We start from the raw sequence: 979,765 nt of genomic DNA on the forward strand, positions 1-979,765 counted from the left end.
TCTCGAATAAATGCAGGGAAGGACACCACTAGAGATAAAATGCTGGTATTTTTTGGATTGATTTTACCTATGGGAACCATTCGAATGAACCACATTCAAGATTATTGGAAAACAGATAAACTATTCGGATTACATGTGTTCGCAGATAACATGAGCAGGAATCATTTCTTATTATTACTGCGGGCCTTGCATTTTGCAAAAAATCCAGAAAAGAAAGAGGTATGTCCACGGGATCGCCTATATAAAATTTGAAAAATGGTGAATCTGTTAAATGCACGAATGTCGGAAATATATTATCCAGGATGTGAGATTAGCTTAAATGAGTCTATGGTATTGTTGTGGAAGCCTTGTTTTTCGACAGTACATTCAAAACAAACGCCATAAGTACGGCATCAAGTTATATATGATCACAACGCCTACTGGCATGGTTATCAAATTTCAAGTATACCAGTATGTTGGATGATTCTGGTGGAAAGGAACATGGACAAAAAGTCGTCATGAACTTACTTGATGGGATGTTAGATGTCGGGCGTAGCATATTTATTGACAATTATTACAATAGCTATGAACTCGCTAAGTGTCTCGCTGACAGACAAACCCATTGTACTGTGACAATCAGAAGTAATAGGAAAACATTTCCGAAAGAGGTTCGAGAAAAAAAGCTGAAGAAAGGGGAAACTTTATCAAGGTGTGCACGTGGCAATGATTGCCAAGTGGAAGGACAGAAGAGATGTCAGTTACATATCTACAGAATACCAAAATGATATGATGGAAATGCAGAACAAACGAGGAGAACTGAAATCGAAACCATCGTCTATAATTGAATATAATAGGTTTATGTCAGGCATTGACAAGCAAGATCAAATGCTTGCCTATTATCCTTGCAAAAGGAAAACCATTATGTGGCCTACAAAAATATTTATGGATATTTTGCAACTAATAATGATGAACGCACACCATATCTATACTAAATATTCACATAACAAGATGCAACTTTATGATTTCTGTTTATCAGTGATCTGATCTGATCTCCCTTATACTGTGCATGATGTACCTGAACTGGAACATGTGCTCAAACCGGGGGAAGAAAGAAAAGGTGGAAAGATATTGAGGAAGCAATGCAAACGTTGCTATTTCGAAGAGAAACGTAAGAATACAATCTATATCTGCAGTGTTTGTGAAGGATCACCCGGCTATTGCTTAGATTGTGCGAACATTATACATAAGTAACATTCTTACACATAGTATTTGTAATCTGTATTGGTTTGGTATGAAATAATATGTATTTCTTAATGTTACCATGTTTTTTGTTTTATTATTTACATAATATATTATTATGTTTTTGTGTCACGTGCCAGCACGTGATGAGGCATTTACAGCCAAATTTGACCTCCGGTTCCTATCATGCGCTGGCACGTGAATCTCAAAATCTTTTGGAAACTGCTTATACGACACTTGAATATTGATATGGTATACCTAACAATCCCTTATTACCAATTTTCAAGCTTTTTCTTTATGGAAATACAGTCGGCTTCTGGTGATAGTTTCCTCCTTCTATGCCGCGCTATTGATGATAGCATGCTGACTCATGACCGGCAGCGAACGTGTTAATGACTTAACTCTAACAAAGTCTCTCCACTCGCAGTCTCACAGACATTCTGTTTCTGCTGCGTGCCTTTTCTATAGATACTTCCATGGGCACTGTTCTTCTGAATTGGCTTCTATAATTCCTGCTCTCACTTTCAAAGCAGTACGAATGTGTGCCGTTACCACTCAACATCCTTTTACTGTCCAACTTCAAATTCACAGAACCAACCTTTGTTCTTCCTCATTTATTCATTCAGCTTCTGTTTTCTGGAACAACCTTCCCTCATATATATTTCCCAATGATTACAATCTACAGAAATTCAAGTCTAATGTCAACAAATATTTTCTTTCATCTTCTCAACCTCCTACCCATACATGGTGTTAAGTACTATAGGTTATAACACCTCTCGTGTTTGGTGTTTTCATGAAAAAAAAAAAAAAAAAAAAAATATATATATATATATATATATATATATATACACACAGCAATACCTTGCTTAGCATGGCATCAAACAGCACAGGTTTCACTATAACATGGTTTTCAATTAAGTTTAAGTCTGCGACAAGGCCTTTGGTATCGGGTTCCATAATAGTCAAAGTTTATTGTTTTATGACTACAATGTTCCATCACCCCGAAAACTCCTGTTTGTTTATATTTTTGTATCTTAACTTATAATAAATTTATTAGTTTTCAGAGGAAGCAATAAACTTTACGACTAAGTTTAAGTCAAAATTTTACAGTAATAGCCTAGGTATGTGTACATATATGCTGCAGTGCCTGCTCTATTGTCTCACATGCGCATGTGCCAATAGCTCTCCTCAGGCAGTCAGTGGCAACAGTGTTCAGTGTTCCATCCTGATGAGACAAGGTAATAGCTTTCCAAACTTTTTATTTCACAATTTATTTTTTACCCCTTTACGAAACAATGAGTCAAAAAAGGAAAAATAATGAAAGCGGTGGAGCTACTAAATGTAAATGCCTTACATTAGAAAAATAACTTGATATTATCAAGAGTGACATAAAGATGGTGCATCGTATGCTAAAATCGTACAAGAAAATGGAATGAATGAAGCATCAATGCAAATGATTATTCGAAAGAAAGATGAGTATAAAGAGCAGGGAATTTCTACAGCATCTTACATGATGAAAGTGATAACTAAGCAAAGAAGTTCGCTATTGATTAATATGGATAGAAGATTGTAATAAAAAGAGAATCCCTTTGAGTCAAAACATCATTCAAGTGAAAGCCAAGAGCCTTTATAACACGCTGAAGGAAAAAGAAGAAAATGAAGAGGAGGAGACTAAAGAAATATTTACAGCCAGTCGTGGTTGGTTTTTTCGATTTAAAAACAGTGTTGGGCTTCACAATGTTCGTATCGCAAGTGAAAGTGCAAACAAAGAAGCTGCTACAAGATTTCCCAGTGAATTGAAAGACATCATTGAGGAAGGTGGCTACAAGGACAAAAAAATTTTCAACGCCAACAAAACTGGACTGTTCTGGAAAAAATGCCCTCACAAACTTTTTTAGCTGAAAATGAAAAGGCCCAACCTGGATATAAAGCATCAAAAGATCGTTTAACACTTTTGTTGGGTGGAAACTCATCTGGGGATTTTAAATTGAAGCCTCTACTCGTGTTCAGAGCAGAAAACCCAAGAGCTCTAAAGGGTTGCGTAAAAAGCACGTTGCCCATGAACAGTTGGTTCAACTGTTCATGTTTCTGCTCAGGTAGATAACAGACTAAATGAATATTTTTCATTGACCTTCACACATGAGGAGTTATTCAGCGAGGGGAATACCAGAGGTGTATTGAACTCTGGCAGTAAACTAGATAATCTTGTAATAACTGGGAGTAAAGTGGACGAGAAATTGTTGAAGCTAAACACAAGAAAGGAACCTGGGGTGGATGGGATCTATCCAGTTATATTAAATGAGGCAGGAAAGGAAGTAAGCAAACCCTTAGCCATAATTATGAGAGCTTCCTTGGACTCAGGGCAGGTACTCAGACTGGAGATGTGCAAATGTGACCCCAATTCACAGAGGAGGATCAAAGGCTGACACAAGTACAGTCAGTCCTCGTATAGCACGATAGTTGTGTTCCTAGAAACCCTCGTGCAATGCAAAATCGTGCAATATAAACAACAGGCCCTATGGAAAAAATAGGGTTAGGTGCCGGCCACCCAAGATGGAATACACATTTTTAACCAAAACATTACCAAACACAATAAATAATCGTAAAAAAATACTTACGTATTTTATTACGACTATTACGTAATAAAATTTATTATTGCTAATGATTTTGCTTCTCTCATAAGCAAACTTGTTTTTTGTTTGATTTTCTATCCAAACAGATGACAGCCGTTCCATCTCTTCCAATTCTTTGTGTCTTAATCTAATGGATTTTAATTACACTTTGAGTTGTAATTACTTTGAGTTTGATTACACTACAGACCTAAATGAGGCGTTGCCTCATTTAGGTCTGTAGCACATGCAATATCATATGGTCTTTCATTTCGCTCAAAGCATTTCACAATTTCATATTTTTTCTCTATCAACAGAGGCGGACTGCCCAATAAACCTTACCGGGAAAACCCCGGTGGGCCAGAGGCCGGTGTGATTTTGGCCATAAAAGCTAGTATGAGGCCACTACAAATTTTCCCGAGTAAGAATTTTTGACCCAATCCGCCTCTGTTTATCGATATTGCTTTTCTTTTTGTCTCTGAATCTGCAGTGTCTTCACCAGGACGCTTCCTTTTCACACCTTTTAAGTATTTTATTCATTTTTAGGGAATAAAGCACAATTACAAAACGAGACACGCTTGATACACATAAAGAAAGCTGCATGCGTGTAGCAACTGAATAAACAACACCATAAAGGCAGAGATACACTATTAACACCTCACATTTTACTAAAGCACATTTCTGTGGGTTTCTACCATAAAACAATTTTCAGTTGCGTTCCTGCTAGTGGAATCTGTTATAAACTGGTAGTAAACTCGATCTAATTGCACTTGCGATTATACCGATAGCTGGAATTGTGTGTTGGTTTTTACGTTATTATGGTGAAATGTGTTTCCCCTTCACTGATATAAAACACATAAATACATTTTCAGAATCTTCTCTTCATTCCTATTGTGTTGCGTTCAGTTGGGGTGATTCCGCATTCGACTGTCATTTCTTGTAAACACAAAGGCGAATCGTGCATAAGCGAATTTGGTTCGTGTTATATAAGATATCATTCCCCTATTTATAAATCGTGGATGATCGAATTCGTGTAATGTAAACACGTGTTATACGAGGACTAACTGTAATTATAGACATGTGAGTTTAACTTCTGTTCCAGGAAAATTAATGGGGGAATTGTTTAAAGAAGCACTGCAGGATCATCTAGACAAGACTTAAGTTATAGCTCGGACACAGCATGGTTTTGTTAAGGGAAAGTCTTCCCTGACCAATTTTAGTGGATACTATGATGCAGTCACGAAAGAACTGGATGCAGGGAATAATTTTGATATTATATATTTAGATGTTAGAAAGGCTTTTGATACTGTTGCACATGGAAGACTGCTGCCCAAATTGGAACAGTGTAGCATTGGAGGTAAATTGCTGCTATGGATAGAGGGATGGTTGAGGGGGAGAAGACAGAGAGTGGAAATCAATGGACACTGCTCATCGTGGACTAATGTTATTAGTGGAGTCCTTCAGGGTTCAGTGTTGGGTCCATTATTGTTTTCCGTATTTATAAATGATATTTATGATGGTATATCAAGCTTAATGCCCAAGTTTGCAGACGATACAAAGGTTGGCAGGGTTGTTAAGGTCACTACCGATGCTATGCTGCTGCAACAGGATCAAGGTTGAGCAGTTGGGCTGAGAGGTGGCAAATGAAGTTTAACATTGACAAATGTAAAGTACTACATATGGGAAACAGCAAGCAACCCCAGAGCAATGTATCAACTTTGTGGTACTACACTGACAGTGCAGTGGTAGAGAATGAAAAGGACCTGGAGGTAATTGTGCAGGCAGATATGAAGTTCTCTGAGTAGTGTAGATGGGCTGCAAGAGTAGCTCATGGTGTCTTGTCAATGATATACAAGAATTTTCCAGCAGGGATAAGAATGTGATCATTCCCTTGTATAAGGCAATGGTCAGGTCACACCTTGAGTACTGTATATGTACAGGTCTGGAGGCCTCATTTCAAGAAGGATGTAGAGCTGTAGGAACGAGTACAGAGAAGGGCAACAAGATTAGTGAATGGAACCAAGGGCTGCTCTTACGAAGAAAGGCTAAAGTTTTGCAAATTACAGTGTCTGGAGACTAGGCTCCGGCGAGTTGATGTGATAGAGGTGTATAAAGCCTTGAATGGTTTAAGTATGCTCAATGCCGATGGGATTCTTCCTCTTGCTCAGAATAATCACCCGAGAGGGCATAAATTTAGATTGAGGAAAGCCAGATGTAGGATAGATGTGCGGAAATTTGCCTTTAGCCAGCGGGTAGTTCGTTGGTGGAACAGACTTTCATCCCTTGTTGTGGAAGTTGATAGCCTAAATAAATTTAAGGCTCAGCTGGACAGGTATTTTGAACGAACGGAGGGGTGAAATGGAAGTGTTTTTTTTTTTTTTTTGGCTGATGCTGCATAAACTTGCTTTCTTGCATCATATGCCTCTACTAATGCTAATGCTAATAGACAGGATAGAAAGGGAGGAGGGATTATGCTGTTAGTTGAGAAACAAAATCTAAGGAATTGGATCCAGTTGTCATGGGTGGGCAGTGCAAAGTTGAGAAAAACAAAATTAAAAGGAGTGTATTATAGGCCAAATGACTGTAAACAACTGTACAGAGAAATAGAGTACCAATAAATCAGATGTTCTTATAATGGGAGATTTTAACTTCCCAAGCTAGTCTATACTCAAGTCATAAACGAGGTCAGGAAAGCAAAGACTTTACTTATGTGAACTGTAGAAAAGGAAGGGGATGAATCGATGGTTCAACTGTTGATGATCCTGCTCAGGTGACGAACAAACTGTATGAGTATTTTGCATCTACATTCACACATGAGGGGTTATTAAGGGGGAAGAATGCCAGCAGTTTATCAAAAGTGTAACAGGGAACTAAATGATTTTTTAATAACTGAGAGCAATGTAGAGGAGAAATTGTTTAAGTTAAACATAAGAAAGACATGAGGGGTGAATGGGATCTATCCGGTTATATTAAAGGAGGCAGCAAAGGAGGTGAGCAAACTTTTAGCCATGATTATGAGAGCATTCTTGGACTCATGGAAGGTCCACATGGACTGGAGATGTGCTAATGTATCCCCAATTCACAAACAGTGATCAAAGGTTGACACAAGTAATTACAGACCTGTAGTTTAACTTCTGTTCCGGGTAAAATAATGGAGTCACTGGTTAAAGAAGCACTGCACGATTATTTAGACAAGACTGCAGTTATAGTTCAGATTGGTTTGATGTTTAATGGTGCATGGGCAGCTGAGGCTATAATGCAGCAAGTCAAAATTAAAGCAAATACAATTTTTTTTTTTTTTTTGTAGCCTATAAACACGTCAAGAAGGCAAACATGATATACTATGGTATAAAGGTAAAGAGTAAATATAACCTTAAATCTTTGTATATAAATTAATTGAGCATAAAAATTTAAAAATCAGACATGTTGTCTCTTTATCTAAATTCTGACTGAGTGTAGATGATTCAGCCATATTATTAAAAGCCCTAAATAATAAATGTCATGGTTCTATAAAAACAGGACATCCTATAACAGTGTGACAAATAGTTAAAATAGTGTTACACACACTTCAAACTTCAGCTAATTCATCCTCCCTTGGTAAAAAGGAATGCGTTAGATGACTATGACTTATGAGGAGCTGAGTAAGAACAATTTCCTCTCTTTGGACTCCATTGTGTGATTACAAGCTTAATGTGATATAGTTTGTGGTTTGTCCGCGCCAAGAAACTTGCCATTGGGAATAGAATTTAGAGCGTATTATTTGCCTGTAGTCTGTATAGGAGACTGACAGGCAATGATTATCAAGGAAATGACTGATTTGACAGTGGTATCAGCTAATTCATTTCCCTGGATTCCAATGTGGCTTAGGATCCAGCAGAAGCAAATGTCAAATTCTGAATTAAAGAGAGAAAAGTACAGAACCGGATGAGGGTTATAACTCATCGATAGTCGAGCCTGTAACATGCTTGATGAGTCACTATATATCATATACCTTTGGTAATCACTATTTTTAATGTGATTAAGGGCTGTTTATATTGCATGCAACTCTGCAGTATAAATGCTAGTTTCTTGTGGGATCTTGTCAGTGATATACAGAAATTTTGCTAACAGGGATAAGGAGGCGATTATCCCCTTGTATAAGGCAATGGTCAGGCCACACCTTGAATACTGTGTACATGTTTGGAGGCCTCATTTTAGGAAGGATGTAGAGCTGCTGGAACCAGTACAGAGGAGGGCAACGAGATTGGTGAGGGGAACAAATGGTTTCTCTTACCAAGAAAGGCTTAAGTTCTGGAGACTAGGTACCTGCGAGGTGATGTTACTGAGGTGTAAAAGGCTTGAATGGTTCGAGCAAGCTCAATGCTGATGGGATTCTTCTTCTTCTTGCTCAGATTATGCACCTAAGGAGCCATAAATTCAAATTGAGGAAAAACAGTTGTAGAATAGATGTGTGGAAATTTGCCTTTAGCCCATGGGTGGTTGATTGCTGGAACAAGCTTCCATCTGTTGTTGTGGAAGTTATATTTATTTGTTATTTGGTTTTTTTTAGGAGCATTAGCAACTAAGGCCATATTGCTCCGGGAAATGCGGTGGCCATTCCCTGACCTTTCCGCATCTTCCGTATTTGGTGGTGACGGGCTCGAACCCCGGTCTAATCAAGAAGCGTGTGCTACGCACTGCTGCTCCTTCCCACCTGGCTACGGAAGCGCCAGTTGTGGAAGTTGACAGCATAAATAAATTCTAGGCAGAACTAGACAAACTTTTGGAGTGAATGGGCGGGTGAAATGGGAAGATTTTTTTTTTTTCCTTCTTATTTTTGGCTGATGCTGTATAAGCTTGCTTTCACCTCCGTAGCCGAGTGGGCAGGAGCGGGAGTGCAGTAGCACACGCTCTTTGAGTAGACCGGGGTTCAAGCCCCTGACTGCTGAATACGGTCGATCTGCCAACCCGCACTGGACCAGCGTGGCAGATTATGGTCCATTTCCCTCAGCATGAATTGTTGAGGAGGCTTCCACCCTGCAGTGGGTTGATAATGGCTGCACTTTACTTTTAAGCTTGCTTTCTTGTATCATATGCCTCTATTAATGCTAATGTTAATACTAATATCATTTCTTGTAAAGCTCATAGGCAGAAATGGCACTAGTGTTTGTGAGGCAAAACCTTGTCTCACAAACACTAGATTAATGTTTTTTGGACGTATTTTGTTTAATGTTCCATCTTTTATGGTACAGTACATTCTTTGAAAACTATTACACTAAAAAATATACACGATTCTTCCCCTATATTAGTTGCACTTAATTCATATCGTATCTTTAGATGCAATAGTGCATCTATCAGTGCCTATTTTAGGCAGTGCCTGTGGCAAATGCCTGACTTGTGCACCCCTACTGCTGGATCTGCTGATAGGCTAGGTTTCTTGTAAAGTTTTATTTACAATAGAGATACTATATTTGGAAAAACTGTTGAACAATAATAGCTCTCGGGTGATGGACATATCTGATTAACAGGTCCCATGGATGCTGGATAATAAAGTTTTTGCTAATATGATTTAAAATTTTTTAAAATCAATACTTAATTCAATTAACATAAAGCAAATTAAAAAGACTAACTTGAACAAATATTTATTTATTAATGTTTTTTGAACATGTATTTTGTTTAACGTTCCATCTTTTATGGTACAGTACATTCTTTGAAAACTATTTCCCTAAAAAATATACATGATTCTTCCCCTATATTAGTTGCCAGTTCAGATAGAAATAAAAAAAATGGAATGGCTCTTGCATTAAAAGATAAGAAAATATGATTTTAAAACCAATATGTTGAATGTCATGAATTTCGAACAAATTCATTGGTTGTAATATAGGAAATTAATTTTTCACAACAGTAAATCAGATTATGAGGACATTTACAATGCCACATATTTTGTACTTAATCTATTTTATTTCATTAATTAACTGTCTTTAATACTTGCTGGTAAAAGCCATTAAAGTTGAACATCTCTAAAAAGTCTTGCAAATGAGGCTGGAAATGCTTTGCTACAAGTTTCATCAGCACTAAAAAAAAAAAAAAAAAAATGTAAATATAAATATATATATACTTAATTTATTTATACATTATTATTTTTAAATTGTGGTACTACTTGGGAGTGTCAGGTTTGTACGTATATATATATATATGTATAAAATGTATTAATAATAAGAGGTTGCAGAAAATGGCTACAATGATATTTAGATAGTTTATGGACGAGGGACACTGCTATATATAGCAAGAAGGAACCCAACAACTATAATGGAATATAGGTAGGTATCAAGTGAAGGAGAGGAAGGGAATGAGCTAACAAAACTGGAAATCAAAACTACAGAAAAACCAGAAGATAGCTGAAAAATAAAAATAAGTACTTAATGCTGTAGATCCCATAATCTCAACATCTTCATTAAGGGTCAACCAAATTAATTTTCTATATTATTACCACAGGAAAGACAGCAAGAAGTAAGGCCTCTGTTTCTGATATGAAATATACGTAGCACAAGAAAACCTGCTTTGGTATTCCAGTAATACTGAGACAGTATTTAAATTCTATACAGTGGGACCAACTGATGATGTTACCAACAGCAAACTCAAAATGGGAAGCATTCAAGGAACTAATCTTGGAGGCTACCAGGCTTTACATACCAACTAAGAAATATTGTTCAAGGTTTAGGCCTAAATGGTTGTCAGATGAACTAATGAGACATGTGGCAGAGAAGAAAAATGCATGGGATACATACAAATTAATGGGTGACATGGAAGCCTATGGTAGATATAAGTTGGTCTGTAACCAAGTCACAAAGGAGATTAGGCAGGCAAAGGCAGACTACGAAAAATCCTTGGCAAAGGATGCAAAGAAAAACAGAAAAGAGTTCTTTACATATTTAAACTCGAGAAGGAAAGGGATGAATCAGATTGGTCCACTGGATATTGATGGTTCAACAGTTGAGGATCCTGCTCAGGTGGCTAACAATCTAAACGAGTATTTTGCATCTACATTCACGCATGAGGAGTTATTCAGGAAGGAGAATGATGTAGGTAAAGTAAACATTGGCAGTGAGCTGGATGATTTTGTAATAACTAAGAGGAAAGTGGAGGAGAGATTGTTGAGGATAAACATAAAAAAGGCATCTGGGGTGGATGGGATCTATCCAGTTATATTAAAGGAGGCAGCAAAGGAAGTAAGCAAACCCCTAGCCATAATTATGAGAGCTTCTTTGGACTCAGGGGAGGTACCGATAGACTGGAGATGTGCAAATGTAACCACAATTCACAAAGGAGGATCAAAGGCTGACAAGTAATTATAGACCTGTTACTTTAACTTCTGTTCCAGGTAAATTAATGGAGGCACTGGTTAAAGAAGCACTGCAGGATCATCTAGACAAGAATTCAGTTATAGCTCAGATGCAGCACGGTTTTGTTAAGGGCAGGTCTTGCCTGACCAATTTGATTGGATACTATGATGTAGTCACAAAAGACCTGGATGCAGGGAATAACTTTGATATTATATATTTAGATCTTAGAAAGGCTTTTGATACTGTTGCACATGGAAGGCTGCAGCACAAATTGGAGCAGTGTGGCATTGGAGGCAAATTGCTGCTATGAATAAAGGGTTGGTTGAGGGGGAGAAGACAGAGAGTGGAAATCAATGGACACTGCTCATCGTGGACTAATGTTATTAGTGGAGTCCCTCAGGGTTCAGAGTTGGGTCCATTGTTGTTTTCGGTGTTTATGAATGATATTGATGATGGGATATCAAGTTTAATGTCCAAGTTTGCAGATGATACAAAGGTTGGCAGGGTTGTTAAGGACACTACTGACGCTATGCTGCTGCAACAGGATCTGGAAAGGTTGAACAGATGGGCTGAGAGGTGGCAAATGAAGTTTAACATTGACAAATGTAAAGTACTACATATGGGAAACAGAAACCCCAGAGCAACGTATCAACTCTGCGGTACTACACTGACAGTGGTGGAGAATGAAAAGGACCTGGGGGTAATTGTGCAGGCAGATATGAAGTTCTCTGAGCAGTGCAGACGAGCTGCAAGAGTAGCTCATGGTGTCTTGTCAATGATATACAGGAATGTTTCTAGCAGGGATAAGGAGGTGATTATTCCCTTGTATAAGGCAATGGTTAGGCCACATCTTGAGTACTGTATACAGGTCTGGAGGCCTCATTTCAAGAAGGATGTAGAGCTGCTGGAACGGGTACAGAGAAGGGCAACAAGATTAGTGAATGGAACAAAGGGTTGCTCTTACGAAAAAAGGCTTAAGTTTTGCAAATTACAGAGTCTGGAGACTAGGCACCGGCGAGGTGATCTGATAGAGGTGTATAAGGCTTTGAATGGTTTGAGCATGCTCAATGCCAATGGGATTCTTCATCTTGCTCAGAATAATCACCTCAGAGGGCATAAATTCAAATTGAGGAAGGACGGATGTCGGATAGATGTGCGGAAATTTGCCTTTGGCCAGCGGGTGGTTGGTTGGTGGAACCGACTTCCATCACTTGTTGTTGAAGTTGATAGCCTAAACAAATTTAAAGCTCAACTACACAGGTATTTCGAACGAACGGAGGGGTGAAGTGGGAGTGGTTTTTTTTTTTTTTTTTTTTGGCTGATGCTGAATAAGCTTGCTTTCTTGCATCATATGCCTCTACTAATGCTAATGCTAAGTTATTTTCTTTTCTTTATCTTTTCTCCTTTTCCTTGTCTTGTTTTTTCTGCTTCTGTTGGGTCAGCCATGATATATATGTTAGTGTTACTCTTGCCTGCAGCTACTTTTTGATCTTACTTCCACCCACACTTAATTCAAAATTTAACATGGCTTAATTGTTTCAACCATGTGCTACATACAGTTCATGTTATAAACAGAACCATTAAGTACTTTTTATTTTATTATTTTTCAGGTACCTTCTGGTTTTTCCGTAGTTTCGATTTCCAGTTTTGTTAGCTAGTTCCCTTCCTATCCTTCACTTGCTACTCTCTCTCTTCTCACACAGAGAGAGAGAGAGAGAGAGAGAGAGAGAGAGAGAGAGAGAGAGAGAGAGAGAGAGAGAGAGTACATATATAAGTAAATGAATTCTGAGTATTTTTAAAAAATCTTGCCAAATAATTCTAAATTTGGCAAATCTGAACCATTGGTTTCCTGCCATCCTGTTATTAGCTGGCTCTGTGGTGTATCCCATGAAGGTGCATGATACCCCTTTAGACATAAGGTAAGTCATCCCACAGTGGACAATCTTCAAGTCTAAGGGAGGAAATCCAACAAAGATCTGCAGGGTGTGGGTACTTTCTGTGTGGCACGCACGGGTGATGGTGAGAAGTATGGTTCTCTGTTTTGAATCTAGGATTCTTTTATTCACTACTATGGTTGCCTTAGCGAACCAGATATCTGAGGCACAGGAGATGACTGGGATGAAAATGGTTTTATAGAAAAGTGACAGAGTGTGCTTCTTTAGACCCCAGTGCCTCCAGAAGACCTTGGCCACTAAGGCAGTATAATTCCCGATCTTCTTTCGTAGGTACTGTAAGTGTGGTTTAAAGGAGAGTTTTGAGTCAATGACCACTCCTAAATACTTGAGTTGCCTGGATTTTTTTTTTGATTGTAACTTTGTCTATTTTAATTTGTGGTGGTCCAGTAATGCTCAGGTTCCCTTTGAGAAGGATGGAGTTGGTCTTTGTTGAAGAGATCCTCAGATGATGGAGTTTCACAGTTCTGCAGTATGTGTGTGTATTATATTAATATAATAATAATAATAAAATTCTTTATTCATAGAAATGTAGGACACGATTCTTGCTACAGGCAACCAGAGGAATCTAACAATTAACTGGACACATTACATTCAGTACATAAAAAACTACATTATTACACAGGAATTACATAAAATTCATAGAAAGTGCTAATAGATTATACAGAGCTTATCTTGCATTATATAGATTTTTATAGTTATTATATACAAGCTGCAATGCATTGAGACAGTCTGGAAACTTTCACTGGGTGTTGACTAGTTCCACTGACAATTGCAGGAATGCTAACTGCACTTGACTATGGATTGGTGCTTTTTTTTTTCTCTGTAGGCAAAATCTCTGGACCACACATCCAAATAAATGTTTGTGGAGTTCAGCGTGCCAATGTTGCTGTTCGGAAAGTGCTGCTTAAAAGTCGAGAGCTTCTGCAGGTTAGAACAGAGCACTGTACAGTTTCTGAGGGCTCTACCAGGGATTTTCCAGCCTAAGATTTCCCAGATATTAACAAAGTTGAGAACAGCGGAGCACAAATTAAGTGCCATTATGAGCTTCCTCGCATATGCCAGGTGCTGAGCTGGAGTGTATCTCAGATTTATGCAGAGCTGTGATTTTGATGTTGTATAGGGTAGGTGAGCCCAATTGTTGGCCCACTTTAGGACCCCAGAGCATCTTCAGACTGGACATAGAAGCAGCTAACCAAACTTCAATACCATAACTGATGATAGAACTAAAATCAGTTGGGACAGATATTATTTAATATCTGTGCCAAGAATTTAAATACTAATCATAACTTTGTAATGTATAGCCAAATTTGAACAGTGTTCCAAATTAAGCCTTGTTGTTGCTTATGATATAACATACTATATATTGAAAGATATACAACTTTTGATGCTAAAAGGTTAATTATTAGATAAAAGAACTTACCTATTAATGAACTTGAATTTATGAATTAATTATATGCCACAAATTGAATAAAGATGTTAAGCTACATTTGTTTTGATAAAAAAAGAGAGATTTATTTATTTGCTCTGATTTACATTTTGTTTATCTGAGAATAAAATGGCTAACGAATAAAATGGTAACTGCCCCCTCAAACCAAAAGAATGAAGGCCCTGGAAGACACCATATTGCCAAGTGGTATCGAAGGCGTTCTCAATAGCGAGATGAACCATAACCAGATGTTGTTTCCTTACAAAAGTGTTGCAGACGTTTGCTTCTGCTCATAATGAATAATCAATCATCTAAGGTTGATTGATTATTCCAAAACCAGTACTGGTTTTTGTTTAGCAGATTGATTGTTTCCAGAAACCACAGTCACCTGTGAACCATTTTTTCTAAGACTTTGTCTAAACAGCTAGTCAGTGAAATTGGTCTGTAATTATGCGGGATGGTATGATCTTTCCCTGGCTTTGGCAAAGCTAGTACAAAGCTTTTTGAGTGATGCCAGGAGTGCGGATAAGTATTTTATAAAAATATTCAGTTGTAGAATTTCAACAGGGAGCTTATTGCTTTGTTATTTAGTTTTTTTAACTTTACATAGCAGACTCCATCCGCACCAGCAGCAGTATTAGATGTTTTATTGAGAGCCTCTAAGAGTTCTTAAAGTAAATGGCTGATTATGCGGGTGTGATATCATGGTAGAAAAGTTTATTTTATGTTGTTCTGAAGCTGCCTTAATTTTTTGAAAGGTTTGCCTGTATGTGGAAACTGCCAATATACTGGTAAATGATTCAGCTAAGGCATTAGCTATTTCTGTTGGAGTGGCCAACTTCTTTCTGCCCTTTCCAGTTTAGGATTGAGGCTGGAGACTGCACGTGTTTACCATTAAGTGATTAGATTTTCTTCCAGATGAGTCTGTTGTCCATGTCCCTGTTAACGGTGGAAGTAAAACTTATTCAAGTGTCTTTCTTTGCTATTCTTCTTATTTGGCAGAACTTGGCCTTCAGTCTTTTAAAAGTTAATAAGATTAGCAGTTGTAGGGAATTTGTTTCGCAAATTCCAAGCTCTATTTTTTGTCTGTTTAGCATGTGTGCATTCCTGATTCCACCAGTAACTGCCATGTTTGTATTTCCCAAGCAAAGATTTGTATTGCCGAAATGGCAGCTTGTAATGTCTGATTGGTTATATGATTGGCGACATTATCTATGGGCTGGCACTGGACTATATTATCATCAATCTGAATTAGAGAGGCATATTTGTGCGAGTGTGCTCTATGGAATTTCCAAGTGGAGCACTGCAATGGGGACAAGTTTACTTGTGTATGAATTTTGCAAAGGATTGGTAGATGATCATTATATATGGAGGGAGAACAGATTGAAAGGATAAAAATTAGTTTACCCCTTTTGTCAATTGTTGGAGATCCCCATAGCGGATGATGAGCATCAAAGTCTCAGAATAAGCAGAACGGAGATTGCAGCTGCTCTATTAGATTTTCTAAGTATTCTGAGGAGAAAGAGAAATTAGGAAGGAGAGATATATAGAAGATATTGTGAGAGTGATACCAATTACAATATGCACAGCCACTACTACAATATGCATTGTCACTACTTCAAAAGGAGTCTGAAAGAAACACTTTTAGATGGAACGTTATTTCTTACAATAATTGCCACCACTGCCTGCATGAGCTGGCGTGTCAATACTCCTATCTCGTCTAAAGATGGCATAGTTTTTAACAGCAGGACACACTTGCCAATTTAAAAGTTTTCTGTAAGGCTATGGCAGCTGATTCATACCCATTTCTGTATGGCAGCTGATTCATACCCAGGGGCAGGCTGTCCTGGGGTATACTGCACCTGGGTGTAAGGGGTACGTTTAAGGGGTGCCTGAAAACCTGAAACTTACATACACATATGAAAAAAATTTTAAAAGGGGGTGCCAATTATGACTGGCACCTGGGCACCACATATCCTCAGAACGCCCCTGTTTATACTGTTGATAAGATTCTGCAAATCATCTTTTGCATTCTGAGAGCCTCTACAATTCCATTGAAGGATTCTTTCTATTATGTGGTTTTATGAGTTGTTTTTGGTTCTGACAGCTTTTTAGTTGTAGTTTCCTTGTATTGATCTAATTTTGTTTTGTCTTTCTTAGGAGAGAAGGTGCAGGTGACGTAAATCTAATCAGTTGCATGTAGTTCTAGAATTCCATCACCTGAATCATGCTGTTGATCGATGTCTATTCTAGTGGAGTGATGGGTCCAGTTTGATGTTTTCTATCACTTTTGGTTTTATTGTTGAAGAAACATCGGTAGGTACGGTAATAGGTGTATTATTGGCTTGTTCAGCTGTTAGTTGTGAAAGGCACTGTTTTGAAATCGAGAGCAATGAACGTGCTCAATTAGCAATAGATATATTAGGAGGAACTGATACTCGACATGCATTTTAGTTGTGTCTGTATTTTTGACATTTGTGGCACCTGGGGGTTCAAAGGGGTGTGCGTGCATAACATATGAGTTCCCCAAAAAATCACCTAGCCTTAGCATCCCAATCCCACTCTCACCTCCATGCCTGAACCCTAGAACCTTAGTTCTCTGCAGCTGTAGCATCAGCACTGGCGACTTCACCACACACTTTAATCTTTTGGAAACCAGCGCGATGCTTGAATCTATTAAACTACCCATTGCTTGATATGAACTTGGCTTGGGGTTTGCCATACTTATCCTTAATATCTTCATAAATACTTCTTGCTTTTGCTTGAATGGCCATTGGACTCAGGGGCACTTGCTTCTGAATCTGATTTTACATCCATATTATTAAAAACTTTTCCATCTTCGTTATAACACCTGAATGCTGTTTTGTGATCACTGTTGACCTTAAATGTGTTGATCCTTTATCATGTTCTTTTATATGCACACTGTCCCTTAAAATAGTATTCACTGTTGAAGCATCAAGACCTAATTCCATGGTATAGATGACAAACTTTGTCTTGCTTTGTACTTCTTAATTAATCATCTTCATTTCTAAATCAATTTTGTTTCATTTCCTGGCATTTGCACTTTCCGATGGTCCTTTCTCTTCACCATTGTAATAAGTAAATAGGAATGAAGAGCAGATTCAGTGAAGGGGAACTCATTTTACCATAATACCATAACGCAAACACCCACAGAATTTCAGTTATTGGTATGCAATAAGATTGAGTTTACTACCTGTTTACTACTGACTGCGCTAACAGAAAAGCCCAATAAATCGGAAAGTGCAAATTGTCTTTATTGTTTTATGGTAGTGACCTCCAGAAATGTTTTTTAGAAAAATATCACAAAAGCATTCAAATTTGATTCTGAGAAAACATATGAAAACGATGAAAGTGTAGTGCAATTTCCATTATAAAAATTTCAACTTCCAAGGTCTTGGAACGAATTACCAAAAAAAAAAAAAAAAATGCGTTATTGGGTTCACATTATGATATTTTCACGATACTTCCATTTATTCCTATGGGATGCAAAATACGTTTCCATGATTTTTTTTAAGTTTGCACCAGCCGGCAAAAACTTACATAAAGTCAAATTTCTGTAAGTCGAGTAATACACGACTAGGGAGTTCCTGTATTTATCAATGATACTGATGAAGGTATAACAGACTTAATGTCCAAGTTTTCAAATGATAGGAAGGTTGGCAGAGCTGTTAATGACAGTACGCTATTGCAACAGGATCTAGAAATGTTTGGCAGAGGGGCCGAGAAGTGGGAACTGAAGTTTAACATCGATAAATGCTGCATACGATAATACTGCATATGGGTATTAGTACCCTCAAAGTAATGTACCAACTGTGTGGTACTACACTGAGAGTAGTGGAGAATGAAAAATACCTGGGGGGTAATTGTGCAGTCAGATATGAAGTTTTCTGAATGCAGACAGGCTGCCAGAGCAGATCACTGGGAATTTTGCTAGCAGGGGATAAGGAGGTAATTATCCCTGTTAGCAAATGGTCAGGCCACACATTGAGTAGTGCTATATAATATTGGTGTAGATACACCATAGTTTACCTATAAATTTGAACTATGTATGTAGTGTAAAAGGCATCGTTTTAATTGTATATCATATTGTGGGTGCCTTCACAATGAGAGCTGGTATTGCACTACTTCATATAAATAATGCTTCTCTAGTAGAGAAGACTACAGTTATTTATTTTCGGCGGATACCACCATCCAGATGATCATTTCGAAGATAGTTGGCTTCGTCATCAGTGAGTGGGCAGGTACCCTGGTAATGCAACATGCCATCACAGTTGAAAAATTATTTCCACAATATGAGAGATGCCAAATGGTGTATAAATAATAATGTATTAAAAGACGAAATGCACAAGGCATAATTCCATATGGGTTTAGGTAATTAACTATATAGTATCGGTGTAGATACACCATAGTTTACCCATAAATTTGAACTACGTATGTAGTGTAAAAGGCATCGTTTTAATTTATCTCATATTTTGGGCAACATACCACAGTTGCAAAACTTCTTGACTGTGATGGCATGTTGCATTACCAAAGTACCTGCCCACTCACTGATGACGAAGCCAACTAGCTTTGAAACAATTGTCTGGGTGGTGGTATCTACCAAAAATAAATAACTGTAGTCTTCTCTACTAGAGAAGCGTTATTTGTTTGAAGTAGTGCAATACCAGCTATCTCGTTGTGAAGGCACCCACAATATGAAATACAATTAAAACGATGCCTTTACACTACATATAGTTCAAATTTATGGCTAAATTATGGTGTATCTACCCAGATATTATATAGTTAATTACCTAAACCCATAAGAAATTATGTCTTGTGTATTTCGTCTTCTAATAAATTGAGTAGTGCATACAGGTCTGGAGGCCACTTTTTATGAAGGATGTAGCATTGCTAGAATGAGTACAGAAAAGGGCAACTACATTGGTGAGGAGAACAAAGACTTACAAAGAAAGGCTAAAGTTCTGCAAATTGCAGCATCTGGTCTTATACACCTGCAAATTGCAGCATCTGGTCTTATACACCTGCAAATTGCAGCAAGGTTTTATACACCTCAATCAGATTGCAAGACAATCTGATTGAGGTGTATAAGATCTTGAATGGTTTGAGCAGGCTCAATGATGATGGGATTCTTCCTCTTACTCAGATTACAAACATGAGGTGGCATAAATTTAAATTGAGGAAAGATAGTTGTAGAATATATATGCTTAAATTTGCCTTTACAGCGAGTGGTTGATTGCTGGAACAAACTTCCATCTGTTGTTGCGGAATTGATAGTTTAAATAAATTCAAAGCAGAGCTAGACAAACTTTTGGAGAAAATGGATGGGTGAAATGGGAAGTGTTCTTTTTGTTTTTTGGCTGATGCTGTATAAGGCTTGCTTCCTTGCATCATATGCCTCTACCAATGCTAATACATCCCATTCTGAGAGACTTATTAGCATTAACATGGGGAGCAAATTTTATTGGTTATCCGACAAAAGTAGTTAGCTTTAATAACTGGGCACAATGCTGAGATTTCATGATCTCTTCCATAAGCTCAACTGACTGTATTTGCCTTAATGATTTTGGTTAAACTGCAGCAGATTGAATGCTGCACAAGGAACGGAGATAGTTTACTATCAGTCTGCCAAACCCCATGTACTTTTTCTGACAGAATCTCAGTTATCAGTTGATTCAACTACTGCTCATCACAGATGCCCAAATTATTCACTGTATGATTCCTTTCGCCTCAAAGTTGGTACTGTGCATATGTCCATTTTGATATTCCCTGTCAGAGAGTTGGCAATTTGGAATCTACTCTCTTTGATCTTCTCTGGCTTAAAATCTCTCTACCTCATTGTGTCAAATTCATCTGTTGTCTGTACCATTCTCCCAACTCCATTAATCACTTGGAGCTCTTTGACTTCCTCTCTTTGCAACTTGACTTTCTCCAGTCCAACTTTCCTAACAGTGAGGTAATTTTCCTTGGTGATTTTAATGTTCACAATTCCAGCTGGCTTCCATTTTCTAGTCACACCGACCCAGCAGGTCGAGATGCTGAGGCTTTTGCAATTACTAATGACCTTGCACAGATTGTTCATTTACCTACAAGAATACCAGGCAATCCTAATCATACAGCCAACACGCTTGATCTTTTTTCTCACAAATAACCCTTCTAAGTACATGGTCGAAGTGAGAGGTCCTTTAGGCACTTCAGATCACAACTTGGTGATTGTCTCTTCTCCAATGGAGCCTTTATCTCATGGCTATTCCCAACCTCGTGTTGTTTGGCATTACAAGAATGCAAAATGGGATGACCTGCGAGACTTCTTTTCTTCTTTTCCTTGGTCTGATTACTGTTTCAAAACTTCTGATGTCAACGTTTGCTCAGATCGTGTCAGTGAAATTATTCTTGCAGGAATGGAATCCTTTATCCCAAACTCCACTTTAAAATCTCGTCCTTTATCTAAACCTTGGTTTTCCAATAAATGTACTAAGGCTGTTCAAGAGAAGAATGTTGCATATTGTAATTGGCTTGTTTTTAATTCTTCAGTTTCATTTTCTGCCTACACCAAAGCTCGCAACAATTGTAAAGCAGTTATTAATCAGTTAAAACTAGAGTTTGAACAGGCTACGAGTAGAAAACTTGCTTCTTGCCCTAATGGTAGCCGAGCATTCTGGTCTTTTGCCAAAGCTATCGGCCGCAACTTTTGCCCACCTCTATGCAAACCAGATGGTTCTGTTTTCACTTCAGCCAGGGATAAAGCTGCTAGCATCCCATTTTCCTTCCAACTCATGTATTAATGATCTTGGGAAAACACCTCCCACCATTCCCAACATGCTCCATTCAATGCCTCCTATGGTCTTCCATTAAAAGGATGTCAGAAAGATTTTGAAGAATCTTGATGTTAAGAAAGCTCCAGGTCCCGATGGTATTTCTCCACTTGTTCTCAAAACCTTTGCTCCTGAACTTACTCCTATTCTTTTCCGCCTTTTTTCACTTTCTTATTCCAAAGGTGTTTTTCCTTCTGCTTAGAAATTTGCTCATATCCAGCCAGTTCCTAAAAAGGGTGGAAAATCCCTCCCATTCAATTATCGTCCCATTGCAATTACTTCTACTCTTTCTAAAGTAATGGAGAAATCAATTAACCGCCAACTCTTATACTACCTAGAAACCTTCCGTCTGATCAACAATCGCCAGTATGGGTTCTCAGTATCGATCCACTGGTGATATTCTGGCTTATGTTACCCATTTATGGACTAATTCAATGGAAAGGTTCAGGGAAACACAAGTTGTTGCTCTTGACATCTCAAAGGCTTTCGATCATGTTTGGCATAAAGGTCTTCTAAACAATCTTCCATCTTATGGTTTGCCAACTGTATTTAGTAATTGGTTATCCAGTTTTCTCTCTGATCGCTCACTGAGGGTATTGGTAGATGGCTCTCTGACTTCTAACTTCTCCATTAATGCCAGTGTCTCTCCAAGGTTCAGTTCTTTCCCCCACTCTTTTCCTCTTGTATATTAATGACCTTCTTCCATTGACTGGAAATCCTATCCATAGTTTTGCCGATGATAGCACATTGCATTCTACTTTCCATTTTGAGAAACCTTGTCCTGTTCAATCAGCTTCAACTTCTCGAAAATCTGCTACCAATTCCTTAAATGCCGATCTTCAGGTAATTCTCCAGTGGGGCAAAGACAACTTAGCTGATTTCAATCCTTCAAAAACTCAGCCTTGTCTTATATATCGCAAAAAGGATTCTTCTGCTCCTATGCTTATCTTTAGTGATACTCCGATTTCTAGGCAAAATGATATATCTCTTTTGGGGATTATCCTGACTTCTAATCTCTCTTGGCACAAGCACATTACAAATATTGCTTCCTCTGCATCTAAAAAACTTGGTTTTCTCTTTCGCTCTCAGTGTTACTTTTCTTCCAAACAGCTGCTCACTCTGTATAAATCGCAAATCCGCCCAGCCATGGAATATTGTTCCCACATCTGGGGTGGTGCCCCCAAAACCTCTCTCAGGCTTCTTGATTCCATTCAGAAGTGGGCAGTTAGGTTAATTAATGATTCATCTCTAACAGAGTCTCTCCACTCGCTGTCTCATAGACGTACTATTTCTGCTGCATGCCTCTTCTATAGATACTTGGCACCGTTCTTCTGAATTGGCTTCTCTAATTCCTGCTCTCTCTTTCAAAACAGTCCCAACCCATGCCGCCAACATCCATTTACTGTCCAACTTTTCATATTCCTCGTTTATTCATTCAACTGCTGTTTTCTGGAACAACCTTCCTTCATACATATTTTCTGAAAATTACAGTCTACAGAAGTTCAAGTCCAATGTCAACAAATATCTTCTTTCGTCTTCTTAACCTCCAACCAAAGCATGGTACCAAGTCCTATAGGTTCTAATATTTCTCATGTTTGGGGTTTACATAATAAAAAATTCTCCATTTTTAGGCTGGTCTGAAAGAGTGCAGAATGAGAAATGCTGGTAAATCAACCCCAAGGGGTTTTTTGCAACCTCTTGGCTTGAGAAAAGTCTTTTTGGCGTTATTTTTCTCTTATCGGGAGTTTGATGATTCTAAAGGTGAATGATTCTAAAGTGTTTTAACCATCTTTGCTCCTTTAGCTCTGGGAGAGAGAATTTCTTCTCCCATGTTAGCAGGCCCTGCCATGGGGAGGCAGGAGCACTGAGTGACCAAGTGGTATAAAAGTTAAGTATGTTAGTTTTATAGTGGGAAAAATGTTAATTTATAATGGGAAAAATGTAAGAAAATGTAAAAGTTTTCTCTTACTCAACATTAGAGAAAACTTGTAGAAGTGAACAAAACTGTAGCTGTGAGAAAAATGCTCTAGAAATCACTCAGAGAATCAACTGATCACTATAATGCTTGGCACCCAAGGGCGCACTCATTTACAAAGGGTGATATTCTCACTTAGCCATAGTGAATTATTTTTGTTTAAATAGTGAACACAAACGAAACATATATTTCTTTTCTAGCTCCATTTGATACCAAAGTATCATCATCATCATCAGTAATTCCGCCTTGTGACTGGTCAGTTCCTCTGATGAGCTATCATATCTTTGTCTCTCCTGTGCTGTTTGTTTTGGTTCCTCAAAGATTTGAAGTCCCAGCAATTTCCCGTTGAAGGTCTTTTTTGGCTACCCTTAGGTCGTTTTCCCTCCACAGTCCCCTCAACTGCATTCAGAAGCAATCCACCACGTCGAGTCATGTGGCCCACCCATTTAGTCTAGTTGATCTTATTCAACCAAAATTTTCCTTTGTTCTTCTATATACCTTTGTACAAATTTTCCTTAGTTCTTTGTTCATGTATTAATACTTTCATTTTTAACACTTTTTCAGTCCATTTAATTTTTTACATCCTGAAGGCCTCAAGTCTCTTTTTGTCTCTCTTTGTTAGAATCCTTGTCTCTGCTGCATACAGAGCCATTGATCAGATATATGTCTTTATCTTCTTCTTCCTAATTTCTTGTGACATCTTCTTCTGTGTAACAAAGGACAGTTTATTCTTGAAAGATTGTTTTGGCATTGCAATTCTGGATTGAATCTCAGTTTGACATGAAATGTCCTGTGCAAATAAATGCCCCAGATACCTAAAGTGCTCTACCTGTTCTATTTTTACCCCATCTCAATTCAGAAGGCTATTAACCTTTTATCAATCATCATTGCCTTAACTTTCATAACATTTATCTTCATTCCATACTTCAGCACTTTGTTATTTAGTCTTTTGATCATTTTTTCAGAGTAGCAGGGCAACCTGCTAGTATGGTCTGATCGTCTGCAAACTTAATAGCCTGTATGTACTTTTTCACCTGTTTTAATCCCCCACTTCTTATTCCCAAGTGCCTTCTTTATTATCACTTCAGCAAAAGCATTCAACAAACCAAGTGAAAGTAAGCATCCCTGTCTTACTCCCTTTTTAACTTTAGCTTTTTCTGTTAGTTCTCCCCTCACTCTTATCACTGCATTTTGTCTTCTATACAAGGCATAGATCAGTCCAATATTCTTCTTCTTGGACTGATCTATGACTTGTATAGATCAGTCCAATAATCTTCTTCTTGCATCTGATTTTCTCAAGCAATGGAAACAGTTCTCTCCAGATTACTCTATTAAATTAAATGCCTTAGCCACAAAACACACACAGGGGTTTCTTCCAATGTTATACACTTTCTCACTCAACATTTTCAATGTTCCAATAGCATCTCTCGTCGATCTGCCTCTGCGGAAACCACACTGTGAGTCACCCAAAAATTGTTCAATATGACTCTCCATACGAACTTTGATAACTTTCAGCAGAATCTTGGATGCATGGATAATAAGACTTAGAGTTCTGTAGTCTTGGCATACTGTTAGTGACATCTTCTTGGGTATCGGGATTATGATTGATCCTCCGGCCAATGCTCATCCCTGTATATCATCTTTATCAGTTCAAATAAGGCTTTCTTCAGATTTCCTCCACTGTATTTTAAAAGCTCTTCAGGTATGTTGTCAATTCCTGGTGCTTTGTTATTTCTCTATGCATCAAGTCCACCAGACCTTGCTGTTCGAGAATGTCAATCTCTTCACAATTCTCTGCCCACCACTGTTCTTTAGCCTTCCTACATTCCTTATCAATTTCATTCTTCAGTCTACGATAGTTCCTTTAATCATCATCATTTCTTTGGCCATTCAGTCGTCTCCTCTCATCCATTTTCTGCAGTAAAATATCTGTGATCCAAGGTTTCCTCCTAATTTTTTCACTCTTAACCAAAGCCACCAATACAGCTTTACAAGTCATCCCCTTGAAGATCAATTTTGCTCAAGATCGTTCCTAGTCTCCTCAGCAGCAATAACACTGGTCAGATCTTGAAACACATTTTCTGCACTCTCCTGCCTAAATTTCTCAATGTTCCATCTCATGAATATTTCCTTTTATTCAGGTACTTCAATTTTAGTTCCATATTGATCTTCATGAGTGAGTGATCTGAATCTCCATCCGCTCCCAGATAGGACATTGCTTTCTTCACTTGGTTATGGTATTTCTGTTTAACTAAGATGTAATCAATTTGGTAACTTCGTGAGTTGCCAGGATTCTTCCATGTATATCTTCTGCAGAGTGGTGCCTTAAACCATGTATTTGCTACCATTAGGCTCTTTTATATACAAAACTCCAGTAAGAATTGAGCTCTTGTGTTTCTCACACCCAGACCAAAATTCCCTACAGTCTTTTCTTTTCTTCCCTTCTCTCTCTCTCTCTCTCTCTCTCTCTCTCCAACAACCGCATTCCAATCCCCCATAATTATCATGCTGTCCCTTGACCTGGTTTTCTGTATTAATTCCTTCAACTGTTCATATGTCTCCTCAACTAATTCGTCAGCACCATTTGAGGTTGGCATTTAAACTTGTATAATTACCATGTCGACTGGATTTGCTGCATATCTGACCATGATAAGTCTATGTTCCAATGATTCCACATCTACTAGTGCTCTAATGAATCTTCTTGTCATAATTATTGCCACACCCCCTGTCTGCCACTACTTCCAGAGTGTACAACTTTATAGTCTCCATTTACAAATTCGCTTGCTTCACTCCATCTTGTTTCTTTCCGCCAATCCAAGCAAATCAATACTATTCCTGTGCATTTCTCTTTTGACGCTCTCCAGATTTCAACATTGTTTGTAAGTTCCATGTCCCGATTCCACAACAGCAATTTCGTAGCTGCCAGATCTTTCAGACATCTCTAACTCGCTCATTATAGGATTACTTGGGATATGCTTTCTTTACAGGGTAGTTTCCTGTTGCTTTCCCTGTCCCATTTATATATATACAGGTCGACCATCACTAATCCGGTTCCACCGTTAATTTGGACATAATTTCTGTGAACGTAATTTCAAATTTCCCGGGTCGGTGCACCAACCTGCCGCTACTGTTTTGGTGGCGTTGGTTGCTGCATCAGCTGTTGGCGCGAACTCGTAAACACTGGCAAGCCATTTCTACTTGTTTTCTGCATTTATTATTATAATCTGCTCACATTTAGCCCCAGCCATGGTTCCAATGCATAAAGGAAGTGCCTCTCGTGGTGTAAAGCGCAGACACCGTACATTGTCCATAGCAGATAAAGTCGAATTTTTGAAAAAACTCGACAGTGGTGTGTATGTGAGAAGTTTAACTCTGCTTAGTTGTAAACTCCAGCAATTTCTCTCAGTTCCTCTTATTTTAGTAATTTTCTTTTAGCCATTCCTGTTTAGCTTTTTTTTTTTTTTTTTATAACACACTTCTACAAACTTGCAAAAAAACACAACACACAATATGATGGATAATACAGTGCACTAACAAACTTGTTTTCACAAAAATCTCTAACAATAGTGACAAACTTATTGAGACGTTTGAGAGTTTATTTTATTGCAATTAGTTTTATTGCAGCACTCACTGCACATGCAATAAACTAATCACAAATGACCTTCATATGTATGCTGTAATAGCGTCACACGTATGTGGCTGACATGGCTTCTCAAGAAATAAAGTAACCTACTGGGCCACGTTGACAATATTTATTTTAGAATTATTAAACAAATTATTTTCAAAATATTTTTTGGTCCCTGGGGAATTTTTTCTTAAATTAGCTTGGCAATCAATGTGTTAAAGGTAGGCCGAAGTGGTTAACTGTTGGGTAAAGTGTATATGCTAAAATAACCACCGGTGATCCGGCACCCCACAGGTCCCAATGCTGCTGGATTAGTGATGGTCGACCTGTAAATATATATATATATATATATATATTTTTTTTTATGTAAACCCCAAACATGAGAGGTATTAGAACCTATAGTACTTAGTACCGTGCTTGGGTTGGAGGTTGAGAAGACGAAAGAAGATATTTATTGACATTGGACTTGAACTTCTGTATACTGTAATTTTCAGGAAATATGAATGCAGGAAGGTTGTTCCAGAAAACGGCAGTTGAATGAATAAATGAGGAAGATGAAAAGTTGGTTCTGTGAGTTTGAAGTGGGATAGTAAATGGATGTTGGCGGCATGGGTTGGGACTGTTTTGAAAGAGAGAGCAGGAATTAGAGAAGCCAATTCAGAAGAACAGTGCCCATGGAAGTACCTGTAGAAGAGGCATGCAGCAGAAACAGTACGTCTATGAGACAGCGAGTGGAGAGACTCTGTTAGAGATGAATCATTAATTAACCTAACTGCCCTCTTCTGAATGGAATCAAAAAGCTTGAGAGAGGTTTTGGGGGCACAACCCCAGATGTGGGAACAATATTCCATGGTAGGGCGGATTTGCGATTTATACAGAGTGAGCAGCTGTTTGGAAGAAAAGTAACACCGAGAGCGAAAGAGAAAACCAAGTTTTTTAGATGCAGAGCAATATTTGTAATGTGCTTGTGCCAAGAGAGATTAGAAGTCAGGGTAATCCCCAAAAGAGATATATCGTTTTGCCTAGAAATCGGAGTGTCACTAAAGATAAGCATAGGAGCACAAGAATCCTTTTTGCGAGATATAAGACAAGACTGAGTTTTAGAAGGGTTGAAATCAACTAAGTTGTCTTTGCCCCACTGGAGAATTACCTGAAGATCGGCATTTAAGGAATTGGTAGCAGATTTTCGAGAAATTGATGCTGATTGAGCAGGACAAGATTTCTCAAAATGGAAAGTGGAATGCAATGTGCTATCATTGGCAAAACTATGGATAGGATTTCCAGTCAATGGAAGAAGGTCATTAATATACAAGAGGAAAAGAGTGGGGGAAAGAACTGAACCTTGGAGAGACACTGGCATTAATGGAGAAGTTAGAAGTCAGAGAGCCATCTACCAATACCCTCAGTGAGCGATCAGAGAAAAAACTGGATAACCAATTACTAAAAACAGTTGGCAAACCATAAGATGGAAGATTGTTTAGAAGACCTTTATGCCAAACATGATCGAAAGCCTTTGAGATGTCAAGAGCAACAACTTGTGTTTCCCTGAACCTTTCCATTGAATTAGTCCATAAATGGGTAACATAAGCCAGAATATCACCAGTGGATCGATACTGAGAACCCATACTGGCGATTGTTGATCAGACGGAAGGTTTCTAGGTAGTATAAGAGTTGGCGGTTAATTGATTTCTCCATTACTTTAGAAAGAGTAGAGGTAATTGCAATGAGACGATAATTGGATGGGAGGGATTTGTCACCCTTTTTAGGAACTGGCTGGATATGAACAAATTTCCAAGCAGAAGGCAAAACACCTTTGGAATAAGAAAGTGAAAAAAGCGCAAAGAATAGGAGTAAGTTGAGGAGCAGAGGTTTTGAGAACAAGTGGAGAAATACCATCGGGACCTGGAGCTTTCTTATCATCAAGATTCTTCAAAATCCTTCTGACATCCTTTTGACGAGAGGAGGCATTGAATGGAGCATGTTTGGAATGGTGGAAGGTGTTTACCAAGATCATTAATACATGAGTTGGAAGAAAAATGGGATGCTAGGAGGTCAGCTTTATCCTTGGCTGAAGTGACAACAGAACCATCTGGTTTGGACAGAGGTGGGAGCAGAGATGGGCAAAAGTTGCGGCCAATAGCTTTGGCAAGAGACCAGAATGCTCGGCTACCATTAGGGCAAGCAGCAAGTTTTCTACTCTTAGCCAGTTCAAACTCTAGTTTGGACTGATTAATAACTGCTTTACAATTGTTGCGAGCTTTGGTGTAGGCAGAAAATGAAACTGGAGAATTAGAAACAAGCCAATTACGATATGCAACATTCTTCTCTTGAACAGCCTTAGCACATTTATTGGAAAACCAAGGTTTAGATAAAGGACGAGATTTTAAAGTGGAGTTTGGAATAAAGGATTCCATTCCTGCAAGAATAATTTCACTGACACGATTTGAGCAAACATTGACATCAGAAGTTTTGAAACAGTAATCCGACCAAGGAAAAGAAGAAAAGAAGTCTCGCAGGTCATCCCATTTTGCATTCTTGTAATGCCAAACAACACAAGGTGGGGACATAATACAATATATATGTATTAATACAATAATACAATATATATATGTATTATTCAATTAGTTTTGCACTTTTTTTTTTTTTAATCTTCAATGATGTGGCATTATGATCCCTCTTCTTAAACATATTTTCTTAAACATATTTTCATGGTGGCTCATACAGGTTTAGTCTCAATGAATAATTTTAAATTACAGCCAGATAAAATGTTAAGTATTTATGGTATGCTATGACATAGGCAAACAATCAGCTGAGAGTTAGAACTAAGAACATTCCAACTGTCAAATAAACATGTCTATAAGTAGTTAAATACTACCTGATATAGTGCAAAAACATTCAATCCTAACTACAATGCAACTTGTTAACAAGGTGATCACTAAGAAAATCAAATAACTCTTCTTAATATTATATTTTCAACATGAAATCCAGGAGCACATAGTAACTGCGTTAAGCATAAACAATGGTCAGTAGCACCGCTGTCTATGCTTACCAAAGTAAAAAAGTTTAATATAGGATAAAATATATTAATGTTAAATATAGTAGTACTTTTCAGAAAGAAATAATTGTTATAAGTTTCTTTCAATAAACAAATTAATGATATATTAAAGCTAAGCAGATTTGGTTGGTGGTTCTTTTGAAATCACTTTCAAAACTCAAGAAATGAGTTTTGAAAGGGATTTCAGACCAACAACTGCATGTTAATTATTAATTAACTTTAAAATGTAACCTACAATTGCAATATAAACTTTTAACTAAGAAAGAAGTACGTATCCCCATCAGATATTACATAGAAAACTTTGTGTGACAAGGATCCCCCCCCCCCTTCCTTACACAACTAATCTATCCCAGGGAACACTTTGCATATGCATTTAGCAGTTTTTGCCATTCTACATGTGGTTTCATAACTTCGAAAAGGAAGTTGTGTGCTGTTGTTCAACAAAGCAAAATTTTATAACTGAATGTATCACAACAGTTAGCTTGTTCTCATTTACCTCTCAGAGAAAAAAGTTTATCTTTTGGGAGTTTCTGGTATGTAATTACTGTGTCATTGATGTACTATATATTTTATTATCATTACTTTTTTTATCGCATCTCTAATTGAGCTAGAATAGAGCATAAAACTGAATGTCTAGAGTAATTGCTTTTGGATAAGTCTTGTTATTTATTTAAATTTAAATATCTAATTGGGAAAATATACTGCATAAAACAACAAGTACACATTTGGAAATTGCTGCATTAACTGGTTTTTCCTCTATGAAATATGGAGTTTGCTACTGTCAGTGCCAATTGTGAAATGCCTCTGTTCGCCATAAACTGCATTATTTTTTATATTCTTCTTCTAGGACATGATCACACTGGCATTAAAGTATATTCAAAACTGTGTCATACCAAGGTGTGCTACATCAGGGTTTCACTATATTTAACCTAGATTAAAATTAATTTAAAAGTAATTAATTTTATGGTATGGAAATTTCTTAAATGGCCCAAGAGGATGATATGCTGCATAGACGAACAGAAGTTGAAAGCTTCCTCTTATACTGATGGTAAAAACTGGACATATACATGTCGTTACTGATCAGAACAGTGGATTGCAAAAAATTTGCTGTGAAACACTGTCATAACAAATGAGGAGGGTGAACCATTTATGATGGAAGGAACCTTCCCCATAAAACCCAGCAGGACTTTTTAAATTAAAATTTCCAACATAAAACTATTAACATTTCACGAAATAATGATTGTTAGTCTACCATGCTCTGTGGAGGAGGAGTGATAGTAGAGCGGTATCACATAATTGGATTTAAAAAAAAAACATACACTGGACAAAAACTAGTCACTTGTGGTATTTAGAACATTCATAGCACTGAATTAAAGTACGAGTTTAACCCATTTTATATATTAACAGATATACCATCCATGTCTGAAGAAGTAAGGGTTACCACCATGGAAGATGGGGTAAAGAAAAGATGCTAGCCAGTGGTAGAAAAGAGTGATAGCATTTGACAGGTTAAATGACATCCTGTTAAACAGGTAGCTAAATTTGTTGGTATTGTTGTTATTATGGGAATTTCTGGGGCAAGGGCTACTTAGGCCATACTGCACCTACCAAAATAATACAGGCTATGTATGACAACTGCCAGAGGAGCATTCAGAAGTCATCATAAATAAGAATTTGTTTCATGCAGGGAAAAAAAAAAAAAATTAACAAATTTGCATCATTACCTGTGAGGTGGCTGAGTGACAACAGTTCTTGCAGATCTGAGAGAAAACTGAATGCAGAGTGTCTGAACAGTTATTGAACAAGTTAATTCAATGTGTAAAGGCTTTACTGTTAATTGTGTCAAGCTATGCTTACACTGTGAAGAATCATTTCCTGTAAGCAGAAACAGATGAGTGAGGTATGACATTGAGTTCTGGCTAGGATTACTATTTCCTTTTTATTTTTGCAGAGGCTAGAAGTCCAAAATTGTGGTTCAGGTTTCAGTTGAAACAGCTTCCTATGTGTCTGTATTTTCTATAGAAGTGTCCATTTTTTCACATATATTCTCTGTATATTGCATATATAATCAGGATATGGGACTAGATAATTTGTTGACTATGCTGGAGGGATGTTTTGTAGAATCATCTGCATATTCATTTCTTGGAATATCACTGTGGCCTGGGATCCAAGAGAATACAACAGTTTGCTGATGCTCATGGAGATGTATTGGCTCAAGTCTTATCAGCTTTAATAAAGGATTGTAAGGTGAGGTGTTTTTCACAGCAAAAAAGAGTATTCTTTTAGTCAGTATATATTATGCTTTTATTGATCAACAGATGTGAAATATTTTTCAGGCAAGCTCAATGGCATGGCAGTGTTGGGTTGCAGGAGCCTTTCAGCAAATCAGAAATGACCCAGGAATACCCGAGAGGATTTGCAACTCAATGCAGAGAAGACTACAAAGCTGCATTACCAATAGCATTCTATTAGAATGAGCAGCAGCCTGGAAAACAAGGTAATGGAGATTTTAAGGACTGCTGGGAGTCATAGTGGAACAAGTAAATACATGGGCTGTGTTAGGGTATCAGAAATGACCCAGGAATACCAGAAAGGATTCACAACTCAGTGCACAGAAGACTACAAAGTTGCATACGGTTGCAGGAAATTCAGCGTGGGGTTGCTCCTGCAATCCCACGCTGAATACAGGTATACATGCACCTGTTCCTACTCTTAGTTGGAGTAGGAACAGGTGCATGTATACTTGCATGTACACCAATGCTAGGGGTATGCAGTATAACAGTTTTGTTGGTGTTGCAGAAAGAACAGTAATTCTCAAGGAATCTTATGCATTGAAATTAATCAGAAATCAACATCAAAATTGGTCAAATGTTTGTGCTAAGTGATTGTGATAATGTAGAGTGTCTAGTAAACGAAAAATGATTTCTATCAAGAAAAGAACTATTGCAAACAGTTAAGCAAGAACCATAACAGCTGATTTTTGTGAGAGACTGCAAAGAGAACTGCATTACATGGATATCTGCTAGATTGTGGGGATTCACAGACTAAAAGAGTAACTGTAGCCACAGGCACAGGTGAAAGTGATTCTTTCGCTGTTTCTATTAGATTGAGCAGTAGCCTGGAAAGCAAGGTGCTGGGGATTTCAGGGATTGGTGAGAGTCATCATGGAACGAGCGAATACATGGGCTGTGGGGTTAGTAAGAGTAAGAACAGGTGCATGAATACTTCTTGCATGTACAGCAATGCCAGAAGTATGGTAAATAAATTTGATGAATTTGAAGTGCTGGTTAGGACATCAAAGGTGGATAATGTTAGGATATCAGAGACATGGTGTTGCACAGATATAAGCAATGCAGAATTGGAATATGGGTAGTAAAATGTGTACAGAAAGGATAGACAGGATAGGAGGGGAAGAAGGGTTATACTGTTAGTTAAGAAAGCTAAAATCTAAGGAAAATCCAGTTGACAGGATGGACAATGCAATGTTGAATCAGTATGGTGTAACGTTTTTTTTTTTTTTTTTTTGTAGTTGTTGGTGCATAGGCTTCTGTGGCCAAAAATGCACCTCCGAAGGTTTTTCCAGTACTTTGATCCAAATCTGAGGCGGGAATCGAACCCGCGACCTTTGGGTTACCAGGCTGGTACTTTACCCACCTGGCAGGGTGTAACGTAAGCACTGGGAAAGCAACATTAAGATCAGGGGTGCGTTATAGGCCTAATGACTGATGAGTACTACGAATCATTGTACAGAGAAATAGAGTCATTTGTCATTTAGTTTTTAGGAGCATTAGCAACTAAGGCCATATTGCACAGAGAAATAGGGTGGGCCAGTAAAGCAGACTGGCTTATAATGGGGGATTTTAACTTCCGAGATATTAATTGGAATTTGTGGACTGGCCACTCGCACAACTTTTGTGGATTTATTGGATTAATGTTTTCTGCAGCAGTATGCTTGAGAGGCAACCAGACGAATTAATACCCTTGATCTGATTATCAGCAGTGATTATTCATGCATTAAGAATTTACAGATAAGGAACCACTAGGTGGCAGTGATCACAGGGTACTTGTGGGATTTTCTTAAAGACTCAAGTAACAATTAGAGGTAAAGGGAAAGATTTTTTCTTTTGTAAAGGTGACTACTGTGGTCTCAGACAGATTTTAAACTCTATACAGTGGGACCAACTGATGATGTTAGAAACAGCAAACTCTAAATGGGAAGAATTCAAGGATTTATCTTGAAAGCTACTAGGCTTTTTATACCAATTAAGAAATACTGTTCAAGCCTAAATGGATGTCAGATGAACTAATGAGACTCATGGCAGAGAAGAAAAATGCATGGGATGCATATAAATTATCAGGTGACACAGAAGCTTATGGTAGATATAAGCTACTCTGTAATCAATTCACAAAGGAGGTTTGGTTGGCGAAGGCAGATTATGAGAAATCTTTACAAAGGATGCAAAGAAAAACAGCAAAGTGTTCTTTACTTGTATAAACTATAGAAGAGGATCAATCAGGTTTGTCCACTTGATATCGATGGTTTGTCTGTTGATGATCCTGCTCAGATGGATGACAAACTGAACGAGTATTTTGCATCTACATTCACATGAGGAATTCAGCAGGGAAGTAGAGGACAGAAGCTTATTAAACTCTAACAGGGAGTTTAACGAGTTTATAACAACTGAGAGCAAAGTGGAGAAGAAATTGGTGAAGTTAAACATAAGAAAGGCACCTGAGGTGGATAGGGTCTATCCAGTTATATTAAAGGAGGCAGCAAAGGAAGTAAGCAAACCGACTGCCATAATTATGAGGGCGTCCTTTGACTCAGGGGAGGTCCCCATGGACTGGAGATGTACAAATGTATCCCCAAATCATAAAGGGGGATCAAAGATTGACACGAGTAATTACAGACTGTTAGTTTAACTTCTGTTCCAGGGAAAATAATGGAGGAACTGGTTAAAGAAACATTGCAGGATCATCTAGACAAGACTTTAGCTATAGCTCAGACACAGCATGGGTTTGTTAAGTGGAAGTCTTGTCTGACCAATTTGATTGGATATTTTTATAATGTGGTCACAAAGACACTGGATGCAGAAAATAATTTTGATATAATATACCTGGATTTCAGGAAAGCTTTTGATACTGTTGCACATGGAAGACTACTGTACAAATTGGAGCAGTATGGCATTAAGGGAAAGTTGTTACGAATGATAAAAGGGTTGCTGAGTGGGAAAAGACAGAGTGGTAGCCAATGGACAATTCTCTTTGTGGACTAATGTTATTAGTGGAGTTTGCCAGGGTTCGGTGTTGGGCCCATTGTTGTTTTGTACATTTGTCAATGATATTGATGAAGGTATATCAGGCTTAATATCCAACTTTGCAGATGATACAAAGGTTGGCAGGGTTGTTAATGATAGTATGCTACTGCAACTTGATCTAGAAAAGTTGGACAGATGGGCTGAGAAGTGGCAACTGAAGTTTAATATTTACAAATGCAAAGTACTACATATAGGAATAAGTAACCTCAGAGAAACGTACCAAATGTGTAGTATTACACTCAGGGTTGTAAAGAATGAAAAAGAGCTGCAGGCAATTGTGCAGTCAGATATGAAGTTTTGAGCAGCGCAGACGGAATACTGGAGAGGATTTGAAACTCAATGCAGAGAAGACTACAAAACTGCGTACGGACAGCATTTTATTAGAATGAGCAGCAGCCTGGAAAGCACGGTAATGGAGATTTCCAGGACTGACGGGAGTCATAGTGGAACAAGTAAATACATGGGCTGTGTTAGGGTAACTAAGAGTAGGAACAGGTGCATGTATACTTGCATGTACACCAATGCTAGGAGTATAGTTAATAAATTTGATGAGCTTGAAGTGCTAGTCAAGAAATCAAAGATAGATATTGTTGGGATATCAGAGACGTGGTGTCACACAGATATAAGCAGTGCAGAATTGCAATTTGGGGAGTACCATATGTACAGGAAAGATAGATAGGACAGAAAGGGAGGAAGGGGTTATGCTGTTAATTAAGAAACACACAAAATTTAAGTGCATCCAATTGATGTTGGTGGACAATGCAGTGTTGAGTCTGTTTGGTGTGAAATAAGCACAGGGAAAGGAAAAATGAAAATAGGTGTGTGTTATAGGCCTAACGAACCTGATGAATACAATGAACAATTGTGAGGAGAAATAGAGTGGGCTAGTAAATCAGAATGTCTTATAATGGGGGATTTTAACTTTCCAGATACTGACTCGAACTTGTGAGTTGGTCACTAGCAAGACTTCTGTGGATTTATTGGATGACTGTTTTCTACAGCAACATGTTCGAGAGGCAACCAGAGGTAGTAATACTCTTGAGCTGATTATCAGCAGTGATTATTCATGCATTAAGAATTTGCAGTTAAAGGAACCACTGGGTGATAGTGATTACAATGTACTGATGCAGAAATTATTTAAAGATGTAACTACCATCAAGGCTAAAGGGAAGGGCTTTTGCTTTCGTATAGGTGACTACAGAGGTCTCAGACAGTGTTTAAATTCTGTACAGTGGGATCAACTGATGATGTTACCCCTTCAGGGAATTAATTTTGGAGGCTACTAGGCTTTTCATTCCAACTAAGAAATACTGTTCAAGGTTTAGGCCTAAATGGATATCAGATGAATTAATGAGGCTTGTGGCAGAGAAGAAGAATGTATGGGATGAATATAAAGTATCAGGTGACACAGAGAAGACTATGGCAGGTGTAAACTAGTTTGTAATCAAGTCACAAAGGAGGTTAGACAGGTGAAGATAGATTATGAGAAATCTTTGGCAAAGGATAAAAAGAAAACAGCAAATAGGTCTTTACTTATATAAACTCTAGAAGGAAAAGGGTGAATCAGATTGGACCACTTAACTTAGATGGGTTCACTATTGATGATCATGCTCAAGTAGCTGATACACAGAATGAGTATTTTGCATCTACATTAACACATGAGAAGTTATCAATGAGGGGAGTGCCAGAAGTTTATCAAATGCTAATAGGGAGCTAAGTGATATTGTAATAACTGGATATTGTAATAAAGGAGGCAGCAAAGTAAGTAAGCAATCCCTTAGCCATAATTATGAGAGCTTCCTTGAACTCAGGGGAGGTTCACATGGACTGCAGGTGTGGAAATATATCACCAATTCACAAAGTGGATTCAAAAGTTGATGCAAGTAACTACAGACCTGTTAGTTTAACTTGTATTCTGGGGAAAATAATGGAATCACTGGTTGAAGAAGCATTGAAGGATCATCTAGACAAGACTGCAGTAATAGTTAAGATACAACATGGGTTTGTTGAAGGGAGATCTTGTCTGACAAATTGGTTGGATACTATGATGTGGTCAAAAAGGAAATGAATGCCAAAAATAATTTTGATATCATATACTTGGATTTCAGGAAAGCTTTTGATACTGTTGCACATGGAAGACTGCTGTACAAATTGGAGAGGTATGGCATTAAGGGTAAGTTGGTTGGGAGATGACATAGAGTGGTAATCAATGGACACTGCTCTTCGTGGACAAATGTTCCCATTGTTGGGTCCATTGTTGTTTTGTGTATTTATCAATGATATTGATGAAGATATATCAGGTTTAATGTCCAAGTTTGCAGATGATACAAAGGTTGGCTGGGTTGTTAATGACTGTAAAGACAGTATGCTACTTCAACTGGATCTAGATAAGTTGGGAAAATGGGCTGAGAAGTGACAACTGAAGTTTACCATTGATAAATGCAAAGTACTGCATATGGGTAGTAATAACCGAAGAGAAATGTACCAACTGTGTATGTTACTTCAACTGGATCTAGATAAGTTGGGAAAATGGGCTGAGAAGTGGCAACTGAAGTTTAACATTGATAAATGCAAAGTACTGCATATGGGTAGCAATAACCGAAGAGAAACGTACCAACTGTGTGGTACTACACTCAGGGAAGTGGAAAGTGAAAAAGACCTGGGGGGTAATTATGCAGTCAAATATGAAGTTCACTGAGCAGTGCAGATGGGCTGCCAGGGCAGATCATGGAGTCTTGTGAATGATATATGGGAATTTTGCTAGCAAGGACAGGGAGTTGATTATCCCATTATACAAGGCAATGGTCAGGCCACAAATAGAGTTCTGTGTACAGGTCTGGAGGCCCAAATTTTAGGGATGATGTAGAGTTGCTAGAACAAGTACGAAGGGCAAGAAGATTGGTGAGGGAAAAAAAGGGGTGCTCTTACAAGAAAGGCTAAAGTTCTGCAAATTGCAGTGCCTGGAGAGTAGGCACCTGTGAGGTGATCTCATTGAGGAGTATAAGGCCTTGAATGGGTTGAGCAAGCTGAATGCTGATGGGATTCTTACATTTGCTCAGACTAAGAACTTGAGGGGGCACAGTTTCAAATCGAGGAAAGATAGTTGTAGAATAGATGTGCGGAAATTTGCCTTTAACCAGTGGGTAGTTGATTGGTGGAACAGGCTTCCATCTTTTGTTGTGGAACCTGGTGTCCTAAATAGATTTAGGGCTGAACTGAACAGGGATTTGGAATGAGTGGAGGAGTGAAATGGGAGGGTTTTTTTTTTTTTTTTTTGGCTTATGTTGCATAAGCTTGCTTTCTTCCATCCTATGCCTCTCCTAATGCTAATATGTGATGAATGTGCATTGCTGAAGCCATCAGAAGAATATACGCTTTTTACTAAACTAGTGTTCTCATAGTCAGTGGTAAATCTTAACAGAAAATGTGCATTATCTCGAAAATGGTTCAATTGAGGTCCGATGTTCACTGGGACTTTTCTGCTTATTTAATTTGTACTTTTCACCTTTAAATTATGACCATCATTTTTGAAACACCCTGTATATATATATATATGTATATAAGTTTGCATTAATATATTGAATAAAGCGTGCATAAATGGATGTGAAAGTTACACAAAGTGCCAATAACTAGAAGGGTGAGGATAGTTGAAAAAGAAGCGTAGTAGATATGTGAAAGGTGAAAGAATGTTAAATATCCTAAAAGTTATGATGAATTAAGAAAATTATGGGTTAAATTACTAAGCCAATAGAAGGTTGGAGAACTGTAAAGAAAAATTAGCACAGCAAAATACCGATAAAATAAAAATAAAAAGTGGTACAGCTGTCATCAGATATGAGAGAAACATATTTAGGTAATGGTCGAATATAGGTAAGGCAAAAGTGCCTGATCTGTTGTCAGCTGCAACAAATATTGATAAATGGTCAGGTATTTCATCAGGGGACTACTCCTGACCACATAATACAGGTAGAAGAAAAGTGAATGGCCAAAAAAACAATGAAAATGAAATTAGCACTTTCTAATACTGTATGAACAAGGCAGTCCCAATGCAGTGTAATTTATTAAAGTAAAAATAAGGATCAAGTTAGAATAAACATGGTTAATATAAATATGTAGAATTTAGTGTAGGATTTAAAAGATATAATTTTGTGTAGATTGGAATTCAATAGTTCGATAAATAAATTTGGAACAAGCACATGATATAGGGTGAGGTATTAAATTGAGGATGGGGAAGGGAAAAAAGGAGTATTTTAGATAAATAAAGATGAAAAAATAACAATAGCAGTATTGCTATTTCAATTGAACATTCGAATCACCCTCGTATACACTAATAGTTTTTCGAATGGGAAGAACGGTAGGAATAGACAGAAGAAAGATAAAAAGCAAAGAAAAAGTCACTAAATAACACTGACCTTGTTGGGTTGATTAGCCTAACCTTATAGTAAGGGCTCTGGCTTATGTAAGTGTTAGTATAAAAGGGAGCTAATACCAAACGCTTGTATTGTAAGGAAAAATTATGTAGGTTGAAACATGCCGAGAAAAAAAATCTAAAACGAAAAAGAAAGTATAATAAGAATTGAACGATAATGCATTGAACAAAAATTGAACAAGAAATGCGTAGTAGAAATAAGCTGGTGGGAAAAATATACATAGTAGAAGAAAAAAGGCAGGGAGATGAAGCGCACTTATACAGAAGAGTAAATGATTACATATTACATGCAAACTTCAACCACATTAGCAATATATCTACATAATGAAGCAATTTATAGCAGCATAACAGACTTGGCAGTAAGCTGCGAAGAAATGCAAAACAGTGGGAAAATAGTGACCTCTATTGTTGTTTTTAGAACACAAGTGCATGGAGATAATTTAAAATTAGCGTTGGAAAAAGAAATGTGGTTGGAATAATAGGACTTTACTGTGATAAAGTTATATAAAATTGCAAAAATAAGCACACTACCTTTCATAGATAAATAAAAAGTGTTGAACAAGGCGGTGGGAAAAAGAATGAAGATCAAATTTATATATGGTAGACCAAATAATGAAGCTATGTTGTACTAAGCTGAATAGTCTTATATAAAGGAATATATATATATATATATATATACATACATACACCAATGAGCCAAAACATTATCACCACCTAACTAATATGGTGTTGGTCCTCCACATCCAGCCAGAACAGCTCGTACCAAGCAAGGCATGGACACTACAAGATTTCTAAATGTGCCTTGTGCTATCTGGTACCAACACGTAATCAGCAGATCCTTTAACTCCTGTAAGGTCTGTGGATGACATGCCACAGATTGGAGTTGCCATTCCAACACAAACCACAGATGTTCGATGAAATTGATGTCTGGGGTATTTGGAGACCAGGGCAATACCTGGAAGTCTTCTTTATGTTCTGCACCCCATCTGGGCGGTGTGGCATGACGGATTATCCTGTTGACAGACAGCACCGCCACAGGGGAAGACCGTTGCCATGAAAGGGTGTACCTGGCCAGCAATAATGTTTACGTAGGTGGTAGACATCAGAGTGCCCGGCACATGGATGACTGGACCCAGGGTATTTCAGCAGAACATCGCCCAAAGCATGACACCACTGCAACCGGCTTGTTTTCGTTCCACGGTGCATCCAGGCGCCCCGGGTAAACAAGCACATGTACCCGGCTGTCCACATGGTGCAACAGGATATGTGATTCATTGGACCAGACGACCTTCTTCCAATTGCTCAAGGTCCAGTTTCGATGCTTGCGTGCCCACTGTAGGCACCGTCGCCGGTGAACCATGGTTAGCATGAGCACTAGGAGTGGTCTGTGGCTATGCAGCCCCATTTTCAGTAGGGTTCGATGTACTGTGTGTTGTGGCACATTACTCCCATTCCAATCAACGGTGAGTAGTGCCACAGTCACCCTAATGTTGCCAAGTACCAACTGGGACAGCCTTCACTCACTTTGAGCATTGATGAGCCGTGGTCATCCAACACCGCGGCAGCGGTTCGTGGGTTCCCCCTCCTTGGACCACTTTCGGTAGGTACTAACCACAGCTGGCCGTGAGCATCACACCAGGTTGTTGTTGTTATTTGGTTTTCAGGAGCATTAGCAACTAAGGCCATATTGCTCCGGGACATGCAGTGGTCATTCCCTGACCTTTCCGCATCCTCCGTATTTGGTGGTGACGGGCTCGAACCCCGGTCTAATCACGAAGCGTGTGCTACGCACTGCTGCTCCTTCCCACCTGGCTACGGAGGCGCCCATCACACCAGCCATGCTGTTTCAGATATGCTCTGACCCAGTCATATGGCCATTACAATTTGGCTTTTGTCAAACTCCCTTAAGTCTGCTGCCTTTCCCATCTGAAGGACAAGAGTAACACTGATTAATGGAGCTCAGTATCAGGTGTTTTTTATACTGTATCCCAACCTGCGCATGCACCGTAGTTCACCTGCAGTTGCTTCGATTTGCATAATGACTCGCTGGTCAATGTTTTGGCTCATCGGTGTATATACAGACGGTGGCCTCCATAGCCAGGTGGTCAAAGGCACGAATGCAATAGTATGCGCTCTTTGAGTAGATGGGGGTTCAAGACCCTGACTGCTAAATATGGGTGATCTGCTAACCTGCAACTGGGCCAGTATAGCAGATTATGGTCCATTCCCTCAAAATGACTTGCTGACCTTGAAGCCTCCATCCTGCAGTGGATTGACAGTGGCTTCAGATTTATTTTATTTTATATAAATATATTTAATGTAGTGGCAATATGGAAAAAGTTCGGAGAAAAAAAAGAGGAAAAAGAAACAAATAAATAAACAAGGACAGAAGTAGAAAAGGGAGGAGAGTGGAAGAAATATGTATTTAAAACATTTTTAAAATATTAAATACAAGGCAAATAGTAGTAGTATTTGCCATAAAGTGTAAGGAAGCCACAGGCTTTTGCTGCAATGGCAAAAAAATAAAAAACAAGTAGATAAGAAAATACAAATTAAATGCTTTACTCCTCACACAGGTAACTATTCAGTTGACCTTTGAATTTATTCAAACTGGCAACCTCAACTATCTGTGAAGGCAGCTTGTTCCAGCAATCAATGACTTGCTGGCTCAAAGAAAACTTCCTACAATCTAATCTAAACCTCAACTCCTGTAATTTGAATTTATGACCCCTATTTCTGGAATTCTTTATAACAGCGAGAATTCCACCTCCATTCATTTTACTAATCTCTCTGAGAGCCTTATAAACCTCAATCAGGTCACCTCTGAGGTGCCTGGCTGCCAAGCTCTGTAGCCCACATAATCAGTCTTTCCTCATATGGTCATCCTTCTGCCGACCTCACCATTCGAGTTGCCCGTCTTTGGAAACTTTCAAGAAGCTCAATGTCTTTTTTCAGATGAGGTCTCCATATTTGTACACAGTATTCCAAACGTGGTCTTACAATTGCTTTATACAGTAAGATTATGACCTTCCAATCTCTACAAGAAACATCTGATAAATCACTGATAGGACATCATGGACTTCCCTGCCACCTATTTAGAAAACTTTATATCTGCCCATATTTTAACTCCCAAATCCCTTTCCCCCCTCTACTGTTTTTAATTCAACTCCAGAAAGTATGTACTTTATTCTGGGGTTGCAATTCCCCAAGTGTAAGACCTTGCATTTAGCATCATAGCTGCCACTTCCATGACCAACTCTTGGCATTAGCATTAGTAGAGGCATTTGATGCAAGAAAGCAAGCTTATGAAGCATCTGCCAAAAAAAAAAAAAAAAAACAAAAACCACTTCCACTTCACCCCTCTGTTCATTCGAAATACCTGTCCAGCTGAGCCTTAAATTTATTTAGGCTATCAACTTCCACAACAAGGGATAGAAGTCTGTTCCACCAAACAACTACCCACTGGCTAAAGACAAATTTCTGCACATCTATCCTACATCTATCTTTCCTCAATCTGAATTTATGCCCTCTCAGGTGATTATTCTGAGCAAGAGGAAGAATCCCATGGGCATTGAGCATGCTCAAACCATTCAAGGCTTTATACACCTCTATCAGATCACCTTGCTGGTGCCTAGTCTCCAGACACTGTAATTTGCAAAACTTAAGCCTTTCTTCGTAAGAGCAACCCTTTGTTCCATTCACTAATCTTGTTGCCCTTCTCTGTATTCTTTCTAGCAGCTCTAAATCCTTCTTGAAATTAGGCCTCCAGACCTGTATACAGTACTCAAGGTGTGGCCTGACCATTGCCTTATACAAGGAAATAATCACCTCCTTATCCCTGCTAGAAAAATTCCTGTATATCATTGACAAGACACCATGAGCTACTCTTGCAGCCCATCTGCACTGCTCAGAGAACTTCATATCTGCCTGCACAATTAGCCCCCCCAGGTCCTTTTCATTCTCTACCACTGTCAGTGTAATACCACAGAGTTGATACATTGCTCTGGGGATGCCGTTTCCCATATGTAGTACTTTACATTTGTCAATGTTAAACTTCATTTGCCACCTCTCAGCCCATCTGCTCAACCTTTCCAGATCCTATTGCAGCAGCATAGCATCAGTAGTGTCCTTAACAATCCTGCCAACCTTTGTATCGTCTGCAAACTTGGACATTAAGCTTGATATACCATCATCAATATCATTTATAAATACAGAAAACAATAATGGACCCAACTCTGAACCCTGAGGGACTCCACTAATAACATTAGTCCACGATGAGCAGTGTCCATTGATTTCCACTCTCTGTCTTCTCCCCCTCAACCAACCCTTTATTCATAGCAGCAATTTGCCTCCAATGCCACACTGCTCCAATTTGTGCTGCAGCCTTCCATGTGCAACAGTATCAAAAGCCTTTCTAAGATCTAAATATATAATATCAAAGTTATTCCCTGCATCCAGTTCTTTTGTGACTGCATCATAGTATCCAATCAAATTGGTTAGGCAAGACTTTCTCTTAACAAAACCACGCTGTGTCTGAGCTATAACTGAAGTCTTGTCTAGATGATCCTGCAGTGCTTCTTTAACCAGTGCCTCCATTAATTTCTCTTAAACAGAAGTTAAACTCACAGGTCTATAATTACTTGTGTCAGCCTTTGATCCTCCTTTGTGAATTGGGGTCACATCTCCAGTCTATGGGTACCTCCCCTGAGTCCAAAGAAGCTCTCATAATTATGGCTAAGGGTTTGCTTTTGCCTACTTCCTTTGCTGCCTCCTTTAATATAACTGGATAGATCCCATCCACCCCAGGTGCCTTTCTTGTGTTTATCTTCAACAATTTCTCCTCCACGTTCCTCTCAGTTATTACAAAATCATCTAGCTCACTGCCAGAGTTTACTTCATCTCGCATTCCCATTAAATCCTCTTAAATCTGTCCAAGTCATCCTGAAGGAGCACTGCTTGGCACTGACCATTAAAGACTCTGTTAATCTTTACGTCATCTGCAAATTTCAACATCATGCCTTCTATCCCTTCATAGATGTCATTTATGAAAATGAGAAACAACAGTGGTCCAAGAACCAATCATTGAGGTACCCCACTCCTGATGTTACAGCAATCTGAAGAACATTCATTAATCACAATCCTCTGCCTTCTGCCCTGCAGCTGCCTAGCAATACAACTTAGAATTTTACCAGTAATCCCAACCGCTTCAAGCTTATACAGTAACCTCTCATGAGGGACAACACCATGTCAAATTCTTTGCTAATAAGCTATGTAGAAATTATTCTCTAAACCCAGCTCATGGGTAATTGTTTCAAAATAGCCTTAAGTTACTTAAGCATGATTTAACCTTAACAAAGCCATGTTCTGTGTCCTTCAGAATGCCATATATAGCTAGATGTCTCTGGATTGCACTCTTATTCACTGCCTCTAAGATTTTTCCTCCCACTAAAGTCAGACTAATTGGTCTGTAGTTACCAACTTTACTCTTAGAACTGCTTTTATGTATTAGCGATATATTATCACTTCTCCAATCCAAAGGAATCTCCCCTGAGTCTAAAGATGCCCATATCCATTTAACCCAAGCACGGTACTAAGTACTATAGGTTCTAATACCTCTCGTGTTTGGGGTTCTCATAAAAAAAAAAATATCAATGGTTCAATACACTCTCTTGTGCTCTCCCTCAAAACTACAGGGTATATGCCATTAACTCTGGGAGCCTTACTTGCCTTTGTGCTGAAAAGTTTTTCTAATAAACAATCATCTATAATTACATCATTACTTTCCTATGGCTCAGCCTCACTCAGCCTCTTCTAAGCATGAAGGGTCTTTCATCAGTCTTCACTGATGCAAAGTACCTATTCAATTCATCTGCAACATCAGCTGGGTTATCTAAGACTTTCCCACATATAGTGCACAAGGGTCTGATCTGATTAGCTTTCTTTTTTTGTTGTATTCACATTCATGAAAAATTCCCTGTCCCCATTCTTTGCTCTTTTAAAATATAGCCAAAGTTATAAGCCTATAAATAATAAATTTAGACCGGCACCACCAAGGCCAAAAAAGTGTGAAATATCACAAATATGATACAACAAACCAACCACAAAAGAAAAATAGATAGGGAACAAACAAAGCAAGGAACAAATAACAGATGACCACTGTATCAAATCTCATTAGAATGATCCTGGATAAAAAGCGAATATTACTGCATTTCAAATGAAATGCAAATTACCTCAATGTACAAAGACAAACATTCACTCAAATTCCTGCACACCGAAGCAATAATATCACATCATGAAGGCCCTAGTGCAGCAAAACAGGAATGCTTAAGTGGTCACCACTAATAAAACCAGACTGCTGCCAAAGAGAGAGAAATAAAGTGTATAACAGAAAATAAACTGAATATAGAGGCCAGTATAAGCAATGCAAAGCAACTAGAGTTCACTATATCCATTAGAAATAAACTGTAAAACTATATGAAAAAGTAATAATGTTGGTTAATAAAAGCATAATATGTACTGACTCAAAGAGCATTCTCTATATTCAGTTTTTAAGGGCTGGCATAATAAGAGAACAATCCGAATTAACAGGAAAATGGAACAGAGCAGTAAATTCTAGTACAAAAGAATTCTGAATTATATAAGTGGCATAAAACTGCTCAAAATTATTAAAATTCAAAACAAAGTAAATTTAGAAGCCAATAAAGAGACCTACTAGAAAACCAAAAAAAATAGTGAAAAATATAAGAGTTTGACAATATACCAAGTTTGTATACTGAATTGAGAAGAAAGATTACCTCTTTCCCTCCACCGTTTCTGTAAGCAGAAAGGGTGGGGGAGGATCAAGAGAAATGGAAGCCAAAAACTGTATATATATCTATCACTTTTGGCAAGGCAGATTTACTATATTATTAAAACAGCAATTAAGTAAACAATATCCTCAGTTTTATCCATCATTATATTTGTTTTCTTAACAATACATTCCTCAAAAACCTGAAATGTGTTAAAAACACATATATATTAATTTAATATATTTAAATATGATTAAACATGAAAAAAAATAATAAAAATATATATATATAAAAGGGCAAAAACTTGATGTAAATATATTCCAAAGATTAAACATTTTAAAATTATGCGTTTACTTTAGGAGGCATTACATCAATACCTTGGTACACCCACGGCCTTCGAGAGCCAGGCTATGGGTTCCACAGTGTTGAGAGAGAGAGAGAGAGAGAGAGATAGACAGGATGGGGAAGGGGCAGGAGGAAAAACATAAAACAGGATAAGTTAAGCATATCTTTTACAAATAATGTTTAATTGTTGAAAATATATTCATACTTATTAGTACTTTTTCTGAAAAATCTAGCTATATTCAAATAATTGAAATTAAATAAAAAATTCAAATGAAGTAAAATATTATCTGTACTGACAAGAATTAAGAAATGGTTATTCAGGGAAAATAGGAAAAATGGCATAACAGTGATGCTAATATTTGGTTAATAGAAAATGTTTTTTTTTTCTTGTTTCATTTTTGCAGAAACAGTAAGTTAAGTAACTATATACACACACAATATATACATATAAATTACAAGACTATAGAGTGTTGTTGAAACTTTCCCAATTACAGCAATTTTGCTGGCAGTGTTATTGAACATACTGTTATAGAACATAGTGTTATAGAATAAACTGTTATGTAAGATAATAAGATTGCAAGAAAGTAAATTACTAAATAGAAATATTATAGAAACTGAGGAGAAACCTTGTGCACTGCCAAAACAATAAACTATAATACTATACACAAGAGTAAAAAGAAAAAGAAAAAAAAAAGAAATGAATGAATACTGAATTATAAATATCTTGATATTGAAACATAGGTCTCAATTACAATTAGAAAACCAAGTAACAAAACTGCTGTTTTGCTACATTTTATAAATGTTTTCTCATTACATAAAAAATAAAATATTTGGACAAAAAAGTGTATGCATTTTTTTAAGATAACTTGTATTAACAGTTCATTCACTTTTCAGGTTTTAAATGAGTACACGATATACACCGATGAGCCAAAACATTATGACCACCTACTTAATAAGTTGTTGGCCTTCCACATGCAGCCAAAACAGCTCGTACCTGGAGAGGCATGGATGCTACAAGATTTCTAAATGTGTCTTGTGGTATCTGGTACCAAAACATAACCAGCAGATCCTTTAACTATTGTAAGGTCCGTGGTTGAGACACCACAGATTGCAGTTGCTGTTCCAACACAGATGCTCGATGGGACTGATGTCTGGGGAATTTGGAGGCTGGGGCAATACCTGGAAGTCTTCTTCATGTTCTACGAACCAGTCTCGAACGATCCGGGCGGTGTGGCATGGCACATTATCCTGCTGAAAGACGACGCCGCCAGAGGGGCAGACCGTTGCCACGAAAGGGTGTACCTGGTCAGCAATGATGTTTATGTAGGTGGTAGACATCAGAGTGCCTACCACATGGATGACTGGACCCAGGGTATCTCAGCAGAACATCGCCCACGTGCATTCAGGCACCTTCACTTCCCCAGGTAAACAATGCACACATACCCAGCCGTCCACATGGTGCAACAGTGATTCAGCAGACCAGATGACCTTCTTCCAATCACTCAAGGTCCAGTTTCGATGCTTGCGTACCCATTGTAGGTGCTGTCCTAGTGAACCGTGGTTAGCATGGGCACTCGGAGCAGCCTGTGGCATCGCATTCCCATTTTCAGCAGGGTTCGATGTACTGTGTGTTGTGACAGATTACTCTCATCACCAGAATTCCAATTACCAGCTAGTTGCGCCACAATTGCCCTTCAGTTGTCATGTGCCATCTGGGAGAACCTTTGCTCACCTCGAGCATCGATGAGCCATGGTCATCCAACACCTCGCCAGTAGTTTGTGGGTTCCCCTCCTCAGACCACTTTCGGTTTTGTTTTGTTTGGTTTTTAGGAGCATTAGCAACTAAGGCCATATTGCTCAGGGAAATGCGGTGGTCATTCCCTGACCTTTCCGCATCTTCCTATTTGTGGTGACGGGCTCGAACTCCGGTCTAATCAAGAAGCGTGTGCTATGTACTGCTGCTCCTTCCCACCTGGCTACGGAGGCGCCCGACACCACTTTCGGTAGGTACTGACCACAGCTGACTGTGAGCACCCCACCAGCCGTGCCGTTTCGGATATGCTCTGACCCAGTCGTCTGGCCATTGCAATTTGGCCTTTGTCAAACTCGCTTAAGTCCACTGCCTTTTCCATCTGAAGAAGAAGAGTAACACTGATTAATGGAGCTCAGTATCAGGTGTTTTTTATACCGTGTCTCGACCTGCACACATGCTGTAGTTCACCTGCAGTTGCTTTGATTTGTATAACGACTCGTTGGTCATAATGTTTTGGCTCATCGGTGTATAAATACAACAATCCACATTTGGTAGTTTCCCCATGACCTTTTCTATCTTATTTTCTTTTTTTTTCCCAATTCCGATATTTACATTGAATAAATACAAGGATCGAGTTTCATCTGTGGAGTTCAATTATCAGAGAGGGAAAATAATATATTACAAGTAATAGAAATACAAAAATTAGCTTATTTTCACAACATTCCAAAACATGGACTCCTATTTTACATTCACTAATCAAACCTATTTCTGATATGATTATGTGAACATATGGAATTCAATCATTCAATTAAATAATGGCATATGCCACACACATTAATTAAGTGTACCAATAAAGATCTAATAAATATGCCCTATAGTATAAACACAACACATTCTCATTTCAAGAAACTGCATAAAGGTTTATCCTGGTATATACACACAGGGTAAGTGAATGACTATCAATTGGGACTATGCGATGCTGCTTTTGAGTGACTCAGGTCAGTTATATATGTGTGAAAGAGAGAGAGAGAGAATCCATAAGATAGTAACTAGTTTGGGAGTGCCCACCCAATTTAGATGTCTTCTCTCTCTCTCTGGAGCTTGTGGATGAGCCTGGAGACAAGCCATCTGGGGATGATCTATACAGCTGTTTAATGCTCTGAAATTTTCATGTTTGCAAGATAAAGAAGAACAAAGCAACACAAATATAAAATTCTGGGAAGCAGTGGATTAGATCTCATGAAGTTCACCTTCAAGCTGGATGAGGTGCAGAGTCTGTTGTTATTGTTGTTGGAAGTTTTACGGCACAACGGCAACTAATGGCCATTATGCGTCAAACAATGGTAGGAGTTACCAGGTGTCATTAAAAGTGAGATGTGCATTTCGTGGGATTTAAACACTATATTCTGTCATAGCATTTTATCTTTTTTAGAAAAGTGAAAACTGCATCAATGTCAGACCTGTTATCTAAAATTTGTTGCAAAGTAGGTATGATTTGGGCTGCATGCCTTGATAAGGTGGTTTGCTGTACTACATTATAGAGAGGGCAGTCAACTATGATATGCTGAACTGTTACTTGAGCATGGCAGTTCAGACAGAAAGGTGTATCTGAGGAAGAAAGAAGGTAAAAGTGAGTATGGTGTATATGTCCTATTCGAAGTCTTGCAAGAGCGACTTCTTCCCTTTGGTTTGAGCGGAAGCTAGATGGCCAAGACTGGAGATCTGGTTTGATCTGAAGGAATCTGTTGCCTTCTTGGTTTTGCCAGATGGTTTGCCAGTGATCCATACTTCACCTTATTATAAGACTTTTATAGTCAGTGAAAGGGATTTTGAAAGAAGCGTCAACTGGTTCCACAGTAGATTTGGCTGCATGGTCAGCACTCTCATTGCCAGGTATACCAACATGGCTAGCGACCCAACAAAATTTTACTACTTTCATGTGTCCTTAGCTAGGTCAGTCAGCGTTATGAATATTACCAAGTAGGTAGTTGTGATGTTTTCTTGGTTGCTGTAAAGTGAGAAGTGCACTGAGGGAGTTGGTAAAAATAACACTATGGATAAACTGATGCAATTTTATAGGTTCCAGGGCCATTTGTATGGCATGTAGTTCAGCAGTAAAGATGCTGCATTCTAAAGGTAACTGATTGGAGATTGTGGACGATGAAAGAACAACAGCAGCACCGACATGATGGTCAGTTTTGGAGCCATCAGTGTATATCTGGGTATGAGATTAATATTTTCCAATTAGAGATTTGTTAAGCTGTTTTATATTCTGTGGAGAAAGAGTACTTTTTCCCCATTCTTGCAGGGACAGATCATATGCTGCAGGACAGAGAGCCCATGGAGGAGCAGCGAAACTAGTGGTGGCTATTTTAGAAAGGTCTGGCTGCCAATTATCAAGTAATGACCAAAGACGCATGCCAGCCAAGTAGATTTATCGATGGATAAATGGCATACAAGTTCTCCCAATCTGGAGTATATAGATGTTTCCACGTTGAATGCAGGGGTTGACTTTTGATTTTGACAGTATAATTTAACATTAAAATTTGTCTTTGTAGAGAGAGTGGAGGTTCATGAGCTCCAGTCCAGAGCACTCAAGAACAATGCGAGCAGGCCACTGTGGTAATAGGGTCAAAAAAACTTAAGATGCTAGGTCTAGCAAAGTTGTAAACTGGAGATCCATAGTCTAATCTTGATCTTATGATAGCATGATAAAATCAACCCCAGGGGCCCATATCTTGTGAGCCAACCGGGCTAGCTAGGTGGGTAAAGTGCCTGCCTGGCAACCCAAAGGTCGCGGGTTCGATTCCCACCTCGGGCTTGGATCAAAGTACTGCAAAAAACCTTGCGAGGTGCATTATGGCCACAGAAGCCTATGCGCCAACAACTACCAAAAAAAAAAAAAAAAACAAAAAAAAAACAAAAAAACATCTTGTGAGTATGGGCATGGCATACCCACGGTCCTGACCTGGATATCATCATTCTTCTCTTTCTTGGTGATTCCTTTCTACTTCTGACACACACTCTCTCGCTCTCAGGGTAACTCGGGTTTTTTTTTTTTTTTTGGCCGGTGCAGCATAAGCCTCAGACTTCTTTGCACCATATGGCTGATAACAATAATAATAACAATAATAATAAAGATAATAAATTAATAAATGAACTGTATGATGGTCCTTGAGGTTGTCACAGACATTCTGTCCGATATGCCAGAAAAGCTGTACTTGCTACCTGGGAGTCTAAAACGCTGATTGAGCTGATATTCGGGTGACACTCAAGTCAAGTGGACCCAATTTCGGCGAAGTCTGGATAGTCTGTGACAACCAAATCCTCTGCTTGCACCTTCACGATGGTGGGACTGTTAGCAATCCTGGGTATAACCTCCATGCACAAGTACATGGTGGGTGACCACCCAGATGTGAACCAACGTAAGCAGGGGTCGAGGTGTGGCGCCTACACCACATGGAGGAATGCCGCCCCTCTATGTTACCAGGCAGTACTAGGCGGTAGATGACTCTCACCAACTGGTGCAATACTACCACTTTGCTTACTGGAGGCTTGAAGTGGTGGAACCCATGTTTAGTCTCTAGAGATAAGTTCCGGTCAACCCTTCCCTATCTCTTCCATCATGCAGTATGATTGATGACTTTTGAGGTTAAGATGAACATCGTGAGTAGATCCAATTTTCCTTACATTTCGAGGGTACAGCTCTAAAACGGTGTTCGCAGCCGCCGCTAGATAGTACACCGGACGAAACCTATTGGTAACTCTCTAGGAGGCTTCCGGATCAGCTAGTGTATAATCTTGCTACCTCTACTCTGCCAGATGGTGACTGGAGGGAGTCCGAGTAGCATGTATGCGGGGAGCACTGTCAAGGATCTGGGTATATTCTTACCGTGTGTAAGCCAAATCCAAAAATTTCATTACGTCATACAGCATGTCCCACCCACTTTTTCTTACTATTGAATACACCATGAATTGTCAAACTAATAGAGCAAGCTTATCTGCGAAAAGATCTAAACCTCCCAAGGACTTCCTAATTCATTTCACAAATATACGTGGTCTCAATTCTAATCTCAACGATGTCCATTTCCACTTGCAGTCTGCTAAACCCCGTGTACCTTTTCTGACAAAATCTCAGTTATTGGTTGATTCAACTACTACTACTCATCTCAGATGCCCAAATTATTCGCTGTATGATTCCTTTCGCCTCAAAGGTGGTACGTGTGCATATGTCCATTCTGATATTCCCTGTCAGAGACTTGGCAATTTGGAATCTCCTCTCTTTGATCTTCTCTGGCTTAAAATCTCTCTACCTCATTGTGTCAAATTCATCTGTTGTCTCTACCGTTCTCCCAACTCCATTAATCACTTAGAGCTCTTTGACTTCCTCTCTTTGCAACTTAACTTTCTCCAGTCCAACTTTTCTAACAGAGAGGTAATTTTCCATGGTGATTTTAATGTTCACAACTCCACTGGCTTCCGTTTTCTAGTCACACCGACCCAGCTGGTCGAGATGCCGAGCATTTTGCAATTACTTGCACAGATTGTTCATTTACCTACAAGAATACCAGACAATCCTAATCATACAGCCAATACGCTTGATCTTTTTCTCACAAACAACCCTTCTGGGGCTCACATCTGGTGAGTATGGGCTTGGCACACCCAGGGTCCTGAGCTGGATATCATCATTCTTGGTGATTCCCTTCTGCTTTTGACTCTCTCTCTCTCTCTCTCAGGGCTACTTGGGAACTTTTTTTTTCCTGGTGCAGCATAAGCCTCAGGCTTCCTTGCATCATACGGATGATAATAATAATAATAATAAAAGTACACAGTTGATGTGAGAGGTCCTTTAAGCACTTCAGATCACAACTTGGTGATTGCCTCTTCTCCACTGGAACCTTTATCTCATGGCTATTCTCAACCTTGTGTTGTTTGGCATTACAAGAATGCAAAATGGGATGACCGGCGAGACTTCTTTTCTTCTTTTCCTTGGTCTGATTACTGTTTCAAAACTTCTGATGTCAATGTTTGCTCAGATAGTGTCAGTGAAATTATTCTTGCAGGAATGGAATCCTTTATCCCACACTCCACTTTAAAATCTCGTCCTCTAAATAAACCTTGGTTTTCCAATAAATGTGCTAAGGCTGTTCAAGAGAAGAATGTTGCATAACATAATTGGCTTGTTTCTAATTCTCCAGTTTCATTTCCTGCCTACACCAAAGCTCGCAACAATTGTAAAGCAGTTATCAATCAGTCCAAACTAGAGTTTGAACAGGCTAAGAGTAGAAAACTTGCTTCTTGCCCTAATGGTAGCCAAGCATTCTGGTTTCCTGACAAGGCTATTGGCCGTAAATTTTGCCCATCTCTGCTTCCACCTCTGTCCAAACCAGATGGTCCTGTTGTTACTTCAGCCAAGGATAAAATTGACCTGCTAGCATCCCATTTTTCTTCCAACTCATGTATTAATGATCTTGGGAAAACACCTCCCACCATTCCCAACATGCTCTATTCAATGCCTCCTATGGTCTTCCATTAAAAGGATGTCAGAAAGATTTTGAAGAATCTTGATGCTAAGAAAGCTCCAGGTCCCGATGGTATTATCCCAAATGTTCTCAAAACCTCTGCTCCTGAACTTACTCCTATTCTTTTCCGCCTTTTTTCACTTTCTTATTCCAAAGGTGTTTTTCCTTCTGCTTAGAAATTTGCTCATATCCAGCCAGTTCCTAAAAAGGGTGGAAAACCCCTCCCGTTCAATTATCGTCCCATTGCAATTACTTCTACTCTCTCTAAAGTACTGGAGAAATCAATTAACCGCCAAGTCTTAAACTACCTAGAAACCTTCAGTCTCATCAACTATCGCCAGTATGGATTCCGTCAGTGTCAATCCACTGGTGATATTCTGGCTTATGCTACCCATTTATGGACTACTTCAATGGAAAGGTACAGTGAAACACAAGTAGTTGTTCTTGACATAAAGGCTTTCGATCATGTTTGGCTTAAAGGTCTTCTGAACAATCTTCCATCTTATGGTTTGCCAACTGTTTTTAGTAATATGTTATGCAGTTCTCTCTCTGATCGCTCACTGAGGGTGATGGTAGATGGCTCTCTGTCTTCTAACTTCTCCACTAATGCCGGTGTCCCCCAAGGTTCAGTTCTTTCCCCCCACTCTTTTCCTCTTGGCGCCATTGTAGCCAGGTGGGCAGGAGTAGCAGTGCGTAGCACACGCTTCTTGATTAGACTGGGGTTCGAGCCCGTGACCACCAAATACGGAGGATGCGGAAAGGTCAGGGAATGACCACCGCATATCCCCGGAGCAATATGGCCTTAGTTGCTAATGCTCCTAAAAACCAAATAACAACAAACAAACTCTTTTCCTCTTGTATATTAATGAGCTTCTTCCATTGACTGGAAATCCTATCCATAGTTTTGCCGATGATAGCACATTGCATTCCATTTTCCATTTTGAGAAACCTTGTCCTGCTCAATCAGCTTCAACTTCTCGAAAATCTGATACCAATTCCTTAAATGCCAATCTTCTGGTAATTCTTCAGCGGGGCAAAGACAATTTAGTTGATTTCAACCCTTCTAAAACTCAGTCTTGTCTTATATCTCACAAAAAGGATTCTTCTGCTCCTATGCTTATCTTTAGTGACACTCCGATTTCTAGGCAAAATGATATATCTCTTTTGGGGATTACCCTGACTTCTAATCTCTCTTGGCAGAAGCACATTTCAAATATTGCTTCCTCTGCAGCTAAAAAAACTTGGTTTACTCTTTCACTCTTGGCGTTACTTTTCTTCCAAACAGCTGCGCACTCTGTATAAATCGCAAATCCGCCCTGTCATGGAATATTGTTTCCACATCTGGGGTGGTGCCCCCAAAACCTCTCTCTCAGGTTTCTTGATTCTGTTCAGAAGAAGGCAGTTAGGTTAATTAATGATTCATCTCTAACAGAGTCTCTTCACTCGCTGTCTCATAGATGTACTGTTTCTGCTGCATACCTCTTCTACAGATACTTCCATGGGCACTGTTCTTCTGAATTGGCTTCTATAATTCCCACTCTCTCTTTAAAAACAGTCCCAACACGTGCCGCCACCAGCCAACATCCATTTACTGTCCAACTGCAAACTCACAGAACAAACTTTTCATCTTCCTTGTTTATTCATTCAACTGCCGTTTTCTGGATCAACCTTCCTTCATACATATTTTCTGAAAATTACAGTCTATAAAAGTTCAAGTCCAATGTCAATAAATATCTTCTTTCGTCTTCTCAATCTCCAACCCAAGTATGGTACTAAGTACAAAAGGACTAATACCTCTTGTGTTTGGGGTTTACTCAATAAAAAAAAAAAAAAAAAAAAAAAAAAAGGTGGGTTCAGGAGGCCCAAAATAACTATATTTTGCATTAATGTTGATTATCCAAACTAACTCTCTCTATGTAGAAATTATTACAAAACATTTAAAATTATTATAAATGAATGAATTAAATGTGAATAACACTAAATAAACTATGTGATGTGTTCCAGTGAATTTTATTGTATTTCTGAATTAATAATTGAATGCAGCCAAGGATTGGGATATTAATGAAACAAAAATTAAACCAAGTTATATTTGAATGTGGAAAATGGAGAGAAGTGACAAAGATTAGGAGAAAAAGAGGACTGAGCATTGTGAACCATCCTATGAGTTGATCATATGCACCTCTTCTTGTAAATATTAGAGAAAGTAAGACCTTCCAAGGGCTGGCTTCCTTTTCATACAAAGTTGTATATGAAGTGAAATAAATTAAGTTATTAATAATAACTTAATGGAGGCTCTGTGCTATAAAAAAAATATATTAAAAAAAATAATAAAATAAAATAAACTACTTATTTGACTCCATCTTCATGTAGGTATCTGTCTGGCTGACCTTTGATTTTTCTGAAGTGATCAGCCTCAACCACACAAGAAGGCAAATTATTCCAGTAACCAACAAATCACTAGCTAAAAGAAAACTTCCTGCAATCCAGCCTAAATCTCTTCCCTCAAAATCTGAATTTACAGCCGCTACTTTGTATGTATATATAAAAATACACTAAGCGATACTGTATATATACAGGGTGCTTCAAAAATGATGGTCAATAATTTAAAGGTGAAAAGAACAAACTAAAATAAGCAAAAAAGTCCCAGTGAACATCGGGCAGCAAATGAACTGTTTTCGAGATAATGCACATTTTCTGTTAAGATCCGCCACTGACTATTTGAGCACTAGTTTAGTAAAAAGCTATGAATCCTTTGCTAAGGGTGGTTTTATTAAACATAATACATTTTTAATTTTTGGTTTCAACACCACAGGATTTTATAGCTGTTACAAGTTACAGGATGTTCTTTCTAACACCCTTTACTCAACATCAGGTGTTAAGCTTCTGGGCCTACCTGTTCGTACTCCATATGCGAAGTACCCATGTTCTCTAAGGCACTGACGTAGTGCCTTAGAGAACATGGGTGCCTTCGGAAAGGAAATGCTTCTTGATACAAACTTCTTAATGCATGAAGAATCACTACTGATAATCAGATCAAGAGTATTACTCCGTCTAGTTGCCTCCCTGAACATGCTGATGAAGAAAACAATCATCCAATAAATCCACAAAAGACTTGCCATTGTGTGAGTGACCAACCCACAAATTCAAGTCAATATCTGGGAAATTAAAATCCCCCATTATTAGACTCTCTGATTTACTGGCCCACTCTATTTCCCTGTACAGTTTCTTACTATACTCATCAGAGTCATTGGCCTATAGCACACTCCTACTCTCAATTTTGATCACCCAATACTTATGTCACACCAAACTGATTCGACACTGCACTGTCCAGCGATGTCGACTGGCTTCACTTCCTTGGGTTTTATGTGTTTCTTAACTAATAGCATAACCCCTCCTCCTTTCCTATCATGTCTATCCTTTCTGTAGACGTTGTACTCCCCAAATTCCAGTTCTGCATTCCTTATATGTGTGTGACACCACGTCTCTGATATCCCAACAATATCTGCCTTTGATGTTTTGAGCAATACCTCAAATTTATTTACCAAACTCCTAGCATTGGTGTACACGCAAGCATACATGCACCTGTTCCTATTCTTAGCTACCCTAACACAACCCATGTGTTTACTTGTACCACAATGACTCCCAGCAATCTCTGAAATATCGTGCATCTTGTTTTCCAGGCCGCTGCTCATTCTAATAGAAGAAGTGCAACAATCACTTTCACCTCTGCCAGTGGCTACTGTTAATCTATTAGTCCTTGTATTCCCCCAAGCTAGCAGTTTTCTGACCCACCTAACACTGCCTCGATAGCATCAGCAAGTATTCTTGCACCCTTTCTATTTAAGTGTATCCCATCCCTATAGAAGCAGTCTCTCCTGTTAACAAGTACAGACCAGGCTGAAAAAAATTCTACCCCTTGAGCCTTGCAATCTTTCCAGGGACGAACTGATCGACAAGGCTCTCATCATATACTCCCTCCTATTGTGTCTGGGCAGAATTGCAGACACTATCAAATTCAACCCTAATTCACGGCTTTTTTTCAACAGTGACCTGTACTTGTTAAGTAATTCTGCCGGTCTCCTACTCTTAATATCATTAGTGCCAACGTGTACAACTATATCACCTTTTGTGCCCTTAAAAGATGATATCCGCTCTACAACGTCATCAACATTTGCCCCTGGCAGACATAACCTGGTCCTGTTCCACCTATCCTTTTTACAAAGCATGTTACCTGTTTCCCTAACAATAGAGTCACCAACAACTACTATTTCCTGTGGGACCAGTGCATTCTGACTTGGGGGTTGCCGCTGTATTGCGTGATGATCAAGTGCAAGCTCTGGCATTGATGTGGGCAGCTGAGAGCTTGATGGGCCCCTCAAGCTCTCATATAGGCCTATAACAACGCTGAGTTGTTGCCTGATTTCCTTAAACTCCTTACATCGTGCACACACAAAGACATCCCCCATGGCAATATCATGTCCCATACCCGGTTGCTCCACAAACATCATGCAAGCAGTGCATTTTAAAAGGCTGTGATTCAGAGGGCAACTGCCCCCTTCAGTTCTCCCGAGCCACAGCACTCCCAATAACTTGAGCCTTTTTGCTTTGCTGCTCTGGTCTGAGTCATGATTTCGATTTAATTTCAATAAAGTTTCAATTTCAGTACAAAATTATAACCCTAAACTTGTATCCCAACACAATTATAACGCTATATATATTTTTCAGTAGCGAGTATTATCTACGAGTTCCGTTTATATAACTTCCGTATCAAGTTATGTATTAATTAATTATGTTACGTTTGTAATCTAAGTTGTTATATGTATTTAGTTAAAAGTACAATTTAATTGACAATGAAGTTTAACAAGATTAATAGATTTTACTGATTAATTGACAATATTATATTATATACTATACTAAGCTTACGCTATCTAGTTCGGGATATAACGTTGTGTCATATAACAATGGTGAAAAGTTACGAACGGTAAATCTATGGACACTTAAGTATTAATTAACTTCCAAATCTCAATGTCTCAATTCAGAATAAACTAAGGATCCTGACTAGGTCTATAAGCTACTTATAGAAAATAATTTGATGTAACAATTGGTCAATAAAGTGGCTAAAAAACTTCAAGTTCAGCGGAGCTGCAACTTGTAACATGTGGATTTGATACCCTTACCTATACTTTTATACAATTACAAGGCTGAGTAAAGAATAAATACACAAGCTTAATCAGAAAATCACAAAATAATGCTATGCTACTAAATTGAAATCAAAAGTTTTATAAAAACAATAATTTCAAATCAATAAATAAGAAAATTCCACTAGCCTTGTCAGCAGATGTTCAGGTGTATAAAGCCTTGAATGGCTTGAGCATGCTGAATGCTGATGGGATTTTTTCTCTTGCTCAGAATAATCGCCTGAGAGGGCATAAATTCAAATTGAGGAAAGACAGTTGTAGGATAGATGTAAGGAAGTTTGCCTTTAGCCAGCGGGTGATTGATTGCTGGAACAAACCTCCATCTGTCGTTGTAGAAGTTGATAGCTTAAATAGATTCAAGGCAGAACGTGACAAACATTTGGAGCGAGTGGATGAGTGAAATGGTTTTTTTTTTTTTTTTTTTTTTTTGCTGATGCTATATAAGCTTGCTTTCTTGCAACGTGTGCCTTTGCTAATGCAAGGGCACACTGTCGGGTTGGCTATGAAATATACGGTAGGCTACATTTTTACCACTTGCTACATAAATTTTACATCAGAAACAAAGGCTTTGCTTCTTGCTGTATTGCCAGTTTTGTCTGCTGACCCTTACTGACGAGTTAAAATCATTAGAACTTGTTTGTTTGTTTGGTTTTTTTTTAGGAGCATTAGCAACTAAGGCCATATTGCTCCGGGATATGCGGTGGTCATTCCCTAACCTTTCCGCATCTTCCGTATTTGGTGGTGACGGGCTCGAACCCCGGTCTAATCAAGAAGCGTGTGCTACGCACTGCTGCTCCTTCCCACCTGGCTACGGAGGCGCCTATCATTAGAACTATAGCATTAAGCGCTACATGTATTTTTATTTAATTTTATTTTAATATACCTTTAATTTTACAGGTATCTATTTATTTTTTCCATTGTGAATGCATCTTATGTAGTCAGCATTCCTTCATTTATACTCTAATCTATCTATCTATCTTATATTTCGACGAATTGTTCGATTCCTCTTTGGAAGAGCTTTTGAAATAATAATTTTGTGTGTGTAGAGCGGAGTTTGAGTAGGTTAGATTTAATTTTTCAACTTTACCCATGGAAGGCTGGATATTCCAGTAATGGCCTATTCCACCCCCACCCACGCCATCAATTGCCTCCAGCTATGTCAGCGAAGGTCAAACAACCACAGCAATGGAACCTACAGCTACTCCTAGCAGTGACCAAGACACCGGAAGCTACACCCTGTGAAAACAGGTGAATACCTTAAGGTCTAAAAGGTCAGTAACTGGTAATACTTATGCCAAAGCCGTATCTAATGGATTATGCTTGACGCCAGTGAAAACTCCTCTCTCGCGACCAACAATAGTACCTATGCGGTCGAACAACGCTCCTACAAATGAAGCAACCGCTATTACTTCCCAGGAAAATGGAATAGTACCATCGAAAAATATTACCCATGCCTCCCGTGTGGCAGGAACAGTGCAGGTGTATTTCAGCCATCCCTTGTGGGTGCAATATATCTTGCAAAATGGAATAGACATTGGCCTTCATCACCTGGAAGCGGTACCAATTGCCTTAGCACCAACGAAAGTTACAATATTAAACGTCCCAGCTGAAATTCCTCAGAGGAATTTTATCCAAATATGGATCCATAACTGGGAAAATATGCACACTATCTGCAGCAACTATGAAACCGGAATTTTTGCATAGAAAAAGATTTCGAAGGCAAGCACTTACACAATTCGCCAACAATGCAGCAAACATCCCTAAACTCATCAATGGCGATTTAAACGGAATCATTTACATGTTCTATACCTCCATTTCCTCACAATGCTTCTTCTGCCCCAAAGAGGGCCACATCAGGAAAAAATTGCCCGCATATCTCCAGACCTTCTGAAAGTAATAAAGAAATTCAGGCATCACTAACCAGTGCCAGGCCAGATGCACAAAGCGAGCTGACTGTTGGAGAAAATGGGGATACTGAAGAAACTATCAAATAGTGTGAGATGCTTTGCACACCAAACTTGTCAGAAAAAGAAAATTCAACAACCACAGAAGACCAGGACGTATTCTCTTCAGAAGGCCCACCAACAGAAAGAAGAGGTTTTTCTCGGAATCGATCCCCAAGGCAGTCAATATCCAAAGTAACAAAACACCAAAAGACAACGCACATGCTGGCAGGAAAAGAGTCAATTGCTAACAAAAACAACAGGATTGACGAATAGAAGTACAGTCAGTCCTCGTATAACATGTGTTTACATTACACGAATTCGATCATACACGATTTATAAATAGGGAAATGATATCTTATATAACACGAACCGAATTCGCTTATGCACGATTCGCCTTTGTGTTTACAAGAAATGGCAGTCGAACGCAGAATCACCCCAACCGAACGCAACACGATAGGAATGAAGAGAAGATTCTGAAATTGTATTTATGTTTTTTATATCAGTGAAGGGGATACACATTTCACCATAACAACGTAAAATTCGAGTTTACTACCAGTTTATAACAGATTTCACTAGCAGAAACGCAACTGGAAATTGTTTTTATTGTTTTATGGTAGTAACCCCTAGAAATATGCTTTAGTAAAATGTGAGGTGTTAATAGTGTATCTCTGCCTTTACGGTGTTGTTTATTCAGTTGCTACATGCACGCAGCTTTGTTTATGTGTATCAATCTTGCCTCCTCGTTTTATAATTGTGCTTTATTCCCAAAAAATGACGGTGCCTCTGTAGCCAGGTGGGCAGGAGCAGCAGTGTGTAGCACACGCTTCTTGATTAGACTGGGGTTCGAGCCCGTGACCACCAAATTGCTAATGCTCCTAAAAAAAAAAAAAAAAAAAAAACCCAAACCCAAAAAAATGAGTAAAATACTTAAAAAAAGGTGTGAAAAGGAAGTGGCCTGGTGAAGACACTGCAGATTCAGAGAGAAAAAGAAAAGCAATATCAATAAACAGAACAGAGGCAGACTGGGTCAAAAATTCTTACCCGGGAAAATTTATAGTGGCCTCATACTCTGGTTTATGGCCAAAATCACACCGGCCTCTGGCCCACCGGGGTTTCCCCGTTAAGGCTTATGGCCAGTCCGCCTCTGTCGATAAAGAAAAAAACATGAAATTGTGAAACGCTTTGATCGAAATGAAAGACTGTGATATTGTACGTGCTACAGACCTAAATGAGGCAACGCCGAGAATTACAAAGAATGCAAAGAAAATAAAAACTTTCATAGCAGGAACAACTCAAAGTGTAATTAAAATCTATTAGATTAAGGCACAAAGAATTGGAAGAGATGGAACGGCTGTCATCTGTTTCGATAGAAAATCAAACAAAAAACAAGTTTGCTTACGATAAAAGCAAAAGAGTAGCAATATTTTATTTCGTAATAAAATACATATTTTATTACGTAATATATTTTAATAATAATATTAAATAATATTATGTATATTTAGATGAGTTTAATATTAATATTAAATAATATTACATATATTTAGATGAGTTTAATATTAATATTAAATAATATTACGTATATTTAGATGAGTTTAATATTAATATTAAATAATATTACGTAAGTATTTTATAACAATTATTTATTGTGTTTGGTAATGTTTTGGTTACAAATGTGTGTTCAATCTTGGGTGGTCGGCACCTAACCCTATTTTTCCCATAGGGCCTGTTGTTTATATTGCACGATTTTGCATTGCACGAGGGTTTCTAGGAACACAACTATTGTGGTATACGAGGACTGACTGTACAGGACGCCACAGAAGTGAAACGGTTAGACACAAATGAAGAAGAACTTGAATTTCTGGAGGCAGAAGAAGAGAACAACCGTGATTCCCATTACTCATAAGCTTCAGAAGATGAGGACGAGGAAAGCAACTTTCCCTTTACTAAAGGCCATTTAACTGTGGAAAAACTATGCTCCTTTCTAAGGGAAGTCCGCGGCTCTCCACAGAAGCTGGTGACAGCTCTGAAGTTCACCACTAACATACCAGAGCTCATTTCACAACTTTGCATTCTGCATTCTAAACTAAAAGGAAAAAAGGACAGGGCAGACGTGAATAGATCTAAGCATCTGTACTACTTGATTAATGGGCTGGAACAACAATACCATCAATCAGGATGCTAACCAATAATAAACTGGCCCTTGACCAGGTCGAATGACATCATGATGACCTACTCCTCCTGCAAGAAACAAATATTAAAGCAGATGCAAGGCTATCTTTGAAATGAGAAGACTGGCCATATGTATTCCATCATTCTCCAACCCAACAACATCACGGAGCACGAGTATCAGCATTCATCGTAAGTCTGTCTGTAAACTCAATGTGATAGCAGAGATCGCTGGCAATGCAATTTATGCCACCCTGGATACACCCCAAAAGGAAACCCTGCATATCTTTAACATCTATATGCCACAGCAGGACCAACATGCTATTCAAATATACCCAACTTAATACACAGCCATATCTCTGCAATAGATCAGGAACACATAATTCTTGCTGGCAATTTCAACTGCACTCTTGACCTAAAAATGGACAGAGTGCAATGCACTGAGAATCGCACAATGTTAATTAGCAACCTGCAGGTCTTGGTAAATAACAATGAACTGGTCAATGCATTTAGACACCAGCACCCAGAAGAAAAGTCCTACCTGGAGATCAGCAAATACAGCATCAGGAAGACTCCGTTACCAAGCCCGATTGGACAGATACTACACCCCAAAACACACCATCCCCCTGGTCAGAAGCATCACACATATCCCACCTTACATCTCAGATCACTCCTTTGTCAAACTGCAACTCTCCTTCTCACCCAATTACTTCAAAAGTGGAGGTGCTTATTGGATGTTCAACAATAGCCTTCTTCAAGACAGAGAATATCTTTAAACTACAAGACCTGATATCCAACCTTGCCCAATCCAAAGACAGATTGGAACCTATGAATGCATGGTAGCCTAGATTTAAAAGTCAATTGAGATCATTTTCACAAATCTACAGCCATCAGAAGAGCCAACAAAAGCGTACTGACCTCTACCAACTTGAGCAAAGACTGAAGCAACTACCACCTGATAGTTTAGCCCACCAGTCAACACTACAGGCTATTCAAACTCACTTGGAACACACAGCCTAAGGTGCCCTACTGAGATCAAGAGACGACCATATAACTCTTTCGGATGCTCCAACCAAATATTTCTTCTCATTAGAACACAGACGACACAAAGCAAACACCATCACTGCCATTCAGCTCCAAGATGGAAACATTACTGAAAACCAGGAACAAATCTTCTCTGAAGTAACCAGATTTTATCAAGAAATATACAGTTCCCAAGAAACCTCTACAAAGGCAACAGAGGAAATCCTTTCAGGACTCAAAAAAATCCACCCAACAGTCCAACACAGCGTAGAAAAACCAATCACCCTAAAAGAACTTACAGCAGCATGCAAAGCACTTCCCAAAAACAAATCTCCAGGTCTGGATAGACTAACTTCAGAATTCTTCCAAACCTTATGGAATCAACTCGGAGTGCTTCTCTTACAAATGCTTGAAGAAGCACAATCCCACTGTCTACCAGATTCCATCACTACTTCTGTCGCACGACTGATACACAAGAAAGGAGATCGCACAAACCTCCAAAACTGGCGCCCAATATCTTTAATGAACACAGATTGCAAAATATTTTCAAAGGCCATCGCCAAGACTAAAATCCACCCTTCCTGATATCATCAGTCACCAACAGACTTACTCAGTACTAGGAAGATCGATACACAACAATCTTCATCTCTAAACTATGCCAGCCGCTCATTCACGGGGGTCAGGGGCTGGTCTCCCTTGAAGACAAAATCACAGCCTTTAGGATTACTTTCTCTCCATTGCAAACAGCGAACAGGAATTTCCAGCACTAATTAGCCTTGACCAAGAAAAGGCATTCAACAGAGCTGGACACTGCTTGAAATGCTGAAAGCATTTGGATACGGGCCCCTACATCATCCGAAATATCCATCTGCTATACCAGGATGCCAAATTCTGCTTGAAAGTCAATAACCAGCTTACTCGCAATCTTCCTTACTCTAGAGGGATAAAACAAGGTTGCCCACTTTCTGGGCAACTGTACACAATTGCCATCGAACCTTTCCTCAATAAAATTGCCACCAATCTACAATCCCGATGAACACTACTACCAGAGCCTCACCTTAAAATAACCTACTCAGCATATGCTGATGATGTCACAATTGTAAGCCACGATAGTGAGTTTGGAAACATCCAAAAGGCTCATGATCTCTATGCCCAAGCATCAGGTGCCAAATTGAACTACTGTAAGACCAGTGGTCTCTTGGCTGGCAACTGGAAAAGCAGAACTGACTCCCCCATCCAATGCACATGGTCTAGCAAGGGAGAGAAATATCTAGGTGTGAATATAGGCAATACCCTCCTTTTCTCCCAGAAGAACTGGTCTGAATTGCTGAGCCATTTCAACAGGGTACTCGGAGAAGAATGTGCGCTACATTTTCGTTGAGCGGGAGAATGCTTGTGGTCAACCAGATGGTCGCAAGCATTCTCTGGCACACCCTCAAAGTTCTCACCCCACCTAGTGACTTACTCCACAAAATCCAAGCATCTACCAGAAGCTTCCTTTGGAACAAAACCAACTGGATGTCTTTCTCTAAACTATGCTAGCCGCTCACTGACGGGGGTCAGGGGCTGGTCTCTCTTGAAGACAAAATCACAGTCTTTAGGATTACCTTTCTTCTAAAGACATTGCAAATGAAAAACTCATATTCTGCCACCACCGTTAAACTACTAGCAACAGCCACAAGAGGGCTCTCTCTCTCTCTGTCAACAATCTTAAGAATGGACATGGCGCCAACACCCCTAAAACTGTCTTTCTTCTACAAAGATGCACTGCACCGCTGGAAGAAGCTTAACCTTCACCACACCCTTGAGGGAACATCACTTCCCACAATACTCTCAGAACCACTCTTCTACAATAAATGAATAACGGACCCTACAACTGATGACCACTTCTTTCTTCCTACGTGGAACTTGGCAGGAATTAGGACCATAGCCGACCTCCTGACCCCCCCCACCTAGAATGGAAAAATTTCGAAGACCTGCCAGTTAAAACTATAAATGCAAAGCAGCAACACAGATGTCTAAAACCAGAGATTGCACAAGACCTTCCAGACATCACTACAGCTAAAGGGATTGGAGATGTTGCTGGATCCTGACCAGAACCAACCTTCATCATCATCACAACACCAGAAAACACTGTACTTCTGTCCCCTGCACCCTCCAAAAAAATCTATCAACTAATCATGTCTCGCCATACAGCCATGATCTTCCCATCATCTACCTACCAGGCTGTCCCTGTACCCCTCACCACTCACCACAAGCCACCATTTAACTTTCAGTGGAACCTTCCATACAGGACAAAATGTTCCAAATTGGATGCAGACATCCAGTGGAGACTGTGGCACAACATCCTTCCTACTCCAGTCAAGCTACAAATCTTCGGGTTATGCACCTCAAACTACTGCCTCTTCTACGCCACTCCAGGTACCCTGGAACACACATACCTGGCATGCCCGGTGAATAAGGAACTGATCAAATATGCCGTGGATGCAGCGAAGCTTGCCTGCAATCATGCCCACACTCCGGAGGCCTACTGATACCTGCTCCACTCTGAGCAGACAGCACACACCACCTGTAGCTTCTTATTCGTTGCTGCCAAGGCCGTCATTTACAACTTCTATTTGAAGCACACGAGAAGCAGTGACGATGTGCCTCCTGTCGACATGTCAGCGCAAAATCTCAAGTGGAGTCTACGGAGGAAGTTGCAGAGCAGACTTCTACTCAAATTCCACTGCAAAAGACCAGAAACTGTAGATCATCTTAACAGCGAATGGAACAGTGGCGGTCATCTCTTCACCATCACCGAAGAGTCCATCACTTTCAATGTGTGAAATACGAGACTGACCCAATGCCAAGAAACTGTTCTTAATTCCGTGAAATTGAAATGTTGAAACGTTTATATTTCTCTCTAAAAAGTTTCTTTTTTGCTTTTGTACATAGAATGCAAATAGTTGTTGTTGAAAAAATGTATCTACCGTTCATGTTTAAATAATAATAATAATAATAAAAAAAAAAATTGCTTCGGACACATGCTTTTGAGCTCCTGCCTTCTTGCCCCTTTTCCTTTTCACCGTTTGTCTGTGAGAACCCCAGTAAGACTTATATTGTTCAATTCTTCTTTGAGAGAGCTTTCAAGTAGTAATAATTTTGCTTGTGTAGATTTAGCGGAGTTTGAGCTAGGTTAGATTTTAATTTTCAACTTTAGCCATGGAAAGTGGAATATTCCAGTACTAGCTTATTCCACCCTCCCCCACCCACCCCCAGCAATTTCTCCCAGCTATGGCCAGTAAAGATAAAACAACCACAGCAACGGAACCTGCAGCTACTGCCAGCAGTGACCCTGACACTGGAAGCCATGCCCTGCGACAATAGGTGAATAACTCAAGGTCCAAAAGATCAGTAACTGTTAATATTTATGCTAATGCTGTATCTAATGGATTATGCTTGCCGCCAGCGAAAAGCCCTCTCTCGCGACCCACAATAGGATATACGCAGTCGAAAAATGCTCCAACAAAAGAAGCAACTGCTATTACTTCCTGGGAAAATGGAATAGTAATTGTTGCTACCAAGGAAAATACTCCTCTAGAGCGGTACCTCAGTGATCGCGGAGAAAGTATCACTGAAAAATATCACTCACGCCTCCCATGGAGTGGGAACTGCACAGGTGTATTTCAGCCACCCCCTCCTGGGTGAAAACTATCCTGCAAAACAGAATACATATCGGTCTTCATCACCTGAAAGCAGCACCAATGAAAGCTGCTATTTCAACCGTCCCACTTGAAATTCCTCATCAATTTCTCAGAAGAATTTTATTCAAATATGGATCTGTTACCGGGAAAATACGCACACTCTCTGCAGCAACCACAAAACCAGAATTTTCACATATAAAAAGCTTCTGCAGGCAAGCACTTATGCACTTCGCCAACGATGATGCAGCAAACAACATCCCAAAACTCATCAACACCAATCTAAACAGAATCACTTACACCTTCTATACCTGCATTTCCTCTCAATGTTTCTTCTGCCACGAAGAGGGCCACATCAGGAAAAACTGCCCACATATCTCTAACTCCTCTGAAAGTAACAAAATTCAGGTGGCACCAACCAGGGTTAGGTCAGATCCACAAAGCGAGCTGATTGTTTGAAACAATGGGGATACAGAAGAAACCATCAAACAGTCTGAGATGTTTCCCACACAAAGCATGTCAGAAAAAGAAAATTCAAAGATAACAGAAGACCGACCAACTGAAACAACAAGTTTTCCTTGGAATCAACACCCAAGGCAGTCCATATCCAAAGACAAAACAAAAGAAGACAACATACATGGCGGTAAGAAAAGAACAAACCACTAACAAAAACAACAGGATCAACAAAAATGAATACAGAACACCACAGAAGCCAAATGGTCAGATTTCAAATAAGTCCGTCATACCACCAAGCATGGAAATAAATAAGCAGTTACAAACCACTCACAACTCAAATGAAGAAGAACCCAAATTTCTGGAGACTGAAAAAGAGACAAACTGTGATTCCCAAGATTCAGGTGCTTCAGAGGATAAATTTTGTTGATCAATGCGAAAACATTTTTTCCTACACTAAAGGCCCTCCAACTGTGGAAAAACTACGTTCCTTTCTACGGGAAGTATGCGGCTCACCACAGAAGCTGGTGACAGCGCTGAAGTTACCCACTAGCATACCCGAGCTGATCTCACAACTTACTGATCTGCATTCTAAACTAAAAGGAAAAAAGGAGAGGGCATATGTGAATAGATGCAAGATTCTACACTATTTAATACCATCAATCAGGATGCTAACCACTTTCAAAACTTGCAAACTTTTACCTTTATTTCTGTAGATAATGATAACGCTTCGCATTTTGTTAGAGGATATTTAGCATTAGCATTAGATGCAAGAAAGCAAGCTTATGCAGCATCAGTCAAAAAAAAAAAAAAAAAAAAAAACCACTTCCACTTCACCCCTCTGTTCGTTCAAAATACCTGTCCAGCTGAGCCTTAAACTTATTTAGGCTATCAACCTCCACCACAAGGGATGGAAGTCTGTTCCACCAACCAACCACCCGCTGGCTAAAGGCAAATTTCCGCACGTCTATCCTACATCTGTCTTTCCTCAATTTGAATTTATGCCCTCTCAGGTGATTATTCTTAGCGAGAGGAAGAATCCCATCAGCATTGAGCATGCTCAAACCATTCAATGCTTTATACACCTCTATCAGATCACCTCGCTGGTGCCTAGTCTCCAGACACTGTAATTTGCAAAACTTAAGCCTTTCTTCGTAAGAGCACCCCTTTGTTCCATTCACTAATCTTGTTGCCCTTCTCTGTACTCGTTCCAGCAGCTCGACATCCTTCTTGAAATGAGGCCTCCAGACCTGTATACAGTACTCTAGGTGTGGCCTGACCATCGCCTTATACAATGGAATAATCACCTCCTTATCCCTGCTGGAAAAATTCCTGTATATCATTGACAATACTCCATGAGCTACTCTTGCAGCCCGTCTGCACTGCTCAGAGAACTTCATATCTGCCTGCACAACCACCTCCAAGTCCCTTTCATTCTCTACCACTGTCAGTGTTGTACCACAGAGTTGATACGTTGCTCTGGGGTTGCTGTTTCCCATTTGTAGTACTTTACATTTGTCAATGTTAAACTTCATTTGCCACCTCTCAGCCCATCTGCTCAACCTTTCCAGATCCTGTTGCAGCAGCATAGTGTCAGTAGTGTCCTTGACAACCCTGCCAACCTTTGTATCGTCTGCAAACTTGGACATTAAGCCGGATATACCATCATCAATATCATTTATAAATACAGAAAACAATAATGGACCCAACACTGAGCCCTGAGGGACTCCACTAATAACATCAGTCCACGATGAGCAGTGTCCATTGATTACCACTCTCTGTCTTCTCCCCCTCAACCACCCCTTTATCCATAGCAGCAATTTGCCTCCAATGTCACACTGCTCCAATTTGTGTAGCAGTCTTCCATGTGCAACAGTATCAAAAGCCTTTCTAAGATCCCTAGGATCTCTAAGATATACCTCTGCATTGCGCAATTAGCAGGCCCTTGACAAGATCCAACAACATCATGCCAACCTACTCTTCCTACAAGAAACAAACATTAAAGCAGACACAAGGCCATCTAAGAAATGGGCAGATTGGCCATTTCAGGAAGTTCTAATATACCATCGTCTAATTCACTGCGTTGCTGTGCATCGGACGATGGTATATTAGAACTTCTGCAACTGATGAGATGGATGTCACATGTCCCTACTTTCCAAAAAAAGAGAAAGCGAAATTGGATCGATGCAAGCAAGTTTCAACTAAAAAGCATTCAGAAACAAAAATAAACAACAAAACCACTTAATGGAAAGATTCCTCCAATGGAATTGTTGAGGCTTTTGCAATACAAAAGACGATTTATATGATCTCATGCCCATTGAAACTGGTGGGTTCAGAACCTCAGTTTCTGCCACTTTTGGTTTTGCTGTTTGAGGCACGTCGATTGGAATGGTAATTGGGGTGTTACTGGCTTGTTCAGCTTTTTGTTGTGAAGGACACTGTTTGGAAGCAGAGAGCAAGGAACGTGCCCAATCAGTGCTGTAACATCTGTTTGAATACCTACTGACTGAAATTGTTTGGCAGCAGTAGCATATGTACGCTTTGGTTCTGTTTTGAGTATTTGTCTTCTCGCCTCTGAGTATGTGACTTTATTCTCGACTTTATATTTTTGGATTTTTTCCCTTTGTTTCCATAATTCGCATATTTTGGAAAAAGCCGGGTGATTACCTTTACAGTTTGGGCAATGAGAAGTAGCAGTGCATTCAGATTGATTACGATCCTTTGATCCACAATTTGGACATATTGCCTCACCTCTACATGCAGTTTGGGAGTGTCCATATTTTTGGCACTTATAGCGCCTAATTGGATTCGAGATGTAAGGATGGACACGGCAATGAAGATAGCCTGCTTTAACAGATGTTGGTAGGATAGGAGAGCTAAAAGAGAGGATTATGCTCCTTGTGGGAACAAGAGTACCATCTTTCTGAGTCAGGATTCTCCTTGCTTGGATTACTTTTTGTTCTCGAAGCTCTTGGACTATTTCCTCTTCTGATACATTTAATAAGTCCCATTCTGCAATTACCCCCTTCGAGGAGTTTAGGGTGGCATGGAGAGTAACTTTTATTAGTTGTCCATCAAAGGTAGTCAGTTTTAATAATTTTGCAGAATGTTGAGATTTAATGGTCTCTACAAGAATATTCCTGGACTGAAGTCGCCTTACCGTTTTCGGTGAACCTGAAGCAGATACATTTTTGTATAAGGAATGGTGATAACTTACTCAGAGGCTGCTCTGAGAGAGAGTGTAGAATGAGGAATGATGGTATCTCCGGGTTGTTCTCAGCCTCTTCAGTTGAGAGAAGTCATTTTCATTGTCATTTATGTTCCAAGAGGAATCTTCTAACGATCTCAACCGAAAAAACAAACTCAATACTCCTCAGGGGTCACCTTGACCCTGGTAGACCTCCACTAATCAAAATAAATGGAGCGACCATCAAACTCAAACAGGAACTAAAATACTTAGGAATAACACTAGACTGAAACTTGAACTTCACATCTCATCTCTGTTATCTCAGAACGAAAACAAGAAGGCTCTCGGCCCTGATAACCAAAATCACCAGGAGGGACTGGGGACTAAAGAAGAGGGCCCTTTCTCTTCTATACAAAGCTCTCTTCATCCCTATCCTTTCCTATGGTGCAGGGGCCTGGTATCAGAAAGCAAACACAGCAGTCAACAAGTAAAAGCTGGAGTCGATCCACCGATCCATACTATTGACAACAACTAGAGCCTGCTGCACGGTGAGCACCCATGCGCTCCAGGTCCTGGCAGGCTTCCTTCCCCTGGACCTGGATATTGTGCGCTGTGGGCTGCTACACCAGCATTCAAAAGGAAGAACCACAACTTATTTAGGCTACACAACAGATCCACAGAAAAGCAAATCCTCAGAAAATAAGAGGTTAACGGAACACCTGCAATCTATCTGGCAAAATAGATGAAATCTTACCACAAAAGGTCAAGTCACCAAAAAATTTATACCCGATGTCAGCAGGGTATATCCTATTTCCCCGTCCTGGTTTTCCCCTGGCTTGCACACCACCTTCCTTCTTACAGGACACGGCTCCTTCAGAGGAAAACTCCATGAGCTGGGAATCTCTGACAACCCGAGCTGTAACTGCGGTCAGGAGGAAACATGGGAACATCTTATCCATGACTGTGACAACTACGAGGACCTCAGATGTCAGCTATATACACGCATCAACTCCTTGCTAAAAAAACAAGAAGAAATAATATTGCAAGATGAAGATAATTACCGGGCTTTCACCATCTTTGCTCGGAAACTCTTTGAAAGACAAAGATCCATGCCACATCATCACTAACCTATGAAAACACAGACATAACTACCTGAGATGACTGCGAAACTCTGAAATAGTGACCATCTGAAGCAGATAAAACACACAAACGTAACAAACTGGACATGACTTCTGGACTTGGACCTCCACTGGACCAATGCAAAGACGAAGATTGAAACTTGGACTCGGACCTTGAAGATTGCATCTTATGATGCCATATAGCGCCCTGGCTCTGTCTAGCCTGCCTTTTACTCCTCTTTCCCTAGCAGGGGGGAGGGGATGGCCTGCTGTCTCCTCCCCCTCCTGCCACCCCTCTTTCTCCTCTGGTGGGGCATGCCACACTATTTCAACAGGGGTCATCTTCCCTATAGACCCCTTACTTCCAATTTCCAACTTCCCAGTCTTCCACCTCCCCTCCCATCTCTTTCTCTTTACAACAGTTCCTGCCCCACACGTCCAAATTTAAAACACCAAAATTCATGCCTGACCTATTAGGAAATATTATTACCTCCAGCGCTTATCCCTTATAGCCCCTCTAAGTTGCGTGTAATGTACCATCTGTGCCCAAAAGAAAAGAAGAATTTTTATTTTAATGATTTTTTTTTTATTTATTTATTTTATTTTAATGATTTTTTTTTTTATTTATTTATTTTATTTTATTATTATTTTTTTTTATTATTATTTTTTTTAAGGTCCTAGCCACTGAAATCTCAGGAAAATAGGTGGTAGGACCTGCCAGAGCAAACTTTAAGGGAACACCTGGCTGGCCTCCACGTGGCGGAGTACGTAAACGACAGGTCCCATCTGGGGCCTGGCGGCTAACAAGCCAGAGGAACAAGGGGCACAACATATTACACAATACATGATCTACACACTTTTAAACCTCTGGCCTTGACAGCGTACTGTCCTCGATACAAAGAACATACGCAGAGACGGGGTAAATCCCTGGTGCCGTTAGACCCAAAAAATACTAAGTATTCTGTACTCTGTCATTTATGTTGTCTTGTCTTGAGCTCAATGGCTCTAAAGGTGGATAAATATTTTTATCCATTTTTGCTCCTTTCAGCCCTGGGAGAGTGGATGTCTTCTACCAGGTTACCGGCCCTGCCATGGGGAGGCAGGAGCAGTGCGATAGAGTGACCTAGCGGTATAAAAGTTAGTAGGTTAATTTAAGGAAAAAAGAAGAAAGGTGTTTTCCTTTCTTAAACTTGCTTACGATTTGTAAGACTAAGTTGCCTAATAATGGAGAAGTAAGAAAATTTTTATAACTGAAACAAAACTATATCTTTGACAAAACGCTCTAGAAATCACTCAGGAAATTGCTTGATCACTATAACGCTTGGCACCCGGGGCCTTCACCATCAGCGAAGAGTCCATCACCTTCAACAAGTGACATTTAATACAAGACTGATTCAATGCCAAGAAACTCTGTTCTTAATTCCTGAAGTTATAATGTTGAAATGTTTTTATTTCTTTCTAAAATTTTTCTTTATTTTTTTTTTTGCCTTTGTACATAAAATGTAAATAGATTTCGCTGAAAATGTTTCTACTGTTTTAAATAAAAAAAAAAAAAAATAGTATATGTGCATATGGGTTTTTATTTGTTCCACTGTAATTTATGAATGTTACTTAACTTAAACACGAAGCCTCAAACTACACATAGTTTGGATAGTGTTTGAGACAATCTTTATTTTGTGAATGTTCAGATAGTTTTAGTACATATCTAAAATACATTTTTATTAAATGTTTTTAATAAATTTTTTCTTATTAAAAATATATATTGGCAAGGTTACAAGAGTTTCTTGGAGAGTTTTTATGGATATCTCCATGTACATACAGAATTTTCACAGTGGTCATTTGTTTGCAGAATGATGTTATTTATTCACTGTAATACCCGATTAATATGGAGTGATTTTATAATTGTGTGCATATGATGCAATATTTGCAAATTGGCACTATTAAACTTTCTGAAGGTCCAAAAAAAATATATATATATATATATATATTTAGACTTAATAAAAAGTAGAAGTGAAAACGTTTGAATGGAATTTCAGGAAAGGTATGAAAAGTAAGAAAAGAATCCAAGATCAGATTAATGCCATCAAATGTATTATTTGTTTGATGTTTGTGAAGCATTCAGGAATGGGACTTGATATTGCCAAGGGGAATGTCTTTGTGTGGTCGATGTAAGGCATGTGAAGAAATCAGGTGCCAATTCAGTGTTGTTATGGGCCTATATGAGAGCTTGAAGAATAGGGTAGGTGCCCTTGACTGATTGAGAGTCCCATCAGGCTCTCAGCTGCCCACATCTATGCTAGAGCTTGCGCTTGAACATCATGCAACATAGTGGCAATCCCCAAGGCAGAATGTGCTGCTCCCAGAGGAACTAGTTGTTGTCGGTGACTCTATTGTCAGGGAAATGGGGAATATATTGTACAAGAAGGATAGGTGTAAAAGGATCAGGGTTTGTTTGCCAGGGTAATAATGATGATGAAGTTGTAGAGCAGATATCAACTTTTAAGGGCCCAAAAGGTGATATTGTTGTACACATTGGTACTACTGATATTAAGAGTAGGAGACCAGCGGAATTACTTACCAAGTATAGGTCAATGTTAAAAAAAAGCCGTGATTTAGGGTTAAATCTGATGTCTGAAATTCTGCCTAGACAGGATAGGAGGGAGTATATGATTAGAGCCTTGTCATTCACTTCGGCCCTGGAGCGATTGTGCAAGGCTCATGGGGAAGCATTTTTTTTCAGCCTGGTCTGTGCATGTTAACAGGAGAGACTGCTTCTACAAGAATGGGATATACTTAAATAGAAAGGGTGCAAAAATATTTGCTGATGCTATTGAGGCAGTGTTAGTTGGGTCGGAAAACTCTTATCTTGGGGGGGTATGCATGGACTAAGATTAACAGTAGTTGCAGGCAAAAATGAAAGTGATTCTTGCACAGCTTCTATTGGAATGAGCAGCAGGCTGGAAAACAAGGTGCGGAGGGGGATTTCAGAGACTGTTGGGAGTCATCGTGGAACAAGTAAATACACGGGCTGTGTTAGGGTAGCTAAGAATAAGAACAGGTGTATGCATACTTGGTGTACACCGTTGCTAGGAGTTTAGTCAATAAATTTGATGAATTTGAGGTGTTGGTCAGAACATGAAAGTCAGATATTGTTGGAATATCAGAGACATTGTGTCACACAGATATAAGGAGTGCAGAATTGGAATTTGGGGAGTACAATGTATATAGGAAGGATAGATAGGATAGGAAGGGAAAAGGGATTATGCTATTAGTTCAGAAACACAAAATCTAAGGGAGTGCAGCCAGTTGATATGGGTAGACAGTGTAGTGTTGAGTCAGTTCAGTGACTGGGAAAGCAAAATTGAGAGTAGGAGTGTGTTGTAGTCCTAATAACTATTGAGTACAATGAACAACTGTACAGAGAAATAGTGTGTGCCAGTAAATCAGATTGTGTTATAACGGAGGATTTTAATTTCCCAGATATTGACTAGAACTTGTGGGTTGGTCACTCACACACTAGCAAGGCTTTTGTGGATTTATTGGATGATTGTTTTCTATGGCAGGAGGCAACTAGAGGGAGTAACACTCTTGATTTGATTATCAGTAGTGATTCTTCATACAATAAGAATCTGCAGTTAAAGGAACCACTAGGTGGCAGTGATCACAGTGCACTGATTTGGGATTTAGTCAAAGAGGTAAATACCATTAGGGGTAAAGGGAAGGGTTTTTGCTTTCGTAAAGGTGACTACGGTGGTCTGAGACAGTTTTTAAGTTCTGTACAGTGGGACCAACTGATGATATTACCAATAGCTAATCCTAAATGGGAAGCATTGAAAGAATTAGGAATTGGAATAGGACCAGGGTATGTTGGAATAGGACCAGGGTATGTCTGCCAGGGGCAAAAGTTGATGACGTTGTAGAGCGGATATCATCTTTTAAGGGCACAAAAGGTGATATAGTTGTACACGTTGGCACTAATGACATTAAGAGTAGGAGACCGGCGGAATTACTTGACAAGTACAGGTCACTGATGAAAAAAAGCCGTGAATTAGGGTTGAAATTGAAAGTGTCTGCAATTCTGCCCAGACACGATAGGAGGGAGTATATGATGAGAGCCCTGTCAATCAATTCGGCCCTGGAAAGATTGTGCAGGGCTCAAGGGGTAGAATTTTTTTCAGCCTGGTCTGTACTTGTTAACAGGAGAGACTGCTTCTACAGGGATGGGATACACTTAAATAGAAAGGGTGCAAGAATGTTTGCTGATGCTATCGAGGCAATGTTAGGTGGGTCGGAAAACTGCTAGATTGGGGGGATACAAGGACTAATAGATTAACAGTAGCCACTGGCAGAGGTGAAAGTGATTCTTGCACTGCTTCTATTGGAATGAGCCGCAGCCTGGAAAATAAGATGCAGGATATTTCAGAGACTGCTGGGAATCATTGGGGTACAAGTAAACACATGGGTTGTGTTAGGGTAGCTAAGAAAAAGAACAGGTGCATGTATACTTGTGTGTACACCAATGCTAGGAGTTTAGTAAATAAATTTGATGAATTTGAGGTATTGCTCAAAACATCAAAGGCAGATATTGTGGGGATTTCAGAGACGTGGTGTCACACAGATATAAGAAATGCAGAACTGGAATTTGGGGAGTACAATGTCTACAGAAAGGATAGACAGGATAGGAAGGGAGGAGGGGTTATGCTATTAGTTAAAAAACACATAAAATCCAAGGAAGTGAAGCCAGTCGACATCGCTGGACAGTGCAGTGTCGAGTCAGTTTGGTGTGACATAAGCATTGGGAGATCAAAATTGAGAGTAGGAGTGTGCTATAGGCCTAATGACTCTGATGAGTATAATAAGAAACTGTTCGGAGAAATAGAGTGGGCCAGTAAATCAGAGAGTCTTATAATGGGGGATTTTAATTTCCCAGATATTGACTGGAATTTGGGGGCTGGTCACTCACACAGTAGCAAGGCTTTTGTGGATTTATTGGATGATTGTTTTCTACATCAGCATGTTCGGGAGGCAACTAGAGGGAGTAATACTCTTGATTTGATTATCAGTAGTGATTCTTCATGCATTAAGAATCTGCAGATAAATGAACCACTTGGTGGCAGTGATCACAGTGTGCTGAAGTGGGAGTTACTCAAAGAGGTAACTACCATTAGGGGTAAAGGGAAGGGGTATTGCTTTCGTAAAGGCGACTACAATGGACTGAGACAGTATTTAAATTCTATACAGTGGGATCAACTGATGATATTGCCAACAGCAAATTCAAAATGGGAAGCATTCAAAGAACTTATCGTGGAAGCTACTAGGCTTTACATACCAACTAAGAAATATTGTTCAAGGTTTAGGCCTAAATGGTTGTCAGATGAACTAATGAGGCATATGGCAGAGAAGAAAAATGCATGGGATACATACAAATTAACACGTGACACGGACGCCTATGATAGATACAAGTTGATCTGTAACCAAGTTACAAAGGAGGTTAGGCAGGCGAAGGCAGATTACGAGAGATCCTTGGCAAGGGATGCGAAGAAAAACAGCAAAGAGTTCTTTACTTATGTAAACTCTAGAAGGAAGGGGATGAATCAGATTGGTCCACTTGAGATCGATGGGTCAACTGTTGATGACCCTGCTCGGGTAGCTAACAAACTAAATGAATATTTTGCATCGACATTCACACATGAGGAGTTATTCAGCGAGGGGAATGCCAGAGGTGTATTCAACTCTAGCAGTAAGCTAGAGAATCTTGTAATAACTGAGAGCAAAGTGGAGGAGAAATTGTTGAAGATAAACACAAGAAAGGCACCTGGGGTGGATGGGATCTATCCAGTTATATTAAAGGAGGCAGCAAAGGAGGTAAGCAAACCCTTAGCCATAATTATGAGAGCTTCCTTGGACTCAGGGGAGGTACCCATTGACTGGAGATGTGCAAATGTGACCCCAATTCACAAAGGGGGATCAAAGGCTGACACAAGTAATTATAGACCTGTGAGTTTAACTTCTGTTCCCGGAAAATTAATGGAGGCACTGGTGAAAGAAGCACTGCAGGATCATCTAGACAAGACTTCAGTTATAGCTAGGACACAGCATGGTTTTGTTAAGGGGAAGTCTTGCCTGACCAATTTGATTGGATACTATGATGCAGTCACAAAAGAACTGGATGCAGGGAATAACTTTGATATTATATACTTGGATCTTAGAAAGGCTTTTGATACTGTTGCACATGGAAGACTGCTGCACAAATTGGAGCAGTGTGGCATTGGAGGCAAGTTGCTGCTATGGATAAAGGGGTGGTTGAGGGGGAGAAGACAGAGAGTGGTAATCAATGGACACTGCTCATCGTGGACTAATGTTATTAGTGGAGTCCCTCAGGGTTCAGTATTGGGGCCTTTATTGTTTTCTGTATTTATAAATGATATTGATGATGGTATATCAGGCTTAATGTCCAAGTTTGCAGACGATACGAAGGTTGGCAGGGTTGTCAAGGACACTACTGACACTATGCTGCTGCAACAGGATTTGGAAAGGTTGAGCAGATGGGCTTCGAGGTGGCAAATGAAGTTTAACATTGACAAATGTAAAGTACTACATATGGGAAACAGCAACCCCAGAGCAACGTATCAACTCTGTGGTACTACACTGACAGTGGTAGAGAATGAAAGGGACCTGGGGGTGGTGGTGCAGGCAGATATGAAGTTCTCTGAGCAGTGCAGACGAGCTGCAAGAGTAGCTCATGGTGTATTGTCAATGATATATAGGAATTTTTCTAGCAGGGATAAGGAGGTGATTATTCCCTTGTATAAGGCAATGGTCAGGCCACACCTAGAGTACTGTATACAGGCCTGGAGGCCTCATTTCAGGAAGGATGTAGAGCTGCTGGAACGAGTACAGAGAAGGGCAACTAGATTGGTGAATGGGACAAAGGGGTTCTCTTACGAAGAAAGGCTTAAGTTTTGCAAATTACAGTGTCTGGAAACTAGGCACCAGCGGGGTGATCTGATAGAGGTGTACAAAGCCTTGAATGGTTTGAGCATGCTCAATGCTGATGGGATTCTTCCTCTAGCTCAGAAAAATCACCTGAGAGGGCATAAATTCAAATTGAGGAAAGACAGATGTAGGATAGATGTGCGGAAATTTGCCTTTAGCCAGCGGGTGGTTGGTGGGTGGAACAGACTTCCATCCCTTGTCGTGGAAGTTGATAGCCTAAATAAGTTTAAGGCTCAGCTGGACAGGTATTTCGAACGAACAGAGGGGTGAAGTGGAAGTGGTTATTTTTATTTATTTATGTTACTTTTTTTTTTTTTTTTTTTTTTGGCTGATGCTGCATAAGCTTGCTTTCTTGCATCAAATGCCTCTACTAATGCTAATGCTAATGCTAATTAATCTTGGAAGCTACTTGATTTTTCATACCAACTAAGAAATATTGTTCAAGGTTTAGGCCTAAATGGATGTCAGCTGATCTAATGAGACATGTGGCAGAGAAGAAAAATGCATGGGATACACATAAATTAAATTAAATTAAATAGATGTGGAGAAATTCGCCTTTAGCCAGTGGGTGGTTGACTTCTGGAACAAACTTCCATTTGTCATTGTAGAAGTTGACAGTTTAAAATGGATTGGTGAAATTTGAAGGTTTTTTTTTTTTTTTTTTTGGCTGATGCTGTATCAGCTTGCTTTCTTGCATCATAAAAAAAAAAAAAAAGGTAAAGTGCAGCCAATATCAACCCACTGCAGGATGGAAGCCTTCTTAACAATTCATGCTGAGGGAAATGGACCATAATCTGCCAAGCTAGTCCAGTGCGGGTCGGCAGATTGACCGTATTCAGCAGTTTAAAATGGATTGGTGAAATTTGAAGGGTTTTTTTTTTTTTTTTTTTTTTGGCTGATGCTGTATCAGCTTGCTTTCTTGCATCATAAAAAAAAAAAAAAGGTAAAGTGCAGCCAATATCAACCCACTGCAGGATGGAAGCCTTCTCAACAATTCATGCTGAGGGAAATGGACCATAATCTGCCAAGCTAGTCCAGTGCGGGTCGGCAGATCGACCGTATTCAGCAGTCAGGTGCTTGAACCCCGGTCTATTCAAAGAGCATGTGCTACTGCACTCCCATTCCTGACCACTCGGCTGCGGAGGCACTCTTGCATCATATGCCTCTGCTAATTCTAATGCTACATTATTGATTAAACTTTACATCAGTCTGTATCTTACATACTATAGTATGTAAGATACATTGTTAAAATCTTTTATTACATACTATTGTAATTATTTATATATATATATATATATATATAAAGATATAATATTAATAAATTAACAACTGTAGAAATAGTGGAAAAATAAAAATAACCTGGATATGACAATTGCACCAAAGCACGCAAATCAGCAAAGAATTCAAGAGTAAATATATATCAATAATAATAAGTTAAACAGACAGCCAAAAGCAAAAGGAAAATATGGTGGAAATATATAATAATCTGTAAAATAAAATTAAATCAAAAATAAGTTAATGGAAGCTGACATCAGATAGGGGCAGGCTAATTTGACTAACGCTCAAAAAGGGGAAATAAAGCAAATATGCAATAAATCTGATATCAGCCAAAGTAAAATTTGATACATGATCAAGTATTTCATCAGGGTACTATGCCTGATCATGCATCAAAGGACTGTGTTTCTATACCTGCCCAAAAGCTATGTAAGAGAAGAAAATTTTGAAAAAAGAGCAATATAATAAAGTTAATGAAAAAGTTAAAAAGTTTACATTGTAGTGTAGTTAAGTGAAAACAATAACTTTTATATATTATTATTTAATCAATTAGCAATTGGTTGGTAACAAGATAATTAGTTATTTCTTAATAGACTTTTCATTTCTATTAATCACAGAATTTTCTCTCTTTGAAAAAGAAAAAAATTCAATTAATTTAAGAAAAAAAATTTAATGAGCCTGAAATGTAATGCACCATGCATAAGAAGTTATGATATAGCATACTGACATGTTCATTTAAAATGTCAGTGCATTCATTTTCCTCGACCTGCTGACTGTCATGTAGCAAATTTTTTTTTTTTTATTGAACAAACCTCATACTTTTTATTCAGTGTAGATATTATATTTTCAGAAATCTTCAGAAAATTTTTTTTGGGAATGAGCGTAGCGTTGTGCAGGCGAAGTTTTTACTGCTCCAGGAAATAGAGAAGTTTTTTAAAATTCTTGCTGTTTTATTGATTTAAATTGGCATATTAATTTATTTTCTAGAAGTAGCTTTATATTCCTAGTTATGATACTTAGTTTAATTTTTAACTTCGATTGAGATTTTGTAGATTATTACTTAGTATCGGTAAGGGTATCCAATCCACAAGTTTTACAAGTTCTTTACAAGCTCCAGCGACGAAAAATGTTTTTAGCTATATTTAGCCGCTTTATTGACTTAATTTTTATATTAAATTATTTTCTATAAGTAGCTTATAGATCTAGTCAAGATCCTTGGTTTATTCTGAATTTAGTTAGTGAGATTTTGGAAGTTAATTAATACATAGTGTCCACAGATTTACCGTTCGTAATATACTGCCATTATTATACAATACGTTACATCCTGTACTAGATAGCATTAGCTTAGTATAGTATTATCAATTAATCATTCATCATCATCAGCCATTTTCAATCCACTGCAGGATGAAGGCCTCTCCAGCAACTTTCCAGTTCCTTCTGTTTTGAGCACTGGCCATCCATTTACTGCCCACAAACTCATGAATTTCATCTATCCATCTCCGCCTTTGTCTTCCAGGTTTTCTTCTAGCTCCTCTTGGGTACCATTCTGTTATTTTCTTAGTCCATCTGTCATCATGTCTTTGAGCTATGTGTCCTGCCCAAGACCATTTTAGTTCTTTAGTTTTGATAAGAATGTCCTTTACTTGAGTTTGCTGCCTAATCCATGTGTTTCTCTTCTTATCTAACAGTCTGATTCCCAATATAATTTGTTCCATTCTTCGCTGTGTAGTATTCAGCTTCTCTTCCATTCTTTTGGTGAGTGCCCAAGGTTCACTTCCATAAGTCATGGTGGGGAGTATACATTGGTTCATTATTTTACGTTTCAGACAAACTGGGATATTGCTCTTCAGTATGTGACTATATTTCCTGAATGCTATCCATCCAAAATTTATTCTTCTCTTGACTTCCAATCATTTATCATTATTACAGCTAATTACTTGTCCCAGATAAGTATATGACTCCACCTTTTCAATTACTGCTCCTTCAATCATTATTTCCCTTTCTGTGGCATACTTGTTCATCATTACTTTTGTTTTAGCCATATTCATCTTTAGTCCAAAATCCTTACTAACTGTGCATAACTGATTAAGATTTTCCTCTAATTCTTTGGGATCGTGGCTTATGACCACAATGTCATCTGCAAATCGTAAATGGTTTAGGTACTCTCCGTTCATATTGACTCTTTTCTGCGACCAGTCTAATCTTCTGAAAGCTTCCTCAAGGGCAGCAGTAAACAGCTTCAGAGATATTGTCTCCTTGTCGAACTCCTTTCTCAATTTTAAATTTCCTACTGTCTTTGTCTAGTCTAATAAAGGAGGTAGGACTCTCATATATTTTCTTCAAAATCATAATATACAGGGCATCTATGCCTTGTCTTTGCAGTGCCCGAAACATTGCCATATGTTGTATGGAGTCAAATGCCTTTTCATAATCCACAAATGCCAAATATAATGGTGTTTTATATTCATTTGCTTTCTCCATTAGCTGTGATATTACGTGAAGGTGATCCATAGTTGAGAATCCTGCCCTAAAGCCAGCTTGCTCTTTCCGTTGATTCTCATCAAGTAATCATTAAAATTTATTAATCTTGTTAAACTTCATTATCAATTAAACAGTACTTTTTTAACTAAATACATATAACAACTTAGATTTTACAAACATAACATTTTTAATAAATACATGATACTGAAAAAATAAAAAATAAATAATACACATATAGTGTTATAACTCAATTGGGATATAACTTTAGGGTTACAATTTTGTACTGAAATCGAAAATTTTATTGAAATTGAATCGAAATCATTACTCAGACCAGAGCAGCAAAGCAAAGGCTCAAGCTAATGGGCGTGCTGTGCTCATGGGAGAACTGAGGGGTGGCAGTTGCCTGCTGAATCACAGCCTTTAAAAATGCACGGCTTATTTGATGTTTGTGGAGCAATCAGGTAAGGGACATGATATTGCCAAAGGGAATGTCTTTGCATGTGTACGATGTAAGGAGTGTGAGGAAATCAGATGACAACTCAGCATTGTTATGGGCCTATATGAGAGCTTGAAGGACAGGGTGGATGCTCTCGAAGGATCTAAATTGAGGGGCACATCAAGCTCTCAGCTGCCCATATCAATGGCAGAACTTGCACTTGAACATCGCACAACACAGCGGCAACCCCAAAGGCAAAATGTGCTGGTCCCACAGAAACTAGTAGTTGTCCGTGACTCTGTTGTCAGGGAAACAAGAACATATTGTGTAAAAAGGATAGGTGGAACAGGACCAGGGTATGTCCGCCAGGGGCAAAGGTTGATGATGTTGTAGAGGAGATATCAACTTTTAAGGGTGATATTGTTGATATTGGCATTAAGGATATTAAGAGGAAGAGACCGGCAGAATTACTTAACAAGTTCAGGTCACTGTTGAAAAAAAGCCGTGAATTAAGGTGGAATTTGAAAGTGTCTGCAATTCTGCCTAGACACGATAGGAGGAAGTATATGATGAGAGACTTGTCGATCAATTCGGCCCTTGGAGAGACTGCGCAAGGTTGAAGGGGTATAATTTTTCTCAGCCTGGTCTGTGCTTATTAACAGGAGAGAATGCTTTTATAGGGATGAGATACACTTAAATAGAAAGGGTGCAAGAATATTTGCTGATGCTATCGAGGCAGTGTTAGGTGGGTACGAAAACTGCTAGATTGGGGGAGGGGGATACACTGACTAATAGATTAACAGTAACCGAGTAACCGCTGGCAGAGGTGAAACTGATTCTTGCACTGTTTCTATTAGAATGAGCAGAAGCTTGGAAAACAAGATGCAGTGGGTTTCAGAGACCGCTGGGAGTCATTGCGGTCAAGTAAACACATGGGTTGTGTTAGGGTAGCTAAGAATAGGAACAGGTGCATGTATACTTGCGTGTACACCAATGCTAGGAGTTTGGTAAATAAATTTTATGAATCTGATGTTGTTATTTGGTTTTTAGGAGCATTAGCAACTAAGGCCACGTTGCTCCGGAGTATGCAGTGGTCATTCCCTGACCTTTACGCATCCTCCGTTTTTGGTGGTGACGGGCTCGAACCCCGGTCTAATCAAGAAGCATGCGCTACTCACTGCAGCTCCTTCCCACCTGGCTACGGAGGCGCCTTTGATGAATTTGAGGTGTTGGTCAAATCATCAAAGGCAGATATTGTTGGGATATCAGAGACATGGTGTAACACAGATATAAGGAATGCAGAAATGGAATTTGGGGAATACAATGTGTATAGGAAGGATCGACAGGATAGGAAGGGAGGAGGGGGGGGTTATGCTATTAGTTAAGAAACGCATAAAATCCAAGGAGGTACAGCCAGGTACAGCCAGTGGACATCACTGGACAGTGCAGTGTGGAGTCAGTTTGGTGTAACATAAGCACTGGGAAATCAAAATTGAGAGTAGGAATGTGTTATAGGCCTAATGACTCTGATGAGTATAATAAAAGACTGTACAGTGAAACAGAGTGAGCCAGTAAACCAGGGAGTCTTATAATGGGGGATTTTAATTTGCCGGATAATGACTGGAATTTATGGGTTGTCATTCACACATTAGCAAAGTTTTTGTGGATTTATTGGATAATTGTTTTCTACATCAGCATGTTTGGGAGGGAACTAGAGGGAGTAATACTCTTAATCTGATTATCAATAGTGATTCTTCATGCATTAAGAATCTGCAGATAAAGGAACCACTAGGTGGCAATGATCACAGTGGTCCGCAGTGGGATTTACTCAAAGAGGTAACTACCATCAGGGGTAAAGGGAAGGGTTTTTGTTTTCGTAAAGGCGATTATGGAGGTCTGAGACAGTATTTAAATTCTATACAGTGGGACCAACTGATGATGTTACCAACTGCAAATCTAAAATGGGAAGCATTCAAAGAATTAATCTTGGAAGCTACTAGGCTTTAAATACCAGCTAATAAATATTGTTCACGGTTTAGGCCTAAATGGATGTCAGATGAACTAATGAGACATATGGCATAGAAGAAAAATGCATGGGATACATATAAATTAATGGGTGACATGGAAGCCTATGATAGATATAAGCTGGTCTGTAACCAATTGACAAAGGAGGTTAAGCAGGCAAAGGCAAATTATGAGAAATCTTTGGCAAAGGATAGAAACTAAAACAGCAAAGAGTTCTTTACCTATGTAAACTATAGGTAAAGAACTCTTTGTCCACTGGATATTGATGGTTTAACTGTTGATGCTAACAAACTAAATGAATATTGTGCATCTACATTCACACATGAAGAGTTATTCAGGGAGGGGAATGCCAGAGGTGAACTAAACTCTGGCAGTGCACTAGATGATTTTGTAATAACTGAGAGGAAAATGGAGGAGAAATTGTTGAAGATAAACATAAGAAAGGTACCCGAGGTAGATGGGATCTATCCAGTTATATTAAAGGAGACAGCAAAGGAAGTAAGCAAACCCTTAGCCATAATTATGAGAGCTTCCTTGGATTCAAGGGCAATACCCATTGACTGTAGATGTGCAAATGTGACCCCAATTCACAAAGGATGATCATAGGGCGACACAAGTAATTATAGCCCTGTTAGTTTAACTTCTGTTCCAGGGAAATTAATGGAGGCGCCGGTTAAAGAAGCACTGCAGGATCATTTAGACAAGACTTTAGTTATAGCTCGGACACAGCATGGTTTTGTTAAGGGGAAGTCTTGTCTGACCAATTTGATTGTATACTATGATGTGGTCAAAAGGCAACTGGATGCAGGGAATAACTTTGATATCATATATTTGGATCTTAGAAAGGCTTTTGATACTATTGCACATGAAAGGCTGCTACACAAATGGAGCTCTGTGGCATTGGAGACAAATTGCTGCTATGGATAAAGGGATTGTTGAGTGGGAGAAGACAGAGAGTGGTAATCAATGGACACTGCTCTTCGTGGACTAATGTTATTAATGCAGTCCCACAGGATTCAGTGTTGGGTCCATTGTTGTTTTCTATATTTATAAATGATATTGATGATGGTATATCAGGCTTAATGTCCAAGTTTGCATATGATATGAAGGTTGGCAGGGTTGTTAATGACACTAATGACAGTACACTGCTGCAACAGGATCTAGAAAAGTTGAGCAGATGGGCTGAGAGGTGGCAAATGAAGTTTAACATTTAACAGGGTTATTGCTTCCCATATGTAGTACTTTACAAATGTAAAGTACTATATATGGAAAGCAGTAACCTCAGAGTAACATATCAACTGTGTGGTACTACACTGACAAGGGTAGAAAAAGGAACTGGGGGTAATTGTGCAGCATTTATGAAGTTTTCTGAGCATTGTAAACGGTCTGCAAGTTTAGCTCACGGTGTCTTGTCAATGATATACAGGAATTTTTCTAGCAGGGATAAGGAGGTGGTTATCCCCTTGTATAAGGTTAATGCCACACCTTGAGTACTGTATACAGGTCTGGAGGACTCATTTTAAGAAGAATGTAGAGCTGTTGGAATGAGTACACAGAAGGGCAACAAGATTAGTGAATGGAACGAAGGGTTGCTCTTACGAAGAAAGGCTTAAATTTTGCATATTACAGTGTTTGGAGACTAGGCACCTGTGATGTGATCTTATTGAGATGTATAAAGCCTTGAATGGTTTGAGCATGCTCAATGCTGACAGGATTCTCAGAATAATCACCTGAGAGGGCATAAATTCAAATTGAGGAGAGACAGTTGTAGGATAGATGTGTGGAAGTTTGCCTTCAGCTAGTGGGTAGTTGATTGGTGGAACAGACTTCCAACTTTTGTTGTTGAAGTTGATAGCCTAAATAAATTTAAGGCTGAGCTGGACAGGTATTTGGAACGAATGGAGGGGTGAAATTGGAGCATTTTTTTTGTATGATGCTGCATAAGCTTGCTTTCTTGTATCGTATGCCTCTACTAATTGTAATGCTAATACAAAAAATAACTAAATATATTTTGAATTTTTAGGATATATTTAGGCACAACTATAAGGTACAAGGTAGGTGAATATAACACGAAAAACGTTACAAAAATTTTGCACAGACATATTTATGGTTTTAGAGGCATTTTGAGATTGGACGAAATTCAAAAAACATGCAGGTATAAATTTGAATGTCAACCCAGAAAGCAAATAATGCTATACCAAAGAATTATTCAAAACAGATATTTTAGAAATTAATTACCATGTTCTCATGTCAGAAAAAAAAGAGGTGAATTGGATGAAAATTAGTTGATATTTTTGGAATGTTTACATAAAATTAGTGATCTGAAAAATATGGATGATGCAAATCTAATGACATACTGGAAATATGATCTACTCAGAAGATTTGGAAATGTGATGGGTTATGGCAAAGTTTGTGTGTTGCAATCACATTGATGATCACAGAGAGAGAGAGAGGGGAATTTTTACATGTCAGGAATTTCATCAATCTGCTGAAGGCCCACACTTTATTTTGTCCATTATTGGTGACAAACTGTGGGTGTATGAGTATGATGCAGAAACAGAGACCAGTCCTTTCAGTGGAAGACTCAGTCTTCTCCAAAGGCCAAAAAAGAAAGGCAATCTCAATTAAATGTGAAGATCATAATTACTGAATATTTTAATTCACAAGGCATTGTCCATTATCAATTTATTCTACATAGCAAACACTGAACCAGAAATACTACATAGCAGTTTTATGGTGAATGCAAGAAGCTGTGTGAAGAAAAGGACAGAAAAGTCAGCTTCAGGCTATAATAATACCCATGCACTCTTGCTGCTCGCCATTGAAGAATTTCTTGTGAAACAATTCATCACATCACAGTGTTACCCTATCTGCCATACTCACCCAATTTGGCACTCTGTAATTTTTTTTTTTACTCAAGCTTTAAAGTCCCCCCACCTTGAAAGGTCACAGATTTGCAATGAAGAAATTCTGAGGAAAATATTCTAAAGAAGTCTATTAAGCATTCTTCCAGAAGCTGCAGAAGGATTGGAAACTGCTGTTTCCAATGTTGTGTCTACTTCAGAGGATATCTATCCAAATAGCTGGTATGCTTCATTATTAGTCAAATATTAGTTCAGTTCTCAATGCTTTTTGATCACACCTCATATTGTTCTTTTAAACAAAAGTCATGTATACAAACATATGTAGTAGTATGTTAAATTTTCCTGTGTGAGAAAGTGGAGGGCAAGCTATAATAAACTGTCTGTTGAGTGTTACAACTACAAACATGGTTAACAATTGTATTAATTGTTGAAATGATTAACTTTAAACTCCTTTTCATGAGAGACATTTGAAAAGTTTGTGGCCTGAGTATGAAGGGTTTATTTGAGGAGCCTGGTAACATGTTAGTTTTAAACATAGTCTCCTTTGGAGTCAATACACTTTTGCCACTAATATTGCAACACATCGATTGCAGCTGTGAAGATGGAATCTATGTGTTGCAATATTAGCAACATAAATGAGACTAAGTTGTAAAGTAACTGTTGGTGGAAAAATGGATGCTAGCTAAATATTTTTTCAAATTAGGAAATAGGTGAAAGTCCAATAGTGCTAGATCTAGTAATATGGGAGATGGTCCAAGATTTGAAAGCTGTACTCATGCAGTGTACTCGGTACATTGTCCTGGTGGAACAAAACTCCTTTGATGAGTTTTCCTCAGCAATTGCTTTTGATCAGTGCCAGCACTAGAGTTTTTTGCACCCCTCTGCAGAACTTCTGTACTAGAGAAGACTACTGTTATTTATTCTCAGTGGATACCACTACCCAGACGGCATTGTTTCAAGGCCTATCATCACTGGGTGGGCAGGTACCCTGGATAATGCACATACATGCCATCATAGTTGCAAAGCGTTTCCAATATATGAGAGATGTCAAATGGTGTACAGGATGATACAGTATTTGAAGATTAAATGCACAAGGCATAATATGATTATACTTGGCTACTTGTTTGGTGGGAATTTGAACTGATTTTGTCTCTCATGATCCTTTAAATTTTGCTAGTGGATGGTGCCACTGGATTTTTTCATAAAAGTAGTTTTGGTGGTATTCGAACCGAGGTTTTCATACTTTACAGATAAGTGCTCAAACCATTTACTTACAAGGCTGAAAATGGGTATTAGAATGCAATTCTAATACCCATTTGAACACAATTTTTTAAATTAATTATTTTAATAGTGCTTAATGGGTGGTATTTACAATGTAATTTGAACATAATTATTTTTAATGAATAGTGCTTAATTAATGAACAAAATATTTCCCCAACTGAAAATATAAAGTGTGTGTTTTAAAAAGTATTCATTAATATAGAAACAACAATTCAATAATAGTTTATGTTTCTATATTGAGATTAAAGTCATTATTTACTGACTTTAACTGAGATACTTTTATTAAATATTATTATAATAAAAATTTGTTCTGCCAGCCCAGCTTTTGATGGTTTCACACAAATGTCAAACAACGTCTATGTAATAACCCCCTGCAATTGTCTGGCCTTTCTGAAGGTGGTCCATTAGCAACACTCCATCAGTAGTCCAAAAAACCAATGCCATCGCCTTGCCAGCAGAAGGAATCAAATTGGTTTTTGTTTAGAGGGGGAAAAGAGCTATATTTATACCATTTGGGCTGCTCCTTTGTCTCTGACTAAAAGTAATAGATCCATGTTTAATCTATGTCACGAACCGTGCAAGGAAATTTCCTGGATCTGCTTGAAAATGATGCAAATGTTCACTTGACTTCACAAATCTTGGGTATTTCTGACCTGCTATCAATATCTAATGACATCTTTTTCACAGTGAGAGCCTCTGTTATTTTATGTGGGACACATGTTCAGATGAGATTCCCAAGATAATGGCAACGTAGAAAACTGTCACTCATTGATCACTCATTACCAGATCTTGCAAAGACCTGCAACATCCATCACCCCAGAAGTGGTTGATGGATGTTGCAGGTCTTTCACAGTATGCGCCATCTTCCAGGGTATTTCTCCCACATTTAAATTCTATTATCCACTTCTTAACCATGGAATAAGAAGACGCTTCTCTCACACTGTAACCATATCCTCATGAATTGCCTTTGGCATTAGTTCCTTTTGTTCTCAAATACTGGATGACGGTATGTGACTGAATTTGTTCAAATTTCCTCAGTCACACAATTTTTTTTGTTTCAAGACATTTAATTAAAAAAATATATTATTCAAACTGCACGAAACTGGGTGGGTTACTATACCACTATATTTTTATACCCAGACAATGAACTTTTCAACCACCCCCACTATCCAAAGTATAGAATGGAACATTTTGATGAATTAACAAATGCAAATGAAAACTATCACTGCATAGCTCAACTTATATATTAACTGAACTGATTTTGTGTAATCTCTAAAAATTAAAGTCCACTTACCTTTATAAAGAAATGCTGAATATCTTTTAAATACTTTATAAGAGGCAACTAGCAAGTTAAAAAATGGATGTTCTAGCTGTCCAGTCTTTTCATTCCACTGCCATGATGATAATATTAGCTTAGAATGAAACTTGAGAATAAGGTTAAATATATTTTGAATTATTTTCATTACTGGTGCAGATCTCTTTGAAAGCAGACACCTATAAATAATATCACAACTTTACTAAAATAAATGAACAATCAGAAATAAATAACAATGATCAATAACAATGAATAACCAAAGAATAAAATGAGCAATTACAGACCTTGATTTCCATTCCCTGGAGATGGGGATTTTGATAAAGAAATATTGCTGGATCATATTAATAGGAATGTGGTTATATGGAAATTACAGCATGTATTTGTTAAGCAGAGATCTTGTCTAATCAATCTGGTTGACTATTAAGATACAGATTATAAAATATTGAAGGGCAAAGGCCTCATGCTATGAAGTAGAATGACTAACATATAGGTTAGCGCAAAGCATAATTTTAAAGTACCCATCTACCAAGGTAGTTAAATTAATTAATTAAATTGGCATCGTTTTGGTTATATCTCATATTGTGAATGCCTTCACAACGAGTTGCCATGGTATTGTACTACCTTGAATAAGTAACACTTCACCAGTGGAGAAGATTACTGTTACTTACTCTCAGCGGATACCACCAAACAGACGGCACCATTTCAAAGCTTGTTGGCTTCTCCTGGGGATTGGGAAGGTATTCTGGTGTTGCAATAGTGACAACCCAGTTATGAAGTATAACTTCACAATATGAGAGATGCCTGATGGTGTGCAGTGATATTGATTATAAAATATTTAAGGGCAAAGGCCTCATGCTACGAGGTAGAATGACTAACATATAGGTTAGTGCAAAAAGCATCATTTTAATGTAGCCATCTACCAAAGAAGTTAAATTAATTAATTAAATTGGCATCATTTTGGGTATATCTCATATTGTGAATGCCTTCACAACAGTATTTTTTTTCAGCCTGGACTGTACTTGTTAAGAGGAGAGACTGCTTCTACAGGGATGGGATACACTTAAATAGAAAGGGTGCAAGAATATTTGCTGATGCTATAAAGGCAGTGTTAGGTGGGTCGGAAAACTGCAAGCTTGGGGGGGGATACAAAGACTAATAGATTAACAATAGCCACTGGCAGAGGTGAAAGTGATTCTTGCACTGCTTCTATTGGAATGAGCAGAAGCCTGAAAAACAAGATGCAGGATATTTCAGAGACTGCTGGGAGTCATTGTGGTACAAGTAAACACATGGGTTGTGTTAGGGTAGCTAAGAATAGAAACAGATGCATGTATACTAGAGTGTACAGCAATGCTAGGAGTTTGGTAAATATATTTGATGAATTTGAGGTATTGCTCAAAGCATCAAAGGCGGATATTGTTGGGATATCAGAGACGTGGAATATAAGGAATGCAGAACTGGAATTTGGGGAGTACAATGTCTACAGAAAGGACAGACAGGATAGGAAGGGAGGAGGGGTTATGCTATTAGTTAAGAAACACATAAAATCCAAGGAAGTGAAGCCAGTCAACATCGCTGGCAACAGTGCAGTGTCGAGTCAGTTTGGTGTGACATAAGCATTGGGAGATCAAAATTGAGAGTAGGAGTGTGCTATAGGCCTAATGACTCTGATGAGTATAATAAGAAACTGTACAGGGAAATAGAGTGGGTCAGTACATCAGAGAGTCTTATAATGGGGGATTTTAATGTCCCAGAAATTGACTGTAATTTGTGGGTTGGTCGCTCACACACTAGCAAGGCTTTTGTAGATTTATTGGATGATTGTTTTCTACATCAGCACGTTCGGGAGGCACCTAGAGGGAGTAATACTCTTGATTTGATTATCAGTAGTGATTCTTCATGATTGATTGATTGATTGATTTGGGTTTTATTGGCGCATTAGCAACTTAGGCTATAATGCGCCAAGACCAGGTCATGTATAAAAGAGTAAACTTTCAGTGACCTAATTAATTAGGTCACTATGTCAAAAAATTTAACAAATGTATAAAAAACAGAAAATCACAATAAAATGTAAATTTTATATATAAGCAAAAACGTTTATTGATTTTAAAAAGCTAAAAACAGCACACACTGTCGGATAAAATCTGGCTGAGTGTATAAGGCTCAGCCAGATGACTAAAAGCGGTAAAATAAAGATCACGTTCAGGGGTAAAACGTGGACATACGGTTAAAATGTGATAAATAGATAAAATGGTGTCACAGTTCTCGCACATAGGACAGTCATCTGCCCTCAGCAGAAAAGAATATGTAAGATGACTATGTCCTATGCGGAGACGAGCTAGAACAACTTCCTCCTTACGATTCCTGCGCAGACTAGACTGCCACGGTTCAATTACAGGCTTTATACAATATAATTTATTCGCAGTCTGTCTACTCCATGAATCCTGCCATTGGGAATGTATCTTTTGATGTACTATTTGCCTGTAGTCTGTATAGGGGACTAACAGGCAGCAGTTATTATTGGGAATTGCTGATTTGGCTGCGGCGTCAGCCAAATCATTTCCCCTAATCCCAATGTGGCTGGGAATCCAGCAGAAGTGGATGTCATATTCGCGTTCATGGAGAACGTGAATCTTCTGCTGGATGCTAGACAGAATTGGATGAGGATTATACCTCACAGATATTAAAGCCTGTAACATGCTAAGAGAGTCGGAATATAAAATGAACCGTTGGTATTGGCATTTACTAATTTGATCCAAGGCTAACTCAATTGCGTGCAGCTCTGCAGTAAATATGCTGCATTCAGAGGGAATCTGCTCTGATATAGTGCTGTCTGTAAAGACAGCAGCAGATCCCACATATGATTCCGACTTTGAACCGTCTGTGTAGACTGGCGCGAAGTCGGAATATTCAGTTCGGTGTGCTGAATGAAGCTGCAGGTAGACACATGATGGAGTGTCCGACTTTCCCCAGTTTCTAAGCGACAAGTCGCATGCCGGGACACGAGCATGCCAGGGTGGAAAGGGTTGCTTTGATGTTTGGGCAACCTTGTCTACCTTGATATTGAGTTCGTTGAGTAGCTCTTGGACACGAATACCAAAAGGACGATTGGCAGTCTTACGGGTTTTGTACAAGTTTTCCCATCGTGGCTCAAAAACAAAGGGCCACGTAGGATGGTCTGGCAGGGATTTCAGTTTTAAAGCGTACTTTAAAGACAACTGCTTACGTCGAAACGATAACAGTGGTTCGTTTGCTTCGACGTATAAGCTCTGGACAGGAGATGTTCGAAATGCTCCAGTAGCGATACGTATAGCCTGATGATGGATAGGATCCAGCCATCGAAGTACACTGTCTCTGGCTGAAGAATATACTTGGGACCCATCATCTAATTTGGATCGCACAAGTGCACGGTAAAGCCGTAGAAGGGTGCGTCGGTCTGCACCCCAAGATAAGGAGGAGAGCGAGCGGAGCATATTAAGGGCTCTTGTGCACTTTGTGCGGAGTTGGCGAATATGATCCAAAAAGGTCAATTTTTTATCGAATATGAGTCCCAAGAATTTTGTGTTCGCTGCTACTGGAATAGCATTTTGTCCGAGCCTTAATTCGGGTTCAGGATGAAGATTACGCTTGCGACAAAAGTGTACGCAAACGGTCTTCTCCGGCGAGAACCTGAAGCCATTAGCAAGTGCCCAGGAATTCAGACTATCGATGGCTTTCTGCAGTTGTCTTTCAATAACCCTCATGTTGCACGACTGGCAAAAAATGCTAAAGTCATCAACATAGAGGGCACTGTTTACAGTTGGAGGAAGTTGTTCTGTGATGGAATTTATTTTGATGGCAAAAAGCGTGACACTTATTACTGATCCTTGTGGTACTCCCTCCTCTTGGTTAAAGGAGCGGGAGAGTGAGGATCCCACACGAACTTGGAACGATCGTTTGGCGAAAAAGTTTTGAATAAAAAAGGGGAGATGCCCTCTAAGGCCTAGGTTATGTAAATCTTTTAAGATGCCAAATCTCCAAGTTGTGTCATACGCTTTCTCCATGTCAAAGAACACCGACACCAAGTGTTTGCGTTTTAGGAAAGCATCCCGGATGGATGCTTCCAATCTAATAAGATGGTCCAAAGTGGACGGGTTCCTTCGGAAGCCACACTGGATGTTGGAGAGAAGGTCATTTGTTTCTAGATACCAAATTAAACGAGAATTAACCATTCTCTCCAGGATTTTGCACAGACAGCTAGTCAGAGCAATAGGACGATAATTGGTGGTGACATTTGGATCCTTTCCTGGCTTAGGAAAGGTGAGAACGATTGCCTTTCGCCAGAAGTCCGGAAACTGCCCTTCAGTAAAGATTCTGTTATACAGAAGGAGCAGACAATCCATAGATTTTGGTGAAAGATGTTTAATCATTTCATAATGGATGCCATCTGGTCCAACGGCACTTGCTTTGGAAAGAGCGAGGGCTCTTTTGAGTTCCTGGATAGTGAAATCCCCGTTGTAGGGATAAATGCTCTTACATTTAAAGTTAAGTGCCTGTTTTTCGATTTTGTATTTCAGGACCAGGAACTCTGGGGAATACGAAGATGTTGCAGAGATGTTAGAGAACGTTTCCCCAAGAGCATTGGCTATTGCAGTTGGATCTGCAATAGCGCATCCATTCTAATCTAGGATTGAGGAAGGGTGGGATGTATATTTCCCCTTCATTTTCCGGATTTTATCCCAGACTACCTTAGAGTTGGTAGACTGGTTAATAGATGATGTAAAACGGATCCACGATTCCTTTTGACTCTGACGACGGATGTAGCGTGCTTTGGCTCGTGCACGTTTGAAGGCTATAAGGTTGGTTGTGGTAGGATATCGGTGAAATATCCCCCACGCTTTGTTTTGAGCCTTTTTTGCTGCTGTGCATTTTGAATTCCACCAAGGTTTGGGAAATGGTGGAAACCGGGCAGATGTTTTTGGAACAGCATTTGCAGCTGCTTGGACAATATTTTCTGTGATGTACTTAACTGCATCATTGATAGGCTCTTGACTGACCGTGCTAAGATCAAAAATTGCCTGATGTTGGAAGGCAGACGAGTCAGCCTGATCAATCTTCCACCGTGGTAACCTGAAGGGAAGACATGGTCTCCCACTGTGTAACGAGGTTATCACAGGGAAGTGATCACTTCCATATGGATTCTCCTCCACTTCCCAGGTGAGTGAAGGGAGTAGAGAAGGGGAGCAGATAGAGAGATCAATGGCAGAAAAAGTACGGGTAGGCATGTGGAAGAAGGTGTTTGTTCCAGTATTTAGAAGGGAAAGGTCATTGTCATTAAGCATACGCTCTATGACTCGTCCCCTTCCGTTGATGTTAGCACTACCCCACAGGGTGTTATATTCGTTAAAATCCCCGAGAAGTAAGAAAGGGGGAGGCAGCTGCGTTAGAAGATCATCAAGGTCTGCCTGGGTAATGTCAGTCCCAGGTGGCAAATAAATGGAGCACACAGTTAATAAAAATCCCACTGAAAGGCGAATTGCAACAGCCTCTATGCTAGTTGTAATTAGCAAGGGCTGCACTGGGGTCTGGTTACCCACAAGGATAGCCACTCCCCCATGTACAGAGCCATCCGCAATTCTATCCTTTCGAAAAAATGTGATGTTGTGCATGGTGGGATCATCATTTGCCTTTAGATATGTCTCCTGCAAGCAAAAGCAAACTGGCTCGTGCTTTTGCAGGAGGGCCTTGATGTCATCAATATTTCGCCGGAATCCACGACAATTCCATTGTAGGAATTTAGCCATTATTTTGGCTTGGTGGGTCCATCAGGCGGCTTCCGAGGTGCTGAGGGCTTACTTTTATCAGTCTTGGATTTATCTTTTTTGGGGAAGAATGGACGCTGTCCCGTGTCCATTTCTTCCTCCGCAAAGAGTTCCAAGACTGAATCTTCTGGTACCTCCTTCTGCTCCACATCCATGTTTTCTTGGGTTCTAGGGGGGACTTCCCCTTTTTTATTCTTATCTTTCATAGTTACCTTTGTTGCTTGTGGAGCATTAGGAGGTACCGATATAGGAGTGGCAGCTGATTGGTCCTTCTGTGCAGGTTTTTGTGAACTTAAGAGATAACGCGCGATGGGAGTGAAAGACTCCTTTGGAGGAATGGTCATGTCCGTCTGAGTTCCGACGGAACATCTCCCTGCTACCTTCTGGGCGTAGGTAGGTTTGTTGATATTCAGGGGTTTGAACGATTTCCTTGCCTCCTGGTATGATATATTTAGCTCTGCCTTCAGCCGTTGAATTTCTTTTTCTTCTTTCCACCTCTGGCATGCTCGTGAATAGGCCGGGTGTCCGCCTTCACAGTTAATACAGGTGAGTTTGGCGGCTGAACATGCTGTTGTTTCGTGGTCCTTTGCACCGCATCGAGCGCATGCAAGGACTCCATGGCGGGCCATTTGAGAATGTCCATACTTCTGGCATTTGAAACACCGTAAAGGGTTCGGAACGTATGGACGCACTGAACAGTTGATGTATCCAGCTTTGATCTCGTCAGGAAGTTTAGGAGAGTTAAAAGTCATGATAACACTCCTGGTTTTAACAATTTTTCCATCCTTCGCGCAGTAATTCTCTTGACGGCAATAACTCCCTGGGGTTTTAATTCGGAGCAGATTTCCTCCTCGGTTACGTCGAGAAGGTCCCACTCCGAAATGACACCTCTCGATGAATTGAGTGTTCTGTGTGGTGTCACTGTTATGGGTATTCCTCCGATTGAAGTTACTCGGAGGAGATGTTCTGATTGCCTGTCAGTTTTGGTTTCAATTAAGAGGTCTCCAGAACGGAGCCTCTTAACTGATTTGGGGGACTCTGCTAACCCATCTAACCCTTTCTGTATGAAGAAGGGCGACATTTTGCCAATCGGTTTTTCAGTGGTGGAATGCATTATTAGAAATCTTGGGACAGGCCCTGATGATGATGTTTCAGTTCGCTGCCTCTTTGTTGCAATAATATTATCTGCCTCTCCGTCTATGTTTTCAGATAGGGACCGGGTTGGGGCCCCTGAAGAAGTTAGTTTATCAGGATTCATGTAGTTTATTTAGTTGTTCAGTGCCCGGGCTCCCCACCCACCACGGAGCCCAAAGGGACGCCCACTACCCGGCATGCAATAAATGCGCTCGGGAGTGGGACGCCAGGGCTACCCAGACACTATACCCGCACCGCCGCCAGCCTGAATCCTGTCCCTCGGACCATGAGGGTAGGGGTGTGGCATTGATACGGTTGACCCTCGCAGGCGAGCCTACTAGCCGATTGATCCTAGCCGGGCCTTCCAGGGCCACCCGTCTTGTCGAAGCAGGGGCCAAAGTGGTGTATTGAAGCTGGGCCCCTCAACCACCAGGATCCCCCTTTCCGAATTTCCACGGGTCGCAGCGCACGGCAAACACGCCGGATTCCATTGATGTAAGCCTGGAACCTGGGCTGTGGGCGTTGGATCCCAGTGTTGCTAGTCTGGAAGTCCAGCAGCGTCACTGGGAGGCCCCTCACCACGTACAGGTGCCCATGTCGAGGGGGATTCTTCATGCATTAAGAATCTGCAGATAAAGGAACCACTAGGTGGCAGTGATCACAGTGTGCTGAAGTGGGAATTAATCAAAGAGGTAACTACCATCAGGGGAAAAGGGAAGGGTTATTGCTTTCGTAAAGGCAACTACGATAGTCTGAGACAGTATTTAACTTCTATACAGTTGGACCAACTGAAGATGTTGCCAACAGCAAATTCAAAATGAGAAGCATTCGAAGAACTTATCTTGGAAGCTATTATGGATGTCAGATGAACTAATGAGACATATGACAGAGAAGAAAAATGCATGGGATACATATAAATTAACACATGACACAGAAGCCTATGATAGATACAAGTTGATCTGTAAACAAGTTACAAAGGAGGTTAGGCATGCAAAGGCAGATTACAAGAAATCTTTGGCAAGAGATGCAAAGAAAAACAGCAAAGAGTTCTTCACTTATGTAAACTCTAGAAGGAAGGGGATGAATCAGATTGGTCCACTTGATATCGATGGATCAACTGTTGATGATCCTGCTCAGGTAGCTAACAAACTAAATGAATATTTTGCATTGACATTCACACATGAGGAATTATTCAGCGAGGGAATGCCAGAGGTATAAAGGAGGATCAAAGATCGGCACAAGTAATTACAGACCTGTGAGTTTAACTTCTGTTCCAGGAAAATTAATGGAGGCATTGGTTAAAGAAGCACTGCAGGATTATCTAGACAAGACTTCAGTTATAGCTCGGACACAGCATAGTTTTGTTAAGGTGAAGTCTTGCCTGACAAATTTGATTGGATACTATGATGCAGTCACAAAAGAACTGGATGCAGGGAATAACTTTGATATTATATACTTGGACCTTAGAAAGACTTTTAATACTGTTGCACATGGAAGACTGCTGCACAAATTGGAGCAGTGTGGCATTGGAGGCAAATTGCTGCTATGAATAAAGGGGTGGTTGAGGGGGAGAAGACAGAGAGTGGCAGTCAATGAACACTGCTCATTGTGGACTAATGTTATTAGTGGAGTCCCTCAGGGTTCAGTGTTGGGTCCATTATTGTTTTCTGTATTTATAAATGATAATGATGATGGTATATCAAGCTTAATGTCCAAGTTTGCAGACGATACAAAGGTAGGCATTGTTGTCAAGGACACTACTGACACTATGCTGCTGCAGCAGGATCTGGAAAGGTTGAGCAGATGGGCTGAGAGGTGACAAATGAAGTTTAACATTGACAAATGTAAAGTACCACATGTGGGAAACAGCAACCCCAGAGCAACGTATCAACTCTGTGGTACTACACTGACAGTGGTAGAGAATGAAAAGGACCTGGGGGTAATTGTGCAGGCAGATATGAAGTTCTCTGAGTAGTGCAGACGGGATGCGAGAGTAGCTCATGTTGTCTTGTCAATGATATACAGGAATTTTTATAGAAGGAATAAGGAGGTGATTATTCCCTTGTATAAGGAAATGGTCAGGCCACACCTTGAGTACTGTATACAGGTCTGGAGGCCTCATTTCAAGAAGCATGTAGAGCTGCTGGAACGAGTACAGAGAAGAGCAACAAGATTAGTGAATGGAACAAAGGGGTACAATTACGAAGAAAGGCTTAAGTTTTGCAAATTACAGTGTCTGGAGACTAGGCACAAGCGACGTAATCTGATAGAGGTGTATAAAGCCGTGAATGGTTTGACCATGCTCAATGCTGATGGGAGTCTTCCTCTTGCTCAGAATAATCACCTGAGAGGGCTTAAATTCAAATTGAGGAAAGACAGATGTAGGATAGATGTGTAGAAATTTGCCTTTAGCCAGCGTGTAGTTGGTTGGTGGAACAGACTTCCATCCATTGTTGTAGAAGTTGATAGCCTAAATAAATTTAAGGCTCAGCTGGACAGGTATTTCGAATTAATGGAGGAGTGAAGTGGAAGTGGGTTTGTTTTTTTTTTTGTTTTTTTTTTTAAGCTGATGCTGCATAAACTTCCTTTCTTGCATCATATGCCTCTACTAATGCTAAAAATGCTAAGTTGCCATGGTACTGTACTACCCTGAATAAGTAACACTTCATCAGTGGAAAAGATTACTGTCACTTTTTCTCAGTGGATACCACGTCCAGACAGCACCATTTGAAATGTGGTATGGGATAAAGATCTGTGTTATCATCATACTATCCCTATTAGACTTAAGAAAGCAAAAAAGATGTAGGAAGGTGATAGTAGGAGAGTAAGAGGAAGAAATGAAGAAGAATTTTAATTTCCGAGAGATTTACTGGAATTTGTGGGTTGCTCACTCATACAGTGGTCTCAGACAGTTTTTAAATTCTGTACAGTGGGATCAACTGATGATGTTACCAACAGTAAATTCTAAGTGGGAAGCATTCAAGGTTTAGGCCTAAATGGTTATCAAATGAACTAATGAGACTCGTAACAGAGAAGAAAAATGCATGGGATGCATATAAATTATCAAGCGTCTCAGAAGCCTATGGCAGATATAAGCTAATCTGTAATCAGGTCACAAAGGAGGTTAGGCAGGCGAAGGCAGATTACGAGAAATCCTTGGCAAAAGATGCTAAGAAAAACAGCAAGGATTTCTTAACTTATATAAACTCTAAAATGAAGGGGAATAATCTGATTGATCCACTTGACATCGATGATTCGACTATTGATGAACCTGATCAGATAGGAAACAAACTGAATGAGTATTATACATCTACATTCACATGAGGAATTATTAAGGTTTGAAAATGGCAGAAGGTTATCAAATTGTAGCAGGGTACTTAAGGATTTTGTAATAACTGAGAGCAAAGTGGAGGAGAAATTGTTGAAGTTAAACATAAGAAAAGCACCTGTGGTGGATAGGATCTATCCAGTTATATTAAAGGAGGTGCCAAAGCAACTAAGCAAACCCTTAGCCATAATTATGAGAGCATCCTTGGACTCAGGGGAGGTTCCCACGGACTGGAGATGTGCAAATGTATCCCCAATTCACAAAGGGGAATCAAAGGGTGACACGAGTAATTACAGACCAGTTAGTTTAACTTCTGTTCCGGGTAAAATAATGGACTCACTGGTTAAAGATGCATTGCAGGATCACCTAGACAAGACTGCAGCAATAATTCAGACACAGCATGGGTTTGTTAAGAGAAAGTTCTGCCTGACAAATTTTATTGGTTATTATGATGTGATTACAAAGGAGCTGGATGCAAAAATTAATTTTGATATCATATATTTGGATTTCAGGAAAGCTTCTGACACTGTTGCGCATGGAAGACATTTGTACAAATTGGAGTAAATGTTATTAAGGGTAATTTGCTACAATGGATAAACGGATGGTTAAGTGGGAGAAGAGAGAGGGTGGTAATCAATGGGTGCCGCTCTTCATGGACTAATGATATTAGTGGAGTCCCACGGTGTTCGGTGTTGGGTCCACTGTTGTTTTGTATATTTATCAATGATATTGATGAAGGTATATCGGGTATATTAATGTTAGTAATGGCAGTGTGCTACTGCAAGAGGATCTTGATAATTTGGGCAGATGGGCTAAGAAGTGGCAACTGAAGTTTAACCTTGACAAATGCAAAGTACTACATATGTGTAGAAGTAACCTGAGAGAAAAGTACCAACTGTGTGGTACTATACTTAAGGTGGTAGAAAATGAAAAAGACCTAGGAGTAATTGTGCAGTCAGATATGAAGTTTTCTGAGCAATGCAGACAGGCTGCCAGGGCAGGTCATGGGGTTTCGTCAATGATATATAAGAATTTTGCTAGCAGGGAAAAGGAGGTGATTGTCACTCTGCATAAGGCAATGGTCAGGCCACGCCTTGAGTACTGCGTACAGGTCTGGAGACCTCATTTTAGGAAGAATGTCGATTTGCTTAAGAGTGTACAGAGAAGGGCAACAAGATTGGTGAAGGGAGTGAAGGGATCCTCTTACCAAGAGAGGCTTAAGGTCTGCAAATTGCAGTGGCTGGAGACTAGGCACCTGCGCGGTGATCTGATGGAGGTGTATAAGGCCTTGAATGCGTTGAGCATGCTGAATTCTGATGGGATCCTTCCACTTGTTCAGATTACGAACCTAAGGGGGCATAAATTAGAATTAAGAAAAGACAGATGTAGAATAGATGTGCGGAAATTTGCCTTTAGCCAGCGAGTAGTTAGTTGCTGGAACAAACTTCCATCTGTCATTGTGGAAGTTGATAGGTTAAATAAATTTAAGGAGGAACTGGACAGGCATTTGGAGGGAATGGTGTGATTTTTTTTTTTTTTTTTGGCTGATGCTACATAAGCTCATACACTTGTTTTCTTGCATCACATGCCACTACTATTATTACTACTACTACTACACTAGCAAGGCTTTTGTGGATTTACTGGATGATTGTTTTCTACAGCAGCATGTTTGGGAGGCAACTAGAGGGAGTAATAATCTTGATCTGATTATCAGTAGTGATTCTTCATGCATCAAGAACCTGCAGATAAAGGAACCACTAGGTGGCAGTGATCACAGAGTGTTGAAGTGGGATTTACTCAAACAAGATAACTGTCATCAGGTGTAAAGGGAAGGGTTTTTGCTTTCGTAAATACAAATATGGAGGTCTGAGACAGTATTTAAATTCTACATGGTAGGACCAACTGATGACGTTACCAACAGCAAATTCAAAATGGGAAGCATTCAAAGAATTAATCTTGGAAGCTGCTAGGCTTTTCATACCAACTAAGAAATATTGTTCAAGATTTAGGCCTGAATGGATGTCAGATGAACTAATTAGACATGTGGCGGAGAAGTATAATGCATGGGATACATATAAATTAACAGGTGACGCAGAAGCCTATAATGGACATAAGTTGGCCTGTAACCAAGTCACAAAGGAGATTAGGCAGGCAAAGGCAGATTACGAGAAATTGTTGGCAAAGGATGCAAAGAAAAACAGCAAAGAGTTCTTTCCCTATGTAAACTCTAGAAGGAAGGGGATGAATCAGATTGGTCCACTTGATATCAATGGTTCCACTGTTGATGATCCTGCTCAGGTAGCTAACAAACTAAATGAATATTTTGCATCTACATTCACACATGAGGAGTTATTCAGGGAGGGAATGCCAGCGATGTATAAAACTCTGGCAGAAAGCTAGAAAACCTTGTAATAACTGAGAGTAAAGTGGAGGAGAAATTGTTGAAGATAAACATAAGAAAGGCACCTGGGGTGGATGGAATCTATCCAGTTATATTAAAGGAGGCAGCAAAGGAAGTAAGCAAACACTTAGCCATAATTATGAGAGCTTCCTTGGACTCAGGGGAGGTACCCATGGACTCGTAATGTGCAAATGTGACCCCAATCCACAAAGGAGGATCAAAGCGTGAGACAGATTAATACTCACATATTAGCATTAGTAGAGGCATTTGATGCAAGAAAGCAAGCTTATGCAGCATCAGCCAAAAAAAAAAAAAAAAAAACCCACTTCCACTTCACCCCTCTGTTCGTTCAAAATACCTGTCCAGCTGAGCCTTAAACTTATTTAGGCTATCAACCTCCACCACAAGGGATGGAAGTCTGTTCCACCAACCAGCCACCCGCTGGCTAAAGGCAAATTTCCGCACGTCTATCCTACATCTGTCTTTCCTCAATTTGAATTTATGCCCTCTCAGGTGATTTTTCTGAGCTAGAGGAAGAATCCAATCAGCATTGAGCATGCTTAAACCATTCAAGGCTTTATACACCTTAGTTTAACTTCTGTTCCAGGAAAATTAATGGAGGCACTGGTTAAAGAAGCATTGCAGGATAATTAATCTAGAAAAGAATTCAGTTATAGCTCGGACACAGCATGGGTTTGTTAAGGGGAAGTCTTGTCTGACCAATTTGATTGGATACTTTGATGTAGTCACAAAGGAACTGGATGCAAAGAATAATTTTGATATCAGATATTTGGATCTTAGAAGGGCCTTTTGATACTCTTGCATATGGAAGACTGCTGCACAAATTGGAGCAGTGTGGCATTGGAGGCAAATAGCTGCTATGGATAGAGACATGGTTGAGTGAGAAAAGACAGAGTGGTAATCAATTGACACTGCTCTTTGGGGACTAATGTTATTAGTGGAGTCTCCCAGGGTTCAGTGTTAGGTCCATTGTTGTTTTCTGCATTCATTAATGATATTGATGATGGTATATCAGGCTTAATGTCCACGTTTGCAGATGATACGAAGATCGGCGTCGTTTTTAATGGCACTAATGACAGTATGCTGCTGCTTCTGCTGCAACAGGATCTAAAAAAGTTGAGCAGATGGGCTGAGAGGTGGCAATTGAAGTTTAACAATGACAAATGTAAAGTACCGCATATGGGAAGCAGTAATCTCAGAGTAACGTATCAACTGTGTGGTACTACACTGACAGTGGTAGAGAATGAAAAGGACCTGAAGGTAATTGTGCTGGCAGATATGAAGTTTTCTGAGCAGTGCAGGCAGTCTGTAAGAGTAGCTCATGGTGTCTTGTCAATGATATACAGAAATTTTTCTAGCAGGGATAAGGAGGTGATTATCTCCTTGTATAAGACAATGGTCAGGCCACACCTTGAGTACTGTGTATAGGTCGGGAGGCCTCATTTGAAGAAGGATGTAGAGCTGTTGGAACAAGTACAGAGAACTGGAACAAGATTAATGAATGTAGTGTTGTTCTTACGTTCCATTCATTAATGAATGGCACGAATGGTTGTTCTTACGAAGAAAGGTTTAAGTTTTGCAAATTACAGTGTCTGAAGACTAGGCACCTGCGAGGTGATCTGATTGAGGTGTATAAAGCCTTGAATGGTTTGAGCATGCTCAATGTTAGATTGGATTCTTCCTCTGGTTGATTGGATTCTTCCACAAACATTTGGAGCGAGTGGATGGGTGAAATGAGAAGGAGTGTGTGTGTGTGTGTGTGTGTGTTTTTTTTTGGCTGATGCTATATAAGCTTGCTTTCTTGCATTTTTCCAAGAGTAGGTAATAACAATCTTCTCTACTGGGGAAACATTGCCTATTCGAGGAATTTATGAATTTTGAGTAGTGCGAGTTGGAGTAACTGTCCCTTTCTTCCTTGGATGGCATTTCTTCCTCTTCCTCTCCTGCTATCACCTTTCTACATCTTTTTTGCTTTCCTAAATCTAATAGGGATAGTATGAGGATAACAGAGATTTTTATCCCATACCATATTTCAAACAGTACTGTCTGGGTGGTCGTGGTATCCGCTGAGAAAAAGTAACAGTAATCTTCTCCACTGGTGAAGTGTTACTAATTCGAGGTAGTACAATACTATGGAAACTCGTTGTGAAGGTATTCACAATATGAGATACAAAGGGTACTAGGAAAGTTTTGCAATATGACGCAACAATGAATCACAGGAAGCTGCTTGTTGCTGCATGTTGAGACATGTTCATACGTGCATAGTAGCCGCCGCGCCAAGTCGATGGGCTCAGTTATTCATTAGTAGTGAGAGTGTAAAGTGCTTGCGATGGCATCGTGGTCACGAAATGAGATAAGGACAGTTTTGCGGTATAATTTCGTGCGTGGTTTAACCATAGACCAGTGCTTAGAAGAAATGACTCTTGCACTAGATGATGATTGTCCACATCGTACAACGATATTCAGGTGGTATAGAGAATTCCAAAGGGGAAATTTCACTCTGGAGGATTCTGAGAGGCCGGGAAGGCCACGAACGTCAGTTACGGAGGAAAACGTTACTGCTGTGAGGAAAATGCTTGACGAAAACAGGCGAGTGACCTACCAACAGATAGAGGATACTTTGGGCCTAAATGCACCAGCAATTCATTCGATTCTGCAAGATCATTTGCACGTGAAGAAACTTTGTTCTCTCTGGGTGCTGCATCAACTGACTGAAGAGCAGATGACATGACGTGTGACTTGGTGCCGGGAGATGTTAAAAAAGTTTGATAAGGGACAATCTCGGTATGTGAACAACATCGTGACAGGTGACGAGACTTGGCTGTACTATTACGATCTGCCGACCAAGGCTCAAAACAAAGTTTGGGTCTTTGATGATGACGACACACCCGTAATTGTCAGAAAATCCCGATCTGTAAAGAAGAAAATGATAGCTGTATTTTTCAAATCGAGTGGAATTGTGGAACGTGTCGTTTTGGACACGCAGAAGACAGTCACAGCAAAGTGGTATATTGGATCTATGAAGAACCTGCGGCCAAAGTCAAGAATGGACACCTGGTACCTCCATCACGAAAATGCTCCAGCTCACCGCGCCAAAGCCTGCACCGAATATTTGACCACGACAGGACTGAAACTTCTCGAGCACCCTCCCTACAGTCCAGACCTTGCTCCCTGCGACTTTGCACTGTTCTCGCATGTGAAAATGAAGCTAAAAGGGGAGGCGGTTTTCCAGTGATGAGGACCTACTACGGGCTTGGGACAACGAGTGTGCTTTACTCCCTAGTGAAACTTGGCAGAACTGGTTTAAAGATTGGTTTCGGAGGATGGAGAGGTGTATTGAATGTCGAGGAAATTACTTTGAAAAAATGAAATAAACAAAGCTGTATTGCAAAACTTTCCTAGTACCCTTTGTATAACCAAAATGATGGCAATTTAATTAATTAATTTTACTATTTTGGTAGATGGCTATGTTAAAATGATGCTTTTGCACTAACCTATATGTTAGTCATTCTACCTTGTAGCACGAGACCTTTGCCCTTAAATATTTTATAGTCTATATCACTGCACACCATTAGGTCTCTCATATTGCGAAGTTATGCTTCATAACTGGGTTGTCACTATTGCAATGCCAGAGTACCTTCCCACCTCCCAGGAGAAGCCAACAAGCTTTGAAATGGTGCAGTATGTGCATTGTTATCTGCTGAGAATAAGTACCTGTAATCTTATCCACTGGTGAAGTGTTACTTATTTGAAGTAGTACAGTACCATGGCAACTCATTGCAAAGGCATTCCCAGTATGAGATATAACCAAAATTATGCCAATTCAATTAATTAATTTAACCTTAGTAGATGGCTATGTTAAAATGATGCTTTTGCGCTTATACTACTAAGGTATAGTAACTGGATGCAAAAAAAAAAACTGAAATCATATCTTTTTACTTACAGCAGTCTTTCATGTGGAACAGTTTGTGGCAGTGTGGTTTTAGGGACAGGTTACTGCCATGAATAAAGGCTTCTGAGTAGGAAAAAGAAGGTGGTTATTAATCAGTACTGCTCTTCTTGGACTTATATTTGTGGAGTCCCTCAGATTTCAGTGCTCGGCTCCTTACTGTTTTCAATATTTATTAATGATATTTATGAATTTTTCTAGCAGGGATAAGGAGGTGGTTATTCCCTTGTTAAGTTAATGGTCAGGCCACACCTTGAGTACTGTATACAGATCTGGAGGCCTCATTTCAAGAAGGATGTAGAGATGCTGGAACGAGCACATGTGGACATGTGTATATGTAAGGGCGGCACCTAGAACGTTTGTTCAACTCCACCTCGTGTCTCTGTGAAGAACAGTATCACTACAAATGGGCCAGATATGTGTGTGACGTACGTTTGTGTGTATTATGTGTGTGTTCTGTTGTTATGTTCTGGCCACTTGGCTATCCAGAAGCATCAGTCGCATGGTCTAGTTATCTGCAGAAGATTGGATTTAACCACGGTAGTGCGCTCTGTGAAATAGTTCTGGAAGAGCTTGTAGAGATGGGAGGTACAGTTAGCTAGGCGGAGGCATGCCAATGCACTGTCCCACCAGACAGTGTCGAAGGCACCTTCAAAATCCACCAAGATGGCCAGTTCATATTTAGATGTGGAGTTTTCAATATGGAGGACGAAGTCAAACAGTGCCTCTTCTGTAGATCGCCCTGGTGTGAAGCCATACTGCACTGGGGAGAATAGGTTCTTTTCCTGGAACAGTTGTGTTATTCGGAGAGCCATGAGCCTTTCTAGAACTTTGCCTAGATTTGTCAAGAGTGCAATTGGTCTAAGGGAGCGCGGATCTCCTGGGGGTTTTCCGGGCTTCCTTATGAGTCGCAGCAGGGCCACTTTCCACGCCTTGGGAAAAACTCCCTCAAGAAGACATTTGTTGTAGAGCAATTGGAGATATAGGGGTCTAAGCTTGAACAAACGAAGGCCAAAGACGTACTCAATGAGGTCCATTCCTGGACATTTTTGGGGATTGATCCAGTTGAGGATGGCTGTGAGCTCTTCCATTGTAAAGGGATTTGTTTCTTCCTCAGAAGCATAGGTTTGATTAGCTAATCGTATTGCTCTGTGCTCAGGTAGATCGTCTGCTGGATTATCTTCAGGAAACAGTCTATCAAGTGTGGAATTGATGGAGTCGGTCCAGTTAGAAGTATCGGTGTTCCCAGTAGTTACAGTGCCAAAGATTTCAGGCCTGAAAGTCTTTTCCCTCGCGAATTTGTATAGAAGTTCCCAGGGGTTGGAATTCCCTGAGTCTCGGACAAACTCCAACCAGTTTGGTGGTTTTCTTCTGGGCAGCTATAGCTTTGGTATATTCGTTCTTTTTAGCAATATAATTGCTGTGGAATCTAGCTACTTCACAGGGAGGCCAGTCGCGATGGCATTGATAAAGTCGACGGGCAGATGGACCTCTCTGCAGAGTGCAGTAAGCTCTTGACACCACCAAGAGCAGGCAGTGGGACGGATAGATTTTTTCCTAGCCGACCTGTAGGAGGCCTTCAACAACACTTGCTGCATCATGTCTGCTATTTCAGTGGCTGTGAAGGAGTTCAGGTAGTTTGGTTCATGTGGAGTAAAGAACGAGTACAGAAAGGGTAACAAGATTAGTGAATGGAACAAAGGGTTGCTCTTACAAAGAAAGGCTTAAGCTTTGCAAATTACAGTGTCTGGAGACTAGGCACCAGAGAGGTGATCTGGTAGAGGTGTATAAAGCCTTGAATGGTTTGAGCATGCTCAATGCTGATGGGATTCTGCCTCTTGCTTAGAATAAACACCTGAGAGGGCATAAATTCAAATTGAGGAAAGACAGATGTAGGATAGATGTGCAGAAATTTGCCTGTAGCCAGCGGGTAGTTGGTTGGTGGAACAGACTTCCATCCCTTGTTGTGGAAGTTGATAGCCTAAATAAATTTAAGGATCAACTAGACAGGTATTTCGAAAGAACGGAGGGGTGAAGTGGAAGTTTTTTTTTTTTGCTGATGCTGCATAAGCTTGCTTTATTGCATCATATGCTAATGAATACAAGCTTATTTTCTAACTTTTCAGAGACACAAAATTTGGTAGGGTAGTTAATGGCATTAACTAAGGAATATTGCAACAAGACCTACACAAATTAGGCATATAGACTGAAAAGTGGCAGTCGAGCTTGAACACTAAAAATGTTTAAGGATAGCAATAATTCCTAAATAACATACCAGCGGTAATTTAATTAGTACATCTAAGGTATTCCCCACCACCTATCTAAGGTATAGGTGGTGGGGAACAAAAAGTACCTACAGGTAATTCTAAAATACGGCATGAGTGGTGCAGACAAGCTGCTAGGATGACTCATGTGGTTCTGCCATGTCATGGTTCAGTAATATACAGGAAATAAAACTATTCACATACTTTATACACCACACTAACCTATTTCTATTTGAATAATTTATTTCTTGATGGATAACACCCATAAAGAAAATGTCTCATTTGGATACATAATACACAGGAATTTTTCCGGGAGGGACAATGAGATGATTATCCCATTGTATAAGGCAATGGTTAGGCAGTAACTTGGACACTGTATACAGGTCTGGATGCCTCATTTTAAGAAAGATGTGGATCTGCTGGAATGGGTATAGAGGAGAGTAACAATTATAATTAGTTATCTCATGCAGTCTTTTAGCATTAGCATTAGTAGAGGCATTTGATGCAAGAAAGCAAGCTTATGCAGCATCAGCCAAAAAAAAAAAAAAAAATAAAGTAAAATAAATAAATAAAAAAATAACCACTTCCACTTCACCCCTCTGTTCGTTCGAAATACCTGTCCAGCTTTTTAAGTTCAGCAAGTTTCAGAGCTTAAAAACTAGGTGTCTGCTAGAAGACTTGTACAAAAGTTTTAAATGCTGATGGAATCCTATTGTTTTTTGGAAAACATAAATAAGATTTGTTTGTTTGAATTTTTCTGGTACACCAGCAACATGACCATAGTGCACCCTGCTTATGGTGGAAGATAAAACAATGAGTTTTACCTAACAATTTTAGTGATGGTTTTCTTAGAGAAAGTGGTATATGCTGATGGTTTCAGGAAAGAGAACATTTGCATGATGTTTGAATTGTCACCTATGATTGATGTGATTTCTGGTGATTGATACTCAGCTGGAGATAATATCATTTGTCATTCTTGTGCATATTCAGGACAGCAAGGGGGTTTGTTGCCTCTTAGTAGATAGGTATGAGTAGCATTCGTGTGTCCAATTCTCATATGCACAAGTATAACTTCCTCTTCCCTGTTTGTTCTGTAGATAGATGGCCATGGTTGCAGAACTGGTTCAATATTGGTTGGTTCTTTGGATTTTTTGGCTCAAAAGCAACTATGGTCATATTTCACCTATCTACTAGTAGATAGGTGAACTATGGTCATATTTCACCTATCTACTAGTATTATGAAAAAATGATGTTGCTTAATTATGATTTATATCTGATTGAAATGTCCTATTAGTTTTAAATAAGTAAATATGTTTTTAACGTTAGAATTATTGTCTGTGATTTGGGTCAGGGAATCCTGAATATTTACAAGATGGAAGGCTGTTTGTTGTGCCATATGGCACTGTGGACATTCTATAAGGAAATGTTTCACACTTAGTTGACAAAAGCAGTGGAGACATTCTGGAGGATTTTCATTCATGAGTAAGCACAAGTGTGTGACGAGTATGTACAATGCACAATCTTGTGAGAATAATGTCTTCATGTTGATTGTTAAGGAAACTAGAATTCCAATGCTGAAGTTCCTGTTTTATTTGCAGAAGTTTATTATTTAGTTGATTTTGCCAGATTTGTAACCACTGAGTATTGAGAGTCTGTTTGATGATAAGTCTGTAATCAGAATGTGGAACTTTATAGAGCAGTAAATTTGTATATGTAGGATTCTTTGCTGTTTGATCAGAACATTCATTTCTCTCAATGCTTGCATGTCTTGGGATCCAACAGAAATTTATTTGCCTTCTTTTCGAGCTTCACTAGATGAGCTTGTATCTGTTGAAGGATGGATGAGATGGTGTATGTTTTCATTGGAGAGCATGCATTATAGTTAATGAATCCATTTATATGAGATGTTTCCAAACAGGAGAGATTTCAATGTATTTCAAGGCTATTAGTATGGCAAATAGATCAGGGGAATAGTTACTGCAGTCATTTGGGATTAACTGCAAGATGACAGTGTGGAAGGACTACTGCAGCACCCACTTAGGTATCGGTTTCAGAGCTATCTCAATATATTTGGGGAATTGTGATGAGTAGGTTGCATGTATTTGTTTTATGTTCACATTTATCAGAGTACTTTTCCTTACTGCCGAAAATAAGTGTCACAGTTAGGAGTGAAAATGTGCTGTGGTGTTTGACAGCACATTTATAAAGGTTGCCCACCAGGGGTGGGCAACCTTTATAAATGGTGGGTCAAATTTTTTTAGCTTTCCACGAGTTTTAGGATTATTAAAATACTGTATAATGAAAAAATTGTCATAAACAGCTTTATGCTATTCATTGTAATATTTATACATTCTACATACAATTAATTTTATTAATAAGAAAAACAAAATACAAATTCAAGATAAAATTACAAAAATACAATTATAGTAACAAAATACAAATGCAGTTCCAGTAACAAAAAATGCAATATTTTATTTTTATAATATTTAAAGAGATATTTGATACTGTTTATTTTTATCAGTGAATCGATATCTGGATCGATATTTGTCATAGCAATGTGCAGAGTATTTTATCAATTTACGTCAGAAATTCCATTAATTCAAAAATATATATAATAATAAATATATTTTGAAAATGGGCCGGATTACGCACTTTCGTGGGCTGGAGTCCTAGGGCCAGAGGATGCCCACCCTGTGCTTTGTACTATGATCATTGTTCTAAGGAATGTTGATGACATGACTGGAAGGTGGCACTGAGGATAATTTAATGACGGAGCTAGGACTGAGCAAGCTTGTTTGTTTGTTATTTGGTTTTTAGGTGCATTAGCAACTAAGGCCATATTGCTCCGGGATATGCGGTGGTCATTCCCTGACCTTTCCACATCCTCCGTATTTGGTGGTGATGGGCTCGAACCCCGGTCTAATCAAGAAGCGTGTGCTACGCACTGCTGCTCCTTCCCACCTGGCTACGGAGGCGCCTGACTGAGCAAGCACAATCAGCTATATAGACATTGCAAGAAACAGTAGCATTGGTTTGAACAAGAGTGTTAGTAGTAGTTATCTGTTTGTGGTGTTGGGCAGTTGCTGCATATGTATGTGTGTGTGTGTGTGTGTGTGTTTACTGTAATTGGTGATATTTGCTTCTTTGATTCGAGATAGGTACCTTTATGGTTAGTTTTGTATATCTGAATTTTTTTTCTTTTATTTGTTTCACAGTCTTCAGAATAGGCGGAGTGATTGCCTCTACAGTTTGGGCACTGTAACGACTGTGCAGAGCATTCGGTATGCATATGATCCTCGGACCCACACAAAGCACATACCACCTGTGAATGCCCAAATTTCTGACATTTGAAGCATCTAATAGGGTCGGTATATACGTCGGACATGACAATCCATATCCAACTTTTACAGAAGTTGGTGGATGTGGCAAGTTAAACGTTAGTATGATGTTTCTGATTGGAACTAATAATCTATTCCTTTTAATTAGGATTCTCTTGATCTGAATAATGTTTTGATCTGAGAGCTCCTGTTTAATTTCTTAATCAGATATGTGTAGGACGTCCCATTCTGTTATCACTCCTTTCAAGTAGTTTAAGGTTTTAGCTTGTATCACCAGATACAAGCTCATTCACTAGATGAGATTGTATCTGGTGAAGGATGGGATGAGATGGTGTATGCTTTTGTTGGAACTATCTATTTTATATAAGTGAGGGGACATTTACAAGGGAGTTCCTCTAAGTGTTTTCAATTTAAGCAATTGTTCAGAGTGCATGTGTTGTGTTGTGTTGTTGCAATAAGCAGGTCACCTGATTTTAGTTGGTGAACCATTTTTGTGACCCAGCAGCATTCTCTAAACATTTCTGGATCAGAAAAGGAGAAAGCTTACTGACTGGCTGGTGTGAATGAATGTATTATAAGGAAGACAGGCCAGACATTCTAGTCTTTATACTTCTTTTGTCTTTTACCATAGGAAGGGTGTGATCTTCCTGCTCTCTAGAATGTGATGGGACATTGGTCCCACCAGAGTCAGAATTGGTGTAGTCCATATTTTCTCCTTTCAGTCCTTGGCAGATTAACTTTTCTGCTAAGGTTTCTGGCCCCACCATGGGAGGAGGGACAGGAGCAGTGCCTAGTGTGACCAAGTGAAAATTAGTAAGTGTAAAAATGGCTTTCCTTTCTTGCTCTGTATTAGTACTTATACAACAAGAGCTGTTATTAAATAAATAGATTTCTTAAAAATACAGAAACATAAAAAACTATAAAAAAAACTATAAGTTACTTGCAGTAAATTGCAGTGAAAGCTCAGAGAAATCTCTCAGTCACTGGGCTGGGTTTTTGGTTTTGGATTTTATGGTGCAAAAATGACTAGGTTATGATGGGCCTTGTCAAATTTATTATTTAAAAAGGATCATGATTTTTGTAAGGTTACCTTGTTGAATAGTTATATATATACATCAGTAAATAAAAAGCTGTATAAGAGTAAAAATAAACTACCTATTTTATATAAGTTTGTACATATTAATAGCTCATAAAAAATTTAAAATTGCTGAAACATGGCTATTGTTGTTGTTTGTTTGATTTATTGGTGCATCCGCTACTAAGGCCATAATGCACCTATTGCAGCCTTAGTTGGTACAGATTTGGTATATTAAATAGGTGGATTCAGCACAGATGATATTTGTTTATTATTTTCAGGAAAGTAAAAAGACCATTAATATCTCATCGGTTTCTGAGGATATGCTTTGAGGTAAGTTGAGTACAGGAATATAGATGTGAAGAGGAAGTTATTTGTCATTATCTCAAGTATAATGGGCATTTAATGATCAGGTGTTCTTACTATGAGTTCAGTTTGACAGTTGCTGCATAGTGGAGGATCTTCCCATGTGAGTAGGTAACTATGAATTAGGTGGGTATGTCCAATCCACAATCTAGCAAGTACAACTTCTTTGTTCCTATTCCCTCTTAGGCTTGATAATTTTTTATCTGGAAAAGTTTATTGCTTTTGTTCTACTGCCAAATGGTTGACTGATTAATTTAAGAATTCTTGATGCAAGAGCTACTGTAGCTAAAATGTGCCTGGAAGGATTTTAGCTATCAATTTTGTTTATATTCATATTTTGCTGAAAATAATTTCCAAGAGTCATGGAGTGACTATAGCTTGCTGCAGAGATAATATTTGATTTCATATTTGATTATAGAAATTTACTTTCTTGAGGAACTGAAAAACATCTGCTATATTTTCCCTACCTTCCAATATGGCTTTGAGAGTGAGAAAGTGATGTTTGGTTATCAAATCTTTGAAGCAGTATCAGCACTCGACTGCAAAAGCTAAACAAGTAATTATAACCGTTCTACTGTTTGTTGTGCATGACAGAGAGGACATGGGGGGGGATCCTTTCCTCGCAAGAGATGAAAGTGGCTGCTTGCTATTTGAATAGCCATTTTTTCTACCATTATATTGTAGCCTTAGTATTAGTTGAGACATATGATGCAAGAAAGCAAGCTTATGCAGCATCAGCCAAAAAAAAAAAAAAAAGTCTTCCCATTTCACCCATCCCTAGTTCAGCTTTAAATTTATTTAAGCTATCAATTTCCACACAAACAGATGGAAGTCTGTTCCAGCAATCAACTACCCACTGGCTAAAGGCAAACCGCAAACCTCCGCACATCTATTCTACAACTGTCTTTCCTCAATTTGAATGTTTGCCCCCCTCAGGTTCTTAATCTGAGCAAGCTGAAGTATCCCATCAGCATTGAGTCTGCTCAAACCATTCAAGGCCTTGTACATCTCAAGCAGATCACCTCTCAGGTGCCTAATCTCCAGATGCTGAAACCTGAAGATTTAAGACTCTCTTGGTAAGAGCACCCCTTCATTCCTCTCACCAATCTTGCTGCCCCTCTCTGTACTTGTTCTAGCAACTCTACATCCTTCCTAAAATGAGGCCTCCAGACCTGTATGCAGTACTCAAGGTGTGGCCTGACCATTGCCTTATACAAAGGGATAATCACCTCCTTGTCTCTGCTAGCAAAATTCCAATATATCATTGACAAAACTCCAACTTGCTCTGGCAGCCAGTCTGCACTGCTCAGAGAACTTCATATCTGACAGCACAATTACCGCCAGGTCTTTTTCATTCTCCACCTCCCCGAGTGTAGTACCACACAGTTAGTACATTTGCAGTACTTTGCATTTGTCAAGGTTAAAACTTCAGTTGCCACTTCTCAGCCCATCTGCCTAACATTTCTAGATCCTGTTGCAGTAGGATACTGTCTTTACTATCATTAACAACCCTGCCAACCTTTCTATCATCTGCAAACTTGGACATTTAACCTGATATACCTTCATCGATATCATTATTAAATACACGAAACAACAACGGGCCCAGCACCAAACCTTGGGGTACTCGACTAATAACATTAGTCCATGTAGATCGGTGTCCATTTATTACTACTATATGCCATCTCCCCCTTCAACTTTCCCTTTATCCATTGCAGCAACTTTCCCTTAATGTCATACCATGCCAATTTGTACAGCAGTCTTCAATGCGTAACAGTATCGAAAGCTTTCCTGAAATCCAAGTATATGATATCAAAATTATTTTTTGCATCCAGTTCCTTTGTGACCACATTGTAGTATCCAATCATATCGGTCACAGAAGACTTCCCCTTAACAAACACATTCTGTGTCTGAACTATTATTACAGTCTTGTCTAGGTGATCCTGAATCACTTCTTTAACCAGTGACTCCATTATTTTCCAGGGACAGAAGTTAAACTAACAGGTCTATAATTATTTGCATCCTGCTTTGAACCCCCTTTATAAATTGGGGAGGACACATTGCATGTCTCCAGTCAATGGGGACCTCCTGTGAATCTAAGGATGCACTCATAATTATGGCTAAGGGTTTGCTTACTTCCCTTGCTGCCTCCTTCAATATCACTGGAGAGATTCCATCTGCCCCAGGTGCTTTTTTTTATGTTTAACTTCAACAATTTTTCCTCCACTTTGTTCTCCCTTATTACAAAATCATTGAGCTCCCTGTTAGAGTTTAGTAAACTTCTGTCTTCCCCTTCCTTACAGAATTCCTTGTGTGAATGTAGATGCAAAATACTCATTCAGTTTGTCAGCTATCTGAGTCAGATCATCAACAGTCGAACCACCAACATCAAGTGGACCAATCTGATTCATCCCCTTTCTTCTAGTGTTTACATAGGTAAAGAAGTCCTTGTTGTTTTTCTTTGTATCCTTTGGCAAGGATTTCTCTTAATCAGCCTTCAGATTTCTCTTAATCTTGCCTAATCGCCTTTGTGACTTGATTAAAGACTAACTTATATCTACCATAGGCATCTGTGTCACCTGATAATTTATATGCATCCCATGCATTTTTCTTCTCTACGATGAGCCTCATTAGTTCATTTGACATCCATTTAGGTCCAAATCTTGAACATTATTTCTAAGTTTGTATGAAAAGCCTAGTAGCTTCCAAGATTAATTCCTTGAAGGCTTCCCATTTAGAATTCGCTGTTTTTAACACCATCAGTTGATCCCACTGTAATCACCTTTACAAAAACAAAACCCCTTCCCTTGCCTTTACCCTTGATGGTAGTTACATCTTTAAGTAATTCCCACATCAGTACATTGTGATCACTGTCAACCAGTGGTTCCTTTATCTGCAAATTCTTAATGCATGAATAATCACTGCTGATAATCAGATCAAGAGTATTAACTCCCTCTGATTGCCTCTTGAACATGCTGCTGTTGAAAACAATCATCCAATAAATCCCCCAAAGCCTGGCTAGTATGTGAGTTACTAACCCACAAGTGTCAGTTGATATCTGGAAAGTTAAAATCCCCCATTATAAGATATTCTGATTTACTGGCTCACTTTATTTCTCTGCACAATTGTTCGTTGCACTCATCAGAGTCATTAGGCCTATAACACACTCCTACTCTCATTTTCCCTTTTCCAGTGCTTATGTCACACCAAACGACCTCAATATTGCACTGTCCAGCCATGTCAACTGGATGAACTTTCTTAGATTTTATGTGTTTCTTCCGTATACATTGTATTCCTCAAATTCCAATTCTGCACTGCTTATATCTGTGTGACACTATGTCTCTGATACCCCAACAATATCTACCTTTGATGTCTTGATCAACATTTAAAAACACTGTATAATGTGTTTGTAATCAGTACAAGGTATCTGGATGTCTGATGTTATGTGACTGGCATTATTGGCAGCAAAATCGCTTGTTCAGTTCCTTTGATTCCAGAATGTCCGAGTATCTAATAGAAGATTTTTTTGTTAGTACAGAAGCTGTACTAACTTTATTTGAATTTGTTATAGTAAGGGATGACTGGAAGGAAATTTACATTGAAGAGTGGACACAGCGCTTAAGGAATTGGTATAGATGATGGTTTGAGAGTATAAAGACTGTTTTACATTCTCTAAAGCAGAGGTTCCCAAGCTTTCTTGGTTCATGGCACCCTTAGTGTCCCTGTAATATTTTCACGGCAACCCTAAGCCAAAAGAAATACCTAACAGAGCGGTTTTCGACCTTTTAATATATACCTATTTAATAATTTTATTCTTTATATAGAGGTACTAAATAAAGATCAGTTATAGATCACCACAAAATTAAAAAGATACGGTACAATGGATACTGTACACATTTTTATAATTAAATAAATGTATAAATTTCAAAAAAATAAAAAAATAAAACAATAACTTTAAGTAACTTAAACCGAAATTACACAGCACCCCAAGAATGTTGTTGCTGAACCCTAGTGTGTAGCGGCACCCTGGTTGAAAACCACTGCTCTAAAGTCATCAGCATAGCATTACCATTATCAGAGGCAAGTGATGCAAGGAAAGCAGTATCAGCAAAAAAAAAAAAAAAAAACCCTCTCATTTCATCCATTCATTTGCTTCAAAAGTTTGTATAGTTCTGCTTTGAATTCATTTAAGCTCTCAACTTCCACAACGAAAGATGGAAGTTTGTTTCAGCAATCAATCACTTGCTGGCTCAAGGCAAATTTCCACACATCTATTCTACAGCTGTCTTTCCTCAATTTGAATTTATGCCCCCTTAGGTTTATAATCTGAGCAAGTGAAAGAATCCCATCAGTATTGAGCTTGCTCAAACAATTCAAGGCCTTATACACCTCGATTAGATCACCTTGCAGGTGACTATTCTCCAGACACTGCAATTTGCAGAACTTAAGCCTTTCTTGGTAAGAGCAACCCTTTGTTGCTGTCACTAATCTCGTTACCCTTCTCTGTACTCATTACAGTAGCTCTACATCCTTTTTAAAATGAAGTTTCCAGATATGTATGCAGTACTGAAGGTGTGGCCTGACCATTGCCTTATACAAGAGGATAATCACCTCCTTATCCCTGCTAGCAAAATTCCTGTATATCATTGATAAGACCCCATGACCTGCTCTCGCAGCCTGTCTGTACTGCACAATTACCCCCAAGTCTTTTTCATTCTCCACTAACCTGAGTATAGTACCACACAGGTGTACATTTCTCTAGGGTTACTGCTACCCATATGCAGTACTTTGCATTTGTCAATGTTAAATTTCAGTTGCTATCTCTCAGCCCATCTGCCCAACGTTTCGAGATCCTTTTGCAGAAGCGACTAACATTAAGGTAATTAAAAAAAAAAAAAAAAGACATCTATTACGCTATGCTGTTGACATCCTAATTATAGGCAATAGACCCATCATTAACAATCTCTTTTCAAAATTTAATGGGGTACATGAGAGGCTAAACTCACCCTTGAATTCGGAATGAACAACCAGATCAATTTTCTCAATCTCACCCTCTATATAACAGGTACAAAACCATGCACACTGGCCAGTACTTACATTTCTCTTCACCCCCCCCTCAGCACTAAAAAAGCTGTCTTACACAACCAAATTCACAACGCCTTAAAATTTAGCTCCTCACAAGATGACCTACATAATGAACTTCAATACCTTACCGAAAAATTTCTAGCCAGAGGTTACCCCCCCCTCAACTCATCCTAAAAAATTTTTCCACACCAAAAATAAAATTATTAATCCAACCGGACACAATAACAAAACCAATACTCGTATAGTCCTCCCCTATCATAGTGAACTTGCAGGACAATTCCATCGTATTTTTAATAACACAGACATTTCTCTCGTCTTTACCGCTTACAATAAACTAGAATCTTTTTTTTTAATTCCTATAAAGATACACACACTTATTCCACCAACGATCTTAATAATATAATATACCTCATAAAATGTCAGCCAAACTGTGACGCCTGTTACATTGGCAGTACTACCACCAAATTCAGTTCTTCCAAATCCTCCAACACCTGCGCATATTACCATTTCAACAGTTTTAGAACAAGTCAAGCCAGTACAGAACTCGCAATCCATGCCCAAACCCACAATCACACCTCTCTCTCTCGTCGACTCTGCTATTTCCATTATTAAACTCAAATCTAATTATAGAATTCTTCAAGATGAAGCACTCGTGATTGAATGGTGTCGACATCATTCTAATCTTAAAATTATTAACGCCAAACTCCCCTTCAACCATTCACCAGCTTGGAACCTTTCGCGGTTAAATTTCCCACGTGTCAAAAAGTGCATCACGAGAGTATAAACTTAAACCCTTAAAACAACATGCGTTCTCTGCCCATTTAATTGCCAACTGAAGACGTTATTATTTAATGAAAATCCTTCGTGATGACTATTGGCCTCATCATATTATTTTATTCAAGCTTTCAAAATACTTCTTCCCTCTTCAATGACAATCAAGGATCAGACATGTACACTTCTACCTCCTTGCGCTTATTTTAAATTCTGTTTTTCTTCATTTCCCCCTTAGTTTCTTAGCTAACAATTTAACCTAAATACTAACCACCTCTTCTCAATATACCACTGCAGATTTATTCAAGGTGAGTACCATTTTTTAAGCAATTGCTATTCTATTATTAGTCCACCAATACGGTATTATAAGATTTCTAAACTTTTATATTGTCATTAACATTAAAAATTAATAGCATAAAGTTATGCAGTATAAGTGCTGCAATTCAAAGGAAGCTGCTGAGATACTGTTTGGTTTGGTTTTGGTTTTGGTTTTATTGGCGCATTAGCTACTAAGGCTATAATGCGCCAAGACCATGTCATTTATAAAATAATTTAAACTTTCAGTGACCTAATTAGTTAGGTCACTATGTCAAGAAGTATAAGAAAAATGTAGATTTTATAAACGAGTAAAAATATTTATTGACTTTAAAAATCTAAAAATAGCAGACACATTGTCATTGTCGGATAAAATCTGACTGAGTGTATATGGCTCAGTCAGATGATTAAAAGCGGTAAGACGGATACTGCTAAAAACTGGACATTCGATTAAAATGTGTCTAATTGATAAAACTGTGCCACAAGACTCACACATAGGAGGGTCATCAGCCCTCAGCAAAAATGAATGAGTTAAATGACTGTGTCCTATGCGGGTCCGGGCAAGAACAACTTCCTCCTTACGATTCCTGCGCAGACTGGACTGCCACGGTTCAATTACAGGCTTTATACGATATAGTTTATTTCCAGTCTGTCTATTCCACGAGTCCTGCCATTGGGAGTGTATTTTCTCGAGTATTCTTTGCCTGTAGTCTGTATAGGGGACTGACAGGCAGCGATTATTTCTGGGAATTGCTGATTTGGCTGCGGTGTCAGCCAAATCATTTCCCTTAATCCCAATGTGGCTAGGAATCCAGCAGAAGCGGATATCATATTCACGTTCACGGAGGAAGTGAATCTTCTGCTGAATGCTAGACAGAACTGGATGAGAATTAAATCTCACGGTTATTAAAGCCTGTAACACACTAAGAGAATCAGAATATAAAATGAACCGTTGGTTTTGGCATTTACTGATGTGATCCAAAGCTAACTCAATAGCGTGCAGCTCTGCAGTAAATATACTGCATTCAGAGGGAATCTGCTCCGATGTAGTGGTGTCCCTAAAGACAGCAGCAGATCCCACATATGATTCTGACTTCGAACCGTCTGTGTAAACTGGCGCGAAGTCAGAATGTTCAGCTCGGTGTGCTGAATAAAGCTGCAGGTAGACCGATGATGGAGTGTCCGACTTTCCCCAATTTTTAAGGGACAAGTCACATATTGGAATACGAGCATGCCAGGGTGGAAGGGGTTGCTTCGGTGTTTGGGCAACCTTGTCTACCTTGATATCAAGTTCTATGAGTAGCTCTTGGAGACGAATACCAAAAGGACGATTAGCAGTCTTACGGGTATTGTACAAATTTTCCCATCGTGGCTCAAAAACGGATAGCCACGTAGGATGGTCTGGCAGGGATTTCAGTTTAAAAGCGTAGTTTAGACACAACTGCTTACGTCGAAGCGATAACGGTGGTTCATTTGCTTCGACGTATAAACTCTGGACAGGAGATGTTCTTTATGCTCCAGTAGCGATACGAAGAGCCTGGTGATGGACAGGATCCAGCCATCGAAGGGCACTGTCTCTGGCTGAAGAATATACCTGGGACCCATAATCAAGTTTGGATCGCACAAGTGCACGGTAAAGCCGAAGAAGCGTGCATCGGTCCGCTCCCCAAGATGTAGAGGAGAGCGAGCGGAGAATATTAAGCCCGCGTGTGCACTTTGTGCGAAGTTGACGGATGTGGTGCAGAAAGGTCAACTTTTTATCAAATACGAGTCCCAAGAATTTTGTGTCCGCTGCTACTGGAATAGCATTTTGTCCGAGCATTAATTCAGGTTCAGGATGAAGATTACGCTTACGACAAAAATGTACGCAAACGGTCTTCTCCGGCGAGAACCTGAAGCCATTTGCAAGTGCTCAGGAGTTGAGGCGGTCAATGGCTTTCTGCAGTTGTCTTTCAATAACCCTCATGTTGCATGACTGACAAAAAATGCTAAAGTCATCAACATAGAGGGCACTGTTTACAGTTGGAGGAAGTTGTTCTGTGATGGAATTTATTTTGATGGCGAAAAGCGTGACACTTAATACTGATCCTTGTGGTACTCCCTCCTCTTGGCTAAAGGAGCGAGAGAGTGAGGATCCCACACGAACTTGGAAAGATCGATTGGCTAAAAAGTTTTGAATAAACACGGGGAGATGCCCTCTAAGGCCTAGGCTGTGCAGATCTTTTAAGATGCCAAATCTCCAAGTTGTGTCATACGCTTTCTCCATGTCAAAGAACACCGACACCAAGTGTTCACGTTTTAGGAAAGCATCCCGGATGGATGTTTCCAGTCTAATAAGATGGTCCAAAGTGGACCGGTTCCTTCGGAAGCCGCACTGGATGTTGGAGAGAAGGTCATTGGTTTCTAAATACCAGATTAAACGAGAATTCACCATTCTCTCCAGGATTTTGCACAAACAGCTAGTCAGAGCAATGGGACGATAATTTCTAGTGACTTTTGGATCCTTTCCTGGCTTAGCGAAGGCAAGAACGGTTGCCTTGCGCCAGGAATCCGGAAACTGCCCTTCGGTAAAGATTCTGTTATACAGAAAGAGCAGATAATCCATAGATTTTGGTGAAAGATGTTTAATCATATCATAATGGATGCCATCTGGTCCAACAGCACTTGCTTTGGAAAGAGTGAGGGCTCTTTTCAGTTCATGTATAGTGAATTCCCTGTTGTAGGGACAGTCGCTCTTACACTTAAAATTAAGTGCCTGTTTTTCTATTTTTTGTTTCAGGACCAGGAACTCTGGGGAATAAGAAGATGTTGCACAGATTTTAGAGAATGTTTCCCCAAGAGAGTTGGCTATTGCAGTTGGATCTGCAATAGCGCATCCATTATAATCTAGGATTGAAGTAGGGTGGGATGTATGTTTTCCCTTCATTTTCCGGATTTTATCCCAGACTACCTTAGAGTTGGTAGACTGGGTAATAGATGATGTAAAACGGATCCACGATTCCCTTTGACTCTGACGGCGGATGTAGCGTGCTTTGGCTCGTGCACGTTTAAACATTATAAGGTTGTTCGTGGTAGGATATCGACGGAATATCCCCCACGCTTTGTTTTGAGCCTTTTTTGCTGCTGTGCATTGGGAATTCCACCAAGGTTTGGGAAATGGTGGAAACCGGGTAGATGTTTTTGGAACAGTATTCGCAGCTGCTTGGACGATAATTTCTGTGATGTACGTTACTGCATCATTGATCGGCTCCTGACTGACCGTACTGAGTTCAAAATTTGCCTGATGTTGGAAGGCAGTCCAGTCAGCCTGATCAATCTTCCACCGTGGTAACCTGAAGGGAAGACATGGTCTCCCGCTGTGTAACAAGGTTATCACAGGGAAGTGATCACTTCCAAATGGATTCTCCTCCACTTCCCAAGTGAGTGAAGGGAGTAGAGAAGGGGAGCAGATAGAGAGATCAATGGCAGAAAAGGTATGGGTAGGCATGTGGAAGAAGGTGTTTGTTCCAGTATTTAGAAAGGAAAGGTCATTGTCATTGAGCATACGCTCTATGACCCGTCCCCTTCCATTGATGTTAGCACTACCCCACAGGGTGTTATGTCCGTTAAAATCCCCGAGAAGTAAGAAAGGGGGAGGCAACTGCGATACAAGATCATCAAGGTCTTCCTGGGAGATGTCAGTCCCAGGTGGCAAATAAATAGAGCACACAGTTAATAAAAATCCCACTGTCAGGCGAATTGCAACAGCCTCAATGCTGGTTGTAATTAGCAAGGGCTGAACTGGGGTCTGATTACCCACAAGGATAGCCACTCCTCCATGAGCAGGACCATCCGCAATTCTATCCTTACGAAAGATTGTGATGTTATGCAATGTGGGATCATCATTTGCCTTTAGATAAGTCTCCTGCAAGCAAAAGCAAACTGGCTCGTGCTTTTGCAGGAGGGCCTTGATGTCATCAGTATTTCGCCGGAATCCACGACAATTCCATTGTAGGAATTTAGCCATTACTTTGGCTTGGTGGGTCCATCAGGCGGCTTCCGAGGTGCTGAGGGCTTACTTTTGTCAGTCTTGGATTTATCTTTTTTGGGGAAGAATGGACGCTGTCCCGTGTCCATTTCTTCCTCCGCAAAGAGTTCCAAGACAGATTCATCCTGTACCTCCTTGTTCTCTACATCCATTGTTTCTGTTCTTACTGCAGGCTCTTTACCACTTGGTTTTGGTAGTGGTGGAGCACTAGGAGGTACGGATATAGGAGTGGCAACTGACTGTGTTTTTTTGGTGGGCTTTTGAGAACTCAATAAATAGCGTGCAATCGGGGTGAATGACTCTTTTGGTGGAATAGTCATCTCAGTTTGTGTCCCGATAGTGCACTTAGCAGAAACCTTCTGGGCGTATGAAGGTTTCCCGCTATTTACTGGTTGGTTACGTTTTCTGGCCTCTGGGTAGGAGATATTCAGCTCTGTCTTCAGTTTTTGTATTTCTTTTTCATCCTTCCACCGCTGGCATGCTCTGGAGTAGGCAGGATGATCTTGTTGACAATTTACACAGATCGGTTTAGAAGCTGAACATTCCTTGCTCTCGTGGTCTTTCGCACCACATCGAGCACAGGCAGGGTTACCACGACAAGATGTTTGTGAGTGGCCGTATTTTTGGCATCTAAAGCACCGCAGTGGGTTTGGGATATAAATCCTCACTGGGCAGTTTAGATAGCCTGCCTTGATGGAACTTGGAGGCCGTGGGGTGTTAAACGTTAGGATGAGAACTCGGGTAGGGACGAGATTCCCATCCTTTCTCATTGATATCCTTTTGACAGCTGTCACTCCTTGGTCTTTTAATTCAGAGCAGATCTCTTCTTCAGAAACATGAAGAAGGTCCCACTCTGAAATGACGCCTCTTGAAGAGTTCAAAGTTTTGTGGGGGGTTACAATGATAGGTATTCCCCCTATTGATGTGGCGTTCAGGATTTTTTCTGCCTGTTTAATATTTGTAGCTTCGACCAAAAGGTCGCCAGAACGCAGTCGTTTAACAGATTTGGGTGAACCAGCCAACCCTTCTAATCCTTTCTGGATGAAGAAGGGTGACATCTTTCCAATGGACTGCTCTCCGGTGGAATGGAGAATGAGGAAAAGCGGTGTCACTGATGGTGGTGGTTTATCCTCAGTTCTGGCTCATTTTGCAGAGGTGTTATCTGCGTCATCATCTCGATTAGGTAGGGGCCTTGTTGGGGCCCCAGAAGAAGGATTTAAATTACTCATAGGAGTAAAGAAAAAATGTCTGATGCCTAAGTACCTCACCCACCACGGAGCCCTACGAGGGGGCGCCCACTCGTGAACTAGCAGGTACTGCGTACACGAATGGGACACCGAGTTCGCTTAGAACACCATACCCACGTTACCAATAAGTCTTTATCCCGTCCCAGGACCATAGGGAGGGAGACTTATTGGAACGCAGTTGACCCTAGCAGTATAATACCACCCGCCGATTGATCCCAGTCGAGCCGGTCCGGGACCACCCGTCTCGTCGAAGCAGGGGCCAAAGTGGTGTATTAAGGCTGGGCCCCTCAACCACCAGGATCCCCCTTTCCGCTTCCACAGGTCGCGGCGCACGGCTGCACACGCCGGATTCCAACGATGTAACCCTGGAACCAAGGTATGGGCGTTAGATCCCAGTGATGCTAGTCTGGAAGTCCAGCAGCGTCACTGGGAGGTCCCCTCACCACGTACAGGTGCCCACGTCGAGGGGCTGAGATACTGTATGTTGAGTAGCACTACAGTTGCACCAACTTTACTGTCTGTCCAATCCCTTGCGCTCTTAAACTGTACCAGGTTAGCAGTGGTAGTTACCTGCTTGAGGAGAAAAGAATATAATTTGTATTTTCTACCTCTCCTTTTTTTTTGGTTGGTGTAACAGAAGCTACAGGCTTCTGGTGCACCAACCTAAGCTTGCACTATGTAGGTGATACTAATACTGATCTAGACAGGGGGGTGCAACAACTTCCATCTGTTGTTGTGGAACTGGATAATTAGAATAAATTCAAGGAAGAACTAGACAAATTATTGGAGGGATGGACAAGTGATGAGGGAAGGTTTTTTTGGCCAATGCTCTTTAAGCTTGGTTTCTTGCCTTTGTTTGTCATCACTATAATACAGCCAAAATTTATCTTTTTTTCACAGTATAAATTCCAACTTAATGTTTGTGAAGCCAATTAATGAGACAGAAATATATACCATAAATGAAAAATAATCAATGTTAATCATAAAAATTATATTACCTAAAGCACGCTGTTTTAATGTAATAAGCATGTGCTTCCCTAAGGTCATCTAAACTGTTCACTTTTTGCTTCAGAATATTCTGAAAGTCTTGCCATGTTACCTGCAAAACTTGACTTGAGATATATGACTGCATAACTCGAGTAAAATGCTGCATCTCATGTCTAAATAATACACAATATAAACTAATAAATCAATTTGCATATACAGAAGTAAAGAGCAATATACAAAACTTGAAAATATAAAACATATATATACATAGATATGTATATATATATATACATATATACATATACCTTTGACAATATAGAAGTTCTTACTGATATTACTATCTTGCAGAGTAAAAAGAATTACATTAAAGAATGAGCAGTAAAATCAAACACTTTATGTTTCAAATTATCTGGAAATCATGCCACGTGCAATCTGAAGAAAACTTTCTTTAAAATGAACATAACTGCACCACAAGTGCTGAACCTCATGATTGAAAAACATGATCATCATATCAAAAAAAAGAATAATAAATCTATGTATTACAAATAGAATTATTATTCTTTTATTTATATAAGGTATATGTATTTTTCATTTTCAGACAGGATAAGTCACAGAAATACGTGATTTTTGGATATGGGGGGGGGGAAGACCCTTAAAATAAGCACCCATCCCTGTTGCAATGATTTTTTCTTATCATATATCCTCCCTCCCACAATTCCTATGTATGCTGGTATGTATTTCCTTTGCAGAGTAGGCGCCTCCGTAGCCAGGTGGGAAGGAGCAGCAGTGCGTAGCACACGCTTCTTGATTAGACCGGGGTTCGAGCCCGTCACCACCAAATACGGAGGATGCGGAAAGGTTAAGGAATGACCGCCGCATATCCTGGAGCAATATGGCCTTAGTTGCTAATGCTCCTAAAAACCAAACAACAACAACAACCTTTGCAGAGTAGTGGAAATTTATAAGCTTAAGGTAGCTGTCTCACATGAACTTCCACGGAACTGCAAAGAATACACCTAAAAGTATGCATATATAATAAACCAAAATGACACGTTGTAGAATAAACAAATAAATAAAATGCCTATAATGGAACAGCTCCAAAATTTGTGGGGCTCTATTCTAGAATTACCTGTGGGCCCTGGGGTCCTGTGAAAAACTTATATGGAGTGTTTTTGTAAAATAGTGAGTTTTTTAATTTTTTTTTTTTTTCAAATTTTATAGTAACTACGAAATAATTAAATAATTTTATATTATACTGAAAAATTTTAAACACGAATAATATTTAATGTTAATCAACAATATTGTTTAACAATTGCAGTCATCTCATAAAAACAGGAAAAAGGAATATATAATAATTGGAACCAATCACACACATTTACATATTATTATAGCAATTATTACAAAAAAACATTGTTTAGATAATTACAAAATATTTCTAGCCCTTTTGGCTGCAAAATCATTAATGATGTTGTCATTACTAATTTTTTTTTTGCTACATCATTTTCAATGGAAATAATTGACAGTGAAGTTAGTCTTTACTGGGAAATGGAGAGCCTTAAATAATTTTTAACTCTTTTTAGCTTGAAATGGGATCTTTAATTTGATGCCACTGTAATGTGGCTTGTTAAAATCAATCTTAAAAACAATAGAGATATTATTGAAAGTGAGTATAACACAAAAATGATGTTTTTAAATAATGTACTATGTTCATTTTCAAATGAAACGTATACATTGAGAATGAAGTATGCACTCTACTTCTAGTAATTTAAGGTGACTTGCACAAGTGCTCTTGGAGTGACGATAATTTGGGTAACTAGACATTAAGATGGCAGTAGGCCTGCTGACAAATATGCAGAAAAGACGTGGATGATATTATTATTTAGACCATTTGAGCACGGGGCCCTGTTCAACAGAATTGGTTGAACATGCTTGTACAGCACTGATTGAAAAAAGATAAAATAATAAAATAAAATAAAAAAATATTCTCACATCACCTGTCCATCCCCCATAACACTAGTCAAAAAAAAAAAAAAAAAAAAAATCTGGAACAAAAATAAATAACGATTTATTTATTGCATATAACAGCAAGCCCTCTACAGCACCTGGCCAGGGACAGATAATTTAGTACAGAAGAAATAAAACAGTGAAAAAAAAATATATATACATATAGCAACATACATATAGCAATATACATATTTGGATACTATGATGCAGTCACAAAAGAACTGGATGCAGGGAATAACTTTGATATTATATACTTGGATCTTAGAAAGGCTTTTGATACTGTTGCACATGGAAGACTGCTGCACAAATTGGAGCAGTGTGGCATTGGAGGCAAATTGCTGCTATGGATAAAGGGGTGGTTGAGGGGAGAAGACAGAGAGTGGTAATCAATGGACACTGCTCATCGTGGACTAATGTTATTAGTTGAATCCCTCAGGGTTCAGTGCTGGGTCCATTATTGTTTTCTGTATTTATAAATAATATTGATGATGGTATATCAAGCTTAATGTCCAAGTTTGCAGGCGATACAAAGGTTGGCAGGGTTGTTAAGGACACTACTGACGCTATGCTGCTGCAACAGGACCTGGAAAGGTGAGCAGATGGGCTGAGAGGTGGCAAATGAAGTTTAACATTGACAAATGTAAAGTACTACATATGGGAAACAGCAACCCCAGAGCAACGTATCAACTCTGTGGTACTACACTGACAGTAGCAGAGAATGAAAAGGACCTGGGGGTAATTGTGCAGGCAGATATGAAGTTCTCTGAGCAGTGTAGATGGGCTACAAGAGTAGCTCATGGTGTCTTATCGATGATATACAGGAATTTTTCTAGCAGGAATAAGGAGGTGATTATTCCCTCGTATAAGGCAATGGTCAGGCCACACCTTGAGTACTGTATATAGATCAGGAGGCCTCATTTTAAGAAGGATATAGAGCTGCTGGAACGAGTACAGAGAAGGCCAACAAGATTAGTGAATGGAACAAAGGGTTGCTCTTACAAAGAAAGGCTTAAGTTTTGCAAATTAGTGTCTGGAGACTAGGCACCAGTGAGGTGATCTGATAGAGGCATTAAAGCCTTGAATGGTTTGAGCAAGCTCAGTGCTGATAAGATTCTGCCTCTTGCTCAGAATAATCACCCGAGAGGGCATAAATTCAAATTGAGGAAAGACATATGTAGGATAGATGTGCGGAAATTTGCCTTTAGCCAGTGGGTAGTTGGTTGGTGGAACAGATTTCCATCCCTTGTTGTGGAAGTTAATAGACTAAATAAATTTAAGGCTCAGCTGGACAGGTATTTCGAAAGAATGGAGGAGTGAAGTGGAAGTTTTTTTTTTTTTGGCTGATGCTGCATAAGTTTGCTTTCTTGCATCATATGCCTCTACTAATGCTAATGCTAATATATGTAAACTCTGATATGATTTATATTTATGTTTAACTAAATAAGATGTTGCAGTATATTACGCATTGAGCTGCTAATTACTAGAATGAAGGCAGGCTGCTGTTTGTATTTCTTTTCATCTGATTGGAAATCTGATTCCTGCATGTATGAGGACTGACAAATTTTTGGCAAGCAATGCAGCATTGTGAAGATTTATGAAATCAATGAGTGCATTCAAAAAAATTATGTACATCTGCCTGAGACTGAAGAGCATAGTGTTGAATTTTACTGGTTTCCTGAATTTTCTCTGTCTGAGTTACTGTTATAATGCTGCCTATATTTGGTGAATCTATTGCAGAATTGCAAGAAGCATGACTCTAGACTCAATGATCTGTTGCAGGGGCTCTGTGTTTAAGTTATTATAAAGCTATTATCTGGATATTGTATGGGGGAACCCAAATTCGCTTATCGAGCCATCATGCCATGTACAAAATTAGGAAATTGTGCTGTTGAAGCGAAAAGCAAGTACACTGTTTCAAACTTTTGGAAAACTTAATTGTGAAAAAAATCACAAGTATTAAAAATAACAGAACCCCCCGACCACAGGATATCTAAGATACCATATACAGAGTTGATCCTTGATGGATATCATTTGAAGTATTGGCTACTTGCCTTTGAATCGAGTCCCTGTTTAATCTGATATTTTCAAACTTTTTTGTACAATTTTTGTAACATAACTTTTGTAATGAAAGAAGTAAACATATTTTTACAAAATCCCTATCAGAAAAAGGTTTTGATGACTGAGCTATTAGTTGAGATATTTCAAAACTCACTTCTAAGGTCTGAGATTTCAGAACATTTTTCAAAAATATTTTGCTGAGCATGCATGGAATGAAGCAATGAATTGAGGGAACACTTTTAAAATAATACAATAATAGCTTAACACTGGTACAGTAAAACAATGTATTTTTAAATCATCAATAGTTAGAACTCTTATTTCTAATTTGAGCCGTACTTCACATCTGCAATATTTCATATGTAGCAGGCAATAACTGTGACATGAACACTATGTTTTAACAACAACTATTTATGTTACTCATCAATGCAAGAATATTCTCTATTTCTCTATTTAGCACACTACTGATGTAGGTAGTGTGGAAATGACATCTGTTATGTATTATTAACATTTATGTTTTTGGCAACTATTTATTTTATTAAAATATTCTTATAGGCTGAGACGGGCCACAAAAAAATGTTCAGATGAGCAGCATGCGGCCCACAGATTGCACATCACTGCTCTAGGGCAAGTTGTTTCTTGACAATTATTTCAGGGGCTACAGACTAGATTTAGGGAGTACAGTAGACTGTTGAAATAATGGCACCCCGAATAATGGAACAGTCAAGCTAATGGCACATTGAGATCGAATTTTTACATACCGTGCAAATGTCTTGCAGTGCCGAAAAAAAAAAAAAAAGAAAGGAAAAAGGGAAGTCACATGATTATTATATCTGTTTATGCTCGCCATTTTGAAAGTGAATTCTGTACTGATATCATGGATTATACCGCTGTTTTATGCTTATTTTATATTAAAAGCCCCTCACTATGGCTCCTAAAGTTAATAAACCTCAAACAGAGAAGAAAAGAAGAACAACATTAAAGCTTAGTGACAAACTTGATATAATCCAAACGATTACATGATTAAACTTGATATAATCCAAACGATTACATTAGGGTCACTAATTACATTAGGATTACATTTGTGTCTGTAAAATGCGTGTGTTCTCTGGTTGATTTGCCTGTTTTGATGGAAGAAAAAACCCCAGTTTCTGGAGCAAAAACCTTGCTATCTATGTCTGAGACTGACTAACTCAGCCACAAAGAGAAAAAAGCCCATAAAAGTTCCTCACTTCATCGATGGGATTCGAAGCCAGGTCTTTTCCACCTGGTGTAGGGAGGATGGTGACGATACCACTGTGCCACCCACACAGACTAAACTTAATATAATAAAAAAAATAGAATGGGACATAAGCAGGAGTGTATTAATGGCAGAATGTAACGTGTTGACATTGGATCGCCAACATGTTTATTTTTTTTATGTGCAGTTAATAAAACTGCATTCTTAATCTCTCTATTTCTTATTTAGCCTCATTATGTCTACATTAAATATATTAAAAACAAAACTTTAAAGACAACAGAAAAATCAAAATAACGGCATGTTGGATCCACAAAGGTGCCATTATTCTGAAAGTCTACTATTTGAAAAAGCATAAGAGTTTACCTCAATATGATACACAGAACACCTCAATATGATACTCTACAGAAATTAAAACAAAAACTCAAAAATATAACACTACAGTAAGAAATAATTAGCAATTACTTGAATACAAAAATCAATTTATTGCAATTAAAAATTAAGTTAAAAATTAATTTAACAAAAAAAAATTGAAAAACGATTTTCCTTCCTGAAGCTGTCAATGCTTTTCAACAGTATGTTGTGATCAGAGGAATGAAAATTATCGAATAGGGGTGAGAATGAAACTTAAATAGAGATTATTTGTCTTTGCACATGCACGTAAAAGACTACGAATCAGAAATTAGATATGGCCGGCGAACATTAAGAGAATTCTCATATAAATTAATTTCAACAGTTTCTGTAATTAATAGACTTGTATAATTACGTGGACACTAAATATTTTGGCCTTGTTAAATAAAAAAGTATGTTTTTCATTAACGACATGAAAGGCTTATTCTGACGCTGCTGAACAAGAAGACGAACTGAGGCCACGTGTTGATTAACACGAAAATTCAGAGGAAACTATATAGAACCTTGGCAAGACGAGTCGCATTCACTGCAAGAAATGTTTTATACCAAGTCATTTATTTGTGTTGCAAACGAGGAAAGGACTGAGCGATTGTTCAGTATAGTGTGTAATTTCCATATTGGCATGACTACAATTTTAAATTCGGTATCTTTAAAGAATCTGTTTAAATTGTTTGAAGAAGTTGTTTGTGCCACTGTTCAACATATGGAAGAGAAATAAAGTATTTTTCATATTACTATTGCTGGTTGGTGTAGTTTTTTGTATCCTATCCTTAGCTTGTATCCTAATTCATTTATTGTAGCAAGGGGGTCGTCGAATACTTATAAGCATTGAGAAATTGATTAAAGATAATCAATCTTTTGTAGGTGAACAGGTGATAGCTGTTATAATGCAGAAGCATACCGGTGTTTTTAGGTTTAAGATAGATGTTAAATTGGATTCTATTCGAGTCCCGAGTAAGTATGAAATTTAGAAAATTTAATGACTTAGTATCTGTATTTTTCCTTTCAAATGTAAATTTGAGTCAAGAATGAATATTATTAAATGAAGGTAAAATGTCTTGGATAGAGCTACTATCAGTAATAAATAGAACATCATCTAAATACCTCCCATACTTTGTGATAAGGGGCGCCTCCGTAGCCAGGTGGGAAGGAGCAGCAGTGCGTAACACACGCTTCTTGATTAGACCGGGGTTCGATCCCGTCACCACCAAATACGGAGGATGCGGAAAGGTCAGGGAATGACCACCGCATATTCCCAGAGCAATATGGCCTTAGTTACTAATGCTCCTAAAAAAAAAAACCAAAATAACAAAATAAAATAAAATAACATGTGATAAGGGGTAGAAAAGGCATCAAATGTATACACTCAATCGTTGGGAGATAGATCTACGATATTAAGCCACTCAGGCTTAACCGCATTGGCAAACCAAAAATTTTTTGTATACTTTGTCTCGAAAGGTGATATAGTTGGCTTCAACTACGAGTTTAATCAAGTGAAAAATTTCCTTGATAGGAAGCTTCGTATAATTAACCAGTATTGAGTTATTATTTAACACATCCCAAAGTATATCTAATGTGTATTCAACATTTGCATTTGTATATAATGAGGTAACATCTAGTGATAATAAATTATCATTATCACCAAGTCTACACTACTAGGTTATTATATAATGTATGGTATTTCTTAATCCCAAATTTTATCACCTGACTAAAAAGTTTTATAATGTTATTTACATATGTGGCCAAGGATGAAAATGCCGAGTTTCTGTAGGAAACAATAGGCTGAATAGGAAATACGGTCTTATGTAATTTTACCTGACCGAAAAGTGTAGGAATGTTCTGGCCTTCCATTCCTTTAACTGAGCAATAGTAATGTAGTCGTTTTTTCGATATGTGGTTAACATTTTATTGTATTGAGTGACCAAATCGGTAAATAGTGGCGGGTCTACTTACAAGTGGAGGTATCTGATACAATTGAATCTAATTTATTTATATAATCAGGTTTATCGAGTATAACCACTGTATCTCCTTTATCAGCTCTCTGAATAATATTGTCTTTATTTGCCCGAAGTTCACGTGAGGCTGAACTGTCATGTGTATTCAATTTAGGAAGTCACATTTCTTTTATTTTATTCCCCATTTGGTTAACTTGTTGAATAAATAAATATTTTTGTGGAACATTATAAAATCCACATTCAATATCGATTACACATTGTTTTCTGGTAAATTATAATATCATCATAATTTTGTAAATCTATGGAGGCCTTTGATACAGACCAATCGTTAGGATGCAGAGAATTTTTAATTTGTCGACAAGATTTGTGACTTGAAGCACACGCCTCTGAAATAAAAAACAGGCACATAACAAATTGAATACATTATTGGGAGTGTTGAGATATGTTCATACAAGTTCAAACACATTGTCGCAAGCTTGCGACCAAAGGCATACCAGTTGGGGACGACATTCCCCCCCTCCCACGTACACACCACATACTACTGCAGAATACTTCAGCTAGTTTGCAAACACCCCCAGCCAACATACAACATAACAATCGGTTACAAATCTTTCCTCATATATGCTATCGCAGGACCAGCTTTCACTTTTATCCAAAGGATTAAATTATAAGAATTTAATATAAGAATTATAAAAATTATAAATCAAAGAACTTATCTTGGAAGCTACTAGGCTTTACATACCAACTAAGAAATATTGTTCAAGGTTTAGGCATAAATGGATGTCAGATGAACTAAGGAGACATATGGCAGAGAAGAAAAATGCATGGGATACATATAATTAACATGTGACACAGAAGCCTATGACAGATATAAGTTGATCTGTAACCAAGTTACAAAGGAGGTTTGGCAGGCGAAGGCAGATTACGAGAAATCTTTGGAAAAGGATGCAAAGAAAAACAGCAAAGAGTTCTTTACTTAGGTATACTCTAGAAGGAAGGGGATGAATCAGATTGGTCCCCTTGATATCGATGGTTCAAAGGTTGATGATCCTGCTGAAGTAGCTAACAAACTAAATGAATATTTTGCATCGACAATCACACAGGAGGATATATTCAGCGAGGAGAATGCCAGAGGTGATTTCAACTCTGGCAGTAAGCTAGATAATCTTGTAATAATGAGCGTAAAGTAGAGGAGAAATTGTTGAAGATAAACACAAGAAAAGCACCTGGGGTGGATTGGATCTATCCAGTTATATTAAAGGAGGCAGCAAAGGAAGTTATTTATTTTTGGTTTTTTTTTTTAGGAGCATTAGCAACTAAGGCCATATTGCTCCGGGAATATGCAGTGGTCATTACCTGACCTTTCTGCATCCTCCGTATTTGGTGGTGACAAGCTTGAACCCTGGTCTAATCAAGAAGCGTGTGCTACGCACTGCTGCTCCTTCCCACCTGGCTACAGAGGCGCCAGTAAAGGAAGTAAGCAAACCCTTAGCCATAATTATGAGAGCTTCCTAGGACTCAGTGGAGGTACCCATTGACTGGAGATGTGCAAATGTGACCCCAATTCACAAAGGAGGATCAAAGGCTGACACAAGTAATTATACGCCATATCCAAAAATTTCATTACTTCATACACAGCATGTCCCACCCACTTTTCTTACTATTGAATACACCATGAATTGTCAAACTAATAGAGCAAGCATATCTGCGAAAAGATCTAAATCTCCCAAGCACTTCCTAATTCATTTCACAAATATACGTGGTCTCAATTCTAATCGCAACGATGTCCATTTCCAATTGCAGGCTGTCAAACACCTTATTTTTTTTTTCTGACAGAATCTCAGTTATCGGTTGATTCAACTACTGCTCATCTCAGATGCCTAAATTATTCGCTGTATGATTCCTTTCACCTCAAAGGCGGTACTTGTGCATATGTCCGTTCTGATATTCCCTGCCAGAGACTTGGCAATTTGGAATCTCCTCTCTTTGATCTTCTCTGGCTTAAAATCTCTCTACCTCATTTTGTCAAATTCATCTGTTGTCTCTACCGTTCTCCCAACTTCACTAATCACTTGGAGCTCTTTGACTTCCTCTCTTTGCAATGTGACTTTCTCCAGTCCAACTTTCCTAACAGTGAGGTAATTTTCCTTGGTGATTTTAATGTTCGCAACTCCAGCTGGTCGAGATGCTGAGGCTTTTGCAATTACTAATGACCTTGCACAGATTGTTCATTTACCTACAAGAATACTGGACAATCCTAATCATACAGCCAATACGCTTGATATTTTTTCTCACAAACAACCCTTCTAAGTACATGGTCGAAGTGTGAGGTCCTTTAGGCACTTCAGATCACAACTTGGTGATTGTATCTTCTCCAATCCTTTCTCCAAATCTCCAAACCTTTATCTCATGGTTATTCCCAACCTCGTGTTGTTTGGCATTACAAGAATGTAAAATGGGATGACCTGCGAGACTTCTTGTCTTCTTTTCCTTGGTCGGATTACTGTTTCAAAACTTCTGATGTCAACGTTTGCTCAGATCGTGTCAGTGAAATTATTCTTGCAGGAATGGAATCCTTTATCCCACACTCCACTTTAAAATCTTGTCCTTTATCTAAACCTTGGTTTTCCAATAAATGTGCTAAGGCTGTTCAAGAGAAGAATGTTGCATATCATAATTGGCTTGTTTCTAATTCTTCAGTTTCATTTTCTGCCTACACCAAAGCTCACAACAATTGAAAAGCAGTTATTAATCAGTTCAAACTAGAGTTTGAACAGGCTAAGAGTAGAAAACTTTCTTCTTGCCCTAATGGTAGCCGAGAATTCTGGTCTCTTGCCAAAACTATTGGCCGCAACTTTTGCCCATCTCTGCTCCTAACTCTGTCCAAAACAGATGGTTCTGTTGTCACTTCAGCCAAGGATAAAGCTGACCTGCCAGTATCCCATTTTTGTTCCAACTCATGTATTAATGATCTTGGTAAAACACCTCCCACCATTCCCAACAGGCTCCATTCAATGCCTCCTGTGGTCTTCCGTCAAAACGATGTCGAAGGATTTTGACGAATCTTGATGCTAAGAAAGCACCAGGTCCTGATGGTATTTCTCCGCTTGTTCTCAAAACCTGTGCTCCTGAACTTACTCCTATTCTTTGCCGCCTTTTTTCACTTTCGTATTCCAAAGGTGCTTTTCCTTCTGCTTGGAAATTTGCTCATATCCAGCCAGTTCCTAAAAAGGGTGACAAATCCCTCCCATCCAATAATTATGGTCCCATTGCAATTACTTCTACCCTTTCTAAAGTAACGGAGAAATCAATTAACCGCCAACTCTTAAACTACCTAGAAACATTTCATCTGATCAACGATCGCCAGTATGGATTCCGTCAGTGTAGATCCACTGGTGATATTTTGGCTTATGTTATCCATTTATGGACTAACTCAATGGAAAGGTTCGGTGAAACACAAGTAGTTGCTTTTGACATCTCAAAGGCTTTTGATCGTGTTTTGCTGTTGTTGTTGTTTTTTGGTTTTTAGGAGCATTCGCAACTAAGGCCATATTGCTCCGGGATATGTGGTGGTCATTCCCTGAACCTTTCCTCATCCTCCGTATTTGGTGGTGACGGGCTCGAACCCCGGCCTAATCAAGAAGCGTGTGCTATGCACTGCTGCTCCTTCCCACCTGGTTATGGAGGTGCCTCGTGTTTTGCATAAAGGTCTTCTAAACAAGCTTCCATTTTATGGTTTGCCAACTGTTTTTAGTAATTGGTTATCCAGTTTTCTCTCTGATCGCTCACTGTGGGTGATGGTAGATGGCTCTCTGTCTTCTAACTTCTACACTAATGCCGGTGTCCCCCAAGGTTCATTTTTTCCTCCACTCTTTTCCTCTTGTATATTAATGACCTTCTTCCATTGACTGGAAATCCCATCCATAGTTTGCAGATGACAGCACATTGCAATACACTTTCCATTTTGAGAAACCTTGTCCTGCTCAATCAGCTTCAATTTCTTGAAAATCTGCTACCAATTCGTTAAAAGCCGATTTTCAGGTAATTCTCCAGTGGGGCAAAGACAACTTAGTTGATTTCAATCCTTCTAAAACCCAGTCTTGTCTTATATCTCACAAAAAGGGTTCTAATGCTTATCTTATGCTTATCTTTAGTGATATGCTTTAGTGATATCCTATGCTTATCTTTAGTGACACTCCGATTTCTAGGCAAAATGATATATCTTTTTTGGGGATTACCCTAACTTCTAATTTCTCTTGGCAAGCACATTACAAATATTGCTTCCTCTGCATCTAAAAAACTTGGTTTTCTCCTTCGCTCTCGGCAATTCTCCTTCACTCTCGGCATTACATTTCTTCCAAACAGCTGCTCACTCTGTATAAATCGCAAATTCACACTACCATGGAATATTGTTCCTACATCTGGTGTGGTGCCACCAAAACCTCTCTCAGGCTTCTTGATTCCATTCAGAAGAGGGCAGTTAGGTTAATTAATGATTCATCTCTAACAGAGTCTCTCCACTAGCTGTCTCATAGACGTACTGTTTCTGCTACATGCCTCTTCTATATATACTGCCATGGGCACTGTTCTTCTGAATTGGCTTCTATAATTCCCACTCTCTCTTTCAAAACAGTCCGAACACATGCGGCAGCAGCAAACATCCATTTACTGTCCAACTTCAAACTTATAGAACCAACTTTCATCTTCCTCGTTTATTCATTCAATTGCCGTTTTCTGGAACAACCTTCCTTCATACGTATTTCCTGAAAATTACAGTTTACAGAAGTTCAAGTGCAATGTCAACAAATATCTTCTTTCGTCTTCTCAACCTCCACCCAAGCACTGTACTAATTACGATAGGTTCTAATACCTCTCGTGTTTGGTGTTTACATATATAAAAAAAAAAAAAAAAAAAATACACCTGTGAGTTTAACTTCTGTTCTAGGGAAATTAAAGGAGGCACTGGTTAAAGAAGCACTGCAGGATCATCTAGAGAAGACTGCAATTATAGCTCAAACACAGCATGGTTTGTTAATGGAAAGTCTTGCCTGACCAATTTGATTGGATACTATGATGCAGTCACAAAAGAACTGGATGCAGGGAATAACTTTGATATTATATATTTGGATCTTAGACAGGATTTTGATACTGTTGCACATGGAAGACTGCTGCACAAATTGAAGCAGTGTGGCATTGGAGGCAAATTGTTGCTATGGATAAAGGGGTGGTTGAGGGGGAGAAGACTTGGTCTTTTAGAGGCATTAGCAACTAAGGCCATATTGCTCCGGGATATGCGGTGGTCATTCCCTGACCTTTCCGCATCCTCCGTATTTGGTGGTGACGGGCTCGAACCCCGGTCTAATCAAGAAGCATGTGCTACGCACTGGTGCTCCTTCCCACCTGGCTACGGAGGCGCCGGGGAGAAGACAGAGAGTGGTAATCAGTGGATACTGCTCATCGTGGACTATCCCTCAGGGTTCAGTGTTGGGTCCATTATTGTTTTCTGTATTTATAAATGATATTGATGATGGTATATCAAGCTTAATGTCCAAGTTTGCAGATGATACAAAGGTTGGCAGGATTGTTAAGGACACTACTGACGCTATGCTGCTGCAACAGGATCTGGAAAAGTTGAGCAGATGGGCTGAGAGGTGGCAAATGAAGTTTAACATTGACAAATGTAAAGTACTACATATGGGAAACAGCAATCCCAGAGCAATGTATCAACACTGTGGTTAGGTTACTATACTGACAGCGGTAGAGAATGAAAAGGATTTGGGGGTATATTGTGCAAGCAGATGTGAAGTTCTCTGAGCAGTGTAGACGTGCTGCAAGAGTAGCTCATGGTGTTTTGTCAATGATACACAGAAATGTTTCTAGCAGGGATAAGGAGGTGATTATTCCCTTGTATAAGGCAATGGTAAGGCCACACCTTGAGTACTGTACACAGGTCTGGAGGCCTCATTTCAAGAAGGATGTAGAGATGCTGGAACGAGTACAGAGAAGGGCAACAAGATTAGTGAATGGAACAAAGAGTTGCTCTTACAAAGAAAGGCTTAAGTTTTGCAAATTACAGTGTCTGGAGACTAGGCACCGGTGAGGTGATCTGATAGAGGTGCATAAAACCTTGAATGGTTTGAGCATACTCAATGCTGATGGGATTCCTCCTCTTGCTCAGAATAATCACCTGAGAAGGCATAAATTCAAATTGAGGAAACACAGATGTAGGATAGACGTGCGGAAATTTGCCTTTAGCCAGCGGGTAGTTGTTTGGTGGAATAGACTTCTATCCCTTGTTGTGGAAGGTGGTAGCCTAAATTAATTTAAGGCTCAGCTGGACAGGTATTTCGAACGAACGGAGGGGTGAAATTGAAGTGGTTTTTTTTTTTTTTTTTTGGCTAATGGTGCATAAGCTTGCTTTGTTGCATCATATGCCTCTACTATTGCTAATGCTAATAATTTACCACCTGAAAAACTGCCTAAAAAACGTAATTGAAATTGAATTTGAAATAATTCAATTTCGTGCGTAATTGAAATTGAATTTGAACACCTATCGTAAATCTATAAACACCAGTATGCTTTTGCATTATAACAGCTATCACCCGTTCACCTACAAAAGATTGATTAATCAATTTCTCAACACTTATAAATATTCAATGACAGAATCTGCTTTGGGCTCAGAAATACAAATATTAACCAACAGATTCTTAAACTTATTGTAGCCAGGTTACCCCCTTGCTACAATAAACCAAATTGCGGTACAAGCTAAGGATAGGATACAAAAAACTACACCAACCAGCAATAGTAATATCAAAAATACTTTATTTCTCTTCCATATGTTGAAAAGTGGCACAAACAACTTAACAGTGTCTTTAAAGATACCGAAATTAAAATTGTAGCCAGGCAAATACGGAAGTTACACCCTATACAGAACAATCGCTCAGTCCTTTCTTTGTTTGCAACACAATTAATTGACCTGGTATACAACCTTTCTTGTGGTGATTGTGACTCATCTTACCACGGTTCTATGTGGTTTCCTCTGAATTTTTGTGTTAATCAATACTCGGCCTCAGTTCATGTTTCTCGTTCAGCAGCGTCAGAATTAACCTTTCATGCCGTTAAAGAAAAACATACTTTTTTATTTAACGAGGCCAAAATACTTAGTATCCAATGTAATGTCTCATAATTATACAAGACTATTAATTGCAGAAACCACTGAAATTAAATTACATGAGAATTCTGTTAACGTTCGCCGGCCATATCTAATCTCCAATTCGTGGTCTTTTACGTGTATGCGTGAAGACAAACTTTATTTAAGTTTCATGCACACCCCTATTCAGTAATTTTCATTCCTGTGATCACGACATGCGGTTGAAAAGCATTGTCAGCTTCAGGAAGGAAAATTGTTTTGCAATTTTTTTTATTAAATTAATTTTTTACTTAATTTTTAATTGTGTTCAATTGATTTTTAACTATTTCTTACTGTAATTTAAGGTTTTCAATTTAATTTCTGGAGAGTATCATACAGAGGTGTTCTACGTATCATATTGAGGTAAACTTCTCTTATTCTTTTACAAATATTGATATCAACATATTGAGCAATATAGCTCTGGTTCATATGTGCAAGTCTACTATACATGATAGCATGGGAAAAATGCATCTGCATGATTTCTGAAAATTTTTATCTTGGATCACTGCTGTTTCTTTTTTGGATTAACTATTTTGAAATTTTTGGGCAATATATAAATAGTTGGCATTAAAAGAGAGATATTCATTAAATTCTATTCTTACATCTGCTGATTCCAAAAATACAAAATTATGTGTCTATCATATCTCCATTGAAAGACATATTGAAATTTTAGTAAACTAAAATTGGATGGCCAATTTCAAATATTATACAATAATACATATGCATCTTATATTTATTTTAAAATATTTTAATCAAACATAAAATGAAATACATATAATCTATTTCCATAGTAGTTTTTGCCCCTCAGAGAGATTTTCTTAAAATCCATTTTGCTTATCCTCTTAACAAACCAGCAGAAATATTTCATCATGGCATTATCCCACCAAGCTTGGCACTGCTTATCCATCGTATCATGGGTATGTCCTTATAAAAGTAATCCCCTTGCTTATCACTTATATCTTCCACATTCTGAGTGAAAAAAGCAGAGATGGGAATGAAGAAAATGAATTTTCAAAGACATTCGGCAGTCTATATCTGCTGAATTTAGACGTATAAGTAAAGTCGACACTAGAGCGACAATTATTTTCCTTTCTTTCCTTCTTTGAAGAAACCCATGCATAACTCCTTTACATGACTACCAAAGTTCAGTATATTGTAGCTTTGTTTCAAATAAAGCTCCTCAAATAAAGCAACTCCTGAAAGAGGAGTTTCTTTATTTGAGGCCCAATGAAAATTCCTTTCCTCAGTTTGTTTTGCATCTGCTAAATTGGGATACAGTTCCCTTTGGTAGCAGAATCCACTGCTAGAGGACCAACAAAATTCTTCTCCAAGCTTTATATGACAAAGTGGTAGAAGAACCGTTTTTGGTTCAATCAGTGGAACTTATTTTATATTACTTCTTCCTGATAAAAATTCTTCCCCCTTTTTCCACAGCTGCACAAAATATTTTAATGCTGAACAACTATCCTGCAAATATAGAAAACAGTATTTTGTGAAACCTCCCTGCACCAGCGAGTAATCTTACTTTAAGATCACCACAGACATTCCGAGTAAAGTCATATACCTTATTGCACTCAGGATTTTGGACATACACACTTTCTTACGTTTCTTTCAAGCCAACAGCATGAAGTAGAGAAATTATGGAAATGCAGTTCCACTGTGCAGTAAAACTACTTATCCGATATGCCAAACAAGCTGTACTTGTTTGGCATATCGGAGAGAATGTCTGTGACCTCAAGGACCAAATAGCTCTATGACTGAAAATCAAACATATAACACCTCCCAAACAGAACCGGAAATTGCTCAATAAGAAATGTTTAATGAAGCAGTAGGAAAAGTCAAAAGCAACACCTGCTCTGCTCAGATGGAGAACTAATCAAAGAGTTATACAAAATGCTCTCCCTAACATTGACACCCTTGTACAAAAAATATGGCAAAGCATTACTAAAATTATACTCAGAGGGCATTACAAACCAGAAACTGACTCCAGCTCATAGTGGCTGATTAGTCACTATGAGCTGGAGTCAGTTTTCAGAGCCCTTCTCCAGATCTCAGAAAAAGATATAGAAGAATAATTGCTTAAAGAATGGATCGGATTTTAGATTTTTCTGGCACATTAGTAGTGGCTATTATGCGCCAAGACAAAGGTAAAAATAGATTCCGGTAACTTTAAAAGAGGTTACTGTTTCAAAAGATTAGGTACAAGTTTAAAAGGCAGAATATATTCTAAAAATATAGAACTTATTTATTTTATATATATGTATATAATTTAGTAAGTTGTAAAAAAGTAAAAAGTGCTGATACCTTGTCATTGTCAGATAAAATCTGATTCAGATTTTTAAGTTTGATAAAGTTAGATGGTTAAAAGCGGTAAAGCATATATTATTAAAATATGTTTCAGGGATAAAACTTTGTCACAGGAGTCACACACACACACAGGAGGGTCATCAGCCCTCAGCAAGAACAATTGTGTCAGATGACTGTGTCCTATGCGGGACTGGGCAAGAACAACTTCCTCCTTATGATTCCAGTGCAGACTAGACTGCCATGGTTCAAATAGAGGCTTTATCTGATGCAATTTATTTGTAGTCTGTCTACTCCATGAATTCTGCCATTGGGAGTGTACTTTTGGTGCATTATTGCCTGTAGTCTGTATAGGGAACTGACAGGCACCAATTATTAGTGGTTTATTTCTTTGGGGATTTTTTAGGCTCATTGACATCTATGGCCACAGTGCGCCACACGTGTGGCTAGTATGTATGCTATTTCTATTTGGATGGAATTAATTGCAAAACTAGTACCAGTAGATTAATTTCTAACAAGTTAAAGGTGATATACGTTAATCATTTTGAGAAATGTAAAAATACATGAGACCTTTTTTTTTTGTTATCCAAAAGTGGAGTAAGTGCAAGAGGGTCTTCGGTCATGGCTGGAGAAAAAAAAAATTTCGGATGTTCTCTCGTATATATGCAAGAATATTTGCTGATGCTATCAAGGCAGTGTTAGGTGGGTCGGAAAGCTGCTAGATTGGAGGATATATGGACTAAAAGATTAACATAGCAGATTGCTATAGCCGCTGGCAGAGGTGAAAGTTTCTTGCACTGTTTCTATTAGAATGAGCAGCAGCCTGGAAAACAAGATGCAGGGAATTTCAGAGACTGCTGGGAGTCACTGAAGTACAAGCAAACACATGGGCTGTGTTATGGTAGCTAAGAATAGGAACAGGTGCATGTATGCTTGCATGTACACCAATGCTAGAAGTTTGGTAAATAAATTTGAGGTGTTGGTCAAAACATCAAAGGCAGATACTGTTGGGATATCAGAGATATGGTGTCACACAGATATAAGGAATGCAGAAATGGAATTTGGGGAATACAATGTGTACAGAAAAGATGGACAGGAGAGGAAGGGAGTTGGGATTATGCTATTAGTTAAGAAATACATAAAATCCAAGGAAGTGAAGCCAGTCGACATCGCTGGACAGTGCAGTGTCGAGTCAGTTTGGTGTGACATAAGTATTGGGTGATCAAAATTGAGAGTAGGAGTGTGCTATAGGCCAATGACTCTGATGAGTATAATAAGAAACTGTACAGAGAAATAGAAGGGGCCATTAAATCAGAGAGTCTTATAATGGAGGATTTTAATTTGCCAGATATTGACTGGAATTTGTGGGTTGGTCACTCACACACTAGCAAGCAAGACTTTTGTGGATTTATTGAATGACTGTTTTCTACAGTAGCATGTTCGGGGGGCAATTAGAGGGAGTAATCTCTTGATCTGATTATCAGTAGTGATTCTTCATGCATTAAGAATCTGCAGATAAAGGAACCATTGGTGGCAGTGATCACAGTGTGCTGAAGTGAGATTTGTTTTGTTATTTTGGTTTTTAGGAGCATTAGCAACTGAGGCCATATTGCTCCGGGATATACGGTGGTCATTCCCTGACCTTTCCGCATCCTCCGTATTTGGTGGTGACGGGCTTGAACCCCAGTCTAATCAAGAAGCATGTGCTACGCACTGATGCTCCTTCCCACCTGGCTACGGAGGCGCCAAGCGAGATTTACTGAAAGAGGTAACTACCATCAGGGGTAAAGGGAATGGTTTTTGTTTTCATAAAGGCGACAATGGAGGTCTGAGATGGTATTTAAATTTTACACTGTGGGACCAACTGATGATGTTACCAACAGCAAATACAAAATGGGAAGCATTCAAAGAATTAATCTTGGAAGCTGCTAGGCTTTTCATAGCAACTAAGAATTATTGTTCAAGGTTTAGGCCTAAATGGATGTCAGATGAACTAATGAGACATGTGGCGGAGAATAAAAATGCATGGGATACATATAAATTAACAGGAATTAACAATACGTATAAATTGACATGGAAGCCTATGACAGATATAAGCTAGTCTGTAACCAAATCACAAGGAATTAATCTTGGCAGAAAGAATTAAAATTAGGCAGGCAAAGGCAGATTACGAGAAATCTTTGGCAAAGGATGCAAAGAAAAACAGCAAAGAGTGCTTTACTTATGTAAACTCTAGAAGGAGAGGGATGAATCAGATTGGTCCACTGGATATCGATGATTCAACTGTTGATGATCCTGATCCAGCTAAAAAAATAAATGAGTATTTTGCATCTACATTCACACATGAGGAGTTATTCAGGGAGGGGGAATGCCAGAGGTGAATTAAACTCTGCCAGTCAGCAAGATGATTTTGTAATAACTGAGAGTAAAGTGAAGAAGAAATTGTTGAAGATAAACATAAAAAAAGGCACCTGGGGTGGATGGGATCTATACAGTTATATTAAAGGAGGCAGCAAAGGAATTAAGCAAACCCTAAGCCCAAATTATAAGAGCTTCCTTGGACTCAGGGGAGGTACCAATGGACTGGAGATGTGCATATGTGACCCCAATTCACTAAGGAGGATCAAAGGGTGACACAAATAATTACAGATCTGTTAGTTTAACTTCTGTTCCAGGGAAATTAATGGAGGCACTGCTTAAAGAAGCACTGCAGGATCATCTAGACAAGACTTCAGTTATAACTCGGACACTGCGTGGTTTGGTTGAGGGGAAGTCTTTATCTGACCAATTTGATTGGCTTCTATGATGTGGCCACATAGGAACTGCATCCAGTTCCTATGTGACCACATCACAGAAGTTCCTAACTTCATCTATATCACATAGATGAAGTTCCTATGTGATATTTGATACCATATATCTGGATCTTAGAACAGCTTTTTGATACCGTTGCACATGGAAGACTGCTGCACAAATTGGAGCAGTGTGGCATCATCATCATCAGCCATTTTCAATCAACTGCAGGATGAAGGCCTCTCCAAAAACTTTCCAGTTCCTTCTGTTTTGTGCAATGGCCATCCATTTACTACCCACAAACTCATGAATTTCAGCTATCCATCTCCGCCGTTGTCTTCCAGGTTTTCTTCTAGCTCCTCTGGGGGTACCATTTATTTATTTTCTTGGTCCATCTGTCAACATGTCTTTGAGCTATGTGTCCTACCCAAGACCATTTTAGTTCTTTTGTTTTGATAAGAATGTAATTTACTTGAGTTTGCTGCCTAATCCATGTGTTTCTCTTCTTATCTAACAGTCTGATTCCCAATATAATTCGTTCCATCCTTTTTTTTTTTTTTTTTTTATGTGAAACCCAAACATGAGAGGTATTAGAACCTATAGTACTTAGTACCGTGCTTGGGTTGGAGGTTGAGAAGACAAAAGAAGATATTTGTTGACATTGGACTTGAACTTCTGTAGATTGTAATTTTCAGAAAATACGTATGAAGGAAGGTTGTTCCAGAAAACGGCAGTTAAATGAATAAATGAGGAAGATGAAAAGTTGGTTCTGTGGGTTTGAAGTTGGACAGTAAATGGATGCTGGCTGGTGGCGGCACGTGTTCGGACTGTTTTCAAAGAGAGAGCGGGAATTATAGAAGCCAATGCAGAAGAACAGTGCCCATTGAAGTATTTGTAGAAGAGGCATGCAGCAGAAACAGTACATCTTTGAGATAGCGAGTGGAGAGACTCTGTTAGAGATGAATCATTAATTAACCTAATTGCCCTCTTCCGAATGGAATAAAGAAGCCTGAGAGAGGTGGTTTTGCGAGCACCACACCAGATGTGGGAACAATATTCCATGGTAGTGTGGATTTGCGATTTATACAGAGTGAGCAGCTGTTGGAAGAAAAGTAACGCCGGAAGCAAAAGAGAAAACCAAGTTTTTTAGATGCAGAGGAAGCAATATTTGTAATATGCTTGTGCCAAGAGAGATTAGAAGTCAGGGTAATCCCCAAAAGAGATATTTCATTTTGCCTAGAAATCGGAGTGTCACTAAAGATAAGCATAGGAGCAGAAGACCTTTTTGCGAGATATAAGACAAGACTGAGTTTTAGAAGGGTTGAAATGAACTAAGTTGTCTTTGCCCCAATGGAGAATTACCTGATGTTCGGCATTTAAGGAATTGGTAGCAGATTTCCGAGAACTTGAAGCTGATTGAGCAGGACAAGGTTTCTCAAAATGGAAAGTTGAATGCAATGTGCTATCATCGGCAAAACTATGGATAGGATTTCCAGTCAATGGAAGAAGGTCATTAATATACAAGAGGAAAAGAGTGGGGGAAAGAACTGAACCTTGGGGGACACCGGCATTAGTGGAGAAGTTAGAAGACAGAGAGCCATCAACCATCACCCTCAGTGAGCGATCAGAGAGAAATTTGGATAACCAATTACTAAAAACAGTTGGCGAACCATAAGATGGAAGCTTGTTTAGAAGACCTTTATGCCAAACACAATTGAAAGCCTTTGAGATGTCAAGAGCAACTGCTTGGGTTTCACACAACTTTTCCATTGAATTAGTCCATAAATGCATAACATAAGCCAGAATATCACCAGTGGATCGAAACTGACAAAATCCATACTGGTAATCGTTGATCAGACGGAAGGTTTCTAGGTAGTTTAAGAGTTGGCGGTTAATTGATTTCTCCATTACTTTAGAAAGAGTAGAAGTAATTGCAATGGGACGATAATTGTATGGGAGGGATTTGTCACCCTTTTTAGGAACTGGCTGGATATGAGCAAATTTCCAAGCAGAAGGAAAAACACCTTTGGAATAAGAAAGTGAAAAAAGGCGGCAAAGTATAGGAGTAAGTTCAGGAGCACAGATTTTGAGAACAAGTGGAGAAATACCATCAGGACCTGGAGCTTTCTTAGTATCGATTCATCAAATTCCTTCTGATATCCTTTTGACGGAAGACCACAGAAAGCATTGAATGGACCGTGTTGAGAATGGTGGAGCCGTTTGACAAAGATAATTAATATATGAGCTGGAAGAAAAATGGGATGCTAGCAGGTCAGCTTTATCCTTGGCTGAAGTGACAACAGAACCATCTGGTTTGGACAGCGGTGGGAGCAGAGATGGGCAATAGTTGAGACCAATAGCTTTGGGAAGAGACCAGAATGCTCGGCTACCATTAGGGCAAGAAGAAAGTTTTCTACTCTTAGCCTGTTTAAACTCTAGTTTGAACTGATTAATAACTGGTTTTCAATTGTTACGAGCTTTGGTGTAGGCAGAAAATGAAACTGAGGAATTAAAAACAAGCCAATTACGATATGTAACATTCTTCTCTTGAACAGCCTTAGCACATCATCATCATCATCAGCCATTTTCAATCCACTGCAGGATGAAGGCCTCTCCAGCAACTTTCCAGTTCCTTCTGTTTTGAGCACTGGCCATCCATTTACTACTCAAAAACTCATGAATTTCATCTATCCATCTCCGCCTTTGTCTTCCAGGTTTTCTTGTAGCTCCTCTTGGGTACCATTCTGTTATTTTATTAGTCCATCTGTCATCATGTCTTCTAGCTATGTGTCCTGCCCAAGACCATTTTAGTTCTTTAGTTTTGATAAGAATGTCCTTTACTTGAGTTTGCTGCCTAATCCATGTGTTTCTCTTCTTATCTAACAGTCTGATTCCCAATATAATTTGTTCCATTCTTCGCTGTGTAGTTCTTAGCTTCTCTTCCATTCTTTTGGTGAGTGCCCAAGTTTCACTTCCATAAGTCATGGTGGGGAGTACACATTGATTCATTATTTTACGTTTCAGACAAACTGGGATATTGCTCTTCAGTATGTGACTATATTTCCTGAATGCTATCCATCCAAAATTTATTCTTCTCTTGACTTCCAGCCATTTATCATTATTACAGCTAATAACTTGTCCCAGATAAGTATATGACTCCACCTTTTCAATTACTGCTCTTTCAATCATTATTTCCCTTTCCGTGGCATACTTGTTCATCATTACTTTTGTTTTAGCCATATTCATCTTTAGTCCAAAATCCTTACTAACTGTGCATAACTGATTAAGATTTTCCTCTAATTCTTTGGGATCGTGGCTTATGACCACAATGTCATCTGCAAATCGTAAATGGTTTAGGTACTCTCCGTTCACATTGACTCCTTTCTGCGACCAGTCTAATCTTCTGAAAGCTTCCTCAAGGGCAGCAGTAAACAGCTTCGGAGATATTGTGTCTCCTTGTCGAACTCCTTTCTCGATTTTAAATTTCCTACTGTCTTTGTCTAGTCTAATAAAGGATGTAGCACTCTCATATATTTTCTTCAAAATCATAATATATGGAGTATCTATGCCTTGTCTTTCCAGTGCCCCAAACATTGCCTTATGCTGTATGGAGTCAAATGCCTTTTCATAATCCACGAATGCCAGGCATAATGGTGTTTTATATTCATTTGCTTTCTCCATTAGCTGTGATATTACGTGAAGGTGGTCCATAGTTGAGAATCCTGTCCTAAAGCCAGCTTGCTCTTTCGGTTGATTCTCATCAAGTATTCTTTCTAATCTGTTAGTAATGACCCTTGTGAACAACTTGTAGATATGGGATAACAAGCTAATTGGTCTATAATTTCCAATTTCTGATTTATCTCCTTTCTTATGCAGCAAAACTATGATTGCATTATTCCACTGCTTAGGCATCACACCTTTTCTAATGCACTTTGTGAAGAGCCTTGCCAGTTTTTGTGTTATGTCTCTTCCTCCCAATTTTAACAACTCTACAGTAACTTCATCTTCCCCCGGGGCTTTCCGATTCTTCATTTTCTTCAATGCATGTTCTACCTCATCAGGAAGAATATCGGGTATGTTGTATGTGTTGCTACTTTGCAATCCATCTTCCCCACTGCTGGTATCATTCCCTCGCTCCTTGTATAATTCTCTATAGTAGTCTTCTGCTATTTGAATTATGCCTTCTCTGCTGTTTATAAGTACACCATCGCTATTCTTCAGTTTCAGTATCATTTGTCTTTCTGTATTACTGCTCATGGCTGCTGATTTAAATCCTTTGTTTTCCCTTAATGCTTGTTCTACTTTTCTTGTGTTAAATCTTCTTATGTCCTCTCTGAGTCTCTTTCTAATGGCTTTGCATAACTCAGTATACTCAATTTTCTCCCTGTCAGTGTTTTTCTTGCTCTTCATTTGTCGTCTTTGGTTCATCATGACAAGTGTTTCTTGACTAATTTTTTCTTCTTTGGATTTCTGTTTCCTTATAGGTTTCTTCGGCTTTATCACTTTCAGAAAGTTGTAATATTCCTCGTCGATATCTTGGTCCTGAGCAGGCTGCAGAAGCTCAAACTTGTTCTTCAGTTCCAGTACATACTGCTTTTTCTCCTCCTCTGTTATCTCAAAGACGATTGTATTATTTACTCGAGTCAGTTTTTTCCTTTCCTTTGCTACATCTATATCAAGTGTACATCTTACCATTCTGTGATCACTTCCAACATTTACCTTATTCAGGACGGTAACATCATTCACAATATATCTTCTGTTAGTGAGGAGGAAGTCGATTTCATTAGTTGTTAATCCATTTGGACTCTTCCATGTCCACTTTCTGTTCACCCTTTTCTTGAAAAAAGTGTTCATTACTGACATTCCTTGAGATTCTGCAAATTTCATAAGTCTTTCACCTCTTTTATTTCTTTCACCAATTCCAAAATTTCCTATAGTTCCTCTTTCTACGCTGTTTTGCCTTTTTCCAACCTTAGCATTGAAGTCCCCCATAATAATAGTGTAGTGGGTTTTCTGCTCATCTAGAAGACTCTCAATTTCAGTGTACATTTCTTCAACCTCTTCATCATCATGGCTCGATGTTGGTGCATAAATCATTATAATCTTTAGCTTGTACCTCTTAGAAATCTTGAATATTAGTCTTGACACCCTTGGTCATGTACTTTTGAATTCCAAAATGTCGTTTTTAAAATCTTTATGGACCAGAAACCCAACTCCACCTTCACCCCTTTCACTGTTTCCATTGGTGTACAGCAGATTTCCACTTGATAAACTTATAAGTGATTCATTTCTTCTTCTTGTTTCAGCCAAACCGATGATATTCCAATTCACATTTTCTAATTCCTTTTCCAGCTCTAATATCCTGTCTTCACCGATGAGTGATCGTATGTTATAACAGGCCAAGTTCAATTTCCGTGCATGGCAGCCTGGTCGTACCCAGAGATTCTTAGCACCCTCTGCTTCCACTCTGATCCTCTCGCTGCCGTAAGAGGGAGAGTGAAAGCTGCTGGGGACTGAGGGCCATTTGTATTGTTGTGCTCTCATTGCTGGAGGGTTTGGTCTTTTCCTCTTCACGCTGACCAGGCGTGAAGAGGAAAAGTGTTCACCCTTTTCTTGAAAAAGAGGAAAAGTGTTCACCCTTTTCTTGAAAAAAGTGTTCATTACTGACATTCCTTGAGATTCTGCAAATTCCACAAGTCTTTCACCTCTTTTATTTCTTTCACCAATTCCAAAATTTCCTATAGTTCCTCTTTCTGCACTGTTTTGCCTTTTTCCAACCTTAGCATTGAAGTCCCCCATAATAATAGTGTAGTGGGTTTTCTGTTCATCTAGAAGACTCTCAATTTCAGTGTACATTTCTTCAACCTCTTCATCATCATGGCTCGATGTTGGTGCATAAATCATTATAATCTTTAGCTTGTACCTCTTAGGGGCTTAAAGGGGAACAGGTATCCTGTGTGTTATCAGACACTCAGCCTAAAACACTGATGGATCCAATATCTCTCTATTACAGAAGATTTAGGAGAAGTCCGGTTGGCCTGCCTCCCTAAAATCCACTCATGCACACCTTCTCGATGGTAAGCCCTGTTACGTCACTTAGGTGGCAACGAACGTGTAGAGTGGTTTTCTTCAAGACGCCTGGTCAGCGTGAAGAGGAAAAGACCAAACCCTCCAGCAATGAGAGCACAACAATACAAATGGCCCTCAGTCCCCAGCAGCTTTCACTCTCCCTCTTACGGCAGCGAGAGGATCAGAGTGGAAGCAGAGGGTGCTAAGAATCTCTGGGTACGACCAGGCTGCCATGCACGGAAATTGAACTTGGCCTGTTATAACGTACAATCACTCATCGGTGAAGACAGGATATTAGAGCTGGAAAAGGAATTAGAAAATGTGAATTGGAATATCATCGGTTTGGCTGAAACAAGAAGAAGAAATGAATCACTTATAAGTTTATCAAGTGGAAATCTGCTGTACACCAATGGAAACAGTGAAAGGAGTGAAGGTGGAGTTGGGTTTCTGGTCCATAAAGATTTTAAAAACAACATTTTGGAATTCAAAAGTACATCACCAAGGGTGTCAAGACTAATACTCAAGATTTCTAAGAGGTACAAGCCTTAGCACATTTATTGGAAAACCAAGGTTTAGATAAAGGACAAGATTTGAAAGTAAAGTGTGGGATAAAGGATTCCATTCCTGCAAGAATAATTTCACTGACACGATCTGAGCAAACGTTGACATCAGAAGTTTTGAAACAGTAATCAGACCAAGGAAAAGAAGAAAAGAAGTCTCGCAGGTCATCCCGTTTTGCATTCTTGTAATGCCAAACAACACGAGGTTGGGTATAGCCATGAGATAAAGGTTCCATTGGAGAAGAGACAATCACCAAGTTGTGATCTGAAGTGCCTAAAGGACCTCTCACTTCGACCATGTACTTAGAAGGGTTGTTTGTGAGAAAAAGATCAAGCGTATTGGCTGTATGATTAGGATTGTCCGGTATTCTTGTAGGTGAATGAACAATCTGTGCTAGGTCATTAGTAATTGCAAAAGCCTCAGCATCTCGACCTGCTGGGTCAGTGTGACTAGAAAATATAAGCCAGCTGGAGTTGTGAACATTAAAATCATCAAGGAAAATTACCTCACTGTTAGGAAAGTGGGACTGCACTTTCCTAACAGTTTAGAAAGTCAAGTTGCAAAGAGAGGAAGTCAAAGAGCTCCAAGTGATTAGTGGAGTTGGGAGAACAGTAGAGACAACAGATGAATTTGACAAAATGAGGTAGAGAAATTTTAAGCCAGAGAAGATCAAAGAGAGGAGATTCCAAATTGCCAAGTCTCTGACAGGGAATATGAACGGACATATGCACAAGTACCACCTTTGAGGCGAAAGAAATCATACAGCAAATAATTTGGGTATCTGAGATGAGCAGCAGTTGAATCAACTGATAACTTAGATTCTGTCAGAAAAAGTAGATGGGGTTTGGCAGACAGCAAGTGGAAATGGACATCGTTGAGATCAGAATTGAGACCACGTATATTTGTGAAATGAATTAGGAAGTGCTTGGGAGGTTTAGATATTTTCACCGATAAGCTTGCTCTATTAGTTTGACAATTCATGGTGTATTCAATAGTAAGAAAAAGTGGATGGGACATGCTGTCAAATGAAATTTTTGGATATGGCGTACACGTGGTAAGAATATACCCACATCTTTGACATAACAGTGCAGACGGGCTGCAAGAGTAGCTCATGGAGTATTGTCAATGATATACATGAATTTTTCCAGCAGGGATAAGGAGGTGATTATTCCATTGTATAAGGCAATGGTCAGGCCACACCTAGAGTACTGCGTACAGGTCTGGAGGCCTCATTTCAAGAAGGATGTAGAGCTACTGGAACGAGTACAGAGAAGGGCAACAAGATTAGTGAATGGAACAAAGGGGTGCTCTTACGAAGAAAGGCTTAAGTTTTGCAAATTACAGTGTCTGGAGACTAGGCACCAGCGAGGTGATCTGATAGAGGTGTATAAAGCCTTGAATGGTTTAAGCATGCTCAATGCTGATGGGATTCTTCCTCTAGCTCAGAAAAATCACCTGAGAGGGCATAAATTCAAATTGAGGAAAGACAGATGTAGGATAGACGTGCGGAAATTTGCCTTTAGCCAGCGGGTGGTTGGTTGGTGGAACAGACTGCCATCCCTTGTGGTGGAGGTTGATAGCCTAAATAAGTTTAAGGCTCAGCTGGACAGGTATTTTGAACGAACAGAGGGGTGAAGTGGAAGTGGGTTTTTTTTTTTTTTTTTTTGGCTGATGCTGCATAAGCTTGCTTTCTTGCATCAAATGCCTCTACTAATGCTAATGCTAATAACGTGGCCTCGACAATGCTCCCCGCATACACACTACTCAGACTCCCTCCAGTCACTATCTGGAAGAGTAGAGGTACCAAGATTATACACTAGCTGATCCGGAAGCCTCCTAGAGAGTTACCAATAGGTTCGGTCCGATGTACTATCTAGCGGCCGGCCTGCGAACACCGTTTTAGAGCTGTACCCTCGAAATGTAAGGAATATTGGAGCCACGACGTTCATCATAACCTCAAAGGTCATCAATCATACTGCATGATGGAAGAGAAAAGGAAGGATTGACCGGAACATAGCTCTAGAGACTAAACATGGGTTTCAACACTTCAAGCCTCCAATAAGCAAAGTGGTGGTATTTCACCGGTTGATGAGACTCATCTACCACCTAGTATTGCCCGGTAACATAGAGGGATGCTATTCCTCCATGTGGTGTGGGCAGCACACCTTGACTCCTGCTTACGTCGGTTCACACCTGGGTGATCACCCACCATGTACTTGTGCATGGAGGTTATACCCAGGATTACTAACAGTCCGACCATCGTGAAGGTGCAAGCAGAGGATTTGGCTGTCACAGACCGTCCGGACTTCGCCGAAATTGGGTCCACTTGACTCGAGTGTCATCCGAATATCAGTTCTATTAGCGTTTTAGACTCCCAGGTTGCAAGTACAGCTTGTCTGGCATATCTGAGAGAATGTCTGTGACAACCTCTCAGCTTCTCTTCCATTCTTTTGGTGAGTGCCCAAGTTTCACTTCCATAAGTCATAGTGGGGAGTATATATTGGTTCATTATTTTACGTTTCAGACAAACTGGGATATTGCTCTTCAGTATGTGACTATATTTCCTGAATGCTATCCATCCAAAATTTATTCTTCTCTTGACTTCCAGCCATTTATCATTATTACAGCTAATAACTTGTCCCAGATAAGTATATGACTCCACCTTTTCAATTACTGCTCCTTCAATCATTATGCCCCTTTCTGTGACATACTTGTTCATCATTACTTTTGTTTTAGCCATAATCTTCTTTAGTCCAAAATCCTTACTAACTGTGCATAACTGAATAAGATTTTCATCTAATTCTCTGAGATCATGGCTTATGACCAAAATGTCATCTGCAAATCTTAAATGTTTTAGGTACTCTCGTTTCACATTGACTGGTTTCTGCGACTAGTCTAATCTTCTGAAACTTCCTTAAGAGCAGTAGTAAACAGCTTCGGAGATATTGTGTCTCCTTGTCGAACTCCTTTCTTGATTTTAAATTTCCTACTGTCTTTGTCTAGTCTAATAAAGGAGGTAGCGTTCTCATATATTTTCTTCAAAATCATAATATATGGGGTATCTATGCCTTATCTTTCCAGTGCATGAAACATTGCTTTATGCTGTATTGAGTCAAATGCCTTTTCATAATCCACAAATGCCAGGCATAATTGTGTTTTCTATTCATTTGCTTTCTCCATTAGCTGTGATATTACGTGAAGGTGATCCATAGTTGTTGAGAATCCTGTCCTAAACAGCTTGCTCTTTAGGTCGATTATCATCAAGTATTCTTTCTAATCGGTCATGTCCAGGGTGGCGGGGGCAGTGATCGAGGGGTGGTTGCTTGTGGCCGAGAGACGGAGGATACATGATGAGTTAATGAATATTTGGCTAACTAGATGGAATGACTCTGATAAAGGCAGGGAAACCTATGCCTTTATTCCCTCCGTAACCACTGTGAATTGGAAATTAAGATAGTGGTTGTAGTTCAACTTTAGTGCTTGTTTCCTGCTGACCAGGCATGGCTTAATGTCTAGGCTGAATCAGTTTACTTTGGTTTTGTGCTTCTGTGAGGTGATGGAGACTGGCTTCATGTCATGCTCTATTGTCCCTATTATGAAGACTTGCACAGCACACTTGAACAGGAGACCTTTTATATGGATTTGGATACTTTGCCAGATTTTTCTGTAAGTCGAGTGTCCTTTAAATGTTTCTAAACTTTTATTAATAATGTGTTTAAAAGGAGGGCCACGTTGTGAAGTGATAGTAGAGATATTTCGTCACAAGGTATAGGAATGGCATCCAACGGCATTAGATAGCACAATGTACTATTCAGTGCCGATGGGCTAATATACTGGCCCTGTTTTTATAGTGCATATTATGTGAAATTTTATTGATATTGAAGCAAGATTTAATTGGAAATTTTAGAAAGATTTATTGTTATTTTTTCATTTTATTTATTTATTTTTATTTATTATTATTATGTTGATTAAGAATGCATACTTTTAAATCAAAGGCTGTATATGTGACCCTTTGACCTTGAGAATTAGTGCATATGGGCTATAACTTCATCCCATACATGGCCTTGAGGCATGTATGGGATGAAGTTATTAATGGTTCCAAAACTGACAGTATACATATACATATGTATGTATATGTATACTGTCAGTTTTGGAACCATCTGTATAAATTTTACAGGCATGGCAGTTCATAGTAGCATAAGCTGAATGTAACTGTCTGATATTGCAGGGAGGTATAATATTTTTCCCTCACTGGAGAAAGTGTATATCTTGAGATACAGACACATATGTCCAAGGAGGAACAGGTGCAGTTGTGTCTTGAAAAATTTCATTTAAAATGACACTCCAGCTCTGAACAAGCTCCTTGATCCTGAGCAAGGCAGGTCTATTTTCATTTGGCTTGCTCTCATAGAAGGATTCCCACTGAGTATTATAAAGATACGCCCAAAAGGGGTGCGATGGTAGACTCTAGATTTTAGCAGCGTAGTGGAGCAGCAGCAGTGTTTTCCTACGCAGGTTTAATGGGGGATCATGTGCTTAAATATAGAGACTTTGGATCGGAGAAGTCCTGAAAGCTCTGGTGCAGTCCTCAGAGTACTGTGATGGATTACATTTAGCTGTTTTAGTGCTCCTGGCAGAATCATACACTGGACAACCATAATCTAGCCGTGAATGGATTAAACTTCTATATAGATGAAGTAAAGTATATGTAAAGTATGAAGTAAAATATATGTAAAGTATGAAGTAAAGTATACGGTCCCCATGACATCGACGAGACCAATCAAAGTATATTCAAATGCTTCATACAAGAAGTTCTCAAATAAGTGATATGGGCTTGGAAATTTAGTTTGCTGTCTAACATTAGTCCAAGAAATTTAATGGTATTAACAAGTAGGATTGGCATATTGTTTATTTGTAGTTCAGGTTCGGGATGGAGAGCTCTTTTCCTGAAAAAGTGAGTGACAATGTTACAGACTATCTTTTCTGATAGTCTGTAACCGTTCCATGAAGTCCAGGATTCTATTTTGGTTATGGACAGTTGGAGCTGCCATTCAACGGTATTCATACTTTGAGATTAACAGGAAATGGAAAGGTCATCTGCATACATATAGGTTTGAACAGTTTTTGGGTTTGTTTGAGAATTTTTTAGGTGCATCTGCGTCTATGACCATGGTGCGCCACAGTTTTTGGTATATATCTCTTGTCATGCTGCTAACTTGGATTGAAAACAGTGCTGGACTAGGTATTGATCCTTGTGGGACTCCCTCTTCCTGAATGTGAGATGTAGAGAGTACATTTTTATATATTGGACCTGAAAAGAATGCAATTGCAGGAAATTTTGAATTATTTTCGACAAACACCACCTAAGCCCCAGATGGTAAAGGTCTATAATAATACCGTGATGCCATGTAGTATCAAATGCCTTTTCAAGATCTAAATTGACAATGACTAGATGTTGTGTCATGACAAAGGTATTGTGGATATGAGATTCTGCTTTGATAAGCACGTCTAGCGCTGATCTATTCTTCTGAAATCCATACTGTTGTTCTGGAAGGAGATTCTCTGATTCCAGGATGTAAGTGAGCCTAGTATGGACCATCCTTTCGAAAATTTTCCCATGCACCTTGTAAGAGATATTGGCCAGTAATTTTCAACACAGGAAGGATCTTTTCCTGGTTTTGGTAAGGCGATAATGAACGAATGATGTCAGGAAAAAGGACAGCTATTTTCAGAGAAGATCTGATTATAAATAATTAATAGGGTTCTCAAGTCTTCTTCAAGCAAATGCTTTAGCATAACATAATGAACTCCATCTGGACCTGTGGCACTGTTGGAAGATCTGTTTAATGATCCTTGAAGTTTTATTAATGTAAAGGGTTGGTTGTATGGGAATGAGTGGTGCATGAAGAAGTTGATTTTATACAGTTCTGCACCTGCTTTGATGTTCTGGAAAGTGGATGAATAGGAGGCTGTTATTGTTATTTTGGTTTTTAGGAGCATTAGCAACTAAGGCCATATTGCTCCAGGATATGAGGTCATTCGCTGACCTTTCCGCATCCTCTGTATTTGGTGGTGACGGGCTAGAACCCCAGTCTAATGAAGAAGCGTGTGCTACGCACTGCTGCTCCTTCCCACCTGGCTATGGAGGCACCTGAATAGGAGGCAGAAGCAGACATTTGCTAAGATTTTAGCAAATGATTCTGCTAGTCATTGGCAAATTGTTCAGCTGTAGATATTTCTTTCCCTTTCCAATGAAGTATGGAGAGGGCAGTCGAACAAATTTTCTATTTAGCGCCTGTATTCTTTTCCAGGTGATCTGTGTATCCATGTCTTTGGTGATGGTTGAGACAAAAGCAATCCATTAATCCCATTTCGCTTTCCGCCTAACTTGTCTAGCTTTTGCTTTGAGTCTTTTATAGGCAATTAGGTTACTAGTGGTGGGATACTTCTTCTTCTTCAAGAGGAGTGTTTCCATTTACAATGGGTTTCCTCAGCCTACAAGTTATTTCTTGTTCTTCTTTTCTTCTTCTTTGGTCCTTAGCTGGCAGCTGGGGGAGGCGGTTGGCCACGCAACCAGTATGCTGCTGTAGGCGCCGCAGGGTTTCGGACTTGCTCTGTGATGTTCTTCCATACCTTACGATCCATGGCGTCAGTCCTGGCCTGGTTAAGGTCGAGACGTCGGTTTTGTAAGATTTCTTTGTTAGGAATTTTTTCCCGCCATAAAGTGCGGTTCAAGGTGTCTTGGTCGGTTAAGCCTCGGGCTATCATGCACTCCCATACTCCATCCATCCATGTCCTCCTAGGTCTTCCTCTTCTCCTTCTTCCAGGAGGTATCCATTCCAGGATAGCCTTTGGATATCTGTTTTCTTGCATCCGTTTTACATGTCCATACCATGTTAGACGCTTTTCTCTGATGGTGTCAATAATAGTCTTTTTCACTTCCATTTTTTCCCTTATGTCTTCATTCCGTATTCTGTCTCTTCTAGAAGTTCCTGCTGAACGTCTCCAAAAATCCATTTCTGTGAAGAGCAATTTGTTTTCCGCTTGCCAATTCAGTGTCCAGGTTTCCGATCCATACAATAGAAGACTTTGTACAATCATTTGAAATATAAGTTTCTTTGTTTTATGTAGGATATTTTTGCTCCACAGAACAGAGTTTAATATGCTGATAGCTTTTCTGCCGTCTGTAATTCTCTTATTGATCTCTGCTTGGGATGATCCATCACTTTGTAAGATTGATCCCAAATATTTGAATTTATCGACTTGTTTGATTTTAAAACCTGCAATATTTAGAATGTGTCCTGGCCCTGAAAACAACATTTCAGTCTTGCTAAAATTGATTTTTAGACCCTATTGTTTATATTCCTCAAACAATTGACGACATGCATACTTTGCATTTTCTAAGTCTTGTGCTATCACCACCTGATCGTCTGCAAAAAGTAAATTGTGAATATAGGTGTTCTTATTAATCGGCAATCCCATTTTATTACATTTTTTTGACGAGGATCTTAGGCAGATGTCGATATAAATTTTGAAAAGTGTTGGTGACATGCAACAACCTTGTAATAAGCCTTTTGAAGTGTGGAATTCAGGTGACAAAGCTGATCCCACTTTAATTCTTCATCTATTATTCCTGTAAATTGCCTTAGTAATGTTAATCAGTTGTCCATAAATATTTGCCTCTTTCAGTGCTTCCCATAAGAGTTTTCTTGGAACACTGTCATATGCCTTTTTAAGGTCAATGAAAATTATAAAGATTTTTTTCTTTTCCCTTCTGATTGGCATTTTTCAAGGATCTGTCGTACTGTTGAAATATGATCTATACATGACCTCATAGCTGAAAAACCACTTTGTTCTTCTGATACCTCGATTCGGGCTTCTAAATGGTTCCTGATCCATTTTCCAAGGATCTTTAACAGCGGGTTCAGGATGCATATTCCTCTGTAATTTGAACAGCTTTTCTGATTGCCCTTCTTATAAATTGATGTAATATATCCTGTTATCATTTCTTTCGGTATTTCTTCTCCTCTCAGTATACTATTTAACAGTTTTTTTTATCAAAACAGCCACTCCTCTTCCTCCATATTTCAGAAGTTCCATGTAAACTCCTCCAGGTCCAGGTGATTTGCCATTCCTTCCTTCCTTCCTTTAGCAGGAGTTCCACTTCCCTAACAGAAACTTTTAAGCCGGAGTCTTCTACACCAAAATCCTCCATCGTCTTGAACTCTTCCCGGTCTTCTTTTAAAAGTCCTTCGTAGTACTCCGTCCTGTCTTTCAAAGGTATTAATTGCAAACCAGCATTGTGTTTATTCTGTTTTCTCAAGTCTTTAAGGACCTTCCATGATTCTGCTGATTGCTTGAAGTCCGATTTGCTATTAATAGTTGCGCATTTCCTTTCCCATTCTTCATTTTTCGCTTCTACTACCAACCGATTGGCTATTTTCTTTTTTTCAACATAAATGTTCCTATATGCATCATTCCTATCACACAGCCATTTCTGATATGCAAGTCTCTTTTCCTCTACAGCAGCTCTTACTTTCTCTGTAATCCAGGTCTTTTTTGGTCCTTGGCTCTTCTTTTTGCCTAGGATTTCATGAGCTATTTTTTTAACAGTATTTTTTAAATATTCGTAGATTTCTTCAGTATTACCTTTTATCTCTATGTTAATTGCAGCATCCAGTCTCTGGGTGAAGTTGTTTCTAATGCTGTCGTCCTGGAGTAGGTCAATGTTAAATTGATCCACTTGTAGCATTTCTCCTTCCCTGCACTGTTGGTTGTCCACACATATTTTATTAATCCAGTTCCACCTCAGTGTTGTTTTAACAAGAAAATGGTCAGATCCACATTCAGCTCCTCTATAAACTCTGACATCTTTCAATACATAGGTCCCTGAATGTTTTCAAATAATGTAATCTATAACTGATCTAATTTGTCTTGTCTCCTGTGACCAAGTATATTTATGGATATCCTTGTGTTGGAAAAATGTGTTGTTTATTCTCAAGTCGAACTGTTCACAAAGATTGCATAGTCTATCTCTGTTGTCATTCCTCTCTTTCTCTCCAAATCTTCCAATAACTTTGCTATTTTGTTCAGTTCCTACTCTTGCATTGAAATCTCCCATTAGAAATATCTCTTTGTTCTTAGGAATTTTTTCTATTAGTTCTCTTAGATCCTCCCAAAATTCATCCTTCAAGGTATCGGCGATGTCATTAGTCGGGGCATATATTCCCAAAATACATATTTCTCTCCCATACATTTTCAGTTCCAATGAGATCATTCTTTCATTAATAAATTGCCAGTTTTTGAGGTTGTGTCTCAATTTCTTTTTAACAGCAATAGAAACTCCTGCTCTTGCTCTTTCACTCTTATCAACTCCACTCCAAAAATGGTAGTATTCTGCCATTATTTCCTCTCCACATTCCTTTTTCTTAGTCTCTGATAACACGACGATGTCAACTTGAATTTTTCCAGTTCATCCGAAAGAAAGTTTCTTTTAGTTGAAAGGCCTTGAATATTCCAGCATCCCAAAATCATAGTCCTTTTCCGCTTGCCGAGTCGTATCCGAAAGTGCAGTCCATTTTCACTTTCACTTGTAGGTCGTTTAGCATTTGTGTATTTTTTACACTGAATGAGGAGCTAGCCCATTGCAGCAACCCCTAACCTGGAGGGCCGGGGTATCTCTCTTAGTCTGGCCCCTACCCTTTGACCTGTCCGGCTTGGGAGGCCCTACCAGTAGCTAAGCTACCGCTGACTTAGCTCTCCGGGTCATCAGGACACGCAAGCTTCCCCACAGCGACAAGGTGGAGAATACCATAGGTGGGATACTTGTGGAAATATTATTCCAAGCACAGTTTTTTTCCTGTTTGGCAATTAAACAATCTGTATTCCATCAAGCATATCTGTGTTTGTGATATGGCATGGATTTTGGAATGGAGGCATTGGCTACAGTCAGAATCTAATTGGTTACGTAAGTATTTAAATTATCAATATATTGTCTTTGAACATAAAATCTGTCTAAGAGTATTTGGGCAGAACAGCCACCCCAGTTTGCCTTTTTAAACTGCCAACCCCAGGGGCTCACATCTGGTGAGTATGGGCTTGGGCGCACCAAGGGTCCTGGGCTGGATATCATCATTCTTCTCTTCCTTGGTGATTCCCTTTTATCTCTCTCTCTCTCTCTCTCTCTCTCTCTCTCTTGGGGTAGTTCAGACATTTTTTTTTGGCTGGTGCAGCATAAGCCCCAGGCTTCCTTGCACCATATGACTAATAATAATAATAATAAGTGGATCGTTGATTAGGATTTGGAGTTACCACTGTTTGTAGTGAGCAAATAATTGGAAAGTGATCACAATTAAAGGGATTGGTTAATACCAACCATGTCATGATTGGAAAGATGGATGGTGAACAAACTGACAAGTCTATTGCAGAAGCAGATCCTGTTAGTAGGTGGATGTAGGTAGGAGATCCAGAATTTAACAAATTAAGATCATTATTATTCATGAATTCCTCCATAATTTTCCCTCTTCTATCCATTGTAGCAGACTCTCAGAATGTATGGTGTCCATTAAAGTCACCAAAAAGACAAATTGGAGTTGGGAATTGTGAAATCAGGTTGTTCTGAATTTGGACGTGGCAGAGATGGTGAAATATAGACGGAAACAATGGTAACTGAAATACCAACAGCAATATGAGCTGTCACAGCTTCTAGAGTGATTCCCAACTGGATCGGCCTGGATGGAATATCAGAGTTAACAAGAATAGCTACTCCACTACAAGCAGGAGAGTTTGAACTCTTATCTCGTTTGTATATCACATAATTTGAGAATTTTGGTGAAACTTGCGGTGACAAGAATGTTTCCTGTAGGAAACATTCTTGTTACCGCAGTCGGATTTTAATTGTTCTTTTTCAACTGGAACCGATGGAGTATGAATAGGGATGCTGATTGGAGTTTATTTGTGGTTTCATTAGTTTTTTTTGGAGGATTATCTTTTTTAGAGGTTTAAAGTATAGATTTAAGCCATTTTGCTAGAGAGGTGTTAGGTGGAACTGATACATCTGTTTCACATCTGATGTATCAGTCCACCTAACACCTCTCTAGCGAATACATCTTCCTTTGCAGTTTGGACAAACAGGAGTTTTGACTGAGCAATCTGCTTGAGTGTGCTCTTTAGATCCGCAGATGGGACATATGGCTTCATCTCAACATGCCTGCTGGGAATGACCGTATTTCTGACATTTAAAGCAATAAACAAGATTCAGAATGTAAGGTGAAATCTGACAGTTTAAATAACCAGCTTTAATTGAGGATGGTAAGCCTGGAGTGCTAAATGTCAGAATGATGGATCTAGTTGGAGTGAGATTTCCATTTTTTTTCGTCATGATCCATTTCACATTTATTACTTTTTGACTGCTGAGTTCTTGGAGTAGTTCTTCTTCGGAGACTGTAATTAGGTTCCACTTGCTGATGACACCTTTTGATGAATTTAGTGTTTTGTGGGGAGTAATTGATACCGTCAACCCACCAAATGCTGTTGTTTTTAACAGTCGCTCAGAATCTTTTGAGGTGGCTGTTTCAATCAGAAAGTCTCCGGATTGTAGTCTTTTAATTATTTTTGGTGATCCAGCAATAGACTCCAAGATTTTTTGAATTAGGAATGGTGATAACTTACTCATGGGGTTGAGTGGATAGAGAATGAATCACCAGAAGTTTGGTAAACCGTCATAATATTCTGGTCTTGAGCTCGAAGGCTCTGAGTTAGGATCATTATTTTTATCCATGATGGCTCCTTTTGGCCCTGGGGGTTTGTCTTTACCACCCAGGTTACTGGCCCCGCCACGGGGAGGCAGGAGCAGTGCAGCTTGGTGGCCAAGTAAGTTAGTACAATTAGCTAAATTAAAGAAAAAGGTACTTGCCTTCTTCTGGGCTCTTTTATTAGTCCTTTTAAGAAAGTAGAGCTATTAACAGAAAATTTTAATAATACGAGAAAAAAAAAAAAATAAAAAAATAAACTCTGTCGCTGGGGGAAAAAAATGCTCTATAAGCATACAAGAATCACTTGGCCATGGAAATGCTTGGCTCCCATGGCCGAAAACCTGCGCCGATTCCAATGTGGGCATCATTCCTTGATCCATCAGCATGTGTTACGACGAAGCTGGGAAACTGGTCCACTACTGCTGGTATACTTGCAAGAAATTTTCTCTATGTAAAGTAGATTTATACCATTCATGAAGGTGTAAGTTGCATGTAGGTGGAGTGATGTTCCAAGGAGCAAGAGAGAGAATGGGAGTGTATGTGCCACATTGTCTAAGGTTAAATTTAGTTCTTCTAAGAGGTGTTTTATTCTCATACTCAAAGGACAGTTAGCAGTAGGATGGTTTTGGTATAACCTGTTGTGCTGTGATGTGAAAAGTATCTGCCAAGTTGGGTGTTCTGGCATAGATCTAATTTTATATGCGTAGCGTAGTATCAGTTGTCTTCTGATAGGTGGTTCACGTGCTTCGGCATATAAACTATGTATTGGAGACGTATGCTCCTAAGGAATGCGTATTGCACTATGATGGATAGGGGCAAGTCAGTGAAGGGCACTAAGCTGAGCTATACACTGGTGCTCCGTAGTCAAGCTTCAATTTTATTAATGCTCTGTATAATCGTAACAAGGTAAGGCGATCAGATCCCCACTTAGTTGCTGAGAGAACCCGGATGATATTTAGCTTTTCTGACAGGATGTTCTTAGTTTTTTAATATGTTCTAAAAATGTAAGTTTAGGGTCAAATGTGATTCCTAAGAACCATGGTGGGGTGAATTGCTATTGGTTGGCCATTCAGTTGTAGTTCTGGATGTGGGTGGAGTTTATGTTGGCAGCAAAAATGAATGCATAATGTTTTTTGGGGACAAAGTTGAAAGCCATTAGTTTGTGTCCATGAACTGATCTTAGTTATTGCACCTTGTAACTGTCTCTCAACAGTATTCATGTTTTTGGCAAGACATGAAATGCTAAGATCATCTGCAAATAGTGCTGTATCAATAGTCTTTGGAATTTATTCAGCAATGGTGTTTATTGCAATTATAAAAAGTGTAGCACTGAGTATAGAGCCTTAAGGAATTCCTTCTTCTTGGAAGAATATTTGGGATAAGGATGTTTTAAATCGAATCTGAAATGTGTTTGTACAGGAAGTTCTGTATGAAAATTGGTAGATGGCCTCAAAGTCCACGGTGGTGTAATTCGCGGAGAATGCCATACTTCTCTGCGAATACGTGGACTCATAAGCTTTACTAATATCGAAGCAAAGCATTACATGATGTTCTGATCTGAGGAATGCATTCCGAATAGAGTTCTCTATTCTTACTAGTATATATAGGGTTGATCTGTTTTGGTGAATACCAAAGTGCGCAGAATGTAGGAGATTAAAGTTTTCAAGGTACCATATCAGTTGAAGGTTATTCATCTTTTCAAGAATTTGCAGAAGCAACAGGTCAAGGCAACGAGTCTATAGCAAGTGGGGTTTGTGGGGTTTGTTGGGTCTCTTCCTGGTTTAAGGAATGCAAGGACTAGCATGATGCCATTGTTTAGGGAACGTATCTTCTGGATAAAGTCTATCAAACAGATCAAGGAGTGACTGCAATGATTCAGCACTTAGTTTCTGTATCATTGAATAGTGAATATTACCAGGTCCTATCACAGTGTGTCTAGATGTTGACAGAGCTCTAAGCAGTTCATGGATAATAAATGGTAGGTTATATTGTTCATTCCCTTTTGACGAAAAATTTAATTTTTGTTTAAAATCTTCTGAAGGTTGGTGTGTAACTTTCATTGCTGATGCTTTGGCAAAAGTTTCCCTAAGATATTGGCAATTTGACAGGGTCAGAAATGTTCTGTCCCCTCCATTCCATGATAGGCACAGGAGTCATCTGGTATTTTCCACTTATTTTTCTGATTATTTTCCAAATTTCTCACATACCTTGCTCTGGCAGTATTATACTGGATAAGGTTAGCTGTAGTTGGACTGTGGCAAAAGGTATTCTGCACTTTATTTTATTCTGTTTTTTAGCTGTATGGCATTCATCATTCCACCAAATTTTTTGGTGTATCGGCAATTTTGAAGTTGATTTTGGTATGGTTTTTTCTGCTGCATGTAATATTGTTTTGTGACATAGTCAACCAATTCATCGGTTGGGGATTCTTCGATTCTGGGTCAAATTTAACTAGTTTTTTTTATATGTCTGCTAACCTGCTTTATCAGTGAGCTACTGCGGAATTTTAGTAGGATGATAAGGCTTGTTTTAGTAATTCAATTAGCATGTATTACAGGGAAAATTATCATTGTGCAGCGGATCATTATTTATTGTCCACTTTAGGGTAGTATACAGGGCTGCTGAAGAGATAGACAAGTCTATTGCAGTATTTGTTCTGGAAGGAAGTTGTTGTTGTGGTATTTTCCGGCACAAGGGCTACTTAGGCCATATTGCACCTCCCAAATTAATTGAGTCACTTATGATACCGGCATGGGGAGCAGTTAGAAACGGTCATACATTTGCATTTGTTTTATATAGAGAAAGAATTCAGAGAGATTTGCTTTTAGTAGCATTAGTAGAGGCAAACGATGCTAGAATGCAAGCTTATGCAGCATCAGCCAAAAAAAAAATATATCCCTCCCATTTCACCCCTCCATTCGTTTCAAATGCTTCTCCAGCTCGGTCTTAAATTTATTTAGGCTATTAGCTTCCACAACAAAAGATGGAAGCCTGTTCCACCAATCAACTAACCGCTGGCTAAAGGCAAATTTCCACACTTCTATTCTATAACTATCTTTCCTCAATTTGAAACTGTGCCACCTCAGGTTCTTAGTTTGAGCAATAGGAAGAATCCCATCAGCATTCAGTGTGCTCAACCCATTCAAGGCCTTATACACCTCAATCAGATCACCTCGCAGGTGCTTACTCTCCAGGTGCCGCAATTTGCAGAACTTAGGCCTTTCTTGGTAAGAGAACCCCCTTTGTTCCTTTCATCATCTTTCTGCCCTTCTTTGTACTCATTCTAGCAACTCTACATCCTTACTCAAATGAGGCTTCCAGACCTGTACAGTACTCTAGGTGAGGCCTGACCATTGCCTTGTATAACGGGATAATAACCTCCCTATCCCTGCTAGCAAAATGCCTATATATCATTGACAAGACTCCATGATCAGCCATGGCAGCCCATCTGCACTGCTCAGCAAACTTCATATTTGACTGCACAATACCCCCAGGTCTTTTTTACTTTCCACTTCCCTGAGCGTAGTAACCGAAGAGAAACGTACCACACAGTTGGTACGTTTCTCTTCGGTTATTGCTAAACATATGCAGTACTTTGTATTTGTCAATGTTAAACTTCAGTTGCCACTTCTCAGCCCATTTTCCCAACTTATCTAGATCCAGTTGGAGTAGCATAATGTCTTTACTGTCATTAACAACCCTGCCAACCTTTGTATCATCTGCAAACTTGGACATTAAACCTGATATACCTTCATCAATATCACTGATAAATATACAAAACAAAAATGGGCCCAACACGAACCCTGGGGGAACTCCACTAATAACATTTGTCCACGAAGAGCAGTGTCTATTGATTACCACTCTTTGTAATCTCACACTCAACCATCCCTTTATCCATTGTAGCAACTTACCCTTAATGCCATACCTCTCCAATTTGTACAGCAGTCTTCCATGTGCAACAGTATCAAAAGCTTTCTTGAAATCCAAGTATATGATATCAAAATTATTTTTGGCATTCAGTTCCTTTGTGACCACATCACAGTATCCAATCAAATTGGCCAGACAAGACCTCCCTTTAACAAACCCATGCTGTGTCTTAACTATTACTGAGATCTTGTCTAGATTTGGTCCTTGAGGTTGTCACAGACATTCTCTCAGATATGCCAGACAAGCTGTTCTTGCTACTTGGGAGTCCAAAATGCTGATGGAACTGATATTCGGGTGACACTCAAGTCAAGTGGACCCAATTTCGGCGAAGTCGGGACGGTCTATGACAGCCAAATCCTCTGCTTGCACCTTCATGATGGTGGGACTGTTAGTAATCCTGGGTATAACTTCCATGCACAAGTACATGGTGGGTGACCACCCAGGTGTGAACCAACGTAAGCAGGGGTCGAGGTGTGGCGCCCACACCACATGGAGGAACGCCGCCCCTCTATGTTACCAGGCAGTACTAGGTGGTAGATGACTCTCATTAACCAGTGAAATACCACCACTTTGCTTATTGGAGGCTTGAAATGGGTGAACCCATGTTTAGTCTCTAGAGCTAAGTTCCGGCCAACCCTTACCTATCTCTTCCATCATGCAGTATGATTGATGATTTTTGAGGTTATGATGAATGTCGTGGCGAGATCCAATATTCCTTACATTTCGAAGGTACAGCTCTAAAACGGTGTTCACATGCCGGCCGCTAGATAGTACACCGGATCAAACCTATTGGTAACTCTCTAGGAGGCTTCCGGATCAGCTAGTGTATAATCTTGTTACCTCTACTCTGCCAGATAGTGACTGGAGGGAGTCTGAGTAGTGTGTATGCGGGGAGCATTGTCGAGGCCACGTTATGTCAAGGATCTGGGTATATTCTTACCACATGTACGCCACATCCAAAAATTTCATTACTTCATACAGCATGTCCCACCCATATTTTCTTACTATTGAATACACCATGAATTGTCAAAATAATAGAGCAAGCTTATCTGCGAAAAGATCTAAACCTCCCAAGGACTTCCTAATTCATTTCACAAATATACGTGGTCTCAATTTCAATCTCAACGATGTCCATTTCTACTTGCAGTCTACCAAACCCCATGTACTATTTCTGACTGAATCTCAGTTATCAGTTGATTCAACTACTGCTCATCTCAGATTCAGATGTCCAAATTATTTGCTGTATGATTCCTTTCACCTCAAAGGTGGTACTTGTGCATATGTCCGTTCTGATATTCCCTGCCAGAGACTTGGCAATTTGGAATCTCCTCTCTTTGATCTTCTCTGGCATAAAATCTCTCTACCTCATTGTGTCAAATTCATCTGTTGTCTCTGCTGTTCTCCAACTCCATTAATCACTTGGAGCTCTTTGACTTCCTCTCTTTGCAACTTGACTTTCTCCAGTCCAACTTTCCTAACAGTGAGGTAATTTTCCTTTGTGATTTTAACGTTCACAACTCCAGCTGGCTTCCGTTTTCTAGTCACACCGACCCAGCAGGTCGAGATGCTGAGGCTTTTGCAATTACTAATGACCTAGCACAGATTGTTCATTTACCTACAAGAATACTGGACAATCCTAATCATACAGCCAATACGCTGGATCTTTTTCTCACAAACAACCCTTCTAAGTACAAGGTCGAAGTGAGAGGTCCTTTAGGCACTTCAGATCACAACTTGGTGATTGTCTCTTCTCCAATGGAACTTTATCTCATGACTATTCCCAACCTCGTATTGTTTGGCATTACAAGAATGCAAAATGGGATGACCTGCAAGACTTCTTTTCTTCTTTTCCTTGGTCTGATTACTGTTTCAAAACTTCTGATGTCAACGTTTGCTCAGATCGTGTCAGTGAAATTATTCTTGCAGGAATGGAATCCTTTATCCCACACTCCAGTTTCAAATCTTGTCCTTTATCTAAACCTTGGTTTTCCAATAAATGTGATAAGGCTGTCCAAGAGAAGAATGTTGCATATCGTAATTGGCTTGTTTCTAATTCTTCAGTTTCATTTTCTGCCTACCCCAAAGCTCACAACAATTGTAAAGCAGTTATTAATCAGTCCAAACTAGAGTTTGAACAGGCTAAGAGTAGAAAACTTGCTTCTTGCCCTAATGGTAGCTGAGCATTCTGGTCTCTTGCCAAAGCTATTGGCCGCAACTTTTGCCCATCTCTGCTCCCACCTGTGTCCAAACAAGATGGTTCTGTTGTCACTTCAGCCAAGGATAAAGCTGACCTGCTAGCATCCCATTTTTCTTCCAGCACATGTATTAATGATCTTGGTAAAACACCTCCCACCATTTCTAACACGCTCCATTCAATGCCTCCTGTGGTCTTCCATCAAAAGGATATCAGAAGGATTTTGATGAATCTTGATGATAAGAAAGCTTCAGATCCTGATGGTATTTCTCCACTTGTTCTCAAAACCTGTGCTCCTGAACTTACTCATATTCTTTGCCGCCTTTTTTCACTTTCTTATTCCAAAGGTGTTTTTCCTTCTGCTTGGAAATTTGCTCATATCCAGCCAGTTCCTAAAAAGGGTGACAAATCCCTCCCATCCAATTATCGTCCCATTGCAATTACTTCTACTCTTTCTAAAGTAATGGAGAAATCAATTAACCGCCAACTCTTAAACTACCTAGAAACCTTCCGTCTGATCAACGATCGCCAGTATGGATTCCGTGAGTGTCGATCAACTGGTAATATTCTGGCTTATGTTACCCATTTATGGACTAATTCAATGGAAAGGTTCGGTGAAACACAAGTAGTTGCTCTCGACATCTCAAAGGCTTTTGATCGTGTTTGGCATAAAGGTCTTCTAAACAAGCTTCCATCTTATGGTTTGCCAACTGTTTTTAGTAATTGGTTATCCAGTTTTCTCTCTGATCGCTCACTGAGGGTGATGGTAGATGGCTCTCTGTCTTCTAACTTCTCCACTAATGCCAGTGTCCCCCAAGGTTCAGTTTTTTCCTCCACTCTTTTCCTCTTGTATATTAATGACTTTCTTCCATTGACTGGAAATCCTATCCATAGTTTTGCCGATGATAGCACATTGCATTCAACTTTCCATTTTGAGAAACCTTGTCCTGCTCAATCAGCTTCAAGTTCTCGAAAATCTGCTGCCAATTCCTTAAATGCCGATCTTCAGGTAATTCTCCAGTGGGGCAAAGACAACTTAGTTGATTTCAACCCTTCTAAAACTCAGTCTTGTTTTATATCTCGCAAAAAGGATTCTTTTGCTCCTATGCTTATCTTTAGTGACACTCCAGTTTCTAGGCAAAATGATATATCTCTTTTGGGGATTACCCTGACTTCTAATCTCTCTTGGCACAAGCACATTACAAATATTGCTTCCTCTGCATCTAAAAAACTTGGTTTTCTCTTTCGCTCTCGGTGTTACTTTTCTTCCAAACAGCTGCTCACTCAGTATAAATCGCAAATCCACCCTGCCATGGAATATTGTTCCCACAACTGGGGTGGTGCCACCAAAACCTCTCTCAGGCTTCTTGATTCCATTGAGAAGAGGGCAGTTAGGTTAATTAATGATTCATCTCTAACAGAGTTTCTCCACTTGCTTTCTCATAGATGCACTGTTTCTGCTGCATGCCTCTTCTACAGATACTTCCATGGGCACTGTTCTTCTGCATTGGCTTCTATAATTCCCGCTCTCTCTTTAAAAACAGTCCGAACACGTGCCGCCACCAGCCAACATCCATTTACTGTCCAACTTCAAACTCACAGAACCAATTTTTCATCTTCCTCATTTATTCATTTAACTGCCGTTTTCTGGAACAACCTTCCTTCATACGTATTTCCTGAAAATTACAATCTACAGAAGTTCAAGTCCAATATCAACAAATATCTTCTTTCGTCTTCTCAACCTCCAACCCAAGCACGGTACTAAATACTATAGGTTCTAATACCTCTCGTGTTTGGGGTTCTCATAAAAAAAAAAAAAAAAAAAAAAAGATGATCCTACAATGCTTCTTTAAACAGTGATTCCATTATTTTCCCAGGAACACAAGTTAAACTAACAGGTCTGTAGTTACTTGTGTCACCTTTTGAACCTCCTTTGCGAATTGGTGATAAATTTGCTGTGAAATCAAGTGCTTGTTTTCGATTTTATGTTTCAGGACCAGGAATGCTGGGGAACAGGAAGATCTCTCTCTCTCTCTCTCTCTCTCTCTCTCTCTCTCTCTCTCTCTCTCTCTCTCTCTCTCTCCCCCCTCTCTCTCTCTCTCAGGATAATTCAGAATTTTTTTTTTGACTGTTGCAGCGTAAGCCTCATGCTTCCTTGCACCATATGACTAATGCTAATAATAATAATATTGTAGTGACATTTGGAAATGTTTCCTCAAGAGCATTGGCTATTGCAGTTGTTTCTGCAATAGTGCATCCATTATATTCTAGGATCGAAGAAGGGTGAGATGTATATTTTCCTTTCATTTTCCAGATTTTATCCCACACCGCCTTAGTGCTGGTGGACTGGATGATAGATGATGTAAAACAGATCCATGATTCCTTTTGGCCCTGATGGCGAATGTAGCATGCTTTGGCTTGTGCATGTTTAAAAGCTAGTACAGGCCATGGTAAGATATTGTTGGAATTTTGCTGCTGTGCACTGTGAGTTCCACCATGGTTTGGGAAAAGGTGGAAACAGAGTTGATGTTTTCAGAATGGCATTCATAGCTGCTTGGACAATATTTATTTTCTCTGATGTATGTGACTGCATCATTGATGGACACCTGACTGACTGACTGCAGTGATATCAAACACTGCCAGATGTTGGAAGGCATTTCAGTCAGCCTGATCAATCTTCCTCTGCGGTAACCTAAAATGAAGACATGGTCACCCATTGTGTAAGGAGGTTATCACAGGGAAGTGATCACTTCCGTATGGGTACTCCTGTACTTACCAAGTGAGTGAAGGGTAAGAGAAAGAGAGCATATAGAAAGATCAATGGCAGAAAATGTACGAGTAGGCATGTGGAAGAAGGTGTTAGTTCCCATATTTAGAAGGGAAAGGTCATTGTCATTGATCATATGTTGTCATTAAGCCATTAAAATCCCGAAGAAGTAAGAAATTGGAGGCAACTGCATTACAAATTCATCAAGGTCTTCCTGGGAGATGTTGGTGACAGGAGGCAAATAAATAGAGCAGATGGTTAGTAAAATCCCACTGTAAGGTTAATTGCAACAGCCTCTATGCTGGTTGTAAGTAGCAAAACCTGAACTGGGTTCAGGTTGCCCACAAGGATAGCCACTCTTTCATGAGCAGAACCACCCGTAATTCTATCCTTACAAAAAATTGTGATATTACACATGGTGGGGGGGGTCATCATTTTCCTTTAAGTAAGTCTCCTGCAAGCAAAAGCAGAATGGCTCGTGCTTCTGCAGGAGGGCCTTGGTGTCATCAGTATTTTGCTGGAGTCCATGACAATTCCATTGTAGGAATTTAGCCATTATTTTGGCTTGGTGGGTCCATCTTCCAAGGTGCAGAGGGTTTACTTTTTTTCAGTCTTGGATTTATCATTTTTGGGGAAGTATGGATGCTGACCCGTGTCCATTTCCTCCTCCACAAAGAGTTTGAAAACTGAATCATTGGTACCTCCTCCTCAACCTCCATATTTTTTTGGGCACTGGGGATACCTGAGGCTTCTTAATCTCTTCTACTTCAGGCTTCTTATTCTCTACTTTTTTTTTACTGGTGGAACATTAAGCGGTAGCGATATGGGAGTGGCAGCTCATTGATCTTTCTTTGAGGGTGTTTGTGAGCTTAACAGGTAGCGAGCAATAAGAGTGAATGACTCTTTTGATGGTATAGTCATTTCTGTTTGGGTTTCGATGGAACATATCCTTGCTACCTTCTGGGAGTAGGTGAGTTTGTTTACATTTATAGGTTTCACCACTTTTCTTGCCTCCTGATAAGATATGTTCAACTCTGCCTTAAGTTGTTGAATTTTGTTTTCTTTCAACCTCTAGCATGCTTGTGAATATGCCGGGTGCTCTCCTTGGCAGAAAATGCATGATGGTTTTTCAGTTTGAACATCAATTTGAACTTGATGTTGTTTTGTGGTCCTTTGCACCACAGCGAGTGCAAGCAAGGGCTCCATGACAAGCGAATTGCAAATGTCTGTATTTTTGGCACTTAAACACCGTACGGGATTTGGTATGTATGGACACAGTGGACAGTTAATATATCCAGGTTTGATCTCATTATGAGATGTGGGTGAGTTAAATGTCAGGATGATATTTCTGGTGAGAACAAGTTTCCCCATCCCTACACATGAAGATTCATTTTGCAACTGTCACTCTTTGGGGTTTTAATTCAGAACAGATTTCCTCTTTAGTTACATCCATAAGATCCCATTCGACGATGACACCATGGGATGAGTTCAGTGTCTTGTGAGGGGTAACAGTGGTCGGCATTCCCCCCTCATAGATGCAGCTCAGAGGAACTGTTCTGAATGTTTGTCACTTCTGGTCTCTACAAGAATGTTGCCTGAGCAAAGCTGTTTAACAGATTTAGGAGAACCTGCCAACCTTTTCAAACCCCTTCTGGATAAAGAAGGGTGACATTGTTCCTATGGGCTTCTCACTAGCAGAAGTGACATCATCTGGATCAACATTCATGTTTGCAGATATGGACCCAGAAGGAATTACTTTATCAGGATTCATGGAGATTTTGTTTTGGTCTGGCCTCCCCACCCACGATGGCCCGAAAGGGGCACTACTACCCAGCAAGCAATAAATGCGCTTTGGAGTGGGGCACCAGGACTACCCAGACACTATACCCTCTTGTCGAAGCAGGGGCCAAAGTGGATCTCCCCCCACCTTTTGAATTTCCAGGGGTTGCAGCACACTGCAAACATGCTGGATTCCTGTGGTATAAGCCTGGAACCTAGGCTGTTGGCAATGGATCCTAGTGATGCTAATCTGGAGGACCAGCAGCATCTCTGGGAGGTCCCCTCAACCACGTACAGGTGCTCACGTTAAGGGGTAGTGGGTGAGTGCTCTGAGCCACAAGAATAAAAAACTCTTGTGGCTCAGAACACTCAGGCCCTTAACTGATTTGCCTTCAGGACAGGGACAAACACTGAAGATGGGCATCTTCAGGATCTCAAAAATGGTCTGTAAGATAATACAAAAACATGTACCAAGCATTTTTGTTGACTTTCAAGGTGCACTTGACCAGCTCTGGTGGGATAGTGTTTTTAATCCAGAAATGAAAAAAAACTAATACCAAACTGTCATTAGGGCTGTTTCAGGTCCCTCACTTTGGGATCCAGTACTCTATGAATGCCTTAATAAAAAAATTTGCAAATACCAGCATGGTTCCATATGCAAATAATTTGATGCTTCTTATTACTTGAAATTAACCCCAGGGGCTCACATCTGGTGAGTAGGGGCTTGGCACACCCAGGGTCCTGAGCTGGATATCATCATTCTTCTCTTTCTTGGTGATTCCCTTTTGACTCTCTCTCTCTCTCTCTCTCTCTCTCTCTCAGGGTAACTCGGGAATATTTTTTTTTGGCTGGTGCCTAAGCCTCAGGCTTCCTTGCACCATTTAGCTAATAATAATAAATTCCTGAAGGGAAAATTAGGAGATAGGTGCTCTCCCATTTATTAGCATAAAATTAGGGCTATAACAAGGAGCTTTTGAATTTTCATCTTCAAGCTTACTGTGATGTACAAGCTTAGAAGAGAGTAATTTAATTGACTAAAAGGAGTGGTGTGAATTACACCCCTTTATGAGTTTCCTATTTCAAATAGCAGCTTTTTAAACCACCTAACTTCATTAGCAGCTGAAAATATTCTTGTATTCCTGCAAATCAAGTGTATTACATCTGTATTAAAAGTCTATTCTGTTTACAAGTAACAAAAAAAATGCGTAAAAAAAAAAAAAAACCAACCTCAAAATGTGTAAAAAAAATCAACCTCACGAGCCTCTACAATTTCTCCAGGGAAAACTGACTAACAATACTCTCATCATGTTTGTACCTCCCACTCCAATCCACACAACCAGAAGCACGAAGGTAGAGTTTAGTGTTGAGTAGTGCAGCTGAGTACTTGCGTTCCTGAATTAATTTTTTTAGGGTAGTAACGCTATTCTTCAAACACTGCAATTCATCCAACAAATTGCTAAATTTCAAGTGATTCATTATCACCATTCAAATATGAATCTGTACCTAGTGAGTGTGTACAGGGCATACAAATTATTCTGGATTATCAAACTTTCATTCACTATTTACTCAATTTTAACTTATTTCTTGCTATATTTTATTTGAGGTGGAGACCTTGAATGTGTATTTGTACTTAGGCCCAAGGACTTGAAGATTGGGGGGGGGGATTGTCTCAGATGCAACAAAGGTGTAACAAACCATACAAAAATATAGCTAGAGGCATTCTAATTATATTTTCTATATATACTTCACCACTCTCTCTCTCTCCCCTCCCCAATGATATCAGGGTGATACTATTCACTCTGAGTCCCTGATCCCTGACAGCCTAAATCTATCCCTGACTGCAATACATAACTAAGCTTGTTGATAGTTAGTTGTACAGAAATACTAATTAGGCAGCTAAAGCCATTAGGTGCAGTGATACTATTCATTCTGGGTCTCAGATCCCTGACAGCCTAAATCTGTCACTGATTGCAATACATAACTAAGCTTGTTGATAGTTAGTTGTACAGAAATACTACTCAGGCAGCCAAAGTTATGATGTGTTAATGCATTCACTGACCAGTTTCAATTCTTTTTAGAACTAACAATTGAAGTCTCAGGAATTTTCTTCCAGTTTAATATGTTCAAATTAGTAATTTCAATTGGAATAATGGGGCCTCAAACACAGAAGAGCGTATGAGCTGCACTAATGGTTCTGGGGTGCAAAGCAATGTGCACCAGCACACCAGATGCATTGCTGAGAGGAATATATTAAATATTTTCATGTATTTTTCCCATTGTACCAATACATGTTATCTCATTAACATCAACATTCAAGAAGATTAGTAGAAATTATGAATTTTACTTAAATTTTAAATGGGCATACCCCTAAAGTGTATGACCAATTATTATGTATGAGGGCTGCCAGTTTGACATGCCAGGTTGTGAAGGGGAAAGGGTAAGGAGACAAAAAAACTGGTTACATAATAACGCCAAATTTCAAAATGTCTAGAGATAGTTTATTTGTAAAATAATAAGAGAAGTTTACTTCAGTATAGTACGTAGGATACTTCCGTATTATATTCTCCAGAAATTAAAATGAAAAAAATCGAAAAACTTACATTAGAGTAACAAATAATTTAACAAATAATTAAATATAAATTTAACACAATAAAACTCAATTTAACACAATTAAAAATCAATTTAATACAATTAAAAATAAGAAAATTAATTAAAAGAATTTAACAAAAAAATTGCAAAATGATTTTCCTTCCTGAAGCTGGCAACACTTTTCAAACATATGTTGTGATCACAGGAATGAAAATTACCGAATCAGGGTGAATATGAAACTTAAATAGGGATTATTTGTCTTCGCGGATGTGCGTAAAAGCCCATGAATTTGAGATCAGATAGGGCCGACAAACATTAACAGAATTTTCGTGTAATTTAATTTCTACGGTTTCTGCAATTAATAGTCGCGTATAATTACGTTGGCCACTAAGTATTTTGGCCTCGTTAAATAAAAAAGTATGTTTTTCGTTAATGGCATAAAAGGCTAATTCTAACGCTGCTGAACGAGAAGCATGAACTGAGGCCGCATGTTGATTAACACGAATATTCAAAGGAAAGCGGGTTGAACCTTGGTAAGACAAGTCGCGATCACCGCAAGAAATGTTGTATAGCAGGTCATTAATTTGTGTTGCGAATGAGGAAAAGGACTGAGCAATTGTTCAGTATAGTGTGTAATTTCCGTATTGGCCTGGCCACAATTTTAAATTCAGTATCTTTTAAAGAATCTGTTAAGCTGCTTGTGCCACTGTTCAACATATGGGACAGAAATAAAGTATTTTTTGATATTACTGTTGTTGGTTGGTGTAGTATTTTGTATCCTATCCTTAGCTTGTACTCTAATTCGGATTATTGTGGCAAGGGGATAAACCCTGTTTAAGAATCTGCTGGTTAATATTTGTATTTCTGAGTCCAAAGCAGATGCCGTCGTTGAATATTTGTAGGCATTCAGAAATTGATTAAAGATAATTGATCTTTTGTAGCTGAACGGGTGATAGCTGTTATAATGTAGAAGCATACCGGTGTTTGTAGGTTTTGATAGATGTTAAATTGGATTTTATACGAGTTTCCTGAGTAAGCTTGAAATTTAGAAAATTTGTATCCGTATCCTCCCTTTCCAATGTAAATTTGAGTCTAGAATGAATAATATTAAACAAATGTAAAATGTCTTGGATAGTACTACTATCAGTAATAACTAGAACATTGTCTAAATACCTCCCATAGTATGTGATATGGGGTTGAAAAGGCGCCAAATGTATATGCTCAATCATTGAGAGCATTGGCAAACCAAAAATTTGTTTGTACACTTTGTCCCGAAAGGTGATATAGTTGGCCTCAACTAACGGTTTAATTAAGCAAAAAATTTCCTTAACAGGAAGCTTTGTATAATTAATTGGTATCGAGTTATTATTTAACATATCCCAAATAATATCTAATGTGTATTCAATGTTTACATTCATATATAATGAGGTAACATCTAGTGAGAATAAATTGTCATTGTCACCAAGTCTACAGTCCTTAAGGGTATTAAATAATGTATCGTAATTCTTAATCCCAAATTGCAATACAACATAACAATATAACATACACTATTCCTGCACTTTTCGGTCAGGTAAAATTACACAAGCTGGATTTCCCATTCTGCGTATTGTTTCCTACAGAAACTTGCCATTTTTATTCTCGGCCATACATGTATATAGCATTATCAAACCCTTTAGGCAGGCGATACAATTTGGGATTAACAGATACAATTAACAGATTCTTTAAAGATACAGAATTTAAAACTGTGGCCAGGCCAATACGGAAATTATACACTATACTGAACAATTGCTCAGTCCTTTCCTCATTCGCAACACAAATTAATGACCTGGTATACAACATTTCTTGTGGTGATTGCAACTTGTCTAACCAAGGTTTGATGCGTTTTCCTTTGAATATTTGTGTTAATCAACATGCGGCCTCAGTTCGTGCTTCTCATTTAGCAGCATTAGAATTAGCCTTTCGTGCCGTTAACGAAAAACATACTTTTTTTATTTAACGAGGCCAAAATACGTAATTATACATGACTATTAATTGCAGAAACCTTAGAAATTAAATTACACAAAAGTTCTGTTAATGTTCGTCGGCCATATCTGATCTCCGATTCGTGGGCTTTTACGTGCACGCGCGAAGACAAATAATCCCTATTTAAGTTTCATACTCACTCCTATTCGGTAATTTTCATTCCTGTGATCATGACATACGGTCGAAACGCGTTGTCAGCTTCAGGAAGGAAAATCGTTTTCCAATTTTTTCTTTAAATTCTTTCAATTAATTTTCTTATTTTTAATTGTGTTAAATTGAGTTTTATTGTGTTAAATCGATTTTTAATTATTTTTAAAATTATTTGTTACTCTAATGTAAGTGTTTCGATTTTTTTCATTTTAATTTCTGGAGAGTATCATACGGAAGTGTTCTACGTACTATAATTTTATTATTTCATCTCTTATTATTTTACAAATATTGATATCAACGTAGAACGTATTGAGCATTACAGCTCTGGTTCATACTATCTAAGAGATAGTTTATAAATAAAGAGGTCATACCACTCTGCTTAGTTAAATCAAAAATCAAATTACCAAATCAAAAGATCTGACAATGTGAGAGTGAATGAAATACACAGATTCTCACTTTTCATTCCTTCACTTTTCACGGGGAAGAAATGAAAAGGAAAACAAAGTTGAGCATTGGCTAGACAAAATCTATAAAGCTGTTGTCATTAATACAAAGACTTACTAGTACAGGAGTTGCTAAGGTTAAAATTTCCTGTTCATATATTTGCTACAAATGTCAGAATAAATTGTATTATTAAATTACACTAGTTTATATTGAAAAGGATGAAAGGATCAAAAAGTTTAATGCACAAGAAATTCATCAATATTTGCATTATTTCCTATAAGGTTTGAAAATAGTAATGGTTTTTGTATGTTCGATACAGATATGGATATGCTTGATATGGATATGCTTGATTACCAATTGTGTTTATTTCACAGAGTAATAATGAAACTATTTTAAAACAATTAAAACCTACCTATACAGCTGAAGTTGTCTATACTGTGGATTATTATCCAGATGATGGAATCTGGCTGTAAAACAAGAAGTCAAAGTAATGGCAATCAGTAATTCCAATTAATCATAGCAAATATGGCAAACTATTGATCATCATTTATTAGTATTCAAATTGAGTGATTTACATTCAGCTATACCATATTTAATTAAAAAAATAAATAAGTGGATTTTATGAGTGCCAACTTTTTGTATTCAAGTTTTGTTTTCATGTGAAATAAAAAGTACAATAATATATTAAAAGAATGATATACTGAAAAATTTAAAACTTTAAAGACAGTTCCACAAAAATTAGGAGCACATTTTATTAGGTTCATTTCATTTTTATTTCACTGATTAACCCACAAAGATGTGCAGGAGAACTTTACAATTTGCTGATGTACTTATGAGGCTGTGCTTCTGAGATCCTGTTTTTCAGATTATATGGCAATTGTTGTGATTATACTTCTTCCATTGCAGACAGGTACTCAATCATTTATCAAACCTAAATTTGCATGGTAATTGTTGGTTATGCATATAATTGAAAATTTCCAAGAATCCAAGTAACACTTTGTAGTAGATATGTGTTCACTGGTGCCTGCTGATCAATCAACACATATCTACTAGTGACAAATGGGCCTGGAGTACTGGGGTCCATTGTTTAATAATTTTTCAAATAGATATTTACAGTATACCCAGTATAAAATAAAAATATAAGTACAAATTCAGTAGCTTTCGGAACTCGTGTCCCTTTATCAACTGACAAATTTGAATACATTACAAGCAAAGTGTGGCACGTTACTCATTCGTCATTGTTGTAGCACGGACGTGTGCTGCCTTGCGCCAGTGATCATCCATCAATAAAATGGTTGTCTCCATGATGGGATGTATACGCATGCCTTTCTGGCGATTTAATGCCTTAGGGTTGTTTATTATGTTTAGTGACTCTAGCCATAGGCGGTGGTGAAAGTGTCGCGCGTGGTCCACTATCTCAAAGTCGCGCTTGGGGTCAAGATCGTGGTTGGTAGCCCAAAAATGTTCTGCAAGCGCGGACTGGTCAGTTTCGGCAAGCCGGATTGCTCTGTCGTGTTCCGTGAGGCGATCCTGGAGACGTCTCGATGTCTCACCTACGTAGCAACTGTTACAGGCCCTACAGGTGATACGGTACACTACATTGCTGCGTAAGACAGGTGTGACAGGGGTCTTCACACTGGAGACAAGTGAACGTAGGTTCCTACCTGGTAATTGCACACATTTGATGTTGTAACTTCTCAGGATCTTCGAGATACGTCCTGACACTCCTGGATAGTACGGAATGTAGGCGGATGATATGCCGACTTGCTTCGGAGGTCTTGGGTTGGAAGTAAGTTCTTGTGCCTGTAACAAGCATCTGTTTAGTACATGGGATGGATAACCGCATCTGGTTAGGTCCGCCTTCACACGGGAGATCTCGTTACGTCTAATTGTGTCGGTGCTGGAATGGCTCCAGGCCCTGGAGAACAGGGTGCGGGCAGTGCTATTGAGATGGCTTGGAGCGTGGCCGGACCCGTAGTTGGTGAATTGACCGCACCACATGGGTTTGCGGTATACTGAGGTCTCTAGATGTGGGCCTACGCGATGCACTAGTACGTCCAGAAACGGGAGCGAACCGTCCACCTCTGATTCTACGGTAAACTTGATGAAATTGGATAGAGAGTTGAGGTATTCTAGTAGTACCGTTTCAGAACCACGTGGTATTATGGTAAAAATATCGTCGACGTATCTACACCACGTTGTAATAGGTGTAGGTGGGTTCTGGTGTATCTGCTTCTCCAGATCTTCCATGGCGATGTTAGCTACTACGGAACTGACAGGGGCACCCATAGCAGTGCCATGTACTTGTTTGTAGAGTGAGTCTTCAAAGGTGAAGATGCTGCTAGAGAGGCATAGGTTGAGGGCGGTACAGATGTCATCAGTGGATAGTGACGTCCTGGATTGGAGGCTTAAGTCGCTCTCAAGGAGCCTTCTGGTGCAGTGCACGGCCTGTTGGACGGGAATCGAGGTGAATAAAGAAACCACGTCAAATGATGTCATGACAGAGTTATCAGGGATTGAAATGTCCTTAATGATGTTAATGAATTCACTGCTGTTTTTAACGGTGTGAGATGTATTACCTATAAGAGGCGAGAGGAGGCTCGCGATGTGTTTGGACAGTTCATACGTTGGGGCACTGCAGCAAGACACTATAGGTCTGAGAGGAATACCCGGTTTATGGATCTTTGGTAATCCGTAGAATTGCGGTAGTTGGCAGCCAGTAGCACGTAGAAGATGGTGAGTCGCGGTCGGGATCTTCTTATCTTTAAGCCATGCGTGGACAAGTTTATTAACATTTGCTTCCAGACGTTTCAAGACTTTAACGGGAGGATCAGGTAGAGGTTCATATACGTTAGGATCGAGTAATAGGGCCAAGGCTTTCTCTCGGTAGGTTGATCGGTCCAGCACAACAGTCCGGCGCCCTTTATCCGCAGGAAGTACAACGATGGAGTTGTCTTTTCTTATAGATGACAGGGCGGCACGTTGGCGGTGGTTGAGGTTTGAGCACGTTTTTCGAGTGTTGCGGAGGACTGCGGCAGTCTTGAATCGGATCTCGTTGGCAGTTTCTTCGGGAAGGTTGGTAATACTGAGATAGTGGACTTTAAGATAGTGGACCACGCGCGACACTTTCACCACCACCTATGGCTAGAGTCACTAAACATAATAAACAACCCTAAGGCATTAAATCGCCAGAAAGGCATGCGTATACATCCCATCATGGAGACAACCATTTTATTGATGGATGATCACTGGCGCAAGGCAGCACACGTCCGTGCTACAACAATGACGAATGAGTAACGTGCCACACTTTGCTTGTAATGTATTCAAATTTGTCAGTTGATAAAGGGACACGAGTTCCGAAAGCTACTGAATTTGTACTTATATTTTTATTTTATACTGGGTATACTGTAAATATCTATTTGAAAAATTATTAAACAATGGACCCCAGTACTCCAGGCCCATTTGTCACTATTCGATCACTTTATGGCCATAATACCTACAACGATTGTGCACAGTTGCAAAAGTGCTTCCTCTCAATAGCTCGCTACAAGCAACATTTACGCTTCGCACACAGATGCAAAAGCAATCGAATTATACCTAAAGGGTTCCGATACAAAGCCCCGTTCCACAACTCTCATATGGATCGTGCCTGCTTTAACTTCAGCCTACGCACATTAAATTTGTGGATATCCCATCTCCACCGTGAAATCAGGAACGCTGACTACAACAAGTCCAGACTGTTACAACATCTACAAGGTAAGGTCTCGCCTATTGTATTTACAAACCTTATACATACCATCTGCCATCGGGCTAGTCAGACCTCGGATACCTACCGTTTACGCCAACAGCGCAAGTTCATAAACTTGAGCATAGAAACTAACTCCTTAAAGACGAACACTCGTTCAGACGACACGACTTCTTTCGTCTTGAATCTAAGTAACAAACAACTGTCCAACGAGCAGCTGAGTGTTTTATCAAACGGTATGAAATTCGCCGTTATACCATCGAAACCTCCCATCACACAGCTCGCTATGGGTATAGAAGCCAGTATTACCAACCTTCCCGAAGAAACTGCCAACGAGATCCGATTCAAGACTGCCGCAGTCCTCCGCAACACTCGAAAAACGTGCTCAAACCTCAACCACCGCCAACGTGCCGCCCTGTCATCTATAAGAAAAGACAACTCCATCGTTGTACTTCCTGCGGATAAAGGGCGCCGGACTGTTGTGCTGGACCGATCAACCTACCGAGAGAAAGCCTTGGCCCTATTACTCGATCCTAACGTATATGAACCTCTACCTGATCCTCCCGTTAAAGTCTTGAAACGTCTGGAAGCAAATGTTAATAAACTTGTCCCGCATGGCTTAAAGATAAGAAGATCCCGACCGCGACTCACCATCTTCTACGTGCTACTGGCTGCCAACTACCGCAATTCTACGGATTATCAAAGATCCATAAACCGGGTATTCCTCTCAGACCTATAGTGTCTTGCTGCAGTGCCCCAACGTATGAACTGTCCAAACACATCGCGAGCCTCCTCTCGCCTCTTATAGGTAATACATCTCACACCGTTAAAAACAGCAGTGAATTCATTAACATCATTAAGGACATTTCAATCCCTGATAACTCTGTCATGACATCATTTGACGTGGTTTCTTTATTCACCTCAATTCCCGTCCAACAGGCCGTGCACTGCGCCAGAAGGCTCCTTGAGAGCGACTTAAGCCTCCAATCCAGGACATCACTATCCACTGATGACATCTGTACCGCCCTCAACCTATGCCTCTCTAGCAGCATCTTCACCTTTGAAGACTCACTCTACAAACAAGTACATGGCACTGCTATGGGTGCCCCTGTCAGTTCCGTAGTAGCTAACATCGCCATGGAAGATCTGGAGAAGCAGATACACCAGAACCCACCTACACCTATTACAACGTGGTGTAGATACGTCGACAATATTTTTACCATAATACCACGTGGTTCTGAAACGGTACTACTAGAATACCTCAACTCTCTATCCAATTTCATCAAGTTTACCGTAGAATCAGAGGTGGACGGTTCGCTCCCGTTTCTGGACGTACTAGTGCATCGCGTAGGCCCACATCTAGAGACCTCAGTATACCGCAAACCCATGTGGTGCGGTCAATTCACCAACTACGGGTCCGGCCACGCTCCAAGCCATCTCAATAGCACTGCCCGCACCCTGTTCTCCAGGGCCTGGAGCCATTCCAGCACCGACACAATTAGACGTAACGAGATCTCCCGTGTGAAGGCGGACCTAACCAGAAGTACATGGCACTGCTATGGGTGCCCCTGTCAGTTCCGTAGTAGCTAACATCGCCATGGAAGATCTGGAGAAGCAGATACACCAGAACCCACCTACACCTATTACAACGTGGTGTAGATACGTCGACGATATTTTTACCATAATACCACGTGGTTCTGAAACGGTACTACTAGAATACCTCAACTCTCTATCCAATTTCATCAAGTTTACCGTAGAATCAGAGGTGGACGGTTCGCTCCCGTTTCTGGACGTACTAGTGCATCGCGTAGGCCCACATCTAGAGACCTCAGTATACCGCAAACCCATGTGGTGCGGTCAATTCACCAACTACGGGTCCGGCCACGCTCCAAGCCATCTCAATAGCACTGCCCGCACCCTGTTCTCCAGGGCCTGGAGCCATTCCAGCACCGACACAATTAGACGTAACGAGATCTCCCGTGTGAAGGCGGACCTAACCAGAAGTACATGGCACTGCTATGGGTGCCCCTGTCAGTTCCGTAGTAGCTAACATCGCCATGGAAGATCTGGAGAAGCAGATACACCAGAACCCACCTACACCTATTACAACGTGGTGTAGATACGTCGACGATATTTTTACCATAATACCACGTGGTTCTGAAACGGTACTACTAGAATACCTCAACTCTCTATCCAATTTCATCAAGTTTACCGTAGAATCAGAGGTGGACGGTTCGCTCCCGTTTCTGGACGTACTAGTGCATCGCGTAGGCCCACATCTAGAGACCTCAGTATACCGCAAACCCATGTGGTGCGGTCAATTCACCAACTAAGGGTCCGGCCACGCACCAAGCCATCTCAATAGCACTGCCCGCACTCTGTTCTCCAGGGCCTGGAGCCATTCCAGCACCGACACAATTAGACGTAACGAGATCTCCCGTCTGAAGGCGGACCTAACCAGATGCGGTTATCCATCCCATGTACTAAACAGATGCTTGTTACAGGCACAAGAACTTACTTCCAACCCAAGACCTCCGAAGCAAGTCGGCATATCATCCGCCTACATTCCGTACTATCCAGGAGTGTCAGGACGTATCTCGAAGATCCTGAGAAGTTACAACATCAAATGTGTGCAATTACCAGGTAGGAACCTATGTTCACTTGTCTCCAGTGTGAAGACCCCTGTCACACCTGTCTTACGCAGCAATGTAGTGTACCGTATCACCTGTAGGGCCTGTAACAGTTGCTACGTAGGTGAGACATCGAGACGTCTCCAGGATCGCCTCACGGAACACGACAGAGCAATCCGGCTTGCCGAAACTGACCAGTCCGCGCTTGCAAAACATTTTTGGGCTACCAACCACGATCTTGACCCCAAGCGCGACTTTGAGATAGTGGACCACGCGCGACACTTTCACCACCGCCTATGGCTAGAGTCACTAAACATAATAAACAACCCTAAGGCATTAAATCGCCAGAAAGGCATGCGTATACATCCCATCATGGAGACAACCATTTTATTGATGGATGATCACTGGCGCAAGGCAGCACACGTCCGTGCTACAACAATGACGAATGAGTAACGTGCCACACTTTGCTTGTAATGTATTCAAGTCAGTTGATAAAGGGACACGAGTTCCGAAAGCTACTGAATTTGTACTTATATTTTTATTTTATACTGGGTATACTGTAAATATCTATTTGAAAAATCATATCTACTATATAGATAATTTTACTGCCTACTAAGTTCACCTGTCAGTCATTTTGATGCACATTCTTATTTACTCATAGAGGCTTGAATGGATTTTATAAATGACTGACACTGTGGTGAACATGCCATTTAAATGTTATCTGTTATTAGAAGTTTTTAATTTTGTGTTAAAATTCAAAATATGCAAATGGTTATATGGCCATTCTTGTTAACATATAACTCAGATTTGCAGTTGCAAAATAAAGAAAAGTTTATTGCAAAATAAAGAAAAAGCATTTAGATTTCAGTACCAAAATATATTTTATACAAAACTATTTTGGGGGACGAGAAAAGGATAACTGAAGAACAGATGTGCAGAAATTTGTTTTCAGCCAGAGAGCAACTGATTGAATAAACTTCCACCTAGAGTTATGGAACTCAGTAGTTTAAATATAATTAAAGCATTGGAGAATTTAATATAAGGAATATGCAACTGAAGAGAGCAAAAGTTTTTTTTTTTTTGGCTGATTCTGTATAAGCCTTGTTTCCTTGCATCACTCTGCTAATAGTAATACAAATAAATTTGCCGACTGGGCTAGCCAGATGGGTAAAGTGCCTACCAGGCAACCCAAAGGTCGCGGGTTCGAATCCCGCCTCGGGCTTGGATCAGAGTAAAATGAAAAAACTTGGGGAGGTGCATTATGGCCACAGAAGACAATGCGCCAACAACTAACAAAAAACAAATAACTTTAAATCAATCATTACAAAAGCCAGAAATTCATATACATGTCCCATTAAGGAAATATAGCATGAAGATGATGTCAAGGCAGGTGAATAAGGAACTAGGCAGTTTAAAGATAGCATGACGCTTTATAATGAAAAGCACTGAAGAATATAATAGTTATCCCACAGTTAATAATTCAGTTGGTCTGTAACAGACCAACAGAAGAGGCTAGATTCACAAAAGCAGAGAATGAGAAATCTGGCTAAAAGAGGAATGACACAAGGAGGCTTACACATATGAAAATAGAAAGAATTTACATTTTGAGGGTATAGCTCTAAAACAGTTTTCACAGAACACCCGCCAGATAATCCGGCAAACTGAACATATTGGTACCTCTATAGATCAGATCAGATCAGATCAGATCAGCTAGTGAATAATCTCGCGCCTCTACTCTACTCTGCCAGCCAGTGAAATGTATATGTCAAGGAGTTTGATATATCCTTGCTATGTGTATCCATAACCAAAAATTTCATTAATTCATGTGTCCCCCCTATTTCTACTTTATATACTGAATGCAACACAAACAATCAAACTAATTGAATCAAATTATCTGTAGGAACTCTCTGATTAAGTTGTATTTCTTTTTTACTTGGCCTTTGTAAGTGATTAAGGAACCATAGTTGATTTCTGCTGCTATTGTTACAGTATTGATACAGACAACACTTGGAGGTCTCTACGTAGTTCTGTAGAAGGGTAATCAGTATTGTACAATTTTTTCTTTTAGCCAAGAAATTTATTTCTAGTAAGGCAATAACTAATTAAAACTCTAGCATCATACATATAATGAATGTATGATGCTATGCTATTATACATGCATATAATATAAACTTGATAGCATAATACATATTATTACATTTAGGTATCTATCAGTTTAGTGTAATATTCTAAAGTTAAATTGAATTTAAATGAAAATCATGCTTAAGACTAAAACAGCAAAGCAACGGGCTCAGAGTAGTGTGGGTGCTGTAGCTTGGGGAGAACTGAATGGGACAGTTCTCTTATGAATACTGGCTATATGAAATGTGCCACTTGTGTGATGTTCACAGGCCTATGTGGAATGGGACATGATAGGGCAGGATGTTTTTGTGTGTGTTAGGAGTAAAGGAGTATGAGGAAATTAGGTGTGAACTCGGCATTCTGATGTGTGTTTGAGAGCTTGAAGAATAGGGTGGATGCCCTTGGAAGGAATTAAAATGGGGATCAATCAATTCTCAGCTGAAAATCTCAAAACTAGAGCCCTCAGTTGTGCATTAGGCAAAGCAGAATGCACTGGTCCCACAGTAGGTAATTATTTTCTGTGACTCTATTGTCAGGGAAACAGGAGATATATTGAGCTAAAAGGATAGAGTGGTATAGGACCAAGGTATGCATGTCAGGGGCAAAAGTAGATGACACTGTGGAGTAAACATGATCTTTTAAGAGCATGAAAGATGATACTGTTGTACACGTAGCACGAATGATATTAAGAGTAGGAAATCTGATGACCTACTTAACAAGCATAAGACAATGTTGAGAAAAAGTTGCAAGTCACGATTAAATTTAAAAGTCTGCAATCCTGCCCAGACAATAGGGAGCACATGTTAAGAGCTCTGTCAGAAAATTGAGCTATGGGGAAACTGTGCAAGGCTCATGGTGGTGTAGAATTTTTGTCAGCATGGTCTGTGCTTGTTTACAGGAGAGAGAGAGAGATTATTTTTTACAGGGATTAGATACATTTAAATAGGAATGCAAGGAATTTTGCCAATGTCGAGGAGTGTTAGGTGGGTTGGAAAACTCATAGTTTGGGGGATTACACAGATTAATAGATTAACAAGCATTGCAGGCAGAGGTGAAAGTGATTCTTGCACTGCTTTTAGTGGAACAATGAGCAGCCTGGGAAGCAAGGTGTTAAAGATTTCAAGCCTTGCTGTGGAGTCGTCATGGAAAACAAGAGAATACATTATTGTTGTTTGTTGTTTTATGGCACAATGGCATCTAAAACCATAATGAGCCAAGTCAAAATATGCAATAATGCATCAAATATATATTTGGTAACCTAAACAAGTAACCTTAACCTTACAAGAGGTAAATGTATATATCAAAATATAAAAGTATAAATTCAAATAAGCGTGTATAAATTGATGGACTGTTAAAAGTTAAAAACGTTAGGCATATCATCTCTGTCATTTACAATTTGGCCGAGTGTAAATGGTTTGGCCAGATCAACAAAATTTGTAAAATATAAATGGCATGCATTGGTGAAAAGCAGATATTCAATAAAAATATGTATAATGGTTAAAATAGTTTTACAGTTCTCACCGATAGGTGGGTCATCTGACCTCAGCAAGAAAGATGTCAGATTACTGTGCAGATGTCAGTTGTTTTTGCTATGTGGAGCCAAGCAAAAACAACTTACTCTCTTCGGACCCAGCATAGACTGGACTGCCAATGCCTAACTACAGGCTTAATTTGATATAGTTTGTGGCCTGTCCATGCCAGAAATCTTGCCATTGAGTTTGCATATTATTTACCAGTAGTCTGCGTAGGGGACCAACAAACTATGGTTATCTAGGGAAAGGCTGATTTTGCAGCAGTATCAGCTAATTAATTTCCCCTGATCTCAATGTGGCATGGTATCCAGCAGAAATGGATGTCAAAATCTGATTCCATGAGAGAAAAATGCATCTGTTAAATCTGGGACAGGAGCAGATGAGGGTTCTAAGTCACTGATAATAGAGTCTGCAACATGCTTGATGAATCAGTATTTATCATATGCTTTTGGTAATTGCTATCTTTGATGAGATAAAGAGCTATATCAATTGTGTGCAACTATGCACTATATATGGAATTTTATATGTGGATACTGTTTGTGGATACTTATTGGATACTGTTTTCGGTGGAAGGACAACTGATAACATATACGATTCTGATTTCAAGCAATCTGTGTACCTTGGCAATAAGTTGGAATACTGTGCATGAGAACATGTGAACGCAAGAGTAAGAGTAGGTGGATGTGTACTTTCATGTAGAATAATTCTAGGAGCATAGTAAACAAATTTGATGAATCTGATGAACTGATTGGATCATCAAATGCAGCCATTGGGGAAATATTGGACACATGGTGTCACTCTGACATATAGGATGCAGAATTTGAATACAGATAGTTCTTGACTTTATGAATTAATTCGTTCCTAGTGCACGTGTGTAAAACAAAAACTCGTAAAGTGGGAATTAATTTCCCATAGTTATAATGTTAAAAATAGGGGTTACGTTATCAACAATGAAATTAGTTAGCTAATTAGTTTATGTTTAAACAATGATTGATTTATCCAAAGAAATGAAAACGTAGCCTGTGAAATCAAGCAAATTATAATAACAGAGAAATTATTTATGACTTACAAATGTAAAAGAATGTCTATTCTTCATTATCATCATCAACTAAATGCACACTCGTTGATCACTCATTATTGGCTCGGAACTCATTGGTTTGTTACACAATGAGTCGTCTTCTTCAGAAATGCTTCAAGAGGTGTTTATTTCCAAGATAATCTTCTCTTTTATTTATAAATTTCAATAGCATGCATAAGCATTTTTTAACGGAACGCACAAATTGCAACTAACACGATTTGTGTAGAGTAACAAGTTTACGAAGCTTTAAAAAAAAAAAGGAATGAAGAGAAGATTCTGAAAATTTAGTTATGTTTTTTATACGATCGAAGATTTCAGTAAAGGGCAAACACATTTCACCATAATAACATAAAAACCCACATAATTCCAGTGCAAATTGATTTTATTGTTTTTATTATTTTATGGTCATGAATTCCAGAAATGTGCTTTAGAAAATATCACAAAGCTGTTCAAAATTGGTTCTTAAAATATGATAATGATGAAAGTGTAGTGCATTTTAATGATTTGAATTGGTAACTAATACAATTTACACTATAAAAACGAAATATTAGGGAGTAGTGAAATTTTGAACTTCTGAGGTCGTGGAATGAATTACCAAAAAACAATGTGTTATTGGGTTCACATTACGATATTTTCGTGATACAATGGTAACGGATTAATATCATAAAGTGGGAGTACACTGTATTGTATAGCTACGCGCATAGTTTGAAATGCGGTATTTATGAATGTTTAACATTCATTTTTTGCAATTAATATTTTTGATTTTGTTGATACTTGATACTTGAAAAAAAAAAAAAAAAATCGTAAACCCGGGAACTCGTAAAGTGAGAACTGTCACTTTATAACTATAACTTTTTAACATACTATAAGCAGTATGATTTGTACAGAAAGGACAGGAGAGGGAAGTTGTGTTATGATCTTGGTTAAGAAGCATATTAAATCTAAGGCAATGCATGCAGTTAACATGAATGCTCAGTGAAATGTTGAGTCAGTTTGATGTGACATAACAACACTAGGAAAACGAAAAAATGAGAGTAGGAGTGTGTGTGTGTGTGTGTGTGTGTGTGTGTGTATAGGACTAATAAGGAGTCTGGGTACAAGGTTATTACCATGTTGGCCAAGATTTTTGCAGCACCAGCAAACACTAAAATTTTATATATATTTAGTAGATTTATTGACTTAATTGTTATACTAAATTATTTTCTATAAGCAGCTTTATAGTCCTAGTCAAGCTCCTTGGTTTATTTGAATTTAGATAGTCATTTTGAAAGTTAATACTTAGTGTCTGTAGATCTTACCATTCGTAACTTGCCGTCACTGTTATATGATACGGAATAGTGTAACATAAATCGCAAACTTCATAGCATAAGCTTTAACATAAAACTAAATAGCAAACTATGCAGCACTATATTCGAAATCAGTTAGATTAGTATAAAGTTATTAATTAATCGGTAAAATTTATTAATCTTATTAAATTTCATTGTTAAGTAAATTATACTTAAACGGAATCACAACTCAGACTAGAGCAGTGGGCACCAAGTAGCAGTAGTATTGTGTCTTGTGGGAGAACCGAAGGGGGCAATTCTCCAACGCAACACAGTCTAAAAAAATGTGAAATGTTTGCAGACCTGTCTAGAACAGGACATGATCTAGCCAAGGAGAATGTGTATGTGTAGGGTATATGCCCTCAAAGAAATTAATATGAGGGGCACATCAAGCTCTCAGCTGTGCAAATTAATGCCAGAGCTCACTGCTGTGCATCAGGCAACAAAGTGACAATCTTCAAGGTAGAATACGCTGTCCCACAGGAAGTAGTTATTTTGGTGACTCTATAGTCAGGGAGATGGAGAATATATTATGCAAAAAGGATAGGTGGAACAGGACTAGGATATGGTTGCCAGGGGCGAAAGTTGATGGCGTTCTAGGGCAGATATCATCTTTTAAGGGCACAAAAGGTGACATAGTTGTACACATTGGCATTAATGACCTTAAGAGTAAGAGATCAGCAGATTTACTTAACAAGTACAGGTCAATCCGGAAAAAAAGTTGCGAGTATATGATGAGAGCCTTGTCAATCAATCAGATTGTACAAGACTCACGGGGTACAATTTTTTTCAGCATGGCCTGTTTGCTAACAGGAGAGACTGCATCTACAGGGATAGGATACACTTAAATAGAAAGGATACAAGAACATTTGCTGATGCTATCAAGGCAGTGTTAGGTGGGTCAGAAAACTGCTAGCTTGGGTTATTCACAGACGAAAAGATTAACAGTGGCCACATGTGTACTAAACACTAAAGACTAATTCTTCAATGATGTTTCCCAATACTTCTGCTCTATTTCGAAAACATGGTCATGGCAAGTTTTCCACCTTTCTTGAGTTATACTAGCTATTCCTTATTTCGTTTATTTCGTCATAGGTGCCATATTCAGATCTGGAATATTTTTATTTTGAATAATATTTTTCATTTGAGCCCATATTAATTAAATGAAATTTAATTCCCAATTATATGGCAGTAATCTTAAGGCAATGTGTCTGAGCTAATGTAGCATTCTACCCACTGTGTATGTTTCTGGAATGTTGAAATGCCTAATAATTTCTAATAATTCACATTTACGCATGCTAGGCTGTAATGATATATTGTGTCTCACCAACCACTCTATATTACTTTGTTTCTGTATATTACTGTATATTACTGGAGACTAGGCAGGTGCCTAGTCTCCAGACACTGTAATTTGCAAAACTTAAGCCTTTTTTCGTAAGAGCAACCCTTTGTTCCATTCACTAATCTTGTTAGCCTTCTCTGTTATCAAAGGCCCTAACAGAATTCGAAGGAATGGACCCCACAAGAACCCACGTGACACCTAAGCAGAGGCCAAATAAAATCCTGTGGAGAGTAACAGACCACCTCAATCAGCAAATAATGCCACATTATCTTGACAACAACAACGGTGCAATGCTGGAGGCTATCCACACAGCTGTATACTGTGCTGCCATAGTAGCTACTAGGATTAATGAAAAAGAAACGAGAGACCAGCAGCAGAAGAACCGAAAACAGAAGGAACCACCAACTTGGAAAAGAACACTTCAGCAGAAGATGGAAGAACTGAGAGTCAAGATAGGTCAGTTGACCTAGTACCAACAGGGTAATAAAAGTAAGAAATTGATCGGAAAGGTGAAGAGCATCCTCAAGAGAGAGCATCCACAGCAAACATGAGACAAGAAATCAGAGAATAGAAAAATACTTGGACACACTGAAGCAGAACCTCCTCACACTCAGCAAGAGACTACACCAATACAAAGAGAGAGCTCCCAGAGGAAAATAAACAACCGAATCTTTGATGAGGACCAAAGAGCCTTGTACAGGAAACTGGGTGAAGATGAGAAAGCAGGAAATGGACCACCCGAGAAGAAGACGATCGAGGAGTTCTGGGGAATATCTGGAGCAATGAAGTAAGACATAACATCAGAGTACCCTGGATAGAAGTAAACCAGAAGAAAACCAAGGACATACAAGAGATGAGAGAGTGGGAGATTCGAGAAGAAGAAGAAGAAGTAAAACAGTCGATCAGGAACACCCACAACTGGCGAACCCCAGGAATTGACAACAATCACAACAACTGGTACAAGAACACCTGCACACACAAGCACCTAGCAGAGCAGTTCACTAGAATAATAAGGCACCCGGAGACAATCCCAAAGTTTCTCACCGAAGGAGTCACATATCTGAAACCTAAAGATGAAGATACAAGAAACCCAGTGAAATACAGGCCAATTATGGCCTGTATTTCAGCGATGTACAAGATCCTGACCAGCTACATAACCAAGAAGATATCAGAACACTTAGAGAGTCAGAACATAATGGCCGAACAGCAGAAAGGATGCAAGAGGAGGAGCAAAGGATGCAAGGACCAAATAACAATAGATGCTGCAGTTATGGAGCAAGACTATAAGAAGCACCGCAACCTATACACGGCCTACATCGATTACCACAAAGCCTTTGACTCCGTACCTCACAGCTGGCTAATAGAGACCCTGAAGATCTACAAGGTCAATCCGATAGTGACAAACTTCCTAGGAGCAACAACAGTGAAATGGAGTACCACCATTAAGGTCGAGAACATCACAACCAGGCCAAACCCCACTAGAAGAGGAATCTTTCAGGGAGATCCTCTGAGCCCACTGTGGTTCTGTCTAGCACTCATCCCGCTATCCACCATGCTGAACGGCAGCAAGTATGGATATAACCTCAAAGAACGAAGAAAGAACCTGTACACGCTCACCCACCTGATGTACATGGATGACATCAAGCTCTACGCAGCAACCAAGAAGCAATTCCAGCAGTTAGTCTGGATCACCGAAGAATTCAGGATGGAATTTGGTCTAGACAAACGCAAGACCCACACACACTGCATCAGGGAAAATTAGTTGGCCAAAACTACCAGCAGCTGACTGGTAAAGAGATCGATGCTATGACAGAACGAGAGACTTATAAATACTTAGGGATGATGCAAGCTCAGCAGTTAGAGCACAAGGAAATCAAGAAATGCCTGACTGAAAAATATCATCAGAGACTCAGAAGCCTGCTGAAAGCAAAATTAGCATTAGCATTAGTAGAGGCATTTGATGCAAGAAAGCAAGCTTATGCAGCATCAGCCAAAAAAAAAAAAAAAAAAATAAATAAATAAAAAATAACCACTTCCACTTCACCCCTCTGTTCGTTCGAAATGCCTGTCCAGCTGAGCCTTAAACTTATTTAGGCTATCAACTTCCATGACAAGGGATGGAAGACTATTCCACTAACCAACCACCCGCTGGCTAAAGGCAAATTTCCGCACATCTATCCTACATCTGTCTTTCCTCAATTTGAATTTATGCCCTCTCAGGTGATTATTCTGAGCAAGAGGAAGAATCCCATCAGCATTGAGCATGCTCAAACCAATCAAGGCTTTATACACTTCTATCAGATCACCTCGCTGGTGCCTAGTCCCCAGACACTGTAATTTGCAAAATTTAAGCTTTCTTCGTAAGAGCACCCCTTTGTTCCATTCACTAATCTTGTTGCCCTTCTCTGTACTCGTTCCAGCATCTCTACATCCTTCTTGAAATGAGGCCTCCAGACCTGTATACAGAACTCTAGGTGTGGCCTGACCATTGCCTTATACAAGGGAATAATCACCTCCTTATCCCTGCTAGAAAAATTCCTATATATCTTCGACAATAAACCATGAGCTACTCTTGCAGCTTGTCTGCACTGCTCAGAAAACTTCATATCTGCCTGCACAACCACCCCCAGGTCCCTTTCATTCTCTACCACTGTCAGTGTAGTACCAAAGAGTTGATATGTTGCTCTGGGGTTGCTGTTTCCCATATGTAGTACTTTTCATTTGCCACCACCCAGCCCATCTGCTCAACCTTTCAAGATCCTGTTGCAGTAGCATAGTGTCAGTAGTGTCCTTGACAACCCTGTCAACCTTCGTATCGTCTGCAAACTTGATATACCATCATCAATATCATTTATAAATACAGAAAACAATAATGGACCCAATACTGAACCCTGAGGGACTCCACTAATAACATTAGTCCACGATGAGCAGTGTCCATTGATTACCACTCTCTGCCTACTCCCCCTCAACCACTCCTTTATCCATAGCAGCAATTTGCTTCCAATGCCACACTGCTCCAATTTGTGCAGCAGTCTTCCATGTGCAACAGTATCAAAAGCCTTTCTAAGATCCAAGTATATAATATCAAAGTTATTCCCTGCATCCAGTTCTTTTGTGACTGCATCATAGTATCCAATCAAATTGGTCAGGCAAGACTTCCCCTTAACAAAACCATGCTGTGTCTGAGCTATAACTGAAGTCTTGTCTAGATGATCCTGCAGTGCTTCTTTAACCAGTGCCTCCATTAATTTTCCAGGAACAGAAGTTAAAGTAACACGTCTATAATTACTTGTGTCGCCCTTTGAACCTCCTTTGTGAATTGGGGTCACATTTGCACATCTTCAGTCCATGGGTACTTCCCCTGAGTCCAAGGAAGCTCTCATAATTATGGCTAAGGGATTGCTTACTTCCTTTGCTGCCTCCTTTAATATAACTGGATAGATCCCATCCACCCCAGGTGCCTTTCTTGTATTTATCTTCAACAATTTCTCCTCCACTTTACAAGATTCTCTAGCTTACTGCCAGAGTTGAATACACCTCTGGCATTCCCCTCGCTAAATAACTCCTCATGTGTGAATGTCGATGCAAAATATTCATTTAGTTTGTTAGCTACCTGAGCAGGATCATCAACAGTTGACCCATCAATATCAAGTGGACCAATCTGATTCATCCCCTTCCTTCTAGAGTTTACATAAGTAAAGAACTCTTTGCTGTTTTTCTTTGCATCCCTTGCCAAAGATTTCTCGTAATCTGCCTTCGCCTGCCTAACCTCCTTTGTAACTTGGTTACAGATCAACTTGTATCTATCATAGGCTTCTGTGTCACGTGTTAATTTGTATGTATCGCATGTATTTTTCTTCTCTGCCATATGTCTCATTAGTTCATCTGACATCCACTTAGGCCTAAACCTTGAACAATATTTCTTAGTTGGTATGTAAAGCCTAGTAGCTTCCAAGATAAGTTCTTTGAATGCTTCCCATTCTGAATTTGCTGTTGGTAACATCATCAGTTGGTTCCACTGTATAGAATTTAAATACTGTCTCAGTCCATCATAGTCGCCTTCACGAAAGCAATAACCCTTCCCTTTACCCCTAATGGTAGTTACCTCTTTGAGTAAATCCCACTTCAACACACTGTGATCACTGCCACCTAGTGGTTCATTTACCTGCAGATTCTTAATGCATGAAGAATCACTACTGATAATCAAATCAAGAGTATTACTCCCTCTAGTTGCCTCCCGAACATGCTGATGTAGAAAACAATCATCCAATAAATCCATAAAAGCCTTGCTAGTGTGTGAGTGACCAGCCCCCAAATTCCAGTCAATATCTGGGAAATTAAAATCCCCCCATTATAAGAATCTCTGATTTACTGGCCCACTCTATTTCCCTGTACAGTTTCTTATTATACTCATCAGAGTCATTAGGACTATAGCACACTCCTACTCTCAATTTTGATCTCCCAATGCTTATGTCACACCAAACTGACTTGACACTGCACTGTCCAGCAATGTTGACTGGCTTCACTTCCTTGGATTTTATGTATTTCTTAACTAATAGCATAACCCCTCCTCCCTTCCTATCCTTTCACATTGTACTCCCCAAATTCCAATTCTGGATTCCTTATATCTGTGTGACACCACGTCTCTGAAATCCCCACAATATCTGCCTTTGATGTTTTGAGCAATACCTCAAATTCATCAAATTTATTTACTAAACTCCTAGCATTGGTGTACACACAAGTATATATGCACCTGTTCTTTTTCTTAGCTACCCTAACACAACCTATGTGTTTATTTGTACCCCAATGATTCCCAGCAGTCTCTGAAATATCCTGCATCTTATTTTCCAGGCTGTGGCTCATTCCAATAGAAGCAGTGCAAGAATCACTTTCACCTCTGCCAGTGGCTACTGTTAATCTATTAGTCCTTGTATCCCCCCAATCTAGCAGTTTTCTGACCCACCTAACACTGCCTCGATAGCATCAGCAAACATTCTTGCACCCTTTCTATTTAAGTGTATCCCATCTCTGTAGAAGCAGTCTCTCCTGTTAACAAGTACAGACCAGGCTGAAAAAAATTCTACTACTTGAGCCTTGCACAATCTTTCCAGGGCCGAATTGATCGACAGGGCTCTCATCATACTCCCTCCTATCGTGTTTGGGCAGAATTGCAGACACTTTCAAATTCAACCCTAATTAAACGGAGGGAACACAGTTAAAGCCAGAAACACCTATGCAGCTCCAGTACTAACAAATACTTTCGGTGTCATAGATTGGACTAACACCAAGCTAGAAGATATCATGCGGAAGACAAGGACAATGATGACCAAGAGCTGCAACATCACCCGAAGTCAGCAGGGGAGAGACTAACAATAGCTCGAAAAGAGGGAGGAAGGGGCCTGATAGAGCAATAGAAAACAGCAATAGTTAACCTGAAGGATTACTTCAAGAACAACAGAGCAGAACTCCACCAGGCCATAAGGAAGATAGATAAGTGGTATGCCCCCACTCAACATAAGCGAGGAACCCCCCCTTCCACCAGGCGGTACAAGAAACGAAGTTAGAAAGATGGGCAAAGAAGAAGACACTCCATGGCAGACACTACAATGACCTCCATCAAGATCACATTGATAACATTGCTTCCAATGCATGGCTCACAAGCGGGACGCTCTTCCCCGAGACCGAATGATTCATGCTGGCCATCCAAGACCAGGTAATCAACACTATAGAAACAGACCGGACATAACTCTTGTGGACAAGAAAGAAAAGGCTACCTATCTGATTGACATAGCAGTGCCCAACACTAGCAATGTCCAGAAAACCTATGAGGAAAAAACTAAGAAGTACATGAACCTGAGACATGAGGTCAAGGAGATGCGGCATATGCAAGAAGTATCGACCACCCCATCATCGTGTCAACCACCGGTACGGTGCCAAAGACTCTACATAGCAGCCTAGCAGAAATAGGTCTCCCAGAGAACGCCTACAAGGAACCACAGAAAGTCGCAATCCTGAACACCTGTAGGATAGTCAGAGATTTCTAACACCATCAGTAACAACAGACATTACAACCACCCTGCGTACTTGGTAGCAATACCCATCACGGAGTGGAATCCCCCAATCAGGGAAATAATATAAGAGCAACAACAATAATAATTATATATCTATGCCAAATCACAGATTCTAAAAGCTCTATCAATATTACTATTGTATGTTATGGTCTACGTGACAAGTTAAATTATTATATTTAAATTATTAAACTATAAATTATAATACTACTTACATGACACGTAAGTAGTCCTATAATTTATAGTTTACAATCTTCTGCGATATATGATTACACTGCTACAAGTTACGTAGAAACTTCCATTGCTATATTGATATGAAAACAATGATGGCAGAATTCGAAAGCTAATATCGATACAATGCAGGCAAAATAGGTTGATTGGTGTACGAGGTTATCGACGTGTTGGACAAGATTTTGCAGCCATGGCAAATGCTAAGTTTTTAATTATATTTAGCCATTTTATTGACTTAACTGTTACATTAAATTATTTTCTATAAGTAGCTTATAGTCCTAGTTAAGCAGCTTGGTTTATTTTGAATTTTGATTGATGGTGATTTTGAAGGTTAATACATAATGTCCGTAGATTTTACTGTTTGTAACTTGCCACCATTGTTATACGCTACAGAATAGTGAAACGTATATCCCAACCTAGATAGCGTAAGGTATAATGTAAAACTAGATAGCGAAACACGTAGTAGTAGTGGCATGTGATGCAAGAAAGCAAGTGTATGAGCTTATGCAGCATCAGCCAAAAAAAAAATCACACCATTGCCTCCAAATGATGCCTGTCCAGTTCCTGCTTAAATTTATTCAACCTATCAACTTCTACAACGACAGATGGAAGTTTGTTCCAGCAATTAACCACCCGCTGGCTAAAGGCAAATTTCCGCACATATATTCTACATCTGTCTTTTCTTAATTTGAATTTATGACCCCTTAGGTTCGTAATCTGAACAAGTGGAAGGATCCCATCAGAATTCAACATGCTCAACCCATTCAAGGCCTTATATACCTCAATCAGATCACCGCGCAGGTGCCTAGTCTCCAGCCACTGCAATTTGCAGAACTTAAGCCTCTCTTGGTAAGAGGATCCCTTCATTCCCCTCACCAATCTTGTTGCCCTTCCCTGTACACGCTCAAGTAAATCTACACCCTTCCTAAAATGAGGCCTCCAGACCTGTACGCAGTACTCAAGGCGTGGCCTAACCATTGCCTTATACAGAGGGATAATCACCTCCTTTTCCCTGCTAGCAAAATTCCTATATATCATTGACAAAACCCCATGACCTGCCCTGGCAGCCTGTCTGCATTGCTCAGAAAACTTCATATCTGACTGCACAATTACTCCCAGGTCTTTTTCATTTTCTACCACCTTAAGTGTATAAATTCAAATTAGATAGTACATAAAAATTAAAATTAATTTTGAATCCATGGTTGGTTGGTGGTTTACAGTGCACTGGCAGCTCAGGACATAATGTTCCAAGTCAAAATTCTGAATCCAACTGAACTTTAAACAAATATGCCATTATCAACCAGCTTGAGAGTGCTCATAATATAGTATGCAGAATACAGATATTGAAAGAGCACTGTCAAGTATGTAATTTGTCAAAAAAAAAAAAAAATTATAAAATTATGGGTCATATTAAGATAATGTCTTATATTGTATGCTTATTGAGACAGGTAAAAATTCTGCCATCTTGTATGGCAGGAGTGGCCAACAAGTCGATTGCGGCTTTAATTTCGATTGATCATGATGAATTTTAAATATATATATAAAAAAGAGATCCCCAGGGGCTCACATCTAGTGAGTATGGGCTTGGCACACCCAGGATCCTGAGCTGGATATCATAATTCTTCTCTTTCTTGGTGATTCACTTCTACTTCTGACTCTTGTTTTCTCTCTCAGGATAATTCAGAAAGTTTTTCTTTTTTGCATGTTGCAGCAGAAGCCTCAGGCTTCCTTGCACCATATGGCTAATAATAATAATAATAAATAGATTAGTCAAAATCTAAATGTTTTATTATTATTAAGCGCCCCCACTGCACACGATTATTAAAATCCGCTGAACCACGTGACTTCTCTTGTCGTGGCGCAGCCGCTAGGCTTGTCTACTGAAAATTCACGCAGTTCATTATGGAAAGCATAGTGTATGTGTTGAATTCTTATTTAGCTTACTTAATATTAATAACTGGACAGTACTTATACATTAATTTGATTTGATTTAAAATGAATACTACGAAAAAGAGTAAAACGTATCATTTTCATCAAGAGTGGGAACTAGATTACTTTTTTGTAATGATAAAAGAAAAATGTTGTTTGATTTGCAATGCTTCATTGGCTAAACCCAAAAAAGGAAATTTAAAAAGGCACTTCAACGCACTCCATGGTAAATGCCAATCGGATTTTCTGCCTAATAGTGACCTTAGAAAAAATAAATTAAAAGAACTTAAATCCAGAATATTCACACAACAAAATTTCTTTGTGACACCTAATTTGCAATCTAAAGGAGTAACTGTAGCATCATTTAAAGTGAGTCATTTTCTTGAAAAAAATACAAACCATTTTCTGATGGTCAATTCATCAAATATACAGTTTTAGAAATAACAGATTCTCTTTTTGAAAATTTTAAGAACAAAAAGGAAATTAAAAGTGCTCTTCAAGATCTGCAATTATCTCGAAATACTGTGACGCGATGCATTGAAAAATGAGTAAAAATGTGAGCGAACAATTGTGTGCTCGTATTGCTAATGGTGTGTCCTTTTCTTTACAACTAGATGAATCTACAGACGTCAGTGATACAGCTCAATTGCTCATTTTTATTCATATGGATTTCGTTGTTGTTGTTGTTGTTTTTGGTTTTTAGGAGCATTAGCAACTAAGGCCATATTGCTCCGGAATATGCGGTGGTCATTCCCTGACCTTTCCGCATCCTTCGTATTTGGTGGTGATGGGCTCGAACCCCGGTCTAATCAAGAAGCGTGTGCTATGCACTGCTTCTCCTTCTTTCCGCCTGGCTACGGAGGCGCCCTTGGATTTCATTAAAAGAAAGAACTAGAGGTCTTGATATATTTAATGCATTCAAAAATTTTATTGAAAAAAATTAAATTACCACTATTTAAGCTCGTATCAATAACAACAGATGGAGTTAAAACAGTGACGGGGCATCTTAATAGATTCATATGTGTTGATGATGAATTCCCAGATATTTTGAGTTACCACTGTATCATCCACCAACAAGTGTTAGCCAGCAAAAGATAAATTTTTTTTTTTTTTGGTGGTTGTTGGCGCCATAGGCTTCTGTGGCCATAATGCATCTCCCAAGGTTTTTGCAGTACATTGATCCAAGCCCGAAGCGGGAATCGAACCCGTGACCTTTGGGTTGCCAGGCAGGCACTTTAGCCACCCGGCTAGCCCGGTCGGCAAAAGATTAAATACTAGAAGTGTTCTGGACATAGCTTTCAAAATCGCGAATTCTATCAGAGGACAATCTCTTCAAAGGAGACTTTTCAAAATGCAACTCAATGAAAATTAACCAGATCTGATATTACACACAGATGTGAGGTGGCGGAGTTGGAGTAAGTTTCTACAGAGATTTCGAAATTTGCTGAATAAAATTAAATTTGTTGATCAAAGGGGAGATGATGCCAGTAAATTAAGTAATGAATTTGGAATTAAAATGAAAAAATAAAAATGTGGGTGACATGATTAATAGTATTTATGCACATAAATATCAATTTTTGGCAATGGCTAATGATCTAAAAGAAAAAAGAATTTGATCATTTTGCAAATATGCAAGGTCACTTGCAAAAATATCCTGTTTTTGAATATAATAGTGAGAAATGTTTCTGAAATTGGGAAAGTTGTGGATGATTTTAAAACCAGATTCGGTGATTTTAAAACAATTGAAGACATTGTTAAATATATTTCTTATCCATTTGATGTCGACTTAGATATGAAACAAATTGCAGAAAAAAATCATCGAGATGTTTCACACGGAGAAAATATTACTTGAAAATGAAATTATTACAGTGCGAAACGATATCTTCCTAAAAGCCAGCTCATCAGAAAAAGACTTTTGGAAATACCTTTTCTGAGAAAAGTACCCAAATATAAAAAAAAAAAATGCAGTGAACTTTTAAATTCTTGTTTTGGTTCCACATACCTATGTGAATTGGGCTTTTCATATTTAAAACAAACAAAGACGAAGAATCGCTCTACTCTTATGGACTTGCATACAAAAGATTCTTTACGGTTGGCCTTATCGCAGTATATCCCCGATTTTGAAAGCTTGGCAGATAACGTGAAGACACAAACTTCACATAAATTAAAAACTGAAATACGTATGAATTTAAATAAGAATTCTGAATTGTATTAAATTTTAAAATTTATAAACAACATTTTTCAATATGCGTTGATTAACTTTTTTAACCTTGTGCAATGAAATTCTTGAGATTTTGAAGAAAAAAAGAAGATCGCATCACAAATTAAGTTGGTCACCCCTGTTGTATGAAATTTTTTTTTAAAGTTCAGTCTCTCTCTCATACACACAGCTCATATTAAATATTTATATAAATTTGTTGGTGAAAAGTCAGTTTCACTTACAAGTTCTCTTCATATGAAACCATATGTCTGTAAGGGACCATAATGCCCGCTTTACTTGCAACAGAAGATCTAGAACTTTGTTGTAGAACTCCATGCTTCGCTTCGTTATCACAATATTATATGGCCAATCAACCTATGAAAACAAAATGAGTATTATAATTCAAATAAGCAGAAAAATCAGTTGCTGAACTAGCATGTTTAGATATCAGCAGTGCCTCTGAATAAAGAAGGAGCAATTATTTACTACGTAAACATCTACATATCTATGCAATACCTTTCTTATATATATAAAGAAAATGATATCAAATGGGATAGTACAAATTATACTGTAGTTCAGAAAAATCCTGCTACAATGAAATTCTTGTGGGTACAAATCATTTAGTTGTACCAGAATTTTGTACTAACAAATATCTCTGAAAATTATATCAAAAGAGTGAACTGTTCATACAGAAACCACTAAACGTTTCTAATATATGTATAGAAGTAACAATTTACAGTTAATTTTGCTAAAATATGAACAATAAAATCAAGGATAGATAAATAGAGATACTCTCTGGATGCGAGGTTAGCCTGTGCGGGCATTGCTCCTTAAAGCTCTTCAAACAGAGAAGTTTTTCCTGATTTATTTTCTGCTTTATTAGTTTAAATTGTCATATTAACCTATTTTCTAGAGTAGCTTTATATTCCTAGTTACGATACTTAGTTTAAAGTTTAACTTAGACAGAGATTTTGTAGATATTACTTAGTATCGGTAACGGTATCAAATCCACGTGTCACAAACCAAATTTTTTTTTAACCAAATTTAGTCGATTTATTAACCAACTGTTATATCAAATTATCTTCTATAAGTAGATTATAGACCTAGTCAGGATCCTTAGTTTATTCTAAATTGGGATAGCGAGATTTGGAAGCTAATCAATACTTACGAGTCCGTAGAAATACCGTTCGTGAATTCCCGCCATTTTTACACGATAGCATAAGCTTAGTGTCGTATAGTGCATAATATAATATTGTCAATTAATCAGTAAATCTATTAATCTTGATAAACTTTATTGTCAATTAAATTGTACTTTTAACTCTATATATATATATATATATATATATGTAACGACTTAATCTAACAAATAATTAATACATAACTATAGTGGTACACGTGATACGGAAGTTGTATAAAGGGAACTCGTAAAAAACACTAGATACCGAAAAAAATATATATATAACATAACTGTTTTGGGATATAACTTAAGGATTTAATTTTTGTTTTGAATTTTATTGAATTAAATCGGAATCATGACTCTGACCAGAGCAGCAAAGCAAAAGGCTCAAGCTAATGGGAGTGCTGTGGTTCAGGGGAGAACTGAGGGGGGCAGTTGCCCTCTGAATCACAGTCTATTAAAATGCACTGTTTGCTTGATGTTTGCGGAGCAGTCGGGTACGGGACATGATACTGCCAAGGGGGATGTCTTTGTGTGTGCACGATGTAAGGAGTGCAAGGAAATCAGGCGACAACTCAGCGTTGTTATGGGCCTTTATGAGACCTTGAAGGACAGGGTGGATGCCCTCGAAGGAAATAAATTGAGGGGCCCATCAAGCTCTCAGCTGCCCACATCAACGCCAGAGCTTGCACTTGGTCATCAGGCAACACAGAAGCAGCCCCCTAGGCAGAATGCGCTGGTCCCACAGGAACTAGTAGTTGTTGGTGACTCTATTGTCAGGGAAACGGGGAACATCCTTTGTAAAAAGGATAGGTGGAATAGGACCAGGGTATGTCTGCCAGGGGCAAAGGTTGATGACGTTGTAGAGCGGATATCATCTTTTAAGGGCACAAAAGGTGATATAGTTGTACACGTTGGCACTAATGATATTAAGAGTAGGAGACCGGCGGAATTACTTAGCAAGTACAGGTCACTGTTGAAAAAAAGCCGTGAATTAGGGTTGAACTTGAAAGTGTCTGCAATTCTGCCCAGACACGATAGGAGGGAGTATATGATGAGAGCCTTGTCGATCAATTCGGCCCTGGAGGGATTGTGCAAGGCTCAAGGGGTAGAATTTTTTTCAGCCTGGACTGTACTTGTTAACAGGAGAGATTGCTTCTACAGGGATGGGATACACTTAAATAGAAAGGGTGCAAGAATTTTTGCTGATGCTGTCGAGGCAGTGTTAGGTGGGTCGGAAAACTGCTAGTTGGGGGGGATACAAGGACTAATAGATTAACAGTAGCCAGTGGCAGAGGTGGAAGTGATTCTTGCACTGCTTCTATTGAAATGAGCAGAAGTCTGAAAAACAGGATGCAGGATATTTCAGAGACTGCTGGTAGTCATTGCGGTACAAGTAAACACATGGGTTGTGTTAGGGTAGCTAAGAATAGAAACAGGTGCATGTATACCTGCGTGTACACCAATGCTAGGAGTTTGGTAAATAAATTTGATGAATTTGAGGTATTGCTCAAAACATCAAAGGCAGATATTGTTGGGATATCAGAGACGCGGTGTCACACAGATATAAGTAATGCGGAACTGGAATTTGGGGAATACAATGTGTATAGAAAGGATAGACAGGACAGGAGGGGAGGAGGGGTTATGCTATTAGTTAAGAAACACATAAAGTCCAAGGAAGTGAAGCCAGTCGACATCGATGGACAGGGCAGTGTCGAGTCAGTTTGGTGTGAAATAAGAATAGGGAAATCAAAATTGAGAGTAGGAGTGTGCTATAGGCCTAATGACTCTGATGAGTATAATAAGATGTTGTACAGGGAAATAGAGTGGGCCAGTAAATCAGAGAGTCTTATAATGGGGGACTTTAATTTCCCAGATATTGACTGGAATTTGTGGGTTGGTCACTCGCACACTAGCAAGGCTTTTGTGGATTTATTGGATGATTGTTTTCTACATCAGCATGTTCGTGAGGCAACAAGAGGGAGCAATACTCTTGATCTGATTATCAGTAGTGATTCTTCATGCATTAAGAACCTGCAGATAAATGAACCACTAGGTGGCAGTGATCACAGTGTGTTGAAGTGGGATTTACTCAAGGAGGTAACTACCATCAGAGGTAAAGGGAAGGGTTTTTGTTTTCGTAAAGGCGACTATGATGGTCTGAGACAGTATTTAAATTCTATACAGTGGGACCAACTGATGATGTTACCAACAGCAAACTCAAAATGGGAAGCATTCAAGGAACTAATCTTGGAGGCTACCAGGCTTTACATACCAACTAAGAAATATTGTTCAAGGTTTAGGCCTAAATGGTTGTCAGATGAACTAATGAGACATGTGGCAGAGAAGAAAAATGCATGGGATACATACAAATTAATGGGTGGCATGGAAGCCTATGATAGATATAAGTTGGTCTGTAACCAAGTCACAAAGGAGATTAGGCAGGCAAAGGCAGACTACGAAAAATCCTTGGCAAAGGATGCAAAGAAAAACAGAAAAGAGTTCTTTACATACTTGAACTCGAAAAGGAAAGGGATGAATCAGATTGGTCCACTGGATATTGATGGTTCAACAGTTGAGGATCCTGCTCAGGTGGCTAACAATCTAAACGAGTATTTTGCATCTACATTCACGCATGAGGAGTTATTCAGGAAGGAGAATGATGTAGGTAAAGTAAACATTGGCAGTGAGCTGGATGATTTTGTAATAACTGAGAGGAAAGTGGAGGAGAGATTGTTGAGGATAAACATAAAAAAGGCACCTGGGGTGGATGGGATCTATCCAGTTATATTAAAGGAGGCAGCAAAGGAAGTAAGCAAACCCTTAGCCATAATTATGAGAGCTTCCTTGGACTCAGGGGAGGTACCTATGGACTGGAGATGTGCAAATGTGACCCCAATTCACAAAGGAGGTTCAAAGGCTGACACAAGTAATTATAGACCTGTTAGTTTAACTTCTGTTCCAGGTAAATTAATGGAGGCACTGGTTAAAGAAGCACTGCAGGATCATCTAGAGAAGAATTCAGTTATAGCTCAGACGCAGCATGGTTTTGTTAAGGGCAGGTCTTGCCTGACCAATTTGATTGGATACTATGATGTAGTCACAAAAGAACTGGATGCAGGGAATAACTTTGATATTATATATTTGGATCTTAGAAAGGCTTTTGATACTGTTGCACATGGAAGACTGCTGCACAAATTGGAGCAGTGTGGCATTGGAGGCAAATTGCTGATATGGATAAAGGGGTGGTTGAGGGGGAGAAGACAGAGAGTGGTAATCAATGGACACTGCTCAACGTGGACTAATGTTATTAGTGGAGTTCCTCAAGGTTCAGTGTTGGGTCCGTTGTTGTTTTCGGTGTTTATGAATGATATTGATGATGGGATATCAAGTTTAATGTCCAAGTTTGCAGATGATACAAAGGTTGGCAGGGTCGTTAAGGACAATACTGACGCTATGCTGCTGCAACAGGATCTGGACAGGTTGAACAGATGGGCTGAGAGGTGGCAAATGAGGTTTAACATTGACAAATGTAAAGTGCTGCATATGGGAAACAGTAACCCCAGAGCAACGTATCAACTCTGCGGTACTACACTGACAGTGGTGGAGAATGAAAAGGACCTGGGGGTAATTGTGCAGGCAGATATGAAGTTCTCTGAGCAGTGCACACAAGCTGCAAGAGTAGCTCATGGTGTCTTATCAATGATATACAGGAATTTTTCTAGCAGGGATAAGGAGGTGATTATTCCCTTGTATAAGGCAATGGTAAGGCCATCTTGAGTACTGTATACAGGTCTGGAGGCCTCATTTCAAGAAGGATGTAGAGCTGCTGGAACGGGTACAGAGAAGGGCAACAAGATTAGTAAATGGAACAAAGGGTTGCTCTTACGAAGAAAGGCTTAAGTTTTGCAAATTACAGAGTCTGGGGACTAGGCACCGGCGAGGTGATCTGATAGAGGTGTATAAGGCTTTGAATGGTTTGAGCATGCTCAATGCCAATGGGATTCTTCATCTTTCTCAGAATAATCACCTCAGAGGGCATAAATTCAAATTGAGGAAGGACGGATGTCGGATAGATGTGCGGAAATTTGCCTTTGGCCAGCGGGTGGTTGGTTGGTGGAACCGACTTCCATCACTGGTTGTTGAAGTTGATAGCCTAAACAAATTTAAAGCTCAACTGGACAGGTATTTCGAACGAACGGAGGGGTGAAATGGGAGTGGGTTTTTTTTTTTTTTTTTTTGTTTTTTTTTTTGGCTGATGCTGAATAAGCTTGCTTTCTTGCATCATATGCCTCTGCTAATGCTAATGCTAATGCTAAAATAAATAAAGTGATAAAAAATGTTTTTTTAATGAAAATCTCAAACATGAAAGGTATTAGAACCTAAAATATTTAGTAAAATGAGAGTACTGAAGTTCAGAAAATTAAATAAAGATTGACATTACACTGAATTTCTGTTGATTGTAATCTTCAGAAAATATGTGTGAAGGGAGTTTGTTCCAGAAAACACAAGTTGAAGGGATCAGTGAAGATGAAAAGTTGGTTCTTTAAGTTATAATGGGGCAGTAAGTGGATGTTGACTGGTAGTGGCACATGTTCATAACAGTTTGGGGGGGGGGAGAGAGAGAGAGAGAGAGAGAGAGAGAGAAGGAAGGGGGGAATTATAGAAGCCAATTCAAAAGAACAGAGCCCATAGAAATATCTATAGAAACTCATGCAGCAGAAACAGAATGTCTATGAGATAGAGTGTAGAGAGAATCTGAAAGACATGGGTCATTAATTAACCTGCCCTCTTTTGAATGGGGTCTAAAAGTCTGAGATAGATTATGGGGCACCACTCCACATGTAGGAACAATATTCCATGGTACAGTGGATTTGCATAGGGTGAGTAGGTGTTTAGAAGAAAAGTAACCTGGAGAAAAACCAGTTTTTAGATCAAGAAGAAGCAATATTTGTGATATTCTCATGCCAAGACAGGGGGCTGAATAGAGAAAAAGAGAGAGAGGTCAGAAGTCAATGTAATATAATTTTAAGTATTTTTCACCAACCGTATGTTGACATGACAAAATAAAATAAAATGAAAGCCAAAATTTTGATAACTTTATAATTAAGCTTACAATAAATTACTATTTACAGTGGATATAAAACAAACAATTAAAATATAATAAAATACAATAAAAATACCAGGTTAAAAGCGATAAAATATCTGTAAAACAAATGAAGTATCATAAAATACAATAAAATATACCAGGTTAAAAGCGATAAAATATCTGAAGCTTTCGAAGGCTCCACCTTCTTTTTCAACAGTACACTTTTTTACTTTACAGTGCAACTTTAAATACCTGCAGGTTCACGGCACATGTCACGTGATTTGATGGCACGTGCACTGTTCTCGTGCATGTTGGAACCGGAAGTGGCTCGGGAGCGCGTCAGGTGGAATCGTTCATCCTGTCTAAGGATCACTGCCTCAAAGAGAGGATGGATACGCATACCCCTGTCTCTATTAATATTGTTCTCAATGGAACTAATCCGCAAGCTCTCGAGCCACTTGCGGTCCCAAAACCTATGCGCCCAGGTCAATGATAACTGCTTTGTCTGGGGAGATATGGTGCTGCTTCTCCCAAAAGTGTTTGGCTACGGCAGATTTTCCGTAGTCCATATTCCCTATCGCCTTTTTGTGCCCCCCCCAGACGATCCTTGAGATGCCGCTTTGTTTCCCCCACATAACATTCCCCAATCCGGGCACTTAATGCTATAAACGACCCCACTTGTATTTTCGTTTGAAATGGGGTCTTTCACCTGTGACACGACTGTGTGCAGCTTCCGACCTGGAAGCTGCACACAGCGCGTCTGGTAGTTTCGTAAAACCCGAGCTACACACTTGGTTAAACCCGGATAATAGGGAATGTATGCGGTGGTTATCGGCGTAAAAGACTCACCTCTCCTCTGTTCTCCTCTAATATATTTCTCTATGATCCTCTCGGGGTAGCCACACTTCAGGAGATCCGCCGTGATGCGCTCATACTCTTTCTTTCAATCCTCGGAGGTACTACAATGTGACTTTGCCCTGTCTGTTAGTGCTCTAATCACACTATTCTTGTGATGGTTGGCCTGAGCTGAATTATAATGTGAACATTGGCCTTTACACATGGGTTTTCTATAAACTTTGGTCTTTAGACACAGGCCTTCGTAGACCAACATATCCAAGAACGGCAAAGCCCCCTCCTTCTTCTACCTCCAAGGTGAATTGTATGAACGGGGAGAAGCCATTAAGAAAATTTAACACCTCATCTTCCATCCCCTTTCGAATAATTGAGAATGTATCATCCACGTATCTCTTCCACGGACGCATAGGGAGAACTATGTCACTAAATAATCTAACCTCGAGCTCCTCCATAGCCAGATTAGCTATAATCGCACTAACGGGGGAGCCCATGGCTGCACCGTGAACCTGCTTATACATAGTGTCACAGAACACCATAGTGGTGCTTGAGAGACATAATTCTATGCCCTTACAAATATCTTCCAAACTTAGTTGTGTCCTACCGCTTAAGGTGGTATCTCTCTGTAGGGCCATGTGTGCACATCGCACACCATGGTCAATTGGAATACATGTAAACAGAGATGTCACATCAAAAGATGTCATAATTTCATTTTCTTCTATACGCTGCTCTCTTATAAAGTGTACAAAATCCTTGCTGTCCTTGACACTAAACTTGGAAAGTCCTACTAACGGTGACAACAATTTGGCCAGGAAACCGGATAGTGCATATGTGGGACTGCCTATAAACAAAACTATGGGCCTTAGTGGAACACCCAACCACTTTATGAATTTTGGGCAGGCCATAGAATCTCGGTATGTGGCTTCCCGTTACATGTAACGACCAATACTGCTCCTTAGAAATCTTATTAGTCTTTAACCAGCCCTGTACCTTCTATTAACCTGACGTTCTAGGTTCAGCAATGGATTTTTGTGAATAATCTTATAAGTTGCTCGATCATTCAACAAGTCTAAAGCTTTGTCTAAATATACCTCCTTATCCAGAACCACCGTTACCCTGCCTTTATCTGCCAGTAGGACCACAATACTATCATCTTGCTTGAGACTCTTCAGTGCCTAATATTAAGATTAGAGGGAGCTTTCTTGGCTTGACTTAGAATGATTATCGTCTTTACCCAAATTTTGTTAGCCACATCCTCAGATAACTTGTTTACCACTCTCTCAATGCCCATCACTATCTCTGCAATGGGTGGCTTGGGTGGAATCATAGCAAACTTGGTCCCAAGATTTAAGACCTCTTCCTGTTCTTCAGTCAATTGCTTGCTGCTTAAATTAACTATAAAATTGTTAGCAGTATTATTTTCAACATTATATTTGGTCGTGGCTTGTTCTCTCAGTCTATCAAACTTACCCATTTGTCTCTGTCTGTAGATGTCAGAAATTTGTCTTGCTTTTGTTGACACAACACTAATCACTAATGACAAACGTGTCGAAGTCACCCTCTCACTTATCTTGCTTAAACACTTTCTTTTGTCTCTCAAATGTAGAAGTCAATGTAATTCGTAATAGAGATCTTGTCTAGGAATCTGAGATAAGCCCAGGAGCAGAATAATACTTTTTCTTTCTTTCTTTTTAAGATATAAGACAAGCCTGTGTTTCAGAAGGATTTAAATTACCTAAGTTACCTTTGCTCCACTGAAGAATTACCTGGAGATCAGCATTTAAGGAAATGGATATTCGAGAAATAAGATGTTTATGCAGGAAAAGATTTCTCCAACTGGAAGGTGGAATGCAATGTTCTATCATCAGCAAGACTGTGAATAGGATTTCTAGTCAATGGAAGAAGAAGGATTAGTATTAGTTAATATAATGCAAGGAAGCCACAGGCTTTTGGTGCACTGGTCAAAAAAACAAGGGTAGGTATGAAAATACAGATTATGTGCTTCCCTCCTTTGATTTTTTTTCAAATGGACAACCTGCAAAAACTTGCTGGCTAAAATAAAATTTCCTACAAGCCAGTCTAATCAACCTCTTCCTCTGTAATTTGAATTTATGGCTACTAGTTCTGGAATTCTTTAAAACAGTGAAAATTCTGCTCTTCATTCATTTTACTAACTCCTTTCAGAGCCTTATAAATTGCAATCAGTTCCTCTCTAAAGTGCCTGGTTGCCAAGCTCAGTATTAGCATTAGCAAGGGCACATGATGCAAGAAAGCAAGCTTATATAGCATCAGACAAAAAAAAAACTAACACACACACACACACCCTTCTCATTTCACCCATCCACTCGCTCCAAATGTTTGTCTAGTTCTGCCTTGAATCTGTTTAAACTATCAACTTCTACAACGACAGATGGAAATTTGTTCCAGCAATCAACCACCTCTGGCTAAAGGCAAACTTCCGCACATCAATCCTACAACTGTTTTTCCTCAATTTGAATTTATGCCCTCTCAGGTGATTATTCTGAGCAAGAGGAAGAATCCCATCAGCATTGAGTATGCTCAAACCATTCAAGGCTTTATATACCTCAATCAGATCACCTCGCAGTCTCCAGACACTGTAATTTGCAGAATTTAAGCCTTTCTTCATAAGGCAACCCTTTATTCCACTCATCAATCTCATTGCCCTTCTCTGTAATCATTCCAGCAGCTCTACATCCTTCTTAAAATGAGGCCTCCAGACACGTATACAGTACTTAAGTTGTGGCCAGACTATTGTCTTATACAAGGGGGATATCACCTCCTTATCCCTAATATAGAAAAATTCCTATATCATTGACAAGACACCATGAGCTACTTTTTCCACTCATCAATAGACTGTCTGTACTGCTTAGAAAACTTCATATCTGCCTGCACAATTACCCCCAGGTCCTTTTCACTCTATACCACTGTCAGTGTAGTACCACACAGTGGATACGTTACTCTGGGGTTACTGCTTCCCATATGCCGTACTTTACATTTGTCAATGTTAAACTTCAGTTGCCACCGCTCAGCCCATCTGCTCAACTTTTCTAGATCCTGTTGCAGCAGCATACTGTCATGAGTGTCATTAACAACCCTGCCAACCTTCATAACGTCTGCAAACTTTGACATTAAGCCTGATATACCATCATCGGTATCATTATTATTATTATTATTTGGTTTTTTTTTAGGAGCATTAGCAACTTAAGGCCATATTGCTCCGGGATATGCGGTGGTCATTCCCTGACCTTTCCGCATCCTCCGTATTTGGTGGTGACGGGCTCGAACCCCGGTCTAATCAAGAAGCGTGTGCTACGCACTGCTGCTCCTTCCCACCTGGCTACGGAGGCGCCTATCGGTATCATTAATAAATACAGAAAACAACAATGGACCCAACACTAAACCCTGGGGTACTGCACTAATAACATTAGTGGAGTCCCAATACCATACCAATAATAACAATTGTGTGAGTAGCTTACATAATTGAAGACTTTCCTTGTACAGTCACCCTTCTGGTGATTTCAATATGAGAGTTGCTCTTCTTGGACTCTTTCAGAAAGCTCAATGTCTTTTGTCAGATGAGTTCCCCATACTTGGACACAGTATTACGAATCTGGTCTTACAATTGCCTTAAACAATGGAATGATGACCTATCTCTATCTGAGGATATCGTTTCATAAATCACTAATGGTTGTCTGTTTACACTGCTCAGAAAACTTCATATTTGCTCATGTCATAACTCTCAGATCCCCTTCTAATATGTTTTTTGTTTTTAATTTGATTCCACCAAGTCTAGAGGTTAATTGTAAGATTTTGCATTTTGCTTCTTTTAAACATAGCTGTCACTTTTCTGACCATTCTTGAATCCTGGTGAAGTCATTCTAAAGGAGTGATGTTTGGCATTGATCATTAATGACTGTCCCAATATTGTCAACTGCAAATTGTGATATCATGTCCTTTATCCCTTTGTGAATGTTGTTAATGGAAATCAGAAACAACAGTGATCCAAGAACTGGTCTTTGGGGACCCAACTTCTCACGTGACACCAATCTGAAGAGTATCCATTAATTATAACTCTGTCTTTTGCCCTGTAGCTATCCTCTAACCCATCTTAGAATATTTATAGTTAACCTAACATATTCCAGCTCATATAATTTGTTTGTTTGTGTATGATTTGATTGGTGCATTAGAAGCAAAGACTATTAAGTGGTAAGACAATGTTATAGCTTTTGAAAATACATTGCGGTAACCTTTTAAAGAGGTTACAGTGTCAAAATGTCATGTAAAGTATATGTTTAAAAGGTGGTATATATATATATATCAACTGCAAATTGTGATATCATGTCTTATTAATTTATATATATATAAATTAATAAGTTGTAAAAATGTAAAAACAGCTGACATTGTCATTGTCAGATAAAATATGACTGAGCATACCAGGCTCAGTCAGAGATGATTAAAAGTGGTAAAACATGTATCATTAAAATTTGTGCACTCGACTAAAATATGCCTGAGAGATAATACTATTTCACAAGGGACTTTCACATAGGAGGATCATAAGCCCAGCAAATACAAATGTATCAGATGATTGTTTCCTATGCTGGTCAGGCAAGAAAAAATTCCTTTTTACGATGCCTGCACAAACACTAGACTGCCATTTTTCAACTACAGGCTTTATATGATGTAAATTCTGCATAGATTGTCTATTCCATGAAACCTATGTTAGCCAAATCAATTCCTATAATCCTAATGTAGCTGGGAATTCAGCAAAAGCAGATATTGTATTCATGTTCAAGGAGAGAGTGGATCTTCTGCTAAACTCGGGACAGAACTGGATGAGGATTAGAACTCACTGATAAAAGCCTGGAAGGTGCTCAAAGAATCAGAACATAAAATTAACCATTGGTACTAGCATTTACTAATGTGATTCAAAGCTAACTCAATAGCATTAGCATAAGCATATGATGAAAGAAAGCAAGCTTACACAGCATCAGCCAAAAAACCCCATCCCATTTCAACCAGTCATTCACTCCAAAAATTTGTCCAGTTCTGCCATGAATTTATTTCATCTGTCAACTTCCACAATGACAGAGGGAAGTTTGTTCCAGCAATCAACCACTTGCTGGCTAAAGGCAAATTTCCACACGTCTATTCTAAAATTGTCTTTCCTCAATTTGAATTTATGGCCCCTCAGGTGCGTAATTGGAGAAGGAAGAATCCCATCATCACTGAGCTTGCTCAAACTTTTCAAGGCCTTATACACCACAATCAGATCACCTCGCAAGTGCCTAGTCTCCAGACCCTGCAATTTGCAGAACTTAAGCCTTTCTTCATAAGAGCAACCCTTTGTTCCACTCACCAATCTCATTACCCTTCTCTGTAATCGTTCCAGCAGCTCTACATCCTTCCTAAAATGAGGACTCCAGACGGGTATACAGTACTCAAGTTGTGGCCCGACCATTGCCTTATATAAGGGGATAATGACCTCCTTATCTCTGCTAGAAAAATTCCTGTATTTCATTGACAAGATACCATGAGCTAATTTAGCAACCCATCTGCACTGCTCAGAAAAATTCATATCTGACTGCACAATTTTTCCCAAGTCTTTTTGATTCTCCACTACTCTGAGTATTGTACTGCACAGTTGGTACATTACTCTGGGGGTTACTGCTACCCATATGCAGTACTTTGCATTTGTCAATGTTAAACTTAGTTGCCACCTCTCAGCCCATCTGCTCAGCTTTTCTAGATCTTGTTGCAGTAGTGTACAGTCATTACTGCCATTAACAACCCCACTAACCTTCGTATCATCTGCAAACATAATGTCTAAGTTTGAAGATACACCTTAATACTCATCAAAATCATTGATAAATACAGAAAACAACAATGGGCCGAACACAGAACCCTGGGGACTCCACTAATAACATTGTGTCCATGAAGTCCAGTGTCTAATAATTACCAATCTTTGTCTTCTCCCTCTAAATTCTCCCTTAGCCATAGCAGCAACTTGCCATTAATGCCACACTGCTGCATTTTGTACAGTAGTCTTCCATGTGCAACAGTATCAAAAGCTTTGCTATAATCCAAGTACATGATATCAAAATTATTTTTTGCATCCTTTGTGACCACATCCTAGTATCAAATAAAATCAAATTGTTCAGACAAGACTTCCTCTTAACAAACCCATGCTGTGTCTAAGCTATAACTGCAGTCTTGTCGAGAAGATCCTGCAGTGCTTCTTTAATCAGTAACTCCATTATTTTGCTTGGAACAGAAGTTAATTTAACAGGCCTATTCTTACATGTGTTACATTTCGATCCACCCTTTGTGAATTGGGGGTAGATTTGCACTTCTCCAGTCCGTGAGGGCATCCCCTGAATTCAAGAATGCTCTCACAATTATTGCTGGGGGTTTGCTTACTTCCTTGATATAACTGTATATGTCCCATCCACCCCGGGTGCCTTCTTTATGTTTAATAATTACCTTATACAACAATTTCTCCTCCTCTTTCCCATCAGCTATTACAAAGTTATTTAGCTTCATATTAGAGTTTGATAAAATTCTGGCCTCTACTTCTCTACAGAATTGCTCATGTGTCAATCCATCAGCAAGCTTCTTAAGTGCTGTGGGCTTACTTTTCTGTCTTAGATTTATCTCTTTTGGTAAGTATGGAAAATGTCCTGTGCCTCGGTAAAGAGTTTCAAGACTGAATCATCTGGTACCTCCTCCTCGACATCCATTTTTTGGGGGGAACTATGGGATATTTCAGGCTTGTTCTCTTTTCACTTTTTCGTTTGGTACTGGAGCATTTGGAGGTACTGATATGGGGGGGGGTGGCCACCCATCTTGTTGAAGCAGTGACCAAAGTGGTGTGTTGAAGCTGGACCCCTCAACCACCAGCCTTTCCAAATTTCCATGTGTCACAGCGCATGGCAAACATGCCGGATTCCATTGATACTAGCCTGGAATATTGGATCCTAGTGATGCTAATCTGTAGGACCAGCAGCATCACTGGGAGGTCCCCTCTGGTTGAAGCTTTCACATAAAAAACACAAACTGCATGCATCTTGCATTAGCTAGATGTATGCAGTTTCAAAAAATCAAAAAAATATAAAATAATAATAAGTAAATAAAAGGGGAAAAAAAGCATGTCAGTAACAGATTGTTTTTTGAAAAGTGTTTTTTTCACAATAAGAAAAAACTGTGAATACTTTACTACATTATATATAAAGTAAGGGGGGCATCCACAAATATATTTGTGATAATATATTGGGAACAATGCTCAGACTTACTACTAGGAAATAAATACACTGCACAGAAAACATAAATGGTATAAAAGTCATTTTGCTTTATCCTAGAATCTGATCTTAAGTGGAATATTAAATCCAGTATTATATTTTGATTAAATAAATAAAAAAAAATAAATAAATAAATAAAAAAATAAATTTCTTAAGCTTGACGATTCAAAATTCAAATTCAAGTATAATGACTAATTAAAGCTGATTAATATTAGTATTATCATTGGCTATATGGTGCAAGGAAGCCTGAGGCTTATGCCGCACCAGCTAAAAAAAAATTTCCGAGTTACCCTAAGAAAGAGAGAGAGAGAGAGTGAGAGAGAAAATAGAAGGGAATCACAAAGAGGAGAAGAAGAATGATGATATCCAGCTCAGGACCCTGGGTGTGCCAAGCCCATACTCACCAGATGTGAGCCCCTGTGATTAAGAATTTTAGTTAAAAAATACAAAATATTTTAAATGTATATTACAGAAACTACCTTCAAAAACTGCATCAAATTTTCCCCTAAATCAGAAGAATTCAATAACTTACCTTATAATTTAATGCCAGACAATTTAAGACAGTTGCCACTGAGGAGAGGAAAAAAAAAAAAAAAAAAAAAAAACAGCTGTAGCAGCAATGCTTGATATTAACAGGAGAATAATGATTACAACTTTGTATTTCATAAGAATAATAAAAAACAGAAACCTCAAATGTAAGAATTTAATCAAGGAAAATAATATCTCAAAAATTTAAGTGATGATCAGTTTAAATAATTTTACTTTATATGATTTTACTATTTTAACCTTTTGTGGATTAAATAACAATATAAACAAATATTACATTATCATATATCACACAAAATTGTGAAAACAATATAATATTAATTTCAAATTCTGTGAATATAACAATTTAGTGTCATGTGCAAATTTAGCTTGATAGTTTAAGGTATAATATAAATTTGATAGCATTTAGGAATCTGTTAGCTTAGTGCAGTATTGTCAAATGATCAATGAAATTGTACTTAAATGGATATCATACCCCAAACTACTCTTGGGGTATATCAAGAGTTGCTATAAGAGTTGCTGTGGCAACTATGGAAAACTATGGAATTATGAAATACTTTTAAAGCAAAAATCGTAGAAGCTACAAACGCATACATACCTTTAAGAAAACGTTGCAGGAGGAGGATGCCGAAATGGATGACTTAGGAGCTAGCTGGTCAAATAGCCTTCCTGTATCCATTTAATTTAATTTTCATTTTGTTTCTCTTTGAAAAAAACAGGTCTGGTACCTATTTTGTCCTCTGGATGCATTTCCAGAATGGTTTCATTTTCTTCTTGATTGCAAGTCTCATTTGTGTCCATAGGGGAAGAAGATTCAGCATGCTGTTTGTTAACGGGATCAGTTTTCTCTTTGAGTAGGTCTTACAGAAGTTGCATGAGCAACAGTTGGTATCGAAACTGGCATGTTACTAGATCTGTTTGAAGTCTGTTGCTTTGGGGACTGAGATACAGAAGAGAGTATAGATCGAGCCCATTCTCAGAAATAGAGATGCTTGGCAGAATTGATGTATCAGTCTGAAATGATATTGTATGAAATCTTTTAGCAGCATCAGCATATGTATGTTTTGGCATCTGTTGCTGTATTTGTTTTCTTGCTTCTGAAAATGAGACTTTTTTTCCTATCTTGTACTTCTAGATTTTCTTTTCATATTTCCACTGGTCACATGTTTTAGAGAAGGCTGGGCTGGTTGCCTTTACAATTAGGGCAAAGTGAGGACTGTGATTGGGCATGCTCCTTCGAGCCACAGTTAGGGCATATAGCATCGTCACCTCGACAGACCATTTGGGAGTGTACAAATTTCTGACATTTATAACATCTTATTGGATGTGGAATATACAGGCAAATGCGGCCGTTCAAATACCCAGCTTTCTCCGATGAAGATAGGTTTGGTGAACTAAATGTCAATACGATGTGACAAGTTGGGATGAGTTTTCCATCTTCCTTCAGCATAATTCTTTTCACTTGGGTGACCTTCTGATCTTGTAATTCATTTACAATTTCCTCCTTTGAGACATTCATTAGGTCCCATTCTGAGATGACACCTTTGGAGGTATTGAGTGTAGCATGTGGTGACACCTTGACTGGAATTCCACCAGTACGAGAAGGGACTCAGAGTGTTTGGAGCTGGTGGTTTCAACCAGTAGGTCACCAGATTTAAGACGTCTCACCATTTTTGGGGAAACTGCTACACTTTCCAGACATTTCTGTATGAGAAATGGTGATAGATTGCCTATGGCCTGATTCATTAAGGAATGCAAGATCAGGAAACTCGGATGTTCTACTCTGGAAGTATCCACTTCAGTCTCTTTCTGCTGGTTGCATATCATTGGGTTGGTGCAAATCCATTGAATTTGGATGTGATGTCTGAATCGGGGGAAAGTTGTTGAAACCCATATTTTTCTCCTTTTGGCCCTGGGAGTTTGTTTACCGCCCAGGCTTCCGGACCCGTCACGGAAGGGAGGAGCAGTGCCACAAGGTGACCAAATGGCTGAGTTAGTAGGTTAGTACTAACAGAAAAAGAAACAGAAAGGTGGTTTTCCTTTCTGGGCCTCTGCCTCCTTCTTGTAGTGTGAAAGAGCTACTCTGATATTGAAATCAAGAAAATGGTGTTTGAAACAAAAAATAGAAACTGTTTGCTTAAATGCTCTTTACAGAAAACACTTTCAGAAATGCACTAGAATCACTTGGCCACAAAACACTTGACACCCGGGGCTGAGAGAAAGAAAGAGAGCGAGAGATGAGAATAAAATTAGATGGGAGTTGCTATATAAGGCGCATTCCAGGAGTATATATTTTACTGAGACTGGCCTGTGGCAGTGCATACACTGTGAAGGGTCATCACCTGATAATAGGAATAGATGTGTCAGAGGAGTGTGGCCTATTCGACTCTGGCCAGGACTACCTCTTCTTGTCTGTCAGTATGGAAGCTAGAAGCCCAAAGTTGTGGTACAGGATTAATTTCAAAAGAAATTTGTTATGTATATGTGTTTGCCACTGAAGTGTCCATTGTCCTTTACATATATTTTGAATATGCATTTTTTAATCACTAATTGGCACAAGGACTGTGCTGGATGGATGCTTGGCAGCATAATCTGCAATTTCAATTCCTGGTATTCTAGTATGGCCTGAGATCCAGCAGAAGACAACCTTTTGCCAATGCTCTCCGAGATGAGTCTGCTGACGAGGCTACTAGGAGATGGTCGTGTTCAAAGCCGCTAAGTGGATTTTTCTTATTTATTGATTTGAAATTATTGTTTTTCTAAAACTTTTGATTTAAATTTAGTAGTATAACATTATTTTGTGATTTTCTGATTAATTTGGTGTATTTATTCTTTATTCGGCCTTGTAATTGCATAAAAATATCGGTAAGGGTATCCACGTGTTTGCGACTCCGCTGAACTAGAAGTTCTTTAGCCATATTTAGCCGCTTGATTGAATATTTTTTACATCGAATTATTTCTGTAAGTAGCTTATAGACCTAGTAAGGATCGTTAGTATATTCTGAATTGAGACAACGAGATTTGAAAGTTAATTAATACTTAAGTGCCCGTAGATATAAAGTTCGTAAGTTCCCGCCTTTGTGATACGATAGTTATATACCGTACTAGATAGCGTTAGTTGAACTTCGTTAGTTAGCAGTTAAATTGTACTTTTAAATAAATACATATAATGACGTAGATTACAAACGTAACATAATTAATTATATTTAACATAAATAATAATATAACATAATTAATTATAATTAATTAATAAATTAATAGAATCATGACTCAGACCAGAGCAGCAAAGCAAAAGGCTCAAGCTAATGGAAGTGCTGTGGCTCAGAGCAGAACTGAGGGGGGCAGTTGTTCTCTGACTCACAGCCTTATAAAATGCACTGTTTGCTTGATGTTTGCAGAGCAATAGGGTACGGAACATGATACTGCCATGGGGGATGTCTTTGTGTGTGCGCGATGCAAGGAGTGTATCGATATCAGGCAACAACTCAGCGTTCTTGTGGGCCTATATGAGAGCTTGAAGGACAGGGTGGATGCCCTCGAAGAAACTAAATTGAGGGGCCCATCAAGCTCTCAGCGGCCCACATCAATGCCAGAGCTTACACTTGGGCATCACGTGACACAGAGGCAACCCCCAAGGCAGAATGCGCTGGTCCCGAAGGAACTAGTAGTTGTTGGTGACTCTATTGTCAGGGAAACGGGGAACATGCTTTGTAAAAAGGATAGGTGGAACAGGACCAGGGTATGTCTGCCAGGGGCAAAGGTTGATGACGTTGTAGAGCGAATATCATCTTTTAAGGGCACAAAAGGTGATATAGTTGTACACGTTGGCACTAATGATATTAAGAGTAGGAGACCGGCAGAAATACTTAACAAGTACAGGTCACTGTTGAACAAAAGCCGAGAATTAGGGTTGAATTTGAAAGTGTCTGCAATTCTGCCCAGACACGATAGGAGGGAGTATATGATGACTGCCTTGTCGATCAATTCGGCCCTGGAAAGATTGTGCAAGGCTCAAGGGGTAGAATTTTTTTCAGCCTGGACTGCACTTGTTAACAGGAGAGATTGCTTCTACAGGGATGGGATACACTTAAATAGAAAGGGTGCAAGAATATTTGCTGATGCTATCGAGGCAGTGTTAGGTGGGTCGGAAAACTGCTATCTTGGGGGGAGACAAAGATCAATAGATTGACAGTAGCCACTGGCAGAGGTGAAAGAGATTCTTGCACTGCTTCTATTAGAATGAACAGAAGCCTGAAAAACAAGATGCTTGACATTTCAGAGACTGCTGAGCCATTGCGGTACAAGTAAACACATGGGTTGTGTTAGGGTAGCTAAGAATAGAAACAGGTGCAGGTATACTTGCGTGTACACCAATGCTAGGAGTTTAGTAAACAAATTTGATGAATTTGAGGTACTGCTCAAAACATCAAAGGCAGATATTGTTGGGATATCAGAGACGTGGTGTCACACAGATATAAGGGATGCAGAACTGGAATTTGGGGAGTACAACGTCTACAGAAAGGATAGACAGGATAGGAAGGGGGCAGGGGTTATGCTATTAGATAAGAAACACATAAAAACAAAGGAAGTGAAGGAAATGAAGACATCGCTGGACAGTGCAGTGTTGAGTCAGTTTGGTGTGACATAAGCATTGGGAGATCAAAATTGAGAGTGGGAGTGTGCTATAGGCCTAATGACTCTGAAGAGTATAATAAGAAACTGTACAGGGAAATAGAGTGGGCCAGTAAATCAGAGAGTCTTATAATGGGAGATTTTAATTTCCAAGATATTGACTGGAATTTGGGGGCTGGTTACTCACACACTAGCAGGGCTTTTGTGGATTTATTGGATGATTGTTTTCTACATCAGCATGTTCGGGAGGCAACTAGAGGGAGTAATACTCTTGATTTGATTATCAGCAGTGATTCTTCATGTTAAGAATTTGCAGATAAATGAACCACTAGGTGGCAGTGATCACAGTGTGCTGAAGTGGGATTTACTCAAAGAGGTAACTACCATTAGGGGTAAAGGGGAGGGTTATTGCTTCCGTAAAGGCGACTACGATGGACTGAGCCAGTATTTAAATTCTATACAGTGGGACCAACTGATGATGTTACCAACAGCAAATTCAAAATGGGAAGCATTCAAAGAACTTATCTTGGAAGCTACTAGGCTTTACATACCAAATAAGAAATATTGTTCAAGGTTTAGGCCAAAATGGATGTCAGATGAACTAATGAGGCATATGGCAGAGAAGAAAAATGCATGGGATACTTACAAATTAACACATGACACAGAAGCCTATGATAGATACAAGTTGATATGCAACCAAGTTACAAAGGAGGTTAGGCAGGTGAAGGCAGATTACGAGAAATCCTTGGCAAGGGATGCAAAGAAAAACAGCAAAGAGTTCTTTACTTATGTAAACTCTAGAAGGAAGGGGATGAATCAGATTGGTCCACTTGATATTGATGGGTCAACTGTTGATGATCCTGCTCAGGTAGCTAACAAACTAAATGAATATTTTGCATCGACATTCACACATGAGGAGTTATTCAGCAAGGGGAATGCCAGAGGTGTATTCAACTCTAGCAGTAAGCTACAGAATCTTGAAATAACTGGGAGTAAAGTGGAGGAGAAATTGTTGACGATAAACACAAGAAAGGCACCCGGTGTGGATGGGATCTATCCAGTTATATTAAAGGAGGCAGCAAAGGAAGTAAGCAAACCCTTAGCCATAATTATGAGAGCTTCCTTGGACTCAGGGGAGGTACCCATAGACTGGAAATGTGCAAATGTGACCCCAATTCACAAAGGAGGATCAAAGGCTGACCAAGTAATTATAGACCTGTGCGCTTAACTTCTGTTCCAGGAAAATTAATGGAGGCACTGGTTAAAGAAGCACTGCTGGATCATTTAGATAAGACTTCAGTTATAGCTCGGACACAGCATGGTTTTGTTAAGGGGAAGTCTTGCCTGACCAATTTGATTGGATACTATGATGCAGTCACAAAAGAACTGGATGCAGGGAATAGCTTTGATATTATATACTTGGATCTTAGAAAGGCTTTTGATAGTGTTGCACATGGAAGACTGCTACACAAATTGGAGCAGTGTGACATTGGAGGCAAATTGCTGCTATGGATAAAGGGGTGGTTGAGGGGGAGAAGACAGAGAGTGGTAATCAATGGACACTGCTCATCGCGGACTAATGTTATTAGTGGAGTCCCTCAGAGCTCAGTGTTGGGTCCATTATTGTTTTCTGTATTTATAAATGATATTGATGATGGTATATCAAGCTTAATGTCCAAGTTTGCAGACGATACAAAGGTTGGCAGGGTTGTCAAGGACACTACTGACACTATGCTGCTGCAACAGTATCTGGAAAGGTTGAGCAGATGGGCTGAGAGGTGGCAAATGAAGTTTAACATTGACAAATGTAAAGTACTACACATGGGAAACAGCAACCCCAGAGCAGCGTATCAACTCTGTGGTACTACACTGACAGTGGTAGAGAATGAAAGGGACTTGGGGGTGGTTGTGCAATGAACTAATGAGGCATATTGCAGGCAGATATGAAGTTCTCTGAACAGTGCAGACGGGCTGCAAGAGTAGCTTATGGAGTATTGTCCATGATATACAGGAATATTTCCAGCAGGGATAAGGAGGCGATTATTCCCTTGTATAAGGCAATGGTCAGGCCACACCTAGAGTACTGTATACAGGTCTGGAGGCCTCATTTCAAGAAGGATGTAGAGCTGCTGGAATGAGTACAGAGAAGGGCAACAAGATTGGTGAATGGAACAAAGGGGTGCTCTTATGAAGAAAGGCTTAAGTTTCGCAAATTACAGTGTCTGGAGACTAGGCTCCAGCGATTTTTCCTCTAGCTCAGAATAATCACCTGAGAGGGCATAAATTCAAATTGAGGAAAGACAGATGTAGGATAGATGTGCGGAAATTTGCCTTTAGCCAGCGGGTCGTTGGTTGGTGGAACAGACTTCCATCCCTTGTCGTGGAGGTTGATAGCCTAAATAAGTTTAAGGCTCAGCTGGACAGGTAATTTGAACGAACAGAGGGGTGAAGTGGAAGTGGTTTTTTTTTTTTTTTTTTTTGGCTGATTCTACATAAGCTTGCTTTCTTGCATCAAATGCCTCTAACTAATGCTAATATCAGGCTTAATGTCCAACAAACCTTTGTTTTCAGATGATATGAAGGTTGGCAGGGTTGTTAATGACACTAATGAGAGCAAGAGCACACTGCTGCAACAGGATCTAGAAAAGTTGAGCAGATGGGCTAGGAGGTGGCAAATGAAGTTTAACATTGACAAATGTAAAGCACTACATATGGGAAGCAGTAATCCCAGAGTAATGTATGAACTCTGTGGTACTACACTGACAGTGGCAGAGAATGAAAAGGACCTGGGGGTAATTGTGTAGGCAGATATGAAGTTTTCTGAGCAGTGCAGACGGTCTGGAAGAGTATCTCATGGTGTCTTGTCAATGATATATAGGAATTTTTCTAGCAGGGATAAGGAGGTGATTATCCCTTTGTATAGGGGATAATCACCTCATTTGACAGAAGTTTGTAGATTATTGAAAGTTACGATTATGTTTCAAGTTACCATCTTTTCTGATCATGATTCATTTTGCATGAGGTGTGTGTGTATTTAATTGTGCACATGCTGCTGTGGCCATAGTGTGCCTATTCACAGGAATGTTAAAAAATAATTATTATGAAGCCAGTTCAATTTCATTTTCAATTTCAAACTAATCACATTGTTCATAAATTCCAATTTGTTTCAAAAAAATAGCAAAATTCATTAATATTTGTCTCCTCTCCAATGATATGATTTAACATCATTGTTTCTTGGATGTTAGCCAGAGAATGAAATATAAGTTCGATGCTGTTGATAGTGTGGACAATCAATCAAAATATGTTTGACTGTTAGATGTTCTGAGCAGTGTGGACTCTGAGGAGGATCATCACCTGTGAGTAGATGAAGGTGAGTCAGATGAGTATGGCCTATTCTAATCCGTGCGAGTACCTCTTCTTCTCGCGTATGAGAGATGTTTTGATCTTTTAGTTCTTGGACTTAGCATTAGCATTAGTAGAGGCATATGATGCAAGAAAGCAAGCTTATTCAGCATCAGCCAAAAAAAAAAAACCACTACTCCCATTTCACCCCTCCGTTCGTTCGAAATACCTGTCCAGCTGAGCCTTAAATTTGTTTAGGCTATCAACTTCAACAACAAGCGATGGGAGTCTATTCCACAAACCAACTGCCCGCTGGCTAAAGGCAAATTTCCGCACATCAATCCGACATCCATCCTTCCTCAATTTGAATTTATGCCCTCTCAGGTGATTATTCTGAGCAAGAGGAAGAATCCCATCGGCATTGAGCATGCTTAAGCCATTCAAAGCCTTATACACACCTCTATCAGATCACCTCACCGATGCCTAGTCTCCAGGCTCTGTAATTTGCAAAACTTAAGCCTTTCTTCGTAAGTGCAACCCTTTGTTCCATTCACTAATCTTGTTGCCCTTCTCTGTACTCATTCCAGCAGCTCTACATCCTTCTTGAAATGAGGCCTTCAGACCTGTATACAGTACTCAAGGTGTGGCCTGACCTTGAGTACTGTATACAGGTCTGGAGGCCTCATTTCAAGAAGGATGTAGAGCTGCTGGACTTTAAAAGATCCCATTCAGTGTTCACTCCCTTTGAAGAATTCAGTGTGTTATGTGGGGTGACTTGAATCGGAATTCCACTTAAAGAAGTTAGCTGTAATAATAATTCAGAATGTCTTGACTGAGATGTTTCTATTAGTAAATTTCCTGATTGGAGACATTGAACCCTTTTTGGTGAATCTGCAGCATTTTCTAGGCATCTCTGAATGATGAAAAACAGGTTGCTCACAGGTTGGGATGACAAAAAATGTACTCTGAGGAATGCTGGCGATCCCTGCTTCCTTGTGTCCTTATTAAGTCTCTTTGAAAGAGAGAAGTCCCGTTTGGTGTCATTATTGTCATGTTGAGAGCTCTTTGGCTCAAAAAGTGGAAATGCATCAGTTTCCATTTCTGTTCCATTTAGCCCTGCGGGTTAGATTTTCCAAAAGGTTACCGGCTCCGTAACATGGAGGCAGGAGCTGTGCCAACAGTGACCAAGTGGTTATTGAAGTTAGAAGAGTGGTTAGGATTTCATATATAGACTAGAAAAAGAAAGGTGGATTTCCTTTCTGGGATCTTACTTCACACTTTGCAAGCACAGAACCAATTGAAATAAATGAAAGAGAAGAAAATCACACAACAAAAGAAATAAACTTTATCACTTTCAAAGAGCACTCAACAAATTGCAGAGAAAGAAACGCTTGGCACTTGGGGCCACCAAGGAAAGATCTTTGTCCAGTTTTGGTAAGGTAATGAGGGAATTCAGGGAAAGAGGATAAATATTTTCTGAGAAAATTTGATTATAGCAAATGTACAGTACATACGTCCTCTTCAAGTTGTTGTTTAAGTATAATTTAATGAATGCCATCTAGACTGGCAGAACTATTTCAATATTTATTTAAAGATTCCTTGTTTGTTTGTTATTTGGTTTTTAGGAGCATTAGCAACTAAGGCCATATTGCTCTGGGGATATGCGGTAGTTATGCCCTGACCTTTCTGCATCCTCCGTATTTGGTGGTCAAGGGCTCGAACTCCAGTCTAATCAAGAAGTGTGTGCTGTGCACTGCTGCTCCTGCCCACCTGGCTACGGAGGCGCCAAAGATTCCTTGAGCTCTATTAAAGTTAAATGGTTGATTGTATGGAAGCAAAAGATGTGTGGTTAATTTTGTGGCATTCTGCATCTGCTTTGATGCATTGAAAGGAGACAGTGTAAGAGGCAGAAGCAGATACTGTTGAGAACGAATCTGCTAATGCATTGGTGATTTCTTTAGGAGCAGAAAGATCTTTCCCATCCCAGTGAAGTATTGGAAATGGTGGTTGAAAGAATTTTCTATTTAGTGTTTATATTCTTATCCAGATAAACCGTGAGTCAGTGTATTTATGGATAGTTGGGGCAAATATCCAGGAGTCATATTTAGCTTTCCGCCTAATTTTTCTTGCTTTGGCTTTAAGTCTTTTATACTTAATAAGTTTACTGGCAGTAGGAAACTCGCAAAAGTTGTTCCAAGCACAGTTTTCTCAGGTTTGGCATCAGAGTAATCTGTACTCCACCAGTTTTCATGGTGGAAGCACTTGTGAGATCATAATTTTGGAATGAAATCTTTAGCTGCAGTTAGTATGTGATTCGTAATGTAAATAGTTACATCGTTAATTGGCTGTTGTTGAACATAACTTCTGTCTAACTGGACCTGGGTGAAGTAGCTGTCTCAGTTTGTTTTGTTGAACTTCATTGTGGATCGGTGCTTTAGAGTTGGAGTTACCCATGTTTGTAATGAGCAAATGATTGGAAAGTGATCACTGTTTATAAAATCATTTATCACTTGCCATATTTGGAAAAATTTATGGTAAGCAGATTGATAAGTCTATTGCAGAGGTATATCCTATAGGTAGGTGAATATAGGCGGGACATCTAGAGTTTAGTATAGTTAGGTTGTTATTATTCATGAATGTTTCGATTAATTTGCATCTTGTGTCAATTGTAGGCGACCCCATACTGGATAGTGGATGATGTCACCAAAAAGATAGATTGGAGATGGGAGTTGCATAATAAGGTTATCAATTTCTGTATTGGAATATGGTTGAGGTGGAATATTGATATATCAATTAAAATATGCGCTGCCATGGTTTCTAGGCTAGTTTGTAACTGAATGTGCCTGGAAAGTATACTTGATTTAACAAGTACAGCTACTCCTGCGGGGCAGGAGACTCTGAGATCCTGTCTTTCTATACATCATGTAATTTATAAATTTGGGTGAAGCTTGTGAAGACATAATCCTGTTGGATCAAACTGAACCATTAGTCCTCTGCAGTTCCACTGTATGATATTGGGCATTATTTAGGTTTAGTTGTGACAGATTGTTCTGATTGTTTTTTGCAGGTGGCAAATTTCTCTGTTTTGTTTTGTCTTTTTTTGGGAAAACAGGGTGTCCAGAATCCATGATGTCATTTGCATGGGGTTCTAAAATTGGCTCCTCATTATCTAAAAGCTCATCTACATCCATACTGTTTGTCAAGAGATTCGATTTTTTTGAGCCTGTTTTAGATTTTATTGTTCTATGTCATATGGGACTGAAGGAAGACTGTAGGGTTTTGTTAAGGTTTTCCTTTGGATGAGTGTGTGATAAGCTCAAACAACACCTGTCATAAAAAAAAAAAAAATGATAAACAATCAATAAATCCGTTTGCAAAAGTTATATTACAACATAGTAAATGGATAAAAAAAAATTGCATTGTAAGAATGGGAACTGAACTAACAGATGTGCACGGCTGACGTATAGGGATTTAAAAGGCAGAGCGTATTGCGTGTGTATGTGCGTGAGTGAGTATCAATAGGGATGCTGACTTGTAGCTTTGCTAGCTTTCCTCAGCATAACTTCACATAGGCAAGTTATGCTGAGCATGCCTAGTAGTCATTCTTATGCAGCTCCCACTCGAAACCTTGTTTCTACATCAGCACAAACAGATGTATCATTTCTGCCTAACACCTCTCTAGCTAACTGGGTCTAATCTGTATTTTTTTTTTTAGAGGTTGACAGTACAGATTAGACCCAGTTAGCTAGAAGGGTGTTAGGCAGAAGTGATACATCTGTTTGTGCTGATGTAGAAACAAGGTTTCGAGTGGGAGCTGCATAAGAATGACTACTAGGCATGCTCAGCATAACTTGCCTATGTGACTCAGGAAACGTCACATTTTCTTTTCTGTTATCCATAGTTCACAGGTTTTAGTAAAAGCTCAGTGGCTTCCTTTGCAGTTTGGACAAACAGGAGTTGTGGCTGAGTAATCTGCTTGAGTATGCTCTTTTGATCTGCAGATGGAACATATGCTGTCACCTTGATATGCCTGCTGGGAATGACTGGGAATGTATTTCTGACATTTAAAGCAGCTAATGGGTGGGATTCAGAATGTAAGCTCGAATAAAACAGTTTAAATAGCCAGTTTAAGTGAGGATGGTAAGTCTGGAGTGCTGAATAATGTTAAAATGATGGATCTAGTTGCAATGAGATTTCCATCTCTATTTTAGTCATGATGTGTTTCACATTTATTACTTTTTGACTGCTGATTTCCTGGAGCAGTTTCTCTTCAGAATTTGAAAGTAGATCTCACTCTGAGATGACACCTTTGGATGAATTTAAGGTTGGCCAGAATTTTTTGTGGTGGCTGTTTCAATAAGGAGGTCCCCAGAGTGTAGTTGTTTTATGATTTTTGGTGATCCAGCAATAGATTCCAAATATTTCTGAATTAAAATGATGATAACTTGTCCACATGTTGGTGGTGGAAAGTATCACCAGGAAATTTGGTATATCATCATGACACTTCTTTCCATTAAAGCCTTTTATTATTATTATCCATATGGTGAAGGAAGGCTGAGGCTTATGCTGCACCAACCAAAAAAAAAAAAAAAATATATATATATATATATATATATATATATATATATATATAAAGAGAGAGAGAGAGAGAGAGAGAGAGAGAGAGAGAGAGAGAGAGAGAGAGAGAGAGATCAGCAAGAAAGAGAAGAATGATGATATCCAGCTCAGGACCCTGGGTGTGCCAAGCCCATACTCACCAGATGTGAGCCCCTGTCAGAAGGTTTTGATCTTGAGCTTGAAGGTTCTAAAGGTGGTAATTTGTTTGTATCCATGATGGATTCTTTTGGCCTTGGGGTTTATCTTTACCACCCAGGTTACAGGCTCACCATGGGGAGGCAGAAGCAGTGCCACTTGGTGGCCAAGTGTAGGGTACAATAAAATTAGTAAAACTAATAAAAATTAAAGAAAAGGTACCTTCTTTTTCTGGGCTCAATTCCTAGTACTTTTACCTTCTTTTTCTAGGCTCAATTCCTAGTACTTTTAAGATAGTAGAGCTACTTAACAGAAAAATGTAATAAGGAGAGGGAAAACCAAGAAAAAATGCACAAGAAACACTTGGCTATGGAAACGCTTGGCACCTGGGGCCTGTTAACGAGGTGAAAATCAAAACTTTACATTTGAGAATCACCGCATTCCTACACACAACAAATGTATCCTGTCAAATTATACTTTTTTTTATTTCATTTTAGATGTGTAATAAAAATGAACTTACCGTTGTGAGGAAATGCAACAGGAAGGGACTTAACAACAAAACTTAGATTATCTGCTAGAATGTTATCACCATGCTGAGAAGAAGCCAGAGCTTCACTGAGAATGGCATTCAAAGTTTGAGAATTTAACAGCTCTTCAGGTTGGTAGCATTGAGAAACCTAAAATAATTAAATTTAAGTTCAGGCAAAGTTTTGTACAAAAATTTCTAGAAGTATAAAATAATCAGGTTACTATGCATATTTACTATTAACTATATAGTTTTGTATATAATATGACTTCATAAATGGCTATTACCAATGACAGAAACAAACTAAAAACAGAACAAGACCATTTGTCTCTCTTAAGAATATATCAGATCTAGTACAAGTTATTTCTGAGAGGAGTTTAGTTTTAGCTTCTTTAAATTACCTCCATCCAATGACTAGAGATCCGACAAGTATCTGTAATTTGGCTAATAGTGCACTACTCTACTCTTTTTTGTTTGACATGTCTTGCACTGTCCTAACAACAGTAACTTCTATATAATTGCTATTAACTCTCTAAATATTAATTTTCTAATTCTCTGATGGAGGTGTAAGAAAAACATAATTAACAATAATCCTGTAAAATCAATCTTGTGTTATTTCTCTCTGATAAGAAAATTTCATTACTTAAGAATAATCTCAGATGCTATCTTTTCATGGTACAAACATATTATAAGGACTTCCTCATTATCCAAATTGCTGTTTTCGGCTTGAGACCAGGCACCCATGGGGAGATCTGATTAAGGGGTTTAAAGCCTTGACTGGATGGAGTAACCTAAATGTTAATGGTATTCTTCCACTTGCTGAGACTACACACACATGAGGGGACATATATTCAAGTTGAGGAAGGATGGTTGCAGGATAGATGTGTGTAAGTTTACCTTCAGCCATCGGGTGGTTGATTGTTGGCACAGGCTTCTTTCTGTTGTTGTTGAAGTGAATTAGTTGAATAAATTCAAGGGAGAACTACACAAATTCTTGGAGGGTAGAAATGGGTGAATTTTTTTTTTTTTGGCTGATGCTATATAAGCTTGCTTTCCTTTCTTGCAGCATTTGCCATTACTTACTACTACTATACTACAATGGAAATGCTACAGGAGGCATTTAGTAAAGGAATTTTTGCCAACGTCATATCTGGAGTGTAAAAAAGTTAATTCTGTCCAAATGAAAGAAATTATAACTAACTGTAGTATCAGCCAAAAAAAAAAAAAAAACAATTTCACACATCCATTTCCTCTAAAAGTTTGTCCAGTTCCTCCTTGAATTTATTTAAGCTATCAACTTCCACAATGACAGATGGAAGTTTATTCCAGCAATTAACCAAACACTGGCTAAAGGCAAATTTCCACACATCTATTCTGCAACTGTCTTTCCTCAATTTGAATTTATGCCCCCTCAGGTTTGTAATGTGGGCAAGCAGAAGAATCCCATCAGAATTCAGCATGCTCAACCCATTCAAAGCTTTATACACCTCAATCAGCTCACCTCGCAGGTGCCTAGTCTCCAGCCACTGTAATTTGCAGAACTTTCTTGGTAAGAGACCCCTTTGTTCCCCTCATAATCTTGTTGCCCTTCTGTATACGATCAAGCAACTCTACATCCTTCCTTAAACGAGGCTTCCAGCCCAGAAGCCTCATTTAAGGAAGGAGCAGTACTCAAGGCATGGCCTGACCATTGCATTATACAAAGGGATAATCACCTTTTTCCTACTAGCAAAATTCCTGTATATCATTGACAATACTCCATGACCTGTTCTGGCAGCCTGTCTGCACTGCTCAGAAAACTTTATATCTGACTGGCCTTTTTTATTTTCTACCACATTAAGTGTAGTACCACACAGTTGGTACATTTCTCTGGGGTTACTTCTACAACCATATGCGGTACTTTACATTTATCAATGTTAAGAACAGGAATCTATCCTTTACTGTCAAAGTGCTGTTGTTTTTTTTTAAAGGGTTTTAAGATACAAGGGCATCAGAGGTCAAAATGTGTCCTTTCAGGTTTTTTAATGAAAATCAAAATTTTCATATTCGTTTATCAAATTGCTTCTGCCAAATGAAATTAAACAGTTCATCTAGATTGGCAGAGTTACCTAATATCTGTTGAAGGGTCAGTGGATTCTGATTACTGCATAAATTCTGGAAGCAAATGAATCTGGAACTTCTGAAGGGCATGTGTCTTACAGTAAGCCGAACTTGGCATTCAAAACAGAGAGGGGGATTTTCATTATCTAATAGATGACAATGCATGAGGTGAGTGTAGCCATTTCGTAGTCTGGTTAGCATTACTTCTTCTCTGTGATTCTTTTCTGGTGCTTGAGTTCCATATTTGTGGATTCGATTTTATTTCCTGCAGTTTATTATTGGTTTGATTTCTCCATATCTGGGCCCATCCATCCTCACTTGCTCTAATAATAAGAAATGATAGTACCATACACTTGTTCTGAAATCAGTGTATGGTACTATCATTGTTTTGTTTGGCCATTCTATAACTGACTTTGCTGAATTATCTGCTTTTTCATTGCCTTCTATTCCAGAGTGTTCTGGAATCCAGCAGAGAGTTTTTTCAGAGTGTTTTTTTTTTGAGAGAGTTTGTTTAGAAAGCCAATTTCATGTAGGATGGAATGACAAGAATGATGTTTACCCTGTATGGTTGAGATAGCACTGAGAGAATCAGAATATATTAGGACAAAAAGTGATGATTGCTGAGAGATTTCACTTAATGCAAGATGAATGGCATATAATTCTGCAGAAAGTATGCTGTACTTAAGTGGCAGGGACTTTGAAACTACATGCAAAGGGAATACAACTGCTGCACCTACATGTGAGTGTGACTTAAAGCCATATGTATAGATTACGAATTTCCCAATGTGTTCCTAAGAATGGTTGGCATGTAGCTGTTGGATGTTAAATGATGAAATGGTGTTTTTTTAACCACTGAGTGAAGTACAGTTCAATGTATATATCATGTCTATCCCATTGAGGTGTAAAGGCACATTTGTACTTTGTTCAATTTGGTTGAGATCAATTTTCCACTTCTATGTTATTTCTTTAAGACGTATCCCAGCAGGCCTGGGTTCGTTAGATTGGATACATAGAGGGTTGTCCAAAGAGGTTGGTTGAGGTATGCCCAACAAGGATGATATGGAGAGCTTATTTTGGCATATTGCCAGAGCATATTGGCAGAGTAGGCTTTTCCTTCTAAAATGAAGTGGAGGGTCATGTGTTTCCAAGTACAAGCTCTAAACTGGTGAGGTTCTGAAGGCACCTGGTGTAGATTGAAGGGCACTGTGTTGGATGGTGTTCAGGTATCGTAGGATGCTGTTTTTAGCTGAAACAGATACTATAGCTCCATAATCTAATTGTGACCAGATTAGAACATGATATAAATTCAGCAATGACTGCCTGTCAGCATCCCAAGACGTTGAGTATATTGCACAAAGGATGTTTAATTTCTGATGGCTTGTAGATCGCAGGTAGGTTATATGTTTATGAAAATTTAGTTTGGTGTCTAAAATCCAATTAGACATTGGCACTAATGATATTAAGAGTAGGAGACCGGCGAAATTACTTAACAAGTACAGGTCACTGTTGAAAAAAAGCCGTAAATTAGGGTTGAATTTGAAAGTGTCTGCAATTCATGATCCTGCTCAGGTAGCTAACAAACTAAATCAATATTTTGCATCTACATTCACACAGGAGGAGTTATTCAGGAAGGGGAATGCCATAAATAAAGTAAACACTGGCAGTGAGCTAGATGATCTTGTAATAATTGAGAGTAAAGTGGAGGAGAAATTGTTGAAGATAAATAGAAGAAAGGCACCTGGGGTGGATGGGATCTATCCAGTTATATTAAAGGAGGCAGCAAAGGAAGAACCCGATAGCCATAATTATGAGAGCTTCCTTGGCCTCAGGGGAAGTACCCACAGACTGGAGATGTGCAAATGTAACCCCAATTCACAAAGGAGGATCAAAGGCTGACACAAGTAATTATAGACCTGTGAGTTTAACTTCTGTTCCAGGAAAAATTAATGGAAGCACTGGTTAAAGAAGCACTGCAGGATCATCTTGACAAGAATTCAGTTATAGCTCAGATACAGCATGATTTTGTTAAGGGAAGGTCTTGCCTGACCAATTTGATTGGATACTATGATGTAGTCACAAAAGAATTAGATGCAGGGAATAACTTTGATATTATATATTTGGATCTTAGAAAGGCTTTTGATACTGTTGCACATGGAAGACTGCTGCACAAATTGAAGCAGTGTGGCATTGGTGGCAAATTTTTATGGATAAAGGGATGGTTGAGTGGCAGAAGACAGAGAGTGGTAATTAATGGACACTGCTCATCGTGGACTAATGTTATTAGTGGAGTCCCTCAGGGTTCAGTGTTGGGTCCATTGTTATTTTCTGTATTTATAAATAATATCGATGATGGTATATCAAGCTTTATGTCCAAGTTTGCAGATGATACAAAGGTTGGCAGGGTTGTTAAGGACGCTACTGACGCTATGCTGCTGCAACAGGATCTGGAAAGGTTGAGCAGATGGGCTGAGTGGTGGCAAATGAAGATTAACATTGACAAATGTAAAGTACTACATATGGGAAACAGGAACCCCAGAGCAACGTATCAACTCTGTGGTACTACACTGACAGTGGTAGAGAATGAAAAGGATCTGGGGGTAATTGTGCAGGCAGATATGAAGTTCTGTGAGCAGTGCACTGTTTACTATACTTCTAGCCTTGGTATACATGCAAGCATACATGCTCCTACTCCTATTCTTAGTTACCCTAACACATCCCATATACCCACCTATTTCAGGATGACTGCCATCCGTCCCTGAAACCTCCAACACCCCACGCTCCAGGTCGCTACTTCTTCTAATAGAAGTTGTGCAAGAATCACCTCTGCCTACGGCTACTGTTAAACTATTAGTCCTTGTATCCCCCCCAAGCTATCAGTTTTCCGACCCACCTAACACTGCCTCGATAGCATCAGCAAATATTCTTGCACCCTTTCTATTTAAGTGTATCCCATCCCTATAGAAGCAGTCTCTCCTGTTAACAAGTACAGTCCAGGCTGAAAAAAAAGTCTACCCCTTGAGCTTTGCACATTCCTTCCAGGGCCGAATTGATCGACAAGGCTCTCATCATATACTCCCTTCTATCGTGTCTGGGCAGAATTGCAGACACTTTCAAATTCAACCCTAATTCTCGTCTTTTGTTAAACAGTGACCTGTACTTGTTAAGTAATTCTGCCGGTCTCCTACTCCTAATATCATTAGTGCCAACGTGTACAACTATATCACCTTTTGTGCCCTTAAAAGATGATATCCGCTCTACAACGCCATCAACCTTTGCCCCTGGCAGACATACCCTGGTCCTGTTCCACCTATCTTTTTACAAAGCATGTTTCCCGTTTCCCTGACAATAGAGTCACCAACAACTACTAGTTTCTGTGGGACTAGTGCATTCTGTCTTGGGGGTTGCCGCTGTGTTGCGTGATGACCAAGTGCAAGCTCTGGCGTTGATGTGGGCAGCTGAGAGCCTGATGGGCCCCTCAATTTAGATCTTTCAAGGGCATCCAGCCTGTCCTTCAAACTCTCATATAGGCCCATAACAATGGGCCTATATGAGAGTTGTCGCCTGATTTCCTTACACTCCTTACATCGCACACACACAAAGACATCCCCCATGGCAATGTCATGTTCCGTTCCAGAGAGTTCGGCAAACATTTCACAAGTTGCACTTTTTTTTAGGCTGTGATGCTGTTGTTGTTGTTATTTGGTTTTTAGGAGCATTAGCAACTAAGGCCATATTGCTCCGGGATATGCGGTGGTCATTCCCTGACCTTTCCGCATCCTCCGTATTTGGTGGTGACGGGCTCGAACCCCGGTCTAATCAAGAAGCGTGTGCTACGCACTGCTGCTCCTTCCCACCTGGCTACGGAGGCGCCTAAGGCTGTGATGCGTTGGAGAATCGACCCCCTCAGTTCTCCCCCGAGTCACAGCACTCCTGCCACTTTGTGCCCGTTGCTTTGCTGCTCTAGTTTGGGGCATGATACTTTAAATTAATAAAATCAATAAATTAAATTAATTAAATGTCAATACTACGCTATCTAATAGAAACAGTGAAGCATATTACTCTAAATTATACGTTAGAGCTACCTAACTATCTAACAAGTCTTCACGATTGTGACCTTGCCTGCATTTTGTATAATTTCTGTGACGTGTTAGTGCACATTTAATGTTTCGTGCTCTTTGATATTGGGGCGCCTCCGTAGACAGGTGGGAAGGAGCAGCAGTGCGTAGCACATACTTCTTGATTAGACCGGGGTTCGAGCCCGTACGCCATTAAATACGGAGGATGCAGAAAGGTCAGGGAATGACCACCGCATATCCCCGGAGCAATATGGCCTTAGTTGCTAATGCTTCTAAAAACCAAATAACAACAACAACTTTGATATTGAGTACGAAAGTAAGTAGGAGTATTGAAAACTGCTTTTCTCCTAAACTCTTCTCAGTTAGCTTTATTTATTTTCCAGAGAGGAGTCCTGCTAGTATAATAACAATAATAATAAAATTCTTTATTCACAAAATGTTATAAGGATATGATTCCCATTATAGGCATCCAAACGAATCTAGAAATCTAAATGGAGATATTTATTAACTTTCATAAAATCTGCTAAACCCTAGAAAAACTGCATAGAACATCCATATAATACATAGATCACAGCAAATACATCACTTTCTCTAACATAAAATTAACCTAAACAGCTTTCAATTTTAGATAATTACATTTGAGCTAGTTCTTCTGAGATACTGATGATTTGGGCCATTCTGTTAATTAGAATTAGCATTAGTAGAGGCATTTGATGCAAGAAAGCAAGCTTATGCAGCATCAGCCAAAATAAAAAAAAAAAACCCACTTCCACTTCACCCCTCTGTTCGTTCAAAATACCTGTCCAGCTGAGCCTTATTTAGGCTATCAACCTCCACCACAAGGGATGGGAGTCTTTCCACCAACCAACCACCCGCTGGCTAAAGGCAAATTTCTGCACGTCTCTCCTACATCTGTCTTTCCTCAATTTGAATTTATGCCCTCTCGGGTGATTTTTCTGAGCTAGAGGAAGAATCCCATCAGCATTGAGCATGCTTAAACCATTCAAGGCTTTATACACCTCTATCAGATCACCTCGCTGGTGCCTAGTCTCCAGACACTGTAATTTGCAAAACTTAAGCCTTTCTTCGTAAGAGCACCCCTTTGTTCCATTCACTAATCTTGTTGCCCTTCTCTGTACTCGTTCCAGCAGCTCTACATCCTTCTTGAAATGAGGCATCCAGACCTGTATACAGTACTCTAGGTGTGGCCTGACCATTGCCTTATACAATGGAATAATCACCTCCTTATCCCTGCTGGAAAAATTCCTGTATATCATTGACAATACTCCATGAGCTACTCTTGCAGCCAGTCTGCACTGCTCAGAGAACTTCATATCTGCCTGCACAACCACCCCCAAGTCGCTTTCATTCTCTACCACTGTCAGTGTAGTACCACAGAGTTGATAAGTTGCTCTGGGGTTGCTGTTTCCCATGTGTAGTACTTTACATTTATCAATGTTAAACTTCATTTGCCACCTCTCAGCCCCTCATTAGTTCATCTCAACCTTTCCAGATCCTGTTGCAGCAGCATAGTGTCAGTAGTGTCCTTGACAACCCTGCCAACCTTTGTATCGTCTGCAAACCTGGACATTAAGCTTGATATACCATCATCAATATCATTTATAAATACAGAAAACAATAATGGACCCAACACTGAGCCCTGAGGGACTCCACTAATAACATTAGTCCACGATGAGCAGTGTCCATTAATTACCACTCTCTGTCTTCTCCCCCTTTCTCCATAGCAGCAATTTGCCTCCAATGTCACACTGCTCCAATTTGTGTAGCAGTCTTCCATGTGCAACAGTATCAAAAGCCTTTCTAAGATCCAAGTATATAATATCAAAGTTATTCCCTGCATCCAGTTCTTTTGTGACTGCATCATAGTATCCAATCAAGTTGGTCAGGCAAGACTTCCCCTTAACAAAACCATGCTGTGTCTGAGCTATAACTGAAGTCTTGTCTAAATGATCCTGCATTGCTTCTTTAACCAGTGACTCCATTAATTTTCCTGGAACAGAAGTAAAGCTCACAGGTCTATAATTACTTGTGTCAGCCTTTGATCCTCCTTTGTGAATTGGGGTCACATTTGCACATTTCCAGTCTATGGGTACCTCCCCTGAGTCCAAGGAAGCTCTCATAATTATGGCTAAGGGTTTGCTTACTTCCTTTGCTGCCTCCTTTAATATAACTGGATAGATCCCATCCACCCCAGGTGCCTTTCTTGTGTTTATCTTCAACAGTTTCTCCTCCACTTTACTCCAAGTTATTTCAAGATTCTCTAGCTTACTGCTAGAGTTGAATACACCTCTGGCATTCCCCTTGCTGAATAACTCCTCATGTGTGAATGTCGATGCAAAATATTCATTTAGTTTGTTAGCTACCTGAGCAGGATAATCAACAGTTGACCCATCAATATCAAGTGGACCAATCTGATTCATCCCCTTCCTTCTAGAGTTTACATAAGTAAAGAACTCTTTGCTGTTTTTCTTTGTTTCCCTTGCCAAGGATTTCTCGTAATCTGCCTTCGCCTGCCTAACCTCATTTGTAACTTGGTTGCATATCAACTTGTATCTATCATAGGCTTCTGTGTCATGTGTTAATTTGTAAGTATCCCATGCATTTTTCTTCTCTAGCATTAGCATTAGCATTAGTAGAGGCATTTGATGCAAGAAAGCAAGCTTATGCAGCATCAGCCAAAAAAAAAAAAAAAAAAAAACCCACTTCCACTTCACCCCTCTGTTCGTTCAAAATACCTGTCCAGCTGAGCCTTAAACTTATTTAGGCTATCAACCTCCACCACAAGGGATGGAAGTCTGTTCCACCAACCAACCACCCGCTGGCTAAAGGCAAATTTCCGCACGTCTATCCTACATCTGTCTTTCCTCAATTTGAATTTATGCCCTCTCAGGTGATTTTTCTGAGCTAGAGGAAGAATCCCATCAGCATTGAGCATGCTTAAACCATTCAAGGCTTTATACACCTCTATCAGATCACCTCGCTGGTGCCTATTCTCCAGACACTGTAATTTGCAAAACTTAAGCCATTCTTCGTAAGAGCACCCCTTTGTTCCATTCACTAATCTTGTTGCCCTTCTCTGTACTCGTTCCAGCAGCTCTACATCCTTCTTGAAATGAGGTCTCCAGACCTGTATACAGTACTCTAGGTGTGGCCTGACCATCGCCTTATACAATGGAATAATCACCTCCTTATCCCTGCTGGAATAATTCCTGTATATCATTGACAATACTCCATGAGCTACTCTTGCAGCCCGTCTGCACTGCTCAGAGAACTTCATATCTGCCTACACAACCACCCCCAAGTCCCTTTCATTCTCTACCACTGTCAGTGTAGTACCACAGAGTTGATACGTTGCTCTGGGGTTGCTGTTTCCCATGTGTAGTACTTTACATTTATCAATGTTAAACTTCATTTGCCACCTCTCAGCCCATCTGCTCAACCTTTCCAGATCCTGTTGCAGCAGCATAGTGTCAGTAGTGTCCTTGACAACCCTGCAAACCTTTGTATAGTCTGCAAACTTGGACATTAAGCCCGATATACCATCATCAATATCATTTATAAATACAGAAAACAATAATGGACCCAACACTGAGCCCTGAGGGACTCCACTAATAACATCAGTCCACGATGAGCAGTGTCCATTGATTACCACTCTCTGTCTTCTCCCCCTCAACCACCCCTTTATCCATAGCAGCAATTTGCCTCCAATGTCACACTGCTCCAATTTGTGTAGCAGTCTTCCATGTGCAACAGGATCAAAAGCCTTTCTAAGATCCAAGTATATAATATCAAAGTTATTCCCTGCATCCAGTTCTTTTGTGACTACATCATAGTATCCAATCAAGTTGGTCAGGCAAGACTTCCACTTAACAAAACCATGCTGTGTCTGAGCTATAACTGAAGTCTTGTCTAAATGATCCTGCAGTGCTTCTTTATCCAGTGCCTCCATTAATTTTCCTGGAACAGAAGTTAAGCTCACAGGTCTATAATTACTTGTGTCAGCCTTTGATCCTCCTTTGTGAATTGGGGTCACATTTGCACATTTCCAATCTATGGGTACCTCCCCTGAGTCCAAGGGGAGGTACCCATAGACTGGAAGCTCTCATAATTATGGCTAAGGGTTTGCTTACTTCCTTTGCTGCCTCCTTTAATATAACTGGATAGATCCCATCCACCCCGGGTGCCTTTCTTGTGTTTATCTTCAACAGTTTCTCCTCCACTTTACTCCCAGTTATTTCAAGATTCTGTAGCTTACTGCTAGAGTTGAATACACCTCTGGCATTCCCCACGCTGAATACCTCCTCATTATGCCATATGCCTCATTAGTTCATCTGACATCCATTTTGGCCTAAACCTTGAACAATATTTCTTAGTTGGTATGTAAAGCCTAGTAGCTTCCAAGATAAGTTCTTTGAATGCTTCCCATTTTGAATTTGCTGTTGGTAACATCATCAGTTGGTCCCACTGTATAGAATTTAAATACTGTCTCAGTCCATCGTAGTTTCCCTTACGGAAGCAATAACCCTTCCCTTTACCCCTAATGGTAGTTACCTCTTTGATTAAATCCCACTTCAGCACACTGTGATGACTGCCACCTAGTGGTTCATTTATCTGCAGATTATTAATGCATGAAGAATCACTGCTGATAATCAAATCAAGAGTATTACTCCCTCTAGTTGCCTCCCGAACATGCTGATGTAGAAAACAATCATCCAATAAATCCACAAAAGCCCTGCTAGTGTGTGAGTAACCAGCCCCCAAATTCCAGTCAATATCTGGGAAATTAAAATCTCCCATTATAAGACTGTCTGATTTACTGGCCCACTCTAGTTCCCTGTATAGTTCCTTATTATACTCATCAGAGTCATTAGGCCTATAGCACACTCCTACTCTCAATTTTGATCTCCCAATGCTTATGTCACACCAAACTGACTCAACATTGCATTGTCCAGCGATGTCGACTGGCTTCACTTCCTTGGTTTTTATGTGTTTCTTAACTAATAGCATAACCCCTCCCCCCTTCCTATCCTGTCTATCCTTTCTGTAGACGTTGTACTCGCCAAATTGCAGTTCTGCATCCCTTATATCTGTGCGACACCACGTCTCTGATATCCCAACAATATCTGCCTTTGATGTTTTGAGCAATACTTCAAATTCATCAAATTTATTTACTAAACTCCTAGCATTGGTGTACACGCAGGTATACCTGCACCAGTTTATATTCTTAGCTACCCTAACACAACCCATGTGTTTACTTGTAACCCCAATGGCTCCCAGCAGTCTCTGAAATACCATGCATCTTGTTTTTCAGGCTTCTGCTCATTCTAATAGAAGCAGTGCAAGAATCTCTTTCACCGCTGCCAGTGGCTACTGTCAATCTATCGGTCTTTGTCTCCCCCCAAGCTAGCAGTTTTTCGACCCACCTAACACTGCCTCGATAGCATCAGCAAATATTCTTGCACCCTTTCTATTTAAGTGTATCCCATCCCTGTAGAAGCAATCTCTCCTGTTAACAAGTACAGTCCAGGCTGAAAAAAATTCTACCCCTTGAGCCTTGCACAATCTTTCCAGGGCCGAACTCATCATATACTCCCTCCTATCGTGTCTGGGCAGAATTGCAGACACTTTCAAATTCAACCCTAATTCTCGGCTTTTGTTCAACAGTGACCTGTACTTGTTAAGTAATTCTGACGGTCTCCTACTCTTAATATTATTAGTGCCAACGTGTACAACTATATCACCTTTTGTGCCCTTAAAAGATGATATTCGCTCTACAACGTCATCAACCTTTGCCCCTGGCAGACATACCCTGGTCCTGTTCCACCTATCTTTTTTACAAAGCATGTTCCCCGTTTCCCTGACAATAGAGTCACCAACAACTACTAGTTCCTTCGGGACCAGCGCATTCTGCCTTGGGGGTTGTCTCTGTGTCACGCGATGCCCAAGTGCAAGCTCTGGCGTTGATGTGGGCAGCTGAGAGCTTGATGGGCCCCTCAATATAGTTTCTTCGAGGGCATCCACCCTGTCCTTCAAGCTCTCATATAGGCCCACAAGAACGCCGAGTTGTTGCCTGATATCGATACACTCCTTGCATCGCGCACACACAAAGACATCCCCCTTGGCAGTATCATGTCCCGTACCCGATTGCTCTGCAAACATCAAGCAAACAGTGCATTTTATAAGGCTGTGAGTCAGAGGACAACTGCCCCCCTCAGTTCTGCTCTGAGCCACAGCACTTCCATTAGCTTGAGCCTTTTGCTTTGCTGCTCTGGTCTGAGTGATGATTTTATTAATTTATTATAATTAATTATGTTATTTTATTAATTATGTTAAATATAATTAATTATATTACGTTTGTAATCTAAGTCGTAATATGTATTTATTTAAACGTACAATTTAACTGCTAACGAAATTCAACTAATGCTATCTAGTACGGTATATAACTATTGTATCACAAAGGCGGGAAAAATTACGAACGGTAGCGGAGTTGAAACACGTGGAAACCTTTACCGATACTTTTATGTAATTACAAGGCCGAGTAAAGAATAAATACACCAAATTAATAAGAAAATCACAAAATAATGTTATACTACTAAATTTAAATCAAAAGTTTTAGAAAAACAATAATTTCAAATCAATAAATAAGAAAAATCCACTTAGCGGCTTTGAACACGACCGTCTCTAGTAGCCTCATCAGCAGACTCAATAACAATCTAGGCATAGTCTGATTGAACCACTCTGGACATATTTCCCTTGGAGTCAGTATTAGTTTTAATGACAGTTGCAGGAATGCTGATAGGAAGTGAATATGGATTTTCTCTTTTTTCCCCTGTAGGCTGAATCATTGGACCACAGATCAAAATCAATGTCGGCAGAGATCAGTGTGCCAATGATGCTGTTGGGAAAGTGCAGTTTGAAGGTCAAGGGCTTCTGCAGGTTTGAGAAGTGCATTGGAAGGTTTCTGAGAGCTCTACCTGGGATTTTCTAGCCCACAAATTTCCAGATGTTGATGAAGTCATGAACTGCAGAGTACAGATTGAGTGCCATCGCGAGCTTCTGTGCATATAACAAGTGCTGGGCTGGGGTGTAGCTTAGATTTTTACAGAGTTGTCATCTTGATGTTGAAAAGGGAAGGTGAGCCCAACTGTTGGCCCACTTCAGGACCCAGATAGGGCGGAAAAAGGAGATGCGGACCAGACTTCAACATCATAACAAATGATTGAGCTAAAGTAGAAGGGAAATTTCCTGACTGTTTCTTTATTATGCAATCTACAGAGGGCAAATTCATCAAGTAGGTACTTCCACCTGCTTGGTGATGCAGTGATTCCATTGCTGGAAGGTGAGAAATCTCTTCATGAGTAGACTTCTGAAGAGATTAGAGACATTATCTGTGAAACTAGTAGTTTACCAGGAGGCACATGAGAGGATTAATCTGTACTGAGTCAAAGCCAGCTTTCAGATCCAGGAAGATAGCATGAAGAACAGAGCTTTGTTCCAAGACCTGAAGGGTATTCAAATTTAGGGCCAGTAGACATGTTATTGGTGATCTTTGTGAGAGTGCATAGTGTGTATGCTGCGGTGCTAGGAGAGCATTAGCATTAGTAGAGGCATATGATGCAAGAAAGCAAGCTTATGCAGCATCAGCCAAAAAAAAAATAAATAACGCTCCCATTTCACCCCTCCGTTCATTCCAAATATCTGTCCAACTCAGCCTTAAATTTATTTAGGCTATCAACCTCCACAACAAAGGATGAAAGTCTTTTTCACTAACTAACCACCTGCTGACTAAAAGCAAACTTCCGCACATCTATCCTACATCTGTCTTTCCTCAATATGAATTAATGCCCTCTCAGGTGATTATTCTGAGCAAGAGGAAGAATCCCATCAGCATTGAGCATGCTCAAACCATTCAAGGCTTTATACACCTCGCAGGTGCCTAGTCTCCAGACACTGTAATTTGCAAAACTTAAGCCTTTCTTCGTAAGAGCAACCCTTTGTTCCATTCACTAATCTTGTTGCCCTTCTCTGTACTCATTCCAACAGCTCTACATCCTTCTTAAAATGAGGCCTCCAGACCTGTATACAGTACTCTCGGTGTGCCTTGACCACAGCCTTATACAAGGGGATAATCACCCCCCCCCTTATCCCTGCTAGAAAAATTCCTGTATATCATTGACAAGACACCGTGAGATACATTTGCAGACCATCTGCACTGCTCAGAAAACTTCATATCTGCCTGCACAATTATCCCCAGGTCCTTTTCGTTCTCTATCACTGTCAGTGTAGTGCCACAGAGTTGATAACTTATTCTGGGGTTACTGCTTCCCATATGTAGTACTTTACATTTGTCAATGTTAAACTTCATTTTCCACCTCTCAGCTCAACTTTTCTAGATCCTGTTGCAGCAGCATAGTGTCAGTAGTGTCCTTGACAACCCTGGCAACATTTGTATCATCTGCAAACTTGGACATTAAGCTTGATATAGCATCATCAATATCATTTATAAATACAGAAAACAATAATGGACCCAACACTGAACCCTGAAGGACTCCACTAATAACATTAGTCCACGATGAGCAGTGTCCATTGATTACCACTCTCTGTCTTCTCCCCCTCAACCACCCCTTTATCCATAGCAGCAATTTGCCTCCAATGCCACACTGCTCCAATTTGTGCAGCAGTATCAAAAGCCTTTCTAAGATCCAAGTGTATATATATATATAATATCAAAGTTATTCCCTGCATCCAGTTCTTTTATGACTGCATCATAGTATCCAATCAAATTGGTCAGGCAAGACTTCCCCTTAACAAAACCATGCTGTGTCCGAGCTATAACTGAAGTCTTGTCTAGATGATCCTGCAGTGCTTTTTTAACTAGTGCCTCAATTAATTTTCCTGGAACAGAAGTTAAACTAACAGGTCTATAATTACTTGTGTTGCCCTTTGATCCTCCTTTCTGAATTGGGGTCACATTTGCAGATCTCCAGTCCATGGGTACCTCCCATGAGTCCAAAGAAGCTCTCATAATTATGGCTAATGGTTTGCTTACTTCCTTTGCTGCCTCCTTTAATATAATTGAATAGATCCCATCTGATTGCCAATCAGATCCAGAGAGGATCTGATTGGCAATCGCTTTGAAAATGCACTTCTCTGGGCATTTGAGAAAAGGTGAGGAAATAGAAATTGGACTGTAGTCAGTAGATGAGTTTCGATTTTGCACCTTTGGAACTGGGACAACTCTGTAATTCAGCCAAGCATCTGGGGTTACTCCCTGTTGTACAGCTTCATCGGCTCCTCGCTGATGAAGTAGAAGGTGATTTCTATGCAAAAGGTGGGAAAAAGTGTCACTTTCCATCATTTTCTTATTGACCAGGGCATTGATAGCCTTGATTAGTGCCTCTTCGCATAGCAACACTTTAATGAGGTTAGTGGGTACTATTCCAGGTGAAGCTTGCCGCTTCATAGTCTGTTTTGAAGAACTGAGTCGCATGATCGCTCCATTTCGCCAGGTCTAATGATTGTGTTGACTGAATTTGATTGGTTATCCTCTTCTCCATGAACGTGTTGATTGCCTGCTTCTTGGATCTCTGGTAGGTGCTTCTGGCTAGTGAATAAGTCGAGTAAGATCTTTCTGAAGGTAGCCTCTTGAATTGAACATGTAGTTGTTGCCTTTCCTTAAATTGGTGCATACGGGGTGTTGGACCACCATGGCTTCGAGCGTGGGCAGATGACACATACTCTTGACATGGCCACTATTGCAATGAATGAAACTAAAATGCTGCTTCCTCAACATTAACTTTACTGAGAGTTTAAGTAGTAGAGCCTAAAGAGGTCAATTGAAACGTAAATTGACATTTCAGATTTTAAGTATTTTGGACTATAGACAGCCTTCTTCATCTTTTGGATCAGGATCGATTGGTTACAGCATTCCTTTGTCATGTGGATTATAGATGCTTCAACTGGTCTGTGGTCGGAGGTAAATGTCAAATTAGAGCTGTTTATAGCTTCTACACTGCCATAGCTGGAAAAAAATTCTCTGCAATGTGGTTTCTTCACAAGAGGGTGGTATATAGATGCCACGGATATTGAGATTAGACAGATCCAAAATTAAGGAACTTCAATGCACATGGCAGGGGCAGGGTGAAGTCTCCCAAAATGATCGCCCTTTGGTTGCATTTGATTGAAGTCAAGAGTGAGACAGAGAAGTTAATAATGCATTGATCTGTAACAGGTGGGGGTAAGTAAACTGCACATACTAGCACCTGGATTTCCCAGACTAGGTAGCAGCCAAGGATGGCCTCAAAATCACCAGTTATCAGGGGTATGCCCAAGATTTGATAGGAGGGGGCTACTACCTCTGGAAGATTAAGACAATCTCCTTTCTCCAATCTCCTCGATTATCAGAACTGACTGATAATCGAGGTTGGAAATCTGACTTTGGGATGACATGTCCCAAAGTCAGATTTCAATTAGGGCAAATCCACACTGAGAAGCATTTTACATGTTTGTCATTGGAGAACTTATTTCTTGGAGGATTAGGTATTTTTGGGTTCCTTTCCCTGAGAACGTTAGATAATGGGAGGTGGATTTCCCTTGAGCAGGGCCCGGAGCTAACATTTAGCCTCCTCATAATATACACTTCAATCTGGCTATCTGAATTGCTTAAATTGCCACTCAGTCGAAGTGGCAGCTGCACTTCTTTCAGCTGGTTGAAGGTTCTTGCCTGGTTTGCTGCCTAGCTATGCAGAGAGGGGCACAAGGCCCCCATCTGGTTTGGCATGTGAATCCAGTTCTAACTTATGGTAGCCAAAAGATGGCATCATCAGGAGACCTACAAGCCAGATAGCTGTGTTTAAATATTTGTCGATATTGGAACCCTCAATCTTAATCCGGAAGGAGGCATAGAATGGATGCCTCGTTTGGACTTTGAGAGAGGTACCGGATATGTTGAGCTGCCTGAGAAGGGTTTCAATTTATTCCACCATTGTTTCCGGGCATAATTGGCTTATAAAAATGCTGGAGGGCCTTGGCCTCCTTCCTCTATGCTGTATGATTTTGATATCCCATGTGTTAGGGTTAGAGCCAGTGACTGCATTGTGGTACTACTCTGCTCTGCTTGGATGACAGAGGTCTCTTTTCTGAGACTAATGTTGCCTGGCTTGGGAGTCACATTACTGGTGATAGGTGTGGATTGTCACCCATGATTTTGTGCCCTTTGGGGAAGAGGATGAGGCCGAGATGATTGCAGGGAGGGGATCCAGTGGGGAAGCACAAGACAATTAAAACACTTATACTACTTTCTTACTTTGCGACATATTGTGACTTTGTTACTACTACGTTGGTCAAGATTTTTGCAGTTCTGGCAAATGGTAAGTTTACATTTATATTTAGTCATTTTATTAACTTAATTGTCATATTAAAGTATTTTCTATATGTAGCTTTATAGTTCTAGCCAATTTTGAATTCAGATAGCAATTTTGAAAGTTACACCGAAATTGAGAGTTTTCTAGATGAGCAGAAAACCCACTACACTATTATTATGGGGGACTTCAATGCTAAGGTTGGAAAAAGGCAAAACAGTGCAGAAAGGGAAACTATAGGAAATTTTGGAATTGGTGAAAGAAATGAAAGAGGTGAAAGACTTGGGGAATTTGCAGAATCTCAAGGACTGTCAGTAATGAACACTTTTTTCAAGAAAAGGGTGAACAGAAAGTGGACATGGAAGAGTCCAAATGGATTAACAACTAATGAAATCGAATTCATCCTCACTAACAGAAGATATATTGTGAATGATGTTACCGTCCTGAATAAGGTAAATATTGGAAGTGATCACAGAATGGTAAGATGTACACTTGATATAGATGTAGGAAAGGAAAGGAAAAAACTGACTCGAGTAAATAATACAAAGGTCTTTGAAATAATAGAAGAGGAGAAAAAGCAGTATGTACTGGAACTTAAGAACAAGTTTGAGCTTCTGCAGACTGCTCAGGACCAAGATATCGACGAGGAATATTACAACTTTCTGAAAGTGATAAAGCCCAAGAAACGTATAGGGAAAAAGAAATCCAAAGAAGAAAAAATTAGTCAAGAAACACTTGTCATGATGAACCGAAGACGACAAATGAAAAGCAAGAAAAACACTGATAGGGAGAAAATTGAGTATAGTGAGTTATGCAAAGCCATTAGAAAGAGACTCAGAGAGGACATAAGAAGATTTAACACAAGAAAAGTAGAACAAGCATTAAGGGAAAACAAAGGATTTAAATCAGCAGCCATGAGCAGTAATACAGAAACACAAATGATACTGAAACTGAAGAATAGCAATGGTGTACTTATAAACAGCAGAGAGGGCATAATTCAAATAGCAGAAGACTACTATAGAGAATTATACAAGGAGTGAGGGAATGATGCCAGCAGTGAGGAAGATGGATTGCAAAGTAGCAACACATACGAAATACCTGATATTCTTTCTGATGAGGTAGAACATGCATTGAAGAAAATGAAGAATCAGAAAGCCCCGGAGGAAGATGAAGTTACTGTAGAGTTGTTAAAATTGGGAGGAAGAGACATAACACAAAAACTGGCAAGGCTCTTCACAAAGTGCATCCAAAAAGTGTGACGCCTAAGCAGTGGAAAAATGCAATCATGGTTTTGCTGCATAAGAATGGAGATAAATAAGAAATTAGAAATTATAGACCAACTAGTTTGTTATCCCATATCTACAACTTGTTCACAAGGGTCATTACTAACAGATTAGAAAGAATACTTGATGAGAATCAACTGAAAGAGCATGCTGGCTTTAGGATAGGATTCTCAACTATGGATCACCTTCATGTAATATCACAGCTAATGGAGAAAGCAAATGAATATAAAAACACCATTATACCTGGCATTTGTGGATTATGAAAAGTCATTTGACTCCGTACAGCATAAGACAACGTTTTGGACACTAGAAAGACAAGGCATAGATACCCCACATATTAGGATTTTGAAAAAATATATGAGAGTGCTACCTCCTCGATTAGACTAGACAAAGACAGTAGGAAATTTAAAATCGAGAAAGGAGTTCGACAAGGAGACACAATATCTCCGAATCGGTTTACTGCTGCCCTTGAGGAAGCTTTCAGAAGATTAGACTGGTTGCAGAAAGGAGTCGATGTGAACGGATAGTACCTAAACCATTTATGATTTGCAGATGGCATTGTGCTCATAAGCCATGATCCCAAAGAATTAGAGGAAAATCTTAATCAGTTATGCACAGTTAGTAAGGATTTAGGACTAAAGATGAATATGGCTAAAACAAAAGTAATGATGAACAAGTATGCCACAGAAAGGGAAATAATGTTTGAAGCAGCAGTAATTGAAAAGGTGGAGTCATATACTTATCTGGGACAAGTTATTAGCTGTAATAATGATAAATGGCTGGAAGTAAAGAGAAGAATAAATTTTGGATGGATAGCATTCAGGAAATATAGTCACATACTGAAGAGCAATATCCCAGTTTGTCTGAAACGTAAAATAATGGACCAATGTATACTCCCCATCATGACTTACGAAAGTAAAAATTGGGCACTCACCAAAAGAATGGAAGAGAAGCTGAGAACTACACAGCGAAGAATGGAATGAATTATATTGGGAATCAGACTGTTAGATAAGAAGAGAAACACGTGGATTAGGCAGCAAACTCAAGTAAAGGACATTCTTATCAAAACTAAAGAACTAAAACAGTTTTGGGCAGGACACATAGCTCGAAGACAGATGGACTAAAAAAATAACAGAATGGTACCCAAGAGGAGCTAGAAGAAAACCTGGAAGACAAAGGCGGAGATGAATAGATGAAATTCATGAGTTTGTGAGTAGTAAATGGATGGCCAGTGCTCAAAACAGAAGAAACTGGAAAGTTGCTGGAGAGGCCTTCATCCTGCAGTGGATTGAAAATGGCTGATGATGATGTCCATAGATTTTATATTCGTAACGCCACCACTGTTATATAATATGGAATACTGTAAGGTTCAATGTAAAACTAGATAGTGAAATATGTAGCATTGAAATTAATATGAGGGGCCCATCAATATAGTATTATCAATAAAATTTATTTATCTTATTAAATTTCATTGTTAATTAAATTATACTTGGAATCATGACTCAGATTAGAGCAGCAAAGCAGAGTTCGCGGAATAGCCAGAGTGCTTTGGCTCGTTGGAGATCCGAAGGGAGTGATTCTCCCATGCATCACAGTCTCAAACAATGCGCAAAATGTGAAATGTTTGAAGACCTGTCTAGAACAGGACTTGATCTAGCCAATGAGGATGTCTTTGTGAGTGTGCTAGGTGCAGAGACTGTGAAGAAATTAGGCGCCAACTCAGCGTTCTGATGGGCATCTATGAGAGTTTGAGGTGTAGGGTAAATGCCCTCGAAGAAATTAATATGAGGGGCCTATCAAGCTCTCAGCTGACCAACTCAATGCCAGAGCTCACTCCTGTGCATCAGGCAACACAGTGGCAATCTCCAAGGCAGAATGCGCTGATCCCACAGAAACTAGTTATTGTTGTTTACTCTATTGTCAGGGAGATGAGGAATATAGTATGCAAAAAGGATAGGTGGAACACATCCAGGGTATGTCTGCCAGGGGTAAAGGTTGATGACATTGTAAAGCAGATATCATCTTTTAAGGGCACAAAAGTGATATTGTTGGCACTAATGACCTTAAGAGTAAGAGATCTGCATATTTACTTAACAAGAACAGGTCATGCTAAAAAAAGTCACGAGTTAGGGTTAAAATTGAAAGTGTCTGCAATTCTCCCAGACATGATAGGAGGGAGTATATGATGGGAGCCTTGTCAATCAATTCAGCCCTGGAGAGATTGTACAAGGCTCATTGAGTAGAATTTTTTTTTAGCATGGTCTGAGCTTGCTAACAGGAGAGACTACTTCTACAGGGATGGGATACACTTAAATAGAAAGGGTGCAAGAATATTTGCTGATGTTATAGAGGCATAGGTGGGTCGGAAAATTGCAAGTTTCAGGGGATTCACAGACTAAAAGATTAACAGTAGCAGCAGGTAGTCACTTCACGATATTTGTCATCAATTCAAGTTTGATGTGCAGGGGTGGAAGAAGAACCTTGTTTGATTGCACTAAAGGAATATATTTTACATTACATTGTCCTGGTATGAACTTGTTCCAATGTTGCACAACATATTGTTCTTCTGTCACACGGTTGTTCCACAAACACAAGAAATAACATTTTGTGAAACTCCCCCCACAAACCAACAAGCTTAAGATCACTGCATATGTTCCAACCACAATCCTGGTATTTTATAATACCAGGATTATAAAACGAACAACCTTAGACATGCTTTCATGACTTTAAGTCCAACTGAATGAAACACAGGAACTGATGGATATTCGTTGCCATTATGAAGCAAAATTGCTTTTAAACTTAATTTTGAGGCATCTATGAAAGAACACTATTCACCTGACTTATGCACGACACCTAATTCTTTCAGAAGTATAATGATATATTTTCAAAAACACATGCTGTATTCCCTAGCAAAATATTTCAAAAACTTTCAATGTCTTTTTCGAAACACCGAAATCTTTTCTCCCACTGAGAGTATATTCCACTGTTATAACCTAGCAAAATTGTACAGAGAAATAGAGTGGGCTAGTAAATCGGAATGTCTTATAATGGGCGATTTTAACTTCCCAGATATTGACTGGAACTTGTGGGATGGTCACTCACACACTCGTCAGACTTTTGTGGATTTATTGGATGATTGTTTTCTGCTGTTCAGGCAGAAAACAATAAAGAAAAAGCACGTTCAAGGGGCAACCAGAGAGGGTAATACTCTTGATCTGGTTATGAGCAGTGATCATTTGTGTATTAAGAATTTGCAGATAAAGGAACCACTAGGTGGCAGTGATCACAGTGTACTGATGTGGGATTTACTTAAAGATATAATTACCATCAGGGGTAAAGGAAAGGGTTTTTGCTTCCGTAAAGGTGAGTACAGTGGTCTCAGAAAGTTTTTAAATTCTGTACAGTGGGATCAACTGACGATGTTACCAACAGTAAATTCTAAGTGGGAAGCATTCAAGGAATTAATCGTGGATGCTACTAAAAGTTTCATACCTTTTAAGAAATATTGTTCAAGGTTTAGGTAGAAATGGTTATCTAATGAACTAATGAGACTCATAACAGAGAAGAAAAATGCGTGGGATGCGTATAAATTTTCAAGCGACTCAGAAGCTTATGGCAGATATAAGCTAGTCTGTAATCAGGTCACAAAGGAGGTTAGGCAGGCGAAGGCAGATTAAGAGAAATCTTTGGCAAAAGATGCTAAGAAAGACAGCAAGGATTTCTTTACTTATATAAACTCTAAAAGGAAGGGGATGAATCTGATTGGTCCACTTGATATCGATGGTTTGACTGTTGATGATCCTTCTCAGATAGCAAACAAACTGAATGAGTATTTTGCATCTACATTCACACACAAGGAATTATTAAGGTTTGAAAATGGCAGAAGATTATCAAATTGTAGCAAGATACTTAATGATTTTGTAGGAGCTGAGAGCAAAGTGGAGAAGAAATTGTTGAAGTTAAACATAAGAAAAGCACCTGGGGTGGATGGGATCAATCCAGTTATATTAAAGGAGGCGGCGCGGCAAAGCAAAGCAACTAAGCAAACCCTTAGCCATAATTATGAGAGCGTCCTTGGACTTAGGGGAGGTTCCCACGGACTGGAGATGTGCAAATGTATCCCCAATTCACAAAGGGGGATTGAAGGGTGACACGAGTTATTACAGACCAGCATGGGTTTGTTAAGAGAAAGTCTTGTCTGACAAATTTGATAGAATATTATGATGTGGTTACAAAGGAACTGGATGCAAAAAAATAATTTTGATATCATATATTTGGATTTCAGGAAAGCTTTTAACACTGTTGCGCATGGCAGACTATTGTACAAATTGGAGCAGAATGGTATTAAGGGTAAGTTGCTACAATGGATAAAAGGATGGTTAAGTGGGAGAAGACAGAGGGTGGTAATCAATGGGTGCTGCTCTTTGTGGACTAATGTTATTAGTGGAGTCCTATAGGGTTCGGTGTTGGGTCCACTGTTGTTTTGTATATTTATCAATGATATTGATGAAGGTATATCAGGCTTTATGTTCGAAGTTTGCAGATGATACAAAGGTTGGCAGGGTTGTTAATGACAGTAATGGCAGTGTGCTACTGCAACAGGATCTAGATAATTTGGGCTCATGGGCCAAGAAGTGGCAACTGAAGTTTAACCTTGACAAATGCCAAGTACTGCATATGGGTAGAAGTAACCCCAGAGAAACGTACCAACTGTGTGGTACTACACTTAAGGTGGTAGAAAATGAAAAAGACCTGGGAGTAATTGTGCAGTTAGATATGAAGTTTTCTGAGAAATGCAGACAGGCTGCCAGGGCTGGTCATGGGGTTTTGTCAATAATATATAGGAATTTTGCTAGCAGGGAAAAGGAAGTGATTGTCCCTCTGTATAAGGCAATGGTCAAGCCACGCCTTGAGTACTGCGTACAGGTCTGGAGGCCTCATTTTAGGAAGGATGTAGATTTGCTTGAGCGTGTACAGAGAAGGGCAACAAGATTGGTGAGGGGAATGAAGGGATCCTCTTACCAAGAGAGGCTTAAGTTCTGCAAATTGCAGTGGCTGGAGACTAGGCACCTGGACGGTGATCTGATTGAGGTGTATAAGGCCCTGAATGGGTTGAGCACGCTGAATTCTGATGGGATCCTTCCACTTGTTCAGATTATGAACCTAAGGGAGCATAAATTCAAATTAATAAAGGACATATGTAGAATAGATGTGCGGAAATTTGCCTTTAGCCAGCGGGTGGTTAATTGCTGGAACAAACTTCCATCTGTCACTGTGGAAGTTGATAGGTTGAATAAATTTAAGGAGGAACTGGACAGGCATTTAGAGGGAATGGTGTGATTTTTTTTTCGGCTGATGCTGCATAAGCTCATACACTTGCTTTCTTGCATCACATGCCACCACTACTACTACTAATAGTTCAGCTTGTTCTTTAAGCAAATTTAAGTCTCGAACCAAATCGATCAACTCATCTTGTTTGAATAAATGTAACTTGCAACCTGCACTTTGGAGACTTCCAGGAAATCCTTGACTTGAACTTGATCACTATTATCTTCCCCACTACTGTTACCCCAAGTTTTGGGGGGCACTGGTACTGGCAAATTGAAACTGTGTGGAACGGGCCAAATTATAGAAGGTTTATTTGGATATATCATAGCATGTTTGCTTTTTGTAGACATACCAGATATATTTGTCATACAGAAGTAGCAATCATTAATTTAGTTAGTTGGTTCTAGCCAAACCATAGGGACTGCAAAACGTAACGGTTTGAGTATGCCATGTAACCACTTCCTAAGGTTTGTTGTACAGGTAATACAACACTTGTGATGTGCCCAAGATTTGTCTTGGACACCAATTTTACATCTGAAATAAAAAGAATATGAAAGTTTTGTAATGTCATAGATATTTTTCCTTTGAGTCTTTGGGGTAAAGACTCAAAAAAAAAAGACCAGAAACATAACAGAAATTGTCTGGATGATTGATACACTTTCTATGTGTCTGCTTATTTATTGTATAGCTAAACGAATTTCTGAAAATGTAAATTCAGTTTAGAACACTGCAATATAAACACAACACAAATACAATTTTTATCATTACATAGTACACAGGTGTGGCAACTTACTAGTTCTACTTGTGTGAAAACACTGAAAGGAAAAATATTTGCAAATTACCAGGTAGGGGCAGAAATTACTTTACTGCAACTGAAAGGGTTGCGAGTTGCATCCTCCTACTCTTGAGGGCTGCTTATGTTTGGACGATAGCTTTATAACCCTGAGAACATATCTCGATCAGTTAATACTTGGAAAACTTTGGCACAGCCTACAAAAATCCTAACCAAAAACACTGTGCTCTCTTCAAATTGTAAATTGTTACATCGGAATTTGAACCATAGCTAGATGTCTGATTATGTTATCACAAGAAAACCGATGCCAGAATTGATTGGTAAAAAAAAATTTTTTTTTTTTTTTTTTATTGAAAACCCCAAGCACGAGAGGTATTAGAACAAATAGTACTTAGTACCATGATTGGGTTGGAGGTTGAAAAGATTAAAGAAGATATTTGTTAACATTAGACTTGAACTTCTGTAGACTGTAATTTTCAGGAAATACGTAAGAAGTAAGGTTGTTCCAGAAAACGGCAGTTGAATGAATAAAAGAGGAAGATGAAAAGTTGGTTCTGTGAGTTTGAAGTTGGACAGTAAATGGATGTTGGCTGGTGGCGGCATGTGTTCGGACTGTTTTGAAAGAGAGAATAGGAATTATAGAAGCCAATTCAGAAGAACAATGCACATGGAAGTATCTGTAGAAAAGGCATGCAGCAGAAACAGTACGTCTATGAGACAGCGAGTGGAGAGACTTTGTTAAAGATGAATCATTAATTAACTTAACTGCACTCTTCTGAATGGAATTTAGAAGCTCGAGATAGGTTTTGGGGGCACCACCCCAGATGTGGGAGCAATATTCCATGGTAAGGCAGATTTGCGATTTACACAGAGTGAGTAAAGCTGTTTGGAAGAAAAGTAACGCCAAGAGCGAAAGAGAAAATCAAGTTTTTTAGATGCAGAGGAAGCAGTATTTGTGATGTGCTTGTGCCAAGACAGATTAGAAGTCAGAGTAATCTCCAAAAAGAGATATATCATTTTGCCTAGAAATTGGAGTGGCACCACAGATAAGCACAGGAGCAGAAGAATCCTTTTTGCAAGATATAAGACAAGACTGAGTTTTAGAAGGATTGAAATCAACTAAGTTGTCTTTGTTCCACTGGAGAATCACCTGGAGATCGACATTTAAGGAATTGGTAGAGAATATTCGAGAAGTTGAAGCTGATTGAGCAGGGCAAGTTTTCTCAAAATGGAAAATGTAATGCAATGTGCTATCATCTGCAAACCTATGGATAGGATTTCCAGTCAATGGAAGAAGGTCATTAATACACAAGAGGAAAAGAGTGGGGGAAAGAACTGAACCTTGGGGGACACCAGTATTAGTGGAAAAGTTAGAAGACAGAGAGCCATCTGCCATCACCCTGAACTGAGCGATCAGGAGAGAAAACTGGATAACCAATTACAAAAAACAGTTGGCAAACCATAAGATGGAAGCTTGTTAAGGAGACCTTTATGCCAAACACATTCGAAAGCCTTTGAGATGTCAAGGGCAACTGCTTGTGTTTCATTGAACTTTTCCACTGAATTTGTCCCTAAATGGGTAACATAAGCCAGAATATCACCAGTGTATCGACACTGACGGAATCCATACTGGCGATCGTTGATCAGACTGAAGGTTTCTAGGTAGTTTAAGAGTTGGCGGTTAATTGATTTCTCCATTACTTTAGAAAGAGTAGAAGTAATTGGAATGGGACAATAATTGGATGGGAGGGATTTGTCACCATTTTTAGGAACTGGCTGGATATGAGCAAATTTCCAAGCAGAAGGAAAAACATCTTTCGAATAAGAAAGTGAAAAAAGGTGACAAAGAATAGGAGTAAGTTCAGGAGCACAGGTTTTGAGAACAAGTGGAGAAATACCATCAGGATCTGGAGATTTCTTAACATCAAGATTCGTAAAAATCCTTCTGACATCCTTTTGACGGAAGACCACAGGAGGCATTGAATGGAGCATGTTGGGAATGGTGGGAGGTGTTTTATAAAGATCATTAATACATGAGTTGGAAGAAAAACTGGATGCTAGCTAATTCTCTTAATTGGAAATTAAGAGAATTAGCTTATATCTCTTAAAATAAATCAGTATATCATACATTACTGGCTACTTTATGCAAAATTGGTATATTTTGGTAAACTCGCTCTATATTTAATAACTGTGACATGATGTGAAACTATCATGGTGATTTTCGAAATCTATGCATAAAAATTGGTTAAATTGTCATAGATGCTAAAGGGAATAGATGTTGAGGATCTTCTCTCCAGTTCCCACGTTTAATCTGTCCAGTTTCAGTGTCTTCGATATCTATGCTATCTTTCAAAAACATGTTTTTTCTTGTTCCATAGAAAATTGTGCAAATGACAGCATGCTATAACAACCCTAGTGGTCTTTTCTGGGCTCAAATTTATGGTGTTTAACAGCACTCTAAGAGTGAGGTGAGAATCCCGAAACAGTTTTCAATTATTCGCCTAGCTTGTGACAGTTGATAGTTAAACACCATTCTTTCTTTACTCACTTCTCTCTGAGGGTAAGGTTTCATGAGATGGTTCGAAAGTGGAAATGCATCATCAGCGACAAACACAAAAGGAATTTGCACATCAAATCCCGGTAGAAAGTCAGGCGCCAGAATGTTAAATTTTCCATTTTTAATACACTGGGAGAATTTAGTGTTAGAAAGAACACCTCCATCTGATACTCTGATGATTGCTCCCACATCAACCATTATGAATTCATAGTTTGCATTTGCGATTGCCATCAAAACCATGTTGAATGGTTTCTTGTAGTTGAAGTAATAAGAACCAGAATGAGGAGATTTTTTAATTTCCATGTGCTTCCCATCAATGGAACTGAGACAGTTGGGGAACTGCCATCTGTCTCCGAATCCCTTAGCTATAGCTCTCCATCCCTCTTCTGTATTTATATAATTTAAATTAATTAAATCTGTTTTAGGGTGACAGTGAGGAAGGAATGTCTTCTGTCAAGAGTGTCATGTCTAGAATGTCCCCTTTCAAGAAATCAAAGACCAGTGAAAACAAACAGCAACAAGAGTTATTAGAATTAGCTCGAGAATGTCTTCACAAACCTCTGTCTGAGAGTGACATGATAGCCAAATAATGGGCAATTCAATTTGCCAAAAGCACCTGTTGATCAACAGTTGTATGCTCAAAAGGCCATACATGACATGTATGGCCTTTTGAGCATACAACTCTTGGTATACATTCTTGCTTCGAAAAGAATGCTCTTTGAAGCAAGGATGAAAACACTCCATCGTGACTCAGTTAAAATAAATCACTATTGCAACTGCTCGAGGACAAGCACACCTTTGACTTTCCAACCCTTTGCTAGAATCTTCCAGCAGTTCTTCAAATGTGCCACAGTATCAGCCACATTTTCAAAACTCAGAAAACAATTATGCGTCGTTAGCTGATCTTCTTTCTGATAAAGAATATTCATAAAAGATAGGGGAAGAAAATTTTAAATAAATAAATGAATAAATAATATTATGTTGTATTTACTTTTATATTCTCTTTCAATGAAGAAATGATTGCATCACAAGATGCCAGATCATCTCCAGAGTGTTGGCGGTGGGAAATTTCAAGTCCTCGAACGTGCTGCCAGTAGCCAAGTATCACAATGTGCACAACAAACGTTGACATGGAGATATTGGTTCCCTGATCACAGTGTCTTTTTTCTCAATATAAGGTGATACCATTGCTAGAAGCTCCGTGAATGTTGTATGGTCCATTCAAAGATAGTTCTGGTAATCAGCTGGTGATATCAACAGTAATTCATCCAAAAGTTTATGATGTGTGAATTTCGGTCTTTTATTGAACCAGCCTTTCACCCAAAATCTCTTCTTCCATTTTTTCTATTTTTCATTAGCACAAAGGGAGGATAGAATAATAGCAATACAAGCCTCTTCTTCGCTGTCCATAATTGTTTCCTAGTACCGTTTGGCACCGTTATCTTTGATGGTCCAAGAATGACTATATCATATTTTGTGTATATCATACATGTATGATCATGTATGGGCTCCTTTAGGTTTTGCTCAGTTGAGGAAAAATGACGAGATGCAAGTTACTAAACTTAAATTACTATAACATAAAAATTTATAATTTTTAATAGGAAATTAAATCACCAGAGCTAATAACATAGAATGGCAGAAGTTTAAATTTGTTTCTCATGAGAGCCTTAGCATATAAAAGATTGAGCGAAAGGAAAGCGTTATAAGCAGTTTTATCTTCAAATAAGACTAAAGTCTCTCTCTCTCTCTCTCTGTATGTATATATATATATATATCAGACTCTATACTTATGTTACAAAGTACACATATTTATATATATATATATATATATATATATATATATATATAAAATAAAGATTGAAATCAGAATGAGTTAATAGAAAAATACACAAAGATGGAGAAGCATAGAACACAAGGTGCTGAGGTTAATAGAAGAAGGAAAGTAAGAAAAAGAAAAGAATAAGATATAAAAAGGAAAAGAATTTTAAGAACCTAAAAAGATTTATTATATTAAATACATTTAATATTAATTTAATAAAAATTTAATATTGATTTTTCAAATTTATTCACTTCTTTACCACAAAATTTGCTTATTTTTGTGCTCAATCAATTTTACTGCAAATATAAGGACAAATTATGCATCAATTCCATATAACTATTAACTATAGTTATATGGAATAACTAGGCACAAACTCAGCATTCTGATGGGTGTCTATGAGAGCTTGAGGTGTAGGGTAAATGCCCACAAGAAAATTAACATGAAGGGCCCATCACACTCTCAGCTGCCTAGCTCAACAGCAGAGCTAACACCTGTGCATCAGACAGCACAGAGGACAAACTACAAGGCAGAATGTGCTGATCCCAAAGGAGCTAGTTATTGTTGGTGACTCTATTGTCAGAAAGACAGGGAATATACTATGCAAGAAGGATAGGTGGAACAGGACCAGGGGTATGTCAAAGGTGATGATGTTGTACAGCTGATGTCATCTTTTAAGGGCACAAAAGGTGATATTGTTGTACATGTTGGAACTAATGACATTAAGAGTAAGAAATCTGCAGATTTACTCAACAAGTACAGGTCAAGGTTGAAAAAAGTTGCGAGTTAGGGTTGAATGTGGAAGTGTCTGCAATTCTGATCGGACACAATAGGAAGGAGTATATGATGATAGCCTTATTGATTAATTCGGCCCTGGAAAGACTGTGCAAGGCTGAAGGGGTAGAATTTTTTTCAGCCTGATCTGTGCTTGTTAACAGGAGACACTGCTTTTACAGGGAATGGGGTACACTAAAATAGAAAGGGTGCAAGAATATTTGCTGATGCTATCAAGGCAGTGTTAGGTGGGTTGGAAAACTGCTAACTTGGGGGAATACATAGACAAAAAAGGTTAACAGTGGCCACAGGCAGAGGCAAAAGTGATTCATGCACTGCTTCTACTGGAATGAGCAGCAGCATGGGAAGCAAGGCAATGGAGATGTCCAGGATTGTTTTGAGTCATAGTGAACAAATAAATATATGGGCTGTGTTAGGGTAACTAAGAGTAGAAACAGGTGCATGTATACTTGAATGTACACCAACGCTAGAAGTATAGTTAATAAATTTGATGTGTTGAAGTGTTAGTAAAGACATCAAAGGCAGATACTGTTGGAATATCAGAGACGTGTCACATAGACATACACTGTGCAGAATTGGAATTTGGGGAGTACAATGTGTACAGAAAGAACAGACAGGACAGGAAGGGAGGAGGGGTTATGCTGTTAGTTAAGAAACACATAAAATGTAATAAGTGCATCCAATTGATGTTGGTGGACAATGCAATGTTGAGTCTGTTTGGTGTGACACAAGCACTGGGAAAGGAAAAATGACTGTAGGTGTGTGTGTGTTATAGGCTTAATGAATCTGATGAGTATAATGAGCAATTGTGCAGAGAAATAGAGTGGGCCAGTAAATCAGAATGTCTTATAATGGGGGATTTTAACTTTCCAGATATTGACTGGAACTTGTGAGTTGGTCACTTGTACACTAGGAAAACTTTTTTGGATTTATTGGATGACTGTTTCCTACAGTAGTATGTACGAGAGGCAACCAGAGGCTATCAGCAGATCAAGAGTAATACTCCTGATCTGATTATCAGCAGTGATTAATCATGCCTTAAGAATTTGCAGATAAAAGAATCACTGGGTGACAGTGATCACAATGTACTGATATGGGAATTACTTAAAGATGTAACTACCATCAAAGCTAAAGAGAAGGGTTTTTGCTTTCATAAAGGTGACTACAGGGGTATCAGATAGTTTTTAAATTCTGTACAGTGGGATCAACCGATGATGTTACCAGCATTGAATTCTAAATGGGGACCTTCAGGGACCTAATCTTGGAGGCTATTAGGCTTTTCATTCCAACTAAGAAATACTGTTCAAGGTTCAGGCCTAAATGGATGTCAGATGAATTAATGAGGCTGATGGCAGAGAAGAAAAATGGATGAGATCCATATAAATTATCAGGTGACACAGGAGCCAATGGTAGATATAAGCTTGTCTGTAATCAAGTCACAAAGGAGGTTAGGCAGGCGAAGACAGATAACAAGAAATATTTGGTAAGGGATGCAAGAAAAACAGCAACGAGTTCTTTACTTATGTAAACTCTAGAAGGAAAGAGATGAATCAGATTGGACCACTTAACATAGATGGGTTGACTATTGATGATCATGTCCAGGTAGCTGATAAACTGAATGAGTATTTTGCATCAACATTCACATGTGAGGAGTTATTGAGTGAGTGGAATGTCAGAAGTTTAACAAACTCTAACAGGGAGCTAAGTGATTTTGTAAAAACTGAGAGCAAAGTGGAGGAGAAATTGTTGAAGTTAAACATAAGGACGGAACCTGGAGTGGACGGGATCTATCCAGTTATATTAAAGTAGGCAAAGGAAGTAAGCAAACCCTTAGCCATAATTATAAGAGCTTCTGCAAACTCAGGGAAGGACCCCATGGACTGGAGGTGTGCAAATGCATCACCAATTCACAAAGGGGAATTCAAAAGGTGACAAAGTTCGTTTGTTATTTTGGTTTCTAGGGGCATTAGCAACTAAAGCCATATTGCTCCGGGATATGCGGTGGTCATTCCTTGACCTTTCCGCATCCTCCGTAATTGGTGGTGACGGGCTTGAACCCCGGTCTAATCAAGAAGCATGTGCTACGCACTGCTGCTCCTTCCCACCTGGCTACGGAGGCACCTAGGTGACAAAGTAACTATAGACCTGTTAGTTTAACTTGTGTTCTGGGAAAAATAATGGAGTCACTAGTTAAAGAAGCATTGCAGCATCATCTAGACAAGACACAGCATGGTTTCTTAAGGTTAACTGGTCTTGTTTGACCAATTTGATTGGATACTATGATGGATACAAAGGAACTGAATGTCAAAAATAATTCTGATATCATATACTTCAATTTCAGGAAAGCTTTTGATACTCTTGCACATGGAAGACTGCTGTAGAAATTGGAAAAGTATGGCTTAAGGGTAAGTTGCTGCATTGGATAAAGGGATGGTTGAGTGGGAGATGACAGAGAGAGTGGTAATCAACGGACGCTGCTCTTCATGGACAAATGTTATTAGTGGAATTCCCCAGGGTTTGGTGCTGGGCACATTGTTGTTCTGTGTATTCATCAATGATATTGATGAAGGTATATCAGGATTAATGTCCAAGTTTGGAGATGATACAAAGGTTGGCAGGATTGTCAATGACAGTAAAGACAGTATGCTACTCCATCTGGATCTAGATAAGTTGGGCAAATGAGCTGAGAAGTGGCAACTGAAGTTTAACCTTGACAAATGCAAAGTATGTATACAAATGGGTAGCAATAACTGAAGAGAAACGTATCAACTGTGTGGTACTACACTCAGGGAAGTGGAAAAAGAAAAAGACCTGGTGATATTGTGCAGTCAAATATGAAGTTCGCTAAGCAGTGCAGACGGGCTGCCAGGGCATGTCATGGAGTTTTGTCAATGATATATAGGAATTTTGCTAGCAGGGACAGTGAGGTGATTATCCCGTTGTACAAGCAATGGTCAGCCACACCCAAAGTACTGTGTACAGGTGTGGAGGCCTCATTTTAGGAAGGATGTAGAGTTGCTAGAACAAGTACAAAGAAGGGCAACAAGATTGGTGAGGGCAACAAAGGGGTGTCTTACCAAGAAAGGCTTAAGTTTTGCAAATTGCAGTACCTGGAGGTGTAATAGGCACCTTCAAGGTGACCTGACTGAGGTGTATAAGGCCTTGAATGGATCGAGCAAGTTCAATGCTGATGGGATTCTTCTTCTTGCTCAGATTAAGAACCTGAGGGGGCATAGATTCAAATTGAGAAAAGACTGTTGTAAAATAGATATGCTCAAATTTTCCTTTAGCCAGCAGGTGGTTGATAGGTGGAACAGAGTTCCATCTTTTGTTGTGCAAGTTGATAGCCTAAATAAATTTAAGGCTGAGCTGGACAGGCATTTGGAACAAATAGAAGTGAGAAATGGGAGTTTTTTTTGGCTGATGCTGCATAGGCTTGCTTTCTTGCATTATATGCCTCTGCTAATGCTAATGCAACTATATTAACCTTATTTCTGCATTCTTAATTTCATTTATGATGGCAAATATACATATAAACTACTGTGAGAGTGCCCATGGGTTGACAAAATTCTAATGTAGTTTCTAATTTATTTTTGCGTTACTATGAAGAATTATATCCTAACAGTAACTCAAACCATAAGTTCTTTGCTTTTTGTTACATGGACAACATTCTTGTTTTGAATCTTCAATTTGGGCTCATATCTGGTGAATTTGGTCTCACATCTGGATACCTGGAATGATTGATATCCAGCTCAGGATCTTGGCACACCCAGGGTTCTGAGCTGGATATCATCACTCTCTCTCTCTCTCTTAGTGTAACTTGGGATTTTTTTTTTTTTTTTTTTTTTTTTTTGGATGGTGTAGCAGAAGCCTCAGGCATCCTTGCATATGGCTAATAATAATAAAAAAAAATATATATACCCAAGAAAACTTACTTTGAACAAAGAAAATACTGGTAATCAATATGCTAATTTTTTAAATAGTCCTCCTCTTAATCACAGTTTAGAATTATTTGACAAAAGAAGTAAATTCAATTTTAATATTATTTACTTAACCAAATGGAATTCTAATATTTCCATTTAAGTTCATAAAATATTATTTGTACACAGATAATAGTTTATGCACTATTTACTTACTAATGCCTTAAACAGCCTTTGTATTAAATTGATTAATAACAACGTTCCTATCAACTTTATTAATAATAACATGAAAAATATTTATCGTCATTTTTCAAGCATAAATTTGGATTTACTGTGTTTCATTTTGCCTTAAACAGCCTTTGTATTAAATTGATTAATAACAACGTTCCTATCAACTCTATTAATAATAACATGAAAAATATTTATCGTCATTTTTCAAGCATAAATTTGGATTTACTATGTTTCATTTTGGTTAGTTCTAACTTGATATTTATATAGATGTACAGATGTAAATTTCAATGGTGGTAGTTCCACTACTTTGAAAGTAATCGCATTTATATGACTTCTACTTGAACAATAATAATACTTCTTTACTTCCTAAGTTTATTTTCATTTTTATTTTGTATAATTTAATAATTGTTTACAATTGAAATAGTATTTATGTATTCTTCTTTTCATCTATGGCATGTTGCTCTTTTTCTTATCTCCAGATTGTTTTTTGCCCTAACAGCCTTTCGAATTCACCTTTTGAAACCTTTTTTTTTTTTTTTCTTGTTGTTGTATTCCGGTCTTAACAGACTCATTTTTATTCAAATGCTTAACTCATTTCCATATTATATTAAAAATAGCTATAGATGGCACTGGTTCTTCCCTTTTTTACATAGCTCCTATTCATTCTGCATTATACGTTATACACCGTTTGCTTCTCTGAGAAACTCCATAGTTGTCATAGCTCTTTGCTACTGTTTATATCTCATTTATTTCCGTTGAGCCCATGACCACCGAATACGGAGGATGCGGAAAGGTCAGGGAATGACCACCGCATGTCCCCAGAGCAATATGGTCTTAGTTGTTAATGCTCCTAAAAACCAAACAACTACAAAAACATTTATGTCCACCCTGATGACAAATGAATTAATTTAGTGAATTCCAGGTATTTATTTTATTTGTTTTCTTGTTTTCATTACTTCCACTTTACTGAATTAATGCACGTTTGTTTATTTTCTTTTTATATTTCTATTTTCAGCCGTATAGTTTTTGATATTCCAAAACATATCACAGGTTTATGGTATTAATTTCTCCTTCTACTGATGCTCTCTTAGTCAATGCCCTCTATAAGAGGTTGGGTATTTACACACCACACACCTAGCGTGGCTAGTATCCTTTAAATTCTTTTCTTTGCTTTTTATTTTTTTACTTTCTAATCTTCATTCTTTCAGCTGTTGAGGTATTAGTGAAATATGAGGGTTATTTGGACATTTTTACTTTACTTCTTCTCTGCTATTTTTGCCTCTTTTTTACTACTGTTTCCCCCCACCCTGTTTTATTTCCCGTTTCTATACGACTGTCCGTTACACTTAATATATATTACTTCTCTCTTAGATAGTATGAACCAGAGCTCTAATGCTCAATACATTCTACATTAAAGAGGCTTCCGGAGCCAGAAATTCAATAATTCCTTTTTAATGTCACTGACTCAAAACTGCATATATAACTTTATTTACAATAAAACATATTATAAAAATAAAAATCTTCAAAACTGCATTATACTGTAATCAAGACAAAACCGAACTAAATTAAAATAAAATGTATATATTATGATAATATAAAATTACTGATTAAAATTTTTTAAAAATTAAATTTAAAGTTAAAGGTTGAAATCACTTAAAACCACCATGCAACAGCTTTCGGCAGCAACAGCTGCCGAAAGCTGTTGTATAGTGGTTTTAAGCTGAGATGGTTACGGGTTATCCATAATATATATATAGTATGAATCAGAGCTGTAATACTCAATACGTTCTACGTTGATAATAATATTTGTAAAATAATAAGAGGAGTTTACCTCAACATAGTGCGTAGAACACTTCTGTATGATACCCTCCAGAAATTAAAAAGGAAAAAACGAAAAAATCGACAACTTACCGGTACATTAGAGTAAAATATAAATAATTAAATAATTAAAAACCCAATTTAACACAATTCAAATCAATTTAAAACAATTAACACAATTAAAAGAATCTAACGAAAACATTCAAAACGATTTTCCTTCCTGAAGCTGACAACGCTTTTCGACCGTATGTCGTGATCACAGGAATGAAAATTACCGAATCGGGTTAAACCTGAAACTTAAATAGTGATTATTTGTCTTCTTGCATGCGCGTAAAGGTCCACGCATCGGAGATCAAATATGGCCGCCGAACATTAACAGAATTCTCGTGTAATTTAATTTCGATGGTTTCTGCAATTAATAGTCAAGTATAATTACGTTGAACATTAAGTATTTTGGCCTCGTTAAATAAAAAAGTGTTTTTCGTTAATGGCACAAAAGCTAATTCTGACGCTGCTGAACGAGAAGCACGAACTGAGGCTTCATGTTGATTTACACGAATATTAAGAGAAAATCAAAATCGCTTCGAACCTTGGTAAGACGAGTCGCAATCACCGCAAGAAATGTTGTATACCAGATCATTAATTTGTGTTGCAAACGCGGAAAGAACTGAGCGATTGTTCAGTATAGTGTGTAACTTCCGTATTGGCCTGGCTACAATTTTAAATTCGGTATCTTTAAAGAATCTATTAAGCTGTTTGTGCCACTGTCCAACATATGGGACAGAAATAAAGTATTTTTTGATATTACTATTGTTGGTTGGTGTAGTATTTTGTATCCTATTCTTAGCCTGTACCCTAATTCGGTTTATTGTGGCAATGGAATAACCCCTGTTTAAGAACCTGCTAGTTAATATTTGTATTTCTGAGTCCAAAGCAGATTCAGTCATTGAATATTTATAAGCATTTAGAAATTGATTAAAGATAATTGATCTTTTGTAGGTGAACCGGTGATAGCTATTATAATGTAGAAGCATACCGGTGTTTGTAGGTTTTCGATAGATGCTAAATTGTATTTTATTCGAATGCTGGGTAAGGGTGAAATTTAGAAAGTTTAATGACTTTGTATCCGTATCCTCCCTTTCCAATGTAAATTTGAGTCTAGAATGAATATTATTAAACATTTGTTTAATAATATTCATTCAAGAGTAATAACTAGAACATCGTCTAAATACCTCCCATAGTATGTGATATGGGGTCGAAAAGGTCTCGAACGTATATGCTCAATCATTGAGAGATAGTTCTCTGACATTAAGCCACTCAGGCTCAAACCCATTGGTAATCCAAAAATTTGTTTGTACACCTTGTCTCGAAAGGTGATGTAGTTGGCCTCAACTAACAGTTTAATTAAGTGAAAAATTTCCTTAATAGGTAGCTTCATATAATTAATCGGTGTCGAGTTTTTATTTAACATATCCAAAATGATATCTAATGTGTATTCAACGTTTACATTCGTATATAACGAGGTAACATCTGGTGAGAATAAATTGCAATTGTCACCGAGTCTGGAGAGGATCATACGAAAGTGTTCTATGCATCACATTGAGGTAAACTTCTCTTATTCTTTTACAAATTTTACTTCTCTCTGCATTTCACAATCTAAATTAATACTATTCTTTTTTTGACAAAATTATGAATTCAAAACTTTGAATTCATTCTTATTTGTTCACTTTCATTTTTTGTCATATACTTTTCGATATTTCAAAGCATATCGCTGGCTTATGGCAGTGTTTCTCAAAGGGTGTGCCGCAAAATTTTCCAAGTGTGCCGCGAAATCTTAAAAAAAAACTAGAGTCGTTTTTATTTTAACATCATTGTCCGAATATTTTATTTTGGTTGTGAGAATTGTTTGCATAACACAAATATAATATAAGTATAAATAAAAAAATTGTTAATATTATTTTTCGTTCTATTTATTTAATTTAGAAATTTCTTCTTCTATGACTACGTAGGTGTGCCGCGAAAATTTTCTTCTTTGGAAAATGTGCCACGAGAGTAAAAAGATTGAGAAACACTGGCTTATGGTATTAGTTTCTCCTTCTACTAGTGCTCTCTAACCAAGGCCCTCTTCTAAGAGGTTAGATATTTACACACCTAGCTTGCCTAGTATCCTTTAAACTCTTTTATTTGCTTTTTATCTTTTTACTTTCTATTTTTCGTTCTTCTGTCCATTGAGCTATTAGTGAAATATGAAGGCAATTTGGACATTTTTGCTTTCCTTCTCTGCTATTTTCACCTCTTTTGTTTTTACTACTGTTTTCCTTCCTTACCCTGTTTTATTTCCTATTTCTATACCATTGCCTGATACACTTAATGTATTTTTGACTCCCAAATTTACACCCTCACCAAATTTTTTCAAATTTTACCGCTACACCAAAATTTAAAATTTATCTCTCTACATTTGACATTCAAAATTACCACTATTCCTTTTTTTTTGACATACAAAACTATGCTCTTTTAGCACATATATATATATTTTTATTATGATGTTGATTTAGGGTATATACATGAATCCAGATATTTATTGTCATTTTTTTTTATACATTAATTTAATTTCCTTAACTTAATTGTATACATTATATTGGGGGTACCTTGCTTATGTTTCTGGAGGATCTATCATTTTCTCCCTCCTTTTTTAATAATATATTATTTTTCCCCATAACCATAACTTTTAATCTTTCCTCCATAAGTTTGTATAGAAACACAGTGATTTGATACATGGTCAGGTGTAGTCCCCTGATTATGTACCAAACATCTTTGGTTAGCATCACACTTTCTCTTTCCCTTAGTTATTTTATTATCTTCCCACCCTCAATTTGATACTCACTATTTTTTTTTTTTTTTTCTTATTAATCATATATTTTACTTTTCCTTTCAGCTTCTCTACTTCTAATTCGCTCTTTGATGCAGCCTTTAATTTCAGATAATTTAATAAATCTTTTAGGTTATTAAAATTCTTTTCCTTTTTATAGCTTATTCTTTTCTTTTTCTTACTTTCCTTCTTCTATTAGCCTTGGCACCTTGTGTTCTATACTGTTTCATCTTTATGCATTTTTCTATTATTCATTCTGAATTGAATCTTTTTTATTTATTATATAAATGAATCAAAGGATACAAATGAATTATATATTCATTTGTATCCTGTGATGCTGTCTTGCACACACTCAGGTAGAATTTCCGTATTATCTTTATATTTCACTTTATATCTATATATATATATATATATATAAAATATTGAGGATAATAAAAGAAAATAATAGAAAAGGTAAATCAATCAAATAATACCATTCAGGGATTTAGGAAAACGCTAAGGATTTAAAAAAAAAAAAAAAATTATTATCGCTTTTTAACCCAATCCAGATGACTTCAACTGGGGCCAACCACCCAGACTGAAAGCAAAAAACGACAAGAAGTTCTCTGTTTCTGTAATGATCAATATATGCTAAGTATTTTGAATCTAAACCAAATATAAACCAAATATCGTAATTAAAAATGTTAGGAAATTTTAGAATCAAAAGTAAGAAAATATAAGTAAATTATAAATGTAAGCAAAGATTAATCATCGTTGACCCATTGACATTGGATACACTTTGCTTTCTTGGTGTCTTATGGCGTAAAAAACTTGTACCCACCGGCTTGCAAATTACAGTGTATCATTTTTTTTTTTTTTTTTTTAAATAGTTAAATTCATTTAAGTTTACTTAAGTTCACGCTGAGGTAACATGCAAATTCAGCTCAGGGTCCTACAACAGGAACGGGTTTGCAATCCCAGGCATACCCGAGCCACAACTTAAATCTTGTATTGTCTTTAAGCTGTCCTACACTCTTTCTTTTTATTTCTCCAAAATTATTAGGGCAATCCGAGGACGTAGGAGAAACAATTTCTTATCTATACCACTATTTTTTGCCTATATGAAGTTCAGGTTGTATTATTCCTACTCCTTTCGTTTTTCTTCTTACTATATGCATGTTTCTCTTTGCATTAACTTAAATTTGATTGCTTAATTAATTAATTATTTATTTTTACCATATCCATCACATAGGGGACACCACATATTATTCTGATCTTTAAGACTATTATCGTTACTATATTATGTCCTGGATACGGTAGCTTTGTAGTACGTATTATATATTTAATCTTATTGTAATCATTAAATTATGTTCTCTGTAAGGGTCAACGATGATTAATATATGCTTACATTTATAATTTACTTATATTTTCTTACTTTTGATTCTAAAATTTCCTAACATTTTTAATTATACAGTAAACCCCCGCTATTCGCGGGGGTTACGTTCCTGAGAAATGTCGCGAATACCGAAAACTGAGTTATGGCTCCCATAGTAATAAAGGGGTTCCGTTCCAAAGTATGAAATATATAAGAAAAACTAGTCTATGTGTGTATTATATGTACCTTCATAATATGACTGTACATAGACAGTAAACAGTGAAATGCAAGCATATGGCATCAAAATGAAAATAAGAAACAATTTAATATTAAATGTAATATTTATTAGAAATTTCAAACAAATCTTTCAAACCAGTGCCTTTGCTAGCTAAAAAACTTATCCCGCCAGTGCTATCACCAGTTTCGCTAAAGTGTTGATAAAGGAGTTTTGCCTATTCACGAATGATGAGTGAACTTAAGGGAATTTTATTTTGAGTTCGGTCTTCTATCCACAGATTTAAAGCCTTTAACATTTTTTTCTAATTTAACATCACGAGTTACAGAGCAAATTTTTGAAGCAATTAGCGCGTTTTCATGGACACTACGGCGGATTTTTTCTTCCGATTTTTTGATTGATCGTACCATTGACTCATTGATTTTATAATGTTTTGCCACTGAAGAGACACTTTCACCATTAGAAATTCTAATAACTCAATTTAATTCGCTAATGTCATCACCTTCTTTGATATTTTCACATTTCCCTTGTTATTCGTAGCCATATTTTTGTACGGGTAAAAAAGAACTTGTCCACAATAAAGCCATTTTCTTCCATTAACACACTCGAAAAAGTCTGTTTTACACTGCAAAACGGTAGATTTATCACTTTTGTAAGCATATCAATTTATAAATTGATAAATTCATTCAATTTATAAGCATATAAATTAAAAGCAAACGACCAAACCTTCCATGACAAGTGCATAACACATACTGGACAAGGATTAGCGAGAAACAACCACACTCGCGATTTTGTCATCGCTCTCCCCCCACACACTGAACGCTATTTTGACGGGGAAAGATAATTTTAGCCACGCCCATGTTTTTTTATGGCGGAAAATATTCACGGCGCTTTAAAATTCACATTTTTTTAGGTTTCATTTTATATTAAATCAGCGATCGCGATACCGCGAATAGCGGGGGTTTACTGTATTTGGTTTAGATTCAAAATACTTAGCATATATTTATCATTACAGAAACAGAGAACTTTTGTCGTTTTTTGCCTTCAGTCTGGGTGGTTGGCCCCAGTTGAAGTCATCTCGATTGTGGGTAAAAAGCGATAATAATTTTTTTTTTTAAATCCTTAGTGTTTTCCTAAATCCCTGAATGGTATTATTTGATTGATTTACCTTTTCTATTATTTTCTATTATTTATCCTCAATATTTTATACACATTATGATTGTAATGCATGATTGCTCTGCAACTGCATTGACCCATAAATATTAGTTACAGTCGTTATAATTATTAACTTTCTTTTTTATTACTTATATATATATATATATATATATAGAGAGAGAGAGAGAGAGAGAGAGAGATGAGGATTAATCATTTAATTCGTGGACTGGTTCAAGATGTTATCTTAATTGTCATCATCTGAATCTTCTGCAGATTTCTCTTTCTCAAAATAATTTCTCTCGCAAAAAAATCTCTTTCGCAAAACGAAGAAAGGCTTAAGTTTTGCAAATTACAGTGTCTGGAGACTAGGCACCGGCGAGGTGATCTGATAGAGGTGTATAAAGCCATGAATGGTTTTATACACCTCTATCACCCATCAGCATAGCATGCTCAAATCACCTGAGAGGGCATAAATTCAAATTGAGGAAAGACAGATGTAGGATAGATGTACGGAAATTTACCTTTAGCCAGCGGGTAGTTGGTTGGTGGAACAGACTTCCATCCCTTGTTGTGGAAGTTGATAGCCTAATGCTAATGCTAATGCCTAAATAAATTTAAGGCTCAGCTGGACAGGTATTTCGAATAAACGGAGGGGTGAAGTGGAAGGGTTGTTTTTTTTTTTTTTTTTGGCTGATGCTGCATAAGCTTGCTTTCTTGCATCATATGCCTCTACTAATGCTAATAATCTCCATTGAACTTTACACACTTTTGCCATTGTCATACCCACACATTAAATGCTTCCTGAAAGCCATTTTTTTGAAAAATTCCAAAGTGCTTCTGTTGGACGTGAAATACTTGCCTTTCAGAGCTTTCTTCAGAAAGTAGAAACAGGAAAAAAATCACATGGGGTTAAGTCTGGTAAATAATAGGGGATGTAGTAGATGGAAAAACCACCTCACAAAGTTCTTGACGTTTCTCACGAATGGTGTGGCAAAGTTTGACTTTGACAACCAGAGAATATGCTTCCCTATCCATAGTTGTTCTATGAGGCATGAAATGTGTAAGAAGAATGCCTTTTATGTCAAAAAAACACAAGAACCATTTGTTTGTCAGCTGGATAAATGTCAGGAATCTCTGCCCACTGGATCATAGAGAAAAATCAAAGTTTCATCACAGGTCATTATTCAATTAAGTTTTGACCCTGTGTTTCAAAACGATCAAGCATTTCTTTGCACAAGTCTACTCTTTGCTGTTTTTGTTCTGTAGTCAAGTTGTATAGAATACAGTGGGCACAGATTCCTAACATTTTCAGGTGATCTTTCATAATATTGGAGCACTTCCTATGAAATAGACATTCTAACAGCTAATTCACAAAGTGTAATTTGCCTGTCTTCATCCAAGATTTCATGGGCTTCTGCAATTTGCTCAGGAGGTGATGAGGAGGAAGGCTGACTAATTCTTCAGTCATCAACAGACTAACAGTCTTCACTGAATCGCTTGTGATATTTAAATACGGCTGTCTTACCAGACACTCCATTCCATATGCTTCATTCATCTCTTTAACTGTTTCTGATGCATTTAAGCCCTGTCTGACACAATAACAAATCATATTGCTGTTCAACCTGTACGTCCAACATGATACTTGCTTCAAAACTATTGTCAGTGACGTGGCGAAAAAAAATTCTTCGTGCAACTAGCTCAACAAGTAATGGAATGTGCAAACAGTCTGCTCAGTAGTGATTGGGAGAGCATCTCTAGTGGCAGTTATGGCAAGTTTATGTGGAAAACATAAAAAATCATGCACTAGTCTGCAAATTAGCACTGACATTAGCATCAGTAGAGGCATATGATTCAAGAAAGCGAGCTTATGCAGCAACTGCCAAAAAAAAACCACTTCCACTTCACCCCTCTGTTCGTTCAAAATACCTGTCCAGCTGAGCCATAAACTTATTTAGGCTATCAACTTCCACGACAAGGGATGGAGGTCTGTTCCACCAACCAACCACCCGCTGGCTAAAGACAAATTTCCACACGTCTATCCTGCATCTGCCTTTCCTCAATTTGAATTTATCTCTCACAGGAAGAATCCCATCAGCATTGAGCATGCTCAAACCATTCAAGGCTTTATACACCTCTATCAGATCACCTCGCTGGTGCCTAGTCTCCAGACACTGTAATTTGCAAAACTTAAGCCTTTCTTCGTAAGAGCAGCTCTTTGTTCCATTCACTAATCTTGCTGCTCTTCACTGTAGTCATTCCAGCAGTTCTACATCATTCTTGAAATCAGGCCTCCAGACCTGTATACAGTATTCTAGGTGTGGCCTGACCATTGCCTTATACAAGGGAATAATCACCTCCTTATCCCTGCTAGAAAAATTCCTATATATCATTAACAATACATGAGCTACTCTTGCAGCCTGTCTGCACTGCTCAGAGAACTGCATATCTGACTGCACAACCACCCCCAGATCCCTTTCATTCTCTACCACTGTCAATGTAGTACCACAGAGTTGATACGTTGCTCTGGGGTTGCTGTTTCCCATATGTAGTACTTAACATTTGTCAATGTTAAACTTCATTTGCCACATCTCAGCCCATCTGCTCAACCTTTCCAGATCCTGTTGCAGCAGCATAGTGTCAGTAGTGTCCTTGACAACCCTGCCAACCTTTGTATTGTCTGCAAACTTCGACATTAAGCTTGATATACCATCATCAATATCATTTATAAATACAGAAAACAATAATGGACCCAACACTGAACCTTGAGGGACTCCACTAATAACATTAGTCCACGATCAGCAGTGTCCATTGATTACCACTCACTGGCATCTCCCCCTCAACCACCACTTTATCCATAGCAGCAATTTGCCTCCAATGCCACACTGCTGCAATTTGTGCAGCAGTCTTCATGTGCGACAGTATCAAAAGCCTTTCTAAGATCCAAGCATATAATATCAAAGTTATTCCCTGCATCCAGTTCTTTTGTGACTGCATCATAGTATCCAATCAAACTGGTCAGGCAAGACTTACCCTTAACAAAACCATGCTGTGTTCGAGCTATAACTGAAGTCTTGTCTAGATGATCCTGCAGTGCTTCTTTAACAGGTGACTCCATTAATTTACCTGGAACAGAAGTTAAACTCACAGGTCTATAATTACTTGTGTCAGCCTTTGTCCTCCTTTGTGAATTGGGGTCAACATTTGCTCATCTTCAGTCTGTGGGTACCTCAACTGTGTCCAAGGAAGCTCTCATAATTATGGCTAAGGGTTTGCTTACTTCCTTTGCTGCCATTTTTAATATAACTGAATAGAACCCATCCACCCCAGGTGCCTTTCTTGTGTTTACATTCAACAATTTCTCCTCCACTTTACTCTCAGTTATTACAAGATTCTCTAGCTTACTGCCAGAGTTGAATACACCTCTGGCATTCCCCTCGCTGAATAACTCCTCATGTGTGAATGTCGATGCAAAATATTCATTTAGTTTGTTAGCTAGCTGAGCAGGATCATCAACAGTTGACCCATCGACATCAAGTGGACCAACCTCATTCATCCCCTTCCTTCAAGAGTTTACATAAGTAAAGAACTCTTTGCTGTTTTTCTTCGCATCCCTTGCCAAAGATTTTTGCAATCTGCCTTCGCCTGCCTAATCTCCTTTGTAACTTGGTTACAGATCAACTTGTATCTATCATGGGCTTCTGTGTCACGTGCTAATTTGTATGTATCCCATGCATTTTTCTTCTCTGCCATATGTTTCATTAGTTCATCTGACATGCATTTAGGCCTAAACCTTGAACAATATTTCTTAGTTGGTATGTAAAGCCTAGTAGCTTCAAAGATAAGTTCTTTGAATGCTTCCCATTTTGAATTTGCTGTTGGTAACATCATCAGTTGGTCCCATTGAATAGAATTTATATACTATCTCAGTCCATCGTAGTCGCCTTTACGAAAGCAATAACCCTTCCCTTTATCCCTAATGGTAGTTACCTCTTTGAGTAAATCCCACTTGAGCACACAGTGATCACTGCCACCTAGTGGTTCCTTTATCTGCAGATTCTTAATGCATGAAGAATCACTACTGATAATCAGATCAAGAGTATTACTCCCTCTAGTTGCCTTCCAAACATGCTGATGTAGAAAATAAACATCCAATAAATCCACAAAAGCCTTGCTAGTGTGTGTGACCAGCCCCAAATTCCAGTCATTACCTGTGAAATTAAAACCCTCCATTATAAGACTCTCTGATGTACGGGCCCACTCTATTTCCCTGTACAGTTTCCTATTATACTCATCAGAGTCGTTAGGCCTATAGCACACTCCAACTCTCAATTTTGATCTGCCATTGCTTATGTCACACCAAACTGACTCAACATTGCACTGTCCAGCGATGTCAACCAGCTTCACTTCCTTGGATTTTATGTGTTTCTTAACAAATAACATAACCCCTCCTCCCTTCCTATCCTTTCTGTAGACATTGTACTCCCCAAATTCCAGTTCTGGATTCCTTATATCTGTGTGACACCACGTCTCTGATATCCCAACAATATCTGGCTTTGATATTTTGAGCAATACCTCAAATTCATCAAATTTATTTACCAAACTCCTAGCAATGTTGTACACGCAGGTATACATGCACCTGTTCCTATTGTTAGCTACCCTAACACAACCCATGTGTTTACTTGTACCGCAATGACTCCCAGCAGTCTCTGAAATATCCTGCATCTTGTTTTTCAGGCTTCTGCTCATTCCAACAGAAGCAGTGCAAGAATCCCTTTCACCTCTGCCAGTGGCTACTGTTAACCTATTAGTCTTTGCATCCCCCAATTTCGGTTATCAACTTCCGCAAGAAGGGATGTAAGTCTGTTCCACCAACCAACTACCCGCTGGCTTAAGGCAAATTTCCGCACATCTATCCTACATCTGTCTTTCCTCAATCTGAATTTATACCCTCTCAGGTGATTATTCTGAGCAAGAGGAAGAATCACATCGGCACTGAGCATGCTCAAACCATTCAAGGCTTTATACACCTCTATCAGATCACCTCGCTGGTGCCTAGTCTCCAGACACTGTAATTTGCAAAACTTAAGCCTTTCTTCGTAAGAGCAACCCTTTGTTCCATTCACTAATCTTGTTGCCCTTCTCTGTACTCGTTCCAGCAGCTCTACATCCTTCTTGAAATGAGGCCTCCAGACCTGTACAGTACTCAAGGTGTGGCCTGACCATTGCCTTATACAAGGGAATAATCACCTCCTTATCCCTGCTAGAAAAATTCCTGTATATCAATGCCAAGACACCATGAGCTACTCTTGCAGCCCGTCTGCACTGCTCAGAGAACTTCATATCTGCCTGCACAATTACCCCCAGGTCCTTTTCATTCTCTACGACTGTTAGTGTAGTACTACAGAGTTGATACGGGGTTCCCCTTTCCCATATTTAGAACTTTACATTTCTCAATGTTAAACTTCATTTGCCACCTCTCAGCCCATCTGCTCAACCTTTCTAGATCCTGTTGCAGCAGCATAGCGTCAGTAGTGTCCTTAACAACCCTGACAACCTTTGTATCATCTGCAAACTTGGACATTAAGCTTGATAAACATTCATCAATATCATTTATAAATACAGAAAACAATAATGGACCCAACAAGGAACCCTGAGAACTCCACTAACAACATTAGTCCATGATGAGCAGTGTCCATTGATTACCACTCTCTGTCTTCTCCCACACAACCATCCCTTTATCCACAGCAGCAATTTGCCTACAATGCCACACTGCACCAATTTGTGTAGCAGTCTTCTATGTGCAACAGTATCAAAAGCCTTCCTAAGATCCAAATATATAATATCAAAGTTATTCCCTGCATCCAGTTCTTTTGTGACTGATTCAAAGTATGCAATCAAATTGGTCAGGGAAGACTTTTCCTTAACAAAACCATGCTGTGTCCGAGCTATAACTGAAGTCTTGTCTAGATGATCCTGCGGTGCTTCTTTAACCAGTGCCTCCATTAATTTTCCTGGAACAGAAGTTAAACTCACAGGTCTATAATTACTTGTGTCAGTCTTTGTCCTCCTTTGTGAATTGGGGTCACATTTGCACATCTCCAATCTATGGGTACCTCCCCTGTGTCCAAGGAAGCTCTCATAATTATGGCTAAGGGTTTGCTTACTTCCTTTGCTACCTCCTTTAATAAAAATGGATAGATCCCATCCACCCAAGGTGCCTTTCTTGTGTTTACCTTCAACAATTTCTCCTCCACTTTCCTCTCAGTTATTACAAGATTATCTAGCTTATTGCCAGAGTTGAATACCCCTCTGGCATTCCCCTCACTGAATAACTCCTCATGTGTGAATGTCGATGCAAAATATTCATTTACTTTGCTAGCTACCTGAGCAGGATCATCAACAGTTGAACCATCGATATCAAGTGGACCAATCTGATTCATCCCCTTCCTTCTAGAGTTTACATAAGTAAAGAACTCTTTCTGCTTTTCTTTGCATCCTTTGCCAAAGATTTCTCATAATCTGCCTTTGCCTGCCTAATCTCCTTTGTGACTTGGTTACAGACCAGCTTATATCTATCATAGGCTTCCTTGTCACCCATTAATTTATATGTATCCCATGCATTTTTCTTCCCGGCCATATGTCTCATTAGTTCATCTGACATCCATTTAGGCCTAAACCTTGAACAATATTTCTTAGTTGGTATGTAAAGCCTAGTAGTTTCCAAGATAAGTTCTTTGAATGCTTCCCATTTTGAATTTGCTGTTGGTAACATCATCAGTTGGTCCCACTGTATTGAATTTAAATAATGTCTCAGTCCATGGTAGTCACCTTTACGAAAGCAATAACCAATAACCCTTCCCTTTACCCCTAATGGTAGTTACCTCTTTGAGTAAATCGCACTTCAACACACTGTGATCACTGCCACCTAGTGGTTCCTTTATCTGTAGATTCTTAATGCATGAAGAATCACTACTGATAATCAAATCAAGAGTATTACTCCCTCTAGTTGCCTCCCGAACATGCTGATGTAGAAAACAATCATCCAATAAATCCACAAAAGCCTTGCTACTGTGTGAGTGGCCAGCCCCCAAATTCCAGTCAATATCTGCAAAATTAAAACCCCCCATTATAAGACTCTGATTTAGTGGCCCACTCTATTTCCCCATACAGTTTCTTATTATACTCATCAGAGTCATTAGGCTTATAGCACACTCCTACTCTCAATTTTGATCTCCCAATGCTTATGTCACACCAAACTGACTCGACACTGCACTGTCCAGCAATGTCGATTGGCTTCACTTCCTTGGTTTTTATGTGTTTCTTAACTAATAGCATAACCCCTCCTCCTTCCTATCTTCTTTATCCTTCCTTACACATTGTACTCCCCAAATTCCAGTTCTGCATTCCTTATATCTGTGTGACACCACGTCTCTGATATCCCAACAATATCTGCCTTTGATGTTTTGAGCAATACCTGAAATTCATCAAATTTATTTACCAAACTCCTAGCATTGGTGTAAACGCAAGTATACATGCACCTGTTCCTATTCTTAGGTACCCTAACACACACACAACCCATGTGTTTACTTGTACCGCAATGACTCCCAGCAGTCTCTGAAATATCCCGCATCTTGTTTTCCAGTCTGCTGCTCATTCCAATAGAAGCAGTCAAGAATCACTTTCACCTCTGCCAGTGGCTACTGTTAATCTATTAGTCCTTGTATCCCCTGAAGCTAGCAGTTTTTCGACCCTCCTAATACTGCCTCAATAGCATCAGCAAATATTTTTGCACCTTTTCTATTTAAGTGTATCCCATCCCTGTAGAAGCAGTCTCTCCTGTTAACAAGTACAGACCAGGCTGAAAAAAATTCTACCCTTTGAGCCTTGCACAATCTTTCGAAGGCCGAATTGATCGACAAGGCTCTTGTCATATACTCCCTCCTATCGTGTCTGGGCAGAATTGCAGACACTTTCAAATTCAAACCTGATTCACGGCTTAGTTTCAACAGTGACTGTTCTTTATTGTTAAGTAATTCTTCCGGTCTCCTACTCTTAATATCATTAGTATCAACGTGTACAACTATATCACCTTTTGTGCCCTTAAAAGATTATATCTGCTCTACAATGTCATCAACCTTTGCCCCTGGCAGACATAAAAAAAGGACAGGTAGTCCTGTTCCACCTGTCCTTTTTACAAAGCATGTTCCCCATTTACCTGACAATAGAATCACCAACAACTACTAGTTCCTGTGGAACCAGCGCATTCTGCCTTGGGGGGAGGGTTTCCGCTGTGTTGTGTGATTACCAAGTGCAAGCTCTGGCGTTGATGTGGGCAGCTGATAGCTTGATGGGCTCCTCAATTTAGATCCTTTGAGGGCATCTACCCTGTACTTCAAGCTCTGATATAGGCCCATAATAACGCTGAGTTGTTGGCTGATGTCATTACACTCCTTGTATCGCGCACATACAACGACACCCTGCATGGCAATATCATCCCATACCTGGTTGCTCCTCAAACATCATGTAAGCAGTGCATTTTAAATGTCTGTGATGCAGAGGGCAACTGCTCCCCCTCAGTTCTTCCCTGAGCTACAGCACTCCCATTAGCTTGAACCTTTTGAACCTTGAATTAAATTATCACCCGTGTGTGTGTGTGTGTGTGTGTGTGTGTGTGTGTGTGTGTGTGTGTGTGTGTGTGTGTGTGTGTGTGTGTGTGTGTGTGTGTGTGTGGAGAGAGAGCGAGCACAGCAAAATACATGAGGTTCAACACAGTGGTTATGAAATTAACATATTATAGGTATAAATGATAAAGCAAGTTTCTAAAAACAAAGTTCATGATCAAAACATATTGAACACCACATGCACAGAACTTTATAAATATGAAAAAAATTTATGTAAAAAATATTATGCCACATTTACATTTATACTGTTCACAATCTAAAACAAAATCAACACCTGTGATAGAAATTTATGATCTACAGCAGACTGTCAATTTACCGGGATCGCATTAAACAGGACATTTCGACTGCAAATTAAAAAAAAAAAAAACACCCAGAAATCATAAAATTCAAGTAATAACTATAATAGGTATAAACAGATGTTTTGCAAGTCGTAATTAAGCAACAAGAAGCGGCATTATAAGTCGTCATTGGGAGATTATTTTGCAACCCCTGTTATCTTCACACCCACAACTCAAAAAAAAAAAGAAAAAAAAAGAGACTAAATGTTTAGTTTGTTTTATTGCATCGCATCAATTGTTGTGTTCCATCGCACTGCTAAAGGCCAAATTTTGTTTTGCAATTTATGTCAAGGATGTCGGAATTTTTTTTTCTACAGTAACTTTTTTTTTTTTTTTTTTTTAGAAATTACAAAAATGATCGGCAAATGCAAGAGTTGCGCTACATAAGTTGCTGAACATTTTTCGATACAGTAAGTCCCTGACTTATGTAGCTCCGGACTTATGTTATGTTATTTATATATATTTTTATATGACTGAAGATTTCACCATAATAATGTAAAAACCCACAGAATTCCAGCTATCAGTAATATCGCAAATGCAATAAGATCGAGTTTACTACCCGCTTATAATGAATTGCACTAACAGAAAAGCGTAGTAACCCGGAAACTGGAAATTGTTTTTATTGTTTTATGGAAGTGACCTCTAGAAATGTGCTTTAGTAAAATGTAAGCTTGTGTGGGGGTGTAATAGTGAGGTTTCGCCTTAACTCTGTAAAGTTCTTTTCAGAAAATTTAATTTTGACTGTTATCATGGTGCCGACTAGGAGAATAAGTGACAGCGCTACTACTAAATCTACCAAGAAAAGAATAGCGATCAATTTGGATTAGAAAATTAAAATAATAAGGATGTATGAAAATGGCCAAACACTGACAAATATCGCATGGAATTCAGATTTGTCAGTAGTAACGGTGAATCCAATAATAAAGTAGAAAGACAATATGAGAAGTGGTGAAGCGATCGGCACCAATGAAATTAACTATAATAACCAAGGCTATGAAATACAAATCAGTTTTTACTGTACAATAACATGCATTTTTTTTTTCTTCCTTTTATGTTTTCTTTTCTTATGTGTCACTCTGGCTGCTTCACCACTGTCCCCAGGCAAAGTTTTTAATTGAACTAATTAAAAATATATCTGTTTTTCTTCATTCTTCTGAGGATATTTTGTGGTTGTTGTAATTTTGGCATATTAGGGATATAGTAGGAATATTTTATTAGTCATTTCCGAATTAGTTACGTAAAACTCGACTTACATAAGAAGTCCTGGAACGTGTCTCTTACATATGTAGGGGACTTGCTGTATTTTTGGATTAACCGGGAAATCAATTATCCGGGAACTTTTTTTACCATCTATCCAGAAAAATTGAGAGGCTACTTTACTTGTTTGATACAATTTAATGCCATGATTTTATTATATAATTTACATCTACCTCATGGAATAAATCAGACATACACATTTTAATACATTTGCAAAAATAATTTGTGAATTTTCATTTTATAATGAACATTATTATTAAAAGACACTTGGCTATTAGTAACAGTTGTGTGATAAAATTTTTGCTGTTATGCCATAATATTAATAGAAATATTACCTTTTCAAAAAGTAAGTGGCTAAGTGTTTGTCCAAATTCACCATCTTGAAAAAGGAAGAAATTCCGCAGCATTGTAAAATGATCATTAATATTCAAATCTGATAGAAAGTAATCTACCACACATCTATTGACCAGAGAGGTTCTTGAAGAGTAACAGGAAAAAAATAAATTATTTAAAATCAAGAAGAAAACAATAAACATATTGCTATAATAACGTATAACAAATATTATAATTAGAGAATTAAAAATTATTAATTTAAAATAACACACTATATCCCAATTTATCCATTGTGTAGCTGCCAACTTTGGACTTTAAGAAAGCTAGAGCTAGGTGATGAGGCATTTGTAAGCAGGAGGTAAATACGAGATTTTTTTGGAAAAAGCAGTAAGTTTTTTATTTTATACTGTCACTATAAATTAAATTTCACTGGAAAAATATATATTTTATACTGAAACATAGCAACAGGATTATTTAATCAATACAAAGTCCTTTTAAGCATTAGCTAATCTAACATTTTTCTGCCTCCTGATTTTTGTTTGGGTATTCTATTAAACACTAATATATGTAAAATAATAAGAGAAGTTTACCTCAATATATTACGTAGAACACTTCGGTATGATACGGTCCAGAAATTAAACCGAAAAAAATCGAAAAACTTACATTAGCTCTGGTTCATACTATTAAACATTAAATAATTTTGACTGGTTCAAGAAAGATGCTGTTGCACACTTGTTGGTGATGCCATACTATGGAAGAGTAAAGGCTCAAAACTCATCAAGCCCTAACCTCATTCCACAACAATGCACAATTGCAACAGCATAGCCACCTGACTTCTCTAGCACAGTCCCTCAAATTATAGCGGAGTCTCTCCTGCTTGCCATGATAAGAGTATCCTCAGTAATGGTCCTTGCCAAATTCCAGTCCACCTTCCAATGGGAAGTCGTATCATTCACTCTCCAACGCACCAAGTACATCTCCAGTCAGGACTGAAGTCTGATGAATACCTGTTATTAGGGCATACTTCCAAAATATCAGGTCCATTAAGAACAAACTAGATGATGCAGAAGAGACTTTCTTTCTCAGGAAACTGATGTCTGCCTTGCAGAAATATGGTTTCAACCAAATCAAGATACACTTTTCTGCTCAACCATTGCTGGTTAACACATGCTGTCTGCCACCAGGAAGAACTCTAGAGGAAGTGGAGTAGCCATACTGCATAACACTTCTGCTCAACCGTTACTGGTTACCACAGTATGGCTGCTCCATCCCCTCTGGATTTCTCAGGGGTTATTGTGTGAGTGTTTGGTGACCCGGTATATATAATACATTTTTTGCATTGGATGGTTTCAACATGTTCCCAAGCTAGCTCAACTGCGTGCAGCTCTGCAGTGAAAACAGTGAAACCACGATATCTGAGCAGATCTCCCACATTTGTGGGAGATCTGCTCAGATATCATGGTTTCTGGGACGACAGCTGCAGATCCCAAAGACATTTCTGACTCTGAGCCATCTGTCTAGACTGGCAAGAAATCAGAATGTTCAGAGCAGTATGCTGAAAAGAGCTGCAAGTAGACAGAGGATGCAGTACTGTCCTTTCCCCAGTTGTTAAGAGAAAAGTTGCAGTTTGGAACATGAGCGTGCCAGGGTGGAGAAGGTTGCCAATTAATGTGGCAACATTGTTTAATGTGATGTCCAAATGAGTGGCATTTGGATATGAATACTGAATGGATGATTGGTATTGTTGTATAGATTTTCCCCAAAGTGGCTCAAAAACAGGTGTCCACGTGGGGTTGGGTTGTCTGGCATGGTCAGTTTCAAAGCATACTGTAGAGATAATTGTTTTCTATGAAGCAATAAAGATGGCTCATTCGCTTTGACATAGAAGCTCTGGACAGGAGATGTTTGAAATGTTCCAGTGGCAATACGAATTGCCTGAAGGTGGACGGGATCCAGCCATTGGAGTATGCTGAGTCTAGCAGATGCGCATACCTGAGACATGTAATCTAACTTAGATTGCATGAGTGCACAATAGAGGTGCAACAAGGTCAGCATTGAAAGAATTTGATGAGATTGCACATAGATTATCAATAAGTTCAACATGTAATCGTTAATTGCATTAATTTCTTTAGTGAGTTGTTAATTAACAGAGTAAGTTATGACTGACAGTTTGTGAAACTCAAATATTTTAAAAAGTAGAACTTTTAGTAAATGCTCATAAAACACCATTTTCATTCAGTGAATGCTGTTGGCAAATAATATTTAAAAATATACATATATGAAAAGGAAAAACTAGGGATGTCAGTGATACTTATGAATGAAAACATAATAGTATTATTAACATGAAACTTTTTTTTTTTTTTTGTTTTTAACAGTCATTTTCATCATCGTCACTAGAACAACTAATAAATGTTTCTTCTGAACTATATTTTTCCTTATGTCAAACTACTGTTGAGGTAGGTTTCATCAAAGTAAACAACAGGTCCCTTTTCATTTCTTCTTTATTTATTTACTAGATATAAAAATTTACTAGAAATTTCATCTGTTTCATTTAAACTTTACACTGTACAGAATTTAAAAAACCTCTGAGACCACTGTAGTCACCTTTATAAAAACAAAAACCCTTATCTTTACCCCTGATGGTAGTTAAATCGTTAAGTAAATCTCACATCAGTACACTGTGATCACTGCCACCTAGTGGTTCCTTTATCTGTAAATTCTTAACGCATGAATAATCACTCCCACAATTGGGACTTGACGAGCACTTCAAATTCATCAAATTTATTTACTATGCTCTTAGCATTATTGTACGTGAAGTATACATGCACCTGTTCTTACTCTTAGTTACCCTAACACAGCCCATGCATTTACCTGTTCTATGATGACTCACAGCAGGGGCCTTGAAGTATTTGAGATCAAATACAACATGAATGGCATATTTCCAGTCTGCTTTGGGAAATTCACATTTTGTTTGGCTTTCAATTTCTAAAGTGGTTGTTGTTGTTTGGATTTGACAGACCACTGGGTAGTGATCACTGTTGTAGAGGTCATCAGTCACAGTCATTTAATCTCTATAGAAAGATACAGCAGTTCAACGAACACAGTTTACGGAGTTGTTGCCATTTTGACAAAGGTTGTTCCTGTAGGAAAGTGAACATTTGTATGGAGACCAGAGTTAAGTACAGTAAGGTTGTGCTTATCGTTTCTTGCTTTGAGTAGTGTTCCTAGCTTTGTCCATTTGGTGTGATTCCCAAAGTGAGTGGTGTGCATTTAAGTCATCTAGTAAATGGAATGGAGTCAGTATCTGCATAACGAGGGTATCTCTGTTTCAGTGTATGTATGATTTGGTGTGAGGCATAGTGACAGGAGTGAATGAGATGATGTGAGCAATATGCATTCTAACTATCTCTAGGTGAGTACGTGGAAGTGTGTTTGGCTGGAATTCTTGATTCTGCCAAAATGGCAACAACTCTGTAAACTGTGTTTGTTGAACCGGTCTCTTTCTGGGTCCATTATTTAATTTTGGAGGTTGACAGTATATCTGTTTGTTTTTTGTTAGCTCTTTTTATATCGCTCACTTTTGTACCATTTTTTTTTTTTTTTTTTGGAAAAGAAAGGGCATCCTGTATCCATGTCATCTTTGGCTTATAAAGTGCTGCCCGAAAAAACTGCATCATCACAATTTTTAGGTTGTTTGTCCTTATACTGGCAGCTAATGTTTTAGAAATTAGCTGAAAGAACATACATAAGTAATAGCAATTCACATACTATTAATTACAGAAAAATTTACTTTTATGCCTTATGGGTAAATATAAAACGAAATAAGTACTTTTCGCTAAACTAGCAGCATATTACTTATGATTCATATAATAACAAAAATTCTACGAAAGCAGTGATTCTTTTCAATATTTTGCTCATACTAGGCTGACATGCAGCTATATTACCAAAAAATACAACAAAATTCTCCTATTTCATTGGCCCACCCCTTGCTTTGATGATTGCTGCCCATTGTCATGGCATCAACTGGATAAGGTTATGAATGCTTCCTGGGAAATCCCAAGGCACCAAACATGGATTAATGTCTGTTGCAGCTCTTTAGGCACACCTTGCTTTGATGACTGTTGCCCATTGTCATGGCATCAACTGGATAAGGTTATGAATGTATTCCTGGGAAATCCCAAGGCACCAAACATGGATTAATGTCTGTTGTAGCTCTCTAAGCATTTCTGGTTTCTTTTACATGACTGAAACACCCATTTTGTTCCAACAAATTTTCAATTGTTTTGAGGTCTAGACTGTTCCCAGGCCCCATTATTGTGTGAATTTGATTTATCTTTCAGCTATTCTGCATCCACAGACAGTAAAGACAGTGATACAAATTACATTTATTTAATCAAGAGCGTCATGTTTCAGAAATGTAAAACCTTTTCTAATTTTGTAAAGTATTACTTACGGTTTTGGCTCTATGACATGGAGCAGAGTTATCCTGATGAATGCAATTGGCAACACTCCCATAATGATCTCTAATTATTGGAAGTACTTTTGTGTCAAGAATGTCCTCGTGCACCACAGCATTCATTATACCCTTCACAAATTCAAGTCTACCAATTCTTCTATGTGAAATACAGCCCCATACCACTTGAAATGCAGGATGTTTCACTGTTGGGACGATACAATCAGGATGAAATTCTTCTCCTCTTCTTCGTCTAACAGTCTGCTGGCCATCTGAACCGTGTATGTTAAATTTTGATTCGTCAGAGCAAATAACGCAGTTCTTTGATCCTCAGTGGACAAACTAGCATGATCTTTTTCCCAATTTAGATGCTTTACATACTTTAGAGGCTTTCTTGTTTACTCAAAAGTGCCTTTTTTTTCTTTCTTGGAAAGTGTGCTACTAATCCCGAAGGGAAAAGGTACCTACATGTTGTAGCGGTACTTGCCTTTACTCCTCCTTCCATGCTGTTTTGAGATCTGTTGATGAGAATCTTCTGTTTCAGACACACAGATGGACCAAAAATCTGTCCTGGTCTGTAAGACGATATTCATGGATGCACACTTCCTTTCTTTCTGTTTGGACTGCCAGTTTCAGATAATTTTTGTATTAAAAGTGCCACTATTCACTGATTACAGTGATTAATCCTTTTTAGCTAATTCATATGTAAAATGTCCCTCTGCAATTCAATGCAGCAGAACACTTTTCCCAGGTGTTAAATGAAAACATTCATTGCAATAGCACAGAATACTGGATTCGTGTTATTTATACTGCCACCAGGGTGATGAAGTCATGTATGGCATGTGACGTCATCTCAGAGAGCTTTCAAGAGATGGATGATGTAATAGGGTAATTATATTACAAAGCATATGATATATTGTTAAATTTCGCAGAAATTTGGTGAATTTTGCAAGTGATGCAATTTTTTTGAGCATCACTATTTCTAGCAATTCTTCTAAAAGTGATTGGCATTAGCATTAGTTGAGAGATACGATGCAAGAAAGCAAGCTTATACAGCATCAACCAAAAAAACAAACAACAACAAAAAAAAAACCTCCCATTTCATCCCTCCATTCATTCCAAATGCCTGTCCAGCTCAGCCTTAAATTTATTTAGGCTATTAGCTTCCACAACAAAAGCTGGAAGCCCGTTCCACCAATCAACTACCCACTGGATAAAGGCAAATTTCCGCACATCTATTCTACAACTATCTATCTTTCCTAGATTTGAAACTGTGTCCCCTCAGGTTGTTAGTCTGAGCAAGATGAAGAATCCCATCAGCATTCAGCTTGCTCAACCCATTCAAGGCCTTATACACCTCAATCATATCACCTCGCAGGTGCCTACTCTCCGGGCGCTGCAATTTGCAGAACTTAAGCATTACTTGGTAAGAGCACCCCTTTGTTTCCCTCACCAATCTTGTTGCCCTTCTTTGCACTCATTCTAGCAACTCTACTTCATTCCTAAAATTAGGCCTCCAGACCTGTACACAGGACTCTAGGTGTGGCCTAACCATTGCCTTGTATAACGGGATTATCACCTCCCTGTCTCTGCTAGAAAAATTCCTATATATCATTGACAAGACTCCATGACCTGCCCTGGCAGCTCGTCTGCCCTGCTCAGCGATTTTCATGTTTGGCTGCACAATTACCACCATGTCTTTTTCACTTTCCACTTCCCTGAGTGTAGTACCACCTAGTTGGTATGTTTCTCTTTGGTTATTGCTACCCATATGCAGTACTTTGCATTTGTCAATGTTAAACTCCAGTTGCCACTTCTCAGCCCATTTTCCCAACTTATCTAGATCCAGTTGGAGTAGCATACTGTCATTAGTGTCGTTAACAACCCTGCCAACCTTTGTATCATCTGTAAACATGGACATTAAACCTGATATACCTTCATCAACATCACTGATAAATATACAAAAAAACAATGGGCCCAACACCGAACCCTGAGGAACTCCAATAACATTTGTCCACGAAGAGCAGTGTCTATTGATTACCATTCTCTGTTGTCTCCTACTCAACCATCCCTTTATTCATTGTAGCAGCTTACCCTTGATGCCATAAGTCCACTTTGTACAGCAGCCTTCCATGTGCAACAGTATCAAAAACTTTCCTGAAATCCAAGTATATGATATCAAAATTATTTTTGGCATTCAGTTCCTTTGTGACCACATCATAGTAAGCAATCAAATTGGTCAGACAAGACCCTCCCTTTGACAAACCCATGCTGTGTCTTAACTATTACTGGTCGTCTAGATGATCCTGCAATGCTTCTTTAACTAGTGATTCCATTATTTTCTCCAGAACACAAGTTGAACTAACAGGTCTGTAGTTACTTGTGTCACCTGTTGACCCCCCCCCCTTTGTGAATTGGTGATACATTTGCACACCTCCAGTCCATGGGAACCGCCCCTGAGTCCAAGGAAGCCCTCATAATTATGGCCAAGGGTTTGCTTACTTCCTTTGCTGCCTCCTTTAATATAACTGGATAGATCCCATCCACCCCAGGTAGGTGCCTTTCTTGTTTATCTTCAACAATTTCTCCTCCACTTTACTCTCAGTTATTGCAAGATTCTCTAGCTTACTGCCAGAGTTGAATACACCCCAGGCATTCCCCTCACTGAATTACTCCTCAGTGTGAATGTCGATGCAAAATATTCATTTAGTTTGTTAGCTACTTGAGCAGGATCATCAACAGTTGACCCATCGATATCAAGTGGACCAATCTGATTCATCCCCTTCCTTCTAGAGTTTACATAAGTAAAGAACTCTTTGCTGTTTTTCTTTGCATCCCTTGCCAAAGATTTCTCGTAATCTGCCTTCGCCTGCCTAACCTCCTTTGTAACTTGGTTACAGATCAACTTGTATCTATCATAGGCTTTTGTGTCACGTGTTAATTTGGATGTATCCCATGCACTTTACTTCTCTGCCATATGTCTCATTAGTTCATCTGACATCCATTTAGGCCTAAACCTTGAACAATATTTCTTAGTTGATATGTAAAGCCTAGTAGCTTCCAAGATAAGTTCTTTGAATGCTTCTCATTTTGAGTTTGGTGTTGGTAACATCATCAGTTGTTCCCACTGTATAGATACTATGATTTTTAGTGTTTTCCACCAGCCATGGAATAAAATGAAAGACGAAAAAACCCAAATTTTTAAAATATTTAATATTTACAATAAATTATTAACAAACAAAATATTACTGATAATAATTTTAAAATAAAAATAAACAACTGTGATATACAGGATAATAATAAAATACTGAATTTAAAATGCAATAAAATACACAGGTTAAAAGTGCTAAAATACTAACTGAAGCTTTCAAAGGCTTCTGCCTTCTTTCTCAACAGTGTAATTTCTGTTTTTGTGGTGAATCATTAAATACCAGCAGGTTCACGGTGCATCTCACGTGAACGCGTACTGTTCCCGTCAGAACCGGAAGTGGCTCTGGAGCGTTTCAGGCAAAAACGTTCATCCCCTCCAAGGATTACCGCCTCAAAGAGGGGATGAATACGTGTGCCCCTATCTCTATTTATATTTTTCTCAGTAGAACTAATTCGCAAGCTCTCAGTTTCTTCGCAAGCCCGCGGAAAATCCGCCGTAGCTGAACATTTCTGGGAGAAGCAACATCGAATCTCCCCAGATGAAGTGGTCATCACTGATCAGGCGCATAGATTTTGGGACCGCAAGTGGCTCGAGAGCTTGCGAATTAGTTCTACTGAGAAAAATATAAATAGAGATAGGGGCACACGTCTTCATCCCCTCTTTGAGGCGGTAATCCTTGGAGGGGATGAACGTTTTTGCCTGAAACGCTCCCGATCCACTTCCGGTTCTGACGGGAACAGTACGTGTTCACGTGAGATGCACCGTGAACCTGCTGGTATTTAATGATGCACCGCAAAAACAGAAATGACACTGTTGAGAAAGAAGGCAGAAGCCTTTGAAAGCTTCAGTTAGTATTTTAGCGCTTTTAACCTGTATATTTTATTGCATTTTAAATTCGGTATTTTATTATTATCCTGTATATCACAGTTGTTTTATTTTTATTTTAAAATTATTATCAGTAATATTTTGTTTGTTAATAATTTATTGTAAATATTAAATATTTTAAAAATTTGGGTTTTTTCGTCTTTCGTTTTATTCCATGGTTGGTGGAAAACACTAAAAATCATAGTATGAGTATACCCAACCCCAGAGGCCTATTTGAAGAACCCACTGTATAGAATTTAAATACTGTCTCAGTCCATCGTAGTCGCCTTTATGAAAGCAATAACCCATCCCTTTACCACTAATGGTAGTTACCTCTTTGAGTAAATCCCACTTCAGCACACTGTGATCACTGCCACCTAGTGGTTTATTTATCTTCAGATTCTTAATGCCTGAACAATCACTACTGATCATCAAATCAAGAGTATTATTCCCTCTAGTTTCCTCCCGAACATGCTGATGTAGAAAACAATCATCCAATAAATCCACAAAAGCCTTGCTAATGTGTGAGTGACTAGCCCCCAAATTCCAGTCAATATCTGGGAAATTAAAATCCCCCATTATAAGACTCTCTGATTTACTGGCCCACTCTATTTCCCTGTACAGGTTCTTATTATACTCATCAGAGTCATTAGGCCTATAGCACACTCCTACTCTCAATTTTGATATGCCAATGCTTATGTTACACCAAACTGACTCGACACTGCACTGTCCAGCGATGTCGACTGGCTTCACTTCCTTGGATTTTATATGTTTCTTAACTAATAGCATAACCCCTCCTCCCTTCCTATCCTGTCTATCCTTTCTGTACTCCCCAAATTCCAGTTCTGCATTCCTTATATCTGTGTGACACCATGTCTCTGAAATCCCAACAATATCTGCCTTTGTTGTTTTGAGCAATACCTCAAATTCATCATATTTATTTACTAAACTCCTAGCATTGGTGTATATGCAAATATACATGCACCTGTTTCTATTCTTAGCTACCCGAACACAACCCATGTGTTTACTTGTACCGAAATGACCCCCAGCAGTCTCTGAAATATCCTGCATCTTGTTTTTCAGGCTCCTGCTCATTCCAATAGAAGCAGTGCAAGAATCTCTTTCACCTCTGCCAGTGGCTACTATTAATCTATTAGCTTTTGTCTCCCCCCAAGCTAGCAGTTTTCTGACCCACCTAACACTGTCTCAATAGCATCAGCAAATATTCTTGCACCCTTTCTATTTAAGTGTATCCGATCCCTGTAGAAGCAGTCTCTCCTGTTAACAAGTACAGTCCAGGCTGGAAAAAATTCTACCCCTTGAGTCTTGCACAATCTTTCCAGGGCCAAATTGATATACTCCCTCCATATACTCTATATACTCATCATATACACCCTCCAATATGGCTGTCTTTGGCATATCATGGGCAGTTAGAACTGTCACAGAGCTATATTTGTTGAGAAAACTGTTCATTTAAATTTGCTTTGTCTCCAAGATCACATTCCAACGACAGAGAGCTCGTAAGGTGGAAACGTTTTGGAAGGTTTCTTTTTGGAGATCTGATAATATAGCAAAATAACAAAATATTAAGCTGTATTTGGCATTAAGCATACAGAGGAAGAATATCACTTATGAGTAAATGAAGATGAGTGATATAGGTATGAACATTACATAACTCTTCTAATATTGCTTCTTCTCATCAGTGTTTAGGTTTAGATTAGGTTTGATATTTTTTGGTTTATTTTTTATCTGGCAGAATTTGTTATTGATTTGTTCTTTCCACATCTGAGCCTGTATATAAGACTACATGTTTGATACTTTTAAAATACACATAATGAATAGAAGAAGTCTAGGGCAAATCTACTGATCTTTCAGATGCATAGTCTGCTCTTTCATTTCCCAAAATAATACAGTAGGGAAGAGAATTTACCAGTGAAGAATAAGTTAAAACAGGGGGGAGGGGGAATCTTATGATACAATGTATAAAAAATTGGATCATTCAGTGATTGGAGGATTCAGAGCAAAGGGGTGGCTCCATCAGAACAAGGAGAAATACTAATTTTGACCAGTTGGATATTTTGAAGGCACAGTTTTTTTCTTATATTTTATGTAGCAAAAAACAATTGTAATCAACTTCTTTGAAAAAAATTATTGAAGAATGCTATTAAACAAAATTATGCTGTCTCCACAGCAAAACACAAAGTGAAACTAATGTGCTGATGGTAACATATTTATGTGTTTCAGCATGGGATGACATTTACTAAAGAGTGATTGCCAAATTCTTCAAACATGCTGGATTTATTGCCTTGAATAATCCAACAAATGAAATTTTCCATGCTTCTTTGTATATTAATTGCAAAAAACAGTCCAATAACAGTGAAGATTTTTCTGAATGTGTGCTTCATCACCAAATTTAGGGGGAAACATGTTTGAAGAAAATGCTGAAGTGGATGCAAACACTGCAAATTTCAAGATATGTACAAAGGAAGAGGGGCTCATCGCTGTCATAATATAACCTACAAATTGTAGTGATGAAGAAGAGGAACTTACTGTTGGTTGAATGAGAAGTTTCATTAAAGGATGCACATCAAGGATTAAAACAAGTACATGGTTTTTTGAAACAAGAAAATCTTATTTTCTTGTTTCCAGTTCTCATTCTGTATTACATTATACTATACTACAGAATTACATTAAATGTACAAACTACTGATTTTACAAACAATTAATATAATGATAAGTTTTTGAAGACTTCTTCCATTTTATTGCCTGAAGTTTTCTGAGCAATGCAGACAGGCTGCTAGGGCAGGTCATGGGATTTTGTCAATGATATATAGGAATTTTGCTAGCAGGGAAAAGGAGGTGATTGCCCCTCTGTATTAGGCAATGGTCAGGCCAGGCCTTGAGTACTGCGTACAGGTCCGGAGGCCTCATTTTAGGAAGGATGTAGATTTGACTGAGCATGTACAGAGAAGGGCAACAAGATTGGTGAGGGGAACGAAGGGATCCTCTTACCAAGAGAGGCTTAAGTTCTACAAATTGCAGCGGCTGGAGACTAGGCACCTGCGAGGTGATCTGATTGAGGTGTATAAGGCCTTGAATGGATTGAGAACCCTGAATTCTGATGGGATTCTTCCATTTGTTCAGATTACAAACCTAAGGGGGGCATAAATTCAAATTGAGGAAAGACAGATATAGAATAGATGTGCGGAAATTTGCCTTTAGCCAGTGGGTGGTTAAATGCTGGAACAAACTTCCATCTGTCGTTGTGGAAGATGATAGGTTACATAAATTTAAGGAGGTACTGGACAAACATTTAGAAAACAAAATGCACGATATTTCAGAGACTGCTGGGAATCACTGCGTTACAAGTAAACACATGGGTTGTGATAGGGTAGCTAACAATAGGAACAGGTGCATGTATACTTGCGTGTACACCAGTGCTAGGAGTTTGGTAAATAAATTTGATGAATTTGAGGTATTGCTCAAAACATCAAAGGCAGATATTGTTGGGATATCAGAGACGTGGTGTCACACAGATATAAGGAATGCAGAACTGGAATTTGAGGAGTACAATGTGTACAGAAAGGATAGACAGGACAGGAACGGAGGAGGGGTTATGCTATTAGTTAAGAAATACATAAAATCCAAGGAAGTGAAGCCAGTGGACATCGCTGGACAGTGCAGTGTCCAGTCAGTTTGGTGTGACATAAGCATTGGGAGATCAAAATTGAGAGTAGGAGTGTGCTATAGGCCTAATGACTCTGATGAGTATAATAAGAAACTGTACAGGGAAATAGAGTGGGCCAGTAAATCAGAGAGTCTTACAATGGGAGATTTTAATTTCCCAGATATTGACTGGAATTTGTGGGCTGGTCACTCACACACTAGCAAGGCTTTTGTGGATTTATTGGATGATTGTTTTCTACATCAGCATGTTCGGGAGGCAACTAGAGAGAGGAATACTCTTGATTTGATTATCAGCAGTGATTCTTCATGCATTAAGAATCTGCAGATAAATGAACCACTAGGTGGCAGTGATCACAGTGTGCTGAAGTGGGATTTACTCAAAGAGGTAACTACCATTAGGGGTAAAGGGAAGGGTTATTGCTTCCGTAAAGGCGACTGCGATGGACTGAGACAGTATTTAAATTCTATACAGTGGGACCAACTGATGATGTTACCAACAGCAAATTCAAAATGGGAAGCATTCAGAGAACTTATCTTGGAAGCTACTAGGCTTTACATACCAACTAAGAAATATTGTTCAAGGTTTAGGCCAAAATGGATGTCACATGAACAACGAGGCATATGGCAGAGAAGAAAAATGCATGGGATACTTACAAATTAACACATGACACAGAAGCCTATGATAGATACAGGTTGATATGCAACCAAGTTACAAAGGAGGTTAGGCAGGCGAAGGCAGATTACGAGAAATCCTTGGCAAGGGATGCAAAGAAAAACAGCAAAGAGTTCTTTACTTATGTAAACTCTAGAAGGAAGGGGATGAATCAGATTGGTCCACTTGATATTGAGGGGTCAACTGTTGATGATCCTGCTCAGGTAGCTAACAAACTAAATGAATATTTTGCATCGACATTCATACATTAGGAGTTATTTAGCGAGGGGAAAGCCAGAGGTGTATTCAACTCTAGCAGTAAGCTAGAGAATTTTGTAATAACTGAGAGTAAAGTGGAGGAGAAATTGTTGAAGATAAACACAAGAAAGGCACCCGGGGTGGATGGGATCTATCCAGTTATATTAAAGGAGGCAGCAAAGAAAGTAAGCAAACCCTTAGCCATAATTATGAGAGCTTCCTTGGACTCAGGGGAGGTACCCACAGACTGGAGATGTGCAAATGTGACCCCAATTCACAAAGGAGGATCAAAGGCTGACACAAGTAATTATAGACCTGTGAGCTTAACTTCTGTTCCAGGAAAATTAATGGAGGCACTGGTTAAAGAAGCACTGCAGGATCCTTTAGACAAGACTTCAGTTATAGCTCAGACACAGCATGGTTTTGTTAAGGGGAAGTCTTGCCTGACCAACTTGATTGGATACTATGATGCAGTCACAAAAGAACTGGATGCAGGGAATAACTTTGATATTATATACTTGGATCTTAGAAAGGCTTTTGATACTGTTGCACATGGAAGACTGCTACACAAATTGGAGCAGTGTGACATTGGAGGCAAATTGCTGCTATGGATAAAGGGGTGGTTGAGGGGGAGAAGACAGAGAGTGGTAATCAATGGACACTGCTCATCGTGGACTAATGTTATTAGTGGAGTCCCTCAGGGCTCAGTGTTGGGTCCATTATTGTTTTCTGTATTTATAAATGATATTGATGATGGTATATCAAGCTTAATGTCCAAGTTTGCAGATGATACAAAGGTTGGCAGGGTTGTCAAGGACACTACTGACACTATGCTGCTGCAACAGGATCTGGAAAGGTTGAGCAGATGGGCTGAGAGGTGGCAAATGAAGTTTAACATTGACAAATGTAAAGTACTACACATGGGAAACAGCAACCCCAGAGCAACGTATCAACTCTGTGGTACTACACTGACAGTGGTAGAGAATGAAAGGGACTTGGGGGTGGTTGTGCAGGCAGATATGAAGTTCTCTGAGCAGTGCAGACAGGCTGCAAGAGTAGCTCATGGAGTATTCTCAATGATATACAGGAATTTTTCCAGCAGGGATAAGGAGGTGATTATTCCATTGTATAAGGCAATGGTCAGGCCACACCTAGAGTACTGTATACAGGTCTGGAGGCCTCATTTCAAGAAGGATGTAGAGCTACTGGAACAAGTACAGAGAAGGGCAACAAGATTAGTGAATGGAACAAAGGGGTGCTCTTACAAAGAAAGGCTTAAGTTTTGCAAATTACAGTGTCTGGAGACTAGGCACCAGCGAGGTGATCTGATAGAGGTGTATAAAGCCTTGAATGGTTTCAGCATGCTCAATGCTGATGGGATTCTTCCTCAAGCTCAGAAAAATCACCTGAGAGGGCATAAATTCAAATTGAGGAAAGACAGATGTAGGATAGACGTGCGGAAATTTGCCTTTTGCCAGCGGGTGGTTGGTTGGTGGAACAGACTTCCATCCCTTGTGGTGGAGGTTGATAGCCTAAATAAGTTTAAGGCTCAGCTGGACAGGTATTTTGAACGAACAGAGGGGTGAAGTGGAAGTGGGTTTTTTTTTTTTCTTTTTTTTTGGCTGATGCTGCATAAGCTTGCTTTCTTGCATCAAATGGCTCTACTAATGCTAATGCTAATAGCAAAGCCAGTCAGTGTGGGTTATGTGTGAGTAGTGTGTTGTTTGACTGGCCTCTTCATTACTGGGAGGCGCGATCACCAGGAAGGAGCCTCCCAGCATCCGTCCACTGGCACGAGGAGCCGGACCAGGGAGTAAAAGACATATGACGGGCCGTCCACACTCCTGCAGGAGCTAGAGTGGGGAGGGCCAAGGAATGAGCAGAGAAGAGACAGGAAAGTGGAAGATAGGGAAGACAGCAGGGGATGACAGAGCGTAGGCATCCCGGGGGGGGGGGGGGCAAAAAAGGAGCAGGAAGAGTGCTAGGTGCAGTTGTGGGAGTCCTGGAGAAGGACTGTGGGTAGGAAGAAGAGGATAGGTAAAGTTCAAATTAAAGAGTCCAGGATCATCACAATGGAGAATCACGGAGTGGTGTCGACAGGGCTGGCCGCAATTTGCAGTTTCACGTCTGGAAGTTTCCGGTGCTGGGTATCAGCTGCTGTCTAGAGGAGGTTATCCAGGAGTAGTGTTCGGGAGTTGCAGGTGATGCGAGCGACGACGAAAGACCTCATTGGCATAACTGGTCAGTGCACGGAAGGTTGCAATATACAGTAAACCCCCGCTATTCGCAGTCACTGATTTAATATAAAATGAAACCTAAAAAAATGTGAATTTTAAAGCGCCGTGAACCTTTTCCGCCATAAAAAAACACGGGTGTGGCTAAAATTATATTTCCCGGTTAAAACAGGGCTCAGTGGGTGGGTGGGGGGGGGAATAGGGGTGCAAAATTGTGAGCATGGATGTTTCTCGCTAATCCTTGTTCAGTATGTGTTATGCGCTTGTCGTGGAAGGTTTCGTCCTTTGCTTTTAATTTATATGCTTATAAATTGAATAAATTTATAAACTGATATGCTTATGCTTACAAAAGTGATAAATTTACCATTTTGCAGTGTAAAACAGACTTTTTCGAGTGTGTTAATGGAAGAAAGTGACTTTATTGTGGATAAGTTCTTTTTTACCCGTACAAAAATATGGCTATGAATAACAAGGGAAATGTGAAAAGATCAAAGAAGGTGATGACATTAGCGAATAAAACTGAGTTATTAGACAAAATTTCTAATGGTGAAAGTGTGTCCTCAGTGGCAAAACATTATAAAATCAATGAGTCAACGGTACGACCAATCTAGAAATCGGAAGAAAAAATCCGCCGTAGTGTACATGAAAACGCGCTAATTGCTTCAAAAATTTGCTCTGTAACTCATGATGTTAAATTAGAAAAAAATGGAAAAAGCTTTAAATCTGTGGATAGAAGACCGAACTCTAAATAAAATTCTGTTAAGTTCACTCATCATTAGTGAAAAGGCAAAACTCCTTTGTCAACACTTTAGCAAAACTGGTGATTGCACTGGCGGGATAAGTTTTTTAGCTAGCAAAGGCACTGGTTTGAAAGATTTGTTTGAAATTTCTAATAAATATTACATTTAATATTAAATTGTTTCTTATTTTCATTTCGATTCCATATGCTTGCATTTCACTATGTGCTGTCTATGTACATAATCATATTATGAAGGTACATATAATACATACATAGACAAAATTTTAGACTAGTTTTGTTTTTATATTTCATACTTTGGAACAGAACTCCTTTATTATTATGGGAGCCATAACACAGTATTCGCGGCATTTCTCAGGAACGTAACCCCCGCGAATAGTGGGGGTTTACTGTACTCTGTCTAGTTGGTTCAGGAATCGATTGAAAATCCTCAGGTAATTCATTTGAACTCAAATCTTCTTGATCGAAATCTTCAGCAAGACCTTGAATATAATTTTGTGATGTCGACAGTCCAGCTTCTTGATGAGAAGTTGATGTAGAAGGCTTTAGTTGATCATAATCTTGAGAAGCAGATTTTATTAAGCTCTGCATTTTTTTTTGTTCTCTATGTTTTTGAACTCATTCTTTTGTCGACATGGGAAGCTTTTTCAGTGACTTTGAATCTTTTATTCTTTCACACTTCTCTCGATTTCCCTCAGCTGGAGTTTTAGCCAACTTTGAAATACTTTTATAGGTATTTTTGCAATTCAATAGGTAGCAAAATCCATATGTAGACTAGTATGACATCATAACCAAAAACTACTGCAAGAAGTTATTGTTTGTTGAAATGACTGTTTTATTGTTGCGTTCTTGAATCAATGTCGTTTAAATTTTAAGCAATGAAATGGTCTTGTGTGAAAGAATATTCTTTAATAAAATCTGCAGATTTTATTAAAGTCTGCATTTTTTTCGTTCTCCATGTTTTTGAACTCATTCCTTTTCGACATGAGAGGCTTCTTCGGTGGCTTCAAAGCTTTTATTCTTGCATAATATTACTACCCACTGCTTACTCTACTGAATCAATGTTAGTGACTGTTTAGCAGCCTTTAGGAAGTGACGTCATTTCTGTATCTTATTATAAACTTACTCTACTGAATCAACATTAGTGACTGAGTTAGCATCATTAGCGCCATTTAGGAAGTGACGTAATGTGCGTCATTTGAAATCTCTCAGCTTTCTTCGTTACCGATCAATTGTGTCATTTCTGTTACAAGAAAATTTTGTACCAATTGATTTTACTCTAGTGCCACCATAGATGTTTTCACATCAAAATGTCGTGATTTAGGGTTAAATTAATATGATGAGAGCCTTGTCAATCAATTTGGCTGTGGAAAGATTATGCAAGGCTCATGAGGTAGAATTTTTTTCAATGTGGTCTGTAAGACTGTTTCTACAGGGATGAAATACACTTAAATAGTAAGTGTGCAAGAATATTTGCTGATGCTATCACGCATGTTAAGGTTGGTCGGAAAACTTCTAGCTTGGGGGGGGGATTCACAGACTAAAAGATTAACAGTACCCATAGGAAGAGGTGAATGTGATTCTTGCATTAGAATATGCAGCAGCCTGGAAAGCAAGGTGCTGGGGATTTCAAGAGCTGCTGGGAGTGATCATGGAACAAGTATATACATGGGCTGGGTTCTGGTAACTAAGGGTAAGAACAGGTGCATGTATACCAATGCTAGGAGTATAGTAAATACATTTAATTAATTTTAAGTGTTGGTTAAGACATCAAAGGCAGATATTGTCAGGATATCAGAGATGTGGTGTCACACAGATATAAGGAATGCAGAATTGGAATTTGGGGAGTACAATGTGTACAAAAAATGATAGACAGTATAGGAAGGGCAGAGGGATTATGGTGTTAGTTAACAAACACACAAAATGTAAGGCAGTGCTTCCAGTTGACATGGGACCATAGTGCAATGTTGAGTCAGAGTCAGGTTGGTGTGATATAAGCACTGGGAAAGCAAAAATGAGAGTAGGAGTGTGTCATAATCAAATTAATCTAATAACTCTTAGACAGTAAATCAGAATGTCTTATAATGGGGAATTTTCACTTCCCAGACATTGACTGGAACTCGAGGGTTGGTCACTTGCACACTAGCAAGGCTTTTGTGGGTTTGTTGGATGACTGGTTTCTAAAGTAGCATGTTCAAGAGGCAACCAGAGTTAGTACAGGTGACCCCCGCTTAAAGCTGATAATTCGTTCCAGGAAAAAAATGCTAAGTGAATCAGCACTAAGTGAGCACCATATTACCATAAGGTAACATACGTATTTGTGAGCTGCAGTCTGTGCCACAGGATATTTTATAATCCTAATAATAAATGCAAGTGAAAAGACACAAATGCAGTTCAAAATATTTATTATTCAAAAATTTGTACATAAGAAGTATTCTACATTACTTTTATATTAATTATGTGGTAAGTAACTAAATTATGTATCAAAATTAAACTTAAAATCATGACTTTATTAATCTGATGGCCCTGGACTGTCAAATTTTGATATCTTTGGACTGAAAAAATGTGTCAATTTTAGGTTGTACTTTGGCCCTCTTCCTCTCGTTGTACTCCCAATATCTTTCAACTGTGGGACAGAAGAATTCAGTGTACCAATGCAAGAAAGGAGGCCCGGTTACTCAAGCTTTCTTATTAGCCTTCCAAATTAGAGGTAGGTTTGATTTTGTGAAACCTTTAAGAGCCTTTGGATTTTCCAAATGGTAGACTAAAAGGGGTTTTAATTAAAATTCTCCACAGCGTTACCACCAAACAATAAAATCAATCGATCTTTCACCAGTTTGAAGCCTGGCATGTTTTTTTATTCTTTCAATATAAAACTTCTTTTAGGCATTCATTTCCAAAAAATTCCCATTTCAGCAGGTGCTAAAAACTTGTTGAGCAGTATAACACCACTCTTCAATAATTTTAACAAGTTATTTTTTTGAAAGCTTTGGCTCTTTCTTAATCAAGTGCAGATTAAGTCAAGTAAGCACCTTAAGAAAGTGCCTTGAGGCACTTTCTTAAGGTACTTACTTGACTTGAGGCATCTACTTGGATTGCTATGTTGTGTAGGTTATAGTGTTTTTTAAATCCATCAAACCAGCCCTTATTAGCATTAAATGGTTCCACTTTTTTTTTTGAGGAGAGCTTTCTTCAGATCTTCATATAGACTAATTGCTTTTTCTTTAATAATAATACAACTTAAAGGAATTCTGATTGGATATTATCTTGAATAAAATTATTTAGAAGTCTACATTTCAATATCTTAGATGACTCTCATCAACTGGTGCAATACCACCACTTTGCTTGAAGTGGTGGTTGTCGTTATGGAAGTTCCTGGCACAAGGGTTACTTTGGCCATATTGCGCCTACCAAAGGTAGTGGAGTTATATGTGACGACTGCTCTGGGAGCAGTTAAAATTGATTACACATTTGAATTCATTTCACAACAAAAAGATTTCGGAGAGATTTGTATTGTCACCTATGATGCGGTCAGTGACTACAGTTCTTGTAAATTTGACAAGGAGCTGAAAACACACTGCCGGGCATTGTTAAAAAAGCTACAGTCAATGAGCATAGGCTTTACTGTCAGTGGTTAAAAGCAGTGCATACACTGCGGAGGATCGTTTCCTGTGAGCAGAAACAGATGAGTGAGGTGAGTATCGCCTATTCTGATTGGATATTATCTTGAATAAAATTAGGATTACTTCTTCTTTTCTATTTTCACACAGGCTAGAATTCAATAATTGTGGTTCAAATTTCAGCTGAAACAGTTTGTACTGTTTGATTTCTCCACATAAGTGCTCATTGTTTTATACATTTTCTCTGGATATTGCATCTAAAATCAGTATATGGGACAAGGTCATTTGTTGAGGTTATTCTGGAAGGATGTTTTGCAGCATCATCTGTGCATTCAGTTCCTTTAATACCACTGTGCCCTGGGATCCAAGGGAAGACAATAGTTTGCTGATTCCGCATCGCAAACTACTGTATCAGTGCATGTCTTTTGAGTTTTAACAAAGGATTGTAAGGTGTCGTGTTTTTGAGAGCTGAGAGAGCACTTTTGAAATCCGTATATATATGATGCTTTTATTGATTGACAAGAGTGAAATATATTCCAAAGCAACCTTAATGGCATGAAGCTCAGAAGTATAGCTGCTGCATTCTGAAGGAAGTGTAAGTAAAATAGTTGTATTAGGGAACACAGCAGCTGCTTCCACTTTATTACCAGACTTAGAACCATCAGAGTAGATCTTAGAAAAGAGGGAATAATTCAGTGTACGGGCAACATATAGCTGTTGGATGCTGATATCTGAAATAGCACCTTTTCCCTACTGCTCAAAGTAATCATCATCACAAGAAGGCGTGAAGGTAATCCACGGAGGATCTGAATCTCTCAAGTCTCTGAGAACTTTATGAAGTTGAATATTCCAGAATTCTGTTAGATTCTGGAATCTGATACCAGTAGGCTGAATTGTTGTTAGTTTGTTTGCATAGTAAATTATGCTTAAAGTGGTGGAACACATGTTTAGTCTCCAGAGATAAGTTCTGGTCAACCCTTAGCATTAGCATAGGCACATGATGCAAGAAAGCAAACTTATATAGCATCAGCCAAAAATAACCCCTTATTTTACCGATCCACTCGCTCCAAATGTATGTGAAGTTCTGCCTTGAATCTATTTAAGCTATCAACTTCTACGACGACAGATCGTAAGTTTGTTCCACCAATAAACCACACGCTGACTGAAGGCAAACTTTCGCACATCCATTATGCAACCGTCTTTCCACAATCTGAATTTATGCCCTTTCAGGTGATTATTCTGTGGAGGAGAAAGAATCACATCTGCATTGGGCATGCTCAAACCATTCAAGGCTTTATAAACCTCAATCAGATCACATCGAAGGTGCCTAGTCTTCAGACACTGTAATTTGCAAAATTTAAGCCTTTCTTCATAAGAGCAACATTTTGTCCCGCTCACTAATCTTGTTGCCCTTCTCAGTACTCGTTCCAAGAGCTCTACATCCTTCTTAAAATTAGGCCTCCAGACCTGTATACAGTACTCAAGGTGTGGCCTGAACATTACCTTATACAAGGGGATAATCATCTCCTTATCCCTGCTAGAAAAATCCCTGTATCATTGACAAGACACCATGAGCTACTCTTGCAGACCATCTGCACTGCTCAGAAAACTTCACATCTACCTGCACAATTACCCCCAGGTCCTTTTCATTCTCTACCACTGTCAGTGTGGTACCACAGAGTTGACACGTGACTCTGGGATTACTGCTTCCCATATATAGTATTTTACATTTGTCAGGGTTAAACTTCATTTGTCACCTCTCAGCCCATCTGCTCAACTTTTCTAGATCCTGCTGCCGCAGTGTACTGTCATTAGTGTCATTAACAAACCTGCCAACCTTCGTATCATCTGCAAACTTGAACATTAAGCCTGATATACAATCATCAATATCATTTATAAATAAAGAAAAGAACAATGGACCCAACACTGAATCCTGAAGGATTCCACTAATAACAGCCCACAAAGAGAGGTGTCCATTGATTACCACTCTCTGTCCTCTCCCAATCAATCATCCCTTTATTCATAGAAGCAATTTTCTTCAAATGCCACACTGCTCCAATTTATGCAGCAGTCTTCCATGTGTGCCAGTCTTCCAAGATTGTGCATGGCTCAAGGGGTAGAATTTTTTTCAGCCTGGTCTATACTTGTTAACAGGAGAGACTGCTTCTACAGGAATGGGATACACTTAAATAGAAGGGTGCAAGAATATTTGCTGATGCTATCGAGACAGTGTTAGTTGAGTCGAAAACTGCTAGCTTGGGGGTATACAAAGACTAATAGATTAACAGTAGCCACTGGCAGAGGTAAAAGAGATTCTTGCACTGCTTCTATTGGAATGAGCAGCAGCCTGGAAAACAAAATGCACGATATTTCAGAGACTGCTGGGAATCACTGCGTTACAAGTAAACACATGGGTTGTGATAGGATAGCTAACAATAGGAACAGGTGCATGTATACTTGCGTGTACACCAGTGCTAGGAGTTTGGTAAATAAATTTGATGAATTTGAGGTATTGCTCAAAACACCAAAGGCAGATATTGTTGGGATATCAGAGACGTGGTGTCACACAGATATAAAGAATGCAGAACTGGAATTTGAGGAGTACAATGTGTACAGAAAGGATAGACAGGACAGGAACGGAGGAGGGGTTATGCTATTAGTTAAGAAACACATAAAATCAAAGGAAGTGAAGCCAGTCGACATCGCTAGACAGTGCAGTGTCGAGTCAGTTTGGTGCGACATAAGCATTGGGAGATCGAAATTGAGAGTAGGAGTGTGTTATAGGCCTAATGACTCTGATGAGTATAATAAGAAACTGTACAGGGAAATAGAGTGGGCCAGTAAATCAGAGAGTCTTATAATGGGGGATTTTAATTTCCAAGATATTGACTGGAATTTGAGGGTTGGTAAGTCACACACACACACTAGCATTAGCATTAGTAGAGGCATATGATGCAAGAAAGAAAGCTTATTCAGCATCAGCCAAAAAAAAAAAAAAAAACCACTACTCCCATTTCACCCCTCCGTTCGTTCGAAATACCTGTCCAGCTGAGCCTTAAATTTGTTTAGGCTATCAACTTCAACAACAAGCGATGGGAGTCTATTCCACAAACCAACTGCCCGCTGGCTAAAGGCAAATTTCCACACATCTATCCGACATCCGTCCTTCCTCAATTTGAATTTATGCCCTCTCAGGTGATTATTCTCAGCAAGAGGAAGAATCCCATCGGCATTGAGCATGCTCAAGCCATTCAAAGCCTTATACACCTCTATCAGATCACCTCGCCGATGCCTAGTCTCCAGGCTCTGTAATTTGCAAAACTTAAGCCTTTCTTCGTAAGAGCAACCCTTTGTTCCATTCACTAATCTTGTTGCCCTTCTCTGTACTCGTTCCAGCAGCTCTACATCCTTCTTGAAATGAGGCCTCCAGACCTGTATACAGTACTCAAGGTGTGGCCTGACCAATGCCTTATACAAGGGAATAATCACATCCCTGTCCCTGCTAGAAAAATTCCTGTATATCATTGACAAGACACCATGAGCTACTCTTGCAGCTCGTCTGCACTGCTCAGAGAACTTCATATCTGCCTGCACAATTACCCCCAGGTGCTTTTCATTCTCTACCACTGTCAGCGTAGTACCACAGAGTTGATACGTTGATCTGGGGTTACTGTTTCCCATATGTAGTACTTTACATTTGTCAATGTTAAACTTCATTTGCCACCTCTCAGCCCATCTGTTCAACCTTTCCAGATCCTGTTGTCTGTTCAACCTTTCCAGATCCTGTTGCAGCAGCATAGCATCAGTGGTGTCCTTAACAACCCTGCCAACCTTTGTATCATCTGCAAACTTGGACATTAAACTTGATATCCCATCATCGATATCATTCATAAACACAGAAAACAACAACGGACCCAACACTGAACCCTGAGGAACTCCACTAATAACATTAGTCCACGTTGAGCAGTGTCCACTGATTACCACTCTCTGTCTTCTGCCACTCAACCATCCCCTTATCCATAGCAGCAATTTGCCTCCAATGCCACACTGCTCCAATTTGTGCAGCAGTCTTCCATGTGCAACAGTATCAAAAGCCTTTCTAAGATCCAAATATATAATATCAAAGTTATTCCCTGCATCCAGTTCTTTTGTGACTACATCATAGTATCCAATCAAATTGGTCAGGCAAGACCTGCCCTTAACAAAACCATGCTGCATCTGAGCTATAACTGAATTCTTGTCTAGATAATCCTGCAGTGCTTCTTTAACCAGTGCCTCCATTAATTTACCTGGAACAGAAGTTAAACTAACAGGTCTATAATTACTTGTGTCAGCCTTTGATCCTCCTTTGTGAATTGGGGTTACATTTGCACATCTCCAGTCTATGGGTACCTCCCCTGAGTCAAAGAAGCTCTCATAATTATGGCTAGAAGTTTGCTTACTTCCTTTGCTGCCTCCTTTAATATAACTGGATAGATCCCATCCACCCCAGGTGCCTTTTTTATGTTTATCCTCAACAATTTCTCCTCCACTTTCCTCTCAGTTACTAGAAAATCATCTAGCTCACTGCCAATGTTTACTTCACCTACGACATTCCCCTTCCTGAATAACTCCTCATGTGTGAATGTAGATGCAAAATACTCGTTTAGATTGTTAGCCACCTGAGCTGGCTCCTCAACTGTTGAACCATCAACATCCAGTGGACCAATCTGATTCATCCCTTTCCTTCTTGAGTTTAAATAGGTAAAGAACTCTTTTCTGTTTTTCTTTGCATCCTTTGCCAAGGATTTCTCATAATCTGCCTTTGCCTGCCTAATCTCCTTTGTGACTTGGTTACACACCAACTTATATCTATCATAGGCTTCCATGTCACCCATTAATTTGTATGTATCCCATGCATTTTTCTTCTCTGCCATATGTCTCATTAGTTCATCTGACAACCATTTAGGCCTGAACCTTGAACAATATTTCTTGGTTGGTATGTAAAGCCTGGTAGCTTCCAAGATTAGTTCCTTGAATGCTTCCCATTTTGAATTTGCTGTTGGTAACATCATCAGTTGGTCCCACTGTATAGAATTTAAATACTGTCTCAGACCATCATAGTCGCCTTTACGGAAGCAAAAACCCTTCCCTTTACCTCTGATGGTAGTTACCTCCTTGAGTAAATCCCACTTCAGCACACTGTGATCACTGCCACCCAGTGGTTCCTTTAGACCATCATAGTCGCCTTTACGAAAGCAAAAACCCTTCCCTTTACCTCTGTTGGTAGTTACCTCCTTGAGTAAATCCCACTTCAGCACACTGTGATCACTGCCACCCAGTGGTTCCTTTATCTGCAGATTCCTAATGCATGAAGAATCACTACTGATAATTAGATCAAGAGTATTACTCCCTCTAGTTGCCTCCCGAATATGCTGGTGTAGAAAACAATCATCCAATAAATCCACAAAAGCCTTGCTAGTGTGGGAGTGACCAACCCACAAATTCCAGTCAATATCTGGGAAATTAAAATCCCCCATTATAAGACTCTCTGATTTACTGGCCCATTCTATTTCCCTGTACAATATCTTATTATACTCATCAGAGTCATTAGGCCTATAGCACACTCCTACTCTCAATTTTGATTTACCTATGCTTATGTCACACCAAACTGACTCGACACTGCCCTGTCCATCAATGTCGACTGGCTTCACTTCCTTGGATTTTATGTGTTTTTTAACTAATAGCATAACCCCTCCGCCCCTCCTGTCCTGTCTATCCTTTCTATACACATTGTATTCCCCAAATTTCAGTTCTGCATTCCTTATATCTGTGTGACACCATGTCTCTGATATCCCAACAATATCTGCCTTTGATGTTTTGAGCAATACCTCAAATTCATCAAATTTATTTACTAAACTCCTAGCATTGGTGTACACGCAAGTATACATGCACCTGTTTCTATTCTTGGCTACCCTAACACAACCCATGTGTTTACTTGTACCGCAATGACTTCCAGCAGTCTCTGAAATATCCTGCATCTTGTTTTTCAGGCTTCTGCTCATTCCAATAGAAGCAGTGCAAGAATCACTTCCACCTCTGCCAGTGGCTACTGTTAATCCATTAGTCTTTGTCTCCCCCCAAGCTAGCAGTTTTCCGACCCACCTAACACTGCCTCGATAGCATCAGCAAATATTCTGGCACCCTTTCTATTTAAGTGTATCCCATCCCTGTAGAAGCAATCTCTCCTGTTAACAAGAACATTCCAGGCTGAAAAAAATTCTACCCCACTAGCAAGGCTTTTGTCGATTTATTGGATGATTGTTTTCTACATCAGCATGTTCAGGAGGCAACTAGAAGGAGTAATACTCTTGATCTGATTATCAGTAGTCATTCTTCAGGCATTAAGAATCTGTAGATAAAGGAACCACTAGGTGGCAGTGATCACAGAGTGCTGAAGTGGGATTTACTCAAAGAGGTAACTACACACAGAGTGCTGAAGTGGGATTTACTCAAAGAGGGAAGGGATTTTGCTTTCGTAAAGGCGACTACGATGGTCTGAAACAGTATTTAAATTCTATACAGTGGGACCAACTGATGATGTTGACAACAGCAAATTCAAAATAGGAAGCATTAAAAGAATTTATCTTGGAAGCTACTAAGCTTTACATTCCAATTAAGAAATATTGTTCAAGGTTTAGGCCTAAATGGATGTCAGATGAACTAATGAGACATATGGCAGAGAAGAAAAATGCATGGGATAGATATAAATTAATGGGTGACATGGAAACGTATGATAGATATAAGCTGGTCTGTAACCAAGTCACAAAGGAGATTAGGCAGGCAAAGGCAGATTATGAGAAATCCTTGGCAAAGGATGCAAAGAAAAATTGAAAAGATTTCTTTACATATGTAAACTCTAGAAGGAAAGGGAGGAATCAGATGGGTCCACTGGATATTGAGGGTTCAACAGTTGAGGATACTGCTCAGGTGGCTAACTAACTAAACAATTATTTCGCATCTACATTCACACAAGAGGAGTTATTCAGGTAGGGGAATGCCAGAGGTGAAGTAAACTCTGGCAGTGGGCTAGATGATTTTGTAATAACTGAGAGGAACGTGGAGGAGAAATTGTTGAGGATAAACATAAAAAAGGCACCCAGGGTGGATGGGATCTATCCAGTTATATTAAAGGAGGCAGAAAAGGAATTAAGAAAACCCTAGGCCATAATTATGACAGCTTCTTTGGAATCAAGGGAGGTACCCATAGACTGTAGATGTGCAAATGTGACCCCAATTCATAAAGGAGGATCAAAGGTTGACACAAGTAATTATAAACCTGTGAGTTTAACTTCTGTTCCAGGATAATTAATGGAGGCACTGGTCAAAGAAGCACTGCAGGATAATCTAGACAAGACTTCAGTTATAACTCGGACACAGCATGATTTTGTTAAGGAAAAGTCTTGCCTGACCAATTTGATTGGATATTATTATGCAGTCACAAAAGAAGATGTAGGGAATAACTTTGACATTATATATGTCAAAGTTATTTTGACATATATAATGTCAAAGGCTTTTGATACTGTTGCACATCGAAGACTGCTGCACAAATTGGAGCAGTGTGGCAGTTAAGACACAGCATGGTTTGTTAAGGTTAACTGGTCTTGTCTGACCAATTTTATTGGATACTATGATGGATACTATGATTGGTCACAAAGGAACTGAATGTCAAAAATAATTTCAATATCATATACTTCAATTTCAGGAAAGCTTTTCATACTCTTGCACATAAGACGTAAGAAAAGCATGGGGTGGATGGGATCTATCCAGTTATATTAAAGGAGGCGGCAAAGCAACTAAGCAAACCCTTAGTCATAATTAGGAGAGCATTCTTGGACTCAGGGGATGTTCCCACGGACTGGAGAAGTGCAAATGTATCCCCAATTCACAAAGGGGATCGAAGGGTGACACGAGTAATTACAGACCAGTTAGTTTAACTTCTGTTCCGGGTAAAATAATGGAGCCGCTGGTTAAAGATGCATTGCAGGATCATCTAGACAAGACTGCAGCAATAATTCAGACACAGCATGGGTTTGTTAAGAGAAAGTCTTGTCGGACAAATTTGATAGGATATTATGATGTGGTTACAAAGGAACTGGATGCAAAAAAATAATTTTGATATCATATATTTGGATTTCAGGAAAGATTTTGACACTGATACGCATGAAAGACTATTGTACAAATTGGAACAATGGTATTAAGGGTAAGTTGCTACAATGGATAAAAGGATGGTTAAGTGCTAGAAGACAGAGGGTGGTAATCAATGGGTGCTGCTCTTCTTGGACTAATGTTATTAGTGGAGTCCCACAGGGTTCGGCGTTAGGTCCACTGTTGTCTTGTATATTTATCAATGATATTGATGAAGGTATATCAGACTTAATGTCGAAGTTTGCAGATGATACAAAGGTTGGCAGGGTTGTTAATGACAGTAATGGCAATGTGCTACCGCAACAGGATCTAGATAATTTGGGCTGATGGGCTAAGAAGTGGCAACTGAAGTTTAACCTTGACAAATGCAAAGTACTACATATGGGTAGAAGTAACCCCAGAGAAACATACCAACTGTGTGTTACTACACTTAAGGTGGTAGAAAATGAAAAAGACCTGGGAGTAATTGTGCAGGCAGATATGAAGTTTTGTGAGCAATGCAGACAGGTTGCCAGGGCAGGTCATGGGGTTTTGTCAATGATATAGAGGAATTTTGCTAGCAGGGAAAAGGAGGTGATTATCCCTCTGTATAAGGCAATGGTCAGGCCACGCCTCGAGTACTGCGTACAGGTCTGGAGGCCTCATTTTAGGAAGGATGTAGATTTACTTGAGCGTGTACAGAGAAGGGCAACAAGATTGGTGAAGGGAATGAAGGGATCCTCTTACCAAGAGAGGCTTAAGTTCTGCAAATTACAGTGGCTGGAGACTAGGCACCTGCGCAGTGATCTGATTGAGGTATATAAGGCCTTGAATGGGTTGAGCACACTGAATTCTGATGGGATCCTTCCACTTGTTCAGATTACGAACCTAAGGGGGCATAAATTCAAATTAAGAAAAGACAGATGTAGAATATATGTGCGGAAATTTGCCTTTAGCCAGCAGGTGGTTAATTGCTGGAACAAACTTCCATCTGTCGTTGTGGAAGTTGATAGGTTGAATAAATTTAAGGAGGAACTGGACAGGCATTTGGAGGGAATGGTGTAATTTTTTTTTTTTTTTGGCTGATGCTGCATAAGCTCATACATTTGCTTTCTTGCATCACATGCCACTACTACTACTACTACATGGAAGACTACTGTAGAAATCAGAGAAGTATGGCATTAAGGGTAACTTGCTGCTATGGCTAAAGGGATGGTTGAGGGGGAGAAGACAGAGAGTGGTAATCAATGGACACTGCTCATCATGGACAAATATCAGTGGAGTCCCTCTGAGTTCAGTGTTGGGTCCATTGTTGTTTGCTGTATTTATAAATTATATTGATGATGGTATATCAAGCTTAATGTCCAAGTTTACAGACGATACAAAGGTTGGCAGGGTTGTTAAGGACACAACTGACGCTATGCTTCTGCAACAGGATCTGGAAAAGTTGAGCAGATGGGCTGAGGTCTCAAATGAAATTAAAAACACTGACAAATGTAAAGTACTACATATGGGAAACAGTAACCTCAGAGCAACGTATACACTCTGTAGTACTATACTGACAGTGGTAGAGAATGAAAAGGACACGGGGTAATTGTGCAGGCAGATATGAAGGTCTATAAGCAGTGCAGACGGGTTGCAGCAGTAGCTCATGCTGTCTTGTCAATGATATAAAGGAATTTTTCTAGCAGGGATAAGGAGGTGATTATTCCTTTGCATAAGACAATGGTCAGGCCACACCTTGAGTACTGTATACAGGTCTGGAGGCCTCATTTCAAGAAGGATGTAGAGCTGCTGGAACGAGTACAGAGAAGGGCAACAAGATTAGTGAATGGAACAAAGGGGTGCTCTTACGAAGAAAGGCATAAGTTTTGCAAATTACAGTGTCTGGAGACTAGGCACCGGCGAGGTGATCTTATAGATGTATAAAGCCTTGAATGGTTTGAGCATGCTCAATGCTGATGAGATTCTTCCTCTTGCTCAGAATAATCACCTGAGAGGGCATAAATTCAAATTGAGGAAAGACAGATGTAGGATAGATGTGTGGAAATTTGCCTTTAGCCAGCGGGTAGTTGGTTGGTGGAACAGACTTTCATCCCTTGTTGTGGAAGATGATAGCCTAAATAAATTGAAGGCTCAGCTGGACAGGTATTTCGAACGGAGCAGTGAAACGTGTTTTTTTTTTTTTTTTTTGGGCTAATGCTGCATAAGCTTGCTTTCTTGCATCATATGCCTTTACTAATGCTAATGTGCAACAGTATCAAAGGCTTTATTAAGATCAAAATACAAAACATATGATATCAAAGTTATTCTTTGAATCCAGTTCCTTTGTGACTAGATCATAGTATCCAATCAAATTAGTCAGACAAGACTTCCCCTTAACAAACCCATGCTGTGTGCAAGCTATAAGTGAAGTCTTGTCAAGATGATCCTGTAATGCTTCTTTAACCAGTGCCTCCATAAATTTCCCTGGAACAGAAGTTAAACTAACAGGTCTGTAATTACCTGTGTCTCCCTTTGATCCTCCATTGTGGATTGTGGTCACATCTCCAGTCCATGGGTACCTTCCCTGAATTCAGGGAAGCTCTCATTATTATGCCTAAGGGTTTGTTTACTTCCTTTGCAGACTCCTTTAATATAACTGGATGGAATCTATCCACACCAGGTGCCTTCCTTTCTTGTTTTTATCTTTAACAATTTCTCTTCCACTTTACTCTCAGTTATTAGATTATCTAGCTTACTGTCAGAGTTGAATACACCTCTGGCATTCCCCTCCCTGAATAACTCCTCATGTGTGAATGTCGATGCAAAATATTCATTTAGTTTGTTAGCTACCTGAGCAGGATCATCAACAGGTGAACCATCGATATCAATTGGACTAATGTGATTCATCCCCTTCTTTCTAGAGTTTACATAAGTAAAGAACTCTTTGCCGTTTTTCTTTGCATCCTTTGCCAAAGATTTCTCATAATCTGTCTTCCCCATCTCTTCCATCATGCAGTATGGCTGATGACTTTTGAGGTTATGATGAACATCATGGCGAGATCCAATCTTCCTTACATTTCGAGGGTAAGGCTCTAAAATGGTGTTTGCAAGGCCTGCTGCTAGTTAGTACACCAGACCGAACCTACTGGTAACTCTTTTGAAGGCTTCTAGATCAGCTAATGTATAATCTTGCTACCTCTACTCTATTCTGCCAGAGAGTGACTGGAGGGAGTCTGAGTAGTGTGTATGTTGGGGCATATTCGAGTCCACGTTATGTCAAGGATTTGGGTATATTCTTACCATTTCTTACCGTTGAATACACCATGAATTTTCAAACTAATAGAGTAAGCTTATCTGCAAAAAGATCTAAACCTGCCAAACAATTCTCAATTCTAATCTCAACATTTTCCATTTCCACTTGCAGTCTGCCAAACCCCATGTACTTTTTCTGACAGAATCTCAGTTATCAGTTGATTCAACTACTGGTTATCTCAGTTGCCCAAATTATTCACTGTATAATTCCTTTCGCCTCAAAGGTGGTACTTGTGCATATGTCTGTTCCGGTATTCCCTGTTCTGGTAATTGGAACCTCCTCTTTTCGATCTTCTCTCGCTTAAAATCTCTCTACCTCATTGTGTCAAATTCATCTGTTGTATCTACCGTTCTCCCAACTCCACTAATCACTTGGATCTGTTTGACTTCCTCTCTTTGCAACTTGACTTTCTCCAGTGCAACTTTCCGAATAGTGAGGTAATTTTTTTATTCCAGCTGGCTTCCGTTTTCTAGTCACATCGACCCAGGTGGTCAAGATGCTGAGGATTTTACAATTTCTAATGACCTCGCACAGATTGTTCATTTTCCTACCAGAATGCCAGAGAACCCGAACCACACAGCCTACACGCTTGATCTTTTTCTCATAAACAACCCTTCTAAGTATACGGTCGAAGTGAGTGGTTCTTTAGCCACCTCAGATCACAACTTGGTGATTGTCTCTTCTACAATGGAGCCTTTATCTCATGGCTATTCCCAACTTCGTATTGTTTTGCATTACAATAAGCAAAATGGGATGAGCTGCGAGATTTCTTTTCTTCTTTTTCTTGGTTGGATTTCTGTTTCAAAACTTCTGATGTCAACATTTGCTTAGATCATGTCAGTGAAATTATTCTTGTAGAAATGGAATCCTTTATTCCACACTCCACTTTAAAATCTCGTCCTTTATATAAACCTTGGTTTTCCAATAAATGTGCTAAGGCTGTTCAAAGAGAATAATGTTGCATATCATAGTTGGCTTGTTTCCTTCAGTTTCATTTTCTGCCTAGACCAAAGTTTGCAACAATTGTAAAACAGTTATTAAATGGTATAAACTAGATTTTTAGTAGAATAAGAGTAGAAAACTTGCTTCTTGCCTTAATAGTAGCCAAGCATTCTGATCTCTTGCCAAAGCTATTGACCGCAACTTTTGCCCATCTATGCTCCCACCTCTGTCAAAACCAGATGGTTCTGTTGTTACTTCAGCAAAGGATAAAGCAGACCTGCTAGCGTCCCATTTTCTTCCAACTCATGTGTTAATGATCTTGGTAAAACACCTCCCACCATTCCTAACACACTCCATTCAACGCCTCCTGTGGTCTTCCGTCAAAAGGATGTCAGAAGGATTTTTATGAATCTTGATGCTAAGAAAGCTCTGGGTTCTGATGATATTTCTCCATTTGTTCTCAAAACCTGTGCTCCTGAACTGACTCCTGTTCTTTGCTACCTTTTTTCACTTTCTTATTCTAAAGGTGTTTTTCCTTCTGCTTGGAAATTTGCTCATATCCAGTGAGTTCCTAAAAAGGGTGACAAATCCCTCCCATCCAATTATCGTCCCATTGCAATTACTTCTATTATTTCTAAAGTAATGGAGAAATCTATTAACTGTCAACTCTTAAACTACCTAGAAACCTTCCGTCTGATCAACGATCGCCAGTATGGATTCCGTGAGTGTCGATCCACTTGTGATATTCTGGCTTATGCTACCCATTTATGGACAAATTCAATGGAAAAGTTCGGTGAAACACAAGTAGTTGCTCTTAACATCTCAAAGGCTTTTGATCTTCTAAACAAGGTCTTCTAAACAAGATCCCATCTTATGGTTTGCCAACTGTTTTTTGTAATTGGTTATCCAGTTTCCTCTCTGATTGCTCATTGAGGGTGATGGTAGATGGCACTCTGTCTTCTAACTTCTCCACTAATGCTGGGGTCCCCCAAGGTTCAGTTCTTTCCCCCACTCTTTTCCTCTTGTATATTAATGATCTTTTTCCATTGACTGGAATTCCTATTCCTAGTTTTGCCAATGAAAGCACATTGCATTCCACTTTCCATTTTGAGAAACCTTGCATGCTCAATCAGCTTCAACTTCCTGATTATCCGCTACCAATTCTTTAAATGCCGATCTCCAGATAATTCTCCAGTTGGGCAAAGATAACCTAGTTGATTTCAATTCTTCTAAAACTCAGCCTGGTCTTATTTCTCGCAAAAAGGATTCTTCTGCTCCTATGCTTATCTTTGGTGACACTCCAATTTCTAAGCAAGATGATACATCTCTTTTGGGGTTTACCCTGACTTCTAATATCTCTTGGCACAAGCACATTACAAATATTGCTTCCTCCGCATCTAAAAAATCTGCACCTTGGTTTTCTCTTTCGCTCTTTGCGTTACTTTTCTTCCAAACAGCTGTTCACTCTGTACAAATCAAAAATCTGCCCTACCATGGAATATTGTTCCCCCATCTGGGGCGGTGCCCCTAAAAACCTCTCTCGGGCTTCTAGATTCCAATCAGAAGAGGGCAGTTAGGTTAATTAATGACTCCTCTCTAACATAGTCTCTCTACTCGCTGTCTCATTGACATACTGTTTCTGCTGCATGCCTTTTCTACAGATACTTCCATGGGCACTGTTCTTCTGAAATGGCTTCTTCCAGCTCTCTTTTCCCAGCAGTCCGAACATGTGATGCCACCAGCCAACATCCATTTACTGACCAACTTCAAACTCACAGAACCAATGTTTCATCTTTCTCGTTTACTCATTCAACTGCCGTTTTCTGGAACAACCATATTTCCTTTATACGTATTTCCTGAAAATTACTCTACTGAAGTTCAAGTCTAATGTCAACAAATATCTTCTTTCGTTTTCGCAACATCGAACCTAAGCATGGTACTATAGGTTCTAATACCTCTCTTGTTTGGGGTTATCATAAAAAAAACATTTCAATCATAATAGCAGGCCTGGCCCTAGTCAATTTGATTGCCTGCAATGGAACAGCTGTCTTTCCTCCTACTAAAATTAATTCATTATTTTTTAGAATTGATCTTACAATTGAACCTGCCAGTCCTAAATTATTTCACCCAATCACTTGTCATTAACCAGAATCTATTCAAAACGTCTTATTTAATTTTCAAACTGAGTCTTTTTCTTATCTTTGTAGTCTTTGTACTGTGTCCAGCATTGTTTATTTTTCATTCTTATCTGCCATTATTAACTCTTTGAAAATGTCACTGTATTGCATAAATACAATGATCGAGTAAACTGTCCATTACGGACTAGGTCTAACAGTGTACTGAGTCAGACCAGATGACCAGACTTTGGATAAATGCATATAATATAAATATTACAAGCAATACTGCACATTCCTTAACTTTATCATTTTGTCAATAGTTGATATAGGAACCACAAAAAAAAGTCACTGTACTGCAATTAAATTAGAATGTGGAAATGTTTTAATGCTGTTTCACTATTCATTCTCATGCTAAAGACTACATCAATTGAAAGATTTTTGTTGAACATGGCAAAAATTCAATTTGTGCACTGTTAAAAGAGTGTTATAGTGAGTTGTAACAGTGCTATAGTGAGATACGGGTTATAATATAAATAAAGCGCTATAGCGAATCAGCGTAAAGTGAACCATGTTATAGAGGAGGCCTACTGTAATACTCTTGATGTGGTTATCAGCAGTGATTATTCCAACATTAAGAATTTGCTGATAAAGCAATCACCAGGTGGCAGTGATCACAGTATACTGATGTGGGATTTAATTAAAGATGTAACTACCACCAGGGGTAAGGGGAAGGTGTTTGTTTTCATGAAAGTGATCTCAGACAGTTTCTAAATTCTTTACAGTGGGAAAAATTGATGATGTTACCAATGGCAAATTCTAAATGGGAAGCATTCAAGGAATTACTCTGGAAGCTACTAGACTTATCATACCAATTAAGAAACACTCTTCATGTTTTAGGCCCACGTTTTATGGATGTCAGATGAACTTACAAGACTTGTGGCAGAGAAGAAAAACGCATGGGATGAATATAAATTATCAGGCAACACAGAAGCCTATGGTAGATAGGCTTCTGTGTTAGGCCGTAATCAAGTTACAAAGGAGTTTAGGCAAGCAAAGGCAGATTATGAGAAACCTTTGGCAAAGGATGCAAAGAAAGAGACTTCTTTACTTATATAAGCTCTAGAAGGAATGGAATGAATCAGATTGGTCTACTTGATATTGATGGTTCAACTGTTGATGATCCTGCTCAGTTCGCTGACAAACTCAATGAAGATTTTGCATCTACATTCGCACATGAGGAATTCTGTAGGGAAGTGGACAGAATCTTATTAAACTAACAGGGAACTAAATGATTTTGTAATAACTAGAGGAAAGTGGAGAAATTGTTGAGGATAAACATAAAAAAGGCACCTGGTGTGGATGGGATCTATCCAGTTATATTAAAGGAGGCAGCAAAGGAAGCAAGCAAGCACTTAGCCATAATTATGAGAGCATTCTTGGAATCAGGGTAGATCCCCACGAACTGGAGATGTGAAAATATATCCCCAATTCACAAAGGGTGACATGAGTAATTACAGACCTGTTAGTTTAACTTGCAGGATCATCTAGACAAGACAGTACTAATAATTCAGAAACAGCATTGGATTGTTAAGCTGATGTCATGTCTGACCAATTTGATTGGATACTATGATGTCACAAAGAAACTGGATGCAAAAAATAATTTTTATATCACATATTTGCATTTCAGGAAAGCTTTATCATCTTGAGTACTGCCTGCAGGAATGGAGGCCTCATTTTAGGAAGGATGTAGAGTTACTAGAACCAGTACAGAGAAGGGCAACAAGATTGGTGAAAGGAACATAGGGGTTCTCTTACCAGGAGAGGCTTAAATTATGTAAGTTGCAGCATCTGGAGACTAGGCATCTCGAAGTGATCTGATTGAGGTGTACAAGGCCTTGAATGGTTTGAGCAGGCTCAATGCTGATGGGATACTTCCGCTTCCTCAGATTAAGAACCTGAGGGGACACAGATTCAAATTGAGGAAAGACAGTTGTAGAATAGGTGTGTGAAAGTTTGAGTTTACCCAGTGAGTAGTTAATTGCTGGAACAGACTTCCATCTGTTGTGGAAGTTGATATCTTCAAAAAAATTTAAGGTTGAACTAGACAAACATTTGGAGTGACCAGATGAGTGAAATGGGAAGTTTTGTTTTTTTTTTTTCCCCTTTTGGCTGATGCTCTATAAGCTTGCTTTCTTGCATCATATGCCTCATTTAATGCTAATGACAAAGACTACTATACAACAATGGATAAAGGGATGGTTGAGTGGAAGAAGACAGGGAGTTGTAATCAATAGAGACTGCTCTTTGTGGGCTAATGTCATTAGTGGAGTTTCCAATGGTTCTGATTTGGGCCCATTGTTGTTTTGTATATTTATCAATGATATCGAAGAAGGTATAACAGGCTTTGCAGTTGATACAATGGTTGGCATGGCTGTTAATGACAGTATGCTGCTGCAACAGGATCTGAAAAAGATAAATGGGCCAAGAAGTGGCAACTCAAGTTTAACATTGACAAATGCAAAGTACTGCGTATGGGTAGCAGTAACCCCAGAGAAATGTACCAACTAGGTGGTGTTACACTTAGGGTGGTAGAGAATGAAAAAGATCTGGGAGTAATAGTGAAGTCAGATATGAAGTTTCCTGAGTAGTGCAGACAAGCTGCCAGAGCAGGTCATGGGGTATTGTCAGTGACATACAGGAATTTTTCTAGGGTGGATAAGGAGGTTGTTATCACTTTATACAAGGCAGTGGTCAGGACACACCTTCAGTACTGCAGCTCTCATTTTAGGAAGGATGTAGAGTTGGCAGAACGAGTACAGAGGACAACAAGATTGGTGAGGAGAGCAAAAGGGTGCTGTTACCAAGAAAGGCTTATGTTCTGCAAATTACAGGGTCTGGAGACTAGGCACCTGTAAGGTGATCTGATTGAGGTGTATAAGTTCCTGAATGAGTTGAGCAGGCTCAATGCTGATGGCATTCTTCCTCTTGCTCAGATTATTATTATTAGCCAATATGGTGCAAGGAAGCCTGAGGCTTATCCTGCACCAGCCAAAAAAAAAAAATAATAAAAAAAAAATTCTGAATTACCCTGAGAGAGAGAGAGAGAGAGAGAGAGAGAGAGAGAGAGAGAACAAGAGTCAGAAGTAGAAGAGAATCACCAAGAAAGAGAAGAATGATGATATCTAGCTCAGGACCCTGGGTGCGCCAAGCCCATATTCACCAGATGTGAACCCGTGGGGTTATGCACCTGATGGGGCATAAATTCAAATTGAGGAAAGACAGTTGTAGAATAGATGTGTGGAAATGTGCCTTTAGCCAATGGGTGGTGGGTGGTTTATTGCTGGAACAAACTACCATTTGTCGTTGTGGAAAATGATAGCTGAAATAAATTCAAGGAAAAACTGGACAAACTTTTTGATTGAATAGATGGGTTAAATGGGAAGTTTTTTTTTGCTAATGTTGTATAAGCTTTCTTTCTTGCATCATATGCCTCTACTAATGCTAATACTAATGTCCTTTCGATACAACAAACATGTTTCAGTTCCATGGGAGATGCCATAAAGAGATTTGAGTGTACTTCAATTATGAGTACCAAACTGTAACTTGTTAACTATTTTTTGAAATTTACCAATCATATTTGTTTTTTTTTAGCTATGCTTCCTTCATTAAGAGGAATGAATTTTATGTGAAATTTTTAGATTACTAAATCAGGCCATTTCTATGGTGCACAGAAATGTCAAAATTTCATATGAATAACACCAGTCAAATGGGTGCACATATATCTATATGCACTCACAAATACTTACTGAGCTTCCAGTGGAGGTAGAAGAGATCTGTTCATTAATGTTGGAAGAGGAACATATGAACAACTTGAAATATCATCAATTTTTTCATCAATGGTACAAAATTTTGGTATATTAGTAGATAAGTCAGAGAAAGGTGGATCATCTGGAAGGAATAAATGTTAATCATTATAAATTTTTTTTTGTTTTAGATTAAGCAATGCAAACTAAAGTTTCTCACTAGTTACTAAATTTATCCACAAATAAAGCAATCGAATGATAATATTAATAAAAACAGACATTGGGACAAAAAAAAAGTTATCACTGCACTGATTACTGATCAGAATACTTACTGTACTAATGAACAAACAGTTCAGAATCAAGTACTGGAAAGCAGTCCACAAAAAATTGCAAATTTCAAACAGATGCACTGTCAATTAATGAAATTTGTGCTTTTTAGTATTTATAAGAATATTAATTTTCAATGAGTACTTGTGCACCATGTACTCTACAGGCAACAATAAAGTACTTCTCACAAAATAAAACCTTTGCATCTTGTTTTAGACTCTCCAGAAACTTGGCAGATGATATGGCTATGACAGAGTCAAAATCATCCCGTCTAGTATGGTAATCTATTTGCAAAATGCAAATGGCAGATTTGTTATACAGTTGGTATAAAAACTGCTTGTATATATCTTCTTTATTCATTTTACTGATTCCCTTCAGGGCCTTATCAGCACCCCCTAAAAAGATGTCTGCTTAGAAACTGCAGACCACTAAGCTTTGCAGTCTGCACTTTCTAAGCTGTATGTACATGGATATCAATCAGCACCCCCTCAACAATCTGGTTGCCCCTTCTTCGAATTCATTCTAGAAGTTCTATGTCTTTCTTTCATATGTGACCTCCACACTTGAATATAATATTCTAAATGTGGTTTCACTGTTGTCTATGTGAAGGAAGCTCCTCTATATCATAGAATACGAATAGAATAGAATACGAATAGAATAGAATACCCACCAACCACCCCAGCGGGTGGTTGGTGGGTGGAACAGACTTCCATCCCTTGTCGTGGAAGTTGATAGCCTAAATAAGTTTAAGGCTCAGCTGGACAGGTATTTCGAACGAACAGAGGGGTGAAGTGGAAGTGGTTATTTTTATTTATTTATGTTACTTTTTTTTTTTTTGGCTGATGCTGCATAAGCTTGCTTTCTTGCATCAAATGCCTCTACTAATGCTAATGCTAATGCTAATACCATGCGCTGCCTTCACAGCTGCCAGTTTACATTGCATGGAAAATTTCATAATAGACTGATTTGTAACTCATGGCTTTTTTGTCCAGGCACACTTTTAATGCCATAATCCACCCATCTTGTAGGTCCTGGATTTCTGTTCTCTCAGTGGAAAAGCTTACATATAGAATTAAACTTCTGAGTATAATAAGAAACTGTATAGGAAAATAGAGTGGGCGAGTAAATCAGAGAGTCTTATAATGGGGAATTTTAATTTCCCAAATATTGACTGGAATTTGTGGGTTGGTCATTCATACACTAGCAAGGCTTTTATCGATTTCTTGGATGATTGTTTTCTACATCAGCATGTTCGGGAGGCAACTAGAGGGAGTAATACTCTTGATCTGATTATCAGTAGTGATTTTTCATGCATTAAGAATCTGCAGATAAAGGATCCACTAGGTGGCAGTGATCACAGTGTGCTGAAGTGGGATTTACTCAATGAGGTAACTACCATCAGGGGTAAAGGGAAGGGTTTTTGCTTTTGTAAAGGCGACTACGGTGGTCTGAGACAGCATTTAAATTCTATATGGTGGGACGAACTAATGATGTTACCAATGGCAAATTCAAAATGGGAAGCATTAAAAAAATTTATCTTGGAAGCTACTAGGCTTTACATACCAACTAAGAAATATTGTTCAAGGTTTAGGCCTAAATGGATGTCAAATGAACTAATGAGACATATGGCAGAGAAGAAAAATGCATGGGATACATACAAATTAACACGTGATACAGAAGCCTATGATAGATACAAGTTGATCTGTAACCAAGTTACAAAGGAGGTTAGGCAGGCAAAGGCAGATTTTGAGAAATCCTTGGCAAAGGATGCAAAGAAAAACAACAAAGAGTTCTTTACCTATGTAAACTCTAGAAGGAAAGGGATGAATCAGATTGGTGCACTGGATATTGATGGTTCAACTGTTGATGATCCTGCTCAGGTGGCTAACAAACAATGAATATTTTGCATCTTCATTCACCCATGAGGAGTTATTCAGGGAGGGGAAAGGCAGAGGTGTATTCAACTCTGGCAGTAGGCTAGATAATCTTGTAATAAGTGAGGGTAAAGTGGAGGAGAAATTGTTGAAGATAAGCACAAGAAAGGCACCTAGGGTGGATGAAATCTGTCCAGTTATATTAAAAGAGGTGGCAAAGGAAGTAAGCAAACCCTTAGCCATAATTATGAGAGCTTCCTTGGACACAGGGGAGGTACCCTTAGACTGGAGATGTGCAAATGTGACCCCAATTCACAAAGGAGGATCAAAGGGAGACACAGGTAACTGCAGGTAATAACAGGTCAACCTGTTAGTTAAACTAACAGGTTGACCTGTTAGTTTAACTTGTGTTCCAGGGAAATTAATTGAGTCACTGGTTAAAGAAGCACTGCAGGATCATCCAGACAAGACTTCAGTTATAGCTCAGACACAGCATGGTTTTGTTAAGGTAAAGTCTTGCCTGACCAATTTGATTGGATACCATGATGTGGTCACAAAGGAACTGGATGCAGGGAATAACTTTGATATCATATATTTGGATCTTAGAAAGGCTTTTGACACTGTTGCACATGGAAGACTGCTGAAAAAATTGGAGCAGTGTGGCATTGGAGGCAAATTGCTGCTATGGATAAAGGGGTGGTTGAGGGGGAGAAGACAGAAAGTGGTAATCAATAGACACTGCTCATCGTGGACTAATGTTATTAGTCGAGTCCCTCAGAGTTCAGTGTTGGGTCCATTGTTGTTTTCTGTATTTATAAATAATATTGATGATGGTATATCAAGCTTAATGTCCAAGTTTGAGACGATACGAAGGTTGGCAGGGTTGATAAGGCACTAATGACAGTACGCTGCTGTAACAGGATCTAGAAAAGTTGAGCATATGAAGTTTAACATTGACAAATGTAAAGTATTACACATGGGAAGCAGTAATCCCAGAGTGATGTATCAACTCTGTGGTACTACACTGACAGTGGTAGAGAGCGAAAAGGACGTGGGGGTAATTGTGCAGGCAGATATGAAGTTTTCTGAGCAGTGCAGACAGTCTGCAAGAGTAGCTCATAGTGTCTTGTCAATGATATACAGGAATTTTTCTAGCAGGGATAAGGAGGTGATTATCCCCTTGTATAAGGCAATGGTAATGCCACACTTTGAGTACAGTATACAGGTCTGGAGGCTTCATTTTAAGAAGGATGTAGAGCTGTAGGAACGAGTACAGAGAAGGGCAACAAGATTAGTAAATGGAACAAAGGGGTGCTCTTACGAAGAAAGGCTTAAATTTTGCAAATTACAGTGTCTGGAGGCTAGGCGCACCTGCGAGGTGATCTGATTGAGGTGTATTGAGCCTTGAATGGTTTGGGCATGATCAATGCTGATGAGATTCTTCCTCTTGATCAGAATAATCACCTTAGAGGGGGAATAAATTCAAATTGAGGAAAGACAGATTTAGGATAGATGTGCAGAAGTTTGTCTTTAGCCAGCGGGTAGTTGGTTGGTGGAACAGACTTCCATTCTTTGTTGTGGAAGTTGATAGCCTAAATAAATTTAAGGCTGAGCTGGACAGGTACTTGGAATGAATGGAGGGGTGAAATGGGAGCGTTGTTTTTTTTTTGCTGATGCTGTTGTTGTTGTTTTGGGGGCTTTACGGCGCAAGGACAGCAAAGGCCATAATGCGCCTAACTATGGTGATGTTAAATCTTGAATTGCGTCCGTATAGATGCTGTTCAAATTTATATTTATATTGTGTTGTATAGTTTTATATGTTTGAGGAAATCAAAAATTTTGGACACCTGTGGTGTGTCTCCTAGTAGATCAGAAATGCTGAGAGAGGTGTTCGTCATGGGAAATGAAATAAACATAGCTTGTCGCTGAATACTGTACTTGGGACAATCAATAAGTAGATGGTGGACAGTGAGCTGAGTGTTGCAGTTTGTACACAGTGGTGGGTCAGTGGCTGCCAGCAAATAAAGATGTGTCAGGTGTGTGTGTGGCCTATCCTTAATCGGGCTAATACAACTTCGTCATGTCGGTTCTCACGGATACTAGATCTCCATGGTTTTAGATATTTTTTTATGCCAAGTAGCTTATTGTTGGCTTGATTCTGCCAGATATGTTGCCATAGTTCAAGGCATCGCTTATTTATAATGTATTTATAGTCAGATATAGGTGTAGTGAAGGATTGGTCTATAGGATCGGTAGCAGTTTTGGCAGCTAGGTCGGCCTGTTCGTTTCCAGAAATGCCAGCGTGACCAGGGATCCAACATAACAGAACCTGTTTTTTCTTCTGGTTTAACTTGGTCAGAGTATTCCAGATCTGTCTAAGTAAGGGGTTATCATTTTTTGTATTGTGTTGTATAGCTTGGATAGCACTAATGGAGTCGGTATAAATAACGCTGTGGAGTCTTGTTCTTGAGAGTGTGTAGTTTAAGGCTATGTGGATAGCACAGAGTTCTGCAGTATAGCTGCTACATTCGGTGGGGAGTTTTTTGGACAAAGTGATGTTAGGAAATACTGCTGCTGCACCGACATGCTTTTCAGTTTTAGATCCATCTGTGTAGATCGGTGTGTACTGGCCGTGCTGGGTTCTCAGTGTGGCATGTATTTGTAGCAAGTTCTGTTGGGACATGGTGTGTTTTCCCCAGGCTGTGAATGAAAAGTCACACGGCGGTATATGATACATCCATGGTGGGACTGCATGAGAGGCAGTAGTCTGTATCTTACTCAGGTCAATTTGCCAGTCAACTTGTAGTGAGCGAAGACGTATCCCAGTTGGTGGGTTTATTGATGGGTAAGCTCTATAAAGGTTTTCCCATTTAGGATAGAAAACACCATTCCAAGTAGGGTGGTTTGGATGCCCTTTGAGTTTTGCGGCATAATTTAATAAAAGCATTTGTCTCCGTAGCTGTAAGGGTGTTTCATGCGCTTCGGTATATAGGCTCTGAACCGGTGATGTACGGTACGCCCCCAGTGCAAGACAAAGGGCGCTGTGGTGTACAGGATCAAGCCAACGTAAAGGGCTTGGTCTAGCAGAGCTATATACGACAGAACCATAATCCAGACGTGACCGTATTAGTGCACGGTAGAGATTTAGCAGCGTGTAACGGTCAGCTCCCCACGTTGTGCCCGATAGAACTCTTAGAATGTTAAGCTTTTTAAGACAGTTAGTCCGGAGCGTTTTTATATGATCAAGGAAAGTGAGTTTTTGGTCGAATATCACACCCAGAAAGCGAACACTAGGGACCACAGGTATGACCTGATTTTCTAGTCTAAGTTCCGGATGTTGGTGTAGGTTTCGCTTTCTACAGAAATGTATCCCAACTGTTTTTTGGTGTGAGAGACGAAAACCATTGTTTTGGGACCATTTGGCTATTTTGTTGATAGCACATTGCAACTGCCTTTCTATCATTCGCATGTTAGGCGAATGGCAGGCGATACTGAAGTCATCAGCGTACAGGGTAGTGGATATCGTTTGTGGTAGGTCGTGTGTTATTGAATTCATTATTATACTAAAGAGAGTAGCACTTAGCACTGACCCTTGTGGTACTCCTTCTTCCTGGATGAATTTTGAAGATAACTGGTTGTGAACTCTAACTTGAAATGAGCAGCAATGTAGGAAGTTTCTGATAAACTGTGGTAGGTGTCCGCGAAATCCCAGATCGTATAGGGTTCGCATAATACCATATCTCCAAGAAGTGTCAAAGGCTTTTTCGATGTCAAAGAAGACCATTGCAAGATGTTCTTTTCTGACGAAGGCATCCCGGATGTTTATTTCTGTCTTGATCAAAAGGTCAAGAGTGGATCTACCTTCCCGGAAACCGCATTGCACAGGATTTAGGAGATCATTTTCAGCTAGAAACCAGGTTAGGCGGGCGTTAACCATTTTTTCCATGACCTTGCTCATACAGCTAGTGAGTGCAATAGGTCGATAATGTTGCGGATTTGTAGGGTCTTTGCCTGGTTTTGGAAAAGCCAGAATGTATGCGTGGTGCCATTTGTCGGGGAACGTGTTTTCTTTGAATATTCTGTTATAGAGGAGTAACAGAGTCTTGAGAGCCGGTTCGGTGAGTTTTGCTATCACGATGTAGTGGATTCCATCTGGCCCTGCTGCACTGAGTTTAGTAGACGATAGAGCATGATGCAACTCTGACACTGTGAAGGGGAGATTGTACGCAGAAATTGATGCTGATTCAAAATTGATACGTTTTTTTTCAGCTTGTGCTTTGTGTGCCTGAAAATATTGCGAGTATGATGTTGCGGCTGATATATTCATGAAAGTTTTACCCAGGGTGTTTGCGATATCCTCAGGTTTTGTGATATCATGGCCATTGACAGTGAGCATGGGACAGTTGACACGTGGGTGTTTTGCGTACATCCGCTGTATTTTTGCCCATATTGTTTGAGTTTTTGTCGTGCTTGTGATTGTGGATGCAAAGCGTCTCCATGCTTCCCTTCTACTAGTCTGCCTGACTCGTTTTGCCCTTGCTCTTGCCTGTGCCGACAGGGCTAGCCGAGTGGGTAAAGTACCTGCCCGGCAACCCAAAGGTCGCGGGTTCGATTCCCGCCTCGGGCTTGGATCAAAGTACTGCAAAAACCTTGGGAGGTGCAATATGGCCACAGAAGCCGATGCGCCAACAACTACCAAATCAATCAATCAATCAAGCTCTTGCCTGTTTAAAGCGGATGAGGTTTTCTGTTGTGGGGAACTTCCTGAAGATGTTCCATGCTTTGTTCTTCTGTTTTTTAGCTGCATTACATTCATCATTCCACCACACTTTTGATTTGGCCGATATTTTTGTGGATTGTTTTGGAATTGCTTTGTCTGCTGCCTGCAGTATTTGATTAGATATGTATTCTACTGCCAGGTTTATGGATGTTTGTTGGATCTGGTTTTCTTCTAGTATTGCTAGCTGCTTGTACACATCCCATTCAGCTTTTGAAAAGTTCCATTTGGGGATCCGATAAGAGTGGTGGGGAATGCTTGTGTTAATGCGACATATCACAGGATAATGATCACTGCCCAGCGGATTGCTGTGAATAGTCCATCCAAATAGAGGATATATGGTTGCTGTGCACAGAGAGACATCAATAGCTGATGTAGATCCTGTCGGAAGATGTGTATAGGTGTGAGCCCCATTATTGAGAGTTATCAGATTCTGTTGATCGAGTAATTTTTCAATGATTTGTCCACGCTTGTCCAGATTGTGGTTTCTCCACAGCGGATGGTGACTGTTGAGGTCTCCTAAGATACAGTAGGGTTTGGGAAGTTGTATTACTAATTCTTCTAAATCGGCATAGCTTATATTTTGGTTAGGTGGCAAGTATAGTGAGACTATGGTTAAATCAAAGTTGATATTGACTCGTGCAGCAACTGCCTCAAGGTTTGTTTTTAGCGGGAGTGGCTTTGAGGGTATCTGGGCATTGATAATCAGTGCTACTCCTCCATGGGCAGGATTGTTCGAATTTTGTGCAACACGATCTTGACGATGTATTATGTATTTCCGAAGGGAAACATTTATATTTGGTGTCAGGTTGGTTTCCTGTAAGCAAAAGGCAATAGGGTCATATTGTGAAAGAAGATCTTGGATGTCGGACAAGTTACTGCGATAGCCTCTGCAGTTCCACTGTAAGAAAGTAAGCATTATTTGGGTTTAGTGGAACCCTCGACTTCTTTTCGAGGGACAGAAGATTTGCCTCGGTCAAGTTTAACTTTTCCCTTCTTTGGGAAATAAGGTTTCCCTGTATCCATCTCCTCATTGGAGAACAGTTCTAGAACCTGTTCGTCGTGATTCAAATTGTCTTCTGAGTCCATGTATTCTGTTTGGTTTGAGTCAGGAGTAGAAGATACTGTGGTATTCTGTTGAATGGCATCAGGTTGTACTGAGATTGGTGTATTTATGGCTTTGCTTTGTTTGTTTTTCATTTGGGGCGTTGGTACTGGGGACAACAGTGACCTTTCCCATTCAGCTAGTGATTTACTTGGTGGTATAGATACTTCCGTTTGGGTAGAAATTGATATGTGTTTTGTGGTTATTTGTGCATAAGTGGGCTTATTAGTATTTGGAACCGGTAGGGATTTTTTGGCCTCTTGGTAGGTTACGTTATGTTCGGTTTTGTACCGCTGTATCTTTTTTTCACGCTGCCAAAGGGAACACTCTTTGGAATATGCTGGGTGTGCCTCTTTACAGTTCAGACAGATTGGTCTTGTGGCTGTGTAGTCAGTACTAATGTGTTCAGTGGATCCACACGTGGCACAGGCAGCTACTCCTCTGCAGACTGTCTGTGAGTGCCCAAATTTCTGGCATTTATAGCAGCGTAATGGGTTCGGGATGTACGGTTTAACTCGGCAGTTAAGGTAGCCTGCTTTTATCACTGTTGGTGGCTTGGGATTGTCAAAAGTAAGTATTATGTTCCGTGTAGGAACTAGTATGCCATCTTTCTTTGTCATAATTCGTCTGACAGTAATGATTCCTTGGTCGTGTAATTCTTGTTTTAGTTCTTCGTCTGACACGTTCATGAGGTCCCATTAGGTGATGACACCTCTTGGCGTGTTCAGGGAAATGTGGGGTGAAACGGCGATAGAAGTTCCACCAAAAGTTTTCAGTTTTTGTAGTTGCTCAGCCTGTCGAGCAGTGGCAACTTCAACTAGTAGGTCACCTGATCTTAGACGACGGACTGTCTTTGGAGTTCCTATTGTGCTTTCTAGGCATTTCTGCACTAGAAATGGAGAGAGCTTTCCAACTGGTTGTTCTTCAGTTGAATGAATAATATAGAATGTTGGAGTTCGGATTCTGCCTACGTCAGTCTTTTGACGTTTTGCTGTGACAGAACCAGACTCCTCTTGTTCTTGTCTTGTCAAGGTTTCTTCTATGCACCCAGTGTTTTTCTGGGTTTTACTGACTTCTTGCTCCATTTCGCCCTGGAAGGGAGACCTTTTCCCCTCCAGGTTACCGGCCCCGCCACGTGGAGGCAGGAGCAGTGCCACCTTTGTGACCAAGCGGTAGTGGGTTAGTAGTAATGCAAAATAAAAGAAAAAAAAGAAAGAAGGTTACTTTTACCCTGTTCAAGTAAAGTGATTTCTTTACTGAAGCTTATTTAATTGATTGTTAGTGTAACGCTGTAAATAAAGAAGACGATTTTATTTATTCAAGAGAGCGCAAATTCACTGGCAAAGACACTTGATCACAAAATCGCTTGGCACCTGGGACTTGCTGATGCTGCATCATATGCCTCTACTAATGCTAATGCTAAAAATGGCATGATTCTGGCTGGTAACCACCCTTCCTACCTTTAAATCAGCAAACTTTTAAAATTTACTTTGCATTCCTTTATGAATGTCATTAAAGAAGATAAGAAACAGAAAATCTCCCTAACATTGATACCTGAGGGCTTTGCTTCACTGGACCACCCTGAGTAATGACCACTTATGCCTACACTCTCTTCTGTCTCTTTGCCAGCCTTTTTTCCGCCATTAATCTCAATTTGCTCCATTCATATTATATTCTCTGGGAGAAACATAATAAAAGCTTTACTGAAGTCATGGTAAATAATGTCAGAGTTTTGTTTCATCCAAATGTCTTAAGACTCCATCATAATAATTAACTAGATTGGTTAGGCAAGACTTCCCCTCCATGAATCCATGCTGTGATCAAATATTTCTATCGAGATGGTCCTGTTTTGCATTCTTAATCAGAGACTCAATGATATTACTCACCACTGGAGTCAAAATCAGTAGTCTACTATTGCTGATCGTGTGTTTGGCATCTCGTTTGTGGACTGGGAAGACAGCACTTCTCCAGTCCAGGGGATCTCCCCAGAGTCTAATGATGATGATGCACTCAGATGCAGCCTTTATTTAGTAAAACTGGACACTATATCTAATCCTGGAACCTCACATTCAGTAAGCTTCAGTAGTTTCTACATATGCTCTTCTCTGAGATTGATATCGCCCTTAATTTATAGCAGTCCAACTTCTTGTCACTGATTCCTTGTGGTTCAAATGATCTTTCAACTGTACAGATCATTGCACCTATTCAACTCATCTTCCACTTCTGCTGGGCTTTCCATGACTTCTGCAGTTTGATCAAGTAAGAAGCCTATGTGATTTACTCTCTTCCTTTTTGTATTCATGTACAAAAAACCTGTCTCCATTTTTAGCTCATTTTGCCAGGGATTTCTTATATACAGCTTTCATCTGTCTTATCCCATCAGTAGTTTTGTTAAATATACATTTATAATACTCATATAAATCAGTATCTTAATCAGGGGCATTCCTAAGGTATGTGTCAGCTGGGTGCCAATTGAAATCTGATGCCCTTTTTAAAATTTTCTTCATATATGTATGTAAGTTTCAGGTTTTCAAGTGCCCCTTGAATATTGGTGCCCGGGTGCAGTACACCCCTTGCACCCTCGAGATGGCCCACCCCTGATCTTGATAGTCTGCAACTATTCCATGCTTTTTCTTTAGTGCAATCATACCTTTAACCTCTTTGGTTGGTCATCCACTTAGACATCTTTCTTTTGTGAAACTTCTAAATAAATTTTTCTGTTTATACTCCGGGACGACCAAACGGTCAGAGGAGTTCGCATGATAAATTGAATACAGGAAACAGCACCATATTCAGCAGTCACGGGCTTGAACCCCGGTCACTCAAGGCACGTGTACTTATGCACCCGCGTGCCTGACCACTAGGCTACGGCTGTACAGCTTACAGAATAAGTAGCTGCTGCCCCTTGAATACTTTCCATAATGAACTAGTATTCAGCAGCTATTTTTTTCTCTAGTTCATAGAGCCCAAGAAATATCTCAATCCATTATAGTCTCTTCTTTTAAAACTGAAGTCCTCTCCCTCTTCCCTTGACCACAGAAATCTCTTTGGGCACTAACTGATATTTGCCACTGTCAAATTTTATATGCAGAGTAGATCCATGGTGTGAACCAAGTCAAGAATATTAGAGCCCTTTGTATTTTCTCTGACATACGTAATAAATAACAATCATCTGGATTGCTCAGAAATCTGTTTCCCCCAAGTATTTTGCCTGTTCATGATTTCCAATCTAGAAGAGGTAGATTGAAGTTGTCCATAATGAGGCAGTCACACTTGGCTGCCCATTCAAATTGCATATAGAGATTTTTTGTTGTACCCTCAGTAGCGTTTGGTTTTTAACATACCTTGACTATATAAATTTACAAGTTAAATTCTGTATATCTTTTGCATCCCTTACCTTCAAATGCTAAATAAATTTAACAGTTGCTTAAATACAAATTTCCCAATGGTATGTGACTGCTTGTGGTTTTTCAACTTATTTCAATACTGTATTTATGACTGTGCATATGGTAATTACAGGTTGCAAGATCTCACAGAAAGGGTGCAAATGTGATTTTGGCCTATTTCACTAAACTGAATCATTCCAATGGCTCCCTAACTTCCTGAATTAGCAGTTCCTCAAATCCTAGGGCTTCTTCAATGACACTAGCAAAAACCCTTGCATTACTTCTTTTCAAATGAATTCCATCTTTACAAAACAAATTTCTTCTATTAACTAGGGCAGGCCACGCTTAGAAAAATTTCTTCCCATAAAGCCACATAGAGAACCTCAAGGCTAGAGTCAATCTACAAGCCGTTCATCAAAATTCCCTCCTGTCATGCCTGGGCAGAATTGCATATGCAAGAATATTCTATCAGGTCTCACAACGTTTTTTCACCATGACCTTATATTTCTTAACCAAAGCCACCAGTTCATTTAAGTTTTAAGTCATTAGTACCCACATGGAGCACTGTGCACCCTTTATTATCCTTAAAAACTGGTAACTGATTAATCACATCATCTATTTTTGCCCCTGGAAGATATGTTCTGGTTCTGTTCCACTTATCTTTATTGCAGAATATATTTCCAGTTTCCATGACAATTGAATCCCCAGTAAGATTACCTTCTGCGGAATGAAAACATCTGCACCGAATGATTCACTTCTGGGATTGGACCACTTGATATAGAATCAGCCACTTGGATCTCTATATCAAGCCCCCCCCACCCATCCACCAGTTTGAATTTGCTCTAGCATATTAACCCATATTTTCAGAGATGGAATCTTACCTAATAGTACACCCAGTTTTAATTTATGGTTATTGGTTTTTTTTAATTTATGGTTATACAAATCTAGAACACAAAAAAATTTCTATCCACTAGAGAAAGTTCCACATACATGTGACCTAGATTAGAAGTAAAAAAAAGCCATAACTCATAGATGAATGGTCAGCGGCAATTTCTTCATTCAGTCATGATACTGTGATATGTTATGCCTAACTTTTCCACCTGAACCCTTAACTTATGTAAAAGTAAGGTAAAGATTTAAATAATAAAAATATCAAATTAAGCACTAGTGAATTACTTTTGAAACTTACCCCTTGAAAAATTAAACTAAATTTACAAATAATTATCCCAGTATACTGAATAAAACCTAAATTTAGTTCTGGTAATATCTATCAAACTGGTTCTATCAAGGTTAAGTACACTTATGAATTACCAACCAGTAAGGGATCTGCTTTTGAAAGCAACATCAAAACTGATCCCCTAGAAACAAATATACTTATGCCTATGCAATATAAATTCTAAGAACTTAAAATTATAAAAATACAATAATATATGTCTTCTTTTTTGGTCTCCTCAAGCTTGAGGACTCATTACCTTATCCACAACTTTATGCCATTCTAATTTATCTTCCATCCTTCTTGAGGCTTCTTCAAGGGCCATTCCAGTTATTCTAGTGATCTGATCAGTCCATCTTGTAGGGCTCTCACTTCTTCTTTTTCCCATTACCCTACTGAACAAAATTGTTTTCTCTAGATTACCCTATGGTCTTCTACACATGTTTTCAAAATAATACAAGATTCTTTTATTCTTTATTTCAGTAAGCCTGGTCTTAATTTTGAATTGGTCCATTTTCTTTGATTTGTTCTTTTCTCCATCCAGTACACTAAAAACATTTTTTCCCAACCACATCTCAAAGCTGTTTGCTTTAATATACTTAATGTTTACCTAAAAATAAACTTAAATAATATACTTAATGCGATACAAGTAATACAATGATATGCTTTCTAAAATATTCTATGGTATGAGTAGAATGTTTAAAATTTTAAATTTCACATTAACTTAAAACTTACCAAAAATCTTCACTTAGTCAGGCACACATTCACTCAAAAACTAGCATGTGTTGAGCATATGAGGAGACATCGTCACTCTCCAAAAGTCAAGACCAGATTTCAAATTACCTGAATAGGACATTTATTGGATTACATGACTGTCCCACAAAGACGAAAACAGACATATATTTATATTTTAGCATTTTTTTAATGTAACACTAGGGGGCTTTGCCCCCTGCTCACTTTGCTTGCCCATCCCATGCACACTTTTCTATGTAAAATGTAGAGGTATACAGAGTAAGTCAAATCTTTTCTACGTAAAAGAAACACCTGTCAAAATGCATTGATTGATATATAATCAGAAATTGACCTACGTAATTATTTACCTGTGCATTTGTAGTGCGTGGCATTCTCAAGGTGGAATAAATATCACTATGTAATTATTTACCTGGGTTTACATAGTTCACTTAGGAAAAGGCCTTTTGCTTTGGGTTCCATAATGCATGAGGAATATTGTTGCATCCGAAAGAGCAGGATTAAAATATTTAACTGAAATATTTACAAACTATACAAATATTTAAAATATTTATGAACTATAAAAATATTTAAAATATTTACGAACTATACAAATATTTAATATATTTACAAGATACTTAACTATTTACAAATACTGTATACATTAATATACAAATACAATATTCATTAATATACAAAAAAACGTTACAGTGGAACATGAAATGTTAGGCAGTGAAACAAGTTATGGAGGCAGTTGTCAATAATTAATTGCATTTGTAGTTATGTAACTGCCTTGCCCTCCTCCCATTGGCTTAAATAAATATCACTAGGAGGAAAGCTTTTTTTAATGTATAGAGATACACATACTGATTGAAAGTAAGGATAATATTACGAAGCGGCAAGGTCACAAAGAATGAAGTCAGGCCAGTCATGTATTCATCACAAAGATGGTTTGAGGATAGTCTTCATCACAAGGTTGAGTCTTATTGTTATTGTTATTTGGTTTTTAGGAGCATTAGCAACTAAGGCCATATTGCTCCGGGGATATGCGGTGGTCATTCCTTGACCTTTCCGCATCCTCCGTATTTGGTGGTTATGGGCTCGAACCCCGGTCTAATCAAGAAGCGTGTGCTACGCACTGCTGCTCCTTCCCACCTGGCTACGGAGGCACCAGGTTGAGTCTTGTTTTCATCACAAGGCTGAAGGTAAATGGCTCAACATTACACAATTCAGTGTTGAATGTCTGCTCTAAACATCACACAACGCTAATTGTTTGAAATAAACACATAAACATTGAAGGGATTGCTGTAAAGAAGACAAAGAGAGGCAAACAATATGGTGCATAAAGAAAGTATTACTGAAGTAAAGAGAAGTGGAGGTGTTATGGAAATGATGGGATACTAATATTATTTGAGGTAAATGATGCAAGGAAGCTTATACAGCATCTGCTACAAATAATCAATAAATAAATAAAATATTTTAAAAAAAGTCACACATAACCTGTTCATCTTCTCTAATAATTTGCCAAATTCTTTTTTAAATTTATTCAAATTATTAATTTCCCCAATGCCATGTGGATATCTGTTCCAAAAACTAGATACTCGCTGGCTCAAAAGCAACCCCCAAGGCAGACCACGTCCAAAGCCACAAAACAGAAGAAGACAACGCACACGGCGGCAGGAAAAGAGCAAACCGCAAACAAAAACAACAGGGGCGACGAAAATAAATACAGAACACCACAGAAGATAAACGGCCAGATCTCAAATAAGTCCATCATACCACCGAGTATGGAAATAAATAAACAGCTACAAACTACTGACGATCCAAATGAAGAAGAACCCGAATTTCTGGGCACTGAAGAAGAGACCAACTGTGATTCTCACGATTCAAGTGCTTCAGAGGACGAGGAAACCGATTTTCCCTACACTAAAGGTCCTTTAACTGTGGAGAAACTACGATCCTTTCTACGGGAAGTACGCGGCTCGCCACAGAAGCTGGTGACAGCTCTGAAGTTCACCTCTAACATACCCGAGCTGATCTCACAACTTACGGGTCTGCGTTCCAAACTAAAAGGAAAGAAAGACAGAGCAGATGTGAATAGATCCAAACGCCTGTACTACTTGATTAACGGGCTTGAACAGCAATATCATCAATCAGGATGTTAACCGCCCCAAAACTTGCAAAACCCTTATCTTTATCCCTGCAGATAATGCTGACTCTTAGCATGCTATCACTTAATGCAAGAGGATGCTCCTCTGCATCGCGCAATACGCTGATCCTTCACCAGGTCCAACGACATCATGCCGACCTACTCTTCCTACAAGAAACAAATATTAAAACAGACACAAGGCCATCCTTGAAATGGGCAGATTGGCCATATGTATTTCATCATTCTCCAACACAACAACATCATGGGGCAGGAGTGAGTGTCGGCCTTCATCAAAGGTCAGCCTGCAAGCTCAATGTGATAGCAGAGATCGCTGGCTACGCAATTTACGCCCTCCTGGATACACCCCAGAAGGAAACCCTGCACCTTTTTAACATCTACATGCCACAGCAGGACAGACTCGCTATCCAAATAACCAACTTCATACAAAGCCACCTCTCTACCATAGATCAAGAACATAATCATTCTTGCTGGCGACTTCAACTGCACTCTTGACCCAAAAATGGACAGAGCACGATGCACTGAGCACTGCACAACATTAATCAATAACCTGCAGGCCTTGATAAACAACAATGATTTGGTCGACGTTTTTAGACACCAGCACCCAGAAGAAAAGTCCTACACCTGGAGATCAGCAAATACAGCATCAGAAAGACTACCTTACCAAGCCCGACTGGACAGATACTACATCCCAAAACACACCATCCCCCTGGTCAGAAGCATCACACATTTGCCATCTTATATCTCAGATCACTCCTTTATCAAATTACAGCTCTCTTTCTCACCCAATCACTACAAAAGTGGAGGTGCTTATTGGATGTTCAACAATAGCCTTCTTCAAGACAAGGAATATATCTCTAAGCTGCAAGACCTGATATCCAACCTTGCCCAATCCAAAGACAGATTGGAGCCCATGAACACGTGGTGGCCTAGATTTAAAAGTAAACTGAAATCATTCTCGCAAACCTACAGCCATCAGAAAAGTCAACAAAAGCGTAATAACCTCTATCAACTTGAGCAAAGGCTGAAAAATCTCCCATCTGAAAGTCAGATCTACCAGTCAACACTACAAGCCATACAAACCCACTTAGAACACTCTGCAAAAGGCGCCCTGCTCTGATCAAGATACACCCACATAAATCTATCTGATGCCCTGACCAAATACTTTTTCTCATTAGAAAGCAGACATCAGAAATCAACCACCATCGCTGCCATTCAGCTGCAAAACGGAAACATCACTGAAGACCCAGAGGAAATCTTCTCTGAAGTAACAAGATTTTATAGAGAAATTTACAGTTCTCAAGAAACCTCTACAAAGGCAACGGAGGAAATCCTTTCAGGACTTAAAAAAATCTCCCATACGGCCCATTGCAGCATGGAGAAACAAATCACCCTACAAGAACTAACAGCAGCATGCAAAGCCCTTTCCAAAAATAAATCACCAGGTCTGGACGGACTGACTTCTGAATTCTTCCAAACGTTTTGGGATCAACTCGGAATGCTACTCTTTGAAATGCTTGAAGAAGCTCAGTTCCATGGACTACCAGCTTCGGTCACCACCTCTGTCGCTCGACTGATTCCCAAGAAAGGAAATCGCGCCAATTTACAAAACTGGCACCCGATTTCCTTAATGAACACGGACTGTAAAATCATTTCCAAAGCCATCGCCAATAGATTAAAAGCCACTCTCCCTGATATCATCGATCACCAACAAACATATTCTGTACCTGGAAGATCGATTCACGACAATCTACATCTGATCCGAGACCTCCTCTCCACTGCAAACAGCCAAAGAGAATTCCTAGCACTAATTAGCCTTGACCAGGAAAAGGCATTCGACAGCGTTGAACACAGCTACCTATTTCAAACCTTGAAAGCCTTTGGATATGGACCTTACATCATCGGAACAATCCATCTGCTATATAAGGAAGCCAAATTCTGCCTGAAACTCAACAACCAGCTCACCTGCCACTTTCCGTATTCCAGAGGGATAAAACAAGGCTGCCCACTCTCTGGACAACTCTATGCAATTGCCATAGAACCATTCCTTAATAAAATTGCCACCAGTATACAATCCTGACGAACGCTGCTACCAGAACCCCACCTAAATATAACCTACTCAGCATACGCAGATGACGTCACAATTGCAATACGACACGAGAGTGAATTTGAAGTCATTCAAAAGGCTCATGATCTTTATGCTCAAGCATCAGGCGCAAAACTCAACCACTGTAAGACCAGCGGCCTGTGGGCTGGCAACTGGAAAACTAGAACCGACTCCCCCATCCAAGGCACATGGTCCAGCGAGGGACAGAAATACCTAGGTGTGTACCTCGGCAATACCCTCCTTTTCTCCCAGAAGAACTGGCCCGAATTGCTGAGTCGTTTCAACAAAGTACTCGGAAGATGGAGAAGCGTGTGCGCCACATCTTCGCTGAGAGGGAGAGTGCTTGTGGTCAATCATATGGCGGCAAGCGTTCTCTGGCACACCTTCAAAATTCTCACTCCACCTGCTGACTTCCTCCACCAAATCCAGGCATCTATCGGAAGCTTCCTTTGGAACAAAACCAACTGGATGTCCTGCTCCAAACTTAGCCAACCACTTACTCACGGGGGTCAAGGGTTGGTCTCTTTAGACGACAAAATCACAGCATTCCGTATCACCTTTCTTGTTAAGACGCTGCAAACAAAATACGCACAATCCAACACTACGGATAAACTACTAGCCACAGCCACTAGAGGACTATCCCTTTCAACAATATTGAGAATGGACATGGCACCAGTACTACTCAAACTACCGCCGTTTTATAAAGACGCACTATACCGCTGGAAAAAGCTAAACCTTCACCATAATCTTCAGAGAACATCCCTTCCCGGAATACTTTCAGAACCGCTCTTCTACAATAAAAGAATAATAGACCCTGCAAATGATGATATTCTCTTCTTCCCTACGTGGAACTGGGCAGGAATAAGAACCATAGGCGACCTCCTGACACCAAGCCTTGAATGGAAAGGATCAGAAGATTTGCCCATTAAAACCATTAATGCAAAGCAGCAACACATACATCTAAAATCAGCGATCACACAAGCTTTCCAGACATCACTACAACTAAAGGGATTGGAAATGTCACTGGATCCTCGCTTACACCAACCTTCGTCATCACATCACCAGAAGACACGGTACCTCTGTCTCCTGCACCCTCCAAAAAAGTCTATCAGCTAATCATGTCTCGCCATGCAACCACGATTTTCCAGTCATCCACCTGCCAAGCTGTCCCTGCACCCCTCTCCACTCACCACAAGCCACCATCAAACTTTCAGTGGAACCTTCCGTACAGGAGGAAATGTTCCAAATCGGACGCAGACATCCAGTGGAGACTGTGGCACAACATCCTTCCCACCCCAGTCAAGCTACAAATCTTCGGGTTATGCTCCTCAAACTACTGCCTCTTCTGCGCCACCCCAGGTACCCTGGAACACATATACCTGGCATGCCCTGTGAACAAGGAACTCGTCAAATACGCTTTGGATGCAGCAAAGCTTGCCTGCAACCACGCCCACACTCCGGAGGACTACTGGTACCTACTTCACTCTGAGCAGACAGCACACACCACCTGCAACTTCCTATTCATTGCGGCCAAGGCCGTCATTTACAGCTTCTACTTGAAGCACACAAGAAGCAGTGACGACGTGCCACCTGTCGACACATCGGCGCAACATCTGAAGTGGAGCCTACGGAGGAAGTTGCAGAGCAGACTTATACTCGAATTCCACTGCAAAAGACCAGAAACTGTGGATCATCTTAACAGCGAATGGAACAGTGGCGGTCACCTCTTCACCATCACTGAACAGTCCATCACCTTCAACGTGTGACACTTAACAGGAGAACGACCCAACCCCAAGAAACTGTTTTTTTTTTTCTTATTTCCTGAAATTAAAATATTGAAACCTTTGTATTTCTTCTAAAAAGTTTTTCTTTATCTTTCCTTTTTGCTTTGCACATAGAATGTAAATACAGTAGTTGTTGTTGAAAATGTATCTACTGTTCAGGTTTTAATAAAAAAAAAAAAAAAAAAAAAATAGATACTCGCTGGCTGAAAGCAAATTTCGACACATCCAACCTCCAACCACCCTTTGTCAATTTAAGTTTTGTCTCCTCGTGTTTTGACTTAGCAAGAATAAGGATGTCATCAATATTTAGCTTACTCAATCCATTCAAAACCTTAAACATCCCAATCTGATTTCCTCACAGATGTCCATTTTCCAGATGCTGCAATTTACAGAACTGAAGTCTTTCTTACTACTAGTAGTAATGGAAGGATGTTGATGGAAGAAAACAAGCATATGAGCTTATGTAGCACTAGGTGGCAGTGATCACAGTGTACTGATGTGGGATTTATTTAAAGATATAATTACCATCAGGGGTAAAGAAAAGGGTTTTTGCTTCTGTAAAGGTGACTACAGTAGTCGGAGACAGTATTTAAATTCTATATGGTGGGAACAACTAATGATGTTACAAACAACAAATTCAATATGGGATGCATTCAAAGAAATAATCTTGGAAGCTACTAGGCTTTTCATACCAACTAAGAAATATTATTCAAGATTTAGGCCTAAATGGTTGTCAGATGAACTAATTAGACATGTGGTAGAGAAGAAAAATGCACGGGATACATAGACCTTAAGAGGTGACAAAAAAAAACTATGACAGATATAAGCTGGTCTGTAACCAAGTCACAATGCAGGTTAGGCAGGCAAAGGCAAATTATGAGAAATCTTTGGCAAAGGGTGCAAAGAAAAACAGCAAGGATTTCTTTACTTATATAAACTCTAAAAGGAAGGGGATGAATCTGATTGATCCACTTGATATCGATGGTTTGACTGTTGATGATCTTGTTCAGAGAGCAAACAAACTGAATGAGTATTTTGCATCTACATTCACACATGAGGAATGATTACGGTTTAAAAATGGCAGAACGTTATCAAATTGTAGCAGGATGCTTAATGATTTTGTAATAACTGAGAGCTAAATGGAGGAGAAATTGTTGAAGTTAAACATAAGAAAGGCACCTGGTAATGCAACAGGGTACCTGCCCGCTCACTGATGATGAAGCCCAATAGCTTCGAAATGATCGTCTGGGTGGTGGTATCCTCTGAAAATAAATAACAGTAGTATTCTCTATTAGAGAAGCGTTATTTATTTGAAGTAGTGCAATACCCTATCTCGTTGTGATGGCAACCACAATATGAGATACAGTTAAAATGATGCCTTCTATACTACTTATGTAGTTCAAATTTATGGGTTAACTATGGTGTATTTACACCAATATTATATAGTTAAATACCAAAACCCATAAGAATTATGCCTTGTACATTTCATTTTCAAATGGACGACTACTGTAAAAATTGGAGCAGAATGGTATTAAGGGTAAGTTGCTACAATGGATAAAAGAATGGCTGAGTGGGCAAAGATGGAGGATGATAATCAATGGGCGCTTCTCTTCGTGGATTAATGTTATTAATGGAGTCCCACAGGGTTTGGTGTTTGGTCCACTGTTGTTTTGTATATTTATCAATGATACTGATGAATGTATATCAGGCTTAGTGTCAAAGTTTGCAGATGATACAAAGGTTAGCAGGGTTGTTAATGACAGTGTTCTACTGCAACAGGATCTAGAAAATTTGGGCAGATGGGCTGAGAAGTGGTAACTGAAGTTAAACCTTGACAAATGCAAAGTACTACATATGGGTAGAAGTTGTTGTTGTTGTTTTGGTTTTTAGGAGCATTAGCAACTAAGGCCATATTGCTCCAGGATATGCGGTGGTCATTCCTTAACCTTTCCGCATCCTCCGTATTTGGTGGTGACGGGCTCGAACCCCGGTCTAATCAAGAAGCGTGTGCTACGCACTGCTGCTCCTTCCCACCTGGCTACGGAGGCGCCATGGGTAGAAGTAACCGCAGGAAACGTACCATCTGTGTGGTACTACACTTAAGGTGGTAGAAAATGAAAAGAACTGGGAGTAATTGTACAGTCAGATTTGAAGTTTTCTGAGAAATGCAGACAGGCTGCCTGGGCAGGTCGTGCGGTTTTATCAATGATATACAGGAATTTTGCTAGCAGGGAAAAGGAGGTGACTGTCCCTCTGTATAAAGCAATGGTCAGACCGTGCCTTGAGTACTGTGTACAGGTCTGAAGGCTTCGTTTAAGGAAGGATGTAGATTTGCCTGAGCGTGTACAGAGAAGGGTAACAAGATTGGTGAGGGGGAATGAAGTGATCCTCTTACCAAGAGAGGCTTAAGTTCTTCAAATTGCAGTGGCTGGAGACTAGGCACCTGCGAGGTGATCTGATTAAGGTGCATAAAGCCTTGAATGGGTTGAGCACGCTGAATTCTGATGGGATTCTTCCACTTGTTCAGATTACGAACCTAAGGGGGCATAAATTCAAATTGAGGAAAGACAGATGTAGAATAGATGTGCGGAAATTTGCCATTAGCCAGCAAGTGGTCAATTGCTGGAACAAACTTCCATCTGTCATTGTGGAAGTTGATAGGTTAAATAAATTTAAGGAGGAACTGGACAAATATTTTGGAGGGAATTGTTTTGTAAATTTTTTTTTAAGCTGATGCTGCATAAGCTCATACACTTTCTTTTGCATCACATGCCACTACTACTACAATACAACGTGGCGAGATCCAATCTTCCTTACATTTCGAGGGTACAGATCTAAAACAGTGTTCACAGGCCGGCTGCTTGGTAGTACACTGGACCAAACCTATTGGTAACTCTTTAGGAGGTTTCCGGATCAGCTAGTCTATAATCTTCTTACCTATACTCTGACAGATAGTGACAAGAGGGAGTCTGTGTAAGGTGTATGTCGTAGGCATTGTCGAGGCCATGTTATGTGAAGGTCCTTGACCTTCACATAACATGGCCTCGACAATTGGTCCTTGAGGTTGTCACAGACATTCTCTCAGATATGCCAGACAAGCTGTTCTTGCTACCTGGGAGTCTGAAACGCTGATGGAACTGATATTCGGGTGACACTCAAGTCAAAGTGGACCCAATTTCGGCGAAGTCCAGACGGTCTACGACAGCCAAATCCTCTGCTTGCACCTTCACGATGGTGGGACTGTTAGTAATCCTAGGTATAACCTTCATGCACAAGTACATGGTGGGTGACCACCCAGGTGTGAACCAACGTAAGCAGGGGTCGAGGTGTGGCGCCCACACCACATGTAGGAACGCCGCCCCTCTATGTTACCAGGCAGTACTAGGTGGTAGATGACTCATCAACCGGTGAAATACCACCACTTTGCTTATTGGAGGCTTGAAGTGGTGGAACCCATGTTTAGTCTCTAGAGCTCAGTTCCGGCCAACGCTTCCCTATCTCTTCCATCATGCAGTATGATTGATGATTTTTGAGGTTATGATGAATGTCGTGGCGAGATCCAATATTCCTTACATTTCGAGGGTACAGCTCTAAAACGGTGTTCGCAGGCCGGCCGCTAGTTAGTACACCGGACTGAACCTATTGGTAACTCTCTAGGAAGCTTCCGGATCAGCTAGTGTATAATCTTGCTACCTCTACTCTGCCAGATAGTGACTGGAGGGAGTCCGAGTAGTGTGTATGCGGGGAGCATTGTCGAGGCCACGTTATGTCAAGGATCTGGGTATATTCTTACCACATGTACGCCATATCCAAAAATTTCATTACTTCATACAGCATGTCCCACCCACTTTTTCTTACTATTGAATACACCACGAATTGTCAAAATAATAGAGAAAGCTTATCTGCGAAAAGATCTAAACCTCCCATGGACTTCCTAATTCATTTCACAAATATACATGGTCTCAATTCTAATCTCAACGATGTCCATTTCCACTTGCAGTCTTCCAAACCCCATGTACTTTTTCTGACTGAATCTCAGTTATCAGTTGATTCAACTACTGCTCATCTCAGATGTCCAAATTATTTGCTGTATGATTCCTTTCGCCTCAAAGGTGGTACTTGTGCATATGTCCGTTCTGATATTCCCTGTCAGAGACTTGGCAATTTGGAATCTCCTCTCTTTGATCTTCTCTGGCTTAAAATCTCTCTACCTCATTGTGTAAAATTCATCTGTTGTCTCTACCGTTCTCCCAACTCCACTAATCACTTGGAGCTCTTTGACTTCCTCTCTTTGCAACTTGACTTTCTCCAGTCCAACTTTCCTAACAGTGAGGTAATTTTCCTTGGTGATTTTAATGTTCACAACTCCAGCTGGCTTCCGTTTTCTAGTCACACCGACCCAGCAGGTCGGGATGCTGAGGCTTTTGCAATTACTAATGACCTAGCAAAGATTGTTCATTTACCTACAAGAATACCGGACAATCCTAATCATACAGCCAATATGCTTGATCTTTTTCTCACAAACAACCCTTCAAAGTACAAGGTTGAAGTGAGAGGTCCTTTACGCACTTCAGACCACAACTTGGTGAGTGCCTCTTCTCCAATGGAATCTTTATCTCAAGGCTATTCCCAACCTCGTATTGTTTGGCATTACAAGAATGCAAAATGGGATGCCCTGCGAGACTTCTTTTCTTCTTTTCCTTGGTCTGATTACTGTTTCAAAACTTCTGATGTCAATGTTTGCTCAGATCGTGTCAGTGAAATTATTCTTGCAGGAATGGAATCCTTTATCCCACATTCCACTTTAAAATCTCGTCCTTTATCTAAACCTTGGTTTTCCAATAAATGTGCTAAGGCTGTCCAAGAGAAGAACGTTGCATATCGTAATTGGCTTGTTTCCAATTCTTCAGTTTCGTTTCCTGCCTATTAATCAGTTATTAATCAGTCCAAACTAGAGTTTGAACAGGCTAAGAGTAGAAAACTTGCTTCTTGCCCTAATGGTAGCCGAGCATTCTGGTCTCTTGCCAAAGCTATTGGCCGCAACTTTTGCCCATCTCTGCTCCCACCTCTGTCCAAACCAGATGGTTCTGTTGTCACTTCAGCCAAGGATAAAGCTGACCTGCTAGCATCCCATTTTTCTTCGAGCTCATGTATTAATGATCTTGGTAAAACACCTCCCACCATTCCTAACCCGCTCCATTCAATGCCTCCTGTGGTCTTCCATCAAAAGGATATCAGAAGAATTTTGATGAACCTTGATGCTAAGAAAGCTCCAGGTCCTGATGGTATTTCTCCACTTGTTCTCAAAACCTGTGCTCCTGAACTTACTCCTATTCTTTGCCGCCTTTTTTTACTTTCTTATTCCAAAGGTGTTTTTCCTTCTGCTTGGAAATTTGCTCATATCCAGCCAGTTCCTAAAAAGGGTGACAAATCCCTCCCATCCAATTATCGTCCCATTGCAATTACTTCTACTCTTTCTAAAGTAATGGAGAAATCAATTAACCGCCAACTCTTAAACTACCTAGAAACCTTCCATCTGATCAACGATCACCAGTATGGATTCCGTGAGTGTCGATCAACTGGTGATATTCTGGCTTATGTTACCCATTTATGGACTAATTCAATGGAAAGGTTCGGTGAAACACAAATAGTTGCTCTTGACATCTCAAAGGCTTTTGATCGTGTTTGGCATAAAGGTCTTCTAAACAAGCTTACATCTTATGGTTTGCCAACTGTTTTTAGTAATTGGTTATCCAGTTTTCTCTCTGATCGCTCACTGAGGGTGATGGTAGATGGCTCTCTGTCTTCTAACTTCTCCACTAATGCCGGTGTCCCCCAAGGTTCAGTTCTTTCCCCCACTCTTTTCCTCTTGTATATCAATGACCTTCTTCCATTGACTGGAAATCCTATCCATAGTTTTGCCGATGATAGCACATTGCATTCAACTTTCCATTTTGAGAAACCTTGTCCAGCTCAATCAGCTTCAAATTCTCGAAAATCTGCTGCCAATTCCTTAAATGCCGATCTTCAGGTAATTCTCCAGTGGGGCAAAGACAACTTAGTTGATTTCAACCCTTCTAAAACTCAATCTTGTCTTCTATCTCGCAAAAAGGATTCTTCTGCTCCTATGCTTATCTTTAGTGACACTCCGATTTCTAGGCAAAATGATATATCTCTTTTGGGGATTACCCTGACTTCTAATCTCTCTTGGCACAAGCACATTACAAATATTGCTTCCTCTGCATCTAAAAAACTTGGTTTTCTCTTTCGCTCTCTCGGTGTTACTTTTCTCCCAAACAGCTGCTCACTCTGTATAAATCGCAAATCCGCCCTGCCATGGAATATTGTTCCCACATCTGGGGTGGTGCCCCCAAAACCTCTCTCAGGCTTCTTGATTCCATTTAGAAGAGGGCAGTTAGGTTAATTAATGATTCATCTCTAACAGAGTCTCTCCACTCGCTTTCTCATAGACGCACTGTTTCTGCTGCATGCCTCTTCTACAGATACTTCCATGGGCACTGTTCTTCTGAATTGGCTTCTATAATTCCCGCTCTCTCTTACAAAACAGTCCGAACACGTGCCACCACCAGCCAACATCCATTTACTGTCCAACTTCAAACCCACAGAACCAACTTTTCATCTTCCTCATTTATTCATTCAACTGCCGTTTTCTGGAACAACCTTCCTTCATACGTATTTCCTGAAAATTACAATTTACAGAAGTTCAAGTCCAACATCAACAAATATCTTCTTTCGTCTTCTCAACCTCCAACCCAAGCACGGTACTAAGTACTATAGGTTATAATACATCTCGTGTTTGGGGTTCTCATAAAAAAAAAAAAAAAAAAAAGGATCTGGGTATATTCTTACCATGTGTATGCCCTATCCAAAAATTTCATTACTTCATACAACATGTCTTTCTCTCCCCCCCCCCCCCCCAATTACTAATAAAGTAAACTTATCTGCAAAAAGATCTAAACCTTCCAAACTCTTCCTAGTTCATTTCACAAATATATATCACAAATAATTCAGTCTCAGGCAGACTGAAAGTGGAAATGGAGATCATTGAGATTAGAACTATGTCCATTTCCACTTGCAGTCTGCCAAACCCCATGTACTTTTTCTGACAGAATCTCAGTTATCGGTTGATTCAACTGCTCATCTCACTTACGTAAATTATTTGCTTTATGATTCTTTTCACCTCAAAGGTAGCACTTCTGCGTGCATATGTTCATTCCAATATTCCCTCTCAGAGACTTGGTAATTTGGAATCTCCTCTTTTTGATCTTCTCTGGCTTAAAATCTCTCTACCTCATTCTGTCAAATTCATCTGTTGCCTCTACCGTTCTTGCAACTCGACTAATCACTTGGAGCTCTTTGACTTCTTCTCTTTGCAACTTGACTTTTCCAGTCCAACTTTCCTAAAAGTGAGCCAATTTTCCTTGGTGATTTTAATGTTCACAACTCCAGCTGGCTTCCATTTTCTAGTTAAAATGACCCAGCTGGTCGAGATACTGAGGCTACGCAATTTCTAATGACCTCACAGAGATTGTCCATTTACCTACAAGAATAATGAATAATCCTAACCATACAGCCATCAAGCTTGATCTTTTTCTCACGAACATCCCTTCTAAGTACACAGTCGAAGTGATCGGTCCTTTAGGCATCCCAGATCACAACTTGGTGATTGTCTCTTCTCCAATGGAACCTTTATCTCATGGCTATTCCCAACCTCGTGTTGTTTGGCATTACAAGAATGCAAAATTGGATCACCTGCGAGAATTCTTTTCTTCTTTTCCTTGGTCGGATTACTGTTTCAAAACTTCTGATGTCAATGTTTGCTCAGATCTTGTCAGCGAAATTATTTTTGTAGGAATGGAATCCTTTATCCCACATTCCACTTTAAAATCTCGTCCTTTTTCTAAACCTTGGTTTACCAATAAATGTGCAAGAGAACAATGTTGCATATCGGCTTGTTTCCAATTCTTCAGTTTCATTTCGGCCTACACTAAAGCTCGCAACAATTATAAAGCAGTTATTAATCAGTCCAACTAGATTTTGAACAGGCTAAAAGTAGAAAACTTGCTTCTTGTTCTAATGGGATGCGAGCATTCTGGTCTCTTGCAAAAGTTATTGGCCGCAACTTTTGCCCATCTCTGCTCCCAATTCTGTCAAACTAGATGGTTCTGTTGTCACTTTGGCCAAGGATAAATCTCACCTGCTAGCATTCCATTTTTCTTCCAACTCATGTATTAATGATCTTGGTAAAACACCTCCCACCATTCCCGACATGCTCCATTCAATGCCTCCTGTGGTCTTCCATCAAGAGTATGTCAAAAGGATTTGTACAAATCTTGATGCTAAGAAAGCTCCAGGTTCTGATGGTATTTCGACACTTGTTGTCAAAACCTGTGCTCCTGAACTTACTCCTGTTCTTTGTTGCCCCTTTTACTTTATTCTTCCAATGTTGTTTTTCCTTCTACTTGGAAATTTGCTCATATCCAGCCAGTTCTTAAAAAGGTGACAAATCCCTCCCATTCAATTATTGTCCCATTGCAATTACTTCAATTCTTTCTAAAGAAATGGAGAAATCAATTAACCGCCAAACTCTTAAACTACTTAGAAACCTTTCGTCTGACCAACGCTCACCAGTATGGATTCTGTCACTGTCGATCCACTGCTGATATTCTGGCTAATGTTAGTCATTTATGAACAAATTCAATGGAAAAGTTCAGTGAAACACAAGCAGTTGGTCTTGACACTTAAAAGCCTTTCGATCATGTTTGGCGTAACTGTCTTCTAGACAAGCTTCCATCTTATGGTTTGCCAACTGTTTTTTGTAATTGGTTATCCAGTGTTCTCTCTGATCACTCACCGAGGGTGATGGTAGATGGCTCTCTGTCTTCTAACTTCACCCCTAATGCCGATGTCCTCCAAGGTTCCGTTCTTTACCCCACTCTTTTCCTCTTGTATATTAATCACCTTCTTCTACTGATTGGAAATCCTATTCATAGTTTCGCCAATGATAGCACATTGCATTCCACTTTCCATTTTGAGAAACTTTGTCATGCTCAATCAACTTCAACTTCTCGAATATCTGCTACCAATTCCTTAAAGGCAAACTCCAGGTAATTCTCCACTGAGGCAAAAACAACTCATTTGAATTCAATCCTTCTAAAACTCAGTCTTGTCTTATATCTCACAAAAAGGATTCTTCTGCTCCTATGCTTACCTTTGGTGACACTCCAATTTCTAGGCAAGATGATATATATCTCTTTTGGGGATTACCCTGACTTCTAATCTCTCTTGGCATAAGCACATTACAAATATTGCTTCCTCTGCATCTAAAAAACTTGGGTTTTCTCTTTCGCTCTTGGCATTACTTTTTTTCCAAACAGCTGTTCAGCTCTGTACAAATCACAAATCCGCTCTACCACGGAATAGTGTTCCCACATCTGGGACGGTGCCTCTCTTAGGCTTCTAGATTCCATTCAGAAGAGGGCAGTTAGGTTAATTAATGACTCCTCTCTAACAGAGTCTCTCCACTCGCTGTCTCATAGACATACTGTTTCTGCTGCATGCCTTTTCTTCAGATACTTCCATGGGCACTGTTCTTCTGAATTGGCTTCTATAATTCCCGCTCTCTTTTTCAAAGCAGTCTGAACAAATGCCGCCACCAAGAAACATCCATTTACTGTCCAACTTCAAACTCACAGTGTCAACTGTTTATCTTCCTCGTTTATTCATTCAACTGCTGTTTTGCGGAACAACCTTCCTTCATACGTATTTCCTGAAAATTACAGTCTACTGAATTTCAAGTCTAATGTCAACAAATATCTTCTTTCATTAACCCCGGGGGCTCACATCTGGTGAGTATGGGCTTGGCACACCCAGGGTCCTGAGCCGGATATCATCATTCTTCTCTTTCTTGGTGATTCCTTTCTCTCTCTCTCTCTCTCTCTCTCTCTCTCTCTCTCTCTCTCTCTCTCAGGGTAACTCGGGAATTTTTTTTTTTTTTTTTGGCTGGTGCAGCATAAGCCTCAGGCTTCCTTGCACCATATAGTAATAATAATAATAATAATAATAGTAATAATAATAATATAGTAATAATAATAATAATAATAAAATCTTCTCAATCTCCAACTCAAGCATGGTACTAAATTCTATAGGTTCTAATACCTCTCATGTTTGGGGTTTTTATAAAAAAAACATAACAAAATCGCAAAACCCTGATCTTTTTTGAAACTTATAATTCACAGCTGGAACTTGTAAATACAGTAAGCGCCCTCTTAGTAAGACTGCTTTGCTACCTCTTATTAATCTCACTCAGCACCCATTCTAACAGATCCACCTCTTTACTAAAATGAGGCTTCCAGACCTGTATTCAATACTGAAGATATTGACTAATTGTTGCTTTATATAGCAGAAGAATTATCCTTATTCCTGTTGGGAAAAATTGTTATATATCGTTGACAAAAATTCATAGGCTATCCTAGCAACCAATCTGCAAATCTTCAGAGTATTTCATGTGTAAATGCATAATTACACACACCAACGTATTTTTCGTTTTCTACTACCATAAATGTGGCACCTTCCAATTGGCATGTTATTCTGGAATTACTGCTGCCCATACGCGTATTATCTTGCATTTATTAAAGTTGCCATTTTTCAGCCCATCTTCCTTTTCTAGCATCTTATTGCAGTAGTCACCTTAATTCCTTTTTATTAACCAACTGGCCAACCTTTGCATCATCTGCAAAATTAAACATTTAACTTGATGTGTCTTCATCAATATCAGTAATAAATACTGAAAACCGTAAGGGGCTTTCATCACTGAATAGTGAGTGACTCCACTAATACCATTAGTCCAAGAAGAGCAGTGGCCCCATTGATAACCACTCTGTCTTTGCCTACTCAACCACTTCACCCCTTCATCCATAACAGTAAGTTGCCACATTGCTCCAATTCGTACAGTAGTCTTTCCCATTAAATATGTGTCCTATGAAACTCAGAGGTATTTCAGAAGTTTCACTGGCTGTTTTGATGATGCTGTGTTGCCCTAAGCTTCATGCTGTAATCCTAGCCGATTCTCTTTCTTCAGTTAATGGTGGATCTGGCTCTGCAGGGTGGTGGTATTTGCTGAATTGGGATGTTCCTTACTTTGGTGATGACAGCTATGAGGGCTAGTACACTGTTCTTGAAAATGTGGACCATTTTCTAATCAGGTGATTGAAGGACATGGTTATGTATGTAAGAAGGTTTGTTTGTTTGTTTATTATTTGGTTTTTAGGACCATTAGTAACTAAGACCATATTGCTCCGGGATATGCGGTGATCATTCCCGGACCTTTCCACATCCTCTGTATTTGGTGGTGACGGGCTCGAACCCTGGTCTAGCATTAGCATTAGTAGAGGCATATGATGCAAGAAAGCAAGCTTATTCAGCATCAGCCAAAAAAAAAAAAAAAAAAACAACCACTACTCCCATTTCACCCCTCCGTTGGTTCGAAATACCTGTCCAGCTGAGCCTTAAATTTGTTTAGGCTATCAACTTCAACAACAAGTGATGGGAGTCTATTCCACAAACCAACTGCCCACTGGCTAAAGGCAAATTTCCGCACATCTATCCGACATCCGTCCTTCCTCAATTTGAATTTATGCCCTCTCAGGTGATTATTCTGAGCAAGTGGAAGAATCCCATCGGCATTGAGCATGCTCAAGCCATTCAAAGCCTTATACACCTCTATCAGATCACCTCGCCGATGCCTAGTCTCCAGGCTCTGTAATTTGCAAAACTTAAGCCTTTCTTCGTAAGAGCAACCCTTTGTTCCATTCACTAATCTTGCTGCCCTTCTCTGTACTCATTCCAGCAGCTCTACATCCTTCTTGAAATGAGGCCTCCAGACCTGTATACAGTACTCAAGGTGTGGCCTGACCAATGCCTTATACAAGGGAATAATCACATCCCTGTCCCTGCTAGAAAAATTCCTGTATATCATTGACAAGACACCATGGGCTACTCTTGCAGCTCGTCTGCACTGCTCAGAGAACTTCATATCTGCCTGCACAATTACCTCCAGGTCCTTTTCATTCTCTACCACTGTCAGCGTAGTACCACAGAGTTGATATGTTGATCTGGGTTTCCCATATGTAGTACTTTACATTTGTCAATGTTAAACTTCATTTGCCACCTCTCAGCTAATCAAGAAGCGTGTGCTACGCACTGCTGCTCCTTCCCACCTGGCTACGGAGGCGCCTATTTAAGGACTAAACTGATTAAAATATACATTGCATATTGTAATAACATAATTTAGAAATTTATAACTGAACATTATGGTGTCATCATTTGTAGGAATTGGAACAGATATACAAATATAAATTATATCTTAAGATGCCCACAATAGGGAACTAATTCTAGACAGTCCTCCCATCTTTATACCTAACACAATGAAGCCAAGAAGATAAGAGTCCAGAAAAAGAAACCTGACCTTTCCCCAGCAGTCTCTCCTCTTGGCTTAGCTGTGTCAGGTATCATGATGGAATCTGTGTAATATTTATTCCACACTTAATGATGTAATTTCATATTGTATATCTATTCCAATTCTGACAGATGATTGAATCAGTGTTATCAAATGCAGGTTTCTTGTAATGTTCTGTTATTAATTAATTGAATTTTCAAATTATTTTGTTATAATGCAGGGCGCTATATATTTTAATCAAATGTGAATCCATGTTGTTATTGATAAGCAGCTCTGTGTAGCAGTTGTTGATGTTTGGCAGTGCTCTAATATAAATGGTTCCATGTAGAGCTTGTGAATATGATGTTCACTTAGACCCTGTGTTACATGCAGGGTGTAAGAACATCAAATGACATGGGCAAGTTATCTGGATTGATGCCCTTGATTTTTACCAGAAGATTTTTGTGTTCTTTAGCAGCCTTTGGTTATCAGGAATAACTGGGGGGGGGGGGAAGAGAGTTTGGTTTGGTTTGGTTTGGTTTTATTGGCGCATTAGCATCTAAGGCTATAATGCGCCAAGACCAGGGGGAAGAGAGAGAGAGAAAGAAAGAGAGAGAGAGAGAACTTTCACTAACTATGCAGCAGTGGCTGTCAGAGATACAATTTGCTGCTGATGTTAGGTTTGGTGGGGAAATCCTCCTCTAATGCCATCAAACACAAATGGTAGTTCAGGGCTGGTTTAATTGGGCAAATATTTTTTCATTTTTATTTTCAGAGAAAAGCTTTTTGAGTTTCATTCTAGTTTTGTTCTGTACTGTTCAATGTGATCTTTTTGGATTCTGGAATAAGTTTCTTAATCCTCCAGTAGTACTCCCAACTTGGAATCATAGTCTCTGCTGTTTCAAACTATCACTGAGTTCCCTTTATCAGCTTTGCTAATAATGATGAATTGAATGATGATAAAGCTGCAGCATCTCCCTGGGGCTGTCTTTCCTATATGTTCTGTTGTAGTTTGTGCAGCATTCCTGTAACTTCCAGGTTGCTTGAGAGTTGGTCATGAATCTTATGGAAACTTGTGTTATGTGGGCTAGGACCTCCAGATATGGTAGTTTGTTGGATGTAGGATTGAACTTAGCCAGTGGGTGTTTGATAGCTGGAACAAACTTCCATCTGTTGTAGTGGAAGTCAATGACTTAAATAAGTTCAAGGCAGAACTAGACAAACATTTGGAGTAATTGGATGGGTGAATGGGAAGGTTTTTTTTTTTTTTTTTTGGCTGATGCTATATAAGTTTGCTTTCTTGCATCATATGCCTCTACTAATGCTAATGCTAACTTCAGACTCAAGTTATCTCTCCCTGGGCCAGACGATGCTTTATAATTGTTATCACCAAACTAGGGGCATCCCAATTCAACAAACACTACGCACTCTGTAGACTGAATTACACTGAAAACTACATTAAAATAATTAATAAAATCACAGTGCAAAAGCTGCAATGAGCCTTTAGGCTGGGAGCAGCATATGAGATCAAACACAAACAGCCAATGCAACTTTCCTGAAGAATACTGATTTTCACGGGCAGCATCTCTAGTAGTTGGGCTTTTCAAACTCCCTACTAAACTCCACATCTTTTAACTTCAGCTGTCTGTTAATGTGAAATTTCGACTGCCTCTCCCAGCCTTATCTCCAGCATTCACTTTAAAGCTTAAGTGTTCATTAAACAACAATTAGTAACGTGTGATTTTGGAGCAGACATGCAGAATTGGTGTAACTTTGAGCAGTTTATCTTCAGCCTTTTGTGATGAAGATTGCACTGAACTTCCTTATTTGCAACCATGCAACTTTTTAATATCATTAATCTTTATATTTATGTGTATATGTAAAAAAAAGTTGTGTGTACATATAATTATATATATATCTGTGTTCATCTTGGTGGAAGTGGAATAGCCATGTAATCTAAGAAATATCAGATTCAGGTAATTATTGATATCTTTCACTTTATCTGTCATGCATAAGTGCCTGCATGTGGATATAGGATTCCCTGTAATAACATCAGATGTGCGGAAATTTGCCTTTAGCCAGCGGGTGGTTGGTAGGTGGAACAGACTTCCATCTCTTGTCATGGAAGTTGATAGCCTAAATAAGTTTAAGGCTCAGCTGGACAGGTATTTCGAACGAACAGATGGGTGAAGTGGAAGTGGTTATTTTATATTTATTTATTTTACTTTTTTTTTTTTTTTGGCTGATGCTGCATAAGCTTGCTTTCTTGCATCAAATGCCTCTACTAATGCTAATGCTAATGCTAACAGTCTTCCACTACTATAATAAATAACTGACACAGAGTTCCAAATGCCTCCAACTACATGAAATCATTCAAATCAGAAGAAACAAGCAAACTCATTACTTTGGAAAGTCTGTTCACAGACTTTCTACATCATCCATTTTCAATCCACTGCAGGATGAAGGCCTCTCCAGCAAATTTCCAGTTCCTTCTGTTTTGTGCAATGGCCATCCATTTACTACCCACAAACTGATGAATTTCATCTGTCCATCTCCGCCGTGGTCTTCCAGGTTTTCTTCTAGTTCCTCTTGGGAACTAGAAGAAAATTCATTCCATTTGCTGTGTAGTTCTCAGCTTCTCTTCCATTCTTTTGGTGAGTGTCCAAGTTTCACTACCATAAGTCATGGTGGGGGAAGTATACATTGGTTCATTATTTTACGTTTCAGACAAATTGGGATATTGCTCCTCAGTATGTGACTATATTTCCTGAATGCTATCCATCCAAAATTTATTCTTCTCTTGACCTCCAGCCATTTATCATTATTACAGCTAATGACTTGTCCCAGATATATATATGACTCCATATTTTCAATTACTGCTCCTTCAATCATTATATTCCTTTCTGTGGCATACTTTTTCATCATTACTTTTGTTTGTTTGAGCCGTATTCATCTTTAGTCCAAAATCCTTACTAACTCTGCATAACTGATTAAGATTTTCCTCTAATTCTTTGGGATCATGGCTTATGACCACAATATTGTCTGCAAATTGTAAATGGTTTAGGTACTCTCCATTCGCATTGACTCCTTTCAGTCAATCGACCAATCTAATCTTCTGAAAGTTTCCTCAAGGGCAGCAGTAAACAACTTTGGAGATATTGTGTCTCCTTCTCAAACTCCTTTCTCAATTTTAAATTTACTACTGTCTTTGTCTAGTCTAATAAAGGAGGTAGCATTCTCATATATTTTCTACAAAATCATAATATATCTGGTATCTATACATTGTCTTTCCAGTGCCCGAAACATTGCCTTATGCTGTATGGAATCAAATGCCTTTTCATAATCCACAAATGCCAGGCATAATGGTGTTTTATATTCATTTGTTTTCTCCATTAGCTGTGACATTACGTGAAGGTGATCCATAGTTGAGAATCCTGTCCTAAAGCCAGCTTGCTCTTTCGGTTGATTCTCATCAAGTATTCTTTCTAATCTGTTAGTAATGACCCTTGTGAACAACTTGTAGATGTGGGATAACAAACTAATTGGTCTATAATTTCCAATTTCTGATTTATCTCCTTTCTTATGCAGCAAAACTATGATTGCATTATTCCACTCCTTAGGCATCACACCTTTTCTAATGCATTTTGTGAATGACACAAAAACTTGCCAGTTTTTGTGTCATGTCTCTTCCTCTCAATTTTAAAAACTCTACAGTAACTTCATCTTCCCCTGGGGCTTTCTGATTCTTCATTTTCTTCAACGCATGTTCAACCTCATCAGGAAGGATATCAGGTATATTGTATGTGTTACTAATTTGCGATCCATCTTCCCCACTGCTGGCATCATTCCCTCGCTTCTTGTATCTCTTTATAGTAGTCTTCTGCTATTTGAATTATGCCTTCTCTGCTATATATAAGTACACCATCGCTATTCTTCAGTTTCAGTATCATTTGTCTTTTTGTATTACTGCTCATGGTTTCTGATTTAAATCATTTGTTTTCCCTTAATGCTTGTTCTACTTTTCTTGTGTTAAATTTTCTAATGTCCTCTCTGAATCTCTTTCTAATAACTCAGGCTTTGCATAACTCAGTACACTCAACTTTCTCCTTGTCAGTGTTTTTTTTCCTCTTCATTTGTCATCTTCGGTTCATCATGACAAGTGTTTTTTGATTAATTTTTTTATTCTTTGGATTTCTTTTTACCTATAGGTTTCTTGGGCTTTATCACTTTCGGAAAGTTGTAATATTCCTCATCGGTATCTTGGCCCTGAGCAGTCTGCAGAAGCTCAAACTTGTTCTTAAGTTCCAGTACATACTGCTTTTTTCCCTCTTCTGTTATCTCGAAGACCATATTATTTACTCGAGTCAGTCTTTTCCTTTCTTTTCTATATCAGTGAGAGTAATGTACCTAATCAGATGGCTTGGCTCTTTTCTAGAATCACATTTAACAGAAGTTTGTGATTCTGAATTTCTTTTTCTTGTGGAATTCATTATTTTCTTCTTCTAAAACTTTTTTTTTTGTTCATGAATTAGCATGACACACTAGTGATTGTGCTTTTGGTATCTTTTCAGAGGTACCCAACTGAAAAATTTGGTAATGCTGGAAAGTACTGATACAACTTTTCTCACTACTTCAAACTACTTTTTTTAATATATATATATATATATATATATATATATATATATATATATCAACTTGTTATCTGAATTGATAACAAGGTTGTCACTACCGTTCTATCACCCTACTGAATCATTTATCCAGGAATAGCCAATGTATAGATATTTCAAATTTTTTTTATTTCAGTGACTCGAAACTGGTTACATCTATCTTTTCCTTAAATATATCTTTTCTTTTTCTTTGTAAATTGTAGTGAATGTCCACCAAATGTTCATCCACTTTCACAGCATGGCATACATCCCCCTTCAGGACACAAATTAATGAGATGACAAGGCCAGCCTATTACCACCAAATGCTCAATCTCATCTTTTAATACTGCTGCTACAGTTTGTGCCTACCATAACACAAACATTATAAAAAATAAGAAGCTATAATTTTTAAGGGTGCCTCCATAGCCAGGTGGGCAGAAGCAGCAGTGCGTAGCACATGCTTCTTGATTAGACCGGGGTTCGAGCCGGTGACCACCAAATACAGAGGATGTGGAAAGGTCAGGGAATGACCACCGCATATCCCCGGAGCAATATGGCCTTAGTTGCTAATGCTCCTAAAAACCAAATAACAACAACAACAAATTGTAGAGAAAAAAAGAAATTCAAATATGTGTAGTTTTTAATGCAGCATTGTTATATAAGACTTGTGAACACAGAGACAGAATAAAATGTAATGCATTGCATTTATTAACTAACTTGTCTAACAAAATAATCAGAAATTCATAGACTTTTTAAATACTCTGTATTTAATTTTTTTTGTGAAAAAGATGGAGAGCATTATGTTACGACAGTAAAAGAGAAGGGGGATGAAAAAAGAGCAAATTTACTACTGTGTAGTAAATTTGGAGGGACACACAAACACAGAGATTCCTCATTATCCAAGTCCCTACCTTGTAACTTTGGAGTTATAAAGTATTAATAAATTATGCATTATCCAAGTTACTTGGATAATGCATCACTTATTAACACTTTATAACTCCTTATAACTGGTTTGTAGGAATATTATAACTGGTTTGAAGGAATTTAACTTTTTTTTTGGAAAATTAATGGCCAAAACTGACATGATCAATGATAATAATGTGGAAGATTTCTACAAGGTATTTGATATTTTTGACTGTGCTGAAATTAAATGAACAAACTTGGAGGGAATTTTCCATTCATTTGATGAACAATATTATATCATGATAGTTGTCAAGCCTTGAAGAATTCTATGGTAATCACAGACAAACAGAAATCACAAATCTTGCAAAAGATGCGGGATTCCATGAAGTTGAAGAAAATGATAACAAAGAATTGTTCAAATCACCTACAATGCCAATAAAAAATGAGGATCCAGCAGAGTTGAACCAGTTAACTGTTTATATCAAAGAAGTCCTAAAGAAAAGAATCAAAATTACGAAAGACATTCTGAAAAGTGATGAAGCTCTTGAGTATTTCTGTGAAAATAGTGACCCACTCTATGATCACACTAAGAATGTTAAACATGATATAAAAAATATTTATTGTGCTCTCACAATTTTATTTGAAAAATTATGACTCAGAAAATACAGCACTTGATTCATTCTTCCTGTTACATTATTTATTGCATATTGCATTCAGATTCAAATTTTTAGGTAAGATACCTGAAATGCTAAAAATGATACATGCTTAATAAAGTTTTTCTTATTATTGTTAGTACCAGAAATGTATTATGTAAATAGAATTAAGGTCTGAATTCGTACATATTTTCTTCAAGTATTTTCTTGTGGGAATGTGGTCAGCTTTAAGTAGTTTATTCACTTTAAACCCCGGGGGCTCACATCTGGTGAGTATGGGCTTGGCACACCCAGGGTCCTGAGCTGGATATCATCATTCTTCTCTTTCTTGATGATTCCTTTTTACTCTCTCTCTCTCTCTCTCTCTCTCTCTCTCTCTCTCTCTCTCTCTCTCTCTCTCTCTCTCTCTCTCTCTCTCCGGGAATTTTTTTTTTGCTGGTTCAGCATAAGCTTCCTTGAACCATATGGCTAATAATAATAATAATAATAAATGGTCTTTTCTTGGTACCATCACCCTCAAATAATGAGGACCCACATATTCATTTATATGTAATTTATAATATATTTGTATAATTTGCTTATACCTTATAATTTGTAAATGGTGAGAAAATCATGCTAAGAAATATAATGAAAACTTACCTAAATTACTGAATATTTTCTCAAAATGGTATGCACAGGAAGATGACAGTTCAGCTACATCTTGTAGTATGATATCTTCCAACTTTTCACTCAAATTTCTCTTCTCTTTATTTCCTTCTTCCAGAACAGTTTGGTCTGGAATAAGAAAGAAATTAATAGTATTAATTAATAAAAAATAATAACAATTTAACCAATTAATAAAATTATATTCATAAGATTTAACAAGTATAATATACGAAAATATACTGTACATTCATCTCAAGTTCATTAAACAGAAAAACAAGTTACAGTATAAAATCAAAATTTAAGTGATCTCGAGTTTCAGGCTAGTAAACTTAATATATAAGCTCACAAACATGATCTCATTAAGAATTTTATGTACCAAAATATATATCTCTAATGCAACAAAAGTAGGACAGAAATTGTTAATGTAACATATACAGAGAAGAATATATGGACCTAAAAATATGTTAATTATTAAGAATATTTTATTATTTTATTTCATTGATTTTATTATTTTTATTTATTGTATAAGGTGGTCTCAGATAACTTCTGACAACCTGCTGTATTTACAATATCATAGAGATAAAAGTCAGTAAAAAAAAAGAAAAAAAAGTTCTATGTCTTTATCAAGAATGTAATTCTCTCAGATATTACATTCTAGAATTTGTCAAGGGTTTAGATACCTGCAGTTAGTGCATTATTAACCAGTACTTATGTTAAATTCTGAGAAGTTTCTTGATAGGAAAAAAAAAACAAAAACAAAACAAAAAAAAAGGTTTTTTACTAATATTTGTATCATTTACAGGAAGAATATTGACATTCAATTGGTAGCAAAGTTTCAGGATTTTTTTATGAATCACATCGTTAGACTTAAGTGGGGCTGCTGCAAGTTAGTTAACACTCAGGTAATAACTGCACTACATTTCCTGTGTATTACCAAATAGTAATACACAATTTATTTTTTAAAAAAAGAGGGAAAAAGCAATAGCTTTTATGCATGAACTGAACATACTTTACTTGCATACACCATATTGCTCATTCATTCCTCCAATCAGCACACAGTAACATACATAATATCCAGGGTTTCAGTTACAATATATGGTATGTGGATAGCTTATGTCAGGAGTCCCCAAACTTAGAGAAGCAGGCCACATATGAATTTTTGACTGGTCGGAGAAAATTCATAATTATTGAAAACCATATTCAATCATATTTATGTAGAGAAACAAAATTTTATATTTACCAATATCTACAGATTCAAAAATAAATCAATGGATATGTAATATAAAACATACCAGATTTTTTTTTATATTGAATTTTAATTACTAGTTATTTCTTGCAATAATCACAAAAATACAGTTAGAAACACAATAAAATTATAATTAATGCATGAATGTGGTTGTAGAGTGTGACTGAATTTCATAAAATTGAGTTTTAAATTACTATTTCCAATTCTTAAAAATCATGTAAATGCGGGTCAGTTAGATGTATCGTATTTTTGATTTTACATATTTCATTTTTGAAAAGTTCTGCTCACATACGTATGTATTGTGATATCAATTTATTCCAAAAATTGATGTAACCTTTCTTGAAAAATTTTTGATAATATGACACAGATAATGTTGAATAAAATTGAATTAGAATTTCATTTTTATATATTGTCTTCAGTGCATCATTAACTTGAAGATCTACCAACTCTAATTGTAAATTCTCATCAACTTGTTCCTTGTTTCCAAGTTTGGTCCTTGAGGTTGTCACAGACATTCTCTCAGATATGCCAGACAAGTTGTACTTGCTACCTGGGAGTCTAAAACGCTGATAGAACTGATATTCGGAAGACACTCAAGTCAAGTGGACCCAATTTCGGCGAAGTCTGGACGGTCTGTGACAGCCAAATCCTCTGCTTGCACCTTCACGATGGTGGGACTGTTAGTAATCCTGGGTATAACATCCAAGCACAAGTACATGCTGGGTGACCACCCAGGTGTGAACCAACGTAAGCAGGGGTCGAGGTGTGGTGCCCACACCACAGGGAGGAACGCAGCCCCTCTATGTTACCAGGCAGTACTAGGTGGTAGATGACCCTCATCAACTGGTGAAATACCACCACTTTGCTTATTGGAGGCTTGAAGTGGTAGAACCCATGTTTAGTCTTTAGAGCTAAGTTCCGGTCAACCCTTCCCTATCTCTTCCATCATGCAGTATGATTGATGACCTTTGAGGTTATGATGAACGTCGTGGCGAGATCCAATATTCCTTACATTTCGAGGGTACAGCTCTAAAACGGTGTTCGCAGGCCGGTCGCTAGTTAGTACACCGGACTGAACCCATTGTAACTCTCTAGGAGGCTTCCGGATCAGTTAGTGTATAATCTTGCTACCTCTACTCTACCAGATAGTGACTGGAGGGAGTCTGAGTAATGTGTATGCAGGGAGCATTGTCGAGGCCACGTTATGTCAACGATCTGGGTACATTCTTACCACGTATACGCCATATCCAAAAATTTCATTACTTCATACAGCAGGTCCCACCCACTTTTTCTTACTATTGAATACACCATGAATTATCAAACTAATAGAGCAAGCTTATTTGTGAAAAGATCTAAACCTCCCAAGCACTTCCTAATTAATTTCACAAATATACGTGGTCTCAATTCTAATCTCAATGATGTCCATTTCCACTTGCAGTCTGCCAAACCCCATGTACTTTTTCTGACAGAATCTCAGTTATTGGTTGATTCAAATACTGCTCATCTAAGATGCCCAAATTATTTGCTGTATGATTCCTTTGGCCTCAGAGGTGGTACTTGTGCATATGTCCGTTCTGATATTCCCTGTCAGAGACTTGGCGATTTGGAATCTCCTCTCTTTGATCTTCTCTGGCTTAAAATCTCTGTACCTCATTGTGTCAAATTCATCTGTTGTCTCTTCCGTTCTCCCAACTCCACTAATCACTTGGAGCTCTTTGACTTCCTCTCTTTGCAACTTGACTTTCTCTAGTCCAACTTTCCTAACAGTGAGGTAATTTTCCTTGGTGATTTTAATGTTCACAACTCCAGCTGGCTTCCGTTTTCTAGTCACACCGACCCAGCTGGTCGAGATGCTGAAGCTTTTGCAATTACTAATGACCTAGCATAGATTGTTCATTTACCTACAAGAATACTGGACAATCCTAATCCAGCCAATATGCTTGATTTTTTTCCGAACAATCCTAATACAGCCAATATGCTTGATTTTTTTCTCACAAACAACCCTTCTAAATACATGGTCGAAGTGAGAGATCCTTTAGGCACTTCAGATCACAACTTGGTGATTGTCTCTTCTCCAATGGAACCTTTATCTCATGGCTATTCCCAACCTCGTATTGTTTGGCATTACAAGAATGCAAAATGGGATGACCTGCGAGACTTCTTTTCTTCTTTTCCTTGGTTGGATTACTGTTTCAAAACTTCTGATGTCAATGTTTGCTCAGATCGTGTCAGTGAAATTATTCTTGCAGGAATGGAATCCTTTATCCCACCTCCACTTTAAAATCTCGTCCTTTATCTAAACCTTGGATTTCCAATAAATGTGCTAAGGCTGTTAAAGAGAAGAATGTTGCATATCGTAATTGGCTTGTTTCTAATTTTTCAGTTTCATTTTCTGCCTACACCAAAGCTCGCAACGATTGTAAACCAGTTATTAATCAGTCCAAACTAGAGTTTGAACAGGCTAAGAGTAGAAAACTTGCTTCTTGCCCTAATGGTAGCCGAGCATTCTGGTCTCTTGCCAAAGCTATTGGCCGCAACTTTTGCCCATCTCTGCTCCAACCTCTGTCCAAACCAGATGGTTCTGTTGTCACTTCAGCCAAGGATAAAGCTGATCTGCTAGCATCCCATTTTTCTTCCAGCTCATGTATTAATGATCTTGGTAAAACACATTCCACCATTCTCAACACGCTCCATTCAATGCCTCCTGTGGTCTTCCATCAAAAGGATATCAGAAGGATTTTGATGAATCTTGATGCTAAGAAAGCTCCAGGTCCTGATGGTATTTCTCCACTTGTTCTCAAAACCTGTGCTCCTGAACATACTCCTATTCTTTGCTGCCTTTTTTCACTTTCTTATTCCAAAGGTGTTTTTCCTTCTGCTTAGAAATTTGCTCATATCCAGCCAATTCCTAAAAAAACAGGGTGACAAATCCCTCCCATCCAATTATCGTCCCACTGCAATTACTTCTACTCTTTCTAAAGTAATGGAGAAATCAATTAACTGCCAACTCTTAAACTACCTAGAAACCTTCCGTCTGATCAACGATCGCCAGTATGGATTCCGTGAGTGTCGATCAACTGGTGATATTCTGGCTTATGTTACCCATTTATGGACTAATTCAATGGAAAGGTTCAGTGAAACACAAGTAGTTGCTCTTCACATCTCAAAGGCTTTTGATCGTGTTTGGCATAAACGTCTTCTAATCAAGCTTCCATCTTATGGTTTGCCAACTGTTTTTAGTAATTGGTTATCCAGTTTTCTCTCTGATCGCTCACTGAGGGTGATGGTAGATGGCTCTCTGTCTTCCAACTTCTCCACTAATGCCTGTGTCCCTCCAAGGTTCAGTTCTTTCCCCCACTCTTTTCCTCTTGTATAGTAATGACCTTCTTCCATTGACTGGAAATCCTATCCATAGTTTTGCCGATGATAGCACATTGCATTCCACTTTCCATTTTGAGAAACCTTGTCCTGCTCAATCAGCTTCAACTTCTTGAAAATCTGCTACCAATTCCTTAAATGCCGATTTTCAGGTAATTCTCCAGTGGGGCAAAGACAACTTAGTTGATTTCATACCTTCTAAAACTCAGTCTTGTATTATATCTCGCAAAAAGGATTCTTCTGCTCCTATGCTTATCTTTAGTGACACTCTGATTTCTAGGCAAAACGATATATCTCTTTTGGGGATTATCCTGACTTCTAATCTCTCTCTTGGCACAAGCACATTACAAATATTGCTTGATCTGCATCGAAAAAACTTGGTTTTCTCTTTCGCTCTCGGCGTTACTTTTCTTCCAAACAGCTGCTCACTCTGTACAAATCGCAAATCCGCCCTGCCATGGAATTTTGTTCCCACATCTGGGTTGGTGCCCCCAAAACCTCTCTCAGGCTTCTTGATTCCATTCAGAAGAGGGCAGTTAGGTTAATTAATGATTCATCTCTAACAGAGTCTCTCCACTCGCTGTCTCATAGATGTACTCTTTCTGCTGCATGCCTCTTCTACAGATACTTCCATAGGCATTGTTTTTCTGAATTGGCTTCTATAATTCCTGCTCTCTCTTTCAAAACAGTCCGAACACATGTCGCCACCAGCCAACATCCATTTACTGTTCAACTTCAAACTCACAGAACCAACTTTTCATCTTCCTTGTTTATTCATTCAACTACTGTTTTCTGGAACAACCTTTCCTCATACCTATTTCCTGAAAATTACAGTCTACAGAAGTTCAAGTTCAATGTCAACAAATATCTTCTTTCGTCTTCTCAACCTACACCCAAGCACGGTACTAAGTACTATAGGTTCTAATACCTCTCGTGTTTGGGGTTTACATAAAAAAAAAAAAAAAAAACTTCATTTACGGGTTAAAGGTGACAAGGCTCGAAGTGGTGGAATCTATGTTTAGTCTTCAAAACAAAGCTCTGGGAAATCCTCTCCCATCTCTTCCATCATACAATATGACTGATGTCATATTGTATGATGGAAGATTGGATCTCGCTATGACATCATAGCGAGATCCAATCTTCCTTACATTTCGAGGATACAGTTCTAAAACAGTGTACACAAGCCAGCTGCTAGATAGTCCAGCAAACCGAACCTATAGGCGGCTTCCTAATCAGCTAGCGTATAATTTCACTGCCTCTACACTGCCAGATAGTGACTGGAAGGAGGGCGAGTAGTGTGTATGCGGAGACGGGGCATTGTCGAGGCCATGTTATGTCAAGGAACTGGGTATATTCTGGATATGCCATGTGCATGCCATATCCAAAAATTGTGTTACTTTATACAGCATGTCCTTCCCTCCTTTTCTTACTACTGATTACACCATGAATTGTAAAAATAATAGAACAAACTTATCTGTGAAAAGATATAAACCTTCCAAACACTTCCTTCATTTCACAAATATATGTAGTCTTAGTTCTATTCTCAATGGTGACGATTTCTACTTACAGTCTGTCAAACCCCATGTAATTTTTCCTGACAAAATCCCTTTTACTGGTTGCTTCAAACACTGCCACTCTCAGACATGACTGAATTATTCGCTGTATAATTTCTTTTGCTTCAAAAGTGGTACTTATGTATATGTCTATTCTGATATTTCCTGTCACAGACAGTCATTTGGAATCTCCTCTTTTGCTCTTCTCTGGCTTAAGATCTCTCTAACACATTCTGTCAAATTTATCTGTTGCGTTCTTGTTCTAAAAAAAAAACTCCAGTACTCACTTAGAACTCTTTGACTTCCTCTCTCTGAAACGTGACTTTCTCCAGTCCAACTCTCCTATGAGTGAAATAATTTTCTTTGTTGATTTTAATGTTCACAACTCCAGCTGGCTTCCGTTTTCCAGTCACACAGATCCAACTGGTGAGATACTAAGGCTTTTGCAATTACTAATGACCTTGCACAGATTGTTCATTTACCTACCAGAATACCATAAAATTTTAACTATGCAGCAAACATGCTTGATTTTATTTGCCACAAACAACCCTTCTAAGTACATGGTCGAGGTGAGTGGTCCTCTAGGTACCTCAGTTGTTGTTGTTGTGTTTTCTGGTGCAAGAGCTACTTAGGCCATATTGCGCCTCCTAAATTAATTGAGTTACTTATGATAACTGCACGGTGGGCAGTTATAAACGGTCATACATTTTTATTTGTTTTATATACAAAAAGAATTCAGAGAGATTTGCTTCTTTACCTATTATGCTATTCAGAGAGAGAGGTTGCTGTAGATCTGAAATGAAAGTAAAGGTCATTCGTCAGGCATTGCTGAACAAGTTACATTCAAGGAGTATATGTTTTACTGTAAGTGGTTGCGAGCAGTGTGCACACTGCGGAGGATCATTTCCTGTAAGCAGATAGAGATGTGTGAGGTGAGTGTGACCTATATGAGTTCTGGCTAAGATTACTTCTTCTTTTCTGTTTTTCCGAAGGCTAGAAGTCCATAATTGTGGTTCAGGTTTTATTTGAAATAGCTTGTTATTTGTTTGCATTTTCCACAGAAGTGTCCATTGTTCCATAGATGTTCTCCGTATGTTATGTCTATAATCAGGATATGGGACTAGGTTATTTGTTGAGGATATGATGGAAGGATACTTAGCAGCACTGTCTGCACATTCGTTTCCTGGAATACCACTGTGGCCAGGGATCCATGAAAAGATAACAGTTTTCTGATGCTCATGAAGATGCATCAGCTTATGTTTTATGAACTTTAATAAAGGATTTTTAGGTGGGGAAGTCCTTTTCAAAACTAGAATAGCACTCCGTGAATCAGTATATATTATACTTTTATTTATTGACATTAGCGAGATGTTTTCCAGAGCAAGTTTAATGGCAAGGAGTTCAGCAGTGTAGCTGGTGCATTTGGTTGGAAGTGAAATTGAGACAGTTGTATTAGGGAAGATGGCAGCTGCACCTACTCGACTGTCAGACTTCGAACCATCAGTATAGATCTTAGTAAAGTGTGGGTACTTTTGTGAGTGAGCAACATGTAGTTGTTGGATGTTAATATCTGCTATAGAGCCTTTACCCCATTGCTCAAAGTATTCATCAGAAGAAAGTGTAAAGTTAGTCCACGGGGGATCCGGATCTTTTTTTTTCTCTGATGATATTATCAAGCTGAATATTCCAGCTTTCTGTTAGATTCTGCAGTCTGATACCAGAAGGTCGAATTGTTCTAGGTTTATTTGTATAATAGGTTTTCAATTGAGGATTATGCAACAGTGGCCAAACCGGATGAGTAGGCAGACTTTTAATTTTAGCTGAGTAGTTTATCAGCAACATCTTTCTTCTGATGCTAAGTGGAGGTTCGTGAGCCTCAACATAAAGACTTTAAACTGGTGATGTTCTGTATGCACCTAGGCTATCCTAAGAGAAGAATGTTGGATGGGTGCAAGACGGGCCAAGGTGCTCTCCCTAGCTGAGTCATAAACAGGTGTTCCGTAGTCTAAACGAGATCTAATTAGAGATTTATATAAGTGGAGCAGGGTATAACGATTGGCGCCCCAAGATGTACTGGAGATGACCCGGAGTATATTCATTTTCTTTGTGCAAGTGGTTCTTAGATACTTGATGTGCTCCTGGAAGTTTAACTTCTTATCAAAAATTAGCCCTACGAGGCGAATACTGTTCACAATTGGTAGTGGATGATCGGCCAAGTGCAACTCAGGTTCAGGATGCATTGCGCGCTTCATGCAGAAATGTATAGCTGTAGATTTGTGGCTTGACAGTTTGTATCCATTTTGCGCAATCCATAATTCAATGTTATTAATGGATATTTGTAGATGCCTCTCAATATAGTTCATATTCTGGGAATGACAGGATATGGTAAGATCATCTGCATAGAGATACGAGTCAACGGTATTTGGAATGCTGTTTGTGATGTTGTTTATTCGTATTGCAAACAGAGTGGCACTAAAACAGAGCCTTGTGGGACTCCTTCTTCTTGGATGTATGTTTGAGATAAAAACTGCCGGTACCTCACTTGGAAAGATCTGTGCTGAAGGAAGCTTTGAATAAAATATGGTAAATGGCCTCTCATATGAACAGAATGGAGATCTCTTAGGATACCGTAGCGCCACGTGGTATCAAAGGCCTTCTCTATATCAAGATATATCATGACGAGGTGTTGATTTCTGAGGAATGCATTTCTTATGTTGGATTCGGCTTTGGTCATGAGGTCTAGGGAAGATCTATTCTTCCGAAAACCAAACTGATTATTACTGATTATGTTTTCAGATTCAAGGTACCAGGTGAGTCGATGGTGAACCATTTTTTCCAAAGTCTTACTCAGGCAGCTGGTTAGAGAAATTGGTCTATAGTTGTTAGGAATTGAATGGTCTTTTCCAGGTTTAGGTATGGCAATTACATAAGAATGTCTCTAGGAAGTAGGGAATATATGTTCTGAGAATATTCTATTGTAAAAGTTTAGCAATGAAATTAGTGATTTCTGATTGAGGTGTTGAATCATTATATTGTAGATTCCATCAGGGCCAGGAGAGCTGTTTCTTGAGGTATATATAGATTCTTTCAATTCAGATATTGTGAGTGGTTGGTTATAGGTAAAAGGACATGCGGTTTTGAAGTCTAGTTTCCTTTTCTCAGCTTCAGCTTTGATTCTTTGAAAAGATGGTTGATATGTATTGAGGCGGACAACTCACAGAACACCGGGCATTGGCAATTTCATCAACAGATGAGATCTCCTTTCCATTCCAATTAATAATAGGAGAAGGCAACTTATGATATTTACCATTTAGTTTCTTTATTTTTTTCCCAGATTATTCGAGTATCAGTATCTTTGTTGATTGAGGAGGCAAATTTTATCCACGAGTCTTTTTTCGCCTTCCGCTGGATATAACGAGCTTTGGCTCTCAGTCTCTAAAAGTTAATAAGGTTGGCAGTGGTGGGATGTTTGTGGAAGGTGTTGCATGCTTTGTTTTTTTCTCTCTTCGCTTTATTACAATCGCCATTCCACCAGTGATTGGTATGCCGATGGTTTCTTATTTGACACTGTGGGATGGCGGCTTTTGCTGCTGTTAGTATCTGCATTGTGATATGATCGGTGACAGTGTCAATAGCAGAAGACTCTATGGTGTCATCATCAAAAGATACATGACTGGTAAATTTCATCCAGTTTGCTTTGGAAAATTTCCATTTTGTTTTTGTTTCAGTTTGTTTGGAATGGGTGGTTTGAATACTACAGATCAGTGGATAGTGGTCACTATTTAGAGGATTGTCATGTACTGCCCATTCTATAGTTGGGAAGAGGATCGGAGAGCAAATTGAGAGATCTATTGCACTGGTTGACCCAGTAGGAAAATGGATATATGTCGGTAAGCCATTATTCAATAGTGTCAAATTTTCTCGGTCAAGTAACATTTCAATCAGTTCGCCACGTCCGTCTGAGACCAGAGATCCCCATAATGGATGATGCCCATTAAAATCTCCTAGTAAACAAATAGGAAGTGGTAATTGAGAAATTAGATTTAACAGTTGCTGAATTGTACATGATTGATTCGGCATAAGATAAATTGAGGCTAGTGTCAGTGTGATACCGATTACTATACGGGTAGCAACAGCTTCTAATGGTGTTTGTAATGGAATGTGCCTGGAGGGGACTCCTGATTCCACTAGTATAGCTACTCCTCCATGGGGGCTGTTAGTTTCAGATCGATCTTTTCTGAAGATAGTATAGTTTTTGACTGAAACGGATATTTCTGTTGTTAGATTTGTCTCTTGCAAGCATATAGCAGCAGGATTGTAACGGTTAATTAGTTCATAGATATCATCAATACTGCTGCGAAAACCTCTGCAATTCCATTGTATGATTTGTTCCATTATTTGGTTTTGTGAGCGGAAGAGGAGTCTGTTTGCTTTTTGTGAGAGGCTTGTTTATATCTCTCGTGTTTTGATTTTTCTTTTCTTGAAAAATTTGGGCGTCTTGAGTCATTGCCTTCTTCCATATCATTATCTGCATGTATTTCAAGCAGATCTTCTGAGTTGGTGGTATCATCAGTGTCCATGCTTGAGGGGTGAGATTGCTTCGCCTCAACTGGATCTAATTTTTCCGCTGCTTGGCAATGGGGAAGTCTCTGGGATGGAACTGTCAGTGACGTATTACTGCATTGATCGACTGCCTTTGATGGATGTTGGACCGAGAAGACTGATCGAGCTGAGATCGATGTATCTGGAGGGATGGACACTTCTGTCTGACATGCTATTGACTGGTGACTATAAGTAGCAGAGGCATAAGGGCATTTTGGATTATTTAATCTTATTTGTTTTCTTGCCTCTTGGTAGGAAACTTTATTTTCAACTTTATACTTTTGTATCTTTTTCCCCAACTTCCAGAGGTTGCAGTCTTTGGAGTATGCCGGATGGCTGCCCTTGCAATTTGGACACTGTGGGGTTGGTGCCTTACATTCTGTTTGTGTGTGAGTTTTACACCCACAGTTTGCACATGTTGCGTCTCCACGGCATGCTGTCTGGGAATGGCCAAATTTCTGGCATTTAAAACATCTTAGGGGGTTCGGAATATATGGCCGAACGTGACAGTTTAAATATCCTGCCTTGACTGAAGCTGGTAGGTTTGGAGAACTGAAAGTTAATATTATACTCGGGGTAGGAACTAAACTGCCATCTTTTCGGATCATGATCCTCTTTGCCTGAATGACTTTTTGTTCTTTAAGTTCATGGGCTATTTCATCTTCAGGAACGTTTAATAGATCCCATTCAGTGATCACTCCCTTTGAAGAATTGAGGGTGTTATGTGGTGTGATTTGAACTGGGATTCCACTCAAAGATGTCAAACTCAATAATAGTTCAGAGTGTCGAGGATTGGTGGTCTCCATTAATAAATCTCCAGATTGGAGACGTTTCACCATTTTTGGTGAACCTGCAGCATGTTCGAGGCATCTCTGAATGATAAAGGGGGAGAGCTTGCCCACAGGTTGTGTTGACAGAGAATGTATTATCAGGAAAGCTGGTAATTCCTGTCTGCCAATGTCTTTCTTCATTCTCTTCGATAGAGAGAAGTCATGGTCAGTGTCATGAATGTCATTTGCTTGAGAGCTCTTCGGCTCTAAGCATGGAAAGTCACTTGTTTCCATCTCTGCTCCTTTTAGCCCCAGGGGTTGTTTTATCCCCCAGGTTACCGGCCCCACCACGTGGAGGCAGGAGCGGTGCCACCAGTGACCAAGTGGTTGTTGAAGTAAATAAAGGGTTAGTAATGAATATATAAAATAAAAAAGAAAGGTAGATTTCCTCTCTTGGTTCTTACTTTTGTCCTTTAAAGTACAGAACCTCTTCAAGTAAACAAAAGAACAGGTGACGCTAGAAAAGAATCGAAACTATAACACTTTGGGAGATCACTATATATTCGCAGGAAGAAAATCGCTTGTCACTATCGCTTGGCACTCAGGGCAGGTACCTCAGATCACAACTTGGTGATCTGATGGCCTCTTGCCCAATTGAGCCTTTCTTTTGTAGCAATTCTCAACCTCGTGTTATTTGGTGTTGCAAGAATGCAAAATGGGATGATCTGCAAGATTTCTTTTCTTCTTTTCCTTCACTGGATTACCATTTCAAAACTCGACATGTCAACATTTGCTCAGATCGTGTCAGTGAAATTATTCTTCTAGGGATGGAATCCTTTATTCCACACTCCACCCAAAAATCTCATCCTTTCTCAAAACATTGATTTTCCAATAAATTCTAAGGCTGTTCAAGAGAAGAATATTGCATATCATAATTGGCTTGTTTCTAAATCTCCAAGTTCATTTTCTGCCTACACCAAAGCTTGCGACAACTGTTCAACAGTACTTAATCAGTCAGAACTAGATTTTGAACAATTTAAGAGTAGAAAACTTGCTTCTGTCCAAATGATAGCCAAGCATTCTGGTCTTGAAAATGCTATTGGTTGCAACTTTTGCCCATCTCTTTTCCCACTGCTGTAAAAAACAGATGGTTTTATTGCCACTTCAGCCAAAGATAAAGCTGACCAGCTAGCATCCTATTTTTCTTCCAACTCGTGTATTGATGATCTTGTTAAACTACCTCCCACCATTCACAGTACACTGTATTCAATGCCTCCTGTGGTCTTCCATTGAAAGGATGTCAGAAGGATTTAGATCAATCTTGATGCTAAGAAAGCTCCAGGTGCTGATGGTATTTCTACACTTGTTTTAAAACATGTGCTCCTGAACTTTCTTGTATTTTGCGTCTCCCTTTTTCACTTTCTTATTCAAAGTTGTTTTCCCTTCTGCTTGGAAATTTGCTCCTATCTGACCAGTTCCAAAAAAGGTGACAAATCCCTCCCATACAATTATTGCAATTACTTCTACTCTTTCTAAGGTAATAAGAGAAATCAATTACAGTCGGTCCTCGTATAACACGTGTTTACATTACATGAATTCGATCATACACGATTTATAAATAGGGGAACGTTATCTTATATAACACGAACCGAATTCGCTTATACACGATTCGCCTTTGTGTTTACAAGAAATGGCAGTCGAACGCGGAATCACCCCAACTGAACGCAACACGATAGCAATGAAGAAGATTCCGAAAATGTATTTATGTGTTTTATATCAGTGAAGGGGAAACACATTTCACCATAATAACGTAAAAACCAACACAATTCCAGCTATCGATATAATAGCAAATGCAATTAGATGGAGTTTACTACCAGTTTATAACAGATTCCATTAGCAGAAACGCAACTGGAAATTGTTTTTATTGTTTTATGGTAGTAACCCCCAGAAATGTGCTTTAGTAAAATGTGAGGTGTTAATAATGTATCTCGGCCTTTACGGTGTTGTTTATTCAGTTGCTACACGTGCGCAGCTTTGTTTATGTGTATCAAGCCTGCCTCCTCATTTTGTAATTGTGCTTTATTCCCTAAAAATGAGTAAAATACTTAAAAGGTGTGAAAAAGGAAGCGTTCTGGCTGATACTGCAGATTCAGAGAAAAAAACAAAAAGCAAGATCGATAAACAGAGGCGGACTGGATCAAAAATTCTTAACCGGGAAAATTTATAGTGGCCTCATACTACGGTTTATGGCCAAAATCACACCGGCCTCCGGCCCACCGTGGTTTCCCCCGTAAGGCTTCTGTCCGCCTCTGTCGATAGAGAAAAAATATGAAATTGTGAAACGCTTTGAGCGAAATGAAAGGCCATGTGATATTGCACGTGCTATAGACCTAAATCAGGCAACGGCTGATTTAGGTCTATAGAATTACAAAGAATGCAGAGAAAATAAAAACAACTTTCATAGCAGGAACAACTCAGTGTAATTAAAATCCATTAGATTAAGACACAAGAATTGGAAGAGATGGAACGGCTGTCATCTGTTTGGATAGAAAATCAAATAAAAAACAAGTTTGCTTACGATAGAAGCAAAAGCATTAGCAATATTTTATTACGACTTACGTATTATAATTTATACTTATGTATTGTAAAATACGTAAGTATTTTATTACGACTATTGTATTTAATATAATAATTTTTTTACGAATAAAATACGTATTTTATTCGTAAAAAATACTTTTTTAGTATTAAAAAATACTAAAAATACTTTATCATAATATTTTTATTACGTATTTTAATCGTTATAAAATACTTACATTTTATAACGATTAAAATTACCCAATTATTTATTGTTTGGTAATGTTTTGGTTCAAAATGTGTGTTCAATCTTGGGTGGTCGGCACCTAACCATACTTTTCCCATAGGGCCTGTTGTTTATATTGCACGATTTCGCATTGCACGAGGTTTTCTAGGAACGCAACTATCGTGCTATAAGAGGACAGACTGTAATTGACAACTTTTAAACTCTCTAGAAAATTAGGATTTGATCAACGATCACCAGTATGGATTTCATCAGTGTCAATCCATTGATGAAAACCTGGGTTATGTTACCCATCTATGGAAAAATTCAATGGAAAAGTTTGGTGAAACTCAAGCAGTTGCTCTTGACATTTTAAAGCCTTTTGATCATGTTTGGAGTAAAGGTCTTCTAAATAAGCTTCCATCTCATGGTTTGCCAACTGTTTTTTGTAATTGGGTATCCAGTTTTCCCTCTAACCACTCACTGTCGGTGATGATAGACGGATCTCTGTCATATCACTTCTCCACTAATGCTGGTGTTCCCCAAGGTTCACTTCTTTCTCCCACTATTTTGCTTTCCTCTTGTATATTAATGAACATTTTCATTGACCAAAATCCTATCCATAGTTTTACCGATGATAGTATATTGCATTCCACCTTCCAGTTGCCCTATAAAAACAGCTTTAACTTCTCGAATATCCACTACATATTCCTTAAATGCCGATCTCCAGGTAATTCTCCAGTGAGGCAAACATAATTTAGTTGATTTAAATTCTGCGAAAACTCAGTTCTGTCTTATATCTCACAAAAACAATTCTTCTGCTCCTATACTTACCTTCAATGGCACTCCAATTTAAATTGCTATTGGCAATTACCCTGATTTCTAATCTCTCTTGACATAGGTGCATTACAAATATTGCTTCCTCTGCCTCTGAAAAACTTGGTTTTCTCTTTCGCTCTTAGTGTTACCTTTTTTCCAAACAGCTGTTCACTCTGTACAAATCGCAAATTCTGCCCTACCATGGAATGGTAGAGCAGGATTTGCGATTTGCATGGCCCTAAAACCTCTCTCTGGCTTCTAGATTCCATTCAGAAGAGGGCAGTTAGGTTAATTAATGACTAATCTCTAACAGGGTCTCTCCACTCTGTCTCACAGACTTCTTTTTTCTGCTGCATGCGTTTTCTATAAATACTTCCATGGGCACTGTTCTTCTGATTTGGCTTCTGTAATTCCCACTCTCTCTCTTTCAAAGCAGTCTGAACACGTGCCACAACCAGTCAATATCCTTTTACTGTCCAACTTTAAAACTAACAGAACCAACTTTTCTTCACCCTCATCTATTCATTCTACTTCTGTTGTCAGGAACCACCTTCCTTCATACATATTTCCAAAAATTACAATCTACAGAAGTTCAAGTCTAATGTCGACAAATATCTTCTTTCATCTTCTCAAGCTTCAATCCATGTATGGTACTAAAAGTACTATAAGTTCTCATACTTCTCGTGTTTGGGGTTTTCATAAAAAATCCCTTCATGGATGAATGTGTTTAGAAGAGTCCCCAGATTCCAGTACTGGGCCCATTGTTTTTTTCTATATTTATCAATGATACTGATGAAGATTATCAGGCTTAATGTCTAGGTTTGTAGATAATACAGAGGTTGGTTGGGTAGTTAATGACAGTAATCAAGGTAAACTGCTGCAACAAGATCTAAAAAAAAATTAGGCAGATTGGCTGAGAAATGGCAGTTGAAGTTGAGCATTGACAAATGCAAGGTAACGAACATGGGGAGCAACAATCCCAGATTATACACACAAGGGGCATAAATTTAAATATGAGCATCAAATGCACTTTGAACATTATCTCTTAGTAGGTATAAAAAGCCTTGTAGCGCCTATAACTACTTCACCGAAGGTTTCATATTTTACAATTTGCTGTTGGTAACTTGACCAGTTAGTCCCACTGCATAGAATTTAAAAATCTCTTTCAAAAGAAGCCCTTTCTCTTTTCTTTGCATCGACAAATGCAAGGTAATGAATGGAAGGCGAGAAACATTCAATTTTGTAATTTAAATGCATTTTTATATTTATGTATTAATTTACGTAAGGTGAAGATTTCTTCAATATTTTGTCTGTTTTCTAGTAAAAGTTCAAGAGATAAGGTTTTATATAAAGGAAAGAATGAGGGGAATGCTGTGTTTTTTCTTAAGCATATACTGATCAGTGTATGATTAAGTGGCATACTGTAAGTTGCCAATGACAACTAGTGCATAATGGGAGTTCACCCCTGGTAACATCAGATGTAGATGAGTTAAGTGACTGGGACTAATATGTAAATGCGCAAGGATAATTTCTTCCTTTCTGTTTGTGTGTAGACAAGATTCCCACTGCTTAGGAACAGGTTTATATGGAATAAGTTACTCTTTACTTATTCTGTCAAATTTTTTGCATTGCCCTCTGCTTTGTTTAATGAAAAGTTTATAATTTGTATGTGGTATTTGGGGAAGAGAAATTTAGTTTATCGCATTTTTAGCTGCACAAACTGCATATTCATTTTCTATAATTCCAGAGTGCCCCAAAATCCAACAAAATCTGACTTCATGCTGTTTACCCTTGAGTTGTGCTAACTAAATTAAGATTTTATTGATGTGTGCGTGTGTAGGAGGTTGGCACTGAAGTACATGTATGGCTTTTAGAGAATCGATATATATTTTAAACTTTGTGGAAATAGTGAACGCTTTTCCAGAGCTAAGACAATAGCATATAGCTCTGCAGTGAAAACATTGCATTCTCATGGAAGATGTTTCAAAACTGTGGAACTTGGAAAGATAACTGCAGAACCTACTTTAGTATTTGCCTTTGATTGGTGGTACACACTTTGGTGTAATAAGAGAAATAAGTTGAGTAAGCTGCAAGTATTTGTACAATGCTCTTACTTGGAAGGACATTCTTTCCCAATTGTTCAAAGTAGAGATCTGTATCTATTAGAAATGTTTTCTGGAGGATTTTTTTAAGGTTATGCCTCCTAGTATATTGTCTTAGTTTAGGTTCCATTAGGTGAACAATAAACTCTTCTTGCCAAATATCAATGGATCTATTATTTTGTGGCCTGTTTGGGTAAATGTTTTCCTATTTTGGTTATTAGAGATATTCTAATATTGGGTATTGGATGCTTCTTATTTTTGTAATATTATTCAATAGGAGAATTTCTCAGTGGGGAGCAAATGGAGATTCATATGCTTCTACATATAAGCTATGAACTGGTGTAGTATGATTGGTTCCTAATGAAATTCCAATGCCATTATGATGAATAAGATCAAGCCATCTGAGACCAGGTGAAGCAGAAGTGCAGAGGGGAGCACCATAGTCTGGCCTTGGTTTAATCAGAGCTTGATAAAGATACAGAAAGGTGTAATGATTGGCTCCCCATGATATTAGCATTAGCATTAGTAGAGGCATATGATGCAAGAAAGCAAGCTTATGATGCAGCATCAGCCAAAAAAAAAAAAAAAACTTCCACTTCACCCCTCCGTTCGTTATCAACTTCCACAACAAGGGATGGAAGTCTGTTCCGCCAACCAACTACCCGCTGGCTAAAGGCAAATTTCCACACATCTGTCTTTCCTCAATTTGAATTTATACCCTCTCAAGTGATTATTCTGAGCAAGAGGAAGAATCCCATCGGCATTGAGCATGCTCAAACCATTCAGGGCTTTATATACCTCAATCAGATCACCTCGCAGGTGCCTAGTCTCCAGACACTGTAATTTGCAAAATTTAAGCCTTTCTTCATAAGAGCAACCCTTTGTTCCATTCACTAAACTTGTTGCCCTTCTATGTACTCTTTCCAACAGCAAAAAAACAGTATTTGTTTCCAACAATTGTTTATCCATAACAGTAAATTGCCTTTGTTGCTTGCACACTACTCCAATTTCTACAGTAGTCATGCATGTTCAACAGTATTAAAGGCTTTCCTGAAATCCAAGTACACAGAAAGGGCAGAATTCATGAGATAACTGGTTCTTGGGCAATGTGACGCTGTCATCCCTCTCACTAGTAAATGAACCTACATCTTAGCAGGTATAAAGGTACACTACATTCATGTAGACGGTTATTCGATGTCAGTATGGATAAATGTTGTGAGTTAAGTGAATTTGAAAGAGGGATGATAGTGGGTGCCTGATGCATGGGTCACTCTATCGCTGAGGTGGTACAGAAATTGCACTAACCCCGTTCAACAGTATCAAGAGTGTATCGGGAATAAGCCATTTCTGGAATAAAATCTCATCGTGGACAGCACTATGGGCAGCGAAAGATGGTGGATGAACACAGCCTTCAACAATTGTCTTGCATTGTTTCAGCCAACCAGAGAGCGACAGCGGCACAAATTACTGCCAACTTCAATAAGGGAGGTGCCAAAAACATCTCCACCAAAACCATCAGGGCATCATTAGCCGCAATAGGTTATGGAAGCCGCTGACCCACAGGACTAACATGACACAGGACTCTACGCCTCAATTGGGCAAAAGAGCATCAGCACTGGACCATGGATGATTGGTGACGGGTCTCCTGGTCAGATGAGTCCCGTTTCCAGTTATTTTGACAGGACAGAAGGGTGCATATCTGGTGGAAACTGCACTAAGCTATGCACCCATCATGGTCTGAGGCGTGTTCAATTGGCATATGTTGGGAGCTCTGGTACATCTAGATGCATCTCTGAATGGTCCAGGTTATGTGTCTATCCTTGCAGACCATCTGCATCCCTTCATGATCATTGTACATCCACAGGGCAATGAACTCTTCCAGCAGGACAATGTGCCTCCCCACCGTGGTAACTAGAACATGGTTCAAAGAGCATTCCACAGATTTTACCACCATGGAATGGCCTCCCATTCACTGGACATGAACACTGTGGAGCATCTTTGGGATGCTGTGGTAAGGTCCATTCGAGCTTTGGATCTTCCATCCAAGAATGCAAAGGAATTATGGACAGGTGCAACGTATGTTAGTTGTCTGACAGCACCATTGATTTCCCCCATCTCTGCCGGGAATTAGGAATTATGGACAGTGGTGCAGCAAGCATGGATGGAAATTCCTGTGGAAAGCCTTCGTGAACTAGTGGACTCAATACCTCACCATGTGACTGCCTTATCAGAGCGAAAGGTGGGCCTATCTGTTATCAGGTGGGTATCCCATGATTTCTGTCCACTCAGTGTATATGATATCAAAATTATTTTTTATATTCAACTTCTTTGTCAGTACATCACAGTATCCAGGCATATTGGTCAGATAAGATTTCCCCTTGACAAACCCACATTGGGTGTGAAGTATAGCTGCACTCCTGTCTAGATGGTCTTGCATTATTTCTTTAACCAATGACCCCATTATTTTCCCTAGAACAGAAGTTAACCTAACAGGTCTGTAACTGCTTGTGTCACCCTTTGATTCCCTTTGTGGATTGGGCACAAATTTGCACCTGTCCAGTCTATGGCGATTTCCCCTGAATCTAAAGATATTCTTAGAATCGGTTTGCTTACCTCCTTAGCTGCCTCCTGGAATATAACAGGATAGATCCCATCCATTCCAGGTGCCTTTTTTATATTTCACTTCAATAGTTTCTCTTCCACTTTCCTCTCAGTTATTCCAAAATCATTTAGCACCCTGTTAGTTTCATAAACTTCTGGTATCTACGTCCCTAAATAATTCCTTATGTGTGAATGTGCAAAATACTTATTCAGTCCATCAGCAATCTGAGCAGGATCATCAATAGTTGAATCATTAATATCAAGCAGACCAATGTGATTTAATATGATGTTAATATGAATAGTAATCGTTTTAATGTCATCTACATTTATTCCCTTCCTTCTAGTGTTTACATAAAAAAATAATACATTGCTGTTTTACTTTGCACCCACTGCAGGATTTCTCATAATCCTGCATTATGCATGCATAATCTCCTGTTTGACTTGATTACTGATTAGTTTATATCTACCATAGAATTCTGTGTCATCTGATAACTTACATGCATCTCTGATTTGCGAGCAGGGATAAGGAGGTGATTATCCCCTTGTATAAGGCAATGGTCAGGCCACACCTTGAGTACTGCGTACAAGTCTGGAAGCCTCATTTTAGAAAGGATGTAGAGTTGCTAGAATGAGTACAAAGAGGGGTAACAAGACTGGTGAGGGGAACAAAGGGGTGATCTTACCAAGAAAGGCTTAAGCTCTGCAAATTGCAGGGCCTGGAGACTAACCACTTGTGCGGCAATCTGATTGAGGTGTATAAGGTCTTGAATGCATTGAGCAGTCTCAATGCTGATGGGATTCTTTCTCTTGCACATATTACAAACCTGAGGGGAGCATAGGTTCAAACTGAGGAAAGACAGTTGTAGAATAGATGTGCAGAAGTTTGGCTTTAGCCAGCGGGTAGTTGTTGTGAAAGTTGATAGCTTAAATAAATTTATGGCTGAACTAGACAAACATTTGGAGTGACTGGATGGCTGAAATGGAAAGGTTGTTTTTTTTGGTTTTTTTTTGTCTGATGCTGTATAAGCTTTCTTTCTTGCATCATATGCTTCCACTAATGGATAGTGGATAGGTTTAAAAAGGATAGGTGGAACAGGACCAGGGTATGTCTGCCAGGGGCAAAGGTTGATGACGTTGTAGAGCGAATATCATCTTTTAAGGGCACAAAATGTGATATAGTTGTACACGTTGGCACTAATAATATTAAGAGTAGGAGACCAGTAGAATTACTTAACAAGTACAGGTCACTGTTGAACAAAAGCCGAGAATTAGGGTTGAATTTGAAAGTGTCTGCAATTCTGCCCAGACACGATAGGAGTGAGTATATGATGAGAGCCTTGTCGATCAATTTGGCCCTGGAAAGATTGTGCAAGGCTCAAGGGGTAGAATTTTTTTCAGCCTGGACTGTACTTGTTAACAGGAGAGATTGCTTCTACAGGGATGGGATACACTTAAATAGAAAGGGTGCAAGAATATTTGCTGATGCTATCGAGGCAGTGTTAGGTGGGTCGGAAAACTGTTGGCTTGGGGGAGACAAAGACCAATAGATTGACAGTAGCCACTGGCAGAGGTGAAAGAGATTCTTGCACTACTTCTATTAGAATGAAAAGAAGCCTGAAAAACAAGATGCATGATATTTCAGAGACTGCTGGGAGCCATTGCGGTACAACAAGTAAACACATGGGTTGTGTTAGGGTAGCTAAGAATAGAAACAGGTGCAGGTATACTTGCGTGTACACCAATGATAGGAGTTTAGTAAATAAATTTGATGAATTTGAGGTATTGCTCAAAACATCAAAGGCAGATATTGTTGGGATATCAGAGACGTGGTGTCACACAGATATAAGGGATGCAGAACTGCAATTTGGGGAGTACAACGTCTACAGAAAGGATAGACAGGATAGGAAGGGGGGAGGGGTTATACTATTAGTTAAGAAACACATAAAAACCAAGGAAGTGAAGCCAGTCGACATCGCTGGACAGTGCAGCGTTGAGTCAGTTTGGTGTGACATAAGCATTGGGAGATCAAAATTGAGAGTAGGAGTGTGCTATAGGCCTAATGACTCTGATGAGTATAATAAGAAACTGTACAGGGAAATAGAGTGGGCCAGTAAATCAGAGAGTCTTATAATGGGAGATTTTAATTTCCCAGATATTGACTGGAAATTGGGGGCTGGTCACTCACACACTAGCAGGGCTTTTGTGGATTTATTGGATGATTGTTTTCTACATCAGCATGTTCGGCAGGCAAATAGAGGGAGTAATACTCTTGATTTGATTATCAGCAGTGATTCTTCATGCATTAAGAATCTGCAGATAAATGAACCACTAGGTGGCAGTGATCACAGTGTGCTGAAGTGGGATTTACTCAAAGAGGTAAGTACCATTAGGGGTAAAGGGAAGGGTTATTGCTTCCGTAAAGGCGACTACGATGGACTCAGACAGTATTTAAATTCTATACAGTGGGACCAACTGATGATGTTACCAACAGCAAATTCAAAATGGGAAGCATTCAAAGAACTTATCTTGGAAGCTACTAGGCTTTACATACCAACTAAGAAATATTGTTCAAGGTTTAGGCCAAAATGGATGTCAGATGAACTAATGAGGCATGTGGCAGAGAAGAAAAATGCATGGGATACTTACAAATTAACACATGACACAGAAGCCTATGATAGATACAAGTTGATATGCAACCAAGTTACAAAGGAGGTTAGGCAGGCGAAGGCAGATTACGAGAAATCCTTGGCAAGGGATGCAAAGAAAAACAGCAAAGAGTTCTTTACTTATGTAAACTCTAGAAGGAAATTACGAGAAATCCTTGGCAAGGGATGCAAAGAAAAACAGCAAAGAGTTCTTTACTTATGTAAACTCTAGAAGGAAGGGGATGAATCAGATTGGTCCACTTGATATTGATGGGTCAACTGTTGATGATCCTGCTCAGATAGCTAACAAACTAAATGAATATTTTGCATCGACATTCACACATGAGGAGTTATTCAGCGAGTGGAATGCCAGAGGTGTATTCAACTCTAGCAGTAAGCTACAGAATCTTGAAATAACTGGGTGTAAAGTGGAGGAGAAACTGTTGAAGATAAACATAAGAAAGGCACCCGGGGTGGATGGGATCTATGCAGTTATATTAAAGGAGGCAGCAAAGGAAGTAAGCAAACCCTTAGCCATAATTATGAGAGCTTCCTTGGACTCAGGGGAGGTACCCATAGACTGGAAATGTACAAATGTGACCCCAATTCACAAAGGAGGTTTAAAGGCTGACACAAGTAATTATAGACCTGTGAGCTTAACTTCTGTTCCAGGAAAATTAATGGAGGCACTGGTTAAAGAAGCACTGCAGGATCATTTAGACAAGACTTCAGTTATAGCTCGGACAGAGCATGGTTTGTTAAGGGGAAGTCTTGCCTGACCAATTTGAATGGATACTATGATGCAGTCACAAAAGAACTGGATGCAGGGAATAGCTTTGATATTATATACTTGGATCTTAGAAAGGCTTTTGATACTGTTGCATATGGAAGACTGCTACACAAATTGGAGCAGTGTGACATTGGAGGCAAATTAGCATTAGCATTAGTAGAGGCATTTGATGCAAGAAAGCAAGCTTATGCAGCATCAGCCAAAAAAGAAAAAAAAAAAAAAACCACTTCCACTTCACCCCTCTGTTCGTTCAAAATACCTGTCCAGCTGAGCCTTAAACTTATTTAGGCTATCAACCTCCACCACAAGGGATGGAAGTCTGTTCCACCAACCAACCACCCGCTGGCTAAAGGCAAATTTCCGCACGTCTATCCTACATCTGTCTTTCCTCAATTTGAATTTATGCCCTCTCAGGTGATTTTTCTGAGCTAGAGGAAGAATCCCATCAGCATTGAGCATGCTTAAACCATTCAAGGCTTTATACACCTCTATCAGATCACCTCGCTGGTGCCTAGTCTCCAGACACTGTAATTTGCAAAACTTAAGCCTTTCTTCGTAAGAGCACCCCTTTGTTCCATTCACTAATCTTGTTGCCCTTCTCTGTACTCGTTCCAGCAGCTCTACATCCTTCTTGAAATGAGGCCTCCAGACCTGTATACAGTACTCTAGGTGTGGCCTGACCATCGCCTTATACAATGGAATAATCACCTCCTTATCCCTGCTGGAAAAATTCCTGTATATCATTGACAATACTCCATGAGCTACTCTTGCAGCCCGTCTGCACTGCTCAGAGAACTTCATATCTGCCTGCACAACCACCCCCAAGTCCCTTTCATTCTCTACCACTGTCAGTGTTGTACCACAGAGTTGATACGTTGCTCTGGGGTTGCTGTTTCCCATGTGTAGTACTTTACATTTGTCAATGTTGAACTTCATTTGCCACCACTCAGCCCATCTGCTCAACCTTTCCAGATCCTGTTGCAGCAGCATAGTGTCAGTAGTGTCCTTGACAACCCTGCCAACCTTTGTATCGTCTGCAAACTTGGACATTAAGCCCGATATACCATCATCAATATCATTTATAAATACAGAAAACAATAATGGACCAACACTGAGCCCTGAGGGACTCCACTAATAACATCAGTCCACGATGAGCAGTGTCCATTGATTACCACTCTCTGTCTTCTCCCCCTCAACCACCCCTTTATCCATAGCAGCAATTTGCCTCCAATGTCACACTGCTCCAATTTGTGTAGCAGCCTTCCATGTGCAACAGCATAAAAAGCCTTTCTAAGATCCAAGTATATAATATCAAAGTTATTCCCTGCATCCAGTTCTTTTGTGACTGCATCATAGTATCCAATCAAGTTGGTCAGGCAAGACTTCCCCTTAACAAAACCATGCTGTGTCTGAGCTATAACTGAAGTCTTGTCTAAATGATCCTGCAGTGCTTCTTTAACCAGTGCCTCCATTAATTTTCCTGGAACAGAAGTTAAGCTCACAGGTCTATAATTACTTGTGTCAGCCTTTGATCCTCCTTTGTGAATTGGGGTCACATTTGCACATTTCCAGTCTATGGGTACCTCCCCTGAGTCCAAGGAAGCTCTCATAATTATGGCTAAGGGTTTGCTTACTTCCTTTGCTGCCTCCTTTAATATAACTGGATAGATCCCATCCACCCCAGGTGCCTTTCTTGTGTTTATCTTCAACAGTTTCTCCTCCACTTTACTCCCAGTTATTTCAAGATTCTGTTGCTTACTGCTAGAGTTGAATACACCTCTGGCATTCCCCTCGCTGAATAACTCCTCATGTGTGAATGTCGATGCAAAATATTCATTTAGTTTGTTAGCTACCTGAGCAGGATCATCAACACTTGACCCATCAATATCAAGTGGACCAATCTGATTCATCCCTTTGCTTCTAGAGTTTACATAAGTAAAGAACTCGTTGCTGTTTTTCTTTGCATCCCTTGCCAAGGATTTCTCGTAATCTGTCTTCGCCTGCCTAACCTCCTTTGTAACTTGGTTACAGATCAACTTGTATCTATCATAGGCTTCTGTGTCACGTGTTAATTTGTATGTATCCCATGCATTTTTCTTCTCTGCCATATGCCTCATTAGTTCATCTGACATCCATTTTGGCCTAAACCTTGAACAATATTTCTTAGTTGGTATGTAAAGCCTAGTAGCTTCCAAGATAAGTTCTTTGAATGCTTCCCATTTTGAATTTGCTGTTGGTAACATCATTAGTTTGTCCCACTGTATAGAATTTAAATACTGTTTCAGTCCATCGTAGTCGCCTTTACGGAAGCAATAACCCTTCCCTTTACCCCTAATGGTAGTTACCTCTTTGAGTAAATCCCACTTCAGCACACTGTGATCACTGCCACCTAGTGGTGCATTTATCTGCAGATTCTTAATGCATGAAGAATCACTGCTGATAATCAAATCAAGAGTATTACTCCCTCTAGTTGCCTCCCGAACATGCTGATGTAGAAAACAATCATCCAATAAATCCACAAAAGCCCTGCTAGTGTGTGAGTAACCAGCCCCCAAATTCCAGTCAATATCTGGGAAATTAAAATCTCCCATTATAAGACACTCTGATTTACTGGCCCATTCTATTTCCCTGTACAGTTCCTTATTATACTCATCAGAGTCATTAGGCCTATAGCACACTCCTACTCTCAATTTTGATCTCCCAATGTTTATGTCACACCAAACTGAATCCACACTGCACTGTCCAGCGATGTCGACCGGCTTCACTTCCTTGGTTTTTATGTGTTTCTTAACTAATAGCATAACACCTCCCCCCTTCCTATCCTGTCTATCCTTTCTGTAGACGTTGTACTCCCCAAATTGCAGTTCTGCATCCCTTATATCTCTGTGACACCATGTCTCTGATATCCCACAATATCTGCCTTCGATGTTTTGAGCAATACCTCAAATTCATCAAATTTATTTACTAAACTCCTAGCATTGGTGTACACGCAAGTATACCTGCACCTGTTTCTATTCTTAGCTACCCTAACACAACCCATGTGTTTACTTGTACCGCAATGGCTCCCAGCAGTCTCTGAAATACCATGCATCTTGTTTTTCAGGCTTCTGCTCATTCTAATAGAAGCAGTGCAAGAATCTCTTTCACCTCTGCCAGTGGCTACTGTCAATCTATTGGTCTTTGTCTCCCCCCAAGCTAGCAGTTTTCCGACCCACCTAACACTGCCTCGATAGCATCAGCAAATATTCTTGCACCCTTTCTATTTAAGTGTATCCCATCCCTGTAGAAGCAATCTCTCCTGTTAACAAGTACAGTCCAGGCTGAAAAAAATTCTACCCCTTGAGCCTTGCACAATCTTTCCAGGGCCGAATTGATCGACAAGGCTCTCATCATATACTCCCTCCTATCGTGTCTGGGCAGAATTGCAGACACTTTCAAATTCAACCCTAATTCTCGGCTTTTGTTCAACAGTGACCTGTACTTGTTAAGTAATTCTGCCGGTCTCCTACTCTTAATATTATTAGTGCCAACGTGTACAACTATATCACCTTTTGTGCCCTTAAAAGATGATATTCACTCTACAACGTCATCAACCTTTGCCCCTGGCAGACATTCCCTGGTCCTGTTCCACCTATCTTTTTTTACAAAGCATGTTCCCCGTTTCCCTGACAATAGAGTCACCAACAACTACTAGTTCCTTCGGGACCAGCGCATTCTGCCTTGGGGGTTGTCTCTGTGTCAAATTGCTGCTATGGATAAAGGGGTGGTTGAGGGGGAGAAGACAGAGAGTGGTAATCAATGGACACTGCTCATCGTGGACTAATGTTATTAGTGGAGTCCCTCAGGGCTCAGTGTTGGGTCCATTATTGTGTTCTGTATTTATAAATGATATTGATGATGGTATATCAAGCTTAATGTAAAGTTTGCAGACGATACAAAGGTTGGCAGGGTTGTCAAGGACACTACTGACACTATGCTGCTGCAACAGGATCTGGAAAGGTTGAGCAGATGGGCTGAGAGGTAGCAAATGAAGTTTAACATTGACAAATGTAAAGTACTACACATGGGAAACAGCAAACCCAGAGCAACGTATCAACTCTGTGGTTCTACACTGACAGTGGTAGAGAATGAAAGGGACTTGGGGGTGGTTGTGCAGGCAGATATGAAGTTCTCTGAGCAGTGCAGACGGGCTGCAAGAGTAGCTCATGGAGTATTGTCAATGATATACAGGAATTTTTCCAGCAGGGATAAGGAGGTGATTATTCCATTGTATAAGGCGATGGTCAGGCCACACCTAGAGTACTGTATACAGGTCTGGAGGCCTCATTTCAAGAAGGATGTAGAGCTGCTGGAACGAGTACAGAGAAGGGCAACAAGATTAGTGAATGGAACAAAGGGGTGCTCTTACGAAGAAAGGCTTAAGTTTTGTAAATTACAGTGTCTGGAGACTAGGCACCAGCGAGGTGATCTGATAGAGGTGTATAAAGCCTTGAATGGTTTAAGCATGATCAATGCTGGTGGGATTCTTCCTCTAGCTCAGAAAAATCACCTGAGAGGGCATAAATTCAAATTGAGGAAAGACAGATGTAGGATAGACGTGCGGAAATTTGCCTTTAGCCAGCGGGTGGTTGGTTGGTTGGTGGAACAGACTTCCATCCCTTGTGGTGGAGGTTGATAGACTAAATAAGTTTAAGGCTCAGCTGAACAGGTATTTTGAACGAACAGAGGGGTGAAGTGGAAGTGGGGGTTTTTTTTTTTTTTTTGGCTGATGCTGCATAAGCTGGCTTTCTTGCATCAAATGCCTCTAGTAATGCTAATGCTAATGCATTTTTCTAATCTGCCACATTTGTCCATCTGACATCCATTTGGATATAAGCCTCAAACAGTATTTTTTTAGTTGGTATGAAAAGTCTAGCGGCTTCTTGAATTATTTCCTTGAATGTTTCCCACTTAGAATTTGCTGATGCTTGTTGTTGAATTTGAGGTTTTTGGCACAAGGGCCAATTGGGCCATATTGTGCCTGTTCATGGTTTAGGTATCACTAATTTCACATTATGATTATTTGAGATTATAAAAATTTATGCATTTTAAATACTTAAACAGATTCTCGAAATTTGCTTTGTTACCGAGAATATGTGATAAGGTTAAGAGTTCCTGCAAGTTGGAGAGGGTGCTAAAGCTGGATTTTCGGACAGATGAAAGTTGGGAACATTCAATGAGAATATGTTTTGCGACTGGCAAAAGAAGCACTGAGGAGGAGTCTCTCCCAAAAGCAAATGCAGATGAATTGGATGTAAATGACAGATGCAAAGCCTTGCCAGAATTACTTCTTCTCACCTGTTTATTCTAAAACTAGATGTCCACAGTTTATTATTGGTTTGAGATTGCCAGAGGTGAGACCATTGTTTCTAACATGTTTTTTTAATAATGGATTTGAGGGCATAATCACCTCAGAGGGCATAAATTCAAATTGAGGAAGGACGGATGTCGGATAGATGTGCGGAAATTTGCCTTTGGCCAGCGGGTGGTTGGTTGGTGGAACCGACTTCCATCACTTGTTGTTGAAGCTGATAGCCTAAACAAATTTAAAGCTCAACTGGACAGGTATTTCGAACGAACGGAGGGGTGAAATGGGAGAGAGGGTTTTTTTTTTTTTTTTTTTTTTGGGCTGATGCTGAATAAGCTTGCTTTCTTGCATCGTATGCCTCTACTAATGCAATGCTAATGCTAATGCTTTCAGTTGACTGTAAGATCCAGAGTTGGGATGTTTAGCAGCCTCATCTGCACAATCATTACCTTGGATACCGTCATGACCAGGATTCCAGCAGAAGGTAACCTTGTGGTTGGCTGTTTGATGGTAAGATAATTTAGACCGGATCTCTTTAAGAATGGGATGAGAGGGAGGAAAGGTAGATTGAAAGGCACAGCTTGCACTTAAGGAGTCTGTATATATATATATATCAGAGATTGTTTATGTTATCTAGAGCCAGTTTTATTGCAAATAATTCTGCAGTATAGATACTGCATTCAGTGGGAAGAGAGTGGCGGAAACTGCTGCTGCACCAACAACCATATACGTTTTGGAGCCGTCGGTATGGATATAAACTTTCCCCGAGTTTTCCAAAGAATGCAATTTATGTAGCTGTTGAAAGTTGGTATTTGCCAGGGAGGATTTTCCCCATCTTGAAAAGAAATTGTCACACAGAGGTATGAATTCAATCCAGGGAGGTTCAGGAGTAGCAAGGTCTTGGAATACATTCTTAAAGTTAATTTTCCAACTGATCATGAGTTCTTGCAGTCGAAACCATGTGGGGCAGTTTTCCTTATGTTTATTTTGATATAGCATGGTGGGTATGTTGAGGATCAAACAGATACTGCCAGTAGACTGGAGTACTTCCAATCTTTGCTGTATAATTAAACAATAAAATTTTTCTCCTGAGATGCAGAAGGGGTTCATTTGCCTCAATATACAGACTGTGAACTGGAGATGTTCTGAAGGCTCCAACAGCTATCCTAAGGGCACTATGCTGGATGGTGTTCAGACGTAATAGACAACTTTTCCTAGCGGAGTCGTAGACAGGTGTTCCATAATCTAAGCGCAATCTTATTAAAGATCTATAGAGTTGTAGGAGAGAGCTTGTATCAGCACCCCAGGAGAAGGTAACATAGAGACAGCTCTTAGGATATTCAGTGTTTTAAGGCAAGTATTCCGAAGGTACGCTATATGGGAAGCAAAATTAAGTTTATTATCTAAATGTAACCCCAATAGATGGGAATTGTTAGTGACAGGAATCAGGCTGTTTTTTAAAAATATTTTTGGATCCGGATGTAGTTTCCATTTTTTTACAGAAATGAATAGCAGTAGACTTCTTTTCTGCTAGGGAATAACCATTCCACAATGCCCATGATTTTATTCTAGCTATAGCAATTTGAAGTTGCCTTTCAATGGTGTTCATAGTTTGGGATTGAGTAGAGATAATGAGGTCATCAACAAACGTGTACGATTGTACTGTATTTGGTACATCCCTTGTCATGTTTGTGATTCTTATTGCAAATAATGTTGGATTGAGAATGGTACCCTGTGGTACACCTTCTTTTGTTTAAATGTTCGGGATAAATTATTCATGTATCTGACCTGCAAAGTTCTATGGCATAGAAAGTTCTGTATGAATTGCAGTAGATGACTGACCTCTCAAGCTGAAAGAATGAAGATCTTGAAGAATACCATATCACCAGATAGTATCGAAGGCTTTCTCAATATCGAGATTAATCATGACCAGATGCTGTTCCCTTATGAAGACATTAAGTATATTTGCCTCTGCTTTTATCATTACGTCTAAGGTGGGACGGTTTTTTCGAAACCCATACTGATTACTATTTAGCAAGTTGTTAGTTTCCAGGAACCACATTAACCGCCTGTGAACCATTTTTTCCAGGACTTTGCCTAAACAATTGGTCAGTGAAATTGGCCTACAGTTATTTGGAAAGGTACAATCCTTTCCAGGCTTTGGGAAGGCTAGAACTATTGAGTGACACCAGGAGATTGGGTAAGCATTTTCTAAGAATATTCGGTTGTAATAGTTTAACAATGATCTTTTTATTCTGTTGTTCAATTGTTTTAACATTATATAGTAGATCCGATCTGGACCAGCAGCGCTATTTGATGTTTTATTGAGCACAACAAAAAGTTCTGTTAATGTGAATGGCCGGTTATATGGATGTGAAACTATCGTGGAAAAATTAATCTTATGCTGCTCTGCAGTTTCTTTAATTCACTGAAAGGTTGGTTTGTAGGTGGCTGTTGCTGATATACTGGCAAATGATTCCGCTAAGGCATTTGCTATTTCTCCCGGTGATGACAACTCTTTTCCTTCCGAGTTTAGTATTGTACTGAAAGCTAAACTTCACCAACTTGGCATCATAAATAACGCGGACTGTCCCTGTGGCAACCCAGAGTCCTGGAGACACTTAATGTTTGGGTGCGATTTGTATGATGACCTACGACTACGCCTAATAACGGCAATCCAATATATCCCAGACAACCAAGAACCCAGACTGTTAGACACTCAGGAGGACTACAAGGCACTCAGTCAATATGCCCAGGATCTATTTTCTAGAAGGAAAACAATGATGGAAATATACCAAAGGCAACCCGACTAGAAAGAATGCAGGAGGTCAAACAAGTAAAAAAAAAAAAAAAAAAAAAACTCAACATACCACAGAAAGTCAAGACTTTAGGATGATTTGGTTGGCCTACTGTCGACCCAAAACTGCACTCCCTTGTGCGGTTTTTTTTTTTTTTTTTTTCAGAGGTACCAGCTTGTAATATTTGATTGGTTACATGTTCTGTGACATTGTCTATGGGTTGGGATTGGATTATTTTATTGTCTAACTGCACATGAGATGCATATTCATTCCAGTGTGCCTACGAAATTTCCAAGTGGAGCAACATAGTGAAGGAAAGTTTGCCCATGTTTGCAGCTTGCAGAGAATTGGAAGGTGATCACTGTTTAGTGGATTTTCAAGAACAGACCTCTCAATAATACTATTTACGGAGGGAGAACAGATTGACAGGTCTATTGCACTCATTGATCTTGTCAAAAAATAAAAATGAATATAGGTATGTTCACCAGTGTTCAAAAGGGTAAGTTGATAAGAGTCAAGAAGGGATTCTATTAACTTGCTTCTCTTGTCAATTGTTGGAGATCCCCACGTCAGATGATGAGCATTAACGTCTCCAAGTACGCACAAAGGAGACGGTATCTGTTCTATTTGATTTTCTAGGTCATCTGATGAAAATGAGAAATTAGGAGGAATATATATAGATGCTATTGTAAGAGTGATGCCAATTTAATTGCGCACTGCCACTACTTCAAAAGGAGTCTGAAGAGCAATATGTTTGGATGGTATGTTGTTTCTTTTAAGAATCGCCACTCCTCCACGGGCTATCGAGTCAGTATTTCTATCTCTTCTAAAGATAGAGTAATTTTTTTATAGTAGGACACACTTGTGAATTTAAATAAGTTTCCTGTAGGGAAACTTATTTAATTCATCCACAATTATGATCCAGAAATGCCTTCTGGATCATAATTGTGGATGAGATCACGTAAATCATCTTTTATGCTGCGAAACCCTCTACAATTCCATTGAAGGATTCTTTCCATTAAGTGGTTTTATTGGTTGTTTTTGTTTCTGACTGCTTTTTAGTTGCGACTTGTTTGCATCGATCTAGGCGCCTCCGTAGCCAGGTGGGAAGGAGCAGCAGTGCGTAGCACACGCTTCTTGATTAGACCGGGGTTCGAGCCCGTCACCACCAAATACAGATGATGCGGAAAGGTCAGGAAATGACCACCGCATATCCCGGAGCAATATGGCCTAAGCTGCTAATGCTCCTAAAAACCAAACAACAACAACAACAACAACAACAGCATCGATCTGACTTTCCCTCGTCTTTCTTTGGAAAGTAGGGACGTGTTACGTCCATCTCATCAGTCGCATGAAGTTCTAATATGCCATCTTCTGAGTTATTGTGCTGGTCAATATCCATTCTGATTGAATTTGGTGGTTTCAGTACCATGGTTTCTGTCACTTTTGGTTTTGCTGTTGGGGATACATTGGCTTGAATGGTAATTGGGGTATTACAGGCTTGTTCAGTTTTTTTGTTGCGAAGGGCACTGTTTGGGGGTAGAGAGCATGGAGCATGCCCAATTAGCGATAGACATATTTGGGAGAACGGCAACATCTGTTTGTGTACCTACTGACTGAAATTGTTTAGCAAGCCATTGCATATGTTCATTTTTGATCTGTTTTTAGTATTTGCCTTCTCACCTGTGAATATGTCACTTTTTTTTTTTTTTTTCAACTTCATATTTCTGGACTATTTTTCCTTGCTTCCAAAGTTTGCAAATTTTGGAAAAAGCTGGGTGATCACCCTTGCAGTTTGGGCAAAGAGAAGTGGTAGCAGTGCATTCAGTTTGATTGTGCTCCTTCGATCCACAAATTGGACATATTTCTTCACCTAAACATGCAGTTTGGGAGTGTCCATATTTTTGGCACGTGTAGCACCAGATTGGGTTCGGGATTAAGGACAGATATGGCAATGGAGATAGCCTGCTTTAACAGATGATGATGATGATGATGATGATGATGGGAGAGCTGAAAGTGAGAATTATGCTCCTAGAGGGAACAAGAACACCATCTTTCCAAGTCATAATTCTCCTTGCTTTTATGACTTTTTGTTCACGTAGCTCTTGAACTATCTTCTCCTCTGATACAGTTAACGTCCCATTCTGCGATTACTCCCTTCGAGGAGTTTAGGGTGACATGGGGAGTAACTTTTATTGGTTATCTGCCAAATGTAGTCATGTTTAATAACTTTTCGGAATGCTGGGATTTCATGGTCTCTACCAGAAAATATCCAGACTGGAGCCACTTTACTGTTTTTGGTGAACCTGCAGCAGACTCAATGCATTTTTGGACAAGGAATGAGGATAGTTTACTCAGAGGCAGCTCTGATAGAGAGTGCAGTATGAGAAATGCTGGTATTTCCTCTTGTGGGGTGGTTATCAACCTTTTGGGTTGAGAATAGTCATTTTCAGTGTCATTTTCTAGTCTTGAGCTCGACGACTCTAAAGGTGGAAAAGAACTGTTTTCCATCTTTGCTCCTTTCAGCCCTGGGAGTATGGATTTCTTCTTCCAGGTTACCGGCCCCATCATGGGGAGGCAGGAGCAGTGCCACTAAAGTGACCAAGTGGTGTCAAGGTTAGTAAGTTAATTTAATGGAAAAAAAGAAAGGTGGTTTTTCCTTTCTGTAACTTAGTTACAATTCATAATAATAATTCATAATACTAATTAATGGGAACGTAAGAAAATTTTACAAATGAATATAACTGTAGCTTTGATAAAAAATGCTCTATAAATCACTCAGGGAATTGCTTGATCACTATAACGCTTGGCATCAGGGGCCTTGCTGATGGTAGCATTAGCATTAGTAGAGGCATTTGATGCAAGAAAGCAAGCTTATGCAGCATCAGCCAAAAAAAAAAAAAAACCCACTTCCACTTCACCCCTCTGTTCGTTCAAAATACCTGTCCAGCTGAGCCTTAAACTTATTTAGGCTATCAACCTCCACCACAAGGGATGGCAGTCTGTTCCACCAACCAACCACCCGCTGGCTAAAGGCAAATTTCCGCACGTCTATCCTACATCTGTCTTTCCTCAATTTGAATTTATGCCCCCTCAGGTGATTTTTCTGAGCTAGAGGATGAATCCCATCAGCATTGAGCATGCTTAAACCATTCAAGGCTTTATACACCTCTATCAGATCACCTCGCTGGTGCCTAGTCTCCAGACACTGTAATTTGCAAAACTTAAGCCTTTCTTCGTAAGAGCACCCCTTTGTTCCATTCACTAATCTTGTTGCCCTTCTCTGTACTCGTTCCAGCAGCTCTACATCCTTCTTGAATTGAGGCCTCCAGACCTGTATACAGTACTCTAGGTGTGGCCTGACCATTGCCTTATACAATGGAATAATCACCTCCTTATCCCTGCTGGAAAAATTCCTGTATATCATTGACAATACTCCATGAGCTACTCTTGCAGCCCGTCTGCACTGCTCAGAGAACTTCATATCTGCCTGCACAATCACCCCCAAGTCCCTTTCATTCTCTACCACTGTCAGTGTAGTACCACAGAGTTGATACGTTGCTCTGGGGTTGCTGTTTCCCATGTGTAGTAACTTTACATTTGTCAATGTTAAACTTCATTTGCCACCTCTCAGCCCATCTGCTCAACCTTTCCAGATCCTGTTGCAGCAGCATAGTGACAGTAGTGTCCTTGACAACCCTGCCAACCTTTGTATCATCTGCAAACTTGGACATTAAGCTTGATATACCATCATCAATATCATTTATAAATACAGAAAACAATAATGGACCCAACACTGAGCCCTGAGGGACTCCACTAATAACATTAGTCCACGATGAGCAGTGTCCATTGATTACCACTCTCTGTCTTCTCCCCCTCAACCACCCCTTTATCCATAGCAGCAATTTGCCTCCAATGTCACACTGCTCCAATTTGTGTAGCAGTCTTCCATGTGCAACAGTATCAAAAGCCTTTCTAAGATCCAAGTATATAATATCAAAGTTATTCCCTGCATCCAGTTCTTTTGTGACTGCATCATAGTATCCAATCAAGTTGGTCAGGCAAGACTTCCCCTTAACAAAACCATGCTGTGTCTGAGCTATAACTGAAGTCTTGTCTAAATGATCCTGCAGTGCTTCTTTAACCAGTGCCTCCATTAATTTTCCTGGAACAGAAGTTAAGCTCACAGGTCTATAATTACTTGTGTCAGCCTTTGATCCTCCTTTGTGAATTGGGGTCACATTTGCACATTTCCAGTCTATGGGTACCTCCCCTGAGTCCAAGGAAGCTCTCATAATTATGGCTAAGGGTTTGCTTACTTTCTTTGCTGCCTCCTTTAATATAACTGGATAGATCCCATCCACCCCGGGTGCCTTTCTTGTGTTTATCTTCAACAGTTTCTCCTCCACTTTACTCCCAGTTATTTCAAGATTCTGTTGCTTACTGCTAGAGTTGAATACACCTCTGGCATTCCCCTCGCTGAATAACTCCTCATGTGTGAATGTCGATGCAAAATATTCATTTAGTTTGTTAGCTACCTGAGCAGGATCATCAACACTTGACCCATCAATATCAAGTGGACCAATCTGATTCATCCCTTTGCTTCTAGAGTTTACATAAGTAAAGAACTCTTTGCTGTTTTTCTTTGCATCCCTTGCCAAGGATTTCTCGTAATCTGCCTTCGCCTGCCTAACCTCCTTTGTAACTTGGTTGCATATCAACTTGTATCTATCATAGGCTTCTGTGTCATGTGTTAATTTGTAAGTATCCCATGCATTTTTCTTCTCTGCCATATGCCTCATTAGTTCATCTGACATCCATTTTGGCCTAAACCTTGAACAATATTTCTTAGTTGGTATGTAAAGCCTAGTAGCTTCCAAGATAAGTTCTTTGAATGCTTCCCATTTTGAATTTGCTGTTGGTAACATCATCAGTTGGTCCAACTGTATAGAATTTAAATACTGTCTCAGTCCATCGTAGTCGCCTTTACGGAAGCAATAACCCTTCCCTTTACCCCTAATGGTAGTTACCTCTTTCAGTAAATCCCACTTCAGCACACTGTGATCACTGCCACCTAGTGGTTCATTTATCTGCAGATTCTTAATGCATGAAGAATCACTGCTGATAATCAAATCAAGAGTATTACTCCCTCTAGTTGCCTCCCGAACATGCTGATGTAGAAAACAATCATCCAATAAATCCACAAAAGCCCTGCTAGTGTGTGAGTAACCAGCCCCCAAATTCCAGTCAATATCTGGGAAATAAAAATCTCCCATTATAAGACTCTCTGATTTACTGGCCCACTCTATTTCCCTGTACAGTTCCTTATTATACTCATCAGAGTCATTAGGCCTATAGCACTCTCCTACTCTCAATTTTGATCTCCCAATGCTTATGTCACACCAAACTGACTCAACACTGCACTGTCCAGCGATGTCGACTGGCTTCACTTCCTTGGTTTTTATGTGTTTCTTAACTAATAGCATAACCCCTCCCCCCTTCCTATCCTGTCTATCCTTTCTGTAGACATTGTACTCCCCAAATTGCAGTTCTGCATCCCTTATATCTGTGTGACACCACGTCTCTGATATCCCAACAATATCTGCCTTTGATGTTTTGAGCAATACCTCAAATTCATCAAATTTATTTACTAAACTCCTAGCATTGGTGTACACGCAAGTATACCTGCACCTGTTTCTATTCTTAGCTACCCTAACACAACCCATGTGTTTACTTGTACCGCAATGGCTCCCAGCAGTCTCTGAAATACCATGCATCTTGTTTTTCAGGCTTCTGCTCATTCTAATAGAAGCAGTGCAAGAATCTCTTTCACCTCTGCCAGTGGCTACTGTCAATCTATTGGTCTTTGTCTCCCCCCAAGCTAGCAGTTTTCCGACCCACCTAACACTGCCTCGATAGCATCAGCAAATATTCTTGCACCCTTTCTATTTAAGTGTATCCCATCCCTGTAGAAGCAATCTCTCCTGTTAACAAGTACAGTCCAGGCTGAAAAAAATTCTACCCCTTGAGCCTTGCACAATCTTTCCAGGGCCGAATTGATCGACAAGGCTCTCATCATATACTCCCTCCTATCGTGTCTGGGCAGAATTGCAGACACTTTCAAATTCAACCCTAATTCTCGGCTTTTGTTCAACAGTGACCTGTACTTGTTAAGTAATTCTGCCGGTCTCCTACTCTTAATATCGTTAGTGCCAACGTGTACAACTATATCACCTTTTGTGCCCTTAAAAGATGATATTCGCTCTACAACGTCATCAACCTTTGCCCCTGGCAGACATACCCTGGTCCTGTTCCACCTATCTTTTGTCAGTTGTTCCCACTGTATAGATTTTAAAAACTGTTTGAGACCACTGTAGTCACCTCTATGAAAGCAAAACTCCTTTCTTTATCCTTGATGTAGTTACATCCTTTTTATATTCAAGTTTATTAAAACCTTTCTTTATTAAAACCACATCTATTAGTAGTTGCAAACACAGAAAAGAAAGTGTAGCATGTATTATAAAAATTTCCAGAGAATTCACAGATAAATAACATATTATTTAACTTCAAGAATTTAGATATATGCACATAATACCAGAGCTCTTACATGAAAAATGCAGATGATATTCACTCCTGAAATGAATAATGAAGTTTATGTGCAACCTCTATTCACAAATTACTACCATTGCACTACTTATAAATAGTTTAAAGATTGAGGTCCTTCACTCTACTAACAGAAATCAATAAGTACAATATAATAAAACATGAATAAAGATATAAATGAGGATAGCTATTGAAACCAGCTTGAATCTAAATACAATATCAAGGGATATGCTTACCCAGTTTTGATTCATCCATCTGTTTATATATTAGTTTCTGGATGCTGGAGTCTGATGAATGACCATGAGCATTCCTTCCCCTGAATTTTAATACAGTGTTCGAAACATTGTCCCTAAGGGCATTTTTCCAGTTATCTATACTTTTTTGTGTACATCTCTTGCTCCCACTCAGTTTTTTCCATATCACTTGATTCCTCTCAAGCAGTATTTCTTCCTTTGATTCTGATTCTGGAGCCCAATCACACAAAACATCTACATTTCCATCTTCATTTAAAATACTGTTCTCCTCTGTACAGGCTTTATCTGGAGTACATTTGCTTAGGTCTCTCTTATCAGTTTTAATAATCTCATTATCATTCAAACATGATGCAATTTGAATTTTCACTTTTTCATCCTCACAAATACTGGATTTTTGATGTAGATCCTGCCCTGTCAATTTTCTCTCACAAGTTGTATTGTGAAACGGATGATCTGAGGAATAACTTTGTTCATTAAATCCTTGAAATTTCAAATCCTGAAAATCCTGACATACTCTTGGTATTAGGGAAGAGATAACATCAACCTTAGCAATTTCATTTTCTTTCCTGAAAGTTTTTTCCCCCTGAAATGTACTTAAGAAGTTATTATCAGAACTCTTATCTCTGTTATTTATATCACAAGACTCATGCTTCTGTAGTTTGTATTCATGCCAATTTTTTTTTAATATTTCGGATGAGGACTGTAGTGGAAAGGCTTGGTGGTTTTCACATATCTTCAGACCAGTTTCATTTTGTTGAACAACTGATTCCAAATCCCCATCAATGCGAATTAAAGGAAAAATTTTAATAGGCAATTCAGAAACTGCTGGACTTATAATTTCACTGGTATCTATGCTTTCTTTTTGAAATCTAGTAGTATCTGTATCATTTCTGGTATCCCATAGAAATTTGCCTTTTTTCAACTGGGAAATTTCATATAAATTATCTGAAGTTCTGGAATGCTCAAGTTTTGTGCTGTCTTTGGCTGGAAGAGATTCTAAAAGATCGCTATTATCTGGTTGAGAACAGCTAGCAAGTGCTGAATAACTACTCATTTCATTTTTCCAGAATTCAATTCTAGCCAAGTTAAGTTTATATCTCTCAGTGCGCCATTCTGTTTTCAGCTGGCGAGTTTCGATGTCCACAATTTTTCTGCAGAATTTCTTCTCAATTTCTTTCCTAAAATAAATATTAAAAAAAAAATAAATTCACAGTATAAAGAGATTGACTGCTAACACAAACAAAACAAAATGCAAGGACCCAAATATGGGAGTGTAAGATGGTATCTTCTGTTTGCACATATTTTTAAACTTACCAAAAAAAAATTTTTTCCCCCATATTTGGATATATATACTGAGTGGACAGAAATCATGGGATACCTACCTAGTAATGGGTAGGCCCACCTTTTTCCCAGATAAGGGCAGTCCCATGGCAAGGCATTGAGGCAACTAGTTCACGGAAGATTTCCTTTTTTTTCTTTTTTTTTTTCAGTAGTTGTTGGCGCATCGGCTTCTGTGGCCATAATGCACCTCCCAAGGTTTTTGCAGTACTTTGATCCAAGCCCGAGGCGGGATTCGAAACCGCGACCTTTGGGTTGCCAGGCAGGTACTTTACCCACCCGGCCAGCCCAGTCGGCGAAAGAGTTCCACAAGTATTTCCATCCATGCTTGCTGCACCACTGTTAATAATTCTGTCACATTCCTGGGTGGAGGATCCAAAGCTCAAAAGGACCTTTCCACAGCATCCCAAAAATGCTCCACAGGGTTCAATGCCTGGTGAATGGAGAGGTCATTCCATGGTGGCAAAATCTGTGGAATGCTCTTCGAACCATGTTCTAGTCACCATGGCTCTGTGGGGAGGCGTACTGTCCTGCTGGAAGAGTCAACTGCCCTGTGGGTGCAGATGACCATGAAGGGATGCAGATGGTCTGCGAGGATGGACATGTAACCTGCACCTTTCAGAGATGCATCTAGACTACCAGAGGTCTCATGCCAGCTGAACATGTCCCAGACCATTACCTACTGTCCACCTGCCAGAACTTTTCATTGTTAACATGATCGGTGCATAGCTTTGTGCGGTTTCCACCAGAATACGCACCCTCTCGTCACCTTGAAATAACTGGAAATGAGACTCATCTGACCAGGAGACCCATCACCAATCATCCAAGGTCTAGTGCCGATGCTCTTTCATCAAGTTGAGGCGTAGAGTCCTGTGTCATGTTAGCAATGGGACTCTGGTGGATCAGCAGCTTCCATAACCTATTGCAGCTATTGATTGCCTGATGGTCTTGGTGGAGACATTTCTGACCTCTCCCTTGTTGAAGTTGGCAGTGATTTGTGCCACCATGTCGCTCTCTGGTTGGCTGAAAAAATGCGAGACAGACATCGATGGACACATTCATCCACCACCTTTCTCTGCCCACAGCACTACAGAATAACATCTCATCTACGATGACATGTTATTCCGGAAATGGCGTATTCCCGATACACTCTTGATACTCTAAAATGGGGATAGTGCAATTTCTGTACCACCTCCAGGATAGACCCATGCATCGGACGCCCACTATCATCCCTCTTTCAAAGTTGGTTAACTCACCACATTTATCCATACTGACATCAAATTACCATCTACGTGAATTCAGTGATGTAGTATACCTATATACCTGCCAAGAGGTGGGTCCATCCACTAAAGAGAGTGCCGTGTTGGCCAGGAACCAGGTATCCCAAGAATTCTGTTCTTTCTGTGTACACTTAGTTCTTGTAATCTACAGTTAAAATCTAAACTAACCATTACATTAAAAACAGAATCCAGAAAACAAAGTGTTAGTGGTACCAGAACTGTTCACATAACAAATAGTATAAAAGTGCCTATAGAAATATCAAAATAAATAAACAAACAGGTTATATCAAGTAATAAAAATTCCATAGTGATATACCACTTTATACAGAATGAAATATATTTTATACATTGAAATTCAGTTCAGATAGCAGAAATTCAAATTCATTATAAAAATACAGTCAGTCCTCGTATAGCATGATAGTTGTGTTCCTAGAAATCCTCGTGCAATGCAAAATCGTGCAATATAAACAACAGGCACTATGGGAAAAATAGGGTTAGGTGCCGACCACCCAAGATTGAACACACATTTGTAACCAAAACATTACCAAACACAATAAACAATCGTAATAAAATACTTGCATATTTTATTACGACTATTACGTAATAAAATATTGCTAATGCTTTTGCTTCTATCGTAAGCAAACTTGTTTTTTGTTTGATTTTCTATCCAAACAGATGACAGCCGTTTCATCTCTTCCAATTCTTTGTGTCTTAATCTAATGGATTTTAATTACACTTTGAGTTGTTTTTATTTTATCTGCATACTTTGTAATTCTTGGCATTGCCTCATTTAGGTTTGTAGCACGTGCAATATCACATGGTCTTTCATTTCGCTCAAAGCGTTTCACAATTTCATATTTTTCTCTATCGACAGAGGTGGACTGGCCATAAGCCTTACCGGGGAAACCCCGGTGGGCTGGAGGCCGGTATGATTTTGGCCATAAACGATAGTATGAGGCCATTATAAATTTTCCTGGGTAAGAATTTTTGACCCAGTCCACCTCTGTTTATCGATATTGCTTTTCTTTTTCTCTTCGAATCTGCAGTGTCTTCACCAGGACGCTTCCTTTTCACACCTTTTAAGTATTTTACTCATTTTTAGGGAATAAAGCACAATTACAAAACGAGGAGGCACGCTTAATACACATAAACAAAGCTGAGCACGTGTAGCAACTGAATAAACAACACCGTAAAGACAGAGATACACTATTAACACCTCACATTTTACTAAAGCACATTTCTAGGGGTTACTACCATAAAACAATAAAAACAATTTCCAGCTGCGTTTCTGCTAGTAGAATCTGTTATAAACTGGTAGTAAACTCGATCTAATTGCATTTGCGATTATACCGATTGCTGGAATTGTTGGTTTTATGTTATTATGGTGAAATGTGTTTCCCTTTCACTGATATAAAGCACATAAATACATTTTCAGAATCTTCTCTTCATTCCTATCGTGTTGCGTTCAGTTGGGGTGATTCCGCATTCGACTGCCATTTCTTGTAAACACAAAGGCGAATCGTGCATAAGCGAAATCGGTTTGTGTTATATAAGATATCATTCCCCAATTTATAAATCGTGTATGATCAAATTCGTGTAGTGCAAACACGTGTTATACGAGGACTGACTGTATATTAAAATAAATCAGTTAATGTATGCAGTGCATTACATTGCAGGCATGTTGGCAAAGAGTAATAATTCATGATTTATAACAAAATATTTGTTACAAAGGTTCCTAAAATATTCTTAAGTAAGCATAGAAATTGTAAAATGATCAGAGCTCCTGTTTCAAATTTAAAGTAATATATATTTCTCTAGAGGAAATTGAGGGAAGTGGGGGCAGATGTTTTGAAACTGAAATTAGAGCCATCCGTGGGGCCAATAAAATACATATTGGAAATTTAGTGGCAATCTGCACTTTTTTTTTTGATTAAAGTTAAAAGAAATTTTCATTTATGCCAATTTTTGTTTGGGAGAAGGAGAAATGAGTGCCGCAAATTCATAAACGGACCTGAAATTTTTCTGGGGCGGGGCTACAACCGACCTTAAAAGCTTATATGTTATGATTGACTTCACAGTATTTCACTCTGAAAATGTGATAGATTGAAATTTATACCAAGAAATTACCAAGATTATAACTTTAAAATTAGAATGCTTAATAAAACTCCATAGTTTTAAGTTCTCTAAACAGCCATTCTGCTTAATTACAACTGTATTACAATATTCATTTTTAAGTCTCTTCTTCTTCTTCTCTCTATATGCATGTGCATATATATTCTTCTTAATTTCTATATATATGTATCTCTTCACAAGCAGTACCACGTTCATCAGTCTTACATAACAATACATTTGTGCATGGACTGTCTATAGCTAATAATACTACATTAAAGCTACATTTATTCTATGGATTACTTTTTTTTTATAAATTGAATGGAAAAAATAAATAATAATTATCAGATTTCTATTTGTTGAATTTTAATGGAATTTGAGTTGGTTCAACAAATCTTTCTATTGGGCAATAATCAGACAATTGGGTAAATCAACGTTCTCAACTTTGAGTGTAAACGAAATCGGTTGGCCTAAATTGCTAAAAATGTTATACAAATTAAAGCAGAAAAGTTTGGATATCCCTGACGAGCAAGCAGAAACTCTTCATTTTATGGAAAAGGTGATATTACTTAATAAAGATGCCGTAACGTGTGAATTTCATTTCAATGAACTTGGGGATGGTATTTTAACTTTAATTAGCATTTAAGCATTTCAGTCCATTTTGACATTATTACATCGTCAACTATTTTAAACAGATCAAATTTCAATATCACGGTAGTCCACATGGTAGCATTCTTTTGTGGCTTAATAATGCTCCTAAAGAACCTATGGGAAATGGTATGAATGCAAAGATAGCTATGATAAATCAGCTTGTGTCCGTTTATACTGCAAAAGCCTCTGGAAACATCAAACTCATAAACATACTTTTACTTGTTTATGAGTTTGGAGTTTTGCAGCTCCATTTACAGTATGCCATCACGACCTACAATGATTTTAATTCCCATGCCACAAGCAGACACTCAACTAGTCAAATTTAATGCTGAATAAAAGAACTCGTGGAAGAATCTGGAGGACAATGAATATACTAACATCGATTTACTTTGAGCTGGTATTGTATGGCCAAAAGTCTTTCTGAAGAGAGAACCTCATCAAAAATGGCATAACCCAGGGGCAGGGAACCTGTGGCCTTAAATCCACATGCAGCCTTTTGTCTATTTCTCTCAAATGCAAAATCTGCCTTTAATTTCATGACATAACACCAAACTCCAAATATTTTTAAGATAAATTTTATATATCGTTATTCTCCTTATATAAATTAGTGTACATTTACACCGTACATTAGCGAAAGAAATAAAAAATAAAAAAAAGACATGAAAGGCCTAAAAATATTGGATAGATCAATACAGGAGAATCGTCACCTGTGTTCTCGTTCCATTTCTTCGTTCAATTTTCTATTACGATGATGCTCGACAGGTCACACAGTAGATATATAATTAACAAAAAGTCAACACTCAGACATCAGTTGATGAAGCAAAATACTAAGCAGCCACTTGACTAGTGATTTCGACAGAGTTGAGCGTGTCAATGCTTAATTTTTTTGTAATTTCAATGATTCCAAACTCAGGATACTTGTTCATAATTTCAATAATTTTACATTGTAAATTGCTAATGTTATTTACACGATTGGTCTTATTTACATACTCAATGAGATAAGTAGCACAAGAATATTCTTCCGTGATGAATTAAATGTCCACATTAGACTTTAAAATGCTAAACACAAATGGATTGAAGGGGTTATGCCTTTTTTGATGAGGTTCTCGTTTCAGAAAGACTTTTGGTCAAGCAATACCAGCTCAAAGTAAATCGATATAATATGATTCCAAATGAATGCAATTTTCTTTAAAAAAGTGATCGATGCTAGTATTTTTTTTTATGAAAACCCCAAAAGGTATCAAAACCTATAGTACTTAGTAGCGTGCATGGGTTGAAGGAGAAGTATGGGGGAGGGGCTGGATACTTTGCTCTACAGACTAAACATGGGTTTCACCACTTCAAGCCTCCAATAAGCGAAGTGGTGGAATTTCACCAGTTGATGAAAGTCATCTACCACCTTATCCGTTGTCCTCTAGATTCTTCCATGAGTTCTTATATTCAGCATTATATTTGACTCGTTAAGAGTCTGCTTTTGGCATGGGAATTAATATCATTGTAGATCATGATGTCATAAATGGAGCTGCAAAACTCCAAACTCATAAACAATAAAAAGTATGTTTATGAGTTTGGCGTTACCAGAAGTTTGATATTACCAGAGGCTTTTGCAGTAGAAATAGATATGAGTTGATTTATCATGGCTATCATTGTGTTCATAGCGTTTTCCGCAGGTTCTTTAGGAGCATTATTAAGCCATAAAAGAAGATGGTAATTTAGTAAATAAATTTGATGTGCCAGTTAAGACATACAAGGCAGATATTGCTGGGATATTAGAGACATGGTGTCACTCATATATAAAGGATGCAGAATTGGAATTTGGGAAGTACAATGTTTACAGAAAGGATACAAAGATAGGAGTGGTTATGCTGTTAGTTGTTGTTGTTGTTATTTGGTTTTTAGGAGCATTAGCAACTAAGGCCATATTGCTCCGGGAATATGCGGCGGTCATTCCCTGACCTTTCTACATCCTCCGTATTTGGTGGTGATGGGCTCGAACCCCGGTCTAATCAAGAAGCGTGTGCTACGCACTGCTGCTCCTTCCCACCTGGCTATGGAGGCGCCTATGCTGTTAGTTAAAAAACATATAAAATCTAAGGAAGTGCAACCAGTTGACACATATGGACTGTGCAATACTGAGTCAGTTTGGTGCAACATAAGCACTGGGAAAGCAAAAATTAGAGTAGGAGTTTGTTTTTGGCCTAATGACTCTGATGAGTTCAATGAACAATTTTTACAGAGAAACAGAGTGGACCAGTAAATCAGAGTGTCTAATAATGGGAATTTTACCTTCCCAGATATAGACTGGAACTTGTAGATTGGTCACTCGCACACTAGCAAGTTTTTGTGGATTTATTGGATGATTATTTTCTACAGCAGCATGTTAGAGAGGCAACTAGAGGGAGTAACAATTTTGATCGGATTATCAGCAGTGATTATTCGTGCATTAAGAATTTACAGATAAAGGAACCACTAGGAGGCAGTGAAAACAGTGTACTGATGTGGGATTTACTTAAAGATGTAAGTACCATCAGGGGTAAAGAAAAGGGTTTTTGTATTCGCAAAGGTGACTACAGTGGTCTCAGAGATTTATTAAGTCTATACAGTGGGACCAACTGATGGTGTTACCAACAGCAAATTCTAAATGGGAACCATTCATGAGAGGCATCGAGATTAGGTTAGACTAGGGAATTACCTTGTGGCTTGCCTACAAATACAACTTTAGACCTGTACCATCAAAATGATTCGAAACTCACCATTTCGAATCTCCTCAAAAGAATTATCGAATCTCACCATAATGAGCATCATTAGCATTAGCAGAGGCATATGATGCAAAAAAGCAAGCTTATTCAGCATCAGCCAAAAAAAAAACAAAAAAAAACAACCACTACTCCCATTTCACCCCTCCGTTCGTTCGAAATACCTGTCCAGCTGAGCCTTACATTTATTTAGGCTATCAACTTCAACAACAAGCGATGGGAGTCTATTCCACAAACCAACTGCCCGCTGGCTAAAGGCAAATTTCCGCACATCTATCCGACATCCGTCCTTCCTCAATTTGAATTTATGCCCTCTCAGGTGATTATTCTGAGCAAGAGGAAGAATCCCATCGGCATTGAGCAAGCTCAAGCCATTCAAAGCCTTATACACCTCTATCAGATCACCTCGCCAATGCCTAGTCTCCAGGCTCTGTAATTTGCAAAACTTAAGCCTTTCTTCGTAAGAGCACCCCTTTGTTCCATTCACTAATCTTGTTGCCCTTCTCTGTACTCGTTCCAGCAGCTCTACATCCTTCTTGAAATGAGGCCTCCAGACCTGTATACAGTACTCAAGGTGTGGCCTGACCAATGCCATCATGGCGAGATTCAGAAAAAGATGTCACATATATTACATTATGAAGAGATAGCAGGTGCCAGAACTTTACTCTGGAGACTAAGTATTAGCTTTACCTGGTGAAACAGAGGGACAGAATTCCTCTGTGTGATGTGGATATTCCAGCAGCTCTACATCCTTCTTGAAATGAGGCATCGAGACCTGTAGACAGTACTCAAGGTGTGGCCTGACCATTGCCTTATACAAGGGAATAATCACCTCCTTAAAGAATTCCTCTATATCATTGACAAGACACCATGAGCTACTCTTGCAGCCAGTCTGCACTGCTCAGAGAACTATCTGCCTGCATAATTACCCCCAAGTCATTTTCATTCTCTACCACTGTCAGTGTAGTACCACAGAGTTGATACTTTGCTCTGGGGGTTGCTGTTTTCCATATGTAGTACTTTACATTTGTCAATTTAAACTTTATTTTCCACCTCTCAGCCCATCTGCTCAACCTTTCCAGATACTGTTGCAGCAGCAGCATAGCATCAACAGTGTCCTTAACAACCCTGCCAACCTTTGTATCGTCTGCAAACTTGGATATTAAGCTTGATATACCATCATCAATATCATTTATAAATACAGAAAACAACAATGGACCCAACGCTGAATCCCGAGGAACTCCACTAATAACATTAGTCCACGATGATCAGTGTCCATTGATTACCACTATCTGTCTTCTCCCACTCAACCATACCTTTATCCATAGCAGCAATTTGCCTCCAATGCCACACTGCTCCAATTTGTGCAACAGTCTTCCATGTGCAACAGTATCAAAAGCCTTTCTAAGATAGAAATATATAATATCAAAGTTATTCCCTACATCCAGTTCTTTTGTGACTGCATCATAGTATCCAATCAAATTAGTCAGGCAAGACGTTCCCTTAACAAAACCATGCTGTATCCGAGCTATAACTGAAGTCTTGTCTAGATGATCTTGCAGTGCTTCTTTAACCAGTGACTCCATTAATTTTCCTGGAACAGAAGTTAAACTCGCAGGTCTATAATTACTTGTGTCAGCCTTTGTCCTCCTTTGTGAATTGGTCTCACATTTGACATCTCCAGTCTATGGGTACCTCCCTGAGTCCAAGGAAGCTCTCATAATTATGGCTAAGGGTTTGCTTACTTCCTTTGCTGCCTCCTTTAATATAACTGGATAGATCCCATCCACCCCAGGTGCCTTTCTTGTGTTTATCTTCAACAATTTCTCCTCCACTTTTACTCTCAGTTATTACAAGATTCTCTAGCTTACTGCCAGAGTTGAGTACACCTCTGGCATTCCCCTCGCTGAATAACTCCTCATGTGTGATTGTCGATGCAAAATATTCATTTAGTTTGTTAGCTACCTGAGCAGGATCATCAACAGTTGAACCATCGATATCAAGTGGACCAATCTGATTCATCCCCTTCCTTCTAGAGTTTACATAAGTAAAAATCTATTTGCTGTTTTTCTTTGCATCCTTTGCCAAAGATTTCTCATAATCTGCCTTCGCCTGCCTAACCTCCTTTGTAACTTGGTTACAGATCAGCTTATATCTATCATAGGCTTCTGTGTCATATGTTAATTTATATGTATCCCATGCATTTTTCTTCTCTGCCATATGTCTCATTAGTTCATCTGACATCCATTTAGGCCTAAACCTTGAACAATATTTCTTAGTTACCAACACTTAGTTGGTATGTAATGCCTAGTAGCTTCCAAGATAAGTTCTTTGAATGCTTCCCATTTTGAATTTGCTGTTGGTAACATCATCAGTTGGTCTCACTTTATAGAATTTAAATACTGTCTCAGACCATCGTAGTCACCTTTATGAAAGCAAAAACCCTTCCCTTTACCCCTGATGGTACTTACCTCTGAGTAAATCCCACTTCAGCACACTATGATCAGGGGTAAACGATATCCCAACAATATCTGCCTTTGATATTTTGATCATACCTGAGAATGACTTCGATAAGCCTCAGGAACTAGATATATTACTGGATTAGAGGGGGAAAAAAATAAGTTTTAATTTTTTTTTTTAACAGTGTTTTTTTTTTTATGATTTTTAATGATATTTTCTTTTTCAGTTTATATTAGATAATAGGCCAGGGCTTACTAACTGGGGATATAAAATCCCAACAGGAAAAAGCTTATATTTTGAAGTAATTTATGTACTCTGTTTTTTATAAATTTCTAATTAAAAAAAATAATAATAAATAAATCTGCATCCACTGTCCATGCACTGCGGGATGGAGGCCCCTCAACATTATGTTGAGGGAATGGACAATAATCTACTATACTGGTCCAGTTGGCAGATTGACCATATTTAGCAGTCAGAGGCTGGAACCCTGGTCTACTCAAAGAGTATGTACTATTGCACTGTTGCTCCTGACTATGTAAGCTTATTTGCATAGCGGGGCAGTAGCAATCAGTGTCTCTTTCAATCTGACAAGACCCATCCCAGGTGCCAATCCACGACAAACTGCCCATAGTCTTGCTGTGGGAAGGCACATGGACTCTCCTAATGCCTGCAACACTTGGTTATGCAGGTATCCCAAATTTCTAAATACGCTGAAAAAACTCACTCCATAAGGTTTAAATACTGTCCAGACATACTTGTAAAAGAGTTAAATGAAAGAAAAAAATTTGTCAATTTCACCAGTGTTATTTTTTTAGTGTTTTGAGAAACAAGCTGTTGATGAATAAGAAATCATACCTACCTGATTCAAACTTAGGTAAATCAAAGTTTTACCTAAAACTAGAAAATTTGTACAAAATGGTGTCTATTAACATCGGTAAGGATATCTGTCTATATTCTGGTGATATTTCATGTGAGAAATGGCCAGAGAACATCTAAAAGTGGTAGCTATTGTCTTATACTCTACAACTACTTATAAAACCACAGAAATTAACTAAAATGAATGCCTTTTATTGTCCTTTGAGGGAAATTAAAGTAGATGTGAAATGACTTCCAAAGACGTAAATGAGGGAGTTAAATGTCTAGTTTCATTGATCTTCTTTCTCTTAGATTTCCAAATATTAATATGTCTAGTTTAAATTGTATATGATAAACAAAGAGGAACCATCAATGTCAGTAAGGACTTCTAATGACACCTGCATAATAAGACACACCAAACAGTAAAAAGAGATCAGCATAACCCATACAACACTCGCCACATATAACACTCTGGTAATAATGGGCAGCATACATTAGAACTACTGAATGAAATACTGACTACGATTAAGAAAAGGATAGGAGTCAGTGGCAGGATAGGAGACAGTTCATTTCAATGAGATAATGCTCTATTACCTTATGTTTCCTTCAATCTCTACTTTTCTTAGTGTTTGTTCAAGTATTTTAGCATTTTCAGCATGTAAATACTCCTTCTGTTTCTGCCGAATCGCTTCATTTTCTTCTATTTGTGCTTTCAAATCTTGCAGCTGTTGCCTCTTTTTGTTGGCCAATTCTGTCATAGTATCACTACTTTTTTCTGTAAATAAACAGAAATGTATATGAAACATTCATTAAATTTTTATAAAATTAATACTTATTACAATCTATGAAATGATTTAAAATAGCTTGCTGAAGTTACTTTTGTTTCCTCTTATTTATATTAATAAATATCTATAATTACAATCGATCTCATAAATACAAATTATATAGAGTTAAAAAAATTTACTGTACTATTGTAATATGTAGATTCCCACATACAAAAATCATGCTTTCTGACCTCATTTGTTTCTATGCAGTAACATCTGAGTAACAGTTGGAGGCATAACAAAAAGCACTGATTCAATGAAATACAAAATGAGGGGTGCGAGATTACATGTGAACAGGCAACGTTTTCATGGCTCCAGCAAATAGAGAAGTTTTTGCTTTTTTTATTGACTTAAATTGGCATATTAATTTATTTTTTAGAGTTGCTTTATATTCCTAGTAACAATACTTTAGTTTAAATTGAATTTAGATAGAGATTTTGTAGGTTATTACTTAGCATCGGTAAGGATATCAAATCCACGTGCGGACAGGTTTTGCAGCTCTCACGAATGCAAGTTTTTAATTATACTTGGCTGTTTTATTGACTTCATTGTTAGATTAAATTATTTTCTATAAGTAGCTTATAGACCTAGTCGAGCTGTGTGGTTTATTTTGAATTTAGATTTGGAAAGTAAATAATACCTTGTGTGCATAGATTAACTGTTCGTAACGTGCTGCCATTCTTATACGATATGTGTGCTAGTGTAAGGTTTAACGGAAAACTAGATAGCGAGTATAGTAGTATCAATTAATCAGTAAGATTTATTAATCTTATCAGATTTCATTGTCAATTGAATTGTATTTTTTTAACTAACTAAATATAGCGACCTAGTTATTACAAACGTAACATCATAAATTAATACATATAAGTTGACAGTGGGTAAGAAAGTCATATAACATAACACGGAGATAATATTTGATACGGAAATACATATATACAGTGCTATAACTGCATTGGGATATAGGTTTAGGGTTATATTTTGTATTGGAATTTTTGCAAACTTGAATAGAAATCATGACTCAGACCAGAGCAGCAAAGCAAAAGACTCAAACTAGTGGAAGTCCTGTAGCTCAGGAGAGAACTGAGGGGGCAGTTGTCCTCTGAATCACAATCCATTGAAATGCACTGCTTGTTTGATGTTTGTGGAGCAATCAGGAATGGGACATGATATTGCGAAGGGGAATGTCTTTGCATGTGAACAATGTAAGGAGTGCAAGGAAATCAGGCGCCAACTTGGCATTGTTATGGGCTTATATGAGAGCTTGAAGGACAGGGTGGATGCCCTCGAAGGAATTAAACTGAGAGGCCCATCAAGCTCTCAGCTGCCCACATCAATGCCAGAGCTTGCACTTGAACATCACGCAACACAGCAACAACCCCCAAGGCAGAATGCGCTGATCCCAAAGGAACTAGTTGTAGGTGACTCTATTGTCAGGGAAACGGGGAACATATTATGCAAAAAGGATAGATGTAACAGGAACAGGGTATGTCTGCCAGGGACAAAGGTCAATGATGTTGTAGGGCAGATATCATCCTTTAAGGGCACAAAGGGTGATATTGTTGTACACATTGGCGCTAATGATATCAAAAGTAGGAGACTGGCAGAATTACTTAACAAGTACAAGAAAATGCTTGAATAGAAATCATGACTCAGACCAGAGCAGCAAAGCAAAAGACTCAAACTAGTGGAAGTCCTGTAGCTCAGGAGAGAACTGAGGGGGGCAGTTGTCCTCTGAATCACAATCCATTGAAATGCACTGCTTGTTTGATGTTTGTGGAGCAATCAGGAATGGGACATGATATTGCGAAGGGGAATGTCTTTGCATGTGAACAATGTAAGGAGTGCAAGGAAATCAGGCGCCAACTTGGCATTGTTATGGGCTTATATGAGAGCTTGAAGGACAGGATGGATGCCCTCGAAGGAATTAAACTGAGAGGCCCATCAAGCTCTCAGCTGCCCACATCAATGCCAGAGCTTGCACTTGAACATCACGCAACACAGCAACAACCCCCAAGGCAGAATGCGTTAATCCCAAAGGAACTAGTTGTAGGTGACTCTATTGTCAGGGAAATGGGGAACATATTATGCAAAAAGGATAGATGTAACAGGAACAGGGTATGTCTGCCAGGAACAAAGGTCAATGATGTTGTAGGGCAGATATCATCATTTAAGAGCACAAAGGGTGATATTGTTGTACACATTGGCACTAATGATATTAAAAGTAGGAGACTGGCAGAATTACTTAACAAGTACAAGAAAATGCTGAAAAAAAAGCCGTGAGTTAGGGTTGAATTTGAAAGTGTCTGCAATTCTGTCCAGACACGATAGGAGGGAGTATATGATGAGAGCCTTGTCAATCAATTCGGCCCTGGAGAGACTGTGCAAGGCTCAAGAGGTAGAATTTTTCTCAGCCTGGTCTGAACTTGTTAACAGGAGAGACTGCTTTTATAGGGATGGGATACACTTAAATAGAAAGGGTGCAAGAATATTTGCTGACGCTATTGAGGCAGAGTTAGGTGGGTCGGAAAACTGCTAACTTGGGGGGATACACGGACTAATAGTTTAAAAGTAGCCGCTGGCAGAGATAAAAGTGATTCTTGCACTACTTCTATGGAAATGCAATTGAGCAGCAGCCTGGAAAGCAAGGCAATGGGAATTTCCAGGACTGCTGGGAGTCATAGCGGAACAAGTAAATGCATGGGCTGTGTTACGGTAACTAAGAGTAGAAACAGGCACATGTATACTTGCATGTAACCAATTGTAGTAGTATAGTTAATAAATTCGATGAGCTTGAAGTGCTAGTCAAGACATCAAAGGCAGATACTGTTGGGATATCAGAGACATGGTGTCACACAGACATAAGCAGTGCAGAACTGGAATTTGGGGAGTACAATGTGCACAGAAAGGATAGATAGGACAGGAAGGGAGGAGGGGTTATGCTGTTAGTTAAGAAACACACAAAATCTAAAGAAGTGCATCCAATTGATGTTGGTGGACATTGCAATGTTGAGTCTGTTTGGTGTGACATAAGCACTGGGAAAGGAAAAATGAGAGGTGTGTGTTATAGGACTAATGAATCTGATGAGTATAATGAGAAATTATGCAGATAAATAGAGAAGGCCAATAAATTAGAGTGTCTTGTAATGGGGGTTTTAATTTTCCGGATATTGACTGGAATTTGTGGGTTGGTCACTCACACACTAGCAAGGCTTTTGTGGATTTACTGGATGATTGTTTTCTACATCAGCATGTTCGGGAGGCCACTAGAGGGAGTAATACTCTTTATCTGATTATCAGTAATGATTCTTCATGCATCAAGAATCTGCGGATAAAGCAATCACTAGGTGGCAGTGATCACAGTGTGCTGAAGTGGGATTTACTCAAAGAATTAATTACCATCAAGGGTAAAGGGAAGGGTTTATGTTTTCGTAAAGGTGACTATGGTGGTCTGAGAGAGTACACTGGAGTCCTGCTAGTCTGAACTAATTGGGACCGAGCCTTGTTCGGATTAGCAGAATTTCGGTTTAGCCGAATAACTGGAATAATGCAGAAGCAAGCAGTAAAATGGGTCTGGTTTATTAAGGAATGAATGTATAGTAGGCCTACTGGCGTTTGTACGCGAGTACAAACGCTAATCTTTGCTCTACATTATTGTAGTTTAGTTTAGTTCAGTGTGCTGCCACAATGGCCACGAAATGGAAACACACAACGTGTACATTGAAAGATAAGCTGGAAGTTTTGAAAAGGCTGGACAAGGGCGAAAGTGCAACGAAATTGGCAATAAAGTTGGGAGTGGGCAAGGCCACAATAACTGACTGGAAAAAAAAACCGCACAAAGATCGAGCAGTTTTGTACCTCTATTTCAGAAAAATCAGATGAAAATCGACAAATAGTAAGGCCCTCAACGTTTGACAAGCTTGACGAAGCCTTATTCACGTGGTTCACTCAGGAAAGAAAAAAGGGAATACCCCTAAGTGAACCTCTTGCTAGAGAAAAGGCAATTCATCTCAACAAACTAATGGAAGGTGATAAATCATTTAGTGCGAGTACCGGTTTGTTTGATCGCTGGAAGAAGCGCCATGGGATTTGCCAGCTAGCGATCACCGGGGAGCAATTATCAGTTGATCATGGTACAGCAGAGAATTATTTGGGTGAGTTCGCTGATTTGGTATCACATTATTCACCTCAGCAGATATATAACGCTGATGAGACAAGTTTAAATTTTAAAGCTTTGCCCACAGAAGGTCTAGCATCTCAACAAGAAATGTGTGCCCCACGTTTTAACATGAATAAGGAGCGAGTGACGTTGATAGCTTTTAGTAATGCTTCAGGAAATCACAAGCTACCTTTGATGATGATCGGTAAATCAGTGAAGCCAAGAGCTTTTAAAAATATGAACATTAACAATCTTCCAGTTCATTACAAAAGTCAAATAAAAATCTTGGATTAACGGACAGTTTTTCATTGAGTGGTTTCATAATCAATTTGTCCCAGCAGTGAAACGTTTCAGCAATCAAAATGATTTGCCACCTCGTGCCATTCTCCTCATAGACAATGCGCCGTCCCACCCAGATGTTTCCGAGTTGAAATCAGGGGATATAAAGGCAGCTTTCTTACCACCTAATGTAACTATTACAGCCCATGGACCAGGGGTTGTTACAGTCTATCAAGCTTGCATACAGAAAAAAATATCTTAGGTCCTGGATAGAAGATAACACCAATTCACTTTCTTTACATGAGAAAATGAAACAAGTGAACTTAAAAGATGTATATTGAATTGCTGAGTCGTGGGAGGGTGTAACCGAGCAGTTCATACAAAGATCGTGGAAGAAATCATGGCCCTCTCTCAGCTTTGTAGATAGTTCTGATGAAAACAGTGACACAGAACAATTAATTCAGCTCGTATAGGAAATTCCCGGGTGCCAGGAAGCAATAGAATCTGACGTTAACGAGTGGATTGCAGCGGATAGAATAGGTCATGAAAACCTGTCGGATGAGGACATCGTGGCAGCTGTCACCCAAAAAGACTCCAAGCAGAATGATGACGAGCCCGGTGGTACTGCTGAACAGCTTGTGTCGCACATAGAAGCGGCAGCAGCCCTTGACCTCACTTTACGCTACTTAGAACAACATCCCAGCGCTACACTGGCAGACTACATATTTATGAAGCGGTGGCAAAACATAGCATCTTCTAGCCATTTTCATCGTTACATCAAAAAAAACTAACAGAGTTTGTTACTTCTGAAAAATGTAGTTTGTTCCTGTTTTGGTGGGTAAGTATAGATCTGTAGTTTTAATAGGCCATGTTAAACACTGATTTATTAATTTTGTATTAGTACAGTACTACAATAAAATACAATTTTTTTGTGGAATTCTAAATGTTTTTGTACCATTAATACCATTTAAATTTAACGTATTTAATGTATATTTTGTGAACTAAAAAATTTCCTCTCCGCCGACCGATACGTGTTCAGATTAGTGGGACTCCAGTGTATTTAAATTCCATACGGTGGTACCAACTGATGATGTTACCAACAGCAAATTCAAAATGGGAAGCATTCAAAGAATTAATCTTGGAAGCTACTAGGCTTTTCATACCAACAAAGAAATATTGTTCAAGATTTAGGCCTAAATGGAAGTCAGATGAACTAATTAGACATGTGATAGAGAAGAAAAATGCATGGGATACATATAAATTAACATGTGACACAGAAGCCTATGATAGATATAAGCTGGCCTGTAACCAAGTTACAAAGGAGGTTAGGCAGGTGAAGGCAGATTACGAGAAATCTTTGGCAAAGGATGTAAAGAAAAACAGCAAAAAATTTATTTACTTATGTAAACTCTAGAAGGAAGGGGATGAATCAGATTGGCCCATTTGATGTCGATGGTTCAACTGTTGATGATTCTGCTCAGGTAGCTAACAAACTAAATGAATATTTTGCATCGACATTCACACATGAGGAGTTATTCAGGGATGGGAATGCCAGAGGTGTATTCAACTCTGGCAGTAAGCTAGATAATTTTGTAATAACTGAGAGTAAAATGGAGAAGAAATTGTTGAAGATAAACACAAGAAAGGCACCTGGGGTGGATGGAATCTATCCAGTTATATTAAAGGAGGCAGCAAAGGAAGTAAGCAAACCCTTAGCCTTAATTATGAGATTCCCTGGACTCAGGACAGGTACACATTCTTCTTCTTCTTCTTCTTTGGTCCTTAGCTGGCAGCTAGGGGAGGCGGTTGGCCAAGCAACCAGTATGCTGCTGTAGGTGCCGCAGGGTTTCGGACTTGCTCTGTAATGTTCTTCCATACCTTACAATCCATGGCGTCAGTCCTGGCCTGGTTAAGGTCGAGACGTCGGCTCTTCAAGTCATTTTCCACTTGCTTGGCCCACGTTTTCCTAGGCGCGGTCCGTTGGATGCTCCATTGGGTGGGTCGTTGTCTCCAAAGGAGTGTGGATGGTATTCTGTTCGTGCCCATTCTACATACGTGGCCAAACCATCTAAGCCTTCGCTTCTGGATTTGGTCGGCAATGGTTGGTTGCTGTTGGCATCTGGCGCAGATGGTATCATTAGTGATGTGGTCGCGAAGAGAGATGCCCAAGATCTGCCGCAGGCATCGCATTTGGAATACCTCAAGTTTGTTCAAATCTAACTTGAGACAAATCCATGTTTCCGATCCGTAAAGAAGAATGGGCAGGATCAAAGTCCGGAAGAGTCGGATTTTAGTCTTTGTGGAAATGTTGGTCCTCTTCCACAGACACCATTTGAGCGAGGCGAACGCAGTGGCCGCCTGTCCAATTCTGCTGTGGATTTCCATGGTGGATGCAACTTTCTTCTCCTGGACCAGCGACCCAAGGTATTTAAAGTCCTGCACTTGCTCGATCTGGATGCCTTCGAGATAGATGGTGGCTTGCGACCCATCTGTTGTCAGGGCCTTTGTCTTACCAGCATTGATCTTCAAACCGTATGGCCGGGCAATGCGGGCAATGTCGTAGAGGATGTCCGTGGCTTCAGCGTCGTTACTGGCAAGGATAGCACTATCATCAGCAAACATCAGGTCAGTCACATAGTGATCCTTGTCATATTGTATGCCCTGTCTGTTTCTGAATGCTTGCCTCATAATGGCGTCGACCACGATGCAGAAAAGCAACGGGGAGGCTACATCCCCTTGGCGGACTCCAAACTGGAGTCGGCCAAGGGGTTCAGTGTTGGGTCCATTGTTGTTTTCTGTATTTATAAATGATATTGATGATTTTTTATCAGACTTAATGTCCAAGTTCGCAGACGATACAAAGGGTGGCAGGGTTGTTAAGGACACTACTGACGCTACAATAGGATCTGGAAAGGTTGAGCAGATGGGCTGAGAGGTGGCAAAAGAAGTTTAACATTGACAAATGTAAAGTACTACATATGGGAAACAGCAACCCCAGAGCAAGTCATACAAATGAAGACAAGATTTTATATATATAATCACTCTCAGAGAAGCCACATACAACACTCAGTTAATAGTGAACAACATACATTAGAATACAAAGTATAAAAAAAAACCTGTAAAAACAGACTAACTGCATGGCCAGAGCAGACCAAAATTAATGCAAACTCTAATTTGCAGATTGTAATAGGCGGTACACATGGACTGCAGATGTAGAAATGGGACGCAATCCACAAAGCAGGATCAAACGGAGACACAGATAATAACAGACCAGTTAGTTTACCTTCTGTTCCAGGAAAATTAATGGAGGCACTGGTTAAAGAAGCATTGCAGGATCATCTAGACAAGACTTCAGTTATAGCTCAGCCACAGCACGGGTTTGTTAAGGGGAAGTCTTGTCTGACTAATTTGATTGGATACTATGATGTAGTCACAAAGGAACAAGATGCAAAAAATAACTTTGATATCATATATTTGGATCTCAGAAAAGCCTTTGATACTGTTATACATGGAAGACTGCTGCACAAATTGGAGCGGTGTAGCATTGGAGGAAAATTGCTGCTATGGATAAAAGGATGGTTGAGTGGAAGAAGACAGAGTGGTAATCAATGGACTAATGGACCAATGCTCTTCATGGACTAATGTTATTAGTGGAGTCCCTCAGGGTTCAGTGTTGGGTCCATTGTTGTTTTCTGTATTTATAAATGATATTGATGATGGTATATCAGACTTAATGTCCAAGTTCGCAGACGATACAAAGGGTGGCAGGGTTGTTAAGGACACTACTGACGCTACAACAGGATCTGGAAAGGTTGAGCAGATGGGCTGAGAGGTGGCAAAAGAAGTTTAACATTGACAAATGTAAAGTACTACATATGGGAAACAGCAACCCCAGAGCAATGTATCAACTCTGTGGTACCACACTGACAGTGGTAGGGAATGAGAAGGACCTGGGGGTAATTGTGAAGGCAGATATGAAGTTTTCTGAGCAGTGCAGACGGTCTGCAAGAGTAGCTAATGGTGTCTTGTCAAGGATATACAGGAATATTTCTAGCAGGGATAAGGAGGTGATTGTCCCCTTGTATAAGGCAATGGTCAGACCACACCTTGAGTACTGTATACAGGTTTGAGGCCTCATTTTAAGAAGGATGTAGAGCTGTTGGAAGACTACAGAGATAGGCAACAAGATTAGTGAATGGCTTACGTTTTGCAAATTACAGTGTCTGGAGACTAGGCAACTGCGATGTTATCTGATTGAAGTGTATAAAGCCTTGAATGGTTTGATCATGCTCAATGCTGACCGGATTCTTCCTTGCTCAGAATAATCACCTGAGAGGGCATAAATTCAAATTGAGACAGTTATAGGATAGATGTGCAGAAAGTTGCCTTTAGCCAGTGGGTGGTTGATTGCTGGAACAGACTTCCATCCGTCATTTTGTAAAAGTTGATAGCTGAAATAGATTCAAGGTAGAACTAAATAAACATTTGTAGCAAGTGGATGGGAGAAATAATGGGTTTTTTTTTTTGTTTATGTTTTAGTGCCTTTGTAATGCTAATGCTAAATCAGTCATCCAAATGAAGACAAGATTTTATATATATAATCACTCTCAGAGAAGCCACATACAACACTCAGTTAATAGTGAACAACATACATTAGAATACAAAGTATAAAAAAAACGCTGTAAAAACAGACTAACTGCATGGCCAGAGCAGACCAAAATTAATGCAAACTCTAATTTGCAGATTGTAATAGAATTTATTAAATAATTATAATAGTATAAAAAAAAAAAAATGGTTGAAACAAAGCATCAACATATAAAAATTAATCTTGCATCGGCAACACAGCAGCATCTAAAAAAATCAGAAAGTGCAGCTCCCACAAGAAGTAACCATGAAGTATCAGGGAAATAGGAAATATATTATGCAAAAAGGTTAGGTGAAATAAGATCAGGGTACATCTGCTAGGGAAAAACAGTTAATAATGTTGAAAATTGGTTATCTTTTAAGGGCCCAAAACATGGTTTTGTGAACATTGAGACTAGTGATGATAAGACAGCAATCTGAGGTATAATACAATGTAGGGCAATGTTGAGAAACAGTCAGGAATTCTAGCCTGAGGCTGTCACAGATATTCTCTCAGATATGCCAAGCTGTGCTTATTACCTGGGAAAACATTGATGGAATTGATATTCGGGTGGCACCATTGTCAAGTTAACCTAATTTAGGCCAAGTCCTGTTGGTCTGTGATAACCAAATCCTCTGCTTGCACCTTCATGATGGTAGGACAGTAAGCCCCACCATCGAGAAGGTTCATGAGGTATACCCCATGTGCAAGTGCTGAAGTACGGCACCCAGTGCAATGGAGGTGACCATCTAGGTGCGAAACAACGTAAGCAGGGGTTGAGCTGTGACGTCTACACCACAGGGAGGAATTCTGTCTCTTTGTTGCTGGTGCAATACGACCACTTTGCTTATTGGAGCCTTCAAGTGGTGGAACCTATGTTTAGTCTCCAGAACAAAGCTTTGGCAACCCTCCACCCCATTCTCTTCCATCGTGCAGTATGATTGGTGCCTTTTGAGGTTATGATGGACATCATGACGAGATCCCATACATTTCAAGGGCATGGCTCAAAAATGGTGCTCGAGGGCACCTGACAGATAGCCCACCGAACCAAATGTATTGGGAAATCTCTGGGAGGCTTTTGGATTACCTATTGTATAATCTTGCTGCCTATACTCAGCCAGATAGTCATTGGAGGGAGTCCGAATAGTGTGTATGCAGGGAGAAGGGGCATTGTCAAGGCCACATTATGTCAAGGAGTTATATTCTTACCAAGTGTATGCCATATATAAAAATTTAATTACTTCAATACAGCATGTCCTCGACACCTTTACTTACTTCTGAAAACACCATGAATTGTCAAACTAAAAGAACAAATTTATCTGTGAAAAGATTTAAACCTCCCAAACACTTCCTCATTCATTTCACAAATATATGCGGACTCAGTTCTAATCTCAATGATGTCCATTTCCACTTACAGTCTGCCAAACCTTTTCTGACAGAATCCCAGTTATCAGTTCATCTGCTCATCTGAGTTGTCTGAATCATTCACTGATTGATTCCTTTCACTTCAAAGGTGGTACTTACGCATATATTCTGATAGTCCCTGTCAGAAACTAAGTAATTTGGAATCTCATCTTTTCAATCTTGTCTGGCTTAAAATCTTTTTAACACATTCTGTCATATTCATCTCTTGCCTCATTCTTCCAACTCCACTAATCACTTGGTACTCTTTGACTACCTCGCTTAGAAACTTGACTTTCTCCAGTCACACTTTCCTAACAGCGAGGTAGTAATTTTCCTTGGTGATTTTAATGTTCACAACTCCAGCTGGCTACAGTTTAATAGTTCCAGCAGTCTGAGATGTTGAGGCTTTTCAAATACCAATGACCTTGCATGGATTGTTCACTTACTTACCATAATATCAGACAATCTAACCATGAAGCCTTGAACTTTTTCTCACAAACAAACCTGCTAAGTGCATGACTGAGATCAGTGGTCCTCTGGGTACCTCAAATCAAAACTTGGTGATGGCCTCTTCTTGAACAGGGCCTTTCTCTCATGGTTATTCTCAACCTCGTGTTATTTGGCATTACAAGAATGCATAATGGGATGAACTACAAGATTCCTTTTCTGTGGATGGATTACTGCCTCAAATTATCTGATGTTAATGTTTGCTCAGATCATGTCAGTGAAATTATTCTTTCAGGGATGGATTCCTTTATTCTACATTCAACCTTAAAATCTCGTCCTTTATGTAAATCATGGTTTTTTTAAATTAACGTGATAAGGACGTTCAAGAGAAGAATGTTACATATTGTAATTGGCTTGTATTCAAATCTCTGGGATCACCTAGATTTCACCTTCATTTTCTGCATACACCAAAAGTCACAACAATTGTAAAGCAGTTATTAATCAGTCCAAACTAGATTTTGAACAGGCTAAGAGTAGAAAACTTGCTTCTTGTCCAAATGGTGAGCATTCTTGTCTCTTGCCAAACTATAGGCCACAACTTTTGCCCATTTCTGTTCCTACCTCTGTCAAAAACAGATGGTTCTATTGCCATTTCAGCCAAAGATAAAGCTGCCCTGCTAGCATCCTACACTTCTTCTTCCAATTTTTTTATTGATGATCTTGGTAAACTACCTCCTACACAATTCCAGTACACTCCATTCAATGCCTCCTGTGGTCTTCCGTCAAAAGGATGTCAGAAGGATTTTGAAGAATCTTGACGCTAAGAAAGCTCCAGGTCCTGATGGTATTTCTTCACTTGTTCTCAAAACCTGTGCTCTTGAACTTAATCCTATTCTTTGCCGCCTTTTTTCCCTTTCTTATTCCAAAGGTGTTTTTCCTTCTGCTTGGAAATTTGCTCATATCCAGCCAGTTCCTAAAAAGGGTGACAAATCCCTTTCATCCAATTATCATCCCATTGCAATTACTTCTACTCTTTCTAAAGTAATGGTTTGATTTGATTTGATTTCGGTTTTAATGGCGCAAAAACAACTACAGTTATATTGCGCCAGGAAACGATTAAAATATCAAAAAAGAAATTCTGGTAACCTTTAAAAAGGTTACCTCGTCAAATTGTTATTTATATATGTGTGTATATATTGATAGCTTGTAAAAACTTAAAAACTGCCGACACGTGGTCGTTGTCTGATAAAATCTGACTGAGTGTATAAGGCTCAGTCGGATGAGTAAAAGCGGTAAAATATATATTGCGAACATGGGTAAAATTAACGCAATCTATTAAAATATGCTTTATTGATAAAATGGTGTCGCAAGACTTGCACATAGGAGGGTCATCCGCCCTCAGCAGAAACGAATGTGTCAGATGACTGTGTCCTATGCGGAGTCGGGCAAGAACAACTTCCTCGCTCCGATTCCTGCGCAGACTAGACTGCCATGTTTCTATTACAGGCTTTATTTGATATAATTTATTTGTTCTCTGCCTGTGCCATAATTCTTGCCATTGAGAATATATCTTTTTGCGTATTATTTGCCTGTAGTCTGTATAGGGGACTGACAGGCAACGATTATGAGTGGGTGTTGCTGATTTGGCTGCAGCGTCAGCCAAATCATTTCCCTTTATCCCAATGTGGCTAGGAATCCAGCAGAAGCGGATATCAAACTTGCATTCATAAAGAAAATGTCTCTTCTGCTGAATCCGACAAAGAACTGGATGAGAATTGTGTCTCAGAGATAATAAAGCCAGAGATAATACACTCAAAGAATCGGAATATATTATTGACCTTTGGAATTGACAAGTTTGAATGTGATCCAAGGCTAGCTCTATAGCATACAGCTCTGCAGTGTATATGCTGGATTCGGGAGGAATCTGCTGAGATATTATAGTGTCCGGAAAGACAGCAGCAGATCCTACGCACGATTCAGACTTCGAGCCGTCTGTGTAAACGGGCAGGAAGTCTGAGTGCTCAGCTTGGTGTGCAGAGTAGAGCTGCTGGTAGCCAGATGATGAGGTCTCAGACTTTACCCATTTCTTAAGGGAAAAGTCGCACGGTGGGGGATGAGCATGCCAGGGTGGAAGAGTTTCTTTTGGTGTTTGTGCCACCTTGTCTACCATGATGTTAAACTCTCTGATTAGCTCTTGGACATGAATACCAAAAGGTCGGTTGGCAGTCTGACGGGTATTGTACAAGTTTTTCCAACGTGGCTCAAAAACGGATGCCCACGTAGGATGGTCTGGCAGGGATTTCAACTTTAAAGCATAGTTTAAAGACAACTGCTTACGTCGAAGGGATAACGATGGTTCGCTTGCTTCGACGTATAAGCTCTGGACAGGAGATGTTCGAAAAGCTCCAGTAGCGATACGGATAGCCTGATGGTGGACAGGGTCCAGCCATCGGAGGACACTATCTCTAGCTGAGGAGTATACCTGGGACCCGTAGTCTAATTTGGGTCGTACAAGTGCACGGTAAAGCCGTAGTAGGGTGCATCGATCTGCTCCCCAACGCGTTGAGGAGAGAGAGCGGAGAATATTGAGTCCTCTCGTGCATTTTGTACGAAGTTGACGAATATGTTCGAGAAAGGTCAACTTTTTTTATCAAACACAAGTCCCAAGAATTTTGTGTCTGACACTACTGGAATAAAATTTTGTCCGAGCCTTAATTCGGGTTCAGGATGAAGATTACGCTTGCGACAAAAGTGTACGCAAACGGTCTTCTCCGGCGAGAACCTGAAGCCATTAGCAAGTGCCTAGGAATTCAGACTATCGATGGCTTTCTGCAGTTGTCTTTCAATAACCCTCATGTTGCACGACTGGCAAAAAATGCTAAAATCATCAACATAGAGGGCACTGTTTACAGTTGGAGGAAGTTGTTCTGTGATGGAATTTATTTTGATGGCAAAAAGCGTGACACTTAATACTGATCCTTGTGGTACTCCCTCCTCTTGGTTAAAGGAGCGGGAGAGTGAGGATCCCACACGAACTTGGAACGATCGTTTGGCGAAAAAGTTTTGAATAAAAAAGGGGAGATGCCCTCTAAGGCCTAGGTTATGTAAATCTTTTAAAATGCCAAATCTCCAAGTTGTGTCATACGCTTTCTCCATGTCAAAGAACACCGACACCAAGTGTTCGCGTTTTAGGAAAGCATCCCGGATGGATGCTTCCAATCTAATAAGATGGTCCAAAGTGGACCGGTTCCTTCGGAAGCCGCACTGGATGTTGGAGAGAAGGTCATTTGTTTCTAGATACCAAATTAAACGAGAATTAACCATTCTCTCCAGGATTTTGCACAGACAGCTAGTCAGAGCAATAGGACAATAATTGGTGGTGACTTTTGGATCCTTTCCTGGCTTAGGAAAGGCGAGAACGATTGCCTTTCGCCAGAAGTCCGGAAACTGCCCTTCAGTAAAGATTCTGTTATACAGAAGGAGCAGACAATCCATAGATTTTGGTGAAAGATGTTTAATCATTTCATAATGGATGCCATCTGGTCCCACGGCACTTGCTTTGGAAAGAGCGAGGGCTCTTTTGAGTTCCTGGATAGTGAAATCCCCGTTGTAGGGATAAATGCTCTTACATTTAAAGTTAAGTGCCTGTTTTTCGATTTTGTATTTCAGGACCAGGAACTCTGGGGAATACGAAGATGTTGCAGAGATGTTAGAGAATGTTTCCTAGAGATGTTGCAGAGATGTTAGAGAATGCCGTCTGGTCCAACAGCACTTGCTTTGGAAAGAGTGAGGGCTCTTTTCAGTTCCTCTATAGTGAATGCCCCGTTGTAGGGATAGAGGCCCTTGGTCTTAAAATTAAGCGCTTGCTTTTCCAGTTTATGTTTAAGGACCAGGAACTCTGGGGAATACGAGGATGTTGCAGAGATGTTAGAGAACGTTTCCCCAAGAGCATTGGCTATTGCAATTGGATCTGCAATAGCGCATCCATTATAATCTAGGATTGAAGAAGGGTGGGATGTATATTTTCCCTTCATTTTCCGGATTTTATCCCAGACTACCTTAGAGTTGGTAGACTGGTTAATAGATGATGTAAACCGGATCCACGATTCCTTTTGACTCTGATGACGGATGTAGCGTGCTTTGGCTCGAGCACGTTTAAAGGCTATAAGGTTGTTCGTGGTAGGATATCGGCGAAATATCCCCCACGCTTTGTTTTGAGCCTTTTTTGCTGCTGTGCATTGTGAATTCCACCAAGGTTTGGGAAATGGTGGAAACCGGGCTGATGTTTTTGGGACAGCATTAGCAGCTGCTTGGACGATGATTTCTGTGATGTACTTTACTGCGTCATTGATCGGCTCTTGACTGACTGTGCTAAGATCAAAATTTGCCTGATGTCGGAAGGCAGTCCAGTCAGCCTGATCAATCTTCCACCGTGGTAACCTAAAAGGAAGACATGGTCTCCCACTGTGTAACAAGGTTATCACAGGGAAGTGATCGCTTCCGTATGGATTCTCCTCCACTTCCCAAGTGAGTGAAGGGAGTAGAGAAGGGGAGCAGATAGAGAGATCAATGGCAGAAAAAGTACGGGTAGGCATGTGGAAGAAGGTGTTTGTTCCAGTATTTAGGAGGGAAAGGTCATTGTCATTGAGCGTACGCTCAATGACTCGTCCCCTTCCGTTGATGTTAGCACTACCCCACAGGGTGGTATGTCCATTCATATCCCCGAGAAGTAAGAAAGGGGGAGGCAATTGCGTTAGAAGATCATCAAGGTCTGCCTGGGAGATGTCAGTCCCAGGTGGCAAATAGATAGATAGAGCACACAGTTAATAAAAATCCCCCCGTAAGGCGAATTGCAACAGCCTCTATGCTAGTTGTAATTAGTAAGGGCTGCACTGGGGTCTGGTTACCCACAAGGATAGCCACTCCCCCATGTACAGAGCCATCCGCAATTCTATCCTTACGAAAAATTGTGGTGTTATGCATCGTGGGATCGTCATTTGCCTTTAGGTATGTCTCCTGCAAGCAAAAGCAAACTGGCTCGTGCTTTTGCAGGAGGGCCTTGATGTCATCTATATTTCGCCGGAATCCACGACAATTCCATTGTAGGAATTTAGCCATTATTTTGGCTTGGTGGGTCCATCAGGCGGCTTCCGAGGTGCTGAGGGCTTACTTTTATCAGTCTTGGGTGTATCTTTTTTGGGGAAGAATGGACGCTGTCCCGTGTCCATTTCTTCCTCCGCAAAGAGTTCCAAGACTGAATCTTCGGGTATCTCCTTCTGCTCGAGATCCATCTTTTCTTGTGTACTAGGGGGGACTTCCCCTTTTTTATTCTTATCTTTCATAATTATCTTTGTTGCTTGTGGAGCATTAGGAGGTACCGATATAGGAGTGGCAGCTGATTGGTCCTTCTGTGCAGGTTTTTGTGAATTTAAGAGATAACACGCGATGGGAGTGAAAGACTCCTTTGGAGGAATGGTCATGTCCGTCTGAGTTCCGACGGAACATCTCCCTGCTACCTTCTGGGCGTAGATAGGTTTGTTGATATTCAGGGGTTTGACCGATTTCCTTGCCTCCTGGTATGATATATTTAGCTCTGCCTTCAGCCGTTGAATTTCTTTTTCTTCTTTCCACCTCTGGCATGCTCGTGAGTAGGCCGGGTGTTCGCCTTCACAGTTAATACAGGTGGGTTTTGCGGCTGAACACGCTGTTGTTTCGTGGTCCTTTGCACCGCATCGAGCGCATGCAAGGACTCCGCGGCAGGCCATTTGAGAATGTCCGTACTTCTGGCATTTAAAACACCGTAAAGGATTTGGAACGTACGGACGCACTGAATAGTTGATGTATCCAGCTTTAATCTCGTCAGGAGGTTTAGGAGAGTTAAAAGTCAGGATAACGCTCCTGGTTTTAACAATTTTTCCATCCCTTCGCGCAGTGATTCTCTTGACGGCAATGACTCCCTGTGGTTTTAATTCGGAGCAGATTTCCTCCTCGGTTACGTCGAGAAGGTCCCACTCCGAAATGACACCTCTCGATGAATTGAGTGTTCTGTGTGGTGTCACTGTTATAGGGATACCTCCGATTGATGTTACTCGGAGTAGATGTTCCGATTGCCTGTCATTTTTAGTTTCAATTAAGAGGTCTCCAGAACGGAGCCTCTTAACTGATTTGGGTGAACCTGCTAACCCGTCTAACCCTTTTTGTATAACCAATTGGTGTCTCATTGGTAGAATGCATAATTAAGAACCTTGGGACTGGCCCTGATGGTAGTTCGGTTCGCTGCCTCTTATTAGCAATAATGCTATCTGGATCTTTGTCTATGGTTTCAGATAGGGACCGGGTTGGGGCCCCTGAAGAAGTTAGTTTATCAGGATTCATGTAGTTTATTTAGTTGTTCAGTGCCCGGGCTCCCCACCCACCACGGAGCCCAAAGGGACGCCCACTACCCGGCATGCAATAAATGCGCTCGGGAGTGGGACGCCAGGGCTACCCAGACACTATACCCGCACCGCCGCCAGCCTGAATCCTGTCCCTCGGACCATGAGGGTAGGGGCGTGGCATTGACACGGTTGACCCTCGCAGGCGAGCCTACTAGCCGATTGATCCTAGCCGGGCCTTCCAGGGCCACCCATCTTGTCGAAGCAGGGGCCAAAGTGGTGTATTGAAGCTGGGCCCCTCAACCACCAGGATCCCCCTTTCCGAATTTCCACACGTCGCAGCGCACGGCAAACACGCCGGATTCCATTGATGTAAGCCTGGAACCTGGGCTGTGGGCGTTGGATCCCAGTGATGCTAGTCTGGAAGTCCAGCAGCGTCACTGGGAGGTCCCCTCACCACGTACAGGTGCCTAAAGTAATGGAGAAATCAATTAACCGCCAACTCTTAAACTATCCAGAAACCATCCATCTGATCAATATCATCAGTATGGATTTCATCTGTGTTGATCCACTTGTGTTATTCTGGCTTACGTTACCCATCTATGGACATATTCAATGGAAAGGTTTGGTGAACCTCAACCAGTTGCGCTTGACATTTCAAAGGCTTTTGATAGTGTTTGGCATAAAGGTGTTCTAAATAATTTCCGTCTTATGGTATTCCAACTTTTTTTGTAATTGGGTATCCAGTTTTCTCTCTGACTGCTCAATGCAGGTGATGGTAGATGGCTCTCTCGCTCTCTCTCTCTCTCTCTCTCTCTCTCTTTTTCTTCTAACTTCTCCAATAATGCTGGTATTCCCCAAGGTTCAGTTGTTTCTCCCTCTTTTCCTCTTGTATATTAATGACCATTGACCAGAAGTCCTAATCATAGTTTTGCTGATGATAGCACGTTGCATTCCATTTTCCCGTTTAAGAAACTTTGCCCTGCACAAACAGCTTCGATATCTTGAATATCCACTACTAATTCGTTAAATGCTGATTTCCAGATAAATACTTAATTGCTTTTCCCAGTGGAGCAACGATAATTTAGTTGACTTCAATCCTTCTAAAATTCAGTCCTGTCATATTTGCAAAAAGGATTCTTTTACTCCTAGGCATATCTTCAACGACACTCTGATTTCTAGGAAAGATCATATATATTTATTTGGGATTACCCTGACTTCTAGAACAGGATTAACTACAGGAGCACAGGTTTTGAGAAAAAGTAGAGAAATTCCATCAGGACCCGGAGATTTCATAACATCAAGATTGATCAAAATCCTTCTGTCATCCTTTTGATGGAAGGCCACAGGAGGCATCGAATTGAGTGTACTGGGAATGGCAGAACTTGGTTTACCAAGATCATCAATACATGAATTAGAAGAAAAGTAGGAAACTAGCAGGTCAGCTTTATCTTTTGGAGAAGTGGCAATGAAACGATCTGGTTTTGACAGAGGTAGGAATAGAGATGGATAAAAGTTGAGGCCAGTAGCTTTGGCAAGAGACCAGAATGCTCGACTACCATTTGGACACAATGCAAGTTGTCTACTCTTAGCATGTTTGAAATTCAGTTTAGATTGATTAATAAATGCTTTATAATTGTTGCAAGCTTTAGTCTAGGCAGAAAATGAAACTGCAGATTTGCATACATGCCAATTGCAACATTCTTATCTTGAGCAGCCTTAGCACATTTATTGAAAAACCAAGGTTTAGATTACGGATGAGATTTTAAGGTGGAGTGTGGAATACATGAATAAAGGATTCCATCCCTATTCCTCACTGTTAGGAAAGCTGGACTGGAAAAAGTGTTTGTTTGTTATTTGGTTTTTAGGAGCATTAGCAGCTAAGGCCATATTGCTCCGGGATATGCGGTGGTCATTCCCTGACCTTTCCGCATCCTCCGTATTTGGTGGTGACGGGCTCGAACCCTGGTCTAATCAAGAAGTGTGTGCTACGCACTGCTGCTGCTTCCCACCTGGCTATGGAGGCGCCCTGGAAAAAGTCAAATTTCAAAGAGAGGAAGAATGATAGAGGCAACAGATGAATACAATAGAACATGGTAAAGAGATTTTAAGCAGACAAGATCGAAAAGAGTAAATTCCAAATACTAAGTCTCTAACAGGGAATATTAGAATGGACATAGGCAGCACAAGTACCACCTTTGAAGCGAAAGGAATTATACAATTAATTTGGACAACTGAGATGAGCAGTGGTTGAATCAATTGATAACAATGATTCTGTCAAAAAAAGTACATAGGGTTTAGCAAACTTAAGTGAAAATGGACATCACTGAGATCACATATGTTTGTGAAACTGAGACCACGTTTCTGAAATTGAGACCACATGTTTATGAAATTGAGACCACATGTTTATGAAATTGAGACCACATATATTTGTGAAATGAACAAGGAAGTATTTGGGAGGTTTAGATCTTTTCTATGTTTAGATCATTTCTATGTTTAGATCATTATTTTGTATGAAATTATGTTATGCATCATTATATAATAATGCATACATCATTATATTATATGAAAATATTGTCCATAAATATTGTTTGTCATGACTCCTGAATGACTGTAGTGATGTTAAATGCTGCCAGACGTTAAAAGGCATTTGGCTGTCTGATCAATCTTTCACCAGGATAACCTAGAAGGAAGATACACACTGTCTCCCACTAAGTAATGAAGTTAACATGGGAGGTGATCACTTCTGTAGGGGCTTCTCCTCGACCTCCCAAGTAAGTGAAGGGAGAAGAGAAGGGGAGCAGAAAGATCAATGGCAGAGAACGTACAGGTAGCCATGTGGAAAAGGGGTGTTGACTTATTTAGAAGAGATAGGCCATTGTCAATGAGCATATGCTCTAAGACTTGTCCCTTTCCATTAATGTCAGCACTACCTCATGATGTGTCATGTCCATTAAAGTCCAAGAGAAGTAATAGTGGGGAAGGCAACTGTATAATATGGTAATTATGATCTGTCCAAGAGACATCAGCACCAGTTAAATAGATTGAGCAGACCGTTAAAAAAATCGTACTGTAAGGCAAATTGCTACCACTCAACGTTAATGGTAAGTGGTACGGGTTGAAATAGGGTTGCTGCCTCACAAGGATAGTAACTCCTTCATGAGCAGGTCCATTCCCAGATCTATCATTACAGATGACCAGAGGTTTTGCAAGGTCTTCATTTTCTTTAGATATGTCTCCTGCAGGAAAAAGCAAACTGGTTTATACTTTTGCAGGAGGACCTTCATATTGTCATATATATTTCACTGGATCCAGAATAATTCAAGTGTAGAAATTTAGCCTTTATTTAGGCTTGGTGTATCCATTAGTTGCGTTCTGAAGTGCTGATGGCTTAGTTTCTTTTGGCTCTGGATTTATCTTTTTTTAGGAATGTACGGACACTATCCTGTCCATTTCTTCCTTAACAAAGTTCCAAGACTGAATTGTATCATACCCCCTTCAACTGAGCTGCAAGGCAGCCGTTCAGCGTGGACACATTATTTCCAGCTCCTGATTTTGCGTCTATACATGTGGTTTTAAGTGCTTTCTGTTTCAGGCAAAGTGTATCAATTGTTAAAGAAACATTAGCGGATTCCCTAGGTGAGACTATTTTTACATCTACTGGGTTATTTAGCAGAATACAAGTGTTTTTTACCTGTTCCCTTTGTTGGCATACAGGTCACCATGCCGCTGACAACAAGGAAATAGGGAGGGTGACCAAATATTCCCGGTGAACACGTTTGGATCCTGCATTTGACTTGGGAGGGAGCTTCCACCTGAGTGACTTTGGACCGTGATAGTGTCCCAACATTTTGAAACTGAATGTGATAAAAAATTGACTGTTTTGAACTATTTTGCAAAGAAATCATGACTATCTAGTTTCCCCCCCCTCCCCCTCTGCCAGTACAATAGACAAGCTACTGTACTGATCCAAACTGTGGAATGTGTAGTATTCCCCTCCGGCGCAGGGATTAGTCATCTCACATTTATTAGCTGTGACCTTGATTGCAGTTCACTCTCTGTGAAGCGAATGTCCACGGGCATTGTACAGAAAGTAACAGTATCCTTCTGGGCCGATCTTGGAACAACCTTTCCCCCCACTATTTTTGGAGGGGGACAATCCAAAAACTTATTGCTCTGCTGCAAGGCTAATAATTGCACTGCAAACACCTAGCTAGTGTCATTCGACGTCCCTTTCATTCCTCTCTTGAATGAAAACAATACGAACTCGGTTATCCGAAGTGAACCCGATAATACGAAAATGATGGAAAAGGAAGAGATATTAGGAAATTCTGGAGCGCCTATTTCGCAGACAGCTCACAGTGATGACCCGGTCATAGTGGACTGCTACGAGGACTCTGAATCCACGCAATCTGGAGCTTCCACCTCCAAGCAGAAGTACAAGAAATATGTTGTACCGAACACTGATAGGAAGACTCGCTCCCAAAGCGAAAACAAGGAATCCACAGAGCAAACTACCACCCAAAATGACAAAGCCTCAGGAAAGCCATGGGATAAACTACAAGAGACCCCTATGGACCCAGCTCTCCCAGAAGGAACCATCCTGGAGCAGTCCCTTGCTTTGCGAACTGCCCTGGAGAGTCTCTTTAAGGAGCCAACCAACAGGATTACAGCTGTTCTCCGTGCAGAGATTGTCTCCATTTGGATGAAAATGGAGATCATCCTGGTACAAACTCAGCTAGAGAAGGAAATTGCCACAGCAAAATTGGAGGTCCTCCAAAACAGTGGGGCAAGCCACATGCTACAGGGCCCTCCCACTTATTCACAGGCGCTGAGGAACAACATCAACGCTACAAATGGAAATCGTCCTGCAGGTCAGGCTGGAATAGCCCCAAGAAAACCCCGATCACCAAACCACACCTAGTAATATTGAAACCAACGTCAAGTGAAGTCCACAAAATGAGTGAGGAAGTGAAACAAACAGTAATCGAAAAGCTTAGGGATGACTTCAAACACACGAAGATTAGATCTGTCAGAAAGACAAGAAACGTTGGAGTTATAATTCAGACTGACACAGAGGAAGATCTACGGGGAATACTACAAAATCCTAAAATACCCTACTTAGGCCTCACAGCTGAACCTCCTAAAGAGAAAGGGCCAAGCATACTAATATTAGGCATCGACAAAGACGTGACCCCAGAAGAACTTGTTCAGGAGATTTATACCAAAAACTGCCGTCAGCTACCCACAGGCGATGAGCCACGACAACATATTATACCAAGGTATAAAACAAAGCCCAGAAATGGAAATTCTGCTAACTGGATCGTTGAACTGTCTCTGGCCACTTGGAGAATCCTGAGCCAACAGTCCAGAATCTATGTAAACTGGGGCAGCCACCGTTTCAGAGAGCATGTGGCTGTTCCCAAATGCTTCCGGTGTTGTCACTTTGGCCACACGACTCACACCTGCAAGCAGTCGCAACCCACTTGTGGTCAATGTGCCAGCACTGGGCATGAATATAACAATTGCCCAAAAAAAGCGGAAACTCCGGTTTGCGCAAACTGTAGGGCCATGAAGTTACAATCAGATCATTCTATCAGGGACAGTAAATGCCCTGTTTACATTAAAGCAAAGGGTGCACAACAATTGAGAATCAATTATGGAGAGTAATAACTACTATAACATGTCAAAGGTGAAGATAGCACAACAAAATGCGCAACGCTCCAAGGCTGTCGTAGCACAGCTAGTTAAGAAAGCTAAAGAAGAGAAGCTAGACCTACTTCTTCTACAAGAGCCCTATACACATAAATATCAAGTTAGAGGGTACGAACTACAGTTTAAAATTGTCCAAGTGGATGGTGAAACTCCTTGGGCTGCCATCGCTGTTCGTAATCCTGACCTCACTGTAACTAAGATAACAGACCTGTGCACAAACTGGGCAGTCTGCACCCATATAGCATCATCCCTAGGGGAATTTTACGTAGTGTCCATCTATGCCTGACCAGGAAAAGACATACTCCCTACAATACAATATCTTCAGAATCTGCAGCAACAACTACCAAACGCCAAACTTATATTAGGCCTTGATGGAAACTGCAGATCACCTGCCTGGCACAGTGAGACACCAGAACGGAGAGAAACAAACAAAGGCCAGTGCCTAGAGGAGTACATATCAAGCAGCGACCTATCCATTCTAAACAGACCAAACCAGCCCACACCTTCTCGAACACTATGTGGGAAGCTAATATCAACCTAACCCTTGCAAGTCATTCCATAGCAGGACACCTCTCTCCTTGGGAGGTACAACAACACTGGACCACTTCAGATCACAGAGTGTTGACTTACAACCTATACCGATCACTCCAATCGCAACATGTCACACAACTTTTATTACCAAGATACGCCATATCAAAAGCGGATTGGAAACTTTTTAAGCAGCTGCTGACGGAGAAAGCAGAAAACTTCCATCCCAATGAATTCAACCTAGACCGGCATCAGCGAGAGGTAACAAAAGTAATCACAGAAGCGGCAGATATAGCCATCAAGAAGAAGATGCCCTCCCTCAAAGCCGTTCCTTGGTGGTCGCCAGAGCTCACAGATCTCCGGAAAAGGGTAAATAGTGCCCGCAAGGCATTTCAGAGGGCTCGTAGATCCTGGCCACAGGCAGAGGTCGATGTACTGCAGCAACAGTACTGTGAGGTCAGAAATGACTACACAGCTAAAATAAAGAAAAGAAAGAAAGCCTCATGGGAAAACCTAGTAAATACAGAAGGAAATGCTAACCCCTGGGGAGTGGTGTATCGGGTCACCACAAACAAACTCCCCAGAGGGGAAGTCGTAACGGCAAACGAGACAGCTCAGGGAACCTATACCAGAACATGGAAATCCTCTATAGACAATATCTTGGACCATATCTTCCTTCCTGCAACCGAGCCTCAAACCCAGGAACAAAGAAAACTATGTGAGAACAATAACACATACACAACCACAGCTGTTGAACCTGCCTTCTCACCAATGGAACTCAGCATAGCGGCAGCGAGAATGAAAAATAGAAAGACCCCTGGTATAGATCAAATTGAGCCCGAGATGCTCAAGGTGGTGGTAGAAACTATACCGAACACAATATTGGGACTCCTCAACCGATGGGCCACTCGTGGACTCCTCGGTGGGCCATTTCCCGGCCTCGTGGAAAACTGCACGAATAAAACTTATTTTAAAAAACCCGACGAGACCACAAGGAATGCCAGGGTCATATAGGCCAATCGCCTTGCTGTCAATCTTCAGCAAGCTCTTCGAGCGCCTTCTCTACCAAAGAATCGAGAACCACTTCCAAGAATCAAACCTCATGTCGCCTAATCAATATGGCTTTAGGAAGGGGCGCTCGGCTGTAGAGGCTCTGGAAAATATTATTGAAACAGCTAAAAGCTGCAACACAAAATACTTCCTCCTAATATCGATTGACTTCGCAGGAGCCTTTGATTCTCTCTGGTGGCCTGCTGTTCTGGCCAGGCTCCGGAAGGCTCATATCACAGGAGACTTATATCGATGCCTCAAATCCTATCTTGAAAACAGGCGAATCACTGTTACCACTCCCTACGCCTCTGTTTCTAGGCCGGTCCACAGGGGCTGCCCTCAGGGTTCTGTCCTGGGGCCACTCTTGTGGAACCTGGTCCTAGACGAGTTCCTTAATTTGGATATTCCAAATATTAAAACCCAGGCATATGCGGATGACCTGGTTCTGATGCTGAAGGCTGACAGCCGGGCACGACTGGAGACCATAGCAAACCGGGCCACTAGTGACTTGCAAAATTGGGCTAGTACAAATCTCCTTACTATCTCCTCAGAAAAAACAAGTTCAATACTTCTCAAAGGATTCCTTGACCCTAGAAGACCACCGTAGATTAAGATAAACAGGAAAACCATAAAGTTGCTAACAGAAATAAAATACCTCGAAGTGACACTTGACAGAAACCTTAGCTTCACACCACATCTCTGCTACCTGAGAACAAAAATAAGAAGATATGCGAGCCTACTGGCCAGAGTCACTAGGAAAGATTGGGGCCTGAAGAAGAGGGCCCTTGGCATCCTCTATAAGGCATTCTTTATCCCAGCACTAGCCTATGCAGCTGGGGCCTGGTACACAAAGACTAGCACAGCTGTCAACAAGAAAAAACTGGAGATGACACACCGATCGATATTGCTCATAATGACAAGTTTGCTGCACTGTGAGCACCCAAGCACTCCAGGTCCTGGTGGGATGCCTTCCCCTGGACTTGGAGATTGCGTGCTGGGGGTTGCTGTACCAACATTCCAAAGGAAAAATAGTCTCTCATATAGGATTCACCACAGACCCATCAAACTCCAAAACCATGGAGAACAGACGGATTTTTCAAAACGTGAAATCACTATGGCAAAATCGCTGGAACCTCACTAACAAAGGCTCCATTACTAAGAAGTTTATACCGGATGTAGGACAAGTTTATCCACTCTCCCCAGCCTGGTTTTCGCCCAGACTCAAAACTACCTACCTATTGACCAGACATGGCTCATTTAGAAAGAGGCTATATGACTTTGGAATCGCAGCTACTCCGCGGTGCTCCTGTGGACAGGAGGAGTCCTGGGAGCACCTAGTATACGAGTGTGACCAATACGAGGACCTCAGATGTCAACTATACACCAAGATTCACTCACTTCTTCGAAACCAGGAGGACATCGTACTACAAGAGGAAGAGACCTACAAAGCATTCACACTTTTTATGCAAAATCTGTTCACAAGACAATGGACCCTACCCTCCCCTTGAGTGGAGGTATTCCAAAAGTTCACAAATCACGAGACAACAGCCATCCCTCAATGGCCCAGAGTAATGGAAACACAACTAAGACTCTGACTCAATTTGTTCAAAGACACCATAGAAGACCAGAAGAACCCCATCTTGCCCTGTTGGGCACCTGGACTAAAGGACATCCAAGGTTGTCATATGACTCAACATACACTGTTTCTCTCTTGAATGGTGCTTTCTTTCCCTTCCCGTGGGGAGAGGGGGCTTTGCCCCCACTCCTTCCCTTCCCCAAATATCTTCCCTCTGGTGAAGCACGGGCCTGCTCCACTGCAATCACGGGGCCATCCTCTCTGTCGGCCCCATACTTCCTTTTCTTCCCTCCAGTCTTCACAACCCCTTTTACTGTTGACTTTCACAGCATTTTCAGCCCTACGCATCCAAATTTAACTACATCAAAATTTCCTGCCCGACCCATTTAGGCATATAGAAAATATTATTTCGGTGTATAGCCCCTCGCAAGCATCTAAATTATTCTAACAAATGCTAATAGCTAACCTCGAACAGCACTTTTTTTTTTCTTTTTTTTTTAAGGTTCTAGCCACTGAAATCCCAGGAAAGTAGGTGGCAGGACCTGCCAGAGTACTATATAGGTAACACCCGGCCGGCCTCCCAGTGGCGAGGTATGGTAACGTCGGGTCCCATTAGGGGCCCGGCGGTTAACAGACTGGATGAACATGGGCACAACATGCTAAATACCACATGACCCATATACTTTTAAATCCCTGGCTTGTCTGATACAGTGTACATATGCAGAGATGGGAGAAATCCCAGGAGCCGTTAGACCCAAATATACCTATACCTATACCCCCTTCAACTCAGCATCCATTTTAATTTGTGTTTCATAGGATTCTTCAGTTGTTTTGCGTTTTACCTCTATACTTTAATCTTTTACCTCTATACAAATACTTTAATAAATCCCCATGATGGGAATAAATAACACAGCCTCTTTCATTTGTGTTCTAAAGGTATGTCTCCATGAAACCTTCTGAAAATCTGAAGTTTTATCACTATTTAGAGGCTTCACGACACTTTTTGCCTTCCAGTGCAATATGTTTAGCTTTTTCTTTAAACTCTACACCTCTTTTTCTTCTTTCCATCATTGGCATGCCTTTGAGTAAGCAGAGCGCTTTCTATGGCAGTTAATACATGTCAGTTTTGGAGTTCTGCATATAGATTAATTTCATGACAATTTGCCCACAACAGGTACATGCAACAGCACCATGACAGCAAAACAAATGGACACTTGCAAATGTCCATACTTCTGGCACTTGAAACACCTTAAAGGATTTGATATATATGGTCATACTGGGCAGTTAAAGTATCCAGCTTTAACTGAATTAGGAAATGGCAAATTGAAGATAAGGATGAGGTTTCTATTGGGGAATAGATTCCATCCCCAAGCACAAAATTAGTTTTGAAGGTACCACTTTGAGTTTTCAATTTAATTCAGAACATATCTCCTTTTCAAACACTTCAAGTAGGTTCTTTTACAGATTTTGGGGATATTTGCTAATAGCTAGAGCATGGTTTGATCCCAATTTTCAGGGCTCACCATTGGGAACAAAGGAATTCTGAAGCAGAAAAACTGGAACATTTCTGGACTCACCTCTAAGTGCCAGGGCGATTAATTTTTGCTACCCTGCCTTTTCTTGGGTACCTAGCATTAGCAGCAGAGATTCTCTGTGCACTACTCTATGAAAATAGTGTACAAAGAGATCTTTAATTTTATTTTAGGTTCAAGGAAAGTTGTTGGTCAGTTAATTGTAGGATCATGAAAATTCTATTCCAAGAAGAATTATCAACATAGGAAAATGTTCAAAACACCATACAATACTATTCATAACCATTAGTCCTGGTCTTCACTAGATCCTAATTTTTTTTAGAAGATTTTTTTATTCTGTTTCATAATGAAGTTAAAAATTCCAAAGTCAATTTGTAATCAGTTTCTATTGCAGAATCACTCCATTAACAGGCTTCCATCGAATTTGGCTTTTCTGCTTAGTTTCTGTTCAAAGAAAAGATTAATTGAAAATTTATTTATTTATTCTTTCCACAATGTGAATTCCAAAAAATAAAAATAAAAAATAAATAAATATTGCCAGAGCACTTGAAGTCTTCTGAATATGGAATAAAGACTGGGTTTGAATTCCATTTTAACTGCAGGTCCCTGCATCAAGTTTTTTTCACAATATGGTTGAATTAGTCAGTCTCGTGTGAGGAGATCTCTAGGCAAGTTGGGCTTTTTTCATCCAACATACAGCAAATCAACTGAAGAATTGAAAGGTGGTTATAACACAACCACCTTTTGAGTGTTGTGTTATTTGATCCCATTTTTCTAAAGGATGGTACCTATTCTACTTCTCAACTACACCAAGAAAATGCAAAAAAAAACTTAGCTACCCATTTTTTCAATAGAAAAAAAAAATTCTGCACCAGGTATATAATGTGTCCTACCGCTAGAATATTTAACGTGCTTTACATTTAAGGGTTATCGGCATTAAAAACGTTTTAATTTTCGGACATTAATAAAATTCATGTACAATAATATAACAATCTTTTTATTTTATTAATAATAATTACATATCGGTTACTCAAAGTATTGGTCTGTGATGAATAAAGTAGGATATATAATTTTTACATTGAAGTGATTTTAGTTCATGACAAAATACACCATCTATAGTTGTTCCATTACGTGTGGTATTTATCGAAAGATCTGATGACATGTCCAAGTTGAAGAATGTTTTCATAAATGTGCAGGACTCTTTTCCAGCTTCAGAGTTTAATTGTAAAGAATAAAATAATATTCAATCTGAAAACACCAGGTGACTTGAAACCAGATGCGTTTTCGAATTAACACATTTCCCAGTTTCTGAACGGTTTTTTTGTATCTTAAAACCTGAATATTTCTGTTTATAAATTCCATCGCTTTTCAACAATATGCTATACATCTACATTATCCTGTTTATTACGTGAAAAAATTAACTTCATCACATGTTTATATTTTCCACTATCCTGGAAAAAAAACTACTGCAATTTTCAGAGGTTTGAAAGTTTTTTCTCCATTTGTTTGTTATTTGGTTATTAGGAGCATTAGCAACTAAGGCCATATTGCTCCAGGGATATGCGGTGACCATTCCCTGACCTTTCTGCATCCTCCATATTTGGTGGTCACGGGCTTGAACCCCGGTCTAATCAAAAAGCCTGCATTATGCACTGCTTCTGCTGCCCACCTGGCTACGGAGGCACCCTTTTCCTCTAGTATAGAGAGAAGATGAAGCGGCATGCAAAATTTCATTAAATTAGCCCAGTAGAAGATAAATTATTGTTGCCATCATACAAGCATGATTGCAACATATAAGTTTCAATAAGTCGCTTCTGGCAGAAGCTGGCATCACTTCCGTAACACTTAGCATTAGCATGACTAGAGGCATATGATGCAAGAAAGAAAGCTTATGCAGCATCAGCCACAAAAAAAAAAAAACAAACCCACTTCCACTTCACCTCTCCAATCGTTCAAAATACCTGTACAGCTGAGCCTTAAATTTATTTAGGCTATCAACTTCCACAACAAGGGATGGAAGTCTGTTTCACCAACCACCTGCTGCCTAAAGGCAAATTTCGGCACATCTATCCTACATCTGTCTTTCCTCAATTTGAATTTATGCCCTCTCAAATGATTATTCTGAGTAAGAGGAATAATCCCATCAGCAATGAGCATGTTCAAACCATTCAAGGCTTTCTACACCTCTATCAGATCATCTCGCCGGAGCCCAGTCTCCAGACACTGTGATTTGCAAAATTTAAGCCTTTCATCGTAAGAGCAACCCTTTGTTCCATTCACTAATCTTGTTGTTCTTCTCTGTACTCGTTCCAGCAGCTCAGCTCTACATCCATCTTGAAATGAGGCCTCCATACCTGTATACAGTACTCAAGGTGTGGGGTCTAACCATTGCCTTATAGAAGGGAATAATCACCTCCATATCGCTGCTATAAAAATTCCTGTATATCATTGACAAGACATCATGAGCTACTCTTGCAGCCTGTCTGCACTGTCAGAAAACTTCATATCTGCCTGCACAATTACCCCCAGGTCCTCTGCATTCTCTACCACTGTCAGTGTAGTGCCACAGAATTGATACATTGCTCTGGGGTTGCTATTTCCCATATGTAGACATATGGGAAATACATTTGTCAATGTTAAACTTCATTTGCCACCTCTCAGCCCATCTGCTCAACCTTTCCAGATCCTTGTGGCAGCATAGTGTCTGTAGTGTCCTTAACAATCCTGCCAACCTTTGTATCGTCTGCAAACTTGGACATTAAGCTTGATATACCATCATCAATATTATCTATAAATACAGAAAACAATAACGGACCCAACACCGAACCCTGATGGACCCCACCAACAACAACAACAGTCCACGAGGAGCAGTGTTCATTGATTACCACTTTCTGTCTTTTCCCCATCAACCACCCCTTTATCCATAGCAGCAATTTGCATCCAATGCCACACTGCTCCAATTTGTGCAGCAGTCTTCCATCTGCAACGGTATCAAAAGCCTTACTAAGATCCAAGTATATAATATCAAAGTTATTCCCTGCATCCAGTTCTTTTGTGACTGCATCATAGTATTTAATCAAATTGGTCAGGCAAGACTTTCCCTTAGCAAAACCAAGCTGTGTCCGAGCTATAACTGAAGTCTTGTCTAGATGATCCTTCAGTGCTTCTTTAACCAGTGCATCTGAATTACTTAACAAGTACAGGTCACTGTTGAACAAAAGCCGAGAATTAGGGTTGAATTTGAAAGTGTCTGCAATTCTGCCCAGACACGATAGGAGAGAGTATATGATGAGAGCCTTGTCGATCAATTCGGCCCTGGAAAGATTGTGCAAGGCTCAAGGGGTAGAATTTTTTTCAGCCTGGACTGTACTTGTTAACAGGAGAGATTGCTTCTACAGGGATGGGATACACTTAAATAGAAAGGGTGCAAGAATATTTGCTAATGCTATCGAGGCAGTGTTAGGTGGGTCGGAAAACTGCTAGCTTGGGGGGGAGACAAAGACCAATAGATTGACAGTAACCACTGGCAGAGGTGAAAGAGATTCTTGCCCTGCTTCTATTAGAATGAGCAGAAGCCTGAAAAACAAGATGCATGGTATTTCAGAGACTGCTGGGAGCCATTGCGGTACAAGTAAACACATGGGTTGTGTTAGGGTAGCTAAGAATAGAAACAGGTGCAGGTATACTGGCGTGTACACCAATGCTAGGAGTTTAGTAAATAAATTTGATGAATTTGAGGTATTGCTCAAAACATCGAAGGCAGATATTGTTTGGATATCAGAGACGTGGTGTCACACAGATATAAGGGATGCAGAACTGCAATTTGGGGAGTACAACTTCTACAGAAAGGATAGACAGGATAGGAAGGGGGGAGGGGTTATGCTATTAGTTAAGAAACACATAAAAACCAAGGAAGTGAAGCCAGTCGACATCGCTGGACAGTGCAGTGTGGAGTCAGTTTGGTGTGACATAAACATTGGGAGATCAAAATTGAGAGTAGGAGTGTGCTATAGGCCTAATGACTCTGAGGAGTATAATAAGAAACTGTACAGGGAAATAGAGTGGGCCAGTAAATCAGAGTGTCTTATAATGGGAGATTTTAATTTCCCAGATATTGACTGGAATTTGGGGGCTGGTTACTCACACACTAGTAGGGCTTTTGTGGATTTATTGGATGATTGTTTTCTACATCAGCATGTTCGGGAGGCAACTAGAGGGAGTAATACTCTTGATTTGATTATCAGCAGTGATTCTTCATGCATTAAGAATCAGCAGATAAATGAACCACTAGGTGGCAGTGATCACAGTGTGCTGAAGTGGGATTTACTCAAAGAGGTAACTACCATTAGGGGTAAAGGGAAGGGTTATTGCTTCCGTAAAGGCGACTACGATGGACTGAGACAGTATTTAAATTCTATACAGTGGGACCAACTGATGATGTTACCAACAGCAAATTCAAAATGGGAAGAATTCAAAGAACTTATCTTGGAAGCTACTAGGCTTTACATACCAACTAAGAAATATTGTTCAAGGTTTAGGCCAAAATGGATGTCAGATAAACTAATGAAACATATGGCAGAGAAGAAAAATGCATGGGATACATACAAATTAACACATGACACAGAAGCCTATGATAGATACAAGTTGATATGCAACCAAGTTACAAAGGAGGTTAGGCAGGCGAAGGCGGATTACGAGAAATCCTTGGCAAGGGATGCAAAGAAAAACAGCAAAGAGTTCTTTACTTATGTAAACTCTAGAAGGAAGGGGATGAATCAGATTGGTCCACTTGATATTGATGGGTCAAGTGTTGATAATCCTGCTCAGGTAGCTAACAAACTAAATGAATATTTTGCATCGACATTCACACATGAGGAGTTATTCAGCGAGGGGAATGCCAAAGGTGTACTCAACTCTAGCAGTAAGCTACAGAATCTTGAAATAACTGGGAGTAAAGTGGAGGAGAAACTGTTGAAGATAAACACAAGAAAGGCATCCGGGGTGGATGGGATCTATCCAGTTATATTAAAGGAGGCAGCAAAGGAAGTAAGCAAACCCTTAGCCATAATTATGAGAGCTTCCTTGGACTCAGGGGAGGTAACCATAGACTGGAAATGTGCAAATGTGACCCCAATTCACAAAGGAGGATCAAAGGCTGACACAAGTAATTATAGACCTGTGAGCTTAACTTCTGTTCCAGGAAAATTAATGGAGGCACTGGTTAAAGAAGCACTGCAGGATCATTTAGACAAGACTTCAGTTATAGCTCAGACACAGCATGGTTTTGTTAAGGTGAAGTCTTGCCTGACCAACTTGATTGGATACTATGATGCAGTCACAAAAGAACTGGATGCAGGGAATAACTTTGATATTATATACTTGGATCTTAGAAAGGCTTTTGATACTGTTGCACATGGAAGACTGCTACACAAATTGGAGCAGTGTGACATTGGAGGCAAATTGCTGCTATGGATAAAGGGGTGGTTGAGGGGGAGAAGACAGAGAGTGGTAATCAATGGACATTGCTCATCGTGGACTGATGTTATTAGTGGAGTCCCTCAGGGCTCAGTGTTGGGTCCATTATTGTTTTCTGTATTTATAAATGATATTGATGATGGTATATCGGGCTTAATGTCCAAGTTTGCAGACGATACAAAGGTTGGCAGGGTTGTCAAGGACACTACTGACACTATGCTGCTGCAACAGGATCTGGAAAGGTTGAGCAGATGGGCTGAGATGTGGCAAATGAAGTTTAACATTGACAAATGTAAAGTACTACACATGGGAAACAGCAACCCCAGAGCAACGTATCAACTCTGTGGTACTACACTGACAGTGGTAGAGAATGAAAGGGACTTGGCGGTGGTTGTGCAGGCAGATATGAAGTTCTCTGAGCAGTGCAGTCAGGTGCAAGAGTAGCTCATGGAGTATTGTCACTGATATACAGGAATTTTTCCGGCAGGGATAAGGAGGTGATTATTCCATTGTATAAGGCGATGGTCAGGCCACACCTAGAGTACTGTATACAGGTCTGGAGGCCTCATTTCAAGAAGGATGTAGAGCTGCTGGAACGAGTACAGAGTAGGGCAACAAGATTACTGAATGGAACAAAGGGGTGCTCTTACGAAGAAAGGCTTAAGTTTTGCAAATTACAGTGTCTGGAGACTAGGCACCAGCGAGGTGATCTGATAGAGGTGTATAAAGCCTTGAATGGTTTAAGCATGCTCAATGCTGATGGGATTCTTCCTCTAGCTCAGAAAAATCACCTGAGAGGGCATAAATTCAAATTGAGGAAAGACAGATGTAGGATAGATGTGCGGAAATTTGCCTTTAGCCAGCGGGTGGTTGGTTGGTGGAACAGACTTCCATCCCTTGTGGTGGAGGTTGATAGCCTAAATAAGTTTAAGGCTCAGCTGGACAGGTATTTTGAACGAACAGAGGGGTGAAGTGGAAGTGGGTTTTTTTTTTTTTTTTGGCTGATGCTGCATAAGCTTGCTTTCTTGCATCAAATGCCTCTACTAATGCTAATGCTAATGCATCCATTAATCTTCCTGGAACAGAAATTAAACTCACAGATCTATAATTACTTGTGTCAGCCTTTGATCCTCCTTTGTGAATTTGGGTCACATTTTCACATCTCCTATCTATGGGTACCTCCCCCTATGTCCAGGGAAGCTCTCATAATTATGGCTAAGGGTTTCTTTGCATCCTTAGCTGCCTCCTTTAATATAACTCGATAGATCCCATCCACCCCTGGTGCCTTTCTTGTGTTTATCTTCAACAATTTCTCCTCCACTTTGCTCTCAGTTATTACAAGATTATCTAGCTTACTGCCAGAGTTGAATACACCTCTGGCATTCCCCTCACTGAATTACTCCTCATGTGTGAATGTCGATGCAAAATATTCATTTAGTTTGTTAGCTACCTGAGAAGGATCATCAATAGTTGAACCATCGATATCAAGTGGACCAATCTGATTCATCCCCTTCCTTCTACATAAGTTTACATAAGTTAAGAACTCTTTGCTGTTTTTCTTTGCATCCTTTGCCAAAGATTTCTCATAATCTGCCTTCGCCTGCCTAACCTCCTTTGTAACTTGGTTACAGATCAACTTATATCTATCATAGGCTTCTGTGTCAAATGTTAATTTATATGATTCCCATGCATTTTCCTGTTCTGCCTTATGTCTCATTACTTCAGGTGACATCCATTTAGGCCTAAATTTTGAACAATATTTCTTAGTTGGTAAGTAAAGCCTAGTAGCTTCCAAGGTAAGTTCTTTGAATGCTTCCCATTTTGAATTTGCTGTTGGTAAAATCATCAGTTGGTCCCACTGTATAGAATGTAAATACTGTCTCAGACCATCGTAGTTGCCTTTACGAAAGTAAAAACACTTCCCTTTACCCCTGATGATAGTTACCTCTTTGAGTAAATCCCACTTGAGCACTCTGTGATCACTTCCACCTAGTGGTTCCCTTATCTGCAGATTCTTAATGCATGAAGAATGACTACTGATAATCAGATCAAGAGTATTACTCCCTCTAGTTGCTTCCCGAACATGCTGATGTAATCATCCAATAAATCCATCAAAGCCTTGCTAGTGCGTGAGTGACCAACCCACAAATTCCAGTCAATATCTGGGAAATTAAAATCCTCCATTATAAGATTCTCTTATTTACTGTTACCGGCCCACTCTATTTCCCTGTACAGTTTCTTATTATACTCATCAGGCCTATAACACACTCCTACTCTCAATTTTGATCTCAAAAGCTTATGTCACACCAAACTGACTCGACACTGCACTGTCCAGCGATGTCGAGTGGCTTCACTTCCTTCGATCTTATGTGTTTCTTAACTAATAGCATAACCCCTCCTCCGTTCCTATCCTATCTATCTTTTCTGTACCCATTGTTAGCTACTGAGAAGGATCATTAGCATTATTAGCATTAGCATTAGCAGAGGCATTGATGCAAGAAAGCAAGCTTATGCAGCATCAGCCAAAAAAAAAAAAAAAAAACCACTTCCACTTCACCCCTCTGTTCGTTCGAAATACCTGTCCAGCTGAGCCTTAAACTTATTTAGGCTATCAACTTCCACGACAAGGGATGGATGTCTGTTCCACCAACCAACCACTCGCTGGCTAAAGGCAAATTTCCGCACGTCTATCCTACATCTGTCTTTCCTCAATTTGAATTTATGCCCTCTCAGGTGATTATTCTGAGCGAGAGGAAGAATCCCATCAGCATTGAGCAGGCTCAAACCATTCAAGGCTTTATACACCTCTATCAGATCACCTCGCTGGTGCCTAGTCTCCAGACACTGTAATTTGCAAAACTTAAGCCTTTCTTCGTAAGAGCACCCCTCTGTTACATTCACTAATCTTGCTGCCCTTCTATGTACTCGTTCTAGCAGCTCTACATCCTTCTTGAAATGAGGCCTCCAGAACTGTATACAGTACTCTAGGTGGGGCCTGACCATTGCCTTATACAAGGGAATAATCACCTCCTTATCCCTGCTAGAAAAATTCCTATATATCATTGACAATACACCATGAGCTACTCTTGCAGCCCATCTGCACTGCTCAGAGAACTTCATATCTGCCTGCACAACCACCTCCAGGTCCCTTTCATTCTCTACCACTGTCAGTGTAGTACCACAGAGTTCATACATTGCTCTGGGGTTGCTGCTACCCATGTGTAGTACTTTACATTTGTCAATATTAAACTTCATTTGCCACCTCTCAGCCCATCTGCTCAACCTTTCCAGATCCTGTTGCAGAAGCATAGTGTCAGTAGTGTCCTTGACAACCCTGCCTACCTTTGTCTCGTCTGCAAACTTTGACATTAAGCTTGATATACCATCATCAATATCATTTATAAATACAGAAAACAATAATGGACCCAACACTGAGCCCTGAGGGACTCCACTAATAACATTAGTCCACGACGAGCAGTGTCCATTGATTACCACTTTCTGTCTTCTCCCCCTCAGCCACCCCTTTATCCACAGCAGCAATTTGCCTCCAATGTCACACAGCTCCAATTTGTGCAGCAGTCTTCCATGTGCAACAGTATCAAAAGCCTTTCTAAGATCCAAGTATATAATATCAAAATTGTTCCCTGCATTCAGTTCCTATGTGACTGCATCATAGTATCCAATCAAATTGGTCAGGCAAGACTTTCCCTTAACAAAACCATGCTGTGTCCGAGCTATAACTGAAGTCTTGTCTAAATGATCCGGCAGCGCTTCTTTAACTAGTGCCTCCATTAATTTTCCTGGAACAGAAATTAAACTCACAGGTCTATTATTACTTGTGTTAGCCTTTGATCCTCCTTTGTGAATTGGGGTCACATTTGCACATCTCCAGTCTGTGGGTACCTCCCCTGAGTCCAAGGAAGCTCTCATAATTATGGCTAAGGGTTGAACCATCAATATCAAGTGTTGAACCATCGATATCCCCAAACTCCAGTTCTGCATTCGTTATATCTGTGGGACACCACGTCTCTGTTATCCCAACAATATCCGCCTTTGATGCTTTGAGCAATACCTCAAATTCATCAAATTTATTTTTATTTATTTATTTATTATTTTTTTTTTATGTCAACCGAAAACATGAGAGGAATTAAAGCCTATAGTACTTAGTACCGTGCTTGGGTTGGAGGTTGAGAAGATGAAAGAAGTTATTTTTTGACATTGGACTTGAACTTCTGTAGACTGTCATTTTCAGGAAATATGTATGAAGGAAGGTTGTTCCAGAAAACGGCAGTTGAATGAATAAACGAGGAAGATGAAAAGTTGGTTCTGTGAGTTTGGAGTTGGACAGTAATTGGATGTTGGCTGATGGCGGCACGTGGTCGGACTGTTTTGAAAGAGAGAGCGGGAATTATAGAAGCCAATTCAGAAGAACAGTGCCCACGGAAGTATCTGTAGAAGAGCATGCAGCAGAAACAGTACATCTATGAAACAGCGAGTGGAGAGTCTTTGTTAAAGATGAATCATTAATTTGCCTAACTGCCCTCTTCTGAATGGAATCAAGCAGCCTGAGAGAGGTTTCTGGGGCACCACAGCAGATGTGGGAACAATATTCCATGGCAGGGCGGATTTTCGATTTATACAGAGTGAGCAGCTGTTTGGAAGAAAAGAAACGCCAAGAGCGAAAGAGAAAACCAAGTTTTTTAGATACAGAGGAAGCAATATTTGTAATGTGCTTGTGCCAAGAGAGATTAGAAGTCAGGGTAATATCCAAAAGAGATATATCATTTTGCCTAGAAATCGGAGTGTCACCAAAGATAAGCATAAGAGCAGAAGAAGCCTTTTTTGCAAGACATAAGACAAGACTGAGTTTTAGAAGGATTGAAATCAACTAAGTTGTCTTTGCCCCACTAGAGAATTACCTGAAGATCAGCATTTAAGGAATTGGTAGCAGATTTTCGAGAAGTTGAAGGTGATTGAGCAGGACAAGGTTTCTCAAAATGGAAATTGGAATGCAATGTGCTATCATCGGCAAAACTATGGATAGGATTTCCAGTCAATGGAAGAAGGTCATTAATATACAAGAGGAAAAGAGTGGGGGAAAGAACTGAACCTTGGGGTACACCGGCATTAGTGGGGAAGTTAGAAGACAGAGAGCCATCTACGATCGCCCTCAGTGAGTGATCAGAGAGAAAACTGGATAACCAATTACTAAAACCAGTTGGCAAACCATAACATGGAAGCTTGTTTGGAAGACCTTTATGCCAAACACAAAAGCCTTTGAGATGTCAAGAGCAACTACTTGTGTTTCACCCAACCTTTCCATTGAATTAGTCCATAAATGGGTAACATAAGCCAGAATATCACCAATGGATTGACAACACTGACGGAATCCATACTGGCTATCGTTGATCAGAAGGAAGGTGTCTAGGTAGTTTAAGAGTTGGGGGTTAATTGATTTCTCTATTACTTTAGAAAGAGTAGCAGGAATTGCAATGGGTTGATAATTGGATGGGAGGGATTTATCACCCTTTTTAGGAACTGGCTGGATATGAGCAAATTTCCAAGCAAAAGGAAAAACACCTTTGGAATAAGAAAGTGAAGAAAGGCTGCAAGGAATAGGAGTAAGTTGAGGAGCACAGGTTATGAGAACAAGTGGAGAAATACCATTGGGACATGGAGTTTTCTTAGCATCAAGATTCGTCGAAATCCTTCTGACATCCTTTTGACGGAAGACCACAGGGGGCATTGAATGGAGCGTGATAGGAATGGTGGGAATTGTTTCCCAAGATCATTAATACATGAGTTGGAAGAAAAATGGGATGCTAGCAAGTCAGCTTTATCCTTGGCTGAAGTGACAACAGAACCATCTGGTTTGGACAGAGGTTGGAGCAGAGATGGGCAAAAGTTGCGGCCAATAGCTTTGGCAAGAGACCAGAATGTTCGGCTGCCATTAGGGCAAGAAACAAGTTTTCTATTCTTAGCCTGTTCAAACTCTAGTTTTGATTGATTAATATCTGCTTTACAATTGTTGCGAGCTTTGGTGTACGCAGAAAATGAAACTGGAGAATTAGAAACAAGCCAATTATGATATGCAACATTCTTCTCTTGAACAGCCTTACCACATTTATTGGAAAACCAAGGTTTAGATAAAGGACGAGATTTTAAAGTGGAGTGTGGGATAAAGGATTCCATTCCTGCAAGAATAATTTCACTGACACGATCTGAGCAAACGTTGACATCAGAAGTTTTGAAACAGTAATCCGACCAAGGAAAAGAAGAAGAGAAGTCTCACAGGTCATCCCATTTTGCATTGTTGTAATGCCAAACAACAAGAGGTTCGGAATAGCCATGAGATGAAGGTTCCATTGGAGAAGAGACAATTACCAAGTTGTGATCTGAAGTGCCTAAAGGACCTCTCACTTGGACCGCGTACTTAGAATGGTTGTTTGTGAGAAAAAGATCAAGCGCATTGGCTGTATGATTAGGATTGTCCGGTATTCTTGTAGGTAAATGAACAATCTGTGCAAGGTCATTAGTAATTGCAAAAGCCTCAGCATCTCGACCAGCTGTGTCAGTGTGACTAGAAAACGGAAGCCAGCTGGAGTTGTGAACATTAAAATCACCAAGGAAAATTACCTCACTGTGAGGAAAGTTGGATTGGAGTCAAAGTCAAGTTGCAAAGAGAGGAAGTCAAAGAGCTCCAAGTGAATAGTGGAGTTGGGAGAACGGTAGAGACAACAGATGAATTTGACACAATGAGGTAGAGAGATTTTAAGCCAGAGAAGATCAAAGAGAGGAGATTCCAAATTGCCAAGTCTTTGACAGGGAATATCAGAACAGACATATGCACAAGTACCACCTTTGGGGCGAAAGGAATCATACAGCGAATAATTTGGGCAACTGAGATGAGGAGTAGTTGAATCAACCGATAACTGAGATTCTCTCAGAAAAAGTACATGGGGTTTGGCAGACTGCAAGTGGAAATTGATATCATTGAGATTAGATTTGAGACCATGTATATTTGTGAAATGAATTAGGAAGTGCTTGGGAGGTTTAGATCATTTCGCAGATAAGCTTGCTCTATTAGTTTCACAAATCATTGTGTATTCAATAGTAACAAAAAGTGGGTGGGACATGCTGTATGAAGTAATGAAATTTTTGGATATGGTGTACACATGGCAAGAATATACCCACATCCTTGACATAACATGGCCTCGACAATGCTCCCCCGCATACACACTACTCGGACTCCCTCCAGTCACTATCTGGGAGAGTAGAGGTAGGAAGATTATACACTACCTGATCCGGAAGCCTCCTAGAGAGTTACAATGGGTTCAGTCCGGTGTACTAACTAGCGACCGGCCTGCGAACACCGTTTTAGAGCTGTACCCTCGAAATGTTAGGAATATTGGATCTCGCCACGATGTTCATCATGACCTCAAAAGTCATCAATCATACAGCATGATGGAAGAGATAGGGAAGGGTTGACTGGAACTTATCTCTAGAGACTAAACATGGGTTCATTTACCATATTCCTAGCATTGGTGTACACGCAAGTATACATGCACCTGTTCCTATTCTTAGCTACCCTCACAAAACCCATGTGTTTACTTGTACTGCAATGACTCCCAGCAGTCTCTGAAATATCCTGCATCTTGTTTTCCAGGCTTCTGCTCATTCCAATAGAAGCAGTGCAAGAATCACTTTCACCTCTGCCAGTGGCTACTGTTAATCTATTATTCCTAGTATCCCCCCCCAAGCTAGCAGTTTTCCGACTCACCTAACACTGCCTCGATAGCATCAGCAAATATTCTTGCACCCTTTCTATTTAAGTGTATCCCATCCCTGTAGAAGCAGTCCTGTTAACAAGTACGGACCAGTCTGAAAAAAATTCTACCCCTTGAGCCTTGCACAATCTTTCAACGGCCGAATTGATCAACAAGGCTCTCATCATATACTCCCTCCTATCGTGTCTGGGCAGAATTGCAGACACTTTTAAATTCAACCCTAATTCACAGCTTTTTTTCAACAGTGACCTGTACTTTTTAAGTAATTCTGCTGGTCTCCTACTTTTAATATCATTAGTGCCATCGTGTATTAATGATATCTTTTGTGCCCTTAAAAGATGATATCCACTCTACAACCTCATCAACCTTTGCCCCTGGCAGGCATACTCTGGTCCTGTGCCATCTATCCTTTTTACAAAGCATGTTCCCCGTTTCCCTGACAATAGAGTCACCAACAACTACTAGTTTCTGTGGGACCATTGGATTCTGCCTTGGGGGGTTGCCGCTGTGTTGCGTGATGACCAAGTGCAAGCTGTGGCGTTGATGTGGGCAGCTGAGAGCTTGATGGGCCCCTCAATTTAGTTCCTTCAAGGGCATCCACCCCGTCCTTCAAGCTCTCATATAGGCTCATAACAACTTTTTCACATGATGTTTTTTTTTTTTTTTTTTTTATATTACAAAATTTTTAGAATAACGCCAGTAAAAATGTTTTTAATGTCAAAATAAGTGACTGGATATGAACAAGCTGTGTTATCACCAAGGAGAACACTATATCCAGACATCAGCTCAGAGGGGATAACAAAATAATAGTTTTTCTGTGTCCTTTGCATCCAGGCATTGTTATAACTTCACACCAGTGGTGCTTGTAGTAATTAGATCTGCTACTGCACACCCAGTAATTACAAGGTGATGAGGTGATGAAAACTCAATGGTGGTTTCGAGATGGTCGTTAAAGAATATAGATGGAGCCTTCTCAAGTATTTTGTATTTGGGAAACTCATTTATACAAAGACATAGCCATATTCATAGTAATAGAGGCATGTGATGCAAGAAAGTAAGAGTATGAGCTTATGTAGCATCAGCCAAAATATATATACATAATAATAAAAATAAATTTAAAAAAAAATTAAAATAATAAAAAAATTCACACAACCATTCCCTCTAAAAGTTTGTCCAGTTCCTCCTTGAATTTATTTAAGCAATCAACTTCCACAACGATAGATGGAAGTTTGTTTCAGCATTTAACCACCTGCTGGCTAAAGGTAAATTTCAGCACATCTATTCTACAACTGTCTTTCCTCAATTTGAATTTATGGCCCCTTAGGATTGTAATCTGAGCAACTGGAAGAATCCCATCAGAATCCAAACCATTCAAGGCCTTATACACCGCAATCAGATCACCCTGCAGGTGCCTAGTCTCCAGCCACTGCAATTTGCAGAACTTAAGCCTATCTTGGTAAGAGGATCCCTTCATTCCCTTCACCAATTTTCTTACCCTTCTCTGTACACGCTCAAATAAATCTACATCCTTCCTAAAATGAGGCCTCCAGACCTTTAGCAGTACTTAAGGCATGGCCCGAACATTGCCAAATACAAAGGGATAATCACCTCCTTTTCCCCGCTAGCAAAATTTCTGTATCTCATTGACAAAACCCCATGACCTGCTCTTGAAGCCTGTGTGCATTTCTCAGAAAATTTTATATCTGACTGCACAATTATGCCCAGATCTTTTTCATTTTCTACCACCCTAAGTGTAGCACCACACAGTCGGAACGTTCCTCTGGGGTTACTTCTACCCATATGCAGTACTTTGCATTTGTCAATGTTAAACTTTAACATGACCAAGTTTAATTGCCACTTCTCAGCCCATCTGCCCAAATCTTCTAGATCCTGTTGCAGTAGCACACTGTCATTAACAACCCTGCCAACCTTTGTATCATCTACAAACTTCAACAATAAGCCTGATATACCTTCATTAATATCATTGATAAATATACAAAACAACAATGGGCCCAATGCTGAACCCTCTGGGACTCCACTAATAACATTAGTCCATGAAGAACAGCATCCATTGATTACCACCCTCTGTCTTCTCCCACTCAACCACCATTTTATCCATTGTAGAAACTTACCCTTAATTATCATTCTGCTCCAATTTGTACAGTAGTCTTCCCTTTGCAACAGTGTCAAAAACTATCCTGAAATCCAAGTATATGATATAAAAATTATTTTTTGCATCCCATTCCTTTGTAACCACATCCATTTTATATAATTGAGAGAAAATAGAATATATATTTTTTTATCAATAATTATAATAGCATCTTCTGCTTGCTTCATTATTTATGTACAACACAATTTCGTATTCAGGCTTTATTAACATAACATAGCACAACATCCTAGACTATATTCGATCAAAATATGTGTTGCAATTTATAACGATTATTTTAATTGCCATGATTAATTAACAAAATTATATATGATTAATTTTAACATTGTATAATTAGTTCAAAAACAGGATCTTTACATGAAAATTTGGATACAACAGAATTCCCAAAAATTATTTGGGGGCAGCAGGAAATTATGATTAAAAACAGAATGGTTCCAAGAATATTGGAGTGTCTGCTCACATGGTTCTGCATCTAGTAAAAACAAAGACTTAGCAATCTAGGTTTAATTAAGTAATGAAGATATTAAAGAAGCAAAAAAAAAACAAAAAAAAAAAAAAAAAAGATTATAAAACAATAATATTTATAAAAAGACAGTAAGGAATTTCATGAATATGGTACTTACTTTGTATTTTTGCTAAATTTTCATTTCTATCCATGACAGCTTCAATGTTTAATGCATTCTGATTTTCCAAGTCTTGTGCTCTTTTATGCTCTATTAATTTTTTATGCTGAGCTGCCAATTCGGTCATGGTTTTCATGTAAATTTTACTTTCTTCTTTAATGGATGTTACTACTTCATCTGAAAAACTTAACTGTAGAGGAGGAAGTTTCCGTTTGCCACAACACAAATAATGCTAAAAAACATGAGCAATTGTATGGATGAATATGTCATTTTTATGAACTTTTACATCTTAGCTACAATAAGCAAATCTCATAAACATAACAAAATATCAATTACAAATACATTTTCAACAATAAAAACATTATATTAAACATGTTATAACAGAAATATATCATATTTATGTAACATAGTTGCAGCAGGCAAAAGCAGATTTGTATTTCAGGCATACTATTAATTACAGCTCAAGGGCTTGCATTTACTGTATGATTAATACTAAATGAACAGCAAAGCATCTATAATGGTAACTCACCACTATATTTGTATACATTTGCATATGAGAAACAATTTAAATAAAAGGGATAAAATCTGGTAATTTATTAAGAAGATATCACTCATTAGTTTTAGTAATGGCCACATGGTGCAAGGAAGCCTATGGCTTAAAATAAAACAATAATAATAAGAAGAAATTAAAAAAAAAAAAATAATAATAATAATAATAATAAGAAGAAGAAGAAGAAGGGAAAAAAAAAATAATAATAATAACCTGTACACCCCGCACCCACCTGATGTATATGGATGACATCAAGCTCTATGCGGGAACAGAGACGCACCTTCAGCAACTACTCCAGATCACTAAAGAATTCAGCAATGATATTAGGATGGAATTTGGTCTAAACAAATGTAAGACCCACGGATTACACCAGGGAAAATTAGTCAACCGAAACTACCAGCTGCAAAGTGGTAAAGAGATCGAAGCTATGGCAGAGGGAGAGACCTACAAATACTTGGGTATGATGCAAGCTCAGCAGTTACAGCACAAGGAAATTAAGGCCTGCATGACCAAAAAATACCATCAGAGACTCAGAAGGCAGCTGAATGGAGGGAACACAGTTAAACACCTATGCAGTCTCAGTGGGTCATACTCCTTAGGGGGTCATAGATTGGACTAATACCGAGCTGGAGGATATCAAGAGAAAGACAAGGACAATGAGGACAAAGAGCTGCCAGGATCATCTGAAATCAGCAGTGGAGAGACTGACAATTGCCCTGAAAGAAAGAGGAAGGGGGTCTGATAGATCCCATTGAGTAACAGAAGATAATGTTACTCAATGAAGGATTAACCTGAAGGATTACTTCCAGAAGCACACAGCAGCACTCCACCAGGCCATAAGAAAGATAGACAAGCGGTATACCCTACTCAACGTAAGCTAGGAGTTCACCCTCATCCAGGAGGTTCAAACAAAGCTAGTAAGATGGGCAGACACTCCATGGCAGACACTATAATGATCTCCATCAAGATCACATAGATAAAATTGCTTCTAATGCATGGCTCACAAGTGCGATGCTCTTCCCCAAGACTGAAATATTCATGCTCACCATCCAAGACCAGGTAATCAACACCAGGAACTATAGAAAATACATTGTAAAGGAGCCCGGAATGTCACCTGGCCTCAGAAACGATCCAACACATCACCACGGGATGCAAGGTGATCAACCAGACTGAGTACACTCATAGACATGACCAGGTAGCCAGGATAAACCCCGGGGGCTCACATTTGGTGAATATGGGCTTGGCACACTCAGGTTCCCGAGCTGGATATCATCATTCTTCTCTTTCTTGGTGATTCCCTTCTACTTTTGTCTCTCTCTCTCTCTCTCTCTCTCTCTCTCTCTCTCAGGGTAACTTGGGAATTTTTTTTTTTGGCTGGTGCAGCATAAGCCTCAGGCTTCCTTGCACCATATAGCTAATATTAAATAATAAAAATAATAATAATAATACATCAGAAGCTAGCAAGGAAATACCAGTTGGTCGAAGAAAGTGTACCATACTACAAGTACAAACCCCGGGCAGTACTGGAGACCCCAACCCACAAGCTATACTGGCACTGCGCCATAATAACGGATAGGACAATCCCGCACAACTGACCGGACATAACCCTTGTGGACAAGAAGGAAAAGATTACCTATCTGATTGACATAGTGGTACCCAACACTGGCAACATGCAGAAAACCCATGGGGAAAAAAAATCAGGAAGTATGCGAACCTAAGACAGGAGATCAAAGAGATGTGGTATATGCAACAAGTAACAACCAACCTGATCATCGTGTCAACCACAGGTATGGTGCCAAAGACCCTACATAACAGCCTAGTAGCAATAGGTCTCCCAGTGAACACCTACAAGGAACTCCAAAAAGTCGCAATCCTGAACACCTGTAGGATAGTCAGAGAGTTCCTCAGCGAACAGTAACACCAGACATAACAACAACCACCCCGTGTACTTGGTAGTAATACCCACCATGAGGTAGAACCCCCAGTCAGGGAGAAATAATATAAGAGTAATAATAATAATAATAATAAGAAGAAGAAGAAGAAGAAAATTTAAAATATAATAATAATCAATAAGAGAAAAGGAAATAGACAAACTACGCATTTCCCTCCTCCCATACGTAATTACCCAGCTGACTTTTGAATTTCACCAAACTTTCAGGCTCTACCACTCATGTAGGTAACTTATTCCAGTAATTTATAACTCGCTGGCTAAAATAAAAATTCTGCAATCCAGTATAAACATCTCCTCCTGTAATTTGAAATTATGGCCCCTGGTTCTAGAATCATTTATAATCATGAAAATTTCGTCCTCATTCTGGAAATGCATTTCTGATGAGATCGTTAGTTAAAATATAGAAGGAAGATGTATGTCAAAATAAAAATAAAAATTGAGAATAAGCCACAAAAAATAATAATGGCAAGTGGATATTATAACATTAAAACACAAACTGGATTCTAATCCAAAATTGTTGGAATTAAACAAATGTTATGAAAAATTCCAAATACAGTGGAACCCGTATAAGAAGTTTTATAAGGGACTGAAGGTTTAGAACTTCTTAGAACAAAAAATGATCTAAGGGTAAAAAGTATTAACTACACAAATAAAAATGAAAATATACATATACATAAGTTAAAGATCATTTTTAAGTACTATTTCAAAATTTATAAATATTTTACTGTACCGATGGGAAACATTTTTAAACTGAGGATTTCTAATTGCTTAACAATCTGTTCATTAAACTCATTACCAAGTTGGAAGAATGAGCTCCTTTAGAGTTTCAACACACCTTAAAAGGTCACAATTACAATAAGACAGAGCAACAATCCACTAGGTAATTCTGAACTGTTCACAACCATCAGAACTTAACGCTTAGCTTTGTCTATGCATCCAATTATGGATATCGATGAAAACAATTGTAATATGTCACTTGCATTATATCAAAATGTTTCTACTAAAAATGTTTTAGCACTGAAAGCGTCAGACTACAAAAATTCACTAATCAAACAAGTCAGTACCAAGCATAATTTTAGTTTGTAGTAATTGCCAATGGCATTGTTTCTGTTATATCTCATATTGTAAATGCCTTCACAATGAGTTGCACTGATATTGAACTACCTCAAATAAGCAACACTTCAACAATAGATTCTTGAATACAACACTTTACCAATGGATTTTCGGCAGATACCACCACCCCACCAGCTGAGTTGTATCCGGCGAGAATAAGTAACATTAGTCTTCTCCATTGGCGAAGTGTTGCTTATTGGGGGTAGTGCATTATCAGGGCAACTCATTGTGAAGGCATTCAGAATATGAGATATAACAGAAACAATGCCATTTCACCTACTTCGGTGGTTTGCTTTGAACTAAAATGATGCTTGGCACTCTAACTTGTTCGATTACCAAATGTTTAAATTGTTTAATATTTTTTAATGTTAAAAACAAATAATTTCTATATTTAAAAACGTATTAAGTGGAAAAACATCATTATAATAACACACTGTGTATTCTTTATCACAAAATGTTTATGCGAGAAAAGTTTTAACGGGGAAAATAATACAGTACAACATACAGAGTTGAAATTGGGACTTAAGAAACTAAGTCTAATAAAGGTGAAAACGTATTATGTGGGAATTTCTTATCCGGGTTCTACTGTATTAGCGAATTTTCACTTTCAAATGTAGGCATTATTAGGGCTAGCATAATACATAGTCTGTAATCATCTGGCAGTTTCATTAAAATTCTGTTGATATTCAATTGTAGTTTGTGGACTGTGAGAAAGAAATGTGATGGTAACTCAGTGCCACTAATGTTACAGAAACTGTCTGTAACTATGATCTGACTTAATGCCACAATTACAGGTTATATAATGTTAGTGGCAACAAGTTATCATTGCATGTCTTGTTCACAGCCCACAAACTACAATTGAATATCAACAAATTTTAATAAAACTGCTAGATGATTACAAACTGCAAATTAAGGAAACCATAGCAATATCCAAAATTGAAATTGAAGATTAGAATATACTCAATGTTATAACTCACTGAACTCTCTAAACATTTGGAATCCTTCTTGTGCATACTCTAGAATAGTAACTGATGAAGGAAGAAATCTTAAAAAGTGAAGTCCATTTACTGCCATTAGTATTCTAATTGTGTGCTACCCTGTTGTGTATGTTTTATTATTATTATATATATATTTTTTTTTTAAATTTTTTATGCATATTTTCCTTCAAACATTTCCTTTTCCTCCCTTTTGTTCTCTGGAACAACCTGCCTTCACATGCATTTCCCAAAAACTACAATCTACAGAATTTCAAGACTAAAGTTGACAAATATGTTTTGTCTTCTCGGCCTTCAACCCATGCACTACTTGTTCAAATAACTTAAAAATGAATTATCAAATCAGTTGTGTTTTTAGAGCATTATCAACTTTTATACCTTCTTTTGTTTTAATTCTTTCTCACATGCTCAAGTCTAACTTCAACGAGGTATCTTGAAGGTATCTTGTTAGAGAACATGGGTGTGGAAAAGTTGGATTGGCCAGCCCAGAGTCCTGATCTGTGGACCCTATCAAGCATCTCTGGGATGTATTGGATCATCGGGTACGTGCACGTCAAGGTCGACCAAAGAACAAGGCTGAAGAATGAATGGAGGAACATATCACCTGACATTTATAAAAAGCTGGTTGAGAGTATGCCGCAAAGATTGAAGGCCATTATAAAAGCAAAAGGCTTCAGCACAAAATATTAAATGACACAATACAAGTTCTTTTTTTTTTGTCTAAAGGCAGGTGTCTGAATATAAATGGTAGGGCAGTGTATTTTTGAATTGTTTTGGTACTCACAAGGAAAACGATGAACATTTTTTTAAATACCTCTGGATTTTGTATTTTCTAATAACTAATGGGAACCACTCTGTCACAACTTCGTAGGAAATTGGAAAATACACTTTGATTATGTTGTTGAAGTGCTCTTCTCTCCATGGTATTGCATGCAGCTTTTATTGAAGTACACCTAATTCTGTTTTTGCACAAACTTTTTTTACACGAATTTGATTTAACACAAATTCAAAATAAATATTTCATTCACTTTTTACGCGAGTCATTTTGATTTAACACGATTTCTATGAATTTTTTTTTGCCTGATTTCTAAGAAAAATTTTTTTTATTTGTGGCATATTAGTATTATTTCTATATTACATGCACCAATAGATTGGATAACAGCTAGTGTATGCATTTTGAAATGTGTGCTTTTGCTTACCAATGTGTACGTCTAGGTATCTATGAATCATCAACGTTTTTATTGAATTTGGTGCACATCTACGGTATTTGTGCATTGTATCTTCGAAAGACATGTAACAGTAAGCTCTATTTCAAAGTGAAAGAATCTTTAGTGAAATTTGTGCACATATAAATTTATTAATTTTGCAGATAGTCAATAAATTGTAAGTTTACAAATTTTTCATACTTTTTTTATTAATTATAACTGAGATATTTTTTGGTAGCCCTTATATAATGTCGAATAATTCGCCTATTACCAAAATGAAAAGGAAAGCGATTTCTTTGGAACATAAAATTCAAATTTTAGATCGTCTTGCAACTGGACAAGGGGCTATGTCTGTAGGAAAGCATTTTGGTGTACATGAAGCTACCGTAAGAACTATTAAGTAAAATGAAGCTGTAATTAGGAAGTCGGTATGTTCTGGAACAAAAGTAAGTGTTAATTCATCATCATATACAAGCGATATTGTCAAGGAAAAAATGGAAAAGGCCCTTGTAATATGGATAGAAGATCAGTCACAAAAAAGAGTACCAGTAGATAGAAATGCCATCAAGCAAACAGCACTAAGAATTTACAGACAGATTAAAGAAAAGGTGCCAAGCACTTCATCTCAGTTAAACAGGAGGTATGAATTTTCTGCGAGTACAGGTTGGATGACAGGGTTTCCTAAAAGGAATGTTCTTCATAATATAAAAATTAAAGGTGAAACTGCATCTGCAGATGAATCGGCTGCTAAAGTATTCCCGCAGGAACTTGCAAAAATTATTGAAGATGGAAGATACACTCCTGATCAAGTGTGGAATGAAGATGAAACTGATTTCTTCTGGAAACGAATGCCAAACAGAATGTATGTAGCCAAATCGCAGAAAACTGCTGGTGGTTTTAATGTAGCTAAGGATCGTGTGACCTTATTATTTTCCTCCAACGCTTCAGGAGATCGTATGTTGAACCACTGCTGGTAAATCGAGCCCTAAACCCACGTTCAATGAAAGGTGTAGATATCAATAAACTGCCTGTTCACTGGAGGGCAAACAGAAGGCCTGGGTGACCACTACTGTTTTTACAGAATGGTTCAACAAATGTTTCGTAGGCGCCTCCGTAGCCAGGTGGGAAGGAGCAGCAGTGCGTAGCACACCCTTCTTGATTAGACCGGGGTTCGAGCCCGTCACCACCAAATACGGAACATGCGGAAAGGTCAGGGAATGACCACCGCACCGGAGCAATATGGCCTTAGTTGCTAATGCTCCTAAAAAACCAAATAACAACAACAAATAACAACAAATGTTTCGTCCCAGAAGTCAGACGTTATATGAATTTGAAAGGTCTCAAATTTAAAGTTCTTCTGATTCTTGACAATGCACCCGGCCATCCTGTCTTGGAAAACCCAAACGTACAAATTTTATTTCAGCCACCTAATACTACATCTTTGATACAACCGCTAGACCAAGGTATAATTGCGACAATTAAAACATACTACGTAAAACGAACGTTCCAACATGTTTTGGACAAACTGAATGATGAAACACTAACAGTCATTGATGTGTGGAAGAAATTCTCAATTATGGAGTGTATCAATCAAGTTGGATTAGCATTAATTGAATTAAAACCAGCAACTTTAAATGCATGTTGGAAAGCGGTTTGGCCACAATGTGTAAAAATCAAAGATCCCATCATCCCTAATACGACAGAATTTCCAACATCATTACAAAGGCACACAAAATTGGTGGAGAAGGATTCGATGATCTATCATTTGAAGACATTGATGAATTGTTAACTGACAAAGCCCTAAGCGAAGATGAAATATTAGAGGTTGTCCTTGGGACGCCTTATCCCACAGAACGTAGTGATAATGAAGAAAATGATGCTGTTCTAAATGTAGATTTAATAAAAGAAGGTCTGGAACTGGCCAGAAAATTAGGTAATCATTTTGTCAAACATGACCCTAATGAGGAATGCGCTGGGAAGTTTCAAAGTGAACTGAAGTAACTGACAGCTTCTTACAGAGAATTATATAATGGCCTAACCAAAACACGAACACAACGATTAATAACTGAATTCGTTCGTAAAACCGGTGAAACATCAGCACCAGAGGAGACTCGTGCTGATTTTGCTCAAGAGATCACAGAAAGAATTTCATTAATAGAGGAAGAAGACGATATCCACTACATTTCTAGTAATATTCCAGTGGTACACAAATTTATGCACCGTTTATTATCAGAAAGTGAAAGTTAATAAAATCTTGTTATGTGTAAAACAGATTTTTTTTGTTCATGAAGAATTTTTTTCGTTTCATATGCATACAAATTTACTTTAATACATTTTCATTACATATTATTACATGTGTATTTTGTTGAAATAAAATAATAAGCTTAAAACGAATACTTTTATGTGTTTTTTTTTTAAATTATTTTTAGTGATTTTTTAGATCCGGAACCAATCTTCGTTTCTTCCATAAATACAATGTCTTTTTTTTTACACGAATTTTTTTTACATGTATTTTTCAGGAACGAATCTATCGTGTAAAAACAGAATTAGGTGTATAACTTTCCTATCCACACACATTTCTATAAAGTGTAAAGTGTGTTTAGGATCAAGCGGCACCAGGGGTTTCCCCCATCTCTGCATAGTTTACATTGTGGGTGAACCAGCTGACTGGAAAAGCCAGAGATTTAAAAGTGTATGGACTTTGTATATGTGTAAATGCCTTGTACCGTTCTTCGTCTGGTCATTTAGCCGCCAGACCCCTACTGAGGCCCGATGTTGTCCCACTTTCGCCCCGGGGAGGCAGAACAAGTACTCACTAGTATATAGTTCACTCTGGAAGGTCCTGCCACCTAATTTCCTGAGATTTCAGTGGCTAGGACCTAAAAAAAAAAAAAAAAATAAATAAATAAATAAAAATATCACATACGTGTCGCGGGAAGTGCTAAAAGTCCAAAATGTTTGGCAAAATTAATTTAGATTGGTGATTTTAGATTGTCTGGGGCATGTTCACATTGCTGTCAGATAGAGTGGGGTGAAGGCTGAAGACAGGGGGGGGGGGGGGGCATGGGCATTTACAGTGGGGCATGGGCATGCCCCACTGTAAACTGGAGTTGCCTTCCTTTCAGCTCCACATTTCTGTAGAGGACACTGCAGTGTTCTTGAAATTTATTAGCATTAGCATTAGTAGAGGCATTTGATGCAACAAAGCAAGCTTATGCAGCATCAGCCAAAAAATAAATAAATAAATAAATAAAAAATACCCACTTCCACTTCACCCCTCTGCTCGTTCGAAATACCTGTCCAGCTGAGCCTTAAACATATTTAGGCTATCAACTTCCACGACAAGGAATGGAAGTCTGTTCCACCAACCAACCACCCAATCGCTGGCTAAAGGCAAATTTCCTCACATCTATCCTACATCTATCTTTCCCCAATTTGAATGCCCTCTCAGGTGATTATTCTGAGCAAAAGGAAGAATCCCATCAGCATTGAGCATGCTCAAACCATTTAAGGCTTTATACACCTCTATCAGATCACCTCACCGGTGCCTAGTCCCCAGACACTGTAATTTGCAAAACTTAAGCCTTTCTTCGTAAGAGCACCCGGTGTTCCATTCACTAATCTTGTTGCCCTTCTCTCTACTCATTCCAGCATCTTTACATCCTTCTTGAAATGAGGCCTCCAGACATGTATACAGTACTCTAGGTGTGGCCTGACCATTACCTTATACAAGGGAATAATCACCTCCTTATCCCTGCTAGAAAAATTCCTATATATCATCGACAATACACCATGAGCTACTCTTGCAGCCCGTCTGCACTGCAGAGAAAACTTCATATCTGCCGGCACAACCACCCCAGGTCCCTTTCATTCTCTACCACTGTCAGTGTAGTACCACAGAATTGATACGTTGCTCTGGGGTTGCTGTTTCCCATATGTAGAACTTTACATTTGTCAATGTTAAACTTCATTTGCCACCTCTCAGCCCACCTGTTCAACCTTTCCAGATCCTGTTGCAGTAGCATAGTGTCAGTAGTGTCCTTGACAACCCTGCCAACCTTCGTATCGTCTGCAAACTTGGACATTAAGCTTGATATATGATCATCAATATCATTTATAAATACAGAAAACAATAAAGGACCCAATACTGAACCCTGAGGGACTCCATTAATAACATTAGTCCACGATGAGCAGTGTCCATTGATTACCACTCTCTGTCTTCTCCCTCTCAACCACCCCTTTATCCACAGCAGCAATTTGCCTCCAATGCCACACTGCTCCAATTTGTGCAGCAGTCTTCCATGTGCAACAGCATCAAAAGCCTTTCTAAGATGCAAGTATATAATATCAAAGTTATTCCCTGCATCCAGTTCTTTTGTGACCGCATCATAGTATCCAATCAAATTGGTCAGGCAAGACTTCCCCTTTACAAAACCATGCTGTGTCTGAGCTATAAATGAAGTCTTGTCTAGATGATCCTGCAGTGCTTCTTTAACCAGTGCCTCCATTAATTTTCAGGGAACAGAAGTTAATCTAACAGGTCTATAATTACTTGTGTCGCCCTTTGATCCTCCTGTGTGAATTGGGGTCACATTTGCACATCTCCAGTCCATGGGTACTTCCCCTGAGTCCAAGGAAGCTCTCATAATTATGGCTAAGGGTTTGCTTACTTCCTTTGCTGCCTCCTTTAATATAACTGGATAGATCCCATCCACCCCAGGTGCCTTTCTTGTATTTATCTTCAACACTTTCTCCTCCACTTTACTCTCAGTTATTCCAAGATTCTCCAGCTTACTACCAGAGTTGAATACACCTCTGGTATTCCCCTCGGTGAATAACTCCTCACGTATGAATGTCGATGCAAAATATTCATTTAGTTTGTTAGCTACCTGAGCAGGATCATCAACAGTTGACCCACTGATATCAAGTGGACCAATCTGATTCATCCTCTTCCTTCTAGAGTTTACATAAGTAAAGAACTCTTTGCTGTTTTTCTTTGCATCCCTTGCCAAAGATTTCTCGTAATCTGCTTTCGCCTGCCTAACCTCCTTTGTAACTTGGTTACAGATCAACTTGTATCTATCATAGGCTTCTGTGTCACGTGTTAATTTGAATGTATCCCATGCATTTTTCTTCTCTGCTATATGTCTCATTAGTTCATCTGACATCCACTTAGGCCTAAACCTTGAACAATATTTCTTAGTTGGTATGTAAAGCCTAGTGGCTTCCAAGATAAGTTCTTTGAATGCTTCCCATTTTGAATTTGCTGTTGGTAACATCATCAGTTGGTCTAACTGTATAGAATTTAAATACTCTCTCAGTCCATCGTAGTTCCCTTTACCCCTAATGGTAGTTACCTCTTTGAGTAAATCCCACTTCAGCACACTGTGATCACTGCCACCTAGTGGTTCATTTACCTGCAGATTCTTAATGCATGAAGAATCACTACTGATAATCAAATCAAGAGTATTACTCCCTCTAGTTGCCTCCCGAACATGCTGATGTAGAAAACAATCATCCAATAAATCCACAAAAGCCTTGCTAGTGTGTGAGTGACCAGCTCCCAAATTCCAGTCAATATCTGGGAAATTAAAATCCCCCATTATAAGACTCTCTGATTTACTGGACCATTCTATTTCCCTGTACAGTTTCTTATTATACTCATCAGAGTCATTAGGCCTATAGCACACTCCTACTCTCAATTTTGAGCTGCCAATGCTTATGTCACACCAAACTGACTTGACACTGCACTGTCCAGCAATGTCGACTGGCTTCGCTTCCTTGGATTTTATGTATTTCTTAACTAATAGCATAACCCCTCCTCCCTTCCTATCCTGTCTATGCTTTCTGTAGACATTGTACTCCCCAAATTCCAGTTCTGTATTCCTTATATCTGTGTGATACCACGTCTCTGAAATCCCCACAATATCTGCCGTTGATGTTTTGAGCAATACCTCAAATTCATCAAATTTATTTACTAAACTCCTAGCATTGGTGTACACGCAAGTATACATGCACCTGTTCTTTTTCTTGGCTACCCTAACACAACCCATGTGTTTATTTGTACCCCAATGATTCCCAGCAGTCTCTAAAATATCCTGCATCTTATTTTCCAGGCTGCAGCTCATTCCAATAGAAGCAGTGCAAGAATCACTTTCACCTCTGCCAGTGGCTACTGTTCATCTATTAGTCCTTGTATCCCCCCCAATCTAGCAGTTTTGCGATCACCTACCTCGATAGCATCAGCAAACATTCTTGCACCCTTTCTATTTAAGTGTATCCCATCCCTGTAGAAGCAGTCTCTCCTGTTAACAAGTAAAGACCAGGCTGAAAAAAATTCTACCCCTTGAGCCTTGCACAATCTTTCCAGGGCCGAATTGATCGACAGGGCTCTCATCATATACTCCCTCCTATCGTGTCTGGGCAGAATTGCAGATACTTTCAAATTCAACCCTAATTCACGGCTTTTTTTCAACAGTGACCTGTACTTGTTAAGTAATTCCACAGGTCTCCTACTCTTAATATCATTAATGCCAACGTGTACAACTATATCACCTTTTGTGCCCTTGAAAGATGATATCCGCTCTACAACGTCAACCTTTGCCCCTGGCAGATATACCCTGGTCCTGTTCCACCTATCCTTTTTACAAAGCATGTTTCCCGTTTCCCTAACAATAGAGTCACCAACAACTACTAGTTCCTTTGGGACCAGTGCATTCTGCCTTGGGGGCTGCCGTTGTGTTGTGTGATGACCAAGTGCAAGCTCGGGCATTGGTGTGGGCAGCTGAGAGCTTGATGAGTCCCTCACTTTTAATCCTTGGAGGGTATCCACCCTGTCCTCAAGCTCTCATATAGGCCCATAACAACACTGAGTTGTTTCCTGATTTCCTTACACTCCTTGCATCGCGCACACACACAAGACATTCCCCAATAGCAGTATCATGTCCCGTACCCGACTGCTCCACAAACATCAAGCAAGTAGTACATTTAATAGGCTGTGATTCAGAGGGCAAATATCCTCATCAGTTCTTCCCTGAGCCACAGCACTCCCATTAGCCTGAGCCTTTTTCTTTACTGCTCTGGTCTGAGTCATGATTTCGATTTAATTTCAATAAATTTTCAATTTCAGTACAAAATTAAAACCCTAAACTTATATCCCAACACAGTTATAATGCTATATTTATGTTTCAGTATCGAGTGTTATCTACGAAATCCCTTTATATAACTTCCATATCAAGTTAAGTATTAATTATTTATTTTTTACTAATTATTTATGTTACGTAACCCAAGTCGTTATATGTATAGTTAAAAGTACAATTTAATTGGCAATGAAGTTCAACAAGATTAATTATCTGATTAATTGACAATATTATGTACTATACTATACTATATTAAGCTTATGCTATCTATTTCGAGATATTTTGTATCTATGAACCCAACCTGTACTGTTTTTTAAATTCCTCAAAGCCAAATAAACATGCCAAAAAAAATCAAAAAGTTTCCATATAACATTTGCCATTAAGCAGGATTTTTTGGTCAGAACTCTATAAACTAATCATAAACAGCTTTGCCTAATTCTTCAGTGACAATGGTAAGAATTTTTTTTCTTTGTGATCCAGTGGCACCAAAATTTACATTTTTCCTAATTTTTTCTCTCTCCTCGAGAAATGAAGACAGTTTTGATGAATTGTACAGTACTTTTTTGCAACATTGTGCCTTTTCTCATTCCTCTGTCTATTTCTTCAAGTATTTTTCTAGGGGAAAACTTCTGTTTCTTTTTTATGTCCATTGTGCAGGTGATACAAAAATGAATAAAATAAAAAGAATTTTATATTTCCAGCAGTTAAACAAAATACAATAAAGAAATAAAATCCAAAATAAAAGAAAAACAAAAAAAAATTAATAATGAAATATGCACACTTCAACTAAGCTTCTATCTATAATGGATAGGTGATGATACAATGAACGATAGAGAATGTATAGAGAATAGAAGGGTGAAATGGGTTTTTTTTTTTTTTTTTGGCTGATGCTGTATAAGCTTGTATTCTTTCATTATTTGCCACTACTAATACTTTTCATGCTGGTGCAATTGCTGTTAGGAGGCACAACGTGAAGCATACTGTCAATATCAGAGGCACGCTAACACATGGTTAGCATGCAATTGTGCATTGTTAATATCATACATATTAATTATAACTAAACAAAAATTTTGTTATTTTAATATTTTCAGTTGGAAACAATTTTCATTAAAAAAATCAAATAAAATTTCATTTTAATCTTCACTAAAATGAGATTTTCATTATAGAGCTAATTTGTTAAATGTTTCAGGGAGATGGGACAAAAAGAAACATTGATTAAACTAATCATTCTGTTATAATGATGTTCACTAAAATGATATTTTATTGTATAGAGATATATTAGTATTAGAAGTGGTAAATTAAGCAAGAAAGCAAGCTTTTAAAGAATCAGCCAAAAAAAAAAAATAAATAAATAAATAATAATAAATAAATAAAGAATCCTACATCACCCATCCATCCCCTCCAATAGTTTGTCTAGTTCTTTAATTTTTTCTAACTACCCACTTTCACAAAATGGATGGAAGTTTGTTCCAACAATTAACTACCCACTATTAGAAGGCAAACTTCTGCACATCTATCCAACAAACATCCTTCCTCAATTGGAATTTATGACCTCTCATTTGTAAGGTTTATGTACTGTTCAAGGTTTAGGCCTAAATGAATGTCAGCTGTCAGAATTAATGAGACTTGTGGAAGAGAAGAAAAATGCATGCGATGCACATAAATTATCGGGCGACACAGAAGCCTATGATAGATAAAAGCTAATCTGTAATCAAGTCAAAAAAGAAGTTAGGCAAGCGAAGGCAGATTATGAGAAACCTTTGGCAAAGGATGCAAAAAAAAAAAAAAAAAAAAAAAAAAAACAGCAAATACTTCTTTACTTATATCAACTCTATAAAGCTAAGAGCAGCTAAGGCTTAATCTATCCTATGCTTTGGTAATATTTGAAAATTACAAAAGAATTACCTCAATATTTCTTCATAGGATAACTTCTATACTCAATTCTCCAGGCCTAATTAAAATGATTTAAAAACGCATAGAATCTTCTATAAAATTATTAAATGTGTTCAACATTTATTGATGGTTCAACAGTTGAGGATCCTGCTCAGGTGGCTAACAATCTAAACGAGTATTTTGCATCTACATTCACGCATGAGGAGTTATTCAGGAAGGAGAATGATGTAGGTAAAGTAAACATTGGCAGTGAGCTGGATGATTTTGTAATAACTGAGAGGAAAGTGGAGGAGAGATTGTTGAGGATAAACATAAAAAAGGCACCTGGGGTGGATGGGATCTATCCAGTTATATTAAAGGAGGCAGCAAAGGAAGTATGCAAACCCCTAGCCATAATTATGAGAGCTTCTTTGGACTCAGGGGAGGTACCCATAGACTGGAGATGTGCAAATGTAACCCCAATTCACAAAGGAGGATCAAAGGCTGACACAAGTAATTATAGACCTGTTAGTTTAACTTCTGTTCCAGGTAAATTAATGGAGGCACTGGTTAAAGAAGTACTGCAGGATCATCTAGACAAGAATTCAGTTATAGCTCAGACGCAGCATGGTTTTGTTAAGGGCAGGTCTTGCCTGACCAATTTGATTGGATACTATGATCTAGTCACAAAAGAACTGGATGCAGGGAATAACTTTGATATTATATATTTGGATCTTAGAAAGGCTTTTGATACTGTTGCACATGGAAGACTGCTGCACAAATTGGAGCAGTGTGGCATTGGAGGCAAATTGCTGCTATGGATAAGGGGATGGTTGAGTGGCAGAAGACAGAGAGTGGTAATCAATGGACACTGCTCAACGTGGACTAATGTTATTAGTGGAGTTCCTCAAGGTTCAGTGTTGGGTCCATTGTTGTTTTCGGTGTTTATGAATGATATTGATGATGGGATATCAAGTTTAATGTCTAAGTTTGCAGATGATACAAAGGTTGGCAGGGTCGTTAAGGACACTACTGACGCTACGCTGCTGCAACAGGATCTGGAAAGGTTGAACAGATGGGCTGAGAGGTGGCAAATGAAGTTTAACATTGACAAATGTAAAGTACTACATATGGGTAACAGTAACCCCAGAGCAATGTATCAACTCTGCGGTACTACACTGACAGTGGTGGAGAATGAAAAGGATCTGGGGGTAATTGTGCAGGCAGATATGAAGTTCTCTGAGCAGTGCAGACGAGCTGCAAGAGTAGCTCATGGTGTCTTGTCAATGATATACAGGAATTTTTCTAGCAGGGATAAGGAGGTGATTATTCCCTTGTATAAGGCAATGGTTAGGCCACATCTTGAGTACTGTATACAGGTCTGGAGGCCTCATTTCAAGAAGGATGTAGAGCTGCTGGAACGGGTACAGAGAAGGGCAACAAGATTAGTAAATGGAACAAAGGGTTGCTCTTACGAAGAAAGGCTTAAGTTTTGCAAATTACAGAGTCTGGAGACTAGGCACCGGAGAGGTGATCTGATAGAGGTGTATAAGGCTTTGAATGGTTTGAGCATGCTCAATGCCAATGGGATTCTTCATCTTTCTCAGAATAATCACCTCAGAGGGCATAGATTCAAATTGAGGAAGGACGGATGTCGGATAGATGTGCGGAAATTTGCCTTTGGCCAGCGGGTGGTTGGTTGGTGGAACCGACTTCCATCACTTGTTGTTGAAGTTGATAGCCTAAACAAATTTAAAGCTCAACTGGACAGGTATTTCGAACGAACGGAGGGGTGAAATGGGAGAGGGGTTTTTTTTTTTTTTGGCTGATGCTGAATAAGCTTGCTTTCTTGCATCATATGCCTCTACTAATGCTAATGCTAATGTTTACATTCTCAGAACATGAACGATCCAAAGCCCCAGGATCACAGTCGAAAGCCGCAACCTGACCCCAGTTTCATCAAACCCTCCATGAATCCATCAGTGACTGAAAACATTATGTCAGATATTTAAAAATAGATGTTGATAAAATAAATCATGAAATTTATTTATTTCGTATGATGTGATCAATACACGAAGGAACCAGTTTTTTCTTGCTTCCTTCGTGTATCGTGGCTGGGATATCCAACCAACCGGTTGGTTTGGCACCATCATGATATCCAGCCCGAGGCAGGAATCGAACCCACGACCTTTGGGTTGCCAGGCAGACACTTTACCTACCCAGTCGGCAATCATGAAAAAAAATCTAAATAAAACCACGATCATAACAATAAATTATGAAACTTTCCCTCCTTAAGGCGACTAATCTTTTCGACTTCCGTCGGTTCACAGGTCGGAATACAAATGCACGATGTATGTTCATTCCACAATATTAATAGGAGATTACTCGTTAGCATGCATGTGTGTAAAAGTCCATGAATTCGAAATAAGAAACGGACTTCGTATGTTGATCGAGTTATTATGTAGTCTCATTTCTAAGGTTATCACAATTAGTAATTTTGTGTAATTGTGTTGTATGTTTAAAACGTTAGACTCAGAATTTTCTTTCCATTCCAGAAATAAGTATCATGCTCTCCTGTTCAATGAGGCTAAGATTTTAAACATACAACTTAATCACAAAAAACTACTAATTGTGGCAACCTTAGAAGTGAGACTACATAACAACTTGATCAATATATGATGCCTATTTCTTATTTCAGATTCATGGACTTTTATATGCATGCATACTAACAAGTAATCTCCTATAAATATTGTGGGGAATGAACGCACATACTCACTTGTATTCCGACCTGTGAACACAACGGAGGTCAAAAAGCTTGGTCCCCTTGAGGAAGGAAAGTTTCGCAATTTATTGTCATTGTCGAACTTCCATTAAATAGATTTTATTTTATGATTTATTTTATCAATGTCTATTTTAAGTATCTGACAAATGTTTTCAGTCAATCATGGATTCATGGAGGGTTTGATGAATCTGGGGTTGGGTTGGGGCTTTCGACTATGATCCTGGGCTGTCGGATCATTCATGTTTTGAGAGTGTTGAACACATTTAATAATTTTTCATAATTTTAAAGAAGTTTTTATGCATTTTTAAATCATTCTTAAATCATTTTAATCGAGCCTGGAGAGTTGAGGATAGAAGTTATCCTATGAAGAAATATTGAGGATACTCTTGTAATTTTCAAAAATTATCATGTTGATCCACTTGATATCGATGATCCTGCTCAGATAGCTTACAAACTGAATGAGTATTTTGCATCTACATTCACACATGAGGAATTCTGCAGGGAAGTGGAGAACAGAAGCTTATTAAACTCTAACAGGGAGCTTAATGATTTTGTAATAACTGAGAGCAAAAAGGAGGAATAATTGTTAAAGTTAAACATAAAAAAGGCAGCTGGGTGGATGGGATCTATCCAGTTATATTAAAAAAGGCGGTAAAGGAAGTAAGCAAATCCTTAGCCATAATTATGAAAGCATCCTTGGACTTGGGGGAAGTCCCCACGAACTAGAGATGTGCAAATGTGTCCTCAATTCACAAAGGGGGATTGAAAGGTGACATGAGTAATTACAGACCAGTTAGTTTAACTTCTGTTCCGGGTAAAATAATGGAGTGACTGGTTAAAGATGCATTGCAGGATCATCTAGACAAGACTGCAGCAATAATTCAGACACAGCATGGGTTTGTTAAGGGGAAGTGTCTTGTCTGACCAATTTGATTGGATACTATGATGTGGTCAAAAAGGAACTGGATGCAAAAAATAATTTTGATATCATATACTTGAATTTCAGGAAAGCTTTTGATACTGTTGCACATGGAAGACTACTATAATAATTGGAGCAGTATGACAGTAAGGACAAGTTGCTACAATGGATGAAAAATTGATTGAGTGGAAGAAGACAGAGAGTAGTAATTAATGGACACTGCTCTTTATGGATTAATGCTATTAGTGGTGTTCCCCCAAGAGTTCGTGTTGGGCCCATTGTTGTTTTGCCTATTTATCAATGATACTGATGAAGGTATACATCAGGCTTAATGTCGAAGTTTGCAGATGTTATAAAGGGCTGCAGGGTTGTAAATGACAATAATGACAGTACGCTACTACAACAGGATCTAGAAAGTTGGGCAGATGGGCTGAGAAGTGGTAATTGAAGTTTAACGTTGACAAATGCAAAGAACTGCATATGGGTACAAGTAACCACTGAGAAACGTATAGACTCTGCAGTAATACACTCTGGGTGGTAGAGAATAAAAAAAGACCTAGGGGTAATTGTGCAGTCAGATATGAAGTTATTCTGGCAGTTCAGACAGGCTGCCAGAGTTTGTCATGGGGTCTTGTCATTTATATACATGAATTTTGATAGTAGGGATAAGGAGGCAATTATCCCTTTGTATAAGGCAATGGTCAGGCTGTGCCTTGAGTCCTCCACACCTGCATACAGTACTCAAGGCATGGTCTGACCATACAGAAAAGGCTATGGTCAGGCTGTGCCTTGAGTACTGTATGCAGGTGTGACTCATTTTAGGAAGCTTTTAGTTGTTTGGTTTTTAGGAGCATTAGCAACTAAGGCCATATTGCTCCGGGATATGCGGTGGTCATTCCCTGACCTTTCCGCATCCTCCGTATTTGGTTTTAGGAAGCATGTAAACTTGCTAGAGTGAGTATAGAGAAGGGCAACAGCATTGGTGAGGGGAACAAAGAGGTCCTCTTACCAAGAAAGGCTTAAGTTCTGCAAATTACAGCATCTGTGCGAGGTGATCTGATTGAACTGTATCGGAGGTGTATAAGACCATGATCGGAGCAGGCTCAACCCGATCAAGGTCTTATACACCTCAATATGATGGGATTCTTCCTCTGACTAAGATTATAAACCTGAGGGGACATAAATTCCTATTGAGGAAAGACAGTTGTAGAACAGATGGGCAGAAATTTGCCTTTAGCCAGCGGGTAGTTGATTGCTGGAACAGGTTTCCATCTGTCACTGTGAAAGTTGATAGCTAATATAAATTCAAGGAAGAATGGATAAACTTTTAGAGAAAATGGATGTGTGAAATGGGATATATATATTTTTTGCCTTAATATTAGCAGAGGCATCATATGCCTCTGCTAATGTTATGGCTCAGCAAGAGGAAGAATGCCGTCAGCACTGAGCTTGCTCAATCCTTTCAAAGCCTTAAACCCCTCAATCAGATCATCTTGCTTGTGCCTAATCACCAGAATCTGTAATTTGCAGCACTGAATCCTTTCTTGGTAAGAACACCATTTTGTTCCTGTCAAGAATCTCGTTGCCTTTCTCTGCACCTGTTCCACAAGATCTACACCTTTCCTAAAATTAGGCCTCCGGACTTGTATACTCAAGATGTGGGCTAACCATCACCTGGTGCAACTGAGATTACCTTCTTATCCATGCTAGCAAAATCCCTGTATATCATAGACAGACAAAACCGCAGGAACTGTCCAAATGGAGCTGTCTGCACTGCTCAGAGAATTTCGTATCTGACTGCACAATTACTCCCAAGTCTTTTTCATTTTCCACTACCCCAGTTTAATACCACATGGCTTAAGTTACTCTGGGATTACTGCTACCCATATGTAGTACCTTGCATCTGTCATTGCTAAACTTCAACTGTCATTTCTCAGCCAGTCGATCTAATTTTTCTAGACCTTCTTGCAGTAGCTTACCTTGATTACTGTCATTACCCACCCTTCCAACCTTTATATCCTCTGCAAAATTAAAAATTAAGCCTGGCATACCTTCATCAATATCATTAATAAATACATAAATAACAATGCACCCAGCAGCAGACAGCAAAGGATTCAACTAATAACATTATATATACATATGTAATTGTTATTGTACACAAAAGTGATATATACAATATACCTTTGCCACCAGCAATGCCAGGGATTTTACATTGGTTGGTGGGAAATGCCCATGGTGGATGGAGCACACTTTGAGAATTTGGGTTAACCCCCACCCCCAAGCCAATTACAAAATAGGCTTCAGAAAATACTTTGATTATATTCATACAGACAATATTAATTATTATATGTACTTTAAATATGTACAATATAATAATATATGATGTGCAGTTTTCCTGGTTGGGGTTATGCCTTCGAGGATTTGTCTCCCGTATTTTCGGTCCTCTGCAAATTTGTAGAGGTTGCCATCAATTTCTTGGACCATGGCAATCTGACATCAATCTGGGTTGAGGGATTCCCCAGCAGCACAGTTCCCAGATATTTGCTCCAATATTATTCCTAGTAGTCAGTTAGGATGAGACATCTTTATGTTTCCAGAAATGGTAGTCAAGCAAAGATGAATGCGGTATTGAATTTGGACTTTTCTGGATGGACGGCGATGTCTGTGCATAATCCAAAGAAGAAGCCAGTATTCGGCTGAGTACATGTTTTGATGTTGCTGAGGGCTGCAGACGGCCAAATTTCTAAGGCATATAATACGTCAGAGTATATAGATGTGTATATATACCAATGAGTCACATTCAGATCCTTAACTTGGAGAAGTTGTTGTTTAGTAGCCCAGTGCATTTGCCAGAATTTTTTTATTAGCTTCTCAATGCGGGGATTGAAGCTCAGTTTATAATAGAGGACAATTCCCAAATCCGTGTGTATACTGACCACTGGAATGAGAATACTGTCTAGAGAAGCTTGTACTTTAGTAAGTTGATGCTTAAGAAAAAAGACAAATTTGGACTGATTTGGCATTGCTAATTAGTAGTCTGAATTGATCAAGATAGGATCCTATGTCGTAACTTTTTATTGATCATATTACTAACATTTGAGGTATGTTCACCAGGGTTAATCTGAGTTTGTAGCATAATATCATCAGCATAACAGGTTATGTCGTCTTTGTCTTGCACAAATAGAACAAGGACTGCTGTAAATAATGCTCCAGAGAGGACTCCATCTTCGGGAACTCCTGGCAGTGATCTTTCTCAAGATCATATCTTGATCCATTGTAAAAAAAACAGCAGGGTTATGATAAACCACAAAAAGTCACCTTTTATGTGGAAGTAATTTTCTAGTAGGTAAAAAAGTAAGGGGATTCCGATCAAGACAAAGGCAGCTTCCAGGTCAACTTATGTGATGTCAAACTCTGATTTAGCTTCTAGGGCTCTAAAGATGATGCTGGTTATGGACATTAAATTATTGCCTGTGGATCTTCTGGGAATGGCAGAGTGAATTTGTAGAGATTTGTGAGGGATGATTTGATTGGCGATGGTGGAGAGAAATGGCTTCTCCATGAGATTTAAGAGGCTGGAGAAGTGAGAGATTGGCCTGAACTGTTTGAGTATCGCAAATTGGCATTTAGGATGTCACCTCACAGCACATCTGTTCCATAGAGTAGAAAAGTATTGGTCATTTAGTATATGGTTAAAAACTGATACTAGCAGATTAAGTATAAACATGGTGAGACATCTGATCATGAATTGCAGCATAAGGTTGTGGTCTGTAGCTGCAGTGGTGGCAATTCATTTATAGCAGTTATAAGCTGCTTCCTTGTGATGCGAATGATGGTGAGCATATGAATTGGGACATTGTTGACAAGTAAGCTGCCTGGATATGTTGGGGCCACAGTGTTTAAGAACCGTACAATGTGGTTCATCCACATATCAACGTCCAGTGTTTTCGGAATTCCTCTGCCGAGAATCTTAAAATCATTTGTTTTTTCGTATGGTTGAATTTAATTTATTTTAGTAACTATAGGTGATTTCCAGTGGTTGAGCACTGCCCAGGCTCTGGAGAAGCAATCCAATCTGGTACAGTACCCAACTCTTTCCATCTTCTATGCAGATTTTGTTTTCCTTGAAAGCTGTTATTTAAATGTAAGTGTCCACCAAGCTCTCAAACTGGAAGTGATAAAGACAGCCTTTGTTGCACCATAACTTGCGATGCTTTCAATCCATCTGGTCATATGCTCAGCTCACTGAAGATCACAATTATTGAGATCTTTCCAAGGGATAGGGGATGCGACTTCAAGACATGATAGATCAATGAATTTGGGTGATGTGATCTCTTTTATCTTTTTTGGAGCTTTGGATATTGAAGTTAGGAGCAGTTAAGAGCAAAAGTATGGCAATGGGTTCATGATTGGATTGGAAAGGATTGTCAGGACCATCGTCGATGTCACAGGGTGGTAATTAAGTAGACTGATCACCAGTGAAACCTGGTAAAGTGTAAAGTGTGTTTGGTGTCAAGCGGTACCAGGGGTTTCCCCCATCTCCGCATTGCTTGCATTGTGATGGGTGTGCCAGTTTACTGGAAATGCCAGAGATTCAAAAGTGTATGGATATTCTCCATGTGTAGTGTCGTGTACCGTTGTTCATCTGGTCATTTAGCTGCTGGAGCCCTACTGAGGCCCAATGTTGCCCCACTTTAGCCCCGTGGAGGCAGACCATGAAATACCAGTCCACTAAGATTTACTCTGGCAGGTCCTGCCACCTAATTTCCTGAGAATTCAGTGGCTAGGACCTTAAAAAAAAAAAAATATATATATATATATATATATATATATTCTTATAGAACAATAGAATGGAGAAGCTATTGGTATATGCGGGGAGGGGAACTAAGATTTAGATTAGATTAGATAAGCAGTATTACGTTAACATGAAATAGATCAGGGTCACTGCAAACGCAAAAATACCCTACAACCATAATGTATATTATTAGTGCAAAATATAGTAAGTAGATATTTATTCTTAGAATTAGACTAATGAAAATACGGTGTACCCTGGGAGCGATATATGTGTTGACCGAAAAGGGGGGGGAAGATAGGAAACGAAATTAAAATAAATATAACAAAGGAAAAAATAAATAAACCAAATGGAATTTTGAAGAGACGACCAAGGTGGAAATAGCATTGCGGTGTCATTCATAATTTTAGTGTCTAAAATTATGAAAGACACTGTAATTTTCCTTGGTGATTTTAATGTTCACAACTCCAGCTGGCTTCCATTTTCTAGTCACACCGACCCAGCTGGTAAAGATGCTGAGCCTTTTGCAATTTCCAATGACCTTGCAGAGATTGTTCATTTACCTACAAAAATACTGGATAATCCTATCCATACAGCCAAAACGCTTGATCTGTTTCTCACAAACAACCCTTCTAAGTACACATCGAAGTGAATGGTCCTTCAGGTACCCCAGATCACAACTTGTGATTGTCTCTTCTCCAATAGAGCCTCATGGCTATTTTTCTCATGGCTATTCCCAAACTCGTATTGTTTGGCATTACAAAAATGCAAAATGGAATGACCTTTTCTTCTTTTCCTTGGTCAGACTACTGTTTCAAAACTTCTGATGTCAACGTTTGCTCAGATCGTGTCAGTGAAATTATTCTTGTAGGAATGGAATCCTTTATTCCACACTCCACTTTAAAATCTCATCCTTTATCTAAACCTTAGTTTTCCAATAAATGTGCTAACGCTGTTCAAGAGAAGAATGTTGCATATCGTAATTGGCTTGTTTCCTCTTCTTCAGTTTCATTTTCTGCCTACACCAAGCTCGCAACAATTGTAAAGCAGTCATTAATCAGTCCAAACTCGATTTTGAACAGGCGAAGAGTAGAAAACTTGCTTCTTGCCCTAATGGTAGCCGAGCATTCTGATCTCTTGACAAAGCTATTGGCCGCAACGTTTGCCCATCTCTGCTCCCACCTGACAAAACCAGATAGTTCTGTTGTCATTTCAGCCAAGGATAAAGCTGACCTGCTAGCATCCCATTTTTCCTCCAACTTGTATATTAATGATCTTGGTAAAACACCTCAAACCATTCCCAACATTCTCCATTCAATGCCTCCTGTGGTCTTCCGTCAAAAGGATGTCAGAAGGATTTTGATGAATCTTGATGCTAAGAAAGCTCCATTTCCCGATGGTATATCTCCACTTGTTCTCCTGAACTTACTTCTGTTCTTTGCTGCCTTTTTTTCCAAAGGTGTTTTTCCTTCTATTCTTATTCCAAAGGTGTTTTTCCTTCTACTTAGAAATTTGCTCATATCCAGCCAGCTCCTAAAAAAGGGTCACAAATCCCTCCCATCCAATTATCGTCCCATTGCAATTATTTCTACTCTTTCTAAAGTAATGAAGAAATCAATTAACTGCCAACTCTTAAACTACCTAGAAACCTTCTGTCTGATCATCGATTGCCAGTGTCAATCCTCTGGTGGTATTCTGGCTTATGTTACCGATTTATGGAAAAATTCAAAGTAAAAGTTTGAATCTCTCTCTCTCTCTCTCAGGGTAACATGGGATTTTTTTTTTTTTTTTTTTGTTGTTGATGAAACACAGGCAGTTGCTCTTGACATCTCAAATGCTTTCAATTGTGTTTGGTATAAAGGTTTTCTAAAGAAGCTCCCATCTTATGGTTTGCAAACTGTTTTTTTGTAATTGATTATCCAATTTTCTCTCTGATCGCTCACTGAGGCTCACGGAAGATGGCTCTCTGTCCTCTAAGGTTCAGTTCTTTCCCCCACTATTTCCTCTTGTATATTAATGACCTTCTTCCCTTGACTGGAAATCCTATCCATAGTTTTGCCGATGATAGCACATTGCATTCCACTTTACATTTTGAAAAACCTTGCCCTGCTCAATCAGCTTCAACTTCTCGAATATCCACTACCAATTCCTAAAATGCCGATCTCCAGGTGGAGCAAAGACAACTTAGTTGATTTCAATCCTTCTAAAACTCAGTCTTGTCTTATGTCTTGCAAAAAAGGCTTCTTCTGCTCCTATGCTTATCTTTGGTGACACTCCGATTTCTAGGCAAAATGATATATCTCTTTTGGGGATTACCCTGACTTCTAATCTCTCTTGGCACAAGCACATTACAAATATTGTTTCCTCTGCATCTAAAAAACTTGGTTTTCTCTTTCGCTCTCAGCGTTACTTTTCTTCCAAACAGCTGCTCACTCTGTATAAATCGCAAATCCGCCCTGCCATGGAATATTGTTCCCACATCTGGGGTGGTGCTCAGGCTTTTGCATCTCAGGCTTCTTGATTCCATTCAGAAGAGGGCAGTTAGGTTAATTAATGACTCCTCTCTAACAGAGTCTCTCCACTCTCTGTCTATAGATGTACTGTTTCTGCTGCATGCCTTTTATACAGATACTTCCATGGGCACTGTTCTTCTGAATTGGCTTCTATGATTCCCGCTCTCTCTTTCAAAACAGTTCCAACACGTGCCGCCACCAGTGAACATCCATTTACTGTCCAACTTCAAACTCACAGAACAAACTTTTCATCTTCCTCGTTTATTCATTCAACTGCAGTTTTCTGGAACAACCTTCCTTCAAAAGTATTTCCTGAAAATTACAGTCTACAGAAGTTCAAGTCTAATGTCAACAAATATCTTCTTTTGTCTTCCCAACCTCCAACCCAAGCATGGTACAAATTCTAATACCTCTCCTGTTTGGGGTTTTCATAAAAAAAAAAAAAAAAGCAACCTTTAACATTTTTTAAAATGTCAATAATAGCTTATTGGATTAGTCAGTCACGATTTAATTTTTAGCAAACACACAAACAAATAATGCATATCTCATATATCACAGGTTTGTACGTTCGAATACTATTAGTATTAGCTGAGGCATATGATGCAATAAAGCAAGCTTATAGAGCATCAGCCAAAAAAAAACAAAAAACAAACCTTCCCATTTCACCCATCCAGTCACTCAAAATGTTTCCACTGTTGTGGAAGGCTACATGTAAGCTTTTCTTGTCCCTGGCTTTCTGCTGAAAATGACATAATATACCTGTTCCTTTGTTATTTACTGTTTATGATACATTCAATAAAGATTTATTTCTAATTTTATTCACGTACAGATAAACCAGGAATATATTCTTACTTTTGAATCCATAATTTTCCCTATCATTGATACAAAAATTTTAGAATAAAAGCCTTACTTCAATATCATTTTAAAAACCATTTATTCATAAATGACATTTAATACCATATTAGTTATTAAGAAAGGTATAATTCCCACACAAGGAGAATTCGATTACAAAGTTTTAAAATGTGTAACAGATGTAATTACATATATCAGCAAACTTACTTTTGGACAACACAGTTTTAGGAGATTGAGTGATTTGCCACACAAGAAAATAGCTGAAGACATATTACTCAAGAACGGAGGCACAAATTTATCAATTCCTTCCGTAAGCAATGTATAGCCTTGAGACCAATAACTTTCATCTAGTGAGATAAAAGTATTGTATTAAAGAACACTCCATAATTCATAAAATTGACAAATTAGGATGCCACTGATTAAATTAGCATAAAAGAAAAATAATGTAAATAAATTGCAGATAATACAACAGTTCATCTTTGGTAGTATGCCTGAAAACCACACATTGTGTGATTTGTCAAGTTTTTGAGTCGGGTAAAACAATGTAGGAATTTTGATGTGAGAGGGCATATTGAGGTCGCATATAACAGAAAAGTGAAAAAATTGTCCACTTTTATAATTCTTAAATGAGGGTAAACATGAGATAAACTATTTCATACCTATATCACTTATATATACCTTTCCGATTAGGATCACAGAGGTTGGGGGGGGGAGTCTATACAGCCAGTTACTAAAAAGGGGTAACATATCCCTCGAACCAATTTTCATTCCATTGCACTTATTACTACTCGAACTTAATAGAGAAATCAATTAACTGTCAACTCTTAAATTACTCAGAAACCTTCCATCTGATCAATGATCACCAGTACGGTCAGTGTCAATCCACTGGTGATATAGGAGGCTGATGTTCCTTACCCATCTATGGACAAATTCAAAAGCAAACTGTGGTTTAAGTCAATCAGTAGCTCTTGATGTTTGATCATGTTTGATATAAAGGTCTAAATAAGCTTCCATCTTATGGTTTGTTGACTGTCATTTGTAACTGGGTATCCAGTTTTCTTAGAGGGGAACAGGTATTCTGTGTGTCTATCAGACACTCAGCCTAAAACACTGATGGATCCAATATCTCTCTATTACAGAAGATTTAGGAGAAGTCCGGTTGGCCTGGCTCCGTAAAATCCACTCATGCAGGCCTTCTTGATGGTAAGCCCTGTTACGTCACAGGTGGCAACGAACGTGTAGAGTGGTTCTCTTCAAGACGCCTGGTCAGCGTGAAGAAGAAAAGACCAAACCCTCCAGCATATGACAGCATGACAAAACAAATGTCCCTCAGTCCCCAGCAGCTTTCACTCTCCCTCTTACGGCAGCGAGAAGATCAGAGTGGAAGAAGAAGAAGAGGGTGCTAAGAATCTCTGGGTACGACCAGGCTGCCATGCACGGAAACTGAACTTGGCCTGTTATAACGTACGACCACTCATCGGTGAAGACAGGATATTAGAGCTGAAAAGGAATTAGAAAATGTGAATTGCAATATCATCGGTTTGGCTGAAACAAGAAGAAGAAATGAATCAATTATAAGTTTATCAAGTGGAAATCTGCTGTACACCAATGGAAACAGTGAAAGGAGTAAAGGTGGAGTTGGGTTTCTGGTCCATAAACATTTTAAAAACAACATTTTGGAATTCAAAAGGACATCACCAAGGGTGTCAAGACTAATACTCAAGATTTCTAAGAGGTACAAGTTAAAGATTATAATGATTTATGCACCAACATCGAGCCATGATGATGAAGAGATTGAAGAAATGTACACCGAAATTGAAAGTCTTCTAGATGAGCAGAAAACCCACTACACTATTATTATGGGGGACTTCAATGCTAAGGTTGGAAAAAGACAAAACAGCGCAGAAAGAGGAATTATAGGAAATTTTGGAATTGGTGAAAGAAATGAAAGAGGTGAAAGACTTGTGGAATTTGCAGAATCTCAAGGACTGTCAGTAATGAACACTTTTTTCAAGAAAAGGGTGGACATGGAAGAGTCCAAATGGATTAACTACTAATGAAATCAACTTCATCCTCACTAACAGAAGATATATTGTGAATGATGTTACTGTCCTGAATAAGGTAAATGTTGAAAGTGATCACAGAATGGTAAGATGTAGGAAAGGAAAGAAAAAAACACTTGATATAGATGTAGGAAAGGAAAGGAAAAAACTGACTCGAGTAAATAATACAATCGTCTTTGAGATAATAGAAGAGGAGAAAAAGCAGTATATATTGGAACTTAAGAACAAGTTTGAGCTTCTGCAGACTGCTCAGGACCAAGATATTAACGAGGAATATTACAACTTTCTGAAAGTGATAAAGCCCAAGAAACCTATAGGGAAAAAGAAATCCAAAGAAGAAAAAATTAGTCAAGAAACACTTGTCGTGATGAACCGAAGACGACAAATGAAAAGCAAGAAAAACACTGACAGGAAGAAAATTGAGTATACTGAGTTATGCAAAGCTATTAGAAAGAGACTCAGAGAGGACATAAGAAGATTTAGCACAAGAAAAGTAGAACAAGCATTAAGGGAAAACAAAGGATTTAAATCAGCAGCCATGAGCAGTAATACAGAAAGACAAATGATACTGAAACTGAAGAATAGTGATGGTGTACTTATAAACAGCAGAGAAGGCATAATTCAAATACAAACAGCAGAAGACTACTATAGAGAATTATATAAGGAGCAGGGGAATGATGCCAGCAGTGGGGAAGATGGATTGCAAAGTAGCAACACATATGACATACCCGATATTCTTCATGATGAGGTAGAACATGCATTGAAGAAAATGAAAAATCAGAAAGCCCCGGGGGAAGATGAAGTTACTGTAGAGTTGTTAAAATTGGGAGGAAGAGACATAACACAAAAACTGGCAAGGCTCTTCACAAAGTGCATTAGAAAAGGTGTGACTCCTAAGCAGTGCAATAATGCAATCATAGTTTTGCTGCATAAGAAAGGAGATAAATCAGAAATTGGAAATTATAGACCAATCAGCTTGTTATCCCACATCTACAAGTTATTCACAAGGGTCATTACTAACAGATTAGAAAGAATACTGGATGAGAAACAACCGAAAGAGCAAGCTGGCTTTAGGACAAGATTCTCAACTACGGATCACCTTCACGTAATATCACAGCCAATGACAAAAGCAAATGAATATAAAACACCATTATACCTGGCATTTGTGGATTATGAAAAGGCATTGGCTCCATACAGCTTAAGGCAATTTTCGGGCACTGGAAAGACAAGGCATAGATACCCCACATATTATGATTTTGAAGAAAATATATGAGAGTGCTACCTCCTTTATTAGACTAGACAAAGACAGTAGGAAATTTAAAATTGAGAAAGGAGTTCAACAAGGAGACACAATATCTCCGAAGCTGTTTACTGCTGCCCTTCAGGAAGCTTTCAGAAGATTAGACTGGTCGCAGAAAGGAGTCAATGTGAACGGAGAGTACCTAAACCATTTACGATTTGCAGATTACATTGTGGTCATAAGCCACGATCCCAAAGAATTAGAGCAAAATCTTAATCAGTTATGCACAGCTAGTAAGGATTTTGGACTAAAGATGAATATGGCTAAAACAAAAGTAATGATGAACAAGTATGCCACAGAAAAAGAAATAATGATTGAAGGAACAGTAATTGAAAAGGTGGAGTCATATACTTATCTGGGACAAGTTATTAGCTGTAATAATGATAAATGGCTGGAAGTCAAGAGAAGAATAAATTTTGGATGGATAGCGTTCAGGAAATATAGTCACATACTGAAGAGCAATATCCCAGTTTGTCTGAAACGTAAAATAATGAACCAATGTATACTCCCCACCATGACTTATGGAAGTGAAACTTTGGCACTCACCAAAAGAATGGAAGAGGAGCTGAGAACTACACAGCGAAGAATGGAACGAATTATATTGTGAATCATGATGACAGATGGACTAAGAATGGTATCCAAGAGGAGCTACAAGAAAACCTTGAAGACAAAGGCAGAGATGGATAGATGAAATTCATGAGTTTGTGGGTAGTAAATGTATGGCCAGTGCTCAAAACAGAAGGTACTGGAAAGTTGCTGGTGAGGCCTTCATCCTGCAGTGGATTGAAAATGGCTGATGATGATGCTTCTTTAACCAGTGACTCCATTATTTTCCCTGGAATAGAAGTTAAACTAACTTGTCTGTAATTACAAATGTCACCCTTTGATCACCATTTGTGAATTGGGGACACATTTGCACTCTCCAGTTCATGGGGGACCTCCTGTGAATCCAAGGAAGCTTTTATAATTATGGCTATTATTTCCTTTGCTGCCTCCTTTAATATAACTGGACAGATCCCACGTACCGTGCGTTTAATATAACTGGATAGATCCCGACTCCTTTGTGCCTCTCTTATGTTCAGTTTGAACAATTTCTCCTCCACTTTGCTTTCGGTTATTACAAAATCATTCAGCTCCCTGCTAGAGTTTGATAAGGTTCTGGCTTCCACTTCCTTACAGACTTCCTCATGTGCGAATGAGGAAGTCTGTAAGGCAGATTTATCAACAATCGAACAGTCAATATCAAGTGGACCAATCTCATTCATCCCCTTCCTTTTAGTTTACATAAGTAAAGAACTCTTTGCTGTTTTTCTTTTCATCCTTTGCCAAAGATTTCTCATAATCTGCCTTCGCTTGCCTAACCTCCTTCATGATGTGATTATAGACTAGCTTATATCTACCACAGTCTTCTGTGTCACCTGATAATTTGTATGCATCCCATGCACTTTTCTTCACTGCTACAAGTCTTGTTAGTTCATCTGTCCTCCATTTAAACCTAAACTTCTAACAGTATTTCTTAGTTGGTATGAAAAGCCTAGTAACCTCTAAGATTACTTCCTTGAATGCTTCCCATTTAAAATTTGCTATTGGTAACATCATCAGTTGGGCCCACAGTATAGAATTTAAAAACTGTCTGAGACCGCCATAGTCACTTTACGAAAGCAAAAATCCTTCCCTTTATCCCTGATGGTTGTTACATCTTTAAGTATAATCCTACACTCTGTTTACGCTACGCTGTTTCAGAATGTCTTAAATTGGTGACACATATGGTCTGAAAGATGGCAAATGAAGTTTAATTCAAAATATAAGTTATTTCTTTTCCTCAAATAAAAGTTTGAGGAAAATAAATGTAAGGATTATATACAGACTGGGGAACATGGAATTAAAGATGGTTCAAAGTAAGAAAGATACCAGCATACGTGAAATTCTCCTTGCAAGTAATAAACCAATTATTGCCAATCCAAGTTACTTGCTTTTATACAATATTGATTTTTAGAAAAGAAAAATGGCAAAAAAAATAAATAGAACTAATAAATAAATAGAACTGTCTCATAGAAAATCATGTTTGAGTTTAATTAATATATCTAATTTGTTAGATAATACTAGTTCAGAATATGACGAGTAAAGTGATTTTAGTGCAATTAAACAATTTTGTATCATATATGAGTATTACAAATCTGTTTTGTTCACTATAAATGGAAGAGTTTCAAACATATTATGCATTTCTAGTGGTATTAATTTCTAGTGGTATTAATCAGAAGTACCTCCCATAATGAATGCTGGTCATCTTATCTAAAAATGATGGAAAAAGTAACTCTGCCCACCTTCATTGGGTGCTTGAATACCCTGCTGGGAGGAGGAATTCTGTCTGAGAAATATGCTTTTGATCAGATTGTAAACAGAAATGTTATTAGTGTGGGAACACAAAAAATGCACCATATGACAATTGCATAAAGTTAACCAATGTTTGGAAAGTAGACTTCAAAAAAAAAAAAATTGCCATTTTTGGAATATTTTTTTAAAAAATATTACCATAATAATCTGGGCTATATCAGACTGTTATTTTACTTTTTATACCAACAATAAAACCATGTTGAGTGAATGTTATTCTGATGTTCCCCCAATCAATGAATAGACTCTTTTTGAATCTATGTGCATATGATCAGAAGCATAAACCCCTCCTTCCCTTCTGCCTTCTGTGATGTTTCTTTTTTTTTTCAGAGAGAGAGAGAGAGATGATCCTTTAGATATCTTTAACCTTTTAACACATTCATTCAAGTTTTAGTTATTCCTAAAGCAAGTGAAATTGGGACAATGTATGCTCAGCAACATAGATGTGTAGTTAATCATCTTTTCTAAATTCTAACCAAATTCTATTAGCACATGATGCAATGTACTGATTCTATCCTTCCTAGTTTGTTGTGCAAAAATACCCTCCAATACCCATATCAGACAGTTCTTAATACACAGTACGGAACACTGATATAGTGTCCAACTACATTTCATATTAACAATCATTTGTAAGTGAAACTTGTTTTCTCCTTACCTTTAGCAGAAAGATAAGTATAATTAACTTGGACGTAAAACTCATTGTACAAATCATTACAGACTCCTTCAAATACCCATTCGTTAAGAAACCTAAAAATGACAAAAAAAAGTTTGTTATAGCAAAATAACTAATTTCACAAAAAGAAGTATTTTAATGCTTGCTTATAAATTATAGCAGAAAACCAGAATTAGAACAAGAAACCAGACCTCTGGTTCCCTGCTCTAATTCATGCTCAATCCTGCTCTAACTCTAAATTACATAAAAAGCCAGGATGCCATGTAAATGTGTTAACAGCGTTGACAATTTTTGTTGTGTGTGTGGTGATGTGACATTTTCCACTTAGAAACACTGACTCCACTTGTGAAGACAGGCTATTACCATTATTTTGGCCATAAGGTAGGGGATGAAGAAAAACCCTGGGCACCTCATATTTGCTATAACACATGTGCTGTAAATCTCTGTGGATGGATGAATAACAAAGGACGTTCAATGCCTTTTTCCATCCCAATGATTTGGAGGGAGCCTTCAAATGATGTAAATGACTGTTATTTCTGCATGGTGCCTCCTCTTCAGCATGGCAAGTCAAAAAAAAGGAAGTGAACTGTGGAATAACCCAATATCCCGTCAGCTATCTGACCAGTGGCAACATGGGGATGGTTTGCCTGTATCTCACCCTCCAGAAGAGTACACTTTGGAGTCTGATGAAGATGGGGAGAGTGTGAGGAATGAGGGTCAACCTGGGCCTTCAACAGGATCCTGATTTTGTGTCAGAAACTGAGTCACTGAGTGAGTCACACAGAATCACTCAAGGTGAACTAAGTGATCTAATTCGAGACCTAGAGTCGAAAGATAAAGCAGAGCTTCTGGGATCAAGGCTCCAACAGTGAACTCTTCTGCAACCAAATGTCAAGGTGTCCGTATACAGGAGCAGGCAGAATGCTTTGACTCCATATTTTAAAAGTGAAAACAACTTGTTGCCTGCTGTGATGTCAATGGTTTAGGGACAGCTTTGAATATGGAGCATAACCCACAGGACTGGAGGCTATTCATAGACTCATCAAAGCTAAATGTAAAAGCTGTTTTGCTTCACAATGGCAATGCTCTTCCTTCAATTCCTCTAGGCCGTGCTGTCCACATGAAGGACAGCATGGCCTGGAGACAGCACGACAATGCTGGGGTATAAGGACTGACTTTGCTGATTAGTAAGTGCCTATTGTGCGAGTCACAAGTGTCTTGAGACACAAATTAGTCTCCTTATACTTGAAACTGAAAGTTTCCGTTACTGCTCATACCTCCAGGTGGTCCGGGGTGGGTAGGTGAGGGGGGGAACCCCTTACCTAGCTAAATTGAGCAGGTTGATAAAAGGAAGAGGCTCTCATTTTTTCTTGAAATCAGGAGGGGTGTATTTTTCCTCTCCTGAGTGATATTAGAACATTTCCGTGCCCTTGCACTTTATAGTTATTGGCACAGCATTTCCGTGCCCTTTTGGACTTGTTTTAGAATTGCACAGTTGTGCTTAGTTTTTAGTCCAAGCGGTAATTAGAAAGGCCTTCGGGACCACTGCCTGTTAAACTTGGGCAGTGTTGTTTTTAACACAATATCGGAGTTCTGAGCGTTTTTAAGTTCCATTTCGGCTTAGTGGATCATTGGCTCCTAGTTCCCTAACTTACTGATTATATTATATGTAAATAGTTGATTATTCATCACATTTGGTGTATAGTTTTTAATTGTAAAATAATAATAAATTTTAGTTTATACAATGTTGTCTTCTTCAGAGGAAGTAATCCCTGAGGAGGATCTTGTGTTAGCAACAACTGACGTAACAGAAGATGAAAAGGAAGATATTGCACTGAGTGTACTGTCGCAAGCTCAGGAAATGACTGAAATTGGAATTTTTGCAGGAAAGACCTTGAAAAGGACACCAGTGAAAGATAGTTTAACACCAGTGCCAGGTCCTTCAGAGCAGGTGGTTACAGCATCAAAGAAAAGGAAATCAAGAAAGAGAATATCCGGAGGATTAACGGACAATGTTTCTGACGGGGATTTAAGTCAAAAAGAAGAAAAGAAAGGGAGAGACAGGTTCTGGAAAATCAACGATTCAAGGATTTGAACACATACATGATACTAGGGAATGACTGAATGCATTTTTGTGGGATCCATTAAGTAAAATTCCTACTGCCTCTATAAGGATCATAATGGACTATTGGGACGCGCTAGACAAGAAAGCACATGAAGTACAGACTGAAAATTTACTATTGAAGGATAGATTAAAGAGAAGTGGAAAAGATAGTAGTGCTGGGTATGCCGAGGCTGTAAAAAAGAATACTATGGAAGAGAAAGGAGCTCCAAAAGTATTAATAATAAAGGCTGATGTGGAGCGATTTAAAACTAGTGAAGAAGTTAAAGATGAGATTTTGAAGGAAGTGCGTCCGTTACTGACAAACATAAAAGTGCGTAACATAAGGACAATTTGTGATAGAGGTGTATTGGTCGAAGCTGATTCTAGTGAGGACCTGGCTAGGATTAAATCATGTCCAAAAATTCAGGAAATCGGATTAAAACATGCTGTACCAAGGTCGATAAACCCGAAAATTGTAATTTATGATGTAGAAGAAGACATGGAAAAAGAAGAATTTGTAGAACAGTTGTGACTAAAAAACTTTAAGGAATATGGAATCAGAGCTGTATTGTATTTGAGATAGACTTCTTGTAAATTTAAAGAAATTTTTACCGTAACTCAATGTTATTGATGTTTGAATTTTGGTCATATTGCCAAGTTTTGCAAAAGGGAGGTGGTTTGTGGACACTGTGCGGGTCCACATCTATATAAAGATTGTTCAAATAAAATAAAGGAACCAAAGTGTTGTAATTGTGTCAAGCGTGGTGTTGAGGCTGGTCATGTGGCGACGAGTAGGAATTGTCAGGAATGTGTCAGAGCTTTAGATTTACATAAGAAGAAAATAAATTATGGCTAAAAGTTTAAAAATAATTCAATTAAATGCCCAAAGAGCTAAAGCAGTTGCACTAGAAGTAAATAAATATATGGAGCAATATGATGTTGACATCGCACTTTTGCAGGAGCCATATACTCTAAAGGACCAGGTAATAGGGTATCCTAGACATTATAGGATAATAAAGGAAGGAACTAATCCTTTAGATATAATTGTAATTAGAAACCAGGATTTAGTGGTAACAAAAATTACCAGTTTATGTAATAAACATTATGCATGTTGTGAGATTTTGGGTAGTTTCGGTAGATGTTACCTTGTGTCCTTATATTGTCCACCGAGTGATGATATTGAAGATGCAGTGATATATTTAGAGCGGATGTATAGTGTGATAGGCTCCTGTGGGGTTGTGGTGTCAACTGACTCAAATGCAAATTCTCCATTGTGGGGCAGTGAGGGAACCGATGAGAGAGGTGTGATTCTTGAGGAATTCCTTGCTGCTTCTGGAATGGAAGTAATAAATGTTTTAGAACATATTCTGACTTTTAGCTCGGTGCATGGACAGTCTTCTATTGACTTGACAATGGCAACACAAAATATAGTACAGAATATTAAAAGTTGGAATGTGATAGATAGTACCAGTAATGACCACAATACCATCTCCTTTGTTTTGAGTTATGAAGGTCAAGGCAGGATGAGCATTGATACAGGGAGGTTCAAGACCAAAGATGTGATATGGTCCAGATTTGAAGAAGAATGTCTAGATAAGTTGAACGGTGTTGCTTGGACTTGTAGAAGTGCAGAAGATTGTGTTAAGTTAATGACTTCCATTATCATTAGTGCATGTGGGAAAATTATGAAGAAAAACTTTAAAGTTAGTAAGCCAGTGTTTTGGTGGTCATCAGAATTGACAGAAAAACGGAAGAATATGTTTCAAAAAAGGAGAAATTTTCAAAGAGTTAGAAGGTCAGGCGATAGTAATCTGTGCGGTATCTATAAAGAAGTGTATAAAGATGCTCGTTGCGATTATGTCAGTTTGTTGAATAAAACAAAAAAGGAAAGCTGGAGGAAGTTTGTTAGGGAGCGGGGATCTAGGGATCCATGGAGTTCGGTTTTTAATCTTATTACTAATAAAAAGGATATGCAGGATATTTTAAATACTCCTAATGATGCTGATACATGTATAGTAACATGGCAAGACTCCATGAACAGGATTCTGGAGGATCTCTTTCCGGCTGATTCTGGAGGATTGGGGCAGGATCAAATGCAAATGCTCGAAGAAAATATTAATTATAAGTCTAATGAGATCGATAAAGAATTTACTATAGATGAAGTAACTGAAGCCATAGACCGTGCAAAGGATGGTAGGTCACCGGGCCTTGACAGAATTGAGGTTATAGTTATGAAGAAGGTTTTTAATATAATGCCAGAAATTTATGTATTAGTTTTTAATAAATGTTTGAAGGAAGGTACTTTCCCGTCAAGTAGGAAAATTGCTGAAATAAAGTTGTTAGTCAAAAATACCGATAGATTGTTAAACGAAACGGGAGTGTATCATCCCATTGCTCTCTTGTCGGTTTTAGCAAAAGTTTATGAAAGGTTATTGATTAACCGAATAATGATTAAATATTATGAAAAGAATATGTCCTCTGAGAACCAGTATGGTTTCAAGAAGGGTAGGTCTACAGAGGACACAATATATAAATTGGTCCAGACCGTTGAGAGTTGTGATGGGAGATATGCCCTTGGAATTTTTATAGATTTTAAAGATGCTTTTGACAGACTGTGGTGGGAAGGTATCCTGAGTCGTATTAGGAGAACTGAATGCTCTGAAGTTTTGTTTAAAAGTTTTAGAAGTTATTTTCAAAATAGGGAAATTGTAGTTAGAAAAAAGTATTGTGAAATAAAAAGAAATGTATTTCGTGGCTGTCCTCAGGGTTCGGTGATTGGCCCTTTGCATGGAATATGGTATTAGATGAATATTTGGAAATTACAGTAGAAAATGTTGATAAAATAGCGTATGCGGGTGATCTTGTCCTAATAGTCCGGGGTTATGCCAGATTTGAGATAGAAAAAAGAGCAAAAGAGGCTCTAGAACAATTGTCAAATTGGGCTAATAAGTATAAGTTAGAAATTTCGAGAAACAAGACTGTTCAGATGCTTCTAAAAGGAAAGCTCAGCATGAACGTGCCCCTACCGTGAGGCTTCAGGGATGGACTGTTCGATATGTAAGGGTTACAAAATATCTTGGCATTAAAATACAAGAACGGATGATATTTTTAGAGCATGTTAAATATTTAAAACAAAAAGTTTGGACCCTGTATGCCAAGCTCAGGAGGGTTATAAGGAATGATTGGGGATCAAGGGTCGTTCCGTTAATTTACTATATGATTGTGCTTTTGTCCCCATAATTACTTATGCCTCAGGAGCTTGGGTACATAAAGTACAGAAAGTGATTATGATAAAGTATTTAGTACAAGCTCAAAGATTTGCCTTATTAGGCATAACCAGAGCATGTTGAACTGTCTCCTCTGAGGCCTTACAGGTCCTATCTGGTAAGATACCAGATCAATTTATGGTGTTGCTGTATGGGTTGGTCTATTATACAAAAAATAATATTAAAAGAACATTGTGGGGGGGATACAATCGTGTCCAGAAGATAAAATTTATCAGAAAAGTGATTTAAAAGTAGAAAAGAAAAGGATTTTGGGGAAAATATTTGGAATATGGCAAGAGCAATGGGAAAATAGCATTAAAGGTAGACCAACCTATATGTTCTTTCCAAAAGTAGATCTAATAAATGATAGCAACAAGAATTGGTTGCAGTTCAGTTTAAATGCAACTTACTTAATAACAGGGCATGGACTTGCTTTAAGACTGTATCAGTTGGGACTTAGGGATAGTGGTTTATGTGAGTCTGGAATTTTGGAGACATCTGAACATGTCATGCTCGATTGTCCAAATTATATAGATTTAAGATATGAATTGGAAAACTCAGTTGGTATGCTGGAGAGAGATGCTCTTTGGGCCCTGTTTGGAGATAAGACTGTTTACTTATTTTAATAAGTATGTCGATGGAGTATTTAAAAGAAGATTTCGATTGCTAGGTAGTAGTGGCCCACCTCCACGCGGCAGGGACGGAAACTCTCATCATTAAGATTAATGGAATTGATGTTCAAAGTTAAATCTTTCTGACGGAGGCTAAGAGGCCGTAATTTTCGTTTTATTTCTTTTGTGTGTTAATTTAATTGAGTTAATAAAAATGAACTCTTAAAGATAAAGAAAAATACCCATTTAGGTAAAATCCACAGATGAGCTACGGCTCAGGTAGTGGAATCCTCCATGGAGGCTAAAATGGAATGTCCACATGAAGGAGACATAAACCCCAAGGGTTCACATCTGGTGAGTATGGTCTTGGCACACCCACGGCCCTGAGCTGGATATCATCATTCTTCTCTTTCTTGGTGATTCCCTTTTACTTTCTCTCTCTCTCTCTCACGTCTGGTACAGCATAAGCTTCAGGCATCCTTGTACCATACGGCTAATAATAATAATAATATGAGAATATGAAACTGATTCTGGAAGCAATGAAGTACAAAGACCATCAATGGCAGATCTGCGGAGATCTGAAGGTGATTGCAATACTTCTGAGTATGCAGTTGGGATAGACGAAGTACTGCTGTTTCCTGAGTAAGTGGGATAGCCTAGCTATGGCCTTAAACTATAAGAGAAAAGTCTGGCCTAAAAGCGAAAATCTGAGCCTTGGGGAAAAAATGTCCAGCACAATCCTCTGGTTGATTGAAGCAAAATTCTTATGCTCCCCCTTTACACTTCAAACTGGGACTCATGAAGAGCTTTGTTAAGTGGATGAACAAGGATGGAGAAGCTTTCAAGTGCCAGAGAGGACAATTTCCACTGTAGAGTGATGCTAAGGTTAGGGAAGGAATCTTTCTTGGTCTGCAAATTCGTGAACTTCTAAAGGATGAAAACTTTGAGCAAGTTCTCTAAGGTAATGAGAATGCAGCTTGGGAAGCCTTTAAAAGTGTCGTGCATGAATTCCGTGGAAATCAAAGAACTGGAAACTATGTTGAGACTGTGAACAACCGTCTAGAAAAGTATCATCAATTAGGCTGCAACATGTCACTGAAAATCCAATTCCTCGACACTCATCTGGATTTCTTCCCTGACAACTGTGCAGTCAGTGAACGATGCACGGTGACTGATTCCACCAAGATATTTTAGCTATGGAAAGAAGATATCAGGGTAGGTGGAACACTTCTATGCTTACTGACTACTGTTGGAGAGTAACAAGAGATGCCCTGAAAGTGGAATACAAGCAACAAGTGAAAAGAAGGTGCTGTCATGAAAACGCCATATTTTGAGAACATACTTACGGTTCCTATGCAGTTTTTTTTTTTTTTTTTACAAAAGCCCCAAACAAGAGAGATATTAGAACATATAGTACTCAATACCATGCTTGGGTTGTGGGTTAAGAGAAGACGAAAGAAAATGTTTGTTGACATTAGACTTGAATTTCTGTAGACTGAAATTTTCAGGAAATACGTATGAAGTAAGGTTGTTCCAGAAAACAGCAGTTGAATGAATAAACGAGGAAGACGAACTTCTGTGAGTTTTAAGTTGGACAGTAAATGGATGGTGGCGGCAGGTGTTTGGACGATTTTGAAAGAAAGAGCGGGAATTATAGAGGCCAATTCAGAAGAACAGTGCCCATGAAAGTATCTGTAGAAAAGTCATTCAGCAGAAACAGTATGTCTATGAGATGTACTGGTTATGACAATATGGAGAGATTCTGTTAGAGATAAGTCATAAATTAACCTAACTGCCCTCTTCTGAATGGAATCTAGAAGCCTCAGAGAGGTTTTGGCGACACTGGCCCAGATATGTTTCTTCTGTTTGTTTTTTATTTGGTTTTTAGGAGCATTAGCAACTAAGGCCATATTGTTCCGGGGATATGCAGTGGTCATTCCCTGACCTTTCCACATCCTCAGTATTTGGTGGTCACAGGATCGAACCCCGGTCTGATCAAGAAGCGTGTGTATACGCACTGTTGCACCTGCCCACCTGGCTATGGAGGCGCTGCCCCAGATATGGGAACAATATTCCATGGTAGGGCAGATTTGTGATTTGTACAAAGTGAACAGCTGTTTAGAAGAAAAGTAACGCCAAGAGCAAAACAGAAAATCAAGTTTTTTAGATGCACAGGAAGCAATATTTGTAATGTGCTTGTGCCAAGAGAGATTAAAAAGTCAGGGTAATCCTCAAAAGAGATATATCAACTTGCCTAGAAACTGGAGTGTCTCCAAAGATAAGCAGGAACAGAAGAATTCATTTTGCGAGATATAAGAAAAGACTGAGTATTAGAGGGATTGAAATCAAAGTTGATTGAAAAGGGATTCAAAATGAAAGTTGTCTTTGCCCCACTAGAGAACAGGATTTAAGGAATTGGTAAAGGATATTCGAGAAGTTGAAGCTGATTGAGCAGGGCAAGGTTTCTCAAACTGAAAAGTGGAATACAATGTGCTATCATCGACAAAACTATGGGTAGGTTTTCCAGTCAATAGAAGAAGGTTATCAATAAACAAGAAGAAAAGAGTGGGGGGGAAAATAACTGAACCGTGAGGGACACCGGCATTACTGGAGAAGTTAGAAGACATCGCCCTCAGTCACCAATTAGAGAGAAAACTCCATAACCAATTACAAAAAACAGTTGGAAAACCATAAGATGGAAGCTTGTTTAGAAGACAAGATTCCAAACACGATCGAAAGGCTTTGAGATGTTAAGAGCAACCAGTTGTGTTTCACCAAACTGTTCCAAGGAATTTGCCAGAATATCACCAGTGGATCGACACTGATGGAATCTCTACTGGCAATCATTGATCAGATGGAAGGTATCTAGGTAGTTTAAGAGTTGCTGGTTAATTGATTTCTCCATTACTTTAGAAAGAGTAGAAGTAACTGCAATGGGACGATAATCGGATGGGAGAGATTTATCACCCTTTTTAGAAACCAGCTGGATATGAGCAAATTTCCAAGCAGAAGGAAAAACCCCTTTGAAATAAGAAAGCGAAAAAGGCGGCAAAGAAAAACAGTAAGTTCAGGAGCACACGTTTTGAGAAGAAATGGAGATATACCATGAGGATCTGGAGCTTTTTTGGCAGCAAGATTTGCCAAATTTCTTCTGACATCCTTTTGACGGAAAACCAAAAGAGCAATTGAATGGAGTGTGTTGGGAATGGTGGAAGGTGTTTCACCATGATCATTACATGAGGTGAAAGAAAAATGGGATGCTAGCAGGTCAGCTTTATCCTTGACTGAAGTGACAACAGAAGTATCTGATTTTGACAGGGATTGGGGAACAGATGGGCAAAAGATGCAGCCAATAGCTTTGGGAAGAGACCTGAAAGCTCAGCTACCATTAGAGAGCAAGAAGCAAGTTTTATACTATTAGCCTATTAAAATCTGTTCAAAAAAGGCTGCTGCTCATTGGAATGAGCAGCAGTCTGGAAAACAAGTGCAGGGTATTTCAGAGACTGGTGGGAGTCATTGCGGTACAAGTAAACACATGGGTTGTGTTAGGGTACCTAAGAATACGAACAGGTGCATGTATACTTGCATGATGAACACCAATGCTAGGAGTTTCGTAAATAAATTTGATGAATTTGAGGTATTGCTCAAAACATCAAAGGCAGATATTGTTGGGATATCAGAGATGTGGTGTCACACAGATATAAGGAATGCAGGGAGTACAGTGTGTACAGAAAGGATAGGAAGGGAGGAGCGGTTATACTATTAGTTAAGAAACACAAAATCCAAGGAAGTGAAGCCAGACGACATCGCTCGACAGTGCAGTGTCAAGTCAGTTAGGTGTGATATAAGCAGTGGGAGATCAAAATTGAGAGTAGGAGTGTGCTATAGGCCTAATGACTCTGAGGAGTATAATAAGAAACTGTACAGGGAAACAGAGTGGGCGAGTAAATCAGAGAGTCTTATAATGGGAGATTTTAATTTCTCAGATATTGACTGGAATTTGTGGGTTGGTCACTCACACACTAGTAAGGCTTTTGTGGATTTATCGGATGATAGTTTTCTACATCAGCATGTTCGGGAGGCAACTAGAGGGAGTAATACTCTTCATATGATTATCGGTAGTGATTCTTCATGCATTAAGAATCTGCAGATAAAGGAACCACTAGGTGGCAGTGATCACATTGTGCTGAAGTGGGATTTACTCAAAGAGGTAACTACCATCAGAAGTAAAGGGAAGGGATTTTCCTTTATTAAAAGCAACTACGATGGTCAGAGACAGCATTTAAATTCTATACAGGGGGACCAACAGATGATGTTACCAACAGCAAATTCAAAATGGGAAGCATTCAAAGAATTTATCTTGGAAGTTACTAGGCTTTACATACCAACTAAGAAATATTGTTCAAGGTTTAGGCCTAAATGGATGTCAGAAACATATGGCAGAGAAGAAAAATGCATGGGATACATAAATTAACATGTGACACAGAAGCCTATGATAGATATCAGCTGATCTGTAACCAAGTGACAAACGAGATTAGGCAGGCAAAGGCAGATTATCAGAAATCCTTGGCAAAGGATGCAAAAAAAACTGAAAAGAGTTCTTTACCTATGTAAAATCTAGAAGGAAAGGGATGAATCAGATTGGTCCACTGGATATTGATGGTTCAACTGTTGATGATCCTGTTCAGATGGCTAACAAAGTAAACGAGTATTTTGCATCTACATTCATGCATGAGGAGTTATTCAGGAAAGGGAATGCCAGAGCTGAAGTAAACTCTGGCAGTGAGCTAGATGATTTCATAATAACTGAGAGGAAAGTGGAGGAGAAATTGTTGAGGATAAACATAAAAAAGTCACCCAGGGTGGATGGGATCTATCTAGTTATATCAAAGAAGGAAGCAAAGGAAGTAAACAAAACCTTAGCCATAACTATGAGAGCTTCTTTGGACTCAGGGGATGTACCCATAGACTGGAGATGTGCAAATGTGACCCCAATTCACAAAGGAGGCTTACACAAGTAATTATAGACTTGTGAGTTTAACTTCTGTTTCAGGAAAATTAATGGAGGTACTGGTTAAAGAAACATTGCAGGATCATCTATCAAGGCTTCAGTTATGGCTCGTACACAGCATGGTTTTCTTAACGGAAAGTCTTGCCTCACCAATTTGATTGGATATTATGATGCATTGGATATTATGATGCAGTCATAAAAGAACTGGATGCAGGGAATAACTTTGATATTATATATTTGGATATTAGAAAGGCTTTTGATACTATTGCACATAGAAGACTGCTGCACAAATTGGAGCAGTGTGGCACTGGAGGCAAATTGCTGCTATGGAAAAAGGGATGGTTGAGGGGGAGAAGACAGAGTGTTAATCAATGAACACTGCTCATCGTCGACTAATGTTATTAGTGGATTCCCTCAGGGTTCAGTGTTGGGTCCATTGTTGCTTTCTGTATTTATAAATGACATTGATGATGGTATATCAATCTTAATGTCTAAGTTTGCAGACAATATAGAAAGGTTGGCAGGGTTGTTTAAGGACACTCTTGACAGTATACTGCTGCAACAGGATCTGGAAAGGTTCAGGTGAGCTGACAGGTGGCAAATGAAGTTTAACATTTACAAATGTAAAGTACTACATTTGGTTTGTTATTTGTTTTTTTTTTAGGAGCATTAGCAAATAAGGCCATATTGCTTCAGGATATGCGGTGGTCATTTCCTGACCCTTCCACATCCTCCGTATTTGGTGGTGACGGGCTCGAACCACGGCTTAATCAAGAAACGTGTGCTACGCACTGCTGCTCCTTCCGACCTTGCTACCGAGGGGCCTAATGAGAAGGAATGACATGTGGAAACAGTAACCCCAGAGCAACGTATTAACTCTGTGGTACTACACTGACAGTGGTAGAGAATGAAAGGACCTGGGGGTAATTGTGCAGGCACATATGAAGTTTTCTGAGCAGTGCAGATGGGCTGCAAGAGTAGCTCATGGTGTCTTGTCAATGATATACAGGAATATTTCTAGCAGGGATAAAGAGGTGATTATTCCCTTGTATAAGGCGATCAGGCCACACCTTGAGTACTGTATACAAGTCTGGAGGCTTCATTTCAAGAAGGATATAGAGCTGCTGGAACGAGTACAGAGAAGGGCAACAAGATTAGTGAATGGAACAAATGGTTGCTCTTATGAAGAAAGGCTTAAGTTTTGCAAATTACAGTGTCTGGAGACTGGGCACCGGCGAGGTGGTCTGATAGAGGTGTATAAAGCCTTGATTGGTTTGAGCATGCTCAATGCTGATGGGATTATTCCTCTTGCTGAGAATAATCACCTGAGAGGGCATAAATTCAAATTCAGGAAAGACAGATGTAGGATAGTTGTTCCGGAATTTGCCTTTAGCCAGCAGGTAAATTTGCCTTTAGCCAGTTGGTAGTTGGTTGGTGGAACAGACTTCCATCCATTGTTGTGGAAGTTGATAGTTTAAATAAATATAAGGCTCAGCTGGCCAGGTATTTCAAACAAACGGAGGGATGAAATAGGAATGGGTTTTTTTTTTTTTTTTTTTTGGCTGATGCTGCATAAGCTTGCATCATATGCCTCTACTAATGCTAATGCTTATCTAGTTTCGACTGATTAATAACTGCTTTATCATTGCGAGCTTTGATGTAGACAGAATTGGAAACAAGCCAATTAAATATGGAACATTGTTCTCTTGAACAGCCTTAGCACATTTATTGGAAAACCAAGTTTCAGATAAAGGACAAGATTTTAAAGTGGAGTGTGGAATAAAGGATTCCATTCCTACAAGAAGAATTTTACTGGCACGGTCTCAGCAAACGTTAACATTAGAAGTTTTGAAACAGTAAACCGACCAAGGAAAAGAAATCTCGTGCGTCATCACATTCTGCATTCTTGTAATGCTAAACAACATGAGGTTGGGAATACCTATGAGATAAAGGCTCCATTGGGGAAAAAGACAATCACCAAGTTGCGATTTTAAGCGCCCAATTGACCACTCAATTCAACCGTGTACTTAGAAGGGTTGTTTGTGAGAAAAAGATCAAGCGTGTTGGCTGTGTGGTCAGCATTGTCCAGTATCCTGTTAGGTAAATGAACAATCTGTGAGAGGTAATTAGTAATTGCAAAAGATGCCGCATCTCAATTAGCTGGGTTGGTGTGACTAGAAAACGGAAGCCAGCTGGAGTTGTGAACATTAAAATCTCCAAGAAACATTACCTCACTGTTAGGAATGTTGGACTGGTCAAGTTGCAAATATTGGAAAGTCAAGTCGCAAATATTGGAAAGTCAAGTTGCAAAGAGAGGAAGTGAAAGAGCTCCAAGTGATTTGGGGAGTTGGGAGAACAGTAGAAACAACAGATGAATTTGACACAATGAGGTAGAGAGATTTTAAGCGAGAGAAAATCGAAAAGAGGAGATTCCAAATGACCATGTCTCTGTCAGGGAATATCGAAACGGGCATATGCTCCAGTGCCACTTCTGAGGCAAGAGGAATCAGAAGGAGTGAAAGGAAATAATTAAAAAGAACTGTGATTTATGTTGTATCAAGGAAATGTAAATATGACATTGTTTTTTTATTACTTTTCACTCTGACTACTACTGAAATTACTATATTTTTAAACAATAGCGAAAGCACCATATCTTAAAAACTAGAGCTAATAAAAAATTTCTGAAGTCATATTCGTTTTTCCTGACCCAAAATTTGTAGAGTTTGCCTATTTTAAGAAAGGAAACAAATTCAAAAAAATTTTTTTGTTGATCAGTGTAATATAAGCCTCTTTCGGCTACTTCCAGGTAAACTGGGAGAGTTCCAGCCAGCAACTAGCACAGGTGTGCTTACTGTGTGACATGCTCTGGTAATAGCGAGTAGTATTGTCCTTTGTATCGATTCTAAATTATTCCAGTTTCTTCCTATGGCCGAGCGGGTGAACTATGCACCACCTCCATAGGTGATAACAGGTAGGAACATTGCACAGTATATGATTTCAGGGTCTTTCTTTTGAGCCTCCAGTCTGATCGATTGATCCTGGAATCCATAACTGCATAATTTCTCACTTTCTTTGCCAAGTAGGTTAGATGGGGATAAAAAGTTAATTTTGAATTAAAGACCATTCCAAGATATTTTAGTTCTGTTACCATTTTAATAGTAGTTGTGTTAATTTAAATTGTGGACGTCATCTTTTGTTCAAATTGCCTTTTAGAAGTATTCGGTTTTTTCATGTAATATTTTGGGTATGTGCATTTGTGCCAACTCCTGCAGCTTCATGAGGGCGGCATTTGATCTTTGCTCTACAACCACTAACAAGTCACATTTTACAAGGAAAAGCATGTCATCTGCAAAGGCCAGGTTTTCCACGGGGCCAAGATCCAAGGCCAGATATTCATCCAGAAAAATGTTCCAGAAGAAAGGGCCAAGGATTGAACCCTGGGGGCAGCCTTTAATCACCAAGTGTGTCAATGCCTGGAACCTTGTGCAAACTGAGACACTTCTGTCTGTAAAGTAGCGTTTATTACCTTATATAGATTTTGTGAGACATTTACCTGGCAGAGTCTCCTAAGGACACTAGACCATCAGAGTGAGTTAAATGCCCCAGAAAAGTCAATAGAGACTGCCAGCATATATTTCTCCTCTGGGTTTTTAACTGTTGTCAGTTGGTGCATGGCATCCTCCGTAGAGTTGCCCTGCTTAAAACCTTACTGATTGTTGCAATGTAAACCTGCTACTTTGAGCTAATCTGCTATGTATTAGCCTTTCATATATTTTTCATATATTTCTGTAGGGATTAATCTTAACACATGTTTTTGGGAGTATACCTTCTCTCATACAGTTATTATATGGTGCTATCAGTTTGTTTGGTGCTATTTCTGATAATATTTTGATACTCTCTAAGAGGTTGAAACTGGGGCATTTATTGTTTTTGGTTTTCGATAGCGCTATTTCTAAGTCTTGTACAGTAAACACAGGTTCAATATTGGCATTGCCATATTCATAGTTTTCGTTTATAATGGTAGTTGGGCGGGTGAATGATCCCCATTTTCAGTCTGAATAATACTATATAGGATATTATTTACACTCTGCCCAACACAGGTTGGGGTTCCATCTGGTTTGACAGTAGTTTCTAAGCTATATCCTCTTGGCAGCTTGTTGGTGACTATTCTGTAGACAACTCCCAAAGGAACATTGTTTCCAGTAGTTCCCACCAAGTGCCTCCAGCTTCCTTTTTTTATGCACATAGTACAATAAATAAATTTTAAAAAATGTCCCATATTAGGGCTGTATACTAGTGCCTGAGAGTTCTATAAGAATCTCTCAGTACATCCACTTCATTTTATGGCCATGATGTTCCAGCTCTTTGAAAATTTCTCCCCGCCTAGTGCACCCTTCTCCTGAGTACAGCTAGTTCAGGGCACCACTAGGGGACATGCTGTTTTCTTTCCGTGGGAGAGACAGATCTGCTGTCTTTGCTAAAATGTTTCTCATAATCAGTGCTTGCTCATCTGGGCTACAGTTGCCTGATCTAAACTACTCATTTTCCTGTTTTTGCAGCTCAGCTGCTGTATGTTTGTAATTGTCTGTTTTGTTTGAAGGTGATGGCTCTATGATCTGATGTGGTCCAGACTCGCTAGACACACCAGTCAGTAATTTTATAAGCAATTGAATTGGTGGCAAGGCTACAATGTCACTCTCCCAAATGATACTGCTAAAAGTTGGGAGGTTATGTGGTGGGTTTAGCATTTGAAAGGGTGAAGTAGCTATACAGTCTGAAAGTATTTGGCCATTGTTTGTGCCTGCTCTGTCTTCCATACAGCTATGCCATAAGACTGACCAGCAGTTGACATCAGCAAACAGTATGATACTTGAAGTAGGTAGCAAGTCTATGGCTGCTTGTAGGTATTCAATAGCTGGATTTATGTCTTCACCTGGTCTCTTGAATATAGTGAAATAATGCACTAGTAGTAGTAGTAGTACTAATGGAGGCACGTGATCCAAGAAAGCCAGTGCATGAGATTATGTAGCATCAAACAGGGGAAAAAAAAAAAAAAAAAAAACCCAATTTGACATATCCACTCCCTCTAAAAGTTTGTCGGGTACCTCCTTGAATTTATTTATGCTCTCAATTTCCACGACAGATGGAAGTTTGTTCCAGCAATTAACCACCCACTGGCAAATTTCCGCACATCTATTCTACAACCGCCTTTCCTCAACTTCAATTTATGACCCCTCAGGTTTATAATCTGAGTAAGTGGAAGAATCCCATCAGAATTCAGATTGCTCAACCCATTCAAGACCTTCATCGTCATCAGCCATTTTGAATCCACTTCAGGATGAAGGCCTCTCCAGCAACTTTCCAGTTCCTTCTGTTTTGTGCAATGGAGATCCATTTACTACTCATGAATTTCATCAAGGCCTTATACACCTCAATCAGATCACCTCTTGGGTGCCTAGTTTATTCAAATGTCGATTTAAAACTGTCCTACAGCACTGGTGATATGGGCACACACTGCCACTGGAGAGCAAAGGCGAGCCACCTTTATGACTATAAGGTCAATATTTTTAACTATTATTGGTGAAGAAGTGACACCCTCGGTGCTTGAGGTTGTCACAGACATTCTCTCAGATAGGCCACACAATTTGTGGTTGCTACCTGGGAGTCTAAAATGAGGATGGAACTGATATTCGGGCGATACTCAATTCAAGTGGACCGAATTTCGGTGAAGACCAGACAGTCTGTTACAGCCAAATCCTCAGTTTGCATCATCACGATGGTGGGATTGTTAGTAATTCTAGGTATAACCACCATGCGTAAGCACACTGTGGGTGATCATCCAGTTGTGAACCAATGTAAGCAGGTGTCAAGGTGTGGCAACCACACCACATGGAGGAATGTTGCCCCTCTGTGTCACCAAGCAATACTAGGTGGTAGACGACTCTCATCAACCAGTGCAATACCACCACTTTACATATTGGAGGCTTGAAGTGGTGGAACCCATGTTTAATCTCCAGAGCTAAGTTCTTGTCAACCCTTCCCCATCTCACCAATCATGCAGTATGACTGATGACTTTTGAGGTTATAATGGACATCATGTTGAGATCCAATCTTCCTTACATCAGAGGGTACAGCTCTAAAATGGTTTTCGCAGGCTGGCCGCTAGTTAGTACACCGGACCGAACCTTTCTGGTAATTCTCTAGGAGGCTTCCGGATCAGCTAGTATATAATCTTCCTATCTCTACTCTGCCAGATAGTGACTGGAGGGAGTCCGAGTAGTGTGTATGCGGGGAGCATTGTCGAGGATCTGGGTATAATCTTACCATGTGTATGCCCTATCCAAATATTTCATTACTTCATACAGAATGTCCCCCAGTTTTTCTTACTATTGAATACACAACGAATTTTTCAAACTAATAGAGAAAGCTTATCTGCGAAAATATCTAAACCTCCTAAACGCATCTTAGTTCATTTCACAAATATACGTGGTCTCAGTTCTAATCTCAACGATGTCCATTTTCACTTGCAGTCTGTCAAACCCCGTGTACTTTTTCTGACAGAATCTCAGTTTTCAGCTGATTCAACTACTGATCATCTCAACTGCTCAAATTATTCAGTGTATGATTCTTTTCGCCTCAAAGATGGTACTTGTGCATATGTCCATTCTGATAAACACAGTCAGAGACTTGGTAATTTGGAATCTCCTCTTTTCGATCTTCTCAGTCTTAAAATCTCTCTGCCTCATTCTGTCTATTTCATCTGTTGTTTTCTAATGCGTTCTGCCAACTCCACTAATCACATGGAGCTCTTTCACTTCCCCTCTTTGCAACTTGACTTTTTCCAGTCCAACTTTCCTAACAGTGAGGTAATTTTCCTTGGTGGTTTTAATGTTCACAATTCCAGCTCGCTTCCATTTTCTAGTCACACTGACCAAGCTGGTTGAGATGCTGAGGCTTTTGCAATTACTAATGACCACTCACAGATTGCTCATTTACCTGCCAGGATATCAGACAATGCTGACCATAAAGCCGCATGATCTTTTTCTCACACCTTCTAAGTACACGGTTGATGTGAGTGTTCCTTTAGGCATCTCAGATCACAACTTGGTGATTCTGTCTTCTCCAATGGAGCCTTTATCTCATGGCTATTCCCAACCTCATGTTGTTTGGCATTAAAAGAATGTAAAATGGGGTGACCTGCGAGATATCTTTTCTTCTTTTCCTTGGTCGGATTACTGTTTAAAACTTCTGATGTTAATATTTGCTCAGATTGTGTCAGTGAAATTATTCTTGTAGGAATGGAATCTTGTATCCCAAACTCCATTTTAAAATCTCGTCGTTTATCTAAAACTTGGTTTTCCAATAAATGTGCGAAGGCTGTTCAAGAGAACAATGTTGCATATTGTAATTGGCTTTTACGTAAGAGGAATTTTTCTAGCAGGGATAAGAAGGTGATTATTCCCTTGTATAAGGCAATGGTCATGCCACACCTTGAGTACTGTATACAGGTCTGGAGGCCTCATTTCAAGAAGGATGTAGAGCTGCTGGAACGAGTACAGAGAAGGGCAACAAGATTAGTGAATGGAACAAAGGGTTGCTCTTACGAAGAAAGGCTTAAGGTTTGCAAATTACAGTGTCTGGAGACTAGGCACCGGCAAGGTGATCTGACAGAGGTGTATAAAGCATTCAATGGTTTGAGCATGCTCAATGCTGATGGGATTCTTCCTCTTGCTCAGAATAATCACCTGAGAGGGCATAAATTCAAATTGAGGAAAGACAGATGTAGGATAGATGTGCGGAAATTTGCTTTTGGCCAGCGCGTAGTTGATTGGTGGAACAGATTTCCATCCCTTGTTGTGGAAGTTGATAGATTAAATAAATTTAAGGCTCAGCTGGACAGGTATTTCGAACGAACGGAGGGGTGAAATGGGAGTGGTTTTTTTTTGGCTGATGGTGCATAAGCTTGCTTTCTTGCATCATATGCCTCTACTAATGCTTGTTTCCAATTCTTCACTTTCATTTTCTGCCTACACCAAAGCTCGCAACAAATGTAAGGCAGTTATTAATCAGTCGAAACTAGATTTTGAAACCTTGTAGTACAAATCTTGTTTCTTGCTCTAATGGTAGCCGAGCATTCTGGTCTCTTCCCAAAGCTATAGGTTGCAACTTCTGCCCATCTCTGCTCCCACCTCTATCAAAACCTGATGGTTCTGTTGTCACTTCAGCCAAGGATAAAGACGACCTGCTAGCATACCATTTTTCTTTCAACTTATGTAATAATCATGGTGAAACACCTTCCACCATTCGCAACACACTTCATTCAATGCCTCGTGTGGTCTTCCGTCAAAAGGATATCATAAGGATTTTGATGAATCTTGACGCCAAGAAAGCTTTTGTTTGTTTGTTATTTGGTTTTTAGGAGCATCAGCAACTAAGGTTATATTGCTCCGGGATATGCGGTGGTCATTTCCTGACCTTTCCGCATCCTCCGTATTTGGTGGTGACGGGCTCGAACCCCGGTCTAATCAAGAAGCATGTGCTACGCACTGCTGCTCCTTCCCACCTGGCTACGGAGGCGGCGCCAAGAAAGCTCCAGGTCCTGATGGTATTTCTCCAGTTGTTCACAAAAGCTGCTCTCCTGAACTTACTCCTCTTCTTCTTTTTTTTTTTTTTTTTTTTCACTTTTTTATTCCACAGGTGTTTTTCCTTCTACTTGGAAATTTGCTCATATCCAAGCCAGTTCCTAAAAACTGGTGACAAATCCCTCCCATCCAATTATCGTCCAATTGCAATTACTTGTACTCTTTCTAAAGTAATGGAGAGATCAATTAACCACCAATTCTTAAACTATCTAGAATCCTTCCGTCTGTTCAACAACCGCCAATATGGATTTCGTCAGTTTCGATCCACTGGTGATATTCTGGCTTATGTTACCCTTTTATGGTCAAATTCAATGGCAAAGTTTGGTGAAACACAAGTGGTTGTCCTTGACATCTCAAAGGCTTTCGATCGTATTTGGCATATAGGTCTTCTAAACAAGCTTCCATCTTATGGTTTGTCAACTGTTTTTTGTAATTGGTTAACCAGTTTTCTCTGATTGCTCACTGAGGGTGTTGGTAGATAGCTCTCTGTCTTCTAACTTGTCCAGTAATGCTGGTGTTCCCCAAGGTTTAGTTGTTTCCCCTACTCTTTTCCTCTTGTATATTAATGACCTTCTTCCACTGACTGTAAATCCTATCCATAGTTTTGCCGATGATAGCACGTTGAATGCCACTTTCCATTTTGAGAAACCTTGCCTTGCTCAATCACATTCAACTTCTCGAATATCCACAACCAATTCCTTAAATGCTGATCTCCAGGTAATTCTCCAGTGTGGCAAAAACAACTTAGTTGATTTCAATCTATCTAAAACTCAGTCTTGTCTTATATCTCGCAAAAAGGATTCTTCTGCTCTTATGCTTGTCTTTGGTGACACTCCAATTTATATGCCAAATGATATATCTCTTTTGGGGATTACCCTGACTTCTAATCTCTCTTGGCACAAGCACATTACAAATATTGCTTCCACTGCATCTAAAACACTTGGTTTTTCTCTTTCTCTCTCGCCGTTACTTTTCTTACAAACAGCTGTTCACTCTGTACAAATCGCAAATCCACCCTACCATGGAATATTGTTCCCACATCTGGGGCAAAGCCTTGGAAACCTCTCCCAGGCTTCTAGATTCCATTCAGAAGAGGGCAGTTAAGTTAATTAATGACTGCTCTCTAACAATCTCTCCACTTGCTGTCTCACAGATGTACTCTTTCTGCTGCATGCCTTTTCTACAGATACTTCCATGGGCACTGTCCTACTGAATTGGCTTCTATAATTCCCACTCTTTTTTTCAAACCGGTCCAAACACATGCTGCCACCAAGAAACATCCATTTATTCTCCAACTTCAAACTCACAGAACCAACTTTTCATCTTCCTCGTTTATTCGTTGAACTGCTGTTTTCTGGAACAACCTTCTCACATACGTATTTCCTGAAAATTACAGTCTCCAGAAGTTCAATTCTAATATCACAAATATCTTCTTTTGTATTCTCAACCTGATTTTAAGACTCTAGAAACCTGTTGTGATAGGTTTAGGTAGTATGGGATAAAGGTGCTCATAGTTGAGTCATTACCTTGGATGTTCCTATTGGTCGCTATGTGGTCATGTGCCTGTAGGTCACGTCTGTCAAAGGTACTGGTGGGACAGCCACACCTCGCAAGATCCATCTTGACTTTAGCGATCTCGGTGCACCTCTCATCTACAGAACTAGAATGGGTCCAGGCATGGGTTATCAAGTTTGCGCAGTGGCAAGAAGATGGCTGCGTGCGTGTGCTGACCGGAATACCTCTCGTGTTTGGGGTTTTCATAAAAAAAAAAAAAAAAGCATGAGGTGTGTTCTATTTTTTTGTAGCTGCTCGGGTATCCTTGAACCCTACCCATTATTTTCTTCCAGTTTTAGTTTGATTAATCTACAATAGCTCTTGCTCTTTGAGCTTTGAATTGGATGAGATTTACAGCCCTAGTCACATTTATGTTTTCAATCTGACCCATAGTTAGTCCTAGATTGTATGTTTTACAATTTTTTTTATAAAACGGCATTTATTATCCCTGATAATAAATGCCATTGACTATGCAATGCTGATTGACATTGCATAGTCAATCAGCCATGCTGCCTTACAGGTAGCACATTTTGGCTGCTGTTTTTTGTTTTGTCAGTTCATGTAATCATGGCCAGTGACTGCGCAGTGGCCACAGAATGGAATTTCTGACTGCAGTCTCTGGCAGTAGGACCATATTTATGTCAGTTAAAGCACTTCTGTAGGTGAAAGAATTCCCTGGATTTATGGCTGGTCCAGCCAGTATAGCCTCTTTGTTGTTCTTGTAGGTTTTTCCAAATTCTGGATGACAATTCCACAGAGTGATATTGAATTGCCCATTTCTTTTGTTTTTTGTCCCTCTTTTTAGAAGAAATTCTTTGGCAAACTTGTCCAGTTCCATTATATTAATAAAGTTTTTGTTGTAGAAATTCAACATAAGATCTCTTCCAGAGTTGCCTCAGGGAGGTAAAATATAATGATGTTAAGGTTCCTGCCCCTTGGCTTTTCTGTTTGCAGTCCCAACTTTACTTCCTCTGGGTTGGTTTCATTATTTTTTTACATCCTCTTTATTTGTTACTTCAATTATAACTCCATTATCTTTTATTTTTCTCATGTTATTCAGTTTTATTTCTTTCAAGTGAGGTTTTAATTTTGTCGTGACAGTATCCTTGACTGCCTCGCCAGATTTGTATGTAGAGTCAGGCTTAGCCTTTAAATGATCATGTTTGTTTCTTTTGCCTTTGATATTTCCTTAGTCTTATTGCTGGTTGGTTTAGTTAGTGATGAATCTGCTTTGGTGGCCCTTGCTACTTGGGTGTAAGTCAAAGTATTTATTTCTTTATAATTATCCTTCAAAGTATTTATTTATTTATAATTATTCTTCAAAGTATTTATTTCTTTACAATTATTCTTGAAAGTATTTATTTCTTTATAATTATTCTTCTCTTCAGTCACTGTTTCTACTTTTGCTTTCAATATCATGTTTTCTGTATTAACTTCAACCAACTATTAAGTTCCAAAATAGACCAGCAGTTCACTATTTGCAATCTTGTTACAGATGTAATCCTATTTGCCTGTTTATGAAGGAACTCTTCTAGAAACAGCTTCATTTCTTTAATTTGTCTATTTGGGATCCTTCCTCTATTTGATTTATAAGCTGAAATTTCCTCTCTTCCTGTTTTTATTACCACTGGGTCTAAATTATCCTCCTTTTTATCTATATTTTCTATCCGGTTTTTGCCTTTTCTAGCCCTTTTTAAAATAAGGTGGGCAAGGGAGTAAGCTTCTAAGTTTGTGCAGTTTCTTTATTGTTTGGGGTTCCTTCTGTAAGACCCTCTATCTCACAATCAGACAGGTTCTTCAAGTCAGGATCGCGATCAATATTTTTTGATTTTTCAGTTTTTTCCCTTGAGTTTTGGTCTTTGCCAGCCATGTTGCTGTTATTATAATGTTCCTTATATGCATGGGAGTAACTTAACGTATTTTTTGTAGTCGTAGGACTATTAAAAACCAAGTTGCAGTGTTTTCCCGTTTTGACGGGAAAATGGTCACACACAAAGAAAAGTACTCTTATTCGCAAATATATGTTTAATCTAAGCTGAAATTGACATTTTTCCTCACAAATAATATGTATCCAGCTATTTTTATCAATAAATTTATCCCAATTCTTGGAATTTTGAAGCGCTGCAATATCACAATCTGCAATAGCAGGATCAATAGTACGCTGTAGCAATTGTACTGCACTTTAAAAAAACCAACAATAGCTAAAAACAACTATAACTAACAAGCTTACATGAATAATACTAGTTGTTTGCATCTGTATGCAACTCGAAGAATCCAAGATCCATGGTTTTTGAAGACGGGAAAATCCAAGAAATCCTTAATGCCGCCGTCAGTAGCTGACCGCCGTGATCGTAGCGCCACTCCAGCGTACTGGGCAGAGAAAGGTGGTGGATGAACATGGCCTTCAATATCTAACGCGCATTGTTTCGGCCAACTGGAGAGTGACAGTGGCACAAATTACCACCGATTCCAATGAGGGAGGGATCAGAAATGTCTCCACCAGTACCATCAGGTGATCATTAGCTGCAATACGTTATGGGAGCTGCCGACCCACCAGAGTCCCATTGCTAATGCCACAGCACAGGAATCTACACCTCAACTGGGTGAAAGAACATCGGTACTGGACCTTGGATGATTGGAAACAGGTCTCCTGGTCTGATGAGTCCCATTTCCAGTTATTTCGAGTGGACAGGAGGGTGCCTGTCTGGTGGAAACCATATGAAGCTATGCACCCATTATGTCAACAAGGAACTGATCAGGCAGGTGGCCAGTCGATAATGGTCTGGGACATGTTCAACTGGCATACATTGGAACCTCTGGTACATCTAGATGTATCTCTGAACTGTCCAGGTTTTGTGCCCATCCTTGCAGACCATGTGCATCCCTTCATGATCATCATGCACCCACAGGGCAATGGACAATTCCAGCAGGAAAATGTGCCTCCCTACAGAGCTGTGGTTACTAGAACATGATTTGAAGAACATTCCGCAGATTTACCACCATGGAGTTAGTTAGTTAGTTATTTTGGTTTTTAGGAGCATTAGCAACTAAGGCCATATTGCTCCGGGATATGCGGTGGTCATTCCCTGACCTTTCCGCACCCTCCATATTTGGTGGTGACGGGCTCGAACCCCGGTCTAATCAAGAAGCGTGTGCTACGCACTGCTGCTCCTTCCCACCTGGCTACGGAGGCGCCTGCCACCATGGAATGGCCTCCCTCTTCACCGCACACAAACCCAACGGAGCATCTTTAGGATGCTGTGGAAAGGTCCATTTCAGCTTTGAATCCTCCACCCAGGAATGTGACAGAATTATGGACAGCAGTGCAGCAAGCACTGCTGTACATAATTAATTCCTGCTGTGGAATGCTTTCGTGAACTAGTGGACTCAATGCCTCGTCGTGTGACTGCCCTTATCTGGATGAAAAGTGGGCCTACCTGCTTTTCGTCCGCATAAGGTAACCCATGATTTCTGTCCACTCAGTGTATATATGTGCATAGATGCACACACACACGTATATGTATATTTAATCTCTAGAAGAAAGTATCTGCGAGTAACCTAACAGCGGATGACATAAATTGAAAAATGAATTGCTGAAAAGAATATATACAGAAATTTTCATTCAGCTGAAAAGTAACTGATAGATGGAATGAACTTCCATCTAGTCTTGTGGAAGCGGGTAACAGTAATAGTATTTGCCATATAGCGCAAGGAAGCCACAGGCTTTTGCTGCACTGGCAAAAGGAAAAAAAAAAAAACACCCAACCAAGTAGATAAGAAAACACAAATTATATGCTTCCCTTCTCACACAGGAAACTATCGAGTAGACCTTTGAATATCTTCAAACTATATCAGTCCCAACTACCTCAGAGGGCAACCTGTTGCAGCTATCAACTGCTCGCTGGATAAAAGGAAACTTCCTACAAAAATCTGATTATTATTATTTTTTTTCCTTTCTGCACCCTTACTGGGAAGCTCCAGTGACCCTGGGGTTCAGAGTAAATAAGAAAACACATTATTAAAACAAAATTATATACTTCCCTTCTCACACAGGTAAATATCCAGTAGACCTTTGAATATATTCCAACTGTCAGCCCAAATTATTTCAGAGGGCAACCGAACCCCAGTAACCCTGGGGTTCGGTTGCTCTCCGAACTGGGTACTCAAACCTGGTTCCCTTTAAAACCCCATCCCCAGGCAGGGAGGAGACTGGTCTCTATCTCCCCCCCCCGCCCGCCTCCCCCATACTTTTGCCTGGTGGGCCTCATCTCCACTGACCTCTTTGGGGATGCCTACTCTATCATCCCAAGCCTTCATTCTTCCCCCACACTAACTAAACTGACTGAGTACACCTCTAACAATGCCACCAAATTCTAATCGTCTAAAGTCTACTGCTTTCTTGTAAATCTCTTTCAGCCTTTCCAAATTCTAGTGTTTGCCTCTTTTTTTTTATATATATATACCACCATGGAATGGCCTCCCTGTTCACCATACACGAACCCCACCGAGTATCTAAATAGGACTTTCCACTGAAATCCTGGGAAATTAAGTGGTGGGGTCTGCCAGAGTATTTAAATAATCTACTGGGTGCCTGACTTGTGTCCTCGTGGCAAAGTGTGGGCAATGCTGGGTCCCAATAATGTCCCAATGGCTAAATGGTCAGAGAAAGAACAGAACATTACACTACACAACAAACCACTCCCAACACACTTTTTAAATCTCTGGACTCCACAGAGTTCTGTGTTACACGTACAAAGAATACAACGTGGAGATGGGGGGAACCCCTGGTGCCGTCAGACGACTAACACACTTTTCTTTACTAACCTTGGGATCAGAGGTGAAATGCTAAAAAAAATAGTATTGGAGAACTCGTCGTAAAAAAAAATAGTACCGGAATGCTCGTTCTCCAGAAGACTATATGATAATGCCACATCGACTGTACAATAACTGAATCAGACTCCAGACTCACAGTTCATGAAACAACCAGTTCTAGCATTCAACTCATGGCAAATCAAAATGCAGTGTTCGCATCACAGTATATCTCGTTCGTTGGATCTCTTTATCTAACACATTGTACTTTAGTAAGAAATGTTCAAGTTTCATTGTGACATTTATATTTTTGTTTTTAAATAAATTTTTAAAGAAATCTATTAATTTTAAAGATCACCATTAATATATATTTTTAGTAGCAATGGGTGAAATAGATATTTCTTCCTCCCCTTTGATGATGCCATTGTTTCATAATATTAGGTGTATAAATTTAAAGTATAAATATTAGGTGTATAAATTTAAAGTATAAATATTAGGTGTATAAATAAAGTACCAGAACATTGTTCCGGTGTGTTCCGGCCCGAATACACCACTGCTTGGGATTAACCCAGCCAGTATCGTTATTCGCCCCTACTTTCTGATCCCGCTTCACACACTGATGGGAAAGAAATAGGGATATCAGTGGTGTTCCACAGCCTCCTGGCTAAGTGGCCAGATGAAGAACATAACAACAGAACTCATCACTAATACCAGACCAAAAACACTCTCTCTGGCCTTTACAGAGTTTGTATACAACAGTGAGTTCACTACGTCTGCTGCCACTTGTCATGTAACACTGAACACAAGTGTATATTGGTCTTGTTATTCCTATAGCTGAGCCACTTTTTGCATTGCTGCTGTATGAGATGAGACACAACATTCACCATGGGCAGTGACCACACGTGGTCACTTCCCATCTTTGGTTGGTTATTCGAACACTGTTGATCCAGTAACTGTAGACTTTTGTGACACCACAGAACGGGAGCACTTAAACTATGCTGGCTGCTGCTGTTGAGTGTTGCACCTGCATGTCTTGCCCACATAATCATTCCAATTTGGAAGCTCAAAAGATACTGAAGCTGACCATTCTTTCTTGAAAAGCCACCACTGTGCAAAGCTAATGGCTGATACAAGATTGCAGTTTGCACACGTGCAAACTGCAATCTTGTATCAGCCATTCTCGACTCTCTCTCTCTCTCTCTCTCTGGTAATGTAGAGTGAGAGAGAGAGAGAGAATCTTTCGACAGCCAGTGTGAACAATAGGCTTAACCGATCGGGCTGTAAGTGGTCTCAAATTGAAAATATATTTTCCGAGGTGTGTACAAAGTTGTTAAAATTTAAAAATTCCAAAGAGTTTTATTTTATGGAACGGGCCAGTTTTGTATTACAAGCAAGAATAGTTCAACATTCACTTCATAGATGGAGCCACAGGAAGATGTTAACTATTAAACAAACAGTTGTCTAAGCTGATAAGGTTTTTTTCTGATTAACAATTTGTGTTTTAACTATTTAAATTATTAACAATTTGCACAATCGCACAATCGTGTCCTTCGTTGTGAAAAAAAAAATAATAATAAAACTCTGCTACCAATTGCGAAATTGCCTACCTTAAAAGAAAGAACTAATTGTTAGGTTTCCCTTGCATTGCTCACTATATGTCCCCACGTTGCATATGCAAGCTCATACACTCATTGCCATTCGTTACGTTTAATATGTTTAAAACATTCAGAAGTTATCATTTTATTGTTATCAACTTTGAGTTTATCTGTTTTTTGTTTTTAGGTGAGTAATAATTTAAGGATTTAGAATTATGTCAAATTCAGGAAGATGTATCCGCCACCATACTACTATGATTGGTCACGTTGAATGTACCTTGTGGCGAAGAAGATACACGCCTTTTCGTGTTTCTACAATGGTGAAATGGTGAAATCAAAGAAAATTTATAAGTTTCCTGAGATACAAGAAATGACAAAGGATTCGACATGTACTGACTTACCTGCTTATGACAAAAGGATTTGACGCATATTGTTTAAGACAAAATACGCACTACATTTCTTTAGAACAGCTAGAGAAAACTTTAAATTTGCATACTAATGAGGGAACAAAATTTAACAGAGAAATTCAGGTATGCATTAGTTTCAGGTCAGTGGTTGAGAATTTTTCAGAGAACAATAAAAATCCGGACTATCAGAGTACAGTTGAAAATATGTTGGCAAACTTCAAGGTTGGGTCGCAACATGATTGTCAGGGTGCATTTTTACACTTCCACATTTGGATGTGTAAGTGAAGAACAGTGAGAGGTTTAAACAGGACAAAAAACACATGGAGATGAAGTACCAGGGGAGTTGAAATGTCAACGTCAGGGATGATATTTGCTGGTTACTGAAGAGGTACTCTACAGTAGAAGCACCTGCAGGAAAACGAAAGAAACAAAGCACTAATAATGAAAGTTTGACAGAATTTTTAAAGTGAAAGGTGAGTTTTTAGTGCATTTTTTAATATTCTGTACCTTTCAGTAGTATTTTGGTAGATATGACAATGAATTGTCCAAAATTTTTTTGGAAAATATCAGGCTATAAAAACGACAAAACTGATTACATTTCTTTAGAACAGCTAGAGCAAATCTCAGCTACCAATTGCGAAATTTTTGCAATGGGTACTGCTAGTATATATATATACAGGGTGACGCATAAGTAAAGAAACTTATTTGGCTGTAATTAATAACATTATTTTAAATATATATTTGAATTAATGCTAGCACAATAGAAAGGGTATACATAAACTTTAAAAAACAAAAAGCAAATTTTTACATCTGTTCAATATAGGCTACCATTTTCAGCTTTATAAAATCCCAGTCTTTTGGGTACAGAGCAAAATATAGCAATGAACAATTTCTCAGGAATGTTATCAAATTTTTCAACTATTGATTGTTGAAGCACCAGAAGAGGCCTCTGTTTATTACTAAATACTTTCTTTTAAGAGCCCCCTCAAAAAGTAATCACAAGGCATTAAAACTCAGGGAGCATGGTGTCCATTCAATAGAGCCCCCGCTGATATGATCCATCAAACTAGGACCTTTTCATCTAAGGATTTGCAGACAATTTTTGCTAATGCTTCATCCTGCATTAAAAAGCAATGCTGAACACTGATTTTGAACGACATTAATAGATCGATTTTATCTTTCAGCAAAATCAGGTAACTTTCTCCTGTCATAGTTCCCTCAACGAAAACAGGTCTGTCAAGCTTGTAAAGCTACGTGCTTTTAAATCCTTGTTAATGAATAAATGAGGGTGGTTAAGGGTAATAAACACAGTTATGGTGATTAACAGAAAGCCGCTAAGTGGATTTTTCTTATTTATTGATTTGAAATTATTGTTTTTCTAAAACTTTTGATTTAAATTTACTAGTATAACATTATTTTGTGATTTTTTGATTAATTTGGTGTATTTATTCTTTACTCGGCCTTGTAAAAGTATCGGTAAGGGTTTCCACGTGTTCGTAACTACCGCTACCGTTAGTAACTTCCCGCCATTGTGATACCGTACTAGATATACCGTAGGTTATATACCGTACTAGATAGCGTTAGTTGAACTTCGTTAGCAGTTAAATTGTACGTTTAAATAAATACATATAACGACTTAGATTACAAACATAATATAATTAATAACATAACATAATTAATTAATAAATTAATAGAATCATGACTCAGACCAGAGCAGCAAAGCAAAAGGCTCAAGCTAATGGAAGTGCTGTGGCTCAGAGCAGAACTGAGGGGGGCAGTTGTCCTCTGACTCACAGCCTTATAAAATGCACTGTTTGCTTGATGTTTGCAGAGCAATCGGGTACGGGACATGATACTGCCAAGGGGGATGTCTTTGTGTGTGCGCGATGCAAGGAGTGTATCGATATCAGGCAACAACTCGGCGTTCTTATGGGCCTATATGAGAGCTTGAAGGACAGGGTGGATGCCCTCGAAGAAACTAAATTGAGGGGCCCATCAAGCTCTCAGCTGCCCACATCAACGCCAGAGCTTGCACTTGGGCATCGCGGGACACAGAGACAACCCCTAAGGCAGAATGCGCTGGTCCCGAAGGAACTAGTAGTTGTTGGTGACTCTATTGTCAGGGAAACGGGGAACATGCTTTGTAAAAAAGATAGGTGGAACAGGACCAGGGTATGTCTGCCAGGGGCAAAGGTTGATGACGTTGTAGAGCGAATATCATCTTTTAAGGGCACAAAAGGTGATATAGTTGTACACGTTGGCACTAATAATATTAAGAGTAGGAGACCGGCAGAATTACTTAACAAGTACAGGTCACTGCTGAACAAAAGCCGAGAATTAGGGTTGAATTTGAAAGTGTCTGCAATTCTGCCCAGACACGATAGGAGGGAGTATATGATGAGAGCCTTGTCGATCAATTCGGCCCTGGAAAGATTGTGCAAGGCTCAAGGGGTAGAATTTTTTTCAGCCTGGACTGTACTTGTTAACAGGAGAGATTGCTTCTACAGGGATGGGTGCAAGAATATTTGTTGATGCTATCGAGGCAGTGTTAGGTGGGTCGGAAAACTGCTAGCTTGGGGGGAGACAAAGACCAATAGATTGACAGTAGCCACTGGCAGAGGTGAAAGAGATTCTTGCACTGCTTCTATTAGAATGAGCAGAAGCCTGAAAAACAAGATGCATGGTATTTCAGAGACTGCTGGGAGCCATTGCGGTACAAGTAAACACATGGGTTGTGTTAGGGTAGCTAAGAATAGAAACAGGTGCAGGTATACTTGCGTGTACACCAATGCTAGGAGTTTAGTAAATAAATTTGATGAATTTGAGGTATTGCTCAAAACATCGAAGGCAGATATTGTTGGGATATCAGAGACGTGGTGTCACACAGATATAAGGGATGCAGAACTGCAATTTGGAGAGTACAACGTCTACAGAAAGGATAGACAGGATAGGAAGGGGGAGGAGGGGTTATGCTATTAGTTAAGAAACACATAAAAACCAAGGAAGTGAAGCCAGTCGACATTGCTGGACAGTGCAGTGTGGAGTCAGTTTGGTGTGACATAAGCATTGGGAGATCAAAATTGAGAGTAGGAGTGTGCTATAGGCCTAATGACTCTGATGAGTATAATAAGGAACTGTACAGGGAAATAGAGTGGGCCAGTAAATCAGTGAGTCTTATAATGGGAGATTTTAATTTCCCAGATATTGACTGGAATTTGGGGGCTGGTTACTCACACACTAGCAGGGCTTTTGTGGATTTATTGGATGATTGTTTTCTACATCAGCATGTTCGGGAGGCAACTAGAGGGAGTAATACTCTTGATTTGATTATCAGCAGTGATTCTTCATGCATTAAGAATCTGCAGATAAATGAACCACTAGGTGGCAGTGATCACAGTGTACTGAAGTGGGATTTACTCAAAGAGGTAACTACCATTAGGGGTAAAGGGAAGGGTTATTGCTTCCGTAAAGGCGACTACGATGGACTGAGACAGTATTTAAATTCTATACAGTGGGACCAACTGATGATGTTACCAACAGCAAATTCAAAATGGGAAGCATTCAAAGAACTTATCTTGGAAGCTACTAGGCTTTACATACCAACTAAGAAATATTGTTCAAGGTTTAGGCCAAAATGGATGACAGATGAACTAATGAGGCATATGGCAGAGAAGAAAAATGCATGGGATACATACAAATTAACACATGACACAGAAGCCTATGATAGATACAAGTTGATATGCAACCAAGTTACAAAGGAGGTTAGGCAGGCGAAGGCAGATTACGAGAAATCCTTGGCAAGGGATGCAAAGAAAAACAGCAAAGAGTTCTTTACTTATGTAAACTCTAGAAGGAAGGGGATGAATCAGATTGGTCCACTTGATATTGATGGGTCAAGTGTTGATGATCCTGCTCAGGTAGCTAACAAACTAAATGAATATTTTGCATCGACATTCACACATGAGGAGTTATTCAGCAAGGGGAATGCCAGAGGTGTATTCAACTCTAGCAGTAAGCTACAGAATCTTGAAATAACTGGGAGTAAAGTGGAGGAGAAACTGTTGAAGATAAACACAAGAAAGGCACCCGGGGTGGATGGGATCTATCCAGTTATATTAAAGGAGGCAGCAAAGGAAGTAAGCAAACCCTTAGCCATAATTATGAGAGCTTCCTTGGACTCAAGTGAGGTACCCATAGACTGGAAATGTGCAAATGTGACCCCAATTCACAAAGGAGGATCAAAGGCTGACACAAGTAATTATAGACCTGTGAGCCTAACTTCTGTTCCATGAAAAGTAATGGAGGCACTGGTTAAAGAAGCACTGCAGGATCATTTAGACAAGACTTCAGTTATAGCTCAGACACAGCATGGTTTTGTTAAGGGGAAGTCTTGCCTGACCAACTTGATTGGATACTATGATGCAGTCACAAAAGAACTGGATGCAGGGAATAACTTTGATATTATATACTTGGATCTTAGAAAGGCTTTTGATACTGTTGCACATGGAAGACTGCTACACAAATTGGAGCAGTGTGACATTGGAGGCAAATTGCTGCTATGGATAAAGGGGTGGTTGAGGGGGAGAAGACAGAGAGTGGTAATCAATGGACACTGCTCATCGTGGACTGATGTTATTAGTGGAGTCCCTCAGGGCTCAGTGTTGGGTCCATTATTGTTTTCTGTATTTATAAATGATATTGATGATGGTATATCGGGCTTAATGTCCAAGTTTGCAGACGATACAAAGGTTGGCAGGGTTGTCAAGGACACTACTGACACTATGCTGCTGCAACAGGATCTGGAAAGGTTGAGCAGATGGGCTGAGAGGTGGCAAATGAAGTTTAATATTGACAAATGTAAAGTACTACACATGGGAAACAGCAACCCCAGAGCAATGTATCAACTCTGTTGTACTACACTGACAGTGGTAGAGAATGAAAGGGACTTGGGGGTGGTTGTGCAGGCAGATATGAAGTTCTCTGAGCAGTGCAGACGGGCTGCAAGAGTAGCTCATGGAGTATTGTCAATGATATACAGGAATTTTTCCAGCAGGGATAAGGAGGTGATTATTCCATTGTATAAGGCGATGGTCAGGCCACACCTAGAGTACTGTATACAGGTCTGGAGGCCTCATTTCAAGAAGGATGTAGAGATGCTGGAACGAGTACAGAGAAGGGCAACAAGATTAGTGTATGGAACAAAGGGGTGCTCTTACAAAGAAAGGCTTAAGTTTTGCAAATTACAGTGTCTGGAGACTAGGCACCAGCGAGGTGATCTGATAGAGGTGTATAAAGCCTTGAATGGTTTAAGCATGCTCAATGCTGATGGGATTCTTCCTCTAGCTCAGAAAAATCACCTGAGAGGGCATAAGTTCAAATTGAGGAAAGACAGATGTAGGATAGACGTGCGGAAATTTGCCTTTAGCCAGCGGGTGGTTGGTTGGTGGAACAGACTTCCATCCCTTGTGGTGGAGGTTGATAGCCTAAATAAGTTTAAGGCTCAGCTGGACAGGTATTTTGAATGAACAGAGGGGTGAAGTGGAAGTGGGTTTTTTTTTTTTTTTTTTGGCTGATGCTGCATAAGCTTGCTTTCTTGCATCAAATGCCTCTACTAATGCTAATGCTAAAAGCATCACCTCTTAAAAGTGAGTAAGAATGAAATATTTTAACAAGTTTAATAAGTTTAACAAGTTTTTAACAAGTTCTATTTAGTTTATATGGGGCTTTTAGTCCACAAAACATGGTCCTAACTGTTCAGCAGGTTCCAATCTTCTATCTAGGATTACCTCATTCAAACTTTGTAACAACATGGGATGATAAATCTTGTATTTAAATTCCTTTATGAATTTAAGTGTGTAGAGTCCAAAAACATTATTTCCAAACTTGATTTCTTTGAGATATTTTTTTCACTCTTACAAGTTCCAAATTGGCAGAGGTATTTCACATAAAAGTTCTATAAGGTTTTGGTAAACTGAACACAGTTCCCATTTCATCAATTTGGTTTGGTCTTTATTGTGGGTGGTTTATGTCCAAAATAATTCTTGAACTGGCATGCAACTTCTGCAGCATTTTCATATTTTACATATAACTTTACAATTTCAATCTGCTCCGTCATTGTAAGGCTCATGGTACTTTTCCTATATTGAAATTATTCTTGAACAATATAAAAAAAAAAAAAAGATTATAAAGTATTTTTAAAACACTTATAAATATTTACATCAACAGCTATTCAAAATAGTTTTCTTACATATGGGAAACCTAATATACAAAGGAAAAATAATTTTTAAGAATGACATTTGATATATTATACTATATATTAAACTAAGCTTACCTGAGATACGGCAAAGTAGCTGCTGTAAGCAAAAATATCAATATAAGATAATTTTCTTGACCCCATTGATCTACAGCACACTGGTACAAATATGACAGCAGCTCGATTCCCTAAAAGCAGAAAGGATTTTTTAATTACATATTTAAACACACATGTATATGATCATATAGTTAAGTATTCCACTGCATTCTAACAAATTTTTTCTAGTGGACAAAAAATACTGTGACAAACATCCAATAGCTGCAAAGTAATTAATATAAAGTAATATAAGGTAATGAAATTTGATACTAAAATTCATTATGAATAATATTATGACTTAGCAGAATCCTATGCTAATTTATGGGGAAAGCAAACCACTTTTGAAAAATGCAAATCAGCACATATATCCCTGGAATTTAATATCAAGCACAGCAGGATGTAGAAATTAATAGGAGGTAAAATTAGTCCTGAGAGCCAGGCAACACACGTAAAAAGTGTTTAAAAGAAGAACAACTCTTTATTGTATACAGAATGCACATTGCTGTACACAACACCCTTCATGGCTACAAGCCAGGGGTTAGGCTACTGATGAAAGTGCTGCAGATCCCTGATGACCAGGAGAAGGACAACAGTTGGTAACTCACACAGTTTGGTGGGGGGGTTGACAATGCAGTTTCTCTTTTCAGAGCATCCTACACATTTCCAAATGGGGACCAACATAACCACTGCATGTCCTCCACCAGTTGCACTCTATGGAGAAGTGCATTACAGTCTTCAAAACCTTAAAGCTATTCCACATACATTGTACATTATATCTATCACCACATTCTTCTCTAGTAATTGCTCTCCTGATGTTTATGGGTTAATTTTGGAGCTTCATCGCCATGATATTGAGAACTACAAGATTTGGGCCTTCATGGCAAGGCACTTCAATTAATGTCCAATGCCATTCCTATCATCACCCATAGTGCACTATGATATTACAAGGGACATTTGTAAAGTTTGTGACTTGAGTATAAAGGGTTTATCTGAGGCACCTGGTAACAAGTTACTTTTCAAAAGTATGATAATTTATGGTACCAATTCCTGTGTACATAAAAACGTGTACCAATTCCCAAAGGGAATTGGTACATTAGTCGAAATACATTGGTCGAAAATGTGTACCAATTCCCTTTGGGAATTGGTACACATTTTCGACCAATGCTGCAATGCATTGAATCCAACTACAAAGAAAGTTTCTCTTGGGCTTCCAGGAATTCATTTAATGCAGCAATGATATCAATGTCGGTGGGAAAATGAATGCCAGCCAGGTATTTTTTAAAACTGGAGAACAGGTCCATCCTCACATTCACCTGACCTTGCTAGATCAGGTGAATACGGGGGGATGGTCCAAGATTTCAATGGCATGGTCATGCAGTGCAGCCATGGAAATGACAACATGTGAGAAGGCACATTGTTGTGATGGAACATGACTCCTTTGCTGAATTTTGCTCAGCATTTTTCTTTGATGTTTTCACACAAATGCCTAACAAAGTCTGTGCAAGATGCCCCTGTGAATGTACAGCCTTTCTGAAGATAATCTACTGGCAACACTCCTATCAGCAAACATATGCCATCACCTTGTCAGCAAAAGGAATTCACTTGGCTTTCTTTGGAGGGAGAAAGAGCCATGTTTCCATTGTTTGGATTGCTCTGTGTCTCATGCATGGTCACAAATCTTGCAAGGAAATTTGCTGGATCTGCTTAAAAATGATGCAAATATTTAGTTGACTTGACAATTCTTGTGCATTTTTGATCTGTTGTCAACAAGTTGGGATCTATCATACTGGCACCTTTTTCACAGTAAGAACCTCCATTTTTATGTGGTACACAAGTTCAGATCAGATGCTCAAGATGCTGGCAATGTACCAAACTGTAATTCATCCATTGTTCATCACGAGATCATGCACACTGTCAACAACTTCTGGAGTGATGGACGTTGCAGGTGTTCCAAAGCATGGGTCATCTTCCAGGCTCTCCCTCCCACTGCTGCCCACTTCTCAATCATGAAATAAAAATGGAGCTGAATATGGTTACAAATGTTGTAACCATATTCTCATGAATTGCCTTTGATGTTAGTTCATTTTTCTCAAAATATTGGATGACTGCACAACCAATGGATGATGCTCCAAAATTAGTTTGTAAATTTTGAAGATGTCATCTTTTGTAGAAGAAAGGACCTGCCCCTCTACAGTGCAGAGGTCAAGACCAATAGTAAAAGGATGATAAATAACCTGAAGGTAAACTTCAATCAACTTGTCATTTAGCTCAGCTTGGCATAAAAGATTCACCAATAACACTGTAACCAAGATTTTGGGAATTGTCACCAGACAAAATGTTGATGCTGAACATGAAAACCAGGGGCTGCATTGAACTCTTCTCTAATTGAAACACCTTCATGAAGAGTCATATAACCAGATAATTCCTATTGTTTTCCCTGCATCTTCATGAGGTAAACTACTTCAGGTTCCTAAATATAGGAAAAGAATCTCTAAACCAAAAGTTCCACAACCCAGGCCTCATTGATGTCTTTCAATGCTTCTGTGCCTCTGTGGAAGATGATCCACATTGTGTACATTGTCCAATCCACCTGGACTATGATAAATTTCATATTACATAACAGCCAAAATGAAATCACTGAAACATAATATCTTGTTTCCAAGAACGCTCCCAGAAGAAATTGCATACTAAATTTTGCAGACATCAACTGCTGAAGAAAAAACTCAAAAGAAGAGAATGGAAAGTACAGTGTGTTTGGGAGAATAGGGAGGTTTGGGAGAGGCATGGCTCTTACCAAAAGTTCTCTAAAAGGAATCAGACGGTATCCAGAATCAGACCAGATTCCGATAAGCATTAGGCCTATGTGGCACAAAATCATAAAGGTAGAGGGGAAGATGATAGTCAGGGAACGTTACAGAAGAAATGATCTTGGGTATGATAGAAATCTCCACAAGCAACTTGAACGAGCAAAGTATAACTGCCTCACTATGGGCAACTTAAATTTACCTCTTAGAGACTGGAAATTATGGATGGGCAGTACACCACAGGAAAACAGATTTTTGAGCAATGTAGATGATGTTTTTTTTATTCTGGCACATCAGAGAAAGTACATGAAGTTCTAATATCCTCAACTTAGTTCTCATCAAAGATGAGAACAAAATTGCATACAAAATTGGACTGCAGGAACTAACAGCAGGTAGCGAACACAATGTCATAAAATGGGTAGTAGTGTCCAATGAGATTTCTGTGGTAAAGGCAAAAGGATAGCTCTTCAATTTCAAGAGATGGGTCTATAACAGATTGAGATATTTCTTGAGCTCTATCAACTGGAGAGAAAAACGAAACGATAAGATGTTGGATACAAGTTTATTCTGGGAAGTATTCAAGAGATTTATTCCGAAACCTACTAACCTCAGGGGCTCATATCTGAGCACTGAGTATGGGCTGGGCACACCCAGGGTCCTGAGCTGGATATCATCATTCTTCTTTTTCTTGGTGATTCCCTTCTTCTTCTCTCACTCTCTCTCTTCGAGTAATTCAGATTTTTTTTTTTTTTTTTTTTTTTTTTACTGGTGCAGCATAAGCCTCAGGCTTCATTGCACCATATGGATGATGATGATGATGATGATGATAATAATGATAACGGGAGCACGATGGTCCAGTGGTTAAGACACTTGACTACCAGCCTGATGGACACGGGTTCGAATCCCGCATTGGTGGAAGAGAATGTGGCTCTATTACGCTGGGAGACCGATATAATAATAGTATGAAATGAGAAAAAAAAATAATAAAATATTGCAAAAGTTACTTTTGCAATATTTTGCAATACTTGGGGAAGGTAAGTCCCATTGGACTTACCTTCCCCAAGGCTGGTGTGACGGCTGGGGCAGATAGTGGCGCCATCTGGTGTCATTCACAAGACTTAACTAAATAAATAAATAAACCACTGGACATAAGCCGAAGCTAAACAAGTCCACCTCCATAGAGGGATGATGTTGCAGATAAATATTATTCATAGTGCATCGAGTGTGGCGCAAAATAAAGTCACTCGCGTTCAGGCCTTAGGCAGAGGGGTCGGTTTGAAAAGTTGGAGACAGTCACCCGAGCAAGACAGTGGAGAAAGAGGCGCTGTCTCCCGAGCAAGACAGTGGAGAAAGAGGCGCTGTCCCCCATAAAGCTACCACAAGGGAAGGGCAAGACTATCCAGCCTCACCAACTGGAAGTGTTTCCTGCGCAACTGCGCTAGTGACCACCCAGGAAGAAAGAAAATGCCAATGCAAGAAGTGGAGCATTGAAATGAATACATACATCATGCAAGCATACTATGACATAACCAGGCTAGAGACTGATATGACAATGTACAGATCGCGACTACATACCAAGTGGTTAGAATGATACCTGGATATTCAGGTCACCGAACAGCGATTAGCAGACCAAAGAAGGACCATCGTCATGAATAACCTAATAGCTCCTGCCATCTTGGAAAAAATCAAGCAGGATGTCAGCGATCTGCTAAAAACCACAAAGAATATAGTCAATATGGAACCAGAGGAAGAACAGCAAGAAGAAAAACAACCCAGAGTAGCTGAAGTGGAAGGAGATTCTAATCGAATTCGAAGTAATGGACCCCACAAAAACCAACGTGATACCTAAGCAGAGGCCAAATAAAATCCTGTGGAGAGAAACAGACCACCTCAATCGGCAAATAATGCCACATTACCTTGACAACAATGGTGCAACGCTGGAGGCTATCCACAGAGCCGTATACTGTGCTGCCATAGCAGCCAATAGGATTAATGGAAAAGAAACGAGAGACCAGCAGCAGAAGAACCAAAAAGAGAAGGAATTGCCATCTTGGGAAAGAAGAATTTGGCTGAAGATGATAGAAGAATTAAGAGTCAAGATAAGTCAGTTGATCCAGTACCAACAGGGTAATAGAAGTAAGAAATTGATTGGAAAGGTGAAGAGCATCCTCAAGCGGGACAGTGCCCACAGCAAACATGAGACCAGAAATCAGAGAATACTTGAACACACATTGAAGCAGAACCTCTTCGCACTCATCAAGAGACTACACCGATACAAAGAGAGTTCCCAGAGGAAAATAAACAACCGAATCTTTGATGAGGACCAAAGAGCTTTCTACAGGAAACTGGGTGAAGATGAGAAAGCAGGAAACAGACCACCCGAGAAGAAGCCGATCAAAGAGTGCTGGGGAAATATCTCGAGCAGTGAAGTAAGACATAACAGCAAAATACCCTGGATAGAAGTAGAACAGAAGAAAATGAAGGACATACAAGAGATGAGAGAGTAGGAGATTCAAGTAGTAAAACAGTCGATCAGGAACACTCACAACTGGGGAACCCCGGAAACTGATAACATCCACAACTACTGGTACAAGAAGCTCACCTGCACACACAAGCACCTAGCAGAGCAGTTCACTCGAATGATAAGGCACCTGGAGATAATTCCGAAGTTACTCAATGAAGGAGTCACATATCTGAAGCCTAAAGATGAAGATACAAGAAACCCGGCGAAATACAGGGCAATCATATGCCTCCCAACGATGTACAAGATCCTGACCAGCTGCATAACTAAGAAGATATCAGACCACTTAGAGAGTCAGAACAGAATGGCCAAACAGCAGAAAGGATACAAGGAGCAATTAATGACAGATGCCGCAGTTATGGAGCAAGCGTTCAAGAAGCACTGCAACCTGTACACGGCCTACATCGATTAACGTAAGGTCTTCGACTCTGTACCTCATAGCTGGCTAATAGAGACCCTGAAGATCTACAAGGTCAATCCGATAGTGACAAACTTCCTAGGAGCAACACTGGAGAAACGGACTACCACCATTAAAAGAAGGTCGAGAACATTATAACCAGGGCAATCCCCATTAGAAGAGGAATCTTTCAGGGAGATGCTCTGAGCCCACTATGGTTCTGTCTAGCACTCAACCCGCTATCCACCATGCTCAACGTATGAGCATGATGGATAGCGGGTACTCAACGATATACTCAATGTATAATAATAAATTAATTAATAGTAATTAAAAAAAAATTTAATAAAATAAATAAACATCGTGAAAGTCTCCAAGGGACCTACCTACCCCAAGGTCAGAGTGGCAGCTAAGGCAGATTGTGGCGTCACTCACGAAAACTATCACTAGACATAAGGCGAAGCAAAACAGGTCCACCTGTTTTGCTTCAGCTTATGTCCAAGGGTCACAGAACCTCCAATAATGGATGATGTTGCAGAGAAATATTAATCATACTGCATCAAGTGGGGTGCAGAATAAAGTCACTCGCGTTCAGGCCTTCGGCAGAGGGTCAGTTCAAAAAATCATAAATGGTCTTCCGAGGAAGACAGTGGAGCGAGTGGTGCTGTCCCCCATTTGGCTACAACAAGAGAACGGCAAGACCAACCAGCCTTACCAACTGGAAGTGCTTCCTGCAAAACTGCGCTAGTGACTTCCCAGAAAGGGAGAAAACACCAACACATGAAGTGGAGCACCGAAATGAATACGTACATCATGCAAACATACTAAGAAATAACGAAGCTGGAGACCGAACAACAACTTACAGGGCAAGAATACATACCAAGTGGTTGGAACGATTCCCAGATATTCAGGGGTCACAGAACAGCAAATAGCGGACCAGAGAAGGACCATCGTCACGAAGAACCTGATAGCTCCTGCAATCTTGGAAAAAAATCAAGCAGGATGCGAGCAATCGACTACAAAGAATAAAGAATATGGAACCAGAAGAGGAAGAACATACCACCGCTGAACCGCAGGAGGAATAGCAAGAAGAAATACAACCTACAGCAGCTGAAGAGGAAACAGACGAGGTCATGATAACCAGAATAGAGTGGAAAAAGGACCTAGCAAAATTCGAAGGAATGGTGGACCCCACAAAGACTCACGTGATACCGAAGCAGAAGCCAAATAGAACCTTGTGGAGAGTTACAGACCACCTGAATCGGCACATAATACCGCCATTACCTCAACAGCAATGGTATAACACTGGAGGCCATTCATACAACCGTGTATTGTGCTGCGGTAGCAGCCACGAGGATTAATGGAAGATAAGCGAGAGACGAACAGCAGAAGAACCGAAAACAGGAACCACCAGCCTGGGAAAGAAGACTTCAGCAGAAAATAGAAGAATTAAGAGTCAAGATAGGCCAACTGATACAGTACCAACGGGCCAATAGGAGTAACAAAATAATTGGAAAAGTGAAGAGCATCCTCAAGACAGACAGCATCCACAGCAAATATGAGACAAAAAATCAGAGAATAGGAGAGTACTTGGACACATTGAAGCAGAACCTCCTTGCACTCGAGCAAGAGAGCCGATACAAAGAGAGCTCCCAGAGGAAATATAAACAACCGAATCTTCAATGAGGACCAAAGAGGCTTCTACAGGAATCTCGGAGAAGACAGGAAAGAAGGGAATGGACCACCTGAGCAGAAGACGATTGAAGAGTTCTGGGAAAACATATGAAGCAGGGAAGTAAGACACAACAGCCAAACCACCTGGATAGAACTAGAACACAAGAAAACCAAGGACGTACAAGAAATAAGAGGGTGGGACATTCGGGAAGAAGAAGTAAAACAGACTATAAAGAACTCTCACAACTGGCAAACACAAGGAATAGATAACGTCCACAACTACAGTACAAGAAGCTCACTTGCACACACACACACACACACACACACACACACACACACACACACACACACACACACACACACACACACACACACACACACACACACACACACACAAAAGCATCTAGATGATAAGGCACCTAGAGACAATCCCAAAGTTTCTCACTCAAGGAATCACATATCTGCAGCCTAAAGATGAAGATACAAGAAATCCAGCAAAATATAGGCCAATCACCTGCCTCCCAACAATGTACAAGATCCCAATCAGCTGCATAACCAGGAAGTTATTAGACCACTTGGAGAGCCAGAACATAATGGCCGAACAGCAGAAAGGATGCAAGCGGTTGAGCAAAGGATGCAAGGAACAATTAACCATAGATGCCATGGTTATTGAGCAAGCCTACAAGAAGCGCCGCAACATGTACACAGCCTACATCGATTACTGCAAGGCCTTCGACTCCGTGCCTCATAGCTGGATAATAGAGGTGCTGAACATCTACAAAGTCAATCCAATAGTGATAAACTTCCTAGGAGAAACAATGGCGAAGTGGAATACTATCATTTAGGTTGGAAATGTCACAACTAGGCCAATCCCATCAGGAGAGGAATATTTCAGGGAGATGCCCTGAGCCCATTGTGGTTCTGTCTAGCACTTAACCTGCTATCCACCAGGCTCAACAGTAGCAAATACGGATATAACCTCAAAGGAGGAAGGAAGAACTTGTACAACCTCACCCACGTATACGGATGATATCAAGCTCTACATGGGAACTGAGAATTCAATAATGTCTGCTGACAAGGCTAGTGAGAGCCGGACGTGTTCAAAGCCGCTAAGTGGATTTTTCTTATTTTTTGATTTGAAATTATTGTTTTTCTAAAACTTTTGATTTAAATTTAGTAGTATACCATTATTTTGTGATTTTCTGATTAATTCTGAATTGAGCCAGTGAGATTTGAAAGTTAATTAATACTTAAGTGTCCGTAGATTTATCGTTCGTAATTGCCGCCTTTGTCATACGATACATTATATACCCAACTAGATAGTGTTAGTATAGTATAGTATTATAATATTGTCAGTTGATCAGTAGAATCTATTAAACTTTGAACTTTGTTGTCAATTAAATTGTACTTTTAACTAAATACACATAACGACTTAGATTACAAACGTAACATAATTAATTAATACATAACTGATACGGAAGTTATATAAAGGGAACTCGTAGATAATTAATACTTGACACTAAAAAATATATATACCGTTATAAATGTTGGGATACAAGTTTAGGGTTATAATTTTGAACTGAAATTGAAATTTTATTGAAATAAATAGAAATCATGACTGATACCAGAGCAGCAAAGCAAAAGGCTCAAGCTAATGGAAGAGCTGTGGCTCAGAGGAGAACTGGGGGGGGGGGGAGCAGTTACCTTCTGAATCACAGCCTTTTAAAATGCACTGATTGCATGATGTTTGTGGAGCATTCAGCTATGGGACATGATATTGTCATGGGAGATGTCTTTGTGTGTGCGAGCGATGCAAGGAGTGTATCGGAATCAGGCAACAACTCAGCATTGTTATGGGCCTATATGAGAGCTTGAAGGACAGGGTGGATGCCCTTGAAGGAACTAAATTGAGGGGCCCATCAAGCTCTCAGCTGCCCACATCAATGCCAGAGCTTGCACATGCTCATTAGCATTAGCATTAGTACAGGCATATGATGCAAGAAAGCAAGCTTATTCAGCATCAGCAAAAAAAAAAAAAACAAAACACACCACTCCCATTTCACCCCTCCGTTCGCTCGAAATACCTGTCCAGTTGAGCCTTAAATTTGTTTAGGCCATCAACATCAACAACAAGTGATGGAAGTCGGTTCCATCAACCAAACCACCCGCTGGCCAAAGGCAAATTTCCGCACATCTATCCGACATCCGTCCTTCCTCAATTTGAATTTATGCCCTCTGAGCTGATTATTCTGAGCAAGATGAAGAATCCCATTGGCATTGAGCATGCTCAAACCATTCAAAGCCTTATACACCTCTATCAGATCACCACGCCGGTGCCTAGTCTCCAGACTCCGTAATTTGCAAAACTTAAGCCATTCTTCATAAGAGCAACCCTTTGTTCCATTCACTAATCTTGTTGCCCTTCTCTGTACCCGTTCCAGCAGCTCTACATCCTTCTTGAAATGAGGCCTCCAGACCTGTATACAGTACTCAAGATGTGGCCTAACCATTGCCTTATACAAGGGAATAATCACCTCCTTATCCCTGCTAGAAAAATTCCTGTATATCATTGACAAGACACCATGAGCTACTCTTGCAGCTCGTCTGCACTGCTCAGAGACCTTCATATCTGCCTGCACAATTACCCCCAGGTCCTTTTCATTCTCCACCACTGTCAGTGTAGTACCGCAGAGTTGATACGTTGCTCTGGGGTTACTGTATCCCATGTGTAGTACTTTACATTTGTCAATGTTAAACTTCATTTGCCACCTCTCAGCCCATCTGTTCAACCTTTCCAGATCCTGTTGTCTGTTCAACCTTTCCAGATCCTGTTGCAGCAGCATAGCATCAGTGGTGTCCTTAACAACCCTGCCAACCTTTGTATCATCTGCAAACTTGGACATTACACTTGATATCCCATCATCGATATCATTCATAAACACCGAAAACAACAACGGACCCAACACTGAACCCTGAGGAACTCCACTAATAACATTAGTCCACGTTGAGCAGTGTCCATTGATTACCACTCTCTGTCTTCTGCCACTCAACCATCCCCTTATCCATAGCAGCAATTTGCCTCCAATGCCACACTGCTCCAATTTGTGCAGCAGTCTTCCATGTGCAACAGTATCAAAAGCCTTTCTAAGATCCAAATATATAATATCAAAGTTATTCCCTGCATCCAGTTCTTTTGTGACTACATCATAGTATCCAATCAAATTGGTCAGGCAAGACCTGCCCTTAACAAAACCATGCTGCATCTGAGCTATAACTGAATTCTTATCTAGATGATCCTGCAGTGCTTCTTTAACCAGTGCCTCCATTAATTTACCTGGAACAGAAGTTAAACTAACAGGTCTATAATTACTTGTGTCAGCCTTTGATCCTCCTTTGTGAATTGGGGTTACATTTGCACATCTCCAGTCTATGGGTACCTCCCCTGAGTCCAAAGAAGCTCTCATAATTATGGCTAGGGGTTTGCTTACTTCCTTTGCTGCCTCCTTTAATATAACTGGATAGATCCCATCCACCCCAGGTGCCTTTTTTATGTTTATCCTCAACAATCTCTCCTCAACTTTCCTCTCAGTTATTACAAAATCATCCAGCTCACTGCCAATGTTTACTTTACCTACATTAGCATTAGTAGAGGCATTTGATGCAAGAAAGCAAGCTTATGCAGCATCAGCCAAAAAAAAAAAAAAAAAAAAAAAAAACCCACTTCCACTTCACCCCTCTGTTCGTTCAAAATACCTGTCCAGCTGAGCCTTAAATTTATTTAGGCTATCAACCTCCACCACAAGGGATGGAAGTCTGTTCCACCAACCAACCACCCGCTGGCTAAAGGCAAATGTCCGCACGTCTATCCTACATCTGTCTTTCCTCAATTTGAATTTATGCCCTCTCAGGTGATTTTTCTGAGCTGGAGGAAGAATCCCATCAGCATTGAGCATGCTTAAACCATTCAAGGCTTTATACACCTCTATCAGATCACCTCGCTGGTGCCTAGTCTCCAGACACTGTACTTTGCAAAACTTAAGCCTTTCTTTGTAAGAGCACCCCTTTGTTCCATTCACTAATCTTGTTGCCCTTCTCTGTACACGTTCCAGCAGCTCTACATCCTTCTTGAAATGAGGCCTCCAGACCTGTATGCAGTACTCTAGGTGTGGCCTGACCATCGCCTTATACAATGGAATAATCACCTCCTTATCCCTATAGGAAAAATTCCTGTATATCATTGACAATACTCCATGAGCTACTCTTGCAGCCCGTCTCATGACGCAACACAGCAGCAACCACCAAAGCAGAATGCGCTGGTCCCACAGGAACTAGTAGTTGTTGGTGACTCTATTGTCAGGGAAATGGGGAACATGCTTTGTAAAAAGGATAGGTGGAACAGGACCAGGGTATGTCTGCCAAAAGGTGATATAGTTGTAAACGTTGGCACTAATGATATCAAGAGTAGGAGACCAGCAAAATTACTAAACAAGTACAGGTCACTGTTCAAAAAAAGCCGTGATGTAGGGTTGAAATTGAAAAAAGTGTCTGCAATTCTGCCCAGACACGATAGGAGGGAGTATATGATGGAGAGTCTTGTTGATCAATTCGGCCCTGGAAAGACTGTGCAAGGCTCAAGGAGTAGAATTTTTTTCAGCCTGGACAGTACTTGTTAACAGGAAAGACTGCTTCTACAGGGATGGGATCCACTTAAATAGAACGGGTGCAAGAATACTTGCTATCGAAGCAGTGTTAGGTGGGTCGGAAAACTGCTAGCTTGGGGGGGGGACAAAGACTAATAGATTAGCAGTAGCCACTGGCAGAGGTGAAAGAGATTCTTGCACTGCTTCTATTGGAATGAACAGAAGCCTGAAAAACAAGATGCACGATATTTCAGAGACTGCTGGGAGTCATCATCATCATCATCAGCCATTTTCAATCCACTGCAGGATGAAGGCCTCTCCAGCAACTTTCCAGTTCCTTCTGTTTTGAGCACTGGCCATCCATTTACTACTCAAAAACTCATGAATTTCATCTATCCATCTCCGCCTTTGTCTTCCAGGTTTTCTTCTAGCTCCTCTTGGGTACCATTCTGTTATTTTCTTAGTCCATCTGTCATCATGTCTTCGAGCTATGTGTCCTGCCCAAGACTATTTCAGTTCTTTAGTTTTGATAAGAATGTCCTTTACTTGAGTTTGCTGCCTCATCCATGTGTTTCTCTTCTTATCTAACAGTCTGATTCCCAATATAATTCGTTCCATTCTTCGCTGTGTAGTTCTTAGCTTCTCTTCCATTCTTTTGGTGAGTGCCCAAGTTTCACTTCCATAAGTCATGGTGGGGAGTATACATTGATTCATTATTTTACGTTTCAGACAAACTGGGATATTGCTCTTCAGTATGTGACTATATTTCCTGAATGCTATCCATCCAAAATTTATTCTTCTTTTGACTTCCAGCCATTTATCATTATTACAGCTAATAACTTGTCCCAGATAAGTATATGACTCCACCTTTTCAATTACTGCTCCTTTAATCATTATTTCCCTTTCCGTGGCATACTTGTTCATCATTACTTTTGTTTTAGCCATATTCATCTTTAGTCCAAAATCCTTACTAACTGTGTATAACTGATTAAGATTTTCCTCTAATTCTTTGGGATCGTGGCTTATGACCAGAATGTCATCTGCAAATCGTAAATGGTTTAGGTACTCTCCGTTCACATTGACTCCTTTCTGCGACCAGTCTAATCTTCTGAAAGCTTCCTCAAGGGCAGCAGTAAACAACTTCGGAGATATTGTGTCTCCTTGTCGAACTCCTTTCTCGATTTTAAATTTGCTACTGTCTTTGTCTAGTCTAATAAAGGATGTAGCACTCTCATATATTTTCTTCAAAATCATAATATATGGAGTATCTATGCTTTGTTTTTCCAGTGCCCGAAACATTGCCTTATGCTGTATGGAGTCAAATGCCTTTTCATAAATCACAAATGCCAGGCATAATGGTGTTTAATATTCATTTGATCTCTCCATTAGCTGTGATATTACGTGAAGGTGGTCCATAGTTGAGAATCCTGTCCTAAAGCCAGCTTGCTCTTTCGGTTGATTCTCATCAAGTATTCTTTCTAATCTGTTAGTAATGACCCTTGTGAACAACTTGTAGATATGGGATAACAAGCTAATTATTCTATAATTTCCAATTTCTGATTTATCTCCTTTCTTATGCAGCAAAACTATGATTGCATTATTCCACTGCTTATGCATCACACCTTTTCTAATGCACTTTGTGAAGAGCCTTGCCAGTTTTTGTGTTATGTCTCTTCCTCCCAATTTTAACAACTGTACAGTAACTTCATCTTCCCCCGGGGCTTTCCGATTCTTCATTTTCTTCAATGCATGTTCTACCTCATCAGGAAGAATATCGGGTATGTGGTATGTGTTGCTACTTTGCAATCCATCTTCCCCACTGCTGGTATCATTCCCTCGTTCCTTGTATAATTCCCTATAGTAGTCTTCTACTATTTGAATTATGCCTTCTTTGCTGTTTATAAGTACACCATCGCTATTCTTCAGTTTCAGTATCATTTGCCTTTCTGTATTACTGCTCATGGCTGCTGATTTCAATCCTTTGTTTTCCCTTAATGCTTGTTCTACTTTTCTTGTGTTAAATCTTCTTATGTCCTCTCTGAGTCTCTTTCTAATGGCTTTGCATAACTCAGTATACTCAATTTTCTCCCTGTCAGTGTTTTTCTTGCTCTTCATTTGTCGTCTTTGGTTCATCATGACAAGTGTTTCTTGACTAATTTTTTCTTCTTTGGATTTCTGTTTCCCTATAGGTTTCTTGGGCTTTATCACTTTCAGAAAGTTGTAATATTCCTCGTCGATATCTTGGTCCTGAGCAGTCTGCAGAAGCTCAAACTTGTTCTTAAGTTCCAGTACATACTGCTTTTTCTCCTCCTCTGTTATCTCAAAGACGATTGTATTATTTACTCGAGTCAGTTTTTTCCTTTCCTTTCCTACATCTATATCAAGTGTACATCTTACCATTCTGTGATCACTTCCAACATTTACCTTATTCAGGACGGTAACATCATTCACAATATATCTTCTGTTAGTGAGGAGGAAGTCGATTTCATTAGTTGTTAATCCATTTGGACTCTTCCATGTCCACTTTCTGTTCACCCTTTTCTTGAAAAAAGTGTTCATTACTGACATTCCTTGAGATTCTGCAAATTCCATAAGTCTTTCACCTCTTTTATTTCTTTCACCAATTCCAAAATTTCCTATAGTTCCTCTTTCTATGCTGTTTTGCCTTTTTCCAACCTTAGCATTGAAGTCCCCCATAATAATAGTGTAGTGGGTTTTCTGCTCATCTAGAAGACTCTCAATTTCAGTGTACATTTCTTCAACCTCTTCATCATCATGGCTCGATGTTGGTGCATAAATCATTATAATCTTTAGCATGTACCTCTTAGAAATCTTGAATATTAGTCTTGACACCCTTGGTCATGTACTTTTGAATTCCAAAATGTTGTTTTTAAAATCTTTATGGACCAGAAACCCAACTCCACCTTCACCCCTTTCACTGTTTCCATTGGTGTACAGCAGATTTCCACTTGATAAACTTATAAGTGATTCATTTCTTCTTCTTGTTTCAGCCAAACCGATGATATTCCAATTCACATTTTCTAATTCCTTTTCCAGCTCTAATATCCTGTCTTCACCGATGAGTGATCGTACGTTATAACAGGCCAAGTTCAATTTCCGTGCATGGCAGCCTGGTCGTACCCAGAGATTCTTAGCACCCTCTGCTTCCACTCTGATCCTCTCGCTGCTGTAAGAGGGAGAGTGAAAGCTGCTGGGGACTGAGGGCCATTTGTATTGTTGTGCTCTCACTGCTGGAGGGTTTGGTCTTTTCCTCTTCAGGCTGACCAGGTGTCTTGAAGAGAACCACTCTACACGTTCGTTGCCACCTAAGTGACGTAACAGGGCTTACCATCGAGAAGGTGTGCATGAGTGGATTTTAGGGAGGCAGGCCAACCAGACTTCTAAATCTTCTGTAATAGAGAGATATTGGATCCATCGGTGTTTTAGGCTGAGTGTCTGATAACACACAGGATACCTGTTCCCCTCTAAGCCCCCTGGGAGTCATTGCGGTACAAGTAAACACATGGGTTGTGTTAGGGTAGCTAAGAATAGAAACAGGTGCATGTAAACTTGCGTGTACACAAATGCTAGGAGTTTGGCAAATAAATTTGATGAATTTGAGGTATTGCTCAAAATATCACAGCAGATATTGTTGGGATATCAGAGATCTGGTGTCACACAGATATAAGGAATGCAGAACTGGAATTTGGGGAGTACAATGTGTGCAGAAAGGATAGACAGGATAGGAGGGGAGGAGGGGTTATGCTATTAGTTAAGAAACACATAAAATGCAAGGAAGTGAAGCCAATCGACATCGCTGAACAGTGCAGTGTCGAGTCAGTTTGGTGTGACATAAGCATTGGGAGATCAAAATTGAGAGTAGGAGTGTGTTATAGGCCTGATGAGTATAATAAGAAACACATACAGGGAAATAGAGTGGTCCAGTAAATCAGAGAGTCTTATAATGGGAGATTTTAATTTCCCAGGTATTTACTGGAATTTGTGGGTTGGTCACCCACACACTAGCAAGGCTTTTGTGGATTTATTGGATGATTGTTTTCTACATCAGCATGTTCGGGAGGCAATTAGAGTGAGTAATACTCTTGATTTGATTATCAGTAGTGATTCTTCATGCATTAAGAATCTGCAGATAAATGAACCACTAGGTGGCAGTGATCACAGTGTGTGAAGTGGGATTTACTCAAAGAGGTAACTACCATTAGGGGTAAAGGGAAGGGTTATTGCTTTCGTAAAGGCAACTACGATGGACTGGGACAGTATTTAAATTCTATACAGTGAGACCAACTGATGATTTTACCAAAAGCAAATTGAAAATGGGAAGCATTCAAAGAACTTATCTTGGAAGCTACTAGGCTTTACATACCAACTAAGAAATATTGTTCAATGTTTAGGCCTAAATGGATGTCACATGAACTAATGAGACATATGGCAGAGAAGCAAAATGCATAGGATATATACAAATTAACATGTGACACAGAAGCCGATCAAGTTGATCTGTAACCAAATTACAAAGGAGGTTAGGCAGGCGAAGGCAGATTACGAGAAATCTTTGGCAAGGGATGGAAAGGAAAACAGCAAAGAGTTCTTTACTTATGTAAACTCTAGAAAGAAGGGGATGAATCAGATTGGTCCACTTGATATCGATGGATCAACTGTTGATGATCCTGCTCAGGTAGCGAACAATCTACATGAATATTTTGCATCGACATTCACAAATGAGGAGTTATTCAGCGAGGGGAATGCCAGAGGTGTATTCAACTCTGGCAGTAAGATAGAGAATCTTGTAATAACTGAGAGTAAAGTGGAGGAGAAATTGATGAAGATAAAGAGAACAAAGGCACCTGGGGTGGATGGGATCTATCCAGTTATATTAAAGGAGGCAGCAGAGGAAGTAAGCAAACCATTAGGCATAATTATGAGAGCTTCCTTGGACTCAGGGAAGGTACCCACACACTGGAGATGTGCAAATGTGACCCCAATTCACAAAGGAGGATCAAAGGGTGACACAAGTAATTACAGATCTGTGAGTTTAACTTCTGTTCCAGGAAAATTAATGGATGCACTGGTTGAAGAAGCACTGCAGTATTATCTAGACAAGACTTCAGTTATATCTCGGACACAGCATGGTTTTGTTAAGGGGAACTCTTGCCTGACCAATTTGATTGGATACTATGATGCAGTCACAAAAGAACCGGATGCAGGGAATAACTTTGATATTATATACTTGGATCTCAGAAAGGCTTTTGATACAGTTGCACATGCAAGACTGCTGCACAAATTGGAGCAGTGTGGCACTGGCGGCAAATTGCTGCTATGGATAAAGGGGTTGTTGAGGGAGAGAAGACAGAGAGTGGTAATCAATGGACACTGCTCATTGTGGACTAATGTTATCAATGGAGTCCCTAAGGGTTCAGTGTTGGGTCTATTATTGTTTTCTGTATTTATAAATGATATTGATGATGGTATATCAAGCTTAATGTCCAAGTTTGCAGACGATACGAAGATTGGCAGAGTTGTCAAGACACTACTGACACTATGCTGCTGCATCAGGATCTGGAAAGGTTGAGCAGATGGGCTGAGAGGTGGCAAATGAAGTTTAACATTGAGAAATGTAAAGTACTACATATGGGAAACAGCAACCCCAGAGCAACGTATCAACTGTGTTTTACTACATTGACAGTGGTAGAGAATGAAAGGGACCTGGGGGTGGTTGTGAAGGCAGATCTGAAGTTCTCTGAGCAGTGCAGACTCACTGCAAGAGTAGCTCATGGTGTATTGTCAATGATATATAGGAATTTTTCTAGCAGGGATAAGGAGGTGATTATTCCCTTGAATAAAGCAATGGTCAGGCCACACCTCGAGTACTGTATACAGGTCTGGAGGCCACATTTCAAGAAGGATGTAGAGCTGCTGGAACAAGTACAGAGAAGGGCAACAAGATTAGTGAATTGAGCAAAGGGGTGTTCTTACGAAGAAATGCTTAAGTTTTGCAAATTACAATGTCTGGAGACTAGGCACCAGCGAGGTGATCTGATAGAGGTGTATAAAGTCTTGAATGGTTTGAGCATGTTCAAATTGAGGAAAGTCAGATGTAGGATAGACGTGCGGAAATTTGCCTTTAGCCAGCGGGTGGTTGGTTGGTTGGTGGAACAGACTTCCATCCCTTGTCGTGGAAGTTGATAGCCTAAATAAGTTTAAGGCTCAGCTGAACAGGTATTTCGAATGAACAGAGGAGTGAAGTGGAATTGGGTTTTTTTTTTTTTTTTTTTTTGGCTGATGCTGCATAAGCTTGCTTTCTTGCATCAAATGCCTCTACTAATGCTAATGGTAATGATATTAGGATGGAATATGGTCTTGATAAATGCAAGACCCCCAGATTGCATCAGGGAATATTAGTCAACCGAAACTACCAGCTGCAGAGCGGTAAAGAGATTGAAGCTATGGCAGAGGGAGAGAACTACAAATACTTGGGGATGATGCAGGCTCAGCAGTTACGGCACAAGGAAATTAAGGCCTGCCTGACAAAAAAATACCATCACACACACTCAGAAGCCTGCTGAATGGAGGGAACACAGTTAAAGCCATAAACACCTATGCAGTCCCAGTGCTGACATACTCCTTCGGAGTCATAGATTGGACTAACACCAAGCTGGAGAATATAATGAGAAATACAAGTACAATGATGACCAATACAACACCACCTGAGATCTGCCGTGGAGAGACTGACAATTGCCCAGGAAGGAGCCTGATAGACCTTATTGAACAACAGAAGACAGCGAAAGTTAACCTGAAGGATTACTTCCATAAACACACAGCAGCACTCCACCAGGCCATAAGGAAGACAGACAAGCAGTATACCCCACTCAACCTAAGCGAAGAATCCCCTCCCAGCCAGGAGGTACAAACGAAGTTAGAAAGATGGGCAGAGAAGACACTCCATGGCAGACACTACAATGATCTCCATCAAGATCACAGATCATAGATAAAACTGTTTCCAATGCATGGCTCATGAGTGGGACGCTCTTACCCAAGGCTGAAGGATTCATGCTGGCCATCTAAGAAGAGGTAATCAACACCAGAAACTATAGAAAATACATCGCCAAGGAACCCGAGTGTCTGAGGACACATGTCGATGATGCCACCTGGCCTCAGAAACAATCCAACACATCACTGCGGGATGCAAGGTGATCACCCAGACTGAGTAAACTCATAGACACTATCAGGTAGCCTGAATAATACATCAGAAGTCAGCAACAAAATACCAGTTTGTCGAAAAAAGTGTACGGTACTACAAGCATGAACCCACAAGCTGTACTAGAGACGCCAACCCACAAGCTGTACTGGGACCGTGCCATAATAACTGATAGGACAATCCCGCACAACAGACCGGACATAACCCTTGTGGACAAGAAGGAAAAGACTACCCATCTGATTGACATAACGGTACCCAACACTGGCAACCTGCAGAAAACCCATGAGGGAAAAACAGGAAGTACATGAACCTAACACAGGAGATCAAAGAGATGTGGCATATGCAACAAGTAATGACCATCCTGATCATCGTGTCAACCACAGGTATGGTGCCAAAGAACCCACATAACAGCCAAGCAACAATAGGTCTCCCAGCGAACACGTACAAGGAACTCCAGAAAGTCGCAATCCCGAACACCTGTAGGATAATCAGAGTTCCTCGACCAACAGTAACACCAGACATAACAACAACCACCCTACCACCCTGCGTACTTGGTAGCAATACCCATCACGTGGTGGAACCCCCAATCAGGGAGAAATAATATAATAATAATAATACATTTGTTTCAGCACTCAGGTTTTGCAAAAGAAAGTTGCCCAAGTGAATGCGTGACTACAGAGGTTAAGGACTTATTGAGCTAAAGAAAAAAGTATGGGATAGTTAGACAATTGCAAGATACTGATTTATCTTGGGGAAGTCTGCTGACGAGGCTAGAAGTGGACTGACTTCTCATTCCATGGGAAATAATCCCATGGAGGATCCCATCCTAGAAGGTAGACTCCGCGAGATTTCTTGAGATATATTTGTCTAATCTCCTGTAGACATTAATTACTCCAGGCATTTCCTCAGAGAAACACTTTTTTTTTTTTTTTATCCCAATCACACTATAAACAGGTTCACATGTCTTCAGAAGAACACGAGAATTTGCGCTATATACAAGAAAACGATCAATGTCCAGCAGGGTATATTTGGTTACAAAAAGTATCCAATTATCATCAACCTCTCATAAAATTATCCCAAATTAGAGAGTCTAAGCTCCTCTCTTCTTTAAAGTACAAAAACACAGAGGAAAAGCACTAAACACAGAGGGGAAAAAAAAAACATATACTAGCAATTTCAGTAGATTTTGCTAGGTCAATTGACTCACTGTGGTGGCATAGTGTCCTTAAGAGACTCCGCCGGACAAATGACCCCCAAAACTTTATCAGGTAATAAACAACTACCTCAAAGACAGAAGTGTCTCGGTTCGCACAAGGTTCCAGGAACTGACACACCCTGTGAAGAAAGGTTGCCCGCAGGGCTCAATCCTTGGCCCTTTCTTCTGGACAATTGTTCTATATGAATTTCTGGCCTTGGATCTGGGCCCAATTGAAAGCTTAGCCTTTGCAGATGACTTGATCCTCTTTATAAAATGAAATGCAAGATAGTTATAGAGCAAAGATCACAAGCCACTCTCATGAAGTTGCAGGAGTCGGCACAAATGCACATGCTCAGGATATCACTTGAAAAAACTAAATCCATACTTTTGAACGGAAACCTATGGAGACCCCAAATTAAAATTAATTGAAAATCTGTAAAAATGATATGAGAACTAAAATATCTACAGGTTGTTATTGACTCAAACCCCATTTGGCATACTTGGCAAAAAAAAAGTAAGAAACTTAAGCAGGCATGATTACCAGGATCAATCAGGCTGACTGGGGACTCAAAAGAAGGATCCCAGCAATAATATACCAAGCAGTGCTCTCACCTGTCATCTCCTATGGAGCTGGTGCGTGGTTTACCCACACGGCTAAAGTCAGAAACAGGAACAAATTAGAAACAATCTTCTCACTATCACCAGGGCATGTTGCACTGTGAGCACACTGGCACTGCAGGTATTCACTGGCGCTCTCCCACTTCACCTGGAAATAGCCAAAAGAGGCTTATATTACAGACTCAGGAAGGGCATGCCAACAAAATTTCTGGGGATAGCCTATGGCACAGCCAATAACATCAGGGCTGAAAGAAAGAAAACAGCAACAAAGCTCCATGAGCAGTGGCAATCAAATTGGGAGCAGGAAACCAGAGGTGCTGTTACCAAAAGGTTTCTACCACAGGTGGGAATGTTTAGTTCAAAGCCACCAAAGTGGTATGACCCTGGACTTTTTACAACCTTCATACCAACAGGTCATGACTCGCTAAAGGCAAAACTAACTTCCTTAGGGTTGACTGATGACCGAAATTGTACATGTGGCGAGAGTGAAGACTGGGTAAACATTCTTTATAAAAGTACAATCTGTGGACAGAACACAACAACAGAACAATACACACTATTCACACAAACCTACTTAAGAATCAACCTAAACACTGGTATTTTCCAAGTCTTAGGGAATATACTTTCTATTAAACAAAGGTTGTACAGATTGTCCAGTGCTATTTCAGGAAATTTTTTGATAATTTCTGCCTCTAGGAAGTCATGTCCAGGGCATTTATTATATTTAGTTTTGATATTGTTCTTCTATTGTGAGCAGTGGTTCAAAGTTGGCATTCCTATATTCTGTGTTTTCTTTAATTATATCACTCTGAGTAGGGGAATAATCCCCAGTCTCAGTCTGGATGATATTATCTAATATATTGTTGACAGACTCTACACAACACAGGGTTGGGGTTCCATTTGTCTTATTGTCATTTCTATGCCATCTTCCCTTCGTAGTTGTTGATTGTTTGTTTGTTATTTTGTTTCTAGGAGCATTAGCAACTAAGGCCATATTGCTCTGGGGATATGCGGTGGTCATTCCCTGACCTTTCCACATCCTCCGTATTTGGTGGTCACGGGCTCGAACCCGCAGCTTGTTGATTAGTACACAATTCCTCTATGGGTCGGTGTTTCCAGAAGTCCCTACCGAGTGCCACCAGGATTCCTTTTTCTTTTGTCTAATGAGGGCAGTGTATAAGTTCCTGAGAGTCCTATAGGCATCCCTCAGGGCATCAACCTCATTTTGGGGCCAAGATGTTCAGGCCCTCTGAAAGTGTGTTCTTGCTTGGTGGACCATTCTCCTGAGTGTAGTGAGTTCAGGGCACCACCATGGGACTATCTACTTCTTGGTTTTTTCTTTGGAATTGACAAGTTTGCTGTTCTGGTCAGTATTTGTCAATCATTGCATGTTTCGTCTGGGCTTTGGTGCTTGATCTAAACCGCTCATTTTCCTGTTCCTGCAGCTCTACTGGTATAAGTTCTGTGAATGGCTGTCAATTTGCTTTCTTTATGTTGTATCTCCTGATTTCCATTATTGACTGTTAGGTTGTCTATGGTGTCTGTTCAGCTTGAACGTAATGGCTTTGTGGTCTGATATTGTCCAGGATGGCTGGACATACCAGTTTTATATTTTATATGCTATAGAGCAGTGGTCTCAAACTCAAATTGCATGCAGGTCGAATGCACGATCTGAAAGCAGCTGACGGGTCGGAATTTTTTTTTAACAAAATGAGAGTGAATATAGGCACCGTATTTACAACAAATACATAATTGAAATGTATTCGCGGGCCATCTAAAATTGCTTCGGGTGGCCGGATGCGGCTCGCCAGTTTGAGACCACTGCTATAGAGTCTGTTGCCATAATCTATCTACCTATAGCAGTACAATATATCAATGTCACTTTCCCACATTGTACTGCTATAGGTAGATAGATTATGGGGTTGGTTCAATACCTGGGGAGGGATGTTGCAATATATTCTGTCAGGATTTGGCCATTGTGAGTGCCGCTTCTGTCTTCTGTATGGCTATGCCACAGGGATGACCAGTGGTTGTCACTAGCACAAACTATTATGTATGGGAAGTAAGATAAGTAGATATCACATGTTACGCATGGTGAAGCATGCCAAATTTGAAATAAAATTTTGAAAAAAAATATAAAAACTGATGAGCTTAGTGGTACCTTAAATCTACATGTAATTTTTTATATTTTAAAGGCATTTGTACAAATAATAAGCAGAATTATATGCACAGGCACACATTTAAAATTTTGTCTACAGTGAAGCCTCCTAAGACAACCACCTTTGGTTCCACACTTATATTTGGTCTTTTATAGAGGTGTTAGCCTTGCAGAAATATATAAAAAGTCAGATATATCAGGATATAAAGAAAAATTTAATAGGACAACAGAAATAAAAAGTCATATTTTAAAAACATTTTATTTGAAACTTTATAAGTTATTTTTTGATATTAACTATAAAAAGTCTTAAACTAAACAAAATTATTCAATTAATTATAAACTTTAATTATAAAAATCTTAAAACTAAACAGATAATATAAAATATATGTTTTTATTTTTTGAAATATTTGGGTAACGTAGCTTGTTTGGATGATTTAGTTTTTCTGTTGAATTATTTCCTTTTCTAAAATAGTTTCATAATCATTTAATAATTGAATTGTAACATTTAATTATTATTAAAATTGCAATATAAATTTTTAAGTCTTAAAACAGTATTTAAACTTTATTCTATTAGAATTTAATTTCTTCAACATGCTATTCATTGTTTGTATTCATACTTTCGTATATGTTTTCACTGTTGTCAATGTTCCTAGCAGAATCATTAAGCTCTTCTTCCCAGTTTTCATCACCATTTTCACATTGCCTGAATCTTCTTCAAATTCTTCATAAATGTTTACATTTATCTACTGTAAGGTGAACAATTTCTTTTTGTAACTCTATAAAATCGGTTCTAACATGTCGGTATCACAGATAATTCCACATTTATTGAAACACACTTTTGTATAGTATTTTCACTAACACTATTGCAGGACAATTTTATGTATTCAACTATGTCTGCTAGTGAACTTTTTTCAATTAATTCTTTTTCAAAATTCTATGCCACATCCATATTTGCTGCTATTACATCATACCAGTTAAACACATCTAATACATCATACTAATACAAGTTAAAATATATCAACAGTAGAACAACTTAAACGATTGAATGATACCTTGGTCCAGTGGTTGACAAACACTTGATGTATTAGCAGGCAGTAATAACAAACTAACATTATTAAATTCAAATTTTTTGATATGACATATATCATTACCTAATAATAGTAAGATCTTTCTATTTTCTGTTTTAAATTTTTTATCCAAATAATGAAGCCATTCAGAAAAAATAGTTCTTGTCATCCATGTTATTTTTATTGGCATACCAATCAACATTCATGGATGTCATATTCATGTTTTTAAAAATCTTGGTCTCAGCACAGTATTAATCTACATGTTAGATGTTCTTTTTCAACATTCTATGCCATGTCCATATTTGCATCTATTTGCATCTACAAAAAGAACATCTCTAGAATCTATAGATATTCTTTTTGTCCCAAAGAATTTACACACAGTAAAATTGTTACTCTTTGTTATTCCATTTTATAACCGAAAAAATTAGAACCCTTAAACACTTGTAAAAGCATGAGATATTGATTTACTTGTAAATCATGAGATTATTATTATTATTATTGGCCATATGGTGTAAGGAAGCCTGAGGCTTATGCTGCACCAGCCAAAAAAAATTTGAGTACACTGAGAGAGAGAGAGAGAGAGAAGCAGGAAGGAATCACCAAAAAAGAGAAGAACGACCATATCCAGCTCAGGACCCTGGGTGCGCCAAGCCCACACTCAACAAGATAAAAGTTCCATCTATATCAGGCCCGGGGAAACTGTGGCCTGCGGGACGCATGTGGCCCACCGCACATTTCTCTGCTGCCCACAAGCTTTAATTGTATTTTCAAAAAAAGTTTACTTATTTTATGCCTTTTGCGACACCTTTTTGAAAAATAAATTTGTATATGTAATACATTATAGAATTTGTCGACTTGTAAATTGTGTTATCATCTCTGTATTGTTCAAATTGAGATGGAATTTGAAATTGGGCATGAACCGGAGCGAGCCAACGGGCGCTTTTATAACGGTATAATTTGTGATTATAAACTAACAATGCAAAACTACGGTAACAGACAACCGGTGATGACGAAAACAGCTTTGCTGCAGTGGCGGAGTAATAGGATAGGACTGCTGACTGGCCACTGTTCCAATCTGTTTTCTCTGAGGGTCCATCCCACAGTTCATTTTTTTGCGTTATCTTCGTTTATCATCTTGGTGCCAGCAGCGATTAAAATAATATTTATGCCTTTTAAAAATGAATAAAAAACGAAAAATTCAACAAGAGCATCGTGTCTTCAATGAAGAGGGGAACACAAAATATTTTTTGCTAACATAAATAACAAGCCTATTTGTCTCATCTGCCGGGAGAGTATCTCAGTGTTGAAAGAGTACAATATTAAAAGACATTTCACTACTAAACATTCCAAATATGATGCCAATTTAACTCCGGAAGCGAGAAAGAAAACTGCTGATGGATTGATTCAAAATTTATCTAGACAACAAAATGTGTTTACGCGGGTAACTAAGGAACAAGCCAAGTTTTGTTATTTCTCATATAATTTAAAAAGCAACAAGCCTTTTTCTGATGGAGACTATATTAAAGAATGTATGACTGAAGCTTGTGGAATTATATGTCGTGACATTAAACACAAATTTGAGAATATAAGTTTATCTCGGCGAACCGTAGTAAGAAGAATTGAATGTATCGATACAAATTTGAATGAGCAATTATTATCAGTATTAGAATCCATAAAATGGTACTCGATAGCTCTTGACGAAAGTAACGACCAAAAGAATACTGCGCAGTTATTAATTTTCATACGTGGATGTACCTTTAATCTTGAAATTATTGAAGAGCTTCTTTCAATGGAATCTCTTAAAGAACCAAACAACGGGAGCTTATATATTTGAAAAAGTTGAAAAATGCTTAACAAGATATAATTTACAAGGGAACAAAATGGTAGGCATAACAACTAATGGAGCACCACATTTGACAGGTAAAAATGTTGGAGCGTTAAAGAAAATTCAGGATAAAATTTGTGAAAATTCTCCTGATTATAATTTAATTACAATTCATTGTATTATACATCAACAAGTATTATGTAAAAATGTGTTAAAAGTTGAACATGTCACATCTTGTATTGTTAAACAAGTAAATTTAATACGATCGAGGGGCCTGAAACACAGACAATTCATTAATTTTCTTCAAGATACTGAATCCGAGTACACAGATATTCCTTATCATAGCCAAATTCGATGGCTTGGTTTAGGAAAAGTTCTTCGCGAGTATGGGATCTTAAAGATGACATCATTCTATTTTTAAAACTGAAAAATATTATGGACTTTCCTGAATTAACTGATAATAACTGGATTTGTGATTTTGCATTTACCATGGACATCGTGACAAACTTAAATACTTTCAACACCATGTTACAAGGGAAAAATTTATACACCCATTATATGGTAAAAAGTTTGAATGGATTTCAATTAAAACTCCAGTTGTTACTTTGACATTTATTGATTAACAAGGTAGACCACTTTCCAACCATGAAGTTGCTGAAGATTCCAGAAAATAAATTTGAAAAATATTATGAAATTATCAACGCTTTGAATGATGGCTTTTCACAAAGATTTGGCAACTTCCGAAAAATTGAGACAACTTTGGCAATAGTGCGCAAACCATTTTCAACAGAAATTGATAGTGCACCAAGTGAACCACAACTTCAGATTATAGATCTGCAGTGTGATACCGATTTAAGGGAATTGCACCATCGTGAGGAAATCTGTAAATTTTACAATACTCTTAATTCGGACAAATTCGACGAACTTACAAAGATTTTGCCCGAAAAATGTTGGTTATTTTTGGATCAACCTATATGTGAACAAACATTTTCCATCATGAATCTAAATAAATTTTTTGCGATCAAGCATCACCGATGAACATTTACAAGCAGTTTTAAGAATCTCAACTACAAAATTAACACCCGAAATTAAAAAAAATGTTAAAAGATGCAAAACAGTTCCATTCATCTCATTAAATTCTTGGTTGTTAGAGAATAATTTTTTTTTTGTTATATTTCTTCTTCATGATAAAAAAAAAAAAAAAAGGTAAAGTGCAGCCATTATCAACTCACTGCAGGATGGAAGCATCCTCAACAATTCATGCTCAGGGAAATGGACCATAATCTGCCACGCTGGTCCATTGCGGGTTGGCAGATCGACTGTATTCAGCAGTCAGGGGCTTGATCCCCAGTGTACTACTGCACTCCCGCTCCTGACCACTCAGCTATGGAGGCCTTCATGATAACAAATAATATATATATAAAAATAGTATTTTATGTGGGACCCGCCTTCTTTTTGAATTCCTAAGGTGGCCCTTCAGCCAAAAAGTTTGCCCAGGCCTGATCTATATTAACATTAGCATTAGCATTTAGTAGATGCATACGATGCAAGAAAGCAACCTTATGCAGCATCAACTAAAATAAAAAAAAAAAAAAAAATCCTCCCATTTCACCCCTCCATTCGTTCCAAATCCCTGTCCAGCTTAGCCTTAAATTTATTTAGGCTATCAACTTCCACAACCAAAGATGGAAGTCTGTTCCACCAATCAACTACCCGCTGGCTAAAGGAAAATTTCTGCACACCTATTCTAAAGCTGTCTTTCCTCAATTTGAAACTGTGCCCCCTCAGGTTCTTAATGTGAGCAAGACAAAGAATCCCATCAGAATTCAGCTTGCTCAACCCATTCAAGGCCTTATACACCTGAATGAGATCACCTCGCAGGTGCCTACTCTCCAGGCACTGCAATTTGCAGAACTTAAGCCTTTCTTGGTAAGAGAAACCTTTGTTCCCCTCAACAACTTGTTGCCCTTCTTTGTACTCGTTCTAGCAACTCTACATCCTCCCTAAAATGAGGCCTCCAGACCTGTACACAGTACTCTAAGTGTGGCCTGACCACTGCCTTTGTATAAAGGGATAATCACCTCCCTGTCCCTGCTAGCAAAATTCCAAAATATCATTGACAATGACCTGCCCTGGCAGCCCGCCTGCACTGCTCAGCGAACTTCATATTTGACTGTACAATTACCCTCAGGTCTTTTTCACTTTCCACTTCACTGAGTGTAGTACCACACAGTTGGTATGCTTCTCTTTGGTTACTGCTACCCATATGCAGTACTTTCCATTTGTCAATGTTAAACTTCAGTTGATACTTTTCAGCCCATTTGCCCAACTTAACTAAATCCAGTTGGAGTAGCATACTGCCTTTACTGTCGTTAACAACCATACCAACCTTTGTATCATCTGAAAACTTCGACATTAAACCTGATATACTTTCATCAATATCATTTATAAATATATATAAAACAACAATGTGCCCAACACTGAACCCTGGGGAACTGCACTAATTACATTTGTCCATGAAGAGCAGTGTCCTTTGATTACCACTCTCTGTCGTCTCCCACTCAACCATCGCTTTATCAATTGTAGCAACTTACCCTTAATGCCATAACTCTCCAATTTGTACCACAGCCTTGCATGAGAAACAGTACCAAAAGCTTTCCTGAAATCCAAGTATATGACATAAAAATTGTTTTTGGTATTCAGTTCCTTTGTGACCACATCATAGCATCCAATCAAACTAGTCAGACAAGACCTACCATTAACAAACCCATGTTAAACCCATGCTTTACTATTACTGCAGTCTTGTACAGATGATCCTGCAATGCTTCTTTAACCAGTGATTCCATTATTTTTCCCCAGAACACAAGTAAAACTAACAGGTCTATAGTTACTTGTGTCACCTTTTGAGCCCCCTTTGTGAATTGGTGATACATAATTGAAATGTATTCATTTCAATTATGTATCACCTTTTGCAGATACATTTGCACACCTCCAGTCAATGGGGATCTCCTCTGAATTTGGGGAAGCTCTTATAATTATGGCTAAGGGTTTGCTTACTTCCTTTACTGCCTCCTTTAATTTAATTGGATAGATCCCGTCCATCCCAGGTGCCTTTTTTACGTTTAACTTCAACAATTTCTCCTCCAATTTGCTCTCAGTTATTACAAAATAACTTAGCTCCCTGTTAGAGTTTCATAAACTGTTGACACTCCCCTCATTGAACAATGCCTCGTCGTGAATGGAGATGCAAAATACTCATTAGGTTTATCAGCTACCTGAGCATGATCATCAATAGTCAACCCATCTATGTTAAGTGATCCAATCTGATTCACCCTCTCCTTCTAGAGTTTACATAAGTAAAGAACCCTTTGCTGTTTTTCTTTCCATCCTTTGCCAAAGATTTCTCATAATCTGCCTTCGCCTACCTAACTTTCTTTGTGACTGGATTACAGACTAGTTTATATCTGCCATAGGCTTCTCTGTCACCTGATACTTTATATGCATCCCATTAATTTTTCTTCTCTGCCACGAGCCTTAATTCATTAATTCATCCGACATCCATTTAGGCCTAAACATTGAACAGTATTTCTTAGTTGGAATTAAAAGCCTAGTAGCCTCCAAGATTAAATCCCTGAAGGCTTCTCATTTAGAATTCAACGTTGGTAACATCATCAGTTGATCCCACTGTACAGAATTTAAAAACTGTCTGAGACCCCTGTAGTCACTTTTAAGAAAGCAAAAGCCCTCCCCTTTAGCCTTGACGGTAGTTACATCTTTAAGTGATTCCCACATCAGTACATTGTGATCACTGACAGCCAGTGGTTCCTTTATCTGCCAATTCTTAATGCATGAATAATCACTGCTGATAATCAGATCAAGAGTATTACTCCCTCTGGTTGCCTCTCAAACATTTTGCTATAGAAAACAGTCATCCAATAAATCCGCAAAAGCCTTGCTAGTGTGCGAGTGACCCACCCATAAGTTCCAGTCAATATCTGGAAAGTTAAAATCCCACATTATAAGACATTCTGATTTACTGGGCCACTCTATTTCTCTGCACAACTGCTCATTATACTCATCAGATTCATTTCGCCTATAACACACACCTACTCTCATATTTTCTTTCCCAGTGCTTATATCACACCAAACAGACTCAACATTGCATTGTCCACCAACATTAGTTGAATGCACTTCCTTAGATTTTATGTGTTTCTTAACTAACAGCATAACCCCTCCTCCCTTCCTGTCCTGTCTATCCTTCCTGTACACATTTTACTCCCCAAATTCCAATTCTGCAGTGCTTATATCTGTGTGACACCAAGGGTCTGATGTCCCAACAATATCTGCCTTTGATGTCTTGACTAGCACTTCAAGCTCATTAAATTTATTAACTATAATCCTAGCATTGATATACATGTAAGAATACATGCACCTGTTCCTACTCTTAGTTACCCTAACACATACCATGTATTTACTTGTTCCATTATGACTCACAGCAGTCTTCGAAATCTCCATTTCCTTGCTTTTCAGGTTGCTCATTCACTGGGTTCATATTGTTGCGTTAAAAAGAGCAAACAAAAAATCCACTGGAACACAATTTCTACATAATGATGTCCTACATCATTTTCATTCATAGATGCACTTTCACCACTGAGTCTTCAAAATAATATTATTTCTGTTACAAGATTTACTAAGTCATCTATTTTTAGCAGAAAATATCTTTTTTTTTTTAAAGCCTTTGCAAAATTCAAAACTTTTTTTGTGTGTTATTGGAATTCCTCTAGCATGAGCAACATCAAACTGGGCATGTGTTAACTCGCTAAATTATTGATTTGGTTGATATGTTTCTCATCGAAACTTTTTTTTGCATTATAAATACACACTTCCTTAATACAGTGGATCCCCACTTTATGATATTAATTAGTTCCAGAGACACCATCATATCGTGAAAATATTGTAATGTGAATCCAATAACACATTGTTTTTTGGTCATTCATTCCAAGCAGAAAATATATTTTTTTTTTTTGGTCATTCATTCCAAGACCTCGGAAGTTGAAATTTTCGTTATATAACTAAGCTACTTATCTCTCATTCTCACAAAATCACACACGTACACCAACCATTGCTGAAATAATTTACTTTTAATTTACTTTAATACTGTAAAATATACATAGAACTAATAAAATAACAAACTTTTCTTTAAATTAATGTACAATTAAAATAAAATCTATTTACAATAAATATAAAAAATATATATGAAATATATAAGAATTTATGAGAAAATAAAATCGATAAAATAATCGATCTTTCAGAGGCATCCGCCTTCTTTCTCAACAGTAAGATTTTTATGGTACAGCACATCCTTAAATAACAGCAGGCTCATGGCTCTCAGCACGTGGTTCCACAGGAGCATGGGCAGTATTCTCTTCATGCGCACTGGAACCGGAAATAGCTCGGGAGCGTGCCAGGCAGAACCGATCATCCCGTCCGAGAATCACCGCCTCGAAGAGGGGATGAATACGAATTCCCGTCTCTGTTAATGGTATTGTTCTCAGAAGAATAAATCCACAAGCTCTCAAGCCACTTGTGGTCCCAACACCTATGTGCATGGTTGACGATGACAGCTTCGTCTGGGGAGATCCGATGACGCTTCTCCCCAAAGTGCTCTGCTACAGTGGACTTCCCATAATCCGCAGATTTTATAGCATTCATATGTTCCCCCAGACGATCTTTGAACTGCTGCCTCGTTTCACCAACATAACACTCCCCACAATCCGAGCATCTAATCTCATAAACTACCCCACTACTAACATCCCTTGGTATGGGGTCCTTAACCTGAGACACAACTGTGTGCAACCTCCGTCCCGGAAGCTGCACACAGCTTGTCTGACTGTCACATAATACATGTGCTATACGTTCCGTTAGGCCCGGATAGTAAGGAATGTATGCAGTGGCAACCAGTGTGAACAGCTCTCTTTGCTCAAACATAGCTCCTCTAATAAATTTGTCCAAGATTTACTGGGGGTAACCACATTTCCACTGTAACTCATATAATTTCTTCATTTCTATCCTAGGTCGGTGGTGGTGCAATGGGACCCAACCCTATCCAACAATGCCTTAAAGACACTGTTCTTATAATGGTTGGTTTGGGCCGTGTTATAGTGTGTATATTGGCCTCGGCACATGGGCTTCCTGTATACTCTAGTTTTTAGCCTGAGCCCTTCCCCATAAATCAACACATCAAGGAAAGGGAGGGTACCCCCTACTTCCACCTCCGAGGTAAATTGAATGAACGGGGAGAAGCTATTTAGAAAACTAAGTACATCATCTTCTCTCCCCCTCCGAATAATTGTGAACGTATCGTCAGCATATCTTTTCCACGTGCGCATGGGAGAATTTAATCTATCAAAAATCCTGGTTTCCAGCTCCTCCATAGCTAAATTTGTTATGATGGCACTGATGGGAGACCCCACTGCCGTGCCATGAACCTGCTTGTACATTGTATCCTGGAACACCATAGTGGTGCTTGAAATACAAAGCTCTACCCCCTTACAAATATCCTCTACACTTAAAGGAGTCCTATTACTTAAAGTGCTATCCTTTTCCAAAGCCATACGTGCACATCGCAACCCATGTTCAATGGGAATACACGTGATCAGGGACACCCCATCAAAAGATATCATAGCCTCACCTTCCTCTATGTTTTGATCCTTTACGAATCTCACAAATTCCCTACTGTCCCTAATGGTGAAAGCGTAATGTCCAACTATGGGTGAGATCAACATGTCTAAAATGCTGAAAAGAGCATGCGCACAACACATCCTTATTTAAGGATGTGTTGTACGCATGCTCTTTCCAGGTATGGTACAACACATGCTTATTTAAGGATGTGTTGTACCATCAAAATCTTACTGTTGAGAAAGGAGGCGGATGCCTCCAAAAGTGTCACGATTTTAGCAGTTTTAATCTCATTGTTTTATTGGTATTTTAGTAGTTTCATTATTTTATCGGTATTTTAGTAGTTTCATTATTTTATTGCTTTTATTTTCTCATAAATTCTTATATATTTTTATATTTATTGTAAATAAAATCTATTTTAATTCTACATTAATTTAAAGAAAAGTTTTGTTATTTTATTAGTTCAATGTATATTTTACAATATTAAAGTAAATTAAAAGTAAATTATTTCAGCAACGGTTAGTGTAAGTGTGTAATTTTTGTGAATATGAATTTTCCCAACCTCAAAGGCGTATTTGACAATTTAGTTAGAAATTATGGCCATTCTGTGTTACAACACATCCAAGAGTTTTAGAAGTACGGTGTAGGAGAAGCCAAACAGAAACAGCACTTGAGGTTTGCACACCGTTGTAAAGCCTATGGGCTTACACCACATGGATTTTGTGTCAAGGCGCCATTTGAAGACCATCGTTTATTAAATGTTACTAAATGGTATCAGAAGAAGATGTTGACGATTTGGATTGGCAAATTACATGACAACTTGAGACATATTAGGAGACAAAAAGGTTTGTTTTTGAGAAATATAGTTAGCAGTGTAAACTCAGTACATTTTCCACTTATAATGAGGGTGGTGTTGGACAAAGCAATTAGAATTTCAGATACCTATAGGCAAATACAAATAGGCAAGTTCAACAGGCTAATGGAGGAAGCTACGGCTTCCTCCATTAAATTTAGGTACTAAATTTGCTATGATCCCTCCCAAAACAACAATTGCTGAAGTTGCCATGGGTATTGAAAGAGCAATTAGTAAATTACCCGTGACACTGGCCAATGAAATACATGCAAGAACCTCAGCTATTCTTAGTCAGGTTAGGACTGCCCCCCGTTAACCTTAGTATTAGCCATAAGAAAGCATTAAAAGAACTTTGACAGGATGACAGTATCGTAGTCTTGCCGGCAGATAAAGGCAGATCAACTGTAATATTAGATAAAGATGAATATTATAAAAAAGCCTTGGAACTTTTAAATGATAGTGCCACATACAAGGTTACCCGTAGATTTTCCACTGGTGGGTTTAGAACGACAAGTCAACAAGATTTTACAACTTTGGCTGAAGGCGGGAAAGATTTCTAAGGAGGTGTTTTGGACATTACATGTAATGGGATGCCAATTACCCAAATTTTATGGCCTTCCAAAGACCCATAAGGCAAGAGGGGTGCCGCTCAAACCCATTGTGTCTTTTATAGGTAGCCCCACGCATGCTCTTTCCAGGTTTTTAACCAAGTTTATTTCACCCATAGTTGGACGTTCCACTTTCACCATTAGGGACAGTAGGGAATTTGTGAGATTCGTAAGGGATCAAAACATAGAGGAAGGCGAGGCTATGATATCTTTTGATGTGGTGTCCCTGTTCACATGTATTCCCATTGAACATGGGGTGCGATGTGCACATATGGCTTTGGAAAAGGATAACACCTTAAGTAATAGAACTCCTTTAAGTGTAGAGGATATTTTTAAAGGGGTAGAGCTTTGTCTTTCAAGCACCACTATGGTGTTCCAGGATACAATGAACAAGCAGGTTCATGGCGCGGCAATGGGATCTCCCATCAGTGCCATCATAGCAAATTTAGCTATGGAGGAGCTGGAAATCAGGATTTTTGATAGATTAAATTCTACCATGCGCACGTGGAAAAGATATGTTGATGATACGTTCACAATTATTCGGAGGGGGAGAGAAGATGACGTACTTAGTTTTCTAAATAGCTTCTCCCCGTTCATTCAATTTACCTCGGAGGTGGAAGTAGGGGGTACCCTCCCTTTCCTTGATGTGTTGGTTTATAGGGAAGGCCTCAGGCTAAACACTAGAGTATACAGGAAGTCCATGTGCCAAGGCCAATATACACACTATAACACAGCCCAAACCAACCATCATAAGAACAGTGTCGTTAAGGCATTGTTGGATAGGGATGGGTCCCATTGCAGCACCACCAAGGATAGAAATGAAGAAATTATACGAGTTACAGCAGACCTCAGGAAATGTGGTTACCCCCCCAGAGGATCTTGGACAAATTTATTAGAGGAGTGGAGTTTGAGCAAAGAGAGCCGTTAGCACCGGTTGCCACCGCACACATTCCTTACTATCCGGGCCTAACGGAACATATAGCATGTGTATTACGTGACAGTCAGACAAGCTGTGTGCAGCTTGCGGGATGGAGGTTGCACACAGTTGTGTCTCAAGTTAAGGACCCCATACCAAGGGATGTTAGTAGTGGGGTTGTTTATGAGATTAGATTCCTGGATTGTGAGGAGTGTTATGTTGGTGAAACGAGGCGGCGGTTAAGATCGTCTGGGGGAACATATGAATGCTATAAAATCTGTGGATTATGGGAAGCCCGCTGTAGTGGAACACTTTTGGGAGAAGCATCATCGGATCTTCCCGGACGAAGCTGTCATCGTCAACCATGCACATAGGTTTTGGGACCGCAAGTGGCTTGAGAGCTTGCAGATTTGTTCTTCTGAGAACAATACCATTAACAGAGACAGGGGAATTCGTATTCATCCCCTCTTTGAGGCGGTGATTCTCGCATGGAATAATCGGTTCCATCTGGCACTCTTGCGAGCCATTTCCGGTTCCAGTGTGCATGAAGAGAATACTCCCATGCTCCTGTGGAACCGCGTGCTGACAGCCGTGAGCCTGGTGCTATTTAAGGATGTGTTGTACCATAAAAATCTTACCGTTGAGAAAGGAGGCAGATGCCTCTGAAAGCTTCGGGATTTTAGCGGTTTTAGTCTCATTGTTTTATAGGTATTTTAGTAGTTTCATTATTTTATCGATTTTATTTTCTCATAAATTCTTATATATTTCATATATATTTTTATATTTATTGTAAATAGATTTTATTTTAATTGTACATTATATTGTACGTTATTTTATTAGTTCTATGTATATTTTACAGTATTAAAGTAAATTAAAAGTAAATTATTTCAACAACGGTTGGTGTACGTGTGTAATTTTTGTGAATATGAATTTTCCCAACCCCAGAGGCCTATTTAAAGGTCTACTTATCTCTCTCAGAGGATTTTTATATTGGAAATTATACATATTGATTAAAGCACAACACAAAAATATCACTTCAACTATAGGATACAAAAACAAAACATGCGGCCAACACATTTACAAATGCTATTAATGGCAAAAAGGAAGGACCATGTGGTCTGGTTAGAGATAATCATAAGTCCATTCCTTCGTAAAGTGAAATATGTAGGCGCCGGTTAGCATGATCATTGACTGGTGGAATCAGCTACTTTAATTTCAAAAAACCAATTTATATCATTAAAATGCATTACACTTTCATCGTTATCATATATTCGGTTATAAGAATCAATTTTGAATGCCTTTCTGATATTTTTCTAAATTGTTATTTCGGTTTTTAGGAGCATTAACAACTAAGGCCAAATTGCTCCGGGAATATGCGGTGGTCATTCCCTGACCTTTCCACATCCTCCGTATTTGGTGGTGAGGGCTCGAACCCCAGTCTAATCAAGAAGCATGTGCTACGCACTGCTGCTCCTTCCCACCTGGCTACGGAGGCACCCTATTTTTCTAAAGTACATATCTGGAGGTCACTATTAAAAAACAATAAAAACAATTTGCAGTTTCCAGTTTATTGAACTTTTCTGTTAGTTTGTTGTTGTTGTTGTTTGTTATTTGGAGCATTAGCAACTAAGGCCATATTGCTCCGTGGATATGCGGTGGTCATTCCCTGACCTTTCCGCATCCTCCGTATTTGGTGGACATGGGCTCGAACCCCGGTCTAATCAAGAAGGGTGTGCTAGGCACTGCTGCTCCTGCCCACCTGGCTACAGAGGCGCCTTTTCTGTTAGTAAACAATCTATTATAAACAGGTAGTAAACTCGATCTTATTGCATTTGGGTTTTAACATCATTATGGTGAAATGTGTTTCCGTTCACATTCAATCATATAAACCCCCCCCCCCCCAAAAAAAATGTCAGTGAACAGAAATATCAACTAGTTAGTATGTACATATTACAGTGCATATTAATTAAGCCATGTACATAAGCATAAATTTATTTTTATTTTGCTAACATGTGGAAAATATTTCTGCGATTTTCACTTATCATTTAATTTTGTTAATGGTAATGTAATAAAGTGTAAATTTGTGATTATTACTTTTATAAACTGTGGATATTATTCCTCTTATTTTTGGTTATTAGAATTACTGTTTAATAGAATTAAATTCAATTCGCAAACGTGATCACAATGACCAGCTTTCCTACATATCCTATACTGAATGGTATTTTATTATGGAGAGTCCATCATAAAGTGATTTCATTGTATAGTGACTGGATCATAAAGTAGGGGTCTATTGTATTATTTTTTTCTTGTAAAATTTTTTTAATTTGCATTTTACCTCAATTATACTTTTCTGCCAACCTTCTTTGCATTAAACCCCTTACTGCATTTTCTATAACTTTAATATTTTTAAATTAAAATTTAGATCTTGCATTTTTCTCCCATCACATCTAATTTTTGAAGATGGATAAATCAGAAATAAAGGAATAAAATACCTATGTCGAAGCAAAATTTATAGTTACTTCAGAAAGGCCAGATTAATAGAAATGAACAACAGGATTAATGGTCTCAGTCAGGTAAGACAATGATCTTAGAGAATTACAGATTCCTAGAAATCTGTGAAATATGCCAGCTGCCAAACAACAAAACTGACAATCACTGTCAAATCAGAGAGTGGTTACCTTACAGAATACAGGCCTTTTATAAAGGTGGTCTCATTGGGGAAGTCATGCTTATAGAGATTTCACTATACTTAATGTCTTTTCAACTGGAAAATCAATAAGATTTGAGTGTATAATTTTTGACTGATATATATAGGGTAGGGTAGCTAAGAATAGAAACAGGTGCAGGTATACTTGCGTGTACACCAATGCTAGGAGTTTAGTAAATAAATTTGATGAATTTGAGGTATTGCTCAAAACATCAAAGGCAGATATTGTTGGGATATCAGAGACGTGGTGTCACACAGATATAAGGGACGCAGAAATGCAATTTGGGGAGTACAACGTCTACAGAAAGGATAGACAGGATAGGAAGGGGGGAGGGGTTATGCTATTAGTTAAGAAACACATAAAAACCAAGGAAGTGAAGCCAGTCAACATCGCTGGACAGTGCAGTGTTGAGTCAGTTTGGTGTGACATAAGCACTGGGAGATCAAAATTGAGAGTAGGAGTGTGCTATAGGCCTAATGACTCTGATGAGTATAATAAGGAACTGTACAGGGAAATAGAGTGGGCCAGTAAATCAGAGAGTCTTATAATGGGAGATTTTAATTTCCCAGATATTGACTGGAATTTGGGGGCTGGTTACTCACACACTAGCAGGGCTTTTGTGGATTTATTGGATGATTGTTTTCTACATCAGCATGTTCGGGAGGCAACTAGAGGGAGTCATACTCTTGATTTGATTATCAGCAGTGATTCTTCATGCATTAAGAATCTGCAGATAAATGAACCACTAGGTGGCAGTGATCACAGTGTGCTGAAGTGGGATTTACTGAAAGAGGTAACTACCATTAGGGGTAAAGGGAAGGGTTATTGCTTCCGTAAAGGCGACTACGATGGACTGAGACAGTATTTAAATTCTATACAGTGGGACCAACTGATGATGTTACCAACAGCAAATTCAAAATGGGAAGCATTCAAAGAACTTATCTTGGAAGCTACTAGGCTTTACATACCAACTAAGAAATATTGTTCAAGGTTTAGGCCAAAATGGATGTCAGATGAACTAATGAGGCATATGGCAGAGAAGAAAAATGCATGGGATACTTACAAATTAACACATGACACAGAAGCCTATGATAGATACAAGTTGATATGCAACCAAGTTACAAAGGAGGTTAGGCAGGCGAAGGCAGATTACGAGAAATCCTTGGCAAGGGATGCAAAGAGTTCTTTACTTATGTAAACTCTAGAAGGAAGGGGATGAATCAGATTGGTCCACTTGATATTGATGGGTCAACTGTTGATGATCCTGCTCAGGTAGCTAACAAACTAAATGAATATTTTGCATCGACATTCACACATGAGGAGTTATTCAGCAAGGGGAATGCCAGAGGTGTATTCAACTCTAGCAGTAAGCTACAGAATCTTGAAATAACTGGGAGTAAAGTGGAGGAGAAACTGTTGAAGATAAACACAAGAAAGGCACCCGGGGTGGATGGGATCTATCCAGTTATATTAAAGGAGGCAGCAAAGGAAGTAAGCAAACCCTTAGCCATAATTATGAGAGCTTCCTTGGACTCAGGGGAGGTACCCATAGACTGGAAATGTGCAAATGTGACCCCAATTCACAAAGGAGGATCAAAGGCTGACACAAGTAATTATAGACCTGTGAGCTTAACTTCTGTTCCAGGAAAATTAATGGAGGCACTGGTTAAAGAAGCACTGCAGGATCATTTAGACAAGACTTCAGTTATAGCTCAGACACAGCATGGTTTTGTTAAGGGGAAGTCTTGCCTGACCAACTTGATTGGATATTATGATGCAGTCACAAAAGAACTGGATGCAGGGAATAACTTTGATATTATATACTTGGATCTTAGAAAGGCTTTTGATACTGTTGCACATGGAAGACTGCTACACAAATTGGAGCAGTGTGACATTGGAGGCAAATTGCTGCTATGGATAAAGGGGTGGTTGAGGGGGAGAAGACAGAGAGTGGTAATCAATGGACACTGCTCATCGTGGATTAATGTTATTAGTGGAGTCCCTCAGGGCTCAGTGTTGGGTCCATTATTGTTTTCTGTATTTATAAATGATATTGATGATGGTATATCAAGCTTAATGTCCAAGTTTGCAGATGATACAAAGGTTGGCAGGGTTGTCAAGGACACTACTGACACTATGCTGCTGCAACAGGATCTGGAAAGGTTGAGCAGATGGGCTGAGAGGTGGCAAATGAAGTTTAACATTGACAAATGTGAAGTACTACACATGGGAAAAAGCAACCCCAGAGCAACGTATCAACTCTGTGGTACTACACTGACAGTGGTAGAGAATGAAAGGGACTTGGGGGTGATTGTGCAGGCAGATATGAAGTTCTCTGAGCAGTGCAGACGGGCTGCAAGAGTAGCTCATGGAGTATTGTCAATGATATACAGGAATTTTTCCAGCAGGGATAAGGAGGTGATTATTCCATTGTATAAGGCGATGGTCAGGCCACACCTAGAGTACTGTATACAGGTCTGGAGGCCTCATTTCAAGAAGGATGTAGAGCTGCTGGAACGAGTACAGAGAAGGGCAACAAGATTAGTGAATGGAACAAAGGGGTGCTCTTACGAAGAAAGGCTTAAGTTTTGCAAATTACAGTGTCTGGAGACTAGGCACCAGCGAGGTGATCTGATAGAGGTGTATAAAGCCCTGAATGGTTTAAGCATGCTCAATGCTGATGGGATTCTTCCTCTAGCTCAGAAAAATCACCTGAGAGGGCATAAATTCAAATTGAGGAAAGACAGATGTAGGATAGACGTGCGGAAATTTGCCTTTAGCCAGCGGGTGGTTGGTTGGTGGAACAGACTGCCATCCCTTGTGGTGGAGGTTGATAGCCTAAATAAGTTTAAGGCTCAGCTGGACAGGTATTTTGAACGAACAGAGGGGTGAAGTGGAAGTGGGTTTTTTTTTTTTTTTTTTTTTTTTTTGGCTGAAGCTGCATAAGCTTGCTTTCTTGCATCAAATGCCTCTACTAATGCTAATATATTTTTTTTTTTTTTTTTTTTTTAATTTTCAGAATAATTTTTTGATTTTTTTGAAAATAAAAAGTGTAAAAAATAATAAAAGCACTACTTTTTAAAAAAATTATTTTTCATTAGAAAAATAAAAAGATTACACAATACATTTTACAATCGTTTAAGAAAAGCTGAAATATTGGCATAATCCATGGGCAATTCAAAAACACACAAAAGGTTTTACTACATATATAAACAAAACAAAAACAAAAAAAAACACCTGCTAGATTCCACTCCACCATTTACTTTACACTATCTGCACAACATTGCTGGGTTTAGAACAGTTATTAATTTCCACTCTGCTGTTTTTCATCATTCCTATTATTTCATATAATTTTTAAAGTGCTAGATTCCTTGTAAAGTTACCATGCTTACTATCAATGCAATATTTATGCTCTTTATGCATTAGTTTCTTCCACTATGTAACCATTGCCATCTAGGATTTGAGTCACTACATATATACTATGTTCATTTTGATTGCAAATAAATATATATTATTATTTCTGTGTATTTATAAAAGCTAACCTTGGGAATACTGCCACGTGAAAATATACAATCTTTACTGGAACACTTGCACAACTGGGTAAGAAACCTAGGATTAAAATACCACATAAATAAAATTCAGTAAAATGACCTGATATATGTTAATTTATATGTATGTGCGCGCACTCTCTCTCTCTCTTCTCTCTCTCTCTCTCTCTCTCTCTCTCTCTCTCTCACACACACACACACACACACACACACACACACACCGAATAACAATATAAGGAAGAAAAAAATAAAAGAAAAAAGCACAAAAGGGGTAAAACAAACATTGGTAACTACAATGCATTATCAACCACATGTTCCCAGAATATAACAAAATTAATAGAAAAATAGAACAGCACTCTACCATGGCAGAAGGTAGAGAGACAAGCTGCATACCCCACTCACCCTATGTGCAGAGTCCCCTCCCACCCAGATGGCACAAAAAAAGCTGGAAAGATGGGCAAAGAAGACACTCCATGGAAGAGAGTACAATAACCTCCATCAAAATCACATACATAAAATGGCTTCCGCTGCATGGCTCACAAGTGTGGCGCTGTTCCCCGAGTCTGGAGGATTCATGCTTGCAATCCAAGAAAAGGTAATCAATGCCAAATACTATAGAAAATACATCACCAAGGTGCCTGGAGTGTTAGATAATACATGTCAATGATGCCATCTGGCTTCTGAAACAATCCAACACACCACTGCAGGATTCAAGGTGATCACCCAGACAGGATACAGTCACACACATGACCAGGTAACCAGGATAATACATCAGAAGCTAGTGAGGAAATACTAGATGATTAAAGAAAGTGTTCCACATTACAAGTACAAACCTAAGGCAGTACTAGAAATACATAAGCTGTACTGAGACCATGCCATAATAATGGACATGACAATCTCGCATTCAAAGAACTTATCTTGAAAGCTACTAGGCTTTACATACCAACTAAGAAATATTGTTCAAGATTTAAGCCAAAATGGATGTCAGATGAATTAATGAGACATATGGCAGAGAAGAAAAATGCATGGGATACATATAAATTAACATGTGACACAGAAGCCTATGATAGATATAAGCTGATCTGTAACCAAGTTACAAAGGAGGTTAGGCAGGCGAAGGCAGATTATGAGAAATCTTTGGCAAAGGATGCAAAGAAAAACAGCAAAGAGTTCTTTACTTATATAAACTCTAGAAGGAAGGGGATGAATCAGATTGGTCCACTTGATATCGATGGTTCAACTGTTGATGATCCTGCTCAGGTAGCTAACAAACTAAATGAATATTTTGCATCAACATTCACACATGAGGAGTTATTCAGCGAGGGGAATGCCAGAGGTGTATTCAACTCTGGCAGTAAGCTAGATAAACTTGTAATGACTGAGAGTAAAGTGGAGGAGAAATTGTTAAAGATAAACCCAAGAAAGGCACCTGGGGTGGATGGGATCTATCCAGTTATATTAAAGGAGGTGGCAAAGGAAGTAAGGAAACCCTTAGACATAATTATGAGATCTTCCTTGGACTCAGGGGAGGTACCCATAGACTGGAGATGTGCAAATGTGACCCCAATTCACAAAAGAGGATCAAAGGCTGACACAAGTAATTATAGACCAGCGAGTTTAACTTCTGTTCCTGTAAAATTAATGGAGGCACTGGTTAAAGAAGAACTGCAGGATCATCTTGACAAGACTTCAGTTATAGATCGGACACAGCATTGTTTTGTTAAGGGAAAGTCTTGCCTGACCAATTTGATTGGATACTATGATGCAGTCACAAAAGAACTGGATGCAGGGAATAACTTTGATATTATATATTTGGATCTTAGAAAGGCTTTTGATACTGTTGCACAGGGAAGACTGCTGCCCAAATTGGAGCAGTGTGGCATTGGAGGCAAATTGCTGCTATGGATAAAGGGATGATTGAGTGGGAGAAGACAGAGAGTGGTAATCAATGGACACTGCTCATCGTGGACTAATGTTATTAGTGGAGTCCCTCAGGGCTCAGTGTTGGGTCCATTATTGTTTTCTGTATTTATAAATGATGATGATGGTATATCAAGCTTAATGTCCAAGTTTGCAGACGATACAAAGGTTGGCCGGTTGGTTGGGTTTTATTAGTTGGCATTAGCAACTAAGGCTATAATGCGCCAAAACCTTGCCATAAAAAAGTAAAACTTTCAGTGGCCTAATGAATTAGGTCACTGAGTCAGGGTACAAAAACAAGTATAAACTGTAAAAGACAAATATCAGTAAACAAGTAACAATAATAAGGTAGATTCTTTAAATATGAGTAAAAAGATTTACTGATTTTAGAAAGCTAAAAACGGCAGACACATGGTCATTGTCGGATAAAATCTGACTGGGTGTATACGGCTCAGTCAGATGATTAAAAGCAGTAAAACGAGCATTTCTAAAACTGGTACAATTGCATAAAATATGTTCAACGGATAAAATTGTGTCGCATTGCTCGCACATAGGAGGGTCATCAGCCCTCAGCAAAAAGGAGTGTGTCACGTGACAGTGTCCTATGCGGAGCTGAGCAAGAACAACTTTCTCTTTGCGATCCCTGCGTAAGCTGGACCACCAAGGATGGATCACAGGCTTAATCCGACATAGTTTGTTTGTAGTAACTAGGCGATGCCACGAATCTTGCCACTAAGATTGTAAGTTATTACGGATCACTTGCCTGTAGTCTGTATAGGGGACTAACAGGTCAAGATTATCCATCAGGGCTGCCGATTTGGCTGGTGTCAGCCAAATCATTTCCTCTAATCCCAATGTGACTGGGGATCCAGCAGAAGCGGATATCGAATCCACTTGCATAGAGGCTGTATATTATCTGCTGAATTCGGGACAGGGTTCGATGATTAGTGCGTGACACCGCTAATAAAGCCTGTAGTGCACTCACTGAATCAGCATATATAATACACCGTTGGTATCAGTGTTTTCTTATGTGTAAAGTAAAGTAAAGTAAAGTGCAGCCGTTATCAACCCACTGCAGGATGGAAGCCTCCTCAACAATTCATGCTGAGGGAAATGGACCATAATCTGCCACGCTGGTCCAGTGCGGGTTGGCAGATCGACCGTATTCAGCAGTCAGGGGCTTGAACCCCGGTCTACTCAAAGAGCGTGTACTACTGCACTCCCGCTCCTGCCCACTCGGCTACGGAGGCCGGGTAGTACACGGCCTCCGTAGCCGAGTGTGATCTAGAGCTAACTCTATAGCATGCAGCTCTGTAGTGTAAATGCTGCAGTCAAGGGGTATCTGCTCTGATATGGTATTATTTGGAAAAAACACCAGCAGATCCCACATACGATTATGACTTCGAGCCATCTGTGTAAACTGGCAAGAAGTCAGAATGTTCTGCACGGTGTTGTGAATAGAACTGAAGGTAGCCAGAAGATGAGTATTAGACTTTGTCACAATCTTGAGCGAGAAGTCACATGCTGGTGTTTGTGCATGCCAGGGAGGAAGGGGCTCCTTTGGTGATTGAGCAACCTTGTCTACCGAGATGTTAAGCTTATTGAGTAGCTCTTGAACACGAATGCCGAATGGGCAATTGGCAGTGCGTCGTGTGTTATAAAGATTTTCCCATCGTGGCTCAAAAACGGATGTCCACATGGGGTGAGCTGCATATTGTAGGCATATTGTAGAGACAACTGCATTCGTCGAAGCGACAAGGGTGGTTCATTTGCTTCGACATACAGACTTTGGACAGGTGAGGTTCTGAATGCACCAGTAGCAATACAAATGGCTTGATGATGGATGGGGTCAAGCCAACGAACAGCGCTATTTCTGGCAGATGCATATATCTGAGACCCATAATCTAATTTTGAGCGTACAAGTGCACGGTATAGACAGAGTAGAGTGCATCGGTCTGCACCCCAAGAGGTAGAAGACAGAGAGTGGAGAATGTTAAGCCCTCTCGTGCACTTTGTGCGTAGCTGACGGATGTGTTGGACAAATGTCAGCTTTTTGTCAAAAATGAGTCCAAGAATTTCATCTCTGATACAACTGGAATGGTGCTTTGTACAAGTCGTAATTCAGGTTCAGGGTGGAGGTTACGTTTGCAACAAAAATGGATGCAAACGGTCTTCTCCAGTGAGAACCTGAAACCATTGGCCATGGCCAAGGAGTTAAGACGGTCAATAGCTTGTTGCAGTTATCTCTCAATAACCCTCATATTGCATGATTCAGAAAATATGCTGAAGTCATCGACGTAGAGTGCACTGCTTATAGTTGGAGGAAGTTGTTCAGAAATAGAATTTATTTTAATGACAAAAAGCGTGACACTTAAGACAGATCCTCGTGGTAACTCCCTCCTCTTGGCAAAAGGGCAGCGAAAGGGAGGATCCTACACGAACTTGGAAATAACGGCAGGATAAAAATTTTTAATAAAAACGGGAAGGTGACCTCTTAGACCGAGGTTGTAAAGATCTTTTAAAATACCAAATCTCCAAGTTGTGTTGTACGCTTTTTCCATGTCAAAGAAGATGGACACCAAGTGTTCTCTTTTTAGGAAAGCATCTCGGATAGATGTTTCCAGTCTAATTAAGTGGTCCAGTGTGGACATGTTTCTTCAGAAGCCGCACTGAAATCGGGAGAGAAGATCATTCGATAAATACCATAAGAGATGAGCATTGACCATTCTCTCCAATATTTTGCACAGACAGCTAGTCCGAGCAATATGACAATAGCTTTTGGGAGATTTAGGATCCTTTCCTGGCTTGGGAAAAGCAAGAATAGTTGCTTTGCACCAGGTATCCGGAAAATGCTCTTCAAGAAAGATTCTGTTGTACAGGAAGAGCAGACGGTCCATGGATTCTGGTGAAAGATGTTTGATCATTTCATAATGGATGTTGTCTGGTGCAACAGCGATAGCCTTTGTACGGGCAAGTGCTGCTTTCAGCTTGTGGTTAGTAAATGGCCCATTATATGTGTGAGAATCCTTTGATGTGAACTTAAGGGCCTGTTTTTCACTGTTGTGCTTTAAGACCAGAAACTCTGGGGAGTAAGATGATGTTAGAAAATGTTTCCCCAAGAGCATTGGCTATTGCAGTAGATTCTGCAATAGTACATCCATTATATTCCAGGACTGATGAGGGGTGTGCTGTGTATTTCCCCTTCATTTTCCAGATTTTTTCCCACACCACCTTAGCACTGGTAGACTGGGTAATCGATGACGTAAAACGGATCCATGATTCCTTCTGACTCTGACGGCGTATGTATCGTGCTTTAGCTCATGCATGTTTAAAGGCTAATAGATTGACCGTGGTAGGTTATCGTCAAAATATCCCCCAAGTTTTCTTTTGAGCCTTTTTGGCTGCTGTGCATTTTGGATTCCACCATGGTTTTGGAAACAGAAGAAACCGGGCGAACATTTTTGGAATTGTAGCTGCAGCTGCATGAACAATATTTTCTGTTATGTACGTGACTGCATCATTGCAGTCACGTACATAACTGCAGTACATAACCGTACGTGACTGCAGAGATGTCTAAATTTGCCAGGTGTTGAAAGGCACTCCAGTCAGCCTGATCACACTTCCACCGTGGTAACCTAAAAGGCAGACATGGTCTCCCAATGTGTAAGCAGGTTATCACAGGGAAGTGATCATTTCCATATGGGTTCTCCTCCACTTCCCAAGTGAGTAAAGGGAGAAGAGAAGGGGAGCAGATAGATAAATCAATGGCAGAAAACGTACGGGTAGGCATGTGGAAGAAGGTGTTTGTTCCAATATTTAGAAGGGAGAGATCATTGTCATTTAGCATACGCTCTATGACTCAACCCCTTCCATTGATGCTAGCACTACCCCACAGGATATTATGTCCACTGAAATCCCCGAGAAGTAAGAAAGGGGAAGGCAACTGCATTACAAGATCATCAAGGTCTTCCTGGGGGATGTCAGTCCCAGGTGGCAAATAAATAGAGCACACGGTTAATAAAAATCCCACTGTAAGGCGAATTGCAACAGCCTCTATGCTGATTGTAATTAGCAAGGGCTGAACTGGGGTCTGATTGCCCACAAGGATAGCGACTCCTCCATGAGCAGGACCATCTGCAATTCTATCCTTACGAAAATTTGAGATGTTTTATGCATGGTGAGATCATCATTTGCCTTTAGATAAGTCTCCTGCAAGCAAAAGCATGCAGGAGACTTATCTAAAGGCAAATGATGATGTCATCAGTATTTCGCCGGAATCCACGATAATTCCATTGTAGGATTTTAGCCATTATTTTGGCTTGGTGGATCCATCAGGCGGCTTCCGAGTTGCTGAGGGCTTACTTTTATCAGTCTTGGGTTTATCTCTTTTGGGGAAGTATGGACGCTGTCCGGTGTCCATTTTTTCCTCCACAAAGAGTTCCAAGACTGATTCGTCTGGTACCTCCTTGTCCTCTACATCCATTGTTTCTGTTATTATTGGTTGCTCTTTTCTACCACTTGGTTTTAGTAGTGGTGGAGCACTAGGAGGTACAGATATAGGAGTGGCAGCTGACTGTGTTTTTTTGGTGGACTTTTGTGAACTCAATAAATAGCGTGCAATCAGAGTGAATGACTCTCTTGGTGGTACAGTCATCTCTGTTTGTGTACCAAAAGTGCACTTTGCAGAAACCTTCTGAGCATATGAAGGCTTCCCGCTATTTGTTGGTTATATGCGTTTTCTAGCCTATGGGTAGGAGATGTTCAGCTCCGTTTTTAATTTCTGAATCTCCTTTTCGTCCTTCCAACGCTGGCATGCTTGAGAGTATGCAGGGTGCTGTCCTTGGCAGTTAGTACAATTAGGCTTAGGAGCTAGACATTCCTTGCTCTCATGAACTTTAGCACTACATCGAGCACAGGCAGGGTTACCACAACAAGCTGTTTGTGAGTGGCCGTACTTTTAAAATTTAAAACACCTCAGTGGGTTTGGAACATAAATCCTCAATAGGCAGTTTAAGTACCCTGCCTTGATGGAACTTGGAGGCCGTGGGGTGTTAATTGTTAGGATGAGAACTCAGGTAGGGACGAGATTCCCATCCTTATGCATGGATATTTGCTTGACAGCTGTTACTCCTTGTTCTTTTAATTCAGAGCAGATCTTTTCTCCAGAAACGTGAAGAAGATGCCACTCTGATATGACACCTCGTGAAGAGTTCAAAGTTTTGTGAGGGGTTACGATGATGGGTATCCCCGTATAGATGCGGCTTTCAAAATTTTTTCGGCTTGATTTGTGTTTGATGCTTCAATTAAAATATCTCCAGAACTCAGCCGTTTTACGGATTTGAGTGAACCTGCCATCCCTTTTAATCCTTTCTGGATAAAGAAAGGTGACATTTTCCCAATTGACCGCTCTCCAGCGGAATGGAGAATGAGGAAAAGAGGTGTCACAGATGGTGTTTTCTCCTCAGTTCTGGCTCTTTAAGCAGAATTGCTGTCACTCTCATCTGACGATCGATTAGGGGCCTTGTTGGGGCTCCAGAAGAAGAAGGATTTAAATTACTCATAGGAGTAAGATAAAAATTTCCGATGCACTAAGTACCTCACCCACCACGGAGCCCTACGAAGGGATGCCCACTTGTGAACTAGCATGTACTGCGTACAAGAATGGGATGCCAAGTTAGCTTAGGAGCACCATACCCACATTTCCAATAAGCCTTGATCCCGTCCCAGGACCAAAGGAAGGGAGACTTATTGGAACGCAGTTGACCGCAGTAGTAAGAACCACCTGCCGATTGATCCCAGTCGGGCCAGTCCAGGACCACCCGTCTTCTCGAAGCAGGGGCCAAAGTGGTGTATTAAGGCTGGGCCCTTCAACCACCAGGATCCCCCTTTCCAAATTGCATGGGTCGCGGTGCACGGCTGCACAGGCCGGATTCCAAAGATGTAACCCTGGAACCAAGGTACGGCGTTAGATCCCGGTGATGCTAATCTGTAAGCCCAGCAGCATCACTGGGAGATCCCCTCACCACGTACAGGTGCCCACGTCGGGGGGGGGGGGTTGTTAAGTACACTACTGACACTATGCTGCTGCAACAGGATCTGGAAAGGTTGAGCAGATGGGCTGAGATGTGGCAAATGAAGTTTAACATTGACAAATGTAAACTACTACATAGGGGAAACAGCAATCCCATTCTCTACCACTGTCAGTGTGGCTACTGACAGTGGTAGAGAATGAAAAGGACCTGGGGGTAATTGTGCAGGCAGATACGAAGTTCTCTGAGCAGTGCAGACAGGCTGTAAGAGTAGCTCATGGTGTCTTGTCAATGATATACAGGAATTTTTCTAGCAGGGATAAGGAGGTGATTATTCCCTTGTATAAGGCAATGGTGGTCACACCTTGAGTATTGTATACAGGTCTGGAGGCCTCATTTCAAGAAGGATGTAGAGCTGCTGGAATGAGTACCGAGAAGGGCAACAAGATTAGTGACTGGAACGAAGGGTTGCTCTTACGAAGAAAGGCTTAAGTTTTGTAAATTACAGTGTCTGGAGACTAGGCATCAGTCTGATAGAGGTGTATAAAGCCTTGAATGGTTTGAGCATGCTCAATGCCGATGGGATTCTTCCTCTTGCTCAGAATAAACACCTGAGAGGACATAAATTCAAATTGAGGAAAGACAGATGTAGGATAGATGTGTAGAAATTTGCCTTTAGCCAGCGGGTAGTTGGTTGGTGGATCAGACTTCCATCCCTTGTTGTGGAAGTTGATAGCCTAAATAAATTTAAAGCTCAGCTGGACAGGTATTTCGAACGAACAGAGGGGTGAAATGGAAGTGTTGTTTTTTTTTTTTTTTTTTTTTTTTTTTTTGGCTGATGCTGCATAAGCTCGCTTTCTTGCATCATATGCCTCTACTAATGCTAAGTGGTCCAATTAGATTCATCCCTTTCCTTCTAGAAATTACATAAGTAAAGAACTCTTTGCTGTTTTTCTTTGCATCCTTTTCCAAAGATTTCTTGCAATCTGCCTTCTCTGCCACAAGCCTCATTGATTCATCCTAGTAGCGATTAAGTGTCCCTGAAGGCTTCCCATTTAGAATTCAACGTTGTTAACCTCATTAATTGATCCCATTGTACAGAATTTAAATACTGTCTGAGACTCCTGTAGTCACCTTTAGGAAAGCAAAAGCCCTCCTCTTTAGCCTTGATGGTAGTTACATCTTTAAGTAATTCCCATATTGGTACATTGTGATCACTGTCACCCAGTGGTTCCTTGATCTGCAAATTCTTAATGCATGAATAATCACTGCTGATAATCAGATCAAGAGTATTACTCCCTCTGGTTGTCTCTTGAACATGCTGCTGTAGAAATCAGTCATCCAATAAATCCAAAAAAGTCTTGCTAGGGTGTAAGTGACCAACTCACAAGTTCCAGTCAATATCTGGAAAGTTAAAATCCACCATTATAAGACATTTCGATTTACAGGACCACTCTACTTCTCTGCACTACTGCTCATTATACTCATCAGATTTATTAGGCCTATAACACACACCTACTCTCATTTTTCTTTTCCCAGTGCTTAGGTCACACCAAACATCCATTTAAAGATTGCACAAAGAGAATAGATCTGCAAAAGTGTGCCAACTGCTGATGGAAAAAGTTCCCTTCTGTTGTTATTTATTTATTTTTTCTTGTTAGTTGTTGGTGCATCAGCTTCTATGGCCATAATGCCTCCCAAAGTTTTTGCATTTTACTGTGATCCAAGCCCGAGGCGGGAATCGAACCCGCGACCTTTGGGTTGCCAGGCATGCACTTTACCTACCTGGCTAGCCCGGTCGGCATTCCCTTCTGTGCATGTGCACTTGATGGAATATGTCCTGACTATGGTAAGGGCAGTCAATATCCTTAGACGAAGCGCCAACTATGATGACTAGTGTAAGTCTTCGGCTGTGTGGCTTGCTTGGGGGGGCCTCTGCCATTGTTTGGTTAAGTATACTCAGATTTGAGTAAGATTCAAGGCCAAGCACCTCAAGTGCCTGCAGAGCTACAAGTGAGTTGAGGCTTTGGTTGAGTGTTGGAGTGATGCTAGTGTGGCCCTCTTTTTGATGTTTCAAGTCACTTATTAGAGATAAACCTCTAATAAGAAGAACAGATTATTTCTAATAAGAATTGTATTATTGTCCATGATAACTGGCAATATAGAGAAAAAAGAAGTGGATCGCATCTATTGGCTCGAGAATGTTATTTATTTTTTATTTATTTTTTTTTAGAAGCATTAGCAACTAAGGCCATATTGCTCTGGGGATATGCGGTGGTCATTCCCTGACCTTTCCACATCCTCCATATTTGGTGGTCATGGGCTGCTCCTGCCCATGTGGCTACGGAGGTGCCTGGCTCGAGAATGTAACAGGGACGAGTATTGTTGATTAAGAGATGAATTGTTTATATTATTTTTTTGTCTGGCAAGATGTCGGAAAAAACGAGTTTCCTAGATGGGGCCACCTACCTCCTCGTGGTGGGGGTAGAGATGCCTTCCCGGCGCAAGGCTAAATGTAGCTTTACCTCTTGTTGTTAGTCATGTTGACTTTGAAGATGTTGTTGCAATTATATAACTAACCAGGCTAGGTTTAGGAACAGCAGTAGCAAAGACTAAGTGGGATATGGGTGGAAGCTAGGGTGGCTATTTGACCAGAGACTTGACAAATGACAAAATTACCCCAATGATGTACTGGTAAGCATCAATGAGGCACCCATGTTTACCAACATCCCTCTCAATGATGCTTAAAATTAGCCTGAGCTTTTGCCTTGACACATACAAAGGCCTCCCTATGAACCTTTTCAAAGATGTCATCTTGCATCTGATTAACATCATGGCTAGCCAAGCTGATTTCTAGCATCAAGAGCTCAACATGGGAACCGTCTTTCACTCTGTTTCACCTCTGTTTACAGAAGTCTTCATGACAGACCTTGAAGGTATCACCATTTCCACCTGCATATACATGCCTAAGCTATGGGTCACATTTGTCAACGATGTACTATTAGCAATGTGCTATTGACAAGAATAATTTGAAAAAATTGCCATTCTACATTAATATCATCCACTCTGACATTTCTTTTACTTTGGAACTGGAATAACATAACACCTTACCCTTCCTTAATTTACTCATCATGAGAGAGAGAGAGAGAGAGAGAGAGAGAGAGAGAGAGAGAGAGAGAGAGAGAGAGAGGGCATCTCTTTCTGCACACAGTTCACAGAAACCCACTGATACACTGTTCTGAATTTCTTTTGAAACAATTTACCCCCCCCCCCCACACTTCTGCACACAAAGTGAAGGCTGGATTGATAAAGATCCTAACCTTGAGGATGCTGAATTTTGTAATCAAAAAATTTAGCCACCAGAACCTGAACAAGTCAGAAATATTCCCACTAACAGTTTAGGTATCCTGAATGAACAAGAAAACATATGAACAGGAAATATCCCCACTTCTGGCTGGAAAAATCTATTATCAAAATAGCTAACCAGTACAATATGAAGATATAACTTAGAGGCAAACACAAGCTTTGCCAGATACTGTGAGCATCTGGCCTGTGTAAAACTCTGTCTACCAAAGTGACCAGCCAAAGAGGTAAACATGGCATTGGGAAATTGTAGTGAAGGTGGGGTATCGGAATGTGTTGGGATGAAATGCAGAGGCATTTTGGGGGGGGGGGGAATCAACTTAGCATTTCATAGCATCTGTGAAAACATGTTGTGAAATTCTTAGGGATCATAAAAATTTCTAAGTCTCACACTACTACTGTCTGAGAGAGCTCATAGAAGCCTGGTCTACTTAATACAGCCAAGATGCCAGCACCAACAGAAACACTGACAGGGTCACTGTCCCTCCCATTTGTATTGCCCTCTTCTCTGAACTCAGATGAAAGCACAGGAAATACCTCAGACTTCCTTCACCTCCTGTCATGATTCTACCAGCACCAGGATGTCTTAATGAATTCAGATAGTCTTTCCAGACAGTTAACAACTGGAAAACCAAACAAGCACCTACCATATAATCCTCAGCCATCTTAGGAAGAAAACTGCACATTAAAACAGACAACACAGAGCCAATCAGTATGTTAAATACATTCCATGAGAATGTGTTTAACAGTTAGATTTACAGAACAGTGTAGACAGTGTGGTGGATCATCTCCGGTGAGTAAATGAAGGTGGATCAGATGAGTATAACCTATTCTTGCTCTTGAACGGCCTACTTCTTCTAGTCTTGATGTATGTATGGACATTGGAGCACCAAATTTTCAGATCTTATTTAAATTGAAAGAGTTTATTATTTGTTTGAGAGTGCCATAGTACTTCCCATTCTGATAGGTATGCAGCATTAATGATTAGTGCATAGTCTGATGCTGGAAGAGGTATACTGGTTAAATCTAAGGCAGTTTGGTTTTTTGCATCTTTATCAGCCAGTTCATTACCCAAAATACTAGAATGTGTTGGAATCCAACAGAAGGTGACCAGTTGATGGCATTTCTCAATTTGCAATAAAAAGCTCCTAATTGAAGTTGTTTTGTGTATTTATCAATGATATTGATGAAGGTATATCAGGCTTAATGTCCAAGTTTGGAGATGATACAAAGGTTGGCAGGGTTGTTAATGACACTAAAGACAGTATGATACTGCGACACAATCTAGAAAAGTAAGACAGATGGGCTGAGAAGTGGCAACTGAAGTTTAACATTGACAAATGCAAAGTACTACATATGGGTAGTAGTAACCCAAGAGAAACGTACCAACTGTATGGTACTACACTCAGGGAGGTGGAGAATGAAAAAGACCTGGGGAGTAATTGTGCAGTCAAATATGAAATTCTCTGAGCAGTGCAGATGGGCTGCCAGAGCAGGTCATAGAGTTTTGTCAATGATATATAGGAATTTTGCTAGCAGAGACAGGGAGCTTATTATACCTTTGTATAAGGTAATGGTAAGTCCACACCTTGAGTATTGTGTACAGGCCTCATTTTAGGAAGGATGCAGAGTTGCTAGAACGAGTACAGAGAAGGGCAACAAGATTGGTGAGAGGAACAAAGGGGTGCACTTATGAAGAAAGGATTAAGTTTGGCAAGTTGCAGCATCTGGAGACTAGGCACCTGCAATCTGATTGAGGTGTATAAGGCCTTGAATGGTTTGAGCAGGCTCAATGCTGATGGGATACTTCCACTTTCTCAGACTAAGAACCTGAGGGGACATAGTTTCAAATTGAGGGAAGACAGTTGTAGAAAAAAATTGCAGAAGTTTGCCTTTGGCCAACGGGTAGTTGATTGCTGGAACAGACTTCCATCTGTTGTTGTGGAAGTTGATACCTTAAATAAATTTAAGGCTGAACTAGACAAACATTTGGAGTGACCGGATGGGTGAAATCAGAGGGGTTTTTTTTTTTTTTTTTTTGACTGATGCTGTATAAGCTTACTTTCTTGCATCATATGCCTCAATTAATGCTAAGGCTATAATGCCATAATTGAGCCGAGAGAGAGAGAGTCAGTATAAATAACAGATTTTTAAGAACAGTCAGAACAGAGATTTACTAAAGCTAGTTTAACTGCATATAATTCAGCTGAGAAGATAATGAATTCAGTTGCAAGGGATGCTGAAATAGTCATATTTGGAAATGCTCCAGCTGCTCTAACATTTGAATTAGATTTAGAGCCATCTGTTTAAATTGGATAAAAATCAATATATCTTTGAGTGTGACCTGCATAAACTTGTTTATGCAGGTCACACTCACGGGTAAAATATTCTTTCCCCACTGGCAGAAGTAAGTGCCACAGGTCGGTAAATGAGGACAAGCACATGGTGGTTTGGTGCCAGTTACTACCTGTTGTATGGAATGGATGGAAACATTCCAAACCTGTGTTAGTTCGAGGAAGGTTGGTTTTTGGTTTTTTAGGATGTAAAAACGACTATGGTTATAATGAGCCATGTCACAATTAAAATTTAAAAAGGTTGATATTTGTTAACCATTAGAGAGGTTACCCATTGAAAAGTTATATGTCTACCTCAATAAATAAAAATCAGTATAGCAGTAAAAACATGTTATTTATATTATATGAGTGTATACATGTTAATGTCTCAAAAAAATTAAAAAATGTTGACACATGGTGCATTTTTGGATAAAATCTTACTGACAATATAAGGCTGTCAGATGATTAAAAGCATTAAAACATGCATTTCTAAAATTGGTACATTTAGTTAAAATATATATAATGGATAAAACAGTGTCACATTGAATGCACAAGGCGGGAGGGGGGTCATTGGCAGAATGGATGTTTGTTATTTGGTTTTTAGGAGCATTAGCAACTAAGGCCATATTGCTCCGGGATATGCGGTGGTCATTCCCTGACCTTTCCGCATCCTCCGTATTTGGTGGTGACGGGCTCGAACCCCGGTCTAATCAAGAAGCGTGTGCTATGCACTGCTGCTCCTGCCCACCTGGCTACGGAGGCGCCAAAGGGCAGAATGGAGCAGAATGGAATGTGTCAGATAACTATGTCCTATGTGGAGTCGATCAAGAATAACTTCACCTTTACAAACTCGTGGAGACCAGACTGGCATGGTTTGATCACAAGCTTAATCTGATACAGTTTGTTTGTTGCCTGCCAATTCCATGAGTCTCGCCATTACGAATATATCTTGTTACGAATTATTTTCTTGTAGTCTGTGCTGATTTCGCTGCATTATCCGTCAAATTGTTTCTGATAATGCCGATATGGCTGGGGATCCAGCAATAGTGGATATCAAATCCACCTTCATAGAGAGAGCATATCATTTGCTGAACCCATGACAGAGTTGGATGAGTGGTGTATCTCATCACTGACAGAGCCTGTACATTCAAAGAATTGGTATAATAAATCGATGGTATTGCCCATTTCTTATGTGATCCAAAGCCAACTCTATAGCATGCAGCTCTGCTGTTGTTGTTAGGAGCATTAGCAAGTAAGTATTAGTAAGTGTGGTTTTTAGGAGCATTAGCAAGTAAGGCCATATTGCTCCGGGATATGCGGTGGTCATTCCCTGACCTTTCTGCATCCTCCATATTTGGTGGTGACGGGCTCGAACCCCGGTCTAATCAAGAAGCGTGTGCTACACACTGCTGCTCCTTCCCACCTGGCTACAGAGGTGCCATGCAGCTCTGCAGTGTATATGCTGCATTCAGAGGCAATCCACTCAGATATACCATAGTAAGAAAAGATGGCTGCAGATCCCACACATGATTCTGACATCGAGTCATCTGTATACGCAGGCAAGAAATCAGAATGTTCGGCTCTGTGTTGTGAGCAGAGCTTAAGAAGCAGTCACATGCTGGAGTTAAAGCATGTCTATGGCAGATACAGACGTGCTAGTCCATAATGAGTCACAAAAGAGATTAGGCAAGCAAAGGCAGATTACAAGAAATCTTTGGTAAAGGAGACTAAGAAAAACAGCAAGGACTTCTTTACTTATACAAAATCTAAACTCATTGATAATATATTAATGGTTTGACTGTTGATGATTCTGCACTGGTAGCTGACAAACTGAATGGGTATTTTGCATCTATATTCACACATGAGGAATTCTTTAGGGAAGTCGAGGACAAAAGCTTAATGATTTTTTAATAACTAACAGCAAAGTGGAGGAGAAATTCTTGAAGTTAAACAGAAGAAAGGCACCTGAAGTGGATGGGATCTATCCAGGTGTTTGCCATCTATCCAGGTGGCAAAGGAAGTAAGTAAACCATTAGCCCTAATTATGAGAGCATCCTTGGACTAAGGAGAAGTCCCCATGGAAATGTTTCCCCAATTCACAAAAGGGGGGGATCAAAAGGTGACATGAGTAAGACCTGTTAGTTTTACTTCGGTACCAGGAAAAATAATGGAGTCACTGGCTAAAGCAGCATTGCAGGATCATCTAGACAAGACTGCATTAATAATTCAGACACAGCATGGGTTTGTTAAGGGAAAGTCTTGTCTGAAAAATTTGATTAGATACTATGATGCTGTTTCAAAGGAACTGGATGTAAAAAATCATTTTGATATCACATACTTGGATTTCAGGAAAGCTTTTGATACAAGACTACTGTACAAATTGGAGCAGTATAGTATTAAGGGTAAGTTGCTGCTCTGGATAAAAGGGTGGTTGAGTGGGAGACGTCAGCGAGTGGTAAACAATGGACACTGGGTTTGGTGACAGGTCCGCTGTTGTTTTGTATATTTATCAATGATATTGATAAAGATACATCAGGCTTAATGTCCAAGTATGCAGATGATACAAAGGTTGGCAGGGTTGTTAATGACAGTAATGGCAGTATGCTACTGTAACAGGATCTAGAAAAGTTGGGCAGATGGGCTGAGAAGTGGCAACTGAAGTTTAACATTGACAAATGCAAAGTACTGAATATGGGTAGAAGTAATCCCATGTGGTACTACACTTAGTGTGGTAGAAAATAATAATGACCTGGGAGTAATTGTGCAGTCAGATATGAAGTTTGGCACAAGATAAATATTATATGACGATATATGGACAAGATGAATATTAATAGAATTTTCATGTAATTTAATTTCCAGAGGTTCTGTGTTTAATAATTTTATGTAATTACATTGAATTTTGAACATTTTGGTTTAATGATTTGAAAAAGAGTGGCTTTTGTTAATGGCATGGAAAGTCAATTCTCACACACATGCTCGATATGCACAAAATGAGGATTCATTTTGTTTCATACACAGATCCATAGTAAAATGAGTCGAGCCTTGATAAGATGAACTGCAATGACTGCAAGATATGTTATAAACCAGATCATTTATAGTGTGGGATGCTGACACTGGTGAGGAGGACTAAACCTGACCACTGTGGGACAAAACACCACACAGGCACTCCAACATAAGGTTTCCTATGTTGGAAAGTCCCCATCACACCAACTTGGATGGAACCCCCCCCACTTCGGCTGGTGAGTAACCCCACTGCCATCTGTCGACTCCAAACTCAAGGGCACGATGCACATTCTGTCCTGGGCTCTCTACTGTCTCCCCCTTCAACCAGGCAGGTGCCTTTACTATTGCCCCTCTTTCTCTTTACCACTTTAACCCCCCTCCCACTTACTGTTGCTCACTTTCTATCTTCACTCTTTCACTTTTTTTTTTTTTTTTTTTCCCACTGGGTTTTCCCTGTCTGTAGCCTTGGCTACCACACAGTTCACCCAGTCAGTGCTTTACACACCTTACTGCCCTGCCTGCATCCTCATGATGCTGGATAGTAAACTAGTGGTTTTTGTGTGAAAACACATGCTAAGAGGCCAGTTAAAACAACACAACCCATGCTAACACTCACTAACCTACATAAATCTGGCCTTTACACAATATTGTATTCATTATATTGCCTGGCATGGAGTTGAGGGAAACCCACAGAGCTGCATTACAACTTACACCATACACTATATTCTAAAGAATTAAGTTTCTACCATGGATTTCTAGATTTTAAAGACCTATACAGATGGGAGGAACTGAAATCATTCAGGTAAGTGTATTTTTATTAGTAAGTTTAGATCTTTTTTCAACTTTTAAGAGCTTTTAGCATTAGCATTAGTATATGCATATGATGCAAGAAAGCAAGCTTACGCAGTATCAGGCAGAAAAAAAAAAAAAAAAAAAAATTTTAGCCAATATGATCACCATGGAAATTGTACTGGTGCCAACATTAAATTTTTAGTCTCTCAGAAATGCAGAAATAAATTTTTTGAGCTTAAACATTGTTTAAAATATATTATTAGCTGAAGGGAACAAGTGTATAGGCATGGATCTGACTCACTTTTAGAAATTCAACCACATTTATTTGTGTAATACAAAAAACGTGCGATTTCCAATTCTCCCCCCCCCCCCCTCCAAATCAAAAATCATTAATAACTCTGCCGCAAATAGGTCAAATCCAACAAGTAACATATTGTTGGATTTGTTAGAGAGTATACAATCACAATATTGCAGAAAGAAAGTGATAAAATCTATAAATATGGTGGAAAAAGCAATGAAAGAAAAACACATGTATATTGACATAAGGGCCTGTCTAATCTTGAAGATTTCTCAGGTAAAGAACCCCAAAAGAAATAAATGAAAAACTCGAAAACTGTCCTCCTGGCCCTCACAGCATCAAGGAAGCAAAAAGAGGGATGATCCAAGAAGAAATTAAGGATACTAGAGAAAACAATGAAATTGAATCACAAAGAACTAAGGAAGAGATAAAATTCCAAAACTTGCTATAAATAACTGATCCCCTTAAAGAAATCAAGAAAATAAGACTCTACTTGGAAGACTTTATGCATAAACAGACCAACAGAATAATGTCTGCAAACTCTTAGACTGTAAACTCTTAGTCTGCTAAAGAACAAAAATAACTGAGCTAATCTTAGAAAATCAAATATTAAAGGCTAAACTTGTATTGCCCACTGAAGAAAAAGAGAAATACAAAACACATAAATAGCATGTCATATGCACAAGTGGCAAAGAGCAGTGCAAGAAAAGAAAATGCCAATCAAAAGAAAGAAATCATTATGCAGACAGGTATCGCTAAAGAAGCAAATCTCATTATTCTCAGAGCTAAAGAGCACACTAACTTAAAAACAAGCAAGGCTGTCAAAGAAACAGTCATGAGTAACTTAAACAACGTTAAAAGACATCAAGGTAAATAACCTAAATAAAATCCTAAGTAATGGCAGGATACTAAAAGTGGCTAAAGATGATTTGAACAAGGTTCAAAACTATCCTAAAATTTCAAACCTTGGCTTAAATTGTACAAACCAAAAGGAAGGAGTACAAATATATTAGTCTTTGACATTATAGATTCAAATCCCAAACGTGAGCTAACATCATCATCATCATCAACCATTTTCAATCCACTGCAGGATGAAGGCGTCACCAGCAACTTCCCAGTTCCTTCTGTTTTGTGCAATGGACATCCATTTACTACCCAAAAACTCATCAATTTCATCTACCCATCTCCGCCGTTGTCTTCCAGGTTTTCTTCTAGTTCCTCTTGGGTACCATTCTGTTATTTTCTTAGTCCATCTGTCATCATGTCTTCGAGCAATGTGTCCTGCCCAAGATCCTTTTAATTCTTCAGTTTTAGTTCTTTAGATAAGAATGTCCTTTACTTGAGTTTGCTGCCTAATCCATGTGTTTCTCTTCTTACCTAACAGTCTGATTCCCAATATAATTCGTTCCATTCTTCGCTGTGTAGTTCTCAGCTTCTCTTCCATTCTTTTGGTGAGTGCCCAAGTTTCACTTCCATAAGTCATGGTGGGGAGTATACATTAGTTCATTATTTTACATTTTAGACAAAGTGGGATATTGCTCTTCAGTATGTGACTATATTTCCTGAATGCTATCTATCCAAAATTTATTCTTCTCTTGACTTCCAGCCATTTATCATTATTATTACAGCTAACGACTTGTCCCAGATAAATATGTGACTCCACCTTTTCAATTACTGCTCCTTCAATCATTATGTCTCTTTCTGTGGCATACTTGTTCATCATTACTTTTATTTTAGCCATATTCATCTTTAGTCCAAAATCCTTACTAACTGTGCATAACTGATTAAGATTTTCCTCTAATTCTTTCGGATTGTGGCTTATGACCACAATGTAATCTGCAAATCGTAAATGGTTTAGGTACTCTCCATTCACATTGACTCCTTTCTGCGACCAGTCTAATCTTCTGAAAGCTTCCTCAGGGGCAGCAGTAAACAACTTCGGAGATATTGTGTCTCCTTGTCAAACTCCTTTCTCGATTTTAAATTTGCTACTGTCTTTGTCTAGTCTAATAAAGGAGGTAGCGTTCTCATATATTTTCTTCAAAATCATAATATATGGGGGTATCTATGCCTTGTCTTTCCAGTGCCCGAAACATCGTCTTATGCTGTATGAAGTCAAATGCCAGGCATAATGGTGTTTTATATTCATTTGCTTTCTCCATTGGCTGTGATATTACGTGAAGGTGATCCATAGTTGAGAATCCTGTCCTAAAGCCAGCTTGCTCTTTTGGTTTATTCTCATCAAGTATTCTTTCTAATCTCTTAGTAATGACCTTTGTGAACAACTTGTAGATGTGGGATAACAAGCTAATTGGTCTTTAATTTCCAATTTCTGATTTATTTCCTTTCTTATGCAGCAAAACTATGATTGCATTATTCCACTGCTTTGGCGTCACACCTTTTCTAATGCATTTTGTGAAGAGCCTTGCCAGTTTTTGTGTTATGTCTCTTCCTCCCAATTTTAACAACTCTACAGTAACTTCATCTTCCCCCGGGGCTTTCTGAGTCTTCATTTTCTTCAACGCCTGTTCTACCTCATCAGGAAGAATATTGGGTATGTCATATGTGTTGTTAATTTGCGATCCATCTTCCCCACTGCTGGCATCATTTCCTCGCTCCTTGTATAATTCTCTAAAGTATTCTTCTGCTATTTGAATTATGCCTTCTCTGCTATTTATAAGTACACCATCGCTATTCTTCAGTTTCAGTATCATTTGTCTTTCTGTATTACTGCTCATGGCTGCTGATGTAAGTCCTTTGTTTTACCTTAATGCTTGTTCTACTTTTCTTGTGTGAAATCTTCTTATGTCCTCTCTGAGCCTCTTTCTAATGGCTTTGCATAACTCAGTATACTCAATTTTCTCCTTGTCAGTGTTTCTCTTGCTCTTCATTTGTTGACTTCGGTTCATCATAAGTGTTTCTTGACTAATTTTTTCTTCTTTGGATTTCTTTTTCCCCTATAGGTTTCTTGGGCTTCATCACTTTCAGAAAGTTGTAATATTCCTCGTCGATATCTTGGTCCTGAGCAGTCTGCAGAAGCTCAAACTTGTTCTTAAGTTCCAATACATACTGTTCTTTTTCGTCTTCTGTTATCTCAAAGACCTTTGTATTATTTACTCAAGTCAGTTTTTTCCTTTCCTTTATCTATATCAAGTATGCATCTTACCATTCTATGATCACTTCCAACATTTACCTTATTCAGGATGGTAACATCATTCATGGTATATCTTCTGTTAGTGAGGATGAAGTGCCGACCGGGCTAGCCAGGTGAGTAAAGTGCCTGCTTGGCAACCCAAAGGTCATGGGTTCGAATCCTACCTCGAGCTTGGAGCAAAGTACTGCAAAAACCTTGGGAGGTGCACTATGGCCACAGAATCCGATGTGCCAACAACTACCAAAAAAAAAAAAAAAAAAAAAAATGAGGATGAAGTCGATTTCATTAATTGTTAATCCATTTGGACTCTTCCATGTCCACTTTCTGTTCACCCTTTTCTTGAAAAAAGTGTTCATTACTGACACTCCTTGAGATTCTGCAAATTCCACAAGTCTTTCACCTCTTTCATTTCTTTCACCAATTCCATGTGAGCTAACGACAGACTTCAATTACAAGAACTTCAAGAAATTCTAACCTTAGATGAGTTTATGGATGAATTTGTACTAAACAGAGCAACTAAAAAAAGAAAAAAATGGGCAGCTCAATGTTATTGCTGAAATTTCAGCTAGAATTTGGAAACATTAAAAACAACAACCAAGAATATATGTTGGCTGGACCAGCCATAGATTCAGGGAGCACTTCCCTGTACAAAGATTCTTTAATTGTCACAAATTTGATCACACTGCCAGAGACTGCAGTCAGAAAGAACCTGTCTGTGTTCACTGTGCAATGGATGGACATGACTATAACACTTGCATAAAATCAGCAGCCAAAATGTTAAACTTGCAAGGCGGCAAGGCTGACTGATCACTGTTTTTATCAGAAATAATAAGTGCCCCTGTTATAAAAAGATGATTAAGCTTATACAATTTAGGAGCAACCATAGGCCAGTTTGAAAATATAAGTGTGACTAATCTCAGCCTATTAAATACTCAAAAAAACTGTTGTCGATCAAATCAAGCTCAACCTAGAAGAAAATAATATAGATATCTTGGTACTCCGAGAACCCTACATACATATGGGTAGGGTTCAAGGATACCCAAGAAGCAATGAAATATTAGAGGGTGTCCCCTCTACAGCAACAATGGCCAAAAATACTGACTTCACAGTCACAAAGACAGCTCACTTCTGCTCCCCAGTGGCAGTGTGTGCCATTATCACTAGTGCTGTAGGACAGTTCTATATCATATCTCTTTATGCCAAATGAGGTGAAGACATAAACCCTACCATAGAATACAGGCAGTTCCCGCTTCACAAGTTTTCGCTTTATGAGTTTCTGGGTTTACAAGTTTTTTTTTTTTTTTTCAAGTATCAAATATGAACAAAATCAGAAATATGAACATTAATTAAAAAAAATGAATGATAAACATTCATAAATACCGCATTTCAAACCACGCTTATAGCTATATGATATAGTGTACCCCCGCTTTACAATATTAATCCATTCCAGAGACACCATAGTATTGTGAACTATCGTAAAGTGAATCCAATAACACATTGTTTTTTGGTAATTCGTTCCACAACCTCTGAAGTTGAAATTTTTGCTATATAAAATTCTCTAAAAGGTCATTTTTATAGTGTAAATTGTATTATAGAAGATACCAATTCAAATCATTAAAATGCAGTATGCTTTCATCGTTATCATATGTTCCCGTTATAAGAATCAATTTTGAAAGCCTTTATGATATTTTTCTAAAACACATTTCTGGAGTTCACTACCATAAAACAATAAAAACAATTTGCACTTTCCGGTTTATTGTGTTTTCTGTTACTGCAAGCAATTACAAATGGATAGTAAACTCGATGTTATTGCATTTGCGAAAATACCAATAGCTGAAATTGTGTGGTTTTTTTCGTTATTGGGTGAAATGTTTTTCCCCTTTACTGAAATCTTCAATCATATAAAAAACAAAAATTTTCAGAATCTTCACTTCGTTCCTTTTTTTTCAAACTTCGTAAACTTGTTACTCTGTGCAAATCGTGTTAGTTGCAATTTGTGCGTTCCGTTAAAAAATGGTTATGCATGCTATTGAAATTTATAAAGAAAAGAGATTATCTTGGAAACAAATGCCTCCTGAAGCATTTCTGAAAAAGATGACTCCTTGTGCAACAAACCAACGAGTGCAAAGCCAATAATGAGTGATCAACGAGAGTGCATTTAGTCGATGATGAAGAATAAACATTCTTCAACATTTGTAACTGGCGCCTCCGTAGCCAGGTGGGAAGGAGCAGCAGTGCGTAGCACACGCTTCTTGATTAGACCGGGGTTCGAGCCCGTCACCACCAAATACGGATGATGCGGAAAGGTCAGGAAATGGCCACCGCATATCCCGGAGCAATATGGCCTAAGCTGCTAATGCTCCTAAAAACCAAAACAACAACAACAACAACATTTGTAAGTCGTAAATAATTTCTTTATTATTATAATTTGCTTGATTTTACAGGCTATGTTTTCATTTCTTTGGATAAATCACTCATTGTTTAAACAAACTAATTAGCTAACTAATTTCATTGTTGAGCACTTAACCCCTATTTTTAACATTACGTATATGGGAAATATATTCCCACTTTACGAGCGCGTGCCAGGAACAAATTAACTTGTAAAGTTGGGAACTACCTATATTTTCAAGCAATCATACATTTGCTGCCTACTGCAAACATAGTGTGCTGATGTTAACTGCCAGTCAGCCTTACGGCATATCTGTGCAGAAGACACAGCAGGTACACACACAAGGGCTAAATTTTATCAGATTACACAGCTACTTCACCATTTCAAGTAATAAACCAACCAAATAACTTACCAACTTTTACTAGTACTATGTGGGAGAGTGATGTTACTCTTGCCACCAATTCAGTAGCTTATAAAATTACAGACTGCTGTGTCCAGCCAGACTGGGCTACATCAGATTATTTTTTATTTATTTTTTTTTTTTTTTATTACTCCGAAACAGCCGAAGCCTTACAGAGGAGGAATTTGACAGTAACAATACAGTAATAATTCTATTTACAATCTGTACACAATGTCAGGTCTCAATATACAATTTCAAATATACAAGGTCAATTTACAACACATACAATGCATACATTACAAGCGATTTGCAACTGAGCAAAGCTGTGGTAACAGGGAAATTTGTATTTCTAAGCATTTTGTTGTTTTCCTTTCTTGAGAGTTCACATTAAGTAGTTGCATTGATTGATTTGTGTTATTATTCTTATTGTTATCCCTATTTTTTTTTTTTTCCCTAATTGTTATTTCTTATCTTTGTTCATTGAAAAAAAATTTTTTTTTTTTTTTTTTTTTTGTTAAAGCTAAGTATACCTATCTTTATAGTATTATTATTGTTGCTATTATTAAATTAGTCATTTATTTTCATTCTCTTATTTTTTCAGAGCCATCACCATCAGACTAAACAGGCAACTACAAACAATCCAACAATTCCTGGTGGATGTCAAAAGGTATAACCTTAAAAAGGCAAACTGGCAGATTTTCACAGAACACACAGCAGCTGAGTTGCAAAAACAGGAAAATGAGTTGTCTAGATAAGGCAACAACTGTAACCCGGATGAGCAAGCACTGATTATGACAAACATTTTAATAGAAACATCAAACCAGTCAATCCCACGAAAAAAACCGAGGAAGCAAGTAGTGGTGCCCTGAACTGACTGTACTCAGGAGAAGGGTGCACCAGGCAAGGAGACATTTTCAAAGAGCCAGACCATCTTGGCCACAAAATAAGATAGATTCACTGAGAGATTTTTACAGAACTCTCAGAAATCAATACACAGCCCTCATCAGAGACAAGAAAAAAGAATCCTGGAGACACTTGGTGGGAAATCCTAGAAACAATGACCCTTGGGGAGTCGTCTACAGAATAGTGACCAACAAGTCGCCAAGATGTGATGTAATTTAAATAACTATCAAGCAAGATGGATCCCAACCTTGAGTTGGGCTGATTCTGTTAGCAACATCTTAGACAGTATTATCCAGACTGATAGGAGGTATTTGCCTACCCAGTTAGACATAATAAAAGAGAATACTGATTATGACAATGCCTTTGTTTGAACCTCTGTTTACTGTAGAAGACTTTGAAATAGCACTATCTAAAACCAAAAACAATATATTCCCAAATTTTGACCTCTTAGAGGTTGAAATTATAAAAAAAAAACTAGCACCATGAATTAATAGCACTATATAATAACTGTATGAAAGAAGGTAATTCCCAAAAATATGGAAAAAAGCTGTGTTATGATTAATTCAAAAAAACCCTGAGAAACCCCCTCCCACTGATCCAAAATCACAGTCCAATAGCCCAACACAACCTGACACTAATACTACCTGACCACCCACTAACTTACATAAATTTGGCCTTTACAGAGTTTGCATTCATCACATTGTTGCCTGATGCAGAGTTCGGGGAACCCCACCACTTTACACCATGTTCTAAAGAATTGCCAAATTAGGAGTCATAAATTCAAATTACAGGGCTTGAGGTTTAGATTAGATTGTAGAAAGTTTTCTTTTAGCCAGTGAGTTGTTGATTGCTCAACCAGGTTGCTCTGGCAGGTAACTGAAGTTGACAAGCTTGAATAATTTCAATGGTGTTTATTTATTGGTGTTTATTTATCCACTTGGTTGGTTTTCTTTTTTTTTTGCCAGTGCAGCCTGTGGCTTCCTTGCACAATATGGCAAATACCCTATTACTATTATTATGACATAAAAATTCAACTAATAATAAAATTCAACATGACAATATCATTGCATTGGCACACCAGAATTCTCACATTATGCAACATAAATTTTTAAATACTAATTGTCACTGATAACTTATGCTTTAAATAACTGAAAAACCAAATAAAGAAATACAAATAAGCACCTCATTTGTTTGAGCAAATGCCGACAAGCATTATGGAGACGAAGAATAGTAAAATCCATCTGCAACAATGACAAAACAGCTGCACGATAGAAATGAAGATACTGCCGTATTCCTCCTCTAAAAGATTGTAAGACCAAGCCTGCAATTAGAGAGCAAAATACAAATCTTTATAATCATTCACATTCAAACCATTCACAAAATAAAATTCTCATCAAGTTTGTTTGCTACAATTAATGCACATTTTGAGTGATGAAAGCATTATAATACAAGATACAATTTATAACATCTAAAAAATAATGTAAAATATAAAAAGGAAAAAACAGTGCAATTCAGAGAAATGTCAGTAACCTGGCAACTTAATGCAACTTAAAGCAAAAGACTCAAGCTAATGGAAATGCTGTGGCTCAGGGGAGAACTGAGGGGGGCAGTTGCCCTCTGAATCACAGCCTTTTAAGATGCACTATTTGCTTGATGTTTGCGGATCAGTCAGGTATCGGACATGACACTGCCATGGCGGATGTCTTTGTATGTGTGCGATGCAAGGAGTGTAAGGAAATCAGGCGACAACTCAGCGTTGTTATGGGCCTATATGAGAGCTTGAAGGACAGGGTGGATGCCCTCGAAGGATTACAGGTGAGGGGCCCATCAAGCTCTCAGCTGCCCACACCAATGCCAGAGCTTGCACTTGGTCATTGCGCAACACACCGGCAACCCCCAAGGCAGAATGCGCTGGTCCCAAAGGAACTAGTCGTTGTTGGTGACTCTATTGTCAGGGAAACGGGAAACATGCTTTGTAAAACGGATAGATGGAACAGGACCAGGGTATGTCTGCCAGGGGCAAAGGTTGATGACGTTGAAGAGCGGATATCATCTTTTAAGGGCACAAAAGGTGATATAGTTGTACACGTTGGCACAAATGATATTAAGAGTAGGAGACGGGCGGAATTACTTAACAAGTACAGGTGACTGATGAAAAAAAGCCGTGAATTACGGTTGAATTTGAAAGTGTCTGCAATTCTGCCCAGACACGATAGGAGGGAGTATATGATGAGAGCCCTGTCGATCAATTTGGCCCTGGAAAGACTGTGCAGGGCTCAAGGGGTAGAATTTTTTTCAGCTTGGTCTGTACTTGTTAACAGGAGAGACTGCTTCTACAGGGATGGGATACACTTAAATAGAAAGGGTGCAAGAATGTTTGCTAATGCTATCGAGGCAGTGTTAGGTGGGTCGGAAAACTGCTAGATTGGGGGGATACAAGGACTAATAGATTAACAGTAGCCACTGGCAGAGGAGAAAGTGATTCTTGCACTCCTTCTATTGGAATGAGCAGAAGCCTGGAAAATAAGATGCAGGATATTTCAGAGACTGCTGGGAATCATGGGGGTACAAGTGAACACATGGGTTGTGTTAGGGTGGCTAAGAGGAAGAGCAAGTGCATGTATAGTTGCATGTACACCAATGCTAGGAGTTTAGTAAATAAATTTGATGAATTTGAGGTATTGCTCAAAACATCAAAGGCAGATATTGTTGGGATCTCAGAGACGTGTAGTAACAGATATAAGGAATGCAGAACTGGAATTTGGGGAGTACAACGTCTACAGAAAGGACAGACAGGATAGGAAAGGAGGAGGGGTTATGCTATTAGTTAAGAAACACATAAAACCCAAGGAAGTGAAGCCAGTCGACATCGCTGGACAGTGCAGTGTTGAGTCAGTTTGGTGTGACATAAGCATTGGGAGATCAAAATTGAGAGTAGGAGTGTGCTATAGGCCTAATGACTCTGATGACTATAATAAGAAACTGTACGGGGAAACAGAGTGGGCCAGTAAATCAGAGAGTCTTATAATGGGGGATTTTAATTTCCCAGATATTGACTGGAATTTGGGGGCTGGTCACTCACACACTAGCAAGGCTTTTGTGGATTTATTGGATGATTGTTTTCTACATCAGCATGTTCGGGAGGCAACTAGAGGGGGTAATACTCTTGATTTGATTATCAGTAGTGATTCTTCATGCATTAAGAATCTGCAGATAAATGAACCACTAGGTGGCAGTGATCACAGTGTTCTGAAGTGGGAGTTACTCAAAGAGGTAACTACCATTAGGGGTAAAGGGAAGGGGTATTGCTTTCGTAAAGGCGACTACCATGGACTGAGAGAGTATTTAAATTCTATACAGTGGAATCAACTGATGATGTTACCAACAGCAAATTCAAAATGGGAAGCATTCAAAGAACTTATCTTGGAAGCTACTAGGCTTTACATACCAACTAAGAAATATTGTTCAAGGTTTAGGCCTAAATGGATGTCAGATGAACTAATGAGGCATATGGCAGAGAAGAAAAATGCATGGGATACATACAAATTAACACGTGACACAGAAGCCTATGATAGATACAAGTTGATCTGTAACCAAGTTACAAAGGAGGTTAGGCAGGCGAAGGCAGATTACGAGAGATCCTTGGCAAGGGATGCGAAGAAAAACAGCAAAGAGTTCTTTACTTATGTAAACTCTAGAAGGAAGGGGATGAATCAGATTGGTCCACTTGATATCGATGGGTCAACTGTTGATGACCCTGCTCAGGTAGCTAACAAACTAAATGAATATTTTGCATCGACATTCACACATGAGGAGTTATCCAGCGAGGGGAATGCCAGAGGTGTATTCAACTCTAGCAGTAAGCTAAAGAATCTTGTAATAACTGAGAGTAAAGTGGAGGAGAAATTGTTGAAGATAAACACAAGAAAGGCACCTGGGATGGATGGGATCTATCCAGTTATATTAAAGGAGGCAGCAAAGGAAGTAAGCAAACGCTTAGCCCTAATTATGAGAGCTTGGACTCAGGGGAGGTACCCATGGACTGGAGATGTGCAAATGTGACCCCAATTCACAAGGGAGGATCAAAGGCTGACACAAGTAATTATAGACATGTAAGTTTAACTTCTGTTCCTGGAAAATTAATGGAGGCACTGGTTAAAGAAGCACTGCAGGATCATCTAGACAAGACTTCAGTTATAGCTCGGACACAGCATGGTTTTGTTAAGGGGAAGTCTTGCCTGACCAATTTGACTGGATACTATGATGCAGTCACAAAAGAACTAGATGCAGGGAATAACTTTGATATTATATACTTGGATCTTAGAAAGGCTTTTGATACTGTTGCACATGGAAGACAGCTGCACAAATTGGAGCAGTGTGGCATTGGAGGCAAATTGCTGGTATGGATAAAGGGGTGGTTGAGGGGGAGAAGAGAGAGAGTGGTAATCAATGGACACTGCTCATTGTGGACTAATGTTATTAGTGGAGTCCCTCAGGGCTCAGTGTTGAGTCCATTATTGTTTTCTGTATTTATAAATGATATTGATGATGGTATATCAAGCTTAATGTCCAAGTTTGCAGACGATACGAAGGTTGGCAGGGTTGTTAAGGACACTACTGACACTATGCTGCTGCAACAGGATCTGGAAAGGTTGAGCAGATTGGCTGAGAGGTGGCAAATGAAGTTTAACATTGACAAATGTAAAGTACTACATATGGTAAACAGCAACCCCAGAGCAACGTATCAACTCTGTGGTACTACACTGACAGTGGTAGAGAATGAAAGGGACCTGGGGGTGGTTGTGCAGGCAGATATGAAGTTCTCTGAGCAGTGCAGACGGGCTGCAAGAGTAGCTCATGGTGTATTGTCAATGATATATAGGAATTTTTCTAGCAGGGATAAGGAAGTGATTATTCCCTTGTATAAGGCAATGGTCAGGCCACACCTAGAGTACTGTATACAGGCCTGGAGGCCTCATTTCAAGAAGGATGTAGAGCTGCTGGAACGAGTACAGAGAAGGGCAACAAGATTAGTGAATGGAACAACGGGGTGCTCTTACAAAGAAAGGCTTAGGTTTTGCGAATTACAGTGTCTGGAGACTAGGCACCAGTGAGGTTATCTGATAGAGGTGTACAAAGCCTTGAATGGTTTGAGCATGCTCAATGCTGATGGGATTCTTCCTCTTGCTCAGAATAATCACCTGAGAGGGCATAAATTCAAATTTGGGGAAAGACAGATGTAGGATAGACGTGAGGAAATTTGCCTTTAGCCAGCGGGTGGTTGGTTGGTGGAACAGACTTCCATCCCTTGTCGTGGAAGTTGATAGCCTAAATAAGTTTAAGGCTCAGCTGGACAGGTATTTCGAACGAACAGAGGGGTGAAGTGGAAGTGGTTATTTTTTATTTATTTATTTTACTTTATTTTTTTTTTTTTTTTGGCTGATGCTGCATAAGCTTGCTTTCTTGCATCAAATGCCTCTGCTAATGCTAATGCTAATTTCTATGTCCTTGAGACATAGAAATTGGCATAAGCTACCATTGGAGAAGATTGTGAGATATTGGATTTTTCTTCTTTTTCTTTCTGGACACTAAATAGGAAATAAAAATCAAAGTACAAGTAAACACAGAATACATCAACAGCTCAGCTACTTCCATTTTGTTAATTTATTCATGTCATTAACTTAATAAAAGTCAACAAATTTAATTCTAACCAAAGGCAAATAATGGGCTAGTCGTCAAACTTTAAATAGTAGAAACTCGAACAAAATGGAGTTAACAACGCAATGACCTACAAAATTTCATTAGTAATTTTCTATTTGAAAATAAATAAAAAAAGGAGAAAATGAGACCACACAGGACATTCTACAAACAGCCCAAGAAGATCTCCCAGCTTATAAATTTAGTAAAGGTTTCAGATTATATACCAATATTGTGTATGTACCATAACAGTATTTAAAACCCTGTAATGCACCAGCCAACAAACAGCATATGGCAGTGAAACAACTAGCCTCCATTCCTTATTATTTCTTCCCAGTGATAATCGGGAACAAATTCACTGTGTAGCTATGTTCAGCTGCCTTCAGTTCACACAACATACTTGCCTGTTTTATTTACCAAAATATTAAATATGCAAAGTTGTAACTGAATGATTTGAAAGAAAAAAGTAGAATTACCTACCAATTCAAAAGAACAATGGCAATGGAAACATCCACAGAACAGGCATGCATCAGAGGTAAAAAATCTAGTGTGAAATAATAGAGAGTATGTAAAAGAAGGATTATTAATTAAGTTGACAGCCCTCTTTTCAATGGTGTAACTGCTTGAGAGCAGTTCTGGAGGAACCACCTCCACATGTGGAAGTAATATTCCATAGTAGGCTAGATTTGAAATTTGCAATGTCAGTAGATATTCAGAAGAAATGTGATGTCAAGAGCAAAAAAGAAAGCACAGTATTTTTGATGCAGAAGAAGCAAAATAGCGATGTGCTTGTGCCAAGACAAATCAGAAGTCAAATAATCCCCATAATGATATAAAAATAATAATAATATTAAAATTATTCATTCACAAGAAAAAATTGCAGCACACAAAGAGAAGCTAACAACCTTTCTTAGGAAATGAAATAAATTTACAAAAAATAGCAATACTCTTGATATGATTATGAGCACTAACCTTCCTGAATTAAGAATCTGCAGATAAAAGACCCATTAGGTGGCAGTGATCATAGTATATTGATGTTGGATTTAATTAAAGATGTAGCTACTGTCAACAGAAAAGGAAAGGACTTTTGCTTTCGTAAAGGTTACTACAATGGTCTCAGGCAGTTTTAAATTCTATGCAGTAGGACCGACTAATAAAGTTACCAGACAATTCTAAATGGGAAACATTCAGGGATGCAAATGTAGAAGCTACTAGGCTTTTTATGCTGACCAAAAGATACTGGCCAAGGGTTAGACTTAAGTGGATGCCAGATGAACTGATGAGAATAATGGCAGAAAAGTAAAATGCATTGAATGCATAAACTATTGGTGATATAGATTCATACAGCAGATACAGATTAGTCTGCTATCAAGTCACAAAGCAGTCACTAAGGCAGTTTTCACAAAGTCTCTGGCAAAGAATGTAAAGAAAAGCAGCAAAGACTTTTTTACTTAAGTAACTAATAGAAAAAAGTGGATGAATCACATGAGAGAGAGAGAGAGAGAGAGAGAGAGAGAGAGTCAGAAGTAGAAGGGAATCGCCAAGAAAGATATGAACGATGATATCCAGCTCAGGACCCTGGGTGTGCCAAGCACATGCTCACCAGATGTGAGCTCGTGAGTTTAAGGGAAATAATCCCCAACAATAATGAAATAACAAAGACTTTTTCATACTCAGTAGGGAGTATGAAATATAGAGAACAAAACAGAAGAGGAAATAAGGTTTGAAACTATTAACCCGATTCAAGACCCTATCAAACAAATTAAACAGGTAAAACTTTACTTAAAAGACTTCCTCCACAAGCGAAGAGACAAATAGAATAATGTTGGCAATCAGACTACAGATGGTCAACTGCTGAACAGTGCTGGAGTAGACAAAGAAATTAGTTTTCGAAACCAAAGTGGAAATAGTGTATAGTGTTATTTGTAAAGCAGCTCCAATTCCCCCAACTCTGCATCAAGAATGTGATGAATACCTCTGTAAAGGCCAGATATATAGGTTGGTGAATGTTTGTGCAGTATTAATGTGGGGTTGTGTTGTTCACCTGACCACTTAGCCTAGCTGCTTGTGTTTTCACACAGAAATGTCTAGTTTACCATCAAGAGCCACAAGAAGGTGGGCCAGACAGTAGGGAGTATAAAAGCAATGGCAGGCAGGTGAACCTTGTGGTAGCCAAAAAAAAAAAAAAAAGGGGGGGGGGGGTTAGAAGGTGGTAGTGGAGATATAGGTAGTGGGAGGGGATAAAAGTGGTAAGAATACAGGAGGACGGCAGTAGTGAAGGTGCCATCTGAGTAAAAGGGGGGAACAGAGCGGGGGAGTCCTCAACTCCGGACGCCCATCCTGCTCTGGGGATGGGAATTGACAGATAGCAGTGGGGTTACCCGCCAGGCAAAAGGGTAGAAGGAGCCACCCAGGCTGAAGGAAGGGGAGTGAGAAGTACCCAACCCAGGTAGAAGGTTCATACAGAAAGGGATCCCTAAGTTGGAGTGCGTGTTTTCTGCTCATTCCCACACTGGTCAGGGTTAAGTCCAACTGACCAGTGTCCATGTCACACCACGTGGAACAAATAGCTACGGCATGGTGTCTGCTAGAATAGGCAGGCGACCATGCTGGTCCTTCTGCTAACCAGTCATTCCAGGAGGGGGATTGGGGGAAGCATGCAATTCTTGCACTCAAAATCTTCATTCACTCACTGCTCTCATTCAGGTTTTATAGTTTTTTCTTACATTTTCTGTAAAGTTATATGGGTCTTTTTATATATATATATCATTCATCCATCTTCTTTCTCACACTTGTGGGGGGGGGGAAATGCTTGTTTGTTATTTAGTTTTTAGGAGCATTAGCAACTTAAGGCCATATTGCTCCGGGATATGCGGTGGTCATTCCCTGACCTTTCCGCATCCTCCGTATTTGGTGGTGACGGGCTCGAACCCCGGTCTAATCAAGAAGCATGTGCTACGCACTGCTGCTCCTTCCCACCTGGCTACGGAGGCGCCAAAGGGGGGGGAAATGCAATGGCATGTTGTGTATATTAACATGCCATTGCATTTCATAACGTGTATATTATAGATTAACTAAGCCAAGAGTAGGCTTTAGTAAATTTTTAACTGTAACATTATGCGGTTTGTGTTCTTTCTGTCACACATTTGCACTCACATTCATTCTTCTAGCTTTCATTTCATTTGCTCAGCTCTTTCTTTCTGCACTGCACACTCTGGGCACCTCAACTTACTATTATTCTTCAATTGAGGTGCAGGCCTGCTTAACATTTTTGCCAACCAGAGAAGAATGCAGTGGGTGTGTTTGTGTTGTTAGCAGTGGTGAGCTATAGTGGGCTCGTGAGAGCCTATTGTTATTTTTTTTGAAAATTTGCAAGCCCACTGTTGAGACAATCATTTATTTTACAAATAAAATCCTGAATGCAATTATTGAGTATCCAGAGCCGGAACTACAGTGGGACGAGTGGGGCCCCATCCCCAGCATTTTAATAGTGCAATTGATTAGTTATATATTTTAAAATTGCTTCATTTTTGATTTAATTACAGTCAGACCTGAGTTTAACCTACTTCTTTATTTTTTTAAAAATTCTCCTTGGTAATTACATTTAAAATAGTTTCTGCTGAACAAAGAAAATTTCTATGCATTGTTCTCACCTCTGGCCTTTAGGCAATTTAGGTAATTATAAAGTGCAAATTAAGGGTGAAAGGGATTACTGTTTCACAATGTTATTGGTGTCCCTAAAACTTATGCAGTCACATACCAAGAAGTCGCGCTACCCAATATGCTTTCCATAACCAGTCAGAGGATTAAGGAGATTCCCGCCACCTACAATAGCATCTGGTCAACATGTGTTGTGATTCCCCTTTACCCTGACAAGAAATCATGTTTTTCAGAGAAGTGAGTGATCCACGTGTTTCAGTAAATTTATCCTGTCTAAATTTACATGGTCACAGTAACTAATATCTGAGTGATTCTGATATTTTGCGCAGTATTCAAAGAAATTCAAAGTGACAGTAGCAATGTGGAGGGGGGGGGCATTTTGAAAGAAATTTTAAACGTATGCTACTCGGAATCTTTCATCTCCACTGGTGAGGCAACTAAGATATTAAGTAAACTTTCCGAAGATGAAATGTTGGCAGATGTGGAAACCGGTTCGAGGCTTTCATTGTGAAGAAAATGTTCCAAAATATAATGGCATACAGGTAATAATAAAAAAAACTGTATGTGTTATAAGACCAATCTCCAAAAAACCAGGGCAAATTAAAGATTATTGCTAAATAACTTTATGAGGAAACTATAAAGATCAGTTGTGTGTTCGGGCCACGATGGGCAGCTTGTACCTTGTGTACGGCAATTGTGGGATGGAGGAATTATCGTGCTTTGTGCAAACATTTTGAATCAGAAGTTAAATATTCTCAATTATTAAACCGACTTTTCAATCTGGAATTTCTTAATGATTTAGCACTAATGATCAACATCCTGCAGGAGCTCTCTTACCTTTCAAAAGCTTTACAAAGTCACAACATCACTATAGTAAAAGCAAATAAATTAATTATTCTAACTATCAATGCTATTGCTAATTTGAAAAATTCTGAAGGAAATTATGAAGCTAAAATTGAGAGCATGTTGAAGTGGAAAGAATTTGAAGGAAAAATTTGAAAAAGGAAAAATTTGTGATATGGGAAATATTTCATGTTATTTTTTATTTGCAATATTAAAATTTTATCACGAAAAAAAATGTATACATTATATTTCCCTAATTGTTAAAAAAAAAAAAAAAAAAGAATAAAAAAGTGGCGCATATGCCGAGCACCCACAGTAGATGGTTTTATGTGAATCCTTAGTGTTTCTTTTAGGTATTTTGATTTGAATATTGATTACAAAATAAAATACCTTTTGTATTGTAAATATTTTAGTGAGCATTTACAAATTTTCATAATTTCTAGAAGACGAGATACGATGGATTTAGGAAAACTAAAATAAGAGATGTATACTTGCAATTGCAATGTATCTAAATGTCTCTAGAAAACAGCGTCGATTGAAGTACCAATCTTGTAGTTGAAATGACATACGCAGCTGTTAGGGGCACCTATCAATGGAATGTTACTAAAATGCGAGATGAAAAAATAAATTGTTAACAAAATATTTGTATTGTTGCAGTCATATGACAAATACTTGTATTGTCCTAGTAATACGACAAATACTCGTATTGTTGAAAACATACTTCCTGCAGCATGATTGTTGCAATCATACTTACTTCGGGAAGTATGATTGTGACGTCATACTATTCAAAAAATTCTAAAAAGTTAGAACTCGAGATACTATTGTATCCAGATATCATTGTAAACGGGGGGGGGGGGGGTGACCAGGCTGACTCAAGTATCATACCAGTCACGAAAAATGCATGATGCGCTCTGATCACACTACTAGTGAGTACTCAGCACAGATGCAGACTAGTAGCGTGAGCATGGGAAGCGTTTCTGGCGGAAGCCGCAGTCAGCAAAACTGCAAGCCCATTGTTAAAATATTCACAGCTCACCACTGGTTGTTAGCATTAAAATAAACTAAGGTGAGTTGTTATTATATGTGTTCATACAGCCAATATTTATTCCTTCAGTCACTCCCACTTACCATAACCCTCATTCATTCATTCTCTCTCTCTCTCTCTCTTCCTCCCCCCTTTGCTGGACTACCCTCTTTCACCAAAACTAGCATTAGCATTAATAGAGGCACATGATGAAAGAAAGCAAGCTTATACAGAATCAGCAAAAAAAAAAAAAAAAAAAAAACACCCCTTCCCATTTCACTGATCCATTCATTCCCTTTTACCATAATTCCGATTTCTCTCTATCATTCAGAGTCCAGCCCACTTAATAAATCTTTCACACACCGTCTTTCTTTGGCTATAGATTAATGTTTTGCTGTGGGGGCTGGAAGGCTCATCTCTGGATATTTCTTTGGATTTCATATGCTTTTTGCATGAAGCTTGTGAAAGCTTTATAATTATTTTCTTCTATTATAAATAAGTGTTCTTGTCCCCTGGGTAGGGGGAAAATTTCTGCTATTAATTGGGTTCATGGTATGTCATAAATTATACATTCATAAAGAATGTGTGCCCAGTCTTCACTCTCGCCACAGGTACAGTTTGGGCCATCAGTCAGCCCTAAGGAGGTTAGTTTCACCTTTAGGAAGCCATGACTTGTCAGTATAAATGTTGTGAATAGTTGAGGGGTATACCACTTTGGTGGCTTTGGGCTAACCATTGCCATCTGTGGGAGAAACCCTTTGGTAGCTAGACCTCTGGTTTCCTGCTCCTAATTTGTTTGCCATAGCTCATGGAGTTTTATGGGTATTTTCTTTCTTTCAGCCTTGATGGTGTTGTCAGTGTCAAGGACTATCCCCAGAAATTCTGTGGATGCACCCTTTTTAAGTCTATAATACAAGCCTCTATTGGACACTTCCAGCTAAATGGGTGAGCACTAGCCAGCACCTGCAGTGGAGGTATGCTTACTGTCCAATATACTCTGGTAACTGTGAGAAGAATTGTCCTTTGTATTGATTCTAATTTATTCCTATATCATACTATAGCTGAGCGGGAAAATCATGCACCGGCTCCGTAGGTAATAGCAAGTAGGAATATTGCACAGTATATGACTGCCAGGGTCCACCTTTTGAGCCCCCAGTCTGCCCAAAAAAAAAAAAAAAAAAGATCCTGGCATTCATGCCAGCATAATTTCTCACTTTCTTTGCCAAGTAGGCAATGGGGATAAAAAGTTAATTTTGAGTCAAAGACAACTCCTAGTTATTTTAATGTGCTAATGCTAATTTGTGGAGGTCTTCTTATGTTTAAATTGCCTTTTAGAAGTATTTCTTTGGTTTTGACAGGTGACAGTTTGAGCATGTGCATTTGTGCCCACTCCTGCAGCTTCAAGAGGGAGGCATTTGATTTTTGCCGTGTTACCTTTTACCAGGAAAATCAAGTCATCTGCAAAGGCTAGGTTTTCCACCAGGCAAATATGCAAGGCCAGAAATTCATCCAGAACAATGTTCCAGAAGAAAGGGCCAAGGATTGCCTCCTGCAGGCACCATTATTCACAGGGTGTGTCAATTACTGGAACCTTGTGCGTACTGCGACACTTCTGTGTTTAAGGTAGCTCTCAATTAAATTATAGAGTTTTTGTGGGGCATTTGTCTGGCAGAGTCTCCTGAGAACACTAGGCCACCAGAGTGAGTCAGATGCCCCAGCAAAGTATATATAGAAATTGCCAACATATACTTATCCTGTGTGTTTTTGACTGTTGTCTCTAGGTGGTGCATGGTGTCCTCCATAGAGTTGCCCTGCTTAAAACCATACTGATTTTTAGAATGTAATCCTGCTTCTCTGTAGTACAGTAAACCCCCGCTATTCGCGGGGGTTACGTTCCTGAGAAATGCCACGAATACCGAAAACGCGAATACTGAGTTATGGCTCCCATAGTAATAAAGGGGTTCCGTTCCAAAGTATATAAGAAAAACTAGTCTAAAATTTTGTCTATGTATGTATTATATGTACCTTCATAATATGACTATGTACATAGACAGTACATAGTGAAATGCAAGCATATGGCATCGAAATGAAAATAAGAAACAATTTAATATTAAATGTAATATTTATTAGAAATTTCAAACAAATCTTTCAAACCAGCGTCTTTGCCAGCTGAAAAACCTATCCCGCCAGTGCTATCACCAGTTTCGCTAAAGTGTTGATAAAGGAGTTTTGGCTTTTCGCGAATGATGAGTGAACTTAACGGAATTTTATTTTGAGTTCGGTCTTCTATCGAACTCAAAAACTTCTAACTGTCAACATGAACGGATGCACTTGGTCAGCAACAATGTTTAGGTACGATGTGGCATTCAGACGTGAATCTATGGGTATCAATGGACCCAACGTGTGGCAAGAAAACATTCCACACACCATAACACTGCCCCCACCATCTTGCACAGTAGTCGTCAGACATGTGCGTGATCGCTTTTTCCATTTTTTCTAATTTAACATCAGGAGTTACAGAGCAAATTTTTGAAGCAATTAGTGCGTTTTCACGGACACTACGGCGGATGTTTTCTTCCGATTTCTTGATTGATTGTACCGTTGACTCATTGATTTTATAATGTTTTGCAACTGAGGAGACACTTTCACCATTAGAAATTTTATCTAATAACTCAATTTTATTCACTAATGTCATCACCTTCTTTGATATTTTCACATTTCTCTTGTTATTCGTAGTCATATTTTTGTAGGGGTTAGAAAGAACTTGTCCACAATAAAGTCACTTTCTTCCGTTAACACACTCGAAAGTCTGTTTTACACTGCAAAACGGTAGATTTATCACTTTTGTAAGCATATCAATTTATAAATTGATAAATTTATTCAGTTTATAAGCGTATAAATTAAAAGCAAACGACGAAACCTTCCATAACAAGCGCATAACACATATTGAACAAGGATTAGCGAGAAACATCCACGCTCGCGATTTTGTCACCCCTCATCCCCCACCCACTGAGCTCTGTTTTGACCGGGAAAGATAATTTTAGCTACGCCCATGTTTTTTTATGGTGGAAAATATTTACGCCGCTTTAAAATTCACATTTTTTAGGTTTCATTTTATATTAAATCGGCGATCGCGAATACGCGAAACCGCGAATACAGATACCGCGAATAGCGGGGGTTTACTGTATTGAGATAATTTGTTCTATATTCATCTTTCATATATTTTCCCTAGTACAGGGAGTAGGGCATTTTTTCCATATTTTTTGGAATATTCTTTCTATCGGGCAGTGGTTGTATTAAAGTCTATTAATTTGTTAGGTGCTATTTCTGTTAGTTTTTGATTATTTCAACCACTAAGAGGTCATAACCCGGGAAATTACTGCTCTTGGTTTTTTGTAGAAGAATAATTTCCTAATAATGTATTCTCCCGCTGTCTATCAAAAGGTTATAGATTCAGCCTCCTGGCCCCAAGGTATATCAGACCATTTTCTGAGAAAAAAAGAGCCCCCATCAACAACCTCAACTAATTCACCCTCCTTAATAGCAATCAACACTGCACGGGAACAAGCATGAATGCCCCACATTCCGGGCAATTTCTCAAAATGTGCGCAGCATAATTCAAAATTATACCAGTGGTGACAAACAGCAGCATCATCAAATTGGTACCATCAGCCTTCAAACACCAATGAATAACAGTTCAGGAATGCTCATCCCAACGTGGGTCACAAATCAACAAACTCAAAAGCCTGCCTTGAATAAAAATACTAGAGACACCTGTCTTAAAAAGATCCACAAAACTTGCATAATCAGAGTCTTGTACCAGAATGTTAGAAGCCTCCACAACAAACTGGATACCATAATCAAATTCTGCTTGCTAGTGATATCAATATTCTCTGTGTCACAGAAACCTGGCTTGATAAAGACCAAGAATTTTTTACATCTTGTACTCCAGCTGGGTATAAATCAGCGTTTACTTCTAGAGTTGGCCAAAGAGGAGGCGGTGTTGCCATTTTCTTTAAGAGCTCACAGGCCTCACTTGTTCATCAAGTTTCTAGCCAAACACCAGTATACGAAGCTCTCACTGTTACTCTCAGCTATCATAGCGTCCTTACAGATGTAATTGCCATATATATATATATTTAAATAATGGCTTAAAAGTTAAGATGCAATAACATAAAATAAGAAAAATATAATTACAGGCAGCAAAATGCACATCCCCCACATGATGCCCAGATATAACCAATAATTCAAAATAAAATAAAATATTTCTCGCTGCATAAGGACTACAGCCGTGCAAATCCTCTGCATTTGTGGATCGATCGGAGGAGGAATGGGTGGTTTGGTTCTTCGATCTTTTTGCCTTTGCGAGGATTATATAGCGATTGAAATGCAGCGGTTCCATGACCATTAATAGCCTCGTGGTCCTCTGTTGATATGGGGCACGATGGTCAGTCTATTATTTTGATATTTTGTTTTCTCTTAGTAGTTCTTTTAACTCCTTTTTGGTGATATTTCACGTTTTTCGGAACTGGTACATTACGAGGGGGTACCGCTAAATTATCATATAATTGGCATTATTTTAAATTTTATATCAGCTTTATTAATTGGATTTAAAGGGGATTTTTATTTAAAGGAAATTGGATCTAAATTATATAGGGTATTTTAGGCTACTGTTTGTCTTATTACCTTTACTTCCCCTTCCCTGTTGGTTTATTTCATTTTACATTATTTTTATGTTAATTTTCGCTCTACAGTTTTGCCATACTACTGGCTTATGTTTAATTTATTTTATTTTATTTTGCTTTGAATTATTGGATATATATATATATAATAAGTTTATTCTTTATATAGAGGTACTAAATAAACATCAATTATAGATCACCACATAATTAAAAAGATGCCATACACCTTTTTATAATGAAATAAATTATAAAAAAAATAAGTTTAAGTAACTTAAACCCAAATTACGTGGCACTCCTGGAATGTTTTTACAGCACCCCAGTTGAAAACCACTGAGTTAAAGGCAAAGGAATGAGTTATAATTTCAGAAAAGGAAATTTCAATAGCTTAGGGTGCTACATAACTTGGTAGATATCGCACAGAGAGTGAATACAATTGAATTAGGGTATACCTTTAAAACATTAATCACAGAAGCTTTGAATGCATATCTTTCCTTACATTAAAATAATTTTGCTCCTAGTGATATTTATTCATCCAATGGGACAAGAGAGATGCAAGTTATGTGGTAATACGTAACAAATACTAAGATACATAACAAAAGCTTGCTTTACTGTTGTAAAACAAGCTTATATTTTAGTGTGATCATGCTAGATAAACCTTGTGCATGCAATTTGTTTATCTAGAATGCCCACCCATATGTTACATATTTACATATGTAACATATTTATTATAAAATATCAGTGTAAACACACTATAGTTTTCTCATAAAAATGAACTACATTCGTAGTGTAAAGGCATTAATTTAATTGTATCTCATATTGTGACTACCTTCACAATGAGTTACCATGTATTGCACTACCTCGAATAAGTAACGCTTCACTAATAGAGAAACTATTTGTTACTTATTCTCAGTGGGCACCATCACCACCCAAGGCTTGTTGGCCTATCGTCGGTGGGTGGGCAGGAACCCTGGTGTTGCAATCATGCTAACCCAGCTGTGAAGTGATTCTGTGCCGACCGGGCTAGCTGGGTGGGTAAAGTGCCTGCCTGGCAACCCAAAGGTCGCGGGTTTGAATCCCGCCTTGGGCTTGGATCAAAGTACTGCAAAAACCTTGGGAGGTGCACTATGGCCACAGAAGCCGATGCAGCAACAACTACAAAAAAAATAATAATAATAAAAAAAAAAAGTGATTCTGTTGGATTGGAAAAGTGCCAATGTATCTCCAATACATAAGGGCAGTTCTAAAGTGAAGTGGGAAATTACCGGCCAGTTAGTCTAACTTCAGTAGTAGGGAAAATCATCGAGACTATGATCAAGGGTGGAATTCAGGATCACTTAGATAGAAATGGAATTCTGAAGGATACTCAGCATGGTTTTGTAAAGGGAAAATCATGTTTAACTAATCTGGTTAGCTATTTTCACAGGGTCATTCAAGAGCTGGACAGAGGGAATAATTTCGAAGTTGTTTATTTAGATTTCAGCAAAGCATTTGACTCAGTCCCACATAAGCGGTTAGTTTATAATCTGTAACAGGTTGGAATCACAGGGAAAATCCTTAGATGGATAGCAGGGTGGCTTCAGGGCAGGAGTCAGAGGGTTGTGATAAATGGTTATTCCTCAGATTGGGTTGATGTAAGAAGTGTGGTTCCCCAAGAATCAGTATTAGGACCATTGTTGTATTTGATTTTCATAAATGATATAAATGATAGAGGGCATGATGTCTCAATTTGCAGACGATGTGAAGATTGGTAGAGTAGTTATCTGGTGAATACTGGCTTGGCACAGCCAGGGTCCTGAGCTGGATATCCTCATTCTTCTCTTTATTGGTGATTACGTTTTACTTCTCTCTCTCTCTCTCTCTCTCTCTCTCAGGATAACTTGGGAATTTTTTTGGCTGGTGCAGAATAAGCCTCAGGCTTCCTTGCACCATATGGCTAATAATAATATGAGGAAAGACTTCAAATTGTGGGTTGCAGAGCTTGGAAACTAGGCACCTTAGAGGAGACTTGATTGAGGTGTTTAAGGCTCTGAGAGGCATAAGCAAAATGTATAAGGACGAAATTTTCACAGTTATAAATGGTTCTAGGACCAGGGGCCATAATTTCAAGTTACGGGAGAGTTGTTTAGACTGGATTGCAGGAAGTTTTATTTTAACCAGCGAGGTATAAATTATTGGAATAAGTTACCTACATGGGTGGTAGAGGCTGACAGTCTGGGGAAATTTAAAGGTCAGCTGGATAATTACCTAAGGGAGGAGGGAAATGTATAGGTTGTCCATTTCCTTTTCTCTTATTAATTTTTATTATTATTTTTTTAATTTTCTTCTTATTATTATTAATTTGTTTTTATTCTTATTTTATTGTACGTATTTTTTGTTATTTTATTTTATTATTATTTTTTTTATTATTTATTATTATTTTTTTGGCTGGTGCTGCATAAGCCATAGGCTTCTTTGCACCATGTGGCCATTACTAATACTAATACTAACTAATACTAAAAATTATTTTTTGCATCCAGTTCCTTTGCAACCACATCATAGTACCCAATCAAATTGGTCTGACAAGATTGCCACTTAAGAAACCCATGCTGTGTCTGAACTATAACTGCAGTCTTGTCTAGATGATCCTGCATTGCTTCTTCAACCAGTGAATCCATTATTTTTTCTGCAACAGAGGGTAAACTAACAGGTCTGTAATTACTTGTGTCACCCTTTGTCCTCCATATGAACAGAGAATAGATTCACACATCGCCTGTCTGTGAGGACCTCCCCTGAATCCAAGAATGATATCATAATTATGGCTAAGGATTTTGTTTAATTCCTTTCCAGCCTCTCTTACTGCACCTTTTTAATGCAGTAGATGTAAGTAGTAACTCTTCTTCCTTTCATCTAAATATCAACCATTAAAATCAATAATAAATACACGCAACTCTCGATTTACGAACATTCTCTATAACAAACGTCACAATTAATTCAAAATTTCTTAAAGTTGCCAATAGTTAGAGTTCCTTATAAAACAAAATGCGAAACGCATAGTGAACATGATTGTAAGATTTATATAAATAAACTTTTAAAAAATGTCTTTATTACAATAATTTTGAGAAAATTATTATAAGATAATTATACTGAACTGTTCTTGGTTAATAAAACTGATTTAGCCAGTAAAAAAACATTGGTTTACATGCTACCCTGCATAGAATGTTGAACTCTGATGAAGATATTGATGAGTAAAAGTTGAATACACATGTACAGTACATATATTATGTTAGTACTGTACTTGTTTTATTTATTTCTATTTTACAACTCTATGTTCTTAATTAAAATTAAAAAGTACGATATCTTGTTTTTTTTTAATTCTTTTCTTATTTTACGTTACTTATCGTATACGATAAACCAAAACGCATACATACATTATAATAAAACATACTGTATAGACCATTCGATGTTTAGTACATGGTTTTAATGCTTTAAAATGACTGCTAACGTATACAATATGTATAGTAAAAGTTCAGAAATGCAAGATACACATAATGAACAAAATGTATAACAAACAAAGTCTTGGAATGGAACTCGTTCATAAACCGAGAGTTTCCTGTAAATAAAATGAAGAAACAAGCGTACTACAAATATATATATATATATATATATATATATATATTTTTTTTTTTTTTTTTTTTTCTGAAAGTTCCCTGAAAACATTTTATTCATAATAATACACCAGACATTCAGAAATAATGGTATAGTAAATAAAATGTACTGTTATTTCTTGTAAATAATACATCAATTTTAATGCTGAAACTTTTTTACCAGTATTAATATGGGAATTAAAAGTGCGATAAAAAATGTGCAGGTTCAACTAACACAAAATTGAATCTTGGTAGTAATTTTGTGAAACGCTGTACCAGTTGCATGCTACAAAGTGTGTGTGGGGGGGGGGAGAGAAGGAGCATATGATTTATTCAAAAATGCATAAAGTGAAAGGGTGTAATATTGAAATCTTTTACCATATTTTTCTTCAAGTGAATGCTCCCATCATCTATATTTACAATCTGGGCTACAAAATGCCAATATAATTTTTCAAAAACATTAACATCGTATTGAATTTTTCACCAAAATTATTTTGTTCAAATGAGAATTCTAAAGTGCTAAAAATAAGGGAAATTAGCTGGACCTAGAAATATTTTTGTAATAGTGAAAATTTTGTTAAAACTGTATTCACAACAACAGGATTTTACTGTATATATATATAATTTACAAGAGAACTGATCTTTAGAGGGATGGCAGGGTTGCTGAGCTTCACTACTTGACCAATCAGGAAACAGTTGTTCTCATATGACATCACCTATTTCTTACATTCCTGACACCCAAACTACAAAGGCAAGTGGTTCATGTTTCAAAGGGACTAATAAGGGTTTTGGAACACTATACTGGAAATAAAGGTAATAATCATGGTGCAACAGTGCATTCATTTGTAGTTATCTCTCTTAAAGAAATTAACCCATATAGTAAACTACTCTTTAAAAGTGATGACTAGGGAAATACATGCAGCAATCTAGCAAAGGAGGAACTGGCAGTACCACAACACTTTCCTACAGTTCCCAACAGCCCAGTGTGATTTCTGGCACTTAAACATGGTCTAAATTTTAAAAAAATAAATACTAAATAAATTCATTGTTGAAAGACTAAAGCTGTCATCATTTCACAATGCAGCAGTAACAACATCTTTCAGTCTTGAAAAGGGAACTCAAAGAGGCTCCTAAATATAGGTAAATAACTGTGTGTGTGTGTGTGTGTGTGTGTGTGTGTGTGTGTGTGTGTGTGTGTGTGTGTGTGTGTGTGTGTGTGTGTGTGTGTGGATTTTTCAGTCTGAAGAACTTGCTTAAAAGATTCTATGTGATATTTTAACAATATTTAGAATTACTCTCATCTATATCTCTCAGAACACATCACTAAAAAAAAAAAAAAGAGAGAGAAACAAACCGGGGCCAACACATTTTAGAAATTGGCGGAGCATTTCGAAAAAAAACATACACCATATCATACTCTAAAAAATAAACCATTTACAAGTTTAAATATGTCTCAGATACTAAATAATTGTGTAGTTTCATTCATTTTTAAACACTCTCATTTAATCTTAATCAAAAGAAAAGTATTATAAGCCTTACGACAAATATTCAAAAATCAATTCTGCTTAAACATGAAGCCCCATCTTACCACCAGCATAATGCGAACCTGAAAGAGGTTCAACAGAAAACTTTTCCAGTCTTTGGTAATCCGTACCAGCCTCCAAAAAATCTGACATTACTTCCTTCATACAGCTAGGGGATAAATCTTGTAGATGTATTCCAGTCCTCAGTTGAAAGCTCTGTTTGTCCTATAAGTAATTTAAATATCAGCTTCTAAACAAATGTCATTACCACTGCATACTAGATTGCCTCATTAAATTTAAGTAATTTACTTTTTTCACAAATAAACATTAATTCCCATGTGCATAGTAGAGTCATATGAGGTAGTACATGTTTATTCAAAGAAATATACTGTCTTAAATACTATGAAATAATTCCTTTGTATATGTGAAAATTACACATTAAATTCCAACAATATCAGCCTCCAAAATACAGAATGAAAGATTCTGCAAAAGAAAAAAAGAAATATTACAAAATTAGATATCAAAGAAAAACAACCATGTAATAATATATTGATAAATTAATTTTAGCAACACTTGTTAAAAATTTAGAATGCTCTGATATCTTAATATGCATAGCTTGAACTGTATGTTTCAAAACCAGAATGGTAATGATATTATTATACACATCTTTGCTTAGAATAAAAAAAAGTGCATAAATAATTTTTGAAGAGTATCTGTATAACTATGATATTTAGGTGTCACTTGTGTCAAGTGGGCCGAATTTCAGTGAAATCCACTCATTCTGTGGCAACCAAATCCTCTGCCTGAACCTTCAACAATAGTCAGGCTGTTTGTTTGATTTATTGGTGCAAAGGCTATTAAGGCCTAATGCACCTATTACAGTTTTAGTTGGTATAGCTTTGGTTTATTAAACAGGTGAATTGCGATCAGATGGTATCTGTTTATCACTTTCAAGAAAGTAAAAAGATCATTAATATCTCATCGGTCTCCAAGGAGCTGCTGTAAAGAAAGTTGATAGGAAGAGAAAGCTATTCATCATTCTCTTAAGAATAATGGGCGTTTGATGCTAAGGTGTTTTACTGTGAGTTCAGTTTGACAGTTACTGTATAGTGGAGGATTATCCTGTGTGAGTAGTAAGTAACTATGAATTAGATAAGTATGTCCAATCCACAATCTAGCAAGTATGACATCTTCCTATTCCCTCTTAAGCTTGATAGCCACTGCTTTTGATCATTCTAAGGACTATACTAGACAAGCGCTTGAAGCACCACCGTAAGCTGGCATCGTGAACGCCTCCAAAACAGCAAACTACGCATAGCACTCCTAACGTCAGATCATTTCAAACTAGACGGGACGCTTCTAACATTTCACTGAATATTACCAGAGACTCACTTTTTCTATTCCCAGTCTCAAGATGGCTGTATTGTGTATTTATGTAGTGTTGATTGCAAGTAGAAAGAGAAAACAACAATGGTGGATTCATCCAGCAAATTCAAATAGGTTAAAAAATATATATATTACGTTGGAAACACACACGAAGTCTCCCAAGAAATTTTTTTTTTTTTTTTATTTTACAGAATGTTGATACAGAGTTTTGATGAACTTCTAATGATAATTAGTGAAAAAAATGAAAAATTTGATACCGTGATGCAGAAATCAATACAGATGTTTGTATCAATGCTTTATGTGCTGTGCCGACAGGCCAACTCCCACTAACTGAAATATTTCTGAAATGTTGTTTTCTTTGTTTGTAAAATTATTTTATTTCCATCTGCTATTCTTATTTGGAGATTAAGGTATTTGTCTTGCAGAATTACTTTCAGTAACATAAAGGGTAACATCCTGTTTTATTTTACCGCACAGGACTGTTCAGAAAAAAACGACATTCCTGTCTTTTCAGCACTCGACATAATTTCCAGATGGAATATTGACAAATACTTTCCACCATTTTGAAGCAGAAAACATTCTCCACTACCCACACTGTAACAGAGTACTTTTCATGCAATAAAGGATTACTGTTGTTTGATTTTACAAATTTTCATGAGAAGACATCAGCTTTTGAAATTTGTAGCGCAAATTTTGTCATGAGATCAAATATACATCCAGAAAAGGTGCTGTACCAATATTGATTCCTAAAAACAATTACAATAAAGTAATTTTTTTTTTTTTTTTTTTTTTTATCAAATACATATTGCAGTGTTATCAGTTTTACACCAGTTTTTCCCATTTCCAGTGTGGCTTCCAATAGATAAATTTCCTCAATTTTGTGTTAGTAGATGCCATACACATTGAAGAAAGGAAGTACGATCTTTTCGATTTTCAAAAACAATCATTGTAACTCTTTCAGTCATGTTTTTTATGCCAAGATACAGTTACGTGCATTATTTTATTATTATATATATATATATATATATTTTTTTTTTTTTTTTTTTCCTTGTATCATTATAGCAGCGACTCTGCACTTTGCAGCTTACTGCATGCTTTCATTGCTTTTGCAATACTTTTCAAAAAAGAAAGACACCAAAGTTATGTTTGAAAAGAAAGGTTTTCAAAATTCGTTTTGGAAGAAGACCTGAGACCACACATGATTCTCATTTGTACAACTAATGCCGACATTAGTTGTACTGTTCCAGTGGATATTCTTCAGGAATTTTCCCGATTACTGTTTTCATCTTATTTAATAATAATAAGGTTCTTTATTAACTTAAATTGTGTACATTCATGATTCCGTACCCAGATAACCCAGAATCTACCAATAAATTGTCTCTCCAAGTGAACAAACTTGTATTTCGTTAACTAATGAAACAGTAATAAAATAGAAGTAATATTTACAATAAATACAAGGCTCAGAACTCAGCTTTCTGATTCTTCTCATCATTACATAGTTCATCCCAGTTCAGAAACATTTCTTTTCCAATTTCAAACAACACTTTGTCATTATTTCTTTGTTGGAGTAGTCTTTTAATGAAGTGTTTTACAAGGGAGGCCTCCTTTCCACCTCACAAATAAACTCCTCTGTGTCAAACATCGCCTTCCCCAAAGTATAATAAACAAACCAATTAAGGCCAACCACCCCATGCACGTGGAGAATGTCTCCTCAGGCTATGCAAACAGCAAGGCGTATGCACTTGTAATGCATCCGAAGGCATTGGCAGGTGTTTTACACCAGCTTAAGTCGTCCTACGTGGCGTTCGAATTGTCTCTCAATTTACATGCCCTCTTTATCCTCTGCTTCCTGTAAAACTGGGTGTTGGAAGGCGTCGCTGATGCCACGCTTCAAGCGCTCATCTAGTATAGCCCTTGGTCTGAACAATTTAATCCTTTTGTTCTCCTGCCAAATGAAGAGCCATTTCGCCTTAATGGAAAACTGTATGATGGGTTTGTAAGGTATCTCGATGTCTGATATTATGAGACACATTCTTGGCAGAAAAATCTGGCAACAAAAGAAATAAACTGTTCCAGATTAAAAATGATCATGAGCAGTAGCTATCAAGACTAAGTGCTATGCTCCAAAGGAAGCTGCTGAGATACTGTAATATTTGGTAGAACTACAGTTGCTATTGTTATTTGGTTTTTTTTTTAGGAGCATTAGCAACTAAGGCCATATTGCTCCGGGAATATGCGGTGGTCATTCCCTGACCTTTCCGCATCCTCCGTATCTGGTGGTGACGGGCTCGAACCCCGGTTTAATCAAGAATCATGTGCTACGCACTGCTGCTTCTTCCCACCTGGCTACGGAGGCGCCAACTACAGTTGCACTAACATTACTGTGTCTTGGAAACGCCGGTGTAAATTTGGGGAAAATAGGATAATTCAAGAGTGAGCCACACGGATTTGCTTAATGTTAAAATTTGAAAGTGCATTCTTTCCCCAATGTTGGAAATATTTATCAACATATTGAAAAGGGTTCTTGCCATAGTGTCATCTGGAATTATGTTATTCATAATTAGTCCCAAACCTGTGTTTAAACATTGTAAACTAATGTCACATGGTTTATTCTGTAAAGATTTATTTTAACACAGATTATCCCATTTTGGTGTTAAAAGATAATGCCATATAGGATGATGTGGGAAACATTGATTTTAGGTGCACAATTTAATAGCAGAGCGTGCTGAAGAAGGAACAGGGATGGTTCATATAGAGACTCCAAACTGGCGATGTATGAAAAGCTCCTAGTGCATTTCAAAGGGCATTGTTATGTATAGGGTCAAGCCATTTTAATATACTCTATCTGGTTTAGGCATATACAGGAGATACCTAGTCTAATCTAGATCTAATTAATGAACGATATAGGTGTAGCTGCATGTACCAATCTGCACACCATCACATAGCAAAAATTACCATAAGTAGATTTAGTTTCCTTAGACAGGTTGTAAAAATATGCTTAATATGCTCCAAAAAACTTAATTTTTTATTCAAAATTAGTCAACAAAATCTAATACTATGTTGAAAAGTAACTGGATGACAGCAGAGAAAATTGAAATTGAAATATAAATTCCATTTATGGCAAAAATGAATTGCTGTTGCTTTTTGCTTTTCAAAATTGATAACAGTTAGTTTTTTCCCACTGGGCAAGCTTGTTAATAGTATTAAAATGCTATGTGCTAGTATTAAAATCCTTTCCTATCCTTCAATTAGATGCATGTTGTGAGAGTAGCATGAGATTGCAAGATCATCAGCATACAAGTATGTTTTGACTGTGTCAGGAATACATTTGGTAATTGAAGTGATCCTGATGAAGAAGAGTGTGGCACTAAGCACAGAGCCTTGGGTGATTCCTTCTTCTTGTACAAATGTATGGGAGAGAGCAGGGTTAAAAAAATACCTGAAAGGATCTATTGCTCAAAAAGTTCCATATAAATTTTGGAAAATGACCTCAAATACAGGATTCACAGAGATCCTGAAGAACACCAAATTGCCAGGTTGGGTCGATTTTTTGATGTCAAGACATATGATCACTAATTGTTCTTTCCTGTATTTCAAATGTTTCCTTCAGCTTTATCCACGCGGTTGAGTGCTGATCTGGTTCTTTAAAAATAATATTGATTTCAACTTAGAATGTTTCCAGCCTCTAAGAACCATGTCAACAGAGAATTAATTATTTTTAAAATTTTTTAACTAAACAGCTAGTTACGGGAACAGATCAGTAATTTGTTGGATCAGAATGATCCTTTCCTGGTTTTGGGAATGCCAATACAATAGAATGACACCTGCTAGTATGTTAGTAACCTTCATCAAAGATTATATTATACAGTTTTAAAGAGCAGATTCAAATGGTATAACATGGCATAAATAAACTCCATCAGGACCAGCAGCACTATTCTTTGATTGTGCAAGTGCACTATTAATTCGGCCATGGTACAGGGGTACATTATATGGAAGCTGGCATGTAGTATTAAAATTCAGATTTTATTTTTCTAAATGAACTTTACATGACTAAAAGGTTGGCTCATATGCAGTTACAGCTGAGGATTTGAAATATTTTACTAACGAATTGGCAATTAAGTGGATGGATTAAGAATTTCTTTCCGTTTAAGAATACAGGCAAAACCCCGTATAACATGGTACTTCTACAACATAGTTTGAGAACTGCGAGAAATCTTGCATAACATGGTATTTTTGAGCTTTTGTGCTAGGAAAACCTTGCTATTATGTTAGATTTAATTTTCGACATTTCCATTCCTTTTGTGAATCCCACTGTTGACTCGCTAGTTGTTATCACTTTCATGGTATTTTTCTAAAGCACATTTCTGGAGGTCACTACCATAAAACAATAAAAACAATTTGCAGTTTCTGGTTTATTGGTTGGTCTTTTCTATTAGTGTAATCAATTATTACTATTTACTATTATAAAAATTAAGTATCGATAATTATATATATATATATATGTAAAAAATTGTTTTTTTTTTTTTGTTAGCTTCTGGAACATAACCCCCCTTTTTGTACTGGTTCATAGTCTCATCTAACACAGCTTCAAATTAAACAAGATTTTGTAGGGACCAAACTACCGTGTTATATGAGGTTACCTGTATTAGATTAGTTATAAGAAAATATTAACCATTAATTCTTCTCACTAGTCAAAACTGTCACAATGTGTAGTGTGGTTCTGTTTATAGAGGAGGTATATCAGGACCATTCCTCTTTTATATTCATTCATTGTATATGATAAACTTCAGCTCTTGCTTTCTTCAACTGTATCAGATTAGCAGTTGTTGGGTATTTGCGAAATAAATTGCTAGGTGCAGAGAATGTCAAGAAATTAGGAGCCAACTCAGCATTCTGATAGGTGTCCATGAGAGCTTGAAGAGTCAAGTGGATGCACTCAAAGAAATTAAATGGAGGGAGGGCATTAAGTTCTCAGCTGCCCAACTCAATGCCAGAGCACATTCTTATGCACCAGGCAACACAGCAGCAACCTTCAGGGCAGAATGCGCTGGTCCTACAGGAGCTAGTTATTGTTGGTGACTCAACTGTCAGGGAAACGGGATATATATAGTGCAAAACGAATAGGTGGAATAGGACCAGGGTATGTCTGCCAGGGACAAAGGTTTATGATTGTAGAGCAGATATCGTCTTTTAATGGCACAAAAGGCGATTTTGTTGTAAACGTTGGCACTAATGACACTAAGCATAGGAGACTATGGATTTACTAAGATTTACTAAGCTGAAACAAAAGTTGCAAGTTAGGGTTAAATTTGAAAGTATCTGCAATCTGCCCAGACACGATAGGAGGGGGGTATATGATGAGAGACTTGTCAATCAATTCGGCCCTGAAGAGATTGTGCAGGGTTCAAGGGGTAGAATTTTTCTTAGTGTGGTCTATGCTTGATAACAGGTCAAACTGCTTCTGCAGGGATGGGATACACTTAAATAGAAGTGTTGCAAGAATATTTGCTCATGCTATCGAGGCAATGTTAGGCGGGTTGGAAAACTGCTAGAATTGGGGGAGTTCACAGACTAATAGATTAACAGTAGCAGCAGGCAGAGGTGTAAATGATTTTGCACTGCTTCTATTGAAATGAGCAGCAGCCCAAAAAGCCAGATTCTGGGGATTTCATGAACTGCAAGGGTGGGGGGGGGGTTCTTGAAACAAGTAAATACATGGGCCATGTTAGGGTAACTAAGAATAAGAACAGATGCATGTATACTAGCATGGACACCAATGCTACGATTATAAATTTGATGAATATGATGAATATGAATATAAATTTGATGAATATAAAGTGCTGGTTAAGACATCCAAAGCAGATATTGTTGGGATATCAGAGACATGCTGCCACTCAGATATAATTGTTCCAGAATTGGAATTTAGGGAGTACAATATGTACAGAAAGGATAGACAGCATAGGAAGGGATGAGTGGTTATGCTGTTAGTTAAGAAACAAAATCTAAGGATGTGCACAGAGTTGACAAAGATGGATGCAATGTTAATTCAGTTTGGTGCGACATAAACACTGGGAAAGCAAAAGTGAGGGTAGGAAAGACTCTGATGTCATTCCTACCCTCATTGTACTCATCAGAGGCCCAATGACTCTGATGAGTACAATGAATAATTATACAGAGAAATAGAGTGAATCAGTAAATCAGAGTGTCTTATAATTAGCGGTTTTAGCTTCCCAGATATAGACTGGAACATGTGGGTTGGTCACTCACACACTAGCAAGGCTTTTGTGGATTTATTGGATAATTGTTTTCAACAGCAGCATGTTAGAGTGGAAAAAAGAGGGAGCAACACACTTGATCTGATTATCAGCAGCAGTGTCAGATCAGGATAGGGACACCGGGCAAGTGCCTCCCTGTAATTTTTTGGAAAATATACAATCGTTTAATTCCCTTTAGCCACAAAATATTTTCCTTTTTTTTTTTCATTGTTAACATAGGATTTTATCTATTTTTGCATTGTGATCAGCAATTTTCAACTGACTACAGTTGGCAACACTAATGCTAATGTGATCGAATTTCAAGAGCACAAAATGGAGCCACTCCAGTCATTTTTTTCTGGATCTGCCATTGATCAGCAGTGATTATTCGTGCGTTAAAAATTTACAGATCTCTGCTCCTCTCTCCAGCGCGCAAGAACAAAGTTATAAAGAAAATGACGAAGAGACCCACCGCAAACAGAAGTACAGTACAAGGAAAAATACAATTCAATCCAAAAAGAATAAACGAACAAAATTTATCATACCAAACAAAGTTCCTGGCGTGCCCTGGTAAAAATGGAAGGCAACAAAAAACCTTGGAGTTTGGTTCACAAGCTCATATGGAACAAAGTAGGGTCCACGGATATCAAGAAGTTTTCTTCTAGCTCCTCTCGGGTACCATTCTGTTATTTTCTTAATCCATCTGTCATCATGTCTTTGAGCTATGTGTCCTGCCCAAGACCATTTCAGTTCTTTAGTTTTCATAAGAATGTCCTTTACTTGAGTTTACTGCCTAATCCATGTGTTTCATTTCTTATCCAAAAGTCTGATTCCCAATATAATTCTTTCCATTCTTCGCTGTGTAGTTCTCAGCTTCTCTTAAATTCTTTTGGTGAGTGCCCAATTTCACTTCCATAAGTCATGATGGGGAGTATACATTGGTTCATTATTTTACGTTTCAGACAAACTGGGATATTGCTCCTCAGTATGTGACTATATTTCCTGAATGCTATCCATCCAAAATTTATACTTCTCTTGACTTCCAGCCATTTATCATTATTATTACAGCTAATGACTTGTCCCAGATAAGTATATGATTCCACCTTTTCAATTACTGCTCCTTCAATCATTATATCTCTTTCTGTGGCATACTTGTTCATTTTTACTTTTGTTTTAGCCATATTCATCTTTAGTCCAAAATCCTTACTAACTCTGCATAACTGATTAAGTTTTTCTGCTAATTCTTTAAGATCGTGGCTTATGACCACAATGTCATCTGCAAATCGTAAATGGTTTAGGTACTCTCCATTCACATTGACTCCTTTCTGCAACCAGTCTAATGTACTGAAAGTTTCCTCAAGCGCAGCAGTGAAAAACTTCAGAGATATTGTCTCTCCTTGTCAAACTCCTTTCTCAATTTTAAATTGACTACATCTTTGTCTAGTCTAATAAAGGAGGTAGCATTCACATATATTTTCTTCAAAATCATAATATATCTGGTATCTATGCCTTGTCTTTCCAGTGCCCGAAACATTGCCTTATGCTGTATAGAGTCATATGCCTTTTCATAATCCATAAATGCCAGGCATAATGGTGTTTTATATTCATTTGCTTTCTCAATTAGCTGTGACATTACGTGAAGGTGATACACCATTGAAAATCCCATCCTAAAGCCAGCTTGCTCTTTCAGCTGATTCTCATCAAGTATTCTTTCTAATCTGTTTCTACTTAGCATTGTGAACAACTTGTGGATTTGGGATAACAAGCTAACTGGTCTATAATTTCCAATTTCTGAATTATCTCCTTTCTTATGCAGCAAAATTTTGATTGCATTATTCCACGCCTTAGGCATCACACCTTTTCTAGTGCATTTTGTGAACAGTCTGGACAGTTTTTGAGCTATGTCTCTTCCTCCAAATTTTAACAATTCTAGAGTAACTTCATCTTTCCCCGGGGCTTTCTGATTCTTCATTTTCTTCAACGCATGTTCTACCTCATCAGGAAGGATATCAGGTATATTGTAGGTGTTACTAATTTGCAATCCATCTTCCCCACTGCTGGCATCATTCCCTCGCTCCTTATATAATTCTCTATAGTAGTCTTCTGCTATTTGAATTATGCCTTCTCTGCTATTTATAAGTAAACCATCACTATTCTTGTTTCAGTATCATTTGTCTTTCTGTATGACTGCTCATGGCTGTTGATTTAAATCCTTTGTTTTCCATTAATGTTTGTTCTACTTTTCTTGTGTTAAATTTTCTTATGTCCTCTCTGAGTCTCTTTCTAATGGCTTTGCATAACTCAGTATACTCAATTTTCTCCTTGTCGGTGTTTTTTTTGCTCTTCTTTTGTTGTCTTCGGTTCATCATGACAAGTATTTCTTGACTAATTTTTTCTTATTTGGATTTCTTTTTACGTATACGTTTCTTGGGCTTTATCACTTTCAGAAAGTTGTGATATTCCTCATTGATATCATGGTTCTGAGCAGTGTGCAGAAGCTCAAACTTGTTCTTAAGTTCCAGTGCATACTGCTTTTTCTCCTCTTCTGTTATCTCAAAGACCTTTGTATTATTTACTCGAGTCAGTTTTTTCCTTTCTTTTCTTATATCTATATCAAGTGTGCATCTTAACATGCTGTGATCACTTCCAACATTTCCCTTGTTCAATAAAGTAACATCATTCACAATATATCTGCTGTTAGTGAGGATGAAGTTGATTTCATTAGTTGTTAATCCATTTGAGCTCTTCCATGTCCACCCTTTTCTTGAAAAAATTGTTCATTACTGACATTTTTCAACTCTTTCATTTCTTCAAGTCTTTCAACTCTTTCATTTCTTTCACAAATTCCAAAATTTCCTATAGTTCCCTTTTCTGCACTGTTTTGTCTCTTTCCAACCTTAGCATTGAAGTGCCCCATAATGATAGTGTAGTGAGTTTTCTGTTCATCTAGAAGACTCTCAATTTCGGAGTACATTTCTTCAACCTCTTTATCATCATGGCTCGAAGTTGGTGCATAAATCATTATATCCTTTAGAAATCCTGAGTAGTAGTAGTCTTGACATCACCAAGGGTGTCAAGACTACTACTCAGGATTTCTAAAGGATACTTTTGAATTCCAAAATGTTGTTTTTTATATATCTTTATGGACCAGAAAGCCAACTCTACCTTCACTCCTTTCACTGCTTCCATTGGTGTACAGCAGTTTTCCACTTGATAAACTTATGAGTGATTAATTTCTTTTTCTTGTACTAGCCAAACCAATATTCAAATTCACATTTTCTAATTCCTTTTCCAGCTCTAATATTCTGTCTTCACCGATGAGCGATGTTACGTTGTAACAGGCCACGTTCAGTTTCCGTGCATGGCAGCCTCGTCATACTCAGAGATTCTAAGCACCCTCTGCTTCCACTCTGATGCTTTCCCTGCCGTAAGAGAGGGAGTGAAAGCCGCTGGGAACTGAGGGCCATTTGTTTCATCGTGCTGTTATGTGCTGGAGGTTTTGGTCTATTCCTCTTCACGTGTGGCGCCTCCGTAGCCAGGTGGGAAGGAGCGGCAGTGCGTAGAACACGCTTCTTGATTAGACCGGGGTTCGAGCCCGTCACCACCAAATACGGAGGATGCGGAAAGGTCAGGGAATGACCACCGCATATCCCGGAGCAATATGGCCTTAGTTGCTAATGCTCCTAAAAAAAAAAAAAAAACCAAAAAAACCAAAACCTCTTCACGCTGACCATGCATCTTGAAGAGAACCACTCTACACATTCGTTGCCACCTAAGTGATGTAACAGGGCTCACCATCGAGAAGGTGTGCATGAGAGGATTTTAGTCAGGCAGGCCAACCAGACTTCTCCTAAATCTTCTGAAATAGAAAGATATTGGATCCATCAGTGTTTTAGACTGGGTGTCTCAAAACACACAGAATGCCAGTTCCCTTCTAAGCCCCACAGAAGCATATGACAGATATCAGCTGGTCTGTAACCAAGTCACAAAGGAGGTTAGTCAGGCAAAGGCAGATTACGAGAAATATTTGACAAAGGTTGCAAAGAAAAACAGCAAAGAGCAAAACAGCTTTACTTTTGTAAACTCTAGAAGGAAATGGGATGAATCAGATTGGTCCACTTCATATCAATGGTTCAATTGTTAATGATCCTGCTCAGGTAGCTAACAAACTAAATGAATATTTTGCATCTACATTCACACATGAGGAGTTATTCAGGAAGGGGAATGCCACAGGTGAATTTGGCAGTAAGCTCGGTAATCTTGTAATAACTGAGAGTAAAGTGGAGGAGAAATTGTTGAAGATAAACATAAGAAAGGCACCGGGGGTGGATGGAATCTATCCAGTTATATTAAAGGAGGCAGCAAAGGAAATAAGTAAACCCTTAACCATAATTATGAGAGCTTCCTTAGACTCAAGGGAGGTACCCATGGACTGGAAATGTGCAGATGTGACCCCGATCATAAAAGAGGATCAAAGGGAGACACAGGTAATTACAGACCTGTTAGTTTAACTTCTGTTCCAGGGAAGTTAATGGAGGCACTGGTTAAAGAATCATTGCAGAATCATCTAGATACGACTTCAGCCATAGCTCGGACACAGCATGGGTTTGTTAAAGGGAAGTCTTCGCCTCACCAATTTGATTGGATATTATGATGTAGTCACAAAGGAACTGTATGCAAAGAATAATTTTGATATCATATATTTGGATCTTAGAAAGGTTTTGATACTGTTGCACATGGAAGACTGCTGCACAAATTGAGCAGTGGGGCATTGGACGCGAATTTCTGCTATGGATAAAGAGACGGTTGAGTGGGAGAAGAGAGAGAGTGGTAATCAATGAACACTGCTCTTCGTGGACTAATGTTATTAGTGGAGTCCCCCAGGTTTCAGTGTTGGGACGATTGTTGTTTTTTGTATTCATTAATGATGGTATATCAGGCTTAATGTCCAAGTTTGCAGCCTATATGAAGGTCAGGAGGGTTGTTAATTAAATTAAATTAAATGTTCTGTTTATACTCCGGGACGACCAAACGGTCAGAGGAGTTCAAAACGTGGTAGTAGTAGTGGCATGTGATGCAAGAAAGCAAGCGTATGAGCTTATGCAGCATCAGACAAAAAAAAAAAAATCACACCATTCCCTCCAAATGCCTGTCCAGTTCCTCCTTAAATTTATTCAACCTATCAACTTCCACAACGATAGACGGAAGTTTATTCCAGCAATTAACCACCCGCTTGCTGAAGGCAAATTTCCGCACATTTCTTCTACCTCTGTCCTTTCTTAATTTGAATTTATGTCCCCTTAGGTTCATAATCTGAACAAATGGAAGGATCCCATCAGAATTCAGCGTGCTCAACCCATTCAAGGCTTTATACACCTCAATCAGATCACCGCGCAGGTGCCTAGTCTCAGCTACTGCAATTTGCAGAACTTAAGCCTCTCTTGGTAAGAGGATCCCTTCATTCCCCTCACCAATCTTGTTGCCCTTCTCTGTACACACTGAAGCAAATCTACATCCTTTCTAAAATGAGGCCTCCAGACCTGTACGCAGTACTCAAGGCGTGGCCTGACCATTGCCTTATACAGAGGGACAATCACCTCCTTCTCCCTGCTAGCAAAATTCCTATATATCATTGACAAAACCCCATGACCTGCCCTGGCAGCCTGTCTGCATTGCTCAGAAAACTTCATATCTGACTGCACAATTACTCCCAGGTCTTTTTCATATTCTACCACCTTAAGTGTAGTACCATACAGTTGGTACGTTTCTCTGGGGTTACTTCTACCCATATGCAGTACTTTGCATTTGTTAAGGTTAAACTTCAGTTGCCACTTCTTAGCCCATCTGCCCAAATTATCTAGATCCTGTTGCAGTAGCACACTGCCATTGCTGTCAGCAACCCTGCCAACCTTTGTATCATCTGCAAACTTCGACATTAAGCTTGATATACCTTCATCAATATCATTGATAAATATACAAAACACCAGTGGACCCAACACCGAACCCTGTGGGACTCCACTAATCACATTAGTCCACGAAGAGCAGCACCCATTGATTACCACCCTCTGTCTTCTCCCACTTAACCATCCTTTTATCCATTGTAGCAACTTACCCTTAATACCATTCTGCTCCAAATTGTACAATTGGAGGGTAGACAGAATACAAGAAACAGCACCGTATTCAGCAGTCACGGGCTTGAACCCTGGTCACTCAAGGCACGTGTACTTATGCACGCGGGCACCTGACCACAAGGCCAAGGCTGCTGCAACAGGATTTATAAAAGTTGAACAGATGGGCTGAGATGTGGCAAATGAAGTTTAACATTGAGAAATGTAAAGTATTGCATATAGGAAGCAGTAACTGGTCTCTTGCCAAAGCTATTGGCCGCAACTTTTGCCCATCTCTGCTCCCACCTCTGTCCAAGCCAGATGGTTCCTTGTCACTTCAGCCAAAAGCTGACCTGCTAGCATACCATTTTTCTTTCAACTCATGCATTAACAATCTTGGTAAAACACCTCCCACTATTCCCAACATTCTCCATTCAATGCCTCCTGTGGTCTTCCGTCAAAAGGATGTCAGAAGGATTTTGACGAATATTGATGCTAAGAAAGCACCAGGTCCTGATGGTATTTCTCCACTTGTTCTCAAAACCTGTGCTCCTGAACTTATTGCTATTCTTTGCCGCCTTTTTTTCACTTTCTTATTCCAAACGTGTTTTTCCTTCTGCTTGGAAATTATCCAGCCAGTTCCTAAAAAGGGTGAGAAATCTCTCCAATCCAATTATCGTCCCATTGCAGTTACTTCTACTCTTTCTAAAGTAATGGAGAAATCAATTAACCGCCAAATTTTAAACTACCTAGAAACCTTCCATCTGATCAATGATCGCCAGTATGGATTCCGTCGGTGTCGATCCACTGGTGATATTCTGGCTTATGTTATCCATTTATGGACTAATTCAATGGAAAGGTTCGGTGAAACACAACTAGTTGCTCTTGACATCTCAAAGGCTTTCGATCTTGTTTGGCATAAAGGTCTTCTAAACAAGCTTCCATCTTATGGTTTGCCAACTGTTTTTAGTAATTGGTTATCCAGTTTTCTCTCTGATCGCTCACTGAGGGTGATTGTAGATGGCTCTCTGTCTTCTAACTTCTCCACTAATGCCGGTGGTTCCACAAGGTTCAGTTCTTTCCCCCACTCTTTTCCTCTTGTATATTAATGATCTTCTTCCATTGACTGGAAATCCTATAAATAGTTTTGCCGATGATAGCACATTGCATTCCACTTTCCATTTTGAGAAACCCTGTCCTCCTCAATCAGCTTCAACTTCTCGTTAATCTGCTATCAATTCCTTAAATGCCGATCTTCAGGTAATTCTCCAGTGGGGCAAAGACAACTTTGTTGATTTCAATACTTCTAAAACTCAGTCTTGTCTTATATCTCGCAAAAAGGATTCTTCAGCTCCTATGCTTATCTTTAGTGATACTCCAATTTCTAGGCAAAATGATATATCTCTTTTGGGGATTATCCTGACTTCTAATCTCTCTTGGCACAAGCACATTACAAATATTGCTTCTTCTGCATCTAAAAACTTTAGTTTTCTCTTTTGCTCTCGACGTTACTTTTCTTCCAAACAGCTGCTCACTCTGTATAAATCGCAAAGTTGGGTGGTGCCCCCAAAACCTCTCTCAGGCTTCTTGATTCCATTCAGAAGAGGGCAGTTAAGTTAATTAATGACTCATCTCTAACAGAGTCTCTCTCCACTCGCTGTCTCATAGACGCACTTCATGCTGCATGCCTCTTCTACAGATACTTCCATGGGCACTGTTCTTCTTAATTAGCTTCTATAATTCCTGCTCTCTCTCTCTTTCTTTCACAACAGTCCGAACACGTGCCACCACTAGCCAACATCCATTTACTGTCCAACTTGAAACTCACAGAACCAACTTTTCATCTTCCTCATTTATTCATTCAACTACCGTTTTCTGGAACAACCTTGCTTCATACGTATTTCCTGAAAATCAGTCTACAGAAGTTCAAGTCCAATGTCAACAAATATCTTCTTTCGTCTTCTCAACCTCCAACCCAAGCACGGTACTAAGTACTATAGGTTCTAACACCTCTCGTGTTTGGGGTTTACATGAAAAAAAAAAAAAAAAGTAAGTAACACCAGAGCAATGTATCAACTGTGTAGTACTACACTGACAATGGTACAGAATGAAAGGGCCCTGGGGGTAATTGTGCAGGCAGATATGAAGTTTTCTGAGCAGTACAGACTGTCTGCAAGAGTAGCTCATGGTGTCTTGTCAATGATATACAGGTATTTTTCTACCAGGGATAAAGAGGTGATTATCCCCTTTTATAAGGCAATGGTCAGGCCACGCCTTGTGTACTGTATACAGATCTGGAGGCCTCATTTTTGGAAGAATGTAGAGCTGTTGGAATAAGTACAGAGAAGGGCAACAAGATTAGTGAATGGAACAAAGGGTTGCTCTTATGATGAAAGGCTTAAGTTTTGCAAATTACAGTGTCTGGAGACTAGGCACCTGCAAGGTGATCTGATTGAGGTGTATAAAGCCTTGAATGGTTTGAGCATGCTGAATGCTGATAGGAATCTTCCTCTTGCTCAGAATAATCGCCTGAGTGGGCATAAATTCAAATTGAGGTAAGACAGTTATAGGATAGATGTGCAGAAGTTGCCTTTAGCCAGTGGGTGGTTGATTGCTGGAACAAACTTCCATTGTTGTTGTAGAAGTTGAAAGCTTAAACAGATTCAAGGCAGAACTGGACAAACATTTGGAGCAAGTGAATGGGTGAAATGAGAAGGGGTGTGTGTGGTTTTTTTTTTGGCTGATCCTATATAAGCTTGCTTTCTTATATCATGTGACCTTGCTAATGCTAAATGCTAATATGAAAAAACGCTAACTATTCAACACTTGTCTTAACGAAGGCTCCTTTCCTACACATTGGAAACACGACAACCTGAGGCTTTTACCCAAAGATTCAAATCAACCCACTGGTACAGCAAAAGCATACCATCCACAATTGCTCTATTACCAATATTAGGAAAAGTATTTGTGAAGTTACAGCTCACCTGTCTTCAGTCTGTCTATAAAACCAAAGGAATTGCTTCCACACACTCCAGTTTGGCTTCAAGCAGGGGTGCTCAACTATTGATACACTACTGGAAACTACTCAGCTAGCAGATAATTCTAATGCCTGTTACGTACTGGCATTTTTATATATTTTAAGGGATCTTTTGACACCGTATGGAGTCCAGGGATCCTGCAGCGAGTTAGAATATTTGGCTGCTCCTTCAATATCTTCAAATGTCTTACAGATTACTTCTCTAACAGAAAATTTTTCATAAAAACAAAATTTCATAGTATCACAAGCCAACTCACCAGGGGCTGCCTCCAGGGCTCTGTTCTGGGGCCAGCTGTTTGGAATATGATTCTGGATGAACGGCTTCTGCAGGACTTCCCCCATACCACACAGCTCTCATATACAGCAGAGATGGGGGAAACCCTGTTGCCATCAGACAATTAACACAATAACAACACACACACACACAGCTCTCATATGCAGATGACCTAGCTGCATATATCACTGTTGGGGGGAACCAACCCCTGGTGCCATCACACAATTAACACCACACAGCTCTCATATGAAGATGACCTAGTTATCATTGTTGAGGGGCCCTACTCGAGCAGCTATTGAGACCAGAGGCAACACAGTCTTGAATGCCCTGTCAGTTTGGGCTGAAGAGAATAAGCTGGAAATCACTACAGATAAAAGTAGAACCCGACTTCTTAAAGGATGTCTTGACATCAACAAACCACCAACCATTCATTATAAAGGACATGCAATCAAGAATCAACATTCATTCAAATATTTAGGTATAACATTCATGCTACATCTAAAGTCCATGAAAGAGAAGGCCAAAAATTATATCACTATTCTTGCTCACTTAGCATTAGCATTAGTAGAGGCATTTGATGCAAGAAAGCAAGCATATGCAGCATCAGCCAAAAGAAAAAAAAATAATAATAAATAAAAAAATAAAAAATAACCACTTACACTTCACCCCTCTGTTCGTTCGAAATACCTGTCCAGCTGAGCCTTAAACTTATTTAGGCTCTCAACTTCCCCAACAAGGGATGGAAGTCTGTTCCACCAACCAACCACCCGCTGGCTAAAGGCAAATTTCCTCACGTCTACCCTACATCTGTCTTTCCTCAATTGGAATTTATGCCCTCTCAGGTGATTATTCTGAGCAAGAGGAAGAATCCCATCAGCATTGAGCATGCTCAAACCATTCAAGGCTTTATACACCTCTATCAGATCACCTCACTGGTGTATAGTCCACAGACACTGTAATCTGCAAAACTTAAGCCTATCTTCGTAAGAGCACCCCTTTGTTCCATTCACTAATTTTGTTGCCCTTCTCGGTACTCGTTCCAGCATCTCTACATCCTTCTTGAAATGAGGCCTCCAGACCTGTATACAGTACTCTAGGTGTGGCCTGACCATTGCCTTATACAAGGGAATAATCACCTCCTTATCCCTGCTAGAAAAATTCCTATATATCATCGACAATACACTATGAGCTACTCTTGCAGCCCGTCTGCACTGCTAAGAAAACTTCATATCTGCCTGCACAACCACCCCCAGGTCCCTTTCATTCTCTACCACTGTCAGTGTAGTACCACAGAGTTGATACGGTCCTCTGGGAGTTGCTGTTTCCCCATACGTAGTACTTTACATTTGTCAATGTTAAACTCATTTTCCACCTCTCAGCCCATCTGCTCAACCTTTCCCGATCCTGTTGCAGTAGCATAGTGTCAGTAGTGTCCTTGACAACCCCGCCAACCTGCGTATCGTCTGCAAACTTGGACATTAAGCTTGATATACCATCATTAATATCAATTATAAATACAGAAAACAATAATGGACCCAATACTGAACCCTGAGGGACTCCACTAATAACATTAGTCCACGATGAGCAGTGTCCATTGATTACCACTCTCTGTCTTCTCCCCCTCAACCACCTCTTTTATCAATAGCAGCAATTTGCCTCCAATGCCACACTGCTCCAATTTGTGCAGCAGTCTTCCATGTGCAACAGTATCAAAAGCCTTTCTAAGATCCAAGTATATAATATCAAAGTTATTCCCTGCATCCAGTTCTTTTGTGACTGCATCATAGTATCCAATCAAATTGGTCAGGCAAGACTTCCCCTTAACAAAACCATGCTGTGTCTGAGCTATAACTGAAGTCTTGTCTAGATGATCCTGCAGTGCTTCTTTAACCAGTGCCTCCATTAATTTTCAGGGAACAGAAGTTAAAACTAACAGGTCTATAATTACTTGTGTCGCCCTTTGATCCTCTTTGTGAATTGGTGTCACATTTCCACATCTCCAGTCCATGGTTGAGTCCAAGGAAGCTCTCATAATTATGGCTAAGGGTTTCCTTTCTTCCTTTGCTGCCTCCTTTAATATAACTGGATAGATACCACCCCAGGTGCTTTTCTTGTATTTATCTTCAACAATTTCTCCTCCACTTTACTCTCAGTTATTACAAGATTCTCTAGCTTACTGCCAGAGTTGAATACACCTCTGGCATTCCCCTCGCTGAATAACTCCTCATGTGTGAATGTCGATGCAAAATATTCATTTTGTTTGTTAGCTACCTGAGCAGGATCATCAACAGTTGACCCATCGATATCAAGTGGACCAATCTGATTCATCCCCTTCCTTCTAGAGTTTACATAAGTAAAGAACTCTTTGCTGTTTTTCTTTGCATCCCTTGCCAAAGATTTCTCGTAATCTGCCTTCGCCTGCCTAACCTCCTTTGTAACTTGGTTACAAATCAACTAGTATCTATCATAGGCTTCTGTGTCACATTTGTATGTATCCCATGCATTTTTCTTCTCTGCCATATGTCTCATTAGTTCATCTGACATCCGCTTAGGCCTAAACCCTGAACAATATTTCTTAGTTGGTATGTAAAGCCTAGTAGCTTCCAAGATAAGCTCTTTGAATGCTTCCCATTTTGAATTTGCTGTTGGTAACATCATCAGTTGGTCCCTCTGTATAGAATTTAAATACTGTCTCAGTCCATCGTAGTCGCCTTTACAAAAGCCACTTCACCCGCAAAGACTGCTGTCTTAAGGGATTTGTACTCCATCTTCTTTATTCAGCTGTTTTTGTAATGTTCATAACATATGGTTCCATCGTTTGTCCATCATCAGCACTAGGAATGTTATCCTGCAGATACAATGTATTAACAGGCTGTTGACCTCCAAGCGGCCTTCACAGGGCTTTCTCATGCTATTAGAAAGAACAGAGAAACTGAATTCCTGGGGTGAAAAACTATTGTTGATGCAGATCCAAACCAAGAACTCCAGCGTACTTGGCAAGAACTTGTTTCTCTCTGGCAAATCCATTGGTATGATTCTACCAAAGGCAGTGCTACCAAGCTATTTCTACCTAGTGTCTCCTTCCCCAATAAACAAAGACTTTGCTGGCTCTTCCCTAATTTAGATCTTACCTTTCTTCTGACAGGTATTGGTCATTCAAAAAGCAACTTCAGGACTTTGGGGTTGTACACGATGCCCATTGTGTATGTGGTGAACTGGAGGACTGACACCATGTAATGCCCTCATGCACTCGTGTAACATCTACCTGGACCTACGTAAGTAACTGTTACTGGATAAAAATTTAACCACACTTAGTCCAGAAAGCAACTTATTAAAATCAAAAGAAGTGTTTTAATTAGCTTTTAGCAGATATGCTGCAGCAGTCTTCAAAAGGCATTGGTATCATCTCTCCATGTGTGACCCCACAATATAGACATCCAGACATGACGGACATCCAGATAAGACGTTCCTGAAACTGCTATGATCTCTCCTTGTACCTGCTCTTCCATCACTGGCCACTATCAGAACTGCATGAACACCCAACTAGACATTTTCCTCGTTGGAATGACGTCACAACTGATAGCAATCAAACTCAGACAATTCCCAATTACACCTACCCAACTTTGCAGACCTCCCTTGTTCTGAAAGCTGACTTCCTTTCCCTGGACTTCGGTGGGTTCCCCGAGCAGGGGTGATTCCTACTTCTCCCTTCCCTCCACTTCTTTCTGCTGGAGGATGCCTTCTTTCCTCATCCTCCTCCAATTACCTAATCACTTGTACTATCTTCCTCACTTGCTTCCCTTTTTTTCTTTTTTCTTTTTTTTTTTGTCTCCGTCCAGAAAGCTCATCAAGAGTTCCTGTTAAATTACCACAAAAGATCATAACAGCAAGATGTGACGAGGGCAGAAATGTTTCAAATGAGTGGGTAGCTAATGCCAGGGAAACAAGCTTAAATAACTTCAACAGGTGTGTCAGGGTAGTTAACTATACAAGAACACTAAATCTTAATTGTCTATACAGTAATGGCAGGAGTGTCGTCAATAAAATGAGTGAATTTGAACTGCTGGTTGGGAGAAGAAATGCCGACATAATGGAGTTTAAGAAAAAGTGGTGCCACCTGGAAACGGGACGATGAGTTTCAGTATGGTATGTACAATGGATTTATGAAGGATGGGGAGGTGGGGGCCATGCTTTGCATCAAAAGCAGCCTGAGCAAGACTCAGACATTTTGCATGCTAGTACAGAATCTGTATGGTGTGAGATAGTTGGAAGCAAAGGTATAATGAGAGTGTTAGTAATCTAAAGGCCAGGTGATTGTGAAGGTTATGCTGAGATACATGCAAATGGAATGGGCAAGTAAGTGTGAATGTCTTATTATGGATGATTTAATTTGCCTCTAATTGAGTGGAGCAAATGGGAAGGAAACTTTACGTGGAGGACAAAATTTTTAAATCAACTGGATGATTGTTGTTTGTATCAACATCTCAGGGAAAGTACAAGGGAAAGGAAAATTCTAGACCTGATCATCATCCAATGAACCACATGAGATACTTGGGCTAACAGTACAGGAACCAATACAGGAAGTGATCCCAGAGTTCTATGGTGGATGATGAAGAGAGAGGTAGCAGTAGTTAAAGGAATAGGTTATAATTTCAGGAAAAGAAATTACAAAGGTGCTTAAGGTGCTACATTGTCTCTATTAACTGGGTAGATAGCTCACAGACAGTGAATACAATTGAATTATGGTATACCTTAAAAACATTAATCACAGAAGCCTTGAATGCATATCTATCAGTACTTTAAAAAAGTTTTCCTCCTAGTGATATTCATTCGAATTATTGCAATTACAAATGCAATTAATTATTGACAACTGCCTCCATAACGTTCACCAGCATGTGATCCTCTGTCTAACATCTGATGTGCCATTGTAACGTTTTTTGTATATTAATGAATATTGTATACAATATTTGTAAATAGTTTATTATTTTGTAAATACAGTAAACCCCCACTATTCGCGGGGGTTACGTTCCTGAGAAATGCTGCGAATACCGAAAACGCAAATATTGAGTTATGGCTCCCATAGTAATAAAGGGGTTCCATTCCAAAATATGAAATATATAAGAAAAACTAGTCTAAAATTTTGTCTATGTATGCATTATATGTACCTTCATAATATGACTATGTACATAGATAGTACGTAGTGAAATGCAAGCATAAGGCATCGAAATGAAAATAAAAAACAATTTAATATTAAATGTAATATTTATTAGAAATTTCAAACAAATCTTTCAATCCAGTGCCTTTGCTATAGCTAAAAAAAACTTATCGAGCCAGCGCTATCACCAGTTTCACTAAAGTGTTGATAAAGGTGTTTTGCCTTTTCACGAATGATGAGTGAACTTAAGGGAATTTTATTCTGAGTTCAGTCTTCTATCCACAGATTTAAAGCTTTTTCCATTTTTTCTAATTTAACATCACGAGTTACAGAGCAAATTTTTGAAACAATTAGCACGTTTTCACGGACACTATGGAGAATTTTTTCTTCCGATTTTTTGATTGATCGTACCGTTGACGCATTGATTTTATGTTTTGCCACTAAGGAGACACTTTCACCATTAGAAATTTTGTCTAATAACTGAATTTTACTCACTAATGTCATCACTTTCTTTGATCTTTTCACAATTCCCTTGTTATTTGTAGCCATATTTTTGTAGGGGTTAGAAAAGAATTTGTCCACAATAAAGTCACTTTCTTCCGTTAACACACTCAAAAAAAGTCTGTTTACACTAACACACTGCAAAACGGTACATTTTTCACTTTTGTAAGCATATCAATTTATAAATTGATAAATTTATTCAATTTATAAGCATATAAATTAAAAGCAAACGACGAAACATTCCATGCATAACACATACTGAACAAGGATTAGCGAGAAACAACCATGCTCCCGATTGTGTCACCCCTCTGCCCCCACCCACTGAGTGCTGTTTTGACTGGGAAAGATGATTTTAGCCACGCCCATGTTTTTTTATGGCAGAAAATGTTCACGGCGATTTAAAATCCACATTTTTTAGGTTTCATTTTATATTAAATCAGCGACCGCGAAACTGCAAATAGTGGGGGTTTACTGTATTTTAAATATTTGCATAGTTTGTAAATATTTCAATTAAATAATTTAGTCCTGTTCTTTCGGATGCAACAATATTCCTCATGCATTATGGAACCTGAAGCAAAAGGCCTTTTCCTAAGAGACCTATGTAAACGCAGGTAAATAATTACATAGTGATATTGGCTGAAGTCCAGTATAGTATACACTGGCAGGTAGTTTGATGAAAGCAAGGAAGATGGCGATAATTGACAGGTGAAGGCACCTCCCTTTACTGATTGTTTTGTGTTGTCAAGGAGAGGGCTTAGCTTAGGTAGGGTGTTTATTCCTCCATTCGGCTGTTTTAAAACGAGTTACCGATTTTGCAAAACAGCAGTAAATGTGGGGAAAAATACCCTAAACATATCAACCTAGGATGAGCAGGGAAAACAGTGGCATCTGTCAATCACTGCTTTGTTCCCGTCTGTTTGTCGAAATATGGGAGTCACAACTTGCCAATCGCTGCTTTCACACTGTTTTGCTTGCCACCATGTTGGAGGATGTACACCGTTCTGGATTTTCCCGTGATATTTATTTGACCTTAAGAATGCCGTGCACTACAAATGCACAGGTAAATAATTACATAGATCATATCCTGATTACATATCAACCAGTGCGTTTCAACAGGTGTGTCTTTTACATAGAAAAGATTTGACTTACTCCGCATACCTCTACATTTTACATAGAAAAGCGTGCGCAAGGCCCCCTAGTGTACCATTAAAAAAATACTCCACGAGTAGGATTTCAAGTTGGATGAATAATGCAGTTGCCAGATTACTTGAGCAGAAAAAGATGCTGGAAAAGTTACAGAGCAATAAAGGGTACTGAAGCCTATAACAGCTACAAATTGATCTGTAATTGAGCCACAGAAATGGTTAGACTGGCAAAGGCAGATTATGAGAACTCACTAGCAAAAATTGGGGATAAGGAATTCTTCACATATATAAATACAAAGAAGAGAAGGACAAATCAGATATGATCCTTATGTAATGGACATGGGATACTATTAGATACCCAGCTGATATTGCAGATGACCTCAACAGTTATTTTGCATCAATATTTACAGAAGAAAAACCCTTTGTGTCAATGAGAAATTATGGAAGTGAAGTTGAAAATATGTAATTAATGATAGTGACATTTCACGTGATTATTTAATGAAAAACTTTCATGTCTACAAGTGAGTAAGGTTCCTGGGTTGATGGCATATACCCTATAATTTTAAGGGAGGAGTGCTAATTATGAGAGCATCATTGGGCTCAGGAGAGATTTCATTGGATTGGAAAATTGCCAATGTATCTACAATACATAAGGGCGGTTCTAAGAATGAAGTGGGAAATTACCAAGCGGTCAGTCTAACTTCAGTAGTAGGGAAAATCATGGAGGCAACGATCAAGAGTGGAATTCAGGGTCATTTAGATATAAATGGAATTCTGAATGATACACGGCATGGTTTTGTAAAGTGAAAATCATGTTTAACAAATCTGGTTAGCTATTTTGACAGGGTCTGTCATGAGATCGATTTAGGGAATAATTTCAACTTGTCTATTTACATTTCAGCAGAGCATTTGACTCAGTCCCACATCAGCGATTACTTTATAAGCTGGAACAGGTTGGAATCACAGGGAAAATCCTTAGATGGATAGCAGGATAGCTTCAGGGCAGGAGCAGAGGGTTGTGATAAATAGTTATTCCTCAGATTGGATTAATGTAAGAAATGGGTTCCACAGGGTTCAGTATTGGGACCACTGTTGTTTTTGATTTTCTTAAATGACATCAATGAAGGGATAGAGGGCGTGATTTCTAAATTTGCAAATGATGTATAGATTGGTAGAGCATTTAATGATCACCACCAAGCAGAGCTTCTTCAGCAGAGCTTTTGTCTTGGATAGACTTCAGGGATGGTCAGAAAAGTGGCAGCTTTGCTTTAATCCAGCAAAGTGCAAGTTCTTACATCTGGGAAAACAGCAACCCCAAAATAACTTATACACTTGGTGGAGTTGAACTAGAGTCAAAAGCGGAAGAAAGGGACTTGGGAGTTACAATATGATCAGACGTGTTATTGTTATTTGGTTTTTTTTAAGGAGCATTAGCAACTAAGGCCATATAGCTCCGGGGATATGCGGTGGTCATTCCCTGACATTTTTGCATCCTCCGTATTTGGTGGTCATGGGCTCGGACCCTAGTCTAATCAAGAAGCGTGTACTATGCACTGCTGCTCCTGCCCACCTGGCTACAGAGGCACCGATCAGACGTGAAGTTCTCAGAACATTGTAGATAGGATTACAAGGAAGCCTCATGGTATCCTATTGATGATTTATCAAACATTTTCTAGTAGAGATAAGGATGTTATAATCCCATTATATAAGGTTATTGTTAGGCCACACTTGGAATACTGTGCACAAATATGGAGACCGCACCTAATGAAAGACATTGTGCTTCTTTAAAGGGTCCAAAGATGGGTAACTCGCCTGGTGAGATCGGCAAAAGGGCATCCACATAAGAAAAGACTTTGAATATGTGGGCTGCACAGCCTGGAAACTAGGCAGCTTATAGGAGACTTTATTGAGGTGGTCAAGGCTCCGAGAGGCAAAAGTAAAATGAATGTGGACGAAATTTTCACAGTTATAAATGATTGAAGAACTAGGGACCATAAATTCAAGTTACTAGGGGGGAGTGTTTCGACTGGATTGCATGAAGTTTTATTATAGCCAGCTAGTTAAAAATTAGTGGAATAAGTTACGTACATGGGTTGTTGAGGCTCACAGTTTGAGGAAATTCAAAGGTTACCTGGATAGTTACCGGGAGGAAGGAAATTCACTGCGTATTTCCTTTTCTTTTATTATTTATTTATTTTACTTAATTTTATTATTATTATTTTACTCCTTTTTTTTTTTTTTTTTTTTTTTTTGTTACTTTTGGCTGGTGAAGCATAAGCCTTAGGCGTCCTTGCACCATATGGCCATTACTAATACAAGTCGACTGTCACTAAATGTTGGGACCTGTGGGGTGCCAGATTAGTGAGTTTGCTGGATCACCGGTGGTTATATTAGCACATACAGTTTACCCAACAGCTAACTACCTAATCCTACCTTTAACACATTGACTGCCAAGCTAGTACAAAAAATATTTAGCAAATAATTTGTTTAGTAATTCTAAAATAAATATCGTAATGTCAGTGTTGTTGTTTTTTCACTTAAAATATCAAAAAAAGAGTATTTTTTTGGGTTGCATATACGTGGCCCAGTAGGTTACTTTATTTCTTGAGAAGCCGTGTTGGCCTCAAACGTGTGACGCTATTAAGGCATACATATGAAGGTCGTTTGTGATTAGTTTATTGCACGCACTGCAATAAAACTAATTGCGATAAAATAAACTCTGCGATAAAATAAACTCTCAAATATCACAATAAACTTCAACCATTATGGAAAATGTATGGTGTTTGCACTTTACACCACGAGAAGCTTCCTTTATGCATTGGAACCACGGCTAGGGCTAAATGTGAGCATAATAAATGCAAAAAACAAGTAGGAATGGCTTGCCAGTGTTTACGAGTTTGCGGCAACAGCTGATGCTGCAACCAATGCCACCAAAACAGCAGTGGCAGGTCAGTACGCCGACCCGGGAATTTTGAAATTACACAGAAATTATGTCCGAATTAGCGGTGGAACTGGATTACCGGTGGCCAGATTAGTGATGGTCGACCTGTACTAACCTACTAGCCTATTAATTCTGGTTGGGTCTTCCAACACCACCAGTCTTTTTTGAAGCAGGAGCCATCCTCAACCACCAGGATGTCCCTTTACAAATTTACACAATTCAAAGCACATGGGAAAGAAACCATATTCCTGTGATGTTACCTTGAAACCTAGGCTATAGGTATTGGATCCCAATGATGGTAATCTAGAAGCCTTGCAGCATCACTGGGAAGTTTCTTCAACACATACAGATGTCCATGTCAATGGGTCTGTATAAGAAATGGAAATAAAGAATTCACTGTACTGTCTGACAGGAAATACGAATACAAAAAGCTGGGCATTCCTGTTGATGTGCATTTGTACACAGTCTGGTGTTGTGGTCAGTTTCATTGGCAGTGCATGATGAGTGCCTAGACTACTCAAGAAGAGGCTAGTTGTATTTTGCTTCTTTTAGTCCTGGAAGGATTAACTTTGCCTCCCAGGTTTCTAGCCCTACCATGCAGAGGCAGTGCTGACAAGACCCAAGTGGTTGAAAGAATTAGTTGATTAGCAAATTTAATAATACATGCATAAAGAAAATAATAGTAAAGAATAATACGTGTAAAAAAAAAAAAAGAAAGAATTTCCTTTTGTGTTTTAACTTGTGACTTTTCAAGTGTAGAACTGCTTTAAATGAAAAACTCTTTAGGAGAAAGAAGACAATATAAACTGAAAAAGAACTTTAATCACTTTCAAGAGCATGATATAAATCACTCTGGATTTGCATGACCTTGAATTCAATGGGCAAACAAGGAAACTCAAGAAAGGGTGTAGACTCTAAATGAACCTGAAGTTCTCTATTAGAAAGAAAGTTTTAAAAAAAAAGAAGAAAATTATCTCTAAGACCAAAGTCTTGTAATATGACAAATCACCATGCAATTACCTTGCATTTCTGAATGTTAAACCCAAACTGCCATTTCTCAGCACATTTCCCTAATTTTTTCTAAATGTTTTTGCACAGCTTACCTTGATTACTATCATTACTCACCTGCCAACTTTGGCATCATCTGCAAACTTTGACATTCACACTGAAATACCTTCATCAATATCTTTAATAAATATAGAAACATAAAATAACATTATGTCCACAAAGAGCAGTGTCCATTAATAACCATTCTCTGCCTTCTAACACTCAACCATCCCTTTATCTATAGCAGTAACTTGACATTAATGCCACACTTCTCCAATTTTTCAGCAATGTTTTATATGCAACAGTAGCAAAAGCTTTCCTGATGACCATGTATAGGATATCAAAATTATTTTTTGCATCTAGTTCCTTCTTTTACTGTATCACAGTCAAACCTGATTGCTCCTTAACAAATCAATGCTGCAGCTGCATTATAACTGCATTCCTGCCTAGATGGTCCTCAATTACTTTTTTAACCAGTAACTTCATTATTTTCCTTGGAACAGAAGTTACTCTAACAAGTTTGTATACTCATTTCATCCCTTGATCCCCCTTTATGAATTGGGGACACATTCGCACATTTTCATAAAGCCCTTTCCTGAATCCAAAGTTGTTCTCATAATTATGGCTAAGGATTGCTTACCCTCCTTTGCTGCCTCACTTAATATAATTGGATAGATACCATCCACCACAGGTGCCTTTTTATACATTTAACTTCAACAATTTCACTTTCCTCTCAGTTATCACAAAATCATTTAACTACCTGTTAGAGTTTGATAAACTTGTGTGAAAATACCTATTCAGTTTGTCAGAAACCTATGCAAAATCACTAGCACTTAAACATCAATATCAAGTGAATCAGCGTAATTCAATTCATTACTCTTGCTGTTAACATAAGTAAGAAAGTCTTTGCTGCTTTTCTTTACATTCTTTGCCAGAGATGCTAATCTGTAGAAATAGCAGCATCAATAGAAGCCCTCCCTCCCAATATCTACATGTGTGCACATCAAGGGGTACCGACAGTAAAATATTGCTGATGTTAATAAAATATTTTCCTATATGCATTAGGCATAAAATCTATGTTTTATAGCATTTTCTTTCATTTTCAGAAAATGATTTTTTTTTTTTTTTTGCAAGAATGACTCAGACCAGGGAAACAGGAGCTTTTAAAATAACTCAATACTTAAAGGGTTAATTAAAGTTTTAGTTACAGACTTATTTTAAGATTTGCAGTTTCATTTATAGTTCTCTTATACAAGTTCAGTAAAGATAAGAAATTTTGGCTTACATTTCCACTGTATTCCTTTCTTTTGTAAACTTATTAACTTAATTTACACATCCATACTAAACATATTTCAAAATTAAGCAACTAAAAGAAACAAAACATTACTTACCTCCATGAAGTAAAAAATATCTGAAGGAATCCCCATTAATAAATTTAACACTGCATATATTAAACACTGTTCAGTGACACAGACTCGGACACTATTTAAAAACACTGGATCCATAAGACATAATTCATTTAATTCAGCACGATGCAATACACTAGCTGCTTCTGAATCAGCTTCTGTTATATAAGGTTTTTCTTTGTGAACAGAATAGCTACATTAAATTAAAATCGGTATCATAAAGTGAAACCAAGTTAAAATAAAAATTCTAATTAATTTTCTATTGCAAATTCAATACCAAAGTGAGTGACTAAAAACTAAGTACAATTCTTGCTCCATTTAAGCATAAAAAAAGAATAACATCCAAGGAACACACACACTGTTAACAAACATATGAAGAAACCACAGAATAATCATATACACGATGTGAAATATCAATATACTAATGATGTAAAGGGTATTTTAGTAGCAGTATAAGCTGAGAAATGTAATGCATTACATTCAGTTTCAAGTGAAATAGCATGAGGAACAGCACTCAGCACATTTGAAGAGAAAAGAAAAATAAAAAGAGTTGTCACTTGGTTTGACTTTGATTCTGAAAGCTTTGTTCATGCTGGCAAAGTTAATGTATAGTTATCTAAGTTTGCAAATGATATGATGGTTGGCAGGGTTGATAATGTTGGGAATCAAGGAATCAAGGTAACCGAGATAAATTAGGCAGATGAGCTGAGAAATGGCAATTGAATTTTAACAATGATAAATGCAATATATACAACATATGGACTGCAGAAATCCCAGAAAAACATACCAATTAGGTGTAACCACATTGAAGACAATGGAGAATGAAAGGGACTTGGGAGAAACTGTACAGTCTGACATGAAATTCTCTGAGCACTGAAGCCACCAAAACAACTCATGGAATTCTGTCAATGATATACAAGAACTCTGCCAGCAGGGACACAATCATTAGCATTAGCATTAGTAGAGGAATTTGATGCAAGAAAGCAAGCTTATGCAGCATCAGCCAAAAAATAAAATAAATAAAAAATAACCACTTCCACTTCACCCCTCTGTTCATTCGAAATACCTGTCCAGCTGAGCCTTAAACTTATTTAGGCTATCAACTTCCACGACAAGGGATGGAAGTCTATTCCACCATCCAACTACCCGCTGGTTAAAGGCAAATTTCCGCACATCTATCCTATATCTGTCTTTCCTCAATTTGAATTTATGCCCACTCAGGTGATTATTCTGAGCAAGAGGCAGTATCCCATCAGCATTGAGCATGCTCAAACCATTCAAGGCTTTATACACCTCTATCAGATCACCTCGCTGGTGCCTAGTCCCCAGACACTGTAATTTGCAAAACTTAAGCCTTTCTTCATAAGAGCACCCCTTTGTTCCATTCACTAATCTTGTTGCACTTATCTGTACTCTATCCAGCATCTCTACATCCTTCTTGAAATGAGGCCTCCAGACCTTCCTTGCACCATATGGCTTATAATAATAATAAAACAATTTGCAGTTTCTGGTTTATTGGGCTTTTCAGTTAGTACAATATAATTATGAAAGGGTGGTAAACTTGATCTTACTGCATTTGCAATAATACTGATAGCTGGAATTCTGTGGGTTTTTAGGTTATTATGGTGTGAAATGTGTTTCCCCTTCCATGAAATCTTCAACCATATAAAAATCAAATAAATTTTCAGAATCTTCTCTTCATTTCTATTTTTTAAGCTTTATAAACTTGTCTCACTTGCGTAATTTGTGCATCCCATGTTCGTCGTTTGCTTGATTATCTTTTTTACTGTTTTAAATTTTACAATCCAACAAAAAAAGAAAGAAAATGTCTGTGAACAGAAATGTTTAAACCTGTGTCAGCAATTTTATTGGGTTTTAACTTTTTTTAGTGTTTTATTTAGAGACAGAGTGCTCTGCCCCATCCCAATTTTTTCCATAAGCCCTGTTGTTTTTAATGTGCGAAATACCATAACATGGAGATTTTTAGGAACACATGTACTACATTAAAGCAGAACTGACTGTATATGATAGTTCAGTGTCACACTGAACTGTTTATGACAGTTTAGTTTATGACAATTTCATGTATGAGACAGTTTTGTGAAAGATGGTGGCTACAGCAATTTGGTATATGCATGACAATTTGGTGTATCACACAGTGACCAGAAATCAATAATGAATTCACCAAGCTGTGGTCATTAAATTAACTATACACAGAATGGTACATTAAAAGTTTGTATTTTTAGTCTTGCCTTATAACCAAGACCAGAGCACATAGGACCTGTAACCTGCTATTTCTTTTCTTTCCATTTTGTTCTGTGGCACAATAGTTTATTGAATTAGTCTTGCTTTGTCATACATGGAATTTCCACATAGAATTTACTGAATCATCATACTCACCAAATTGTCCATCAGCGGGTTTGAAAGTCAAAAGTTGGCAGCTGTGTTTTAATCAAGCAAGTAAGTGCTGGAAAAAATTCTCTAGCATGTTGCTTACTATGTTGTTGTGTAATTCTCAAAATGTTTGGAAAATGAGTTACTCAATTTTTCAGAGAATTGCTTCACTGGAGACATTTTCAGAAGATGGTAGTAATTAGTTTGTTCCAGAAAAGCCAAATTGTTCACAAATGTCCAGGCATTTCTTGTAATCTGACTATGAGATCATCATTTAATTATTTTTTCCATTTCCCAAGAATGTCGACATCTTTAAAAAATATGAGGTGTGGCAATAAAGTTCCTGGTGCTGTTGCAGTCAGGTTTGATGAGTTTTTGAATAAACAGAAGTGATTTTTTGTAGTTCAAATTTCCTCCAACAGATGGTGGTACAGAGATTATCCAGTAGGCTGACCGGTTGCAAGTAACAGTCATTTTCTTTGTTAACACTAATATTCTGTATCACGGTTTTGCAATAGAGCAATTTTAAATTTTGTTAAAACTGGGAAAATCTTCAACAGAAATGTATAAAATGTTAGAAACTGTTTACGACGAGGAAACATTGTTGTGCCAGTGTATTTTTAAATCTAAGAAGTGGGCATATGTCAATCTCTTGAAATGAGGACAGAGTTGCAAAAGTTTGGAAAATTGGGGCAGGAGATTATCAGTTAACTCTCGGTATGATAGCTAATCAGCTGGATTTGAACAAGGAGACTATTCGTCAAATTCGTAATGAACATTTTGGGCAAAGGAAGGTCTGTGCAAAATTTGTGCCTTACAGATGAGCAGTAGCAAGAGTTGATCATACAAAGACATCATCCAGACTTGTCAAGACAATTCTAATTTCCTCGATGATACTGTCATTGGAAAGGAATGTTGGGTGTTTCGTTAAGACGCAGAAACAAAGTGTCAGAGCATGCAGTGGACTTCAAAATCATATAACTGGATAGATCCCATCCGCCCAAGGTGCCTTTCTTGTATTTATCTTCAATAATTTCTCCTCCACTTTACACTCAATTATTACAATACCATCTAGCTCACTGCCAGTGTTTACTTCATCTATAGCATTCCCCTTCCTGAATAACTCCTCATGTGTGAATGTAGATGCAAAATATTTATTTAGTTTTTTAGCTACCTGAGCAGGATCATAAACAGTTGAACCATCGATATCAAGTGGACCAATCTGATTCATCCCCTTCCTTCTAGAGTTTACATAAGTAAAGAACTCTTTGCTGTTTTTCTTTGCATCCCTTGCCAAGGATTTCTCGTAATCTGCCTTCGCCTGCCTAACCTCCTTTGTAACTTGGTTACAGATAAACTTATATCTATCATAGGCTTCTGTGTCACATGTAAATTTATATGTATCCCATGCATTTTTCTTCTCTGCCATATGTCTCATTAGTTCATTTGACATCCATTTAGGCCTGAACCTTCAACAATAATTATTAGTTGGTATGCAAAGCCTAGTAGCTTCCAAGATAAGTTCTTTGAATGCTTCCCATTTTGAGTTTGCTGTTGGTAACATCATCAGTTGGCCCACTGTATAGAATTTAAATACTGTCTCAGACCATCGTAGTCGCCTTTACGAAAGCAATAACCCTTCCCTTTACCCCTGATGGTAGTTACCTCCTTGAGTAAATCCCACTTCAGCACACTGTGATCACTGCCACCTAGTGGTTTGTGTATCTGCAGATTCTTAATGCATGAAGAATCACTACTGATAATCAAATCAAGAGTATTGCTCCCTCTAGTTGCCTCCCGAACATGCTGATTTAGAAAACAATCATCCAATAAATCCACAAAAGCCTTGCTAGTGTGTGTGAGTGACCAGCCCCCAAATTCCAGTCAATATCTGGGAAATTAAAATCCCCCATTATAAGACTCTCTGATTTACTGGCCCACTCTATTTCCCTGTACAGTTTCTTATTATACTCATCAGAGTCATTAGGCCTTTAGCACACTCCTCCTCTCAATTTTGATCTCCCAATGCTTATGTCACACCAAACTGACTCAACACTGCACTGTCCAGCGATGTCAACTGGCTTCACTTCCTTGGATTTTATATGTTTCTTAACTAATAGCATAACCCCTCCTCCCTTCCTATCCTGTCTATCCTTTCTGTAGACGTTGTACTCCCCAAATTCCAGTTCTGCATTACTTATATCTGTCTGACACCACGTCTCTGATATCCCAACAATATCCGCCTTTGATGTTTTGAGCAATACCTCAAATTCATCAAATTTATTTACCAAACTCCTAGCATTGGTGTACACACAAGCATACATGCACCTGTTCTTTTTCTTAGCTACCCTAACACAACCCATCTATATACTTGTACCCCAATGACTTCCAGCAGACTCTGAAATATCCTGCATCTTGTTTTTCAAGCTGCTGCTCATTCCAATAGAAGCAGTGCAAGAATCACTTTCACCTCTGCCAGTGGCTACTGTTAATCTATTAGTCCTTGTATCCCCCAATCTAGCAGTTTTTCGACCCACTTAACACTGCCTCAATAGCATCAGCAAACATTCTTGCACCCTTTCTATTTAAGTGTATCCCATCCCCGTAGAAGCAGTCTCTCCTGTGAACAAGTACAGACCAGGCTGAAAAAAATTCTACCCCTTGAGCATTGCACAATCTTTCCAGGGCTGAACTGATTGACAGGGCTCTCATCATATACTCCCTCCTATCGTGTCTGGGCAGAATTGCAGACAGTTTCAAATTCAACGCTAATTCAAGGGTTTTTTCAACAGTGACCTGTACTTGTTAAGTAATTCCGCCAGTCTCCTACTCTTAATATCATTAGTGCCAACGTGTACAACTATATCACCTTTTGTGCCCTTAAAAGATGATATCCGCTCTACAATGTCATCAACCTTTGCCCCTGGCAGACATACCCCGGTCCTGTTCCACCTATCCTTTTTACAAAGCATATTCCCCATTTCCCTGACAATAGAGTCACCAACAACTACTAGTTCCTTTGGGACCAGCGCATTCTGCCTTGGGGGTTGCCGCTGTGTTGCGCGATGACCAAGTGCAAGCTCTGGCATTGGTGTGGGCAGCTCAGAGCTTGATGGGCCCCTCAATTTTAATCCTTCGAGGGCATCCACCCCGTCCTTCAAGCTCTCATATAGGCCCATAACAACGCTGAGTTCTCACCTGATTTCCTTACACTCCTTGCATCGCGTACATACAAAGACATCCCCCATGGCAATGTCAGGTCCCGTATCTGACTGCTCCACAAACATCAAGCAAGTAGTGCATTTTAAAAGGCTGTGATTCAGAGGGCAACTGCCCCTCTCAGTTCTCCCCTGAGCCACAGTACTCCCATTAGCTTGAGCCTTTTGCTTTGCTGCTCTGGTCTGAGTCATGATTTCGATTTAATTTCAATAAAATTTCAATTTCAGTACGAAATTAAAACCCTAAACTTGTATCCCAACACAGTTATAACACTATATTTATGTTTCAGTATCGAGTGTTATCTAACTTTATTTAACTTCCGTATCAAGTTAAGTATTCTTCTTCTTCTTTAATGCTGCCGAATGGCGTTTGCGACTTCGTTTTGATATTGTTCTCTGTCTAGCGCTGCGTGTAGAATTTGTGCTGTTGTCATGTGAAGCCAGGTGTTGATGTTATCTAGCCATGCCATTTTCGGTTTGCCTGGGCGTTTCTTGCCTTCGATCTTTCCCTCCAGGATGAGTGGTAGTAGGTGATATTTTTGTTGGTTCCTAGCGATGTGACCTAGGTATTTGCATTTCCTGCTGATGATGGTTTTGAGCAGGTCCCGTTCCGTGTGCATGTCCTGCAGGACCTGTGCGTTGGTTATCTTGGCTGTCCACGGAATTTTCAGCATTCTTCGGTAGAGCCACATTTCGAAGGCCTGGAGCTTTTTTGTAGTGGCTGATGTTAGAGTCCAGGTTTCTACACCGTAGAGCAGTATTGGCCAGATGTAGCATTTCAATGTGCGTAATTTGAGCATGATGTTCAAGCTTCTGTCGGTGAGGAGGGTTCTCCATTTGGTGAATGCCTGCCTGGCTTGTTCAATTCTGCTTTTGATTTCGGCCTCATGGTTCAGCTGGTCATCAATGAGTACTCCGAGATACTTGAAGCGGTGTATTTGCTCTAACTTTTCGTTGTTTAGTTTGATCGTGATTTTGCTTGCAGTCCTGCTGACCTTCATCACCTTTGTTTTCTTTTTGTTGATTCGTAGCCCCCATGCTTGGCTTTCTATGTCCACTTCGTTCAAGATGGTCTGTAAATCTTGTTCTGAATCCGCTATTAGTGCTGTGTCATCGGCATATCTTAAGTTATTGATGTAGTGTCCGTTAACTTTTATGCCGATGTTCTTGTCAGCCAGTGTTTGGTCGAAGATCATTTCCGAATAGATGTTAAAAAGAATGGGAGATAATGGACAGCCTTGCCGGACGCCTTTTTTTATTGGAATTGGGTCTGTCAGATCGTTGTCATAGCGAAGCCGAGCTGTTTGATTCCAGTAGAGAGTTGTAATAAAGTTGATATCATTGTTTTCAAGCCCAAGTTTTCTCAGTCGGTCAATTAGGCGGTCGTGGTCTACTGAATCGAAGGCTTTCTCGTAGTCAATAAAACATATATACACGTCTTTTTGATGTTCATAGCACCTTTGTAGCAATATTTGTAAACAGAAAATTGCTTCTCTGGTGCCTAGTCCCCTGCAGAATCCGAACTGTGTGTTTCCTAGTGCACTTTCGCACTTACATCTTATCCTTTGCTGAATCACCTTGAGGAAGACTTTTAGCACCTGGCTCATTAGACTCATCAGCCTGAAGTCTTCGCATTTCCGGCTGGTAGCCTTTTTTGGTAGGGCCACAAAGATGGATTGGAGCCATTCGGATGGAATGTCGTTGTTGTTGTAGATTTGATTGAACCATTTCGTTAGTTGTTGGATGTTGCTGTAGTCTAGTTGTTTCAGCAGTTCCACATGAATCTGATCAGGTCCACAGGCCTTGCCTGGCTTTGTTATTCGGATGGCATGTTCCACTTCAGATGTTAATATGTGGAGATTCTCTTCCTGTGTTTGTTGTTGCGTTTCTGCCGGTTTTCTGTCGGTGCCGAACAGATTGTATATATAGCTCTTCCAGGTGTCGAGTTAAGTATTAATTATTTATTTTTGCTAATTATTTATGTTACGTAATCTAAGTCGTTATATGTATATAGTTAAAAGTACAATTTAATTGGCAATGAAGTTTAACAAGATTAATAGATTTACTGATTAATTGACAATATTATATTATGTACTATGCTATATTAAGCTTATGCTATCTAGTTCAAGATATTTTGTATCGCGTAACAATGGCGGAAATTTACGAACGGTAAATCTACGGACACTTAAGTATCGATTAACTTCCAAATCTCGCTGTCTCAATTCAGAAAAAAACTACGGATCCTGACTAGCTACTTACAGAAAATAATTTGATATAACAATTGGTTAATAAATCGGCTAAATATGGTTAAAAAAAAAAAAACCTCTCGTTCAACGGAGCTGCAACTTGTAACATGTGGATTTGATACCAATACTAAGTAATACCTACAAAATCTCTATCTATGTTAAACTTTAAACTAAGTATCGTAACTACGAATATAAAACTACTCTATAAAATAAGTTAATATGCCAATTTAAGCTAATAAAACAGAAAATAAATCAGAAAAAACTTCTCTGTTCCAGGAGCGGCAATAAGCCACGTCCGCACAGGCTACACTCGTTCTCCCGTTCTCTTGTTCTCGTACTTGTTAAGGAAGTCCACAGATCTCCTACTCTTAATGTCACTAGTGCCGAAGTGTACAACAATATCACCCTTTGTGCCCTTAAAAGATGATATCTGCTCTACGTCATCGACTTTTTCCCCTGGCAGACATACCCTGGTCCTATTCCACCTATCCTTTTTGCACAATATATTTGCCATCTTCCTGACGATAAAGTCCCCAGCAATAACTAGCTCCTGTGGGAGCAGCACATTATGCCTTGGAAATTACCACTGTGTTGCCAGAAGCACAGGAGTGTGCTCTGGAATTGAGTTGGCCAGCTCAGAGCTTGGTGGGTGCCCACTTTAATTGACAATGATAATACCTTTGAGGGCATCTACTCTAAACCTCAAAATCTCATAGAAGCTCATCAGAATACTGAGTTGGCACCTAATTTCTTCACAGCCTCTGCACCTAGCACACACAAAGAGACTGTGAAGAAATTAGGCACCAACTCAGGATTCCGATGGGCATCTATGAGTATTTGAGATCTAGGGTAGATCCACTCAAATGTATTAAAATTAAAACCCATCAAATCTCAGTTGCCCAACTCAATGCCAGAGCTCACTCCTGTGAATCAGGCAACTCAGCGGCAGTCTTCTAGGCAGAAAGCGCTGGTCCCACAGGGGCTAGTTATTGTCAGTGATTGTAGGTTGCCTTGATAGATTGCCTACATAGAGCATATTGATAGATCAATTGAAGAAGTTTTTCCAGTTGGTAATTGTATGTGAGTGGGTGCTCCAGTGTTAAGAACAGTAAGGTTTTGCTTATCCAGAAAGGTTTCAATTAGTTGACCATGTAAGAAAAGGTATTTGGTAAGAGAAGGTATGACTTGGTGGGAGATAGATTGGTTCTATCATTAACGTAATCTGGGTTATCAACAACTTCAATTTCAGTTTGCAAAACAATTTGCTTGGTCAAGATCTTTGAGCTGATCAAGATGGCCACACCCCCCACAGGCGGCACTTGAAGTATTACAACCTTGTCAATAAATAGCATAGTTCTTTATGTTAGCAGAAATTTGAGAAATTAGACAGGTTTCCTGTAGACAGAAACCAATTGGAGCATAGCAGTTAATTAAAACTTGAATATCAACATAGTTGCTAAGAAATCCTCTACAATTCCATTGTAGTATACAAGGCATTACTAATGTTTAATAGAAGAAGCTGTATCTGACTGTTTTTTTTAATGTGACTGGCTTATGGTATTCAGGCTTCGGTTTGTCTTTTTTTGAGAAGAATGGCCGACCACTGTCCATATCTTCTTCCGCATATATTTCTGAGATCAGTTCTTCCCGTCTATCCAAGTGAATTGTATCCATACACGTTTCTTGGATATTCTTTTTTAAATTTGAGCTTCAATTATTCGACATCACTGGCGCAGGGGAGGGAGGGAGGGAGGGAGAGAGAGAGAGAGAGAGAGAGAGAGAGAGAGAGATGTAGCATGTACTGTATGTACAGTATTGCTTTCCTGGTTCAACAGATTAGGGATATTGGACTGTTGCTGAGAGAGAACAGTCTGCCAGTCAGAGATTAGAGTGGTTGAAGGGACTGTAACATCAGTTTGGGTGGCCACTGATTGATATTTTTGCGCAATACTGGCGTATGTACGTTTAGTCACACTGAGAGCAATTAATTTCCTTGCTTCTTGAAAACTTACTTTATTTTCGATCTTATATTTCACAATTTTCTTTCCATCTGTCGCATGTCCTTGAATAAGAGGGATGGATGCCTTTACAGTTGGGGCAGCTCATTTCTTTTGCTGAGATATCACTTTTAATGTGATCGGAGGACCCACAGTTGGAACAAACTGGGTTTCCTCTGCATGCCGCTTGAGACTGGCCATACTTTAGGCACTTGAAACATCTCAAGGGATCAGGAATGTAGGGTCAAATATGGCAAAGAAGATAACCTGCTTTTATGGACAAGGGTAGGTTTGGGGTATTAAAAGTGAGGAAAATATTCCTTGTAGGTGTGAGTGTGTTGTCCTTTTTAGTAATGATTCTTTTCACTGCAATTACATTTTGCTTCTGAAGTAGGGCTTACAATACCAAGATTCCGGGATCCCAGTCATTTTTTTCCAGTATTCAAATCCCAGTATTGATACAAAAATACCGGTTTTTCGGTACTAATTAAAAAAATAATTATCCATGATTTATTCACATAAAGGTTATAAAATCGACAACAATAAATCACTAATACTGCTGAATTTGCAAATGAGGGATTGTTATACACAGTACAGAAACCTGAAAACATCATGAAACTGTAAGACAAAATCTTACAAATATATTTCTCTTAGTAAATATAGTGTGTGTGTGTGTGTGGAAGTAAGGCACTTAAGGAATAATGAAAACATCGTTACGGAAATATTTCCATTAGTGGCAGTAGGCCTGGTAATGCAATTAAGGAATATGGTGAACAATGGTAAGGCAGGTATGGAAATGTTAAAATTAAAAGCTTCTGAACAATAGTTTAATCCCTCTATTACACTGCTACTGGAGGATGCGACACTTAGTGCATTTTGGGAAAAGGTGTCAGTATGGAGCAGTTCAAAGGTATTAAAGGTACTGTGAACAGGTGATCTTGAGGTAAAAGATGAAACTGTTTCATTGTGTGGGGAAAATATTCTGTTTTTCCCACCAAAGGAAGAAGAGTGAGTTTAAAGAATAATACCGTGATTTGGTCAGGTTTAAATTATTTTTTTATACGCAAGCTTATGCGCAAACCCTAGAGAGGTTTGCACATAAGCTTGCATATAAAAAAGTAGTACAAGGGGTGATTGTAACTTGCACTCAGTTCAATAAATAAATAATTGAGAAGGAAATAAATAAGATGCTCGCACCAAAAGAGGGGTTTGTGGTTGTTGTTCGGAGGGGCAGACTTCCAGTGGTAGTTCTGGGTTCCGTTCGGCTCCTATTCTGGGAGTGTCCAGCTGTATAGTGAAGGGTTCCACCAGGCATGTTCCTGTGCTAGAAGTTAATCCAGAAGTAGTTGAATAACAAGCCAGTCAGATAGTGCCCTAGCTTCTACTACTGCTGTGGTAATTTCCTTCAATATTAACAGAGAACTGTTCTCGAAATCCCAAAATAAGACAGTACTGAAAGAGCTATACAGCAGAGATGTAGAGTTCAGCTAAGGAGGGAGGGGGGGGGGAAGAGAGAGAGAGAGAGAGAGAGAGAGATCACCGCAATCCATGGAGAAGCCCTCACAAAGGAATCCCACCATGAAAGAGAAGGAAGGTAAGTCCTCTGAACTGTGTTGTTTTGGAAAGGGTACTTAGATAAAGTGGGAGATTATTTTAGAATAAGGTCAAAGTTGAAGAAACACGAGAAATAAGGAAATGTTTAGTATTAGGTTGGTTTATTGATTGAAGTTGTAAAGAAAATTGATATTGCTAAATTAAGAGGGATTACATGGAATTGTTAGTTAGCAACTTATGGATTGCTGTTTGGAAGAGAATTGATATTGGTGATTAAGAGAAATATGAGGAAGTGATTAAGATTGAATTAATATAGTGTTTTAAGCTGTAGAGAGAGTTGAGATTGTTAATTTAGAGAAATTTTATGGAAATGATAGCATGTATTAACAGATTAAATGAGAAAAATGAACAGATTAGATGTAAATGACTACCAGTTATGTATTGTAAGTAATTTTGTATGATAAATGATTTTTGTTTTATATTTGTGTCATTCCTCTTGAGAAACTGACACCTCACATATAATATACATACGACATATAATATACTGTATATACTCGTGTGTGGGGAGAATATCCCTCAGCTCCTGGAAATTCTCATTTTTTAATGCAGTTATGTAGCTTATGGAGCTTAATGCTTGAGGGGAGCTATGAAAATCATAACAATGGCCACTGACGGTGATACTAAGGTACAGGGAAATAAAAATTAATAAATAAATAAATACCCCCCCCCCCACACACACAACTTAGATTTGGTTTCCTCACCAAGCTTAACCGTCAGTCCCTTTCTTTCATTAATACGGATATGGTGCCATAAAAAGTCAAAGAGGAAATATTTTTTATTTTTGATAGAAAGGAAATAAGATTTTTTGAAGATGAGGGAATAAGGAAGGGGGGGGGGGTTAAACTGCAACTCGTCTATGACTATCTTGGTATAAAGCACCAACCAGAACAGAATCCAAAAGAACATTTTCTTCTGCTAATTAAATATGTACCAAAATTAAATCCAGTTATATTTTTTTTTGTTTTTAGAATAACTGTATGTTAAATAATTTTTTGTTATAATATTTATTATTGTAATAAAAGTTTTAATTTAAAATGTGAATTCAAGTAATTACTTGTTTTTTCCTTACTTGATTGCACCTAATTTTCATCAAAATTTATTGAAAAAAATGAGTTTTTTTAGGAATACCGGTATCCCGGTTTCATAAATCAAAAATATCAAAATACTGGCATTAAGATTTTGACCGGTATTATGAGCCCTATTCTGAAGCTCTTGACTTATCTCCTCCTCCAAGACATACCCTTAGATGTATTTAGGATTACATGGGGAAAAACTTTTACTGCAATTCCAGCAAAGTTTGTAAGTTTTAGCAGTTTTTCCGAATGTTTGTAGTTCACTGTTTCCACCTGTAGCTCCTCTGATTGCAGTCTCTTGACTGTCTTAGGAGATCCTGCCAGACTTACTGGATGTTTTCAGATAAGGAACGGAGACAGCTTACTGAGCGGCTGATCTGTAAGAGAGTGCATTGTGAGAAATGCAGGAAAATCTGTCGCCGAGCAGTTGGTTTTAAACCTCTTTGGTTGCAATGTGTCATGTTCGATTTCTATGTCTGGCCAACAGCTTTTCAGGCTTTAGAGTAGGAAACACATTGTGTTCCATAATTGCTCCTTTTGGTCCATGTCAGATTAACTGTTCTGCCAAGGTTTCCAGCCCTGCCATTGGGAGGCAGGAGCAGTGCCTCGTGTGACCAGTAATAGAAATACAAAAAAAAAAAAAAAAAAAAGGTGCCTTTTCTTTCTTGCTATGTACAAGTACTTTTGTAACAGGAGCTGTTATTAAATAAATAAATTTCTTAAGAATAGGAACTTAAAAGAACTATAAATCACTTTTAGACAATTGCACTTTAAGTACAGAGAAAATGCTCAATCAGAATTGCTTGGCACCCAGGGTCAATTGAGGAAGAAAAACAATCGTCAAATAGATGTGCAGAAATCTGCCTTTAACCAGCAGGTAGTTGATTGCTGGGACAAACTTTCATCTGTCGTTGTGGAAGTTGATAGCTTAAATAAATTCAAGGAAGAAGTGGACAATCTTTTGGAGCCAATGGGTGGGTGAAGTGGAAGTGGGTTTTTTTTTTTTTTTTTTTGTGGCTGATGCTGTATTAGCGTGCTTTCTTGCATCATATGCCTCTACTAATGCTAATGCAGGTCACTGAGAATGCTATAACACCAGGCAGTATCAAATATCTTCTCTGTATCTATAGAAACTATAACAAGGTGTTCATTTTTCACACAGGCACTGCAAATTGCAGATTCAGCCTTGATCATGAGATGTAAGAAAGCCTGTTCTGGTAAAAGCCATGCTGATTATTACTTATTTCAATTATTCAAACAAGTCAATTAGGGATAATTTTTTTTAAGTAATTTACAGAGGTAACTGGATAATGGCCTGTACAAGGTTACTACCACGTTGGTCAAGATTTTTGCAGCTCCAGCGAATGCTATGTTTTCATTTATATTTAGTTGTTTTATTGACTTAATTTTTATACTAAATTATTTTCTATAAGTAGCTTTATAGTTCTAGCCAAGCTCCGTGGTTTATGTTTGAATTTAGATAGCAATTTTAAAAGTTAATACTTAGTGTCTGTAGATTTTATGTTCAAAACTTGCTACCATTGTTATACAATACAGAATACCGTAAGGTTTAACATAAAATTAGATAGCGAAATATGTAGTGCTGTATTAGAATAGTATTATCAATAAAATTTACAAAGCATATTAAATTTCATTGTTAATTAAATTATACTTAAACAGAAGCATGAACCAGACTAGAGCAGCAAAGCAGTTTTCACAGAATAGTCAGATTTTCACAGAACAGTCAGAATAGTCAGAGTGCTGTGGCTTGCGGAAGAACTGAAGGGGATGATTCTCCCACGCATCAAAGTCTAAAACAATCCACGAAATGTGAAATGTTTGCAGACCTGTCTAGAACACCAGGCAGTATCAAATATCTAGATCTAGCCAAGGATGGTATCTTTGTGTGTGTGTGCTAGATGCAGAGAGACTGTGAAGAAATTAGATGCCAACTCAGCATTCTCATGGGCAGCTATGAGAGTTTGAGGTGTAGGGTAAATGCCCTCAAAGAAATTAATATGAAGGACCCATCAAGCTGTCAGCTGCCCAACTCAATGCCAGAGCTCACTCCTGTGCATCAGGCAACACAGCGGCAATCTCCAAAGCAGAATGCACTGCTCCCACAGGAACTAGCTATTGTTGGTGACTCTATTGTCAGGGAGATGGGAAATATATTATGCAAAAAGGATAGGTGGAACAGCACCAAGGTATGTCTGGGGAAAGACATACCTTGGGGAAAAAGTTTATGATGTTGTAGAGCAGATATCATCTTTTAAGGACACAAAAGGTGATGTTGTTGTACGTGCACCTGTTCTAATGACCTTAAGAGTAAGAGATCTGCAGATTTTCTTAACAAGTACAGGTCAATGCTGAAAAATAGTCACAAGTTAGGGTTAAATTTGAAAGTGTCTGCGATTCTGCCCGACATGATAGGAGGGATTATATGATGAGAGCCTTGTCAATCAATTCAGCCCTGGAGAGATTGTGCAAGACTCACGGGTAGATAACATTTTGCTCCTGAAACTCTTGAGTTATCTCCTCCTCTGTGACATTTAACAGATCCCAACTAGATATAACTCCTTTAGATGTGTTTAGGGTTGCACAGGGAGAAACGTTTACTGGAATTCCAGCAAAATTTGTAAGTTTTAGTAAATTATTCGAATGTCTGTGGTTTATATGTTTGTTTGTTTGTTTGTTATTTGGTTTTTAGGAGCATTAGCAACTAAGGCCATATTCCTCCGGGATATGCGGTGGTCATTCCCTGACCTTTCCGCATCCTCCGTATTTGGTGGTGACGGGCTCGAACCCTGGTCTAATCTGTGGTTTATAGTTTCCACTAATAGACCCCCTGAATGCAGTTCCTCGACTGTCTTGGTTGATCCTGCAAGGCTTTCTAGGTGTTCCTGGATAAGGAAGGGAGATAGTTTACTAAGAGGCTGTTCTGCAAGTGAGTGCTTTATTAGAAATGCAGGAAAATCTGTTGCTGAGGAACGGGTTTTTAAACCTCTTGGATTGCGACATGTCATGTTCGGTTTCCCTGTCTGGACTAGGGCTTGTCGGCTCTAAAGGCACATTCAGATTCATCTTTACTTCTTTTGGCCCTTGGCAGATAAGCTGTTCTGCCAGAGTTTCCGGCCCCACCATGGGGAGGCAGGAGCAGTGCCTGGTGTGACCAAGCAAAAAGGTAATAGCTGTTAGTAGCAAAGCGATGAGAAATAAAGGTGGCTTTCCTTTCCTGATCTGAACAAGTACTTTTTTAACAAGATCTGTTATTAAATATATAGATTTCTTAACTTGAGGAACTTAACAGAACTATAAATCGTTTTTAAGAAATTGCATTGAAAGCACAGAGATATCGCTCGGTCACAATTGCTTCGCACCCACAGCCTGGGATTAGACTTTCTCACAGTATTGAGTGAGAAATCACATGCTGGTATTTCAACGTGCAAGGGTAGAAGGAACTGTTTTGCTATTTGTGCAAGTAGTTTACAGTGATGTTAACTTAATGAGTAGCTCTTGAACACGAGTGCCGAATGGGCAATTGTGTCGAACAAGTGTTATAAAGATTTTTCCATTGTGGCTCAAAAATGGATGTCCAGGTGGGGGTCATCTGGCAGGGAGTTCAGCTTAAAGGCATAATGTAGAGAACAACTGTTTTCATCAAAGCGACAAGGATGCTTCATTTTCTTCAACATATAGACTTTGGACAGGTGAGGTTCTGAATGAACCAGAAGCAATACGAATAGCTTGGTGGTGAATGGGGTCAAGCCAGCAAAGTGCGCTGCTATTTCTGGTGGATGCATATACCTGAGATACATAATCTAATTTTGAGGGTATAAGTGCACGGTACAAATGGAGTTAAGTGCACATATCTGTGCCCCAAGAAATAGGAGAGAGAGAACAGAGAAAGTCAAGCCCTCTCATGCACTTTGTGAGTAGCTCACAAAGTGCATGAGAAGGCTTGAAATGTGTTGTAGCCTTTTGTCAAATATTAGTCCCAAGAATTTCATCACCGCTACTATTGGAATGGTGCTTTGTCCAAGTCATAATTCAGGCTCAGGGTGTAGGTTACATTTGAGACAAAAATGGATGCAAATGGTCTTCTCTGGTGCGAACCTGAAACCATTGGGCCCAGGTGTTTAGACGGTCAATGGCTTCTTGCAGTTGTCTCTCAATAACCCTCATATTGCATGATTGAGAAAATATGCTGCAGTCATTGACGTAGAGTGCATTTTTTACGGTTGGAGGAAGTTGTTCTGTAAGGGAGTTTACTTTAATGGCAAAAAGTGTAAGACAGATCCTTGTGGTATCCCCCCTCTTCAAAATGATGGTGGGATAGGAAGTTTTCAATAAAAATGGGAAAGTGACCTCTTAGAACAAGGTTATAAGGATCTTTTCTTCTTCTTCAAGAGGAATGCTTCCATTTACAATGGGTTTGCCTACAAGTTTTTTTTGTTTTTAGTAGGAATTTTTTCCCGCCATAATGTGCGGTTCACGGTGTCTTGGTCGGTTAGGCCTCGGGCTGTCATACACTCCCATACTCCATCCATCCATGTCCTCCTAGGTCTTCCTCTTCTTCTTCTTCCAGGAGGTATCCATTCCAGGATAGCCTTTGGATATCTGGTTTCTGACATCCGTGCATTTAACATGGTATGTTACATGTCCATACCATGTTAAATGCTTTTCTTTGATAGTGTCAATAATATTCTTTTTCACTTCCATTTTCTCTCTTTTCTCGTTTTCTGTCTCTTCTAGAAGTTCTTGCTGACCGTCTCCAAAAATCCATTTCTGTGGAGTGCAATTTGTTTTCCACTCGCCTATTCAACATCCAAGTTTCTGCTCTATACAATAGAAGACTTTGTACAATCATTTGAAATATGTTTCTTTGTTTTATGTAGGATAGTTCTGCTCCATAGAACAGAATTTAAACATGCTGATAGCATTTCTGCCGTCTGCAATTCTCTTATTGATCTCTGTGAATATAGGTGTTCTTATTAATCGGCAATCTCATTTTATTGCATTTTATTGACCAGGATCTTAGACAGATGTCAATATAAATTTTGAATGAAAAGTGTTGGTGACATGCAAGAGCCTTGTAATAATTGAAGTATGGAGTTCAGGTGACAAAGCTGATCCCACTTTAATTTTGAATCTGTTATTCCTGTAAATTGTCTTAATAATGTTAATCAGTTGTCTGTCAATATTTGCCTCTTTCAGTACTTCCCATAAGAATTTTCGTGGAACACTGTCATATGCCTTTTCAAAGTCAATGAAAATCATAAAGATTTCTTTTCCTTTCAATTGGCATTTTTCAAAGGATCTGTCATACTGTTGAGATATGGTCTATAAATGACCGGAGGGTCATTTACAGGGGGCTACTGAAAAATCACTTTGTTCTTCTGACACCTCGATTCAGGCTTCTAAATGGTTCCTGATCCATTTTCGAAGAATTTTTAACAGTGGGTTCAGGATGCATATTACTATGTAATTTGAACAGCTTTTCCAATTGCCCTTCTTATAAATTGATGTGATATATCCTGTTGTCATTTCTTTCAGTATTTCTTCTCCTCTCAGTATACCATTTAACAGTTTTTGTATCAGAACAGCCATTCCCCTTCCTCCATATTTCAGAAGTTCCATATAAACTCCCGAAGACTCGGGCTTTTAAGCCCGAGTCTTCTACACGGAAATCCTCCACCATCTTGAAAGCTTGCAAATTAGCATTGTGTTTATTCTGTTTTCTCAAGTCTTTAAGGACCTTCTATGATTCCACTGATCGCTTGAAGTCCAATTTGCTATTAATAGTCATGCATTTCTTTTCTCATTCTTCATTTTTTGCTTCTACTATCAACCGATTGGCTATTTTCTTCTTTTCAAATAAATGTTCCTATGTGCGTCATTCCTATCACTGAGCCATTTCTGATATGCAAGTTTCTTTTCCTCTATAGCAGCTTTTACTTTCTCTGTAATCCAGGTCTTTTTTGGTCCTTTGGCTCTTCTTTTTGCCTAGGATTTCATGAGCTATTTTTTTACAATATTTTTTAAATATTCATAGATTTCTTCAGTATTATCTCTATGTTAATTGCAGCATGCAATCTCTGGATGAAGTTGTTTCTAATGCTGTCATCTTGAAGTAGTTCAACGTTAAATCGATCCACTTGTAGCATTTCTCCTTCCCTGCATTGCTGGTTGTCAACGCTTATTTTCTTAATCCAGTTCCACCTTGGTGTTGTCAGATCCACATTCAGCTCCTCTATAAACTATGACATCTTTCAATACATATGTCCCTGAATGTTTTGAAATAATGTAATCTATAACTGATCTAATTTGTCTTGTCTCCTGTGACCAAGTATATTTATGGATATCCTTGTGTTGGAAAAATGTGTTGTTTATTCTCAAGTCAAACTGTTCCATTGTCGTTCCTCTCTTTCTTTCCAAATCTTCCAATAACTTTGCTATTTTGTTCAGTTCCTACTCTTGCATTGAAATCCCCCATTAAAAATATCTCTTTGTTCTTAGGGATTTTTTCTATTAGTTCTCTCAGATCCTCCCAAAATTCAACCTTCAAGGTATCAGCCATGTCATTAGTCGGGGCATATATTCTCAAAATACATATTTCTCTCCCATGTTCTAGATGTAGGAGTGCAATAACCTCTTCTTCTTCTTTAAGGATCTTTTAAAATACCAAATCTCCAAGTTGTGTCGTACACTTTTTCCATGTCAAAGAAGATGGACAGCAAATGTTCTCTTTACAGGAAAGCATCTCAAATAGATGCTTCCGGACTAATTAAAGGGTTAAAAAGTGGACCTGTTCCTGAAGCCACACTGGAAACGAGAGAGAGAGAAGGTCATTCGATTCTAAGTAACATAAGAGATAAGTGTTGACCATTCTCTCCAATATTTTGCACAGACAGCTATAGGACAGAGTAATAGGGTGATAGTTATTTGGAGATTTAGGATCCTTCGTGGCTTAGCAAAAGCAAGAATAGTTGCAGTGTGCCAGGTGTCCAGAAAGTCTGTTGATTTTAGTGAATGGTATTTGATCATTTCATAATGGATGTCATTTGGTCGAAAAAGGTAGCCTTTGTAAGGGAAAGTTCTGTTTTCAGCTCATGGATGGTAAATGGCCCATTATATGGGTAGAATCCCTTTAATGTAAAATTAAGGGCCTATTTTTCACTTTTTTGTTTAAGGACCAGAAACTCTGGTGAGTAAATGATGTTGCTAGGATTTTAGAAAAAGTTTCCCCAAGAATATTCGTTACTGCAGTAGAGTCTGCAATAGTACATCCATTGTATTCCAGGAATGATGAGGTGTGTGAAGTGTATTTTTCCTTCATTTTTCAGATTTTTTCCCAGGCCACCATAGCACTGGAGGATGTGAAATGGATCCAAGATTCCTTTTGACTCTGATGGCAGATGTAGCGTGCTTTGGCTTGTGCACGTTTAAAGGCTAGAAGGTTCCCTATGGCAGGATATCTTCAAAATGTCCCCCAAGCTATGTTTTGAGCCTTTTTTTGCTGTTGGGTATTCAGCATTCCACCATGGTTTGAGAAAGGGTGGAAACCGGGTAGAAGTTTTTGGAACTGCCTTTCCAGCCAGATGGTCGATACTTTCTGTGATATACGTAACTGCATCACTGGGACTCTCAACTTAGTGCGGGAGTCAAAATTTGCCTGATGTTGAAAGGCATTCCAGTCAGCCTGATGAATCTTCCATCACAGTAACTTAACAGAAAGACACTCTCCCATTAATTAGGGTGGTTATCACAGGGAAGTGACTTCCAAACAGATTCACCTCCACCTCCCAATTAAGTGAAGGGAGAGGAGAGGAGAGGAGAAGAGAAGGGAAGGAAAGCTGATAGAAAGATTAATTGCAGAAAATGTATGGGTAGGCATGTGGAATAAGGTTTGTTCCCATGTTTAGGAGGGAGAGGTCATTGTCTGTGAGCATATGCTGTATGACTCGTCCTCTTCTATTGATGTTACACTCAACAGGGTGTAATGTCCATTAAAATCTCCAAAAAGTGAGAAAGAGGGAAGCAGCTGCATTACAAGATCATCAAGGTCTTTCTGGTAGATTCCAGTCCCAGGTGGCAAATATATAGAGCAGACTGATAGTAGAAACCCTACTGTAAGTCAAATTGCTACAGCCTCTATGTTGGTTGTAATTCGCAGAGACTGAAATGGGGTCTGGTTGCCCACGAGGATTGCGACTCCTCCATGAGCAGGGCCACCCCCAATTATATCCTTGCAAATAATAGTAATGTTACACATCCTGGGTCATCATTTGCCAGTAAGCAAAAGCAAGACAGTTCGTGCTTTTGCAGGAATGCCTCGATATCTTCTGCATTTTTCCAGAATCCCCAATGATTCCACTGTAGGAATTAGCCATCACATGGGCTTGGTGAATCCATCAGCCGCTTCCAAAGTGCTGAGGGCTTATTTTTATCACTGTTGGATTTATCTCTTTTGGGGAAGTATGGACACTATTCTGTGTCCATTTCCTTCTCCGCAAAGAGTTCCAGGACTGTCATCGGGTACCTCATTTGTTTGTACATACAATTTTTCTTGTTTCACCATTGGCAGTTGAGTTTTCTTTACTGTAACTTTTGCGTTTGATTTTGGTAATGCTGGGGCAGAAGGAAGAACTGATATTGGAGTGGCAGCTGACTAAGATTTCTGTGCTGGTTTTTCTGAGCTCAGTAAATGGCGAGCAATTGGCATAAATGACTCTTTTTCGGTGGTATGGTCATTTCTGTTTGAGTTCCAATTGAACATTTCTTGACAACCTTTTCAGCATGTTGCCTTATTGCTTTTTACTGATTTAACTGCTTTTATGACCTCCTGGTATAAGATGTTCAGCTGTGCTTTAGTCGTATTTCCTTTTCTTCTTTCCACATCTGGCAAGTTCTACAGTAGGCAGGGTGCTCGCCTTGGCAGTTAATGCAGGTGGGTTTTGAAGCTTTGCATGATGTCATTTCAAGGTCCTTTGTACGCAAGCACAAGAAAGATCACAGCAGGCCATTTTTGAATGTCCATATTTCTGGCACTTAAAGCACCTCAATGGGTTTTGGAACATATGGACATATTGTGCAGTTCAGATAACCAGCTTTAATCTCATTATAGGTAATGTTGGTGTATTAAAAGTAAGGATGATGTTTCTAGTCAGGAGTAGATTCCCAATCCTATGTATGAACATTCCCACTGCAGCTGTAACTCCTTGCAATTTCAATTCTGAACAGATCTCTTCAGATAGTTAAAGAAGATCCCATTCAGAGATTACACCTTGGAATGAGTTCAGTGCTTTGTGGGGTGTTACTGTTATTGGTATGACCCCAATAAATTTGGCATGGAGGAGCTGGGAGTGTTTATCATTGTTTCGATGAGGATATCCGCAGAAATCAGCCATTTTACAGATTTAGGGGAGCCTTCCAGCCCTTCCAAATAAAGAAGGGTAATTTCTTTAAAGATTTAGAAAAATTTAGATTATCAGGAATCATATTAGTTTTTATTGTGGTTCACTGCCTGCACTCCCCATCCACCACAGAGCCCAAAGTGATGTCCACTATCTGGCAAGCAATAAATGCACTCGGGAGTGGGAAGCCAGGACTACCCAGACACCAAACCCGCACTGCCACCAGCCTGAATCATGTCCCCTGGACCATTGGCATGGCTGACCCTTGCAGGTGAATCACTAGCCGATTGATCCTAGCCAGACTACCCAGGGCCAACGACTACAGAAAAGTAAGGAATTTCGTTCACTTTAGAAGAAAAATCTTTGATTTTGCCACTTTTCACACTAAACCCATCTTAAATAATACTCAAGAATTTCGATTATAAAACTAATTAAATGTGTAATATAGCTTATTTGTAGGTATATTAACATATTATCATCAAGTTTTCAGCAGAAATTAATTTAAAAAAGAAACTGATTTCCCATTGTCTCCTATGGGAATCCTCCCATTGCTTTTCTATGGGAGTCAAATGACTTGTCGATTAACTTATTTCATATGAACGAATTCGATAAAAACGAGGTCCGTCACACTATATGTGCGGAAATGAAGTAAACTAGACCCTTTTTTTAAAGAAAGACCAGAAATTAAATGAGTTTTTCCAAAAAAATCATCCCTATGCATTACTATGGGAATCTGATCCCATGTGGAATATCTTTTTTAATTTCAGGGATTTCGATAAAAACGAAGTGTTTTCCAGTGTATTTACGTGAATCAAGTAAATTTGCCAAGTTTGGTAAAGAACAAACTGTAATTAAGTTGAAGCAGAGGCCAAAGTGGCGTGCTGAAAAGGGGGGGGCCCCTTTAAACCCCAAGTTCTCCTTTCCGAATTTCCATGCAGCGCATGGCAAACATGCCAGATTCCTATGGTGTTAACCTGGAACCTAGACTGTGGACGTTGGCTCCCAGTGATGTAATCTGAAGAACCAGCAGCATCACTGGGAGGTCTCCTCACCCTGTACAGGTGCCCACATTGAGGGGATTGTGATATGCAACATTCTTGTCTTGAACAGCCTTAGCACATGTAATGGAAAACCAAGGTTTAGACAAAGGCTGAGATTTTATAGTGGAGTGTGGAATAAAGGATTTCATCCCTAAAAGAATAATTTCACTCACATGATCTGAGCAAATGTCAACATCAGAATGTTAATTCAACCAATGAAAAGAAGAACAGAAATCTCACAGATCATCCCATTTCACATTCTTGTAATGCCAAACAAGATGCATAATAAGCATAGCCTCTTCACTGTTGAGTGTCAAATAATCTCATAAATATCTCGTGAATTTTTGTTTTGTATATCAAAGTTTTTTAATGGAAAACATGCAAGTCACTGAAAATAGTAGATGAATTTAAACATGGAAGCAATGATAATCTTCATTAAATTCTTCTACCAACACTAACTGAAAAAAATAAGCACAGCAAAAAATTAAAATAAAATAACATACCATCCAATGGTTTCCCAAGCAAACAATAACCTCAATTTAGTATTTATTGCACTATCCCAGATATCCTCTGAGGTGCCTCCTCCTACAGTTGAACTCAGGGGTGATTCAATAAATCCTTCATCTTCAGAACTGTTTTCTGTTGCCTAAAGCAAACAATATTGACTTACAAAGTAAATAAATAATTAAAAGGTGATTAACGGTAATTTTATTTTAAGAATCAACAACTGCTAATTTTTTAAATATTTTTCTCTTATTGATAAAAAATATTTATACAACTTCACAAATGTTAAATTCATTTGTTTTAACTACAAGAAATATCCGCAGAAATCAGCCATTTCTGCCTCAGTGATCCACAAATTCGTCATCTGTGGATATAATTATTAAAAAAGAATATAGAGACATTCTTTGCCTTCCACGAACAGTGTAGGCAGGCACTACACTGTTCATGAAAGGCAAACTTTTCAAAGTGAGTGAAAGTGACTTGTTCTTAATGCGATTACTCTCAACCAAATCATCCCATTTTGTCATTGGCAGTTAAGTATTTGATGGATGATTTTATATAAGTGTAAGTAGACATACTGCCTGTTTACTGACTTATGAACTTGTAGGTACTTATACTGATTTGATTTGTAATGACTGTATTAATTGTAAAAATAATTAGCATACAACTAATTATTCTGACAATGACTTTGTAGTCATACAAAAGTATAAGCAGAAAATTTTAAGTATTTGGTCATTATACAAACAAAACTGGAAAATACTGACACTCTTTTGTAAACTGGACACATCGAAGTGAATTTCATAAGAGACCATCATAAAAATGTTTCAGTAAGTGCAAAATATATGTAATTCATACTGTCAGATACTGCAATTGTATGAATTACATATATTTTCAATTAGACTCCATGCCTTTGCCAAGGGACGACCATCAAAGCCTCTGTTCTTTAATAACCAGAATAGTAGCTAAAGGAAAACACGTCTTCAGTTTATTTCATAACCAGTAAGCAAGCTGTAAGTTCTGTTAAAGAATATGTTACTCTAAGAATTTAGAATTAAATCAATTGACTAGTCAAAGGTAAGGATATGCTGCACATGTTTGTGATGATGGTGATACAAGCTCATATGACTACTAAATGCAGCAATTCTCTTGTACTGTCATTATCTTGTAAGCTCCTCTCACCTTATGTGATTTCCCCAGAGTATAAAGAGAACACTATTTAAATATAATTATACATAGTGAGCGTAGTGGATATTATTATTATTATTATTACTAGTCATACAGTGCAAGAAAGCCTGAGGCTTATGCTGCACCAGATAAAAAAAAAAATTTTCAAGTTACCTTGAGAGAGAGAGAGAGAGAGAGAGAGAGAGAGAGAGAGAGAGAGAGAGAGAGAGAGAGAGAGAGAGAGAAGTACAAGGGAATCACCAAGAAAGAGAAGAATGATGATAGCCAGCTCAGGACCCTGGGTGTGTCAAGCCCATACTCACCAGATGTGAGCCCCCTGGGGCTTTAGAGAGGATTAGATGATTAAAGAGGTTAGATAATTGTTTTTACATAATTTATTTAAATATATTGTAAAGTTTATTTTGACATAAGTTTTTTTTTTTCCAGTAATAGTTTTCAAATTTAATATTTCTAATATTATAAATATAATTTTTTAAAAGTTACTTTCTTAGTTAGCAATGTTAGCAATGATTGTGACCAGATCCACCATGAAAACTTCGTCAGATGGTATCATGACTCATACAGAAATAGCCGATGCCGATTTTTGGATGCATCATGATTTCATTGTTTGCAGAACCTGAAACGTATTTGAAGGTCGACCTAGTAGTTAATCATAGCTCCTGTCGATTCTTTTCTTTGTCACCGTTGTAAGGAAGTTCCAATCTAATGTTAAAATTTGGTGTATTGCTAGAAGAATTTTGACTGAAAAACAGGGTGCTTGCCCTAGAAAATAATGTAATTCGGAGCTTGTCAGGGACTCAAGCCTCAAGTAACTTACCAAGTGATGCACTCTCGATTCGGACCCTAGAGCAGAATAAACTAGTGTAAACTGCTCTGGTTCAAAACGACTTAGTTCTATTAGGAGACTTCATTGTCAGGGAAACAGGAAATATTTTTTTTTAATAAGGATAGGTGGACTAGAACCAGTGTCTGCTGGGAGCAACAATTAATAATGTCATCAAAAGATTGTCAGATTTTAAGGGGATAAAGAGAATATTATTATTCATGTGGGGACTAATGATATTAAGCACACAAGATCTGATGATTTGTTAGACAAATATAGGACCATGCTGAAGAACTGCTGCGAGTTAGATCAGAATGTCTAGGTGTCTGCAATTCTGCCCTGGCACGAGAGGAGGGATTATATTCTGAAAGCCTTGTGGATTAACTCAAGGCTTGAAGGACTCTGCAAAGTTTTTGGGAGGAAATTTTTATCAGCTTGGCCGACACTTGTAGGTAGAAGGAATTTATTTTGTAGAGACAGGATACATTAAAACAAAGGTGGTGCAAAAGGTTTTGCCAGTATCACTGAGGATACCTTAAAAGTTCAGGGGGGAACTGCTAGTTTGGAGGGGAAAGGGTAATATACATATGCATTTATCTGATAATTTTTGTCAAAGTAAAGAGTGTATATACCTCAACAGTTCTTGTTTGTTACCACAACAGATCATTTTAGCAACATTTTCTGTGAGCCGGAACATCTCAAAAGGGTAGCTAAAGTCAGGGAAGGAAGCTTAAGGGGCGTGTCAGGGTAGCTTAAGGAAGCTTAAGTAACTTCAAGGGGTGTGTCAAGGTAGTTAACTAAACAAGAACACTAAGTCTTAATTGTTAATACAGTAATGTCAGAAATGTCATCAATAAAATGAGTGAATTCAAAGTACAGGTTAGGACAATTAATGCTGACATAGCAGGGTTTAAGGAAAAGTGGTGCCAAAGGAAATAGGGGATGATGAGTTTCTGTATGGTATGTACTATGTATTAAGGAAGGGTAGGGCACATAGAAGAGGTGATGGGGTCATGCTTATTATAAAAAGGAGCCAGAGCAAGAAGAAAGCTTTCCCAGATTCAGACGTTTCGCATGCTAGTATAGAATCTGTATGGTGAGAGATAATTGGAAGAAAGGTATGAGAGTGGGAGTAATCTACAGGTCAGGTCATTGTGAAGATTATGATGAGGGCCTCTACATGCAAATGGAATGGACAAGTAAGTGTGAATGTCTTATTATGGGCAATTTTAATTTGCCTCTAATTGATTGGAGCATATGGGAAGGATACTTGACATGGGGAAAAAAAATTTTAAATCAACTAGATGATTGTTATTTGTATCAACATATCAGGGGAGGTACTAAAGAAAAGAATAATCTAAATCTGATCATCACCCATGAACCATATGACATAATAGGGCTGGGAGTATGGGAACCAGTAGAAGGAAGTGATCACAGGGTTCTACAGTAGACGATGAAGTAAGAGAGAGAGGTAGGAGTGGTTATAGGCAAAGGAATGGGTTATAATTTCAGTACAGGAAATTACAATGGCCTATATTAACTGGGAAGATAATTAGAGACAGTGAATACAACTGAATGACTTTAAAACAATAATCATAAAAGCCTTGCATGCATATATACCATTAAAAAAATACTCCAGAGAAGGAGTCCAAATTGGATGAATAAGGAAGTTGCCAGATTACTTGAGCAGAAAAAGATGGCATGGAAAAGTTACACATCAATAAAAAGCACTGAAGCCTATAACAGCTACAAATTGATCTGTAATAGCATACCAGAGAAAATGTTAATGTAATCTGGCAAAGGCAGATTACAAGAAATCACTGGCAAAGAGTGGGGATAAAAAATTCTTCACATATATAAATGCAAAGAAGAAAAGGGCCAATCAGATAGGACCCTTTTGTAATGGGCATGGGATAGTATTAGATACTCCAGCTGAAGTTGCAGTTGAACACAACAGTTATTTTGCATCGATATTTACAGAAAAAAGCCTCTATGTCAATGAGAAATTATGGGAGTGAAGTTGAAAAAAATGTAATTAATGATCTTAAAAATTCACATGTTAATTTAATGAAAAAACTTTCAAGCCTACAAGCCAGTAAGGCTCCTGAGGTTGATGGCATATACCCTATAATCTTAAGGGAGACGGCAAGTGAGTGCACTGAACCACTGAGACTAATTATAAGAGCATCACTGGACTCAGTAGTGATTCTGTTGGATTGGAAAATAGCCAATGTATCTCCAATACATAAGAGCAGTTCTAAGAGTGAAGTGGGAAATTACCGGCCAGTAATTTCCAGTAAAGTAGGGAAAATCATGGAGGCAACGATCAAGGATGGAATTCAGTATCATTTACACAGAAATGGAATTCTGAAATATATGCAGCATGGTTTTGGAAAGGTAAAATTATGTTTAACAAATTTGGTTAGCTATTTTGATGACAGATGGATTTAGGGAATAATTATTACATTGTTTATTTAGATTTCAGCACAGCATTTGACTCAGCCCCATATCAGCAGTAGTTTATAAGCTCAAACATGGTAGAATGGCAACATGAAGGAAAATTCTTAGATGAATTGCAGAATGGCTTCAGGGAGGAGCAGAGGATTATGATAAATAGTTATTCCTCAGATTGGGTTAATGTAAGATGTGGAGTTCCCCAGGGTTCAGTTTTGGGCACACTGTTAATTTTGATTTTCTTAAATGATATTGATGAAGGGATAGAGGGCGTGATGTCTAAATTTGCAGATGATGTAAAGATTGGTAGAGTAGTTAATGATCACTGCCAAGAAGAGCTTCTTCAGAGTGACATAGATAGACATCAGGAATGGTCAAAAAAAGTGGCAAATTTGCTTTAATCTAGCAATGTGCAAGATCTTACACCTGGGAAAACAGCAAACCACAAATTAACTTATACACTTCGTGGAGTTGAACTAAGTTCAGTAGTGAAAGGAAGGGACTTGGGAGTTACAATACGGTCACACAAGAAGTTCTCAAAGCATTGTAGACAGGTTGCAAGGAAGGCCCATGGTGTCCTATACATGATTTTTCGAACATTAGCATTAGCATTAGTAGAGGCATTTGATGCAAGAAAGCAAGCTTATGCAGCATCAGCCAAAAAAAAAAAGTAACATAAATAAATAAAAATAACCACTTCCACTTCACCCCTCTGTTCGTTCGAAATACCTGTCCAGCTGAGCCTTAAACTTATTTAGGCTATCAACTTCCACGACAAGGGATGGAAGTCTGTTCCACCTACCAACCACCCGCTGGCTAAAGGCAAATTTCCGCACATCTATCCTACATCTGTCTTTCCTCAATTTGAATTTATGCCCTCTCAGGTGATTATTCTGAGCAAGAGGAAGAATCCCATCAGCATTGAGCATGCTCAAACCATTCAAGGCTTTGTACACCAATATCAGATCACCTCGCTGGTGCCTAGTTTCCAGACACTGTAATTCGCAAAACTTAAGCCTTTCTTCGTAAGAGCACCCCTTTGTCCCATTCACCAATCTAGTTGCCCTTCTCTGTACTCGTTCCAGCAGCTCTACATCCTTCTTGAAATGAGGCCTCCAGGCCTGTATACAGTACTCTAGGTGTGGCCTGACCATTGCTTTATACAAGGGAATAATCACCTCCTTATCCCTGCTAGAAAAATTCCTATATATCATTGACAATACACCATGAGCTACTCTTGCAGCCCGTCTGCACTGCTCAGAGAACTTCATATCTGCCTGCACAACCACCCCCAGGTCCCTTTCATTCTCTACCACTGTCAGTGTAGTACCACAGAGTTGATACGTTGCTCTGGGGTTGCTGTTGCCCATATGTAGTACTTTACATTTGTCAATGTTAAACTTCATTTGCCACCTCGAAGCCCATCTGCTCAACCTTTCCAAATCCTGTTGCAGTAGCATAGTGTCAGTAGTGTCCTTGACAACCCTGCCAACCTTCGTATCGTCTGCAAACTTGGACATTAAGCCTGATATACCATCATCAATATCATTTATAAATACAGAAAACAATAAAGGACCCAATACTGAACCCTGAGGGACTCCACTAATAACATTAGTCCATGATGAGCAGTGTCCATTGATTACCACTCTCTGTCTTCTCCCCCTCAACCACCCCTTTATCCATAGCAGCAATTTGCCTCCAATGCCACACTGCTCCAATTTGTGCAGCAGTCTTCCATGTGCAACAGTATCAAAAGCCTTTCTAAGATCCAAGTATATATCTTAGATCCCTGCATCCAGTTCTTTTGTGACTGCATCATAGTATCCAATCTAATTGGTCAGGCAAGACTTACCCTTAACAAAACCATGCTGTGTCCTAGCTATAACTGAAGTCTTGTCTAGATGATCCTGCAGTGCTTCTTTAACCAGTGCCTCCATTAATTTTCCGGGAACAGAAGTTAAACTCACAGGTCTATAATTACTTGTGTCAGCCTTTGATCCCCCTTTGTGAATTGGGGTCACATTTGCACATCTCCAGTCCGTGGGTACCTCCCCTGAGTCCAAGGAAGCTCTCATAATTATGGCTAAGGGTTTGCTTACTTCCTTTGCTGCCTCCTTTAATATAACTGGATAGATTCCATCCACCCCAGGTGCCTTTCTTGTGTTTATCTGTAACAATTTCTCCTCCACTTTGCTCTCAGTTATTACAAGATTCTCTAGCTTACTGCTAGAGTTGAATACACCTCTGGCATTCCCCTCGCTGGATAACTCCTCATGTGTGAATGTCGATGCAAAATATTCATTTAGTTTGTTAGCTACCTGAGCAGGGTCATCAACAGTTGACCCATCGATCTCAGGTGGACCAATCTGATTCATCCCCTTCCTTCTAGAGTTTACATAAGTAAAGAACTCTTTGCTGTTTCTCTTCGCATCCCTTGCCAAGGATCTCTCGTAATCTGCCTTCGCCTGCCTAACCTCCTTTGTAACTTGGTTACAGATCAACTTGTATCTATCATAGGCGTCTGTGTCACGTGTTAATTTGTATGTATCCCATGGATTTTCTTCTCTGCCATATGCCTCATTAGTTCATCTGACATCCATTTAGGCCTAAACCTTGAACAATATTTCTTAGTTGGTATGTAAAGCCTAGTAGCTTCCAAGATAAGTTCTTTGAATGCTTCCCTTTTTGAATTTGCTGTTGGCAATATCATTAGTTGATCCCACTGTATAGAATTTAAATACTGTCTCAGTCCATTGTAGTCGCCTTTACGAAAGCAATAACCCTTCCCTTTACCCCTGATGGTAGTTACCTCTTTGAGTAACTCCCACTTCAGCACACTGTGATCACTGCCATCTAGTGGTTCATTTATCTGCAGATTCTTAATGCATGAAGAATCACTACTGATAATCAAATCAAGAGTATTACTCCCTCTAGTTGCCTCCCGAACATGCTGATGTAGAAAACAATCATCCAATAAATCCACAAAAGCCCTGCTAGTTTGTGAGTGACCAGCCCCCAAATTCCAGTCAATATCTGGGAAATTAAAATCTCCCATTATAAGACTCTCTGATTTACTGGCCCACTCTATTTCTCCGAACAGTTTCTTATTATACTCATCAGAATCATTAGGCCTATAGCACACTCCTACTCTCAATTTTGATCTCCCAATGCTTATGTCACACCAAACTGACTCAACACTGCACTGTCCAGCGATGTCGACTGGCTTCACTTCCTTGGTTTTTATGTGTTTCTTAACTAATAGCATAACCCCTCCTCCCTTCCTATCCTGTCTATCCTTTCTGTAGACATTGTACTCCCCAAATTCCAGTTCTGCATGCCTTACATCTGTGTGACACCACGTCTCTGAAATCCCCACAATATCTGCCTTTGATGTTTTGAGCAATACCTCAAATTCATCAAATTTATTTACTAAACTCCTAGCATTGGTGTACACGCAAGTATACATGCACCTGTTCTTTTTCTTAGCTACCCTAACACAACCCATGTGTTTACTTGTACCCCAATGATTCCCAGCAGTCTCTGAAATATCCTGCATCTTATTTTCCAGGCTGCGGCTCATTCCAATAGAAGCAGTGCAAGAATCACTTTCACCTCTGCCAGTGGCTACTGTTAATCTATTAGTCCTTGTATCCCCCCAATCTAGCAATTTTCCGACCCGCCTAACACTGCCTCGATAGCATCAGCAAACATTCTTGCACCCTTTCTATTTAAGTGTATCCCATCCCTGTAGAAGCAGTCTCTCCTGTTAACAAGTACAGACCAGGCTGAAAAAACCTTTACCCCTTGAGCCCTGCACAATCTTTCCAGGGCCGAATTGATTGACAGGGCTCTCATCATATACTCCCTCCTATCGTGTCTGGGCAGAATTGCAGACACTTTCAATTTCAACCCTAATTCACGGCTTTTTTTCATCAGTGACCTGTTTTTGTCAAGTAATTCCGCCGGTCTCCTACTCTTAATATCATTAGTGCCAATGTGTACAATAATATCACCTTTTGTGCCCTTAAAAGATGATATCCGCTCTACAATGTCATCAACTTTTGCCCCTGGCAGACATACCCTGGTCCTGTTCCACCTATCCTTTTTACAAAGCATGTTTCCCATTTCCCTGACAATAGAGTCTCCAACAACTACTAGTTCCTTTGGGACCAGCGCATTCTGCCTTGGGGGTTGCCGCTGTGTTGCGCGATGACCAAGTGCAAGCTCTGGCATTGGTGTGGGCAGCTGAGAGCTTGATGGGCCCCTCACTTGTAATCCTTCGAGGGCATCCACCCTGTCCTTCAAGCTCTCATACAGGCCCATAACAACGCTGAGTTGTCGCCTGATCTCCTTACACTCCTTGCATCGCAGACATACAAAGACATCCCCCGTGGCAGTATCATGTCCCATACTTGACTGCTCCGCAAACATCAAGCAAATAGTGCATCTTAAAAGGCTGTGATTCAGAGGACAACTGCCCCCCTCAGTTCTCCCCTGGGCCACAGCATTCCCATTAGCTTGAGCCTTTTGCTTTGCTGCTCTGGTTTGAGTCATGATTTAGATTTACTTTCAATAAAATTTCAATTTCTGTACAAAATTAAATCCTAAACTTGTATCCAAACACAGTTATAACGCTATATTTATGTTTCAGTAACGAGTGTTATCTACGGAATATTTACGTTTCAGTAACGAGTGTTATCTACGAAATATTTACGTTTCAGTAACGAGTGTTATCTACGAAATATTTATGTTTCAGTAACGAGTGTTATCTACGAAATCCCTTTATATAACTTCCGTATCAAGTTATGTATTAATTATTTATTTTTACTAATTATTTATGTTACGTAACCTAAGTGGTTATATGTATAGTTAAAAATACAATTTAATTGCCAATGAAGTTCGACAAGATTAATAGATTTTACTGATTAATTTTCCCGTAACAATGGCGGATATTTACGAACGGTAAACACGTGTATTTGATACCCTTTCCGATACTAAGTAATACCTACAAAATCTCTATCTAAGTTACTTTAAACTTAAGTACCGTAATAGGAATATAAAGCTACTCTAGAAAATAAGTTAATATGTCAATTTAAACTAATAAAGCAGAAAATAAATCAGAAAAAACTTCTCTGTTCAAGAGCAGGAGAAAGGCCTCGGGTTAGGTAATGGCTAACCTAACCAGAGACCACTGCACTAGAAGAGTTATTGTTGACATCACCCTTCTAGCCAAAGTAATCACTGGAACTTATGAAGCATCTGATATCCTTAGTAAAATCAACTTCAATGCTCCTTATAGACAAGTCAGGAACTTTACACTGTTTCGTCTTGACCCTGCCACCACAGACTTTATGAAGCTCAGTCCACTAAACAGAATCAGCAAATGACTCTCTCACTGACTTCTTTCACAACTCCCAATCACTGATGAACTCAATCCACAAGGTTGTCTCTTCTCTTCAACTGCAAAGTGACTAGCTCTTATCTAATTATTGTAATTTATTATTATTATTTATTTTATTATTTTTCTATTCTCTAACTAATTAATTATTTGTTTACCGGTAACTTAACTTAATGCATACCTCTTTTGTATATATGATTTTAATGTTTAAATCTATATCAATGTTTATCTTCATGTTGGATTTCATATTATTGTTATCAACTCTGTTCATTGTACTGCTCTCAGATACACTGTTAATGGTTACCTGTTGTGTATCTTGTTATTAATAAAAATAAAAATTATGATTCCAAGCAGTATACTTGGCAATAAAGATTTATTTATTTATTTATTTAAATTGATGAAACCAAGAAATAGTAGAGCATCCACTCTACTTCCCTGTTTTGAGCTCCAAGACCTTGACTCCCCCCCCACCCCATGCACACACAAAAAAAAAAAATTGTCTTTGTAACCAGCATCTTGAAAATAGATAGGAAATTAAATGCCAAGAGATTGTAGCACTTAAGGTAATCCATAAATCCCAATAGATACAAAAAATAGTTTTACTTTCCTGTAATTACTTGGTTTGAGGAAACTCAGTGCTGATGAGATTCTTCCACTTGCTCAGATTATACACGTAAAGAAGCATAACAAATTCAATCTGAGGAAGGACAGTTTCAGAATAGATGTGTGGAAATTTGCCTTTAGCCAGCAAGTGGCTGATTGTAGGAACAAACTTCCATCTGTTGTTGAAGTTAACAGCTTAAATGAATTCAAGGAAGGACTAGACAAACTATTGGAGGGAATGGATAGGTGAAATGGGAAGTGTTTGAAGCTTGCTTACTTGCATCATATACCACTATGCCACTGCTAATGCCCATATCCCCAGTAGTGAGTTGTGAATATTTTGGGCTTGCAGTTTTGATGCCTTTTTATTCTTCTTTTTTTTTTTCAAAATAAAGAAATATAATAGATACCTCTTTTCATAACAATATTTTAATATTGTTATGAAAAGAAAAAATAACAATATTGCCACAAATAACATAAACTATCACAAAACATTCAAGAATATAAAAACAAATATCACTTAACAAAATTCTAGAAAAGGTACACAAAAATGACAGATTACATGAAAAAAATTATTACACAAATATTCAAGAAAAATTTATTTTAAAAATTGCCACAAAGAATTTACTTCCTTATTAATATTTATAGTCGATCTTCTGCTTTGGTCAATAGCTGAGCAATGATTACAGATGAAAGTTTTGACATAACAATATGGATCAAACTGAAGCAAATGGTTTCTGATTTAGATTTAGAGAGAGAGAGAGATAATCTTTAATGCCCTTCACGGCCAAAAAGCCAGGGGTTTACATTTTTACAGCCTCCCGAAACTTCCGGGAAAATAGAACAATTAATTTACAAAAACAGGTAATTTTACAAAAGAAAACATATTTTATACAAAGGAGAGAACTCCTTACGAGAGTTAGGTCTGATTGAGCTGACTTAACATCGAGATAAGAGCACCAGCTCAATCAGACAGGAACAGATGCAAGGTACACATGTCAATGCAGATTAGTCCTACTAGACATAATTTTTTTCCTGTAAGTCCGGTCAATAGCGAATTTGTTCAGGTCGGCGTCAAGTGCCTGGGTTTGCTTGAACATCTGCTGAGGGAGGAACCTGTCCGAGAGATGGAGTCGCGCTGAATGCGAGTAGAGCTCGGGATTGGCCCTAAGGGCAGCAGGGGGGATCCTCCAGCCACAGGTATCCCAGAATGAAGGTGTTGCGATTATGCCTGTTATCATCTTGACTGTTGCTAGGAGGCGTTGGTCTTCGACTAAGGTGGGAAGCCGTGGAATCCCGAGAGAGTTGGCAAGCTGCGTGGTGTGAATCAGAGCTGGAAGGTTGTGCTTCCTGTTGGCTCACTTTAGGAGCCAGAATTCTGTGGCAAAGAGTGGTTTCTTTATTGATGGTGCCGCTGACGCCCAAATTTCAGCAGCATAGAGTAAAGGTGGAAAGATGATTGCTCTTATGTACCTCACGGTTGTCTTTTTATCTCTGATATGAAGGAGATGCTGTTTTGCTATCCACCGGAGTCTTGAAGCACGTGTGAGGAGCATGTCTATGTGGGCGTTGAATCGAAGTTTGGAGTCGAATACAACGCCCAGATCACGATGGCTGGATGCAATTGGGATGAGGGTGTTGCCGATCGAAGGCTGGAGAGAAGAAGGAGTTTGCTTCAATGAATACACCATGAATTCGGACTTAGCAGGATTGATCTTGAGCCCGAACTGGCAGAGGTAAGATGTGACTGCAGTGAGAGTGTTGTTAATTTCGGTTTTTACCAGATCAAGGTCTTGACCAGGGATGATGGGAGTGAGTATCTTGATATCATCTGCATAGCTCAGTAGACATCGAGAATGTGCAACCAGTGGGAAGATAATAGATGAGAACAGAAGGCCGGAAAGGACCCCTCCTTGTGGGACTCCTGCGGTGACGGATCTAGTAAGGGTGCGATCTCCTGTATGAAGCTTTATAACTCTGTTATTCAGAAGAGAGGAGAGAAAGCATAATATGTTCCCTGTGATCTGGAAGTGGCATTCCAGGAGAGTGAGTAGTTGGTTTACTTGGACGGCATCAAATGCAGCCTCAATGTCTAAGTAAGTCACAGCTAGTTCGTGCCTTTTCTCGAATGTTGACAAGATAGTATTCGTTGTGGCTAGCAGATTTGTGATCGTTGATCTGTTTGGAAGGGAGTAGTGAATTTGGGCTGGATTACTGGGCATGATCTGCTTGGTGAGGATCGGGAGTAAGGTCTTCTCCAGGAGCTTCAGCAGGCTAGAGGAGTTGGAGATGGGTCGGAAATGTTTAGGTTTCGATGGCGACTGAACTTTGGCTAAAGGTTTGATAAGATAGTTTTCCCATTGCTGTGGGAAAATCTGGTTCGAGAGTAACTGGTTGAAGATAATTAAAAGTGGCTGAATAATGTACGGACTTAGGCATTTGAGCATGAATTGGGGAACTCCATCATCACCAGCGGTTGACGAGGCAGGTAGAGAATTGATGGCGACGATCAGCTGTTGTTTTGTGATCTGAATGGTGCTCAACACTTCTTGCTGGGTGGGCTCTGTTAGTAGAGCCAGATCTGAGTTTGGCATAGGATTACGATTAAATCTTGTGACGAAATCGAGCCACAATTCAGGATCAAATTGCAGAGGAAAATGAAGGTTCACTTTCTTGTATGGAATTTTTCCTTTAGCCAGATCTCGGTTAACGTATAATTTGATTGCCTCAGATTTCATGCGATTAAATTGAGCCCGTGCCCTAGAATAAACGATGCGATCATTGACATTTTGCGACTGTTTCCATGTGCGATGGAGATGTTGCTTCAGCTGGAAACTCATTTTGAGTTCTGAATTCCACCAAAGTCTTGTATATGGACTGATTGTGATTTTTTTAGAGGCGGCATATTTGGCAACCATGTTGATCCAGTTTGTGAGAATGTTCACAGCTATTTCTGGGTCACAAGTCTCTAAGGCCACCCAGGGAATGAGAGAGGCGGCTCTGATGCACTTATCTACGTCAAGTAAGTTGGGGCTAGTGATGTCAACCTTTTTTGTTGTCCTTCTGGTTTCTAATTTGGGGGCTGGCAGATATGCAGTCACATGTATTGGGACATGATCAGAGTCGAATGACGTTTCTGCAATGTAATCAAGGGTGCAAGGGATAGAGGCTAGAACTAGATCTAAGAGGTTGTTCCCCCTGGTTGGAGCTTCATTAATAAGCACATCTCAAGTGTGCCAGAAGATCCTTTTTCATATTAGATAGCGGAGGAGGTAAATTGAAATCACCACAAACTACGTGAGAAGCTGTGGGATGCAGCTGATTGATTATCCAGTTGGAAACTTCAAGGATGATTTGCGGGGAAGGCGTTGGAGGTATGTACACCACACAGAGGTCAAACGTCACGAAGTTGTATCTTAACGTAACGAGGATTGCTTCATAGTTAGGGGAGTTACTGGATTTACTATCCAATAGCTTGAAAGTGGATTTCTTGTAAAATATTGCGACGCCTCCACCCTTGCGTGCAATCCGAGATGTGAATACGACCCCATAATCAGCTAGGGCAGCTGCTGCTAGGAATTCTTCATCGTCATTGAGCAATTCTTCATGATCATTTATGGTCATCATATCTGCTTTGTTTGTTTAATGAACATTGTTTAATGGTCAACAATATTCTTTTTATTGTTACAATATTATTCATCACTCTGAAAGCTCGCTCAGCTTCAGAACTGCTAATCGCAATGGTTTCAAGGATGTTTCTGGTTTTTTTAATTGAAAAGGGAATTTCACTGTACTGTCATTGACAACATCTCTAAAATTATTAATTTTTATTTCATATTTTATTATATATTTCATATTTTATTAGGTAGTCACAGACATTCTCTCAGATAAGCCAAACAAGCTGTGCTTGCTACCTGGAAGTCTAAAACGATGATGGAACTGATATTCGGGTGACGATCAAGTCAAGTGGACCGAATTTCAGCGAAGTCCGGACGGTCTGTGACAGCCAACTCATTTGCTTGCACCTTCACGATGATGGGAATTTTGGTAATCCTGGGTATAACCCCCCCCCCATGTACAAGCACACTGTGGGTGATCACCCAGGTGTAAACCAACATAAGTAGGGGTCAAGGTGTGGCGGGGACACCACACGGAGAAATGTTGCCCTTCCGTGTTACCAGGCAATACTAGGTGGAAGATGAATTGCATCAACCATGCAATACCACCACTTTGCTTATTGGAAGCTTGGTGAAGCCCACGTTTAGTCTCCAGAGCTAAGTTCCGGTTATCTCTTCCCGATCTCTTCCATTATGCATTATGATTGATGTCTTTTGAGGTTATGATGAATACCATGGCGAGATCCAAACTTCCTTACTTTCGAGGGTACAGCTCTAAAACGGTGTTCACAGGCTGGCTGCTAGTTAGTGCACTGGACCAAACCTATTGGTAACTCTCTAGGAGGCTTCCGGATCAGCTACTGTATAATCTTGCTACCTCTACTCTGCCAGATAGTGACTGGAAGGAGTCCAAGTAGTGTGTATGCGAGGGACATTGTCGAGACCAAGTTATGTCAAGGATCTGGGTATATTCTCACCATGTGTACGTCATACCCAAAAATTTCATTACTTCATACAGCATGTCCTCCCTACGACTTTTTCTTACTATTGAATACACCATGAATTATCAAACTAATAGAGTAAGTTTATCTGCGAAAAAATCGAAACTTCCCAAACACTTCAAAGTTCATTTCACAAATATACATGGTCTCAGTTCTAATCTCAATAATGTCCATTTCCACTTGGTATGACAAACCCCATGTGCTATTTGACAGAATCTCAGTTATCAGTTGATTCAACCACTGCTCATCTCAGTTGCCCAAATTATTCGCTGTATGATTCCTTTTGCCTCAAAGGTGGTATTGTGCATATGTCCATTCCGATATCCCCTGTCAGAGACTTGGTAATTTGGAATCTCTAATTTTCGATCTTCTCTGGCTTAAAATCTCTATACCTCATTCTGTCGAATTCATCTGTTGTCTCTACCATTCTCCCAACTCCACCAATCAATTGGAAGTCTTTGACTTCCTCTCTTTCCAACTTGACTTTCTCCAGTCCAACTTTCTTGATGATTTTAATGTTCACCACTCCAGCTGGCTTCATTTTCAAGTCACACAGACCCAGCTGGTCAAGATGCTGGGCTTTTGCTATTATTAACGACTTCACACAGATTGTTCATTTACGTACCAGAATACCAGACAATTCTAACCATTCTAGCCAATACCCCTGATCTTTTTCTACCAAACAACGCTTCTAAGTACACGTTTGAAGTAAGTGGCCCTTTAGGCACATGAGATCACAATTTGGTGATTGTCTCTTCTCCAATGGAGCCTTTATCTCATTGCTATTCCCAGTCTCGTGTTGGTTGGCATTACAAGAATGAAAAATAGGATGACCTGCTGGATTTCTTTTCTTCTTTTCCTTGGTCGGATTACTGTTTCACAACTTCTGATGTCAATGTTTCCTCAGATCGTGTCCGTAAAATGATTCTTGTAGGAATGAAATCCTTTATTCCACACTCCACTTTAAAATCTCGTCCTTTATCTAAACCTTGGTTTTCCAATAAATGTGCTAAGACTGTTCAAGAGAATAATGTTTCATATCATAATTGGCTTGTTTCCTTCAGTTTCATTTTCTACATACACCAAAGCTCACAACAATTGTAAAGCAGTTATTAATCAGTCCAAACTAGATTTTGAACAGGCTAAGAGTCAAAAACTTGCTTCTTCCCATAATGGTAACCGAGCATTCGGGTCTCTTGCCAAAGCTATTGGCCACAATGTTTGCCCATCTCTGCTCCCACCTCTGTCAAAACCAGATGGTTCTATTGTCACTTCAGCCAAAGATAAAGCTGATCTGCTAGCATCCCATTTTTCATCCAACTCATGTATTAATGATCTTAGTAAAACGCCTCCGACCATTCCCAACATGCTCCATTCAATGCCTCCTGTTGTCTTCAGTCAAAAGGATGTCAGAAGGATTTTGATGAATCTTGATGCTAAGAAAGCTCCAGGTCCGATGGTATTTCTCCCTTGTTCTCAAAACCTGTGCTCTTGAACTTACTCCTATCTTAGCTGCCTTTTTTCACTTTCTTATTCCAAAGGTGTTTTTCCTTCTGCTTGGAAATTTGCTCATATCCGGCCAGTTCCTAAAATGGGTGACAAATCCCTCTCATCCAATTATCGTCCTATTGCAATTACTTCTACTCTTTCTAAAGTAATGGAGAAATCAATTAACCGCCAACTCTTAAACTACCTAGAAACCTTCAGTCTGATCAATGATCGCCAGTATGGATTCCGTCAGTGTCGATCCACTAGTTATTCTGTCTTATGTTACCCATTTATGGACTAATTCAATGGAAAGGTTCCGTGAAACACAAGTAGTTGCTCTTGACATCTCAAAGGCTTTCGATCGTGTTTGGCATAAAAGTCTTCTAAACAAGCTTCCATCTTATGGTTTGCCAACTGTTTTTTGGATTTGGTTATCCTGTTTTCTCTTTTACCTCTCACTGAGGATGATGGCAGATGACTCTCTGTCTTCTAACTTCTCCACTAATGCTGGTGTCCCCCCAAGGTTCAGTTTTTTTCATCATTCTTTTCCTCTTGTATATTAATGACCTTCTTCCATTGACCAAAAATCCTATCTATAGTTTTGCCAATGATAGCATTGCATTCAACTTTCCAGTTTGAGAAACCTAGCCCTGCTCAATCAGCTTCAACTTCCCGAATATCTGCTACCAATTCCTTAAATGCCAATCTCCAGGTAATTCTCCAGTGAGGCAAAGGCAACTTAGCTGATTTTAATCCTTCTAAACTCAATCCTGTCTTATATCTTGCAAAAAGGATTCTTCTGCTCCAACGCTTATCCATGGTGACATTCTGATTTCTAGACAAAATGATATATCTCTTTTAGGGAGTACCCTGACTTCTACAAGCACATTACAAATATTGCTTCCTTTGCATCTGAAAACTTGGTTTTATCTTTTGCTCTCAGCATTACTTTTCTTCCAAAGAACTGTTCACTCTGTACAAATTGCAAATCTCACCCTACCATGGAATATTGTTCCCATATCTGGGGCGGTGCCCTCAAAACCTCTCTCAGGCTTCTAGATTCCATTCAGAAGAGGGCAGTTAGGTTAATTATTGACTCATCTCTAACAGAGACTCTCCACTCTCTGTCTCATAGACAGTACTGTTTCTGCTGCATGCCTTTTCTACAGATACTTCCATGGGCACTGTTCTTCTGAATTGGCTTTTATAATTCCCGCTCTCTCTTTCAAAACAGTCCAAACACGTGCCAACAGCAGCCAACATCCATTTACTGTCCAACTTCAAACTCACAGAACCAACTTTTCATCTTCCTCATTTATTCATTCAACTGCCGTTTTCTGGAACAACCTTCCTTCATACATATTTCCTGAAAATTACAGTCTACAGAAGTTCAAGTCTAATGTCAACAAATATCTCCCTTCATCTTATCAAGCTCCAACCCATGCACAGTACTAAGTACCATAGGATCTAATACCTCTAGTGTTTTGGGTTTTCATAAAAAAAAATTAAAATTCATCCATATTTTCATGTAGCATATATTTAAAATTTCTTTCAATGCCTCATTGTAAATGATATCATTATTTTCTTTATTTAATTTTAAATTACTCTGTTGTATTAATCCTTTAAGGATAAAATCTCCTCTTTAATCCTTTAAGGATAAAATACCCTTAATCCTTTAAGGCTAAAAAAATGAAGTTTAATAACTTGTCACAAGGTAATTTTTTAAATATGTTCTTACTTTTGATTTTGAATCTTTCAACTTCTTTTGACTTCAACATGCTCTTAATTTTAGATTTATAATTTTCTTCAGAATTTTTCAAATTATCAATAACACCGATAGTTTTAATAATTAATTTATCTGTTTTTACTACAGTGATGATGCGACTTTGTAAAGCTTCTAAAAGGTATGAGTGCTCCTGCAGAATGTCAATCATTGGTGCTAAATTTTTAAGTAATTCCAGATTTAAAAGTCAGTTTAATAATCCCGAATATTTAACTTCCGATTCAAAATGTTTGCACAGAGTGGGATAATTCCACCGAACCGCAATTGCCATCCACAAGCTCCATTGCGGTGTGAGCACATGACCAATCTTTATAATTTAAACATCAAGTTACAATAGCAACATCAAGTTAGCAAACATCTGTCTGTGGGGCCATGAGGTTTGTTAGGGTGGATCTATTTGCGACTGCAAAACGGAACTGTTTTGGTTTCTGTGACATCAGTTGTTTGTTTAATGCTGGAAAGAGTACCTTTTCAAGAAGTTTGAGGAGGGTAGAAGAAGTTGAGATTGGTCTGAAATCTTTTAGGCTTGTTGGTGCTTTAACCTTAGGCAGTGGACTCACAGAGTATTCATTCCATTGAGCAGGGAAAACTTGTATGAAAAGAACCGAGTTGTAGATTGAGAGCAATGCATCTAGGATGTAGGGGCTAAGGCACTTAATTATGAAGTGAGGTATCTTATCTCGGCCGGCGGTACTAGATGGACGCAAGCAGTTAATAGCATATATCAGTTGTGGTCTTGTGATGGAAATTATGGAAACGTCATCAGTAAGGGAAAATTGAGAGTTTTGGAGAATTTCTGCAGAAGCGGAATTGGCTTTGAATCTTTTTATGTAGTCCATCCAGTTATCTAGATCAGCGGTTCTCAAACTTTCTGAGCCCACGCCTCCCTTGACCTGTAAAATTTTCCCAGTGCCTCCCTTGAAGTAAAGCATCTATAATTGTGCAATTTCTTATTTTTAATATGTTAATACAATAATTATTAATACTACATGAAATAATAAGCATCTGTAGTTCTAAATTAGGTTAGTAATTTAGAACTAAGGATGAAAACATCTGAGAACCAAAACATCTAAATTACTAGCGATTATTATCAGTAAGTAATCAAGCCAAAAACAATAAAAAACACAATTGCACACCGCTGAAACCATATTTTCAACCATGCAGCTAATGCTATATCTACCTATATATGTCATACATAGTACGCACTAAATTATATATATTACATTACATCATATCAATCATAATTCATCAATCCATTTCAGCAAAATATAATTTTTTTTTTCCAAATAAATGTTTATTTCATGTTTATATCGAAGTTAGAGTGAGATAGGTGACAGTAAATGCTTTAAAAAATAGGTTATAAAATTCAATGTTATGTTATAAAAGTTTATTTATATGTATATATTTTTTTATTTATATGTTATGTTATGAAAATTACATTTCTGTTAAACTTTTCACGCCTCCTTTTGCACTAGTCAACGCCTCCCCAGGGAGGTGCACCTCCCAGTTTGGAAACTGCTGATCTAGATCAAGATTTGAATTAATGAGACTGTGTCTGGATGGATATGGCACTTTTCCTTTAGACAAGGTAGCATCGGTGTATCTCTTAATGGCTGATGCCTTGAGTCTGTTGAAAATAGCTCTTGCTCTGGAATACAGGATTTGACCTTGGGTTGTGCCAGAGACTTTCCATTGCCTGTGAAGGTACTGCTTGTTGTGAAAACTGCATGTCCACCAAGCTCTAGTCCTTGAGGAAATGCATACGGTTTTGGCTGATGCATAGAGGGTGACTGTATTTATCCATCTTATGATTAGATCAACTGCAAGGATAGGGTCACATCCATCAAGCACATGCCATGGAATAGACTTCACTGCCTCGAGGCACTTTTTTGGGATCCAGAAAAGTAGGAGAAAATATGATTTTCTTTTTTACAGTATTATGGCAATTGAAGCTGGGCATAGGCAGAACAAGAAGAAATGCAATTGGGTCGCGATCTGATTTGAAGGACGTTTCTGGTGGAATGTCGACTCTGCAAATGTCGATTAGTGCCTCTCATTGATAATCGTAAATTTTAATGGACAGAGATTGTTCATTAGTCGCTGAAGGAGAGGACTCAGATAGGGTGGAATATTAAAATCGCCACAGAGAATGTGAGTAGCAGAAGGGTGTAACGTACTCATTATCCAGCCGGTATCATCTTCAATTGTTGCAATATCTGGAGCTCGGGTATGTAGATTGCCGCTAAATCGATTAAACAGGCATTAAACTTCACAGTCACGAGTATTCCTTCATAAAATAAGGAGTTGCTAGATGTGACATGCACAAGTTTCAGGTTGGAATCTTTGACAAAAATGGCAACACCGTTGCCTCTACGTTGAGATCTTGATGTGAAGAACGATGAAAATCCAGTGGCCGGAGCATAGGCTACTGACTCCTAGTCAGGTTCAAGCCATGTTTCTGAAAGACAAATTATATCCATGCTGTTAGACAACAAGAGTTGTTCCAGGGTTTCAAGCTTATTTCGGAGGCTCTGGACATTTTGGTAGAACTCTAAGAGTGAGTTGTAAGGGAATTTTTATAAGTGGTGATCTATTTGATGTTTTTGAACATTTGAACAGATTCAGTCTAGTGGAAATTAAACTGTTAATTGAAAGTTTTTTTTTTTTTTTATGAGAACCCCAAACACAAGAGGTATTAGAACCTATAGTATTAGTACCGTGCTTGGGTTGGAGTTTGAGAAGACGAAAGAAGATATTTGCTGATATTGGACTTGAACTTCTGTAGATTGTAATTTTCAGGAAATACGTATGAAGGAAGGTTGTTCCAGAATACGGCAGTTGAATGAATAAATGAGGAAGATGAAAAGTTGGTTCTGTGGGTTTGAAGTTGGACAGTAAATGGATGTTGGCTGGTGGCGGCACGTGTTCGGACTGTTTTGAAAGAGAGACCGGGAATTATAGAAGTCAATTCAGAAGAACAGTGCCCATGGAAGTATCTGTAGAAGAGGCATGCAGCAGAAACAGTGCGTCTATGAGAAAGCGAGTGGAGAGACTCTGTTAGAGATGAATCATTAATTAACCTAACTGCCCTCTTCTGAATGGAATCAAGAAGCCTGAGAGAGGTTTTGGGGGCACCACCCCAGATGTGGGAACAATATTCCATGGCAGGGCGGATTTGCGATTTATTTATTCAGAGTGAGCAGCTGTTTGGAAGAAAAGTAACGCCGAGAGCGAAAGAGAAAACCAAGTGTTTTAGATGCAGAGGAAGCAACATTTGTAATGTGCTTGTGCCAAGAGAGATTAGAAATCAGGGTTATCCCCAAAAGAGATATATCATTTTGCCTAGAAATCGGAGTGTCACTAAAGATAAGCATAGGAGCAGAAGAATACTTTTTGCGAGATATAATACAAGATTGAGTTTTAGAAGGGTTGAAATCAACTAGGTTGTCTTTGCCCCACTGGAGAATTACCAGAAGATCGGCATTTAAGGAATTGGCAGCAGATTTTCGAGAACTTGAAGCTGATTGAGCTGGACAAGGTTTCTCAAAATGGAAAGTTGAATGCAATGTGCTATCATCGGCAAAACTATGGATAGGATTTCCAGTCAATGGGAGGTCATTGATATTCAAGAGGAAAAGAGTGGGGGAAAGAACTGAACCTTGGGGGACACCGGCATTAGTGGAGAAGTTAGAAGACAGAGAGCCATCTACCATCATCCTCAGTGAGCGATCAGAGAGAAAACTGGATAACCAATTACTAAAAACAGTTGGCAAACCATAAGATGGAAGCTTGTTTAGAAGACCTTTATGCCAAACACGATCAAAAGCCTTTGAGATGTCAAGAGCAACTACTTGTGTTTCACCGAACCTTTCCATTGAATTAGTCCATAAATGGGTAACATAAGCCAGAATATCGCCAGTGGATCAACACTGACGGAATCCATACTGGCGATCGTTGATCAGACAGAAGGTTTCTAGGTAGTTTAAGAGTTGGCGGTTAATTGATTTCTCCATTACTTTAGAAAGAGTAGAAGTAATTGCAATGGGACGGTAATTGGATGGGAGGGATTTGTCACCCTTTTTAGGAACTGGCTGGATATGAGCAAATTTCCAAGCAGAAGGAAAATCACCTTTGGAATAAGAAAGTGAAAAAAGGCGGCAAAGAATAGGAGTAAGTTCAGGAGCACAGGTTTTGAGAACAAGAGGAGAAATACCATCAGGACCTGGAGCTTTCTTAGCATCAAGATTCATCAAAATCCTTCTGATATCCTTTTGACGGAAGACCAAAGGAGGTATTGAATGGAGCGTGTTAGGAATGGTGGGAGGTGTTTTCCCAAGATCATTAATACATGAGCTTGAAGAAAAATGGGATGCTAGCAGGTCAGCTTTATCCTTGGCTGAAGTGACAACAGAACCATCTGGTTTGGACAGAGGTGGGAGCAGAGATGGGCAAAAGTTGCGGACAATAGCTTTGGCAAGAGACCAGAATGCTCGGCTACCATTAGGGCAAGAAGCAAGTTTTCTACTCTTAGCCTGTTCAAACTCTAGTTTGGACTGATTAATAACTGCTTTACAATTGTTGCGAGCTTTGGTGTAGGCAGAAAATGAAACTGAAGAATTAGAAACAAGCCAATTACGATATGCAACATTCTTCTCTTGGACAGCCTTAGCACATTTATTGGAAAACTAAGGTTTAGATAAAGGACGAGATTTTAAAGTGGAGTGTGGGATAAAGGATTCCATTCCTGCAAGAATAATTTCACTGACACAATCTGAGCAAACGTTGACATCAGAAGTTTTGAAACAGTAATCAGACCAAGGAAAAGAAGAAACGAAGTCTCGCAGGTCATCCCATTTTGCATTCTTGTAATGCCAAACAATACGAGGTTGGGAATAGCCATGAGATAAAGGTTCCATTGGAGAAGAGACTATCACCAAGTTGTGATCTGAAGTGCCTAAAGGACCTCTCACTTCAACCTTGTACTTAGAAGGGTTGTTTGTGTGAAAACGATCAAGCGTATTGGATGTATGATTAGGATTGTCCGGTATTCTTGTAGGTAAATGAACAATCTGTGCTAGGTCATTATTAATTGCAAAAGCCTCAGCATCTCGACCTGCTGGGCCGGTGTGACTAGAAAACAGAAGCCAGCTGGAGTTGTGAACGTTAAAATCACCAAGGAAAATTACCTCACTGTTAGGAAAGCTGGACTGGAGAAAGTCAAGTTGCAAAGAGAGGAAGTCAAAGAGCTCCAAGTGATTAGTGGAGTTGGGAGAACGGTAGAGACAACAGATGAATTTTACACAATGAGGTAGAGAGATTTTAAGCCAGAGAAGATCAAAGAGAGGAGATTCCAAATTGCCAAGTCTCTGACAGGGAATATTAGAATGGACATATGCACAAGTACCACCTTTGAGGAAAAAGGAATCATACAGCAAATAATTTGGACATCTGAGATGAGCAGTAGTTGAATCAACTGATAACTGAGATTCAGTCAGAAAAAGTACATGAGGTTTGGAAGACTGCAAGTGGAAATGGACATCGTTGAGATTGGAATTGAGACCACGTATATTTGTGAAATGAATTAGGAAGAGCTTGGGAGGTTTAGATCTTTTCGCAGATAAGCTTGCTCTATTATTTTGACAATTCATGGTGTATTCAATAGTAAGAAAAAGTGGGTGGGACATGCTGTATGAAGTAATGAAATTTTTGGATATGGCGTACATGTGGTAAGAATATACCCAGATCCTTGACATAACGTGGCCTCGACAATGCCCCCCGCATACACACTACTCGAACTCCCTCCAGTCACTATCTGGTAGAGTAGAGGTAGCAAGATTATACACTAACTGATCCGGAAGCCTCCTAGAGAGTTACCAATAGGTTTGGTCCGGTGTACTATCTAGCGGCCGGCCTGCGAACACCGTTTTAGAGCTGTACCCTCGAAATGTAAGGAATATTGGATCTCACCACGACATTCATCATAACCTCAAAAATCATCAATCATACTGCATGATGGAAGAGATAGGGAAGGGTTGGCCAGAACTTAGCTCAAGAGACTAAACATGGGTTCCACCACTTCAAGCCTCCAATAAGCAAAGTGGTGGTATTTCACCGGTTGATGAGAGTCATCTACCACCTAGTACTGCCTGGTAACATAGAGGGGCGGCGTACCTCCATGTGGTGTGGGCGCCACACCTCGACCCCTGCTTACGTTGGTTCACACCTGGGTGGTCACCCACCATGTACTTGTGCATGAAGGTTATACCCAGGATTACTAACAGTCCCACCATCATGAAGGTGCAAGCAGAGGATTTGGCTGTCATAGCCCATCTGGACTTCACCGAAATTAGGTCCACTTGACTTGAGTGTCACCCGAATATCAGTTCCATCAGCGTTTTAGATTACCAGGTAGCAAGAACAGCTTGTCTGGCATATCTGAGAGAATGTCTTTGACGACCTCAAGGAAAGTGATTGAAAAGCAGGATTATGAGGTGTCACATCAGTACGTTTATACGCAGTAGCTGGGGCAAGAAAGTGATCGGAGCTGGACATGTGGTGCAGTGGTTTTTGACAGTCGAGAGACACTAGTGCAGTTTCACAATTAGTTAGTCATACTGGGGGGGGGGAGCCTGGTGGACAGTAGCAGTAGTGCGTAGCACACACTTCTTGATGAGACCAGGGTTCGAGCCCGTGACCACCAAATACGGGGGATGCGGAAGGTCAGGGAATGACCATCGTATATCCCCAGCCCGGATAAAGGATGAGGGTTCGCGTCAGGAAAAGCATCCGGCCATAAACATTTCATGCCAAAACAATAAAAACGCTTATCCCCTATATATATATATATATAAAGGAAAAAGGCGAAGACAAAAAAAAAAAAAAAAGCAGGGGGAGCCGTATCATCCTTCAGTTTTGCTCAAAAGATGAAGTTGAAGTGGATGGTTTTGGGTCTTTCAATTCATAAAAAGGCCTGATTAGAGTGCCAACTAGCCACAGATGTGGAAGCAACAGATCTGAATGCCCGACTTTCGCAAACTACTCTAAGGACAAATAATTCAGCGTTTTCTTGAGTAAATTTGCAGATACTTTGGTATGCAGTTCTTTACTCATTGCTGCCTCAATATCTTCAGCAGTTGTCAGTGGCCCCAGTCAGGAAATAAAAAAAGGCTTGTGTGCTGGGAGGTGGGAGGCTTGCTCATTGATCTCAGAATAGAGGATGTGGAGGTACCCAATCCTAATCTGACACTTTTCTTAGATATTGGCAAGGTAACTCATAATTTGAAAGGGTGACCTGGAGAAATGAGGGTTCTGATTAGGTGTCAATTGAGGAGATGAAACGGAATGGGTAGCAGCGATTTCAACCCAAGATTGTTTGTTCATGACAGGTACGCAATGGCTGCCTGGATTTATCTAGAAATATCTAAAAATATTTAAAAATATATTATCTAGAAATATCTAAAAATATTTAAAAATATATTATCTAGAAATATCTAAAAATATTTAAAAATATTTATCTAGAAATATCTAAAAATATTTAAAAATATATTATCTAGAAATATCTAAAAATGATACATTTCTTTTATATATTATTTTATAGAATCATCTAATACTAATTTCAAAAGATGAGCCATGCAATGCCAAATAACGATGTTTGGATACTGTTGTAAAAGTCTGGTGGAAACACTGGGCTTTTTCCCCATCAGAACAAAATCCACTAAGATTTTAGCATTAGCATTAGTAGAGGCATATGATGCAAGAAAGCAAGCTCATGCAGCATCGGCCAGAAAAAAAAGAAAGAAAGAAAAAACTTCCACTTCACCCCTCCGTTCTTTCGAAATAACCGTCCAGCTGAGCCTTAAATTTATTTAGGCTATCAACTTCTGCAACAAGGGATGGAAGTCTGTTCCACCAACCAATTACCCGCTAGCTAAAGGCAAATTTTCAAACATTTGTCATACATCTGTCTTTCCTCAATTTAAATTTATGCCATCCCAGGTGCTTATTCTGAGCAAGAGGAAGAATCCCATCAGCATTGAGCACGCTCAAACCATTCAAGGCTTTAAACACCTCTATCAGATCACCTCGCCGGGGCTTAGTCTCCAGACACTGTAATTTGCAAAACTTAAGCCCTTTCTTCGTAAGAGCAACCCTTTGTTCCATTCACTAATCTTGTTGCCCATCTCTGTACTCGTTCCAGCAGCTCTACATCCTTCTTGAAATGAGGCCTCCAGACCTGTATACAGTACTCAAGGTGTGGCTTGACCATTGCCTTATACAAGGGAATAATCACCTATTTATCCCTGCTAGAAAAATTCCTGCATATCATTGATAAGACACCATGAGCTACTCTGGCAGCCTGTCTGCACTAATCAGAGAACTTCATATCTGCCTGCACAATTACCCCCAGGTCCTTTTCATTCTCTATCACTGTCAGTGTAGTACCACAGAGTTGATACGTTGCTCTGGGGTTGCTGTTTCCCATATGTAGTACTTTACATTTGTCAATGTTAAACTTCATTTGCTGCCTTTCAGCCCATCTGCTCAACCTTTCCAGATCCTGTTGCAGCAGCATAGCATCAGTAGTGTCCTTAACAACCCTGCCAACTTTTGTATCATCTGTAAACTTGGACATTAAGCTTGATATACCATCATCAATATCATTTATAAATACAGAAAACAGCAATGGACCCAACACTGAACCCTCAGGGACTCCACTGATAACATTAGTCCACGATGAGCAGTGTCCATTGATTACCTCTCTCTCTCTCTCTCTCTCTCTCTCTCTCTCTCTCTCTCTCTCTCTCTCTCTCTCTCTCCTCCCCCTCAACCACCCCTTTATCCATAGCAGCAATTTGCCTCCAATGCCACACTGCTCCAATTTGTGCAGCAGTCTTCCATGTGCAACAGTAACAAAAACAAAAACCTTTCTAAGATCCAAGTATATAATATCAAAGTTATTCCCTGCATCCAGTTCTTTTGTGACTGCATCATAGTATCCAATCAAATTGGTCAGGCAAGACTTCCCCTTAACAAAACCATGCTGTGTCTGATATATAACCGACGTCATGTCTAGATGACCCTGCAGTGCTTCTTTAACCAGTGCCTCCATTAATTTTCCTGGAACAGAAGTTAAACTCACAAGTCTATAATTAATTGTGTCAACCTTTAATCCTCCTTTGTGAATGGGGTCACATTTCCACATCTCCAGTCTGTGGATACCTACCCTGAGTCCGAGGAAGCTCTCATAATTATGGCTAAGGGTTTGCTTACTTCCTTTGCTGCCTCCTTTAATATAACTGGATAGATCCCCATCCACCACAGGTGCCTTTCTTGTGTTTATCTTCAACAATTTCTCCTCCACTTTACTCTCAGTTATTACAAGATTATCTAGCTTACTGCCAGAGTTGAATACACCTCTGGCATTCCCCTCGCTGAATAATTCCTCATGTGTGAATGTTGATGCAAAATATTAATTTAGTTTGTTAGCTACCTGAGCAGGATCATCAACAGTTGAACCATCGATATCAAGAGGACCAATCTGATTCATCCCCTTCCTTCTAGAGTTTAAATAATTAAAGAACTCTTTGCTGTTTTTCTTTCCATCCCTTGCCAAATATTAGCATTAGCATTAGTAGAGGCATTTGATGCAAGAAAGCAAGCTTATGCAGCATCAGCCAAAAAAAAAAAAAAAAAAAAAAAAACTCACTTCCACTTCACCCCTCTGTTCGTTCAAAATACCTGTCCAGCTGAGCCTTAAACTTATTTAGGCTATCAACCTCCACCACAAGGGATGGCAGTCTGTTCCACCAACCAACCACCCGGTGGCTAAAGGCAAATTTCCTCACGTCTATCCTACATCTGTCTTTCCTCAATTTGAATTTATGCCCTCTCAGGTGATTTTTCTGAGCTAGAGGAAGAATCCCATCAGCATTGAGCATGCTTAAACCATTCAAGGCTTTATACACCTCTATCAGATCACCTTGCTGGTGCCTAGTCTCCAGACACTGTGATTTGCAAAACTTAAGCCGTTCTTCGTAAGAGCACCCCTTTGTTCCATTCACTAATCTTGTTGCCCTTCTCTGTACTCGTTCCAGCAGCTCTACATCCTTCTTGAAATGAGGCCTCCAGACCTGTATACAGTACTCTAGGTGTGGCCTGACCATTGCCTTATACAATGGAATAATCACCTCCTTATCCCTGCTGGAAAAATTCCTGTATATCATTGACAATACTCCATGAGCTACTCTTGCAGCCCGTCTGCACTGTCAGAGAACTTCATATCTGCCTGCACAATCACCCCCAAGTCCCTTTCATTCTCTACCACTGTCAGTGTAGTACCACAGAGTTGATACTTTGCTCTAGGGTTGCTGTTTCCCATGTGTAGTACTTGACATTTGTCAATGTTAAACTTCATTTGCCACCTCTCAGCCCATCTGCTCAACCTTTCCAGATCCTGTTGCAGCAGCATAGTGTCAGTAGTGCCCTTGACAACCTTGCCAACCTTTGTATCATCTGCAAACTTGGACATTAAGCTTGATATACCATCATCAATATCATTTATAAATACAGAAAACAATAATGGACCCAACACTGAGCCCTGAGGGACTCCACTAATAACATTAGTCCACGATGAGCAGTGTCCATTGATTACCACTCTCTGTCTTCTCCCCCTCAACCACCCCTCTATCCATAGCAGCAATTTGCCTCCAATGTCACACTGCTCCAATTTGTGTAGCAGTCTTCCATGTGCAACAGTATCAAAAGCCTTTCTAAGATCCAAGTATATAATATCAAAGTTATTCCCTGCATCCAGTTCTTTTGTGACTGCATCATAGTATCCAATCAAGTTGGTCAGGCAAGACTTCCCCTTAACAAAACCATGCTGTGTCTGAGCTATAACTGAAGTCTTGTCTAAATGATCCTGCAGTGCTTCTTTAACCAGTGCCTCCATTAATTTTCCTGGAACAGAAGTTAAGCTCACAGGTCTATAATTACTTGTGTCAGCCTTTGATCCTCCTTTGTGAATTGGGGTCACATCTGCACATTTCTAGTCTATGGGTACCTCCCCTGAATCCAAGGAAGCTCTCATAATTATGGCTAAGGGTTTGCTTACTTCCTTTGCTGCCTCCTTTAATATAACTGGATAGATCCCATCCACCCCGGGTGCCTTTCTTGTGTTTATCTTCAACAGTTTCTCTTCCACTTCACCCCCAGTTATTTCAAGATTCTGTAGCTTACTGCTAGAGTTGAATACACCTCTGGCATTCCCCTTGCTGAATAACTCCTCATGTGTGAATGTCGATGCAAAATATTCATTTAGTTTGTTAGCTACCTGAGCAGAATCATCAACAGTTGACCCATCAATATCAAGTGGACCAATCTGATTCATCCCCTTCCTTCTAGAGTTTACTTAAGTAAAGAACTCTTTGCTGTTTTTCTTTGCATCCCTTGCCAAGGATTTCTCGTAATCTGCCTTCGCCTGCCTAACCTCCTTTGTAACTTGGTTGCATATCAACTTGTATCTATCATAGGCTTCTGTGTCATGTGTTAATTTGTAAGTATCCCATGCATTTTTCTTCTCTGCCATATGCCTCATTAGTTCATCTGACATCCATTTTGGCCTAAACCTTGAACAATATTTCTTAGTTGGTATGTAAAGCTTAGTAGCTTCCAAGATAAGTTCTTTGAATGCTTCCCATTTTGAATTTGCTGTTGGTAACATCATTAGTTGGTCCCTTTGTATAGAATTTAAATACTGTCTCAGTCCATCGTAGTCGCCTTTACGGAAGCAATAACCCTTCCCTTTACCCCTAATGGTAGTTACCTCTTTCAGTAAATCCCACTTCAGCACATTGTGATCACTGCCACCTAGTGGTTCATTTATCTGCAGATTCTTAATGCATGAAGAATCACTGCTGATAATCAAATCAAGAGTATTACTCCCTCTAGTTGCCTCCCGAACATGCTGATGTAGAAAACAATCATCCAATAAATCCACAAAAGCCCTGCTAGTGTGTGAGTAACCAGCCCCCAAATTCCAGTCAATATCTGGGAAATTAAAATCTCCCATTATAAGACTCTCTGATTTACTGGCCCACTCTATTTCCCTGTACAGTTCCTTATTATACTCATCAGAGTCATTAGGCCTATAGCACACTCCTACTCTCAATTTTGATCTCCCAATGCTTATGTCACACCAAACTGACTCAACACTGCACTGTCCAGCGATGTCGACTGGCTTCACTTCCTTGGTTTTTATGTGTTTCTTAACTAATAGCATAACCCCTCCCCCCTTCCTATCCTGTCTATCCTTTCTGTAGACGTTGTACTCCCCAAATTGCAGTTCTGCATCCCTTATATCTGTGTGACACAACGTCTCTGATATCCCAACAATATCTGCCTTTGATGTTTTGAGCAATACCTCAAATTCATCAAATTTATTTACTAAACTCCAGCATTGGTGTACACGCAAGTATACCTGCACCTGTTTCTTTTCTTAGCTACCCTAACACAACCCATGTGTTTACTTGTACCGCAATGGCTCCCAGCAGTCTCTGAAATACTATGCATCTTGTTTTTCAGGCTTCTGCTCATTCTAATAGAAGCAGTGCAAGAATCTCTTTCACCTCTGCCAGTGGCTACTGTCAATCTATTGGTCTTTGTCTCCCCCAAGCTAGCAGTTTTCCGACCCACCTAACACTGCCTCGATAGCATCAGCAAATATTCTTGCACCCTTTCTATTTATATTTCTCGTAATCTGCCTTCGCCTGCCTAACCTCCCTTGTAACTTGTTTACAGATCTACTTATATCTATCATAGGCTTCTGTGTCACGTGTTAATTTATATGTATCCCAAGCATTTTTCTTCTCTGCCATATGTCTCATTAGTTCATCTGACATCCATTTAGGCCTAAACATTGAACAATATTTCTCAGTCGGTATGTAAAGCCTAGTAGCTTCCAAGATAAGTTCTTTGAATGCTTCCCATTTTGAATTTGCTGTTGGTAACATCATCTGTTAGTCCCACTGTATAGAATTTAAATACTGTCAATCCTTTACCCCTGATGGTAGTTACCTCTTTGAGTAAATCCCACTTCGGCACACTGTGATCACTGCCACCCAGTGGTTCTGTAACACACACCTACTCTCATTTTTCCTATCCCAGTGCTTATGTCACACCAAACAGACTCAAGATTGCATTGTCCGCCAACATCAATTGGATGCACTTCCTTAGATTTTATGTTTCCTAACTTACAGCATAATCCCTCCTCCCTTCTTGTCCTGTCTATCCTTTCTGTACACACTGAATATACTTTTCTGTACACTTTTTTTTTAAACTTAAAAATTAAATTATATTTTATTTTTTTCCTCAAACCATCAAAATTACATTATATTTTTTTTCCCTAAACCATTAAAATTACATTATATTTTAGTGGTTTTTTTTAATATACTAGCTTCTATATGGCTAATAATTTTAGCAACTGGGTTTTAAAATGGAACACAAAAAATCTACTGACACAAAAATATAGATATTCAAAATTTGTGAATATAGAAATTATATTCTCACAGAATGTAATAAAATTGGTTCAAATAATGTCCTGTTTAATGTTTCATTTTAATGAACTTACAACTTTCTTCACAGGATTCAGAAGGGAAGTACTTGTATAACATGATGACAACTTGAAGTCCACAGGCCTAACAAAGAAAACAAAATCATTCTGATGAATATGATCAAGCAGGAAAAATCTTTTGTAATCTTTAACTAATCTTTTGTGTTATTTTTCATCAATCTAAGCTAAAAGCTACTGCACAAGTTTGTAATATAATCTTTCAAATGGAAAGGATTCAGTTTTCCTCAGAAATCAAATGGAGAAAGAAAGACAAAAAATAAAATAAAACGGGAAAAAAATGAATCCAAAAGCTCTCTATTAGTGGGTGAAAAGTGAGCAGACACCATGATATGTCTTACTACTTTTGGTTACAACATGGTTTTAGTTATATCATTGATAAAATTGAACAGAATGCTAAATCCCTAACCACTAGGTAGAAAATGGGTATATTTTTGGCATCATTTAATAAATAATACAGGGATTACCTTGATCTCTTTATAGGAAGGCTTCTTATCCAACTCTCCATGATGGACTACATCATGCAAATTAAATAAATTACAATAAAATTAATAGACTACATTTTAATGTGTTCCATATCAATACCTACTACACCAACTTAATAACTCAGAATTACCGTTGAGGCACCAACCCAACTCCAAAACTATCAACCAAGCCACAACCATCAGTACAGGAAAACATTATGTCAAATTTACTCATAGTAGAAAGAACAAATAAATAAGAAATAATTGAAGACAGATTTCTTCCTCCTTAAGTTTGACGGAAACTTTTCGATACTTCGTGTTCACAGGACAGAATGAAACTAAAAAATGCGCCAATGCGCAGGTATTTTAAACTAAATTTAGTCCTCGTCACACATGCGTTTATAGGACCAATCATCCGATATTAAAAAAGGTCTGCAAATATTGATCGAGTTTTTACGGAGTTTCATTTCAAGCATTTCACCAATAAGTAATTTACTATAATTGTGCTGAATATTAATTATTTTGACTTCATTAAAAAGAAAGGAATGTGCCTCATTCACAGCATGGAATGCCAACTCTGAAGCATTGCTCTTGAAGCATATACAGAAGCCTCATGTTGTTTACCATAAAAATCCAACCCCATGCGTTTGTTGAAAGGAAGAATTGGAGGAACCTTTCTTTAATAATGTATGCAATTTATTGGTCAGTCTAGCTACTGCTTTCATATCTGTAACCTTACATAAATCATTTATTTGTTATACCAGTTTTCTACATATGGAACTATAATAAATAGTTTTTTATCAATATTTGTTTTTGGATTGTTATTAGTTGTCTTTTCCTGAGCAAACAGTTTAACTTTATTAATAGAGTTAATTGGATAACCTCTATTTAGCAATCTCCTTGTTAGTTCCTCAATCTCCAACTGTAACCCTCTTTGTGTGGTGGAATATTTGAAAGCATTTAAAAACTGGTTAAGCATGACCAATTTTTTGTATGCGTATGGGTGGTGTATTGGTGATATATATTGTAGTGTAATAACATGGCCCTATTAGTAGGTTTTCAATAAATGCTAAAATTTAGTTTTTCCCCTACTCTTTGTAATTAAAATTAAAAAAGTTGATTGATTTTGTGTCCTCCTTCTCAGTTTCTAGTGTAAATTTTAGTCTCATGTGAATATTATTAAAAACTTGTAAAACAGAATTTATGGTAGTCTGATTAGATAAAACCCCAACATTATACAGGGTGTCTCAAAAATATTGGTACAAAGATTTAGGGGAGGTAGGTAACATCTAAAGGAATATGAATCGCATAGAAACCCATAACCGGAAACATCACCGTAAGTCGGTAGACGGTTTCTCCAAGAAAGTGTTCAAGACTTGAATTTTCCAGCCTGTGTTTTGTTCACAGATGAGGCTTGTTTCACTCGGGAAGGCTTATTCAATCAGCACAATGCTCATGTGTGGGCTCACGACAACCCACACGGTGTGCGCCCCCATGCGGCACATCACTTCGCAATAAATGTGTGGGCAGGTATGGTCGGTGACTGCTTAGTCAGCCCATACCTGTTACCATCCCGCATGAACTCTGCTAAATATCGGATCTTTCTTGAACAAGTTCTGCCAGGGTTACTTGACGATGTTCCAGCAAATGTGAGATGCAACATTTGGTTTCAACATGATGGGATGCCTGGCCTCCCCATTATGGAAGTCATAGGTATTTGTGACCATTTGAACAGGCGTTTTGGGCTTCGATGGATTGGCCGGGGTGGACCCGTTGCCTGGCCCCCACGCTCACCTGATTTATCGAGCCTCGATTTCTTTCTGTGGGGAGGGTCCTCAAATCATTTGTGTATGAATTGCCTGTGAAAAGAGATGGAAATGGATCTCGTGGCAAGACTTGTCTGCGCTGCTGCTACTGTCAAAGAAACTCCAGGTGTGTTCGACCGTGTCTGCCAATCCATGCTGCGTCGGTGTCACGCATGCATCGTGTCTCATGGCGGAACCTTCGAGCATCTGTTGTAACAGCATGAAATGCATCCATCTCGTACTCCATTGTTAATATTATGTCAAATAAATGTTTGCCACTAATTACTGTCTTGTGTCATTTCTGCTTCCTGTACCTCTGCTACTACTTTCCCGTGATGTTTCCAGTTATGGGTTCCTTTGCGATTTACATTCCTTTAGATGTTACCAACCTTTAGATGTTACTTTAGATGCATCCCCTAAACGTTTGTACCAATATTTTTGAGACACCCTCTATAGGAAGAATGACTATATTACAATGCCACAGCTTAAGCAAATTAAAGCACATACCTACAATGTTCCCACTCTGTTTGGCCAAGTAAAGTTACATAAACCAGGTAATACGATACGCCCAATTGTTTTGTACAAAAATTCAGCACTAATCTTTAGCGAAGTTAGTTTATTCTATTTTAAAACCATTCAGAGAAATTTTAAAATATAATATAAAAAATTATGATTTGCTTTTTACGACATTAAAAGACCATAAAATTAAAGAAGACAACACTTTATACTCTCTTGATGTCTTTATACACTAATTTAAATGTTCCATATGCACTAGATATTATTTGGGATCTACTCAATGACAGCAATATCAATATTTATAACACTAGGCTTCTCAGAGAAGATTTTTGACTTACCAAATTATTAGTTTCCACCAATTATATTTTATTTCACGATAAAATATACAGACAAATTTTTGGCTTACCAATAGGCCTTAGCATTAGTGGACTTATTGCACAATTATATCTGGAGAAGATAGAGAATATATATATTTGAATCCGTTTATACCCAAGTCTCATATTATGGCAGATACTTAGATGATGTTCTCATCGTAACTAATCAGACTACCATAAATTCCATTCTCATCATAACTAATCAGACTACCATAAATTCCGTTTTACAAGTTTTTAATAATATCCACATGAGACTAAAATTTACACTAGAAACCGAGGAGGACACAAAATCAATCAACTTTCTTAATTTTACATTACAAAGAGTAGGAGGAGAAAAACTAAATTTTAGCATTTATAGAAAACCTACTAATAGGGTTGATTTGATTTGATTTAAGAATTCTTGGCACAAGAGCTACTGCGGCAAAAATGCGCCTGTAAGATTTTATACAACGGTTTTGTTCTAATTCGTATATTGCTGCTAATAATTTCCAAGAGTCACAGAGAATGACTACAGCTTGCTTTAGAGATAATATTTGGTTTCATATTTGATTATAGTAATTTATTTTATTGAGGAAATGAAAAACATCTGCTATATTTTTTCTATCTTCCAGTATGGTTTTGAGAGTGAGGGAGTGATGTTTGTTTAGCTCTTTGAAGAAGTTTCAACTCTCATCTGCAAAAGCTGGACAAGTAATCAGTACATGTTCTACTGTTTGTTGTGTGTGACAGATAGGACATAGGGGGGAATCCTCTCCTTGCAAAAGATTTAACCCCAGGGGCTCACATCTGGTGAGTATGGGCTTGGCACACCCAGGGTCCTGAGCTGGATATCATCATTCTTCTCTTCCTTGGTGATTCCCTTTTATTCTCTCTCTCTCTCTCTCTCTCTCTCTCTCTCTCTCTCTCTCTCTCTCTTGGGGTAGTTCAGAAATTTTTTTTTTTTTTTTTTTGACTGTGCAGCATAAGCCTCAGGCTTCCTTGCACCATATGGCTAATAATAATAATAATAATAATAATAAGAGTGACTGAAATGCATATGTCCTATCCTTAACCTTGCAAGTATCACTTCATCGTGTCTATTTTTCTGAATGCTGGATTTCCATGGTTGGAGTAATCTTTTAATCTGATGCAATTTGTTAGTGGTTAGTACTTGCCATTGCTGTTGCCAGTGATGTATCCCACTGTGATCAATAACGTGTTTGTAGTCTAAAAAGGGATATATTCTGATGCAGAAATATTGTTGTTGGCTTCTTTGGCAGCTCTGTCTGCTTGCTCGTTACCATGTATTCCAACATGACTTGGGATCCAGCAAAATCTAATGTTACGACATTGTTCAAGGAGTTTTGATATTCTGTATTGAATTTGTTGTTGTAGTGGATGTTTGTTAGAATTGATATTTTGTATTGCCATCATGGAACTATTAAAAATGATGCTGTTTTGGAAACTTGAATAGTCGATTTCCTTCAGTGCTAACATAATGGCTTGCAGTTCTGCAGTATAAATGCTACAATCTTTTGGGAGTTTTTGGGTCAATGTGATGTCAGAAAAGTAAACTACCGCTCCCACATGAGAATCAGATTTGGATCCATCTGTATATAGAAAGCAATGATCTGAAAATTGTGCCTCATAAGCAGCATGCAGCTATTGATGGTTTATATGAGAAAGGGTTTGTTTGCTCCAAATGTGGAAGGAGAAGTCACATAAAGGCTGTCTGATTATTCATGGTGAAGTAGACTGCTTCGCCAGCAGAGTTATGTTATCCCGGTTAAGCTCTCTACTGAGATGAAGGTTTTTTAATCTCACATTCGCAGGTTTGATTCTTTGTTGTTGCTGATAATGTTGTTCCCATTCAGAAGCAAAAAGAGTTTTCTGTAGGGTATGACATGGTAAGGATTTTATTTTAGCTGTATAAGAAAGTAATTGATTTTGTCTTCTGATTTGCAGAGGAGGTTCTTGAGCTTTGGCATACAGGCTCTGCATAGGTGAGGTGCAGAGAGCTCCAAGGGCTAAACAGAGCAAGCCATCTCAGGGCACTAGGTCTTGCTGAGTCATAGACTGGGGCACCATAGTCTAGCTTAGACCAATTGAAAAGGCAATATAAACGTAGTAGGATTGTGCTGTCTGCTCCCCAGGATATAGTGGATAGGACCTTAAAGATATTCGTTTTCTTCAGACAGTGGACTGTTATGTGACTGATATGCTCTAGAAAAGTCAATTTTTTGTCAAAAACTAGTCCTAAGAAACAGACATTATTTTTAACTGGGATGAGCTGTTCCTTCAGCCTGAGTTCGGGGTCAGGATGGAGATTACTTTTTCTGCAGAAATGTATATGTGCAGTCTTTTGAACCGAAATTCTATATCCATTTCTTTCTGTCCATTTTATGACTCTGTTTATGGCTACTTGTAATTGCCGTTCTATTGTCCTCATATGCTGTGCTTGATAAGAAATTCTGAAATCATCAGCATAAACAATTGTAAAGATATTGTTTGGGATTTGTTCTATTATTGTGCTGAAGTGGACTGCAAAAAGTGTGGCATTTAGTAGAGATCCTTGAGGAACACCTTCTTCTTGATAAAATATATTGGAAAGTGTATTGTTCATTCGAACTTGGAAGGTCCGATTCTCAAGGAAATTATATATGTAGAGGATAGATGTCCTCTAAGGCCAAGTTTATATAACCTTCTAAGTATACCATAGCGTCACGTGGTATCATATGCCTTCTGGATATAAAAAATTAACCATGACTTGGTGTTGTTTCCTGAGAAAAGCATTTCTTAATTGATTTTCCAGTTGTATAAGTACATCTAAGATACAGCGATTTTTTCTAAAGCCATACTGTTCTCAGTTGAGAAGGTCATTATTTTCTAGATACCATGTTAGTCTATATACCATGTTAGTTTGAGCATTTTCTCTAAGATCTTGCCTAAGCAGCTAGTCAAAGCTGTGGGACGATAGTTCTGTGGATCTAATAGATCTTTTCCCTGTTTTGGGAAAGCTGGTATTATTGTGTGGTGCCATTTGTTTGGGAAAGAATTTTCAAGGTATATTTTGTTGTATAGATCTAACAGTGCTAATTGGAACTGTTCATCTAAATGTTGTATCATTGGGTAATGGATTTCATCAGGATTGACTGCGCTATGTTTTGCCCGTAGCAGAGTTTGTTTTAATTCTGCTACTGTGAGCGGCAAATGTATTGTTCACACTGATTGCTAGAAAAGTTTAGTTTTATATTTTTGGCCTCATTCTTATACGTTTTGAAAGCGGTCGGGTATGCACAATTAGCAGATGTATTCGAAAATTTTTCGCCAAGCGCATTGACTATATCTAAGGTATTTGCCAACTGTCCTTTCCAATTTAGCATTGGAGAAGGGGTTTATTTGAGAATTGTTTGTCATCCTTCTGACCTTTTTCATCATCATGTTTGTCATCCTTCTGATCAGATAAGTGCAGCTGGTATGGATATGGTTATAGTGGATGCAAATTTCATTCAAGCAACTAAAAAATTATGGGGTAGTGGTCGCTGTTCAATGGAGTCTCGTACACGCCACTCCATTTTGTCATAGGGAACAGTGTTGGGGAACAGATTAATAAGTCTATTGCAGAACTGCTTTTCGATGGAAGGTGTAAATATGTGTGTGTGCCATCGTTTAAAATCATTAGGTTGTTCTCGACAACTAATTTTCTATTTGCTTACCCTTCTGGTCTATTTTGGGATTGCCCGATAGTGGGTGATGTCCATTTAGGTCACCTAAAATGCAGAATGGAGGTGGTAGTTGCATAATCATCTCTTCGAAATCCTTAAATCGGAATTCCTGATTGGGGGTTAGTATATTGAAGCTATGGTAATATTGAAGCCTATTGCTAGACGGGCTGCAACTGCTTCTAATGGTGTGTTCAATGGTATTGTTTGGGAAGGCATGTCTTAACTAATATTGCGACTCCTCCTCTCGTTGTTCCATTCATTATGCGATTCTTTCTATATGTGGTATAATTTTTGATTATACTATTGTCCTGTGGTTTTAAATAGGTTTCTTCTAGGCAGATACTTAGTGGGTGGTACTGGGTGATGGGTCTATAACGTCATTAGTGTTTGAGCGAAAACCTCGACATTTCCACTGGATAATCGTATCTATCATTAGGGGTTGGATGTTCCCTTGGATTACTTCCTTGGGGCTGTTTTCATTTTGTCTACCTTGGTTTTGTCTTTCTTTGAAAAATATGGTCTACCCATATCCATTTCTTCTTTGGTGAAGATTTCGAGAACTGGTTCCTCTCCTTGGTTTCTTACCTCTGTGTCCATTTGTTCTGCCATCTTTTTTCCTGTACTACCTATCCCTTCTTTGTTTACTTTTCTTCTTACATTTTCTGAATTATCTGGTGGGAAAGATAAAGGAGTATTGATCATTTTTCTTGTTTTTGTGATGGAGATGGTTTGTAAAACTCATGAACCCATTCTGAGATGGATTCTCCTGGGGGATTGTAACATCCATTTGCGTGCCACAACATTTTGAACTGGGTAATTTAATTTCCAGAGTCTTTTTGATTGTGGTAATCTGTGCATAAGGTTTGTTTGCTATATTTATTGCTGTTGTTGTTTGGTTTTTAGGAGCATTAGCAACTAAGGCCATATTGCTCCAGGGATATGCGGTGGTCATTCCACATTCTCCGTATTTGGTGGTCACGGACTCGAACCCCGCTCTAATTAAGAAGCGTGTGCTATGCACTGCTGCTCTTGCCCACCTGGCTATGGAGGCGCATATTTATTGCAATCGGCTTTTTAGCTTCTTAATATGAAACTCCATTTTCTGCTTTGTATTGTTGTATCATTTTTTTGAATATGCAGTATGTTCCCCTTTAAAATTTACACATTTATGGTTTCCAGCTGTGCAAGTAGAAGTGGCATGTTCTTGCGAACCACAGTTTGCACATGTTAATTTTCCTCTACATACTGTCTGTGAGTGACCAAACTTCTGACAGTTGAAACAACGGAGAGGATTTGGGATATACGGCCTTATATTGCAGTGTAGATATCCAGTTTTTACTGATCTGAGTGATTTAGGTGTGTTGAAAGTGAGTATCAGATTTCTGGTGGGAGTGATTATCCCTTCTTTTTTAATTGTAATTCTTTTAACACTGATGATTCCTTGTTCCTGAAGCTCCATTTGCATTTCCTCTTCGGGCACATTTAGAAGGTCCAATTCCGTAATGACACCTTTTGAGGCATTTAATGTATTGTGTGGGGATACCATTATTGGCAAAGGTTGTCATTTGTAATAATCTTTCGGAGTTTAGCATTGGCTGTTTCTACCAAACTATCACCTGATTTTAGTATTTTAACTTGTTTGGGTGGGCGGACATAACTGTCAAGAGTCTTTTGTATGAGAAAGGGTGACAATTGGCCTACCACTTTCTCAGTATTTGAATGTATAATAATATATTGGAGAATTTAAAGCTTTAACGTCAGTTTTTAATCTCTTTGTGTAGAGAGAGTCATTTCTATCGCCTTTTCTGATTGCCTTAGAGATATCTCCAAAAGAACTAGATTCCTCATATCTTGGGTCAGTTCTATTCGGGTCCGTTGACCCAGTGGATTCCTGGGTATTGGAGTCAGTTCCCTCCAGTTCGCCCTGTAAGGGAGAGCTTTCCCTTTCCAGGTTACTGGCCCCACCATGTGGAGACAGGAGCAGTGCCACCCTGTGACTAAGCACTAGGAAGTTGGTAATTAAAATACAACAAGAAAATAAAAGGGAAAGAAAAGATTGCTTTCCTTCTTAATCTAGTAAAGTTTCTTTCTTTACTATAGATTATTTAATTGTGTGTTAATAAATGCTTTAAATAAGGAAACAATTTCTACTTCAAGAAAGAGTGCTAATTCAGAGCAAAATCACTTGATCACAGAACCGCTTGGCACTGGGGGCCTACTAATACGGGCATGTTATTACACTACAATAGCTACCACCCGTACGCATACAAAAAACCCGTCATGCTTAACCAGTTTTTAAATGATTTTAGCATTAGCATTAGTAGAGGCATATGATGCAAGAAAGCAAGCTTATTCAGCATCAGCAAAAAAAAAAAAAAAAAACAACCACTACTCCCATTTCACCCCTCCATTCGTTCGACATACCTGTCCAGCTGAGCCTTAAATTTGTTTAGGCCATCAACTTCAACAACAAGCAATGGGAGTCTATTCCACAAACCAACTACTCGCTGGCTAAAGGCAAAATTTCCGCACATCTATCCGACATCCGTCCTTCCTCAATTTGAATTTATGCCCTCTCAGGTGATTATTCTGAGCAAGAGGAAGAATCCCATCGGCATTGAGCATGCTCAAGCCATTCAAAGCCTTATACACCTCTATCAGATCACCTCGCCGATGCCTAGTCTCCAGGCTCTGTAATTTGCAAAACTTAGGCCTTTCTTCGTAAGAGCAACCCTTTGTTCCATTCACTAATCTTGTTGCCCTTCTCTGTACTCGTTCCAGCAGCTCTACATCCTTCTTGAAATGAGGCCTCCAGACCTGTATACAGTACTCAAGATGTGGCCTAACCATTGCCTTATACAAGGGAATAATCACCTCCTTATCCCTGCTAGAAATATTCCTGTATATCATTGACAAGACACCATGAGCTACTCTTGCAGCTCGTCTGCACTGCTCAGAGAACTTCATATCTCCCTGCACAATTACCCCCAGGTCCTTTTCATTCTCTACCACTGTCAGCGTAGTACCACAGAGTTGATACGTTGATCTGGGGTTACTGTTTCCCATATGTAGTATTTTACATTTGTCAATGTTAAACTTCATTTGCCACCTCTCAGCCCATCTGCTCAACCTTTCCAGATCGTGTTGCAGCATAGTATCAGTAGTGTCCTTAACAACCCTGCCAACCTTGGTATCATCTGCAAACTTGGACATTAAGCCTGATACACCATCATCAATATCATTTATTAATACAGAAAACAACAATGGACCCAACACTGAACCCTGAGGAACTCCACTAATAACATTCGCTTTTTAAAAGTTACAGCTGTCAGTTACAGGCTCCGCAAAAACGATAAGTGTTTGCCTTTTATTTACATGATTGTTATTTTATATTGTACTTAATACGTAGTCATATAGTTATAGTTACGCTGGTTATTTTTTATTTTAATTTAGATAAAGAGTTTTTGTGGATTTTACTTACGATAGGTAAAACCGTTATTTCGTTCCATTTTGTAGCCATTGTTTTTGGATATAGTGGTAGGGAATTCAAATTTTTTAATTGAGGTAGCTAGGTAGCTCTAACGCATAATTATATAGTAATACGCTTCACTGTTTCTATTTAATAGTTTCTATTCAAATACTATTGACATTTAATTTATTGATTTTATTAATTTAAACTACCATGCCCCAGACTAGAGCAGCAAAGCAACGGGCACAAAGTGGCAGGAGTGCTGTGACTCAGGGGAGAACTGAGGGGGGCAATTCTCCAACGCATCACAGCCTAAAAAAATGTGCAACTTGTGAAATGTTTGCCGAACTCTCTGGAACGGAACATGATATTGCCATGGGGGATGTATTTGTGTGTGCGCGATGTAAGGAGTGTAAGGAAATCAGGCGACAACAAAGCGTTGTTATGGGCCTATATGAGAGTTTGAAAGACAGGGTGGATGCCCTCGAAAGATCTAAATTGAGGGGCCCATCAGGCTCTCAGCTGCCCACATCAACGCCAGAGCTTGCACTTGGTCATCACGCAACACAGCGGCAACCCCTAAGGCAGAATGCGCTGGTCCCACAGGAACTAGTAGTTGTTAGTGACTCTATTGTCAGGGAAACGGGGAACATGCTTTGTAAAAAGGATAGGTGGAACAGGACCAGGGTATGTCTGCCAGGGGCAAAGGTTGATGACGTTGTAGAGCGGATATCATCTTTCAAGGGCACAAAAGGTGATATAGTTGTACACGTTGGCACTAATGATATTAAGAGTAGGAGACCGGCGGAATTACTCAACAAGTACAGGTCACTGTTGAAAAAAAGACGTGAAATAGGGTTGAATTTGAAAGTGTCTGCAATTCTGCCCAGACACGATAGGAGGGAGTACATGATGAGAGCCTTGTCGATCAATTCGGCCCTGGAAAGATTGTGCAAGGCTCAAGGGGTAGAATTTTTTTCAGCCTGGACTGTACTTGTTAACAGGAGAGATTGCTTCTACAGGGATGGGATACACTTAAATAGAAAGGGTGCAAGAATATTTGCTGATGCTATCGAGGCAATGTTAGGTGGGTCGGAAAACTGCTAGTTTGGGGGGGATACAAAGACTAATAGTTTAACAGTAACCGCAGGCAGAGGTGAAGGTGATTCTTGCACAACTTCTATTAGAATAAGAAGCGACCTGGAGCGAGGGGTGTTGGGGGTTTCAGGGATGGATGGCAGTCATCATGGATTAGTTGGGTATATGGGATGTGTTAGGGTAACAAGGAATAGGCATAGGAGCATGTATGCTTGCATGTATACCAATGCTAGAAGTATAGTAAATAAATTTGATGAATTTGAAGTGTTGGTCAAGACATCAAAGGCGGATATTGTTGGGATAGCAGAGACGTGGTGTCACAAAGATATAAGGAATGCAGAACTGGAATTTGGGGAGTACAATGTGTACAGAAAGGATAGACAGGACAGAAAGGGAGGGGGTGTTATGCTGTTAATTAAGAAAAACATAAAATCAAAGGAAGTGCACCCAGTTAATATAGATGAACAGTGCTCTGTTGAGTCAGTTTGGTGTGAGATAAGCACTGCGAAAGGAAAAATAAGAGTAGGAGTGTGTTATAGGCCTAATGACTTGAATGAGTACAATGAACAATTGTACAGAGAAATAGAGTGGGCCAGTAAATCAGAATGTCTTATAATGGGGGATTTTAACTTACCAGATATTGACTGGAACTTGTGGGTTGGTCACTCACACACTTGTCAGACTTTTGTGGATTTATTGGATGATTGTTTTCTGCAGCAGCATGTTCGAGAGGCAACCAGAGAAAGTAACACTCTTGATCTGGTTATCAGCAGTGATCATTCGTGTATTAAGAATTTGCAGATAAAGGAACCACTAGGTGGCAGGGATCACAGTGTGCTGAAGTGGGATTTACTCAAAGAGGTAACTACCGTCAGGGGTAAAGGAAAGGGTTTTTGCTTCCGTAAAGGGGAGTACAGTGGTCTCAGACAGTTTTTAAATTCTGTACACTGGGATCAACTGACGATGTTACAAACAGTAAATTCTAAGTGGGAAGCATTCAAAGAATTAATCGTGGAAGCTACTAGACTTTATATACCGATTAAGAAATATCGTTCAAGGTTTAGGCCTTGGACGGTTATCAAATGAACTAATGAGACTCGTGACAGAGAAGAAAAATGCATGGGATGCATATAAATTATCAGGTGACGCAGAAGCCTGTGGCAGATATAAGCTAGTCTGTAATCAGGTCACAAAGGAGGTTCGGCAGGCGAAGGCGGATTACGAGAAATCTTTGGCAAAAGATGCTAAGAAAAACAGCAAGGATTTCTTTACTTATATAAACTCTAAAAGGAAGGGGATGAATATGATTGGTCCACTTGACATCGATGGTTCGACTGTTGATGATCCTGCTCAGATAGCAAACAAACTGAATGAGTATTTTTCATCTACATTCACACGTGAGGGATTATTACAATTTGAAAATGGAAGAAGATTATCAAATTGTAGCAGTGTGCTTAATGATTTTGTAATAACTGAGAGCAAAGTGGAGGAGAAATTGTTGAAGTTAAACATAAGAAAGGCACCTGGGGTGGATGGGATCTATCCAGTTATTTTAAAGGAGGCGGCAAAGCAACTAAGCAAACCCTTAGCCATAATTATGAGAGCATCCTTGGACTCAGGGGAGGTTCCCACGGACTGGAGATGTGCAAATGTGTCCCCAATTCACAAAGGTGGATCGAAGGGTGACACGAGTAATTACAGACCAGTTAGTTTAACTTCTGTTCCGGGTAAAATAATGGAGTCGCTGGTTAAAGATGCATTGCAGGATCATCTAGACAAGACTGCAACAATAATTCAAACACAGCATGGGTTTGTTAAGGGAAAGTCTTGTCTGACAAATTTGATTGGTTATTATGATGTGGTCACAAAGGAACTGGATGCAAAAAATAATTTTGATATCATATACTTGGATTTCAGGAAAGCTTTTGACACTGTTGCGCATGGAAGACTACTGTACAAATTGGAGCAGAATGGTATTAAGGGTAAGTTGCTACAATGGATAAAAGGATGGTTAAGTGGGAGAAGACAGAGGGTGGTAATCAATGGGTGCTGCTCTTCGTGGACTAATGTTATTAGTGGAGTCCCACAGGGTTCGGTGTTGGGTCCACTGTTGTTTTGTGTATTTATCAATGATATTGATGAAGGTATATCAGGCTTAATGTCGAAGTTTGCAGATGACACAAAGGTTGGCAGGGTTGTTAATGACAGTAATGGCAGTGTGCTACTGCAACAGGATCTAGATAATTTGGGCAGATGGGCTAAGAAGTGGCAACTGAAGTTCAACCTTGACAAATGCAAAGTACTGCATATGGGTAGAGGTAACCCCAGAGAAACGTACCAACTGTGTGGTACTACACTTAAGGTGGTAGAAAATGAAAAAGACCTGGGAGTAATTGTGCAGTCAGATATGAAGTTTTCTGAGCAGAGCAGACAGGCTGCTAGGGCGGGTCATGGGGTTTTGTCAATGATATATAGGAATTTTGCTAGCAGGGAAAAGGAGGTGATTGTCCCTCTGTATAAGGCAATGGTCAGGCCACGCCTTGAGTACTGCGTACAGGTCTGGAGGCCTCATTTTAGGAAGGATGTAGATTTGCTTGAGCGTATACAGAGAAGAGCAACACGATTGGTGAGGGGAATGAAGGGATTCTCTTACCAAGAGAGGCTTAAGTTCTGCAAATTGCAGTGGCTGGAGACTAGGCACCTGCACGGTGATCTGATTGAGGTGTATAAGGCCTTGAATGGGTTCAGCACGTTGAATTCTGATTGGATCCTTCCACTTGTTCAGATTACCAACCTACGGGGACATAAGTTCAAATTAAGAAAGGACAGATGTAGAATAGATGTGTGGAAATTTGCCTTTAGCCAGCGGGTGGTTAATTGCTGGAACAAACTTCCATCTGTCGTTGTGGAAGTTGATAGGTTAAATAAATTTAAGGAGGAACTGGACAGGCATTTGGAGGGAATGGTGTGATTTTTTTTTTTTTTTTTTTGGCTGATGCTGCATAAGCTCCTACAGTTGCTTTCTTGCATCATGTGCCACTACTACTACTACTATTAGTCCACGTTGAGCAGTGTCCATTGATCACCACTCTCTGTCTTCTGCCACTCAACCATCCCTTTATCCATAGCAGCAATTTGCCTCCAATGCCACACTTCTCCAATTTGTGCAGCAGTCTTCCATGCGCAACAGTATCAAAAGCCTTTCTAAGATCCAAATATATAATATCAAAGTTATTCCCTGCATCCAGTTCTTTTGTGACTACATCATAGTATCCAATCAAATTGGTCAGACAAGACCTGCCCTTAACAAAACCATGCTGTGTTTGAGCTATAACTGAATTCTTGTCCAAATGATCCTGCAGTGCTTCTTTAACCAGTGCCTCCATTAATTTTCCTGGAACCGAAGTTAAACTAACAGGTCTATAATTACTTGTGTCAGCCTTTGATCCTCCTTTGTGAATTGGGGTTACATTTGCACATCTCCAGTCCATGGGTACCTCAGCTGAGTCCAAAGAAGCTCTCATAATTATGGCAAGTGGTTTGCTTCCTTCCTTTGCTGCCTCCTTTAATATAACTGGATAGATCCCATCCACCCCGGGTGCCTTTTTTATGTTTATCCTCAACAATTTCTCCTCCACTTTCCTCTCAGTAATTAGAAAATAATCTAGCTCACTGCCAATGTTTACTTCACCTACGACATTCCCCTTCCTGAATAACTCCTCATGTGGGAATGTAGAGGCAAAATACTCGTTTAGATTGTTAGCCACCTGAGCTGGATCCTCAACTGTTGAACCATCAACATCCAGTGGACCAATCTGATTCATCCCTTTCCTTCTTGAGTTTAAATAGGTAAAGAACTCTTTTCTGTTTTTCTTTGCATCCTTTGCCAAGGATTTCTCATAATCTGCCTTTGCCTGCCTAATCTCCTTTGTGACTTGGTTACAGACCAACTTATCTATCATAGGCTTCCATGTCACCCATTAATTTGTATGTATCCCATGCATTTTTCTTCTCTGCCATATGTCTCATTAGTTCATCTGACAACCATTTAGGCCTGAACCTTGAACAATATTTCTTGGTTGGTATGTAAAGCCTGGTAGCTTCCAAGATTAGTTCCTTGAATGCTTCCCATTTTGAATTTGTTGTTGGTAACATCATCAGTTGGTCCCACTGTATAGAATTTAAATACTGTCTCAGACCATCATAGTCGCCTTTACGAAAGCAAAAACCCTTCCCTTTACCTCTGATGGTAGTTACCTCCTTGAGTAAATCCCACTTCAGCACACTGTGATCACTGCCACCCAGTGGTTCCTTTATCTGCAGATTCCTAATGCATGAAGAATCACTACTGATAATCAGATCATGAGTATTACTCCCTCTAGTTGCCTCCCGAACATGCTGGTGTGGAAAACAATCATCCAATAAATCCACAAAAGCCTTGCTAGTGTGTGAGTGACCAACCCACAAATTCCAGTCAATATCTGGGAAATTAAAATCCCACATTATAAGACTCTCTGATTTACTGGCCCATTCTATTTCCCTGTACAGTATCTTATTATACTCATCAGAGTCATTAGGCCTATAGCACACTCCTACTCTCAATTTTGATTTACCTATGCTTATGTCACACCAAACTGACTCGACACTACCCTGTCCATCATTGTCGACTGGCTTCACTTCCTTGGATTTTATGTGTTTTTTAACTAATAGCATAACCCCTCCTCCCCTCCTGTCCTGTCTATCCTTTCTATACACATTGTACTCCCCAAATTCCAGTTCTGCATTCCTTATATCTGTGTGACACCACGTCTCTGATATCCCAACAATATCGGCCTTTGGTGTTTTGAGCAATACGTCAAATTCATCAAATTTATTTACTAAACTCCTAGCATTGGTGTACACGCAAGTATACATGCACCTGTTTCTATTCTTAGCTACCCTAACACAACCCATGTGTTTACTTGTACAGCAATGACTTCCAGCAGTCTCTGAAATATCCTGCATCTTGTTTTTCAGGCTTCTGCTCATTGCAATAGAAGCAGTGCAAGAATCTCTTTCACCTCTGCCAGTGGCTACTGTTAATCCATTAGTCTTTGTCTCCCCCCCAAGCTAGCAGTTTTTCGACCCACCTAACACTGCCTCGATAGCATCAGCAAATATTCTTGCACCCTTTCTATTTAAGTGTATCCCATCCCTGTAGAAGCAATCTCTCCTGTTAACAAGTACATTCCAGGCTGAAAAAAATTCTACCCCTTGAGCCTTGCACAATCTTTCCAGGGCCGAATTGATCGACAAGGCTCTCATCATATACTCCCTCCTATCGTGTCTGGGCAGAATTGCAGACACTTTCAAATTCAACCCTACTTCACGGCTTTTTTTCAACAGTGACCTGTACTTGTTAAGTAATTCCGCTGGTCTCCTACTCTTAATATCATTAGTGCCAACGTGTACATATCACCTTTTCTGCCCTTAAAAGATGATATCTGCTCTACAACGTCATCAACCTTTGCCCCTGGCAGACATACCCTGGTCCTGTTCCACCTATCCTTTTTACAAAGCATGTTCCCCGTTTCCCTGACAATAGAGTCACCAACAACTACTAGTTCCTGTGGGACCAGCGCATTCTGCCTTGGGGGCTGCCTCTGTGTTGCAAGATGACCAAGTGCAAGCTCTGCCGTTGATGTGGGCAGCTGAGAGCTTGATGGGCCCCTCAATTTATTTCCTTCGAGGGCATCCACCTTGTCCTTCAAGGTCTCATATAGGCCCATAACAACGCCGAGTTGTCGCCTAATTTCCTTGCACTCCTTGCATCGTGCACACACAAAGACATCCCCCATGGCAGTATCATGTCCCGTACCCGATTGCTCCGCAAACATCAAGCAAACAGTGCATCTTAAAAGGCTGTGATTCAGAGGGCAACTGCCCCCCCTCAGTTCTCCCCTGAGTCACAGCACTCCCATTAGCTTGAGTCTTTTGCTTTGATGCTCTGGTCACAGTCATGATTTCGATTTAAATGTCAATAAAATTACAATTTCAGAACAAAATTAAAACCTTAAACTTGTATCTTAACACAGTTATAACGCTATATTTATATTTCAGTATCGAGTGTTATCTACGAGTTCCCTTTATATAACTTCCGTATCAAGTATGTATTAATTATCTGTTACGTTTGTACTCTAAGTCGTTATATATATATAGTTAAAAGTACAATTTAATTGACAATGAAGTTTAACAAGATTAATAGATCTACTGATTAATTGACAATATTATATTATGCACTATACTATACAAAGCTAATGCTATCGAATTCCGGATATGCTGTATCGCGTTTCAGTAACGAGTGTTATCTACGAAATCCCTTTATATAACTTCCGTATCAAGTTATGTATTAATTATTTATGTTCCGTAACCTAAGTGGTTATATGTATAGTTAAAAGTACAATTTAATTGCCAATGAAGTTCGACAAGATTATTAGATTTTACTGATTAATTTTCACGTAACAATGGCGGCTGTTTATGAATGGTAAACACGTGGATTTGATACCCTTTCCGATACTAAGTAATACCTACAAATCTCTATCTAAGTTACTTTAACTTTAAGTACCGTAAATAGGAATATAAAGCTACTCTAGAAATTAGCATTAGCATTAGTAGAGGCATTTGATGCAAGAAAGCAAGCTTATGCAGCATCAGCCAAAAAAAAAAAAAAAAAACCACTTCCACTTCACCCCTCTGTTCGTTCAAAATACCTGTCCAGCTGAGCCTTAAACTTATTTAGGCTATCAACCTCCACCACAAGGGATGGAAATCTGTTCCACCAACCAACCACCCGCTGGCTAAAGCCAAATTTCCGCACGTCTATCCTACATCTGTCTTTCCTCAATTTGAATTTGAGGAAAGACAGATGTAGGATAGACGTGCGGAAATTTGCCTTTAGCCAGCGGGTGGTTTCCTCAAATTCAAATTGAGGAAAGACAGATGTAGGATAGACGTGCGGAAATTTGACGTGCAGATATGCAGAAAACTGGTATAACAAATTAATTGATTTATATAAGGGAACAGATATGAAAGTAACAGCTAGACCGACCAATAAATTACATACATTATTAAAGAAAGGTTTCTCCAATTCTTCCTTTCAACAAACGCATGGGGTTGGATTTTTATGGTAAACAACATGAGGCTTCTGTATATGCTTCAAGAGCAATGCTTCAGAGTTGGCATTCCATGCTGTGAATGAGGCACATTCCTTTCTTTTTAATGAAGTCAAAATAATTAATATTCAGCACAATTATAGTAAATTACTTATTGGTGAAATGCTTGAAATGAAACTCCGTAAAAACTCGATCAATATTTGCAGACCTTTTTTAATATCGGATGATTGGTCCTATAAACGCATGTGTGACGAGGACTAAATTTAGTTTAAAATACCTGCGCATTGGCGCATTTTTTAGTTTCATTCTGTCCTGTGAACACGAAGTATCGAAAAGTTTCCGTCAAACTTAAGGAGAAAGAAATCTGTCTTCAATTATTTCTTATTTATTTGTTCTTTCTACTATGAGTAAATTTGACATAATGTTTTCCTGTACTGATGGTTGTGGCTTGGTTGATAGTTTTGGAGTTGGGTTGGTGCCTCAACGGTAATTCTGAGTTATTAAGTTGGTGTAGTAGGTATTGATATGGAACACATTAAAATGTAGTCTATTAATTTTATTGTAATTTATTTAATTTGCATGATGTAGTCCATCATGGAGAGTTGGATAAGAAGCCTTCCTATAAAGAGATCAAGGTAATTCCTGTATTATTTACTAAAAGTAACAAAGAATATAGGAGATATTGAGCAGATAATAGCTCTTATTATACTAAATTGTTGGCAATATTTTTTTTCAAAATTTTTTTTCAATCTTTTCATAATTGAACAGAAACAGAAAATAACTCAAAATTGAATAGAGAGCTAAATTGCTAATCACTAGGCATAAATGGATAAATTTTTTGCTTCAAAATTTTCATGTGAACGTACTTTCAGATTACAAAACATCAGCTCATATAGCAGGTACAGACCAAAGGCTACTTTATGACTACTAAAAATAGTTTGGAAAAGAAATTTTCCCGCTTAAATATGAAAACAGTATAAGAGCTGATTGCATTTATTTAGTGATATTAGAGGAAGCCATGAAACAGATTGCCAAAACTTGTTTTCTATTACTTGATGATCTCAAGACCCAGGTAAAAACATAATAAATTTAGGGTAAACGTATGTGTCACCACACTATGAAGGTTATTCCAATATAAAAATGGTTAATTTCAGACAAGAATATTTAATTTCTGTGGCATGAAAAATTATTGAAGTCCATTATTAAAGGTATACTGCAAGAGCTTCCAGAAATGAATAGCATTACACACATGATGCAAGAGGACAAGCTTATACAGCATCAGCCAAAAAAAAAAAAAAACTCTTCCCATTTCACCTATCCATTCAGGGCCATGGCCAAAGCGGCTGTGGCTGGAGACCACATTTTCAGTGTAAATATTTTCAAAATAGTGATAAAAATTTCTAATAATAATAATAGGTTTTAGTATCATTGATGATGACAGAAAAATATGTATCAATATATGGGTGAATAAAACTCTCTCTAAAAACAAGTTTTTTCCATCATCCAACAAAGAATAAATAATGCTGTAAAGGGAGAAACATACTACTAAAGCACTTACATATTACTAATGCACTTATCACCTCATGCTAGTAGTAGTAGTAGTAGTGGCATGTGATGCAAGAAAGCAAATGTATGAGCTTATGCAGCATCAGCCAAAAAAAAAAAAAAAATCACACCATTCCCTCCAAATGCCTGTCCAGTTCCTCCTTAAATTTATCAACGACAGATGGAAGTTTGTTCCAGCAATTAACCACCCGCTGGCTAAAGGCAAATTTCCGCACATCTATTCTACATCTGTCTTTTCTTAATTTGAATTTATGCCCCCTTAGGTTTGTAATCTGAACAAGTGGAAGGATCCCATCAGAATTCAGCGTGCTCAACCCATTCAAGGCCTCATATACCTCAATCAGATCACCGCGCAGGTGCCTAGTCTCCAGCAACTGCAATTTGCAGAACTTAAGCCTCTCTTGGTAAGAGGATCCCTTCATTCCCCTCACCAATCTTGTTGCCCTTCTCTGTACACGCTCAAGTAAATCTACATGCTTCCTAAAATGAGGCCTCCAGACCTGTACGCAGTACTCAAGGCGTGGCCTGACCATTGCCTTATACAGAGGGATAATCATCTCCTTTTCCCTGCTAGCAAAATTCCTATATATCATTGACAAAACCCCATGACATGCCCTGGCAGCCTGTCTGCATTGCTCACAGAACTTCATATCTGACTGCACTATTACTCCCAGGTCTTTTTCATTTTCTACCACCTTAAGTGTAGTACCACACAGTTGGTACGTTTCTCTGGGGTTACTTCTACCCATATGCAGTACTTTGCATTTGTCAAGGTTAAACTTCAGTTGCCACTTCTTAGCCCATCTGCCCAAATTATCTAGATCCTGTTGCAGAAGCACACTGCCATTACTGTCGTTAACAACCCTGCCAACCTTTGTATCATCTGCAAACTTCGACATTAAGCCGGATATACCTTCATCAATATCATTGATAAATATACAAAACAACAGTGGACCTAACACCGAACCCTGAGGGACACCACTAATAACATTAGTCCAAGAAGAGCAGCACCCATTGATTACCACCCTCTGTCTTCTCCCACTTAACCATCCTTTTATCCATTGTAGCAACTTACCCTTAATACCATTCTGCTCCAATTTGTACAATAGTCTTCCATGCGCAACAGTGTCAAAAGCTTTCCTGAAATCCAAATATATGATATCAAAATTATTTTTTGCATCCAGTTCCTTTGTAACCACATCATAATATCCTATCAAATTTGTCAGACAAGACTTTCCGTTAACAAACCCATGCTGTGTCTGAATTATTGCTGCAGTCTTGTCTAGATGATCCTGCAATGCATCTTTAACCAGCGACTCCATTATTTTACCCGGAACAGAAGTTAAACTAACTGGTCTGTAATTACTCCTGTCACCCTTCGATCCCCCTTTGTGAATTGGGGATACATTTGCACATCTCCAGTCCGTGGGAACCTCCCCTGAGTCCAAGGATGCTCTCATAATTACGGCTAAGGGTTAACTTACATATTACTAAAGCACATTTCTGGAGGTCACTACCATAAAACAATAAAAACAGCTTGCACTTTCCAGTTTAATGGGTGTTCCTCTAGTGGAATCTCTAGTTCCTCTAGTTATAAATGGGTAGTAAACTCGATCTAACTGCATTTGCGATAAAAACTGAAATTCTGTAGGTTTTTACGTTATTATGATGAAATATGTTTCCCCTTCACTGAAATCTTAACTCATATAAAAACATAAATAAATTTTCAGAATCTTCTCTTCATTGCTATTGTGTTGCATCCATTTGGAGTGATTCCTGAGTTCAGATGCAATTTCTTGTAAACACATAGGCGAATCAATGTATAAGCGAATTCAGTTGTGTTATATACGACATTGTTTCCCTATTTATAAATCATATATAATTGAATTTGTGTAGTGTAAGCATGTGTTATACGAGAATTCACTGTATGCCTCTTGAGTCAGTCTGCAATCTGCAGCTTAGAATTTTGTATGCTATTGTGATCGCTAAATGTAAAGACTGAATCTTCATTAACTGCTGTGTAAGGTAATCATATAAACTTTTTTATTTATTTTTAAGTCTATGAAGTTTATTAAGCGAAAAATTTTTTCTAGTTTAAATTATCTGTTTCGTTATTTTTTTTTTTATCTATTTTAATTTATAAAATAATAGTTTAATTATCTATATTCGATACTGCCATGGGGGATGTCTTTGTGTGTGCACGATGCAAGGAGTGCAAGGAAATTAGGCGACAACTCGGCGTTGTTATGGGCCTATATGAGACCTTGAAGGACAGGGTGGATGCCCTCGAAGGAAATAAATTAAGGGGCCCATCAAGCTCTCAGCTGCCCACATCAACGCCAGAGCTTGCACTTGGTCATCTTGCAACACAGAGGCAGCCCCCAACGCAGAATGCCCTGGACCCACAGGAACTAGTAGTTGTTGGTGACTCTATTGTCAGGGAAACGGGGAACATGCTTTGTAAAAAGGATAGGTGGAACAGGACCATGGTATGTCTGCCAGGGGCAAAGGTTGATGACGTTGTAGAGCAGATATCACCTTTTAAGAGCACAAAAGGTGATATAGTTGTACACGTTGGCACTAATGATATTAAGAGTAGGAGACCAGCGGAATTACTTAACAAGTACAGGTCACTGTTGAAAAAAAGCCGTGAAGTAGGGTTGAATTTGAAAGTGTCTGCAATTCTGCCCAGACACGATAGGAGGGAGTATATGATGAGAGCCTTGTCGATCAATTCGGCCCTGGAAAGATTGTGCAAGGCTCAAGGGGTAGAATTTTTTTCAGCCTGGAATGTACTTGTTAACAGGAGAGATTGCTTCTACAGGGATGGGATACACTTAAATAGAAAGGGTGCAAGAATATTTGCTGATGCTATCGAGGCAGTGTTAGGTCGGTCGGAAAACTGCTAGCTTGGGGGGAAGACAAAGACTAATGGATTAACAGTAGCCACTGGCAGAGGTGGAAGTGATTCTTGCACTGCTTCTATTAGAATGAGCAGAAGCCTGAAAAACAAGATGCATGATATTTCAGAGACTGCTGGAAGTCATTGCGGTACAAGTAAACACATGGGTTGTGTTAGGGTAGCTAAGAATAGAAACAGGTGCATGTATACTTGCGTGTACACCAATGCTAGGAGTTCAGTAAATAAATTTGATGAATTTGAGGTATTGCTAAAAACATCAAAGGCAGATATTGTTGGGATATCAGAGACGTGGTGTCACACAGATATAAGGAATGCAGAACTGGAATTTGGGGAGTACAATGTGTATATAAAGGATAGACAGGACAGGAGGGGAGGAGGGGTTATGCTATTAGTTAAAAATCACATAAATTCCAAGGAAGTGAAGCCAGTCGACAATGATGGACAGGGTAGTGTCGAGTCAGTTTGGTGTGACATAAGCATAGGTAAATCAAAATTGAGAGTAGGAGTGTGCTATAGGCCTAATGACTCTGATGAGTATAATAAGATACTGTACAGGGAAATAGAATGGGCCAGTAAATCAGAGAGTCTGCTGACGAGGCTAGTACGGGCCAGACGTGTTCAAAGCCGCTAAGTGGATTTTTCTTATTTATTGATTTGAAATTATTGTTTTTCTAAAACTTTTGATTTAAATTTAGTAGTATAGCATTATTTTGTGATATTTCTGATTAATCTGGTGTATTTATTCTTTACTCGGCCTTGTAATTGCATAAAAGTATCGGTAAGGGTATCAAATCCACATGTTACAAGTTACAACTCTGCTGAACGAGAAGTTTTTTTTAGCCACTTATTGAATATCTTTTACATCAAATTATTTTTTGTAAGTAGCTTATAGACCTAGTAAGGATCGTTGGTTTATTCTGAATTGGGACAGCGAGATTTGAAAGTTAATTAATACTTAAGTGTCCATAGATTACCGTTCGTAACTTCCGCCTTTGTCTTTGTCATACGATCGTTATATATCGAACCTAGATAGCGTTAGTATAGTATACGTTATAATATTTTCAGCGATCGGTAAAATCTATTAAACTTGTTCAACTTCGTTGGCATTTAAATTGCACTTTTAACTAAATACATATACCGACTTAGATTACAAACGTAATCTAATAAATACGTATAATTAATTAATACATAACTGATATGGAAGTTATATAAAGGGAACTCGGAGATAATTAATACTTGACTGATTGATTAATACTTGACGCTAAAAATATATATTTCGTTATAGCTGTGTTGGGAGATAAGTTAGGGTTATAAACTGAAATTGAAATTTTATTTAAATTAAAAGTAATCATGACTCAGACCAGAGCAGCAAAACAAAAGGCTCAAGCTAATGGAAGTGCTGTGGGTCAGAGGAGAACTGAGAGGGGCAGTTGCCTTCTGAGTCACAGCCTTCTAAAATGCACAGCTTGCATGATGTTTGTGGAGCATTCAGGTGCGGGACATGATATTGCCATGGAGGATGTCTTTGTGTGTGCACGATGCAAGGAGTGTATCGAAATCAGGCAACAACTCAGCGTTCTTATGAGCCTATATGAGAGCTTGAAAGACAGGGTGGATGCCCTCGAAGGAACTAAATTGAGGTGCCCATCAAGCTCTCAGCTGCCCACATCAACGCCAGAGCTTACACTTGGTCATCATGAAACACAGCGGCCACCCCCAAGGCAGAATGCGCTGGTCCCAAAGGAACTAGTAGTTGTTGGTGACTCTATTATCAGGGAAACGGGGAACATGCTTTGTAAAAAGGATAGGTGGAACAGGACCAGGGTATGTCTGCCAGGGGCAAAGGTTGATGACGTTGTAGAGCAGATATCATCTTTTAAGGGCACAAAAGGTGATATAGTTGTACACGTGGGCACTAACGATATCAAGAGTAGGAGACCGGCAGAATTGCTTAACAAGTACAGGTCACTGTTGAAAAAAAGCCGTGAAATAGGGTTGAATTTGAAAGTGTCTGCAATTCTGCCCAGACACGATAGGAGGGAGTATATGATGAGAGCCTTGTCGATCAATTCGGCCCTGGAAAGATTGTGCAAGGCTCAAGGGGTAGAATTTTTTTCAGGCTAGACTGTACTTGTTAATAGGAGGGATTGCTTCTACAGGGATGGGATACACTTAAATAGAAAGGGTGCAAGAATATTTGCTGATGCTATCGAGGCAGTGTTTGGTGGGTCGGAAAACTGCTAGCTTGGGGGGATACAAAGACAAATAGATTAACAGTAGCCACTGGCAGAGGTGAAAGAGATTCTTGCACTGCTTCTATTGGAATGAGCAGAAGCCTGAAAAACAAGATTCAGGATATTTCAGAGACTGCTGGGAGTCATTGCGGTACAAGTAAACACATGGGTTGTGTTAGGGTTGCTAAGAATAGAAATAGGTGCATGTATACTTGCTTGTACACCAATGCTAGGAGTTTAGTAAATAAATTTGATGAATTTGAGGTATTGCTCAAAACATCAAAGGCAGATATTGTTGGGATATCAGAGACTTGGTGTCACACAGATATAAGGAATGCAGAACTGGAATTTGGGGGGTACAACGTCTACAGAAAAGATAGACTGGATAGGAAGGGAGGAGGGGTTATGCTATTAGTTAAGAAATACATAAAATCCAAGGAAGTGAAGCCAGTGGACATCGCTGGACAGTGCAGTGTCGAGTCAGTTTGGTGTGACATAAGCATTGGGAGATCAAAATTGAGAGTAGGAGTGTGCTATAGGCCTAATGACTCTGATGAGTATAATAAGAAACTGTACAGGGAAATAGAGTGGGCCAGTAAATCAGAGAGTCTTATAATGGGAGATTTTAATTTCCCAGATATTGACTGGAATTTGTGGGCTGGTCACTCACACACTAGCAAGGCTCTTGTGGATTTATTGGATGATTGTTTTCTACATCAGCATGTTCGGGAGGCAATTATAGGGAATAATACTCTTGATTTGATTATCAGCAGTGATTCTTCGTTCATTAAGAATCTGGAGATAAATGAACCACTAGGTGGCAGTGATCACAGTGTGCTGAAGTGGGATTTACTCAAAGAGGTAACTACCATTAGGGGTAAAGGGAAGGGTTATTGCTTTCGTAAAGGCGACTGCGATGGACTGAGACAGTATTTAAATTCTATACAGTGGTTTTTTTTTTTTTTTTTTTTTTTTTTTGGTTTGGTAGTTGTTGGCGCATCGGCTTCCGTGGCCATAGTGCACCTCCCAAGGTTTTTGCAGTACTTTGATCCAAGCCCGAGGCGGGAATCGAACCCACGACCTTTGGGTTGCCAGGCAGGCACTTTACCCACCTGGCTAGCCTGGTCGGCTCTATACAGTGGGACCAACTGATGATGTTACCAACAGTAAATGCAAAATGGGAAGCATTCAAAGAACTTTTCTTGGAAGCTACTAGACTTTACATACCAACTAAGAAATATTGTTCAAGGTTTAGGCCTAAATGGATGTCAGATGAACTGATGAGGCATATGGCAGAGAAGAAACATGCATGGGATACATACAAATTAACACATGACACAGAAGCCTATGATAGATACAAGTTGATCTGTAACCAAGTTACAAAGGAGGTTTGGCAGGCGAAGGCAGATTACGAGAAATCTTTGGCAAGGGATGCAAAGAAAAACAGCAAAGAGTTCTTTACTTATGTAAACTCTAGAAGGAAGGGGATGAATCAGATTGGTCCACTTGATATCGATGGGTAAACTGTTGATGATCCTGCTCAGGTAGCTAACAAACTAAATGAATATTTTGCATCCACATTCACACATGAGGAGTTATTTAGCAAGGGGAATGCCAGAGGTGTATTCAACTCTAGCAGTAAGCTAGAGAATCTTGTAATAACTGAGAGTAAAGTGGAGGAGAAATTGTTGAAGATAAACACAAGAAAGGCACCTGGGGTGGATGGGATCTATCCAGTTATATTAAAGGAGGCAGCAAAGGAAGTAAGCAAACCCTTAGCCATAATTATGAGAGCTTCCTTGGACTCAGGGGAGGTACCCATAGACTGGAGATGTGCAAATGTGACCCCAATTCACAAAGGAGGATCAAAAGCTGACACAAGCAATTATAGACCTGTGAGTTTAACTTCTGTTCCAGGAAAATTAATGGAGGCACTAGTTAAAGAAGCACTGCAGGATCATTTAGACAAGACTTCAGTTATAGCTCGGACACAGCATGGTTTTGTTAAGGGGAAGTCTTGCCTGACCAATTTGATTGGATACTATGATGCAGTCACAAAGGAACTGGATGCAGGGAATAACTTTGATATTATATACATGGATCTTAGAAAAGCTTTTGATACTGTTGCACATGGAAGACTGCTGCACAAATTGGAGCAGTGTAACATTGGAGGCAAATTGCTGCTGTGGGTAAAGGGCTGGCTGTGGGGGAGAAGACAGAGAGTGGTAATCAATGGACACTGCTCGTCGTGGACTAATATTATTAGTGGAGTCATTCAGGGCTCAGTGTTGGGTCTATTATTGTTTTCTGTATTCATAAATGATATTGATGATGGTATATCAAGCTTAACGTCGAAGTTTGCAGACGATACAAAGGTAGGCAGGGTTGTCAAGGACACTACTGACACTATGCTGCTGCAACAGGATCTGGAAAGGTTGAGCAGATGGGCTGAGAGGTGGCAAATGAAGTTTAACATTGACAAATGTAAAGTACTACACATGGGAAACAGCAACCCCAGAGCAACGTATCAACTCTGTGGTATTACACTGACAGTGGTAGAAAATGAAAGGGACCTGGGGGTGGTTGTGCAGGCAGATATGTAGTTCTCTGAGCAGTGCAGACGGACTGCAAGAGTAGCTCATGGTGTATTGTCAATGATACATAGGAATTTTTCTAGCAGGGATAAGGAGGTGATTATTCCCTTGTATAAGGCAATGGTCAGGCCACACCTAGAGTACTGTATACAGGCCTGGAGGCCTCATTTCAAGAAGGATGTAGAGCTGCTGGAACGAGTACAGAGAAGGGCAACAAGATTAGTGAATGGAACAAAGGGGTGCTCTTACAAAGAAAGGCTTAAGATTTGCAAATTACAGTGTCTGGAGACTAGGCACCAGCGAGGTGATCTGATAGAGGTGTATAAAGCATTGAATGGTTTGAGAATGCTCAATGCTGATGGGATTCTTCCTCTCGCTCAGAATAATCACCTGAGAGGGCATAAATTCAAATTGAGGAAAGACAGAGGTAGGATAGACGTGCGGAAATTTGCCTTTAGCCAGCGAGTGGTTGGATGGTGGAACAGACTTCCATCCCTTGTCGTGGAAGTTGATAGCCTAAATAAGTTTAAGGCTCAGCCGGACAGGTATTTTGAACGAACAGAGGGGTGAAGTGGGAGTGGTTTTTTTTTTTTTTTTTTGGCTGATGCTGCATAAGCTTGCGTTCTTGCATCAAATGCCTCTACTAATGCTAAGAGTCTTATAATGGGGGATTTTAATTTCACAGACATTGACTGGAATTTGTGGGTTGGTCACTCACACACTAGCAAGGCTTTTGTGGATTTATTGGATGATTGTTTTCTACACCAGCATGTTCGGGAGGCAACTAGAGGGAGTAATACTCTTGATCTGATTATCAGTAGTGATTCTTCATGCATTAGGAATCTGCAGATAAAGGAACCACTGGGTGGCAGTGATCACAGTGTGCTGAAGTGGGATTTACTCAAGGAGGTAACTACCATCAGAGGTAAAGGGAAGGGTTTTTGCTTTCGTAAAGGCGACTACGATGGTCTGAGACAGTATTTAAATTATATACAGTGGGACCAACTGATGATGTTACCAACAGCAAATTCAAAATGGGAAGCATTCAAGGAACTAATCTTGGAAGCTACCAGGCTTTACATACTAACCAAGAAATATTGTTCAAGGTTCAGGCCTAAATGGTTGTCAGATGAACTAATGAGACAGATGGCAGAGAAGAAAAATGCATGGGATACATACAAATTAATGGGTGACATGGAAGCCTATGATAGATATAAGTTGGTGTGTAACCAAGTCACAAAGGAGATTAGGCAGGTAAAGGCAGATTATGAGAAATCCTTGGCAAAGGATGCAAAGAAAAACAGAAAAGAGTTCTTTACCTATTTAAACTCAAGAAGGAAAGGGATGAATCAGATTGGTCCACTGGATGTTGATGGTTCAACAGTTGAGGATCCAGCTCAGGTGGCTAACAATCTAAACGAGTATTTTGCATCTACATTCACACATGAGGAGTTATTCAGGAAGGGGAATGTCGTAGGTGAAGTAAACATTGGCAGTGAGCTAGATGATTTTCAAATAACTGAGAGGAAAGTGGAGGAGAAATTGTTGAGGATAAACATAAAAAAGGCACCCGGGGTGGATGGGATCTATCCAGTTATATTAAAAGAGGCAGCAAAGGAAGTAAGCAAACCCCTAGCCATAATTATGAGAGCTTCTTTGGACTCAGGGGAGGTACCCATAGACTGGAGATGTGCAAATGTAACCCCAATTCACAAAGGAGGATCAAAGGCTGACACAAGTAATTATAGACCTGTTAGTTTAACTTCGGTTCCAGGAAAATGAATGGAGGCACTGGTTAAAGAAGCACTGCAGGATCATCTGGACAAGAATTCAGTTATAGCTCAGACACAGAATGATTTTGTTAAGGGCAGGTCTTGTCTGACCAATTTGATTGGATACTATGATGTAGTCACAAAAGAACTGGATGCAGGGAATAACTTTGATATTATATATTTGGATCTTAGAAAGGCTTTTGATACTGTTGCGCATGGAAGACTGCTGCACAAATTGGAGATGTGTGGCATTGGAGGCAAATTGCTGCTATGGATAAAGGGATGGTTCAGTGCCAGAAGACAGAGAGTGGTAATCAATGGACACTGCTCAACGTGGACTAATGTTATTAGTGGAGTTCCTCAGGGTTCAGTGTTGGGTCCATTGTTGTTTTCTGTATTTATAAATGATATTGATGATGGTGTATCAGGCTTAATGTCCAAGTTTGCAGACGATACAAAGGTTGGCAGGGTTGTTAAGGACACTACTGATACTATGCTGCTGCAACAGGATCTGGAAAGGTTGAGCAGATGGGCTGAGAGGTGGCAAATGAAATTTAACATTGACAAATGTAAAGTACTACATATGGGAAACAGTAACCCCAGATCAACGTATCAACTCTGTGGTACTACGCTGACAGTGGTAGAGAATGAAAAGGACCTGGGGGTAATTGTGCAGGCAGATATGAAGTTCTCTGAGCAGTGCAGACGAGCTGCAAGAGTAGCTCATGGTGTCTTGTCAATGATATACAGGAATTTTTCTAGCAGGGACAGGGATGTGATTATTCCCTTGTATAAGGCATTGGTCAGGCCACACCTTGAGTACTGTATACAGGTCTGGAGGCCTCATTTCAAGAAGGATGTAGAGCTGCTGGAACGAGTACAGAGAAGGGCAACAAGATTAGTGAAGGGAACAAGGGTTGCTCTTACGAAGAAAGGCTTAAGTTTTGCAAATTACAGAGCCTGGAGACTAGGCATCGGCGAGGTGATCTGATAGAGGTGTATAAGGCTTTGAATGGCTTGAGCATGCTCAATGCCGATGGAATTCTTCCTCTTGCTCAGAATAATCACATGAGAGGGCATAAATTCAAATTGAGGAAGGATGGATGTCGGATAGATGTGCGGAAATTTGCCTTTAGCCAGCAGGCAGTTGGTTTTTGGAATAGACTCCCATCGCTTGTTGTTGAAGTTGATAGACTAAACAAATTTAAGGCTCAGCTGGACAGGTATTTCGAACGAATGGAGGGGTGAAATGGGAGTAGTGGTTGTTTTTTTTTTTTTTTTTTTTTTTTTGGCTGATGCTGAATAAGCTTGCTTTCTTGCATTATATGCCTCTACTAATGCTAATGCTATCAAAATGTATACAACATCATAGCCTCCAGAGCATTGCCGTCTGCCAAACCTTACATAAAGTGCATATCCGCTTGCTCCTGATTTGAGTACATGGTCAGAATGGAACACCACCAGGTTTTGTCAGTAACTTGTGATGAAGAAAATCACATGCGGCAGATAAGATAAGATATTCCGGTTAACTCAAATTTAATAGCAATGCTTAATTTAGCGGTACTCACTTAGTATGATCTGAAAATGATGCTTGGGATAGGAAATTAAATAAATTGAGGTTGGGGTAATGAATTGAAAATCGGAATTAAAATAAGCTCAAGTAGGAGTGCACAACTTCGTCCTTGGTTGTCATTGATGAATAGTTGATAAATTAATTAAGGAAAGAATTTAAAAGTTTGAACTCGGTAGGCCAAAAGTCGTAATGAGCTGACTTTTGTTTGTTAACGTCTTCAGTTGGCAATGATGAAGTCGGGAGAGAATGCGTATATTTAAAGGAGTTCTAAGTTCCCGTGATGCTCTTTGAAACATGTGGGAATCTCAGGTGTGTGAGATTCCAGACCGGAGAAAGATTGTAGGGTAGTTTTGCGTTTATGACGTTGAGTTTGGAGTGACGGCGAAGCCATTCTATGATGAGGGCTTCGTACTGAAAAATTTTATAACTGGATTTTAATTTAATAATAGTGATGGCTGAATCGATTAGGGGGTTGTGATTATTGGAATGTACATGTTGTGTAAGTTCGGTACTTGACTGTCCTGTTCTAAAACTATTGTAATGATAATATGCTCGTGTATTAGGTGTTTTTGTGGAACCGTATTTGGTGGTGGTACTTCCAATATAACAGGTATTGCAGTTTTGTTGACATTTTATTAGGTATATATTATGTTATTCATGTCATTAATTTGATATTTATATGTTTCTTTGTATGTATTGAACATTGAGCTAAGTTTGTTATAAGCAGAAAATGTGAGTGTGAAACCTGCAAACACCCGGCAGAACTGTCCAGCCAGGCAGTTGTGGTAAGGGAGAACAATACGTGTGTTGCTATTTGCATTATGTTTAGATGAATTATTGATGTTATTTTTTGGCGGTAGAAATGGTATGTTGAATTAACTGAAATGGGTATTTTCTGGCCATAAACTTTTCTGTAAGATATTGAATTTCGGTAGATAGGTCATCTTGTGTGGAGCTATATTTGATGGCATTATAAACCTGATTATAAAGAACAGCTTTTTTTTGTACTAAGTGGATGGTGTGAGTCAAAATGCAGGTATTTCCCTGTATGTGTGTTTTTTCTGAAGATTCTAGTTCCAGGTTTGGTGTCTGTTTTCTTCTGTTTCACAAGTGTATATTTTAATATGTCATGTATTGAATTAAATTTAGTGAAAAGGATATCGATTTTGGTTCCGTTGCCTATTATTAGTATATCATCTGCATAACGTATGTATAATTTAATTTCTGGGGGGGGTAAGGTAAGGCTGTAGTATTTGATTCTCTATGGTTGCTAGGTAAATTTTGGATAAGGGGGCAGAAATTCCTAGACCCATAGGTAAGCCAAATATTTGTTGGTATATTTGATTGATATTTGGCCTACCTATGGGTCTATGATCCTGCTCAGGTAGCTAACAAACTAAATGAATATTTTGCATCGACATTCACACATGAGGAGTTATTCAGCAAGGGGAATGCCAGAGGTGTATTCAACTCTAGCAGTAAGTTACAGAATCTTGAAATAACTGGGAGTAAAGTGGAGGAGAAACTGTTGAAATAAACACAAGAAAGGCACCCGGGGTGGATGGGATCTATCCGGTTATATTAAAGGAGGCAGCAAAGGAAGTAAGCAAACCCTTAGCCATAATTATGAGAGCTTCCTTGGACTCAGGGGAGGTACCCATAGACTGGAAATGTGCAAATGTGACCCCAATTCACAAAGGAGGATCAAAGGCTGACACAAGTAATTATAGACCTGTGAGCTTAACTTCTGTTCCAGGAAAATTAATGGAGGCACTGGTTAAAGAAGCACTGCAGGATCATTTAGACAAGACTTCAGTTATAGCTCAGACACAGCATGGTTTTGTTAAGGGGAAGTCTTGCCTGACCAACTTGATTGGATATTATGATGCAGTCACAAAAGAACTGGATGCAGGGAATAACTTTGATATTATATACTTGGATCTTAGAAAGGCTTTTGATACTGTTGCACATGGAAGACTGCTACACAAATTGGAGCAGTGTGACATTGGAGGCAAATTGCTGCTATGGATAAAGGGGTGGTTGAGGGGGAGAAGACAGAGTGGTAATCAATGGACACTGCTCATCGTGGACTAATGTTATTAGTGGAGTCCCTCAGGGCTCAGTGTTGGGTCCATTATTGTTTTCTGTATTTATAAATGATATTGATGATGGTATATCAAGCTTAATGTCCAAGTTTGCAGATGATACAAAGGTTGGCAGGGTTGTCAAGGACACTACTGACACTATGCTACTGCAACAGGATCTGGAAAGGTTAAGCAGATGGGCTGAGAGGTGGCAAATGAAGTTTAACATTGACAAATGTAAAGTACTACACATGGGAAACAGCAACCCCAGAGCAACATATCAACTCTGTGGTACTACACTGACAGTGGTAGAGAATGAAAGGGACTTGGGGATGGTTGTGCAGGCAGATATGAAGTTCTCTGAGCAGTGCAGACGGGCTGCAAGAGTAGCTCATGGAGTATTGTCAATGATATACAGGAATTTTTCCAGCAGGGATAAGGAGGTGATTATTCCATTGTATAAGGCAATGGTCAGGCCACACCTAGAGTACTGTATACAGGTCTGGAGGCCTCATTTCAAGAAGGATGTAGAGCTGCTGGAACGAGTACAGAGAAGGGCAACAAGATTAGTGAATGGAACAAAGGGGTGCTCTTACGAAGAAAGGCTTAAGTTTTGCAAATTACAGTGTCGAGACTAGGCACCAGCAAGGTGATCTGATAGAGGTGTATAAAGCCTTGAATGGTTTAAGCATGCTCAATGCTGATGGGATTCTTCCTCTAGCTCAGAAAAATCACCTGAGAGGGCATAAATTCAAATTGAGGAAAGACAAATGTAGGATAGACGTGAGGAAATTTGCCTTTAGCCAGCGGGTGGTTGGTTGGTGGAACAGACTTCCATCCCTTGTGGTGGAGGTTGATAGCCTAAATAAGTTTAAGGCTCAGCTGGACAGGTATTTGGAACGAACAGAGGGGTGAAGTGGTAGTGGGTTTTTTTTTTTTTTTTTTGGCTGATGCTGCATAAGCTTGCTTTCTTGCATCAAATGCCTCTACTAATGCTAATGCTAATGGGATTCTTCATCCTGCTCAGAATAATCACCTCAGAGGGCATAAATTCAAATTGAGGAAGGACGGTTGTTGTTGTTGTTATTTGGTTTTTAGGAACATTAGCAACTAAGGCCATATTGCTCCGGGAAATGCGGTGACCATTCCCTGACCTTTCCGCATCCTCCGTTTTGGTGGTGACGGGCTCGAACCCCGGTCTAATCAAGAAGCGTGTGCTACGCACTGCTGCTCCTTCCCACCTGGCTACGGAGGCGCCGAGGAGGAAGGATGGATGTCGTCGGATAGATGTGCGGAAATTTGCCTTTGGCCAGCGGGTGGTTGGTTGGTGGAACCGACTTCCATCACTTGTTGTTGAAGTTGATAGCCTAAACAAATTTAAAGCTCAACTGGACAGGTATTTCGAACGAACGGAGGGGTGAAATGGGAGTGGTGTGTCTTTTTTTTTTTTTTTTTTTGGCTGATGCTGAATAAGCTTGCTTTCTTGCATCATATGCCTCTACTAATGCTAATGCTAAGAATTTCCGCCCCCTTATCCGAAATTTATCTAGCAACCATAGAGAATCACATACTAACACCTTACCCCCCAGAAATTAAATTATACATACATTATGCAGATGATATACTAATAATAATCCTTTCTGGATAAAGAAGGGTGATATCTTCCCAATTGATTGCTCTCTGGTGGAAGGGAGAATGAGGAAGAGCGGTGTCACTGAGGTTGGTGTATCCTCAGTTCTGGCTCTTTTTACAGAGGTGTTTCTGTGTTATCATTTCGATTAGGTTTGTTGTTTGGTTTTTAAGAGCATTAGCAACTAAGGCCATATTGCTCCGGGAATATGTGGTGGTCATTCCCTGACCTTTCCGCATCCTCCGTATTTGGTGGTGATGGGCTTGAATCCCGGTCTAATCAAGAAGCGTGTGCTACGCACTGTTGCTCCTTCCCACCTGGCTACGGAAGCACCTCATCTCGATTAGGTAGGGCCTTGTTGGGACCCCTGAAGAAATAGGATTAAAATTACTCATATGAGTTAGATAAAAATTTCCAATGCCCTAAGTATGATCCTGTCTAGAGTATTCTTGCCCCTGTTACTTTGAATAACAGGGTGATGAGGTAACAATGTCTAGTTGATTTAAATATTTAAAGGTTTTTATAAATAGGTAAAAATTTAAAATTAAAAATATCACGCAGTCAGTTACTATGGATACAACAAAAAATAAATAACAATAATTTAATACTGGTTGATTTTTTCTTAAGGAATTTCACATGGGCTGCTTTCATAATTGCCAACTGGTCTACACAGTGTCCCAGTTATGTAAATTTTCTTACAAGTGTATGTTGCTACTGGCCGATTTTCATTTTATATACATGAATATAAAACTAAAATCCTCCCCACGCACACAATTTCATCTTTTTTTGTATTAATTTAAAATCATGAAATAAAAGTTTGATTGGAGTACATACCTTAAATAGTCATCTGTTATATAAGGAATCTCCAGCTTCACATCAAGCAAATCTTTGTTATTTCTTGACTGATGGAAAAATGCTCCAAACATGGGCTTGCTGCAAGAAGTGGCCATGTTGCCTCTGGAAATCTGAAAACAATGTTTTATTTTAGATAAACAGAATAGACTAACCATTCACAGTGACTACTGAACTTTCCTAATCTTTAAATATTAATCCTGATCATTCAATCAATTTCAGTGAAATTATTCAAACTCTAAAGCACACAAAAATGAAGGACAAAAAACAGATGACAGCCCCAATAAAAATCAATTTTGTGTTTATATTCATGGAAGACCATAAGGTAATATGAACATATTACATAAGGTAATATTAACTCGCAAGATAGAGAGAATACATGACATTATACTATATTCAGTAGCCACTTAGATTTGAACACAGAGAAGAGAAGAGAAGAGAAGAGAAGAGAAGAGAAGAGAAGAGAAGAGAAGAGAAGAGAAGAGAAGAAAAGAAGAGAAGAGAAGAGGAGTCACTCAAAGTGAAGCAATTCTCATCCCATCAATATTCCGCTTGACAGCTGTCACACCTTGATTGTTCAATTCAGAGTAGATTTCTTCTTCAAAGACCCGAAGAAGATCCCAATTTGATATTTAACCACACAAAGAGTTGAGTGTATTATCGGGGTTACAATGATGGATATTCCTCCTATCAATGAAGTTTTCTGATGCTGGGCATGTTTTGAATATGAAGCTTCAACTAAAAGGTTTCCACAACGCAACCATTTCACAGATTTTAGAGATCCTGCCAATCAACTGGCAGATTTCTGCAGAACATACAGCAGCTGAGCTGCAAAAACAGGAAAATGAGTGGTCTAAATCAGGCAACTGTAGTCCGGACTGACTGTGACAAACATTTTAATAAAAACAGCAAACCTGTCTATCCCACAGAAAAAACCGAAGAAGCAGGCAGTCCCCTGTTGGTGCCCTGAACTGACTACACTCAGGAGAAGAGTGCACCAGGCAAGGAGAAATTTTCAAAGCGCCAAAACATCTTGGCCACAAAATGAGGTGGATGCAGTGAGAGATTCTTATAGATTGTTGTTGTTATTTGGCTTAATGACACAAGGGCTACTGAGGCCAAATTGTGTCTGCTCATAGTTTATTTAATCAAAATATACTGCTGTAGATGTTAAATTAGATACTCCTATATAGGGCAATACATTTTAAATAGATTACAAGTTCTTTTATGTTTGCTTCATTTCCCAGGATATGAGTTAAATCATGTGAGAGGTTCAACCTAGAGACCGACTGAAAAGTGTTTGACCGTATGGTTGAATATAAGGGACAATCAAAGAGGAAATGCCTAACAGTAAGTTGACTGTCACAGGATGAACACTGGGTTGGATCTTCTCCCAGTAGCAGGAACTCTCAGGAATCAGTATACAGCCCTCAGAACTACTGGAAACAATAACCTTGAGGAACTGTCTACAGAATAGTGACCAACAAGCTGCCAAGAGGAGATCTTGGAAACTACTGTCAAACCAGATGGAACACCAACTCTGTGTTGGGTGGATTCTGTAAATAACATCCTAGACAGTATTATTCAGACTAAAACTAGGGATCATTCCCCCACCCAGCTAGACACTATAAAAGAAAACACTGAATATGACAACACCAATATTGAACCTCTGTTTACTAAACAAGACTTAGAAATAGCACAGTCTAAAATCTAAAACAATAAATGCTCAGGTTCTGACCTCTTAGAGGTTAAGATTATCAAAAAATTAGCAGAAATAGCACCACACAAATTAACAGCACTATATAATGACTGTATGACAGACGGTATATTCCCAAAAATATGGAAAAAGGCTGTGTTAAGATTAATTCTCAAAAACCCCAAGAAATCCCCAACTGATCCCAAATCATATAGACCAATAGCCCTATTCCCTGTACTAGGGAAAATATATGAAAGACTAATCTATAGCAGATTAGCTTAATAGTACATAGAAGCAGGTTTACATTCCAACAATCAGTATGGTTTTAAGCAGGGCAACTCTCCAGAGGATGCCATGCACCACCTACTGACAACAGTTAAAAACTCAGAGGAGAAACATATGCTGGTTATCTCTACTGATTTTGCTGGGGCATTTGACTGACTCTGGTGGTCAAGTGTCCTTAGGAGGCTACGCCAGGCAAATGCCCCGCAAAACCTATACAGCAGACTCTCGATTTACTGGGATCAGATTAACTGGGACACTTCAAGACTCCAAATAAAAAAAATTAAAAAAATAATCCAGAAATCTTATATAAAATTCAAGTAATAAATATAAAGGTATAAACATATGTTTTGAAAGTCATAAATAAGCAATAAGGCCAAGGTCAAGATGTCTTCATTTCAATTGCGATCTCCAGGGTTTCACCTATATGCCGCTGTAGCATCTGAAAAGGTGAAGGCCGGCAAGTGTATGTATGTAGGTGTGTAAGCATGTGTCTTGTTATGTTGAGTGTTGGGTGCCGGAACTGGCGACTTTGCAGCCAGAGGGCAGGGGATACCTGGTCCCCTGCCCTCTAACTCCCAATCTTGGCCATGAGGAGGCACGCCAGGGTCCACTTTCTAGCTGAGACTCTTACTGGGGCTATCAGGCAAGCCTGGGAGCCCCAAGGTGTTTAGGGAAAGGAAGTGGGGATAAGAATTGAAGTATGGGGATTGGAAGGGATGGGGAGGTTGGATAGAAAATAAGGGGAAGAGATAGCCCTCCCATGAAATAGAAGAGAAAAGTTTACAATAGTGCACAGAGTGAAAAAAAAAAAAAATATATATATATATATATAATAAAAAAAAATAAATAAAAAAATAAAAAAATATATATATACATACATACTGATACAAAAATGCAATAGTGTATTTAATGTTAGATATAAATAATAAATTATATCAGAACCGATTAATGCCATCTGTATGAGATTAAACATTAAATCTGTCTGTCTGTAATATAAAAAAATATATAAGGTATGAGGTACATTGAACTACTACCATATATATATATATATATTATGAATCAACAGGGCTTACCTTTATTTTTTGATATAGCAAAAAAACATAGCAAAAAAATCCGACAAGACCAAAAAAATATATTTCATCACCATCCCATATATCGAGCACTGGTACAATAAACTTAACCAAATATGCAAGGGAACCGACATGAAAATCATAGCAAAACTTATGAACAAACTATACACATTCTTCAGAAATCAGCCTTCAAACACCACATTCCAATCACAGCATGACCTCGTATACAGTATACCATGCAAAACTTGTGACGCTGTCTACGTAGGATCCACCATGGGAGTGGCACAGCTTCGAGCAAAACAACACGAAGCTTCGGTGCGGGCGGGTCGTTCAAATGCATCGGAACTTTCGTTCCACGCAATAAATGAACGACATACATTCGGCTTTACTGAAACAAAAATTATAAATATTCAACACAACTACTACAAACTACTTATTGCAGAAACCTTAGAGATGAAACTACATGAAATTTCAATCAATATCCGTAGGCCATTCCTATTGTCCGACGATTGATCACTTATACGCATGCGTGAAGAACAAATACTACAACATAAGGAAAGAAAAAAAAAAAAAAAAGTTTCGGATTAATTGTGAGTAACTCTCTTCCTGTGAACATAATGCCCCGAAAAGTTCAAGTCCAACTTAAGGAATGTAGAGAATAACCCCCAACCCCTACCCCCCACCCTGCCCCTTACCCAATTATTAGACCCAAAATTTAACTCAAAATTCCAGCCACAGGACCAAAAAGAAAAATCGATCCTTAATTATTAGCCCATTTAGACCTCCAAAATCTAACTTTATGACAATGTTTTGCAAAATTGATATCGCCTTCCCCATGAATTATTAGCGAGTTGGACAAGGAGAGTTGGAAAAGAAGCTTCCTATATCAAAAAATAAAGGTAAGCCCTGTTGATTCATAATATAATAGAATATAGGAATTATCGAGCACGTAACAGCTCCCTAGTATCAAATATATATATATATATATATATATATATATAACAAAAAAAAATAATAAATAAAAAAGAAATAAATAAATAAAAAGTACCTATATACAATGTTTACTATTAGCCAAGTGAGTACGATCACACTCCTGGGAGACTTAATCAGAAAACCAAAACTATAAATAACACTTCGTTACATTAATTAACACCATTTGTGGCCATTACTATTAGGCCACAGAAACCAGAGACACTTGTCCAGTCATTGTACAGGACTCAACCACTTAGCCTCTTAACTTTCTTTTTTTTTTTTTGCTGATGCTATGATTCTGATCCGACACTACCAGATTTCAGCATTAAACTCAGAGGGCAAATGGCACGGTGCTATCCATGTACAAACATAGGTAGCACCCCGTCAGCATTTTACAATTCAATATCATATTTACAACATGCATAGCCAACTTTTCCTCTGTACACAAAATCGCTATTAATATCGTGATAGTCTTTACAAGTCACATTTTGACAGAAACCACACTCTGCTCAAGAACCACTAACACAACCAACAGACAACCTCTCTGTTAATTCTACTATATCCAATTTTATATTTATAGCAAATAATCTACAAAACACAACATCACTTCCATAGTGGAACCAACATATTTACTTAAGAAAACTAAGGACTTATTTGCAGAAAACATATTTAATGGACAAAAAAGCATAATAGTTCTTGTCCTTGAACACAAACTCTGGATTACTTAGCATCACTCTTTACAGATCAACTCCAATTAGTCTCTTCCTACATGCAAACAATTTATCTGCAAAATTATAAAAAGCTAGGAAATTTTCTTTATCATTGACAAAACATGGTCGGTCACCTTCATTGTACACTTCTGTAAGAAGCTGTAGATTATTTCTTAAGTCTGTATAGAGATAGCAGTTAAATATTAAATGCCCCATGGTCTCAGGAGCACCACACTTACATAATGGAGAGGCAGCCAACCCTAGAGTGAACAATTTGGAGTTCAAGCTGCCATGCCCTGTTAGAAGAAAAAATACATTCAGACCTGGGCAAAACCAGGCCAACCGTTGCTTGTTAAATTCTAATATGTTAGGAAGGTAACTAAAAGTAACTCTACCAACTTCTGCATTGGACCAAGTTAATTGCGAACTATTAACAAACTCTCTTCAAATTCTACAATTATCATCCTTAGTTGGTATGTCTAAATTAATTGAATAGTTGCTCACCCTTGCAGGCACAGCTTTTCGACGATAATATTGTAAGTAGTGGTACATAACTTCATATTGAACAGGAAATTTTCCACTCAATACTTGGAGTGCCATTGTCGACACTGTTCTGCAATTTCTTGTGATTGCAAGAAGAAAGAAACATTGTGCTTGAGTCAAATACTTCAAGACTAAACAGTTATTAACACGATAACCCCATGCACCTGCAGCATAACAAATTATTGGTATAAAAATACACTCGTAGTATAACTTTAAAGTTGCAGGTTTAATTCCCCAAACATTTTTAGTTATTTCAATGATTTTACCAGTTAAGACTTTTACTTTGTTCAGCACATTTTTTGCGTTGGCTACAAAACTAAATCTATCGTCCATCATTATTCCAAGATATTTATACGTTCTTACAATTTTAATGGATTGATTATTAATTTTTACATCGGGGGTCTATTCAGGTTCAAATAACCTTTCAAAAGCATCTGTTTAGTTTTGTCAATAGAAATCTGTAGTTTGTGCATCCGTAGCCGAGTGGTCAGGAGCAGGAGTGCAGTGGCACACGCTCTTTGAGTAGACCGGGGTTCAAGCCCCCGACTGCTAAATACGGTCGATCTGCCAACCCGCACTGGACCAGCGTGGTAGATTATGGTCCATTTCCCTCAGCATGAATTGTTGAGGAGGCTTCCATCCTGCAGTGGGTTGATAATGGCTGCAATTTACTTTTTTTTTTTTAACACCAACCATCAAGGTCTCCCAAGATTTCGTTCACACGTTCTTCAAGTTCCCTACGAGACTCTCCAAAAACCAATACGTCTGCATATGCCGCCTTCAAAATTTTGTCGCGCTGTACCCCGAGCCACCCATCAAGAACTACATTCCAGCAGACCGGTCCTAGGACTGATCCCTGAGGGCAACCCCTTGCCCTATTAAAAGAACACCAGAATACACCAGAAGGCTACGACCATGGAAGTAATCAGAAACTAGATAATAAAGGGGAGCAGACACCTCGGCCTCTCGGAACCTCGCCAGGACAATTTGCCACCATAACGTGTCAAAGGCCCCTTTGAAGTTCACAAAGAGGCCGAGGACATACTTGGAATCTGCATTTGAGACAGAATCCATTACAAACTTTATAGCATCAACAGTTGAACAGCCTTTTGTAAAGTCAAATTGAGTGTTTACTTGTAAATTTTTAGCCTTATAATATTTCATAAATCTAGTTACAATAACCTTTTCTAAAACCTTGCCTAGCACTGGTAGTAATGCAATAGGACGATAGATGGAAGGAACATTGAGGGGTTGTTAGGATTTTTAACCACAATTTTAAGATTGGCTTGCTTCCAGGGAGTTGGAAAACGCCCATCAGCCAAACAGGAATTAAGAAGATTAACAATTAGTTGTGGTTTGATTGTCCAGATTCTTTTTAATATTGCAACTTCAAGTAAATCTAAGTCTGGACATTTGTTATCCTTCAAAGAATCAATAGCTGTGCCAATTTCAAGATTAGTAAACGGGTCCTCATCAGTTAATCCAGAATACTTGAAATGCTCCATCCTTAAATTTGTTTGTTCCGTACCCTCTTGTACACAAATGTCTTGGCAAATAATACCATCCAATATTGCATTAATCGACTCTGTCCAAGAAAGAGTCTCTTGCCCATCAGCCAAGATAGACGAAATGATCCCACCAGGGTGCTATTTCTCTGCTACAATTTTGTAAGCAAGTCCCCAGGGTTCATCCTTTAGTGTCGATTTAACCAGTTGTTCCAAAGCATTCTTCTTTTCTCTATAAATTTGATTAAAGTAGGTCTGCTTGGCCAGCTTGTAAAGGTCACCCAGACGGTCCACCTCAACCCTTGCACTATTATTTCTCTTGGCACACTGGTAGTTACACTGAGCAGTTTTCAATTCATTTCTCAGATTTGTGAGATCCTGAGACCACCAGGGCACGTGATTCTGTTTTCTCTTTTTCTTTGTGAGAGAGAGGCATCACAGACCAACCTTATTAGGTCATTTATGACTTCCACCTGCTCCATTGCCGGCAGTTGCCCAATTCTCTCGATGTTATCAGCCATGGCTTCTACGCACAGCCTATTCTCAAAAGTTTCCCAGTTTGCACCCTGAGTCCTGTACCTTGGAGAATCGTATGAGTTCCTTCTTTCAGTACAGCCTGAATCCATAACAACTTCAAACGTTATAGGGTTATGGTCACTTGCTGACCATGCAGTTCTAACTTGCCAGTTTCTAATGTTTTGTCCAAATGTAGAGTTGGACACCGTGATATCTATGAAGGATTGACCAGATGCTGAAACAAAAGTAAGGAGGTGCCCTATAGTGTTCCAAAGATGTAAGTTCTTAGTTAGGATTAACTCCTCTAATAACTTGCTTTTTTTTGATCTGTAAAATGACCGTTCCATAATGTAGATGCAGCATTTGCAACCATACACATAATAACTCTTCTACCAGCCAATCTGTGGAGAATATCCTCTATGTAATTTAGGTAAGGCTCGATCTGTTGATGTCGTTGAGGGCATTGAAAATACAATGAAACAAAATACACCTGCCCAAACGCACCCTCCAGACAGGCACAGGCAGAATATGTGGAGCACAAGCTTGTTATCTTTGTGACAATTATGACTGAATCAACTATAACCATGGGCTGCCCAAACCTTGGCCACAGCATTCCTGCCACTTCCAGTAGTTTCAGTATTAGATTGTACAATTTTTGATGATAATAGCAATCTCTTTACAACTCCTTTATATGAATACACTTCCTGAAGGGCTAAATAAGCAACAAACAAGAAGCAGTGTTTATAAATCATCAGTGGGAGATTAGTATACCTATCATCTTGTAACACCCCCCCCCGCTGTCTTCACACCTGCCACTCAAAAAGAAAAAAAAAAAAAAAAAGAGAGAGAGAGAGAGAGAGAGAGAGAGAGAGAGAGAGAGAGAGAGAGAGAGAGAGAGAGAGAGAGACCAAATGTTTAGTTTGCTTTAGTGCGTCGTCGATTGTTGTGTTCCGTCGCACCACAAAAGAACAAATTTTGTTTCATTATTTATGTCAGGGATGTCGGAATTTTTTTTTATAGTAACTATTTTTTTTTTTCTTCATTGTTCTGAGAATATTATGTGGTTAATGTAATTTTGGCATAGCAATATTTTATTAGTCATTCGCGAGTTATTACGTAAAACTTGACTTGCATAATATTTCCTGAAACATATCTCTTACGTATGTTGGGGACTTACTGTATTTTTGGATTAACCAAGAAATCGATTATCCAGGAATTTTTTTTTTTACTATCTCTCCCGGAAAATCAAGAGTCTACTGTATAAGGTAATAAACAGCTTCCTTACAGACAGAAGTGTCTCAATACACACAAGGTTCCAGGAATTGACATGCCCTGTGAATAAAGGCTGCCTACAGGATTCAATCCTTGGCCTTTTCTTCTGGAACATTGTTCTGGATGAATTTCTGGCCTTGGATCTGGGCCCCGTGGAAAGCCTGGCCTTTGCAGATGACATAATTTTCCTTGTAAAAGGTAACATGCGAGTGATTGTAGAGCAAAGATCAAATGCCGACGTCTTTCAGCAGCAGCAGGAGTGGGCATAAATGCACATGCTCAAAATATCGCCTGAGAAAAGCAAACAAATACTTTTAAAAGGCAAACTGGACAAAAGAAGACATGCACAAATCAAAATTAACATAACTAGTATAAAAATTGTAACAGAACTAAAATATCTTGGAGTGGTCTTTGATTAAAAATTAACTTTTTATCCCCATTTCACCTACTTGGCAAAGAAAGTGAGAAATTATGCAGCTATGATTGCCAGGATCAGTCAAACAGACTGGGGAGCTCAAAAGAAAGACCCCCGGCAATCATATACCATGCAATGTTCCTATCTGTTATATCACCTATGGAGCCGGTGCGTGGTTCACCTGCTCAGCCATAATAAGAAATATGAATAAATTAGAATCAATACAAAAGACTATACTAATCGCTATTACCAGAGCATATCGCACAGTAAGCACATCTGCACTAGTTGCTGGCCAAAGCTCTCCCACTTTGCCTGGAACTAGCCAAAAGAGGCTTATATTATAGACACAGAATTTCTGGGAATAGCCCTTGATACAGCCAACATCTTCAATACTGAAAGAAAAAGAATAGCTACAAAGCTCCATGAGCAATGGCAAACAAAGTGGGTGCAGGAAACCAGAGGTTTGGTTATCAAAAGGTTTCTGGCACGGGTGGCAATAGTCAGCCCAAAGCCACCTAAGTGGCATGTCCCTGGACTTTTTACATTTATACTGACAGGTCACAGTTCCCTAAAGGCGAAACTAAACTCCTTAAGGCTGAACTGCACCTGTGGCGAGAGTGAAAACTGGGCACACATTCTATATGAACGTATAATTTATGACATCCCCAGAACACAGCTAACAGCACAGATTGGCCCCCTTCCCAGGGGAGAGGAATATCTGTTCATCACAGAAGAGGAAAATCATAAAGCCTTTACATCCTTCAACACAGGTTGAATTCAAAATGCACAGAACTATCCAAAGAATGGCAATTCAGCTTCCCCAGCAATTAAACAATAATCAATAATTAAAACTGCCCAAGTTTCCCACCACACCCAGACAATCACTTAAAAACTGTCAGGATAGCAGTATTCTGCGCTCTGGCAGAAATCTAACATGATTAAACCGGACTGACCTGGGTCTGTTTGATTGACTGGATTAAACCGGACTGACCTTCCAGAACTACCTGGGGCACACCAAGAAAGTAACCATGTAGGGGAGAGAGATGTACAGGCAGCCAGGAAAGCAGATTTGCTGAAAAATATCTGTAAGCTGTTTGTTGTTATTTGGTTTTTAGGAGCATTAGCAACTAAGGCCATATTGCTCCGGGATTTTTTTTTTTTTTTTTTTTTTATGTGAACCCCAAACACGAGAGGTATTAGAACCTATAGTACTTAGTACCATGCTTGGGTTGGAGGTTGAGAAGACGAAAGAAGATATTTGTTGACATTGGACTTGAACTTCTGTAGATTGTAATTTTCAGGAAATACGTATGAAGGAAGGTTGTTCCAGAAAACGGCAGTTGAATGAATAAATGAGGAAGATGAAAAGTTGGTTCTGTGGGTTTGAAGTTGAACAGTAAATGGATGTTGGCTGGTGGCGGCACGTGTTCGGACTGTTTTGAAAGAGAGAGCGGGAATTATAGAAGCCAATTCAGAAGAACAGTGCCTATGGAAATATCTGTAGAAGAGGCATGCAGCAGAAACAGTACGTCTATGAGAAAGCGAGTGGAGAGACTCTGTTAAAGATGAATCATTAATTAACCTAACTGCCCTCTTCTGAATGGAATCAAGAAGCCTGAGAGAGGTTTTGGGGGCACCACCCCAAATGTGGGAACAATATTCCATGGCAGGGCGGATTTGCGATTTATACAGAGTGAGCAGCTGTTTGGAAGAAAAGTAACGCCGAGAGCGAAAGAGAAAACCAAGTTTTTTAGATGCAGAGGAAGCAACATTTGTAATGTGCTTGTGCCAAGAGAGATTAGAAGTCAGGGTAATTCCCAAAAGAGATATATCCTTTTGCCTAGAAATTGGAGTGTCACTAAAGATAAGCATAGGAGCAGAAGAATCCTTTTTGCGAGATATAAGACAAGACTGAGTTTTAGAAGGGTTGAAATCAACTAAGTTGTCTTTGCCCCACTGGAGAATTACCTGAAGATCGGCATTTAAGGAATTGGTAGCAGATTTTCGAGAAGTTGAAGCTGATTGAGCAGGGCAAGGTTTCTCAAAATGGAAAGTTGAATGCAATGTGCTATCATCGGCAAAACTATGGATAGGATTTCCAGTCAATGGAAGAAGGTCATTGATATACAAGAGGAAAAGAGTGGGGGAAAGAACTGAACCTTGGGGGACACCGGCATTAGTGGAGAAGTTAGAAGACAGAGAGCCATCTACCATCACCCTCAGTGAGCGATCAGAGAGAAAACTGGATAACCAATTACTAAAATCAGTTGCCAAACCATAAGATGGAAGCTTGTTTAGAAGACCTTTATGCCAAACACGATCGAAAGCCTTTGAGATGTCAAGAGCAACTACTTGGGTTTCACCGAACCTTTCCATTGAAGTAGTCCATAAATGGGTAACATAAGCCAGAATATCACCAGTGGATCGACACTGACGGAATCCATACTGGCGATCGTTGATCCGACGGGAGGTTTCTAGGTAGTTTAAGAGATGGCGGTTAATTGATTTCTCCATTACTTTAGAAAGAGTAGAAGTAATTGCAATGGGACGATAATTGGATGGGAGGGATTTGTCACCCTTTTTAGGAACTGGCTGGATATGAGCAAATTTCCAAGAAGAAGGAAAAACACCTTTGGAATAAGAAAGTGAAAAAAGGCGGCAAAGAATAGGAGTAAGTTCAGGAGCACAGATTTTGAGAACAAGTGGAGAAATACCATCAGGACCTGGAGCTTTCTTAGCATCAAGATTCATCAAAATCCTTCTGATATCCCTTTGACGGAAGACCACAGGAGGCATTGAATGGACCGTGTTGGGAATGGTGGGAGGTGTTTTACCAAGATCATTAATACATGAGCTGGAAGAAAAATGGGATGCTAGCAGGTCAGCTTTATCCTTGGCTGAAGTGACAACAGAACCATCTGGTTTGGACAGAGGTGGAAGCAGAGATGGGCAAAAGTTGCGGCCAATAGCTTTGGCAAGAGACCAGAATGCTCGGCTACCATTAGGGCAAGAAGCAAGTTTTCTACTCTTAGCCTGTTCAAACTCTAGTTTGGACTGATTAATAACTGCTTTACAATTGTTGCGAGCTTTGGTGTAGGCAGAAAATGAAACTGAAGAATTAGAAACAAGCCAATTACGATATGCAACATTCTTCTCTTGAACAGCCTTAGCACATTTATTGGAAAACCAAGGTTTAGATAAAGGACGAGATTTTAAAGTGGAGTGTGGGATAAAGGATTCCATTCCTGCAAGAATAATTTCACTGACACGATCTGAGCAAACGTTGACATCAGGAGTTTTGAAACAGTAATCCGACCAAGGAAAAGAAGAAAAGAAGTCTCGCAGGTCATCCCATTTTGCATTCTTGTAATGCCAAACAACACGAGGTTGGGAATAGCCATGAGATAAAGGTTCCATTGGAGAAGAGACAATCACCAAGTAGTGGTCTGAAGTGCCTAAAGGACCTCTCACTTCGACCGTGTACTTAGAAGGGTTGTTTGTGAGAAAAAGATCAAGCATATTGGCTGTATGATTCGGATTGTCCGGTATTCTTGTAGGTAAATGAACAATCTGTGCTAGGTCATTAGTAATTGCAAAAGCCTCAGCATCTCGACCTGCTGGGTCGGTGTGACTAGAAAACGGAAGCCAGCTGGAGTTGTGAACATTAAAATCACCAAGGAAAATTACCTCACTGTTAGGAAAGTTGGACTGGAGAAAGTCAAGTTGCAACGAGAGGAAGTCAAAGAGCTCCAAGTGATTAGTGGAGTTTGGGGAACGGTAGAGACAACAGATGAATTTGACACAATGAGGTAGAGAGATTTTAAGCCAGAGAAGATCAAAGAGAGGAGATTCCAAATTGCCAAGTCTCTGACAGGGAATATCAGAACGGACATATGCACAAGTACCACCTTTGAGGCGAAAGGAATCATACAGCGAATAATTTGGGCATCTGAAATGAGCAGTAGTTGAATCAACCGATAACTGAGATTCTGTCAGAAAAAGTACATGGGGTTTGGCAGACTGCAAGTGGAAATGGACATCATTGAGATTAGAATTGAGACCACGTATATTTGTGAAATGAATTAGGAAATCCTTGGGAGGTTTAGATCTTTTCGCAGATAAGCTTGTTCTATTAGTTTGGCAATTCATGGTGTATTCAATAGTAAGAAAAAGTGGGTGGGACATGCTGTATGAAGTAATGAAATTTTTGGATATGGCGTACATGTGGTAAGAATATACCCAGATCCTTGACATAACGTGGCCTCGACAATGCTCCCCGCATACACACTACTCGGACTCCCTCCAGTCACTATCTGGCAGAGTAGAGGTAGCAAGATTATACACTAGCTGATCCGGAAGCCTCCTAGAGAGTTACCAATAGGTTCGGTCCGGTGTACTAACTAGCGGCCGGCCTGCGAAAACCGTTTTAGAGCTGTACCCTCGAAATGTAAGGAATATTGGATCTCGCCACGACGTTCATCATAACCTCAAAAGTCATCAATCATACTGCATGATGGAAGAGATAGGGAAGGGTTGACCGGAACTTAGCTCTAGAGACTAAACATGGGTTCCACCACTTCAAGCCTCCAATAAGCAAAGTGGTGGTATTTCACCGGTTGATGAGAGTCATCTACCACCTAGTATTGCCTGGTAACATAGAGGGGCGGCATTCCTCCATGTGGTGTGGGCGCCACACCTCGACCCCTGCTTACGTTGGTTCACACCTGGGTGGTCACCCACCATGTGCTTATGCATGGAGGTTATATCCAGGATTACTAACAGTCCCACCATCGTGAAGGTGCAAGCAGAGGATTTGGCTGTCACAGACCGTCCGGACTTCGCCGAAATTGGGTCCACTTGACTTGAGTGTCACCCGAATATCAGTTCCATCAGCGTTTTAGACTCCCAGGTAGCAAGTACAGCTTGTCTGGCATATCTGAGAGAATGTCTGTGACAACCTCAAGGACCAAAGGATATGCAGTGGTCATTCCCTGACCTTTCCGCATCCTCCGTATTTGGTGGTGACGGGCTCGAACCCCGGTCTAATCAAGAAGCGTGTGCTACGCACTACTGCTCCTTCCCACCTGGCTACGGAGGCGCACATCTGTAAGCTAGTAGCAAGGGAATGCAATGTAGAATGGTATTGGTGATTATGGGCAGAAGGGCAGATAAGGACAAAATGTGCCAGGTCCTATATTATTATCCTAAAGTAATATAATTTGTTCCCTTTCTGCATCAGAGGAATTTATATATATATAAAATATTAAAGATAATAGAAAATAATAGAAAAAGTAAGTCAATCAAATAATACATTCGGGGATTTAAGAAAACGCAGAAAAAAAAAAAATTATTATCACTTTTTACCCACAATCCAGATGACTTCAACTGGGGCCAACCACCCAGACTGGAGGCAAAAAACGACAAGAGGTTCTCTGTTTCTGTAATGATCAATATATGCTAAGTAATTTAAATCTAAACCAAATATAAACCAATATAGGCCAAATATAGTAAATAGAAAGTTAAGAAATTTTAGAATCAAAGGTAAAAAAAAATAAGTAAATTATAAATGTAAGCATATATTAATCATAGTTGACCCAACAGAGAACGTAATTTAATGATTAAAACAAGATTAAATATATAATGCATACTACATATTTACTGTATCCAGGACATAATGTAATAGTCGTCAAAATAATATGTGGTGCCCCCTATGTGATGGATATGGTAAAAATAAATATAAATAAATAATTAATCAATTAGCCAATCAAATCTAAGTTAACGTAAAGAGAAACATGCAGATAGTAAGAAGAAAAACTAAAGGAGTAGGAATAATAGAACCTGAACTGCACAAAGGCGAAAAATAGTGGTATAGATAAAAAATAGTTTCTCCTACGTCCTCGGATTGCCTTAATAATTTCGGAGAAATAAAAATAAAGAGTCTAGGACAGCTTAAAGACATTACAAGATATAAGTTGTGACTCGGGTATGCCCGGGATCGCAAACCCGTTCCTATAGTAGGACCCTGAGCTGAATTTGAATGTTACCTCAGCATGAACTTAAGTAAACTTAAATGAATTTAACTATGTATAAAAAAAAAAAAAAAAAAGTTATGCACTGTAATTTGCAAGCCGGTGGGTACAAGTTTTCTACGCCGTAAGACACCAAGAGTGCAAAGTGTATCCTATGTACATATATACATGGCACAAAATATGACAATTATATTGAACCAAAGGGTTCAGAAAACAAATTTTTGAAATTAATTATGCTTATCGCTTTCCTGAAGTGGTATTTCAGGTAAGCGATAGGGAAATTATTATAAATCAACTTGTTGTACAATGCTATTATGTTTTCTGAACAGTTTTTATTATTATTGCAAATATAAGCAATCCTCAGACATTGGGATAAAATGATATTAGCATGCACTGATTTTGATATATTATTAACTTTCTTTTTATCACTAATATAAATATATATATATATATATATATATATATATATATATATATATATATATATATATATATATATGTATGTATTTGTTTCAGAAAGGTACAGAGTTCAGCTAGTACTATTTAGTTAGTTCAGTTAGTACTATTTCCAATCATGTGGGTATGCGATAACAGTTCTTGCAGTTGTGATTGAGAGTGGAAAGTACTTTTTCTGAAATGAGAATAGTGAGGACAATCTAAAAGTGACTATAAACTGTACAATGCATGCATCGAGGTGAGTCATCCCCCACAAGTAGAAACATAGGTTAGGTGGTTATGTCCTATCCTTAGTCTTGCTAGTACAACTTTTTCCTGTCTAATCTGTCTGAAGCTGGATATCTATAATGCTGGTTCTTCTTTGATTTCGAGCAATTTGTTAGTCATTTGTGACTTCCATATTTCTGACCACTGAAATGTTCACACTTTTTTTAATATGCTTAAAATTATCTATATACGGTACTTGGTAATTTGCTGGTGTTGTACTGTTTGGTTTTTTGGCTGCCTGATCTGCTCTCTCATTATCTATGATACCAGAATGCCCTGGGATCCAGCAGAATTTCACTGAATGATTCCTACTTCATAGATGGTTTATACAGGAAATGATTTGTTTTTCATGGGATGTGATATTGAAAAGTCATTGCTTAATACAGACACTGCACTCATGGAATCGGTGTATATTATGCTGCTAGCATTGTGGAAAGTGTTAATATTCTGTAAGGCTAATTTGATCACATATAACTCTGCAGTATAATGGCTACATTCAACCAGTAGTGATATGGAGACTGTAAATGAAGGAAAGACAGCTGCGGCACCACCTGTTTTTGAGCCATCTGTATATATTTGGCAGCTTTGCATATTGTTGAGGGCATATTCTTTATGTAGTTTTTTGATATTTTCATCTGCCAGGGATTTCTTTCCCCATTGCTGAAAGTGGCTATCACAGTGAGGGATATTTACAGACCAGGATGGATCAGGAATATTGGTCTCTTTAAGTATATCATCAAAATCAATATTCCAGGTATGGTCTAATGCCAGGCGGGTCTATTTTGAGTCAGTTATAGAATGCTGTCCATTCTATAACAAAAGCAACGGTCAAACAGGATGGATTGGAAGGCTTTGAATTTTAGCTGCCTAATTCAGAAGCAGCATTTTCCTTCTAAGGTGAAATGGAGGTTCATGTGCATATACATACAGACTCTGGGGATGTTCAAAACATGCCCAGAGCACTATGAAGGACACTGTGTTGGATGGTATTAAGTTTTAGTAAGGAACTTTTCCTAACTGAGTCTTATACAGCAGCACCATAATCTACATGAGACCTGATAATAGCACGATACAAATGTAATAGGGTGTATCTATCAGGACCCCATGTCATAGCAGAAATGGACCTAAGTATATTGAGTTTCTTTAAACAAACAGTTCGGGGTATGTGATATGTGAAACAAAGTTACGTTTTGTGCCCAAAATTAAACCTAGGATACAAAGATTACTGGTGAGAGGGGGTCAAATAGTTTCTTAATCTGAGTTCCAGTTCTGGGTGTAGCTTACATTTTTTGCAGAAGTGAACTGCAATTGTTTTTGTTCTGATAAACAATATCCATTCTTCAGTGCCCATGTCTCCAACTTATTTACGGAAGGTTTCAGCTGTCTTTCAATGGTATGAATATTTTGTGAATGGCAAGGTATAGTAAGATCATTAGCATACATATATAATTCTACAGCAGCGTTTCCCAAACTTTTTTAGTCATGGAGCACTTTTCATCTCACAATTTATTTATGGAACACCTACATATTAGCAAACAGTTCTTTGGCAGGAGACAAAGAACTGTTTGCTAATATGTTATTACATATGGCACACTGTACATCAGGAGCATCTTTATTTCCAACACAAAGCCAAAATTCAAATAACTGTCATCATACTTTCGTTTTGGTCATTTACTAGTTGATTCCTGTTTTTTCACTTCGGATTTTTGGGGAACAAACAGCTGCGATTGTTCATCCTCATTTTGAAGTGTGATAATATTGTGTTCATTTTCATCAACCACGGTTGCACTACTAGGAGTACTTGCTTCTCATTTTAAAGTTCCTTTTTTCAATCACAAATCCATGGTTATTTATTTTAACTGTGGTTGTTGGTTAACCCTGGTAATACTGATAATTATCAAAAAAAATTTATACAAGGAAATGAGTTTAGTTATGATATCGGTTCGCTTCCCCTCTCCTTCAACCCATGTACTCCAGGCCAAATTGCATGCGAATGGCATATCAGATCACTAATTGCTACTTTTTTGTAGATGGCATTATCTCTATGCATACTTCTCTATGCAAAAGCCTGCCAAAATAAAGTGTTCCATGGTCTATTTGATTATTAGCCTATGCCAGTATATTAATAACCGAAAAAAAATTATGTTAAAAATTATAATGACACAAAAGTAGTGTACGCTACAAATATGTAAAATGTATTTACTTTATTTTATTTTTTAATTATTAATTACGATTTTTCATGGAACACTTATTGACATCTCATGAAACATAGTTTGGGATATTCTGTTCTACAGTATTGAGAAAGTTCTGTGTTATGGTGTTCAGTCTAAGTGAAAAAAGGGTAGAGCTAAGGACTGATCCTCGCGGGACACCTTCTTGAGCGTAGGATTGAGAAAGCAAAGATTGATAGCAGACCTGAAAGGTTCTGTGTGTAGAAAAAAATTTCTAATGAATTCTAGTAAATGCCCTCGCAATCCTATGGAATAAAATTCTTGCAATATGCCATACCTCCAGGTAGTGTTGAAAGCCTTTTCTATATTGAGACTTATCATTACAAGATGTTAATTTCTGATGTAAGCATTACGGATATTAGTCTTGGCTCTCACCATTAGATCCAAAATGAATCTGTTTTGTCAGAATCCAAATTGATTGTTGTTCAACAGTGCTTTAGTTTCAAGAGCCTAAGTAAGCCATCTGTGTAGCATTCTTTCTAGGATTTTACTTAGGCAGCTGGTTAGAGAGGTAGGTCGGTAATTTCCTGGAAGTGTGTGATCTTTTCTGGTTTAGGGAAGGCTAAAATAATGGAGTGATGCCAGGAAGATGGATATGTACCTTCAAGAAAAATCCAGTTATAGAACATTAATAGTAAATTCAAAGCTGTACTGTTTATATGTTTCAGCATTACACAATATATTCCATCAGGTCCAGCTACACTGTTGTGTGATCTATTTAATGATGTTTGCAGTTCAAATAGGTTAAACGGTTGATTATAGGCAAGATAATGGGTAGTATAGAATTTTATTTTGTACCTTTCAGCCAAAGCTTTGATTTGAAGAAAGAGGTTGCCATATGCTGAAGTCAAGATGTTTGATAAAAAGTCTCTGCAAGGGCATTAGCAATTTCTTCAGAAGATATTTCCTGTCCATTTTTGGTTAAGATGGGAGGAGGAGGAGGAGGTAGATATTTGCTATTTAATTGCCAAGTCTTTTTTCAGATGAGATGACTACTAATATCCTTTGTAATAGTGGAGGCAAACTGTATCCATGATTCCTTTTCAGTTTTTCTTCTAATTTGTCTAGATTTGACTTAAGCCTTTTACACTGAATTAGGTTGTTGGTAGTTGGAAACTTCCGGAACAGGTTCCAAGCTTTATTTTTTTTCCTTTTTGGCATTGGTACAAGTTTCATTCCACCAGTGTTTACGGTTTTTGTGTTTACATGTGGAGGCTTGAGGTATTGCTTCAGAGGTTGTGGTCACTATTTGCCTAATAATATGCTCTGTGACATCATCAATGTCACAGAGCATATCAATGTCACAGAGCTATCAAAAGAAAGGTGGGTTAAATACTTTTTGCAATCTGCTTTGGAGAATTTCCATTTTAAGCAATGGTCAGGGTACAGGGTTTGAACCGTTTGGATTCTGCATAATTGAGAAGTGATCACTACTTTGTAGATCGTTTAAAACTGTCCATTCTATACTAGGATATGGGGGAACAGAGAGTAAAATCAATTGCTGACATAGATCCAGTGGGAAGGCGAGTATAAATATTTTCACCAGTGTTTAGTATTGTTAGATTCAGTTGGTCTAGTATTGTCTCTATCGAGTGTTCTCTATTGTCCATGTGGTCTAATCTCCACAATGGATGATGCACATTGAAGTCACCAAGTATACAAAAAGGTGGTATTTGTTTTATGAGGTCTACTTCTTTGAATGTGCACATCTTGCTAAGTGGAAAGTACAGAGATACTAAAGTTAGAATTTGCCCAACTGATACATGTACTGCAATAAACAGCTTCTAGGTGGGTCTGAAGTGGAATGTTTCTATAAGCCATTTTACAGCCAACTAGAATCGCGATGCATCCACGTGCGAATAATGAAGAGTTTCTATCTTTTCTGTATAATTTAAAATTTTTTATTGATGGAGTTAAATTAGTCTCTTGTAAGCAAATGGCTATCAGGAGATTAAACCATACATGTCATTGGTATTGCTGTGTAAAACTCTACACATTGTAAAACTCTACCCAGATAATGCAGCACATTGTACAATTCCATTGTACAATGTGCTGCATTATCTGGGTTTGAAGAGGGAAGGCAATTATTGTTTGTTTCTTGTGAGTGATTTGCATTGACAGTCATATTTCATTTTACCTTTTTCTAGGTAAATTGGGGCATCTGGAATCTGTACTCTCTTTTACATCATCAGTTTCACCAAGCCAAAATCCAGTCTCTATATCAACTTCTGCATGAATATTAAAGGCATATGATGCAAGAAAACAAGCATATACAGCATCATCCAAAAAAAAAAAAAAAAAAAAACCCCTTCTCATTTCACCCATTGACTCGCTCCAAATGTTTGTCTAGTTCTGCCTTGAATCTATTTAAGCTATCAACTTCTACAATGACAGATGGAAGTTTGTTCCAGAAATCAACCACCCACTGGCTAAAGGCAAACTTCCACACGTCTATCCTACAACTGTCTTTCCTCAATCTGAATTTATGCCCTCTCAGGCGATTATTCTGAGCAAGAGGAAGAATCCCATCAGCATTGAATATGCTCAAACCATTCAAGGCCTTATACACCTCAATCAGATCACCTCGCAGGTGCCTAGTCTCCAGACACTGTAATTTGCAAAACTTAAGCTTTTCTTCGCAAGAGCAACAATTTGTTCCATTCACTAATCTTGTTGCCCTTCTCTGTACTCGTTCCAACAGCTCTACATCCTTCTTAAAATGAGGCCTCCAGACCTGTATACGATGGTCAGGCCCACTCAAGGTGGGCCTGACCATCGCCTTATACAAGGGGATAATCACCTCCTTATCCCCGCAAGAAAAATTCCTGTATATCATTGACAAGACACCATGAGCTACCTCTTGCAGACTGTCTGCACTGGTCAGAAAACTTCATATCTGCCTACACAATTACCACCAGGTCCTTTTCATTCTCTATCACTGTCAGTGTAGTATCACAGAGTTGATACGTTACTCTGGGGTTACTGCTTCCCATATGTAGTACTTTACATTTGTCAATGTTAAACTTCATTTGCCACCTCTCAGCCCATCTGCTCAACTTTTCTAGATCCTGTTGCAGCAGGGTACTGTTATTACTGAGATCATTAAAGTCTGCCCAGGGATATCGTTCCCAGGGGAGCAAATAGATGGAGCAAACAGTTAAAAGAAACCCTACAGTAAGTTGAACTGCTACAGCCCCTAAGTTGGTGGTAAGCGGTGTAGATTGAAATGGGGTGTGGTTACCCACAAGGATGGTGGCTCCTCCACAGGCAGGTCAATCCCCATCTCTGTCTTTTCGAATAACTAAAAAGTTACACAAGTATGGGTCCTCATTTGCCTTTAAATACATCTGTAAACAAAAGCAAGTTGGCTCATGATGTCGTCACTATTACGATGGAATCAATGACAGTTGCAATGTAGAAATTTGAACTTACTCATTATTTGGATTTGATGGGTCCATCAGGTAGTTTCCAAAGGGCTGAAAGCTTGGTTTTCTCAGTTCTAGTTTTTATCTTTCTTTGGAAAGATGAATCGTTGGCCTGTGTCCATATCTTCTTTTGCAAAGATTTCCAGCACCGAGTCTGCCGATACCTCCTCATCCTCTACATCCATTGTTTTCTGTATTGCAGACAGCTCTTCTGATCTTTGTAGCTTTTCTTTACCACTTGGTTTTGGTAGTGGTGGAGTACTGGGAGGTATGGATATAGGAGTGGCAACTGACTGTTTTTTGGGTGGGCTTTTGTGAATGCAATAAATAGCGCACAATCGGAGTGAATGACTCTTATGGTGATATAGTCATTTCAGTTTGCGTACTGATAATGCACTTTGCAATAATCTTCTGGGCGTATAAAGTTTTCCAGCTATTTATTGGTTGGACGCGTTTTCTGGCTTCTGGGTAGGATATATTCAGCTCTGTTTTTGTTTTTTGAATTTCTTTTTCGTCCTTCCACCACTGGCATGCTGTAGAGGCAGGGTGCTCACCCAGGCAATTTACACAGATCGGATTGGAAGCTGAACATCCCTTGTTCTCATGGTCTTTCACACCACATCAAGCACAAGCAGGATTACCACGGCAGGCTGTTTGTGAGTGACAGTATTTTTGACATCTAAAACACCTCAGTGGGTTTGGAATGTAAATCCTCACTGGGCAGTTTAAGTAACCTGCCTTGATGTAACTTGGAGGCCGTGGGGGTGTTCATTGTTAGGATGAGAACTCGGGTAGGGACAAGATTCCCATCCTTTCACATAGATATCTTCTTGACACCTGTCACTCCTTGGTCTTTCAGTTCAGAGCAGAGCTCTCTTCTTCAGACACGTGAAGAAGGTTCCACTCTGATATGACACCTCGTGAAGAGTTCAGAGTTTTGTGGGGGGGTTACAGTGATAGGTATTTCCCTTATCAATATAGCTTTCAGGATTTTTTTCTGCCTGTTTCGCGTTTGAAGTTTTGACCATAAGATCAACAGAACGCATTGTTTTACAGATTTAGGTGATCCTGCCAGCCCTTCTAATCCTTTCTGGATGAAGAAGGGTGACATCTTTCCGATTGACTGCTGTCCGGTGGAAGGGAGAATGAGGAAGAGCGGTGTCACTGATGGGAGTTTGCCCTCAGTTCCGGCTCTTTTTACGAAGGTGTTTTCAGTGTTATCATTTCAATTAGGTATGGGCCTTATTGGAGCCCAAGAAGAAAGAGGATTTAAATTACTCATAGGAGTAAAATAAAAATTTCAGATGCCCAAAGTACCTCATCCAACACAGAGCCCTACGAGTGGACGCCCAATCATGAACTAGCAGGTACTATGTAAACGAGTGGTATGCCAATGCTGCTCAGGAGCATCATACCCACATTTCCAATAAACCTTGATCCTGACCCAGGACCAAAGGGAGGGAGACATTGGAACGCAGTTGATCCTAGCGGTAAGAAGCACCCACCAATTGATTCAAGTCGGGCGGGTCCACCCTTCTTTTCGAAGCAGAGGTCGAACTGGTGTATTAAGACTGAGCCCTTAACCACCAGGACCACCCTTTCCGAGTTTCCATAGGTTGTGGCGCATGGTTCACATGCAGGATTCCAATGATCTAACACCCATACAGGTGCCCATGTCAAGGGTGCCCACATCAAGGGGTATAATCAAGTCATAAAGAAGATTAGGCAGGCAAAGGCAGATTACAAGGAATCTTGGGCAAAGGATGCAAAGAAAAACAGCAAAACGTTCTTTACTTATGTAAACTCTAGAAGAAAGGGCATGAATCAGATTAGTCCACTTGATATCCGTGGTTCAACTGTTGATGATCCTGCTCAGGTAGATAACAAACTCAATGAGTATTTTGCAACTACATTTACACATAGGAGTTATTCAGAGAGGGGAATACCAGAGGTGGATTTAAATGTAGTACTGAGTTAAATAATTTAGTAATAACTGAGAGCAAAGTGGAGGAGAAATTGTTGAAGTTAAACATAAGGCACCTGCAGTGGAAGGGATCTATCCAGTTATATTAAAACAACCAGCAAAGGAAGTAAGCAAACCCTTAGCCATAATTATGAAAGCTTCTTTGGGCTCAGGGGAGATAGCCATGGATTGGAGATGTGCAAATGTGTCCCCAATTCACAAAAGGGGATTAAAGGGTGACACAGGTAATTACAGACCTATCAGTTATGAAGCCACAGGTCAAAGAAGCACTGCAGGATCATCTAGACAAGACTGCAGTTACAGTTCAGACACAGCATGGGTGTGTTAAGGGGAAGTCTAGTCTGACAAATTTGATTCGATATTATGGTGTGGTCACAAAGGAATTGGATGCAAAAAATAACTTTGACATCATATACTTGGATCTTAGGAAAGCTTTTCATACTGTTACACATGGAAGACTACTGTACAAATTGGAGGAGTATGGCATTAAGGGCAAAATGCTGTTATGAATAAAGGGATGGTTGAGTGGGAGAAGACAGAGAGTGCAATCAATGGACGCTGATCTTCGCAGACTAATGTTATTAGTGGAATCTCCCCAGGATTCAGTGTTGGGTTTATGGCTCACATCTAGCGAGTATGAGTTGGTGCTCCTAGGGTCCTGAGCTGCATATCATTATTCTTCTCTTTCCCGGTGATTCCCTTCTACTTTTACTCTCTCTCTCAGGTTAACACAGAATTTTTTTTTCTTTTTTGGCTGGTGCAGCAAAAGTTTCAGGTTTTCTTGCACCATATGGCTGAATATAATAATAATAATATTGATGAAGGTATATCAGGCTTTTATGTCTAAGTTTGCAGACAATACGATGGTTGACAGGGTTGGCAGTGATCACAGTGTACTGATGTGGGATTTACTTAAAGATTTAATTACCATCAGGGGTAAAAGAAAGGGTTTTTGCTTCCGTAAAGGTGAATACATGGTCTCAGAAAGTTTTTAAATTCTGTACAGTGGGATCAACTGACGATGTTACCAACAGTAAATTCTAACTGGGAAGCGTTCAAGGAATTAATCGTGGATGCTACTAAAAGTTTCATACCTATTAAGAAATATTGTTCAAGGTTTAGGCCTAAATGGTTATCTAATGAACTAATGAGACTCATAACAGAGAAGAAAAATGCATGGGATGCATATAAATTATCAAGCGACTCAGAAGCCTATGGGCAGATATAAGCTAGTCTGTAATCAGGTCACAAAGGAGGTTAGGCAGGCGAAGGCAGATTACGAGAAATCCTTGGCAAAAGATGCTAAGAAAAATAGAAAGGATTTCTTTACTTATATAAACTCTAAAAGGAAGGGGATGAACCTGATTAGTCCACTTGACATCGATAGTTCGACTGTTGATGATCCTGCTCAGAGAGCAAACAAACTGAATGAGTATTTTGCATCTACATTCACACATGAGGAATTATTAAGGTTTGAAAATGGCAGAAGGTTATCAAATTGTAGCAGGATACTTAATGATTTTGTAATAACTGAGAGCAAAGTGGAGGAGAAATTGTTGAAGTTAAACACAAGAAAAGCACCTGGGGTGGATGGGATCTATCCAGTTATATTAAAGGAGGCGGCAAAGCAACTAAGCAAACCCTTAGCCATAATTATGAGAGCATCCTTGGACTCAGGGGAGGTTCCCACGGACTGGAGATGTGCAAATGTATCCCCAATTCACAAAGGGCGATCGAAGTGTGACACGAGTAGTTACAGACCAGTTAGATTAACTTCTGTTCCGGGTAAAATAATGGAGTCACTGGTTAAAGATGCATTGCAGGATCATCTAGACAAGACTGCAGCAATAATTCAGAGACAGCATGGGTTTGTTATGGGAAAGTCTTGTCTGACAAATTTGATTGGTTATTATGACGTGGTTACAAAGGAATTGAATGCAAAAAATAATTTTGATATCATCTATTTGGATTGCAGGAAAGCTTTTGACACTGTTGCGCATGAAAGACCATTGTACAAATTGGAGCAGAATGGTATTAAGGGTAAGGTGCTACAATGGATAAAAGGATGGTTAAGTGGGAGAGGACAGAGAGTGGTAATCAATGAGTGCTGCTTTTCTGGACTAATTTTATTAGTGGAGTTCCACAGGGTTAGGTGCTGGGTCCACTGTTGTTTTGTATATTTATCAATGATATTGATGAAGGTATATCCGGCTTAATGTCGAAGTTTGCAGATGATACAAAGGTTGGCAGGGTTGTTAATGACAGTAATGGCAGTGTGCTACTGCAACAGGATCTAGATAATTTGAGCAGATGGGCTAAGAAGTGGCAACTGAAGTTTAACCTTGACAAATGCAAAGTACTGTATATGGGTAGAAGTAACCCGAGAGAAAAGTACCAACTATGTGGTAGAAAATGAAAAAGACCTGGGAGTAATTGTGCAGTCAGATATGAAGTTTTCTGAGCAATGCAGACAGGCTGCCAGGGCAGGTCATGGGGTTTTGTCAATGATATAAAGGAATTTTGCTAACAGGGAAAAGGAGGTGATTGCTGTATAAGGCAATGGTCAGGCCACGCCTTGAGTGCTGCGCACAGGTCTAGAGGCCTCATTTTAGGAAGGATGTAGATTTGCTTGACCGTGTACAGAGAAGGGCAACAAGATTGGTGAGGGGAATGAAGGGATCCTCTTACCAAGAGAGGCTTAAGTTCTGCAAATTGTAGTGGCTGGAGACTAGGCACATGCGTGGTGATCTGATTGAGGTGTATAAGGTGGGATGAGCATGCTGAATTCTGATGGGATCTTTCCACTTGTTCAGATTACGAACCTAAGGGGGCATAAATTCAAATTAAGAAAGGACAGATGCAGAATAGATGTGCGGAAATTTGCCTTTAGCCAGCGGGTGGTTAATTGCTGGAAGAAACTTCCATCTGTCGTTGTGGAAGTTGATAGGTTGAATAAATTTAAGGAGGAAATGGACAGGCATTTGGAGGGAATGGTGTGTGTGTGTGTGTGTGTGTGTGTGTGTGTGTGTGTGTGTGTGTGTGTGTGTGTGTGTGTGTGTGTTTTCTGGCTGATGCTCCATAAGCTCACACACTTGCTTTCTTGCATCACATGCTGCTACTACTACTACTACTAGTAGTCTGTGTTTCCCCCTAGCAAATAGTTTTCCAACACACCAAACACTGCCTTAATACCATCAGCATATATTCTTGCTTCCCTTCTATTTTAATTCCTGTAAAAACAAGATGCATTACACTCAATTCTCTCCCATTAACAAGTGCAGAAGACACTGAGAAAAATACTACCCCACAAGCCTTGCACAGTCTCTCCAGCATTAGCATTAAGCATTAGTAGAGGCATTTGATGCAAGAAAGCAAGCTTATGCAGCATCAGCCAAAAAAAAAAAAAAACCCACTTCCACTTCACCCCTCTGTTCATTCAAAATACCTGTCCAGCTGAGCCTTAAACTTATTTAGGCTATCAACCTCCACCACAAGGGATGGGAGTCTGTTCCACCAACCAACCACCCGCTGGCTAAAGGCAAATTTCCGCACATCTATCCTACATCTGTCTTTCCTCAATTTGAATTTATGCCCTCTCAGGTGATTTTTCTGAGCTAGAGGAAGAATCCCATCAGCATTGAGCATGCTTAAACCTCCAGGAATGAATCAATTGTAAGATTCATTCCTGGAGAGACTATCATATCAAGTATGGGCAGAATAATGATATAAAAATATTTATTATTTTATTGTTTAATATTAAAATTAATTATTTTTATAAATTTTAATTTTCATTAATTTTTTTTTCATATTTCACTTGCCTGAGAGGTAAACAAACAATTTCCATTCAAATCACTTCCTGGCGATGTTTCGAACAACTGGAAAGAATAAAATATGCATTAGTGATGTATCTAAAGATAAAGTACACAATGTGAGTTCAGGGGAAACTCTGGTCCAGAGAACAGATAATTATATAACCCATAACAGTACCCCTCTGCTTCCTGCTGCATATGCAATCTATTGCCATACAAAATATTTTAAAAAATAAATTTTTTTATATTTTCATCATAAATACCTAAAATTCAAAGAGGAAATGCTAATAGCTTATAGCATGGGAACAGGAAGAAAGCAAGAAATTTTTGGTAAAAGAAGAAAGAAAACTGGAGCATTTTGGTTAAAAAAAAAACAGGAGAAAAGCAAGAGATTTTCAAAAAAAAGCAGGAATTTTTTGAAATTATGGACTTTGGATTTAAAATTACATTTCACTGATAATACATCCATTTGATATTAAAATATAGTCTTACAACTATTTATCAGTTGAGTATGCTTTCAAACATTTGATTATATAGGACTTTTCTGTCTGTAAATTTCTGTTTGGATTGTCTGTTAGACATCTATTAAAGCAATCACTGATTGTTATTGCTTCAATAGATGTCTGATAATCACAATCAACTAATTGTGATTGCTTCAATAGATGTCTGATAATCACAATCAACCAATTGTGATTGCTTCAATAGAGATGTTGCAAATTTACTCTCTTCAGAAATGTTCACTCAAAGTTTTGAATATAACAACTGCCCTTCTGTCTAGATTCACCTGTCAAGAGCATTTACAAAGCTTCACCAAAAAAATATCTGAGCAGTCTCTTGTTTTTTTTTGGCTTAATATCCTCTCAAACTTAGCACTGCTATTATGAACTGTTAAAATGCCAAGCATGGTTTGGATAATCTGTCATACTTCAAGCTTCAATGTTCAGATGCCAGTTCTTCAACCAAAAGACACTAGACATCAATTCCTTCTTATTTCATAATGGCATCTAGTAGGTTCTCACAATGAAGAAGCCAGAAACTGATACTGCAAAATATCTATCACTTCATCTACTTCTTTATCTTATAGAAAAAGAGAAGTAATGGAAACTCATCAAAAAAAACTTCAAATTAGAAAATGATGCACTTCCAATTAATGAAATTTGTGCTTGACCTCAGCATTTCATACAAACCTAATTTTTCAATGTTAACTAGTGCACCATTGCACACAACAATAATGTGCTGCCCCACTGAATGAAAAAAGAGAATTGCCACCTGCTCATATTTCAAATTCTCTATGATCTTGATAAGAAATGCTTACGACTAAGTCAGAATCATCCTTCTGATTCTGTCTAGATTGTTTATCAACTTCCAAAATTGAAGTGGATGAATTCAGAAATGTTGGTATAACAAACTTGCACAGCACATTCAATATATCTTCAATATATCTAGGAGTAATGAGCTCAATAAATGAATGCTAGATACGGTGGGAGTTTCAAACACTGGCATAAATTTTTTTAAAAAAAGGAAGAAGAAAACTGCTTTAATCAAGCTAGAAGACAGGAACATAAATGGTATTCTGCACAAATGAGGATAATATTATTAAAATTATCAGCCACCTTGGCTTATTTAGGATTGTTTTACCAGAAGTTTGTGATTCAAAAGTTTTATTTTTAAAGAGTTTATTAATTTGACTTTCTTTCGAAACTTTTGGATCATAAACTAGATTTGGAAATGAATAAGTACTACTCACTAGTAACCAACTGTTGCACTTTTCAATTTGGTTGCTCTGACATGTGCTCATATGGCTTCTCTCACCATTTCTATTCTCTTCTTTAAATAGACTTGCCATAGGTTGCTACTGTTCTACCAGTTAAACACTTACCGAAGATAGCCAAAGCATACAGACACATATGATTCAAAATCTTTTTTTCACTTTGGCGCATGCATTAACAGAAAAACTGCGTATCTTTCCTCTTAGGATATTTTTATAGATAGCAGTAAATTTCCCAAATATTCATTCACTTACATAAGGAAAGCATTTAGCTCCCTTCTCAGCACACAAATTAATGGGATGACACAACAGCCTACTACTACCTCAATCCCCTCTTTAAATACCTTCCTATTCCAGTCTTTAGCCCTAACTCAAAAGGGCATTAAAAACACTACACTGTTTCAGCCAATGATGAACCCAAAGGAAAGACCATCTTAACTAGTTTATATTGGTTTTATGTAATTTCCAATATAAAAAAGTTCAACATTAAACATTTTCCTATTAGTTTTATTTTATGTCACAGTACATACAAGTGACAGACATATGATGGCTTTATCTCTGACCTTGGAACAGAATGTAGTGTTTTTAAACACAGATGTATTGGGTTCAACATCAATGCTGTAATCTGTGTGGTACTACACTTAAGGTGATAGAAAATGAAAAAGACCTGGGAGTAATTGTGCAGTCAGAGATGAAGTTTTCTGAGCAATGCAGACAGGCTGCCAGGGCAGGTCATGGGGTTTTGTCAATGATATATAGGAATTTTGCTAGCAGGGAGAAGGAGGTGATTGTCCCTCTGTATAAGGCAATGGTCAGGCCACGACTTGAGTACTGCGTACAGGTCTGGAGGCCTCATTTTAGGAAGGATGTAGATTTACTTGAGCGTGTACAGAGAAGGGCAACAAGATTGGTGAGGGGAATGAAGGGATCCTCTTATCAAGAGAGGCTTAAGTTCTGCAAACTGCAGTGGCTGGAGACTAGGCACCTGCGCGATGATCTGATTGAGGTGTATGGGTTGAGCATGCTGAATTCTGATGGGATCCTTCCACTTGTTCAGATTACAAACATAAGGGGGTATATAAATTCAAATTAAGAAAAGACTGATGTAGAATAGATGTGTGGAAATATGCTTTTAGCCAGCGGGTGGTTAATTGCTGGAACAAACATCCATCTGTCATTGTGGAAGTTGATAGATTAAATAAATTTAAGGAGGAACTGGACAGGCATTTGGAGGGAATGGTGTGATTTTTTTTTTTTTTTTTTTGGCTGATGCTGCATAAGCTAATACACTTGCTTTCTTGCATCACATGCCACTACTACTAATATGAGGTTCTCTATATTTGGTTAAAACAATATTATTCAAGTTATTCAAGGAGGGTTTGTTTGTTATTTGGTTTTTAGGAGCATTAGCAACTAAGGCCATATTGCTCCGGAATATGCGTTGGTCATTCCCTGACCTTTCTGCATCCTCCGTATTTGGTGGTGACAGGCTCGAACCCCTGTCTAATCAAGAATCCTGTGCTACGCACTGCTGCTCCTTCCTACCTGGCTACGGAAGCGCCTTCCAAGGAGGGGAATGCCAAACGTTTAACAAACTCTAACAGGGAGCTAAATGATTTCTCCTTCACTTTGCTCTAAGCAAAGTGGAGGAGAAATTGTTGATGTTAAACATAAGGAAGGCACCCGGGGTGGATGGGATCTATCCAGTTATATTAAAGGAGGTGGCAAAGGACATAAGAAAACACTTAGCAATAATTATGAGAGCTTCCTTGGACTCAGGGAAGGGTTCCCATGGACTGGAGGTGTGCAAATCTATCCCCTAATTCACAAAGGGGGACTCAAAAGATGACACAAGTAACTACAGACCTATTAGTTTAACTTGTGTTCTGGGGAAAATAATGAAGTCACTGGACTCAAGGGCGCCTCCGTAGCCAGGTGGGCAGGAGCAGCAGTGCGTAGCACACACTTCTTGATTAGACCGGGGTTTGAGCCCGTGACCACCAAAATACGGAGGATGCGGAAAGGTCAGGGAATGACCACCGCATATCCCAGAGCAATATGGCCCTAGTTTATAATGCTCCTAAAAACCAAACAACAAACAACAAGCAAACTGGACTCGAGTTCGAATAGCAAAGCTTAATAAACGGTACTCACCTTAGATAATCTGCAGTTGTTACATGAAGTAGGATGGATGAATAATTTTGGGGTTTAAGGGGTTTTGTATAATTTAGAGTTTAAATAAGTTAATTAGTAAGTATACGGAATTAAAATAAGGAAGTAGAAGTGCACAACTCTGTCCTTGGTTGTCATTGAAGAATTAATTGATTAAAAACTCTAAAATATATGAAACCGGTGAAGCCAAAAGTCATAACGACTGACTTTCATTTTTTAATGTCTTCAGTTGGCAATACTAAAGTGAGAAGAGAACATGTGTTTTAAAGAACTTCTATGTTCCCGCATGTTCACAAAGAGCATCACGGGAACATAGAAGTTCTTTAAAACACGCGTTCTCTTCTCACTTTAGTATTGCTATCTGAAGACATTAAAAAATGAAAGTCAGTCGTTATGACTTTTGGCTTCACCGGTTTCATATATTTTAGAGTTTTTAATCAATTAATTCTTCAATGACAACCAAGGACGGAGTTGTGCACTTCTACTTCCTTGAGCATATTTTAATTCCGTATACTTACTAATTAACTTATTTAAACTCAAAATTATTCAAAACCCCTTAAACCCCTAAATTATTCATCCATCCTACCTCATGTAACAATAACACCTGCAGATTATCTAAGGTGAGTACCGTTTATTAAGCTTTGCTACTCGAACTTGAGTCCAATCAAATCGGTACATTAAGAAATTCTATAACTTATCTAAATGAAGTCATTGGTTAAAAATGTGTTGCAGAATCACCTAGACAAGACTGCAGTAATAGTTAAGACAACATGGATTTGATAAAGGGAGGTCTTGTCTGACCAATTCAATTGGATACTATGATGTGGTCACAAAGGAACTGGATGCAAAAAGTAATTTTGATATCATATACTTGGATTTCAGGAAAGTTTTTGATACTGTTGCACATGAAAGACTGCTATACAAATTTGAGCAGTCGTTGTTGTTGTTGTTGAGTTTAACAAAATGTAGGCTGCTAGAGCCATATTGTGTCTTTCTAATGGATGGAAAATATGGAATATTAACTTCATTGTAATACCTGTTATATTTTATGGTATATTTCTATATGATTTAGGAAAGTAATTAGTTATTTTTTATTAGGATCATCTCCCAGAAATTGCAATAAATTTATCCATGACAGTGTATTAGAAACTGATTTAACAAGTTGACTGCAAAGCTAGTTTAAGAAAAAAAATTCCCCGGAGCCAAAAAATATTTCGTAAATAATTTGATTAGTAATTCAAAAATAAATATTTAAATGTCATTGTTGTGCAGTTTTTTCACTTAAAATATCAAAAAAGTGTCTTTTTTTGTGTTGCATATATGTTGCCGATGTGGCCCAGTAGGTTACTTTATTTCTTGAGATGCCATGTCAGCCACATACGTGTGGCGCTATTACGGCATATATATGAAGGTCGTTTGTGATTAGTTTATTGCACGCACAGCGCACACTGCAATAAAACTAATTGCGATAAAATAAACTCTCAAATGTCGCAATAAGTTTGTCAGTATTGTTAGAGATTGTGGGAAAACAAGTTCATCAGCACACTGTATTATCCCCATTATTATTGTGTTGTGTTTCTCAGCAAGTTATTATTTATTATTATTATTATTAATATTAGCCATATGGTACAAGGAAGCCTGAGGCTTATGCTGCAACAGCCAAAGAGAAAAAAAAAAAAAATTCCTGAGTTACCCCTTGTGTGTGTGTGTGTGTGTGTGTGTGTGTGTGTGTGAGAGAGAGAGAGAGAGAGAGAGAGAGAGAGAGAGAGAAGTAGAAGGCATCACCAAGAAAGAGAAGAATGATGATATCCAGCTCGGGACCCTGGGTTTGCCAAGCCCATGCTCACCAGATGTGAGAACCCGGGTGTGTTGTAAAAAAAAAATCTAAACAGCTAAAAGAAAATTACTAAAAGAAGAGGAACTAACAGAAAAATTGCTGAAAATCTTAGTAGTAGTTCTGAAGATGAAAAAGATTTCAACTCTGATGATTCGGTAATAGATCCTAACTGGGATATTTCTTCAAATGAAGGAGATGCTGAAATACCTGAAAATATTGAAGAAGTGCTTTAAGACTGGATGGAAGAAGAAAACATAGATGAGCGATTTGAAAATACCGAAGAACCTGAGATTGAAGTGACTGAAACAAATGACACTACTGAATGGACTGAATATGAGGGACAGCAAAAACTATTTGATTTTAGAGGCAAATCAGGACTACAAATAGACATATCAAGAAACATTACTCACCTTGAGGCGTTTTCATTATTTTTTTATTTTGAAGTAATAAATCTTATTGTAATGGAAATAAAAAGATATGACAAACAAAAAATTCAGAGTACCCAAGCTTCACGGCAGAGTCATCTAAAAAAGTGGGTTTCGACAACTGCTGATGAGATGAAAAAGTTTTTCAGGCTACATTTGTGTGGATGGGACAAGTAAGATTGGGCAGTATTGCATCTTACTGCTCAACCAAACCTATCTATAAAAATAATTTAGTAACAAAAACCATGTCTCGCAACAGATTTGAATTGTTGATGCACCTCATTCAATTTTCAGACAATGAAACCACTATTCCAGGGGACAGGCTCAGTAAGATACAACACCTGATAGATGTTCTGCAGCTGAAATATCATAAAATATTTTTACCAGGCAAAGATTTCGTCATTGATGAAATTCTTATTGCTTGGAGGGGCAGCACTAGCATGGGAATATGATGCAAGAAAGCAAGCTTATTTAGCATCAAACAAAAAAAAAAAAAAAAAAAAAAGCACACTCCCCCCTTCTCATTTCACCCATCCACTCACTCCAAATGTTTGTCTAGTTCTACCTTGAATCTGTTTAAACTGTAAACTTCTACAACCATAGATGGAAGTTTATTCCGGCAATCAACTACCCACTGGCTAAAGGCAAACTTACACATATCTATCCTAAAACTGTCTTTTCTCAATTTGAATTTCTGCCTTTCAGGCGATTATTCTGAGCAAGACGAAGAATCCAATCAGCATTTAGCATGCTCAAACCATTCAAGGCTTCATACACCACAATCAGATCACCTCGCAGGTGCCTAGTCTTCAGAAACTGTAATTTGCAAAACTTAAGCCTTTCTTCATAAAAACAACCCTTTGTCCCATTCACTAATCTTGTTGCCCTTCTCTATACGATAAGGAGGTGATTATTCCCTTGTATAAGGCAATGGTCAGGCCACACCTAGAGTACTGTACAGCAGGCCCCCGTTATAACGCGGTTCATTTTACGCTGATTCGCTATAATGCTGTTCTTATATTATAACCCGTATCTGACTATAACGCTGTTATAGATCACTATAATGCTCTTTTACAGATTGCATTTTTGGCATATTTAATGAAATCGTTTCATTTGATGGAGTGGATAGCTTGAAAATGAATATAAAAATACGGTTAAAACGTTTCGCACGCAGACCTGAGAAATATTCCCACGCTCAGTGAAATTCTCTCTCGCGCTAATTTAATTGCAGTACAGTGACTTGTTACGTTGTTTGGAGATCAACATTTTAATAAAAATGATCACGTATATTGCTTGTAATATTTGCGTTATATGCATTTATCCGAAGTCTAGTGATCACTCAGTACCGTATTAGACATCGTGCGAAACGGACAGTTTACTTGAACATTGTATCATAATTAATGCAACCAATGCAGTTACATTTTCGAAGAGATAATAATGGCCGATAAGAATGAAAAAGCAACAACATCTGAGCGCAATACGAAGACTGTAAATGTAAGGAAAAAGACTGAATTTGAAAATCAAATTAGACGTTTTGAAGCGAATAGATTCCGGTCAAAGACAAGCGGATGTGTGCCAAAATTTAGGACTTGCAAGTTTAACTGCAAGAACAATTATTAAAAAAAAATAATAAAGAATTAATTTTAGCAGCGGGAAAGATAGCTGTTTCACTGCAAGCAACTAGGGCTAGGCCGGCTATTAGGATTGAAATGGAAAGACTAACTCATTTTATTGAGGATAATATTTCAATGCAGAATTCAGTTAAGTTAAATATTATAAATAATAAAAGAGAGAGAGAGAGATTAGCCTATATGATGATCTGAAGAAAACTCACCTAAAAAAAAAAAATGGAACCATTTAAAACTAGTAAGGGCTGGTTGAATAGATTTAAAATCCAGGGTGAAGCCGCAAGTGCAGATCAAGGAGCAAAAACTTTCAAAAAAGAACTTGTTAAAATTATTGAAGAGGGATACTGTGTGTTATACTTCTCAACAAGTTTATAACATAGATGAAGCAGGACTTTTGTGGAAACAAATGCCTAAAAGAAGTTTCATATTGAAAGAAGAAAAAAACATGCCAGGTTTCAAAGCGGCGAAGGATCGGTTGACTTTATTTTCGGGTGATAATTAAACTGCGGGGGATTTAAAATTAATATCCCTTTTAGTTTATTTGGAAGAGGGCCAAAGTTCAACCCAAAATCGACACATTTTTCATAATTAAATTCATCAATTAAATTAAATCAATTTATATCAATTAAATTCATGATTTTAATTGGAATTTTAAGTTTAATTTTGATACGTAAGTAGTTACCATATAATTATATACTTTTGTAATGCAGAATATTTTATATGTACAAATATTCAAATATTAAATATTTTGACCGATATTTGTCATCTTTTCACTACTGTTTACTATTCATTAGGAAATATCCTATGGCACTGACCGCAACTCACAAATACATATGTTACCTTATGGGAATGCGGCGCTCGCTTAGCGCGGATTCACTTAGTGCTCTGTTTTTCCGGAACGCATTATCAGCGTTAAGCGAGGGTCACCTGTATACAGGTCTGGAGGCCTCATTTCAAGAAGGATGTAGAGCTGCTGGAACGAGTACAGAGAAGGGCAACAAGATTAGTGAATGGAACAAAGGGATGCTCTTACGAAGAAAGGCTTAAGTTTTGCAAATTACAGTGTCTGGAGACTAGGCACCAGCGAGGTGATCTAATAGAGGTGTATAAAGCCTTGAATGGTTTGAGCATGCTCAATGCTGATGGGATTCTTCCTCTAGCTCAGAAAAATCACCTGAGAGGGCATAAATTCAAATTAAAGAAAGAGAGATGTAGGATAATCGTGCGGAAATTTGCCTTTAGCCAGCGGGTGGTTGGTTGGTGGAACAGACTTCCATCCCTTGTAGTGGAGGTTGATAGCCTAAATAAGTTTAAGGCTCAGCTGGACAGGTATTTTGAACGAACAGGGGGGTGAAGTGGAAGTGGTTTTTTTTTTTTTTGGCTGATGCTGCATAAGCTTGCTTTCTTGCATCAAATGCCTCTACTAATGCTATACTTGTTCCAACAGCTCTATATCCTTCTTAAAATGATGCCTCCAGACCTGTATACAGTACTCAAGGTGTGGATTGACCATTTCCTTATATAAGGGGATAATCACCACCTTATCCCTGTTATAAAAATTCCTGTATATCATTAGCATTAGCAGAGGCATTTGATGCAAGAAAGCAAGCTTATGCAGCATCAGCCAAAAAAAAAAAAAAAACCCCACTTCCACTTCACCCCTCTGTTCTTTCGAAATACCTGTACAGCTGAGCCTTAAACTTATTTAAGCTATCAACTTCCACGACAAGGGATGGAAGTCTGTTTCACCAACCAACCACCTGCTGGCTAAAGGCAAATTTCCACACGTCTATCCTACATCTGTCTTTCCTCAATTTGAATTTATGCCCTCTCAGGTGATTATTGATTATTCTGAGGAAGAGGAAGAATCCCATCAGCATTGAGCATGCTCAAACCATTCAAGGCTTTATACACCTCTATCAGATCACCTCGCTGGTGCCTAGTCTCCAGACACTAATTTGCAAAACTTAAGCCTTTCTTCATAAGAGCACCCCTTTGTTCCATTCACTAATCTTGTTGCTCTTCTCTGTATTCGTTCCAGCAGCTCTACATCCTTCTTGAAATGAGGCCTACAGACCTGTATACAGTACTCTAGGTGTGGCCTCACCATTGCCTTATACAAGGGAATAATCACCGCCTTATCCCTGCTAGAAAAATTCCTATATATCATTGACAATACACCATGAGCTACTCTTGCAGCTAGTCTGCACTGCTCAGAGAACTTTATATCTGCCTGCACAACCACCCCCAGGTCCCTTTCATTCTCTACCACTGTCAGTGTAGTACCACAGAGTTGATACATTGCTCTGGGGTTGCTGTTTCCCATATGTAGTACTTTACATTTGTCAATGTTAAACTTCATTTGCCACCTCTCAGCCCATCTGCTCAACCTTTCCAGATCCTGTTGCAGCAGCATAGTGTCAGTAGTGTTCTTGACAACCCTGCCAACCTTCGTTTCGTCTGCAAACTTGGACATTAAGCTTGATATACCATCATCAATATCATTTATAAATACAGAAAACAATAATGGACCCAACACTGAACCCTGAGGGACTCCACTGATAACATTAGTTCACGATGAGCAGTGTCCATTGATTACCACTCTCTGTCTTCTCCCCCTTAACCACCCCTTTATCCATAGCAGCAATTTACCTCCAATGCCACACTGCTCCAATTTGTGCAGCAGTCTTCCATGTGCAACAGTATCAAAAGCTTTCTAAGATCCAAGTATATAATATCAAAGTTATTCCCTGCATCCAGTTCTTTTGTGACTGCATCATAGTACCCAATCAAATTGGTCATGCAAGACTTTCCCTTAACAAAACCATGCTGTGTCCGAGCTATAACTGAAGCCTTGTCGAGATGATCCTGCAGTGCTTCTTTAACCAGTGCCTCCATTAATTTTCCTGGAACAGAAGTTAAACTCACAGGTCTATAATTACTTGTGTCAGCCTTTGATCCTCCTTTGTGAATTGGGGTCACATCTGCACATCTCCAGTCTGTGGGTACCTCCCCTGAGTCCAAAGAAGCCCTCATAATTATGGCCAAGGGTTTGCTTACTTCCTTTGCTGCCTCCTTTAATATAACTAGATAGATCCCATCCACCACAGGTGCCTTTCTTGTGTTTATCTTCAACAATTTCTCCTCCACTTTACTCTCAGTTATTACAAGATTCTCTAGCTTCTGCCAGAGTTGAATACACCGCTGGCATTCCTCTCGCTGAATAACTCCTCATGCGTGAAAGCCAATGCAAAATATTCATTTAGTTTGTTAGCTACCTGAGCAGGATCATCAACAGTTGACCCATCGATATCAAGTGGACCAATCTGATTCATCCCCTTCCTTCTAGAGTTTACATAAGTAAAGAACTCTTTGCTGTTTTTCTTTGCATCCGTTGCCAAAGATTTCTCGTAATCTGCCTTCATCTGCCTAACCTACTTTGTAACTTGGTTACAGATCAACTTATATCAATCATAGGTTTCTGTGTCACGTGTTAATTTGTATGTATCCCATGCATTTTTCTACTCTGCCATATGTCTCATCAGTTCATCTGACATCCACTTAGGCCTAAACCTTGAACAATATTTCTTATTTGGTATGCAAAGCCTAGTAGCTCCAAGATAAGTTCTTTGAATGCTTCCCATTTTGAATTTGCTGTTGGTAACATCATCAGTTGGTCCCACTGAATAGAATTTAAGTACTGTCTCAGTCCACTGTGGTCACTTTTACGAAAGCAATAACCCTTCCCTTTACCCCTAATGGTAGTTACCACTTTGAGTAAATCCCACTTCAGCACACTGTGATCACTTCCACACCTAGTGGTTCATTTATCTGCAGATTCATAATGCATCAAGAATCACTACTGATAATCAAATCAAGAGTATTACTTGCTCTAGTTGCTTTCCGAACATGCTGATGTAGAAAACAATCATCCAAAAAATCCACAAAAGCCTTGCTAGTGTGTGAGTGACCAAACCACAAATTCCAGTCAATATCTGGGAAATTAAAATCCCCCGTTATGTCTCCCTGATTTATTGGCCCACTCTATTTCCCTGTACAGTTTTTTATTATACTCATCAGAGTCATTAGGCCTATAGCACACTCCTACTCTCAATTTTGATCTCCCAATGCTTATGTCACACCAAACTGACTCGACACTGCACTGTCCAGCAGTGTCGACTGGCTTCACTTCCTTGGATTTTATGTGTTTCTTAACTAATACCATAACCCCTCCTCCCTTCCTATCCTGTCTATCCTTTCTGTAGACGTTGTACTCCTCAAATTCCAGTTCTGTATTCCTTATATCTGTTACACCACGTCTCTGAGATCCCAACAATATCTGCCTTTGATGTTTTGAGCAATACCTCAAATTCATCAAATTTATTTACTAAACTCGTAGAATTGGTGTACATGCAAGTATACATGCACCTGTTTCTATTCTTAGCTAACCTAACACAATCCATGTGTTTACTTGTACAGCAATGACTCCCAGCAGTCTCTGAAATATCCTGCATCTTGTTTTTCAGGCTTCTGTTCATTCCAATAGAAGCAGTGCAAGAATCTCTTTCACCTCTGCCAGTGGACTGTTAATCTATTAGTCTTTGTCTCCCCCCAAGCTAGCAGTTTTCAGACCCACCTAACACTGCCTCGATAGCATCAGCAAATATTCTTGCACCCATTCTATTTAAGTGTATCCCATCCCTGTAGAAGCAGTTTCTCCTATTAACAAGTACAGTCCAGGCTGAAAAAAATTCTACCCCTAGAGCCTTGCACAGTCTTTCCAGGGCCGAATTGATTGACAAGGCTCTCATCATATACTCCCTCCTATTGTGTCTGGGCAGAATTGCAGACACTATCAAATTCAACCCTAATTCACGGCTTTTTTTCAACAGTGACCTATACTTGTTAAGTAATTCTGCCAGTCTCCTACTCTTGATATCAATTGTGCCAATGTGTACAACAATATCACCTTTTGTGCCCTTAAAAGATGATATCCACTCTATAACGTCATCAACCTTTGCCCCTGGCAGACATACCCTGGTTCTGTTCCACTTATCCTTTTTACAAAGCATGTTCCCCATTTCCCTGACAACAGAGTCACCAACAACTACTATATATCATTAATGAATATAGTAAACAACAATGGACCCAACACTGAACCCTATGGGATTCCACTAATAACATTTGCAGGCTGATCATTTACAAGACACCATGAGCTACTCTTGCAGACTGTTTGCACTGCTCAGAAAACTTCATATCTGCCTACACAATTACCCCAGGTCCTTTTCACTCTCTACCATTGTCAGTGTAGTACCACACAGTCGATACGTTACTCTGGAGTTAGTGATTCCCATATGCAATACTTTACATTTGTCAAGTTAAACTTCAGTTGCCACCATCTGCTCAACGTTTCTAGATCCTGTTGCAGCAGCGTACTGTCATTAGTGTCATTAACAAACCTGCCGACCTTCGTATCATCTGCAAACTTGGACATTAAGCCTAATATATCATCATCAATATCATTAATAGCCGACCGGGCTAGTCGGGTGGGTAAATTGCTTGCCTGGTAACCCAAAGGTCGTGGGTTTGGTAGTTGTTGGCGCATAGGCTTCTGTGGCCGTAATGCACCTCCCAAGGTTTTTGCAGTACTTTGATCCAAGCCCGAGGCGGGAATCGAACCAGCGACCTTTGGGTTGCCAGGCAGGCACTTTACCCACCTAGCTAGCCCGGTCAGCTCGTGGGTTTGAATCACACCTCAGGCTTGGATATTAAGATGGTGCTGTACTATCCATTTGGATCTCACGGCCACGATACACAAAGGAAGCATGGAAAACACTGGTTCCTTCGTGTATTGCTCACATCATACAATAAATATATATATATATATCATTAATGAATACAGTAAACAAAAATGGACCCAACACTGAACCCTGTGGGACTCCAATAATAACATTTGCAGGCTGATATTCCAACAGTATGTTCCAAATAAAGCACACAGGTATGGAATCAAACTGTTCAAGTTATGTTCCACTGAAGGATATACCTGGTTTAGCAAAATCTATTCAGGTAAATCTGAAAATTATATGAAATCCATAGGTTTAGCTGCAAAGGTCTGCAAAGAGTTATCGCAAGGACTTCTAAATGAAGGTCGCACCTGGTACATAGATAACTTTTATACCAGCTACCATCTGGCATTATTGTTTTTTCATAAAAAAACTCGAGTTGTTGGTACATTACAAGCGAATAAAAAATGTATGCCCAAACATGTACTCAAAGTTAAATAAAGGGGAGATGGTCAACAAGGAAGAAAAAAATGGAATTATTGTTCTAAAGTGGCAAGATGCTCGAGATGTGAGACTACTAACAACAAGGCATGCTCCAGAAATGGTTGATGGATCCTCCACCAGTAAAGGAAAACGGAAAGAAGCAAAAAAAAAAAAAAAAAAAACCACTTCCTATTCTAGCTTATAATAAGGGAAAGGCAGGCATTGATCTGTCGGATCAAATGGGTTCGTATGCCACAACACTAAGAATGGGGGTAAAGTGGTACTGGAAATTAGGATAGAATATATACTCGGAATATCAGTTGTCAATGCATACGTGATATACAAGAGTGCTATGCGAAAACAAATAAAAATAAGAAGCTTTTGGGAAGAGGTAGTTATGGATTTCCTAAATACAGAACAGAAAGAGAAACGTGAAAAGCCAAAATGTGGTAATACTTATATACTAACGACAAAAATCGATGCAAACAACAAGAATGTTAGAAGGATGTGCGTTTTTTGTTACACAAAATTGAAAGAGTCAGAAGGAAGATCAGTTGCTAGTGGAAAGGGGAAAAGAGTTTCGATATATTGCCCAGACCGTATTCATCAGCCTTTCATGTGTTTGGAGTAAATTTCCAACACCATAAATCAAAATAAATATAATTACAATTTTATAATTTTGTAATTAAAAAATTTGTAATAATAAAGAATTTTTCAATAATGACCAGTTACTCGCTTTTTTTTCTCATAGCAGCATGCAAATTTCATCACATGTAACACCGAAGGCCATGCTTTTCAAAAATAACATAAATTTCCAACAATCATCAGCGCTATACAGCCGATGCAGCTCCCACTGAAACAGTGGGTGTTGGCAATATATATCCAATGCAGTGCCTCAAAAACGTAATGGTGTCGGTTGTTGTTTGTTTGTTATTTGGTTTTTAGGAGCATTAGCAACTAAGGCCATATTGCTCTGGGATATGCGGTGGTCATTCCTTGACCTTTCCGCATACTCCGTATTTGGTGGTGACGGGCTCGAACCCCGGTCTAATCAAGAAGCATGTGCTACGCACTGCTGCTCCTTCCCACCTGGCTACGGAGGCGCCCAATGGTGTCGGACATATACGGCAGATATGGCTGTCAACGTGTTAAAGGTGTTTAAGTGGATATCTTGAAAGTGGGGACAATCCATTAACAAATGGCCAGTTGTACTTGACAGGGCATGCTGTCATTAGTTAATAAATAGAGGTGAGTGAGGTGAGTATGCCCAATCCTTAGCCTTCCTAAAATTGTTTCTTCTTCTCTGCTTTTCTGGAAGCTAGAGAGCCACAGCTTTGGTTCTGGTTTTATTTGGCAACTGTACCTTGACCCATTAACCATACATAAGCACGTATCATATGCTCCACTTGCTTCTCTATATGTGAATATTCTGTATTTCTTATTTTCTGTAATGCTTTATTTCTGCAAGCCTGCATGTTAATGTGACTGATACAATCGCGTTTGATTAGAATGCAAATTCCTACAAGCAACTTGCTGTTCAGAAGCAAAAGTCAAAATGTAAAATAAACATTTACAGTGAAACTTCCGTTTAACGGACAGCCATGGGGAATGAAAATTTGTCCGTTAGAGAGAAGTGTCCGCTAACAAGAAGTCTGAGGGAGAAAAAAAAAAGAAAGAAAGAAAAATCGTTAAACGTTTAATGTAAAATTAAATTAAATTATATACAGATTTTGCACAATATTTTTGTAAATAATATACATACAATTGTGCTATGCATATTATGACTTTATCTTAAGAAAAATACATACAGTAATCACTTATTTTCTTCTGCACCTTCTTCCGGCTGATAATTTTGTTTTCAACATTTGTTTGGAGTGAAGAAACCATCGAAAGTCCTTCAGTATCTTCTTCAGCGGCGAAAAACATTTTTAAACGATTGATTTGTATGAGCGCATCTTCTATTTTCATCGGTGGTTCGTCGTTAATATGTTCTTCGACAGAATGACCTCCTTCCATTTCTTCATCCTCATGAGGAACTTCTTGAAAAATATCGATGATAATGTCGTTGATATCTAGAGCACCATCTTCTGTAGTGAGGTTCGAGTCTATATCTTTGTAGCCAGGGTCACTTGTAGCTGAAGTATAGTACATTATCAATAGATGTGGAAGTTCTTGTTCTTCTTGGTGCTCCACATTGCTGTTCACAACTTCAATTTTTGCGTTTGAGAAGCCAGACTTTACAAAACAGTTCACGACAGTTTGTTTTCTAATTGCGTTTACTGAAGAGGAAATCCACTGAATCGCATCTAGGATGCTGATTTTCTTTGCAAGGTCACTCGCACATGTTACATCGTTCATGTTTGCAATGAGATGTCTTAAAACACACGTTTTCTGTAATGAAGTTTAAAATTTTTTATTATCCCTTGATCCAAGGGCTGACACTCTGCAGATGTGTTTGGTGGCAGAAAAACGATTTGAATGTTGGACAATTCAATGTGCGGGTGAGATGCAGCATTATCCATGAAAAGAATAATTTTTCTGTTTTGACGAATCATGTTTTGGTTAAAGTGACTTATCCATTCGCTCATGATATCTAGTGTCATTCACGCTTTTTTATTAGACTTCCAGTCAACATTCAAAAGATATAACTTTATGCCCTTGAAACAATGAGGATTTTGTGGTTTTCCTATAACAAGAGGTTGTTCAAAGTCTCCCAGCATATTTGTACACAATAGTACAGTCAAGCGTTCCTTAGAAAATTTTCCGCCCTGGCACTTTTCGTTTTTTGACTCATTGTTTTTTCAGGAAGAGCTTTAAAAAACAACCATGTTTCATCACAGTTGTAAATATCCTTAGCTTCAAAACCACTACATATATCTTCCAATTTGACAGTCCACTCTGTTACAACCCCAGTATCAACAGATCCACCTTCACCACTTACGGTTTTCCAAGAAATTTTATGCCGAGTTTTGAACTTGTCTAGCCATCCCTCAGAAGCTTTGAACTCATTTACTCCCATAGATTTCGCCACCTCCAAAGTCTTTTCCCTAATAATAGGCCCATTAATGGGAATTTTTTTAGCACGTGCGCGACATAACCACTTATACGTAACATTGTCAATTTGAAGTCCAACAGTTTTCGGGAATGATTTTTGAACCCGATCATTTCCGTGTTACCAAAATTGTTTGAGCAGTTCATTTTTTTTCTTTAGGATGTTGCTTACCTGCGTCTTCCCGATTTTGAATTTTGCAGCGAGATTGCGAACACTATTTTTTTGCCGATCATACGCATTAATGAGTTCGACTTTATCTTTTAAAGTTAAATGTTTACGAGAATACATTGTGCTCTTCACACGACACTGAACAAAACTGAAAACTGAAACTCAAAAGACGAAAGGCTGACCAAATTCCCCTCCCCCCTGCACACACCGAATTCATCAGAAGTTTTACACGTGATTTTTTTATTTTATTTTTTTTATTATTATTTTTTTTTTGGCTGATGCTGCATAAGCTCATACAATTGCTTTCTTGCATCACATGCCACTACTACTACTACTACGTGCCTTAAAATTCTTGAAAAAGGGTTTAGAACCGCGACGTAAACCTTGATAAAATTCAGAGAATCGGAAATAGAAAATAAACACACGATTGAGGCAATACGTGGAAGAAAAGTTCCTAGAAAAAGGGCCGTGAGCTCTCCCGCAGTCCGTTATGGGGAGATCAAATTAAGTGCTAATCTAAACGAAACAGTGCAGATTGCCTATCCGCGTCCGTTACAGAGAATGTCCGCTAGACAGAAGCTGAAAACACGTTAAAACCAATGGAGGTGAGTTGGGGAATTTGAAAATGTCCGTTGTAGAGAGATGTCCGTTAATGAGAGGTGTCCATTAGGAGAAGTTTCACTGTATATACATATTATAAAAAAAAAAAAATACTGTAGGGTGATTCCTTCAACATTAAAAAAAATACATGGCTTCAATAAGGAAACAAACCCATTTTACAATACTTTGTAAAATGCGTTTGCAAAAAATTTAAACATGCATCAAAATTTTAGCCAATGTCTTGTTTTAGAAACAATGTCAAAGATTGGTGCATTTTACTGAACGAAAAAAACTAAAAAAAACTTTTTACAGAACAAAAACAACTAAAAAAACTTTTTACAGAACAAAAAAAACTGAGTTATGTAAGTGCCTCCAAAACAAAAATTCCAACTCAAAAGGTACATGCTGACACAACTGTGTAATAGTGCTTTATATCCAAAAATGTGTCCAGTGGGCAACAATACAGAATTCTGTTTTTGAATTTCAATATAACAATATGAGAATGAATCCCTCATACATATAATAAAAAAGTATTCTAAAATGAAAATCTACTTACAGCAATATTTTCTGAAGAAGGAAAAACTGAAATTGGAATTACTTGCTCAAACACTTCCCTAATTAACATAAAAAAAGCAATTCATTATGCCGAAAATTTGTTTTATAATCAAACAGCTAGAAGAAAAAAAATTCATATCACAAAATGAAAAAGTCATATTGGCCCACTCCATTTAAACTCCATTTAAAAGTAATAACAGCTATTGTTCTAAAGTAGAGCTTTGATATTATAATTTTAATGGGTGGCATTAAAATTATTTCGAACCATCCAAACTTCAAATTAACCCTTTTTTTTTTTCTTTTTCAAGTATGTAGTTTCTAGTTGGGCATAATTTTCCAGGTGTGATCTCTATTGGAAATATGTTATCAAATCTGTTGATTTAGTAGTTTTTTTTTTTTTTTTGAGCATCTTAGTTATTCATAAAACTCTTGGATGGAGATGTTAAGGTTAATTAATCATTGGTGACTGTGACCAATCCAATGAATGGCATTTATGTATTCCATGAATACTCATTACAAATTACAAATGAATGAGTTTATCAAACCACATTCAGAAAATTTTAAAACAATGAACTTTCAAAATTGTCTATAAAAGCTGCTATTATAATTATTATTGTTGCCCTTATATTATTTCTCCCTGATTGAGGGATTCCACTCCGTGACAACTGCTACCAAGTACACAGGGTGGTTGAAATGTCTGGTGTTACTGTTGGTTGACGAACTCTCTGACTATACTACAGGTATGTTCAGGATTGCGACATTTCGGAGTTCCTTGTAGGTGTTGTTTTTTTTTTTTTTTTTCTTGTTAGTTGTTGGCACATCAGCTTCTATGGCTATAATGCACCTCCCAAAGTTTTTGAATTTTACTGTGATCCAAGCCCGAGGCGGGAATCGAACCCGCGACCTTTGGGTTGCCAGGCATGCACTTTACCTACCTGGCTAGCCCGGTCGGCCCTTGTAGGTGTTCTCTGGGAGACCTATTGCTGCTAGGCTGCTATGTAGAGTCTTTGGCAACATACCGGTAGTTGACACAGTGATCGAGATGGTCATTACTTCTTGCATATGCCACATCTCCTTGACCTCATGTCTCAGGTTCGTGTACTTCCTAATTTTTTCCTCATGGATTTTCTGGACATTGTTAATGTTGGGCATTGCTATGTCAATCAGGTAGGTAACCTTATCCATCTTGTCCACAAGGGTTATGCCCGGTTTCTTGTGTGGGATGGCCTTATCCGTTATTATGGCGTGGTCCCAGTACTGCTTGTGGGTTGGGTTGGGTTTTTGGTTTTGGTATTATTGGCGCATTAGCTACTAAGACTATAATGCGCGGTTGGGGTCTCTAGTACTGCCTGGGATTTGTACTTGTAATATGGTACACTTTCTTTGGTCACCTGATATTTCCTCACTAGCTTCTGATGTATTATCCTGGCTACGTATTCGTATCTACGAGCGTACTCAGTCTGGGTGATCACCTTGCATCCCCATGTGATGCGTTGGATCGTTTCTGAAGCCAGGTGGCATTGTCGACATGTGTCATCTGACATTCCAGGCTCCTTTGCGATGTATTTTCTATAGTTTCTGGTGTTGATTACCTGGTCTTGGATAGCCAGCATGAATCCTTCAGTCTCGGAGAAGATCATCCCACTTGTGAGCCATACATTGGAAGCAATGTTATTGATGTGATCTTGATGGTAGTGTCTGCCAAGGAGTGTCTTCCTTGCCCATTTTTCTAGCTTCGTTTCCTGTGCTGTCTGGGCGGGAGGGGGGGCTCCTCGCTTAGGTTGAATGGAGTATACCACTTATCTCTCTTCCTTATGGCCTGGTGGAGTGGTGCTTTGTTATTCTCAAAGTAATCCTTCAGGTTAACTATCGCTGTTTTCTGTTACTCTATAGGTATACCAGGCTCCTTCCTCCCTTTTCCAGAGCTATTGTTAGTCTCTCCAATGCTGACTTTGGGTGGTGTTGGCGGCTCTTGGTCATCATTGTCCTTGTCTTTTGCTTGATATCCTCTAGCTCAGTGTTAGTCCAATCTATGACCCCAAAGGAATATGTTAGTACTGGAGCTGCATAGGTTTTTATGACTTTAACTGTGTTCACTCTGTTCAATTTTCCTTTCAGCAGGCTTCTGAGTCTCTGATGATATTTTTTGGTCAGACACTTCTTGATTTCCTTGTGCTCTAACTGCTGAGCCTGCATCAATCCCTAGGTATTTGTAGGTCTCTCCTTCTGTCATAGCTTCAATCTCTTTACCAGTCAGCAGCTGGTAGTTTCGGCCGACTAATTTTCCCTGGTGCAGTGCGTGGGTCTTGCATTTGTCTAGACCAAATTATATCCTGATGTCCTTGCTGAATTCTTCGGTGATACGGAGTAGTTGCTGGAGTTGCTTCTCGGTTGCCGCATAGAGCTTGATGTCATCTGTGCACAGCAGGTGGGTGAGGGTGTACAGGTTCTTTTTTCCTTCTTTGAGGTTATATCCATACTTGCTGCCATTAAGGTGCCTCCATAGCCAGGTGGGCAGGAGCAGCAGTGCGTAGCACATGCTTTTTGATTAGACCGGGGTTCGAGCCCGTGACCACCAAATACAGAGGATGCGGAAAGGTCAGTGAATGACCACCGCATATCCCTGGAGCAATATGGCCTTAGTTCCTAATGCTCCTAAAAACCAAATAACAAACAGCTGCCGTTAAGCATGGTGGATAGCGGGTTGAGTGCTAGACAGATCCACAGTGGGCTCAGAGCATCTCCATGAAAGATTCCTATTCTGATGGGTATTGATCTGGTTGTGATGTTCTCAACCTTAATGGTAGTACTCCATTTTGCCATTGTTGTTCCTAGGAAGTTTCTAACTATCAGATTGATCTTGTAGATCTTCAAGGTCTCTATTAGCCAGCTTTGAGGTACAGAGTCGAAGGCCTTGCAGTAATCGATGTAGGTCATGCATAGGTTGCAGTGCTTCTTATAGGCTTACTCCATAACTGCGGCATCTATGGTTAATTGCTCCTTGTATCCTTTGCTCCTCCACTTGCATCCTTTCTGCTGTTATAATTATGTTCTGACATTATGTTCTGACTCTAAGTGGTCTGATATCTTCTTGGTTATACAGCTGGTCAGGATCTTGTACATCATTAGGAGGCAGGTGATTGGTCTGTATTTCGCCGGGTTTCTTGTATCTTCGTCTTTAGGCTTCAGATATGTGACTCCTTCAGTGAGAAACTTCAGGATTGTCTCCGGGTGCTTTATCATTCGAGTTAACTGCTCTGCTAGGTGGTTGTATGTGGAAGTGAGCTTCTTGTACCAGTAGTTGTGGATGTTATCAATTCCTCGGGTTCGCCAGTTGTGGGTGTTCCTGATCGACTGTTTTACTACTTCTCGAATCTCCCACTCTCTCATCTCTTGTACTTCCTTGGTTTTTTTCTGTTCTACTTCTATCCAGGGGGCTCGGTTGTTAAGTCTTACTTCACTGCTCCAGATATGTCCCCAGAACTCCTTGATCGTCTTCTTCTCAGGTGGTCCGTTTCCTGCTTTCTCATCTTCTCCCAGTTTCCTGTAGAAGGTTCTGTGGTCCTTATCGAAGATTCGGTTTTTATTTTCCTCTGAGAGCTATCTTTTTATCGGCGTAGTCTCTTCCCGAGTGCGAGGAGGTTCTGCTTCAGTGTGTCCAAGTATTTTCCTATTCTCTGATTTCTGGTCTCAAGGTTGCTGTGGATGCCATCTCTCTTTAGGATGCTCTTCACCTTTACAATCAATTTTTTACTTCTATTACCCTGTTGGTAGTGGGTCAACTGACCTATCTTGACTCTTAATTCTTCTATCTTCTGCTGAAGTCTTCTTTCCCAAGCTGGCAGTTCCTTATGTTTTTGGTTCTTCTGCTGCTGCTGGTCTCTCGTTTCTTTCCATTAATCCTAGTGGCTGCTATGACAGCACAGTATACGGCTGTGTGGATAGCCTCCAGCGTTGCACCATTGTTGTCAAGGTAATGTACTATTATTTGCCGATTGAGGTGGTCTCTTACTCTCCACAAGATTTTATTTGGCCTCTACTTAGGTATCACGTTAGGGCCTTCTTCCACTCATCTTCTACTCTGAATATCATGACCTTGTCTCTTTCCACTTCAGCTGTTGTAGGTTGTATTTCTTCTTGCTCATCCTCCTCTGGTTCCATATTATTATTATTATTAGCCATATGGTGCAAGGAAACCTGAGTCTTATGATGCATCAGGCAAAAAAAAAAGAAAAAAAATTGTGAATTACCCTGAGAGAGAAAGAGAAGAAAATCACCAAGAAAGAGAAGAATGATGATATCCAGCTCAGGACCCTAGGTGTGCCAAGCCCACAGTCCTGAGCTGGATATCATCATTCTTCTCTTGGTGATTCTCTCTCTCTCTCTCTCTCTCTCTCTCTCTCTCTCAGGGTAACTGATCATATTCTTTTTCTTTGTAGTTGATTGCTCACATCCTGCTTGATTTTGTCCAAGATAGCAGGAGCTATTATTATTATTATTGTTGCTCTTACATTATTTCTCCCTGATTGTGGCAGGTACTGCTACCAAATTGTTATTTGGTTTTTTAGGAGCATTAGCAACTAAGGCCATATTGCTGCGGGGATATGCAGTGGTCATTCCCTGACCTTTCCGCATCCTCCGTGTTTGGTGGTGACAGGCTCGAACTCCGGTCTAATCAAGAAGCGTGTGCTATGCACTGCTGCTCCTGCCCACCTGGCTATGAAGGCACCCTGCTACCAAGTACACAGGGTGGTTGTAATGTCTGGTGTTACTGTTTGTCGAGGAACTCTGAATATCCTACATGTGTTCAGACTTTCTAGAGTTCCTTGTAGGTGTTCTCTGGGAGACCTTTGCTGCTAGGTAGGGTCTTTGGCACCATACCGGTGGTTGACACGATGATCGGGATGGTCTTTACTTCTTGCATATGCCACATCTCTCTGACCTCATGTCTCAGGTTTGTGTACTTACTAATATTATTATTATTATTATTATTATAAAAAATTTTCTCTCAGAATATACTATAGGTGGTATCAGCATTTAGTTTACTTGACTCTTTAAAAGCTTTATGTAAGGTACATTCAATATGTTATACTGAAAGAACCTTTCTTTATACAGGTAGCCCTCGTTTTGCACTGGTCTGATTTGCGCTGATTTGCAATAGCACTGATTACTGACCACAACGGCATTTTTATTTTTATTTATTTATTTTTGCAATTTTTTATAAATTGAAAGTTTAAAATCGTCAAACAAAATTTATCGGAATCATGCACTGTTCATGTGATTTAGGACAATCTGAGCCAATCAGCAATTAGGGCATCCATATCAGAGATGAGAAAGATTCCCACCCTCAAAGTAGCTACTAGTGGATGCAGAAGGTAAAGGTCAATGCAGTGAAGCATTCAGTTGGTTGTTGTTTACGCTATTTACGTATGTTTGAAATTTATTACGCTAACATTTTTTTATTAATTGTGTTATTAATAAATTAAATAATAATAGTGATAGCTGTGTGCAGTTTTTGCCAATCATGTTATAAAGTTTTTAATTTAATAGAATAAAGAGCCGCCATATCTAGTAAAAAGGGGCTCACACTTGGTGAGTATGGGCTTGGCTCACCCAGAGTCCTGAGCCGGTTATCATCATTCTTCTCTTTCTTGGTGATTCCCTTCTCTCTCTCTCTCTCTCTCTCAGGGTAACTCAGTTGTTTTTTTTTTTTTTTTTTTTTTGGCTGGTGCAGCATAAGCCTCAGGCTTCCTTACACCATATAGCTAATATTAATAATAATAATAATAATAATAAAGAAAATCAAGGACGTACAAGAAATGAAAGGGTGGGAGATATGGGAAGAACGATCAAGAACTCTCACAACTGGCAAACTCCAGGAATAAATAACGTCCACAACTACTGGTACAAGAAGCTTACTTGCACACACAAGCACCTGGCACAGCAGTTCACCCAAATGACAAGGCATCCAGAGACAATCCTGAAGTTTCTCACTCAAGGAATCACATATCTGAAGCCTAAAGATGAAGATACAAGAAACTCAGTGAAATATAGGCCAATCACCTGCCTCCCAACAATGTACAAGATACTGACCAGCTGCATAACCAGGAAGATATCAGACCACTTGGAGAGCCAGAACATAATGGCCAAACAGCAGAAAGAATGCAAGTGGCTGAGCAAAGGATGCAAGGGGCAATTAACCACAGATGCGGGTATAGAGCAAGCCGACAAGAAGCACTGCAACATGTACACAGCCTACATCGATTACCGCAAGGCCTTCGACTCTGTGCCTCATAGCTGGCTAATAGAGGCACTGAAGATCTACAAAGTCAATCAATCCGATAGTGAAAAACTTCCTAGGAGAAACGATGGTAAAATGGAGTACCACCATTAAGGTCGAAAACATCACAACCAGGCCAATCCCCATTACGAGAGGAATCTTTCAGGGAGATGCCCTGAGCACATTGTGGTTCTGCCTAGCACTTAACCCGCTATCTACCATGCTCAACAGTACCAAGTATGGATATAACCTCAAAGAAGGAAGAAAGAATCTGTACACCCTCACCCACCTGATGTACATAGATAACATCAAGCTCTAAGCGGGAACTGAGAAGCACCTTCAGCAACTACTCCAGATCAAAGAAGAATTCAGCAATGATATCAGGATGGAGTTTGGTCTAGACAAATGCAAGACCCATGGATTGCACCACGAAAATTAGTCAAGCAAAACTACCAGCTGCAGACTGGTAAAGAGATCGAAGCCATGGCAGAGGGAGAGGCCTACAAATACTTGCAGATGATGCAGGCTCAGCAGTTACAGTACAAGGAAATTAAGGTCTGCCTGACCGAAAAATACCATCAGAGGCTCAGAAACCTGCTGAAAGCAAAGCTGAATGGAGGGAACACAGTTAAAGCCATAAACACCTATGCAGCCCCAGTACTAACATAGTCCTTCGGGGTCATAGATTGGACTAATACCGAGCTGGAGGATATCATGAGAAAGACAAGGACAATGATGACCAACAGCCGCCAACACCACCTGAAATCTGCCGTGGAGAAACTGACAATTGCCCGGGAAGAAAGAGGAAGGGGCCTGATAGAACTCATTGAGCAACAGAAGACAGCAATAGGTAACCTGAAGGATTACTTCCAGAAACACACAGCAGTACTCCACTATGCCATAAGGAAGATAGACAAGCGGTATAAATTTAAATAAATTTTCTGTTTATACTCCGGGACGACCGAAAGGTCAGAGGAGTTTACAAGATACACAGAATACAAGAAACAGCACCGTATTCAGCAGTCACGGGCTTGAACCCCGGTCACTCAAGGCACGTGTACATATGCACCCGCGCGCCTGACCACTAGGCTACCCCACTCAACCTAAGCAAAGAGTCTCCCCCCCAACCAGGAGGTAGAAACGAAGCTAGAAAGATGGGCAGAGAAGACACTCCGTGGCAGACACTACAATGATCTCCATCAAGATCACACAGATAAAACTGCTTCCAATGCATGGCTCACGAGCAGGACGCTGTTCCCCGAGACTGAAGGATTCATGCTCGCCATCCAAGACCAGGTAATCAACACCAGAAATTATAGAAAATACACCGCCAAGGAGTCCGGAGTGTCCGATGATACATGTCGACGATGCCACCTGGCCTCAGAAATGATCCAACACATCACCGAGGGGTGCAAGGTGATCACCCAGACTGAGTACACTCATAGACATGACCAGATGGTAAGGATAATGCATCAGAAGCTAGCAAGTAAATACCAGTTGACCAAAGAAAGTGTACCATACAACAAGTACAAACCACAGGCAGTACTAGAGACCCCAACCCACAAGCTGTACTGGGACCGCGCCATAATAATGGATAGAAAAATCAAGCACAACAGACCGGACATAACCCTTGTGGACAAGAAGGAAAAGACTACCTATCTGATTGACATAGCAGTACCCAACGCTGGCAACCTGCAGAAAACCCATGGGGAAAAAATCAGGAAGTACATGAACCTAACACAGGAGATGAAAGAGATGTGACATGTTTATCATCGCGTCAACCACAGGTATGGTGCCAAAGACCCTACATAACAGCCTAGCAGCAATAGGTCTCCCAGCAAATACCTACAAGGAACTCCAGAAAGTCGCATTCCTGAGCACCTGTAGGATAGTCGGAGGGTTCCTCCACCAACAGTAACACCAGACACAACAACAACAACCACCCTGTGTACTTGGTAGCAATACCCGTCACGAGGTGGAACCCCCAATCAGGGAGTGCAATATTCGGAGGATGGAATCTGGTGAAAGCCATCCTAATGTGTGTAGGGCTATGAATATGCCTCCATCGACTATTACTACAACCGTGAAAAATGCTAATAAAATGAAACAATCGATGCAAAGTGGTAGGTAAAATGTTTGGTGCCCGGAACCTAATGGAGTGATTTCCAATTTACTCCATTAAAGGGTTGCATTTGCGCCTGTCCCCCCAGGAACCTAATCCCGACATAAATCGAGGGCTACCTGTATTCTGTAATAATAAATAAGTGTTCTACAATAAAGAGAAATAAAAATATCTTATGATAATATTTACTTATTTTATTAATTTTATGCCCAAAAGGAATCTGCAATAAATTATGTTTTTTCTAATCCACTCTGTAAAGATAACAAACTGGTGACTCCTTTAGGGTAAGTTTCACGATATAAGTGCCAAAAATGAGTTAGCATTAGCATTAGCATTAGTAGAGGCATTTGATGCAAGAAAGCAAGCTTATGCAGCATCAGCCAAAAAAAAAAAAAAAAAAAAAAAAGTAACATAAATAAATAAAAATAACCACTTCCACTTCACCCCTCTGTTCGTTCGAAATACCTGTCCAGCTGAGCCTTAAACTTATTTAGGCTATCAACTTCCACGACAAGGGATGGAAGTCTGTTCCACCCACCAACCACCCGCTGGCTAAAGGCAAATTTCCGCACATCTATCCTACATCTGTCTTTCCTCAATTTGAATTTATGCCCTCTCAGGTGATTTTTCTGAGCTAGAGGAAGAATCCCATCAGCATTGAGCATGCTCAAACCATTCAAGGCTTTGTACACCTCTATCAGATCACCCCGCTGGTGCCTAGTTTCCAGACACTGTAATTTGCAAAACTTAAGCCTTTCTTCGTAAGAGAACCCCTTTGTCCCATTCACCAATCTAGTTGCCCTTCTCTGTACTCGTTCCAGCAGCTCTACATCCTTCCTGAAATGAGGCCTCCAGGCCTGTATACAGTACTCTAGGTGTGGCCTGACCATTGCCTTATACAAGGGAATAATCACCTCCTTATCCCTGCTAGAAAAATTCCTATATATCATTGACAATACACCATGAGCTACTCTTGCAGCTCGTCTGCACTGCTCAGAGAACTTCATATCTGCCTGCACCACCACCCCCAGGTCCCTTTCATTCTCTACCACTGTCAGTGTAGTACCACAGAGTTGATACGTTGCTCTGGGGTTGCTGTTTCCCATATGTAGTACTTTACATTTGTCAATGTTAAACTTCATTTGCCACCTCGAAGCCCATCTGCTCAACCTTTCCAAATCCTGTTGCAGCAGCATAGTGTCAGTAGTGTCCTTGACAACCCTGCCAACCTTCGTATCGTCTGCAAACTTGGACATTAAGCCTGAGATATACCATCATCAATATCATTTATAAATACAGAAAACAATAAAGGCCCCAATACTGAACCCTGAGGGACTCCACTAATAACATTAGTCCACGATGAGCAGTGTCCATTGATTACCACTCTCTGTCTTCTCCCCCTCAACCACCCCTTTATCCATAGCAGCAACTTGCCTCCAATGCCACACTGCTCCAATTTGTGCAGCAGTCTTCCATGTGCAACAGTATCAAAAGCCTTTCTAAGATCCAAGTATATAATATCAAAGTTATACCCTGCATCCAGTTCTTTTGTGACTGCATCATAGTATCCAATCAAATTGGTCAGGCAAGACTTCCCCTTAACAAAACCATGCTGTGTCCTAGCTATAACTGAAGTCTTGTCTAGATGATCCTGCAGTGCTTCTTTCACCAGTGCCTCCATTAATTTTCCGGGAACAGAAGTTAAACTCACAGGTCTATAATTACTTGTGTCAGCCTTTGATCCCCCTTTGTGAATTGGGGTCACATTTGCACATCTCCAGTCAATGGGTACCTCCCCTGAGTCCAAGGAAGCTCTCATAATTATGGCTAAGGGTTTGCTTACCTCCTTTGCTGCCTCCTTTAATATAACTGGATAGATCCCATCCACCCCAGGTGCCTTTCTTGTGTTTATCTTCAACAATTTCTCCTCCACTTTGTTCTCAGTTATTACAAGATTCTCTAGCTTACTGCTAGAGTTGAATACACCTCTGGCATTCCCCTCGCTGAATAACTCCTCATGTGTGAATGTCGATGCAAAATATTCATTTAGTTTGTTAGCTACCCGAGCAGGGTCATCAACAGTTGACCCATCGATCTCAAGTGGACCAATCTGATTCATCCCCTTCCTTCTAGAGTTTACATAAGTAAAGAACTCTTTGCTGTTTTTCTTCGCATCCCTTGCCAAGGATCTCTCGTAATCTGCCTTCGCCTGCCTAACCTCCTTTGTAACTTGGTTACAGATCAACTTGTATCTATCATAGGCGTCCGTGTCACGTGTTAATTTGTATGTATCCCATGCATTTTTCTTCTCTGCCATATGCCTCATTAGTTCATCTGACAACCATTTAGGCCTAAACCTTGAACAATATTTCTTAGTTGGTATGTAAAGCCTAGTAGCTTCCACGATAAGTTCTTTGAATGCTTCCCATTTTGAATTTGCTGTTGGCAATATCATCAGTTGATCCCACTGTATAGAATTTAAATACTGTCTCAGTCCATTGTAGTCGCCTTTACGAAAGCAATACCCCTTCCCTTTACCCCTAATGGTAGTTACCTCTTTGAGTAACTCCCACTTCAGCACACTGTGATCACTGCCACCAAGTGGTTCATTTATCTGCAGATTCTTAATGCATGAAGAATCACTACTGATAATCAAATCAAGAGTATTACTCCCTCTAGTTGCCTCCCGAACATGCTGATGTAGAAAACAATCATCCAATAAATCCACAAAAGCCTTGCTACTGTGTGAGTGACCAGCCCCCAAATTCCAGTCAATATCTGGGAAATTAAAATCCCCCATTATAAGACTCTCTGATTTACTGGCCCACTCTATTTCTCCGAACAGTTTCTTATTATACTCATCAGAGTCATTAGGCCTATAGCACACTCCTACTCTCAATTTTGATCTCCCAATGCTTATGTCACACCAAACTGACTCGACACTGCACTGTCCAGCGATGTCGACTGGCTTCACTTCCTTGGATTTTATGTGTTTTTTAACTAATAGCATAACCCCTCCTCCCTTCCTATCCTGTCTATCCTTTCTGTAGACATTGTACTCCCCAAATTCCAGTTCTGCATTTCTTATATCTGTGTGACACCACGTCTCTGAAATCCCCACAATATCTGCCTTTGATGTTTTGAGCAATACCTCAAATTCATCAAATTTATTTACTAAACTCCTAGCATTGGTGTACACACAAGTATACATGCACCTGTTCTTTTTCTTAGCTACCCTAACACAACCCATGTGTTTACTTGTACCCCAATGATTCCCAGCCGTCTCTGAAATATCCTGCATCTTATTTTCCAGGCTGCGGCTCATTCCAATAGAAGCAGTGCAAGAATCACTTTCACCTCTGCCAGTGGCTACTGTTAATCTATTAGTCCTTGTATCCCCCCAATCTAGCAGTTTTCCGATCTAGCAGTTATAAAAATCTTAATTTGATTTTTGAAACTAAACTAATTTCTAATATAAATTACAAAAATTATGATAGAACTTAATATCTTAATATCAGTGATTTACTCTATTTGATAGATAAACTGTCTGTCAACTGGTAAATCCAAATGTTACTTGTAACTCAGAAATGTTACGTTATTATGACAAAATGCAAAATTAAAACTGTACTTAAATAATTGAAACTACTTACCTTGGGTAATGCATGAAATGATGACTACTTAAAATCACTCTTGAATCTCCAAAAAGAAGAGGTCCACAAGGCAAAATACAGCAATTTCCCTAAGTGCATTGAAATGTATTGAGATTCTTGCAAATCACCAATAATGACTTTCAAAAATTCCACAGCTATGTATACATTTTAAGGAAACATCTATTATAATCTATACTTGCCAAGCTTTCTAGTTCTTCCAGAATATTTCCAGTATTCTCATGTTTTTAACGTTTTACAAATTAACTTTTCTTCTACGTTCTATTCAAATTTCGGAGATTCTGCTTCTCTGTTTTTTTTTTTTCTTCGCATTTTGTTAGTTTTCAAATACATACATGTGTTGTAGTTTATTTATCAATATGGACTTCAATTCCTTTGATCTTAGGACGTTTCAGTTTTTCAATAGCAGTGAGTCTACAGAGCCCAATGCCATTGAAAATTTTGTGAATTTTTAAAATCTGCAAAAACCAAAAATTATCATGTGTGCTTTTAAATATTGATATGTTCTTATTATGAATTGACTGCTCAACATTAAAGTGAAATAAATTTCAAAAATTAGAGTAAAAATCATGAAAAAAATTAATTTTTAAAAAGAAACGATTGGATATGGTTTGGATTTCAATTTCATTGGTGCAAAAGCAACTAAGACTAAGTTGCACCAAGACTATGGCATAAAAATACAAATAAATAAAAGATATATTGTAAACTTACAGAAAGGTTACAACTGAAAAACGGTAAATACATAAAATTGGGTAAAACACAGTGGCTAAAAATTAATGCTCGATACTATATATATATCAGTAAATATATGAACAGTTTGTAAAAATTAAAAAAAAAAAATTTGACACATGGTCATTGTCTGATAAAATCTGACTGAGTGTTAGTCAGATGGGTAAAAGCAGTAAAACACATATCATTAAAATCTGGGCATTCTATTAAAATATGTTTCACGGATAACATGTCACAGGACTCACACATAGGAGGGTAATCAGTCCTCAGCAAATACGAAGGGGTCAGATGACTGTCCTTTGTGGGTCCGGACAAGAACAACTTCCTCTTAACGATTCCTGTTCAGACTAGACTGCCACAGTTCAATTACAGACTATATATCATGTAATTTGTTTGCAGTCTATCTATCCTATGAATCCTGCCTCTGGATCATTTGGTGTATTATTTGCCTGTAGTCTGTATAGGGTACTGAAAGATTCAGATTCAGATGTCTAGTACCATTGTTGCAGGCACCAGGATTTCCACCATTGTCCACTGAGTCCTCAGTACTGGGCATAGCTCAAGCCGTTACTTCCGGCCAACAACAAAACATATTCTGCCATTGGCCAGACCCAACTGGCATATAGCAGCCAGGGAGCACCATACACCAGGTCTAGTGCCCCCTGATCCCCATTGCAAGGTGCGTGGAGGCACGCCAGGTTCAACTATCAATGATCCTTTACTGGGGTCACGTGGTAGCTGGGGGCCGCAAATAGTAAGTGAAAGGAGGGGTGGTGGGATCATAATCATCATCATCCATTTTGAATCCACTGCAGGGTGAAGGCCTCTCCTTCTGTTTTGTGCTACAGCCATCCATTTACTATCCACAAACAAAAATTCTGTTTTGTGCAATGGCCATCCACAAACTGATTAATTTGATCTGTCCATCCCCATCACTGTCTTCCAGGTTTTCTTCTAGCTCCTCTTGGGTACCATTCTGTTATTTTCTTAGTCCGTCTGTCATCGTGTCTTCGAGCTATGTGTCCTGCCCAAGACTACTTTAATTCTTTATTTTGAAAGAAAGCCCTTTACTTGAGTTTGTTGCCTAATCCATGTGTTTCTCTTCTTATCTAACAGTCTGATTCCCAATATAATTCGTTCCATTCTTCGCTGTGTAGTTCTCAACTTCTCTTCCATTCTATTGGTGAGTGCCCAAGTTTCACTTCCATAAGTCATGGTGGGGAGTATACATTGGTTCATTATTTTACATTTCAGACAAATTGGGATATTGCTCCTCAGTATGTGACTATATTTCCTGAATGCTATCCATCCAAAATTTATTCTTCTCTTGACTTCCAGCCATTTATCATTATTACAGCTAATAACTTGTTCCAGATAAGTATATAACTCCACCTTTTCAATTACTGCTCCTTCAATCATTATGTCCCTTTCTGTGTCATACTTGTTCATCACTACTTTTGTTTTAGCCATATTCATCTTTATTCCAAAATCCTTATTAACCTTACTAAAATCCTTACAAAATCCCTGCATAACTGATTAAGATTTTCCTCTAATTCTTTGGGATCGGGGCTTATGACCACAATGTCATCTGCAAATCGTAAATGGTTTAGGTACTCTCCATTCACATTGACTCCTTTCTGCGACCAGTCTGATCTTCTGAAAGTTTCCTGAAGGGCAGCAGTAAACAGCTTCGGAGATATTGTCTCTCCTTGTTGAACTCCTTTCTCAATTTTAAATTTACTACTGTATTTGTCTAGTCTAACAAAGGAGGTAGCATTCTCATATATTCTCTTCAAAATCATAATATATGGGGTATCTATGCCTTGTCTTTCCAGTGCCCGAAACATTGCTTTATGCTGTATGGAGTCAAATGCCTTTTCATAATCCACAAATGCCAGGCATAATGGTGTTTTATATTCATTGGCTTTCTCCATTAGCTGTGACATTATGTGAAGGTGATCCATAGTTGAGAATCCTGTCCTAAAGCCAGCTTGCTCTTTTGGTTGATTCTCATCAAGTATACTTTCTAATCTGTTAGTAATGACTCTTGTAGATGTGGGATAACAAACTAATTGGTCTATAATTTCCAATTTCTAATTTATCTCCTTTCTTATGCAGCAAAACTATGATTGCATTATTCCACTCCTTAGGCATCACACCTTTTCTAATGGATTTTGTGAAGAGTCTTGCCAGTTTTTGTATCATGTCTCTTCCTCCCAATTTAACAACTCTACAGTAACTTCATCTTCCCCGGGGGCTTTGTTATTCTCATTTTCTTCAATGCATGTTCTACATCATCAAGAAAGATATCAGGTATATATTGTATGTGTTACTAATTTGCAATCCACCTTCCCCACTGCTGGCATCATTCACTCGCTCCTTGTATAATTATCTATAGTAGTCTTCTGCTATTTGAATTATGCCTTCTCTGATATTTATAAGTACACCATCGCTATTCTTCAGTTTCAATATCACTTGTCTTTTTGTACTACTGCTCATGGTTTCTGATTTAAATCCTTTGTTTTCCCTTAATGCTTGTTCTACTTTTCTTGTGTTAAATCTTCTTATGTCCTCTCTGAGTCTCTTTCTAATGGCTTTGCATAACTCAGTATACTCAATTTTTTCCTTGTCAGTGTTTATCTTGCTCTTCATTTTTCGCCTTCGGTTCATCACGACAAGTGTTTCTTGACTGATTTTTTCTTCTTTTGATTTCTTTTTCCCTATAGGTTTCTTGGGCTTTATCACTTCCAGAAAGTTGTAATATTCCTCGTCGATATCTTGGTCCTGAGAAGTGTGCAGAAGCTCAAACTTGTTCTTAAGTTCCAGTAAATACTGCTTTTTCACCTCTTCTGTTATCTCAAAGACCTTTGTATTATTTATTTAAGTCAGTTTTTTCCTTTCCTTTCTTACATCTGCACCAAGTGTGCATCTTACCATTTGGTGATCACTTCCAACGTTTACCTTGTTCAGTAACATCATTCACGATATATCTTCTGTTAGTGAGGATGAAGTCGATTTCATTAGTTGTTAATCCATTTGGACTCTTCCATGTCCACTTCCTGTTCACCCTTTTCTTGAAAAAAAGTGTTCATTACTGACATTCTTCGAGATTCTGCAAATTCCACAAGTCTTTCACCTCTTTCAGTTCTTTCACCAATTCCAAATTTTCCTATAGTTGCCCTTTCTGTGCTGTTTTTTTCTCTTTCCAACCTTAGTATTGAAGTCCCCCATAATGATAGTGTAGTGAGTTTCGGAGGGTGTTAAGAGGATAGTACATTGGGAATGGGAGAAGATATTCCCTAGAAAACTAAGTGATGAGAGTAGTAAAAGAATACAGATTGTAGTGATGGACAGTGAGTCAATCCCATCCTGGAAATGGGTCAGCAAGTCTACCTAGTGGTGGGCTACTGGAGGGGATGATATCCTACTCTAAGGGTTAGCAAGTGGTTCTCTGTTAGGCAGTCAACCAGGCCGAGGCCTGTTGCCACTCAGCATTACTGAGTCAGACTGTGTAATCTCACCGCAATATGGGGTTAGCTGTCATGGTCTGGAGTGCCTTCCAAGTTTGGTAGTCATTGTCAGTGGGTTCCTCTTGTCAGGAATTCTGCTAGGATATGGTGGAACCCTCAGGCTGGTCATGTCGGGGCAGGATCCTAGTTCGGATGAGCCATCAGATGTCGTTGCCATTTGAATACACGTTCTGTGAATTCATTGAATGCTGAAAAGTATTCCTTTGTTTGTGTAAGTCGAGGTGCCTGTTCCACTGCATATGCCTCCATGAGTTTGAAGAGGCATTCACAGGTCTTGGTAAATCGGACAGGTGAAGGTAATGTGTGTGTATGTGGTATGGTTGTTTATTGGCACATTAGCTGCTATGGCTACAGTGCACATATTCGTAGGAATATCAGAAAATCATTAAGAATGTTGTTGTTGTTTTTATTTGGTTTTTAGGAGCATTAGCAACTAAGGCCATATTGCTCCGGGGATATGCTGTGGTCATTCCCTGACCTATCCGCATCCTCCGTATTTGGTGGTCACGGGCTCAAACCCCAGTCTAATCAAGAAGCGTGTGCTAATGTGAAGCGTGTAAAACAGAGCTTAATTCTTACGCACTGCTGCTCCTGCCCACCTGGCTATGGAGGTGCCAATTAAGAATGAAACCAGTTCAGTTTCACTTCAGTTGTGAAACCTATTCATAAAAGATTATACACTCCAATTTCTTTTCAAAAAAGCAGAAAAGTTCATTAATATTTGACTCCTTTCCAATGATATGATGTAATGTCAACGGTTCTAGAAGATTAGCCAAATTTTTAAGTATTGAAGTTCGATGTAGTTAATAGTGCAGCCAGTCAATCAAATTATGTTTAACTGTTAGATGTTCTAAGCAGTGTGGACACTGAGGAGGATCATCGCCCATGAGTAGATGGAGGTGAGTCAGATGGGTATGACCTATTCTCACCCATGCAAGTACCACTTCTTACGAAAGCACTGTCTGATTGCTCGAGTGCCAGAACTTTGGGTCTTGTTTCAACTGGAAAAGTTTGTTATTCCTTTGGTTATGCCATAGCTCTGTCCACTGTGCATGGCATGCTGCTTGAATTAAGATATTATAATCAGGCGCTGGAATACGAACAGAGCTTAATTCTTAAGTTTACTGACTATTGGCAGATATATCAGCTAGTTCATTTCCTTTCATGCCTAAATGAAAGGAAATGAAATGAATTTCCTTTCATGCTGGAATCTAGCAAAACTTCATTAGTTATTGATGATGATCAATGTGCAACAGAAAATTCCTGATTTTCATTAAAATATAGTGATTCTTTTGAGAGGGATTCTCCATTGCTTTAATTGAGCTGAGAAAGTCAGTGTAAACTATATATTCTGCAGATGGGTGTAGAGTCAAATTTTCTAGAATTAATTGTATTGCATATAGTTCTGCTGAAAAGTTGCTGTACTCAGGTGGAAGAGAAGCTGATATGATAGCAGAGGGAAACATTGCTGCTGCTGCTCCAACAGTTGAATGAGATTTGGAACCATCCGTATATATCAGCAAGAAGTCAGCACAGCTTTGAATATGGCTAGCATGGAGTTGTTGCACATTCAGTGTCAGTTGACAATTCTTTTCCCATTTAAGAAAATAAGTATCACAAGCCAGTTGAGGAAAGGGGGTCCATGGCAGATGAGAGTAATTCTTTATCTGTTGCCTATTGTAGCAACAGATAAAGGAACATTACAGTTCTGTAATATTTCAAGGAGCCGTAGGCCAGCTGGTTGTATTTTATTTGGTTTATTTCTATAGAGATTGAGTAGCGGTTGATTAAAAAGGTACAGCTGAACAGGATGCGAAGAGCAAGTCTGTATTTTGGCTGCATATTTAAGTAATAGCATTATTCTGCGGAGATGCAGAGGGGGCTCATGAGCTTCAATGTACAGACTGATTTGGAGATATCCTATATGTAATGATTTCAATCCGCAGTGCATTATGTTGAATAGGATCCTGCCAGTTTAGTACATTCTGTAGGGCAGAATTATAAACTGGAGTACCATAATCTAGATGGGATCTAATCAGTGCTCTATATAAGAGCAGCAAAGTCATACGATCTTCTCCCCAAGACAGGGCTCTTAGCATGTTGATCTTTTTAAGACAGGTAGTACGTATTAATTTAACATCCTCAAAGAAGTTTAGCTTACTGTCCAGGATTAGTCCCAAGAATCTAATATTGCTGGCAATCAGAATGGTGGAATTTGATATCCAAAGTTCAAGATCTGTATGCAATTTGCGTTGACTGCAAAAGTGAATCGCAACTGTTTTCTTTTGGGAAAGACGATATCCACTGAGTTCAGCCCACTTTTGTACTTTACTGAGGGACATCTGTAATTGCCTTTAGATAGATCCCATGTTCTGAGAATGGCAAGAAATAGAAAGATCGTCGGCGTAAAGGTAGGCCTCTATAGTATTTAGTTCTTTTGTAATGGAATCAATTCTAAGGGTAAACAGGGTTGCACTCAATACTGACCCTTGCGGTACTCCTTGCTGCGAGAACGTTGCAGAAAGTAAATTTTGATATCAGACCTGGAAAGATCGGCTCTTGAGGAAGTTCCTAATAAATATAGGCAGGTTGCCTCGTAGACCATGATAATGGAGGCCACGGAGAATGCCATAATGCCAGGTAGTATCAAATGCCTTCTCTATATCTATGGAGACCATAACTAGGCGTTCATTTTTCACAAAGGCATTGCAAATTTCAGATTCAGCCTTGATCATCAGATCAAAGGAGGTCCTATTTTGGTGAAAGCCATACTGACTATTACTTAGTAGATGTTCGCTTTCAATGAGCCAAGTGAATCGACTGTGGATCATTTTTTCAAGAATTTTAACGAGGCAACTTGACAGAGAAATTGGTCTGTAACTATTAGGACTGGAAAGATCTTTTACAGGAAAGATCTTTTTCAAAAAGGCCAGAACTGTAGCATGGTGCCAAGAAGTCGGACAAACATTTTCCAGGAAGATTTGTATAAAGAAGACTAGCAGCAGTTGTGAGTTTTTCTCATCATGGTGCTGTAACATGACATAATATATTCCATCTGGCCCAACAGCACTGTTGCGTGTTGTTCTGATGGCTTGCAAAAGTTCACAATATTGGAGTGGCTGGTTATATTATTATTATTTTTATTATTATCAGCCATATGGTGCAAGGAAGTCTGAGGCTTATGCTGCACCAGCCAAGAGAGAGAGAGAGAGAGAGTCAGAAGTAGAAGGGAATCACCAAGAAAGAGAAGAATGATGATATCCAGATCAGGACCCTGGGTGTGCCAAGCCTATACTCACCAGATGTGAGCCCCTGGAGTTATGGAAGTAACAGTCAGGTTTGAAAGTTGATGGGACTCTGTTCTGTGGTGGTCTTAGTTCTCTGAAACTCTGGAGTGTAGGTGGAAGCAGCTGAGATGTGAGCAAAGGTTTTGCCCAAGGCATTTGCTATATCTAGAGGAGCAGAGTGTTTTAGCCCATTGCAGGAAAGAATTGGGGAAGGAACAGTTGGAAACTTCTTGAAAGCCGCCTAATTTTCTTCCTTATTAATCTTGGTTTAGTGGCGCCTCCGTAGCCAGGTGGGCAGGAGCAGCAGTAGTGCGTAGCACACGCTTCCTGATTAGACTGGGGTTCAAGCCCATGACCACCAAATATGGAGGATGCGGAAAGGTCAGGGAATGACCACCGCATATCCTCAGCCCGGATAAAGGGTGAGGGTTGGCTTCGGGAAGGGAATCCGGCCGTAAAAAGATTTCATGCCAAAACAGTAAAAACGCTGACCTCATATATAATGGGAAAAAGGCGAGGACAAAAAAAAAAAATAAATAAATAATCTTGGTTTAGTGTTTCTATTAATATTTGATGCAAACAGAGTCCAAGAATCTTTCTTGGCTTGTCTTTGAATGAGAAATGCTTTTGCCCTTGGCTTCTCGTAGTTCATGAGATAAACTGTAGTTGGAGTTTGACAAAATAAATTCCATGCTTTCTTTTTTTCTTTTTTCGCTTTTGTGCATTCCTTGTTCCACCAATAGTTGAAGTGTCTTCAGCTCTGGGGATTCAATAATGGAATTGAGCATTTAGCTGCAAATAAAAGGTGGGATGTGATATAATCGTTAACTTCATCTATGGGCATATAATTTTTTTGCACAGAGTGATTGCTGACTGAAATTTGTCCCAACTAGCTTTAGAGAATTTCCATTTCCTGCAGAGTTGGTCTAATGATGGTTGTTTAGTCATCAGATTACAAAAAATTGGAATATGATTGCTGCCCATAGGATCATCCAGAGCGGACCATTGCATGACTGAAAACAGTATCGGGGAGCAAATCGATAGATCAATTGCAGAAGTCTGTCCGGTAGGTAACTGTACATGGGTGTGTGAGCCACTATTAAGAAGAGTGAGGTTTTGTTTTTTCAGTAAAGTTTAAATCAGTCGGCCGCATCTGTCTAATTTATATGATCCCCATAAAGGGAGGTGGCCATTGAAATTTCCTAGCAGGCAGATAGGGGGGGAGTGGGGGGAGGGTAGCTGTATTAAAAGTTCTGCAAACTCATTATAAGAGTAGGTACGATTTGGTGGGAGATAGACTGAGATGAGTGTTAAAGCAACCTAAGTAATCAGATGCACAGCAACGGCTTTGATTTGGGTTTGGAGAGTGATATACCTAGCCAGAATCTTTTGAGTTAATTAAAATAGCTACACCACTATTCTGATCTCATCTATAGATTGAGTAGTTTTTTATGGAAATGGAAATTTGAGGAGTTAAATAGGTTTCTTGCAGGCAGAAACCCACTGGAGAGTAGCCGTTAATTAAGTATTGAATGTCGTCAATGTTGCCATGAAAGTCTCTGCAATTCCATTGCAAAATATAAGGCATTACTTTAATTTAAAAGAAGCTGTACCTGATGGCTGTCTTATGGCGCTCAGGCTTTAGTTTGTCTCTTTCTGGAAAGGTAGGGCGACTGGTGTCCATATCTTCTTCTGCAAAAATTTCCATAATCAGATCTTCCTGTTTGGATGAGCTCTGTATCCATCAATGTGTCCTGAATAATCTTTTTCGAAGTAGGAATATGATTATTTGAAGTAGTAGCAATCACTGGCAGAGGAGAAGATTTCACCAGTATTGTAAGAGGAGTATTACTTGCTTGGTCTAAGTGCTTAAGGGGGATTGGAATGTTGCTGAGAGAGGACAGCCCAAGCCATTGATATGTTTGATGGAACGGTAACATCAGTTTGAGTGGCTATTGTTTAAAATTTTTTAGCAATATCGGCATAGGTAGGTTTAGGTATAGTAGGTACAATTAATTTTCTTGCTTCCTGATAACTAACTTTGTTTTCAACTTTATATCTCACAATTTTTTTCTCTGTTTTCCATCTCTCACACGTCTTAGAGTAGGCAGGATGGTAGCTTTGCAATTGAGACAGATCATTTCTTTTGGAAAACAATTACTTTGAATGTGAACAGAGGATCCACAGCTGGGACAAACTGAGTTCCATCTGCATGTTGTTTGAGAGTGGCCACACTTTTGGCATTTATAACATCTCAACAGATTGGGTATGAAAGGACGAGTGCAGCAAATTGGATATCCTGCTTTTACTGATGAGGGTAGGTTTGGACTGTTAAAGGTGAGAATGATATTTCTGGTAAGTGTGAGTATATTGTCTCTTTTGATCATAATTCTTTTAAAAGCAATTACATTTTTTTCCTGCAGCTCTTCTTTAATTTCTTCCTCTGTCACATTCATCAGGTCCCAACTAGATATTAAAACCTTTGATGTATTTAGAGTTTACTGGAATACCAGCAAAATATGTCATTTTTAGCAGTTTTTCAGGATGCCTGCAGTTTAGAGTTTCAACAAGTAGGTCCCCTGATTGCAGTTTCTTAACTGTCTTGGAAGACCCTGCAATAGTTTCCATGTGTTTTTGAATTAGAAAGGGGATAGCTTACTGAGAGGCTGTTCTGATAGAGAGTGCATTATCAAAAATACAGGTAAGTCTGTCGCCGAGAAATTGGTTTTAAACCTCTTTGTTTGTGAGGAATCGTGGTCATTTTCTGTCTCTGGCTGACAGCTTGTCGACTCAATAGAGGGAAACATACTTTTCTGCCAAGGTTACCACCCCACCACAGGGAAGCAGGAGCAGTGCCTGGTGAGACCAAGCGAAGTTAGTAGGAGTTAGTCTATAAAATATGAAAAATAAAGAAAGGTTACTTTCTTTCCATGCTCTCTACCAGTACTTTTGATAAAAGAGCTGCTATTAAATAAAAGGATTCATTAAGGAGTGTAACATAAAAGATAACTAAAATTCACCTTTTAGAAAATCATAATGAAAGCACAGAGAAATCACTTGGCACCTGGAACCGGTGAAGGTAATGTGGTGGGCTGTCTCTGACATTCCACAGGTGCAGGACACGCTTCTTGATTAGACCAGGGTTCGAGCCTGTGACCACCAAATACGGAGGATGTGGAAAGGTCAGGGAATGACCACTGCATATCCCCGGAGCAATATGGCCTTAGTTGCTAATGCTCCTAAAAACCAAATAACAACAACAGGTGCAGGCAGCGTTTTGTACCAGGCATGAAGTTTTGTGTTGAGGCTTCCATGTCCAGTTAGTAGAAAAGTCGTGCATAAGTTTGGTATGAACTATTTGTTGAACTGTTTGGGGTGTTGCTGGACTACTGGCATGTAAATATGGGTGGTTCTTCCAAGTGGGTTCACAGCCCATGAATTCTGCCAGATGGAGATCAGTACACATCTAATTCTTTTCTTCTCTTCTTGGATGGTGTTGTTCAGGTCCAATACTATGTTGTTGCTGCTGATGCATGTGAGGTTCCATCTCTTATGGTATATTAGATAATGGTATGCCACCTCAAGATGAAGAGGTAACTTGCCGGATAGGACCAGAAGTGCAGGAGTAGCAACTGTTCTGCAGGCCCTAGAGGTCATCAGGAAGATGGTGCGATGTGCTTGGTCTAGCTGTCTTTTTACTACGGTGTAGTTAGCTCTATGGCCCCAGGCACCGGTCCCATTGGTGGCTATTGGGAGAAAATACATTCATAGTAGAGCTTTAAGGTTTGCCCTTTCAGAACCCAGTTCTTCCTGGTGATCCTCAGGAGTTTGCCAGAATATTTTTTGATCTTTTCCTTGATGTGGTTGGCGTGTTCTCTGAAGGATAGCTTCTCATCCAGCAACTCCAAGATATTTGTAGGTAGGCTCAAGCTTTATTTATTAGTCTCATACTTAATCCATACTTAATCTAGGGGGACCTGGTTAAGTATCCTTTGAAGAGCATCTGTTGAGTTTTAGTAGCTGAGACTAACTCGTTTGTGGTTTTCACACCACTGTGAGAGATCTTCTAGAATGCTGTTGGCTGCTTCTTCCAACTGTAGTCTGGAATCCTCATGCAGGACCATAGCTTTGTAATATCGGGGTGGTGTTTTGATAGCCAGGTGTCTAATGCTGCATTCCATGACAGTGGATCCTTGTGGGGAACTCCTAGTCGAAGCTCTGGTAACTTCCTCGGTGGGTGTTTTGACCATGAGGTGGCAGTCATCCAGGTAGCTGGACACTAGGCAATACATTGGTGCAGATACTACTGCCTCTCAGAATCTCTCCAGGATGCTTTCCCACCAAAGGGTGTCAAAGGCCCTTTAAAATCCACAAAGAGGCCGATGACATATTTCCTCTTGGTGTTGCTGGCTAGCATCACAGCTGGAATGGCATCTTTGGTGAACTTTCCTTTTGTGAAGCAGTAGTGTTTTTCAGAGTGGAGGCCCTTTGAATGATAGAGTGCGAGGAAACTTCTGGCTATGACCTTTTCCTGTACTTGATCTATAATGGGTAAAAGGGCAATAGCCTATATGAGTCAGGTTGGCCGGGCTGCTTTTCTATGTTTCTGATAATTATCTTGAGAAGGGCCATTTTCCCTTGGGTTGGAAAGACTAAGTCCCTAATGCAAGCATTCAGCAGGTTTACTATGACCTCTGGTCTTGCAGCCCATATTCTTTTTATGAATTCGGCTTCAGGCACGTCAAGGCCTGGGAATGTTCTGGATTTGGTGGACCAGATGTCCTCTCAATTTTGCCTTTGGTGATAGGTTCCTCATATGGTATGCCTGCATGTGCAAGGTGGTCAAGCATAAGGTTGGCCCAGAAAGTGTTCTCATGTGGGGGTGCTTTGATGGGCAATACCGCCAAGTACGGCTTCTATTGATTCAACCCAGATTGTTGGCTCTGTCTGGTTTAGACAATAGGTGGAGTAGTATATACACTGCTGTTCAAAGAAAGTGCATCACCTAGGAATTTCACTTTAGCATTAGCAAGGGCACATGATGCTAGAAAGCAAGCTTATATAGCATCAAACGAAAAAAAAAAAAAAAAAAGTGCACCCCCTTCTCATTTCACCCATCCACGTGCTACAAATGTGTTTGTCTAGTTCTGCCTTGAATCTGTTAAATATATCAACTTCTACAACGATAGATGAAATTTGTTCCAGCAATCAACGACCCGCTGGCTAAAGACTAACTTCCAAACATCTATCCTACAACTGTCTTTCCTCAATTTGAATTTATGCCCTCTCAGGCAATTATTCTGAGCAAGACGAAGAATCCCAACAGCACTGATTATGCTCAAACCTTTCAATGCTTTATACACCTCAATCAGATCACCTCGCAGGTGCCTAGTCTCAGGAAACTGTAATTTGTAAACCTTAAGCTATTCTTCGTAAGACCAATCCTTTGTTCCATTCACAAATCTTGTTGCCCTTCTCTATACTCATTCCAATAGCTCTACAACCTTCTTAAAATAAGGCCTCCAGACCTGTATACAGCACACAAGATGTGGCCTGACCATTGCCTTATACAAGTGGATAATCACCTTATCCCTGCTAGAAAAATTCCTCCATATCATTGACAAGACACCATGAGCTACACTTGCAGACCATTTGCACTGCTCAGAAAACTGCATATCTGCCTGCACAATTACCCCCATGCCCTTTTCACTCTCTACCACTGTCAGTGTAGTACCATACAGTTGGTATGTTACTGTGGGGCTACTTTTTTTTTTTTTTTTTTCTTTTTTATGAAACCCCCAAACATGAGGTAATAGAACCTATAATACTTAGTACCATCGCCCTCAGTCAACGATCAGAGAGAAAATTGGATAACCAATTACAAAAAACAGTTGGCAAACCATAAGATGGAAGCTTGTTTAGAAGACCATGCCAATCACGATCGAGAGCCTTTGAGATGTAAACAGGAACTGCTTGTGTTTCACTGAACTTTTCCATTGAATTGGTCCATAAATGGGTAACATAAGTTAGAATATCACCAGTAGATCAAAACTGATGGAATCCATACTGGTGATCGTTGATCAGACAGAAGGTTTCTAGGTGGTTTAAGAGTTGGCGGTTAATCGATTTCTCCATTATTTAGAAAGAGTAGAAGCGATTGCAATGGGACGATAATTGGATGGGAGTTATTTGTCACCCTTTTTAGGAACTTGCTGGATATGAACAAATTTCCAAGCAGAAGGAAAACCACCTTTGAAACAAGAAAGTGGAAAAAGGCAACAAAGAACAGGAGTAAGTTCAGGAGCACAGGTTTTGAGAACAAGTGGAGAAATACCATCGAGGCGTGGAGCTTTCTTAGCATCAAGATTCGTCAAAATACATCTAACATCCTTTTGACGGAAGACCACAGGAGGCATTGAATGGAGCTTATTGAGAATGGTGGGAGGTGTTTTACCAAGATCATTAATACATGAGTTGGAAGAAAAATGGAATGCTAGCAGGTCAGATTTATCCATGGCTGAAGTGAAAACAGAACTATCTGATTTTGATAGAGGTGGGAGCAGAGATGGGCAAAAGTTGTGGCCAATAGCTTTCGCAAGAGACCACAATGCACAGCTACCATTAAGGCAAGAAGCAAGTTTTCTACTCTTAGCTTGTTCAAAATCTAGTTTGGACTGATTAATAACTGCTTTACAATTGCTGCGAGCTTTGGCATAGGCAGAAAATGAAACTGAAGAAATGGAAATAAGCCAATTACGATATGCAACGTTCTTCTTCTGAACAGCCTTAGCACATTTATTGGATTCTAAACCTTGGTTTTCCAAGGTTTAGATAAAGGATGAGATTTTAAAGTAGAGTGTGAAATAAAGGATTCCTGATTTTTTTTTGATTTTGGTAGTTGTTGGTGCATCGACTTCTGTGGCCATATTGCACCTCCCAAGGTTTTTACAGTACTTTGATCCAAGCCCGAGGCGGGAATCGAACCAGCGACTTTTGGGTTGCCGGGCAGGTACTAAAGGATTCCATTCCTACAAGAATAATTTCACTGACACGATCTGAGCAAACATTGACATCAGAAGTTTTGAAACAGTAATCCGACCAAGGAAAAGAAGAAAAGATATCTCACAGGTCATCCCATTTTGCATTCTTGTAATGCAAAATAACACAAGGTTGAGAATAGCCATGAGATAAAGGCTCCATTGGAGAAGATACAATCACCAAGTTGTGATCTGAGGTGCCTAATGGACCAGACACTTCGACCGTGTACTTAGAAGAGTTGTGTGTGTGTGTGAGAGAAAAAGATCAAGCGTGTTGGCTGTTTGGTTAGGATTGTCCGGTTTGTTTGTTTGTTATTTGGTTTTTAGGAGCATTAGCAACTAAGGCCATATTGCTCCGGGATATGCGGTGGTCATTCCCTCACCTTTCCGCATCCTCCATATTTGGTGGTGATGGGCTCGAACCCCGGTCTAATCAAGAAGCATGTGCTTCGCACTGCTGCTCCTTTCCACCTGGCTAAGGAGGCGCCTGGATTGTCCGGTATTCTTGTACGTAAATGAACAATCTGTGCAAGATCATTAGTAATTGCAAAAGCCTCAGCATCTTGACCAGCTGGGTCGGTGTGACAAAACGGAAGCTAGACTGGAGTTGTAAACATTAAAATTACCTCACTGTTAGAAAAGTTGGACTGGAGAAAGTCAAGTTGCAAAGAGAGGAAGTCAAAGAGCTTCAAGTGATTAATGAAGAATTTGACACAATGAGATGGAGAGATTTTAAACCAAAGAAAATTGAAAACAGGAGATTCCAAATTACCAAGTCTCTGACATGGAATATCAGAATGGACATATGCACAAGTACTAACCTTTGAGGCGCCTCCGTAGCCAGGTGGGAAGGAGCAGCAGTGCGTAGCACACGCTTCTTGATTAGACCAGGGTTCGAACCCGTCACCACCAAATACGGAGGATGCGGAAAGGTCAGGAAATGACCACCGCATATTCCGGGAGCAATATGGCCTTAGTTGCTAATGCTCCTAAAAATCAAATAACAACAACAACAACTAACCTTTGACACGAAAGGAATCATATAGCGAATAATTTGGGCAACTAAGATGAGCAGTAGTTGAATCAACTGATAAATGAGATTCTTTCGGAAAAAGTACATGGGATTTGGCAGACTGCAAGTGGAAATGGACATCGCTGAGATTAGAATTGAGACCACATATATTTGTGAAATGAACTAGGTAGTGTTTGGGAACTTTATATCTTTTCGCAGATAAGTTTACTCTATTAGTTTTACAATTCATGGTGTATTCAATAATAAGAAAAAGTGGGGGGGGGGAGACATGCTGTATGAAGTAATGAAATTTTTAGGTATGGCATACACATGGAAAGAACATACCCAGATCCTTGACATAAAGTGGCCTCGACAATGCCCACCGCATACACACTACTCGGACTCCCTCCAGTCACTATCTGGCACTAGCCGATCCGGAAGCCTCCTAAGAGTTACCAATATGTTCAGTCCAGTGTACTAACCAGTGGCTGGCCTGCGAACACCGTTTTAGAGCTGTACCTTCGAAATGTAAGGAAGATTGGACCTTGCCATGATGTTCACCATAACCACAAAAGTCATCAGTCATACTGCATGATGGAAGAGATGAGGAATTTTTGACTGGAACTTAGTTTTGGAGACTAAACATGGGTTCCACCACTGCTTCCCATATGCAGTACTTTACATTTTCTGGCCCTTTTTTCATTTCTAACCTTTACATTTCTACAATAGTTTACATTTCTAACCATTTCTTGCGATGGTATGTTACATTAATGACTAGCTACACACAAATATAAATTATGAAACAACAGGGATTACCTTTATTTTAGATACAGGAAGCTTCTTTTCCAACCAACTCTCCTGGTCCAACACACTAATAATTCTTTGGGAAGGCGACATCAATTTTATAAAACATGTGGGACATCTTCCCCACTGTCAGAACCATAGTGTTCAGACCCCTCGGTCTCAACCTTGAGCGCTCAAGACCTCTGTCTTCAAACACCATACTTCTGGAAGCAAGGAAACCATTACGGGGATTGACATAAAATTAAACTTTTAAGGTCTAAACCGCTTAATAAATATGGACCGATTATTTTCTTCGGTCCAGTAGCTTGACATTGGAGTTAAATTTAGGGGTCTAAAAAAGTTTAATGGATATGGGGGGGGGGGATTATTCTCTACATTCCTTAAGTCGGACTAGAACTTTCCGGGGCGTCATGTTCACAGGAATAGAGCAACTCACAATTAATCCGAAACTTTTTTCTTATATTGCAGTGTTTTGTTCTTCACACATGCGTATAAGTGACCAATCGTCGGACAACAGGAATGGTCTACGGATATTGATTGAAGTTTCATGTAGTTTCATCTCTAAGGTTTTCGCAATAAGTAGTTTGTGGTAGTTGTGTTGAATATTTATAATTTTTGTTTCATTAAAGCCGAATGAATGTCGTTCATTTATTGCATGGAACGAAAGTTCCAATGCATTTGAACGACCCGCCCGCACGGAAGCTTGGTGTTGTTTTGCTCGAAGCTGTGCCACTTCCAGTAGATCCTATATAAACAGCATCGCAATTTTTGCATGGGATGCTGTATACTATTTGAGAATCTACTAGTTAATTCATTTATTTCTGTCGTTAGAGAAATCTGGGTGGAAGAATATTTAAAGGCGTTAAGAAATTGATTCAGCATGACCGATTTTTTGTATGGTTGGGGATGATAACTGTGGAAATGCAAAAGCATCCCCTTATTAGTGGGTTCTCTATATATGCTGAAATTTAGTTTTTGGTCTAATTGTGTATAACTAAAATCTGGGTAAAACTAAAGAAATTTATGGAGCGGGTTTCTGCTTCAATTTCTAATTCAAATTTTAATCTCTGATGGATGTTATTAAAAACCTGTAAAATATTGTTTATGGTCAAATGATCTGTGATAATTAGGATGTCGACCAGATATCTTCCATAATATGTGATCTGTGGTATAAATGGATCAAGATGGATCTTTTCTAATTTGTCTAAGTATAGTTCAACAATGAACTATACTTAGACAAATTAGAAAATTTTATTTATTATTTTATTTAAAATTTTATTTTATTCTTGATTTTTTAAGGAATCCTTATGTGCTGTAATGTAATAACCAGATCTTATATATAGCTTAGCTTAATTTTCAGCACTCACCTCATAGTAATACACTTAGCTGGTGGAGAGTTTTACCACATACATAGTGGTTATAGGATTCTAATAACTTACTGGGATTATGGGTTTAAAACTAAGTTATGGGCAATAAAATTTTTTTTAAGAAAGGAAAGTGCACCTTCCATTCTATGGTTGCCTAATTAAATTAAATTAAATGGAGAAAAATAGAAGCTAATAGTCGCGCACGAGCAACTTTCGAAATTCGCCTTCAGTTAGCTATAGTGGGGGGGGGGGAGAGAGGCCGCTTGTGTTATATACAGGCTGGGTTCCCAAAATGCATTTCAGTGCACATGGAAACTTAATACGTGCAAAATTCCGAATGGGGGAGAAATTGGCAGAAATCTTTTTGTTTAACACGTTGAGTGATGTATGGCGCTTAAACCATTCGATGACGAGGGCTTCGTTTACAAGGATTTTGTAGCTAGAATTTAATTTAACTACTGTGATGGCTGAATCGATGAGTGGGTTGTGATTTTGAGATTGGACATGTTGTGTTAGTTCTGTACTTGCTGAATTAGTTTTGAAGCTATTAACGTGGTATGCACACGTGTTGGAAATTTTTGATGTCCCGAATTTTGCTGTTGTACTGCCTATGTAACATGCTTGGCAATCTGACTGGCATCTGATCAAATATATAATGTTGTTGTAATCTTGTGTCTCGTACTCGTGTGTTGTCTTGTATGAATTGAATTTGGAACTTAATTTGTTATAAGATGTGAATATTAATTTGATATCTGTATTTTTAAAAATCTGTTGAAGTCTTCTAGCGTATTGTTGATGATATGGGAGCACGATAAGGGGTTTATGTATCTTATTCTTGTTCACGTGGTTAATAATTTTGTTTGGGTTATTAGTGTTATTATGAACTTTGGGGATGGTTTCTTTTATTAGTTGTGATGGGTATTTTCTGTCAATGAATTTTTTGGTGAGGTATTGCAATTCTGCAGATAGGTCTGTTTGTGTGTGGCTAAATTTTACAGCATTGTATATTTTTTTTTTTTTTTTTTTTTTTATGTGAACCCCAAACACGAGAGGTAATAGAACCTATAGTACTTAGTACCGTGCTTGGGTTGGAGCTTGAGAGGACGAAAGAAGATATTTGTTGACATTGGACTTGAACTTCTGTAGATCGTAATTTTCAGGAAATATGTATGAAGGAAGGTTGTTCCAGAAAAAGGCAGTTGAATGAATAAATGAGGAAGATGAAAAGTTGGTTCTGTGGGTTTGAAGTTGGACATTAAATGGATGTTGGCTGGTGGCGGCCCGTGTTCGGACTGTTTTGAAAGAGAGAGCGGGAATTATAGAAGCCAATTCAGAAGAACAGTGCCCATGGAAGTATCTGTAGAAGAGGCATGCAGCAGAAACAGTACGTCTATGAGAAAGCGAGTGGAGAGACTCTGTTAGAGATGAATCATTAATTAACCTAACTGCCCTCTTCTGAATGGAATCAAGAAGCCTGAGAAGGTTTTGGGGGCACCACCCCAGATGCGGGAACAATGTTCGATGGCAGGGCGGATTTGCGATTTATACAGAGTGAGCAGCTGTTTGGAAAAAAAGTAACGCCAAGAGCGAAAGAGAAAACCAAGTTTTTTAGATGCAGAGGAAGCAATATTTGTAATGTGCTTGTGCCAAGAGAGATTAGAAGTCAGGGTGATCCCCAAAAGAGATATATCATTTTGCCTAGAAATTGAAGTGTCACTAAAGATAAGCATAGGAGCAGAAGAATCCTTTTTGCGAGATATAAGACAAGACTGAGTTTTAGAAGGGTTGAAATCAACTATGTTGTCTTTGCCCCACTGGAGAATTACCTGAAGATCGGCATTTAAGGAATTGGTAGCAGATTTTCGAGAAATTGAAGCTGATTGAGCAGGACAATGTTTCTCAAAATGGAAAGTGGAATGCAATGTGCTATCATCGGCAAAACTATGGATAGGATTTCCAGTCAATGGAAGAAAGTCATTAATATACAAGAGGAAAAGAGTGGGGGAAAGAACTGAACCTTGGGGTACACCGGCATTAGTGGAGAAGTTAGAAGACAGAGAGCCATCTACCATCACCCTCAGTGAGCGATCAGAGAGAAAACTGGATAACCAATTATTAAAACAGTTCGCAAACCATAAGATGGAAGCTTGTTTAGAAGACCTTTATGGCAAACACGATCAAAAGCCTTTGAGATGTCAAGAGCAACTACTTGTGTTTCACCGAACCTTTCCATTGAATTAGTCCATAAATGGGTAACATAAGCCAGAATATCACCAGTGGATCGACACTGACGGAATCCATACTGGCGATCGTTGATCACACGGAAGGTTTCTAGGTAGTTTAAGAGTTGGCAGTTAATTGATTTCTCCATTACTTTAGAAAGAGTAGAAGTAATTGCAATGGGATGATAATTGGATGGGAGGGATTTGTCACCCTTTTTAGGAACTGGCTGGATATGTGCAAATTTCCAAGCAGCAGGAAAAACACCTTTGGAATAAGAAAGTGAAAAAAGGCGGCAAAGAATAGGAGTAAGTTCAGGAGCACAGGTTTTGAAAACAAGTGGAGAAATACCATCAGGACCTGGTGCTTTCTTAGCATCAAGATTCATCAAAATCCTTCTGATATCCTTTTGACGGAAGACCACAGGAGGCACTGAATGGATCATGCTGGGAATGGTGGGAGGTGTTTTACCAAGATCATTAATACATGAGCTGGAAGAAAAATGGGATGCTAGCAGGTCAGCTTTATCCTTGGCTGAAGTGACAACAGAACCATCTGGTTTGGACAGATGTTGGCAAAAGTTGCGGCCAATAGCTTTGGCAAGACACCAGAATGCTCGGCTACCATTAGGGCAAGAAGCAAGTTTTCTACTCTTAGCCTGTTCAAACTCTAATTTGGACTGATTAATAACTGCTTTACAATTGTTGCAAGCTTTGGTGTAGGCAGAAAATGACACTGAAGAATTAGAAACAAGCCAATTACGATATGCAAACATTCTTCTCTTGAACAGCTTTAGCACATTTATTGGAAAACCAAGGTTTAGATAAAGGACGAGATTTTAAAGTGGAGTGTGGGATAAAGGATTCCATTCCTGCAAGAATAATTTCACTGACACGATCTGAGCAAACGTTGACATCAGAAGTTTTGAAACAGTAATCTGACCAAGGAAAAGAAGAAAAGAAGTCTCGCAGGTCATCCCATTTTGCATTCTTGTAATGCCAAACAACACGAGGTTGGGAATAGCCATGAGATAAAGGTTTCATTGGAGAAGAGACAATCACCAAGTTGTGATCTGAAGTGCCTAAAGGACCTCTCACTTCGACCGTGTACTTAGAAGGGTTGTTTGTGAGAAAAAGATCAAGCCTATTGGCTGTATGATTAGGATTGTCCGGTATTCTTGTAGATAGTATGAATCAGAGCTGTAATACTCAATATGTTCTACGTTGATAATAATATTAGTAAATTAATAAGAGGAGTTTACCTCAATATAGTACGTGGAACACTTCCGTATGATACCCTCCAGAAATTAAAACGGAAAAAACGAAAAAATCGACAACTTACCGGTACATTAAAGTAAAATATAAATAATTAAAGTAAAATATAAATAATTAAATAATCAATTTAACACAATTCAAAATCAATTCAAAACAATTAAAATTCAAATTAACGCAATTAAAAGAATCTAACGAAAAAATCGTTTTGAATATTTTCGTTAGATTCTTTTAATTGCGTTAATTTGAATTTTAATTGTTTTGAATTGATTTTGAATTGTGTTAAATTGATTATTTAATTATTTATATTTTACTTTAATTATTTATATTTTACTTTAATGTACCGGTAAGTTGTCGATTTTTTCGTTTTTTCCGTTTTAATTTCTGGAGGGTATCATACGGAAGTGTTCCACGTACTATATTGAGGTAAACTCCTCTTATTAATTTACTAATGGTATTCTTGTAGGTAAATGAACAATCTGTGCTAGGTCATTAGTAATTTCAAAAGCCTCAGCATCTCGACCTGCTGGGTTAGTGTGACTAGAAAATGGAAGCCAGCTGGAGTTGTGAACATTAAAATCACCAAGGAAAATTACCTCACTGTTAGGAAAGTTGGACTGGAGAAAGTCAAGTTGCAAAGAGAGGAAGTCAAAGAGCTCCAAGTGATTAGTTGAGTTGGGAGAACGGTAGAGACAACAGATGAATTTGACACAATGAGGCAGAGAGATTTTAAGCCTGAGAAGATCAAAGAGAGGAGATTCCAAATTGCCAAGTCTCTGACAGGGAATATCAGAACTGACATATGCACAAGTACCACCTTTGAGGCGAAAGGAATCATACAGTGAATAATTTGGGCATCTGAGATGAGCAGTAGTTGAATCAACCGATAACAGAGATTCTGTCAGAAAAAGTACATGGGGTTTGGCAGACTGAAAGTGGAAATGGACATTGTTGAGATTAGAATTGAGACCACGTATATTTGAGAAATGAATTAGGAAGTGCTTGGGAGGTTTAGATCTTTTCACAGATAAGCTTGCTCTGTTAGTTATCTAGTTGTATAGAACTGCTTTTTTGATATATAGAGGGTGGTGCAAGTGGTAATGTAAGAATTTACCTGTAAGTGTGTTTTTTCTGTATATTTTGGTGCCTAAAGATGTGCTTATTTTGTATACAGTGAGGTTTAGAAAATTAATTTTATTATCGGTTTCTACTTCAAGGGTAAATTTGAGTCTTTCATGTGTTGTGTTAAAGGTGTTCAGTAAAGTATCGATGGTGGTTCTGTTGCCTATTAAGAGGACGTCATCTGCATAAAAGGGGCAGAGATACCGAGGCCCATGGGAAGGCCAAAAATTTGTTCGTAGATGTTATTTTGGAATTTAAATTGTTTGGCGTCAAGTAACAGTGATGTGAGTTCTAAAATATCATTAATGTTTAAGTCGGTACATTTTGTTAATGTGTCATCTTTAATTAATAGTTCTTTAAGGGCCAGTAGCATGGATTCGATGTGCATGTTTGTGTATAGGGAGACGACGTCGAAGGACGCGAGAATATCGTTTTCAGATATGGTTATGGAAGTTATACGTTCGTGTGCTTGTTTAGTATTGTAGACCCTGAACCGAGAAAATCTCATTAAAGGTGTCTTCCCCCCCACTATAGCTAACTGAAGATGAATTTCAAAAGTCGCTCGTGCACGACTATTAGCTTTATTTTTTTTCCATTTAATTTAATTTAATTAGGCAACCATAGAATGGGAGGTGCACTTTGCTTTCTTAAAAAAAATTTTATAGCCCATAACTTAGTTTTAAACCCATAATCCCTGTAAGTCATTAGAATCCTATAACCACTATGTATGTGGTAAAACTCTCCACCAGCTAAGCGGATTACTATGAGGTGAGTGCTGAAAATAAAGCTAAGCTATACATACGATATAATTTTATTTTATTTATTAAGTGGTTTAGACCTTCAAAATTTAATTTTATGTCAATCCACGTAATGGTTTCCTTGCTGCCAGAGGTATGGTCTTTGAAGACAGAAGTCTTAAGCACTAAAAGTTGAGAACGAGGGGTCTGAACACTACGGTTCTGACAGTGGGGAAGATGTCCCACATGTTTTGTAAAATTGATATCGCCTTCCCAAAGAATTATTAGCGCATTGGACCAGGAGAGTTGGTTGGAAAAGAAGCTTCCTATATCTAAAATAAAGGTAATCCCTGTTGTTTCATAACATAATAGAATATAGGAATTATCGAGCACTTAATGGCTCTCTATTATCAAATCTATTAAATACAACAGATTATCGACTTTACACTTTGCTTCTCCCTCTCTGATCAAAATTCAAAATTTGATTGCCACCTTTTAGAACTCTACTTCAAGCATACATGTATACTGACTTAAGTTACCATTCAAGTTATACATTAATATACAACACCATGGCTGAATGATTAACAGGGTTAAAACTATACTTAGACAAATTATACTAGAATTACATTGAAATATGCGGCCCAAAAATCTCATATCCAGTTTTTAAAACAATGTCTTTCTGAAAATTTAATACCGAAATTTGCTAAATTTCGGCTAGGTTTGAAAATCCAAGGAATACAAAAATTAGTTCTTACTACGTCAAGCAACATAGTTAAACTAGCTTTAAAATCTCGATTTAATCTAAAAAAGATATATTTTAAACAGATTCAACGATATCACAATATTTTTAGAAAACACCTAAACAGTATTGATTGGAATAATCTAAAGCAAGCCATTCAATTAAAAATTGACGCCCAATCACCACATTAGAGAATAGACCTAACCTAAAATTACAAGCCCTTAGGGGTTTTCCTCATAACAGAGGTCATTATTCATCACACAATCGTTTTGAGAATCAGAGTGCATACCGATACACCAAAAACACAGATAAAATTTCCACACCTTTCCCAATAGAAATCTACCACATATTAATGACTTCCAGGTGAACAAACAAACAGACAATGTCTATTTACACACTGGTTCCCATAACGATACTAATTCGTCAGATAACGTAAAGAACTTATCATCTGTTATGCTAACTTCTCCGCAAATAGTCCTATTAAATAAAGGTTTAAATTATAATTTATCGCCGAGATTCCCACCCAAGAAACAAATGATTATTGATCTTGAGTTCGCTCTTGACTTGCCTCAAAAAAACGTATTAATCCAACAGACTAATCGAATCATAAACCAAACTATCCCCTCAATATCAAAACGACATAGAGAAGAAGCTAAAGCTTTACACTCACACTTAGACAAAACCGCGATATCATTATTCAAAAGGCCGCCAAAGGCGATACAGTAGTTATTCTCAATAAAGGAGACTATAAAAATAAATTATACATCATCATTTCAGACACAACGACATACAATGAGGTTGCACCATCAGAGTTCAATAGCCTAGTTAACAAATATAACAAAATGCTCACCACCTATAGGAAAAATGACCACACCACTATGGCACAACTTAAACAAATTAAAACCAGCACACACAAAATATCCCAACCTTATTCGGCCAAGTAAAATTACACAAAACAGGATACCCAATAAGTCCAATCAGGTCATATAAGAATTCAGCTTTTGCTTCCTTAGAACCTTAGAATTTTGCTTCCTTTTGCTTCCATGTTCATCTACCCAATTCTAAAACCACTTTGAGAACTCCTAACATATAACATAAAAAACTACGATGCTTTATTCATGAACCTTAAAGATCTCCATACCAAGGAGGATATGAAGTTATATTCACTGGATGTGACTTCACTATATACTAAGGTAAATGTACCTTACGCCTTAGGTACATTAAACGATGATAACATAAAAATTAATAATACCAGACTCCCCAAAGGCAGAATCTTCGAACTAACAAAACTATTAGTAAATGTTAATTACATTCTCTTTCAAGGAAAAATATACAGACAGATTTTCGGCCTCCCAATGGGCCTAAACATCAGTGTACTCATTGCTGAACTATACTTAGACAAATTAGAAAAGATCCATCTTAATCCATTTATACCACAGAGCACATATTACAGAAGATATCTGGATGACATCCTAATTATCACAGATCATTTGACTATAAACAATATTCCACAGGTTTTTAATAACATCCATCAGTGATTAAAATTTGAATTAGAAATTGAAGCAGAAACCCACTCCATAAATTTCCTTAATTTTACCATACACAGATTAGACCAAAAACTAAATTTCAGCATATATAGAAAACCCACTAATAAGGGGATGCTTTTGCATTTCCACAGTTATCATCCCCAAACCATACAAAAAATCGGTCATGCTGAATCAATTTCTTAACACCTTTAAATATTCTTCCACCAAAATTTCTCTAACAACAGAAATAAATGAATTAACTAGAAGATTCTCAAATAAGGGTTACCCGCTAACCTATATAAACAAAGTTAAAACAATACTCTGTGAAAAAATAAATAACAACAACCTCGCAACAAACATTGCACAAAAATCCGACGAGACCAAAATACATTTCATCACCATTCCATATGTCGAGTACTGGTACAATAAACTTAACCAAATATGCAAGGGAACCGACATGAAAATCATAGCAAAACCCATGAACAAATTATACACATTCTTCAGAAATCGACATTCAAACACCACATTCCAATCACAGCATGACCTAGTATACATAATCCTATGCAAAAATTGTGACGCTGTTTATGTAGGATCTACTGGGAGTGGCACAGCTTCGAGCAAAACAACACCAAGCTTCGGTGCGAGCGGGTCATTCAAATGCATCGGAACTTTTGTTCCACGCAATAAATGAACGACATTCATTCGGCTTTAATGAAACAAAAATTATAAATATTCAACAAACTACTTATTGCGGAAACCTTAGAGATGAAACTACATGAAACTTCAATCAATATCCGTAGACCATTCCTATTGTCCGACGATTGGTCACTTATACGCATGCGTGAAGAACAAACGCTACAACATAAGACAACAAAAGTTTCAGATTAATTGTGAGTTGCTCTATTCCTGTGAACATGATGCCCCAGAAAGTTCTAGTCCGACTTAAGGAATGTAGAGAATAATCCCACCCCCCATATCCATTAAACTTTTTAGACCCCTAAATTTAACTCCAATGTCAAGCTACTGGACCGAAGAAAATAATCGGTCCATATTTATTAAGCGGTTTAGACCTTAAAAGTTTAATTTTATGTCAATCCCCGTAATGGTTTCCTTGCTTCCAGAAGTATGGTGTTTGAAGACAGAGGTCTTGAGCGCTCAAGGTTGAGACCGAGGGGTCTGAACACTATGGTTCTGACAGTGGGGAAGATGTCCCATATGTTTTGTAAAATTCAATTAAAGCTTCCTATATCTAAATTAAAGGTAATCCCTGTTGTTTCATAATATAATAGAACATAGGAATTATCGAGCAGTTAATAGCGCTCTATTATCAAATCTAACAAATATAAATATAAACAAAAGATATTTATAAACAGTTGAGGCAAAGCTCAGTAATATTTGACAGATGCTCTCCAAAATATTCCAAAATAAGCATTTGCAACCGTTATACAACAGTTTTGGTAAACACAACAATTATGGCTGAAATGTTATCAGAAGCCCTCAATTTGCTTCAGTTTATCATTTTAAATGGAAAACAAAATGAAAAGTTCACCAGGTGCAAACTAATATTTAGTTGAACTGTCTCTGGCCCTGATGGCAGAAACACACTGTCAAGGCATTGTGAATTATGAAGTTCACAAAGGGTCTTTGGTTTCTTTCTGGCAACTGCAGAATCCACATGATGCCAACAGTTCTCTATAGGATTCAGGTCCGGGCTGTTTCCTGGGCAGCTAAGAGTTGTAATGGACTGTTCTTCCAACCATTTTTTTCACTGTAACAAATGTAAACACATTACTGTCTAACCTCTAATGCAGAAATGAAGCTAAACTACAGAAGTGCCTACTTTCACTTTTTGCCTGATGACAAGGAGCAGAGTCATCCTGAAAGATGCAGTTACTTGGCAGGTTGAAATGGTCTCTAATGGTGGGTAACAATATAGCCAGGTATCCATTGGCCTTTATGGAACCTTTTATAAACTGCAGGGGTGACCTACTCCACGATACGAAATGCACCCCCATATCATTTGGTTGGTAGGGAATTTCACTGTAGGCACCATACAGTCTGGATGGTATTCTTCCCCATGTCTACGGCGAATTGTTTGTCTCCCATCAGATTCATGCAGGTTGATTTTCTTCTCATCCAAGAATTTAACTGACTTCCACTGCTCGGGGGGGGGGGGTCCATTTGATATCCTCCTTACATAAAATTAATCGGGGCCTTTTTCAATTTTTGTGTAAGGAGGGGATTCTTAAGACAATGGGCTACAAATCCATTTTTGAAGAGGCATCTTCTGACTGTAACTGCACTTGCTACTACTACTCCTGTATGTTCTTCCCATTCTCTTTTCAGCTCAGACAAAGAAGCTTCATGGTTTTTAAGGAATAAGAGCTTCAAAATGCGATACAGTTTTGGCATAGAGACTGATCCGGTTCCTTTTATCCTAACACCAGAACCAGTATTCTTGAGTTTGGAAAGAAATCTACTCACTGTCGACTGACTACAAGACACTGTATAAGCAATATGACGGGAAGAACATCCTTCCTCACGTAAAGCAACAATAGCACTCTTTCTTTGTGGTGTTAATTGCAAGCAACTTGCCATTCTGACACAAGCAAGATTGACTGCAACTCTTGCAGAGCGTACTCATATAGCTGAAAGTAACAGCTGATGCAATATTAAGTCATCACCTATGCGTGTAAATCTTAACTGATACGATCTGTAAGAAATATTGCCATACACTTACGTTATTCAGACAAAAATTACAATTTTAAGGGGTGATGCACCTTCTTTGAACACCAGTGTATCTCCCGGAATAACCTTGTCCATTAAAAATTCGCTCTACAACGTCATCACCCTTTGCCAGGGGCAAAGGTTGATGACGTTGTAGAGCGAATATCATCTTTTAAGGGCACAAAAGGAGATATAGTTGTACACGTTGGCACTAATAATATTAAGAGTAGGAGACCGGCAGAATTACTTAACAAGTACAGGTCACTGTTGAACAAAAGCCGAGAATTAGGGTTGAATTTGAAAGTGTCTGCAATTCTGCCCAGACACGATAGGAGGGAGTATATGATGAGAGCCTTGTCGATCAATTCGGCCCTGGAAAGATTGTGCAAGGCTCAAGGGGTAGAATTTTTTTCAGCCTGGACTGTACTTGTTAACAGGAGAAATTGCTTCTACAGGGATGGGATACACTTAAATAGAAAGGGTGCAAGAATATTTGCTGATGCTATCGAGGCAGTGATAAGTGGGTCGGAAAACTGCTAGCTTGGGGGGAGACAAAGACCAATAGATTGACAGTAGCCACTGGCAGAGGTGAAAGAGATTCTTGCACTGCTTCTATTAGAATGAGCAGAAGCCTGAAAAACAAGATGCATGATATTTCAGAGACTGCTGGGACCCATTGCGGTACAAGTAAACACATGGGTTGTGTTAGGGTAGCTAAGAATAGAAACAGGTGCAGGTATACTTGCGTGTACACCAATGCTAGGAGTTAAGTAAATAAATTTGATGAATTTGAGGTATTGCTCAAAACATCAAAGGCAGATATTGTTGGGATATCAGAGATGTGGTGTCACACAGATATAAGGGTTGCAGAACTGCAATTTGGGGAGTACAACGTCTACAGAAAGGATAGACAGGATTGGAAGAGGGGAGGGGTTATGCTATTAGTTAAGAAACACATAAAAACAAAGGAAGTGAAGCCAGTCGACATCGCTGGACAGTGCAGTGTTGAGTCAGTTTGGTGTGACATAAGCATTGGGAGATCAAAATTGAGAGTAGGAGTGTGCTATAGGCCTAATGACTCTGATGAGTATAATAAGAAACTATACAGGGAAACAGAGTGGGCCAGTAAATCAGAGAGTCTTATAAGATTTTAATTTCCCAGATATTGACTGGAATTTGGGGGCTGGTCACTCACACACTAGCAGGGCTTTTGTGGATTTATTGGATGACTGTTTTCTACATCAGCATGTTCGGGAGGCAACTAGAGGGAGTAATACTCTTGATTTGATTATCAGCAGTGATTCTTCATGCATTAAGAATCTGCAGATAAATGAACCACTAGGTGGCAGTGATCACAGTGTGCTGAAGTGGGATTTACTCAAAGAGGTAACTACCATTAGGGGTAAAGGGAAGGGTTATTGCTTCCGTAAAGGCGACTACGATGGACTGAGACAGCATTTAAATTCTATACAGTGGGACAAACTGATGATGTTACCAACAGCAAATTCAAAATGGGAAGCATTCAAAGAACTTATCTTGGAAGCTACTAGGCTTTACATACCAACTAAGAAATATTGTTCAAGGTTTAGGCCAAAATGGATGTCAGATGAACTAATGAGGCATATGGCAGAGAAGAAAAATGCATGGGATACTTACAAATTAACACATGACACAGAAGCCTATGATAGATACAAGTTGATATGCAACCAAGTTACAAAGGAGGTTAGGCAGGCGAAGGCAGATTACGAGAAATCCTTGGCAAGGGATGCAAAGAAAAACAGCAAAGAGTTTTTACTTATGTAAACTCTAGAAGGAAGGGGATGAATCAGATTGGTCCACTTGATATTGATGGGTCAACTGTTGATGATCCTGCTCAGGTAGCTAACAAACTAAATGAATATTTTGCATCGACATTCACACATGAGGAGTTATTCAGCGAGGGGAATGCCAGAGGTGTATTCAACTCTAGCAGTAAGCTACAGAATCTTGAAATAACTGGGTGTAAAGTGGAGGAGAAACCGTTGAAGATAAACACAAGAAAGGCACCCGGGGGTGGATGGGATCTATCCAGTTATATTAAAGGAGGCAGCAAAGGAAGTAAGCAAACCCTTAGCCATAATTATGAGAGCTTACTTGGACTCAGGGGAGGTACCCATAGACTGGAAATGTGCAAATGTGACCCCAATTCACAAAGGAGGATCAAAGGCTGACACAAGTAATTATAGACCTGTGAGCTTAACTTCTGTTCCAGGAAAATTAATGGAGGCACTGGTTAAAGAAGCACTGCAGGATCATTTAGACAAGACTTCAGTTATAGCTCGGACACAGCATGGTTTTGTTAAGGAGAAGTCTTGCCTGACCAATTTGACTGGATACTATGATGCAGTCACAAAAGAAATGGATGCAGGGAATAGTTTTGATATTATATACTTGGATCTTAGAAAGGCTTTTGATACTGTTCCACATGGAAGACTGCTACACAAATTGGAGCAGTGTGACATTGGAGGCAAATTGCTGCTATGGATAAAGGGGTGGTTGAGGGGGAGAAGACAGAGAGTGGTAATCAATGGACACTGCTCATCGTGGACTAATGTTATTAGTGGAGTCCCTCAGGGCTCAGTGTTGTGTCCATTATTGTTTTCTGTATTTATAAATGATATTGATGATGGTATATCAAGCTTAATGTCCAAGTTTGCAGACGATACAAAGGTTGGCAGGGTTGTCAAGGACACTACTGACACTATGCTACTGCAACAGGATCTGGAAAGGTTGAGCAGATGGGCTGAGAGGTGGCAAATGAAGTTTAACATTGACAAATGTAAAGTACTACATATGGGAAACAGCAACCCGAGAGCAACCTATCAACTCTTTGGTACTACACTGACAGTGGTAGAGAATGAAAGGGACTTGGGGGTGGTTGTGCAGGCAGATATGAAGTTCTCTGAGCAGTGCAGACGGGCTGCAAGAGTAGCTCATGGAGTATTGTCAATGATATACAGGAATTTTTCCAGCAGGGATAAGGAAGTGATTATTCCCTTGTATAAGGCAATGGTCAGGCCACACCTAGAGTACTGTATACAGGTCTGGAGGCCTCATTTCAAGAAGGATGTAGAGCTGCTGGAACGAGTACAGAGAAGGGCAACAAGATTAGTGAATGGAACAAAGGGGTGCGCTTACGAAGAAAGGCTTAAGTTTTGCAAATTACAGTGTCTGGAGACTAGGCACCAGCGAGGTGATCTGATGAGAGGTGTATAAAGCCTTGAATGGTTTGAGCATGCTCAATGCTGATGGGATTCTTCCTCTAGCTCAGAAAAATCACCTGAGAGGGCATAAATTCAAATAGAGGAAAGACAGATGTAGGATAGACGTGCGGAAATTTGCCTTTAGCCAGCGGGTGGTTGGTTGGTACAACAGACTTCCATCCCTTGCAGTGGAGGTTGATAGCCTAAATAAGTTTAAGGCTCAGCTGGACAGGTATTTTGAAAGAACAGAGCGGTGAAGTAGAAATGGGTTTTTTTTTTTTTTTTGGCTGATGCTGCATAAGCTTGCTTTCTTGCATCAAATGCCTCTACTAATGCTAATGCTAATCTACATTCACACATGAGGAATTATTAAGGTTTGAAAATGGGAGAAGGTTATCAAATTGTAGCAGGGTGCTTAATGATTTTGTAATAACTGAGAGCAAAGTGGAGGAGAAATTGTTGAAGTTAAACATAAGAAAAGCACCTGGGGTGAATGGGATCTATCCAGTTATAGTAAAGGAGGCGGCAAAGCAACTAAGCAAACGCTTAGCCATAATTATGAGAGCGTTGTTGGACTTAGGGGAGGTTCCCACAGACTAGAGATGTGCAAATGTATCCCCAATTCACAAAGGGGGATCAAAGGGTGACACGAGTAATTACAGACCAGTTAGTTTAACTTCTTCTCCGGGTAAAATAATGGAGTCACTGGTTAAAGATGCATTGCAGGATCATCTAGACAAGACTGCAGCAATAATTCAGAGACAGCATGGGTTTGTTAAGGGAAAGTCTTGTCTGACAAATTTGATAGGATAATATGATGTGGTTACAAAGGAACTGGATGCAAAAAATAATTTTGATATCATATATTTGGATTTCAGGAAAGCTTTTGACACTTGCACGTGGAAGACTATTGTACAAATTGGAGCAGAATGGTATTAAGGGTAAGTTGCTACAATGGATAAAAGGATGGTTAAGTGGGAGAAGACAGAGGGTGGTAATCAATGGGTGCTGCTCTTCGTGGACTAATGTTATTAGTGGAGTCCCAAAGGGTTCGGTGTTAGGTCCACTGTTGTTTTGTATATTTATCAATGATATTGATGAGGGTATATCAGGCTTAATGTCGAAGTTTGCAGATGATACAAAGGTTGGCAGGGTTGTTAATGACAGTAATGGCGGTGTGCTACTGCAACAGGATCTAGATAATTTGGGCAGATGGGCTAAGAAGTGGCAACTGAAGTTTAACCTTGACAAATGCAAAGTACTGCATATGGGTAGAAGTAACCCCAGAGAAACGTACCAACTGTGTGGTACTACACTTAAGGTGGTAGAAAATGAAAAAGACCTGGGAGTAATTGTGCAGTCAGAAATGAAGTTTTCTGGGCAATGCAGACAGTCTGCCAGGGCAGGTCATGGGGTTTTGTCAATGATATATAGGAATTTTGCTAGCAGGGAAAAGGAGGTGATTATCCCTCTGTATAAGGCAATGGTCAGGCCACGCCTTGAGTACTGCGTACAGGTCTGGAGGCCTCATTTTAGGAAGGATGTAGATTTACTTGAGCGTGTACAGAGAAGGGCAACAAGATTGGTGACGGGAATGAAGGGATCCTCTTACCAAGAGAGGCTTAAGTTCTGCAAATTGCAGTGGCTGGAGACTAGGCACCTGCACAGTGATCTGATTGAGGTCTATAAGGCCTTGAATGGGTTGAGCATGCTGAATTCTGATGGGATCCTTCCACTTGTTCAGATTACAAACCTAAGGGGGCATAAATTCAAATTAAGAAAAGACAGATGTAGATTAGATGTGCGGAAATTTGCCTTTAGCCAGCGGGTGGTTAATTGCTGGAACAAACTTCCATCTGTCGTTGTGGAAGTTGATAGGTTGAATAAATTTAAGGAGGAACTGGACAGGCATTTGGAGGGAATGGTGTGATTTTTTTTTTTTTTTTTTTTGCTGATGCTGCATAAGCTCTTGCCCTTGCTTTCTTGCATCAAATGCCACTGCTACTACTACTACTAGACGACTCAGTCTTGGAACTCTTTGCAGAGGAAATGGACATGGGACAGCATTCATACTTCCCCAAAAAAGATAAATCAAAGACTGACAAAAGTAAGCCCTCAGAATGATGGTGGGTCCATCAGGTAGCTGATGGACCCACCAAGCCAAAATAATGGTTAAATTCCTACAGTAGAATTGTCGTGGATTCCGAGAAAATACCGACGATATCAAGGCTCTCCTGCAAAAGCATGAGCCAGTTTACTTTTGCTTACAGGAGATTTAACTAAAGGCAAATAATGACCTTATGAAAAATTGTGATGTTACGCATCACAATTTTTCATAAGGATAGAACTGACATAGTGTAAAAAAATACGGAGGTCCTAAAGTCTCGAAACTTTATTAGCCAGTTAGACAGACAACTTGAGTAGTTGAGACCCGCTAATTTTCGTAAAGTCGGACAAATGTAAATAATTTATTGTAATTTTTCCTTGTAGTGTTTCTGTGATCTCATTATGGATTTAAGATAAACTTGATGAATTTTTTCCAAAAAAGGATAGTATAGCCTATTAGAAATATTATATATTTCTCGAGAAATATATAATATTTCTTGGAAATATTATAGAAATATTTCCAAGAGCTACAACGGAACAGGTCTTAAAAGACCTAAGCCAGACCGAGTTCATGATCATGATGATGAAATAAACATTTCCAACATGTAACTCTACCTAAAAATAAAAAATAGTTCACTACATCAAGCTTCTAGATAACTGTCTCTAATTAGCATGTGATATTTCCATTATGTGGCGAAGAAAAAGTTGGCCACTACTGTTCTAATGATTAACACAACCTGGAAAAGCCTGGGCTCCATCCCCTACTCCACCAAACACACACACACACAAGGGAAGCTTTGACTTTCTCAGGCAAACTGGGCTTTTCAATTATTTCTGATTTTCTTTTGATTTAGAGAAAACTCATGTCTTAATATAATAAGTGAATAGGCACATTATAGCCTTAGCAGCTGATGTGCCATTAAACCTCCAGAGCAACAACAACAACAAGGGAAGCATATGTATAATAGTCAAACAGGAATGTTTAGCTATTATCAGTAAGAATCAAACCAGGTGTAAAAAAAGGAAATTAGTTAATTGAGAGGCAATACAAAAATTAGTTATTAAATATCTTACTTTTTCTACAGCAATTTTAGGCAATAATTTAGCCTGTCCTAAGGAAGAATGAGGAACCTCCCCTGTACCTACTAAGCACATCAAGAATTGTAAGCATGATTGAATATCACCTGAAATGGAAACAACTTTTAAAACCATGTTTATCTTACTTATATCAAATAAAACAACATTAATTCTGATCATCTCTCTCTCTCTCTCTCTCTCTCTCTCTCTCTCTCCATTTAGCTGGCATGTCAATTTCATGCCTGAAAACAAGCAGATCCTTACAAAAATTGTCATTTTATAACCAAAAAATAGGCAATGCATTTTTGTATCAAAAACATATTTTCAACAAATTTTTATAAATGTAGACACCAACTGGCATACTTTATACAACTGCCACCAATCACATAACAGGCCTAGTTTAGCATAGTGAAACCAGCATACATCAACAAGTGGATGAAAGGCAGCCAATGGCTATATTTAGCAACACATTCACAAGTTTTTGAAGTGTAAGCATCTTTGGTGGCACCTACTAAATTTCAGATGGTAGTAAAATTAATTTGTCATGATTTTGTGCCACAGACATTATGTCATTTGATATCATTTCTGTTTCACAACAAAGAAAAACGGAGTCAGGAGAGAAGATTGCGCAAAGGATCATGGGGAGGTGATCTTGGATGTGCTCAGAGCTGGCATAAACCAGCTGGTTGTGGAAAAACGTTTATGTACGGGGCATATAACTTAGATGGCTTTGGGCTAACCATTGCCACCAGTGGCAGAAACCTTTCGGTAACCAGAGAAATGGATATCTTGCAAAATTTAAAGTAAAGTGAAGCGTTTAAAGCAAAGGATCGTGGAAAGTGATCTTGGATGTGCTCAGAGCTGGCATGAACCAGCTGGTTGCAGAAACACGTGAGAAATGCAAAAAAGAAATTTCAGCTTACTTGGGACGCGAATAAAATCCAATTTAACATCTATCGTAAACCTACAAATACAGGTATGCTTCTGCATTATAACAGCTATCACTCGTTCACCTACAAAAGATTGATTATTCTTAATGGATTTCTCAATGCTTATAAATATTCAACAACGGAATCTGCTTTGGGCTCAGAAATACAAATACAAATATTAACCAGCAGATTCTTAAACAGGGGTTACTCACTTCCCATAATCCTTTGATCACCTCCCATGATCCTTTGTGCGATCTCCTCTCCTGACTCCATTCTTATTATTATTATTATTAACCATATGGCTAATAATAACCAAATTATTATTATTAGATTATCCCCATCGCCTGTCCACAGACGATGCTATATTTTAGAGACAACTGATTTCATCGAAGTGACAGTGGTTAAGTTGCTTTCGCATATAAACTCAGGAGAGGGGATATTCAAAATGCTCTAGTGGCAATGCAGAAGGCTTGAGGGTGAACTGGGTCTAGCCATCATAGTACACTTTTTCCTGCAGATGTGTACACTATGCGCCCATAATCTTATTTAAATCAGACAAGTGCATGATAGAGGCGAAGTAAAGTACAGTAGTCTGCTCCACATATAGTGGAGTAGATGGCACGTAGGAGGTTCAATCCCCTCGTGCACTCTGGCTGGAGTTGACGAATATGGGGTAGAAATGTAAACTTCTTAGCAAATACAAGTTTCAAGAATTTTGTCTTGGGTACTACTGGAATGATGTTCTGTCAGAATTTGAGTTCTGGTTCAGGGTGAAATTTATGTTTGTGACAAAAATGTATGCAGACAGTCTTGTGAGAGGAGAATCTGAAACTGTTAGCCACATCAACTCTTGAGCAATGGCTAAGTGTTTCAAGTTCTATATGATGCAAAAAAGCAAGTTTCCAGCATCAGCCAAAAAAAAAAAAAAAAAAAGGCTTCCATTTCACCCACCATTTGCTCCAAGAGTTTGGAGCAAACTTCCTTCATATCATTTGCAAACTTGGATCTTAAGCCCGATAAACCATCATCAATATAACTGATAAATATACACTGGTGTTCAAAGAAAGTGCATCACCTAGGAATTTCACATTTCTAACCCTTTTTGCAATGGTATGTTACATTAATGACTAGCATCACAAATAAAAATATAAACAAAAGATATTTATTAATAGCTTAGACAAAGCTAAGTAATATTTAACATGTGCTCACCAAATATTCCAAAATTAGCATTTGCAACCTTTATACAACAGTTTTGGTAAACACGACAATTATGGCTGAAATGTTATAAGAAGCCCTCAGTTTGTTTCAGTTTATCATTTAAAATGGAAAACAAAATGAAAAGTTCACCAGGTGCAAACTAATATTTAGTTGAACCACCTCTGGCCCTGATGACAGCAGCACACTGTCTATGCATTAACAAGATAAATTTCTGAAGATAATCAACTGATAGTTCATGGTTCCAAACCCGAATTATGCCTTCCTTAAGTTCACAAAGGGTCTTTGGTTTCTTTCTGGGAACTGCAGATTCCACACGATGCCAACAATTCTCTATAGAATTCAGGTTTGGCCAGATAAGAGATGTAATGAACCGTTCTTCCAACCATTTTTTAACCTATAACAAATATAAACACATTACTATCTAACCTCTAATGCAGAAATGAAGCTATACTACAGAAGTGCCTACTTAGAATTTTCACCCGATGACAAGGAGAAGAGTCATCCTGAAAGATGCAGTTATTGGCAGGTTGAAATGTTCTCTAATAGTTGGCAGCAATTTGCCTTCCAATATAGCCAGGTATCCATTAGCAGTTACGGAACCTTTTATAAACTGCAAGTGACCTACTTAGCAATACAAAATGCACCTTCAAATCATTTGGCTGGTAGGGAATTTCACTGTAGACACCATACAGTCTGGTTGGTATTCTTCACCACATCTACGGCGAATTGTTTGTCTCCCATCAAAGCCATGCAGGTTGAATTTCTTCTCATCCGAGAAAATAACTGACTTCCACTGCTTGGGGAGTCCATTTGACATCCTCCTTACACCTAATTAATCTGGTCTTTTTCATTTTTTGTGTGAGGAGGGACGACTTCTTAGGACGATGGGCTACAAGTCCATTTTTGAAGAGGCATCTTCTGACTGTAACTGCACTTGCTACTACTACTCCTGTATGTTCTTCCCATTCTCTTTTCAGCTCAGATGAAGAACCATTATGGTTTTTAAGGCATAAGCACTTCAAAAGGAATTTGGAAAGAAATCTACTCACTGTCAACTGACTACAAGCCACTGTATAAGCAATATGATGGGAAGAACATCCTTCCTCACATAAAGCAACAATAGCACTCTTTCTTTGTGGTGTTAATTGCAAGTAACTCGCCATCCTGACAGAAGCAAGATTGACTGCAACTCTTGCTGAGCATGCTTATATAGCTGAAAGTAACAGCTGAGGCAATATAAGGTCAATCTTATCTGATGCAATCTGTAGGAATAATGCCATATACTTAAGTTATTCGGATGACAATTACAATTTCAAGGGATGATGCACTTTCTTTGAACACTGGTGTAGAAAACAACAATGATCCTAACACCGAAACCCCATGGGACTCTACTGATAATATTAGTCCACAAACAAGTGTCCCCTGATTACCATGCTCTGTCTTCTCCCACTCAACCATCCCTTTACTATAGCAGCAAACTGCCCTTAATGCCGTTATCTAATATAATGCCATATTGCCCAGGTTGTACAGCAGTCTTCCAATGTGCAACAGTATCAAAAGCTTTCCCAAAATCCAAGTATATATCAAACAAATTTTTTGCATCAGGTTCCTTTGTTAAACATAACATAGTATCTAATCAAAGTGGTCAGACAAGACTTCGCCTTAAGAAATGCATGCTGTGTCTGCATTTTCCAAGAAAATTTTAAGTTTTCAAAATTGCAACACCTGAAGAATGGCCACATGTGAGGTGATCTGATTGAGGTGTATAAGGCCTTGATTGGGTTGAGCAAGCTGAATGCTGATGGGATTCTTCCTCTTGCTCAGATTAAGAACCTGAGGGGGCACAGATTCAAACTGAGGAAAGACAGTTGCAGAACAGATGTGCGGAAATTTGCCTTTAGCCAGCGGGTAGGTGATTGGTAGAACAGATCTCCATCTCTTGTTCTGGAAGTTGATAGCCTAAATAAATTTAAGGCTGAGCTGGACAAGCATTTAGAATGAATGGAGGGGTGAAATGGGAGGGTTTTTTTTTTTTTTGGGCAGATGCTGCATAAGCTTGCTTCTTGCATCATATGTCTCTACTAATGCTAATAACTGTAGTCTTCTCAAAATGATTCTGCAAAGCTTCTTTAACCAGTGACTCCATGATTTTCCCTGGAACACAAGTTAAACTAATAGATCTGTAATTACTCCTGTCACCATTTTATCCCCCCTTGTGAGTTGGAGTTACATTTGCACATCTCCAGTCTATGGGTACCTCCTCTGAGTCCAAGGAAGCTCTCATAATTATGGCTAAGGGTTTGCTTACTTCCTTTGGGGACTCATTTAATATAACTGGATACATCCCATCCACTCCAGGTGCCTTTCTTATGTTTAATTTCAACAATTTCTCATGTTATTACAAAATTATTTAGATCCCTGTTAGAGTTTGCTAAACTTCTGGCCTCAACTTGTCAACAGAATTCTTCATGTGTGAATGTAGATGCAAAAATACTCATTCAGTTTGTCAGCTATCTGAGCAGAATCATCAACAGTGAAACCAGTGATAACAAGTGGACCAATCTGATTTATCCCCTTCCTACTAGAGATTACATAAGTAAAGAATTCTTTGCTGTTTTTTTCTTTCCATCCTTAGTCAATTTTCTTGTAATCTGCATGAAATGGAAAATTTAACAATCTGGTCAAGTGGCTTTATAGCATACAGTTCGGCAGTAAGATACCACATTCAGCTGGTAATGAAGAAGTAACCATGAATGACGAAAAGACTGCTGCAGCACCTACCGCATTGTCAGTTTTCAATCCGTCTGTGCATATTAAACAAGCATTGGAGTTCAGGGTAGCGTGAGCATGCAACTGTCTGATATTGGAGGAAGATAAAACATTCTTTCCCTATTGGTGAAAGTAATCATCATGCGAAGTGGGAGCATAAATTCAGGGCTGAAGAGAGAGTCTTATTCTCAGAAATTTTACTTAAATCAATATTCCAAGTTTGTAAGATTTCTCTTTAGTGTGAGTGCTGCAGGTCAGTTTTCATTTGGCTTACTATCATAAAAAGAATCCCGACAGGTATTATACAAATACTCAAAACAAGGATGTGATGGGAAACTCCGGATCTTAGCTGCATAGCAATACAGCATTTTTTTCTTCATAGATGTAATGGAAGGTTGTTCACTTCAAAGTACAGGATCTGTACTGGAGAAGTCCTGAAAGCTCCCAGGGCTGTCCGAGCACTGTGCTGGATGACATTTAGCCATTCTAATGTACTTATCCTAGCTGAGTCGTATACTGGCGAACCATAATCTAAGCATGAATGGATCAGAAATTTGAAACAGTAAAGTAAGAAGTACCGATCAGCTCGCTCCCCGTGACATGGAACTGACTGACCGAAGAATGTTCCAACTGTTTTAGACAAGCAGTTCGTAGATGAGTGACGTGCTTGGAAATTTAGCATGCTATCTAATATCATGCCTAGAAATCTGATACTGTTTACTAGTGGGATCGGACTATTGTTCAGCTGTAGTTCAGGATGAAGGTAGCGAGCACAGCACTTACAGAAGTTAGTGGTGGTAGATTTCTGTTCAGCTAGTCGATATCCATTGTGTGGGGTCCAGGATTCAATTCTGTTTATAACAAGTTGGAGTTGACGTTCAATATTCATGCTTTGTGACTGGCAGGAGATGGTGAGGTCATCTACATACATGTAAGCCTCGACATTTTTGGGAATATCTCGGGTTATGTTGTTGACTCGAATTGTGAATAACATCGCCCAAGTACAGATAGTACTCCTGCCTGAATATGGGATGTAGACAGTATGTTTTGATCGCAGACCTGAAAAGAGTAGTAACATAGAAAATTTTGAATTATCTTAGGGAGATAACCCCTTAGCCAAAGATGGTAAAGGTCCATCATAATACCGTACTGCCAGGTAGTGTCAAATGCCTCGTCTAGATAAGTTGACCATGACTAGATGTTGTTTCATGACAAAGACATTGCAAATATTGGATTTATCTTTTATGAATATGTCAAGAGTGTATCTATTCTTACGAAAGCCATATTGGTGATCTGATAAAAGATTCTCTGATTCTGAGATCCATGTAAGTCTTGTACGTACCATTCTTTAAAAACTTTTCCCATACAGCTTGTAAAATATATTGTCTCTAATTTTAAACCAAGGAAGGATTTGCCTGGATTTAGAATGGCAAGAATGAAAGAATGGTGCCAAGAAAGAGGATAAATATTTTCTGAGTATATCCGGTTATAGAAAATTAGTAGAGTACATAAGTCCTCTTCAAGTAATTGTTTTAGCATAATGTGGTGAATGCCATCTGGGCCAGCAGCACTACTTGAAGATTTATTTAAAGATTCCTTAAGTTCTGTTAAGTTAAACAGTTGGTTATACAGAAGTGAGAGATGTGTGGAGAAGTTATTCTTGTGGCATTCTGCATCAGCCTTGATTTGCTGAAAAGAGGACAGAGTAGGAAGTGGAAGCTGATATTGTAGAGAATGATTCTGTTAATGCATTGGCTATTTCTTTAGGTGAAGACACATTGTTTGCATTACAGCAGAGTATTGGAGAGGGTGGACAAAACAATTTTCCATTCAGCGCTTGTATTCTTCTCCAGATGAACTGTGGGTCTTTGGTTATAATTAAAGCAAATGAGGTCCAAGAGTCATGTTTAGTTTTATGCCTAATCTCCCTTGCTTTGGTTTTAAGTTTTTTATATTCAATAAGATTACTGGTGGGTAGGAAACTTACAGAAGTTGTTCCAAGCATGGTTTTTCTTGCATTTGGAATCAGAGAAATCTGTATTTAACCAGTTGCTGTGGTGGGAACACTTGAGGTCATGATTTCGGAATGGAATCTGTAGCTGCATTTAGTATCTGATTGGTAATATAAGTGGTTACAATGCCTTTTTGAACTTCCAGGTAGATTGCTACTCAAGAGTTGGAGTTACTCGTGTTTGTAACTAGTAAATGATTGGAAAATAATTGCTATTTAGAGGATTATTTATCACTGACCATGTCATACTTGGAAAAATTGATGAAAAAATTGATAAATCTATTGCAGAAATCTATAGATCCTGTGGGTAGGCGAATATATGTGGGAGATCCAGAGTTTAGTATAGTTGGGTTATTATTATTATTCATGAAGATTTCAATCAATTTGCCTCTACTATCTATCGTAGACAACCCCCATAATGGATGGTGGCCACTGTTTGTTATTTGGTTTTTAGGAGCATTAGCAACTAAGGCCATATTGATCGGGGGATATGCGGTGGTCATTCCCTGACCTTTCTGCATCCTCCGTATTTGGTGGTCACGGGCTCGAACCCCGGTCTAATCAAGAAGTGTGTGCTACGCACTGCTGCTTCTGCCCACCTGGCTACGGAGGCGCCAGTAGCCACTGAAGTTACCAAAAAGGCAGATTGGAAATCAGAGTTGCGTAATAACATCATGAAGTTCTGTATTGGAAAATGGTTGAGTAGGTGGAAGATATACAGAAGCTAGGGTTATTGATATACCGACTGAAATGTAAAACTTCTAGACTAGTTTGTAACTGAATGAGCCCAGAGGCTATATTTGATTTCACAAGCACTGCTACCCATGGCAGGAGACTCTCAGATCCAGTCTTTTCTACACATTATGTAATTTTTAAATTTTGGTGAAGCTTGGTATGATGAGAAATTTTCCTGAAGACATACTCCTATTGCAGTGTATTGAATTAGTAAATCTCTTAAACTGTCAAAATTGCTGCTTAGTCCTCTGCAGTTCCACTGTAGGACATTAGACATAATTTAGGTTTAGTTGTTGCAGATTGGCCTGACTGTTTTTTCAAAGTGCAACATTTCTGTCTGTCTTGTTTTATTGTCTTTTTGAGGGGAAAAAAGGGTGTCTGGAATCCATGGTGTCATTCGCATGGAATCCATGGTGTCATTCATAGGAGTTCTAAAATGGGCTCATCATTATCTAAACATTCATCTACTTCCATACTATTGGTGGAGGATTCCATTTTCATTTTTGAGCCTGAGCCTTGTTGTTGTTGTTGTTTTGGTTTTAAGGAGCATTAGCAACTAAGGCCATATTGCTCCGTGAATATGCGGTGGTCATTCCCTGACCTTTCCGCATCCTCCGTATTTGATGGTGACGGGCTCGAACCCCGGTCTAATCAAGAAGCGTGTGCTACGCACTGCTGCTCCTTCCCACCTGGCTACGGAGTGAGCCTGAGCCAGATTTTAATTGTTCTTTTTCAACTGAGACTGATGGGGTATCAATAGGTATGCTAATTGGGATATTTTTAGCTTTGCTAGTTTTCTTTGTAAGATTATCTTTTTTTAGAGGTTTAAAGCATAGATTTTAGCACCTCTCTAATTTACTAGAGATGTGGCAGAACTGATACATCGGTTTGTGCTGCAGTAGAAACAAAGTTTCGAGTGCAATCTACATAAGAATGACTACTAAGCAAGCTCAGCATAACTTACCTACATGCTTCAGGAAACATGACTTTATTTTCTATTTTCGAATTTTCTTTCCTGTTATCCATAGTTCACAACTTTTAGAAAAGGCTGAGTGACTTCCTATGCAGTTTGGCAAACAGAGGTTGTGACTGAGCAATCTGCTTGAGTATACTCTTTAGAGCCGCAGATGAGACATATGGCATCACCTCTACATGCCTGCTGGGAATGACTGTATTTCTGGCATTTGAAGCAACAGACAGGATTCAGAATGTATGATCGAATCCAACAATTTAAATAGCCAGCTTTAATTGAGGATGGTAATTGTGGGGTACTGAATGTTAAAATGATGGATCCCATTGGTGTCTATATCTTTTTTACTCATGATTTGTTTTACATTTATCACTTTTTGACTACACAGTTCTTGGAATAGTTCTTCTTCGGAGACTGTAAATAGGTCCCACTCACTGATCACACCTTTTGATGAATTTAAGGTTCTGTGGGGATTAACTGATACTGTCATTCCACCAAATAATGTTGTGTCAATTCGATAATTGTAGATTTCTTAAAATGTTTGTATGAATTATCTTTGAATTATATGAATTATATTTTTGTATGAAGTATCTTTGTATGAATTATTTAATTCATACAAAGATACACAAAAATATCATATCAGCAATAAGAACAATATTATTTACCTAATAAAATGTCAACCTAACTGCAATGCATGTTACATTGGTAGCACAACTTCAAAATATGGTTCTATTAAAACATCAAACACACCCGCATACTATCACTACAATAGTTTTAAGACAGGCCAAACCAACACAGAACTAGCATCACATGTTCAATCTCACAATCACACCCCCCTTAGTAGACTCAGCCATTCCCATTATCAAATTAAAATCCAATTTTAAAATTTTCCAATATGAAATCCTAGTTATAGAATGGTTCCGCCGCCATTCCAATCTCCAAGTATTAAATACCAAACTACCTTACAACATTGCACCGGCTTGGAATCTCATGCACTTGAGATTTCCACATGTAACCAGGAGCATCATGGGAACTAAGCTTTCTTAAATACACGCGTTCACTCTCAACCCATCATTGCCAACTAAAGACGTGGATAACAAAAGCCACTTGTTATGGCTATTGGCCTCCAGTATTAATCATTTATTTTCAACTTTAATATTGACAACCAAGGACGAAGACGTGCACTTCTACTTCCTTGCGCATATTTTAACTTCTGTTTTAAACCCCAACTTACTTACTCCTAATTTAAGCTATGCTATCATATAATGTTGTGTTTAACAGCCACTCAGAATGTTTTGAGGTGACCGTTTCAATCAGTAAGTCTTCAAGATTGTAGTCTTTTCACCATTTTTGGTGATCCTTGTCCACCATTTTTGGATTGATTCCAAACACTTCTGAATTAAGAATGGTGATAATTTGCCCACAAATTATTGCCATTTGTGGGCAGATTATAGATAGAGTGGAGAGAAAACGCTCTTAAGTTGCACAAATATTGCTTGGCCACGGAAATGTTTGACCCGAGGCTCATGAACCTTGCATGATCTATCCAGGGCTGAATTAATTGAAAAGGCTCTGATCATATACTCCCTCCTATCGTGTCTGGACAGAATTGCAAACATTTTCAGTGCCTCCATAGCCAGATGGGCAGGAGCAGCAGTGCGTAGCACATGCTTATTGATTAGACTGGGGTTCGAGCCCGTGACCACCAAATACGGAGGATGTGGAAAGGTCAGGGAATGACCACTGCATATCCCTGAAGCAATATGGCCTTAGTTGCTAATGCTCTTAAAAAAAAAAAAAAAATAACAAGCAAACATTTTCAAATTTAATCCTAACTTGAGACTTTTATTTATTTATTTTTTTTTCAACATTGACCTGTACTTGTTAAGTCTGCAGATCTCTTACTATTAATTTCATTTGTGCCCGACGTGTACAACAATATCAGCTTTTGTGTCCTTAAAAGATATCTGCTCTACAACGTCATCAACTTCCCCCCCCCTAGCAAACATACCATGGTCCTATTCCCATTACCCTGATAGTAGAGTCACAGACACTACTATCTGTCTTGAAGATTGCCACTGTGTTGCCTGATGCGAGAGAGTTGAGCTGTTGCATTGATTGGGCAGCTGAGAGCTTGTTTGGCCCATTTTAATTCCTTCGAGGACATCTACCCTACTCTTAACTCTCATAGATGCCATCAGAATGCCTTTTGCACAATGTGTGTGCTGGTGCAGAGACACCAGCACACACAAAGACATCCTCCTTAGCGAGATCATGTACTGTCCAAGGAAGGTCTGCAACCATTTCACAAGTTGCACATTTTTTTTAGGCTGTGATGCATTAGAGAATTGCCCCCTTTGGTTCTCCCCAAACCACAGCTCCCACTACTTTGTGCCAGTTGCTTTGTTGCTCTAGTCTGGGGCATGATTTCCATTTAAATATAACTGAATTGATTAATAATGAAAATTAACAAGATTAATTAATTTAATTGAGTAATTGACAATGCCACACTAAGCTAGTAGAGTCCTGTTGTTGTTGTTGTTGTTGTTTGTTATTTGGTTTTTAGGGGCATTAGCAACTAAGGTCATATTGCTCCGGGGATATGCGGTGGTCATTCCCTGACCTTTCTGCATTTTCCGTATTTGGTGGTCACGGGCTCGAACCCCAGTCTAATCATGAAGCATATGCTATGCACTGCTGCTCCTGCCCACCTGGCTACAGAGGTGACTAGTAGTAGAGTCCTAAATGCAGTGATACGTATTACGCTATCTAGTTTTATGATATACATTATGCTATCAAGTTCGAGATATACATTACGCTATACTACCATAATGATCGCAATGTTAAATTAGCTATATCCTTGCTAAAAATTCCTTAGTTAAACACAAAAGAGATATAAGACAAACAAGTGATTAGAACCTTCGAGCTAATTATTAATCACAATTAAAACCCTACTATTCTTCTGCACCATTGGCTATGTGCTACAATATTTGAGCCAAAACACCGATACAATAGTGTACGAGTCCTAACTTACAAAATCACTAACTAAATTTAAAAAATAAGCTAATGAACATGAGTAATGCTATTTAATCTATTTGTAAAACCCAATTTAATATGTTGATTAATCAAGAAGATGGTAAAAATTTCCAAAAAACTTATCCGTTTGCACCAGCATAAAATTCTGTATCCTGGCACTTATAAACTTGTTCCAATATATGTGTGTGTGTGTGTGTGTGTGTAGTAGTAGTAGTAGTATTATATTGTCTAGAAGCAAAGCAATTGAGAGAAAAATAGGGAAATTTTATGAAAGGGATCATAGGAGGTAATACGAAGCATTCGTAAGGTTATACGAATGCTCCAACTATCCTTCATCCAATCGCTACTTTCGCCTTATTTTAACTATTTTTTCTCCCCTTCCCCATCCTCAAGAATTTTTACCCTTCCTTATACTATTTGTGTGGCTACACTTTTTTAATCAAATTACTGTTTTTTTTTTCCCCTTACCGCATGGACACACCTTTGTATATTTATATTAAATTTAACTGCCGACTGGGCTAGCCGGGTGGGTAAAGTGCCTGCCTGGCAACCCAAAGGTCACGGGTTTGATGCCCGCCTCTGGCTTGGATATCGCAATGGTGCCACACTATCCGGTTGGGTCACGATACATGAAGGAAGCAGGGGAAAACTGGTTCCTTCGTGTATTGCTCACATCATATTATAAAAAATAATAATAATAATTATATTTAACTTTATTAACTTAATTTTTTACACTGTGTAGTGTAGGGACTACCTTGTCTGATAGTATTAAGATAGCGGCCACATATTTGCTTTTTCCCTTTTCTTGTACTATAGACAAGTTTGGAAACGCAGTGCCTGATACATGGTCAGGAGCAGTAATGCTTGGCCATGTATCATTTTTTCTTTTACTGTACTCAGATTCTGCATATTTGCCATCCCTATATTCGACCTCCTTTTCAAAAATTGCCCTCCCATATCTTAATACAGTGATATCTCTTTATTATTTATTTGGTAATTAGTAATTTTTCGTATATTGTTTTCTTCCATAGTCCCATTTCATTATTGCACTAGGTTTTTAAAATTCTTTCAGTTTTTCACTACTACTTTACTTCCTTTTTCTACTTTCCTTTAAACCTTGTTTAGTTCAGGCACTCTGTGTACTTCTCTTTTCCATCTTTTCAGACTCTATACTTATACTGCTAACTACACACACACACACACACACATATATATATATAGTGGTTTTTTTGTGACAGTACGGCATACCGGCACCTTTATTAACAGTGACGTGTGACATTTGGATGCAGTGCACTTTGAAATTTGTATTATTCCGTAAAATTTTTTTACATGTTTATCTATTATTCAAATAAGCTTAAAATAATTTAACTAAATTTACATTTTTCACTGTCTATTGTTAAGATATTTTCTATATAAAACTGTATAACCATTTTTATAATTCTAAATTGCTCAGATGGACCTCTGTTTAATTAGTTTGAATTCCCCTTAGAAGTTACATTTAAAATAGTTTCTGTTGAGCGAGAAAATTTTCATATAGCAAACGGATTAGGAGAGAATTAACTCGGTATGCACTGTTTGTATTTCTGGCTTTCAGGCAATTAGTGCTGCTGAGCAAATTAAGAGAGCTAAAGGGATTACCATTCTATAATTTAGTGGTACCTGGTAAAACCTATCCGACCACCTGTCCCATGTACGGAGAAGTCACGCTGATCAACAGTGAGCAGATCAAGGTGTATTCCCAATGGGCTCTGGCCCACCTTCTACAGAAGTGGTGTCCAACCTTTTCTCGTACAAATGCCATATTCAAAAAAATTCAAAGTTAGATTTTTTTAGTGTGTTACATTGGAAAATATAACACACTATCTTGTTGCATGGAAAAGTAAAATTGAAAATATCCGAAAATTTTATTAAGTACAATACACAATTACATTTACTGAACAAAGCATTTAATAAGAATTTTTTCATAATTAACAAAATTTAAAATGCTATTTTAGTTCACTTTCCTCGCAGACCGTAGGTTGGACATCTTCGTGAATCAACTGTAAGCGCCCTGTTCAAGAATTAGGAGGGAGTAATTTCTTTTAGAGGGGCTTAGAGGGCAACAGGTATTCTGTGTGTTATCAGACACTCAGCCTAAAACACTGATGGATCCAATATCTCTCTATTACAGAAGATTTAGGAGAAGTCCGGTTGGCCTGCCTCCCTAAAATCCACTCATGCACACCTTCTCGATGGTAAGCCCTGTTACGTCACTTAGGTGGCAACGAACGTGTAGAGTGGTTCTCTTCAAGACGCCTGGTCAGCGTGAAGAGAAAAAGACCAAACCCTCCAGCATGTGACAGCACAACAATACAAATGGCCCTCAGTCCCCAACAGCTTTCATTCTCCCTCTAATGGCAGCGAGAGGATCAGAGTGGAAGCAGAGGGTGCTAAGAATCTCTGGGTATGACCAGACTGCCATGCACAGAAACTGAACTTGGCCTGTTATAACGTAAGATCACTCATCGGTGAAGACAGGATATTAGAGCTGGAAAAGGAATTAGAAAATGTTCTGTTCCAGGAAAATTAATGGAGGCACTAGTTAAAGAAGCACTGCAGGATCATTTAGACAAGACCAGTTATAGCTCGGACACAGCATGGTTTTGTTAAGGGGAAGTCTTGCCTGACCAATTTGATTGGATACTATGATGCAGTCACAAAGGAACTGGATGCGGGGAATAACTTTGATATTATATACTTGGATCTTAGAAAGGCTTTTATACTGTTGCACATGGAAGACTGCTGCACAAATTGGAGCAGTGTGACATTAGCATTTAGCATTAGCATTAGTAGAGTCATATGATGCAAGAAAGCAAGCTTATTCAGCATCAGCCAAAAAAAAAAAAAAAAAACCCTCTCCCATTTCACCCCTCCGTTCGTTCGAAATACCTGTCCAGTTGAGCTTTAAATTTGTTTAGGCTATCAACTTCAACAACAAGTGATGGAAGTCGGTTCCACCAACCAACCACCCGCTGGCCAAAGGCAAATTTCCGCACATCTATCCGACATCCGTCCTTCCTCAATTTGAATTTATGCCATCTGAGGTGATTATTCTGAGAAAGATGAAGAATCCCATTGGCATTCAGCATGCTCAAACCATTCAAAGCCTTATACACCTCTATCAGATCACCTCGCCGGTGCCTAGTCTCCAGACTCTGTAATTTGCAAAACTTAAGCCTTTCTTCGTAAGAGCAACCCTTTGTTCCATTTACTAATCTTGTTGCCCTTCTCTGTACCCGTTCCAGCAGCTCTACATCCTTCTTGAAATGAGGCCTCCAGACCTGTATACAGTACTCAAGATGTGGCCTAACCATTGCCTTATACAAGGGAATAATCACCTCCTTATCCCTGCTAGAAAAATTCCTGTATATCATTGACAAGACACCATGAGCTACTCTTGCAGCTCGTCTGCACTGCTCAGAGAACTTCATATCTGCCTGCACAATTACCCCCAGGTCCTTTTCATTCTCCACCACTGTCAGTGTAGTACCGCAGAGTTGATACATTGCTCTGGGGTTACTGTTACCCATATGTAGTACTTTACATTTGTCAATGTTAAACTTCATTTGCCACCTCTCAGCCCATCTGTTCAACCTTTCCAGATCCTGTTGCAGCAGCATAGCGTCAGTAGTGTCCTTAACGACCCTGCCCACCTTTGTATCATCTGCAAACTTAGACATTAAACTTGATATCCCATCATCAATATCATTCATAAACACCGAAAACAACAATGGACCCAACACTGAACCTTGAGGAACTCCACTAATAACATTAGTCCACGTTGAGCAGTGTCCATTGATTACCACTCTCTGTCTTCTGCCACTCAACCATCCCCTTATCCATAGCAGCAATTTGCCTCCAATGCCACACTGCTCCAATTTGTGCAGCAGTCTTCCATGTGCAACAGTATCAAAAGCCTTTCTAAGATCCAAATATATAATATCAAAGTTATTCCCTGCATCCAGTTCTTTTGTGACTACATCATAGTATCCAATCAAATTGGTCAGGCAAGACCTGCCCTTAACAAAACCATGCTGCGTCTGAGCTATAACTGAATTCTTGTCTAGATGATCCTGCAGTGCTTCTTTAACCAGTGCCTCCATTAATTTACCTGGAACAGAAGTTAAACTAACAGGTCTATAATTACTTGTGTCAGCCTTTGATCCTCCTTTGTGAATTGGGGTTACATTTGCACATCTCCAGTCTATGGGTACCTCCCCTGAGTCGAAAGAAGCTCTCATAATTATGGCTAGGGGTTTGCATACTTCCTTTGCTGCCTCCTTTAATATAACTGGATAGATCCCATCCACCCCAGGTGCCTTTTTTATGTTTATCCTCAACAATCTCTCCTCCACTTTCCTCTCAGTTATTACAAAATCATCCAGCTCACTGCCAATGTTTACTTTACCTGCATCATTATCCTTCCTGAATAACTCCTCATGCGTGAATGTAGATGCAAAATACTCGTTTAGATTGTTAGCCACCTGAGCCGGATCCTCAACTGTTGAACCATCAATATCCAGTGGACCAATCTGATTCATCCCTTTCCTTCTCGAGTTCAAGTATGTAAAGAACTCCTTTCTGTTTTTCTTTGCATCCTTTGCCAAGGATTTTTCGTAGTCTGCCTTTGCCTGCCTAATCTCCTTTGTGACTTGGTTACAGACCAACTTATATCAATCATAGGCTTCCATGTCACCCATTAATTTGTATGTATCCCATGCATTTTTCTTCTCTGCCACATGTCTCATTAGTCCATCTGACAACCATTTAGGCCTAAACCTTGAACAATATTTCTTAGTTGGTATATAAAGCCTGGTAGCCACCAAGATTAGTTCCTTGAATGCTTCCCATTTTGAGTTTGCTGTTGGTAACATCATCAGTTGGTCCCACTGTATAGAATTTAAATACTGTCTCAGACCATCATAGTCGCCTTTACGAAAACAAAAACCCTTCCCTTTACCTCTAATGGTAGTTACCTCCTTGAGTAAATTCCACTTCAACACACTGTGATCACTGCCACCTAGTGGTTCCTTTATCTGCAGGTTCTTAATGCATGAAGAATCACTACTGATAATCAGATCAAGAGTATTGCTCCCTCTTGTTGCCTCACGAACATGCTGATGTAGAAAACAATCATCCAATAAATCCACAAAAGCCTTGCTAGTGTGCGAGTGACCAACCCACAAATTCCAGTCAATATCTGGGAAATTAAAATCCCCCATTATAAGACTCTCTGATTTACTAGCCCACTCTATTTCCCTGTACAATATATTATTATACTCATCAGAGTCATTAGGCCTATAGCACACTCCTACTCTCAATTTTGATTTCCCTATGCTTATGTCACACCAAACTGACTCGACACTGCCCTGTCCATCGATGTCAACTGGCTTCACTTCCTTTGACTTTATGTGTTTCTTAATTAATAGCATAACCCCTCCTCCCCTCCTGTCCTCTCTATCCTTTCTATATACATTGTATTCCCCAAATTCCAGTTCCGCATTACTTATATCTGTGTGACACCACGTCTCTGATATCCCAACAATATCTGCCTTTGATGTTTTTAGCAATACCTCAAATTCATCAAATTTATTTACTGAACTCCTAGCATTGGTGTACACGCAGGTATACATGCACCTGTTTCTATTCTTAGCTACCCTAACACAACCCATGTGTTTACTTGTAACGCAATGACTACCAGCAGTCTCTGAAATATCCTGCATCTTGTTTTTCAGACTTCTGCTCATTTGAATAGAAGCAGTGCAAGAATCACTTCCACCTCTGCCAGTGGCTACTGATAATCTATTAGTCCTTGTATCCCCCCCAACTAGCAGTTTTCCGACCCACCTAACACTGCCTCGACAGCATCAGCAAAAATTCTTGCACCCTTTCTATTTAAGTGTATCCCATCCCTGTAGAAGCAATCTCTCCTGTTAACAAGTACAGTCCAGGCTGAAAAAAATTCTACCCCTTGAGCCTTGCACAATCCCTCCAGGGCCGAATTGATCGACAAGGCTCTCATCATATACTCCCTCCTATCGTGTCTGGGCAGAATTGCAGACACTTTCAAGTTCAACCCTAATTCACGGCTTTTTTTCAACAGTGACCTGTACTTGCTAAGTAATTCCGCCGGTCTCCTACTCTTAATATCATTAGTGCCAACGTGTACAACTATATCACCTTTTGTGCCCTTTAAAGATGATATCCGCTCTACAACGTCATCAACCTTTGCCCCTGGCAGACATACCCTGGTCCTATTCCACCTATCCTTTTTACAAAGCATGTTCCCCGTTTCCCTGACAATAGAGTCACCAACAACTACTAGTTCCTGTGGGACCAGCGCATTCTGCCTAGGGGGCTGCCCCTGTGTTGCCTGATGACCAAGTGCAAGCTCTGGCGTTGATGTGGGCAGCTGAGAGCTTGATGGGCCCCTCAATTTATTTCCTTCGAGGGCATCCACCCTGTCCTTCAAGGTCTCATAAAGGCCCATAACAACGCTGAGTTGTCGCCTGATTTCCTTGCACTCCTTACATCGTGCACACACAAAGACATCCCCCTTGGCAGTATCATGTCCCGTACCCGACTGCTCCGCAAACATCAAGCAAACAGTGCATTTTAATAGACTGTGATTCAGAGGGCAACTGCCCCCCTCAGTTCTCCCCTGAACCACAGCACTCCCATTAGCTTGAGCCTTTTGCTTTGCTGCTCTGGTCAGAGTCATGATTCCAATTTAATTCAATAAAATTTAAAACAAAAATTAAATCCTTAAGTTATATCCCAAAACAGTTATGTTATATATATATATATATATTTTTTTTTTTTCGGTATCTAGTGTTCCCTTTATACAACTTCCGTATCACGTGTACCACTATAGTTATGTATTAATTATTTGTTACGATTAAGTCGTTATATATATTTATAGAGTTAAAAATACAATTTAATTGACAATAAAGTTTATCAAGATTAATAGATTTACTGATTAATTGACAATATTATATTATGCAGTATACTACACTAAGCTTATGCTATCGTGTAAAAATGGCGGGAATTCACGAACGGTATTTCTACGGACTCGTAAGTGTTGATTAGCTTTGAAATCTCGCTATCTCAATTTAGAATAAACTAAGGATCCTGACTAGGTCTATAATCTACTTATAGAAGATAATTTGATATAACAATTGGTTAATAAATCGACTAAATTTGGTTAAAAGACCTCTCGTTCAATTTGTGACACGTGGATTTGATACCGTTACCGATACTAAGTAATATCTACGAAATCTCTGTCTAAGTTAAACTTTAAACTAAGTATCGTAACTAGGAATATAAAGCTACTCTAGAAAATAAGTTAATATGACAATTTAAACTAATAAAGCAGAAAATAAATCAGGAAAAACTTCTCTGTTTGAAGAGCTTTAAGGAGCAATGTCTGCACAGGCCAACCTCGCACCCAGACATATATAAAATTTGATGAATTCAATTTAGAACAAGCAAATAGTATAGGTTAAGATATTAAATTGAGGATGGGGAAGGTATAAAGTTGTAATTAAATAAAGATGAAAATAGCAATAGAATGAGGATACCTGGAATGTTAGTATCACCCTCGCATTGTCCTAATAGTTTTACGAATGGAAAAAAAGGTAAAAGTAAAAAGATAAAAAGTATTGAAAAAGATATTAAATGTACTAGGCTAGCAAGGGGTTGTAAAGCCCAGCCTTTTAGCAAGGGCCCCTGGCTTTGTAATTGTTAGTATAAAAATGAGACTAATACCAAATGTTTGTAATAAAGGGAAAATGAAAGCAAAAATCAAGAGTAGAAAAATGTAAGTTGAAACAGGCCTAAAAATGAGCCGAAATGGAAACCAAATGTATAATGAGAAAATAGAGAATAAAAACGATACCTGGAATTTTCAAGTAATACGTAGCGGAAGGAAGAAGGCGGGAAAATATAGCAAACATATTCGTTTGAGTTTATAAATGTATCTAAAGCAGTAGCACATTAGGGGCTGTGCTTCAGGCATATAATTATTTATAGTAGAAAATTGGACTTAATAGAGACCTGTGAAGAAAAGGAATTAGTGACCTCTATAGTCATATTTTGATAAAATCATCATCATCAGCCATTTTCAATCCACTGCAGGATGAAGGCCTCTCCAGCAACTTTCCAGTTCCTTCTGTTTTGAGCACTGGCCATCCATTTACTACCCACAAACTCATGAATTTCATCTATCCATCTCCGCCTTGTCTTCCTTCTAGCTCCTCTTTTCTTCTAGCTCCTCTTGGATACCATTCTGTTATTTTCTTAGTCCATCTGTCATCGTGTCTTCGAGCTATGTGTCCTGCTCAAGACCATTTTAGTTCTGTAGTTTTGATAAGAATGTCCTTTACTTGAGTTTGCTGCCTAATCCATATGTTTCTCTTCTTATCTAACAGTCTGATTCCCAATATAATTCGTTCCATTCTTCGCTGTGTAGTTCTCAGCACTTCTCTTCCATTCTTTTGGTGAGTGCCCAATTTCACTTCCATAAGGTCATGGTGGGGAGTATACATTGGTTCATTAATTTCCATTTCAGACAAACTGGGATATTAATCTTCAGTATGTGACTATATTTCCTGAATGCTATCCATCCAAAATTTATTATTTTTTTGACTTCCAGCCATTTATCATTATTACAGCTAATAACTTGTCCCAGATAAGTATATGACTCCACCTTTTCAATAACTGCTCTTCAATCATTATTTCCCTTTCTGTGGCATACTTGTAAATCATTACTTTTGTTTTAGCCATATTCACCTTTAGTTCAAAATCCTTACTAACTGTGCATAACTGATTAAGATTTTCCTCTAATTCTTTGGGATCGTGGTAAAATACCACGATTGTTTTGATAAAATATGTATCTCTATGCACATATTTTGATATATATCTGCTCTTGATTTTTCAGTTTTGCTTTTCCTTCATTAAAAGCATTTGGTATTAGTCTCCTTTTTTATTCTAACACTTAGAAAGCCAGTGCCCTTACTAAAAGCTTGAGCTTTACAACCCCAGCCTAGTACATTTAATATTTTTTTCTATACTTTTTTTCTTTTTTGCTTTCTACTTCTAGATTTATCCTGTTTGTAAAACTATTAGTGCAATACGAGGGCTATACGAATGTTCCAACTATCCTTATTCTATCTTCATTTTCGTCTTTATTTAATTACCCCTTCAGCCCTTTCCCATCCTCAATTTAATGGACTGCTGGGAGTCATAGTGGAACAAGTAAATATACGGATTGTGTTATGGTAACTAAGAGTAGGAACAGGTGCATGTATACTTGCATGTACACCAATGCTAGGAGTATAGGACTATTAAATTTGATGAGCTTGAAGTGCTAGTCAAGACATCAAAGGTAGATATTGTTGGGATATCAGAGATGTGGTGTCACACAGACATATTGCAGTGCAGAATTGGAATTTGGGGAGTAAAATGTGTACAGAAAGGATAGATAGGGAGAAGGGGTTATGCTGTTAGTTAAGAAACACATAAAATCTAAGGAAGTACATCCAGTTGATGTTGGTGAACAATGCAATGTTGAGTCTGTTTGGTGTGACATAAGCACTGGGAAAGGAAAAATGAGAGTAGGTGTGTGTTATAGGCCTAATGAATCTGATGAGTATAATGAGCAATTGTGCAGAGAAATAGAGTGGGCCAGTAAATCAGTGTCTTATAATGGGGGATTGTAATTTCCCAGTGATTGACTGGAACTTGTGGGTTGGTCACTTGCACACTAGCAAGACTTTTGTGGATTTATTGGATGACTGTTTTCTACAGCAACATGTTTGAGAGGCAACTAGAGGGAATAATACTCTTGATCTGATTATCAGTAGTGATTCTTCATGCATTAAGAATCTGCAGATAAAGGAACCACTAGGTGGCAGTGATCACAGTGTGCTGAAGTGGGATTTACTCAAAGAGGTAACTACCATCAGGGGTAAATGGAAGGGTTTTTGCTTTTGTAAAGGTGACTACAGTGGACTGAGACAGTTTTTAAATTCTATATGGTAGGACCAACTGATGATGTTACCAACAGCAAATTCAAAATGGGAAGTGTTCCAAGAATTAATCTTGGAAGCTACAAGGCTTTTCATACCAACTAAGAAATATTGTTCAAGATTTAGGCTTAAATGGATGTCAGATGAATTAATTAGAAATGTGGCAGAGAAGAAAAATGCATGGGATACAAATAAATTAACAGGTGACACAGAAGCCTATGATAGATCTGCTGGTCTGTAACCAAGTCACAAAGGAGGTTAGGCAGGCAAAGGCAGGTTACAAGAAATCTTTGCCAAAGGATAGAAAGAAAAACAGCAAAGAGTTCTTTATGTAAACTCTAGAAGGAAGGGGATGAATCAGATTGGTCCACTTGATATTGAAGGTTCAACTGTTGATGATCCTGCTCAGGTAGCTAACAAACTAAATGAATATTTTGCATCTACATTCACACATGAGGAGTTATTCAGGGAGGAGAATGCCAGAGGTGTATTTAACTCTCAGTAAGCTAGATAATTTTGTAATAACTGAGTAAAGTGGAGGAGAAATTTGTTGAAGATAACCATAAGAAAGGCACTTGGGGTGGATGGAATCTATTCAGTTATATTAAAAGATGCAGCAAAGGAAGTAAGCAAACTCTTAGCCCTAATTATGAGAGCTTCCTTGGACTCAGGGGATGTACCCATCGACTGGAGATGTGCAAATTTGACCAGAATCCACAAAGGAGGATCAAAGGGAGACACAGGTAATTTCAGAACTGTTTAACTTCTGTTCCAGGAAAATTAATGGAGGCACTAGTTAAAGAAGCATTGCAGGATCATCTAGACAAGACTTTAGTTATAGCTTGGACACAGCGTGGGTTTGTTAAGGAGAAGTCTTGTCTGACCAATTTGATTGGATACTATAATGTAGTCACAAAGGAACTGGATGCAAAGAATAATTTTGATATCATGTATTTGGATCTTAGAAAGGCTTTTGATACTGTTGCACATGAAAGACTGCTGCACAAATTGGAGCAGTGTGGCATTGGAGGCAAATTGTTGCTATGGATAAAGGGATGGTTGAGTGGGAGAAGACAGAGTGGTAATCAATGGACACTGCTCTTCGTGGACTGTTATTAGTGGAGTCCTCAGGATGCAGTGTTTAATCCATTGTTGTTTTCTGTATTTATGAATGATATTGATGGTGGTATATCAGGCTTAATGTCCAAGTTTGTAGATGATACGAAGGTGAGCAAGCTTGTTAATGACACTAATGACAGTACGATGCTGCAACAGGATCTAGAAATGTTGAACAGATGGGCTGAGAAGTGGCAAATGAAGTTTAACCTTGACAAATGTAACGTACTACATATGGAAAGCAGTAACCTCAGAGTAACGTATCAACTCTGTGGTACTACACTGACAGTGATAGAGAATGAAAAGGACCTTGGGGTAATTGTGCAGGCAGATATGAAGTTTTCTGAGAAGTGCAGATGGTCCGCAAGAGTAGCTCATGGTGTCTTGTGAATGATATACAGGAATTTTTCTTGTAGGGATAAGGAGGTGGTTATCCACTTGTCCACTTGGCAATGGTCAGGCTACACCTTGAGTAGGTGTGGCCTGACCTACTGCCTACAGGCCTGGAGGCCTCATTTTAAGAAAGATGTAGAGCTGTTGGAACAAGTACAGAGCAGGGCAACAAGATTAATGAATTTAATAAAGGGTTGCTCTTACGAAGAAATCCTTAAGTTTTTCAAATTACAGTGTCTGGAGACTAGGCACCAGTGAGGTGATCTGATTGAGGTGTATAAAGCCTTGAATGGTTTGAGCATGCTCAATGCGGATGGGATTCTTCCTCTTGCACAGAATAATCTGCTGAGAGTGCATAAATTCAGATTGAGGAAAGACAGTTGTAGGATAAATGTGTGGATGTTTGCCTTTAGCCAGTGGGTAGTTGATTACTGGAACAAACTTCTATCAGTCGTTATAGAAGTTGATAGCTGAAACAGATTCAAGGCAGAACTAGACAAACATTTGGAGTAAGTGGATGGGTGAAATAAGTGTGTTTTTTTAATGCTAATACCATGCCCTATACTATTTGCTTGTTCTAAATTTAATTCATCAAATTTATATACTTTTTCCACCAAATTCCAACACTAATAATTTTTTCCAAAATTGCATAAAACCTACCTAATTTTTTTTTTTTTTTTTTTTTTTTTTTGCCTACTCTAAAAGCACTTATATTTTTTTTCATCTTTATCCTTACTTTTATCTCGCTGGCACTATATTGGGGGACTACCTTGTCCATACTATGTGAAAGTGTTGTTGCTTGTAATTATCCCTTGTAATTCCTTTATGCTTTACTTCGCTTTTCTTCCACTGTTTTGGACAAGTATAGAAACACAGTTCTTGATACATAGTCAGGTATAGTTCCCTGATACATGATCTAATACCTGATTATGTATCAATATTTACTTTAGCTAACATCAGATCTTTGCATTTTTGCTTTCCCCTTTTTTCGACTTATAACTGAATTTGCCCACCCATTTCTGATAATAGCTATCTCTCCTTTTATTTTATTTGTTTAATAATTTTGTATTAATCATTTCACTGTACAGTCCCCTCACCTCTAATTGACTGCAATTCAGCCTATAATTTTTCTTAATTCATCATAACATATAGGATATTCACATTCTTTCTCTCTTTTTACAAACCTGCATTACTTCTTATTTCTGCTATCCTCACCCTACTAGTTCTTGGCACTTTGTGTATTTTTCACTTCCATCTGGGCACCTTTATCAAACTCAATTTCTACGTACAGTGGAATCTCATTAAAACAAAGTTCAAGGAACCTAAATTTTCACGTTTTGTAATAATGAGGTTTGTAGTAACGAGGTCCCCCAAAAGTGTCAAAATTTTACAGTTTTTTTTTTTTTTTTTTTGGTACTTACTGTATGTCTAAGAATAAATTATCAAAAATAAATTAATAAAATAAAATAATAAAAATAAACTAAAAACAAAAGCCTTGTCTAACAATACAGTAATAGGAATAACATTTTTTTTAAAGCTTTTATTTTATTTGTAGGATAAACTAAGAGAAAAGCATTATTAACGGAGTTGAAAATATTGTACAGTATATATTTTGATATATACAATATTTTAATATCACAGTAAAAAGAATTACAATCTTAATATAAAAGGAGACATATAAACCATTAACTTTTTAATAAATTAATCTAATTTAAAGAAAGAATCCAATGTTGCTTGCACAGTTTTTGTCCTATATGCATTTTAACTGCAGCACAGACGTTATCAAATGCAATAGTTGTTTCTTTATCAATGTTATTGCAGGCCAACACATTCTCTATTATGTTCAATGCATTTTGGGCATTTTTTTTTTTTAGATGGCAGTGTGCGTGCTTCGTCACTTTCGCTGTCGCTGGTAACAGAAACATCATTGTTTTGTTTGATAACCAGCAGCTCCTCTGGTGTTGGCTTTGCAGTGGTAGCAACTTCATCCACCTTCACAAACTTCAAATTCACTAACAAAATCTATATGCTTCAAATTTCTCCATTCCTCACTGTTGCTATCACATTTGTCTGCTGGTCCATGTTTTTCAATGATGTTCTCTCCAAAGCCACTCTTTCTGAAGCAGTCGATTATTACACTTGATGTAATACTTCCCCAAGCAATAACAAGATTATGGATAGCATCCAAGACATTCCAGTTTGGCTGCAAATTGTTCCCCCCCCACCATGTTACAGATCAAGTACCTTATCAGGCTGGCTCTATATGCTCTTTTGAGGTTATAAATAATGCCTTGATCCAGTGGTTGCATTAAACTGGTTGTATTGAGGGATAAAAATAACAGCCATATATTTGTCAACTTAAGTGTTTCGGCAGAATGTACTGTACAACGGTCTAGAGTCATCAAAGTTTTCCTTTTTCTGAAGCCATTCTTCTGTCTAATTTTGATAACCAAGACTGAAAAATTTTGACTGTAAGCCAAGCACTTCTATTGGCCTCATAATCACAGGGAAGTTGGTTAACTGCTTTAAAACGTCATGGCTTGGAAAACTTATCAATCATAAGTGGACATAGTTTTGTATTGCCATCCGAATTGTAGCATTGACAGAACAGTGATGTTTGTTTACTTAATTTTCCACCATGCGTTTGCCAGCAGCTGAACTCTCCTCAAACAGCAAATGTTTTGTTTGGCAGTAAATTATAAAATAAACCTGTCTCATCAAGATTAAAAATATCCTTTGCCTCATATTTTTTAAGGATGGACCGTCCAAAACACAACTAGTCTGTAGCCTTTTCTTTGTCGACTAATCCAGACTCACTTCAAACATTTCATGAAACCAAGTTATTCCTGTGTTTAAATCTTTGTAGCCAGTCGCTAATCCCATGTTGCTGAGCTAAATAATTTGCCTTTTCTTGCAAAATTGGACCTGTTATTGGCGAATTAGATGCATGCATTTGTTGGTACTACTCAAAAAGTTTTGTTTCAAGCTTCTGGTGTTTTGCACCACGAATTAATTTCCTGTTTTTCATCGCTGCTCCAGTGTCACGTACTTCAAGTCTTTTTCGGGTTTTCAGTATTGTAGGTAAAGGGATGGTGTATTCCTTTGCAATGTCCGTTTTGCTTCTTTCCATCCTATCAGCCTCTTGTATAATTTTAATTTAATTTCCAGGCTTAATTCTGTCCGTCTACATTTTGTTGCCATAACACTGCTAGATAAGATTTAATATAAACAAATTTTAAATTAATTTAAAGACACAAGTTCCAATAAAGACATCAGCTCAGATAAAATGTCACAAAAATAAGCTTCTGTATGCGATAGCAAAAGACTCTTTGAACTGGGGTAACAATTGTAACTGACCTTATTCCCGTGGAGAGGGAGGGAGTGCATGTAAACAACTTAGAAAAACTTTTCATTCTTTTGTTAATTTAACAACTCATCCTTCAGAAAGATGTTTTTCAGAGTGCACTTGATGTTGTAGCTACCATAAACTGCTTTTGTTTACACAAAACTAGTGTCTAACAAGTCAGTGCCATCCTTCGGAAAGTAGGGAGCCAAGTGGCCGGGAGCAATAATCGGATTGCTCTGCCAAGATTTGTATTAAACATATAAAATGACAATATTTCTCAAGGGGTGAAAAAAAACTTTGTAAAATATGTATTAACCGAATTTTGTAATAAATGAATATATTTACATAGAAAAGCCTATCCTTTTGCAGGGGAATGGTATGTGCTTCATATAAATGAGTACTTTGTATAAACCGAGTTTGTATTAACGAAATTTTACTGTATATATATATATATATATATAAACTTTTGCATCCTTTACTGCTGCTTTTCGCATTTTAATTCATCTGTCATACTTATTTATATTTTTATTTTTATCTATCAACTGAAACTACATGTTTAAACTCACGATTGAATATTACATTTCATATATATATATTTATATATATATTTTCATATGTACATTTTTATACAAGTATCTTTATACTCCTTTTGTTCATTAATGAAAATCTCTTCTTAAAAGATAAATTAATAAAATTCATAAAAATTCTAAGAAATTTAACATTTGTAATAAAATATTTATAATTACAGTCGGACCTCTCTTTAACGAACTTCCATATAGCGAAATTTTCTATGTAGTGAACTTTTTTTTTTTTTTGATTTCCCCTTGGTCATTACATTGAAAATAGTTTTCCTATAACGAACTGATTTCGAGAGACCTGATTATTCATTGTTTGCACCTCTGGCCTTTAGGCAATAAAGCTGATGCTGTAGAAAGCACGAATTAAGAGCTAAAAGGATTAAGCATTAATCTCTTTAGCTTTTAATAGCTAATGGCTTTAATTCCACAAATTAAGAGCTAAAACATTTTACAGTTTGTCTCTAAAACCCTGCAGGAAGAAACTGGCCAACCACTGTGTGGGATAGAAAACGATGGAAGTTTGGGAGGCCTTTGTCCAGCAGTGGGTCAACAATGGCTAAGAAGAAGTAAAACCTATACAATTTATACACTACTATGCTGAGAAGTCCCGCTGGTCAGCTATCCACAGCCATTGGCAAAGATTAAGGCATATTCCCGACACTGGCATTGGCAGTATCAGGATATGCCTTAATCTTTGCCAAGATCAACCTATTTTCTACCGTACACATCCTGTTAGAGAACTAGGAGAGAGTGATTTTCCTTTATTTCAGAAATTCATCTGTTGTTTCGAAGAAATGAGTCATCCACATTTTCACTGAATTTCACCCGTCTCTGTTTACATGGTAGCTACAAGTGGTCCCTAATTTCAGTTTTGTTTTAACTGCTGTGCCAGTAACCTTACAATGTCTAAGATGAAATCCTTGATTGTAATGTGAAAAGGTGGAAGTGCTTAATAGTGTAGATCGCGGCACTAAAAAAAAAAGAAATCGTTTTAAAATTCGATGTCCCTATCAGTAGTATGTCAACCATTCTGAAAAACTCTGTTTCAGTTCTCAAACTGTTTGAGGAAATGGGATCCAGTCGGAAGCATGCAAAATTATGCCTTTAGGAAGATGTAGAAGAAGCAATTTTTAAGTGGATGAAGTTGATTCGAGATCAAAACATGCTGATATCAGGCTATTAATAAAAGAAAAGGCTATGGAGTATACACATCTTTTCTGGTTTAAAATTTAAAGAGCATTATGGCTTACTTGAAAAAGTTATTTCTGATGAAAGTGGAGATGCAATCGAAGAAGACTATACCTATTGGAAAGAAACAGTTTTGAAAAAAATTATGGAGGACTGCGAATTCAAGACATATTCAACGTTGATGAAATGTCTATTTTTTAAATGTTTGCCGAACAAGACACTGGCTTTTAAAGGTGATAAATGTTTAGGTGGTAAAAATAGTAAGGAGAGAATTAAACTGTTGGTTGCAAATGTGGTTGGTAATGAAAAACTGAAGCTTTTGGTAATAGGCAAAAGTAAGTAACCCCAATGTTTCAAAGGAATGAAGTCTTTAGAGTTGGACTACAACAAAAAACCTTGAATGACAAGAGAAATTTTTGAGAGTGGATTTTAAATTTTGAGAGAAAGATGATGAAAGAAAACAGAAAAATCACGTTGATTGTCGCCTACTGCCCACCTCACTCAGTAATTTCAAAACTTACAAGTGTGAGGCTTGTTTTCTTCCTTCTGAATAATTCGTCTTAACTACAGCCAATGGTATTATCAAGAATTGGAAAATGCACTACCGAAGGCGCATACTGAAAAAAATTATACTGAGAATAGAAACCAGCCACCCTATAGATTCTATTAAAGATTTGTGGATGTGCATATCAGAGTTGCCGAAAGTGTAGAGTCAAGATGTGAAGGAAACAACGATTAAGAATTGTTTCTCCAAAGCAGGTTTTGCTAAAATGTTAATTAACACAGATGAGAGGGATGAACTACTAGAAGACAATGAACAATCTTGGGAAGAGTTCAAAGCAAGGTTTGATCAGTGGAGAAATTGTCCTTGACGAATTTTTAGGAATTAATAATGATGTCATAGTAGCTGAATATCCGAGTGACTTCAACATTTTGGAGAGTATGTAAAGAACTAGTGACAATATTGACAATGAGTTGGGTGAAAATGAGGGCAATATTAAACATTCCAAACAAGAAACAGCATTTGAAACTTTGCATTGAGGTCTTCAGTGGGAAGAAAATGTAACAGAAAATATATCTGAGTGTTTAAAGTTTAAACATGCAAGCATTTTTATGAATGGTGTATGGTAGAATCCAGTGCAACAAAAAATAACCAAATATTTTAAAACATAATTCTTAAGAGTGTACTAATAAATTGTGGGCATCACGTAAGTAGTCATTTCTTAATATTTATGTATTAATAAATTGTTTTAAAATGTTAGAAAATTTATTTGTTCCCACTTATTTCCCATCTTTTACTATATTTCTGAATTTACAGTATTTTTCATTGTTGAAAATGTCATATTTCTTTATAACGAAATTTCTATATAATGAATTTTTTCAAGCGAACAATTGATTTCGTTATATAGAGGTCCAACTGTATTTACATCACCAATCTGTTGCTACACTTCCTCTAAATATAGTCATATAAGTATCATCAGAGACAATATTTATTGCTGCCTCCTCAGCTCTGCAACAAGAACAGGGGGCTGCCTCCACATCAAGAGAAACAAATCTTGAGCATATACCTTGCCCAGTCGAATGATCCAAAATCCATCCACATCTGAATTCCTCTCTCTCTCTCTCTCTCTCTCTCTCGAACCAGCCCATCTATTTTGTCAAATTCTGTCTCTACATATTTCCTGTATAAATCTTTTCCTTTCATCGTCAACATTTTCTCTTCCATAATTGTATATTCATCCTACATCAAGCTGTTGTTGTTGTTATTTGGTTTTTAGGAGCATTAGCAACTAAGGCCATATTGCTCCGGGGATGTGCGGTGGTCATTCCCTGACCTTTCCGCATCCTCCGTATTTGGTGGTGACGGGCTCTACATCAAGCATTCACTCCCATTATTTCAATTGACTTATTCATTATAGTGGCATATTCTAGAATTCTTTGCATAATCACCAGATCTATTGGACAGCTACTAAATGACACCTGTAAGGTATTGTTAGAGACAATTCTACAGTCCCAAGTATTGCAGATGTCTGATCTAATAACCTCTTGACACAATCTCCCAATGCTCCACTAGCATAGGTAACAATAGGAAGCAACGAGGTTTTTTATAGCATGTCCAAAGCCTTCCCTTTTATATTACAGTCTCTTCTTATTAATGTAGTCAGCTGTGAGCTTTGAATATAAAATTTTAACCTCTTGTCTTAAGTTTTTAGTATTTGGCAAGAATTTCATCGTGTCATCAGTATAAACTCCCAAAAATTTAATCACTAGGGCATATGGTTTAACTATATGTTAAACCCTATGCCCTGATGATTATTGCACTGGATTATTGCACTCACAACTTTGCCTTGCTTACCTAGATTACCATCTTATGTATTTGATCCCATTCTTTAACTAATCCACGCTCTGACTGCTGTATAAACTGCATTTCTCTTTAGGTGGTACTGCATTACTTTTGTTAACCAGTGACTCCATTATTTTCTCTGGAACATGGAGCGAGTTAATAAGCCTGTAATTACTCATGTTGTCATGTTGCCCTTTTAACCCTCCCTACCTTTGTGAATTTGGGACACATTTGCATATCTCCAGTTCATAGGGACTTCCCCCAGAATCTGAGGGTGTTCTCATGATTATGGCTAAAGGTTTGCTTGCTTTTTTTTTTTGCTGTCTCCCTTAATATATTTGGAGAGATCCATCCACACTGGTGCTCCTTTTTTTAACATTTAGCTTCAACATTTTTTCCTCCTCTTTCCTCTCAGTTATTGCAAAATCATTTAGCTTCTTATTAAAATTTGCTACACTTTTTGCCTCCCATTAGATGCAAAATATCTATTTAGTTTGTTAGTATTTTTATAAGAAAAGAAGTCTGCTGTTTTCCTTTGCATTCTTTATCAGCAACTTGTCATAATCTGCCTCACCTTGCCTAACTTAGCATTAGTAGATGCATATGGTGCATCTACCATCAGAATTCCATCAGCATTGAGCATGCTCAATCCATTCAAGGCTTTATACATCTCAATTAGATCATCTCGCAGGTGCCTAGTCTCCAGACACTGTAATTTGCAAAACTTAAGCCTTTCTTCGTAAGAGCATCTCGTTGTTCCATTCACTAATCTTGTTGCCCTTCTCTGTACTTGTTCTAACAGCTCTACATCCTTCTTAAAATGAGGCCTCCAGACCTGTATACAGTACTCAAGGTGTGGCCAGACCATTGTCCTATACAAGGGAATAATCACCTCCTTATCCCTGCTAGACAAATTCCTGTATATCATTGACAAGACACCATGAGCTACTCTTGCAGCCTGTCTGCACTGCTCAGAAAACTTCATATCTGCCTGTACAATTATGCCCAGGTCCTTTTCATTCTTTACCACTGTCAGTGTAGTACCGCAGAGTTGATACGTTACCCTTGGGTTACTGCTTCCCATATGTAGTACTTTACATTTGTCAATGTTAAACTTCATTTGCCACCGCTCAGCCCATCTGCTCAACTTTTCTAGATCCTGTTGCAGTATCATTAACAACCCTGCTGACCTTTGTATCATCTGCAAACTTGTACAATAAGTCTGATATACCATCGTCAATATCATTTATAAATACAGAAAACAACAATGGACCCAACACTGAACCCTGAGGGACTCCACTGATAACATTAGTCCATGAAGAGCAGTGTCCATTGATTACCACTCTCTGTCTTCTCCCGCTCAACCATCCCTTTATCCATAGCAGCAATTTGCCTCCAATGCCACACTGTTCCAATTTGTGCAGCAGTCTTCCATGTGCAATGGTATCAAAAGCCTTTTTAAGATCCAAATATATGATATCAAAGTTATTCCTTGCATCCAGTTCCTTTGTGACCACATCATAGTATCCAATCAAATTGGTCAGACAAGATTTCCCCTTAACAAAACCATGCTGTGTCTGCACTATAACTGAAGTTTTATCTAGATGATCCTGCAGTGCTTTTTTAACCAGTGCCTCCATTAATTTCCCTAGAACAGAAGTTAAACTGACAGGTCTATAATTACTTGTGTCGCCCTTTGATCCTCATTTTGAATAATACCCACACATATGTGGGTTATATTTGCACATCTCCAGTCCATGGGTACCTCCCCTGAGTCCAAGGTAGCTCTCATAATTATGGTTAAGAGTTTGCTTTCTTCCTTTGCTGCCTCCTTTAATATAACTGGATAGATTCCATCCACCCCGGGTGCCTTTTTTATGTTTATCTTCAACAATTTCCCCTCCACTTTCCTTTCAGTTATTACAAAATCAACTAGCTCACTGCCAGGGTTTAATTCACCTCTGGCATTCCCCTCCCTGAATTACTCCTCATGTGCGAATGTAGATGCAGGATACTCATTTGGTTTGTTAACCACCTGATCAGGATCATCAACAGAACCATCAATATCTAGTGGACCAATCTGATGCATCCCTTTATTTCTAGAGTTTACATAAGTAAAGAACTCTTTGCTGTTTTTCTTTCTATCCTTTGCCAAAGATTTCTCATAATCTGCCTTTGCCTGCCTAATCTCCTTTGTGGCTTGGTTACCGACCAGCTTATATCTATCATAGGCTTCCATGTCATCCATTAATTTATATGTATCCCATGCATTTTTCTTCTCTGCCACATGTCTCATTAGTTCATCTGACATTCATTTAAGCCTAAATCTTGAACAATATTTCTTAGTTGATATGTAAAGCCTAGTAGCTTCCAAGATTAACTCTTTGAATGCTTCCCATTTCGAATTTGCTCTTGGTAACATCATCAATTGGTCCCACCGTATAGAATTTTAATACTGTCTCAGACCCCCGTAGTCATGTTTACGAAAGCAAAAACCCTTCCCTTTACCCCTGATGGTAGTTACCTCTTTGAGTAAATCCCACTTGAGCACACTGATCACAGCCACCTAGTGGTTCCTTTTTCTGCAGATTCTTAATGCATGAAGAATCACTACTGATAATCAGATCAAGAGTATTATTCCCTCTAGTTGCCTCCCGAACATGCTGATATAGGAAACAGTCATTCAAGAAATCCATAAAAGCCTTGCTAGTGTGTGAGTGACCAAACCACAAATTCCAGTCAATATCTGGGAAATTAAAATCCCCCCTTATGTCTCCCTGATTTATTGGCCCACTCTATTTCCCTGTACAGTTTTTTATTATACTCATCAGAGTCATTAGGCCTATAGCACACTCCTACTCTCAATTTTGATCTCCCAATGCTTATGTCACACCAAACTGACTCGACACTGCACTGTCCAGCAGTATCGACTGGCTTCACTTCCTTGGATTTTATGTATTTCTTAACTAATAGCATAACCCCTCCTCCCTTCCTACCCTGTCTATCCTTTCTGTAGACATTGTACACCCCAAATTACAGTTCTGCATTCCTTATATCTGTGTGACACCATGTCTCTGATATCCCAACAATATCTGCCTTGGATGTTTTGACCAACACCTCAAATTCATCAACCAAACTCCTAGCATTGGTGTACACACAAGTATACATGCACCTGTTCCTATTCTTAGCTACCTTAACACAACCCATGTGTTTTCTTGTACTGCAATGACTCCCAGCAGTCTGCAAAATACCCTGCATCTTGTTTTCCAGCCTGCTGCTCATTCCAGTAGAACTTCCTTTGTTACTTGATTGTAGATTAGTTTATATCTGCTGTAGGTTTCTGTATCTGTGCTCTCATTGACAGTTGAAGTGAAGCGACTCACTGGTTGTTCAACTTGAACTGTTAATGATTGACAGAAAAGACTGATGATCATAGAGCCTGGTTTTGTTGGTGGTACAGCCCACTGATACATTGCTGAGCATGATGTGATGTATTCATTTGCTTGCTTTGTTTGCAGTATATATAAAAAGTATAGGAGGAAAATATAAAATTTTTTTTTAATTACAAAAGCTTAGTAACTTCCTATTGGACAGAGCTACCCACCAGTTGGTCACCACATATCTAGTCCTGTGGCTGTTAAATGCTTCCAGTGGTTGAAATTCATGTGAATTCATTTAATTTTTGAAAATTACTGAATACAAGGTAAGGATAAAGCGAGAAAAAAAAAAATAATAAGGAAAGAAAAGGAGGGAGATAGAGTGATAGAAGATAACTAATAAAATATGCATAATAATAAATAAATAATTACAAAATTGACAAAATAATGATGTTGCCACATCTGGTGTGACATCATTATTTTGTTGTTATTCAGCCTCCATCAGGTGTCATCGGCCAAAGGGCTCATGGGTAAAGCATAAACATAAATAAAAATTAGAATAAGAAACTGTTTGTTACCAAAATAAATGAAAATGAAAATAAATTTTTGTAAACAAAATAAAAATTATTAAAAGGATGAAATGGGGGGGGGGGCTTTAAAATGGTTTGTGAACTTTACAGTTGACATTATGAAGAAAAGAAATTAAAATTGAAATTCATAATAGAAATTTCTAGAGACATAACATACTAGTCTAATACAAGTTACAGAGCTTTGAAAACATAGTAGCAAGTAGCCTTAAAAGAGAGCAAAGATTTGAGATTACACTTAAGCAAAGTTACAAGCAACAGCTTGCAGAAAAAATGAAATATGGATATAAAACTAAACAATAGTAGCACCTGGAAATAAAATTTCAACCTGAATCTAAAAATTTCTAAGAGTAAAAAGGCAAGTAAACTAAAGACTAAACTAGGCTACTTCATTCCTCATTTTCTTCTTATTTCCACCTTTTTTGTTATTCCATTCAACACGCATATATATACAGGGTGATTCACTACCAGTGCAACAAACTTGCAGGAGGTGTAGGGGGCACAAAGATGAATCTGAATCACATAGCATTGCCGGGTCCGAAATGCCTTCGTCATGTGGTAGAGGATGTTGAACGAGAGGTCACGTGAACAGCGATCCTGCTGGAAGTCAGCATTTGCGAACCGTTTCTGTTAAAGAAACCAAGTAGCAAAAGTCTTTTGGAGTGGATAATCTGCAGGCTCCAATGTTTGGATGCGTTGCAGATGGTATGAACTCATTTTGTTTGTTGACAGTATCCTCCATACAGTGGATTGGGAAATACCCAATCGTTGGCCTATCGCTCGAGTACTCGTACTCGGATTGCCTTCTGCAAGATGTAGGACATTCTCCTCATTGTCTGGCGTCCTCGTCATTTGCTCTCGATTCATGGTACCTCTCGTGAAACAACCAGTCTCACATAACCTTCTGTGCACATGTGCGAAAATCGTATGATGAGGAGCACGCCTGTGCGGGAAACGTTCCTGGGCACAGAGCGGCGCGCCCGTTACAGTCCGCAGCTCCATACGTGAGGTGCATGTCGGCCAGTTCAACATTTGAATACTCGTCCATCCTACTGCCTCGGGAACCGGTTTGCAAAAGCTGACTTCCAGCGGGATCGCTGTTCACGCGACCTTCCGTTCAACGTCCTCTACCGCATGACGAAGGCATTTCGGACCCTGCAATGCTATGTGATTCCGATTCGTATTTGTGCCCCCTACACCTCCTGCAAGTTTGTCGCACTGGTAGTGAATCACCCTGTATATATACAGTGCTTTTTTTGTAAAAAAATAGGTGCCGGTACTCATTCTTTGCTATCAGGAAAAATTGAAAATTAAAGGGATATGAAAAGTACTCTAAAAATTTTTTTTCCTGATGTTGTTCTTATTCCAAAAACATTGCTAGTTACTTTCATAGTAATGTTTTTGGAATAAGAACAACAAATTTAGTATATTAACATAGTTTATTAAGTATAAATTTATTATTCAAGTATATATAGAAAAATAAGTAAAATGTGAATAAAATAAGTAAATAAATTGGTCAACTACTGAGTGCCGGGCACTCAGAATGACACGGATTGTCATTAGTGTAGTATCTCAAATAGAGAGCTTTATGGTAACTGAAAAAAGTTTCTGGTACCCCTGGCTTGGCCTAAAACGTAGGAAATAACGAAAATGTTGTCTATTTGCGTTTCCAGTTGTTGTGAATACCAAGGGTGGAAGAAGCGACTCCGATTTCTCTCTGCAGAAGCAATTAGTCTTGGGAGAGAAGTGACTGGCAGGTGAGGGCCCTGCAAGACTCAGCGCAGGCGCCTCCCCACCATCGCCGCCTCAACACTGGCTCTCTGAGTACTTCCTTGCCGGGACAACCCCAGCTTTGAAAATTGTTAAAAAATACTTCTTGTCGCAAAATTTATAAAAGACCTTTATAGAATTATTAACTAACTATTTAGTAACCTTTTTGTCACTAAAAGGAGAGTTACTTAGTAAAAAGAAGCACGCTATTGAAGTTCAGTAAATTGAAGTGCAACAAAAAAAAGATTTTGAACTAATTTCGAACTAATTTTAACACAAAAATAAATTATAGATTTCAATTGCAATAGTGTTCCCTTGATAAGCATCGAATAATGCATAGTTAATGTGATTTTTAAATTTTTAGCTCCGTTAGCAACGGAAATAGAAGGGGGACACGAAAATTACTTACATTTTCCTGTCTGACTCCGCCATTTTTAATTTAAAAAATATTTTAAAATTATATTTTAAACATGCTCGTTGAGCTCTTTCCAGCTGTGTAGCTATAGGTTTTTGGCAACATTTTTATCTCCCCACATTTATCCCCCCTCATTTCTCAGACAAATTTTTGATCAACAATGATCAATATGGCATTATGGTGGCCCACTTGATGTGCAAACCCATGCAAAATTTCTAGTCAATAGGTTGAGTGGTTCCAGAGATACAATGCTGTGACAGATGGACGGACAGTCAGACAACCATGTGGCATTTTAAGGGTCCTTCATTAAACTGTGGCCCCTAAAAATAATAAGTAAAAATAATTTTATAATAAAGTTTTGGTAGAATATTCCAAATTTTTATTAAGTTCTCATCCGACACCCTATGCCGCCGCCTTTTGTTCCTCTTTGTGTGTCTCTTGCTGAATGACCTTTCCGAAGCAGCCACGAATCAACATATTTTGCTGGATCGAAGTGGTCAGCGGTGGGCCTACAATTTTAAGAAACAATAGTGAAGAAAGTGTTTTTGTCATCAACGAAGCTCTGGTTGGGCTGACAGTCAGATTCATTTGTGAAAATCCTTGTTCACATTCACTCGATGAAATTGGTATCATACTCAGAGTGTCCATCAAATTCTTCAATTCTTCCGAAACCAGCTTTTCAATTAGGTACCCCTGAAATCCACGAATTGCATTTAACTATAACCTAATTGACAATTTTCTAACTTCATTTTCACCAAATGCCAACAATTCATGCTTAGAAGGTTTAATACCTTTGTTGTCCTCATTTTCCTTCTCTCGTCATCGGTATTGTTACTAGTTCTTAAATTTGAATTTTTTTTTTTTTTTTTTGAAAATGTCAGTGTCATTCGGATATTCAGATACTGTGACCATGTAAACAAAGATAGGGAAAATTTACGGAAAAATGTGGATAACACACTTCCGCGAAACAACAGATGATTATTTGTCGGGATAAAAGAAATTCATCATCATCATCAGCCATTTTCAATACACTGCAGGATGAAGGCCTCTCCAGCAACTTTCCAGTTCCTTCTATTTTGAGCACTGGCCATCTATTTACTACCCACAAACTCATGAATTTCATCTATCCATCTCCGCCTTGTCTTCCAGGTTTTCTTCTAACTCCTCTTGGATACCATTCTGTTATTTTCTTAGTCCATCTGTCATCATGTCTTCGAGCTATGTGTACTGCCCAAGACCATTTTAGTTCTTTAGTTTTGATAAGAATGTCCTTTACTTGAGTTTGCTGCCTAATCCACGTGTTTCTCTTCTTATCTAACAGTCTGATTCCCAATATAATTCGTTCCATTCTTTACTGTGTAGTTCTCAGCTTCTCTTCCATTCTTTTGGTGAGTGCCCAATTTCACTTCCATAAGGTCATGGTGGGGAGTATACATTGGTTCATTAATTTCCATTTCAGACAAACTGGGATATTAATCTTCAGTATGTGACTATATTTCCTGAATGCTATCCATCCAAAATTTATTCTTTTCTTGACTTCTAGCCATTTATCATTATTACAGCTAATAACTTGTCCCAGATAAGTATATGAATCCACCTTTTCAATTACTGCTCCTTCAATCATTATTTCCCTTTCCGTGGCATACTTGTTCATCATTACTTTTGTTTTAGCCATATTCATCTTTAGTCCAAAATCCTTACTAACTGTGCATAACTGATTAAGATTTTGCTCTAATTCTTTGGGATCGTGGCTTATAACCACAATGTCATCTGCAAATCGTAAATGGCTTAGGTACTCTCCGTTCATATTGACTCCTTTCTGCGACCAGTCTAATCTTCTGAAAGCCTCCTCAAGGGCAGCAGTAAACAACTTCGGAGATATTGTGTCTCCTTGTCAAACTCCTTTCCCAATTTTAAATTTCCTGCTGTCTTTGTGTAGTCTAATAAAGGAGGTAGCACTCACATATATTTTCTTCAAAATCATAATATATGTGGTATCTATGCCTTGTCTTTCCAGTGCCCGAAACATTACCTTATGCTGTATGGAGTCAAATGCCTTTTCGTAATCCACAAATGCCAGGCATAATGGTGTTTTATATTCATTTGCTTTCTCCATTAGCTGTGATATTACGTGAAGATGATCCATAGTTGAGAATCCTGTCTTAAAACCAGCTTGCTCTTTCGGTTGATTCTCATCAAGTATTCTTTCTAATCTGTTAGTAATGACCCTTGTGAACAACTTGTAGATGTGGGATAACAAGCTAATTGGTCTATAATTTCCAATTTCTGATTTATCTCCTTTCTTATGCAGCAAAACTATGATTGCATTAACCCACTGCTTAGGCGTCACACCTTTTCGAATGCACTTTGTGAAGAGCCTTGCCAGTTTTTGTGTTATGTCTCTTCCTCCCAATTTTAACAATTCTACAGTAACTTCATCTTCCCCCGTGGCTTTTTGATTCCTCATTTTCTTCAATGCATGTTCTACCTCATCAGGAAGAATATCGGGTATGTTGTATGTGTTGCTACTTTGCAATTCATCTTCCCCACTGCTGGCATCATTCCCCTGCTCCTTTATAATTCTCTATATATGCTATTTGAATTATGCCTTCTCTGCTGTTTATAAGTACACCATCACTATTCTTCAGTTTCAGTATCATTTGTCTTTCTGTATTACTGCTCATGGCTACTGATTTAAATCCTTTTTCCCTTAATGCTTGTTCTACTTTTCTTGTGTTAAATCTTCTTATGTCCTCTCTGAGTCTCTTTCTAATGGCTTTGCATAACTCAGTATACTGAATTTTCTCCCTGTCAGTGTTTTTCTTGCTCTTCATTTGTCGTCTTCGGTTCATCATGACAAGTGTTTCTTGACTAATTTTTTCTTCTTTGGATTTCTTTTTCCCTATAGGTTTCTTGGGCTTTATCACTTTCAGAAAGTTGTAATATTCCTTGTCGATATCTTGGTCCAGAGCAGTCTGAAGAAGCCCAAACGTGTTCTTAAGTTCCAGTACATACTGCTTTTTCTCCTCTTCTGTTATCTCAAAGACCTTTGTATTATTTACTCAAGTCAGTTTTTTCCTTTCCTTTCCTACATTTATATCAAGTGTACATCTTACCATTCTGTGATCACTTCGAACATTTACCTTATTCAGGACAGTAACATCATTCACAATATATCTTCTGTTAGTGAGGATGAAGTCGATTTCATTAGTTGTTAATCCATTTGGACTCTTACATGTCCACTTTCTGTTCACCCTTTTCTTGAAAAAAAAGTGTTCATTACTGACAGTCCTTGAGATTCTGCAAATTCCACAAGTCTTTCACCTCTTTCATTTCTTTCATCAATTCCAAAATTTCCTATGGTTCCCCTTTCTGCACTGTTTTGTCTTTTTCCAACCTTAGCGTTGAAGTCCCCCATAATAATAGTGTAGTGGGTTTTCTGCTCATCTAGAAGACTCTCAATTTCAGCGTACATTTCTTCAACCTCTTCATCATCATGGCTCGATGTTGGTGCATAAATCATTATAATCTTTAGCTTGTACTGCTTAGAAATCTTGAGTGGTAGTCTTGACATCCTTGGTAATGTACTTTTGAATTCCAAAATGTTGTTTTTAAAATCTTTATGGACCAGAAACCCAACTCCTCCTTCACTCCATTCGCTGTTTTCACAGCAGATTTCCACTTGATAAACTTATAAGTGATTCATTTCTTCTTCTTGTTTCAGCCAAACCGATGATAATCCTATTAGCATTAGTAGAGGCATTTGATGCAAGAAAGCAAGCTTATGCAGCATCAGCCAAAAAAAAAAAAAAAACCACTTCCACTTCACCCTCTGTTCGTTCAAAATACCTGTCCAGCTGAGCCTTAAACTTATTTAGGCTATCAACTTCCACGACAAGGGATGGAAGTCTATTCCACCAACCAACCACCCGCTGGCTAAAGCCAAATTTCCGCACGTCTATCCTACATCTGTCTTTCCTCAATTTGAATTTATGCCCTCTCAGGTGATTATTCTGAGCTAGAGGAAGAATCCCATCAGCATTGAGCATGCTCAAACCATTCAAGGCTTTATACACCTCTATCAGATCACCTCGCTGGTGCCTAGTCTTCAGACACTGTAATTTGCAAAACTTAAGCCTTTCTTCGTAAGAGCACCCCTTTGTTCCATTCACTAATCTTGTTGCCCTTCTCTGTACTCATTCCAACAGCTCTACAGCCTTCTTGAAATGAGTCCTCCAGACCTGTATACAGTACTCTAGGTGTGGCCTGACCATTGCCTTATACAAGGGAATAATCACCTCCTTATCTCTGTTAGAAAAATTCCTATATATCATTGACAATACACCATGAGCTACTCTTGCAGCCCATCTGCACTGCTCAGAGAACTTCATATCTGCCTGCACAACCACCCCCAGGTCCCTTTCATTCTCTACCACTGTCAGTGTAGTACCACAGAGTTGATACGTTGCTCTGGGGTTGCTGTTTCCCATGTGTGGTACTTTACACATGTCAATGTTAAACTTCATTTGCCACCTCTCAGCCCATCTGCTCAACCTTTCCAGATCCTGTTGCAGCAGCATAGTGTCAGTAGTGTCCTTGACAACCCTGCCTACCTTTGTATCGTCTGCAAACTTCGACATTAAGCTTGATATACCATCATCAATATCATTTATGAATACAGAAAACAATAATGGACCCAACACTGATCCCTGAGGGACTCCACTAATAACATTAGTCCACGACAAGCAGTGTCCATTGATTACCACTCTGTCTTCCTCCCCTCAGCCACCCCTTTATCCACAGCAGCAATTTGCCTCCAATTGCTCCTTAAAGCTCTTCAAACAGAGAAGTCTTTCCTGATTTATTTTCTGCTTTATTAGTTTAAATTGTCATATTAACTTATTTTCTAGAGTAGCTTTATATTCCTAGTTCCGATACTTAGTTTAAAGTTTAACTTAGACAGAGATTTCGTAGATATTACTTAGTATCGGTAACGGTATCAAATCCACGTGTCACAAATTGAACGAGAGGTCTTTTAACCAAATTTAGTCGATTTATTAACCAATTGTTATATCAAATTATCTTCTATAAGTAGATTATAGACCTAGTCAGGATCCTTAGTTTATTCTAAATTGAGATAGCGAGATTTCGAAGCTAATCAATACTTACGAGTCCGTAGAAATACCGTTCGTGATTTCCCGCCATTTTTACACGATAGCATAAGCTTAGTGTAGTATACTGCCTAATATAATATTGTCAATTAATCAGTAAATCTATTAATCTTGATAAACTTTATTGTCAATTAAATTGTATTTTTAACTCTATAAATATATATAACGACTTAATCGTAACAAATAATTAATACATAACTATAGTGGTACACGTGATAAGGAAGTTGTATAAAGGGAACACTAGATACCGAAAAAAAAAATATATATATATATATATATAACATAACTGTTTTGGGATATAACTTAAGGATTTAATTTTTGTTTTAAATTTTATTGAATTAAATTGGAATCATGACTCTGACCAGAGCAGCAAAGCAAAAGGCTCAAGCTAATGGGAGTGCTGTGGTTCAGGGGAGAACTGAGGGGGGCAGTTGCCCTCTGAATCACAGTCTATTAAAATGCACTGTTTGCTTGATGTTTGCGGAGCAGTCGGGTACGGGACATGATACTGCCAAGGGGGATGTCTTTGTGTGTGCACGATGTAAGGAGTGCAAGGAAATCAGGCGACAACTCAGCGTTGTTATGGGCCTTTATGAGACCTTGAAGGACAGGGTGGATGCCCTCGAAGGAAATAAATTGAGGGGCCCATCAAGCTCTCAGCTGCCCACATCAACGCCAGAGCTTGCACTTGGTCATCAGGCAACACAGGGGCAGCCCCCTAGGCAGAATACGCTGGTCCCACAGGAACTAGTAGTTGTTGGTGACTCTATTGTCAGGGAAACGGGGAACATGCTTTGTAAAAAGGATAGGTGGAATAGGACCAGGGTATGTCTGCCAGGGGCAAAGGTTGATGACGTTGTAGAGCGGATATCATCTTTAAAGGGCACAAAAGGTGATATAGTTGTACACGTTGGCACTAATGATATTAAGAGTAGGAGACCGGCGGAATTACTTAGCAAGTACAGGTCACTGTTGAAAAAAAGCCGTGAATTAGGTTGTTATTGTTATTTTGGTTTTTAGGAGCATTAGCAACTAAGGCCATATTGCTCTGGGATATGCGGTGGTCATTCCCTGAAGGACCTTTCCGCATCCTCCGTATTTGGTGGTGACGGGCTCGAACCCCGGTCTAATCAAGAAGCGTGTGCTATGCACTGCTGCTCCTTCCCACCTGGCTACGGAGGCGCCACCGTGAATTAGGGTTGAACTTGAAAGTGTCTGCAATTCTGCCCAGACACGATAGGAGGGAGTATATGATGAGAGCCTTGTCGATCAATTCGGCCCTGGAGGGATTGTGCAAGGCTCAAGGGGTAGAATTTTTTTCAGCCTGGACTGTACTTGTTAACAGGAGAGATTGCTTCTACAGGGATGGGATACACTTAAATAGAAAGGGTGCAAGAATTTTTGCTGATGCTGTCGAGGCAGTGTTAGGTGGGTCGGAAAACTGCTAGTTGGGGGGGATACAAGGACTAATAGATTAGCAGTAGCCACTGGCAGAGGTGGAAGTGATTCTTGCACTGCTTCTATTCAAATGAGCAGAAGTCTGAAAAACAAGATGCAGGATATTTCAGAGACTGCTGGTAGTCATTGCGTTACAAGTAAACACATGGGTTGTGTTAGGGTAGCTAAGAATAGAAACAGGTGCATGTATACCTGCGTGTACACCAATGCTAGGAGTTTGGTAAATAAATTTGATGAATTTGAGGTATTGCTCAAAACATCAAAGGCAGATAATGTTGGGATATCAGAGACGTGGTGTCACACAGATATAAGTAATGCGGAACTGGAATTTGGGGAATACAATGTATATAGAAAGGATAGACAGGACAGGAGGGGAGGAGGGGTTATGCTATTAATTAAGAAACACATAAAGTCAAAGGAAGTGAAGCCAGTTGACATCGATGGACAGGGCAGTGTAGAGTCAGTTTGGTGTGACATAAGCATAGGGAAATCAAAATTGAGAGTAGGAGTGTGCTATAGGCCTAATGACTCTGATGAGTATAATAATATATTGTACAGGGAAATAGAGTGGGCCAGTAAATCAGAGAGTCTTATAATGGGGGATTTTAATTTCCCAGATATTGACTGGAATTTGTGGTTTGGTCACTCGCACACTAGCAAGGCTTTTGTGGATTTATTGGATGATTGTTTTCTACATCAGCATGTTCGTGAGGCAACAAGAGGGAGCAATACTCTTGATCTGATTATCAGTAGTGATTCTTCATTCATTAAGAACCTGCAGATAAATGAACCACTAGGTGGCAGTGATCACAGTGTGTTGAAGTGGGATTTACTCAAGGAGGTAACTACCATCAGAGGTAAAGGGAAGAATTTTTGTTTTCGTAAAGGCGACTATGATGGTCTGAGACAGTATTTAAATTCTATACAGTGGGACCAACTGATGATGTTACCAACAGCAAACTGAAAATGGGAAGCATTCAAGGAACTAATCTTGGTGGCTACCAGGCTTTACATACCAACTAAGAAATATTGTTCAAGGTTTAGGCCTAAATGGTTTTCAGATGGACTAATGAGACATGTGGCAGAGAAGAAAAATGCATGGGATACATACAAATTAATGGGTGACATGGAAGCCTATGATAGATATAAGTTGGTCTGTAACCAAGTCACAAAGGAGATTAGGCAGGCAAAGGCAGACTACGAAAAATCCTTGGCAAAGAATGCAAAGAAAAACAGAAAGGAGTTCTTTACATACTTGAACTCGAGAAGGAAAGGGATGAATCAGATTGGTCCACTGGATATTGATGGTTCAACAGTTGAGGATCCTGCTCAGGTGGCTAACAATCTAAACGAGTATTTTGCATCTACATTCACGCATGAGGAGTTATTCAGGAAGGAGAATGATGTAGGTAAAGTAAACATTGGCAGTGAGCTGGATGATTTTGTAATAACTGAGAGGAAAGTGGAGGAGAGATTGTTGAGGATAAACATAAAAAAGGCACCTGGGGTGGATGGGATCTATCCAGTTATATTAAAGGAGGCAGCAAAGGAAGTATGCAAACCCCTAGCCATAATTATGAGAGCTTCTTTGGACTCAGGGGAGGTACCCATAGACTGGAGATGTGCAAATGTAACCCCAATTCACAAAGGAGGATCAAAGGCTGACACAAGTAATTATAGACCTGTTAGTTTAACTTCTGTTCCAGGTAAATTAATGGAGGCACTGGTTAAAGAAGCACTGCAGGATCATCTAGACAAGAATTCAGTTATAGCTCAGACGCAGCATGGTTTTGTTAAGGGCAGGTCTTGCCTGACCAATTTGATTGGATACTATGATGTAGTCACAAAAGAACTGGATGCAGGGAATAACTTTGATATTATATATTTGGATCTTAGAAAGGCTTTTGATACTGTTGCACATGGAAGACTGCTGCACAAATTGGAGCAGTGTGGCATTGGAGGCAAATTGCTGCTATGGATAAGAGGATGGTTGAGTGGCAGAAGACAGAGAGTGGTAATCAATGGACACTGCTCAACGTGGACTAATGTTATTAGTGGAGCTCCTCAAGGTTCAGTGTTGGGTCCATTGTTGTTTTCGGTGTTTATGAATGATATTGATGATGATTGAATGATATCAAGTTTAATGTCTAAGTTTGCAGATGATACAAAGGTTGGCAGGGTCGTTAAGGACACTACTGACGCTATGCTGCTGCAACAGGATCTGGAAAGGTTGAACAGATGGGCTGAGAGGTGGCAAATGAAGTTTAACATTGACAAATGTAAAGTACTACATATGGGTAACAGTAACCCCAGAGCAATGTATCAACTCTGCGGTACCACACTGACAGTGGTGGAGAATGAAAAGGACCTGGGGGTAATTGTGCAGGCATATATGAAGTTCTCTGAGCAGTGCAGACGAGCTGCAAGAGTAGCTCATGGTGTCTTGTCAATGATATACAGGAATTTTTCTAGCAGGGATAAGGAGGTGATTATTCCCTTGTATAAGGCAATGGTTAGGCCACATCTTGAGTACTGTATACAGGTCTGGAGGCCTCATTTCAAGAAGGATGTAGAGCTGCTGGAACGGGTACAGAGAAGGGCAACAAGATTAGTAAATGGAACAAAGGGTTGCTCTTACGAAGAAAGGCTTAAGTTTTGCAAATTACAGAGTCTGGAGACTAGGCACCGGCGAGGTGATCTGATAGAGGTGTATAAGGCTTTGAATGGTTTGAGCATGCTGAATGCCAATGGGATTCTTCATCTTTCTCAGAATAATCACCTCAGAGGGCATAAATTCAAATTGAGGAAGGACGGATGTCGGATAGATGTGCGGAAATTTGCCTTTGGCCAGCGGGTGATTGGTTGGTGGAACCGACTTCCATCACTTGTTGTTGAAGTTGATAGCCTAAACAAATTTAAAGCTCAACTGGACAGGTATTTCGAACGAACGGAGGGGTGAAATGGGAGAGGGTTTTTTTTTTTTTTTTTTGGCTGATGCTGAATAAGCTTGCTTTCTTGCATCATATGCCTCTACTAATGCTAATGCTAATATATATATACATCCCATGTGTATATATATATATATATATATGTGGTAGATGACTTTCATCAACCGGTGAAATACCACCACATTGCTTATTGGAGGCTTGAAGTGGTGAAACCCATGTCCCTAGAGCAAAGTTTCCAGCATCCCCCTCCTCCCATACTTCTCCTTCAACCCATGCACGGTACTAAGTACTATAGGTTTTGATACCTTTTGTGTTTGGGGTTTTCATAAAAAAAAAATAATAAAAAAAAAAAATATATATATATATATATATTTGTACACCACAAAATCTTTACTTAAGGTACTCTTTACTGATGTAAGTAGATTCAGTCTCAGCAGCGATTCTGGACGTCAGCTAATCTGACGAGAGGTTGGCACATGGTATCACCCTGCAAACATTGCTGAAAGGAATCGATATGGCGGTCGAGGTGTTCTCGTCTGGGGAGGCGTTATCTTGGATGGATGTACAAACTCCAGATACTGGAAGGCGGTACTGTAACTGGTGCACGATGCCTCCGTAGCCAAGAGCAGCAGTGCATAGCACACGCTTCTTGATCAGACAGGGGTTCGAGCCCGTGACCACCAAATACAGAGGATGCGGAGAGGTCAGGGATTGACCACCGCATATCATCGGAGCAATATGGCCTTAGTTGCTAATGCTCCTAAAAACCAAATAACAAACAACTGGTGCACGCTACTATACTGAGGTAATCCTTCCCCATGTGCATCTGTTCCAAGGTGCCACTGGCCCCGAGTTCGTGTTTATGGATTATAACGCCACACCCCATTGCACTGCAGCTGTTGATTTGCTTTTGGAAAGTGAAAACACTGTTCGTATGGATTGACCTGCCCATTCCATCGATCTAAATCCCATCGAATACATATGGGATGCTCTGGGGAGACATCTAGTGGCACGTCCACACCCACTAGAAAATGTTCACCAGCTGAAGATGGCGCTGACAGAGGAATGGACAATGTTACTGCAAGAACTTATCAACAAAATTTTCTAAGTATGGACAGGCGGTGCAAAGCCTGCATCGACATTAGGGGTGGCCATATATACTGAAGACCACCTCTTCCCTTTGTTCCATCTTTGGCAGTGATGCATCTGTATCATGACAGTCAGTGCTATGTTGCCATTTTTCAATAAAGTCCCTCTATACCATTTTGTTTCCATTGTTGTGTCAGTGTTGTTTCCTTCATCATTTCTGAACCTCACGAAGTTCCTTTGGTATGCTTTTCCCATATCCAGGCCACTCCTATGAGAAGCTACAAGTGAAAAACTTACTGGTCCTTAAATTTTGCCAACCAGTGTGTGTGTGTGTGTGTGTATATATATATATATATATATATATAAATAATTTCTTGATCTCATTATCAGCAGTGATTCTTCATGTGTTAAGAATCTGCAGATAAGGAACCACTAGGTGGAAGTGATCACAGTGTACTGATGTGGGATTTACTTAAAAATGTAACTACCATCAGGGGTAGGGGGAAGGGTTTTTGCTTTTGTGAAGGTGGTCTCAGACAGTTTTTAAATTCTATACAGTGGGATCAACTGCTGATGCTACAAACAATGAATTCTAAATGGGAAGCCTTCAGGGACTTAATCTTGGAGGGTACTAGACCTTTCATACCAACTAAGAAATACCGTTCAAGGTTTAGGTCTAAATGGATATCATATGAATTAATTTGGCTCGTGGCAGTGAAGAAAAATGCATGGGATGCATATAAATTATCAGGCGACACAGCAGCTTATAGCAGATATAAGCTAGTCTGTAATCAAAGTCACAAAGGAGGTTAGGCAGGTGAAGGCAGATTACGAGAAATCTTTGGCAAAGGACGTATTTATGGGTAGAAAAATGGTTATTTGTTATTTGGTTTTTAGGAGCATTAGCAACTAAGGCCATATTGCTCCCATAGTAGAAAAATGGTACTATTGGGTTTGTGTTTCCTACAAGGTATGGATTTACCAATGCCTTTGATGATTTCGAATTTGTCATATATGCAATTTTCCGTAATATTATTTGTGATTAAACTCTTTATCCATATGGACTCAATAATAAGTTTAATCACAAATAATATTATGGAAAATTGCATATATGACAAATTCCAAGTCATCAAAGCACTGGTAAATCCAGACCTTGTAGGAAACACAAGGTCTACACATAAATACAAGCTGGGTGATTTTCAACAAACCATCTCTGAATGGGACAACAGTCAGTTTAATGTACAGATGATTCATGATATGCTATTTTGTACTAAACATAACATTCTAACGGCACTTTACTGGTTCATCCTCATCTTTAATTTCACATCTAAACACTTACTTCACCTAATAATAGACATTTTTAAATTTAAATTAAAATCCAGCATCAATCTGAATAGCCAAGATAATACTACTATCATATTTAAATACAATGCAAGCTTGGCCAATTTCAACATTAACAAATGCATTAATAAACTGGCTAACTTACTTCCTGCTGGATCCAGAATTTGAACGTTTTATCCAGATTCAGATAGGCTAAACAATTTGGACTTATAACCTGTAATTATAAACATCTAGCCAATAACATGGATAAATTTGATCTTGAGCCCGTTTCCCATGGATGTATTTGCCATCAGCCAAACTTTCACCCTTTTGTTGACACACACTTTGTTAATATCATAACTGGCAACCTAAATATTATAGCAAACCAGGAACTAAGAAGCATCGTGTCTTATGGCTTCAAATACAGGTTATACTCTAAAATCAGCTTCACACTTTTCAAAAAACAGTTATATCAAGATTTACTCAACTTCTGTTTTAAGCTTTCTTACCATCATAACATCCCTATTGGAGCCTTCCAATTATGGATTAATTCTGCACTAGCTGAGATACTACATCAATACAAGACATCTATGCTACATGCGCAACCATCTACTAGATTAAAATTCCATTTTTCCAAATTAAAACAATTCCAAATTGGCAGATCTGCACAAATATTTTGTCATCATTCCAGTGGATAAAGCCTCCTGCAACTATGCCATTATCTGTAAAGCCTTTTATTTCCAAACAGTACAGGCAGAACTAAATTCCAGTGCCACCTACAAGTCCATCCCCAATAGCAGCAGTATAATTACTGAGAAATTAATTGCTTTCAGTAAGAAATTAAAAATTAGCATTAATAATTACAAATTTCTGTGTATTTACTTCATACCTAAGTTCCACAAAAACTCACAGGTTTCAGGTTCATCACTTCTTCTAAGTACAGGCAATCCTCGCACAACACGGTACTTTTAGAACAAGGTTTCGCTCTAACACGGCTTGAGAATTGCGAGAAATCTCGCATAACAAGATATTTTTGAGATTTTGTGTTGGGGAAACCCTGCTATTTTTTTTATGTTAGATGTAATTTTCAACGTTTCCATTCCTTTTTGTGAATCCCTGCTGTTGACTTCATTATTGTCTTCATGGTATTTTTTTAAAGCACATTTCTGGAGGTCCCTACCATAAAACAATAAAAACAATTTGTAATTTACAGTTTATTGTTCTTTTCTGTTAGTGGAATCAATTATAAATGGGTAGTAAACTCAATCTTCTTACATTTACTATAGTACCGATAGCTGGAATTCTGTGGGTTGTATGGGCTTGGCAAACCCAGGGTCCTGAGCTAGATATCATCATTCTTCTCTTTCTTGCTTTCTTGGTGATTCACTTTTACTTCTGACTCTCTCTCTCTCTCTCTCAGGGTAATGCGGGAATGGGGTTTTTTTTTTTTTTTTTTTTTGCTGGTGCAGCATAAGCCTCAGGCTTCCTTGCACCATATGGCTAATAATACTAAATTTTCGGAAACTCATTACTCCGTATCTCACTTGCACATATTGTGTTTGTTGCAACTTGTGCATGCCGGGTTCTTTGTTATTAATTGCTTATCACTTTTACTGTTTTAAGTTCTACAACCAAAATAAAAAAGTCAATGAACAGAAATATAAATTAGTATGTACATATTACAGTAAGTATTAATTAAGCTATGTACGTAAGCGTAAATTTATTTTTACTTTGCTAACTGGAAAATATTCTTCCGATTTTCATGTATCATTTAAAGCGGGGGTCCACTGTATTTTGTTGGGAGATCCCTGGATTAAGTTCTGTGCTATTGAATTGGTGATTATTTGAGACAATAAAAAATAATTGACTTCAAAGAGTGCAGATCTTGACTTTTAAAGAGAGCAGAAGGTACACAAAATCTAGATGCTGCAGAAGAGATTGTGCTTAGCAGCAATGAAGAAGAAGAAAATTAAATGAACATACATTATCTCACATATAAGTATCACAGTTTGTAAGGTAAGACATTTATTCAGTTATTACTATTTAAGTTACTACTATTAAAAAAATAAAGTTAAAATAATATTATTACTACTATAAAAATTAAGCTTCCGATAGTTAAAAAAAAAAAAGGGGGGTATATTTGTTAGCTTTTGGAACGCAACCCCCCTTTTTGTACTGGTTCTTAGTCCTGTATAACACAGTTTTGCATTACACAAGATTCTGTAGTAACCAAACTACCATGTTATATGAGGGTTACCTGTACAGTTAAGGTCATAAGCCTGGCAAAACTTTAGAACTGTTACTTAAACCTATTATGTACATCCTTCCTGACAGCAGAATAATTAATAATAATATACCAGTTATTAATGCTCTAAATAATGGCAACATCACTCATGTTCAAACATTTGACTTCAATAGTCTATTCACCGGCATAGACCTAACAAACTTAAAATCAGTCATGAATGAAATTTACAATCACATTATTAGTTATTAGGAACAATCTCATAAACCTCTGCATTTCCAATAATTATATATTAGATGGCAAAATACAGGTAGGTAACCCTCATATAACACAGTAGTTAGGTTCCTTTAAAATCTCGTGTAGTGCGAAGCCGTGTTATACAGGACTAAAAACCTATACAAAAAAAGGAGGGAGTTACATTCCTAAAGCTAACAAAAATACATAATTTTTTTTATGACTATCAGAAACTTAATTTTTATTAAAAATAGTAATAACTGAACAAACATCTTGCAAACTGTGACACATATATGTCAGATAATGTACGCTCATTTAATTTTATTCCTCTTCATTGCTGCTAAGCACAATCAAATGAGAATGTTTTCTGTTGCAGAATATCTTCACCTTCTGAACTCTCTTCTGCTCTCTTTAAAAAATCAGTAATCTGAGTTTGTTTGCTTTTGCTTGATAGAGCTTTGTAAATTTCTTGATATGGAGCTAAACATTTTTGAAACTCCCTTTTGAACTTTGTGATTCTTTCAGTCAAAGGATCTGCATTCAAAAAATAAGATTCTAATTGCTCAGCTAAGTTTATGCCATCCCATATGCTTTTTAATGTAAAATTTGGAACTTCAGAATTTTCATCTGCACTATCATCCTCTGAATTGATTTGGTTTACCTCCGATGCCATTTCCACCAAATCCGCTTCACCAGCCTCTTTTCTACCAGTAATCCTTGAACATCTTCAGTAGTCATATCATCAAAACCTTCCCCTCCTACCGACTTAGCAAGTTCCTACTATCGCACTGATTCCGTTTTCTGCCTGTTCGACCATATTTCCTGAATGACTCTGGCCATACATTTTTCCCACATGCATTTAATGTTGACAGTTTTACTTCTTTCAGCGATAAAGCTATGATTCTGATACAGTCCACAATTGAGAAATTGTTTCCACGCCTCCATCACTTCAATAGATTTGGAATAATTTTTTTTCCAAAATCCATTATAACGATTTTCTGATGTAATGAGTTTTAAAAGCAGATATAATGCCTTGATCTAATTTAAAGAAGTTGTATTAAGTGGTAGGAACATTATTTCAACATTTTGGATGAAAAATCTTTTGTATTGCTTGGCACCTATCCAATAGTAATAATACTTTGAAATCTAGATTTTTCCTCTTTAAATGGTTTTTCACAGCTGGCACAAAACAATTTAGAAACCATTTTTTTTTTTTAAGTAAATCAGCAGTTACCCAAATTATACCTAAGTTCCTTAGGAATAATTTAAGGCTGGAATTTAATTCACAACAAAGATATTATTCCCATATGGTTCTTAAGAACAAAGTTTAGTAAACATACAAGGAAAAACTTATAAACGATCAAATAAAAAACAAAATAATCTTCTAAAAACCTTAGAACCACATGCTTCAAAGTCACAATTTTTTATGTTCTCAAACAAACACAAGTTGAATTGCACAAAATCTAACACGGGGATTTCCCAATATTTTTTTTTGCATAACTAGTGAGTCAACGGTGGGATTTACAAAAAAGAATGTAAATGTTTAAAAATTACATCCAACATAATAGCAGAGTTTTCTCCGCATAAAAACTCAAAAATACCGTATTATGTGAGGTTTGCTACAATTCTCTAACCGTGTTATGTAAGTATCAAGTTGTGCAAGGATTACCGCAATTTATCATGTTAAAGTGAAACCGTGTTTTAGAAGTACCGTGCTATACAGGGGTTGCCTGCTCACAAACCAAAGGTACCCCTATGGGTAGCCCTGCTAGCTGTGTCTTAGCTAACCTATACTGGTCTGAGACCTCCCTCCCTCAGACAATGATTTACAGATACATAGATGACTTGTTAGTAATCAACTACCCTACAGGACTTTTCTGGTATTTATCCTCCAGAACTCTGGAGAGAACAAATAGCAATGAATATTCTGCTAATTACTTAGACCTGAACATTAATATCAACGGCCCTCATACTGAAATTAACATATAAAATAAAAGAGATGCTTTTAACTTCAAAGTAATCAGCTTCACCCACTGGCACTCCTACATTTCAAAAAAAGTGCATTCTAATATAATACTCTCCCACTGCATCAGAATTGCTACTATTTGCAATAGCAACACTTTCTTGTTAGACAATATCAAATTACTCCATAATAAACTGCATGGTAAAAGTTTCCCTTCAGCCTTCCTTTACTCCATCATTTTAGGAAAGTACTGAATATAATGAAATTAAAAAAATTTACTGATAACAATATTGATATTAACAACGTAACTGCTGATTGATATCTTTTACATTCAGGCTTGTACATAATGTACAGTTATATATCCCCTAGCCCCTGCCATGTTTCACGGTGTAGAAAGCCTGTGCCTGCAGATTGGCTGACTATTAGAGGTTTGTCATGTCTTGCTAATTGTTTTGTCTTCTTCATTTTTATTTTATTTATTTATTTTTTTTTATACATTGTTCAGTCTCATATTTGTAAAAACAATACCATTAGTAACTTAATCATGAGGCTTATGTCCGGGGACCTACTTTTGGTACGAGTTACGCAACCCTGGACTGCACGAGCACCACTACATTCCCCTTCTTCCATTTACTTTCTGCTTTTCTTAAACACTCCATTTTATATCTCGTGCACGATTAGGCTGGCCAAAAGCAATATTTGAGATACTATTTTTCTGCTACAACAAAGTTTAGTCTTTTCAATTCTACTTTGTTAGTCTACATTTCTTCCCCTTTGCTGGTCCATTTGCCTCATTTAATTGCCGACTTCCCCATCGCACGGGCACGGTTCACTTTGATCAATTTACACCTTCTTCCCCTCCTATACTTGGGGTTACTTTAGCTGTTATAAATTCACCAGGAACTATCAGCTGACTTCTTTGGTCTCCATTACAGCCCTGTTATGTTCGCTTCCCTCGGCTCAACAGTTAGTTGTCATATTCTGACTATATTCTTTCATCGTGAAATTTTGCTTTCTTTTTTAAAATTCAGGTAGGGCTGGTTGCTATTTATTCATTTTTCGTTAACTGGAATCATTTGGTTTTAATTTTAGCATAATTTTGATTTTTACTTTTTATTTATTTTAGTATTATACTGGTTTTGTTTTTTATTATTCCTTTTCTTTTTGGTCTCTGTTGGGTCAGCTATGATGTATATGTCTGCTCGTTTTTTTTGTCTGCTACATATACATCATAACAGCAACATAACAGAAACTTGATTATTGCTGTGTTTCCTTTGGTTTTAGCTGCTGGCCCTTGAAAACTGACATAGTTAAAGAACTGACATAGTTAAAATCTTGAACTGACATAGTTAAAATCATAATGACATAGTTCTTGAACTTGAAGAACTGACATAGTTAAAATCATAGGACCTACAGCATTAAGTACCATTTATATAATTTCATTTAACGTAATCTGCTTTTATTTTTCAGGCACTTTTAATTTTTTCCATTGTTACTGCACCTAACAGGTCAACACTCCTACCCATACACTTATTTAATCTATTTGCCTATATATATATATATATATATATCATACACCTGGTTTTACGTAATACAGTGGATTCCGGTTATTTGGGCCACTGGTTAATCGGGGCAGCCGTTTATTTGGGGCAAATCTTAAAAAACAGAACCCAATCGAGAAAATAGCCAGGATTTACTTCGCTTAATTGGGACAAAATACCGTTTAATCGGGGCAGAAGACTGCAGCACTGAAGATTACCCTACAATTGTCCCCAACCGTACCACGTAGTTCAGTCGAATTTCTGGAGGTCACAACCATAAAACAATAAAAACAATTAGCAGTCACCTGTTTATTGGGCCTTTGTGTTAGTGAAATCTATCATAAACTGATAGTAAACTCGATCTTATTGAATTTGCGATAATACCGACAGCTGGAATTGTGTGGGTTATTATGGTGAAATGTGTTTACACTTCTATGGAATCTTCAATCATATAAAAAAAAATAATTTTCAGGCTCTTCTCTTCATTCCTATTTTTAAAGCTTTGTAATTTGTTACTCCGTTCTCACTTGCGCGTATCGTGTTACTTGCAATTTGTGTGTGTGTGCGGTGTTCTTTGTTATTGATTGCTTATCTTTTTACTGTTTTAAATATTAACCCCCACCCACAAATGACACTGAACAGAAATGTCAACTAGTTTAGTTAGTATGCACATATTACAGTACGTATTAATTATTCCGATTATCACGTATATTCTTCTGAATTTCACGTATCATTTAATTTTTTAATTGGTAAGGTAATAAAGGGTAAATTTGTACTTAACATATCTTTACTTTTATATCCTATGGATAATATTCCTCCTATTTTCGCTAATTAGAATTGCTGTTTAATAGAATTAAAATTCAATTCACAAACGTGATCACAATGACCGGCGCTAACTGCACACTGTATAGTGAACGGTACTTTACAATGGTGACACCATCGTAACGTGATTTGATTGAACAGTGAACCAATTGTAAAGAGGGGGGGAAGTACATTGTATTTTTAACTATTTACGTGAAACTTCAGATAATTGGGGCAGCTGCTTAATCGGGCCAAAATGCACTAGTCCCGATGTGTCCCAAATAACCGGAATCGACTGTATTATATTATCGGATTTTAATTATTTATGCATTGAACGATGAACATAAAGTATAATTTATTTATATATATATATTTTATGGCATACACAATGTTTTAGAACATATGAAACTATCTGTATAAGAAGTAATGTTTGCGTTTTGTAATTTTTGTGTTCTTCTTGTATATTTTTTTTGTATAATATTTAATATTTTTATGTAATTTGTATAAGAAGATAATAGTGACCTGCTTCCTTGTAGCTGGGAATCCAGGCACAGAGTCTAATTTATTTATATGAATGTCTGAGCCAAGTAGTCTTTATAACTTGTTTCAGCCTACAAAAATGTAATCTGCACATCAGTTTTCACTCAGATATCACTTTTATTTAAGAGGTATATGGAAAAATAAAAATGAATGTGGTTCTAGCCTATGTGGTTATAAAATACTTGGTTGTACAGTCAGTCCTCATATAACATGTGTTTACACTACACGAATTCGATCATACACGATTTATAAATAGGGAAACGATATCTTATATAACACGAACCGAATTCGCTTATGCACGATTCGCCTTTGTGTTTACAAGAAATGGCAGTCGAACGCAGAATCACCCCAACCGAACGCAACATGATAGGAATGAAGAGAAGATTCTGAAATTGTATTTAAGTTTTTTATATCAGTGAAGGGGAAACATATTTCACCATAATAACGTAAAATTCCTGCTATCGGTATAATCGTAAATGCAATTAGATCGAGTTTACTACCAGTTTATAACAGATTCCACTAGCAGAAACGCAACTGGAAATTGTTTTTATTGTTTTATGGTAGTAACCCCCAGAAATGTGCTTTAGTAAAATGTGAGGTGTTAATAGTGTATCACTGCCTTTACGGTGTTGTTTATTCAGTTGCTACACGCGCGCAGCTTTGTTTATGTGTATCAAGCGTGCCTCCTCGTTTTGTAATTATGCTTTATTCCCTAAAAATGAGTAAAATACTTAAAAGGTGTGAAAAGGAAGCATCCTGGTGAAGACACTGCAGATTCAGAGAGAAAAAGAAAAGCAATATCGATAAAGAGAACAGAGGCGGACTGGGTCAAAAATTCTTACCCAGGAAAATTTATAGCGGCCTCATACTATGGTTTATGGCAAAAATCACACCAGCCTCCGGCCCACTGGGGTTTCCCCAGTAAGGCTTATGGCCAGTCCACCTCTGCCGATAGAGAAAAAATATGAAATTGTGAAACACTTTGAGCGAAATGAAAGACCATGTGATATTGCACGTGCTATAGACCTAAATGAGGCAATGCCGAGAATTACAAAGAATGCAGAGAAAATAAAAACAACTTTCATAGCAGGAACAACTCAGTGTAATTAAAATCCATTAGATTAAGGCACAAAGAATTGGAAGAGATGGAACGGCTGTCATCTGTTTCGATAGAAAATCAAACAAAAAACAAGTTCGCTTACAACAGAAGCAAAAGCAGTAGCAATATTTTATTACGTAATATATTTTAATAATAATATTAAATAATATTACGTATATTTAATGAGTTTAATATTAAATAATATTACATATATATTTTAATGAGTTTAATATTAAATAATATTACGTATATTTAGATGAGTACAATATTAAATAATATTAAATAATATTACGTAAGTATTTTATTACGATTATTTATTGTGTTTGGTAATGTTTTGGTTACAAATGTGTGTTCAATCTTCGGTGGTCGGCACCTAACCCTATTTTTCCCATAGGGCCTGTTGTTTATATTGCACGATTTTGGATTGCACGAGGGTTTCTAGGAACACAACTATTCTGCTATACGAGGACTGACTGTATTTATATTCTCTCTATTTTGTAAACTCCTCTAACCTTTGTAGCCATTCCAAAGTAGTAGTAGTAGTAGTAGTGGCACATGATGCAAGAAAGCAAGTGTAGGAGCTTATGCAGCATCAGCCAAAAAAAAAAAAAAATCACACCATTCCCTCCAAATGCCTGTCCAGTTCCTCCTTAAATTTATTTAACCTATCAACTTCTACAACGACAGATGGAAGTTTGTTCCAGCAATTAACCACCCGCTGGCTAAAGGCAAATTTCCGCACATCTATTCTACATCTGTCCTTTCTTAATTTGAACTTATGTCCCCGTAGGTTGGTAATCTGAACAAGTGGAAGGATCCCATCAGAATTCAGCGTGCTCAACCCATTCAAGGCCTTATAGACCTCAATCAGATCACCGCGCAGGTGCCTAGTCTCCAGCCACTGCAACAGAACTTAAGCCTCTCTTGGTAAGAGAATCCCTTCATTCCCCTCACCAATCGTGTTGCTCTTCTCTGTACACGCTCAAGCAAATCTACATCCTTCCTAAAATGAGGCCTCCAGACCTGTACGCAGTACTCAAAGCGTGGCCTGACCATTGCCTTATACAGAGGGACAATCACCTCCTTTTCCCTGCTAGCAAAATTCCTATATATCATTGACAAAACCCCATGACCGGGCCTAGCAGCCTGTCTGCACTGCTCAGAAAACTTCATATCTGACTGCACAATTACTCCCAGGTCTTTTTCATTTTCTACCACCTTAAGTGCAGTACCACACAGTTGGTACGTTTCTCTGGGGTTACTTCTACCCATATGCAGTACTTTGCATTTGTCAAGGTTGAACTTCAGTTGCCACTTCTTAGCCCATCTGTCCAAATTATCTAGATCCTGTTGCAGTAGCACACTGCCATTACTGTCATTAACAACCCTGCCAACCTTTGTGTCATCTGCAAACTTCGACATTAAGCCTGATATACCTTCATCAATATCATTGATAAATACACAAAACAACAGTGGACCCAACACCGAACCCTGTGGGACTCCACTAATAACATTAGTCCACGAAGAGCAGCACCCATTGATTACCACCCTCTGTCTTCTCCCACTTAACCATCCTTTTATCCATTGTAGCAACTTACCCTTAATACCATTCTGCTCCAATTTGTACAGTAGTCTTCCATGCGCAACAGTGTCAAAAGCTTTCCTGAAATCCAAGTATATGATATCAAAATTATTTTTTGCATCCAGTTCCTTTGTGACCACATCATAATAACCAATCAAATTTGTCAGACAAGACTTTCCCTTAACAAACCCATGCTGTGTTTGAATTATTGATGCAGTCTTGTCTAGATGATCCTGCAATGCATCTTTAACCAGCGACTCCATTATTTTACCCGGAACAGAAGTTAAACTAACTGGTCTGTAATTACTCGTGTCACCCTTCGATCCACCTTTGTGAATTGGGGACACATTTGCACATCTCCAGTCCGTGGGAACCTCCCCTGAGTCCAAGGATGCTCTCATAATTATGGCTAAGGGTTTGCTTAGTTGCTTTGCCGCCTCCTTTAAAATAACTGGATAGATCCCATCCACCCCAGGTGCCTTTCTTATGTTTAACTTCAACAATTTCTCCTCCACTTTGCTCTCAGTTATTACAAAATCATTAAGCACACTGCTACAATTTGATAACCTTCTTCCATTTTCAAATTGTAATAATTCCTCACGTGTGAATGTAGATGCAAAATACTCATTCAGTTTGTTTGCTATCTGAGCAGGATCATCAACAGTCGAACCATCGATGTCAAGTGGACCAATCATATTCATCCCCTTCCTTTTAGAGTTTATATAAGTAAAGAAATCCTTGCTGTTATTCTTAGCATCTTTTGCCAAAGATTTCTCGTAATCCGCCTTCGCCTGCCGAACCTCCTTTGTGACCTGATTACAGACTAGCTTATATCTGCCACAGGCTTCTGCGTCACCTGATAATTTATATGCATCCCAAGCATTTTTCTTCTCTGTCACGAGTCTCATTAGTTCATTTGATAACCATTTAGGCCTAAACCTTGAACGATATTTCTTAATCGGTATATAAAGTCTAGTCGCTTCCACGATTAATTCTTTGATTGCTTCCCACTTAGAATTTACTGTTTGTAACATCGTCAGTTGATCCCACTGTACAGAATTTAAAAACTGTCTGAGACCACTGTACTCCCCTTTACGGAAGCAAAAACTCTTTCCTTTACCCCTGACGGTAGTTACCTCTTTGAGTAAATCCCACTTCAGCACACTGTGATCACTGCCACCTAGTGGTTCCTTTATCTGCAAATTCTTAATACACGAATGATCACTGCTGATAACCAGATCAAGAGTGTTACTTTCTCTGGTTGCCTCTCGAACATGCTGCTGCAGAAAACAATCATCCAATAAATCCACAAAAGTCTGACTAGTGTGTGAGTGACCAACCCACAAGTTCCAGTCAATATCTGGGAAGTTAAAATCCCCCAATATAAGACATTCTGATTTATTGGCCCACTCTATTTCTCTGTACAATTGTTCATTGTACTCATTCCAGTCATTAGGCCTATAACACACTCCTACTCTTATTTTTCCTTTCGCAGTGCTTATCTCACACCAAACTGACTCAACAGAGCACTGTTCATCTATATTAACTGGGTGCACTTCCTTTGATTTTATGTTTTTCTTAATTAACAGCATAACACCCCCTCCCTTTCTGTCCTGTCTATCCTTTCTGTACACATTGTACTCCCCAAATTCCAGTTCTGCATTCCTTATATCTTTGTGACACCACGTCTCTGCTATCCCAACAATATCCGCCTTTGATGTCTTGACCAACACTTCAAATTCATCAAATTTATTTACTATACTTCTAGCATTGGTATACATGCAAGCATACATGCTCCTATGCCTATTCCTTGTTACCCTAACACATCCCATATACCCAACTATTCCATGATGACTGCCATCCGTCCCTGAAACCCCCAACACCCCTCGCTCCAGGTCGCTTCTTATTCTAATAGAAGTTGTGCAAGAATCACCTTCACCTCTGCCTGCGGTTACTGTTAAACTATTAGTCTTTGTATCCCCCCAAACTAGCAGTTTTCCGACCCACCTAACACTGCCTCGATAGCATCAGCAAATATTCTTGCACCCTTTCTATTTAAGTGTATCCCATCCCTGTAGAAGCAATCTCTCCTGTTAACAAGTACAGTCCAGGCTGAAAAAAATTCTACCCCTTGAGCCTTGCACAATCTTTCCAGGGCCGAATTGATCGACAAGGCTCTCATCATATACTCCCTCCTATCGTGTCTGGGCAGAATTGCAGACACTTTCAAATTCAACCCTATTTCACGGTTTTTTTTCAACAGTGACCTGTACTTGTTGAGTAATTCCGCCGGTCTCCTACTCTTAATATCATTAGTGCCAACGTGTACAACTATATCACCTTTTGTGCCCTTGAAAGATGATATCCGCTCTACAACGTCATCAACCTTTGCCCCTGGCAGACATACCCTGGTCCTGTTCCACCTATCCTTTTTATAAAATATATTCCCCGTCTCCCTGACAATAGAGTCACCAACAATAACTAGTTCCTTTGGGACCAGCGCATTCTGCTTTGGAGATTGCCGCTGTGTTGCCTGATGCCCAGGAGTGAGCTCTGGCATTGAGTTGGGCAGCTGAGAGCCTGATGGGCCCCTCAATTTAGATCTTTCGAGGGCATCCACCCTGTCCTTCAAACTCTCATATAGGCCCATAACAACGCTGAGTTGTCGCCTGATTTCCTTACATCGCGCACACACAAAGACATCCCCCATGGCAATATCATGTTCCGTTCCAGAGAGTTCGGCAAACATTTCACAAGTTGCACATTTTTTTAGGCTGTGATGCGTTGGAGAATTGCCCCCCTCAGTTCTCCCCCGAGTCACAGCACTCCTGCCACTTTGTGCCCGTTGCTTTGCTGCTCTAGTCTGGGGCATGGTAGTTTAAATTAATAAAATCAATAAATTAAATATCAATAGTATTTGAATAGAAACTATTAAATAGAAACAGTGAAGCGTATTACTATATAATTATGCGTTAGAGCTACCTAGCTACCTCAATTAGAAAAAATTTGAATTCCCTACCACTATATCCAAAAACAATGGCTACAAAATGGAACGAAATAACGGTTTTACCTATCGTAAGTAAAATCCACAAAAACTCTTTATCTAAATTAAAAATAAAAAATAACCAGCGTAACTATAACTATATGACTACGTATTAAGTACAATATAAAATAACAATCATGTAAATAAAAGGCAAACACTTATCGTTTTTGCGGAGCCTGTATAAACAGAAAATTTATTTTATAACAGTCTCTAAAATGACTAAAACATAAAACTTCAAGGTCAACTACGAGGGATGATCATTTAATTCGTGGACTGGTACAAGATCTTAATTGTCATCATCTGAATCTTCTGTGGATTTCTTCTCTTCTCAAAATACTCTCCCTTGACTTGAACTTTACACACTTTTGCCACTGTTGTACCCACGCATTAAATGCTTCTGGCAAGCCATTTTTCAAAAGACTGCAAAGTGCTTCTGTTGTGGCTCTGTGAACATCATTGTGTCAGACATGAAATGCTTGCCTTTCAGAGCTTTCTTCAAATGGGGCTAAGTTCAGTAAATAAGGGGGATGTGGTAGAACCCTGGCACCTATGGCAGTGATCACTACTTTCACAATATTAGCCATATGGGGCTTGGCATTGTCTTGATGGCACTTCACACCAGAAAGTTTGGTTACACTGGAATATGGCCGTCCTACCAAGACACTCATTACTATATGCTTCAATCATCTCTTCAACTGTTCCCGATGCATTTAAGTCTGACATAATAACGAATCACATATCGCTGTTCAATCTGTATGTATGGCACAATACTTGCTTTAAATCAATTGTCAGTGACGTGCGGCAAAAAAAAAAACTCTTCAAGCAACACTAGCTCGACAAGTACTGGCATGCATGCACACACACAGTCTGCTCACTAGCAATCAAGGAGAGTGTCTCCAGCAGCAGTTATGGAAAGTTTGCACAGTAAACATAAAATCTTGCACCAATCCGTGAATTACATGATCACCCCTCATATTTCAGAAGCAGGAAAATGTTAACCTAAGTAATTTTTCTCCCAGTGAGTTGTTTTGTAAGAATGGATCAGTAAGCTTGTCCTTTCCAAAAGTCTATGCTATAGAAATGATTGATTCCTTAACTATGTTAGAATGTTCAAGTGAAATTCAATGACTTTTGCAGCCATAATACAAATATTTATATATCTTTGAAAATCTATCTAACATTTAAGTTTGTGAATTATAATGCTTCAAAATATTGTTGTACTTGTGCATTGGGCACAATTGTGACTAAGACCAGGTTGTGCCAGCAGATAAATCTGAATAATTCATGGGGATGGACCCTATCTCCTCTGCCTGAGATTGGCTAATTACAGCCTCAACTTAAGAACTTTTTAGAAATTCCTCCAGTTATTGATGGGACTTGAATGTGACAAATGGTGATACCACTATAATGTGGTGGAAGACCCAAAAATACTGAAATATAAATTGACTAACTATAGTATGACTCAATTTAGAATGACAATTTTAACCAGGAAACTTTTAAGTTATCTTTCATTCTTTATTAGCAATTCAACTTAGTCTTCTATAAGTTCAGTGTCACAGAGATGTGCCAAAGAGATTTTTCTTTTGGGAGGGTGAGGCTTTTGTTGTTCTAAGATTTGTTGGTGCATCAGCAGCTATAATGCACTAATAACTGTATAATATCTTCCTTTGTCTTACAAATAATAGGGTTTAGATAATGTGATATTTATTTTTATCAATTTTAGAAAGAGAAAAATGTCATCCATACCTTCGTGATCTCCTAGAATACACACTGTAATGTTAACTGGTAAGGAGAGGCTGAAGATCAGAGTCACATAAGTAAGCACAAAATTTGGCAAGCGTAATTGATTACACGTATATATGTGCGACTAAATATGTGAACAGGATTTTACATGTATGAAATAAGACAAATAAAAATCACATTCAAGAACAACCAACTTACATGATGTAATGCAAACTGGAACTTCAAAAATGGAACCAAACATAAAATTTATTTATGGAGTAAAGGCAGGCCTAAGTTTCACATTAATAAGTTAAGTTTAGCCTATTTTTATTGTAATGTTTGTTCAGATGTATAATAATTATGGCAGGGATATTTGAATGCTCCAGCCCTTATAACATGTATCTTTTAGCATAGCCTATTCGCCTAAAGGCCTCAAGTTATACATGGCACATGAAATATTAACACATTTAAACATTTCTTAAGAAAATCATTTATTCATTGATTGTTGAAAACTATTAATTTTCATGCTCAGATTCTTCAAAAACATTCTTATTTTACCAAATGTTCAATATTTCTCCATTTTTATTGAGTTCCTGAAGTCATCAATGTTTGTAATGGTCTGACAACATACATATTCGTCAATTTCATGACACAAATGACCAAATTCCCCCCCCCCCACTCCAAGCACACAAGAAAAAGTCATATGGATTTATCTGGACTCAGAAGTGGTCAAAAATGAGGTAAACTGTGATGAGCAGGATAATGGCAAGATAATATGCAAGGACCAAAATGAGCATGCCAAAAATTCACAATAATATTAGCTGTACATGGCATGGTGCCACCTTATATAAACTACTGGGTGTCTATGGGAAATTGAGATGCCAAGGTCATTCCAATGCATGTGTTAACCATTTCACTGAGGGGGCCAATTAAACCATAACTTGACACAGCTACTCACAGTCCTTTACACTCCTTTACACAGCCTACTCTTCAAGCTGCTGGGATAACCCCAAGGGGTCACATCTGGATAGTATGGGATTGGCACACCAAGGATCCTGAGCTGGATATCATCATTCTTCTCTTCCTTGTGATTCCCTTCTATTTCTGACTCTTGTTCTCTCTCTCTCTCTCTCTCTCTCTCTCTCTCTCAGGGTAACTCAGAAATTTTTTTTGGCTGGTGCAGCAAAGGCCTCAGGCTTCCTGGCACCATATGGTTAATGATAATAATAATAAACAAATCATGTTTCTTGTTAACTGAAATTTTGCACCCTCTTTAAAATTTTTTTCATATGTGTATGTAAGTTTCAGGTTTTCAGGTGCCTCTTGAACATTGGTGCCCAGGTGCAGTGCACCCCTTGCACCCTCGGGGTGATCTGCCGCTACTTTAGCCTTATGCTTGATTGTAAGGAGTGACTTCTCTACCATTTTGCCTACTGACCTTTGTATACTGACTTGCTGCCCTATACATGCACATGGGATTCACAAACAGAGTACAGTGATCAACAGCATATACACAGGATTGTATTGCACATACAGCTAGGCGTCCCCGCTATTTTTTGTTATTATATGATGACAGCATGCAATGAAGCATTAATCTCAAGTAAGAGAGAGAAAGAGAGAGGTGTGTGTGTGTGTGTGTGTGTGTGTGTGTGTGTGTGTGTGTGTGTGTGTGTGTGTGTGTGTGTGTGTGTGTGTGTGTGTGTGTGTGTGTGTGTGTGTGTTGTGGGCAAACCCCGTACAACATGGTTTCGCTCTAACATGATTGATAAATTGCGACAATCCTCGCACAACATGGTACTTGTATAACATGGTTTCACTCTAACACAGTTTAAGAACTGCGGGAAATCTCACATAACACAGTATTTTTGAGCTTTTGTGTTGGGGAAACCCTGCTATTTGACAAGAGAGACTGCTTCTACACAGATGAGAATTGGTACACTTAAATAAAAAGGGTGCAAGAATATTTGCTGATGCTATTGAGGCAGTGTTAGGTGGGTCGCAAAACTGCTAGCTTGGGGGGATACACAGACTAAAAGGTTAACAGTGACCGCAGGCAGAAGCAAAAGTGATTCTTGCACTGCTTCTATTAGAATGAGCAGCAGCCTGGAAAGCAAGGTAATAGAGAGCATAAGTATTTTCCAGGACTCCTGGGAGTCAGTGGAACAAGTAAATACATGGATTGTGTTATGGTAACTAAGAGTAGAAACAGATGCATGTACACTTGCATGTACACCAATGCTAGGAGTACAGTTATTAAATTTGATGAGCTTGAATTGCTAATCAAGACATCAGAGGTAGATATTGTTGGGATATCAGAAATGTGGTGTCACAGATATAAGCAGTGGAGAATTGCAATTTGGGAAGTACAATGTGTACGGGAAGGATAGACAGGACAGGAAGGGAGGAGGGGTTATGCTGTTAGTTAAGAAACACAAAATCTAAGGAAGTGCATCCAATTGATGTTAGTGGACAATGCAGTGTTGAGTCTGTTTGGTGTGAAATAAGCACCGGGAAAGGAAAAATGACAGTAGGTGTGTGTTATAGGCCTTATGAACCTGATGAGTATAATGAGCAATTGTGCAGAGAAATAGAGTGGGCTAGTAAATCAGAATGTCTTATAATGGGGAATTTTAACTTTCCAGATATTGACTGGAACTTGTGGATTGGTCACTCGCACACTAGCAAGACTTTTGTGGATTTATTGGATGACTGTTTTCTACAGCAACATGTTTGAGAGGCAAACAGAGGGAGTAATACTCTTGATCTGATTATCAGCAGTGATTATTGATTGATCAGGCCTGTTTCATCAGCACTGTAGATATCATCTGCACAAAATTTCTGAAATAAAAATGGGTAGTTTCTTGGATTTCCATTCTTCTGCACTTACAACATCAGCACTATCTTGTGTTCAATTGATTTTTTACTGTAATCATTTTTTATTCGTTTTAATTTCTGGAGAGTATCATACGGAAGTGTTCTACATATCATATTGAAGTAAATTTCTCTTTGAAGTAAAAATATAAAAAAGGCAAGCTACCATTTTACTGAGCAACAAATTATTTATTCAAATAAATTTCATAATAAATTATTGGCAAATATTTAATATTTAAATATTCTTCATGCAGAACTTTCCATTTTTGCTCATCATCAATATCAACATCGTTAATGACCTGTCCGAGGATACGTACGTTGTCCTTAAAGTGCTTCTATTTAATCCTATTAAAGCAAAATACATAACAAATTAGAGAAAAATATTTGATATTTAAAATTTTAATTTATGTATCAAACATTCGCATACTTGTCCTTCAACTTTTAGTTCCAAATTGTCATTGATGAAGGAATTAGCATTATTAGAGGCATACGATGCAAGAAAGCAAGCTTATATAGCATCAGCAAAAAAAAAAAAAAAATCTTTCCCATTTCACCCATCCATTCACTCCAAATGCTTGTCTAGTTCTGCCTTGAACTTATTTAAGTTTTCAACTTCAGCTACTACGACAGATGGAAGTTAGTCTGCACAATATGGCTAAAGGCAAATTTATCCAGTGTACCCTGCCATGTTTTTTTGATTGACTGTGAGTGAACAAAATCAGCACAGACATCTAGTGCAGATAATGGACTGCCTTCGTTCTCTTCCTGCATGAAGTATCATCGTTACCCTCCAATGAATTTCTTGGCATCCTGTGTAGTCACTCATTCAAGCTCAGATGTGTCGCCTTCATCACTTTACTCACCTTTTGATTCGTTGTCTTGGTGTTTTGATTCAATGCTTTCAATGATTGCATCCACAATCTTCATTTTTGTTGTAACATTCAATATTATTGTCGATACCTTCAAATTCTTCATAGTTCTTAACTATTTGCAGTTCTGAATATTCACTTTTGGCTGTTTCTGGCATCGCCAAGCCTGAAAGCTTAAAACTGCAATGAGAAAAACAGTTTATTTCTCGCCAACTATCAGCAACAAACTGTACCACCTGGAGATGGTTAATCTTTGCACTCACTTCCTTGGCTGTGGAAGATAATGTCAGTAGATTTTCTTCAATTGCTTCTAGGATGTGGTTCACTAACTTTCCACAGTACATCGTCTTCAAATTTTTTGATTCCCATATCCATTGCTTGCACCAAACACATGTTTGGCAGGCAGAAATTCCAGCTGGATGTTTTTCAAACATTCTGAATGCCTAGGGTGTGCTGCACAATTGTCAAGAATTAGAATAACTTTTCTTGATTTCCGCTGTAATTCCAGGTCCCACTTCGTTAACCATTTCTTAAAAATTTCGGAAGTCATCCATGCATTAGCATAGTACTCCACCAGTAAAGTGTCTATTCTTAGCCTCTTAGAGCATTGAGGCTTAGCTCTTTTCCCAATAACCAACAGCTTCTTTTTATCAGTTCCTGACATGTTTGAACAACATAACACAGTCATACGATTCACTGCTTTCTTTGAACGCGACAATGTTACGCAACTGTAGCACAAAGAACAATCTGGCGTGGCACGAAAAATTAGGCCTGTTTCATCAGCACTGTAGATATCATCTGCACAAAATTTCTGAAATAAATTGGTAGTTTCTTGGATTTCCATTCTTCTGCACTTACAACATCAGCACTATCTTTTTTGCCATGTGTTTTTTGAATTTAATCTGATGCCTACATTTCCATCAAGATAACCAACCATCTGTTTCTCTAAAATCATCATGACCCAGCTAACTCCTCAGACTTCTTCTTTCTTAGCTAACTCCTCAGACTTCTTTTTTCAAATTGGACCACTGACACGCACTCCTCATCCAGTTACAATGGAGAACCATTGATTTCGGGCATCCTCAATGTCAGGATCCCTACCTTGACATTTACATTTCTGGGATGCTCTCTGTTTTTCATCACGTGTCCATTCTTCTTGCAGTTTTATCTACTGGTGTGTCAAGCATGCAATTGTAGATTTTGGTACTCCAGTTATCTCCGCCAAACAACGATGACCGATATAGGGTGGATGGTCTTTTATTTGGTCCAGTAATGCAATTTTTCCGTGGCATCTTGTTAAGGGTCCGAAATTTTATAAAATTAAAATTTAAAAAATTATCAAAAATCACAGCACTGAAAAATCTCAGCACTTCCTGATTCGACATTGATTCAGTATCAATGATAGCAAAAGTGCGCACAACTGACACTAATTAGAAACTATGTTCTGAGAAGGCAAAGAGGGAGTGAGACGAGAGATATTTCATTCATGTGCAACAACTAGAAGGGATGTGGGCGGTAGTGTGCTGGTAAATTTTTAACAACCAGCTCACCCTTTTTTTAATAACCCCACCCTCTTTGGAAACTATGGCATGGTTTCTTCCTTTGTGAGAATTACAACCCCTCCTCACCCAAAAGTATAAACGAATTCCATTACAAGACTGTATCAGTAAACATCTCCTGAAATTTTTATGGGCCACTTTCTCTTAGGGTAACGATTTTATGAAGTTCAAGACAATTCTAGAAACATGAAATCTTTAACAGACGTCAAGCATGGGAATGTCATTACCTTAAGAAGCAGCCCAGGCAAAATTAAGAGGATGTTCTGCTAGCAGAGATTATCCCCACACTGCCAAGTAAGGAAAGGGGGGGAAAGGAAGCACAAAGGGTGCCAAAATAAGTACGGCCTGGCTGAATTCAGGCCTCAAAACAGAAAAACCAAGTGCAAACTACTCTGGTTCGAAAGGACTTTGTTTTATTAGGAGACTCTATTGTCAGGGAAACGGGGAATATTTTTTGTAATAAGGATAGGTGGAGTAGAACCAGGGTATGTCTGCCGGGAGCAACTATTAATGATGTCACCAATAGATTGTCAGATTTTAAGGAGGGGAGGGTAAAGAGAATAATATTATTCATGTGGGGCCTAATGACATTAAACATACACAATCTGACGATTTGTTGGAAAAATAAAGGATCATGCTGAGGAAATGCGGCGAGCTAGGCCACATGTCTGCAATTCTGCTCAGACACGATAGGAGAGATGTTAAAAGCCTTGTGGATTAACTCAAGACTTGAAGGACTCTGCAAAGCTTTTGGGGGAAAATTTCTATGTAGGTAGAAGGAATTTGTTTTGTAGAGACGGGATACACTTAAACAAAGGTGGTGCAAAAGTTTTTGCCAGTATTATTGATACCTTAAAGATTCAGGGAAACTGCTAGTTAGGGGGGGGATGTGGGTAATACTGACACGTGTTTATCTGATAATATTGGTCAAAGTACATACCTCAAGAGTTCTTATGTTTCTCCAACTGGACATAATATCTAGATGTTCGGGGGGCAGAAACGTTTCAAGTGAGCGGGCAGCTAATGCCAGGGAAGAAAGCCTAAAAAACTTCAAGGGTTGTTAAATATACAAGAACAGTAAGTCTTAATTGTTTATATAGTAATGGTAGAAGTGTCGTCAATAAAATGAGTGAATTTGAACTGCTGGTTAAAACAAGTAACGTGGACTTATGTCCACGTTACTTGTTTTAACGTGGACATAAGTCCACATTAAAACAAGTAATGTGGTTACGGAAATGTGGTTCCACCTGGAAATAGGAGATGATGAATTTCAGTACAGCTTGTATAATGTATTTAGGAAGGACAGGGTAGATAGAAGGGGTGATGGGATAATGCTTCTTATCAGAAGCAGCCTGTGTGCGACGATAGCTTTCCCGGTTTCAGACTTTTCATGTGCTAGTACAGAATCTGGTGTTTTTTTTTTGTTTTTTTTTTAGGAGCATTAGCAATATGCAGTGATCATTCCCTGACCTTTCCGCGGTGTGAGATAGTTGGAAACAAAGGTATAATGAGAGTAGGAGTAATCTACAGCCCAGGTGATTGTGAAGATTATGACGAAAGCCTCTACATGCAAATGGAATGGGCAAGTGTCAATGTCTTATTATGGGTGATTTCAATTTGCCTCTAATTGACTGGAGAAAATGGGAAGGAAACTCGACATGGGGAACAAAATTTTTAAATCAATTAGATAACTGTTATTTGTATCAACAGGTCAGGGAAAATACTAGAGAAAAGAATATCCTAGACCTCATCATCACCCATGAATCAGATGACATAACAGGGCTGATAGTAGAGGAACCAGTAGAAGGGAGTGATCACGGAGTTCTACAGTGGATGATGAAGAGAGCGGTAACAGTAGTAAAAGGCAAAGGAATGGGTTATAATTTCAGAAAAGGAAATTACGATGCCTTAAGGTGCTACATGGCCTCTATTTTTAGCATTTAGCATTTTTTAGCATTTGTAGAGGCATACGATGCAAGAAAGCAAGCTTATGCAGCATCAGCCAAAGACTGCATGGAAGGATAGAAATCCAGAAAGACTATTTTTACTACAACAGATAGTCTTCCTGTGACCAACAAATCAAATGGATTTAAACAGGCACTCAATGACAAATAAATTGCATGTTTTTAGTGATCTGTAAATTTGCTGGATCTCTAACTGAATGATTATCTGGTGTATTGTTTTTAGTGACCTGTAAACCCAGCAGATATAAAAAGATTTCAATGATGAAGAATATCTTTATACTGTATCAACTTATAAATTTGTACCAACTTATCTGTCTCTCAAAGTCACATTTTTTGGAACTGCTCCACTTTTAGGCTCACAGTGAACAATTGTATAGCAGAATAGAATTATCTTATTATTTTTATTATTTATCTTAAGATTAAATGACAAGTTAATAATTTTTAAGTTAATTTTTATATGTACATCAGTGGAAAAATATATGCCAAATTTAATGTGCAATAATTTAATCAGCAAAATGCACTTGACTACCCTATATGTATATAATGGAATCGTCTGATCTTGGCATGTGTGTATATTAAATACACAGAGGGACAGTCAGCTGAAGATAATTTATGAAATTTTCATAAAAATAATTATAAGCACTTTTTTTGCATAAAAGCAAAACTATACTTAAGCTGAAATGAAGAAAAATAATTTCCTTGTGCAGTGTTTTATTTTTAACAAATGGATTTTATGACTATTTTTTTAAAATAAAAATATTTTTTTGATATTCATTAAAAAAGCATGATTGACTACATTATCAACTTCATTATAATTACTATAAAATATTATTATAACTCTCTCACTTTTCTATGCTCAAGGTAAACATTTCAGAGTATAAATTCAAAAAACTGCAATATATGCAAATTTTAGCTGTCGTTTTTCAGCCATGTAAAACCCCTCCAGCAAAAGCTGTCTCAAGTATAAACAAAGTGGTCCATATATCAGTTTACTAAGAAATAATCTGTACAATTTGGATCTTTAAGTCAATTTCATGCCCACAGTACTTTAACGTTATACTTACATGATGTTATTTAAAACATTTAAATGAACTGTTCAAACTGTTTTCAGTAATTTACTTCTAAAAAAATTATACCTCAATAAACTGATATGTGGCCCACTGTGTATACTATTTCATATATTGTATGAAACTAATCATATTTAATAAAGAAATATTATAATTTTTATTATTTATCAACAAGGAATTTAAACAAGACTATATAATTAAGCTTTTAATATGCTTACCTGATATTACACCTCTTTTGTCTTTCAGTTTGTTGAGCAAAGTTTCAAGTGAATTTGCATCATCATAATGCCTATACAATCTAAGATGATAAATATGAGCAACCAGATAATCTACTACAGATAATCCTGCTAAAATTGGTTCTTTAGAAGAATGACCTAGAAAGGAATTCATGTGAAATTTATTTATTTTGTGACAAAATAAGGGGGGGGGAGGATGTTCAGTCAAATTACAGTTTAACAGCCTTATCAACTGAATAATTAAAATGTAACTGTTTCTTTTTACTATACTGTCACAAGATGAATAAACTTATGAATGCAAAAAAACATTCAAACTCATTTGTATCCATCAAATAAATTGAAACAAAACAGCCATTACATGTGGAAATAACATACAAAATTCATGTTGTTGAATTAAACTACACATTAAGAACTTCAAAATTTTACTTATACTAACTTTTACTAATGGTAAAATTATAAGTGAGAATAGACAAAAAAAAGTTAGACTTTTTAAAATCTGTCTATGCTTCTTAAATTTCCTTGTTAAGCACAGTGAAAGTACACACAAACAGATAACAGCCCATAAGTTTCGCTACACTTCTCAATTCAGGATCCCGATGGAGGAAAAAAAAAAAAAAAAATCCAGAAATGCATAGAGCCCAGGCCTTAAAAGCTTAGTACTTCAAACATACTTTCCAGCTGAAGTACTTCAAGCAACTTCAGATCCAAGTGCCACTCCAACAGGTAAGCCTTTGTCATAATGGAGTTCATTTTCCTGTTTTAATTGTTTCTAAAATTCCCACCCTTTGCATATTTCTTATTACAAAGTTAACCTCTTTTTTGTTGTTTGAATACTTCCCTATTCCTTTGTTATGCCCAATTACTAAGGATTTATACAGAATCTTTTACTTGTAATATTCAATTATCAACTCCATTATAACGAAGCATAGAAGCAAAACTCTCACAAAGTTCTACTGAGCTGCTTCTTAAAATAACCTATATTAATTATAAACAGAAAAGCCTTACACTCCTAGCTTGGACATAAGTCATATGCCTTTAGTGGATATTCTCTCGCATGGGTATCAGCAGTTGTGCCACTTATGGAAATGTGCTTGGTACTTCAAGGTAGTCAGGGACAGGACCAGACAGAGATTGAGAGAGATGGGGGGGGGGACATTGTAATCACTCCTCTTCCATCATGCCTTCCAGGTGCACAAGACCAGTACTGGAGAGTCCAATCAGATCTCAGGTTTATGTAAACTCTGGAGGATCTTCTCCAGGAGTAGAATAGAAGGGAAGGAGAGTGTCGGAAGGTGTCGTTGAAGCAGTTTTGACCATCGTGCGCAAAACATATCGTGACCGTATTTCTTTGCGGTATGGTGTCTGTGACATCATCGAGATGAAGGCCACCGCCCAACTCGTCTGGAGGAAGTTGTCCGTGAGAGGAAATCTTGTGTTTCTTAGTATTCTGGTTACTTAACAGATAGGGCTAATGAACTGATATTTCCAATAACGCGTTTTCTATGTAAAGCAATAACGATGGCTACTTAAGTGAAATTACTATAATATGGGCCACTATAACTAATTATTGTGTTGACTTATTCTCATAAATGTCTCATATGTCTTTAATCTCATGTCTTTAACCGCTTCAGGATTATCCCAAGATATCTCGTTTTTAGTTTTAAAAGTTATTTGGAACAACACAAAATATCTCGGGATACAATAATACCTGAAGCAAACAATAATACCTCCAAATTTAGGACTGAAACGTATTTTCTCTGGCATTTATCTGGCTAATTTTGCATTAGGCAGGTAAATCCAGAGTTTTCTCAGGATTTTCTTACGCCTGGCAACAAATGACTGGCTTTCATTTTACTTATATTGTACAGCAATGTCAGAACAGTAGCACGCATTCCTGTGCCGCCAATAAGCAAAATATAATTTGCCGCCCTAAATGCAGAATACTGAACCCACGAAAATAATTCACAAAAACAATATTGAAAAATATTTTGGCACCCTCTTGACCTTCCGCCCGTAAGCAATGCTTACCTCACTTGTCCACATGTGGCAGCCCTGTGTCAGAATGTAGTTAAGTTTGTGATTACTGCTTGTGCATTCCACTTGATTTTTTAAATTTATTTATATAATGAGTAATGAAGACTTTTTCTGTGCCTTTCTTTTAGTTCAAGCACTAATTTATTAAAAAAAATCTGTATAATTTGCACACTTTTTGGCATACATGAGATAACTCGGGATAGCCCAAATGGGTTAATTATTCCCATGTGGGGAATAATTAACCCATTTTTTCTACGAAAAAATTAAGAAAAAATACAAAAAACTATACAATGAGTATTCGCATGATGCATACTTTTAATCTGTAAAATAAAAAAAGTCGATCCGTTACAGCACATTTTCCGGAAAAAAATGTTCCAGGAAGGGGTTAACATTTTAATCTTCATGGATGGAAGGTGTGATGTATGTTTGTTTATTAATTTGTTATATTACATGTTTTGTTTGAAATAATTGTCTCTCTCTGCTAACTTCATTTACACCAGAGAAAAACCAATTGTAGAATCAAGAAAGGTTTTTGTGGCGTTAAGAGATTTTAAGCGAATTTACATAACTGAAATCTCTAATGTAACACAACACTAATCCAAATCATATTTTATTGGTGGGGTGATTCCCCCCTTTTAAAATATTCAGGATATACAAGATTATTGTCCTATTTTACCAATAGATGGATATATTAAGCTAGAGGAATGTTCAAAACTTAAGTGCACTGATGGTGAAAAAATATTAGGAGCACCTGAATTCCCTATCTTCATTTAGCAACACATAGAGGTCCAGAAAACTCGCTCCAACACTGGCCCCATGGCCGATGTAGTGACGTGAAAGACAAAACTTCCCCTCACCTCTCCTATACCTTCTCTGTGGCTTTCTGAGTATATAACTGTATTATCTTCAGAAATTTTCCTGTTTTCTATGGATAATATTTAATAGTTCTGCCTGGCACTGTAAACTACCATTCCTTTCTAGGATTATTACAGAATTACTAGCATTTTAACTTAATTTAGGTAGGTTTCTTTTGTATGTAGATGGCCTCCTTATGTGGGCTCTTCTGGCTTTTGACTTGCACAAACCGAAAATATTCTCAGACCAACACTAAATAACGAACCACATAAAAATAGGGCAGTCATTTATTTAAAGGTTTGACAATTTTCTTATTCCACGTATTATCTGTGCCCCCTTTAAAGAGAAAGTATTTCAAAAACTAAAAAAAAAAAAAAAAAAAAAAATAGAAAATTGTTACATCTGGCAAAGTCTGGTTTCTCTCGATTATCGCACTAGTCAAGGAATCATCCAAAAAAGGTTTTGCTAAATAAACTGATCTATTTTCTCATACTCAAAGTTTACCCTCTGCAAAATTTAAACTAAGGTATTTCTGAATGCAATATTTACATGGTAAGATTTTGAAAACAGCATATGCAAAGTATACAAGTACTACAATTTCTAAAAGAAACTAACTTTCTGGACTCGACTGGTGGTGACAGAGACTCCTCCTTAAAATTAAGTACCAAGCTTCCAACAAACTCTTTTTACGAACATTTTTAAAATCATTTAAAACAATTTTCTTTCTAAGTTCAGAAACACAGTTAACATTTTTCATTCATATGTTCCTTCATAGGCCACAATAATTTTTGTCAATTCAGAAGCTATAATGGCAGTTTCAAATCAAGAAGATTTTTTTCTCTCCTATCTGCTTCATCTTCAGCAAATCCTAAGGATTTTATATCCTACCTAAAACACCTTTGTGATAGAAAACTGCTCCTCTGGTGTGTTTCAATTTTTTTATTTTTCTTGGTATCAAAGAGAACAAAAATTACATTTGATATAATGACATCTTCCTATTTTTTTTTTTTGTCTTAGCAATATAAAAATAAAAATAATATATATCTGTTAATTTCTTACCAGTCAGAAGTATATAACAGTAAGCCATGCCAATACAAAGTGAACTAGGAAACACAGGTGTTTGACCAAGCCAGGTTGGACAAGTGTGCTACAGAGCACAGCCCAAACACTGATGCAACATACTGTACATAACGACAAGCAGAGCACACCCTGGGACAGACATGGAATGGCTTTAAGTGCTTACATACACAGTGATTAATAAAATAAACAAAATAAGAATAAAATAATTTGTAAAAAAATATGTAGTTTCAAGAAAAGCATAAGAAAAAAATTAAAATAAAGCATTAGTTTATTAAACTAATGATTTATAGTAAGTATACCAAAGCTTTATAGTAAGTATACCAAAACAAGATTGTTATTTAATAAAAGAAAAGGATTCTAGTATGAAATATAGGTGTAGGAAGAGAAAGGATGCAATCCATTGATTGTTTTTGTCCTCACTGAGATTTGCTTGAATTAGTTTTGCTCATGAGAAAGAAAGTTTTATTGTGAATTGTAAATCGCCTTATGCAGTTAACCATGCATTAGCATTAGTAGAGGCATTTGATGCAAGAAAGCAAGCTTATGCAGCATCAGCAAAAAAAAATAATAATAATAAAAAATAAAAAATAAAAAAATTTTAAAAAAATAAATAAATAAAATAATAAAAAATAATAATAATAAAAAATAACCACTTCCACTTCACCCCTCTGTTCGTTCGAAATACCTGTCCAGCTGAGCCTTAAACTTATTTAGGCTATCAACTTCCATGACAAGGGATGGAAGTCTATTCCACCAACCAACTACCCGCTGGCTAAAGGCAATCCACACTTCTATTCTACATCTGTCTTTCCTCAATTTGAATTTATGCCTTCTCAGGTGATTATTTTGAGCAAGAGGAAGAATCCCACCAGCATTGAGCATGCACAAACCATTCAAGGTTTTATACACCTCGCCGGTGCCTAGTCTCCAGACACTGTACTTTGCAAAACTTAACCCTTTCTTCGTAAGAGCACCCCTTTGTTCCATTCACTAATCTTGTTGCCCTTCTCTGTACTCGTTCCAGCATCTCTACATCCTTCTTGAAATGAGGCCTCCAGACCTGTATACAGTACTCTAGGTGTGGTCTGACCATTGCCTTATACAAGGGAATAATCACATCCTTATCCCTGCTAGAAAAATTCCTATATATCATCGACAATACACCATGAGCTACTCTTGCAGTCCGTCTGCACTGCTCAGAAAACTTCATATCTGCCTGCACAACTACCACCAGGTCCCTTTCATTCTCTACCACTGTCAGTGTAGTACCACAGAGTTGATACGTTGCTCTGGGGTTGCTGTTTCCCATATGTAGTACTTTACGTTTGTCAATGTTAAACTTCATTTGCCACCTCTCAGCCCATCTGCTCAACCTTTCCAGATCCTGTTGCAGTAGAATAGTGTCAGTAGTGTCCTTGACAACCCTGCCAACCTGCATATCGTCTGCAAACTTGGACATTAAGCTTGATATACCATCATCAATATCATTTATAAATACAGAAAACAATAATGGACCCAATACTCAACCCTGAGGGACTCCACTAATAACATTATTCCAAGATGAGCAGTGTCCATTGATTACCACTCTCTGTCTTCTCCCCTTCAACCACCCCTTTATCCATAGCAGCAATTTGCCTCCAATGCCACACTGCTCCAATTTGTGCAGCAGTCTTCCATGTGCAACAGTATCAAAACCCTTTCTAAGATCCAAGTATATAATATCAAAGTTATTCCCTGCATCCAGTTCTTTTGTGACTGCATCATAGTATCCAATCAAATTGGTCAGGCAAGACTTCCCCTTAACAAAACCATGCTGTGTCTGAGCTATAACTGAAGTCTTGTCTAGATGATCATGCAGTGCTTCTTCAACCAGTGCCTCCATTAATTTTCCAGGAATAGAAGTTAAACTAACAGGTCTATAATTACTTGTGTCGCCCTTTGATCCTCCTTTGTGAATTGGGGTCACATTTGCACATCTCCAGTCCATGGGTACTTCCCCTGAGTCCAAGGAAGCTCTCATAATTATGGCTAAGAGTTTGCTTACTTCCTTTGCTGCCTCCTTTAATATGACTGGATAAATCCCATCCACCCCATGTGCCTTTCTTGTATTTATCTTCAACAATTTCTCCTCCACTTTACTCTCAGTTATTACAAGATTCTCTAGCTTACTGCCAGAGTTGAATACACCTCTGGCATTCCCCTCGCTGAATAACTCCTCATGTGTGAATGTCGATGCAAAATATTCATTCAGTTTGTTAGCTACCTGAGCAGGATCATCAACAGTTGCCCCATCGATATCAAGTGGACCAATCTGATTCATCCCCTTCCTTCTAGAGTTTACATAAGTAAAGAACTCTTTGCTGTTTTTCTTTGCATCCCTTGCCAAAGATTTCTCATGATCTGCCTTCCCCTGCCTAACCTCCTTTGTAACTTGGTTACAGATCAACTTGTATCTATCATAGGCTTCTGTGTCACGTGTTAATTTGTATGTATCCCATGCATTTTTCTTCTCTGCCATATGTCTCATTAGTTCATCTGACATCCACTTAGGCCTAAACCTTGATTTGGTTTGGTTTGGTTTTTAATGGCGCATTGGCAGCTGTGGCCATTATGCGCCAAATCAAAAATAAAACTAATATAAAAATATTGATCAGCCTTAGAACAGGCTACCATGTCAAAAAGGTAAAAAATATAAACTTAAATCTTTGGGTATAAATTGATCGAGATTAAAAAATTAAAAACGTCAGACATGTTTTCTCTGTCACCTAAAATCTGACTGAGTGTAAATGGTTCAGCCAGATTATTAAAAGTTCTAGAAAAAGATTGTCTAAAGACAGGACATTCAATAAAAACGTGAGAAACAGTTAAAATAACTTTACACGTCTCACACATAGGTGGGCCATCCGCCCTCAGCAAAAAGAAGTGTGTTAGATGGCTATGAACTATGCGGAGCCGAGCAAGAACAACTTCCTCTTTTCGGACCCTGCGTAGACTGGACTGCCATTGCATGATTACAGGCTTAATGTGGTGTAGTTTATTCGCGGTCTCTCCATGACAAGAGTCTTGCCATTGGGAATATAATTTAAACTGTATTATTTGCCTGTAGTCTGTATAAGGGGACTGACAGGCAATGACTATCCAGGGAAATGGCTGATTTGGCAGCGGTATCAGCTAATTCATTTCCCCGGATCCCAATGTGGCTTGGGATCCAGCAGAAGCGAATGTCAAATTCTGTTTCAAAGGCAGAACAAAGCATCTGCCAGATCCGGGACAGGACCGGATGAGAGTTGTACCTCATAAATACAAGAGCCTGTAACACGCTCAATGAATCACAGTAAATCATATACCTTTGGTAATCACTATTTATAATGAACTCAAGGGCTATTTCAATTGCATGCAACTCTGCAGTATAAATGCTAGCTTCTTGCAGGATCTTGAATGATAACGTCTTTTGAGGAAATACGACAGCAGATCCACATAAGATTCTGACTTTGAGCCATCTGTATAGGTTGGCAGAAAGTCAGAGTACTGCTCTCTATGTGATGCGAAGAGTTGTTGATAGACGGCCGCCGGTGTATTAGCCTTCTCCACGATCTTGAGGGAGAAGTCACACATTGGCAAATGTGCATACCAGGGTGGAAGGAGTTGCCTTGGTGACTGGGCAACGTTGTCTACCGTCATGTTCAGTTCATTTAATAGCCCTTGAATCCGAATACCAAAAGGTCTGTTGGCAGTCCGACGGGCGTCATAGAGATTTTCCCAACGTGGTTTAAAAACTGATGCCCACGTGGGATGATCAGGCAGGGTTTCAATTTAAAGGCGTAATGTAAAGACAACTGCTTACATCGAAAAGATTGGGATGGTTCATTTGCTTCAACGTAGACGCTTTGGACTGGAGATGTGCGAAATGCTCCTGTGGCTGTCCGAATGAACCTGATGATGAACTGGATCCTAAACCTTGAACAATATTTCTTAGTTGGTATGTAAAGCCTAGTAGCTTCCAAGATAAGTTCTTTGAATGCTTCCCATTTTGAATTTGCTGTTGGTAACATCATCAGTTGGTCCCACTGTATAGAATTTAAATACTGTCTCAGTCCATCGTAGTCGCCTTTACAAAAGCAATAACCCCTCCCTTTACCCCTAATGGTAGTTACCTCTTTGAGTAAATCCCACTTCAGCACACTGTGATCACTGCCACCTAGTGGTTCATTTACCTGCAGATTCTTAATGCATGAAAAATCACTACTGATAATCAAATCAAGAGTATTACTCCCTCTAGTTGCCTCCCAAACATGCTGATGTAGAAAACAATCATCCAATAAATCCACAAAAGCCTTGCTAGTGTGTGTAACCAGCTCCCAAATTCCAGTCAATATCTGGGAAATTAAAATCCCCCATTATAAGACTCTGATTTACTGGCCCACTCTATTTCCCCATACAGTTTCTTATTATACTCATCAGAGTCATTAGGCTTATAGCACACTCCTACTCTCAATTTTGATCTCCCAATGCTTATGTCACACCAAACTGACTCAACACTGCACTGTCCAGCAGTGTCGACTGGCTTCACTTCCTTGGATTTTATGTACAGTAATACCCCGACTTACGCGAACTCGGAGTTACGCGGTTCTTGATTTTTTCGTTTGGCAACGCTGCCGCCCACTATCTTCAAGGTCGTTTTTCATATGTTATCGATATCCGGTGCGACGGCAGAGACTGAGAGCGAAAGATGAACAAAATTCAACTTTGCTGCTTTTATGTATCAGTGAAGGGGAAACACATTTCACCATAATAACGTAAAAACCAACACAATTCCAGCTATCGGTATAATCGCAAATGCAATTAGATCGAGTTTACTACCAGTTTATAACAGATTTCACTAGCAGAAACGCAACTGGATTTTTATTGTTTTATGGTAGTAACCCCTAGAAATGTGAGGTGTTAATAGTGTATCTCTGCCTTTATGGTGTTGTTTATTCAGTTGCTACATGCACGCAGCTTTGTTTATGCGTATCAAGCGTGCTCCTCGTGTTGTAATTGTGCTTTATTCCCTAAAAATTAGTAAAATTAAAAGGTGTGAAAAGGAAGCGTCCTGGTGAAGACACTGCAGATTCAGAGAGAAAAAGAAAAGCAATTATCGATAAACAGAGGCGGACTGGATCAAAAATTCTTACCCGGGAAAATTTATAGTGGCCTCACACTATGGTTTATGGCCAAAATCACACTGGCCCACCGGGGTTTCCCCGGTAAGGCTTATGGCCAGTCCGCCTCTGTCATTAGAGAAAAATATGAAATTGTGAAAGGCTTTGAGCGAAATGAAAGACCATGTGATATTGCACGTGCTACAGGCCTAAATGAAGCAACGGCGAAAAGCACATGACAATTGCAAACTTGACAGGTTGAAAATTGAAAAGATCTCAATTGTAAAGGGCTTAAAAATTTTAGAAAACATAGACTCCAACGAAGAACGCGTTATAGCTACAAAGCAAGGAATAAAAAAATTATTAGCTTGCTACGAAGAAATTCTGCGTGAAAAAAAGGAACGCGCTGTGTCGTCAGACGAATTTGTTAGATTTTATGAAGCCATCGACATCGAAATAACTTTTTAACGTAAGTCATTTGTTTTTTTAATACATATTTTGTATTAATATGTATAAAGAACTGCAATTTTATTAATATTTTTCTTCTAAACTAGTGTTTTTGTTAGTCCTTGGTCCCAATTAAGCAAAATTTATATGTATTTATATGCAAAGTTGTACCCCGACTTACGCGAATTCGACTTACGCGATTTTCGTCGGACCCACCTATCGTGTAACTTCGGGGTATTACTGTATTTCTTAACTAATAGCATAACCCCTCCTCCCTTCCTACCCTGTCTATCCTTTCTGTAGACATTGTACTCCCCAAATTCCAGTTCTGCATTCCTTATATCTGTGTGACACCACATCTCTGAAATCCCCACAATATCTGCCTTTGATGTTTTGAGCAAAACCTCAAATTCATCAAATTTATTTACTAAACTCCTAGCATTGGTGTACACGCAAGTATACATGCACCTGTTCTTTTTCTTAGCTACCCTAACACAACCTATGTGTTTATTTGTACCCCAGTGATCCCCAGCAGTCTCTGAAATATCCTGCATCTTATTTTCCAGGCTGCGGCTCATTCCAATAGAAGCAGTGCAGGAATCACTTTCACCTCTGCCAGTGCCTACTGTTAATCTATTAGTCCTTGTATCCCCCCCCCCCAATCTAGCAGTTTTCCGAACCACCTAACACTGCCTCGATAGCATCAGCAAACATTCTTGCACCCTTCCTATTTAAGTGTATCCCATCCCTGTAGAAGCAGTCTCCTGTTAACAAGTACAGACCAGGCTGAAAAAAATTCTACCCCTTGAGCCTTGCACAATCCTTCCAGGGCCGAATTGATCGACAGGGCTCTCATCATATACTCCCTCCTATCGTGTCTGGGCAGAATTGCAGACACTTTCAAATTCAACCCTAATTCACGGCTTTTTTTCAACAGTGACCTGTACTTGTTAAGTAATTCTGCCGGTCTCCTACTCTTAATATCATTAGTGCCAACGTGTACAACCATATCACCTTTTGTGCCCTTAAAAGATGATATCTGCTCTACAATGTCATCAACCTTTGCCCCTGGCAGACATACCCTGGTCCTGTTCCACCTATCCTTTTTACAAAGCATGTTTCCAGTTTCCCTGACAATAGAGTCACCAACAACTACTAGTTCCTTTGGGACCAGCGCATTCTGCCATGGGGGCTGCCGCTGTGTTGCGTGATGACCAAGTGCAAGCTCTGGCATTGGTGTGGGCAGCTGAGAGCTTGATGGGCCCCTCACTTTTAATCCTTCGAGGGCATCCACCCTGTCCTTCAAGCTCTCATAAAGGCCCATAACAACGCTGAGTTGTCGCCTGATTTCCTTGCACTCCTTACATCGTGCACACACAAAGACATCCCCCTTGGCAGTACCATGTCCCGTACCCCACTGCTCCGCAAACATCAAGCAAACAGTGCATTTTAAAAGACTGTGATTCAGAGGGCAACTGCCCCCCTCAGTTCTCCCCTGAACCACAGCACTCCCATTAGCTTGAGCCTTTTGCTTTGCTGCTCTGGTCAGAGTCATAAGGCAGACTCAAAATTCAGGGAGTTTACAAAAGAAAACAAAGATAGGATTAAACAGAAAGTATTTCTCAGGCAATGGCATTCTGATTAACAAAGAGGTAAGAGGTGGTTAAGCTCTGGAGAAGTTTCCATGCCACAAATTCCCAAATTTCAGGGCAGTGAATGTCAAAGTTATATAATCTATATAAGTAGTAAATTAATAAGAGGAGTTTACCTCAATATAGTACGTGGAACACTTCCGTATGATACCCTCCAGAAATTAAAACGGAAAAAACGAAAAAATCGACAACTTACCGGTACATTAAAGTAAAATATAAATAATTAAAGTAAATTATAAATAATTAAATAATCAATTTAACACAATTCAAAATCAATTCAAAACAATTAAAACTCAAATTAACGCAATTAAAAGAATCTAACGAAAATATTCAAAACGAATATTTTCGTTAGATTCTTTTAATTGCGTTAATTTGAATTTTAATTGTTTTGAATTGTGTTAAATTGATTATTTAATTATTTATAATTTACTTTAATTATTTATATTTTACTTTAATGTACCGGTAAGTTGTCGATTTTTTCGTTTTTTCCGTTTTAATTTCTGGAGGGTATCATACGGAAGTGTTCCACGTACTATATTGAGGTAAACTCCTCTTATTAATTTACTAATATCATTATCAACGTAGAACATATTGAGTATTACAGCTCTGATTCATACTATCAAAATAATCTATATAAAAAAAAACTGACTGTTGTATCAAACTGAAAAAGCAATTTCACAATAATTAAGACAGTTGATCATGAAAATTCACAATCTTACAAGTTCAGTGATATAAAACAAGTCCAGCTAAGAAACCAGCATTCAAAAAAAAATCTCGCTGCTCTATACACTATGTATTTACACTATATAGTTCAGAGCAGCATGAACACCTGTCCATTGGAACAAAGCATTGTCAAAAAATATTTTATAATAAAATGGGCAGAGTGAATATGTTGCAGATTTTGTTTAGCAAACTAAATAGATTTCATTAGGTTTTTTTCAGAAGATAGTTTACATAACTGAAGAAATTAAGTCTGGAGTCAAAATAAATCCCAAGATCCCTATGTTCATGGACAAGAGAAACAATTTGAGAATCGAGAGAAGCTATGAATGACAGAATTTCTTTTTAAGAGAAATTTGAAGATTACTACATTTTGATGGGTTAAGGGATAAACTAAAGGAATGAAAGTATGAATATAAATCTTTCAGAGTTTTGCATATGAGTCTTATGCAATAATAAATTATTGGACTGGAGGAGAGGCGACAAAGATTTTAACATCTGCATTAGAAATAACGTGTTCATGTGATATTAAGAAAAGTTGGAGAACAACGAATGTAGTCAGTCAAAAGGGGTGCCTCCTTGAGGAATACCAGCAGACTTCCTAATTCTTCCTAATTCACTCCTAATTCATTTCACAAATATACGTGGTCTCAATTCTAATCTCAAAGATGTCCATTTCCACTTGCAGTCTGCCAAACCTCATGTACTTTTTCTGACAGAATCTCAGTTATCGGTTGATTCATCTACTGCTCATCTCAGATGCCCAAATTATTCGCTGTATGATTCCTTTTGCCTCAAAGGTGGTACTTGTGCATATGTCCGTTCTGATATTCCCTGTCAGAGACTTGGCAATTTGGAATCTCCTCTCTTTGATCTTCTCTGCCTTAAAATCTCTCTACCTCATTGTGTCAAATTCATCTGTTGTCTCTACCGTTCTCCCAACTCGACTAATCACTTGGAGCTCTTTGACTTCCTCTCATTGCAACTTGACTTTCTCCAGTCCAACTCTCCTAACAGTGAGGTAATTTTCCTTGGTGATTTTAATGTTCACAACCCCAGCTGGCTTCCATTTTCTAGTCACACCGACTCAGCAGGTCGAGATGCTGAGGCTTTTGCAATTACTAATGACCTAGCACAGATTGTTCATTTACCTACAAGAATACCGGACAATCCTAATCATACAGCCAATACGCTTGATCTTTTTCTCACAAACAACCCTTCTAAGTAAACGGTCGAAGTGAGAGCTCCTTTAGGCACTTCAGATCACAACTTGGTGATTGTCTCTTCTCCAATGGAACCTTTATCTCATGGCTATTCCCAACCTCGTGTTGTTTGGCATTACAAGAATACAAAATGGGATGACCTGCGAGACTTCTTTTCTTCTTTTCCTTGATCAGATTACTGTTTCAAAAGTTCTGTTGTCAACGTTTGCTCAGATCATGTCAGCGAAATTATTCTTGCAGGAATGGAATCCTTTATCCCACACTCCACTTTAAAATCTCGTCCTTTATCTAAACCTTGGTTTTCCAATAAATGTGCTAAGGCTGTCCAAGAGAAGAATGTTGCATATCGTAATTGGCTTGTCTCTAATTCTTCAGTTTCATTTTCTGCCTACACCAAAGCTCGCAACAATTGAAAAGCAGTTATTAATCAGTCCAAACTAGAGTTTGAACAGGCTAAGAGTAGAAAACTTGTTTCTTGTCCTAATGGTAGCCGAGCATTCTGGTCTCTTGCCAAAGCTATTGGCTGCAACTTTTGTCCATCTCTGCTCCCACCTCTGTCCAAACCAGATGATTCTGTTGTCACTTCAGCCAAGGAGGGATAAAGCTGACCTGCTAGCATCCCATTTTTCTTCCAGCTCATGTATTAATGATCTTGGTAAAACACCTCCCACCATTCCCAACACACTCCATTCAATGCCTCCTGTGGTCTACCGTCAAAAGGATATCAGAAGGATTTTGATGAATCTCGATGCTAAGAAAGCTCCAGGTCCTGATGGAATTTCTCCACTTGTTCTCAAAACCTGTGCTCCTGAACTTACTCCTATTCTTTGCCGCCTTTTTTCACTTTCTTATTCTAAAGGTGTTTTTCCTTCTGCTTGGAAATTTGCTCATATCCAGCCAGTTCCTAAAAAGGGTGACAAATCCCTCCCATCCAATTATCGTCCCATTGCAATTACTTCTACTCTTTCTAAAGTAATGGAGAAATCAATTAACTGCCAACTCTTAAACTACCTAGAAACCTTCCGTCTGATCAACGATCACCAGTATGGATTCCGTCAGTGTCGATCCACTGGTGATATTCTGGCTTATGTTACCCATTTGTGGACTAATTCAATGGAAAGGTTCGGTGAAACACAAGTAGTTGCTCTTGACATCTCAAAGGCTTTTGATCGTGTTTGGCATAAAGGTCTTCTAAACAAGCTTCCATCTTATGGTTTGCCAACTGTTTTTAGTAATTGGTTATCCAGTTTTCTCTCTGATCGCTCACTGAGGGTGATGGTTGATGGCTCTCTGTCTTCTAACTTCTCCACTAATGCCGGTGTCCCCCAAGGTTCAGTTCTTTCCCCCACTCTTTTCCTCTTGTATATCAATGACCTTCTTCCATTGACTGGAAATCCTATCCATAGTTTTGCCGATGATAGCACATTGCATTCAACTTTCCATTTTGAGAAACCTTGTCCTGCTCAATCAGCTTCAACTTCTCGAAAATATGCTACCAATTCCTTAAATGCCGATCTTCAGGTAATTCTCCAGTGGGGCAAAGACAACTTAGTTGATTTCAACCTTTCTAAAACTCAGTCTTGTCTTATATCTCGCAAAAAGGATTCTTCTGCTCCTATGCTTATCTTTAGTGACACTCCAATTTCTAGGCAAAAGGATATATCTCTTTTGGGGATTACCCTGACTTCTAATCTCTCTTGGCACAAGCACATTACAAATATTGCTTCCTCTGCATCTAAAAAACTTGGTTTTCTCTTTCGCTCTCGGCGTTACTTTTCTTCCAAACAGCTGCTCACTCTGTATAAATCGCAAATCCGTCCTGCCATGGAATATTGTTCCCACATCTGGGGTTGTGCCCCCAAAACCTCTCTCAGGCTTCTTGATTCCATTCAGAAGAGGGCAGTTAGGTTAATTAATGATTCGTCTCTAACAGAGTCTCTCCACTCGCTGTCTCATAGACAGCACTGTTTCTGCTGCATGCCTCTTCTACAGATACTTCCATGGGCACTGTTCTTCTGAATTGGCTTCTATAATTCCCGCTCTCTCTTTCAAAACAGTCCGAACACGTGCCGCTACCAGCCAACATCCATTTACTGTCCAACTTCAAACCCACAGAACCAACTTTTCATCTTCCTCATTTATTCATTCAACTGCTGTTTTCTGGAACAACATTCTTCCTTCATACGTATTTCCTGAAAATTACAATCTACAGAAGTTCAAGTCCAATGTCAACAAATATCTTCTTTCGTCTTCTCAATCTCCAACCCAAGCACGGTACTAAGTACTATAGGTTCTAATACCTCTCGTGTTTGGGGTTCACATAAAAAAAAAAAAAAAAAAAAAAAAAGAGCATGTGGTATGGTAAGATCGTAATTTGATGGGGGGGGAGTCATCAGTCAAGTATTGTAATTTTATTATGAACACTTCTTACGTTTTGAAAGAGAGTTTTCACAGTTTCTTATTATTTCATTCGATTTTTAATAAGCGGGGCTGCCTATTTTTTGCTTATTTCTGATTTCCCTGAGTAGAGGCATCATGAAGTTTTAATTTAGAACACACTGAATTTGGGGTTCAGGGTGTTATTCGAACATGAAATTTGTCATTAAAACCGAGATTTCTTGTTATTTTAGAATCCAGCAAAGGCTGCTGATTTAGGACTATACACTTCCCATGAAATAGTCTGAGTTTCTCCTGATGCACTGCTTCTTTTTCCAGCTTTCTTGCCTCTGGGTCTTTTTTTAACAATTGTGCATACAATGAAATAGTTAAAAATGTGAGGTTCAAGCTAGTAATTTCTTTTTAAGGCTAAAAGACTTGGTTTTGACTACGTGATTGGTTCCTGACTTTGCTCAACAAAAAAAAAAAAAAAAAAAAAAAAGCTTCAAAAGAACAATTGATAGTTTTATATTCAGCTTGACAGTAAAGTAACAGATGGAAGCAAAAGAACAATGACTTATTATGCAGCAATTAGGTTTAGTGGTTCTTAAGTTGCATCCGAACAAATACAACCAAGAAACAAAAAAAAAAAACTCAGTAGGAGCTTCAGAAGGGTAAAAATTATTTGCTTAAACTAACATGCTTAACTATCAAAAGCACAATACAAGTTTCAAGTACAAGCTAAACAGGTAGAACCTAGCAACCATCACAACCTAACAACATTCAACAAATTCATGATAATAAACATACTCAATGATCATGAAAACTATACATATTAGAACTGAAAACCAGCACGTAACTTTCATTCCTCTCTCTTTTCTTTTTTACTTCCACACTCCTTGCTATTGCATGTTTGGTTTGGTTTCGTTTTTTTTTTTTTAGGAGCATTAACAACTAAGGCCATATTGCTCCGGGGATATGCGGTGGTCATTCTCTGACCTTACCATACCCTCCATATTTGGTGGTCACGGGCTCGAACCCCGGTCTAATCAAGAAGCGTGTGCTACGCACTGCTGCTCCTGCCCACCTGGCTACGGAGGCACCTCCGCTATTGCATGTGTATCGTATCACAGTTTTATACACATGTATCTGAAAGCAATTTTGTTCCCAACAATATTTAAGCATAAAAAATAAAATTGATACTAACAATTGTGAATGACTTTGAATTAAATAAAACAGTATTGTAAGGAGATAGGAATGTTACATTTTAGTTAGAATGATACATCACCTGAAGTTTTAAAAAGATTTATATTTTGTAAAAATAAATTTTTCAGTTTTTCTGTACAAGTTCATATACACATAAAGATGAAAGTAAGATGAGAAAAAGTTCAAAATTTCCAAGAAAATATCAACTTTCCATGCTTTTTTTTCCAACTCCAATCTTCCTACTGCCCACTCTACAGAAAAGCAATCATTTCATTTCAATATTTTCCACTTCCTAATAATTTCCCTTAATTAGTCATATCAGTATTATTTTTATAATTAAATTGATAATAATCCTCATAACGATATTCACTGAAATTTTTCTAACTGACTCTAAACCTGACAACAAGAAATATCAACTTCCTGAAAAATCACAAAACTGTTTAAGTAGTTCTATTGAAGTGTTCAATAGAAGTTCAATAAAACTCAATAATCTCTTGATTTTTTAAGGAGTCCTTATGTGCTGTAAGGTAATAACTAGATCGTATGTATAGCTTAGCTTAATTTCGAGGTGAGTGCTGAAAATTAAGCTAAGCTATACATATGATCTAGTTAACTCAATAATCTTTAAACAACTTAATTTTTCATGTAGTATATTAGGGTTGATTACTTAATTCATACCCACATAATGAATAACCATGTGGTCGGCCTCTTCCAATTAACTTTTAAAAAATTTATTCTTTTAATGAATTACAGATAACCCTTGTATAGCAAGGTTATTGGGTTCCTATAAAATATCATATTGTACGAAACCATGTTTTACGGGACTAAGAAAAAGTACAAAAAGGGGGAGGGGTTACATTCCAAAAACTAACAAAAATACACCATTCTAGATTTCACGTATCGTCTGTTCTCTTTAAAAAATCAGTAATCTGGGTTTGTTTGCTTTTGCTTGATAAATCTTTGTGAATTTCATCGTATGGAACTAAGCATTTTTGAAGCTCCCTTTTGAACTTTGAGCTCCTTTCATTCAAGAATCTGCATTCAAAAAATAAGATTCTAATTGCTCAGCTAACTTTATGCCTTCCCCTATGCTTTTTAGTGTAAAATTTGGAAGTTTAGAATTTTCATCTGAGCTATCATCATCTGAATTGATTTGATTTTACCTCCGATGCCATTTGCACCAAATCTGCCACGTGGGCCTCTTTTTCTACCAGGATTCTTGAATATCTTCAGTAATCATATCTTTTTTTATTTTTTTAGGAGCATCGGCGACTAAGGCCATGTTACTCTGTGTATATTGTCTATAAATTGTATGTGTCCTGAGGTCGATTTTCGGTTTTGCTGGACGAAAAACTTGAGTTTCCGGGAGGACAAACCACACTACCCTCACCCAAGCCCGACTAACTTGTGTTCCAGGAAAAATAATGGAATCACTGGTTAAAGCAGCATTGCAGGATCATCTAGACAAGACTGCAGTAATAGTTAAGACACAGCATGGGTTTGTCAAAGGGAAGTCTTGTCTGACCAATTCAATTGCTTACTATGATGTGGTCACAAAGCAACTGAATGCCAAAAATAATTTTGATGTCATATACTTGGATTTCAGGAAAGCTTTTGATACTGTTGCACATGGAAGACTGCTATAAATTAGGAGAGTATGGCATTAAGGGTAAGTTGCTACAGTGGATAAAGGGCTGCTTGAGTGGGAGACGATAGAGAGTGGTAATCAATGGACACTGCTCTTCGTGGACAAATGTTATTAGTGGAGTTCCCCAGAGTTCAGTGTTGGGCCCATCGTTGTTTTGTATATTTATCAATGATATTGATGGAGGTATATCAGGTTTAATGTCCAAGTTTGCAGATGATACAAAGATTGGCATGGTTTTTAACAACAGTAATGACAGTATGCTACTCCAACTGGATCTAGATAAGTTGGGAAAATGGGCTGGGAAGTGGCAACTGGAGTTTAACATTGACAAACGAAAAGTCCTGCATATGGATAGCAATAACCGAAGAGAAGCATACCAACTGGGTGGTACTGCACTCAGGGAAGTGGAAAGTGAAAAAGACCTGGGGGTAATTGCCAAATAAGAGCCAAATATGAAGTTTGCTCAGCAGTGCAGACAGGCTGCTGGGGGAGTCATGGAGTCTTGTCAATGATATATAGGAATTTTGCTAGCAGGGACAGGGGGGTGATAATCCTTTTATACAAGGCAATGGGGTCAGGCCACACAGAGTACTGTGTACAGGTGTGGACGCCTCATTTTAGGAAGGGTGTAGAGTTGCTAGAACGAGTACAAAGAAGGGCAACAAGATTGCTGAGGGGAACAAAGGGGTGCTCTTACCAAGAAAGGCTTAAGTTCTGCAAATTGCAGTGCCTGGAGAGTAGGTACCTGAGAGGTGATCTGATCGAGGTGTATAAGGCCTTGAATGGGTTGAGCAAACTGAATGCTGATGGGATTCTTTGTCTTGCTCAGATTAAGAACCTGAGGGGGCACAGTTTCAAATTGAGGAAAGACAGCTGTAGAATAGATGTGCGGAAATTTGCCTTTAGCCAGCGGGTAGTTGATTGGTGGAACAGGCTTCCATATTTTGTTGTGGAAGCTAAACAAATTTAAAGCTGAGCTGGACAAGCATTTGGAACGAATGGAGGGATAAAAAATGGGAGGGTTTTTTTTTTTTTTTTTTTTTGGCTGATGCTGCATAAGCTTGCTTTCTTGCATCGTATGCCTCTACTAATGCTAACTCAGCCATGTTGTGAAAAATAAAAATTCCTCCCTTCATCAACGGGTTCGGACTCAGGTCTTTTCCACCCGGTGTGGGGAGGAGGGCGATTCTATCAACTGTGCTACCCAGGAGGGCTTCAGTAGTCATATCATCAAAACCTTCCCCTCCTACTGACGTAGCAAGTTCTACTATTGCACCGATTATGTTTTCTGCTGCTTCAATCATATTCCCTGAATGAACTGACTCTAGCCATACAGTTTTCCACACGCATTTAACATTGATGGTTTTACTTCTTTCAGCAATAAAGCTAAGAGTCTGATACAATCCACAATTGAGAAATATTTCCATGCCTCCATTACTTCAACAGATTTGGAATCAATTTTTTTTTTTGCAAACTCCATTGTAATGATTTTCTGATGTAATGAGTTTTAAAGGCAGATATAATGCCTTTATCCATTGGTTGAATGAAAGAAGTTGTATTAACCCAGTACAAATGTAAAAGTAGGAACATAACTTCCAACATTAGGATGACTTAAATCTTTTGGATAGTCTGGTGCCATCCAATAGTAATAAAACTTTGAAATCTAGATTTTTCCACAAGTTCAACAAGTACAAGTTCAATATCACAGAATGTAACAAGGCAATTTCCCAACAAAATAAAATACAGGGATTTCTCAATAATTTTTTTTTGACTGGCAAGTCAACAGCAGTGATTCAAAGAGAGTGGAAGTGTTGAAAAATTACAACCAACACAATAGCAGGGTTTCCCCTGCACTAAAGCTCAAAAATACCGTGTTAGAGTGAAACCGTGTTGTAATTACCATATTGTGCAAGGATTGCCGCAATTTATCAATCGTGTTAGAGCGAAACCATGTTGTAGAAATACCTTGTTATACGGGGGTTGCCTGTATTTATATGATGAATTATCATTTTATCTATTTGAAGAAATAATAACTAAGAATTTTAAACAAATTAAAACTATGTATTATCATGTATCAAAATACCTTGTACATCTAGCTTCAGAAGTATTCCAAATATCTTGCTTTTTAAGTCCTTCAGTGAAGTCTTCTGATTTGTATCCTGGGTGAAACCACCACCACTGCATGCTTTTCTATATAAGGAGAGCTCGCAAAGTTGAGTAAATAAGATGTTCAAGCTTTCAACACATGCCATCTCAAAAATGAACCTAATGGGAAAAATAAACAGTATACAGAATTAACAGTTCCACAATACAGTACACTCTCAATTTTCCGGGATGGGTGGTAAAAAAAAAAATTCCTGGATAATCGATTTCCAGGTTAATCCAAAAATACAGTCCCCGACATACATAACAGATATGTTCCAAAACTTACGTCAGCTGAGTTTTACGTAACTCAGGAATTACTAATAAAATATTGCTACTATTTCCCTGATGTGGCAAAATTACAAAAACCACATATCCTCAGAAGAATGAAGAAAAATAGGTATATATTTTTCAATTAATTAGTTATATAAATAGAAAAAATTGTTATAAATTTTTAATTAGTTCAATTAAAAACTATCTGGGGGCAAGCGATAAAGTAGCCAGAGTGGCACCAAAGAAAACAATACATAAAAGGAAGGAAAAATGCATGCTACTCTACTATAAAAAACCAATATGTATTTCGTCATCATCATCATCAGCAGCCATTTCCAATAAACTCCAGGATGAAGTCCTCTCCGGCAACTTTCCAGTTTCTTCTGTTATGTGCAATGGCCATCCATTTACTACCCACAAACTCATGAATGTCATTTGTCTATCTCTTGTTTTGGCCATATTCATCTTTAGTCCAAAATCCTTACTAACTCTGCATAACTGATTAAGATTTTCCTCTAATTCTTTAGGATCGGGGCTTATGAGCACAATGTCATCTGCAAATCGTAAATGGTTTAGGTACTCTCCATTCACAGTGACTTCTTTCTGCGACCAGTCTAATCTTCTGAAAGCTTCCTCAAGGCAGCAGTAAACAACTTTGGAGATATTGTATCTCCTTGCCGAACTCCTTTCCCAATTTTAAATTTCGTACTGTCTTTGTCAAGAATAATAAAGGAGATAGTGTTCTCATATATTTTCGTCAAAATCATAATATATGGGGTATCTATGCCTTGTCCAGTGCCCGAAACATTGCCTTATGCTGTATGGAGTCAAATGCCTTTTCATAATCCACAAATGCCAGGCATACTGGTGTTTTATATTCATTTGCTTTCTCCATTAGCTGTGATATTACATGAAGGTGATCCATAGTTGAGAATCCTGTCCTAAAGCCAGCTTGCTCTTTCGGTTGATTCTCATCAAGTATTCTTTCTAATCTGTTAGTAATGACCCTTGTGAATAACTTGTAGATGTGGAATAACAAGCTAATTGGTCTATAATTTCCAATTTCTGATTTAGCTCTTTCTTATGCAGCAAAACTATGATTGCATTATTCCACTCCTTAAGCATTATGCATTTTCTAATGCATTTTGTGAAGAGTCTTGCCAGTTTCTGTATCATGTCTTTTCCTCCCAATTTTAACAACTCTACAGTAACTTCATCTTCCCTGGGGCTTTCTGATTCTTCATTTTCTTCAATACATATTCTACCTCATCAGGAAGGATATCAAGTATGTCGTATATGTTAATAATTTGTGATCCATCTTACCCACTGCTGGCATCATTTCCTCGCTCCCTGTATAATTCTCTATAGTACTCTTCTGCTATTTGAATTATGCCTTCTCTGCTATTCATAAGTAAACCACTGCTGTTCTTCAGTTTCAGTATCATTTGTCTTTTTCTATTAGTGGTCATGGCTTCTGATTTAAGTCCTTTGTTTTCCCTTAATGCTTGTCTACTTTTCTTGTGTTAAAAAAAAAAAAAAGTATGTCCTCTCATGCTCTTTCTAATGGCTTTGCATAACTCAGTATACTCAATTTTCTCCTTGTCAGTGTTTATCTTTATGTTCATTTGTCATCTTCAGTTCATCACAACAAGTGTTTTTTTGACTAATTTTTTCTTCTTTGGATTTTTTTTTACTTATAGGTTTCTTGGGCTTTATCACTTTCAGAAAGTTGTAATATTCCTCGTCGATATCTTGGTCCTGAGCAGTCTGCAGTTAGTTTATTCTTTAGTTCCAGCACATACTGCTTTTTCTCCTCTTCTGTTAGCTCAAAGACCTTTGTATTATTTACTCGAGTCAGTTTTTTCCTTTCTTTTCTTAAATCTATATCAAGTGAACATCTTACCATTCTGCAATCACTTCCAACATTTACCTTGTTTAGAATGATAACATTTACGATATATATCTTCTGTTAGTGAGGATGAAGTTAATTTCATTAGTTGTTAATCCATTTCGGCACAAAAGTGTTCATTACTGACATTCCTCAAGAATCTGCAAACTTTACAAGTCTATCACCTCTTTCATCAATTCCAAAATTTCCTATAGTTCCCCTTTTGGCACTGTTTTGTCTCTTTCCAACCTTAGCACAATGAAGTCCCCCATAGTGTAGCGGGTTTTCTGCTCATTTAGAAGACTTTCAATTTCGGTGTACATTTCTTCAACCTCTTCATCATCATGGCTCGATGTTGGTGCATAAATATATTATAACCTTTAGCTTGTACCTCTTAGAAATCTTGAGTACATCACCCTTGGCGATGTACTCGGGATTTCTAACATTTTGAAATTTTGAATTCCAAATTGTTGTTTTTAAAATCTTTATGGACCAGAAACCCAACTCCACCTTCACTCCTTTCACTGTTTCCATTGGTGTACAGCAGATTTCCACTTGATAAACTTATGATTCATTTCTTCTTCTTGTTTCAGCCAAACCGATGATATTCCAATTCACATTTTCTAATTCCTTTTCCAGCTCTAATATCCTGTTTTCACCGATGAGTGATCGTATGTTATAACATACGATTTTTTTTTTTTTTTTGGCTGATGCTGCATAAGCTTGCTTTCTTGCATCAAATGCCTCTACTAATGCTAAAAATAACAGGCCAAGTTCAGTTTCCGTGCATGGCAGCCTGGTCGTACCCAGAGATTATTAGCACCCTCTGCTTCCATTCTGATCCTCTCGCTGCCGTAAGAGGGAGAGTGAAAGCTGCTGGGGACTGAGAGCCCTTTGTATTGTTGTGCTGTCATGCTGGAGGGTTTGGTCTTTTCCTCTTCATGCTGACCAGGCATCTTGAAGAGAACCACTCTACTAGTTCGTTGCCACCACGTAACAGGGCTTACCATCGAGGTGTGCATGAGTGGATTTTAGGGAGGCAGGCCAACCGGACTTCTCCTAAATCTTCTGTAATAGAGAGATATTGGATCCATAAGTGTTTTAGGCTGAGTGTCTGATAACACACAGGATACCTGTTCTCCTCTAAGCCCCTTAGAGGGGAACAGGTATCGGCCACTGTTTTGGCCACTGGAAAGACAAGGCATAGATACCCCATATATTATGATTTTGAAGAAAATATATGAAAGTGTACCTCCTTTATTAGACTAGACAAAGACAGTAGGAAATTTAAAATCGAGAAAGGAGTTCGACAAGAAGACAATATCTCCAAAGCTGTTTACTGCTGCCTTTGAGGAAGCTTTCAGAAGATTAGACTGGTCGCAGAAAGGAGTCAATGTGAACGGAGAGTACTAAACCATTTACGATTTGCAGATGACATTGTGGTCATAAGCCACGATCCCAAAGAATTAGAGGAAAATCTTAATCAGTTATGCACAGTTGGTAAGGATTTTGGACTAAAGATGAATATGGCTAAAACAAAAGTAATGATGAACAAGTATGCCACGGAAAGGGAAATAATGATTGAAGGAGCAGTAATTGAAAAGGTGGAGTCATATACTTATCTGGGACAAGTTATTAGCTGTAATAATGATAAATGGCTGGAAGTCAAGAGAAGAATAAATTTTGGATGGATAGCATTCAGGAAATATAGTCACATACTGAAGAGCAATATCCCAGTTTGTCTGAAACGTAAAATAATGACTCAATGTATACTCCCGACCATGAGTTATTGTTGTTGTTGTTATTTGGTTTTTGGGAGCATTAGCAACTAAGGCCATATTGCTCCGGGGATATGTGGTGGTCATTGTCTAACCTTTCCGCATCCTCCGTATTTGGTGGTCACGGGCTCGAACCCCGGTCTAATCAAGAAGCGTGTGCTACGCACTGCTGCTCCTGCCCACCTGGCTACGGAGTCGCCCCATGAGTTATGGAAGTGAAACTTGGGCACTCACCAAAATAATAGAAGAGAAGCTGAGAACTACACAGCGAAGAATGGAACGAATTATATTGGGAATCAGACTGTTAGATAAGAAGAGAAACACGTGAATTAGGCAGCAAACTCAAGTAAATGGTCTTGGGCAGGACACATAGCTCGAAGACATGACAGATGTACTAAGAAAATAACAGAATGATACCCAAGAGGAGCTAGAAGAAAACCTGGAAGACAAAGGCGCAGATGGACAGACGAAATTCATGAATTTTCAGGTAGTAAATGGATGGCCAGTGCTCAAAACAGAAGGAACTGGAAAGTTGCAGGAGAGGCCTTCATCCTGCAGTGGATTGAAAATGGCTGATGATGAATACTAATGCTAAAAGCACCATGACACAAAGTAACATCTAAAGATTGAGATCAGCACTATTTTTATTCTGATATGCAAGATTAAAAGATTTTTTAATAGGCAGATAGCTTATTTTTATTATTATGATGTTAAAAGACAATTATTTTGATCTGCTTTTGACTACCAGATCGTAGTCAGAGGCAGATCTGTTTACATCATTAAACCTAATATTTTAAATTGTGTCAAAAAATGTCAGAAAGATCAAAAATAATTAAATTTGTATAATTAATAATTAAATTACTAATATGCAAATTTTATTCACATAAATCTAGATGTGAGAGTTATCTTTGTAGAGAAGTTATCTTATTTGTGATTATTATTTGGCCGGTGCAGCATAAGCCTCAGGCTTTCTTGCACCATATGGCTAATAATAATAAGATCTAGGAATATTGGATTGACAGGCTGAGAAATGGCAGTTTAAGTTTAATATTAACAAATGCAAGTTACTGCACATGGGTAGCAGTAACCCCAGAGTAACTTATCAACTGTGTGGTACTACACTCAGGGTAGTGGAGAATGAAAGAGACCTGAAGGGTAATTGATCAGCCAGACAAATTCTCTGAACAGTGTAGACATGCTGTACAGAAACTTTGCTAGTAGGGATAAGGAGATGATTATCCCTTTCTATAAGGGCATGGTTAGTCCCCATCTTGAATACTGTATACAGGTCTGGAGGACTGACTTAAGAAAAGATGTTGATCTGCTGGAACAGGTGCTTAGAAGGGCAACCAGACTGGTGAAAAGAAGAACAAAAGGGGCTGCTCTTACCTAGAAAGGCTTCAGTTCGGCAAACTGCAGAGTTTGAGACCAGGCACCTGCAGAGAGATCTGATTGAGGTGTTTAAAACCTTGAATGTACTGAGTAAGCTGAATATTAATGGTATTCTTCCACTTGATGAGACTACGTACGAGGCAGCATACATTCAAGTTATTATTATTAGCCATATGGTGCAAGGAAGTCTGAGACTTTTGCTGCACCAGGCAAAAAAAAAAAAATTTCTGAGTTACCCTGAGAGAGCGAAAGAGGGAGGTAAAAGGGAATCACCAAGAAACAGAAGAATGATGATATCCAGCTCAGGACCCTGGGTATGTCAACCCCATGCTCACCAGATGTAAGCCCCTGAAGAGAATGACGGTTGCAAGATAGATGTGCAGAAGCTTGCTAGTTAGTTAGTTATTTATTTGGTTTTTAGGAGCATTAGCAACTACGGCCATATTGTTCCGGGATATGCGGTGGTCATTCCCTGACCTTTCCGCATTTTCCGTATTTGGTGGTCACGGGCTCGAACCCTGGTCTAATCAAGAAGCGTGTGCTATGCACTGCTGCTCCTTCCCACCTGGCTACGGAGGCGCCTGCAGAAGCTTGCCTTCAACCAGCAGATGACTGATTGTTGGAACAGGATTTCATCTGTTGTTGTGCAAGAAAGCAAGCAGCTGATGCTACATAAGCTCATATGCTTGCTAAATTACTACTACTACTACTAAAGTGGGCAGGTTGAATAAATTCAAGGGAGAATCAGACAAATTCTTGGAGGGTATGCATGGGTGAACTGTTTTTTTTTTTTTGTTGGTGCTATATAAACTTGCTTTCTTGCATCATTTGCCATTACTACTTCTGCTACTACTAACTGTCTAAAAGTACTACTAAAGGCTAAAATTTTTACTGTCAGGACAAAAACTACTCACCTGGAGTCCAAATAGTAATTAAATCATTCTAGGATTATCTGCCAAGTGGAATTAACTAACTGGTGTAATTATAAATCGAAATTGTCAATATATATCTCAAAATTATGATCAGTGATATATTTAGAGTTAGTAGAGGCATTTGATGCAAGAAAGAAATCTTATATAGCATCACCAAAAAAAAAACCTTCCCATTTCACCCATCTCTTAACTCCAAATGTTTGTCTAGTTCTGCCTTGACCTTATTTAAGTTGTTGACCTATTACTATTAGCCACATGGTGCAAGGAAACCTGAGGCTTACGGTGCATTAGGCAAAAAAAAAAAAAAAAATTCTAAGTTACCCTAAGAGAGAGAGAGAGAGAGTAATAATAAGAAGTAGAAGAGAATCACTAAGAAAGAAAAGAATGATGATATCCAGCTAAGGGCCATGGGTGTGCCAAGCCCATACTCACCAGATGTGAGCACTCCACTATAACAGATAGAAGTTTGTTCCAACTATCAACCATCCACTGGCTAAAGGCAAATTTCTGCACACCTATTCTACAACTGTCTTTCCTCAGTTTGAATTTACGTACCCCCCCAAGGTGTGTAATCTGACAAGAAGAATCCCATCAGCATTGATCTTGCTCAAACCATTCAAGGCCCTATATATCTCAATTAGATCACTTCACAGGTGCCTAGTCTCCAAATGCTGAAATTTGCAGAACTTAAGTCTTTTTTTTTTTTTTTGGTAACAGCAACCCTTTGTTCCACTCACCTATTTCTCCATTATTATTTTTAAAATATTTTGATTTAACATGGAGAGTCACAATTATATACTCATATTGAATCACTCAATAACTACTAGTTAAATAAGCTCAATGAAAAAATAAATAAAAATATATGCACAGAATTATCCTGAAAGGATGTTGATAAAGTCGCATCATGTCATCAAAAAATTAAGAATTATACTCTCCAATTAGCTCACATTTGAGTTTTGTACCTGTCTATGTTAACATTGTAAAAATGTCAAGAGGGAGGAAAAAGCAGGTAAAAAAATGCGAAAGAGGTAGGTAAAAGGGAATCACCAAGAAACAGAAGAATGATGATATAGGTTCATGCAAAAATCGGGTGCACTGGATGCTACTCACCCGTGCAGTGACCCATAATCATGAAGTAGTACCTTACTAATCTCTGCCAGGAATGGGCGCCCACCGGTTCTCATTTTGTAGAGTTTTAGGTACATACCACGTTGAGCAGCAATGTGGTATGCACCTAAAACTCTACATGTGTCTGGTCGATTTGCTGGACAAAAAAAAATATGCTACCCTTGCCTGAAAGCAAATAAATCAGCCAAGCTGTGAAAAAGACCCATATACCTAAAATTCCTCGAGCCACTCGGGGATTCGAATTCAAGTATTTTCCATCTAGTGTGGGAAGAAGGGTGATTACTGTGCGAGGAGACCTCACTAGTGAAAAAAAAAAAGGAGTTTTAAAAAAAAAAGTGCCTCTTCCAAGCATACATCCGAACCTCAAGATACCATTACACGGTCCCTAGTGTTGCTATCCCATTTTGTTAGAATATTAAAAAATTCTTGAAGTCAATGACAAGTGAACTTTCGCATTTCTCGTATTTCTTTATATAGTTAATAATGATATCTATGACAACAAATAAACTGAAATATTATTATTTCTTTTACTTGTGCTGAACTGTCTCCTTTAAACAATATTTTATAAAAATGAATAAAGACATTATACTTACTTGAATATTTAAATTATGGTACATTTAGTTAGAAACTTGTTCCTAAATTGAAGCAGTGTGCTATTTATTTACGTGTATATACATATAGGAAATGCATAGGCTGTACAGTTGTACTACTTCTCATCGCTACGAATCATCGACCACTGGTTGAAAATGAAACCAACAGGAGATCAGCGTTTCTCACTTTTCCCACCAACTACTTGTCAATGCTACAATCGAGTGCGCCATAAGTTGCGCATAGAGTAGTATCTTACTTCTCTGCGCTGCACATAAAATAAGAAAAATACAGTAATTTACTGTACTGTACAGTTTAATATAGGTGTGTGAGTGATAAACCACAACTAAAGCTAGGAGGGGCCTTATGCGTTCGCAATTGTGTATATTCTTCTGTAGGCTTTGTTGTGTCGACAATCGTAAGTTGCCAGGAGAATAACAATGATAACAATAAACACGCGACCATGGCAGATTGACTAACTCGGCCGTTTTGTTCAAAAAAAAAGTCCATAAAAATTCCTCGCGTCAATTGACGCGTACAAACTTTAACTGCTTTTTCGCAATAGTCATTCAAAGGCGCCTGCGCCGGAATTCCAATGTGGGAGGAGTGCAATTATAACCACTGGGCTACCACCCTATAGAGCAGTGGTTTCAACTAATGTGCCGCGGCACCTTAGGTAGCCGCAACAACAATCCCCTGGGTACCATGTAATTTGGGTTTAAGTTACTTAAACATGTATTTTTTTTAAATTTATATGTTTATTTCATATAATAAAAATATGTTTATAAAAAGATGTACAGTATATTATTATTGTTGTTGTTGTTGTTAACAGCTACAAAACAGCAATCAAACTTGACCGAGGGTGCAGCTAAAAAGCAGAAGCTTGGAGCTTCAGAAGCTTGGAGAATACATTTCCAAAGTAAAAAGAGAAGTAAATGTACATAAGAAGACTAGTGAAATGAAATGTACAGAAAAAATAAAACTAAATAAATGAAAGTAGGACTCATCCGTCCTATTTAAGTGAACAAGTAGGGGTAAGGCAGAGCATTGGTATTTCTTCACACACACACACATTGCACAATCAGAATCTTAGAACTTGCAAGAAGAGTCCATTTTGAGGTCAGGTAACGGATGAGGTTAGCAAATTCAGTTGCCTCTTGAAGTGTCCGGGGGTGTCAAATATCTCCACATTTGCTTTGTTCATTGATCTTGCAGTCCTGTTCTAGAAGTTGTAGTATCCATAATTTGTAGTAGTAGTGGCATGTGATGCAAGAAAGCAAGTGTATGAGCTTATGCAGCATCAGCCAAAAAAAAAAAAAAATCACACCATTCCCTCCAAATGCCTGTCCAGTTCCTCCTTAAATTTATTCAACCTATCAACTTCCACAACGACAGATGGAAGTTTGTTCCAGCAATTAACCACCCGCTGGCTAAAGGCAAATTTCCGCACATCTGTTCTACATCTGTCCTTTCTTAATTTGAATTTATGCCCCCTTAGGTTCGTAATCTGAACAAGTGGAAGGATCCCATCAGAATTCAGCGTGCTCAACCCATTCAAGGCCTTATACACCTCAATCGGATCACCGCGCAGGTGCCTTGTCTCCAGCCACTGCAATTTGCAGAACTTTAGCCTCTCTTGGTAAGAGGATCCCTTCATTCCCCTCACCAATCTTGTTGCCCTTCTCTGTACACGCTCAAGCAAATCGACATCCTTCCTAAAATGAGGCCTCCAGACCTGTACGCAGTACTCAAGGCGTGGCCTGACCATTGCCTTAGACAGAGGGACAACAACCTCCTTCTCCCTGCTAGCAAAATTCCTATATATCATTGAGAAAACCCCATGACCTGCCCTGGCAGCCTGTCTGCATTGCTCAGAAAACTTCATATCTGACTGCACAATTACTCCCGGGTCTTTTTCATTTTCTACCACCTTAAGTGTAGTACCACACAGTTGGTACGTTTCTCTGGGGTTACTTCTACCCATATGCAGTACTTTGCATTTGTCAAGGTTAAACTTCAGTTGCCACTTCTTAGCCCATCTGCCCAAATTGTTCTCGCATATGATGGTTTCCTTAACGCTCTTGTCGGTGCGTTAAAAATTATTTGTGAGACGAGATGAGGGCAATTCAGGGTACCATTTAACAGCTGGTTAAGAAGGAGTAAGTCGGCTTTATCTCTTCTTTTTTCCAGCGTTTCGAGTCCAAAGAATACGCACCGCTCTTGGTAGGATTTCTCATTGTATTGAAGGCCACTTTTAAAGCAAACGTACTGGATTGCTCTTTTTTGAATATTTTCAATTTCTAATTTTTGATAAGCAACATGTGGGGACCAGACCTGTGAGGCAAATTCTAGGGCTGGCCTAACATAGATTTTGTAGAGAAAGATGAAAAGTGCCAACTGATTGAAGTCTCGGTTAATTCTTTTCAGGAAACCCAGTTTTTTGCTAGCTGCCTTCACAATTTTAGAGACATGGACATCAAAGGAAAATGATTCTTTAATAAAGATACCTGAATTTTTGGCTGTACTAACTTTTTTGGTTGCCTTATTGTTGATACAATAAGAAAAATGAAGTTTGTTTTTGTTTTGTGCATTAGCAAAGCTCATCAGCTCACACTTTTCTTTTCATTGACTGCCATTTTGTTCTCCTTCAGCCACTGAATAACTCGTTGAAGGGCTTCGTTTAGGATGATGCATTCATTGGTACTGCGAATTGCTTTATAGATTTTTATGTCGTCTGCAAATATGTTGATTTTGATTTGGTAGTCTCCAAGGGTGCTTGGGCAGGTCGTTGATATAGATAAGAAATAATAGCGGGCCTAAGGATGAACCCTGTGGGACACCAATTTCAGGCTTGAAAGGATATGAGGTTTTACCTTTAAATGTCACGGACATTTCTCTACCTTCCAATTAGTTTTCAATCCAGTTTAGTGCCTAACCTCTGAGATCATAGTGATGCAGTTTGTTCATTAGTCTCTGATGGACTACCTTGTCGAAGGCTTGGGATATATTCGAGACAAACGAAATCATATCTGTGCAGTTGGAAAGACCCTTGATAAATCCGTGAGAGTAATCTGACAAATTAAATTTCATAAAGTTAAATAGCTGCTTCATTACAATGGATCCAATTATCTTAGAGAGTGTATTCAATTGACAAACTGGTCTGTAATTGTTGAGTGAGAATGGGTCTCCTTTTTTGTAAAGAGGAGTAACAAAGGCCTTTTTCAGTTGAGCTGGATAGATTCCACTCTCAAATACCAATTTTATTAAGTGAAGTAATGGCTTTAAAAGTGTGGTTTCACATTTTTTTCTAAGACAGTAGTGATACCGTCCGGGCCTCGTGTATATAATAACATTATTATACACTGTATATATATATAATTTGTATTATGAAATGTAATTTTCATAATTTTAATAACTATCATATAACATATATATATATTTTAATATTATATATATATAATATATAGATATTATAGATTCTCTCTCTCCCTATATATATATATATATATTTATATATATATATAAAATATAGAAAATTAATAAATAACTTATGTAAAGTTAACTAAACAAGTACATTTGCATTATAGCTTTCCCTTTACTTTTAACTTTTACTATCATATTCTATTTTGCTTACCTCATGAACTATTAGAGTAATTCGAGGGGAATTGAGGTACTATTGCTGTTCTTAAACCTTGAATCCGTTCTCCTTTTTTAGCTTCGGTAGCTTCTTTATACTCCTTTTGTACTTATTAATATGATATTAATTGAAGGAATTGGTTCTCATTTATTTCTCTTCTTCCTTAATGTATGCTTTTGCCGTCTTAGCTATCAGTCGGGCTAAAGTCATCCAGCCTGTTAACAACATAATTGTCTAACTTTAATTATACCTCTCCATTTATCTCATTAATTGTGTTAAACAGGCAGATGATATCAGAAACTTATAGCCGGGTTAATTGTAGGGGACATATTGAAAGTGTTAGCCCTCGATAAAGTCCCTTTCAATGTATCCTATTACCTATAATTGACTTGATATAGATTATTATTATGTTTATTAATTGTTTTATTTTTACTTTTACTTTGACTAATGATCATCCTTTACTAGGTCTGGCCTCGTGGACCAGTTATGGCTATTATAGGGTTAAGAAGCTACCAGCTTATCTTTTATTAAATATACCTTACCTATTTTACTAATTGTACTTAACACTGATTAACGGAGCTCAGCGTCAGGTGTTTTTTCTACGGTGTCCCGAACCGCGCACGCGCCATAGTTCACATGCAGTTGCTTCACCTTGCATAAAGACTCGCTGGTCATAATGTTTTGGGTCATTGGTGTATGTTATAAACCAATCAAGATGTGTAACCAGATCATATATTCCAATTTATTTCAGGAAACAAAAAAATTCGTTGATATTCCCGCATCACCAATAATATTCGCTAGTGTCATCGGTTCTCAGAGCAACAGACAGCAGGACTAAAACAAATTATTATATTATTGTCACCGTAATTGTTTACATATACCCACATATGTATTTTTTCTGTAAATTGCACGGGTTCTCTGGTCGATTTGCCTGTTTTCTGGACGAAATAACCTCAGTTTCTGGGGAAACAAAAAGCATTCTGTCCCAGTTCTGTCCCAGTAATAGTGAGAGCAGTCAATCACAATATGTAAAATATGATGAACAGTGTGCACAGCGAAAAGATCATCGCCCGTGCAAGTGCCACTTCTTGTGGCACTGTGTTAATGCATAGAGAGAAACCTTGATATCTATGCCTGAGACCGACTAACTCAGCCACGTAGTGAAAAGTGCCCACAAAAGTTCCTTTAGTCATCGACGGGATTCGAACCAGGGCCTTTTCCAAGCCGTGTGGGTAGAACGATGACGATACCACTGTGTTACGCGCTCAGACTACCATAGTGAACAGAGTTTGTCGTGAATTCGGTGCTCGTAGTTGCATGTGGTACCAAAAAATTGTCTCTGCAGTATTGTCGATTTGCCGAAAGCATCAGCAAATTTATATACTCTGATGATCCATACATTGCTAAGAATCCAACAAAATCAGACATCAAATTTTCATTCTGAAATAGAGTGTAGCATATGCAGTATCCAACACAACACTGGATGAGGAGTATTCCTCCTTTCTGATAGACCTTGCAATACGCTTAGAGTCGTTATATACCATAGACTTTTTTTTGTGGGATTTTATATGATTCAAGCCCAATTCTACTGCATGCAACTTTGCAGTGTTCGTACTACATTCATAGGGGATCTGATTACAGACAGTTTTGCACGGATAAACAGAATATCCTGCAGATACTTCCGACTTCGAGCCATCTGTGTATACTGGCATAAAGGCAGAATATCTAATTCAATGTGCTGCAAAAATTTGCTGATATATATATATATGAGTTGTCATAGGTTTCACTCACTTCCTAAGAGAAAGAGCACAGGAGGGAAGATTCAAAATCCAAGGACGTAGCATTTGCCGGGCTGACGTGGATATATTGTCCCACATAAAGTTTATATTTGAGTGGCTCTTGGATCCTGATACCAAAGGGAGGACTGGCAGTTCCACGCATACCATACAAATTTCCCAACGTGGCAGAAAAACGGTTGTCCGCGTAGGATGATCAGGCAGAGATTCTAGTTTTCATCCATTATTACAGCTGTTGCATCGATGCATCAATGGTTGTTCATTGGCTTCCACATAAAGACTTTACCCGCCCTCTATATAAACTTGTGGCTGAATATTTCAAAGCTCCGAATTAATGATCAAGAACTTCGGACTATGGAGTTTCCAAGTAGCGTATCTGATATAGAATTATTGGAAGTACATGTAATTAAAATTTCAAGTGCCTATCTCACGGGGAAAGCTGAAAATTCCTAGATCGAGTCTAACGTTGTTCCTATGGTAGTGACCAATGGTCAGTCATAGGATTGACATTACAGAGGCTGTATCGTCACTCTCGATCATCTGCCGCTTTGAATTTCCGGATTTATTTACTGGGCTTTCAAGACTTTCCTTGACTAAAAAGACTGTGGTCTTTCTCTCGAGAGACCATTTTCAGAAATTATTTACAGTATTTTTTGAAACATACCCCTGACGATGTACCTGTCTTTGTTCTCCGTCATATTGGATAGTGTTACGATATCGTAATTTCCAAGACCAATAACTTTGTAACTTCATCAAGATAAATCATCATTGAACCCCAATGAAACCAGCATTGAGCAGAAATCGCTTCCTGAATCGGAATTATCAGTATATCCAATAAATTGTGTCCCCCTCGCCCCCATGCTGTCTATAGATGTTGGTAGTCAATTTCGAACTCCCATAACTAATCAAATACTAAACGGATTCCAACAATAAACAACTCAAAACATTCGTCAGGACGTCTCTTAAGATAAAAGCATCCTTATTTGTACCACGCTCCCTTATTCTCAAAATTCCCCATGGATAACCTGCCTAATCACTACCCTGTAAAAATGGCTTTCCACATATTAATTGAACTATAGCTTTTCACCAGGATCTGCTGGGAAAGAAATAACCATCTCAACAGGATCAGTATCATATAAGTATACCCTACCAGTGCCTTATATGCACCCAAGAGACTTTTCGTTGAATTTTCTCTCAAAAAAGATTTGTCACACCAAACCCCCGCACTATTCCTATGTGGGTGAGTAACAATCTACAACAAGTGATTCTCTGTAACTACACCACCCACAGATTTAGGACAGATTTTAAAAGAATCAGCATCATTTGTTACCTCTGATTGGAACCCATTTTCCTCATAAACAAATTTATTTAAAAAAATTGGAGGCAAAATGTGCCAGTATCTATGTAGCAGCAACTGCCTCCAAGAGAAATCTTAGTTTACACCTTCATCCAACTACTTTTCTGGCTAAGAATTAAGACCTCCCAGGATCAGCTTGATCTCCTTTTTCCATTAAGACCACCTATACCCTTCTAGGACAAAACCAAAAAAATTGAAAATAAAAAAGACTCGTCCCTGAAACTGCATCAGTTTTCATCCCATTTCGAGGCATTTCAAAAAATATAAAACAATAACCAAACACCCCAGCAGTAAAAGTAAGCCATGGGTCCAACCATTATCAAACTCTCTTCTGCAAACCACACCTTCACAAAAACAAAATGGAACACCCAAAATTCAGGGTCCCTGGCAATAGGCCCACAGACAGTGCAACGTCAGATAAGAGAAAACAGAGGGCGCAGGTTGACGGGTTAGACCATCAGGAATTCTCAGAACTAGAACAGCTGAGGGAAATTATTAATCAAGAAAGAGAGGCAAACCATCCCCCATCAGCAAATGAAACACAAGAATGCTCCCAACTTTCAGAACAGCATCCGTGTGCTGTTGATGACTCCAGCCAGGTGCACACCTGCAGTAGCAAAGCAGAAGGTACAATAACGAAAAATAACAATTACATTAAGAAAGATGATATAACTGACTGCCTAACATCTATAAATGAAGCCACATCACAGATTAAACGTGACATGGTGGCCTGTATAACACATGAGGCAAATAACATAATGGCTGCCATAAACTTTATTATGGATAAATGGAAGCCCAAACAAAGTTAAAGAATCCATCAATCTCAGGTTTAACACAGGATCTAAAGCCAACTCAATAAATTGGGTCATTGGCTTCCCTGCAAAATTTCTAAAATGTATTTTTGAACAGGACAGACTTTATCTTGGGTATCAAGCTCATAAGTACCGTCAGTTTACAATAGTGAACAAATGCTTTAGATGTCTGGTTTTGGTCATTCATCCCACAACTCTAATCAAAATGTATTGTTGTGTGGTCATTGAGCCAGGGGAGGACATGTATATGCAGACTGTCCTCAAAAACAGGATACACAAAAATGCATCAACTGCAACAGGCATCATGAGGATTACGATCACTCTATAAAGGACACTTCATGTTCAGAATACATTAGAGCACTGGAACAGGCTAAAACAAGAACCATTAATGAGCAACATCGACCTCTGCCCTTAATGCAACTTTCCCTAACCATGAGGATATTACCATACTGCAACTGAATGCTCATCGCTCCAGGAATGTCACAGATGAAGTCCGAGTTGCCATCACTGAGAATTCCAATGATTTGCTCTGCTTACAAGAACCCTATTTTTCCAGAAGTCTCCATGGACACAACTCAAAATTAATGGGTTTCCCAATCTCTGCCCGGATCATACATGCTGACACAGAACCTCCAAAACCTGCAACAGTGGCATTTAAAACCTCACTTGATAAAATAATTATTTCTTCCCTGTGTAGACCAAATGCCACACGTGTACAATCTCGTCACCTTCTCATACTTTCTATTTGGTATCACTCTACTGTCCTCCATCTGAAGATATACAAATCTTCCTGAACTATCTAGATTCTTTCATTGAAAAACTATGCCCATCACCAATCATTATAGCTACAGACTCCAATACCAAGTCTCCATTACCGTTTAGTACCTCCACTGACCACAGAGGACGACAACTGGAGAAATTCATACTGGCACATCCTGAATAAACCCAACCCAGTACCTTCTTCACAATAAATGGTGAGTAACATCGATCTCTCACAACTGCATGCATCACTAACACAATATCAAACTGGGCTGTGATTGAGGATCTAACGTGTAGTGACCACAGTACAATTTCATTTAAACTAACCACAAATTTACAAAATTGGAAGTTATTTTCTCAAGACTTGAGATTTGCTATAAAGCATTTAAAATGGCCACTGTTCTCAGAATCAGTTAAACTTGACTTCCGTGATGAAATTTTAGATTCATATAATCATCTTAATACCGAAGAACAACTCTTCGATATCCAAACTGTCTTACGAGCAACTGAATGCTCGACTAAGAGAATAGCTCCAAAGAAATCATCTGGTCCCTGGTGGAATCCTTAACTAACGGCCTTGTTCACAGGGCAAGGAAACTGTATCAAAGACGACGCTCTTGGTCTCGCAATGAAGTACAAAGACTCAGAAATGAATACAGACCCATAAAGCATCAGATAATCTCGAAATCTCAAAGCAAAAAATCACTACCTGGCAATCTTTCGTCTTCACTGTGGGAACTACTCTATAAACTTAGCAGAGATAAAGTGCGAACCAATGATATTTACAACTCCATACTGACGAATGACTCTGAAACCACGACCTAGCATGATAGCGTCAGAATGATTTTGGACAAACTTTTCCCTCAGGGTGATCAGTCAACAGACTCTTCCCACCCAATCCTTAACAAGAACCCTCAATCTTCAATACTCCTCCACTGTGGATGCTGACCTGTTTACTCAACAAAAGCTTCTAACAGCTTTAAATAAAATCAATGTCCAAAAATGTAGTGGACCTGATTTGCTAGAGAATACAGTCATTAAGAAGTTTAGAGAAACTTATCCTAACATCCTGTTAAATCTCTTCAACATATGTCTTCTCTGTGGTACTTTCCCAGTCTCTGGAAGAATGCACTAGAAAAAAATACTAAGAAAACCCAACAAGCCCCCATCACACCCCACAGCCGCCAGCCCCGTTTTTCTCCTACCGAATTTGGGAGAACTCTACGAACGACCACTCCCCACAAGAATCTATGATCTTTTCCAAGCTCAAGACATCTTTTCACCTCACCAGTATGGATTCGTTAAGGGCAAGTCTTGTGAATGTGCACTTGATTTAAAAAAGTACAGCCAGAATCCCACAACAAAATATGAACTGGATATCTTCATAGATTTCAAATGTGCTTTTGACTCCCACTGGTGGGAGTGTGCCCTCGCAAGTCTTTGGAACATCTCATGCTGCTCTCAGTTGTACCAAGCTATCTGAGCCTTCTTTAATCACAGATCTATACAGGTTACTTCAAAAACCTGCAGCATAACACGAGCTGTCAATAGAGGATGTCCTCGGGGCTCTCTTCTGGAACATTACACTAAATACATAGCTAACGAGACATTTTGATTTTGCTACTCCATTTGCATATGCTGATAACCTTGTCATTGCCTTCTCAGGCAACAAATTCAAGAAAGAGTTTCTCCAGTCTTAAAGGATCTCATTAAATGGGCAACTGCCAACAAACTTAAAATATATCGATCCAAAACCCAGCTCATGATCTTTAAAGGTCAACTAATTATCCATCGTCCTCCTATCTTAAAAATAGCTAACAAGCAAATACCATATGTCAAGCACTTTAAACATCTTGGTGTGATCATTGATGATAGACTCAATTTAACCCTCCACATAATTTGATAAAATCAAATTACGTGGAGAGTAAAATAGTTAAAATGGCTATTGTTCGGATTACAAGAACTGACTGGGGGCTTGGACGCAGAGTTCTCTTATTTTACAAGGCAAGGCGGTATTCATACATATTGCAACATATGCTGATCCGGTTTGGTATGACAGAATTAAGAACGTCAACCTGAATTCAAAACCACTCTCCTAACAAAGAACCGTGATTCTTACAATGTTCCGTGCCTGCAGGACTGTCTCATATGATTTGCAGGTCATAGCTGGAGTATTACCTCTGGCCTTGCACATTTCACATTGTGCCTTCTGCTACTTTTAAAAACATCAGACCTCCATGGAATATAGGACACCCTTGCAGACACCAAAGATGAAAAAAAACCCAGATTTGTTCTGCTTTAACAAAAATTTGGCAAGATCGTTGGAATACAACCCCTAAAGGCAGAACATATAAATAAATTTATACCATTCATATAAATTTATACCAGATGTCTCTTTCACTGCCAACAAGAAAAATTCCCTATGGTTCTCTCCAAACCTCTACACATCATTTGTCATACCTGGACATGGCTCTTTCAACTCCAAACTCTTTCAGTTCAGAATAAGCAATACCGATTCTTGCCTTTGTCTCCAACTAGAACCACCTGCTCTATCACTGCCCCCTTTATGCTGACCTATGGCAATCCCTACAAGACTGAATAAACACCTCACCTGGCAACGAAAAACATCTAGTAGAATCTGCCTCACATCTTGGAACCCTACAACAATTTGCTTCTGATTTATTTGCTAGAAGAAAACTTGTTAGCCCATTCCGCTTCAGCTTCACCTCCAGCACCTTCAATAATGTCAGCCTCAACAGTGAGCGGTGTCTTGCAAAGATAAAATATTGTCACATTGAATAGCTCTTAGATCAAAGATCCAGTTTTTTTTTTTTTTTAATCCCTAGGGCCTAGGCAACCCGAGGATTGCTGGCACCCACTGGTAGCACTGCCTCCAGTGGGTGCAAGATTTGTCCAATCTTAAACAATTCACTTTTATTTTTTTTATCTAATTTTTTTTCCTTTCTTTTTTTTTCTTTAGCCGACTAGAAAAAACAGAAGGAAGTCTGGGCAACTATTTTTTTTTATCTTATTTTATATTTACAATCATTACTTATTATTTTGTTTTCTCTACTTAGTTTTATTTCTAATTTGTTTTTATTATTTTTTATAATTTTAATTCACCTTCATTTTATTTAAAAAAATTTTTTTTCTACTCTTATCTATAAATTTTTATCTTAGTTTATTTTGTTTCACTTTTTTTTATTTTTAACTAACTTATTTATTTATTTTTTAATTATGATTTTATTTTTTTTCTCTATGCTGGTACCCTAAGTTTGGGTAGCTGTGGGTACGCGACTTCGCCATCTTCAGGGCAGACAAAAAATTTAATGGTCTATCTCCACTTGGCTAAGAACATATCTAGTTGTGGCCCACCTCCTCGTGGTGTAGACGGGCATCGGGCACGCTTTCCAGGAGATCGCCTGCCCGGTGGCAAAGAGGCCAGAAACAACACAACACATAATATACACAAACATAACACTACACGTTTCTGGCAACTCTACAGAATTTTGTAACATCACAGAGTAACGGCAGAGATGAACTTATGTTCCTGGAGCCGCTGTACAGAAGCAACTATACATGTCTACACAGGGCTGCCTCAAGTGGGTAGGCGAGGTGTTGCTTACAGAAGGCAGTTCAAGAGGGCACCAAAAAAACCTTTGACATATACAAGGACTGTTTAATTAACCAACTTCTTTATAGCGAAATTTTCTATTTAGCGATATGCACAATATCACATATACTTTCATTTTGCTCAAAGCGTTTCATAATTTAGTTTTTTTTCTGTCGACCTGAAGCGGACTGGCGTTACTGGGGAAACCCCGGAGGACGGTGTGATTTTGGCCATAACCATGGTATTAGGCCGCTACAAGTTTTCCCCAGTAAGAATTTTTTACAGTCTATCGGTATTGCTTTTCTTTTTCTCTCCGAATCTGTAGTATCTTCACCGGCACGCTTCATTTTCACCGTTTTCTCAAGTATTTTACTCATTTTTAGGGAATAAAACAAACACAATTTCACTATAAAAAGGACAAAAATGAGGAGGCATACACAAACAAAACTGGCTGCATGTAGCAACTGAATAACCAAGCAGTAAAGACAGAAACACTATTATCACCTAACGCTAGCTCACATTTTACTAAAACACATTTCTGGAGTTCACCACCATAAAACAATTTCCAGTTGCGTTCCTGCTCGTGGAATCTGTTATAAACGGGTAGTAAACTCGAACTAATTGCATTCGCGATAATACAGATAGATGCAATTGTGGGTTTTATATTATTATGATGCTTCACTAAAATCTTCAATCATATGAAAAACATATATTTTCAGAAACTTCTCTTCTTTCAGTTGGGTGATTCTTGAGTTCGACTGCCATTTCTTGTAAACACACAAAGGCGAATTGTGCACAAGCGAATTCGGTTATTATATACGACATCGTTTCCCTATTTATAAATCGTGTGTTATTGAATTCGTGTAATGTAAACCGTGGTTTACGAGGACTGACTGTGCTATATACTGTATTTTAATTTTGTCTCAGGGTATTTTTTTGTGTTACCATGTGCAACTTATTTGTTAGCATACGCTTATAGCTTCGATTCTTTATACGATTTCAAATTTTTAGCATTGCCTATAAATATCATGAAACTCACCTCCTAAAATATAATGGTAAAAATAAAATGAAATTAAAATGGGAGATTAAAAAATATAAAAATATTCCCCGAAGGGAAAAAAGTGCACTCTTTTCCGCTTGGATCGTCATACATAAATATTAACGATTATGGAACTAAGAATGAGAAGAACCAAGAGCCCTAACGTTGGATTTTCGCAGTTCCGTCATCAGTTGGTTCATTTAATCGGGAAAGAAATTCAGTGTTATTGAGGTTAACCCTAGCCCCCATGGTGCATGGTTAGCGCGCGCACGCCGGAAATTTTGTTATCCTGCGAGATTCAGTCGGAAAATCATTCAATGGCTAAAGCTAAGTGTATTAAGAATAATTTATAAGTGGAATTCATTTTTGTTATTATTGCAGAATCTGTTTAAGCGTTATAATTATGTGAATGCGAATCACCGAGTTCTGTGGCTGAATAATTTTTTGGTTTGTTTTAGTTAGTTGTTGGAGCATCAGCTTCTATGGCCATAATGCACCTCCCAAGATTTTTACAGTACTCTAATCCAAGCCCGAGGCGGGATTCGAACCCGCGACCTTTGGGTTGCAGGCAGGCACTTTACGCACCCGGCTAGCCCGGTCTGCGGCTGAATAATTAGCATGGAGGCTGGTCTGGTGATATAAGCTGTTATTTGCAGTTTTAGGGGATCCAAATTTGGCGGTAATACTACCAATGTCATATGCATTAGGGTACACTACAGATGCTCCGGCTTGCCTCCACAGGCCAAGTTTGTGCAGTCAAACCGGAGCGCGTGTATATAGCGCTATTGCCCTGCACAGACCTTTAGGTCCTGTGCATGTAGATGTGGTTTTCCCAAATATGGCACACACAAAGAACCTTGTAAAAGCGCACTCAACCGTCGCCACCATAAACAAATTCTCTACTTCAGCGTATCCCAAACTGGGGTCTGCAAAACGGTGGTCGACCATATACTGTATATGCGTATGCATATATATACAGAATAGAAGTAATAGGTACGGAAGTTATAATAAAAGGAATATAGACCCTGAGCTACTACAATGTAGAGTAGAAGACACCCAACGACTATAAATAAATAAAAGATAGGTTATGCTTTTAGTGTGGAGAGAGAGAGAACAGCAGGTATTGTAATCAAATAACAGGTTAGATAACATGGAAAGGCAGTCATAAAATAACACAATACGAAACTGCAACACAAAAAGTCAAAAATATTATTGTATTATAAATACTTAGTGCTGTACTTCAGATGATTTCAAAGTCGTTAACGAGAGCCGGCGTCAAAATCAATCAAAATGCAGCAAAAAGTAAGGTCTCTGTTTCCAACATGAAATATACGTAGCACGTGGTAAAAATATACTAGGTTTTTATTTTATTGTTAAATTCGGAAGTCAGGTTAATCGTAATGGTAACGTATATATCATGGCTGACCCGACAGAGGTGGAGAAATTATAGATAATAAGAAATATGCATTACTAACAATCATTGAAAGTTGAAATCACGAGATGGAACAGACGGTCAGGAATATATATATAGGGTTTCCCAAACTTTGGGTCCGTTGATCTCAGTAGTTTGGGAACCACTGCCCTACATGCAGTGGCGGATTTAGCACTTGAGGAGCCCAGGCGCAATTCAATTTTGAGGCCTCCCCCTCTAAATATTTTTGGTACCACTAGTGTGCATTCTAGGCGCACGTTTTTACTATAGCACGCGCTCTAGATTTGGTGTTACGGTTTTAATCATTTTGGTTGCGCTATTCTTTCATACATATTTTAACTAATGTTTAAATGAAAAAAATGGCACAACTAAACATTAATGATAATACGTATTCTACTTCAGATTTACTTAGCTCACATAGATATTTCATATAATATGTAGGGATATTCGCATAAGAGTTTACTAACTTCTCATATTAAATTATAGTTTTATTCAGTAATGGTAATAATGAGTGTAAAAATTTAAAAAAAATTATTTTTTGAGACCTGAGATTTGAGGACCCTCAAGTGCTAAATGCCCCTCTATTTAAGAGGCCCCAGGCGCGCGTGCGGAAATCCGCCACTGCCTACATGATAAAACTGTCCTATAATTTTTAGCTTCACAAGTTATGATTGTAATTGGGCATCTGACATCGGTAATTCCAGATTCTGGGTTATTTGAGTGAGAAAACAGCAGGTTAGACAAAAAGCCAAACACAGTGAAACGAAACAGATAATTCATATTTAATGCATCTTAAATTCTTCTTCACTACCCTTAAGCTGTATGAAGAAATTCTTCTTCGCTACCCTTAAAGATAATATTACTCCATTTGAATCGTTACAATATACAGGGTGTTTCAGTTAAACGTTTCAGAACTTCTAAGAGGGGTAGGGTACATCCTGACAACTCGAAATCATATAGCAATGTGGGGTCGGAAATGCTTTCCTGAAGCGATGTTGTACACAGAAGCACCATAAAGAAAAGAGACCGTAAGTGAGAAATCGTTTTAATAATAGATGAAAAGAAGCAAAAGGTACAGGATTAAAGTAAGTGTTCGAAGTTTCTTCCACGGGCTACAATGTACGCCTCACATCTCCGACGCATGGACATCCGAACATTCTGGAATACTCCAGGCGAATTTCGAATTTCTTCGGCAGCTACTGCGATTCTTGCAACCAGCTCCTCAGCATTGTCAACAGGGGTGTCATAAACTAGCGATTTCATATGACCCCAGAAATAAAAATCAAGACATGATAGGTCGGGTGACCGAGCAGGCCAACGCACGGGACCACCACGTCCGATCCACTGTTGACCAAATGTGACATCCAGGTAGTTACGAACATCTCCGCTATAATGGGCAGGGGCTCCATCGTGTTGGAACCACATTGTCTGTTGCGTCGATGCAGAAATCTGTTCATCTCTCAAAAGTTGTGGCAATACTTGCTGCAGAAAGATCAAGTAGATAGGTCCGGTTAGACGATACGGTAACAGGTAAGGTCCGATGAGGTGATCTCCCATAATACCGGCCCATACATTGACCGAAAATCGAATCTGTGCTGCACGACGACTTCTGTGTACAACACCGCTTCAGGAAAGCATTTCCGACCCCACATTGCTATATGATTTCGAGTTGTCAGGATGTACCCTACCCCTCTTAGAAGTTCTGAAACGTTTAACTGAAACACCCTGTATTTTTAAAAACGATTTTACAAATACTTTTCCAAATGTAGCAGTTTCACTAAGAATTTTTCTAACTTTACCAGTTTCAACTGCCTCAGGTGAACTGAGATTTTCAAAATTAAAATTAATAAAAAAAAATTTATGATCGACAATGTCTCAACAAGGACTTTCTAATTTGGCAATAATTTCAATAGAAAATGACGTTTTGGAAAATATAAACGTAAAGGAAATAATTAATAAATTCGCATTTCTTAAGACAAGGAAACATAAATTTCTATAACTTTTTAACATTATAATATTCCTTTTATTTCATTATTGTGATAGAATACGATTACTGTGATTTAGAATTTAAAGTTTATTTCCAGAATTTCGGAATGATTTTGTTACTTTTGTTGTTTCATTATATTATATGTGAGATATTTTGTAATTCTTTTCTTTTTCAATAAATGAATGCTATTTTACTTACGCCTTATTTTATTTTTTAATCCAAATATTTTGGGGCGGCAAATTTGATTTCGTTTACTGGCAGCAACCCTGTGTCTACATAAAGACTTGAGACGAAGTACAAAATGCAGTAGTGGCAATCCAGATGGCTCTGTGATGAATTAGGTGAAGCCATCGAAGCACGGAATTTGTAGCTAATAAACAAGACTTTGGATGCATGTTCCAGTTTGGATTGGACAAGTGCTCAGTAAATTCTATTTAATGTGGTTCTATCTGCTCTACAATAATTGGAGGAGATAAAACAGAGCTTCATGTTTAAAACTTTTGGGTATTTTTTTCTAAGCTGCCGAATATGTTGGGGAAAATCAGCTTTCCTTCAAAAATGTGGGTCAGAAATTTTGTTTATGCTTTCAGAAGTACATTTTGTCCAAACCTCAGTTCAGTGTTAGGCAAGATTCCGTTTGCGGCAAAAATGCACAAAGACAGTCTTTTGAGAGTAAAACTTGAAGCCAATGACCAGAAATACGGTGCCTAACAGATGTCTTTCAATTACTCTCCTATTTGCAAGAGTGGCAAAAGATAATAAAATCGTCCTCATAAAGAGCACTATTCACTGATGGTGGAAGCTGCTTAATAGAATGAGGAACTTCCTCAACACGAACCTGGTGGACTCCATTTGATAGAATATTCTGGATAAAAACAGGAAAACGTGCACTAAGACTAGACAAATAAAAGTATTTGTTAAAATACCATACTTCCAAGTGGTATAATTCCGCACTAGCTTAAAGGCCATAAACTGTTCAGTTATGAAGTAGCGTCAAGAAATACTTTGAGGTCGGTTTTGTGCCTTTCTAGCTGCTTTGCATTCTTGGTTCCAGCACGGTTGTGGAACGAGCGGAAATCGGAGATGGCTTGGAGACTGCAATTGTTAATGCACCAGGAATACACTATGTGACATACAACACGGCATCGTCAACTGATTCCTGCTGGATTTTAATAGGACCAAATCTGTTAGTTTTCCGAATAATCCCCAATCTGCCTGCTCAAACTACTACCATGGCACTGCAAATGGATAACAGGATTCTTCGCCAATATGGTAGATATCACAGGGAAATGATCGCTTTCAAAGGGGTTATGTTCCACCTCTCATGAAAAACAGGAGCACCGAACGAGGGCAGATGGAGAGATCCATGGCAAAGAACGTACGGTTAGGCATGTAGAAACGGATGTTCGTTCCAACTTTTAATATGGCAAGATCATTACTGTTAAGCATACGTTCAACGAAATGACATCGATCATTAATTTGTGAACTACCCCACACAGTGTTATATCCATTAAATTCTCCTAAAAGTAGTAGAGAGCATAATGAAAAACCAGCAGTAGCAGCCTGCTACTGCTTATTTCACTTCTAAACTGGTGTTGAACTTAACCCATCTGAAAGGGATATTGTTGCACAAAAGAATTGAGACATCTCAATGGGCAGGGCCATCCATGTCCTTATGGATAGAGTAAAGTTTTGCAGATGTGGCCATTATTTGGCTCTACTTGTGTTTCTTGCAGAAAAGCAAACTGGTTTAGGTTTATTTGATATACTTCATATTTTGTCAGAATCCACGACAACTCCATTTGTAAGAATTTGACCTTGATTACTTGGACCAGTTGGCTGGCTTCTGTAGAATTGGAGGTTTGATTTAACCTCTTTGGTTCTGCTTTTAGCAGAGCTGGAGTTAGAGTACTATCTCTGCAAAATCTGAATCAGCACCCTCCTCCTTTTCATTTTTTTCGCGTAATATTACTATTCTTCTTGACATTCAATTGTTATAACAATTACAACGATGAAGTGAATAGAAAATTAATAAAGAGCAAAAACTTACTTATATCACAGCTGCGCTAAACATAAACGTTAATACAAAACTAAAGAGGAATATTTTTGTTGGTTTATTCAAAGTCCTTGTTTTTTTAACAACTATGTATACTATTTAGATTTTCGTGTTTTTCTATTATCAAAATTACAAATCAGATCATCCATATTAAATTTACCACACATCACTCTCAATAGCAAGCATAGCTAGGCTTAAAAATCTATCTTGTTAAATGTTTCAAAGTAAATATTTTTTATAATTTTGAAGTAAAAAATGATCGCTCACCACTTGCCACGCTAAGAGGAAATATCAGGAATATTCTTAAAGCGATACTCAATTTGGAAATTACATCGATAAATCATAGTATAAATAAAATTTAGAGTTTTATAAGGATTATGAATTCAGCATAATTCAGATGGAAAGAGACCTTTAAAGGCAACGAGTTCAAATAATTTAGGTACACTAATTTACTTATTATTAGCATCTGATAAGCAGATTTGTAAACCTTTGAAATTATGTCGCAGTTTTTCTTGATTTTCTTCTGCAAAGTTTATTTTCAGAGTATAAAAAATCAAAGTGATCGTTATTATTATAAGCCGTATGGTGTAAGCATGCCTGAGGCTTATGCTGCACCAGCCAAAAGAAAAAAAACAAACAAAAAACCCTGGAACAAGCAAGCGAAAAAGGGAGTCACCAAAAAAAAAAAAGAGAGGAATGATGATATCCAGCTCAGAACCCTGGATGTGCCAAGACCATACACACCTAAATGAAAACAAGGAGACTCAGGCCAAACCGGTCATTATTCGTGTAACAAAAGATAACATCAACAAGCAGCAGGGTGTCCACCTGGACCCTACCATTCCAGACAGCAGTCCTTCAAAAGAAGCTAAAATTAAGAACAGCCATGGAGGACTTACTCAAGGACGAGCGAAACGGGGTCACAACCGGCCTTAGGGTACAGATTGTTACCTTTTGGTCAAAGCTGGAAACGGTGCTCCCACAAACTCAACTTGAGTGCGAGCGAGCCACCGCAAAACTGGAGGCGTACACGGAAAGTGGGATGAATCAAATGCTACAGTGTGTCCCTACTTAGCATTAGTAGAGCCATATGATGCAAGAAAGCAAGCTTATTCAGCATCAGCCAAAAAAAAAAAAAAAAAAAAAAACACAACCACTACTCCCATTTCACCCCTCCGTTCGTTTGAAATACCTGTCCAGCTGAGCCTTAAATTTGTTTAGGCTATCAACTTCAACAACAAGTGATGGAAGTCTATTCCACAAACCAACTGCCGGCTGGCTAAAGGCAAATTTCCGCACATCTATCCGACATCCGTCCTTCCTCAATTTGAATTTATGCCCTCTCAGGTGATTATTCTGAGCAAGAGGAAGAATCCCATCGGCATTGAGCATGCTCAAGCCATTCAAAGCCTTATACACCTCTATCAGATCACCTCGCCGATGCCTTATGCACAAGCGATGAGGAACACACAAAACAGTGAACCAGTAGCCCCAAGCAAGAAAGAAAACACTACTACCAACACCTAATTTGGTAATTGTAAGATAAACAGGAGTACAGAAACAAAGTGAGGAGATTAAATTGAAAATCTAAAAGAGGACCTTAGAACCACCAGGATAAACACAATTAGAAAGACCAGAAATCCAGGTGTCGTGATCAAAACTAAAACAAAAGAGAAGATGCAGCATATAATCAGTAATCCCAAAATGACCACGCTGGGTCTAATTGCTGAGCCCCCAAAAAAAGAAAGGGCCATTGCTCATCATCTTTGATGTTGATAAAGACCTGACACCAGAGAAACTAATAGAAGTGTACGGAAGAAATCTGCAAAGCAACCTACCAGATAAGGAAGGAGAGAACCTTATATTTCCACAGTACATGAGCAAAACAAGAAGCAATGGCAGCCTGAATCAGATCGTTGAACTGGCCTCGGAAGCCTAGCAGGTACTGCGGATGCAGAACTGGATCTATATAAGAGTGGGGAAGCCACCGCTTCAGAGAACATGTGGGTGTTCCAAAATATTTTAAATGTTGCAAGTTCGGCCACACTTCCCATACATGTATACAAACCATGTCGACCTGCAGCCACTGCTCCGAGAAGGGCCATGAATTTAGTAGCTGCCCCAACAAGACAAACGAACCTGTGTGCCAACTGCAAGTCTCTCCAGTTGGACCATGCACACACTATTCGAGATGCCAAATGTCCTACCTACCAAAAGCACATACCAACTTAGAATCAATTATGGGGACAAGGCTTAAACAATACAACTATGGAGTGCTCAAAATACACCAGCTAAACACACAGAGAGCCAGAGCAGCGGCTGAGCAGGTTTGCATTAAGGCCGACGAGAAAAACGCAGATGTAATCCTGCTTCAAGAACCATATACGCATTTGAAACAGGGAAGGGGATACCCCCCCCGGCCTACAAAGTGATCCACACTAATAAAGATACACCTTAGGGCTGTTGTTATCCACAATCCAGAGATAACTGCGACCCATATTGTCACCTCTATCGGCAATCTCCACGTGATCGCACTCTACCGCAAGCCAGAGAAGGACATCCAACAATCTATAAGATACCTACAGGCTGTCCAAGACATCCTTTCAGGGCAAAAGATAATAGTGGGAGCGGATATTAACTGCTGCTCACCAGCCTGGCACAGTACAACCCAAGACCGGCAAGGCACCTCAAATGGCCAGCAACTGGAAGACTATTTGTCAAATTCTACCTACACAGTGCAGAACCAACCCTTCAAGCTCCCAACCTTCTGCAATACGCTATGGCAAGCTACAATTGACATCACACTAACTACAAGGAACATAGCAGAGCATGTCTCAAACTGGGAAGTCCAAAGCGCCTGGACCAGATCTGAACATCGCATCATAACATACCAAATTGACAGAACCATGTGAGGAGACCTACCATCAGGCTAAAGATGAACAGAATTTCAATAGAAAAAGCAAATTGGCAGATGTTTCAGGAGCAAATTATAGCTAAAACAAATGAACTGAGGGACGAAAATCCTGACTGGCAAGGAAACCCAGATATCCTACAAAGAAAAACAACCCAAATAATTACAACAGCAGCAGAGGCAGCAATGACAATACCCCAGCATCGGGTGCGAAGCTCTGGTGGACTTCGGAGCTCCAAGGGCCGAGGAGAGAAGTCCAAGCAAAAAGGAGAGTTCCAGCAGGGCCGTAGATCATGGCTGGCAACGGAGGTGGAGTATCTGCACCAGTGCTATAGGGAAGCCAGGAACAGATACACTGACAGAATAAAAAAAAAAAAAGGAAGAGGTCATCTTGGGAATGGCTAGTCTAAACGACTGAGAACACAGACCCCTGGGTTATAAATTAGTTATAAACTGGTTTATAAATTAGTCACAAACAAATTCCCCAGGGGAGGTTCAAATGGCAACTAAGACACCACAGGGTACTATAACCTGGGAAGCTCAAAAACTAACATACTGAATACAATTCTACACCGAGCATGCTAACACCTGATCAACAGACCATCTGCCAGGCAAACAATGCATATACTATGCAGAGGATGGAACCACAATTTATTTACAATGGACGAACTGCAAGCTGCAACTGCACAAATGAGAAACAAAAAATGTCCTGGCCCAGATTTGCTGGAACCAGAGATTATCAAGAAAGTGGTAGGAATAGCCCCAAACCTCCTACTCCAACTATTCAACTGCTGCCTCATTGCAGGAAAACTGCAAACTTGAGGCTGATTATAAAAAATCCAACCAAGAAACCAGATATGCCAGATTACTATAGGCCAATTGCTCTGCTCTCCACGGCGAGCAAACTGTTTAAGACTCCTACACATGAGAATTACTAGCCATTATAACTCAGCAAACCTCGCCTCTAGCAGACAATATGGTTTCAAACCAGGCTTGTCAACAGTAGATGCACTTCAAAACCTTATCCAAGCAGCAAAACAGTGTTCCAAGAAATACTTCCTGGTGCTTTCAATTGACTTTGCTGGGGCGTTGGACTCCGTTTGGTGGCCGAGCATCCTCGGCAGACAGGCCTACCCATGAATCTATACACCATAAGATCATACCTACACAACAGAAAAGTGGAAGTTATAATGCCGTATCAGAAAATAACTAAAGATAAAATCTGCACATCATCAACTTTTGCCCCTATTCCCCCTATCCTTTTTTCAGAATATATTTTCCGTTTCCCTGATAATTGAGTCACTGACAATAACTATCTTCTGTGGGACCAGCACATTATGCGCTGAAGATTGCTGTGTTGTGTGGTTCATAAGAGTGAGTTCCTGCATTGAATTGGACAGCTGAGAGCTTGATGGGACCCCCATTTTAATTCCTTCAATGGCATCTACACGATTCTTCAAACTCTCATAGATGCCGGTCAGAAGGCTGAGTTGGCTCCTAATTTCTTATTGTCTGCACCTAGCACACACAAAGACATACTCCATGGCTAGATCGTGTCCTTCTCACTAAAGGTCCACAAACATGTCACATTTGGAACAGTTTTTAGACTGATGCATTGGAGAATCGCCCCATTTGGTTTTCCCTTGAACCATAGCACTTTGGCTAATTTGTGTGCATTGCTTTGCTGCTCTAGTCTGGGGCATGATTTCCATTTAAATACAATTTAACTAACAATAAAAAATTAATAAGATTTATAAATTTAATTGATTGATTGAGAATTCTATACTAAGCTAACAGATGCCTAATAAAGAGCTACATATTACACTATCTAGTTTTATATTATATCTTACACTATCAAATCTGACAGGGTCAGATATGATAGCATAAGGTATAATATAAAATCCAGCTCATGAAGGACCCAATTATGACAGGGTTGTTCATGAGCTGGATTTAGAGAATAATTTCAATATTGTTTATTTAGATTTCAGCAAAGCATTTGACTCAGTCCCATACGAGTGGTTACTTTATAGGCTGGAACTGTTTGGCTTCAGGAAAGGAAGCAGAAGTTGTGATAAATATTCATTCCTCAGATTGGTTTAATGTAAGACGTGGAGTTTCCCCAGGGATCACTGTTCTTTTTGATTTTCTTAAATAACATTAATGAAGGAATAGAGGGCGTAATATCTAAATTTGCAAATGATATAAAGATCGGTACAGTAGTTAATGATCACTGCCAAGCAGAGTTTCTTCAGAGTGACCTAGACAGACTCCACAGATAGTCAGAGAAGTAGCAGCTATGCTTTAATTCAGGAAAATGCAAGGTCTTACACCTGGGGAGAAGTAACCCCAAAATAACTCATACAATTAGTTAAGTTGAACTAAAGTCAGTAGTGGAAGAAAGGGACTTGGGAGTTACAATACAGTCATAGTTTTCTGAGAACTGTAGACAGATTGCAAGGAAAACCCATGGTGTCCTACTGACGATTAATTGAACATTTGCTAGTAGATTGTTGTTGTTGTTGTTTTGGTTTTTAGAAGCATTAGGCCATATTGGTCCAGGGATATCTGGTCATTCCCTGACCTTTCTGCATCCTCCGTATTTGGTGGTCACGGGCTCGAACCCCGGTCTAATCAAGAAGCGTGTGTACGCACTGCTGCTCCTGCCCACCTGGCTACGGATGCGTCTTTGCTAGTAGAGACAAAGATGTCATAATCCCATTACACAAGGCTGTTAGACCACACCTGGAATACCATGTTCAATTATGGAATCCGCACCTAAAATAAGACCGAGTTTCTTGGAAAGGGTCCAAAGATGGGTAACTCAACTGGTGAGATCGGTAAAAGGACATCCATATGAGGAAATATTTCAAATATGTGGGTTGCACAGTTGGAAGCTAGGCACCTTAGAGGAGACTTGATTGAGGTGTTCAACACTTTGAGAGGCAAAAGTAAAATGAATGAGGATGAAATTTTCCTGCTTACAAATGATTCTAAAACTAGGGGCCATAAATGAAAGTTACATGGTGAGATGTTTAGACTGGATTGCAGGAAGCTTTATTTTAGCCAGCAAGTAATAAATTACTGGAATAAGTTACCTACATAGGTGGTAGAAGCTGACAGTTTGGGGAAATTCAAAGATCAGTTGGATAGTTATCTACTGGAGGAGAGAAATGCATAGGTTGTCCATTTCCTTTTCTGTTATTATTTATTTTATTTAACTTTTTTATTATTATTTTACTCTTTTCTTTCTTTTATTTGGCTGGTGCAGCATAAGCCTTGGGCTTCATTGTACCCTGTAGCCATTAGTAATAATAATACTAATAAAAGTATTTCATTGTATTTAATTATTATCATTTCCACTGTAATTCCCTCTGGACATGGACTTTTGTTTCTTAAATTCTTTCGTGAATGCTGTATTTCCATCTCTGTAATTGGTAGAACTTCAATAGCTCTTGCTTCTTTTGTCTGATAATTTTTTTAAAAATCAACCTCCACACTCACATCAATGTACAGTTTCTTGCAAAATTTCATAGATACCATTTGCATCTCTTAGGCATTGGATCCATTTTCTGCCTGTTGCTGCACCTCTTATTGGCCATTTTGTAGATGCATTTTTGTCAAGTGCCTCTCTTTTCCTTTCATATGTTACCTATATTGTTGTTGTTATTTGGTTTTTAGGAGCATTAGCAACTAAGGCCATATTGCTCCGAGGATATGTGGTGGTCATTCCCCGACCTTTCCGCATCCTCTGTATTTGGTGGGTCACGGGCTCGAACCCTGGTCTAATCAAGAAGCGTGTGCTACGCACTGCTGCTCCTGCCCACCTGGCTACGGAGGCGCCGTGTTACCTATAATAGTTTAAATAAAAATAAATGTAACAAATGTGAGTAGAATGGAAAACCAGTAGGGCAAAAAAGTAAAAAGAAGCTATCGTCTCTGTTTCCAGTGGCATTTAATGTGATTTGGAACTGGTGCTATCTTCCAGGTGCTGCTAAATTTGTATTAATTAGCATATTAAAATTTTTTATTTGGTATTTTATTAATTGACCTTTCCTAAATTATTTTGAGTGTTCCTTCTGTAATATCTTGATCCGCCCCCCTTGCTTTTTTATGTATGGGCTTATTATTACTTTTTACTCTACTGGTTTGTCCTGTACAGGCAAACCAGTAGAGTGAATGTCATAGTACTGGCATTTGTTTCATTTATTTTTATTTAAATTATTAGCATTAGCATCAGTAGAGGCATACGATGCAAGAAAGTGGGCTTATGCAGCATAAGAGAGAGAGAGAGAAAAAAAAAAACACGCCTCCCATTTTACCTCTCCATTCGTTCCAAATGCCGGTCCAGCTCAGCCTTAAATTTATTTAGGCTATTAGCTTCCACAACAAAAGATGGAAGCTTGTTCCACCAATCAACTACCCTCTGGGTAAAGGCAAATTTCCGCACTTCTATTCTACAACTATCATTCCTCAATTTGAAACTGTCCCACCTCGGGCTCTCAGTCTGAGCAAGAGGAACAATCCCATCAGCATTCAGCTTGCTCAACCCATTCAAGGGCTTATATGCCTCAATCAGATCACCTCGCAGGTGCCTACTCTACAGGTGCTGCAATTTGCAGAACTTAAGCCTCTCTTGGCAAGAGCATCCCTTTGTTCCCCTCACCAATCTTTATTGCCCTTCTTTGTACTCGTTCTAGAATTCCTAAAATGAGGCCTCCAGACCTGTACACAGTACTCAAGGTGTGGCCTGACCATTGCCTTGTATAATGGGATAATCACCTCCCTGTCCCTGCTAGCAAAATCCCTATATATCATAGACAAGACTCCATGACCTGCCCTGGTGGCCTGTCTGCACTCTCAGCAAACTTCATATTTGACTGCACAATTACCCCCAGGTCTTTTTCACTTACCTGACTGTAGTACCACACACTTGGTATGTTTCTCTTCTGTTACTGCTACCCATGGAGTACTTTGCATTTGTCAATGTTAAACTTCAGTTGCAACTTCTCAGCCCATTTCCCCAAATTATCTAGATCCAGTTGGAGTAGCATACTGTGTTTACTTTCGTTAACAAATCCGCCAACCTTTGTATCTTCTGCAAACTTAAGTCATTAAACCTGATATACCTTCATCAATATCATTGATAAATATACAAAACAGCAATGGGTCTAACACCGAACCCTGGGGAACCATACTTCTACCCTGAATGCAATACCTCTCCAATTTGTACAGCGCTCTTCCATGTGCAACAGTATCAAAAGCTTTCCTGAAATTGAAGTATATGATATGAAAATTATTTTTGGCATTCAGTTCCTTTGTGACCATATCATAGTATACAATCAAATTGGTCAGACAAGGCCTGTCCTAAAAAAAACCCATGCTGTCTTAACTATTACTGCAGTGTTGTTTAGATGATCCTGCAATCCTTCTTTAACCAGAGATTCCATTATTTTCCCCGGAACACAAGTTAAACTAACAGGTCTGTAGTTAATTGTGTCACCTTTTGAACCCCTTTGTGAATTGGTGACACATTTTGCACACCTCCAGTCCATGGAGACGTCCCCTGAATCCAAGCTCTCATAATTATGGCTAAGGGTTTGCTTCCTTCCTTTGCTGACTCCTTTAATATAACTGGATAGATTCCATCTGCACCAGGTGTCTTTTTTATGTTTAACTTCAACAATTTCTCCTCCGCTTTGCTCTCAGTTATTAAAAAAATTACTTAGCTCCCTGTTAGTGTTTGATCAACTTCTGGCACTCCCCTCATTGAATAACTCCTCATGTGTGAATGTAGATGCAAAATCCTCATTCAGTTTATCAGCTATCTGAGCATGAGCATTAATAGTTAACCTATCTATGTTAAGTGGTCCAATGTGATTCATCCCTTTCCTTCTAGTGTTTACATAAGTAAAGAACTCTTTGCTGTTTTTCTTTGCATCCTTTGCCAAAGATTTCTCATGATATGTCTTTGCCTGCCTAATCTCCTTTGTGACTTGATTACAGACCAGTTTATACCTGTCATAGGCTTCTGTGTCACCTGATATTTTAAACGCATTCCATACATTCTTTTTCTCTGCCATGAGCCTCACTAATTCATCTGACATCCTTTTAGGCCTAAAACTTTAATGTATTTCTTAGATTGAATGAAAAGACTAGTAGCCTCTAAAATTAAGTCCCGAAGGCTCCCCATTTAGAATTCAACATTGGTAACATCATCAGCTGATCCCACTGTACAGAATTTAAAAATTATCTGAGATCTCTGTAGCCACCTTTACGAAAGCAAAAGGCCTTCTCTTTAGCTTTGATGGTAGTTACATCTTTAAGTAATTCCCACATCAGTACATTGTGATCACTGTCACCCAGTGGTTTCTTTATCTGCAAATTCTTAATGCACAAATAATCAATGCTGATGATCAGATCAAGAGCATTACTCGCTCTTGCACCCTCTCTATTTAAATATACCCCATTATAAGCAATGTGTGGTGGATAATGCATTGCAGTCTCCCATGTTTGCTGTACTACTTTTCTTTCTATTCATTTCAGTTTTTCTATTTTTGTGCACATATTTAAAGTTTTTAATCTATATGTATCTCATCTTCCATGTGTTCACATGTTGGACATGTATTTTTAAGCTTCTGCTTTCTCCCCCTTTTTTCACCGTTTTTTAGCGAGAATCCCAGTCAAGTCTTATTATGTTTGATTTCTATTCTGGAGAGCTTTTGACTAGTAATAAATTTGTTTGTGTAGATTTAGGTTTTATTTTATTAGGTTAGATTTTATTTTCCAACTTTTACCAGGGAATGCTGGCTGTTCCAGTAACGCCTTTACTCAACCTCTCCCAACCTACCCCAACAACTGTTCCCTAGCTATGGCCAGAAAAGGACAAACAACCACAGCAATTGCCAGCAGTGACCCTGACACCGGGCCACACCCTGCGACAACAGAATACCTCAAGGTCCAAAAGGCCAGTAATTGCTCATACTTGTGCTAACGCTCTGTGTCTAATGGATTATTCTTGCCACCAACAAAAAACTCCGCTCTTGCGACCCAGAATAGCACACATGGTCAAACAATGCTCCAATAAATGAAGCAACTGCTATTATTTCCAGGGAAAATGGGTTAGTAATCTGTGCTATCAAGGAAAATACCCCATTAGAGCAGTACCTAACAACGATCGCAGAGAAAGTACAACCAAAAAATATTACTTGCGCCTCCGGTGTAGCGGAAACCGTGCCAGTCAATTTCAGCCACACCTCGTGGGTGCAAACTGTCCTGCAAAAGGGAATAGACATCAGTCATCATCACCTGGAAGCAGCGCCAATTGCCTTAGCACCAACAAAAGTAACTATTTTAAATGTTCCACCTGAGATTTCTCATCAATTTCTCAGAGGAATTTTATCCAAATATGGATCTGTTACCAGGAAAATACACACACATAAAAAACTAATGCAGGCAAGCACTGATGCACTTCGCCAATAATGACACAGCAAACATCCCAAAACTCATCAATGCCGACTTATCACTTACACCTTCTATACCTCCATTTTCTCTCAATGTTTCTTCTGCCATGAAGATGGCCATATCAGGAAAAACTGCCCACAAAGAGCTAATAAAACTCTTTTGAAAATAATATGGAAATTCAGGTGGCACCAACCAGGGTTAGGTCAGACCCACAAAGCGAGTTGACTGTCGGAGACAGTAGGAATACAGAAGAAACTATTAGTAAGAAAAAAAGTTCAAACACCAAACATGTCAGTAAAAGAAAAAACTGAAAGACCAGAGATCAGGATGGACTCCTTTCAGAAGACCCACCAACTGAAATGTGGTTTTTCTCGGAATCAACCCCCCCCCCCCAAGGCAGTCACAAAACGCAAGACAACATACATGCTAGTAGGAAAAGAACTAACAAAAAAAAAAAAAAAAAAACACAGAATGGATGAACATAAATACAGAACACTACAGAAGTAAAACAATCTGATCCAAACAAGAACATCATACTATCAAGTATGGAAGTAAATAAGCAACACGACTGAAATGATGAACTTGAATTTCTGGAGGCCAAAGAAGAGACTACCAGTGATTCTCATGATTCAGAGGATGAGGAAAGCAATTTTCCCTACACTAAAGGCCCTTAACTGTGGAAAAACCACTTTCCTTTCTACAGGAAGTATGTCGCTCCCCACAGAAACTGGCTTGATTTGATTTGATTTTGATTTTTGTGGCACAAAAACAGCAAGGTTATAGCACCATGGAAAGATTAAAATTCAAAAAAGATTAGACTGGTTACTTTTAAAAAGGTTACTTTGTCTAAAGTTGCATATATCTATATATATATATATATATATATATATATACACACAGACATATCAATACATAAAATCAGTACAATGATAAAAGCAAATTGTATATTTCATATGAGTGTATACATATTGATTGATTTTAAAAATTTAAAAACTGCTGACACATTGTCGTTGTCATTTAAAATCTGACTGAGTGTATATGGCTCAGTCAGATGGGTAAAAGCAGTAAAATGAGAATTTATAAAACTGAAACAATCACATAAAATGTGTTGGACGGATAAAACGGTTTCGCATTGCTCGCACATAGGAGGGTCATCAGCCCTCAGCAAAAAGGAGTGTGTCAAATTACGGTGTCCTATGCGGAGCCGAGTAAGAACAACTTCCTCTTTGCGATCCCTGCGTAAGCTGGACCGCCAAGGATATAATTACTTATATAATAAGCCGATCACAGGCTTAATTCGACATAGTTTGTTTGTAGTAATCAGTCGATGCCACGAATCTTGCCACTGAGATTGTAGGTTACTAAGGATTACTTGCCTGTAGCTGTCTGTGTAGGGGACTAACAGGTCAAGATTATCCGTCAGGGCTGCGATTTGGCTGCAATGTCAGCCAAATCATTTCCTCTAATCCCGATGTGACTGGGGATCCAGCAGAAACGGATATCGAATCCACTTGTATAGAGATTGTATATTATCTGCTGAATTCGGGACAGGGTTGGATGATTAGTGTGTGACATCGCTGATAAAGCCTGTAACAGAAGCTGGCGAGAGCTCTGAAGTTTCCCTCTAACATACCAGAGCTAATCTCACAACTTAAGATTTTACATTCTAAACTAAATGAAAAAAGGACAGGGATAGATGTGAATAGATCCAAGCGTATGTACTACTTGATTAATGGGCTGGAACAACAATACTATCAATCACGATGCTAACCGCTCTCAAAACTTGCAAAACCATTACCAATATTCCTGTAGATAACGATGAGGCCTAGCATGTTGTCACTTAGTACAAGAGGATGCACCTCTGATTGTGCAATAAGCTGGCCCTTGACCAGTTCCAATTTCATCATGCCACCTACTCTTCCTGCAAGAAACAAATATATAAGACACAAGGCCATCTTTGAAATGGGCAGATTGGATCTATGCAATATACACCATCCTGGACACACACCAAAAAAGTAAATGGTGCATTTTTTTTTTAACTTCTACATAGGCGCCTCCATAGCCAGGTGGGAAGGAGCAGCAGTGCATAGCACACACTTCTTGATTAGACCAGGGTTCGAGCCCATCACCACCAAATACGGAGGATGTGGAAAGGTAAGGGAATGACCACCGCATATCCCGGAGCAATATGGCCTTAGTTGCTAATGCCCATTACAAAAAAAAAAAAAAAAAAAAAAAACAACAAAAACTTCTACATGCCACAACAGGACACACTTGTCATTCAAATAACCAATTTCATATATAGCCATCTCTCTATAATAGATCCAGAACACATCATTCTTGCTTGTGATTTCAACTGCACTCTTGACTCGCAAATGGACTGAGCAATCCACAACAACCTGCAGGCCTTGGTAGAAAACAATGAGCTGGTTGACGCATTTAGACATCAGCACCGTGAAGAAAAGTCCTACCCCTGGAGATAAGCAAATACAGCATCTGGAAGACTTTGCTACCAAGCCTGACCAGAAAGACCATACCAAAACAACCCATCCGTCTGGTCAGAACCATCACTAACATCCGATCTTATATCTCAGATCACTCCTTTGTGAAATTGCAACTCTCCTTGTCACTGAAGTATTTCAAAAGTGGAGGTGCTTACTGGACGTTTAACCACAGCCTTCTACAAGACAAGGAATATATCTCTAACCTATGAGACCCAATATCCAATCTTCCCAATCCAAAGACAGATTGGAGTCCATGAACACATGGTGGTCTAGATTTAAGTCAGTTGAGTAATTCTCACCAATCTACAGAAATCAGAAGAGTCAACAAATGTATATTAACTTCAATCAACTTGAGCAAAGGCTGAAGCATCACCCACCTGATAGACCCTTCAGTCAAACTACAGGCCATAAAAACTCGCTTAGAACACACTGCAAAGATACGCCCACATATAAACCTATCTGACACTCCAACCAAATACTTTTTCCCATTGGAAAAATATCTTTCCAATGAGAAAAAGAGACATGACAGAGCAACCACCATTACAGCCATTCAGCTGCAAGATTGAAACATCACTAAAGACTAGGAGGAAATCTCTGAAGTAACCAGATTTTATCAAGAAATATACAGTTCAAAAGAAACCTCCACAAAGGCAACAGAGGAAATCCTTACAGGACTTAAAAAAATCTTCCCTATGGCCCAATGTAGTATGGAGAAACCAATCACCCTACAAGAACTAACAGCATTGTGCAAAGCCCATCCCAAAACTAGATCTCCATGACTGGATGGACTGACTGACGAATTCTTCCAAACTTTTTGGGATCAACTCTGAGTGCTACTATTTCAAATGCCTGAAGAAGCTCAATCCCATGGACTCCCGGGGTCGGTAACCATCTCTCTTGGATGACTGATTCCCAAGAAAGGAGATGACACCAACCTCGAAAACTTGATTCCCAATCTCCTTAAAATACAAACTGCAAAAGTATTTTCAAAACCATCACCAATCAATTGAAATCCACTCTTCCTGATGTCATCAATTACCAACAAACATACTAAATACCAGAAAGGTCGATTCATGACAATCTAAATCTGATCCACGACCTCCGCTCTACTGCAAACAGCTAACGAGAATTCCTAGCCCTAATTAGTCTTGACCAGGAAAAGGTTTTTGACAGAGTTGAGCACAGCTACCTTTTTGAAACCTTGGACGTTTTCAATATGAACTGTACATCATCCGAACAATCCATCTGCAATAAAAGGAAGGAAAATTCTGCATGTAACTAAATAACCAACTCAATTGCAACTTTCCATACTCCAGAGGGATAAAACAAGGCTGCCCACTCTCTGGGCAACTCTCACACTTGCCACAGAACCATTCCTACATAAAATTGCAGCCAGTCTATAATCCTGACGAAAGCTGCTACCAGAGCATAACCTGAAAAAAACCCACTCAGCATATGCAGATGGCTTCACATTTGTTATTCGTCACAAGAGTGAATTTCAAGACATCCAAAAGGGGATCGCAATCTTTATGTTCAACCATCAGGTGCAAAACTCAACCACTGTAAGAACTTTGGTCTGGTCTTGTAACTGGAAAACCAGAACCAACTCTCCCAACTAATGGACATGGTACAGCGAATGATAGAAATTCTGGGCGTATATCTCAGGTGTTGCTGTTTGTTTAAGGGCTTTACAGTGCAAGGACAGCAATGCCATAATGCGCCTATCTATGGTGATGCTAAGATAGAACTATACATAGAAAAGATAGAACTATACATAGTTCTATCTTTTCTTTTTCTTTTTTAATATAAAACCCAAACACCAGAGGTATTAGAACTTATATTACTTAGTACCGGCTTGGGTTGGAGGTTGAGAAGACAAAAGAAGATATTTGCTGAAATTAGACATGAACTTCTATGGACTGAAATTTTCATGAAAAACATATGAAGGAAGGAAGTTTGTCCCAAGAAAACAGCAGTTGAATGAATAAACGAGGAGGATGAAAAGTCGGTTCTGTGAGTTTGAAGTTGGACAGTAAATGGATGTTGGCTGGTGGCGGCACGTGTTCAGACTGTTTTGAAAGAGAGAGTAGGAATTATAGAAGCCAATTCAGAAGAACAGTGTCCACGGAAGTATCCGTAAAAAAGGCATGCAGCAGAAACAGTACGTCTATGAGACAGAGTGGAGAGACTGTTAGAGAGGAGTCATTAATTAACCTAACTGCCCTCTTCTGAATGGAATCAAAAAGCCTGAGAGAGGTTTTGGGGGCACCACCCCAGATATGGGAACAATATTCCATGGTAGGGCGGATTTGCGATTTGTACAGAGTGAACAGCTGTTTGGAAGAAAAGTAATGCCGAGAGCGAAAGAGAAAACCAAGTTTTTTAGAAGCAGAGGAAGCAATATTTGTAATGTGCTTGTGCCAAAAGAGATTAGAAGTCAGGGTAATCCCAAAAACAGATATATCATTTTGCCTAGAAATCGGAGTGTCACCAAAGATAACCATAAGAACAGAAGAATCCTTTTTGCGAGATATAAGACAAGACTGAGTTTTAGATTGAAATCAACTACGTTGTCTTTGCCCCACTGGAGAATTACTTGGAGATCGGCATTTAAGGAATTGGTAGCAGATTTTTGAGAAGTTGAAGCTGATTGAGCAGGGCAAGGTTTCTCAAAATGAAAAGTGGAATGCAATGCGTTATCATCGGCAAAACTGTGGATAAGATTTCCAGTCAATGGAAGAAGGTCATAAATATACAAGAGAAAAAGAGTGGGGGAAAGAACTGAACCTTGGGGGACACCGGCAGAAGCGAGAAGTTAGAGAGCCATCTACCATCACCCTCAGTGAGTGATCAGAGAAAAAATTGGATAACCAATTACAAAAAAGAGTTGGCAAACCATAAGATGGAAGCTTGTTTAGAAGACCTTTATGCCAAACATGATCAAAAGCATTTGAGATGTCAAGAGCAACTGCTTGTGTTTCACTGAACTTTTCCATTGAATTAGTTAGTCCATAAATGGGTAACATAAGCCAGAATATCATCAGTGGATCGACACTGACGGAATCCATACTGGCGATTGTTGATCAGATGGAAGGTTTCTAGGTAGTTTAAGAGTTGGCGGTTAATTGATTTCTCCATTATTTTAGAAAGAGTAGAAATAATTGCAATGGGACGATAATTGGATGGGAGGGATTTGTCACCCTTTTTAGGAACTGGCTAGATATGAGCAAATTTCCAAGTAGAAGGAAAAACACCTTTGGAATAAAAATGTGAAAAAAGGCAGCAGAGAACACGAGTAAGTTCAGGAGAACAGGTTTTGAGAACAAGTGGAGATATACCATCAGGACCTCCAGCTTTGTTAGCATCAAGATTCGTCAAAATCCTTCTGACATCCTTTTGATGGAAGACCACAGGAGGCATTGAATGCAGCATGTTGGGAATGGTGTGAGGTGTTTTACCAAGATCATTAATACACGAGTTGGAAGAAAAATGGAATGTTAGTAGGTCAGCTTTATCCTTGGCTGAAGTGACAGCAGTACCATCGGGTTTGGACAGAAGTGGGAGCAGAGATGGGCAAAAGTTGCAGCCAATAGCTTTGGCAAGAGACTAGAATGCTTGGCTACTATTAGGGCAAGAAGCAAGTTTTCTACTCTTAGCCTGTTCAAATTCTATTTTGGACTGATTTATAATTGCTTTACAATCGATGCGAGCTTTGGTATAAGCAGAAAATGAAATTGAAGAATTAGAAACAAGCCAATTAAAATAGGCAACATTCTTCCCTTCAACAGCGTCAGCAAATTTATTGGAAAACCAAGGTTTAAATCAAGTACGAGATTTTAAGGTGGAGTGTGGGATAAACGATTCCATTTCTGCAAGAATTTTTTCACTGACACAATCTGAGCAAACATTGACATCAGAAGTTTTGAAACAGTAATCAACCAGGGAAAAGAAATCTCGCAGGTCATCCCATTTTGCATTCTTGTAATGCCAAATAATACGAGGTTTGGAATAGCCATGAGATAAAGGATCCATTGGAGCAGAGACGATCACCAAGTTGTGATCTGAGGTGCCTAAAAGATCTCTCGCTTTGACCGTGTACTTAGAAGGGTTGTTTGTGAGAAAAAAATCACGGTGTTGGCTGTATGCTTAGGATTGTCCGGTATCCTTGTAGGTAAGTGAACAATCTGTGCAAGGTCATTGGTAATTGCAAAAGCCTCAGCATCTCGACCAGCTGGATCAGTTTGACTAGAAAACAGAAGCCAGCTGAAGTTGTGAACATTAAAATCACCAAGGAAAATTACCTCACTTTTAGGAAAGTTGGACTGGAGAAAGTCTAGTTGCAAAGAGAGGAAGTCAAAGAGCTTCAAGTGATTTGTGGAGTTGGGAGAACGGTAGAGACAACAGATGAATTTGACACAATGAGGTAGATAAATTTTAAGCCAGAGAAGATCGAAAAGAGGAGATTCCAAATAACCAAGTCTCTGACAGGGAATATCGGAATGGACATATGCACAAGTACTAACCTTTGAGGCGAAAGGACTCATACAGCAAATAATTTGGGCAACTGAGATGAGCAGTAGTTGAATCAACTGATAACTGAGATTCTTTCAGCAAAAGTACGAGGTTTGGCAGATTGCAAGTGGAAATGGACATCGTTGAGATTAGAATTCGGACCACGTATATTTGTGAAACGAATTAGGAAGTGTTTGGGAGGTGTAGATCTTTTCGCAGATAAGTTTACTCTATTAGTTTGACAATTCATGGTGTATTCAATAGTAAGAAAAAGTAGGTGGGACATGCTGTAGAAAGTAATGAAATTTTTGGATATGGCGTACACGTTTGGATAAGAATATACCTAGATCCTTGACAAAACGTGGCCTCGACAATGCCCCCCTCCCCACATACACACTACTCGGACTCCCTCCAGTCACTATCTGGCAGAGCAGAGGTAGTAAGATTATATACTAGCTGATCCAGAAGCCCCCTAGAGAGGTACCAATAGGTTCGGTCCGGTGTACTAACTATCAGCCAGCATGCGAAGACCTTTTTAGAGCTGTACCCTCGAAATGTAAGGAAGATTGGATCTCGCCACGATGTTCATCATAACCTCAAAAGTCATCAATCATACTCCATGATGGAAGAGATAGGGAAGGGTTGATCGGAACTTGGCTCTGGAGACTAAACATGTGTTCCACCACTTCACGTCTCCAATAAGCAAAGTGGTGGTATTGCACCGGTTGATGAGTCATCTACCATCTAGTACTGCCTGGTAACACAGAGGGGTGGCATTCCTCCATGTGGTGTGGGTGCCACACCTCGACCCCTGCTTACGTTGGTTCACACCTGGGTGGTCACCCACCATGTGCTTGTGCATGGAGGTTATATCTAGGATTACTAACAGTCCCACCATCGTGAAGGTGTATGCAGAGGATTTGGCTGTCACAGACCATCCGGTCTTCGCTGAAATTGGGTCCACTTGACTTGAGTGTCACCCGAATATCAGTTCCATCAGCGTTTTAGACTCCCAGTTAGCAAGTACAGCTTGTATGGCATATCTGAGAGAATGTCTGTGACAACCTCAAAGTTCTATCTGTATAGATGTTATTCAAGTTTATACCGCGTGGTACAGTTTCATCTGTTTGAGGAAATAAAAATTATGGTCTTATGGTGTGTCTGCTAGTAGGTGAGAAATGCTGAAATAGGTGTTCGTCGTGGAAATGTCGCTCAGTACTGTACTTGGGACAATCAATAAGTAGATGGTGCGCTGAGTGTTGCAGTTTGTACACAGTGGTGGCTCAGTGACCGCAAGCAAATAAAGATGTGTCAGGTGCATGTGGCCTATCCGTAATCTGGCTAATACGACTTCTTCATGTCGGTTCTCACATATACTACGTATATCTCAGCAATGCATCCCTTTTCTCCCAAAAGAACTGGCCCAAATTGCTGAGGCACTTCAACAAAGTACTAGGGAAATGGAGAAGAGTTACATCTTCATTGAGAAGGAGAGTGCTCATTGTCAACCAGATGGCAGCAAGCATTCCCTGGCACATCTTTAAAGTTCTTACTCCACCTATTGACTTCCTTCACCAAATCCAAGCATCTATCTGAAACTTCCTATGGAACAATACCAACTGGATGTCTTACTCTAAACTTTGCCAGCTGCTCAATCACAGGGCACAAGGGTTGGTCTCTCTTGATGAAAAAATCACTTCCTTCCAGATCACCTTTCTTCTTAAGACCCTGTAAATGAAACTCATATTCTGCAACTTCCGACAAACTATTAGCAACAGCAACTAGAGGGCTAATTCTATCAACAATATTAATGATGGACATAGCGCCAGCTCTACTCAAATTACCCTACTTCTATAGAGATGCACTGCACATCTGGAAGAAGCTTATCCTTCACCCCCCTCTTGAGGGAACTTCACTTCCCGCAATACTTTCAGAACCGCTCTTCTATAATAAAAGGATAGCAGACTGCAGCTTATGACCACCTCCTCTTTCCTACGTGGAACTAGGCAAGAATAAGGACAATTGGCAACCCAACAAAATCACACCTTCAATGGAGAGAATTAGAAGGCGCACATTAAAACCATAAATGCAAAGCAGCTACATAGGCATCTAAAATCAGCAATTGCACAAGCTCTTTCAGACATCACTACAGCTAAAGGAATTGGAAATGTCAGCACATCCTCACCTGCAACAACCCTGAGCTGGATATCATCATTTTTCTCTTTGTTGGTGATTTTTCTCTCTCTCATACAGGGTAACTCGGGACTCTTTTAGCTAGTGCAGCATAAGCCTCAGGCTTCCTTGCACCATATGGCTAATAATAATAAATAATAATAACATCTCTAGAAGACAAGTACCCATTTCCTACACCTTCAAAAAAAGTTTATCAGCCAATCAAGTTACACCACACAGCCATGATTTTCCTGTCATCCCTCTGCCAAGCTCTCCTTGTACCCTTCTTCACACACAAGCCACAATCCAATTTTTAGTGGAACCCTCCGTACAGGACTAAATGTTCCAAATCAGATGCAAACATCCAGTAGAGACACAACATCCTTCCAACCCCAAGTCAAAGTACAAATCTGCGGATTACACACCTCAACCCACCGTCTCTTCTGCGCCACTCAAGGTACCCTGTCACACACGTACCTGGCATGCTGGGTGAACGACAAACTGATCAAATATGTATTGGATGCTGCGAGGGTTGCCTGCAACCACACCCAACACTTGTGATGACTATTGGTACCTGCTTCATTCTGAGCAGAAAACACACATCACGTGCAACTTCTTATTGATTACTGTGAAGGCCATCATTTACAACTTTTGCTTGAAAAAACAAGGAGCAGGGATGTCATGCTTCCTGCCAACATCCCTAGTGGAGCCTCCTGGAGAAGTTGCAGAGAAGATGTTGTTTGTTTGTTATTTGGTTTTTAGGAGCATTAGCAACTAAGGTCATATTGCTCCGTGAATATGCGGTGGTCATTTCCTGACCTTTCCACATCCTCCGTATTTGGTGGTGACGGGCTCAAACCCTGGTCTAACCAAGAATCGTATGCTATGCACTGCTGCTCCTTCCCACCTGGCTACAGAGGCGCGCTGAAGGAAGACTTCTGCTCGAATACCACCATAAAAGACCAGAAACTCGCTTCTTCACCCTCACCGTAGAGTCCATCACCTTTGACCTGTACATCTATAACAATATGTTGCCTCTGCATAAATTACGAACAGACACAATTTGGCTACAGTAGCCCTTATGTCATTAAACTCAATAACAACAACCATCACCTTCAACATGTGATCTTTATAATGAGACTGATCCAATACCAAGAAACTATCTTCTTAATTCCGAAGTTGAAATGCATTTTTTTTCTCTCTCCAAAGTTTTCTTTAGTACATAGAATGTAAATAGATTTTGTTAAAAATGTAACTACTGTTCATGTTTAAGTTTAAAAAAAAAAAAAAAAAAAAAAAAAAATATATATATATCTATTTATTATTTTTAATCACATTGTTTTATTGATAAAATAAATCCACTACAGAAACAAAGCACAATATACTCACTGGTAATTGCATCTTTCTAAAAGAGTTAATTATAATATCCATGCACCTCTTCTGTACTTTTGCAGTAAATAGGTTATGTGAAGAAGACCAACAACAAAAGGGATAGTGTTCGTTGCTTGTACCTGTCTTTGTCACAAACAACTTTTCTTTAAAAAAAAACAATATATGAACAGGACGGACGGACTATTTCCATAAGAATAAAACTATATACCTCTATGATCGACACCAACAATTACGTGTCCAGTGGAGACCTTCATAATGAGGGTAAATATTACAGATACAAAGGGAAAAATAATGTGCTTAAGTAATTCATCAAAAGCTAATTATCTAATTTCCTCACGGTTCATAACAAATAACTGAAGAGGATTTCCATTTGATGTTATATATCCATGACACTCTCAAATTCAGAAAATAAAATTACAGTCCCACTGATCATGAAATCTTAAGCAAAGTTTGTCCTTAAAATAGCTAAAATCCCTCTGTCCGACCTAGCAACATGCTATTTTATTGTTTAAATAGACCTCTCTTTCAACATCTCATTTGAAATTGGTTATACATTTTCTATCTCACATTAGTGGTGGATGACTGCCCTTTCAATGGTTTGGATGGGAGTGGACTGTCACTTGTTTCCTGAGTGCTAAAATCCATGAATGTAATTTTATTGTGTACGGACTGCAAACAGTACCTGAAAAATTACAAAGGTAATTTTTCAGGGTAATTTTGTAATATTCTTGATATTACAAAATTACCCTGAAATAATAATTCTTGATATTAGAAATTGCTAAAAGTGTAAAGCAACCTTGTAGTATTTACAATTATGAAAAAAATTATATAATAATAGAGGCATGTGATGCAAGAAAGGAAGCGTATGAGCTTATGTAGCATCAGTCAAAAAAAAAAAAAAATTTCACACATCCATTCCCTCTAAAAGTTTGTCCTGTTCCTCCTTGAATTTATTTAAGCTATCAATTTCTACAATGACATGCGGAAGTTTGTTCCAGCAATTCATCACCCGCTGGCTAAAGGCAAATTTCTGCACATCTATGAGGGGGGGGGGGGGTATCAAAATGTTCGTACCCTTACTAGAAATAATAGCCCTAGAAAGGTGAAATTTCACAGGAACTTTAATCCTTTTCTGCGTACTCTCCTTGTTTTCTCCCAAACAGATCAATTGTTTAATGCCTTGTTCATAAAAGTCTGCACTTTTTTGCCTGAAACCACAATTCCACTTCATTGATGACTTCCTGAGCCGAATCAAAGCAGTGTACACGTAATGGTTTCTTCATTTCTCGAAACAAGAAGTTTGATGGTGCTAGGTCAGAAGAATAGGGTGGTTTCACCCTAAAAAGGTTCTCAAGATCCGCATTACACAAATCCAACAGTTGCTGAGAACATTGCATTCGATATTGCTTCATCAAAGGCATCAGAAATCTTGGAACCCATTGTGCGGAGACCTTAGACATGTGCAGATGGTCATGTAAAATGCTGTGGGCAGACCCACAACTAATTCCCACTGCATTTGCAATGAAATGAATTGTCACTGTCATACATTTGTCACTCAGCACCAGTTGCTCAACCCTTGCAACCATCTCACTGTCTGTGGATGTTGAAGGCCTTCCTTCTCTTGGCTGGTCAAAGACACTTGTACGACCGCAATGGAACTTCCATTTCCACTTTTTACAGTGTGTATGAGCAATTCTGCCCATACACAGTATCCATCCATTTCTTCGTCAATTTCCTGAGCCTTTTTGCTCTGAAAATGCAGGAACTTGATCACTGCTCGATACTCCACTTTGTCAACCATAGTATCCTTCTTCAGATTCCGGGCTCCAACTCTGGTGTATGATCACCTACAGGAATGAAATTTCACATGTTAGTTATTGAATACATAGACAACTTATATGAAAAATGGCATCTTCCTATTGATGTTTTATCTAGGTTAGGGTACAAAGTTATTAATACCTCCTCGTATTCTACAATTTATGCATCCTCAGGTTCAAAATCTGAGCAAGCAGAAGAATGCCACCAGAATTCAGTGTCCTCAACCCCTTCAAGTTCTTATACACCTCGATCAGATCACCTTGCAGATGCCTAGTCTCCAGCCACTGCAATTTGCAGAACTTAAGCCTTTCTTGGTAAGAGGACCCTTTTGTCCCCTTCACCAATCTTGTTGCCCTTCTCTGTACACGTTCAAGCAACTCTACATCCTTTTAACCACCCGCTGGCTAAAGGCAAATTTCTGCACATCTATTCTACATCTGTCCTTTCTTAATTTGAATTTATGCGCCCTTAGGTTCGTAATCTGAACAAGTGGAAGGATCCCATAAGAATTCAGCATGCTCAACCCATAGACTGGAGATGTGCAAATGTAACCCCAATTCACAAAGGAGAATCAAAGGCTGACACAAGTAATTATAGACCTGTTAGTTTAACTTCTGTTCCAGGAAAATTAATGGAGGCACTGGTTAAAGAAGCACTGCAGGATCATCTAGACAAGAATTCAGTTATAGCTCAGACGCAGCATGGTTTTGTTAAGGGCAGGTCTTGCCTGACTAATTTGATTGGATACTATGATGTAGTCACAAAAGAACTGGATGCAGGGAATAACTTTGATATTATATATTTGGATCTTAGAAAGGCTTTTGATACTGTTGCACATGGAAGACTGCTGCACAAATTGGAGCAGTGTGGCATTGGAGGCAAATTGCTGCTATGGATAAGGGGATGGTTGAGTGGCAGAAGACAGAGAGTGGTAATCAATGGACACTGCTCAACGTGGACTAATGTTATTAGTGGAGTTCCTCAAGGTTCAGGTTGGGTCCGTTGTTGTTTTCGGTGTTTATGAATGATATTGATGATGGTATATCAAGTTTAATGTCCAAGTTTGCAGATGATACAAAGGTTGGCAGGGTTGTTAGGGACACTACTGACGCTATGCTGGTGCAACAGGATCTGGAAAGGTTGAACAGATGGTTTGAGAGGTGGCAAATGAAGTTTAACATTGACAAATGTAAAGTACTACATATGGGAAACAGTAACCGCAGAGCAACGTATCAACTCTGCGGTACTACACTGACAGTGGTGGAGAATGAAAAGGACCTCGAGGTAATTGTGCAGGCAAATATGAAGTTCTCTGAGCAGTGCAGACGAGTTGCATGAGTAGCTCATGGTGTCTTGTCAATGATATACAGGAATTTTTCTAGCAGGGATAAGGAGGTGATTATTCCCTTGTATAAGGCAATGGTTAGGCCACATCTTGAGTACTGTATACAGGTCTGGAAGCCTCATTTCAAGAAGGATGTAGAGCTGCTGGAACGGGTACAGAGAAGGGCAACAAGATCAGTGAATGGAACAAAGGGTTGCTCTTACGAAGAAAGGCTTAAGTTTTGCAAAATACAGAGTCTGGAGACTAGGCACCGGCGAGGTGATCTGATAGAGGTGTACAACGCTTTGAATGGTTTGACCATGCTCAATGCCAATGGGATTCTTCCTCTTGCTCAGAATAATCACCTCCGAGGGCATAAATTCAAATTGAGGAAGGACGGATGTTGGATAGATGTGCGGAAATTTGCCTTTGGCCAGCGGGTGGTTGGTTGGTGGAACCGACTTGCATAAATTGTTGTTGAAGCTGATAGCCTAAACAAATTTAAGGCTCAACTGGACAGGTATTTCGAACGAACGGAGGGGTGAAATGGGAGTGGTGTGTTTTTTTTTTTTTTTTTTTTTTTTGGCTGATGCTGAATAAGCTTGCTTTCTTGCATCATATGCCTCTACTAATGCTAATGCTAATATAGTATAAAGTGCAATATGAATTTGATAGCGTAACATATAAATGAAATTCATGGTGTAGAGTATAAAGTATACCTGAAAGCGTAATACGTATTATCGTGCTGTAGTATTGCCAAATTAAACTGAATTTAAACGGATATCATACTACAGAACACAAGATGCATGGGCTGCATATAAATTATCAGGCAGTAGAGAAGGCTATTGTAAATATAAATCAGTCTGTAATTGTCACAAAGGAGGTTAGGCAAAATAAGGAATATTTTAAGGTACCTCTGGCAAGAAATGCAAAGAACAGCAGCAAAAACGTCTTTACGTATATTAACAGTGGAGGGCAGGTAACTGCAAACTAAATAGGCATTTTGCATCTACATTTGCATGTCAGGAATTTTTTTACGGAAACAGTTGCAGAAGCCTATGATAGATACAAGTTGATCTGTAACCAAGTTACAAAGGAGGTTAGGCAGGCGAAGGCAGATTACGAGAAATCTTTGGCAAGGGACGCAAAAAAAAACAGCAAAGAGTTCTTTACTTATGTGAACTCTAGAAGGAAGGAGATGAATCAGATTGGTACACTAGATATCAATGGGTCAACTGTTGATGATCCTGCTCAGGTTGCTAACAAATTAAATGAATATTTTGCATCAACATTCACACAAGAGGAGTTATTCAGCGAAGGGAATGCTAGAGGTGTATTCAACTGTCGCAGTAAGCTAGAGAATCTTGTAATAACTGAACTGAGAGTAAAGTGGAGGAGAAATTGTTGAAGATAAACACAAGAAAGGCACCTGGGGTGGATGGGATCTATCCAGTTATATTAAAGGAGGCAGCAAAGGAATTAAGCAAACCCTTAGCCATAATTATGAGAGCTTCCTTGGCCTCAGGGGAGGTACCCACAGACTGGAGATGTGTGAATGTGACCCCAATTCACAAAGGAGGATCAAAGGCTGACACAAGTAATTATAGACATGTGAGTTTAACTTCTGTTCCAGGAAAATTAATGGAGGCACTGGTTAAAGAAGCACTGCAGGATCATCTAGACAAGACTTCAGTTATAACTCGGACACAGCATGGTTTTGTCAAGGGGAAGTCTTGCCTGACCAATCTGATTGGATACTATGATGCAGTCACAAAAGAACTGGATGCAGGGAATAACTTTGATATTATATACTTGGACCTTAGAAAGGCTTTTGATACTGTTGCACATGGAAGTCTGCTGCACAAATTGGAGCAGTGTGGCATTGGAGGCAAATTGCTGCTATGGATAAAGGGGTGGTTGAGGGAGAGAAGACAGAGTGATAAACAATGGATAATGCTCATCGTGGACGAATGTTATCAGTGGAGTCCCTCAGGGTTCAGTGTTGGGTCCATTATTGTTTTCTGTATTTATAAATGATATTGATGATGGTATATCAAGCTTAATGTCTAAGTTTGCAGACGATACAAAGGTTGGCAGGGTTGTCAAGGACACTACTGACACTATGCTACTGCAACAAGATCTGGAAAGGTTGAGCAGATGGGCTGAGAGGTGGCAAATGAAGTTTAACATTGACAAATGTAAAGTACTACATATGGGAAACAGCAACCCCAGAGCAACGTATCAACTCTGTGGTACTACACTGACAGTGGTAGAGAATGAAGGGGACCTGGGGGTGGTTGTACAGGCAGATATGAAGTTCTCTGAGCATGCAGACGGGCTGCAAGAGTAGCTCATGGTGAATGATATACAGCAATTTTTCTACGAGGGATAAGGAGGTGATTATTCCCTTGTATAAGGCAATGGTCAGGCCACACCTAGAGTACTGTATACAGGTCTGGAGGCCTCATTTCAAGAAGGATGTAGAGCTGCTGAAACGAGTTCAGAGAAGGGCAACAAGATTAGTGAATGGAACAAAGGGGTGCTCTTACGAAGAAAGGCTTAAGTTTTGCAAATTACAGTGTCTGGAGAATAGGCACCAGCCTAGTCTCCAGACACTGTAAGAGGTGTATGAATGGTTTGAGCATGCTCAATGCTGATGGGATTCTTCCTCTTGCTCAGAATAATCACCTGAGGGGGCATAAATTCAAATTGAGGAAAGACAGATGTAGGATAGTTGTGCAGAAATTTGCCTTTAGCCAGCGGGTAGTTGGTTGGTGGAACAGACTTCCATCCTTTGTTGTGGAAGTTGATAGCCTAAATATGTTTAAGGCTCAGCTGGATAGGTATTTCGAATGAACAGAGGGGTGAAGTGGAAGTGGTTTTTTTGGCTGATGCTCATAAGCTTGCTTTCTTGCATCAAAATGCCTCTACTAATGCTAATGCGTCTTTGCTTATATTAACAGTGGAGGGCAGGTAACTGCAAACTGAATAGGCATTCTGCATCTACATTTGCATGTCAGGAACGTTTTACAGAAACAATTGCAGAAGTTTATCAAACTCTAATGAGGAACTAAATTACTTTGTGATAACTGAAAAGAAATTGGTGGAGAAATTGTTGAGAAATAAAAAAGGCACCTGGGGCAGATGGAATCTATCCAATTATATTAAGGGAGGCAGCAAAGGAGGTAAGCAAACCCTTAGCCAAAATTACAAGAGCATCCTTGGATTCAGGGAAGGTCCCTGGCCCCATGGACTGGAGATGTGAAATGTATCCCCAATTCGCAGAGAGGGATCAAAGTTGACATGGGAAGTTACAGACCTTTTAGCTTAATGTCTGTTGCAAGGAAAATAATGGCACCACTGGTTAAAGAAGTAACGCAGGACCATCTAGTAAGGAATGCAATTACAGTGCAGTCATTGCATGGATTTGTTAAGGGGAAGTCTTCACACTCCGCTTCTTGACCTTTTTTTTGTATAAAGTAGCAAAGGAACTGGATGCAAAAAATAATTTTTATATTATATATATGGATTTCAGGAAGGCTTTTTTGTAAACCGTTGCACATAAACAACTGCTGTACAAACAAGAGCAATGTGGCATTAAGAGCAAGTTGCTGATATGGAAAAAAGGACAGCTGAGTGGGAGAAGACAGATTATTACTGGGCACTGCTCTTTGTGGGCTAATGTTATTAGTCGAGTCGCACAGGGTTCAGTACTGAGTCCACTATTGTTTTCAGTATTTATTAATTAGTATTAGTAATGGCCGCATGGTGCAAGAAAGCCTATGGCTTATGCTGCACCGGCCAAAAAAAAAATAAAAAAATAAAATAAATAAATAAATAATAATAATTAGAAAAAGAAAAGGAAATTAAACCTATCATCCTATGCGCTTCCCTGACCCGAAGGTACTATCCAGATGACCTTTGAATTTCCCCAAACTGTCAGCCTCTACCACACCCATGTAGGCAACTTATTCCAGTAATTTATAACTCGCTGGCTAAAATAAAACTTCCTGCAGTCCAATCTAAACATTTCCCCCCCTCCCGTAACTTGAATTTATGTCCCCTAGTTCTAGCATCATTTATAACCTTGAAAATTTCGTCCTCATTCATTTTACTGATGCCTCTCAGAGCCTTAAACACCTCAATCAAATCTCCTCTAAGGTGTTTAGTTTCCAAACTCTGCAACCCACATATTCGAAGTCTTTCTTCATAAGGATGCCCTTTTGCCGATCTCACCAGTCTTTGCACCCTTTCAAGAAGCTCGATGTCTTTCTTTAGGTGCGGTCTTCATACTTGAACACAATATTCCAAGTGTTGTCTAACAAAAGTCTTATATAATGGGATTATAATGTCCCTATCTCTACTTGCAAAAGTTCGTTAGATCATTGATAGGACACCATGGGCCTTCCTTGCAACTGGTTTACAATGCTCAGAGAATTTCATGTCTGACCGTATTGTAACACCCAAGTCCCTTTCCTCCAGTATTGGGTTTAGTTGAACTCCACCAAGTGAATAAGTTATTTTGGGATTACTGTTTCCCAGGTGTAATAACTTACACTTTGTTGGATTAAAGCATAGCTGCCATTTTTCTGAGCATTTCTGAAGTCTATGGAATGACTTACAATCATTTTACTAGCCTACTAAGATGCATTTTGCAGATAACACAGCAGAACATTCAAATAGATTGTATAAAATTCAACCCCTTATTGATCTAGTAATTACAAATTTACATAATTTATACTTTCCCAGGGATGCTGTTGTTATCGACGAATCAATGATACCATTCAGAGGTCGGCTTCTATTCAGCAATAGAAGTAACAAATATGGATTGAAAAAAATAACAAATAGGGATTGAAAGTATACAAGTTGTGTACAAAAGATGGTTAAGTTTGGTCTTTCGATGTTTACAATGGTCAAACCCCGCAAACCCTGCCAGGACTCGATAAACCTGGATGTGTGGTTATAAAGCTATTAGACAGACTAAAAAACGAGGGGCGGATAATTATTATAAAAACCAAGGAAGTGAAGCCAGTCGACATCGCTGGACAGTGCAGTGTGGAGTCAGTTTGGTGTGACATAAATATTGGGAGATCAAAATTGAGAGTAGGAGTGTGCTATAGGCCTAATGACTCTGATGAGTATAATAAGGAACTGTACAGGGAAATAGAGTGGGCCAGTAAATCAGAGTGTCTTATAATGGGAGATTTTAATTTCCCAGATATTGACTGGATTTTGGGGGCTGGTTACTCACACACTAGCAGGGCTTTTGTGGATTTATTGGATGATTGTTTTCTACATCAGCATGTTCGGGAGGCAACTAGAGGGAGTAATACTCTTGATTTGATTATCAGCAGTGATTCTTCATGCATTAAGAATGTGCAGATAAATGAACCACTGGGTGGCAGTGATCACAGTGTGCTGAAGTGGGATTTACTCAAAGAGGTAACTACCATTAGGGGTAAAGGGAAGGGTTATTGCTTCCGTAAAAGGCGACTACGATGGACTGCGACAGTATTTAAATTCTATACAGTGGGACCAACTGATGATGTTACCAATAGCAAATTCAAAATGGGAAGCATTCAAAGAACTTATCTTGGAAGCTACTAGGCTTTACATACCAACTAAGAAATATTATTCAAGGTTTAGGCCAAAATGGATGTCACATGAACTAATGAGGCATATGGCAGAGAAGAAAAATGCATGGGATACTTACAAATTAACACATGACACAGAAGCCTATGATAGATACAAGTTGATATGCAACAAAGTTACAAAGGAGGTTAGGCAGGCGAAGGCAGATTACGAGAAATCCTTGGCAAGGGATGAAAAGAAAAACAGCAAAGAGTTCTTTACTTATGTAAACTCTAGAAGGAAGGGGATGAATCAGATTGTTCCACTTGATATTGATGGGTCAACTGTTGATGATCCTGCGCAGTTAGCTAACAAACTAAATGAATATTTTGCATCGACATTCACACATGAGGAGTTATTCAGCAAGGGGAATGCCAGAGGTGTATTCAACTCTAGCAGTAAGCTACAGAATCTTGAAATATCTGGGAGTAAAGTAGAGGAGAAACTGTTGAAGATAAACACAAGAAAGGCACCCGGGGTGGAAGGGATCTATCCAGTTATATTAGAGGAGGCAGCAAAGGAAGTAAGCAAACCCTTAGCCATAATTATGAGAGCTTCCTTGGACTCGGGGGAGGTACCCATAGACTGGAAATGTGCAAATGTGACCCCAATTCACAAAGGAGGATCAAAGGCTGACACAAGTAATTATAGACCTGTGAGTTTAACTTCTGTTCCAGGAAAATTAATGGAGGCACTGGTTAAAGAAGCACTGCAGGATCATTTAGACAAGACTTCAGTTATAGCTCAGACACAGCATAGTTTTGTTAAGGGGAAGTCTTGCCTGACCAACTTGATTGGATACTATGAGGCAGTCACAAAAGAACTGGATGCAGGGAATAACTTTGATATTATATACTTGGATCTTAGAAAGGCTTTTGATACTGTTGCACATGGAAGACTGCTACACAAATTGGAGCAGTGTGACATTGGAGGCAAATTGCTGCTATGGATAAAGTGGTGGTTGAGGGGGAGAAGACAGAGTGGTAATCAATGGACACTGCTCATCGTGGACTAATGTTATTAGTGGAGTCCCTCAGGGCTCAGTGTTGGGTCCATTATTGTTTTCTGTATTTATAAATGATATTGATGATGGTATATCAAGCTTAATGTCCAAGTTTGCAGATGATACAAAGGTTGGCAGGGTTGTCAAGGACACTACTGACACTATGCTGCCAAAACAGGATCTGGAAAGGTTGAGCAGATGGGCTGAGAGGTGGCAAATGAAGTTTAACATTGACAAATGTAAAGTACTACACATGGGAAACAGCAACCCCAGAGCAACGTATCAACTCTGTGGTACTACACTGACAGTGGTAGAGAATGAAAGGGACTTGGGGGTGGTTGTGCAGGCAGATATGAAGTTCTCTGAGCAGTGCAGCCGGGCTGCAAGAGTAGCTCATGGAGTATTGTCAATGATATACAGGAATTTTTCCAGCAGGGATAAGGAGGTGATTATTCCATTGTATAAGGCAATGGTCAGGCCACACCTAGAGTACTGTATACAGGTCTGGAGGCCTCATTTCAAGAAGGATGTAGAGCTGCTGGAACGAGTACAGAGAAGGGCAATAAGATTAGTGAATGGAACAAAGGGGTGCTCTTACGAAGAAAGGCTTAAGTTTTGCAAATTACAGTGTCTGGAGACTAGGCACCAGCGAGGTGATCTGATAGAGGTGTATAAAGCCTTGAATGGTTTAAGCATGCTCAATGCTGATGGGATTCTTCCTCTAGCTCAGAAAAATCACCTGAGAGGGCATAAATTCAAATTGAGGAAAGACAGATGTAGGATAGACGTGCGGAAATTTGCCTTTAGCCAGCGGGTGGTTGGTTGGTGGAACAGACTTCCATCCCTTGTGGTGGAGGTTGATAGCCTAATTAAGTTTAAGGCTCAGCTGGACAGGTATTTTGAACGAACAGAAGGGTGAAGTGGAAGTGGTTTTTTTTTTTTTTTTTTTGGCTGATGCTGCATAAGCTTGCTTTCTTGCATCAAATGCCTCTACTAATGCTAATGCTAATAACTGGATAGATCCCATCTACGCCAGGTGGCTTTCTTATGTTTAACTTCAACGTTTTTTCCTGAACTTTGCTTTCAGTTATTACAAAATCATTAAGTACCCTGCTGCAATTTGATAACCTTCTGTCATTTTCAAAACTTAATAACTCCTCATGTGTGAATGTAGATGCAAAATACTCATTCAGTTTGTTTGCTATCTGAGCAGGATCATCAACAGTCGAACCATCGATATCAAGTGGACCAATAGATACATCCCCTTCCTTTTAGAGTTTATATAAGTAAAGAAATCCTTGCTGTTTTTCTTAGCATCTTTTGCCAAAGATTTCTCGTAATCTGCCTTCGCCTGCGTAACTCCTTTCTGACCTGATTACTAGCTTTTATCTGCCATAGGCTTCCGAGTCGCTTGATAATTTATATGCATCCCATGCATTTTTCTTCTCTGTCATGAGTCTCATTAGTTCATTTGATAACCATTTAGGCCTAAACCTTGAACAATATTTCTTAACAGGTATGAAACTTTTAGTAGCATCCATGATTAATTTCTTGAATGCTTCCCACTTAGAATTTACTGTTGGTAATATCGTCAGTTGTTGCCACTGTACAGAATTTAAAAACTGTCTGAGACCACTGTACTCACCTTTATGGAAGCAAAAACCCTTTCCTTTACCCTAGATGGTAATTATATCTTTAAGTAAATCCCACATCAGTACACTGTGATCACTGCCACCTAGCGATTCCTTTATCTGCAAATTCTTAATAACGAATGATCACTGCTGATAACCAGATCAAGAGTATTACCCTCTGTGGTTGCCTCTCGAACATGCTGCTGCAGAAAACAATCATCCAATAAATCCACAAAAGTCTTACTAGTGTGTGAGTGACCAACCACAAGTTCCAGTCAATATCTGTGAAGTTAAAATCCCCCATTATAACACATTATGATTTATTTCTCTGTACAATTTATTTCTCCGATCTATTTCTCTGTACAATTGTTCATTGTACTCATTCAAGTCATTAGGCCTATAAGACAATCCTACTCTTATTTTTTCTTTCGCAGTGCTTATGTCACACCAAACTGACTCAATAGTGCACTGTTCATCTATATCAACTGGATGCACTTCTTTTGATTTTATGTTTTTCTTAATTAACAGCATAACATCTCCTCCCTTCCTATCCTGTCTATCATTTCTGTACACATTGTACTCCCCGAATCCAGTTCTGCATTCCTTATATCTGTGTGACCCCACGTCTTTGCTATCCCAATAATATCTGCCTTTAATGTCTTGACCAACACTTCAAATTCATCAAATTTATTTACTATACTTCTAGCATTGGTATACATGCAAGTATACATGTACCTATCCTTATTATTAGTTACCCTAACACATCCCATATTATGAAGTAGTTACTTTAATGAGTTGTTCAACTCTCGAAAACCCGATTTGAAATCGTTATATATCCTTGTAGAGCTCTCAAAGGCAACAATTTTGTTGCTCAATTGTGCGGAACTTGTTGCGGCACTGCACTTGTTGCGTACAATTGACTTTTCTTGGGGGGGGGGATGCACTGTACTTGTTGTGTGCAGTGATGCAACAAGTAAAATGCATATCAAAATCTACAGCCCAGCGTTCGAAGTTATATTGTGAAAGAAAGGGAAATTGGATATAAATGTGAATCTAGATGACTCTCTCTCTCTCTCTCTCTCCTTCTTGCATTCTGCTACTGACTTCGGTGCTTGCTTTTCAACGTTAGATTTGTGATTTTCCAAAATCTTTGAACACATGTAGTTGATGTAACTTTCAGCATCGTCACAACTGAACTAAATGAAACACAACCACACTGCTTGACAAATGCGAAGTAACTGAACAAAGTACTTACTTTAATGAGTTGTTCAACTCTCAAAAACTAAAAATCTGATCTGAATATATATCCTTGTAGAGCTCTCAAAGGGCAACAATTTTGTTGCTTACTGCATCCAGTTCTTACTGTTTTTGTCTAACATTTATAGTTTTCAAAATATTGCAAAATCAAACTTGAAAATCTTTGCATTGCTATTACTCAGGAACCATAAGAGCTACATCAAAACTATTTATAGATGTAGAAACTACGTTTCCTACTGAACAATTCTGTTGCCTACTGTTTATGTCTATCTATCATAGTTTAGAAGTTATTGAGAGTGAAAGTAACCAAGGTGCCACAGCAATTTGACCAAAATGTGAACTTTTTAGATTTTTTTGAAAAAAATGATATTAAATATAAAAATTTCTAATTTTTTCTTGCATGTTCGTCGACGGCATTACATACCCGACAAAATAAGTATAAACTGTTTATACTGTTGTCTATTTGGTTCGGAGATATAACAGAGGTTAGAAGTTTCACTTTTCGTGACAGCCTGAGCATCGTAGGGTACCCCCAGCATAAACTTTATTCATGTAAAAATATTTTCACGCCGTGGAAAATTTGTAGAATTGTACATAATTAAAACCCAACAGTAAAATAAATAAGAAAAGATGTTTTGTATTTGGGATAGAGAGAAAGTAGAAATTTGATACTGAATGTTAAATGTAAAGCAAACTTTATTAATGGTGCTGCACCTGTGGCAAGTGCCTAACTTGTGCACCCCTAGCCTAACTTTCAGTAACATAAAAGGTAAATGTCTGTTTGATTTTAGCACAAAGGACTTTTCAGAATAAAACACATATTGTTACTGTGGGGCACTACACTTAGAGTGGTAGAAAATGAGAAAGATCTGGGAGTAATTGTGCAGTCAGATATGAAGTTTTCTGAGAAATGCTGACAGGCTGCCAGAGCAGGTCATGGGGTGTTGTCAATGATATACAGGAATTTTGCTGGTAGGGAAAAGGAGGTGATTATCGCTTTGTATAAGGCAATGGTCAGGCCACGCTTTGAGTACAGTGTACAAGTCTGGAGACCTCATTTTAGAAAGGCTGTAGAGGTTCTTGAGCGTGCACAGAGAAGGGCAACAAATTTCTGCAAATTGGAGACTAGGTACCAGAGAGGTGATCTCCTTGAGGTGTATAAGGCCTTGAATGGGTTGAGCACACTGAATTCTGATGGGATACTACCACTTTCTCAGATTATGAACCTGAGGGGGCATACATTCAAACCGAGGAAAGACAGTTGTAGAATAGATGAGCAGAATGTGCAGATGGTAAATTGCAGTAACAAACTTCCATCTGTCATTGTGGAAGTTGCTAGCTTAAATGAATCCAAGGAGGAACTGGATAAACTTTTAGAAGGAATGAATGTGTGAAATTCGTTTTTTTTTTTTTTTTTGGCTGATGCTACATAAGCTCATACGCTTGCTTTCTTGCCTCCATTACTACTACTATCTTCACGCCACTTGACATTATTTTCAGATGGAATATTGACAAGTACTTTCCATCCATTTGAAGCAGCAAATATTCTCCACAACTCACACTGTAATGGATTAGTACTTTTCAGTAGCATAGCCAGTAGGGTCATCAGGTACATTGCACCCACCCCTCCCTGATACTGAAATCTGGTATTGTGGCGCATTTTTAGAAAAGTAATGCCATGATATACATTGTTCAACTTAAGTATTTATTGAATGTTTTAAAAAATGTTAACCCTTATATCTATAATTCACTGCTTATGTATTATTTTTGCAGTTCATTTTGTTTCACGTGTTTCTTTTCATAATTGTATAGGCACTGCTTATATTTTATACAAAGTATCACATATATATAACGAATACACCTACTAAATATATTAATAAAATAATCATTTATAAAATAGTTTGT

The 979,765-nt window shown here is 38.9% G+C and overlaps 1 protein-coding gene across 1 annotated transcript; it reads right to left on the reverse strand.

The window, feature by feature from the left end:
• Positions 1 to 9,711: 9,711 nt before the first annotated feature.
• On the reverse strand, positions 9,712 to 925,943 carry Grip163 (gamma-tubulin complex component 6). The gene is made up of 30 exons (XM_090384619.1): positions 925,762 to 925,943; positions 917,719 to 917,900; positions 897,236 to 897,391; positions 825,083 to 825,192; positions 790,535 to 790,623; positions 778,484 to 778,541; positions 760,021 to 760,077; positions 732,809 to 732,939; positions 697,018 to 697,084; positions 665,038 to 665,180; positions 641,525 to 641,732; positions 612,352 to 612,511; positions 592,417 to 592,555; positions 566,645 to 566,711; positions 525,210 to 525,319; positions 490,862 to 490,953; positions 484,660 to 484,799; positions 457,770 to 458,001; positions 413,803 to 413,983; positions 401,742 to 402,937; positions 363,449 to 363,583; positions 324,685 to 324,826; positions 286,682 to 286,823; positions 234,354 to 234,510; positions 221,094 to 221,131; positions 206,370 to 206,502; positions 182,339 to 182,393; positions 127,738 to 127,899; positions 91,600 to 91,799; positions 9,712 to 9,880 (listed from the first exon to the last, which is right to left on the reverse strand). The coding sequence occupies exons 2-30, from the start codon at positions 917,885 to 917,887 to the stop codon at positions 9,774 to 9,776; spliced, it is 4,776 nt and encodes a 1,591-aa protein (XP_090240745.1). The 5' UTR covers positions 917,888 to 917,900; positions 925,762 to 925,943; the 3' UTR covers positions 9,712 to 9,773.
• Between the last annotated feature and the right edge of the window lie 53,822 nt (positions 925,944 to 979,765).

This window comes from Mastigoproctus giganteus, chromosome 11 (assembly GCF_048544385.1).
Source record: "Mastigoproctus giganteus isolate SK-2022 chromosome 11, ASM4854438v1, whole genome shotgun sequence".
In the NCBI taxonomy this organism is placed as follows: domain Eukaryota; kingdom Metazoa; phylum Arthropoda; class Arachnida; order Uropygi; family Thelyphonidae; genus Mastigoproctus; species Mastigoproctus giganteus.

Bases quoted from the DNA above. Each gene is read 5' to 3' on its own strand.
- Grip163 (XM_090384619.1), bottom strand. From the start codon at position 917,887: ATGGCATGTGTTGAAAGCTTGAACATCTTATTTACTCAACTTTGCGAG. The intron at 790,624-825,082 runs GTAAGATATTTA...CAATGCACTTAG, and splicing joins CTAAAATTGCTGTAGAAAAA to GGAAATTGCTGTATTTTGCC. The intron at 206,503-221,093 runs GTAAGTTATTGA...TTGTTTTCATAG, and splicing joins GTCTGGCATTAAATTATAAG to GTTGATTGGCCATATAATAT.